We start from the raw sequence: 1153433 nt of genomic DNA, 5'->3' as shown, positions 1-1153433 counted from the left end.
GTATAATGGTTAAGTGCTACGGCTGCTAACCCAAAGGCTGGCAGTTCGAATCCACCAGACGTGCCTTGGAAACTCTACCGGGCAGTTCTACCATCTTATAGGGTCGCTGAGTTGGAATCAACTCAACAGCAATGGGTTTTGTTTTGGTATGGTATATATATGTATATATATACATATATGTGTATGTGTGTATATATATGCCTTGGCGCACTGGTGGTGCCGTGGTTAACCACAAAGCTCTATTGGGACAGTTCTACTCTGTCCTATAAGGTGGCTGTGAGTTGGAATTGACTCGACAGCCACAGGTTTACAGGTATAGGTGCCTTATTCCATGGAATTCTTTGAAAGTCTTAAGAATGATGTAGGTTTTTCTTTGGCGGGGGTTGTGGCCAAGGTAATGCCGACTCATGGAGACCCATGTGCGTCAGAGTAGAACTGTGTTCCACAGGATTTTCAATGCTGTCACCTTTTGGAAGTAGATTGCCAGGCCTTTCTTTTGAGGCACTTCTGGATAGGTTCAAACTGTCAACCTTTTGGTTAGTAGTTGAGCCCTTAATTGCTTGTGCCATGTTGGAGAAGTATATTTGTTAGCTTAGGAAGGTGATCACAATCTCCCAATAAGAAAAAATATGCATATACATGGTGATGGAAGTCAGAGTAGAGACCAGATGCCCTCTTTTTCTGCAGTGCTAAGGATCCAGTCACCTGTGCCTTCCAAGGCCTCGGCCTGCCCTGCAGCCCCAGCTCTGACCTGGAGGGAGAAGCAGGGGTATCTGCATTGCTGAGGAGTTGTTAGGGTTCTGGGATATTTCAAACCCAGCCAACTCTGTCCCACCTCCTTACACAGTGTAACTTTGATAATTTTTTATACTAAAAATTGTCTTTTGTATGTCTTTCTCAAAGATCTCTTCCCCAATAAAGAAAAGGGGTCAAAAGAAAGTAGGATACGGGGAAGAAGAAAATCCCTGCTATACCTGGGTAGTTAAAAAATGGTGTAATAATCACAGCATGTGAACTTCTCCTATCACTGTACTGCTGGGTGCCCAGTTGGACCCAGAGCGGTGAGGTTCTGAGTCCAAGGAGCAGCTCAGATGAGCAAGCCCAGTGCTGTTTCTTCTGCTCTCCCAGACCGATCCCATAAAATGCAGCCCTGAAGTCCCCACTGTTGGCTGATTTTCCACATGAGCTCGGCTCATCTCCAATTTGGGCTCCTGGAGCCTTTCCTTGGATTTTAAAACCAGAGTCAATGCCAACCCATGTGTGTCAGAGTAGAACCGAGCTCCATGGGATTTTCAATGGCTGATTTTTCAGAGGTAGATTTCCAGGCCTTTCTTCCAAGTTCCTTCTGGGTTGACTCGAACCTTTGGTTAGCAGCTAAGCATGTTAACCATTTGCACCACCCAGGGACACCCTCTCTGGATCAAGCTGGGAACAAATGAATGATTAGCTAATGACGGAGAGTGAGGAAGGAAGAAAGGGAGGGAGGGAGGGAGGGAAGGACAGAAGAAGGGGGGGAGACCAATAACACTGATTCAGTACCTGCCATGTGCTGTGCTTTTATAGACCTCATCTCATTTAAACCTCCCCTAAACCCTGTGGAATTTATCATCCAAGGAAAGGCACGTCAAAGCGGGCCCTCTTGATAATGCTCAGAAATCAAATAACCAAACTTTTCATCTGATCTGTAAACTTCAGTCCATCCCTGAGCTGCACCCCACCTCTGACCCCCACCCCACACCTGGGCCTATTTATTCCATCTTCACACTTCCTCTCATCCCTCAAGGATGGGGTGGGAGTCTGAAATGGTGCGAAGGGATCTTCTGCGTAAGTTATTTGGCAATTTTTTAAAAGCTGACATTTTAATTTTCTTTTGGTGTTATAAAATTTAGTGTGAATGTCCATGGCTACAAAAAGTGCCATGTCAAATTGTCATATTACCTATTATTATCCCCCATTTTACAGATGAGGGGACCAAGTTTAAATAACTATCCCATATTCATAGAGCTAGAAAGTAGTGGAACTAGGATGAAATCAAGAGGAGCCTGGTGCCAAAACCATGCTTGTAGGTTTGTTTGAGTGCTTGTTTTTTAGCTCCATCATATTGCCTCTCATTTCATATGGGACTTAGAGCTTCACAGCCCAGCCGTCATCCACCCACCCATCTCCCCAGCCCACTCATAGGCCAAAACTCACATCTTCTTTGAGTGCCCAGGGTTATAAATCAGCCTGGACAAGTCCCATAGCCCCTGCATGCCTTAATTTCCCTGTTAATGTCCCAGTAACATACTGGTTGGGCTTGGTCTGAAGAACGGCTTTAAAAAAAATGGTTGAAGATAAATGAAAAAGATGAAATTAGAGCAGACACTACAAGAAAAAGCTTTCTTCTTTTCTGACGGGTGCCATGTTTCTCAAACCCACATGGATTTAAAGTAGGCCAGATGTTTCCTTTTTTTAGCATAGCACAAGTGTCAGGTAAATGGATTCACAAACAAGTTCCTGTTTCCCATTTCCTTTTAAATGATTTAAATCATGTAGACATCATCAGATGTTTAGGGAGTGGGGAGCTTTTGAGATTTGGACAGTGAGAAAATCTATGGAGATGAGTTTCTGAGAGAGGCCTGGACTGTACTTTGAAGACATTCTCAGGCTGAAAGTCTTAGCTAGCACTAGTCTGACTCTGAGATTCCTGCTAAAGTCCCCGCCCCCCCCCCTTTTTTTTATTGCTCTCTTTATTGAAGAAGTTTTCATCTGAAGCCTGAACACAAGGCAGCAGGTTCTGCCATGTGAACTCATGAAGAGAGCCATAATGAATGGACTGTGTTCAACTTTTTAGAAATGGGAGAGGGGCATTGTCTCAGTCTAGGTTTTCTAAAGGAGTAAAAACAGCGAAAGGTGTATATAAATATATAGACAGAAATTTACTTCAAGGAAATAGCTCATGCAGTCGTGGGGCTGGCAAGTTCTAAATCCATGGGTCAAGTGGCAGGCTAGAGACCTCTGCTGGCTCATAGGGTTGCAGGGGTTGGTGAATCCAAAATCTGCAGGTCAGGTGGCCGGCTGGAGACTTCTGCAGGCTTACATCCCAAGAACTGAAGGTCAGGCTACCAGAAGAGTACAGGGTCAAGGGAGAGCGAGTTTTATCAGAACATCCATTTATATACTGGAGGTAGGCCACACCCCCAAGGAAACTCCCCTTTCAAGTGATTGACTGATCATCACGTCAGATTACATCATGAAAAGTGATTACATTACATTATATTCTGAAAGAGGACCCAGTTCAGTGTCTGCCAAACCACTGAGAATAGCCTACTCAAGTTGACATATAACATTAATGATTAAAGTCATTTTTAAGGATTTTATTTTATTTTGTCAAGGAGCAGCACGGTTTGCCATTGCCCCTCCTGATGAACATGAAGGAGATTGAACAGAATTGGTGAGTATCTCCTTGTTCTTAGCCCTGAGGTTATTCATGTGCTAAACGATTCTAGTGTTTTCTCTTCACCTTCGAGGCTGACAAGCATTTCTTAGTGTCTGTCAGGACTTTTTTTTTTTTGAAATTTGAAACGCAAATGATAGTTTGGAAAAGGGTTTTCTTAAAATAGATAATATTTGTTACCTTTTGGGGAGGTATATTTTGTCTCTAAGGAGCCCAGGTGGTGCAGTGGTTAAGCAATTGGCTGCTAACCAAAAGGCTGGTGGTTCGAACTCACCAGCCATTCCGTGGCAAAAAGTTGTAGCAGTCTGCTCCTGTAAAGATTTACAGCCTTGGAAACCTTATCGGGCACTTCTCTGTCCTACAGAGTAGCTATGATTTGGAATCAACTTGACAGCAATGGGTTTGGGGTATTGTGTCTTCGAGCCAAGAACAGAGGTTTAAATGGAGATAGGTGGAAATGGGCTGGTTGGAAGTCTCCTCTCTGGACTCAGGGCATCACTGGGTCCACTGTGGCCTGACTGTGATAGGCTCGTGGGTCATGGCCAGCATGAGTCCAGAGACACATGTACCAAAGAATGGGAAAGCATACGAAGTACTCGTCCAACCTGGCAATCAGTGAGACAAAAACAAAATAAAACTTTTTAAAGCCAGAAACCTGCCCCATTCCTAAGCAAAAACAACAAGGGTTCAAAAGCCATAGCTACACCCTCACCACACTACAGTTAGCCAAAACAAACAAACAAAAACATCCAAACCTGTTGCCATGGAGTTGACTCTGACTCAGGGTTACCCCATGTATGTCAGAGTGAAACTGGGCTCCATATTTCAGTGGCTGATTTTTCAGAAGTAAACTATCAGCCTTTCTTCTGAGGCTTTCCTGTGTGGACTCGAACCTCGAGCCTTTCAGTTAGCAGCCAAGCATGTTAACCATTTGTACTACTAAGGGGTCCCAGAGTTAGCCTAGCCCCCCAAAATTGTGCCCAGGATGTACTATGCAGGCTGGGACCAACCTTCCCGTCAGCCTCTCCCCGAGGATGGGGAAGCTGTGTCCTCTCATCTCAGGAACCCAGTGGCATCCCAAGAAATGAAGCTTCTTCAAAACAGCATTCTGGGGTCCTTTATTAATCTCTGTATTTCTGTAAAATCTGCAAGGCTCTGTGGGATTGGGGCTGGAGCCAAGGTGGGATTCAGTGGAAATGTAGACATTTTCAGAATAAGCACTTCCCTACTATTAGCAACTTCTCTCCTACAGTTAAGGCTCAATTTTTTTGCCCTCCCTTTTTCAACGTTTTTCCTCCCTTTCTTAGCCAAAAAGGTTGTATAATAATTCTGTTGTATGAGGTAAATTTTGTGTGTGTGCTCAGTGAGCCAGCATAATATGTATGTATACACTCATACCCAAGGTGTCTACTCAAGGACTGTACAGCCATGCCACACCTTCACCACACTTCAGAATTGGCCAAGCCCCAGAGAAAACATGTATAGTGAGTGGGTGCCTATGTAAGTGTTTTCAGTGCCCATGTATGTGTATAAACATGCATAGATAGATATCCCTTCTTTTCTATTACCAATTGTCTTCCAAAGAGTTCAGCAAATCCAACACTCTTTCCCTTTCCATACCGTCTACGTTTTCTGTTAAGTTGGCCTTAAACATCATGAGACAAAGGTTTTTTTTTTTTTTTTTTTTTTTACAGCACCGTAGAGCTAGAGCCACTGTTTGCAGCTTTCCTCACTGGCCTTGACCTCTCTGGGACATCTCCTACTAGAATTCCCCAGAAACACACCATCCACCAGGATGCATGGCCAGGCATCTCAAATGTTCCTTCTGGGTTATGTTATAAATTTTGGCTGAAACATCAACACATGTCAACATGTTACTTTCAGTGACATGTTTGTCCTTTCTTTGTTAGCTTTGGTTCAAGGCTATAAATCCATTTGAGAAAGCAAGTTTTCCAAGCCTGAGCAAAATTCCTCTAACATGCTTCGTGGACTTTGAGATTTCACAATGCCCACCCCCTCCTCCCAACCACCCTTCTTTTATTTTCTTAGAAATTCAAGAAAAGGATATTTGGTGATCAAAGTGAATTCAACTGGCAGGGCATGAATGAAACAAACCAATGAGCTCCCAATGACCTTCTGTCTCTGGATGGATCTTGATGAGCTCCATCCCCAGAACCCACGTTTGCGGCCGCTGGGGAGACTGCATCCATCTCTCCTCATTTTCTTCTGAGCTCTCCAATTCTCTTTTTATCTTTTCAGTGACAATGGTGGTCTATGCCAGGTTTTAACTCTGCTTTGTCAAGTCTTCTCCATTTTCCAAAATAGCTTTGATCTGTTTGAAGGAGAAATGGGTGAAAGGAGGTATATAACGAATTCCTTCCGGGAGTACTTAAAGTTCTAAAGCCATCTCTTGCTTCAAGAGGCTGCCTCTCGGCTCAATCCTTTTTGACTGTGAGAGAGTGATTTGCCTTGGCTGTGCCTTCATTACCAGTCAAGGAAAGGGGTGTGACAGCCACATGGCTCAGAGATGTGGCTTAAGAAAAGAGATCTAGAAGAGAAGGTGCATTGTACATTCCTAGGGGCCCACCGAAGATGGCCAGCAGGGAGCCAGTGGACAGGTTGCAAAAGAACCGCCATTTTACCGCCTCTTCCTTTTTTAAAAACTTAAAGCATCTCTGGTTTTCAACAAATTACATTAACATACAGCTCGAACACACATCTTAATCATCAAACTTAAATCTGAATCGATTTTGGCTGTCCCAGAAACCCATTTACAAAGGATTTACCACCGTGGAGGGTATTCTGAAGAATTAGTTATGGACTCTGAAGAAATCTATAGCAGGAGACGGCGTGCGGCAGAGAAAAGAGCAATAAACCAAAAGTCAGATGACCGAGACTCTAACCCACAACTGCTTCTGTGTGACTGTGGCAAGCTATTTAATTATTTTAGGTTTCAGTTTCCACATCTGTAAAAAGGGGGAGGAGGGTGGACTTAAACCTCTAATATTCTATGGGCTCCAAAAACTGTTTTGAACAAGCAAGCAATATTAGAATAAGCAAGCATCTCACAAGGCAACTACTTTGGAGGAAAAAATATATTTATTTAGATCTGCAAGTTCTGGTGTTTGTTAAAAAAAAAAAAAAAAAGATTTTCATTGCTTTATCGTCACACCTCGTATATTCCAGCTTCTGTTAGAAGCCTTTTATGACTCTGTCATTCATAAATTTGTTCAAACTCTTTTTTAATCCATTTACATTTCCTGTCTGTACTGCCTCTCAGGGTAATGAGTTCCATAACTTTATTACGTGCTAGGAAAAGTATTATTTCCTTGTTTGCCCTAAACTTACCTCAAGCTTCCAAACTGCTTGCTTCCCTTGGTATTTCAGAATTTGATGAACATGCTCATCCACAGTCTTTGCTTTATAAACTGGAGTTGCAATCAATTTTAGTCTGATTCATTAAGCAGCAAGCCACCCCACGCAATTCCCCAAATTATTATAGTTACTTGTACACACCTTGGAACAAAAGCCTGGCAAATGACTTCTGAAAACGAGCCATTGAAAACCCGATGGAGCCCAGTTCTACTCTGACACGTATGGGGTTGCCATGAATTGGAATCAACAGCAGCTGGCTGGTTATACTATAAATGCAGATGCTGATGGTAAAAGGAAGTCCTGGCTCCAAATGCCTTAGAGTCAGGAGAGCCTGGGGGTTAAAGCCTGGGCTTTAGAGGCATACAAACCTCGGCTCAAATTCTAGTTCGGCTGCTTGCTGTGCGGTCTCTCTCAGCCTTGTTTCCTCATCCTGGAAATGGAAAATTGTACTACTTCAAAGTTGTTTTAAGAGTTGACTAATAAAATTTTTGTAACATGCTTAACACAGTGACAGGTCCATGGTAAACATCTCCCCAAATCTCATAGTGGTTAAAACCCAAAAACCCACTGCTCTTGAGCTGATTCCGACTCCCAGCAACCCCATAGGATTTCCAAGGCTGTAAATCTCTACGGAAACAGACTGCCACATCTTTCTCCCCAGAAGCTGCTGGTGGTTTCAAACTGCCAACCTTTCGGTTAGCAGTCAATCGCTTTAATCACTGCACCACCAGCACTCCTTCATAGTGGTCAAAACCACCAGACCTGCTGCCGTTGAGTCAATTTCGACTCCTAGCGACCCAATGGGGCAGAGTAGAACTGTTCCATAGGGTGTCCAGGGAGCGGCTGGTGGATTCGAACTGCCCACCTTTTGGTTAGCAGCTGTAGCTCTTAACCACAGTGCTACCAGGGCTTCTCATAGTGTTTAGGTGATAGTTAATGAATGCCATAACCTTAGGTAGACTTCAAAGTACGAGGTGTTCTAGAATCATTGCTCATACTGTGAACAGGGCCCAGACAAGTAGTTGATAGAGAACAGTCTAAGCTTCAATGCGTGAGATGAAGGAAAAGTAGGGTGGGGTGCCACATTTTAGACAAGAGCAAGTGAGTAAAGCTTAAAGGGAGATCTTTGGCAATAGAACTATAGGAAATCTGATCTCACCTTGAACCAAAGTGACACCAGATTATGGGCAATAAATGTTTACAAGGTAACAGGGAAGTTTTTAAACTCAAAGAAGGGAGGGGAAGACAATATGCCTATGGGTCTTGGGAGTAGAAATTCAGTTTCTAGCTCTCACTAACCAGCTGTGTACCCTCGAGCAAAACAATGCCAATGTCTAAATTTAGGTTTTCTTGTACATAGAAGGAGATTAGTCTGTTGATTTATAAGTTGTGCTCCTTGGCTTGTGGGAAGGAGGAGGAAGGGTTAGGGAGCAAGAAAAGGATATAAGTCCTCATCCCTCACTCAATCCAAGCAGCTTTACTTGTAAGGTCCTAAGATTGGCTCATAAAGGAAAATTGCATACAGTCAAAATTACTTTGCCAAAAAAAAAAATCTTTAAATCACCCAAATGGATACTGTGAAAAGTACAAAGGGACCAAAGCCAAGAGTGGAAAAGCAGAGTCTCCTCACCCATCTCTCTCACTCTCACACATACCATACAAATGGTTAAATGGATGCCTGTACAATACTCCTGCAATGGGCTTCCATTTAAAATTTGATTTGAGAAAAGGGTTCCCCAGCCAAAAAAGTAAAGTAATTGACAACCACTAGACTAGATGCTGAGGTACCTTCCGCTTTAACAGTCTGGGATTCCAACAACGTAAGAATGTAAGCTTTGGGTTCAGGATTCCTATTAGAGAGAGCTGGAGAGAATTCACTTGCGAAAGGGGAAATTGGGACAATTTACTTGCACACCTAATCAGACAAGGAACAGGTATGGGAAGCGGACGAAAAATAAGCCAAGATACTGAATTGTTTCTGCATGCATGCGTGCTGGAAGCCTAACAATAACAACAGAAAGCGACACTTGGTATCCAGCAAATCCATAACCCAATTGGCATCCCCACAAGCAACTAGTTACAAGAAAGGAATGCAGGAGACTGTATAGGCTACTCCCTGAAGACATCAGCCCAATGTGTAGGCAGAGCCAAAAAGGCCAATAAAATTCCTGGCACATCATCAGTATGATTGCTCTTTTTGAAAATACAGACACTTTACCCAACTCCTGAATAAAAGCATGGTGCAACCCAACTGGGGTAATTTGCATGGTTTTCATTTTCCCACCCCAGAAAAGATACAATGAGCTGGGCAAAGTAACCCAGAAAACAAAGAGAGAAAGCAGAGCAAAAGAAATAAGAGGAAGGGACCGAGGGAGAGAAAACTGGAGGCCAGACAGAAGTATTTCAAACATGGGGCATTGCGATAATTAAAGTGATAGAAGATTCTTCAACCTGGAACTCTTGGAAGGGATGTTACCAATATCTACAAATCACAAAAGCAGAAAACGAAGTGGCCTGGTGCTTTCCTTGAGAGTTCCCTTCCTTCCTCCCACTCACAGGCACATAGAAAAAATAGTTTCGAGACTAAAAAAATAGACTCTATGTAATCAATAGCAACATTTATTTAAAAGATACACCACAGGTATGGTTCACATATATCCACAGGAATGCATGTTTTCCATGAAGAGAACCCAGCAGACGTTATAAATACATTCAAGAAAGGCCAGAAAAAATTTACAGATAAATCTTACAGATAAATCCTATAGAACTTGATGTAAGGAGAATACAACTACTCATATAACTCTAACCAAAGAACAGTCCGTTTCTCATGGGAAAGTTGTCTTCTTCAACAGGAGCACTGAGTGTCTTTACCTTTCCCCCATTAGACAGCTAATGCCTGGAGGCAAGAACCGGGTCTTATATACCTTTATACCCTCCAAAGCTCCTGTTTAGCACTTAAGCTGGTACACACTGGTAATTATTAATGTTTGCTGAAGAAAAATTAACTGCATTGACTCATTGCAAGAGCTGATAAATATTATCCCTTTACATATGCTCTGGAGTCTCTGGGTGGTGCAAATGGTTAACCTACTCAGCTGCTGACTGAAAGGTTTGAGCCTGCCTGAGGCACCTTGGAAGAATAGGGCTGGTGATCGACTTCCAAAAAGTCAGCCATTGAAAACCCTATGGAACACAGTTCTACTCTGACACACTTGGGGTCACCACGAGTCAGAATCAACTGGTTTATTGGTTTACAAGTACTCTTAGTGCATTCAGTGTTCTTTTTGGATCCATAAAGTCAACCTCTGATAAGCATCACATTTCTTGTCATCTGGAAAAAGTTCTTTCTCTGTGTGTGTGTGTGTGTGTGTGTGTGTTTTAACTTCTTTGAAAGAGCCAACCTATTTGGTTTCCCAAGGTTTCCATCTAACAAGCCTTTTAGAAAAGCATGCAATCTGAATAACAGTGGAATAAATTTAGCCATAGCCTATTGTGATACTAGGAAATAGAGCCAATGAATTTCAAAACAAATCCCAAGGTTATTGTATCCAAATAAAACAGCAGTCAACCTACAATTTTCTTCAGAGCATGACCTTCGGTGCTAGGCCTGAGAAGGAAAAGGAGTGCCGATGAGCTATTGGAATTTGTCATCATCCTGTTTGAGGGGCAACCAACCAGGACACAGGAGATAAAAAGTCTAAGTCCAGTTCTATCACGGAAGTCCTGTGTAGCCTCAGAGGAATGATTTAGGCTCTCTAGGCTTCAGTTTTCTCATCTGTAAAATGAAGAGGTTATTAACTTCCTGAGACTCAAATCCCAGGATTCTATCATTTGAAATCTATTAGTTAAGGGGGAAAAAAAAAAAGTTTTCAGAAAATGAGGCTTTGACTTCTATAATTGAGAAGACAGATTCTGAAACTTGCTCTAACTTAATGTACAGGGCCATAAGATCTTTGGAAGCCAGACAAAGCTATGTGTTTGTGTGTGTATGTGCACACGTACAGGGTGAAGAAAGTGAGAGGTGTCATATAAAGTAAATGTTTAATCATAACCTCCCTTTCAACACTCCTGATTCTAGAAGTAAACAATTTTTTTCTTTGGTGTGACCAAACATCATACCACATTTCCATGTTTGTGTTTATCAATGGTGCAGCCCTCGGAGAAAAAAATATTTCTTCTGAGGATCTTCTTAAGGCTCACCTTCTATTCTGCCATTAGATATAAAACTTCTAGGGGTAGAGACCTTAGGTCATGATCTTGAAATGGTTCCAAAAAAAAAAAAGAAACCAAACCCAGCGCCGTCGAGTGGATTCCGACTCATAGCAACCCTATAGGACGGAGGAGAACTAACTCATAGAGTTTCCAAGGAGCGCCTGGTGGGTTCGAACTGCTGACCCTTTAGTTAGCAGCCATAGCACTTAACCACTAAGCCACCAGGGTTTCATGAAGTAAAAAAGCAGAGTCATATGTGAGAAGAAGGGAGTGAAGAGAGCTGTAAAAACAAGTGGGCTATGGAGAAGCACTAGAATTCTTGCTAGAGAAGTCAGAGAACTGTGGCTTATGCTAGATGTCTGTAAACTCATGAGAAGACAGAAACCTACCCCAGACAAACCCAAACCCTTCTAGTACCCAGATATTTACCAGCCACACAGAACTGAAATCAGTGAACAATATTCCGGTCAGTAACATACCAATGGGCCAAGACAAAGAAAATAGAGAACAATACAGGGCATGCGTTTTAAAAAAGGTTCATGGACCAGAATGGCCAGTGCTTGGCACAAGGTCAATATTATATATAAGCGTTTGTAAATAAATAAAATAAAAATAAACTCCTGTTGTTCAAAGTCCATGTGAAATGTGAGCCTTCCATAGGCATCTTGAAATGCTTTCAGCATCATTATCTATAAGATGTTCTTCATTAGTATAAACAATAGGCCTGAGCTGCGATTGTGTTGTAATGGGACCGAATGGTAAGAGAGCTTGTTCACTTGCAGCCAACTTCACATGAATTGAAGGCATGGTTTGCCCTGTGGCAAAAAAGGGATACGACAAAGCAGAATGTGTGGCATCTGCCCACACAAAGATCACAATCCAGTTGGCAAGGTAAATTATACACATGCCCATAGTTAAATATCTACCCAAGAGATGCCATCAGGCAATGTAAGAAATGCCAAATGACTGGTATAGGCAGGATGTGCAATAGGCAAAAAGACAGTGTGGGCTAGGCTTTACAGAGAAGGGCTCTGAATAGTGGGCATGAAGGCACAGTGGAAAGGAAAGGAGAGACTTCCAGAAAGCAGGAAGAGTGAGCATAGGCACCAACATTAGAGGAGAATGAGCACTTCTGGTGGGCTAGCCTAGCGGATCGCCATTTGGCAGCAGTAAGTTATGACGTTGCAATGATTGGGTAGATCAGTTGCCCAGGCTAAGCAAATTGGACTTAATCCTATGAATAATGCTGTTGTTGCTGGGTGCCATCTAGTTGATTCTGACTCATAATAACCCCCTGTGACAGAACAGAACTGCCCCATAGGGTTTTCTCGGCTGTAATCTTTACGGAAGCATATTGCTAGGTCTGTTTCCCAAGGAGCCACTGGGTGTGTTCGAACCTCCAACCTTTCAGTTTTCGGCCAAGTGCTTAACCATATGTCACCAAACCTCCTTTCTATGCATAGTAGAGAATGAACTCTTATAAATAAACAGTGCAAGACAGGCTCTTGGTATCCAAAATTCCCTGAGTCTAAGATATTGATCCTCATCTATAAAATGAAGAGGTCAGTGGTGGTCTTTGCTCCTGGTAGCCATTGAAACACTATTCAGACATGCTTCTATCACATGTGGTCTTAACATGGCCTCTTCCTAAGTTATGGGCACGGCATAACCTTGGATAAAAAATAGGATCTTAGAATTGGGAGAAATCTAAGAAGTTATCAAATCCTATTTTTTAATTAACGTAAATTTTTTTTTTTCTGCAACACCCTTGATAGTAGCACATTCCCTGGGCTGGCAGAGGCCACTACATGCAGGAGGGACTCAGTAAACGTTTGGGTGAGTGAGTGGATGAATCCAACCATTTCTCAAACAACTCTGGCAGTTTGGATCTCACCAGCAGAGCTGGGCACCACTTACGCCTTAGAAAGTTCTTTCTTACTTTGAGGTAAAGTCTACCTCTGCGTTTCTACCCCCACTGCTTCTAGTTCTGTCATCCAGAGAAACATAGAGCGAATCTACTCATTCTTCCATGTGACCACTTTTTAAATATTTGGAGACATTTTTTGAGTCTTCTCAGTCTGTTTTCCTTCAAACAAGCATCTCTGGTACCTTTGTTGAGCTCCAAGGAACCAGCCTGCCATTATGAATACAGGTAGTCCTCTACTTACCATATGACTTCAGTTGCCACCAACCGCAATTAAACGACTACCCTTTTTTTTTGTGTATCTTATAGGGTCTCTGTGAATCGGAATTGACTGGATGACAACAGGGTTGTTTTGGTTTTATCAAATGTACTACACGCAATAATGATACTCATAATAAAAGGCAATAATAACGGGAAAAAAAAAAGTACGATAATATGCACCTTCTACCTTTGTTTCGACGGCACTGGGTTTTTGTTTTTTTTTATCTTTGTTTGCCAGCCGTGTCCTCCTCCGCGAGGTATTTTCATAAGCGTGCTATGCTTTTTTTTTTTTTTTTTACAGCAACATGTAAAAAAAAAATTGGCAGAGTGGCACTTAGGAAAGTACCTCTTGGGGGGTGGGGGAGGACTCGATTGACAAATAAATGTAAAAGGTGCGTGTTATTTGTGTAAAATACAGTATTTGACTCACACCAGAACCAACTTAAGAGGAGTCATCAGAATGAAACTCCTTTGGTAGTTCCTTTGGTCCTCTTAATTCACTGAGAAAGTTGGGTTGCATCATGGGTCGGGTTATAGATTCTGGAAGGGGAGCCTCCCAGAGGCTAGATCCTTGAGTCCCTGAACTTCTGGGATGTGCCCTGCTCCTCTGGGGTGTGTACTCTGCCTTGCTGCAGCTGAGGCCACATGGCCACTTTCCAGTCAGCCCGCTCCTTTCTCCCCACAAGTCCCCAAGCCCCCAAGCAGCAGGGTCTGCGGGGGTGGGAGGGGGGGTGTGGGGGGAGGCTATTTTTCTCCCACTGCTTCTATTTCCAATAGATGGTATTTTCCCAGGAAGTAGCTTTCTCAACGTCCGCTGGCCGCCTTTGCTGCTAACCTCTCTGTCTACTCTAAATCGCAGCCATTACCATTTAAACCCACTTCCTCCAACTCGGGCCCCCAGCGCCTCAAGCGAACAAGAGCAGCTGGTTCCTCAACCTCCGCACTATAATCCTTCAAATCCTCGAAAGCCTTCATTAAATCACAATTCCACCAACATCACCACACCCCTAACCTTCAGGGAATGTGCGGCTACAAACCAATCCTTCACCTTCTAAAGCCCATGGTCAGAAGTGGGCATTTTTGAGAAATAAAAATAGGAAATATCAGAGCACATCACACTAAGTAAACATAAATATTGTCTTTGGAAAAAAATTTTTTTGTTACATACGGTAAAACTCTTGCTTAGTCATACACATATATATCCTATGTATAAATACTCATGTACTGAGGTGAAATGTTAACTGTCTTTGATATTGTGGGTTATGGTCAAAAGAGTTTGATAAACACAGTTTTACCCTAGCCCAAAGCCCTAGCTTTTTTCTGGCTACTGTCTGAGCCTAGAGGGCTGTGTAGCAGAAAGGGCACTAGGTCAAGGCCATTAGACTCTGAGTTCTGAAGGTAGACACCACATCTGTCTTGTTCACCACAGCATCCCCTGTGCCCAGCTCAGTATCTGCATAAAGTGTCCAATAAACATTTGCTAAATCAATGAACACCACTCACTGGCTGGGTGACCTCTGGGACTCAGTCGCCTCATTTATAAAATGAGTTTTCAGCACTTGAGGATAAACTTTGAGTCCCCTCAAGCCCTATCCTAAGAATCCATGACGATCTCTGGGTCCTGAAAAATGCTTTTACGATAGCAAAGATTGGCTCTGGTGACTTCTCTCTTCCCCCATACTCACACTCTACAAATAACCACCTCTGGGTAGGAAGTGTGAGGATAAGCTGGTGCTGAAAATGAGCTAAGAAAAAAATAAATAAATAAAGTAAATCCTGCCCAGTGGATGTCAGGCTGTGGTTTGTACTAGATTAATGAAAGCCCCACATGGCATAATTGTGTTTACAGTGAGCTTATAGGAGTTTTCCCTCAAGGTAGGGGAAGGGGATGGGGTTAAACAAATTATTTAGCTTTTCCTGACCTGAACTGGCAACTGTGAGTGAGGAGCAGTAGCTGAGGAATGGCCTCCCCGATTTCAGTCCAGACTATGCTCACCTTGAGTTCCTTTGCACCCAGACCCCGATCTTCCATCAGGGAGATAGAAGGCGATTCCTAGGCGCTATTTAGGTCTAAAGCCCCAAATTGCTTCCTGTGGGCAAACTGCTGTGTCCAATTGTGTGGAACTGACTTCCAGCTACAAGGCAGTAAGCAGCTGGTATTAAGCTGTTTTTTGGCTGGAAAAAACTGAAGCCAGTAAGCAACTGATAGCCCAGAACTAGAATCCTGTCGTCGTTATTGCTATCACACAGCTCTGCTTCCTGAAACAGAAGCACTTCGCGGCATCACATGGAGCCCACATCTACAGAAGGATAAACATCCTGCTGGCCCTGGGAGAGGAGCCCTGCTGGCGCAGTGGTTAAGAGCTATGGCTGTTAACCAAAACGTCGGCAGTTCAAATTCACCAGCAGCTCCTTGGAACCCTATGGGGCAGTTCTACTCTGTTCTATAGGGTCACTCAGTGGCAATGGTTTTTTTTTGTTTTTTTTTTTTGTCCCTTTAGGAAAACACACACACACACAAATTCATAATCTGGATGTCCAGTGTACACAACACCAAAAACCTAGTTTGAATTCATATCTTTACTGAATGGATTCAATGAACCACATATCGCCCTGGCGTATTTGACTTTGGTCTAAAAGCAAATGAATTTTAAGTACAGCTTGGGGAGCGTGGATATCATTTTGCTTAGTTGTTTTTATGGTTGATTTTTTTTTTTTTCAGTCAACCTATAGCCATCGCCAGTTTCCCTTTAGCCTCTGAAGATATTTTAAGGTATGAGACTGTGCTAACAGGATGTATGTAATTTATTGGCAGGACTTTTCTGTCAATCCGTCAGTCATTTTTGATTCCAAATTACATGGGCCCAACCCAGGTCTGGGATACATTCTCATTAAATGATTGTGGATCATTTATTTCAGAAATGATGGGTTGAAGAAAATGTGCTTTGCACACGAGAAATGAAATCCCACAGCACATCAAGTTTCCTGTTTCCTTGAGATGCTCATTTTTCTATTTAGCCTCTATTTTAGCTTTTCCTCCCTCTTATTAAAGGTCTTGAAAGAATCCAGAAACAGACTTTAAAAAGGCTTCACCACCCACTCCCCGGTCTACGTTGAATAAGACCCTCTCTTTTTTTTTTTTCTAGGAGGGTAGGAAGGAATAATCATAACCACAGCTGCCATTTTGTATAATGCTGGAGAGTTCAGCAAGGTAATGGGTTATTGCTGTTAGTTGTCGTCAAGTTGATTCCAGCTCATAACGACCCCATGTGTGCAAAGTAGAACTGTTCTGTGGGGCTTTCAAGGCTGTGACCTTTCAGAAGCAGATCTTCAGGCCTGTCTTCCAAGGCACCTCTGGGTGGTTTTGAACTACCAACTTTTCGGCTAGTAGTCAAACACAACCATTTGCGCCACCCAGTTTTGCAGGCTAGGAGATCTAGGCTCACCTGTGTTAGGTGAGTTGGCCAAGGTCATACAGAAAAGAAAAGTGGGTGGGGGGAGGGAAGGAGCCAGAGCACAATCACTACTGTCACGTTACCAAACCCATGTGCTTTCACAATTCTAGACACCCTTCCTAGAAATGGTTTTCACTGTTTGTCAGTTTCCTTATGGCTCATAGCACCCAGCATCGTATCTGTATCAATACACCCAATTTTGTATCAGTCAGGGTTCAATCAGAGAAGCATAACCCCTATGACCTGCATGTTGCTGACCTCCAACTCATGGCGACCCCACGCACAATGGAATCAGATCGCTGTGATCCATACAATTTTCTTTAGCTTCTTTTTGGAAGTAGATCACCAGGCCTGTCTTCCTAGTTTGTATTAGTCCAGAAACTCTACTGAAACCTGTTCAGCATCGTAGCAACACCCAAGCCTCCTCTGACAGGTAGTGACTGCATTTGAGGTGCATTGGCCAGGAATGAGGGACACAGAGGATGGGATATGTTCTAGGGTAAGATCTTATGCAGTCTTCGGAACAGGTTTTAAACACTATGTAAAGTCTTTTGTCTGCTGTCAAGGTGTGCGGTCTAGAAGGGAAGAAGGAGTTGGAGTGGGAGAGGCCAAGGACCAACTGGAACTGTGTGTGTCTCTCACCACCTCCAGTCTCGATGATGTGGGGGCCAGGAGGATAAGCTCTTCACCACAGAGGTACACTCACGCATGGCCTAGGATTTGGAGAAGCTGAAGGAGGAAATCCAGGGGTGCTGGAGGCTGTGGTCCTGGAGGCGGTCCCATGCCAGTGAGGTGAACAGCAGAACAGAAACAATACCTGTGAGTCCCCACAGCGCAGGACCATACTTTCATCAACAGAGTTGGTACAAAAACAGTTAAAAAGGCTCTATTCTGTGATGGTTCCTGCGTAATTTTCTTAGTACTTAAAATCATATTTAAGTTTTTTTTTTTTAATTACCATATTGTGAATCTTACATGTTAACTATAATTATTTTGACAAATGTATACATCTATATAATGCACACGCCTAGAAAAATATGATGCACTTCTGTTACACCAGAAAGTTTCCTCCTAGTCAACACCCCCACCACCACCATAAGCAGCCACTGTTCTGATTTCCTTCACAATTAACTTTTCCTGTACTAAAAACATTGTGTAAATAGAACCGTACAGTACTGACTCTTTTGTGATCTGTCTTTTGCCTAACAGAATATTTTAAAAATAGTCCTTCTGTTGCTTGTATAGGTAGACCGTTCTTTTTTATTAGTGAGTAGTAGTCCATTATATGAATATGCTACAATTTATCCACTCAGCTACTAATGGACGTCTGGATGGTTTCCACCTTGGGACTATTACAGACACACTGCTATGAACATTCTTACACAATTTTTTTTTTTTTTGACATACAATTTCATTCAGGTAAATACCTAAGAATGGAATTACTGGATCATATTTTTTTTAGGATAGGGTATGCTTAACTTTCTTAGAAACTGCCAAACTGTTTTTCAATGATAGTACCACTTTACACTCCCACCAGCAATATAGCAAGTTCTAGCTGCTCCACATCCTTGCCAACACTTGGTGTTGACAGTGTTTTTAATTTTAGTCATTCTAGTGTGTGAATAGTGAAACTCATTGTGGTTTAAATTTGTATTTCCCTGATGACTAGTGATATTGAGCACTATTTTGTGTGCTTATTGCCCGTTCGTTTATCTTCTTTTGATAAGTGCCTGTTCAAGTTTTGTCTTTTTATTACTGAGTTGTAGGAGTTTTTTTTATATATACTAAACACAAGTCCTTTCACAGATAAGTGAATTACAGACATTTCTCCCAATCTTAACAGTAGCATTTGAAGAAGAGAAGTTTTTAATTTGAATGAACTCTAATATATCAAGCTTTCATGATTATTATTGTCTATGTACTTTCTAAGAAATTCTTTCCTCCTCCAAGGTCGAAAAGATATTTTCTACATTTCCTTTTAGAAAATTTGTAGTTATAACTTTTATATTTACGTATGACCCATTTCAAAATTTTTTTGTATAGGGTGTGAGGTATGAGATGAAGTTAATTTTTTCCATGTGTCTTCGAGCAAGATTTGTTGAAAAGACAATTTTTGCCATTTGATTTCTTTAGCAACTTAAAAAAAAATCAATTGAACATATATGTGTGGGGTTTATTTCTGGAGAATATTCTGTTTCACTGAACTGTAAGTAAGAGCAGAGAAAGCCAATTGGGCGAGTCGATGTGCCAGGAAGTACTCCCCTTCCTGGGCTGTCTATATCAGTGAAGGGCACCAACATCCATCCAGTTGTAGCACGTTTAAAAAAAAAAAAAATCTGGAAAGGTAAAAGGCAGAATGAAATGATTCAAAATAGGGTTTGGACATGATATATTTTCATGGGGTCTCTAATATACTTGAGAAGTCTTTGGGTAGTGCAAATAGTTAATGCATTCAACTGTTAACCAAAAGGCTGGAGGTTCCAGTCCACCCAGATGTCCCTTGGAAGAAAGGCCAGTGATCAACTTCTGAAATATTAGGCACTGAAAACCCTATGGACACAGCTCTACTCAGACACACATGGGGTTGTTACAAGTGGGAGTCGACTAGACAGCTACTGGTTTATAAATGGACATGGAATGAGCTTCAGAACACTATGAAGGAGAAGCGGTGGCACAAAGACTTGATGTCACAGCTTGTCCTGGCCATTCTGAGAACTGAGCTGGATGGTGGCCGCCTACTCTGCTAGTTTTGGAAGAAGATTGCTTCTAAGGGCCACTTAACACTTGAATGCTAGTTATCTCTAATGCAGGTTATTAGGTCCTTCTTTTAAAATCATACCTTTGAGAAATTCCTTATTAAAATGTTTTGTTCCTTAAAATTAATTTTATTTTTAACTTTCTTTACAGTTGGCCCTCATCTAGTTCTGGCTTTCATACTCAGGTAAGTTTGTATCACAGTTGGATTGTTCCAAGCTTCTCTCTTAGCTTACTTTTTCCCAGTTATTACTAAGTGTTCGAATGTAATCTGTTTTAAAGGCTGAGAGTTTAACCACACTGATTTCTCCAGACAAATTAAGTTTTCAGGCATTTAAGTCATTTAGGAGGGAAGATGATAGAAGAAGGCCAATGGTCTACATGAAAGACAGAACAGTGGACCAAAAGGCTTCTGAGGATGTTGGATCCTGGTCAGTACAACACCCCATACCTCTCTGAACCTCATGAAAGAGTTAACCTAGATGTTCTATGGTGTCTTCTTGAACTTTGAGAGTTTATAGGCCCATTTCTCTGTGGGAGAATTCAAACCTTTTTTCCTGAAGGACTTACTTAATCACTTAGTAAGTTAATTTGGAAGTTTTCATTTTTGTGGAACATGACATTTTTTAAAAAAGTCATGCCCTTTTGATTTCTTTTTCCTGCTGTATAGTGAAAAAAGTTCATTCCACTCAGACTTGGGGTTGGGAGCTCATAAAGAACATTCTCAGCATGGAGGCTCCATGAATCAACATAACGTTGCTGTTGTTTTAAGTAATTCAACTGAGCAAATGTTTAATTCAGCACATCGACTGAGCCTGACTTTGTCTAAGACATCATACTCAAAACTCAAAAAAAGATATTGTGGGGGATTCAGACATGAGTTAGTCTTATCTTATGCAGATGACTAGCTAAATTTATCCCTCTTGCTTGAGCTAGAGAACTCTCTAGCTCTTCTCTCTCCTCATTCCTGGTTATCTTGAATACAGAGAGGTGTGTATATAGCAGGCCTCTGGAAAAGCTGAGCTATTTGATGATCCTGGACATTGGACAATGAGGTGTAAGTTAGACTATAAAGAATTAACTTAAAGATATTTCCAAAATGTTTTCGCTATTTCTAGAGCAAATGATCAATTTCAATGCCAAAATTTTTTTTTGATAGATATCTTGCTATCTCTTAGCATAATAGTTTGGGGAGAGGAATCTTCAAAGATGGAAGAGACCATTTTGACTGAAGCGGTCATGTGGCAGCATTCTACAGAAGGGAGGTAAGGCTAATAGAAGAAAAATCCCAGTGCCTCAGACATGACAGATGCTGGAATCTTTTTTACATATCAACTGAACCTAGGGGGATGACAGAGACTTGCCTGTTGGGCACTGAAGAGAGCAGAATGTGACGACATAAGGCTGAATTTTCAATTTGCCCTTCTTGGTTTATTTTAATCTGACCTGACACTTACAACAATGTTCAGAGAGGAAAATATTGAATAGAAACTTGGGAAAGAGACAGAGAGTTCTAATTAAAGATTGATGTTCCATAGCAAGATTCACCATGGCCTTTAACTTTTAAAGGACACCTGAAAATCTTAACAAATGGACATGGAAAAGGAAAAAAAAAAAAAATACAATGCTTTGTGTATGTCTTTTACTTAGAGTTGTGAAAATACAGAATGATACTGGAAAGCAATGGCATCGACATTCGATCCATGTAACTCAGCTTGGAAGAAATTCATTCTGAAAGAATCTGCTCTGTTTCTTAAGTCTCCACTTGTCATGTGACCCTAGGCAATAATGCTGCAGCATTTGTCACTCAGGCAGAAATCAACTCCCACAATCTCCTGCCATAATTCAGTTTTACAAAGAGTATAGCATCTATGTGGAGATTAATTGCCCCCCCTTGATATTTTTTTGTGGAAAATAAACAAACAAACAAGGAAATTTAACCTGGGAATGACACCCAAGCCATGCAATTTTCATTTGCTTCATATGCATGTGAAATCCAGACAATGAATAAGGAAGACTTAAGAAGAATTGACACCTTTGAATTGTGGTTTTGGCGAAGAATATTGAATATACCATGGACTGCCAAAAGAACAAACAAATTTGCCTTGGAAGAAGTACAGCCAGAATGCTCTTTGGAAGCAAGGATGGCGAGACTACTTCTCACATACTTTGGACATGTTATCAGGAGTGATCAGTCCCTGGAGAAGGACATCATGCTTGGTAAAGTAGAGCATCAGTGAAAAAGAGGAAGACCCTCAAGGAGATGGATTGACACAGTGGCTGCAACAATGGGCTCAAGCACAACAATGATTGTGAGGATGCTGCAGAACTGGGCAGTATTTCCTTCGGTTGTACATAGGGTCACCATGAGTCAGAACCAACTGAACAGAATCTAACAACAACAACAGTAGAATTTTTTAGCATTTAATTTATATCATTTATACATATTTCAATAAATTTCCAATATGGATAATATCTTCAATGCTTCTTGTACTATTTTCTTAGTGGAGAATATCCTTTACCTGTATATTACATACTCTGAAAATTAGGCACTATGTTTTAAATATTATAATTAATAAAACACTCTCAGAGTAAATTTAATGAACAGGAGTATCATCTTGCAGATTTCTGGAATTTAAGAGTAAAAACATTTGAAAACTAAGTTTAGCTTAAAGCTTCCTAGCAACCTAGACAAAAAGGGAAACATGACGAGACAAAAGCTTTCTCTGGTGCTAAGAGATGCTTGGAATATTACACAGAGCCCTGTATATTAGACCCTGAAAGATACAGTGGTTGTCTTCATCTTGGGTTTCACAGAAACTATCTTCAACTTGGCCATGAGATTAAACCAGAGGACACATTATCCATCAAGATTTATATTTCCTCAAGAAACTTCAAGCACTCATTTTGCCCCAAGAGTGTGAGCTTGTAATAAGTGAGATCCTATAATGATGCTGGGTAAAACTCAGCTCTTCTGATTACAGTTGCCAGGGGAATAGCAATGGCACCAGTGGTGAAGGTATGATTTTCCCAGGAACAGAGCATAAATAACTGTAGGAAGAGGATCTCTGCTCTGGCATAAAGAATGAACCCGAGCAAAGTAAAGGTGACACATAGGATTACAAGGTTAGGGACCTGGACTACCTTCTGGCACCAAGATGCATCCTGGAAGGTCTCAGGATGTTTGCGCCTGGAGTAGGTCAAAGATGTCAGTTCAGTGATCTAATCAGTGGGCTAGTAATCACAGGTGGCCATCTGGCAAAGCAACTGAACTTGGTAGAAGTTTTGTGACTGTGAATCGTAAAAATTTTTAACACAGAAAAAATGAGCCCCTGAAATGCAGGTTGCATCATAAAGTTCAACTTACTATTTCTGAACAAATTTGCTGCCCTTCAACCCATTTGTAAGTAACACTTCCAGCAACCATTACCCCCAACGTTCCCGAATAGTCACTAAATATGAATTTACACTGAGGTATCATTTATCTAATCTGTCTCTGTCTTTTAATTGGTATGAATAAGCCATTTACATTTAGCAATTATTAATGTGGTTGGATTTGGGTCTACCATTTTAGTATTTTTTGTTTGTCCTTTCTGTTTATCCCTCACTTTCCTATCTTCTTTCAGATTACTTGAAAATTTGAATTTATTTATATATACATTTTTTTTTTTTGGCTGTATCTCCTACTTTTTAGTGGTTTTTCCAGCAATTACAGTATACACACCTAGCCTTTCATAGTCTAAGTACTAAAGTACTAAGTACTAAAATTAATATTTTACTTAAGAGGTAGAAGCCTTCAGGTAAAATGTAGAAGACTTATCACCACATACATTCCTTTATACAGCCCATCTGCATTCATTGAAAACTCCATCAACATAATTTTTGCTTTTAACCAGCTATACAAATTTTAAGGAACATATGAGAAAAATACTATATCCAGATATTCCTAATTTCTGTTGCTCTTCCTTCATTCCTGAAATTCAAAATTTCCCTCTGATACTATTTCTTTTCTCCCTGAAGAACTGCCTTTAGCGTATCTCTTAAAACAGGTCTGCTGGCAAAAACTCTCTTAGTTTGCCTCTCTCCAAAAATGTATTTATTTCACCTTCTTCATTGAGGGGTATTTTTTTCTGAATATAGAATTCTGTGTTGACAATTCTCTTCTTTCAGCACTTTGAAGATGCTGTTCTGTCTTTTGGCCTCATTGTTTCTGATAAAAAAAAAAAAATTCACCGTGATTTAAATTTGTGTTTCCTAAATGTAATGTTATGTTTTTCTCTGAACTCTTTACAGGTTTTTTTCATTATCTTTGCTTTTCAGGAGTTTGGTTATGATATATTCGGCTTGGTTTTCTTTGAGCTTATATTGTTTGGGGCTTGCTGAGCTTCTTGAAACTGTATGTATCTTTTTGCCAAATTTAGGAAGGGTTCAGCAATTTTCTTCAAATTTTTTATACCAATGTCTTTATCCTATCCTGAGACTACAATGACATAAATGTTAAAACTTTTGATATTGTCTCATAGGTCCCTGAGGCTCTATTCAGTTGTTTGTTTGTTTGTGTTCCCCCCAATATTTTTTTTTTTCTGTTATTCAGGTTGGATAATTTTTACTGATCTATTTTTAAGTTCACTGGACTCTTTTCTCTGTCAACTCTATTCTGTTATTGAACTCATCCAATTAACTTTTCGTTTCAGATATTGTATATTTTACTACTAAATTTTCCATTTGATTCCTTGTTTGTTTTTATTTACCTGCTGAGAACTTTTATCTTTCCATGTCTTTCAAAGGTGCCTAGCTATATTTCAAGGAACACAGCTATAATAGTTGCTTTAAAATACTTGTCTGATAATTCCAATATCTGTGACACTGCAGAATTGTCTTTTCCCTCCAAAATTGGTCCCAACTTCATGGCTTTTTACATCAAATAATTTTGACTTGCATCTTGGAAATTTGAATATTGTGTTGTGAGACTGGGTCCTGTTAAAATTCTCTGAAAATTTTTTTTTGTTTTTTGTTTGTTTTCTGAAGCATTCAGCCAGATTTAGTTCTGACCACAGATTCTACCTAGCCTTCTGTGGACAGTGGTTCCAATGGAAGTTCAGTTTTCATAGCTTTTTCTCTGCTATTTGGGTATGCCTCACACATGCACCATTCAGGGGTTGGTCTGGTACTTGGGCAGTTTATATTTCAGTTCAGTTCTCAAATACTTTGCCATATTTCTTTGACTGCCTTCTACACATGCATAGATCAGGGATTAGCCCAGGAATTTTTAGTTCATTCATAGAATTTGGGGATCTTTTCCCCTAGCATTGTGCTTTTAGGTATTTCCTCCAAACTTTCCACCTCCCAGGGACCTCTTTCCCCAGTTCTGCTGGACAGAAATATGAATTTCTCTTAGAGTTTTAGCCTCCTGTTCTGTTACACAGTTCTGTATGCCTGGGGCTTCCCTTGGGGAGAAGTGGCAAAAGATGGGGGGAGGGAAAAAAAAAACAGAATTCCCTCCACATATTTTGAATCAGAGTTGTTCATATTCTAGTTTTCCTCACCAGAGATATAGGCTTTCTCTTGGAGATTTAGGTGCCTTAGGTAGTGCCATGCTGGTAGTGCAGGTCCACAGCTGGGGCCAACCTTGGGCAGAGCCAGGAGAGAATAAAGAGAATTGGAGATTCCCCCACACACATTCTCACAGAGGCTGTGCTTTCTCTTGTATCCTGGAGTGCATGGTTTCTAATGAAAACAGTCAATTTTATCATTGTTCACCTGTTGTAGGGTGTCTTTTTTCTTGCTGCTTTTAAATTTTTTCTCTTCCTCTTTGGCTTTCAACATTTTTAGTATAATATGCACAGGTTTGTGTTTATCCTGCTTAGTGTACTTTCAAATTTTTGGATTTGTATGGTTATATTTTTTATCAGATTTTTAAAAGCACAGCCTTTATTTCTTCCAATATTTTTCTGTTCCCATTCTTTCTGTCTTTTCCTTCTGGGATTCCAATTCTACATATATTGGACAACATAATAGTGTTCCACAGATCACTGAGACTTTGTTGTTTCTTTTTTCTCTGTGCTTCATTTTGGATACCTTCTATTTTCCTGTCTTCAGGCTCAATGGCCTTTTTACTGCAGTGACTAATCTGCTGTTAAGTCCATCCATTGAACTTTATATCTCTGATATTATATATATATTTCTACTTCTGGTATTTCCATTTGATATATATATATATTTCCATTACTCAATAGATATTTTTCATCTTCTTATTATGTTAATTTTTAAAAAATCTTTTAACATACTTAAAATAGGAGTTTTGCATCTTTACTGTTTTCAGCATGTTTGTCATTTCTGGGTTTATTTCTATTGATCAATTTTTCTTCTAGTTATAGATCACATTTTCCCACTTGTTCACATGTTTATTTGATTTTTTGTTGTATACTAGGTAGTGTGACTGCTACATTGTTTCAAGGTTTTTGCAACATAGGATATAATAAAACACTATACATCATTGTTTTCCATCTGCATTCTTTTTCATTTTAACTCTTCTGAAATCAAACTGTGTATAATAATTGATGGTATGCCATAATTTAAATTCTCCTTTCTTATATTTATATAAAGTACTGGTGCCTTTTACAATTGATGGATTCTTAGATTAGATAAAATGTAGTATGAGAATCCATTCCCAATAACAATGCAGAAAAGGTACCCTAGAACCTAATCAACACAAATTATTTTTTACCAATATAAAAGGGGAGAAATGATATTTTATTGTTATTTCAGTTTCTGCTACTTTAGTTACTGTTATTGTTGTGAGGTACTGTTGAGTTTGTTCCAACTCATAGTGACCCTATGTACAACAGAACAAAACATTTCCTGGTTCTGCACTGTCCTCACAATCCTTGCTACACTTCAACCGTTAGTTGCAGCCACTGTATCAGTCCATCTCATTGAAGGTCTTCCTCTCTTTTGCTGAACCTCTACTTTACCAAGCATGATGTCCTTCTGCAGGGACTGGTCTCTCCTAATAACATATCCAAAGTACCTGAAATGAAATCTCACCATTCTAGCTTCTAAGAAGCATTCAGGCTGTACTTCTTCCAAGACAGGCCTGTTAGTTTTTCTGTTTTTTTTTTTTTTTTTTATGGTGTAATCAATATTCTTCATCAACCCCATAATTCAAAAGCATCAATCCTTTCTCAGTCTACCTTGTTCATTGTCCAGCTTTCTCGTGCATATGAGGTGATTGAAAATACCATGGCTTGGGTCAGGCACATCTTGGTTCTCAAAGTGACATCTTTGCTTTTGAATTTCTAAAGAGGTCTTTTGAAGAAGATTTGCCCAATGCAATATGTCACTTGATTTACTGACTGCTGCTCCCATGGGCGTTGATTGTGGACCCAAGAAAAATTCGATCCTTGACAACTTCAGTATTTTCCCTATTCAGCATGATGTTGCGTCTTGATTCAATCATGAGGATTATTATTTTCTTTCTTTTGAGATGTAATCCATACTGAAGGCCATAGTCTTTGATTTTCATCAGTAAGTGCTTCAAGTCCTTTTCATCTTCAGCAAGTGATGTTGTGTCATCTGTATATCTCAGGTTGTTAATAAGTCTTCCTCCAATCCTGATGAAACATTCTTCTTCATATAGTCCAACTTCTTGGATTATTTACTCAGCATACAGATTGACTAAATATGGTGAAAGGATACAACCCTGATGCACATCTTTCCTGATATTAAACCATGCAATATCCCCTTGTTCTGTTCTCTTGGTATATGTACAGATTCCTCATGAGCACAGTTAAGTGTTCTAGAGTTCCCATTCTTTGCAATGCTATCCATAATTTATTATGATCCACACAGTTGAATGCCTATGCATAGTCAATAAAACACTGGTAAACATCTTTCTGGTCTTCTCTGCTTTCAACCAAGATCCGTCTGACATCAGCAATGATAACCCTTGTTCCATATCCTCTTTGGAATCCAGCTTGAATTTCTGTCAGTTCCCTGACGAGGTAGTGCTACAACCACTTTTGAATGATCTTCAGCAAAATTTTACCTGTGTGTGATATTAATGATATTGTTTGATAATTTCCAGATTATGTTGGATCACCTTTCTTTGGAATGGGCACAAATGTAGAACTCTTCCAGTCACTTAGCCAGGTAGCTCTCGTCCAAATTTCTTGGTATAGACAAGTGAGCACTTCCAGCGCTGCATCCATTTGTTGAAACATTTCAATTGGTGTTCCATCAATTCCTGGGACCTTGGTTTTCATCAATGCCTTTACTGCAGCTTAGACTTCTTCCTTGAGTACCATGGGTTCTTTTTTTTTTTTTAACTTTTCATGTACACTTGTGAATGCTGCAATTTTGGGATATACCCAAAAGACTCGTTGCTGTCGAGTTGATTCTGACTCATAGCAACCCTATAGGATAGGGTAGAGCTGCCCCATAGGGTTTTCTTTTTTTTTTTTTAGCTTTAACTTTTTTTCAATTAATTTTTATTGTGCTTTAAGTGAAAGTTTACAAATCAAGTCAGTCTGTCATACAAAAATTTACATACACCTTGCTATACACTCCTAATTGCTCTCCGTCTAATGAGATAGCACAGTTCTTCCCTCCACTCTCTCTCCTCATGTCCATTCTGGTAGCTTCTGGCCCCGTACGCCCTCTCATATCCCCTCCAGACAGGAGATGCCAACATAGTTTCATGTGTCTACTTGATCCAAGAAGCTCATTCTTCACCAGTATCATTTTCCATCCCATTTTCCAGTCCAATCCCTGTCTGAAGAGTTGGCTTTGGAATGGTTCCTGTCTTGGGGTAACAGAAGCCTGGGCACTATGGCCTCCGGGGTCCTTCTAGTCCCAGTGTGACTATTAAGTCTGGTCTTTTTATGAGAATTTGGGGTCTGCATCCCACTGCTGTCTTGCTCCCTCAGAGGCTCTCTGCTGAGTTCCCTGTCAGGGCACCATCTAGTTCTTCTGGTCTCAGGCTGGTGTAGTCTCTGGTTTATGTGGTCCTTTCTGTCTCTTAGGCTCATAATTACCTTGTGTCTTTGGTGTTCTTCATTCTTCCTTGCTTCAGGTAGGTTGAGACCAATTGATGCATCTTAGACGGGCACTTGCTAGCGTTTAAGACCCCAGACGCCACTCTCCAAAGTAGTACCATGGGTTCTTGATCATATGCTGCCTTCTTAAATGATTGAACATTGACCAATTCTTTTTGTTGCAGTGATTTTCTGTATTTCTTCCATCTTTTTTTTTTTTAATTTTTATTGTGCTTTAAGTTAAAGTTTACAAATCGAGCCAGTCTCTCACACAAAATCTTATATGCACCTTGCTACATGCTCCCAATTGCTCTCCCCCTAATGAGACAGCCCGCTCCCTCCTCCACTCTCTTTTTTCGTGTCCATTCCACCAGCTTCTAACCCCCTCTATCCTCTCATCTCCTCTCGCGGCAGGAGATGCCAACATGGTCTCAAGTGTCCACCTGATCCAAGAAGGTCACTCCTCACCAGCATCCCTCTCCAACCCATTGCCCAGTCCAATCCCTGTCTGAAGGGTTGGCTTTGGGAATGATTCTTATCCTGAGCTAACAGACGGTCTGGGGGCCATGACCACTGGGGTTCTTCTGGTCTCAGTCAGACCATTAAGTCTGGTCTTTTTAAGAGAATTTGGGGTCTGCATCCCACTGCTCGCCTGCTCCCTCAGGGGTTCTCTGTTGTATTCCCTGTCAGGGAAGTCATCAGTTGTAGCCAGGCACCATCTAGTTCTTCTGGTCTCAGGCTGATGTAGTCTCTGGTTTATGTGGCCCTTTTTGTCTCTTGGGCTCGTAATTACCTTGTGTCTTTGGTGTTCTTCATTCTTATTTGCTCCAGGTGGGTTGAGACCAATTGATGCATCTTAGATGGCTGCTTGCTAGTGTTTAAGACTCCAGACACCACTCTCCAAAGTGGGATGCAGAATGTTTTTTTAAAGATTTTACTATGCCAATTGACTTAGATGTCCCCTGAAACCATGGTCCCCAAACCCCTGCCCCTGCTATGTTGACCTTCGAAGCATTCAATTTATTCAGGAAACTTCTTTGCTTTTGGTTTAGTCCAGTTGTGCTGACCTTCCCTGTATTGTGTGTTGTCTTTCCCTTCACCTAAAGTAGTTCTTATCTACTATCTAATTAGTGAATACCCCTCTCACATCCTCCCTCCCTCCCCCATCTCATAAACCATCAAAGAATATTTTCTTCTCTGTTTAAACTATTTCTTGAGTTCTTATAATAGTGGTCTTATACAATACTTGTCCTTTTGCAACTGACTAATTTCACTCAGCATAATGCCTTCCAGATTCCTCCCCTTCCATCTTCTTTTGATGGTTCCTTCATCATTTAACATTTTGCCCAAAGAATCTTTCAATATTGCAACTTGAGGCTTGAATTTTTTCTTTAATTCTTTCAGCTTGAGAAATGCTGAGCATGTTCTTCCCTTTTGGTTTTCCAACTCCAGGTCTTTGCATATTTCATTATAATACTTTACCGTATCTTCTTGAGCCATCCTTTGAAATCTTCTGTTCAGCTCTTTTATTTCATCATTTCTTCCATTTGCTTTAGCTGCTATATATTTAAGAACAAGTTTCAGAGTATCTTCTGACATTCATTTTGGCCTTTTCTGTGTTTTAAATGACCTTTTGCTGTCTTCATATATGATGTCCTTGATGTCATTCCACAACTCATCTAGTCTTCGGTTATTAGTGTTCAATGCTTCAAATCTATTCTTGAAATGGTCTCTAAATTCAGGTGGGATATACTCAAGGTCATGTTTTCGCTCTTGTGGACTTACCCTAATTTTCTTCAGCTTTAACTTCAACTTGTATATGAGCAAGTGACAGCCTCTTCTGCAGTCTACCCCTGGCCTTGTTCTGACTGATGATATTGAGCTTCTCCACTGCTTCTTTCCACAGATGTAGTTGATTTGATTCCTGTTTATTCCACCTGGCAAGGTCCACATGTATAGTTCCTGTTTATGTTATTGAAAAAAGGTATTTGCAAAGTATAAGTCATTGGTCTTGCAAAAATCTATTATGGAATCTCTGATATCATTTGTATCACCAAGGCCGTATTTTCCAACTACTGATCCTTCTTCTTTGTTTCCAACTTTTGCTTTCCAGTTACCAATAATTATCAATGCATCCTGATTGATTGGATGTTTGATCAATTTTCAACTCCAGAAGTTGGTAAAAATCTTCAATTTCTTTATCTTTGGTACTAGTGGTGGGTATATAGGGTCACTATGAGTCGGAATCGACTCGACAGCAGGGGGTTTGGTTTGGGTTTATGTAAACTTGAATAGTCACATTAACTGGTCTTCCTTGTAGGTGTGTGGATATTATCCTGTCACTAGCAATGTTGTACTTCAGGATAGATCTTGAAATATTCTTTTTGATGGTGAATGGGATGTCATTCCTCTTCATTTTGTCATTCCCCTTCATTTTGTCATTCCCAGCATATTAGATTATATGATTGTCCATTTCAAAATGGCCAATACCAGTCCATTTTAGCTCACTAATGCCTAGGACATCAATCTTTATCTGTTCCATTTCATTTTTGATGACTTCCAATTTTCCTAGATTCATACTCTGTACTTTCCACATTCTGATTATTAATGGATGTTTGTAGTTATTTCTTCTCATTTTGAGTTGTGCCACATCAGCAAATGAAGGTTCTGAAACCTTGACTCTATCTATGTCATTAAGGTTGACTCTACTTTGTGAAGGCAGCTCTTCCTCAATTGTATTTTGAGTGCTTTCCAACCTCAGGAGCTCCTCTTCTGGCACTATATCAGACAATGTTTTCCTGCTATTTATAAAATTTTCACTGGCCAGTTTTTTCAGAAGTTGACAGCCAGGTCCTTCTCCCTAGTCTGTCTTAGTCTGGAAGCTCTGCTGAAACCTATTCATCATGGGTGACTATCTTGGTTATCTAGTGCTGCTATAACAGAAATACCACAAGTGTACAGTTTTAACAAAGAGAAATTTATTCTCTCACAGTCTAGGAGGCTAAAATTCCAAATTCAGGGTGCCAGTTCCAGAGGAAGGCTTTCTGTCTTTGTCAGCTCTGGAGGAAGATCCTTGTCATCAATTTTCCCTTGCTCTATGAGCTTCTCAGCACAGGGACCCCGGGTCCAAAGGACGTGTGCTCCTGGCTCTACCTTCTTGCTGGTATGATGTCCCTGTGTCTCTCTGCTCACTTCTCTCTTTTATATCTCAAAAGAGATTGATTTATGACACAACCTAATCCTGTAGATTGAGTCCTGCCTCATTAACATAACTGCTGCTAATCCTACCTCATTCACATCATAGAGGTAGATTTACAACACATAGGAAGATCACAACAGATGACAAACTGGTGGACGATCACACAACACTGGGAAACATGGACTAACCAAGTTGACACACATTTTTGGGGGAGGACACAATTCAATCCATAACAGTGGCCCTGCTGGTGTATGAAATACCAGTGACATAGCTTCCAGCATCACAGCAACACACAAGCCACCATGTACCGACAAACTGATAGACAAGTGGTGGTTTAATTCCTAGTGGGATCATTTTACAGACAAAAAAGCTGAGATTTGGGAAAGTAGTTGGCAGCCCAATACAAGTCCTACACCTCCTCTGCTCCACACATATTTTAAGCTAAATTTTACTAGCCAAGATTTTCAAGAGTCTAAGAACTGCTGCCCTCCGCTATTCTCCTTTAAGCAAAAACAAAACAAAATAAAAATCATAGTTACTTACTATGGGGGCTAAGGCTCAACCAGGATGCATTAGGACAGCCATACAAATTGTTAAAATATTGAAGTATTTCTATATCAGTTGGTAAAAAGACACTGCCTAAGGCTGCCCAATGTTCCCAGACATCTTGGGCCACCCCAGTCATTCCTATGGTTCTCCAAGGACTTTAGAGTTAACACTTAGCCCAGCAGAGGTCCTCCAGAAATTTGCTCCAATTCTATAACCTGTATCTAACCTTTTTCATAGGTCCCTATGCCACACAAGTTGTTAAATATTTTGAATATCACACTTGCTTTGTACCAAAGATTGTTGATTAGATTAATTCCAGCTCACCTGATTAGGAAAAATGTAGAGGAAGAGGAAAGGGAACAATAACTAGGAGGCAAGAAAAGTGTAAAAGTTTGTGTGGCTACCACAGTGAGAGGCTTGGGCCAACCAGAAAATATCCTGAGGTGTTCTGTGGCATATGGAGAGAAAAATACAGATATTCAACCAGTGAGATAGCTGCTGAATCCCTGCCGTTGTCTTACAGAGTGTTCAGAGGGGAACAAGATGGAACTCTTCAAGGATCTTAAGATCTAGTGGGAACAAAAATGTTACAGAGGTAAGAAAAGGCCCCAAAGACAATTCTTCCCCTCTTCATACTATTGCCAGTGGTTAGCCCTTATGAAAAGCTAATTGCATAAGGGGATGAGCTGAGCACAGGTCTTCCACATAGCCTCAATATTATCAAAAACACTGCCAGCTACTCTTTGGCCTTAAAATATACCTATGGAAAGAAAGAAAGCAGGGGATATCATTTTCAAAAGTGGGACACATACAAGGTAGCCTAGACTCCTTAATCTTGTCCTTTAAAACTTTACATTTCACTGTGTGAAATTTAATTTACCAAATGGTAAATGCTACTTATCTGTTGGTCACTGTCGGCGTACTGGTTAAGTGCTATAGCTGCTAACCAAAAGGTCAGCAGTTCAAATCCACCAAGCACTCCTTGGAAACTCTATGGGGTAGTTCTACTCTGTCCTATAGGGTTGCTATGAGTCAGAATTGACTTGACGGCAACGGGTTTGGTTTGGTTTACAAGAAGAGTATGATTTAGTTACTAAGAAGCCATACAGACAAGAGAGCAAGGATAAAATGAGATTCAGAAATAACTGAACATCTAATGCTTTCACCAATGGAAAATCTGCTAGGAGCACCATTTCTCATATAGAACCACATGGTATCAGAGTAGGAAGGAACTCACCTCTGATTTAACAAATGAGAATCTCAAGATCTGAGGCATCATCACATTTCTGGCCCTTTAAATATACTAGTATCCCACAGCACACCATATGAAGCACATAAAAGCCAGTTTGGAGAACCTCAGCTGTTCCAGCCTGAACTTTTTTAATTCCAGATCATTGCCTAGAACCAGCACTTGATCACTCTTGCCGCTGTTTCTTGATCGTCTCCTGGCTCTGTATTCAAGCTCTCAGTACCTGCTTTTGGGTCTACAGTTTTTATCAACCCATTTGATCCCTCTCTCTGGCCCCTATTTTACTATACTCAGCTTGGCCTCATGGATCTACTAGCTGTACCAACACCGCTCTCTGCTTCCCCTCACCAGGGTTGATGCACTGTGAAGGGATTTGCCCAAGGCTTACACAGAAAGTCTATATGGTAAAACTGTATCCAGAACCAGGGCAAAGCCTTCTCCAGACGCCAAGTCCTCCCACACTCCCCTGCCCCCCCGCCACAAGACAGAAGCAACTTCAACAAAACCAAAAATGTAGCGTGTTGTCAACTTTACGTACTGTTTTGAGAAAAAGAAATGGCCTCTCTATTTCACTAGTGTTTTAAAACAGCAGGACTTATAAGGGTAGAAGTCACTACATTTTTATTTATTTACAGTCTTAAAATCTACAAGAGAAAGATAAATAGCATAAACTAACTCTTAGTAAATAACAAAAAAAAGTAAGACTGCATTCTGCCTGCCCCCATCACCTCTGTTACCACCATCATCATCCACACTAACCCATTAGACAATAAAGCTGTTTTAAAAATCCTATCTGCCCTTCAGGATTTTACAATCTTATTTGAAAGGTTAAGTATAAAAATCATAGCCTAATCCTCATCAAGTTATTTTTAGGAATCACTCAGTTCTCTATGTTTCTGTTTGCTAAATGCATTTCAATTCTTTTAAGCCAATTTGGAACATCTAAGATTGTGTTTTGTTGAGATCAACACACCATATTATTTTGGTTAGTTTAGTCTACCAGTGAAAAAACAAAGAAATCAAAATACTAATTTAAAACCATGTGGATACCTCCAGAAAAGCAAAGCAATTAAGTTACTTATCTAAGGTTGTGTAGATAACTCTCCCCAAATTGTCCACTTCACAATGATTGTATAAACACAGGCTTATTAAGAAGGTCCATCAACAAAAAAGTAAGACTCTTTCTTGTATCTCCCTCTTTCATTGTACCAGGGGGCTGGTTACTAAGAATCCCAGATGAATAGAGAAATAACTATTAAAAAATTGAATTCCTGTCTATACAATGCCAAAACATCTAGTAAGTCTGATTTAAAAAAAAAAAAAAGTCAACCCAGATGTTTGGCACTGCATAGACAAAATATCCAGATGACTGGCTGAACTTTTGAATAAACTGCTGAAGGGGGCCAGATGTTCTGGCTTCTTAAGGCTTCTGAGCCTAGAGGTACCTGGGGACATCAGAGAAGGCAAGTGTCCCCACCAGACCTTCACCACCTGCATGCCTTCCCTTGAAACTGAAGTGGGCGTGTGACACAGGGGTTTAAATTTAAAACATCAACGACTCTCTTAGAAAAATCAAGTTGAAAGTGCAAGAAGGACGTAATGTGACATTTATCTAAAATCCATGTTTTGGGAAGTCACTGAGTCACATCTATCTTGAGGCATTGTGGTTGCATTTCTAAACATTCTCCCCCTCAAGACTTTCTCTTTCAACCCTAGCTCTGGACTACCCTTTCCCAACCCAGGGGGCAGCGGTTTTTCCAGGCAACAGTCAGAGCTGAAACTGAAAACTTTCTCTTTCAAACGCCACCACTTTGCCCTTTCTCTCTCCTTTCTTCATAACCCCCCTCTTGTATCTTTATTTTTCTACTGTGTGCAAATTGTGAAAGCGAGAAGAAGAATCATGTCTGGGATTCTACAAAGACCTTCTCAGTAGAGCAGCATCAGAGGTTTGGTTGCTTGTTCGAGAGTACAGCCCAAGTAACAGATGCCCTGACAGAAGAGGCCCAAGGCTGGAAATGGCAGGGCCAAGCTGGACTGATCCTCAGCACAGGGCGCAGAGACCGTACCACCGAGCAGGAAACCGAGGGGCTGGCTCTGAGCAGTACTCATGATTGGATGTTAATTGACAGGGCGGGACAGAGCCACAGACCCTGGAGTCCCCTCCAGCAAATCTGTCTAAAATGGTGCCTTGCAGGAAATGAGGGCAGCAGGAAGGAAAAGGAATCTCAACACCATGTGATTACTAAGCTCTCAACTGTATTTAGAAAACAGCTTTGGCTTCCGTCGGAACATCCAGATATGCATTTAATCTGTTATATAATTTTTACTTTCAGAGAGAATTTTGGGTTTTTTTCCTTAAAAAAAAAAGTCATTAAAACATTCCCTTTGTGTCAGTATTCTTTGGGGCCTTGCCTGGGATGCTTTCTGCTGCTTTTTGAAAAGAAAAGAAAAAAGATGCGACTGCTTTCTTACCTCCCTCCAGAGAGACTTATTAAAACAATCCTCCGACTGCCACTGAAGCAGAGGTAGACGCATCTCTCATCAGGATACAATTAATATCACAAGTGAAACAATGTGGGAAAGAAAATAGAAAAAGCAATAATCCCCGGTTTCCCTCACGAAGCCTGCCCTAGCCTTTGTGGGGCTGGAGAAAATCAGGAGAACACCTACTTGAAAATTGTCGGAAAGGACAGTGACTACATTCCCCCCTCCCAAGACACACGTGACACACCCCGATTTCACTAATACCAAAAGACAGCAGAGACAGACAGGAAAATATAAATACAAAAATAAAGAGTATTCTTTTTCTCCCTTTGGATTAAAAACAAACAAACAAAAAATCCCTTTTCCCATTTCTAACCACCCTCCCCCCCACCCCCCCCACCCAGCCTTGCTCTCCCCTCCCCTCACCCCCTCTTCTCTCCAGGATTGGCTTTATTTAAAAAACTATATTTCTGCCCAGGCATTCAAAAATGCTGAGTGCCTCAAGCAAAGTAGTAGAATAAGCATGTTTCTTACTGCTTCTTGGCAACTCTGCAGCCCAAGTCCTGCTTCCAATTAAAGATCATGTGGCTTCAGTTTAGTATTATCATGAAAATGAAATTACCACTTTAGAAAAGTCAAGTTATTTTGGAAGTGAAAACTGCAGGTCAGAGCCCACCAAAATTCCAAAAAATTTGCTCAAGAAACATCTTGTTGAAGGGTCAAAATGGCCTAGCTGATAAACATCCTGAGGTTGTGATTCACGCCACTTCTCCAGCAGGCCTCCCCTTGCCCTGTTGTTGGAAAGAGTGAGCTCATTGTCCCTCTTCAAGAAAAGCCATCCCTCTGGGAGCAGACCCCTGCTTGCTCTGTTTGCAGAGAAACCCGGCCTCAGCTTCTCTGACACTCTGACTGCTCCAGCCCTCCCATCTCCACCACTCACCTGTTTGGGACATACCCTACCTTGTTGTCATTGGGTGCCATAGAGTAGATTCCGGCTCATAGCGACCCGATGTGAGAGGGTAAAACTGCCTTCATAGAGTTCTATTGGCTGTAATCTTTATGGAAGCAGATCTCCAGGCACTACTGCTGTGAGCCACTGGGTGGGTTCGAACCACCAGCCTTGCAGTTAGCAGCCAAGTGCTTAACCATCGCACCACCAGAGCTCCATTATCTTAGACAGATCTTTATCTACCTGTTGCCGGTGAGTCAATTTCGACTCACAGCAACCCTGTACGACAGAGTAGAGCTGCCCCATAGAGTTTCCAAGGAGTGGCTGGTGGATTTGAACTGCCAACATTTGGTTAGCAGCCTGAGCACTTAACCACTGTGCCACCAAGACTGAGCTCTTTATCTACTAAGGTTTATATCTTCCCTCGTCAATAAGATTGTAAATTCCTGAAAGCCAGGGCCATGTCTTTACTTTTTTGTAGCTTCATAAATTCTTAGAACAGGAAGGGGCCTAGTCCAATCACTTAATTTTAAAGATAAGGCCTATTAACTAGTTTCTGACAGACACACTACGAGGACAGAGGCCTCTGGCAGCATCTGGGTCTGCCCTGAACCCACAGAGTGGCTTACCCCTAGGATGCCCTTTGGAAGCGTTATTGGTCAGACCTGGGAAACTTTCTGTACCAGCATAGTGTTTAAGAACATTGAGATTCAGAAGGACTTGAGTTTAAATCCTGGGCCACCACTGACTAGCTCTGTGATGAGACAAATTGCTTTACCTATTTGCACCTTCTTTTATTCATCTATAAAGCTGGGAAAATAGAAGTATCTACCTAATAAGTTTAAAAAAAAAGAGAGAGGATTAAATAAGATAATATATGTGAAGTACTTTGTCCATGAGTTAGTAAACACTAAAAAGTAGTTATTGTTTGATTTTTTTTTTTTTTTTTAATATGGGTGGTAGAACCCATACGCAGAGAGTCTTTTATAAAAGGCTCCATAGCTTGTCCTCGGAAAACATGGGTTTGTTTAGAGGAAATGGCCTGTGTTAGCTTTCTGGGACCATCTCTGTTATTATGAAATTCCAGGAACTGGAATAAAATAGCAAGCGGGTGGGAGAGAGAGAGAGTGGGTTCTTCACAGAGCAGCTTGAAGCACCCAGTCAGCAGATGAACACGTATTTCCTGAGCACACTTTGTGCATCAGGTACTCTGTCAGGTGCTGTAGAAAATTCAGGGAATTTTAAACCCTCTGTTTTCAAGTACTCACAATCTAGTTGGAGATACAGAGTATATGGGAAGAAAACTGAAATTCCATCTGTGTGCTCTGTGTCTCATGGAATCTATTGACAAAAAGTGTTACAGAATCTCAGAAAAAAGTAGTAATGGAAATCCTGGTGACCCAGTGGTTAATAGCTACAGCTGCTAACCAAAAGGTCAGCAGTTTGAATCCACCAGGTGTTCCTTGGAAACCCTATGGGGCTGTTCTACTCTGTCCTATAGGGTCACTGTGAGTCGGAATTGACTCGAAGGCAATGGGTTCTAGGAGGAGTTGGCAGGGAAGATGTCCCAGAGAAGGTGGCACTTAAGTTAGGTTTTGAAGGACAGGAAAGACTCAGCTAGGTTGAAATGAAGAATCAGAGCTCCTCAAGCTAGGGGAACAGTCTGTGCAATGGCGCAGATACAAGAACTGCAAGGAGTGCTTAAAGCCAGTGAGACCAGAAATGGTAAAGCCAAAGGTACACCTACATGCTTAAAGAATGTAAGAATGGAAGAGTTCCTTGGAAGTCTATTGTGGAAAGCCTTGAATGCGTGGCTTATTATAAGGCTCAGGATAGTTGTGCAAGTATGGTGCAACCAACACAAGTGTACTTAGGAGATTGGCTAACTCTCTGGGCTTCATCCTACAGGTAGAGGTGAGGTGCTGAAGGGTTTTTTTTTTTTTTTTTTTCTTTAATCATTGCAGGTTTTTGAGTAAGATATCAGGATATGATTTTTATATATGGTTTTGAGGACAATGCACTCAACTTGGAAGAGTTTTGGAAATGGGTAGCAAGTCAACAAAATAATCTACCACCACTTTGGAGGTAGAGACGAAGAGAAAGTGCTGTACTTTAAAGTCCTGGCTTTTTTAGAGGGACAATGTGAGCACCTTTGGCATCTAAGGAATCCTAGTCCAAGTTAACAGTGTCTCTGAGATGACTGGAGGAAAAAAAAATCTCAGCATAAAACATTTCTCAGTTGTCTAACCTTTATGGGGGATGTTCTACAATTCTCCTTGTCTAATCACAAAATTCCTGAAGGGGTTTAGGGGAGGAGGAGCAGTCTGTGGGACTGAGGGGAGGAGCCAAGGAATTGTCTAAAACCCTTCAGAGAGACAGAAAAAGAAGGAGCAGGTGGAAGACAGAATTAGGTCACAATTATTCCATTTTACCTTGTGCTGTCTTTGAGAACAATTGCCCTGTGCCTTCACCAAAAATAGAGACAAACCCATGATCGTGAGTGCCAAGAAAAACTCTCCTGGATGTAGCACAACATTAATTGAGTCTAACATGTGATGGGAGGGGGTGTGAGGGCTGCCACAAAGGGAGTGTGTTATAAAAGAAAACAGTGGTGTGTGGTCCTCCTCATGTAAGTTGGCAAATGATGGGTGTGTTTTGGTATCACAGGCTACTTCAAATGCCCTTTAGTCCTGAACCTTTAACCTCACCATCTTGGACAGACAGAATGCCGTAGCACCCTAAAGGTCCCAGCCACCCCCAGCTCAGAGGTCCAAATGGGCTGTGGCTCTCACTGAACCTCTAGAAAGACCCATACTCAAAGAGACTAGAAAATGTCTGCAAGCCCAGAAGGTGTGGAGCAGATGCTGTGGGTGAGGGGTGCCAGAGGCCAAGAAACAGATGCCTGAAAGTTTCTGCCATCAACACCTCCTTGTAGATTCAAGTTTGAGCCGTCATTTACAAATGCCTATGTAAAATAATCCATCTCCCATGACCTCAACGGAACATGACTTGGCTGGCGGGACAAAGCATCCTGAGAAGAAAAGCAGCTTGCTCTAGGCTTCACAGAAAATGTAAAAGATCCCAATATGGGCCTCACTTCTCAAAGGCAGGGAGACTCTGTGGAGATCAGGAATCCCACAGCCACACCAAAGAAGCCTCTTCAGACCCTGCTGTTGACCAAGGGAGAACAGAAGGGAGGGAGGGAGCCAAGGGCACAGGAATGGAACATGGCTCTTCTACACAGTCTGTTTTCGTGTTTTTCCAGGGCCACCAGAGAGCAACAGGGAATGTGGCCTCCTGTCTCACCACTCCCACATCTACCACATTCAGACACCCCGAGACATGTCATCTGTTCCCTCAGGATAGAACAGGCCCCGACAAAACCCACTGGACCTCACAGCCCCCATCAGTCCCCTCTCCCCATCCCTCCCCTCCCCCACCCCCCGCCCAGGGCAGACCCTGCCTGCCCATCCACAGGGTGTGCCTTGGTGCCTCAGGAGGCCCAGCCTGAAACCAGAGCGGAAAAGGAAAATGACTCGGAATTGCTGACAGGCAGACCCTGTGTCTGTGGACTGTAAACGTGGGGGAAATGTGCAAACACAGAAACCATGTCAGCTACTGAGAGTGGAGTTTCTGGGTGGCTGGCATTCCACCCGCTCAGCCACCAGGGACGGCTGCGGGGATTAGCTGCATTTAAACATTTTCTTTCATTTCTTTTAAGTGCTGCTTGGACCATTTCAATCATGGCTGCGTGAAGGATTGCAGAGCACTGCAGAGGCACTCGGTGTGCTATAAACTCAGAATAATAAGAGGAATAGCAGGGGACTCCTCTCTGGCAGCCAAGACTGCCCATTGAGAGATACAACGAGCTCCCGCCTTCCTCTCTCCCTGCCTCTGTATGCTGCTTTTCTTGTTCATACTTACATGCAGAAGATGTGTGCATGTGCAGATGATAGATAGACAGACAGATAGATAGAATAGATGATAGATATACAGAGAAAGATAAGTAGATAGACACAGAGAGAAAGATAGACACACAGGTACATGTGTATATATGAAGTCCCTGGGTAGTGCAAAGGAATAAAACACTCAGCTGTTAACCAAAAGATTGGAGGTTCAAGTCCGCCCAAATGTCCCACAAAAGAAAGGCCTGACAATATACAAGGATCAACCATTAAAAACCCTATGGAATACAGTTCTACTCTGACATACATGGGGTTGCCATGAGTCAGAACCAACTCCATGGCAACCAGTATCATATTATATATAACACAAAACACAACACAATGTAACATAAAGTAATGTAACGTAACGTAAGGTAACATAATATCCTCATGTGTCAGCATTGAGGCTAAGACCCTTGAGACTGGCATACAGGCCACTCAGTTTTACAGCCTCAGAACTTTGAAAGTCAGTCCAGAGGAGGGTCACACAGAGATGTACACTCCACCACCATTTTCTGAGGAAGCACGAGTCGCATTTCCCCTCAATGTTCCAAATGTTCTTTGTAGATGTATTCTTTTACTTAGTTCACAAATCCAGATGCTTCCAGGTCACATGTGTAGCCGGTCATTGACAGATTCCCAAGGCTGGGCAAACAGTTGGTCACAGGTCATGGCTTCCATCCTTCAGAGATAGGCTCACACTTGAAGAGGGCAGAAATACCCCCTCCAAATGCCACAGGCCCCTCTGCCTTACGTTCTTGACTTGTTTCCTCATCTGTTCCTGCCCATAACATCTTAAGAATGAGCTGTTCCTCCCCACAGTCTCACCTCCACCCATGTCTGCAGATGAGTGCTGGGAGCTGCACACCTCACTCTGGTAAGCGGCTTATCCCTAACTCTCCTGGTCTTTCAGAGATAAAAAGTCTGCTAAACGTCTAGGGTCTTAAAAGCTTGCGAGTGTCTGTAGGGCCAACAATGACACATGTGAGGAACATGCTTTTTAATTCAATCATTTATAAGAGACTGATGGGCACACCAGCCTAAAAGCAAAGATGAGAAGGCAGGAAGGGACAGGAAAACTGGACAAATGGAAACAGGGAAACTGGGGAGAAGTGGAGAGTACTGACATATCATGGGGCTGACAACCAATGTTACAAAACAATTCGTGTATTAACTGTTTAATGAGAAACAAATTTGCTCTGTAAACTTTCACCTAAAGCACAATTAAAAAAAAAAAAAAAGCTTGCGAGCAGCCATCTAAGATACATCTATTGGACCCATTCCGTCAAGAGCAAAGGAGAATGAAGAAAACCAAAGACACAAGGAAAATATTAGCCCAAAGGATTAATGGGCCACATGAACCACAGCCTCCACAAACCTGAGCCCAGGATGGCTCTGACAGGGATTACAGTGGATGGACCAGAGAGAGCAGGAGAAAAATGTAGAACAAAATTCAAATTCACAAAAAGACCAGACTTACTGTTCTGAAACAGAGGCTGGAGGAACCCCCGAGACTACAGCCCCCCGACACCCTTCTAACTTCTAAATGGAGCAACTCCCTAAGTTCACCTTTCAGCCAAAGCTTAGAGAGGCCAATAAAACAAACAATAGCACCCGTGAAGAATCTGTTTCTTAGATCATTCAAGTATATAAGACCAAATGGGCAACACCTGCCCAAAAGCAAAGGCAAGAAGACAGGAAGGGACAGGAAAACTAGATGAATGGAAACGGGGAATCCGGAGTGGAAAGGGGAAAATGCTGAATGAGAAACTAATTTGCTCCGTAAATTTTCACCTAAAGCACCAATAAAAATAAAAATTAAAAAAAAAAAGTCTGCTAAAATTGTTCAGATATCTCTGGGCTTTCAAACAGTCCATTCAGGTCATAAAGCCACCACCCCTGAGTCAGCCCCATCTCCTCCTTCTGCTACTCCATCCTTGGCTAGGCTCAATGCCACATCTGCTGCATCAAATTCTCTTAAGAGGGGACACTGTGTTATATACATAATTTGAGAATGGATAAGGGTGATGGTTGAACAACATGGTGAACATAACTAATGTCACCGAATTGTACATGTAGAGAGTGTTGGAATGTAAAATGTTTTGTTACATATATAATTAACACAACAAAGGAAAAATTACGTTTGGAAAAAAAAAACCCTCAAGAGGTCTCATGTCCACTCATTCATCAACAAATGTCTATTGAACGGCCACAGTATACCAGTCGCTGTTTGTTTTAAGCCCTGGGAAAAAAGCAGTAAATGAAACTACCCAGGTTTCAGCTCTCATGGCATTTATATTCAGGTGGGGAAAAAGATAATAAATGAATAAATATGTCATTTTTTTTAATAAGTTAGGGGATTGTAAGTGTTAAAAATAAAACCGGTTAGGAGGCTAGCAACACTGTGGCACTCTAGGTGGAGAAGGGGTTAGTCAGAGAAGCCTCTGATGGGGAGACACTTGGCAGATCGAAGCACAGTGAGACAGAGTGCTGTGAGGACATCACTCACCTCTAAAGAGACAACTCTCAATTGTCCATGGAAATGGAAAGTGCACCAAAACTTAAAACCCCTTATAGTATTGCAGCACGTAATCGCTAATCACGTGCGTTTGTATCCATCATCTCATTCGCTTCTCATAACTACCCTACGAAGCATTTTTTTACTTTAAAACACCCAAAACAGAGACCCAGAGGAGGAAGGATTGTCCAAAGCAATTCAGAGAAAACCAGTGGCAGGACTGAATTAGAACCCAGTTCTAACTTGCTGCCAAATGCTTCCTAGGGGAACAGAACCTGTCGGATAATCCTAAAAGCAAGTTTATTTTGGTTTTTCACACCAGTTGAAGATGCCTGCTCAGGAACCTGCAGAAGCCTGCTCAGATACAAATCGCTGTCTCTATGCAGCTCCAAATCCCTTCCAATTTAACTTAAAATGTGACCACTTGGTTATGAATGGGACGATGAATTCTTGAATTAACTTAGGTATCCTGCTCTTAGATACAAAGAGAGGGGGGAGATAAAGAACAGAGTGTTTATGTCTACTATATTAGCTATATATATTACTGTGTACCTATCCATGCATTGTCTCACCTGTGCATGTTTATAAATGGATTTCTTCTCCGTTCATTGTATGTGGGTCCCAACTTCCCTCATTTATAGTGACCCTTCATGACACAGTAGAACTGCCCCACAGGGTTTCCAAGGCTATAAATCTTTACTGAAGCAAACTGCCACATCTTTCTCTGTGGAGTGGCTGGTGGGTTCAAACCACCCACCTTTCAGTTAGCAGCTGAGCAGTTTAACCACTTCACCACCAGGGGTTCTGATAAATAATGGACTGCCCCATAGGCTTTCCAAGGAGCAGCTGGTGGATTTGAACTGCCAACCTTTTGATCAGCAGCCGGGCTTTTAACCACTGGGCCATCAGAGCTCCATATAATAGACTATATGGTGGAAAATCTCCATTCTTATGTGACTTTGGACAACTCTTTTCCCTTTCTGGCCTGTTTCCTCTTTTGTAAAATGAGCCTTTTGGAATAGATGATTTCTAAGTTTCTTTCTCCTTCTAGCCTCCTACAATTTTATGCAAACATGTTAATTTTTTAACAGTAAATATAGAAATATAGATTTGCTTAACCACCCTAAGCAAGCCCTTTGGTGGTGTGCCATATTGAGCAGCTTTAGCTCCCTGATTCATTTTCCCAACAAAGATGCTCTTTCCAAGGTAAAAACCTTCCTGAGCTTTTCTGACGCGGAGTATAGAATACGTTCATTTCTTCAAAGTCAGCGTTAGTTGCTGACTAAAATTTAGGCAGAGGAAAGTCTTCGGTGATGAGGATGGGAATACAATGGAGGATCAGGAAAGGGGCAGAAAAAAGTGAAAAGGAGAAGAAAGAGGAAGAAAAGGTGAAGAAAATAAGGAAAAGAAGTGGTGGGTGGTGAGTGATGAAGTGGTGGGAGCAGAGCCAGGAAATGTTGTAGAAAAGCATTTCCAGAGTTTTGCGATCTGTTTCTTGTACAAGGCATGCAGGGTTCATTAATAAGAAAGTGTGTGTATGAGAGAGAAAAAGAGTGTGTGTGTGTGTGAGAGAGAGAGAGAGAGACTCCTGAAGGGGGTATTAATCATGCAGGTTATGAGCACATGAAATCAATGATTCCTGAAACTTCCTCTGAGATCAACTGGAGAGAACATATACGTGATGTTTCCTCAACTGGGCACAAATGTATTCATCCCATAGGGGCTGAGGCCCAGTATTCTTTTCTCTTATGCTCACCCCTCATCCTGGGATGCACTCCCAAATTCTCTTTCCTTATCCAACCCCATGGCACGTTTCTCCTTCTCTCCTGGAGAAGCAAGCTTAGTATCTTTTCTCTAGTCATCTTCAGTCAGAGAAAGCTTTAACTTCTCAAATTTCACACTTTTTCTCTAAGTTTTAAGGCTTTTACCCCACTTTCTTTTCTGTAGCTCCTTTTTTCATTGGAGCCATTTCTAATATGCTCCTTCCACTTAGTTTTCACTCCCACCTACACTTAAAACATCCCGTATCAGACAATAATCATCAATAATCTTCCCCACCATAGGGACCCAAAGGCTTTCCAGGGATTGCATACCAAAAACCAAACCCAGTGCCATCGAGTCGATTCCGACTCATAGTGACCATATAGGACAGAGTAGAACTGCCCCAAAGAGTTTCCAAGGAGCACCTCGCAGATTTGAACTGCTGACCCTTTGGTTAGCAGCCATAGCACTTAACCACTATGCTACCAGGGTTTCCAGGGATTACATAGTCATGAGTAATTCAAGAGAATCATTTTCCAGGTCTTTAACTTTCATAAATGCTCTTAAAATCAGTTCCTCCAACATGCTACTCCTGCTTTTCCATACCTTTTTCAGAGTCACTATTTTCCTACTTGACCAAATATGGCATATTTCTTGCCCATCCAAATCTTGCTTTAGGGCATTACCGTGGTGTATAAAAACCTCTGGGGCAGCAAACAAAGCAACAAGGAACGCATGGCTCCTGAAAGAAGTCCATTAACAGCAAAGCAAAAACAACAGTGACAAAAAATATTGAAGGGGGCAGAGCCTTATTTCTTCTGGAAAACCAATTTCTGGCAGAGCTCTGTGCCTTTAACTGTGCATCCATCTACCTATCTAGGAATTAGAAGTGGGATGGTTGCCAAGGAGATACATTATCAAGTGTACTTTAATTGAAAAACTAAGCTCGATTTTTTTTTTTCCTGCAAAACCTAAGTCTAATCTGATTGATTTGTTTGACCATGCGTACCGCCTTTGTCACATGGGTTTATGGCTGAATATTTCCACAAACTGACTTCTAAGGTTATGACAAAAGATATATTTAAAGCACATATAAAATATGCCAGAAATTACGACCTCTGCAACGATTAAACTTATGATTAAAATTTTTCAGGTGTCATGATAGATGGCATTTTGTTTCCAATTATTTGCTGCCATCCCTAGAAGAGGAATAAACTTGACTCAGACTTGACCACAGAGCCTCTTTGGCTCATGGAATGTGAGAAGTAAGTGAGGTGAGTCAGAGCCGCACAGGGGCTTTCAGAGTCATCACATGTTCTGCCAGAAGTCTCTTCTCCCTCTGCCATGAAAATAAACCCATTGCCATCCAGTCAATTCCTACTCATAGAAACCCTATAGGACAGAACAGAACTGCTTCAAAGGCTGTAAATCTTTATGGAAGCAGACTGCCACATCTTTCTCCTGTGGAGTGGCTGGTGGGTTCAAACTGCTGACCTGGTTAGCAGCCAATCACTTAACTACTGCACCACCAGGGCTCCTTGCCATAAGAATTGTGTGTCCCAAATAGATGGTGTTCCTTCAGCCTGAATCCTGAAAAGAAGACGACACGTGGAGCAGAACAACAGCCAACCTGCAGCCAAAGTATAACGTAAACAAGAAATAAAACTTTGAGGGATGGTCGTTACAACAGCATAAGCTACTAAAAGCTGACTGATATAGATATTGAATCAAAGATATTTGAGAGGGTAAATAGCTTTCCCAAGTTTATTTAGGGGCTATGAGAACAAAAAGGTTGCAGATATCTATTTTAGATTAATGACCATTCCCCATTACATAAGCCACCTTCCACTCATCCTCCAGGTTCATTAATTAAATGTTAAATGTGAGCACTGGAGATACAGAAATGAAGACAAATACTCCTCAAGGAAATTACAGTCTAAGAAGGCAGAGCTATACAAGGGAGGTACTCCATTACCAGATGAGCATAACCACAGATATGGGTCCAAAGAACAGAGAATGAAATGATTACCTTACTCTAAGGCAGAAGACATTGGAGAAGAATTACTAGAGGAGGTGAAGTAGGGGAGAATATTTCAGTCAGAAATAAAGCATATGAAATTCCACAGAGATCTGAAAGCACATGATAAATATACAGAAATAGAAAGGATCTGGTATTGCTGGAGTCCATTTTTCAGAAGTAGAGGAAAAAGATACAGCTGTGGTGGACTGATCCTAAAGTGGTCCCCATGAGTCCTGCCTCCTTGTGTTCATGTCCTTGTATGGTCCCCTCCCTTTGAGAGTGGGCAGGACATATGACTTACTTCTAACCAATGGAATATGGCAAAGATGATGGGTGTCACCCCAAAATTCCATTACTAGATTCCTAGAAGACTTGCCCTGAAGTCTCTCTTCCCCTTGCTGGCTGTAATAAAGCAGGCTGCCATGAAGGAAGTGGAAACCCATGTGGCAAGGAACTGTGCAAGGCCTCTAGTAACTGAGGGCAGCCTCCGTTCCACAATTACGAGGAAATAAATTCCACTAACAATCTGTGTGAACTAGAAAGTGAGTCCTTTCAAAGTTGAGCCTCTGATGAGACCACAGCACCCAACCTTGATTGTAGCTTAGGAAGACTGGGAAGCAGGGAACCAAGCTAAGCCATGCCCAGTCTCCTAACCCACAGAAACTATGCTATAATAAATGTGAGTTGTTTAAAGTAGTTAAGTTCATGTTACACAGCAGTAGACAACTAAAACACAGAGATATGGAAAGGGCTCTGCTAAGGAGCTCAGATTTTATTGTATGGCCATGAGGAGCCAGGCAGCAGCTCTAAGCAGGGAAGTGACACAGAGGTAAGTTTTAGGGTGATCACTCTGACAACAGGGTAGGAGAAAGACTTCAGGCAACAAGAATAGAAGCCTCTCATCTTCCACTGAACCAGGCATACAAGTAAGCATGTGATCTTAGACCAAGAAATGTGTATCTATTGAATATCTACAGGACACTGTGGATAGGAAGAGTCACAGAGCATGTTCCCCGCCCTTAAAAAAACTTTAAGTCAAGTTATGAAACATGATGGATATACAGACAAAGGTTTGTTTGATTTGTCTTGTTTTTATTACGTAAAAACCACAGTCAATAAATGGAGGACACTTGAGAGAAGGGAAGGGTCAAATCTCTTCCCATAAGAGTGGTCAGGCAGGGATCCTCGGAGGAATGATTCTGCAGGATGAGTAAGACTTGGATGAACCAAGGTAGTATTGGATGGCTTATAGACAATTTCTTGGTGAGAGAAAGTACAGGTTAGTTTGGAGAGAAGTCTTAGAGCTGGAACCTAGGGAAGGACTTTAGAAGAAAAGATTGAAGTGAGAGATTGGGAGAGCTTTGACCTTTCTCCTTCTTGCTTGCCTGTAGGATTGACTACATGTTGTAATTTGATGAAGGATCACCCAAGGAGGCTTTTGGAGAGGTCAGACATGACCTGGTTCTGAAGGTGTGTGTTGTCCTTAGGTCCCGTCAAGTCAGATCCGACTCATAGCGACCCTATGTACAACGAACTAAACACTGTCCAGTCCTTTACCATCCACACAATCGTTGCTTGGTTTGAACCCATTGTTGCAGCCACCATGTCAATCCATCTCACTGAGGGTCTTCCTCTTTTTTACTGACCCTCTACTAAGCAAGATGCCCTTCTCCAGGGACTGGTCCCTTCTCATAACATGTACTTGAGACAAAATCTTGCCATCCTAGCTTCTAAGGAGCATTCTGGCTGTACTTCTTCCAGGACAGACCTGTTAGTTCTTCTGGAAGTCCATGATATATTCAATATTCTTCACCAACACCATAATTCAAAAGCGTCAATACTTCTTCAGTCTTTCTTATTCATTGTCGAGCTTTCACATGCATATGAGTCAATTGAAAATATCATGGTGTGGATCAGGTGCACCTTAGTCCTCAAAGTGAAGGAAGGTAGGACTTAGTAAATGACCACTGAGGAAGGCGGGAGGGGATTGTGTTATGGGGAGTATGGAATTGCCATGTGTCAAAGAAGTGGGGATTCAAAGGATACAAAGGCAATCCATCTGGTTAGAGAGGAGGGTTTGAAAAAAGGGAGAAATAGAGAAAGAAAAGGATGGAAAAGTTACTTTGGGCCAGATTTTTATCTCATAAGCATTAAGATGGAAACCCTGGTGGCGTAGTGGTTAAGACCTCGTCTGCTAACCAAAAGGATAGCAGTTTGAATCCACTCACCCTGTGCTGGGCTCTGTACACAGACCATGAGATGAAGTCTTGTCCTTGTGGCTCTCCATTCACCCACCTGGCCTGGAGGGACCACCAAACACAAGCACACAATACCAACCAATAGTGAGTAAAATACTTCAACAGCCATCTCTCAAATGAGGTAAGGAAAGTCACAGAACATCGAAATCACACTCACTTTTCTAGCAACTTATTCTCAGAAAAGCAGCGTAAAAAAGAATAAGGTCTGGCTTGGCATTCATATCTCCGTAGCTACATAATGCTTTTATTAGCAAGTCCACAACAAATGTATGATTTATCTATTTATCTATTTATTTATCTATTTATTTATTTATTTATTTATTTTAATCACCATTGATAGATAAGAAACCAAGAGATTTTGATATGCCTACGGTCATACGGCAAATTAACAGTGGAACCAAGGTTCAAACTCAAAACCACAGGATCGCCAACCTATTTATTAAACAGACATTATTCAAATATGAGCTCTTTGGTTTCAAGTGGTGATTTCACTCCAATTGTATGTAGACGGAGAGAAACCCCCATCTGGCAGAAGACTTAATAATCAGAATGTAAGAGGATTTAGGTCTTGCTGGGGTTGATGCCAAATTCGGTGCTGAGGACAGGCTGTGAGTTAAGAGAAGATGAATTCCTGAGAACGGTGACCTTCCTGAGAGAGGGAAAGGAGGAGAAGAGAGAGTTGGTTAGACTTGGGCTGGGAGGCTGGGAGCCCCAGGAGGGGCCTGCTCAGGGAGAAGTGGGTGTCATGGGTTGAATTGCGCCCTCCAAAAATATGTGTCAACTTGGTTAGGCCATGATTCCCACTATTATGTGCTTGTCCTCTATTTTGTGATTATAATTTCCTATGTGTTGTAAATCCTAATCTCTGCCTACGGTTAATGTGGCAAGATGAGATATGTTAAAGAGGATTAGGTGGTGTCTTAGTTATTCAGCGCCGCTGTAACAAATACCACAAGTGGATGGCTTCAACAAAGAGAAGTTTATTTTCTCACAGAAAAAGAAGCTAAAAGTCCAAATTCTGGGCCTGTCAGCTCCAGCAGGAGGCTTTATCTCTCTGTTGGCTCTGGAGGAAGGTCCTTGTCCTCAATCTTCCTGTGGTTGAGGAGCTTGTCAGGTGCAGGGACCCTGGGCCAAAGGACGCACTCTGCTCCCAGTGCTGCATTCTTGGTGGTATGAGGCCCCCAACTCTCTGCTTGCTTCCCTTTCCTTTTATCTCTTGAGAGATAAAAGGTGGTGCAGGCCACGCCCCAGGGAAACTCCCTTTACATTGGATCAGGGATGTGACCGGGTAAAAATATTGCAATCCCACCCTAATCCTCTTTAACATAAAATTACAATCACAAAATGGAGGACAACCACAGAATACTGGGAATCATGGCCTAACCAAGTTGATACACACATTTTGGGGGGGGACATAATTCAATCCACTACAGATGGGATTGTAACACCCTTACTAAAGTCACATCCCTGATCCAATATAAAGGGAACTTCCCTGGGGCGTGGCCTGCACTGCCTTTTATCAAAGGAAATCGAAGGGAGCAGAGAGGGGGAACCTCACACCATCAATTAAGCAGGCCAGGAGCAAAGGGTGTCCTTTGGATCCGACGTTCCTCCGCAAAGAGACTCCTAGCCCAGAGGAAGACTGATGACAAGGACGTTCCTCCATAGCCAAAAGAGAAAGCCTTCCACTAGAGCTGACACGCCCTGAATTTGGACTTCTAGCCTACTAGACTGTGAGAGAATAAACTTCTGTTTGTTAAAGCCACCCACTTGTAGAATTTCTGTTATAGCAGCTCTAGATGACTAAGACAGTGCTTGGTGCTTTTAGAAGCTCAGAACAAGGGTGGAGTAAAAACCAGGCCACTAGACTTAGCTTGAATTCTGGCTTTAATACTTCTTAGCTGGGTGACCTCTGAAAGTGACTTAGTCAAGTTAACTAGTAACTACATCATGGAATTTTTATACAAGTTAAATGGTGGTAATTCAAATAAAGTGGCAGACGGCAGACTGTTGGCCAAATTGAGCTCACTGCCTATTTTGGGCAGCCGAAAGACATGGTAGTCTGCTTCTGCAAAGACTACAGCCTTGGAAACCCTATGGGGCGGCCCTACTCTGTCTTATAGGGTCGCTATGAGTCAGAATCGACTAGACAACAACAGTTAGGGTGGGTAGGTAGGCCTACCTTTGCAATAAAGTTTTAATGGAACACCCATTTGTTTATACATTGTCTACAGTTGCTTCGGAGCTGCAATGACAGAGTTGAGTAGCTTCAATGAGACCATATGGCCCGCAAATCTAAAACCATTTACTACCTGGATCTTTACAGAAAAAGCTTGCCGACCCCTAATATAAAGCATTTAGAACAGGGACTGGCACAAGGCAAGTGTCCAATAAATTTTAGTTCTTATTATCTAATCGCCTACTGTCAGAGGAAGGGCCAGAGAGGGTAAATGATTTGCTCAAGGCTACCCAGCTAGGTCCACTACTCATCTGTCAGTTTGCCCTACTATGGATGGAGGCTTGCATGTTGCTATGATGCTGGAAGCTATGACACTGGTATTTCAAATACCAGCTGAGTCACCATGGCGAGCAGGTTTCAGCTGAGCTTCCAGACTAAGACAGAGTAGGAAGAAAGATCTGGCAATCTACTTCCAAACATTAGGCAGTGAAAACTTATGAATCACAACGGAACATTGTCCAACTTGCTTGCTTTGGACACATCATCAGGAGGGATCAATTGTAGGAGAAGGATACCGCGTCTGGTGAAGCAGAGGTCAATGAGGCCTGGGGAGACCCTTGGTGAGATGGACTGGTACGATAGAGGCAAGGACAGACTTTAACGTGCTGGCCATTGTGAGGATAATTCAGGACTGGGAAACATCTCGTTCTGTTATACATAAGGTCGTCATGAGTTGGAATTGATTCAAAGGCAGCTAACAACAACCCAGCTAGGTTGTGGAAAAGAACCAGGGTTCGAGAAGAGGATTAGGTACCAAACCAGGGCTGTCAGGAAAGCTGACCCCAGAAGGAGTGTGTGCCCAGGACACAGGATGTCTAATTCAAGGAAATCTGCATGTCAAATTCAGTGAATCTTGTGAACTGACCTGAATATAGAACCAAAAGTGACTATTCGAGGTGACGGAGAATGAAAAGTTTATGGACAGTAATTTCCTGAGGTGTGTTCCCTTATTAAGAAAACCCAAGACAGAGGCCTGGAGAGAAAGGTTTTCAGAACAGATGCCCCTGATCCCTGGTTGATAGCTGTGACAATTACCCAACAGTGGTAAAAACCAGCTCGTGGATCTTCACTTGGGAGACTGTCTAGTCATTGCAGTCCATGATTTACATTCCAGGAAAGTAGATGAAAAACTTTCAATTTAATTTGTGTTTTGTAATCCAGCAAATACAATCTCTAATGTAAATAATGAAAATAGGTGCCTGGGTGGGGTGGAGCCCTGGTGGCGTGGTGGTTAAAAGCTCAGCTGCTAACCAAAAGGTCGGCAGTTCGAATCTACCAGCCACACCTTGGAAACCCTGTGGGACATTTCTACTCTGTTATATAGGGTCGCTATGAGTCAGAATCAACTCAGTGGCAATGGGTTTGGTGTAGGGGGTGGGGTGGTGGTTATTGTATATTATAAGATATTGTATATCTTGAGCAAGCATGAAGTTTAGACTTAAAACTGCAAAAGTGGAGGCTAAAATAATCTTAGTTTTTGTTTTGTTTTGTTTTTGCTCACTCAGTGGCATCTAATACAGGGATGGCAAATACTGGCCACATGTGCTTCCATTGCTCTATCCATGGCAGACATCACTACTTGATCTTGGCACATTTTCCCACGAATCTCAGACTGCTCCAGAATTCTCTGCAAGGCCATGTTCTATGAATCTACTAACACTCACAGGCGCGTGCAAGATGAAATAAAATTGCCATCCCTATAACCACGGCACACTGGAAAACCAAACCTGTTACCCTCAAGTCAGTTCCAACTCATAGCAATCCTATAGGACAGAGTAGAGTCCTATAGTCCATAGCGTTTCCAGGAAGTGCCTGGTAGATTCCAACTGCCGACCTTTTGGTTAGCAGCCGTAGCTCTTAACCACTACGCCACCAGGATCTCCATGGCACACAGTAGGGGTTTACCAAGTGTTTATTGAACGATGAATAAACAAATGAATTAATGAATGGATGAGGAGGTAAAGTGCTTCAACAATGGACCTTTCTAAACGTACCATGCTGCTTTGTTTGTTCATACGACTGATGACAAGAGAAACCAAATAAGGGCGGCGTTAGGACAGGTTTTTACTGAGGGAACACAACTCCAGCACACGCATTGAGTGTTGAGTTAATGGTGACAACTACATCTCTAAAGAAAAGACTGGGAGGAAATAACTCTGGACAAAACTTACTGCAGTTATCCAGAAGCATGAATTACCACGAAAAAGTCTCATTTATTTGTTCATGCAGTAAATCTTCATTTTATCAATCGAGATCCCAGCAGGAAATAGACACCACCTCAAATGGAGTAATAGTGTGAGAGTTTAACGACAGGACTATTACAAGGGATAGTGCAGTCCTTTGGGACTAGAAACAGAGGGGAGCCGTCACCATCCCTGGGCCTGACAGGAGCTGTGGCTACAGTGGAGGGTCTCAGCCAAACCACTGCAACTTGTCAGGGAGGAAGCTGAGAGAATAAATACCCCAACCTGTCTCTCTCTTGCAGTATGCTGATTTACATCCTGGTGCCTCCATTGGCTGTATCCAAAGGAAAGCCAGAGGATGAGGGAGTCCACTGGCACAGTTCATACAAGCCAGCCTGGGGGACACAGAGCAGGGTGGAAATGGGCAGGGAGTGGATCTAGAGGGCAAACAGAGATATACAACATGATTCTCGGAAGCAGCGACGTGAGACCTTCTAAGCACCAAGGGCACATCAGTGAGCAAGACAAACAAGCTCATAGGGAGCTGAAAGCCTAATGGGGGGAAGACAAGTACTGAACGAATTAATACGTTAAGATAGATGATTTCACGTATTTTTAAAATCTCAAAGCTGGTGATATTTTCCCAGTATTGTTTCTATTACCTTTGCCAAAATTAAAAGGCAAGCCATCACCAGCAGGTAATGTGTAGGCCAGGAGAAAACACTCGGCCTCATTGGCTGCTTAGTCTTCTTAAATCAGAAAGGAGGCACTATTTCCTATCTTGTCTTTTTATCATATGCTTGCGTCCAAAGCCATTCTCCCTTCGATAGTTTGAGAAAACAGATTTTTGGTTTTGGAATGGGAGCTTTGTTTAATCCCGGTTTCTGCAATCTTGGTAAATCAGGGAGAAAGATATGTCCAGTGGGCAACGCAAGAATGTTTTATGTGCGTAAGAAAAAAGTTTTTGTTTTTTTTTTTCTGAGTAGTAGGAATTGAGTCCTAACCATACTTTGGTTTTTAACATTAGTTCATCTCAAGAAATTCTTTCATTTCCAATCTGTTCTGATTTCTATACAAAGAGACCTATGATATTTATCTTTACTGATAGTATTTTAAAGATTACTACCTACAGGCTGCTTCTTAAAGATAGCAAAAAGGAGGCAGGCTTTGGTCAGGGGTTTTGCAGGTTTTCTTGAGAAGGAAGCCCAAGGGAGGGGTTGCCAAGTGGAAGGGGGGCATTATTTTATTCTAGAATGTTTATTACCAGGATACCAAGTCCTGATCTCAAAATCAACAAGTCATGCCTTAAGTCGCAGAAGTGAGGACGGGCTGGCTGGACCTCAGAAAAAGAGGAAAACAAATGGACAATACCATGGGTTTACAGTATTAAATTGACAATACCATGGGTTCACAATATTAAATTAAGTAGCCATCACAAATCTTACAACACCTTCCAGAACAATGAAATAGAGAAATAAAGACCCTAAACGAGCTGAGCCAGTGCTTAAAGCCTTTTTAATTTAACAGAATCCATTTTTTATGGTATCCAGGATATGTTTCTGGCTTTCCAAGCTGTCACATGATCTCCTGTCCAGATGTGCGGGTGTATATCTGGGACCGGACCAGGCAAAAACCGCAGCACTTTCCTTCAGCTTGTAGCTCGTTGCTGTAACTCAACCGTACTCATCTCGGCCACAGAAGCCCCACATTAATATGTGGTACAACAACAATAACACAGGAGGGGATAAAGTTAACCAAAGCATTAGCATGAATCTGGAAAAGAGGAGAGGCAGGGGTTGGGACCAGAGGGACAAGGGAAGGAGAGCCAAGTCAGATAGGTTTATTTGTTAGCTCCACACAACACTGAAAATGAAACCTCCAAGTATGTCTGAAAACTTCTCTTTTTCTCACCTACTGTGAACAGCTTTTACCCAAGGACAAGACTTCCTGGAGCTTTCTTAAGGAAATTAGCAAATGCCTCTGTTTGGAACTTCATGTTGCAGGAACCCACAGCAAGGCCAGAAAGTGCCTCAAGGAACCTCAGAGAACAGGGCTTCTCCTTCAAAGAAATTTCTGGAAGCCCAAGCCATGACCACAGAGGACCCAGGAATGGGAAGCAACGGTGGATGCCCCAACCGCTGGCTTGCCTTTGCCAGTGACCTTTGCTGGACTAAACCATCAAACCATCAAGCTGATCAGACAGCTTCTCGCGGTTGTGTGTTTAAATTCTTTATGCTGGGTTTCTTCAGTATGGAGTAGGGATAATAATAGATGAAACCACCATGGAAACACTTAGGTCACACAGTGAGTGCTCTTTCATTCTTTTATTCCACAGATATTGACTGAGCCCCTACTACGTTCCAGAGCCTTGGGCTATACCTGAGAACAAAACAAAGATCCTGACCACAGGACCTTACAAGTGAACAGGTGGAAATAAACATGATAAATAAGATGACTCATGCTGTGACTAAACGGGAAAGGAGAGTGGTGAGAGGGTCAGGGGTGAGCTGGGTGCAGGGGCAACTCAATCAGGTGACAAGGTAATAAGGCCTCATTGAGAAGATGACTTTAATAATTAAATACAGTCAGTCCTTATTACTCATGAATTATTCCATATTCGCAAATTCACCTACTCGCTAAGATGTATTTGTAACCCCAAAGTCAATACTTGCCTTACATTCACAGTCATTCACAATCATGTGCAGAGCAACAAAAAATTGGAGTCCCGTCAAGAGGGCATTCCCAGTTGAGGTCAAACAAGGCCAAGCTCTGCCTATTGTTTCAGCTCTCATACTGTAAGCGAATGTCTTTGTATTAGTCCGTTTAGTGCCACGTGTTTCTCATTGTTGTGTCTTTTATTGGTGACGTTCCTGTTTAAAATGGTCCCCAAGTGTAGCGGTGAAGTGCCGTCTAGTGCTCCTAAGCACGAGAAGATTGTGATTTGCCTTACAGAGAAAGTACGGAGATAAACTTCATTCAGGCAAGAGTTACTGTACTGTTGGCCGTGAGTTCAATGTTAATGAATCAATAATGTATATTAAAGTGCCTTTAAACAGAAACACACATAAAGCAAGGTTATGTATTGATCAGTTGATGAAAATGTGACCAGAGGCTCCCAGGAACCTAACCCTGTATTTCCTCTAGGAGTGGTGGTTCAGTGTTCGCTAATTCAGTGTTCACAGGGATTTTGTAGACTATGGCAGCTGCGGTCAAGTCAATTCCGACTCATGGTGACCCTACGTGTGTCAGAGTAGAACTGTGCTCCACAGGATTTTCAATGGCTGCTTTTTCAGAAGTAGATCCCCAGGCCTTTCTTCTGAGGTACCTCTGGGTGAGCTTGAACTGCTAACCTTTCAGTTAGCAGCCAAGCGCATTAACCATTTACCTCACTACTGGGAATAGCAAGATTCAACTGTAGTTGTTATTTGTGATCCTATCTTAATTTACAAAGGATATTCATCAACCCAGCTGGCTCTTCCTCCCTATTTCTAGTCCAAACAGTAGAGAACAAATGATTTCATCAAAACGAACGTGAGCAGCCAGACAGTATAGGGGTGTTTCTGAGATACCATACTTAGGGCCCTGCTCCCTGTCTTCTGGGCCCACCTCAGAGCCTCAGTCAAGCCTAGAACTTGCTACAGATTGGTCATGGAGTTTGAACAAGTCGCCTCGTTCGAGCACACATTCTGTGGTTTTTCTCTTACCCGTAAAGCGAAGAGGTCAAGACAATTGGGGCCTTAAGTTCCCTTTCACACTATTATGATTCTCCACTAACGGAGCATAAAAGGTAAGAGCTGAGGATTTATTAAGGGGAGGCTTTTTATTCTCTTTTGCCTTAACTCATACCCATGTGGTGTCACGGAGCAGTTGTCAGAGTTATGACTGGCTCAAGGCCCACAAAGAGAATGCAGGGCCCTCCCTTGACCTCTTCTGCTTCCAGGACACTTTTCTCTCTTCCTTTGAGTGCCAATCCTTCCAAATCCCCTACACTCACCTCGGTTTGACTTCGCCTTGAGTGGTGAGAGGGGAAGATTTATTTCTAAAACTTTCTGTGGAGAGTGTTTCACAGAAGACTTATTGTTCTGAGCAAGATTTTCACCAGGGCTGGAGAGTGTGGAAGAGGCAAGAAATCTCTCCCCAGAAATAATGTCACATTTCTTTGAAATCATTGACTCTGAAAAAGAATAAAAGAAAAGCCAGTAATCATTTCAGTTAAATGTTATACATGTATCTCTATTTTATGCTGAAACATATGTGTGTGATATAATATGCATAAACACATACTAAATTACATAATCTCAGGGTCAGAAGGGTACTTATAGTAGAATTCCTCCCTCACCATAATGCACTTTGACTTACACTTGTATTAGGTAGAACGTGGGTTACAGCCAAGGAGAAATATCCATCCAACTAGAGCCCAGCTAGCCTGCTGAAATTCTACAGATGTCACCTGGCAAAGCCAAGGTCTTAATTCACAGTTGAAATTATGATCAAGTTAACTTCAAAAACTTTTCTTTAGCTTAAGGTGAGTTTAAAAGCGGAGAGGTTCATAAAAGGACACTTAGCGAGTTTTAGCAGGTGGTTCTCATCTCTGGCTACATGCTACAACCACCTGAAAAAAAAAAAACCAGTTACCTTCGAGATGACACCTACTTATGGTGATCCCATGTGTGTCGGAGTAAAACTGTGCTGCATAGGTTTTCCATGGCTGTGATCTTTCAGAAGTAGATAACCAAGACTCTTCCAAGGTGCCTCTGGGTGGATTTTAACGGCCCACTATTTGGTTAGTAGCTGAGCATTTAACCATGTGTGCCACCCAGGGACTCCATTTATAACCACCTAGACAATGATATTTTTAATCCACGTCTGCAGAGAGTCTTATTCACAAATTATTCCAGCATTCACTATGCCAGATTCACTTTGCCTCATTTCTGGCCTCAGCTTGCTCTTCTATAAGATGCATAGATTATCCTAGGTGGTCTTGAAAATCTCTTTGTTTGGAAAGAGAGTACTGAGGTAATGGAAAGAGTATAGATTTTAGAGCCAGAGCAATGGGATTGAATCCCAACTCAGCCACTTTCTAAAAAGATGACCTGGGGCTTGTCTCTGAGTTTCAGAACAGCTATTGGTAAACATTTACTGGGAAAATGAATTGAGATAACATACATGACAGCTCCTTGTGCAAAACAGACACAATAAATATTCATATCCATGGGTTCCCCACCTTTCCTCAGATCCCTTCTCTTCCCCCCTGAATTGAAAAAGGACTCAAATAAGGTAAAAAGTGATTAAGTAACCCACTCACCTGACAAAAACATTTTTATCTGACATATTATGCAGTCAGTCAAATGATTTCTTTCTACCCATGTTGGTTGCTCATACTATGAGCAGGTCTTCTATATTCAATGCACACCCTGGAATTAATGACCTCCTTTGGAACTCCTATAATGGGCATTTTGGGCTATGTTGTTGTTGTTGTTAGGTACTGTCGAGTCAATTCTGACTCATAGAGACCCCTATGTACAACAGAATGAAACATTGCATGGTCCTGCACCATCCTCAAAATCATTATTATGCTTGAGCCCATTATTGCAGCCACTGTGTCAACCCATCTCCTTGAGGGTCTTCCTCTTTTTCTCTGACCCTCCACTTTACCAAGCATGATGTCCTTCTCCAGGGACTGATCTCTCCTGATAACATGTCCAAAGTATGTGAGATGTAGTCTCGCCATCCTTGCTTCTAAGGAACATTCTGGTTGTACTTCTTCCAGGACAGATTCGTTCATTCTTCTGGCAGTCCATAGTGTATTGGTTTAAAGTCAGGACAGATGTGCATCAGGGTTGTATCTTTTCATCATACCTATTCAATCTGTATGCTGAGCAAATAATCTGAGAAGCTGGACTGCATGAAGAAGAACGGGGCATCAGGATTGGAGGAAGACTCATGAACAACCTGCGTTATGCAGATGACACAACCTTGTATGCTGAAAGTGAAGAGGGCTTGAAGCAGTTACTGATGAAAATCAAAGACCACAGCCTTCAGTATGGATTACATCTCAACATAAAGAGAGCAAAAATCCTTACAACTGGACCAATAAGCAACCTCATGATAAATGGGTAAAAGATGGAAGATGTCAAGAATTTCATTTTACTTGGATACACAATCAACACCCACGGAAGCAGCAAATAAATCAAAAGACACATTGCATTGAGCAAATCTGCTGCAAAAGACCTCTTTAAAGTGTTGAAAAGTGAGGATGTTACTTTGAAGACTAAGGAGCACCTGACCCAAGCCATGGTGTTTTCAATCATTTCACATGCTTGCAAAAGCTGGACAATGAATAAGGAAGACCGAAGAAGAAGTGACGTCTTTTGGACTATGGGAAAGATATTTTGAAGGCAATCCCTGTATGGAAATCCCCATATCCCACTCCATAGTCACCCACTGGCTTTTCCAAGGTTAAGTAAACTGTCTCAGCCACTTCCTTTAACTGCATTAGGGTAAGGCCATCCGAGGTCCTTGGGTGGTACAAAAGGTTTGGTCTCGGCTACTAACAAAAAGGTTGGCGGTTCGAATCCACTCAGTGGTGCCACGGAAGAGAGGCTTGGTGATCTACTTCTGTAAGATTACAACTACTGAAAACCCTTTGGAGTGCAGTTCTACTCTGAAGCACATGGGGTCACCATGATCGGAATCGACTTGTGGGCAACAAGTTAAGGCCATCAGAGTAGCCGCCTTTTCATGAGAGGGAAGAAACTGTTCAGAGAGAACAGGAAGGGAAGAAGAAATTTTCTTGCCATCCCTGAAAGACTTTCCAATATCCCAGATATTCCGGGAACTTGCCCAGTCCTCTGTGCAGAAGTCCTTCTACCCTGAATGGAACAATCCTTTCGATTAACCCAACATGTCAAACCCAGTAGTAGAAAATGCAAGCATAACTCCTTGCTGCTTTTAGCCAACTTTTAACTATGGAAATAAGTTTGGTTTCTGGATGGTTTTGTAAGCCTGGCAATTGGAAAAAGATCTAAATCTGATATGTTCCCAGAATGAATATGACTTGGGGTGTGGGGGTGGGAGGGAGAAAAGAAAAATGAACTAATGGGAGCTGTGTGAAATTCGACAGTTTCAGTTCACAGGGGCTTGGGTTAACTTATTTCAGTTTCAGTTCATGCAGGTTTCCCTCCTTTGGAGAGAAGCTCTGACTTTCAGGTTGAAAGAAACTAAACGGAGGTGAGACCACATTATTTGACGTACTTTCAGATTGAGTCGAGGAGAACAAAGAGGTGGAAACGTTGCCCCAGCCTCATTCCAAATTCTCCTGTCAAAACTTGCACCTGGTTCACCTCAGAATTCTGTGATTCCTGATCAGCTTTCCTTGCAGCTAGGTTCAAGTCAAATTTTAAACCTAAACCACCATATATGTAGCTGATCCTTAAGCTGAGCTTGGGTCAAATCCGGGAAATCAGAGCCAGCCTGTGAGGGAAACGCCAGTCCTACCCTGAAAGACCCATCTACCCCCAAATATGGGCCCGTTGTCCCTTTCTGAAATCCCCCTTGGAGTAGAGGGCCTTGATCAACAGAATATCTGAGTTTGAACCCCACCTCCACATCTTACTATCTATATGTTCTTGGGTGGGTCGATCATCTCTCTGAGTTTTAGCTTCCTTATATGAAAAAACGGGGATAACACTATTGCTGTTAGCCATGTCACAGAGTAGAACTGCTCCGTAGGGTTTTCTTGCCTATAATTTTTATGGAAACAGTTCACCAAGTCTTTCTTCCGCAGAGCTGTTGGATCAGTTCAAACCACCAATCTTTAAGTTAGCAGCCACTTGTACCACTTGTACCACTCAGGCACACTACCACCTACCTAATGAAATAATTTATTGTCAAAGCACTTGATTTGACCTTTAATGATTTTTTTAATTCCTAATGTTCATCTTACTGATATGAATCACATTTTTTCTCCCAGCTTGGTTAGCCAACCAATACTTTAGCAGAGACTTCTTCATCTTATTACTAGCCCAACCCCCAATGAAGGGCTAAGTGGGTACCACAGGTTTAGTACAACTACTCCTCACTTATCAACTATCTCATTATCTGACATTTTACATTCACAATAGTAAAAAGTCCACTAGCTGACTATTTTGCTCATTAACAACATACATCTGGCAATAACAAATGCAAAGTTACAAGGTGAGAGTAACATTGGCTGTGACGATTAAGGTTATGTGTCAACTAGGTGGGCTATGATTCTCAGCGGTTTGGCAGTTACGTAATGGCATAATTTGGCAGTTATATAATGATGTAATTTGGTAGTTATATAATGATGTAGTCATCCTCCATTTTCACATAATGCCAATTTTCACATAACAACCTAGCCCTTGGAAACGAACCATGTCAATAAGTGAAGAGTGGGCATAATAGGGCGGTTTAAAATGTTTGGGAGACTTGGAGATTGTTAGACACACAAGGGGGACTGGGACAGATAGAGCAGAAGCACAGGGAAGAAGAAATTATAAAGAGGCTGAGCATGAAGTCCATCCCTGACTTGGGAGATGCCCAAGAGGAAGTAGGAGGCTTAGGAAGTGGAGCTGGAGGGTGTTAAAATCAATCCCACCTACTCCACAGTTTGGCCTCAGACAGCAGATATCCTCATGCCAATGTGTTCACCTTCTCTGAAAAACAGAAGGCTTCTCAGCAGAGGCAGTAACTATAGCCGTGCTCCTCAGTCCTACCTTTGTCTTACTGAGGCTATCTTTTATTCCTATCGCATTAGGCCCAAAGATCCTGTCCCTTCTGAGGTATTGGCCTCAGGATGTAGGTCACAGCGTGGCCAACACCTCTGCTCCTGTTATATGGCATTTCCAAATACATAGAAGGACAGAGGGAAGGAGGCAGAGAGAGAGAAAAATATGTAGATACTCCTCCGTGCAGGAAGAACAACTACTTCCAAGGCTGCTTTGATTTCCAAAAAATTAATCAGCGTGTCTCCTGACAAAGTTCCTGCTGCACAAGGAACTACTTTAGATAATGATCACTTACTGGAATGAGAAGAAGAGGTCAGGTCCAAAATGAAAGGACTTCAGATGGGTACAGATATGTCCCAATCAATGAATATGTGATTTATCAGGCGTTTCAAGCAACCAGAATGTCTGCATTACATTTTTAGAAGAAGAGCCTTAGTGAGATACTATGGGGGATCATTTGTACTCTAGAAGAAACAGCAGCTAAAACTTTAAAGGTCAGATCCAGGCTCAGTACTGAGTCAAGCCAGTGTTTAGCAATATAAGTCACAGGAGCTGTTTCCACAAGCTGCACATGATAAGTGACTCTTTAAGGGCACATCTCAGACTATTGCAAAGTCAACCCAAGGGCTGAGTGACCAAACATGCACCCTCATTGTGGGGGTGGGAGAAGCGCTACCCTGCTGCAATGGCCTGCTAGGAAGGCAGTGGTTTGGAAGAAGGAGGTCATTCCAATGAGGAGCCCTACAGCATAGATCAAAAATTTTTAGCCTGGCCCAAAAGACGCCCTATTACCAAAGCAAAGGTTGCAGGACTGCCCTTCCCCAAATCTATTCTCCCTTTCTTCCAGAGTACTGAGGTCCATGATTTTTTTGTGGGGCACCTGGCTTCCAGATTGAAACTACGTTTCTGAACCACGGCCTCATCTGCCTTGAGACCAGAAGAACTAGCTACTGACTGTTCTAATCAGGGCCATAATAGATGGACCTGTTAGAATAAGAGAAAATTCTGGAACAGAAGCTCAAATCCCTAAAAACAAAAAGCAGACCTATCAGACTGGTTGAGGCTAGAATATTCCCTGAGACTATTGCCCTGAGGTACTCTTCAATCATCGAACTGAAACTAACCCCTGAGATCACCTTGTAGCTGAATATCAAATTGGCTCAAAAATAATGAATATCACCTTTAAGTACTGCGCTCCTTTGAAAAATTACCCATATGAGACCAAACAGTCAACAATTACTTTAAAACAAAGATGAGAATGTAAAGGGCCAAGAAAACTAGATTAATGGAAACGAAACAACCAGAACAGAAATAATGGGACAGTTCAGGCATTGGGAAGAATGTAATCAATGCTGGTGAACAACTTGTGTAGAAACTGTAGAATGGGAACCTAAACTTCTGTGTAAACCTTCACCAAAAACACAATAAAATATTAAAGAAAAAAAAAATCTGTGTCTCCCAGCCTTTCTGACGTTTAAGCAAGACCATGTAACTAAGTTCTGGCCAACCAAAAAAAAACAAATCCAGTGCCATTGAGTTGATTCCGACTCATAGCGACCCTATAGGACAGAGTAGAACTGCCCCATAGAGTTTCCAAGGAGCGCCTGGTGGATTTGAACTGCCAACCCTTTGGTCAGCAGCCGTAGCACTTAACCACTACGCCACCAGGGTTTCCAAGTTCTGGCCAGTGAGGTTAAAATAGCGTGTGTAACTTCCTGGAGGTGGGCTTAAAAACAAAGTTATACACTCTCTCCCTTACCTTCTCCCAGCCTTTTTCTTCTCCCCTATCTGGAATGTAGATATAAATGGTTAGAGCTCCAGCAGCCATCTGAGACCATGAGTTAACCTTGAAAACAGAAGCCACACATAGTGGAGGATCAGGATAGAAGGAGCTTGGATACCTGATGCCATGGACTGCCATTCCAACCCTGGACTGATGGCCTGGAGGCCATCAACTTCAGGAACACAAGGTGTAAATAAACTTCTGCCTTGTTTACACCGTTGCTCAGTGCTAAACCTAATTGTAACGGATACATTCCCTCAACAGGTTAGCACGTTTTCTCACTTTGTCTCCTCCTCCAATTACTCCAGAGTTTCCTCTTTCAATAATTCCAATTATTCAATTGGCAAAAATAAAAATAATTAAAAAAAAATTTTTTTTTTTTTTTTTTTTTTTAGCATTTATAGAGTGCTTATTATTGTGTTCCAGGCATTGTTCTAAGTGGTTTATATGAATTGATTTATTTTTAACAATAATCTGCAAAGTAGGTACTATTTTATTTATTTCTGTTCAGGGAGATTTATTGTAGGAGTGTTTGCAATTGCAGAAGATGGTGTTTGGGATTGAATTGTGTCCCCCCCCAAAATATGTGTCAATTTGGCTAGGCCATGATCCCAGTAGTATGTGATGGTTCACTATTTTGTTATCTCATGTGATTTTCCTATGTGTTGTTAATCCTACCTCTATAATGTTAATAAGGCAGGATTAGAGGCAGTGATATTAATGAGGCAGGACTCAATCTACAGGATTAAGATGTGTTTTAAGTCAATCTCTTTTGAGCTATAAAAGAGAGAAGCGAGCAGAGAGACAGGGGCCCTCATACCACCAAGAAAGCAGCGCTGGGAGCAGAATGCATCCTTTGAACCCAGGTTCCCTAAGCCTGAGGAGCTCCTAGACCAGGGGAAGATTGATGACAAGGACCTTCCTCCAGAACCAACAGAGATAGAAAACTTTCCCCTGGAGCTGACATGCCCTGAATTTGGACTTGTATCTAGCCTACTAGACTGTGAGAGAAGAAACTTCTGTTGAAGCCATCCACTTGTGGTATTTCTGTTATAGCAGCACTAGATAGCTAAGACAGATGGGAAACAATCTATATTGATAGGGGACTGATTACATAATTTTATACATACATACACACACATTAAAAGAATTAAGCAATTCTGTATATTGATATTGAAAAATCTCCCAGTTGTGTGGTTAAGCGAAAAAAGCAAGGTGTCACAGCATGCTTTTACAAATTAGGAAACTGAGGCATAGAAGGCTTAAGGAACTTGTTCAAGGTTACATTAGTTGTGAATGGTTTCGTGCCTGAATCCAGTTTATTTGATTTCAACAGTAAAAAGTGACAGAGAGAGGAATGAGTTGACCTGGTCTCAAGCCACCAATTGAGGTTCATACTGATGAAGGGCTCTATCCACTGAGCAGTAAATTGAATCAGATGATTTCTGAGATCCATTGTCATCTTGAAAGTTTCATAATTCCATGACTAGGAGACATTGTAAGATCATTAAAAATTAGGCAACCAAAAAAGATCCACTTATTTGCATTACACCTCTCTTCCTGAGGGAAAAAGTGAACTGCAACATTTTAGATGTCTTTTTGATGCCTTGTATTAGAATGATTCTAGATTCATCAGAAAACTCAATCAGAGCTTGCACTTCCCCAAGTTTCTGGTTAAGCAAGCCTCTTCTTCATCCAGTCGTTATTTATTTGGTCAAGGCAGGATCCTAACAAAATTCTTTCCATGTTCAAGGTACTGTGATATATGATCAAAGAGATTTAAAAATTCAGTGAAGAACAAGATATGGCCTATGCCGTGTGAACACAGTATTGTGTTAGTACAAAAGAGTCATGTAGAAGAGTCTCAGGCTTGAATTCAGAAGACTTTCGTTTAAGTCCTGGACCCTGGGCAAGTCACATTCTCTCTTTGCATGTCAATTTTCTCATATTGAAACTGGGATTAATAAAACTTGCCTCCAAGAGTTGGTGTGAAGTAGCATGAATGAAACACATTGTTAAGTCAAAAAAACACTATAAACGTGTAATTCTTAACTGCTTACCCCTTCGTAGTTTGCATACCTCTTTCACATACATTTTCCATATTTGTTCTTTAGTATAATCCTGAAGAATGTGTAACATGAATATTGCTTCCATTTTACAGAGAAGGAAACTGAGACCCAGAAAAATGAATGAACTTGCCAAGTCCATACCTATTACATAGCAGAGTCAGCTCTCATAGCGGGCCAAAACTGACTTTCTTACTGTGGCAACTCCGTAGAGTGAGGCAACAAGAGGAAACCTAGCTAATTGAGATCATCGACTCTGGAGCCAGATTCCCTGAGCTCCCAGATATGCCCCTGCTACTTGTGTGGCTCTAGGCAAGTTGTTCAACCACTCTATACCTTAGCATCCTCATCTGTAAAATGGGCTTGTAATAAGACGGTGATAAAAGTTGACAGATTATCTACACCTTGCTCATGTATTGAAAGTTCCGTTTTCAAATCTCCCCACTTACAGATGACACATTTCCTAGTGGACGGTCCTGTGCTGGGTGCAAAGGAGCATTTCAGTCTGCCCCGTTTTGCCAATTCTTTCTTCAGTTCCTAGCTATCTGTTGCCCATACTTCCGGCAATGGCCCCAAAACTCAGGAAGGAAAAGAACATCACAAGAGGCTCATTGTTTCCTTTGCTGGGGCATCGGACTCCCAGGCAGCGAGCTCACCCCATACAGAGAATTTCCACCTCAGAACAAGAAAGGGCAGAATCTGCTGAGCACCAGAGGCCAAGTGGGAAGGAGGGATCAAATCCTGACTGTCCAGGCTCCGTTTTCACTGTGTAAACACTCCCTAGCTGTACAGACACCCGTGGCCACACTGGTGCGTACATTTACATTGGGTCAAAGCAGATGAATTGGCTCAATTCACTAACACTCTTGTTTAATTTGGAGCCATGAGTGCCTCATGGCCAAGTCAAATGGCTGTCTTAGAAAGCGCCTGTGTTTTTTAAAGGAACATTGCATGCATTTTGACCAGAGATTTCCTCTGTGTGTTTATTTCCAATAGTACAAGCGCCAAAGGGTGGTAAGTTTGCTGCATCTCATCTGTGGCTGTTGGGGCAAGGTGACAGACCCGCTTGAGGACATCAAACTACGGGCTATAAGGAGGGAATTGGGAATCGGTGGGGCTCCTTTGTTCCGCATTGTTCTGCAGGGGTTGGTGGGGGGAACAGAAGGAACCATTTCTTGTGGAGAGAGGAGACTTAAAATTTTTCTGAAGTCCAAGTTCCTTGCTGATGTTATATTTTATTCCCAACAGTAATTGTAATGCCTCTAGCTTAAATATTGCCTTGTAGATTAGAATTCTCTCATATCCATTCTGTCAATCTGTTAGGTACGACATTGAAATAAATCTTAAAAGGCCTGCAACTAGGAAGCAGCTGAGCCACATCTTGTGCTCTCTCTCCAACCCCGGGCAGCAGAAAGGCTGCTGGTCTTCTCATCTAATTATATCCCAGGGCATGTGTAGGATTAGGTTGGCCCTATGCTCAGGCAGGAGCCCTAGTGGCACAGTGGTTAGGAGCTCTGCTAACCAAAAGGTCAGCAGTTCGAAACCACCAGCCACTCTTTGGAAACCCTATGGGGCAATTCTACTCTGTTGTATAGGGTCGCTATGAGTCAGAATCAACTTGACGGAAACAGATTTGGTTTTGTTTTTTTGCTATGCTCAGGCAGGAGCCATCACCTTACACAACTGATGAAGCCTATCTCAGGTCCTCCACATCCCAGGCATGTGATCTCGGATGGGCTACTTAACCTCTCTATGCTTCTCTTTCCTTATGTTCCTATTTCCTGGGGTTGTAAGGATTACATGAGTTGATACATGTAAGGAACTTGGAAAAGTGCCTGCCTGATTCATAGCGAGAACTCAATAAACATTAGTGACAATGAGGATAATGCGGGTGAGGATGATTATGATGATGGTGATGGCGACGGTGATGATGGTGACGGTGATGATGGTAATGATGATGATGATATCGATAATGGTGATGATGGTGATATTCCTTCTCTCCTTTCCTTTTTGGTCTAAAATGACATAATAATGGGTTACATTCACTTGAAACCTACTATACACCAGGCAGTCAGGCAGCCACTCTGCTGGACACTTTATATACATTGTATCTAATCCTTACAACAATCATTATCTTAGAGTTGAGAAAAATTGAGGCTCGGGGAGGTTAAGTAACTGGTCTCAGATCACAGTGCTAATAAAAGGTAGAGGATTTGGATTGGCCAGTGTTCAAGCTATGCCTTTTTCACTGTATCACACTGCATATATCCCTGTTTATCTCCTGGTCACTTTAGCCACCTTACATGCTACCTGGGAAGGAAGATGGATAATATAAATAAATGAACATACAAACAGATATTTTAAAAGTTTGGTTCTTGTTTTTTCTTCCTGTCTGCACTTTCTTCCATGTCCATGCTCACTTTCATATCACCTGCTATCAGCTTCCACCACTGTCTGTCAGCCTGTCATACTGTGGTGGCTTGCATGTTGCTGTGATGCTGGAAGCTATGCTACCAGTATTTCAAATACCAGCAGAGTCATCCATGGTAAATAGGCTTCAGCAATACTTCCAGACTAAGACAGACTAGACAGACCTGGCTATCTACTTCCAAAAATTAGAATATTATCTATCACAGTGCCAGGAGATGAGCCACCTAGGTTAGAAGGCACTCAGAATACAGTGGCTGCAACAGCGGACTTGAGCACACCAACAATCGTGAAGATGGCGGACCAGGTAACTTTTAGTTCTGTTGTAAATGGGGTTGCCATGAGTCCAAGCTGACTCAATGGCAGCTAACAACGTGAACAGGTAAGTAAACAAGCTAAGGTTCAGAAAGGCTAAGACACTAATGTCACAGATGTAGCAAGTATGTTTCTAGAGGAAGAGGATTGTATTAGTTTCCTAGGGCTGCCGTAAGAAGTACCACAAGATGGGTGGCTTTAAACAACAGAAACTTACTCTCCCTCAGTTCCGGAGGCCAGTAGTCTGAATTTGAGATGTTGGCAGAGCTATGTTCTCTTCAAAGGCCCTAGGGAAAGGTCTTTTCCCGTCTCTCTCAGCTTCTTGCAGCCCCAGGCAGTCCTTAGCTTGCAGCTGCAGCATAACTCCATCCTCACATGACCATCTTCCCCCTGTCCGTATTTCTGTTTCTTCTCTTTTATAGGACACCACTCATGTTGAATTAAGACCCACCTACTCTGATATGGGAGCACTGGTAGTGCAATGGTTAGGAGCTCAGCTGCTAACCAAAAGGTCGGCAGTTCAAATCCACCAGTCTCTCCTTGGAAGCCCTATGGGGCAGTTCTACTCTGTCCTATAGGGTCGCTATGAGTCAGAACTGACTTGATGGCACCTAACAACAACACCACTCTGGTATGACCTCATGTTAACTGATAACATCTTCAAAGACCCTATTTCCAAACAAGGTCACTCAAAGGAATTGAATTCTGTCCCCCAAAAATATGTGTTGAAATCTTTAACCCCTGTACAGGCAGTCCCTGGATTACAAGCAAGTTTCATTACTAAACCTGTCTTTAAGTCAAATTTGTATGTAAGGCGAAACAGGTACGATTTGTTTCTAACGTCAGTTAGTCAAATGTTTGTCTTAATATATAGTATACAGTGTACTTTCCATGCATAAAAATCATTAAAGAAACACTTCCAGGTACACTAAAACATCTTTAACATAATAATACACTAATAATAATAGTTATGTTTTGATGTGCACCTGTTTGTTATCACAAATCATTGTTAGTACCTCAAATTTTTAACATAATAGGCTTTGCGGGGGGTTGGTTCGAAACTACAGGTTGTATATAAGTCAGACGTTTATAACCCAGGGACTGCCTATACCTAGAAATATGATCCTATTTGGAAATAGAAGTTTTTGTTATTTTAATGGGGTCATCCCAGAATAAGATGAATCCTAAACCTAATCATTCCTAAATTATCAAAAGAGCAGAAGAGACACAGAAACTCACCCTAGGGGGAGACAGATGCCATGCAAAGACCCATCTAGAAGCAAAGGAACACCAAGGATAGACAACAGACATCAGAAACTAGGAGAGAAGACCACAGAAAGATTAGATGAGGCCAAGACCCTGTTTTGGACTTGTAGCCTCCAGAATTGTAAGAAAATAAGTGCCTGTTTTTTAAAGCCAGCCACTTGTCTGTTATTTATGGTAAAGGTAACTAAGACAGTCACGATCATAGGTGCCAGAGGTTAGGACTTTGTCATACACGGGACAGGGAAAGGGGCACAGTTCAATCCATAACAGGAACCAGCCGGGTCTTGTTCACCACTGGGTCTCCCGTGATGAACATGGTTGTTGCTGGATACATTCCATGTTGTTGCTCTGCCCGCCTCATAGGGCAGCAGGTCCCTTGCAGATGAACTATGTCTGGTGGGCAAGAGGTTACATGACGTTACCCAACAAGTGGGCATGGGAACAGAGGAAGAGAGAATTTATTAAGAGTCTTACTTACCAGACTACTTCTCTGCCCCTCTGCTCTGCTCTAGGACATGAAATCCCTCAGGCTTTTAAAGGGGCAGACCAGATGGCAGGTCTTCTGTGGGGCTCTGAGCTTCAGCCCCAGCTGTCTCTAGATTAGGAAAAAAAAATGTCACTGCTGTGCAATGGTAGAAAAAATTTCCCCTTATGCACACAGCTCCTCAGTCACCCACCATGAGGAGTGACAGCTGAGGCACATCCACAGTATCTACCCTCTGTCTCGCCTCTCACCATCCTCACGATACCTATCCAACAACTCTTCTATTTTGTCTCTTCCTTATACCAGGAATCTCAGGGATTGAGACTCTGGTGGCCCCTGACCAACATCACTTCTTGGCCAAAACTTATTCCACTCTAGGGCATTGCCCTCCTCTTCCTGACGTGTTTCCCCTTTCTCCCAGCCCTGGATGCTTCCCAAAGTGCTGGTGAGGGTGAATGCTAAGGTCTGCAGGATGAACCCCTAAGTTGGAAGCAGAAGTTGCACAGCCTAAGCCAAGGCCACACCTATACAGGGGACCTTAGAGACACAGTGGACAGTAGGAGGCAGTGAGTTATCGGGGTACAACCGAATGGGGTCTGCATTTACAGAAAGGACAGAAGAGGTCTCAAGAGGTTTCATGGTAGTAAGCTCAGTCATACGGATAGGTAAGCTTTTAACAGGCCCAACTGTGTGCTGGGGTGGGCACTGCAAGCAAAACGAGGTGCCCTACTGAGAGAACTTGGGCCAAACATTACATCTGAAAAGGGACTGGGGGACATGGGACTAACCTGGAAATGGTGAGACAGAGACCCAGAAATGCCATAATGAGAGATGACAGCTCCCAAGCCACCTGGCACTTTGGAAAGCATGTGGGTTTTGAAGCCTGATAGGCATGACTTCTAATCCTGCCTCTGCCCTTCTAAGCTCTGGAATTTGGGACAAGTCACTTAGCCTCCCCAAGCCTCAGTTTCCTTATCTGTAAAATGGGGCTCTCAATCTCAACAGAGATTGATGAGAGGATTAAATGACAAAATGTGTAAGTCACTGAGCCCTGAGCTTTGCCTGTATTCTGAGCTACATAAATGATTATCCACTGCCCTCAGGATCAAGTGAAACCCCCTCCCCCATGACTGAGAACTTTAATAGAAATACATCCCTTACTGTAATTTAATTTTATATCCAGAATTTTTTTTAACTACTTTAATAATTCACATCACTAGATATAAAGCTCTACAAAATCTTGGCTAGTGATTAAAAAAAAAAAAAAATAGGCCCTGTCCTGGGTCAGGGGTCAGGATTTGGTCAGCATAAAATTGCTGGGCTTCTCAGTAAAGGGCAAGGGTACGTAAAAATTGAAGACCGAGGACTCGCTGTTCTCCTCAGGGCCCCTCTGGCTCTAACGCTGAAAGATTCTAAGAAGTCTCACTTAGGGAAGGTGAGGAGGAGAGGAGGAGGAAATCTTACCCCACCGAGCCTGGATGGGATTGGGAAAAGAGTCCCCACAAGGCTGTCTTCCTCACACGTTTTGCCTAGGCTTGTTCTGGCCCCAGGCCAAGTTAGAAAGGAAAAAGGTGTTTAAAGGCTGTGAGGGGGGCTGAATTGGGGGCAGGACCAGGTTTTAGAGACTGAATGTCTTCTGAAAGTCCCTTCACAAAAGATACAAAATGCTGGAGTTCAAATGACCATCAGTATTCCAGAACACCCCAGAATCTTCACAGAAGTTCTCAAGCCCTTAGCCAAGCTGAAACATGTTTCCAAACATGTAAGCAAAAAATGTTGCCATCTTTTTTTTTCAGTTGCCATCAAATCGATTCCAACTCATGGTGATCTCTTGTGTGTCAGAGTAGAACTGTACCCCATAAGGTTTTCAATTGGCTTATTTTTTACCAGAAAAAAAGTCACCAAGCCTTTCTTCCACGGTGCCTCTGGGTGGACTTGAACCTCCAACCTTTTGGTTAACAGCCAAGAGTGTTACCCATTTGCACCACCCAGGGACTCTGCTTCTAGAGTTATCTACTACAAATTTTAGGGCTCATCTTCCACCTACCTTCTATCTCCCCTCCGTGTTAGCCAAGTATGCAGATGATTCTGGCTGGCTTCTGTCTCCTTCAGGCCAAATTCTAGCCTTCTGGAAAACCAAGTGCCAGCCACCACCAGTTTCCACTGGCTGGACCACTGTGGACCACAGTGGTCTTGGGTTAGGATGTGAGGAAAACAGCAGAGACTGAGAAGCAGCCAGGCCCCAGCCCTCCCTTCCCTGCCCAGACCATCCATCTCCCATCACATCTGCTTATCTGATTGACCACAGGCCTGTTTTTTACAAGGGTAGGCACAAGCGAGAGCCAAGACAGCTGCAGGAAGAAGTTGGGCTCCTGTGGATCACCATCTGGGCTGCCAGTACACTCAGGCCCTGGCAGTGCTTGGGCCCTGGTAGGGCATCCGTGATGCTGGTGCCAGAGCTCAGCTGGAAGCACTAGCCTCTGATGAAATTAGGCCCTAGGAAAATCTGAGCTCCTCTGTTCTTGGAGCTGTGTTGACTCTGGGTGCACCTGTTCATTTATGCCTTCAGAGAAACATGTAGGGATGGGGAAGAGGTGGCAGAGGCCAGTCTAGGAAGGAGCCAGGGAAAACTGAGCCAAGCGTGTACAAGACGTCATGCTCACAAGGCCAAGTTTGGGATTATCAGGTGGCCCAGGTAGGTCATAGCCTTGAGCCATGGACTCTTCCTTCCCCCCAACCTCAGTCAGCTAACTTGATTGCCTATGTAGATGGCAAGGGGCCAAGTGACAGTGTGAATGGCTCAGGGAAACTCATGCCCGCCAAAACAGAAAGAACTTCACCCAGTCCTGCGGGGTGAAGATAAATATACATCATCTTTAAATGTGGAAAGGATCACTCTTTTCATTAGCTTTATCACTATGGATACCAAACACCTTCTCTGACCACTCAAGCAGGAGCCAGGATGCTCAGGATTGGAGAAGCTGTTTCAGCAAGAGTCCTGATCCCAGACCCAAAGACCCTGTAGGAGCTTCGCTGAGTGTGAGTCTCTCCCCCCATGGAGCCCCCGCTCCGGCCTCTCCCCCAGCCCTGTGGCTCCCAACACATTGGCAGCCCTGCAGCAGTTTCTGTGCCAGGACTGATTTGGCAGAAGAGCCTCCTACCCTCCAGACTGGCCCCGGGCCTAGGTTCCCACCCACTATGTCATCACACTGACCAGCTAGGTGAGAGTAAGTGCTCTGTGGGACCGATTGGCTAAGGTTTAGCCTGTGTCTTGGATGGCCTAGGTGGAGAAAGGACTTTCCTTTTCCTTTTCAAATCTAGTCGAATTATATTTTTATACAGTTTTAGCCACAATTCTTTTCATAACACTAACAATGCAACATGGACTAAGATTTACGTTGACCACAAGCAAGGACACCTTAGAAGACAGTGTAGCCATCCCGCCTACATGGTACCTACTTAAAGGACCCCTAAGGTCCCCTTTAAGCCCCTTACCCAAAAGCCTGTCTGCCTTTGGCTTTTCACAATACAAGGGATTACCACCTTTAGTGTTTTATTCCTTTGGGTTAAGGTAGTGTCCCCTGTCAAAACATAAACATTCCTGGTAAGGATAACACACTGAGTATCAGTCTCCAACATCTTAGAATCCATTTATCATGCTTTCATCACCTCTCACCCCGGCCATCCAGCAGCCTCCTTGTTGGCTGCCCTGAGCTGCTCTCTCCTCCCGCCCATTCATCTTCTCCTCTGCCAGCAACTGCTTTTTAAAAAACCCACATCAGTCCTCGTCACTTCCCTGCCTAAAAACCTTTGCTAACTCCCATTCTCCCGTGGACTAGCCTCAATCTCCTTACATGCAAATTCTAGGTCTCTCATGTTTGAGCACCTGCAGGGAGATAGCGGCCTTTCACCGCCCTCAGCCACATCCCCAGTGAGCTACGCTTCATGCCAGGCTCCTCAGTGTTTCCCTGACTAACCAGGTTCTTCCACATCTGTCTTTTCTCTGCTGTTCCATTCGTCCTTCCTCCATTTCTGTTCCTGAAGAGCTCCACCCAACCCTTCAAGGTCCACCTGAGGTTTTTTCTCCTTGTGCCAAGTTTCTACATTTCACCCCACTCCCTCCATGTGCACTCAATCCTGTCCTCTTCATTCCAAGGACTCTCCATGGAGACCTCCACAAAGACACTTATCGCCCAGTCCCACGATTGTTATTGTTGTTCAAGGCCATCGAGTTGGCTCTGATTCATGATGACTCTTTGTATAACGTGGTCATGATCACTGGTATGTTTGAGTCCGTTGTTTTAGCCATTGTGTCAATCCTTCTCATTGAGGGTTTCCTTTGCCTGGCTGGCACTCCACTTTGCCAAACATGATGTCCTTCTGCAGCAATCAGTCCTACCTGATCACACACCCAAAGTAATCAAGTTAAAGTTTTGGACAATATTCTGTGATCCATAGTGTTTTCATTGGCTACTTTTTGAAAGTAGATCACTAGGCTTTTCTTCCTTGTCTGTCTGGAAGCTCCACTGAAGTCTGTCCACCTTGGGTGACCCTGCTGGTATTTGAAATACCAGTGGCATAACTTCCAGCATCACAGCAACACACAAGTCACCACAGTATGACAAATGGACAGAGAGGTGGTGGGTCCCACGATTATATATAAATATAATATTTCTTTCTCCCTTTTGACTGGGAGCTTTTCATGGGTAAGGACTGCGTCTCATTCATTGGATACCCAGGACCCAGCTCTGGCACATAGCCAGCCTTCAAAAAACATGTGTTCTCTTCCACCCTTGACTGTTAGCTGGGAATTTTTGTATCACAAAAAGGAGTGACGGGGAGAAAAGCAGTAAATGCATTGGCATGAAGACAACAGGCAGTTGATTAAAGCCTGGAAAGGAGAGATGAATCCGGGAAGGCAAGGACCAAAGACAAACATCACCCACATAGTTCTGTCCAGCCCAAACTTACCATAGTCAAGGCTAGTCCAAGCTTATCAAAGAGTACAAGACACTTATAACTTTTAAACCATTTCTGCTAGATTTTCCATTATTTTTTCCCCCTTTGGTCCATGAGTTATTTAGAAGTATGCTTAAATTTCCAAATGTGTGTGGGCATGTGTTTATGTGTGTTTGTTTGCATGCATGCATGTGTATGTTTAGGTGATCTTTTTGTTATAACTCAATTGCATTGTGGTCAGAAAACATGATCTGTATGTTCCCAATTTTTTTTTTAATTTGGTAATGCATGCTTTATTGCCTAATATATGTGTACATATTTATATCTTTTTATGCAACGTGTACACTTGGAAAGAATATGTATTCCCCAATTATAGGATACAAGGCTCCCTACATGTCTACCAGTCAGATCTGGTTTGCTGGTGTATTAAAATACTTTATACTCGACCTATTGCTGTTGAGTTGATGCCGACTGATAGGGACACTAAAAGACAGAGTAGAACTGCCCCATAGGATTTCCAAGGAACACCTGGTAGGTTCGAACTGTCGACCTTTTTGTTAGGAGCCATAGCTCTTAACCACTATGCCACCAGGGTTTCCAAATACCCTATAGCTTTACTGACTTGTGCTCTACTTGATCTAGAGAGCATCGGATTTAACATCTCCCATTTTTTTTTTTTTTTATTGTAATGGTGAAATTTTCAATTTATTATTTTAGTCCACTTTTTTTTTTTTTTTTTTTAGCAAATTTATCTCCTCTCACTTTCCTCAAAGAGTTGTGGACTCCAAGAAAGAGACAGGGCTTGCAAACTCCAAAGCTTCATATTCAGGTTAATTATTACTATTGAACATTTTGAAATACTTACCATCATTTTGGGTAGGATAAAATCATTTTAATTGCTCTTAGAGGTTCTTCACTCACTTTCATCTTCATCAATATCATCATCATCACTCCCTATTGCTGAACACATGCTGTGTACAGGACCTCCTCATTCGATTCCTGGTTTTCTCCTTAGCTTCCAATGAGGAGATACCATTAGCCACAGGGGAGGAGCCTTGCTCAGGTTCTAGTTAATAAAGGGCAAAGCCTAGATTTCTGTCCAGTTTAGCTTATATTTTATTTTGTTTCATTGCTTTAATTAATCTTCTTTTAATGGTAAAATATTTCATATACATAATAATGTAAATAACATACATAGATAGATAGCTGCCATAGAATTGACTCCAACTCATGGTAAGCTTATGTACAACAGAACGAAACATTGCCAGGTCCTGTATCATCCTCATAATTGCTAGCATGTTCAAGTCCATCATTGTGACTATTGTGCCAATCCATCTCACTGTGGGTCTCCCTCGTCCTCACTGGCAGCCTACTTCACCAAACATGGTGTCTTCCTCCAGCTATTGATCCCTCCTAATGATGTGTCCGAGGCTAGCAAGACCAACAATGTTCTGTTGTGATTCATAAGGTTTTTATTGGTTAATTTTTGCAGGTAGATTGCCAGGCCTTTCTTCCTAGTCTGTCTTAATCCGGAAGCTCCACTGAAACTTGTCCACCATTGGGTACACATGCTGGTATTTGAGATATTGGTGGGATTGCTTCCAGCATCATAGCCACATGAAAGCCACTACAGTATAACAAACTCATAGATGAGTGGTGGAACATATATAGAAGGTATTAAGAATAATAAAACAAAACTCACATCCCCAACAGACAGCCAAAAATGTAGAACATTATGAATCCTTTAGCATCCACCTGTGTGTCTTTATCTCCCCTCTCCAGGGTAACGACTCTCCTGAGTTTTACGTTTTTAAACCTTGCTTTTTTCTCAGTAGTTTTACTATATGTGTATATACATAAACCCATTGCCATCGAGTCAATTCTGACTTACGGCAACACTGTAGGTAGAGTAGAACTTCCCCATTGGGTTTCTATGGCTGTAAATCTTTAGGGAAGCAGACTGCCACATCTTTCTCCTACGGAGAAGATGGTGGTTTGAGCCACCAGGGCTCCTGTGTGTAGGTACATAAATATATGCAATGACATATTACTGAGTTCTGCATGAATCTGAACTTTATATAATTGAGTTCATAATACACATGTTCTTCTGCAACTTGGGAGATTCATCTGTGTTGATATGATGAAAAAAATATATTCACTTCCACTGCTATATAGTATTCCATTGTATAAATGTACCACCATTTATTTATACCTTCTGCTATCAAAGGAGAGTGGGTTGTTCCCTCCTATACTATAACTAATAGTGGTACCATGAATATTCTTATCTCTTGCTACACACATCTAAGAGTTTCTTTAGGTTATAAATACTAGGAGTGGAATGACTGGGACATAGTTTATGCATAGCTTCACTTTTACTAGATTTTTCCAAATAGTTGTCTAAAGAAGTCAGTTAAAAATTCAGGCTCCCAAACTACTTCCTAACTTGGCTACCTACCTCCCTCCTTCAGTCAGATTCAAGATTTTTTCTAAGACCTTAAGAATCTTTTATGTGTCATGATGTGTTTCTCTTCCCTGTCCTTCCTCCCCTGGGCTCCCTGCATTGTTTGTTTCATCTCCACCTCAAGCTCCACCTCTCCTGTCTTCTCATGATGACACACACCCACACTCCACCTGTGCTTTCTCATCTCAGGGGGAAATAACCCTCCTGGGAATCTGGAGCAAGTCCAGAGCCCAAGCACAATGGATCATCTGTTTCCAAAGGCAGTCAGAGAAATGGTGCCCAAACCTCCTTACAGTTAACCGTCATGAACAAGCCAAATAGTCATAGGATCAGTGGGTGCTGATGATATTAGAGGTAGGAGAGGCCCAAGGAATGGTCGTCTAGTCCAGTGCTCCTCCACTTTACAGAGGAGGAAATGAAGGCCCAGAGGGGTTTGCCCAAGGTCACCAGGCTAGGTAGGGAGAGCTGTCCTGGATCCTTCAGCCCTGGGTTGCTAAGGAGAGTAGTCATCCAGGTAGCTTGCAGGAACAGGGGTAATATTATTCGTTCTCTGGGCTTTGGATTCAAACAGCTAGTTCTTATCATAATGTAAAGAAAAGAACAATGCTAAGAATAAAAATTATCCAAAAAGAATCCTCCATTTGGGGCATTTATTTTTGAGTGCTAATTTTACGTCCAACTAAAGCTAGCAACTATCAGCATTTTACAGCAAACGGTTTATAGCAAATGACAAATACCTGTTGGCCATTTTTTCTTCACTAATTTTATAAATATTTATTGAGCAACTTCTGTGTACCATATTCTAGGCACTGGGATATACCAGAGATAAAAATCAGGTGCCAGCCCCTGTCTTCTTGGAGCTTACTTTCCAATGGGTGATTCAGACAATAACCAAACAAAAACCAACTAACATAAAAGTATTTGTGAGTGTATGTCTGTGTGTGTGTCAGGTGGGAGTACATACTATGAGCCCTTAGTACTTCTTCTACGAAGAAGAGCAAAGCAGGATAAGAGTTGTCGCTGGCTGGCATTAAGTCAGCCCCCAACTCATGGTGACCCCACACTCAATGAAACAAAATGCTGCCCAGTTCTGCTTTATCCCCATGATTTGGTTGTAGATCCGATGGTTGTGATCCGCAGGACTTTCACTGGTTGATTTTCAGATCACACGGCCTTCTTTCCTAATCTGTTTTAGTCTGGAAGCTCTATTGTCCACTGAATCCTGTTCAACATCCTAGCAAGAGGCAAGTCTCCACTGACAGACAATGATGGCTACACGTGAAGTGCATTAGCTGAGAATTGAGCCTCGGTCTCCCACGTGGAAAAGGATAATTCTACCACTGAGGAAAGAGGGCAGAAAATAACACCCAACAGGGGGTGCCGTTTTTAGTAAGGTGCTGTGAAAAGGCCTCTCTCTAGCAAGGTGACATTCAAGCATTGAGCAGAGACTGAATGAATGCATGTGGTTCTCTGGGGTAACAGCACCACAGAATGAGGAAACAGACTGCAAACACCTGAAGCAAAAGCCCTCTTGGCTTGTTCAGAAAAAGAGCAAGGAGGCCAGGGTAACTGGAGTAGGGCAAGTAAGAGGGGAAGTAGAAGGGATGAAGTCACAGAGATAATGGGGAATAGATCACAGAGGTCCTTTAAGGCCATTATAAAAACTTTGGATTTAACCTAAGTGACTGAGAAACTGTATTAGTTTCATATTGCTGCTATAACAAATTACCACAAATTCAGTGGCTTAAAACACAAACTTATTATCTTACAGTTCTAGAAGCCAGAAGTTGAACAAGGGCCTCACTGGGTTAAAATCAAGGTGACAGCAGGATGGCATTCCTTCTGGAGGCTCTAGGGAAGATTCCATTTACTTGTCTTTTCTAGCTTCTAGAGGCCACTCACATTCCTTGGCTCATGACCTCTTTTTCTGTATCTTCAAAGCCAGCAACAAAAGGTCAAGTCCTTCTCACATCATATTTCCCTGATCCTTCTTCTAACTTTATCTCTCTCTCTGACCTCACCCTTGAAAGGTTCTCTACTTTTAGAAAGTCGTGTAATTAGATTGGGCCCATCCAAGTAATCCAGGATAGTTTCCTCATTTCAAGGTCTGTACCCTTAACCAATTGTCAAAGTCTTTGTTGCCATATGGGGTCACATATGCACAGGTTCCAGGGATTAGTCCACATACATCTTTGTGGACCATTAGTCTGCCTACCACGGAAACCAATGAAGGATTTTGAACAGACGAGTGATGAGATTTGATCTGCTTCTTAAATGGCTACTAGGTGTGGGTGAAGAATATTGAATATCCCATGGACTGCCAAAAGAACGAACAAATCTGTCTTGGAAGAAGTAGAACCAGAATGCTCCTTAGATGCAAGGATGGTGAGACTTCATCTCATGTACTTTGGACATGTTATCAGGTGAGACCAGTCCCTGGAGAAGGACATCATGCTTGGTAAAGTAGAGAGTCAGCGAAAAATAGGAAGACCTTCAACGAGATGAATTGACACAGTGGCTGCCACAATGGGCTCAAGCACAGCAAAAATTATGAGGATGACACAGGACCGGGCAGTGTTTTGTTCTGTTGTGCATAGGGTCGCTATGAGTCAGAATCGACTCAACGGCTCCTAACAACAACAACAGGTGTGTAATAGACCACAGGGCCAAAGGTGGAGACAGAGAGGCCAGTAAGGAGGCCACTGCAATTATCCAGACTAGAGATGGTGATAGTGTGGATGTGGATGGAAACAATGGCAGTTCTGGGAAGTATCCTTATTTGGGGTATATTTTAAAGGTGCAGCCAACAGGATTTATTGAGAGATTGGATGTGAAGGGTGGCTGTCTCAGTTTCTTAGTGCTGCTGTAACAGAAATACCACAGTGGGTAGCTTTAGCAAACAAATTTATTTTCTCACAGTTAGGAGGCTAGGAGTTCAAATTCAGGGCACTGACTTTAGAGGAAGTCTCTCTCAGTCCCCTCTGGAGGAAAATCTTTGTCTCTTTCAGTTTTTCTTCCTCAGTTCCTTGGTAATCTCCACATGGCATCAGTCTTTCCCTATTTGTGCTTCCTTGCTCCTGGGCCTGATCTGCAACTTTTATATCTCAAAAGTAACTGGCTTAAAACACTACAACAATATGGCCTTATTAACATAACAAAGAAAACCCTATTCCCAGATGGGATTACATCCACAGGCATAGGAGTTAGGATTCCAAAACATATTTTTAGGGGACACAATTCAAACTACAATAGAAAAAAAAAAAAAACTAAATCCACTGACATTGAATCAAATCCGACTCGTAGCAACCCACAAGAACAGAGTAGAACTGCCCCATAGGGTTTCCAAGGAGCGGCTGGTGGATTCAAACTGCCGACCTTTTGGTTAGCAGCCTAACACCTAATCACAGCATCACCAGGGCTAAATCAGTCTATAACAGTGGCAAAAAGAAGAGTTGGGGTACTTCCAAGGATTTTGTTCAGAGCATCAGAGAATGGAGTTGGTGTTGGAGGGGAAGACTCTGAGAGGAGCAAGGAGCTGGAGGGGAAGGGAGGGCCGAGTCAAGTACTACTCACACCAACCAAGGTTAAGCTGTGCATCCACTCTGAGCCCCTGGCCCTCAGGGTCTTATATTTTAACTGGGGAAATAAGACCCTTAAGATAACACAACTGATTTTTTTACCGATACGCCAAAACCTTTCCTACAAATAAACACTATTCCCAAAGCTGTCATCTCAGGAAGCCGTATACATTCATTCCAAGGCTTGCTGCCAAATGATTTTTGGAAGTCCACTCAAGAAATTGGGTTGATTTATGGGCCGTACAAGAAAATCAGCCTTATCATTTCTGCCTCTGAATCTTAGTTTAAACATTTACTTTATTTCAATGAGTCTGACTCTACTTCCAAAAATTAAAACAGTTTTTTCCAGGATGACAATTTGCTACTACTGAGGATATTTCCTTTTCCAGCTGTGGCTGTGTCATTGGAAAAGTCTGCTGCCATTTCCAGGAAGGGTGCATTTCCTTGTATGCGCCAGAGCCCCCTTTCCATCACTGGAAGTAAAGAGCCACCTCCCTCCTGGAGTTCCAGTTATTTTGCCATGAATATTGCGTGCATGTATGAAGGGCCAGGGAGCTCCATAACAGCCAGCGCTCGTTTGGGTGTATAAACTTTGGTATAATATGGTTTGAAAGTTGTGTTGCTTTATGATAGTGGATCATCCATGTTATCTCATGAGAGACATTTTTTTTTCTGATCTCAATACCAGACATATTTATGTTTCTCTCAAGCTACCGGTTTGTTCAGATCTTACGGTCCCAGTGAACATGTAACTGATCATATTTCTTTCTTCATTCTAGGGCCTAGAAAATCTTTTGGACCTAGTCTGAAGGAGTCCCTGGGTGGTGCAAATTGTTATCACTTGACTGCTAACCAAAAGGCTGCAGGTTGGAGTCCACCCAGCGGCACCTCAGAAGAAAGGCCTGGCAGTCTACTTCCAAAAAATCAGCCATTGAAAACCCTATGGAACACAGTTCTTCTCTGTCACACACGGGGTCACCATGAGTGAGAGTCGACTTGACAGCTGGATTTTTTGTTTCTTCATTTGCAAAATGTGAATAATAATTGTATCTTCTTCAAATGGTAATTTTGAGGATAGAATCAGATATTGCATAAAAAGCTCTTCACACAAAGCCTAAGAAACACTTGAGAAATCCTGGCCATGACTGTTTCCCTTGCTCCATGCACGTGGTCACAGTTACAAGATCCCTGTTCATCTTTTGCTTTTCCCTTTCCAGCCCCAGGTGATGCTCTCTTTTTGTTCTTGTCTGGTTTTCCTAAAACCCTCTTTGCCCAGTTGGTTGTGAAGCATCTCTCCTCTGACAGCCAGGGCCATTCCAGAGACAGCAAATGGCCCTGGCCAGAGCAGCATCCTATAAATTATCAACACCCTCCACCAACCTCCCCATTTTCCAGGTGAGGAAACGTGACCAATATGCTATTGTCAGCTACGGCCAGAACATCAGGTGCAGAGAACAAAACAAAGATTCTACAGGTCCAAGGTAGGACACTTGGTCTGTGCTGATGCCTGGGTGGTGGGCAGGGGTGAGATACACCCATGCAAGCTTTGGCTGCCCATTTCTTTCAACGGAACCAACCTCCAAGTTTTCCGCTAGTCTGATAATTGACCACACGCTGATGCCAGGGGGACTTTGCTTCTCTCGCGGAGGATTTTGGGGAAATTTTAACAGAGGGATCCTGGAGTCCATGGCTCATGCTTAAAATCTGATTCATTAGTGACTTTAGTCCAACATGGGAGATACTTTGACCAGAAAGATCTTCTTTTAGAAGCACACCCCCTACCCCAATTACAGTGAAAAATCATCCATTTTCTCTGCTTAGTCTTAGGTTAGAGTGGCCCATAAGGGTAGCTTGAGGCTCATCTCTACCCACTCCTTCCCTTCCTTTCCCTTCTCCCCTAACCATGCTGTTGTAACTTGCCTTCGAGTCAATTCCAACCCAAGGTAATCTCGTGTGTGCAGAGCGGAACTGTGCACCATAGGGTTTTCAAGGCTGTGACCTTTCAGAAGCAAATCATCAGGCCTTACTTTCAAGGTGCCTCTGGATGAGTTGGAACCGCCAACCTTCCGGTTAGTAGTCCAGCGCTTAAGTATTTGCACCACCAAGCAGCTCCCCCTAACCCTACTCCAGTCTTAAAAAGGAGTCATGCCCCTTAGCTGATCAGATCATTGTCCAAATTAGATGAAAAAAACAGATTTAAAAGTGCCTCTCTCAGGCACATTATAGGCACTGTATTAATGTCAGGTTAATTACTGCCCCACCTCGGACTCATGACCAACAAAACCATGTACCTCAACTGACCGTACACCGACACGCTGAGCTGGCTAGGCAGGTCCCCATCCTACGGAGGCTTCCCCAGGCCCCTTTCCTCCATCTCCGTACAGCTGCTGACGGACATGCCACGCCTGGCTTTTTTTATGAGGCTCCGGACTTTGTAGTCCGCTTGATTTGACAAATGACTTTCTGAGTGGAGGGGGTTTTGCATTTAATACATATCATAAGAGACATCAGAGCTATGCTCAGGAGATCAAATAGTTTCTTCAGCTAAGAATGTAGGCATTATCCCTATTAATATCTTTCCAACAAAGGCCCTGGGCTCCCCACCCCCTGCTCCTCTGTGATCTCAGTTTATTAATGTTGCTGTCCCCTCCCCCTGGTGGAACAGCCTTCGCCGCAGACTCATTCCAGCCTGATGTATACCCTCAGTAGAACACACCTCTTTGGCAAGCATTTAATGTAAAAAAAAAAAAAAACCCTCCATCATCGTAAATCGTAAAATCAAACATCTGAACACCATCTCCTGGGAAATAAAATCTGAAAAGCTAAGAAGGGAAGAAAAGAAGTCTATGATTATTTTAACCCTGTACCAGACGCTCCAGTCCTCTCACCAAACAAAACCCTAATTAAATAGGAGCCTGATGCAAAAGGATAATGACTGTGCACAGGCCTAAGACAATGTTTGGTAAATAGTAGATGCTCAGTTAATGTTTATTTAAAAATAAGCAAACACAGTAAGTAAATATAAAGCAGCCCCGTAGACCTTGCTCAGCCAGGCCCCAGCCTGACCAGGCAAGATGTGTTTGTGTAACTGAAGTCCCCACACAGGCTCAGGGTCCTCTGCTTTTCAAAAGCACTTTCACGCTTATTAGCTGGTTTGACTGCTTCAGCAGATCAAGGCTCTCACCTGGCCTGGTGAGGCTAAACTTCTCTGAGGTCTCAAATGATGGATGGTCACAGGCCCTCCACACAGATACATGCAAACACCAGGAAAATCCTGTTCTCATAAGATTTTTGAACCATCTAAAGATTTTGGAGGGAGCGTTGGCCATTTAGTGGTAAAATTCTCACCTTCCATGCAGGAGGCCCAGGTTCGATTCCCAACCAATACACCCCATGCACAGCCACCAGTACTTCGGTGGAGGCTTGCGTGTTGCTATGATGCTTAACAGGTTTCAGCAGAGCTTCCAGACTAAGACAAACTAGGAAGAAAGGCCGGGTGATCTACTTCCAAAAATCAGCCCATAAAAAACCCTATGGATCACAACAGTCCCATCCAAAACCCATCATAAGGAAGGTGCAGAACTGGCCAGCATTTCATTCCATTGTGCGCAAAGTTGCCATGAGTCAGGGCCAACTCAATGGCAGCTAACAATAACAACAAAGATTTTGGAACCTCTGTTGACACTGTGGAGCCCTGGTGGCACAGTGGTTAAGTGTTTGACCGCTAACCAAAAGGTTGGCAGTTTGAATCTACCACCCACTCCTTGGAAACCCTATGGGCAGTTCTTCTTTGTCCTGTAGGATTGCTATGAGTCGGAATGGACTCAACAACAATGGATTTGGTTTTTTTTTTTGGTTATCGACCCTACAGGAGCCCTGTTATAGCAAGCAGTTTGACTGGCTGCTAATCTAAAGGTTGTGGATTTGAACCCACCCAGCTGTGCCATGGAAGAAAGGCCTGGTGATCTGCTTCTATAAAGTGTTTGCTGTTGTTATGTACCATCAGGTCAATTTCGATTCATAGCAACCCTATATGACAAAGTGGAACTTCCCCATAGGGTTTCCTAGGCTGTAATCTTTACAGAAGCAGATTGCCAGGTATTTTCTCCTGCAGGGCCACTGGTGGGTTGAAACCGCCAACCTTTCAGTTGTCAGCCAAGTGCTTAACCATTGTGCCACCAGAAAATCCTATGAAGCTGTACCCCTTTGTAACACATGGGGTTGCCATGAGTCCAGGCTGATTCGAGGGCAGCTAACAACAATGACATCTACATTAAACTTCCCAGAGTGGGACAGCTGATTCTTTATCAAAAATGGAGTGCATAAAAATCTTTTCTTAAAAACAACAAAAAAGAAAAGAAAATCAGAAGGGCACTGCACTGGGTACATAACTTGGACCTAGAGAAATTCAAAGGGCAAATATATGAGCCAGAAAATTTCCCTTTCATTTAGTCAACCAGAAATCATTGGCAAAGTCAAGTAACTCCTGAACCTCAGGTTATGCACCTATGAAATGGGAACAAGAAGGTTGGCTCCACCTACCTACCCGTGTTCTTGGGAAAAGGCAATTTTGTTTTTGTTGTTGGTTGTTCTGACTCATGGCAACCCCACGTGGGCAGAATAGAACTGTTCCATACGGATTTTAAGGCTGTGACCTTTTGGACGCGGATCGCCAGGCCTGTCTTCCAACGTACCTCTGGGTGAGCTCAAACCACCATCCTTCCACCTAGTAGTCAAGCACTTAACTGTCTGTACCACCCAGGGATTTCTAGAAGAAAATTAGCCAATGTGAGAAAGATCTTTGAAAAATGAAAACCTATATACATAAACGTGTACACAAAACCTGTACACCAATTCTCTGAAGCAATAGGTAAAGGAGAGATGATGTGAGGACCAAGGAAAGATGTTTCTTGAGCTAAAGGAGGAGTTCCTGACAAAATAGTGCCTGGCAGTAAGAGCAAGTCATCACAGGTCATATTCTTTCATTGTTGTTGCTGTTGTGTGCCTTCGCGTTAATCCCATAGCTACCCTATAAGACAAAGTAGAACTGCCCTACAGGGTTTCCTAGGCTAGGGAGCAGATCGCCAGGTCTTTTCTCCCATAGAGCTGCTGGTGAGTTCAAACCACCAACCTTTCAGTTACCAGCCCTGCACTCGACCATTGCTCTACCCAGGCTCCTCATTCTTCCATTAGAGGTAGCATATGAAGGACTCTACCATATTGTCCAAATTCAGATTCTTGATTGTGTCCTGGTTGTGAACCCTGGCATTACCATTTACCAGCTAAATTATCCTGACCTGGTCCCTTAGCCTCCTGGGTCCTTTGCTTCCTTACATGTTTGCCGTCAAGTCAACTCCAAATCATGGTGACCGCAGGTGTGTCAGGATGCCACTGTGCTGTATGGAGTTTTCAGTGGTTGATTTTTTGGAAGTAGATCACCAGCCTTTCTTCCAAGGAGTCTCTGGGCGGACTTGAGCCTCCAACCTTTTGGTTAGCAGCCAAGTGGGTTAACCGTTTGCACCACTCGAGACTCCTTACGTATAGGGTGGCGTAATATCGTCTCCCTCACAGAGAAATGCCTTTAAGAATCCAATGAGCTAACCCAGTCCAGAAGTGCTGCACCGATGTTAGCTGAACCTGAAAGTACGTCCTTCAAAGAAACCATTCCACTCTCAAAGACCCTCAGAAGGGAGAGGGCGCTTCCTTACCACTTCCTGTGTAAATTTTTCTCAAGTTCTGCCTCATTGCTCCCACCACCGTCTCTGTGGCACCTCTCAGAGCCTTGGAGAGTCACATGCTGGGAATCAAATGGCCCTTTGCCTCATGCTCTGTCCCCTGCTGGTGGAAGTGGTGCCTGGATCGGGGCAGGGAGGGACAGCCTGGCGTGGTGGCTGGTTGCTGCCTGGTCTGAAGGCCAGATCAAGACGGCTCTAACATCTCCCAGTGGCCCCCAAGCACTATCATAAGCAAAAGGGTGAAGCCGGCAAAAATCCTCGTCTGCACAGTTTTTCCATCTGCATTTCAGTGGTTGGTTCCAACGAGGCCCAGACCCCCCAAGGAGCACCACACCAACACTCCCTCTCCCAACCCCTGACTAGATCCTCCCATGAATTCTAACCTTGGTCCCTGAGCCCTCTAAAGGCCCCAGGAAGCAATAATGGGGGTTCTAGAGGTATTTTCAATATTTTAAAAGGCCACTCAAAAAGCACACATGTGCCTCATCGAGAGCTAACAGGCTAATTACACCTTAGGTTTCTTTGCTTTTGGATGGAATTATAAATGTGATGTGACCACTCAGGTCAGCTGGAGCTGATAAAAAGTCCTGATTATTGTTGCTGTTGTGAGGTGCCATCAAGTCAGTTGCAACTCACAGCAACACCATGTACAACAGAACAAAACATTACCCGGTCCTGCGCCATCCTCACAATTGTTGCCCTGCTGGAGCCCATTGTTGCAGCTGCTGTATCAATCCATCTTGTTGAGGGTCTTCCTCTTTTTTGGTGACCCTCTACTTTACCAAGCAATTTAAAATGGCAGCACTTACTGCTTAATAAGAAGTCCCTGGATGGCACAGATAGTTAAGTACTCGACCACTACCCAAAAGAAAGATTGGTAGTTCAGTCCACCCAGAGATACCTCGGAAGAAAAGCCTGGTGACTGACTTCTGAAAGGCCACAGCCTTGCAAACCCTCCAGAATATAGCTCTACGCTGCACAGATGGGGAAACTATGAGTCGAAACCAACTCAACAGCAACTGGTTTGTTTTTTTGTTGGGTTTTGTTTGTTGTTTGTTTTATTGCTTAATAAGTGCTATTTGTGGTATAGATAAGCTTCCCCCCGCCCCCCGCCCCTTAAACAGGCAGAAAAAAATAAAGGGTTCCTAAATAGCAAAAAGGCTAAGGACCAGCAGCCTCCCCATTTCACAGACAGGAAAACAGAGGCCCAGGAATTAGGTCTTTCCCAGAGCCATGTGGCTACTCTGGGACACAAACAAGATGACAACCCAGGTGTTTTGACTCCAGCTCCAGTGCTGTTTGTACTTGCTCCTCTGCCACAGCCGGGGTCCTGTCCTTGCCACACAGCCCTGCTAATCACCAGGTGATATCTACTAACCTAATAAGGAAACTAATAGTTTGTTGCCCAAGTGATACATCAATGGGCCCTTCTAGTACTGTGCTGTCCAGTAGGTAGCCACTAGACACTTGAGGCTATTTAAATTTAAATTAATTAAAATTAAATTAAAATTCAGTTTCTTTGTCACACTAACCACATTTCGAGTGCTAAGTAGTGGAGGTCCTTGGTGGCCAAGTAAATTGTGCTCGACTACTAACCTAAAGGTGGGCAATTAGAACCCACCCAGCAATACTGTGGAAGAAAACCCTGGCGAGCTGCTTCTGTTAAGATTATAGCCCAAAAAAATCCCTATGGAATAGTTCTACTCTGTAACACATGGGGTTGCCATGAGTCAGATTCAACGTGACAGCAATGGGTTTGGGTTTGTTTTTTTGGGGGGGGTCGGGTATTGGCTACCACATTGGACAGTGCAGATATAGAACATTTCCATCACGACAGAAAGTTCTACTGGACAGCACTGCTCTGGAAGGAGTGACTCTCATGGGGAAGAGCCTAGGCCCTGGGATCAGGAAGGGCATGGAGGTACTTGGCACATCACCCAGGCTCTCCCTAGGCTTAATTAAGGTCTGTGGGTCACAGGGACCTGGGGCCAGACCATTTCCCTGGGGTCACTTGGAACCACAGAAAATCCCTCTCTGGGCAGGGAAGGAGACTCAGAGAGAGAAACAGCCTCCCTAGACTAGTCCTATGATTTCCACGACCAGAAGCCCCTCTCAAGAGTCAGCTACCCTGAACATTTACAAGGCATTCTGTCACTGGAGAAAGAACACTTAGGAACACAGGAGAAGGGGGTTTAAGCCCCAGTGTGGCCTCTTACCAGCTGGGTGTCTTCAGCAGTAACTCCCCTCTCTGGACCTCAATCCCCACCAGGGAAACAATCGGGTTTTCTGAGGCCCTAAGAGTCCATTCATTCCCCTGTTATCGTTTCATTCATCTCCCTGGGTGTATGTCTTATCTTTCTTGGGTGCATGTGCAGATAGAGAATTTTTCATCTGAATCAACGCATAGCGGAGAGGGCAGGGGAAATCACCTTGGCCAACTCTAAAATGTGCTTTAATGTGAAGAAAAAGCTCCTAGAAGATTCTAAGGAGGCTTAGAGCCTTTGGGGTAACTGTTTTCCATGCAAGAGCCCAGTAGAGGGGGGTGTTGCACAGAGGCGGTTTCCTAACAGGCTTTGCCTTAAGCTTGTCATTGTTAGTGTCCAGATTCAGAGGGGAGAAAATGCGCCTTTTCCATCCTAGCAGGACGACAATCTATTCCCTGTATACCAGGGCTCAGTGAGTCACACCTAGAAGCCTCTGCACAGGCCCAGGAAAGTCCCTTGTGCTCTTTCTGTGCATCTAATCCTGGTGAATTTTCCCTTCTATTTCCAAATTGCAAAATTAAAGCTATTTTCTCAGGTGCCTTATTTAACAGCTGTCAAACCTAGTTGGAATCTGGCAAGACCAACAACTTTTTAACAGCTCAGATTCACTCAGGTCCCAGATGGTTTTTTCCCCTCTCTGCCCTCCCTCTCTCTCCACACAGCAAACTTTCATAGTCTACCACGATTGCCTGAGATCCTAGGAGTGTGACTCTTCCAATAAAGAATGCTTTTAAGGAAATAAAAGTGAATTTCCTCTACACTTACGTAATTGCCTCATTTTCCTTCCCACTTTGAGCAAGGGCTCTGGCTTGGACTGGATTCTCTAGAGGAACAAAACCAGTGAAGTGTATGTATATATATATTAAACACAGAACAGACTAGAACTGCCCCATATGGTTTCTAAGGAGCACCTGGTAGATTTGAACTGCCGACCTTTTGGTTAGCAGCCATAGCTCTTAACCACTACACCACTAGGGTTTCCATAAATACATAGAGAGAGGTTTATTTCAAGGAAATGGCTCATGTAGTTGTGGAGGCTGGCAAGTCCCAAAGCCGTAGATCAGGCATCAGACTCAAGGTTTCTCTTGACTTATATGGCTGCGGGGGCTGACAAAATCAGCATGTCAGGTAGCAGGCTGCTGGTTCACATCCCAAGAACCAGAGGTTAAGGGATGACGAGTCAGATGAAGACTTGAGAGAAGGTGAGCTTTGCAGGAACATCCATGTATATTGGATGCAGGCCACACCTCAGGGAGTGGGCCACTGGGGGTAATAGTGAGTGGTGCCACTCCCATTCCCACCCTTGATTCCTGGAACCATGAATCCTGGCTATGGAAGAAACAGCACCATATATTAGACTCCGGTTTAGAGCATATACAATGTCCTCCTAGAGAACATTGCCCCAACCCTGTAAAGTATTGCCATCTAGCTGGTGCCATAATTGGCTATTCCATCATTCTGTCAAGCCAGCTGCTTTGGGATGATGGGGAACATGGTAAGACCAGTGAATTCCATGAATTCATTTGCTGTGAAGTGAGTTCCTTGGTCAGGGGCGATGTGGTGTGGGATACCATGATGGTGGATAAGGCATTCTGTCAGTCCACGGATGGTAGTTTTAGCAGAAACATTGTGTGCAGGGAAGACAAATCCATATACAGAGTAAGTATCTATCCCTGTAAGGATAAAATGCTGTCCTTTCCATGATGGAAATGGTCCAATGTAATCAACCTGCCAGCAGGTTGCTGGCTGATCGCCCCAAGGAATAGTGTCATACCAGAGACTCTGTTGGTCTCTGCTGCTGGCAGATTGGGAATTCAGCCATGGCTGTAGCCAAGTTGGCCTTGGTGAGTGGATGTCCATGTTGCTGAGCCCAGGCATAGCCTCCATCCCTGCCATCATGACCACTTTGTTCATGAGCCCATTGGACAATGACAGGAGTGGCTGGGGAAAAAGGTTGACTGGTATCCACAGAGTGTGTCATCCTATTCACCTGATTGCTAAAATCTTCCTTTACCAAGGTCACCCTTTGGTGAGCATTCACATAAGACATAAATATCTTCGCTTCTTTGGCCATTCCTTTCAACTTTGAGCAAGAGGCTCTTAAATCCCCCTCCCCAGATGACAGCTGCAATCATCATTCATAATCTTTCACTATCATATTCTAAGAACGGGGCTCCCCCAGCCTCAGCGTAACAACTAAGAGCAAAAGGTAAGTCAGAATTTCCAACTCCTGTGATTTCTCTCTACAGTTCTTCAGAGGTAAAGATAAGAGTGCAAGAGGTAGAGGATGCACACTGGTCACAAGCTCCCATGATGGGGGGCGGGGGGACCGGTAGAACAAACATGATTTGTAACTTCACAGTGGGACCCCCAGGAGGGCTCTTTGCCTTGTAAATTTTCCATTTAAGGCTTATGGATCCAAGTTCAAGAAGATATGCCTGAATTCAACCTCACCACATTCCAGGCTTTCCCTTTCCTGTGCTGAGAGGAGAAATGAGGGAGTGCTGGGGATGGAGACCTCTAGTAATCACATCTTTGGTATGAACCAAAGTCACCTATCTATTAGCGAAGCCCTGTGTGGCAGTTCAGTTGCTGTCTTAAAGCAATCAATGAATGGACAAAAGAGCAAGAAACAGAGAACTTCTCAAGCAAAATAAGGCATATTTGCTGAAGGTCTATCTGAGCGAAAGTTCTCAAAATATTTTCTACAGCTCTTTGAACTGTTTGGAGAATGCAGCCAGAGTATATACGGAAATAAATGCCCTGTACTTATCAGGGGAAGCCATCTGAGGAGAGGGAAGCATCCAGGCTTTGGGGCCAGACCTTGGTTAAAATCCCAGCCTCATCACCTTCTAGTTGGATAACTGTAGAAACTCATCTAGACGCACTGAATCTCCATTTTCTTACCTGTAAAATGTAGTTGTACCTACTTTTATAGACATATTGCCAGGAATAAATAAGATAATCTGTATAAAAGCACTTAATACCACACCTGGCTCTCACTGAACTTTAGCTACTAACATCACTTTGCTAATAAAATGATACCACAGTGTTTTTCTGAGTTCAGAAATATAATTATATTAAGGTTAAAATTCTGATGCCTGTGTGCCTTAAGACAAAGAAATATCAAGAAAGATTTTGACACGTGCTCCCAAAAACCTGCTTCCCCTTCTACCCAGTAGCCCTTGTGCATTCAGAGCTCTCAAAACGAAGCCATGTGGTCAGTATAAATGGCAGAGTATTAATCAACCAAACAACAAACGTTTCTCAGACCCAAGGGCAATAAAACCCTGTAAAAACCTCCATTCCCATCCTATGACTTGAATTCAGACACGAAGAGATTGGGCATGTCCTCATCCCAGTACTGGCTGTAAAGACTTTACCTTTCATGCAATGGAACTTTTTGGACTGGGCTTAGAGCAACGTAGTGGGATTTGATGCTACATGGAGACGCCAGAGGTCATGGCCCTACCCTTTAAGACTGAGGGAGCTCTGCTTCTGATGCTCTTTGTCTCTTCAACTTCTGCTTCCTGGTTCCTTGGCCTCTTGGCCTGAAGGCAGTTAGCTCTCTCATGCTATGGGTTGGCTCCACCGCCATCTCGCGCTAGTCCCTTGGCTCTGCTACCGCAGTTTCTCTGCCACTGCTTTTCGCTGTCTGCACCCTCTCTGGTGTTACAGCTCTCCTCACTTCCTTCTGAGCCCTCACTAGAATTACCTTTGACCTCCATAATTCCACAAACAGTCTCTTCAAGTCAATCTAGGCTTTTACAATTAGGCACCTTAAAACTCTTCTAGACTCTACCCATTACCCAATTCCAAAACCATTGCCACATTTTAGGTATCTGTTAGAGTAGCACCTCACTCTCAGTACCAAATTCTGTCTTAGTTATCTAGTGCTACTATAGTGGAAATACCACAAGTTGGTGCCTTTAACAAACAGAAATTTATTTTCTCACAGTTTAGAAGGCTAAAAGTCTGACATCAGGATGCTGGCTCTAGGATAAGGCTTTCTCTCTGTCCAGTATGGTGGAAGGTCCTCATCAATCTTTCCCTGGGTCTAGGAGGTTCTCAGCACAGTGACCCTGGGTCTGCTCCTGGCTCTTCTTCCTTTGTGGTAGTATGTTCCTACTGGATGGGACACTACCCTAATGTTGTTAAATGCCTCAGGCTTCTGTTTTCATCCTTGTTCCTAGCCACACTCAAGTTGGTGATCACTATGCAACTCAGTGGCAGCAGAATTCTGGAGAGTTGGAAGCTCAGCTCTGCTGCCTCTACAATGAGTTACATTAATCATATAATAAGAACCTTGAATAAATGCAACTAACATTTTTAAAGTGGGGGTTGGGGAGAGAATCATTTCCAAATTTGAAGACTTCAATATTGGGTCAACACTACACGCCACATATCCCAAGTGGTTAAGATGTTGATCAATATGTTACCCATTAACTGAAGAGTAGCCTGGTTTCTTCAGTCATTCCATAAACTTTTATTAAGCACCTACTAAGAGTCTCTGGGTAGTTAAAATGGTTAATGTGCTTGGCTACTAACCTAAAGTTTGGAAGTTTGACTCCACCCAAAGGTACCTTGGAAGAAAGGCCTGATGATCAACTTCCAAAAAATCAGCCATCGAAAACCCTATGGAGCACAGTTCTATTCTGACACACATAGGGTCACCATGAGTTGAGTCAACTGGATGGTAACTGGCCACCTAAGTGTCAGGTCCTGTGACTTTCACAAGAATAAAAAATTACCTGGGCACAGGCCCGGCCTTCAAAGACCTCACAAGGGTGCAGGGGAGACCAACAAATCAGGGCGATAAGTACCATGCAAGGCAACCACAGAGTGCTGGGGAGCCCACAGGAGGCAGGCCCAGTGGGTAGAACTGCCCCATACAGTTTCCAAGGAGCACCTGGTGGATTTGAACTGCTAATCTTTTGGCTAGCAGCCATAGCTCTTAACCACCACGCCACCAGGGTTTCCACAAAGTAGGTACAGGATACTATTATTATCAATATTTTACAGATGACGGAACTGAGCCACAGAGAGGTTAAAAGACCTTCTCAACATCACACAGCTATTAGGTGGTGGGATTCGGATTCAATTCCAGGTGGTCTGGCTACAGAGTTCACCTTCTTACTGACCCCACTGCATGGCTCCAATATACCAGTAACCTAGATGCTGTCAAGCCAGCTCCGACTCTTGGTGACCTTATGTGTGTCACAATATAACTGTGCTCCACAGGGTTTTCAGTGGTTGATCTAAATGCAGGCAATCAGTGATGGGTGATTCTCTGAGATGGTAAAGTCAGCATGGCCTGAGGCGTGGGAGGGCTGCTGGGACTGTAGAGGAGGAAGCTGGCTAAGGTAGGAGCATCTGAGCCTGCAAAGGTCAGAGAGAGCAGGTGCAAAGGCTCTGAGGTAGGAGTCTTTAAGAGGGTGTGGCAGCCAGTGGGTGGGGGAGCCTTATTCCAAAAACCACCTTCTTCCCCCACACCCATGATTTTTCTGAGTGATAATTGCACTCATATTCAAAATGCACAAAGTCATAGTACAACTAGCACTGAATTTGAAAGAACAAAATTTAGATCATTATTCTGGGAAAAGATCTAACACATATCCAGATGTTAAAAGCTATCGTAGCAGATTCCATAGCATTCTTCGGTAATAGATATCTGATTCCTGTCCTCAAAAACCAGAAAACATTTCATCACATGGTCTCTGTCACACTGTGAGCGAAGGGTCTCTTGCTTGGCACACATCAGGAATACAGCCTAATATTATTAGCTTAAAACAAAAAGTTGCCACCAAGTTGCTTCTGACTCATGGCAACCCCATGTGTCTGAGTAGAACTGTGCTCTATAGGGTTTTCAATGGATAATTTTTCAGAAATAGATTGCCAAGGCCTTTCTTCCAAGGTGGCTCTGAGTGGACTCAATCCTGCAAACTTAATGTATCTTGGGGAAAAAAAAAAACCTCATAGATGAGTAGAATGAATAAAATAATGCTCAGACATTGAATTCAAGTCCTCTCAAGTCAGCAACTGTGCGTGTAAAACGTTCTTGTCATCTGGTTGGTCTAGTATAAACGCAGACCAGCCCCACACTTAGGATTTGAGAGGCGCCAAGAAACCTGCCCTGGGTGGCAGAATTCCAATAAGTTATTCAAATTTTGAGTGAAGATAGTGCGAGTTTTGGGTTTTGTTTGCTTGTTTTACCTCTGTTTTTAAGCTGTGGAAATCTTCTTTCCAATGGAATCTTGCACAGTACTTCCATATATATCATAACAGAAAATAACTTTAATAGTGTTCACTGTGCGCCAGATGTTTTAACTCATTTAGTCTAACAACAACCCTGTAAAGTAGGTATCAAAACCTGTTGCCATCGAGTAGATTCTGACTTATAGCAACCCTATAGGACAAAGTAGAACTGCCCCATACAGTTTCCAAGGAGCGCCTGGTAGATTTGAACTGCTGACCTTTTGGTTAGCAGCCATAGCTCTTAACCACTACGCCACCAGGGTTTCCATAAGGTAGGTAAAGGGTACTATTATTATCAGTATTTTACAGATGACGGAACTCAGGCACAGAGAGGTTAAAAGACCTTCTCAGCATCACACAGCTATCAGGTGGTGGGACTCAGGTTCAATCCAAGGCAGTCTGGCTACAGAGTTCACCTTCTTACTGACCCCTCTGCATGGCTCCCATGTACCAGTAAACTAGATGCCATCAAGCCAACTCCGACTCAGGGTGGCCTCACGTGTGTCACAGTATAACTGTGCTCCATAGGGTTTTCAGTGGTCAATCTTGTGGAAGTAGATCACCACCGGGCCTTTCTCCCAAGATACCTCTGGGTAGACTAGAATAGCCAACGTTCTGGTTAACAGCTGAGCGCATTAACTATTTGCACCACCCAGGGACTCCAACTCCAGTAGAGTAGGCATATAAAAGCAGAATGCCCCTGGTTCAAGCAGGGGTAGAGGGCTGGAGCCTCTACTCTTCAGGGGTTTCCTGGCTCCCTATGGTAACCTTCAGGTAACCCCATGGACACTTAGGACTCCATTGGGTTGAGGCATTATCTACCAAAGATCACTTTAAGATACCACCTCCTTCCAGGAAAAAGTAACGAACCAGCACATTAGTAGGAATCAATTTTCAAAGACTGGGTTCTTTAGAGAATGGAGTTTAGATCAGGTAATTGGTGACTGGGACAATCTCAGCTGCAGGGCAGGGATGCTGTCAAGGGCAGGCATGGGTGGAGGGCTGGACTCCAGGGTCTACACAGCTGGAGGGATGTTGCCTACAGGACAACAAAACTTACCACCTCCCCAGCTGGAGAGCAGGCTAACAGAAAGGTACTTGTAAGGGCCATTTGAAAGGGCCTTGAAGCAGGCAATTTTCTGGGTGCAGAGCACTGAGCAGTGGATTAATCTCCCTCGAGGAGGCATAGTGTGACTAGAGTTGTAGGGGATGGGTGAGGAGAACAGTGTGACATGAGACTGGCAGACCTGGCCATGAAGTGCCATTCAGTGTCCTCAGTTTCTATCTTAATAAAAATTTTGCAATCTTCACGACTGTAGAATAAATAAAACCATGACTCGTATTTCACAATTTGCCTGGTTAATTTACTGTAGTATCATGTTTCTGACAATCACACACATTTCAGGAGTCAGGGGGAACATCAAGACAGGATATTTGGCACAAGGAGCATGTTATAATGGGGGATGAGGGGACACATGTTGCCCTCTCCCCTCTCCTGTATTTATGTTCAGTGTTGTCACTAGGTGCCATCGAGTAGATTTTGACTCATAGCAACCCCATGTGGCAAAGTAGAACCGCCCTGTAGGGTTTTCTAGGCTGTAATCTTTACAGGGGCAGTTCATTAAATCTGCTCACAACAGCTGGGTGGGTTCAAACCAGCAACATTTAGGTGAGCAGTTGAACACGTAACCACTGCACCACCAGGGCTCCTTTTATGTTCAATACCAGAAGAGGGTTTAATGGGTTTATGGGTCTTGGTGGACCTGAGAGTATAAGTTTTGATGTAGTCACGCACCTATTTTTCTGTTTTGTAATTATCTCTGAGCCACATTTTTATTCTCTGCAACTTCATGAGATGAATCCCTTGAGGTCCATCATTTAAAAAAAAAAAACTTTTGAAATTTGAATGTCAGGATTTTTGGGTAGAAACTTTCAAGATAATGGAATTTAAGAGATGATTATACACACAATTAACCCTCGACACTTTATAGGAGCAATTAAAACACCTGGTGAAACTGAAACCAGAGTTTGGCCCTTTGCTTTCCAATTGAGGAATCAAGTTAGAAAGTGTGTGGTCTCCCGAGGAAGAAACAGACATTGGGGCTGAATCTGTCGCTGGTAAGTAGCATCGAGCATCATTTCAGCAACATAAAAGATAATCAATTATTATTTGTTGAATGAATGATATTTCCATATATGTAAACACTCAAGCACACAGTCCATACAAGTTGAAATAGCCCAATCTTAACTATACTTAGGATAAATGTGGCACCTATTTTTCAATTTAGTATTTTGATGGTATTTGTTCCTTTTTAAATATATGTTCATTCATCTTGGAAGTAAGTTTATTTAAAAAAGAAAAGAAAGCTCTTTAATCTTCCAATGGTTATATCTCACATTTGTTCAGCACATTTTGTTTGAATCTCTTAAAACTACTTGTCCATATTTTTAATTCTCAGACTACCAGTAGGCTGGTAGGCCCCAGAGTGAAGGTCATGGTTTCCCGTATCTCACGCCATCGCATTTCACACTCTCTCCCTCACGTGCTCTTGTGGAATAGAAACTCAGCTTCAAGAGACTAGTTCTCATAAGAGAAACGTTCATTTGCAGAATAGTCTGAAACTAGCATTAGTTGAACTTCTACCTATACAGGCATTGGGACAGACCCTTAGTTGTTGTTATTTCATTTAGTCCTCCCAAACCGCCTGGCATGGTGAGAGGTATTTTGCCCATTTTAGGAGATGAGGCATAGAAGTTAGAGAGACTTGGCCAAGTCACAAGCACAGTAGGGGGCAGAACTGGGATCCCAACCCAGGCTGATTACAATGCCTATGATATTTTGTCAAGGGCCAAAAGCATTAGTATAGTGGGGGATGGAAAGAAATCGGCACCTTCACAAGGCTAAAGCCAAAAAAAGGACACTAACCAGGAGGCTTTCAAGCCAGCGCACGGGGCTGATATTTGGAAGGACCCTCCTGTTGCACCTCAGTTCTCACCGTATAGCAGTTTGACCAGTCTGATCCTGCAAGGGCCTCTATATAGGTCAGGAGCCAACTCTTGTCCTCCTTCCAGACATTGTCCACACTCAGCCAGAGTGGTTTAATGTAAGTCTGGTCAGGTCACCCTCTTGCTGAAAACCCTTTGAAAAAAGACCAAAATCCCCACATTGCCTGAAGCTCATATATGAACCACCCTTCAGCTTCAGCCTACCACTCTGCCCACACTGTCTGCTCTCCAGGCCCCCAGCATTCACTTCCTCCTTCCTACTACAGGACCTTTGCCTATGCCGTTCCCTCGCCCTGAGGGCCCTATCTCACTTTACCCTCCACCAGGCCACCTTCTTCTCCCTTCCTCATATCTCAACTGAAAGATCCGTTCCTCAGAGAAACCCCTCGCCATGACTGTGAGGTCCATGCATTCTAAAACACCCTGAACTCATCTCTCATTGCACTTATCACAGTTTTAAAACTGAATAATTATTTGTTTAACATCAGTATCACACACCGCCCAAGAGAAGAGATCTAAATTCAATGATACCACATCAGTCTGCTCGTTGTGGTATCCTCAGTGTCTGCTCAACTAAACACTTACTCCGCCGTGAGGCAGTTTAATCACAAAATCAGGACATGTGCTGATCTAGTTTCAGACCCAAAGCCTAGTCATCTCCACTCATGTTTACTATCTGATTTCCTCGACTTCTGTTAGAACCCTTCTCAGCTGTCAGAGCAAGGGCAATGGTGTTTCACAAAACAGTCTCAAACACACGGGCACTCACACACACTCATCACAGGAAACCATTTGCCACTCTGTGATGCCCTGTCCCTGCCCTCCCTCACATTTCAATAAACTTAATAATGGCAACAACTGACATGTATTAAGTGCTTTGCACTCACCAGTGTGGTAAGTGGTTTTCATATAACATAAGTCCACACAACCTGATCCCATTTAACTTAAGCTGGATCCTGCCCCTCCTCTGTTCACCTCCAATGACTCCATCTCATGTATCATAAAAGCTCAAATTCTGGCCAGGGCCTGTGAGGCCCAGAGGAGTTGCTCCCCCACCCAGTATCTTTCTGCCTCCATCCCATACCACACCCACCCTCATTCAGCTCCAGCCCCATGAGCCTTCTTGCAGCTCCTAGAGCACCCCACCCACTCCCTCCCAGGGCCTGTGTTCTTACCATTCGCTGCCATTGGATCTTCCCCAGACAGCCAGGGCTCTAGCTCCCTATCTCATTCCAACACTGCCTTCTCCACAAGCTTCCCTGACAGCCTCCTGCTCTCCTTCCTTGCAACATTTTTCTCCATAGCTTACAGCCATCTAACCTACTATCACTATTACTTACTTGCTTTTTTGTTGTTGTTAGGCATCGTCGAGTTGGTTTCCAAGTCATAGCTACCCATATAACATAGTAGAACTGCCCCATAGGGTTTTTCAGGCTGTAGTCTTTACAGTAGCAGATCACCAGGTCTTTTTGTTTTTAATCAGTCTGAGAATTTAATTAACCAGGAAGTGGGGTTGTTGGGAGGAGCACCCCTGTAAAAAAAAATGTACAAAAGGTCTGGGGGGCTATGTGGAAGAGGAGGGAAATATATACATGGACCGCCGCCTTCCTTTAGCCCCTCTTCCCTCAGCCCTGAAAGGGCATGAAGACCTGGATGGTAGGTGAAGGGGAGGGGGACGCTTTGGCCTCTGGCTTAGTGAGCCCTTGGGAAGGCAGGCCCTCAGAGGGGGGTGATGATGTACCTCAGGAGATCATCAGCTATGGCTTCTGAAATGACCTTCATTCTACACACACACACGCACACACACACAAGCCCCTCTCTCTTTCTCTAGAGCTTTGTGACCTCTGCCCTCCCAGTGATCTCACAGTCCATCTGATGTTTCATCTCACTGTAGTTGAGGCTTCTGCTTCTAGGTCCCATGACCTCAGAGATGGCTGAGCCCTTCGGCACTGGGTTGAAACCTCAGCCTTAGGATCTTAAAGGAGCTTAGGGTCTCCTCTACAGCTGCTGGGTGGATTCGAACTGCCAACCTTTGCATTAACAACCAAACACTTAACCATTGTGCCACCAGGACTCCTTATTTATTTACTTACATATTTACCCATCCATCCATCCATCCATCCATCCATCCATCCATCCATCCATCCATCCATCCATCCATCCATCCATGCATTTAATTTTTTCTCTTCCTCCCCACACTGAAATGTAAGTAAGCTCCATGGAGGTGGGGATTTTTGTCTATTTTGCTCCCTGCTTGTGTCCCCAGTGCCTGGCATATAAACAAGGAACTGAACAAATAACTGCTGCATGCCTGGATGCTCTCATTTCATCCTCACATTAATCCCGAGGGCTGCTCACATCCTTGCCACATACACCTTCCTTGCCATCCTCTTTCTGCCAAGGCTACTGTCTCTGCTGCCATCTGGACAGGAGGGAGAGGAGAGAACTAGGAAACTCAGGCCTCTGGACATTCCGGTTCACACAGATGCCAGGACTCCCACTCCTTTAGTCTAACCAAAAGTGGGTTTCCTCACATATCAGTCTTTCATTTGCCCATCCTTTTTCACCAAGCACACGCATTTGCTTGAGGTAGAGGCTGTGGGTGAGCGAGAAGCTCAGAATTAGAAAGCTACCTCCCGACGGCCATTTCAAGTTCTTTCTGCTGAACCATTTCCCTGCTCATTTATTTTTCTAATCTCAAATACAGAGTTTGTTACCTTTCAAAACATGGGACATTTAAGAAAAGCAGCATTTAAAAATAGTGCTCATGACTAGAACTGAGAGAGATTCTTTCACACCTCCTGGTCTCAACCTCCAGGGGGAAAAGGGGTGCAGCTTGGCCCCAAATAGGAAAACACAGCGTTTTTTCAAACCAGGCCAGGGTTGTGTTTCTGCACATAGCACAGGTCTGGGGCCCTGGGATGGCAGTGAGCTTGGCCATTTTTCATTTCAGATGCCATTTCTCTGAATTCTTTCCCCAGCCCCTGACTGCTCACTGTTGCTATTAGTTTCTCCAAACATTTTGTTCCTGTTTAACGCCTTGTAGTTGTCTCACAATAAACATCAAAACCTGCTTCGCCCTCACTCGCTATTTCCTGTCCTGGATCTACTTCTCCATCTCTTCCGCTAGCTTCACAGCTCTGTCATTTTCAAAGTCACCCATTGGACAGCCAATTTCTTCTGCTTCATCAGACTGCTCTGCTCACAAATTCTTCCCTCTCTTTAAATCTCTCTTTGCTCCTCAGGAAAACTTACTGCTGCAGCCTGGCACAGAAGCCTCCTACCTCCCGCCTCTCGCCCCACCAATCTGCAGGGGAAGAGTCATAGTAGAACTGAAATTGCATGTCAGTTTCAGCTAACCTGAGCAAGGCATACTTTCACCAGGTGTTTCAGATCTTACCTTCTGAAGCAGGTGAAGATCACAAAAGCAGGGGGCAAGGATCTTTTGTCCTCTACACTAAAGAGGCTAGAATGTCAGAGTCAGCACTTGTTTCTGGCTAGACAGGGTGCAGTCTTGCCTATTGTTGTGAGATGCTGTCGAGTCAACTTCAACTCACAGCGATGCCATGTGACAGAGTAGAACTGCCCCAGAGGATTTTCTTGGCTGTAGTCTTTACAGGAGCAGATCGTCAGGTCTTTCTCCCACAGAGCCACTGGGTGGGTTTGAAATGCCAACCTTTGGTTTAGCAGACAAGCACTCAACTGTTACACCACCAGGGCTCCACCCACTCTGATTAGAGGAACTGATCTGGGCATCACACACTCAAAATCCTGGCATCACTGCCATTCGCTTGTTCATTTCCCAGCTCTCCTTGCACTCATGCAGCTTTTCATTTATGCAGCAAATGCCGATGGAGAGGTTTTATTTCTTAGACTCCTAAAGGTTTGAAAATCTTCAAGGACACCCTATTATCTCACGAATAGCCCCAAATCAAAAGCCAAACCCATTGCTTTTGAGTCGATTCCAGCTCATAACAACCCAGTGGGACAGAGTAAGACTGCTCCATAGGGTTTTCAAGGCTATAGTCTTCATGGAAGCAGACTGCCATATCTTTCTCCAGTGAAGGGGCTGGTGGATTCAAACCTCTGACCTTTCAGTTCGCAGCCAAGGGCTTAACCACTGTGCCACCAGGGCTCCTTCTGCAAATAACCCTACAAGGTATTAGATATTATTGAACAGAATTCAATTCATTAAAATTCATTTGAACCTGTATTAGTTTCCTGGGGCTGCCATCACAAAGTACCACAAAGTGAGTGGCTTATAAGAGCAGAAATTTATTTCTCACATCTCTGGAAGCAAGGAGCACAAATTCAGGGTGTCAGTAGGGCCATGTTTTCTCTGAAGGCTCTGGAGAAAGATCTTTTTTTGTCCGTGTTTCTGGTATCTCCAGGCGTTCCTCGGCCTGCAGAAGCATCTTCACATGGCAGTTCTTCCTCCGTATTTCTGAATCTTTTCTCCTCTTTTATAAGGACATCCCTCAGATGGAATTAGGACCCACACCACGCCTGTATAACCTCATGTTAGCCAATACATCTTCAAAGACCCTATTTCCAAACAAGCTCATATTCACAAACCCACATGGCATTTTGTGACGTGGTGAAAGAGTACTGGGATAGAGGTAAGAAGACCTGGAGAGGAATCCCATCTACTCTACTTACTGGATGATTGACTTGGGCCAGTCACCTCTTCAAGCCTCAGTCTCCTCATCTATAAAATGGGTATAACAACCGTCTTACCTACATCACAGAGATTGCTGTATCTTATCAATCTTATTGTCCTTGGCACTTAACATAATGCCTGAGAGACAGTGACCTTTCCAAAAGCATATCTGGAACTGAAACAATTCCAATTAAATTGAGTCAGTGGCAATAAAGGGGCTTTCTGTTGGGTAAAGCATTACAGAGATGAAAGATTCATCTCTACTTCACAAAATTTGATGCATCCTTCAAAGCCCAATTCAAACACAATTTTATCTGCAAAGTGAAACATCCCCGCAATCCCAAGATAGAAAAGAGCCAAGCAGATTGGGTGGTGTCTAGAACACCAGGCCATTCCTAGGAGGTACAGACCCCTGGAGTAGAGCTTTTGAGAGTTGGAGCCCTGGTTATATAGTGGCTAAGAGCCTCCGCTGCTAAGCAAAATGTTGGCAGTTCGAAGCCATTGGCTGCTCCTTGGAAACTCTATGGGGCAATTCTACCCTGTCCTATAGGGTTGCTGTGAGTCAGAATTGACTCCACAGCAAAGGATTTGGTTTGGCTTTAGAGAAGTGGCCTGGTGTAGGAACTGGGGTCTAGAAACCCAGGCTGTGCAGGAAGGAGGCAGAAACCAAAGATTCAGAAATGAAAAAGGAGGCCTTTGAGCTGCAGAGAACAAGGTTGGAGCAGACAGGATATATAAGAAACAAAGCTGGGAGGTTTTTATGGAGTAATGGTATCAAGGGGCAAGTGAACAAGGACAGACTCAGGTTCCCTGAGAACTTGGAATGTTCTCCTGTCTGGAAACAGGTTTTCAGGCTAGACAGGAACCATTCTATCCTTTCTCAAATGCCATAGCATCTTGTATTTCTGGGGCACTGCTCACACTGCGATCCTTTGAGGATCTGCATGTCTTCCCTCCACTATCAAAATGTAAGCTCTTTGAAGGCAAGATCCAGGTCTTACTCATCTTTGTACCCTCTTTCCCAGGCCACACCGAAGGCCTAGCCCAGTGTCTTACATACAATCAATATAATAAATATAATTTATTTGGTATTTATATATAAATTTATATTTACATATGGTATAAATACACTTGACTGTGTTTCAGGAAGCCCTGGTGGCCCAGAGGTTAAGGGCTCGGCTGCTAACCAAAAGGTGAGCAGTTCGAATCCACCAGCCTCTCCTGGTCAACCCTTTAAGGCAGTTCTACTCTGTCCTATAGGGTCACTATGAGTAGGAATTGACTCAAAGCCAACAGATTTGGTTTTTTGGTTATATGTTTCATACCATATTATGTAACAATTGCTACCATTTAGTGAGGATTATGGCAAAAGCTCTAGCAATCAGTCAAAAACATTGCTATCCCTTTCAGAGTGTGGTTATTGGTAAAAGGAGGCTGCTAAGCTGGGATTACATTTCCCAGCTCTCCTTGCACCCAGATGAGGCCATTTAACTAGTTCTCACCAATGTAATGCAAATGAAAGTGGATGAGTCCCACCTCAGGCCCAGGGATTGTAAGAAACAGGGCTTCTCCACCCTCTCCTTCTCCTTTGCCATCTGGTAGCAGAGGACTTTGAGATTCAGAGGTTAGGGGAGTCATGAGATAGAAACTTGAATCACCACACAGAGAGGGGCTCCTGCTTACCTCATCTGTCTGCTGTGTAGGAGAGAAACCTTAATTGCATTAAACCACTAAAACCTGACATTTAACTGTCAGCCTAGCTTTTCTCCAGTTGATATCAAGTCATTCCTGACTCTTGGTGACCCCATGTGTGTCAGAGTAGAACTGTGCTCCACAGGGTTTTCAATGGCTGATTTTTTGGAAGTAGTTTGCCAGGCCTTTCTTCCAAGGTGTTCCTGGGTGGACTCAAACCTTTTGGTTAGCAGCCGAGCATGTTAGCCATTTACACCATCCAAGGACTTTTTACAAAGTGGGTTTAGTGTTACCTTAACTAATACAAGTACCTACTCTACGCCAGGCGTTTTACCCAAATTATTTCACTGAACTTACAATAGCCCTGAAGGTAGGTACTATTGTGATCCCTCTTTTGTTTTCCAAGTGGATAAACTAAGGCACAGAAAGGTTAAGACAAGTTGTCACAGCTAATAAGTCTTAGATCTGAACTCGGCCAAGATTTGCCTGACTACAAATCCTATTTTCTCCAGTACAACATACTATCTACCACCATCGGTGTACTTGAACTCTGTCTTTGACATCATTTTTAAATTAGGGATTTCTGCCCTGATTCTGACCTATACTTATACAAAAAAAAATTTTTTTATTTATTTATTTTTTTAATACTTATACAAAGCAGCTAAGATATATGTCTGCCTTTTCCTTTACGGAGCTCTTCCCATCACCTGGAAGAATTATGGATTCCAACCCACCCACCCCCACCCCCCCACTCCCCACCCCACCCCCACACCCCCCCACACCCCGCCTGAGTGTTCTACAAAGACCTAATTTCTTCAAGTGTTTTGATACAATCGTTTTACTACGGGCATTGAATTCTTTCTCTAAGGGAAGAGTTAAGTTTAATACTGCTTGGCTTCTGTTTTTTCACCAGTAAGAGAGAATTCATTACGGGTTTTGGGTGGAGGGCAGAAAACAGATTAGGGCAAAAGGAGGAAGCATCTGGGTTCATCCTTGCTTGCTTCAGAGAGCTCTCTCAGAACCTTTGGACTGAAGAAGCACTTTGTTGGTAAAATTTCTACCACCCACATCTGTGTTAGTTCTTCTCACCTTCTGCCTGAGGCATAGAAAAGTTCAAATGACTTATCCAGAGTCATACAGTGTCAAGGGACAGAAGTTGGAAGTCAATTACAGCAGCATAAGAAGGACTAGAAAAACAGCATAAATGCCTTTGTTATAAAAACAGAGTCCTTTTTCATCTGGCTTACATGCAAATAATGAGCCCTGGTGGCATAACGGTTAAAGCACTTAGCTGCTAACCGAAAGCTCAGCGTTTGGAAACCGCCAACCCCTCCTCAGAAGAAAAGAACTGGCGATCTACTCTGTAAAGATTACAGCCTAGGAAACCCTATGGGGTAGTTCTACTCTGTCCTATCGGGTCTTTCTGAGTTGGAGTTGACTCGACAGAACATAACAACAACACGTATAAAATGACAGTTACCTTATTTAGAAAGAGGAAAGAGTAAACAAGCCAGATTTCTTTCCCAAAGAATTTAAACTTGCTCCTTTAACTGCTTGGATGGTAACCTTTCTGAAAAGCATTTATTTGCTCCCTTCTTAAAGTGTATGAACTAGTCTTGATGACTCAAGGTAACACCAGTTATTGAATTGGGTTATTGCATAATTATGCCTTCTGAGGACATTGACGGCTTCTGGTCCCTACAGTGAATATTCTCAAATTGCTGGGAATCATTGGTTCAGTCTACTCTGTGCGGGCAGAGACTGTGGTCTCTTTTTGCTCAGTGATGTAGCAAGTGCCTAACCTAGTGCCTGGCACATAATAGATGTTTAGTAAACACTTGTTTAAAGCTTGAATAACTGGGTGTCTGTTTTTTAATCTTTCCAGCTCCACCTTTTGTATCAGGTCGTTTGCTGTTACCATTCCCTGACCCTTAATTTGCTATTTCTAATCATCCATAGGCTGGGAAACTTTACACACACACACACACACAGGCACACACACGTATGTATATATTCTATATATGTAATTTTGTGTGTGTGGGTGTATATATGTAATTGTGTACATGTATACATAACCAGTTGCCACCGAGTTGACTGGCTCATGGCAACCCTATGCGCGTCAGAGTAGAACTGTGCTCCACAGAATTTTCGATGGCTGATTTTTTTGGAAGTAGATTGCCAGGCCTTTCTTCCAAGGTGCCTCTGGGTGGACTCATACTTCCAAATTTTTGGTTAGCAACTGAGCATGTTAACTGCTTGTACCATGCAGAGACTCTTTATATATATACAGACATTTGTATATGTAGATATGTGTGTGTGTATATATAGATATCATACACACACATACGTATACATTTTTTGAGAGAGAAAATAAATCATAATAGAACTTTCTTAAATGATGAAAATGCTCTACACTTCTACTGCCCACTATTAAGCACTTGAAATATGGTAGGAAATAGCTAAAGAACTGAATTTTTAATTGTATCTAATTTTAGTTAATTTAAATAACCATGTGTAGCTAACAGCACAGCACAGGTTTTTTTTTTAAAGTGCTTAAAAAGAGTCAATGTCTGAAAGCCAGGCCTTTTTTTTTTTTTTTTTTCCTAATTTACCTCTGCTGTGCAGGTCAAAGTGCTCTCCAGCAGGCCTAGGCGGAGAAGTGGGGCTGGGCAGGATAGATTTGGCTCAAGGAGATCAGGCAGGTATTAGTGATAATGTTGAGAACAGCAAGGGTAGCTGCAATGCGAAAGGCAGTAAAAGCTCTGTGGGGGACGTTCTCGAGGCCAGTTGAACCTGGAGAGGAAACCTAGTCTTTTCAGGGAGAAATCCATCACAGCTGCTCAGTGCAGGGAGCGTGGCAGGCAGGACCTCCTGAGATGCCAGCACCTGACTCAGGCAGGCAGAGCACACGTCTGCCACCAGCTTCGACCTGATAGCCCCCAGATGTGTCTTGTATAATCTCCTGGCTTGCTCACAATTCTTTTCAACACAGAGCTTCAAGAAATGAGAAACAGCATGAAACTTCTTTTCTGTACCTCTCCTAAAGGATCATTCGAGGTCGTATCTGACTAAAGATGCAGAGCTCTGCTAGGGCTTTTGCATCCTGTAGGGGTTAAGTCCTTGGCTGCTAATGGAAAGATAGGCAGCTGGAACCTACCAGCAGATCTGCCGGAGAAAAGACCTGGCAGTCTGCTCTAAAAAGATTACAGCCTAGGAAACCCTCTGGGGCAGTTCTACTCTGTCAGATAGGGTGGCTATGAGTCAGAATCAACTCGAAGGCACACAACAACAAGGGGTGATTTGGTAGCTTCATGAGCAGGGTGGGGTGGCTGTCCTTGCTGGGGGCAGTCTGCCCTTAGTATATTTGTCCTAGGTATTCCCTGGAGCCAGAGCGACTATCAACAACTTAGATCTCAAAGATCTCACACCGGATTCAAGGTCTAACGTGTGCAGAAATGGCATCCACCTGTCACTCTATAGGGAAAGAGAGCCTCATAGCTGGACATTGATGTGCACGTGTCTCTTTCCTGATGGGCAATGAAACTGGTTATGGGAGAGACCTACAGGGCACATACCACTGATCTCACCCACATAGTCCTTAGCAAAAGGGGCAGATTTGTCCTTAACTACTCACGCTGCCTCACTAGGCCCCTTTCATGACCAATTCCATTTTCTTTTTTAAATAAAGATATATCTATATCTCAAGTCCCTGTGTGGTGCAAATGGTTAAAGTGCTCAGCTGCTAACTGAAAGTTCGAAGGTTCAAGTGCACCCAGAGGTGCCTTGGAAGAAAGGCCTGGTGATCTTGTTTTAAAAACTCAGCCTCTGAAAACCCTATGGAGCACTGTTCTACTCTGACACACCTGGGGACGCTATGAGTTGGGGTCTACTGGACGACAGCTTTTTTTTTTTAATATCTGTATCTACGTGTAGATATATATGTGTATAGTGTGAACATCAAATAAAAAAAGTTAAAAGTCTATCAAAAGAAGCACCCAAAGCCTTTATCCAAAGACAACTTTAGTTAACATTTTGTTGCTTTTTTTCCCTGCCATTCCTCTGTGCACAGAGGATGGATTTTCTCCTCTTAACTCAATTGTAAGAATTTTATATTCTGTATTTTGCTTTTTTGTTATGTCATGAGCATTTCCCCTGTAGTCATACAGATTTGGCAACATCATTTTTGACAGCTACAGAACATTCTATTATGAGACATTACAAATTCACATAATCATTCCTTTCCCGAAAGACATTTGTTTCAAACGTTGGCCTTTTGTAAGTTATGATAGCACACACCAGTTTTGGGATCCCCTCCTTAGGATAGGAGCATACAAGTGGAATTTCTGAGTCCAGGATCATGAATACCCCACATTTCTAAGACGGGGAGCCCCAGTTCAGGGTGGCCAAAAAGAGCCAAGCTCATGAACTGATAATTCTGACCTGGGTGCTCTAGCTCAAGGCTCCCAAACGCAAGACCTATTGCAACAAGGTTGCCTGAGCATTTATTTAAAATCCAGGTTCCCAGGACCCAGACTTACTGAGTCAGAATATCCTGGGTGGGCCTTAGTGTCTGGATTTCTAACAGTCTCCGGGTAACTGTGTGATAATCACTGCTTCTGAACAACAGAAACCCCAGGCAGGAAAGCATTTTGAAGACCAACTTCCTAAGCCTCCTGTGTATTTACTGCTATTAGAACTGCATCTAAGAGGCCTATTCCCAAAACTGCTACTTGGCAGGGGGGAAACTTACAACAGCTATCTGTTCATTTCCTAGACCCTTATTGAAGTGTTCACTTTTTTAAAAATTTTTAAAAAAATTTTTTTTAATTTTATCCCACATGAAGATATGGAAATTGAGATCCCACTGATTAAAACTCTGCCTTGACCTTACATCATTTTAGAAAGTTACTCTCCATACGGAACTTTTATTCTCAACGTTTCCTTCATTGAACCCTTCTATATTTCTTCGGCTAAGGCTCTGGAGTCTTATTTTCTCTTTACTAGAGGATGGAGAGAGGGTCTCATCAGTTCTAATTATAAACCTCAAGGACTTAGCTGAAATTTTAGCAATATAACATTACCATACCTCCAAAGGAAAAGTGCTGGTAAGCTACCCCAAGGAGGGAAAGAGAATCCGGCTTAAACCCAGGATGTGCGAAAACGCTTAAATTCTTTCCCTCTCCTTTAAATTGAGTGTACTCCCGTGGTGTTCCTTTTATTTGGGAAGAACAAATTCACACAAATCGGAATTGAGAAACAGACAGAAACCGGGTCAAAAACAGAGACTGGTTTTGAAGTGTCAAGAGCTTCCGCCCAAGCCGGTAAGATCCCAGAGGCAGCCACCAAATGGGATTTGAGGGAAAAGTCTTGCCTCCCACATCTTGGCCGCGGGTCAAAACCTCTTTCTCAAAGGAGGCGCTGAAAAGGCATCTGAGTATTAATTTGTCTTTTGTGAGGGCTTTTAGTGCTGCTATAAATCACTCTAAATCACAAACAGGGCCTCAATGGAGGTGTCCTTAAGCTGCTTGAACTTGGTGAGACCTGAGAAGAAGAAACTTCCAGCCATGTGGAGGGTAAGTGAGGGCCAGACTGGAATCCATTTTAAATCAATGGCTGAAGTAGTTAAGAGGCCATGGCTGGATAGCAATAATGGTTGCACGTGAAGAATGTAATCAGCGACACTGGGTTATACATGCAGAAATTGTTGAATTGGCAAATATGTTGTCGTATATGTCTTCCCCACAATAAAAATAAGTAGATAAATAGACAGGTAGGTAGAGTAGAGAGAGAGATAAGAGACGATGGCTCTGGCTGCACCAGATCACCTAACAAAAGTAAGGCTAGTACCTGTGGTATCCTAATGGTTGAGAGATTTTAAGGAAGCATTCCTCAAAAACAGTATGTGTGAACTGGGGCCACTGGTTTAGGTTAAAGTGGCTGGGTCAAGAGAGCCTTCTTTTAGTTAGACAAGCAGTCAGTGGAATTCAGCTGAGTTAGGTATAAAATTGAAAGAATGGCTGCTGGGACTACTGATGTCCTGGCCAGGCTATGGATGTAACTTCAAAGTAGGAAAGGCCCCCAGAATTTGAAGTGGCCTCATCTACATGTCAGATTCATGCAAGCCTGGTACAATGCACCCACCCAGGGTCCAAGCCATAAATACACCTGATGAAAAGAATGAGGGCAATGACAGAGAAGCAGGAGCAGGCTCTTATGAGGTAGCTCATCTCCTAACTTTATATCATTAAGATGCCCCTTCTCTTTAGCATAGGTGTTCCTAGGTGGCATAAATGGCTAAGGGCTCAACTACAAACTTAAATGTCAGTGGTTTGAATCCACTCAGAAGCACCTCAAAGGTAAGACCTGGAGATCTGCTACCGAAAGGTCACAGAGTTGAAAACCCCATGGAGAACAGTTCTTCTCTTCAACACGTGGGGTGCCATGAGTTGAAATCACTTGGACAGCAACTGGTACTGTACTGCTCCCTTCAGCATGCATAAAAAAAGGCCTAGGGAAGTCCCAAACCCCATTCCAAAGATTCCTAGGGTGGGGCCCAGGAAGCTATGATGTTAGCAAGCTTCCTTCCCCACAAAGTGATTCTGATATTGGTGATTGAAGAGACCATTGTGAGCTAGCTGCTCTCCCATAACCCCATGCCTGGCTCCTTTATGGGCCCCAAACACAACACTTTCAGTCAGGGTTGAGCAACCCAGAGATAACTCTGTGCTCCTCGGGTGAAAAGGCCATGGTTTTATAGCCCTTCTTTTGGAATGAATCGCAGAAGGAGGACTGTGTGTTTTCTGCACACAGGCTGATGACTCAATTCTGGCAGCAGCATTCTTGTAAGATGGGCCTTGCCAGGTCCCATAAGCAAAAGACTTAGTCAAATGTGCCGATTCAGCCAGAGCTGTAATTAGCTGACTATGGCCTCAGAGTGACCCTTATAGATTCTATTATTATTCCCAAATATTCATTCTCCCCTCCCCACTTCAGCAAAACTGCAGCTAACACAACCTTTAAGTAATATAAGCAAGAAATAAATGTCTGTTATTTTAAGCCTTTTAAGTTATTGGGTGTGTTTGTTACTGCAGCAAAAGCTGGCTGATATGGCCCTGCTCCTGGACAGACACAGGATTGTAGGATGTGCTTTCATTCAGCATGCTTTTTAAACACCTACTATGTGCAAGGCATTATTCAAATCTGACAAACACAGAGTCTGACCATACCATTCAGCTTTATCCCCTGGTACTACAGAAACAATCATGCCATTCTCTGCTCGGAACCCTTCAATAGTTCTCCAACGAGCTCAAAATTAAAGCCAAATTCCTATATAACGACCCGTAGGGCCCTACACAGTCTGGCCTTCACCACTTCCATGACCTCACCTTCTACCACTCCCTATCACTCACTGCTGCAACCACACTGGCCTCTTTGTTGTTCCACCAACATGCCAAGTATGCTGCTGCCTCAGGGCCTTTGCACTTGCTGTTTCCTTCTTCTTTGACTGGTGTTTTCCAAGGTACCACAGGGTTCACTCCTCACCTCCTTTAACTCTTTGCTCAAATGTCATCTTCTCAACGAAGTCTTCGGTGGTCACACAAACTGAAATTGTAATCCTCCCCTATTGCTCTCCCTGTACCTCTTCCCTGCTATAATTTTCTCCATGGCACTTAGCACCATTTGAAGAGTCTATATCAACAGTTCTCAGTGGCTGGGCGCAAACCCCTGAAATTCCCTGAGACACACTATTCTCGTAATAATACGAAGCCGTTATTTGCCCTTTTTCACTGTGTAGACATCTGCACTGATGATGCAAAAGCATTGGTGAGTAAAAAAAACTGCTGGCACCTGCACATGAACCTACTCAATGGCATCAAACTGTACTAGTGGTTATTGTATTCTTCACTGTCCAACACAAACCATTTAAACGGTGCTAGTTTTAGTTTCACTTAGAGGCCCTGGTGGCACAGTGGTTAAGAGCTACAGCTAACCAAATGGTTGGTAGTTTGAATCTACCAGCTGCTCCCTGGAAACCCTATGGGGCAGTTCTAATTTGTCCTATAGGAATGCTATGAGTTGGAATTGACTCAATGGTAATGGGTTTTTTTTTTTTTTTAGTTTCACTTAAGGAGCCCTGGTGGTGCAAACGGCTATGTGCTTGGCTGCTAACAAAAAGGTTGGCAGTTCGAAACCACCCAGTGGCTTCATGGGAGAAAAGACCTGCAATCTGCTCCCATAAAGATTACAGCCTAAGAAACCCTGTGGGGCAGTTCTACTCTGTCACATGGGGTCACTATGAATCAGAATCAACTGGACAGCACCTAACAAGTTTTACTTAAGAATGTCCCTGAGAAAACTGTATAAATTATTAATTTTATTAAATCCTGACCATTTAGTGTATGTCTTTTTAATATTCTATATGATAAAATGAAATGTATGCATGAAGCCCTTCTGCCACCTACCAAAGTACAGCAGTTGTCTCAAGGAAGAAAACTTGTGCGATTATTTGAGTTGCAAGTTGAACTAGACACTTTTCATGGACCGCATTTCTACTTGAAAGAATGACTGACAGACTTGGGTATTTACTGTTATTCAGACTTGGGTATTTGACAGTTTCTGGAAAACAATTGTTTGTATTTGCTGTCAAAGACAAAATACAAGCTTCCAAGCAAAAATTAGGATTTTTGAAAATGTGTATCTAGTGCTGTGACCGTAACAGCTACTCGATAAAAACTTTTCTGATGAGATCGGTGATGATATCAGTAATGTGACTTCTGATATCGTATAATGAAATGTGTCACCATTTGGGAACTCTGCGTAACTCGGCGAACCCATACTTTCCAAATGATTAATTCATGACGTATGGGTAAAAGACAGAAAGTGCTAGATAGACCAATGGCTTTTAATATCACAGACTATGAAAACTTCACTGATGTGGTTTCAGATTCCATATTGTAACTGACCTTTCAGAAACTATTACTCGTTAAGTTTGGGTGTAGTATCAAAGAAGAATATTTATAATTAGATGGAAAGGCTATTAAAATACTCCTCACTTTTACAACTATCTGTATGAGAGCAGATTTTTTTTTATATATATCCATCAAATCAATATATCAGCACAGATTGAATGCAGAAGCAGGTATCAACATCCAGCTGTCTTCTTAGCTCAGAAATTAAAGAGATCTGCAAAAATGTAAAAAAAAAAAAAAATGCCACTCTTCTCACTAAATTTTTGTTTTGGAAAATACAGGTTTTTTTTTTTTTACTAAAAATATGTTATTTATACTAAGATGTAATGGGTATATTATTGTTATTTTAAAATATGCATAAATACCCACTGCCTTAAATAGATGGTTTTAACTTCTCAAGCTTTATTTCTAGTATGGTACATAATGATAGATATAACTTACATGAACAAAAGTTCTTTGAGGCCCTCAAAAATTTTTAAGGATGGAAAGGGGTTCTGAGGGCAAAAAGTCTGAGAACCACTGCTGTATATAATTTACTTACTAGTTATTGTTCGCCTTCCTCCATTAGAAAGCAAAGTATAATAAGACGGGGATTGCTTTCTGTCTTGGTCACTGCTGAACTCCTAGGCTTTAAACAGTGCCTGGCAATAGTAGCCACTCAATAAAGATCTGTTGAATGAAAGAATAGCACCCTCCATTCACTGTCCCATAAATATTCCCAAGGCACAGACTGCAAGGCCCAGCAAAGTCCCAACACCATCCATCCATTGTAAGATGTTTTCCAAACTCCTGCCCTCTCTAAATCAAACCCGACTCTCCCAAAGCAATTGACTGGTTTCACTCATCCTGACTGTTAAAGCTACCATTTCCTTTCTTCCCATCAGACTGTAAGATCCTGGAGACCCATATTTTATGGTTCTTTAGTCTTTGTCAGTCCTCAGCAGAATGCCCAGCATTGAACAGGTATTCGATAAGCACTTTTTAAGTAAATGAATATATGTTGTTGTTAGGTACAGTCAAGTCGATTTTCAACTCGTAGTGACCCCATGTGACACAGTAGAACTATCCCATAGGGTTTTCAAGGCTGTAATCATTACGGGAGCAGATCTCCAGGTCTTTCTCCTGCAGAGTTGCTGGGTGGGTTTGAACCCCCAATCTTTTGGTTAACAGCCCAGCACTTAACTGTTGCACCACCTGTTGATTACCCATTGCCATTGAGTCAATTTTGACTCATAGTGACCCTATAGGACAGAGTAGAACTGCCCCATAGGTTTTACAAGGAGTAACTGGTGGATTCAAACTGCTGACCTTTTGGTTACCAGCCATAACTCTTAACCACTCTCCAGATGACTTGTATGAGGGTATCAGACTCACAGGTGGTCGCTGCTTCTGAACAGAGACTAGCCTGTGTGTTTTCTAGCTTCCCTGGGGGTCTTACTGCTGGAAGGTGATAGACACGTGGCTGGGGAAGGATACGGTGGTTAATGTTTTGCTTCTGAATGTTTCTAAGAGCTGTAATTAACCAGGGGAGACGGGTAGGAACTAGGAAGTCGAGGTTTGCCTCCTTCCCCAAAGCCCAGCCTCCCACGGCCTGGCCACAGTCATCCTGTGCCTTGTTACTGCCACTGACAGCACAGGGAGTGAATCGCCCTCTGTGCAAGCTAAGGGTGTGGCTGGGAGGGAGAGCTGGGGCCCAGGCTGGATTAGAAGGCCTCAGCGTGTGTTCTCAAGCTCTTGGGAGCTGAAATGGGGTCAAGGGACAGCACCTATTTGGCAATAGGAGTAGAGATGGTAAGAGGGGAAGCCCTACTTTGAGGGCTGAGAATCATCTCACCACCATTCCTTCCCCCACACCTTCTCAGGCCAGTGTGGCCAGGGGGACTTCACAAATAGAACCTTTATTACTTTAGGCTTTTGACTTTAAAAAGTAACACATTTCTAATGTAGAAAGTGTGAATAATACATAAAAGCACTAAGAAGAAAATTAACATTACGCATGACCCCGCCCATTATCTAGAAATGACTATTGTGAATATTTTGTGCAAATACTCTAGTCTTTTTTCTACACCTATTTTATTTTGTAACATATTGATATCACATTGTTGCTACTCTTTTGTAAACAGGTTTTCCACCAAATACTTTATCCTAAACATTTTCTTCACAGCAGTAAATAGAATTTTGTTCTTTTAAAAAAGCATACATGCCCTGGATTCCATCATCTGAAATTTATTTAAACATTAGTTTTTGTTTTGTTTTCTTAGCTGCCTCCTTTTATTAAGAATTTTCAGGTTGTTTTCCTTTTTCTCTATTCTAAACAATGTGCTGAAGACCTTGGACGTAAATTGCAAACTTCTTCAATTATTTCTTTATAAGTGTTACTAGAAATGGAACTAGAGGGTCAAAATGCATATATACTTTTTAATTTTTTAGATAAAAAATTGACATACAATGAGTTTCCCATAACTAAAATCCACAGTTTGTTACATTTTGGCATGTATACACTGCAAAACCATTGCCACAATCAAGATAATAAATATATCTTAAATTTTATCACATCAGGATAATGACTATGATGAACCACCGCCGCCAAAACTTTCCTTAAGCTCCTTTGTAGCCCTTCCCTTTCACCTTCCCCCCTCCCCCAGACAACCTCAAACCTGCTTTCTGTCACTATATATTAGTTTATATTTTCTAGTTTCATGTAAATGGAATCATAAAGTATATACTCTTTTTTCCTCTGGCTTCTTTCACCCAGCATGATTATTTTGAAATCCCCTTGTATTATTGCATGCATCAGTCATTCACTTCTTTTTATTGCTGAGTAGTATTCCATTGTATGGACAAAAATGTACACACGTTTTTTAACACTCTTGATTCATACCACCATATTCACCGTAGGGATTTTTTGACGTTCTTTATCATAAAAGCATTTCAATTTGGAGCTAACCACCCCTGGAAGGTAGGATTGAAATTCCACTTGTTTCAAGTATACCTTGCTGAACTGCATAGCCTCTGACCTTCCCTGATTCCAACTGCAATTACAAGGGAGAAATGGGAAAACGGAAAACACTCTACAGGGATTAAGAATAACCCCTGGAGAAGAGGGGCTGGTGAGGGCAGCAGGAGGATCACTGGAGCCCTGATGGTTCATGCCTCAGCTCTCCCAGCCCGGAAGGGCGCCGATTCCTGGGCACTGCACTGCAGGCAAAGAAGCCCACGCTGAACAAGTTCCTGGTCATTGGGCAGTAATGGGCGTGATGAGAAGACACTGGAAAAATACAATTTCTTAGACAACACAAATAGCACAAGTTGCATGAGAGGTACATCTGCTCACCCTATAACTCGTCCTCAAGAGACATGCATGAATATTGCATCAAAGCAGACAAACTGTAAAATAGGAAGTGTGCACACACATACAACACCCTGTATTTGCTTCTCTACTAGACTGTGAAACCACTTCGGGGTAGAATCTGCGGCTGACTCATCTTTCCACACAGCATCTCACTCTGGTAAATTCTCAATACACGTTTCTTGAATGCTGCTGACTACATTTTCTTTTTAAAAAGCTCAGCGCCTGGTCCAGGAGCACAGAGACAGAAATCACGTGACAGCAGGGAAGATTGGCTGGGGCTGGGGCCTGCTGCAATCAGGAAAAGATATGTCCCTCTGAGGAAGATGAGCATGAGAGTAGCCTTCTCCCCACTCCTCTCCTGGCAAGCTCCTCTGTTTTCGTAGACCTGAAGCCCACCTATGTCCTCTCCTCTTTGAAGCTGCTCCCCAGTTCCCCAGCTAGAGTCAGCTGCTCCCTTGTGCTCTTCTTTTTTTCCATTGTATTGTAATTATTTGTTTAGTCATTCAACAGAAGTTTATTGGGGGGGGGCTGTTATGGATTGCATCGTGTCCCCCCCAAAATGTGTGTCAACTTGGCTAGTCCATGATTCCCAGTATTGCGTAGTTGTCCGTCATTTTGTGATCTGATGTGATTATCATATGTGTTGTAAATCCTAATGTCTATGATGTTAATGAGTCAGGATTAAAGGCAGTAATGTTAATGAGGCAGGACTCAATCTACAGGATTAGGCTGTATTTTGAGTGGATCTCTCTGGTGATATGAAAGTGAGAAGCAAACAGAGAGGAATGAGACCTCATGACACCAAGAAAGAAGTGCCAGGAGCATAGCATGTCCTTTGGACCCAGGGTCCCTGTACAGACAAGTTTCTAGATCAGGGGAAATTGATGACAAGGACCTTCCCCTAGTACTGACAGAGAAAGACTTCCCCAGAAGCTGGTGCCCTGAATTTGAACTTCTAGCCTCCTAGACTGTGAGAGAATAAATTTCTGTTTGTTAAAGCCATCCACTTGTGGCATTTCTGCTATAACAAACTAGATAACTGAGACAGTGGCCTACTGTGTGTCAAGTATGTGGCCTTTACCCTCATGGAGTCCAGAGTCTGGTGAAGCAAAAAAACAACTACAATCCCATGTGTTAGAAGCAATGGAGATACACACGGGATACATGGATCCACCGTGGAAAAGTACTATCGTGGAGTGGGCAGAGAAGTCAAGAAATGCTTTCTGGAGAGGTTAGGACCTAAAATGAGCCTTTGAGAACGAATAGGAGTTTTCCAGATGTAGAGGGTTGGGAAGGAGGCAGGGTCCAGACTGCAGGGATCAGGGAGCAAAGACAGAGAGGAGGGAGACAATAGGGACAGGGATAATGTGCCAGAGAGATAATCAAAACACTTAGCTACCAGGATAACTGGGCTGAATAAAGCAACTTAGTGGCTGAGGAGCATCTACTAAGGGGCAAAGCTGGAGAGGCGGGTACAAGCCAGGGCACAAAGGGCTTTGTACTCCATGTTAATTGGAAAAAAAGGAAGATAATTGAAAGTTTGAGTGAGTTAGCTGTATATTTTAGGAGATCACTGGTGCAACAGTATGAAAGAGCAATTAAGAAGGCTGGGACCAGACCAGAGAGACTAGTTATAGGGGAATCGCACTAGTCAACAAAAGAGGCATTAAAGGCTCAAACTAAGAGAATGTCGGTTGAAATGCAGAAGCAGAGATGAGCAGGATGAATATAAAGAAGGTAAAGTTGGTAATTGAATTGTGGTGTTGGCGAAGAATACTGAATACACCATGAAATGCCAAAAGAACAAATAAATCTGTCTTAGAAGTACAATCAAAATGCTCCTTAGAAGCAAGGGTGGCAAAACTAAGTCTTACATATTTTGACCAAGTTATCAGGAGACATCAGTCCCTGAAGAAGGACATCATGCTTAGTAAAGTACAGGGCCAGCAGAAAAGAGGAAGACCCTCAACGAGATGCATTGACACAGTGGCTGCAACAGTGGGCTCAAGCATAACGATTGTGAGCAGGGCGCTGGACCGGGCAGTGTTTCACTCTGTCGTACATAGAGTCTCTATGAGTTGGAACTGACTCAACGGCACCTAACAACAACAACAAAGTTGGTAAAATTTGGTGTTTGATTATTATGTGGGGGCTAAGAGGAAGAATTCAGTAGCCAGCGCTTAATAAATCTTTCTTGAGTGAATAAATGAATGAATCAGTCTAAGAACAAAGCCTCCGTCTTGCCTCACTGTCTAACTCCAAAGAGCACATCTGCATAGAACGTGAAGGGAATGGTGCCCTAGAACTGGAAGGTCCTGCAGGGAAACTTCCAGTTTGAGGCTGGTGCCCCGCTTCAATAATCTGAACTTAGCAGGGGAGAGTGCTAGGCAAAACTCAACCAAAGCAAGGAATGGGGGATGCTAAATAACCACAAGTAGGGGTGATTTGGTTCCTTACCAAATTGAGGCTATTGACAGCTTACCAAGTCTGTCCCAGTAGAATCCTGGGACCTTGACGTAGAGGGAGAGAAGAAAAGATTTGGAGACTTTGTCAGCAACAGAAACTGAAAGTCGGCAGGATCCATGTTTACAAATTGGTGAAGAGGACCCTTGAACAGAGAGATTTTAGCCCTCTTCTGGGCTACAAAGAGGTTACTGGAGGTCAAGTAATGGAAACTCTACTTCCTATCAAAGGGGTCACGTAGAATTGTGGATCCTTTCCATTTGTGAGGAGATAAGATAAATAAATTGTCTTAGTCATCCACTGCTGCCGTAACAGAAATACCACAACTGGGTGTCTTTAACAAAGAGAAATTAATTTTCTCACAGTCTAGTAGGTTACAAGTCCAAATTCAGGGTGTCGGCTCCAGGGGAAGGCTTCCTCTCTCTGTCAGTTCTGCAGGAAAGTCTTTGTCCTCAATCTTCCCCTGGTTGAGGAGCTTCTCAGGCACAGGGACCCTGTGTCCAAAGGATGTGCTCTGCTCCTGGTGCTGCTTTCTTGGTGGTATGAAGTCCCCAACTCCCTGCTTGCTTCCCTTTCCTTTTATCTCGTGAGAGATAAAAGGTGGTGCAGGCCACACCCCAGGGAAATTCCCTTTACCTTGGATCAGGGAGGTGACCTGAGTAAGGGTGGAGTTACAATTCCACCCTAATCTTCTCAACATAAAATTACGCTCACAAAATGGAGGACAACCACACAATACCAGGAATCATGGCCTAAACAAGCTGATATACACATTTTTGGGGGGACATAATTCAATCCATGACATACATACAATAGATTTAAAGAAGTTTTAACTTGAATATGGTTAATAAACTCATTACAGAATGTAAGGGACAGAGGTATTCATGGCATATAACTTGTATCAGATGGGATAATTTTGTGCTTCAACCCTCTAACCCTTCCCTTCTTTGTCCTTGTTAAGAACTCCATGGGCTTTATAAATCTCCACTAGATGTTGTCCTTGAGCATGTTTTTACAATTCTCACTGCTCATATCCCTCACTGAAGAATAGGCATGGTAATAGCAGCCTTGGAGGACTGGGGCAGGATTGATTGAGCTAATGCACATAGTAGGAACTCGGTGGAGTCCGTGGATGGTGCATCTCTTAACATGCTCAGCTGCTAACCAAAAGGTTGGAGGCTGGAGTTCACTCAGAGGCTCCTCAGAAGAAAGGCCTGGCGATCTACTTCCAAAAAATCAGCATTGAAAACTCTATGGAGCACAGTTCTACTCTGACACACATGGAGTTGCCAGGAGTTGGAAGCAACTCTATGACAATGGTTACTTTTCTTGTTGTTGTTAAGTGCCATTGAGTTGGTTCCAACTCATAATGACCCTATAGGTCAGAGTGGAACTGCCCCATAGGGTTTCCAAGAAGCAGCTGGTAGATTTGAACTGCCAACCTTTTGGTTATCAGTCAAGCTCTCAAACTCTGTACCACCAGGGCATTAGGTGCTCAATAAATGGCGGGCTTTATTACCGGAGGCAGAGCCCTGTCATAAACTTAGAACAAATCAAACTTTCTTAGTCTCATGCCCCGCCCTTCCCCTCCTTCCAAAAAAAAAAGAAGTGGCAAGGTTTTGTGAGAATTAAATGAGATAATGGAGAGTGAAGTGTTTTTGTACACTGTGAAGAATTCTCTAAAGAATAAAAGTATTATTGTTGTGTAGAGGTGGGGGAGGGTAATCAGGCCCTAATTCTCCTGGAGAGATTGAGGATTTTCTCCCAGAGCATGTGAGTTTTTGTCTTTATTTCAAGGCCTGTGATTCAGATTGGGGACCTGTACTCCAGACTGCTTGAGAGCTAGGCTCGGTGCTCTCCTCCGGGACCACCCGGGAGTCTGAGCAGCCACAGGACGCTAGCAGCTTGTTGACTTAAGAATATGAGCCACTGGAATGTATTACACCTGTCTGTACTGGCTACCTAGTCTTTTAGTCCTTCAAGGTGTTTAATTTAATCTGCAGAACTCTATACAGTGGGACCCTCATTCCTTCTGAGGTTATTGCTTGCTTTTATAACACCAAGCAAGGAAGTTATAAAATTGCAGAGTATGGGAAAAACACCAAGAGTCTAACCTTGGTTTGACACCTACCAACTGTGTGGTCTTGAGCAAATCATTTCACTTCTCTAAACCTCGATTTCCTCTCCTGTAAAATGGGGTTTATAATCCCTGCTTATCTCTTAGGGTTGTTATGAGGATCAAGAGAGCATTTTGTAAAGTATAAACAATTATATAAAATAAGTATATAAAACTATTTTTATCATTTCTGCTATATTAGCTAGGTTAAGCTACACGACCTCAATAACACAACAAAGAGTCATTTCTTGCTCCCAGAGTGTCAAATGTGGACTGAGTGACTCTTCAAGGCAACTCTCCTCCAAGCAGTGATTCAAGGATCCAGGCTTCCTCCACCTTGAGATATCAACATCTCAACATATGACTTCCAGGGTCACTGCGGCAGAGGATGAGAGGGGATGGAGGTTCACTCAGGATGTTCTTAAGGGCCATGCCTGGGAGTGGTGTACATCACTTCTACCTATATCCTATTGGCTGAACCCAAACATATGTCCCTGACTTAATTGCAAGGGAGGGTGAAAAATTTAGAGGAGTTCTTAGAATAATTGGTGAACAGGTGAATATACCTGTATTAATGACAAAGAACTCACATGTTTATGAAAATACAGAGCAAAGAACAAAAAACTTAGAATGAGACAAGAGTAGGTTCAAATCCCAGCTGTGTTGCTTACTTGCTGTATGACTTTGAGCAATTTGCTTAACTTTTCAGAACCCCAGCTTCCTCCTCTTTAAAATGGGGTGTTAAGTGAACCCACCTCACAATTTTTTTATGAGGATTACATGAGGTAATCCATGCAAAGAGCTTTTTACCTGACACAGGAGCAGTGGTTTTAATTTTCATGGAATTCAGATTTCTGGCTTTCAAGGAGGTTAGGGAAACCCACCCAGGCCATTGCCCTTAGATGTCCTTTTGAACCTTGAGACTTGAAGAAACCGATTTCTAAACATTACCTTTGAGTCAAACAGTGGCCTAGATAAACTAGTAAGGCCATTTTGCCTAGGGCATTGTGCTCTTTTGAAGAATTCAGTCAGTTTCGGGAAACAGACTCCAAAGGTCAGACTGGGAGCTATGTTTTAGGATAAATCAGTAATTATTTTAATTGTTCTTCAAGACAATGCTGTATGAAATCCTTCCCGACCACAAATTGTTTATCGGTTCTGTTCCAGCCCTTTTACCAAGGCAATGCCGATAAGGTTGTTTATGAGAGTCTTTAAAGGTTCTCTAATCTTCAGAACATGTTTGACTCCCTAGTCCAAATGTTGCCCTGGTTTGCAAATCGTATATGAAATAAAAGTCAGTCAATTTCTATTATTGGCTTTATATGATTTTTTTTTTTTTGCTTTGTTTTTTCTTTTAACACACATAACAAGTGCTTAATAAATGATGGCTGTTTGTTTATTTTGATTTTTATTCTATTCTCTGAAATTTGAAAATGCTGCCAAATTGCCACAGATACTTATGTGAGTATCTGTGGCAATTTGAGAAGAAAAAATCTTAAGCATTTCTCTTGCCTACCAACTCCCTGCCCAGAAACACTTTAATGGTCGTGAAATGTGATCAAAATGAGCTCGGAAAGAAGCAATTATTAGAGAAATTATTCATTTGCCAAATAAACAGCTTCTACTATGCTATAAGTTGCCAAGAATCTGGGTTCCTACTATTCCATAGGCTACCTTTGTGCAAATTAGATAAAAGTACTTCCTTTTGGTATATCATAACCCCAGGAGGCCCACTGTTTGAGTGTGGATTTCACTTACTCCTCAGTCAGGAACCCTTGTGCAGTGACAAACCTGCATAACAGTGCCCAGCAGCCCTACCAGATACATAAATAAAGAACATCTAGTCCTGCTCTGGAAACCCTGGTGGCGTAGTGGTTAAGTACTACGGCTGCTAACCAAAAGGTCAACAGCTTGAATCCAACAGGCACTCCTTGGAAACGCTATCGGGTAGTTCTGCTCTGTCCTACAGGGTCGCTATGAGTCAGAATCGACACCATGACAACAGGTTTGGTTTGGTTTTTCAGTCCTGCTCTTGAGGAACTCACCATAAACATTGGAGAAAACTGAACCCACAGACATTTGACTATTCCACTGTGGAGCAAAGAAGAGGGAGCAAATAATTTTTGGACACAAAAAGCAACAAGTTACCCTTTCTTTTTTCTCTCCCTTCCTGTAAACAGGTCTGTCCTAAAATGTTGGTGACTTTCAGTCTTGGTTGGTCCACACGAAAATGAAAGGGTTCATTGTCTTAGGCCTCCCTTGAGTGGGGCCAGTCACAGCCCAAGATACAGAAGTTAAATCACTCTGTTGTTGTTGTTATTGTTGTTAGATTCTGTCCAGTCAGTTCCGACTCATAGTGACACCATACATCACAGAACGAAACACTGCCCAGTCCTGCGCCATGCTCACAATCATTGTTATTATGCTTGAGACCTTTGTTGCAGCCACTGTGTCAATCCATCTCATTGAGGGTCTTCCTCTTTTTCTCTGACCCCCTACTTTACCAAGCATGATATCTTTCTCCAGGGACTGATCCCTCCTGACAACATGTCTGAAGTATGTAAAACTCAGTCTCGCCATTCTTGCTTCTAAGGAACATTCTGGTTGTACTTCTTCCAAGGCAGATTTGTTGGTTCTTTTGGCAGTCGATGGTATATTCACTATTCTTTACCAACTCAATGTTTCAAAGGCATCAATTCTTTGGTCTTCCTTATGCATTGTCCAAATTTCACATGCATATGATGCGATTGAAAATACCATGGCTTGGGTCAGGTGGACCTTAGTCTTCAAGGTGACATCTTTGCTTTTCAACACTTTAAAGAGGTCTTTTGCAGCAGATTTGCCCAATGCAATGCATCTTTTGATTTCTTGACTGCTGCTTCCATAAGTGTTGATTATGGATCCAAGTAAAATGAAATCCTTGACAATTTCAATCTTTTCCCCATTTATCACGATATTGCTTATTAGTCCAGTTGTGAAGATTTTTATTTTCTTTTTGTTAAGATGTAATCCATACTGAAGGCTATGGTCTTTGATATTCATCAGTAAGTGCTTCAAGTCCTCTTCACTTTCAGCAAACAAGGTTGTGTCATCTGCGTAACACAGGTTGTTAATGAGTCTTCCTCCAATCCTGATGCCGTTCTTCTTCATATAGTCCAGCTTCTTGGATTATTTGCTTTTATAACAAATCACTGTAGTTTGACCTAACTGAGACATACATCAGATTCTCCTCAGGAAGCCTGGGGAACCTGTGTTCAAGTCCCTCCCCAGCTCTTTTAACTATAGATTGTTTTACTTTAGACAATTCATTTAACTTCTCCACACTTCAGTTTCCCCTGCTATATACAGTATGGGACATCAAATGAAAACATCATCAACTTTGAAAAATAGAACCCATGTAAATTCATGAAGATTGTTGTTATTTCATGAGTATAATTGATTAACCTCTATAGAAATTAGCAGTCGTATCTGTGAGATATCGTTAGGACCCAACTTTAATGATTTGTTGTTCTGAGTACTTTCTTCAAATGAGGGTCAAGTGGGTACTATAATGTGATATTAAGAACTATAGTAAACTGCAAATAAGAGAAGACTGAAAAACAGTGGCGTAAGTAATTTAGAAGTCTTATTTTTTTTCTCATGTAAATAGAAGGCATAAAGAAGGCAGTCCAGAACTGGTACTGTGGCTCCATCATGGCATTGTTGGGCAACCCAAGCTCTTTCTCTCTTTTCTCACAGCCATTCTTATCTTATGGCATCACATCAGGGTCACAGTATCTTCTAGGGTCAGATTGTCATTCCAGGCAGGAAGACAAAGAGGGCAAAGGGAGTAATCCCTCCTTTTCAAGGAGCTCCTGCCAATACTTCACTTGCTTCTCATTGGCTAGAGGAGTGCTACGTGATTACTCTTTTCTGCAAGGGAGGCTAGGAAATGTAGTTTTTAAGCTGGGCACATGCTTCTGTTAACAAAGAATGGAAGAATGGATATTGGATAGGCTTCTAATAGTGTGGAGCCCTGGTGGTGCAGCGGTTAAGTGTTTGTTTGCTAACCAAAAGGCATCAGTTTAAATCCACCAGCCACTCATTGGAAACCCCGAGTCAGAATCGACTCCACAGCAAAAGGTTTTCTTTTTTTTCTAACAGTTTAGGCCAGATGGTTTATATGACTCAGATGACTGAAACAAGGATAAAAAGGAATGATAAAAAAAAAAAAAAAGTCTGTGGGGTAACTGCCCATATTAGTTATATAGTTCCACAATAATGCTCCCTTACAATTGCAGTTCCTCAGTGGCATGCAATAATAAACATCTAGGGTCAGCTGGAGGTCAGCTAAGTGACTCTGCTAACCTTGGCTGGGCTGATTCATATGTCTGGGAGTTGGCTGGCTATTTGCTGATCTAGACTGGCCTTGGCTGCTACAACTAGGATGATTCAACTCTTCTCCACAATGTCTCCTCCTCCAACAGGCTAGCTTGAGTGTGCTGTCATGGCAATGGCAGACATACAAGAGAACAAGAGGAAATATACAGGACCTCTTTATATATATATATATGTATATGTGTATATATATATGTATATATACATACGCACATATAATGCTTTAAGTGAAAGTTTAGAATTCAAGTCATGCTCTCATACAAAAACATTGTTATGTGACCCTAGTTGTTCTCCCTACAATGTGACAGCACACTCCTTCTCTCCACCCTACATTCCCTGTGTCCATTCATGCAGCTCCTGTCCCCCTCTGCCTTCTCATCTCACTTCCAGACAGGACCTGCCCACATAGTCTCATGTGTGTGCCTGAGCTAAGAAGCACACTCCTCACCAGTATCATTTTATGTCTTATAGTCCAGTCTAATCTTTGTCTGAAGAGTTGGCTTTGAGAATGGTTTTAGTTTGGGGCTAATAGAGAGTCTAGGGGCCACGACCTCTGGGGTCCCTCCAATCTCAGTTAGACCATTAAGTCTGGTCTTTTTACCAGAATTTGAGGTCTGCATCCCAATTTTCTCCTGCTCCATCAGGGATTCTCTGTTGTGTTCTCTGTCAGGGAAGTTATTGGTGGTAGCCGGGCACCATCTAGTTCTTCCGGTCTGAGGCTGATGGAGTCTCTGGTTTATGTGGCCCTTTCTTTCTCTTGGGCTCATATTTTCCTTGTGTCTTTGGTGTTCTTCATTCTCCTTTGCTCCAAGTGGGTTGAGACCAACTGATGCATTTTAAATGGCCACTTGATGGCTTTTAAGACCCCAGAGGCCACTCACCAAAGTGGGATAACATGCAAGACCTCTTGACTGCTAGGTTTAGAACTGACACACGTCACTTCTGCTTTATCCTGTTGACCAGAACAGGTCTATGACTAAGCCCAGAGGCAACACTGGGATGCAATATAAAATTACATGGAAAAGGGTATGCATACAGAAAGGATGAAGAGTTAGGGTCATTTTTTCCGTACCACAACCCCTCTCCATGGGTCCTCAGACTTAGGCCCTAGAAGAGTCATTAATTATCTAGGAAGGATCCTGCAGGCAATAGGGTTCATCACATTCACACTTACTCAAAAGTCTCCTGATAAAAGGCTTTATCCAAGCGACATTTTGGAGGTTGAATGTCTTCCCAGAAAATGGAGACATAAACTCAGAACTTTTTAAAGGTGAAAGGGCCAGGAAGACAAAGGCTGCAGCCAGGTTAGTAGGAAGAATATGAATCCTCTGGCTGCAGAAATGGCCCTTCACCTGAACTTAGTACTCCACGAGAACATTTTAAAGCCTGTTTTCAAGCTGCCTTTTCTGCACAGTGCTGCCATTGTGTAGGGGGTGGTATGCATTCAGCTATCCCTACAAAATCCATTTCCGTTGACACATCCTGCAAGGCTTCTATGACCACAGGTGGTAAAACACCAAAATGGAGCTAATTAGTCAACTCTCGCTGTCATTTCACCCCCATTCCTCCTAGAAGCACACATTGGAGGAGAGAGACTTTCCTCTGGGATCTTGGTTTTGTCTGTCCGTGGTCTTCTAAGCTATGGCAAGGTGAGGGAAAAACATAGGAGAAAATGAAATTGTCCAAAGGAAACAGCCAGCTTTACAGAAATGGTGCTTTAAGATCATCTTTGGGAGAACGTGTAAAGGACCTTTTTTGTCAACAGGGGAAAACAAGAATGCAGTCCGCATAAGGCTTGCCCCAGGATGAAGTACAATAGGTGGAAAGAGACCTGAGCTTCACTTTAGGCAAGTTAGTACTCCCTATCTGGGCCTCAGTTCCCCCAACTTCAAAAGGATCAGTTGGAACTGGGTGGGGCTAAAGTCCCTTCCAGCCCTCGTAGTCTTTGCTTGGGGAAAACCAAGAGGCCACCAGCACAGGGTACTTGTGTGTGGCCATGTATGTGTCCTCCCCAAGAGGGAGAAGGTGGCAGCCAAGTTCTGCCATGGGATGCCATAACTGGGGGAGAGTAAGAGCTCCCAGCCCAGGAGAGCAGGCCCCTAAAAACAAGCCCTTATGAAGGGAAAGTGGGTGTGTATGATGTGTTCTGGAAATGGGGGCTCCCAAAGACAGGTGAAAAGGGTACCATGAGTGTATGTGTTGGAAAGGAGGGCGTGATGGAGAAGGAGAGATTCAGAAAACAAAACTTTGCTTTGAAACTCCAGAGGACCTGAAACACACAATGCCTGTCTCAGTTTGCTAGTGCTGCCGTAAGGTAACAGAACTGCCACAAATGGGTGGCCTTAATGAACAAAAATTTGCGTTCTCACAGTTTAGGAGGCTAGAAGTCTGAATTCAGGTCACTGGCTCTAGAGAAAGGCTCACTCTCTGTCTTGGCTCTGGGGAAAATCCTTGCCTCAGCTTCTCTAGCCAGCCATCTGCGAAGTTCCTGAGCTTGTAGACTGGTCAGCCTCTGTAGTCCTCAGATAGAGTAGGTCTGCTTCCTATGTCTGCTTTCTTCTGTGCCTAATCTGTTCTTTTATATCTCAAAAGTGATTGGTTCAAGACACACCCCATGCTGATATGGCCTCATTGACAAAGCAGAGAAAACCCTATTCCTTAATGGGATTACATCCGCAGGTAAAGGGGTTAGAATTTACAACGCAGATTTTGGAGGGACATAATTCAATCTATAACAGTACCCTCAGAGACAACCTCAGCTTCCAGGTCCAAAGAGGGTGACCATGTCCAACAGCCATGGCCAGAAGGCATTTCTGAACCCGGTGTTTGATTTTAAGAGGAGAATGGATTAGTATGTTTAATATTTAAATGCAGGAACTCACAGCCCTTAAATTAATTGGACCTAAAAAAAAAAAAAATGCATTCATTGACTTGATCACCCACTACGCATCAGTCATCAGGTGGTGTGTCTTGTTCCCTTTCTGTCTCCATGGCACTGGTAACAGATACCATCACTTCTCAGCAGCAGGTAGAGACCCTGGTCAGGGAGACACGATGGAGCTGCAGATGAGGCCTGAATGCAACAGGGTATCCTCTGGTTTCCCCAGCCTTGCTTCTAGACTCAACTTCCTGCTCTGAAATACTGTTCACAGCCAGAGCAAGGAGCAAAAGAGATGACCATTTATTATAGTCTTCTAAAAGCCCTGAGGGCACAGTGGTTAAGCACTCAGCTGCTAACCAAAACCTGGGCAGTTCAGACCCACCAGCCACTCCACAAGAAAAAGATATGGCAGTCTGCTTGCATAAAGATTACAGCCTTGGAAACCCTATGGGGCAATTCTACTCTGTCCTTTAAGGTTGCTTTGAGTCAGAATCAACTCAACAGCAACGGGTTTTTAGGGTCAGGAGCTGTGGAGGGGAGTGGGAAGACAAAAAGCGGGATCTTGGAAGAATTCCAACTATTTTATTTAAGCGTTTTCATTCCAGTTTGGAGATCTGGGACACATTGATTCACAACTTTATAGTTCTTATTCAGCACTGATTTATGGGCTGACCAATCTGGGCCTAATCAGTTGGAGAAGGATTGGTTTTTTGTTCAATAATGTTATATTTATGAGTCCGTATAGAGCACCGTGGCTGCAGCCCTGCCTGGAGCCAATAGAACAGACCTTCTAAGATCTCAGTGAGGAGAGTTCAGACAACATTTTCTGCCCCCATATCATGCTTAAAGCTCCACAGTACATTAAAGGCTTCTGGTGTCATCTCATATTTAAGCTCCAAACTGCATGCCCATAAATCTGTAACAACTGTGGACGGCTACAACAATTTTGAATGTTCCATCTGCCTGTCACTTTTTTTCCTCTTTCTTTCTCAGCTGTGGAAGTAACTAGCCTGAGGCTAGAGCTGCTGGATACTCCCTAGATATTTCACAGCTGCGGAGACCACGGGAGTCTTTGAATGTTCGCTTACTCCGAGAAGCCCAGCCAAGGCCGTGCAGAGTTCAGCGGGTTATCGTGCGCTTCCGGCCTGATTTGTGGTTATTCTGGTTCAGTAACTATAAAGAAATGAGCGGCCTGGCTAGACAGGAACTAGTTGAGAAGCCGGCCACGGTGGAGAGGAAGTAGAGGTACTCAGATCACAAGCATTTTTTGTTTTGTTTTGTTTTTCTTTGACGGGAAAGAAATTTTCCTTGTTTTACTCTTGGCAGTTGTCTGTTCTCAGCCGCCACCTCTGGCCAGTCCCAGCCAAGTCATTTGTAATGTCCCCGCCTCACCCCATGCCGTGGAAGGGACTAACAGTGAGTGCCCATTATCAGCCTTGACCGCCTAATTCACCTGTGGAATTCTCCAGAGAAAGGGCTCCACTACGTGGCTTATCCTGAGGGGAGAAAAATCTTGCAACAAGAAGAATTTCTCAGAAAAGTCATAGGCATCTAATGGATGAAGGAAGAAAGCTGCAAATTCTAAATTTCAGAGACTGAGTTCTATAAAGATCGCCAGATCTACTTATAGTATCCTGGGAAGATTGTTTATAATCTCTGGGTAAACAATCAAATGGATTTTCTGTAAAGGGCTAGAGAGTAAATATGTTAGGCTTGCGGGTCACATACGGTCCCTGTCACATCTCCTTTTTTTTCTTATAACTCTGTAAACTTGTAAAAGTCATTCTTAGTTTGCAAGCTGTACAAAATCAAATCATAGGCCACAGCTTGCTGACCCCTGGTTAAGACAAACTGATTTTTTTTTTTTAATTTGAGATCATTGAGTGTGTGTGTGTGTGTCCACTCTCAGGGGACAAGGCCATGATGGTGGAGGTGGCCTGAAGCTCCAGGCAACCCCATGCCTCTACATCTCACCTTCCTGGGGTGGACATAGCACTGGAAAAGTTTACTCAAGTGGAGGCAGGAAATGCAACAGTTGAAAGAACACAGGACTCAGGAGACATGAAGTTCCCTCCCAGCTCAGCTCTGCATTTGCTCCTTGCCCCAGAGCAAGTCACTCGACCTTTCTGACCCTCCCTACATCTCGCCACGTGGTGAAGGGGGTCAGTCCAGATGAAGTCCAAACTCCCTCCCAAACATGATATTCCATGTAGCCATCTCAAACCCTTTCTGGAGCAAAGTGAGATGTCAGAGAATAGAATGGATAAAATCTGTTATGTTCATTTCCTCTAGCCTAAGTACAGCCAAGTTTGAGGTGACGACCCCCCATTAGAAAACCCTCTTTGGGAGCAGAATGGCTCGGCAGAAACTCTGCTTAGGGAGACCCCGGAGGAATGTTCGGCCAGGAAGCGCCAGGCCATGCCTGCCATGCTCACCACGGAAACAAGCTCTGCGGCCCGCACACCACGCCAAGAATCCGGGCGGCTGAACGAGCCATGCCATTGTGGGCAGACACCGAGGCTCCCAGAAAACAAGCAAAGGCGAGGCCTGGAAGCTGCAGTGGAGACAGGTCGTCATGACCTTCCCTCCCAGGCCAGCTCCAGGCTGGCCCATCAACAGGTCTTCATCTCCATCCAGGCAGCCAGGGCTCAGCTTTTATCATTTCTTCAGGAAGTGAGAGATGGAGCTCACAGCTGCGAGGTGGGCCCCTGGGACTGCCTGCCAGCCAAAAACAATTAGCTCCCTCCCCAACTGATAGTCCATCAGCATTTATTGAGCACCAACTAAGTGTCTGAATGGTGTTGGATGTAGTGTAGACAGGGTGAACAGGGTGCAGCACTGTTGGCAAGGGATGGCTAGGCCAGAGAGCACATGGGCAATAGAAACAGCTCTTCCTGCTTTTTGCAGGAAGAAGCGGGAGCTGAAGGCCTCGGACAATGTCCCTGGTGACCTCTTACCAGGGGCTTTGCACACTTACTCTGTGGAAATGTTTTGAGCCCACTGGGTATCCAGACAGCCTCATCCATGAAAGACAAGTTTAGGGGCTTCCTGGTTGAGCAAAGGCATAATGGGGATCTTGCTTTATAGTAACTTGGTAGCAAATGGCCCTGGGGACATGAGATTCTAATACAGCCACCACAGAGAACTACAGAAACCCTTGCATTTTCTGGCTCTCTAAGACGAGTTTGTTGTTTAAGTCAAGTGGTCTGATGCAGGAGATGGGGTGAGGGAAAAAAAATACAATGCCCGCTAAATCATTTTGTACAAGTAATGTGGTTAATAACTTTTGACCTTAAAGACCCAGGGTTATCTGCGCTTCAGAGTTGCCAAGTTCGCATAGCCCTCCTGGTCTCTTTCATCCTCCTCTCTTGTTCTATCCTCTAGCTGTCTCCTCTCCCTCCTCGCCCCCAATATGTACTACTGCATTGGGGCTGTGGCTGGAAGGTCCCCTCTTTTCCAATTTCCTGGCATTTTCTCATTTTTCAGAGACCTCTTACCTCTAGAAAGCAACTCTGCTGCCAGCGGGAGAGAACCACCAGACAAAGGCAGGCTCAACAGCTCCAGGTCTTTGACCTACTTTTGCAAGGTAGATTATTGTTAGGCACCATCAAGTCAGCTCCAACTCATAGTGATACTGTGTATAATAGAATAAAATGTTTCCCACTCCTGCACCGTCCTCACAATAGTAGGCATGTTTGAACCCAATGTCACAGCCTCTGTGTCAGTCCATCTCATTGAAGGTCTTCTTTTTTGCTGACCCTCTACTTTACCAAGCATGATGTCTTTCTCCAGGGATTGGTTCCTCCTGACAATGTGTCCAAAGTTCATGAGATGAAGTCTCACTATCCTCTGTTCTAAGGAGCATTCTAGCTATACTTCTCCCAAGGCAGATTTGTTTGTTCTTCTGGCAGTCCATGGTATATTCAATATTCTTTGCCAAAGCCATAATTCAGAGGCATCAATTCTTCTTCAATCTTCCTTTCTCATTGTCCAACTTTTGCATGCATATTAGGCAACTGAACAGACACCTTAGTCAGGGCCACCTTAGTCATCAAAGTGACATCTTTGCTTTTTAAGATTTAAAGAGGTCTTTTGCAGCAAATTTTCCCAATGCAATATGTCCTTTGATGTCTTGACTGCTGCTTGCGTGGTCACTGATGGTTGATCCAAGGAAAATGAAATCCTTGACAACTTCGATATTTTCTCCGTGTATCCTAATGTTGCTCATTGATCCAATTGTGAGGATTTTTGTTTTCTTTATACCGATGACCGTAAGGTAGGAAAGAAGTCCGGCATGAGAGGTAGCCTCAGTCAGGGCCTTGGAAACAAATAGATCCAGGTTCTGACACTTATCAGCTAGCTGTGTGACCATGGGTGAGTCATGTGACTTCTTGGTGCCTCAGTTTCCTGATGGATGAGATAGGCATTCCGAACCCTAGCTCTCAGCCTTGCCTACCAGGTTGCTGTGAGAAGTAAATGAGATCCTGTGTATAGAGCACATAGCACTGGGTCAGACACCTTATATCAAAACCAGTTGCCATTGAGTCAACTCTGACTCATGGAACTGTGCTTCATGAGGTTTTCAATGGCTTACTATTTGGAAGTAGATCTCCACGCCTTTCTTCCAAAGTGACTCTGGGGGGACTTGAACCTCCAACCTTCCTGTTAGTAGCTAAGCATATTAGCCATTTGCACCACCCAGGAACTCCATAAGTCAGAATCAACTTGATGGCAACTGGTAGACACCTGGGATACTCTTTAGAGAAAGGAATATGACCAAGGTTAAGCCCCTGGAATGTATGTCTTATGGGCAGGGCTGGCTTCTTGTCTCCCAGTGTGGCAGTCCACACCAGTGAATTTGCTGTTATCCAGGGCTTAATACCTCCCAAAGAAGGCTCAGAGACCCAACTTGTCTGCACTCTGTAGCAGAGTCATCTCTGGGGCAGTCTCCCATAGCCATGCTCTAGACTGTTGAGTGGTACCAGATGAAGAGAGCCAGGGTACCTGTGTCCACCATAGGGCCATCCCTGTGGCTGAGACCAGCGGGGTCAAGTTCTCCTGTGCTGGCATAGGCACCATCCATGTTGGGTTTCATAGTGTCCCTTCTTTGGTGTTTCCAGGGCTGACCAAGCTCCTTTCTGACTGCTACTTTTATTTTTCAGATACATCACTGCCTTGATTCAAGTTACTAACTATGCTAGTCATTTGTTTTCAGCTGTATTCCCACCCTGCTTTGCTCTGCTCTGTGTTGTAGAGAGCTGAAGCCCCACAAACTACATTTCCCAAACTCCCTTCCAACACCGCTTAGCTTCTGTGAATGGAAGGCACTGGTAGAAGACTAGAAAGAGGTAAGAAGAGAGAAGAAACTCTCTCCCTTCTTCCCTTCTGGTCTCTGTAGAGTCTCAGGAAGCAGCAACTGCACAGATGACGACCGAAGTGTCAGTGGTAGAAGCTGCAGTGGCAGGGACTGAAGTCTTGCAGTGCCAGCACCTGAGTTCCTGCAGAATCAGCTCAGCTCCTCAGCCAGAGCTTTGTAGTCACACTGATCCCAGGGCCTGAGGAAGACTTTTCCCCCTTGGAGGCTCCAGCCCAGGGCTGGCAGTGCTTTCCTGCAGCTACTAATCTATGGATAACCCCACCTTTCCCTCCTTTGCTCCTCCAGTCTTCCAACATCCTTGTTTCCAATTCCTGAATTAAGTCCGTTCTGTGTGAAAAACCTGGAGTGCCTCCTGTTTCCTGACCAGACTCCAACTGATACTCCATTCAAGTGACCATTCAAGATTCATCTCCTCCAGGTGGTTCTGTACATCTCCATTCTGGCCCACTGTGTGCTGATTTTGAAGTTTAACGTTCAGAAAGCAGCCTTATTTTTATTTTCCTTTTGTTCCAAATTCTCGAATGGAATCATCCCAAAGTCCCCACGTCCCTCCTTCCATTTCTTCTTCTTTTTTCTTTTGAATCTTGATGAAGCAACAGCAGCAACGTGAAAAAAGAAGTAGGAGCATATGCCCTTCGACTTAACAGTCACACATCTAAGAATTTACCGAACAACATAATTACAGAAAAGCAAACACATGTATGTTCAGATATATTCATCGAAGCACTGATTGTTGTAGTGCAAACTAGAAGCATAAATAGAAGATTGATTAAGTAAATTATGTTTTATGTGTAACATCTATTTTTTTTTAATGGGAAAATATCCATGATCTATTACCAAGTAATAAAAACAAAATAGGTTACAGAACAACAGGTATACTATGATTCCAGGTAGGTAAAACTGTATGCACGTGTACAACAAGCAGAGGAATGAAATGTCAGTATTTGCACATAAACAATAATGTTTCAAAGAGTATTTGTCAAAATATTTACAGTGATTATCTCTCGGCGGTAGAACTTAGGGTGGATTTTACATTCTTCTTGGTTCTCCTCTGTATTGTCTCAGTTGTCACAAATGATGCATCCCTTGAACGAAACTTTTTTTTTTTTTTCTTAAGGCCGTGTTCTGGGATGACAGAGTGAACAGGGAAGACAAAAATCCCTGCCCTCTTCTGGAAACCATGGTCTCAGGGAATATCTAGCTCAATTGACATTACAGAGTATATAAAGAAAATGTTCTACATTCTACTTTGGTGAGTAGCATCTGGGGTCTTAATAGCTTGTGAGCAGCCATCTAAGATACTCCAATGGTCTCACCCCATCTGGAACAAGGGAGAAAGAAGAAAACCAAAGACACAATGGAAAGATTAGTCCAAAGGACTAATGAACCACAACTACTACAGCCTCCACCAGCCTGAGTCCAGCACATCTAGATGGTGCCCAGCTACCACCACCAACAACTCTGACAGAGATCACAATAGAGGGTCCTGGGCAGAGCTGGAGAAAAATGTAGAACAAAATTCTAACTCACACACACACACACAAAAAGACCAGATTTACTGGTCTGATAGAGACTGGAGAAACCCTGAGAGTATGGACCCTGGACACCCTTTTAGCTCAGTAATGAAGTCACACCTGAGGTTCACCCTTCAGCCAAAGCTTAGGCAGACCCATAAAACAAAACGAGACTAAAGGGGTGCACCACCCCAGGGTCAAGGACAAGAAGGCAGGAGGGGACAGGGAAGCTGGTAATGGGGAGCCCAAGGTTGAGAGTGTTGACATGTAGTGGGGTTGGTAGCCAGTGTCACAAAATAATATGTGTATTAATTGTTTAATGAGTAACTTGTTTACTCTGTAACCTTCATCTAAACTACAATAAAAATCAATCAATCAATCCCTGCTCTCCCATCTGGACCTAACTGTCTTATGGGTAAGAGGGGAATAATAACAACAACAAAATAAAGTAAGATGAACAGCACGTGGGTTGGTTATATATGAGAGGGGGAAAAAGCAAGAAAGGGGAATAAGAAGTGCATCTTAAGAGTGGAGGGCTAGGAAGGGTGCTGTAATTTTTAACAGTGATGTTTGAGCAAAAACCTCAAGGAGGTGAGGGAGCAAGCCGTAAAGATATCTGGGGAAGAGTGGTCCAGGCTGAGGGAACAGTTTGTGCAAAGGGCCTGGGTTAGGAATATACCCGGAACATTGGAGCAGTAGGAGCCTTGAGTGGCTGGAGTGGAGGAAAGTGATAGGACATAATGTCAGGGAGTTATCAAGAAGTCAGATTATGTAAAAAATTGGCTTTTACTCTGAGTGAGCTGGGGGGCTACTGGAGGGTTTTGAGCAGAGGAGTGAAATGGTCAAGAATATCACCTTCACTGCTCCATGAGAATAGGAGGGAAGTCGGCAGATCAGCTAGAAAGCTATTGCAGTAAGGCTACAAAGGATGGTGGCTGGGATCAGGTGGTAGAAGCAGAGGCAGTGAGAAGTGGTTGGATTCCGGGAATCTTTGGAAGGTAGAGCCAAGGTGACTTGCTTTTAGATTGGGCATGGGGTATGAGAGAGAGAGAACAGCCAAAGATTTTTTCAAAGTTAGAGGGCCCTTACATCACTGCCCCACCCAATGCATGAATCCCTTCTGCTCCAACATCAGCAGTTATCCTCTGCCCAAATGCCTTCAGAAACAGGCCCTCACTGTATCACAAAGCCACCTACTCAATAGACCAGCTGGTGCAACTGCTGTTAAATTCTTTCTCAACTTAAGCCATAATCAGCCTCCCTGTCATTCTCTGCCATAGGTCTAATGCCAATTTTTAGTTTGCCACCTTAAACCATCACGTGTTTGTTTCATGATGTGCCGATCCTAAGGACTCCCTACGGTTTCGTGAAAACAGGTACCAGGACAGTTAAATGTCATTCGGAGTGAAGTTTCTATCTAGAATCTACAAAGCTAGATTTCCTTTTCTCTGCCCATCCTCTCCAAACTGATACTTTGTTTGAACTCAGTTCTGTTCCCCGACTCCCGCCACACACACACACACACACACACACACACACACTGCTTATTGACTTTCCCTGGGGTGTACCTTCTGCAGTGTGAAGGTGAGTCCTGTTCCTCCAAACTCTTTCAGTCCCATCTCCAAAAGCCCCGGTCCAGGACCAGTTCTTGAGACCCTCACTCCTTCAAGACAGAGCTCAGACTTTGCTCTCTCCATCTAAACCAGTTGCTGTCACATTAAGTCCAAATGGCAACCCCGTGTATGTCAGGGTAGAACTGTGCTTCATAGGGTTCTCAATGGCTGATTTTTCAGAAGTAGATCACCAGGCCTTTCTTCTGAGGTGCCCCCAGGTGGACTTGAACCTCCAACCTTTCAGTTAGCAATCAAGCATGTTAACCATTTGCACCATCCAGGGATAAGTGTTATATCAGCTCCTTCCTCTGAACTCCTCTAGCTGAATTTTATTTGAGAGAGAAAAAAAAAAAAAAACACTTTTATAAAGTATAAATTATTTTGCTTTTTATCTTTGAGAATAGATAAATTATTTAAGGGTAAGGCCATGTACAATTCACCCTTTCACCTGCCGCAGGCCCAGCTGGCACACAGTAGGTGCTCTGTGTTTGTTGAATCTTGAAACTGAAACTGAACACCTCCCCTTCCTGCCGGGTGGGGTGGGCCGACGCTAATCCCCGATGTCAGAGATGTCCACCCTTGTGTTGATTGAGACGTCATTGCCTGCCCAGTGTGGGGAGGCCATGTACACACAGGTACACTTATAAACCACTGGTGTATTTACTCCCCAATTGTTTTTCCTCATGACTACTACAAAGAACAGGGCATGGAGGGATGGATGTGGACTCAGGGGTGTTCATAGAGAAGAGGAAAGAGGTGTTGTTGGGGGTACCAGGAGGCACCTGGTGAGGTCAGGACTGGGTCTGCAGTCAGAAGTAAGTGTGAGGTGCTGAGCAGTCAGGGAACACTCTATATGAGCACATTTGGGATAGAGATAGGCCCTCCAAGCCTGGGGAAACAGCCCCAAATGAGAGAGCAATGACGCAGACTACCTAGGTTGAGTTCTATATTTAGGATTTATGTACCACTCTCTCCTTGTTCTTGAAGGATTTAACATTTTTGTTGTTTTTAACCTAGTGTAAAAGAAGTCAAATAAAATTGGAATAGAAGTCTGTTCCAATGAGCAAATGAGCAAAATAACTGATGCTGCCAGCGGAACACCAGGTTAGCTGAGTTTCCCCAGCTAACAGCAGACCAGAGGGCAGTCACTTTGGCCAGTGGACTCTCTTGCTAAGAAAAAGAAGGGGAAGGGCTTAGTTCCTCAGAAATGGAAGGGCAGCTCAGAGCTGTATATGTGACTCTCACTTCATCTCGGTTGCCTCACAATGACCCAGGACCCAGGAGAGAGGAAAGAAGTAACATGAACAGCAAGAGGGCGTTTGAACCACATTTTCTGGAGCACATCAGTGTGGGTTCTGACTGACCCATGGCAGAGCAGGCGCTGTGATCCCCATTTGACACAGATTAGGAGACTGAGGCGCAGAGGGGTTAAATAACATTCTCAGGGTCAAACCGCAAGAAGCCTGGACTCCAAGTGAATGCTATTCTCACCACACCCTGCTGGTTCTCCCCACCCCTTCTTCAGATTGTTTGCACACTGGAGCTGCTTATAATCTTTCTCTGTGTGAGACACTAGGCTGGGAGCCCCTGGAGGGCAGGGACCTTATCCTATTTACTCTGCGTCCCTCAAGGAACCAGCATTGTAGACACTCAATAAATGTTTGCTGAGTGGATTGAACTTCATTAAAGCTTCCTTAGAAGAGGGTGGCTAGACTCTGGTTTAAAAAAAAAAAAAAAAAGGACCCCAAAGAACTTCACTGAATGTTTTAGTAAGAAATTGAAGGAATCCAGGCAGGTGTGGGGTGCAAAGACCAGCAGAAGTTTCTGGAGAACCAGCAGGGATCCTAGAGCAGACAGCCCCTTGCTACTCATTTGCTGCTCAGGGTACAGTCATGGACCAGCAGCATCAGCATTCCCCTGGATCTGATTAGAAATACAGGATCTCAGGCCCCACCCCCGAGCTGTTGTTGACTCAGAATCTGCATTTTAACAAGCTTTCTAGGTGGTTCTTGCACATCAAAGTCTGAGAGGCACCGGGGGCCTCTGCAATTCCCAGCCACAGGATACCAACTGTGAGCCCTGCAAATGCTAGGGGACAGGATTTACTCTGTACAATGTGGTGTCAGACCCTTAGTTTGTTTCTGGAAAAACAGCAGCGTGTTTACTTCTGGCAAATGAGCATGCTTTGTTAAAACTCTAATTCAACCAGAAAGATGAGAGGAGCACTGCCTCATGTTGGGAAAGTCAGTACCCTGAGGGCATGGGTTATCCCAGATTTCTGAGATTCCTCCGAGGTCACTGGTTCTCACCCGGGGGTGAGTTTACTCCCCAGGGACATTGGCAATATCTGGAGACATTTTTGAGTGTCACGATTAGAAGGAGGGGGATGCTTATTGTAGTTGTTGTTAGGTGCTGCCAAATTGATTCTGACTAATAGTGACCCTATGTGACAGAGTTAAACTGCCTTGCAGGGTTTTCCAGGCTGAAATCTTTACGTGAGCAGATCGCCAGGTCTTTCTCCCACAGACCTGGAGCAGCTGAGTGGGTTCAAACCACCAACCTTATGGTTAGCAGCTGAGCCCTTAACCATTGTAACTCCAGGGCTCATTGATGGGGGATGCTACTGGCATCCAATGGGTAAAGGCCGGGGCTGCTGGCTTTCTCCACATTGTGCAGCCACCCTGTCATTTGGTTTCCACTCTGGGCCCAGAGGAAGGGGTGCATTTACCCAATTCAAGGAGGTCTGGGAGTTTTAGAGGAGAACCATGAGAATCTTTGTTCTCAAGAATGAGAAAAGTTGCAATAAGTCTCAAGGAGTAAAGGGAGGCTGAGACAAACAACTAAGAGCTAAGAGCGGCAAGAATGGGGTGCATGCAAAGGAAGGAATGTGCAAATGCCGGGAAAATAGAAATAAAAATTTTATTTATTATACAAAATACTTTCTTATTCAGAAGAAAGACTTAAATACCCCCCTTTCTCCAAATACATCAGTTTTTTTTTTCTCACTTCTCGATTTTTCGAACTTCTTAAAATGTGGTTATAATGAGAAAAAAAATTTTTATTTTTCCAGAAAGTTTAAAAAAAGGAAATGCGTAAAAGTTACCAGAGGTCAGAGATACCATCAGAGCAACTCAAGAGAAGAAAGCTGGAATGGCCCTGGAACTACTGCTTTTTAAGCAGGTTTTGCGTTAGCCCTCCCTCCCCCTTACTCAGAAGTCACAGAACTGAGATGCAGAAGGATGGTTCTGTTAAACTTTTTTCCCAGGTTCCTACTGCCACTGTCTTGGGGCAGTTTTCCTCACAGTAGCGTAAGGTCTTGCCAAAAACAAAACAAAAAAAAAAAAAAGGGAGGCCATTGGAAGGGCCGGGGAGGCGTGGGCTGCTGCGAGAGAGCACAGAGCGTTTCATTGTTGAGAAGGTGAGAAGCCCACCAATTCAGGCTCAGCATGGGCGCTGAAATGCAAGGGGGTTCCCCGTCCCCATGGAGGTGGAACCGAGGAATTCCCTCTTCTCAGGGGCAGATCATCCAATAGCCAAGGTAAACACAGTGCCTACCTTGCTTACCAGATCATCTGTAATGAACAATTCACATTTTTTCACCACATCAAAGATTCTGCTTCTACATATGGCTGGCATCTGTCTTTCTCTCAACCCCACAGCACCTTCCTGCAGAATCAAAGCCTCTTCAAATTTACAATCCGTGACAGGGACAGGTTACCCAGCAAGCAAGGTAAACATGGGCTTACTTGTGCTTACTTACTAATCTGTAGTGAGCAATTTCACGTGTTTTTCACCACAGAAATCCATGTGAAATCGTAAGTAAGCACAAGTAAGCCCGCGTTTACCTTGCTTCCTCGGTAATAATTCGCGCCTGTCTCTTCTGCTGAGTTTGCTTGGCTCCTGGGTGATGGACAGGCAGGGGTGCCTGATGCACTGGGGGATCCCTTTGCTGAGCACGGCTCAGATGCACAGTCCTGGTGGCAGCTTGAGGGCACCGCCGCCATCCCAGGCGGCCCAGCGTCGCCTGAGCTCCTCTAGTTGGCATCTGGGGCATCCGGCAGTGGCTGAGACTGAGGCCCCAGGGACGAGGCCAGTTTGGTCAGAGCCCTCGCTATGACGTCCAGGTGGCCATTCATTGTGCGCAGCTCCACGAGGATGTCCCCGACATTGGCTTCCAAGCTCGCAGCGGCGGGAGCCCTAGCGCAGGGCGGCGGGGAGACGCCTGGGTCCTTGGCGCTCTCCTCCCTGCCAGCTGCGCCGGGGCGCTGAGCGCGGCCCCTCTCGGAGCCCTGGGCGGACGCCAGGACAGGCGGCGGCCGCTCCCGCTCATCCCCGCGGACACCGGGAGGGGTGGCCGAGGGGCAGCCGGGCAGCCAGTCAACAAGGCGCGGGGCCGCCTCTGGGGAGGAGGCGACTACCGAGTACAGGCCCGGGCGCCGGGGGGCGCTGGAGCCCGGCGGCGCGGCTGTGGGGAGCGGTGGCAGCAGCGGGGGCAGCACCGCGGCGCCTGGGGAAAAGGTGGCGGGCCCGTGCTCGCAGGAGGAGGACGGAGACGGCAGGGCGGCGGTGGAGGGGCCTGGCTCCTCCGAGGATAAGAACAAGGTGGTCGAAGACTGGGAGTCCAAGGTACTGGACTCTGAATCTGTCAGGGAAGAAATGAGAGAGTGTCACTCAGGCATTCACGCCCACCAGCATTTATTGTGTGCCAACTGTATGTCCAGCTCTGTGCTGGGCACACGAGGAAATGAGTAAGAAATTGGAAGTGTATTTCCTACTCCCAGAGTTTTGGCAGTGCAAAGGTTAAGAGCTTGGCTAATAATCCAAATGTCAGTGGTTTGAACCCATGCAGGGGCTCCACAGGAGAAAAGACCTGTTGATCTGCTGCCATAAGAGATTTCAGCCTAGAAAACCCTATGGCGAAGATTCTACTCTGTTAAATAGGGTCGCTATGTCCTATAGGGTCGCTATGAGTCGGAATCGACTAGACGGCACTGGGACTGGGTATGAGTTGGAATTGACTCCACAGCACATAACTACGTCTCCAGAGTTTGCGATCAAGTAAGGAAGAGTGGTTTATATGAACAGTTCGTGTCTCAAGATCAAAGTGAGAAGGGTTATGTTACAGACCATAGAAATTCAGAGGCAGGGAAGGTCAGCATGGCATGGGTGAGTCGGAGAAGGCATTGGCTGGCTGAGGACTTCCACTGAGGTATACAGAGGTGGTGTGAATGCAGAGAGGGAGCCCCAGGCAGGGGCCCAAGTTGCAGTCTATTTGGAGGCAATCTTGCCAAGAATAGTAGGTGAAGACTGTGAAAAAGAGAGCCTTTCCACACGATTCAGGAGCCCTGATGGCATAGTGGTTAAGAGGTTGGCTATTAACTGAAAGGTAAGCAGTTTGAACCCACCAACCACTCCGCTTGACAAAGATGTGGCAGACTGCTTCAGTAAAGATTACAGCCTTGGAAACCCTATGGGGCAGTTCTACTCTGTCCTATAGGGTCTCTATGAGTTGGAATCGACTTGATAGCAATGGGTTTGATTTTTTTTTTTTTTTTTTTTTTGGTTTGGTACCCATGATTCTGAGAGCATGTTAAACAGATGGCTCCATCTACTGCCTGAGCAAAGCCAAGCTCTCAGGGCGAAGTTGAAAGAGTTCAAGGCTAGAGCCAAAAGACCTTAGTTCTGATTCTCCCTCTGCCAGAAAATTGCTGTGGGACTTTGGGCAAGTTCCATTCCTCCCCAGGGACTCAGTTTCATTTTTCCACCTGCTAAATCAGGGCTGGGCCCAGTGATCTCTGGGACCCTTCCAGGACTGATCAATCTGCCTTCAAACATCTCCAGCTTGAACCATTGATCTAAGTTCACAGTGGGCCTCACTTAGAGACCTAGAAAACAAAAAAACAAGCCCATTGCTGTCAAGTCAGACTCATATCAACCCTATAGGACAGAGTAGGACTGCCCCATAGAGTTTCCAAGGAGCCCCTGGTGGATTCAAACTGCTGACCTTTTAGTTAGCAGCTGTAGCACTTAACCACGATGCCACCAGGGTTTCCTGGAGGCACTTTACAAACCTGCATTTGTTACTCCTCTCCTAATCCCTTGAGCCTCCAGGTGGAAAGTGGGCAGCAACTCCTTGTGGCTGGGTAAGGTAACAAGGTTTACCCATCTCACATCAAAGGATCCACACCAGTACAAACAGCCTTAACTTGGCCGGCTTGGCCACCTCGTTCACTATTTTTGTGTGAATGGTTCATGCTCACCCAGGAAGCAGTTCTGAGTTTTCTGGAGCCAAATCTCTAAAGCCTTTCTCTTAACTCCTCTTATGTCTGCTTGTGGCTTTCTGCATTGTCTGTTTGGGTGCCCACCCTCTGCCCCACCTTTTGGGGAGTCCAAGCCTTTTAAAGCCAGGGCTTACCCAAGTACTTCAGTTTTTCCCTTGAGGAGGGCAACACTATGAAAGACCCTTAGGGAACAGTAGCCAAAGTTTGAACATAGCCTCCATAGCACATGACCATATGTATTCTCACCATGTGTCATGAGTGAGCTTTTCTTCACTTGGTGTCTGGCCAGGACACAGAGAAGCCCTAACTACCTGGCGTGAGCTTATTCCCTCAGCTGTCCTGATTTCAGCACCCAACAACATTCTCGCAGGGTCACAGGCCTCAGATATTCAAATGGTCAGCTTGTGAGGTTGGGAAGTATGTCTGACAGGACAGTGTTTGAAGAGAAGCCACCTATCTGCCCTAGAGCTTCTCTGATAGAAATTTCATGAGCACTTTCTGCTGTTGACTTCTACAGAACTGCCTCTCCTCCATTGAAACTAAATTTCCCCAAGTTTCTATGATTATCTACTTTTCTAAACCACGAAACACAGACACTACTAAGAACATAACCACTGTGAGTCGAAAACTATAAAAGAGAAACTCCGCGAACTTTGCTTTTTGTTGAGAAAGATGGTGATGAGCTCCACACATCAAACTCTTGTGGCAGACAAGAGACCTCTATATTAAATCAAATAGAAGTCTATCATATAAAGTGAAATAGACGCAAGAACACAGAACGTTCTAGTACAGTGTTTCTCAATCTCTAATGTGCATACCATTTCCCTTTGAATCTTGTTAAAGTGCAGTTTGTGCCTTAGCAAGTCTAGGTGGGGCCTGAGATTCTGCATTTCTACCCAGTTCCCAGGTGACGGTGATGCTCCTGGACTGAGGACCACACTTTGAGTAGTGAAATTATAGGCCAAATGTACAAGCTTGACAATAAAGCATAGGGTTCATGATCATAGAAGCTATGCAGAGACAAGCAACCAGGGAGCCTAATACTATCACGAAGATAGTAATAGCTCTGGTGGCCGAAAGAAGTCATCAGCTTCATTGCTGTTACTATCTTCATGATCATTATTTATTACATATTTGGGGTGTCCTGTATTTTATCTGGCAGCCTTATCAGAGGAGGACATTTTCATCTCCATTACACAGATAAGGAAACTAAAACACGGATCAGTTCAGGTGTTTTCAGAGAATATCAGAGTTAGAAGGAATCTTTACTATTGTTTGGATGTAACACGTAAGGTGTAGAGGTGGTCAGTGAGAGAAAGGGACTTCCTATTTAGGAACAAAACTGAGAACAGATCCTAGGTCTCCTTTCTCCTGGTCATCCATTCTAGCTCTTGATCACTCAGTCATGGAACAAATATTCACTGAGGGCCCACTGTGTGCCAAGTGCTATGTAGGCTCTGGATATAAGGTCAACCCCGACAGAGTGCCTACCCTGAATAGTAGCAGGCAGGGTCCATTGTCTCTGTTTGCCCACAGAGGTAGTGGGAGGAGACACAAGTAAGGCCCTGACCTCAGTGGGTCGCCTTTCAGTGGATACTAAACCCATGTGAAGGATCAGATTGGGGCAGAAATCCAAAAGAGCTGGATAGCAGACATTCCACCAGCTATGTAGCTTGTGCTAATTTGCTCATGGAAACCCTGGTAGCATAGTTGTTAAATGCTACGGCTGCTAACCAAAAAGTTGGCAGTTCAAACCACCAGGTGCTCCTTGGAAACTCTATGGGGCAGTTCTACTCTCTGACCTACACGGTTGGTATGAGTCAGAGTCAACTTGATGGCAAAGGGCTTAGTTTTGTTTTTTGTTTTTTTTTAAACAAGTGGTTATAAATGTGTACTAGAGGCTGGGATGTGAACTATGGTCACCCAACAGTTAAGAAAGAAGTCCAGACTTCCCACCTCTAGGACTCCTTCCTCTCCCCATTCCCACCCTGTCCTCTTCTCTCTCTCTCACACACACACACACAGAGACACGCACACAGAGACACACAGACACACACACAGAATCATTTTGGGAAGATGCTACTTCTTGAGGTGTGGGAGAAGTTTAACTAGATTTCGGTGATCCTGGTTCCCATTCCAATCTTAGAAACATATTTGCAAAAGTCAGTTTGGAGAAAAAAAATAACTAATACACATTTGAGAAATTTTCAGTCCTTATAGAAATAAAAGAATTTTCAGTCACTATTTTTTTTTATACAAATAGAAGAATTGTAAATAGAAATAATGAATTGCTCTGTTTCACTTGTAAAATTTGTAAGTATTCTCATGTTAATAGTCATTGCTGACAGACTGCAAGGAGAGAGGCATTCTGATACATGGCAGATCAGTATAACCTGTCTGGGAAGCAATTTAGAAACATGTGCTCCACTGTTTAGTCAGAAAAGGAAGTTGCCAAATCGAATTACCCGGATGAGCTCAACTGCTTATAGAAAAATGTGTGTGATAAAATTAGGAGGAAACATGATGGGATTATGCTTTTCTGCATCTTCAAAGATTTCTGCAGTGCCTGTATATGAATATGCCTGACCTCGTCCTTGACCTTTAGCAGAAAGTACCTGCTTCTTACTGAGCAGCTGATCTTGGTCTTTTGACCACTTTCTGTTTGGTCTTGTTGCCTAGTCAGGCTGAATCATTTTCCAGCTGGTAGTTACGCACCTTGAAAGGCCAGCCTTTATCTCCTTCTCTTCTGTCCTATTTTATATCCACTTGGCATCCCCAGTCACTATCACTTATACTCACCAGCCTGGTATGGCTTAGGCTTTCTCTGGGGATGCCCGTGGAAGAGGTGAAGTGTGCCAGCTATGGGAACTTGAAATTCATTTGCAAGGAAACCCTTCTTAAAAATTTATCACCCCTCTAAAACCTGCTACTCTCGCAGTCTTCCCTGTCTCAGTAAATGGCAACTCCAGCCTTCTATTTATGCAGCCAAACACCCAAGACTAATAATTCTTGACTCTTCTCTTTCCCCTCTCCCCCGGATCCACATCCAGTGGGCCAGCAATTGTTGTAGGTGCAACCTTTAAAATATATCCAGGATCTAGCTACTGGTGCCTGAGCTAAGGCCAGAAACCAGATCTCCTGAGCCCAGCTTAGTGTTTTCTCCATCACTTCTAAAAGCCAATTGTATTTAAATAAATTATTTAGAACTGTCTTCCAACCACTTTCTACCATGCCGTGCCCCTTGCTCTAAGTAAATCCTTTACCTGAGTCCCGGTCCCCTTTTTTTTAATAATATGAGGTAATAGCTATATTTATTCATTAATTCATTCAACAAATATTTATTGAGCACTTACAGTAGTATCCCAGGCACCATGCTGCATGGTGTGCAAAACCACACCTACGTCCTGTACTCATCGTGGGGCAGATAAGAATCAAATAATTGCACAAACAAATGTATAATTACAACAGTGACACAATCTCCACTTTGTAAGCATCTAAAATAGGAAGGTTTGACCTAATTGAGGAAAGTTCCCTGAGGAAATGCTGTTTGAGCAGAGTTCTGATGGATGAGTCGGTAACTAGGAAGGGAGGGGAGAAAGTCAAAGCATGAGAAAGCAGGAGGGAGGGTTGCAAATATATGGGGCCCAGAGAAGGCCAGGGTGGCCAAAAGGGAGGGAGCTTGGGGAAGGAAGTATGAGGTGAGATGAAGCTCAAGAGGAGAGTAAAGGTCAGGAATTTAGTGAATGATATGCACTGCCAGTTGTCCTCCGTATCCTTTCTCTCCTCTTCCTCTTTTATAGCTGCACATAGAACCACTTAGAATAAAAATCACATTTTTCCAGTCTCTTTCAACTAGCTATAACCACATGACTAAATTCTTAGGGATGCAAGCAGAAGAACTGTGTGCAATTCCTCCTTCTCGTGGCCTGGAATTTGGTTGCAATGGCTGGAGCTCAAGCAGCCTTGTTGGACCATCAAGTAGAAACTGTATGCTAAAGATGATAGAGAACTAAAAGGATCCTGGGTCTTTGATGACTTTGAGGACTATGCAAATTTGGTAGGTCCAACTGCAAACTCTTCATATGAGAAAATAAAATCGTAGCTATTCAAATACCTCTTAATTTGAGTTTCTTGTCACTCACAGAAGTCCCTGAGTTGTACAAGTGGTTAACAACCTTAACTGTTAACCAGAAGGCTGGAGGATCTAGTCTACCCAGAGATGGCTCAGAAGAAAGGCTTGGTCATTTACTTGCAAAAAAGCAGCCGTTGAAAATCTTATGAAGCACAGTTCTACTCTGACACACATGGGGTCACCATGAGTCAAAGTCAATTCCCTGGTAATTGGTTGGGTTTGTTGATATCACTCCCAGCTAAACCAAATCCTGATACACAGGGCCTTGTCTGACTTATTAAGGAGTCTTGCCATTGTCCAAAAAGTAATGGGCGGTTTTGGAAAGGTTTTAAGCAGCAGGAGGGAGGGCAAGAAATGATCAGGTTAGAAAAGTTCTCCTGGCTGCTATGGGGGAAGAAGGACAGAGTAGGAACAGGGAGATCAGTTAGAAGTTACAGGTGAGACATTACAAAATGACAATGACTTAGGCTGGGGTGGTGGCTCTGGAGATGCAGAGAGGTAGACAGATTCTAGAGACAGCTAGAACATGGGAACAATAGGATTTACTATAGGATGGGATGCAGGGGTGGGGGAGGGCATCAGAGAGGCATGTGCCCCACCTGGTTACTGCTGTAGTGGAAGTTTCCAAAAACCCTGGCTCCAGAAGGGGAACTTTCCCTTTCTTGTTCTCTGGAGTCTGGGTGGCCCCTTCCCGGACCACACCCAGCCCTCCAGCATAGCTCAGCTCTGACACACCTCACCAGAGGCAGCCCTGGAAACATGTTCCCAGGAGCCCAGAGGGAGAAGAAACTGAATGGTCTTGGGGGACTGGAGGAGGAGAGGTCTGTGGGAGAAGGACGAGACCTGTCTGTGGGAAAAGCAATGTCTCCCAGCACTGCAGTTGGGCGTTTGCCTTTGATGGTTCAGACTTGGCTGTATTGCTGCCTGCTTCCTTCAGAAGGCCGACACACAAAAGGGAGGGCCGAGTGTCTGATGAACTCAGCCCCATAATATTCACTTCTTTTATTTTCCAGGAACGTCATGAGACCCGCAGGGCAATCTTCTGGTTTTAAGACCTGGTGAGTCAAGTCTACAAATACCTCTGACTCCATCGCATCCCAAGTTCTCACCAGGCATCTCTCAGGAACGTGGCTCAGCAAGAGAGCTGGAACTGGCCAACCCCTGCAGGGGAGAGGAGGGTTGGTGTCTCTGGTTTGGGATTTTTTGGAGGGAGGGACTGAGAAGAGCTAGTTGATGAGGAGACAATGGGATTCCTGACTTCACACTGCCCTTGCTTACCAAAAGAGCTAACATTCATTGAGTGCTTATTGTCTCCAAGCCATGCATTAAGTTACCTCTTGTAAACTTCACGGAAACTATGAGGTGGATTCTGTTATCAACCCTGTCTTGCCATGTGAGGAGACTGAGGTACGTTAAGTACCCTGCCCACAGTCTCAGAACTGGAAGTGGCAGAAGTAGGATATGAACCAAGACTGCTGATGCCAAAAGTGTTCCCACATGAAAGAGGGCATGTTCTTTACAGAGTTTTTGCAGGCATAGATGGAGGGGTGGGGGGGTGGGCATTTGTGGAGGGTTCACTATGTGCTAGGCTGGTGATTTGCCACCCTGACTGCATATTAAAATCACCTGGGAAGCTTTGTAAATGCTATCGCTGCCCCTGACCAACTAAATCAGAATCTTTGGTGCCCAGGCCTCCTGTTTGAACAGCTCACCACCCCCCACCAAAAAAAAAAAAAGAAAAAACCCATCGCCATCAAGTCAATTCTGATTCATGGTGACCTCATGTGTTACAGAGTAGAACTGAGCTACATAGGGTTTTCTTGGCTGTAATCTTTATGGAAGCAAATCACCAGGCCTTTCTTCCATGGCACTGCTGGATGAGTTCAAACTGCCAACCCTTGGGTTAGTAGTAGTCCAGCATAAACCATTTACACCCAGGGGCCAAAAGCTCCCCAGGTGATTCTAATGTGCAGCCAAAGCCACTCAACAAAAACAGTATGTTTTCTCATTGAATTCCAACAAAAGCCCTGTGCCCATTTGCAATCGAGAAACTGAGGCTCACAGAGTTTGGATAGCTTAAAAAAAAACCCAAGACCCAAATCTTGACCTGTCTCTGGCTGACTCCAAATCCGAAGTCAAAGCTGTTCCCTTTGCCAGGAATGCTCTTCCCTCAGATACCTGCCCAATTCACTTCCTCACCTCCTTCCACTTTTGCTCAAACTGAACTTCTCAAGAGGACTTTTCTGACCACCCTACTGAAAAAATGCCTCCCCCATCCCACCACATCAGCTTTTCTATCCTCTTGAAGCCCCTGGGTGACAAAAAGAGTTAAGCGCTATTCTACACTAACTGGAAGGTTGGTGGTTCAAATCCCCTGGAGGCATCTTGGAAGACAGGCTTCACATCTGCTTTTGAGAGGTCACAGCCTTAAAAACCGTATGGAGTGTAGTTCCTCTCTGTAATACGTGAGGTTGCCATGAGTCATAGGAATCAACTCAGTGGCAGCTAGTTTGGTGGGGTTTTTTTGGGGGGGTGGTCCTGTGTAGCAGGTGCTGTCACTGCGCTACTACTCCCCCACTCATATCCCTGGGTCACCCTGGGTGGAGGGAGTTGTATGTGCAAACACATGTGGCTTGGAAGATCTTGGCCTGCAAGACAGTTTGAAATAGCTGGAGCGTGAGGTATACAGGGTACCTAGGTGGCATAAACGGTTTGCGCTTGACTACTAACCTAAAGGTTGGAGGTTCTAACCCAGCCAGTGGTGCCATGGAAGAAAGGCCTGGCAATCTGCTTCCATAAAGATTACAACCAAGAGAACCCTGTGTAGCTACACTGTACTCTGTAAAACACAAGATCATCCTGAGTTGGAATCAACTCGATGGCAACAAGTTGGTTTGGTTTTAAGGTATGCAGAGCTGGGGAACTTGCAAGAAATGGCTTAAAAGGTAAAAAAGATAGTCTGCTGAGGAGCTTGTCTGCAAAGCTGAGGAATTAGAATTTGAACAGGCGGTGGGGAGCCACGGAAGAGTTCTAAATGGGAAAGTGATAGGACTTGATTTGCATTTTGAAAAGATTACTCTGGCAGCCAGCCCTGTGGAGGGTAAACTGGAGGGGGTCAGACTAGAGGCTAAAAGACCAAATGTAGAAGTAACATCTTGGGCTCTGAATGCCCTAAAATGATATTATAGCAGAAAGAACATAAGAGTGAAGTTCAGCCAACTAGTATTAGAAGCAATTTTTTTTTCCCCAGGAATGGATTGAATTTCAGCAGAAAGAAAGTTTTCTGCCACCCTTATGGACAATACTGTGAATGTTGGCTCCTGCCCTCATTCGAGCTTGGCCACCCTTGGTCCTTCATGCATCACCATTCAACAAAAGCAAGCGTGGGCTTTATGGGATTGTTTGTTAAGCCCCGAGCCAAACTTTTCTACTTACTTAGGCAAGGCACCTCTGCCAATTTCTAAATTGGCTGTTTTTTACATATAGGGTGTGAAAGATACCTCTACGTGTTTCTATGAACACACCCGTTTGGAAGAAGATATAAGATCATATGTGATATCTTTATGTGATTATTTGAAGAAATGTTTATACAACCTGCACATATTTTGGCATGAATATTTTTATATAGGATGGAGAGAGGGAGAGACAGATGGAGAAAGCTATTGCTACACCGTAACCAACTTTGGCTCCTAAAGAAAAATGCAAAATAGAATACGTTCCTTAGCAATGCCTCCGGGGTTGAACGGTTCCCCAATCAACCCATTTAATTTTTTTTTTTTCTTGCAGGGTCATTCACCTTTGAGTTTCCTTTTTAAAAACTATCAATAAAAAAATTAAAATGACAAGGCAAAGTCCAGACCCTGTTAAAGCCAGGGTTCACTGCCTTCCCAGAGGATGAGTTCACCGAAGGGGCCATCTCGCTTGTAAAAAGTGGGCTGCTTGATGAACTGGGTGGAAAGAGCCGGGTTGTAAAAGACGGCGTTTTGGCTTTAATAAGGCCAGGAAGCCCGGAGTACAGCCAGCTGGGTAGTCTGAACAGACCCAAGAATATTAGAACCCAGGATCGCATGAAGCCAGGACGCCACCAGGAATGTGGGAAGGAGAGACAGTCTGGAGAAGGGCTGGGGGAACAACTGGAGTCCCACACTGCCAGCTCCGACATGAGTCAACAGGGCAGAGGGACCAGGCCAGGATAGTCAGGCTTGAGGGGCGGGACCACCAGGCGAACAGGCAGCTCTGGTCCCAACCACTCTGGGTAGGCGGGGGCCTCTTCACACCACGAGGTTCCAGACCCTCTGGGGGGTACCAGGCATGGCAGCTGGACACACATATATCCACCCCCCGCTCCCAGCTCAGCTGGGAAAGGCACCTCAGAGCAAAAGCCTCCTTGGTTTGTTCCACGATGCCCCATTGCCAAGCCCTGGATCCACATTGACTATGGAAACAGTAGAACACTCCATCTGGATTGGAGTGGGGAGGGGATAACCCCATTTTCCAAAGCAATAAGCAACAAGGTTTTAGACAAGGATATTCAGTAAGTTGGTGGCAGAGCAGGGGAAATGGCTAGGGATCCTCCAGGGCCCTGCATTGTTTTTCCGTACAAAGTGACCATGCCCAGTCCTGAACACACTTGGAAAATATCTGTTGGAATCCCTGGGTAGTACAAATGGTTAATGCGCTCAGCTGCTAAAGGAAAAGTTGGAGGTTTGAGTCCTCACAGAGGTGCCTCAAAAGAAACGCCTGGAAATCTACTTCTGAAAAAATCAGCCCTTGAAAACCCTATGGAGCACATTCTATCCTGACTCACGTGGAGTCACCATGAGTCGGAATCAACACAACAGCAACTTATTTTTTAAGTCCCTGTTAATTGCATTACCTCGTTTCTCTCAGCATCCCACACACCGCTGAGAGCAGACCCTTGCTCTTAACAATTGATGCCTCTGGTGTCCGTTGCCACCTATTACCACCATCTCCCCTGCCTTAGAAGCAAATAATCCTCAGAGATGGCAAAGCCACGTGTTGTTGCTGCTAGGTGTCATCAAGTGGATTTCGACTCATAGCAACCCCATGTGACAGAGTAGAACTGCCCCATAGGGTTTTCTTGGCTGTAATCTTTATAGGAGAAGATCACCACATCTTTCTCCTGAGGAGCAGCTGGGTGGATTCCAACACCAACCTTTTGGTTAGCAGCTGAGCTCTTAACCACTGCGTCACCAGGGCTCCTTAATTGCCTCAGCGAGGCACTTTTGATACTCAGCCGTTCCTCCTAAGAATTCCTCCAAGATCGCACATCCCAGTCTTGTGACTGTCTCTCCCTCAGGAAATCTTTTCTAATTTGAATTTGAAGCTTTCTCTTCCCTTCATTTTGTGCCCTTCCTCCTAACGATAACCCTTTGTGCCAGGCTCAATTATACACAAAGCTCAAATGAGCAGCCCCAACTCTAAATTTGGCCCTGTCCACTGGAAGAAGAGATCTTGGACAGCCTGCTCTACCCAAAAGGAAAGATGCTACTTACTCCTCATGGGGAAAGAAAGCCAAATTGGGGGGCGGGGGGGGGGGTGCGGCTCTTTGCAAAAGTAAAAGTCTAAAATGAAGAAACAGATGGGCATTGCCCCTGGTCCCCAGGGCTTGAGGCAGTTTCTGCATCTCCAGCCAGGTCCGTGGGTAAAGAAAAGTGCTTTGCTTTTTCCTTTTTGAAAAATGTCCTTCAGCCCGACCCTACCTATGCTCTCACTGCAGGGTTAGCAGAGGGTGAAATGAGAGCATTAGCTGGGAATTTCCTGACTTCTGTGAATTTTTCTCAAGGTCTGGCTGTGAGTCAACGTGATGCACTGGTGACACATGATCTAACTCGCCGTGACTTCCCCTCCCTCCTGAAACAGCGTTTCCCCGCTGAGGAACCGAGGACGCAAACTCATCAGGCCTCCCGCCCTCCCCAGAATTCCCTCCATACTGTCCCCAAAGTAAAGGAGATGAGGGAACTACAGGCTGACCAATCTGAAACAGGATGTTAACAGTCTCCAGAACTACAGAAAGATCTCTAGTTGTATGTCTCACCTCCTTTTTAAATCAAGCTCTCATGCGTGATTTTGTTGATCTTTATGTTTTGAGCATTTAACGAATGAGACGGGGGGTTGAGGAGAAGAGAGGAGGAGCATTGCTCAGATTTTCGATGTCCTGACAAAGTCTGAAAACTTCTAACATCCCTAACAAGGAAACCCTGGTAGCGTAGTAGTTAAGAGCTATAGTTGCTAACCAGAAGGTTGGCAGTTCGAATCCAACAAGTGCTCTTTTTAAACTCTATGGGGCAGTTCTACTCTGTCCTATAGGGTCGCTATGAGTCAGAATTGACTTGACGGCAATGGGTTTTTTGGTTTAACAGGTCCAAGGGAACCAGGGTGGTAGGTAATTATCAGTTCAATTTTATTGATGTTGACAACCAAAGCAGATTAATTACGGTTTTCTGTGTGACTGGTTTGACTCTCAGAACTGGATATCACTTGCCACTCTACAACCATGTTCTGCTGTTGATAGAGCTTATAGTTTCCCCAAAAGTTTGGGGGGAAGCACTTGGATCAATGACATCTTTCAAAAGATCCTGGAATTAAAAATAATGGAGTGTTAACAATAGTTTAGCTTCATGAGTGAAGAATGTCTGCCTTGAGCTTTGTGCTCAGTTAAAGAACCTTGTAGTTGCTGTGGTCAGTTTGATCCCATATAAACCCAACCACAAGGCAGTGGTTGGGTTTATATGGGATCAAACTGACCGCAGCAACTTGAAAGGTTAGATACGAAGCTTGAGGAAGGGGCGGCCTTGAGTTTATGTTAATGGGAAAAATTAGGAAAAGGAGGGTGAGAATGGTCGCACAACTTGAAGAATGTAACCAATGTCACCGACTGGTATAAGAGAAGATTGTTGAACTGGTCTATGTTCTGCTGTGTATATTCTCAACAACAATTAAAAAAAAAAAAGTGGAGTGTTAAAAGGAGACTGGTAATTGTCTGTAAAGCCTGGCCTCGCTCGGGTTGGTAGGAGCATCTGTGGAAGTGCTTTTCAAACCATCAGACCCTATCCAAACAGCACAGAATGGCTGGATGATGTTACCATCGTTAGTGTGCACTAATGTCAGCACTTTGAGACCAAAGAACATGAAAGCATTTCATAAATATAGCAGAAAATTTCTAATGCCCTTGTGAGTATAGGGGCAAATATTCTCCTTTCAAGTGCAGAAAATGAGGCGCAGAGATATCAAGTGAGTTACCTAAGCATTGATGGAAATAGGTCACCTTCACATGCCCTAAAGACACGATTTTGTTGTTAGATGCCATCGAGGTAATTTCAAAGCTTAGTGACTCCATGTGACAGAGTAGAAGCACCCCATAGAGTTTTCTTGGCTGTAATTTCTATGGAAGCAGATCGCCAGGTCTTCCTCCCATGTAGCCACTGGGTGGATTCTAACCACCAACCTTTTGGTTATCAGTCCAGTGCTTAACTGATGGCGCTACCAGGGCTCCTTCAAAGTCACCATGACTCTGAGCAGTTAGCCCCCTTCACCCTTTCTAGCCCAAGACGCTAAAGAAAAGCCTACCGTCCTCACTTGTGGGAGGACAATGTCACTTGGGAAGGAAAATCTCACTTTGAAGCAAAACCTCGCTGAGGGGAGAATTGCCTCTTCTTTCTTTCAGCCGTTCCTGTGCACTTATTTCAACTTCGAACAGTAGCAACTGGACGTGGTGAGCAGGTCAGGGATTCTGTGGTTCACAGCTGGTCAGAGGTCAGGCTGTCTGCTTGCCCCAACTTTAACCTGGCACACCAGCCACCCACCAGGCCTGATTACTGACGTACAGAATCTACGGAATCTGCTACAGTGTCTGCCGTTCATAAGTAGAAGTAGGATAAATATTTTCCGGGCTTTCTCAACCAAGATGAAGACGGTAATTTTCCTCTACTCCACTTCATCCCCTTCCCTGCAATCCTCCTTTCCTTCTCTCTCACACAAACACACAGACACAATGTCTCACCACCAACTGAAAAGACAACTCTTTGGTTTCCTTTTCTTTCTGAAAAAAAAATTTGGCGGGGGGCGGGGATTGTTACTTTTTCACTTACTTATAAAGGCAAAGGAGAGAACGAGCAAGAAAGTAAAACAAGAATAAAATTGGATAAGCCAACAAAAAATCAAACCCATTGCCATCGAGTTGATTCCAACTTACACCGACCTTATAGGGCAGAGTAGAACTGCCCCATAGGATTTCCAAGGAGCAATTGATAAAAGGGGTCTTAAATCTTAGTGAACTATGATTTTTAAATTTTATATATATATATATATATATATATTTGGTTTTACTAATGGAAATTTTTCTTTTCCTAGCTGACCATTTAGCCAGCTTTTGCTCTTTGCCTGCTGAGGTGCAGGCCCTTGGGGAATGGCTCCCACAGAGCTGAGCTCCTTCCTGGGAGGGAGTGTACAGTGCTGGAGCCTGGGTTTTCTCAAAGATCCAGGCAGGCCACTCTTGTTGGCTGACTCTGGAAATGTTTTCTTTAAAACTGTGTTTTGGAGTTCCCCTATATGCAAAATGGCAAAACAACACTGATCCTTCCCACAGGTATGTAATGAGGTTTAATGATTGCAAATTAGTGAAGTGTTTTCAGGTCCTTGGATTAAAGAAGTTAGGCGAGGAAAAGAAATATTTTTATAAAGTGGAATTCTGCTAGTAGTCATACATTTCCTGTAACCATCTTCCCCTGTGTCTTATATTACTTGGAACAAGCACCATGAGCTATGAGGTCTTCAGAAAGCCTTTAAGTAATATCTTGGCCTGCTTTTCTTTACCTTTTTAAAATAAGTCAATCCTTATTCTACTTCTCCATTTATTCTTCTTAATATAACCAGAATTTTCTACAGTTCGAACCTGCCTAGCGGTGCTGAAGAAGAAAAGTCCTGGTGATCTGCTTCCGTAAAGATTAACCCAACCCTATTGATGGCAGTGGGTTTTTATTGCCGTTGAGCCAATTTCGATTCATAGTGACCCCACAGGACAGAGGAGAACTGCCCCTGTAGGGTTTCCTAGGCTGTAAATCTTTATAGAAGAGACTGCCACATCTTTCTCTTGAGAAGCTGCTGATGTATTCAAACTGCCGCTCTTTCAGTTAACAGCCAAGCATTTAACCACTGTGTCACCAAGGCTCCTTTCCAACTCATAGTGACCGTCATAAGGATTACAGTCAAGAAAGTCCTACGGAGCACTTCTACTCTGTAACACACGGGGAGCCGTGATTCAGAATTGACTCGAATGCAAAGAGTTTTTAATGTCTCTTATCGGGTGTCCCTGGGTGGTGTAAATGGTTAGTTAACAAGCTTGGCTGCTAACTGAGAGTTTGCAGGTTGGCGTCCACCCAGAGGCTCCTTGGAAGAAAGGCCAGGTGATACACTTCTGAAGAACTAGCCATTGAAAACCCTGTGGAGCACAGTTCTACTCTGACACTTAGCGGGTCACCATGAGTTGGAGTAGGCTCCACGGCAACGTATCATAATCGAAGTCCGTGGTGGGAGACAGACCCTTTTCCATCTTGGTATTTCCTCTTTCTCTCATTCCTTCCTCTCCTCTGCCTTTGCTCCTCACTGCATCTCCTCTCTTTAACATGCTTCTCCTCTTTTTAACATAGCATAAATTAAATAGCAATAAATAAATAGTTAATTAAAATGAACTTTACTTTGATCCTTTGGTTGAAAAATTTGCTTCTGCCCCCTGAATTGATCACCAAAACAGGGTACTAAACCCACACACTAAAGCAGAGCCCTGCTGACTGAGGAGCTGAGGGATAGAGTAGGGCCAAGGTGGCTCTTCCCCACTCAGGGCATCCCGACATCGGCGCCACACTTGAATGTGGGCAAACACCCAGGCAGCTGCTCTGAGCGGCTATGAGGCAGCAGCCAAGAATGGCCCTTACGCTGGCTGCAGCTGTGTCCCTGAACAGGTGCTGCTTGGCAACGGGGTGTGTCTGAGTGTGTCACATCCTCCCCCAACCACACAGAAACACCCCAGATCAGGAACACACACTGGCACTTGTAAGTGGGCATTCTTGGGCTCTCTCCTACTCCCTCTGCCCATGCCGAGGCAACAGGTGTCAAGAAGTACCCAGAGCCACATCCTCTGCCCTCAGCCACAGCTGGTGGCTAGCTGGACAATTAGGATCACCCTTCCACTGACCGTGAAGGGAAGGAAGTATCCCCGTAGAAGCGTACACCTGACGCCTTGCTGGCTGGCCCCACGTGGAGCACCAAACAGCTGCTGCCACCGACATGTGACCCCAGGCCAAGAATTCCCCATCAAGGCCCACCTTCTCTGCTCTCCCCAAACTGGAAAAACCAAGTCAGGGCGAATGACAGTGGATCTGAGCCTGGGGATCAGACATGACCAGGCAGCTTTCCTTCTGCATCTGGGGCTCACTCTGTCTCTCATTCCTTATTCTCCCTCACCAGCTCTTCTCCCTACTGACCAGCACTCTTTCTCACCTCTCCTGTTGGTCTCCATTCACACTCCTCAGCCCAGTCTAGCGTCTCGCCTCCCAGTAACCTATACTTCTTCAGGAATAGTTATCTTGGTGTGTGCACATGTGCGTGTGTTTTGTGTGCATGTGTGGGGGTGTGTACATGTGCACATGCACTAGTATGTGTGTGTTGCTGAGTATGTACAAGCATGTATGTGCTGTGTACAAGTGTGTGTTGTGTATGTGCATGTACTCATGTGTAAGAGTGTGCATGAATGTGTGTGTGAGTGTGTGTTGTGTGTGCAAGTGTGTGTGTATGTGCTGGCTCCTCAACTAGAGAAAGTAGGGACTGTGTCTTATACAGTTATACACGCTCATCCCTGAAGAAATGAAAAACAAGAAAAATTTAAATCCTGTGTGTGTCTCTGTATAAAATCTCCTATTCCAATCCCTAAGGAGCCCTGGTGGAGCAAGGGTCAAAGCAATCGGCTGCTAACAAAAGTCAGAGGTTTGAACCCATATAGGGCTCCACAGGAGAAAAGACCTGGCGACTTGCTCCCATAAAGATTACAGCTTACGAAACCCTATGAGGCAGTTCTACTCTGTCACATGGGGTTGCTATGAGTCGGAAATGACTTGAAGCACACAACATTTCAATCTCTTGTGCTTTGGGAAGACGCTTGTTTACTTTCTTACCTGTGTTTTACACTAAAAGGGGTTTCCCACAGGCTGTTAAACAGAAATTCATCAAAATTTGATTCCATGTTCAAGTGATGCTAGAAAAGGCTGAGCAGAGTTAAGTGGTTTCCTTGCTTTTGAACTTCTCAGGACTTTATAAACATCTAAGAGTGGGACATGGAAGTCAGGGTTTTCAAAATTTACTTAATTTCAAAATCCCCTTTTGTGAGGAACAGTTTGAGGGACTAATATCCTATCTGACATCCTTCACCAAATGCTGCAGCAGACCTCTGCTCCTGGAGGCTGGCTCCTCCGTTGCATTGCATACAGAGCCCAGGTTGACACTCAGGAAAGACCAACACTTCAGCTATCCTTCAAACTGAAAGAACAGAACTGGCCTCATTATCCAGAACCCTGCACTGTCCCAGGAAGATGTGACCTCATAGAACATCTTGTCCATCTCTTTGGCAAATGATGGACTTGCTCAAGTCTTTACTCCTGGGTGTGTTTCAACCAAGGAGATAACAAAGGAATGGCTAAAAGTTACTCTTTCCACAGTAAGAGTCCTCGTAAGAAGCCACAACCCTCAGTTGTTTACCACCAGCATCAGTGCAACCAAAGCATTGCCAAACCTGACACGTGCAGACTCGGCACAGTGGGCTGTGATGACGATTTTAATTACAGCTCTTCCTCTCCTGCTGCCTGCTTTCTTGGACCTGTTCTAACTTCCTTCAGGCCTCTCATTAATCCGATACCTCCTGGCTCCTGCAGACTAAGTTAGGTGACCCATGCAACAGGGCCCTGGGACCTGCCCATGTGTTTTGGAAGCCTCTGTACTGCCCTATGGCCTGGACACACATCCACAGGCCTATTATGTTTCCTTGAAAGCGGGGGAAGGAGAAATGGGGTCTTCTCATTTCCTGGGAATGCTGGCAATGCCCAAGAACATGGAGTAGAGACACGGGCCACTGTTGGGGCCAAGCCAAGCAGAAGCCACGGGGGAGCTTCAGAGAAGCCAGGCAGGTTCACAAGGTCACCATCACCATGGAAAGTGTGAAAGACAAAGAGCACTTTGCGAATGATTTTTATGCCCCCTGGCCTTTGTAGCAGCATCGCTGTTGCTAGAGTGTTTGCACCCATCATTTCCTCCTCACTTCCCCCTGGCTCTGTTTCTACAAAGAATGTTGGAAATTATGAGAATCTCAGCCTACTGCCGTTGAGTGGATTCCGACTCATAGCAACCCTATAGGACAGAGAAGAACTGCCCCGTAGGGTTTCCAAGGAGCACCTGGTGGGTACAAACTGCTGAGCTTTTGGTTAGCAGCCAGGCTTTTAATAACCGTGCCACCAGGGCTCCCTGTAAAGATCATAGCCTTGGAAACCCTATGGAGAGGTTCTACCCTGTCCTATAGGGTCACTATGAGTTGGAATCAACTTGATGGCGACTTTTTTTTTTTAATAGAAGCAGACTGCCACATCTTTCTTCCTTGGAGCAGCTGGTAGATTCAAACCACGGACCTTTTGGTTACCAGCCGAGCATTTAACCACTGTACCATGAATCAGGCAGGTGATATTCCCTGGACAACCACCAGGGTTGCTAAGAATCACAGCAGGGGTCTGCAGGACAAGTTGTATTTTTCTTCCTCTTCCCCTCCGTGAGCTTGAGTACACGGTGGGGCTGTGAAGAAAGCACTGCTCAGGAGTCGCCTGTGCTCCATGACAGTGTGAGTTACCTTGCTCGTCTATAACTTGGGCATAATGGTTCTCTCCTGGTTTATCTCAGAGCGGGTGTCTGGGATTCATGGGGGCTGTGGGGAATGGATAGAGAGCTAAGTACTAGTCACTCCTGCATTTTTCCAGGTCATTCTGTCCCTCCTGCTACTCAGTGTCTCTTCCCATGCAGATCAAATCCAGACTTCCTCTCTGCCAACACATAAGGGACAGGAGATCCCAAGGCCCCACCTCACTGGATTTCAGTCACAGAATTTCATGATGAGAGTCCCCTGAGCTGAGAGTGTATGTCATATTAAAGGAGAGACCCCACCTTCCTCCCCTTGCCACCCTGCCTGACCTACGCATGAGCAGCTGTTACCGCCACAAAGCCCGTTCCTGGGAGGCTCTCAAAGTTTGTGGCAGAGCACCTGATACTTTGAACCTGTCAAGGTTTTACCCAAGGTGGCCATACCTCCATTTCCCTAACCAGTTCTCATGGAGCCAGAGAGACAGACCAGGGGGTAGAAGGCAGGGAGCTGGAGAGAACAGGATGGGTTTGTTTCTGCCTCTTCTCCACTCTCCGGAGCTGACCTCCGTGGCCTGCACTTCTGATCACAGACACACTGGAGCTGGTTCCCAGCATTTTCCCCAGCATAAGTCGAATGGAAGCCCAAGATTAGAGGGTGCCTTTCCCCAGACGGAAGCACACTCTAGAGCACTGAAGTGTTGCCAAAGGGCTCAAAATCAGTGCTTACTGTTAGCTTGCTGCTGCCGCTTCATCTTCCCGATTGTAGTACCTCCATTAGCCCCATCTCAGACTTTATAATTCATAGACAATATCCCAGCCCTTCACACATTGCCTCTGTCTGGAGGAACGTCACTACAGTCATTATTCCTCAGGCTGGTACTGCCTGTTTCCCTTCCCTGAAGTGCCAGCAAAAGTGTTACGGCTCAGAGTTGGAGGCAGCACAAGGAAGACTCATCATAAGGTAAGACTAGACCAACATGAGATGTGGGAGAGCTAGGACGCATTATCCAAGGACATCAGTGAAGGGCAGATATAGGAAATAGTATGAGAGGTAAGAAAAGGAAGGGAAGGGGAGGGGTTAGGGTTAGGGTAAGGAACGTTCTAAGGGAAGAGAGGAGAGGAGAAGAGAAGGAGGGGAGGGGGAGAGAAAAGGAAGGGATGAGAAGAGAAGGGGAGGGAAAGGAAGGGAAGGGGATGGGAAGGAAGGGAAGGGAAGAGAAAAGAGATGGGAAAAAGGAAAGGAAAGAAAAGACACAAAAAGGAGAAAAGAAAGAAACATTAGGCCAGGAAACCTTTAAAAATGAAACTTCTCTTCCCAAACAGGGGGCTATGAACGGGGGGACGGATCCCACAAAAGAGAACACATACAAATAAATATAAATACCGTTATTTTAGGACTCGGCGGGGAATGGATGCTGGTGGTCTCTTCTTCCTGGTGGGTCGGCGTTCATCCCAGGGAGGAAAACTGGGTCATCATAACTTTGGCCCTGTGGCTGGATGAGGCGGCCAGTGTGGAACCACACCGGCGGCCACACGGGTGGGGCTCAGGGCCGCACCTTGAGGCGGTCAGTCCGAATGTGTGAGCAGCGCTTTGATATCTGGCCATGAAAGGGCAGGTTCTCAAAGCCCCCATTCATGGACCCTACACACAGGAGCAGCAAACAGAAAAAAACTGTTTCCCCACCGGTCTAGAAAGGTGGGTTCCTGTTTATGAATCGAAGACCACATAAAGGACGCATGCTTACAAACGTCCTTTCTGAGGAGCACGGAACCTGGTGGCTGGACTTAAAAAAAAAAATTCCATCCGGAGATTACCGAGGACAAAAAGCTGCCCCCATGTTAGTTTTAGAAGGAAAATTCGAGAAGAGTACGGGGGGCCTATTTTCAACAGGCCCTTCCTCATTCAGAGCAATGTGGCTTTCCATAGGGCCTGCTTTACAGGCCTCTGCTAGTAGCTCCCAGATGGTGGGGTCAGCAGTGGCCAGCCACGGCTTTCCCTCCTCAGCACCCCTTCTTCCGGCTAGCTTCCCCCTTGCTGGTCCTTCTGAGGCTGTAGCACTGAGAAAGGCCCAAGGGGATTTTATAAAGAGGTCATTGGCAATTAGCTCCTTGTGCGAATCAGGGGAAAATCCACAAGAGGCCCTTGGAGGAGGTTCAGAGAAACTGATAAGGCCAGGCCAGCCCAGACAGTGAGGGTCCCCCCTCCATCCGAGACCACAGGCTACAATGCCCACCTACAGCAGGGACCATGGAAAAGGAATTAAGGAGCAAACTGGAGATAAGATGGAAGCTCAGATTCCCTTTTGAAGCTTAATTAAAGCAAAACGATCAGCCTTACACTGCGCATGTTGTAGACTGCACAAATGGCGAAGATAATCATTAACAGGGGGCCGCCATATTCTAGAGCAGGGGGGTGAAGAGGAAGCTGGTCCAGACTTCTAGGGCAGTAGAGAAAATCCTGAACTGTGATAATTAAATACAACTCGCGCCTGGGGGAGACAAAAAATTCCTGGTCTCTCCAGATAAGGGGGGAAAGGATCAGCAGGGGAGATGGATTCTGTGCCATTGATGTTTAATTTTTTTCTCTGGCAGATCCCAACTTACTTCTAGGTGGGGGAATCAAATGGGCCTGTCACCAATTCACAAAGTTGTCTCCCATATGTGCAGAGTGTACCCCATCCAGCTCCCGGACCACCAGCACGTTTTATGATTTCTTTACACTACAAATATTTGGCAGCGCTGAAATCACCCAATAAAATCAACCTGGGGTTTCATCTGAGATTCTCGTGTTCTCTCCAAGGGTTTGCTGGAGGCCAGCCCAAAATAACCACTGCTCATCTCATTCTAATATCAGTTGGAAATATGTCCTCCCTTCCACGCCTGCCTACCCCCATCCGCAAGTGAAGGGAAGTACTGGGTTTGTGTGTTTGGTTGTTGTATTTGCTATTGGTGTGCTCACTGCTGTAGACACAGATGTAGTCAGAATGAATTGCCCATGATGATAGCCAGGACCCATGAGCAGACTGCAGGGCCAATCGTGACCCTCCACAAAGAAAGCCCAGGCCAGTCACCAAGGCAGAGGCCATGCCTGCCACTTTGGGCAGCCGTAGATGTAGTCCAGTGGCCCAAATTGGAAGACCAAGACTCAGAGACATTCCATTCTGAGCCCTTTGGCCTCTTGCCCCCCACCTTCCCACCTGCAGAATGAGGCCAGGGCTGAGTTCAGGCAGGTGAGCCACAGAAGGATGCAGAAACAGAGGCAGGGGAGGCAGGCAAGGTTCAGAGGTGTCTGCCTGAAGAGGCGTCCTTTCAGGTAAGCCAGGTAAAGGAAGAAAATAAGGAGGCAGCCTCAGGTATCACTCCTCAAGGTACCCAAGGACATCAGACAGGTAGCCACAATCATCAGTAAGGTCACGGATTTGTTTCTGGTTACAGGATAAGGTCTCCTGTAATGTAAGACATTCACTATTTCTGCATCATATTTCTCTTTGAAGCTAGAAGTTCTTGGTGAATACAATCTGGGGTCCACTCTGAGCCATGCTAGCCTTACTTAGAGAAGTTGGTGTAATTTCCCTCCCTTCACAGATGAGAAAACAGACAGAAAGAGGTGAAACAGCAGGAACCCAGGCAGGATTCCTTAGGCCTAAACCAAAGCTCTACAATCCAGAGTTGCCCAGTGTCTACAAGGAGGGACCTGAGGCCCTTTCAGAAGGCCTGTAGGAATTCTGGAATCCCTGGTTGGCACAGTTAACACATTCAGCTGCTAACTGAAAGGCTGGAGGTTCAAATCTACTAGATGCACCAGGGAAGAAAACCAGCCATAGAAAATCCTGCAGAGCAAAGTTCTACTCTGGACACACATGGGGTCACCACGAGTCACACAGGAATCTTTAGTTGCTTGCTAAGCACTTGTCTCTAAAGCCTCGATGTCAGTGGATACAGGATCTACTCCATGGAACCTGATGAGCAGTTTCCTCCACAAGCCCACAAGCCTGGGCATCATGGAGCACAAAGTCCTGGACAGTGACTAGAGCACCATGCATTCCATCCTCACCCCACTGAGCCAGGCCTGTGGACAGAGCAGCCTCCATCACCCCTCCACCCTCAAGACCCCTCTTCAGGACCGACAACTTTCCCTTGGCCCCCGGGGTAAGTAGGAAAGTGAAAATCAGCCCTACGATCAACACACAGAGACACCCCTAAAATACAGACAAGGCCTACAAAAAAACAATGTTTCTCCCAAGGCCACACCACTCTGCAAAAATCAATAACAATCCTCCTTCTTTTACTGATTGTCTTGCCAATGACTTCCCTAGCTCTGTTTCTTCACTCCTCCCGCAGAGATTGCTGAGATACCCAATTACTAAACAGCCCCCTCTACGTGACTGCATACAGTCCAGAGCTGATCCCCGTTTTCCCTAGTCCCGCCTTAGAATCATTCACCCAAACCCTATCTCTTTCTGAGATGCCCCATGGTTCCTTGGGGTATGCTCTCCCTTGTGCTGGAAGTTAATAAACCTAATTTTATTTGACTGGAGGTTATTTGGTTGGAGATTCGAGTCCACCCAGAGGTGCCTTGGAAGAAAGGCCTGGTGATCTACTTCTGAAATATCAGCCATTGAAAACCCTGTGGAGCACAGTTCCGCTCTGACACACATGGGATCGCACGTGTTGGAATCAGCATTACAGCAACTGGTTTTATTTGTCTTAAAGTACATTCTTGGTGGTCTTTTCTGTTCGAAAGAGAAACAGGGTGCAGTAGCTGAGGCTAAGCGTTGCTTCTGACCACAGGATCTGTGCAGACTCAGCCTTGGGGGTGATGCCGATCCTCTGGCTGAGATGTCCTTGTAATCAACAACTGGTTTTCTAGAGAGGCCACTGGCTCCCAACATTGGGTAAATGATCCACATCGTGTATCTTGTTCCTGTTTTTCCTCAAGGCCACATTTCCAGGAGGCAGCCTGGGTTCCATGAGGATAGAAGAAGGGAGGGCCATCCTGAGCTCTGAAATGCAGGAGTTGCCTTTGTTTTATTGTTTCTATTTTTATTTTTGCATTGAAAAGTAGCTTTATTGTTTTCTGATTTTAGAAACAGTAAACACAAACTGTAGAAAAAAAAAATTCAAAGTATAGAAAAATATAAGAAACTAAAACTAACCTGAAATTTACTACCCTGTAACTACCATTAGGTTTAACTACCATTCACATTTTGTGACCATTCTTTCAGCCATCTCTGTATATCTATGTACATGGACATGTACACATTTTCTAGATCAATGGGATATCATGCATACTGTTTGTATTTTTATAATGGGCACATTTTTCTCTTTTATAGTCTTTTTTCTTCTCTCCTGCCTCCCTCCCACTTTTCAAGACTCCCCTCCAGGTAACCAGTGTGGTAACCAGTGTTCCTTCTTCCGGACTCCCCTCCATTCCACCTCCTCTACACGGCAGTGGAGCATGATAAAAGCCCTGCTCCTCTCCAAGGCCTAGAATTTGACAGTGGACCCTGGGGACAGACAAAGACAGAGACCACATATGAAATTAAGGAATCTCTGATTAGAAGATAGAAGACCTCTAATCCATAGGTGAGATGCTGTAATTTTAAAGATTGTCAGAAGTGGTTGCTGAACCATACCAAGTTCTGCTCAAAACCTACTTGTGGAAGGCACAGAGCAGCCTCAGAGCCGCCTCCTCCCAAGGCTCAGGTGATTAAGGTAAAAGAGGGCTCCGTGTAGACTTTGGCACAACCTGTCACCCCTTCGGTCTGTACTTGCATTGAGTTTTCTGTGTGTGGCCATGATTTGGTCAGGATGATACCAAAACAGGTCATCTCCAGCCTTAATGACATCGATCTCCACACACAGAAAACAAACCAAATCGGTTTCTGTGGTTCGGACTCATGGCGACTGTATGTGTGTCAGAGTAGAACTGTGCTTCATAGGGCTTTCAATGGCTATGTTCTTTTGGAAGCAGATCTCCAGGCTTTTCTTCCAAAGTGCCTCTAGGTGGGTTCAAACCATCAGCCTTTCAGTTATCAGCCCAGCACTTAATTGTTTGTGCCACCCAGGGACCCATGACCTATGACTCTCCAGTTTAAGGCAACTCTTCAACCCTAGTGAATGTAGTTCCCCTCTGCTTCCATGGAGCAGCTTCTTCCCTTCTGTCTTTCTGTCTTCACGTTATTTAAGATCTTCATTTTCCCACCTTCCACCCGAATGGATTCACTGTGTTCTGCACCGAACTTTTCACACCTGTCCATACCTGCCACCTACTCACCGTCTGGCTTGGCATCTTCGAAACACCAAATACGATAAATGCTCGCTTCATAATGTACTACCCTGTACCATGTGTGATAAAGATGGATGTCATTTTAGTTAAGTCAGCCTTTTGAAAATCCAGATCTACACTAAAGATTAGATGCTAAGTATTTATTTATAAAGCAATTCCTGAAGGAACATTCTATTTGGGGTCTACAAAATGCAATTTGTGCCCAACTTTTCAAGAGCATGTTTCTTGCATTCAAGAGAGGAGAGAGCATCTGGGTGCCCGTCTGTGCGTGTTTCTGCATCCATCAGCCAGGGCCTCTGGTCTCTGGCCTTTTAAAATCAGGACCAGGTTGCCTGCCACATACCTCTCCCCTGCCTGTCACTCACCAGAGTTGCCCCTTGCAGGCCAGTGCTCTACTGTGCAAACAGGTGGCTGCGGGGTTCACCCAAAAGATTTTTAAAAAAACAACAAAAACTTTCCACTCGGAGCCGGCGAGCTTTACTTTTTTAAAGTAAGTGTTACTTAACAGAAGGCCTTGTAAAGCTCATAAAACACTGGAACATCTGGTAAATGGTGTCAATTTTACATGTTTTCCAGCAAAGGGTACATGACTCTTGTTTCCACTGGCGTAACTCAAGGGTGCAGAGCCCTGTGCTGTTGCATCTCCGGGCTCCCTGCCCATCCTGAGTTTCATAGGGCAGTCCCAAGCCAGCAGGTCTGTCTCTACCTTCACCAGCCCAGCATCAGGCAAGCTCAGAGCTCTGATCTGAGGCAAAGGAGGAGGTGGGGAGAGTGGAATAACCCCGGATACCACTCCTGCTTTGACAGGCACGCACTGCATGCTGGGAGCTTTCAGGGTTGGGGACGCACTGGTGTGTCACATGTGAGAGTCAGCCTGCCTTTTCTGGGTTCTTTTAAAATACCATGAGAATCTGTGGTTTTAATATTCACTCATTATCCTAGATGTTAAACACACTGCCTTTAGCCTGGGTTGGGTGCCAGGGGGTGAGGGAGGATTACTCAAAAACATTTAAAATCAACATTTCCAAAGTCTTCTGGAAATGAGGTCATAGTGCCATCAGCAGATGCTTATTTTCTATCCAAATTAATTGCGGTGGAGTCAGTTGCGACTCATAGCGACCCCATGTGTGTCAGAGTAGAACTGTGCTCCATAGGGTTTTCAGCAGCTGATTTTTCAGAAGTAGATCACCAGGCATTTCTTCCAAAGCACCTCTAGGTAGACTTGAACCTCCAGTCTTTCAGTTAGCAGCTGAATAGGTTAACTTTGCATCACGTTGTTTTTATAATCTAACAAGTAAGGATCCCAAAGACTCAGCTGTGAGGCTCAGAGCTTCTATCAGAAAAGGTTTCTTTCCTCCCAGTTGGCCTGCCCTCCCTCTGTGGACTTTCAACTCCAGGGACAGCCATGGTAAAACTGCAGAGGCATCATCCAAATTTTGGGTCCTCAAGCAAACACATCAAAAAGAAAGCCCTGGGGACCAGGGTCTCAGGGGACATCTAATTCAATTGGCATAACATAGTTTATAAAGAAAACGTTCTACATCCTACGTTGGTGAGTAGCATCTGGGGCCTTAAAAGCTTGTGAGTGGCCCTCTAAGATATTCCACTGGTCCCATCCCATTTGGAGCAAGGGAGAATGAAGAAAATCAAAGATACAAGGAAAGATTAGTCCAAAGGACTAGTGGACCACAACTACCACAGCCTCCACCAGACTGAGTCCAGTACAACTAGATGGTGCCCGGTTACCACCACTCACTGCTCTGACTAGGATCACAATAGAGGGTCCCAGACAGAGCTGGAGAAAAATGCAGAACAAAATTCCAGCTCACAAAAAAAGACCAGACTTGCTGGTCTGACAGAGACTGGAGAAACCCCAAGAGTATAGCCCCCAGACACCCTTTTAACTCAGTACTGAAGTTACTCCTGAGGTTCACCCTTCAGCCAAAGAATTGACAGGCCCAGAAAACAAACAATAATACAGCTCAATCTTGTATACGGGACTAAACGGGCATGCCAGCCCAGGGGCAAGGACGAGAAAGCAGGAGGGGACAGGAAAACTGGACAATGGAAATGGGAAACCCAAGGTCAAGAAGGGAAGATTGTTGTCTGTCGTGTCTTGGGGTTGGCAAACAATGTCACAAAACAATAAGGGTATTAATTGTTTAATGAGAGATTACTTTGCTCTGTAAACCTTCACCTAAAGCACAATTAAAAAAAAAAAAAGTAAAGCCTTACTTTTTTTGCAAATTCCCACATGCTTGCACATCCCTTTTGGGATATACTGTATTTAAGATTCAGGATACCCACTCCCAAACCTCCAGTTACTGGGAGAGAAAACCCAGTAGACACAGGGACATGCAAGTGCCCCAGAACGAGCTGAGGACCTCTGGCTAAAGAAGGCAGTATGAGTAGTGACACCAGGAGACTGACTGTGTGTTCTGGGGCAAGTCTCTCACATGAGCCTTACTGACTGCATCTGAGACATGGCTCTCTCTTCCTCACAGGGTTAATGCAAGATCAAATGAATTCATACACACCATTGTGGCTTGTAAGGCATTTCACAAATGTTATTTATCATGTTGTTGTTGTTGGGTGCCATCAAGTCCATTTGACTCACAGCAACCCCATGTGATAGTAGAACTGCCCCATAGGGTTTTCCTAGGCTGTAATCTTTATGGAAGCAGATTTCCAGGTCTTTCTCCCATGGAGCAGCTGGGTGGGTTTGATCTGCCAACCTTTTGGTTAGCGGCCAAGCACTTAACCGTTGCATCACCAGGGCTCCTTTATATATATATATACACACATATATATATAATTGCTGACTAGTTTATCTTTTTATAGTCTTCATAAACTACTCTCCTTTAACAAATATCCCCATAAAGTTTGTAAACCTAGATCTCTGCTGATAGGAGAGGCCTTAAAACCCAGTTCTAGCTAATGAAATGGAACTAAGTCTGTTGGAAGTTTCTGGGAGAGAAAATTTACTATTGATGAAATAGGCTTGGTGAGAGAGAGAGAACAGCTTTCTGGTATACCTCCTTTCCCATTTTTCCTGTCTTTGAAAGTGGAGTTGGAGCAGCCATCCTGTAACTATGAGGCTATAAGCCTAAGAGTGAAAAGCTAGTATGTTGCAGATGGCAGGGAGGGTGAATGGAAAGAACCTGGGTCCTTGATGACAGCACTGAACTAATGCCAGTGAATACCTGCTTTTGTACTTCTTGTTAAGTGAGAAAAATAAAAGCTTATTAATGTAAACTGCTGTTGGTTGGGTTTTCTGCTACTTGCCACTAAATGCATCTTAAATGCTTTAATCCCTCCATTATTTGTTCTCATAGGACCCCATATGCTTCCTCAAAAAAATTATCACATTCATAATTATTTATTAGTGTGATATTCTGTTTAATGCCTCTGTCCCCCAACTAGATTTTAAGCTCTATGAGGGCAGGAGCCACGTATGTCTGGTTCACCACAGAACCTCCAGCTCTGAGAGTAGTACTCAGCACATAATGGGTGCTCAGTAAATACTGGTTGGTTGGTTGAATGAATGTGGCTCTCGTTCTGAGTGGATGCTGGTTTCGTTTGCTGATCACTGGTAATTTTGCTTCCTATTCCCAGTAGCACTGATGTGGTGAACTCTCAAATTAGCACTTAGTTCTGGCAACATGGAGTGGCCTCTCCACTATTTTCCCTCCAGTGTTAACTTGTGTAGATTTTTCCATGCCAGGCAAGCCACCTCCTCTCATGGACAATAAAGTCCAACATGGATCCCTGAGGGGCCCTCAATAAATACTTTTAAACAGAATTTGCAGACACTGAGAGTCATTTCCAACAAGATAAATGCATCCTGGCTTTGTAAAGGCAATTTGAATCCTTCTCTCTGAACTCTGGAGTCCCTGAGTAGTGCAAATGGTTAAACGCTCAGCAATGGTTCAAACCTACCCAGAGATGCCTCAGAAGAAAGGCCTGGCAATCTGGTTCCAAAAAGTCACAGCCACGGAAGCACTACGGTGCGCAGTTCTACTCTGAAACACAGGGGGTTGCCGTGAGTTGGGATCGACTCCACAGCAACTAGCTCGGTTTTGGGTTTTCACTGAACTTTGAGCCTCAACCCCAGCTTTGAGAGCAAGAGAACACCTCAAGAAGCAATATCCTCTGCAGTGAGAAAATTTTCTTAGTAAAACATCTTTTCCCCTTCCTTGCCTCTCTCTGGGTTGTATGTTACCACTTCTACTTGCAGATGGAACTAGCAACCCAAAAGCAGCCCCAGAAAAGAGAAGGAAAAAGAATTAGAGCACAGCACCCACAAGGGATCAGAAGTTTACAAAACAGTTTCCCCATGGTTGGTTGTGAGCAGAGTGCGGAGGGTGGTCCCTTTCTCTCCCATCCTTGTCCCTTGTTCTCCCTGTGCCAGAGGGGTGTATGTTACATTTTCCTCTGTTAAATGCCAACACACAAACTCCTGGAGAAGGTCCATCAGCTATTCAAAGACAAGAATCTCCCACATGAGACAGGAGGGTCCTGAGTTTCAACTTCCTGTCTCCATTCACAAAGTACCTCCCAAACAGAGAAAGGCTGGTTCTCTTGAGGCCCTAACGATCAAGAACCAGGATTCCAGACCTGGGACTGCTGCCACTTCCTGGTTATATAATCCGGGGCATTTTATCCAATCTCTATAAAACTCATTCTCTGCATTTGGTAAAATTGGGAAATAAATTATATAACCCATGTAAAAGGCAAACTTGCCACATCGGAAGCCTCCAACATTTTTCAGATACTTTTCCCCAGGCTCAACTAGAGTCATACTTACCTGTTAAACCACACTCCACTCCCTAAGTTTGTTACCCTTCCTTCCAGGCTTTTTCTCTTGATTGGCGGGTTCCCTCCCCTCCCCCACTGTAGCCCTGCCCATGTCTTCTTGGAGTCCACCCTCCTTTCCAAGGCTCACTCTCTCTAAACAAAGTACTCCAACTGTATTTGGGAGATTTCAGAGCCCAGCACAGAGGCCATCTCAGTGACAATCTTAGTTTTCCCGAACCTTGCTCAGCCATTCTTTGCCCCCGTTAGCTCTCTAAGCCAGGCAAGTCACCTCCCCAAGCCTGTTTTCATCATCTGAAAAACAAGGATAATTATTTCTACTAAAAAAGACACCATACTTTGTGCTTTGGAGGATTCTTACAAGGATTAAAAATCAAATCGTATTTGTGATGTGCCAGCCACATACTGGGCATTCAAATCATAGTTAATTATCGCTATTATATTATTGTTATTATCATTATTAGTCAAGATCCAAGGAAGCAAATAACAAACAAAGAAAGGCAGGAGCAAAAAAAAAATTTTTTTTTTTTTTTGTCTTTTAAGCTGAGATGCAACTTGGCAATCGGCTGGGGTCTGGAAAGGGAGACGGCCAGCCGCCCAACGCCTGCTTTTTCCCCTGAAGATCCTGCTTAAATGCTGGAGCCCCACTGGGCAGGGTCCAGGGGTGCCTGGCACATGACTGACAGCACCACACAGATAAAGAAGAACGTGCGGTTGCAAAAACATGTACAGATCTGGATTAAAAGTAAAGTCCCCTGATGAATGCACCAAGATTATGTTTTAGAAGAATATATTTCTCTCTGTCCTTCCATCTTTCTCTCTCTGGCAATGGTACGGACTCCTGAAAATAGAGGTTTATTATGGAAATGCTGACAGACCCTTAAATAGAGCACTGTATTTGTAACACTGTAATTATGCCTCCATTGAAAAGCTCCAAAGAAAACACGATTTCCTTGTGCAAATAAATCATGCATTTAAAGGCCCAGATTTAAATCATTCAAACCATAAAGAATCATCATCTTCCATATATAAATACATTACAAATAATAATGGCTACAAACTCAGACTGTGCTGGGGAAGTGTAGATGGACTTTTATGGCATTTATAAAATTGGACCCCAGCTCGCTACCATTCTACTGCATGAGTAGGCACCAGGTTGAGCTTATTACAGTGTTTATTTGATTGACCCAGAAACTGCCCCTGGGTAAATAAGAGATCCCTATCTTCCTCTATTCACGCCCAGCACAGGCAGGACAGACTCCAATCTTTCTCTCTGTGACATATTTGCTTTGCAGCATTCCACACCAAGAAAATCTGGCCTTAGAAGCTGCAGTACCTACCTCAAGGTGATGCCCAGCAAGGGGATCTCAGAACCACCTTAGTGACCCTAAACCTTGCTCTCTCATTCTTTGCCCCTATTAACTTTATAAGCCAGCAAGTGACCTCCTCTAAGCTGTTTTCATCATCTGGAAAAGAAAAAAAAAAAAAAAAAAAAACGCAGGATCATAATTTCTACTTTGCAGGATTGTTATAAGGTTTAAACATTGAATCACATTTGTCAAGTGCCAGGCACACAGCCGCCATGCCTCCTGGTCCCGCTATCCATGGCCCAGACATGGCCGTGACCACAGACATGCTTCCACTTTTTACAGAAAACGACTTGTGCGTTCCCCCCACGCTTTTGACACGGAGCACTGGAAGATGCGAGGCCACCGACGCTGTAGACCTACATCTTGCCAAGCACCTTGTATCTGACAGACAAGAGTCTGCAGCCTTGGCAAAGTTTCCTCCAGATCGCACTGCCCCTGCTGCAAGCCCGGGATGAGGGGGAATTACGTGTGTCTGTGGCAGCTCCTGGCAGCCATCAGAGAAGCAGAAAATGGCGGCGGAGTGAGCGCTTTTTTTTTTTTTTTCCCAATTGTGGTTTGCTTATTTTCGAACAGTTATTGATACTTCCAAATTGCAGCCACTAAATGACGGGTTTCATTTAGATGAATATCAAAAAATGAAACTGGGAGAAGCAGAATGGAAGCTATCATTCTTTTTCTTAATAGCCAAAGGAAGTCTGCATTATAACTATATAGAGCTACATGTGGTCGTAAATACTTATTTATACCTACAAAAAGAAAGCGTTATAGGGCATTGTTTTTTATCAACAGCAAACCTGTATCTAGACTTTTTACACATATTCTCTTCATACTTAGAGGTAAATTAAATCCTTAGAAGTCTTTCAGATTATAAATGAGAGATTAAATTATGTTCCTTCTGCCTTCTGATTTTCTTATCAAGTCTGTTTTGTAATGTCCTAATTCTTTGAGAACTGAGTATGAGAGTTGACTAAATCTATAAATAATCAATATAAACCCAGGGCCTCTGTGACCCAAGCTTGGGGCAGTGCTGTATTAAAAGCAATTCAACAGAAAATATAAATATAATTGAAAGCAATTTAAATCTTTATTGATTCTTTTTAAAAACACCAAAGTGGGGATACATTTTTAATACAATAAAACTTTTTGAAAATCCTCTTTAGATATCCTTCCCTCTTACTCTCTTTCTTGTACCTATCAGTGGCTTCCGCTCCCCCTAAAAATCTATTTCCTCCCTCTCTCTCTGTGCCCCCAAAACTCTCCCAAGAGCTCAGTGCATGCCTGCTTTCATTTCGCTCTGCCTGCTCCTCCCTAAGGCTCAGCTCTTTATTATGTACATTTGATGAGGCTTCTCTATGTACTTTAGACATTTTTCTTCCTTTTTTTCTTATTTTTATCTTATCCTGACCATTATAGGAGATTCCAGAAAATTAAATATGTGGTTAATTGCCTCCACGAACAACTGCCTCCTTCGCCTTGAGACTGGAAGAACTAGATGATGCTGGCTACCATTACTGAACATTTTGACCAGAGATTCTATAGCAGAATCCTGATCAAAAGGGGGAGAAAGTAGAACAGAATTTCAAATTTGCATGGAATCCAGACTTTCTGGATCCATGGAGGCTGAATGAACCCCAAAAGCCATTGCCCTTGGATAATCTTTAAACCTTAGACTAAAAATATTCCCTGAAGTCTTCTTAAACCTAAACAACAGTTTAGGTTAACTAGTAAAGAATACCTGTCTTGAGCTCTTTTAAGATCTATCTATACAGGATCAAACTGACAACAACTCAAAAGATTAGACAGGGACCTTAGGGGTCAGTGAATTTATGTTAATGAGGGAGGAACAACACAGAAAAGGAGGGTGAAAATGGTCACACAATTCAAAGAATGTAATCAATGTCACTGAATTGTACAGGTAGAAACTTGAATTGGTATATATTTTTGCTGTGTATATTCTCAATAACAAAAGTAAGATTTTTTTTTTTTTAAAGCCTTCCTCCAAGGTGTAGGTGGAGAGAAAGCAGTGAGTGTTAATTTTCAAGCTACTGTCCCTGTTCCATAATTCAAGATTATAATGTAGAAGTCACTGGGATAAAGGAGAAAGGCATGAAGGTCCAAAAGACAAAGATGCAAACAGCGGCACAGCCTGGAAAATGCCAACAACAATAATAATAATCATCTAAGTATTTGACTAACACGTTTGCCACACTGGCAAAATTGATCAACAGCTCTAACACCTTGTCCACTTGGTCAGAAATAAGTATGAAGGTAAACAGGGTGAAATGGCATTTTCAGATCTCACCAGGCTCTTTTCTAGGTGAAAACAGGCAGCTGAGGCAAACCATGTTTGACCACCCTGGGGGTGCATCTATTAACTGAAAGGTTGGCAGTTCAAATCCACCTAGAGGTGTCTGGGAAGAAAGCCTTGGTGATCAACTTCTGAGAGGGCACAGTCACCAAATACCCTATTCAATTTTACTCTGACACACACGGGGTCGCCATGAGTCGAAATGAGCTAGACGGCAACTGGTACCGGTAACAGAAGAGAAATGACAGAGATAGAAGGAAACCGGAAATGCTTGATGGAATAAGGATAATTTTACAAGCACCAATAAAAAGTCTGATTCTCATTTCGGAATGGGATTGTTTACAAGTGACAACCAAAATATTTAGAAAAGTAGTGGGGAGGAAAGGTCAACACCAACTTCAATAAATTCTGCTGTTAGTCAGCAAAGTGCCTCCAAGTCTGGATTCAGACATCTGTGTGCAATCATGATAGCATTTACAACATACTCTTCATCTTCAAAGCTGTTGCCCCAGCATTGACTAGTGAATCCTCACTATGGCCTTGCTAGGGAAGTGTGACTGGGGAGGGGGAATGAGGTGGTATGGAGAAGGCTCCACATTCCCCAGGCCTGAGAGAGGGGCATCCTGGACGTTCAAATCCTCAGTGGACCCTGGCCAGCTAGGGCTTCCCCAGCTTCCCCTGGGCACAGGAGCTAGCCAGAGAGGAGGCCACCATCTTTATTGCTACCACACACCAAGAACTGAAAGGCACAGCTCCCCTGTCTCAGGGGTGATGAAAGCTCACTCTGTATCCACGCAGGGATCTCTCTCCCAATCTTGAGTTTTCAGAGTCCTTGTGCAACATGTGCTAGCTTTGCCCTGTGTCAATTTAGCTAAGCTGGACCTGGGATTCCCAGAATTTCTTTCACTGCCTGGTTCCAGGTAAAGATTGGCCACAAAAGAACTTAGAGTGGGATTTGGAAGATGGAAGTGAAATTGCAGCCATCATTCAGGGAAAGTGACCACAGAGCTCCAGGTGCCTCTGTAGTTTGCACCTGTTGTGACTTGTCAGCTAGCCCACCTCGTTGGGAGAAAGTAGAGCTGAGCCTACAGCCCTTTCAGATCAAGCAGCATCTCCTCCTTCAGCTTCTTTGAGGCCAATGCCAGGCATGTGTATAGTTCTCTGGACATGGTCATCTGCTTCTGCAGGTCACCCACATTGTCAAGGTGAAAGATGGTGAATGACACACACAGGATCCAGTTTGTCTCCATGGGATTTATTTTTTCCTCATGCATTGTAGTTTGTCCTTTTCCTCCCTCACTTCACATCCAAGCTTTTCTTCTCAGTTGCCAGCCCTGTTGACCTGCAGTGACATCAGGCCCACCACCAGACACAGAGGCAACAGCCTTCCATGGACTGGCTCACCAGCTCCCACAAATGTGTAAGGTATAATCCCTACAGCAAATCTCTTATTTACTATATCACTCATGATGGTTTGCTTCCTTAATCAAATCCTAAATGACACAGAATATTTGCTCCTTAGAAGCAAGGATGGCAAGACTCTGTCTCAAGTACTTTGGACAGGTTATCAGGAGGGATCAGAGCCTGGAGAAGGACACCATGCTTGGTAAAGCAGAGGGTCAGCGAAACAGAAGAAGACCCTCAACGAGATGGATTGACAAGCAGCTGTAACGATGGGCTCAGGCATAGCAACGATTGTGAGGGTGGTGAAGAACCGGGCAGTGTTTTGTTCTGTTGTACGTAGAGTCCCTATGAGTTGGAACCGACTTCACCATGCCTAGCAACAGCAACAACATGCGATCACCAGAAGCTCCAAACAAAATGAAGCTTCAACAAAGAGCCTCATCCCCTGGAAGCCTTCAAGGTCTGTAAAATGGCAGCCACAGTCCCTGTGGGCCTTCCAGCTTCCCCCATTCCTCTGTAGGCCTGCTTGGCCTCATTCCCTGTAAACCAGGACTCAACGGACCTGTGAATCTGAGTTCTAATCCAAGAGCATATCTTGATTCTCTCCTTTCCCTCATGCTCACCTGTGTCCCACTGGTGGGGGCAAATTAAGAAACAAGGCTCAGCAACCCGATGCACCCAGACTGTACCGTTTCAGGTCAAGTGTTTATTCAACCTGAAGCTGCTGAAAAGGTGCTCCAAGGAGCCCTGATGGAGCAATGGTTAAGCACTTGGCTGCTAACCTAAAGGTCAGTGGTTCAAACATACCCAGCAGCTCCATGGGAGAAAGACCTGGCGATCTGCTCCTGTAAAAGTTGCTGCTGTTGTTATTAGGTGCCATCAAGTTGGTTCTGATTCATAGAAACCCCATGTACAACAGAATGAAACACTGCCTGGTCCTGCACCATCCTCACAATTGTTGCTATGTTTGAGCCCATTGTTGCAGCCACTGTGTCAATCCAACTCATTGAGGGTCTTCCTCTTTTTCACTAACACTCTACTTTACCAAGCATGATGTCCTCCAGAGACTAGTCCCTCTTGATAACGTGTCCAAAGTACATAAGACAAAGTTTCATCATCCTTGCTTCTAGGGAACGTTGTAACTGTACTTCTTCCAAGACAGATTTGTTCGTTCATCTGGCAGTCCATGGTACAGTCAATATTTTTCCCCAACAGCATATTTCATAGAAAGCCCTGTGTGGCAGCTCTACTCTGTCACATGAGGTCTCTATGAGTCGAAATTGACTCCACAGCACCTAACAACAACAAAAGGTACTCAAACCATGTTAATTTCAGTTTCAAGTGTGAGGCTAGTTTGGAGGGCACAGTGGCTTTAGTCTAAACATTTTCCAAGAAAGGCCAAATATAGAAGGAAAGAGAGAAATGGTTTGATGCAACCTCCCCAAAGTGCTGCCATTTATCTACAGTGAATGCCCCCATATTCCCTCAAATCCATGCTGTAAGGTTGAGTCAGTAGGAGGGTTGGGGAGGCTATGGAAGGATGCTATATTGGTCATTTGCCTCGAATCCAGACCCCACCCTTTCCTTGTTCTTCTCTGAATTCAAAAGGGGGTGACCCCTGTAGACTATCAAGGCTCCCTTGCCCATTGCTTCCTACTAGGTTCAGCCAATGAGGAGCATACCCAAGAGTTCAGAGAATGAGAGGGAAAAAGAAACTAGGCATTTTTTCACTTCTTTCTCTACTTAGGGTTGAGCATCCTCCATCCAGGACACCACCACTTAGACTTCCCCCTAGAACTAGATTCCAACAGGCAGCCCAGGCTCCTAAGCTCTGGTAACATCTTAGTTCCACCAGCCCTAGGGGAATTGTTGTTGCTGTTGGATTCTTTCTCGTAGCAATCCCATGTGATAGAGTAGAACTGCCCCCGTAGGGTTTTCTTGGCTGTAATCTTTATGGAAGCAGATCACAAGGCCTCTCTCCTACAGAGTCAGCAGGTGGGTTCAAACCACCAACTTTTCAATTAGCAGCCAAGCACTTAACCATTGTGCCACCAGGGCTCCTAGCCCTAGAGATAGTAGTGGCTTTCTGCAATTATTAGTCTGGGGGTTGCCTTGCCTTCCCTGGTTGTTCTTTCAATCCTTCTAAAAACTTTTGTAACTGATATCCCGTATTAAATCTCCTCTATTACATTACTCTACATGTTTTTTTATTTTGTTTTGTCTGTTTTTTAAGAGACTCAGACTGATACAGATGCTTTCAACCACAGGGATTAGAATTTGTCAAAGCTGACTACATCACCCAATTTGTAAGTTCTCTGGGCTAGCATCATCTTCTTTACTACTTGTAGACAACAATAAACAAAGAATTTCAGAAGAGGAAGATTAAATGATAACGCTGCTGCATCCAGACTTGGTGGGGAAGAAAAATGACGATGCTGTATGTCTTCCCACTAACCCAATAAGAGCAGATAGGTACTACAGGAGTTTCTCAAGTAATGCTCACCCTTTCCACACTCTTCCCCAAACTCCCTATCTTTCATACCCATATATATTGAGCACCTGCTATGTACAGAGGCACTTTGCTAGGCCTTGGGGGATTCAGGATAGACAAAACTGCTGCTGACCTCAAGGAACTTTCAGTCTAGGAATCTAATGTGATCATATGCGTGCCTGTTCTAGAATTAGCCCTTCCCAAAGGGAAGTTAACTGACCCTACATGACTGAACCTGTGATATTGGCTTAGAATTACCTACTCACATCAAACTAGCCAGATAAATTCATCACAGACTAAAATTCAGTCCCTTGGATAGAGTTGCTCATAAAATTAAGGCAAGGCTCTTCAAGTACGTCCTCACAACAATCCCCATCACCAGGACATTCAGATAGAGATAGGGAGAGCAGTGGTATGCACCCCTAAGGAGGAGACTGTATCCTTTCTCTCTAAGTTTAGATACCAGCCTCTTCCAGGGTTGGAAGTCCTGACCATTCATATCACTGTCGTGGGTGCTCTGACCACTTACTAATCCAAATGCACTAAAATTTTTTTGAATAATTTATTTTATTTTTGTTGATTTTTGAGAAAGTATACACAGCAGAACCTATGCTGATTCAACAATTTCTACGTGTACAATTCAGTGACATTGGTAACATTCTTCAAGTTGTGCAACCATTCTCACCCTCCTTTTCCGAATTGCTCCTCCCCCATTAACATAAACTCACTGCCCCCTAAGCTTCCTATCTAACTTTTCAAGTTGCTGTTATGAATTTAATTCCATATAGATGGCTGTTTAAAAGAGCACAATGCTCAAGGCAGGCAACCAATCTACTAAATTTTCAAGGGCTATTTGTCCTCGGTGTTCAGATATCCTTCTCTTCCTTCTCTAAGTGAGTCCTTCTTCCCTAACCCCAGAGCTTCATGAATGGTACTTCTCAGGAGCCCAAGCCAGAAATCCTGAAAATCATGCTTAACTTCATTTGTGTTCTTACTCTATGGCTAATCAACCCCAAAGCCCTGTAAAATCCTGTGGATTTTATTTCCTTAACAGTTGTCTAATAATAAAAAATCTAACACTTCCTGTGCCAAACACTTTACCTCTGTTAGCTGTGGGGTGGGTGATATTATTATCCCCATATCACAGGTAAGAAAACGAAGACACAGACAGGTTAAGGGAGCTCCCCAAGATCCCACCACAGTAAGCAGCAAAATCAGGATTAAAAATCAGGCAGTATGGCCACAAAGTCCATGCCCTTAACCACTGCACCAAACTGCTTTTCTCTACTCTTATTGCCACTACCTCTGTTCAGGTGGTCTTTATACACTGCTGGGATTATTGCTCTTTGCTGATCTTGCTGACTCTAGTCTCCAAGCCAGCATTAATTGTCAGGATGTTGTTGGGTCCGTCAAGCTGAATCAGACTCATGTGACAGAAGATAACTGCCCCGTAGAGTTTCTAGACTGTAGGCTTTACAGGAGCAGATCACTAGGTCTTTCTCCCGAGAAGCCACTGGATGGGTTCAAACCACCAAACTTTTACTTAACAGCTGAGCACTTAACCACTGCACCACCAAGGGTCCTCAACTCTCAGAGTAAATGGGGTATAAATACACTGAAGTATGAACGATAGTTATCTGTGAAGGGTCCGTGCCTTTTATTTTTCAAATTTTCCATTACTTTTATCATCCTAACAAAAAATAAATGTATGTATTATAAAAATGCCATTTTTTAAATAAAACACACGTGTGAATTATGTCACTTTCCCACTTAAAAGTTTGCAGTGGTTCTCTTTTGCTGGCAAGATAAAATGTAAAATCCTTATTTTGGAATACGTTCTACTCCAAACTGTCTTTCTAACTCCATCCCCAGCCGTCTCCCCCACATAGATGACAAGCTCCAGCTCCAGCACACCGCCAAAACCCCACACTGTCCTGCCTCCTACCTTTGCAAGGCCAGTTCCCTCTACCTGGAATGCCTCCCACCTTCTCTCCCTAGAGCACACCCACTCATTCTTCCAGACCCAGTGAAAATATAACATCCTCTGTGAAGCTTTTCCAACTTTCCATCTCCTAGGAAGAAGAAATTGTGTCTCTCCCAGCGGACCCCAGTTTCTGTAAGGGCAGAAACCATGTCTTTATCAGTTTTGTCTCCTTCCTCAGCACCTGGCATAGTCTGACAAATAGAAAGCACTCGACACACGTTTGCTTGCTGAATAAATGATGACAGGGATGTGTGGGTGATTAGCCTGGAGTACAAATCAACCCCTGATGTGTTAACTATGGGTTGTCTACAGAGCACCGGTTTAGAAACCTTGCTTTAACTGCAGTAACATGTTCGTCCTTGCTCACCATTGGCATTGGATGCCAGAAATAAGACTTAAGAGTAATAACGGTGAAACCCCATCCCCGGGCCCAGAGACCAGGACCGGTGTGCACAGAGGCAGGCTGGCTGCTGTTCCCACACCTGCAAAACTAGTTTCATCCTAAGGTTCAGCCAGTTTTAGAAAATCAAGATTTCTAAGGAAATGTTTGAAGCATTCATTTCCCAGAGTCCCCCCTTCCACCGCCTCCCCCACCCCCCATGAAGTTGGCTCGATGTGGAGCCGATATTTAAAAATCTTCCACTGCCATTTCCAGTTGCACCAAATGTGGATCACAACAGACAACAGGCAGACGGCTGCTTCATTTGCCTTTGCCAGAGTGGCCTGTTAACCCAACACCCACACAAAAGGCCTCTGCGAAGTATAAGTTGGAAACCACAGGAGTGTGACTATTAGTAGCTGTAAGCGTCTGCCTCTTCTCAGACCTCAAATCTTGGTCTTTGGCTCATTAAAGCTAGAAGGTACAGCCCTGGGGCCCAGACCTGGGCCTAATCTATTAGAAATACTCAAGAAGCCAGAGGTGACTCAGCTCCTACTTTGAATGAGGATGATTTTTCTATCAGCCAGTGCTGTTGTTTCGAGGCACCCAGCCATCTGGCCTCCTGATCCTGCTTGCCTTGACCTCCAAGACATGTTTGCCCTGTCCTGCCTAGACTAATGCACTGGTTTCTGAACCGAAGGCCTGCCTTGACCCCTGAGAGCACAAAGCTCATCATCCTTGGCCTGCAAACCCCTTGTCTCTATTCCTGCTCTACCTCTGCATGTCCAGTCCTGGTAGGAGCTACCCACACCCCAAGCTGCAAGCAACTGTTCCCCAGGAGAGGAAACTCTACATATATGCATATATATATACATATGTGTGTGTGTATATATCTATATATATATCTATATATAGATATATAGATATACATACATAAACCCAAAAGAAAAAAAACCCTGGCTAAAGGTTAGTTAACAGATTTGCAGTGACTTGGGCGCCACGCAGAATTAATACGAAATGCCTCGTGCCATAAAATGAAATAACAGTGTCCAGAGATGAGCCAAAGAACAGCCTCCACCCGTCTCCCCAGCTTGCGGAGACCGGGTGGCAAAGGCCTGCCCTCTCTCTGCCTTCTAGACAGGAAGTCTTATATGGCTCTTGCATTCCATCCAAAAGACAAGCGAGGGGGTGGATTTCTCTGAACCCTAGCCAGGTTGCACGGAGGTGGGTGTTGGGTCTTTTGAAACCGTCAGAATGAGTATGCTTCTGATTATGGGGTTCCCAAGACTCTGAGCCAGCTTTTACTTTTTTGAAGCACATACATTTTCTTTCTGGACCAGAGCCACATTACTCTGGCTATGTTGATCCCCCCACCCTTCCCCAGTAGTCACAGTGCTTCCCAGGGCATCCAGGGAGTTGCTTGTTTTAGGGAAATCCTGTGAATTTGAATTCTGTTCAAGAATGCGCCCAGAGTGCTTCAGTCCAGGAGCAAAGTGGATTTTGCCTGGAGAGTTAAAAGCACTTGGGCAGTTGAGGTGGGGAGAGGGGAGTGTGATCTGTAACCATGAGAGGAACAGGACACGTATCCAAGAGGTCAGTTAGCTCAGCCCTGCAGTGTTCTGACCTACGATCTTGGAGATGAACCAGCTACTGGAAGATTCTCAAGATGATCTGATGAAAGGGTCAGGTTATGCTGATGTGGCATGGGGAAGTGTGAAGTGGGCTCGTCTTGGTCAATCCACCTCTACTTCTAGAACCTTCTGCTCCCAGGAGGTTCTCTGGGCTCCCCTTCTATGTCTGAGAGACCCAGGGCTTGTCAAAGTGCCCTTGTTGATAGAGAAATATGTTTCCCTTTCCAGATGTTTGCCTCTTACTTTCCCTATCCATCAGAACTTACCTGTTCTGTGTCCCTGCACTGATAATAATACCGAAACCAAACCAGTTGTCTAGTCGACCCCAACTCATGACAACCCACGTGTGTCAGAATAGAACTGTGCTCCACAGAGTTATCAATGACTGATTTTTTGGAAGGATATCACCAGGCCCTTCTTCTGAGGCACCTCTGGGTGTCCTGGAACTACAAACCTTTCAGTTAGCAACCAAACACATTAACCATTTGCCCTATTCAGGGACTTCTGTGCTGATAATAGATGACAATTAATCCCTGTTAATGTGTTTTCCAGAGCCCTGGTGATGCAGTGGTTAAGTGCTCAGGCTGCTAACCAAAAGGTTCGAATCCACCAGCACTCCTTAGAAACTCTATGGAGCAGTTCTACTCTATCCTAATGTGTTTTCTAGGGTAACCCTTAAAAATAATTGGGGTAAGCCACTTCCTATATGATGGGCATTTAAAAGTGCCAGTTGTTTGCTTCCCTTATCCCAGGAACTCTCCATCTTTGACTCAAGCAGCTTAGAGGGTCATCAGTAAGAGTTATTCATTTGGCTTAAGGATTTATTGTATGTTGGGAAAAGGCAAATTAAAGAGGCAGTGTATATGGTGGACAGAACATGACACTGAGAATCGGGGCCTCTATCCCCCTCCTGGCCCTGCCACTAGGTAGTTATGTGATTTTAGGCAGTCACTTCACCTCTCTGGTCCTTAATGTGCCAGTAGTCTGTGAAGGTCGCTGGGATTTATGGCAATTTACTGATTCAGTAAATATAGTTACACAGCCCTAAGGCTGCTTGTAGGGTACACTCTCTAATATTTGATGAAAGATGTCCTCCTGCCATGTACCGGCCTGCGTGAAAGCCAAGCTTTTATGGTCACTTATACTTCTGTGCTCATCAGATTCTTTCCTGATACTGAGTTTTATTAAGTGTGGGTAGAGGGGCAAGGAGAGGCAGAAAAAGAGGAAAAGAGAGGAGATGGAAGTACACAGACAGAATGAGGTAGAACACAAAAGTACACGAGTAAGACAAGGGAAAGAAAGCAGAAAATCAAGCAAAGGTAGTGGGCCTAAGGACAAATTGTGTCTCCTTCACAGTTTTGCTCAACTGTTCTTCCCTTCCTCATTAAAAAAACAAAAACAGTTGCCATCAAGTCATTTTCTACTCATGTCAACCCCATGTGTGTCAGAGTAGAACTGTGCTCCATAGGGTTTTGGTGGCTGATTTTTTGGAAGTAGATCACTAGGTCTTTCTCCCAAGGTGCTTCTGGGTGGACTTAAACCACCAGCCTGTCCATTAACCATTTGCAGCACCCAGGGATTCCAGGTTAATATCAGACCTACCTCAAAGGATTGTTTTAAGAACTGAAAGCAATAATGCATGTTAAGCTCTGCCTTAATAATGCATATTAAGACTTCCCTGAAAGACTCAGAAAATACATGGGCTATTCTATTATTAAGGTGCCCTGGTGGTACAACAGTCAAGAGATTGGCTGATAACTAAAAGATTGGTAGTTGAAACCCACCCAGCAGCTCTGTGAGAAAAAAACCTGGTGATCTGCTCCCATAAAGATTACATCCTAGAAAACCCTATGGGGTCACTGAACAATTTGTGTTGAAATTGTTGAGTGGGAACCTAAACTGCTGTGTAAACCTTCACCGAAAACACAATAAAAGATTATTAAAAAAAATTAAAAAATGGGGCAGTTCTACTCTGTCATATGGGGTCACCATGAGTTGAAATCAACTCATTGGCACCTAACAACAATAACGTTACTATTATTAGAGAGGAACATGGATGACCCAGACTCCAGGCAGGTGTCTAGAGGAGGAAGTATACTTTAAACAGGAGGACAAGGGTGGTGGGGGTTTTAAGGCCTCTTCTGTGATATTGTGTAAAATGGGAAAACCCGCTTTGCTTGATGAGTTAAACTAAGGAAATGCCTGAGACCTCTTTGGAAACCCGAAGTAATCTACAGAAGCCACGTAACTGATGCTCTGAGTGCGTACCGGCTAAATGTCAGGTCAGATTTATCATAGCACTGGACTGTGTATTGCCCCTGAACATGAGACATGCTCCCTATGCCACATTCTGAAATTGGATAGTTCTTGACCAATCAGCTATTTTTAGGTACGAATGACCAGATAAATCAAAATTCTTTGGAAGTTAAATCATCATCTAGAGATAAAGTCAGCTGAGGTCTGAGGACACCACCATGCTCAGGGGAAAAGAGAATGGGTTGGGTGGGTGCGTTTTCTTCTTAAGCTACAACTTGGGATTTTTGTCACCAATAGTAATGATATGGGCTCACAGCTAGTGCAACTTGATCAGCAGCCAGAGCATAAAATAGTTTGGGTGTGAAGGGAAATTATCTAACGAAAGTGGTTTTGAAATATTCTGTAGAGCTCTTTTCTGAAGAGCTGATTAAATAAAATCTGAATTCCTTACAATGACTTCAATGTTCTACACAAGGTGGCCCCTGAAGGCTTGCTTCTCTGACCTTCTCTCTCACCGCTCTTCTCCTGGCCCACTTGGTTCCAGTCACTCTGACCTCAAAGCTCCTCCTCAGTCACCATCAAGCTCCTTCCCTCTTCAGCTTCTGTACCGTTTCTGGAATATTCTTCCCTAAATATCCACATAGCTTGCTCCCTCACTTCATTTAGGTCTCTGCACAAATGGTAGCTCACCTAAGAAACTTTCCTGATCATGCTATTTAAAGAGTACCACTAACAACCTTTTCCCTACAAGCTCTATTCTTCATGACACTCAGCACCACCTAATTAGTCTGAATGGTACAAGAGCAGAGACTTCTGTGTGTATGCTCATCGTCGTATCCACACACAGTGCCTGGCACATGGCAGGCCCTCAATAAATGTTTCTTAAATGAATGGATGAATGAATTTGTTGAGTGGATGAATGAATGCATGGAAAAGCAGCAAGGTGGCAGAACCAAAAGGCCAGTATTAGTTCTAAGAGGTGGCTGTCTTAGAAAAAGCTACATGGTGACAAACCTACACACTTGGTTTCATAAAATGGAAGATTTGACCATGACTTCAGTCTATTTCGTATTCTAATTTAGTTCTGATACCTGAATTCCTCTTTCGGCTTACGGTTGTGTGTAGAGCAGAGTTGGGTGCAGTCCTGACTCGGTCACTTCCCAAATACATGACCTTAGACAAGACAAATGACTTCTCTCAAAACTGAATGTCCTGGCTTTTGAAATGAACCTAACAGTAACATCTCCCTCAGAGGGTGGTGAGAATTCAATGAGATGAGGAGATGATGTATGTAAAAGCACTGGGAACTATAAAATGTGATATAAATGGGGTGTTGGGTGCTAGGGTTATATTGTAAAACATAGAAAGCAGCCTCCTTTAAAAAGTGTGATATTCGGTGATTTGGAGGCATGTAGAGACTCTAGTCAGGACTATCTCTAGAGCAGTATTTTTTTAACTTTGGGTCTTGGCCCATTAGTGGGTCGTGAAATCAATTTATTAGATTAAAGCCAACCTTTTTTTTTTAAAATAAATGAGAAAAATAAATTTTTAGAAGTCAGAGTATTTGATAAATCTTTTATTTTCATTGTGTGTATCTGTGTGTTTGTAATGTCATGATATAAAATGTGTTTCTCACTGTGGGTCATGGTCAACAAGTTTGAAAATGACTGATTTAGAAGAATCTATTTTTTATTATAGTCCTGACTTTCGGTGATCAAGGCCTGCGTTGGAATGGAAGCTGTGAGAGAAACAGGAGCAATAACTATTATTTTGATCTCATTTAATCCTCACAATAACCCTAAGGATGGGTTCTCTGTTATCCGAGGTCACAGATCAAATAAGTAGAAGAGCGTTGTTCCAAATCCGATTTGCATTTTTGCTTATCTAAAAAAAAAAAAAAATTTTTTTTTTTTTTAACTCCTACAGGCCTATCACTAGACATCTGGCTCACCTCTAAGGGGACTGAGGTGGGTGGAAGGATAAGGAAAGAAGAAGTCAACATTGATAATGAAGGCTTCAGCCCCAGGTGGCTGAGAGAATGCTTATGCAAAGGCCCGAAATGGGGACACCAGCAGAGTGAGTTGGTTTGGGCAAGGGAGGGAGAGAGAACTGACTTGGAAGTGATAGAGGGACCCCCAAGTGTCTAATTTCCAAGTGAAAAAAGAGCTTCAAGGCCTTGGTAGAAATCATGAGGATTCCACAAGACATAAAGCCCCTTCGGGTTTGTACATCCCTGGATCAGAGCCAGCACCTGCCCTTGCTGTACAAAGGAGCACTTCCTGCACCCCAGAAGAGCTGGCAGGTAGTTATGAATGGTAGACTGTCCGCATCATGGCACCAACATCGTATTGACACATTCAGATTGTGAAGAACCTCTAGCCCTTCCCTCTTTGCACATGTCCCTGCCCCCTTCTGAACTGTATGCATACTAAGCGCATACTAAAGAGTCGATTCCAGTTCTGCAGCCTCAGTCTCTGGGAGCCCCTCAAATCTCGTCTAACCACTGCCTGACTGAGAAGTGTTCACTGAACCCATCACCTTGTCTCTATGATTTGTTCCCCCTGCATATCTCACCCAAATTTCCCTTGCTACAATGTAAGTCCTGGTGCTTTTAACAGATTAGGTAAGTGTCCTGGGAAGAGCTGGAGAAAAATGTAGAGCAAAATTATAATTTAAAAAGAAAGATCAGATTTGCTGACCTGACAGAGACTGGAGAAACCCTGAGAGTATAGCCCCCTTATACCCTTTCAGCTCAGTGATGAAGTCACTCCTGAGTTTCACCCTTTAGCCAAAGATTAGGCAGGCCCAAAAAACAAAATGATACTAAAGGGGCACACCAGCCCAGGGGCAGGGACTAGGAGGCAGGAGGGAACAGGAAAACTGGTAATAGGGAAGCCAAGGTTGAGAAGGGAGAGCATTGACATGTTGTGAGGTTGATAACCAATGTCATAGAACAATGTGTTACTGAATGGTTAATGAGAAACTAGTTTGTTCTGTAAACCTTCATTTAAAGTACAATAAAAAAAAATTTTTTTTTAAAGAGACTAGGTAGATGCCATATGGGCAGTGGCCTCCTGAGAAAATGCCAACCAAGGTCAACTCCACGTTAAGCATCTAAATTGAAAGTCGCCTTCACGTTGAGAGTGAAAATTAATGCTCATATAGCAACATGGCACAAACACACAAAAAATTATGAGATCAACACGAGTGTAAAGTAACTCAAGCTGCTGGGTGACTCCTCTCTGTCTTCATTCTAAGTAACCTTCTCAGAGGTAAAGCATATAGCCAGTGATTAAGGTTGTGGGATCTGGAATCAGAAAAATAAGCAAACAAACAAAATATGTAAATTGCTAAACTGCAAGCCTAGGCCATTCCATAGCATCGTGATTAGTCTTCAGGGTAGGCTGAATAATGCTTCCTCCTTCCCAAAGATATCTATATTCTAATTACCAAAACCTTCGAATGTTACCATATATAGCAAAAAAAAAAAAAAAATTTTGCAGATGTGATTAGGTTAAGGATCTTGAGATGGGGAGACTTTGCTGGATTATCCGGCTGGGTCCTAAATACAATCACAAGCATCTTTATCAGAGAGAGGCAGAGGGAGATACGACACGCACAGAAGAGGAGAAAGGAATGTGACCACGGTGGTGGAGATTGGAGTGATATGGCCACAAGCTGAGGAATGCCAGCAGCCACTGGAAGTTGTAAGAGGCAAGGGACAGATTTTCCCCTTGAACTTCTGCTGAGTGCACATGCTGAGTGCAAGTTCAACATTAAAAGACATATTTATTTTTATAAAGCATGGTCCCTAAAGATAAGCCCACTTCTTCATCTGGTGTTTAAGCAAAAAAACATGGTCCTGATCCAGCACTGAGCACAAATCACGTGAATGTGTACCAATCTCAAACCCACTGCCTTTCTGCGGGAATTTCACCAATAATTTTAAGCATCCATCTTGTATACCTTAAAGCTGACTTCAAATGTGGACCCAGGTAAGATGTGACTCCACTGTACTGTCTAGTCACTGTGCTACTACCACACAGATGTGTGCTGAGTTTGCCCAGCTCTTTCTCTTCATCCGCATTGAACCATCTCTCACTGAGTTTCCACAGGCACTGAAGACTACTGGCTAACCGGTCTCCCAGCAATGCTATATTCTGGAATAATTACTCTGCTTGCCTCTCATCTTCATCACATAATTTTAACACAAAGTAGCAAAGATGCCATCAGAAGGCATAAAGCTTCCAAAAAGTTGGAGGAATGTAGAAAGCACTAAAAAATCATGAGATCCATTAAATACCAAATTATCCGCCCTCAGCAATTTCCTCAAAAAAACACATACATATTTATAGAACACTGGTCTTCCTACAGCAGCTCCCACTTCAAAAATTATTTTTAAAATTGTGACAGAACTTATTGCTAACACCCACGTTTATATCTGTTGCAGAATGAGCTGTGTCCCCCAAAATATATGCCGAAGTCCTACTCCAGTACCTGTGATTGTGACCTTATTTGGAGATAGAGTTTTTGCAGATGTAATCAGGTGGCCCCAAATCCAACGACTGGTGTTCTTGTAAGAAGGCCATGTGAAGACACAGGGAAACACAAATGGATCATCAATGTGACGAGGAAGGAAGAGATTGGAGTGATACATCTACAAGCCAAGGAATGCCAAGTATTACAGGAGACTACCAGAAGTTAGGAAGAGTCAAGGAAGGATTCTCTCTCAGAGCCTTCAGAATGAACTAAGCTTGTCAACACCTTGATTATGGACTTCTAGACTCCAGAATTATGGATCCACAATCAATGCCCATGGAAGCAGCAGCCAAAAAATCAAACAACATATTGAATTGGGCAAATCTGCTGCAAAATACCTCTTGAAAGTGTTAAAAAGCAAGGATGTCACCTTGAGTGCTGAGATGCACCTGATATTGACCCAAGCCATGGTATTTTCAATCACCTCATATGCATGTGAAAACTGGACAATGAATAAGGAAGACCGAAGAAGAATGGATGCATTTAATTACAGTGTTGATGAAGAATATTGACTATACCATGGACTGCCAGAAGAAAGAACAAATCTGTCTTGGAAGAAGTACAGCCAGAATGCTCCTTCAAAGTGAGGACGGCGAAACTTTGTCTTTGGACATGTTACCAGGAAGGACCAATCCTTGGAGAAGGACATCATGCTTGGTAAAGTAGAGGGTCAGCAGAAAAAAGGAAGACCCTCAAAGAAATGGAATGACACAGTGGCTGCAACAATGGGCTCAAACACAGTAACGATTGTGAGGATGGCACAGGACTGGGCATTGTTTCGTTCTGTTGGACATGGGGTTGCTATGAGTTGGAACTGAATGGACAGCACTTAACAACAACAACAAGCGTTCAGACTGTTAGAAAATAAATCTCTATAGTTTTAAGCCACAAAGTTTATGGAGACTAATACAATGTTCAATAGGTTTTTGGAGGTTATAAAACAGATAGGAGACCTTGGGTGGCACAAATGGTTAAATGCTCCATGACTAATCAAACGTTGGCAGTTCAAGTCCAACCAGAGGTACCTCAAAAGAAAGCAAGACCTGGCGATCTATTCCCCAAAGATCACAGCCATTGAAAACCCTATACCACGCAGCTCTACCCTGAAACACACGAGGTCAACACGAGTCAGAATCAACTCTATGTTGACTATTTTGTTTTTTAATAAAACAAATAAGTAGCTCTACTGGAGTTATAACACAGCCAAAACCTAGTGATACAATGAAAAGAAAAAGCCTTAAATTTACTTTTCTTATTGTTGTCGTCAGCTACCGCCAAGTCAACCCCAGACTCAGGACAACCCCACACACAGTGGGACAAAATGCTGCTGGGTCCTGCACCATCCCTAAGATCAGTTGCAGATTGGACCTTTGAGATCCACAGGGTTTTCATTGGCTGATTTTCAGAAATAGATTGCCAGGCCTTTCTTCTTAGTCTGCCTTAGTCCAGAAGCTCTGCTGAAACATGTTCAGCATCATAGGAACCGGCAAGCTTACACTGACAGACGTGGCTGTACATGAGGAATCGAACCCGGGTTTCCTGTATGGAAGGCAAGAATTCAATCCAATCCACCTTAAAATGGAAGTCTCTCAAGGAAAAAAAGAAACAAAAGCTTCTCTGGCTTCTTTAAATATCTCCCTGTATTTAATTTCACTGAAAACCACGCTTCTGGCCATACCATTCCTGCAGCCTTCTCATTACCTCCAGCAGTTTACATGGCATCTTTTTTGAACTCTGAATTCCCGGACAGAGTTGAGTGTGGTGCAGCAAATTAGTGAATCATAAAAATGAGAGCTGAAAAAGGCCTCTGGGGTCATAGGGTTATCCTCTGCCAATTCCAGATGGTTCACTGTGGTTTATTTCTCAGCGCTTTGTTCAAACTGGTTTTAAGTCAACAGTACATCCCACAAGGAAGGGAGAAAAAAAAAAAAAACATTAACAACAGCAACAAAAAAACTTTGCCCATCCATCTCCCTAGCCAGCCCAACCCAGAAGAGGGGAGCCTAGGGCTGCTGGGGAAGGAGGAATGAATCATGGGATGTGAGGGCTGGAAAGGACTTCAGAGGGCATCTCGTCCAATGCCAAATTTTACAAATTAAGGAAAGTGAGGTTCGGGAAATTCAACGCACAATCCCACAAGGATTACATGAGACCTATTACAAGGAAAGCAGGGCCTGGCACATCAAAGGTTCTCCATAAATATTGGTTCTATTTTCCTCATCAAATCATCTTCTGCCCTGTATTAGAGTTTGTTGTGTACACACATTATGCTGTGGCTTGTGAGCTCCTTCAGAGTGGGGCTTTGGTTTTATTTACTTATTTTTATATCCCGCATGGTGTCTAGACATGCCTTGGACATTGAGGATGACTCAGTAATTGCCAGTCATGTTGAATTAAGTTACTACAAAGAATGATCTTTCTAATTATCTGTGTGAGATGAAATTGACAACAGCGACTTGCAAGTTTAGATGAGAGGCTTAGGGGGCAGTGAGTCTAAGTTGATGGTGGTGGAACAATTTGGAGAAAGATGGTGAGAATGTCAGCACAACTTGAAGAATGTAATCAACATCAATGAGTCATATGTATAGAAGTTGTAGAAATGGTGGATGACTGTGTATATTTTCACATGCACACAAAAAGAGCAGTCTCTCTTCCTTGTACAAATCTCACTAGCTTGTCTCTGTGTTTGTCCTTGTTTCCCTCTTCCAGACCTAGGAACGATGGATGAACATTACAGGAAGATGGGTACGGTGAGGCAGAGGTGGACTTCAGCAGAAATGGTCCAGGCTGTCTTGAGGGGTGAGTCCCGCACCTCTGGTTGTGTCGGGCAGACCGGACACTGGGTGGGGATATAAAGAAGGGGACTCAGGCGTCCGATTTAGGTTTAGAGTATTAGCATCTGAGGTACCATCCCACCTTCAAGTTTTTAGACTCTGTGCTATAAAAATAAAAGAGCTTTATTTCCAAATGCATGGTGGGTTTTATTTCCAAATGCACATAAGGTTTCAACTAGTTGAATCCCTTAAAAGTCAAAGCCCTCTCAAGACAGATCCCCATAGTCTCTCACCCTTATAAATCAAAGACATCAAAATATGGCTGCAACCATGGGCATGGGGAAAAAGTGGTCCCCAAAGTTTTCTCCCAAATGCATCTCTTGATCTAGCTTAGACTTCAAAAGTTATCCTCTAACACACTTTTTAAAACCTCATTTAACATAGTCTAAAGTGGAATTAGTTTTGTGAGTTAGTCTGGCAAAGAGATGAAATCACATCAAATCCATATTCATTATAGACATCCCATATGTCATCTGCGAGGATGGATGGGGGCTCTCGTGTGGGAGGAAGGGTAACTCAACAGGAACACTCCAGGTTTACGGAGACCCATCTGCTGCCTTCCTGTTTCACCTTTTTTAATTGATTCGTCCCCAAACGCTGTGCAGCTGTGGAGATTCATTCATTCTAGCTGAAACCCTTTCATGTTTTATACCTCTCCCCACCATTAGCACCAGCTAGTTATGCCTAAATAGTTCTTCAGAGACATTTAAAAATTCTTGTGTGTTGCTTTAAAAATTAACATTTAAAACTGGGCATGCTGTTGTGGAAAAATTAGAAAAAGCAGGTAAGCAAAAGAAAAAATCCCACTTCCTTAAGAGAATTGCTACTAATATCTAGTGGTGGTGCAAAAATTAAGGAGCTCAGCTGCTAACTGAAAAGTTGAAGGTTGGAGTCCACCCAGAGGCTCTTCACGAGAAAGGCCTGGTGATCTGCTTCCAAAAATTCAGCCATTGAAAACCTCATGGAGCACAGTTTTACTCTGACACACACGGGGCCGCCATGAGTCAGAATCAACTCAACAGCATCTGGTCATTTCTCAAGCCTTTTTTCTCCCTTTTTGTCTTCTAGAGCAATGAAAAGGAGGGTGGTTAGAGAATAACTTTACAATCAAGCCCAACTGAGCGTCAGCTGTAAGTTCCAGGTCTTAACCTCCCCTTTGAACTCTTGCCATGGAAAAGCCAAGAGTAGGGGTGAGTAAACATAACCTATAGAAACAATGCAGAGTGTTTCAAACAAAAATATTCTCCCCCTTTTGGGAGTGGAGGCGGGGAAGAGGGACTGGGATGGCCTTTTGATCTAAATTATTCAGACTTCCAGTCATCATAATCATAGCTACCATATTGAATGTTTACAACATGCCAGGCATCTTTTGTCTTGTTGAGTTCACATCTTCTGGACCCTTCCAGGAGTGTGATAGTTAACTACCAAGCTTGAGGGGGGGAAAGCCCTAATTTGTAGCATTTGCCATTTTTTGTGGTGTAACTATGCCTATCAGTTTCAAACTCAGACACAGTGTTGGGAAAAGATGCTCAGGAGCACATTACATATTATTTCTACCATTTAGATGTGACAGTCATAACTTTAAGAGCGTGCATAATAGTATAATGTAGTAACATAATTAGGAAGTAGTGAGTTTTGTGCATTTATTACCTTTTGTTTATAAATTTTTAATACAATGTATTCGATGGTAAGTTTATGTAACTTTTTTTTACTAATAGACTTCACTTTTTTTTAAGTGGTTTTAAAGTTACAGAAAATTGAGCAGATGGTATACAGAGTTCCATGTACCCACCCCCTCCAAAAAAGTTTCCCTATTGCTAACATCTTACATTACTGTAGCACATTTGTCACCATTGATGAACTAATACTGATACATTATAATTAACTAAAGCTTATCGTTATATTGAGGAACCCTGATGGTGCAGTGGTTAAGTGCCTGCTGCTAACCGAAAGGTAGGTGGTTTAAACATTCTCTGCAGGAGGAAGATGTGGTAGTCTGCTTCCATAGAGATTTTTTTTATATATATATGTATATATAGAGATTACAACCTTGGAAGTCCTATGAGGCAATTCTGCTCTGTCGTATAGGTTCACTATGAGTCCGAATCAATTCAGTGGCATGGTAGAGCTCACATTGCTATTGACTCTTCTGTTGTACAATTCTATGTGGTTTGAAAAATGTATAATAATATCACCTATCCACCATTACAGTATCATGCAGAATAGCACCACTGCCCTAAAAACGCCCTGTCCTTCCCCTACTCATTCCTCCCACCCTCCCCCTTCCCTCCCCTGGCAACCACTGAGCTTTTTACTGTCTCTATACTTTTTTTTTTTCTTTTTTTTCTTATTGTCAGGAGGGACCAGTCCCAGGAGAAGGACATCATGCTTGGTAGAGGGTGAGCAAAAAAAGGAAAGACCCTCAAGGAGATGGATTGACACGGTGGCTGCAACAATGGGCTCAAACAAAACAACAATTATGAGGATGGCACAGGACCAGGCAGCATTTTGTTCTGTTCTGTTGCACATAAGGACACTACGAGTCATAACTGACTCAAGGGGACCAAACAACAATAACAAAGACAAAACAGCACCAAAATATATAAAAAAGGTAGCCTAAAAGGCTATTGAAAAAGTCCTATTATAGTCTTGAAGCCAGTTTAAGGACACATCAACTAAAGAGAGGGGTCAATTCATTTCCGTTATACTGCAATTAATGTGTTTAAAGAGAATAAAATCCATTTACTTTGAGATATATAAGTATAGATGCATAGGTTTGTATATATCTGTATATACTTTTTTTTAATTAACTTTTATTAAGCTTCAAGTGAACATTTACAAATCCAATCAGTCTGTCACATGTAAGTTTACATACATCTTACTCCCATCTCCCACTTGCTCTCCCCCTATTGAGTCAGCCCTTTCAGTCTCTCTTTTCGTGACAATTTTGCCATCTTCCCTCTCTCTCTATCTTCCCATCCCCCCTCCAGTCAAGAGTTGCCAACACACTCTCAAGTGTCCACCTGATTTAATTAGCTCACTCTTTTTTTTTTTCATCAGCATCTCTCTCCCCCCCGCTGACCAGTCCCTTTCATGTCTGATGAGTTGTCTTCGGGGATGGTTCCTGTCCTGTGCCAACAGAAGGTCTGGGGAGCATTGCCGCCGGGATTTCTCTAGTCGCAGTCAGACCATTAAGTATGGTCTTTTTATGAGAATTTGGGGTCTGCATCCCACTGATCTCCTGCTCCCTCAGGAGTTCTCTGTTGTGCTCCCTGACAGGGCAGTCTGTCTCTATACTTTTGCCTTCTCCGGAATGTCATATAGTTGAAATCACAGTGTGTAGCCCTTTCAGACTTACTTTTTTCACTAAACAATATGTATTAAAGGTTCCTCCATGTCTTTTTGTAGCTTGGTGGCACATTTCTTTCTTTCTTTCTTTTTTTTATCATCACTGAATAATATTCCATTGTATGGATGTACCACAGTTTATTTATACATTCACCTTTTGAAGGACATCTTGGTGGCTTTCAGTTTTTGTCAGCTATGAATAAAGCTTCTATAAACATTCATGTTCAGCTTTTACTGTGGACAAAGTTTTCAACTCATTTGGGTTAATACCTACGAGTGCAATTACTGGATCACATAGGAAGACTGTACCTTTGTGAGAACTCACCAAACTGTTTTCCAAAGTGGCTGTACCATTTTGCATTCCCACCAGCAATGAGGAAATCCTGGTGGTACAGTGGTTAAGAGCTAAGGCTGCTAACCAAAAGGCTGGCAGTTTGAACTCACCAGGCGCTCCTTGGAAACTCTGTGGGGCAGTTCTACTCTGTCCTATAGAGTCGCTATGAGTCAGAATCAACTCAACGGCAATGAGTTTGGTTTTTTTTTTTTTTTTTTTTGACCAGCAATGAATGAGTGTTTCCGTTGCTCCACATCCTCGCTAGGATCTGGTGTTACCAGTTTTTTTTAATTTTAGCCATTCCAATAGGTATGTAGTGATATCTTTAATTTGCTATTTCCTTACAACATTTGGTGTTAAGCATCATTTTATATGCTTGTTTGCCATCTGTATATCTTCTTTTCTGAGGTTTCTATTCAGATCGTTTGTGTTTTACATTTTAGGTCTGATCCTTTATGATTTCTTTCTTGTGAAAGGTATAAGGTCAGTGTCTAGATAAATTATTTTGCTTGTGAATGTCCAGTTGTTCCATTATCATTTGTTAAAAAGACTATCCTTTCTTCATTGAATTGCTTTTGCTCGTTTGTCAAAGATCAGTTCACTATATTTGTGTGGGCCTATTTCTGGGCTTTCTACTATGTTCTGTTGATTTATTTCTATATTCTTTTGCCAATACCATACTGTCTTGATTATTGTAGCTTTATAGTAAGTCTTGAAGCTGGGTAGTGTCAGTCCTCTGACATAGTTCTTCTTTGCTACCATACTGGCTATTCTGCATCTTTTAGCTTTCCATAGAATTTAAAATATATCGTGAATATTTTTGTATTGATTGCATGTTGAAATGATAACATTTTGTATATGTTGAGTTAGATAAAATATATTATAACATTAATTTCACCTGTTTCTTTTTATGTGTTTAAATACATCTACCAGAAATTTTTTTTAATTATATTTATGACTTAGATTATCTCGCCATTGGATGTTGCTGCTCTAGAGAGTTACCAGGATCCAGGATAACCTTTGCTGGAGATGGCATCTTGACTTACTTAGTCCTAAAGTTCTCAAGCTGGAGGCAAGGTCTCTCAAACTCACTATCTTGGTGGGGAGCTTGATTCCCTTAGAGTCTTTCAGGAACTCATCTTGAGCCTGATTGATTCAGCATGGACTGTCAGATGCAGCGCAAAGAAGAACCAATATGCCCTGGTGCGGCACCAATAGAACGCTGCTCCGTCCTTCACACCATCTAAATTCCTTACAACATTACTGTCCCAAGCCTAGCAACATTAAACTGGACCCAATGAGGAACCATTGAAAACAAGTTGGGGTCAAATTATGTCCCAGAGGACTTATTAAACACTTGCTATGTGCTAGCCCTGAGCTAGGGCAATGACAGAGTGGGGTTCAGGATTTCAAAAGAAATAGACCTGCAGAGATATAGCCAATTGATTTTTGACAAAGGTGCAAAGGCAATTCAGGGGAGAAAGGAAATTTTTTTCAACATGTGTTTTATGGATTGGATTGTGTCCCCCCCAAAATGTGTGTCAACTTGGCTAGGCTATGATTCCCAGCATTGTGTGGTTGTCCACCATTTTGTGCTCCGATCTAATTTTCCTATGTGTTGTAAATCCTACCTCTATGCTGTTGATGAGGCAGGATTACAGGCGGTTATGTTAATGAGGCAGGACTCAATCTATAAAATTAGGTTGTGTCTTAAGTCAATCTCTTTTGAGATATAAAAGACAGAAGCAAGCAGAGAGGCAGGGGGACCTCATATCAACGAAAAACAAGAGCCAGGAGAATAGAATGTCCTTTGGAGCCAGGGTCCCTGCACTGAGAAGCTCCTCGACCAGGGAAGATTGATGACAAGGACCTTCCCCAAGAGCTGGCAGAGAGAAAGCCTTCTCCTAGAGCTGGTAGCCTGAATTCAGACTTCTAGCCTACTAGGCTGTGACAGAATAAACCTCTGTTTGTTAAAGTCATCCACTTGTGGTATTTCTGTTATAGCAGCACTAGATAACTAAGACAATGTGTTCCTAGAACAATTGGATATCAACATACGTTGCTAGAACAAATGGATATCGGTATGCAAAAAAAGAACTCCAATCCATACTTCTTACTGTATATAAAATTTGACTCAAAATATATCATTGACCTAATATAAAAACTAAAACTATAAAACCCATACAAAAACTTGTTCACAAATGTTCATTGCGGCTTTATTTGCAATAGTCAATAAATGGAAACAACCCAAGTGTCCAGTAATAGGTAAATGGATAAACAGATGGCCTAATAGCCATACAGTGGAATACTATTCAGCAATACATACAACAACATGGATGAATCTTAGAATATTTATGCTAAGTGGGAAAAAAGAGTACATACTGTATGATTCCAACCATTGCCTTCGAGTTGATTCCAATCATAGCGACCCTATAGGCCAGAGTAGAACTGCCCCATAGGGTTTCCAAAGAGCAGCTGGTGGATTGGGGCATGCCCACCTTTTCATAAGCAGCCAAGCTCTTAACCACTGTGCCGCCAGGGCACCACTTTATGATTGAGGGAGGGATTATAAGGGGGTACAAGAAAACTTTCTGGGGTAATGGATATGTTCATTAGCTTGACAGGGTTGATGGTTTCATGGATGTATACATATATCAGAACTTATCAAATTGTACACAATATGTGCAGTTTATTGTAAATTATACCTCAAAAAAGAAGTATAAGGCATGGTCCTTGCTGTTGGGGAGCTTGTAATAGATATTGTATTATCAGGGTTCGCCATGACTTTCCAGAGTTTTGTAGACCTTGGGCTTAAGGATGGCATTAACAGCTGAACTTGGGGGCTATGGACTGGGTACTTCTGGTAACTTGTCCTAAAGCTGAGTTTGCATAGAAAACGGTTGGGGTTTTTAACCTGTTCATCTGGGTGGTTTAGGAGTGCAGACTGAGGGTGGCTAAAGTCCACTCGTGCCATTCCATGAGGCTTGGCTGCTGCAGAATCCTGACAGTTAAACGAGATTGATACCCTTTAGAATCTGATTCCAAATGGCCCAAACCCAGGGCCGGTCTCCCTCCCTTACTCTAGAACCTTCTGCTCCATCCTATCTGCTCTCCCTCTGGCTGCTTTGTCCCAGTGCCCAGCAAGGGTCTCTGTTCTCAGCTACTTTCACCAAAGAATTGTTGCTTGCCATCAAATCAATTCCAATTCATAGCCACCCTATTGGACAGGGTCCTACAGGGTTTTCAAGGAGCAGTTGGTGGATTTGAATTGTTGACCTTTTGCTTAGCAGCCTGAGCTCTTAACCACTTTGCCGCCAGGGCTCCCACCAAAAAATTAGTGCCTGAAAAATGCTTGTGCTATCTCTCTCACCAAGACCAGCATATTTATAGATCTGTGGAATAAAGTGGCAATGACTCAAAAGGATTCATTTCTAGAAAGATATTTCAGACTTTGTGGGGCTGGTGGGACCTTATCACCATGTGGATAATCACCTGCAATCACCCACCACCGTCTGTAATTACAAGTCAAGAGATCTTTATGCTCTGGTTATTGGCCTGCTGATAGATGGCAGCTGAGCTAATCTCTCACCTCCCTTCCAGATGAACAGTCAGGAAGGAGTAGGCAGTGGGAAAGCACTTGAGCCTTTGCTGCCTATAGTAGTGCTAGCCATCATCAAAGTTCTACCTTAAACGGTGAGTTCTAGGCTGAGAAGTGAGGGACAACCTCAATCTCCTCTGAAGGACATGTCTCAGTAAGGCTGTCTGCCAAAGGGTAGCACAGAATCCCCTGGAACTGTGTTCTTATTCCACCTAGGTAATGAATACTGGGCTAGATTAGCTCAGCATTACGAAAGATGGGGCGAGAGGAGGAGCTGATTCACTGGCTCAGAGCCCCTTGCATTTTGACATGGCCCAGATCAACCCTGCAAGCCAGCCTCCCTGAAGTATGACCATTCAGAGCTGGTTATGTTCCAAGGCAGAACCCAGTCAGATAAACAAAACAAGATCATTCCTAGGCTGGTTTTAACTGTTCTTTGATTCTTTGGAAGACATAACATAGGATCAAGAAATCTGAGTTGGAGGGAACAGTAGAAGTATTTGAGCCTGACTACCTTGCTGACATATAAATCTCTGCTCCATCATCCCTGAGAAGTGGTTGTCTAGCTGTCTCCTGAATGCTTCCAGTGACAGAGTCTTATTTTAAAACAAGCTCTAATTGTTAGAAAGTTCTTCCTTATATGTGCAGCTGTGAAAAGGAATGAGGAAGTGTTCTTTGTACTGAAGTGGAAAAGTCTCCAAGATACACTATCAAGTGAAAAGAAGGCCAGGTGTTGAACAATGTGGATAGTATACTAATTTGGGGGTTAAAAATGAGAAAAATAAGAATTGATATTATGTCCTTACATATGCACTAAGAAACTTGAAAGAATATACAAGAAAGTTAAAAATACAGTGGTTGCTAACCAGTGGAAGAGAACTAAGCAGAGAGTAATGATGTGGAATTTAATGGCAGCAATAGGTTTGGTTTGATTTTTGGTTTAGTAAGTATTTTGCATGTACCCATTTAGTCCTCCCAACAACCCTACAAGATAAATACCATTATTATTCCCATTTTCCACTATGAGTTGGAATCGAATCAACTCAATGGCAACAGGTTTGGTTTTTGTTTAAAATCACACAGCTAGTAAGCCACAGGGCTGAGATACAAACCCAGGCAGCCTGGCTTCAGAAACTGTATGCTTACTCACTATAGGAAACGTCTTTACCAGAGTGCAAGAATGTAAGGGAAGCTTTTCCTTGTATTATATTTTATGCTGTTTGTTTGTTTGGTTGGTTGGTTGGTTGGTTGGTTGGCTGGTTGGCTGGTTGGCTGGATGATTTGGTGGATTCTTTTTGAACCATGTGAATGTGTTACATATGCAATTAGAATTTCTCTGGCTGCTGTGAGGAGACAATATTGGAAGCTAGGGTCCTATCTTAATTATACAGTGCTGCTATAACAAAAATACCACAAGTGGTGACTTTAACAAACAGAAATGTATTTTCTCACAGTTTAGGAGGCTAGAAGTCTGAATTTAGGGTGCTGACTCTGGGAAGGTTTTCTCTCTCTGTCAGCTCTATAGGAAAGTCCTTGTCTTCTTTTGAGCTTTTGCTCCTGGGTGATCTTCATGTGGCTTAGCATCTCTCTTCCCCCAACTCTCTTTGCTCACTTGCTTATGTCATCTCTTTCATATCTCAAAAGAGATGGACTTAAGACACATGCTACACTAATCCTGCCACGTTAACATAACAAAGAAAACTCATTCCCAGATGGGATTATAACCACAGGTATGAGGGTTAGGATTTACAACACATATTTTTGAGGGACACATTTCAATCTATAACGGGTCCATTTGAGAACAAAAAAAAGGAGAAGACGATGAAAGTTCTTTGTTGAGCTGAGCAAAAATCTGCTTTCCTGAAGTTTCCTCTTTTGATCTAGATTGGTTCTCTGAGCACAGAGAACAAATCAGATGTATTTTTCAAATGAGAGTCATTTAAGAATTTGTAGGCAACTACCTATAAGGTCACTATGACTTGGAATTGACTCGATGGCAACAGGCTTGGTTTTGGTTTTGGTTACCAGGACCTACTAAGTAAATTCTTTCCCAGGAACGGAAAAAGACATTCTCAATTCTTTCTATTGATCTCCAGATGATCTGGGCATCCATACCCTTCCCCATGCTGGTTAGTCTTCCCCAAATACACTCCAGGATATTACTGCTCCCTTAAGGGTGGGCCCCAAAACAGAAGACAATTCTCCAGGACTGGTCTGGCCAATATGACTACCATCTCCCTTGTTTTGAGCACTATATTTCTATTAATGCAGTTTAAGTTTGCACTTGTTTTTTTGGAATTTTCATTTCTCTATTGCAATTAACTAAAACAGCCAGTATTTATTCTCGTGTGTTTCTGCTTAATCAGCTCTTCCCCATTCCTGACTGATCCAGTTGTTTTCTGTGTCCACATCTAGGACATTTATATCTACCCCACGAAACTTTGTCTTGTTCATTCAGTTCTTGAATTTTGACCCATTCTTCCAGTCTGGCTCAGTTGGATCCTGGCGCAGTTTCTCAAAATAGTTAAGATCTCTCCCAGCTTCATGAAAAACAGGTATAATTATTCCCACTTCATAGATAAGGAAACTTAGTCCCAGAGAGGAAACTTGCCTTAAGCTCCCACAATTCTTGATCCCAGGGGGAGGATGAACCCAGGGCTTTTGACCTCCACTCATTCTAGGAAGCCCTGTTGTCACAACAGGACTGAAGCCTCAAAACTTCTGGAAGGGCCCTATTCTGAGGACATTATGCAGATCCCAGGCTCCGTTCTGCCTCCCCAGTGTCTGGCTTCAGCACTTTCGTAGAGAGAGCGAGCCTACTAAGACCGTCTCATGATCGAGTGTTAGAGTCAAGAAGAGAAGGCCGTCATATGCATGGCACATGTTCAAAGTTGGCTGGTGATTATAGCAGCTTAAAACATCATGTTCTAGATTAGCTGCTTGGGTTTTCTGAAACTTGTGCCGAAATCAGAGATGCCGTGGGGATGACATCTTCCTTATCTGTGAAGTGATGTGATGTGGAGTTATTCAACAAACAATCCCCCAGAGACCACAAACCAAGGAACCGATCCAGGAATTCCACTCCTGTCTGCCAGATGTGCAGGCTGAAGTGTGTTTCGATGCTCCCCGCATGTCTTCTCTCCAGGAGACGAGATCAAGCAGCTATTTCAAAGGTGAGTCAAAAAAAGGGGGTTGGGTCCCTACCTAATAGTTATGCTGGTAACGTGTCTGATTTGGCATCGTGGGTGGAAAAAGTGAAAGTAGTGCAATTTCCCAGGATAAACTGATCTGTGGTCATGAAGACACCAGAAAACATGGCAGGGAGACAGAGAAACCACAGTTGGGCTGATCTAAGTGCTCCAGGACCATCATCCATGGGAAAAGTCAGGAAAGCAGGAGTTACAACGAGTGAATCCTGAAGAACTGAGAATACCTTTGAGATGATGTGGTGCTAGGTTGAGGAGAAGGAAGACGATGGGATTTGACAAAGGGCAGCCCTCTGTGACGGTCATGGCAGTTTTTTTGAGGTGTGGGATATGCCTCAATATCTAGAATTGTCTCAGAAGCCATCAGGAACTTCAACTTTACTGGATGGGGTGGAGCTTATAAAGAAAGCTTACAAACCTAGACGCTAAAAATGTGTCCTCCAATTCTGATCCTGCCTTACTGGATGCTTTTGAATATTATGTAACCAATCTGTGACTCAGTTTCCCCATTTGTGGGGTGGCTGCTGAGAGGGTAAGAGGCAGAACAGGAGAGACAATTAATAATCTCCACCCTGCCTGCCTCACTGGTGTCCTATGAATACAGAGATGATAACATCAGAAAATTCTTCTGAATCACTTAATGAACGGTAGAGAATAAACAGGAAACTTCTTACTGCTCTTATGAAGAAATTAATAAAACTGCCTATAGGGGTATATTTTCTGGAATCCTGAAACACAGTTCCTTTCTTGACTGTGTTTCAGGATTCCAGAAAATATACAGAACAAGGTCCCCAGGACTCCGTCATGGGAAATTAAATCCCTAGAAAAGTAGAAAGTCCCCCAAAATATGCCCTTCTGACCCCAAATTGGGAGCAGATCAGTGCAGAAAGATGTCTCAAGTATGTTCCATTGTGAACTGGGTGCAGCTGGCACCCTTTAACGGACAAAACTGGTTCCAAGAATGAGTCATGCTGATTATACCCTTGGGACATCATTCATAAATATCACCTGTCCCCAAAGACTTCCAAAACACAGGAGTCATGGCAAAACACATGCACATATATACATGTAAGCAAGGTTTCTTACAATCAGGCCATTGTTCAGAGCAGAAAAAACTGGGCACACCCTTTATCTAAGATAAAAAGAAAATGCAAAAAGCAACCAAATGAAATCTATCTTGCCTCACCTGGAAAACGATGGTTGGATTAGAACAATGTCTACGATCCATTTTCAGCGAGCCACCTTTCTGGGAGCATTTCAGCCAGCAGAACACCTCCTAGGGCCACTCCTCCCTTAAATGATGACGTGTGTTCTCTGCCACCTAGGCACATGACTCCTTTTGTGGCTGTCCTTCCAATCAGTCCCACCCTCACTCAGGGGTCCACCAACTGGTTAATCAAACTTTCTTCTTTCCTACAAAATATGTTCTCAGATTACAGTCCTCTTTTTTAAATAGGGAATCAAACTTCAGAAACAAATGTTAGTGTTAGTATTTCAGGTACCTGTAAGCTCCTGGAGCAGGGGTGAAGGGAGGTAAAGGGAGTATGTATGATCTCGCCCAGCTCCTCTGTGATAGTTAATATTGTGTGTCAACTTGGCTGGGTCGTGATTCTCAGTGTTTACATGCGAACCCTCCCATGATGGGATCTGCTGTGAATAGACAATCAGTTGAAAGGGTGTTTCCTTGGGGGTATGGCCTGCATCCAAATATAAGCAGGTGTCTTGGCTGTTTTCTCGCTCTGGATCCTGTAGCTGCCTCCTGTATGTCTGACCTCCAGTTCTTGGGACTTGAACTATGAGCTTATTTGATGATCCTGGGATTCTTCAATCTTTCCAGCCTGTGAGCAGAGCCTTGCTCTCCGACCTGCCAGTCTAGGGTTTGCCAGCCCCTGCAGCTATGTGAATCAGGAGAAGCCTTGCGGTCTGGCCTGCCAATATTGGGATTCATCGATATTCACAGCCTGTAAGCAAAAGCCCTGCTTTCTGACCTGTTGATCTTGCATTTACCAGCCCCTGTGGCTACATGAATCGGGAGAAGCCTCTATCTTAATCTGTGGACTGGGGATTTCCAGCCTCTACGATCATGTGAGCTGTTTCTTTGACAAAATTCTCTCTATTTTTATATGTTTATACACTTTACTGGTTTTGCTTCTGTAGAGAACCCAGCCTAAGACATCCTCAACGTAGAGTCTGCAATTCAGACTTCAAAGGGTCCCCTGCTTCATTCCTGCACAGAACTGAAAGCCTCTAAAGAATTAGACCTACGCAGTGGGGGCTTGGTCCCACTATGAGCTTGCATCTTACCCAAAGCAAAACTCCCGCCAAGATGCCTTTCTACAGAAAATGACTGAGCTGGGAAGAGTCAACAGGCCACATACTGAAAGGTCAGGTGCAGAATATATCCACACTTGCGGAGCCTGCAGCCTTGGAGTAGGAACTGAGAGGTTTCAGACCCTGCTCCCAACCCCTTGGTGTCCTTCATATCCTTAGGAGGGCTCAGGACCCTTCCTGTTGTGCCACAGAGAGAAGTATATAGAACTCTGTCATATGACCCCTAGTATAGGTAACTACATAAAACCAAAAGAAAAAAAAAAGCCCCACTGCCATCAAGTCAATTCTTACTCATAGCAACCCTACAGGACAGAATAGAACTACCCCCATAGAGTTTGCAAGGAGCACCTGGCAGATTCAAGCTGCCGGCCTCTTGGTTAGCAGCCATAGCACTTAACCACTATGCCACCAGGGTTTCCAGGTAACTACATAGAATTCTCTTTTATACATACCTAACTACATTTTTTTTAACTACATAGGTATGTATAAAAGAGAATATAAATATGTTTTTGTAACTGTTTTCTTCTCTTGTCTGATTTAAAAGAAAACTTCATAAAGCATTTAGTTGATGAACTTATAATATGTATAAACATATCATTTAAATGGCAATAATAGTACAAAGGAGGGGAGAGAGAATGAAACTATATTGGAGCAAAATTTTTGTATTGAAATTATATTGGTATTAATCTAAGCTAGACTGTTTTATGTTTGTTGTAATCCCCAGGACAACTACTAGCAAAATAACTCAAAAAATGTAATAAAATAAAATGGTATACTAGAAAATATCTATTTAACGTAGAAGAAGGCAGAAAAGGAGAATTAGAGGAACAAAAAAGACATAAGGCTTTTATAAAATGAATAGCAAACTGGCAGATATAAATTCTACCTTATTGGTAACTACATTAAATGTAAATGGAGTAAACCTTCCAATAAAAAGCAGATATTAAAAGAATGGATTTAAAAACAATGATCCAACAGTATTCTCTCCACAAGAGACACACTTAGAATTCAAAAACACAAATAGGTTGAAATTAAAAGGATGGAAAAGATATACCTTGCAAACAGTACCCAAAAGAGATATGCAGTGGCTATACTAATATCAGGGAACTGCCAGAAATTCAGGCAGGATTCAGAAGAGAATATGGAGTGAGGGATATCTTTGCTGATGTCAGAAGGATCATGGCTAAAAGCAGAGAATACCAAAAAGATGTTTACCTGTGTTTTGTTGACTATGCTAAGGCATTCAACTTTATGGATAACATTGCAAAGAATGGGAATTCCACAACACTTAATTGTGTTCATGTAGAACCTGTGCATAGACCAAAAGGAAGTCATTTGAACAGAACAAGGCGATACTGTGCACCAGGAAAGGTGTGCACCAGGGTTGTATCCTTTCACCATAATTATTCAATCTGTATGCTGAGCAAGTAATCTGAGAAGCTGGACTGTATGAAAAAGAACATGGCATCGGGATTGGAAAAACACTCATTAACAACCTGCAATATGCAGATGACACAAACTTGCTTGCGGAAAGTAAAAAGGACCAGAAGCACTTACTGATGAAGACCAAAGACTTTAGCTTTCAGCATGAAATATACCTCAATACAAAGAAAACAAAAATTCTCACAGCTGGACCAATAAGCAACATCATGATAAATGGAGAAAAGACTGAAGTTGTCAAGGATTTCATTTTACTTGGATCCACAATCAATACCCATGGAAGCAGCAGTCAAGAAATCAAACAATGTATTCCACTGGGCAAATATGCCGCAAAAGACCTCTTTAAAGTGTTGAAAAGCAAAGATATCACATTGGGGACTAAGTTGTGCCTGACCCAAGACATGGTATTTCCAATCACCTAATATGAATGTGAAAGCTGGACCATGAATACAGAAGACCAAAGAAGAATCCATGCATTGGAATTATGGTGTTGGTGAAGAATAGTGAATATACCATGGACTGCCAGAAGAACAAACAAATCTGTCTTGGTAGAAGTACAGCCAGAATGCTCCTTAGAAGTGAGGATGGCAAGACTTCATCTCATGTACTTTGGACATGTTATCAGGAGGGACCGGACTCTGGAGAAGGGCACCATGTTTGGTAAAGTGGAGAGTCAGTGAAAAAGTGGAAGACCCTCAATGAGATGGATTGACACAGTGGCTGCAAAATGGGCTCAAACATAGCAACAATTGTGAAGATAGCACAGGACCGGGCAGTGTTTTGTTCTGTTGTACATAGGGTCCCCATGAGTTGGAACCAACTTGATGGCACCTAACAATAACAACGACATGCTAATACTAGACAAAATAGATGTTAAGACAAAAATTGTTACTAGAGACAAAGAAGGACATTTTATAATTATAATTAACCAGTTGCCACTGAGTTGATTCCAACACATGGTGACCCCGTGTGTGTCAGAGGAAAACTGTGCTCCATAGGGTTTTCACTGACTGATTTTTTTAGAAATAGATCACAAGCCATTTCTTCCAAAAAACCCCTGGGTGCACTTAAACCTTCAGCCTTTTGGTTAACAGCCACATGCATTAACTGTTTGCACTACCCAGATACTCTTTTATAATGATAAAGGGTCAATATTTCAGGAAGACATAAAAATTATAAACACATATGCACCAAATAAAAGAGCCCCAAAATACATGAAGTAAAAAACTGACAGATTTGAAGAAAGAAATAGACAATTCAACAATAGCAGTTGGAGACTTCATTACCCCATTTCCAATAATGAATAGAACAACTAGGCAGAAGATCAACAAGAAAATAGAAGACTTGATCAACACTATAAACCAGTTAGACCTAGCACTTATCTATAGAACACTCTACCCAACATCAGCAGAATAAATATTCTTCTCCAGTGCACGTGGGACATTCTCCGGAATAGTGTGTATGTTACACCATAAAAACATCATTAATTAATATACCAGGATTGTAATCATACAATGTATGCTCTCCAGTCACAGTGAAGTGAAATTAGAAATAACAAAAGGAAATTTGGAAAATTCACAAATATGTGGAAATTAAACAACACACTCCTTAGTAACCAATGAGTCAAAAGAGAAATCACAAGGGAAAGTAGAAAACAATTTTAGATGAATGGAAACTAAAACAGAACACACAAAAACTTACGAAATGCAGCTAAAGCAGTGCTTAGAGGGAAATTTATAGCTGTAAACACCTATACTGAAAAAGAAGAAAGATTTCAAATCAATAACCTAACCTCCAACCTTAAGAAGCTAAACTAAGAAAAGCAAACTAAACCTAGAGCAAACAGAAGGAAGGAAATTATAAAAATTAGAAAGAAAATAAATGAAATTGAGAATAGAAAAACAAGAAAGAAAATAAAATGAAAAATTGTTTCTATGAAAAGATAACAAAATTGGCAAACATTTATTCACTGGTCCCACCCCATCTGGATCAAGGGAGAATGAAGAAAACTAGATACAAGAGAAAGATTAGTCAAAAGAACTAACGGACCACAACTACCACAGCCTCCACCAGACTGAGTCCAACACAACTAGATGGTGCCTGCTACCATCACAGACTGCTCTGACAGGGATCACAATAGATGGTCCCAGACAGCACTGGAAAAAAATGTAGAACAAAATTTTAACTCAGAAAAAAAGACCAGACTTACTGGTCTGACAGAGACTGGAGAAGCCCTGAGAATATGGCCCCTGGACACGCTTTTAACTCAGTACTGAAGTCACTCCTCCTGAGGTTCACCCTTCAGCCAAAGATTAGACAGGCCGATAAAACGCAATGAGACTAAATGGACGCACCAGCTGAAGGGCAAGGACGAGAAGGTAGGAAAGGATAGAAACACTGGTAATGGGGAGCCCAAGGTTGAGAAGAGGAGAGTGTTGACATGTTGTGGAGTTGGCAGCCAATGTCACAAAACAACATGTGTATTAATTGTTTAATGAGAAACTAATTTGCTCTGTAAACCTTCATCTAAAATACAATTTAAAAAAGGAAGGCAACCACTTAGATATACTGATCCAGAAAAGACTCAAATTACTAAAATCAGAAATGAAAGTGGGACATTATTTACTACCAGCCCTGTAGAAATTAAAAGGATTATAATAGAACACTGTGAACAATTGTATGCCTACAAATTAGATAACCTAGATGAAACGGACAAATTCCTAATAAGATAAAAATTATCTCAACTGACACAAAACCCAAAAACAAAACCCATTGCTGTTGAGTTGATTCCGATTCATAATGACCCTATAGAACAGAGTAGAACTGCCCAATAGGGTTTCCAAGGAGGGCCTGGTGGATTCAAACTGCTGACCTTTTGGTTAGCAGCCATAGCTCTTAACCACTACACCATCAGGGTGCAAGAGAAATAAAGACAAAAGTAGACCTATAACAAGTAAAGAGATTCAATTAGTAATCAATAAACTTCTCACACACATACACACACAAAATCCTAGGCCCAGATGGTTTCATCAAACATTTTGATGAATTTTACCAAATACTTAAATAAGAATTAATACCAATGTTTCACAAATTCTTCCAAAAAGTAGAAGAGGAGGGAACACTTCCCACCTCCTTCTACAAAGCCAGTATTACTGATACTAAAAACAAAGACATCACAAGAAAACAAGACCAAGTTCCCTTATGGGTATTGTTGCAAAAATCCTCAACAAAATACAAGCAAACTGAATGCAGCAAAAAAATTACAAGGATTGTACTGCAAAAAAAGGTAAATAGAATTTTGATATTGTATTGAACATGTAGGTAAATTGGGAGAGTATAGACATCTTAACAATTTTAAATTTTCCAATCCATAAACATAGGTTGTCTTTCCATTAATTTAGGTCTTCTTTAATTTCTTTCAATGTTCTGTGGTTTTGATTTTTGTATCCTGAAACTTTTTTAGACTCTTTATTAGCTCTAATAGGTTTTTTCAGTGAATTTATTAGAATCTTCTATATATCAGATCATGTTATCTATGAATAGAACTAGTTTCCAATCTCCATGTCTTTTATTTATTTTTCTTCCTTCCTTACTCTAGAGGGAAAACTTTTAGTCTTTCATCATTAAGTATGACTTTAGCTGTGGGTTTTTGATAGATGACCTTTTTTTTTTTAATTAATTTTTATTGTGCTTTAAGTGAAAGTTTACAAATCTGGTCAGTCTCTCATATGAAAATTTACATACACCTTGCTATACACTCCTAATTGCTCTCCCTCTAATGAGATAGCACAGTTCTTCTCCCCACTCTCTCTCTTTATGTCCATTCAGGTAGCTTCTGGCCCCCTCTGCCCTCTCATCTCCCCTCGAGACAGGAGATGCCAACATAGTCTCCTGCGTCCACTTGATTGAAGAAGCTCCTTCTTCACCAGTATCATTTTCCATCCCCTATTCCAGGCCAATCCCTGTCCGAAGAGTTAGCTTTGGGAATGGTTCCTGTCTTGGGCTAACAGAGGTCTGGGGACCATGGCCTCTGGTGTCCCTCCAGTCCCAGTCTGACCATTAAAACTGGTCTTTTTACGAGAATTTGGGGTCTGCATCCCATGGCTCTCCTGCTCCCTCACAGTTTCTCTGTTGAGTTCTCTATCAGGGCAGTCATAAGTTGTGGCCGGGCACCATCTAGCTCTCCTGGTCTCATGCTGATGTAGTCTCTGGTTTATGTGGTCCTGTCTCTTAGGCTCATTATTACCTTGGGTCTTTGGTGTTCTTCATTCTTCCTTGCTCCAGGCGGATTGAGACCAATTGATGCATCTTAAATGGTCGCTTGCTTGCATTTAAGACCCCAGACGCCACTCTCCAAAGTGGGATGCAGCATGTTTTCTTGATAGATTTTATTATGCCAATTGACTTAAATGTCCCCTGAAACCATGCTCCTCAAACCACCCCCACCCCCACCCTCCCACCCCCTGCTACACTGGCCTTTGAAGCTTTCAGTTGTTTATTCAGAAAATTTCTTTGCTTTTGGTTTAGTCCATTTGTGTTGACCTCTCCTGTATTGCATATTGTCTTTTCCTTCACCTAAAACGAAAGTTGTCTCCTATCTAATTAATGAATGCCCCTCTCCCTCCCTCCCTTACTCCCCCCTCTCATAACCATCAAAGAATATTTTCCTCTCTGTTTAAACTGTTTCTCCAGTTGTTCTAATAGTGGTCTAATACGGTGTTTGTTATTATACTACTTTACTTTGTCTTCTCGAGAGGCCCTTTGAAATCTTCTGTTCAGTTCTTTTACATCATCAATTTTTCCTTTTGCTTTAGCTGCTCAATGCTCAAGAGCAAGTTTCAGGATCTCTTCTGACATCCATCTTGCTCTTTTCTTTCTTTCCTGTCTTTTCAGTGACCTCTTGCTTTCTTCATGTATAATGTCCTTGATGTCATTCCACAACTCGTCTGGTCTTCACTCACTAGTATTCAATGCATCAAATCTATTCTTGAGATGGTCTCTAAATTCAGGTGGGATATACTCAAGGTCATATTTTGGCTCTCATGGACTTGCTCTGATTTTCTTCAGTTTCGGCTTGAACTTGCATGTGAGCAATTCATGGTCTGTTCCACAGTCAGCCCCTAGCCTTGTTCTGACTGATGATATTGAGCTTTTCCATCATCTCTTTCCACAGATGTAGTCAATTTGATTTCTGTGTGTTCCATCTGGCGAGGTCCATGTGTACAGTCGCTGTTTATGTTGGTGAAAGAAGGTATTTGCAATGAGGAAGTCATTGGTCTTGCAAAATTCTATCATTCGATCTCTGGCATTGTTTCTACACCAAGGCCGTATTTTCCAACTACTGATCCTTCTTTGTTTCCAACTTTCGCATTCCAATCGCCAGTAATTATCAGCGCATCTTGACTGCATGCTTGATCAATTTCAGACTGCAGCAGCTGATAAAAATCTTCTATTTCTTCATCTTTGGCCCTAGTGGTTGGTGTGTAAATTTGAATAATAGTCGTATTAACTGGTCTTCCTTGTAGGCATATGGATATTATCCTATCACTGATGGCATTGTACTTCAGGATAGATCTTGAAACGTTCTTTTTGACGATGAATGCAACACCATTCCTCTTCAAGTTGTCATTCCCAGCATAGTAGACCATATGATTGTCTGATTCAAAATGGCCAATACCAGTCCATTTCAGCTCACTAATGCCTAGGATATCGATATTTATGTGTTCCATTTCATTTTTGACAATTTCCAATTTTCCTAGATTCATACTTTGTAAATTCCAGGTTCTGATTATTAATGGATATTTGCAGCTGTTTCTTCTCGTTTTGAGTCGTGCCACATCAGCAAATGAAGGTCCCAAAAGCTTTACTCCATCCACGTCATTAAGATTGATTCTACTTTGAGGAGGCAGCTCTTCCCCAGTCATCTTTTGAGTGCCTTCCAACCTGGGGGGCTCATCTTCCAGCACTATATCAGACAATGTTCTGCTGCTATTCATAAGGTTTTCACTGGCTAATGCTTTTCAGAAGTAGACTGCCAGGTCCTTCTTCCTAGTCTGTCTTAGTCTGGAAGCTCAGCTGAAACCTGTCCTCCATGGGTGACCCTGCTGGTATCTGAATACCAATGGCATAGCTTCCAGCATCACAGCAACACACAAGACCCCACAGTACGACAAACTGACAGACATGTGCAAAGAGCTGGAGATGGAAAACCAAAAGGGAATAACATGCTTGGTGTTTCTCACGCTGAAAGAACCGAAGAAAAAATTCAAGCCTCAAGTTGCAATAGTGAAGGATTCCATGGGGAAAATATTAAACAACACAGGAAGCATCAAAAGAAGATGGAAGGAATACACAGAGTTATTATACCAAAAAGAATTAGTCGATATTCAACCATTTCAAGAGGTGGCATATGATCAGGAACCGATGGTACTGAAGGAAGAAGTCCAAGCTTCTCTGAAGGCATTGGCGAAAAACAAGGCTCCAGGAATTGATGGAATATCAATTGAGATGTTTCAACAAACAGATGAAGCGCTGGAGGTGCTCACTCGTCTATGCCAAGAAATATGGAAGATAGCTTCCTGGCCAACTGACTGGAAGAGATCCATATTTATGCCTGTTCCCAAGAAAGGTGATGCAACTGAATGTGGACATTATAGAACAATATCATTAATATCACACGCAAGCAAAATTTTGCTGAAGATCATTCAAAAACGGCTACAGCAGTATATCAACAGGGAACTGCCAGAAATTCAGGCCAGTTTCAGAAGAGGACGTGGAACCAAGGATATCATTGCTGATGTCAGATGGACCCTGGCTGAAAGCAGAGAATACCAGAAGGATGTTTACCTGTGTTTTGTTGACTATGCAAAGGCATTTGACTGTGTGGATCATAACAAATTATGGATAACATTGCGAAGAATGGGAATTCCAGAACACTTAATTGTGCTCATGAGGAACCTTTACATAGATCAAGAGGCAGTTGTTCAGACAGAACAAGGGGATATTGACTGATTTAAAGTCAGGAAAGGTGTGAGTCAGGGTTGTATTTTTTTCACCATACATATTCAATCTGTATGCTGAACAAATAATGCAAGAAGCTGGACTATATGAAGAACGGGGCATCAGGATTGAAGGAAGACTCATTAACAACCTGTGTTATGCAGATGACACAACCTTGCTTGCTGAAAGTGAAGAGAACTTGAAGCACTTACTAGTGAAGATCAAAGGCCACAGCCTTCAGTATGGATTACGCCTCAACATAAAGAAAACAAAAATCCTCACAACTGGACCAATGAGCAACATCATGATAAACGGAGAAAAGATTGAAGTTGTCAAGGATTTCATTTTACTTGGATCCACAATAAACAAACATGGAAGCAGCAGTCAAGAAATCAAAAGATGCATTGCATTGGGCAAATCTGTTGCAAAGGGCCTCTTCAAAGTGTTGAAGAGCAAAGATGTCACCCTGAAGACTAAGGTGCGCCTGACCCAAGGCATGGTATTTTCATCATATGCATGTGGAAGCTGGACAATGAATAAGGAAGACCAAAGAAGAGTTGACGCCTTTGAATTGTGTTGTTGACAAAGAATATTGAATTTACTGTGGACTGCAAAAAAGAACGAACCAATCTGTCTTGGACGAAGCGCGGCCAGAATGCTCCTTAGAGGCAAGGATGGCGAAACTGCACCTTAAATACTTTGGACATGTAGTCAGGAGGGATCAGTCCCTGGAGAAGGACATCATGCTTGGCAGAGTACAGGGTCAGCGGAAAAGAGGAAGACCCTCAACGAGGTGGATTGACACAGTGGCTGCAACAATGAGCTCAAGCATAACAATGATTGTGAGGATGGCGCAGGACCGGGCAGTGTTTCGTTCTGTTGTGCATGGGGTCGCTATGAGTCAGAACAAACTCATCGGCACCTAACAACAACAACAATACAGTGTTTGTCCTTTTGCAATTGACTGATTTCACTCAGCATAAGGTCTGATTGAAAATACCATGCCTTGTGGTCAGGTGCACCTTAGTCTTCAGGGTGACATCTTTGTTCTTTTCTCCATGTTATGAAATGTTTCATGGATTCAACATTGTTCTTTATTGATGCATAGTATTCCATTGTGTGAATATACCATAGTTTATTCATCCATTCATCCATTGGTGGGCACCCTTGTTGCTTCCAACTTTTTGCTATTGTAAACAGTGCTGCAATGAACATGGGTGTGCATATATCTGTTTGTGTAAAGGCTCTTATTTCTCTAGGATATATTCCAAGGAGTGGGATTGCTGAATCGTATGGTAGCTCTATTTCTAGCTTTTTAAGGAGGCACCAAATCGATGTCCAAAGTGGTTGTACCATTTTACATTCCAACCTGCAGTGTATAAGTGCTCCAGTCTCTCCACAACCTCTGTAACATTTACTATTACGTGTTTTTGGATTAATGCCAGCCGTGTTGAAGTGAGATGGAATCTCATTGTAGTTTTGATTTGCATTTCTCTAATGGCTAATGATTTTGAGCCTTTCCTCATGTATCTGTTACCTACCCGAATGTCTTCTTTAGTGAAGTGTCTGTTCATATCCTTTGGCCATTTTTTAATTGGGTTATTTGTGCTTTTGTGGTTGAGTTTTAGCAGAACCATGTAGATTTTAGAGATCAGGTACTGATCGGAAATGTCATGGTTGAAAACTTTTTCCCAGTCTGTAGGTAGTCTTTTTACTCTTTTGGTGAAGTCTTTGGATAACCATAGATGTTTGATTTTTAGGAGCTCCCAGTTATCTGGTTTTTCTTCAGCATTTTTAGTAATGTTTTGCTTTCTGTTTATGCCATGTATTAGGGCTCCTAACATTGTCCCTATTTTTTCTTTCATCATCATTATCATTTTAGACTTTAAGTTTAGTCTTTGATCCATTTTGAGTTAGTTTTTGTGCATGGTGTGAGGTATGGGTCTTGTTTCATTTTTTTGCAGATGGATACCCAGTTATGACAGAACCATTTGTTAAAAAGACTGTCTTTTCCCCATTTAACTGACGTTGGGCCTTTGTCAAGTATCAGCTGCTTATATGTGGATGGATTAATGTCTGGATTCTCAATTCTGTTCCATTGGTCTATGTGTCTGTTGTTGTACCAGTACCAGCCTGTTTTGACTACTGTGGTTGTATAATAGGTTCTAAAATCAGGTAGAGTAAGGCCTCGCACTTTGTTCTTCTTTTTCAGTAATGCTTTACTTATCTGGGACGTCTTTAATCTCTTCCATATGAAGTTGGTGATTGTTTCTTCATCTCATAAAAAATGTCGTTGGAATTTGGATTGGAATTGCATTGTATCTATAGATGGCTTTTAGTAGAATAAACATTTTTACAATGTTAAGTCTTCCTATCCATGAGCAAGGTATGTTTTTCCACTTATACGGGTCTCTTGTTTTCTTGCAGTAATGCCTTGTAGTTTTCATTGCATAGGTCTTTTACATCTCTGGTAAGATTTATTCCTAAGAATTTTATCTTCTTGGGGGCTAGTGTGAATGGTATTGATTTGGTGATTTCCCCTCCAATGTTCTTTTGGCTGGTGTAGAAGAATCCAACTGATTTTTGTATGTTTATCTTGCATCCTGAACCTCTGTTGAACTCTATTAGTTTCAGTAGTTTTTTTTGAGGGTTCTTTAGGGTTTTGTATGTATAAGATCATGTCATCTGCAAATAGAGATACTTTTACTTCTTCCTTACCAACCTGGATGCCCTTTATTTCTTTATCTAGCCTAATTGCTCTGGCTAGGACCTCCAGCACAATGTTGAATAAGAGTGGTGATAAAGGGCAGGCTTGTCTCGTTCCGTTCTCAAGGGGAATGCTTTCAGAATCTCTCCATTTAGGATGATGTTGGCTGTTGGCTTTGTATAAATGCTGTTTACTATGTTGAGAAATTTTCCTTCTATTCCTATTTTGCTGACAGTTTTTATCATGAATGAGTGTTGGAGTTTGTCAAATGCCTTTTCTGCGTCAATTGATAAAATCATGTGGTTCTTGTCTTTTGTTTTATTTATATGGTGGATTACATCATTTTTCTAATATTGAACCATCCTTGCATACCCAGTGCCAACCCAGTGCTGTTGATTCGATTCCGACTCATAGCAAAACTGGTATAAATCCCACTTGGTTGTGGTGGATTATTTTTTTGATATGTTGTTGAATTTTATTGGCTAGAATTTTGTTGAGGGTTTTTGCATCTATGTTCATGAGGGATATAGGTCTGTAATTTTCTTTTTTGGGGTGCCTTTAGCCCGTTTTGGTATCAGGGATATGCTGGCTTCACAGAATTAGTTAGGGAGTATTCCGTCCTTTTCTATGCTTTGAAATACCTTTAGTAGTAGTGGTGTTACCTCTTCTCTGAAAATTTGGTAGAACTCTGCAGCGAAGCCGTCAGGGCCAGGGCTTTTTTTCTTGGGAGTTTTTTGTTTACCTTTTCAATCTCTTTTTTTGTTATGAGTCTATTTAGTTCTACTTCTGCTTGTGTGAGTTTAGGTAGGTAGTATGTTTCTAGGAATTCATCCATTTCTTCTAGGTTTTCAAATTTGTTAGAGTACAATTTTTCGTAGTAATCTGATATGATTCTTTTAAGTTGGGTCTGTTGTAATATCACCCATCTCATTTTTTATTCTGGTTATTTGTTTCCTTTCCTGTTTTTCTTTAGTCAGTCTGGCCAATGGTTTATCAATTTTGTTAATTTTTTCAAAGAACCAGCTTTTGGTCTTGTTAACTGTTTCAATTGTTTTTCTGTTCTCTAACTCATTCAATTCTGCTCTAATTTTTATTATGTGTTTTCTTCTTGTGCCTGACAGTTTCTTTTGTTGCTCTCTTTCTATTTGTTCAAGTCATAGGGACAGTTCTTTGATTTTGGCCCTTTCTTCTTCTTGGATGTGTGATATAAATTGACCTCTGAGCACTGATTTCGCTGTGTCCCAAAAGTTCTGACAGGAAGTGTTTTCATTCTCATTGGAGTCTATGAATTTCTTTATTCCACCCTTAATGTCTTCTATAACCCAGTCTTTTTTGAGCAGGGTATTGTTCAGTTTCCAAGTATTTGATTTCTTTTCCCTGCTTTTTCTGTTATTGATTTCCACTTATGGCCTTATGGTCTGAGAAGATGCTTTGTAATATTTCAATGTTTTGGATTCTGCTAAGGCTTGCTTTATGATCTAATATGTCAGCTATTCTAGAGAATGTTCCATGTGCACTAGAAAAAAAAGTATCCTTTGCAGCTGTTGGGTGGACTGTTCTGTGTATGTCTATGTGGTCAAGTTGGTTGACGGTGGCATTTAGATCTTCCGTGTCTTTATTGAGCTTCTTACTGGATGTCCTGTCCTTCACCAAAAGTGGTGTGTTGAAGTCTCCTACTATAATTGTGGAGCTGTCTATCTCACTTTTCAATGCTGTTAGAGTTTGTTTTGTGTATCTTGTAGCCCTGTCATTGGATGCATAAATATTTAATGTTGTTATATCTCCCTGGTAAATTGTCCCTTTAATCATTATATAGTGTCCTTCTTTATCCTTTGTGGTGGATTTAACTTTAAAATCTATTTTGTCAGAAATTAATATTGCCACTCCTACTCTTTTTTGATTGTTTTTTGCTTGATATATTTTTTTTCCATCCTTTGAGTTTTAGTTTGTTCGTGTCTCTAAGTCTAAGGTGTGTCTCTTGTAGGCAGCATATAGCTGGATTATGTTTTTTTTATCCAATCTGCAACTCTCTGTCTCTTTATTGGTGCATTTAGTCCATTTACATTTGGTGTAATTATAGATAGGTATGAGTTTAGTACTGTCATTTTGATGCCTTTTTTTGTGTGTTGTTGACAATTTCATTTTTCTACTTACTTTTTTGTGCCGGGAAGTTTTTCTTTGTAAATTGTGTGTTCCTCTTTTTCATTGTAGTTGAATTTATTTTTGCTGAGTCCTTATGTTTATCTTGGTTTTTATTTTGAAGTATGGAATTTTTAGTCCTCTTTGTGGTTACCTTAATATTTACCCCCATTTTTTTGTTAGATGTCCTTTTTTTGCTGGAGAAATGGAAAATGGTACAGTCACTTTGAAAAACAAACAGTTCCCCAAAAAGTTAAACATGGAGTTACCATATGACCAATGATTCCTAAGTGTATACCCAAAAGAACTGAAAATATGTGTCCACTCAAAAATCTGCACACAAAAATTTACAGCAGCAATATTCATAATAGCCAGTAAGTGATAACATCCCAAATGTTCATCAACTAAAGAACAGATCAACAAATGTGGTATATCTATTCAGTAGAACACTGTTCAACCATGAAAAGAATCTAAAGTACTGATACATGCTACAACATGAATGAACCTTGAAAACATTATATTAGGTGAAAGAAGGCAGACACAAAAGCCACATATTGTATGATTCAACTTTTATGAAATGTCCAAAATATGAAAATCTATAAAGACAGAAAGTATGTTAGCACTTTCAAGAGGTTGCGAGAAGGGTTAATAAGGCAAAAGGGGCATAACCAGTTGGGGTTTCTTTTTGGGGTGATGAAAATATTCTGGAATTAGATTGTGGTTATGGTTGAAAGACTCTATGAATATACTAAACATCACCGAATTGTACGTTTTAAAAGGGTGAATTTTATGGTATGTGATGTATATCTCAATAAAGCTGTTATTAAAAAAAAAAAAATTCTTCTAAGTACTGCTTTAGCTGCATCCTATAAATGTAGATAACATGTTTTTGTTTTCATTCAGTTAAAAAAGATTTCTAATTTCCCTTCTGATTTCTTGTTTGTTTCATGGGTTATTTAGACATGTGTTGTTTAATTTCCAAATATTTGAAGGTTTCCCATATTTATTTAAGTTGTCAATTTCTAATTTAATTCCATTGTGTTCAGAGATTATACTTTGTATTATTTAAATGACCTTAAATGTATCAACACTTTGTTTTATGGCCTAGCATATGGTTTGTCCTAGAGAATATTCCATACATAATTAAAAAGAATGTGTACTCTACTTTTGTTAGTGGAATGTTTTATAGATATCAGTTATTCAAGTTGGTTGATAGTGTTGCTCAAGTCTTCTATATCTTGCCAATTTTCTGTATAGTTTTTCTATCAGTTATTGAGAGTAGAGTATTAAAGACTAATTATTGTTGATTTATCTATTTCTTCTTTCAATTCTGTCAGTTTTTGCAACATATATTTTGCGGCTCTCTTCTTAGGTGTGCACAAACATATAATTTTTGTATCTTCTTGGATGAGTCTTGGATAATTGATCTTTTTGATTATGAAATGTCATTTCTTTATCTGGTAATAAGCTTTGTCTTAAAGCCTATTTTGTCTGACATTAATACAGTCAATTTCATGTCTCTTATTTTTTTTGCATGTTGTATCTTTTTCAAAATTTTTATTTTCAACTTATTTGTGTCTTTGAATCTAAAATGTGTCTCTTGCAGATATCACATAGTTGGGTCTTATTTTTTAATCCAGTCTGACAGTCTCTGCCTTTTGGATGGAGTGTTTAATTCCTTTACCTTTAATGCAATTGCTAATATGCTTGGATTTATGTCTGCCATTTTATTTGTTTTTTATGTCTCATGCTTTTTTATATTCATCTGTACTTCCTTTACTATCTTCTTTTCTGTCAAATAGATATTTTCTAGCATGCCATTTTAGTTTCTTTGTTGACTTTTTAAGCTTTTTTTACATTATTTTCTTATTTAATTGTGGTAAATATTTGCCATTTCAACCATTTTATTTGTACAATCCAGTAACATTAATTACATTCACCATGTTGTACAACCATCAGCACTATCCATTTCCAATTTTTTTCATCATCCTTAACAGAAGCTCAGTACCCCTTAAGCAATAACTCGCCATTACACCCCCACCTGCCCCTGGTAATCACTAATAAACATTGTCTCTATGCGTTTATCCATTCTAGATATTTCATATAAGTGGAATCATACAATATTTGTTCTTTTGTGTCTCACTTATTTCACTCAGCATAATGTTTTCAAGGTTCCTCCATGGTGTAGTATGTATTAGAACTTCATTTCTCTTTATGCTGAATAATATTCCATGGTATTAATGTACTACATTTTGTTTACCTCTTCATCTGTTGATGGACACTTGGGTTGTCTCCACCTTTTAACTACTGTGAATTATGCTGTTATGGACATTGGTGTATGTAAAAGTATCTGTTTGAGTCTCTGCTTTCAAGTCTTTTGGGTATATAACTAGGAGTAGAATTGCTAAGTCATATGGTAGTTCTAGGGGTCCCTGGGTACCACAAATGACTAAGCACTTGACTAGTAGCCGAAAGGTTAGAAGTTTGAACTTGTCCAGAGGTACCTTGGAAGAAAGGCCTGGCAGTATGCACCTGAAAGGTCATAGCCTTGAAAACTCTACAAAGATGTTCTGTTCTGCACACATGGGGTCGCCATGAGTCTAAATCTACTCAATGGCAACTTAGACCAATAATGGTTATTCTTTTTTTGAGGAACCACCAAACTTCTTTCCACAGCAGTGGCACCATTTTACAATCCTACTAGCAATGGATGAGGAGTCCAGTCTCTCCATGTCCTCGCCAACACTTGTTATTTTCTATTTTTCTTATAATAGCCATCCTGGTGAAGTGGTATCTTATTACGGTTTTATTTTGCATTTCACTAATGACTATTAAAGTTGAGCATCTTTTCATATGTTTATTGGCCATTTGTTACATTATTTTCTTAGTGGTTATTCTAGGGATTACAGTATGCATCTTAACTGATCACAATTCACTTTGCATTAACACTAACTTAATTCCAGTACAATATTGAAAGTTTGCTTCAATATAGCTCCACTTTGTCTCCTTTCTTTGTGCTGTGATTGTGATATATATTACACTTATATATGTTATAAGCGTAAAAATACAGTTGTAGAAATATTGTTTGTGCAGTTATCTTTTAAATATGATATGAGAAGAAAAAAGTATATTGTTCAGTGTAATTACCTTTTCCTGTGCTCTTTATTTCTTCATATGAGTTGAATTAACTGTCTAGTATCATTTCCTTTCAGTCTGAAGGACTAAGGCCTTTAATATTTCTTGTAAGGCAAGTCTGATAGTAATGAATGCTCTCTGTATTTGTTTTCTGGGAAGATGTTTTACTTACCGCTATTTTTAAAGGACAGTTTTGTCGGATAAAAAATTCTTGGTTGACCTTTTTTTTTCTCTCAGTACCTTGACTATGTTATTCCTTTGCCTTCTGATTTCCATCGTTTCTGATGAAAATTCAACTTTGATAATATTGCTATTACTTTGTACATAAATGAGTCATTTCTCTCTTGCTGCTTTCAAGATTTTGTCTTTGTCTTTGCTTTTCAATAGTTTGACTAGGATGTGTCTAGGTGTAGATCTCTTCTTTTTTATCTTACTTAAAGTTTATTGAGTTTCTTGGATGCTTACATTAATCTTTTAAATCAAATTTTGAAACTTTACAGCCATTTTTTTTTTAAATATATTTTTTCTCTGCCCTTCCTCTCTTGTCTTTCCTTCTGGGACTCACATTACACATATGTTGATATGCATGATGATGTCCCACAGGTCCTTGAGGCTCTGCTCATTTTTTCATCATGCTATTTTCTTTTAGTCCTTGAGATTGGAGTGTTTCTATTGAGCTATCTTCAAGTTTTCTGAGTCTTTATACTGTCATCTCAAATCTGTTTTTGAGAGACCTCAAGTGAATTTTTCATTTCCATTATTATACTTTTCAACTCCAGAATTTCTATTTGGTTCTTTTTTATAATTTCATCTCTTTGTTGGTATTCTCTATTTGATGTATCATTGTTGTTATTGTTGGTTGCTATCAAGTCAATTCTGACTCATGGTAACTCCATGTGTGCAGAGTAGAACTGCTCCATAGGATTTTCAAGCCCATGACCTTTTATAAGCAGATCACCAGGCCTGCCTCCTGAGGTACCTCTGGTGGGTTTCAACTGCCAGCCTTTCAGCTAGTAGTCAAGCACTTAACGATTTGCACCACCCAAGCAAATGTTATTGTTATCATACTTTCCTTTAATTTCTTAAACCTCGCTCTCTTTAATTCTTTGAACATATTTATACTATTTGCTTTGAAGTCTTTGTCTGTAATATCCAAAATCTGGGCTTCCTCAAAGACAGTTTACTTTGTCTGCTTCCCTCTCCCCGACCCCTATCATGTGTAGGTCATAAGGAGTTCTGGTGGTACAGTGGTTAAGTGCTTAGCTGTTAACCAAAAGTTTGGTGGTTTGAACCCACCAGCCACTCCACAGGAGAAAGATGTGGCAGTCTACTTCTGTAAAGATTTACAGCCTTGGAAGTACTATGGGGCAGTTCTACTCTGCCCTATAGGGTCAGTATGAGTCAGAATTGACTCAACGGCAATGGGTTGAGTCTTTTGAGTTTCTTTATATATCTTGCAATTTTTTATTGAAAACTGAATGACTCTGAATACTGATCCCCCTCCACCAAAAGTCTGTTGTTGCTGCTGTTTAGTTTGTTTGTTTAGTGACTTCCCTAGGCTAATTCTGTGGAGTCTGTCTCCCCACAGTGTACCGCCACTAATGTATTTGTTTAGTTATTTCTTCTCTATTCTTTTTTTCAGCCTGGCTTCCTATGCCTCATGTTCAGCCAGGGATGTATGGCTAGTGCACAGCTTTGCATCTATGTGAAGTCTTCCACACAGATGGCTATCTCATTCCTCGGATCTCTCTGTTCAGTTTTTGGCAAGTGTGTCTATATGTTCCTTTCCCCAACCAGAACTGCAACCTCAAGGTAGCTGCAATAAGATAGCTGCAATATTGGCCTTTCCTATCCATTTGCCACCGAGATTGTTTCTATTTCCATGTTTTTTTTTTTCTGCATTATACCCCAAAGCAAGTCAGCCCCGTCCAGAAGCAAACCTACTGGTTTTCACTGCCCTGGTAGAACTAGTGTGCTGATGAAGCCTGGGGGCGGGGAGGGCAGTGTTGAGGGACAGGAAGTGGGAGCGACCCCAGTATAAAATGGCACAAATTCCCTTTATTCATAATAAAAGTTCAGTTGTTTGTACTGAATAAACACTTCTCAGTTTGTTGTATGTCTTTAGTTGATTTTTCAGAGTCCTGAAATGGTTGCTTTTGACAGTTTCATCCAGTTTTATCATGGCATTTAAGGAGAGTGTTTGCCAAGCTTTTATTTTACCATTCTCGCTCTAGAAGTTCCATCAGTTTCCATGCTACCTCTTATTTAATCTTCATGATACTATGAGGTAGTATCACTAGTATCAGTTTATTGATGAAGAAACTAGGTATCAGAAAGGGTAAATAACTTACAGACTCATGACTCATTTCTCAAAAATAGTGCAATACTTCAATGGCTCTAAACCTGAGTCGTTCCTCATTCTTTGAAGATATACTTTCCAGGAATACCATTGTGAAGAATCTTGTACATCTTAACAAATAAGGTTAAGAGTCAACACTATTATCTTGATAGTATGCATCACTCTGTCTATTTGGTCTTGATCATGCATCATGCAGATACAAGTTGTTTTATTATGTAAAACTCATGTTCCAGGTGCCAAGAAATATGCTACCCGATTTCAGATTTAATCCTCACAGCAATGCTGGCAGGGAGGGAGGCCTGGTCATGCCCATTCTGTAGATGTGGAGGCTGAGGCTCAGAAACATGTTATTAAGTGGTAGAGATAAGATTCAAAAATAGACTTTATTTTAAACTCTAAAGCCTAGCATTGGACATAGTTTAATGCTCTCCTTCAACTAGGATGTCATCCAGCTAAAATAAAGTGGGAAACATGGAAAGAGTTTTAAGAAAATTGTAAAAATAATTAAACATTTAAAAATACAAATCAAGAGAGAAGACTTTAGGGTTTGGGATGATTTTGGACTAGATATGGAGCTTTGACAGGAGCCCTGGTGGCACAGTGGTTAAAGCTTTCAGCTGCTAACGAAAAGGTCAGCAGTTCCAACTCACTAGCCACTCCACAGGAGAAATATATGGCAGTCTGCTTCCGTAAAGATTTACAGCCTTGGAAACTCTACGGGGCAATTCTACTCTCTCCTAAAGGGTCGCTATGAGTCAGAATCAACTCAACAGCAGTGGTTTGTGTTTCTTGGTTTTTGGAGCTTTGACAATCTAAGTATATGAAATGATACCAATATTTGGTGATAAGCACTAGATTTTTATTTTCATTAAAGGAAAGAAACTAAAAACAATAAGAAGAAGGTTTCTGCGTCATTAGAAAAATCTTGCTTCTTTCAAGGATTCATGAGATGGTAAAGTTTGTTACCCAAAAAGTTATATAATCTCATTCTGTGGTGACTCTCAATTATCCTTATAGTATGGCTTAGGTGAAAGCAGGGGGTGATTTCCCAAGGTTGTTTCAACCCTGCCTGCACTTCCAGAATTCTCCATCCAACCCTAACAGTGCCTGAGCTCCATATACGGCTCATGTCTGGAACTTTCACATTTGTCTCTGGTTCATGAAACCAATTAAAACAAAGTCCTTGCAAGACACACCCCTCTAAGCAGGGTCAAATTCACATTTAGAAGAAATAGGTTGCTACCATATGAGTGCTAATATAGAGTGGTATAAAAGATCCATATGCACCAGCGTATCTTCCTGACCAATTGTCACGGAATTCCCACATTTGATTGAATACTTTGAGGTAAGGAATAGTGTCCAGAATGTACCTGATAACACACACGCATCACCTGGAACGACAATTTAAATAGATGTGCACATCAAATTGTCTAACCCTCACTTTGGAAAAAGGAGTGACTGTGAGGGAATACCAACCTAGATCAGAGGAAGTTAGATTCGTGAACAATGAAAGTAGAGAGGTTGCGATTTTACCTTGATGCAGAAGTCAGTCAATGGCTACCACGAAGGGAAAAGCTGATGAGAGAGGAGGACTAGCTCACAATCACAGCACACTAGTACAGGGGCATGAAACATTGTCCTTAAGACCAGGTTTGACTCAGATCATACACAGTTTATTCCTTGGGGCCAAGAGTCAGAAGTGGGGACCTAAATCCTTTGCAACCTTGGCTGTACCTACACCAGCCAGCTGGGACCATATGTTTTTACATTTACTCTTATATTAACTTCACTTTGCTAGAGATTTCATTAAAACCCACTTCCAGCACTGATATGTACAACATGAAATCCTCCAGATGAATTGGTTCTGTGGATGGTGACAACACTCTCGCCACACTCCATGGATCAAATTGCTCTTTATCCGCTTGACTTGGCCAGAATGTAAAGCCAAATGCTAAGCAAACGTTATAAAATCAATAGCTACAGAGCATTGTTTTTTCCCCCTACGTAGACCCCAAAGGAGAGTAACGCAAAGATTAGACAAATCACTTTTCATAATCCTAAGGACTGCTGCATGATGTATCCAGAGTATTAATCAAAGACTAAGACTGAGTAAAATGTGAATTAAATTTCTTAATGGAGAGAGACATAAACTTTCTATCCTTAGATCTCTGGCTGTGGACGTCTCTAAGGCAATAAAAAATTCAGCTACCCAGTTTATAATATTCTGAGAGATCTATCACTAAAGTGACACAATTTATCGTGGTTACATTGTTTAGAAAATTCAGTTTCCAATGTGGTCAAAGGGAGCTCAGGGGGCTGCTGGGAGAGAATTTAAGGGTAGTCCATGAACACCAAGGTCCTATATGTTTGGCATCATTTAAAGATTCCATGATCCTTTCCACCACTGTCTGGGGGCCTGTACTGAGTCCTAACCACACTCTTTTTCATTTAGTCAATGGAATTGCAATGAAGTGAAATCCTTTGCTTCGGATGCCAGTGAAGCCAATTCGTGCTAATTTCCATGGCCACAATCATAAAGAAATTCGGACAAGCCTAAAAGAAGTTAGACTGAAAGCAAATAAGATTTAATACTAAAATTGGAAATAAGCCTCCACGTGGCCTTCTTTGAAGCTCAGACTTGCACCATCTGAAGTCACTGCTATTACACTGGTTAAGTTAGATATAAAAGGCTAGAAAAAAATGAAAAGTCAGTAAGCGCTTGTGAAACAGAGGTTTTTTTTCATGCTCCCAGCAAAGATATCTTGGGTGATGTCACTCTGCAAAGTCAATCTCATTCAACTGTCTACCTCTGTACCTAGAGGTGATTGCACCTTATCTGTGCCTTTCTCAGGTTCCTTGAGGATGATGAGGCTATGAACACACATGGTATTTTTATAGGACACAATGTTTGCATGTGGGCAACTTCCTCCCAAGGAGTTAAAAGCTGTTTATGGGCATTATCTGACTCATCTTCACAACTTCTGATAGATGGAGGGAGGAGAGAAACAACCCGCAGTACAGACGGGAACACCAATCAGAAATCCATAAATCCTGTTTTAGGAAGTACCCGAGACTTACTCTTCTAAGGTAGGGCAAGCCCATGGAAAAAAAAAAATTAGAGTTTAGCTGGCTCAAGGAACTGGGAGCTTCAGGATTGCATACACGTCCTCCAAAACACACACACACATACACAAGTGTGTACAAGCACTGTCTGAGGTCCACATGACACAGTTGCTTTGTCTCTGAAACAGGGATTACTTTGCAGGATTTTGATGAGGGTTCTGGGAGCTGTTCTAAGTAAAGAGGCTGATACATCATAAACTGCAATTCCCTTCTAACCTGTTCCCTTTCCCCTCCTTACTGTCACATCCAGCCAGAAAATGGGCCAGCCACGGAAGGAGGCAGAAGGTATGAGGCAGCCAGATTGGCGGTAGAAAGAGCCAAGTGTCTACCAACTCCTCAAACAAACTGATTACACTGTATGTTCTCGACTATCCACGGTGCCCCATCACCTGCATCCCGACATGCATTTTGCTTTTTTTTTTTTTTCCCAGCCTTAGTGCACTGAATCACTAGCTTTAGCTTTAGCTTCTTCCAAAGTGCCATCTGCTTCCCTTTGCCTCTAGTGGCGACCTCGGTAACTGAGAGGAGGCATGTTTTTCCCTCAGTTAGGAGACCCGGTGAGATTTAGGAGACCCGGTGAGATTACCAGCAGTCGTGCTGTAAATCTTCAAGATCTATCCCCACTCGAACGAGGTGCGCTACAGCACGCCAGGTTACAAGATGCGTAATTAGAGCTCATTTGGCAGACAGATTAATGGCGGTGCGGCAGAGGCCAGGGAGCAGTAAATTAGGCAGCTAAACTTGGCGATCTCTGCTGTAACGTCAGCGCTAAATTGCCCATCTTTTGCAGCGTGTGTGCCACATCACCTGACAAATTCTTAAAAAGTGTACCTCCTTTATGACGTGTTTTCTTTTTTAAGGTACCTCGGCAGAAATAATTTTGTGGGGAGCTTGGTCTGCTGGCATTCACAACTCTGTTGCCCCAACTACTTCTTACTACATATAATACATTGTCATGGCCTATTATTGGACGGGAAACGTTGGTGGTGTAGTGGCTAAGTGCTACAGCTGCTACCAAAAGGTTGGCAGTTTGATTCCACCAGCCACTCCTTGGAAACTCTATGGGGTGGTTTGCTATGAGTTGGAATCGACTGGATAGCAATGGGTTTGTTTAGTTTTGGTATTTTTGGATGAACAGTTGTAAATGTATGTGACAGCAATGACTTCTTAAGATTACAAACATTCTTTACAACTAGCTTAAAAAATGGCTAACAAGTTCGTGATTTTATGAACATATGGTCTACCTGATTCTCTTAATGACTGGCAAGAAGGAAGTTAAATTTTAGAACATTCTGAGGGATAAATCAAAGCAACCTGAGTGGTTAGGGTATTCTTTTCCTATATAGGACAGCTTGCCAAGACCGTGCAATGCAGACCAATCCATGCCTCTGATGTGGGCAGGGGTATCTTCTCTCCCAGGGTCTCCTAATTCTTTTCATCTTTTTCTCACCACTTTTCAGGTTTCTGCAATTATGAGGGCATTTTTCTATTCTCGAATTTCCTTTTTGCCTATTAGTGAGTGAGTCTCTCTCCTTGCCTATGTCTCCAACCTTTCTCTAGACTGGGGGTCTTCAAACCAGTTGTTCACACACTCCCTGAAAGAGTTTTTTTTTTAAACAATATTTTTAGATGACATTATAAGGGTAAATAGTTACAAAGGATGTTCTTTCTGGCAACTTGTGCCCTCTATTTGTGCTCTAGCTACATTTTCAGCAAAACCTTGTCACAGAAAATTTAGGTTATTCCATTTATGGGCAATGCCTGCCATATGATATAATTAGCAAAGCTAGCTCTCATTGTCATTTCAATTAGCCAAATCAGACTCACTTTCTGACAGAGAAATTCTAATTTTATTTTTCAGTTCAAATAAATACCTTAATATGTGTTCCCATCACATCTATTTCATTTCTGAATTCTAATTCTGATAAATGAATGGGTAGTTAGATAGATTGATAGACAGACAGACAGACATGGAGACTTGCCATGAGATAGAAGAATGCTCTACTCCTTTCAATCTTTCTCCCCAAAGCTCTCTTTGCTTTGTTCCAGTAGGACTCTCCGTTGGGAGAAATGCCTTCTCAGATTATCCCACTGTTTAGAAATCCGGAGGATTTTTAGACCCTGGGACAATACTTCGGATTGGGATGGGTGAAAGAATGTCTTTAAAAAGCGTGAGAAGGGCAAACCGCGAAGGGGTGTAGGAAAAGAAAACCACAGTGGTGCTCTCAGGCTGATGAGTGCTTGTGGAAGTTGAGGATCTAGAAATCCTTGCAGTTAAGGCTGGACTTCCAACCCGTTCTTCCTTGTTTGGTCAGGGCCGAGGAGGCAACACCGGAACAGGATCAAATTTTTAAAATCTGGGTGACCCAGAACCATAACCAGAATGCGAAAAATTACAGGTCTAAGCTCTGCTAGAAATTTAATCTCCCTCTTAGGAAACAAGGGTAGCGCAGGCGTTGCTAGCACCCACATCAGATTCTGCACGGAGCCCAAACAGTGGTGCCTGGCTCAAAGATGGCGGCCAACTGCACCGCTTTGAATGTGTGTCACTTCCCTCAGCCCTGGCAATAATTCACTCTTAGAGATCTGGTTCCTGAAAGGGCTCACCACGCCTCTTCCACGTCTCCCATTCCAAGGCTCTGACTGGTATTTTCCCCACTCCGGTTACGTTTCCAGATCAGCCAGATTTTAAAAATTCAAGTCTATTCCGATTTTGCTTCATCAGCCATGACTGAACTGGTTCAAAGTGGTTCAGGGCTAAAGGTATCTGTATCTACACACACACACACACACACACACACACACACACACACACCACTAAACCCATTGCTATCAAGCTGATTCCAACTCATGATGATCTCATGGGTTACAGAGTAGAACTGAGCTCCACAGGGCTTTCTTGGCTGTGAAATTCATGGAAACAAATCACCAGGCCTCTCTTCCATGGTATTGCTGAATCGCCAGCCTTTAGGTTTGTAGCCAAGATCAAACCATTTGCACCATCCAGGGACCTCTGTATCTGCACACCCCCAGGAAAGCCTTCAGGTACCCCTAGAAGAATGCATACCACACTGCAAAGACCACTTGCCTTTGACCAAACACACAAGATGGGGGTCATTCTGGAGCAAGCCACTAGAAGCCCCTGCTGTACCACCGCCTGTCTCTGTAATTCTAACCCTTATAAGGAAGAGATGTCACCAAGGGCTCCTTACCCATTTATTCATTCAACAAACATCTTTGTGTGAGGCACAGCGCCTTAAATACTCCTTTGACATTGCATCCCCAGGGCTACACATCTTGAATGATATTAGCAACAAAATATGGAGATGCCTATCATCCCTTACATGGATTGAATTGTGTCCCGCCCAAAATATGTGTTGAAATCCTAACCCTATACCTGTAACTACAATCCCATTTAGGAATGAGTTTTCTTTGTTATGTTAATGAGGCAGTATTAGTGTAGGGTGTGTCTTAAATCAATCTCTTTTGAGATATAAAAGAGCAGATTAAGAAAGCAAGCAAGCAAGCTCAACAGAGAGGAAGGTACAGGTGGCATGATCACCAAGGAACCTAGAAATAGAAGCTGAAAAGAGACAAGGGCCTTCCCCTAGAGCAAACAGAGAGAGAGCTCCTCTAGAGCCAAAGCCCTGAATTCAGACATCTAGCCTCCTAAACTGTGAGAAAATAAATTTCTGTTTATTAAAGCCATCCGCTTGTATTATTTCTGTTATAGCAGTACTAGATAACTAAGACAGCCCGCATTTGTGATAACCTCGTATCATAACAAAACCAGAGAGTCTATACAGAGCACCTGGTTACTTGGTTGGAAAAATCTGCCTATGGAATTTCCAGACTCTTGAGCCATCTAGACTCCAAGTCCCAAACAAAATAAAATAAAAAAGGTGGGAGGGGTACCTGAGGGAAGAGGTCATATCCTAAACTCATCGTTAAATTGCTAGGAAGTGTGAGTGATGAAAATAGCCAGAAAATATGATCCTTCGGTGAATTGGGATCTCACTAGTGTTTAATTGGGTCTCCTGTGAGACATTTAAATCTACGGGCAGCTATCAAGGGTGAGAATTCTACTCTAGTGGCCCCCAAATGATTTCACCTTCACTTTCATTTTAGTGGTGGAGGAAAGCCAAGACATTTGCTAAAATATTTGAACTGTGGGTGTGCTTTTTAAGGTCTGTATGTGTGTGGTAGTCACCATTGAGGAAATTCAGTGTTCGATGATATCTTTCAGCGTGTTGGTTACCAAAAACCAGTGTAGCCACACTGGAGGTCTGGTCATCTTGTGCATGCCCTGAATTTCTCAATTTCCCAAAATAGTTTTTGCCTTGTCTGGGCTACACACTCGAAGTGAATTCAATCACAACCTCCAGATAGGATATACATTTAAAGTGGACAAAGAAAGAGTTTTTGTAGCCAAAGGCAGATGATGACTTATCTGTAGGCAGATGATTAAAGGTGGTGGCACAGTGATTAAGAACTCGGCTGCTAACCAAGTAGTTGGCAGTTCCAATCCATCAGCTGCTCCTTGGAAACAGAATGAAACATTGCCCAGTTCTGTACCAACCTCACAATTGTTAGCATGCTTGAGCCCATTGTTGCATGTACTGTGTCAATTCATCTCATGAAGGGTCTCCCTCATTTTCGTTGACCCTTTACTTCACCAAACATAATGTCTTTTTCTAGCAAAGGCTGAAATCTAGGTGCTCACAAATAAACAAAAGGAGTTTACAAAGCATTCTATAGTCTCTGCACCCCAAAGCCCCTTCAAAATAATCAAAAAGGTAAACCTTTGAATCTTGAAAACATTCTACCTCATCATCACAAGTTTGGGGATCTGAGACAGGTAGGAAAAGCACTGAACTAGGACGCAGGAGACCTAAGTTTTCGGCTTCGCTTTGTGGAGGGACTAAGGGGGGTGCTCTGGAACAGGCTGTGAATATCAGCCTCACACTTCCTTGCTGTTGATCTTAGACAAGATCGCTTAACTGCCCTGTGCCTCAGTTTCCTCATCTGTGGAAGGAAGAACCTACCTCATGATGGGCTGTCAAGGATGAAATGAGATAATACAAGAGAGTGCTTAGCCTGGTGCCCACATATACTCAATGCTCAATAGTATTTTCCTATATTGTTTGTGGCACTGGGCAAGTCAGTCAGTTTCTCTGGACCTCAGTTTTCTCTGCCCATGTGCAAAAAAAAAAACCACCCATACTTTGTTGTTTGAAAGTATAATTTAACTTTTCCTAAAAAGCAAATAGATCAAAGTCTAGTTTCTTCCTCCATTAAATTGCAAATGTCTTAAGGTGTAGGACTGGAATCTCATTTTTGTATTCTACCCCTAGCTCCCCAGCCTCCTCCATTACCTAGCAAAGTCTTATACATGGTAGGCATCAAGAAATGTTTATTGACTTGAATTATCTCTAAGTTTAACTTTATGATATGGGAGTAAATGAGTGAGGCAGTTTTTCTGGGGCTGTTAAATTGAGTCTGGAAGAGTCAGTTTGAGTGAGAGTAGGTGTGTTTATCAGTGACTTAGTGAGAGGGTGTGGGGTGTGAGGGGAGAGATGGCTGCGTATGGGTATAAACATTTCTGTAATTACTGAGACTGCCTTAAGTGACCCAAAGATTTAACAGTAACATAAATCTCTGTCTGGCAGACAGAAATGCTGTTATTAAAAAAAAAAAAAAAAAGGAGGCCGATTTTAGCTCTAAAGTCAATCAGATTTTGGAACTGATCTTCCAAAGATAAGTTTTTGTGGGGATAAAATGAGTTGCGTGTTTTTCATCTTTGCCCTTTCTTGCCCTTGTTTATCTAAAGTATCACCAGTGTATAGAAAAGGGCATTTTCACTTCAAAAAAACAACTAAAATCAACCTCTGCTCCCTCAGGGGCTCCACCCATCCTTTCTATTTCCCCACCCCCCATGAGAATAATGTCAAGTAGTTGAAGCACTTTGAGACAAGCTTGAGTATCTAATACTCTATTTCAGAAACTTAAAGTTAACACATCTTAAAAGTAGATGCTAAATTCTTTTCTTTCTTTTTTTAAATAAAAGGAAAAAAAGAAAACCACCAACTGTTTTACCTGGCATATATGTTTGTCAAGACTCATTTCAAGAAAATTCTGGGGGAGGGAAAACCCCACCTCACTTCTACCTCTAGGAAATTCCCTTTTGGTGGGAATGAAAATCCCAGCGTCCACACCCTCAGATCTGGAGACCATGGCATGGGGAAATGGGTCTCTCTCCCTGCCTTGAAACTGCAAGCCCTACAGCTGGCCAGTGCTTTCTCTCTAACCAGATCCTATTTTTTGATCTGAGCGATTTTATGGTGGGGGCTTAAGCGACTTCTACACTCCCCTTGTTGCTTTTCATTTCTTCGTCGTGGAGGGAAACCCCTACAGGGAAGCTGTAAAGAAAATAGAATAAATAAAGAAGGAAGAGAATGTTTCTCTTCTCTTTCCTCCCTAAACCCCCCTCATAAACATCCCACCCCATGTCACAAAACGTATGACGAGCGTTAAGCCTTGGCGGTATTCTGACACGGTGCACGGTCCTTTTCTCCTCTCCTACTCCTTTGAGGTTCATCTCGCAGCCCCGGGCTCTGTTCCCCTGCCAACTTGGTGGGAGTGTTTAGTGACTGGAAGGCTGTGGCCTGCTCTCCCCAGAACTTCACACTTCATTTTTCCACATCCCTGGGAGCAGCAGCAAATATTTCACCAGCCTGGTTTGCCGACTACTGCCATAAATCAGACTTAGGCCTCAAAAAAATATCCAGGCCTGTCAAGGCATTAAGCTTTTATTTTCTGACTCGATCCAGTGGTAAATGAGAGCTTGTATTTTCCTTTAAAACTGTAAAGGGATTTTTAAGGATTGTCACTGGCTGGCTGCCAGCTCTGAAAGATACAATACAGAGTGTAACTGGTTAGGAGAGATTTGAAAAAGTCTTAAGTATGAAAAATGGCTTTTCTTAAAGGTTTTTCAATGAAATGAGAAACGGGGCTTAAATTTCATAAGGGCTTTTTTTTTTTAAAGACCTGAACTCTTCATGAGAAAAGCATTAGGCAATGAAAGAGTTTCACTCTTCGAAAAATATGAGTTATATTTGTTATGCGTGCTCCCTCCCGATCCCCCCACCCCCACCCCCTTTCTTCCTCTCTGTTTCTCTGCATGCATAGACACTTGGACTGGTTCATTAGTCAGTTCCTGCCATCATTACGGTCGATATGACAACAAGAACAAACAGACTGGACAGTTTTATGTGGTCTATATTAATTGGTTCATAATTTAGGCCTGCAAACCAGAAAAGTGAAGCAAGTCCACTTGGAAAAACCACTGCTTAAAATTCTAAGCAAGTTTGCAAGGTGCAAACCATGCCTATGAGATCACTTCATAATGTCTCCATGGTTGAGTAATTAAATCTTGAACTCCAAATGCTGAAAAAAATGAAAGCCTTCCTGCAGTTGGAAGAGTGATGGAGTTAAAGCGGGCAGGTATTGCACCAAAGTACCAGGTCCAGGAACTCTGGAAAAAAGTGCAAAGGACCAGGCTGAGATAAGGTACTAGGTGGAGGAAAACAGTCTGCTTAGATATTGTGATGTGTCATGTTCCATTGAGGAACGCGTTTAATTTCGATGAAATGTAATTAAACGAGAGTAAAGGTCATCTTTCCCATGCCTAGTCCAGGTCATTGCATACACTTGCAGCCTGGGGTCAGTTAGGCCACCTGGAGATGTGGGAAGAGGGGCAGGGGAGAAATAACTAAGGAAATAAGGAACCTCTCTTTATGAAGTTCTCAGAGTAGGATTTAAATCAGGATGAGATCAAGCAAGAACGTATAATAAGGCCATTTAGACAATGTGATCTGATTTGGGGAGAGCTGGGGATGAGGTGGGTGGGGTTAATGAGAACACAACAGTAATGGAACCAGGCATGTATGAAGGAGTGCCATTATAAAGAGGCTGGGGGAAGCTATATCCTGGCTGCCTTTACAAGGATCCCACAGACTATCTGCCCTTCCTGTGTATTCCTGTACAGGTCTCAAGTTGGTCAGTTTTATCCAATCTTGGGTGCTCCCAAGGTGGAGTACTGTTTTCCTGGATGTTGCTTTTTCTTCTTGAAGGAGTTCAGAAGAACCTGAAACCAGGGTTTCTGGCCTCAAGCAATTTGAGTGATGGTTTGAATCTTGGTGCAATCCCAGAAAAGCTCACTCCACTACTTCCAAGTCTTCTGTAGTGCATAGAACCAAGATGTTGTGCCTCTCCAGTCACATCCCTCAGCTCCCACTTCCCACTCAGTGATCTAGAACAACCTCTGTTAGTTCTTTGAGTGGGCTGAGCTTTCTTTTGCCTCTCGTCTTTTTCTTCTGCCTAAAACACAACCCCAGGGGTCAGGAAACTACAACCCATAAGCCAAATCTGGCCTGCCACCTGTTTTTATATGCTTCATGAGCTAAGAATGATTTCCATGTTTTTTTTTTAATAATTTTTAAGTGAAAGCTTACAAATCAAGTCAGCCCCTCACACAAAAACCCATATACACCTTGTCACACACTCCCAATTACTCTCTCTCTAATGACTCAGTCTGCTCTCTCCCTCCACTCTCTCTTTTCGTGTCCATTTCACCAGCTTCTAGTCCCCTCCACCCTCTCATCTCCCCTCCGGGCAGGAGATGCCAACATAGTCTCAATGATTTCCACATTTTTAAATGATTTTCGAAAACTGAAAAGAAGAACTTTTCGTGACATGAAAATTATATGAAATTCAAATTTCAGTGTTCATAAATAAAGTTTTATTGGAACACAGCCACATTCATTTGTTTACATTTTGACTATGGCTGCTTTCATGGTATAACAACACAGTTGAGTAGTTGTGACACAGACCATATGGACCGCAAATACTTACTATCTGATTCTTGACAGAAAAAGTTTGCCAGCCCTGCTCTAGTCCTTCTCCCAACCCCATGCCACACTGAGCCTGGCCACACCTGGCCTTCCCTTTAGATCAACCTTCAGGTTGACCCCCAGGCTAGCTGCCCCTGCCTTGTACAGCCTGAACTTCTTCTAGCATAGCAAGTCTTCTGTATACTGAATCCACTTTTAAATGCTTTTCTTTTTCATTGTCATAAAAATATGGAGAAGACATTGTCTAATTTGACATTTTTCAATGAAATCAATTACTTCAATCATGTTATACAACCATCACCAATATCCATTGCCAAATTTTCCATCCTCACGAACAAAGACTCAGTGCTACCTAAAAAATGATTTCCCCCTTTCCCCGTCCCTTCCGGCCCTGGTAACCACTATTAACCACTAGATTAAACTCTAATCTCCATGCATTTGCCTCTTCTAAGTATTTCATATTAGTGAAATCATACAATATTGATCCTTTTGTGATTGACTAATTTCACTCAACATAATGTTTCAAGGTTTCATTCAAATGACTAAGTGGCAGAACTATAAGATGAAGAAATAGAAAAGCCATCAATCAATCATTTTAGAAAACCCTAATCGAAAGCTAGAATAATATACTCAAAATGTTCATGGTAGTTATTCATAAGTAGTGGGATTATGGATGAGTTTAATATATTTTGATTATCTGTATTTTTTATATTTTCTATAAAGAAAATTTTCTATGATGTACATTCCATAATGTACAAACGGTGTTTTTAATGGGACTTAAAAAAAAATATCTATTAAGCATCTCTTACGTGCTGGGCCAATAGCTAAACACCATGAAGGATAGAAAGATGTATATTTATATATGAAATATTCCATGCCACTAAGAAAATCTAAAATCTGATAGTTTATTAAAAAAAAAAAAAAGTATGCATAACGATGGTAACAACACAGAGATTTTGCCTATTTTGACTGAGTATTTGAGATAGCAGTAAGTCCATATGCTTTTTTAAAAAATGGAGTGTGTTTTAAATTACATTAAAGAAATTCACCTATAATATTCTATTTTTTTACTTTCTTTAAAAGAGTTTTTAAAATCTCCCCATAAAAGATTTTGGGCAATCTTTGTTAGGTTAACTCCCACTATAATGAATGGTATCTCAACTTCTATCATATTTTCTATTTGGTTGCTATGAGTCGGAATTGACTCGACGTCAATGAGTTTGGTTGGTTTTGGTTATTGATGGTGGTTAGGAGTTCCCGTATAGTGCAAACGGTTAAGCACTCAACTACTAGCAGAAAGGTCAGTGGTTCCAACACACCCAGAGGTGCCTTGAAAGACAGGTCTGGTGATCTGCTTCTGAAAGGTCGCAGCCTGGAAAACGCTATGGAGCAGTTCTACTCAGCAACACGTTGGGTGCTCATGAGTTGGAATTAACTTGATGGCAACTAACAACAACAACATTGCTGGTAGTTAATGAAACTTGATTATGGCAACTTTGCTGGGAAAGAGAAAAAAATACATAAAACCGCAGAAGAGCCTCTCATAGGCCACTATTCAGGAAAAGAAATAAATAAAACAGTAGAAGAGCCTCTTAGAGACCGCTCTTCTGTGAACTACGGAGTTTGAGTAACTTAACTCTGCTCCTGAGGTCTAAGAGTAGGGCAGGTGAGGCGGTGGTGGAGGACATCTCCATCGGTTCGTAACTAAGGCCCCTGCAGGTTCACTATGTGAGTACCTGGCATTTCGTGACACCATACCACTTGCCACTGTGACTATCCACACAAGACTGTCCACCAAATAACACATTCTTAAAAAGTCCTAAACTTCTTTGTATCTTCCTTGCAGAGTCTTGCTGAGGCTCTAAGCCCATAATTTCTACTATACATCTGTTGGTCAGAACCAGCACTGTTATTCTCCTCTTTAAGTTAAATTTGTACCCTGGTGGTGTAGTGGTTAAGAGTTCGGCTGCTAACCAAACGGTTGGCTGTTCAAATCCACCAGGAGCTCCTTGGAAACCCTGTGGGGCAGTTCTGCCCTTTCCAACAGGGTCGCTATGAGTCAGAATAGACTCAACGGCAATGGGTAAGCTATCCTGGTAGGTATAAGATGGCCTCCAGTATTCAGCAGGTGGAGTCCATCCACATGGGGCTGTCATGAGCCAGAATCGACTTGACGGCAACTAACAACAACATCCAGCAGGCCATACTGGGTGGAGTTCGTTATTCTAGGGCACACCTCCTGGTTCAATAACCTTTGAAGAATTCTGTAATGATCAGGTCTTGGCTGCTCCCTCCTATCACCACTACCACCTGGAGTACATCATTTCATTGGTGTCATAACTTCCCAGTTATGCTGGGTCATTTTTGCAGATGTAAAAAGTCCTGGGCAGTATGTACCCTTGGTGCACGTCCATGAAATGCCTTTTTTTTTTTTTTAATAAGCTCTAAAAAACTCTAGATAATCAAACCATCCTTAGCTAATGTTTACGTAGGAATAGGAGGCACTTGGTGGTGCAGATAGGTTAATGGGCTTGGCTACTAACCAAAAAGTTAGAGGTTCTAGTCCACCCAGAAGAGCCTCAGAAGAAATGCCTGTTGATCTGCTGCTAAAAATCAGCCACTGAAAACCCTTTCGAGCACAGTTCTTCTCTGACACACATGGGGTCGCCATGAGTCGGGATCAATTTGATGGCAACTGGCAATGCAGGAATAAGCAATGCTTACTTATGATGGTTAGGCCCAACTTTTCCCCAGTGACTTACCTTTTAAGTACAGTGAGTCATCCTGATTCTTTCAATAACTAGATTCTTTCAATCACCTGGGAGCTTTGTACAAACACCAATACCTCGGCCCCACCCCAGAGAAACTGAATCAGAACTTCCCCGTCAGCTGTGCCAAGAGTATCATTTTCTTGTCTCTAAGGCCAAGTAGACACCTCTGTGTGGGGGAGGTGGAGTGGGAGAGAAGAGCTTGTCCTTGACCCCACCTCTCTCTAACCACATCTAAGTAAAAACCACAAAACCAATTAAGCAGGCAAGTGAGGGTTGAGACAGTGATTGGAAGGAAGGGGAATGGTGGGGTGAGGTGGATGGATGAGGAGAAGCCAAATCTCATTAAGGGCATCTTTCTCAAGCTCAGTACTCAAGCTCCATGGTGGAAGTTACCTCCCAATGTCAGGGACAAGGAGCCCTGCGGATGGCAAAACGAGAAGGCCTGTGCCTCTCCGGTGCCCAGGCTGGAGAGGGCTGGGCCTTGGCGAACTCCAGGCATTACTTCCCTTTCCTCCCTACAGCCCCCGTGGCCTCCTGGCTGCTGCTGGCCTCTCCAGCCTACCGCTCTGCCCCGGTGCCCCATGGGCTCACACTCACTTCATCATCACTGCTGCTACTGCCTGTGCTTCTTGGGTGTTCCACAGCTCTGGCCACCGTGTGAGGGAGGGAATTAATTTCCTAAAATGCCATAGCCTGAGCAGGCCGTCTCAGGAGTGGGCAGCAGGGTGGTCACATGGCTCAGGAGGATATGTATTCAACAACTAGGGGTGCTGAACACTCATTCTGGGGGCACTTGAGGTGGGAGGGCTTTCTCACCAGCTGTATTTCTGAGAAAGAAGGAAATTAGCACTCTGAGGCCTTGACTAACATTTTACCAAAATTACAAAGAAACCAAAATAACATTGCTCCATCTCTTTTTTTCTCTTAAAATGACCTTTCTTTCTCAACCCAAGTCCCCTTTCTTTCTCTATATAATAATAAATACCTTTTCTTGAGTGCTTACAGAGTCCCTCAGTGGAGCAAACGGTTAAGCACTCGGTTACTAAACAAAAGGTTGGTGGTTTGAACCCACCCAGAGGCACCTCAGAAGAAAAGCCTGGGGGCCTACTTCTGAAAAATCAGCCATTGAAAACCCTAGGAAGTGCAGTTCTACTCTGACACACGTGGCATCACCATGAGTCAGAATCAACTCAATGGCAACTGTTTTTTTTTTAACTGAGTGCTTGCTATGCATCAAGCATTTTAGCCAAGTGCTTTTCATGTGCTCTCTTCTGTAATATTCACAATAACCCTTGAGGGTTCATAGATGAAGAAACTGGGAACCAAAGAAATTAAGCAGCTCACCTCAAGCCACATGGTCAATAATGGCAGAGGGAGGTTTGAACTCAGGCCCGTCTGAGACCAAGCAGAGCCCATAACCCCCATGCCATGTATGAGCTCTGCAGGCTAGAGACTTGGTTTGTCCATAAAGTCAGAGTTAATTCCCAGGAAGCCTGATCCTCATCAACCAATGTCACCAGAACTCAGGCCACTTGGTCAACTCCAATGGGAGTAGTATAATCTAGTGTTTGGAGCACATGCAGGGCTTGGAGGCAAACAGTTAATTTTTCAAGGTTCGATTAATTTCCTCACTTATAAAAGGGGACAATAGTACCTACATCATGTAGTTGTTGAGGGAATAAAGTAAGGTAATACAAGAGATATATTTAGTACTGGATCAAGCATAGCATAAAAAAAAAAAGAAAGAAAGAAAAAATTTTTTTTTAAATACAGCCATTTAATTACTAATAATATTACTATTAGAAATATAACTGCCAAGCATTTGTTCACCAATTGAATGAATATTTACAGAGGGCCTACTTTATGTCAGGTACTATACCAGTCATTGAGGTACATGGTAAACCAAAGATAAGACACTGCTATCAGTTGAATGGTCCATTCTCTTCCCAATTGGAACGTCCATTATGGAAAAAAAGTCACCATCAGAAGGCTGCCTAGAAATGGCAGAACCATGACAGCATAATTGTGAGTGTCTCTTCAGGTCCTGACAGATTGATGTGGCCACTTCCCTTCAAGCATTCTTCAATACTAGAACCAGGGTTTAGGACGGCCTGAACCATGGACAGGAGGGCTGGAGAGAGGGGAAGGGACCAAGACTTACTGAGCACCTTCTAGGTGTCAGGCACAATGGACCCTGTTTTCATGAAGGGCAATGTCCCCCAGTGTATAGGATGCCTATAAGTCAGGATACAGGAAATGCTTTTAGGCACCACCTGAGATGCTCTTGGAGCCCTGGTGGCACAGTGGTTAAGAGTTCAGCTGCTAACCAAAACATCAGCAGTTCAAATCCACCAACTGCTCCTTGGAAAACTTATGCGGCATTTCTACTCTGTCCTATAAGGTCGCTATCAGTAGGAATTGACTCGACGGCTACAGGTTTGGTTTTGGGAGATGCTCTCAGGGGCATAAAATTATAGCATCAAATTATGCTGACTTACCACATGAGAGAAGATATATAGCCCTGGGGTAAATAGCTCCAGCTTTGGAGTCAAATCTCTTTGATTCCCATTGTGTCCATCCTCCTAACTTGCTGTGTGCGTTGAGCAAGTGCTTTAGTCTCACTCAGCCTTAGTGTCCTCTGCTGGAAAAGGGATGGGAATAACAGGAGTACCTATCTCATAGACTTGTCACGGTGTTGGTGGGGATTCATGTAAAGAGGGACTCAACAAATTTTACCCATTTCTGTTTTCCTCTATTAATCTTTCTTACTACACCAAGGAGAAAGTCTCAGTTGAGCGTGCTGGTAATTCTAACACCGCTCTAACTCTTGTTAATCTCCCCTTTAATAAAAATGGTGCAGGCCTCGGGTCCAGAGACTTGTAATAGTGCCTAACTAGGACTCAACATTTAAGTTAACATGGTTCCAAAGAGAGAGAAAGCCTATCATATAATTGTGGCAAATAATACTGGTCTTTTATTTCTGATAATGATAGAAAACATCCCTTTAACATGAACATATTTCAATATAAAAAGAAAGTAACTTACATACAAATATTAGAAAATAATAGGTCACATGGCAGGTGAATACGGCAAACATCTTGACTTTGGCATTCAAATGACTGAAATTTGGGAAACTCAGTCTTCAGTTAGAGACAAGGGGCTTCAAAAGTCAGGCTTTGAGCCTAGTTCTAGATCCCTGCCCTTTCCCGGTATGTCTTGTCAACAGAATTACGTTTTTGCTTTGGTCTCAGCTCCCTGGGGTTGACAGGATCAAGGTGTTTCTTGAGTCTTCTTAGAAACAAACAGTCTTTAGGTGTGGCCCCTTTTGCACATGGCTAACCTCATTGACACAGTATCAGTTCCAACTACTTCCTTCCTTAGCTGGCAACTGTGGCACCTCGCTGTAGCCCCTCATGCTCCAACCACACATCTGAGACAGATGAGTGTCTCGTCAAGCTGGAGAGGCCAAAGGCACATGAAATATGCTGTTCCTATTGTGGTTCTGATAACTGTTTCTCACGTCGGAGAAATGTTGACTCTGGGAAGACATCGTTAGCTGAACAATGTTCTTTAGCACGGCTGTGGTGGTAAGCCTTAGAAGTTAGTTGACTAGGGAGCCCAGGAATGTGGGTTGGGGAGAGATGAGAACCATAGGATTTTAGATGTAGAAGCCTGCTAATACTACATAGTCCCACTATCCGCTTTACACATGAGGAGAATGAGGCTGAGTAGTTAATTGATTTGCCCAAGGTCACATGCATACCAGAGCACTACCATGCTCCCCTTTTGGCCTCTGAACCCAATTTGACCCTGGGGCTCATTAAAAATTCTTGCCATGTCTTTTTTCTTCAATGGATAATTTAAAATAGAAATAATAAATATAACACCTCGTTGTATATGTGTAGCACCTTTCTTCCAATAAATGGTGTTCATTCAGCTTGCCCACCCATGCTGCACAGAGCGGAAGTGTTTTCACTGTGGATTCTGACTGGATTATAGCCTACTGGCCACACACATACCCCTATCAAAGGTATAGCTCAGAATATGGGGCCCATGTCCTGCAGGGAAATCTGTTATTATTAGCTACTTTAGGGTAGTGTTTAAAAAAAAAAAAAAGCCCCCATACATAATATACAGGAGGAGTAGATTTTGAAAGCTAAAATTTTAACTATCTTAAAAATTAACTATTTTTGTTTTAACTATTCAATTCTTTGACAGATTTTCTGTGATAGCTGGGCCCTTTTTGTGTTGATAGTAGTAATAATTGTTGTACTAGTAGTAAAAAAAAAATAGTAGCAATAGTAGTAGTAGAATAGTAGCAACAGTACAGCAGCAGTAGTAACAGTAACCATTGTCGTTATTGTTGTTAGGTGCTGTTGTCTCTATTCTGACTCATAGCAACCCTCTGTACGACAGAATGAAACAGTGCCCAGGTCTGCGCCATCCTCAAAGTTGTTGCTGTGTTTGAGCCCATTGTTGCAGTCACTGCGTCAATCCCTCTCATTGAGGGTCTTCCTCTTTTTCGCTGACCCTCTACCTTACCTTATCAAGCATGATGTCCTTCTCCAGGGATTTGTCCCTCTTGACAACATGTCCAAAACACGTGAGATGGAATGTCGCCATCCTTGCTTCCAAGGAGCACTCTGGCTGTGCCTCCTCCAGATAGACTTGTTTCTTTCTTCTGAAAATCCATGGTATATTCAATATTTTCTGCAAACACCATACTTCAAAGGCAACAATTCTTCGGTCTCCCTTATTCATTGTCCAGCTTTCACATGTCTAATAGGCATGAAAATATCATGGTTTGGGTCTTAGTCATCAAAGTCCTCAAAGTCCACCTTAGACCTCAAAGTGACATCTTTGCTTTTCAACACTTTAAAGAGATCTTTTGCAGCAAATTTGGCCAGTGCGATATTTCATTTGATTTCTTGACTGTTGTTTCTGTGAGCGTTGATTGTGGATCCAAGTAAAATGACATTCTTGACAACTTCAATCTTTTCTTCATTTATCATGGTGTCGCTTATTGGTCCAGTTGTGAGGATTTTTTATTTCTTTATGTTGAGGTATAATCCATACTGAAGGCTGTAGTCTTTGATCTTCATCACTAAGTGCTTCAAGTCCTCTTCGCTTTCAGCAAGCAAGGTTGTGTCATCTGCATGTCATAGGTTGTTAATAAGCCCTCCTTTGTCATAGATTGAATTGTGTTCCCCCAAAATATGTGTATCAATTTGGCTAGGCCATGATTCCCAGTATGGTGTGATTGTCCACCATTTTGTCATCTGATGTGATTTTCCCATATGTTGTAAATCCTATCTCTAAGATGTTAATGAGATGGGATTAGCGGTTGTTATGTTAATGAGGCAGGACTCAATCTACAAGATTGGATTGTATCTTAAGCCAATCTCTTTTGAGATATAAAAGAGAGCAGAGAGACATGGGGACCTCATACCACCAAGAAAGCAGCTCTGGAACTGGTGCACATCTTTTGAACCTGGGGTCCCTGCACCTGCGAAGCTCATAGAACAGGGAATATTGTTGATAAGAACATTTCGCCAGAGCTGAGAGAGAGAAAGCCTTCGCCTGGAGCTGGTACCCTGAATTTGAACTTCTAGCCTACCAGAATGTGAGAGAATAAATTTCTCTTTCTTAAAACCATCCACTTGTGGTGTTTCTGTTATAGCAACACTAGGTAACCAAGACATCCTCCAATCCTGATGCCGTGTTCTTCTTCATATAGCCCAGCTTCTCATATTATTTGCTCAGCATACAGATTGGATAAGTATGGTGAAAGGATACAATCCTGATGCACACCTTCCCTGATTTTAAACCACACAGTATCCCCTTGTTCTGTTCGAATGACTACCTCTTGGTCTATGTACAGGTTCCACATGAGCACAAGTAAGTGTTCTGGAATTCCCTTTCTTAGAAATGTTATCTATAATTTGTTATGATCCACACAGTCAAATGCCTTTGATAATCAATAAAACACAGGTAAACATCTTCCTGGTATTTCCTGCTCTCAGCAAAGATCCACATGACATCAGCAATGATATCGCTTGTTCTACACCCTCTTCTGAATCCAGTTGGAATTTCTGGCAGTTCCCTGTCAATGTATTGTTATAACCGTTTTTTAATTATCTTCAGCAAAATTTTACTTGCCTGAGATACTAACGATAATTCAACAAATTCCACATTCCACTGGATCACGTTTCTTTGGAATGGGTACAAATATGGATCTCTTCCAGTCAGTTAGCCAGGTAGCTGTCTTCCAAATTTCTTGGCATAAACAAGTTGAGCACCTCCAGCACTGTATCCATTTGTTGAAACACCTCAATTGGTTATTTCATCAATTCCTGGAGCCTTGTTTTTTGTTTTTCTCCAATGCCTTCACTGCAGCTTGGACTTCTTCCTTCAATACCATCGGTTCTTGGTCATTTTCTACCTCCTGAAATGGTTGAAGATCAACCAATTCTTTTTGGTACAGTGACTCTGTGTATTCCTTCCATCTTCTTTTGATGCTTCCTGTGTCCTTCAATATTTTACCCATAGAATCTTTCCATATTGCAGCTGAAGGCTTGAATTTTTTCTTCAGTTCTTTCAGCTTGAGAAATCCCAAGTGTATTCTTCCCTTTTGGTTTTCTAACTCCAGGTCTTTGCACATTTCATTATAATAGTTTACTTTGCCTTCTCAAGCCACCCTTTGAAAGTTTCCGTTCAGCTCTTTTACTTCATCATTTCTTCCATTTTTTTATAGCTACTTTACATTCAAGAGCAAGTTCCAGAGTCTTCTGACATTCATTTTGGTCTTTTCTTTCTTTCCTGTCTTTTTAATGACCTTTGTTTTCTTCATGTGTGATTTTCTTGCTGTCATTCCGCAACTTCTCTGGTCTTCCTTCAGTCATTAGTATTCAATGCATCAAACCTACTTTTGAGATGGTCTCCACACTTAGGTGGGATATTCTCAAGGTTGTATTTTGGTTCTTGTGTACTTCTTTTAATTTTCTTCATATGAGCAATTGATGGTCTGTTCTGTAGTCAGCCACTGGCCTTCTTCTGACTGATGATATTGAGATTTTCCATAATCTGTTTCCACAGATGTAGTTGATTTGATTCCTGTGTTCTCCATCTGGTAAAGTCTACATGTGTAGTCACCGTTTATGTTGTTGAAAAGAGGTGTTTGCAATGAATAAGTCACTCATTGCAAAAGTCTGTCATGCGATCTCCTGCGTCATCTCTAGCACTAAGGCCATATTTTCCAACTAGGGATTCTTCTTGTTTTTTCCAGCTTTCACATTCCAATCACCAGTAATTATCAATGTATCTTGATTGCACATGTAATCAATTTCAGACTGCAGAAGTTGTAAAAATCTTCAATTTCCTCATTTCTGGCATTAGTGGTTGATGGGTAAATTTGAATAATAGTCATATTAACTGTCTTCCTTGTGGGCATATGGATATTATCCTATCACTGACAGCATTGTACTTCAGGATAGATCTTGAAACATGTTCTTTTTGACGATGAATACAACATCATCCCTTTTCAACTTGTCATTCCTGGCACAGTAGACCATGTGATTTTCTGATTTAAAATGGCCAACACTAGTCCAATTCAGCTCAATAATGGCTACGATATGGATCATTATGAGTTCCATTTCATTTTTTGATGATTTCTAATTTTCCTAGATTCATACTTCAGATATTTCATGTTGCGATTATTAATGGATGTTTGCCGCTGTTTCTTCTCATTTTGAGTTGTGCCACGTTAGCAAATGAAGGTTCCGGAAGTTTGACTCCATCCATGTCATTAAGGTTGACTCTACTTGGAGGAGGAAGGTCTTCCCCAGTCATATTTTGAGTGCCTTCCATCCTGAGGGGCTCATCTTCCAGCACTATATCAGACAATGTTTCACTTCTATTCATAACATTTTCGCTGGCCAATTTTTTTCAAAAGTAGACAATTTTTTTCAGAAGTGGTACAGTGATTGGCCGATGTCCTAATTTTATACTTATTCAATTTATTTATTAATTCATTTTCAGTTAATTAATTAATTGATCGATTTGTTATTGATACTTATTAAAATTCAGTTTTTTACAAAGAGAAGATAAAGTGCCTTTCCATTTCTGGAGACATACTAGTGGAAATGTAAAGGAAAGAAGAGAGTGGAAAAATTTAAGGAAAGGTGGAATCAATAGGAATAAATAATCAAGAAGTAGAATCTTGAAGAATTCTTAAATATAATTCTAGTCCTTTGTGTAAATTATGTTATCGATGATCAAAATAATGATATCAGAAGAGAAATTCTTATCTCTACAACAAAATTGTAAGATCTTGGAGGCAAGAAACCCTGCTTCTTTTCTACAACATTAAGCACAGGTCAACATTATTTGAATTCTAAAAACCATCAAGTATTAGCTGAATGAAAAATGAGTAGGTGAATGAATGAATGAGAGAGGGAAAGGGGGCAGGTAAAAAGAAAGAGAAAGAGAAGGAAGGATGGAGGGAGGGAGAGGGAGGGAGGAAGGGAAAAAGGAAGAACAAACCATAATATGAGGCAGGTGCCCTCTCCTAAGACTGGGACAGCCCCTCTTGCATCCCACGGAGGCTGCCATCACGGCCTCCCTCACCACAATTTCATCTATTCCCAAAGAAGATGAAATTCTAAACTTTGAGGTTATTTGTACATTATTAACCAAACTCCTTTCCAAGTAGCCAACATTGTTCTTGAGTTTTCATCCCCGCTCTATTATAGCATTTCCTGAGGTCTGAGCCCTGAAAAATGACCAAAGGATCAGAGGTTCACTCAGAAAAGCATGACCTTCACTGGCTTTGCTGGTTACCAGTGCAGAGGCATGTCTGAGCCTAAATCTTCTGTGCCTGCCCTGCTCCACACTCAGCTTCTCCCAAGGTAGCCCATCTGCTCTAGTAGCATTAGCTGACCCTCAACCTGGCTCTCATCACTGGTACATAAAATAGCATTAGAGAACCCTGTATATAGAGTCAGGAAATGAGGGATTATTTATTTTCCCCGAAGAGAATTTGTTCTTTTGATAAACTATAGTTTTGTTTTATTTTATTAATGCCAATAGTGGATTGTGTTTTCTCATGATTGAGCTTCTTTCCCCCATCCCCCGCCCCCTTTAGACTTTGGTTATAAATAGGAGCTCCTTTGTTCTGTCTCCTCAGGGCAATAATTGCAAACATAAACTGGGGAGACACCCTCAGGTCTTTTCGGCGTCTCTTGGTTGTTTCTCCACAAGTAGGCAGTCGCACAAACAAACAGGCTGCTTTGTTTGTGTTTTCTCTGAAGTCACAATTTCTTCCACTAAATGTTTATGCATTCCAGCATCTCGAGAACTTCAGTACCAAGATTTATGGTATTTCAATATTTGTTTGAACATGTGCATTTAATGTGCTTGGTTAATTGCAGTAATTAGTAGTCTTTTCATTCCAAGACCGTTGCTGGAATTAAAACAGGGCTGTTGTTACTTTTTTTTTTTTAAACAGGTCTAACTGAAAAATTTTTGTTTTGAAAGTGAATCAAGACTGATAGACATGAAGCTCTGCACTGCAACAGAGGAGGAAGGGACAAGGGTTCTGAGGATCTAAACTGCCAAGTTTCATTTTGTCCTCTCAGGTTTCCATCTGTCAAAAATCACAATACCTAGCAACCAGTCGGTTGCCATCAAGCCGATTGCGACTCATGGCAACCAGTGTGTGCCAGATAACTATACTCCATGGGGTTTTCAATGGCTGATTTTTCAGAAGTAGGTCGCCTGGTCTTTCTTCCAATCAAAATACCTAGGGTGATAAAAGTTATCACCCAACCAGGGCACTTGAGAGTAAAATGGGGCCCCATTACTGACTGCACTAGGATAATAGTCCTGGACCAGTAGTGCCCCAGGAAAACCAAGAATATGGTCCTCCTACTAATACCTTGGAGGCCCTGAGTGCTGCAAACTATTAAGGCACTTGGCTGCTAGTCAAAAGATTGGAGGTTCAAGTCCACCCAGGTGTACCTCGAAAGAACTAGTCAAAAGATTGGAGGTTCAAGTCCACCCAGGTGTACCTCGAAAGAAAGCCCAGTGATCTACTTTTGAAATATCAGCCATTGAAAACCTATGGAACACAGTTCTATTCCAACACATATGGGGTCACCATGAGTTGGAATCAACTTCGCAGTCACTGGTTTAACAATACCTTCTGCTTCTCCCTGGGTGGTGCAAACAGTTTGTGCTTGGCTACTAACTTAAAGGTTGGAAGTGAACCCACCCAGTGGTGTCATGGAAAAAAGGTCTAGCAATCTGCTTCTGTAAAGTTACAGCCAAGAAAATGCTATGGAACAGTTCTACTTTGTAGTACGTGGGGTCACCATGAGTCAGAATCAACTTGACAGCAATTTTTTTTTTTTTTGGTCTGTATGTATGTATAGTTTAACTGCGCCTCACCTTCAATCATGAGGGAAGACTCATTCCCATTTAGCAGCTGAAGTAACTGAGGCTGAAAAGCTAAGCCACTTGCCCCAGGCCTCCCAGGCAATGGATAAAGCCATGCTGAACCCCAGCTCTTCCTCAGAGCCTCATTCTCTGCCCACCACACTGAGCTACAATCCTTCTGGACAGCCAGCAATGGCCATGGGGGTGGGTTGGTAGCATGTGAGCATGTGTGGCAGAACTGGAAGATGGATGGGAACTGAAGTATGGCAGAGGGAAGAGCTGCGTTGGAATAAGGACAGAATGCCCTGGCCAGGAAGGCTTGCATGCAGCAGGTTGGGTTTTTAAAAGAGGCTGAGGCTTCTCTAGGAGCCTCAAAAATGCCTTGGTGAGGGGGCGGGGCCAAGATGGCGGACTAGGTGGACGCTACCGCGGATCCCTCTTGCAACAAAGACTCGGAAAAACAAGTGAATCAATCACATACATAACAATCTACGAACTCTGAACAACAAACACAGATTTAGAGACAGAGAACGAACAAATACAGGGAGACAGCGATTGTTTTCAGAGCCAGGAGCCAACGTACCAGTCAGGTGACCTTCGGAGCCCAATTTGGGGCAGAGCCCGGGGGGGCAGACGGCACAGACAAGGGGCCCAGCCCTAGCCCCCGAACTCACCCCGGGAGGGGGCCCAGCCGGTTCGCGCGGGCAGCGTGGAGGCGCAGCCGGTGGGAGAAGTCCCCCGGAGGCAGTGACTGGTCTTGGAGCGGGGAGAGCAGCGTCCCAGCCGGGGAGCCGTCCCGCCGGGATTTTGGCGGGGCGCAGGCGTGGCGCCAATGCGGGGAGCAGCTACACTCCCCTGAATTGACCCGGGGGGGGGCCCAGCCATTCGCGCGGGCGACGCCCAGCCAGTTCACGTGAGCGGCGCGACGCGCCAGTGGGAGAAGTCCCCGGGAGGCAGTGACTGGTCTTGGAGCAGGGAGAGCAGCGTCCCAGCTGGGGAGCCGTCCCGCCGGGATTTTGGCGGGCGCGGGTGGGGCGTGAGCGCAGGGTCCAGCTCCATCCCCCTGAATTGACCCCGGGGTGGTTCCAGCCGGTTTGCGCGGGCGGCGTGGTGGCACAGCCGGTGGGAGAAGTCCCCAGGAGGCAGTGGCTGGTCTTGGAGCAGGGAGAGCGGCATCCCAGCGGGGACACACAGTCGCGGCGCAGGCGCGGGGAGCTGCTCCGCTCTCCTGAGCTGACCCCAGGGGGGAGCCCACCCGGTTTGCGGGGGCGGTGCGCGACGCGGCTGGCGGGACGGGGAGTCCCCGGGAGGCAGCCACTGATTTTGGAGTCGGGAGTGCACCATCCCAGTAGGGGAGCCTTAACCTTGGGGGTGGGGCTGACAGCAGAGGATCTGACCGTGACACCAGCGGGCCAGACCCCCCGGGGGCAATCTCCACACAGCCACTACATATAGGCGACGCGCCCCACGGAAATCTCAGATATAATAGTCATTCCAAGTAAGACAAGCAACTCTGGCTATATTCTGAGGTGCTACTCTCCTAGCTCTCTGATCTCTCCCTGACCCTCCCCAGGCAGCTCCATTAACATCCGAATAGCCTGAGCCAGAGGGAGAACTCTGATAGGGATCTGACTGCATTTTTTTTTCGCGGATTTTCTGGAAAAACTAGTTTCCCAGTGATGGCTCGGAGACAGCAGTCCATATCAAACCACATAAAGAAGCAGACCATGGCAGCTTCTCCAACCCCCCAAACAAAAGAATCAAAATCTTTCCCAAATGAAGATACAATCCTGGAATTATCAGATACGGCATATAAAAAACTAATTTACAGAATGCTTAAAGACATCACAAATGAAATAAGGCAAACTGCAGAAAAAGCCAAGGAACACACTGATAAAACTGTTGAAGAACTCAAAAAGATTATTCAAGAACATAGTGGAAAAATTAATAAGTTGCAAGAATCCATCGAGAGACAGCATGTAGAAATCCAAAAGATTAACAATAAAATTACAGAATTAGACAACGCACTAGGAAGTCAGAGGAGCAGACTCAAGCAATTAGAATGTAGACTGGGACATCTGGAGGACCAGGGAATCAACACCAACATAGCTGAAAAAAAATCAGATAAAAGAATTTAAAAAAATGAAGAAACCCTAAGAATCATGTGGGACTCTATCAAGAAGGATAACTTGCGAGTGATTGGAGTCCCAGAACAGGGAAGGGGGACAGAAAACACAGAGAAAATAGTTGAAGAACTCCTGACACAAAACTTCCCTGACATCATGAAAGACGAAAGGTATCTATCCAAGATGCTCATCGGACCCATTTAAGATTCATCCAAAAAGAAAAACACCAAGACATATTATCATCAAACTTGCCAAAACCAAAGATAAACAGAAAATTTTAAAAGCAGCCAGGGAGAAAAGAAAGGTTTCCTTCAAGGGAGAATCAATAAGAATAAGTTCAGACTACTCAGCAGAAACCATGCAGGCAAGAAGGGAATGGGACGACATATACAGAGCACTGAAGGAGAAAAACTGCCAACCAAGGATCATATATCCAGCAAAACTCTCTCTGAAATATGAAGGTGAAATTAAGATATTTACAGATAAACACAAGTTTAGAGAATTTGCAAAAACCAAACCAAGGCTACAAGAAATGCTAAAGGAGATTGGTCAGATGACCAATAATATCAGGTACCAGCACAATACAAGGTCACAAAACAGAACGTCCTGATATCAACTCAAATAGGGAAAGCACAAAAACAAACAAATTAAGATTAATTCTAAAAAATAAATAAAATAATACACATAACAGGGAATCATGGAAGTCAATAGGTAAAAGATCACAATAATCAAAAAGAGGGACTAAATACAGGAGGCATTGAACTGCCATATGGAGAGTGATACAAGGCGATATAGAACGATACAAGTTAGGTTTTTACTTAGAAAAATAGGGGTAAATAATAAGGTAACCACAAAAAGGAATATCAACTCCATAACTCAAGATAAAAGCCAAGAAAAACGTAACGACTAAACTAACATAAAGTCAAACACTATGAAAATGAGGATCTCACAATTTACTAAGAAAAACGTCTCCAGCACAAAAAGTATGTGGAAAAATAAAAAGGCCCACAACACACATGAAAAGGCATCAAAATGACAGCGCTAAAAACTTATTTATCTATAATTACGCTGAATGTAAATGGACTAAATGCACCAACAAAGAGACAGAGAGTCACGGACTGGATAAAGAAACACGATCCATCTATATGCTGCCTACAAGAGACACACCTTAGACTTAGAGACACAAACAAACTAAAACTCAAAGGATGGAAAAAAATATATCAAGCAAACAATAAGCAAAAAAGAAGAGGAGTAGCAATATTAATTTCTGACAAAACAGACTTTAGACTTAAATCCACCACGAAGGATAAAGAAGGACACTATATAATGATAAAAGGGACAATTGATCAGGAAGACATAACCATATTAAATATTTATGCACCCAATGACAGGGCTGCAAGATACATAAATCAAATTTTAACAGAACTGAAAAGTGAGATAGACACCTCCACAATTATAGTAGGAGACTTCAACACACCACTTTCGGAGAAGGACAGGACATCCAGTAAGAAGCTCAATAGAGACACGGAAGACCTACTTACAACAATCAACCAACTTGACCTCATTGACTTATACAGAACTCTCCACCCAACTGCTATAAAATATACTTTTTTTTCTAGTGCACATGGAACATTCTCTAGAATAGACCACATATTAGGTCATAAAACAAACCTTTGCAGAGTCCAAAACACTGAAATATTACAAAGCATCTTCTCAGACCACAAGGCAATGAAACTAGAAATCAATAACAGAAAAATAGGGAAAAGAAATGAAATACTTGGAAACTGAACAATACCCTCCTGAAAAAAGACTGGGTTATAGAAGACATCAAAGAGGGAATAAGGAAATTCATAGAATGCAACGAGAATGAAAATACTTCCTATCAAAACCTCTGGGACACAGCAAAAGCAGTGCTCAGAGGCCAATTTATATTGATAAATGCACACATACAAAAGGAAGAAAGAGCCAAAATCAGAGAACTGTCCCGACAACTTGAACAAATAGAAAGTGAGCAACAAAAGAACCCATCAGGCACCAGAAGAAAACAAATAATAAAAATTAGAGCTGAACTAAATGAATTAAAAAAAAAAACAGAAAAACAATTGAAAGAATTAACAAAGCCAAAAGCTGGTTCTTTGAAAAAATTAACAAAATTGATAAACCATTGGCTAGACTGACTAAAGAAATACAGGAAAGGAAACAAATAACCCGAATAAGAAACGAGAAGGACCACATCACAACAGAACCAAATGAAATTAAAAGAATCATTTCAGATTACTACGAAAAATTGTACTCTAACAAATTTGAAAACCTAGAAGAAATGGATGAATTCTTGGAAAAACACTACCTACCTAAACTAACACATTCAGAAGTAGAACAACTAAATAGACCCATAACAAAAAAAGAGATTGAAACGGTAATCAAAAAACTCCCAACAAAAAAAAGTCCTGGCCTGGACGGCTTCACTGCAGAGTTCTACCAAACCTTCAGAGAAGACTTAACACCACTACTACTGAAGGTATTTCAAAGCATAGAAAAAGATGGAATACTACCCAACTCATTCTATGAAGCTACCATCTCCCTGATACCAAAACCAGGTAAAGACATTACAAAAAAAGAAAATTATAGACCTATATCCCTCATGAACATAGATGCAAAAATCCTCAACAAAATTCTAGCCAATAGAATCCAACAACACATCAAAAAAATAATTCACCCTGATCAAGTGGAATTTATACCAGGTATGCAAGGCTGGTTTAATATCAGAAAAACCATTAATGTAATCCATCACATAAATAAAACAAAAAATAAAAACCACATGATCTTATCAATTGATGCAGAAAAAGCATTTGACAAAGTTCAACACCCATTTATGATAAAAACTCTTATCAAAATAGGAATTGAAGGAAAATTCCTCAACATAATAAAGGGCATCTATGCAAAGCCAACAGCCAAAATCACTCTAAATGGAGAGAACCTGAAAGCATTTCCCTTGAGAACGGGAACCAGACAAGGATGCCCTTTATCACCGCTCTTATTCAACATCGTACTTGAAGTCCTAGCCAGGGCAATTAGGCTAGACAAAGAAATAAAGGGTATCCGGATTGGCAAGGAGGAAGTAAAGCTATCACTATTTGCAGATGACATGATCATATACACAGAAAACCCTAAGGAATCCTCCAGAAAACTACCGAAACTAATAGAAGAGTTTGGCAGAGTCTCAGGTTATAAAATAAACATACAAAAATCACTTGGATTCCTCTACATCAACAAAAAGAACACCGAAGAGGAAATAACCAAATCAATACCATTCACAGTAGCCCCCAAGAAGATAAAATACTTAGGAATAAATCTTACCAAGGATGTAAAAGACCTATACAAAGAAAACTACAAAGCTCTACTACAAGAAATTCAAAAGGACATACTTAAGTGGAAAAACAGACCCTGCTCATGGATAGGAAGACTTAACATAGTAAAAATGTCTATTCTACCAAAAACCATCTATACATTTAACCCACTTTCGATCCAAATTCCAATGTCATATTTTAAGGGGATAGAGAAACAAATCACCAATTTCATATGGAAGGGAAAGAACCCCCGGATAAGCAAAGCATTACTGAAAAAGAAGAAGAAAGTGGGAGGCCTCACTCTACCTGATTTCAGAACCTATTATACAGCCACAGTAGTCAAAACAGCCTGGTACTGGTACAACAACAGGCACATAGACCAATGGAACAGAATTGAGAATCCAGATATAAATCCATCCATGTATGAGCAGCTGATATTTGATAAAGGACCAGTGTCAGTTAATTGGGGAAAAGATAGTCTTTTTAACAAATGGTGCTGGCATAAGTGGATATCCATTTGCAAAAAAATGAAACAGGACACATACCTCACACCATGCACAAAAACTAACTCCAAGTGGATCAAAGACCTAAACTTAAAGACTAAAACGATAAAGATCATGGAAGAAAAAATAGGGACAACCCTAGGAGCCCTAATACAGGGCATAAACAGAATACAAAACATTACCAAAAATGATGAAGAGAAACCCGATAACTGGGAGCTCCTAAAAATCAAACACCTATGCTCATCTAAAGACTTCACCAAAAGAGTAAAAAGACCACCTACAGACTGGGAAAGAATTTTCAGCTATGACATCTCAGACCAGTGCCTGATCTCTAAAGTCTACATGATTCTGTCAAAACTCAACCACAAAAAGACAAACAACCCAATCAAGAAGTGGGCAAAGGATATGAACACACACTTCACTAAAGAAGATATTCAGGCAGCCAACAGACACATGAGAAAATGCTCCCGATCGTTAGCCATTAGAGAAATGCAAATTAAAACTACGATGAGATTCCATCTCACACCAACAAGGCTGGCATTAATCCAAAAAACACAAAATAATAAATGTTGGAGAGGCTGCGGAGAGATTGGAACTCTCATACACTGCTGGTGGGAATGTAAAATGGTACAACCACTTTGGAAATCCATTTGGCGTTATCTTAAACAGTTAGAAATAGAACTACCATACAACCCAGAAATCCCACTCCTCGGAATATACCCTAGTGATACAAGAGCCTTCACACAAACAGATATATGCACACCCATGTTTATTGCAGCTCTGTTTACAATAGCAAAAAGCTGGAAGCAACCAAGGTGTCCCTCAACAGATGAATGGGTAAATAAATTGTGGTATATTCACACAATGGAATACTACACATCGATAAAGAACAGTGACGAATCTCTGAAACATTTCATAACATGGAGGAATCTGGAAGGCATTACGCTGAGCGAAATGAGTCAGAGGCAAAAGGACAAAAATTGTATAAGACCACTATTATAAGATCTTGAGAAATAGTAAACACTGAGAAGAACACATACTTTTGTGGTTACGAAGGGGGGAGGGAGGGAGGGAGGGAGAGGGTTTTTTATTGATCAATCAGTAGATAAGAACTGCTTTGGGTGAAGGGAAAGACAACACTCAATACATAGAAGGTCAGCCCAATTGGACTGGACTAAAAGCAAAGAGGTTTCCGGGATAAAATGAATGCTTCAAAGGTCAGCGGAGCAGAGGCTGGGGTCTGGGGAACATGGTTTGAGAGGACTTCTAAGTCAATTGGCAAAATAATTCTATTATGAAAACATTCTGCATCCCACTTTGAAATGTGGCGTCCGGGGTCTTAAATGCTAACAAGCGGCCATCTAAGATGCATCAATTGCTCTCAACCCACCCAGAGCAAAGGAAAATGAAGAACACCAAGGTCACACGACAACTAAGAACCCAAGAGACAGAAAGGGCCACATGAACCAGAGACCTACATCATCCTGAGACCAGAAGAACTAGTTGGTGCCCGGCCACAATCGATGACTGCCCTGTCAGGGAGCACAACAGAGAACTCCTGAGGGAGCAGGAGATCAGTGGGATGCAGACCCCAAATTATCATAAAAAGACCATACTTAATGGTCTGACTGCGACTAGAGGAATCCCGGCGGCAATGCTCCCCAGACCTTCTGTTGGCACACGACAGGAACCATCCCGAAGACAACTCATCAGACATGAAAGGGACTGGTCAGTGGAGGGGAGAGAGATGCTGATGAAGAGTGAGCTAATTAAATCAGGTGGACACTTGAGAGTGTGTTGGCAACTCTTGACTGGAGGGGGGATGGGAAGATAGAGAGAGAGAGAAGCTGGCAAAATTGTCACGAAAAGAGAGACTGAAAGGGCTAACTCAATAGGAGGAGAGCAAGTGGGAGAAGGGAGTAAGATGTATGTAAACTTACATGTGACAGACTGATTGGATTTGTAAATGTTCACTTGAAGCTTAATAAAAGTTAATAAAAAAAAAAATGCCTTGGTGATCTGGCCCAGCTTCCCGCCCCTCAGCCATGGATGTCGCTTGCATGAACTCCAGGCCAGGGGTCCTGTGTAACCAGGCAAGCTCTAATTGTAAAGGCACTAGCTGTTGTGACAGGGTTTTTCAGAAGATAACTTTTGATGAATGCCTGGACTGAGAGGGCTGGCCATAACACAGCCATGGTCCGTGGGCTGTCGTCACGGCTACTCTTGTGTGTCACCCTCAGCTGTGACTCATCCACCAGGCAGCACTGATTCTGTCATTTCTACCTGTCACTTCTCTCCACCTCCCACCTTCTCTGCTTTCCCCGTCTGTCCTTCTTGGTGAAGGCCAATGTACTCTGCTCTGGCATTTCTATCTTTACAATTTGGCATCCCTGTGAAGTTCCCCTTTGTACATTTTCCTGTTCCTGTATTCCCATCATTCAGGTATCATCACTCAATAACTATTTGACAGCAGTAATGCTTTTCACATGGAAAGAATTGACTTTTTATTGATGGCAAATGTTGTGATGAACTTCCATGCCCACATGGAGCCAGAGGAGTATTTTATTGGGTGAACTGCACTAAGATGCAGTTCCAAGAAATGTCTTTGGAGTGTGGACTGAGGTGTAGTTTTGGGAATAGGCCCCGTGATGTGGGTGTGGTGGTTAAGATGGGGAGAGCCTTTCCATGGTCTCACACTATCAAAATCTCATCAATCACAATGTATAATAGCAACATTATTAATAACTCTAGAGTTGCACAGCACTTGGTATTTTTCAAAGCACTTCCTTTGAGTCCTGATATGAAGGTGGGGCAGATGTTATTATTTCCATGTTATAAATTAAGCAACACTGTAAAGGACTAACTCCATGAATAAGGAGTCAGTGGATAATAGGGTTAAGTGTCCCACAAGAAGGAGATTTTTAGCAGGTCTGAAAAGCCTTTTTTGGAGGTTGCAGATGCTATTGAAGATCAAGAGTCCTTCCAAGGCTAACTTCTCAAGCCCCGCCCCTTTTCCCAATCCAAATATAAGAGCAGGACCACCACGTCTAGGCATAGTGCTCATCTCAACCACCTGTGCCTATGATGAAATTTAATGTCCTGACGTCTGATCCGGATTTGTGGGAAACTAGGGATTATTTAGCAATGTATGTCATTAGCATGTGGTGTGGCAGACTGTGAATGCCCTGTACTAACTGTCCCAGACTAGTGCGTAAATAATATGGCTAAAGGATGAGAGACATTCTCCACTAGATCTAACAAGAGAATGGCCAACATTGAGTGGGGGAAATGGTGATGCTAGTGTACCCCATTCGGATTAGCCAATTTGACTAGTTTGGATCCTAGCCTACCCCTAAACTCCTCAGATGCCAGCCTAGGTATCTGCCCTGGTAAAATAAAAGAATTAGGGGAGTAGACATGAACTTGGAAACCAGCTAGTGCTACCAATGTCACCATTTTGTTAATAAGGAGGTTAAAGCCTCAAGGCTGGTGGAGGGACTTGCCCTCGCAGCAAGGTTAGCCAGGGCAGAGCAATATTAAGAACCCAGGACCCTGTCAGAGGATGTGGTTGTCTTCACTCAACCTCCCACATTGAATCGGGAGGTTTTCTAGCTCACCAGGACTTCTCTTCTTCCTCCAACCTGTTTGTTGTTGTTAGCCACTGCCAAGTCGGCTCCCGACTCATGACAACGCCATGCACAATGGAAAAAAATGCTGCCCCGTCCTGTGCCATCCCCATGATTAGTTGCTGATTGGATCACTGTGATCCATAGGGTTTTCATGGGCTGATTTTTGGAAGTAGATTGCCAAGCCTTTCTTCCTAGTCCATCTTAGTCTGGAAGCTCCACTAAAACTTATTCAGCATCATAGCAACACACAAACCCCCCTGACAGATGGGTGGTGGTTACATATGAGATGCACTGGCTGGGAATCAAACCCAGGTCTCCTGCATTGAAGGCAAGAATTCTACCACCGAACCACCGCTGCCCTGTTAACACATTTACTTTCTCCACAGCCGGTACTTAAAGACTTATCAATCTATTTACGGTAAGAAGACGATTTTTTTCTATCCATTTGGCTCCTCCAGACTCCCTCCCATCCCCATTGCATGTTGCATAGTACAGTGGGTGCCCACACCCTTCATTAAGAGGGAGCACACAGCCTCAGGGCAGAGCTACACGAGCAGCAGATTGTGCAAGGAGCCCTCAGAGGCTGATGAGAACCAGCAGGATGTTATAACTCAAGAGGGGAGGTGCATGATCAGTGTCCACCTGGCATGTCACAGGAGTTTCCCTATGGGATGTGTCCTGACAGCTCAGTCTCAAGTTTGCCCTGCTTCCAAATATACCAGACTACCCAGGAATGCATTGGGAGGAAAGGTGCTTTTGTTTCTAGGCCACCGGCTTCCATTATTCATCCATGTTCGTCACCTGGTCTACGGCCTCATTGCTTGTGTTACTAATTGGCTCATAATTTTGTACTTGGACTCTTTAGAGCTCAGATCTTTTGATATTTCAGATCTAACTCTCCCTGGCTCCTGTTTCAAGGGATGTTTTCCTACGTATTCTTTTTGGCTTGCTCTAGCTCTTCATATGCTTTTTATGTTTTGTTTAACTTATGAGATGCCATATTTCATTCTAAGCCAACATGCAGCTCCTCTCTCCATTCAATTTCATTCAAAGAATATTTATTGAAGAGAAGGCCTAGGCCATGATTAGTTTCTGTAGATTAAGACTGTGGAAAACTCCATGCAGTGGCTCTATGGCTAAATACCCATGCTGTATGTAGGGTTCTTAATTTATGCTTTGCTTGGAAAAAAAAGCAACCCATTGGGACTTCTCTTCTTTAATATGCCAACATCCCCTCAGAAATGAACCATCCAGTGCTGCTACTACCACCACCATTTGGTTAATAAGGAAGCCAAAGCCACCAGATGGAGCAGAGATCACTCACTGAAAAGGCCGTGCTTCTGTGGCCCTTGTGGTCTCTTATCTGATGGACATGCTGCACTGTTCCATCTTGTCCTCTGTCCTCTCAGCATCTGTCATTACAGGTCTTCCTCACTCCACCTTTTCCAGTTTGATTTCTCTTAGGTTCTCCTTGGCTGCTACTGAGGATTGTTTAAAGGTTGCTTTTCTTTTTTTTTAAACAACCACAGTTCGTTGCTCTTTATATTGGAAGTAATAAGAATTAGGAGCCCTGGTGGTACAGTGTTTAAGAGCTAGGCTGCCAACCAAAAGGTCAGCAGTTTGAATGTACCAGCTGCTCCTTGAAAACCCTTTTGGGAGTTTTACTCTGTGCTATAGGGTCACAATGCACCGGAATCAACTCAACAGCAACAGGCTTCTCAGTAAAAATTAAGTAGCTGTTCTGTGCCACACACTGTTAGGCACTTTATGCACATTTTCACACATTATATATTTTATGAGGTATTGGTTGTTCAGGGGTAGATTCTCACCTTCCAGGCAGGAGATCTGGGTTTGATTCCCAGCCAATACGCCTCATGCACAGCCACCACCCATCTATCGGTGGAGGCTTGCGTGTTGCTATAATGCTGAAGAGACTAAGATGGACTGGAAAGAAATGCCTGGTGGTCTACTTCTGAAAATCTGCCAGTGAAAACCCTATGGGTCATAAAGGTCCATCCACAGCTGATGGTGGGGATGGTGCAGGACTGAGCAGCGTGTTGCTCCACTGTGCTTTCGGTCACCATGAGCCAGGAGCTGACTCAACAGCAGCTAACAGCATAGTATACATATTATCTCATTTAATCTTTACCACAATCCTAAAAGGGAAATAGATATGAGAATCAAGCTCAAAGAAGGTAACTTATTTGTCCAAGGCCAATAAAAGATTCAAATTATATTCGTCTAATTTTCTTTTTTCTTAATTCCAAAGCCTGTGCAATATCCAATATTCTACCCAGTTTTCTCAGGGGAAGGGCTGCCAATGAATCTTGCCAAGCATAAGAACATTCACTATAAGCCAGGCTCTTGCCTTCACCTTTGTATTCAGCTAATTCTTTTTCCTCATATTGCTGAAGCTTACAACCAGGGCTCTGCCTTTGGAAATACAGACACAACTACCATTTACAAAGGCAGTCAACAGACATTCCACCCAACAATTGCAGCTGCATTACTCATATGACTTCATTTTGTCTTCTCAGAAGCCCAGCAAGGAAGGAACCCAGCAAGGTCCTGCTTTAGTGGTAAGAAAACTAAGGCTCTGGGAAATGGCAGTGGTTATGAACTTAGCTTTTACAAATCAGACACTCCTGGGTTAACATGTGAGCTAAGTCCCCTAACCTACTGTGTGACTTTGGTCAATGTTCTCAGATTTTTGGGCCTATGTCTCCTCATCTGTTAAGGGGGAGATAAGAGCAGCTACATCACAGAGAAAGGAGCCCTGATGGTGCAGTGGTTAAGCACCATCAGGGCTCTGCAGTTCGAAGCCACCAGCTGCTCTCAGAGAGATGTGGCAGTCTGCTTCCCTTTATCCCATGAAGAAATTGTCACTTGGAAGCACTGGTATGCCTGGCAAGGACACAGGAGGGCCACAATTTCATGGTGATGACCATAGCAGCTGAGTCTGAAGCCTTCTTACTCTCTAGATTACTGGCTACAGGGAGGGGGCCTACAGGAACCATGGAAAGAGAAAGGAAGCACTTTACAGAGGCAGAAAGTTGGGTTAAAGCTGAAACTGCAAAGCTCCTGGATACAGGACTTTCACTTTTCCCTCTCCAAACTCTGGGAGATGATTACAGTGCTCTAACACTGCTTTCATTGGGTCACTCTTCTGTCAGAAACTTTCTAAGGCTTCTGTGGCTCAAAATTATTGGCTTTGTACTCAAAATCCTCCCAGATGTATTCCCCTCTGCTGCTCTGTGAAACCCTCTCCTTCCTGACAAGGACACAAATTTCTCTCTTATTTGGCTCCACATTTTAAGTGAAGGATCTGAAGAAAAGGGGTGGCGGTGAGGTGGGCAGAAGGGAGAGAGAGAGAGAAACAGGAGAGGGGTAAAGCCAGAGCAGAAGTGGAGAGACAGAGGAAATAGCACCTTTGTCTTCGAAACCACGATAAGGAAGGAGAAGGGGGTGGGGCTGAGGAGACAGAGGGCTGAAGCAAATCTACCAGAAAGACTTTCTTAGTTCAGATCCATTCTGTTCCCTGCAGCTCAACAGACCATCCTAAAACAATGCTTTCAGTGAGTCATTCCCTGTCAAAAGCTTTCAGCAGCTTCCTGTGGCCCAAAACCATTAGCTTTGTGCTCAAAATCCTCCTTACCTAGCCCTAGTCTCACTTCTCAAAATCTTTTTTTTCTCCCCTCCAAAAAGGGTCCTCTTCTCAGACATTCAAACCTTTCCTCCCAGCCATCTGCCTAGAGAGCCTTCCCATGCCCATCCTTCCATCTTCCCCATCCATGAGGTTTTGTCCTTGCGCTTCCACATCCACTCCATCCTCAGCTGGCACCAGCCCACTCACTCTTTCCTAAACCAGTTGCCTTCCAGTTGATTCCGACCCATGGTGACCCAATGTGTCAGAGTAAAGCTGTGCTCCATAGTGTTTTCGATGGCTGATTTTTCAGAAGTAGATGACCAGGCCTTTCTCCCGAGAAGCTTATACCAAAAAAACCAAACCCGCTGCCAGTGAGTTGATTCCAACTCACAGCAACCCTCTAGGACAGAGCAGAACTGCCCCACAGAGTTTCCAAGGAGTGCCTGGTGGATGCGAACTGCCAACCTTTTAGCTAGCAACTGTAGCTCTTAACCGCTACGTCACCAGGGTTTCCAAGAAGAAACTTAGAGCTAGGCTTAAACTGCCAACCTTTCAGTGAGCAGCCAAGAGCGTTAGCTGTTTCCACCACCCAGGGACTCTCACTCTTCTCTGCTTGGATGTTTTTGGTGCTCATTCTATAACTTCCTCGGCAAAGCCTTCATCCAATCCTGCAAAGAAGAACCAGCTGCTCCCTCTTCTATGTGCCTCTAACTTAGCCCCACCCACCCACTCTGGTGATATATGGCTGCCTGAAAGTGGGCTATCAGCTTATGTCTGCCCAACTCTACTGTAAGTGCTCTGGGGACAGGGAAGGCAGTTTGGGAGTTAAGGCTCCTAGTACGGTTCCTGATAGATCATAGGTTTGGTAAATGTTAACAGAATTTGGTCTGGTGCTACATAAAGTAGAGGAATAACTACTTGTACTTGTTGGTGCTACAGTATATTAACATATAAAAGGTATATTAAATGTACTAAATAGTAATATATTAAATTTCTCAAATTATTGTTAATAATATTCTTTACAGCTGATTTTGAAAAAATTCTAGGATCCAGTTGAGAAACACAGATTGCATCAGCTGCATGCCTCTTTAGTCTTCTTCAATCTAGAATAGTCCTCTGCTTTTCATTGTCTTTCATGACTCTGACATTTTTTGAAGATTTCAGGACAGTTCTTACGTAGATTGTCTCATATCCTCTATTTGTCTGATTATGTTCTCATTATCAGCATTCACTGATGGTCCTTGCCTAAATCAGTTACTCTGTTGATGGTTAACCCGTTGCTGTCAAATTGATTCACATTGGTGGTTGCAAAGGTGATAATCTGATTTTATAATTCCTTTTTTTTTTCTATATTTATTAGCTGCCTTTCTTCTGTAAAGGTGAACCCCCTCTTTTTTTTTTTTTGTAACACTGTGTACTAATGGATTCTTTTTTCAGTATGGCCAAATTTGTCCAGGGGAGGCCCTTCAAGTCAGTGCCTGTGATCTTTTGACTAATTCCATCAGTCTTCGAACATTTCTCTATTTTGTGACACAATAACATGTTCTATACTGACGTAGGCTCCAGGCCTAGAATAGATGGATCCTTTAAGGAATTTAGATACCAACATCTGGGCACTAGGTGTGCTGATTGCTATTGGGGTGTTGTCGCTTCTACGCCTGTCTTAGGCTTTAAAAGGATCCCTCTCGGTGTTATGTAAGGTGTAGACTGAAGGAGGGCAGGAGCGGAAACCGGAAGAACAGTTAGGAGGCTACTGCAGTAGTTCAGGTGAACAGTGACTTCAGTTTAGACAAGGGTAGAGCAGCGGAGTTGATGTGAAGTGGACGAATTATGATATATTTTAAAGGTGAGGCCATTTAATCAGTGAATGCTAAAACCATTATGTGAAAATTTGTCGAGAAAAAGGATGCTCACACGGTCTCAAAGTATCACGCCATAGATTACTGAAAGGAAAAAACAAACAAGCAAAAAAAACCCAACCCACTGCCAATGAGTCGATTCTGACTCAGAGTAACCCTACAGAACAGAGTAGAACTACCCCACAGGGTTTCCAAGGCTGTAAATCTTTATGAAAGCAGACTGCAACATCTTTCTCCCAAGGAACGGCTGATGGGTTTGAACTGCTGACCTTTCGGTTAGCAGCCGAGTGCTTTAACCGCTGTGCCATAAGGAAAAAGGCACCTTTAAAATGAGAAGCCTGGCAGACCCACTTGCCAAGTTATCTCACTTTTCATCACAACTAATGGGACAAACCGACCCTAGGTACATCCTGGTGTGATGAAATGGGAAGGACACAACATCGCCTATGAAGTATTCATGACAAAAATGTTCGACCTAAATTTAATAATGAGAACATAATCGGACAAATAGAGGATATGAGACAATCTACGTAAGAACTGTCCTGAAATCTTCAAAAAATGTCAGTGTCATGAAAGGCAATGAAAAGCAGAGGACTATTCTAGATTGAAAGAGACTAAAGAGGCATGCAGCTGATGCAATCTGTGGTTCTCGACTGGATCCTAGAATTTTTTCAAAATCAGCTGTAAAGAATATTATTAACAACAATTTGAGAAATTTAATATATTACTATTTAGTATATTTAGTATACCTTTTATGTTAATGCACTGTTTTAATGTTTAAATAATTAAAAAAAAAAAAAAGCCAAACCCATTGCCATTGAGTTGATTCTGACTCATAGCGACCCTATAGGACAGAGTAGACCTGCCCCCATAGGGTTTCCAAGGCACGACTGGTGGATTCAAACTGCTGACCTTTTGGTTAGCAGTCAAGCTCTTAACCACTGCACCTCCAGAGCTCTTATTTAAAAATAGTAGGTATTATATTTTTTAAGTTTCTTGGGTGTGATAATGGTGTTTTGGATATATATATATGATGACGTATATAGCCATGAAGTGTCATGATGTCTGCAATTTAGTTTAATGTGGTTAAGAAAATATGTAATTTTTTCTGAGAGAATAAATGTGACAGGTTAATAATTAGTGAATAATCTAGGTAAAAAGCATTTATTGTATAACCCCTTCACCTTTTCTGAAAGTTTGAAAATGTTCAAAATAAAGTTAGATTAAAAAATAAATAAATAAAACCTAAGCTAGCTCATGCCCTCCAACTACCACCTCCCATAGCTTCCACACTCACCTCAGAAAAAAATCCCAAATTCTTAACGGCCTGCTCGTCCTCCTGATCTGGCCCCGGCCACCTCATCTCCTACCACTCCCTGACTCTCTTACTACATTCTAACCACACAAGACAAGCATGGGCATTATAACTGGGAAAACAAGCAGTAAATATATAACCAAACACAGAATATGAAATCAGTTTGTGTTAGTGCAAGAAGAGAAAAAAACATGTGCTTGCCTCAGGGCCTTTGCACGTATGGCACTCCCCCACTTTCTATAGGTTTCCATTCAAGTATGCCCTCTTCAGAAAGATCTTTCCTAGTAACTCTATCTAAAACAGCATCCCGACCCACCCTTTTACTTTGCTTTATGCTCATGCAAAGTAGTTATCATGACCTGGAGTTATATTATTGTGGGTTTACTATTTATCTGACTTTGATATTACCTCCAAGGTCTAGAACAGTGTATGACACATATTTTTAATTAAATGAATTGTTCTTTCTATATTAATTTGAAATATGTCACGTCAGTTACCTTTCCATGTATATGTACATGTACCTTTCCATGTACACACCCACTGCCATGGCATCAATTCTAACTCATAGTGACCCCATAGGACAGGGTAGAACTGTTCCATAGGATTTTCAAGGCTGTGAATCTTTATGGAAGCAGACTGCTACATCTTTCTTCCTCAGAGAAGCTGGTGGGTTCAAATCGCCAACCTTTCGATTAGCAGCCCAGTGCTTAGCCACTGTGCCACCAGGGCTCCCCATCACACCTAGTTCTGGTAAATTTGTTTTGATTTAATAATTTTGCCTAAGGATAATTTCAGGCATTGTGTACACAAATTCTCCCCTGGGGAGAGTACACAGTGAGAGAACCTGTTTTTAACTCCTAGCTCTACCATTTTCTGTTTACAGAAGATTCGCCAAGTTCCTTAACCTCTCTTAACCTTGTGACTGTATCTCCAGCATCATCACCTACCCTATCTTGCAAGGCTAGCATATTAAATAAGATCAGCTGTGTGAACGCAGTTTGAAAACTATGTCATTGTTGCATACTGTCTAGTTGACAGACAACTGCCCCCTGGGTTCCCTAGGCTGTAATCTTTATGGAAGCAGATTGCCAGGTCTTTTCTCCACAGAGGGGCTGGGGGGTTCAAATAGCCAAGCATTCAGTTAGCAGTCATGAGCTTAACCGTTTCACCATCATAACTCCTTTATGAGTTATAAAATACTGTAAAAATATCTATATTTTTACCTCTGAGAATGATTTCGGAGAAAATAAATACTTCAAGCACTATGAAAAGTACTAATAATACTAGCAATAGTACTACTTTTAAAAATGCAAGTTTTCCTGAATTTATTCTCTAAGGCAGCACTGTCCCATAGAACTTCCTGTAATGATGGAAATATTCTATACCTACACCTTCTAACAGAGTAGGCATTAGCCACATGTGGCTTATTGAGGGCTTGAAATGTGGCTAGTATGATTGAGGAACGGAATTTTTTAATTTTGTTTAATTTTATTGATTTTATTTAAATTTGAAGAGTTACATGTGGCTGAAGTCTACCATAGGAGTCCCTGGGTAGCACAAATGGTTGCGTGCTCTACTACTAGACAGAAAGTTGGTGGCTCAATCCCACCCAGAGGCACCTCGGAAGAGAGGCCTGGCAATCTGCTTCTGAAAGGTCACAGCCTTGAAAACCCTATGGAGCCATTCTACTCTGCACACCTGGGGTCTCCATGAGTCAGAATCCACTCTATGGCAATTCACAGCAAAGCCTACCCTATTGGACAGTGCAGCCCTAAGGCATCATTTCTTCAAATACTTTTTGCAGCAAACTTTTTTTTTTAACTCTGAAGGGATTAGGTTTTGCAAGCATCAAGGAGCCAGGTATAGATATCTTATTATTCGGGAAATGGAAAAGTGTAGAGTGAAGACAGGAAGAGAAGTAGAGGATGGCTTCTTGCCCTATCATCATCCTAATTCTGAAAAGGCCAACAGAACCTGTCCATTTGGAATTCCAGCTTCCCCTCCTACTCGCTGTGTGATCTTGGGAAAGTTCTTGAACCCCTCTGACCCTCAGTCTCTTAACTGTAAAATAGGGATTATAATCCTCATAGGAATATTGTGAGGAGTAAATGAAACAGATTAATGATACAAAGGGCCTAAAACAGTGTCCAGCACAAAGCAAGATCTGAACCCCCTGATTACACCCCTCCTAGGGTCGCTATGAGTCGGAATCGACTTGACGGCACTGGGTTTGGTTTTTTTGGTTTTATAACCTTCTGTGACTCAGAGAGCACAAGGAGATGGGGACAGCACAGTGACTCACGGTTCTTGCCCTAGACAACATGGCTGCTGGGGCTGCCCACTCATGAGCAGGGCATCCCTCCCACTGCACGCAGCCTGGAAGCTGCCTGGGCTGGCACACACCCAGCCTCCTTTCCTCCCCTCCATTCAGGCCGCTTGAATACCCTGACCTCACCCAGCACTTTGCTCTGAAGATCCCTGAGAGCTTCAAAGACTGCGCTTTGGATTCAATACAAACGATGTCCCTTCTGGGTATGTACACAGGTGGAAGAAAAGCTAGAGGGTGGGACCCAACCACCTCCTCAAAATGAGGCCACAATTCCCACTGCTGGGCTGCTGGGGAGGCTTCCCTACAAGGGCATTTCCTCTATTGTCTTAACTGTAAAATAGGGATCACATTTTAAGGGATCACAAATAGAAAGTTGAATTCACCACCACACTGTCTCCTGGGTGGGGGTCTTAGTGTCCTCTGGGCCGGGTCCTATTTTTCGGGTGTGGCAAATGAAAATCTTACACAGATGGCTTAAAAACCATACCCACTCTCAAGCATTACCCGAATCAGTCCCATTTTTAATTATTCTGTCTCCATAAACCTTCAAAATGCCCCAGCGACCCACTACTTAAATGCTTCAATGTCCAAATCTCATCTCTTAGCTTAGCTCTTACCCCTGGGAGCAGCACCCAAATCCTCCACTAGACAATTGGTATTCAAAAAGCATCGTCACCATATGGGGTGGTTTAAAAACATGGCTGCAAATTCTTTGACACTCCTCCCAGCTAAGGTGGGAGTCCTCTCTCCTTGAATCTGGGCAGGCTTGTGACCGCTTTGACCAACAGAGTGTGGTAAAAGTGATACTATGCACTGTCTGAGGCTACCTCTTAAAAGGCCACGTGGCTTCCTTTGGGTTGGCTGGACCTCTTGTTCTTGAAGCCTGAGCTGCCGTGTAAGAAACCTAACAACTCTGAGACCATCACAGGCACTCCAGGAGACAGTCCCAGCTAAGACCATCCTTCAGCCATCCCAGTGTAGGCACCAGCCATGTGAGTAACAAGCCTCCAATTATTCTAGCCCCGGGCCTTTGGCATCACCCCCCACCATTCAAGTCTTTCCAGCTGAGGCCCTAGATGTTTGGAATGGAGACAAGCCATTCCCACTGTGCCCTGTTCAAATTCTTGATCCACAAGATCTAGTTGCATAACAAAATGTTATTGCAGTGACATCAAGGCAGGGGAGGTGCAGACCACACCAGGTGACACTGTCAGAGGGAGTGACACTAAAATGACTGTCTATAAAATTCTTTGTGCAGTGTTTCAGCAGAAATTTATATTAAATATCCCTGTAGTTAGTTACAACAATAAAAACATTTTTCATAAGCCCAGCTTACATGTATCGATATACCTACAAGGCTAAAACTCTATGCTAACTTAGTTTTTGAATCTTCTAATGCCCTCAGGTCAGAGCTGTCATTATCACCCAGTTACAATGACGCTTTGAATCACGTGGTTTGGTCTGCCAGCGCTACATGCACACGCTGTTGTTTTCATTGCTGCCAGTGTTTTTATAGTCACTGACTTTGTCAAATTTTCTGGTGTTTTAGCTACAATATTGCGGTAGTAATTGTGAATCTATATCAATAAGTTTTCTTGAGAATGAAGTAGTTATTAAAGGAAAAGGAGTGATATGTGGGAATTACTCTTTATGAGTAACATTGGTACAAACAACATTACTAAGGATTCTGTACGGTCTGGTATGGGAGGAGGCCCATGGAGGGGGTGACACCATGAATTACCTCACTGGGAGACACCAACCCTAGCGATGCCACTGGTTATTGTTTTGTGTTTCTGAGTTTTGGGGTGATTTTTTGTGTAATAATAGATAACAGGACCCCAGTACAATGTCTCACAGAACCCAGGCCCCCTGACTCCCAGTCCATCTGGAAAATGGAATTCCATAGACTGATAGGCACGGACTCCTTTGCAATGAACCAAAGAAGTTCCCACAGGTATTTGTTGATAAGAGGGAGGCAAAGTTGGACATGCATAAAAATTGTCTGGAGTTAGAATGGCAGGCAGGGGTGGGGAGGGGAAGCTGGCAGGAAGGAGACATTTTATTTTTACTTTATTATAACTGTAAGTTTTTTAGATAATTTTATTACTCAACTAAGCCTCCCTGGTGGCACAGCGGTTAAAGCACAAAGAGAAATGAAGTCCTGATACATATTACAACATGGATGAACCTTGAAAACATTACGCTGTGTGAAATAAGTCAGACACAAAAGGGCAAATATTGTATGATCCCACTTCTACGAAATATCTAGACTAGGCGAATATATAGGGACCAAAGTGTATTAGTGCTTACCAGGGGTAGAAGGGGAGGGGAAATGGAGAAACATTGCTTAGGTGGCACTGAGCTTCTGTCAAGAGTGATGGATTTGGAAATGGATAGTGGTGGTGGTTGTATAACATGATGAACGTAATTATCGCCATTGAATTGAACATATAAAAAATGTTGAATGGACAAATGTTTTAATATATATATTTACCACAATAAAATTTTAAAAAAGAAAAGAAAGTTCAAAAAGGAGCCAGAACTTACTAATGTGATTTAAGTGGGTAGCTTTAATCAGAGATTTTCATGTTGAAATTTGCTAATGTTTTCAAGTTTTTTGTTTGTTTATGTTTTGCCTTTTTTTTTAAGCTAGCATTTTCTGTTCTGGTAACACCGTGTTCTTCAGGGTTATGTGGAGTACTCTCCACAAGAATAAAGGCAAAACTCTCTTTTGTTTTTCTTTTTTGTTTTTGGCTCCTGTCTCTCCCTCCTCTTTCCCATACCCATATTAGCTCCACACATCACAAACTCCCCCTTCTTTCCTACCTACCTGCACTGTGTGCTGAACATCACACCCCCAAGCAGCACAGGCATGGCCTTCTTGAAACCTGCCCAGCACTGATTCCCAGCCTGCCCTGTCAGCCCTAGTACATGCCATAAACAACCCATCCCAGCCTCTCCCCTTCAGCTGGACCTGCCCTGCTGCACCATAGCTGAGCAACAGGCTCTACCCCTTGGACAAGGAGGTGAAAAGTATCGTGACCACAGATGAGCAAACAACAAAGAACACACTGCCCACCTGCCCAGATGTAACCAAGTAAAACCAAAAAGCAGGAAGAAACAAATGGATCTACAATCAATTAATGAATAAAATAACTACTGAATGTCCAGAAGACACCAAACCAAAAAACCAAACCCAGTTCCGTTGAGTCGATTCTGACTCATAGCGACCCTATAGGACAGAGTAGTACTGCCCCATAGAGTTTCCAAGCAGCACCTGGTGGATTTGAACTGCCAACCCTTTGGTTAGCAGTGATAGCACTTAACCACTAAGCCACCAGGGTTTCCCCAGAAGACACAGACAATATCAAAACATATTTAAAAAAAAACAGGACTGGATGGTTCCAGTAGATGTCCAAAATAAAACACCAGATGACTTTCCAGTAGAAGAAAAGGCACTAGAACTACCTGATAGGGAATTTAAATCTCTAATATTCAGAACTATCCAAGAGTTGAAGCAAAAAGCAGACAAAAATGAGAAAAAAACTGGCAAATTCATGGAAAAGGTAGACAAATTCACAGAAAATACAGACCAAAAAAATGGAAGAACTCAGGAAAATAATACAGGAACAAAATGTTAAAATAAATTCACAGCTAGAAATCATACAAAATCAACAATTAGAAATCCAAAAGATAAACAACAAGATTTCAGAAATGGACAGTGTAATACAAGGGCTGAGGAGCAGGTCTGAAGTGATGGAAGACAGGACCAGTGAAATTGAAGACAAACACTTGGATACAACTCTGTTTGAGGAAAAATTAGAAAAAAGAATGAAGGAAAATGAAGAAACCCTGAGAATTATGTGGGATACAATCAAAAGCAAAAAATTGCAAGTGATCAGACTTTCAGAACAGAGGGAGAAAATAGAAAACAAAGAGAGGATCATTGAAGAACTGCTGACAGAAAACTTCCCTACTATCATGAAAGATGAAAAGCTGGCCAACCAAGAAGCTCAACAAACCCCATATAGAATAGAAAAACACCAAGGCATGTCATAATCACACTCACTAAAATCAAACACAAAGAAAAAATCCTAAGAGCTGCTTGAGAAAAACAAAAAGTAACATACAGAGGAGAAAAAATAAGACTAAGTTCTGATTATTTGGCAGAAACCATGCAGGCAAGAAGGCAATGGGATGACATACATAAAACCTTGAGAAAAAATTTAAAAAAGCCAACCAAGAATAATATATCCTGCAAAACCTTCATTCAAACATGATGGTGAAATTAGGACATTTTCAGATAAACAGAAATTAAGGGAATATGTAAAAACCAACCCAAATTTACAAGAATTATTAAAGGGAGTATGTTGGTCTGAGAAGAAACAACATCAGACCACAGCCTGAATCTAGGATGCAAGATTGTACCAGCCAGATACCAACCTAGGAAATGAACTCTCAAGGACTATCCAAAACCAAAAGACTTGCAACAGGAAACCAGAGAAGTTAATCTGTAAATGACAAAAACAGCAGAACAATAAAAGAGGGAGTAAATGGTGTAGGTACAGAACTTTCTAATGGTGAGGAATAGACTGGTTCAAACCTAGGAAAATAAGGTAAATTTGAAGGTAACCACAAAGAAAGTTAACAAACCTACTCATCAAAATAAAGAATAAAAACATAAAGTCTCAACAAAAACAAAAGAAACAAAACAAAAATCCACAAACGAAAGGAACTCAGCACAGGAGAGTATGAGGAACAAAGAAACTGTCAGCATCACCAAAAAAAAGCACTACAAAATGACAGCAATAAACTCATACTTATCAATAATTACACTGAATGTAAATGGTCTAAATGCACTCATAAAGAGACACAGAGTGACAGAATGGGTTAAAAAAAAAAAAAAAAAAGGACCCATCAATATGCTGTCTACAAAAGACACACCTTAGAAACAAAGACATAAATTTATTAAAAATCAAAGGATGGAAAAATATATATCAAGCAAATAACTACCAAAAAAGAGCAGGAGTGGCAATACTAATCTCAGATAAAATAGGCTTTAAAACAAAATTCATGATAAAAGACAGAGAAGGGCACTATATAATGATTAAAGGGACAATCCTTCATGAAGGCTTAACCATAATAATCATCTACACACCCAATGACAGGGCTTCAAAGTACGTAAAACAAACTCTAACAGCACTGAAAAGAGAAATTTTACCACAATAATAGTAGCAGACTTCAAAACAACACTCTCAGAAAAGGACAGAACATCTAGAAAGAAACTCAGCAAAGATACAGAAGAGTTAAAGGGCACAGTCAGCCAACCTGACCTCATAGACATATGTAGAACTTTCCACCCAATAGCTGCTAAGTACACATTCTTTTCCAACTCACACGGAACTTTCTCCAGAATAGACCACATCTTAGGACACAGAGCAACCCTCAACAAAATCCAAAACATTGACAAATACAAAGTATCTTCTTTGATCACAATGCCATCAAAGTAGAAATTAACAACAGGAAGAGCAAGGAAAAAAAATCAATTACATGGAAACAGAATAACACCCTGCTTAAAAACCACTGGGTAATAGAAGAAATCAGAAATGGAATTAAAAAAATTCCTAGAATCAAATGAGAGTGAAAACACATCATACCAAAACCTTTGGGACACAGCAAAGGCAGTGCTCAGAGGTCAATTTACAGCAATAGATGCACACATTTAAAAAGGACAAAATCAAAACATTAGCTAGACAACTCGAACAAATGGAGAACAGCAAAAGAAGCCCACAGCCACCACAGAAAGGAAATAATAAATATCAGAGCAGAAATAAATGAAATAGAGAAACAATAGAAAGAATCAACAAAACCGAAAGTTGATTCTTTGAAAGGATCAACAAAATTGACAAATCACTGGCCAAATTAACAAAAGAAAAACAGGAGAGGATGCAAATAACTCAAATAAGAAATGAAATGGGGGGCATTACAACAGACCCACGTGAAAAAAAAAAAAGGATCATAACAGAGTATGGATGAAAAACTATACTCCAACAAATTTGAAAACCTTGAGGATGCACAAATTTCTAGAAACACAAAATGATGTTGAAAATCTGAACAGATCCAAAATAAGAGAAGAGATTGAAAGGATAATAAAAAAAAAAAAAGAAGAAGAAGAAGAAGAAAGAAAACTCCCAACAACAAAAAAAAAGCCCTGGCCCAGATGGCTTCACTGGAGAATTCTACCAAACATTCAGAGAAGAGTTTACACCAGTACTACTCAAACTATTTCAGAACATAGAAAATGAAGCAACACTTCCGAATTCAATCTATGAAGCCAGCATAACCCTGATACTGAAATCAGGCAAAGACACCACAAAAAAAGAAAATTACAGACCAATATATCTCATGAACATTGATGCAAAAATTCTCAACAAAATTCTAGCCAACAGAATTCTGCATCATATCAAAAAAGTTACACACCACAACCAAGTAGCTTTCATTCCAGGTATGCAAGTATGGTTCGACATTAGAAAATCGATCAACCATATAAATAAAAGGAAAGAAAAGAATCACCTGATCATCTCAATCCATGCAGACAAGGCATTTGACAAACTCCAACACACATTCCTGATAGAAACTCTCAATAAAATAGGTATAGAAGGGAAATTTCTCAACATAACAAAGGGCATCTATGCAAAACCAATGGCCAACATCATTCTTAATGGAGAGAGGCTGAAACATTCACCTTGAGAATTGGAACAAGTCAAAGGATGCCCTTTACCACCACTCCTATTTAACAGTGTGCTGGAAGTCATAGCTAGAACAGTAAGACAAGAAAAAGAAATAAAGGGAATCTGAATTGCTAATGAAAAAGTTAAACTCTCCCTATTTGCAGATGATGTGATAGTATACATAGAAAACCCAAAAGATTCCACAAGAAAACTACAGAAACTAAGAAAGATTCAGCAGAGTAACAGGATACAAGATAAAAAAAAAAAAAAAAACCCAGTGCCGTTGAGTTGATTCCGACTCATAGCGACCCTATACAAGATAAACACACAAAAATCAGTTGGATTCCTATACACCAATATAGAGAACAATAAAAAGTAAATCATGAAAACAATACCATTTATAATAGCCCCTAAAAAAATAAAATACATAGGAATAAATCTAACCAGGGATGTAAAAGACCTATATAAAGAAAACTACAAACCACTATTGCAAGAAACCAAAAGAGATCTACATAAATGGAAAAACATACCATGCTCATGGATAGGTAGACTCAGCATTGCAAAAATGATGATTTACAAATACAATGCAATCCCAACCCAAACACCAACAACATTCTTTAAAGAGATGCAAAAACTTATCATTAACTTTATATAGAAAGGGAAGAAGCCCTGGATAAGTTAAGCACTATTGAAGAAGAATAAAGTAGGAGGACTTGCACTTTGTGACCTCAGAATCTACTATACAGCTATGGTAGTCAAAACAGTCTGGTACTGGTATAACAACAGATACGTGGACCAGTGGAACAGAATTGGGAACCCAGGTGCAAATCCATCCACCTATGGTCACCTGATCTTTGACAAGGGTCCAAAGCCCATCAAATGGGGAAAAGACAGTCTTTTTTAACAAATGGTGTGGGAAAAAATGGATGTCCATCTGCAAAAAAATGAAACAGGAACCATACCTCACACCATATACAAAAACTAATTCAAAATGGGTCAAAGACCTAAATATAAAGCCAAAAACTATGAAGTTCATAGATGAAAAAATAGGATCAATGCTAGAGGCCCTAATACACAGCATTAAGAGGAGACAAACCACAACAAACAACACACAAACTCCAGAAGATAAGCTAGATTACTGGGATCTTCTAAAGATTAAACACTTAGGCTCATCAAAAGACTTCACCAAAAGAGTAAAAAGAGAATCTACAGAGTAGGGAAAAAATTTTGGCTATTACAAATCAGACAAAGGTCTAGTCTCTAAAATCTACAAGAAAATCCAACACCTCTACAACAAAAAGACAGATAATCCAATTAAAAAATGGGCAAAGGAAATGAACAGACACTTCAAAGAAGACATTCAAGCAGTTAACAGACACGTGACAAAATGCTCGTGATCACTAGCCATTAGAGAAATGCAAATCAAAACCACGGTAAGATGCCATCTCACCCTGGCATTACTGGCACAAATCAAAAAAAAAAAAAGGAAATAACAAATGTTGGAGAGGCTGTGGGGAGATCAGAACTCTTATGCACTGCTGGTGGGAATGCAAAATGATACCACCATTTCAGAAAACCATATGGTGATTCCTTAGAAAGACCATATGATCTGGCAATCCCACTCCTAGGAATAGCCAGTTGTGCCAGCTCCATAGACACATCCAAACTCCCTGAGGGACCAAATTGTTGGGCTAGGGGTTGTGGGGACCATGGTCTCAGAGAACATCTAGCTCAATTGCATAACACAGTTTATAAAGAAAATGTTCTACATTCTACTGCGGGGAGTAGCGTCTGGGGTCTTAAAAGCCATCTAGGATACTCCACTGGTCTCACTCCCTCAGGAGCAAGGAAGAATGAAGAAAACTAAAGACACAAGAGAAAGATTAGTCCAAAGGACTAATGGACCACAACTACCACAGCCTCCACCAGACTAAGTCCAACACAACTAGATGGTGCCCAGCTACCACCACCAACTGCTCTGACAGGGATCATATCAGAAGGTCCGGGACAGAGCTGGAGAAAAATGTAGGACAAAATTCTAACTCAGAAAGAAAGACCAGACTTGCTGGCCTGATAGAGACTGGAGAAACCCTGAGAGTATGGCCCCGGACGCCCTTTTAGCTCAGTAATGAAGTCACCCCTGAAGTTCACCCTTCAGCCAAAAATTGGACAGGTCCATAAAACAAAACAAGACTAAATGGGCACACCAGCCCAGGGGCAAGGACTAGAAGGCAGGAGGGGACAGGAAAGCTTTTAACAGGGAACCCAATTTTGAGAAGGGAGAGTATTGATATGTCATGGGGTTGTTAATGTTTAATGTCATAAAACAATATGTGCACTGTTTAATGAGAAACTAGTTCTGTAAATCTTTATCTAAAGTACAATTAAAAAAGAAAAAGAGGAAGAGCAAGAAAAAAAGAATAAAGGCAAAAATTTGCCATTATGAGTTGTGTTGTTGCTGCAAGAAAAAGTTGCTTTCTGTCCTTAAACCAAAACCCACTGCCGTAAAGTTGATTCCGACTCATAGCGACCCTATAGGACAGAGTAGAACTGCCCCCATAGAGTTTCCAAGGAGCGCCTGGTGGATTCGAACTGCCTACCTTTTGGTTAGCATCCGTAGCACTTAACCACTATGCCACCAGGGTTTCCGTTTTCCGTCCTTAGAGGCACTTAAACATCTATGGAACAGAAGGAAGAGCCCTGGGCCAAGAGGAAGGAAATGTGGATTCACCAATATGCTGTCTAAAATTGGGCAAAACATTTTAACATCTCTCATCCTCAATTTGTTCATTCACAAATTGGATTCAGTGATTTCTAAGGTCCCTTCTCTAACTTTTTGGAGACTAAGAAGTTAATATTTATTAACTGCTTACCTCGTGGCAAACACCATGCCAAACCCTTTACATAGATTATTTTATTTAATCCTCCAGATAAAAATTCTGAGGATCGCCATCCCAATTTTGCAAATGAAGAACCTGAGGCCCAGTGAGATGAAGGGTTATGTAGCTGGTTGGTGAAGGGCTGGAATTCTACAATCAACATGGCCACCCCTAGGGAGTACTCACTCCCCTTTCTATCCCCATGGTGGTTCCCACACCTGTGCCCAGAGGCTTCCAGAGTTTGGTTCTTCCATCTCTAATCCTCCCTTGTCAGGAGGGAGGGTCCTCGCTGCATTCCTTTGTGCTTCCATCAGCTATTTAAAGTAGCAAAAAACAATGGCCTCTTTCTCTGAAAAGTCACCACTCTGATTTCCTGGAAGGGTGGCTCTTGGATCCCACTGAGTCTTGGAGTGACACCTCAACCCCCTCTGCCAGGGCTGTCTTTCCAGCCTGACTACCCCCAGGTGCCCTGGCAAGTCTAGAGGGATCCTGCCACCCAGCACTTGCCTGAAGATCTTGAAACTGCTGGGTGGTATGAGCTTCTGTTTTTCCCCTGAACAAGAGTCCCTCATCCGTAGGCTCTCTAATATGAATACTGAAGACTCAAGGAAGCATAATGCCCACTTCTTTTACAAAATAGTAGGGATTCATCATTTTCTGCAAAATATGCACTTTCTCCATCACCGTGATGCCTCTTGTCCCTGTGTTGTGATGAAGAGGTGTCTGCCTGTGCAGGAATGCCCATGCCCAAAATCTCTTCTGCTTTCATACCTGTTACTGATGCCTGAATCCTGATATATAGTCACCAAATATTTACTAAGTCCCACTGCAGTTGGTACTGAGAGGGGTTTATCAAATCTAAGAATAGCAATTGCAGAGTGGTTCAGATCATAGGCTTCAAAGTAGGATGGGGTGAGTTTCAACTACATTGTGGTAATTTAAAGTTAACTGTAAAGACTTTGCCTCTCCTCCTATTGAGAGTTGGGGATCTTTGCCCTCTCCTTGGCTCTGAGTTGGCCCTGTGACTAGCTTTGATCAACAGAACGCCGCGGAAGTAATCCTGTCCATCTCCTCATCAAAGGCAGACCGTACAAGACCTGCAGCTTCCATTTGTGTACCTCTTAGAAACCAGTGCCATGTAAGAATCCTGAGTGACCTACGACGACCATTCCATAAGGAAGCTCAAGCTAGCCATGCGGGAGAGACAAAAGCCACATGCAGGGGATCAGCAAGGAGCTAGATACATGAGTGAACCCTTCTTGAATTTTCCTGCCCAGCCCGAGGTGATTGCTGCCGAGTGAACGGTCTCAGCCTATACCACATGCAGCAGAGCTGCCCTGCTGAGGCCTGCCTGACTTCCTGTCCTACAGAATCATGAGCAAATAAAATGGTTGTTGTTCTAAACTACTAAATTGTGGTGCGGTTTGTTAAACAGCAATAGATAACTGGAAAAGAGTCTAAGAAGATTAGAGTAGCAAAGTCATAGTACAAGACTCTGTATGCTGTCATTAAGCAATTGGGCCAGAATGGTAGGGAAAGTCTTCAAGGAAGAGATAGACCTGAAGGTTTGTAGGAGTGGATGGAGTTGGATGAGCAAAAACACAGGGTATGGAGAGAAAAAATTCTACCAAGTCCAACCACTCCACAGGTCTCTGGGAAAACGCCCTGAACACTGGCCAAAATCAAAACCAAAACTCATTGCCATTGAGATGATTTCAACTCACGGTGACCACATGAGTAAAACTGCCCTATAGGGTTTTCTTGGCTATAATTTTTATGGAAGCATTTCACCAGGGCTTCCTTCCACAGTGTTGCTGAGTGGGTCTGAACTGCCAACCTTGGTGAGTAGTCTAGCACAAACCATTTGCGCCATTCAGGGATTTTCTGAACACTGACAGGGCTTCTTGTTTCTACTGCAGCCACCTAACGGCAGAGAACAAACCCTTAATTCTGGGGAGTCTGCCTGAGTTTGGCCCAAAGGTGACTTCTGCAAATAGAAGATTTCTCCAAAGTGCAGTTTTAGCTTTCCAACTCCTAAGAATTTTTTTATTGCATTCCATAATTTATTCATCTGTTTTAATATAAAAATGGTTTAAATTACTGGCCAGTTAAATTGCTTCACTTAGATTACTTCACCCTGACCTCTTAGAGAAAAATACACACTCTGAAGATGAAGAGGCATCACAGATTAACCTGAGCGTACCCCCAGAACACACATGCACCTCCTACTCACCCTCTTACTGAGTTTGAATACTTGGGATTTTTCTTTCAGGGTCCAGTCATACATCTTCAGCAGCCAGAAATGGTCTCTGGGTCCCCCACCTCTGTCTCATTCCCAGTGTTCAGCCACCCTTAGATTCACAAGAAACTCTACTCCAAACAGACCACGTGCCAACCTTCTCCAGATTTGGATGAAAAACTAAAGTCACCTGACCATCTAGTTCCTACATCTCTGAATCTTGTCACATGTGTATCTCTCACAGAGTGTTTGAAAAGCCACCTGAGGCGATTCCCAGGCTTCCCTGAACATACTCCAGTGCTCCTCAAACTTCTTTTTCTCTTAAATAGACAATTCACATACACATCTATGGCCTGTGTAGATACATTGACACTTGGAAGCAAAATAGAGGAAAGCTTTTATTATTGTTTGCCATTTGAAAATGATTATCTGGCGGGATGATGTGATTGAAGGAGACAGCTTGCAGTTAGCGTCCCGGGGAGAGCTCACTTTCTAGGCCTGGGTGAGCCTACATACTTCCCAACTTCTCGGGTGGGGACTGCCTGGTGCCAGACTTGGCAGGAGACCAATACAAATGAAAGGAATAAGATGCCTCCAAGTTGGGGAGGCAGGATGAGGGAGAGTGAGAATGCTGAGAATTTTAAAGGGATCATCACCTCAGCAGGAGACTGAAAATCAGCCTCAGGAAGAGCAGCTACACCAACAGATGGTCCCCTCCAGTTCAGAGTTTTTCATTCTCTGTTACTGTGTGATTCCAGACCCTGTTACACTCCCATGCACCACCCCCAATTCCAACCCAGGACCTCGGTCCCTCCCCACAAGAAATATTCTCTCTCTTTTCTTAGTCCATACGTGTCTTTTTTTTAAAAAAAAAAAAAAAAAAGAAAGAAAATTTAAAGCCCAAACATGACATTCTGTGGGAACCAAGCTAACCAGGCCAATTGATATTCAAACATGGATCTGATGATGGTTATACAATGTGATCGATGTAACAGGTGTCACTGAATCATACACGTGAAAAATGCTAAACTGGCAAATCTTGTGTGATGTATATTTTTATAACAATAAAAAATACAAAATTAAATTAAAAAAAAAAGATTTACCAAGAAAGGGTAAACGCTTCTAGGGTCCTGTCGAATAGCACACACTTGACTTTGGACCTCAGCCTCCTCATTTGCTAATTGAAGGTTGTGGCAGAAGCAGCAGCTATGATTGCTCTAGTTCCTAGCAGGGCAGGGACTTCAGATAATCCCAGGACAGAGAGAAAATGAGATCAGCAAGCTGCCCAGTAGGCTAAAATTAGCTGACCCGCCATGATCTGGATTTGGCAAGTGACTAAACTCATGTTCCTCCTCGGTGAGCTCAAACCTATCTTATGAGGCTCCTGAGAGGAGCCCATAAAAATGATTATAAGACTCAGTGCCAAGTCTGGTAAGCTATACATTTGAATTCTCTAACTTCATTTCTTTTTCCGCCACGAGCTAGCAGTCTCCAGTCGGTCCCTACATTAGACAATGCAGAATTTTTCCTAATGTATGATTTTAATATTCAACAGCCCCTGCCAACTCAAAAGAAAGGGAAGAGAAGGTGTCAGGGACACGTACCCTACAAATTTAAAAAGAACATGAAAGGGGTCCCATCTTGTACTTCAACAAGTTGATCTGATACTTAGAAAATGATTCTTTTGGCCAAAAAATATTTTTACTCTTTGTGTCTATATAAATACACTCTTTTTAAAATATAGAAATCACATCACTAGTCTCCAAAACCAAACGTGGTTTTGATTGAACCAGACTTACATTTATATCTGAAGCTCACTTGCTAACAATAGAGCTGGCTTTCCCATTTGCCAAGATCAATGTTGACCTGTTTTCACCTAAATTTTATAGATGTCAGAAAAAGAAACTGTTCACTACTCAGTGGCATACCCTGGCCTTTCTCAGCCACACTTGTTTGCATTTTTGCAGCTCCTTTAAATTCCCCTTGTCACAAAGACTAACAATAAGGTCAAGTATTTCAGTAAGAAATATTGAATTATTATCCAACTTTGTCAAGCAGCCAAGAGCCTAGGAAAGCTAACCACGAACTGCAGAAGAGAGCAGCTTAACCTCAGGCCTCGCAGCCCTGCCTCCATTGCACGGAGAAGGATTTTTGGCACTGGGGGGCACTGGGAGGGCTGGGAAGGCAGGGGGTGAGGGCCAACAGGCAGAATGGGAACTGGACGGCTCACAATCACGTCCAAGCTCCTGTCCCTCAGGAGTGTCTCGTTGCACTCATTTGCTGCTGCAAAGAGCCAGCTTTGATTTTTCTTGGAGAGGGCTCCAGGCACCCTAACATCTTGGCCATGCCAACACCATGAGGCTGCCGAGCTCTCCTGATCCCCTGGCCATATCCCTGTCCATCAAGGCTAATTTCTGTGACAACATAAACCTCACTGTGTAGCCAATAAACTCAAACCCGATGGAACTTGATGTGGCCAGAAAGGAGAATGACAAACTGGCAAGATGTCAGGGCTGGAAATAGAACTCATTTTGCCAGCCAGTGGTTTGGGAGGGGTAGAGGTGGGTTTCTGTGTGTGTGTATGTGTTTCACTCGTTTAATAACTCTAATAACGAGTCCATTAATCAATAAACGGACTTCACAGAGAGAGAAATAAATGCAAGGCACTCAAAGTGAGCTGCAAGAAGAACCAGAATTCTTCCTCATTTTCACCCTAACTCATGGTGGCTAAGGGCACAGATCCCAAGGGATCTGAGTGGGGTACTTGGGTGAGAGAGAGAAGAAGGCGGATTGGCTTTCAGCTGGACAAGAAACAACAACCTACAAGGAGGCAGCAGCCTAGGATGAAATGTGAGGAGGTCAAAAAAGCATCCCAAATAAGGACTCCTGTCCTTTGAGCAGGCCATCTGGCCTTCCAAGGTGAGGTTTCAGTGGTTCTAGAAAATCGCTATTGAAATGCAAATACATAGACTCCTCAAGGGTGAGAGTCAGAACAGGTACATTTTGTAAAAGGGATAGTCCACAGTCAGGAGCGGATGACCCAGTAAGCAAAGCAAGCATGGGCTTACTTGTGATGTGGTGAAACTCACCTGACATTGTTCACTACAGATTATTAAATACGCACAAGTAAGCCCGAGCTTACCTTGCTTATTGGGTCCTCTGCCCAAGGCAGAGATTGTAAATTTGAAAAGAGGCTTTGGTTCTGTAGGAAGGTGCTGTGGGGTTGGTAGTGAGGCAGATGCTGCCCATACTTAGAAACAGAATCTTTGATGTGGTGAAAAAAATCTGAAATTCTTCACTGCAGATGATCTGGTAAGCAAGGTAAGCATTATGCTTACCTTGTTTATTGGATAACCTGCCCTTGTCCACAGTACGGCATTAACTGGTGTGGGCTTGGGGAGAGAGGTGGAGTCCACGTGAGGTCTTTTAAGGGGAATGTGAGTCTCCCAAAGAGAAGCCTGGAGGTGTGGATAGAGAAGGCCCTAAGATACTGCTTTAAATTTTTACTTAGGATCAAGTTCTCGTCAAGCTCTTTGACTATGTGACCATCTAGAACATAGACTTACCCCAAGTTTTTGTGCTTGTCACCCTTCTCAAATGAATGTTGAAGGATTCTGTACTCTAAAATTATCCCTCACTACCGCATCAAGAAGGAATTCTGTTGGTGCAATGGTTAAACGCCTGGATGCTAACCAAAAGGTTGGTGGTTCAAACTAACCCAGCGGCTCTGCAGGAGACAAACCTGGCAATCTGCTTCCATAAAGATTACAGCCAAGAAAATCCTGTGGGGCAGTTTTACTCTGTCATGTGGGGTCACTATGAGTCAAAAGCTGACTCCACACCTAACAACAACCCCATCAAGACCCCAGCTCATTTGGTAGTAGATACTGAGAAAACAATCTAATAAGATATATATCCATACCCTGTACTATAAATTTGAAGTGTTATGCTGTCATCTCTCAGCCCTGGTGGCGCAGTGGTTAAGAGCTATGGCTGCTGACCAAAAGGCTCAAATCCACCAACCACTCCTTGGAAACCCTATGGTGCAGTTCTACTTTGTCCTATAGTGTTGTATGAGTTGGAATCAACTTGATGGCAACGGGTTTGGTTTGGTTTTTATTAAATATTAAAATTTCGTATGCTTTTTTCCATGTTATTCATTTTGATAAAATAGGTATTTCTTTTGGTTTTCAATGATTAAATTCTAATATTGAATACAGTTTTTAAATTATTGCTCCTATCCCACAGACAGAACCCTGGTGGCACAGTGGTTAAGTGTTTGGCCACTAACCAAAAGGTCAGCAGTTCGAATCTACCAGCTGCTCCTTGGAAATGCTATAGGGCAATTCTATTCTGACCTACAGGGTCACTATGAGTTGGAATTCACTCGACAGGAATGGCTTTTTTGTTTTTTATCCCACAAGGATTCTAATACTGCTCACCCCACCACTCCAACCCCTTTGGGAGTCCCTCTGGCTCACCCTATCAGTGGAAGGATGATTTGCAAGGCTAAAGAACACCACAAAGCCCTGGGTCACTATCCCCCTTTCCTTCCAGAGAGCTATACATGGGATCTCCGTGGTGGTGGTATTTGTCTACTTCCAGGCCTATTGCATGGGGCAGCTGACACTAGCTCTGCTTCACAACCAGAATGGCAAGAAATTACTCACCCTTCCAGACCCAGCGTAAATGTCATCTTCCTGCCTTCCCCAGAAGTTGCTGCCTCCTTGAGGCCCCTCTGCCCTTGGTTCACTTCTCTATTAAAGCACCTGCCACACTTTTTCGCCACTTACAAGTGTCTATTTCTGTCTCTCTGAGCAGTTGGTGAGCTCCGTAAGTGCAGAGGTGTGTCTCATAAAGTTTCACTTCCATCATTTTTATTTATTGAATGAACACAAGTTCAAACCAGAGTTGGGGACTGAGAAGCAAGGTAACAACTATTCTTTCAAGCGCAGAATAGAGTGAAGCTACAAATCCCCCCTCTTCTCTGCCCTCCATCTCCTCCCATCCTGTAAATGGTACAATAGTATTTGTGTCTATCATTAAACAGGGACCAGATGATTGACCATATTATAATTTTGTCTAATAGCACTATACTTTATACCGGCGTGCTCCATCATTACCCCAATAGTGTGGTTATTCTCTCCCATTTTTAAAATTGAGGAGACATTAATTATAGTTAACTCAGATAGCAAGAAGATAAAATGTGCAATTGTCCATCTTGCACCAAGATTAGCTGTTATGTTTTCATTTGTTTCAGTGGTTAGGGTATCATGTTAATGAAGTCAAAAGGATGGCTCCCATCTCTACAGGCCAGAGCATGAATCAACAAACAGAAAGATCTTTGCATTGCAAGGCCACTGCATCTACCCTTAGCATAGAGAGCAAAGGGCTTGGCGGAGGAAAGCCTTCTTGGTGACTAAGGGAAAATCAGCTTGAAGGAGGCTGACAATGGATAAGTCATTGTTGTCCCGGAAGGAATGGCACTGATGCTCTTAGACTGAATTCCTCATGAAGCCAGGCCTGATACGCTGTATCTTTGTTTTCATAAAGTAATATATAGCAGGTCTTTTTCAATAAGGCTAGCTGGAGCATGGTATGGAATAAGTATGTTGGAACTTAATTTATGAGTAGAAGAAAGTTTTAACCAATTTGCCTAAGTTTATAACAAATGGAAATAGGGCCATGAAAACTAGAAAACTAAATAAGCTTAAGTACTTACTGAAAAGATACTGTAGAAGATGCTACTATTATAAAGGAAGGGAACTTCTCTTCCAAGGAATAAGTATAGGAATTGCTTGGAAATAGATGTCCTAACCCTGTCTTCCACTCATCTGTCTATAGGGTGATCCTGCGTAAGTGGTTTGACCTCTCTGTGATTCCATTTCCTTATTCTCTCTGCAAAATGGCCATTTTTTGCCAATTCCATGAGAAGCAATGGAGCTCATTCTCCCTCTTAATGCTAAACAAACTAAAAACTTCCCATAATTTCTTCGTCCTAAAAGCCATTCCAAATCTACAGCTAAGAGTTGCACGGTCCCTCAGTCGACCACCTGGCAGGTAGTATATTATTGCCCACATTTAAGGAGAAGGTCTACAGAAGTTAAGTGGTTTTTTCAAGGGGCACACCTCTAGTTAGTAGGGTTGTGATCTGGAGCCAAGATCTTCTTGCAGCCTTCAGCTGTTCCCATTTAAACACATCACTCAATCCCTTAATGCAGAGTTGGCTACATGGCTGTTACAATGGAGAAAAGAAAATGGGAGAACAGTTTCCCCCTTTTGAGTATATGAAAATCAATTAGTTCTTCAATGCCAACCCTCCCATATATGGGGGTGGGAATGAAAGATTTGTATGATGAAATATAGATGTCAAGTACCTCACAAATACTAGAGTGTGTTCAGAAATGAAATCTGGGAAATAAAATTGGAAATAAACAGAAACCAAAACAATCTAAATTCTCTCTACAAACTAATTGCCAACTTCTTAATCTCTATTTTCAGCGATCCAAAGCATTCATGAATTTGCTTAAATAAGGACTAGCATGACAAACTTCTCTTATATGACGTGGTTTAAGTTGAACAGAGATGCTTTCCAATGTGCCTGTTATATTATTGTAAATATATGTATAACACAACATTTACCACTTCAACATTTTTCAGGTGTACAATTTAGTGATATCAGTTATGTCAATCATGTTGTACAACCATCACCCATCACTGTTGCCAGATTTCACATCACCATAAACAGAAACTCACTGTTCCCTAAATAATGCTTTTTAATGGTGGCAGGCCTTCTAGCATATTGTTCTATCTACAGTAGGTGTTCAATAAATGTTTGCAGAAAGAAAAAAGAAAGTTGAGAGGGTGGGAGGGAGCGAGGTCATTTCTACTCTCTGTTGTTGTTAGGTGCCGTTGAGTAATTTCGACTCATAGCAACCCCACATGACAGAGTAGAACTGTCCCATAGGGTTTCCCAGGATGTAATCTTTACAGGAGCAGATCTCTAGGTCTTCCTCCTGTGGAGCCACTGGGTGGGTTCAAACTGCCAACCTTTCAGTTAGCAACCAAGCATTTAACTGTTGCGTCAGCAGGGCTTCTTTTCTAGCCTTTCAGTAAAATGGGAAATTGATTCCATTCAAAGTAGATTTAAGGAAATAGTCTATAAAGTGTTTGAGGATACTCGGAGAGAAGCCTGCTTCTTCATTCAAAGTGATTTAGGTTATTTAGGGCAAGGAACACCGATGCCCCATTCCTGGCTTTTTCCGGGTTCAAGCAGCATGCACACACCAGGTGCTCGTATAAGCACAAAGCCTCGCACCCACAGGCGTTTCATTTCAGGCTGCAGCCAGGTTGCCTCGGGCCTCAGACCTCCCAGACCAGCTCTCTCCACTACGCAGCATTGCCTCTTAGTGATGCCAGTTCAGAAATAGCGGACTTGATTGCTGCCCTTTCATCAGGTGACAAGGAGGACCTCAGAGCCACTGAGGAAAAATAAGCATTGACATTTACAGGAATTTCTTGCTCTTTTTCTTGTTAGATGAGGCTGATTCTACCAAATTAAGTTGAATAATACCTTTTTCAGTTGCAACACTTACGAGAAAGTCAACACACCTTAACAGAAAGTCTTGGAAGACACTACAGATTGGGGATTGGAGTCAGAGCAGCGTCAACATATCTGTTCTGAATGTGTCAATGTATTTTATGTTTATGGTTTATGTGATGTGATGTCTGTGAGTTCCTTCAGGGAAGGAGACCGTGTTAAACCAATTGCCAAACTTAGCCCTGAGATTTGGAAGAAAAATAGTTTATAAGACATAGAAAAATATTACTTTCAAAGAGCAACATTTTTAAAAAAATGTTAAAAATAGTACTTAAGAAATCCACTTGGAGCTTCACCTCTATTATAGTACAAAATAATTGAAAAGTTTATTGATGCTTTTTTAATAATCATGTGAAGTATTATGAGTAATAAGCATAATAACCAAAGAAACTAAACCCATTGCCATTGAGTCGATTCCGACTCATAGCCACCCTCTAGGACAGAGTAGAACTGCCTCATTGGGCTTCCTAGGCTATAACCTTTATAGAAGCAGATTGCCTGTTTTTCCTTCCATGGAGCTGCTGGCGGGTTTGAACTGCCAAGCTTTCAATTAGCAGCCAAGTGCTTCACCATCGAGCCACCAGGGCAATAAAGGAGACTTGGGTCTCCTTTAGCTTGAGAACATAGTCTTTGGACTCAGGCAGACCTAGGCTTGAGTCTTAATAGCTGTGTAATCTTGAGTAAATTACTAAGCCTCTCTGAACCTCAGTTTCCTCATCAGTAAAATGGGGATAAAAACATTACTAACTTCTTCATTGGTTCCTGGGAGAATTGAGATAATGCAGGTGAAATATTAAGCAAAGTGCCAGGAGTACAATCATGTGTACAATAAAATTTTAGTGTTATTAGTATGATAATTATTTGGCCATGCTACTATAGGTGCCAGATCTCATTTGTGTTATCCTAATTTTTTTAAAGCGGAAGGAGGAAAATCATCTTCAGTCCCCATTCCTTTCCCCACTAGATATTCATGCCAGCGAGATCAGGGCCAAGTGATCAAGGGCATCTACGGACAAAGACACAGTGAGAAAGGGTAATGTGCCCTTCCCGTGTTGCAGGGCAGAGAATGGCAACTGGGAGAGGATGTATGAGGGGCCTAGAACAATGACATGAAGTAGAAAGGTAACAAGGGTGACTTTTGGGAACTGATTATAGGTATGAGCCTCCATATCTGCTCCTAACATCCCTTCCTTCTCTCTCATACCCACTCTCCTGCATCCTTGGAGTGAAACCTCAAGAAAGGCTGGAAGAGAACTCCACCTGGACCCCTCCCACAGGGCCCCCTTTCCTCCAGGAAGTGACTGCTGGCCCATTCCCAGGTGGGATGAGCTGGAGGGTGCAGCCTGGCCACTTTCAACTCCGGGCAGCTTGGCCCCACTGAGTCCCACACCGGCTCAGGCAGCTCCCTGGGAAAGAAGCAAGCAGCATCTTGCCTGTGTGGCATATCTTAATACAAAATAATAACGGAGAGATTTGATGGACTCTGACAGGGGGAGAAGGGAGTGAAAAAGATGGAACAAAGATGCCATTTAAAAATCATTGGCCCATGTTCAGGATTTCACTGTTTTCTATGGCAAGGAGCAAGTAAAAAAAATTCCTGCTATTGATGAGTATTTTTCTACAGTCATTGAAAGCCAAAGGGTTCCAGGCTTCCGATTTTCCCTCTAGGGAACCTGTGAGCCAGTCCTCTGGGTAATTTAGACAAGGGCTGGATGGTGAAGGCAAGAGGCTCGAAGGCCCCCAGCCAGCAGTTCAGCTGAAGAACGGGTGCAGGAGTACACGCTGTATTTTCAGTTCAGATCCTGTGATCTTCCTGCCAAACAGGGGTTTACAAAGCAAAAACCTCCAGAGAATTCGCATACTTTCTGGCTTATTCTCCTGGTGTTCAATCTTAACAGGAATCAGCTGTTTGCCTTCTCACTTATACAGCATGTTGCTGAGGAGAATTTAGCATCTGGTCTGGCTATTATTAAAAACAAGAACATCCTGCTCTGTTGGGAGAACAGTACCACTGGCAATAAAAGGACAGAGATCATTCACATTGAGGATTCCAGAGATGTGTCTCCGTTCAGTGTTTGCTCTCCTTCCCCCACTCCCCTTGCCCCAAGGCTTTCATTTTAATATTTCCTCATGCATCCATCATTTGCGTCGTGGTCTCCTCTTTCTGAAACAGAGACACAGAGTGGACTTTTTGCTTTCACGAGGAGGCAGGAATCACTGGAGTTATTCAAACATTGATCGTCTCCTCCAGTGTGATCAAGTTGAGCTACCAGAGGGATTTTTTTTTTTTTTTTTTACAACTGCGGAAATGAAAAAGTAAACAAGACTGGGACTCCATCAGTATTTAGGCTCCAGCTCTTTGTTGTTGTTTTCGTCTTTTTCTTTTTTTAAGCACTGGGATAGGAGCCTGAAGGGACCATATAAATATGAAAAACACTGAGAGGTTTTATTAGCCAATAAAAAAAACTTAGCTCCTGTTAACCACTTAATTCCTCGCTCAAGTTCAGTTCTTGCTTCCTCCTTAGATCCTTCTGTCTTTCTCAGGCCCCTAAGGAATGGAAGCCGGTCCATCGATCCTTCCCAGCATAACCCCTGTCCAGTCTGTGTTCCAGAAGGTGTAGCTGAGAATTGTCAGCAGTAATCTCAGCAGTGGTCGTCCGTGAAATCACCAATAAGAAATCCACACACGCACTTAAAGACTTTTAAGCACACTGCTGAAAAGGCATGAGGTCATTGGGATTGACGTGATTTTGAATATTAAACAATTTTTAGAGAAGTAAAATCGGGCCAAGGTATTACTGAGTCATGTAGTGATCGCAACGAGAACTCCTCTCATTTGGAGGCAGAAGAATACAATTAAACTCACAGAGAAACAGAAAGTGAAACTGGTCAGAGCTGTTTCACCGTTAGAAATGGATGGAGTTATAAAAAAATTAGGGAGCTGATTTAGGAAGGCACGAATGTCAAAGGAGATTTAAATCCTAAGACTGTTTTAATAATACTCTCCCAATGACATGTGTCACGTGGTCTTGTTGTTTAGGTTTTGCCGTTTCTAGCAATAAATTTGCACATTCGCATCAATCCATCACCCAATTGTGTTTTCAGGGTTCATGGTACCCTATCTCTCAAAAACACCCCTAAGCTCTGTCATTATGTCCTGTGCATCCTAATTCCACTAAGCCCACTATATCCTGGTCCCATGTTCTGTATTTGGGCTAACTAGTGAGCCCTGGTGGCTCAGTGATTAAGAACTCATCTACTAACCAAAAAGTCAGCAGTTCAAATCCACCGGCTGCTCCTTGGAAACCCTATGGGGCAGTTCTACTCTGTCCTATAGGGTTGCTGTGAGTCGGAATCAACTTGACAGCAATGGGTTTTTGTTTGTTTGTTTAGTACTTTTGGTGCTCCAGAAATTTCCTAAGGCCTAAGGAACACTTAAGGAACACAAGGCCACATGGAACGTGCTTGCGATTTCGATTGTGTTCTGGTCCCATTTAATGCTGCTGCTGTAAAAACTACTCCTTGAGAAGCTTGCGTGGAAGAAGTTTTATTTGCTACTTTTTTTTTAAATTATTTTGCTATATGATCTTGATTTCTTTATGAAAAATGGCAGGTGGGGGAAAATTTTTCCCTTCCTATTGGCTATGGAGTGGGACAGAAGGGCCTGTGAAGAGAAGACAGCAATCAAGAAGCTATATTTGCAGTGCTAAAACATAACACAAGTTTTTCAGAAAATCCCACCATGTGGGCAGGCATCCTTGTAACAAAATAATAAGAAAATGAATTAAAGTGAGTTTTAGTTAAAAGTTAAGTGGGTTTCCAGAAACTTGATCCCTCTGCTTTCCAACTGGCTGGGCATGTCTGAACAGTAGAGCTGGACTGAGTCACAAGCAGCTTTTGAATAAAAGTTTTACAAAAATTAATAACCCCTTTTTTTTTCTAGGATGCCATCTTCACCATGCTACCTTAACTAATGTCTCAGGGAGCATCCAGTGGCCCCAGCCCCCTCTAAGTAACTCATTTGAAGAAGAGTAATTGCTTGGCCACTTGTGAGATGCTTTTTTGCAGAATTTGCAGGAAAACAAACAACTAAGGCAAATAAATGCTGTGTCAAGCAGCATGTATATGTGAGGTGAGCCTCATCTTGCCCTGAATGGCAGCTAAGGCATCCGTTTCCATCCCTCCTACCCCCATCCTCCCTCCTTTGGGTACACGCGCACACACACACACACACACACACACGCCACACACACGCGCCCGCACACACACACCTTGGTATATTACCCTTTGCATCTACAGTGGATCCTTTTCTTTGTTAAATTTTGATTCATAATTTTTTAAAAAATTCCTAAGACCTCCTGATTGACTAGCTGCTGCTGAGAAGGCTCTGGAAAGTCACAAAGAAAAGGCTTATCAGGGTGCACAGGAATGGTGGGGAGGAAGGGAGAGACTCCTTTGTCTTTGCGCAGAGCCTATAGGTTAAACAGTGCCCCAGCTGTCCACGCATTGGTTCCTACCTGGCCTTTCTTCAGCACCTTCTCCAGCCCCAAGGAGACAGCCAAGGAAGGAAGAGCAGAAGTGGGTGGGGGGAGTGGTTTAGAGTAAGCCCGGCGTCCCTAGTCCTAGAAGTGCAGGCAGGCGGGCCCATGGCCTGTACATTCACTGCACCCACGCCTGGGCGCCTCAGGCGTTGAAGACTCTGGTGTGAAGGTGTCCTTCCTGGCCCCTTAAAAGCTGATTTCAGGAGCAAATGCATGAGCCTGACTGGGATTTTACAGGTAAACTGGCCTCACTCACTAAAACTATGATAATCAGTTGAGTGATCCTCTCTTCCCCCCAAAAAACTTAGGGAAATATAAGATGACACATAAGCCTTTTAATCTTTGAGATGCCCCAGACCCACTGTTTCCCAGGACTGGTTTCTAAAATGATTTTCAGATCATTAGGAGAGAGGCTGTTCGCTGGACTGCTTACTGTTAACTTGATAATCTAGGTAGCAGTGTTTGCTTGAATCAGACAAGCCAGCATTGTTGGAGCTCTTGCCTAGGTAGACTTGCCATTACTATTTACCACCCATTTCCAGAAAAAAAAAAAAATTTTTTTTTTTTTTCTTGAAGACCTGTAGGACCCGCTCTCACTCACTGAATAAGGGCTTCCCCTACCTCCTCCCTTGCCTTTTCAGACTGTTTCTACATCCCGTAAACATAAACATGTGGCTCTTCAACCGCATCTGTAGATAATAACTTCAGGGGGCTTCCTGTTTACATGGTAATACCCATTTCCCAGCCAAATAAACTCTGCGACAGAGAGCTGAGGTGTTTATTAGGCCAGTCTCGGCTGGGATTGAGTTAACAGGAAACACCCACTCTCGCAGAAATGTCCAATGATTAAATATTTGGGGGGCAGGGAACACAAGAGGTCAAAAGACCTGGTGAAATTGCTTCCTTCTTCCGCCTGTCAGTTCCAGTGAGAAACATAAGCAGTCATGACAAATACGGCCAAGCAAAGCCCCACAGCTGTGCTGTTCACTGGATGCATGACCCAGGGGGAAGAAGTACAGATGGGAAAGCTAGGAGCCTCCCTCACAACACATCCAAGCCTCGGTGCCCCAGTAGGTGAAGAGATGAAAAGGTCCACAGACATCCATCTCTAAGAAGCTCTCAGTCTTCTGCCTGGCTCTGTCAGTGAAGCCTGATAGAAAAATTTAGAGCCTTTAGCCCTGTGGTTCTCAATCAGGGGTGATTTTGCCTCAGAAGGGACATTTGGCAATGTCTGGAGATATTTTTGGTTGTCACAACTAGGGACGTGTTACTGGTATCTAGTGGGTAGAGACTAGGGATGGTGTTAAATGTCCAACAACCACACAGGACAGCAACGCCCTACATACACACCAAAGAATGATCTGGCCTGAAATGTCAATAGCACCGAAGTGTAGCTCAAAATCTTGCATAAACCAAGAAACGGAGACCTAGGGAAGTAAATGACTCACCCCAAACCACACTGCTGGACAAAACCAGAGAGGAAAAGAAAGACACGGTGCCCACCGGCTGTGTGAATACCTTTTTGGAAAAGCTGTGCAGATGTTTAGTTTAAATAAATAAACACCCTCAAACAGTTGCAAACAAGTTCCCTGTTCTAACCTTGCTCAGGTGCTTTTAGGATGTCCCCTGTTAGAAATTAGCTGTTCCCAAGGTTTCTCAGAAAACAGCGCCAGAGGGTGAAGAACAAGCAGATCCTTTTAAAGGAGGCCTCTAACTCTCAGTGTGATGTGGGTTAACGTGGCCAGTGCCAGAGCTTCTCTGTACCACAGTTTCCTGGGTCCCTCTTTTAGAACTGTGGTAAGCCAAAGAGTACAGAAAGTACAGGACAGAAAGAAAGCAATCACTCTAGCCCTAGGCCCTCAACCTTATAGAAGGGGAGGGACTCACCAAAAATAAACAATGGCCCAGAAAAAAAAAAAAATCTCTATAGTTGTGTTCACTAGTAGAATTTTTCTGAGGCTGGAGCCTTGGACAGAAGTTCACTTTTACTCGTCCTTGGGCTTTGGTTGACTTTCTTTTTAAGAACCCCAAAGAGATATGGAAAGGAAAATAGACTAGCCCCTACAGCTAGCTAGGCTGCCTGAGATCTTCTGACTATAGCCAGGGATTCATTTGTTCATTTGCCCATAGATTAGAGTCATAGAACTATTGAGGTGCCAACCATATACTCAGATTGGTCCCAGAGCTGCAATAAGGGGTTTTACCCAAGGATGGAGAGAGTCCTCTTTCCTTCAGACACAGGCTGATGAGGAACTGAGTTCACTGCTAGATTCTTCTCCCACCCTTCTCTAGGAGTAGGACGAAACAAGAAGACAGCTCTCACCAAGATTTTTTTCTCTTGCCAGTAACATAGGCTCTCTGGTTTCATCAGCCCTCACAAGTCCTAAGACCGATAAGTGCCCAGGTGTAGGCAGAAATAGACATCACACTAGAGAAGAAGCCGTGGATGAGAAAAGACCCAGCGTACACACATAACAAAACCAAAAAAGCCATTTTATTGAAAATTAAATTCAAACTTCAAATTCATATTACAATCATGAGAAAAATGCCAAATAATTCAATTTACAGTTGCAACATAAAATACAAATAGTCCCTTTGAAGTTCAGAGTAAACTCATCCACAATCACGATCTGTGGCACAAAGCAGAATTTGTACAATATGTGCATGGAAAGCAAATCTTGGGCAACAGCAATTGGAAAAAATAAAATAAAAATAAAAAGCTTATATTTACACAAAATGCTACAAATATTTTTGTTCCACAGAAATCTAAGAATGGTAAAGCATATCCAAAAAACATTGAGTTTTATTCAAAATACCTAAAAAAAAATTATTGTGTTACGGTTTTTGGCTGATATATTTTAAAGTACTGCATTAAAAAAGCAAACAGTTATTTGTAAACATGAAGTAAACAGACATCTAAAAGTTCTCACATAGAAAAGATTTTTAAATGCATTATCGTTTCAAGAACAACAAATTCAAGGTTTGGAAGAGTTGTCTTTTATTTGTTTATTTTCTTTATTATTGTTCTTTTGGCATATCGTAGGCATACTTATTGTTTTTGCTAATGCTTTGTGTTTTCATATATTAACCTAGATTCTGAGTCAGTCCCTTTTCTCAGAATGGAGGGAACTCTTTAAGCCAGCACACACCTCTCCTCCCCTCTGAATTTGCCATGGATGGTCCCTCATGGTGTGGATTTCTCTGCTCAATTTTATAAGGGCCCTGGTGGGGTGAGACAGTCTAAAGAGGAAACAAGAGTTCATCTATTTAATCTCTTGATTCCAGACTGGATGTTATTCTACTAATTTCAAACCAAAGCTGTGGTACTTTTCTGGAACCCTAACTTAAGTTAAAATGGGTGAGACAGCTGAAACAGCTAGCCATGTGGTCTCACTGGTCACTCTGTAAACTCCAGCAACACATGTGCTACATCAAGGACCATGCTATTTTAATTCCGAGGAAATAGAGTGTTGACTAGTATTTGGTTCCATTATAGTAGTATTTGTAGGATACACTACTTCAAACCATACGCATGACCCAGTGCAAATTAAGGTTCAGTTAAAAAAAAAAAAAGAAGAAGAAGAAAAATTTAACCCCCAGGCCAAAAAAAGGGCAGAATTTAATCTTTAAAAAAAAAAAAAAGTGAATTACTCCAGGGTGGTAGGAGTGGGGATAGAGGGAAGAAGTGCTTGAATTTTTCCAAAGGAAAAAAAAAATTTAAAGTGTTTCTGGGTTGCTGCCTGCAGCCACTATAATAACATTTCAACACAAAAGCATCCCTAAAACCACTTAGTATGTGTACTGTAAACTTAAAAAAGCCCTTTTAACTTAAAAAATAATGCACAAATATAGTACCATTTTTATTAAATACGGTGCAGCTGGCACTGGCGTTAACTTTTTATGTCAATTTATTAAAATTGAAATGTGTAACCAGACACTGGCTTTTTTAAGTGCTGCTGAAACAAACATACATATTTTACACTTAAAAATAAATGGACAGTGGCATGCTTCAAGCTACCACACACAAAAAATAAATAGTATCAATTCCTACTTCCATCTTAAGTAATAGAAAAGTGGCTTATCTATCTAAGCATACTTGGTATACGACCTTTAGAAGGCAAAGTTTTTTTTGTTTGTTTTGTTTTCCCCTCAATTTTCATTAGAAGATCATTGTTATTGTGTGCTGCTGAGTTGATTCCGACTCACAATGACCCTACAGGACAGAGAAGAGCTGTCCCATAGGGTTTCCTCGGCTGTAAATCTTCATGGAAGCAGGCTGCCACGTCTTTTCCTACAGAACAACAGGTGGGCTCAAACTGCCGACCTTTTGGTTAGCTGCCGAGCTCTTGACCATTGCCAAGCTCTTAACCGTTGTGCTACTAGGGCTCCTTTTATCAGAGGGAGTTGGGATGAATTCTAAGGGAGACTCCAAGGCAAGGAATGCAGGCCTGTCTGCACCACAAGCTGCCCTGCAGTGTTTGGCTGCCCACAATGGTGGGCTCAAGAATGACTAGAGAGTAAAAGGCTTCTGGAGATTGGAGGCAAATCTCTATATCCTTTTGGTTCTGGGGGGAAAAAAAACATAAAGCCAGTCGCCAGCGAGTCGATTCCAACTCATAGTGACCCTATGGGACAGAGTAGAACTGCCCCACAGTGTTTCCAAGGAGCAACTGGTGGATTTGAACTGCTGATCTTTTGGTTAGCAGCCAGGCTCTTAACCACTTTGCCAAAATGAAGGGACACTGACCCGTGGGGGAGAAGGACAGGGATTTGCCTGATGGTGTCATTAAATGAGCCTGGCTTAGATTAAGGACACTTGGGGATTTGCCATGTTGCTGCTAAGAGTAGTCAAAGTGCATCCCATAGGATGGCTGTGGCTCAAATTCAGACATGGTTGTAGACACCAAACTGCACATACCCTGGTCCTGCCGTCGCCTTCCATTCTGTGAAATACGAATGTCAAAGGCTGCACTGTCGGTCCCCACAGGCTTTGTGTTCTCTCAGATCAGCTACATGCTGGAGCCTGCTCCCAGAGGAAAGTGGCTCGATTCTGCTCCTTTAAATGCAAATTCTGTGGCAAGCTGCCAGTAGGGCTGTGGGTAAGGCAGATTTGGGTTCCCTGATTTACTATTTTAAGGAGTCCTGGTGGCGCAGTGGTTAAGCACTCAGCTGCTAACTGAAAGGTCCACAGTTCAAACTCACCAGCCGTTCGGCGGGAGAAAGATGTGGCGGTCTGCTTCCGTAGAGATTACAGCCTTAGAAACTCTATGGGGCAGTTCTCTGTCTTATAGGGTCACTCTGAGTTGGAATCAACTCGACAGCATGGGTTTTTATGGGATTTATTTTTTTTTTTTTACTATTTGGTAAGGCTGGTTGGTTAAGAATCCTGGTGCAACATTGCTTTCCCCTACTACGCATATCATGATTGAATCTTCATCCACGTGTGTGGCTTTAGGCTGACTATGTCCTCACTATGAAGCCTGGCTATTTAGAGTTCTGCTTAACTCTGAAACCACAGAACATTTTTCTAAAGTTCAATGATTCATTTGTGCTTGTTTTTTTCAATATGACAAGAGTCATAATTATTTGAAAGAAATTAGGAAACCATATCGTTCCAGCATTTCATGCTAATAAAGGGCAACATAAGTGATAAAGGGCTAAGAGTTGTTTCTTGAACTCCTAATTATTGCTTAAAAAGGCAAAGCTGTGTTGGAGGCAATCAAAGATATGAAAGAACGAAACATAACATTTCCTTCATACATCACAAAAACAAGCTACATCTAAAATATTTGGAGATGGAAGTATTTTTAAAAATCACATTGTGTCTGGATGAACTGAAATTGCTTAGCAATGTTTCAGATATGGCTCTAGCCCACTGAAGAAATTTGTTACTTATTAAAAAGCACTTTTAGAGACCGAAGTCAACATATCAATACACTAAGAAATGTTTCAAGGGTCCAAATGTCATTAAATAATTATAAATATATCTTTAAAGTTATATGACCATTCACGTTAGCAAGTTACCTCAGATTTTACACATATTCATAATTTAAAAATAAAAAGAAAACAAATAACACGCAGCCAAACGCAAACACTATCTATACCATTATGGCTACAATAAGGTATTGCCATTTTCAGGTTTGCATAAAAGGAGAAAGGGGGGCTGGGGGGGTGGGACTTCCTTTTGGTTAAATGGGAAAAGGGGGAGGAGAAGTACAAAATGTAAAATAAAATAATCTATCCTGATCAGTATTTTTGAAGTCACTTTTTCTTAGAGTAGAAAAAATACTGAACCAAACAGTTCCAATGAGTACCTGCAGCAAGTCTGAAAGCTAGTTGGGAACAGTTACTCTGAATGGATCGTACTGTAATGGAAGAGTCCGTTCTACTTCTTTTCCCTTTACGTGCACCTCGACTGGCTTTGTAAGCTGGTCTGCAGAGTGCACCGGTCCATACACAGCTGCAGCCATGAGGGTGTGTGGTTTCAAAGCACAGGGAGGAAGCGGCTTTGCTCTCCTTCCTCCTGAGCCTGGGGTCCACCTCTCTGAATTGCCTGAATCAGCAGGTTATGTATGATAATCGACCAAACAACAACGGCAACAAAAATACCTTTTCCTTTGTTTGCTCCTTTGTAACAGTTCATTTTAAATAGAAAACTCAACCTGAAACCTGATTATGATTGTCTCTCTTGGGCCTTTGGCTTCTCAATATCTACCCTCTTATGGTTGCAAGATCGCAACTAACTGAATGAAAAATCTTCTAAAAAATAGGCACTTTGTAGATAGCTAATCGATATACATATATATGCACTCTATATATGTATATATTGATACATTTGGGGTGTGGCTCCCAGATACCGCTGGGCCACGGCTGAAGAATTTCAGTATGGTCGCCAAACAGATTCATCCATTCTGCCACTAGAATTCAAAACAGTTGGGGAACTGCTGTGGCTTCCATCAGCGTCAACACCATCATTCTGGTTAGGCAAATTTGGGTTTAATAGCGTGCTGCCATTCGAGGTGGTGGTGCATGGCGGAAGCATTCTGGAAGGAGAGCGGTCTCCCCCCGGCACCATGGGGAACTGATAGGATCCCGACGAAGTGCCATAGTAGAGATATGGAGTGCTGCTGGTCTGGAAGGGTCCACTCTGGCTTTGGGAAGAGCCGGGGTAGGGTGGTGGCAGGTAGGTGTGGTAGTGAGTGGTGGCGGACATACCGAGGGACATGCCTGAGGTGACTGGCGGGGTGTAAGTAAAGGTGGCTGGATAGTGCATTCGTGGGTTGGAGAAGCGGCTCTCAGTGAGGGATGAAATGCTTGGGAACTGCCTGGGGTCTGAAAAAGGGCCCAGTTCTGAAGCACCTAAAAATTACAACAGAAGATGGGGGAAAAATCTGTAAATATCAATTAAAATAATGATAGAATTTTTTTTTACAAGAAAAAAGAAAACTTAAGCTTTCCCAAAAAGGACCAGCAAGTCACAAACAGACCTTTAAATGCACCAGTCACTTTACAGTCTTTCAGTACTTATCCTTAAGTTCTTCACCCCCAGAGAATCCCAAAAGGGTTTAAAAACCCATACGTGTGCTAGGTCATATGTGTAAACCAACCCAACACTCACCAGGCTTTAAAAACTGAATCATCATTGAGTTTTTTTTCCCCTTTTTGTTTCTCATTGCACTTCAAATATTTGAAGTGACATTTTTACAAAGCAGACAAGTTTATTTTTCTCAATCCAATATAAAGAAACCCCCAAATGATCAGTTTTGTTATTGGTACTCTTGGCAGGGCCCCATCATCAATGAAGGAACATCAAAAGGAGACCTTAATGTGTGCCTGTCACCCCTCTCAACCGGTAAAATAATTTACAATCTTGTTGCAGTCTTCATTTTAGTAATATTGAAATCAAACCAGATTTCAATGTAATCTGGAACTATCTTACTTATCTGGGGTATGTAGGGAGAGTCTAGCCCCCAGAAATTCTGCCGAGGGTCATAAGCTAAATAAATAGGGTTTGAACGTGGGGAGAGGAGAAGGCCTTAATGCCTTTTAGGAATCATTCAATTTCAAGTCTTAACAAGAGACAACCTAATTTAGGCCAGGTGCAGAGAGTAGCTTTTGTGAAAGGCTAACTACCTGCAAAGGGGTATAAGCCAATGCACCTCATACCCATCCTATAGAATTAGCTTCAGGTGAATTTGAACCAGTAACTTAGAAGCAAAGATGGCTCTCCCTAAATGCGAAATCCTTTAACTCCTATAGTTAACAGTATGCCTCCTTAATAGATATCTTTGCTGTCTGACTTACAAAACCACAGTTATATAAACCATGTCACATAAAAATCTGTTTTCTGAAACGCCTGAAAAACTTAAAGTTGTGATCTTTAAAGATGGAGTGAACTATCATTTTCTAGAATTGACAGCATTGATATAAGCCCCTTTATATTACTGACACTGTTCCTGTTAAGATTTTAACTGTTTCTAAAATCTTCCAATTCTTCAGTTCTCATATATTTGCTTTTCCTATAGCTTTTGGCCAGAAGGGAAAGCACTTCGTAATTTTCAAAGGCCTGAGTGAATAGGTACTTCTTCAGCCCCATTTTTATTCAGCCCTTGTGTTTGGATGCTACAGTATTTCTTATTAAAGGGATAATCCTAATACTTTCCTTTAATGGTGCTGATTCAGGGTTGCTAACGTTTGTTAAAATGCAAACACTGCCTGTGATCTTCACAAAACGCTAGGGGTAAGTGCCATTATGTGCATTTGCAACAAAATGTGACTAAAAGCAATGTGTAGTTAACAAAACCTTCTCTCAGACATGGAGTAGTACCAATCAGGCAGCCCAGCCCAGCCCAGCCCTGCCCAGCCCAGCAATTGTTAAAAGTCTCACCTGCCTGGCTCTTCTTACTGAGAGTGGAAGGCCAGAGGCAGAAGTCAGAGGTGGCAGTGTCATCATCTGTAAAATGAGGGGGATGAGCTCTAAGTTCCCTTCCAGCTCTAGTGTTCTATGACCATGAATTCCAAGACAGAAGGAGAAGCAACAGCCTTGGGGAAGGGGTAGACAGAGACGTTCCCATCCCTCCTAAGAACTTTCCCAGAATCCACAGGCCCACAAGCAGAGGGTGAAAAGCTGGTGAGCAGCTTTTAATATCAGAAGCAAACACTCTGAAGATGACAAACCAAAACTAGCATAGCTCAGGCAGTAATTCTGCTTTTTATAAATTCTTCCATCCTCCACTTGCCTCTACAGCTCCTCCCAAATACAAAAACCCGAGAAGCTCAAGTTTAAAAATGTCGAAAGTATTTCTGGAGCCATGGAGGCTGGATGAACCCTCGAAAACCACTGTCCTAAGACAACAGTCTTCTTAAAACCAAACAATAGTTTAGCTCTGCTAGTGAAGAATGTCTGCCTTGAACATTACACTCTTTTAAGACCTAACTATGTGGGACCAAGGGAAACCCTGGTGGCATAGTGGCTAAGAGCTACGGCTGCTAACCAAAAGGTCAGCAGTTCGAATCCACCAGGTGCTCTTTGGAAGCTCTGTGGGGCAGTTCTACCCTGTCCTATAGGGTCACTATGAGTCAAAATCAACTCAACAGCAACGGGATGTGGAATCAAATAGACAACGGCAACTGGAAAGATTAGATAGGCACCTTAGGGGACAGTGAGTTTATGTTAATGGGGAAGGAACAACTCAGAAAAGGATGAGAATGGTTGCACAACTTGAAGAATGTAATCAGCATTACTGAATTATACATGTAGAAACTATTGAACTGACGTACGTTTTGCTGTGTACGTTCTCAACAAGAATAAAAATAAATTATTTTAAAAAACAAAATAAAATAAATGTATAACCCTTTACCCCTCCCCCCTCAAAAAAAAAGGTAGGAAGTGATTAGGACTGAATAGAAAGGGGAGCTGATGAGATTTAACGTCTTGCCCACGCCATGTTTGTGCATGGCCTTACACGATACTGGCACTAAACACAAGCCACAGATGTTCCTCAGCCAGCCTGTACATTGCAGAGTGTCTAGGTGAACTTGAGTTGGCAGAGCTAATAGTTATAGGCAGGCTACTTCTCTATGTATTAAGTTCAATGCTCAGATCATGTGAAAGAAACCAGACTAACATGAGCAATTTAGAACGGAAAGAAGTCACACTTAAAACGTCAACGTCTGCCCCCCACAGATGCAGAGTTCACACGGATAGGCATGCTAATGGAAAAAACCCCTCATGTGTATTTGTACTTAATATATACCCTAGTAATAATTAAAATTCCATCTGGTTTCACTTATTTTGATGCAGAAACCTCATTAAAACCCTTAATGTGGGGCCCTGCCAGTAAACTCTAATATGCTTTTGAATTTATTCCCCCAAACCTTCTTCCCTATTTTACCTGATATATTTTGCTGATGTTTTTATTACCCGTAACATGCCAGGATCGCTGTACCTTTTTGGTTTATAGGTGCTTGCTAATGCAAATTGACATTCACTTTTCAATTAATGAGCTCTGGTTGTGGTTTATAGAAAACAATGTAACAAATTTCTGCTAGGTTTACAGTATTTTGACCAATCACCCCTAGTCATTTGAGACTGTAATGTCTTGAGCAAAGAGCTAATGTAGAGTCTAAAGGGATTATGGAGTAAATTTTTATAACTTATAAACAATACAATTGTCTGGAATTTGCAGAGTCATTTTAAGTTACCAAGAAATGTTTCTGAAACATGCTGCAAAGTGTTCTGTGTGAAGAAATATTAAAGCTTACTATATGTAGTACAGAAACCCTGGTGACATAGTGGTTAAGGGCTAAAGCTGCTAACCAAAAGGTCAGCTGTTCGAATTCACCAGGTGCTCCTTGGAAACCATATGGGGGCAGTTCTACTCTGTCCTATAGGGCCACTATGAGTTGGAATTGACTTGACGGCAATGGGTTATACGTAGTACCAGAGCCCTGGTAGCAAAGTGGTTAAGAGCTTGGCTGCTAAAGATTGGCAGTTGGAATCCACCAGCTGCTCCTTGGAAATCCTATGGGGCAGTTCTACTCTGCCCTATAGCATCACCATGAGTCGAAATCAACTTGATGGCAACGAGTTTTATATGTAGTACAACATGACATCCTGTATATAACTACCCACGATAGGGAGGTAGGAGAATAGTAAGCTTAAAAAGAAAGAGTATAAACCCCTTCCTTGTAGCCTTCAACGTATTTATGACTGTTTCAGAAACAAATAACAGAATTAAATTTTCTTTCATCTCATAAGGTTGTGTTTATACTTCCAATAGCTGTTTCTTACATAAACTCAGGTTTCTTTTTAGACCCCCTTCTTGGGTTATTTTGGCATTGTGTCCTAAACTATTCATACCTTGTGTCAGTAACCACATTAAAGCCACAAACCTAAAAAAATGTATATATAACTGGGTATTACATAAACTGAACTAAAAAACAAAAGTAAAGAAAATGTAAATTCTACTTATTAAAAGAGTTCACAAGATGAAAGCCTATTGAGTTCTAAAAGTGCTATTACCCAGATCTAATTTTATAAACATTAAACCAAAGCTCAGCAACTGCCCCAGTCCCTTACAGCCTCAGAGCCCCCCAGAGTCCGTTTGAAATTCCTCACTTTGGCTTTATAGCCTACTGATTAATAAAACCATAGATGGCTAGGAGACCTTTCGAAAATAACAGGAAACAACCTTTACAAATCCATTCTTTTTGTTGTTATCCATGTATCCTTTTCATGTACAAAATATATTACTCTTTGCTAAGCAATGGAAGTTGGCTCAGAAGCTGAGGATGCTACAGTCAACACTAAATCATCTAGTTTCAAGAGTCTCAAAATGGTGTGTGCCTACATTCAGTGGTACCGGGAGGGACTGCCAGCAGTTACTTGATGCCCAAGATAAACATGTTGCATCTTCCTGGTGGAATGGCTTTACTCAATTTGAGGAAAAGAGTACACAGATGCTGGGAGTTGGAATGGACGAGGCAGCAACTGTTATCTCTTTCTGGTACAGTAAACATGAATATGACATATGGAATGGAATATACCACTTAGGTTAATTTTTACAAGCAAAAAACAAAAAATTGCTTCAACAAAATTCTGCACTTGTGAAGCTTTAGGGTATACCTCTAGGTCCCCGAAGGTACCGTACCATTTATACTTCTCTGCTAGATGGGGTACTCTGATGGAAAACTCCAGCCCCTAATTTACTGCTCAGATAGTTCTAGTCTAACCCCCATTTCACAAACAGGGAAGCTGAAGTCCAGAGAAGGTAAGTCATTTACTTAAAATTACAAAATCACACAAGCAGAGCCATGACAAGACAGGCCTCTTTGACTTCTCACAAAAGATATGCAATTTTAGTTACCCTTAAAGAATTTGGTAGACATGGTCACTATATCGCCACCAGGGTTTCCATACACAACATATAGATATTAAATGACATATATAGATAGAGATATAGAATCTGTTATCTTAGAAGTCCAATTGCCTAAATAAAAAAATATTTAAGTTGGCTCTTCAGGTGCCTAAGTGTTGCCCCATGAGAGTTACTATCTTTGGGATACTATTTACAACTTTTTTCATCATCATTGCTGATCTAACTCTACTAAATAGTAGACAATTAGTTTAGTTGCTCAGGGCATAATGTGAATGAAACCAAGGTCAGAGGTTTGATTCCCTTAAGACCTGCTGGTTTCCTACAGATGTACTTTGGTCCAAAGCCGCTGTCTGCACCTCTGGCCACACAGCTTGCAAACAAACGAACGTAGCTGTCATAAAGGAGCTGCAAAATCTTGCTCACTGAAACAGCAACGGTGGTGGTGGCAGGAGCATTGGCAGTAGCAGTTTTTCACAATCCAACATACATGGGGAAGAGTATATTACTAAAATGCTCATGAAGCTTAAAGAAAAATAAAATCAACATTAAAAGTAAAAAAAAAAAAAAACAAACTTCTTGCCCTTGCCCACAAAGACTATGAGGAAAAATAAAATAGTCTCTTTACCCAACCAGGTGGAAAGGAGTGAAACCAAGATAAGGGAGAATAACAGAGAACCTCTGCTCTCCTTTACCACGGCCGGTAATCCCCCACTCAGCCTCTTTTCCACCTGTTTTCTAATGTTAGTTGTCTTGGGTCATGGTGGGCTCCAAACTAGGGAGTGAGCTCTTGAGGGCAGAGACGTAATACTTGTCTGTCTCCTCTCCGATGCTTAGTAACAATAATACTTGACACTTCTAGGAGTCTACCAAGAACTTGAAGACACATTTTCTCATTCAGGTAGGTCCTTAATAAATCATGGCTGATTCAAAATGGGCAAGGAGATCTCTAGAATGAAAAGACACAGGAGTTTGGGACAAATGACAGACTGGGTTATTGGGGGCTGTCAGCTGGGAAACCCTACACCCATGCATCATCCCCACTAAGCAGCAGAATTTACACATCCCAGCTGAGGAGACAAGTAGGGGCAGAAGGAAGGAAAGGTGCCATTTACGCAGACCACACACATGCTGACATATTCAGAGGCCTCTGCCCTTCCTATGTGTTTCACGTATGAGCATAAATGTACAGAATGAAAAGCCGTCATACTTCCCAGCCATTGGGGTGGTAACTTCAAAGCTTCATTGGGGCTTTTTAAGTGGTAGGAGTTACTGCTTCTGCAAATCTAAATAAAGCCCAAGTACTCTTTAGTAACTCTCTCGCAGAATTCATTCTATTGGGACATATAATACCTAAGACCTATGCAGAGCTGCTCTCGTTAGGCATCTAAGAATCTTCTTCCCCTTCTATAACATTTTGGTGGCCCCCTCCCCAACTACTCTATTATATAATTTCCTATTTTCCTCCTGTTCCAATAGCGTTATTTTCCATATAGCTCTTTTTCGCCCTTAGTCACTACTTGACTGAATTATTAGCTGTTTCTTAGTCTGTTCTCTCCAAATGTAGAGTAAGCTTTGGATGGTAAAAGTCATGATTTATTATCCTCTCATATCCCTCTCAGAATCTAGTAATAGTACCTCTCAGCTTAAAATGGAAAAAAAAAAAAAAAAAGTCCTGTGGGTATATGGATGGCTAAAGGATGAATGAATTAATGAGTCTGAGGGGCAGGAAATCTATCTGCACAATAACTGGAACATTTTTGACACATTAAAAAAGAAACAGATACTAAAAAAGCATTAAGCAGTGCTGACATCAAACCTAATATGTAACTCAAATAACATTCCACACCTATAAAACCCTGTAAAGCTCTCTTTAAAGAGTAACATTTGAAGCTCCTCCCAGCATCATCGCATCACTTGACCTCACACTGTGGACAGTGGCCCACAGACAGCAGTTGCCACCAAAGCAGATGCCTCCGATTTGCCAGTGTGATAGTCCCCCTTCTTTCCTAGCAGCTATCCTGCCTCTGAGCCAATATCTGTGTGTGGGTCCACACCTGGGAGTCTTGGGGAGAAGAGCTGAAGAGGAAAGAGAGCCAGTCTGAGGGAAGGTTAGCACACTTGTGTTCCCTCATCATCCTGGTTAATCACTGTCACTGAGGTGACAACATTATTTGCGTTGAGTAGTAAAGGTAATGAAGGAGCCCTGGTGGCATAACAGTCTAGTGTTCACTGCTCCCTGAAAGGTCGGTAATTTGGACCCATCTGGTGGCTCCACAAGAGACAGACCTGACAATCTGCTCCCATATAGATTATAGCTAAGAAAGCCCTATGGTGCAGTTATGCTCTGTCATGGGGTCGCTGGGAGTCCGAATAGACTCAACGGCACCTAACAACAACAGTAACGATAACAGAGGGTAAAACCCGCATCCTGTCTGAATTTCTAGATTAGTACATAGAGTTACTATGTCAGAGTCATCAAAGCTCATAGATGACCTTTATGGATAAAGAAATGGAGCCTGGAGACACAGTGTATCTGAGTGGCAACACAAGGTTACCATGTGGTTAGCAGGAAGCTGTTGGCACATTTTGGGTCCTCCGCCCTACTTTTCCAATGTCATTTCCCACAACTCCTCAGAATGAACCTTCTGCCTTGTGGTATGACATATACCCAGGCTCATCACTGGAGCTTTGCTACACTCTCCCCAGCGCTGGCAGCGAAAGTAAGCCCTGTCTTTAAAGCTCACCGCTACACAAGGACTTTACAGGTGTTCAGATCCTTATCATAATCTTGTTACCATACAAGTCTTGGTCATTTATCTATATAAATTTCACTACCGCATGCATTTTAAAGTATAATTGGTTATCATAAATGGTTTTGGAAACCCTGGTGGTGTAGTGGTTAAGAGCTACGGCTACTAACCAAAAGATCAGCAGTCCAAATCCACCAGTGGGTTTTGGCTTTAGTTGGAAAATGAAAATATGTACCTAAAACCAATTATAAAAACCAAACACGTGGCCGTCGAGTCAACTGCGACTCATAGCGACCCTCAGCGACCCTCTAGGACAGAGTAGGACTGCCCCATAGGGTTTCCAAGGCTGTAAATCTTTACAGAAGCAGACTGCCACATCTTTCTCCCACTGAGCAGCTGGTGGGTTGGAACCGCAGACCTTTCAGTTAGCAGCCGAGCACTTTAACCACTGCACTACCAGGGCTTCTTCCAACTAAAGAGAAAGCAAATTAAGAATAAGAACCACATATCCTTCTTTTGGATCCTACCTAGTACACAGTACGGCGCTGAGAAAAGTTAGGCTGCTTAATGAAAATTTGTTAAGCAGATGAATTACTAGGATAATCTCAAGCAGGCAACATGACAGAAGCAAAAAGATTCTATAAACATTATCCAAAAATCAACTGTAGACTATATGTAGAATATTACCTTGCATTTTCCACACTGAGGTTTTAAGAGGTTTTATGTCAGTTTTCTTATTCGCCCCAAGTCTCTTTCCTCACATTAACACAGTCAATTTATCTATCGATAAATTAATTTTCCTTTAATTTCATGAAATAATAATCGGAAAAATATGCCATACATGGAGGAAATGTAACGGATCACACTGATAGGCAATGAAATGGAGAAGAAACCAGCAAAATGAGAACTTTTAATCAATTTTTTTTTTTAAGATAATGAAGGGTCAGACTAGCAAACTCCATTGCTTTGCAAACGAGAGGAAAAGTGCCTCAACTATCCAGTATAAATATTTGTTTTCCGTGTTGTAATGAATTGTACTTTTCCACTGCACGCTCACTAATTCTGAAAAACCAGCTGATCCTACAGCTAAGAAAGTATGCTATGCTGAAGGAACAAAAAGCGGGGGGAGGAACCTGGCAATTTTTAGAACTCTAGCCATTCCTTAAACCCACCCTATTTTTGAGGATACTGTTGGAATAACAGAGTTCCTTTTTGTGAAGGGGAAGGGGATAGGAGCTAGAAGTGTGAGTGTGTGCGCGTGTGTGTGCACACAGGGAGGGAGAGTAAGAGAGGAAGGAGCCAAGGGGGGCGGGAGTTAAAAAAAGAGAGATCTTCTTGCTAGGCCTTGATGAAGAACTTTTTAAAAGCTAGGAAGGGTGGATAGTCTTTGAAACCAGATCTGCTGCAGGAAGGAGGCCAGCACCCAGGACACCGTGTCTTACAGAAGGGGCCACCCACGGTGCCGGTGCCGTAGCAGTCATATGACTGCTCTGTCACATCCTGAAGCCATTTCCAGCCCATGCACACATCTTTGCTCCCATTTAGAGAGGATGGGATATATTGGGAACACACATATGGAAACACTTTCTGAGAATCAGTTTCCATGAAATTCATAATGAGCCAAGTGGCTTCAGATGTGGTTGCGTTCCTCCGATTAGCCAGAGGGGGGAAAAAAAAGGAAAAAAGGAGGGAAAAAAAGGGGGGGACAAATTCACCCTTTCAGACCTTATTTCAGTTTCAGAAAAATTAAAAACCACTAATAACTTATGGCTACCAAAACATGGAGGCACAATTAAGAGAGGAGGAACTAGGAAAAAGAGGGAGAGGAGTTTAAAGGCGATATGGTCTTTCCCTCCTAAAAATAACAGTTTTAACATCAGTAATCTTGCCATAAATCAGGAGGAGGCTTTCCTGTGATGGCATCTGCCTAGAGTGGCATAATTAATTTTCTGACATCCCGGCAGAATGCAGTGCGCAGGCGTGTGGGGGAGGGAGGAGGAGGAAGCAGAGGCTAGAAGACCAGCTCTTATTTGATAACATATGTGGTCAATTAAGATTATTTTAAAAATTGCAACTAAATGATAAATTGTTCCTAAGTAAATCTTTCAAAAAAAGCCTGAATTCAGAGGAGACAGCCTGGTATTTTCCTATGACCTGTGCAAGTGGTAACTTGTACTATATTAAAAGCAGAAATTTATGAACTGGTTGAGATGTTATGTATTAGACACCAAAGCCTAGCTGATAGGAAGGCATGAAATACAAGAGGGGGACAAATGTGGGACGGCGGGGGAGGGGGGGAGTTTAAAGAGGGAAATTTAACTGAACTAGTTACTTAAAATATTTTTATATTAAAACAAAGAGGCATATTACGGAATAAGATGGAGGATTCATATGACTTTTAACATAAAACAAGTGACTTGAAAATATTCTCCTTGGTGGGGCAGGGCAAAGGAGGGGATTGGGGTTGTTTGGATTTATACCAAAAGATTGGGGAAAGCGGGGGTAGTGAAGAAACCCTTGAGTTTCCTCTGCTCTTTGGGGTGCTCCAGTGGAAAAATCTGAGTAGCATTTCTCTCAAGCTTGGTAGCAAGCCTAAACCCATTGTGTGGAATGCTCCAACTTCAAGTTGCCTGATGATGGGCTAGGAACCAGAATTGGCTATTGCTTCACGGAACAGTCTTTGCTTTTCCCCAGCCCTAAGAATCCTGTATGTGTTTTAATGTTCACAGTATCCTGTGGTGTTAGCAAAGATTTGCCGAAAGACTGGCTAATCAAACAACTGAGATGAGTTGGCTCAGATCTACATAGCTCTGTGATGACAATGCCACTGACCCCACTTTATGGATAAGGCACTTCAGCTCAAAAAAGTTAAGTGATTTCTTTGTGGTTATAGACCAGTAACCGGTGGCTGGGACCTGGCCCCAGATCTGTGGGCTCTGCTGCCTTAGTCTCCTCTAAGGTACAGGGACTCTGTGTCATTTTGATGGGAATTCTAACAGACTGGTCATGGCTACGTGAAGGGCAATGATGAGAAGAGGCTCTGATCAATTGTCAAAGACAGACCTGGGACTGGATATGGGGATGGGATGTGAAATGTGTGCCACTTATCTGTCAGCTTGAACTAGGCCCAGAGTTCTGATATTGTCTTTATCATTGACGTACTCAGAGTGATCTCAAGCAAATCACATTTTATATTTCTCAGGTTATCTCAGTGGACAAGACTCGTGTAAGTGGGAACTGGCAAAAGTACACAGTGAATGGAAAACTGTCTCAATCCCAAAAGGGCTTTCATTCTTATTGGAACCATTTGAACTAGTAGGGCCAGAGAAGAAGAAAACTGAGAAGACTGGTCCCAGCTAGAAAGTAACTGAGTTGAGAATCAGAATTCTGGAACTCCTGATTAGCCCCACATACTCAGCTCCCGGCCCAACCAAACTCTTCTGTAGAAAGCCACGTCTAAGAAGACAGATATCTACTCCAGTAGGAAGAAGAGGTCTGTAAAAGTGAATGATCACCACAGAGACCACAGTCCGCCACCCTTGAATGCACCGCTGTGTTTTCAGATAAAGCTTGAATTCTCTGCTTCTTAAAGGAGGAATAGATCTGTTCCTCTAAATCTTAAACCAATCCAGTTGCAAATAACCTCATAACCTAGTCTAGCGCTGATTCAGAAGAGAGGCCCAGGGAAAGCAAGGGTCGGCTCCAGGCAGCAGCTGCCCCTGAGGCAGTATCACTCAAAATCAGACAAGCCTGGGTCACAGTTTTTTTCCCAAATACAATTCCCTTGAGATAGTCCTAAAAGACCTAGAGTCCTGGTATGGTCCAGGAGTCCTGGGGCCATCCTGGGCCTTAAACCGTGTGACTTAAACTGCCCAGTGCCCCCAGACCCAGAACTTGAACCAAACTACCAAAGTGCCATTTAGTCTCTGTAAGTCGACTCTAAGAGGTACAGCTACCCAGGCCAAAGAGAATCCATATTAATCTAGGATCAAAGCTGCAGGCTTTAGCCTCAAGCTGTACCCTGTCAGGACCTGTCCTCATCTTTGCCCTCTCTCCCTCTACAGTCAGATGCATCCACTTACCTGCTCCCCAGTGTAAGCCTAGATTGATCACGCCCTGGGATTGGTTCCTGCCCCAGAAAGAAATATGCAAGAGGCTTCCTGGTTGTGACAGAAGGCTGCCTTAGACTCAAGGTCTACTTTTGTTTGTGGCTTGTATCTTCTGACCAGATGGCTTATCTGGGTTCTTAATCAGGGGATTGAGATAGGGTAGGGGTGAGGCTACTACTGGCTGAGAGAATAATATAAACCAAAGCACCAAGGTGGGAAAATATAGAATTGTACAAAAAAGGGTCCAGTTAGATCAGAATGTAGAGTCTGATTTTCTGGTTCCTCATGATGTCTACCTGTTGTGTGACTTCATGTCATGCTCTTTACTCAGGTGTGTATACATTTCTATATTAGGCATACAAAAAATGTACTGGAGCAGCAATGTTGTCACAACTTACTTTTCCAGTCTTGTTTCTCATTTTACTTTTTTGTGAACTCTACATTCTGGTCCAATTGGACCCTTTTTGTACTATTCTACATTTTCTCACCTTCGTGCTCTAGTTTACATTATTCTCTCCGCCAGTAGTGTCCTTGCCCCTACCCTATCTCAGTCCCTTGAAATTCTGAGCAGCCTTCAAAATCTGCCTAACAATCCCCCCTCTGCTTCAAAGCTTTCTTCACATTTTCTTGCTTTTCCCTATAGTAACCTCTCCTTCCTCTGCACTTACTTCTTCATTCGCATCTCTTGTATAGGTGTACAGAGGGAGCACCTTATCATCTCTACCAGCTTATAAATTCCTTGAGAACAGGAACTCTTTAAATGCACTGAAGCTCCTCTCAGGGTGACATACAAGAAGTATTTAAATATGTCTGCGTGACTATTATAAGAACTCAAGAAAAGGCTGAAACACAGAAGAAAACATTCTTTAATGGTTACGAGGATAGGGAGGTAGGGAGAGGGGAACTCACTAACTAGATAGTAGACAAGAATCATCTTAGGTGAAGGAAAGACAACACACAATACAGCAGAAGTCAGCACAACTGGACTAAACCAAAAGCTAAGAAGTTTCCTGAACACAACCAAACATTTTGAGCAACAAAGTAGCTGGGGTCCGGGGACAATGGTTTCACAGGACATCTAGGTCAATTGGCATAAGAAAGTTTATCAAGAAAATGTTCTGCATCCCACTTTGATGAGTGATGTCTCGGGTCTTTAAAAGCTTGCGAGCGGCCATCTAAGATACATCAATTGGTCCCAACCCACTTGGAGCAAGGGAGAATGAAGAACACCAAAGACACAAGGAAAATATTCGCCCAAGAGACAAAAGGGCCACATAAACCAGAGACTCCATCAGCCTGATACCAGAAGAACTAGATGGTGCCCAGCTACCATCCATGACTGCCCTGACAGGGAGCATAACAGAAAGTCCCTGACAGAGCAGGAGAAAAGTGTGAAGCAGAACTCAGGTTGATGTAAAAAGATCAGACCTAACGGTCTGACTGAGACTGGAGGAACCCTTGAAGCCATGGCCCCTGGGCGCTCTGTTAACCCAGAACTAAAACCATTCCCAAAGCCCACTCTTCAGACAGAGATTAGACTGGACTATAAAACATAAATAATACTCATGAAGAATATGCTTCTTAGTACAGTCAGATATATAAGACCAAATGGGAAGCTCCTGTCCAGAGACAGGATGAGAAGGCCGGAAGGGACAGGAGCTGATTGAATGGATACAAGAAATGCAGGGGTGGAAAGGGGGAGTGTGCTGTCACGTTATAGGGATTGCAACTAATGTCACATAACTATATGTGTATAAATTTTTATATGAGAAATTAACTTGAGCTATAAACTCTCACCTAAAGCACAATTTAAAAAAAAGGAAAAAAAATACATGTGTGAGAAGAAAATTATGGCAATAGCAGGTTTGACCTAAATCCTTGTCTCTAACTGCAATTGTGTATGCTTTCTGCTTCTACCTATCTATCTTCCACCGACTACCTTGCCTGATCTGCTATCCCTGTGTTTATCTGGACCCAAAGGGTTCAGGTTAGTTCCAGGTCCACAGCTCTGCTCTGACCACCAGTTTTGGGTACATATTTTGTTCTGTCTCCTGGCTTGCCCCCTTACCTTATGAACAAAAGCTGTTTCTAGTTTCTTCGGTCTCAGCAAAGTGTCCTGTCCCACATCGACACTGACTCTCAAAAATAATAATTAAATAAAAAGATAATAATGTTTCAAATACATATATTGCTTTTTAAGTTTTCAGAATCTGGACATGTATATTCTGACTTTGTCCTCACAAAAAGCCTGTGAGGAAGGCATGACAGGTACCAACTGATCAATGAAGCTTTGTCAAAGTCAAAGAAAGAGGGCACCATCTGCCCAAGGATGCAACTAATTAGTGGCCAAGCCAAAACAAAATTGTTGGGTCTCCTAATTTATGTACCTTTTTCTCCCACTAGACTTGCCTCATAAGCATCTACTACCTTTTATCCTAATAGAAATCCTGAAAGAGGAAAGGACAGTATTCTTTAAAAATCAAGGATATTTCAATTGCTTTTTTTGAATTGATCACTGGCTGCCTTTTTACATACTGTGTTTAATTCCAATAACATCAGAAACCAACTGCCTTTTATTTAACTGAAAAACTGGCTTACTCTTCTAAAAGAACTTAGCTTGCTAGTTACACACTAGAAATAAAATCTACATTCATTTACAAAAACCTTTCTCTTCTTTATTGCTATGAGTTAGCCTAAAATCATGTACAAGAGTCTGCAAACTATCCTGAGAAATGCTCCTTATGTAACTTGGGAATCCAAATGTAGTGTTAGTAACTCGTTTTTCTGACAGTCTCAGAGTTTTTCCACTCAAGCCCTGCACACGGAATTAACTCAAAACTTCTGCAAAGAAAAGCGTCCCGTTTAGAGTTTGATTTGGCATCAGTTTCAAAGAGCTGTTTGTATATTTTAGAATATGTAGAATTTTCCTTTGATTGAAACCTCTCTTTTAACAATGGACAAGAGATGATTTCTCTTCTGAGTGATTTAAACAAAAACAAACACATCTTAGTTACACGGAGACTTGTTCTCAAAGTGGTATTTTTTTTTTTTTTGAGAGAAATCAAACCCTACAGATTGTTGCGCATTTGGCAAAAAACCTTCAAACAGCCACAGCCAAATAGTGAAATTTTCCTTGTTGCAGGAGATAAACAAATACTAGAGCAAATGGGGGGGGGTGCGGGGGAGGGGGACAGGAGGTCCTTTCACTTTCTACTCTGCTCGATAACATTCCCCTCTCCATACGCGCACCCAGCCCTTCAGAGGGGTTTCATGTTCAATGTTTATTTCTGGTGCTATAGTAATAAACTTGCCACCAATGGACATTTTCCACATCTGTTTGTGGCTGCTCCCAGGCTTCTTGTATTTCTTTGGGACATGAAGCTCTCTGTCTACCAAGTGTAAACAGACACACCTAATTATGTATTAAGGTGACTGAGAAGAGCTACTTGTTTTGCAGACCAAAAAAAAAAAAAAAAAAGGGAGGGCCTGGTCTGCTCAGTCCGCTGGGGTACAAACATGCACTGATGCAATAGCAGCTCCTCAAACAATGGAAGTTCTCTGACTGCTAAGAAGACAAAACCCACGTCCTAGGTTTCCCAGTCTGAGAATAACGTCCACTGAGTCTACTCCAGATGTGGACCACAACAGGAGGTAACTGTGCGCTGTCCAGAAGGATGGTGCCACTGCCGAGCCAGGGCAAAACCTATTCAGTCTCTTTGTATAAAGACTTAATGTTAGGATGAAAAGAGAAAAGGAACAAGGAAGGAGGGGATAAGCTCTCCTCTTCTTCAGATCACACTGACCAAGTACAGCAACTAAAAGAATGTCAGTAGACTACAAAAATGTAGCAGGAGAAAACGATTCTGAAACATTGGGCCTTGGACTAACAGTTGGAGACATGGGCTGTGGCCCCAGCACTGGTTCCTAACTAGCAGAATGAACCTGGTAGAGCCTTTTCCCCTTCTTTAGCCATGCACTCCTTGGCAAAATCAGGGAATCTGACTAACTCAGCTCCATGGATTTTCCAGTCTAATATTCTAATTCTAAGGCATGCTAGACAACCCCGAGAAGGCCAAAAATAAAAAATTCTAGAAATGCTGTTCCTATAAAGGTCCCCACTCATTAAAACACAGAATTAGAGTTTTTAAAAAGAAGTAGTAGATTTATATACTCAGGGTGCAAAAACAAACAAACATATACCCAGGTTCTGTCCCTAAATACATATGCCAATTAGAAAATTTAGAATCCTTTTCCACAAAATTAAAAAAATACAATCGTTAACAACAGCTTGCAACAGAGGCTAAAGGAAACAGGAAACACAATTAGCTTTTTAAGAAAGTTTCCTGTCATTGCATTTAGCAGTCAACAGATAAAATTAACTTTAGGCTCACACATTCCATGGGACATCTGATGTGAGCTATTTCTCTTTTTCTTTCTAGATACCTCATGCAAGTAGTCTGGATTTTGAACTATCTGAAGTTAAATACTATTTTATATTAATCTTTCCAAATCTTGCAAGGCAGAATATATAGTCCTGGGCCGAATAACATCTGTTCTGGCTATGTTGGACAGTATATACATCCATGGTCCCATAAGGTTTTAACAGAGCTGTAACCTGACATAAGGAAAGCCAACAGCTTCCCACAGGCAACACGTATACCTCATGTCTTTTGTATACAAAGTGACTGTGCTGCCAGGCGTATAATGGTACAGTACACTACAGTATCCCATATAAAAACCCATATAGCTTTGCTAAATACACCCACTCCTCACTTATTGACCTAGTTTGGTTCCAAAGACCAGGCCATTACATGAGAGTCGGGGCTATGCCTTAGGCACCTGTGTCCCCCACCCCTACCCGTTCACCACCCGCTGGGTGCCCCCCCCACCCCCGTGCATCTCAGGATGCACATGGTGTAGCAGGTTCCCCCTTCCCCCCACGCCTTCCCCACCACCATAGAGCCCGTGGGGGTTGGGAGTGGTGGTGGTCAGGGGCCGGTTGCCACCTCAGGAGCATCAGAGGCCCACCACCATCAACTGTGCTTCAGGCCTTTGCAGACTTGTGCCTCGCCTCTTCACCTTCCTGCTCTGCTGGTCCCAGAGACAGGACTCAGTGGCAGGCAGCTCCTGGGCTTGCCGGCAGGTGAGGCCCGGTCACTTGGGCCCAGTGAAGGCTGTGGACATGGCAAAGAGGCAACTTTGGCAGAAGAGACTTCTGAGCCCCTGCCTGACTCCTGCAGCCATGGTTCCTGCCACCTCCTCATGGCCCGCCCTCCCCCCCCGCCGCCTCTCTTGCGCACTACCCACCAGCCCCCCTACTCACCCAGGCCAGCCTGGCTCCTCTGCCCAATACAAACTGCCTGCGTCCCCCAGGGATCGCACTCCCCCTCACAAACCTTGCCCTCCTCCTCCTCCCCATCACCTCCACTCCCCGTTGACGCACAAAATACCCCAATGATAGTTTTTGTCTATTGTCATAAATGCAAAATGTCAGATAACGAGATAGTTGATAAGTGAGAAGTAGGTGTATATAATCGGTGTTCACACTACATCCAAAACACATAACCTGCTATTTCACGTAACATTTCGTGGATGTTAAGCAACGCATGACTGTATGGTTATGCATAATTTAGGTACTGTCTTTAAGGTTTTTGGCCCTCATATAACAACATAGACTTTAGAGTGCTAACATTTTGTTATTATGCATATATTTAACTTCTAGAAAAAAATTAAAGTCTACAAAATCGAGAGGTAGATTATTTTCACTGTTATTTCTGGCTGGGAATTTGGTGAATTATACTTTATTTGGGGTCCTTTGACCTGCATCAAGCATAAACTTTGGCTACTTCGTAAGGATTATTGGTGGTGTTCCCAGGTATAGCCTGGAAAGACCAGTGTGATAAAAATCCCTCTTAAGATGATACCCAGCAGGCTTTTGTAGCGATATCTTGTTCTGATATGAAGGCTCCTGTTACAAAGCACAGTGGGAAAAGCACATTATTTGGAACCCAAAGTTGTTTCTATGGAAAATTAGCTTACTCCTTTATAAACCCATTGCCATTGAGTCGATTCCAACCCATAGCAACCCTTTAGGACAGGGTAGCACAGCCCTATAGGGTTTCCAAGGCTGTAAATCTTCAGGGAAGCAAACTGCCATTATTCTTCTCCTGCAGAGCGGCTGGTGGGTTTAAACCGCCAACCTTTAGGTTAGCAGCCAAGTGCCACCAGGATTCCTGTTACTCCTGTATAAATAGGGCAAATTTTATTTTATTTTGGGTTCTCTGACCAGCATCAAGCATAAACATAGGCTACTCAGTAAGTACTAAGTATAAATAGGGCAAATACTAAATAGAGCAAATGCTAAGTCCTGCTATGCCCTTATTTTACTAATTCCTTTGGACATAGTTGGAGCCCTGGTAGCACAGTGGTTAACCATTTGGCTGCTAACCAAAAGATCAGCAGCTGGAATCCAGCAGCTGCTCCTTGGAAACCCTATGGAGCAGTTCTACTCTGTCCTGTAGGGTCACCATGAGTCGGAATCTGCTCCATAGCGATGGGTTCGAGTTTTTTATTTTGTTTTGTTTTGGACATAATTCCTTGTTCTCCCATTTCCTTCTGTTCCTGATCTGACTTAGGTTCTGAGATAGAGTTCTTTATCTGTAAGTTTTAAGTAATACCTATCATCAGAAAGCCACTGTTACATATAGTCCTAGTGTCCTAGCTCTTTTTAATGTCCCTAGTTTCTGAAGCAGAGAAACTAAAGAGTTAAGCTTCCCCTAGGTGGCTCCTTCCTGGTGGTGTCTTCAGTTTTCCTCTCCATGTTCTGTTGCATCTGCCTGGTCTCTACCTCTCTGGCTGACCCAGCCGTTAGGCCAGCATTTTCTGGAGACGGCAGCTAGACCTATCGCAAGAGTCCACTTGTCATCTAACTGCACAGGGCCACGGGCCTCTTTATATCAATGTTATTTGTAAGGTGCTGAACAGCCCTAACTCACAGATTTTAGTTGTACAAGTCTCTATTCTTTCTGTATTTCCAGCATGCTAACCTGCTTATTTGTTATATTTGTTGAAGTATACTTGCTTGCCACATTTTTAGGTAACTGAAGAGTTCTACCTCAATGTAAATGGCTTCAGTTTGCCTTTTACATAACCTAAAATGGTATTGCTTATTTGATTTTTGCAAATTTTTAGGGGGATTTTTTTTTTCCCCAAAGTTCTATATTTTGTGGTTTGAAACTTTACCTTCTTATTGATAAGTGGGTAGAGAAAGCCTTTGGTGAGGTTCACTTTGGTGAAATAGTTTTGAGTTTTTTCCTTTAGATATCAAGAAGCATGGCAAAGAAGAGCAGGGTGACGTGACTCAGCCATTTGCAGGGAGCCACTTGCAAGCCCAACACTGACACTTCCAACACTAGCTTAGAAAGTCTGCAAATGGGCTGAAACACAACCACATCTCCAGTTTTCTAGTTTTAAGGTCCTTAAATATATACCTAGTTATCTATCTCCTTACCCACTTTTGCCATGATTTTTTACTATTACACTGCAGTGTTAAAATGAAAAGGAAGAGTACCAAAGCCTTAAGACTGTAGGGGACCAAGAGTATGGTCAAGTCCAGCCTCTCATCTGACAGAGGAGGGGAATTAATTATATACGTCTATTTTTTTTTTTTTTTTTTATACCACCAGGACTCAGATCTCTTAGCTCATGAGCTGCCTCTTTCCAATAAAATACACTGTCTTTAAAGTTCATTCCTTTAAATAATGGCTCTCTTTTTTTCCAGTGGCGTACTAACTGTCATTTGCTCACTCTACTTTTGCATTTTCTTCCTATTAAATCTTCTGACTTCTATTCTGTCTTGCTGTACCCTTCTGAATGAAAAGGCCGGAGAGAAAGGTTAAAAATGGGTCTGACAGCCAGAGGAAGAGCCAACCTGTCATCCAGAGCTCCAATCTACAGAGTTTTCAGAGCCTTTGGGATTATTCCGGATTTTCCATCTAAGAGATGCTGATGTCCTTTGAAATGTATCTTCTTTTTAGTCCTTAGGACTCAAAACTCAAAATAAACCCCTCAGATAAATTTTAAGTAGATTAGATCACTAGGGGAATGTGTTCCCCCAACTAGATTTTACTGCTCTCCTTTCCTTTAAAACAAACTAACAAACCAAATGGTTCCAATGGTTTTCAGGACACACACCTCTACACTTTGGGATTCCAAGAAAAAGAGGAAGCTCATGTCCCAGGAGAACAAGACTCTTGTTATTTTTCAAACAAGAAATGTAAGAAAAACCATTATCTTCATAAGACCTTGAAAACTAATTTCTTGAGCCCCAAGCTGAAGCTTTTGGGGGGAATAATCTCTCCTTAGGACACTGTTAAAGGGTCTGAGGAGGGAGTGATACTATTTAAAGATTTTTCCTTTAACCTTAGCTTGTGGTTATGAGATTCTGCTTAGAACAAGTTCCTCATCCCTTATCAAACCAAATTCATTCCAGTGTAAGATATATCCCAATTACTTATCTGCTGTGAAGAAGTTATCCTGGGTTAGCTACATTCACAGGGCTGACAAGTGATGGTGTCGACCCTGGCTTCACTTTACACACTACCTGGAATTTAAGAGGATGAGTAGAAAATATAATGCCAGCTGAGTTGTTAAAATTAATCTCATCATTGAACTTCACGGCACTGAAATCTGGTTTTGCACTATGCCAGGGAAGGGAAGCTACTGGAAATATTCAGATTAATGTGTCAACAAAAACAACCAAATCAAACATTTTGACTCCCAAACTGGGTTTCTGGTCTGAATTTTAGAAAATTCACCTAATTAATTAATTCCTGAATTGCCACTTCACTTTGGGGTATATGAACAGTGTCTAGATACTAACTAAAATTTTATAAGATGCAGCATTATCCATTTTAAAGTAAAGTAACATGTAGGGGAAATGTTACTAATATTATTTCGATGATATAAGCAAAATATTCTAGCTTTCTCTCCAATTCAGAGTGTCATCATCCCCCCACATCCTCTTACCAAGTGATTGCCACCGCTTCCCAACACACTCCTTGTTTGCTCTCTTTTCCTCTTAGAATTTTCTATCAATACCCAGAGTGACTTTTTGAAAATAGAAATCTGGTTATATCATGACCCTGCTTACAATGGCCAGTGGCTCACTGTGTCACATAATGGCAAGTCCAAACTTCTGACCCTGACCAGCAGAGACCCTGCATGACCCAGACCCAACCCATCTCTCTGACTTGATCTCATCTTCTATACATTCCAGTCACGGGGCGTCTTTCTTTACACATTCCAATTTCTTCCCATTCAAGGGCCCTTGCAGGTGGTGCAAACAGTCAATGTACTTGGCTGTTAACTGAAAGGTTGGAAGTTTGAGTTCACCCAGAGGTGCCTTTGAAAAAAAGGTTTTGTAATCTACTTCTGAAAAATCAGCCATTGAAAGCCCTGTGGAACATAGTTCTACTCTGATCACCCATGAGGTCACCATGAGTTGGAATTAATTCAATGGCAACTAGTTTACTGGTTGACAGGCTCTTGTACTACTTTCTCCCATTGCCTGGAATGCCCTCTGTCTTCCTCCTTGCCTAACTCCTTGTTACAGAGATCTCAGCTCAAATGTTTTCCCCTCATTGTAGCCCCCTATTTTACTTCTTCAGAGTACACTCCCTAGATAATATTTTCTTATTTTTAATTGCCCACTCTTTCCCAGAAATAGCTAGCATTTATTGAGTGCCAGACAGTATTCTAAGAGCTTTACACATATTAACTATCCTTAGTCCTTATAACAACCTTTTGAGATTAGTATTATTATATGCCCATTTTACAGATAAAGAAACTAAGCTAAAGATAAGCTAAGTAATCTTTAATTTCTCCAAGATCACATAGGTAGTGAGTGAAGAAACATGGATTTAAACCAAGGAGCCTGGTTCCAAAGATTGAGTGTTTAATCACCATGCCACAGGTCAGGAGAAAAAGCTCCATGAGCTTTGCTGTCTTGTTCATCACTGTATCCCTGGTGGCTGTAACAGTGCTTAGAGAACAAGTGAATTAAAGTTGGTAATTATTTGTATTAATAAAGCTTTTTAATCTTATGATCATAAAACACGATGATAGCAATGTTTCACCAAAAGGAACGTTTTTATGATTCAATATTTTCTCTGAATATATCTAATTTCTTAATATAGAAAGCCTAGTACCTGATCTCATTTATTGTATTATGAACAGACCTCACCTATTCTTTTATTTCAGTAACCCTTAGCTTATAAGATTCTCACTTCTCCAGTAAGAGAAATCTTCATAATCATTCTCAGTGAAAAGTGTGTAACACAGTGAAGTCACATAAAACCACACAGGGATATGTTAAAAATGTCAATAAACTGGAGCAAGGGAGAATGAAGAAAACCAAGGACAGAGGGAAAGATTAGTCCAAAGGACTAATGGACCACAACTACCACAGCCTCCATCAGACTGAGTCCAGCAAAACTAGATGGTACCCGGCTACCACCACTGACTGCTCTGACAGGGATCACAATAGAGGGTCCCAAATAGAGCTGGAGAAAAATGTAGAACAAAATTCAAACTCACAAAAAAAGACCAGTAGCCTGATAGAGACTGGAGAAACCCCAAGAGTATGGCCTCCGGATACCCTTTTAATAACTCGGTACTGAAGTCACTCCTGAGGTTCACCTTTCAGCCAAAGATTAGCTACCTACTACCCACTGCCATGGAGTCAATTCTGACTCATAGCAACCCTATAGGACAGAGTAGAACTGCCCCATAACATTTCCAAGGAGTGCCCGGTGAATTTGAACTACCGGCCTTTTGGTAAGCAGCTGAGTTCTTAACCACTACGCCATCAAGGTTTCCAGCCAAAGATTAGACAGGCCTGTAAAACGAAATGAGACTAAATGGGCACATCAACCCAGGTGCAAGGACGAGAATGCAAGAGGGAACAGGAAAGCTGATAATGGGGAACTCAGGGTCAAGAAGGGAGAGAGTGTTGACATGCCAGGGAGATGGCAACCAATGTCACAAAACAATATGTGTATTACTTGTTTAATGAGAAACGAATTTGCTCTATAAACCTTCATCTAAAGCACAATGAAAAAAAAGTCAATAAAACAGTTCCTTAATTTTCAATTAAATCTGGAGTTTCAAAATCTGTCTGCAGACTCTGACACACGCACATATATGAGGCTTCATCTTAAACTGAGGTTCTGCTATGCTCAGGTGTGAAGGTTTAAATGTAAAGTTCTGGCATTAATTAGCCAATCTTAGGTTGCATCTCATCAGAATAAACTGAAGCACAAGACAAAGCTTTTCTTGGCATCTGTAGTAGCTGTTCCTGTTAATTTAATTTATAAGTCAATGGCTACACTAATCCTTATTGTTATTACGGACAGTGGTATTTAGTTTTCTGACGTGCTGGTTGATCACTAAATCTTTTCTGTGAGAAAACCTACCCTTTCAGGCCTAATTTTAGAATCACAGACATTCAAAGCTTTACGATACCTTGGAGAACATCTAGCTCAACTACTTCATTTTCACATGAGGTAACTAAGACCCAGAGAAGTTAGGTGACCTGCTCAAGAACTCAGAGGTACGTCCAAAATTGGAAGACAGGTTCCTCAATGCCCAGCCAAGTGCAATCTCCAACACACCACCAAGGACGGTGTGCATACTAGTCATTATGCTGCATGTGTGGGCCTTGAAATAAATGTTTTCCTGATAAATCAATTCAACACAGTTTTACTGAGCAAATGCTATTTTACCAGTGTTGGCTTCCTTTTGGATGTATGCCCCAATTTATGTAATTTAGTCGTTGGCTGGATTAAAGTGGCTATTCGAAGTTTTGTTAAGCCTTCCGAAGATACCTATGATACTTGCCCACTTTGAAGGTCAGAGAACAACTTTAATTTTCTCTGTATAACTACCTAGAGTGTCAAACTCTTTCCTTTTTGGAATATTTTAGGTCAACTCTCCACCATACCTATAAGCCACAATGAGAACGTAGTGTTTTCCTAAGCTGTAGTTGGGAACTTATGGATTTGGTTTCTGTTTTGTTTTAATGATAAGCACCATCGCACGATTATCAGAATTGTTCCTCTTTTCCAAAGCCTGTTTTTATTTTCTTTGTGGTTTCTAGTTAGAAAGGGTTCTTCTTAATTATGTGTGGATTTATTGTGACCACATAAATGGGTTTATTATTGATACATCATGAATCACTGCTCTCCTTGGCACAAGGTCAAGTGTGTTTATAACCATCATTACATCTGCTATTATTATTTCATTAACTATGGCATTATTACTCATTACAATGGGAAGCTAGGACGGTGACCATTTTGGTTGCACACAGAAACACTCGTCTTCTCCCAGGTGTGCTGTGCTTGGCTGCATTTCTAGATTGGTTACTTAACGCCAGTCTCTCTGAAAAAAATACACCACATTCCTGCTAAAGAAATCCTTTGAGATATTTACGGACAGTGTTGCCTAAGCAGAGATTTTGTGTGTTTGTTTTCATTTTTTACTTGACTTTTTCATGATCTGAGATTCATAAACTTCTTGAGAGTCATTATCCAAAAAGTAATTTAGACAGCATAGTCAAATGGGATCCTAAATTTGTCTCAGACCAAGTCATTTAAATTCTGACCTAATTTAATAATATATGCCTACCCGTTTACTTTGCAGGGAAAAACAAACAAACAAGCAAACAAAAAGAAGTCCAAAAATGACTACTTATTTCAACACTGTTCAAAATAAAGGCTTGTCCACAAATGACTTTGAACAATTCAAATTAAAGTGTGTTGTCATTTGCTTTTTATCATGTAAGATTTTAATAATAAAAAGGCTTCTTACTTATTTAGCTACCTCTTCCAATTGTATCCTTCTATGGCTCCCCTGACAATTTTTTCTATGTACTAACAAACCTAATAACTAACTTAAAATAATCATGTAGTTTCTCTTTCCCTTCTTTTACCAAACCCAGTGGTCAATTAACATTTCCTGGGAAATCAGTGCTCGGCGAAGTAAAAAATAATAATAGTAAAACATACGGGTTTCAGTGGTCCTGCTTCTTCTGAAAAAATAATTATTGCCTTGGCTGATATTTATTAATATCACAATTAATAGACCTGTGAAGAATATTTACATGTATATGTATTCTAAATGTGCTGAAGAGAGAATACATGCATATTTAAATGTATATGTTAAAGCATACAGCTAACAGTGCTTTATCAGAGATTTATTACAGATATTGGCAAATTCCATAAGACATCACATGCTAGGGCTGTACTTATGTATCTGGAATATGAAATTAGGCTAAATGGCAATTTCCTCAATCTCCTACACAGTTCTACTTCGAGATCTATTAGCCAATTCCTAATGCCAGTCCAGGACAGGTAACCGTCAAGCATGCAGCACTGACTGTCGGGTAGGCCTTTCTGCTACGTGCAAGAAGGTTCCATACGCAGATTACATGCAGAGCATGAAATGAGAAGTTACAGAGAGATAGCCAAGGATTAGAAGGCCAGGCCCTTGGCCTAGGGAAGCTTTCAATCTATCTGGGAAAAGACAAGCTCTTATACACTCTTGCCACATCTTAAGAAAACTTATGAAGTCGCACACTTCAACAAATGCAATTTTTTTTAAGTTACAAATGTAATTTTTAAAGTCATTCAGAGTAAAGGTATATCTGAGCAGAATGAAATTGACTTTTTTTTTTTTAATTTCCTAAATGAGATGGCTGTAAGTTAGTTATGGAATTGAATGAATAAAGCCAAGGGGCAAAAGAGATCTCCTTTCTCCAGAATCCTGAACAACCGTCGAGTATTTTGGCATCTCCATGGTCTGGTATCACAATGTAATTGTATCAACTCTGCTAAAGGGGACTGAAAGCTTCCCAAGGGCAGAGACCGTGTCTTCTTGTTATTCATTGCCTGCCTAAGCACATTTTAAGTCTGTACCAGATATTTGTTGAGCTGACTCGGAATGACTGAAATGAAGAAAGGCCGCCCACATAGGAAGGAATGCTGAGAGGCAGCAAATATACTGTATAACATTAATTAAGATCCAAACAGTTCTTGACAGGCAGCAACTATTACCTGAATTTAATAAGATAAAACCTAGCAGGGATAGCTTTAAAGAATCAACTTATGGAAAGACAAAAGGAAATGGGGAGATGGCATTCTCACAGGCAAGATGCACATTCCTGAGTGTTTTAAAAATGTACTAGCATGTTTCTAGGAAACCCTGGTGGCATAATAGTTAAGAGCTATGGCTGCTAACCAAAAGGTCAGCAGTTCAAATCCACCAGGTGGTCCTTGGAAACTCTATGGGGCAGTTCTACTCTGTCCCATAGGGTCACTATGAGTCAAAATCAACTCGACAGCAACAGGTTTTGGATAGTAGGTTTCTATATTTTTTGAAGTTAATGATGCAACTTAGTTTTTCCGTCAGCATTTATCTGGTTAGCCAAACTTTCATTACCACAAGTTCTAAGAAGAAAAAAATCCCTGGATCTAAAGAAAAACAACTCTAAAAGTAAAGAAATGGAAAAAATGCAGCTTGACATTAAGTGGCAAATATGAGAAAACAGAGTAATATGGCTACCAAAAGAACTAAGGCCATTTTAGTTCAGAGGCAAGAATAAAGGAGCTTGGATCTGGGTGGCAGGCTGTAACTGGGACACTGACAAACTGCAGTGTGTCCAGGGATCACTGACCAGGACAGTGAAAGGACATGAAACTACATCATACAGAAACGGTTAAAAAAGGAAGGGAAGGTACAGGAAAAATTCAGCCTGGAAGACTTGGTGAGAAATGGCTGCTTTGTTTTAGAGGACTATCTTTGCTTCGATTTACAACTTAGTTGATACAATTTCAATCACTTTCTCAGAAAAGACTTCAACGCTGTATTACACGATGGCTATAATCAATGTCAGACCATAAAATAGATTTCAAAAATTCTATTTGGTCATTTGGTTTCAAGCTGGACCTAAAGTATGTGTTGGCATTCTTACTAACTGTTAGCAGCAAGTCTGGAAACAGATGCAGACTTGATATGTATCCTAAATACGAAACACATTGCAAAAGGACTTGGAGATAAAAATATGTACTGCTTATGCACACTCTTACTGTGCTATTTCCTGTCCTTATCAGCAAGAAGTTTCTATTGTCTTGCCCTTTCCTTGTTGTTCCAGGTGAACAAAATCCTCTTTCCTTCCCCTTTTTTCTTCTACATGCCTGTCTTCCTGTTTTTCTTTTATCTTTTTTTCCCACTAATACTTGTTTCATTAAAGATTTACAGAGCACCTACTATGGGCCCCAAACTGTGCTACAGTAAAAGGATTCAAGAATATGTAAGACACTGTCACTGTCTTTGAGAAGCTGACCTCCTATAAAAAAGGCATTAAATCAAATTAAAATACTAAAGGAAGATGAGTATACATGAGATGTGTCTGACGTGCAGAAGGAGCCTTGGTGGCACAACAGTTAAGCGCTCAGCTGTTAACTGAAAGGTGGACAGTTTGAACCCACCCAGTGGCTCTGTAGGAAAAAAGACCTAGCGATCTGCTTCCATAAACATTACAACTAAGAAAACCCTATAGGACAGTTCTACTCTGTCACACAGAGTTGCTATGAGTTGAAAATCAGCATGTTGGCACCTAACAACAGCAAATGTAGTAGAGCGATGAGATACAGAGGAGCATAGATGAGAGCGTGATTCACTCTGAGAAAAGTGATGGTTGAGGAAGGCTTCCCAGAGGAAGGGGTGGTCAAGAAGGACCAACAGGAGGGGCTGACACAGAAGCATGAAACAGCATGGCACACTTAAGGAATATAAACAGTTCCATATTCCCCCCCACGCCCCAAAAAGTGGTGCTTTAAATTATAGACACCCCTGCCAGAAGTTCTGAAGAAAAAAGGCGCACCTTTTATCTAGGTGAGTTGAATATTTTGGGAGGCAGCTAAGTAGCTACATGAATGGATTGTCATTTTATCTGGGTCTGTTCTGTACTTGAATTGATATGAATGACCACCTAAAGATAAACATTTGGGCATTTGCCTATGAGAAAAGCTAAAGAAAAAAAATTAATAAAAAAAAATAGACCAAATATGCAGAAAACCATAATCAAGACCATTTGGTGACAATTTCAGTGACAGAGGAAGTTCCTCCCCAAGAAGGAAACGTGCAAAAGGTTTTCTAACGAGAAGTGTCATTATAAGTAAGTGACAAAAGTAAACAGGGAGGCAGTATTTCTAGGTGCAAGAAGAACACTCTTGGTGTTTTAAAAACGTACTAGCATGTTTCTAAGTTTTTGAAGCCAGTCATGTAACCTAGTTTTTCCACTAGCATTTATCGTAAATGCTAACTTTCTTTACTAAAAGTCCTAAGGACAACACATCCCTGGACAGGCATCATCTTACTCCTTACAGGACCTCTGAGACACGTCGATGGGCAACTTCAAGCAATCCATTTACACAGGGCCTCTGAGATACAATAAATTAACTGGCTTATCCGAGGCGAGTGTAAAGAATCTTCAGGGACACTGAAACTAAAACTCAGGTTTCCTGAAGTAAATTGCCCTCACCCTCTTCTCGGATCCCAGCGCACCACAGAAGCCACTGTGCCACTAGAAAATTAACTCCAATGCTTTTGGTGACAAGGTTCAAGCTCCTAAGTTTTCCATTATAAAAAGAAAGGGGGAACTGCAGTTAAGCTTCAATAAAATTCATAACTATGTCTTTGCCATCCCTAGATAAGCATGGCTCCTTTCATCACTAAATCTTTTTCCAATGTGTGGGTGGGTTGTACATGTGTCAGGAATAAATCCTCACAAGAACCATGTATCAAATCAGTGTCAACCGATATACAGAAGTTTCATTCTGAGCTTTGCAACCTTAGGCTAGCTACAAATAACAGTAACTAGTCATACAATCAAACTTAGTCAACTTTGTGAGCTGGGCCAACTATCTCCAACTAATCTGGTGAGAATGGAAACCATCTCTTTGGTCCCTAGTACCAGTAAAACAAAAGTTAAAGTAAATCACAGTCTGGGGATGCCCTGACTCTGGACCCTGGGCAATAAGATAAAACCACGTGAGTGCTAGTGAGAAAGCATGAAGAATCCCTACTAATACAATGCAAAGATAACCCAACAAATCAAGTCAATATAACAGAGAAGAGCACTGAACATGCAGTTGTTAACCCAGGGCTTGCTTTTGTTTAGGGTCCATTAAATTTAATAACTTCCCCCTCTGTGGCTTTAAACAGAGAACTTCTTCAAAATAAGAGTGGCTCCTATTAAACTTCATTACTTGCCCACGGCTGCCACGGCAAAGGTGTGTCTACCAAACAGGTGGCTCTTAAAAAAGGAACGGTCTGTAGTGAAAAGTAGATGTTCTAGTGTTTTTATGATGGTTGCTTTAACGTTCTGGTTTATTAGCACTAATTGCTGGAGTTTTCCTTTTAACCTTTCTTAAGGGGTTGCTCTCTCCTGTGAGTTGAAAGAGAGGCTCTGCTAAAATAAATGTTTACATATACTTGGCACATTACTGAAGCTGCTAGTTTCAAAACCTTGACTTGGGAAACTTGATAGAAACTTGGTTACAAGGGATATTTAAAAATGAGCTACATCAAATACCACTGGGTTAGCCAATTACATGAAACAATCCCCCTGATGGACTTTTCGTGATCAAGTGAGAATTTTCCACTGGCAATTTCTAGATTTTGTGGTAGTAAAATGATTTTTCAGTTATTTTATTTATTAGACTAACGCCTATTCTGCTGACCTTTGGAAATATTATAGTTTAGCAAACGAGAGGCATAAAAATGGAGACGTCCTCAATAGTCCTAGGCAGCTGATTAAGTGGAATTTTTTGATCTTTAAATGTTTTGAAAGAGGAAATTCAAGACAATGTGCTTAGAAGAGAAAAGAATAAAAGAGTTTTCAGAAAGATTATAGTTGTTAACTCTGTCCTGTGTAAAAAAAAAAAAAAGAACCCAATTGCAAAGAAAAGTCCTCCGTACAACCTATAGTGACCTCTGCCAGAACAACTGACACAACCAGTATTCATAGACCTTCCTTATGCATCTTTACTAAATGTATCATAAATCTGTAAAAGGCCTCCAAGAAAGCATCAGTGAGGTCCCGTGGGCACCATGTCTATGACCACAGGAAAATGCCCATGTAAATCCCTTGCACCTCACGTACAGGAAAGAGTGGTACGAACGGATGCTAATCTGTCACTTCACTCAGGTGAGTGGGGCGGGGAAGGAGTTATCTGTAGTGCCCCCACCCTGAATAAACCTATGCAGAGTCTCCTTGTGGAGACTAACAATTGCTCATACTCTGATCCACAAGTCAAAGAATTAGACTCAGTAAACAACTATGCTTTTTTCCATAGTAGGATAATTACATAAAATACATTTTCAAAGTCAGTAATTATTTATTTACATAGTATTTTGTAATGACCTCCAGGAAAGTAATTATAATCTTTGTGTCAAGCCTCACAAGTGCTTTGAACATCAAAAATGCCATGGAAGTGATAATATTATTACAATTATAAAGACATACAGTGGTTTGGATTGTATCTCTCTGGTCCTTTCCCTGCCACACCCTGCTCTTTAATAGAAGCGATGAGAAATAACTTTGGCTATCTCTGTAAGGGATGAAGATGTGGCAGTCTGCTTCCATCAAGGTTACAGCCTTTGAAACCCTATGGGGCAGTTTTACTCTGCCCTACAGAGTCACTATGAGTCGGAATCGACTCAATACCAATAAGATCTCTGTTTAGTGAATATTCTTTTCGGGCCATAAGCAACAAAATAAGACAACGCATAAAAGCACTGGGGGTGGGGGAGAATGCCACTTAAATACAGACTGTTACATGTTAAGGCCACACTTTGGCACGGAAGAGGGGCCAACCTCTACAGGGCTGCTTTTGTACTGTAACATCACTAGACTGCTTCCTGGTAAGTAGGGCTTGATTTTTATAATTCAACTGAATATGATCTAGACACATTGTAACAAGGCAGACCCTGTTAATTAATTACATATGAAAGTAACTTATTCAGTTATAAACCTACAACTGCTTTTGTTATAATATTTAAGGCTGTCCCAGGTTAAGGAAATATTTCCTAAATCCTAGTATGGCACCTACGAATGTCAAGACATCTAGTATCACATCTTTCTTTGTAGTAAAGTAGGGATCATGGGTAGCACACCTTTAACATTTTATTTTATTTATACCTATTTCCAAAAAAAGGAGTCCTGGTGGCACAATGGTTAAAATGCTCAGCTGCTAACTGAAAAGTTGGTGGTTAGACTCCACAGTGGCTCTGCAGGAGAAAAGACCTGGCCGTCTGCTCCCATAAAGATTACAGCTGAGGAAACCCGATGGGGCAGTTCTACTATGTCTTTAGGTCACTACGAGTCAGAATTGACTCGATGGCACACAACAACAACATTTCCAAAAAGGGTTTGAGGAAGATTGCAGGAACCATACAACATAATATCACTGTCATTATTATGGAGCCCTGGTGGTGGAGTGGTTAAGAGCTCGGCTGCTTACCAAAATGTGAGCAGTTCGCATCTACCAGTCACTCTCTGGAAACCACATGGGGCAGTTCTACTCTGTCCTATAGGGTCACTATGAGTAAGAATCAACTCGACAGCAATGGGTTTGGTTTTGGTTATTATTATAATTCATTAAGTTCCAGCATTTGTGGTCATACTTGAAAAATTACTCAGAAGAAAGGATGCCAATAAAGGAAGCTGTGAAATTGGATTATTGGGAGGTCTTTAAATAGATTAAGTCATGGTCGTTCTTTGCAGTGCCTTTTAGGATAAAATGGAATGAAATGGAACTTCTTTAGGAACAGTCCTTTCTGGTTGCTTTTATTCCTCTGACCCCTTGGAACAGAATATTATTATGCCCAGTTGCATACAAATGTAATTAAATAGCATTTTCTATTTTCCAGCATTACAATTGCATAGTTATTTTCTTTTAATGTTTTATTGACTTTTTTGTGAGTGGCTCAACGCTTGTAGCTCTGTAAGTGTTCATTTTAATTCTACAGAATGATAATTATAATGGTGAACATTTACTGTGCACTTCTATGTGACAGGTACTTTGTGAATGCTATATGAGTATTTTTAAGTATTAACTCATTAAAATATTTAAATATTCCAAGGGTTTTATATTTTAAATATGCTCTGTGGTGATCCATTTCAAAAAGCAAATAATCTTTAAATGTCTGGATTTTTCACTTGATTCACTGAAACCAGGGCTTGCCTATATACGATATATAGATATATAATTTTCCCACAATTTTAGCTTAACAATATCTAATTTTCCCAAAACAATTTTAGCTTAATAATATCAACTAGAATCTAATTAGCACATACTGTGTGTCAGGTCTCCTATAAGCATTTTACATAAAGTATCTTATTTAATCTAATTCTCACTATAACCCTAAGAGGTCAGTATTATAGCCCCATTTCACAAATAGTAAGACTAAGTTTTAGATGAGTCAGAAACTTGCCTGGTAAGTTGATGGGCTGGGATTCAAACCTGGATCTGAACCTTCAATTCTACTGTAGAGCCGTGATGAATTTTATTTTTTCTCACTCTAGATCATATGAGAATATTTTGAGCATCCCTTTGGATAGGAAGATGAGAACAGTCTCCTCTACACAAAAACATGAACTGTTCTAGAAAGCAGCTCAGAACATGACCATAGGACTGCTTGGGGGTGGGAATGGGAGTTAATATTTTAGCTGTCCATGTAACTATGGGGAAATAGCATTATTTGAGCATAACAAGGAGTATAACAAAGACTGTTGTGTGTCTTTGCATCTATTCTGACTCACAGCAACCCTACAGGACAGAGCAGAACTGCCCCACTGGGTTTCCTAGGCTGCAAATCTTTACAGGAAAAGATTACCAGGTCTCTTCTCCCCATGGAGCCACTGGTGGGTTCAAACTGCCAACCTGTCAGTTAGCAGCTCAGTGCTTAACATTGTCCCATGAGGGCTTCTTATATAATGAAGACTAACCCGTTGCCCTCAAGTCAATTCCAACTCACAGAGACCTTATAGGACAGGGTAGAATTGCCCCATAAGGTTTCCAAGGAGTGGCTGCTGAATTTGAACTGCCAACCTTTTGGTTAGCAGTCAAACGCTTAAACCACTGCACCACCAGGGCTTCTAACGAAGACTAGTGGCACAGAAATGGACTCAATCCAAAGGATTTTAGTTATTAACCCATTGCTGTCCAGTTATTTCTGACTCATAGCAACCCTACAGGACAGAGTAGAACTGCCCCCTAGGGTTTCCAAGGAGTGGCTGGTGGATTTGAACTGCTGACCTTCTGGTTAGTAGCTGAGCTCTTAACCATTGAACCACCAGGCTCCTTAGTTACTAAAGCACCGAAAAAAAAAAGCAAACCAAAAATCCACCTCATTATTACATCTCATTCGTAGGATGGCTCTATGTCACGGACTCTAGGGATAGTTTTAGATACTGAAGGGAATAATAGGATAGAACTATGTAGCCTGGCACCTGAAAACCTACAGACAGGCTGCTCCTGGGGCGGGGCGCGGTGCTAAGCACCAGTTCCCGGGGAAGCAAAAAACGGTGCTTATTCCAAATGACTTGATCCCATGAGTCTAGCAGTCAGCGCTCTGTGTCCTGGCACAGCCCCACACCAAGAACAAGGTCAGGTCAGTCAGGGCTCCTCCAGTTCCCTGACAGTCCAGGTCTAGTTGTTTCTTGCTATTTCCCTATATGCTGACAAGAGGGATTTTCTGTTCTCTTCTCTTTAATGTTTATACAGAACCTCCCACCCTGGCACCACGTTACTTCACCAGTAACAACTCACAGAAATGTTTGGGGCAGGAGGAAAAAACTGGACTAAGTTCAATTTTAAACTAGTTTAAAGCAGAGTTTCCTGCCTGCCTTTGGCCTCAGGTGAGCATAGGGCTGGATAATTAACGTGTCTACTTCTTCCTCCTCCTCTGTGGAATGAAAAGAGTTGTGCTACACTGGCTTATGGACATGTTTTAAGTAATCACCAGTAAATTGACTCAAAATAATCGGGCTGATCTAAATCACCATGTGAATGATAAAACAATAAAAAAAGAAATACTTGTTGCTGTCCAGTTGGCTCTGATTCACAGCGACCCTACAGGACAGAGTAGAAGTGCCCCATAGGGTTTCTGAGACTGTAATCTTTATGGAAGCAGATTGCCACGTCTTCCTACCGTGAAGCCGCTGATGGGATTGAACTGCAGACCTTTCAGTTAGCAGCTGAGCGCTTAAGCATTGTGCCACCAGGGCTCCTTGATAAACAATAAGTACTACCCATTTGTGTAGCACTTTTTCAGTGTCATTTGCTAGGTCCCTTTTCTACTGGTTTTCCTGTTGAATTCACATATGCAGACACCCCAGCAGGAAAATTCTATAGATGCGCATCTCTAAAACTACAGTCCCTCCCGGAGGTTTTTCCTCTAGGTACTGCAAGGGTACAAACAGCCAATGTTTCAGCCACAGAGGGTCGGGCAGATGGGAGCCCCGGGGACCCTAAACCAGAAGCAAGCTTGCACAGTCTGTTCTGTCCAAGTGTTATTTTGGCACTATGTAAAACAAAACAAACTCTCAGTTTGAAATATGGAAGGAATGACCAGACTAACTCAACACCATCAAATACTGTGCCTTCTATCCTACATTAGCCCTCACTGGCTCCCCTATGCCTTACTCATTCTTTCCCATGTCTTTAGCTGATGTTGGCCTAAAGGAGATAATGATTCCAATCAAGGGAAATGATAACTAATATTCTGTACTCTGCACAATTCCCCAATAAATACATGATTCATAAAATAGCAGTCATAATGAAAAGTGGAAACATGGTTTTCCAAAAGAACCTCAACGTTCTCCCTCCGCCCCTCCTCTTTCCCTACTCACCCCCATGGGAGTCCATCTGCTGCAGAATATAGGAAGGCACTAGGACCAGAGAGCCCTTTCCTGCTATTTGCTTGAGAAACAAAGCCTTCCCTCCTCCCAAGTTGAAAGAAATAAAGGAGTCTGAACTAATCAAAACCTGCAAGCCTGCTGGTGGAGCTTCAGCTTGTCAGTGATGCAACTCAGCGGAGTGAGTAACGGCTTCGAGCTTTGCAGAAAATGAGAGAGGGAGAGAAACAGACACAGAGACACAAAGAGAAAGAGAGAAAGGCATTAACCTGGCCAGGAGTCAAACAGGTGTATGGGGCCCGAACCCTAAGAAGAATGTCTGACAAACATGGGATCCAATGGAGTGTGTGCCTTGGTGGGCCTATGTTTTTTTGTTTTTCTTTTTTTATGGGGGACAATGTTGTAGGTTGCAGGTGTACTGAGAGTATTTCATCATTATTATTATTATTATTATTATTATTATTCACAAGACTCATATGACTGGCCAAGGCCCTTTAATTTTTCTCCACTTGTCAGTTTGAAGTCTTCAGGGACACTTTCTGGCTCTCTGTGATGAATTCTCCAGGATAGATGCGGCAGCCTGATCATTCACCACACACACTTCCTCCACGACCTACAGGTGTTTGTGGTGCCTTCTGAACAGTGGCTGTACCAGCACAGAGCTGCCAGGGTGAGAACAATAGGTGCTACCGCTTCACGGAAAGTCTGCCTCTGTCTTGAGGTGACGGCTCAGAGGCCATGCATTGCCTTTAATAACTCTCAAAGGCCTCAAGGCATTTAATAACTAGTTTCTGATGACCAGCTTAAGTTTACAGGTGCTGTCTCTGGGAACTGGCAATCTTGGACTCCTGAGATTTAAAACACTAAGCCTTTAGAAATGAAGTCTGTGCCACCAATCTGTAATTTCGTTTATAGGCAGAAGTTAGGAAAAGAAAGGAACACAAGCAGAGGAAGGCCTGGCATAAGACCCTCTGGAAAAGGCCCTAGTTATGAGACTGTACCCACCACAGAGAACACAAGTCAGCAGAACCAAAACTGGGTGGCTTGAAATATCACCTTAAGAAAATGATGCCACCTTTAGTGGATTTTCAGTCTCTTGACCTAAAATGTTCAAATGTTTGATAACCCATAATTCAGAACACCTGGTTTCCTGGTTGGTGTACCCTTGCCCACATGCTTCTAACAGAGAATTACTCTGGGTGTAGGTAAGACAGCCTTGGCCCATTCCATTCCCCCTGGCCCCTGCATGGGGGTGGGTTTTTAGTTAAAGCGCGATCTTTACCTGAAATGCGCCTGGGCACATCAGTGATGGCAGGAAGCCCAGTACCCCGCGTGGAAGACAGCGGGGTGGTGGAGTGAATGGATGGAGACGTCATCTGGCTCAGGTAGGAGGGGTAAGACTGGTCATAGGACCATGGCGGGGAGGACTGTGCCTGCCTGGGGTCTGAGAAAAAGAAGGAGAAAATTTTTCAGTATATCAGACACTGTAACCTTAGACATGTACAACGCAAAGCATGGGATAAAGCAGAAAAAAAAAAAAGAAAATACATAAGGAATAACTATTTCACTCCTACAGTCTCCCACCTTCCACCCCCTTTCCGGCCCTGTACCATAGTGGTAAGCTTTCTAGACTTTGAGTCACAACGAAAGCAACAAAATGGATCATGCGTAAGGACAATTGGTCTCTCTCACATGCAAATATTTCTATTTGGAAATCTAACAGTCATTGAGAAAACAGCCTGCTTTGGTTATCTTTACAAAGTAGAATTATATTTTATCTATTTTCTAAGATTCCTCCAATGAACGTGTATTACTTTTTTTTTTTCTGAGATTCCTCCAATGAGCATGTACTACTTTTTTTTTTTTTTTGGAACAATTAACTTGGTTAAAGAACACGTGTGCTCTGCCTTTTACTCCTGTATACCACGATACTATCTTTCAGGTGTAGTTTTAAGTTTTCAAACGACCTGATTCCAGCACAGTGAACTTTCTCCCAGTCGAGTTACTGGATGGCACTTTCAAACATGGCGGGGCGGGGGTTAAGGAGAACAGGGGGTGCAGAATAAAGGGAGCAGCAAGTGAGAATAGAAAGGACAGCAGTCTATTCTCACGCTAAAGCTAAATCAGAAAATAACCTCCGAGAAAAAGATATAACTTAATTTCAAAGTCAACTACCATTAAGGATTGAAACGCTTTGTCACCATCTAATATCCATGTTAAGCACCGGAGTTTCTAACAGTTGGAAAAAAAAAAAAAAAAGACCCAAAACAGGAGAATGGGGAAATGTTTTTAATCCTATTAGAATTTGTTTAAAAGATGTCACATGCTTGGAATGTGGCCTACTGCTACCTATATTCATTGTAATAGTAAAAAAAAAAAAAAAAAATGAAGAGTCAACTGGTTAGGGTTAATTGCTGAACATTAATCAACAATACCTTTTGATGTATCACTACGGGGCTTCTTGGAGGTACAAACTCCAGGCCAAGCGGATCTCTCAAAAGAGCTTCCTAGGTCTACATAAGAAAAAAGGTAAATTTGCTATATGTTTCTAGGGGGGGAAAGTGTGTACTGCCAATTGTTTTCCTTTTATTTGAGGGCCAGTCAAGCAGAGTCATAAGCAAATTTCTCTTAATGACTGTTTTCTATCTTTATTTTAAAACTTTTAAGTGGAATTTAAAAATTCTGACGTATCAGGCTGTTCACAAGACAGCCTGGTCTAGCAGAGTAAGCATGGACTTTGGAACGCACAGACTTAGGTTCCAGTTCTGAGACTTCTATTTTCCAGCTGTGTGACCTTGGGTTAATTACTCAGCTGCTCTGAGCCTCAGTTCCCTCTTCTGTAAAAAGGAGGTTAATAATATCTCAATCACATGGATGTGGGACTTACATGACAAAGCTATGAAGGGAAGGCTACCACAGAGGAGGCACTCAACCAGTATTAATTCTTGTCCTTTTTGAAAACTCCTGGTGTCACAGGATCATTTCCACAGTTAATACAAATCTGAACTGGAGTTAATACATTTGGAATGGATTTAAAATTATTCCCAAATCACCCGATCATTCTTTGAAAATGAAAAGCTAAATTTTAAAACAATCATTAATTTGAACACTAAATCCAGGTTTATTTCTAATAATAAAAACGAGTATAACAAGATGGGTTTTTCTCAGATGATCTCCTCTTTTAAAATCTTTATTTTTCTAAATCGTCAAAGCTGTTCAGTTTCAGCTATTTCTTGTTTATTTATTCAATTCAGAAATAATTTATTTAAAGACTGTCTAAATAGAACATATTTCCTTGAGTAGAAATAATCAAATACATCTGGATATTTATCTGAAGTTTACAGACATCAACAGACGTATAGAAAAATTCCATCTAATTCAATTTTAAGGAACATTTACCTGAGTTTGCAATTTGAATAAATGGTTAGCAAACTTTTCCTTCAGAAATCTGAGGGATACTTCATCATTAAAGTAATGAACCTCTGTGCTTTAAAACGTTCAAGGCTGAGATTGTATAGATTGGCAACATTTCAAATCTGAGTGACTGGTCCTTGTTATATCTGATATTGACATACTTCCCTGCCTTGCACCATTAATGTAATTCGCTATTCGGAGAAATGGTAAATGACCTTCAGATGGAAAAAGATTCATTCCTTACAGCACTGGAAAGCAATCTCATAAAGGCAAGGCCTTCTCTCAAGCAACATTTTCAATAGACAAAAAAGACGAGAACCACATAACTACATGAGTTGGGCACAAAGGACTCAAATGTGGATTTGAGTTCTAACCTAACCTCACCAGATGACTTCCTGTTTAACCAATATATCCATTCCTCTACTGTAATATGGAAACCCTAGTGGTGTAGTAGTCAAGTGCTATGGCTGCTAACCAAAAGGTTGGCAGTTTGAATCCACCAGGTGCTCCTTGGAGAATATGGGGCAGTTCAACTCTATCCTACAGGGTTGCTATGAGTCAGAATCAATTTGACGGCAACAGGTTTGTTTTTTACCGTAACATGTCATTACTTACAGAGCTTCCTGCCTAAAAACGGGGGGAAAAATACAAGAGGTGTAAAGAATGACTAAAATGATTAAAGCTTAAATATAGCATGAAGAGATTGGTATATTCACTTGGATGTAAGACACAGCCTTATAGTTCTCCTTGTGCAAAGAGACAGCCCAGGACAGTGGAAAAGAATGGGCTTTCTAAAGACAGGCTCTGAGTTAGGGGCTCAGCTCTGCTACGTACAAGCTATATGACCTCAGCTGGGTTAGCTAACTCTCTGTACTTCAGTTTTCTCATCTGGAAAATGAGGCAGCATAATGCAGTAAAGTGAATATAGCAAAGTGGTCACGTGAACTGGCTGGGCAGACAAACCTAGGCTTGAATTACAGCTCCCATTATTTTTTACTGTGCTGAGCGGAAACCCTGGTGGCGTAGTGGTTAAGAGCTACGGCTGCTAACCAAAAGGTCAACAGTTTGAATCCACCAGGCGCTCCTTGGAAACCATATGGGCAGTTCTACTCTGTCCTATAAGGTTGCTATGAGTTGGAATGGACTCAACGCCAGTGGGTTTGTTTGTTTGTTTACTGTGCTGAGCAAGTCACACAGGGGGCCTCAGTGGCTCATCTGTAAAGTGGAAATAATGATACTTATTACAGTTGTTGTGAACATGACATGAACTAGGTCTGACCTGACAAGTACCTATCAAGTGCATAATAAATAAAAGCGGTAACTGTTATCTGTAAAACGAGTGCCATAATAACTACTATCATGTTCGTTTGGAAAATTAAATGAGATAATACAAATAAAAGCATTTTGATAACTGTTAATTATTATTTCAAAACTGTTAATATTCTCTTAGGAGCTCACATCGTCAAGGCCCTTCTGTGTGACATGGTGTGTGTTTCTCAATGTTGCTGAGCTTTATTTCCTCATGTGTAAAAAGAGATATGACAGTGCTCTCTTATAGCGCTGTTGTGGGGACTAAATAATAACCAGTGGATGGCAAATCATCATTATTAAAAATAACAGTAATAATCTGACTAACCTATCTAGGGCAACTGGGTTGTCTAGTGTTATTCCTGGAGATATCCAAGCTCAAAGGCAGCACAATCTTATATGGTGCCTGGCACATAGTGGGTGCTCAATAAACAACTGCTGAATGAACCTCCCAGGCTGGCTTGAGTGAATAAAGGAATATTATAATGAAGGAGTCATCAGTCAGGCTCTAAATTCCCATTAGGCTGATAGAGAAGAAGTGGGCTTAAGTTGTATCAGTGAGGTTTTAGGTTTCACATAAACTTCCTGACTGCCAGTACATGTACTAAAATAGTCTATTAAAGGATAGTTTTGCTTTTAGTGGCAGTCCTCCCTGGAGATATACAACATGAGGAAAAATAACTTCCCACTATCCTTAAACAAAGTAAGAAGATCTTTGTTTTCTGTCTCTCAGAAGACAGGCTGCCGTCCAGCCAATCTCTTTCAAGGTCTCCATTTTAAGATTATATGATAGTGACCTACTTAAGGAGAACGAGAATTACTATGGAAAAATAAAACATAAGAACTGCCATATGGACAGCAACCTTAAAAAAAAAAAGTAATGGTCTCCAAACACCTCAGGCCTTCTCTAATGCCCTGTGACTGAGCGGTCATCATCCCAGCTCCACCATTTTTTAATTGTGTGATCTTAGACAGTTACACAACCTCTCTAAGCCTCTAATTTCCTCATCTGTATAATGGGGATAAACAATCATGCCTTCCTCATAAAGTTGCTATGAAGATTAAATGAACAAATCTACAAAGAGCTTAGCACATGGAAAGAATCCAATAAATGTATGCCACAGTTAAAACCTCAACATTTACCAGTTGCCACTGAGTCAGTTCCTACTCATGGAGACCCCATGTGCGTCATAGTAGATTTGAGCTCCGTAGGTTTTCTTCGGAAGTAGATCTCAAGGCCTTTCTTCCAAAGCATGACCTATGGTGGACTCAAACCGCCAACCTTTCAATTTAGCAGCCACGTGCACTAATTATTTTGTGCCACCCAGGGCCTACATTTACTGAACTTCTATTCTGCATTTGTGTTTCCAGCCTGTAACCTCTTATTCTGAGTTCAATTATTTTCCTACCTACTGAAATATGGCAAGGGGTAATTTTTAGAGAGCCCCCTGTAGTTTTTATGTCCACAATTTGGAATATATCCCTGCTAGTTTTTTTTAGTCATGTCAATACACTTTAAGATTATTTAAACTTCATCATGTTCCTTCTTAACTTTGGCTTCTCACAGACAGAGAAATCCTAATCTTTTTAGCGTATTTTCAAATACTATACACTTGACCTTTTCAATCTTTTAGTAGGGAAATATGGTATAAAATACCTTGTCTTTCTAAATGCTCACTCACAAAAAAAAACATAATCCTATCTAAAATATACGAGTGCAGCATATTTGCTTTTTTGTGAACAATTACTAAGGCTCACCGTAGAGAAAAGTCACCTTAACCTGATCTCATAAACCATTTCTGAATTCAGCTTCCTGCAGAAACCTGAGACTTCTGAGACTCACTCCTAACTTGGCTAAGTCAGAGCAGGTGAAAGGAATGTTTTTTAGGCATTACCAATCAATCTTAAGGTTACTAATAGTGAAGAGTGCAGGACCTAACTAGCTCCAAGACAAGCCTACTAACCATTAACAAGCAAGAAATTGTCATTCTCAACCCTGAGTTTCACAGAACAAGTATAATCAATTCCTTCACTCCACCCCATCCAGGGCTATATTGATTGGTTTGTTATGCTGACTGGTTTGGCTTTTCTAGTCTGCAGATACCTGGAGGGAAGTACTATGTCCTACCACTCTAATACAAATAAAATTATTTTTGATATGCGTGTCTCTGAGGACAGAGGTGTCAATCCTGGTGACCTTGAGGTTAGATCCTGGGTGATCTGTAACTACCCATAAGTACTCACACATTTTCATAGCATAATTGATAAAATTTCATAGAAATTTTCAGAAGACATAAAACTACTGTTAAACTTTAAGAACTTTATGGTGTTTTAAAAACTATAATTAATTATTTTTATATAGCAATCTTTGGAAACAGTATCAATATTTTTATTGCAATACTGTAGAAATTCAAAGTATTGGTATACGCATTTACATAGACATAATTATTTAAAATCAAAACCTTTGGTATTAGGTTTCTGATGTGTATACACATACTCTTTGGTGCTTGGAAAATCTGAAAAACTAAATATGAGAGAAACACTTAAATATGGCCCTTTCCCTATCTCCCCCAAACTTCTCTCTTGCCACCTAAAAAAGTGGGCGGTAGAGGGAAGCTGTAATCAAATGTGACCTGTAGCATAAACTTCAGAAAGAAAAGTAGGTCTTTCTATATAATGAGCCTGGTGTACTTCAGAGGCAGGATATGACTAATCAAAATGACGAAAAGGGAGAGAAAAGAAAGATGTAGGGACCTAGGCTGCTCCTAGAGATCCTGAAGAGAAAACCAATGAGAAAACAGTCCCCAGTGATAACTATGAAATCATATTAAGCACTGCCACCAGCCAGATGACGCCAGGCTACTGAACCCAACAGGAGCCTGGGTGGCACAAGTGGTTTGCCATCGGATGTTAATCCAAAGGTTGGTGGTTCGAACCCACCCAGTGGCTATACAGAAGCTAGGCCTAGCAAACTGCTTCCATAAAGATTACAGCCAAGAAAGCCCCAAGTAATAGTTCTATTCTGTGACACATGCGGTCATCACGAGTTGGGCCTCAACTTGACAGTAGCAGTAGACCCTTCAGATCTGCAACGGGACCCTTCTAGGAGAAATCAGTGGTTTCCTTTGAAAGAGTAGACCAAAAACTAGCTGTTAGGAGTTTAGGCTAATTTTCTCTTTGTACCAGTGGAAATCGCTGAGCGCCATAAAAAGGAACCAGCCATCTGACATAAGGAATCCCTTCAGCCTTCAGCATTCATTTTAGCCGAGGCCAAGTCTGTCAGAGACACAGTTCCTACCCAGACTGCATGGTATCCCTCAGCATAGTTTATATTTTAAAAAGACACCCACAGTCCACAGGCCTGCACACACCCAGAAGTTTTTCTCCCAACTCACTAAGGTGAGGGGGGAAGGCTCTTACTTAGCTGTCCCTTCCTCATCTCACCAGTATAAATGGGCGTTACTGCCACCTGCTACCTTAACAAGGCTCCTGAGGTGAAAAAGAAAATTTTCACATGCTGAACCAATGAATCAGAAAATTACCAATTTTTATTTTGATAAAGAGCTACTGTGTGCCTGTGTGGGAGTACAATGGTCTGAGGGATGTAAAAGAAACAAAAGACTTTCCTCGCCTTGAAAAAAGCTTACAAGCAGTTGGGAAAGTAAGGCATAAGATAAGTAGATATAGGAGAAAAACAACAATTTTTAAAGTAAGACAGAAGATATAAAACAAGAATTAATTCAAAGACATTCAAAGCACAGACCTGTGCTTTTAGAAATGCTCTAATGATAGAAATGAACCATGGAGCATCAATGTCAACGTCGATTTTAGAAATTTTCCTTCGAGGGTGGTGGTCGCTCAGCTTAGGCTTCTTGGAGAAGATTGGTTGCATCTGCTTTCCATTCTATAAAACCCTGAAGCCTAAAAATACAGGAGGCTAGGTATGCAGGGAGTGCTCAAAAATGCTAATTGGGGGAGGCATGGCTCCCATGGCTTGAGTTGTCTTTGCATCAGGCAAAAATGAAGGCAACTATTTACTTAGACTTTTGGATCTGAAGGAAAGCCAAGTCTCTTCTTCAAGCTGGACCACAGGTTCTCAAGTTCGATCACTGGTATGGGGAAGAGGAAGGTGTGGTCGGGAACTTCCTAGAGTTATATTTGAGTTCTAAGAATCTCCATACTTTTAAAAGACTGAAAAGCCAAATTTCATGTCTCCCACATAATTGAACTCTATCAACACCTGAGGTCACAACAGGAGAGGAAAGAGGAGGGCAGATGGTTAGATGAAAAAAAGGATGCTAAGAAAACGAATTGACTCTAGGAAGACAAACAGAATTCTTTTCTTAATGAGTAAGTCTGAGTGAGGGGAAGCAGGCAAAGAGCTTTACAAAAGCCCAGTATACTAAAGGTATGCGTGAAAATTCAGTGGTTGCTGTTAGCAGGCCTCCTTTTGTAAACATTGTGGTTAAACATGTCTGGGTGTGAAGAAGGGCCTGCCTTCCTAGGAACCACTCACAACAGGGCACACCATGGACACAGTGCTGAACTTCATGCAGAGATGGGAGGAAACAAGTCCACAGGGGCAAAGCCTGAACCAGCACACAAAGGGCTTCTTCCTGTTTGTGCCACTAGGCAGTCTTCTGTGTAACATGAAACGTTGAAGGCCAGTCATTTCTACCAAAGCTCAGTGCCTCTGCCATGAGTACCTAATACATTTGGGGAGTAGTGTACAGTTAGAGATTCTACTCCCTATCCTTAGCCTATTTTTCCCTAATCCATATTCAAATCAGACTGTGTAAACCTCAAATATTCCTTGAGAAAACGGGTATTTAAAATGAATGGAGCGTAATATACCAAAACCAAGAAAACCAAACCTGTTGCCGTCAAGTGGATTTTTAGAGTCCACTCTTTTAAGACTAAAAGTCCTTGGGTGGCACAAACCCTTAAATACTTAACTACTGGCTGAAGGGTTGGCTGTTCGAACCCACTCAGAGGCACCTCGGGAGACAGGCTTGGTGATTTGCTTCTAAAGCGTCACCGCCTTGAAAAACCTCATGAAGCAGTTCTACTCCACACACATGGGGCCACCATGAGTCGGAACTGACTTGACAGCAACTGGTGCTGGTATTTTAAAACTATTACTGTTGTGCAGTGCTGTCGAGTCGATTCTTATTCATAGCAACCCCATGTGACAGAGTAGAACTGCACCATAGGGTTTTCTGGGCTGTAATCTCTACAGAAGCAGATCGTCAGGTCCTTCTGCCACAGAGCCACTGGATAGGTTCAAACCATCAATCTTCAGGTTAGCAGCCAAGCACTTAACCATTGTGCCACCAGGGCTCTGCCAGGGTCAAATAAAGTCAATAAATTCAACTGGGAGAGGTGGATTTACAATTTCCTTTCCCAAACCATTTCTGTCATACTACTGTCATTCATAATACAAACATACGTAAATTCATACATAAATACATACATAGGTTGCCATTTCAAAACGATTTACTCTAAATAAAAAAAAAAAAAAGTAAATGATAAATTCTATATCTTGTCTAACAACCCTTTTAGCTAAACTGGATTTTTAGAATGAGCTTTCCCAGACACTTCTGGTTCCCTTGACTAATAAGAAACACTGTCCTAAAACAAACAGCCTCCTCCACGCATTGGAAGAACCCCGGACTAGCGGCTTTGGCATTGACTGTGCAGTTGTGAGCCCATAACTTACCTTCTCTGACTCCCACTGTTTTCACCTGTAGGTTGAAGGGTTTGATGAATTATCTCTAAGAGCTTTTCCAGCTATAAAATGCCATGATTCTAACTACTCAGAAAAGTGGGCTCCCTACCCTCAGTCCTTTCTGAAGATAATAGTTGCAACAGAAATTACTGAAGCCACGTTTAACCAATTTGGGTGGCTATGGAAGATAGCTGACAGGTGCTGACACTTATAGCACCTCCTATCACACAGCGTTTTGTCTTATGTCAGCAGAGAAGATCTGAGAGCAGGACTCTGACTCCGCTTTTAGTCCCCACCAGGGGCTTTCTCCAAATGACCAAGGTGGCTAACAGAGCCATGTGGCAGGAAGCTGATCCAACTGAATCAGAGAGCCTTTAACTGAAACTGAGAAAAAAGCAGTAACGTGCTTGGATAAAACTTGATGCTGTGGAGGGTGTATCAGGCATGACAACAGGTATGTTACGGTACAAACAATGGGAGAAGAGGAACTTAGTAAATCTTAGAAGACAATAACAGGGAAGAGAATGAGAAATAGTACATATGTTTAAAAACAAAAACAGAATGAAGTTGAATTAAGACAAGGTAATGAGAAGTGCCTGATAAGTACTACCAACTTTTGGCTCAGTGGCACTCATAGCTATCTTACAGAAAAGGAGGGGCATGGCTTGTTTGCTGTTAGCTTCTATTGCTTTTGCTGATAGAAGAAACAAGCAAGAAGAATACAATACGTCATTCTTAACCTGGCCTTAGCCTTGTCATATGCTTGACCTCAACGGTGAGGCCAGCAGAAGAGAGCGAATAATTTACAAAGAGGTAGGACTGGACCTTGCGATATAACCAGGATATGGCACTGGCCATGAGAGAGTGACACTTAGCTCAGATCACAGTATCCAAGTGAATATAGTAAATTTGGGTTTCAATCAGGCTGATGCCAACATCCAGGGGCCAGATATAACAGTTGGGGTGATACAAAAGGTCCTCAGGCATGGTGATACCCATTGTCAGATGGGTGATATAAGAATTGTCTCCCAGTCATTTGTTCATTCAAAAAGTATTTACTGAGTACCTACTCTGGTACTAATAGTGAATAAAGACAGACCTAATCCCTTCCTTCACTGAGTTTAGAGTTTGGTAGGAGAAATGAACATTAATCAAATAACCATCTAACTGTGATATCTGCTTAAAAAGGAGATACCCTTGGTACCACGAGAATGTACTATGTGGGACTCCAACCTCATCTGGGGGTCAGGGAGGGCTTCTCTAAGGAAGTGGTGATTAAGCCAAGACCTGAAGGACAAGCAGAAGTCCAATAGATGAGGAAGGGGGTTTAAGAGGGTTTTAAGCAAAGGGAACAGCATGTTATCAAGTTGAGAGTTGAGAGAAAGCCTGTGTGGTTGAACACTGACAGGAGATTCAAAGTAGAGTCAGATGAGACTGGAGAACAGGCAGGGAGGAGCCAGCTTATGCAGAACTTGCTAGGCCATGCTAGAGGTTTTGGTCTTTATCCTAAATGCAAAAGAAGGTCACTGAGGTGTGTTTAAGTATAGGGTGACATAATCGGGTGTGCAGTTTTGAAATTTCCCTCTGGCAGCATTACAACAGAAGTAGGGAAGAAGGCCAGTGTAGGCTAAGGCACACAGGGAAGGGTGTGTAGGGAAAACGGCACCTGAGTGGACACAGGAGCTGTGCTCAGGAAACTGAGAAGCAAGCTTAGTGCACTGAGCCACCTCCACACATCACCTAAAGGAGGGAATGAGACACCTGAGACGCCTTCAGGATGGATCAAGGTTGGATCCATACAGGCAAGGCTGAGCCTGCAGTAATAGGCCCCAGGCATGCAGTGGTTAGTGGTTTGTGTTGGCTCCACCTCACACATTCTGTTTCAAGGGTAAAACCTGGGCATCTGTATTTTTAACAAGCTCCCCAGGGGATGCTAATATACACCAAAGTTTGAGAACCATGGGTATAATTTTTTACTGATGACAGTTAGAAAGGAAAATTACTCAATACTACTTTGACTTAAATCTTCCCTATCAAGAAGAATGATCTTCAAATAGAAAGAACAGAACAAACACGCTTGAGGAAATTAAGGCCCAAAAGAGGTGGAGAGATAAGGGAGAGGAGCTTGCTTCTTCAAATATATATACGAGTCTCCATTTCAAAATGAATTATACCCCACAATACTGCAAGAATTTACAATGACTAGTGTAGGCAAGGGGCTTCTACTTGACAGAGCAGGTTCTAAAAAGTTCTTCCTTACACTAAGTGAAATATGTCTCCCTTCAACTCCATTCACTACTAATCTTAGTTTTGCTCTCTGGGCTTTCTCTTCCATGTGGTAGTTATTAAATTATTCACAGATAACAGCCTTTCAAGTTTACTACATGTTGCAAAGTTGTGTCACATTCTCTCACCTCATTTATTCTATTCTGAAAATGATACTGCTGTTGGTGAGGTCTAAGTTTCAACTAGGTTTTTTTTTTTTTAGCCATTGTTGGTGTTGACTTGCTTGCAGTCAACTAAAAACACTTAAGTCATTTTCAATAGCCTGTGTAGAAAGAATTTTTCACATCTGATCTGAATATGAGAAAGCAGAATGGGTTCACTTAAACCTTGTTTTCCTAGGATTACTAAAGCAATAAATTCTAAGAAAACTTATTTATCTATTGTGTATCTTGACCTCAGCAAGATACACATGTCTTATTTCTCAAGCCAGTCTTGTGGGCCAGATGATAATATGTTTAATGTGATTCATAGCTAGTTATAAGGCCTACCAGAAAGTGACCATTAATACAGATCACGGTCAGCTTTGAGAGAGTTGTATAATGGCATATTCAAGGGAAGTAGAATCCTATTTCTGTCCAACATCTCCATCAAAGTCTTGAAGACACAAAAGCAAACTTCTAAGCACCCAGATGAAACAAAGCTGTGAGGAATAACCAACACACTGGGTGAAGAACCAAAATTATAAAAATAACCCTCCAAGCTAGAAAGATGAAGCGAAAGTGACATCATGAAACTGAATAAGAACAAAAGTACGGTCCTGCATTTGGTCAACTGCAAGACAGGATGGAGGAAGCCTGCCCTAATAGCAGAGTTTTCTGTGGACTGAAGTCACAGCTGGGGTGACAAAAAGTTAATACAATCGTAGGGCGCGTTAACAGACTCCTACCTATTGCCCTAGTCAGACACAGAGCCAATGTCAGGCTGAAGCCCTGGAGAAGACAGAACAAGGTGTGGAACCACTGTCTGTCTTAAAAGGAATGGTTGACAGAATTGGCAAAAGCTCCCATCTGCCATCAGCCTTTCTATAGGACACTGCTCACCTTCCGCCTGAACTGAAACTTGAATTCCACATGATGATGGACTTTCCTCCTGATCCTTTCACTTGGCAGCTGCCTGTCGTCCAAGGCCAAAAGATGGAGCCAGCTCCTTCTCTGAAGTTCTTCCATCTTTAACCATAATTTACTAACCTTCAGGATATTCTCCCACATTGGTGACTGGCTCAACCTCTTCCTTGTTTCCTGTACCAAGTCCTAGGAGATATCCATTCACACTGATGGTCCACCATATCCTAACCCATTCCTGCTCCCCAACTGCAACCAAAGCAGGAGATAATCACATTAATTGTGCTGATTGGCTCTTCCAATTATCCTTCCCATCTGCTGTAGCCCTGTAGATTGTATGTTTCATTTAGTTTCCTGTTCTGATTCTTCTGCCCACACACAGTCCACTGCAAAAGGTAAAAAGGAGGCAAGAAAGGTCCCTAGGGAACTAGTAAAAGGGAAAGGTATGTATATAACTAAAAAGAGAAAAATTAAGCTTTGGAAAAGAATGAGAAAAAGAAACCATCATTTTCTCTGGTCAGGGACCTAAAGACTGACTAGAAATGGAACAGTCTTTGTGAAGAAGCACCAAGTGGATATCATGTGGAAGACAATTCTTCTTATCATAATTAGATACTAACTATGCATCTTCTATTCCGGATAGGAGAGAATTACAAAGACATGATTTTGGAACTCAAGGAATTGATTTTTCTGGCAACATTACTTCTCTCTACTTTTCTAAAAGCATACCAAAGCCAAGGCATCTTCACTTCATAGGGGATTCCAACTGAGAGAAGTAAAATAAACAAATGAAAAAGAGGACCTCTAAGAAGCTAATCTGTGGATGCTACTAACAGGTTATGTAACAACATGACATGCTGACCCCCGACCCCTTACAAGGTCCTACTGCACTTTACTCTTCCAAAGCTAACACTGGCTGGACTTGAACTCTGTTCTTCCTCATAAGGTGGCTGCCAGGGCTGAATAAATGTGAAACAGAGTTTAAACACAGGATTCGTGCCTTTTTGGCATGAAGACTGTGACCAGCAGCCTCCTCTAAAGACATTTCCCGTTCATATATGTGTATGTTGTTATTTTGTAGGAAGAGGAAAAGCTGATTTTCGACTCACAGAAACCCTACGTGACAGAGTAGAGCTGTCCCTATAGGATTTTCTAGGCTGTAATCTTTATGGGAGCAGATTGTCAGGTCTTTATCCTACAGAGCCACTGAGTGGGTTCAAATTGCCAACCTTTAGTTTAGCAGCTGAACGCTTTAACAACTGCACCACCAGGGCTCCCTTACAGCATGGCAGCAGCAAATTTACCAGCTATCCTGCCCAAAGGATCTCAAGGAAAGAAGACAGGGCAAGACTTTCCAGTAACTTCAGAAAACAGAACATAGCACCACAAAAGTAAAAGTACTTCCAACAACCTGTCTTTGAGTATGGGGAGTTCAGTTCCTTAAGACCCCATAGGCGGTGGTGAAGCATGAGACTTCACTTGACTCCCACCCTCCACACCCCACAATTCTGCCCACACTGATGGCACCCTACAGTCATTCTTCCTGCTCACCAACAGCAACTGAGCCTCTTATGGGTCCCTTCTCCCTCATACTCGCAGCCACCACCATCCCACCCCACACTCACTTCACCTCCCAACTTGTTTCACATTTATAAAAAAAATCATGTGGTCATTCAGCACTAGAATAGAATACTAATTCGAGACACTGGGCTTTCCTGTTTCTGAAAGGATTATGTCAGTAAATGTTTCAGGGCAAGCAGAGTGAACTCTGGCCCAGGGCAGCCAATGTATACACAGCCTAATCCCACCTGGTCTGATTGCCTAGATCCTCTTAATATTTAAAGAAGCCTCATTGGCCAAGGAAATACAGAATCAGACTGAAGAAGTATGGATGAAAACTACTTCGTATCAGTCAAGGTAACTGCTGATAAGAATATTATTATTCTACAGGATACCTGGCAGGTGGTTTTTTCAAAATGTTCCTAAAAACACTACCTTGAATACATGTCTCACATAACTATATTCAGGTATTAAAAACAATGATTATATTGTATTTTAAACTATAATTCAGATACCCCTAATGCATGCCTTGTATGAAAATATTTTCTCTGAGGATCCTAAATAATATCGAAAGAAGAGATGAAAACAAAATTAGCCCCTTGGGACATGTGTCACATACCCTTCTTGGTGGGATGAGGAATGATCTCCCTGCTAAGAATCTGGAATTCAAAGTCAACAAGAATAGCTGAAGAGACCTTTAGCAAGTCATTTCTGGAAGAATCAATTTCTTCTATCTGTAATAAATACTTTTCAGAATTATTTTAAGGCTTTAATAAGAACTTTATGTAAAACTAGTTTGCAAATTGTAAAGAACTACATAGATATAAGTTGTTAGATACTGAAAGGAGAGGAGACTGACCCGGGATGGAGATACACTGCAGCCTCCCAAGGGTGCATGGTGGTTAAGAGCACAGGCCCTGGAGCTAGGCAGACCTAAAGTTACTTCCTATATTTACCACTTAGTGGTTTTAAGTGAAGGAACCCTGTTGGCACAATGGTTAAAGCTCTCGACTGCTAACTGAAAGGTTGGAGGTTCGAACCCTCCAGCCGCTTCATGGGAGAAAAGAAGACCTGGGGATCTGCTCTTGTAAAAATTACACCCGGGGAAACCCTATAGGGCAGTTCTGCTTTGTCCTATAGGGTCATTATGAATCAGAATTGACTCGATGGTGTACAACAACAACAAACAAAACAGTTGTAAGTGAGAACTTGGGCAAGTTATTTAGCCTCTCTAAGCTTCAGTTTCCTTATCTGAAAATGAGCTTAATAATACCATCTGCCTCAAAGAGTGTTGGGAAGAGTATGAGTTAACCTCATTAGAATAAGGCCTAGCATACAACAAGGTTCAATAAATGGTAACAAATAATTCGATCAAATAGGTACTAGAAAAACATAAAAAAAAAGAAAAAAAACCATTGCCGTCGAGTTGATGCCGACTCATAGTGACCCTATAGGACAGAGTAGAACTGCTCCATAGGGTTTCCAAGGAGCACCTGGTGGATTTGAACTGCCGTCTTTTTGGTTAGCAGCCACAGCACTTAACCACTACACCACCAGGGTTTCCATGAAAAATATTAAGGCTAGGATAATAATGGGTCATACACCCTTAAGAAGTTACTGGTCCATTCATCCATTTATCACTAAACCAGAAGGCACCAAACACGTACTATGCAGTAGGCACTACATAAGACACTGGGGACACAAAGGTGAATAAAACATGACCCTAGACTTTGAAAAGCTCAAAGTCAAGTAGAAGAGACAGGCGCATAAACAAACAATTGTCACCATGTGGAACCGATATAAACAAGGTTTCTACAAGGTAGTATGGGAGCCTTACTCAGCTTGGGTAGGTACAAAAAGCCCTGATGGAGGTGGTAGCATTTGAACTGAATTTTGAAGGAAGAAAAGAAATGCTCTTAGGAAATGATACAAGGAATGGTGTGCAAGGAGAGGGGAAAGCATGAAATAGGATGGCACATACTAGAATCCAAAAGAAATAGCTGTTGCAACTTCAAATGAATTGGTTGTATACTATAAAAGGAGAAAGTCACTGTCAATAACACAATGGAATATCTAACAGCATATGCAGAAATGACAAGAATTTACTTCTGAATGAAAGGCTACTGCTAGTGGGGTTCTGATGCCAGGACAAAATGTCCTATGAGCTTCCTTCCAGCATTTACATACAGGATAAACAAACTTAGTATTACTGAGTGCTTAAAAAAAAAAAAAGATGCGTCTTTCAAGAACTGAGAATCAAGAGTAGCCTTTAAAGGAGAAAAGAAATCACAAAAGGGAATCATGCTACCTAGGAAGTGGTGGCGGGATGGGGGGAGCCTCTTGGGTGGTTATAAGGGAAGTTTTATAAGCTGCTACAGGCATGAGACATCAAATCTCTTATCTTAGTGTTCTCTTCTTTTCTCCACATGACTGCTCCTCTGAGTCCCTCTCCCCCTACAACCTCATCCTCCCTGGGTCTTCCCTATGTCAGTAAATGGTACACCATCCTCCAGTTGCCCAGGTCAAAAACCTTGATGTTCTGTCTTTCTCTCACCATCAGCAAAGGCTTTGGGTTCTCTATTTAAAAAAAAAAAATGCACTCAGAATCTTTCCCAGTCCTTCCATCTCCATTGCTATCACCCTTAACTCTCTCCTGGACTACTGCACGAGCTTCCTGAATAACAATTCTGCTTCTACCACTGCCTTCTTATGACCTGTTCTTCATACCACATCCAGAGTAATTTTTTTTAATGTAAATTAGACAAGGTCATGTCCTTGCTTCAGGGACTTTGACAGCCCTCCAATTGCTCCCCACTGCAATCAGGACAAAACCAAAGCTCTTCAAGACTGCATATCTAAAAAGGAATGTGTGGCTAATTTCCTCCACAAACAACTGCCTCCTTTGCCATGAGACAAAAAGAACTGGAGGGTGCCCAGCTACCACTACCGAAAGTTTTGATCAAAGACTCTATAGAAGAATCCTGATCAAAAGAGGGGGAAATGAGAAACACACTTTCAAATTTTCATGGAATCCAGACTTTCTGGAGCCATATAGGCAGGCTGAACCCCTGAGACTGTTACCCTAAGATAACCTTTAAAACTTAAACCAAAAATATCCCTCTGAAGTTTTCTTTAAGCCAAATAATACTTTAGCTTAGTTAGTAAAGTATGACTGCCTTGAACATTGTGCTCTTTTAAAAACTGTCTATATGGGATCGAATGGACAACAGCAACTCCAAAGATAAGATAGAAACCTTAGGGGGCAGTGAGTTTCTGTTAATGGGGGAGGAACAATTCAGAAAACGTGGGTGAGAATGGTTGTACAACTTAAAGAATATAATCAATGTCATTGAATTGTATATGTAGAAATTGTTGAATTGGCAAATGTTCTGCTGTGATATTCTCGACAACAAAATAAAATCAAAGACTGTATATCTAGCTCCTGCCTACATTTCTGTATCATTCTCGTTCACCGCATTCCAGCTACACTGACCTTCCTCCTGTTCCCCAAACGTGACACATTCATTCCTTTCTGAGAAACTGTGCGTGAGTTTTCCCACTGCCTCAAATGCTGTTCCTCAGAGATCTTCAAAGTTCTTCACAGAACCTTTCCCAGCTTTCCAAGCAAAATTAGCTCCTCCCCCTCCCCAAGTTGCTCCCTATGCATTAACCAATTTCATTTTCTTATACAACTTATCATTCTCTGAAATTATCTTGTATGTGTATTTACGTATTCATTTATTGATTCTATCCCTCACTAAAATGTAAGCTCTTGAGAGAGGAAACTATATCTTGTTCGCTCACACTGATGCCTGGCAGACAGTAAGCACTCAATAAATATCTTCTGAATGAATGAATAATAGAGTAGCAGTAAATGACCCACCTCCAGTTTAGATGAATGTCCCAATCCACCAAACCCAAGGGACTGAATCAGCATCTCTTTTTCTTTTTATAGAGGTGTAGCAGACCCATCCAGAGAGTACTAAGTTTAAAACAGCGATTATCTCAAGAGATATCTCCTAACATTGCATCCTTACTCCACTGCCATTACCACATTCTGAATCAAAAGCAGTGGACGTTTGTGAAAGACTAGGTGTTTCCTGGCACCCAACTACAGGCAGCAGATGTCTGAATGATAAAGAGAGGCACAGAGGAAGCAACTTCCTCAGGAAGCCGTGGGGAGGACCTGGGCTCAAAGGCAGAACATAAGCCATGAGAGACTTCAAGACCGTGACACCGTTAGGCCAGCACTACAGAGAAGCCAGCCCACTGCATAGCTACAGCGTTTGCCCTAGGAATTGTGAGAGACATTGGAGAATGCTAATTATGAAACACTAAATGCTTATGACCTCCTCACTTTATGATTTCTAATTTCACTTGGCCCTTCTGGGAGTGGAACTTGTCTTTTATGTTGGTGAGTGGGAGAAGTAGTGGTGACTATACAACCATGATCATTATCTGCAGTTTGGGAGTAAGAGCTTGAGATATCAAGAGCACCAAGCCAATGGGAGGTAAATGAGCCCTTCCTGTTACAAACGTCTTTGTGCAAAGGATTACATGAACTAAAATGCAGATACAGCATATTGCAAAAAAGTTACAAAACCCATATGGTCCAAGCTCATAAGCAGAATATAAATTTAATCACGTAAATCCTAATCTGGAATAAAACCAAACGGCTTAACTATATAAGTGTTATATTCTGCTGTTATTGTTCATCATCAGTGCACAATGGCACCCTGGCAGAGTGAATTTTAATAAACAATGTGAATAAGAAAGACATGATATTCCAGGCTTCCACTGATTTCTTCTCATTTAAACTTTCATTCATTCAACACTCCAACACTTAATGAGAAGCTACCACTGTGCTGGAGTCCCTGAGTGGCACAAACGGTTAAGTACTTGACTACTAGCCAAAAGGTTGGCAGTCGAATTTACCCAGAGGCACCTTGGGAGACAGGCCTAGCAATCTGCTTCCAAAAGGTCACAACTTTGAAAACCCTATGGAGCAGTTCTACTCTGCATACACGGGCTTGCCATGAGTGGGGAATCAACTAACAACCACCACCACCACTGTGCTAGGCACAAAAGGAAAGAAATCCCTGTAATAAATCCCTCAAACAATTTACAGTCTAGCCTGATAGAATAGGGGAAATACACAGTCACTTATAAATAAGGTAATCTCAACTAAAGCTTAGAGGACAGATGGGTTACTTCTGGATGAAGGTTCTAGGGCTGCTGAAGGAGAGGGTATATAGCTTGACCTTGAAGGATAAGCGGAACCTTGTCAGCAGACAGAGCCGATCACAGATGGAATAACCTAAGCAAAGAGGTACAGAGAGAAAAGCATGGGGTGTACTCAAGGAACAATGACATTACCATCCGCAGCACAGCATGTGGATATGCAAGGGCTAGAAGGATATCTCAAGGACAACACTTTTCGTCTCTCCCCCATACTGCCTAAAACCCAATTCTCTACATGTTTTTTTTTTTTTTTTCCTAGCAGGCCCTAAATCATACTTATTAAATAAAGAAGAAAATTAATCCAGAGATAAATAATAAATTATGAAACATTCCTAGTAACTAAATGATTTAGTCACGTAACTAGCAACGTAAGTAAGTCACAAAGGAAATCATTCAACAGACTTCAAAAACTTATTAAATATATTCAGTTGATTCTTAAGTTGCAGCTTCTTTAACTCGCGGCTTCTGCAGATGTTCTTGGATTTCCCTTAAACTTGAGTCATGGTAGAAGTCCGCACATCCTGGCTATGGCCAGACACTTGTGTTATCTCACTAAGAATATGGGAGCATTCAGAGAAAGTTCACATGGCTTTCTCCATGTGGGTAGGGGTGGTAGCTACACGTGTGTGCATGTGCACATTTGGAAGTTTGAGAAAAGTTGTTGGGCCCAATACCTGTGGGTGTTAAACAAATAAAAAGACTGATCCATAAATCAACTCTAAACGAGGGGAAAAAAAAAAAGCAAACCAGTTACCACTGAGAATTATGACTCCTGGCAACACTATGTGTGTCAGAGTAGAACTATGCTTCACAGGGTTTTCAAATCAATTCTACTACTATTGTAATCCCAAAATGCAGAGCTAAGACTCTTATCATACCTAAAAATTAATTCATTTTATATTTTCATTTTTAAGAAGATATCCAGTGAATATATTTACTGAATGTATTCACTGGATATATTTAATATTATTTGCTGAGTGAAATAAGTCCAAGAAAAAATATTGTATGACCTCATTTGGATGAAGTATCTAGAATAGGCAATGCATACACGCAAACATTTATTAGTGGTTACCAAGGGTTGGGGGAGAGGGGAACAGGGAATTACAGTTGAAGGAGAACTGAGTTTCTATCTGGGGTGATGAAAAATTTTGGAAATGGATAGCACAATGCAGTGAATGTAATTAATGTCACTGAATTATACACTTCAAAGTAGTTAAAATGGAAAGCTTTTTGTTATATGTTTTTATTGCAATAAATTTTTTAAAAAAGACAAAGGGACACTTACTATGAACCTTAATCAATGATCTAAAGTCAACTACTTTAAATGCAGTAGCACCTATAGCTACAAGCTTGAAATTCACAAGTTAGTGTGAATTTCACCCTTGCATTTTTATCAACGACATTTGTCTAGTGGACACATTAACCTTTTGATTCCTACATATCAACACACAGAGTTTTATTTAGGCTGATACATGGCCATCTCCACAAAGCTCCAAGACTCTTCCCTGCGGCAGATGTCCGTGTTTAGATATTGTACTTTTATAATTCTATATTATGTTTAAAAATATATATTCATGCATACCCAGATATTCAACCTAATATACACATACCCACAGAAAGTGAAACCTACTCTAATATCCAAGAATACATTGACCTAATACAGGTAAAAAAGAAAAAGAGGTAGGTTATATAATTTATAAACAATTTTGTTTTGAGACCATCAGGGCACTCAAACCTAACCACTATTTGAAAAAAAAAAAAAAAATCTAGCCATTAGGAAAGATCCATATTGAGAGCTTATTACAGGTTTTGTTTTATTTTCCCTCCCTTCTAGTCTGCCTCTGCCAAAGATAGCAACTCTCTGATGTGTAGAGTTCCTTTCAGTTCTCAATGCTTGTGGTCTGCAAATTAAAGATCAATGATGATCGACACACTCTCTTGTCACCATGACCTAGCATCAGACTTGTCCCAAAATAAGATTTGTTTTTGCACGAGTGGGACAGAAAAAAAGGACTTGGGAACATGAATGCACCAAATGTGAATGATTAATCTGTAATGTGATGCTGATGTTAATTTTTAAGAAGAAGGCAAAAGTAAGCGGCTTACCAGAATGTACAAAGAGAAGTGTCACATGAGGAACTGAAGCTAAATGTGAATCAGAGTGAATTCTGTCTGCCCAATGAGCCGCTCATTGACCTTGCATCATGACTACCAATGAAGACTTCCTGTTAGCCCTGGGCAATTTTCAAGCAAACTGAATGAAATAGTTATACACGCAAGAAATTTAAGCCCAAACCCGAGATGGTCGCGCTAATTTTCTAATAGTGAGAGTGTGATGTTATTCCCTGCACCACCTAGACACAATAAAGAAACTTATAACAAACATTCTCCCAAAGAGCATAGTGATTACCATTCCACCAATGTGCAGACTGGCATTGCTGCAGAGCTCAGCAGTGGCAAAAATGTCCCCAAACTTTTATCCCGAAGTTATTGAATGAATATTGGAATTCGTTTTTATAAAAAAGAAGAAATCGGTGTCTTCAAGTCTTGATTCTTGAATAATAAGCCATTTCACAGCTCCAGGAATTTTGAAGTGAACACATCTTATCTGGTAACCCCTCACCCCCAGCCTGCCAGAGTCTGTGCAAGTGAAACCTATGAGTCTGTCTTACCTGTAATCTGACTCTGTCCTTGTGGATTAAAAGGACTTGGTGCAGAGTTCAGGGAGGGCCGTGGGTTCTGAGGCGGGACACCTACTCTCATACTGGGATGAGGAATGCGCCCTAAATCACTGAGGCGGTCAGAGAACAAACTAGGTTTAGAGTCATCAAGCTTCTGTCTGTGCCCTGGAAACAGCAAATCATAAAATAAAAGCATATTAATTAGCTGAACAATTGACCATGCTAAATAGATATGTGAACATACATACTGGGGGGTTAAGCCAAGGAATTATCAATACTGATATTTATAATGATGTGTCTGTATAATGCCTTCCATTTCAAATTGCTTTATAAGCATTGTCTGGTGGCAAGCATTCCTAGTTCTGTTCCAGAAGTGGAGAAGTGGAGGTTCCCAGAGGTCGACTCGGGAGTTAAGCAGTAGCAGAGGGTAGAAGGAGCTCCTGGGCGCCTCCTCGAGCCCTCTGGGCCGCTCTCTCAGTGAAAGGGTGGGAACGGTCAGTGTGTGTCAGGGCTTGTTTGCTCCTTTCTTACAGGGGGAAACCTTCTCTGAAAGTTGAGAGAGACCTTACACGTAAAGCATACCATCCCACAGCTGGGGCAGAAGCAAAGACACCATAAGGTCGGAGGGCTGCGGATCAAGCCCATCTGTCAAAGACCAATTTCCACCATGACCACAGTGACATTATTCTTTTTTATGTTACGGCTATACCTTACTGAAACTCTTTTGAAAAATCAAAGTGCAAACGCAGAACCTCTTTAAAAGGGAAAAAATCAGACATTATTGCCTTTTAATTTTCAGGCAAGGAAACTCAAATTCTCAAGGAGAATCTACATCTTTTGTGATATGCCAAAGTTTGAACATGAATGGCTTTTTATTTTAAATCTAGTACTGTGGTTTTGTTAAAAAAATTTTTTTGAGAAATATCATTTGGGTTAACATGTGAATATAAGAATCTATAATTAAAAAAAAAAACTTCGTCTCTCTTCTAGTTTATTCTAAAATCTAAGGAAACTCGGGATATTAAAGAAATACGCAAATTAAAATATACCCAGGGCACTAATAGTTCTTCAAATTATCAAATCATCCTTAGCAAAAGACTATAGTATTGTCTTGGCACAAGTATAACAGAAAAACACCTGAATCTTGATGCAACATTAGTTAAGTATAAATCTGTAGGAGAGTGCCATGGTAAAAAGTACAATGCCTAATATATAAATAGAAACATACTGCGGATTCCTTCTTCCACATTCTGTACCAGTGAGGCCCTAGTATGGAGCCCAAACATTTTAGGAAAATATTAAAGTAACTAAAGCTGATTCAAAAATAGCCAGTAAAATGAAGACTGGATTAAGAATGTCTCCTTTGAAGAAAAACTACAGGAATTAGGGTTATTACCTCTAAAAGAAAAGAAAAAAAAAAAACTTAATGAAGCATTATTGAAAAGCCTTCAAGAATGGGAAGTTATAGTCTATGGGTAGTGAGAACAATTTGTCTTAAGTACAGGACAAGAGGAATATATCAGGATAGGGTTAAGCTGAACATTAGAATTTCCCAACTATAAGCTGTCTTCATAAGACAAATTCCTTATTTTATTTGCCCCAAAATGTATTTTCCTGTCTCCTTTTTCATTGCCTACCCAGCCCAAAGAAAACAGATAGGAAGCCAAGGCTTGGTAATATGAGTGTAGCTGTCTCCACAGCCAAACGTGTTCCAACGAGGCCCATTAACTGAAAATGCACCCACCACCCTACTTCCTGCCAGCACAAGCTCTGGGCATCTGCTATAACATAGGGCCTGGACCTAGAAGGAAAACGATCAGGAAAAATTAGAGAAACTCATTGTTAATGATTGTTTTCACTACCATTTATGATTGTTTATCTGGATTACAAATAGATTTTAGAACTCTAAAGAACCCTTAGAGATTACCCAGAACAGCTTCTAGACCTCAGACAAGTATGGTGTTCATAAATGAAGCAACTGAGAACTACAGGTTGAACAACTAGTCCATGGTCCTCAGGTGTTGACAGACACATCCTGGGCTAGAACAGAGTCCTAGTCCTAGTTGGTTGAGCTATCTACTTATCATGTGGCCTCATCAATATTGTCATTCTAGTTTTTCTAGATCTGGAGGACTGAAAATATCCAGATCGAAAGAGTCAGAACCCTAAGAGCTAAGCATAGTGACGTGCCAAGGCAGTTTTCAACGCAAGCAGAGGCAGCAGCAAGGACTCAATTACAAAGTTAGTAGGTCACCCATTACCCTAAACAGATGGCCGCAGCCTAACACACCAAAGTTGCATCAACACACACTGCTGAGTCTAACTAGTTTCACAATTAGGGAATTACATTTTTGTCATAGTTAGAATCATGGAGTCTGCTCCTCACCAAAAGCAAACAAAAAAAAAAAAGAAGTACTAGTGTGGTATTGATGTATCTTGTAAACATTAACAAGAAAGCTTGTGGAATGGTCCTTCAAAGTTATTCTTTTTAACAGGCCATATTTTTGGAATGGCAGATCCCCTGAAGACTAAGAAAAAGGCTTCCACGATCTTGCACGATTCCTTTACGCACTGAGACTTTATATGGGCCATGGGCCGCAAGAAAATTTAATAAGCTCTGCCTGTGCTTTCTACAGCCGTTTCCTCAGGTTTTCCTGGAGGCTGTATGAAACGTGAGCGCAGCGTGTGAATGTGTGAGTATACTTTTATTTTCTCTTAGCCATGCTTTGGGGAGCAATAGGAGGGTATAGGCAAGATTATACAACTTGGGGTAGCAGAGGTAAACATGGAAAATTTAAGAGCAGGTGAAATTTTAAAAGCCTCAATGACCTTTGAGAAATAATCTTCAAAGATGAATTATCATGCATCTATTTTTTTTTACAGTTACCCTAGAGTAGTAGTGAGTACATATATACATATATACAAAAAATATATACATTTTTCCTTGTAGATATCTGCACCTTCACAGCCACTATCACAACCACAACAATAAAATTCTTACAGTATACTGAAAAGCAAAAGCAGAACAGGTTCCTCATCTTTCAACCATGACAAATACCCCCTAGCACTAAACCATATTCAGGAGCAGCACTCGAATGATGGGCTGAAAGAAGGCATACTTAAACCCTCAGCACCCAACCAACCCCTTCAGAAAGCCAAGAACAAAAGACACAGTGACTTAAGTCAAGGACAGGGCACTCTGCCATGGTGCAGGAAGGACTAGCTCTCATCCAAAGGGCCAATGAGTGGAGCTTCCAAACAGAAGGAAGGCATGAAGAGTGGAAAACAAACAACAACTCTATTCCTCCCTAATAATACCCCCTCACAGGAAACGATACCAGCCTCTCAGTTGCTTATGTTTAAGACTCTTTATGTTACAGCTCAGTCCTGGATCCTCTTCTCTAGCTGAACTTTCTACCTAGATCAGTGAGTGGTTCTCCACCCAGACCAGATATGAAAATCCCTTAGGGAGCTCTGGAAAAATATGGATGTCCAAGCCCAACAACAGGTCGATTAAATCACAATCTGAAAGAATGGGTCATCAGGAAAGTTATTTTTCAAAAGCTCCCCACGTGACTCAATGCACAGTCAGGGTGAAGAACCACTGCCCAAGATGGTCTCAAAGCCCCATGCATTCAAAAAACAAAACCAAAGCTGGTGCCGTCGAGTCGATTCAGACTCATAGCGACCCTACAGAACAGAGTAGAACTGCCCCATAGAGTTTCCAAGGAGCACCCGGTGGATTTGAACTGCTGACTCTTTGGTTAGCAGCTGTAGCACTTAACCACTACACCACCAAGGTTTCTCCCCACACATTAAGTACTACCTATTCACTCCAATCACTCCCACATTTCTGGAGTCAGCCCTGACTTCTGTCCTGGGCTGACTCCAGGCTTGTATGTTCCACTGCCTACTTGACATCTGCCCTAGGATGTTTCAAAGGTATCTTAAATACACTGTATTGAAGATAGAATTCTTGATTCTTCCGCCAAACAAATGAACAACAACTCTATTCCTCCCTAAGAGCACCGCTTGTAGGAAAAAGTACCAGCCACTCAGTTGCTTAAGTCAAAAACTTACGCATTTTCCTTGATTTCTCCTTATCTCTCGCTCCCCACATTCAATGTTGTCATGGATTGAATTATGCCCCCACAAAATGTGTGTTACCAACTTGATTAGGCCATGATTCCCAATACTGAGTGGTTATTCTCCATTTTGTTATTATAATTTTATGTTAAAAGGGTTAGGGTGGGATAGTAACACCACCCTCACTCAGGTCACCTCCCTGATCCAAGGTAAAGGGAGTTGCCCTGGGGTGTGGCCTGTACCACCTTTTATTTCTCAAGGCATAAAGGGAAAGGGAAGCAAGCAGAGAGTTGGCGACCTCACACCACCAAGAAAGCAGCACCCAAAGCAGAGCACGTCCCTTGAGAAGCACCGGAAGCAGAGCGTGTCCTTTGGACCTGGGGTCCCTGCACCTGAGAAGCTCCTTGGCCATGGAAAGATTGAGGACAAGGACCTTCCTCCAGAGCCAACAGACAGAAAAAGCCTTCCCCTGGAGCTGATGCCCTGAATTTAGACTTGTAACCTGTAAGACTGTGAGAGAATGAATTTCTGTTTGTTAAAGCCATCCACTTGTGGTATCTCTGTTATAGCAGTACTAGATGACTAAGACAAATGTATTACCAATTCCTGCCATTTCTATCTCCAAACTATATCACAAATCTATTTAGTTCTCTCCATTTACACTGGCACAATCTAAGTCCAGGACCCCATCATCTCTCTCTGGATGGCTGACACTATCTCTTTTTCAGTTTCCCATCCTGGTGCCTTTCCATATTCCTGAAATGCTCTCTCCCGATCCTTTGTATGGTCTGCTCATTCTCATCCTTCAGATCAGAGTGAAGAGCACCTTTTCTCAAAGGCCTCACCTGCCACCATAACCAAACTAGGTTCCCAGCCTCTCAAGCAACACCCTCTTTTTATTTCCCCGATGGCTTTTACCACACTCTGTAATTAGCTTGTGTATTTGTCTGTCTCCCCTGCAAGTCATAAGTCTGGTGAGAATGAGTGCTCGTCTTGTTTCCAGCTTTATCCCCACATCTAATTCAGTACTTGCTATACAGTAAGTGCTCAATAAATGTTTATACAATAAATAAATGAATGAATATTCTCCTCTTTTAGACAGGCACCTTAGTTGAGAGAAAAACTTTCTGGTCCAGGGTATCATATTATAACACTATGTTTTCCCCAAATCCTCTTCTCTTCTTATTTTGCAATCTAGTAAATGGTGGGGTGGGGGGCGGTGGTGGGCAGGGAAGCCTTTCCTTAGAGACATGCCCATACTGGTACTTCCTAAGAAATGTTAATAAATTCATTTAAGTGAAAGCTTTATTTCTCTCTGAAAAACTCCATTTGTTCTCACTTTAATTCTTAATCATTGTTGAAAGTCATTTAGAATCACAGAGCTGAAAGGGACAGCAGAAGTCATTTAGATTCTAAAACTTTAGAGCAATGTCGTTCTTCGGTGGATGGGGACCCTGAGTCCCTGAGAAGGGAAGTGACTTCCCCAAAGTCACATAGTTAGTGGCAGGACTAGAACTCAGGTCTCCTGATTCCTGCTCCAGGGCTCTTTTCCCTCCATTGCCAACCAGCTTATTTTAGATAGTCACAGAAAAACATCAGTCTTACAGGAGAATTCATGATTACAAGTAAACTTAAAATGGAAAAAAACAGTACTTTTCAGAAATGATTGCTTTCAAAAAGTTGAGTGTGTTTGGCTGAATATGACTTTTGTTGTGATAAATTCAGGGGCACAAGAGGAAAGCATGATCAAAAGGTCACAGCATTCACACATCCTCAGAGCAAAGATGCACAAGGAACTGTTAGGTCACTGAGCAAGCGTCTAGCCAATCATCCCGTTCCTCCCTAACCAGCCCTTTTAGTCCAAGTACAATTCTTGAAGTTAAAGGTTTGAAAAATAATTAAATGGCACAGCCAACTCCCAGTGAAAGTCAGTAATATTGCCATTGTAACGTCGGCTTTCAAAGAGCACACATCTGAAACTGGTACACAACAAAACAACACAAAAGATCCTCAAAATATGGCAAGTGAACGATGAAAATAAACTTTCCTCTGTGATGTGGCCCACTTTGCCCATTTTTATCAACTGACTGAGAAATGCTCAAGAGCTTTAGAGAGCTACATGGCCTCCCGGCCAGAACCTCACACTCATAGGCATTATATCCCTGACATGCACTGCACCAGCTCGAGCGCTCCTGCTGAAGGATGCCAAAGTGCACTTTGAACAAAGAATAAAACTAAGCATCTGCCAGCAGTAGCAGCCACGTAATATGGCCTACCCCTGTACTGTCACAGCAGGGCCACTTTCCTGATCACTAGGGCATGATGTTTAGCAGCTCATCTTTTTAGCATGATATTTTAAACCAGTTGTTAACTTTTTTTTTTTTTTAAGGTATTTACTGGTTTCCTGGATATCATGAGGATACAACTTTTAAATAAAATAAGTAAAGTGTAAAGACAGAACTGCAATGGAGCATCAGTAATGAATCAATATGAGGTCTACATTCAGGTCAGTTGGCCCAACTAGTGTGTATTGGATATCTATTATATACTAGTTGCACTAGCCACTGTAAGTAGAAGGGGATAGAAAAATACGGAAGACAATATCCTTGCCCTCAGGGACTTCACAGTCTAATATAATCTAGGAGAACGAACAGCAAGCAATTAAATATAACCAAAGGCAGACTGCAGTGAAGGCAATAACTAAAGTGCTATGGTTTGGAGATCAGTTGAGGAAATCCGAATACAGACTATTTCAAAATACTAAGGAAACGGTCTTTGTTGTGATTATGTAAGAATACATCCTTGTTTTTAGAAGGGTTACCTGATATTTAGGGGTTAAATATCATGACGTCTTGGATTTCCTTTAAAATATTTCGGCAAAATAATGAATGAAGCAAATACGGCAAAATGTTAATTATAAAAATAAGGGGATGGGTATATGCGAGTTTTTCAAATATAATCTCTACTTGCACGTATGATTGAAAATTTTCATAATAAAAAGTCAGAAAATAATAAAGAGCAATGGGAGGTACAGGGGAGGTACAACTGGCTTTGCCCAGAAGGAGAGGGGAAGACTTCACTGATGAGATCATTAGAAAGATGAGACCATTAGGAAGGTTGAGTAGGATTTTGATAAGCAGAGAAGGAAGGAGAAAAGCTAGCTGGAGGGCCAAATGACAGAAACGTGATAATAAATGTCCTGTGAGACAAGATGATGCTAAACATACACGATATCAATCTAAACAGAGGCACACCATTCTTCAAATCACTTGATCCATCTGGTTTTACAACTAGGCATTATCTCTTTTAAATTATGTAATACATACAGGAATCTGCCCTTTGAAGGCAGATTTTTTTTTAATCCTCTGAGCAATAAAACGATACTTTGGCAGGCTGTGAGCCTCTCTACCATGCATTCAGGCTTCTGTGGAGGAGTGGGCGACTGGGGAGACATTAGCTAATTTTGCTGTCACCAAGTATGTGAAAGAATGAGATCTAGTCCAATACTCTAGGGCTCAAGCCACAAGATATAACAGTTTAAGAATGTTATGACAATGATCCTCGGAGCTAAAGGACAAGAGGAGAGGACTTGTATTGGAATTACCTTTTTTCAGGGTAAAGTGGTTATATATCAAGAGAGCTGCTACTCCACACAGCTCTAGAAAAAAAAAATAATAATGAGCTCTTCCATTCTAATCTTTCTATTCTGAAACTGGAACATGAAGGAGTGTGTTTCAAGGAGGTTTTAGGGAAAGGGAACGAGGCTGACTCATTTTAAAGTAATAATTCAATTCCAAATGGGATTATTTGGAATTCTCCTACTAAGGATAATCCTTCGTATATCTTTGGGAGCTCAGTTTAGATGGTTTTAAGCAAAAGTAATATAACAGGGAAGATTACAAAGACTCAAGCAAATTCTTAGGGTATGCATGTAAAGTTTTGATCCAAACACTTTATAACTACTGGGGCTCTAGGTTAAAAACTTTTTTTTTTCTGCACTCCTACATACCTGTGAGAATGGAAATACCATTGAGCAAAGTGAAACTCTCTTCTATTTACATTCAGATGACTCCTGTTGCCTTGCAGAAGTCTAGAAATCAAAGACCTACAATGGGCAGTGGGTATACTCTAGTAATGTTTAGTTATGCCTGCTGTCCCTCCCCACCACAAACAGTCCCAACCAGCTTCTCTTCTGATTTCCATATTTCCATTAATATCACCATTTTCTAGTCTTCCAGTCTCAAAATCTAGCTTAGGTATATCTTTGCCACCTCCCTTTCCCAGGTTCTATCATCCAGTCAATCCTATTACTATAGTTTCTACAGCAATGAACCCCTGCTTTCCATTCCCACAGGAACCACTCCTAACTTCTTGTCTGTGCTCATACAACACCAGGGGACAGCCTGGCATATTAAAAAGGGTACTAACTAGTCCTACAACCAAAGGGAGGGATTTAGCCTAATTCTCTGGGCCTCAGTTTCTTCACTACCAAAAATGAAGGGCAAGTTCCCATAACTTCTAAAGTTCTGACAGCCCCCAAGTCCTAACATTCATATTACTTACCTGCTCAAAATCTTTCAATTGTTTTCCACTGTCTATTGAATTTGGGTTTATTGAATTAAATACAGCCCCCTCAGCCCAGCAAACAAAGACCTGGAAAATATGATCCCAATGTGCCTTGTCACTCTCATTTTTGATAGCTACAACTGTATTGCTCCCTGCCTATGCTCCACTCACACTGGAGCTCCCACAGTTCTTCAAAGAGGCCTGTGCCTTTGTCTAAGCTGTCTCCTCCACTTGGAACACCCTGTCTCCATCATCACCATTTGGTGAAATCCTTTCCCAGTCTCAACTTGATCATCACATTTTACTGGTCTTTTCTATCTCCAGAGCCTCACTGATCCCTCTGGCTTCTATTTCAGCAATCTGAGAGTGGCTACAACTGTTTTTTGTCTACTACATGTGGTTATGCTTAAACGCAGTAGACATGCAGTAAGCATTAACTTACTATAAATGGACATAAAACATTTATACAAAAGTTCAAACCCTATTATCTTAGATTCCCTGGACTTGACTGTGACTTCCTTGAGGACAGGTATCACTCTTATATCCTACACATAACTTGGTGCCTGGGCACAGAAAAGGCACACAACAAATGCTTGTTGAATTAATAAATGAAAGCATGGATATACTCAGAATTATCTCTTCTTTTGTGCTTTCACAGTGAGGAGGGAAAAAAAGGCTGGTTATTGGGAAACATTTCCCACAGTAAAATTGATGAGCCTACAGTCTTTGGTGGGAAAGGCTGCTGAGTCATCTTTTTTCCTGAGAGTATGCTGTCTGGTTCAGGTCAAAAAATATTTCTGGGCGAGGAGAATGAAGTAGACCAAGAAACTGTCTTCATGTTTAAGGCGTCTAGACCCTCTGAGCCACTGGAAATTAATAGCCATGCAATAAGACATATGAATGGGGCCCCAGAGCTCACACAGGACAGCCTGTGAGTGGAGACAGCCCTAGAGCAATATTAGTGCACGGCTTCAGACAGAGGACCACAGATCATAAACAAATTCCCTTCCAGGAGATTCTTCCTGATGGCATCTCAAAAATGAGCTAGCAGAGCTTCTCTCTAAGGGCCCCTCTTAATATACAAACCAATGTCTAAAGGAAAAAAATCATAATCACTCCCACGTATCTTCAAGAGCCCTCTCAGTCAGTCAGGCATGTAGGATTCAGTTTAACAAGGAAGAACAGAGGAAGCACGGTTTCACCCAAGAGAGGTCTGAAGCCTTTCCAGTCTCTTGGGTAAAAACATAATTATGGGAAGAAAAATATAATCTCCTCAAGAGACATAATTACATTGTGAAGCCATAGACTCCATAGAAATATTCTAGGAACTCCAGTTCATAGAAAAAAAAAATGTTAAAAACTGTATTTGTTTTCTTTTAATAACAGGCACCAGTTTAGATCTGTGACTAAAAAGTCCAGACTCCCAAACTCATATGAAGTCATGTTTTAAATATAATTACATGCGTGAGAGAGATTATCGAAGGCCAACCCTTTTCTAAATTTACACTTCTGCAGGTTAAAAGAAATAAAAATCTTTCAATACATATACAAATATAAAATCGTGAAATATTAATTTGCATGTATATGAATTTCAGTTCCTTTATAACTTTTCGATTTTAGGCTGTGGCAAATCACAAAGGAATAAAATATCTGGTAGAAGGACAGGGCTATCGTGCCACGCCAATATCAGTCAGACGTCAGGGATTAAATTCTAATAAGCGTATGTTTAGAGTATAAGCCCTTATCATGAAATAATGGACTAAAACTTGATGCATCTAAAGAAAAAGAAACTCATGGGAAGTAAGAAGAAAAAAAAAAAGGCGAAAAATTATAAAGTAAGGCTAGGTGAAAGCAAAACGGAACTATACAAGAGGAGATGTAACACTTTTTGCAGGCAGGGAAAAAAGCTAACAGGGAACCTGGCTGACTTCACAGGAGCCCCTCTCTCATCTCCTAATACATCTGTAATCTACTGTGCGTCTTTATCTCCAAATTCTCTGGCACTTTCTTTCTAGTTCCAATCTTGCTATCTTTGACACTGTCTGCCTGTTGTATCCAGGGGATCCTTCTTTCCCTCCTCACCCTCAACCAAAGTAAAACTAGAACTTTTCAGAACTGGAAAAGAATATGGACTTCACCAGAGGGGTTCTTCATTTTAAAAATAATTGATGCCCAGAAAAATACCATGACTTGCTAAAAGTCATGGTACTAGGCAGTGACACTAGAAGCCAGTGTCCTGACCTATGTCAGTCTTCTTGTACACTAGACTGTCACAGAAGGAAAGAAAATTTATGAAAAGAGACCTAGGAAGGACAGAATTTTTAAAACGCAGGGAAGTTTAATTCAAAGATTTTATTACACTAAACCCGGTCTTTCTGACTCTGTTTTATTACATCTCTAGTTCGCCTACTAATTACACTAAAAAAAAATTACACTAGACATTCACAATTATCCCAGGCCATCTGAATCTTCATCTCTCCCTTCACTTTCTGGTACACAAAACAAAAGATCTCTTTCTCTGTGTCAACTTTTTATTTCCCCCAAACTCAGTAAAAACCAAAGTATTTTTGTTCTGAAAACATTTCCTTTGCCTTCTTTTACTATAATACGTTCACACACCGCAGTTCCTTGTGTCACCAGCACTTACAGAGATGCCAGTGAGAGATGTAAAGTTTTTTTTTTTTTTTTTTTTAACGGTAGCATTTTTAGCAATGGAAATGGTAGTTTCCATACATGAACAAGAAGCACCACTGTTTATCTGCCAATAGTCCGGCTAAACATGGTTGGCATTATTCTTCAAAGAGTCTAATGACAACTAGCCTTACAAACACACTGTCACGCAATTCCTGGATCCGGGCTGATTTCCCTTAGCATGCGAGCCTCTCTGTTTCTCTTTCATTACTATGGTTTTGTGCATGTGTTATGCGAGTGCGTGTGTGTGTGTGTGTGCATGCGTGTGTGCGTGCGTGCGTGTGTGTTTTAAGTAAAGAGAAAACACCCCACAGAAATAATTAAAAAGTGCCAAGGGCTCCTCTCTTGACATTTGGTGCCACAGCATCAGAACATCTTTCTCAATTTTCCCACTTCTGTAACAGGCAGAAAATGTTAAAAAGTAATAACCCAAAGACAAAGTCAGCCAGCTCCCGCAGCCTGGTCTTGCTGTGCTGAATGGCAGTGGAGATCATAGGAAAAGAAAAAGACAGAAGAAAAGGGGGAAAAATTTCTTGCTTAAAGTGGACCTAGTCCAGTTGGCGAGAAGAGGTGGCTTTCTTGACGCTTGCGAAACCTGATTACTTTTTTAAAGGAATGAAGAAGAAGGAGATGTAAACACAGCCATTAAAACAGATTTAAGGTACTTAGTTTTAATCTAGTCTAAAAAAAAAAAATAAAATAAGGCCCCTCCAATTGTATGCCGCTCTGCAATTCTCTGCTTGCTAGACATTAATATGGTACATTTCAGTGTCTTCTAAGCGGTGAATACTGTCGGCTGAGGTCTGTGGTTACCCTCGCAGGTCAGGCAGGGAAGGAGCAGCAGCTTAAGCAATAATGGATGGGTGTCTGTTCTGTGCTGTGTCTGTCAGAAGTCTGTTTTACTACATTAAAGGAGTATTGTGTTTATATCGACACAACAGGTCTTAAACAGATTGTTTAAACATGATTAAACAAGAGATGTTTTCGAAATAACCCCCCTAATAAAAGTCAGATGGGTAAGGAACTGAAAAATCCAGTCAACAATATGTGAAGGAAAAAAAAAAAAAAAAAAAGAGCCTTTCTCTCTAAGCTATAAGGGTAACATGATATAAACTCTGAAATAAAACAGTTTTACAAGTTAAACTCAAAGGATTACCTCATATATCAGCACCCTTTTCTGACGGAATAGTGTTTATCCATCTATCCATCCACCCTTCCTTAATGCTATTGCACAACTTACTGGAGACTTGATAGACAGATAATTGCTTTGTTCAGCCCTGTGTAATGAACGGAGTCTTGTGTTAATCCTGGTATTCTTATCTTCTGTGAACTCTGAATAAGGAACTGAAAACTCTACCTCTTCATTCCGAAACTCCTGGAGTTTACCTACTCACATTCAGATCTGCTAAAGTCTTCTTACATTCCACTCTGTCACTAAAGGTGCCAAGTATTTTGAGTAGGATCAAGCCATTGTTATATAAAAGAGAATCTAAAAGAGTGTTAAAGGGAGTTAGAAGATTGCAAGTTTTACCGTTTTTTCCCCCCCAAGGCACAGCAGATTAGAAAAGTGCATTATTTTCAAGCCAAATGGTGCCCATTTGTCAGAGTTCATCTTCACCCCCTACACAAATTAAATTAAAAAAAAAAAAAAAAAACTATCTTCTTTTTCTATAAGATAAATCCCTTCAAGTAATTAAAAAGAAAACTTCTTTTTTTTTTTTTGAAAGTAAGTAGAGTGTTAAGTTTTATAGCTTTCTGTCTGCTGGTTTCATGCTGAGTTATTTCATTGCAATGGCAGTTTGGAGAATTTTTTTCTTTTGTCCATGTGAAATGCATAAAGCACTGTTCTTTACACATATACATCTGTATGGTCATAAATTTATATTATCTCTTTTACGTGTATGCATGCATATATGTACAGAGAAAGAGAGTCCAGGCAAAACAATACGAGCTCAATGTCTCTTTCTAGGTTATTGGAGATGCTGCCTTCTCAAAGCCCAATATATATCATATTCTATACGCACAAGTACTGGTGAAGAATATTGAATATACCACGGACTGCCAGAAAAACTAGTAAGTCTGTCTTGGAAGAAGTACAACTAGAGTGCTCCTTGGAAGCGAGGATGGCGAGACTTTGTCTCATGTACTTTAGACATGTTATCAGGAGGGACCAGTCTATAGAGAAGAAAATCATTCTTGGTAAGGTAGAGGGTCGGTGAAAAAGAGGAAGACCCTCAATAAGAGGGACTGACACAGTGGCTGCAACAATGAGCTCAAACACAGCAACAACGATTATGCGGATGGCACAGGACTGGGCAGCGTTTCATTCTGTTTTACATAGGGTTGCTGTGAGTCAGAAACAACTCAATGGCACCCAATAACAACACATGCACAATGATATCAAAAATTCTTCTAACCATAGAATATATTTTTCCTTGCCATATGGAGCTCTCATCCTTCAGCCTAATTAAATGCCTTTGTTTTACTTCAAAAATGGAACATACTCAAGAATCTATGATGCTCATTGGAAAAAAATGTAATGCATCTGAAAATGCAGGACAATCAGTAAGAGAACTTCATAATTCGATTCCTTCTTCTCTGGTTCCTATCCTTTCATGGATTTTTTACTAAGAATGTCCATGGAAATGATATTGTTTCTGCTCAAAGGATAGGCTCTTCCCAAGAATCATCTGGCCTAATAGCTAAACAAATCCTGCAAACAACACTTGAGACTCAACAGAAAACTGTCCTATAGAACTTACTATTACCCAAAGTATAGTAAGAAAGAGAACCCATGACTTAAGTCAGAAGATGTGGGTTTTCCACTAACAGTAAATAGTGAACTTCTCAGGTACAGAATTTCCTCATCTGTAAAGTGATGAGCTACCTAACTTCCAATTCTAAGAATCAATGATGCTACGTTCCTCACCTGACGTATGGGTTACACACACATATGTGCGCATACACACTCCCACACACACACAATTGGTGAACTTAATAGAATAGCTAAAAAAAAAACCAAGCCAGGCGTATTTGACTATAAAGGAGAATCTCTTATGTTAATCTGGGCCTGATTGTGCAGAAAATAGAGAAACTTGGAATCTATTCCTAACTTTGCCACTTCCTTGGTTGTGGGACTTTAGGCAAATAATCTATTGCCTCTACGACTCAACTTCCTCCTATGACTCAACTTCCTTATCTGCCAAATGAGGATCAAAGTATCAGCATCACAGCGATGTCATTAGGATGAAATGTAATTGAGGTGAAAACGTCCTGAACAGGTAAAACCACTATTCAATATAATGTTCATTTATCCATTAAAACTTCCTAACCACTTATTATATACTATGAACTAGGCTAAATCAGAGGGCTCACGGTATACTGGGAGAAGCATCTTAAAAATATATAATTACAGCAATGTGATAAACAGAATAATCGAAGTATAAACAGGCAAACTAAAGGGAAGCCAAAGAATAAATGCTTAACTTCCTAGAGCAGTCAAGAAGGGCTCACAGAGGAGAGTTATGTACATCCGAGTATACTTAAAGAATAATTAGAAGTTGGTCAAGCAAATACAGAAGACAAAGACAAAGTAGTAGGAACAGCAGGTGCGAAGACACAGAGATAAGAAAGTAGAGAGTGAAGTAATTAGGCATATCTGTTGCTCAGCCACAGGGGTGTATGTGGGAGGCATCTGGGCTGATCAGATGGTGAAGGGCCTTGTCCATTATAACACCAAGTCTGAACTTCATCCTGTAAATAACAGGAGTCACTAAGGTATTTTAAGCAAGGGTGTGTCATGAACTGTTCTACATTTTAGTAAAACTACTTTATTTACAGGGGAAGATAGATTTAGAAGGGAGTGCAGTTAGGGGCATGAAACCATTTAGGAAACTACTGTTAAATTATAGACCAGGAGATAAATACCGAGCATATGAAAGCTAGAGCTGTGCTAATGGAGATGAGGGAATGTATTTGAGACATAGAATAGAGACATAGACAACAAACAGTGGAATAATTAGATTTAAGAAGTAAGGCAGAGAGAATGAGTCTCAGGTTTCTGATTTGGTCAAATGGGAGAACTCTGGGGCACTCGAAGATGGAAAAGCTGGAGGAAGGTCATGGTGGAGAGTCATGTTGTTTTGGACATGAGTTTGAAAGTACCCATGGGACATATTCCACTGGAGCTTCCCCGGAAGCAAACTAGAAATATGAATGCAAATTCAAGAGAGGCTGGACATCCATTTCTGGTAGACACCAGGGGAATGGATATAGAATAAGTTGAGGAGAGTATCTAAAAAGGAACCCTAAGAAGCACTGACACTTACGGGGTAGGGAAGGAAGAGGAGTCAATAAAGAAAGCTAGGAAGCAGGAAAAAGAATCAGCGGTGTCATGGAGATCAGAGGAGGCGGCCTCCTCCTTGAGGACACAAACCATGGATTGGCCACTGAAGAGTTCTGATGCTACTTTTTTGTTGCTTCAGGGGCCTGAGGGAGCTTGTCAAGAGAACAGCATCTCCTTCTATTCCAGGGCCAAGGGCACAAAGTTAATTCTGCCATAATGGTAAAAGGGATAACTCTCACTCCACCCATTCTATACCCACTCCTCAATGACCTCATTGACATCAATGGCTTCGAGTTCTTCTGATGACTGAAAATGCACCTCCAGCCTCTCCTGAAATTCAGACTCATATTCCTAGTTGCTTCTTGTGTATCTTTTTTATAAGAATACTTCTAATGGTGATGTGATTATAAGTGTGAACAGTGCCTTCTGAGTTCAATCTTGGTCATGTTATTTTAAAGAAATGGGAGACATACCTGGCCTAAAAGCCTGGCAAGACCATAGCAACCAGTCTTTTTTGGGCAAATCATCAGTCAGACTGTGGCTCTGTACCTATCACTTGCTCAGGTCAGAGAGTAAGCAAAATTTGTTGTGGTCTAAAAATTAAATGGAAAATGCCAAGATCTGAGTCAGCATCTCAGATAAGGGAAAGCAAAAGAAAACATGAAGTCACAGCAAAAATCTCTAAAATTAACCATCCTCCCCAGCATATCTTCTGAGCAAGGTTCTTTCCCAAAAGCTCCCGGAATCCCAAGGGGCAGGATATTTGTCCACTTCTTATCCTACCATTTGCTACTCCAATAAGCTTAAGAGAAACACAGAAATACATACAAAGAGACTCAATTCCTCTTCTCCACCCTCCCCTTCCTTCACTCTCACTCCTGTTGTCTATCAGAAAGTAACAAACCCTGAAGAATGTATATAGGAATGGAAGAAAATTCATCTGTTATGGATGGAGATATGGCAGGGATCCAGTACAAACAGTATGAGGGATATCATTTATAGAGCTGCAAACTTAACTAATAAACACATATAAAAGAACTTTGAAAAGAGTCTGAGCCACCAAGTTGACCTGAAGATTTTTAGCCTGCTTCTTTTACCCTATATGAAACTAAACTCCAAAGGCTACTGAAATCTAGAGCCATTTAGACTTTCCCTTGGAAAAATGTGATTATTACCTCTACTGATTTTATAATGGGCTTATTTCCTATTAATTCAAAACTAGGCCCTAGGCTGGTCTAGAATTTTCTGTACCAATTCACAGTATAAATTTTTATACCTTAACACTAATCTGAGAACAAATTTCTATATGTATTAAAGAGGTTAATTCAATTACCTGATCTACTTGTGCTCAATTGAATTAAATTCAATTGAATATCTACAATGTGCAAGACATTATCACATTGGTACTGGTACAGCTCTAGTACAGGAGATTACAGAACTAAAAAAAAGGTAGACTTATTAATGTACTAGACAGAGTGCCATTTCATCTTAGTCTTGAATGTTGAGTAGGTCCTAAGTTAGTAATGCAGAAAATAGTTGAGGTCGAAGGAACTACCTGAACCAAAGCATTAAGGCATATGATCTTAGATCTCCATGCTAACTTCCATCAACAAATCTGCAAATGAAGACAGCAACAAGATTTTTTTTTCCATTGTAAAATTAAAAGAGAGCATTAGTCTTTTGAAAGCCACCAGCTATTTACCTAATATTTAACATCTAAAATATCTGCCAATATGTTTGTAAGATCAATAAGTGATCTTCAAGATTCTACTCAAAAGCCTTCTCTTCCAGGAAACCTCCCTTACCTCCCCCCAAAACAAAAGTAAAACTGCTTCTGAATGTTAATGTCACTTCAACCCCTTTCTTACGCCCTTTGCTCATTTTGTATCACTTTCTATCATGTAATCACAGTCATGAATGTCCATGCCTTCTCTCCCTTATGAGACTGAGCTTCTTTCTGGGCCATATATATGACTAAGTCATCTCTAAATTCCTACAACACTTTTCAAAATGCACAGGGTAGGTGCCCAATAAGTATTTGTTGAATAGATAAATGAATGAATCCAGAACGTGGGTCAATGGCTTCACTTGTAAAAAATTAAAAAAAAAAAAGTGTTCACTACAAAAATACCCAAGGCAAGAGAAAAAGCTTTCTCAACCATCCTCAGTCATAGGGTATCTTGTCTCTTACCCTAGGATATGAAATGAAAAGCTGGACTTAATACCTACCAAGTACCCACTGAGAGCCTGACACTCAAGAAGACATTTTAACTTCCTAGCATTACCAACAGCCAGGCTAAGCTCTACAGATTCTGATAAGATTCCAGGCTAATAACAGAAGTGAATAAATATCAACGACTTGCTTATAGTCCTCCTAGTGCAAAGACTAAACAGGAAGACTAACCCTCAACTTAAAAAAAAAAAAAAAAAGGTGAAACCCACAATGATTCAACACAATGTACACACCGAATTGTATCGTTAAATACATGATACAAAAACACCATGAGTGTTATGATATAGATTTACCCCGTGTGGTTCAGCCCCAAGTATTCCCTAGCCATCACACAAACGGCAGTCACTCCAGCTTTCCCTCTAATACAGCTATCTCTGGAGTACACCAGCATTGTGACGGTAAGTAGTTCAGAGGAAAATTTTACAGCCACTGATGCTAAGCAAGGGGGGAAAAATAGCAAAGCCAACTGAATCTGCATTAAGGGCTTGGGCAGACAGAATGGAATTATCTTGACCCTAAGATGTGTTTTCAGTGTTGACAAATCACACCTTTCACTGGATTAAGGGCAATTTTTCTTTTAAGAACAGAACTCCTTGGCCCAGCTAATAATTCAGAGCATTTATACGTGAGATGGCTGTACTGCTGCAGCTCGGCCTGCCTCTTCCCAAGAACCGTAGACTCGGTGACCATGGCGGCATTTGTGAAAAAGGCAAGATACCGTCTCACTTCACAACTACGCCTGAAGAAGAAAACTTGACATTCATTCTCACACATATGTGCCTCCTTTCACAAACTCCTGACTCACAATTTCAGAGGGAAGTGGCCCTGTAATAACATCTCTTCTGAGAATAGTGCCAGATGGTTTTAACAGAGGTTTATTTCCTGAACCCAAAGAGGGCTGCTGATTCTCAATCCAACGAAAATAATTATGCAGACAATTTCACTCTATGACTCTCAGTGAAGCCCATTCTGTGTGGTCCACACATGCCCGCTGACACCTTCAAAGAGACATTAAGCCATTTTTATGTACCGTACCCTTAATGGGTGGAATGCAAGGTAAATTTCCTTGAAGATTAGCACCTGTCGTCATATATAAGGTGCCCCCCATCTCCTTTGACACCACATGTTAATCCTCTGACTAGATCAGCAGAAAGGAGAGAAATGAACAGAACTTCCAAACTGGCCAACTACTAATTATCAGTCAGATACTAAGGCAAATACACACACACACAAAGAACCAGAAATACTACATCTCCCAAAGTCAACAGCACTGCTGGGAAATTACTTCAGACACAATTGGCAGGTGGCAGGACTGGGGGAGGGAGATGCTGGGAGAGGTGATGGGGAACCAACCACTCCCTTGTGTAAATTCTAGCAACATTCAACTGCTAACCTTAAAATAATCAAGAGAATAGGAAAATAAAATCCCTTCAGTGCAAAAACTGAACAACACAAATGCTGTAAAAATAAAGATTTAAACCAAAGAATACAACGATTAAATTGTGCGTTCAGAGAAGACCACCCTTTAAGCCTAAGAACATTCCCTTAAGAACAAAATAAGCTGACCCACTGCCAGGTTGCCCCAGAATCTGAATTTTATTACAGCCGCTGGCCATGAAATGAACTATTTCTTCCTTTCAGACTATTAAAGATCATCAAGTTTGAAAATGATTGCTAGAATTTATTTATCTATTTATTTATTTATTTATTTTGCCAACATCCCTGGCGCATTGCAGAAAGGTCCCCTTTTTCTCCCACATGATCTTCACCTTCCAATACCTACCCAGTTCTCTTTGAATCATCAGAGAGACAAACAAAAAAAGTAAAATTTTCTCAAGAGTTCCACAGGAATTTCACTAAATCAAACCAAAATCAAAAATATTCTTTAAAAGAGAGAGAGAGAGACTGTTAAAAAAAATTTTTTTTTTAATTAAAAAAAAAAAAAAAAGCGGCATCCAGGCCCACAAGGTCAGAGCAGGAACCAGATACAAGCCGGCACAGTATTAACCACAGGCAGGCCAAAGGCTGCTCTGGGACTGTTTTCTTTAGACTGCCTAAAAGTCTTGCCAAGAAACAGACGGATGCTGCTGAAAGAATATCTTCCACAGCTGGGCATCTGGGTTCTATGACCGACAGCGCTGCTCCTGTGTGTGTGGCCTGTAGAACATATCGAAAGCTTGGGAGGGAATATTTGGCAGAACGGGAGAAAACCAAAGGACATTCTTTCAGGGGTAGGGAGAAGAGACCATAATTCTAACATTATAGGTATCTGGTTGAAACTTTGCCTTTGGTGCCGACACCTCAACCTTAAATTGAATTTTGTTTCTCACTTTTCCTGTCTGTTTCTGCTGTCTCTTTATTGATGGGACAGAGAAATCCCCCTGCTCACTTTCATTTCCAGTAATATTTTTACATCTAGTTTTTGCACCAGCCAACACTAAGGCTTTTTGGTTTCTAACAATCCAGGAGAAGGTGTGAATAAAAAGCAAACTGAAAATCTTGAAATTTCCTTAAATCAGAAACAACTGGGAATGGCCTAGCCATGCATGAGAGCTATGTTGCCAAACAGGTTTTGGCTGAATTTTCTTAAATTAAAAAAAAATCCTCCTTACATTGACTTATCATATTTATTTTCTTAAAACACTATCAGTACTAAAGTTTAATGACAGTATACTGGCTAAAATAATAAAAACCAGTAAAGAAAGAAAACCAGCCTCTACCTTGTACCCACAAAGTGAAAACTTAGAGATTAATACAGAAAAGAAAGGTAATCCTAGAAAATTAACTGTTGAAAGAAAACACATAGTTTCCAATCTCGGTTTAGAGGATACCATCCTCTGGACTATTCTATTTCATATAAATAGCTTTGAGGATGCCTGAGGTGAGGGGTGTCAGTATTGCTTGAGTTCTGCAGAGGAAAAAAAAAAAAACGTGCACAAAACACAGCCCCTGCTTTTCAGGAATTTAAAAATAGAACCTTTCTCTGATTTACATCCATAAACTTCACTCAAACAGTAGCACTTTGTTAGAAAGCCATAACTCCCTACAATCAGGAATTCCTCTATTCTGGACCCACTTTTGATGTAATAAATCCGGTGAAACCAATGAGTGGGAATTCTACCAAATTCAAGATTGAGGCCCTTCTGCTTAAAAAAAAAAAAAAAAAACTGAAAAGCTATATATCATCATGATTCCCACAACACCATCAATAGGTAAGTTTTTCTTAAATCTCAAGTTTTGGGTCTTGAATCTACAAGGCCTACAAAAATTTCCCTAAGGCAGGGTTGTGGAGGGAGTAGGTTAAAATTAATCAGTTTAACTTCTGTGGAAACTTTTTGCTCTCCCAAAAGCTACAGCACCCACCAAAGTCTTGGGCTAGCAAACATTAAGAGCTACAGAGTGTGGAGCATGTCTTTGAAGAAGTATACTACAAAGGAAAGCAGGCCTCGGTGTGAGCCATTTTAATGCTCAACCTTGGTGTTACAGGAAGCAGATTTCTGAGACAAAAGAGAAGCCTGTGGTGACCAAGAGAAGTATTCTAGGCACCAGAGAAAAGACAACCTGATTAAACAACAATATTGCAACTCAGAAGGAGACCAAGGAACTTTTCCTGAGTATCAGGGTCCACAGTGATCTCTTCTTCAAAATCTGTCATACCACTCATCTGACATTTACCATACACTTCTTTGTAATCTCCTTTGTAGGAGCCCTGATGGCACAATAGTTAAGCACTTGACTGCTACTCTAAAGAGTGTTGACTGGAACCCATCAACAACTCTGTGGAAGAAAGACCTAGTGATATGTTCTCGTAAAGATTACAGCCGAGAAAACCCTATGAGGCAGTTCTACTCCATCACATCCAGTCACCACAAGTCAGAATCAACTTGACAGCACCCAACAACAATTAAAAAAAGAAAAAGCAAAACAAAACCCACTGCCGTTGAGTCAATTCCAACTCATAGCGACCCTATAGGGACAGAGTAGAACTGCCCCATAGAGTTTCCAAGGAGCGTCTGGCAGATTCGAACTGCTGACCTCTTGGTTAGCAGCCATAGTACTTAACCACAACAATAATCTCCTCTAAACCCCAGGTACTTCTGAACTCCCTGATTCTAGGTAAGCTCCTTGAAGGCAGAGCACATTTTTATACTCCAGACTACAAGAGTTGGTTTTTAATTGACCGATTCATCCAAAGTCCTGGGATTCATCCAAAGTCCTGGGATTTTTTCTACTGAGTTGGGGCCTGGGCAAGGCTCAAATGCATCTGAGGCAAGAGATGGAAAGCAAAGAAAATTAATCATGTCATTCAGCCATATCACTTTCTTGGATCACTTTACATGGTCTCTACATTCAAAGACAAATACTACCTACTACTGTTAAGTTTCTGGTCATCCTAAATGGTAACAATATTTTTGTTAATTAGTATGCATGGCCTGACTAAATACTGAATACGTAAATATACAACCATCAAAATTACATTGCCCGAGTGCTGCAGTTGGATTGACAGAAAAAATAATATCTGTGTTTCCAGTGGCAGTGATGGTGTGCAGTAGCTTAAATGTGTTTTTCATTGTCGAAGAGGTCTGATTTCTTTCATACGGATATTGTTAGGAGGCTGAGGACTGGTGATGGACTTAAGATGACAGAAAATGAAGCCATGGCAGGAAAGACTACACAAATGCTTCATGCTCCCCTAGTTAAGAGATGAAAGGTGGGTGGAGTGAGCACTGGGCTTTCTTAGCTCATGTCATTTGGAGAGGGATGCTCGAAAATGTTAAAAGCATTCAGTTCTTGGAAATCTTGCTTACTTTTTAGACTGCATGTGTTAGAAGTGGATCTTGAGGGAATTACCCATAGTGGTTTTGAGGTTTTTGAATAAAGGAGGAAAGCAGGGAAATGGCATAGGCATCCTGATTGATTTCAAAAGTTGATTTTATCTGTACATTTCAGAATTGAAAAAAAAAGAGAGAGACTTTATCCACATTTTCTCTACAATGTTTGAACGCTGGTTTAATTTTGCTCCAAATTTTTGCTATGAGTACAGAATGAACTTCTCTTTAATAAAAATTCCAATGAATACATTTTTATAAATATATACACAGACTAAACAGTAGACTTTTATACATGCTTTTCAGATATTAACTGGTACTATCAGAAGTTTATGACATGAAGATAAAATGTAAATATCATAAAAACGAAAGTAACTTTTACATGCTGAAATCAGAGCCAGACTTCCCTTTTGTTTTTCTCTACAAATATTACTCAACAACTATCCATTAATTTACCCAAGAAACACTCATTGAGTAGCTACTATGTGTAAGGCACTCTGCTAGAAACGTCAGGTAACATAACTTCCTATGATACAATGGTCTAGTAACCTCAAAGATCTTACAATTTAGTAGGTAAAGTAAGAGCTTTACATAAATAAAACACAAAGCAATACACTTTAAGAACTGAAAAATGACACAGCCAGAATGCTGCAAAATGTCAGACTGGCAGTCATCACTTCTGAAAGAGAACTCCATGGAGTATGTACCTTTTGAGCTACAGAGAAAAGTAAGGTTTCAAGAGGTGGAAATGGAAGAAGCAAAATGCACAGCATGTAAGGAGCTGTACAACCAGGAAAGGGCAACAAGCAGTGAGAAGGGCAGTTTGGCTACAGCAGTGGCACTCACCAGTGATAATACCAACCCTGGGGGGAGTTTTGGAAATTTAAGAAGGCTTTGGTTGTCACATGATGGGGAGTACATGGCTGTAATTTGGTGGGCAGAGGCAAACGATGCTAGTTGTCCTGCAATGCATGGAACAGCCCTACGGAACGAAAACGTTTTCCACATCTCTCATGGCTTTTGGAAAACCCATCAGACATTCAAGTAGGTGAAAAAATCTGGTTATAATTACCTGAGCCTAGGACCTAACTCTATTTAAATATAAAGTTTTTTTTTTTGTTTTTACAGTTTTAACACACTGGATTTTCTAGCAATAAAAGAATCCAGAAATCAAGGGAAGGGCATACATTGTTTTGTTAGGAACTTTACCAAGAGTTGTTTAGAAAATCTTCACCAACAGTAACACCTCTCTTGGTATTTCAGCCACTAATGCACACCTGCATCAATTTCAATTTGTGGCTTTCATGTCCCAGGTGATTCTACACATGTTTGAGCATCTAGCTAGTTCATTATGTGTCCTAGCATAGTCTTTGTCAAGTCTTTACACATTAACATATGTACATGTAATTTAGTTTTAAATTAAGTTCCTTTATTTTTCTGTTATAATTGTGATATTATATTGATCTTTTGGAAATTATGGGGATAGATATAGAAAACCTATGGATTTCACTTTAGGGAAGTAAAGGGAAATTACTGGATATATGTTATAATAAGGGAGTGTTGGCTCTCATATATTTGAGAGACAGTGGGCTAAAATTATGTGTAGGAAAGTGATGGAAAATGTAAAGGTAAGATAGGGCAAAGTTATAGCAAACTTACTATAACAGACTGAGAAGCATATAATCGATTTGCTAACATCAAGGGTACCACTGAAGGTTTCATAACCTTCATGTTGACATGATCAAAGCTGAAGCTCAGGAAGACTAAACTACAGCACTGTGTAAAAAGAAGTTTAAGCGAAAAGAAACTGTGGATGGAAGACGAGTCAGGAGCGTGTAGCCATAATCCTGGCTTGTGACTACAGTTCCCTAAAATAAGGCAAAGCAGGGAAATAACCAAAAATCCCATTGCCATCCAGTCGATTCCAACTTGTAGTGACCCTATAGGACAAAGTAGAACTGCCCCATATGGTTTTCAAGAAGTAGCTGGTGGATTCAAACTGCTGACCTTTTGGTTAGCAGCCAAGCTCTTAACCAACTGCGCCACCAGGGCTCCATTTACAGGATACGTTTCTTTAAAAGATCAAGAATATTTTGTGATATTAGTTTTAGGGAAAAGGGAGATGGGAAAATAGGAGATGGTTAGAATGAAAGGTAAAAATTTGGGGGTCATTCATAAAATCAAGGTGACAATTCACAGGATAGCGCAAGCGAAGAAACAGGAAGAGAGAAGAAAGCCAAAACCAGAACTTTTGGTAAGGCCTACTTTGAGGAGGTGGGTAGGGGTTTAAAAGATAAAGCAAAGAGAAAGTGAAGTAGTCAGAGAGGCGGGGGGAATTAGAATATGATATCGCAGAAGCCATGGATGGAGACAGAGGAGGTAATCAACGGGGTTCCGTTCTGCAGAGCAGTCAGGGATGATGAGGACTGCGAGAAAGGCTGCCAATCCAAGTGAGGCTTGGGTCATCGCTAGCAACCTTCAAGACAGCCCTCTCAGTTCAGTGGAGGGAACGGAAGCCAGACAGCAGGAGGTTAAGGAATGAGTGGGCGATGAGGAAGTGGAGGCGACAAGTTTAAGAGACTCTTTCGAGAAGTTTGGTGGTTAGGATGAAGAGAAATAAGATATTAGCACAAAGGAGCAGCAAAGAAAAGGGACTTTTAAAGAGGGTAAATCTAACCAAATAAGCAACAAAACACTGTGGGGGTTGTTTGTCAGTTTCTTTTTCTGTCAAATAAATGACCCGAACTGCAGTGGCCTCTGTTACAATTCTAAGATTCTACGATGAGCTGCTTGGACCTGCAAATTATACTGGTTAAGAAATAAAGTATTCCTAACAAAAACCTGTTTAGTGGGAGAGGATTTATCTCTCCATGAGTTTTAAAGAGGGAAAAAGGCAAACTGGCTACTCCTAGAATTCTACTACAAACTACAAAGCATTGTAATACTTAAAGGGCTTGCCAAGCCCATATGTGAAGAGATGCCAGGCCCAGGCCAGCTGCCCTGCTTGGGAACCTGAAAGACCACTGCATGACCACACAGAGAGGAGAGACCCAGCGCAGACTGGCAAGAGCTCAACCAGTTTGGATGTCAATGCAGGATTCAAATCCCGGCTCAGCAACTCATCGGGTATGAGAAGTTGGGCAAAATATTTAACTTTTCCAAGCTTCTTTTCTCTCACATCCAAAACTGATACCATACTACTACTTACCTCATAGGGTTGCCATAAATATTACATAATGTTAGTTATTATTATTGGTATTCTTAATACCTCAAGATTAGAGTTACTGCTACAATTTAATAGGTATGGAACTGAGGCATGGAAAGATGAAGCGGCTTTTCTAAGTACCTACGAATACAGAATGGAAGGCAAAATTTCCAAGCTAATAGCATAATGACTGTGTCAACTAGACCAGGCTGCTTTTTTATTAACTAAATAGTGTGTACTAGCTCAGCTGAATTAAGAATTCACATTCATTATCCAAGGTAAGTACTAAAATTAGAGTTCCTGATGAATAAGATTCCTGTAAGGAAAAAAAAAAAAAAAACCCATTGCTGTCGAGTTGATTCTGACTCATAGTAACCCTACAGGACAGAGGAGAACTGCCCCCATAGGGTTTCCAAGGAGCGGCTGATGGATTAGAACTAAAGACCTTTCGGTTAGCAGCCAAGCTCTTAACCACTGCGCCACCAGGGCTCCAAGATTTGTGTAGCCAATAATATTTATTTGTTGCTAAATATATCAAGCAAAACTTCATATGATCAACCCTGAAAGACTAATGGATTATAGAAAAATGGATTAAAATGTGTCATGTTCCATCGCAATGCTCTGAGATGATTCTGCTACACAATGTCTCTGAAAGATCCCTGGGATCATAATAGGTACTTGGAGTGTTCAGAGTATCTATGGAATGGCCACAAAACTATGGGTTGGCCAAGGCTTATAAGCATGTCACAACACAGGTGACCTCATTTCAGAAACATGCTGCTCTCCCCAGAGCCACTGGGTGAATTAGAAGGAACTATGGCGGAGACAAAAGAAACACAGATATGAATTCTAAAGCATTTTCCCCAGCTTATAAAATTTATCTTATATAGCACAAAAGATAGCAAATAGACTCAATCAATATCACTCCCTTTAAACTTTCCTGGTGTGTTTAAAAGCAGCAAAGCAGCCATGTTATACACACATGGTACAGATACTTAAGTGGCTGCCACAATCCCATTATGCAATGAGGGATATTGTGATTCATACTCAGCAGAGGCTTTGTCCAGACAACTAAAAAAAAACCACGGATCAGACTAAATCACAATCAATTAGGTGCCTATGGCTATCAAAACGACAACTCCTGACTGAAAGGATGATATGGTGATATTGTTAGGGTAAAATGAGAAAAGTGAATGAATGAGCCACATATCTGTTCAATCTTATACAGAAAAGGCTAGATTCCGAAGGAGGAAATTCATCCATTTCCTGTAAGAAAGTAGGATTGGATAATGCTGTGACACTTGCCTGAGCTGGTTTTTCCAGCTTTATAAAGAGAAAAGCAAAGAACGTAAAAATCTGGTTTGAGGCAGCTCATGCCACCCAAGAGCCACTGTAGATACAGCTTTAGAACGCTGACACATCAAAATGAAGTGAAGGATTTGTATTTCATTTTACGTTATTCTAAGGGGCCATCATCCTAGCTCACTAAATGGAAATAAAAAAATCACATTTATATTTAGGGTAATCTTGGGTTTAGCAATCATTTAAAAGTTCATTTATTCATTCAAAAGCTTTACTATTTATTGAGCTGAGCCCTTGTACATTAGGGTGAAAAGACATAGACTCTGATACTGAGAGAACCTAGAAATGTTCATTTAGGATCCCAATCACCTGTTGGTGTGAGCACTTTTCCAGTTTTGGACACAATCCAGTCTTGGAAGGTTCAACTCATTGCCAAGTTGGTCTTATCCCGCAAACTGATGAAGATAGAAACATGCCCCTTAATTCATCTATTTCCAGGGAAAAGAGAAGATCTGGATGCAAATCACTGTACTGTCTCTAAACAATATGATACAGCTCAAGAACAAAAACAAATAAATTGAACTATCCTTGTCTTGCCAAGGAAAAGTAAAGTGAAAGGAGAAAAAAATAAAAAAGGAGGGAGAACTGATTGAAAGCATTTAAACAAATTTGAGCATTGCTCTATAGATTTCTCTGGTTTACTACTATTACACTTATGCTGAGAGAATCCATTCAGTTTTAATTCTATTGGCAAGTCAAAGGGGAAAAAAAACAACATTTACCAGATGAAATAAGGATTAATGTTGGAAAGAATTTTTCTCCCCAACTAGAAAGGAAATATCTCCATCTTTTTAGAATAATAAGAGAACTTAAAATGCCTTAACGGTAGCCTATTAAGCACCTAATCTACCTTACAGCATTACTTTAATATTTTATGTCTCAGTCAATTCACTCACTTTGTAATATGCCTGAGAAGGATATAAATGCTTCCTTGTACAGACTTTTCCTCTTGCTTCCGTATGGAAAGATTGTATTTCTATTGGAGGGTAATGGTATGCATTTTATTTCCATTGGAAAGTATCCGCATGTCTTAATTCCTGAGCTCACGAGACCAGAAAGAAAGACAAAGAAGTGACCCAGGAACAAAACCATTTGGTAAAGACTCTCTCCCTTTAAAAATTACCGTTCAATATTTGGTGGAAAGAGTAATTGGCTGTGGCTTCAGATCAGATACACGGTAGTTGCTGCTCTGAGAAGCTGCCTGTGCCAATGGAAATGACTTCAGCCTCAGGTCTGGCCAGTGGCACAAGTCTGGGGTTAAGCAGGCGACTTGTTCCTTCTCTTACAGGAGCACAGAGACAATATTACACGATGGCTTACAAGTCTGCTAACTGGTGATACTTTCCAGACATTTATGTCAAAATTAACTTGTAGTTGATGCCCACTTGCTTAAGTTTCATTCGAGTTCCAATTATTTGCTCTGAAAGGGAAATGTTTACTTTTGTACACATTTTGGTTTCAATCTCCAAAACCATTGCCAAAAATTAATCTTAGCCATGGAACAACTGCTTCAAAACCCAAACCCCAGTCCATCATTTTAATGACATCAATTACAAATACTCTGTTTTTAAAATTCTATTGTGATTAGTGGCACATCATCCTGCCTGTCACCACACAAGCCAATAAAACCAGAGTCCTAGCCCTGATGAATTATTCCAAACTATAGTTCACAAATTAATGAGCATTCATTACCTTTTAAAGAGCTCTGGCAGTGTAAACGCTTAAGTGCTCGACTGCTAACCAAAAGGTTGGCAATTTGAACCCACCCAGCAGCTGTGTGGGAGAAGGGTCCAGTGATCAGCTTCCCAAAAGATTATAGCCAAGAAAACCCTATGGGGCAGTCATATTCTGTCACATGGGGTTGCAATGAGTCGGAATCGACTCAACGGCACCTAACAACATTACCTTGTGCTTTGTTTTTAGCCAATTTGAGAGCTCGCTTATTCGTGCATCTGTCTATTCTCACCCAAATCTTCAGTTATAATGCTATGTGGTCCTCTCCATACATCCCTTCCATATAAGACCTATGAGACCACCAATGTCAAGGAAAACCAATGGCAGAATTGTCATAACCCATTAGATTAAGGCTGACCAAATGATGGTAGACCAGAGCCTCCCCCATCCTATTCCCTTGGTAAGGATCAAACCAGCACTTCTCACTGGATTAGAAATAGAAACACGGGTTACTTCACTGATATAAATAATACTACAGTATAACTCATTGATTCTAAATCCTCTACTGTATTTAAATCAATTTCCTTAGGACAGATGATCAGAAATGGAATCTTTTTTCGTTTATTTTTAATCAATGTTTCTTTGTTAAGTTCCATTTATTTTAAGTAATTTTTTTTTTTATTCAGTTAATTTGTATGAGTGTCACATGAATGGCTGGGAGGCTTGGATTTGACAGTATTCTTCAGCTGTTGGATAAGCCAAAACTGGTCATGTGTCCTAGCCACAGCTGCCCTGAGAACATTTTTAAGGCTAGTAACTTTTATAGTCAAATCACATTCCAAAAAAATTGCAGCAACAGATTAATATTGCTAATTCATTTTGTAAATATTACTAATTTATTTAGCAAACTCTGAAACAGGCATGGAAGAACATACAAAATCCATATGATACAATCCTTCACAAAGCAAAAAGAGAAAAGGAAAAATATATAAGCCCAGTTTTCTCACAGTTTGGCTTTCTCCCACACATTTCCTGCCATTAGGAGTGCTGCAGTCCAGGCTTAGAACAGAGCTTGGAAGAGTGCCCCAAAGAAAGCCAAGAACAGTGACGGCGCACAGTAGGTTCTCAATAAATACTGGTTGGCTGATTGGCCTAGAACGCTCATTTCATGAGTGTTTCTTCTCCTTAAAACATTCCTTCCTCTTGTAGTTTCCTTCTCCCCAAGGCTATCACTGACTTTAATGGCACATACACATAAGGTTCAATTCTGATTCTCATCACACTTAGGTATTGGTAATACCTTTGCCTCCATATCTTTCTTACCCCGTTTCTTTTTTGCCTCTGGTTCTTCCTGCTTTCCACCCTCAAACAAAAATATCCCAATTGCAGTACAACACTGGAGCTCTTCTGTGCCTCAGAGACAGAGGTAGAATTTGCCCCAACCCCTGCAATTCCACAGCATGTAGAGATCCAAAGCACCCCCCCACCCCCGTTTCAACTATCCTCCTGGAGAACCCACAGGGCCACCCTCCTACTGCTCTTCAACTCAGACTCTTCATGGCCCTGCATCACTAGCCCACTACCTAGCCATCTTGATTTTCCTCTTCTCCCCAACATGCAGCCTCTATTCCAATCTGAGCTCTCCTTACTACCTTTTCACATTCCAGGTACTTTCCCTTTACTGTGCCTTGACTGAATGCCTTCCACCCACACAATCATCCACACCCATTTTCTTCAGCATACAGCCTCCTCCAATGGTCCCTGGCCACAGGGATCAAGTCCTTCTTTTAGGATTTCTATTTTACACACTAGGAAACCCTGGTGGCGTAGTGGTTAAGAGCTATGGCTGCTAACAAAAAGGTGAGCAGTTTGAATCCATCAGGCACTCCTTGGAAACCCTTTGGGGCAGTTCTACTTTGTCCTATAGGGTCACTATGAGTTGAAATTGACTTGACGCCAACAAGTTTGGGTTTTTGGTTTTTATTACACACTAATGATGGTAAGACTTTTCTAGTTATGTTGCAGCTTACAAATGACAAGCTCTTACTGTACAGTATCCCCCATAATAACCATTATAGATAATTTTTATTGTCCCCATTTTTCTGTTGAAGATGCTGAGGTTCTCAGAGACAAAGCAATTTGTCAAGAGTCAACCACCCTTGAAGCTTCAGCACTGGGGCTCCAGTTTTGTAACTCGAATCCAAATGTTCTATTATGCCATCCCCTTCCAATTACTGCCCCATTTCTCTAATCCCTTTACAGCTAGCTCTCTGAAAAGCTTATCTAAATTTTTTGACCTCGCTTCCTATCCTCCATTTTCTCTTACACTTTCACCAAACAAGCTTTTGAACCTATCCTTCCCCTGGTATTTCTTTAGTCAAGATCATCAGTGGCTCCACATGGCCAAATCCAATGGCAATTCTTGGTCAGCAGAATTTGACACAGTTGTTTCCCTTGCTTCCTGGATGCCATGTGCTTTGGGGTCCTACCTCACTGACTGCTCCTGTTCAATTCTCCTTACTGGCTCCTCTTCCTAATTTCTACTTTCAAATATTGGGAATTACCCAGGGCTCTGTGCTTGGCCTTCTTCTCTTCTCTATGTAAAATTATTTCCCCACTCCTATGACTTTAAATTCCACTCCAACTTTGACTTCTCACTCAACTCCAGACTCATAATCTAGATCCTACACGATCTGGGCCTTCCAAGACCACTGACTCTGGCCTTACCACCTACCACTTTCCCATTCACTCACGCTGCAGAGACTACTGACCTCCTTGCTATTGCTTAAACACGCCAACAAGATTAGCTTCAATGCCTTGCTCCTAACATTCCTACTGCCTGGCCCCTTCCCCCAGGTGCTGGCTCGTTCCCTCACCTAACTCAGGTCTCTGCTCAAATGTCACCCATCAGCAAGGCCTGCCTCATCACCCTACATAAAAAAGTACCCACCTTCCCTCCATTATCTCTAACCTCTTATCTTGCTTCATTTTTTTTTAAAGTACTCATCACATCCTGCATATTGGCATTTTACATATCTATTTGTTTGCTTATTTTTCTGACTCTCCCAATGGAATGCAAGCTCCATGAAGGGAAGAAATCTGTACCTTTTATTCAAGGCTATAATCCTAACACCTAGAAAGATGCAGAGCATATAGCAGGACTCAATAAATACTTGTTGAAGGAATGGATGAGTGAAAGCATCACACAATTGAGTAAGTGCCATCTTACTGTTTATTAATTGTAGTGCTATCACCTGAACCATATTACTTAAGGGCAGAACTATGTCCCTTATATTCTAAATTTATGTGAAGCTGGCATAGTTGTGGGAGCATAGCTGTTATTAGTTGCCATGGAGTCAGCTCCAGTTCATGGCAACCTTATACACAACAACAAAACGTTGCCTGGTCCTACACCAATAGAGTTAAGATTTTTGGCTGATTGGTTAAGCCAATGCAGGGAATAGCCTTGAAAAAATTTCAAGGATATTGATAAATGGTTATTTTTAGGTAATTCTATATGTGCAGAATTTTACAAATAAAGGCAACTGATATAGTCCCTGGGTTAATATAGTTTTATGATATTGAAAATAAAAAATCATAATGTATATGAATGTAAACCACCAGTTGCCATCAAGTTGATCCTGACTCGTGGTGGCTCCATGTGTGCCAGAGTAGAGCTGTACTTCACAGAGTTTTCAGTGGCTGACTTTTTTAGAAGTAGATCTCCAGGCCTTTCTTCCAAGGTGCCTCTGGGTAACCACCATCCTATTTTTGGTGAGCAGCCAAATGCATTAACCATTTGCACCACGCAGGGACTCCAGGAACATAAAGGGGTATACAAATAAATACGAACATATCAAGTCATTACGGCAAAAGCCCCAGCTGAAATGAACTCAACTGAAAGATAGCAGAGTAAGAGTTGAGACTGAAGAGGAAATACGGGATCTTAACTCAAGAAACCTAGACAGAAATAAGGACTGAATAATGCTACAGTATAGAAATATAGCCAGGAAAGGGGAAAGAAGAAGGAAAGTGGTTGAAAGCTGCAGGTGAGTGCCAGGTTTTAGAAACAAAGATTCCAGCAACACATCTGTGTTGACAACTTTGTTCTAAGAGGATGAAATATGGACCTTGGGGTTTTGCATCAGTAACACCCACCATCTCAAACCAGAAACATGAACAAAATAGCACTAGCTCTAGATATTAAGGGTGCCAGGAGGTTCTGTAATATTACCAGATCATTCTTAAAACCCATTTCTCTGTCCTGCCACAAATTACTATCAATAAGTTTTATCTATAAAATCGATATGCAAAACTTGACAGGTTTAAGGAGTTAACCGGAAGATTCTGTTAGGAGTTCGTCCTTTTAACAATTTTTTTTTTTTAATAGCAGAGAGGAAAAAAAAAAACAAATTATTTTTGTTGACTTAATTTATTTACCTGGCAAAAGGATTAGAAACTGAAGAAGGGTCATACTGTACTTGCCAGATAACACATTTTTGGCACTGAATAAACACTTATTTAAGTTAGCATAGTGGGTTCCTTAGTGAATTGATACTTCTTTCCAATTTTTCCAGGCTACAAAAGTGAAATATGGATTCTGAATAGTTTCACCAAGAATTTAAGATGCCTTCCACTTTGGTGAGTAGTGTCTGGGGTCTTAAAAGCTAGCTAGTGGCCATCTAGATGCATCAGTTGGTCCCAAACCACCTGGAGCAAAGAAGAATGAAGAACACCAAAGACACAAGGAAAATATTAGCCCAAGAGACAAAAAGGGCCACAAAAACCAGAGACTCCATCAGCCTGAGGCCGGAAGAATTATATGTGCCCAGCTACCACCAATGACTTCCCTAACAGGGAACACAACAAAGAGTCCCTGACAGAGCAGGAGAAAAGGGGGATGCAGAACTCAAATTCTAGTAAAAAGACCAGACTTAATGGTCTGACTGAGACTGGAGGAATCCCAGAAGACACGGCCCCTAGACTCTCTGTTAACCCAGAACTAAAACTATTCCCAAAGCCAACTCTTCAGATGGGACTATAAAAAAAAAATAATAAAAATAAAAAAAATTTTTTTTTATAGTATATAAGACATAAAATGATACTCATGATGAGTGTGCTTCTTAGTTGAAGTAGATACACAAGACTAAATGGCAGCTCCTGTCTGGAGGCGAGACGAGAGGTCAGAAAGGGATAGGAGCTGGTTGAATGGACACGGGAAATCCGGGGCGGAAAGGAGGAATGTGCAGTCACATTACAGGGATAGCAACTAGGGTTACATTTATATATGTATATAAATTTTTGTATGAGAAACTAACTTGACCTGTGAACTTTCACCTAAAGCATAATTTAAAAAAAAAAAAAAATTTAGATGCTTAACATGAGACTCAAAATGAGAAGGAACAGCTGCAAATATCCATTAATAATCAGAACGTGGAGTGTGTGAACTACAAATCTAGGAAAAAAAGGAAGTCATCAAAAATGAAACAGAACACATAAAGATCAATATTGCAGGCATTAAAGAGCTGAAATGGACTGGTGTTTCCCATTCTGAATCAGAAAACGTATGGTCTACTATGCCAGAAATGACAAATTGAAGAATGGCATCACATTCATCACCAAAAAGAACATTTCAACATCCATCCTGAAGTACAACGCTGTCAGTGATAGGATGATATTTATATGCCTACAAGGAAGACCACTTAATATGACTATTATTCATATTTACACACCAACCACTAATGCCAAAGATGAAGAAATTGAAGACTTTTACGAACTTCTGCAGTCTGAAATTGATCAAACATGCAATCAAGATGCACTGGTAACTATTAGTGATTGGAATATGAAAGCTGGAAACAAAGAAGAAGGAAGAGTAGTTGGGAAATATGGCCTTGGTGACTGAAATGATGCTGGGGATTACATGACAGAATTTCGGAAGACCAATGACTTATTCATTGCAAAGACCTTTTTTCAACTACATAACCTGCAACTATACATGTGGACCTCACTAGATGGAATACACAGGAATCAAATCGATCACATCTGTGGAAAGCGACGACAGGGAACCTCAATACCATCAGTCAGAACAAGGCCAACTGTGGCACACACCATTAATTGCTCATGTGCAATTTCAAGTAGAAGCTAAAAAAAAATTAGCACAACTCCACAAGAGACAAAGTATGACCTTGAGTATACTTCACCTAAATTTAGAGATCACCTCAAGAATACATTTGATGCCCTGAACACCAATGACCAAAAACCAGATGAGTTGTGGAATGATATCAAGGACATCATACAGGAAGCAAAAGGTTATTAAAAAGACAGGATGGAAAGAAAAGGCCCAAACGGTCGTCAGAAGAGACTCTGAAGAAATGATAAAGTAAAAGAGCTGAACAGAAAATTTCAAAGGGCGGCTCCAGAAGACAAAGTAAATTATTATAACGAAATTGTGCAAAGATCTGTAGTAAGAAAATCAAAAGGGAAGAACATGCTTGGCATTTCTCAAACTGAAAGAACTGAAAAAAAACTCAAGCCTTGAGTTGTGATTTTGAGGGATTCTATGGGCAAAATATTGAATGATGCAGGAGGCATAAAAAGAAGATGGAAGGAAGACACAGAGTCACTGTACCAAAAAGAATTGGTCAACATTCAACCATTTCAGGAGGTAGCATACAATCAAGAACCAATGGTACTGAAGGAAAAAGTCCAAGCTGCACTGAGGGCACTGGCAAAAAACAGGGCTCCAGGAACTGATGGAATACCAACTGAGATGTTTCAAGAAATGGATGCGATGCTGGAAGCGTTCACTTGTTTATGCCAAGAAATTTGGAAAACAGCTACCTGGCCAACCGACTGGAAGAGTCCATATTTGTGTCTGTTCCAAAGAAAGGTGATTGAACAGAATGAGGTAATCATCAAACAATATCGTTAATAGCACATGCAAGTAAATTTTTGCAGAAGATAATTCAAAAACAGTTTTAGCCATACATCAACAGGGAACTGCCAGAAATTCAGGCCAGATTCAGAAGAGGACGTGGAATGAGGGATATCATTGCTGATATCAGATGGGCCTTGACTGAAAGCACAGAATACCAGAAAGATGTTTACCTGTGTTTCAATGACAACACAAAGGCATTCGACTGTGTGGATCATAACAAATTATGGATAACATTGCAAAGAATGGGCAGTCCAGAACACTTAATTGTGCTCATGAGGAACCTGTACATAGACTAAGAGACAGTCGTTCAAATAGAACAAGGAGATACTGTGTGGTTTAAAGTCAGGAAAGGTGTGCATCAGGGTTGTATCCTTTCACCGTACTTATTCAATCTGTATGCTGAGCAAATAATCCAAGAAACTGAACTATATGAAGAAGAGCTCGGCATCAGGATTGGACAAAGACTTATTAACAACCTGCTATAAGCAGATGACACAATCTTCCTTGCTGAAAGTGAAGAGGACTTGAAGCACTTACTGAGGAAGATCAAACACTACAGCCTTCAGTATGGATTATACCTTAACATAAAGAAAGCAAAAATCTTCACAACCGAACCAATACACAACATCATGATAAATGGAGAAAATACTGAAGTTGTCAAGAGTTTCATTTTACTTGCGTCCACAATCAACGCCCACTGAAACATGAGTCAAGAAATCAAATGACATATTGCAGTGAGCAAATCTGCAGCAAGAGACCTCTTTAAAGCGTTAAAAAGCAAAGATGTCACTTTGAGGACTAAGGTGCACCTGACCCAAGCCATGCTATTTTCAATCACTTCATATGCATGTGAAAGCTGAATAATGAATAAGGAAGACCGAAGAAGAATTGATGCCTTTGAATTATAGTGTTGGCGAAGAATATTGAATGTACCATGGACTGCCCAAAGAACGAACAAATCTGTCTTGGGAGAAATATAGCCAGAATCCTCCTTAAAAGCAAGGATGGCAAGACTTCATCTCACGTTACTTTGAACGTGCTGTCAGGAGGGACCAGATCCTGAAGAAGGACATCACGTTTGGTAAAACAGAGGGTCAGCCATAAAGAGGAAGACCTTCAATGAGATGGGCTGACAAAGTGGCTGCAATGATGGGTTCAAACACAGCAACAGTTGTGAGGATGGTGCAGGACCGGGCAATGTTTCATTCTGTTGTACACAAGGTTGCTAAGAGCCAGAGCCAACTTGATAGCATCTAACAACAACAAATATCCTACATTTTTTTGTTAACAATGTTGTTGTTTTTCATTTCCTACCCCAGAACATGCCATTGCATTTGTTTGACCAGTTGCCAGCAAGTCAATTCCAACTCATGGTGACCCCATGTGTCAAGAGTACAACTGTGCTCCACAGGGCTTTTCAATGGCTGATATTTTTAAGTAATTCATCAGGACTTTTCTTCCAAGGCACCTCTCAGTGAATGCAAACCTCAAAACTTTCAGTTAACAGCCAACCACATTAATCATTTGCACCACCTAGGGACTCCTGCATTTGTTTAGATTCTGTATAATGTGTTAGAGCATCTTTGTTTGTCCTAGTCTGTGCCGGTAGTAAGCCTCCTTGTCTCATTTACGAAGAAAATGCGGTTTGGAACCACTCTTCTCATTTTCCACAGAGCCTCTGACCGCTACAATTGACTGAGCCTCTAATTTCTTTACCTCAGTTGCAGACCCCCTTCAGTGAGCTGGCTTATTTCTTCCGCACTGTTCTGTGGAGCCGACTCCTCATCTTGTGGTTGCTGCCTCCTATTCTTTACTTCACTGAGCCTCCCTGCCACTAGAAAGGCTGGGTTTAGTTCTCACAAGCTTTTACTTTAAAATACAGTAATTCAAATTACATTTCCAGGTAGACTGAGTCTTTGCTAAACAGGGTGCTTCTTATTTTCTAGATATTCTGGTGAACCGAGGATGTTACAATTTTCAGGATTTTCTAAGGGTCTGAATCTACACTCTGTCTTCTTTCATGTTTCTATAACTCCAAGAACAGTAAACGGTGTTGTCTGACTTTGGATCTGCCTTCTACTTGGCCCTCACTAGAGATTCTACCTCCTTTTTTTATGGGGATGGGTCAAGTGAGAAAAAGTAGTACCTACTCACTGGTTGAGCTACTCCTTATCTGCATGCCTTCTCAGTTAGGGAAGATTATGTATTAGGTGTCTTCCATCCTTGGTAATAAGTGAGCTCCTACATTGAATAGGCAATCTTTTTCTTGTGTATATCTTATCACCTAATTTCCCTCTTGCCTTCCCCCTCCACCAGAACAAAAATTAAATCACCAGTTGTATACAATAAAACAAAACAAAAAAAACAAACCCAGTGCCATCAAGTCGATTCTGACTCATAGCAACCCTATAGGACAGAGCAGAACTGCCCCATAAAGTTTCCAAGGAGTGCCTGGCGGATTCAAACTGCTGACCCTTTGGTTAGCAGCTGTAGCACTTAACCACTACACCACCTGGGTTTCCACCAATTATATAACCCCCCGCCCCAATTTTTTTTTTTTCACTTGTACCTGATTCCTACTTAGTTTCCAAATAAAAAGTATATAAACATTACTGGATTTCTAGCTAGAGTAATCTGAAATTCTTTAGGCTGTGGGAACTCCTGACATTTTCTGCATTTCTCTGTAAATTCTCAGCTGGAACCTTTTTTCTCCCTGGATTTGGTTCAAGTCATATCAGCCACCCCGCCCCTCGCTTTTTTTTTTTTTTTAATGTAAAACATACAGTAGAGATGTATGGGCTTGGGCAAGTCCCTTAACTTTTTAAGGCTTCTCCCTCACTTGAAAAAATGCCATCTTCTCTGCCTATTTCATAAGGTTATTATAAAGTCAAAAGAGTCAATGTAAACTTTGTAAACTCTCAAGAATTATACAAATACAGAATATAATATTTGTTCGAAGGAAAGTCCACAGAGCAGGTCTGAGAATCCTAGGTTAAGGCATACAAGGACCACTCCCTAGGATAACACATGGAGATGGAGCCTTGAAGAGGTTTGAACAAGAGACCCAAGAGACGCTCAAAGCATGACTATGGCACCCAGAGTATTCTTCGTGGTTTACCATACCAGATATCACATGAGCACCTAGAAAACAGAATAAAGATAAAAGGAAAAGACAGACAGACAGAAAGAGAAGTAAGGAGGAGAACGTACAATTAAGGCAGGCAACTGTATCAGGAAATGAATAATCCCATGATCTATAATGTTTTCAAAGGAACAGGAATAGAAGATTTTATCTCCATTTTTTTTTTTTTTATAAAGCAATTCTCACAATGTTCAACTTAATTAAACAGAGGATTTATCATTTTGAGATCAAGATGCAGAGTGTTGCCCAATCCCTTCAAATAATTAAAATGTAAAATCAGTTTAGAAAATATGAGCAAAAACGTATAAAATAAAAAGTATATATGGGTATATATGCATACAAATGCAAACAGGCACTTTAAAAAATATTAAAAGGAAATATACTAAAATATTAATTAGGGTTATCTTTGGTATTTTTTGGTATTACTTTCGTCTATACCCTTTCTGAATTTTCTTAATTTTTACAAACATGTTTTTCTCATGTGAAAAAAAATTATTTTAAAATGTGAGAAGAAAGCATTGGCAGCACTAAACATCATGTATATGCTTTTATTACTAGTCCTACAAATGTTATATTTTCAGTAAAACATTTTTCACATAATCTAAATTATAAAAAATAAAATATTACTTCTCAAAAATGGCAGAGCTTTTACGCACAATGGCATTAGAGACTAATGAAAAAAATAAAAATAAATCTCATATAGTTGGTGAGAATATTCATTACTTGTAACTAATAATAATTCCAATTTCTCTAAGAAAAAAGGGGAGCTTAATGAAGGTATGCAAAGCCCAGAAGAGTCCAAAGTTGTGTTGCTGATTCCCTTCACATTGGTCTTACACACTTGATACTGCACTAAGGACAAATACAAGGACTATAAATAATATTTGAGACTCAAAGTTAGTTTAAAGGGCCCTAGTGGTGTGGTGATTAAGCATTCAGCTGCTAGACCAGAGGCCAGCAGTCTGAACCCACTTGAGGCTCCAGGGGAGAAAGATGTGGCAGTCCACTTCTGGGAAGATTTACGGCCTTGGAAAACTTAGGGAGCAATTCTACTCCATCCTATAGGGTCACTATGAGCTGGAGTCAACTCACTAGCAAGGTGTTTGTTTTCTGGAATTTTTTTGGTGGTGCAAACAGTTAAACACCGTGCTGCTAACTAAAATGTTCCAACCTCCCCAATGCCTCCACAGAAGGAAGACTTGGTGACAGGGGCCTAACTACAGAAAATAGTGCCTATGGCAATTAGTTTTAAATTACTGAATAATCTCTCACAACTGGTGATGGAAACTACAATGGCCAACAGAAACTTGTCATTAGCACCCCTGATCAAGTGGCACCCAGGGCACGTGCGCTACCAGCCATGTCTTAATTACACTTCTGCCTGTCGATCTACTTCCATGAAGATTACAGCCAAGAAAACCCTATGGGGTAGTTCTGCCCTGTCACATGGGGTCACTGTGAGCCGACGTCGACTCAACAGCACTCAACAACATGAAGTTAGTTTAGATTTGTCTTAACCTCTGATACAGATGAAGTTCTATAAAGTTTTCCACCAAAATTACTTACCGATATTCAAAGTCTTTGTTATCATGTAGTAGAAAGAATACCGACCTGAAGTCAGGAAAGCAGAATCGACTTTTCTACTGTGAAGGGCTTGGGGTCAGCTAATGCAACCTCTTGAGGCCTCAGCTTCCACTTTTGTAAAAGAGGAGTTCATGGATAGAAAGCATCTAGCACAGAGCCTCATGAAATAACGAACCTTAATCCTTACCCTCACTTGGGCCTTCCACCTCACACATATATACTTTAAATCACATCAGTGTTTGTTGCCCTTTGTTTAGCCTCAGAACTCTTTTTTTTTTTTTTAATCAAAATGTACTCAGGAGCCCATTTTGGAAGGCAGAGAAGTAGGTGCTCTCTGTGAGTGATGATCCAAGTGAATGATGAAGACAGCAAGGAAGCATAGAGGTGCTGATGATGAAGTAGGTGTAGGACTGACAGAAACACGAAGGGAATGAGAATGGAGTGGCATGACAAACTGATGAAGTAGTGTACTGAGGGACTGAGTTCTCCAGGAGGGCAGAGAGCAGGTATGGTGAGCAGAGACTGAAAGCTATAAGGAGCTGGGGGTATGACCAGAGAGTGGACAGTTGACAATAAAGTATGATTTACTAGTCATACACTTATATAAATTATTAAAAATAAAAGCTAAGAGACCTATTCATTTTCCTACAAAATTAAGCCCTTGCTGTCCTGATATACTCAAAATAATGCTGGGTGCTAATCTTGGCTTTATTCCTGGTTCTACTGGTGGGCCTTTCAAGTTAGACTCACCAAGTTAAGGTATTTCATCAGCACCTAGCATTCAGAGGCCCTGACACAGAGCAGGCACCCTATAAATGTTTGCTGAATTAATACAGACATAAAGGATATGTACACATTACTAAGGCTGGTTTTTCTTCTAAGGTTAACTTTCTTTAATTGCCAGAACCAGCGAGATCAAAAGGGCTTAAGTATCAATATTAGAATTTCACTACGATTGCTACAGAAACTTTGTTAAGTGTGTAGAAGGCTTGCGATTTAAGGTCCTAATGCACAAATATTTTTACAGCAGTTAAATAATATACAAACCATGAGCCCAATGTGGAATAGTCCAGTGTCACTACACTTCCTTGACGTGAAAACTATCAAAATCCATTCCAGGAACTAGCCAAAGAGCCCCAGAAACAGAACTAGGAATAGATCTCAGTTGCGATGCAACTTCAGGAGCTCTTTGTCATAGCCCAAAAAAAACTGGTTTTCTTCTGATAGATGTTTTGGTGCAACGTATCCCAATTTAAAAAGGAATAAAAAGAGACATTTATAAATTAGCAGAAGTGCCACCTAGTCCTTCAGGCACGAGGATTTCTCCCTTCCCCATAATAGTCTCTATTTACAACTATATTTGACTCATCCTGTTGAGTTCCTAGCATAGAGGCGACATGCAGCAAAAGTGGTAATAACCAGAGGCATCTATCTAGATCATCAGATTTCCTTCCGCTGGTCAGTTTGTGCCACAAATCTCATGCTACAAAAGCTACATTTCATCCTTCGGTGTCAGATTTTTTCCAATTCAGTTGAAAAATTTTATTTACTTATATTTCAGTTCTCCTAACAGAAGAGAATGAAGAAGTGGTGGCTCCATGCCACTCCTCCAGAGCCATAACTGATGATGGGAGGCCAACCCTCAACAAAAAGGGAGGCTTGGGGCTGCTATGTCTTCATAATATCCCTTTCCATTAACCAACTTACATTCAAATGCCACCACTGGACCAGTAAGTGACAAATTAACTGAATCCAACAGCTTCATTACCCATGATTCTCTAGGCACCATTTACCAGTGCCTAGAGAGCCCTGGATGAAAGTAAAGGGAAGTGGCACCCTTCCCGTTTGGGTTATTTAAGCTACCTGGCTCTACCAAGAAACTGCTATACCAGGTCTCATATAGAGCCAATATATACTATATACAAAACTGGCAAAAAAAAAAAAAAAAAGTTCTGTAAAAAATAAAATGGGAGTATGTCCTGCATGTTGGCCCATCTATGCTTTCCTAATTATAAAATCCAGAAACTCCTAGTTCCCTGGCCCCAGAAAATTTCCTTGCTAGGGTCACTATGGGTTGAAATCAACTCGATGGCAATGGGTAAAGGTATGTCTGATTTGTGCCACCAGTGTTGAGTTTTATGAATACCCAAAGACAGTCCATGCAGGAATCCCCTGGGAAGTGACCAAAGCGCAGGACCTTCCGCTGACACGGTAACTAAGTCATCATCCACTTTTGCTCACTTTGAATCCTACAACCTTCATAAAAACCTTTGTTCTTACTTATTAACCTGTAGACATTATCGTGCCCACACATCCAACCTTCTCTAAAACCCTGACCAATGAAACCTCTCATTTTTATATCTCTCCATCACAGTTTCCCTTAAGGAAGGCTAGTTCGTAAGTCTTAAGTAAAGTCTTCCTGGAAGACGGGAGCTCAGGGAAGAACAGATGACCCACCAGCTTTTGTGCACGCACTGATGGGTCCTCTGTTGCTTCAGATAAGTCAATACATGAACAGTTTCACAGCTTATTCTTCAGGGAACTATATATAACCAGCTTCAGTGCACGGTACTGGGAAAAAAGTGCAGAAAACAAGGAACGATTTTCCCTTCACTACCCCCGTATGTGTAATGAAGAGACTTTACCTGAAACAAAGTACTCAGGAAGATGATTCATATTTTTAAAGCCTAACAACGAGAGTAAACCAAACCTCTTTGGAGCTGATTTTCCTTCCCACTATCAATCCCTTGGCCTCAAGAGTAAGAGGGAGGGCCACTAATCCCCTTTAGGTCACCGTTTCCTACGGAAAAAGGCAGCTGTGGTTTTTAAGAATCCTTAAAAAAAAAAAAACAAAAAAAAAACCACCAAACCCACTGCCGTCGAGTGGATTCTGACTCATGTAACTCATAGGACAGAGCAGAACTGCCCCACAGAGTTTCCAAAGAGTGCCTGGTGGATTTGAACAGCTGACTTTTTGGTTAGCAGCCAAGCTCTTAACCACTGCACTACCAGGGCTCCTGGAGGAGTGAAATAAACATAATCTGGGGGTGGGGACATCCAAATGTAGAAATCACGAAAAGAACTACATGAAGACTAAAAGTGCCAAGGCCCCTAAGAAAATACGCTCCGTGAGGAAGAAAGAAAGGCAGTAAAAGTAAGTAAGTTGTGACTTGTGACCCAACTGTGGGTTGCAGGGGTGGCTCTCCAATGGTGACGATGCCTTGGAAAGGTAAAGTGCAGTGGCTCAAGGCGTCTAAATGTGCTTAATGAATCAAGGTGCCCAAGTCATTTTGGGAAGAAAGAAAAATATGTTTTCTGACTATTTTTCTTTCCCTTTTGCCTAGTACCACACCCACTTAGCCTTCTTCCCAGTTAAGTCACCTGTTTTAAAGTCTGTTCCTTTGGTCACTTTGATTTTTTTTTTTTTTTAGAGAAAATTATATCCACTTGTTTCAAAATAAAGAACTCATCTGAAAACACTGTGTGTGTGTGTGTGTGTGTGTGTGTGTGTGTGTGTGTGTGTTTTCATAGTTTCATCCATGAGCTTTCATGAGTGCTTACAGCAAATCGTACGCAGGCATGCTAATCTACTACGGCAAAAGTCGCTCAAGTAAAAGAGTAGATTAAATACAAAACTTAAAAATAAAAACCCTGACACTTGGCTTCACTGAGAAAGGTTAACCCAGAAAGCAGGGTTCTTTGCTTTCCTGTGCTCTAGCTCCAAAGCTGAAAGGAAGGGTGTACTCAGCCAGCCATTCTCAGATCTGCTCTGCTCAACTTCTTCACATCTCTGCCAATTTTTAAATGCATGAAGGTTTCTGTTTTCAGAAATAAATCCTGCCTATTTCCTCTCTCCTTCCTTCCCTGTGACGATAAATTCCTTGAGGGTGATTTCTGGATTGCATCTCTCAAGTTCCAGGTTATACTAACTTTGGTGTCACCTGGAAATGTTTTTAATTTCTCCCAGTAGGGAGGTAACAGAGAAAAATGAATCAACTTAATAAAACCGTGCCTTTTGTCTCTGGCATGTACAAGTCAAATAAACCTGAGTTTTTCTAACAGTAAAACACTGTCACCCTCAGCCTCAGCGTCTTAATAACTCATCTATTCTATCAATTTTTTGATCATCTGGGAGACCTGTTTCTCTTTTTGGTCATATTTTTCCCAATTAAAGATTCTAATGACCATTGAAGCAGGGCAAATTACCCTCATCATTTATGTCTACAAATCTGTGACTCTGAGGTTGAGAATTATAATGGGAAACAGAAATCATACCTTTGATTTTAAAAGCAGTAAGGTGGCACTTAGTTGCATTTCCTAAACACACAGAATCGCTGGGATGGAAGGAAGCTTGAAAAACCTTCTGGTCAATCCCTCAGCCTTCAGTAGCCCCTTCTATGTAACAATTCTTTTATTAAGAAGTTCTTCTTTAAATCTAACCTAAACCTATCATGCTTCAGTTAAAACATATTCTTCTTTATCTGACCTTACTAAAAACAAAACAGCTGGTCGCCATACACACAGCTTAATAACTCCTCATAATCTTGAAGTATGTTATTAAGTCATTTTTTCAGTCTTCTCTTCTTGAAGCTAAATAATCCCAAGTCTTTCAACTTATCCTTATAGGTTCAATTCTACAATCCTTTAATCATCATCAATGCTCTTTGCTAAACGTTCTTACGTTTTCCATGTTGCTCTTATGTTTTGAAACTCAGCTCACCTTTGGAATTGCTTCTCATTGTCCATAAAAGCTAAGATTTCAGGGTATTACACACAGTCCTAAGAGATTCTACTCAAATAGGTAACTTACTGCTTTGTTTGGGTTATTTTTCATCAAGCCTGGGGTCTTTGGCTAAAAAACAAAAAACATGTTCTTCAGGACCAAGCCTTCTTACTGAGTGCCAGCTGCAGAGAAGCCACTCCTCCTCCACCTACTCCCACTCAATTTTCTTCGCCACAGCTCTTCAAGGCCCTTCTCAAGCAACTTTCAGTACCAATTTGGGCCTTGTGATTCCCTGTTATAAAATATGTAGCCAATCTGACCTGATCCACTTATTTAAGCCAAGTTGCTAACCAATGATAGCTTAAAATGTGTTATCCTTTGGAGATAACATCTGTTAAGGTCCTCAGTGTCTCAATTCAAAGAATAACCTCAGTCACCTTGGTAAGAATAATATGAGAGAGGTTTGGGGCCAGTAGGGATGAACAGGAGAGTCTTTCTGTGCTCCAAATCATACCACGCTTAGGACTAGCCTTGGGCATAATTACAAAGTAGACAACTTTGTGGGGAGGTGATGCTACTCTGCACTTTTTGCAACCTTTCACTTTTTCTAAGCATTAGGCATTGCTAAGGCCCTGCTGAAAAGCCCTGGTGGCAAAGTGGTTAATAGCTTGGTTGCTAAACAAAAGGTGGGCGTGTTCGAATCCACCAGGTGCTCCTTGGAAACCCTATGGGGCAGGTCTACTCTGTCCTATAGGATCGCTACGAGTCAGAATCGACTTAATGGCGACAGTTTTGGTTTTTTTGGTTCAAGGCCCTGTTGAAACCCTGGTGGTGCGGTGGTTAAGACATCAGCTGCTTACCAAAAGGCTGGCAGTTCGAATCCATCAGCCACTCCTTAGAAACCATATGGGGCAGTCCTACTCTGTTCTATAGGGTTGCTATGAATTGGAATCAACTCAACAGCAAAGGGTTTGGTTTTGGTTTGGTAAGGTCCTGTTGGCAGTTTGAATCCACCCAGCAGCTCCACAGGAGAAAGACCTGACAATTTGCTCCCTTAAAAATTACACCCTAGAACACCCTATAGGGTAGTTCTACTCTGTCTCATGGGGTCCCTATAAACTGAAATTGACTCAGTGGCACCTAACAACAGCTGCTGCTTCTTCCAAGACATTAACTGGAAACAATGGCCAGTCCTGTTGTCATGCTCCTTCTCCTTACAGCAACTATTATTTCCAGTTAGTCTCTGCTTTCAGCTTCAACATACTAATGCCATCTGTAACATCTCAGCATTTTCCTAATGCTATTTCCTCACCGCTGTTACCTTTACAAAAGTACTAGAATTAGTGAAAAAAAATAGAGAGAGAGAGAGAAAGGAGGATATGCATTAAGATATTAGCAGTGGTCATCTTGGGAGGTACTTATGGGCAATTTTTATTTATTTCTTTTCATTAATCCTTATTTTCTAACTTTGTCTACATCCTCTACTTGTTTAATAGTTTAAAGTTAACTTTTTTTTCCTAAGTATTAACTTTATTTCACTGGTAGTCAAAGTGAGTTCCTAATGAAGGGTTAACAACTTGTTGCTTTCACCTCACAAAATTCAGTGTTAGTTAAACCTCATTTTAATGTCCTGAATACTCATTCAAGAAATGTATATAATATGCATACCTACTGTGTGTCAGGCTGTATAAATTGGGACTTATTTACTATTTAGCAATGCTACTCCATCACCAGGCATGCTTCTCAGGTAGGACTATTTCATACAATCAACCAAGAATGCTCTTGACCCCAAACCAGAAGCTTCCATAGCTTTAATGACAAAGGCAAATGGGTGAATTAGTAGTAAATAACTGAATAGGAGGAGACCTGGGCTCCTGGCCCATTTCCATAAATCACCTGCTGACTTGCACAGTGACACAGGGTAAATGAGTTCTCAAGTGTCCATGCCTCAGTTTATCTACCTGTAAATGAATAATGACTTCCTCAAAGGGATGTAAAAAGAATCAGTGAGGTAATGTCTAAGTGTTTGGAACTCCGTGACAGAAAGGCAGCTACATAATTACTATTTGGTATTTAAGTTCCCCTTCATGTGTGCCAACTACTTTCTGATCATTCCTTAGGAAGTATTTCTCCAAGCTACCCTGTCAAGTTGTCTTCATGTCCATTTCCATTTAAAGGATGAAGAAGTCAAACTGGAGAGAAATTTAGTAATTTGCTTAGGTTCAGTAAGATCCCACCAACATCTCAAAATACCAATGTCCAGTCCTCCAATTCCCTCAATCATAACTGAACCAACACTTTAAATACAAACTACCCTCTAGATGAATTCTCTGTTAAGCTACTCTGAAACAGATCTTATGGTTAAAAAAAAAAACAAAAAACCTGCTACTTGTTTTTTGCGAGATGGGGTGAACAGACGAGGTGAAAATGGAATGATGTACCAAATGAATGAAAGCTAAAGTTCGAACAAGACCAAAGCTCTTTTTACACATCTAGATTTTCTTCACTTCTTTATAACAATCTATGTTTTGGTACCTGCATAATCTTGTTGAAGGGTCCATATTTTTCTACAAATAATTTCCAGGGCCAATCCTAAGGAGGAGACATAGAGCCCAGTTTAAATCATCCTGAGTATCCCTCAACCAAAATACATTCTGGCATGTTTACCCAGGTGACAGCTCATGAAAATCGCTGTCAAGAAGATACAAAATGAGAAGAAGATGGGGGATGCGTGCCACAGAGGATGCATACGCAGTCCAAGTTTTCTTCAGGGTCATCGGCCTTTTCCCCACCCGCCACTCCTGCCCAACTCTAAGGAGAAGCACACAGAGCCATCACTGGAATCACCCGAGCCACCCTGCCTAGAAAGAGTTCTACCCCAGATCATGGTGTCCCGGCTCCCTTAGACCGTGCTCATATCGATTTTCTTCCTTCTGCTTCATTCAACAGCTCATCTGCCAAATAAAAAAGCATCTTTTTGCTCTGAGTCCTGCACTCTCACTAAAATGGCAGAAAACGTATGGACATTTTCTCGGGAATGCTGCTCTGGTTGTTCAGTAAGCAACAGCCAGATGGCCTCTGAGGATCAAATATAACGATGGGGAGACAATGCCAAGCAAATATGGTTGGGTTGGTCTTCAACATAAATTTGGAAAATTCTCAAAGCACTTTAGGGTCTGCCCAAGTCTAAACTGTGAAGTAAAAAAAAATTTTTTTTAAACTGTGAAGTAGAGGATCCAAATTCCTCTTTCTGTATCCTCCCCTCTTTGTCTTCTCCTCTCTCCAGGGCCACTCCCTCCCACCTCCCCAACCCCCAACATACTGGCCCAGGAATCTTCAGAGCTCCCTATGGTGACAGTTGTTTACAGCCTGACCTTCCCCATTTCCCTTCCTCCCTCTCCCATGAAAAGTTCTGTGCCTCACGTTCTAGGCTCTGAAATACTGCTCTACCTAATCTGTTAATATGAATGGGAAGCCGTAACACCAAAGAATGGCAGAGTGTGGATCTGGCACTCATAGCAAACAGACTTTAAGCAGGGTGTCTCTCACATCACATCATATACACAACAGCCAATGTACAGATCTGCTGACATTTTCAGGCAACAAAAACTGAGTTTGCCACTAACACTCTCACTAAAAGAACTACTAAAAGATATAAACCAAGAAAAAGAAAGCTGAACCCAAAGGAAGAACAGAGGTACGAAAAGTGACAGTGAGCAAATAAATCGATAAACATGTGCATAAATATAATATGGAGTGTGGAGGTGGCACAAATGGCTAAGTGCTAAACTACTAACCGAAAGGCTGTTGGTTCGAACCCACCCAGAGGCACTTCAGAAGTAAGGCCTGGTGATCTTCCAAAAAGTCATAGTCTTGAAAACCTATTGGAGCACATTCTACTCCACACACATGGGATCACCATGAGTTGGAACTGGCTCAATGGCAACTAACAACAACAGCAAAATATAAAACAAGTATAAACAGTTTAATACACTGATAATGACTAAAACTAAACTGATAAACTACAATATTAGAAAAGAGGAAGTGATTGCAGTTTAAATTGTAATAAAATTCCTGTATTATTCAAGAGGTGGACAGAGATAATGATTAATTCTATGAAGACAAATACACATGTTAAAATGTTACGGATAACTACTAAAAGAAAAGAAATTACATGGCAATTTTCAAGCCAGTAGAGGAGGAAAGCCAGCACGAAGCTAGAAGGAAAAAAAAAAAACTGGATAAAGACTTCTCTGTGAAAGAGAAATATTTGCAAAAGGAGGAAATGCGGAAATTCAGAAACGAAAAGCCCTCACTTTAAACTTATAAAACCTGCACCCTTAACAGTACACCAGACCTGAGACACATCAGAAATACACACTGGTAGGCAAACTGCAAAGCCAGAAGTTGGCATTGCCTTCAAGGTGGGTAGAGGCCCTATCTGCACACTATGACTCACTATTTCTTCTCTAGTACTCACGACTCCATTGATAATCATCCCTTTACCTCCACCAAAACGCCTACCTCCAATAAAGGACTCTACGTAACTTAATTTTACCTTAATAGGAATTTAAGTATGAGTTACCTTTTCCAGAGGTGCTTAGATCTAAGCCTTAATCCTAACATTTAACGAAGAGCTTATGTCAACTAGTAAACACATTTAGCCAGCAGTGCCCAGTAGGATAGAGATGCTAAGCGGAACAGGGAACCCTTCCTCTGCTACTTAAACACCGTCTAACAAATACAGTCTCTTACTGTAGCCATGGCATATGAACCAGAATTAATATTTTAGATCTAAATGGTTTTCATGTAATTTCTTAATTTCCAAAAATTACTTGGACAATATGAACAACTATTTTCTATACCTGCCTAATTAAAAACTTTTGATCCTAAACTGGAAGACTTAATATTGTTAAGATGTCAGTATACCCAAAGCGATCTATAGATTCAATGCAATCTCAGTCAAAATCCCAACAGCCTTCTTTAGAGTAATGGAAAAACCAATCCTAATTGGGCATTTGTTTGGTGCCTTCTTCAAGCATTTAACTTTGTTTTCACAGAAAGGACACTTTTTTGCACTCATATTTCATTTCCTTGTGTTATATGTAATTCACCAGTATGTATAATGAGGAGCCCTGGTGGCGCAGTGGTTAAGAGCTCCGCTGCTAACCAGAAGGTCAGCAGTTCGAATCCACCAGCCACTCCTTGGAAACCCTATGGGGCAGTTCTACTCTGTCCTATAGGGTCACTATGAGTCAGAATTGACTCAATGGCAACAAGTTTTGGGTTTTTCATGTATAATGAATACCACTAGAATAAAAATGTTTAGAGAAAAAAATAACCCCTTGAGATTTTATGTAAAGACCAAAGCTGTGCTTTAATTTCCATCATAAATTTATTCTGTAAATACACTAAACCCATTGCAGTGGGGTCAGTTCTGACTCCAGCAACCCTCTAAGTCAGAGCAGAACTGCCCCATAGGGCTTCTAAGGCTGTAATCTTTAGAGAAGCAGAACACCACACATGCCTCCCCCCAGAGCAGCCGATGGATTTGAACCACCAACCTTTCAGTTACCAGCCAAGCTCTTAACCACTGAACCACCAGGACTCCTTTTTTAAAAATGCTAGGGAGGGACAAGTATGAATGCATCATTCAATACAACCAATCTTTTTTCCCTGTTATTTTTAAGTATATCCTCTTCTCCTCTGGCTCAGCCCTCCTTGAAGAAAATACTGTAGTGTAAACAGAATAGAAGTAAGAGGAGTATTTCAGTGACCCATCAGGAATTCTCTCTCTTGGGAAGGAAAAGCCATCTTCTTACAGAAAAAGAAAGAAGTCTCCCTTTCAGCTTCTACATTTCTTTAAGAATGATTTCTGACTTATACCCAACTACAAAGTACTGACACATTTGGATCCAGTACGTGTGTGTTTTCAGAACCCGTATCCCTCGAAAATGTGCCATGCTACATCCAGTGAGCGGTAACATCAACTGAAGCATATGCACGTGGAAAATGTGCTCTTGTTGTGAAAGCTACAGGTCCTTGTTAACACAAGTCCGATACAATGCGAAAGCACATTCAGAACCAGGAAGCCAGGAAAAAGTGCAAAGGAGGGACACAAGCATGTTTTAACAGCTGTGATAATTTGCCATGAAAGGATTTTAAGGCCATAGCTCCTTGCTGCAGCATGCCATGTGCTGCTGAATTAAATTACTGCCATGCAGTCTGCTAGTGAAAAAAAAGGAATGTGTAAATAGGCTATATATCCTTGCATCAGTTCCACAGAATGTTGCACAACACAAAATGCCTCTCGATGTGTCATTTCCTTCTTGGCCATCTTCCCAGCTCCTGACAGTCAGTCAACAACAACAACAAAAAAGTACTGAAAGAGATTTAAAACTGCTCTTCTCAAGAGCACATTCCACCGACCACCAGACACAACCTCCACCAGCACTTCTGACCACCCCCCTTCTCCATCCTCCCTGAAGAAAAGGAAAAATGAGAACAATTTTTTAAGCTGTTTTTATTCTCTTAAATTAAAAGCTTGCAACAATGTTTCATATGCCAGTGGCCAAATTATTAATACACACGACAATCAAACTCCTACTTGTATGTATTGACTTGTAAATACCAATACATGGCATTTACCCATAACTTCCATCCCTTGGACATTTTAGAGACCATGAAGCATGCAGGGGAAAGCCTGCAAGTCAAGAAGTTAAGGAACTTTCTACTAATGCCTTCTTCTAAGGACTAAAACTCAGGGCTGTGGCATCAGGAGTGTGGTCCAAGGCCTATCAAGGTCTTCTCAAATTGTCTTCACAGAAACCAAGAATTTAAATGCAAGTCTCATATCCAGAGGTATCAAATAACCTTGAAAAGTTCTTCTGCTGTCCCTCCAACCAACGTATTTTTACGTGACCCCTACTTTCCTTTACCCTGGTGGCGTAGTGGTTAAGAGCTACGGCTGCTAACCAAAAAGTTGGCAGTTGAATCCACTAGGCGCTCCTTGGAAACTCTATGGGGCAGTTCTACTCTATCCTTCAGGGCCGCTATAAGTTGGAATCAACTCGATGGCAATGGGTTTGGGGTTTTTTTTGGTATTGATAAATAAGCAAAGCCCCCATGAAAAGCCTTTTCTTTCACCCAACTGGGATGAAGAGTAACGGAGGATAAAGGTGAGCTGGCACTGACATCATCTGGAACGAGGAAGAGAATATACCAAGCTTTCTACTCTCTCCACCCTTTTCACCTGGCTGGAAAACAGTCTCAGAAGTGGGTACAACAGCATGAGAGAAAAATGAGAATGATGCCCTGCTAAGACTACCCATTTTTGTTTAAATCTGTTACCTTAAGTTTGTTAAAATAAAAACCTGTACAATTGGAAGCGCCTCAAGAATATGGAGAAACTAAGTGTTCTCTGACGATTTATAAATCTGCTGATGAATTGAGCACACATGAGAATGAGCAAGCAGGAAGAGGAGAACTTGGCTGCAGGACCTAAGCCTCATAAGCAGGGTTAGTCAGGGTGCTAAGGCAGTTCTGGGAATACAAACATTTCCCTACACTCCCAGATAACCTCTCACTCACCTAAGCTCCAGCCCCTTACTGAACTCACGAACGGAGCCAAGCAGAAGAAATCTTGCAGCCGGGTACTTTAGGCCTGTGGGAAAGGGGTTACATCTCTGGGAAAGAAAAGGCAGGGCTTCTCCTCTCTCCCACCAGGTCTCTACGGATGGCTGGTCAGCAGTGAACAGTAATCCCCCGGCAGGAGATACACAGATGAAAGCTTTGGTCTCTCCTTCAGGGTAACTATGGTTTACTTCCTTGGGGCACAACACACAAAAACTCTTAGAAACCCACTTACATGTGTCAGGTATCAGCTTTGCAGGTATGCCGGCAAGAGAGAATTTTCAAAGCTGGATATTATAAAGTATAAAACTTCCAGGCTTGTCCATTTAAGGATTCATAAGATATTTGTGTCATGTTGCCAGGCAAGGCTCTTTACCTTTTGTTGTTGTTGTTATTCAAACACCTAATATTCTCTTGTACAAGTATTGATCTCACTCCACTTGATAATGATCTGCTCATGTCAAGCATAACAAAGTAACGATAAAAACAGCTGCCATCGAGTCAATCCTTATTCATAACAACCCAACGTATGTCAGAGTAGAACTGTGCTCCACAGGGTTTTCAACAGCTGGTTTTTTAGAGGTAAATCACTAGGCCTTTCTTGCAAAGCACCTCTGGGTGGACAGAAACCTCCAACCTTTCAGTTAGCTGAGCATGTTAACCATTTGCACCACTCAGGGACTCCACGACAAGTTAATTATGGTGTTGTTATTGCTGTTAGTTGGCACAGAGACAATTCCAACTCATGGTGACCCTGTGAGTGCAGAGTAGAACTGCTCCACAGGGTTTTTAAGGCTATGACCTTTTGGAAGCAAATCAGCCGGTGTGTCTTCCGAGGCACCTCTGGGTGGGTTCAAAACACCAACCTTTCAGCTAGTAGCCCAGTGCTCACCCATGTGCATCACCCAGGGACTCCCAAACCAACAATTTAAAAAAAAAAAAAAAGCCATTGCCATAGAGTCGATTCCGACTCATAGTGACGCTATAGTGACCCTCTAGGACAGAGTAGAACTGCCCCATAGGGTTTCCAAGGTTGTAATCTTTACAGCAGCAGAATACCACATTCTTTCTCCCACAGAGCAGCTGGTGGGTTGGAACCACCGGCCTTTCGGTTAGCAGCTGAGTGCTTAACCACCAGGGCTCCAACAGGTAATGTTTGTTGTTGGTAGGTGCCGTCAAGTCAGTTCCAACTCATAGCAACCCTATGTACAACAGAAATAGCCACCCTTAATTCATCTGAGATTTACCAAATTTGTTCAATTCAGAAAGAAGCTACTATAATTCAACTTTGAGTCATCTGGTATAACTTTAAACTTGCCCCGATCTAAAAGTCAAGAGACCTGTCAGAAAATAGTACCTGGATGAAAGTATTTCTTCTGCTGCAACAATGACATATACTATCTAAGTGGCTGTGGGAGTTGATTCCACTGGTGGTCCCAATGACCCACTCCCCTCATTATTCCCACCTTTGTGTGGCTCCTTCCCTTGAATTCAGGCTGCACCTGTGTCTTGCTTTAGCCAACAGAATATGGAAGAAGTAACCCCATGCTAGTTCTCACCCTGGGGGCAGTGGCGGTTCAGTGGTAGAATTCTTGCCTTCCATGAGAGAGATCCAAGTTCAATTCCCAGCCAAGGCACCTCATGTGCAGTTACCACCTGACAGTGGAGGCTTGTGTGCTGCTATCATGCTGAACAGGTTTCAGCAAAGCTTCCAGACTAAGATGGACTAGGAAAAAAGGCCTGGAAATCTACTTTCAAAAAATCAGTCAATAAAAACCATCTGGATCACATCGGTCCAATCATTGTGCTTGGGGCTGCCATGAGCTGGGGGCCAACTCGACAGCTGCTAACAACAACAACAATTCTGAGCCTAAACCTTAATTAAACAGGTCTGACAGCTTTTGCGTTTTAGGAGCACTGAACTGCAGTGTAAGAAATTAGACTACTCTGCTACAGAGACCACATGAAGAGGCTACATGGAGGAGAGGCCCTAGGACTACGTGGAGGGAGAAAGGGTCAGCTGTCCTATTGTTCCAGCTGAGCCCAATCTTCCAACCATCCCCACCAAGCCACAGACATATGAATGAAGCCATCTTGGATGTTCCAGCACCAGGTGCCATCTAACTGCAGCCACATGAGAGACCACAAGCAAGATCAGCAGAAATACCATCCAGATGAACTCGAGGCAACCCAAAGAACCGTGAGAAATATTAATTTGGTTGTCGTTTCAAGCCATTATGCTTTGGAGAGGCTTGCTACTTAGCAAGAGATAACTGAAAAAGCAGTAAGAAAATTGAAAGAATTCTGACTGTGTAAGGTGATTTACTTTTTCTATCCTCTGCACAGACAATGATGCCCTTTTCATCAGCCCTCTTCACTAACCAACTCAGAACCATGACTATAGAATATGACATTGCTAACCAGTTTTCACCTTCTGTAGAAATTCTTCACATCACACAAGAACTGGAACCAAGTGCATAAATGGAACAAAGGATCCTAACAGAAACTGATGTTTGAAAGGGTTACTAGGTAACCAAATGCATTACTGTCGCTGCTACGCTGACTTCTCCTGCTGGTGAACATACGGCAGTTGTTCTTCAGAGCTAATTTGCCAACAGAAGGTCAAAGCCTTGCCTAAACACAAGGCGTACAAATTTGCGATCTTAAGTATGATGTCATGTCTTAAAATGATAAGCTTGCAAAGAAAATAAATGGCATTTTGTAAAGATGTGCACCGTTTTCGTGTTTACACTACTTAAGATGAAGGTTCTAATAAGTCATCGGCTATGTTCCTTTAAAGGGAAGTTTTATAACTGAGATGAATCACAACTGCAAAAGATCAAAGTTAAAAAACATCAATGATGCCATGGGGTACTTTTTAATCTTGTAATGAGTGATGATCATGTGTTCTTATGAAGTGAGTCCAACGGCCAACGCCAGATGTGTATATTAAGAAAAGAAGTTGTTTGTGATGTGACAGCACCGGCTCAGCTGCCAGAGACAGAAAACACAGAAGGACGAAACATTTGAGAATTCTGAGTGAAAAGCAAGTCGTGGCAGATGCACTTATAGGCTGGACCTCAGAGGGGGGCACTGGTGCCACAGCATCCTCTCAGACTTTTCTTTGCTGCTAATAAGTTATCACCGTCATCAATTCTGTACAGCTGTCCCCTAGCAGCATGAATACCTGCTCAAGCCACAATTTATAATACTGATTAGTGTCATTTACTAATGAGCAAAAATTAGTCAAGTTATCTCCAGGGGGAAAAAAATAATAATGCACTAGAGAAAAGAATCTAGATGGTATCTGTCTCCTGAAAGTATGCTATAAGCAAAACTCTATAACAAACTTTAGACACTGAAAAAACTTTATTAGTAATCATCCCACTACCGTCGAGTCAATTCCGACTCATAACGACCCTATAGGACAGAGTAGAACTGCCCCATAGAGTTTCCAAGGAGCGCCTGGCGGATTTGAACTGCTGACCTCTTGGTTAGCAGCCGTAGCACATTAATAATCATAGTGAACACTTAATGAGCATTTAGCACATGACAGTCACTACACACTTTATATACATTACATCATTTAACATCCTCACAGCAACTCATGAGGGAAAAACTATTATTACTCCCTCTTTAACAGATGAGGAAATTGAGGCAAAGACAAGTTATGTAACTTGTCTAGCACTACACAGCTAGTAAGTGGTGGAGCTGGGATTTCAATCCAGGCAGTCTGATACCAGACCCTGCACTCTTAGCCGCCACATTAATGCTAAAATTAAAACTGAATCAGTTAAACCCAGAACTTGTCCTTGTTCAAATAGCTGATCTACCAGAAGCAGCCTTTTCAATATATGCTCAGACTTTCAGAGGAAGGCATGAAATTCCATCCACATGATACAAAATCATCAATGCCTTCAAACCACTACAGTAATAAGCAGAATTATATTATTTTTATAACAAATAACCGCTACTTAAGGCATTATAATTTGGAGGTAAAGGGGACTAAAACAATTGCAGTAATTGTCTTTTTTCTTGACCTTAGAAGAGAAAGCCTTTTACTAAAGCCTTTTCCTGTTAAAGGTCTACAAAATAAACCACTTTGATTTCTAGAGCAAGGGTTGGCATACTGTGGTTTGTGGACCTGCCACCTGTTTTTGTAACTAAGCTTTTATTAGAACATAGTTTTGACCATTTGTTTACATACTGTCTATGGCTGCTTTTGCATTACAACAGCCGAGTCCTTGGGGGGAGACTGTATGGCCTGCAGAGCCTAAATTATTTATTATCAGACACTTTACAGAAAAAGCAGTTCTACTCTGTCCTATAGGGTTGCTCTGAGTTGGAATCGACTCGACAGCAATGAGTTATTCTAAAGAATTCCTCATTTATTAATAGATAGACATCCAATTGATCAGAGTCCTATTATACTCACTGTTGAAGAAAATTGCAAATCCTGTGCATCGCCCCATACCTAGGAGTCTCAAAATGAAAGAACAATATTGAGAAGAGTGCTGTAATACAAACATCCAACGGCCAGGACAGCTAAGATCAGGGGAGAAGGAAATAATCCAGTACAGAGAATCCAGGTCATAGGATTGAGACGGTACTGGAACCGGATCCATCCTTATATCTTGATGTTTGGCAAGTCACCTCACGATGCCAGGGAAATGACATCAAGTTTTCAACGATATTTTTGGTTCCTAAGAAATATCACTCGGGCTGATCTAGGGCAAGTGGTCTGTCGCTCACAGATCCCTATCTGCTTCTTCCTCCCCCACCCTCGGCACCACCCAAAGCCTGAACCCATCTGCCATCTGCCCCTCTACCCCTAATCTCATTACTCTCGGAGCACATCTCTGCATTTACACAACAGTGAGCCTATCGACTAATTTTGTCAAAAACCTCTTAGAAATGAGGTAACACTATGCTCACCTGAAACAGAAGCAACTTTCCCAAAGCCATTCTGCCTCAACTTTTGTCAATGGGGCAACACCCACCCTTCCCTGTTTCTTCTCCCAACCGTCAACTTTTGAGCATCGACTCTTGAATGTGTACACACACACACACACCATAATAACGGTCTTTGGAAGAACTGAAGACAGCAGGAAACATCTTTAAAAGAGAAATATTATGTGGTACTAAATACTAAAAGATCATCTTGCTTTATCTACTACTAAAAGGGATGTCCCTGCCCTTCAGGAACTCAAGGACTAGATCAAAGATAAAAGGTTAGAAGATGTCTTCCATCATAAAGCATCATCCCCACTTTATGGCATTTCAGAAAAGTCAGGCAAAATCCCCAAACCAGTCAAGGCAGCCCTGCCCTCTTCTAATCCCCTACACAGCATAAACCACTCTCCCTTAGGACTGGAAACTTGGAGCTCACATAGATGTATACAGCAACCACCTCATAGGACATCCCCAAACAGAACAGACAAATGAATGACCCAGCATTGTGAATCTGGAAGAACGCCATACACATGAAAGAAGGAGAAAACAAAAACCTCAAAGACTGGCTTTTGAGGCAGGAAGCCTCCCTAGATCACGCAAGCAGCGGGCCTTTGTGAGAACCGGCAGCAACCAGAGGAACAGGGTGCTCCGTACATTCCCACTGCTAAGAGAGATGATGCTACTTGGTAGGCAAAACCTCATCAGACCTTTTCTCTCATTTTAGGTAAAGATATCCCACTCTCACTGTCTAAGCAGGGGTGTTGTTATTTGACAAATACTTCTGGCAGGCTCTCTAAGTACAAAGGGTAGGACTCCAATGTATTCACTTAACAAAGGCAGAGTTCTATATGACATTTCCATTGGCAAAATTTTTTTCCCTAGGTACATTTATTTTTATTCTGAAAATATGTGTATTTACAGTGCCTAGAGACCCAATATTTTTTTCTTCAAAAAACCTTTTGGAAAGCCATTGGCACAATTTTATAAATGTGGTTTATATATTGAATAATCTTAAATCTCTAACTATATCTACATGCTGCTACGCTGAATTTATTCAAATCATTATTGCGGTGGGGGTGGGGGAAAAGGAGCAAAACTGTTTCAGTTTAGATTTAGGAGGAAAATACATATTGACCCAAAAAGATTGTGTGTACCCTTCAACTAATTACCGGTAAAACCTTCTGGATGTCCAGACAGACAAATAAACCAAGATGGGTTAAAGCTGGTTTGCCTCTATCTGTTCAAAGAAACTATCTCTAACAATTACTGGAACATGACCAAACAACAGTGTTGTAACAATCAAGCAAGTTATCATTTGCAAATAAATTCTTTGTAATTAAGCACTGTGCTCTTTATAAAGGGAATTGAGTGGGCGAGTTAAAGAGTTAAAACACATTCTTAGGCCATGGGAAACATAGGCAAATGCTTTTTGACTAAGCTCAAGATTTTTAAGTTTATTGTTTTCCTCTTCAGCTCTCATGGGTCTGTCTATTCAGCCCTGTCTACTGTGTAGAGTGGATGAGTAGAGTTTCTTAGTAAAGAGTTACAGTGACTAAATAATTATTCACTAGTTTCCCAAAGTTATGGATGCCTTACCAAGCTTGTGGCAAAGGTTAAAACTGTTATCTTCTGTGGAGCTCTACTAATTGCCCCTCACTACAATTATATGAATATAGCAAACTTGGCAAAAAAACTATTTATATGAAAGCAACACTAACTCATTTGGAATGAATTCCTCAGAGGGTCTCAGCAAACTCTAGTACCACTTCGAATAGGAAGGCAAGTACTTACTTCTGGGTTCCCGGGGTCCATCCACCGTAACTTTAATAGCTCTGTGATAGGTGGCTACTTGGGGAGGATTTGTGAAGACAGTTATGGTCAAGGTGAAACTCTTGCCTGTAGATATAAAAGGGGGGAAAAAATCTATCATGAATATAAAAAGATAGTATTGGTGATAATATACCAACGTAGATGTCCAAATTTCATTGAAGCATCTCTAAGGAGGTAATGAAATGAAGACAAGAAGCAGAACTCCTCACTCTAATCGGAAAACCTCTGGTGGCCAGTGTAGACAGTTACTAAACTCTTGGAGTGTTAAGATCATCCTCACTGCAATACTATAACAAGAAGGCCCCAATCCCCCCCCCAAAAAAGCGGCTCAGTAGCGACAGTTGTAATGAAAACAAAAACCCGGTCCACTTGAGGAGTGTTCTCTTCCTTTCAGTTTTCTCCAACCATCAGGAACACATCCAAGCACAGACAATTTTAGAAGTCTTTATTTAGGATTAGGTCATGACCCCATGAGAGAACAATAGTAAATCACTGTTGATTATGTTATTTACTTCACATGGCTTTAGCATTCATTTACTTAACTGCGCTACAATGAGAAGATGAAAGGGGCAAGTTCTTATGGGAATCATTTTAACAGGAGCCAGTGTCTCCTGTCCTGGCCTTAATGTGCCTGTGGTATGATGATGATTTCATCATTACTGGAACAAAGTTTTTCTCCTCCCTGCTCACTCCTTCTCTAACATACATCCCTGCTGGTAAATCTTGAAAGAACTCCCTGACAGGGACTTATTTTTTGCTAAATGTACACAGCATCTCCCCATATAAACGCGCATTTTTACTTCCAGCAGAAGGGTGTGCTTCTTGGGAATATTATGTCTGATATTTCAAATTAATGATCTCTAGGCGATGAATAAGGGAAGAAAAAAAAAAAGGACAGGGAAGAGTATGACAGCTGACTTGGATGTTCGGTTTCCCCAGAAGATACCAGACGTGTTACACAAACTCACTGACAGTTGTAATCAGTTAGATTTGCAACGGTTAGTCATGTCAGATAGTCAAAACTGCAAACTGTTACAAGACAGGAAAAGGTGGGTGTGAAACAGTGACTCAATAAAACATTCAGCAGTCTCAGACCAGAGCACTCACTTAGTCTGCTTCTCTAACAGACCTTTAAAAAAAAAGCTCATTTTGTTTTGCTTTGTTTTCTAGTCAGACTCCTTTTTCCTGACTGAAAGCGGAGGGTATTAAATCAAAACACAAATCTTAGACAGTATGTAGCAATACAAAGTTTAATGCAATCTTTTCAAAGCTTAATATGGAACAGGTTATATATAAGGCTTAATGGAGAACAGGTCTTTGGCTGTCAAGTCCAGTGAATGGGTTTTCTTTTCAACCCAGACCATGGAAGTTCCTAAAATCTGTTTAAGACACACATCATTTGTTACTGAGTATATGCAGTTTTAAGTCTTGTTGACTATACTTTCCCATGGCCAAGAGAATCAAATAGCTGGAAAGAGAAGATAGGAGTAGGGAGGGAGAGGGAGTAAGGAAACAGGAATATTGATTAAACCAAACCCATTGCTGTCCAGTCAATTCTGACTCATAGTGACCCTATAGGACAGAGTAGAACCACTTCCAAGGAGCACCTGGTAGATTTGAACTGCCGACCTTTTGGTTAGCAGCAATAGCTCTTAACCACTACGCCACCAGGGTTGATTAGAAACCTATTAAATGAAAGCTACTTCATATGCATTATCTCATTTACTCCTTCCCATTTGTTTATCACTTCCCCACCCCATTTTACAAATGAGGAAACTGAAGCCCAGAAAGGCTTAGCATTTACCCAAGGTCACACTACTAATAAGGGCAAAATCAGGATCTGAGCCTACGATTTAGACTCTAAAATTAGTGTTTTTTTTTTTTACACTGTCAATTTCCCCCAAAACATTTTTTTTTTAATTAATAGGTAATTCATTTCTAGATGCATCCCAGTCAGCTCTGTGAGCCCTAGAAATACTGAATTTAAATGGACTAATATTTTCGCCAGGATAATTATAGCAACTATTTTTAAAGTGTCATTACTACATCATATTTCATCTGTTCTATATTGGATGTTACACGGATTTAAGTAATTTAACTCTGCTGCAGAACAGAGAATTTGCCGGATGTAGATTGCCAGGTCTTTCTAGTCTGCCTCAGTCTGGAAGCCCCTCTGAAACCTGATCAACAGCACAGCAACACGCAAGCTTCCACTGAGGCACAGGTGGTGGCTGCACCTGAGGCTGTGAATCAAATCTGGGTCCCCCACATGGAACACGAGAACTCTACCACTGAGCCTCCACCACCCCCTCTACCAATATCCTTAGTGTCTCTAAGTAACCTCGAAAACCTGACCATGAATTTATCGAAACTTGCTCTGGAGATACTTCCATTTTAAATCTTTACAATTTAACCAGAATGTTAAATCATCTAAGCTTCCCCCAAGTTCAAGGAAACATCTCATGTAGGCAGGAATAAAAGCCCAATATTATCAATTCACCCAAGTATAAAGCAAATGTTCAAGGCAGGAATAATTTTCTATAAAGGATTTTTTGGGGGTGGGGGGTGGGAGGAAAAAACTCTTTAAATATTTTGGTCTTCTCAAAGTGAAATTCTAGGGATCAAAATGTATTTTCACAACTAAAACAAAAATCAAGAAGGTTTCTTCCACTTCTTTTTGCCCCTTCAGAAGAATTACATATATAATGTTGGAGAAGCAGTCAGGAACTACCACACGACTCAGTAATTAGTTTTCCACCTTATAATAATAATGCATTTCCTAAGTCAAATGTTCACATGGGTATTCATGATTTCCTTAAGCTAAAAAAATGTTTTTAAAAAAAAAAAACTTTTTCCAAATCCCATTTTTTGTCAACTTCTGTAACTGATAAAAACACAGGCTCTTAAACTTAAAAATGCAGGCTCTTACTTAGGAAGCTAGCACTCACTGGATAATTGCATCATCCAGGGCTTCATCTAGGAACTAGTTCTGCAATATATTTTCTAGTATAAATATAGGGGAACTATCATTGATGCAGTGGTTAAGAGCTCTGCTGCTAACCAAAGGGTCGGCAGTTCGAATCCACCAGCCCTCCTTGGAAACTCGATGAGGCAGCTCTACTCTGTCCTACAGGGTCTCTGTGAGTCGGAATCCACTTAACGGCAATGGGTTATCATTGATAGAACCATTCCAACCTATCCTGAGGGATTGCCAGAAAGAGACAAGAGGGGTAAAGAGGGATTGTATCCTAAATTGATGGAAGTGCATGCTTCGTATACTCTAGGTGCTTAAAACTGTGTATATATTAAAAGTAACATGCATGATGTCAAAAGAAAGAAGGCATGCCAAGAAAACTTAAGGACCAAAGTAATTTTAAACTCTTCTGTTTAAGATATAAAAGAGAAAAAAGGAGAAGACAATTAAAAACCGTAAGTTACTTTTAATGCAATTTCCTTGATGCTCTCTCTTTATTCCAAAGCATTTCAAAAGTTGTGCTCATCAAACGACTCAGAAAGCCAAAGTAAATAGTGATGGAACTCCTTTATAAATCTAAGATTTCAATTTCTGAGAGCTTATGTTCTACCACTGAGAAGGTAAAAAGTATAATATTTGTGGAACTTGGTATTTTAGTTTTTAATGCTACCAAAAACAGAAAGAAAAAAAAAAAAATACAATGGTAGCAGCGTGTTGATCCAGACTTAGTAACTTAAAAGAAATGTAGAAGTGTGAAAATCAAAGAGGAAGCAGGAAAGAGTCTGTTAGAAAACAGGTCAGGTACACAGGCAGGTTAAAGGGTTTCCTGCCACTGAAAAGCTGACCCATTTTTTTCAAAAGAGCGATCTCTCTTATCAATGTTCTCTGTCCTTTTTTCCTCTTCATTTCAGTTTGGTATTACTGTTTCCTTTCATACAATGGTAAATTAGTGATATAAAAATCTATCATTAGTAATAAATCAATTTTTCTTTCTCCCTCCACTCACTCTCCGCACCCCCCCCCCCCCCCAGCTAAGTCTCGAAGACAAGTCTGGACCAATTTCTCCATCCTGCCTCTGGCAGCAGACTGTAGCATTTCAGATCCTCCACCAAGTCCCGGCTGCTTCAAAGGAAAAATCCTACTTTCTTCAGTTAAGATCATAAGAAATATAGGGGGAGGGGGTCAGCTCTGTTTGGACATAATTACACTTCATCAAAAGAAGCTTTCTTCATCTTCCATGCGTGAAAAGTCTGCAAGCAGTTAAGTCTGTCTTTTTTTTTTTTTAAATATAAAAATTGCTATTTGGGAAACCAGCCAAAACTCAGAAAGCCAATATAGTAAAACAGTGCACACCCTTTGTTTCTCTTTGAAGTTTCTTAAATAAATATGTTGAGGGTTTACAAAGTACACTATCACTTTGCCATAGTTTCTACTCACATTGATCAGAGAAAACTTATGCAGCATCTATAGAATACAAAAGCAAGATAAACGAAAACACTAGCTAGACTCTGTCAAGTAAAATAAAGTATACCGCCCAATCCTTTAAATACTAACATTCATTACTCTAGTCAAAAATGAAATAATACTAGGTAAGAAGATAGATGGAATCCAAAGCAACTGGTAAATCATCACGTTCAAACGCTCTTTTTTATTCTTACTAAAAAGTAGAGACCTTTAACTGTACTATAGACATCCAGCAGGAGCTGAGAAAAAAAAGAATGAATACATTCACACATACCGTATTTAAAACCTAATTAGTCAATAGTAAGATAGGATGTGTGTTTTTTTCTCTTAATGAAAGTAAAGTAAACCTGATTCAGAGGTAACTCCCTAGTTTTCATTCTGCCAGAGGCTCAGAGCCTCATTCTCTTTCAACCAACCTTTCAGTGACAGTAACTCATTAGCATGCATCATTTTTTTTTTTTTTAAGTTAAAAAGTACAACTTCTTGGCCCTGTTCCTAGAAAGTAAACTAAAACTACTCATCGGAAACAGGCTTGCTTGAATTTCCCTTATCAGGTTTTTACCATGGTAATAATTTGACATCTGATCCAAACTAAAGAGCAATTATTGGACCTGTTTTAAAAACTAGTGCTTTCTCATTTCCTAACTCAAACCTATGTTGTAGTGATTCTATAGGGCTTTATAACTGTACTTCACCTTCTCCTACAGTAGTCTAGTTTCTCTTCTTACAGACCTACTAAAAATGGAAATAATAGATTCAATAAACAAATGAATATAATACTTCTGATAGGGGCATGACTACTAAAAGTCCCTCTGTAGAATAAGTAAATAAAAACTGAAATACTGGTTTCCTTAGAGACTTTTTTAAAAACATTAACCCCATCAATGAAGCAGCTGTGAAAACCCTAAAAGGGAATATTTTCTACTTTATGATCCTTTTAAGGATTCCTAATATACAAATATGGATGATGGAAACCTTAAATTGTGCAGAAATATTCAAGAGTCCTATCATTCATCCGTCTGGGCAATTCTGTATAGTCAATCTAACATTATTCAGTTATTCAAATAAAAAACCTTCCATAAAAAAACAATAATATTTTAACAGAGTCTCATTATGAGAATAAACTGAATCCTATAGAGGTAACATATGTGATAGGTGAAGAGCATTATGCCTGCTGTTCTTGCAACAAATTAGAACAAACTGATGTCATCAAGAAACTGGTCCAATGCATCCATATTTATCTTCCCTTTGCCAGGCCATTTACTGTTATTCCACAACACGTAATTCACAGCTGCTCTTCCTCTCTACTTCATATGCTCACACCCAGTGAAATTAGGAACTCTTCTGAAAATGCTGTTTGAACGCTCAATATCAAACAAATGAAAAAGGCTTAAGTGACTCACAAAAACGCTTGACTTTCATCTGGACATACTGAAATAAAACCTTCAGTAATTCTGTTCAGTAAAAGAAGGTGCTGCTTTGTATATATACCAATCTACGTTTCCTCAGAGGATCCTAGTGTGTTTATTCCATCGTCAATATCAAACATCAGAGACTTACCTCGTCCACTCCGGCCCACAAATCTCAGATCGTTGAACCTTGCTACTTGGTTTTTCATGACAGCAGAGGCATTTCGGAGCTCAGCAGAATAGTTTTCATCGTTACCCGCCATGACAGTAACCACAGTCCCATCTGGTACCTCGCCGAGGGCTACCACCTACATAAAACAGGAAACACAGCAGCAATAATGGCACATCAGAACAGCTTAAAAACCAAGAATATATTCTCATGGTAAATGATGTGCCTTATCAGGACTCAGCGCTCCAGTCCAGTAATGGCAGACAGAAATGAAGCATCTGCTTATGGGCTCTGATACCACTTCAAACAGACCAATGTTCCAGGGTACACCCATTTCAAAGGCAGGCAAAAGTCCCCTTCATTTGTTGTTGGATTCTTCACAAAATACACGTACATTTTTTATTAAATCCCCATGTTCAGTTGTCCGTAGGAATTAGGCCACAGAAGAAAAGCTGCAGATTGCATTGTACATATTAAGGCACTGCCTGTCTGCAGCCTGGGGAGCCCTGAGGTGTGGTCTCATCCAGATCACAGGCTAAAGAATAGAAAATCTGGTCAGCTCTATGGGAGAAGGCTTGCAGAGGAATTCTGGAGTTCCTGACAGCATGGAGTTCCAGACACAGTGGTATCCAGGACTACATTCTATCTCCTTACTTTGAGCTAGATATTCAGCTGTAATTGCACTACAAATATTTGCTGAATGCCCACTCTGCAGTGGGACCAGTGGGATATGCAAAGCCATCAAGAAGGCTAAAAGTCTAGGTGCAGAACAGAGATATATACCAGGCTGAAAATGATCAATGAATGGTACAGAGAGAAAGTCTATACTTCTGTCTGTCCCATCTACCATTTTTGAAATGACACCTTTGCCTCCTTAATTGTCAAGAGGCTGAGGCAGACTAACTCAGTCAAGTAAAGGTGCAGATTAATTATTCTTTGAGGGTAATAAGCATTTTTCACTATTCCAAGGCTAGGAACCACACTTTTAACCTGGGTCATCTAACTTGCAAATGTGTGCTCTGATCAACAGGGAGCCTGGTAAGGGAATACTGGTCAGATCCTTCACTGTCATGTAGAAAGCATACTACTCTTAATCAATTACCAAGATCTTGATAACAACCTTTTCTCTCAACTCTCTTCCAGGATCATATATTCAGATTATTTCTATCTCTTGCTTATTTGGCTCTCAGATGCCCTCATGATAACTAAGCAATGCATCCAGCTAGAGTAGCCCACTACTCTGTGACAATAACACTGACGTGTGCTTACCCATGTGGCAAACATTCCATTCATCCTTCTTGCCTCTCTAGTACTACTCCCTCCTCTGACCTCTGACAACACTTCCAAAAGCACACCTAAGCATTTAATGCCACGCTCCCAATAAACCTTGCACATACTCCCATTAAAGCAAATTTCTTTCAGTGTGATTAAAAACAGACACCATAACTATACTTCAAGGCACCCTTGTGGTGCAATGGTTAAGCACTCAGCTGCTAACCGCCAGCAGTTCCATGGGAGAAAAGACCTGGCAATCTGCTCTTGTATTAACAGATCCTTTTGGGCAGCTCTACTCTGTCCTATCTGGTCGCCATGAGTCAGAATCAACTCAATGGCACACAACAGTTTTATACTTTAGGGCTGAAATTCCCTCATCCATAAACCCTACCCCAACACCCCTCCACTACAGCCTCTGCTCTAGCCAGACCAACCAAACAAACAAGAAACGTGTTAATATTTTTTTTTCATCCTTACTTGTCTCTTAGGCTGCTTCTGAGTTCCATTCCTTCCTCTAACACTTTGTTACTCAGTTCAATATCATAAAGCGTTCCTTAAATTAACCTAGCACCCACTTTCCACAGCATTCTCATTTCAGTGTACATCTATTAATGATCTACATACTCCTTTTCATATACTAGCCCAAGGCTGAGGGACTTGCTCCTAGGAGTTCAGCTTATATTAGATAAGAAACTCTAAGAGGGAAGGGCCTTCATCAGTCTTGTTCACCACTATATCCCCAGCTTCTAAAACAGTACCTAGTCCACAGTGCTTGATAATTTTTTTTTTTTTTTTAAGAAATAAGTGAAAAAGCTCCATAAAGAGCATCACTTCCCACAACCAGCAGTCTGGGGCTACCAGCTAAAACTCTAAGAAAACTAGTTAAGGTTGAATCAGTATCCCTTACTAGCAGCAATGTGCCCTTGCTCCAAACTATTTTTCTGATAACTTTCCATCAGAGAGGGAATTATGCCAACTACCCTTTACCTACAGCGTAATTACTCTATTCAATCCAAGAAGTCTCCTAGGTCAAGGGTAAACTCTTGAGAACAAGACTCCCTCCCATGAGTCCAAACAACCCTGCATACTGGAACTGGTAGCTCAAATGGGTACTGGGTATAGGTAGTGATATACTCTTGATAAGTGGCTCTGGTGGTACAGTGGCTAAGCGCTCAGCTGCTGACTGGAAGGTCAGTTGGTTTGAATCTAGAGTGGGAGAAAGATGCAGCAGTCTGCCTCTGTAAAGATTTATAGCCTATGGGGCAGTTCTACTCTGTCCTATAGGCTCTCTATGAGCCGGAATTTGACTCACTGGCAATGGGTTATGGGTACTCCTGATGAAGGCAATGTGCTTTTCAGTATTTAAACTTTATAATACCAAAAATTGTGACCATTTGGAAATGCTCAAATAACTGACTACGTTTGCCACTATGCATCTGAATCTTTGACATTTTGTACACTCAGCATATTGTGTTTTAACACCTGCTGTGTGACTTTCTAAATATGTCACCGATAAGCATATTAATGAAGACAGAAGAAAATTTGCACTGTTTAGAATAAATGCACTAAAAATTAAGAGGCCCACTTTTTTCCCCACCTCTGCTATAACCTCACATAAGTAACTTCATCTCCAGGAATCAGTTTTCTAACCTATACACTAGAAATTAAAAAAAAAAAAAAAAAAAGTCTGTAAAACTTAGAAGATACAATATAAATAAAGACTGTGGTTAATAAATAAAGAGCGTGGTTATCACGGTGGACTTTTTGTAAGACAAGAAAGTTAAATTAGTGTTTGTTCTGTTCGAAGTCTGATGCATGCTAAACATAGACTTTTACTTATAAACATCCCTAAAGGTTTCAATTTAATACGTAATTCTTCACATCACGTCCTGAGATGTTCTTTGGGGGTGTTGAGAGATCTAAGATGACTGCTGGGTTTCACTCCAGTCTGGCTAAATTTCAGAAAAAAATAAAGAAATCTGTCCCATTATAAAAGTTTTCAAGAGCTTTGGGACATTATTATTTTACTGCATATTTTTAACATAATGGGCTTTTTTTAGTTAGAAGAAAAGGAAAATTGGTTCAATATGGGAAAATATGAGAGAAAAGATTCCCTAAGAGTAAAATACATAAATTCATTTTACTTTGCTTAAGCTACATAGTAATGACCATATTAAATATTGGTATGTGTTACGTATTACAATTAATAACAAAACAGATAGACAATCACAAGTTCTCTCAGTCTTCTATGAGGCTTAGAATGTGGCCTGCAAAAAAAAAAAAAAAAATCAAGATGCTAACTAACACCATGTAGTGACAGCCTCTCCTGTTAGGGCTGGACTCTATTTAATGGCCGAGGATATTGTCTTTTTCTGCTATTCACTCTAGCAAATCAGGCTGCCCAATATTTTTCTGAGGAAAATAAAAAGAGGATGGGGAGGTGTACTGTATTTGACTCTATATCAATCAAAAGTGTAATTATATGTTTGAGGGTTAACGAACAAAAAAAAAAGTAAATCTCTGAAGCTAAAAGGTTTCCCTTGGAGATTCTTAACTGTGTTTATCTAAAAGCAAACCAAAAGAATCAAGAAATTTTTACACATTTGATCTGCGCCAAACCCAAGCAATGAGAAAATATTTTTTAGGGGTAGAGGGCAGTCAAAAAAATCACTATTTAACCAGTTAGGAATAAGCATGAATTAAAAATTGCTTCCATCCTATCTAATATGAAAGTACTATACAGAGTAATTCGTGATGAAACCTTAACAATTAAATTTCTAGGTGTTTTTAAAATATTAAATCTACAAATTCAAGACACGTCATGGGAAAGAGGGCAGTAATTTTCTGTCCTGGCACCTCAGAATAGAGAAAGAAGTTCCTTTACTCAGCACCCCTCACTATAACTAGCGTTCCGATCATACGATATGTAGTTTGTACAAAATAAACTAAAAGGATATTTAATTCTAGAAATGGTATTAAATTTTGTATGAGACTCCTTTTGACTGTAACTGTGAATTACTCTAAAAGAGAAGCAATGGAGAATTAACTCAGACCCTTAAAATTGTTTTTGTGGTCTCAGAATATGGAAGTTAAAATTGCCTATGACATTTCCACGGATAGAGCGCAAGTCTTAACTAACCAATTACTCTTGCAGGCCAATGTCATTTGGCACATTGTACTTTTACTTACAGTACAATTGAAATATAATTATTTTTCAAGATAGAATCTGATCAACTCTTTCTTTGTATTAAAAAGAAGGGTGAGACAGTAATTGCAAAAAGCGCAAATTCTATTCTATGGTAATTATTTTAAAATAACTTTAAATTGGTAAGTTTTTATCAAAAAGTTCCAACAAATATTATAGCAAATTTTTAGAATTTAACCCCAAATCTAGGAAAATCCAGTAGAATTATAGAAAAAAAGTAAATAGAAGATAATGGATCATTTTATAATTTTTAAAATATGTCAAGGAAATAAATTTTGATGGTAATTTATTTCAGTTGTGAAGCTGATTTAGATCATCTCACAACAGATCCTCTAGAATTTTGAAAAGATACAAACAGCAATGCCAAGGGAAAAAAATAATGAAAGATATCTACTATAGCTGTTTCCAAATATTTTTTAAATGTTTTAAATATTTATTTTCCATCCAAACTCATTTGTTCAGATTACCCTATCTGATCTTGAAATTTTTAACTTCAAATAACCTTTATTGCATTTAAAGGCATAACAAAAATCTGTCTTTATACAACCTGAAATCTATTACAATTTGCATAATTTTACATAACAATTCATATTAGGTTTAATAAGTTTTTAACAAGTTTAATAATAACCTGTTTTCCCTTCTTTAGGTATAATTAGATTAAAAGACACAAAATCTGATCATTAAATATGTAAGAAAAATACAACTTACGAGTGTCAAGTATTTCATTTCACACTTTTTTTTGATGAAAAAAATTATTTTCAAATAGAAATTCCTCAATCCTTTTGAAACCCTCCATTAGACAAATACTAAAAGGTAGCTGTATTAAAGATACAGAATCAGCTACGATTAATAGGTCATTTATCTAAAAATGGGTTTTCTTTCTTTAACATTGCCAGAAAAACATACGATACTGGTACATACATAGTTCAGTGTTCTGTAACTTAAAACAGCACAACAGGCTTGCACTACTTTTAGTTTTAAAACGTACATCTGGACTTAAAATTTCTGCATAGTGTTTCAGCTTGAAGTTATTTAAAGCAACTGAGTTATGAACCCTGAACACCAGGCTTCACAGTGGAAATGCTGACAGATCCCTCACTGTAAGGGTGCTACTGGATGTTGGGTTAACATGTTCTCTCCACTATTTCTACCTGACCATCAACCAATGAACGGAATTTGCAAACTGCTTTTTTGTCACTAGAATTATCTAGGACAGAAAGGGTCTAGGATCCTCTAATAGTATATTTTAACTATTTTAAGCTTTCAGTGAAATACACCTGAAAGAAATGTTAAAAATATTTATTTCCATTTCCTTGACACCTGGGGGAACTGAATATTTCAAGACTGCAGAGCTTTGTTAAAAATACAATGCTAATAAACAACTTTCCATATTTAAAAGTATACTAGTTTTTTTTTTGCATTTTTACATCAGTATAACGCAAGTCAAGTCAGTATAACTGAATTGAGTATTTTTATACAATCCCAAAACAAGATCAGATGAACAACACTAATACTTATATTTTAATACAATACATTGTCAGTATCATTTTGAAATACTATCTTAACATACCAAAACACAGTCTAATGAGTTCATTTCTGATTTCTACAGCTCCGAGCTCAGCGTCACAGACATAAGACGTGGGTTCAATAAATAGTTATTATATTGATTTGAACACCAGACTTCTCAACATTTAAGTCCTGTATGTTGTGTTTATGTGCACTTGAAAATGTATTTACCTATCTGCTAACTGCTCCACAGCACTAAAACTTATTTTATACATAGCTGTAAATAAGACAGCCAAATTGCTGTCACCACTTTCAAAACTGAGCCTTCTTTATATTATTTGTTCATTACAGATGTATTTGATTAATTTGTAAGAGTGCAGAAAGTCTACTGCTCTCAGGCTATTATCAGGGAAGTAAGGTAAAGAGAGGTTGTTTTTCAACATTCAGATGAAAACAATAGCAACTGTCAAAATCTGGATGTCCCAAATATCTACGTAATATTTTTTAGCACTGAGACAAAACTTCTATATATAGTGGAGCCCAGTTTTTATCCACTATTTGAATTCCTCCAAACACAGATATGGTGACAGAGTCAAGTTTTAGATTAATTAACGTGAATTAAAATACTCCATTTAATATGGCTACTTGTTCTCTACATTTTATGTATGGCTTAAAAGTAAACGACGGCAGTGGGTTTAAAAGTAAAATAACAAAAAATGTACTTGGTGTAATTAACAATAAGGATGATTAATATAGTAACAAAAGCAATTTATTTTCGAAAGAATTTTAACAGGTTGGTAGTGAGAAAACCTGAAGATAATATCCAAAATATCTGAGAACTAGCTCAAACTAAATTGCATTCTATCCTTATGCCAAAAGAAAAAAAAATCCTTTCCATTCAAAATACTCCTGCTCACTATCAGTTCAGCATCTTAAGTGTAAGAGAGAAGCCCAAGACAGTTATACTTAAACATATTTAGCACGAAAAACAGTATATAGAGCATCAAACATCTACATGATATCTTTTAAAATGTAGGCACCTATCCTTATAACCCACCTAACCTGACTTCTGGCACTGTATAGACAAAATATCTACATTTGTATTCTTTGTTTTTATCCAGGTGTGTTTTGTTTTGGGGAAAACAAATTTCCAACCTCATATAAGGCTAATTTAGGAATTTCTGGGCCCTTGGGCAATGAACATTTCAAAAGATACCTTTTATAAGTAAATTTAAACCTATTCTGAGCTTTCCATACTTCAAGAAAGAAAACACCAACCTACAAAATGGGTGGTTTATAAAAGGAGAAATGTGACGGTTAAAAAAAAAAAAATTACTTGAGCCAACTGCAAAATGAAACTCGCCCCAGAACGCAACATCCCCTTTCCACAACAATTCATTCTGATTTCTGTTCTGATATAAGAACTAGCAAGATAACCAGCTCTAATTGACCTGGGCTCCCCTTTCTTTCCACCCCACCCACACACGGAATCTGAATGGGTTCGTGGGGCGGGGAGAGGAGAGATGTGTGATCAACAACTGAGAACTGCCAGTGGCCCATGGGAGTTTGGCCCCAGGGTCCGCAATGGAGGAACTGGCAAGATTCCTTTTTTTTTTTTTTCTCCCTCCCCCAAGGCCCTGCTTAGCGTGTTCTCCACAGACGCCAGAGCCCTGGGGCCCCACGCCGACCTCCTCAAACTCCCAGGCGAGTCAGGGCCAGAGGCGGCTTTTTTGAGTGCTCTTTTCCCTGTCTCTCTAACCTCCCTCTCTATCGCCGGCGTCTAGTCTTGCGAGTGTGGACAGCCCGGTAACCCATTTCCCCTTCAATCCAGTGCGCGCCTGGCTAAGGGGGCTCCGCGTCTCCCCCTGGCGAGAGCTGCCCAGGGAAATCCCGACCGCATTCTGGAAACCCTTAGGGCTACTGCGAGAGGCTGCGGACCCTACATCCTCAGCCTGCCGAGCTGCTGCCTGCGACTCCGCCACTGACACCCGACCTCAAACTAACGGGCCGGATCCGCTGAGGAGGCCGCCGGGCGCAGGGCGCGCGGCAACCGCTCTCGGGCCCCCGGGGTCACTCCCTCTGCGCCCACAGCGCGGCCAGGAGCCACCCACTATCTTTGGGAAGCAGAAGGAGGGGCGAGATGACCTTTTGGCATTTAAGTACTCTAAAAGTAATAATAAAGCAAATCTGCAAAAATGTCACCTCAGTTTTCAAGTCGGGCGAACCGAAGACGTTTCACAGGTTTCCCTCAACCCTCCCAGGCAGGGCAAAGAGGGGAGCTAGGCCCAGGCGGGAAGAGGCAACCCGAGCCCCCGCGCCCCTCCCCTTGCCGGCGCCTCCTTGCACTCGAGGGTCCAGCGCCCCGGACAGCGAGCTCCCCCGCCTCGGGCGCGCGGCGGCCCCGCCTTCCTCGCCGGTAAAGGGAACTGGCGTGGGTCAGCGAACAGAGCAAATGCCTGGGTCTTGCAATCCCTCCGGTCCCCGAGTCCCCAGGTTTGCCTGGGACTCTCCTAGGTACGGGTACTAGGGCCCGCGAGCTGTCGCCTGCAACCCGCGCCCCGCCCTGGGCGATAACTCCCGGCGCAGGCCCCCGCGAAGATCGGCCCCCGAGCCCGGGAGGGACCGGGGCCGCAGGGGCTCAAGCGGGTTGGAGACGGCTCGGACACCAGCCGAGGGGCGTTTGGCTCCGAGTGGAGGGATGGGATGGGGGTGGGATTGCACCGGACCCCGGGGAGGGGCGGTGCCCGCAGCCCGCGAAGCGAGGTCGGCCGGGCTGCCAGGGAAGGGGTGCAAGGGTGTAGAGGGAGAGTGCCGGAATCCTCGCCCCCGGAGAAGGGGGCGGGGTGGGGCAAGTCGGGGCGACGGCGCAGAGTGGGCACCTGGGGGCTCCTAAGGAGACGGGAGACAGCTCAGGGCAGAGGGTTACAGCAGAGGCCGGGAGGCTCGAGGGGTGATGCTCAGGTAAAGGGGCCGAGCGCTAAGGTCCGGGTGGCTGCGGCACAGGTGGGAAAGGGAAGCGGGATCTGCGCCCCGAGCACGCCGGGGGCACCGGACGGACAGGGTCGACCGGTGTGCCTCGGGTCAGAGCCGCCCAGACGGGAGGCCTTGGAGGTCGTCCGGGCCCCGGCCCTGGCGCGTGTGAAGACACCGGCGAGCAGGTCCTGGGGCGAAGGGCCGGGGGCGGGGGGCGGCCGCAGCCTCTTACCTTGAAGGCCACGGGCAGAGTCTTGTTGCAGCGCCAGTGCGAGGGCAGCACGGAGCACAGGAAGTTGGGGCTGTCGGTGCGGACGAGCTCGGCCGGGTGGTCGGCGATAATCTCCACCATGGTGCGGTTGTCGTGCGGCGGCCGCAACCGGGGTACGGCGGCCGCCGCCGCTGCTGCCGCCGCCGCCGCTGCCGCCGCCGCCGCCGCCTCCTGCTGCTGCTGTTGCTGCTGCTGCTGCTGCTGTTGTTGCTGCTGCTGCTGTTGCGCAGCCACCACCGGGCTCACGTCGCTCATCTTGCCGGGCTGCAAGCTGCTGGAGGGGGGGCTGAAGCGCCGGCTGGTGCTCGGATCTACGGGAATACGCATCACAACAGCCACAAGTTAGCGAAGTGGCCGGGGGAGGGGGAGGAGGGTGGAAATGAGGGGCGAGGAGGAGGAAATTGGGGGGGTGGAGGCGAGACGGGGGGAAAGGGGATGGAGGTGATGGGGCCGAGGAGGTGAGAGATCAAGTTCGCTGGAGCCGGCTGCCGAGCGGAGTGTGATGGGGCCAGCGGTGGCGATGCGGCGCAGTCGGGTTGGCGGGTAGGGAGACCCGGGAGGCGCAGATCTTTGCCGGAGCCCTTGAAACTCCCGGGATGGCAGCTGCGAACGGGCGCGGGGGTGCGTATGGCCCGGGGAGGCGGGGGGCCTGAGTTTGCAGCGTGGAGTGGGGTCCCCTGAGGCACCGTGTCCTGGGTGCGCTGGCGCCCCCTCCCAGTTCGAGGCCGGCGGTGTCGTGGGGTGGGTTCAGAAGTCCAGCCCCGGAGCCGGCATAGCCGCGCGCTGCCCTCCACCGCCGCGCCGCGCCGCGCGCAGCTGCCCAGCTGCAGGCGTCCGCGCCTCCGCCCGCCCGCGCCGCCGCCGCCGCCGCCGCCTCCGCCTCCTCCGCGGCGGCCGCCGCACCCCCCGCGCCGGCTGCTCGCTCAGATTCCTCCTGCGGCGGCTGCCAGCCTGGCTCCCCGGCTCGGCTCCTGCCTTTCCCTTCTTCTCTCCCTCTCACCGCCACCTCCTTGCATCCACTCCCTCCTGCTATTTGCAAGGCTCCCCCGTCCCTCGCGCTTGAACGTGTCTGCCAGGAGATAAATCGCGGGCAGCGGATCTCCGGACAGCGGATCTCGAGCCTGCGAATCGCAGCCGCTGCCGCCGCCCGCCGGTCGCAAGAAGGAGCCCCCCGGACGCTGCGCGCAGCTTCCGAAACCGAGATAGGCGGCCCCAGTCTAGGGGGATCTGGCCTGGTCGTGTCCTTTTGCCGCCCCCCCCCAAGACAAGGGACCCCTCTTGACTAGACGAGATTGAAGCTGAGACGCCAGAGAGTCGCGGGCTGCTCTGACTGTCGTTATTTTTCGGTGTAACTTCAGGAGAGGAGGAAGGAAAATTCTTGAGCGTCTGCGCTGACTTCTCAGAGCTCTTCACCCTCCCCACAGCACCCCACCCCCACCTCTGCCGGAGCGGCTCCGGGGGGGAAAAGAAAAATCTTGCAGCGTTTGGGTTTTTTTTGTTTTGTTTTGTTGGTCACAAGTGGCACAAAAAATGGGGGGGGGGGCCTTGTCAAAATAGTTTTTAGAAACTCAGGTGGGTGACGGGACACTTTTTTCTTATAAAGTTAAACATGCCATTCCTAGAGAACAAGGATGAGTTTTTTAAAGGACTGGAAAACTGTCAGCTTGGTGATTAAAATAACTGCAAAAACCCTTGCTAGGCTAAAACCCAGCAGTTTTCCATGAATTTCTATCTTTTATTCAGTCTGTTCTGCATCTAAAACCAAGTCTAGCGTCTTAACTTTCTTCCCCACCGCTCCCGGAAAAAAAATTAAAAATTAAAAATTAAAAATGCTTCAATGGCTGTTTATTTATGTATTTATTTCCCAATGTGGGTTTAAAAAGCGACTTTGGATCCCCCAAAAAGTTGTGGTCGAAAGGATGAAGGAGCGCGAAAAAAAGCGGCAGTTTTTACCTAAAATGTGGTTTTTGGAGGCTGGGATTTCTAATGATTAGGTTTTTGTGGTTTATATAGACACGACTCTGGCGAGGGCGATCATTACGCTGATGAGAGTCAGAAGCACGTGGGTGTCTCCGACCAGCCTCAAACTCTGAGCCTTCAAAACAAATAAAACAATGTGCGGCGCCCGCAGAAGCCGGGAAATCCGCTTGAGGCTATTGCACCCGCAAGAAGGGACCAAGGGGCTTTTCCCCCCGCCCCCTGCCTTGCGTATTGGTACGTTCCTTGCTTTTTGTTAAGCTGGTTTAAGCCTTCCGAAGCTTGAAAACATGTTTACAAATAGAATTATTAGTTGCTAAAGTTTCAAAGATTGCTAATAGGGTATCCGACACAATAATAAGTGATTTTATAAAGTAAATGAAAAAAATTATAATGCAGTTTTAAAGAAGAAAGATGGTTGGGTCATCATTCACCAGCCCCATCTTATTAAAGACGATTTACATATCCATTAATAAGTGTTTCCATTGCTAAGCTCGTACGCCTCCTTCGCGGTGGTGGAGACCTGTCACGACCCTCCCTCTCGGGTTTTTAAAACTTTGCCACCACTCGCTGAGCCCACGCTTGGGGTCAGCGCCTTTGAAGGGGCCTAGAAGGGCTTCGAGGGCGTTAGGGACGCGGAAGAGGAGTGTGTGGTGCCTGTCGCGGACTCCGAAGCCTGTTTCATATAAAGGGTGGACGTGGAGGGCTGTGTTTGCGTCATGTGGAAACCAGAATTGCCCATCTGGAGAGATGCGCGGTGGACAGAGGGGCTTCTAGACGGCAGGAGGGGCTGGGGGTGCGCTTCCGCGGAGGAAAGGATGGCGGTCAGGGGACTCTGCTCCGTTCTTCCTTTTTGGGGCATTATTTTTACCTTTCCTTTTCTCAATTCACTCATCCACATCTCCCTCGTCTGTCTTTCCCTTTCCCACTTTTCTCTCCACGTTCCCGCCTCTCCCCGAAATCCCCCTACAGACGAGAGCCTCTTTGCATCGCCCCTCCCACCCCCTCGCCTACCCAAGAACTCTTGCCACCTCCACCTTCGGTGACGCCGAGAAGCGATCCTTCACTGCCCGCCCTGACACCCCCTTCCCAACCCCTCCTCGCTCCTGGCAAACTGGACACTTTACCCGGGCGTCGCCGGTGTGCAAGACCCGGTTCATCCGGGCGAACTTGAACGCGCAGTGAGGAGCTGAGCTGTCTGGTGCGGGTGCGATTTCTAATTATCTTTTCGGTCACAGGGGAGAGCTCTAACCCCGGACACCGTCGCACCAAAGGCGTGCACACGGGTCTAGCTTCCTCAGCCGCAGGCGACCGACCCGGGACGGGAAGCCAGGCTTCCCCATAAAAAATTAAAAAAAAATTTTTTTTAATTCTCATACCTTACACAGCCACTCAGACACACATCCACACACTGGCACCTTTAAATACACAGACCCAACTCGCACACACAGATTTTTATTTTGTTTTGCCTTTTGAAGGGGCAGTTTTATTTGGGGCTGGTTGTGCCACTGTCTAACAGAGATCTCTGGCTTGTTGTGTTTTGTTTTGTTTTTAAATCGTGGGGTCTGTAGAAGAGAGGGGGAGTTACAGGAAGTGGATTATTTTGGCCTTTAAAGGGAAATAGAAATTCTGTAACTACCATGGTGGGTGACAGATTCTTGCCACCTTGTCCTCCCAAGGAAGTCACAGAACAGGGAACTCCCAAGAAGTTTGAAGACGCTGAGAATGTCAATATTTCAAATGTGGGTGACCAGGGGATATTTTTTTTTTTAATAAGAAATTATCAGGCAGTTTGATCATCTTAGTAATCATTTAGAGAATTTTTCCTCTTTCACCATGGCTGTTTTGTCACGTCTCTGTGTCAGTTACTGCAATAGGAGTATTGGGATGGATTGTGAAATATGCAGGCCTCAGTGGACAGTTACTCTGAATGGGGGTTTTCAGGGCTACTTGATCAATGGTGAGATTATTTATTTTAATTAATCACATCCGGTAGTTCAGTTTTATAGCCTTCCTCAGCATCCTTCCTCCATTTCACATTTCAGTGAAACTAATATAAGCAGCTCTTGAAAGTTACTCTTTCTGGATCCCTTAAGATATCCTACAGTTATTTATAATGTGGAAATGAAATTTTCCACTGAATACGCTAACAAAGTTTCAGGTACCTGGCACAGCAGATTCTCAGTCTCCTTTCAAAAATATCCTCTTGCTGAACATTTACACTTTGAACTGGAACTGACTGAGCCTGGAACTGATGATGTCTTGGCTCAAAGCGTTACATTTAAAGGAAGAAAAAAATTTTACAGACCCTGAACTGAACCTCTCCTGGTAATAGTAGGCACATAGGGAAACCATGAAATTCTACGTATGTGTATTTTTTGCTGTAGCTTGCATGATTACACCCTTGAGTTTAGATTTTCTTCTACCCCCAAAATGCTCAAAGCAAACCTTCCGGTAGATTTCTCTTCAGAAATACTCATCTTTTTGTATGCCATTATACCATAAGAAAGAACATTCATTTTTTTGAAAATACGACTCATCTGAAAGATACCAGCACAATTTCCCTTCTATGTCCTTTAACACTGACTGTAACTGTTCAGTAACACCACCTAGCAATTCTGACTTTCCAGACAAAGAAAGCGAGATGTGAAAGAGGTTATTTACCTACACAGAGAACTGAATCCACAGACTGAGAACAGAAGCAACCCATGCTTCTTTCATTCAGGTTTTCTGTTCTATCCCCTAGACGTTATTTTATATATACTTTTTTTTTTTTTATGATGGAAAGTGAAAAAGTCACTGTAAAATCTTAAAGTATCTTTCAGTGGACCAGCTAATAAAGTGAGACAACCTTTCAGATGCACGGTAGATAATTATGGACAGTTTGTTGATGCCTAAAGCTTTGAATGCATCATTTGAGGAAACTTTATAAACAAAACCATCTTTACAGGATTTTCCTTTGGGCTGTGATTAAGTGAAAGTTACTCAACGCTTAAAGAAGCAATATGGCAACTAGACCAGGGGTCATCAGACTATACCCCATGGACCAAACCTGTCTGGAAATTGTTTTAGTACAATCAGGGATGGATTACCCAATAAGCAAGGTATACATGGACTTATTTGTGCTTACTAATCTGTAATGCACAATTTCACCACATCAATGCCCGTTCGTACCTTGCTCACTGGTAAATCTGGCCCTGGGTACAACCCACAAGCGAAGAATGGTTTTTGCATTTTTAAGTAGTTGGAAAAAACAACTGAAGAATAGTATTTGGTGATACATGAAAATTATGTGAAATTCAAATTTCAGTTTCCATAAACTGTTACTGAACTGCATCTATGCTCATTCCTGTACATATTGTCTACTGCTGCCTTCATGCTAAAACAGCAGAGTTGTGACAAAGATTGTATGCCCCACAAAGCCTAAAATATTTACTATCTGGTTTTTTACAGGAAAATTTTGCTGACCCCTGTCCTGAAATAAAGTAAAAGAGATGCAGGACCCTGGCAAAATAGGAAAAGAAAAAGGAGTTGTTACGGATTGAATTGTTCCCCTCCCCCCAAATTACTTGTTATAAATTATAAGGAAAAAAAATTAGTCTAGTTGATTGACATACAGGAAAGAATCAGTTAAATGATACATTTTGCAGTTTTAAAGAACTAATCTGGACCTCATGCCCATTCCACCCCTGTATCCTCTTTAATATCTATTCCTTTCTTAGTTATCTAGTGCTGCTATAACAGATATACCACAAGTGAATGGCATTAAGAAATAGAAATATATTTTCTCACAGTTTATAGGAGGCTGTAAGTAGGCTGGAGCCCTGGTGGCACAGTTGTTAAGACCGCAGCTGCTAACAAGAAAGTTGGCACTTTGACTCCACCAGCCTGTGGTTATAAACCCAATGGGGAATGAGTTGTTTGTTACATTAATGAGGCAGGATTAGTGTGGGGTGTATTTTCAGTCAATCTCTTACAAAATATAAGAGGAGCAGATTAAGCAAGCAAAAATGGGGGATGATAGATGCCAAGACACATGGAGATCTCTAAGGAACCAGGAAACAGAAGCTGAAGAGACAAAGACCTTATTCCAGATCACACAGAAAGAAAGCCTTACCCTACAGCCAGTGCCCTGAATTTGGACTTCTAGCTTCCTTAATAGCCGGCTGCTCTTGGGTCAATTCTGACTCATAGCAACCCTATAGGACAGAATAGAACTGCCCCCTAGGGTTTCCAAGGAGTGGCTGGTGGATTCCAGTTGCCAACTTTTGGTTAGCAGCTGAGCTCTTAACCACTGCACCACTTATAGCCTCCTACAAACTGTAAGAAAAATACATTTCTATTTGTAAAAGCCATCCACTTGCGGTATATCTGTTATAGCAGCACTAGATAACTAAGAAAGGAGTAGATATTAAAGAGGATACTGGGGTGGAGTGGGTATGAGGTCCAGGTTAGTTCTTTAAAAGTGAAAAATGCATCATTTAACTGATCCTTTCATGTATATCAACCAACTAGACTAATAAATATTTTTCCCTTAATAATTTTGGATGTGCCAAATTAGAGAGAAAAGAATGAGGAGCTAATGATTCTTCATGGGTTCCTTAAGAACAATTGCCTTATGCATCTCTGTATGCCAGTATCTTCCATTGTCCTTCCAATATTGTGGGAGAACATTAACTGCATAGATGAGAAAAGAGTGGAGAAACTTTAAAGTGGTCTGAATATGAAAAAAATAGGTAAAGCTTTAATCATTTTATTTCATCAAGATTGTTTTACAGATGATTACACACACACACATACAACAATTTTCACAAGTCCCATACACACTCGTGGGAGTCCCTGGGTGGTGCAAACATTTAAGAACTCAGCTGCTAAATGAAAAGTTGGCAGTTTAAGTCCACCCAGAGATGCCTTTGAAGGAAGGCCTGGCAACCTACTTCCCCAAAATCAGACATTAAAACTCCTATGGAGCACCGTTCTACTACCCAGATGGGGTCGCCAAGAGTCGGACTCCATTCAACAACAACTGGTTGGTTATATACACTTCGAAGTTAGCGTAATGAATTAAGTGATCCTAAAGCTTTGTGACAGTTTTCCATTTTAATTTTTATATAGTTAAATACTGTCTGACTTGTTTTAAGCTCAGTAATTTTTCCCCGTTGTCAGTGGACCTATAATAATTTGCATGACTGTAACAGGAGATGCAATGTTAGTAGTGGAGGGGTTTAGCATCATAAACCTTTCCTTGTTCTAGTTAGCCTTCCCATGGGCCATTTCAGGCACTTATAGGAGAGTACAGTATTGTAATAAAAAGGCCGACACCATATGATCTTTCCGAACCACATTTATGGTCTAATATTATGGTCCATTTATGGTCTAGTATGTCTAATTGCTCTTCCCAAATGGTAACTAAAGAGGTATTTATTTTTGTTTGACTAAAATATCAACTTACTAAAATGACGGTCTAGTTATCTGAAAAGACTAATGTAATTTCTAAAAGGCTTTAATTTATTACCCAGGAGTAGGAGCTAAAACTAATTTTCCAAAATCAGCCTTCTGGACTTTGATGTTGGTAGTTGTGCTATGGTGTCAGAAGTGATTTTTGAAAAGCAGTAGAATGTTACATGTAGAAGTTCACAGAGGTTTGTGATGAAACATCTAAGAACACCCTAAAACTAAAAGTTTCCATAGTAATTTGATCACTTTTTATTGATCAAGACACCAAATATTCAAGGCACTCTCCAATTCTGTTCTCACTGCCCACAATTCCAAAGACTCACTTTAGACTTGGCGACAATGGCCTGAATCTTTTGCTTCCTTCCCACATCTTGCCATCAGGGTGAAAAATGTAAATCATAATACTCTCAGGTCATCTAACAAAGTAAAAAATCAGCATTTCCACAGTGTGAGAAATTTTATTTACAAACTAGATAGGTAGGGAAAATACAATAGAAAAAAAAAAAAAAAAGCCAGGATCCAACTTGGTTCTATTAGCTGCAGTCCTAGTGGATGCCAGTTCTAAATGACCATCCTAAGTATTTTGCTCTTCTGGATTTCATACTCAGAAACTCTTTCACCAATGTTTTCCCGCAGGCTTTCCTAAACTAGACTTTCTCCTTCCCATCTAGCCATGATCAAGTTCTGCAAGCAATGATTCCTTCATCATCTCTGACTTTAAATGAGTCTCCTGAATTTGCTTTTTGTTGAACAGGATCTTTTCCTCAATCACATTCCTATCAGTCACTATTTTTCTTCCAGATCATTTTTCTTCCTTAGGTGTACCACTTATCGGTTTATTCCTTCTCAGTTCCAAATTCACCTTTTGTATCTGCTCCGTGAAACAGATCTGGGCCCCTTAAATATTTTTCTTTAACAACTGGCATTGAAGTTTTTTTTAGTAGGCAGTGTGTTGAGGAGACATTGCAGGAGGACAAGGTGTTTCTTCCTGGTTCCCTTGTGCTCACTCAGCAGACTCCTGGACCACAACACAGGCAGCTGCTTCATCAATAGGCTCCTGAACTACACAGTGGCCAACAACATCCAGCAGCCAGCAACTTGCCACAGCATCCTCCTCCCTTGGGCAATTTTAGAGTAGAGCACCTCTGGTGAGACACCTCCCTGTGAACAGATTTCCAAGCACCCTAGAGAGCATACTTTAAGCAAGTTCTACCAGCGCAATTTTTCTGCCCTTAAGTGAGCCAAAACTGTGCCCTCCTCAACCATGTCTAAAGCTCAGCCCTGGGCAGGAAGGGTAGGAGGAACTCTTACTGGATTGTTCTATTTCAGCTCTAGGGATAGTGGCTGCTCTTATTCCTATATTCTCTAGGGTTCTATTTACTTCTTCCTAGCCAATTCCTTGTTACTCCAAATCCTTGTCTATAGTCAATAATTCTTATAAATTGAAGTGCTTGGGCACACAACATATAAAGATGTAATTTGTGAAAACAAGAAGATAAAAGGATACAGAAGAGTGGTATAGGAAATGAGTTTATGTGTGTTATTGAAGTTAAGTTGATATCAGCTTGAACTAGGTTGTTAAACATTTAGGATGTTAAATGCAATTCCCATGGTAACCACAAAGAAAATAATTTAAAATATACATAAAAAGAAATGAGAAGTGAATCAAAGTGTTACACTACAAAAAATTAACTAAAAACAAATGTAGGCAGTTTTGCAGGAAATGAGAGACAAAAAAGGTGTAAGACACACAGAAAACAAATAACAAAACGATAGAAGTAATTCCTTCCTTTTTGGTAAAACTTTAAATGTAAATGAGTTAAACTCTCCAATCAAAAGGCAGAGATTGGCACAATGGATAAGAAAACATGATTCAACCATATGATGTCTACAAGAGTGCCACTTTAGACCCAAAGATACAAATAGGTTGAAGATGAAGGGACAGAAAAAAAAAAAAAAAAAAAAAATCCATGCAAATAGTAACCAAAAGAGAGCTGAGGTGACTGTACTAATATCAGACAAAATAGACTTTAAGTAAAAATCTTTTACAAGAGAAAAACAAATTATGTAGTGATAAAAGAGTCAATTCATCAAGAAGATATAACAATTATAAATAAATATGCACTTAACAACAAAGCCCCCAAAACATATGAAGCAAACATTAACAAAATTAAAGGGAAATATAGACAATTCTCAGAGTCCCGGGGTGGCACAAACGGTTAAGCGCTTGACTACTAACTGAAAAGTTGGTAGTTTGAACTTGCCCGGAAGCACCAAAATACAGCCCTGATAATCTGCTTCTAAAAGGAAACAGCCTTGTAAAACTTGTGGAGCTCAGTTCTACCCTACAACGCACAGGGTCACAGTAAGTTGGAATTTACTTAACAGCAACTGGAATAGACAGCTCTGCAATAATAGAGGCTTTGATACACCACTTTTAATAACTGATAGAAAATCTAGACAGAAGATCAATTAGGAAATAGAGGATTTGAACAAAACTATAAGAGAACTAAACTTAACAGACATATATAGAACATTCTACCCCCAAACAGCAGAATACGTTCTTTTCCAATGGACATGGATCACAGCCCACGACTATACAGGCTCTGGGGCTGGGTTGCCGAACCCACGCCATTCTACTGCTGGACTCAAACTGGGAGGAGGTGCCAATGCACCCAAACACGATGCCCCAGGAGACCCCACTCCATGCTGCAACACAATATTAAACAGCCAGTGGATCAAAGAAGAAATCACAAGGGAAATACTTAAGAAAAATGAAAACGTATGTGATGCAGTGTGGGCAGTGCTCAGTAGAAAATTATAGCTGTAAACACCTACGTTACATTACGTTATATTTGGATTGGATTGTGTCCCACCAGAAAATGTGTGCCAACTTGGGTAGTCCATGATTCTCAGTATTGTGTAATTGTCTACCGTTTTGTCATCTGATGTCATTTTCCTATGTGTTGTAAATCCTACCTCTATGATGTTAGTGAGGTGGAATTAGCGGCAGTTATGTTAATGAGGCAGGACTCAGTCCACAAGATTAGGTTGTGTCTTAAGACAATCCCTTTTGAGATATAAAAGAGGGAAGCGAGGAGAGAGACGGGGGACCTCATACCACCAAGAAACAAGAGCCAGGAGAGTAGTGTGTCCTTTGGACCCAGGGTCCCTGTGCTGAGAAGCTCCTTGACTAGGGAAGATGGATGACAAGGACCCTCCCCCAGAGCTGCCAGAGAGAAAAAGCCTTCCCCTGGAGCCGACACCCTGAATTCAAACTTCTAGCCTACTAGATTGTGAGAGAATAAATTTCTGTTTGTAAAAGCCATCCGCTTGTGGTTTTGTGTTATAGCAGCACTGGATAGCTAACACAAATCTCAAGTCAATAACCTAACTTTACACCTTCAGGAACTATAAAAAGAAGAGCAAACTAAGCCCAAAACTAGAAGAAGGAAATGAAAAGAAAACAATAAAGATTGGAGCACAGATAAATGAAATAGAAAATAAAATAGAAAAACAATAGAGAGAATCGACAAAATCGGAAGTTGGTTCTTCATAAAGATCAATAAATTTGAAGAACATTTAGTTATACAGACAGGGGGAAAAAAATAGAGAAAATGCCAGTAACAAAATTCAGGAAAGAAAGTGGGGACATCACTACTGACCCTAAAGAAATAAAAAGGATTATGAGAGAATGCTATGAACAATTGTATGCTAAAGAATTAGATAACATAGATGAAATGAATAAAGTCCTAGAAACACACAAACTATCTAAAATGACTTATGAGGAAATCAAAAATCTAAACAGATCTATAACAAGTGAAGAGATCGAAGCTGTATCAAAAACCTCCGAACCAAGACCAGACGGCTTCACCGGTGGATTCTACCAAGCATTTGAAGAAAAATTAACACCAATCCATCTCAAAATTCTTCCAAATAATAGAAGAGGAGGGAACGCTTCCTAACTCATTTTATGAGGCCAGTATTAGCCTGATACCAAACCCAAATAAAGACATCACAAGAAAATTACAGACCAATATTCCTTATGAATATAAATGCAAAAATACTAGTGAACTGAATCTAATAGCATGTTAAAAGGATTATACACCATGATCAAGTGAGATTTATCCCTAGAATGCAAGGATGGTTCAACAAAAGAAAATAATACAATACATCACTTAATAAGACCAAAGGAAAAGAACCACATAATCATCTCATTTTATGCAGAAAAGGTATGTGACAAAATCAAACACACTTACCTGATTAAAAAAACCAACAAAACAAAACGAAAAACAGCACACTAGGAATAGAAGGGAAATTACTGAACATGATAAAGGGCAATTGTGAAAAACCCACAGCTGACATCATACTCTAAATTGGGAAAGACTGAAATCTTTCCCCTAAGATTAGAAATAAGGCAAGGGTGCCTCCGGCCACCATTCCTATTCAACACTGTACTGGAAGTTCTAGCCAGAGCAATTAGGCGAGAAAAAGAAATGAAGGGCATCCAAACTGTAAAAAGAGAGGTAAAAGTATCTGTATTCACAACTGACATGATCGTATATATAGAAAATCCCAAAGATTCTACAAGAAAGTTACTTGAGCTAATAAATGAATTCAGCAAAGTTTCAGGATACAAGATCAACACACAAAAATTAGCTGTGTTTCCATAAACCAACAATGAACAAGCTAAAAAAGAAATTTAGAAAACAATTCCATTTACAATAGCGCCTAAAACAATAAAATGCCTAGGAATAAATTTGAATAGCAAGATGAAAGACATGTCCACTGAAAACTCTAAAGCATTGCTGAAAGAAATTAAAGAAGTCCTAAATAAACTGAAAAGCATCCTGTATTCTTGCTTTGGAAGACTTAATATTGCTAAGATGTCCATGCTACTCAGTGTGATCTACTGATTCAATGCAATTCCTATCAAAATTACAAAAGGTTTTTTTTTTTTTTTTTTTTTTCAGAAAAGAAAAAATTGATTCTCAAATCCATATGGAATTCCAAGGGGCCCTGAATAGCCAAAACAATCTTGAAAAAGTACAAAGTAAGAGGACTCACACTTGCCGATTTCAAAACATACTATAAAGCTGCAGTAATCAAAACAATGTGGTACTGGTATATGGATAGACACATTGACCAATGGAATAGAATTAAGAATCCAGAAATAAACCTATAAATCTATGGACAATTGATTTTTGACAAGGGTACCAGTCCATTCAATGGAGAAGGAATAGCCTCTTCAACAAATGGTGCCAGGACATGTGGCTCATTCACATGCAACAGAATGAAGTTGGACCCATACCTCACACAATATACAAAAATTAACTGAAAATGAATCAGTGGCCTAAATGTAAGAATTAAACCATAAAACTCTTAAAAGAAAACACAGGAGTAAAGCTTCAAGATCTTGTTTTTGTCAATAGATTCTTAGATATGGCACCAAAAACACAAGCAACCAAAGAAAAAACAGAGACTTCAATAAAATTAAAATCTTTTGCCCATCAAAGATTTTCATCAAGAAAGTGAAGTCACGACCTACAAAAAAAAACAACAAATGTGAGAAAATATTTGGAAACCATGTATCTGATAAAGGTTTAATATCCAGAACATACAAAGAACTCTTCTAAGTCAACAAAAAAGACAGTCAAACCAGTTTTAAAAATGGGCAAAAGACTCGAATAGACATTTCTCCAAAGAAGATAACAAATGGCCAATATACACATGAAAGATGGTCAGCATCATCTCTTGTTAGGGAAAAGTGAATTAAAACCACAATGAGATACCACTTCACCCCACTAGGATGGCTGCTATCAGAAAAAGGGAAAATAACAAGTGTTGGCAAGGATGCTGAAAAAACAGTGTTCTCATGCATTGCTAGTGGGTATGTCAAATGGCGTAACTTTTGTGGAAAACAGTTTGGTCTTCCTCAAAAAATTAAACATAGAATTATCTTACCACCCACAATTCCATTCCTACGTATATACTCAAAAGAATTGAAAGTGGGGACACAAACAGATACTTCAACACCAACGTTCACTGCCAGTATTCACACAGAATATTCACAACAGCCAAAAGGTGGAAACAACCCAAGCGCCATGAACAGATGAATGGATAAACAGAATGTGGTATATACAGACAGTGGAATATTATTCAGCATAAAGAGAAATGAAGTTCTGGTACATGCTTCAATATGGATGAACCTTGAAAACTTTATGCTGAGGAAAATAAGACAGTCACAAAAGGACAAATATTATATGATCCTCTCGCTTACATGAAACATCTAGAATAGGCAAATACATAGAAACAAAAGGCTGGGTGGCAGGAGGAACTGGGAGTTATTACTTAAGGGGCACTGAGCTTCTGTTTGGGTGTTAAAAAAACTTTTGGAAATGGATAGTGGCGATGGTTACACAACGTGGTAAATGCAATTAATGTCCTTGAAATATACACTTAAAAATGGTTAAAATGGCAAATTTTTGTTATACATATTTAACCACAATAAACATTTCAAAATACATTTCCATAAATAAAATCACGTACCAAAACTTCAGAGTTCCTCATTGCCTACCTCTGATAAAAGCCAGGGTCAAGGAAAGTGGATAGGCATTTTGCAGGATCAAAAACCAGAAGACCAAACCCGTTGCCATCAAGTCGATTCCTACTCATAGCGACCTTAGAGGATAGAGTAGAACTGCCCCATCAGGTTTCTAAGGATCTCCTGGTAGATTCAAACCGCTGACCTTTTGTTTAGCAACCGAACTCTTAACCACTATGCCCCCAGTGTTTCCTTTACAGGATCAGAAGAGCAAAATGCTACCACCCAGGAAAGAAGGGGAGCAGGATTTGATGAATGTGGCTTTACTGTACTTAAAAGTGAGATACTAGGCAATGCTATTGTTCTATGGTAAAATACAACAGAAATACTGGATTAAACAAAATAAATAGACCTAGTCACTGCCGATTTGCTCCGAGCCTTTAATATGCCATATGTATCTTGAATCCAAATAAGAATCCAAAATACAGTATTTTCCAAACTTAATTATTACTTTTGAAAGGGTACAAAGAACTTTGAAATATTTTTAGAAAATTCCAAGCTAAGTCAAAGTAGCAGAAAAATGTGTCAAAACATTAAAGGAATTATCCTGTCTAGAAGTGAATAATGTAATGTAGTGGGGGAACAAAGTTGGCTAGGCTGCTTGTAATTAGGTCACAGAGGGCCTTGGTACCATGATTCCCACCTTGTGCACATTTACAGGGAGAATATTCAGGTGGCTTCTAGAAGTCAGGCAGTTGGTCCTGCCCTACTCTCCCTGCCCATTGCCCTACTTGATCTGAACAGGAGAGGTTAATGGGAGCTGCTCTGTGCAAGGCCAGGACTAGGGTGAGGCAGACGACAACGGGAGTGAAACAACTAGAACAGAAATAAGGAGAATGTTGACACAATGTGAAGAACGTGACTAATGTCACTAATCATGATGTCTGGAAACTGTTGAATGGGAGTGAGTTTTGCCGTGTATATTTTTGCCAAAAAATAAAATATTATTTTTTAAAATAGAAAATCTTCAAACCATGAACTGAAATTACCCCCTGAAGTCACCTTTAAACTTAACAACTGTTCAGCTAAATTAGTAAAGAGTGTTCATCATGAGCATTGCACTGTTTTAAAGAATTATCTATGTGAGATCAAATTCTCAACAGTAACTCTAAAGCATGGATGAGAAGTTTAGCAGGTACTGAGTCTAAGTCAGAAACCCTGGTGGCCTAGTGGTTAAGAGCTATGGCTGCTAACCAAAAGCTCGGCAGTTCAAGTCCACCAGACGCTCCTGGGAAACCACATGGTGCGTTCTACTCTGTTATATAGGGTTGCTTTGAGTTGGAATCGACTCCGCAGCAACAGGTTTGGTTTGCTTTTTTCGGAGTCTAAGTCAATGATGGCAAAACAATATGGGCAGAGACAGTAAGAATGCTGACACAATGTGAGGAATGTAACCAACATTACTGAACTGTATGTACATGTAGAAATTGATGCATGGGTGTATGTTCTGTGTATATTTTCACCAAAATTAAAATTTATATATGTATATAAAATCTTGATAATGGGATTTTTTGACACCCTTAAATTCTGTACCTCAAAAGAGCGCCTCACTCATATCCCCCTAGTCCTGGCCCTTGCTCTGTAGGTATAGACTTACAGAGTGATTCCTGACCTCCCTGCCTCATCATGAGCACATTTCCCTTTTTTATATACTACTAAATGTATATATGTATGGAGCACTGGTGGCATAGTGGTTAAGAGCTCTGCTGCTAACCAAAATGTCTGCAGTTGGAGTCCACCAGCCGCTCCTTGGAAACCCTAGGGGGCAGTTCTACTCTGTCCTGTCCTATAGGGTAGCTATGAGTCAGAATCAACTCTATGGCAACAGGATTGTTTTTTTTTTCCCCACAAAAGAGCTCATCCTTATAACTTTCAGGACCTAACAGAGGTTTCAATAGCAGATATAACAGAAGAATTTAACCTTTTAGCCTTCATTATGTGGGAGTAATTAATTGTGTGTGTTTGACACATGTTTATCTGCTTGTTACTCTTTCGCAACAAAAATACTCATCATCTGCTTATAAAAAACCCAACACCCATTGCCGTCGAGCCAATTCTGACTTGTAGTGACCCTGTAGGGCAGGGTAGAACTGCCCTGTAGAGTTCCCAAGGAGCGCCTGGTGACTTTGAACTGCCAACCTTTTGGTTAACAGCTATAGCACTTAACCACTACTCTACCAGGGTTTCCCATCTACTTATACCAAAAAAAACCCACTGCCATCAAGTCGATTCTGACTACAGCGACCCTATAGGACAGGGTAGAACTGCCCCGTAGTTTCCAAGGAGCGCCTGGCAGATTTGAACTGCTGACCTCTTGGTTAGCAGCTGTAGCACTTAACCACTATACCACCAGGGTTTCCCATCTACTTATAGTTATGTAATTTAAGAAAAGCAGAAGATAGGCCTCCTTTGTTGTTGTTATCCCTTTTTAGAACTGTCTTCAATTTTATTGAATAGAATATATGCTAAAGAAATACACTTTAGAGCCTGTTAGAATCTTTCATTTCCTTAAGTATGTCTTTGATGTTAAATTAATTAGATTCTTCTTTGAATAAATGAAGTGGATTTCAATATCGAGGCTTTACAAGGTTTTTATAATAGACAGTTACCACTGATGCCACTATGAAAGTAAACTTTCACCACAGTAGAAATAAAAGTGAGACATTAAAAAAAAAAAGGGAAAAGCTTACTTGACTAGTGTTCTTTCCTTTGCCAATACAAATCTTTTTCTGTTAATTCACATCTTTGCCAGGGCATGTATTTATTTCCTGAGTATAACCTCTAACTTTCTTTGGTTTTTGTTGATCAGGTTTGAGTAATAGCCATGACATATTGATTCCTTGGCTTTTTAAAGTAAATCAAACTTATTATTTGACTTCTCATATATACTAAAGAGTCTTAGCAAGTTTTAATTAGGATTTTGACTTCTGTGTTTAGGCCAGATTTATATGTACTTGGTTAATCAAGAAATCTAAGACCCCATTGGGCAACTCTACTCCCATTATTTTCAAGTAAGAAATCCTACAGTAAATCAAACTGATGAACTCTTCCAGATGGTCATCTGATTTGCTTAGCTTAAAGCTTATTCTTCTCCAGAGTTGCTAAAAACGTGGGTTTTATCCGGTGGTTTCATTGAGTATATATTTTATTTCTGTTTTAAATTTGCTTCACTACTGTTTATCCTTTTCGAAGGGTATCATTGTGGTGTGCTCGTAACTGTAAACATGGAAACTAGCTGAGGTGTTCTGATCTATTACATATCATCATTCAACATTTGATCATGACTTCTCTGATGCTGATGGTGCCGGTGCATAAAAACATACTCTGAAAATACCTTTTAAAAAAGATGTGTGTGATGATACTTGAACTACAAAAATAAATAAGCGGGAGAATTCCTAGAAGTATGATATAGAAGAAGCCTGACTCATCCGACAGACAGCCTTAAAAATTGACAGCCTTTTAATGTTCAACTTCCATTTTGCAAGCATCTACAAACTCAACCATAAAAATTCCCTGTAGGCAAAGATCTGGCAAAAATGTTTCAGATCAAAGCTGAACTTTCTATAGAACATTCCTTACCATCAGTGTTAAAATTACACAACTGGAAGGAAAATATTTGGAAGGTCCCTTTACATTTGTCACTAAAAAAAAGAGAAGAGGTGATAAGTCTAAATAAGGTAAAGTTCCAAACAATCTATTAGCAGTTTTTATTAAACACTACAAAAAGAAAATAAATTAGCTTAATTCATGCACTTCACCCTTGAAAATGGTCTCTTAAGTGGAAAACTTATGTGGCCTTGATAATTTTCATACAAGTTGCTTAATTTTCTGAAATCCTTTGTTGGAGAGTATACAATTTGGAAGCATTGCAAGAAAAAACCTTCAGAAGGTTTATGTTGGAGTGGAGACTTAGTCTCTTCCCTTTGAATTCCCTTCCAGGAGCAGAGCAACAGGACCACATATGAACTTATTCCTTCTCAGCACATACTAGAGAAAGTAGGTAAAGCTGCAAAATGGGAAGTGCACTGGGAAACCTTTTTAACTAACTCATTTTAAAACCTTAACTCCAAACCAACACGTCCTAAGGCCTCATGGAAATTTCCACCTGAAGACTCTGTAGATCCCCTCAAGCACAGTATGCCCAATATGCATGCCAAGATCATTGCTTAGGGCAGAAAAAGAGACACAAGGAGCAATGTTTATGTTCCTAAGGCCTACTAGCCAGCCTTTTTTTTTTTTTTCCTGTGTCTTGGTTACTAGTACTCCTATACCCAGGATTGTGTGCTCTATAATAAAAGTAATTGTGTTTGTCTCGTTAACAGGCTATCTGGTCTCACACTATGGAAGAAGTCCAGCGAATACAATTCCTACTATATTCCATGTATGTACAATGTGAATAGTGTCGCCTGGAGTCGTCTGACACAGTAACCCTAAATATTCCTTGCAGTCAGCATAGGGCCTGTCATATACCTAAAACAAACAAACAAAAAAAAACACACCTGTTCCGTTGAGTCAATTCTGACTCACAGCAACCCTATAGGACAGAATAGAACTACCTCCTAGGGTTTCCAAGGACTAGCTGGTGGATTCTAATTGCCAATCTTTTTGGTTAGCAGTTGATCTCTTAACTACTGTACTACCAGGGCTCCAAATACGTATTATTTGATTAAATAAATAAATATACCCCCCATAGCCTGAAACTTGGGTATCATCATAGACTTATCACTTGCCACATCTATTCTATCACCTAATTTTATTAATGCTACTTCCTGAATATTACCCAAATCTATTTTCTTCCCACCTATTGCCACTGTCTTGGCCCTGGTGGTGCAGTGGTTAAGTGATATGGCAGCTAATCAAAAGGTAGGCAGTTCAAATCCACCAGCTACTCCTTGGAAACCCTATGGGGCAGCCCTACTCTGTCCTCTAGGGTCACTGTAGGTTGGAATCGACCCCAAAGCAAGAGGTTGCTTTTTTTTTTTTTTTTTGCCACTATCTTAGTTCAGGCCTTCATCATCTTGAATCTCAATTGCAGTTGACCCCCAACCTGTCTCCCTGCCTCCATTCATGCCTATATTAATCCCAATTCATCCTCCACAGAGGACAGAGTTTTCATTTTTAAAACACAATTCCAATCATGTCATTTCATTGCTTAAAACCCTTCAGTGGTTCCACATAACCTAGCATACAGGATAAAAGCCCCGCATGATCTGGCTTTCTCAAGTTACCATCACAGACCCACAAGTACAGGGTGTAAGAGGTTAAACACAATGCTTATCTAATGTGATACACCCCAAATTTGAAAATAAGCACATCTTATGAAAAACCCCAACTTATTTATCTCCTAACATCCCTTGCCCTAGCATCAGCCACGTTCTTCTCTCTCCCTCATCAATGCTATAGCAACTTGGATTTACCTCTATTATTGCACTCATCACCTGAATTTTCTGTTCACATAAAAGTCTCCCAAAGAGAATGTAAGCTCCTTGACGGCAAGAATTTATCTTATTTATCTTTTATCCTCATCAATTAGCATAACGCCTAGAGCAAGTAAATGTACAATGGATGTTTGTGGCAAAGAGTTAATGAATAAATAAACACACTTAAAATTTTCTTTACATTTGAATTTTCTGTCCTTTAAAACAGGAACTTTTCATATTATTAAAGTCTATGGTTCTATTTGTAATTTTCAAATATTGATAAGAATGTGGAGAAATGGAAAATTTCTTACATTTTATTGAAAATTTGAATTGGGGAGAAAAGACTTGGAATAATAGTTTGGCATTATCTGGTAAAGTTGAAGTGCATATGCTCTAAACCCATTGCCATTGAGTCAATTCTGACTCATAGCGACCCTACAGGACAGCGTAGAACTGCCCCACAGGGTTTCCAAGGAGCAGCTGGTGAATTTGAACCGCGACCTTTTGATTAGCAGCTTCCCCACTTAACCACTGTCCACCAGGGCTCCACATAAGCTCTATGACTTAGCAATTCTGTGTCTAAGTGTATACCTTAGTTACAGACACTTATTAACTAACCAAAGTTTATCCAAAAACCAAACCCATTGCCGTTGAGTCGCTTCTGACTCATAGCAACCCCATAGGACCGAGTAGAACTGCCCGATAGCTTCCAAGGAGTGCCTGGTGAATTCTGACTGTCGACCTTTTGGTTAGCAGCTGGAGCACTTAACCACTATGCCACCAAAGCAACCCCAACTAAAGTATATACCCATTATCATAGAAAATTATGATATTTTATATGTCATACTGGAGTAGAGAAATGAGAGGCTTTTGCTTGGAGGCAAGGGGAGTGCCGCTCTAGTCATCCCACCCACACTGGTGCCTGAGGGATCGGGGATCAATATCACAGCACTTATGCCATAGTGGTGGTCTTCAAACTGGGTGTAATGTGGTTTGCTGTATTATTTAAAAATATTCATTCTGCTATAGAAAATAAGAGAAACAAATAAGGAGAATAAATGAAACTAAACATGGTAGTAAGTCCCTTGTGAAACATGTTGGGCATAAAGGAAATAGGGTGTATGAGCTTACATCAATAGGAAGGTATGAAAGGCCCAAGAGCACCAAATATACATGAGACACTTGATATTCACAAGGTCTTAAATGGGCTTCCCAATGATGACATCCATTCCAGCCCACTTGTTCTTTGCCATATAAAATTTGCAGCTGCTCATCAGTCTAGTTGAACTACACCTGTGGCCAGGTGTATCCTAAAGCAAGCAGGTATCGATGCCAGGCACCTTCCTTCTGCTGGGTGCCTTTGCTCAAACCTCCACTCTGGTGGGTAAACACATTATGAAGCTGGGGGCGCGGGGATTGCTGACTGGTGATAGAACATATGACCTTCATATAATTCAGAATTCAGGTAATGTAGTCCTTCCACCCTGTTTGCACACTGTCCTAAGCATATTAATTAACCTACTCCTCCACCTCTATCCCCTTGCATTTCTCTGTGTGTTTTCAATTATTTCAATGAAGTGCATGATTTAAGCAACTTAATTTGGCCTATAAGCCTTTTTGTTCACTGATCCCTAGCATAGTTTGCCTGTAGCGTTCTTAGAGGCTACCATTGCATCAGGGTAATTTCCCCCATGATGCCGGGGCTACATGTAAACCTGAAAGGCATGAAGACTTTTCATAGGCACAGATAATTTTAAGAGAATAAATTTCCAAGTCCTCAAAGTCATATACTTTGTTTTTGTTTGTAGCCATTGAGTCAAATCTATTGAATTAAATTTTACTCCAGATGGTTTTCAAGGCTGTGACCTTTTAGAAGCAGATTGCCGTGCCTGCCTTCTGAGGTGCCTCTGGGTGGGTTTGAACCACCAACCTTTTAGCTAGTAGGGAACGCTTAACCACTTGTGCCACATAGGGACTCCTCCAAAGTCATACAGAATCGACTAGACAGCAACAGGTCAAATGTGACCTGCCAAGAATCTGCCTGTGGTTCCGCTTTTCTTCCTTCATATTTCCCTTTTCCCCGCTTCACAAAAGAAAGGATGCCTCCTGGCCACCTTCACTTACTATTCTGCATTGCCTCAGGGCATAAAATCCCCTGACTTGACTTTCCGCACAGAGTCTCCACAAATCAAGGCACCAAAAACACCACTTCACTCAATGGCTAAAGAAATTCATTTCCAAAAAAAAAAATAACTTTCATGTTTAATCATTATTTATTAAAAATTGTACTACCTTTATATTGTTTTCATCAATTATATATTGTGGCAATAATAACACTATAATAACTTGAACAAGGAGAAATATTTAATAGATAAAATCTTACATATCTAGGAAGCTTAACAATTTGCAATTTCGATTTATGTACCTGTTTTTGCTGCTGAGAAATAGGACAACATGATAAATTGAAGACTTCTGCACATAAAAACATATTAGAATATCATTCTGTGGGGGAAGTGGAAGTGGGAAAAAAGGAACAAGGTAAAATTTTTGACAGATGAGGGTCTTGTTCATGTATTTTTTAAATGGATGAAGGTGATCTCAAATCACTATGATGTTTAGCTTTCCCTGAATACATTTGAGTGATACATAGGTTTTAATTTTACATGTTCATAATTACAATACACTAGAAATGGGATCCTTTGCAACTATTTAAACATGTAATAAAAAATGTGAAATGTTTTATCAATCAGAGTCCAATCATGAAGAAGAAGAAGAAAAAAAAGCATTCTGAGGTATACTTTTAGCAGTGGGAATTTTATAAAGTTGTATATAGGATACAGAAGAGCTGAGACCTCAACAGGAGATGATGGAACAGTCCAGAAATTAGCAACAGCAGGAACCCTGGTGGCATTATGATTAAGAGCTATGGTTAGCAGCCGAAAGGTCAGCGTTCGAATCCACCAGCTGCTCCTTGGAAACCTTATGGGGCAATTCTACTCTGCCCTATAGGGTTTCTATAAGTTGGAATTGACTTGGCAGCAATGGGTTGTTTTTGGTTTAGAGTTGCTCCCCACTAAGATTGGAGGAACAAGAGGCATAGGTATTGTTACCAGAGCTCATGAGCCAGGACACCTCAAAGCTAGAATCACGGTGGTGACTACCCTGAGGATCTAAGAACCACAGAGTAAAAGGGCTATTTTATTCACATTGGAGCCACGGAGGCAACACAGCCACTGCTAGGGACACTACCAAAGCAGAATAAGATGAGGAGAAATGAAATTCTCTGGCTTTTCCCTTCTACTTGTCCTATAATCTTCCACTTGTACCTCCAGCAGTTGCCATACCTGAAAGTCAATGGAACCTGGGAAAAGTAATTCCCGGAAACAGGAAGAAGGTAAGTGATAGGTCTGTGGGCAGACAGACAAATGCCCAGCATACATGTCAACTTAAAAATGGGTAAGTAGCATGCAAAAGAATGAAGTTAGACCCCTACCTCATAATACACAAAAATTAACTCTACCTGAGAAGTCAGGATGCTAGAACATGCCGTCTGCTACTTTAGCCCCAGTCTCTCAGTCAGTGATCACTTCTGCTGTGTGTAGAAAGAGAAATTTCTAGCCCACAGTCACGTTCTCTCATCAGAGGGGTAGGTGAAGAGGAGACCATTGAGGCAGCAGAAGATGTGTATGGGGAGTTGTGGGAAATGAAGTCACATAAATTGAGTGTGATTACTTTGTGGGTTTCCTTGAAAGCTTTACAGAGGAGTTGAGAATTTATGAAATAGGTAGAGGGATTAAACTATCAGTTATTGAACATTTTTTTTTTTATTGAACATTAACTACGTACCAAGGATTCTTTGGAAGTAATTTACACATATGAACTCATTTATTCCTCAAAACAACCTTATGAAATAGATAATTAATTATCCAATTTTCAGATGAAGCAACTCAGAGGCACAGAGAGGAATCTCACCAAATGTCACACAACTAGTAAATGGTAAAGCTAGATTTGAATTTAGGCTACTGATTTGTAGTAGTATAAATACTCCCAGCATGGCCAATTTCAAGCTACCGACATGACATCACCAAGCACTGAGCCTGAAAGATATGTGTGCATTTGGCTCTTACAACCTAGTATGAGCTGGTGGCTCTTGTGCACTGTTGAACAAAGATTAATAAGATGCTTATTTTATGAAAAAGTACTATGCTAAGGCACAAAGATGTGTAAGCTCCAGTTTTTGCCTTTATGGTAGTGGTAGTCTGAATGCAGAGAGAATATTTGCAATCATGAAATATTAAATAACATACAGTGTGTGTGTGCATATAAAACTTTGTAAGGGTAATGAGAGTTCACATTTAATTGCCAAGTAAACGTTATGGATATTAGTGTAGAGGTGGAAAAATTGCTGTGGCCCCTATGAGCAAGTAAAGTTTAATGGAGACGAAAGGATGAGTTATTAAATCATTGTAGAGTTTGCATGGGTGGAGAGGAAGGCATTCTAAACAGGGGTGAGGACATGAACAAAAAGTGCTATTGAAGTGAGTTAATGTTCTTTGAAATCCATTCATTAAATCAGATTACAAAGAGAAACTAGAATTTTTATCATTGGAAATGTAACCAAGTGACTTGGATCAGTCCAGCATTGATGTGCCAAGAGACGGCAGGGTGAACTAGATGACCTTTTGAGGCCTTTTTCCAAGTCTGCTGGTTCCCAGAGTTATAACTCATTAGCCTATCTGACTTTATGTCTATATTGCTCCCTTTCCGGAAATGCATTCATGAAGGCAGCACTGAAATCTAACACACATATCTTTCAAAATGGGATGTTATAATTCTGGAATGATGAGAATCTTTCTCTGGCTAAAATGCAAATTTCACATTCTTTTTTGTTAAACTTTGAAACTTGGCCTTCTGGTCTATTTCCCAATACTAATCAGGTTTGTATGTTATGTTGATATCTAATATGCTGTTGACAGATACCCTACAAATTGTAAATTCTACTCAATAATTGTAAATTCTACTCAATAGCATGGATTTTTTCTTAGAATCAATTAATAAATGTCAGCTTGCAATAACACTATCAAAAAGAACGGATGGACTATTAGAGGGAGAGAAACAGAAAGCTGTTTCCATAGTGGCCGTTTCTATCGCTGAAAAGGGGGAGAAAGACCACTGAAGTTCACAGGGGAGGGAGTGGTGGAGAGGCAGGGGGACTTGAGGAGCAGAGAGAAATAAGCATTGTAGAAAGTAACAGCGCTGGAACCGTCTTGACAGAAGTTCATTAAGAGGGCTGCTACTAGGGGTGGCCTGGTGGCATAGTGGTTAAGTGCTATGGCTGCTAACCAAGAAGACGGCAGTTGGAATCCTCCAGGTGTTCCTTGGAAACTCTATGGTGCAGTTCTACTCTGTCCTATAGGGTCGCTATGAGCTGGAATTGGCTCTACGGCAGTGGGTTTGGTTTGGTTTGGTTCTGGTTTTACTAGGGGTGGGAGTTGGCGGTTGGAGAAGGGGGATGGTTGGAAACGTGCTGGTGTTTGAATGCCTATTGCTCATTAGCCAGAAAGGCAAGGACCCCCAGGAGTCAGTCACACAGCTCAGCCACATAAACAGGTTCTGCCCTCTTTTTGTTAGCCAATTACTCAATTACTGGTTTTAATTTTTTAAAGCCCACCTTATCCAATTTAATTCTCACGGCAATCCCGTGAAGTGGGCTTTTTCTTTTTTTTAAATCAAGTCTTTTCCAGATTAGAAAACACAGAAATAGACTCAGAGAAGTTATGCAACTGGTACAAAACCACACTTACAGTGAGAGAATCAGGACTTAGACAAGCTCTTTGAGCTTCATCTCCCTTGCTTATTCCACTGTACACATAGCCTCAAATACATATTCAGTATCTATTTTGGACCAAAAACAAAAAACAGAATTCATTGCCATTGAGTCAATTCCAACTCATAGTGACCCTTCAGGACAGAGAACTGCCCCATAGGGTTTCCAAGGCTGTAAAGGGTTTTAATCTTTACGGAAGCAGACTGCTACATCTTTCTCCCCACAAAGTGGCTGGTGGTTTTGAACAGTCTTTCAGTTAGCAGCCAAGATAGTTCTCGCTCTTAAAGAACTCTGGAGGAGGTTTTTGTTTAAGAGAAGATCTTAAGCAGCTTGGGTGAGAAGACTAAAAGAGTGTGGTTATAAAGAGATAATGGAAAGGAAGCTAAGCTGCTTTCCATTAGAAATGGGTAGAAATTAGTCAGTGGTTCTCTTACTGGGGAGTTCCTGGGTGGTGCAAAACACTCAGCTGCTGGTTGAAAGGCAGAAGTTTCAAGTTCATCTGTAGGTGCCTAAGAAGAAAGGACTGGTGATCTATTTCTAAAAAAGGAGCTATTGAAAACCCTGTAGAATCCAGTTCTACACACATGGGGTCAAAATGAGTTGGAGTCAGTTCCCTTACTGAAGAGAAAAACCACACTAGTGGAGAGAATTTGGTTTAAGCCCTAATTCTCTCACTAATGTGTGACTTTAGGCTAACCTCTCTGAGTCCAATTCCAGGTTTCCTAATCTGAAAAAGAGGTATGATTTTTTTTTTTTTTAATGCCTACTTCACAAGATTGCCAAAAGAATTAAATTAGATAAGGTAGGCTTTTAAAAATTATAACCAACAATTGAATAGTGAAAGAAGGGCAAAGCCTGTTTACATGGCTGGGCTGTGTGACTGTTGGGGGTCCCTGCCTTTCTGGCTAATGAGAACAGTCATTCAAATGCAACATATTTTTCTAATGTGGAAAGCCCAATCTCTTCCAGCCACTTCCCTTATCCCAAACCTCCTAGCTGTTTTGTTTTTTGTTCCCTCCCCAACATTTTATTACAAAAATTTTCAAACGGCAAAGTAGAAAGAATTTTTACAGTGAACAACCATCTAGTTACCACTGAGATTTGACATTAATATTTTATTATACTTGCTTAATCACACATCTGCACATCTATCCATCCCTCTATCCATCCATCAATTCATCTTTAAAAAAAAAAATCTCAAAGTGAATTGAAGGATTAGCACAGCTGAAGAGATTTTTTAAAACAAGAACATGTTGTATGAAATTTTAGGTAGTTTGTGTTGCTGCCCTGTACTTCTTCATCTGTCCATACCTTCAGTCAAGTTTACCACACATAAAGAGGCCTTTGTGAGCCTGGTATTTTTAAATAATAGAAATCAAGAGAAGCAGCTGAGTTGCAAGTGTAAATAGATTCAGAGATTGAAATAAAACAATACCCCAGACTCAGAGGGGAGAACTGAAATGTAATGGAATCAGCAAGTCAGAGCTGGAGGTAACCACGAGACTATAAACACCCAGGAATTTGGGAAAGTCTTGGAGAGGGCATCAGATTTGGCACAAAGTGAGAGTAGGGATTTGAATTCATTTTATCCAGATCCTTTAAGGGGCAGGCAAACACCAGTTCACAAGGAAATTACCACCCTTTTCTCAGTTACCATTTACTGGAACTAGGCGTGTTCTATCACTGGCGGCAACACCTGTGCTGGAAAAGAGACAGGCGAAAGTGGGGGCAAAGGAAGGAGGAAAGAACCCCTGACTTTTACCACAAAACCCAGCCGCTGCCAGGGGCCTCCTCTCTTATCTCCACTTCCTACCTCCATGATTTTGTTTCTTCCCTCTCTCCCTCCCTCTGTCTCATCTTCCTTTCTTTCTTTGTTGAGGGTGGGGGTGGGGTGGAGGCACGAAAGAGACAAACAGGAAAAATAGAAATATGAAAAAGGGAAAGATAAATGTAAAAGGAAGCCACTTTGGCATCTGGGTACTTCTCTCTGCCCTCAGTGTTGATCTTGCTCAATTTTGTTTCTACCTTGAGACTATTTATTAACACAGATACAAATGAAGAGAGGAGGAAACAAATAAAGGGGTGGGAATACAAAAACAGGAGAGAAGAGGAAAGAAAACTCCTCTGGAGTACGTCACTAATTTCTGTAAGTGTCATTCCCATCCACGTAATCCAAGGGTCAGCCCAAACAACTCATTCTCACAGTTCAAGGTAGCTACAGGACCTTGTATTATTAATTAGAAACTTCTTTAGTTTACTTTTGTAAAGAACGGCTTCAAACACCTCTTCTGCAAGAGGAGACAGCCTTCCAGAGTCACATAGACATTGGACGAAACACAGGCTCATCTTTTGTTTTGTATGACTTGGGGGAAAATTACATAACCACTTTGAGTCTCAATCTCCTTGTGTCTAAAATGGGGTCAAGGACACCTACTTTCTTACTTGGAACTCAAGGTGATAAACTGGTGTGAAGGTCAGAGGAGCTCTTTTGGGGAACCGGCCAACTTCAAGATAAAGATTTAAGGCGAGTTAGAAAAAAGTGTTTTACATAAGCCTAGGAATGATGCAAGGAGCCCTGGTGGCACAGTGGTTAAGTGCTTGGCTACTAACTGGAAGGAGGGAGGTTCAAACATATCAGCTACTTGCTCCGAGGGAGAAGATGTGGCAGTCTACCTCCATAAAGATTTACAGCCTTGGAAGTCTTATGGGGCAGTTCTACTTTGTCCTATAGGGTTGCTATGAGTCAGAATTGACTTGTTGGCAACCGGTTTGGTTTTTGTTTTAGGGATAATGCTAGAATGTGGCAAAATAATACTTGTTAATATTTAAGAATTAGTAATGAAGATACCATAATGTATCTCATTGCCAATTTCTTTAAAATCGTACTCTTCACATATCTTTTTTATAATGTTTATCGGTATGTCTATTTTTGTAATTTTTTTTCTGTGTATTGGTTTCAAAAGAAATCATACACACTTAAACATTTTAAAGGGATAATTATGGGAAGAAAAGCAGTTAACCTGCTTCTCGCTAGTGAGACCTACTGCTGAAGTCTGGCTGTTCAGATACTAACCACAATGATGATGTTCTTGTTAGCTGCCATGGAGTCTGTCCCCAATTGAACTAAACAAAATGCTGCCCACATTGGACCATTGTGCTCCATAGGTTCTTATTTCACTTTCTTTTTTGGAAGTAGATAACCACATCTTTCTTCCTAGTCCATTTTAGCCTGGAAGCTCTACTAAAATCTGTGTAGCATTATGGCAACACATAAGCCTCCAGTGACGGACAAGTTATGGCTGCCAGGAATCTCACCCGGGGCTCCTGTATGGAAGGCAAGCATTCTACCTACCACTGAACCACCGCTGCCCCCAGACAGTAACTACTGATCATTGAGCACTTATGGTGGCCAGGCACTGTGCTAAGAGCTATACATCAAAAGCCTTATCTACACTTAAGTGCACTTTACTACAACTCTATGAAGCAAATATAGGTAAATAGGTGAGGAATTTAGTAATCTGTGAGGGGCAGGGAGCACCAAGATGAGACAGTGTACTCTCCTTGGAGGACTTGAGCAGGTCAATATTAATATTCTGTTGTGTTGTTTTTATTCAATGTTATTAAAGATAAATAATTATATATGAGCAATACTTAAATATATAAATCAAATTGAATCTAAAGAATATATCTCTAATTCTTAACTAATTTTGGTTCCTTAAAATATTAGGTGACTGGCAAAAGATCTGAGTAGGCATTTCATCAAAAGATATATGAGTGGCTAATATGCTATCCTTTAAATATTAACAAGTATCACTTTACCAAGTCTGGCATTACTAGTCATTAGGAAAATGCAAATTAAAACCACAATGAGATGCTATTTCACACCCAGTTAGATGTTATTACTTAAAACAGAAAACAAAAGTTGGTGATGTGGAGAAATAGGAACTCTCGAACATTGCTGATAAAAAATGTAAAATGGTGGACATTTTGGAAAACAGCTTGACAGTTTCTTAAAAAGTTAAACATAAATTTACCGTAAACCTGTCCTGTTGCCATCGAGTCGACTCTGACTCATAGCGACCCTATAGGACAGAGTAGAACTGTCCCATAGAGTTTCCAAGGAGCACCTGGTGGATTCAAACTGCTAACCTTTTGGTTAGCAGCCATAGCTCTTAATCACACCACCAGGGTTGCCAGATTTACCATACAACCTAGAAATTTCATTTCTAGCTTTAAACTCAAGAGAAATGAATATACAACCACACAAAAGCTTGTATAGGAATGTGTACAAAAATGATTCACAGCAGCATTATTCATAATAGCCAAAAAGTAGAATCAACCCAAATACCCATCAAGTGGAGTACAGATAAACAAAAATTGGTATATCCGTAGGAAAACCAAACCAAACCCACTGTTGTCGAGTGAATTTCTCTACTCCCATAGCACACACGTAAAATCTGCCATAATTTGTTTACATGTCCGTTACTCCTTAGACTGTAAGCCCTCTAGGAATAGAGATCTTACTTTCTCTTTTCATTAGGAGAGGCACTTAACCTGTGTTTAGTAAATGAATATAAAGGTGAGAGATACCTAATGCAAGAGAGGAGAGTCTATAGTCATCAAGTTATAGCCATTTGAAAGAAATATCTAAATGTCATATTTTGGAGTAATTTTAAAGAAGTTTTGCCTCAGAAGAAGAGATGTATTCCCTCGCCCCACATCCCCAGTCTTCTCAGGGTGACTGGCTCCCCACTCATTCCCCTCTCTCCAAAGACTTTTATATCTCTATTTCCATTGGATCTCTTTTTTTCCTGATCTAGGTGCTTTTCAAGAAAAAACAAAACAAAACAAAAAACTACCCTTTTTTCCTTCTCTCTCGTTCCCTTCCTTCCTTTCTTCAACTGCTAAACTTCTCAAATAGTGATCTGTTCAATTTACTGGAGTTTATACTCATCACACAATCAAGACTAGTTATGCTGATGTTAAAAAAAAAATTGTCTGAACATAAACGTAATTTCTCAGTTTCTGCAGTGCCATGGATCGCTTTTGCGTGGCCTTTCTCACCACAGTCTTGTAACTCCTACCCAGGGTATTAGGTAGGACTGTGCAGATAGGGTTACTATGGCCCACCAAAGGGATTGGTCAGTTTTTGCCATCCCGCTGGGCTTGAAATGAGCCACCCCAGAGGCGGGAGAGAGAAGATTTCACTACTACCAAGGAAGAACAGCCAGGAGTCAGCTCGTCCTTTGGACCCAAGATCCCTGTGCCGAGAAGCTCCTGGAAGCAGCAGACTGAGAGAGAAATCAACCTGTAATCCTAAAGATGGTGAGAAGTGGTGGCAGGAGAGACTTTGCAGCAGAGACCCAGCAGCAGGAGATGGCTCTATGGGCTTCCTGGCCCAAGGAGAGAGAAAGCTGACTCCCTTTGGGCAGAGGCAAGCACAGCTGGGAAGAGGTTGTCCTCATGAAAGAACAGCCTGAATTCTAGCTGTTACTTCCGTAATAAACCCCATAACTGTGAGTACTGTCTGTGAGTTCTTTGTGGCCATTGCAGTGAATTATGAAACCCAGTAGAGAAGTAGAGAACGCTGCGGGAGGGACGGTAGATGTTAGAACTGATAAAGATGGCGGAGAAAGGAAGCATGTCTGACCTTCACCTCACAGGCTTGGGCTGTTGATCTCAATTCTCCTTCCTCATTGTGAAGTTAGAGGAGGTGAGACATTGCCCCCACAACGTTTTTACAGTTTCTCATCCTCTTTAACTTTCCTAAGTTTCAAAATCTTTTCATATAGCACTTTTATGAAGTGAATAAGCACATGCTAATTTAGCTGTTTCCTGAAGAAGAAAGGCAGGCTTCCAGGTTGGGATGCTGCCAAGAAAGGCTGGCTGAACCTGTGTGGAGTTTATGTTTGGGGTTTGGTCCCCTACCCTCGCCGGTTAACATTATCACTGTTCCAGAGATGAATCGCTCTAACTCATAAGAGACTGAGTAAAAACCAAATTGCTGAATTATCGATTGGCAATGAGAAAATATAAGTGTCAGGTGGAATGAATCTTCTGTTGGCCTGATGATGTGAGAAGATCCATAGAAGCCGCATATCTAAAGGTTGCTTAGTCACAACAGAAGAAGGGAGTTAGCTACATAGTTTGAATTTTCGAAATATTAGGACTCTGATGGGGTGATTCATTTGTTTCCCACTCACCTCCACATTTTTGGAGTGTGCTGCCCCAATTTGTTCTAATTTTGCTTTTCTACACTTCACAACTAACCTCTCTCTTATTCACGCACTGTTTTAATGAGGTTATAATTGAGGCTTGCTTAATTACAACCTACTGTGATCCATCATTTATTTATTTAACAAATTAACTTTCAGAAGTTAGCCTGACTTCTAAGTTACTGGGAAATATCTCACTGTTGCCTGCTATGTGTACCTATGGTTTATAACTATGGATTTCCACATATTATATCATATTCCTTAGAGCAAGGCAAGTCTGGATAAATTGGCTTGTTCACCCATCTACCTATTTGTTAAACATATTTCCAAAGGACTTTTGGCCATTTTCAAAAATCAATTTCTATAAAATAAGTCTATAAGATCCTACTACACTATGAGCCTGTCGGCTTTTTTGATTATTCAGAATATTGAAAAGAATATCCCCCACATCATGAAAATAGTTCCAAAAGTTAGGTTCTAAATATTTGGGAAATGACAAGATTGTCTGAACAATGGTAGCAGAAAATGACTGTATTATTGGTATGTACTGTAAAAATCACAATCATGAACAAGTGTCCAATTAAGGAGAAACTATTGTACTAAGCATGATTGGCTAACTTCAACTCCCGTTAATATTCATTTACTACTTGTCCATTTTATTTTGCTACCTATTAGCACTTGCTGCAAAAAACCCCCAAAAACAATAGCAAGGGCCAAAGGTTTAAGAAAAATTTATGAAAGAATAACTTAAAATTGGAAAAATTCAATTCATGAATTTTTTCCTCATGAGTTAAGAACCGACTGCTATTATTTAGTTAAAATCTGAGGACATCAGCACAGAGGTGTAATTGGAGAACGGCTACTATAAGATGAATATTTTAATACGGGGCAAAATTTTATTATTTCTCTATTACAAATATAGAAATTTAATTAGAGGCAATTTTTTTTTTTTTTTTTACAGTATTTGCTTTGTAAAACTTGAAAGACAGGAATTCCTTCATTCAGATTTCTTTTTTATCTTGTATGATATCCACTTCCAGAGATGAACCAGCAGTTTTTTAAACTCTTAATGATATTGCCCCAGACTGTAAGGTATAAATGTCACAAAATTTACTGTACTATCGCAATATAGAAAATAATACTAAACATTACTAGAATAAAGCATAGTTTGTGCTTTATCATTTTCTCACTAGTTGGGGAGGGCTACAAATTCTGTTGAAGCCCCAGTGCAGTGGTTCTGAAGCATTAGTATACACCACAATCATCGGGGGGCTTGTTAAAACACCCCAGAGCCCCACTCACCAGAATCTCTAATTCAGTAGGTGTGGAATGGGGTTCAAATTTGCATTTCTAACAAGACACTGGTGATATACAGCCACACCTGAGAACCACGGCTGTATACCCTGGGTTATCTTCAACTTAATAAGTCTCTGGTTATCTCTTTTCCTATTTCCCACAGTGGCTTAACAAAATTTTACCAGCTTGATCAACTCATACCCTTTTTACCCTATCGTCCCCATTTTTTTCGGCGAAGCAGTTTCTTTCCTTCATCACAGGGAAAACTGGGGTCATCAAGTATGAACTGCCTCAAGTTTCTACCCCTGTCTTCCAGTCTGGGTCTTTTCCTTTTTAAGGCTCATCCAACTTCCTGGGCTCTTGATTAAAAGTCTTCCATCTCGTCCAGGATATAATTTCATCTTTATGTCCTAGCCATTTTGTCATTGCACCTCTCTTGTCCTGAGTGTTTAATCCTTCCCTCTTTACCAGCTTCCTCTCCAAAGCCTGCAAACATGCTGAAGTCTCTTGGTATTGAAAGTTTGCCTTGTGGCCCTGCATATTTCTCTAGCTACTCTTTTTATCCCTCACAGGGCAAGCTCTTGGGAACTTGATTTCTCAACTGCCTTATCTTCTTTTTCTTTTTCAGCTCACTACAACCTGGCTTCTATTCTAATTACTTTATTCAAGTTGCTTTGTCAAAGGTCACCTTGACATGCCTAAGTCCAATTAACTCTTTAAATCTCATCTTAGTACCATCTCTCTGTTTCAAACTCTCTGCTCTCCTGATTTCTGTGACATCACTAACTTTTCATTGATCTTTTTTTTCCCCCCAGTGTTCCCTCCTCTTAAATGTGGGTGTATAGGATCTAGTCCAGGTGGTGCAATGGTTAAGCACTTGGCTGCTAACTGAAAGGTCAATGGTTCAAATCCACCAGCTGCTCCATGGGAAAAAAAAAGATCTAACCATCTGCTCCCATAAATATTACAGCCTAGGAAACCCTATGGGGCAGTTCTACTCTATCATATAGGGTCACTGTGAGTTGGAATAGACTCGACAGCACACAACACAGGATCTAGTCTTTGTTCTACCTACTCTATCTTGGGCATCTCGTTGTCTCTCTTGGCTTTAGTTACAGCCTATATGCTGTTGGTTCCTCAGCCTACATGTCCAGCTACTCTCCTGAGCTCCAGACTTTATCTAGTTTCTGTCTCCACCGTTCTGTCTGAATATTCCAGTTGGCAATTGGTTATACCCATCTGGTTTTGGGCTGTCACTTCAAATTCAACATGTCTAAAACTTGCTGCTTAGAAGTTTCTTGTCTTGATGATTGGTACTACCATCCCCTCGGTGACTCAAGAAACCTTGGAATCGTCCTTGAGCTCCCCTTTTGCCTCACTTCCATCCCCATACCTTTTCAGTACCTAATCAGTAAAAACCAAACCAGCTGCTGTCAAGTCAATTCCGACTCAGAGCAACCCCATGTGTGTCAGAGTAGGACTGTGCTCCATAAGGTTTTCAATGGCTGATACTTCAGAAGTAGATTGCCAGGCCTTTCTTCTGAGAAACCTCTGGGTGGGCTGAAACTGTCAACTCTTCATTTAGTAGAGAGTACATTAACTGCACCACCCGGGGACCCCTTATCAGTACCTGTTGTTATTAAGTGCTGCCAAGTTATTTCCAACTCATAGTGACCCTATGTACAACAGAACAAAACACTACCCAGTCCTGTGCCATCTTCAGAATCCTTGTTATGCTTGAGCCCATTGTTGCAGCCACTGTGTCAACCCATCTCATCAAGCGTCTTCCTCTTTTTTTCGGACCCTCTACTTTACCAAGCGTGATGTCCTTCTCCAGGTACTGATCCCTCCTGACAACATGGCCAAAGTATGTGAGACAAAGTCTTGCCATCTATGCTTCTAAGGAGCTTTCTGGGTGTACTCCTTCAAAGACAAATTTGTTCATTCTTTTGGCAGTCCATGGTATATTCAACATTTTTCGCCAACACCGTAATTCAAAGGTATCGATTCTTCTTCAGTTTTCCTTATTCTTTGATACCTAATATAAATTCACTTTCTTAGTATTTCTCTTATCATCTTGAACACATGGGGTCACTGTGAGTTGGGGCCAACTCAACAGCAGTTAACAACAATAACATTCTTTCCTATTCCATTGACCTAGCTCCAGCCCATGTCTTTTCTTTCCTGAACTGCTAGCGTCTTCCAATCTTTCACCCTTCCAACCTTCCTTCCACATTCACGCCAAACTGAACTTTTTGAAAGGCATATTTAACCGTATTATTACCTTTAAAAATTCCTTCCAAGGCTCTCCATTTTTTATTAAAGTACAAATTCCTTAACATAGTAGACAAAACTTTCTTTGACCTAGCTCCTGCCAAATTTCTGGCTTCCCTTCTTATACCTTGTGGTCCCACCCTGCTGGGTAACTTGCAGTTCCCTCTAAAACACTGTAACTTTGCTCATGCTGCTCTCAGTTTAAATTACTCTTCCTTATTTTGTTAAATCATTGCTTACTTTTCAACACTGAGTTTTTGAATCATATTCTCAATAACAATAACAATAATAATGAAAAATAACATTTATGAAGTGATTATTATGTGCCAAGGAGCTCTGGTGGCGCAGGGGTTAAAGGTGACCAAAAGGTTGGCGGTTCAAACCAGGGCTTCAAACTGGTTGATTCTGGTCCAAACCCTTCCTGAGAATTTGCATTTCCATCCCAGATATACTGAATCAGAATCTACATTTTAACAAGATCCCCAGTTGAACCTTATGTGTAATAAATTTTGAGAACCACTGCTTTACTAGCAGTTCTCAGAATTGGTCCCTAACCTGCAGCATTAGCATCACCTGGGAACTTGTTAGACATGCAAACACTCTGTAGGGCTTTGAACAGAAGGAACCAGCTCAAAGCCCTGGTTTAAACCCGCCAGCCACTCCCAGGAAGAAAGTTGTGGCAGTCTGCTTCTGTAAAGATTATAGCCTTGAAAGTTCTATGGGGGAGTTCTACTCTGTCCTATAGGGTTGCTATGAGTCAGAATTGACTCAGTTGCAATAGGTTTGGCTTTTGGTATTACGTGCCACGCACTTTACAGACATTCTCATTTAATCCTCCCAATACCATTTCAAAGTTCACACCAGTATCCTTGACTTATAGATTAGGCAACTGAGGCTCAGAGAGATTGCCTTTCTGGACATCTTTTTATGTACCATTTAACACTTAGTGCCCTCAAATGATTACTCTTATTTTGTCTCGGCTACAATCAACACATACTATCATACTACTACAAAAACCAAAAAACCCATTGCCGCTGAGTTGATTCCAACTCATAGTTACCCTATACTATTTTAGGGAGGTGAAATAATCTATATTGGAGCTGATAATTTTGAAGTAAATGGTCTTCCAATGGCAGGGATGGCCAGTAATCCCTCAAAGATTGGGGCAGCTAGAATCTAAGAAACAAAAGAAATAGCTAAACTATTCAGCATTAGAAATAAATAGGAATTTTGGAAATTGGGTAAGAGAGCAGAGAAGAGAATAGAAGGAAGAAGGGGGGTGTGTATAAAAATACAGCAGTGTGGTGGGAGGGCTTTTATACTGGTTAATTTTATGTGTCAATTTGGCTAAGCTATGATTTTCAGTGGTTTGGTCAAACATTAGACTAGTTGCTATTTCACAATGCAATCACCATCCGTAATGTAATGTAACATAACGTAAATCAATTAATCAGTTGAAAGGGAGTTTTTTAGGGTGTGTTCTGCCTCTAGAGTATAAATAGATATTTCTGCATAACTCATTCCCTCTCTCCACACTGTACTCATTCTGTCCCCTGACCTAGGGATCTTGGAATGCAAACCTGCAGAAGTCTCCAGCCTACCATCCAACGTATGGGTTTTGTACTTGCTAGCTCCCACAATCCTGTGAGTCAATCCCTTGAAGTAAATTTCTCTCTCTCTCTCTTAGGCTGGGTTCTCTAGAGAAACAAAGCCAGCGAAGCATATATTTAAATATTTAGAGAGAGATTTACTTCAAGGAAATGGCTCACGCAATTGTAGGAGTGGCAATTCCCAAATCTGTGGGTCAGGCATCTGACTGAAAACTTCTCCTGGCTCACGTGGTTACAGGGATTGATAAACCCAAAATCTGCAGATCAGTCAACAGGCTGCTGGATCATTGGCTTGTGGGTGCTGGCAAATCCAAAATTTGTGGGTTAGGCGACAGATTCAAGGCTTCTCATGTCCTCAGAACCTGAGGTCAGATGACAAGAAGAGTGCAGGATCCAGAGAGGAAGCTTTGCCAGAGCATCCATTTATATACTGGAGGCAGGCCCCACCCACAAGGAAACTTCCCTTTCAACTGATTGGCAGCTCACATCAGATCATAAAATGGAAGGTGATTTCATAGTGTCTGCCAAGTTACTGAGAATCATGGCCTAGCCAAATAGAAATATAGCATTAACCGTAACAGTTCACCCCTTGTCAACTTGGCACGTGCACATCTCCTTAAACCTTACATAATCTCTAAACAAAGACAATTATGAAGTCAAACATGATACAACTAACATGCATAGAACTGAGAACATACTAGCCCCATTTAAACCTTGTATTTATAATAAGTAATGGAATAAGGGAGAGAAGAAAACAAAGATATCTGATACACACACACACACACGTAGGAAACCCTGGTGGTGTACTGGTTAAGTGCTACGGCTGCTACCAAAGGGTCGGCAGTTCGAATCCGCCAGGCACTCCTTGGAAACTCTATGGGGCAGTTCTACTCTGTCCTATAGGGTTGCTATGCGTTGGAATCAACTCGACGGCACTGGGTTCTGGGTTCTGGGTTATACACACACATATAATAAAATGAGAAAGAAATACTCATAACAATTATACCCCTCATTTCTGTAACCAGTCACGTGGTTGTAGCTGGTATTTGGAAATACCTCTTCCACGACTATTTTGTATTTCCTTTGCCCTCAGCAAGCAACTCAGCTGATTGTGGTAATTTGCCTGGGGAGGTAACCCAAACCTTCATTCCTGAAGGATTTGGGCCATTAGTAGTCATGTCGGAATTGGGTTGCGGTAGTTGTCTATTGACTTTAATCACAGGGCATGGTAGTTCTAAGAGACGCCCTAAGGAATCTCCTGTGTTCTAGACATTCTCTTCTTTACCTACTTATTGTAATGTTAATATGATTTCCACTTGGTATTCAGGATCAATCATACCAGCTAATATGGTAACTCCCTCCTTTGCCTTTGATTCAGAGGCATGAGGAGCCCAAATTAGGCAGGTGACATACACACTCACAGTCACTGGTTCCGTTTCTCTAGACAGATTTTAAGACCAGGAATGCTTAACGTTTACTTTTAAGTTGTATTTTTATGTTTTACATCTTCTTTCATTGTCTCAAACTGTAGTTAAATTTGTTGTCCCCACACAGAGCCTTGTGAGAATGCTTTTGGGCAAATCTATGAACAGGGCTAAGTTCCACATCTGAGTGGATACGTATAGAATAAGGATAGATGGCAACTCATCCATGGGCTTCACTAATTTAGCATAAGTGGAACTTCCAGGACAGTAAAGATGGGCGAAAATGTTAGACTCCACAGAAATATGAGGAAATCTTGGGTTGGGGATTGGGCTTGTAAATAAGGTGGAGTGAAAGTTCAAGCCAATCTTAACCAAGAGCTCTAAAGTCAGAGAGATCTCAGCCGACATCTGGGTTACATATTTTGCTCTTATTTGTTTAAATACCAGGTCTCTGGATGGTGAAAATGGTTATGCACTCGACTACTTGACAAAAGGTTAGCAGTTCAAACTCATTCAGAATCCCCCCCTTAGACAGGCTCAGAATCAACTCCATGGCAACTAACAGAACAATATTGCTGTGTGTTTTAAGGATCCCTGTTGGCGCAATGGTTAAGAACTTGGCTGCTAATCAAAAGGTCAACAGTTCAAATCCACCAGCAGCTCTGTGGGAGAAAAGACCTGGAAATCTGCTCTGTAAAGATTGCAGACTAGGAAACCCTGTGGGGCAGTTCTACTCTGTCACATAGGGGTCACTATGAGTTGAAATTGACTCAACGGCACACAACAACACTAACCTAAAGGTTGGTGGTTCAAATTCACCCAGCGGTGCCATGGAAGAAAGGTCTGGCAATTTGCTTTTGTGAAAATTACAGCCAAGAAAATCCTATACAGCAGTTCTACTCGGTAACACATGGGGTCACCACAAGTCAGAATCAGCAATGGGTTTGATTTGGTTTAGTTTCTAGTCCTCCTAAATTCATCAGTAAAAAGCTTTTTTGATGGCAGAGACCCTGTTATTCATCTTCAGATCCCCAGTGCGCAACAATGACTGGTGTGCTTAGTGGGTCCTTAATAAATGTTTGTTATGAGAATAATTGTCACATTGACATATATTTATTGAATTAAGAAAAAATAAAGCAATAACACCATACATCAAACAAACTCAAAATGGATCAAAGACCTAAATGTTAAAGCCAAAACTATAAAGTTCTTGGAAGATAATATAGGGACAAAACTATGGGACCTAATTTCTTTCAGTAGTAGATTTCCAAACACAGCTACAAATGTATGAGCAACAGAAGAGTAGTTAGATAACTGAGATCTCCTGAAAATCACGTTTATGCTCATCAAAAAAATTTATCAAAAGAGTAAAAAGAGAACCTGTAGATTGGGGAAAAAAATCTTTGGGAATGATAAAACTGATAAGGGTCTAATCTCTAAAATACATAGAAAACTTTAGCAACTCAATATCAAAAAGACTAACAATCCAATTAAAGAATGGGTAAAGGACGTGAACAAACACTTCACCAGAGAGGACATTGAAGCAGCCAACAAACATGTGAAAAGATGCTCACAATCATTAGCCATCAGAGAAATGCGAATCAAAGCTAAAATGAGATACCATCTCGTCCCTGCAAAAATGGCACTGATCCAAAAAATAGAAAAAAGTAAATGCTGGCAAGGTTGTGGGGAGATTGGAACCCTGATCCACTCCTAGTGGGATTGTAAATTGGCTCAACCACTATAGAAAACAGTATGGTACTTCCCCATAAAGCTAGAAATAGAAATACAAACAATCCCACTCCTAGAGATATACCCTAAAGAATGAAAATTACTGACATGAACAGACACATGCACACCTATGTTCACTACAGCATTATTCACAATAGCAAAAAATGGAAACAACCTATGTGTCCATCAACAGATGAATGGATAAACAAACTGTGGTACATACACACAATGGAATACTATGCAGCCATAAAGAATAATGATGAGTTCTCAAAATACATTATAAAGTGAATGAATTTGAAGGACATTATGCTGAGTGAAATAAGTCAATCACAAAAGGACAAATATTGTATGATCTCATTATTAGAAAAACTATAAAAAGACAAGAATAGGTATACATACAGAAAGCAACATTCTTTGGTTGTCACCAGGGATGGGAGGGAGAAGGAGGGGGAATCACTTTGTAGATGGTAGACACTTTGTTAGTTTGGGTAATGGGTAAGGCAATACTGAATAAGTGTGAAGTCAGTAAAACTCAATAAAAGTAAATGATGACACTAAGAAGTACACAAGAATAATTGGTGATTTTGGTGAAAGCCACAACATATGCAATTTTGAAACAACAGTAATAACAACTCAAAAATATGTGAGTGGTTATATAAGTAGATATCTATGCTTATACATGTATAGGTAATCACATATGAATATACTACAGGTGAGCATGTATAGGTATTTCATTAGGCAAATGTATATATATGTTTGTGTGTGCTGCATATATATTCATATATAAAATAAACCACATAGGGGACACAGTTAAGGATACTTCCTAGACATAACCAAACACCTACAGGATTGGGTTACTAGGTTTAAGGGCTTAGGACCATAGTCTCTTGGTGGTGGCGAGGCAACTAGGTCTATTGGGATAATTGTGACCAAAGCTCACAAAGATGGTATTCTACACGCTAGTTTGGTAAGTAGTGTCTGGGGTCTTAAAAGCTTGTGTGCAGCCATCTAAGATACAACTATTGGTCCCTATGTGTTTGGAGTAAGAGAGAAAGAAGACAAACCAAAGACTCAAAGAAAAACAAGTTTACAGGACTAATAGTCTACATGAACCACAGCTTCACCTACCTTGAGACCAGAAGAACTAGATGATACCTGGCTACCACCACCGACCTTTCACACCAGGAACACAATAGATGGTCCCAGATAAAACGGGAGAAGAATGTAGATTATAACTCAAATTCCTAAAAAAGTCCAGACTTACTGGACCAGTAGAGACTAGAGGAACCCCTGAGACTATCGCCTTGAGTTGCCCTTTAAGCTTGGAACTTGAATCACTCCCAGTGGTCACCTATCAGAAAAAGACCGAGTGAGTGGCTCATAAAATAAATAATATCACCCATGAGTACTGTGCTCCTGTAACCAAAAAAAATCAAACCAAACCCAGTGCTGTTGAGTCGATTCTGACTCATAGCATCCCTATAGGACAGAGTAGAACTGCCCCCATAGAGTTTCCAAGAAGCACCTGGTGGATTAAAACTGCCATCTCTTTGGTTAGCAGCCGTAGCACTTAACCATTACACTACCAGGGTTTCTCTAGACAATTGTCTAAATGAGACCTAAAGGTCAATATTTACCCTAGACCGAAGATGAGAAGGTAAGGGGGGACAGGAAGCTAGATTAATGGAAACAGAACAACCGGAATGGAAATAATGAGAATGATGACACGTTGTGAAAAGTGTCATTGAATAATATGTGTAAAAATTGTTAAATGAGAACCTAATCTGCAATGTGTAGCCCTGGTGCCTCAGTGGCTAAAAGCTTGCCTGCTAACAAAAAGGTTGGCAGTTAGAATCCACCAGCTACTCCTTGGAAACCCTATGGGGCAGGTCTACTTCATCCTATAAGGTCACTATGAGTTGGAATCAACCCAATGGCAACAGGTTTGGGTTTTTTTTTTTTTTAATTTGCTGTGTAAATTTTCTCCCAAAACACAATAAAGTGTTTTAAAAAAATAAAGTCTTACTGCCTGAGATAAGATCTTGTGTTGAGTTTGTTCTCATGTAGTGCATTAAAAATATGAACATTTAAAAAATTACTTTAAGTACTGGATTAAAAACTGGGAAACAACAATAACTGCAAATTACTGAGCATTTTCAATGTGCGAGGAACTTCCCACTTAAATTTTTTTAAATAATATTTTATTGTGTTTTCAGTGAAAGTTTACACATCAAATTAGGTTCCCACTCGACAATTTCTACATTAATTGTTCAGTGACATTAGTTACATTTTTCACAATGTGTCAACATTCTCTTTAATTGCATTTTGGTTGTTCCATTTACAGTACTCTAGTTTCCCTGCCCCCTTCTCGTCTTTGCTTTAGAGTAATTGTTGACCTTTTGGTCTCATATAGATGGTTTTTTAGTGGAGTATTCATAGGTAATAGCCTTTGTTTTTTGTGTCAATTTTTTATTTCACTAAAAGGTAACCTCAGGGGATAGTTTCTGTTCAAGGTTTAAAGAGTATGTCAGGGCTATAGTCTCAGGGAGTCCTCTAGTCTCAACTGGTTCTGTACGTCTGGACTTCTTAAGAATTTGAGTTCTGTTCTGAGTTTTTCTCCCACTCTATCAGGGTCCATCTATTGTGGCCCTGATCAGAACAGTTGATAGCAGTAGCCAGGCACTGTCTAGTTCTGGTCTCAGGGTAGATAAGGCCATGGCTCACGTAGGCTATTAGCCGTGTAGACTAGCTTCTTCTCTGAAACTTTGGTTTCCTTCTTTCTCTTTTGCTCCTTACAAGTAGAGGCCAATAGTTATATCTTAGATTCCCATTAATTTTGATAAAAGCTCTACCACATAGCTAATATTGTCTGATTTTACAGTCAGGGACACTCATTTTCACAGAGGTTGAATAACTTGTCCAGGATGTTATGGCTAATAAGTGGTACCAAAGCTCATGTTTTTTCCTACTATATGTGACTGAGTTAATGAGGCTGTTTCAAATATATTTTGGAAAGCTAAAACATGATTTATGTTGCATCTATAAAATGCTAAAATTAATGCAAAATAATTTAGTCAAACCTGTTGGTAGTTTCCTGATTACTATTTGACAATTGATCTATGCATTACTTAGTCAAAATAGGTTTATTGCTTCCAGCTTCAGAGTGTGAACTACTAATAGCAATTACATTAGCCACACTGTGGCCTTACTTCACTCACGGCACTAATTTGGCACTGATTAATTTTGGGGCCTGTTTCCATGTGTAATTTGAAATAGAAAATGGAGGCAATTACTCAAATAATTCACTGAAATCGATCCGGTTTTACATATATATATATATTTCAATGAAAATACTTTGGGGACCTGGATGTTTCTGCATGTTTGTCTCAACTGAATTCTCCATTTTCCTTTTAGGTATTGACAAAAAAAAAAAAAGTTATTTTTTTTATTTTTTAAACAAGGGAATATTTAGCTTTTTTCACATTTTCTTTCTTTCATAACTGGTATTTTATTGGTTGTTTCAAGGGCCAGTACAGAGACGTTATGAACAATTTGCACAATTCTTAACTTACGTACCCAAAGTCTAAAAAGCCATGCAGTTATAATTCTTTTCTAAACTCCGGTGATTTTCCAGCTTTAAGTTTGGAGGCAAATTTTCCTTCAGAGGATATCAAGTGCCAATATCTTCAATTGTTGATAAACTGGTACATCATAAAAATAGTTCTCATTAATTCACAATTTAATATCACACACACCACATGCTCAAATTTTCAACCTTTCATAGCGTATAACAAAGTGATTAGGAAAATAGGACTACCAAGACCAAAGACATTACAGAATGCACACAGTTCAGACAGCAAGAGCCAGGACGTGGGAGCAGTTTTGTTTAAGAAACAATTCTACTAAAAATCAACATGGAAATAGAAGTAACTAAAAACGTGCAGGACATATAAATGCATGACTGGGCCTCCAAATTGCCATTTAGAATGCTTTGTATTGTGGGATATAAAAACTGCCCCTGGCACACCTATCGGATATTACTTGGCCACTCAGGACCGTTAAAGCCTCCCGCAATTCAACATCCCACTATTTCGCCTCTTAAAAAACACATATTTACACTTAAAAAATGGGATGCAGGCATTTCCTCCTTCTGACAAGTGTTTCTAGAGTTACTAAAAAACTTGCATTTCCCCAAAATAGTTGATAAAAATACTCCTCTGGATTGTACAAGAAGGGGCATACAAGACCACAGATAAAACAGAGTAGACAAATATTAATCAGACTTGTCTTCTTTCCTGCTTCATCAGAGGCTGGACTCCTCATTTTTAGCTTGTCAGTTTTCTGCAGTTTGTTTTCCCTTTGCTCCCCTTCTGTTTGCACTTTTTGTCTGAAGATTTATCATATCCTCCTGTATTTTTTCATTTCCCACTTTTGCAGGAGCTGACAACCTCACTGATCTCTTGGGCTCCTCCTTCATTGCCCCTTCTGCCCAGTTGACTTCCCCCTCCAGCACCTGGGCAGCGAGGCAGGCCTGCTCGGTGCCTGAGGGCTGCGGTGCCTGGAGAGCCTTCGCGAAGCTGGGCTGCCTGGCCACTGCCACTCCGCCCTACGCCTGAGCTGCTGGGACCCGAGGTGCGGGCGGTGGGAGAACCCTTTCCACATTTTCTTAAAACAAAAGTGCAATATTCCTTGACATATATTAGGTCTGGATGGGCCTCTATCATGTGAGCAGGATTAGAACTGATTAAATTATAAAATGTTTCAAAGCCAAACTCTGTTTTATTTTAATAAAAACTTGTCTATGATGGCAAAAACATTAAAGATAATAAAAACGCGATAATTAATTTTTTTTGGAAACCCTGGTGGCGTAGTGGCTAAGAGCTACAGCTGCTAAACAAAAGGTTTGCAGCTGGAATCCACCAGGCGGTCCTTGGAAACTCTATGGGGCGGTTCTATTCGGTCCTATAGGGTCGCGATGAGTCGGAATCGACTCGACGGCAGCAGTTTTTTTTTTGTAATGAATTATTTATTTATGCTCAAAACTGAATTCTTGACCTCTCCCACCCATCTAAAATACTCCATCCCAGTCTTCCCAACTCAAGTAATGGCAAATCCATTTTTCCAGTTTCTTAGAACAAACACCTTAGAGGCATCCTTGACCTCTCTTTCTATAGAATCTCAAATCAAATCTGTCAGCAAATTGTATTGGTTTTCAAAATATATCCAGAATCCAACCATGTCTTACCACCTATATTGCAACAACCCCAGTATAGCTACCATCATCTCTAACCTGGGTTGCTGCACTGAGGTTCATCTTCCTATAGACTAGTCTCAATTTAGTAGCTAAAGTGATCAGTTTAAAGCCTAAAACCACATCATGTCAATCCTGTCAATAGCCTCTTAGGGTTTCCCATCAGAGTAAAAGCTAAAGTCCTTATAATGGCACCCAAGGCCTGCCACCATCTGGCCCCCTAGTCTCTGACCTCATATTACACTAGTCTCTTTGGTCACTCCACTTCAGCTTAAATGACCTCCTGGCTGTTTCTTCAACTTGCTGGGACTGTTCCCACCCCAGGTCCTTTGCACTGGCTCTTCTTGTTGTCTGGAATGCTCTTTTTTCAGATACCTCTTTCACCTGAGTTATATAGATTGAATTGCTTCCCTGCAAAATATGGCTGCTAATCAAAAGATCAGCAGTTTGAATCCACCAGCTGCTCCTTGGAAATCTTACAGGACAGTTCTTCTCTGTCCTATAGGGTCACTATGAGTTGGAATCTACTCGATGGCACTGGGTTGGGTTCATATCTGTGGTTATAATCCCATTTGGGAATGGGTTTTCTTTGATTATGATAATGCGGCAGTATTAATGTAGGGTGTGTCTTAAATCAATCTCTTTTGAGATAAAGGAGAGCAGACGAAGCAAGAAAGCAGAGATGGGGGAAGATAGACGCTATGCTACATGGAGATCACCAAGGAACAACGGAACAGAAGCTGAAAAGAGATGGGGACCTTCCCCCAGAGCCAAGAGAGAGAAAGCCTTCCCTGAGAGCCGGCCTGCCCAAGTATGGACTTCTACCTGCCTAAACTGTGAAAAAATAAATTTCTGTTTGTTAAAGCCAACCATTTGTGGTATTTCTGTTATAGCAGCACTAGATAACTAAGACAACCTTCTTCAAGTCATTATTCAAATACCACTTTCTCAATCAGATCTACCCTGATTACCCACTTTAAAAATGACAAATCCCCCATTCCTCCTGTGTTTAGTCTCATTCTATATCACTTCCCTACTTTTTAATTTTTCCCCCTATGACACTCAAGGCCTCCTAATATACCTGTACATTTAGGTATTTTTTTTGTTTGTTGTTTAACTCCTATAAGAATTTAAGTTCCATGATGGCATGGGTTTTTGTCTGTTTTGTTCACTGCTTTATCTGTAGGTCTATGTGTCAGGCACATGGCAGGACCTCAATAAATATTTGATGCAGGAATGAAATAATTAGCATCCCTCTCACAGCACTCAGCAAATAGACCTCATTTTCAGGGGAGAAATGTAAAAGTTGTTTATTTATAGTACAAGAGGTATTAGGTATTGGATTTCATGAGAATGAGAGAAACTAAGTTTTCATGTGCCTAGAGGTCTGCAGCAAATGACTTCTTTGAAGTATTAAGAAGCAACGATGTTATTCTGAAGACGAACATGCGGCTGACACAAGCCATGGTATTTTCAATAGCCTCATATGCATGTGAAAGCTGGACAACAAATAAGGAAGACCGAAGAAGAATTGATGCATTTGAATTGTGGTGTTGGCAAAGAATATTGGATATACCACGGTCTGTCAGAAGAACGGACAAATCTGTCTTGGAAGAAGTACGGCCAAAGTGCTCCTTACAAGCAAGGATGGCAAGACTTTAACTCAGGTACTTTGGACAAGTTATCAGAAGACACCAGCCCCTGGATAAGGGTATTATGCTTGGCCAAGTAGATAGTCTTTGAAAAAGAGGACGATGCTCAACCAGAAGGTCTAACACAGTGGCTGCGACAATGGGCTCAAGCATAGAAAGGATTGTGAGGATGGTACAGGACTGGGCAGCATTTCATTCTGTTGTACATAGGGTTGCTATGAGTGGGAGTTGGCTCAACAGCACCTAACAACAACAGAAGGTTCAGGGGTCTTTTGAAACCCTAATATTCTATGATTCCCATCCCATTCTGCATCTCAAAAACATGAACATTTTCTCAGCAGTTAAGCACTATTTTTAGAAGTTCCTGGAGTGTTAAACCTACAGTGAGGGGTCCCTAAGATGGTGATCACAATTACAGTTCTACAGACTGCCCAGCACTGCCATTCTTAACATTTCTTCTCTAACCAGTTAACCAGTGATGATCTCCCAACTTTGAAGTATAGTATATAAGTTGGAATCTACTCGATGGCAACAGGTTTGTTTGTTTTTGGTATATGAATGTAACTGGAAGACAGAGGATGCCAATTTGATTACACTGTGAATAATTTTGTGACCCTTCCCTCCAGTGTATCAACAGGTTTGATTAGTACATGTTTTTCATATTGGTCTTTCTTGTGAAGCGTATAACATTAGTTGAACATCCAAGTCTGCCTAAAGCAAGAGCTCTGTATATTCATGTGATTTTTGGCAGCATAAATATGAATGCTGAGATTATACTGTACAACTTTAAATTATGCCTGTATATTTATCCTTTGGTCATTCTGATTTTAAAAGAACATGGAATTTTAGGGTTGCAAGGTTTTAGTTTGTTTGGTTCAATTATATCATTTTAAGATATGGAAAGTAAGGCCCAAAGATGTTAAGTGACTTGTCCAGGTAGCACAGAGCTGAGTAACCTTTCCGGGAAGAACAGCTTGTTCTAAAAATAAAACAAAGTACCTTTGAGACTGCTAACTGAAAAATAGTTCTCAATGTCAGACAAATAATTGAATATAGCAATAATTTCTAATACTCAATTCTGCCCAATTTGTTTCCATGGTAACTGTTTTAAGCATTAGAAATCTAAGGCAAATAGAGCAAAGGATAAAATGACTGATAAATAGGAAGATAAAGTTTCCACAAGCATCTTAGTAAATAAGAGTCATGGATTACAAAAAAGTAAGAATTTGCAGGTCAACTGACTTCAGTTAGAAACCCTGGTGGTGTAGTGGTTAAGAACTATGGCTGCTAACCAAAAGGTCAGCAGTTCAAATCCACCAGGTGCTGCTTGGATAGCCCAATGGGGCAGTTCTACTGTGTTCTGTAGGGTCACCATGAGTTGGAATCCACAGGAGAAGACACGACTTTATCACACAGATGGTTTCATAGTAACTACAGCTTTTGCCATTCTTTGGATAACGTAGGTTTTTTTAATTACTCTGTATTCTTGGTAATGTGCTTGAAAGGGAGTCCCTGGGTGGTGCAAATGGTTAAGTGCTCAACTATAAACCTGAAGGTTGGAGGTTCAAATCCACCCAGAGGTGCCTCAGAAGAAAGGGCTGGTGATTTACTTCCAAAAAATCAGCCATTGAAAACCCTATGGAGAAGAAACAGTTCTACTCTGAAAAACATGGAGACACCATGAGTTGGAATCGACTTACAGCAGCTATCTTTCTTTTGGTACTTAAAAGGGTTTTTCAACTATTGTATAAAAAGTCTTCCTTGCAAGGAATTATGACAATTCTCTGTTACTTTCCTGTATACTCCACACTTTGCCCAGCATTGAACTGAGCCCTGATTTATACATTATGGTGAGCTTTCACATTCTAAATATCTTTATTCTTTTGGAAGTTTAAGTGTTTGGCAAATGTGAAGTGTTGGGGAGATTAAAGAAAACTAAACACAAAATTAACAGAAGACACAACTACAATCCATATCGGAAATAATCAAATAAATTTCAACTTAAAACAATATAAGCAAATAGGAATAAGGAAGAGATTTAGAATACATACATGAAGTTGTAATGCTTAAAAAGACCTGGTGGATTTACTGGATCCACTGAGACTGGAGGAATCCAGAATCTATTGCCTGGAAACAACTTTTAAGCCTTGAACCGAAACTATCCCATGAAGTCATCTTTAAAAAAACAATTCATCTCATTCAATAAAGAATGTTTGCCTTGAGCACTGTGCTATTTCAAAGAATTATCTATATAAGATTAAACGAACAATGTTAACTATAAAACACAGTGGGGGAGAAGGGCAAACCCACTGGGGTCTAGTTGGTAGGACTCATAGTAACCCTATAGGACAAAGCAGAATTGCTCCACAATGTTTCCAAGGCTGTAATCTTTACGGAAGCAGACTGCCACATCTTTCTCCCATAGAAGGGCTGGTTGGTTCAAACCACCAACCTTTAGGTTAGCAGCTGAGTGCTTAACCACTGCGCACCAGGGCGCAGAAGAGACTCCAAGTGGTGAAACAATATGGGCAAAGATAAGAATGGTTACAAAATGTGAAGTATGTAAACACTGTAGATGAACTGTATGTGTAAAAATTGTTTAATGGGTATATGTTTTGTTGCATATATTTTCACCCCGCTACCCCCCAAGAAAAGACCTGGTGAAGGTTAATAGAATCCCTATTAATTTTAAAATGCCTCATGTGGTAGGAGTGTATGTGAGCATGGTTAATCAGTTTTCTTCATTAAGCAACCAAAAATAATGTTACAAATACAAAGAATACTTCAAATAACGTGAGGAATGAAAGCAACCGAAGTCATTGCCTTATGACTGTATCCTTTAAAGAACTATATAGATAAGTATCGATCAAATGCCGTTTAAGAGGACAAGCTGCACAGTTCAACAACGGCGGTTTTAAAATAAAGAGGGACAGGCCAAAATCCTAAGGGGGAGAAAACAAACATATGCGATCGTCCATAAAAAGCCTTCAAGTAGAAAAAGGTTTTCAAAATTAAAAACGTGCTCATCGCGCACCACCTCCCACTGTCTCTTAAATGATCCTGTGCAGGGCCAGTGTTGGAATGGTGCTGTGCGGCGGGGCCCCAGAGGAAGAGCTGGTATTTCACTGTCCCAGAAAGAGTTCCATATCCACATCCCGGATCGCTCATTTATTGCGATCCTTTCGGGAGCTGATTTTTCTGAGGTTTCCCTTCACTATTCTAAATGCACCATCTGCCTAATAGCCCCGTCGGCCCCATTGCTAAACAGAAGCTTTCATTGGCCCATCTGCCTGAGAGTTGAACACAAACTTTCTGTGTAGGTCACTGAATCTCCTGAATACCCTAGCCCTTTCAGTGCCATTCCTAAAGAATTCAAAGCTTGGACTTGGAATATTTAGCGGCTTTCATTCATTCCCACCCCTCTCCCAACTTTTCCCGCTCCAAGCCCGCAGGTATAGCCCCGCGTTGCGCGCCGTGGCCCTGAGGGCCCACCGCGGCGCTGGGGAACCGCGAAGTTCCAGCGCGCACCACGCCCCGCCCCCGCCGAGCGTGGCGGAAGTAGCTTACTCGGGAAAGACGACCTCGCGCCACCCAGCCCAGCGCGCATGCGCCAGCGCTCGTGGTGCTAGTGGCGGGTGGCGTATCGCTACCTCCTTCTCCACTACCCCCGCCTCACACAGAGAGCCCGGCTAACGCCATCTTGCGACCCCCCCACCCCCACCAGCCGAGTCACCTTTTCCCTTTCAACACTTCCCCCCCATACCCCGCCCCTTTCCAAGCGTGTCCCGGGCCGCAGCAGCAGAAACCGCATCTTCTCTACCCCCCCAGTCTCCACGCGGGACCCGCAGCCGTGCCTACAACTATTCTTAAAGCAGAGGTTGTAGGGGGGCGTGGGGGGCGATGGGAGGCGGACGCGGTAAAACGCAAGGAGCAGGGAAGGGCGCTGCGTGGCGAGCCCCGCGAGGCGAGCCCCGCGTCTCTGGGCCCCTTCCCCCGGCACCGCGGTCACCGCGCCGGCCACGCCCCGGCCCGAGGGTGGCCGCCGGGAGTAATTGGCGTTTACACCGGCGGGAGGACGGTCGTGTGAGGCGCTGGCTCGGCGCGGCGCTCCGGTTCTCCCGGGAGTGAGGGCTTGACTATTGACTCCTCCCAGTCGGTGGGTGGGCGTGGGGCGAGGGGCGCTGGGCAGGGCAGCTCCCAGGTGTTGGTGGGTTGTGCTAAGAGACGCCTCCTAAGTCACTTAAGTAGTGCTAGGAAGAATCATAGAAGGAAGTTGTTGCTTAAAAAGAGTAGGTAGTAGAGGTGTAAAAAAAGTATCCAGACAAAGAAAAAGATGGACTCTTCTACCTGGGCGAGCCCGCGAATGTGACCCTGGGGAAATTATTTAGCGTCTTTGCCTCGGTGTTCTGGTCTGTAAAACGGGGATCGTGATAGCCTAACTCAGAATCGTGAGGATTACGTGCTTTTATACACATTTAAGGCTTCGAACAGCGCAAGACATTGCTAGCTGTAATTAATTTTGGTCGCCTGTTTTAAGAAGTTATCATATTTCCTGAATTAAAAATCAGGAGACTTACTCTGACAAGTGAGAGTGAAGTTGTGGGGACATAGGTATGATTATTGTATCCGTGGACAGGTTAGCCTATTTCCATGAGGTTGATGGAAACTGAACTCTTTAAAAAAAAAAAGTTCTAAAGAAATTGGTATTTATCTGGAAGGAGTGGGCTTGGGGTTTTCGTATACATAAGGAGCAGAACCTTGAAAGAGATTAAATTAGGTCTGCAAAGATTTACTTGAAAGTTCAGTTGAGGAGAGATGGATAGAATTTCTAGGGACTGTTCTAGGCAGACTAGATTTGACTGAATGTGAGGAACAATTTTCGAATACTGCTTTGCAAATTATAGGATGCACTTCTTTGTGCTATTGCCAATTTCTTGTCTCTGGGTTATTCAAGCAAAGGGTGCCTAGGCCTAAGGCAAACTGTCCAATAGAACTTTCTGTCATGGTGGAAAGGTTCAGCAATCTGTGCTGTCCAGTGTTGTAACAAATGTTCACGTGTTGCCCTTGAGCACGTGAATTGTGGCTAGTGTGATTGAGCAACTTAATTTTTAATTTAAATAGCTCATGTGGCTAGTGGCTACTGTATTGGACAGCATAGATCTATAAACTACTATGGGACTCCTTCCAATTCTTGATTTGGTGGGGTTTAAATCAGAGAAGCCAGCTTGTGGAACATTTATTGCTTTAGGGAATCATAATTATATTCAAATAATGCCTCTCATTCAAACTCTGTCACTCAAAACGTGAGTCTGTTAGTACTTTACAGCTTGACAAATTAAAACAAAGCATCCTTTTGACTCTTCAATTGTACAGCCAATGCCAGATCCAGTTGGAGAGCCAGAACACTAACTTTTAATCATTATTGTTTTCTTTTAATCATTATTGTACTGTATTGTGAACATGGTTCCCGCTATCCTTTATCACCTTGATTAGTTTTCAGTGAAAACTTTTCAACTCTTTTATTCCTAATTTTTTTTTTTCCATTTGAAAAATGATCCTTTTTTTCCCCCAAACTTTTTGTACGAGCAATTTGATAAATTATAACAGCAACCTTTGGGCATTGGGCCAATTTAGAAGTAGTTTTGTGATTGTCAGTATTCTGAACTTTTGAAGAGATGTACGTCTGAAATTTGTTGAATAATGTTTCACAAGATTATGTTCTTTGAAATATATGGATTTGTGTTTCAAGCAAGTGTTCATAAAGTTTGAAAATAGGATTTTTTAAGCTTTATTTGTAGCTGGCATGGTGTCTGTAAAATGGTGCCCTTGGTCTCAAGACTGAAAGTAGTCATCAAATCTGGAACAACAACTTAAAACTCACGGGTTAAGTCACATGCAGAGAATAGCCCATAACATACAGATTATAAGGGGCTGCTCTTATAGAGGGTGACCGTATGCTCCAGTTTTTCTGGGACTCTTGTGATTTAATCTCAGATCAGAAATGTCCCAGTTGAGGTCATATGGTAAATAGCGTGATCACCCTAGTTTTAGGTTTGTTGAAATGTAACATAAGGCGATATACGTTATTACTGTACCATTTAGGAAGATTAACAATATTGCGATCCCAGAAATGTACTTGCTTTAAAGTAGTGACAAAGGTAATGCTATTGTGCCTGAGTAATAGACGAGACACCTGGAATAAGGCCAGCAATGGCTTGCCCATTTAAGCCACCTGTAATTTAAAAGTACTCGATTTTCTCTTTATACTGGATAGCTATTTTGGGCAGATTAATTTTTGGTCTAAAAAATGACCTTTTGGTGTAGGAGGCGGCTGAGAAAATTAGGCCTTGCCAATCATTAAAAGATCAAGTATTCTTGTTGAAAATAACAGCCATTTTATTTTATGGTGAGGTTGAAGAATTAAATCAGTCAGAAATCTGTTTATTATGTATTAGAATGTTAAAGAAGGATTTTGCTTATAGTTCACACAAATAATAAATAGAATTCCACCGAATGCATTATTGTATTAATTGAGTTTATACTGTCGTGGTTATAATGTTTAATTGGGAGTTAAACACACTTTGAGTCCTCACTCTGATTCTTTCTAATCATGTGATTTGGGACAAGTTGTTTAACCTTCCTATGAAGCCTCAGTTTCCTCCTTTATAAAATGAAGATAGTAGTAGCTCCTACTTGTAGATTCATGAGGGTTAAATGAGGTAATCACGGGATGTGTTGGAAACAGCACAGCACATGAGAAGTAACAGGTAAACACTTCAGCCTTTGGTCCTGGTTCCTGCGAGCAGGACCACACCTGAGGCCAATAAGTGGGGGCCTATAAGAAGGATCATCTGGGAACCAATGCAGGCTAAGCCTCAGGAGGCCATATGGTGAGGCCAATAAAGGCCTTGGAGGATGGAGGCTCTCTGGACCTTCTAGTCAGGGAGAGTGAACATTCTGCTTTTAGAAGATAAATCCATCCCCTGGGGACATGGAAGCCTTGGGTTAAGAGCTCTCCTGATCTGCCCTTTGTGTTTGTATTCTTTTTCCTTCTAGATTAAAGATAGCCTTTTCCCTGTAGTTGTGAGTTGTTCCATCGGATTATCAGACCTAAGAAATGGAGAGGGGACCAGTATCCCCTGGCCTGGCCCCAGGTGAATGGGGAAGAGAGAGAAAGGGCTGGGTGGAACAGCTGGAGTCAAAACTGACCGGGGAAGGGAAGCTGAGATTTCCCTTGTCTGGCTTGATATTGCAGAAGTACTCGATAAATATTAACTACAGTAGCCTTATGTTTATTAAATAATAGATCTGGAAGAGCTATTAATGTTGTGAGCTGCATCGTGGGTAGGTGCAGAGAGCACCTAAAACTAATTCTGAAAACCAAGGTTTTCCCCTTCTGCCATATTCTGTCTTTGGGATTTTGGTTAAGATATTTAACTTTTCTGAGCCTTGGTTTCTTCACCAGTAAAAGGGGATCAGTCTTGTCGATGTACTTTTACTGTGTGCCATCGAGCCGATTCTGACTCATAGCGACCCTATAGAACAGAGCAGAACTGCTCCATAGGGTTTCCAAGGCTGTAATCTTTATGAAAACAGATTGCTGGATCTTTCTCCTGCAAAGCAGCTGGTAGGTTAGAACTGCCCACCTTTTGGTTAGCAGCCGAGCGCTTAACCACTGTGCCATCAGGGCTTCTTATCTATTTATTACCTCCAGTAAAGACTGACCCTAAATCTTTAAAGTATTGTTGTATATTTTAACTTATAAACCAACATAAGTAGAGTATAATAAGCGCTATTATCAAAGTCTGTTCTCTTTGATAAATGTATTTTTAAGGTCACAGTTATGGCACCTTATCGATCCGGTTATAGTACATTCTCTACAGACAACAACTCCACACCACAGATAAGAGGTTCCCAACATTTTCTTGGGCACTTGATGTGTTCCATCCACTGTATCAAATACTGTATCTCATTTAGTTATCCAAACAGATCATTCCCATTTAACAGGTGGTACTCATTTTTTTTTTTTTTTTTTTTGCTGATGAGACTCTTAATTTCCAGAATGGGTCTATCAGGGCTTTTAGCACTATGCTGCTGCCTCTGATAATATTGCTCTGATAGTACATGGGTATTGAAAGTCAAGTAAGATAATGAGTATGAAAATAGCATGCTGTCTGGCATGTAGTATGTGATAGGTGCTGAAAAATGTAGTATTCACTGATTCACAGGAAAGCCAATTGAAATAATTTATGTAAATGTACTTTATAAACTGTAAAGTACTATACAAGTATAAATTATCTGAAAAATTTTGACGATGTATGCTTTTACTATATTAAATGGTGTTGAGGTTTTATGACTGAATCCTCACCATTTCACTTCATTCACGTGTAATTTGTTGTTGAGTCTTTAAAAGACTGTTTCTAATCATAACATGTTTTCTCTGAGAACATACAATATATTTGATGATAATCCTTTGTGATACATTTTTAAGTAGTTATACTTTTGGTTGTACTCATCGTCGTCGTACTCATCGTCGTCATCCTTGTTCACATGAACTGAGTGCTTTCTGTTGTTGCAGGCACTGTCGAAGTGCTGTACGTACGTTACTTCATGTAACTATGAGAGTTTTTAAAATCTCCATTTTAAGAACAAGGAAATTGAGGCAGGGAGGTGACGTGACTTGCCCAAGGTCACACTGCTAAGATTAGAGCCTGTATTTGAACTCCAGGGCCCAGCTCTTTGTGCTACACTGTAGATTAGCGTGAGCAGATCTAGCACAACAAAGTTCACTATGACAAACACATTGTGGCGGTCTTGTGAGTTAATTAAGATACACTTTTATTTGAATGTTCCTCGTGGTGTGGTAGAGAGAACTCTGGACCAGGAGTCAGGGGACCTCAGTTTTAGTCCCAGGTGTATCACTAAATAGTGATGTGTCCTTGGGCAGTTCAAGAAACCCCTCTGGACTTCAGTTTCCTCACCTGAAAAAATGAGGGATTTGGAGGAAATTAGTGATTTTTCAAGCTGTAGTTCAAACCTGCTCAGATGTCTTTGGCCCCCCTCCTGCCAATTTGCATAGTTAAACTTTTGTCTGTTTTAGTTGTTTATCTCTCAGCCTTCAAGATCTCCTTTTAAACACAGAATTCCTAAACTTGAAGTTTAAAGTCATCAGTCTCCAGGATTAATGACAGTGTAAGTCCCTTGAGAACTATGAGTAGAACTCCTCAATATTTCCACATTATTTTAGTGTGTTAGAAGGAGATGAAGAAACTAAGGCACTAAAATGGGAGACTGTTGGTGAATTTTGGTGAAAATATATGACTAGATTGAATATTCAGGTTATCAGCTACCTTCGATCAAAGCCTGTTTATTAGGTTGGTGTCCTTCAACCAGTATTTTTACTCTTAGCTTCTGGATTGGTGGAGAGGAAATACTTGCTTTGTAGGGTGATTGTGAAAAAGTGTGAGATAATATGTGAAAGACCCTTATAACCTCTTAAATGCTTATGCAAAAGTCATCTATTTTTTACATGCCTACAATAAATCCCCTATTTCTTTTCTAATCACATGAACTGTTCTAACCACATCAGGTATTTTATTAACTTGTTTATGTTAAATATAAAATTTTCATAAGGTTTAATATTTCTAAAATGTGAGTGTAGACTGGGATAGAATATTGATGTTTAAAGACTTGGGAGAGCATTTGGTCCTACCTCCTGTTTTTTTTGTTTTTTTTTTTTGACATCCTTGTGAAGGACCCTTACCTCTTACTATTAGGAGTATAATTGATTCCAAAATTTTGCACATATATGAAAAGTTATAAATGACTGTTAATTCAGGTATATTTTATGAAAAAGTAACAGTTTTTTTAAAATATTTTAAAACTAAGCTTTGTCAGGGTTTGTATGTTGTGTGTTGTAGGATGATCTGGAATGAACATTTGCGGAGTACTTTGGGGACCATTTGCAAAGAATTAAAGCTTTTTTTTATTTTACTTTTAAAAAGTATTTCCATGAGAGACTACTGACTATAAAAGCCTATGAAATAGAAACCTACATTAAACTGAGGCTACTGAAAAAAATATGCCAATAGAACTTGATGTGTCTCTGAGCAGTATGCCACCGAGCTCCTATGTTTATAAGTTAAAAAAAAAAAAAATTGCTCAAGCATTTAAAGAGGCTATATAAATGTGCAGTTTCTATCTGCCTGCCTACCTACTACCTATGGAGAGAGGGAAAGAAAATTTTCATCGTTTATAAAGTGTTCTGATGTTCTTTTGAATTGAAGAGAAATGCTTTTTTGAGTGTCCATTATGTGTAGACACTGTGTTCTTCATAACACCCCGGTGAGGCGGGCAGAAATTATTCCTGATAGAGGAACTGAGCTTGAGAGATTAGTTGATCCTCAGTACCAGGTTCTATATTGATTATATTTCTTAACAAAAACCCTATGATCCTGACGTTAATTTCAATTTTCTGCCTTAACGTCAGTTGTCAAAAAGCTTCACCAGGTTTTCACCTAATTTGAATGTCTAGTAGGTGTCTTAAACTTAACATGGTCCAAACTAAGCTCTTGTTTTTCTTTTTCCTTCCTACTCTTCCTGGTCTCAGTAAATGGCACCAGCATTCAACCAGTTGCTCAAGCCCTAGAGTCACCCTTGATTGCTCTCCTCTCATAGCTCATGTCTAATCCATCAGCAGGTCAGCTCTGTTGTTAGGGACTTTCATGTCGATTTTGACTCATAGTGACCCAATGTGACAGAGCAGAACTGCCCTATAGGGTTTTCTAGGCTGTAATTTTTATGGGAGCAGGTTGCCAGATCTTCTTCCCATGGAGCGGCTAGGTGGGTTTGAGTTGTGAACCATTTGGATAGCAATTGACCACCTAACTGTGCCACCAAACCAAAAACCAAACCCACTGTTGTCCAGTTGATTTTGACACATAGCATCCCTAAAGGACAAGAGTAGAATTGCCCCATAGGATTTCCAAGGCTGTAAATCTTTACAGATGACTGCCAGATTTTTCTCCTGTGGAGTGGCTGGTGGGTTCGAACTGCTGACCTTTTGGTTATCAGCAGGACGGCTTTAACCATTGCACCACCAGGGCTCCTTAAATCAGCTCTGCCTTCAAAATATGTTCCAGAAATTTGACCACCTCTCATCTCTACTTCTTGCACTAATTCGAGCCACTGTCATCTCTTGGCTATACAATTTCAGTAACTTCTTAAGTGATCTCTTTGCTTGTACCCTTAGCTTCTTTTTAGTATATTCTCATAGCATAGCATAGCAGCCAGAGTTATCTTCTAAAACCCTAAAACATTTCAAGTCACTTCCCTTTTCAGAATTCTCTAATAGCTTCACATTACTTTCCACTAAAGTTTAACCTCCTGTGGCCTGCAAGGCTCTATATGATCTGGCCTCTTGCCGCCTTTTCAGCTCTTACCTCCTGCTGCTTATTTCTCTTTGCTCACTTCATTCTAGCCACACTGGCCTCAGGTTCTTTGTACTTGCTGTTCTTTTTGCCTTCAAGTTCTCTCCAGAGCTCCTTCCTGGACTTTGTTCAGATCTTATATGAAATGTCACCTATTTGAAATCATCTTGTTTTATATTTTTTTCATAACATTTGTCACTACCTGAAATTATGTTTATGTGCTTGTCTCCTGAATTAGAATCTATTTCTTTTTGTCTGGCTTAGTCGCTGCTGTATCCGTAACTCTTAGCACAGTGTTTGTTCTGTAGTGGGTGCCCAATAAATAGTTAGAAATGAATAATCCAAAGCACAGATGGAGCATTAACTTTAAGTAAGAGGGTGCCTTTATTGTAAGAGAGAATAAAGAGGATGCAGTGGCTTTGGTAGAGGAGAGTGGAGGGAGTTACTAAATACCATATTTTTACACGGATAACGCCTTCTGTGTCTGTTTGCCAGCTGCACCTGCCTCCTGTGAGGTATTTTCATAAACATGTTATACTACTTTTTTTTCTAGCAACGTGTACTGAAAAACTGGCATAGTGGCGTTTATGAAAATACCCCATGGGGGAGGGCGTGGTTGGCAAACAAACGTAGAAGGTACACATTATTTTCGTAAAAATATGGTAATGGCTGTTCTCTGTGAAGTAGGAGGTACAGTCACCTGCCAGTAGTAGTGGGAAGGAAGGGGTATAGGTTTGCTGTTGTTGCTAGTTGTCATCTAGTTGATTCTGACTCATGGTGACTTCTTGTGTGCAGAGTAGAACTGTGCTCCATAGGGTTTTCAAGGCTGTGACCTTTCGGAAGTAGATCTCCAGGCTTGTCTTCTGAAGGCACCTTTGGGTGTGTTCAAACCACCAACCTTTCTGTTGGTAGTTGAGCACTTAACTGTTTGCGCCACCCAGGGATAGAGGGTTACTGTTAAGCTAAAATAATTAGACATCAGAGAAAGGAGAATTCCTTGTTGTTGTGTATCTGGGAAGTCTTCTTGGGGATGTTGAGCTTAGGTTGTGCTCTTCTAGATCAGTAGGATTTGGGTAGGTGGGGAGGGTATAGAAGGTATTGTAAACAGGAAGAATTGTAGGGGTCAAGATCCAACAGAGAACCGGGGTGGTTTGGGGGATACTGAATGTTTGATTTGACTACTGTAGAAGAAAAGGAAGTTAGAGTGGTCAAGTGGAACTAATTTTTAGACAGGTTTTGTTCTCCAGGCAGAGGCTTCTGAGCAGAGAAGTAACAAGTGTTCACGATGCTTATTGTGTAGGTAATATGCAGAATTATTTAGAAAGCTGGAGGATGGGTTTTAAAGGTAGTAAGGATATTGATTAAGGTGAGATTAAAAAGGAGTGATTGATTTAGAATTGCCTTTTTTTTTTTAAAGGAAAAATTGCTTGGGTCAGAGTGCCTGGGTGTAGGCAGGGAGGAAGGAAGGAGCCTTACGTGACTGAGGATTGAAGCTGCTCTTACAGAATTGAGAATGTCATTGGACAGAGAAGCAGGTTTGTTGGAAGGAAATATACCAGGAAATTGTATTTTAGAAGAGTTTTTCTGCCTATGAATATGAAATCCTTGGTAATTACATTAAAACAGTGGTTCTTTTCCTGCTTACAGTATAGCTAGTAACTTGTCATTATGATCACTAGGTGTTCCTTATAAATATTTGTAGCTTCTTATCCATGTTACAAAATTAAACTGTGACCTTGACTAGGAAGTACTTCTTCCTGTTGTAGCTTTTAAGAAAGGTAATCACTCAATGAACGGTAAGGCAGAATATTTTCTTAGATCAGGCGTTACTCTTGTATGGTGTGCTTCATAATTTTTAAAGTACTTTCACGTCTTCACATATTTCATTTTAACAACTCAGTGAGATATGGGCAATTTGGATTTGCTGTTCACTTATTTTTTTTTAAACTGCAGTTAAAGATGGCAAGTGTTTATTATTTTTAATTTTTTTAAAATTGTAACAGATTTTAAATCTTGGTATAATTGTCTCCTAACTGGCTGTTTCTGATATTCTTCCTTTGTTCTCATAATATCCTGTGCACAGTTTCTGAACTCACTCCATTGGGTATGTCTGTTAATGTTACTAGGTTATGGCAGGAATATAGGCTTTTTATCTTTGTATTCTTTGTTGCAGCATTCAATCATTTGCTTATTCAGCTAACATTTACTGAACATTAGCCATGTAGGCGAGTATGTTAGGTACCAAAATTACAGATAAAACAATGTCACTATCCTAAAAGAGTTACCAGTCTGAAGATGAGGAAATAGACAAACTACAGTATGTTTAGTGCTAGGAGTCCCTGGGTGTTGTAAATGGTTTATGCTTTTGGCTGTTTACCAAAAAGATGGGCAGTTCTAGTCCACCCAGGGGTGCCTCAGAAGAAAGGCCTGGTGATCTTTTTCCAAAAAATGAGCCATTGAAAGCTCTGTGGAGCATAGTTCTGCTCTGACACACGTGAGGTTGACATGAGTGGGAATTGACAACCGGTTTATATACAGTGCTATTTCCTCTCTGAACTTATTTGATATATGGTAAGTGAATAAAGAGGAGCCCGGGTGGTGCAGTGGTTAAAGTGCTTGACTGTGGATTGAAAGGTCAGCAGTTCAAACCCACCAGCTGCTCTGTAGGAGAAAGATGTGCCAGTCTGCTTCCATAAAGATTTACAGCCTTAGAAACCCTATCAGGCAGTTTTACTTCATTTTACAGGGTTGCCATGTGTTGGAATTGACTAGGTGACAAGAGGTTTGGTTTTTTTTTTTTTAAGTGAATAAAAATGATTTTTTTTTTCTAGTTATGAAAAATACAATTAGTGATGATTTCAGAAAAATTGCTATTGATTTAAAAACATAAATTGTATGTGAATCATCTCTTCTTTGGATTATTCATGTTACTTCTCTCAGCAGATAACTGAGTGGATACTTGGTTTTATATCTTACAGAGTCTGCTGAAATGGGGCATGTATTAATATATTGGAATTATCGTTGTGTTATTTGGAAACCCTGGTGGTGTCGTGGTTAAGTGCTATGGCAGCAGTTCAGATCTACCAGGCGCTCATTGAAAACCCTGTGGGGCAGTTCTACTCTGGCCTGTAGGGTTGCTCTGAGTCGGAATTGAGTCAGCAGCAGTGGATTTGGTTTGGTTTTTGGTTTATTTTGAAAGTTAGGTATAGATGTTTTAGAATTTTGTATATTTTAATTTTTTACATTTTGGTGTTTTCAGTGATTGAATGGCCATTTGGTATTATTTTTCACAGCAGGAGAAATTGAGATCATGATGTAATTTGAGTTTTCTTATAACTAAAATGCAGTGCATAATACTGTTGGCTTAACCATAATTGCTTCCTGCCTTTGGAGTTTTATGAAAATGTTCTGCTTATAACAGTTTTCTGTTTCTATTATGTGGGATGTTCAGGTTATGAAGATTAGAATCGGGACACTGTATGTAGATGGTCAGAATCCGTACATAGGTCCGAATTAATTTTCCTCAACCAAGATATAATAGAAGAAATGACATAAAATCCCACTGTCTTTTAATAAATGGGTAGACTGATGGATTCTACAATCCAGATTTTGTTATTTTAACTAGTAACTAATAATAAGGTTTTCAATTTTTCAGCTCTTTTAAGTTAAAGGATGTTTCACGGTATTCTTTGGTCATTTAGTCACCAAAAATAATGGAGTCTAAGTAGAAAACCCAGCAACATGTTCATTATACTTTGTTTAGTTAACTTTTTGTGATGTGTAACTTTAATACAATTGAAAATTTATTTTTGTAGTACTGTTTTCTGAAGGAAGGGGTACATCGTCAAGTCCTTTTGTTTTAAGTCAAGATGTAAATGTCAGGTTTTCTCTCTGAAACCGGAGTTTACAGATGTGACATAGTATTGGCTATTGGCTTAATAATAAGTTTTAAATAGTATTAATCAGAAATGAACTTATTCCTCGGGTTCACATTTAAACTGAGGCATGTTGAAATAATCTAGGTTCCAATCTGCACATCTGAATTCATTTTGTGAAATATGGCAAACAGCTGCATTTCGATTGAAAGCTAAAACAACTGCAGGACATTAACCCATTGAGAAGATTACAGTAGGTTTTCAGTTCCATGTTAACTGTATTTATTAGAGAAAATTGACTTGAGTGCTTCTGCTTTTAACCGACTTTTTTTTTTTTTTAATGTCTGGAAGAAAGGAAATAAAGCATTGGAATGATAGGACTTTGATGTGTAAAGAAGTTAATGTCTAAAGAAGTTAATTATCTAAATCATCAAACAAAATGTGGGCACGGAAAATAGTTATTTTAAAGAGTCTAATGAGCTATCAGCTCATCATGTCAAGAAAAATGCTATTCACCTGTTTGATTTAAAAATTAAACAACTTGACTGTGCAAGGATGATCATGGTTGTAATAAAATGGGATTGGGACCTTTTTCCTCTGACCAATAAATACTCTTGATGTGAAACATTTGCCCTAGGAGGACAACCGAAGAAAGCTGTGGTTTTATTACAAATTTACTTTCTGAAACGTCTCCCGCTGAGAGAGTTAAAGCAGGGTGTCTGGATTTGTAAAATGAAAAAAGGGCCAGCAATGTCTGCTCATCTTTTGAGTTAACATTTTCTCCAGGATGCCTCTGTCAGTCTTCTGTTGTGACAGCAGGGAAAGCCTTTTCTGTGGTCCTTGAGAAATCCAGGTTCCTACTTTCCATTTAGCACTTTTTCTGAATTCTGTAGGACTAGAGGGACTGGAAGTACTTGGTTTCCTGTCTGTTTTCCCCCAGTCTTGGACTGGTGATTTTCTTTTTTTTTTTTTTAATTTGATTTTCAAATAGTAATGTTTTTATTCCTATATCATTTGTAGAATGCAATACTTAATTCTAACGTCTCTGCGAAAAAATAGGACAAATTTATGCTTAAGAAAAGTGATAGCCTTTCTTAGTGTTAGGTTCTTTTAAAAAAAAAATTTCCTAAATTATTTGTTTTGTTGTTGTTGAGAATATACACAGCAAAACATACACAAATTCCACACTTTCTACCTGTACCGTTTGGGGACATCGATTACCTTTTTCGAGTTGTGCAGCCATTCTCACCTGCCTTTTCTGAGTTGTTCCTGCTTTATTAACATAAGCTCATTGTCCCCTAAGTTCCTATCTGGTCTTTCAAGTTGTTGCAATTTGATCCCATATAGATGGTTCCTAAAAGAACATAATGCTCAAGGCAGCCTTTTTTTTTTTTTTACTAGTGAAGCTATACTATTGTTCATTTTTTAAAACAACTTCAGGGAATATTTTCATTTAAGGTTTAAAGATTATCTCAGGGCAGTAGTTTCAGTGGTTCATCTACCCTCTGTGGCTACAGAAAGGCTAGAGTCTGTGAGAATATGAAATTGTGTTCTGTGTGTCCCCTCTGTTGATCAGGATTCTTCTATGGAATCTTAGCATTAGGTTCTTTATGTGTTTTTGAATTTTGGTTTTGAAGCTCAATTTGAGTGGGACTTTTTCTTTTCTTTCTTTGTGCATGCACTCTCTGTCTAATGGCTTCGGCCTGGCCATTAGGCTCCTCAGAGCAGAACCAGGGCTTATGTGGGCACCTAGTTGCTCTTATCCTGGAGGGATATTGCAGTCACACAGGTAGTCTGCTACTTGTTTTAGATCTTTGTCCTGCTGCCTTCTCAAAAGCTGTATGTAAGGTCTACATTCAGGCAGTGGTCCGTGGTAGCTCTTTTTCAGCCTTCTTTTATGGGTCCCAGCCCTTCCATCTAAGCCCTTGGTGAGTGATTTTTGTTGAGGTCCCCTGTATTTGTTTGGCCTCCATTCAGTAGTCAGATTAGAGGGAGGCATTAGGAAGATAAAATTGGCAGCAATATGTAGAATGAACTGAGGTAAGAAGAGAGTGTGGGCCATAGCAGTAGAACGAGAGGGGAAGGATGTGAGAACATAAAGTAGAATATACTTGGCCTCTTAAATTGTAGAGTGCAAGAGAAGGAATCAAAGATAATGATGGAGACTTTAAGCTAGGATGAGTAGTAGCAAAAAAACACACACACAAAAACTTTTTGTGTGTGTGTGTGTGTTTTTTGATGACTAGTAGCAGTAGGATGTTAATAGTGAAAATTGAACCTAAAAGGAAGCTACCTAATGTTGAATTGCTTTGATATCTTTTAGTGAAAATATTCTAGTTACTTAAACTTATGTGATTGTGAAATATAATGAATCTAAATTTCTCATATAAAAGTTTTTTAGCAGATTAAAAAGGGAGAATTCTTAACATCTTTCTGTTTGTAATAATAGCTAACATAATTAGGTATATACTGCATCCCAAGTACTATTCTGAAAACTTTGTGTATTAATTCATTTAATCCTGTTAACAACCCCAAGAAAGAGAGATTATCATTCCTGTTTTATAGATTAGGAAACTGAGGCATGGAAGTTAAGTAACTTGCAGAGCTACTGACTACCAGGCAGTCTGATCCCAGGACCTGCCTTTTTAGTTTTTTGTGCTTCCTTAAAAGTTCTCAGTACAGCTTTATTTTATCATATGCTAGTTCTAAATTACATTCTTCTTTAGAATTTCAAAGTATCTTTGTTTTAAGGAGAGCTATGGTTTTGCAACGTTTATATAAATGTAAAATAACATTTATTGGACACTTAGTATGTAATAGTTGTTTATGGGACTGCCACGTGCATTAAGTAAAATGGTGTACAGCAGAACTGACATCTTGTTTTTCCATTATGCATCAGTTTAATTTTATTGGGAAATGTCACATTTTAAATGGAGTTTCTTAAATCCTTAAGATTATGAAACATCACAGTGCTTACTTTTGACCCAGTGGTTGACTTTTTTTTCTATTTTTATTTGCATTTTATGCTTCGGTTAAAATGGGAATTAGGTTATCCTATAGTTTTCCAATTTTGCATTTTACAGTGGTGGAACTCTTTCTTTAATTGGAATCTTACTTGGAACACCATTATAGAAGAGAAAAATCGGAGTTGTTCTTGATGAAATTGGGGACATGCATGTTTGGGGGCCAGTGGGACCTCCCTCAGGTATCTCCAGTGAACCTTAAGACTCCCTAGAACATATTTTGGACATCAAAGCTCTATTAAAATATTTTAATGAGTATTTTTCTTCTATTACTTATTGCAAAATAGGTACTGAAATGTTTATCACTAAAGTGAGTGAGTGGTGCCCTAATTGACTAAGCAGTTTTTTTCCACCTTACTGGTTCATTTTAACGTTGTTGTTGATAGGTGCTGTCAAGTTGGTTCTGACTCACAGCAACCCCGTGTACAACAGAATGAAACACTGCTGGGTCCTACATCATCCTCACAATCATTTCATTTTTCTCTATTAAAATCTCATTGTAATAGAGAGCACTAAGTATAAATAAATCAGTTTTATATAAAACAATCAGAAAGTTAAATTTTTCTATACTTTTTGAAGGAGTTTGTAATCATTGTTGTTTTTTTCATGTGTTTATTTGTAATTAAAATACATTTTGTAAGCTTTATTTCTGTTTTTTGTTTAGATGAATAATACTGTGGCCAGCCCAATGTCCACTGCTACTTCGAGTAGCGGAAGAAACGCAGGGAAGTCTGTAAGCTTTGCAGTTGAATTACAGAGTATGATGTAAGTATGTTTTCTGCATCTCATTTATTTTTATTTTAAATTTATTCTTGTTGAATACAGACTATAGAAATAACAATTTATAAAATTAATTTGGAAATAATTTGAAATAGTCTCTGATAACATCTTAAATAGCCCTATCCAGAAGAAGCAAAATTGGATAAAAATGTTGCGGTGGTATATATTTTAATGAAAGTGAATATTGGTTCATTTTTATAAAAGGTAGAATGACTAATCACATAAACATTTTTGCTGTAATATCTGCCCAAGACTGGATAGGTTATTACTATTTTAGTTTTCGAAAATTTTGAGATCGATTATATGGTTGGCTAGTTGAAATGTTTTCATAGAGGAGCTCTCAGTTTTTCTCAAATGTCATAATCCTGTGAGCCTGCTTTATTTTTATTTTTGATAATATTTAAAGTCGCTATGTTTCAGGGGCCAGGAAAGCATTTAGAACCTATGAAGACACATTAACTCAGGCTTTGAGAAATTGTACAGTATTAGTAAGGTTTCTTCTCTGCGGACCTATCTGCGTGATTTCTGTCTTCTTGCATTGAGTGCAATTGCATATCTTGAGTCGATGGAAGGTAGCATATTTATTAGAACTGCTCTCTGCTGGTGTACGCTAGTTTTCCTTTATTATTGGTTCAGGAGACAATTATCTGCAGAAGGGGGCCAACACATTAGAGCTCCTCTTTTCCTCTGGATACATTATTCATGACTTATCAGGCAGCTTAAAAGAATGTTTTTGTTGAAAGCTTAGGTGTTTTCCTCTTAAGGGTGTATATTGATAGCTATTTTTTTTTATATGTAGTATATAGTATTGAATATTGTATATAGTATATGTATGGATAAAAAAATTGTATATGTGATGCCTGTGTATATTGATAGCCAGTGTGTGATGACTGTGTTTCAAAGGTAAACTGAGCATATACCCAATAGTTGCTTGGTGAAGATACTTTAAACAACAATGAAAACATTTAGGTCATAGATTCCCACATTTTTAATTTGGACATTTTTCAAACTCACGGAGTTAAAGAGAATAGTAGAATGAACTCCAAGTATCCATTATCCAGCTCTAACGATAACTGTATTTAACCTTCCTCCTCATGATCTACTTTTCTTTTATATGAAGTATTTCAAAGCAAATCCCAGGCATCATATTTCAAATTTTGTGGTATTTTTAAAACAATATATTTGTAAGTAGGTAACAAACAGGTGATCTATAGCAGGGGTCAGCAAACTATGGCCATGGGCCCATTGGCTCACTGCCAGATTTTTAAATAGAGTTTTATTGGACCACAGCCATGCTTAGTCATTTACCTATTGCATATGGCTGTGTTCATGCTACACGGCAGAGCTGAGTATTTGTGAGAGAGACTGTATGGCCCAAATGTTTACTCTCTGGCCCTTTACAGACAAAGCTTGATGACTTCTGATCTGTAGAAATAGCTCTCTGTAAGAAGAAAGATGTAGAATGGTCTTTCCTTTTGTCATTTATACTTAGGAGGGGTTCTATTTAGTGAATTTGATGGACTGCAGGCCATGTAGGAAAACTGAGAAAAAATAAAAGCTAAATTCAGCACTTTCTTATTAAATACTTTTGCAAACATCTTTTCAACCGATGTGCCTAAGCTGGATTCAGAATGCAGAAGTTGTTTTTGGCTACAACTCTGGAAGAAATGTACATTTTCCTTCTATTTCAGACCTCATAGAGAGGCCGCTCCTAATAGTTACATTCATCATTTATAGTCTGAAGGTATTTTTCTCCTTATGAATTGCTTCATAGAACAGAGAAATAGGGCCAGAATTGGGGGAATCCCTTTTAAATTTGTCAGTATTTTCTATTTGTATAAAATTTGGCAGGTTTTGATTGTATAAAGTTAAAATAACATACATTGGAACCTTGCATATGTGCTTATTTCAAAAGAGAAAGTGCAGACTTAAGTCTCTGTGTGTGTGTGACAGGAATTTCATTCCGTGAATCCCTGTTTTACTGATGCTGTTACAGAGTTCCAGGCCTGTTTGTGTGGCTGCATTTCAGTCCTCTACTGCTACTAGCCTTCCACACCCATTCACAGCTAATGAGCTGCTTGTTTTTGGCTCCCTACTCTGTAAATCAGTAACAATATTGTAGTGTCATTTCCAGGGAGTGTTTTCACTGGAAAGTATCTAGTTGTCAAGCACAAGGAAATGGTCATGATCTGCTGTTAAATAACAGAACTGGCAGCTAGTCTGTTCTTCTATTAGATCCTGACCTTGAGGAACTTACTGTATTTTAAATTTGGGTGGTAAATACCACAAGTGAAGCGTTAGGAAATGCTTCTACAGATTTTAAACTAAAGGATTGGTAGTTAAACAATTGATAGTGGGTTAGGGATGATAGCAGGTGTCATATAACTGAGTAAATTTGCTTTATGTTCTTTATTACAGCTCTTTGAATAATATGTACTAGAAGGGTCCAGAGGGTTTTCAGTTTTAAGTTATTAAATGCAAGCAATTGTAAATTGGAAAGTGAAATTGTATTCAATCCACAGTGCAGGTATTTCAGTTATATGATTAGAATCAAAATATATTTGATCCTTGCTTCACTAGACTAGGGCATTGTTGCATATGTAAAATGGTATCATTAACTGTCATTTATTTATTTATTTAGTATTATGAAGTTATAAGCTATGAAAGACTATGTTCCTGGCTTTATTCTCACCTTAATCTGTCTTTAAAGAGACCTAATATGTAAATATTTAAATTATTAGTAGATGGTTATTAAAGTGACAAGGTTTCTTCAGGTATTTCCCTAGTGCATTTAAGTTATTCAGGAAAATGGGGAAAAGAGAAATTCCTAAAAGTAAAAAGTGCTAATATAGATGCGTTACAATTTTTAAGGTGCTTTAATAATGTCAGTGATAATAGCAAATGCTTATATAGAACGTACCGTGTGCCAGGCACTCTGTGGAGTACTTCCACATCATTTCATTTAATCCTCACAACAACCCTATGAGGTAGTTTAGGTACTGTTAGTCCCTTTTACAGATGAGGAGATTAGGAGCCCTGAGGGCTCAACAGTTAAGAGCTCAGCTGCTAATCTAAAGGTTGATGATTTGAAACTACCTAGTGGTTCTGTACCTGTAAAGATTAAAAACCGAAAAACCCGTTGCTGTCAAGTTGATTTTGACTCATATTGGCTCTATAGGGCAGAGTAGAACTGCCCCATAGGGTTTTCCAAAGCTTGTAATTTTTATGGACTCCTGTGGAACAGCTTGTGGGTTCAAACCACCGACCTTTTGGTTAGCAGCCGAGCACTTAATCCATGTTCCACCAGGGCTCCTTCTGTAAAGATTACAGCCTACAAAATCCTATGGGGCAGTTCTGCTCTGTCACATGGGGTCACTGTGGGTTGAAATCAGCTTGATGGCACCTAACAACAACAAACATTAGCACTGAAAATAATTCACTGAATCATGTAGCAGTCATGAGTGCTGCAAAAGTTGACAGGTGATAAAAGACAAGGAGATCGACACACAAACATTAAGTAACTCACCAAAAATTACCTAGTCAGTGGCAAAACCTGGATTTAAACCAGGACGTCTTGTTACAGAGTCCGTGCTCTTGACAATTATGCTAAAGTACATTTCAGTCAATAAAATTTTTATTTTGATTTAGAAAAATTATAAATTTTTATAAATTAACTTTTACTATGTGACTAGTGTGCTGTAATGAAGTTATAATGTGAAAGCCAAAATAATCATTCCGTTAATAACTCAGTTATTAGTAATGGGGTCTAATGTTTATTAGAAGTATTAGAGTAAGTTGTCATTAAGTTGACATTAATATTGTCATAGCATTTATTTCAGTTTCTTAAATCTAACCACCAAATCTTTTTAAGCAAGGGCAAATCAGTAATCAAGACAAAGTATATATAGTTTTCACAGAAATCATATACTCCTTATTGAACCCATATTTGTGATATAAAACTTATATTACAAGTATATAAACTTGGCCATATTGTGGTTGAATATTTAATCTATCCTAATTTTGTATGTTATCATTATTAAATACTTGATTTTAATTTCTGATATTTAAAGTACGCAAAAATATGTGGATAAACTTATCCTTCTACTTTTTGTGAAATGCACCTGTTTGGGATAGTTTAAGATATACTCCAGTTTTTTATAATAATGAAAATTTTCAAATTGTGATGTGAAACTGGGCATTGTTCCTAGAAGTGAGAATATATGTAAAAGCAGATTGAGAATATTAGGAGCCCTGGTGACGCAGTGGTTAAGCCATTGGCTGCTAGCTGAAAGCTCAGCAGTTTAAATGCACCAGCTGCTCTGTGGCAGAAAGATGTGGCAGCCTGCTTCTGTAAAGCCTTGGAAACCCTATGGGGCAGTTCCGCCCTGTCCTGTAGGGTTGCTGTGAGTCTGAATTGACATTTTTTTTTTTTGATGTGACTAAAAGTTAATTATACTTCTTTCAGAAATGAAATAAATGTTGTAAGTTGGTAGATTCAACTGAATTTATTGCCTGCATTAGAAAAATGGGCAAGATACAATTTTGAATTTGTACTTCAATATCACTATTAATTTTCTCTTGAAAAGAAAATAAGACTTCCATTCTGGGGATAAAATATGTAATTACTAGGGAGAAAAACATCTTGGTCACTTTTAAAAATGAATTCTTGAAATTCAGGGAGGTGGAGTCATTTGAGTAATTCTGTGACAAAAATCTTAGTTATATGAGGAAAAACAGGTAAAAATTCACAGATCTTTCATTCTAAAATTGCAGTGTAATTATGAATTTTTTTTTTATACTAAAAGATGGACATACCTGTTCTGAACTAATCTGCTGGCAGAAGTTGCCTCTAATTGATGTGGCTGCTTATAATCTTCATTTATCCTTGTAGCGTGTGCTTTATGTGTAGGATTAACTTTCTAAAATGTGAAAACTTTTAAATTCTGAAATAACAGGTTTTAGATAAGGGATTGTGGGCTTTACCTCACAGGGTTAATATGCAATAAATGAGATACTGAATTAAAGCACATAGCATAGTTCCTTGCTAGTGGTAAGCACTTTCACGTTAACTATCCTCTTTTTAAAAATAATTATTATCGTCAACATAGATTAGGAAGCTTCTAAAAAGTGCTTCAGGTGCAGAGGGAAATGATTGTAATTTTATGTGAAGAAATTAGTGGAGAAAAAATGATTTGTCTATATTACAGCATGCTGTCTAGTAGAGCTTTCTACTGTAATGGAAATTTCTGTTTCTGCTGTCCAGTATGATAGCCACTAGCTACATGTAGCTCTTGATGGTGGGAAATGAGCTAAGCAACTGAGGAACTGAATTTTAAATTTAATTTAAATTTAAGTGACCACTGGTAGTAAGTGGCTACCATGTTGTAGAAAATGTAAATTGGTAGGTTTAATATTATATTCATGTTCACTGTTTGTGCCACCCAGGGACTCCTCCATCTTATAAAAGTATGCATAATATGGAAACCCTGGTGGCGTGATGGTTAAGTGCTATGGCTGCTAACCAAAGGGTCGGCAGTTCGAATCCATCAGGTGCTCCTTGGAAACTCTGGGGCAGTTCTACTCTGACCTATACGGTTGCTATGAGTCGGAATCGACTCGACAGCACTGGGTTCTGGGTTTTTCTGGGTTATGCATAATATTAACGTGTGTTCAGTTTCTTAGAAATGTTGTTTTGTGAATATACATAATACATTCACACTTGGTCTTTCTAAAAATCCTGGCTATAGCTCTGAACATATGGTATTGTACTTGATTACCATGCAGCATGTATAACTGAATATGTAATATTATTGTGAGTTTTGGGTTCTCATTTTTATGTAGCTAGATTTGCAGAATTTCTGTTAGCTATAAAGTTAGCAATATGTTCTGTAATATTTTGTCAATTTATTATTCTCTTTTTATTATGTGGAGATTTCGAGTTTTCTGGTTTTATGTGTAGCAAGTTCAAAATCTTTATAAAAGGTACAGGATTGAAATGGATTCTTCGATACTGAAAATATTTCAGAAAATGCTTAGTGATTTTGGGTAGGAAATTAAAGTCTGATATCTATGATTATGTGTTGATGGCTCCATACAATAAAATTCTTTTCATGTAGAGTGCAAACAGCTCCCCAAATTAAGAAGGTGTAATTTGAAAAAGAACAGTAAATTCTTAATATAGACGAATCAATCTCTTTGGTTTTAACTGTTCGTTGATTCTCAAGGCCCATGACAGTTTTTTAAGTTTGCTGAGGCAGTTTTTTTTTTTTAATCTGCTTTAGGTGAAAGTTTATAGCCCAAATTAGTTTCTCATTCAAAAATTTATCCACAAATTGTTTTGTGACATTGGTTAAAGTCCTCGCATTGTGTCAGCACTCTCTCCCTTTTTCTTTCCACTTCAGGTTCCCAGTGTCCATTTGTCCAGCTGTCCTATCCCTTCTTGCCTTCTTGTCTTTGCTTTAGGGCAGGTGCTGCCCATCTGGTCTTATATACTTGAATGAGGCACAGTTTTGATTCTCTCTAGATGTGAGACTGATAGTGCTTTTACATTACATCCATTGAAAATGGGAGTTGAAGTAGTCTAATATATTTAATATATGTGCTACCGTATATAAGTGTGTATATTTTTAATGTATTATACTGCACACACTATATATGTTGGCATGAATGTTTATACCATTTTTTACATATTAATCTTTTTTGGACATAGACATTTTGTTAAGCAAAACACCATGTACCTGTTTTAAAAAAAGGCTACTATAGTCTTCAGAAGATTTTCTAGTTGCCACAAACATTTTTTCATAGATTGCTCTATCTTAAAACAATCACATTATAACTAGTTTTGCCATTGCTGTTAAAGTCCTGATTATTAGCTTTTTGTGGCTTTCTCCCTACTCTTGTATTACACTGACTGGTCATGTGCATTTAAAAGGAATAACAATATACTAGTAATATTTCTCTGTCATTTTATGGGTTAAGTTAAATTTTATGGGCAGGCTTGGAAATCAGTATTTGTTATTCAACAAATATAACATTCTTTCTGTGTGGAATTACTTTACAAACTGCCAAACTTGGAGTACAATCCACTTCTAAGTTAAGCAGTGGTAGCATTTTTCATCCTGCCTCTTCCAGTCTATAATTTGAGTTTAACAGTGTCCTCGTATACTCCAGTCCTTTAGAAGCATGTGAACAGGGACAATGTTTGTTTTTTATATATAGTAAAACTTATCCAGAGTTTATAATAAAATGTAAACAGCATTTTAAAGGGCAAATTGATGTAAAGAACAATATTGCCATAAGTAAGTGCTTGATTAATTAGCATGATAAAGTGAAAGGATTGGGAGCCAGAAGATCTTGGCTCAGTTCTGTATGGGTGGGTTTTATATGTAAGAACCAAATAAAATAACTCTCCTTCATCCCCAGTAACACAAAAAACAAAAACAACAACCTGGAAATGTAACAAGTAAGGGAATTGTTATATCAACATTTTATTCACAATGAAGTGCCTCCTATATTTTCTTATTACAGAAGCAGTTCATGTTATTTTCTGAAAAAACAAAAACCTCAGCCAATACAGGAAAATTGTAAAGAACACTTTAAAGTCACCGAATTAAGTTACTGCTTTTAATGCTTTGGTATTTCGTTCCAGATCTTTTCCAATGCATATAAGAAAATTTTAAAAATGTATCAGTAGCTCATAATTACTGTTGTGTAAATTGGTTTTCACTTAATATGTATTAAGCCTTTACCATTTCGGTAAATATACTTGTACAGCATTATCTTTATACCTTTCATTTTTGACAGAAAGTCCAATCTTCAGGTACTATATTATGTTGTCTTATCTTTATTCTATTTTAGGCTTTTAGCTTCTGCAGTTAAATATTTTTTAATCCGTTATTTTGTTATATGGTGAGAGGGAATGTTAAACAATTTAAGTTAAAGCAGTTTTATTTCAGAGTGGTTTGCCAGTGGTTTCACCATGAAAAATTAAGTAAGCCTTCCTTTCCCCTCGGAATTAGAATGCTACCTTTATCAGATAATAAATTATTTTTCCTTGCTTTGTTCCATTGAATTGTCTATTCTTTTGCCAATGCTGAGTTATTTTAGTTCTTGTAGCTTCTTAATATGTTTTAATATTTGGTATTATAGTTCATGCCCATCCTCCTAACTCTTCTTTTTAAAATATTTGTTGACTCTTTTCCTATTTTTATTCTTCCAGATGAATTTTTAGGAATCATTTTATCACGTTCCAAAACAAATTCTAAGTGCAAATTTTAAGCAGTTTCATTTTTCTTTCCTTTTTATGCTTTTTACTGTATACTCAGATTTCAAACATTGGTCTGTGCAATTCATTTTACTTTTAAAGTTGATTAATGAAGTAATTTTACATTTAGAAAGTTTATTTGAAACAACACTGGGTAGAAATACCAAAAACAACTGACTAATGAGTGGGTTGGTTGGCTAGTATATGATTAGAGACTCTGAAGAACTTCTCAGTTTTCTTTAATATTTGTTTTTCTTGCTTGAATGTAGAATTGTGCTGTGCTGGCAGTATGTAAAAACCAGCCAGACTGTCCCCTCAATTTTAGAAAAGGTGGGCAACGATGGCCAGAAACAAAAGAGTAGCTTAATTTGTTTTATAGATACATAAAATTTTATTCTAATTGAATTATATACATGGTGTATGTGCAATATGGAGCCCTGGGGGTATTGTGGTGAAGGGTGCAGCTGCTAACCAAAATGTCAGCTGTTTGAATCCACCAGCTGCTCCTTGGAAACCCTATGGGGCAGTTCTGCTCTGTCCTGTAGGCTCGCTCTGAGTTGGAGTAGGCTCCATGGCAGCGGGTTTGGTTCGGTTTTGGTTTATGTGCAATATAATTTATAAAGAATAAATATATTTAATCCAGTCTTCATTTTATGAATAAATGAAACTCATCTTGTAAAGTGATCAGACGAGTCTTATTCTGACCATTTTATTGAAGATGTTTCTGTAGTAGGTTATTTCCATGTATGACTACTTATGAACAGAATACCAGGTACAGTTTAGCCTTTTTGAAGCTTTGGTGTAACTCTGAAATGTTGCACTCTACCTGTACTATAGTGGTGTCCTTAGGCACCACTGAGGCATATGGTTTGTGTCTGTGATTAGTGATCCTACTTTGCTGTGCTGTTTGAATTTATGTCCTTATTTGTATGATTCTCATCTTTTCTCCCTCCTTGGCAGCTGCTCATTTTGTTGCCTGTCGTGTCAGACTCTGGCAGTGTTTCACCTCCCCGCCTTGAATGCTGCTTCTAGTCTCCTAAAGACTCAAATCTAAGAGTGCCTAAGCTGGGAACACCTGACACAACTTTCTCTTCTGAGAAACTCACCTGATCTTTGGTGTGTAAACTGAAAGATAATCAGTTTTGAGAGTATAGTGCCTAGTTTTCAGTTCTGAAATTGTCAGGTAGTAGGGGAAAACTTATTTCTAAGCCCTTTGGGGATGATTCTTTCTCTTAACAAGACAGTGTTATAGATTTTAATTTGGTTGCTGGCTGGGTTAATTCAGTACACAAGATATTTTTTTTTATCCATCAGAAAGGTCTGATGTAATATTTATTTTCAGTTATGCCTAATTACCATTTTTAACATTTTGAAGAAGTAGGCAAGGCCACTGGCTGGGGTGGCAGGGACGTGGGATAGGGAAGCTTGAGGAGAGTGGTGAAGGTTTGTAGTGGGAACTGTGGAGTCAGAGAGAGAAAGCTAATTAGGCATATGCTTAGTATTGCCCAGTGCTGTCAAGGGCTCATCTCAGGCTAGTCAGCATTTGTACAACTTTCTGTAGCAGTGCGTAGCTGCTGGGGCATAGAGCTGGAAAAGAAGGATATTTGGATTGATCTAGGTATTTGAAGGGCAGATGTGTCAGAAGGATATTGAAGTTTGAGATGTTGGAAGCTCTGTCTACTGAGTCTAGGCTGGTGGGAAGGGGTGGGAGAGAAGAGTTCGAAGGAATTGATCAAATGAGGGGTGGCAGAAGGAATTGGAGATCTCAGTGAAGTATAAAATTTGGTAGAGTAGTAATTAAGAGAGCTGGAGGACTAGAGGATGTTAACAGGAAATAGAAGAGTTAGCTTGAACAGCCCATCCTCCAGGAAGCCTTTCCTGACCTATCCAGCCTGGTTAGTTGCTTTTCTGTGTACTGTGGTATTAGAAAAAAGTCTTTGTCTTACTGTATTATAGTGTTCTATTTACTTTTAACTTTTTTTTTTTCTTGGTAGTAAACTGCTTTTGCAGTTTGTGGTCTCATGTGCTAGAAACCTTTGACTTACTAGTATGCATGTTTACATGTAGGGGTAGTACTTTTAGTTAAATTTTTGACTCAGATTATATTTTTTACCTTTGACTTACAACATCTTTTGAAAACAGAGTAATTGTGGTTTTGAGTCACCTTCCAGTTTTACTTGAAATTTGTGTTCTCTTTTTTATTGCCGTAAAAATATATGTAACACATTTGCCAATTCACCATTTTTCATGTGTACAGCTTAGTGACACCAATTACATTAATCATGTTGTGCAACCACCGACAATTAGTGTTTCTAAAGCAAGATTTTTTTATTTAGAAGGAGTTGATATCCCCCTGCCCCCAAAAAGAACAGTGACCACATGAACCGATTATGCAGCATGTGTGGATGAAACAGTGTATCAAGCAGTCATTCTTTGGTCACCTTTCTTACATTACTGACAGATGTCATCACTAAAGTACCTTAGAGGTAACCCGATAAACCCATTGCCATCAAGTTGATTCTGACTCATAGTGACCCTATAGAGCTGAGTACATCTACCCCATAGGGTTTTCAAGAAGCAACTGGTGAATTTGAACTGCCAGCCTTTTTGTTAGTAGCTGTTGTTCTTAACTACTGTGCCGCTGGATAATGCTGAAATATTAGTATTTTAATGAGATGTAAAGACAGATTAAATTGATGAGAACCAATGAAACCTATGACTTAAAAGAACAAACCCTCTAATGCAGTAGATTTCAAACTTTGTGTGCATTAGAATCTACCACCTGAAGGCCTTGCTAAAACATTGCTGGGTCTTATCCTCAGGCTTTCTGATTCACTAAATCTGGGCTGGTCACAGCAATTTATAGCTCTAATTATTTCCCAGGTGAGGATGCTGTTGGTCCAGAGATCACACTTGGTGAATTAGTGCTATAATATTACCTGGCACTGTCTACTAGATGTATCAGTAAACCAAACCTGACTCATAGCGACCCTATAGGGCAGAGTAGACCTGCCCCATGGGGTTTCCAAGGAGCAGCTGGTGGATTCTAACTTGCTGAGCTTTTGGTTAGCAGCCAAACGCTTAACCACTGCACCACCAGAGTTCTGTATCAATAAACATCAAATTTAAATTAATCACAGTTGTAGCAGATAATGATTTAAAGAAAACTCATCAGGTAAACTAAAAGGCAAGCAAGAAACTTAACATTTTTCTTAATCCTTATTTTCGTAGGCTGATTAATAGACTATTAAGGGAAAAAAATGTAGAGTTACTGTGATTCCATCATTGTGACTTTAAATATGTAGAACTAAATTCAAGTACTTGTGATGCCCCCTTTTTTTTTTTTTTTTCCTCTTAGTATACTTGTCTCCAAAAGTGCTAAATTCGTATTTGGATACCCTGTTCATAATTATAGGGAATAACATTTATAATCAGGACCCCCGTGATTATACAGAGACAAAATTTAATAATAAGGAAAAATTATAAAACTCTTTCTATTCATAAATCCATTCATTCATACTTTACTTGCTGATGTTCCATGCACTGTATATACACTTACAAAGATAAAAATTATAAATTGTGATAGGGACTATGAAGCGAAATATGTGGGGCACTATAAAATATTATAGCAAGGGAACTTAGTTTAGGGAAAGCCTCTCCAAGGGAGTTCATTAAGCTGAAACCTGAAGAATATTATTTTAGCCACACAGAGTTGTGAGAAGAGGACATATACCAGCATCAGTAAATATGGACTGTGCACTAATGTCTTTATGCATATTATTTAATTTAACAGCACTGTTAGTTGGATAATATTATTTGCAAATTTTTAGATGAAGTAACTGAGGGTTAGAGAAATTAAATAACTTTCCCAAACTTAACCCAGCTATTAAGTGGTAGAACTGAGATTTCATCCCATCTTTCTGACTCGAGAGCCAAGCCTTTAACAACTGTGTTACATTAGGGAGATTTGAGAATATTTTCTTAATTATTCTTAAATAATATAAGTTATCTTTCTACTTTGTTTTTTTCTCATTTCTGTGTGACAGCTATACGTTATTCATAAGAAAGCCAGTCAGGGAGACACACACACGCTCTCAAACACACGTTTATGTTTGTTTATATAACTTTAAAATAACTTTTTATGATTGTAAAACTGGAGTCTCTCGGTGGTACAAACGGTTAAGCACTTAGCTACTAACCGAAAGGTTAGAGGTTTGAATCCACCTAAGGTGCCTCAGAAGAAAGGCCTGGCAGTCGACTTCTGTAAGGTCCTAGCCATTGAAAACCCTATGGAGCACAGTTCTACTCTGATGTATGTGGGGTTGCCAAGAGGTGGAATTGACACAGGGTAACTGGTTGGTTGGAGTGTAAAAGTAATACATGTTTATTTGAGAGATTCTGGAATTTCTAGATCAAAAGAAGGATGCAGTGTCATGACCCAGAGATAACCGTATTAACATTTTATTGACTTATCATGTTTCAGTATTTAGGCACTTCTTTTTCTAAACTTGTCATCATACTGTGTATAGAAAATTATTTACTGATAAATAGATACACAATGTTCTGATGAAATGTACATCTGTTCTTGGAATACTAATCATTTTTAATAGCATCCTTTCATAACATACTGACTTTAGCTTTCATATAGGTGTAGTGAAAAGGAAGAGGTTTCATATTTTCCATGAAGTGAGATGAAAAGCATTCTGTTAGAGTCATCTTTAGGAGTCAAATTTGGTAAATCGTTCTTTAACCTTGTTGCTCTGATAGAATGAAGTTTTTATAAGAGATATTTATAATCTAATTTCTGTTCTGTTTTTCTCATTTGAAGGACTATAAATAATTTCAAAGAATAAGACCTAATCTTGATTTGCAGCTTACCATTACTTCAAAATATATTGTGCTAATAGTGTCACTAACTTTTTTATGCTGTTAACTTTTATTTTATTGATTTTCATCATCATATGAAGTTTTAAAATTTTTGTTTTTTAAATCCAGAAAAATAAACCACTTGGATTTTGCCCTCTGTTTGAAAGGATAATCCTGCAGGATTATGTTTCTTTCATTTGAATTTTTTTTTCCTCTACGGTGTGCGTAGGATTCACTGAGTGGTATAAATGTTAACGCACTCAGCTGCTAACTCAAAGGTTGGAGGTTCAAGTCTACCCAGAGACACTGCAGAAGAAAGGCCTGGTGATCTACTTCTGAAGTATCAACTATTGAAAACCCTGTGGAGCACAGTTCTACTCTGACACATGTGGGGTCACCGTGAGTCAGGATTGACTCGATGGCATTCAGTTTGATTCATTCGGTACTTTGTACATACTCTTTTTTGCTTTTGTAGACAGACTTCAAGAGGATCAAGTGTGTTAAAGTATATAGAATGTAAACCTTGCTGCGTTTTATGTATATTAACCAATTTAAAGAAATATTAGGGGTCCACTTTTGTTTTTATCAAAGTTAACATCGTGCTTTAAATGATATATGCCCATTCCTTTTGGGTTCATTATGTGCCATAATGATTTGTGTTGAGGTATTTCTTTTGCGAACTTGTGCCACCAAAAGCTTTTAAATACAATTGCAGAACTTTACATTTGTAACTTGAGAAACAAGGAAACACATCTGAGAAAGAAAATCAGAACCCTGTTCCATAAGTCATACCTGAATCAGTAAAGTTAAATTCATTTTAAAAGAACATGGTAATTGTTCACAGTAGTTTAATTTACTATAATTCTTATTTCTAAGCTGTTCAATATGAACTGAGTTTAGTTAGTAGCCAGATATTATATTGTTAGCTCATATGCCTTAATATAATGCATGTGAACAGTTATTTAGTCTTAGCTTTTTTTTCCTCTCTCAGCTAGTAAACATGCACTTATGCACTTATTTATGAGATATTTTTATTGAAAATGTCTCTAAATTTTAGTTATATAAAAAACTGCGTTTCTTCCCTTTCAGCCATAGGAAGTTATTTTTAAGTATTTTCCCTTTTTTCCCCATATAGTATTTCTTTACCAAAAATCAAACCTGTTGCCATCAAGTCAATTCTGACTCATAGTGACCCCAAAGGACATAGTAGAACTGCCACATAGGGTTTCCAAGGAACGCCTGGTGGGTTTGAACTGCTGACCTTTTGGTTAGCAGCTGTAGCTCTTAACCACTTTACCATCAGGGTTTCCAGCAGCATGTCTTTTATTCCTGTGCCTGTTATCAAATCCTTTAAAAAAAAGAATCTTACTTTTTCTTTAGACAGCTGTTTGTGTTCATTCATTCATTTATTCAGGAAATGTTTATTTAATTCCCTATATGGCAGGCATTTGGCCAGAAGATGTGGGAAGAAAGTAAGGGGAAGAGAGAGGAAATGGTAAATCTTCTATGCCTATGCTATCACTACTATGCAGTATGAGTTTTGTGTGTCTTACCTCATGTGGTCATCACATGAGATGAGCCTTACCATTTCCATTTTACAAATGAGGAGTTAGATTCAGAGAGATTCAGGCTTTCCATAGAGAATTGCATAGAGGGCATAGTTTCTAAGTGGCAGAGCTAGAATTTGATCCCAGGAATATCTGATTTTATACAGTGTTGCCTTCCTACATAGGAGAGAGATAAAGTAAGTACATTCCTAGTCTTCATAGAGTGTGCTATAGGTCTGTGCTTTATGAAGATGCCCGAGGGGCTGCCCCCGAGAGGGTATGAGATTCTAGCTACTTCTCAACCCTTCTCTCTTTTGGCTAGAGAGGTTCCTTTAAAAATCTGTTTCATTTATTGTGCTTTTCATGTGCCTTTTAGCATTTCATGTGAAAAATGAATTTTGCAGTTTAAAAAAAAACAGGAGTCAGCAGTCTAGTGTAACCATGTATGTTTACACACACACACATGCACACACACACAATACACAGAGACAGAGAATGGCAGGTGGTAGATGGTGATAAATATCTGAAAAGAGATGCAGATATACCACTACTAGAATGTAGAGATAGGTAAGAGGATTTTCAATTTGGAGGATGAAAGCGGGTGAAAATAATTTCAGCTCTGCCTCCAAAGACAGCATTTGGAACTGCGGAAATTTTGGAGTAAGGGTAAGTTGGGAACATGGCAAGTAAGGGAAGCAATGTGCTCAAACCTAGAGGCATATGGGTTGAATGGTTTGGAGAAAAATGTGTTTGTAGGAAATACAGATAAAATTTTTGATCTGTATCAGAATGGCAAGCTTCAAATGTCACACTAAGGAGTTTTCCATAGGCAATAGGAAACCTTTAAAAGGTGTTTGGAAAATAATGATGTTCATTGATACTGAAAATATAAACCCTCAGACATGGAATATTAAAAGCCTTTCATTTTGTCTGCAAACCCCATTGTTTAGTAGTGGCTCCTGAGGACCTGAGTTGAAAAGGCCATACAAGGTGTCAGTGGGAAAAAAATGCCTTCTACCATGATGTCTGTTGTGTGTGGGCTTAGGTGGACCAGGAATATCATTGGAAATAATGGTCTATCCAGAATTGGAGCCCTGGTTGCACAGTGGTTACGAACTATGTCTACTAACCAAAAGGCCAGCAGTTCGAATCCACCAGCTGCTCCTTGGAAACCCTGTGGGACAGTTCTTCTCTGTCCTGTAGGTCCCTATGAGTCGGAATTGACTTGATGGCAATGGGTTTTTTTTTTTTTTTTATCTAGAATAAAATAGATAAAACAGAAACATAAGAATTTGACAAAAAGCTTTAGACTGTTAAATGGTTTAGTACTGATATGTTATGAAACTGAGGTCCAGAAAAGTTCAGTGTTTTATGTCCTTGTATTGTGATAACTCAGTAATAAGATCCTTGTTCTCTCAACTTCCAGTTTAGTCATTTAAGTCATACCATTTCAGAAAGAATGTGGGGGTGTAGAGATTTCAAAAATAACTAAATGAAGTTAAGTTAAAAAAGATCAAGAGGAATAATTTATCGCGACTTTGTTCTGTGACTAGAGGTATTTCACTTGGACTTTCTGATTTTCTGGCTATCACACTTTTTATTTTTAAGTTTCTTTCCCTTGTAGAACTACCTGTTAGATATTTGGGTGGCCCATGCAAATAGATAATGGCCATAGAAACATTTTATAGTTCTTTTGCTGCATAAATCAGTTTGCTAGATTTTGATTCAACTAGGTTAAACAGAGACATTTCTCAACTCAAGAATAAGAATCCGACTTCAGAGAATAGTATATTGTAACTACTGAACCATTCTGTTAAATACTGTCTTATACTTCAGGCATTTTTACTGTCTCCCTTGCCTTAGCTCCTGTCTTTGTTTATTGGATTTGGTTTTGGTTTCTGAAATGTCCTTCCTTACTCCATCTGCTAAGTATATTCCTTTTGTCTTTAAGGCAGACTTTCCTTTCATATTCAGGTTTTTTCTCTAGCCTTCTCTGTCAGAGGTGAAGTGCTGGTTTATATTCAACTTCCTTGCCAAAAAAGTTGGCATGCTTTTCTATATTCTTAATTTTTAGTGAGCTCTAAATTTATGGTATTATTGTGCCTATATCTAAGGCAGTGCTCTTATGGACTTGAATGAAAAGAAGGTTCAGATAGAAGAATGAAAAGAATAAATCAGTACTTAAATGGACAGTTAAGGCAAGTCCGTTTTAAGGGTGCGAGCAAGAATAACTACATAGATAAGGGGTAAGGGAAATTTTATATAAAGTAAATGAGGCAGTTCCTGACTGTATAGGAAATAAAAGAAAGTTCTGCTTAAAGCAGCATAAGAAATTCCTGCAAAAGAGAGAAACTTCTAAGAGCTCTGTAATGGTTTTAATATACTACCGAATCTAGCAGGCATCTGTACTTTCATATCACGTTTTATTTTTCTAAATAAGGAAATTTAGAATCTCTGTTTAGCCTGGCAGTTTTTCATATATAGCAGTTATCTTCCATGTTTCCTGTTTTATTCTTTCAGTAGTCATAGGAAAAAAGTCAAGAATAGGTACCTGTGATTGTAAAATATTTTATCAGTAAGCAAATAGTATACAATATCAAAGAATCTTTGCAAAATGAAAGTCTCTAGACCTGTCAGCTTGTGGTCTCTGATTAAGATTCTAGAATGGGTTATTAAAAGAATGACTCGTAAGTACCTAGAAGGTGAGTACTAAGAACAAAGTGATTTTAATTTAAGTGATTTTAAGCCTCACAAAACCTGTGCTGTGTCAGGGCTACTAGATAGCTGTCTCAGAAATATGGGACAACATAGTGTTTTTAAACTTTGACAAGGCGTTGGACAGGACTGTGACGAGGCATCACTGACAACATGGAGAAATATAGACCACTAGTAACTAGTTAATACAGTAGTGCTGCTTAGTAATTTACAGAGTGTCTCAAAGTATTACAGACTTACTGTTTACAGGAGAGAGTTATGAACCACAGGACTCTTTCTTGTTCAGTTCTTGTGGTTAAACTGAGGGTGACCATGAGAGGTACCTGCAGGTTTGAAAAGTTGGCCTTTTGGAAGTAGAGTTAGATTAAACTTACTCTCAAGAGTCCCTCAGAATTAGGAATTAGGTGTTAACTCTAAGGAAACTTTTCTTCACTCAGAAAGAACTCTGGAACAGAAACGAAGTGGACAACTTCAGGGAGCTGGCATAATATAAACAAGTTGAATATCCTCTTAGGATGTTATTTTGAGCAGGTATTCTCAAACTTTGTTTTTCCTGGGGACCTTGTGAAAGTGTAGATGCTGATTCAGAAGGTTTGGAATGGGGTCTGGAATTCTGCATTTTTAACAAACTTCCAGGTGAAGCTGATGCTGCTGGACTGTCGACCACACTATGAGTAGTCCAGTCTAGAGCTTATGATGATTCGAGGATTGGAAAGCTGATTATACTTAATTACTGTAATAATTTTGTCTGACCTAGTGTAGGCATGTTACACGTGTTATATTTGAGTTTTACAGAATACTTTCAAGGTAGGTGGTGATATTTGTACAGATATGGAAGTTGAGACATATGGGAGCTTAAGTAACTTGCTCGAGGTTATATAATAGCTGGTATAAATGGTACTTAAACTTAAGGGACATTAAAACCCTTGCCAGCTCTATGTGAGAGACTCTGTGGTGTTTTTGAAAATAATCTTCTCACTTAAAAATAGTTTCTAATGGGAGGAATTTGTTCTTTTTCTGAACTACTCAAGCGTAAAAGAAATACTGTTCCCTGTCTCAAATTTGTTGTGTGGGTTCAGGAAAGATAAGCTTTTTAAACATTAGAGGATACCTATATTTAAAAAAATTGTGATATATATTCATTTTTTTTAGTTGAAAAATAAAAGTATAAAAAACAAAAACGTCTTTTTAATTCTATCTAAACATAATTGTTATTACCATTTTGGGTTCCTCCTGTACACATAAAAAACCAAACGAAACCCCTTGCCGTTGAGTTGATTCCGACTCCTAGTGACCCTATAGGACAGAGTGGAACTACCCCACAGAGTTTCCAAGGAGCAGCTGGTAAATTTGAACTGCTGACCTTTTGGTTAGCAATCGTAGCACTTAACCACTATGCCATCAGAATTCCCTGTACAAATACACACCCGTAGATAATTTTAAAAATTGCGATTGCATTCTATATAACTTGATACCCAGTTTTTTCCCTACTAAACTGAACTTTAATAATGATAAAGACAAAACTCTTTCCACTTAAACCCTTCCCCACTTTCCTCATAACCATTGGCAACATCATCACTCCCTTCTAGGCTGCAATCTTATTTTCCCTATTTTTTGTCTCTCCCAATAATGCTGCTGCCAGATTCTTCTGGTTTCTTTGTAACATCTCTTCAACTTGTCCGTGTTTTTCATATCCAGGCTCGTTTTTTTTCCTACCCGATTAATGAATACCAAATCACCATGTGATTCTTAAATTTATTCTCTGCTTCATTGGTTGATGGCTGTGACTGCAGCTATAACCCTTTTTCTCTCTCCCCTCACCACCTTTTTATGTGGCTTCTAATGAAACAAGTGTGAACCTTTGGTGGAGTTTAAACTAAAGGCAGTGATTTATCTTACCCAATTAGCTATTATTTCTAACCACATTTTTTCCTAAATTCTTGTCTCCATTGCCAGATAGGGTACCAGAATCAGAGAGCTTGTAATTATATCACAACCACTGAAGACTCTTAACTATCTCCTATTTGGTAGTGATTTTTGTAGATTTTGCCCATTTCCCTGCTTTCCTTATCTCACCCCATTGTACTCATTACTTCTGAAATAGTTTTCCTGTGGTAACAAGACAAATTCAATTTCAACCTTTTTCACCAGATCTTTTCAACTAAAATTGACATGCAAATTTATACATTGTTTCCTATTCTAAGGGAAGGTATCTATGATTTTATACTTGTACGTGTATTTGTTTAATTTTAATAGATTATTTTAGCTTAGATTTTTTAAAGATGCTGGCTTGCTCATTACATATCAAAGTAAATGTGAGTGTAGAATACTTGGACAGGTGTGTTGACATCTGTAGATCTTTAAACAGCTCTCTCAGTTCTTCGCTCCTCAGGTAGTGTCTCGTCATCTACCTAGTGTTACCTGTGGCTGCTGATAGGGCACCTTTCTTTAGTGTATCCATATAGACTGAGAAATATAATCTTTCAGCTTTATTCCTGCTCTTTTCCAGAAAAAGAAAAAAAAGGCAGCTAGAGCTCTTTTGTGGCTTCTCTAAGAAATTTGCTTTGAGTAATAATGGAGAAATGGTTGTGGAGGAAATTGGGGTGAATAGTACATGTCAAAGATTTACTCCTTAAAATCTCATAGTGAGCCTGTAGGACAGAGTAGAACTGCCCCACAGGGTTTCCAAGGAGTGGTTGGTGGATTTGAACTGCTGAACTTTTGGTCAGCAGCCAGCCTTCTTCACCACTGCACCACCAGGGCTCCCAGTTAAGTATGGGAACCAGTATTTCACTACAGACTTAACTGACACCAAAGCCCATGTTTGTAACCACTATTGTTTTAATTGTATGTATTGGGAAGATTATAGATTCTTTGTGTTCAGAACAGTTTAATTTTTAACTCCTAAAATGAGGCATTTTTATATCACTTACAGAGTATACTGTATAGTAGGGACATTGAATAAGATTATTGATTGATTAAGAATTATCTAGTTCCTTGAAACTTTTATTTTCTGGTTAAACCTGACTGAAATCTTAACTCTTGGTACACTCTTAAATTTTATTTTATTGGAATTTCTTTGACTCTCAGTGAAGAGTTACCACTTAAAAATTTGTATTGGGATAATTCGGAGACTCAAAAAATTTTTCTCCCTTTTTGTGTTTTGTCAGTTTAATAACTTTAGAGTAATTATGTTTCTAAGAACTAACACCTTTACAGATGAAATAGAAGACTACAAAGTGTCTTCACTAGAATCGTATGTAACACTGCGAGATAGTTATTAAGAGTTAGAAGGCTTGGGTTTGAATCCCAGTTGTTAAACTGTGTGATCTTAAGCAGGTTTCATTATCTCATTCTCAGTTTCCTCATCTGTAAGTAATTATAATACGCATCTCTTATAAGGGGATTGTGAGGCTTAAAGGAGATGTTTATAAAAGGTTTAGCACAGTGCCTGACATAGTAAACACTTAAATGTTAGATTTTCTTAGATTTTCAGCTAAAAAGCACAGCATACTTTAAATTGTGTGCTAAATGTTGTATTAGCTTTAGAGGTAAAAACAAGTTTATTTGATCACATGTTCATTGAGCATTTATTGAATTTCTGCTGCATGTTAAATCCTGGTGTATAAGCCTGTGTTAGGCCCTAGATATAAACAGGTGAGTACCAAACAGTCGTTCATTCCAGAAAATTAACCTGGTAGGCAAACACATTTTGTTCTGTGTATAATAAAAAGAACAAAGAAAAGCTAACATAAATACAAAGTACAATTTAGTTAAGGTGTATTGTATAAGGAAGCCCTGGTGGCCTAGTGGTTAAGAGCTACAGCTGCTAACCAACAGGTCGGCAGTTCAAATCCGAAACCATGGGGCTGTTTTAGGCATATTGATTTTTTCAATATGTTAACATGAGCCTAATTAAAGTTTAAATTATTAAGTTTTTTTTTTAAATAGATTCTTTATGTACTTAAAATAGCTATTTGACCCTAATGGAAAATAAATATTTTTTGGTTGTCTTCGTTTTATTGAATTGTCCATGCTTCTTTATTAATATTAGTTGTCGAACATATCACCGTTCACTAACATCTCTACTAGAAGGAAAGGAAAGAAAGGAACTAAAAATTTAATCTTACTTTTTATAAATCAGCTTTACAAATGTTTAGTAGGGAGAAAATTTGGAAATCTATTTTGTACATTTATCTTTTGATTAGTTTGGGGTGTATTGAAAGTTGACTATCTAATGATTCTCAAACTTGCCTAATTTACCTGAGTTTTATTTTAAAAAACTTCCAAAGCTCCCTTCCAGACCCATTTCCCAGATGATTCTGTTGATTAACGAGGTTTACGCACCATTGGACTGTATAACCCTGTGAACTTTTTAATGGAACTTAACGCAAAATGCTTTTTTTTTTTTTTTAAGCCTTATGGTCAAGTGATAAGGTCACTTAGTTTATGGCAAGTACGAGTCTCTTTTGAAGAAAATTTGCGAACTATTAGAACTCTTACCTGCTGATCAGAATATAAAACGAGCATTTTTATAATGTTCATTTACATTTAACTACTAGTGGGTTCTTTTTTTTTTTTAACATATCAGATCACTCTTAAATATTTGACTTTTATTTACTTTTAGTTTCTTAAAATTCTAATATTAAGCATTTTTTTTTTCCGTGATACCCTGCTTAGCGTATGTTTCATTAAACGGTTTATACTAATGTGCAGAGTGCCTAGGGTACAAAATTTAAGGAGGCACTCACTTTCAGATTTTGCACCTTAGGTACCTTACTTGCCTTGCTCTAGTCCTGGATCTGCTGTAGAGAAGTAGGCTGCATATAATTTATTTTGATTTTAGTTCATAATCTTATGTATGCTTGAATGTTTTGTTAAAAAATTGATGACAAAATGAAAATAATACCGCCGAACCCAAGTTTATATTACCTAGGATAAAAATAAGTTACCTATTCAAAGAGTAGCAGTATGATTTTATTCTTGTATGTTCAGTAATTGTTATACCTTCAGAAATTCCAGTAGAATCTTGTCTCACACTGAAATATGTGATTTTACCTATTGCCAGGTAGCTGAAATCAATGCTCTTGTACCTATGATAAGTTTCTTAATTTGAAATATAGTACATTCAGCTCTTAATTTAAACTCATGGATGATAATTGAAGTAATAAGTAGCGACTCCAGTTTTACTACCCTTTTGTTAATAATTTCAGTATTCTCTGAGATTTGCCTGTGATTTTTCTTTTTTTGAGGACTACATCTGGAAATGCTCAACAGCTCTTGCCTTTTTAAGGGAACAGTCTGCAGTGAAAGTATAACTTCTTTAGAGGTGAAGTTCGAGTTAACTAATGATGAACCATAATGTGAGGAAGCATAATATTATGAATTATTATTTGGCAAGCATAACTAATGCAAGCATTAGCTGCTGAAGCCATTTATAAAGTACCACTTGCAGAAAGCTAGAGAGATAGGCTACACAGAACTTTCTCTGTAAGGTCTCAGAATGTAAACTAAAGTACAGCCTAGTTTATTCAATAAGGACTAAATTCTCTAAGTTTAAGTTTGATATGTTTGTAGGTTTCAAGATTAATGTGTAACTAGAGTATGAAAGGAGTGTTTAGAATCCTTTAAAATTTGTAGGTGTGACATCATTATCAAGTTAGGCGTTTTATTTCTTAAGTTAGAATTTATTTAAATTCACTTTTTTTTTTCAAAATACATTTTCATTTCTCCTTACAGTGGTGCCAAAGTAATTTTTCCCAAATAGAATTACTTAGTATTTAGTCAGTTGGTAGTGTTTAAAATAAACAAAAATAAACCCATAACAACTAAGGGTGGAGGGGTATCTAGATTTGTTTTTTGCTTTCTTTTTCATGGCTTCTCAAAAGTGTATCATATTATAAATACATTCAAAATGTTTTGCTCTGAGGATATGTAGCATTCCTATAAAGGTTAAATCAATAAAAATGATTTGGACACATTCCTAAGCATGGCTAGAACAGGTAGTCCGTTGTTTTAGGTACCCTTGAGTTTCTGGAGCAGATCATTATGGCGTAGCAAAAGAACTTACTAAAGTTGCTTTCTATGTGTAGATGCATCAGCTTAAAAAAAGCAAGTTTTCTGACCTTCTAGAAATGAGTATTTTTCAAGTAGTCTTGTGTATATTGATTTAATGATTTTGTACTCAGCTAAAGTTTTGAACCTTTTTTTCCTTTTCTCCGAATGCTGAAGATACACCATAATTGATAAGGAACAGGTACGTACAGGACAAAATGCAAGGGGCAAGGCTTTCCAGCCAATTTAGAATAAGTGATAGTCTTATGATTAAGGGAAGTATTACACATAATTGCAAAATTAGGAATTATATGTGTTTCTTTTCAATCTTAACCAGTTTAGGAGAAAATTCTGGAGTTACTGGGATGTTACTCTTGATTTGAGCAGTCTGACAGGCAAGCTTCAATTTGAGTGTTTATTCTAACAATCATTTATGTATATAGATACACATATCTGTATATACCTGTGTTAGGGTGGCATCTCGGTATGTTGCTGTTGCTAGGTAGAATTTCATTTTATGCATTTGCTTGGTGTTACCCTGTTTATTTCATGTGTTTTAAGTATCAAAGTTTTAAGTTCATGTGTAAATTTTCAGGTCACATTGTTTTTCACAGCTACTTTTCCAAAAGTATCTTTTTGTCAGCTTATAATAATGAGTAGCTGATTTTTCTTAAAGATTCCATTGAAGAGCAGTGAAGGTATTAGATATTTTTGGATTATGGAAACACAATGAATTGACCATATTTTTGGCTGAATAAGATTTAAACTAAAAGTAGAAATTTTATGACTTACAGATATTAATGTAGTTTCATTAGACAATCTCATCTTTTTATACATGTAATATGTAATTACTTTGTAAATACTTTATCAAAATATTTTGTTATTTGTTGAAGCACATGGTTTTATTTCATAGCCATGAAAATGGTTTGAACATGTCTCAGTAAAAATTTGTTTATATATATAAACATATACAGAGTTGTTTAACCATATATAGAGTTGTTTAACCATTCAGCAATGAAATAAGCCAAATATTTTGTTTTTTTTTTAAAAAACTGAAGCTTTTTTTAAGTGTGTCACGATATATTTTGGTTTAGCATTACACTTAAAAAATAAAACTATATATGAAATTAAAAATGAGCCTTCTAAATTTTCCTTCTGGATACTTGTGCATGATAACTAAAAAAATCTTTTCCTTTGTTTTCTCTAGTTGTATTGGCACACTAAAATATTTGGTAATACATGCTTACGCATATGATACGGGAATATATTATTAAATCTTTACTAGTAAATCAAGGATGAAATTATTCTGACAGTGTTGATTGTCCCTGTATAATTCAGATAACTTTTTAAAAAACAGATGAATACTAGTGGTAAAAAATTTTGAAAATATTATGTTTTCCTCCCAAATTATAAAGAAAGAGTATGTGTATGTGTGTTTAGTTTTAATAGCTGCGGGAATGTAAAGAATTCTTTCTGAAATCTGAAGTTTATAGTAATATGAAAAAGAGAGGTTTCTTCGGAGACAAGGTGGAATTAATGATTAAAGGTTGGATCACATTGTCTTACATTTACATTGCTTTACCAAATGTACTGCATTGTCTCTGTAAGTTGAATCTGCTTTATTGATTATCTTCTTAAGTATGTTCATTTTTATATTGAACTTTGTAAGAGCACTAGAAAATTTTTCTGCATTTTGTCAAAAGCTTAATTACCTAAAAGCATTATAGATTTTCATGAGAGGTAACAACCATTCTAGATTATTTTTGGTAACTATTAGCTTATATCTAAGGATGCTACTGTCTTGATGGAAGTTTTTTTTTAATAGATATCTCCTCATAATGTCTTAATGTTTTGAATTGGGTGTTTAGCTACTTAGCATGAAATGCTTACAGACTTTTACACTTAAGCAGTTTTTTAAGGGAAACATAGTGATTGATATATAGAATATCAGCATAAAAGTTTTTTCTGTGATTCCATAGTGTTGTAGATATCTGCAGTTTAATATTATCTGAAATAAAAAGAAAATTTACTTCAAAAATACTTTTGCTTTTTTCAAAACCAAGCTGGATTTACATGAAAATATAATAAAATTATTACTGATAAAAGGAATCTGCACCCTGAACCTTTTGGATACTCATGCCCCTGTTTTCAAGGATCGAATTACAGTGATACAATAAGAGTGATGCATTGAAATGTTGATTGTAAAATATAACAGTTTATTATGAAGATAAATGTAATGATCCTTTTCTGAATCTACCTTGTTTAAAGTCATGTAAATAATTTTTAGTCACATGGCAGAAATAATGATTCCTTTTTGCTCAAAGATTATCCTGGAAATTGAAGTCTTTTAAATTCTCTACTGGGAAGTTCAGTAGAGAAATTTATAAATAAAATTATTACAGAAACTAAATAATCGGAAATTAAAAATCCAAATGCTTAATTTTAATTTTTTTACCCAGGTTGCATGGGCAATGGATGAACATGTGGAAAATATACCTGTTAAGCTGCAAGCTGGAGTTGTTCTTTGAAACAGTATCCAGAAACCAGGGGTCTGTTAGCCGATTACATTCATATTGGCCCTTATAAACTATAATAATTTGTCTCACCGGATGTCAGTTTTTAATTATCATTTTTTAAGTTTATAACTGGGCACTGTCATTATTTAAGTATATAATGGGGAAACAATGTCCTTGGCATTTACAACTGTAGTATTTGCTTATTTTAGTCTTGAATTTCCTAGTGGATGGCTAGCCTCAGTTATTAGCTTTATAAATTGACATTTATCTGTTAGTGCACATGCAAAATAATTAATTGTCCTTTACAAAAGAGCTATAAACAGTACCTCAGTTAATTTACATTTCTTTCATGGTTTAGAATCGTTATCCCAAGTTCTGTAGTCACTGATGTGTGTGTATGTACTCACATACCCATGCATGTGTATATGCTCTGTATAAAAGATTTTAAAGCTGGACTGATAGTCAAAAGAAATTTGAGTATATGCATTTTGTTTCTGTATAAAAAGATGTGTCCGTGTGCATATAAAGTTCTGTGGAATACTACAACACATTATTCTAATTTTTCCAAAGAAAGACTGTGTGTGTGTGTGTGTGTGTGTGTGTGTTTGTGTGTGTGTTTTCAAAACCTTACTGATGATTGTTATTGCAATTTGGCTAGCTTCTTTACTTTTGCTTTATTTTCTTTTACTGAACCACAAAATGGATTTAGTTGTAAGATATCTGACCAAAAGGAGTATGTAAATAATGGTTTGTCACACTCATGGTGCACATAATTTTTGGGAAACCTATAAATGTGTATTTAAGTTCTTGAATTTTTAACTTAGTCATTTATGTAAATATATTTTTTATAGTTGATGGTGAGATGATTCCAGTAGAGACTATTGATGTAAAAATGCCTAAATTAACTGAAAAGTCAAATAAAATTATTTGATTTTGTGGCTAAAAAATTTTTTTTGCCTTGCATAGGATATTTAGTTGCAGCACCTTATTGGAAATGTCCCTAATCATATATAATTTCTTAAAGTATGGCAATATAAATAGTGTAGATAACAGTCTTTAGCTGTCAAAATAATCTTAAATACTTTTCTGAGGATAATGTTAACTTCGTAAATTTTCTAACCAATATAATTTTAAAATATCTTAAGCATTATTGAAATTTGTATTCATTTAATGTATCTATGTGTTGCAGAATTTCTTGTTTTGCTCACTGTTGATTTAAAAGAGGAAAATTTTTTAATCAAGGTAAACTAACATTTATCATCCCTTTGTAAGAGCCCAAATCATAGTTGGTGGTTTTAGTCCTTGGCTATATATTGGATTCTGGATTTATGACTATTATAAGAACCTAGAGCATTTACAAGAGTTGTGATTTTTTTTTTTCCCGCACTGCAGGCGTTAAATGCTTATGTAGCAACTAGCCTTTAAAGAATCAATTTAATTCTACAGCTCATCGTATTTCAGGATTATTTGTTATTTCATGTTAGATGGTGATGGTTTTGTTTGTTGGTAGAAGAAAGCATATTTATTTTAAAAAATGCTTAAGATTTAAGCTGCTGTTAAACAATAACAAAAAACTTGAAACGTTTAATATGGTGTTGCTTATATCCATCCAACACTATTCCTAACCCTGAATCTTATATTCTCAGTAAATAGTATAAAATGAGGGCATTCTAAGAATTTGACATAAGATGAAGATACTATATACAATATAAAAAAAGAACATTTACTCTCAATTGCAATAATAATAATAAAAAAAACCCAATTGCAATACAGGTCTTCAAATAGTTATATGGAAATATATGGCCTGTTCATGTGTGTTCGCTGTTGAGTGGACAAAAACTTACAGTCAACTGTGGTTAATATGGTAAGGAAATTCTCTTTGAATAAGATACAGAATTTCCGCATTATTTTTTTTTAATTTAACACATTAATCAAAATATATATAAAATAATCCTGGGCCCACTGGATTTCATAATCTTTTTGAAATGGCAATAATTGTATTAAGGTATGTATTTTCATTATGTGACACTTTCTTTTCTAAAGATTTTTGTTAAGATATTAAACATTTCATATATCATGAATAATTTCCATATACTTTGGATAGTCAACTTAGATTATTTTCATCTTTAAAAAATAGTAAGCATTGGAGAATTGTTATCCTTATTATTGGAGTATATCTAATGCCAGGTTTGGGCAGAATTTCATCTTCAGTGGAAGTTAAAGAGTTCACTAGTATAGGAGAAAAAAATTGTGCAGTAAGATTACCTATTGGGTTGTCTCTGCCTAAATTAACATGGGTTTTGCCAGCACCCGCCTAATAATAAGTCTTGCATGATAAGTGACTAGAAAAAATAGTTATGCTTTGTCGCATTTACAGTTTTAGTATTTGTAGGAAGGATTTTTTTTCACATTGAGTTGGTGTTTGTCTATTGAGCCATATGTGTAAGGTTTTTAAAAAGACACTAGAGGTAGATTGTTCTATTGAACCCTTTATGTAAAATTATCTCTAAGAGACTTTGCCAGGCTATAACATTTGCAATCTTAATGTTTTTGAGAAGTTTTTGTATGACTTCACTATTGACTTAAAGTTGTCACATCTCAGTATCCTGGAACAAAAGTTGTGGAAGATTGGTATTTGTATACTTTGGAGAGGAATTTGAGATGTTAACCTATTTTGCCATCAGTTTTCAAGTGTACATGGTTGCATCAATTAATCATAGGAAATGCAAAAATAAATAATCTAGTCCCATTGGATTTTTTTATATGAATACTTACCTTTTCCTTTTTTTGTATATACAGTTGAGGTATTTAGGTAACCCCTAACCTTTTGCTTCAACAAAGAAGTACAGTATAAAAATATTACCACAGTTTTCATGTGAGCAGCTCTTGAGAGGAGGGAAAAAAACCCTCGAGATGAATATTGGTTGGAAAAAAAAAAGTTGTGATACAGAATTTCTCAACTCAGCCCCAGTGCAGTACTTGAGGACCACCAGTGTATAAAATTGAAAGCACATGAGTTTTGAAGCACTAGAAAAGGTTTGTAATTGATTAGTGCTGCTTGAAAGTATTGAAGTACAGTGAGTTTTGATTTGTGAATGGTTCTATTCAATAAGGATTAATTCTGTGTGTTTGATAAAATCTTAGTGCCTTCAGTGAGTTAGCTTTTCCCCCCTCTGCAGTTTATTTAACCATCAAATATTTCACTGTTCTGTTAACAAACTGGAACATTTCTATCTTACTGAATTTAGCTTTAGCATGACTGATTTAAACAAGTCAGACTATCAGTGATTAGCTTGAAGGGTGTAATTGAATAGATTAATTTTTGTTCTTTTAAAAGAGCTAAAATGTATCTTAATGTAATCATGTATATTTCATGCCCTCCTTGTGATTTAAAGACTTTCACGCCTTTCTTGTGATTTACACAGACTAACAAAATTTTTTCCCTGTTATTTCTTTTAAATCTTTGACATTTTAAAATATTTTTAAAATTTAAAAGTGAACAATTTTTCTTTAAAAATTAGGATTATTATAAATTAAAATATTTACAATACAAGTTTTTGGGAATTGTGTTGACATTGCTAGCTTTTAATATATGTAGAGTAGCCTTCTCATTATGTTCTTGACTTTTTAATTCTTTTCCCTGTTATTTTGGAATGTAGCACTCTTATTTTAGGAGCAAGTTAGGACACTTTATCACTAGTAAATCTTGACAGTATAAAGCTATTATTACTAATATAGACCACAACTATTGTTTCGGAAATCAGTGTTCACACATCATTTGCAGTCAATTACTATGGTCAGATACAAAGATTTTATGTAGAAATTTAATTAGTTAGATGATACCATTTCATAAATAAGTTCTTAATTGTAGAACTACATGAGTCACATCTATCATTTTCTATAGCTTTTGTTTATGATAAATAACATTTTGAGTAGCTCACAGATTTTGATAATTCTTGATTAATTCAAGGTAAATGGTATTCTGGAGGAGCAAGGACACAGATTTTATCTTTCTCATGTGCGCGCGGACACACACACACACATGCACGCACTACACACTTCATTATATTTGAGGAGAGGCTGTCAGTCAACGGTATGCTTTGTCCCTCACCTAGGAAAAGCCTAAGCTTTCTTTTTAACTACTTCACAAAGCCGGGGCACGTGCTTTTGACATTTCATTGTTGATGGTTATAATCATCATACAAGAATTTAAAACCTGAAGTGAAGTTTTAGACTTCAAATAGATTATAGAATGGGAAAATGTTTGCAGTGTGATGATAACCTATACATAATGTCCCTTGCCCACCCTGTAATTAGGTTGGTCTGGGGGTTCATGTTAAGTTCTCTATCCAGGCTCTAAGGCACTGTGGTGGCAGAAGGGGGAGTGAAATCCGCCTTTCAGAAGAAAAAAGATTCCTTGCAATGTTTAGTCAAAAGTATGACAGGCAATTGAAGATGACCTTTATCTGCTCAGTTCACTATTATCCCTTGTGTAGAAACTTGATCAAATTTCAGAAATCTTAATGTAAAAATGGTTATTAAAATGTCAGGGAAATATAAGACACCTGATAGAAAATATAAGACCATTTTAACTTACTCTCTCTGTCAATAATAATAGCTTTACTTCTAGTGCTGGAGTATTCCCTGGAACTCGTGATGCTCCCAATATAGTTAGAAAAGTGTATTTTTTTTTCTCTTTAATAGAGTAATATTGTTAAAAATTAACTGCTTGATATGCCTGTTTTGTTATCTCTCTATATGACAATGATTTTAACCATTTTTTTCCTCTCATCTCTTGGGTAATAAGACTAAAAATTCCCATGTATAAGCTGTAATTATAAGATGTAGTACAGTCTAGTTGTATTTATGTTCTGCTCTCTTAATATAGAAGTTTTTAGATTAATGCTTAAAACCCACCATTACATTTAAAAAATAATTTGTGATTATTGTATGCATTATAACTGAGGGGGTCCACTTATGGTTATTGAGGAGGTCACTACAATAATTTTACATTTTTTGTAATATACAAAGTACACTTCCTCGCTGTTTAAAAGAAACCCTTTTTCCCCCCTTCAGATTTAATTATTTCTCTTTGACCTAAACTAAGACTGATCCTCAAGTAGTAGCCAGTTAAAATGTGTGTGAAGTAGGAGGAGTAAAGGAAACCCCAATCATTAGTTGTAAGTTACAAAGCAATGTTAATATAGGTATACACAGCAAAAGGATTTATTTTAAAGGATGTAAGAAAATTTTAGAAACTTGCCTTATAGTTGGAGCATGTTGGACATCATAAAGAAAATCTTGTAAGTGCTTAGATTTTTACTATAATACCATGGCAGCAGACAGATGTTAAAATAGTTTACATATCTGTATCAACACTAACTTGAAATTAGGTATTAAGGGATTATATTATGCATGTTTTAAAATCCAGCTTGATTTAATAGGTATGGCTCTTTTAAATCAAGCAGGGTATCCTTACGGAGCTTTATTTTTCATGAGACTAAATGGTATTCATTTTGGTAGGTCCAAGAATGTGATTAAAAGAATCTTAGACGTTTCAGTGTTTGTTATGTGTTTATAACAAGTTCTACAAATGGATAATAGTGTCTAGATGTAAAAATAAAATTATATAGGAAACACAATTGCATGTAATTTTTTAAAGACTTCTCTGAACTTTTTAATATTCTAGGCAACTGTAAAGATCTTTTAAAAATGGTTATTGTATACCTATAATTTTATTTCAGTTGAATATATGCTTCAGTTTTATAAAGCTGTTTAGAAATAGACTTGTGCAGATACCTTATAAAGCAGTTTAAAATTGTAAATAGATTTCTTTTAGTCGAGCTGGTTCAAATGTTAACTGTAGGCTTATTTCTGTTTTGCATGGTAGAGCATAATGTTGGGATAATTCTGTGGTCTGTTATTTTGTAAAATTGCTTCCTTTTTGAAGTTTGCTCAAATATTGGGAGCCGCCGGAGTCAATAATTTATAATACTTTGATTAACTTAGTGTCTAGTTTTATTCCAGTGAGGGTTAAAGACAATATTAAGCTGTTTCTTTTTACTGTTTTAGCATTCTCATTTCCATAACTCTAGAAGACATTTTGATTAATGCGAAGTAACTTATTTTTGAATATTTCAAGCCATTACTCTGAGAATTAGATAAGTGGCAGATGCCAAATGCAAATATGTATAGCAATTTCATCTTTTAGTATTTTAGTGCAACAATACAGCATTATTTTGATCTTTAATATACTGTTACCTTCAAGAGCTAGCACTTTATCTAAGACATATAGCTTTATGTTTAACAGGTTCATCTCTTATAGTATTTTAAAATATGATAACACTTACCCCAAAAGAAGTTTTGCTGACATGGTGTCACAGTGCTGAAGAGGCTGTTTGATGCCATAGTCCCTCCTTTTTTTTTTCAGATAGAACTTGTACCCTCTGTTGTAAATACTGCTTGCAGCCTTAAACTGAAAACACAAACCATACCCAAATCTTGTTTTAGTTTTACAGTATGCCTGGAGTACATAGACTTTCTATTTATTTTTTTCTGTCAAGAAATTATGTCGCTGGTAACATGTGAAAAGCAGGGAAACAAAACAAAAAGAGAATGAGCAAATATTTGAAGGCCCTACTATTACTGCATAGACTGTGGTTTGAGAGCACTCACTGACTCTGTTGGTCTCGGTGGCTGGTAGTGACCTGCGGAGATTAACCATTTAAAAACCAGAGACTTCTTGCTGTCCTCCTGGAGAAAGTTTGCACCGCACTTGTGGTTCTGTGGTTGTTTGTGAGGCGAATGAAGCATTCACACAATCCAAAAAAGCAAAAGCTTTAAAACTCCTTTTTTTTGCAAGCACTATTACTGGAGAGACAGAATCATGTGGTTTGTGACCTCACAGAACTCAAAGTAAAGTGGGACTGCCTACCACTGTGGCTTTTTCCCCCTTGCTCTTGCTCTCTTTCTCTCTCTCTCTCTCTGACAAAAGGCTTGTGGTAAGGCCCTTCCTGGCATCCAGAAGGATATAGCTTTTTAATTTTTGTGACTCATGAGGATTTGGATAGAATACAAATGCTGAAGGAGCCCAAACTCCTGTAAGGTTAAGCATCTGTAGAGCAGAACTCTGTTCTTTCCTTCCTACCACCCCACCCCCCCACCCGCCCCCCTTTTTTTTTTGCCTCCTCCTTTTAGTTTATTATTGTGTCTGTGGAAGAGTGAGCAAAATTTGGCTCAAGTGGCTGTGCGAAATTCTGAACAACAGTGATGATTTACAATAATTTACATCTTTGGATTGTATCACATTCTGGGGTCTGCTTCATATTTGCTGGGTGGCTGGATTCCTTCTGTTTTTCTTTTTCTTAAACTTGTGAATCTGTAACTCATTGTAAAAAAAAAAAAGTTTACCTTTCTTAAGGTCTGGTTGTGAACTGCTTGCTGGGCTGGACTGTAATTGGCTGTCATGAAAGTGTTAGTCTGGAGATACCTTTACAAATATTAACTTATGTCTGTATAGCTTATGGATTATCAATATTAGATGGCAACGTCTCTACAATAAAGATTGACTGTAACATCACATATACTTTTACGTCACAACTAATTTGAGGGTTTTATAAAAATGAATGGCAAGAATTGTAAGATAGTTTATTGAATGAGTCTTAGTTTTCTTTATGCTTGTAGTACAATTATTATCTTTCAAGGAAATGCATTCATTTTGTAGAATTCTTCAGTTTATTTGGCGCCATTAACTTTAACAGAGTCTTTGATAGCAAATCTTATGCATTCATAAAGTAAAATACTTACATTATGACTTAGATTGTTCAGTGTTAGACTTTATATGCTCAGGATGGAGTGGGTTAAGAGAAGCTGAATTTTTTGTTTATAATGGAAGCTTTGAAATAAATTACAAAATGCTGTGTGTAGTGAGGAATAATGCACACAGACAGAGTATGTTAGTCGTCTCGATTTGCTAATTCTGATTCAGAAGAAAATTGGAAACATCTTTGGGAAACTATCTCCTTTTTTGCCCCTTTGGACATGTATGTATAGAACTCATTTTCTTATTAGGATGATTGTATATCATAGGCAGTGAAATTTATATTTATGAATAGGGCTTCCTGTTTTCATCAATTGAGAGCGAGGGGTATTTTTCAACAAAAATTATAAAGCCGAACATACCAATTTTCTAGGCATTTTTGCGATTTATCCACGCCACACTGAACTTGCGTGTGTTCAGTTGTTAGACTTCTTCCTAGTGTGATAGTAACTAGGAGTGGCATGAAGTCAATGACTTGGAGAATGGGCGGAGACAGTGAGTTACAAAACATTTTTGGGGGTGTACAATGGGATAATAAGGGCTGGGGAAATACTCAGGAGGGTGTTAGAGCTAAAATACCCCTGCACGTGGTGTTCTTAGCACAGTTCATTATCTGCTATTGCTGTACAGATATGTCCATAAATTTCTTTACAAAAATTTTTGATTTGTCCAAAACATGCTGGGATGACACAGGAATTATTTTAATCTCTTTTTCAAATGTCCAGAGCTTTTTCATACATTTTAATGATTTCTTTTAAGCACATATTTATCCTGCTGATTTTGTGTATAATCAGGTTTTATATCGAGAAGCAACAATTTTCATTTAACACACTTATTCACGTAAAAGGGAGAAAATAAATTATTTGGGTATTCTATTTCATAAATAAGGTGCTGGTATGATCTATATATCTAATTAGTATCTAAAGTAAATAAAAGAAGGGTTTTGTTCATAATTTATGGAAGTTTAAACTCTTCTGCACATGTAATAGCAGAGTGAGGCAATTGAAAATTTTGGGTAACTGCTGTAGTTTGATAAGTAAATGATTTTCTTCCTTTAGGATGAGGTTTTTGTTTATGCATCAGGGTTCTCTGACATTCAGACAACCCCAACTTTTTGCTGAGTATTTTCTTCCTTATTTTCTTTTTGTCTTATGTGTACTTTGGTCCATGAAAACTGGAGTAATTTTTAACATCAATGTGCCTTCTAATTACTTGTTCTCTTATTGCAGGTTACCCTCCTGCACAAAATCTTTGGGTCAAAATCATCACTCAATGCAGAAGAGTTTGGTAGATATTGTTTAATAGGTCCTTTCCTTTTGGTCTTGCGTGAGGCCGATCACAGCCTGGCAGGAGAAAGATAGCGAAATTATGTGTTTTAAAGTTTGCATATTTATTATCCACACATAATTTTTTTTTCCTAAATTGAAAATATATCTTTTTTTGTGGTAGAAATTTTAAAACAACACTGATAACTGGTACGCATTTGATAATTGACAGTTTGTTTCATTCAAAATAGCTTGTTACGTGTGATGAAGAGAGATTGATTCAGAAAAGCTAATGTGCAAATAAACCTCTTGATTATAGATTTGTATCCATATTTGTAATCACAAATGAAAACCACAGGACTTTTTTTGTTTGTTTGTTTTTTAAGACCTTCACAACTTCATCCTGCTGGAGGTATGTTAGTATCTGCTATGTTTAAGTAAGCAGCAAGTTTAGGTCTACTGTGTAAATTATGTTCTTTAATGTTACGGAAATGAGATACAGCTTACTGCAAAAAGTCAAAAAGTTAGTGTCTTGCTTCCCCATTACTTTGTATTTAATAAACGTTGTCAGAATTGGTTGAAATTTTTAAGATACCAAAATGTTTACAAATAATACATTATAAACTGCTTTAAATGCTACGTATGTCTTCATTGTTACCATTTGAATTTTTTTCCTGAACTAACGATAGTATTTTAATACACTACTTTTCCTTTACCAATATCGTTCTTGTTTCTGTGCTTTTTGCTTATCTGTTTTTAGGATTGTGTTAGAGTTCTGTTTGTCACCAGTGTCTTTTTCTTTTAATTGAAAACAATAGGAGCAGAAGCCTTGATGTGGGAATTTTATAAACTATAGGAGTCTTAATTTGGCTTAATATGTTCTCACTGATTATGAGGTTTTCGCAAAAGTTTTTTAATTTATTGTTTCAATTTGGTATGTGACAGTTTATTTTTTATTTTTGATATATAGCTGCTCAAACTTACATAGCATTTATTGGGCCTTATATTGATGACTTGTAAATTTTTTATATTAGTAAAATAAGTATAGTTTTGTTAGTATTTTAAATTATGATTACAAGAGATTAATTCCATTTCCTTATTTTAGTGAGGTGTTAAAAAGAAAAAAAATGCCTGCATACAGAACTGCACACACGTGTGTGGTGGTGGTTGTGCGTAGGGCGATGCTTTGTAGCAATTTTTATGGGAGTATTTTTTGTTTTTATTTTAATTAAATTTATAAAATCCCAAAGCATCACCATTTCCTTGATTGTTTGAACCGTTTGACTTGGTTAATTGTTAATCTCAGTTTAAATGTGAGATTATGTGGAAATTGGATGCCAAAAGAGAAAGTACTAAACTAACTTTCTGTTCTCTCTCCCCCTTCACTGTACTTCGGCCTTTTTGTTTGTTTGTTTCTCTTTTCTCTGACTTTTTTATAAAGTCTCAAAGTAGATTCTTAAAATTCTAGTAAGGGATATTGACATTAATCCTTCTAATGAATACCTAGCAGGTTAGAAGCTCATAACATTCATTGCAACTTATTGTTACGTTCTGATATATTATACCTCATTTGTTAGGCGTGTGTGGGCATTGTGTTGGCTTCTGTCTACAAAGATTTTCTTTCTTTTAATTGTTTTCACTTGGTCCTTGAATCCTTCCTTTATGTTATTTTGCTTTAGCACGTTGCTTCATGTGTCATTAACACTTTAATTATGAGATTAGTTTTTGTTTCTTTTTTCTCTGACTGTACTTTGAAGTGCAGAGTGATCCATACTTGTTTAATATAGCCATATAAGTAATTTATGTTTCTTATAATTATTGGGACAATTCATCTTCTAATGCTGTCATTTCCGCAAGTAGGAAAAAAAAAGGCGAGAACTTGCAGAAAATATGGGAAACATGCTCGTATGACAGCTGAGGATGTGGCTAGGCTAAAGCAGGAAACTACTACCCACAATGCAATGTTACATACACTACCACTTAATAAAATTTATATCAAACATGCTACTGACAAAACCAAAGAAAAATAATATCCCAACTATGCTAGTTAATGATACTAAATATATCTAGGGAAAAGTGAAACTAATCTTTTTAGAACTTTTGTACTTACAGAATATAGTAAATGAAACTGGGACATCATAGCACGTTGGAGCTCAGCCGAAACTTTGTCACAGAGTTTGTGCTATGGGACTTGGTTGTAGGGGAAACTGTCTCATAATGAAAACGTTTTTGGGTATTAACTTCTGGAAAAGGAACAAAAGGACACCACTCTCTTTTTCAGTTACGTTGTTTCGGTATTAAGTGGGGTTAGTCATCTAGTAGGAAAAATAAATGTCGAGATATTCATTGTGATTATCTAAATCTTTTACATAGCCAGGTGTAGTATTTCTTTACATTTTTTTTTTTTAAAGTTGTCTTTTATTGCCAGGTTTGGGGGAGAGGAGGCTTGAATTGTCCTCTGAGGCATATTTCTTTTCAAAGTAATTGATTTTCTTGCTCTTTCTACATATGTTAACTTACCTAATCAGTTCGTGTGCTTTACTATAGAGAGGCTAGTCTAAAGCAAAAATGTGAACTGCTTTTGTAATGTGGTTGAAAAAAATACTAGGGCATCTTCTAAAAAAATCAGGTTTCAATATATTTAGAGTTTCTGTTTATAAATCTTTATTTACTGTGCTCTTAACTGTCAGACTTCAGTAATTTTGATGAACTTAGTACCTTAGCAATTTAGATGAATTTATAATTTTTGAGGTTTAAATAAGCAGACATAATGGAGTTTTTGAATTGATAAATAATGCATAGAAATTTTATCAGAGGAAGAATAGAAAAGACTGTAAGTTAGTGTTGCTTGTGAAAGATCCCCTCTGAATGTTCCGATATGTAAATTATGAATGTTTTATTTCAAAACTGCCATGGTATTTGCTATCTCATACTTCAACATGAATATTATTGTCAGTTTCTCTGTTAAGGATGATTTGCTTAATTGTTTGAGATATTTCCTCCTTTAGTTAGAGACTGCTTATCAATAACAGCTGCAGCGCCGTGGCTGTTCTCCACGGACTCCCGGTGGTCTGTGGGACGGCGTTCTTCAGCTTTGACAGGTGAGACAGAGGCTCTCCAGTGCCCCTGCTTTTGGATGAACCTAGCTGTGGTCGGAGAAAGTGCATCTTGCCAGAATATATGGGTGAGACCACACACAGCCTTTAAAATAGTTATTGTAGGCTTATTTTTAGGAAATACATGTCTTGACAGTTCTTTTATTTGCATGCCAGTTTCATTGCTGTGTATAGATTTTTCATTGGTTTCAGTAAAGGCAGTTGCAGATTTAGTTCTCTATTGGTTAAGTCTGTGTATCCTTTACACTGGAAACTACTCTGAGTTCAGCCATAATTAACAATATAGAAAATATATTGAAAATGAAGCACTAGAATACTGATCTTTTTGTTTTTATAAATCCGACAGTATTCCTGTTGGAAATCTCAATTTCTCAGACATCTTAGCAGTGAAAAATTGGTCCAATTTGAAGTTTAAGAGTAAAGAAGTTAGGAGAAAATATTATGAGATGATTAAAACTTTATTCAATTTAGAAAACTATAAAATTGCCTATACCTTTTAAAAAGAGTATTTTCAGTCTTTTAAAACTGGCTTTTTTACAGTGTCTAATAGAGAACACTCCTTAGAATTAAAAAAAATGTTGATTATGTCCATTTTTATAAAATGATATATTTGGATAATTATTTATGATTCTTATTAAGGTATTAGTGATAATAATGTTAAAGGCCTTGAGTTCTGGCAGGTAGTTAGTCACAAGACTTTTCACTTGGTTATTAGTGAATGTTGCTTAGTTATATATTTATAATAAATTTTAACTGGTGACCAATGTGGTTTCTTTGTAGAGTTTCATTGTGAAAGTAGAATCTACGTATAATTTTAAATCCAATTTTTCCCTCACTGTTATCGCAATACCCTTCCATTGCCGAATGGTTTTGGCAGGAAAGTCCTAGGGAAATTGTGTTTCTATAGCTTTTCCAGAGAACAAATTTATGGAAAGAAGAGAGAACATAATACACACAAGTAGATGGTTTAAAGAAAGGTTTGGTTCTTTGCCTCTCGAGAAATTGGCCACCTATGTGAATCTTGATAGATGCTAGATTGAAAAAAAGCTACAAAAGTCATTTTTAGGATATTTGAGGAAACTTGAATATTCACTAGAAATTGGTGATACTATGGAATATTTATTAAATTAACCAGTAGCCGTTGATTCTGGCTCATAACAACTCCATGTATGTGAGAGTAAAACTGCCCTGTAGGGTTTTCAGTGGCAGATTTTTTGGAAGTAGATCTTTAGGTCTTTCTCCTGAGCCACCTCTGGGTGGACTCAAACCTCCAACCTTTTGGTTAGCAGTCAAGCATATTAACAGTTTGTACTTCTCAGGGACTTACTGAGATGTAGTATCGATATTATGCTTATTTGGGAAAGTATCCTTATTCTTAAAGGAGATTCATGATGAATTATTTAGGAATGAAGTAAGCTGAAGTCAGTTAACATAGTTTCAAATAATTTGCAAAAAAACAAAAAAGGTCTGTAGGAAAAAAATATAACAAAGTGTTAAGAATTGGTGAATTTAGGTGAAGGATGTACAGATGTTCATTTTACTGTTCTTTCAAGTTAAGCAATGAATTCTGAAAGATAAAGCGTTTCTGTGGATTTGAATCAAATCAGTATTTGGAAAAATTCATGTATGAATGATAAATTCTAAAAAATGAATGCATATGAGTATCTTGGCCTTTACATAGAAGTTTGATTTTTATTTTATAGCTTTATTTTTTTAATTTAAATATTATTCACAGTAAAACATAACTAATTCTTACAAATATATGGATGACATGTATAAATTGAGGCACCCTGGTGGTACAGTGATTAAACTGCTTGGCTGATAACCAAAAGGTTGGTGGTTCGAACCCACCAGCCGCTTCATGGGAGAAAGATGTGGCAGTCTGCTTCTGTAAAGATTTATAGCCTTGGAAATCCTATGGGGCAGTTCTGCTCTATCCTATAGGATCACTATGAGTTGGAATCAACTTGACAACAGTGGGTTTGGTTTTGGTTATATATAAATTGGAGGCGATAAATATTATTGAAAATACTTTTAAAATTTCAAGTTTGCATTATAATAACTTAGGCTAGCCCAATAAGCTAGAGATTTTTAGAGAATCCAGCTTCCAAAGTATATAAAAATGCCTTAAAATTTTTGTTTGCATTGACTAACAACAATTGTGGGCGTGGCACAGAATGGGGCGGTGTTTCGTTGCGTTTTATATGGGGTCACTATGAGTTGGAACCGACTCGACAGCACCCAACAACAGCAACAGCAACAAAAACAAATACTTACAACTTGTAAATGTACTCATTCAAGAAGTATCTTAATGAGAAGCCAGCATTTGTCCATGCAAGCTATTAATTCTGAATTTTTGTTATACTAGTTAATACCCTACCTGGAATTGGTATGCTTTTCCTGTAAAGGACCAGATAGTAAATATTTTCAGTTTGCAGGCCAGTGGGTCTCCATTGTAACTACTCAACTCTGCCATTGTAGTCTGAAAGCAGCAATAGACAGCAAGTAAATGAATGGGTATGGCTGTGTTCCAATAAAATGTTATTTACTAAAACAATTTGCAGAACTTTGTGGCCCAGTAGATATCCTCTTATCTTCTTCTATAGAACAGGCAAGAATGCTTTGAAATAATTATCCGGTTTCTTAGTTACATATTAGAATGGAATTCTTTTCTTAAGCTATTTACAAAGTCATTTTTATAGTTTATTATTATGTGAAAGATCTGTCTGTGTTGCTTCTGTTGACTTGAATAGTGCAACTTCATCTTGATCATGTGTTAGGTTGTGTTTAGTTTTACGAGGTACTCCAGAATCCTTTGGAAATAGATGGAATCCAAATAAATACTCTTGATCATAATTCATCTTTGGATTATCATAATCTTGGTTATAATCCATCTTGAAATTATCATAAATCTCAATATTTAATTTAGTAATTTATTACTAATAAGAAAGATGCTAAGATTTCTCTACCCCTCATACACAGAAATGTTTCATCTTTCAGAATGCTTGGGTATTAAACCCAGTGAAATCATAATAGTGATTTTGATTAGCTATTTGACGTCTTTTTTGTCCATATTTGAATTTTGAGTAGAAAAGGAATTATTTTTGTTATTAATCTCCAAAAACATTCATTGTATCCACCATTAGACATAATATACAAAGTAGTTTTCTGAGAATTCCTCTATAATAGGTAGCCTTTGAGTATTGGTTATTTGATGGTGATGATGATTAAAAAAACTGAGCAGAAAAAGTAACCATCTTTATGTATTTTCATTGGTAAAGAGCAAATGAATCCATCTTTTGATCTGAAGTTCAAACCTTTAGTGTATTATTATTTAAGGTTTTAAATAAATGAAGTAAATATAAATGACATGGTTTTAAACAAAAGCTTTACAGTTTTATTGTATATTTTATCTGTGATCATTTTTTAAGCAATTCCAGTTATTACAAATGTAACTAAGGAGCAGACAGTTAAAAAATAATTATTTAATCTCATATAACATAATCATGAAGAAGAAGTCTTCCTATATTCTTCCTTCTATCCTCTAAGCTCTGGTCTCATCTGTGATAAAGTTCTAACATTATTTCCACAGCCTGTATCCTTATTTAGTTATAAAATAAACACATAAACTATTGTAATTAGTAAGAAAGCCTTTCTGAGTGGAAGAAACAGGAAAAAATTAATATACAGAAACTGAAAAAAAAAAAAATCCAGCATCATTTAGTGTGAGGGTAGGCTGTCCTATCTATCTTAACAGATTTTTAAAGTATCACTGTGTGGCAGCAATTTAATAAACTTTAATTAACTAGTAGTAAGGAGGAACAGGTTGTTAAACATACTTTGAAAAGGAAATATTTGATATTATGTAAGGTTCCTGGGTGGCACAAATAGTTTGTACTCAACTGTTAACCTAAAGGTTGGTGGTTTGAACCCACTCATCGGCACCACGGAAGAAAGGCCAGGAAGATTTTTATCCAATATTAATAAATAAAAAAAAAAGAAATTTTTGGAACTTGAAGTTAAAGTGTTCACTTAGTAGAAAAGTTAACTTCTTAGGAATAAAAACTTGCCTAATAATAAATTCTTGAATATAATCTTACACATTTTGCTTTGTGTTGCCGGTATTTTAAATCTTAAGGCATCTTGTCCTTTTTAGCTATAAATCCAATTTTTAAAAAGGACTGAGAATCCTAAACATTGCATATTTCTGAAAGAACTTTCATATCTGGTATATATTGCAGCTTTGCTATCTAGTTATCATATACTGCATACAGTCTTCATAAAGTTTGTTACCAAAAGTGTCAAAAAGAACCTTTTTAAACAGTAATTTTATGTATAGCAGTATTGCTTGAAATACTGGATTTCAGAAGTTCGTTATCATTCATTCATTTCAAAAGCATTTGTTGAACACCTAGTATGTAGTGGGCTCTGTGTTAGTGCTGGGACTACAGAGTTGAGTAAAACAGTTTACAAGTCACATGAATGCACACTGAAGGACCTACAAGCACATAAGTAAGAAGATTAATGAGTACAATATTGTGTGTTAAATATTTGACCAAAGTATGAGTATGGCATTAGGGAAGAGTAGAAAAGGGTAGTTTAAATCCAGCTTGAACGTTCCATGAAAGTTACTCAGAACTGGTGAAACTTAGTAAATTTGAAAGACTGGTAGTAAGGACTCAGGACACTGGAAGAAGGGCAGGACGAGGGAATTGCAGAGAGGGGAAATATATGTACAGACATAGCACGAAAAAACATTCAACATTTTGAGAATCAAAACCATTTTGAAGATAGCTGGGGCAGAGCCTGGAGAAGTCTGGAGAGGTAAGTAGGAACTAGTAATCATGAAGGAGGACCTTCCTTTCTTGTTAAACTACTAGATAGATTGAACTTAGTCTTAAACTAAGGGGAACTGTTACTGTCTTTCAGCTTGTGGTACCATGGTGGCTTGTGTATTGCTATGATGCTGGAAGCTATGCCACTGGTATTTCAAATACCTTTCACCTGTGGTGGACAGGTTTCAGTGGAGCTTTCAGACTAAGACAGACTAGGAGGAACGGTCTGGTGATCTACTTTGGAAAATTAGTCAATGAAGGAAGGAAATACAGCCAGAATGCTCCTTAGAATTGATGATGAGACTTTGTTTTACTTACTTGGGACATGTCAGGAAATACAGCAGATACTAGGAAAGGACATCATGCTTGGTAAAGTACAGGGTCAGTGAAACTAAGGGAAACCCTCTATGGGATGGATTGACACAGTAGCTGCAAAAATGTGCTCAAACATAGCAACAATTGTGAGGATGGTACAGGACCAGGCAGTGTTTCATTCTTTTATACAGACGTTTACCATGACTCGGAGCTGACTCCACAGTAACTAACAAGTGACATGAGGTGACGTGGTTTAGAATGATCTGCCTGATAGCCAGTATGTATTGGAGGGGAATGGAGGCCTTTTTAGTGAAAAGTGCTGATGGCCTGTGTTTGAAGGCCTGAATGAACAAAAATGGTAGAAAGAAATGGAATTCTGAAAACCATGAATAGAAGTCAGCAGTTTATGTGACATGCAATTCTATTTACAAAAAATGAATTTGCAGAAAGAACATTTTGTTAAACGTTATTAGAATAGATTCACATAACTGAATCTTGGTGAAGGCATTTGTGAAAGCTTTTGTTACTTATTGAGAAGTTCTAAACATGACAAATCATGTACATTTTTCTATCTCTAATAGCACCGATAAGTCATAAAGTTCAGTAGGTAGCGAGTGTAAACAATAAATATGGCAGTTATATTAGAGCTGATATGAAAAGACCATGATGGTTTTTAGGGTTATTTGTAAATACAGGTGGTAAGATGAAATGAGTTCCAGTAATGCAAAAACTGTCATTTAATATTTATAGATATTATTTCAAACAATGCATATACCTAGTATTTTAGCTGTAGAGGTATCTAAGAGCCATAGTTATCCACACTGTTTTCCAGACTTTATGCTTCTAGATAAATAATGCTTCCATATTTCTTGGACTTTTCTTTAAAAAGTAAGCAGAAAGCAAATAAACACAAAAACATGGGACGGAGGGAGGGAAGGAAGCCTATCCACCAGTGATTCCTGTTGAAACCTGTGTTCAGAGGCTAAAAAAGATAAAGGCAATGGATTTAGTAAAAATGGAATTGGTGCTGCCTTTTTTTTTTGGCTCAGTGTTCTTTAGTAGGGTTTCTGTAATCAGTTATTTCTAAAAACAAAGTTTTGAGTCTGTTGATTTCTTCTGCTTTTTGTGTTATTTTAGGGCACAAGTCAACTTTAATACTTAGTATATTATAGACATGAATATTTTGTACCCTCTTAATTACTAAAATAAAATTGCCCACTATACTAAATTGTTTTTCAAAATTGGAGCTCTTTTCGACATTGTTTAATGAGATGGAAAAACAAATCACCAACTTCATGTGGAAGGGAAAGAGGCCCCAGATAAACAAGGCATTACTGAAAAAGAAGAATAAAGTGGGAGGTCTTACTACCTGATTTCAGAATCTGTTATACCGCCACAGTAGTCAGAACAACCTGGTACTGGTACAACAACAGATGCATGGACCAATGGAACAGAAGTGAGAATCCAGACATAAATCCATCCACATATGAGCCGTTGATATTTGACAAAGGCCCCAAAACAGTTAAATGGGGGAAAGACAGTCTTTTTAACAAATGGTGCTGGCATAACTGGATATCCATCTGCAAAAAAATGAAACAAGACCCATACCTCACTCCATGTACATAAACGAGCTGAAAATGAATCAAAGACCTAAATATAAAATCTAAAACGATAAAGATCATGGAAGAAAAAATAGGGACAACCTCAGGAGCCGTAACATATGGCATAAACAGTATTCAAAACATTATTAAGAATGCAGAAGAAAAACTAGATAACTGGGCGCTCCTAAAAATCAAACACCTATGCTCATCCAAAGACTTCACCAAGAGTAAAAAGACTACCTAAGACTGGGAAAAAGTTTTTAGCTATGACATTTCTGATCAGCACCTGATCTCTAAAATCTACACGATACTACAAAAAGACAAATAACCCAATTGAAAAAATGGGCAAAAGATATGAATAGACACTTCGCTAAAGAACAGATTCAGGTAGCTAACATATATGAGGAAATGTTCATGATCATTAGCCATTAGAGAAATGCAGATCAAAAGTACAATGAGATTTCATCTCACTCCAACAAGGCTGGTATTAATCCAAAAAAAAAAAACACAAAAAAATAAATGTTGGAGCATCTGTGGAGAGATTGGAACACTTCTACACTGCTAGTGGGAATGTCAAAGGATACAACCACTTTGGAAATCTATTTGGGGCTTCCTTAAAAAGCTAGAAATAGACCTACCATACGATCCCGCAGTCCCACTCCTTGGAATATATCCTAGAGAAATAAGAGCCTTCACACGAACAGATATATGCACACCCATGTTTATTGCGGCCCTGTTTGCAATAGCAAAAAGATGGAAGCAACCAAGGTGCCCATCAACGGATGAATGGATAAATAAATTATGGTATATTCACACAGTGGAATACTACGCATCGATAAAGAACAGTGAGGAACCTGTGAAACATTTTATAACATGGAGGAACCTGGAAGGCATTATGCTGAGTGAAATGAGTCAGTTGCAAAAGGACAAATATTGTATAAGACCACTATTATAAGAACTTGAGAAACAGTTTAAACTGAGAAGAAAACATTCTTTTGTGGTTATGAGAGGGGAGGGAGGAAGGGTGGGAGAGGGGCATTCACTAATTAGATAGTAGATAGGAACTACTTTAGGTGAAGGGAAAGACAGCACGCAGTACAGGGGAGGTCAACACAACTGGACTAAACCAAAAGCAAAGAAGTTTCCTGAGTAAACTGAATGCTTTGAAGGCCAGCGTAGCAGGGGCAGGGGTTTGGGGACCATGGTTTCAGGGGACATCTAAGTCAATTGGCATAATAAAATCTATTAAGAAAACATTCTGCATCCCACTTTGAGGAGTGGCATCTGGGGTCTTAAACACTAGCAAGCAGCCATCTAAGGTGCATCAATTGGTCTCAACCCACCTGGATCAAAGGAGAATGAAGAACACCAAGGACAAAAGGTGATTATGAGCCCAAGAGACAGAAAGGGCCACATGAACCAGAGACTACATCATCCTGAGACCAGAAGAACTAGATGGTGCCCAGCTACAACCGATGACTGCCCTGACAGGGAACACAACAGAGAACCCCTGAGGGAGCAGGAGAGCAGTGGGATGCAGAACCCATATTCTCATAAGACCATACTTAATGGTCTGACTGAGACTAGAAGGACACCAGTGGTCATAGCCCCCAGACCTTCTGTTGGCCCAGGACAGGAACCATTCCCGAAGCCAGCTCTTCAGACATGAATTGGACTGGACAATGGGTTGGAGAGGGATGCTGGTGAGGAGAGAGCTTCTTGGATCAGGTGGACACTTGAGACTATGTTGACATCTTCTGCCTGGAGGGAAGGTGAGAGGTTGGAGGGGGTTAGAAGCTGGCGAAATGGACACGAAAAGAGAGTAGAGAGAGAGAGCGGGCTGTCTCATTAGGGGGAGAGTAATTGGGAGTGTGTAACAAGGTGTATATGGGTTTGTGTGAGAGACTGACTTGATTTGTAAACTTTCAGTTAAAACACAATAAAAATTATTAAAAAAAAAATAGATGACTTTAATTTGGATGGATGGGTAGAGAGAAGTCACGTTTACCGGTAACATTTTCCTGTAGAAAGCAGTTTAAAATTTTTAAAAAATTTATTCTGAGTGAAAAGTAACAAATAGATATTGGTATTTATGCATTTACCCAAACCCAGTAAGTGGGTAAAAATAATATACATCGTTTTTCCATTTACAGAGGACCCACTTAGGAGAGTGAGTCTATCATAAACTCCTGATCTGTGGTACACTGATTGTCACCCACCTGCCATCTGCCAAAATATTTAAGCAATGTTGCAATATATGTGTAGTCAAATCCACTTGAATAAAGGTCATTGAAAAATAGAGAGTTCAAAATATAGTCTGTACTTTGGTTTCTTTTTAGTTATGTTGAAACAAAATACACTTTAACTCAAATGTTTTATTGACTTCCTCCTAGGTGCTAAATACCAGTAATATAAAGATTGATATACCCAGCTGATGTCTGCTTTTCTGCACATGACAGTTTAAAGAGGAAACACAATAGTAAACATTATTGCAATTTAAGAGCTATGATAGGACTTTGAGGGAGACAAATGAGAGAGAGAAACCACTTCTCCAGGTGATGTGACATGAATTAGGCATCTGTCAGGGAGGGGAACTGATGGCAAATGTTATCTCAGGTGTAGCTGAAGGAAGGAACCTGGCCTTCACCCTCTCTGCAACAAAACAAAACCAAAAACAACCAACCAGACAAACACCTGAAATCGAAAAATGAGAAGGAGAAAAAAAGAAAGGGATAACAATAGCAGGGGGAAGAAAGTTACCATTATGCTTTAATAGGTTGAAATCCATGCAGAGTTAGAGTGGAAAAGAGCGTAACTTGTGAGGCGAGGAGATACAAAGTCAGGAGAATGTTTCAAGTTCCATTTGTACTTGCTGTGTGACATTAGAGAAGTCACTCAGTTTTCTTAAGCCTCAGTTTCCTCTTCATAGTAAATGCTGTTGGTGCCCCACCTAGATCCTTTTTACCTGAATGGTGTACCTACCTTTTCCTCACCTGTTGAGTTGGTGATTAACACCTGTCAGTTGTAGTCTTCTCCACCAAGCCACCTTGCCCAGAGATGACTGTTATGCTTCCAGTTCCCCCCGGGGGTAGGTGGGTAACCTGCAGTAGTAACTGAATGATATGGGTGTAAGGGCCTGGCCTTGTCTCAAGACAACTTTCTGGTGCCATTCAAACTCTAGAGCTCACTCTGGGATCAGGTTGACCTGGAGTCTTAAGCAGAAGCCATGCTTTGTTGCTGTATCCTCTTCCTTGAACTTTTCATTTAAGAGCACCTCCTCAGTCACTTGCAAAGGAAGTCTCATCTTAGACTCTGCCTCTCAGAAACCAAACCTAAGACCCTTTTTTCAGTTTTTAAAATTGTTATAAAATATAACATACAATTTACCATCTTAACCATTTTAAAGTGTATAGTGAAGTGGCAGTGAATATGTTGTACAGCTATCACCACTCTGTAGTTCCAGAACTTTTTCATCACCCCAAAAGGAAACCTCATATCCAGTAAGTCATCACTCCCCAATCCTTCTTCTCTTCAGCCCCTGGCACCACTGGTCTGTCTGTCTCTATGGATTTACCTATTCTGGATATTTCACATGAATGGAATCATACAATATGTGGACTTTTGTGTCTAGTTTCTTTTATTTAAGAGTAATGTTTTCAAGGTTCATCCAGGTTGTAGCACATATCAGTACTTCATTTCTTTTTTAAGGCCGAGTAACATTTCATTGTATGTATATCACATTTTGTATATCCATTCATCACTTTAGTAGACTTTAGGTTGTTTCTACCTGTTTTAGTTATCTAGTACCACGGTAACAGAAATACCACAGATGAGTGGCTTTAACGAACAGAAATTTATCCTCTCAGAGTTCAGGAGTCCAGAAGTCTGGATTCAGGGTCCCAGCACTAGGAGAAGTCTCTCTCTGTTGGCTCTAGAGGAGGGTCCTCGTCTCTTTAGCTTCTGCTCCTGGGTGATCTTCATGTGGTTTATCTCTCTTCCCCCATCTCTGCTTTTCTCACTTGCTTGTTTAATCTCTTTTATGTATCAAAAGAGATTGACTAAAATATACCTGTACTAATTCTGCCTCATTAACATGACAAAGACAGCCTATTCTCAAATGTGGTTATAACCACAGGCATAGAGGTTAGGATTTATAACACCTATTTTTGGGGAACACAATTCAATCCATAATACCAGCTTTTTGCTGTTGTGAATGGTGCTGCTCTGAACATTTATGTACAAGTTTCTGTTTGAACACCTGTTTTCAATTCTTTTGGCTACATACCTAGGAGTGGAATTGCTAGGTCATATGGTAATTCTATGCTTAGCTTATTGAGGAACTGCCAAACTGTTTTCCACAGTGACTGTACCATTTTACAGTCCCACCAGCAATGTATAAGGTTCCAATTTCTCCTCATCTTTGCCAACACTTGTTATTTTCCGATATTTTGATGATGGCTCTCCAAGAAGCTGTGGACATTTCTCTTTAAAATTGAACTAACATTCATCCTAAGATTATTCTAATGATCAAATAACTTGACAGACGTAACATTTGGCATATTACACAGCACTCTACTGGCATATTACAAAGTACTCTACTGATGCAATTACTTTTTGTGTTGTGATGTATGTTTTGAACTGAAATTGGGTTTAAATTATAAGTCTGGTTTATTTTACTTTCTTTAAGACTTGCATTGAAAGAAAACTAGGAAATCAATTACCTTATAACATGGGGCAGGCTAATGGAACTCTACAGTGTTAAGCTTTGGTCATCCTTTTTCGTATTTAAAAAGATGGTATTCCTGATTACAGTTTTAGTGTAAGAAGAGACCGTTGAAGGAACTGTTTCATTTTCAGTGTCTGTGTTTATCATTCAAAGGGCCGCTTTGGTCAGAAACTGCCATATGTATTTAAAAAGCCAAACCTGTTGCTGTTGAGTCAATTCTGATGCATAGTGACCCTATAGGACAGAGTAGAACTGCCCCATGGGGTTTCCAAGGAGTGGGTGGTGGATTCAAACTGCCAACCTTTTGGTTAGCAGCGTAGCTCTTAACCACTATGCCACTAGGGTTCTGCCATATGTATTAGTATATTATTATTGTTATATCCTAATTTAGAAAATAATAACATATTGGACAATATGAAGAACATAAAAATCACTTAATTTTTTTTGTAGAGATAAACATTTTAAAACTAGTCTTTTTTCTTTGCATATATATTTGAAATGTACATATTTGTACACATATATGATTTTGTTAATTTTTCATTTAACATAACTTGTGTTTCCTAAATATATTTAGAATTTCTATAGCATTATTTAGTGACTGTATAGTATTCCTTTTGGGGATATTATAGCATTTTCGTATTGACGTTTTTTCTCTAATTTTATGTGACACTTTTTTTGTGTATCTGAATTTAAAGCCTTTTTTGTATTTTGAATCTTCAAATATTTTAAGATTTTCTTTGTTTCAGTGGCTACCTATTCTGTAGCCTGTTTTTTTATTTAAAATACTCATTACTTTAATATTCTCGTTTCATATAGTTCTTCTAAGTATTTTTATTTTGATGCTTTTTAAACTTTGCACTTCCGTGGTTTTATGGATTTATGGATTAAAATGTTTTATCTTTTCCAAGTGTCAGTTTTCCTCTCTGATAAACAATTAAAAAATTTTTGATATGAAAGCAAACAGGCATATATTGTGAGGTGAAAGTCAAGTTAATAGGACATATAAAGGTAATACTCGAAATTTGAAAGAAATTGCATACATACTGGGGGTGCTTTGGTGGAGAGGTTTGAGAAGTGCTGGTTTAGTTTGCCATATGTAATGTTGGCAGATTTCCCCATTCAGTTCATAGAGTAACGATTACTTCGGTAACCTTCGGTCATTTATCTTATTCGAGCAGACCCCGTAGCTATGTATGTTTTCCAGGGTATTGTTTTGAACTTTAAAGTTACTTGTCATTAAGAGTTAGATGACATTTTAATAAATATTCTTATTAGACACATCTTTGAAGACTTTCCTGATTTTCGTGAATGATTTTTTTTTGATATGTTACAGGTGGCTCAAGGCACAGATGTCTGGAAATTAACTTCAGTTCACCTCTTGATTTTCTACTATTTTTTTCAGTAATTACATTAAAAATAAATTTAAAATACTTTTAGTTTTTTATTATAAAACTAATAATGCACATTACTGAAACATGGAAAAAAAAACCTCTTAATGGCACCATCATTCTTCTAGTCATCAGATTTGCAGTTCTGTTCTGTGACTTGTCTGTGTTAGTCAATTCCTGTCACTTCTTTGTTTCCGTATATTCTTTCTTTCCCTTCTGTTTTTCCATCTTAGCTTATACCCTGACCTCATCACTCCTTGGCTTATGAATTATGACCTGACTTCCTTACTGCCTCCAAATTTATCCACTCCAGTAATTTTTTCTACTACGTTAATCTTTCTAAACCTCTTATACAGCTTTTTTTGAGTTAAATGATTGTTTTAAGTATAAGTCCTTGACATTTTTTCCCACACTTGTTCCTTGCTGTCTTTCTTCTGTCTCTTTGGTCCTGTTCATTCCTCTGCATGCAGTCTCCAATTTCTGAAGCCCTAGTCATCCATCAAGTTATCACAAGTCTACCTTTTCATAAAACTTTCTGGTTTAGCCTTATGGAAAAGAGATGAACCTAGGAGTGAGAACAACAAGAGCTGGTAGAAAGGTACCAGCTTTGGAGCTTGTCATAACTACATCTAGCCCTGGCTCTGCAAATAATCAACCTGTAACCTGAAGCAAGTTATTCGACCTCTGTGATCTGTTTCTTCATCTTTGAATTGGACATAGTAATAATTTTTGGTTATTATGAGCATTAAATGAGATGAGTTTTGTAAAGTACCTGTCGTGGATTGAATTGTGTCCTTCCAAAATATCTGTCAACTTGGCTAGGTCATGATTCCCAGTATTGTATGATTTTCTACCATTTTGTCATTTGATGAAATTTCCCTATGTGTTGTAAATCCTATCACTGTGATGTAATGAGGTGGATTAGTGGCAGTTACACTGATGAGATCTACAAGATTAGATAGTGTCTTTAGCCAATCTTTTGAGATATAAAAGAGAGAAGCAAGCAAAGAGATGTGGGGACCTCATACTACCAAGAATGAAGCACTGGGAGCAGAGTGTGTCCTTTGGACCCAGCGTTCCTGTGTGGAGACGCTCCTAATCCAGGGTAAGATTGATGAGATGTACCTTCCTCCAGAGCTGACAGAGAGAGAAAGCTTTCCCCTGGAGCTGACGCCCTAGCCTACTGGTCTGTGAGAAAATAACCTTCTCTTTGTTAAAAAAAATTTTTTTTTTTTTTGTTAAAGCCATCTACTTGTGGTATTTCTGTTGTAGCAGCACTAGATGACTAAGACAGAATTTGGTACCGGGAGTGGGGTTCTGCTCTAACAGATACCTCAATGGGGAAGAGGTTTTGAAACTGAACGGATAGAGAAGCAGTAGTGGCAGAGGATGGAAGCAGCCAGAGAAGCAGCAGCAACAGAAAACTGGCAGCAGTGGGGAATCTGCAGCAGTAGAACCAGAAGACCACTACGAGACAGTGCTGGAGCCGACCCACTGAGTGAGAGAGAGCTGGAGGCTTCCTGGCAGAGTAAGGTGCCTCCAGGCACTTAGTGGTGGAGCTGCGGAGCTCTGGAACACTTTTCCATGCAGACATGAGGCCCAAGGAGGCGGAGATGCCGAGGAACCAGGAAGCAGAAGCTGAAGAGACAAGGAACACAAGAAGCTGGGCTGTCTCAGTCTCAAAACGTACTGCCACAACCTCTGGGGTTTCAAAGGGTGGAGCCATGGCCTCTGCTTTTCCTAAGGGTGGAGTTGCCACTCAGATGGACTAGGAGAATGGTACGCCTAAAGCTGAGGGAGCAGAGTTGCTGTCCCAGTGGGTGTAGAAGGCGGAGCTGAAGTCCAGGCTTGAGGGGCCTCCACTCAGAATCCACAGAGTGTGGCCAATACCTAGAGGACAGGCCATCATGTGAATTGTCTCAGAGAACAGAGGATTATTTTTAAAGCCTTGAGAGCTAATGTAATGTGTTCTGCTGACTTGCTCGGCACCTGTTATCCCTTCTCTCCCTCCAGTTTTTCCCATTTGTAATGGAAATGTCTAGCTTGTGCCTGTTCTGCCATTGTACCCTGGGAAGCAGATAACTTGGATTCTAGATTTCACAGATGAAGAGGAATTTTTGGATTTTGGACTTGGAGCTGATTTAAGACTTTTACTATTACATTATGGGGTGAATGTGTTTTACATGTGGTAAGGACATGAATTTTGGGGAGCCAAAGGGTGGAAAGTCATGGATTGAATTGTGTCCCCTCAAATATCTCTCAACTTGGCTAGGTCATGATTTTCAGTATTGTATGATTGTCTGCCATTTTGTCATTTGACGGAATTTTCCTCTGTGTTGTAAATCCTATCACTGTGATGTAATGAGATGGATTAGTGGCAGTTATGTTGATGAGATCTACAAGATTAGATAGTGTCTTTAGCCAATCTTTTTTGAGATATAAAAGAGAGAAGTGAGCAGAGAGACATGGGGACCTCATACCACCAAGAAAGAAGTACTGGGAGCAGAGTGTGTCTTTTGGACCCAGGGTTCCTGTGTGGAGATGCTCCTAGTCAAGTGGAAGATTGACAAGAAGGACCTTCATCCAAAGCAGACAGAGAAGGAAAGCCTTCCCAGGAGCTGATGACCTGAATTTGGACTTCTGGCCTAGTGGACTGTGAGAGAATAAACTTCTCTTCGTTAAAGCCGTCCATGTGTGGTATTTCTGTTATAGCAGCACTAGATGACTAAGACAGTAACTAATACAAGTACCTGGTAAGCAGTTTATGTTGAATAGTTCATGGCAATAAATATGTATTGGATGTCTGTTATGTGCTAGGTTTTCTCTAGGCTGTGGACTACATAGGGAAATGTTTAAATTTTAATATTGTACTTACTATTAGTAATTTGGGAAAGGGGAAGTATCAAAGTGAGAGAAAATAAGACTATGTTTTTTATAACAAGAGGGAAAGACCCTATTCTTGATTGTCAGGGAGGCCTACTCTTGCTAGGTATAATACTAGTAACTTAAGAGGCTGTATGCAAAATGTTTAAGAATACATCTTTAGAGTCTGTTGAATCTGGGGCAGCTTTGAAATGCTCTTATCTTGGGTAAACATCAGTGTCTTTGTCTCTAAGATGGGGTTAAGAGTATACCCTGCTTGTAGGACTTTTATAAGGATTAGATCAGAGAATGCATGTAAAGAAATTAGCACAGTGCTGCCCATTATTGCTTCAATAATAATAATAGTAATAAATACCATTGATCAATACATTAATATAATGCTGTTTTTTAATTATATGAATATGGTATAATTATAAAAAAAAATATTCATATATAAATATAATATTTGCTAATATTCATCATCATCATTACTAATAGTAGTGATGGTAAAGTACAAACTCTAAAATAGCCCTTAAGTTACGTGACAGATATTGTTCTAAGAACTTTACATGTATTAAGTCCCCACAATAACCCTATAAAATAGGTACTGTTATTTTCCCGTTAAGAGATGAGAAAGTGGAAACACACAAAGGCTAAATGACTCACCCACAGTCTCGCGTTTAATACAATGACAACAAAAGCAGCTTCCGCTGTCACCTACCTCTCTTGGTACCTTGTGTGACATCTTCGTGGTTTTTGGTCTCAGAAAAGTTTTGACTATTTTGTTTTCAGTATACAGCTTTGTTGAACAAGGGTGTAGGCAATGGGAGAGAGCCACAGTCGATTTTCCTCGGCTGTTAAAAGTTGATGGGAAGTAGCATGTCACATTTGCTGGTGATAAGGGGACTAAAGAGTCGAGAAATACTAGGTATCCAGAATTGCTATTAGATTGCTGAAAGGTCATATGATTCAGACTAATTTGTAGGAGAATAGGTAGTTTTTTGAGAACCTTTTATCCTACCAGGAGATCCCACTGGTATAGGAGGAAAAACGCATTAGCCTTGTAGCCTGAAGGGTCGAATGTAAGTCTTTCTTAGATCATGTAATAACTACGTGACTTTGAGTAAGCCGCATAACCTCCAACAAGCCGTCCTAAATTGTTAAAAGGGCTGATAATATATCTTGAAAGATTATTTTGAGACTACACCGAGATAAAAGTTTAATTCCCTATAGCATAATGCTTAGCTTATTGTAGGTGTGACATTTATGCATTTTCTCACTTAATCATCTCCTATGATGGTGGAAACCCTGGTGGCCTAGTGGCTAAAAGCTATAGTTGCTAACTAAAAGGTTGGCAGTTCGAATCCACTAGGCGCTTCTTGGAAACCAACCCTATGGGGCAGTTCTACTCTGTCCTATAGGGTTGCTATGAGTGGGAATTGACAGTAGATTGGTTTTTTTTTTTTTTTTTCCTTTGTTTATGAGGGAAGTTTTGTTTTCATTTCCATTTTGCAAGTGATGAAACAGAAGCCCAGAGAAGGTTATATGAATTGACCACTTATTAAAGGAGATCAAAGATTTGAACTTGGATTTGTCTAGCTCTTACTACTAACAAGAATTCTTATAATGTTCTGTATGTTTAAAGTAATTCATGAATTTTAAAATGATTTAACATGAAAAGCACGTAGCAGTATATCTTTAGAATTTAATAACAGTCTTTCATTCTTATTTTACAGTTGCCTTGTATTTATAGTATATGATTCTGGATTTTCATTTATGATAGTGTTTAAAAAGATTCCCTTTAAAATCTATTTAAGTAAAAAAATGATTGATTTGAAGAACCTATTAAGCAAATAGGAGTGCAGTGGTATGTCAGTATGGAAAATTGTAGAAGATGGAATATGAAAAATTTTAGGAAGAACCACATTTTTGAGTTTCAGTTGCCTGTAAGGTTAACAGAAGTGTTATTCATCCTTTCCTGACGCTAAGAGTAAAGAGAAATTTCTCCTGTGAACCCTATAGGGAAGACACTATAATTTGTTAAGTATCACTTGTATCATAAATACAGCATGTATTTAGAGGACTACATCTCATACTGTCGGTTGATTGCATCACACTAAAGTGCAGCTCTGTTGAGAGGGAAGGTGGGAAGATGAGTTGATAGACAGAGGATAAGCATAACATACTAACTCTAATGGTTTGTCTTTATCGGGGATGGGTTTTAAGAATAACTTAAAGTATTCTCTAGCTTGATTATTACAAGACATCTGTGAATCCATCAACAGTACTCAGAATATCAAAATGTCTTGCCAAAGATGCATACTACTATGTCTATAATGTGTAAATATTTTTGTGGTTAATAAAGTTTTAAAGCATTACGGAATTCATAGTAGTTTTTGTTTATATTCTTCATCAATGTAGCATAGCTATTATGTTTGAATATGTGATTTTCTTGATACTGAAACGATCTTAAAATGGCTAGAAAGCACTTATTGACAAACTGCATATCAGTCAGTATCTTTTTTTTATAATAGACTATTTTTAAGAGCAGTTTTAGATTTACAGAAAAACTGTGCAGAAAGTACAGAGTGTTCCACCTCCCCCTGCATGTCATTTCTTCTGTTAACATCTTGCATTCCTGTGGTACATTTGTTACCATTGATAAACCAATATTGATACATTATTATTAACTAATGTTCATAGTTCACATTAGGATCACTTTTTGTCTTGTACTGTTGTTTGGGTTTTCACAAATGCTTAATGTCGTGTGTCCACCATTACAGTTGCACTGTCCTAAGCACACCCTGCACTCCGCCTGAACTCCCGGCAACCACCACCCTCTGCCTGGCAACCTCCTGGCAACCACTTATCTTTTCACTGTCTCTGTAGTTATATTTTTATGGAATTCTGGAATTCCGTATAGCTGGACTGCTTTATTGGACCGGCGGCTTTAACTTAGCAATTTGCATTTAAGATTCCTCCTTGTCTTTTCATGGTTTGATAACTCATTTCTTTTTATTGCCCAGTAATGCTCCATTGTGTATATGCACCACTGTTTATCTAGTTACCTGTTGAAGAACATCTTGGTTGCTTCCAATTTTTGGCAATTATGCATAAAGTTAAAAGAACCCTGGTGGCACACTGGTTAAGCACTCATCTGCTAAGCGAACAGTCGGCAGTTCAAACCCACCAGCCACTCATGAGAGAAAGATGTGGCAGTCTGCTTCCGTAAAGATTATAGCCTTAGAGACTCTATGGGGCAGTTCTTCTCTGTCCTATAGGGTCGCTATGAGTTGGAATTCATGCCATGGCAGTGGGTTTGGTTTTGGTATGAATAAAGTTGCTGCAAATATTCATGTCCAGTTTTTATGTGAACATGCGTTTTCATCTCATTTGGGAAAATACCTAGGAGCATGATCGACAGATTGGATGGTAAGCCTGCATTTAGCCTTATAAGAAACTGCCAGACTATCTTCCAATGCGACTGTACCATTTTGCATTCCCACCAGCTATGAATGAGAGTCCCTGTTTCTCCATACCGTCTCCAACGTTTGGTTACTGTCATTTTAGCCATTGTAATTTAAATAAGTAAAGTCATCATTCATTATATTGTATTGGTTTTTTTGTTGGTGGTGGTGCTGTTTGATTGGCTAAATGATACTGTTCCCAGCTAACTTGTTTCCTGTAAATTAAAAGTTGTTAACAGTGCTGAGTATGCTGGGGGGTCACTTCTGCCTCCTTGAAGCCTTTTTAGAGCAGCATTTTACACATTAATCAGCAAGAGAGACACTGGAGCAGAAGTTTAGAAATGGAATTTGCAGTTCCCTTTTTTTTCATATGCTTATTTGCTATCTGTGTATCTTCTTTGGTGAGGTTTCTGTTCAGATCTTTTGCCCATGGTCTGTCTCTTCTTAATGTTGTTATTTTCAGTTCTCAGTCATAATCTCTGAAAGATACATAGATTGCAACCCCTCTTGGTTGCCTGTTAAACACTGATTTATGCTTTGAGGTTAAGTTAGAATCAATTTCACATTCTTGTGAAAGGTGGGGATCCAAAGTTAGATGTGTCAAATGAAGGAGGTGATGGTAGCACTGGGATTCTTTTTAGAAAATACTCTCAGGTAAATTCTAGTAGGGATTTAGTGCTTGAGGCCCCATAATTTCACATAATAATAGTGTGGCCACAATCATGTTAACCTAGGAACTTTTTAAAGCAGATGTAATTATTAGTTATTCTCAGCCATTAAAAAAAAAACATTTTAGGTAAGCAGTATCCAGCAGGCCTGTCTCTTGAGTAATGCAGTATTCTAGTTTACCTTTAAAAAAGTTAAAAGATACACAAGCAAGTAAATGTGGTAATTTGCCACAAGTAATAATTAGGATAAATCAGTTAAAGTTGGGAAGCTGAAGTTTATTTTTAGAAGTAAAAAATTGGTTAAATTTATTAACTTATGCACTTTTACAACTTTTTAAAGCTCCTCAAAACTAAAACTTAATCAGAGAAAAATTGCATAATTTGAAGTGAGTTTTTTAGCTAATTAGCTGCTACTCTTTTAAAAAACACAGGTAATGTAGATCAGGTTACACTGAAGCCTAGTTTTCCCATTCCCTTTGAGTTTGGGTAGCCATTTTTATAGTTTGATTTTTATGGACATGGAAAGATGTTAATGACGGTTACTTGACCATTTTAGAAAATTAAAACTATTTAGGAATGTTTAACCATTCAGTTTAACCATTATTATAAAATATTTTACATTTTTAACTGGGGGAAAATAAAGTTGATAAGACATAAAATAATGTTAATAATTAACACCACTGCTGCTACCTTGGGCCAGGCCACCAGAAGCTCTGCAGTTGGTCTGGGCCCATTGTAACTGGTTGACATTTTAAGGAAATTAATCAATAATATTCCTTACCCCACTTTCAGAATTCATTAAAAAGTAAGACATAGGAGACAGATGGTGATCAGAATGTCTTCTTTTTTTTTTTTTTTTTTTCACTGATAAGCTGATTGGAGAATAAAGTTCTTTGTGCAAAATTTTTTTCTCACATACTTGGCCTCCTACCCTCGTGCTTTTTTAGTTCTTGAGAATTATTTCAATATTAGGGAAAAGCTGGTTTTCCATCATAGACAAACTTGCTTAGTCTTGGTATTTTTGGAAACCCTGGTGGCATAGTGGTTAAGTGCTACGGCTGCTAAACAAAGGGTCGGCAGTTTGAATCTGCCAGGCGCTCCTTGGAAACTCTATGGAACGGTTCTACTCTCTCCTATAGGGTCGCTATGGGTCGGAATTGACTCGACGGCACTGGGTTTGGTTTTCGAAATTTGAGCTGTATTCTAGAGTAGTCCCAAAGTCCCTGTTAAAAGTTTGAAATCAGTGTTCGACACCGTCTTCTGGTCTGGGCTATTTTTGTGAACCCTCAAGTTGATTTTTGACTCATAGTGACCCCACATGATTAAGTAGGAGTTTTCTTGGTTGTAATCTTTACAGGAGCAGATCACCAGGTCTCTCTGCCATGAAAGTCCAGGGCAGTAAGGTAGTTTGTGTTTCATTTTTATCCACCCTGTTTCCATGGCATCTAACTTTATAGGGCCAATGCTAGGCCGTGTGGTACGTTTCCTGTGAATTAGGAAAAAGTGCCCTTTCTGGGCAAATCAATTAGGAAAAGACGTTCTCTGAGCCAAAGACCCTAGACTGCATACACTGGTGAGAAGATGGTACCTTTGGATTAAAAAAAAGATATATATTTTTCAGTGTATTCTGCCTTGACCAGGTAAAATTGCAGACTAGGTGGCTCAGCCCTTACCTGCCCTCTCATCCAGGAGCCTTTGTGCAGTATATAAATCCTCTAACCATGCTTGGTAACCCTGCTCAGTTATGTATTTCTATATTGAAAATAGTGTGCGTTAGAATCTTGTCTCCTTTTTAATTTCTTTTCTCCTTCATTCATCATACAGTATGTGGTATACATTGTGCTTAGTGCTAGGGATATGGAATGGGTAAAGGACCTGAAAGTGCATTAGATAATGAGTGAGCAAAGGAACCATATAAGAATGACAGAGGAAGGATATGTAACTTAGTCTTATGGGTTAACACTTGGGCTGGGCATGAATCTTAAGGAAAGTAGTAATGATTATAGCTAACACTTAAAGTAAATCTTACATGTCTCATACTTTTCTAAGACTTTATATATGTTAACTCATTTATTTCTCATAACAACCCTTTTAAGTTACCATTATTATCCCCAGTTTACAGATAGAGAAGCCATGGCACAGAGAGGTGAGGAATTTACCAAGCTGATACAGAATTTTGTTCAGTCTGGATCTCAGGACTTGTGGGGGCCAGGGATTGTACTGGGGAGAGGATCATGGGAGAGGTGGTGGTAGGTGAGGATACACCAAGTGAGACAAGTTCGAGAATTCCAAGGAGATGAAATGTCATGCAGTACTGCAGAGGCTCGAGAAATCATGGCCATTCTGTGGTAACTGCAGGTTGTGTACCTGGATTTGGCACTTAGCTGGTATGTGAGGAAGATTGGTGGGTGATGAGGCTAGGAAATACGTGAGTTTAGATCATCAGAGACCTTGTATACCTTGCTTACATCATCCTGAAATCTGCTGCTTTGAGGGGAATAATCTGTATCAGTTACTCAATCTACCTTTAAGGCATAAAAATTAATCCCCAGGTTTTACATCTATTCTAATAGGGTAAGAGGGTGGGTGGGGAGCGTAGTAGAGGATGAAGTCAAAGACATACTAGGGTCCTCACCGTGTAGGGCTTTGTAGGTCATTGTAAGAACTTTGCTTTTTACTCAGTAAAATGGGGAGCTATTGCACGGTTTTAAGCAAAGGAGTAACATGACCTGACTTCAGCTTTGAAAGGATCATTTGCTTCCATGTTAAAGGTACACTGTAGAGGGGCAAGAGTACAGGAGGGAGACCTGCTGTTAGGAGGCAGTAACAGTCATCTGTGTGAGAGATGGCTTGTTTCAGGATGGTAACAATAGGGTTGGGGGGACATAATTAGATTTTGGATATATTTAAAAGGTAGAGTCTAAAGGATATGCTGAGTAAGTGGATGTAGGCTCTGAGAAGAAAAGAGGAATCAAAGATGATTCCAAGGTTGTTGGTCTTAACAATGGAAAGGATAGTAATTGGAATCAGCTATAATGGAGTGCCAGCGGAGCAGGTTTGGGTGCTAAGTTTTGGTTATGTAAGGTTTGCAATACTTCCTAGATATCCAAGTTGGAATATCAAGTAGGCAGTTGGAGAGAGCTCCGGGCTGGAGATAATAACTGCATCATTGTGTGGCGTAGTGGTTAAGAGTTTGGCTGCTAACCAAAGGGTTGGTGGTTTGAATCCACCAGGTGCTCCTTGGAAACCCTATGTGGAGCAGTTCTTCTCTGTCCTATAGAGTTGCTGTGAGTCGGAATCTACTCTATGGCAACGGGTTTTTTTTTATTTAAATATATAGTTAGGAGCCCTGTGGTTAAGAGATTGGCTGCAAACCAAAAGGTTAGCAGTTTGAATCCACCAGCCGCTCCTTGGAAACACTATGGGGCAGTTTGACTTGTCCTGTAGGGTCACCAGGAGTTAGAATTGACTCAAAGGCAAGAGGCTTTTTTTTTTTTAATATATATATTTATATATGTGTATATCTGTATCTCTATATATGGAAACCCTGGTAGTATAGTGGTTAAGTGCTATGGCTGCTAACCAACAGGTCGGCGGTTCAAATCCACCAGGCGCTCCTTGGAAACTCTATGGGGCAGTTCTCCTCTGTCCTGTAGGGTCGCCATGAGTTGGAATCAACTCAACGGCAGTGGGGATATCTATCTATCTATCTATATGGTTAAGTGCTCAGCTGCTAATGGAGAGTTCAGTGATTCAAACCCACCAGCTGCTCTACCAGAGAAAGATGTAGCAATCTTCTTCCATAGAGATTTACAGCCCTGGAAACCCTATGAGGCAGCTCTCCTCTGACCTATGGGGTCACTATGATGTTGAATTGACTCAAGGGCAGCAGGTTTTTTTGTTCTTGTTATTTTTAAATATGTATAGTCACACACATGCACACACACTATTTAAATGCTTAATCTGCGTGTGTTCATTGAATATCATAAACATTTTACACTGTCAGTAAATGTTCTGTACAATGTAATATTTAATGGTCACATGGTATTCCATTGTGCTGATGTACCATTAATCAATCAATTATTTTTAGTCAAGGGATATTGATATTTAAAGGTCTTTTAAGGAACTCTGGTGACACAGTAGTTAAGCACTTGGCTACTAACTGAAAGGTCGGTGGTTTGAATCCACCAGTAAGAAAGATGTGGCAGTCTGCTTCCATAAAGATTTACAGCCTTGGAAACCCTGTGGGGCAGTTCTGCCATGTCCTGTAGGGTTGATATAGTTGGAATTGACTCGATGGCAGCAGATAATGGTCATTTTAAAACTTTTATCTGAGTGGAATAACACTGAGGATCAGAATTCCATGAGAATTTTAATGAGTGACAATTTTTTCCATTGTACTTGGGATCTGAAAGTTTTAATATCATGAATTATTTGAATTTTTTAAAGATTATTAAAATATTCATCTCTTTTCTTCTGAAATTAGCCAGTTATCAAAAATTCTATATTATACCTATCTTAACAATTAAGCGATTTTTATAATGCTTAAATAAAGTCAAAATAAGCAATTTTTGTGTTTGCAGTCTTACTCATGAATAATTCGCAGTGCTTCTAAACATGCCTGCTTTTTTAAGAATTCTACACTCAAGTGTTTCTTAACTGATTGTTCTGTCATTCTTTATAATCATCCTTATTGAATAAGTCACAAACTTGTCATTGTACTCTGCTCAATGTACTTCTTGCTCATAAATTGCAGTGCTTTGAAGAAATAATTCAGTTCCTTTGAAATGACATTTAAACTGAGATCAACATTTAGTTGTTAGAAAAAGTAACAGCTGTGACTTTGTAAGCTACTGTTAGTGGCTTTGGACATCAGTTGGTTAGCTAGTTGTCATAATGAGGTCATTTTCCAAAAGAAGATGAAGTCATTTGCCATCTTGTTTTAGTCATAGTGGGCTTTTTCTTTGACCAAGCACTTTCAAATTACACATTCCCACCCATTTATTTTCATAGTTGCTAGTACTTTCATGGAATAAGATAATGATGGAACTTTTGAAAGGCAACAGTTTATACTTGACGTGTTCACTATGTGATTTGTATTTTGTATCATAGAAGAAGATCTCTCTAAAAAACATGAATTAGTATATATTTCCTAATGGCAGAGCCAAGTAATGTGCAGTATTCTGTGTATGTAAATCTCAGCTTACATGTAATATAGAATTGTACCAAGAGTTGTGTTCTCATGAGTCCCTGTAGGGTCATGATCTAATTAGAGTCATGTAAACCCTACATGCTTGAATGCCTGTTGTTTCACCATAGATTATTCTTTAATTCCTTCTGATCTCTGCCCTCCGTTTCCACTTGTAATGGAAAGATTATGGGCAGAAGAGATAAGGAGTAACTATTCCACTCATTTGTCATCTGTTTTCACTGGCAGCCTGAATTCTGTTTTCTTCTGGATTGTATCCCGTATGAATCTGTACACTTATTTTAGTCTCAGGATTATAGGCATATAAGAAGGGCTAATGCTAGATACGTAGAAGCCCTGGTGGCACGATGGTTAAGCACTTGACTGCTAACTGAAAGGTCTACAGTTGCAACCCACGGGAGAAAGATGTGTCGGTCTGCTTCTGTAAAGATTACGGCCCTGGCAATCCTATGGTGCAATTCTACCCTATCTTGTAGGGTTGCTATGAGTAGGAATTGACTTGATGGCAATGGATTAATGCTAGATACTTTTGATTCTCTGACCAAGCTTCCTTTTGTGAAGGAAGCGTAATTACTATAATATGAGAATATAAAAATTGTTGCACATAACTTAGATACTTCTAGAGAAAACTTTCTGTGAGGTATTAGAATTTATCTTAAAGTAATAATAAAATAATTTGAGATCAAAGGGATAAACTGCAGAGTTCTACATATATTCAGTTGAATTTAAGGATTTAATATTAGAATCCCCAATTAAGAATAAATATTAAATAATTTTACATTGAATTAAAAAGTTTAATATAAAAATACGAAAAACAAAATGGAAATGTGTTCAGAGGTATTACAATTAAAAAATAATTTTTTTGGCCTACAAAAGCAAAGACGTCACCTTGAGAACTGAAGTGCACCTGACCCAAGCCATGGTATTTTCAATCACCTCATATGCATGTGAAAGCTGGACAATGAAATAAGGAAAACTGAAGAAGAATTGATGCCTTTGAATTAGGATGTTGGCGAAGAATACTGAATATACCATGGACTGCCAGAAGAAAGAACAAATCTGCCCTGAAGTACAGCCAGATCGCTCCTTAGAAGCAAGGATGGTGAAACTTTGTCTCAGGTACTTTCGATATGTTATCAGGAGGGACCATTCCCTGGAAAAGACATCATTCTTTGGAAAGGGCACAAATACAAATCTCTTCCAGTTGGTTGGCCAGGTAGCTGTCTTCCAAATTTCTTGGCACAGGCAAGTGAGCGCTTCTAGCATTTCATCCATTTGTTGAAACATCTCAACTGGTATTCTGTCAATTCCTGGAAGCTTGTTTTTTGCCAGTGCCTTCAGTGCAGCTTGGATTTCTTTCTTCAGTGCCATTGGTTCTTGATCATATGCTACCTCCTGAAGTGGTTGAATGTCGACCAATTCTTTTTGGTATAGTGACTCTGTGTATTCCTTCCATCTTCTTTTGATGCTTTGCACGTCATTTCAATATTTTGCCCATAGAACTGTTTAGTATTGCAACTTGAGGCTTCAGTTTTTTCTTCAGTTCTTTCAGCTTGAGAAATGCCGAATGTGTTCTTCCCTTTTGGTTTTCTAACTCCAGGTCTTTCCATAGTTCATTATAATACTTTGTCTACTTGAGCCATCCTTTGAAATCTTCTGTTCAACTCTTTTACTTCGTCATTTCTTCCATTTGCTTTAGCTATTCCATGTTCAAGAGCAAGTTTCACAGACTCTTCTGACATCCATTTTGTTATTTTCTTTCTTTCCTGTCTTTTTAATAGCCTCTTGCTTTCTCCATGTATGATATCCTTGATGTCATCACACAACTCATCTGGTCTTTGGTCATTAGTGATCAATGCGTCAAATCTTTTCCTGAGATCGCCTCTGAATTCAGGTGGGATATACTTGGATATACTTAAGTTTGTATTTGAGTCTTGTGGACTTGTTCTAATTTTCTTCAGCATCAACTTGAACTTGCATATGAGCAATTGATGGTCTATTCTGTAGTCTTGTTCTGGCTGATGATACTGAGCTTCTTCATCGTCTCATTCCACAGGTGTGGTCGATTTGATTCCTGTGTATTCCATCCGGTGAGGCCCAAGTTTATAGTTGCCATTTGTTTTGTTGAAAGAAGGTATTTGCAATGAATAAATTATTGGTCTTGCAAAATTCTATCATGTGATCTCCAGCATCATTTCTATCACCAAGGCCGTATATTCCAACTTTCATATTCCAATCACCAGTAATGATCGTTACATCTTGATCACATATTTGATCAATTTTAGAGTGTAGCAGTTGGTAAAAATCTTCAATTCATATTTGGCCTTAGTGGTTGGTGCTTAAAGTTGAATAATAGTCGTATTAACTGGTCTTCCTTGTAGGCATATGGATATTGTCCTGTCACTGACAGCATTGTACTTTAGGATAAACCTTGAAATGTTCTTTTTGACAGTAAATGTGATGCCATTCCTCTTCATTCTGTCATTCCCGGCATAGTAGACCATATACTCCAATTCAAAACGGCCAATACCAGTCCATTTCAGCTCACTGATACCTAAGGTATTGATCTTTATTCCTTCCATTTCATTTTTGACAACCTCCAATTTTCCTAGATTCATACTTTATACATTCCACGTTTTAATTATTGATGTTTGCTGCTGTTTCTTCTCATTTTGAATCAGCCACATCAGCAAATAAGGGTCCCAAAAGCTTGACTCCCATCTACGTTATTAAGATTGACTCTACTTTGAGGCGGCAGCTCTTCCCCAGTCATATTATGAGTACCTTCCAACCTGAGGGGCTCATCTTCTGGCAACATATCAGACAGTGTTCTCCTATTCATCAGGTTTTTAATGGCCTGTTTTTATTTAAAAGTAGATCATGAGGTCCGTCTTCCTAGTCTCTCTTTATCTGGAAGCTAAATACCACGGGTGACCCTGCTGGTATTTGAAATACTAGTGGCGTAGCTTCTAGCAACATGCTGACAGGTGAGTGGTGAAAGTGTTGAATGAATAGGCAAAACTTGAAATATCCATACTAGGTAATATTATTCAAAAATAAAAAGGAATTAAGTAATGATATTTGCCAAAACATGGATTAACCTTGAAAAAAATAAGCTAAGTGAAAGAAAAGCCAATTACAGAAAATCACGTATTGTATGCTTTCATCTATTTGCATATTGTATGCTTTCATTTATTTGAAATGTCTAGAACAGGCAAATCTATAGACAGAAAGTGGATTAGTGGTAGCTTAAGGTTGAGAGTTGGGGAGCTTTGGGATGGGGAATGATGCTAATGGTATGGAGTTTTTGGGGGGAATGATGAAAATGTCGCAAAATTTAGATCGTGGCGGTCGCTGTACTATGAATGTACTAAAAACCATTGAATGCTGTACTTAAAATGGGTGAATTGTATGTAAATTAACATCTTACTAAAGCTGTTTAAAAGTAAACAGAACAATAGCCCGTTCACTTTAAAGGCCCATCTGGTGTGGGAGACAAATGTGTAAAGTAAACAACTAAATTTATGATGTGATAAACACAATCAGTTCTAGATATGACTAAGCCTGATGCTTTCCTACTTGTTTACCTGGCAGATTGGGGAAGAGGTTATCTGTAGACAGCCTATCTTTGCTAACCTTACAGATGTGAGAGGGGAATAATACTTTTAGAGATTGAAAGATGGTTCCATGTAAGTATGAAATAGGGTACATGCCTAATGCTCAGCACATATTACACTTGAATTGTAGCTCATTATGATTACAAGTAGACAACAAGGCCAAGGACTCATAGTCTGAGGAACTATTCATTTGTCTATGTTGTTATATTCCAAAATATGTTCCGTGTAAGTCTTCACTTCAGATACTTCTTGATGAAAAAGTTTTGAAGTTAAATAAGTTTGAGAAATGTGATATTTTTGGTTTAACAGTATACATATTGCAGTAAAAGCTCTGAGTAGTTCTACAGTAAGGAAACTTATTTAATGTTTTTAAAACTTTTTTTAATTGTGGTGCAAATATAAATAACAGAGCATACATCAATTCAGCATTTTTACATTCTTCAGTTTGTTCAGCCTTCCTCGTTATCCTCTTACAAATCATCCTATCACCATTTACAGAAACTCAGTGTCCCGTAAGCAAAAACTCCCCCTTCTCCTTACCTCCCACCCCTGGTAACCACTGATAATCTTTGGTTTATGTGTATTTGCTTATTTCAAGTAAGTGAGATCGTACATTATTTTTCATTTTCTGACTGACTGACTTTATGCAGTGTGATGTTTTCAAGGTTCATCCATATTGTGGCATGTATTAGGACTTCATTTCTCTTTATGGCTGAGTAGTGTTTCCTTGTGTGTGCATACCACATGTTGTGTATCCATTCACCTGTTCATGGACATTTCAGTTGTTTCCACCATTTGGCTGTTGTGAAAAGAGCTGCAGTGAGCATTCATGTGCAGGTTTCTGTTTCTGTCTACCGTATTCTGGGCATATACCTAGGATTGAGATTGCTAGGTCATGTAGTAGTTTTGTGTTAAACTTTTTGAGGGACGTCTAACACTATTCCACAGTGATTGTACCATTTTACATTCTCACGAGCAATGGATGTCGGTTCCACTTTCTCCACAAGCTCACCAACCCCTAATGTTTTGCATTTCTTTGATCATTGCCATTCTAATAGGGGTGAGGTACTATCTCACTGGAGCCCTGGTGGTGTAGTGGTTAAGAGTTTGGCTGCTAAACAAAAGGTCGGCAGTTCGAATCCACCAGCTGCTCCTTGGAAACCTTATAGGGCAGTTCTACTCTGTCCTGTAGGGCCGCTACGAGTCAGAATCGACTTGATGGCAGTGGATTTGGTTTTGGTTTAGTGTCTCTATGGTTTTGATTTGCATATCTCTAATAGAAAACAAAAATCCTCGCAGCTGGAACAATAAGCAACATCATGATAAATGGAGGAAATATTGAAGTTGTCAAGGGTTTCATTTTACTTGGATCCACATCAACGCCCATGGAAGCAGCCATCAAGAAGTCAAATGATGTTTTGCAAATCTGATGCAAAAGACCTCTTTAAAGCATAAAAAAAAGCAAAGATGTCTTTTTGAGGACTAAGGTGCACCTGACTCAAGCCATGATATTTTCAGTTGCCTCAAATGCATATGAAAGCTGGACAGTGAATAAGAAAGACCAAAGAAGAATTGATACCTTCGAATTATGGTATTAATGAAGAATATTGAATATACCATAAACTGCCAGAAGAGCAAAAAGATCCGTCTTGGAAGTACAGCCAAAATGCTCCTTAGAAGCGAGGATAGCTAGACTTCATCCTGACCAGTTCCTGAAGAAAAGGACATTATGCTCGGTAAAGTAGAGGGTCAGTGAAAGAGAAGAAAACCTACAACAAGACGGATTGACACAGTGGCTGCAAGGATAGGCTCAAGCATAGCACAATTTGTGGGGATGGTGCAGGACTGGGCAGTGTTTCGTTCTGTTGTACATATGGTTGCTGAGTCAGAATTGACTTGATTGTACCAGCAACAGTAATGGCTGATGAATTCAGCGTTTCTCCATGTGCTTGTTGGCTGTTTGAATAATGTCTTCGGTGAACTGTTTGTGCAAGTCTTTTGCCGGTTTTTTTGATTATTTGTCTTTTTGTTGTTAATTTTATTCAGCTAACAGTTTTTCAAACTTAGTTGATCCAGGAGCCTTTTGTTTTGACTATACCTATTAACCTGTTTTGTAATTCATATTCTCTGGAACATATTTCAGTAAATGCTGCTCAAATTATTTTATTTATTTTTTTACCAGCTATGGTCCTGGGAGTATTATGTACCCAGGCTTTTATTTATTTGGGTTTGTAGATGATTGACTTCACAGAAAGGTATAATGTTCATTTTTCTCTTACATAAAGCCCTGCATGATAGTGTGCATCCAGAAATTCAAAGCAGTTTTTCCTGATGAACTGTTGTACTGTAGTTTATTAGAAAAGACAGTGAGAACTAATATGCTTTCCTTTTAACATGGTAGTGCAGTGGTTATAGCTGTTTTCTTTTTTTTAAGATATCAAATATAGTTTTCCAGAGTAGTTGATTTTTATTCCTTCTTGGTTGTTTGAGATAACAATCATTTTAATGATGACATTAAGAATTCTATCCTAAGCCTGAAATACCCATTTGTTATTTATGATATTCACTTTTTAATTGGATATATTTTTTAGGGGTTTTCATTTTAAAGATTTCTTTATAGCAGCACCTAGAATTTGGAATTGTAAAGTAATTCTCTCAAGAATAATTATAAAACCTGTATTGAATTTCTTTGCTGCCTTTTTTTTAATCTTGATTTTTTGTTAAGTAACCTTTATAAGCATCTAAAACTAGTATTGATTGAGGTTGATTCAATTTAGTTTATCTTTCTCAAATTCTACTTTTTGAATCAAAATAAAATATCTTGGGAGAGTACTTTGTAACATGAGAACTTTGTTAAAATTTTAATCTGTTTCTGAAAAATGATTTTGTGGAAAAGAATTTTGACTTTTATTTAGGTAAAAGACAAATAAGTTCACTCTTTAATCACCTTTTTGATAGATAAATTTTAATATATTTCCGTCTTTCTCAAATATCATTTTAGTTCCTTTAGTGTGGTCTCTCTTTTTAACTTCTTTCAAGAGATTAATTGGTCAAACAGTAGTCTTGTATGCATAATGTATTCAGAACCTCTATTCAAAGAAATGGTATAATTTTCATTGGATTCCTGTAGGGACCACACAAATTTTGTGGTTTTTCATGGCCATGTGACACCATTAGTACCGTTTCTGAAGATTTATTCCAAAGACAAGAGGTATAAGCCCTAATTTGGCATGCCTTGTATATTTAAGGGTTTTCAGAAGTACTAGACTTTATTGAAATGGTTTGTCAGTGTTACTCAATATGAATCCCTTTCTTGCTTCCCACGAAGTTGTGATTGGTAAGATTTAAGTCCCAGGAGTTATAAAACTTAAAAAAAAAAAAAAAAAGGTTTATTGAAATCACTCTAGATATTACCGCAGTAACCAGAAAAATTGATAATTGATTGTTTGACAATGTTCAGTCTAAATATTCTTTATCCCTGAAAAACTTAGGGAAAAAAAAACACACACGCAGAGTTTCTTTTGTGATATGACAAAAGAGAATTAAAAGTTGGCGTGGAAAGAAACAGATATGGTTTTGTTATAAACTAATAATGTTAGATGTCTTATTGTGAGCTCTTTTCTATTGTACATATTTAATTCACATTGGAAAGAATTCCATTCATCAGAATAGTCAAAATTCTCTTGAGGAAATGTATTGATCTTGATATAATTGTACATATTTTAAAGAAAACTTTTAAAATTGTGGCTGTTATTTTAGCCAAACACTTCATAAGAGACATTTCAATTCAAATTAACCTAATTCAGAAATTGAATTTTTTATTTTTAATGGATGAGTTTATTCTCTTTGCATTTATTCTGACATATTTGGTTTTCTCTCATTTGAAATTAGTTTCTCTTCTGCCCCTTTTTTTTGCTGGTTCCTATGTTTTCTAAATTTCGTCCTCTTTCTCTGTTTCTCCCTCCCTCCCTCCCTCCCTCTCTCTCTTCTTCCCTCTTTTCCTTCCTTATTCTCCTTTTAGGTACCAAATATTTTAAGAATTAGTCTGATGGTAGACTTACTGTAATAAAAATCTGACAAAGAGCAACTTAAATAAGTATTTTATTATTTTTACTTTTTTCCTTATCAAGGAGTATAGGGACAGGCAGTTCTAGGTTGGTGTAGCTTTCAAGGCACCAGATTTCTGTATTCTTGGCTTCCTTATCAATAAGCTTTTATTCTAAAAGTTGGGCCTAGCATTAATCCTACTTATCACCAACCTTCACTGTACTCCCTTCTAAGCTATCATAATCTCTCTTTTCAGAACAATTTTACCGAGGAATGAGGGAGCCCTGGTGGCACAGTGGTTAGGTGCTCGGCTGCTAACCGAAGGTTGGCAGTTTGAACCCAGCAGCCGCTCCTCAGGAGAAAGATGTGGTATTAATGCTTCGGTAAAGTTTTACAGCCATGGAAACCCTGTGGGACAAGTTCTACTATGTCCTATAGGAAGGCCGCAGTGAGTTGGAATCTACTTGACAGCAGTGGGTTTAATTTTTGTTTTGTTTTGTTTTATTGAGGTATAATTTACATTCCATAAAATTCACCCACTGTAAGTGTACAATTCAAGGAGTTTTAGTAAATTTATAGAGTTGTGTACCATAACCACAACCCAATTTTAGAATATTGCCCTCACACCAAAATATTCCCTTCAGCCTGTTTGCGTTAATCCCATCTCTTACCCTGTGTCTCAGGCAATTACTTATCTGTTTTCTTTGTATTTTTGGACATTTCCTGCAAGTGGAATCATGTATGGACATGTTGTCTTTTGTGTGGACTGGCTTCATTTTCTTAGCTTGTTCTGGGGTTGATCTATGTGATAGAATGCATCAGAGATTTGGTCTTTTTTATTGTGAAATGGCATTTCATTTTATATCTATACCACATTTTGTTTATGTGTTCATTAATTGATAGATATTTGGGGCTATTATAAGTAATGCTGCTATGAATACTCATGTATACTTTATGTGAACATATGAGTTGCCTTGGGTAAATTTGCTAGGTTGTGTAGTAAGTTTATTTTAACTTAAAAAAAAATTGCTAAACCAATTTCCAAAGTAGTTGTACCATTTAAATTCCCACCAGTAATGTGTGAGAGTCCCCATTTCTCCACATATTTGGTAACACTTGGTATCCTCTGTCTTTATTTATTTCATAGACTTTTAGAATAGATTTAGATTTACAGAAGAGTTGTGAAGATAGTACAGAGAGTTCCATGGAGCCCACAATCAGTTCCCTTTATCATTAATGTCTTATATAGTATGGTATATTTGTTGCAATTAATAAACCAGTATTGATACATTATTATTATAACTTAAGTCCATCCTTTATTCAGATTTCCTTAGTTTTTACCTAATGTCTTCTTTCTGTTCCGGGATCCTATCTGGTATACCTCATATAGTTAGTTGTATCTCCTTAGGTGCCTCTGGGCCATAACAGTTTCTCACACTTTCCTTATTTTTGAGGAGTACTGGTGAGTTATTTTGTAGAATGTTCTTCAGTTGGGATTTGTCTGATGTTTTGCTCATGATTAGATGGGGGTTATGGATTTTTGGGAGGAAAACTACAGAGATAAAGTGTCATTTTCATCACATCATTTTGAGGGTACATACTATCAATGTGACTTATTACTGTTGATGCTGACCTTGATCACCTGACAGAGGTAGTGTTTGTCAGGTTTCTCTAGTGTAAAGTTACTCCCCCTTCCATTCTGTACACTTTGGAAGGAAGGAAGTCACTATGTGCGTCCCACACTTAAAGAGTGTGGGGTTATTCTCTACCTCCTGATTGGAATATCTATATAAATTATTGGAGATTCTAATTCTACATGGGAGATTTGTCTCTTCTCTCTCTCTTTCTTTCTTCAATCATTTTTTTATATCAGTGTGGACTCAGGGATATTTATTTTGTGTCTTGGGTTATAATATAATACTACTTTATTTTCTTGTTCAGATTGTTCCAGCTTTGGCGATTTGGTGTCATTTGGCTCCTGTGTCCCTTTGACATACCTCTATCAATGTGGTTCCCACCCCCCCGCGCCAGCCCTTCCTTACCTGCTGGCACTATAAGATGCCTGTGCTCAGTAATGAAGTCACTCCTGAAGTTTACCCTTCAGCCAAAGATTGGACAGGCGCATAAAACAAAATGAGACTAAAGGGGCACACTAGCCCTGGGGCAAAGACTAGAAGGCAGGAGGGGACAGAAAAGCTGGTAACAGGGAACCTAAGGTTGAGAAGGGAGAGTGTTGACATGTCGTCGGGTGGTTAACCAATGTCATAAAACAATATGTGTACTAACTGTTTAATGAGAAACTAGTTTGTTCTATAAACCTTCATGTAAAGTACAATAAAATAATAATAATTAAAAAAAGATGCCCTATGCTCATATTAAATATTTCCTGTCCCAGTACTAGAATGAGCCATTTCCACTCTTATTGGGAAATGGTATTAGAAACCAAGACCTGGGTGCTAGGTGTGTTCATTGCTTATTGCTACTGGATGTAATGAGGTGCACTCATTTTTCATTGCTTTTAGTCCATCTCAGCTGACAGAGCAAGGAAATACGTACATATACGAACTCCCGTATATACACTTATCTGTAAGTATCTATTTCTGTACTTGTATCTGTATGTTAACCTAAACATGAGTTCATATTGATGTCCCTAACGCGATTCCATTACCACATGATTTGTTCCAGCAGTTAGATTCTTTCCCCATAGTCCTTATTCCACCTTGGGATTCCCCCCGAGTTCTTAAGTAATTTTTAAAAAGTTTGCACACATTAAGGTTAAGTTTTTAAGCTGTAAAGTTCTATGGGTTTGACAGATGCGTGATGCCATGGATCTATCATTAAAGTTCTGTGTGGATGTAACTTTTGATGTTAGTCGGGTAAATACCTGAGAGCGTGATTGTTGGATCATATGGTAAGACTTTGTTTAGCTCTGGAAGAAAGTGTCAAACCGTCTTCCGAAGTGACTGTAACATTTTGCGTTCCCGCCATCAGTGAATGAGAGTTCCTGTTGCTTTGTATCCTCACCAACAGTTAGCACTCTCAGTTTTTATGGATTTGAGTCATTCTAGGTTTTAATAGGTGTGTAGTGGTATCTAATTGTTTTAATTTGCAGTTCCCTAATAGCAAAGTTGTGAAGATGGTGCACATCTGGGCAGTGTTTTGTTCTGTTATACACAGGGTTGCTATGAGTTGGAACCGACTCGACAGCACCTAACAACAACAACAGTGGCAAAGGACATTGGACATTTTTTTATATCCTTTTTGCTGTCTGTATATCTAGTTTGGTTAGGTATCTGTATGGATATTTTGCCCATTTTTAAATTGGATTATTTATTTCAAGAGTTCTGAGATTTCTTCATATGTTGTAGGTACAAAAATTTTTTTTTATCAGATTCATATTTTGCAAGTATTTTCTTTCCTAAAACAGAAAAAAAAAAACAGTATCTTTTGCAGAGCGTAAATTTTTTATTTTAATAAAGCCTTGTTCTATCAGCATACTATAGGCCTTATAGAATGTGTTAGGAAATATTTCCTCCTCTTCTGTTTTTTGGAAGAGTTTGAAAAGCATAGCTATTAATTCTTTTTTAAACATTTGGTAGAATTCACCAGTAAAGTTATCTGGCCCTGGACTTTTCTTTGTCAACTCATTCTCTTTACTGGTTATAGATCTATTCAGATTTTCAGTTTCTGAGTCAGTTTTGGTAATTTGTGTCTTTCTAGGAATTTGTCCACTTCATCTAGTTTACCTAATTTGTTGGCATGTAGTTGTTCTCAGTTTTTGCCTATAATCCTTTTTATTTCTGTAAGATTGGTAGTAGTACCCCTTCTTTAATTTCTGATTTTAGTAATTTGAGTCTTCTCTGTTTATGTCTTCATCACTGTAGCTAACCAACAACCAAAACCAAAACCATTGCCTTTGAGTTGACTTTGACTCATAATGACCCTATAGGACAGAGGAGAACTGCCCCATAGGGTTTCAGTTTAGCTAAAGATCTGTCAATTTTGTTGATCTATTCAATGAAACAACTTTTGATTTCCTTGATTTTTTCTGTTGTTTTTCTCTTCTCTATTTCTTTATTTGCACTTTAATCTTTATTTTTTTTTTCTTCTTCTTGTTTTGCGTTTAGCTAGCTCTTTTTCTTTAGTGTCTTAAAATGGATCCTGTTAAGTTTTGGTAAGTTGTGTTTTCGTTCATTTCAAATTTCCTTATTTCTTTTTTGATTCATTGGTTGTTTAGGAGTGTGTTGCTTAATTTCTACATTATTTGTAAATTTTCAAACTCCTTTTACTGATTTCTAATTTCATTCCATTGTACTTAGAGAACATATTTGTATGCTTTCAGCCTTTATAAATTTATTGAGAGCTATTTTGTGGCATAGTATATTGTCTATTCTAGAGAATGTTCTATGTGTATTGGAAAGGAATGTATATTATGTTGTTGGGTAGAGTGTTCTATAGATGTATGTTAGGTATAGTTAGTTTGTAACGTTCAAATCTTTTATTTTCTCGCTGATCTTTTCAGTTGTTCTATCCTTTATTGAAAGCAGAGCATTGAAGCCTACAATTGTTATTGTTAAGTTCTTTATTATTTCCTTAAATTCTGCCAGTATGTTTGTTTTGCTTCATGTGTTTTTAGATGCTGTTGTTAGGTGCAATAATTGCTATATCTTCTTGATGGTCGACTCTTTTGTCATTAAAAAGTGCCCTTCTTTGTCTCCAGTAACAATTTTTATCTTAAAGTTTATTTTGTCTGATATAGCCCCTTGGGCTTTTTTTTTTTTTTTTTTCGTTACTACTGACTTTAACTATCTTTTCCCATCCTTTCACTTTCAGCCTATTTGTTTCTTTGAATCTAAGTGAGTCTTTTGTAGAAAACATAATTTAATCATGTATTTTAATCCTACTTAACTGTACCTTTTAATTCAACTGTTAAATGTCCCTTTAATTTATTTGCTGGAAGTTAGGACTAACTTCTGCCATTCTGCTATTTGTTTTCTGTGTTGTTGTTGTTATTATTTTTTTGGTCCTCTGTCCCTTCTTTTACTTCAGATAGATATCTTCTAGTATACCATTTTAATTTCCTTCTTGTTTCTTTGATTATATCTTTTGTACTTTCAGTGGTTGCCCTGGGTATTACAATTAACATCTTAATTTTATAACAGTCTAGTTCAGATTAATACCAACTGAATTTCAATAATACAGAAAAATTTTATTTCTATATAGCTTCTTCTCCCTCCCCTTTATTCTGTTATTTTCACAAATGACATCTTTATATATTGTGTGCTGTCTTAGTTACCTAAAAAAAAGTGCTACTATAATACAAGTACCACAAGTGGGTGGCTTTAAAGAACAGAATTTTATTTTCTCACGTTTTTGGAGGCTGAAGGTCCAAATCAGCATCTTGTCCATGTCAGTCCCTTCCTCGTTGGTAGACCTGGTAGTTCCTTGGTTTTGTGGTATTCCTAGGCTTATAGAAGATCCTCACATGGCATCTGTCTTCCCCCGTGTGTATCTCTATTCTGTTTTTTTTTTAATTGTTCAGTAGAGTCCATCATACATATGTATCACCTTATTAACATAACAAAAGAACACCTCTATTTTCAAAGAGGACCACTATCACAGGTACAATGGCTAGTAATTCAACACGTATTTTGGGGGGCATAATTCAGTTATAACATGTGCCCATCGACATAGACTTATAGTTACTTCTTTATGCTATTGTTTTTAAAATCAGATATTTTAAAAAAGAAGTTACAAACTATATATATTGTCTTGTGTATTTGCCTATGTGATTACTGGTGTTAGTTTCTTCATGTGGATTCCAGTTGCTGTCTAGTGTCCTCTCATTTCAGCCTGAAGCACTCTCTTTAGTATTTCTTGTAGGGCAGACCTGCTAGAGACAAAATCTGTGTGTGTGTGTGTGTGTGTGTGTGTGTGTGTGTATTTAATATGGGAATGTCTTGATTTCTCCTTCATTTTTACAGTTTTGACAGATAATATCATTTTTTTTTTAAGTAACTTTTATTGAGCTTCAGGTGAACGTGTACAAATCAAGTCAGACTGTCACATTTAAGTTTATATATACCTTACTCCGTACTCCCACTTGCTCTCCCCCTAATGAGTCAGCCCTTCCAGTCTCTCCTTTTGTGACAATTTTGCCAGCTTCCAACTCTCTCTATCCTCCCATCCCCCCTCCAGACAGGAGATGCCAACACAGTCTCAAGTGACCACTTGAGATAATATCATTCTTGATTAACTGTTTGCCTCCTTCCCCCAGGATTTTGGATATGTCATTCCCACTGCCTTTTGGCTTCCATCAATTCTGATGAGCAATCAGCGGATAATCTTATTGAGGCTCCCTTGTATGTGATGATTCACTTCTCTGTTGATACTTTCAGAATTTTCTCTTTGTCTTTGAGCAGTTTGATTATGAAGTGTCTAGATGTGGACCTCTTTGGATTTATCTTACTTGGAGTATGTTAAGCTTCTTGGGTGTGTAATGTTTTTTCATCAAATTTGTGAACTTTTCCCTATTATTTTTCAAATTTCTTTTCTGTCCCTTTTCTCTCACCTTTTATTCTGGGACTGTCATTATGCGTAAGTTGATGTGCATGGTGGTGGTCCACAGATCTGTGAGGTTCTGTTTATTTTTTATTCCATTCTTTTATCTTTCTGTTATCTGGGCTATCTCAATTGATCTATCTTCAGGCTCGCTGATTCTTCTGCCTGTTCAGACCTGCGGTTGAACTCTAGTGAATTTCTAACTTAAGTTATTGTATATTTCAATGCTGTAATTCCTATTTGGTTGTTTATTTTATAATTTCCATTCTTTATTGATATACTGTTTACTTGAGACATTATCATATTTTCCTTTTTCTTTAGGATGTAATGTCCCTTAGCTTGTTGAACATATTTAAAAGAGTTGATTTAAATTCTTTGTCTAATGAGTCAAATGTGTGGGCTTCCTCAGGAATATGTCTGTAAACTGGAGTGGGTTTTTTTTTTTTTTTTCTTGTGTATAGGCCTTAATTTTTTGTCTTTTTTGACATGTCTCATAATTTTTGGTTGAAGAGTGAACATTTTACTATTATGGCAAGTCTGGAAATCAGATTACCCTCCCCCACAACCCCAGGGATTCATTGTTATTGTTTGTTTTAGCTGTTGTTTGTTTAGTGACTTTTCTGAACTAATTTTGTAAAATCTATATTGTTTTTCATGTATGGCCCACTGAATTGTCTATTTTCTTAGCCTAAAAAACCAAACCAAACTCATTGCCTTTGAGTTAATTCCAACTCATAGCAACTCTATAAGACAGAGTAGAACTGCCCCATAGAGTTTCCTAGGCTGTAATCTTGACGAAAGTAGGCTGCCATATCTTTCTCCTGTGGAGCTGCTGGTGGGTTTGAACCTCTGACTTTTTGGATAACAGCAGAGCACTTAACCACTGTACCACCAAGGCTGCTTTCTGTTAGCTTAGTGACTAGCTAATGATTGGATAGAGATTTCCTTAAACTCTTAGAGTCCAGTAATCTTCAAATCTTTGCCAAGGATCTTCTCTGTGTGTATGTTGTGTCACCTCTTCAACACTTAGCCAGGCAGGTTATAACTCTGACATAGCTTTTACTTTCTGCTAGCACAAACCCATAAGAAATTCAGTGGGAGATAATTGTAATGTGGAATACAATATTAGAGTTGTGTGCAGAATGCTGTATTTGAAGAAGGAATTTGGCTTAATTTTGCTTGGAAAAGTCCAGAATGTTTCATTGAGGAAGAGACCTTTGAGCTAGGTAAAGGAGGGGTAGAAATGTAGTAGGAGAAGAAAAGGGGAAAGGAAAAGAATTGTGAAGGTGTGCATGTCCAAAAAATGATGATTTAATTGTGGGTCTCATTGGTGGGATATGGGAGAGTAGTAAGAAGATAAAGTGGATAGGTAGATGTGGGCCATGTAATTAAACGCCATAGGTAACATAGTGAGGAGCTTAGACTTTAGAGAGCCGAAAAGAGTTCTTAAGCAGGTGATTAATCAGTCAGATATATGTTTTAGGATGGAGGTTGAACCCAAATAGGGAGAGCTGTTGGACAATGCATTTTGGAAGGCTGCTGAAGTAGTAGAAGTGAGAGATGTTGTTGTCTTGATCTTCATCATTGTCAGTGGGAAGAGAAGAAGATTTTTGCACATAAAGTTGAGATAGAACTCACATGACTGGAAGTTAAAGAGAGAAATGAGGCAAATATTTAATTATTTATTCAGAAATATTTTCGAGCATGTGCTATGTGGTACACACTGTTTCAGGTGCTAGGAATATAAAAGTGAATGAAACCTTCATCCCTGCCCTTTTTTTACTTATATGCTAGAGGGAGAGGCAGACCAATAAAAAGTATGCTAATAATAAGTATATACTATGTCCGATTTTAGTAAATGCTATAAACAAAACAAAAAAAATAATAATAGGATAAAACTGATATAGAGAAGCTTTTGTTAGTTGTGATAGAATGATTGTGGAGTGCCTAACTGATAAGGAGACGTTTGAGCAGAGGCCTAAAGGAGGAGAGAGAGTGAACCTTGTAGATATTGAGATAGAGATTTAATAGTCACAGAGGAAGAAAATCAGAGGAAAGGGAAAACTTAATCAGACAATAGCTCATCATGGTGGAATAAAAATCTATTGGAGAAAATTCCTCAACTGTCAGAGTAAGAGGTACTTTCTCCCTAAGACAGCCAAGTGCTGTCCTTTTGAGAGAAAACAAGCTGGGAATTTTTGTGCCATTAACTGAGACAGAAAATCCAAAGGGAGATGAATATTTACGGGAAGAGGATGTACTCAGTGATAGTGTCTGAGTGTGAATGGCTGTATAAGATTTCTGTTGGTTTGACATTTTTTGCCTCTCCGTTTATAACACCATGCAAGTCTGTGTTAATGATAGCTTTATTTTTTTTTGAGATGTTGATCACCCAGCAGAACTTCTTTACCGTTCCTGCTGCAGTCACCTGCATAGTATCTGGCACATGAAAAATAGTGAATGAATGCTTCACTCACTCAGGCTGAGTAGATATCCACAATTAGGACTTTTTCCTGATGCACATGGGCATATTAGGATCTCTGGAGCCTCTTTTTATCACACCCACCAGCTTTATCCTATTCTGTTTTATTTTTGTTCATAGCACTAAAACCCAACATATTACTTATAATAGCATACTGGATGCCATGAAAGACTGAACCTTTGTGAATCTGATAGAGCACAGATTGTTATGTGTTTTCCCACAGTGGCATCTTTATTCATTTCACTAGGGAGAATAGGGATGGTTGGTGTAGGAGAATAAATTGGTTATCATCTTTAAATTGGAATGTGGAAGAAGAGGCATTCCAGAGATATCAGTCTAGAGAATTACATCTTACATTTGCAAAGTCCTTTATAGTTTATAAACTAAATATTTATGTACGTGTCTAATTCTTCATTTGAACGTTATCAAAACTCTATGAGGCAGGCACATTAGATAGTAATAAAGACATTTTGTAGATTAAAAAAAAAATTTGAAGCTCTGAAAAGGTATAGTAGTTTGTCTAGTGTGTTTCTGCTATTAAGTGAGAAACCCTGAATGCACACTCAGGTTTTCTGATTCTCAAGTTTAAGAAAGAGCAAATGTTGGTTTAGACCCAGTCTCAAAAGCAAGAATGGAAAGAAGAAATAAGTGAAGAGTGCTGAAAAGTTGGATTCCCTCAACTTAGTTTCCAGTGAAGACTGTTACTGATTTTATTTTTAAGAATTATTTTTTTAATTAAAAAATACAGATACTTAATTTAAAGTCAGAAAAGGAGCAGAGATGCAAAGATAAATACTGAGAATCACCTGTACCTCTGAGCTCACTGTCTAGTTCAGGAAACAGACATATATAGTATCATAATCATTATATATTATTATTATATCTCCATTAAATCAGTATGCATACACATTTAATGGAGATATAATAATACCTTATAATTGTGTAAGGTATTTGTATATTACCGTTTACAGACTCTTAATATTTTGATTCCTACATACCTTTCTGGCTCTACGTTCCACCTTCTTTGCTCCAACTATCAAAATTATTTTGCTGTTTTAAAAATTGACCTCTTTACTTGCAGAGTTTTAGTCAGTCATTATCTCTACCCAAATGCCTTCCCATATCCTTAATTCTGAGGTAGATAATTTTGCTCTGTTGTAGCATTTGTAACACTGTTCTTCAGCTAGGGATATTGTCTCTGCCCTATTGTACTGTATGATCTTTGAGTCTTGTGAATGTGTCCTTTTGACTTTTGGTCCTCAGTGCCCAACTCAGTGCTTGGCAAGTAGTAGGTACTTAATAAAAGTTTATCGAATTAACTGAATTTCCTTAAGCTGTATTGCATCTTTATGAGATTGGTATCACCAACCCTATTTTACAGAGAAGGAAAGGACTCTGGTGTGGAGTTACTCATTGACAGTCTCACAGCTGGTAAGCTTCATAGACAGGATGCCATAGTATTTATTCTCATGCTCTACCTGGGATGTTGTTGTTGTTAGCAGCATCGAGTCGGCCCCTGACTCATGGTGAGCCTATACATGATGTGATCAGAGCCTTGTGACCATAGGGTTTTCATTGGTTAATTTTCGGAGGTAGATCGCCAGGCCTTTTTCCTATCTGACTTAGTCTGTAAGCTCTGCTGAAACCTGTTCAGCATCTTAGATGGGCGGTGATTGCACATGAGGTGCATTGGCCAGGAATCGAACCTGAACCTACCACACAGAAGGTGAGAATTGTACCGCTGAAGCACCCTGACTCTCCTACATGGGATAATATACTGTAAAAAAATACTGAGCCAACTGGAGACAAGAGGAAGGACTTCCCTACCATATTGTGTTGGTTCAGTCTACCCCTTGAGTACTTTAAACTTATATAAGAGTAAGGGAGAAAGTAAAAATGTCTTAGAATCATTACAATTTTCAGTAGTTAGATTGAATTTTTTTCCACTTGAAGTTTCAACATTTACAGGCTTCTAAGTTAGACTTTGGAACCCTGGTGGTGCAGTGGTTAAGAGCTTGGCAGCTAACCAAAAGGTAAGCAGTTCGAACCCACTAGCTGCTCCTTGGAAACTCTGTGGGGGCAGTTCTACTCTGTCCTGTGCGGTCGCTATGAATCAGAATTGACTCGAAGGCAATGGGTTTGGTTTTTTTTTAAGTTAGACTTAATGATGTCTTAACAATTTGGGCTCAGTAATCAAATTTTTGTTAGTCAGAGATGACATTAATGTAGAAAGAAACTTTTTTTCCAGTGCAATGATCTGGAAGAAACTATTTAGCCTCACTTATTACTTTTCTCATGTCATTTAATGAGTGGGTAATTCTTTGATTTTTCCTTCCTCAACCTAGGCTTAATGTTCTTGAGGAAGGTAGTAAATGAAAGAAAAAAAATTGGAGAGCTTTTTCCCATTTTCCTTTACCACACCAACGATTTAAAAATTTGTAGAAAAAGATTTTTTATTAAATATACTTTGACTCTAGACCTTTCTAAAAAAAATATGAATTCTGTGATCCAATCCAGTTTTAAAAAGACACTGAATTAATAAAACACTTTAGCTGGATTTGTCATTCTGTTTTATATAGCCTTAGGCTTTAGGGTTTTCCATAAGCAGTAGTACTTGTGCAAGTCATGCTCCTTAAATGATGAGGCGTCATTTTTATTAATAAATTCATACTTACCGATGTAACACCACTATGTTGAACTTAATGAAAAAAATAAGTAATTTTTATTTCAATTTGCTTGTTTAATATGATTTTCTTAGAACTTTATTTTATGTTGGAGGATTGATCCTCTGGAAAGGACTTAAATGATGCATATAACACATGTTTAAGTACAAGTTATTCATAAGCTAACAGAGCTTTATACAATTACAGTTTTCATCATTCCTGATGGCAAATTTGTATGAAGTCCTTTTTTAAAATGGAAAATTAGCTGTAATATATACTGATGTTTTCAGATGGAGAAAATACACCTGTTGGGGTAGGAAGGAATTATGTTTCTTCATTTTACTAAATTTGGGGCTGTAGAGGTACACAGGGAGCCCTGATGGCACAGTGGTTAAAGCGCTTGGCTGTTAATTGAAAGGGCAGCTGTTCGAACCCACCAGCCACTCCATGGGAGAAGGATGTGGCAGTCTGCTTCCTTAAAAACCCTGTGGGAGAGTTCTACTCTTCCGTATAGGGTCGCCGTGAGTTGGAGTCTGCTTGACGGCATTGATTTGGGTTTGAGATACAAGAGTGGCATTACCTTCCTTTATTTACCATCATGCAGCAAATACGTTTCTCATATTTGTACATTCTTTTGCCTTTGATTCTGTTTCTGTCTGTCCTTCAAAAGCTTTTTTCTCTAGCTCTGTTTAGGCCAGGTCAGACCGTTCATTGCTAAAGGCAAAAAATACCTGCAAAATGCTAGAAAATGAGCAGAACCAATAAAGTTGTGTGGTGTGCAACTGTCAAAGATACAGAAGCTCAGGGACTTTATAGGACTGGTCTCTTCTCATTTAGTATGGCAATGTGTCTTTTTGTGCAGAGGAGGAGAGGGGATGGAAAGAAGGGAGGATGAGTGAAGGAGAGACAGATGGGGCAAAGAAAGGCAGGATGTCAGGAAGTCAGGAAGGAAAGAGTAAGGGTGATTTCTCGTGTAGCTCAACTAAGGGTTTCACTTTTTTAAAAAAAAATACTAGAAAATATAACTGATTGGGCTCTGCGATATTTTATTTGGCTGGTCAGCTTAGTACTTAGTAACAAATTCTTCCATTGTTCAGTGATCATCTTTTATATAGGTAATCTAGGTAAGAATATTGGAGCTTTTTGTTTTATTTACCTGTTCATAAAGTAATGAGAATTCTTTGAACATCTTTCACTGTTCCCCAGGAAGTTGACAGAAGCTACTGAAGTTTCTTATGCAGTTAATGTTAATACATTCCTTTACTGATTGAATTAAAAAGTAGGGATAAAATGTAATGATCTACATCATAAAAGACCTAAATATTAATAAAAGATTGACTTCTTAATAGGTTCAATATACTTCTAGTTTTATTAATGCAGTTACGGTTGCCATTCAATCAATAATGCTGCAAGAAAGCTGTTATTTATATTTAGCTTGACTTTGTTCTAAATGCGTTAAATTTTTTTCAAGGCACATTGATTTTCGATAGGAATAAGTTGAATGTTCAGTGACCATGGCAGCTTTGGTCATGATTATTTAGGTGAACCACAACTAATTCATAAAGTGCTGTGGACCCTTTAATACCTACCCAAAGTGGACAGGGTGTCAATTTGGAAGTTTCCATCCAAAACATTTTCCCTCACTTGGTCCCTGAAAAACTCTACCGCAGTACCCTGCATTGAACTTAGTTTATTTACTAAGAAGAAGGAATGGCTGAGTCAACTCACAGGAGATAAATCTGTGGTAGGTGTTTACAGGGCTGATTTTTAAACCACACAGCATCTCCATCTTTAGTTGCTTTTCGTTGCTAATATGTACATTTTATTGATGAAACCGGGAGGGCTTATTCAGAGATGTTTTAGACTTCTTTTCGTGAAGAGAAACTGTGCTTTTGTTAGGGTTAACAAATTAGTTTTATCACTAAATAACTATTTTTGAAGCTTTTAGAACAAGATTAAGTTGTTCACTTAATCTGTATTAATACATAGGAAAGGTAACCATCCAATATAAAATTTTATGTTTATAGGTTAATTTACAGTGTTAATTGTAACATCCAGTGTTACCTTTCATTGGGTTAGTTGATAGAAATGAACCTGTCATTTCCAACTTCAGTGTTGAATGTCAGCATTAAAAAAAAAAAACCAGTGCCGTCGAGTCGATTCCGACTCGCTGCCTTTAATAGAGAGCATCAGTGTAAACGGCATCCAAGTTCCAACGAAGGCCCAGACTGGGCACCATAGTTATTCATTTTTACATGGCTTGATTAAAAAAGAGGAGGGCCCTATACACCGAAATTTTCTCTTTTAAAGTGGGCATATTTCCCAGAGCAAATATGATACTTCTACACTAATCAGGATGGAGTCTTATCCTGCAATGGGACGTACATTTGGGGCTTTTCACCACATCATTGCTGTTTTCTACGTGGTCAAAAATAGATACAGAGTAAACCAACCCCAACAGTCAATTACAGGGTTTTATAGTGACGTACTGTGAAAAATTCGGCCGTGTTTTTCATTATACAGAATGTTCTTTCCAAAGACATAAACAGAAAAAGCACATATGTTTGATTTTAAAAATAACTGTGCTTAGCTCTTTAAAATGCTGGAGACATTTTGGATACTTTCAAATGATCACCATTATAATTATATAATGAAATCACTATCTGCAGGCAGGCCTGGCTTGTAATTATTTATTCAACTATCCCCCTCCCCTTTTTGATGAGAGATCAACATAAATACTTGGAAAGTATTTCTGATGTACATTTGAATGATCTGGTAAACTCATTTTCCCATTTATTACCAAGAAGCAAATGCTAAAATGTATTATATCACTTTTGGAGCATACACGCTAATTTACACATATTAAAGTTATAAAAAGTATGGCAAATGAAAACCATTTGTTTTATATGAATTAATATTGTGCTTAAAGTATGATTTAGGAGATTTAATTGCTAGTACAGTTGCTAGAGTAGTATAAAATAGTACTTAAAATTATGTTAAATTAAAATTTACATTTTTAAGGAAAGCTTATCTAAGCCTCACTAAACTTTATAGTCAATGAAAAATTTTGTTTTAAGAATATTTTATTGGAAGAAATATTTCGAAGCCTTATAATTTAAAATCTTTTTTTATTAATGATTATTTGCCATTTTTCAACTTTAAACTGCAGTTAATTGATGGTTTAGGGGGCTAGAAATCTTGCAAATAAATGCTCCTTATTTACTACTTTGCTCCTGTTGTCAAGGCGTAAGTTTCCATAGGCAGATTTCTAATGCAGTCTTGGTTTCTTTGCTTTGTTGACAAGGTTGCTTCCTTTGTCATCTAAATCTTGTACATACTGACATTATAAGTATCCATTTTTATGTACTTATGCAAATAATACTAGTACAGTAGAAACTGAATGATAGCCTTGTAAACCTAGGATCTTCTTTCGTTTCTGAGATGAACAAGTTCTGTGTGTTTACATATACACCTGTAGCAGACACTGGTACTTTGACTGACTAAGAGGCATTCTCACCTGTCTCTCTGGAAGAACCCTGATTTTAAGAATCCTAAATAATATAAGCCAGTTATGGTGATCTTATTTTTCTTTTTGAAGTCCCTGAGCAGTGCAAACAGTTAAAGCAGTTGGCTGCTAACTGAAGATTTGGTGGTTCCAGGTCACCCAGAGGTGCCTCAGAAGAAAGGCCTGCTGATCTACTTCCAAAAATCAGCCATTGAAAACCCTAGGGAAGATAGTTCTACTCAGACACACACAGTCATCATGAGTTGCAGTTGACTTAATGGCAGCTGGTGTGTGTGGTGTTTTCTTTCTTATCAGAAATTGGTTTAGGAAGGGACTTACGACCCAAGGCTGGTTGTGAGATTTAAGAAGTCTGAATATTCTCACTGATAAACTACCTGGAAAAGGCTGCTCCTCTTCCACTGACTATGGGGCCAGGCTGTCTGGGTTAGAATCCTAGCTTTTACCCTAACTCTTTGTGACCTTGGGCTACCCATTTAATCTCTCTGTACCTCAGTTTTTCTCATCTGAAAAAAATGAGACTAATAATAGTTTTTACTTCATAGGCTGTTGTAAGAATTAAACTCAGTAATGAACATAAAGCTTTTGGAAGTGTTTGGCTCAGGGCAAGCACTGAAATAATGGTAAGTATGATAAAAATTAATAATATACCAAAAGGAACTAGTCAGGAAGAAAGCCAATACCAGAGGAAAGAAGGTCAAGGTCTGAGAGTTGGAAAGGATGTGGACTTCCCTGCTTTGGATTGCTTGTTGTGTGATGAAATAGACCATGTGATTCAGGGTTTTCTGTTTCTTGCAGCTGAAGCCATCCTACCTGACTATACAAAACCTTTCTTCTGTGATTTATTCTTTCTCTGGACATTTAAAGAGTCACCTCCTCTGAACTTTTATATAGACTTAGAGGCTTTGCCATCTTGGCCTTTCCATATACCACCTCACTTCTGTGTGTTTATTTTTAGTTTCTGTCTTTACTGGATTAAAACTTCTTTGAAGGCATGGACTGTGTTTTAGCTTTTAATGTCCTTTATATTGCTGAGCACAAGGCTGATAGGTGATTGCTAATAAGTGATTAATCACTTATTAAGTAATAGGAAAGGAAGTGATTTTTAGGTCTTGCTGGTATCTTCTAAAATTTGGCTACTTTTGCACCCTCATTTCCCCTTCTTCTGGCTTGTACTGGTCAGCACTTCATGGTTGAGGTGTCCCTTAGTAGGTTTGATACAACTCAAATTCCTATTCCAGTTCTGACTGAAGTAGAAAAATATTTAAAAGGCTAGTAGCCACCTGCCTCAAACCTTCACCTTACTTGCCAAATACAGTAAGGCTTGTGACTGCTCTTGTTTCCTGATTGTAAATGCAGTACATGCTCGTTTACAGAAAAAAATGCAGATGTAAAACGTAAAAAAGAAACTATAAAACACCAATAACCCCAGCATTTCAAAATAATTTCCATTTGTTATTTGGTGTATATTGCTCTAGATAGAATTATTAACCAATTGCCATCAAGTTGATTCTGACTTGTGATGATCTTGTGTATAACGGAACAGAATGTTGCCCGGTCCTGTCCCATCTTCATGATCCTTGGCATGTTTGAGTCCATTGTTGTAGCTATTCTGTCAGTATCATACCACTAAATAAATAGTTTCTGACATATAATAAGAACATAGAAAATATTTTTTGAATGAATCAGTGTAGGAGTCACCTCTAGTCAGTTTTTGACTAGAACACCATTGATAGTGGAATCAAATCCGTAGCTTCCTATATCTTATTAACTGAGTGAATTTGGGCAAATTACCTAATCTTTCTGAGCATAGTTTCCTGTCTATAAAATTGGACTAATACCCATTTTTCATAGGAAGATTAAATGAGATGTCTATAGTACAATACGTGGCACACAGTTGGGAGTCAAGAAATATTTGCATGTTATTCTCATCCATTCCTTATTTTATTTGGGACAGATTTAAATTTGAGCATGCCGTTCATCTTCTAGTCAGCTGGGTATTTTTCTTATTTCCACACTCCACCTCCCCCAGTTCATAAGACTTTTTCTTTATTTAAGCATATTTTATTGAAATAGACTGAGATAATGGCCTGATTATGATCTCTTACAGATATATTTTATTATCTTGGGGTCCTGTTCTTTTACACTTATAAACAGTATCTAAACCTTTGGCAGCCACACAGCATAGTGGAATAAAGACTGAGGTTTATCATCTGGTAGTGTTGTAACAGTTAAGTGCTCAGCTGCTAACTGAAAGGTTGGTGGTTCTAACCCACCCTGTAGCCGCTCTGTAGGAAAAACACCTGACTATCTGCTTCTGTAAAGAATACAGCCAAGAAAACCCTGTGGGGCAGTTCTGCCCTGTCACATGGAGTCACTATGATTAGGAAATCAACTTGACTGTACATACCAACAACAAATTGATTCAATTATCTGAGTGTTTCTCAATGCCAAAATGAGGCTAGAACTGGCTTTATTTTACCAGTGTGTGAGACTTGTGAAAGTATTTTGAACTTCTACAAGAAATAATTAAATCCTAAAAAGATCAGATTGTGAAATTTTATTGAGACATATCCATTTCTACATGAAAGCTTTGTAACTATCTTTTCATTTTAATTTTCCAATTTTAGTTAAAAAAAAAAAAACTAAAATCTGTTCCCATCGAGTCGATTCCAACTCATAGCAATTTTGGTTTTAATTTTAGTTTACTCTTTATTAAAAGAGGATTTTGTTAGGACTTGAAAATTCTGTTTTAGCTTGCTGTTCTGACCAAAACTGACAACCGTAAATCTCTTTATAGTTGTCTGTGCGTGGGGATTACCCACAGCAAATTTTTAATCTTACTCTGGCTTTTTGCTGGCATTGAGTACTCTCCTTGGCAGCTTCCTATCATAGTGATTTAGAATGTGCTTAAAGAATAGGATAATTTTAAGTATTGGTTTTAGAAAACATAATTTAGATGTTAGGTGTTGTTGGAAGATTGTATATAACATGAATTCTAAAGTCAAGTGTCATGATTTGAAATATATACACATGCATTTCAAATCATTTGGGTATACATTTCATATCATTTGACAATAGAAGTTTAGTTCGCAAAATATTTTTCCTTTTGAAGCCTTTGTGCCACTGTTTTCTAGCTTTCATTGTTGTTATCGTAAAGTCCCATGCCCCATTCCATTTGTATGACTGGTTTTTGTTTGTTTGTTTGTTTTCCTAAGTCTTGACACTTTTAGGATTTTTTTTATCTGCTAAGTTGTGAAATTTTTTGATATTGTGCTATGCTATGGGTCTTTTTCATCCATTTTTCTGGGCACATTTATCCTTCTGTTCTTGGCAATCTTCCTGAATTATTTCTTTGATAATTTTTTTTCTGTTTTCTTTTTTTGCTTTCTGAAATTGCTGTACTCAGCTGTTGGACCTCTCGAATTCATCCTTCAACTTTTCATTCAGTTTATAAATCAATTTAGTTTCCAGTTGCTCAATTTTAGAATGTAGAAATAAGATTGGTATTTGTTTGATAAGCTTGTATCCTATGACTTGCTAAACTCACATATTAGTTCTAGGAACTTTTTATAGACACCTGGGGGTTTTCTTTTTAGGCAGTTGTGTCAGTTGTAAAATATGGCCTTTTTTTTTTCTTTTCCAGTTCTCTCTCTTTCCCTTACTCTCTTTCTCATTCTCCTCTTCTTCTTTGTTTCCCTGTCTTCATGAATTGGCTAGGATTTCCAGTATAGTGTCGAAAAGGAATGGTGAAAACAGACATCATTGCCTTGTTCCTGATCTTCTGGGGAAATCATTATCTTTTGCCATAATGTCAACCATAGATTTTTCAATAGACACTTTTTATTTCACTAAGGAATTTACCTTTCATTTACAGTTTTCTGAGAGTTGCTATTATGAAACGATACTGAGTTTTGTGAAATTCTTTTTCTGCATCAATTGATATGATCATGAGATGTTTCTTTTTTAATCATTATACTGTAGATTTATTGTTTGATTTTTCCAAAATCAAACTATCCTTGCATTCCTCAAATAAATTCCACTTGGCCTTGAAGTATTCTTTTTATGTATTTCTGGATTCAATTTGTTAATATATTGAGGATTTTTCATCTGTGCTCATTAGGGATAGTGACCTGTAGTTTTCTTCTTTTACATTGCCCTTGTCTGGCTTTGCTGTCTGGGTAATACTGGTTGTATAAACGAATGTAGAAGTGTTTTCCCCTTCTGTTAACTTGACAAGAAATGTTGTTAGCTGCTGTTGAGTCATCCCCCAACTCATGGTAATCTCATGCACAATGGAATGAAATGCTGCCTGATCCTGTGTCATTCCCATGATCGGTTGTGGATCAGACCATTGTGATCTGTAGGGTTTTCACTGGCTGGTTTTTGGAAGTATATCTCCAGGCTTTTCTTCTTAGGCCATCTTCGTCTGCAAACTGTGCTGAAACGTGTTCAGCATCATAGCAGCACACAAACCTACACTGATAGATGGGTGGTGGCTGTGTGTGAAGTGCATTGACTTGAATCGAATCCAGATCTTCTGCATGGTAGGTGAAAATTCTGCCATTTGAACCACCACTGCCCCCAGCAGGTTGGCAGTGTGAACCCACTCGGTGGCTCTGTAGGAGAAAAACTTGGCGATCTGCTTCAGTAAAGATTATAGCCAAGAAGACCCTATGGGGCAGTTCTGCTCTGTCATGTGGGGCCACTATGAGTTGGAATCGACTTGACGGTACCCAACAAGAATATATACCTCTCAAACTCTTGTCTCTGTGTTTTGAACTTAATGAGTCTTCTGTATTCCATCCCTCTCCCTGTTGTGTCCAGATAGTGCCTCCAAGCAGAAGTAGGGCTTATCTTGTTTTACTTCTCTCAGACATCACAGTCATGCACTGTCTTCTGTCTAGCACCTGAAAGCAGTTGTTCCATGTATTTTATCTAGTTGTCGACAACATAAGAGCAAGTCTAATAAAAGTTATTCAGGTGTTTTCCACAAGTGGAACTGTCTGTAATGATACTTAGAATGCCCCTAGAACAGTATATTAGGTGGGTTTCTGACTAGTCATGTGTTTTAATAAATAGAGTAAAACATACTCTTTTGTGTAGTCCTTCAGGACTAGCAGTTTGATTGCTGGATTTGCCTTCTTTCCTTGGAGGATCCTATTCTTTGTTTTATTCTTCTGAGCAAGTTTACATTGTTTTATGTTTGTTTGTTTTTCCTGATTACATTCCATTCTCTTTAAATTAGTGCCATTTTCTCCTTTGACTCTTTTCTTTATTTCATTCTCTTTAAATTAGTCCCCTTTTCTTTCATTGCTGTCTACCTTATCTCCACTTTCCTTGCCATCTAACTTAATTCTTTGTTTGCCATCTTCTGTTTCTTGGCCACAGCCCTCTTTTCTCATTGATGACCTATTACTCCCTGTCTGCCTTCTTTAAGGGTAGTTTTTATCTATTCCAGTTCTTTAAATCTCCTTTTCAGTGGTAGCCCATTTTTCTACCTTCTCACCATCCTAGTGCCTAGGATCCTAAGTTACTTTGCTTTTTTTCCTAAATTTAAGTTTTTATGATGCAGGGATTATAATAAAATTACTTAAAACAAAAAATGTAGTGTTTCCGTCAGTAATTTTTACATACTTAATTGTTTAATTTGAAAATGAATATTTAGTCTAGTAAAAAATTAGGAACTTGACATTTTATACCTGATTTTATCTAACAATGTTAATGTGGCTTACCAAAGATTTAAAGGTTTTAAATAATTAACAAAACATTACTCTTTACTGAGCTATGTATTTTATCCAAGGATTGAATATACATAGATATTATTTAAAAAAAAAAGTTTGGGCAGCTTTACAGCTTACTTGTTGAAATACATGTTATTGTAACATCTTAGCTGATACAGAATTTGCTATCTGTGCAATGAATATCTTTCAAGGACTGGGAAACTATTTTTTTAAACAAGAAGAAGAAATTTGAGAACATGTACATTTTAGTACCCTTTTAAAAAAAGTAATTTATAAATGATAAAAAGATGTCTCAAGTATTACAATAAAGGGCAGTTATTTTGAAGGGGTTCTGTTGTTTTATTGCCATACTGTTCTAAAAGATTTAATGGCAAGTACAACAGTTCTCTTTTGGTTGGCTGTAGTGGCTAAAAACGTGAGCTTAGAGTAAGACTAGGGTTTGGGATAGGACTTAGTTGTATGTTGTTGGAATAGTTAATGTCTTTGGGCCTTGTTTCCTCATCTGCAAAATGTAGCTGATAAGTTAGAGGCTGGTTGGGAAGATTAAATGAGATTATACCTTTAAAGTATTTAGAATACCATCTATGTCTGAAACATAGCAAGTACTCAGTACATGTCAGATGTTGTTATTTTTGTTATTGTTTGTTAGTGTAGGAGACCCTGAGTGGCACAAATGGCTAAGCATTCGACTACTACCCAAAAGGCTGGCAGTTCGAACCTACCCAGAGATGCCTTGGAAGACAGCCCTGGGTGTCTGCATCTGAATGGTCACAGCCTTGAAAACCCTATGGAGCAGTTCTACTCTGCACGCATGGGGTCACCATGAGTTGGAATGAACATGACAGCAACTAAAAACATTTTAGTGTAGCAGAATGCATAGCTTATATTTATATCTCGTCCTGTGCATTACATGCTAAGGGACTACTATCATCTCTCAAACTGCAAAATGCTAGCTTAATCAGAGAAATGTTTTTTCACTGTAAGCTGATTTGTAGTTCTCCTAGGAGAAATAATGCTGTGATACAGAAGAGCCCCAAGAAATTCATTAAATAGATAATAGTTCTCAGTGAAAGTGATTATTACAATAGAAAACTGATACCGGTAATATTTACAATAACTTGTTTTCTTTAATACTTATGAATTTTTTAAAGAAGAGACCGTAGGTTTTTTTTTAATTGTACTTTAGATGGAGGTTTACAGAACAAACTAGTTTCTCTTTAAACAGTACACTTATTGTTTTATGACGTTGGTTAACCACCCTACGACATGTCAGCACTCTCCCTTCTCAACCTTAGTTTCCCCATAGCCAGCTTTCCTGTCCCCTCCTTCCTTCTAGTCCTTGTCCTAGGGCTGATGTGCTCCTTTAGTCTTGTTTTGTTTTATGGGCCTGTCAAGTCTTTGGCTGAAGGGTGAACCTCAGGCGTGTCTTCATTACAGAACTGATAGGGTGTCTAGGGGCCATACTCTCCAGTCTTTGTCAGATCAGCAAGTCTGGTCTTACTTTTTGAGTTAGGACTTTGTTCTACATTTTTCTGCAGCTCTGTCTGGGACCCTCTATTGTGATCCCTGTCAGAGCAGTCAGTGGTGGTAGCCAGGCACCATCTAGTTGTGCTGGACTCAGTCTGGCGGAGGCTGTGGTAGATGTGGTCCATTAGTCCTTTGGACTAATCTTTCCCTTGTATCTTTAGTTTTCTTCATTCTTTCTTGCTCCCAAAGGGTGAGACCAGTGGAGTATCCTAGATGGCTGCTCACAAGAGGCCAGAATTTTTATTTTATGATTTTTTTAAATGTCAGGATTGATCAAAGTTTAGAGAGTATTTAGAGCCTGTTGATTTAAATAAAATGCCTTCATGCAGGATTATTTCTTTTCATCATAGTGTCACAATTTCAATATATCTGTTGGTACTACTTTAAAAGTAGTTACGAAAAATTGAGAAGATTAGCAGAATATAATAAAAGCAAATTCTTTTGACTCGATTTGTTGATTTCACTGGCAGACGTTTTAGATGTAGAAGTTACACTTTCTCAGGTGTTATTTCTAGGTGTTAAAAAAACCCAGTGCTGTCGAGTCGATTCCAACTCATAGCGACCCTATAGGACAGAGTAGAACTAGGTGTTATTACTCTGGAATTGCTGTTACTGTATGTTTTCAAGTTGGCAAAAGTTGATTATGTACTTTGTAGATATTTTTGCTCTAGTTTTTTTTCTTCATCCTTCTTATTTTGAGAAAAAAGTAAGATACAACAGTGGGTTTTTTTTTTTTTTTTTTTTTTGCGTTTTGGAGTATGTTCTTCATTCCTACCAATCTCCCACCATTCCATCTGAAAACATTAGCTATAATATTGCCCTAAAGGGCTTTATTATCTGAGTGTGTTTTATTTTTGTCTGGGCAGACAAAATATTAAATTAAGGGATGGCTACCAAAACCCTGGTGGCGTAGTGGTTAAGTGCTATGGCTGCTGACCAAAGGGCCGGCAGTTTAAATCCACCAGGAGCTCCTTGAAAACTCTGTGGGGCAGTTCTACTCTGTACTGTAGGGTTGCTGTGAATTGGAATCGAGTTGATGGCAGTGGGAAACTCTGGTGGCGTAGTGGTTAAGTGGTATGGCTGCTAACCAAAGGGTCAGCAGTTCGAATCCTCCAGGTGCTCCCTGGAAACTCTATGGGGCAGTTCTCCTCTGTCCTATAGGGTCTCTGTGAGTCGGAATCGACTTAATGGCACTGGGTTTCTGGTGGTGGCAATGGGTGTTTGTTTGTTTACTGTTGATTTGCACAATGAAGGTAGCCAGTACTCCTGCTTTGCTCCTTCTCTTCTTATTTCCTACCATTGTCTCTCGTTGTTCATGGCATAATTGCCAGGTGACTCTGGGTATCTTATCTCTCTGGAAAACCAGTTGCCATCTGGGAATGCGATAGCTCTCTGGTTCGCCTTTCCCTTAATTTTATTTCTTAAGTTTCAAATATGAAGCATACAATGGAAAAGGAAACCCAAGTATAGACAGTCATTTTTGGGGAAACTTGGGAACAGTCTTCAAACCAGCAGAAAAAGCTAATGATTGGAATTATATGAATTTTATTTTTGTGTAAACAGTGTCTTGTTTTATGATAATCATTTATGTATTTTAAAATCTCACATCTAGAATTACGAGTTAAATAATTTAAACACAGTTGTGAGGGAATAAGCACACAAACTTCACAAATTTAAGTATTTTATTAAATTAATTTTAACACATAAAAAAATAGTATTTGTAAAATTAAAAATAAGTGGGATAGAGATTTCATTCCTAGGCTATTTAGTATAAATGCTTCTTCATAATTTTTAATTCCAGAAATTCTTCTCTTATAAAGAAATTCTGCAATCATTGAATTGCCTTTTTTTATGATGCAAAAACTTTGGCTTTTGGGAATAACTCTATGTGGAGATATTATGTTGAACTCTCCTTGGTCCTCAGATTATTCTAGTTTTAGTGGAATTTTCCTTTCACAATTTCCTTTTCAGTTAAATAGGCTTGATGCTAGTGTAAATGGGGGGTATTTTCAGCAATCTTCCTTTTCATAAACTAAAAACCATAAAAGAGGTTAAAAATTTTATAATTTTAATAAGCCTATTTTACAAGCACATTCAGCCATCATGCAGACCTAATTTTTTTCTGCATTTCAATAAACAGTTTAAAATATATAAATATAAACAAGTTTTGAATTCCATGTTTAGAGTCATAGTTTATAGTCAATGGTGGCGGAAAGTAATTTAAAATAGTTTAAACCAAAAACCAAACCCAGTGCCGTCGAGTCGATTCCGACTCATAGCGACCCTATAGGACAGAGTAGAACCGCCCCATAGAGTTTCCAAGGAGCGCCTGGCAGATTCGAACTGCTGACCCCTTGGTTAGCAGCTGTAGCACTTAACCACTATGCCACCAGGGTTTTTAGAATAGGTGTCTTAAAATAGGAATGTTTTTCTCAAGAAAAATTTATAGTTTTAGTACACTCAAAAATATCACTGTTTGCTGAATTTGGTATCTGTTATGAAATTATGGAAATAATATGTAGGATTATCAAAAGGATAAAATTGACTAATACATGTAAGAGGCACAGTGCCAGGCATGTGTAAGTGCTCAATAAATACATGACTTATTATTACATGTCTGAAGATTATATTGGCATATTGAGGTCTCTGAGGATAATAATGTTTAGGATAATCTTTTATCCTTAATAATTTTACGTTCCCCCATTGTTCTAAACAGAAACCCTGGTGGTGTAGTGGCTAAGAGCTATGGCTGCTAACCAAAAGGTCGGCAGTTTGAATCTACCAGGCACTGCTTGGAAACTCAGGGCAGTTCTATTCTGTCCTGTAAGGGTTGCTCTAAGTCTGAACGGTGGGTTTTTTTTTTTTTTTTTTTATCGTTCTGAACAATTTGCTTAATCCTAGTTGATCACTTGTTTTGTAATGTAGAGTATGTTTTTGCTATGTATCTTAGTTTCATTGATAGACTATGGCAACCACATGGAAATGGGGAGAGGGAAGACTAGATGCCTGTATGTCTTTTGGGAACGTGTTTGACACATGGGTATAGTGAAGTTGTCATACATGTTTAATAGTGTGATGAGAATGAAATTTACTAAAATTGTATCTTTTATCCTGAAGCAGTTTTTTGGAGAAAGTAGATTTTTGTCATGCACTCTTGGTGAAAGATATGACACCAACCTCCAAGATACTTTTGGGATTAAAAAAATACACTAGCTAAAAACATGTTCTGCGATGAGAAGGAGGAAGATAGAGGACGAACTGGAGTGGTAAATCCCAACCATTCTCTCCATATGTGATACAGACAGAATTATTTCCAAGTTTCAACTTTCTGAAGTGGTAAGAAGTTTTGTGTAGTTTACAACTGGGGTCAATATAGATATAAATTAACTATATGTAATGATTGGTTGTTGAAGCAGAACCTTGACAGTTAGGACATATAGGAAATTCCATCAAGTGTAGATTAAATGGGATAGCTGTGTTTGCCTAAATGTTCTTTTGGGCCTCGTTAGTGAAGCATGTAAGAATCCCTTCTCTGAGATGGCATAGATTAACAAGTTGTTTAATAATAAATAAAGTGCATGGGAAGCTGTATGTTTAAATATATACATAATTATAGATATTTTGCTGTTTCTTCATTCAAAATTTATTGTAATGGGAATGGTTGATATTATAATAATAAAATCTGTTGCTTTTATTAATGCTTAATAAAATCTGTCGGATGTAATTTTAAATTCACTGTTGTGCCCCATTTGTTGTTTTGTCATACAGTAATGATATTTAATTTTTTTTAGATTGACTGATACCAAGATGCTATACAGTGTAAAGTGTCACTACTATTTTTTTTTTTTTTTTTAAATAATAAACTTCTTGTATGTGGGTGGTGGCAGAACCACATGGCAAGAAACATTCTTTCAGCATGTCATAGTTCTGCTCAAACCAGAAAGCACTGTAGATCCTTTAATAATCCCATTGAGAGAATTTCATGCTACTTAGGGGGAGTACTTATATGTGGGTAACGACAACATCTTTAAGTAGACTACACAATGGAAACAGGAAAACCTCAGAATAGTGGATGGTAAGAATGAAGTTGATTAATTTTAATATGGCATGTTTTACATTTATGTGACTGTATATTACATTTGACTTTGAATTCTGTCAGTGAATTTTAACTGAAAAGATAGTGCCTTTGATTCTTTATGGAACTTGGGTCAAAAAAATTGTTTTTGGTAGATTATGAGTTGTGTATCCATCAATTTTTTAATATATCTGTGTGTATACACACACACACAATCTGGCTTAAATGTTTAGGCATATATTTTATTATGATTTATTGGTATAATTTCACCTTGATAAGTATTTCTATCATATTTATAGAATTGGAATTTGTAATTTAAACATCATTAAATTAAGCTTATATTGATGCTTGTTTACATTAAGGAATTTAAAATAAACTGAGCATTTAGAGCTTCATAGTAAATTCTTAAATAGAATTCCAGATTTGATTATATTAATGTATTATACCAATTTACATTCTGGTACAGTAGTTGTGGCAAAAATATCCTTGATGTTAAATTTAAAATATTAAATGATTTTAGACTCATTCATATTTTGCTGGAATTTGATATAGCCTACAATTCAGCTTTATCTCTTACAAGAAGGTAGGATAAATTAAAGGGATATGATATAGCTGCACAAACTGCACTAAGACGCCACTGCTTGTATTCTTTCCAGTTATAATAAATGGTAACTGTAAATATAAATAATAGTCCCCATGAATTTTGTGAAAGGTGGGAAAATCCCAGCTTCATTGGTAACTGTGTGGCAAGGATCAGCATGAATCTAGTTTCCACCTGGAAATGGATCCAGGTTTCACTTTCCTATATACCTCCATGATCCTCATCGCCAGCCACTTCACATGTCACTCACTCTCTTTCTGACCCTAACTATTCAGAATTAGTTCAGACCTCGTCTGCAGCCACCCTGAGTAAGGACAAAACATCCCTGACCACTCTGGGCCAGATCATTGGGTACCAGCCATAAGTTCAGGAGTCCACACGACTCCCTGCACTTCAGACCAGCTTTCCCCACTTTTTCTTTCTAGCCACCTGGAGGATTCTGTCCTTCAGAATCAATGGCCAAGTAGGCAGATGCCAGCCTCTGCTGGTTCTCACTGCCCTTTGTGGGTGTATTTATTCTCTAGAACGGCCCAAAAAATTCATGGAGGCTATTATTTATATTTACAGTTACCCATTTATTGTAACCAAAAAGGATACAAGCACTGGCATATCTAGGGTATTCCACTGGCCCTGGGCGTGTGGCACCACTCAGCAGTTTCTCTTAACCAGGTATGGCCCAGTGTCCTTCCTCAAGCATGATAATGCGTTAATTAAAAGGTTAACGAGCTTAGCTTGTATTTTTGAGCTTATGTTATTGTAAAGTTATCTAAAAGAGGGGTGTCAGATGTTTGGACAGGGGTGCAATTTCAGTGGTTGCCATAGGCACCATTTTCCGTAGTTACACCACTGGCTGTACTGGGTTAATAGAAACTGCTTGGTGGTGTCACGTGCCCAGGGCTGGTGAAACACCTGCAATACCCTAGTTACCCTTCCAGAAAAGTGAAGAGATGCATCAGGCAAGGTCTGGGACCCCAGGGATGTGCTGCCCTCTCCTGTGATGGGTGTTCTTGCCAATCCTTGAAGCTGCAATTGCTTCTGTGTTCAGGGCTTCTTATAATAATGCACATGCATGATGGGGACCTCAGTGCATATGCATCATCAGTAGAATCAATGAATATGCATGACTGAGTCCATCACGATCCCCTCCCTTCCTGAGATTTGCTGCCATGGTGGGGCCTGTGTCGTCACTACTCGTTTGCATATGTTTAAGTGTTGCCTGGCTATTTCAGAAAAGCAGACACCTTGATTGCTCCAGAAATTCCAAGGGCTGTCGTCAACCAGAAACCAAAAAAAAAAACAAAAAAACAAGCCCTGTGCCTTCCAGTCGATTCCGACTCAAAGCAAACCAGGGACAAGGCCAAATCGAGTTCTTTGTCCCACAGTAGAAAATTAGGAAAAAGCTTAAAGGTTATAAATAATCTATTAATATAAATTGTAGGTATTTTATAGGGCATGGTTTTTCTAATTAAGAAACATTTTAAGTATTGTAATGGTTGTTTTAATTTTATTAACCTGATGTCCTTATGTTGGAATTGCTAGTCTGATAATGAATTTCATAAATCATACTCTGTTCAGCCTTTACGATAATATATTGTATCATTTTTTCTTTAGTTTTTTTTTTTAAATTAAGCTTTTTATTTTGAGGTAATTGCAGATTCATATGCTGTTCTAAATAATAATACAGTTACTGTGTATTTTTACACAGTTTCCTCCAAAGGTAATATCTTGCAAAATTGTAGCACAGTATTACAGATAGGATATTAACAGTAATAAAATCCACCAATCTTCTTCAGATTTCCTCAGTCTTGGTTGTACTATTCATGTATGTGTTTTTTTAGTTCTTTGTAATTTTATCATGTTTAGGTTCATATATCTACTAGCACAGTCAAGTTACAGAATAGTTCCGTTACAGAATAGTATCCCTTTTGTTACCCTTTTATAATCTCAACCAGCTCTCTCCCATCCTGCCCCTATCCCCTGGCAACCACTTATATGTATGTTCTTTATTTCTATAATTTTGCCATTTTAAGAATGTTGTATAAATGGAATTACGCAGTATATGATCTCATGGGGTTGACTTTTTTTACTCAGCATAGCTAAATGGAAATTTGTGTAAGTTGTTGCATGTATCAGTAGTTCATAACTTTTTATTTCTATATAGTATTCCAGGGAATGGTTGTACCACAGTTTGTGTAAACATTCATGGATTGAAGTACATCTGGGTTGTTTCCAGTTTTTGGCTATTACGTATGAAGCTACGGTGAACATTTGTGTACAGGTTTTTATAAATGTAATTGCTGGGTCATGTGGTAATTGTATGTTTAACTTTTTTTAAAACTGCTAAACTGTTTACCAGAGTGGCTATACTATTTTACATTACCACTGGCATTGTGTAGAAGTGGTCCAGTTTCTCTACATCCTTATCAGTGTTTGATATTGTCACCATTTTTTAAAAAAATTATTCTGACAATTTTGATGGGTATTTAATGATATCTTATTGTGGTTTAATTGGCATTTCCCTAATGACTAATGATGCTGAATATCTTTTCATGTGCTTAATTGCTATATATTTTCTTTTCAGAGAGATATCTGTTCAACTCTGATCGTATTATTTGTTGTTTTACTGTTGACGTTTGAGAATTGAGCTTTAAGAGTTCTTTATAGATACTAGATACCAGCATATTATTGTTTTATTGTGCTTTGCTTTATTGTACTTTGCAAATATTGTGTTTTTAAAAAATTGAAGGATTGTGGAAACCATCAAGCAAGTCAGTCAGTGCCATTTTTCCAATAGCATGTGCTCACTTCGTGTCTCTGTGTTGCGTTTTGGTAATTATCACAATATTTCAAACTTTTTCATTATTATTTTATCTGTTACGGTGATGTATGATCAATGATCTTGGATGTTACCATTGTAATTATGGTGTGCCATGAACTGCGTTTATAAAAGATGATGAACTTAATCGATAAATGTTGTGTGTTCTGATTGCTTCACCGACGTGCTGTTCCCGTCTGTTTTCCTTTCCTCAGGCCTCCTCTATTCCTTGCGACACAACAATATTGAAATTAGACCAATTGACGACCCTATAATAACCTCAGGAAACTCTGGTGGCGTAGTGGTTAAGAGTTTGGCTGTTAACCAAAAGGTCGGCAGTTCAGATCCACCAGGCCGTCCTTGGAAGCCCGATGGGGCTGTTCTGCTCTGTCCTATAGGGTCGCTATGAGTTGAAGTCGAGTGCACAGCAATGGGTTTTGGTTTAATGGCCTCTAAGTGTTCAAGTGAAAGGAAGTGTCGCACTTACCTCGCTTTAAATCAAAAGCCAGAAATGCTTAAGCTTAGTGAGGAAGGCATGTTGAAAGCCGAGATGGGCCATAAGCTAGGCCTCTAGTGCCAAATAGTCAAGTTGTGAATGGGAAGGAAAAGTTCTTGAAGGAAATTAAAAATGTTACTCCGGTGAACACATAAATGATAAAGTGAAACAGCCTGTTGCTGAGAAAGTTTTAGTGGTCTGGATAGAGAAGATTAAACTAGCCACAACATTCCCTTAAGCTAAAACCTAATCCAGGCAAAGTCCTTAACTCTCTTCAGCTCTGTGAAAGCTGAGAGAGATGAGGAAGCTGCGGAAGAAAAGTTTGAAGCTACAGAGATTGGTTCATGAGGGTTAAGGAAAGAAGCCATCTCGACATGAAAGTAAGTGCACGGTGAAGCGGCAAGCGCTGCCGTAGCAGCTGCAGCAAGGTATCCAGAAGCTCCAGCCGAGATGGCTGCTGAAGGGGCCGCACTGAGCAGCAGGTTCTCACTGTAGACGAAACAGCCTCGGATTGGAAGACGGTGCCGTCTAGGGCTTTCATAGGTGGAGAGAAGTCAACTCCTGGCCTCAAAGCTTCACTCTTGTTAGGAGCTAACGCAGCTGGTGGCTTTGACTTGAAGCCAGTGCTTATTGACCATTCTGAAAATCCCAGGGCCCTTAAGAATGATGCTAAATCTACTCTGCCTGTGCTCTGTAAATGGAGCAACAAAGCCTGGATGACAGCACCACCATTTACAATATGGCTTACTGAACATTTTAAGCCCACTGTTGAGACCTGCTGCTTGGAAAAAAAGATTCCTTTCAAAATATTACTGCTCCTTGACAACGCGCCTGGTCACCCAAGAGCTCTGATGGAGATGTGCAAGGAGATTAATATTTTCATGCCTGCTTACACAACGTCCGTTCTGTAGCCCAGGGATCAAGGAGGAAATTTGACTTTGGAGTCATTATTTAAGAAATACATTTCATAAGGCAGTAGTTGCCATAGATAGTGGTTCCTCTGGTGGATATGGGCAAAGTGAATTGAAAACCTTCTGGAAAGGCTCCCGTGGTTCATGGGAGGAGGTCAAAATATCAACATTAACAGGAGTTTGGAAAAAGTTGATTCCAACCCTTATGCATGAACGTGAGGGAGGGTTTTAAGACTTGGGTGGAGGAAGTAACTGCAGACGTGTTAGAAATAGCAAGAGAACTGGAATTAGAGGTGGGGCCAACATGTGACTGAACTGCCGCAATCTCATGATAAAACTTTAACAGATGAAGGGTTGCTTCTTATGGATGAATGAAGAAAGCGGCTTCTTGAGATGGAGTCTACTCCTGGTGAAGATGCTCTGGATGTTGTTGAAAACAAAGGATTTAGACTATTACATAAACTTAGTTGATAAAACAGCAGCAAGGTTTGAGAGAATTGACTCTAGTTTTTGAAAGAAGTTCTACTGTGGGTAAAATGCTATCAAACAGCATCACATACTATAGAGAAATCTTGTGAAAGGAAGAGTCAATTGATCTGGCAAATTGCATTGTTGTCTTATTTTAAGAAATTGCCACAGCCACCCCAGCCTTCAGCAGTCACCACCCTCATCAGTCAGCAGCCATCAACATCAAGGCAAGACCCTCCACCAGCAAAAAGATTATGACTTGCTGAAGGCTCAGATGATGGCTAGCATTTTTTTAGCAATAACATATTTTTTAATTAAGGTATGTGCGTTTTTTTAGACATAGTGCTATTGCACAGTTAGTAGACTACAGTATAGCGTAAACATAACTTTTCTATGCACTGGGAAACCAAAAAATTCATGTGACTTGCTTTATTGCGATATTCGCTTCATTGAAGTGGTCTGGAACCAAATCCGCAATATCTCCGAGGTATGCCTGTGCTAATCCTTTGTAGGAACCCTGCTGGCGCAGTGGTTAAGAGTTTGGCTGCTAAACAAAATGTCAGCAGTTCGAATCCACCAGCCACTCATTGAAAACTCTTATGTCCTATAGGGTTGCTGTGATTTGGAATCGACTTGACGGCAGTGGGTTTTGGTTTAATCCTTTGTCAGATATATAGTTCACAGATACTTTTCTCCCAATCTATAGCTTGTCTTCTTTCCTCCTGACAGAGTTTTCGCAGAGCAAAGATTTTTAATTTTGACGAGGTCCAGTTTTTTCTTTTATGGACCATGCGTTTAGTATCAAGCCTAGCACTACATGCTGAAGATTTTCTCCTGTGTTTATTTTTTTTCCTGAAAGTTTTATAGTTTTACATTTTATATTTAGGCCTGTGATCCATTTTGCGTTAATTTTTTGTGTAAGGTGTGAGGTTTAGGTCAGAGTTTATTTTTTTGCCTATGATGTTCAGTTACTTCATCACCAATTTTGAAAAGACTGTCCTCATTCATCGAATTTCTAACTTTGCCAAAAGTGAGTTCTTTTAAAGAATTCTTTTAAATAGGAGATTTGTTTTATGACCTAGGATATAGTCTATTTTGGTGACTGTTCTTGGGCAGTTTTATTGGGTGGAGAGTTGTGTATATTTCAATTTGATCCTTTTGGTTGTTTATATTGTTTAGATTTTCTATATCTTTGCTCATTTTTTGACTAGTCCTTCTGTCAGTTATTGAAAGGAGGTATTGAAGTCCCCAGCTGCAATTATGGCTTTGTCTGTTTTTCCTTTCAGCTCTATCAGTTTGCACTTTATATATTTTAAGACTTTTTTTTTGATATGTGAACATTTATAGGATCATTATGTCTTTCTAGTGAATTGACCATTTTATAATTATGTAATGTCCCTCTTTCTGTAGGAATGTTCTTTGCTCCGAAATCTACTTTATCTGGCATTCATATAGCCACTCATGCTTTTTATTGATTAATGAATGCATGGTATATCTTTTTTTTTTTTTTTATCCTTTTACTATATCATTGAATTTGAAATGAGATGGGCACTTTAAATTCCTTGTCAGGTAAATCTAACATCTGATTCATCTTATTTTGGTGTTAGTTGATTGTCTTCACTCCTTTAAGTTGATTTTCCTAGTTCTTGATAAGATTGGTGATTTTCTATGGTATCCTGGACATTTTAGCTACTTTTTAGGTCCCATTTAAATGTTTTATTTTAGTAGGCAGTGTGTTTAGGTTTAGCACACAAGCCCTGGCCTACTTTTGTGGGCTGTGTTCTAATCACAATTTAATGTTCAGAGACTTTGTGGTACTATTTTGTTCTCCTGGTTCTTCTGTTGATGATGGGGGCCCCCACTGTTGGCTGGAGTTAAATATGAAAGCAAACTTTGTTTTTTTAGAATTTTATACTTTTCTTTCAGAGAAAATGTTTTGAATCATTTTTGTGTTATTAAAGATAACTATTTTTGAATATTTAAAATTTTGAAAGTCTTGAATATTAAAAAGTTTATTTTATATGCCAATAATTGTAGTAAGAATTAAGCATTATTCAAATATAAGAATATAATAACAGATTTGCTTTTAGAAGGTTTATGTCTCATTGACAAATTCTTTAGTTTATTTTCTACATGAGATAAAGTAAAACTTTTAAAATAACTATAAATGTGCTATACTGAAGACATGTTTTAGTGGTATTAACACCATTGAAAAATTTTCTTACACAGATGAGGCATTTTGTATTTTGTAAGGATGGGCAAAGTTATTGTTGGTGTATCATAAAATGCTGTAAATGACAATGATAATGCCTCAGAGGTATTTGCCCTAGTTTTTTGTTTTGATTTTCTTTTTGATTCTGAAGATAGAACATAGCCAAAAAGTTTGAAGATTACCCAAAAAAAGTGTTGTAATTATTCTGCAAATTAGTATATTTATCAGTGCTGATTTCTATAATAATAATATTATATTAATAATAATGTAGACATTTTATACTTAATGTATAACATTTCCTACAAATTCATATTCTAAGTGAAAGAGTAATTTTTTTTTTTAATGTGTTCGGGGTGTCAAAACCTAATGTAGTTTTAACAAGAGCTCTGTTACTTTGACTATGTACCTATACAAGGTGATTGCAGTTAACTTTGTAAATAGTTATATATGAATTTTGGTTTCTTCAAGTAAATTAAGAGTTATATAAGATGTTGGTATACAACCTTTAATATGAAGGCATTTGACTATTGCTACAGTCTTAGTACTCATTGAAAGGTTAGTAGTTTGAGTCCATCCAGAGGTGCCTTGGAAGAAGGGCTAGTGATCTACTTCCAAAATATCACAGTGATTAAAAACTCAATGACCTGCAGCTCTACTCAGACACACATGGGGTTGCCCTGAGTTGGAATCAACTCAACAGCAATGGTTTTGTAAATAGATACTTTGTATGTAATACCTATTCTTAATATCTTCACAGATGCTTCTTTTTTTTTTTGCCTATTCATAAATGGCTAGATCGGAATAATAGTCTTTACTTAAAATAGATTATGCTTTTTGATCTAACTTTAAATATTGATGTATTTTCAATGATTTAAGTTAGCAGAATAATTTAGTCATTAGACAGAAATTTCTATATTTCTTTCAGATAATGCTGAATTCCTTTCCCCAGCTTATATTTTCTTCAGCTTTTTGAAAGCTGTCAATCAAATCACTTTACCATTTGGTATAATTTATATCTTCCCTGCATTTTTTAGATCACTTTCTCTGTTATTTTCCCTACTCTCTAACTACATGTATTGGGACTGTGTGTGGTCAGATATTTAATTTTTTTTTTTTCCATAGAAAACCCATTTCTTCCTTCTGAACTGTTATATACTTGGGTGGTCATTGAATCTGAATCGTTTGATACTGTAGCTGTGAGCTGTGCTTGCTCATTTATACATTGCTTTATTGTTTAAAATCTTTTCCTGGAGTTAATTGCTTTCAGTCTATTGACTTTTTTCTTTCTGGGTTTTTTTTTTCTCCCTCTGAAATCTCAGAAGTCTTTTGAATGCTATTGACGTTATGGATGTTGTTTAAATTTTACTATGTAGGCATCAACTTCTAAAGGTGAATTATGTAAATTTAAATGGTTAGAAACCTTGATATAACTTGTACTTAGTGCCAGCTTTCAAAGTTCTCCATAGTATATTGACTTCAAAATGAGAATTTAATAGTTCTCTTGTTGTTGTTATTATTAAAATGATAGGGCCGTGGTACTAAAGACATTGTCTTAATTCTGAATTTGGAATAATGTTTGTATGATTTAGACTAAAAACTTAGTGACATAGGAAGGATTTTTGCTAAAATAATTTGCAGTGATTTTCTTTTCCTCCAAGCTTTTCTGTGTATATGCCTAATCATTATGAATTACAGAATTATCTTTATAATTGGAAAGATTAATAAAAGTTTATATTTTTAGAACAAGGACATAAATTCTTTCTAAACCTTGTAATATATTGTGAATAGCTTCCTTATGTCACTACATGTAAGTCTTCTTTGTTATTTTTAATATCTGTATGGTTCTATTCATTTAGATTTTTTCCAGCGTTTAAATATTTAAACAGCATTTAATGAACACCTTTGTTCTTAATAATTTGGTCAATTGATTATCTTAGGATATATTCCTTCCTGGAAGTGAAATAGTAGAGGGTCAGCGAAAAAGAGGAAGACCCTTAATGAGATGGATTGACACAGCGACTGTAAAAATGGGTTCAAACATAGCAACTATTGTGAGGATTGCACAGGACTGGGCAGTGTTTCGTCCTGTTGTACATAGGGTCACTATGAGTCAGAAGTGACTCGATGACACCTAATAACAACAGTAACAGAAGTAAAATCACTGCGTCAACACAATTGGGCATTTAAAGTTATGATTAATATTAAAACCCACTGCCGTCGAGTCGATTCCGACTCATAGCGACCCTGTAGGACAGAGTAGAACTGCCCCATAGAGTTTCCAAGGACCGCCTGGTGGATTAATATTACCATTTGCTTTACGAGTGTCCGGGTTTATACTTCAATTAAGGGCTGTGAATACTTGTTTCTCCAACAACTTTTCCAGCATTAGGTTTTATTTATCTGCTTACTATTTGCCAGTAAACAATGAAATCTTAATTAATTTACATCCTGGCTATTTATGTTCATCTTTCTGTGAGTTATAAACAGTTCATATTTCTTTGGGGGCATTCACCTTTTTCATAATAAAAAAAAAAAATTTTTTTATATGTTAAAGATATCAACTCTATCTGTAGAATATGTTTGTTGTTTTTCTTTCCCCAGCAGTTTGCTTTAGATTCAGACAAGCACCAGAATGCTCGTGTTTAGGGGCTGTGTTTCCAAGGAGCAGAAACCTTATTGGCGCAGTTATACTCTGTTCTCTAGGGTCACAGTATGAGTTGGAATTGACTCGACGGCAATGGGTTCTTGTTTTTTTTTTTTTTTGAAAAATGCATGCTCAAATTCTTTAGTCATGTTCGATGGTGAGGTGTTCAAGCTAAATTAAACATGAGGTAACTGAGTCAGTTTGAAGCAATGGTAGATTATTTCTCTCTTCAGGGCATATGTTAATTAAATTGAATGGCAAGCAATTGTTTTCTCTTTCTGACTCTTATTTTGCAAGATTGTGGGGGGAATGGCACTTGTATAGTTAAATTGGCATGTTTTTATTTTTACGTTAAAAATTGGTTTCTACTTTTGCGGCCTTTGCTGGGTATTGATATCATGGTTTTGTCATCCTTGGGCAAGGTTGGAAACAACTCTGTATAATTTTAGAACACTTAAAAGCATCTAAGGTTGGGAAAAATAATCACATCTAAAGAGAAATGAGACTTAAAGTCATTTAAACTCATGGCATCATTAACACTGAATCCTAAAAGACAATGGATCATTGCCTCAGATCTATGAGGGAAAGTTATTTTTAGCTAGATTTCTATACCCTAGCAAATTATCAGCCAGTTGTGAAGACAGAACAAAAGTATTTTCAGATATTCAAGCACTCAGAAATATTACTGATGAAGATCAAAGACTACAGCCTTCAGTGTGGATTATATCTCAGTGTAAAGAAAACAGAAATCCTCACAACTGGACCAGTAAGCAGCAGCATGATAAATGGAGGCAATACTGAAGTTGTCAAAGATTTCATTTTACTTGGACCCACAATCAACATGTGTGGAAGCAGCAGTCAAGAAATCAAACGACATGTTGCATTGGGCAAATCTGCTGCAAAAGACCTCTTTAAAGTGTTGGAAAGCAAAGATGTCACCTTGAAGACAAAGGTACGCCTGACCCAAGCCATGGTGTTTTCAGTTGCCTCAACTGCATGCAAAAGCTGGACGATGAATAAGGAAGACCGAATAAGTATTGATGCCTTTGAATTATGGTGCTGGCAAAGAATGTCGAATATACCATGGACTGCCAGAAGAACGAACAAGCCTTTCTTGGAAGAAGTACAGCCAGAGTGCTCCGTAGAAGCAAGGATGGCAAGAGTACCTCACATACTTTGGACATGTTATCAGGAGGGACCAGTCCTTGGAGAAGGACATCATGCTTGGTAAAGCAGAGGGTCAGCAAAAAAGAGGAAGACTCTTGACGAGGTGGATTGACACAGTGGCTGCAACAATGGGCTTAAACACAGCAATGATTGTGAGGGTGACACAGCACCGGGCAATGTTTCATTCTGTTGACATATGGTTGCTATGAGTCGGGACTGACCGAACAGCACCTAACAGCAACAACATATCCCCTTTTAAAGTTTCTTGAGGATGTTCTCCAATAAAACCAGGGATAAAACCAAGAAAAATGAAGTCCTAGGATTTAGAGTGCAGTGGATCTAACATATACACATGCACAGTGAAGGAAAGTTTCAGAACTGAGGAATCCAGGGTTGCTGTATCATGATAAAAAAGGAAACCCAGGCTGCCTGATCAGGAGCCAGGGTCCCAGAACATTCCCAGATATGGAGGCTGGGAACTGAGCCTCTCTCTGTCCTGGTTTCTTCTTCCTTATCAGGGAAACGCCTTCCCTGTTACAGACCCAGTGACTACCTCCTTGTTCTGCTTGTCCTTGTACATCATTTGTCACCTGGCTAATCCCACTACGAAATCTTTTCCTGTCAGGGAGGGAACAGAATCTCTCCATGCAGCTTCAGAGATATATGTGCAGAACACCAGCCCTGTGTCGGCTCTAGGGAGTACTCTGCTGGCCATAGGGGACTGATGCCCACTATTGAAGCTGACCTTGCCCTGTCTGTTCCCTGCGTGAGTAAAGCATTTTTCCATCCAGTTCCTGTGTGTAAGTTGTGTCTTTCTTGGTGACCTCAGACCATGCCTCAACAGAAATAAACCAGTATGATTAACCGAATGGAAAAACTCAAGGATATCGGGATACATGCTTCTTTTTTCAGTAAGAAGAAAGCCAGTTAGAAATGCAGCCCTAAAAATTATATGAGAAATTCAGGCTCCAAACTTGAAGAATAGTAATATGAAACATAATTTTAAGCAATTGATGAGATGTAAGAAAAGTCAATATATTTGATCTTGTTGCTAGAAAAATTCTCTGTTAATTGGTGTAAAAACCAAAACCAAACTCAGAGATGACTTGGTTTTGTTTAAGGTACAGAGTATGGACATTACCAGCCTTTAAAATATAAATACATAGATGAACGAAGAAGAAGTAAAGAGGCAGGAAAGAGTAGGGGCTTACTATCCTCATCTTACAAATGTGGGCATCAAGAGATATTAAGGGATAAAAGTATATTATTGAAGTTCACAAAAGTTAGATTTTTCTAATACACGTGTGATGGTGTGTAGTTTGGAAACCCTGGTGGCATAGTGGTTAAGTGCTTCAGCTGCTTACCAAAGATCAGCAGTTCAAATCCACTAGGCGCTCCTTAGAAACTCTATGAGGCAGTTCTATTCTGTCCTGTAGACTCACTATGAGTTGGAATCGACTCAATGGCAATGAGTTTGGTTTTTTTTGGGGGGGCGTATAATTTATATTTGTCATCATTCTCAATGGGAGCTGTTTATGTTGGGAGATTATGGCCCATTAAAATTTTTTTCTTTGTCTCTGTGTTTAAAAAATGCTAATGTAATATATTTGAAATATGAATAAATAATTTTAAAAAGTTAAGAGCAGTTCTACTCTGTCTTACCAGGTTGCTATGAATTGGAATTGATTCGACGGCAATGGGTTTCGTTTTTTGGTAAATGTCTATTATCAGAAAAATAGAAAATAAGAAGTATTGGCAATAATGCAGGGTAATTGGAACCCTCATCCATTGCTGGTGGGAGTGTAAATGGTGCAGTCTTTGTGGAAGACAGTATGGTGGTTCCTCAAAAAGTTTAACAGAATTACCATATGACCCTGCAATTCCCCTTCTAGATAATCTGCCCCAAAAGTTTGAAGACAGAGACTCAGACATTTGTACACCAGTGTTGATTTGTAGCATTATTCACATAGCCAAAAGGTGGGAACAACTCAAGTGTTCATCAGTGGATGAATGGATAAGTTTAGTGTATATATACAATGGAATATTATTCAGCCATAAGAGAAATGAAGTTCTAACACATAGTATAACATGGATGAATCTTGAAAACATCCTGAGTGAAATGTCAAATACAAAAGGACAAATACTGTATTATCCCACTTATATGACATACCTAGTTTAGATAAATGCATGGAGTTTATTCGTGGTTATCAGGGACTGAGTGGAGGGGGAATGGAGAGGTATTGATTAAGGCTTACTGAATTTTTGTTTGGAGTGATGAAAAACTTGGAAATGTATAGTAGTGATGGTTGTACAACATGATGAATATAATGTCACTGAATTATACACTTAAAAATGGTTAAATGGCAATTTTTTTAATATATATTTTAGCACAATAAAATTTAGTAAAAAAATAGCAATGATTTCTGGAGAGTGAGATATAAATTTTAGGAAGTAGTGAGATGGTGTGTTGTTGTTTTTGCCATAAGCTTGTTTGTTTTCATTGTCATGCATCATTTCGATAAATATATGGCTTTATTTCTTGATGCTTATGAATATGAATATTATTACAGTTTAAAAGGACTAGCACTTTAGCCTGTAAGTTCAATATCTTAACTTCCCTAATTAAGGAGATGATAAGAATTAAAGAAAAAAAACTAAATAGTTTTCTAGTATTTGCTGTACAAATCTGAAACCTGGCTTTTTTTTTCTTTTTCTTTTTGGAGGGGGCAATTACCTCACAACTGCACATTTTTTAAAATGGTCTTTTCAGAATTCAGCCTCTTGTATGGAATTATTTAATTTATATTTTTCTAGAAAAATTGCTCATCATGAGTGGAAATTATTTAGCTATTGGATTAGAAATTGGAAGTCTGTCAAAGTCTTTCTGAGTAGATGGCTGGATTAATTTATTGGGCAAAATGATAGAACTGGAAGTAGCACTGCCCTTATAGTTAGAAACAACTTTGGTTGAATCTTGGCTTTGCCCCCAATTCACAGATTCTGTGGTTTGGTTTGTTAGTATTTTATTTTTCATGTATATCTTTAAGTGAGAGCTACTTACAATTTTTCTTTCCTTGGCTGGTTTGCTTCTAGCCACATAATATTAAGTTGGGAACTATGGCAGAACCTGCGTTTTACCTACCTTGTATCCTTTCTTCACTTTCTTCCATAGTAACACAACTCTGATTTTATTGAGTGTAGAAATGGGTCTTCGGAAAAAATAAATTTTCCAAGATGTCTTGAGGAAGGGTCAGTGAAAATGAAATTCACTGGGTATAGGAGTTCAGAGACCAGTATTTAAAAGAGGCTGACTCAGCTAGAGCCTTACCTTTCTTTGCCTGTTTTTCTTCCCTTTTCTTTCTTGAAACGTGGGCCTGGTGGCTAGAGCAACCATCTTGAGGCCATGAGGGAAAGGCCAACAGTACTGCAAAGACCTGGGTTTTAAAATTCTTGTGTCACTGTGGTGGACAGAATATTTGTACCCCAAAGATGTCCACATCTTTATTCTCAGAACCTGTGAATATCTATCGTACATGGTAAAGAGGATTTTGCAGGTGTGGTTAAATTAATGACCTTGAGATGGGGAGATTATCCTAGATTATCAGGGTGGACCCAATATAGTCACAGGAGTCCTTATAAGAAGAGTCAGAATGAGAGAAGAAGGTGTGATAACAGAAGCAGAGTTGGAGAAAAAGATTTGAAGATATTAAGCTGCTTGCTTTTAAGATGGAGGAAGGAGCCACAAGCCAAGGAACGCAGGGGGCTTCTAGAAGCTGGAAGAAGAGAACAGATACTCCACTAGCATCTCTAGAAGGAATGCAGGCTGCTGGTAACTTGTTCCTTAAACTCAGTGAAACCACTCTGGCTTCTGACCTCCACAACTATAATAAGATAATTTGTGTTGTTTGAAGCCACCAAATTTGTGGTAATTTGTTTCAGCAGCAATAGAAAACTAATAGAGCCCACTATACTATACCAGCAATCACCATCTCTGGACTTCTCGTTATGAGAACAAAAACCAAAAGTACCAAACCCGTTGCCGTCGAGTTGATTCCAACTCTTAACAAGCGACCCTATGGACACAAACTGATGAAAACTCCATGTATTTAAGCCTCTGTTATTGGGTCTCTGTTATAAACAGCCATATACAATTCCTAGCTATAGGGTCGCTATGAGTCGGACTCAACTCGATGGCAATGGGTATGGGAAGAGGAATGTTCCCCCTTTCTCTCTTTTCTAGAACAGTTAATATTATGTCAAGATTATCTGTAGGTGGTTTTATTTAACTCAGCTATTATAAATTTTATAAATGTGTGTAGGCCTATTGTGTGTATGTGTATGTAGAGGATCTTTTTTTTTTTTTAAACTACGGGTTGGATTTCTTTAATGTCTGTAGGTCTATTCAGGTGTCCTATTTCTTTTTTTAATAGTTTTTACTAAGTTACAGGCCATCTTGTTTCCAAATTTGTATCAATAAAGGTATTTACAGTGTTTTCTCTCTGTGTGGATATGTGTCCTTTTCATTCCTAACGTTATATCATTTTTCTCTATGATCAATCCTGTCTCAAGCTTGTTTTATTAGTAGAATTAACTTTCAGTTTTATGGATACTGTTTTTTTTCTATAGTTTCCTATTTCATTGTTTTCTGCGCTTATAATTACTGTTGCTTTTGTTTGTTTTTGGACTCAGCCCCCATCTCTACAACGTTTTGAGTTAGACATCAAACACATTGATTTTTAGTCTCCTACAGTGTGCTTCCCCCCCCCGCCCCCGTCGCTGTTGCTTTTGGCTGTATTTTTTTTTTAAGTTTTGTTGTGTTAATTTTTTTGTGTGTGTGTGTGTGTTAAGCTTTTATTGTGATCTGATTCTGAATATTTTCTAATTTTTGTTAGGATTTGTTTTTCTTTGAGATATATTTGGAATTTTTAAATTTCCCAGATTTGAGAGCTTGGATACATTTTTTTTTGTTGCTGTTTTAATTCGATTTAATTTAATTGCCCTGTGATTAGAGAATGAGGTTGATGTGTTATCCACTTACATCGCTGACCTTGGTCAAATTACCTAACTTCTCTGAATTTTACTTTCCCTGCTTATAAAATGAGATAATTATTCTCTTATGAGTTACAAAGTCTGGTACACTTATAATTCTATGACTAGTTGGATAACATATAAATAGGTATGTTTCCATTTTCTCTATGTGTAAGTTATGTTCCCATTTTCATTCCTAATATTATGCATCAGTGCTTTTTTGGTATTATGATTAATATAAAATAGAAAATATATGAGAGGCAAGAATTTGATTCTGATTTTTATTTAACAATTATTTATTAAAGCCTTGTGTTCTGGGGAATAAAGCATGGTCTTTCCCTCAAGAAGCTTCCCATTAAGTAGGGAAGATGGCCATGCACAGCAGGCAAATTACAATGTGTGACTCATGCCATAGAAAGGGTGATGTGGTATAACATAGAAGTTTTATCTAATATAAGTCAACTTCAAGGCCGAATTGGGATGTTTCTTTGTAGACAGTGTGAGTGAGGGAAGGACATTCTAGACAAAGGGAAATGCATATGCACAGGATGAAGGTACAAGAAAGGGAGTGGCTAATTTTTCAGTGGAGGCTGGAATGTAAGGTATAGAGAGAAATAAGAGTGGCGTGGTAAACGCTTTGGACTTATTATAGGTCAGAGGTTCCCAATCAGTATACCACAACATCCTAGAGCATATGAATGAGTAACTGTTGTGCCAAAGATACGCATCACTTTAGTTATCAAGGAAATTAGCAGTAAGGCCATGAAGGCTGGGAAGCACTCAGGGCCTTGAACGTTCATTCTGGTTTGAACTTCTGCTGAGAATTTGCATTTCTAACAAATTCCCAGGAAGTTGTACATAAGAATCACCAGGGGATCTGGTTAAAATGTACATTCAGATTCAGTATATCTGGGGTGGAAATGGAAATTCTTAGCAGGGGTTTGAACCAGGACAAACTGGCTCGAAGCCCTGGAAGTGCTGCTATAGGTGATGAAGAAACATTGAAGAGTTTTTACCTAGGGGAATGGAATGCTCAGGATCTGAGTTTCCACAATGATGGCTCTGGCAGTAACATACAGAGCATGGGTTTTGAGGCAGGGAGATTAATTAGGAGATGATAGCCAAATTCCAGGTGAAACCAAGGATATGTCCTTAGTCAGCTGCAGTTGGATTGAAGAAAAGTGCAAACATTTGAAACATACTGAGGAAATAGAACCCATGGGACTTGGTGAGTAGATGTGAGCTTGGAAGTCTAGAAGGACTTTTGGAGTTGGGAGACAGTAGTGCTATTAACCAAATATGGAATGTAAAAGGAGTTGCAGATTTAGGGGGTGAGGTCATGTCTTCTATGTAAGGCAAGTGAAATTTGATATATTTTGGGACTTCGAAATCAGTCAAAATATGGGTCAAGAAAGACATAGGGACCAAAGATAAATGTTTCAGAATCATCGAAGTATGGGTATAGCAGTTGAAGCCATGGCCATGATTGAGTTTTTACTGGAGAATGTATAAAAGAAAGAAAAATATAAAGAGCATCAATATTTAAGGTCATTTGGGGAAACAGAAGTCAGCAAAATAACTGAGACAGAATAACCAGAGAATTGGGAAGAATACCAGAAGGAAAGTTCCCAGAAAACTTGGGAAGAAAGATTTTCGTGGTAGAAGTTGTCAGGACTATCAAATAAGAGGTGAAAGGTACCCTTGTGTTTGGGGAAAAAGAAGTTATTTGTGACTTTAGAGAGAATAATTTCAATAGACTAATGGGAGTATTAAGCTAGATTATTATTAGAGTAGACAGAGCTGTGTAAACCTAAAAGAAAAGTATCTGTGGGTTCTAGAACAGTAGTATAAATGGAGGCCTGTAGCCCACTCCTCTCTTTTCCCATTCCCAGCTGCATGTAACTTTGCCTGCATGGTTGTGGACTCTCCAGCTCACTTGTTCAAACCCCATCTCCTTCCCTACCCTCCCATATCTCCTCTTGGCTGTACCTCTGGCCTGAGGGCACATACACTAGCAGTGTAGTCTGTACTCAGGAGAATAAACCTGGGAAAGAAGCTCGCATAGGTTCTGGACCTGGACATCTGGTCATTTGGTCAGGTAAATCCAGGGCCCTGAGACCTGGAGCATAGTCTAGAAGGGGTGATGCAGGCTTGAGTTAGGCAAGTTCTCTTGGCTTCCATGAAATTTTTTTCCCTCCAATAAGGGGGTGGAGAGAGGCATGACCAGAAGAGGGCCAGAGTGAGACTCTAAAGCATATGGTCCAGGGCAGGTTCCTTGGTTGCCTAGCTCTGAAGGGTGGCATTAAAGATGTGAAGAATAAGAATTGGTCAGGAATTTGAGATAGAAAATGGGTACTTTCTGAATCTAAATACTAATTCCCATGGTCATTCTTTCAAACTTGATGTTATCAATACCAGCAACCGTTTTATAATCTCAGCCTCAACACTCCCAATCTTTCATCACCACTGTTTCTCTTTATAGCACACTTCTCTCCAGACTCCAACAATTCTTCAAATCTACCAAGACCACAAATCCAATTTTTTTTTTTTTTTTTTGCCACTTAAAAAAAAATTCTCTTTCCACTCTAGAATCCTTAACTCCCTCCTTTACCCATCTATGGTCAATACAAAAAAAAAAAAAAAAATAGTCTGCCATTATAATCACTACAGTGCAAATACCTTCAATTCTTTAGCTCCTTTCTTTCTCCTCTTCCTCTCCTCAATTCTTTTGTTCTTCTCTCCCTCCCACCCTGGAATTAGTTTTCGACTTTCTGCCTACTTTGTACCTGCATAGGCAGAAGCCAGTGCACCTGGAGACTATACACAATACACTTTCCTCATTGAGATCATGACTACTAACCTCAACTTACACTCCTTGGCAAACTCATTTTCCTAGTCCGTTCATTCTTCCATCATTCTAGATGGTATTTCATACATTCTTCTCTCTCCTTAATTCTTCAATATATTCTACCCCATTCTTCCTCTAAGCTGCTGCTGTCTTTCCGATTTCATTGAGAAACTATAACTAATCAAAAGAGAATTTTTACCTAAGTTTCCAACACCAATAAGGCATACTCATCTGCATCTATGTTCATCTTCCTGTGTCATCTTTCTTGTCTCAGTAATCAGCAAGTGTTTGTTGTTTCAGACTCTTGTCTAGAGTTGACAAATGGTAGAATACAAAAGATACACAGTCCCTTCCCCAGTGGAACCTACAGTTTATGATAGAAAGCTAGCATTTAAAAGATAGACATATATAGTTAAATAGTTGTAAGTATAATCCATAAAGATGTTCTGAGTTTTTAAGAAGATCTAGACTAGTCTGGGGAGTGAGGAGAGGGTGAGGGTGAGGGAAAATCAGAGAAGGCTTCCTAGGGAAAGTTAAAATTGAGCTGAGGTGCTAATTCAGTAGAACCGGAGGAAAGGTTTTCAAGTTGAAAATTGACCTGTGGGAGAGCCGGAAAATTAAGAGAGAGAGAGAGCGAGTTCTAATCCGAGGAACTGGGAGAAATCCTTCATGGCCAAGGTAGAAGGCTCCATACAAGACTGGAGGAGTGTGAGGTAAAACTGGGGAGATAGGTAGGGACCAAATCAGTACATGTCATGTCAGGATTCTGAGCTTTATTTTGAGAGTATTGGTAATCCACTGAAAGATTTTTAGGAGGGGAATAACATGACGTGATTTACATTTCAAAAAGATCAACCTTGTAGCAATGTGGAGAATGGGTTTCACGTGAGGGTGAGGTGAATATGGAGGGAAGGGGGGTACAGGTGTAGACAGGGAGGAGGGGGATGCAGGGAGACTACCTAGGAGGCCACGGAAGTAGTTCAGGTGAGAGCCTGAACAATGGGTGGTGTCACTGGGGAAATAGAGATGTGGATTGATTTGAGATATATTTAGGAGGTAGAATTAACAGGAATTGGCAGTTGTTTAGCTAAGAAGTATAAGACAGAGGAAAGTATCATTTATGGCTCTTCAGATTTTTACCTGAATGGTTGGGTGAATGTTAGTGCCATTTATTAACTTTATGGCATGCCCCTCCTTTTACTTTAGTTGTTTTTCATGTTGTCTTCACATGTCATTTTCTGTTCCCTCTGTTCCCTCAGTGCCTTTGTTCGTTATCATGTCCATGCCCTCTTGTCTCTCTCTACACACTTAAAGTGACTCTTTTTTTCCTGTATTTCAGTTCAGATTGAGTCCTCCCTCGAAATCACAATGCAAGACTTCCTTCATGTACTCTACCACCAATAATCTCATCTTTGGTTTAGTCTTTATTTTTGGAGTTTATCAATATTTGTATATAATCTGTACCTCCCTGTCTTGTACATATAAAGTTAGATATTAAGAAAATTTTATGAGTAAATTATAGTCTTTCTAAACTAGACATTTGACTGGTGTATACAAAAGGTCGTTGGGTAAAACCAATCTGATTAAATTTCCATTAACTTTTGTAAACTCTTTTGAATTTACCTGTTAGGTAAAAAGTAATCAAATTTTTATTATTGTAGGGTTTTGCTTTTTAGGTATGTTTTACCAAGAAACATGTCAGGGCTTTACTATTCTTCCTTTCTTCTTTCTCTTATAATTATTTTGTTTAAAATACAGCCTGGACCTGAAACTTATTTCATAGTTTTCTGAAGTTTCATAATTTTGTAGAAATTCCAAGGAGGATATCACAATTCATTAAAATCTTATGATATATCATATTTTGATAGTTCATGATTTATTTTCTTTAAACTTTTCATATTTAGATGGTTTTAGACTTACAGGAGAGCTGCAAAAATAGTACAGGAAATGCCCATATACCCTTTACCCAGCTTCCCGTTATGTTAGCAACATGAATTATCTTTAATTTCTATGTATTGGGTAGGTCAAAAGAAAAGAGAAACATTGAAAATTAATAGTATTGATTTTGATATCAGATTTTTAAAGCTTGACTACTTCTTTTGGAAGATATATTCAAAGTGAAATTAAAAATTAATTTACCTTAATATTAAAAGGAAAAAAATATACTATTTATCCCATTTTAGGAAATTGCAATAGATTAGTCAAAAACGGTAAGAGACATTTCAGAAACTCTGGATATCACTTATGTAAAATATAAGGTATCCATACTATGCTTTTTAACATGTTAACATAATTTGAAAATGTGAATAATATTTTATGAGCTTAATTAGGTATAAACTAATATAAAACAAAATAAAACTACAGTGTTTTAAAAACTAAACATAAGGCAGTTTGGTAAAGTTTAAGAACATGAATGTTTTAGTTGGAACAGATGTGAAAGACATATTATTTTAAAGGAAAATGAAGTCCACAGCTATCTGTTTGGAAATGTCTTTCAATAACAGTGGCGTCCATGAATGCTGGATTTGAATGAAGATTTGGCTAGAACTTCTCTATATCCTATTCTGAATTTCCTTTTGAATAAGAAATAGCATGTGTGAAATACATTTACTATAATCCATTCCATACTGAGTCATAAAATTTCTGTGAAGAGTGATTATGTATGGTATAAAATTATCCCGATTATATGTTTTTTTCACTTTCTGCTAGCTAGTAGTTTTAGTTTATATAAGCGTTATAGAGTGTGTTGATATATTAATTTATTTTTCAATGGGAGTATGGAATAACTAACTCTCATTATCAATAATGGCATTCCATTGGTGGTATAACTTCCTGTATTTAACCAAATATGAAACATTATTCACTGAAAAAGAAATAAAAAACTTGCCTCAGTGAGCAACAACTCATGCAATTAGAAATGAATCGCTTACATTTTAAGTTGGCAAGTTGCTGAATGAGATTATTTGGATTTGCCAATTCTTATATTAAACTCTAGACTAGTCGTCAATTTTTTATATGCAGGATAATTGAGCCAGTTAAAAAGAGTAATTTTTAGTTCACATTAAAAGCAAAATGAATGATTACTTGATCTGTATGATTATTCATTTAAGCTTGATGTTAACATTTCAGTAAAGAAAATACATATTTTTATGCTTGATTTTAAGAAGTTCAGTTCTATTGAAATCCTCATATTTTCCCACAGGAAAATCATGATGATGTTGTTCTGCTGCCCAGCCGGTTCTGACTCATGGTGTCCCCATGTGTTGCAGAGTAGAACTGCTCCATAGGGTTTTTTTTTTTTTTAATCTTTACAGAAGTGGATTGCCAGGCCTTTTCTTGTGCAGTGTCGCTGGGTGGGTTCAAACTGCCAACCTTTCATTTACCACCTGAGTGCAAACTGTTTGCATCACACAGGGACTTTCAGAAAGTCATATATATGTGTATGTGTACATACGTGACTGTTTAGTTCAAACAGAGTATTCAAACTTTAGAATGGGTAAACATTACTTTGATTTTGTTCCTTTGCACATATAAGATATCAAATAATGGTACCAAAATCAAAAACCAAACCTGTTGCTGTTGAGTCAATTCTGACTTATGGTAACCTTATACATGTCAGAGTATGACTGTGCTCCATAGGGTTTTCAATGGCTGTTGTCTCATCGAAGTTGATTGCCAGGCCTTTTCTTCCACAAATGTGATACAGATGACCATTTGTTACAACCATAATAATTTTATATAACACTATGGTATTTGTGTATGCTCAAATAAGACGACTTTGCATATTTGTTCCAGGCACAGTGTCAATGCATGTCATGTCTTGTCATTTTAAAAAGTCATATTTTACTATGATACTTATAAGGGCACGCCTTAAGGGCATGGACCGTGGAACCAGACTGCCTACTTATGAGCCTCATTTTCCTCATATATGTCGTGAAGGGTTGTTTTGAGCATTAAGGAGGTTCAGAAATATAAAGTGCTTGTTGTTGTGTGCTGTCGAGTCAATTCCAACTCCTAGTGACCCTACAGGACAGAGTAGGACTGTCCCATAGGGTTTCCAAGGAGCAGCTGGTGAAGTTAAATTGCTGACCTTTTGGTTAGCAGCCTGAGCTCTTAACCACTTCGCCGCCAGGGCTCCATAAAGTGCTTACAAATAGTAAATTGCACATTGTAAGTGCTATTGTTGTTATTGTCATTAGATGCTGTCGAAGTCACTTCTGACTCATAGCGATGACCCTGTGTACAACAGAAACACTGCCCAGTCCTGCTATTAATATAGTAGTATATATGAGCTTACTATACCAGTTGCCCTTAAACAATTATGTGATTTTAAGATCTTATAAGTTTGTTAACTTAAGAAATACATGAGTCAAAATACTTTACCTATTTTACTGGACATTTTGATTGTAGGTTAATTTTTCATTAATGCGTCCTTATTTTCATTTAACATTGGATAATTTAAATTTCATTTAGTATTGATAACTTTTTAGAGATACGTAGACAATAAAATATATGAGTTATCATAGTCTCATGGAACAACTCAGACAATTGGCATAACATAGTTCACAGAAATCATGATCTGCATCCTAGCGAAGTCAGTAGCGTTTGGGGTCTTAATAGCTTGCAAGCAGCCATCTAACTGCTGATCTCTATTCGCCAGGAGCAGAACAGTAAGAAGGTAACCAAAAGCTCAGAGAAGAAACAAGTCTTCACTAGCCATGACCTCATATACCCTGAGACTACAAGAACTAGATGGTGCCCAGCTACCACCACGGACCATTCTGACTGGGTTCACAATAGATGATCCCAGATAGTAATAAATTAAAGAGAAAAATGTAGAGCAGAATTCAAATTCTTAAAAAAAAAAAAAGGCCAGACAAACTGGAACAGTAGAGGACAGGGGGTTCCCTGAGACTATTGCCCGGAGACACTCATTAAACCTAGAACCGAGCCCATCTCCTGAGATCACCTTTTAGCAAAAATGCAGAGTGGCACACAAAATAAAGGATATTACCTGTAAGATTGGTGCACACTTAAAAACCATCTGTATGAGATCAGAAGGTAAACAATTACTCAAAAGCAAAGATGAGAAGATAAGGGGGCAGGGAAACTAGAGTATTAAAAACGGAACAAACAGAACACAATTAAAGAGAATGTTGACCCATTGTGATAAATGTAACTGATGTCACTGAGCAATATGTGCAGAAATTGTCAAATGGGAATCTAAATTGCTGTGTAAGCTTTTACCAAAAACTCAATGAAATATTACTTAAAAAAAAAATGGATCAACTATATGAGCAATATTTAGTACAGTCATACAGTTAGAGAACAAATTTCTTGATATTTATTATACGAAGTCCCCTGGCATCCCATCAAATATGATGTTCACTGTGTTTCAGTATTCACGTATTAGAGTTTTATTAAATATTTACTGAGTTAAATAGAAAATGTTACATATCCCATATGTTTACCTTAAGAATGTGTTGTTACTAATTAATTTTGTAATTATAAATGTTTTGTTTCCTCTTATCAATTTGCTTTTCATTTTTCTCTTGTCGCACAGAGTGATGAGTCTTACAATCTTGAATTTGGTTGTTGGATATATCACATTTGACTGAGTACCTTTCCTGCAGATGTCTATGTGGATTGAAGCTAGGTTACACTATTTAAGATACAAACTGACTTTCTCTGGGACCTAAAAATTCTTGTCAGTTAAGCTACAGGCTCATATAAATAAGGCTCTGCTCTTAAAGAAACATAACGTTTAACTGATCTTTGAAAATCCGAGTTCAAAGTCATGCATTGCAAAAAGGAAAACATTCCTGAATTATGAATGCTTTTTGCACTGCTGACAGATAAAAGATATTCCTTTTAGGGTTAAAGATTAAAAAAAAATACCCATAGGGAAACAGAAAATGTGTTATAGGTTTACCAGTGGTTTTAAGTGATGTGAAAACTTGTGCTACTGTGAAACTACTGAAGAATCATCATCTGACTATTGAATTACCTATAAATGTCAGCCTTTCATGTTTAGTAGGGTCTATTGCCTGGCCATAATGTAGGAAAAATAGTCTATTGGATTACTTTGTGTTTTTGATACATTCTTTGCTCCAAAACAAGTGATTTTTCTTCCTGTATAAGAAGCCCAGGAAACGATCTTAATGTGGTTAAGGAATAAATGTACAAAAAAAAACTTTTTTAAGATGCTGCTTAACTGTGAAGATTCCTGCTTTAATTGGTAATTTTTCAGATAATTGGAGTAGGTCTCAGGTTACGTTATTTATATAATGTACATTTTGAATGGTGTGATGAAAATGTTAAAAATCATACGATTTTTTTCTCATCTGGCGAGGATAAATGGACTTAATTCTCCAAATTACAGATATTCATTAATCATGTGTATAATTTAATCCAACATAGCAACATTGTATGATTTTTTTCAAGTAGATGCATATTATTATCTTTGAGCCAGTAAATTTTGAAACATAAAATTGTATGCATTTCTGATTTTAAGAGGACTCTATCCCTAAAGATGACACCGGCCTTTAAAAGCAGTTGTAGTAAGTGTAATTATTTTTTCATTAGATTTAAAAATGTTATAAAATAAGAAAATACAAATATTTGTAAAGGAAATAACAGTATGGGAAATAAAGTGATGTAATCAGTTTGTGTGCAGCTATCCGCTTACAGTTTTCAATATCCTTAATCACATGATTTATTCCATGTTATTCGGAGCTTAAAATAACAGATATGATGAGAAGTTAATGTGTTTATTCAAAAGAAAGGTAACTATGGCATGATTATAACTAAGACATTAGTGTTCCAGAGTTATGATTTCAGGTAATATGATTTCACTGAGAGTAATTCAAAGACTATGTGTGTAGAATTTAGAAGTTACAACATTTTACGTAGTTAAAAACCATTCATGTCAGCCATTATAATTAACTTATATCCAAATAATTTTTCTAAAATCTAATTTATTTCACCATCTTAAAAATGGAGGTTCTTTTAAGTGTGTCAGTGTTATAGATGAGACTTTGATTCATTGATACATGGCTATTCCTACGTTCTGAATTTGATTTGTTTTCAAAAGTTAATTTTGCAACAAATTATTGTAATATGTTGGGACCGATTCTTTTCCTTCTTGCCCTTTTTTTATGGCTAATTAAAAAAAAAGGTATTTTAATCAAAGGTATTATAAAGCATTAGGAGGAAGATTTCCAGTTTTTAAATTGCCAGATTTGTATATTCCATTAGCAGTGAGTGTTTAATTTTGCGTTTCTTTCCATCTTAGAACTTATGATTATAATAAATGAGATAGACGTTTGTGCTTTTATTCGTTTTTCCTGCTGTTGAATATGAAATGACACTCAATTTTTGTTAATGTGACCCTGTATCAAATCAGAAAACTGCATCACTTAGAATATATATTCCTATTTTGAAAAGCTATTTTGAAAATATTATTTTGTTTCTGGGTTTCATACTGATTAGACCAGCTCTTATTTTATGAAAATATGATTAAGTATAACATATAAGTAATAATGGTCAGGTAAAAGCAGATGACCTTTCAGATGATATCTTGTTCAGCACACCAAAAGATAAATTGAGAACTTTTAGAGATTTTTAGATATTCTGTAGAAATGCAGTGATAAGTATTATCAAGATTGTGTTAAATAGCATTCAGAGTCGAAGGGAATTGTGAATGACTTTTGTATATTTACTGTCTGAATAGGTGCTAGCTGCAGATAAGAAAAATGCAACTTTATATTTCTGAAGTTAACATGCAATTTGGGTGTTTTTTAAGATTTTGTTTGGCAGCTAGGTTCATTTTGCAGTTTGTAAATTCAAAGAAAAGCAGTATCTGGCAAAATCAAATCCTGGTAGAAGACATGGGGAAAAAAATACTGTTTATATAGCACATATAGGGATTTATAAATAAAAAGCATAGTAGTTTTACAACCTTGATTTTCCTATTCTTTTCAATACACTAAGAAAATAACAAAGCCAGTTTTATTTTTCTGCATGTACCCCATAACCTTTAAGTCTTTCTTATTCATTTTGTTAATTTCGCTACATTAAATATTTTAATCTGAGTTCTTATATTATTTTTCATTAGTTGAAAAAAGCATGTATTATAAAGGACATATAAAACATCCAATCCAATAATGCACATTTAATTAATCTTTGGAAAGGTTTATTGGTTATGCATGCTTGGTGAAAACGCATAGAAAAAGGACTCCTAGCAAAAAAACAGGAGTCACTTAAATATACCTTGGAAGCTTGATTTTTAAAAAAATTGTTTATGTAATTAGATCATAGTATGGACTAGTTAATTCTTCACCAGTTTCCAAATCATTTATTTAAAAAAAAAAACCCATGAAAAGCAAAAACTCTCTGAAATGACTAAGTACCATTTTTAAAATCATTTGTTCACTCAGTGTTAATTCAACAACTTTTTTATTGAGTCCATTAAAGGTTTAAAGAAATATCTTTTAATTTTCCTATTTCTGACCTCTTACCTTGAGAATACTTAAAAACCAGTTTTAAATACGTAGCGATAGGAAGCGTAACACAGAAATGGAATGTAGAGTGTGGAGGAATTATTCCTCGTGACAAAACCTTTTTCTCCGTTGTTGAGTTTAACATTAAATGCTATTTATCTCATCTTTTTGTACCCGGGATGTTTTTACTTTTCGTTCCCCTTTTCAGAAGCTGAAGATGTGTTATTTTAGATCTACCACACATAAGGGAAGAAATCACTAAATCCATGTCGCGGCTTTTTACAAATTTCATAAAAAGGGTATTTTCTTTTTTTAATTTATAGCAACACAGTAACTCAATCTTCCCTATGTTTCCCTGAATCACTTCCGTATTCTCACATTTTAGCAGTAGCTTCCACTATATTTTTATGGAACCAAATGCCTAATAATTGAAACACATACAAATAATCTTTAAGAACTCATGAAAATACAATTCTTATGCTTAATGATATCCAGAAAGCACAGTATTCTGAAAAAAAAAATTATGCCCTTTAGTCAATTTAAAATTAAACACTCTAATGCAAAAGGATATCTAAGGTGAAAGATGTTTGTGTAATGCTAAACATAACCAAAGAAACTGTGGTTTTAGCAAAGGTACTATTGCTCTATTTTATCAAGTGCCAGGAGTTACATAATGAAAGTCTTTCAGTTAGTGAAAATATAAGTAAAAAAAACATAAAAATACCACCCAGCTGGTAGAGATCTTCCTAATTTTTACCTGATTGTATTTCTGAAGAAATATGGCAGGGCTGTCGTAAATTTTCAACATGAACTGCATTTTTGTTGCCAATTTCCATATCCTTTAAAAAGTGCTGAAGCGTGCATTTGCTATTTATGTTTGCAGTAGACTGAGTACACTTTTACTATTTGTGGTTTTAGAAATTGGAAACAACTAAACAGTGGTGCTATGGTCTAAAAAAATAAATTTTAAACAGCTGCGGGACAGTATTTTTAGAATGGTAAGAGTCCTTCTAAAGCAAGTAACTGCCTTTTTTTTTCTAAAATGGAAGATGGTCACAGATATGATTTAAAGTCAGGTTTCTATTGTCTTTATGCTGGATTAGAAACCTAAAAGTAAGCTTTTGATATATGTGAAACAGGCTTTTAGCACTCTAGAGGCAGCGCCCTTCACTAACCTCTCTTCACTAACCCATAGCTACCCTATAGGACAGAGTAAAACTGCCTTATAGGGTTTCCAAGGAGCACCTGGTGGATTCGAACTGTGGACCTTTTGGTTAGCAGCTGAACTCTTAACCACTGTGCCACCAGGGTTTCTGTAAATTTGTTACTACGTGCCAAACCGGAAAAAAAAAAAAAAAAACAACTGAGCAATTGCCATCGAGTTGACCCCAACTCATAGCGACCCCATAGGACAGGGTACAGTTGCCACACGGAGTTTCCAAGGAGCGCCTGGTAGATTCAAACTGCCAGCCTTTTTGGTTATCAGCTGTAGCTCTTAACTGTTACGTGACCGGGGTTTCCTACTATGTGCCATGTACTAGGCTAATGACCGTATAGCACTGAATCCTCAAAGAACTGCGGGTAAAAAATAAGAACTGTTAATTCTCCCTGTCTTACAAGTGAGAAAACTGAGGCATAGAGAGAAGATTAGTGACGTGCACAGATCACAAAGTTTGTAAGTGGTAGACCTGAGATTCGAGCTCACTCTCTCTAACTCCAGACCCACCATAATCCCAAGTGTTTTTCAGCCATGTGCTTTATGCAGATTCCATTAAATGGGGAGGGAAATGCTTGTGGATCCCAGTTTAAACTTAGGTCATTTTTATGCTAATGTTACTGGAATATGTGTAAACAAGCATCTTACTGCTTTTAAATCTAATGAAATTATAAATTCAAAACAAATTTAGAAGTTAAAAACAAATCTATAATGTCAATAACATTGAAGTTAATGAGACTTTCACTCCTGAACATAATCTCTTAATTTTATCTCCATGGCATAAGTGTTTTTTTACGTCTTCCTGATGGTTTGCAATCTTTTTCACTTCATGGCAGAATAAGAAATGATAATTTTTTAGGGCCACTGGATGTAAAAGGACTAGGTTGCTCCCGACAAGAAGCAACAGGCCAGGGAACTCTGGAGCGGCCTTGGCTTCAGCCCACTACTCCAAGGGCAGAGAGGATTGAAATCTATATATTATAACCAGTTGGTGGCCTTTTTTCAGGGGACTTGGGTTGATCATTGCCGTATTTCCTAGAACCTCTCTATTTCAGGAAATCCTGATGGCGTAGTGGTTAAGTGCTACGACTGCTAACCAAGAGGTTGGCAGTTCAAATCCGTCAGGTGCTCCTTGGAAACTCTATAGGGCGATTGTACTCTGTCCTGTAGGGTCGCTATGAGTCGAAATCAACTTGACGGAAGTGGGTTTGGTTTTTTTTGGGTCTCTATTTCAGTTACTTTGAAACCTTTGTACAGTATGTGGTTGTGTGCCACCTAGTAGATTCTGACTGAGCTTGACACTATAGGGTGCAGTAGAACTCCCGCATAGGATTACCTAGGCAGTAATCTTTATGGGAGCAGATTGCCAGGTCATTTCTCCTGGGGAGTGGCTGGTGGGTTTGAACTGCCAACATTTTGGTTAGCAGCCGAGCACTTAATCATTGTACCACCAGGGCTTGTTTTGTATGTATACTGTAGCATTTATTTGGCTGTTACTTCTATATTAATCTAGCCTTGTTCCGTATAACCTTCTTTCCCCACCCCGCTTTTCCTCCTACTACAATTAAAAGAGGCTTTGGCTCCCAATTCATTGTTTTTTATTAACATAAAACTTTAATTATACAAGAAATATTACAGAAAACTTTCAAATTTTTCCAAGAATTACTCCAGAGTCTCCTGTTATTTTTTTTCTCCTGTTAAGAGACTTCACCGGCACTGGAGTGCCTGGATGATGCTCTAGACTACTAACCAAAAGGAGGTGGTTCAAACCCACCCAGAGGTGCTTCAGAAGAAAAGCCTGGTGACCTGCTTCCTAAAGATCATCCCATTGCTGCTGAGGGTTTGCAGGGAATGCCTAGTGGATTCAAACTGCTGACCCTTGGTTAGCAGCCGAGCTCTTAGCCACTGTGCCGCCAGGGCCCTGCCTAGAGATCACAGCCTTGTAAACCCTGTGTAACACAGTTCTATTCTGCACAGGTGGGGTCTCCAGAAGTCACCGTCGACTCTATGGCAACTGCTTTGATTTTTGTTTTTTACACTCCCACTTAAAGGTCCTTTCACGGTAGTTTAAACATTTTAGCATATGCCTTTTATGACTTGGTGTTCTAGAAACAGATAAATTTGCTAAAATAGTAGTCAACCTGTTTTGGAGTAAAAATTGGTAAGTGTGAGATTAGGTGGATACTACTCAGGATGAGATTGGGTTTGGTTTAAATTGGGTTGATTTCCATAGGTCACTATAATAAGAAAAAAAATCACAGCAGTCAGATTCAGTTGAATTTTCTTTCTGTTTCTACTGCATTCCTTTTATTGCATATAACCAGAGTGTATTTTTCTAGAACCAAATATGGATTCATATTAACTTTGACCCCGCTTTGGAGAACTGATTTTGATTGTGTATGTATACGGAAACCCTGGTGGTGTATTTGTAACTAAAATATTTTGCTGCATCTACTTTAAAGGTATTAAAAAATAAACATTTTTATTTCAACAATTTAGTCATAGAGGTTTGAGTGATAATTTTACTCTGTTCTTTTTGGTGGAAAACAGTTACCACCAATATAATAAGTTCTCAGATCATTTTCTTTAAGTAAAATATTAAACTTACATGTTTATAGTTATACATGAATAGTAGAGGTGTTTGGTGCTTTTGTTTTTCCCATATACCACTGACAAGACTTTCAAGCACTTGACAAGACTTTAAGTACTATTCAGAGTGTTGTTTTTTTTTTTTCCTTGTCAAATGCAGCCCTAAAACTTGATATTCTTAGAGATTAGGGGTGCGTGTGTAGTGTGTGAAATATAGTTATATCATGGTCTCAACTCTCCATTCTCAGTTCAAAGCACATAATCCTTACGTATTTAACCAAAGTTTTACTTTTTAAAACACTTTTGTTTTAATAAATCAAAATGTTACAGAAATGGGAGGGATTTTCCCCCCAAACCCTTTTTTTTTTTTTTTTGACAAAGTATCAGAACCAGAGTCCATAATGCCAGAGTCAGAAGACTAAGATAATTTAAATAATTGCATTCAGAAGGTATTAGAAATATCCTAGGAGTACCAACACCCAAGACATTTAAACTAGGGGATTTACAAACTCTGAGCACTGGACTAGTGGTGAACTGATGATGTGCTCTTGGACAAAGCAATGTTTCTGACATCAGTTTACTCAACAAAACAAGTGAATATAAGATGGCTGTAATAGAATATTTTAAAGATGTCTATTTGGTATAAAATTCAGTGATTTACTGTGATGCAATGGATTACTTAATATGGCCCTTCTAGCCGTGGTCTTTGTGACTCACACACAATGATTGAGTGGAACTATGCAAATAAGGTATATGGAACCTGTGATCAAACCCAGCGCCTGTGATAGTTGGGGTTATGTGTTGACTTGGCTGGGCCATGATTCCTTGTATTGGTAGTTGTCGTCCATTTTGTGTGTTGTGGATCCTGACCTCCAAATATTGGTGAGGCAGGATTGGCGTAAGGTGTGTCTTGGATCCTGCCCTTGCTAAAGTTATGCCCTTTCCTGGGGTGTGGCCTGAATCTAAGATATACGTGTGTGTGTGCACCCTGGTAAAGCTCTCTCTCTGCATCTGGATCCCGTGTCCCATGTGATCAATTGATCAGTTGACCTCCCCAGAGGCCTGCTGTCTGACCTGCTGATTTTGGGATTCACCAGCTTCCACAGCCCCTTGGGCCAGTGGCCTATCATGTGACCTGATTGACCAGCTTCCCTCAGGCTTGTAAGCCAGTAGCCTGTGGTCTGAACTACTGGTTTGGGTTCGTCAGCTCCTGCAGCCGTGTGGGTCAGCAGAAGCTACACCTGACCCACCCATTTCCTTCATAACCTTTGTGAGTTCTGTGGGACTTTACAGGGAATTAGGGAATCCAAAGACGGGAAGGAGAGTACTGAGGGGAGAGGGAATGGCTGATGTTAAAGATGATGGAGTGGTATAGCAGCCTGGAAAAGCCGGACGTTTGGGACATCTTTAATGTCCGCCTCATCAGAACCAGCTTTGTGCTGATCCTTATAAAATTAATTGCTTACTTATCAATATAAATATAAATTTATAAAATAGTCTACTTATCAATTCAAGAAACAAAGTATATTTTTTTGCTTCAGTTAGCTGAATTGTTTTAAGCCACTGACACTGGGAGTGCTCGGATATGATACCTTCTGCTAGAATAGATGACATAAAGATTTTAAATTGGTCTTAATATGGACTTTAGGATTTCATAGAAACTGAATATTTTCATAAAATTTGAATCTAGATAACTTTTTTCTTTCTCTCTTGAAATGCCCATGTTTATTTTAAAAATCTCACCACATAAAGTTATTTAAATCTTTTCATTCTGACCCAAAGTGTCTACTTCCAACACAATTTAATGATTCAAATGAAAATTACCGAGGAAAATCCTCTACTGCCTACAGAAATAATGAAGCATTTTTCCACATGCAAATTATAGCACGAAGAATTGGCTTGTTTATGGAGTTTGTTGTTAGGTGCTGCTGAGCTGATTTCGACTCATAGCAACCGTATGTACAACAGAACGAAACACACTGCCCAGTCCTGCGCCATCCTCACAATCATTGTTATGCTTGAGCCCATTGTTGAAGAGTTTAAGTATGTTAAAAACATACTTAAAAAAAAAAAAAGTTTAATGTCAGGTTTGGAAGTATAGGGCATTAGGTAAATGGTGTCTTGCTTTGGGAAGCTTTGTGTTGAACCTGCTGATTTCTGTGGGCCAATTAGAAGTCCTCATCCATTTGAAGTATATCCCAAACTATGTTCTGTGGAATTTGAATATTTTTCAAGAAGTATATAGATTTTCTGCCCCTTAAATTTTTATTCCTTGGGCACATATTTGGGGAAGGATATCATACTATATCTCATCACTTGGAGTGTGCAATGCATCTGAAGGCTTTAACAAATTTTTGTAGTAAAGAAACCAATTTTATTTGTTTAATCCAGTGGTCCCAGACTTCCTTGAGGATGGAACCTTTTCTTTTGGAACATCTGTTGACACTTGGGAGCCCTGGTGGAGCAATGATTAAGTTATTGGCTGCTAACTGAAAGGTCGGCTGTTTGAATCCACCAGCCACTCCTTGGAAACCCTATGGGGCAGTTCTGCTCTGTCCTAGAGGATCACTATAAGTCGGAATTGGCTGGATGGCAGTGGGTTTGGTTTGGTTTGGGCATTACCACTTGAAGAATGCCATTGTGCTGAGCAGCACTGGGGAAGATGATTCCCTAAAGCTGCATACACTGGGAAATCCCCTTGGCCTGGTGACCAAGGGAAGAATAAAAGTTAAAATTTTTTTATGGGTATAAAACAGTTTTTCCATGATAACTTTCCAGAAAATTATTCCAGTACTATACCTATTAAAAACAGCCAGTTATGCTACATATAGCTTGGGACATCAAGGAATATGGGGTTACTACTTAACAGCTTTCCCGTCAAAATACAGTCATTATTCTATTCTTGTGTAAGAAAGGGGTCTCAAACTTAAGGTCTTTGGTTTGTCTCATCCGTAAATTCTTCTGGAAAGAATGTTATTTTCTTTGGTGGTGAGGACTTCCTCTTAAATTTGCTAAGCTTTGAACAGTGAAATTGTCTTTGGGTGGTCTTGTAGCCTGCGGGATTGAGACAAAAGTCTTACTTTACCTTTTCTGATAAATAGTCACTGCGGTTCTCTTTATTCAAACCCCATCTTTTGGTTTTCTCTTATAGTTCTGGCCAGATAAGTAGGATTGGCTTGTGAATTTTTCTGAGACTTGCTTTTTAAAAAAGGAACCATGTTTCCCTGATATCTTGGATTGATGAGAACCTTAGTATTTTATCAGTAGTTGAACATAAATAAACTGAAATATATTCACATTAAAAATTGTATTCATTTTAGAGACTACTATTTGTAAATTTTTATTCTGATTTAACATTGAACCTTTAGTGTCAAGTTATGACTTATGAACATGACAAGGAGAAAAAAACGAATGTGTTATTTTCGCTTTCCTTTCTTTTTAAAAGTGTTGTGTGCTTTTGAAATGTATAGATTAAATTTCTGTCTAGCTTTCTTTGCATTTCTTTGTATGTTTATTCTCTTTCCGTGAATATTTTCTTTTGGCTGTATAGATAAAGTTTGTCAGTACATACATTATGCGCTAAATTATTTTCACATTGTAGGAGGCTGTTTATGATGGTTTGTAGCTGATTGGTTTAAAAATGATTATTTCTTAAAATTAAAGAAAGGGGGAAAATGATGACAACTGTGCTTATTTCAGCTGAATCCTTTTATAAGAATGAGTATCAGAATTACTGTATAAGAGCACTGCACGCTATAGTGATTACCTGAAAGATTACTTCCCAGTGATTGTAACACAAAATTTGCTTTTGTCCTGTATGATTTTGTTTGAGAAATAAGGCAAATGATCTATTGCATTTATTTTCTAAAGATGTTCTAAGAAAGTACAAATGATATAGCTACATTAAGCGGGATTTATTATGTGGTGAATAATTTTTCTGCATATGCCCTTAGAACAAAAAGACTGCCATGATGGGAGTTCAGATTACTCGTAAGAATGAATACTGAGGTTTAGGGGCGGTGAGCACTGGGGTACATAATGAGGTATAGAGGAAACAGACCTGAATTAGAAGGCAACCAACCTGGTTTCCAATCCTCACATAGGCCCAGTGTACTCCCCCAAGGAACTTTGTACTTGCTGATTCCTTCTCCTGGAATGTTCTCCCCAGCACATCCCTTTTGGTTTTTGCATGGACTTCTTCATCATTTTACTCAGGTCTCCTAATTTTACCACTTCGGAGATTGTGCCCCCGGCCACCCTGTCTAAAACACACTTGTCACTCTTTATTCCCTTTCTTGCCCAGGTTTGATTTGCTTCATCTCACTTGTTCCTATCTATCATTATATACTGTCAGTTTTTATTATTAACGATAATTATGTTCTACAAAAAGCCTGAACTAGATAATACTTGACCATTGCTCCAAGGTGAAATACTGGTTAGGTTCTGTGAGCCTTTGTCAGAACATTTTTGTCAACCAAATGATACAAAACCTTGTTTTACATACGTTTCTTTTGAAAGACACCTTATGTAATAACTATTGTTGATTCATTAACATTAAAACTAAGGCCAACAGCACTATGCCCATGCCTGAATGAAGCTTATCTAACACATGTACTTTGTCTGTAAGGCACATCACAGCCTCCTTGTACTTAGGAATACTAGACAGCACTTCAGCACTATATTGTGGGTCCTTTTAAGCAGGAAAAACAACAAAAAGCATAAACACACACACATGCACATATTAACACACATACACATACAGAAGCATAGCATTTTCCTTAAGAAAACACTTAAACCAAAAAAACCTGTTGCCATCGAGTTAATTCTAACTTATAGTGGCCCTGTAGAACAGAGTGGAACTGTCCCATAGGGTTTTCCAAGGAGCAGCTGGTGGATTTGAACTGCTGACCTTTTGGTTAGCAGCCCATTTCTTTAACTGCTGCACCACTGGGGTTCCAAGAGAGCACTTAGGAGGCATCAAGTCATCTTCGCTTTCAGCAAGCAAGGTTGTGTCATCTGTATATAGCAAGTTGTTAATGAGTTTTACTCCGATCCTGATGCTACCTTCTTCATGTAGTCAATTTGATTCCTGTGTATTACATCCAGGGAGGTCCATGTGTGTAGTCTGTTTATGTTGTTGACAAGAGGCGTTTGCCATGAAGAAGTCATCGGTCTTGAAAAATTCTATCGTGTGATCCCCAGTATCTTTCTATCACCAAGGCCATGTTTTCTAACTACCAATCCTTCGTCTTTATTTCCAGCTTTCACATTCCAGTTACCAGTAATGCATCTTGATCACGTATTTGATCGATTTCAAACTGCAGAAGTTGTGAAAATCTTCAGTTTCTCAACTTTGGCATTAGTGGTTGATGTGTAAATTTGAATAGTCATATTAACTGATCTTCCTTGTACAGGTGTGGATATTATCCTATCACTGGCAGTATTGTACTTCAGGATAGATCTTAAAATGTTCTTTTTGATGATGAATGTGATGCCATTCCTCTTGTCATTCCCAGAACAGTAGACCATTTGATTACCCAATTCAGAATAGCCAATATCAGTCCATTTCAGCTCACTAATGCCTAGGATCAGAGTCCTGGTGGCATAGTGTTTAAGACCTTGGCTGCTAACCAAAAGGTTGGCGGTTTGAATCTACCAGCCACTCCTTGGAAACTCTGTGGGGCAGATCTACTCTGTCCTATAGGGTTGCTATAAGTCAGAATCAACTCAATGGCAACAAGTTTTTAATGCCTAGGATATCGATCTTTATGAGTTTCATTTTTAAGAACTTCCAATTTTCCTAGATTCATACATTGTACATTCCACATTCCGATTATTAATGGATGTTTACAGTGGTTTCTTCTCATTTTGAGTCATGTCACATCAGCAAATGAAGGTCCTGAAAGCTTGACTCCAACCACGTCACTAAGGTTGACTCTACTTTGAGGAGGCAGCTCTTTCTCAGTCGTATTTTGAGTGCCTTCCAGCCTGAGGGGTTCATCTTCCGACACTATTATCAGATAGTGTTCTGCTGTTGATCATAAGATTTTCACTGGCCAATTTTTTTTTTAAGAAGTAGATCTCCAACTCCTTCTTCCTAGCCTATCTTAGTCTGGAAGCTCTGCTGAAACCTGTCCACCATGGGCGACTCTGCTGGTATTTGAAATACTAGTGGCATACCTTCCAATATCACAGCAACACACAGCCACGACAGTATGGCAAACTGACAGATGTTGTTTCTACTTAGCATTACTTCCTGGAAAGTCATTTAAGTTGTGTGTTTATCAATTGTTTGTAGCCTTTTATTGCTAAGTAGTAGTTCACGGTATGGCTCTACCACAGTTGATTTAATCATTCACCCATTGAAGAGCATCTGGGTTGTTTCTATTTTTTGCCTATTAGAAATGAAGCTGCTATGTGTAAATGTAAGTTTTCACTTCTTTGGGATAAATGCCCAACAGTGCAGTTGCTGGGTCATGTAATAATTGTATGATTAATTGTATGATTAGTTTTATAAGAAACTGCCAAACTTTTCTAGAGTGGCTATTCCATTCTACGTTGGTATCAACAATGTATGAGTGATCCAGTTTCACACAGCATTTGGTGTTGTCACTATTTTATGTTTAGCTGTTCTGATAGTTTGTGTAATGATAACTCCTTGTGGCTTTCATTTGCATTTCACTAATGATTAATAATTGGAACATTTCTTTAAGTGTCTATTTGCCTATTTGCTATTCAGTGAAATATCTATTAATGTCTTTTGCCTGTTTTCTAATTGGGTTGTTTGTTGTTTTACTGTTTAGTTTTAAGAGTGCTTTATAGATGCTAGATATTAGTCCTTTGTCAGATACATGGCTCACAAATATTTTTCCCTAGTCTGTGGCTTGCCTTTTCCTCCTCTTGCAGGGTCTTTCAGAGAGCAGAAGTTTTCAAGTTTGACGAGATCAAGATTTTTGATGCTGTGTGGGGTGGAGGGCTCAGGTCCTTATTGGACCCTGTTGACATCAAGGGGAGTGGTGAAGCCTAGTGATGACTACCTCAGCTTTGCACTGACTTGTTAATTCTCCTCTCTGCTGGGTAGGGGTAGAAGTTTAGCTTGCTGCTGTATCCCTCCTTAGCCCCACCTACAATCCCCCAGCGGGGAAATTGGGGCATTCCCTGGTGTCAACAGGTAGAATGTGGAAGATTGACCAGCCGAATTGCTCGATTCCCTACTGTTGGGTGAATTAAAGCATGCTGCCTACTTCTAGGGATGTGAGGGCAGGGTAGGGGCTGTGGGCTGAAAATTCAAGTTCCAGTTTGGCCTGCTGAGAGGGAGGGGTGTGACTTTTCCACTGGCTGTTAGCTGGAATGGGGCAGATATTTCTAAAAATGTTTTCTGTTGGTAATCCACCCTTTTCCTTCACCTTTGGCTAGAGGCAGCAGGCTTATCTTGGTGCTTTTTTTGTTTTTGCCTGTTGGTGGTTTCAGAGCCTTGGTGACACAGTGGTTAAGTGCTTGGGTACTAACTGAAAGGTCGACAGTTTGAACCTATCAGCTGTGCTGTGGGGAAAAGATGTGACAGTCTGCTTCCATAAAGATTACAGCCTCGGAAGCCCTATGGGACAGTTCTATGCTGTCCTGTAGGGTCACTATGAGTTGGAATCAACTTGAAGGCAGCAGGTTTGGTTGGTTGTGTCACGTTGCAGACTTTTGCAGCTTGATGGCAATGGGCTTGTTTGTTTGTTTGTTTGTTTTATGTCCAGGATATGTGGGAGGCAGTAAAGAAAGCCATGGCAATAAGACTCACTGCCATGTTGTTCCTCAAGTCTCAGTGGCCCCTAGGCAGCCAGCCTTCTTTTTTCCACCTTTCAGAAACTTCCTGTCCTCCTTTGTTGTGTTATGTTCAGGATGTTTTAGTTGCAAGTGGAAGGACCTTATAGATAATGGGGCTACTCCATCTCATTGGAACCGGAAGTTCCCCCAGAATATTGCTTCCATTCATATGAAAGTACTTAAAAATAAAATTAAAAATCTTTAATTATTGTAATGGAGTAATATTTAGTGAAAAAATCTTCCATGAAAAAAAAGTTTTTTTTTTTATTTCTACATCCTTGGACTGTGATTTGTTATTGACTTTTTTCCCCAGGATCACAGAATTATTTTCTTATAAAATAAAGGAAAATCTATGAATCTTTATAGGTCCCTGGGTGGCATAAACAATTTGCAGTAGATTACTAACCTAAGAGAGACTCAGAAGAAGGACCTGGCAGTCTAATCCTGAAAAAATTGCCAGTGAAAACCTTATGAATAATGGCAGAACATTGTCTGATAGGACTGGGTAGTGTTTCATTCTGCTGTACATAGGGCCGCTATGAGTTGGAATCAACTTGACAGCACCTTACAACAAGAAGAGCACTAACCGAAAGGTTGGCATTTGGACCCACCCAGTAGGGTCCCAGAACACAGGCCTGGTGATGTGCTTCCATAAAGATTACAGCCAAGAAAACCCCATGGAGCAGTTCTACTCTGTAGTGCAGAGGGTTGCCGTGAATTGGAATCAACTTGAAGGCAACATGTTTGGATTTTTGCTATGACTCTATACTCAAAGTAATGGTAGGGCATCTGAAAAATGGGTACAGCCATCTCTGCTCTCTATAGGTAAGATATTTAATGTTAAGTTTTCCTAGATCAGATGTCTTACAGGAAATACTATTTAAAAATTGAGAACTGTTGTAATATTCAGAAAAAGTCAATTTATCTTCAGCAGTCACCATACCTGTGAGCATATAGCTAGCATGTCCTTTCTAAGCATAGATTTACTTAGTCACTCTCAAACAGGGGCGTCACTAGGGGGATGCGGGAGTGCGGGAGTGCAGACCACACCAAGAGACACTGTCAGAGGAAGTAACACCAAAATGACTATAAAATTTTTGTGGCATGTTTCAGTAGAAAAATATTATTTGTATAAAAATATCCCTGTAGTTAGTTATAACAACAAAAACATTTTTCATAAGCCCAGCTTATGTGTGTCAATGTACCTACAAGGCTAAAATTATATTAATTTACTTCTTGAACCTTCTAATAGGCTTGTGTCAGAGCTGTCGTTATTACCCAATTACAGTGATGCTTTGAATCACATGGTTTCGTCTGCACATGCTATATGCAGGAGGTTTTGTTTTCATTGCTGCTGGTATTTGTGATTTCCAAGTAACATTAGTACGAAAAACATTTCCAAGGATTCTGTATGGTCTGGTACGGGCGAAGGTCCATGGGGGCTGGTGATGCCATGAGCTACCACACTGGATGACACCAACCCTAGTGACACCACTGCTCCCAAAAGTAGGTTTCCTTGACAAAGTATAGTTTTAACCACCAGTTTTGGTCCAATGTAAATAATGTGATTTGCGTATGTTACTTGTTATGAGATACAGAATAGATTAATTTGTATTCGGGATATTTATTAGGAAAAAATTTGACAGACTCTATATTAAGTTTACTCTCAAATCATCTTCAACTTATGACAGCCCCATGTATGATGCAGCATTACCTGGTCCTGTGACATCTTCCCAGTAATCGTTGGTCTGCTTGAGTCCATTGTTGTGGCCACTGTGTATTTTGAGTGCTTTCCAACCTAGATAGCTCATCTTCCAGCACTCTATCGGACTATATTCTTTCCTGATCCCTGGGGATTTTATTGGCTAATTTTTAGAAGTCAATCACCAGGCCTTTTTTTCCTAGTCTGTCTTAGTCTGGAAGCTCTGCTGAAACCTGTCCACCATGGGTGACCCTGCTGGTATTTGAAATACTGGTGGCATAGCTTCCAGCATCATTGTCACATATAAGCCACCGTAGTGTGACAAACTGATAGATGGGTGGTGGCTACCTTAAGTAATCCTACAGAAATCCACCAATGTAGCAATAAGCTTGGTATTTTCACAAAAGACTAACTGGTGTCTACAAACAGAAGCTTTGGATCATATAATTATCAATAATCTTGCTTGTTATATGTTACAGTTTATAAAAATTCTGAATATGGCTACATAAAAATTTGGGGTCTGTAACAAATAACTCAGCTTACATATTTACATACATACATATATATGTTGTTAGTTGCCAAGTCAACCCCAAATTGTGGAGACCCCATGTGTGTCAGGATAGAAATATGCTCCATAGGATTTTCAAAATTGTGACCTTTGGAAAGGAGAATTGCCAGGCCTGTTGTCCAAAGTACCTTTCATTGGGTTTGAGCCATCAACCTTTTGGCAAGTGGTAGAGTGCTTAACCATTTACACCACCCAGGTACACACACATGTGTGCACACACGTATGAATATATGTGTGTGTGTGTAAATACACACACATATATCAAATGTTAGTTCATCCAAACACTTGAAAATACAGTTGTTTTAGAACATTAGGAAGGTGAAATAGAGAAACCATTTTTATAATTGTACATCTTAAGTAGAACCTGTTACTGCAAACCATTCATACATTCTTTTAGAGGATTTTGCCAAGGTGCTATTTTGAGTTATAGCTCATAAAAAGGAAATCCAATTTAAGCACTTGTGTTGTGCAGTGTTATGTCAGATGGTGCTCATGTTTGCCTAGTTTTTCTCTTATTTTCCTGACTTTTTATGCCCAGTGATTTCTTAAACTGTCTCAAGTTTCATATCTTTTTAGATTTGGAGCATATAGTATAGACTAGCAAGAAAGGGGTCAGAATCTTAGAGATAACATATTTAGAAACCTTTATGTTACAAGGATTAGATCCAAACTCCAGAAATGTAAAGAGTTAATTCTGTATTTTATCTGTTTAGGGTAAAGCAAAACCTAACATTTATTAGACTCTCACCTTGTGACTATAATATGCCTCCATATATTATGTCTATTTTATCCTCATAACAGTCCTTTGAGTTAACCCATTTATACATGACAAATCTGAGGATCTGAGAAATGGAGGGAGGGCTGCACGTTGAAACTTTTCTTCAGGCTTCCTCATTGCTTGATGTTGAAGCCTAGTTACTGAAGTGATCTAGAATGAAGTGAACCTAATATACCCCCAATTATAAGAACTATTGGACCAGATGCCCAGTCTGACCATTCGGGTCATAATCTGGTACAAATTTACCATTTTCTCGTAACAGTGTAGGTGCTGGGGTCACAAAGATGAAAAGGCAGAGGGTAGTGGGATGAGTGGAACAGTGAAGTAGGTAGTGGCAGTGCAGTGTGATTAATGCTATGATAAGCAGTTTGGGGTGCACATGGTAGGGCAACAGGGAGTCTTCCTCAAAAGGGAGAGCTAAAACTGAATTTTGCTATTGTCACTATTAAAGAACCATTAACATCTGTGAAGCCTCTATCTCTAGTGCTTTTGAAATATATATATACATGTATACACACACATACAAACACACATACCTACGTATATATCCCTTTCTGACACTATCCTGACAACAATCCTCCCCAACCCATGAAGATTCCAAGCACCAAATGAGAAAGTGCGTTTATAGTTATTGGTTAGAACCACTAAAAAGAACTAAGCTTCCATATGTATATAGATGAAAGATGTCGGTGGTAGTGATATTTAATGAAAAATAACTTGTTTTGTGGTAGTACGAGCTCAACTCTGGACCTGGATTGATTAAACATGTCTCCTACAGTTTTGTGACCACGGATAAAGCAGATAAATCATGTGAAATAGGGACACTACTGATTTGTAGATTAAATGAGATTATGCTTATAAAGCTCATACTTAGCACAGTGCCTGGCATATTCTCAGCACCGTTAGCTGCTTTTATTAATAAATGATCCTTATCTTAACTTTATTGTAATTGTAAAAGTGTAATGACTAGTACATGTTGCTTTGGTGCTAAATTTGTGCTTTAAAAAGTTGGAAAAAGTTTTATTAAAGTTTATGTAGACTTATAATAATATTTTTAGTAGTAACTATAAATTTAAACACGTGTGAAGAAATGAGAATTAAGAACATTCCTATTTTGGTAAATAGATATTAAACAGTGTTTTTGTAAGAAAACCGCGAAGAATTTACCCACAGAATTCTTCAGTGTGTGGCATCAGGATGTTTGGCATTTGATTGTTTATATGTACCGTCTCCAGTACTTGGAAATTTATATGCTTTGTGTTCTTCTTTATTTCATCATACCTTTGGACTGCAAACTTTTTTGATAATTTATTTGTTCCATTGAGAATTTTAGATTTTTTTATTTTATCAATGTTGAAGAATTGCCAGTACCATTGCGCAACTACTAAATTTTATGTCTTTAGGGGTTATCTTCAGACGGTTATTTATTTTTTTGGTCTTTAGGCCCGTGGACATACAGGATCCGTTGTTAATCATAAGAAAGTTGTGATTCCTGGCTTCAAGGAATTTACAGTCTGAGATGAATAAGATTGATACATATACATAAAGAGTACCTGATAGTATTTTTCACATAATAAAGATAAGAAAATGAATAAATACAAATGACTATGTTTTGTTGGGACGTTATCACTTTTAAGAAAGTGAATAGAGTTTTTGTGAATCCCTTACCCATAAGGGGATGATTTCAAAGAGCCGTCTACATTTTATGACATTTAGGTGTTAATATTACATTCGATCATGATCTTACTTTTATCAACCTTAAAATGACTCACTGTTCGAGTTGGGGGCACTGGTTTGAAAGGTCCTGTTCAGTTATAGGCTGTAAAAATGCCATGGTGGTTTGGGGTTTTGATTAAAAATAGCATGTGCTGATTTCTGTGTAGGTGTGCTTACCATATTTGTTTACATTTATTCAGTGTTTGTATTGCCTTTATTTCTAGTAAATATTTCTTAAGTGTATTTTTGTCTTGTTTGTGTTGCAAAACACAGAAAAAGCAGAAGCAAAACTAAAGGTGTAAGTTCACACACGTTTTATAACATGTTAAATTAGGTATTCATTTTAGAAAGGAATATCAGCGAAGCTGACTTTTTTTTTCTTCACCTCTTTCTGTAGTTTTCTTCCAGTAAATTAGAGCCCTGAGATTAATCAAACCTTGTCGCTATTTTCATCATTTTAAAGCTGTTGCTTGAAACTAATATAGATACAAAAAATGAATACTTCTCAGAAATTTAGACAACTGCAATACACATGAACTGTTCTGCTGGAGAGCTGAACACCCAGTATTTATAACCAGTCCATGCAGATGTGGCAGGAGCGGGCTTAGTTTTGCATCTTTGAGATTCGAAGCCAATCTGTAAGAGTGTGTTACTAATAATCTCCACTGGCCAGAGACAAAGTCTCTTAGAGATTGCTTAGAAATATAAATTTAAAAAACCAGCATGGACACACATGTAATACTTGACTCTTCACAGAGCCTTGTGTGTACAGGATGCCGTTTTGAGCCTCTCACCAGTATAATGAGAGGGTGCAGTTATGTCAGAGAGCTTAACTGACATGCCCATCATCGTATAGCTGGTGACAACACCAAAATGTTAGGCTCTAGATTCCATATTCTTTTCTACTTTCCTCATGGAAATGTCTTGAATTTAAAATTAATTGTAAATATTAGACTCATGATATCGTAGAGTTATATTATCTTCTATTGCATTTTGGAAAAAAAATAACAAGTTAAGCCAGCGTTCTTACGTCACTAGTTAGAAACGGTCGTACATCTCAGCCTTGGTGTGAGAAGAGGCAATCAGAGAACAACTCTGGAGGTGCTGGGGAAATGTTAGATCCTAGGGAGAAAGACCTGGGGATCTGCTTCTGTAAAGATTACAGCCTAGAAAACACTATGGGGCAGTTCTACACATCACATGAGGTCGCAGTGAGTTGAAAATCGACTCAACCGCACTTGACGACAACAGGGAAATGAAAATCATTGGAAGGTCCAGGTTAAGTAAAAGAAAAATATCATATTCACATTCTGAACACAGGTGAAAACTCCAGATTTGGAATTTTAAAGGAAAAGAAAATGATAAAAAGAAAACTAACCAAAACTCCGGTTTTTCCTGTAGTTAATCATCTTTATTTCAATGATGATACACTAAATCTTACATTTTAGAGATTATGGTAAACTACCCAGATGTGCTTAAAAAAAAAAAAAAAATTTTAGCTCCCTTAAATTAAATTTCACCGAGCTGGTTTCACCTACAAGGGGTTTGTGGACTTAGTTAACAGTCAACAAACATAAACATTTCATTTGGCTGGAGTGGGCAGAGAGGCTTTTCTGTAGAAAAGAGGGGAAAAATGCTGTACTTACGGGGACTGAGAAAATTTCATAATGTTATCATTTTGTTTTAATTAGAGAAAAATTTAAGGAAACCCAAAGTACCACTTAAGCCCTCAATTGCCACTAACTCAACAAGGCTCCATTTGCACCCAGTGCCGAACTACTTTTACAGAATTGTTCAAAAAATAATTTTTTTCCCTTCTTCCGTCAACCCCAGGAACAATAAATAACATCTCTGTAGCTTAATACAAACACAGCCAAGATGTCCTATAAAACGGTAAATTTCCTACCTAGAAGTCATTACCAACAGTTGTTTTCCAAATAAGAGCCTTTCCTAAATCAAAGTGAGCCAACTGTTAACTTCCTGTGTTGAAGGGAGGAGGGAGAAGTATCAAAAGCAAGCTCCAGGGGTCTGTTTTCCCATGTAACCATTCCCACCACCTGAGGGTTTGGCCAGTGGCTCTATTTTGAGCTGCCAGACTCAAAGTAAATAATAATTTTGTTTAGCATCTTCTTTATATACTGGCTTGAAGCTTAACTTTGCACTTTAAAAATAAATTACAGGGCAAGCAGTTTATCCTTCTTCACTGATATTTATCACCTCTCATATAGATTTATAGGCCTCGAAATACTTGGATGAGTCTTATGTTAAAAGAACAGGTTTTGATTACATGATGGTTTTGACTAGAAAATAATAAAACTACGTTTTGTCAAATCAGACCGTTAGAGGTAGACTCTGAGAGTTGACTGCTATCCCTGATAGAGGTATCATGTCAGAATAATCTAAAGAGATTTTTTTTGAAAAACAAATATCCTCAGACATTTTGATTGGGTAGTTTTGCAGGGGTTCCTGTGCATGAGGTATTTTTAGAAGCTTCAGAGGAGAAGGCTCTGATGGACATCCACGTCAAGAACTACTTAAGACCAGCACCTGATATTTTAAGTGAGTAAGGTGAGTAAGGTAAGGCCCAGCTATGTGAGGTGGTTGCCCATAGCCTGCTGATGGCAGAGCCCAGACCACACCCTGATCTTCTCTCTGGAGGCCCATGGTTTTTCTCCACTCTATCAAGTCATCTCCTAATTTAGATATTTACACTGATAGTGGAAAACCTCCTCTTCTTCTCCCGCTTGTTTCAGACTAGTGACTTTCTACTGTATAGGATCATTTTAGGTTGTAGATTGTGGTCATATGAAATACTTTTAAACAATATCAGCTCTGATATTAAATTGTAAGCTACTTCAGGATAGGAATGGAATTGATCAATTTTTAAATATGTATCTGAGCAATGTTTTGCACAGTTCTTATATAAGTTCTCATGTAAGTGTTTAATGAATGACTTAGTAATTCTGATTTGGAATAACGCAGCATCTTGCAGCACACACACTTGGTTCATGGCCAGTGCTCAATAGTGTTTGTTGAATAAAAGTCAATCTTCAGGGAACCTGTTAACAATTTTTGCTACAAGAATAGTAACTCCATTTCGCACATAATTTCTGCATAATTTAGCATCATTTCTGTAATTTAGAATGATTTTTCTTAGAGTAATTATTTTGTTATGCTTATGCGTAATAGCACAATTATTGTCTCTGAAAATAAGAATGCACTGGAGTAGTAAGAAGAGCAATGAACTTAATGTAAGATTAAGTTACATCACCACTCCAACTTCATTTTTCTCCGTCTGTCAATGAATGAGTTGGTCTAGATTTCAGCTGTAACCTTATATGAATATTTTTTGTAATTATGAAGAAAGCTAGTAGACCGATATTGCGGAATTCTTTTTTCACTTCCCTTTTTATTTTCTGATCAGTTGCATTCAAGCTTCCATAGTCATCCCTCCACTAAAACCACTTATTAATAAGTGCAGCAGTGACATTGGAGTTGACAAGTCTAGTTATATCTCTTCAGCACGAGAACAGCAGCTTCCTGTCTCCAGCTTCCCAACCCTCTAATCAGGCCCTACGTGGCAACCTGAGTGATTTTATTTTTTAAATATTTTTGTCTCTTCATGTCATCTTATGCCTCATTTCTGTCAGTGGCTTCTTATTGCCTATAGCTCTGTATTTTTCTTTTTTGGTAAGAGCAACTCATTGTGCACAGTGAAATTAACTTTACAGATGGAGACTATGGTTGCTAGGTGCCATAAAGTTGATTCCGACTCATAGGAACCCCATGTGATAGAGTAGAACTGCCCCATAGAGTTTTCTTGGCGGTAATCTTTACAGAAGCAGTTTGCCAGGTCTTTCTCCCCTAGAGCCACTGGGTGGGTTCAAATCACCAATCTTTCGGTTAGCAGCCAAGTGCTTAACCATTGCACTACCAGGGCTCCTGGATGGAGTCTAACCCAGTCCAGTGCTGTCGAGTCGATTCCGAGATGGAGTCTAGTGTTTGAAAAAAAGAACCACAGTAGAATAGTATGGAAAATATCAGAATATATCTGTAATAAAGATGTTTTTGTGAAACTGTGTTTCAGTTTTATATGTACATCAGCTAGCTATATTACATGTTAGTATGAGGTCATGATGTAATATATATTTCCTATTATGAATCACATTTTTTTTTTATTATGAGTCACATTCAAAATAAATTTTAGAACCCTTTGGTCCATAGATGTTAGAGCCCAAACTCAATTGTATGGCATTCAAGACCCTACACAGTTAGAATAAGCTTTCCCTTCTGCTCTTTAGTTTTTATAGCAAAACCTTTCCCTTTCCCATACTGTGTCCAAAAACCAAACCAAACTCGTTGCCATCGAGTCCATTCTAACTCATAGCGACCCTGTAGGACAGAGTAGAACTACCGGCATAGGGTTTCCAAGGAGCAACTGGTGGATTTGAACTGCTGACCTTTTGGTTAGCAGCCAAGTTCTTAAGCACTATGCCACCGGGGCTCCATACTGTGTCAGGTGCATGTATGTCCCCCTCCCTTTGCTCACATGGAGAGCCCAACTTACTCTGGCCCAGTTTTCCCTGAGCTTCATGGAATCAGGAATCCAGGCTCAGGGATTGTAAATAATATAAAACCTGATGCAATGATGGAGCCAAGATTTCACCTTGGGTGTCACTGACTTGGAGTTCCTGGGTGGTACAAATGGTTAATGCACTCAGCTGCTAACTAAAAGGCTGGAGGCTTGAATCCATCCACAGGTGCCTCGGAAGGAAGGCCTTGGTGATCTGCTTCCAAAAAATCAGCCATTGAAAATCCTACGGAGCACAGTTCTACTCTGACACACATGGGGTCTCCATGAGTCCGAATGACTCAATAACAACTGGTACTAGTATTACTGACTTAGCGATCCAAGAATTTGCGTTTCCAACAAGATTCCAGGTGATGACCATACTGGTGACCTGGGAACCACATTTTGAGAACCACTGTAAACCATATGTCTCCCACAGAGAACCTGTAGAGGCCTTGATGGTGCAACGGGTAAGCACTTGACTGCTAACCAAAAAGTTGGTGGTTCTAACCCACTAGCTACTCTGTGGGAGAAAGATGTGGATGTTTGCTTCTATAAAGATTTATGGCCTTGGAAACCCAGTGGGGCAGTTCTGCTCTGTTCTAAATGGTTGCTGTGAGCCGTAATTGACTCAATGGCAATGGAATTGGTTTGTTTTTGGTACCCCAGGCCTGCTGAATGAGAAACTGTGGGAGGGGGTTCCCAGCAATCTGTGTTTTAACATGTCCTCCAGGTGATTTCAGTACATGCTTAAGTTTGAGGACAACTGCTATGCAGGTTTACTTTCCGTCTTTCAACTTACGTTAGATTATAAGAATATTTGCTTCCTTCCCTTTCTCGCTGCACTCCACCCCACCCCACCCCACTCTACCCCATTACCAAGCACTGTTTTAGGCAGAGGCGATACTGCAGTCAGCAAAACAAAGTCCTTCCTCTCGTGAAAATAACATTCTACTAGGCAAAATAGATGATGAAATGTATCTCTCTCTGTCTTTCTTATATAATATGCAATATAATGTGGTAATGCTAACTGCACTGAAGAAAAATAAAACAGGATGGGGAACTAGAGAGTGATAAAAAAAAAAGATAGGTGCTATTTCAGATATTCAGAGATGGCCTCTCTGAATAGGTCACACTGGAACAGAGTCCTCAATCAGGTTGGGGGTGAGACATGGATATATGAGGGGCAGAGGGAAATGCAAAATTTGAATACATATCAATACCACTACGTCAGTGGCCTGTTATAGTAATAAATGAGCACTAGTGCAGGCATTTGCTATATAGGAATTTCTCATTTTATTAAAATTCTTGGTGAGCAGGTGCTATGGCCAAATGCCGAGGAAGTGAAAACAACTATGTTTTCATATAGTCATATATGAAAAAGCCATATATAATGGCAAATGAGACTGTGCCCTTATATACAAAGATATGCAAGGTTGCTGCTCTTCATTAAGTCTCTGCCAGGATCTTCTGAGATGAATGTTTATCAGATGGTTAAAAAATAGCCCTAAATTTGTATTCCCAGAAGTATATTAGAATTTATGAAAAGGTACAACCAAGTAGCATGAGATTGCTTCTCGTAGGATTCTCCAAATGGGTTCAGTGCTTTTCATGGGTAGAAGTTAGAGGCAGTATAAAGCCTTGTCAAAATCATAATTTTTGTTTCCACATTAACCCAATGCAGTAAGAATGAAAAGGAAAAGAAGTGATGACAATAAAAAGCATATACTTCAGGTACTCCAAACTCTAATACTGGCACCAACTCAAATCTGGCACCAGCCATCCCTTCCACAGCATTCTGTACTTCTCTGCTGGGTTTGATTATTCATTGCAGTGGCCACACAGAACTCACAGACCACACTCAAAATTATGGGGTTTATCAGGGAAGTAACAGTTACAATTCAGGCTCAGGAACACCTAGGATACAGTTATTCCATCAGGATATAGCCTCTTCCCAGCCCTGCTTGCAGGCAAGTCTCTTCCTGGCCCTTTGTCTCTGCCCAAAGGCACTCAGCTTCCTCTCTCTGTTGGCCAGGAAGCCCACCACACCATCTCCTGCAGCCAGGTCTCTGCTGCTGGTCTGTCCTTCCTTGGTGGTGGTGGATCCCTCCTTCTGCTCTGGAACTGGCAGTCTTTTGACGCAGAACTGACCAATCCCCTTGATAGGCCATAATTACCCTATCACACAGTCACCTGGGTCGGAGTTGTAAGCCCTTGGCTAGAAAGGCCACACGCAAGAGTGATTAATCACACTGCAGATGCTCTCTTGGGATTTGTCTTGGAACTTTATACCTGACTCTGTTGTGCTCAAAGAGGTTAGTAAATGATAACTAGCATTTGTTTTTCATGTGAAATTTGGGAGATTGGGATGCATTCCTGCTAAGAAGTTTTTTAAAGGTAATTTTTCATTGTGTAGCCAATTTTATAAAAAGGGGGCTTTGTGGATTTTTTAATAATTATTTTTCTGTCCTTGCTCATAATACTGAATTATCTACTTTGTAATTTTAAAGCGTTGATCATCTGTATCTTCTGTTCAGACTTATTACTTATTTAGGAATTTTGGCATTCAATTAAAAATTCCAGGAAGGAAGAGACTTGAATGATGCGACAGATTTTTTTCTTTGCAGCTGGATTGAGAAAATTGAGAGGATGAGGAAAAATGTTGAGAGAAATATTTACTGAAAAAAAATTTTTTAAGTTTTATTGTGTTTTAGGTGAAAGTTTACAGCAGAGATAAGTTTTTCATTCAAAAATTTTATACACGAGGCGGAGCCAAGATGGCAGAATAGCCAGACACTTCCTGCGATCCCTCTTACAACAAAGACCCGAAAAAACAAGTGAAACAATTATATTTATGACAAGCTAGAAGCCCTGAGCATCAAAGGCAAAGTTAGAAAACAGACTGAGCGGCGGGGGAAGGAGAAATGGTTCAGAAGTGGAGAGGAGTTACCGGACCTGAATCGCTGAGATCCCTCAGGCATCATTTCTGGGAGCAGCTGCGGCAGGCTGGTGGTAGCGTTCAGCCACAGTTTTCTCATGGGGAAGCAGTCAGCCACGCACCTTACTCACACCTCCAGAACCAGAGAAGAACGCGCTTTCGGGAAAAGCTAAGTATTTGTTTCTATTTTACCTCCCACTCAGTCCCCAAATCAGCTTCAGTGGCTGTTGATTTCCTGAGCCGGAGAGAGGCCGTGCTGAGTGCCCGGAGCCATCCTCGCAGCCTTGGAGTAGGAATAAATTCACAATTGGGGGAAAAGATAAGTTGCCATCTCCACTAATCAGGGGAGCTCAGGACAGAAGCGGCTCCTGTCCAGGCATAAATGGTCTGTGGACTTTGAATACCTTCCCCCCCTCCCCGCATGGACCTGTGTGGGTCTATTTCAGGAGAATAGGCCCTTGTTGGCAAACTGTAACCATTTCAGCGTGCAATGAAGAGGTGGGTGTTTAATATCTGACACCACTTTGCCTATTAAATAGGGTCCTCACCTACCCACATCAGGGGCAAAAGGACTGGTAGCTTCACTCAGGTCACCCGGCCACCCATGACAGGGGTCCAAGGATCACTGGTACCTCCCAGTCCTTACAAACAAAAGCATTCAGTGCCCGTGGTCCCTCTGCAGAACCCACACACCTTTATGCTCTAGGGAACAGGGACATGCTTTCCTCACAGACATTTGGGGGATGGTTCTCATCCCCCTGTCTTGCTCAGAGCGTGACCCCCTGCTACAACCAGATATTGGTACCTACACCAATGACCCCTGGCCCTCTAAACTGTAGGACAGAGCCTATACCATACACTTGATGATCAGCTACCTGGACACCTGAGCTGAATTCGTACAAAAAAACTGAATGGACTCCTAGACTGATATACCTGATACCGTCTGGTGACAAAACGTCAGAGCTTCAACGGCAAAAATAATCAAGCTTGCTCACTCAAGCAACCCCTTTGGGCATATCAAACAACGGAGCAAGAAGCTAGGATACGGTAAGCAAACATAAAATAAACTAATACAATAACTTACAGTTAGCTCAAAGACAGCAGTCAATATCAGGTCACATAAAGAAACAGACCATGATTGCCTCAACAAGCTCTCAGAATAAAGACTCAGTGGGTCTTCTGGGTGAAAATGCCTTCCTGGAGTTACCGGATGCAGAATTCAGAAGATTATTATACAGAACTCATCAAGATGTCAAGAACAAAATTAGGAAGGAGATCAGGCAATACACAGGAGAAGCCAAGGAATACACGGATAAAGTAGTTAAAGAAATTAAAAAGGTTATTCAAGACCATAATGAAAAAATATAATAAGCTGCAAGAGTCCGGAGAAAGACACCAATCAGGAATTCAGAAGATTAACAACAAAATTACAGAATTAGATAACTCAGTAGAAACTCAGAGGAGCAGAATCGAGTAAGTGGAAGGCACAATTGGTGAGCTTGAAGATAGAGCACTTGGCACCAATATATTTGAAGAAAAATAAGATAAAAGAATTTAAGAAAATGGAGAAACCTTAAGAATCATGTGGGACTCTATCAAGAGAAATAACCTACGAGTGATTGGAGTACCAGAACAGGGAGGGACAACAGAAAATACAGAGAGAATTGTTGAAGATATGTTGGCAGAAAACTTCCCTGATACTGTGAAAGATGAGAAGATACCTATCCAAGATGCTTATCGAACTCCACATAAGGTAGATTCTCAAAGAAAGTTACCAAGACATAATCAAACTTGCCAAAACCAAAGATAAAGAATTTTAAGAGTAGCCAGGGATAAGTGAAAAGTCACCTACAAAGGAGACTGAATAAGAATAAGCTCGGACTACTCAGCAGAAACCATGCAGGCAAGAAGGCAATGAAGCATTGAAGGAAACAGATTGCCTGCCAAGAATCATATATCCAGCAAAACTGTCTCTCAAATATAAAGGTGAAATTAGGACATTTCCAGATAAACAGAAGTTTTGGAAATTCACAAAAACCAAACCAAAACTACAAGAAATACTAAAGGGGATTCCTTGGTTAGAAGATCAATAAAATCAGGTATCAACCCAAGACTAGAACACTGGACAGAGCGATCAGATGTCAACCCAGATAGGGAAATCACAAAAATAAATCAAGATTAAAAAAAATGCTCAAAACAGTAACAGCGATGTTATTATGTAAAATAAGACAATATTAAAACAATAAAGGGACTAAGAAATGTAATCGTAGATCTTTCATATGGAGAGGAAGACAAGGCGATATAAAGAAATAACAGTTAGGTTTAAACTTAGAAAAATAGAGGTAAATATTAAGGTAACCACAAAGGGGACTAACTATCCTACTCATCAAAATAAAATACAAGAAAAAAAATAGAGACTCAGCAGAAACAAAAACAACTATGAGTAAGAGGAAGAGACATGATATGAACTACTCAGCACAAAAAATTAAGTGGGAGAAAGAAACTGTCAACAACACACAAAAAAAGACATCAAAATGATAGCACTAAACTCATACCTGTATATAATTTCACTGAAAGTAAATGGACTAAATACACTGATGAAGAGACAGAGTGACAGACTGGATAAAAAAACACGATCCGCCTATATGCTGCCTACAAGAGACACACCTTAGACTTAGAGACACAAACAAACTAAAACTCAAAGGATGGAAAAAAAGTGTATCAATCAAACAACAATCAAAAAAGAGCAGGAGTGACAGTATTATTTTCCGACAAAATAGACTTTAAAGTTAAATCCACTGGAAAGGACAAGGAAGGACACTATATAATGATTAAAGGGACAATCTACCAGGAGGATATAATCATATTAAATATTTATGCCCCCAGTAGCAGGGCTGCAAGATACATAAAACAAAGTCTAACAGCATTGAAAGGTGAGACAGACAGCTCCACAATTATAGTAGGAGACTTCAACACACCGCTTTTGGTGAAGGACAGGACATCCAGAAAGATGCTCAGTAAAGACACGGAAGATCTAAATGCTGCAATCAGCCAACTTGACTTCACAGACATAAGCAGAACACTCCACCCAACAGCAGCCAAGTGTACTTTCTTTTCTAATGCACATGGAACACTCTCTAGAATTGACCACATAATAGTTCGTAAAGCAAGCCTTAGCAGAATCCAAAACGTCGAAATATTACAGAGCGTTTTCTCTGACCATAAGGTCATAAAAGTGGAAATCAATAACAGAAAAAGCAGGGAAAAGAAATCAAACACTTGGAAACTGAACAATATCCTGCTCAAAAAAGACTGGGTCAAAGAAGACATTATGGATGGAATAAAGACATTCATATAATCCAATGAGAATGAAAACACTTCTATCAGAACCTTTGGGACACAGTGAAAGCAGTGCTCAAAGGTCAATTTATATCAATAAACACGCACATACAAAAAGAAGAAAGGGCCAAAATGAAAAAATTATCCCTGTACTTTGAACAGATAGAAAGAGAGCAACAAAAGAAACCCAAAGGCACCAGAAGAAAGCAAATAATAAAAATTAGAGCAGAATTAAATGAAATAGAAAACAGAAAAACAATTGAAAGCGTTAACGAGACCAAAATCTGGTTCTATGAAAAAATTAACAAAAATTGATAAACCAGTGGCCAAACTGACAAAAGAAAAAACAGGAGAGGAAGCAAATAATCCGAATAAGACATGAGATGGGTAATATCACAATACACTGAACTGAAATTAAAAGAATCATATTGGATTACTACGAAAAATTGTATTTTAACAAATTTGAAAACCTAGAAGAAATGGATGAATTCCTAGAAACACACTACCTACATAAAACTATCACAAACAGAGGTAGAACAACTAAATAGACCCATAACAAAAGAAGAGATTGAAAAGGCAATCAAAAAAAACTCCCAACCAAAGCCCTGGCCCAGATGGCTTCACTGTAGAGTTCTACCAAACTTTCAGAGAGAGTTAACACCACTACTACTAAAGGTATTTCAGAACATAGAGAAGGACGGAATACTACCAAACTCATTCGATGAAGCCAGCATATCCCTGATACCAAAACCAGGTAAAGACTCCAAAAAAAAGAAAATTACAGACTTATTTTATCCTTCATGAACTTAGATGCAAAAATCCTCAACAAAATTCTAGACAATAGAATTCAACAATATATCAAAAAAATAATTCTCCATGATTAAGTGGGATTCATACCAGGTATGCAGGGATGGTTCAACATTAGAAAAACAATTAATGTAATCCACCACATAAATAAAACAAAAGACAAGAACCATGTGATCTTATCAATTGATGCAGAAAAGGTATTTGACAAAGTTCAACACCCATTCATGATAAAAACTCAGCAAAATGGGAGTAGAAGGAAGATTCCTCAACATAATAAAGGGCATTTATACAAAGCCAACAGCCTACATCATCCTAAAGGGAGAGAGCCTGAAAGCATTCCCTTTGAGACTGGGAACCAGACAAGGATGCCCTTTATCACCACTCTTACTGAACATTGTGTTGTAGGTCCTAGCCAGAGCAGTTAGGCTGGATAAAGAAATAAAGGGCATCCAGATTGGCAAGGAAGAAGTAAAATTTATCTCTATTTGCAGATGACATGACCTCATACACAGAAAACCCTAAAGAATCCTCAAAAAAAAAAAAAATAAAATAAAAACTACTGAAACTAATAGAAGAGCACAGCAGAGGATCAGGATACAAGATAAACGTACAAAAACAGTTGGATTCCTCTACACCAACAAAAAGAACATCAAGGTGGAAATCACCAAATCAGTACCACTTACAGTAGCCCCGGAGAAGACAGGATTCTTAGTGATAAATCTTAACAGAGATGAAAAAGACCTATATAAAGAAAAGTACAAGACATTACTGCAAGAAACCAAGAGACCTACGTAAGTGGAAAAACATACTTTGTCATGGATAGGAGGAGTTAACATTGTAAAAATGTTTATTGTACCAAAAGCGATCTATAGATGTAATGCAATTCCTGTTCAAATTCCAACGACATTTTTTAAAGCGATGGAGAAACAAATCACCAACTTCACGTGTAAGGGAGAGAGGCCCCACCAGATAAGTAAAGAATTACTGAAAAAGAAGAACAAAGTGGGAGACCTCACTCTAACTGATTTTAAAGAACCTATTTATTCCGCCACAGTAGTCAAAACAGCCTGGTACTAGTACAACAACAGATACATAGATCACCGAACAGAATTGAGAATCCAGACATAAATCCGTCAACATAAGAGTAGCTGATATTTGACAAAGTCCCAAAGTCCATTAAATTTGGAAAAGACAGTCTGTTTTACAAATGGTGCTGGCGTGACTGGATATGCATCTGTAAAAAAAAAAGTGAAACAAGACCCACACTTCACTCCATGCACAAAAACTAACTCAAAATGGATCAAAGACCTAAATATAAAATCTAAAATGATAAAGATCATGGTAGAAAAAATAGGGACAGTGCTAGGAGTCCTAATACTTGGCATAAACACCATACAAAACATTACTAACAGTGCTGAAAAGAAATGAGATAACTGGAAGCTCCTAAAAATCAAACACCTATGCTCATCCAGAGACTTCACCAAAAGAGTAAAAAGATTACCTACATGCTGGGAAAAAGTTTTTAGCTATGACATTTCTCATCTATAAAATCTACATGATACTGGAAAAACTCAACTACAAAAAGGCAAATAACCCATTTACAAAATGAGCAAAGGATATGAACAGGTACTTCACTAAAGAAGACATTCAGGTAGCTAACAGATATAGGAGGAAATGTTCACAGTCGTTAGCTGTTAGAGAAATGCAGATCAAAACAATGACATTCCATCTCACTCCAACAAGGCTGGCATTAATCCAAAAGACACAAAATACTAAATGTTGGAGAGGCTGTGGAGAGACTGGAACACTTCTACACTGCTGGAGGGAATGTCAAATGGTACAAGCACTTTGGAAATCGATTTGGCGCTTCCTTAAAAAGCTAGAAATAGAACTACCATACGATCCAGCAGTCCCACTCCTTGGAATATATCCTAGAGAAATAAGATGCTTTACACGAACAGATATATGCACACCCATGTTTATTGCAGCACTGTTTACAACAGCGAAAGGATGAAAGCAACCAATGTGCCCATCAACGGATGAATAAATTATGGTGTATTCACAGAATGGAATTCTACACCTCGATAAAGAATAATGATGAATCCGTGAAATATTTCATAACATGGATGAATCTGGAAGGTGTTATGTTGAATGAAGTAGTTGCAAAAGGACAAATATTGTATAAGACCACTAATACAATAACTGGAGAAATAGTTTAAATAGAGAAGAAAATATTCCTTGATGGTTACGAGAGTGGGGGGAAGGAGGGAGAGAGGGAGAGGGGTTTTCACTAATTAGATGGTAGATAAGAATTATTTTAGGTGAAGGGAAAGACAATACATGTGAAGTCAGCAGAACTGGACTAAACTAAAAGCATATAAGCTTTCTGAATAAACTGAATGCTTCAAAGGCCAGTGTAGCAGGGACTGGGGCTTGAGTACCATGGTTTCAGGGGACATCTGTTTCAATTGGCATAATAAAATCTACTAAGAAAACATTCTGCATCTCACTTTGAAGAGTGGCGTCTGGGGTCTTAAATGCTAGCAAGCGGCCATCTAAGATGCATCAATGGGTCTCAACCCACCTGTACCAAAGGAAAATGCAGAACAGCAAAGACACAAGGTAATTATGAGTCCAAGAGACAGAAAAAAAACGAGAAATTTTATACACAATTTTTTTTGTGACATTAGTTACAGTCCCCACGATGTGTCAGCACTTTCTCCGTTTGCCTTTCCACCCTGCATTCTCGGTGTCTATTCATCCAATTTTCCTTTTCTTCTTGCCGTTTTGTCTTTGTTTTTGTGCAGCTGTTGCCCATTTGGGCTCAGATAATTGAACTAAGAAGCACGTTCTTCACGTGTGTTATTTATTTTTTTTTTATACGCCTGTGTAATAGTTGGCTGAAAGGTGGACTTTGTGTCTTCAGTTCCGAGTTAGCATTGTGTCCGAGGGCCATAGTGTCGGGGGTTCCTCCATTTTCCCTGTCAGACCAGTAAGTCTGGTCTTTTTTTGTGATTTTGAATTTTGTTAAACATTTTCCTTCTGCTCTGCCTGAGACTCTCTGTTGTGATCCCTGTCAGAGCGTCGGTGGTGGCCGTCAGGCACCATCTAGTTCTTCTGGGCTCAGGCTGGTGGAGGCTGTGGTTCATGTGGTCCATTAGTTCTTTGGACTAATATTTTCCTTGTGTCTTTGGCTTTCTTCATTCTCCTGTGCTCTGAGTGTGCTGGGACCAATAAATGTATCTTAGATGGTAGTTCACAAGCTTTTAGAACTCCGGACGCTACTCACCAAAGTAGATGTTGACCATTTTCTTTATGAAGTATGTTGTGCCAATTGACCTAGATGTCCCCCAATTTACTGAACTTTTGATAAACCACCTCAGTAGCTTGAATCAGGGTTTGATTCTGACACTGGAAAAGTTAAAGTTCAGTTTTCACATTATATGAAAACTATTCTTGACCATAGCGTTAATGATATCTTTTGTTTTTAGTTTGTATTTAGAGTAAGGTTTACTTATATTCCTCAAGGAATGATTGCTTTCTGGGACGTTCAAAACTTAGGTTAGAAGGCAGTTATTTAAAACTGAAATTGTTCGTAAATGAACTACCTGTGAGAATTTACTTAGGCCCATGATTCTCAACATGGAACTGAGAGAATTATATCTCCAAGGATTATAGAAAGCCACCAGATAAAAGTAGTACATTTTCAGTGGGCATCAGATTCACATCATACTAAATAATTTACAAGGAGTTTCTTGAAAGTCAGATTTAGTGAGGTTTAATTTCCACATGGTGAAGTTCACCCTTTTTGAGTATATAGTTTTGATAAATGAATACAGATGTGTAACTATCATCACAATCAAGATAGGGAACACTTTCATCACTCTCAAAAGTTTCTCTGTGCCCCTTTATAATCAATCCCCTCTTGTGCCCCTCTAGCTCCTGCCAACAACTCATCTATTCTTTGTTCTTATAATTTTGCCTTTTCCCAAATGTCATATTCATGGAATCATACAGTAGTAAGTCTTATATACTTTTTTCATATAACGTAATGGTTTTGAAATATATCCATGTTGTTATCTTTATCAATAACTTGTTGCTTTTTATTGCTGACTACTATCCCATTTATGTATGTACTGTAAGTTTTTTATTCGTTTACCAGTTGATGGACATGTGGGTTTTTTTCTAGTTTTTGGTTATTACGAATAAAGCGATTATAAATATTCATGTACTGGCCTTTGTATGCACATGTTTTTGTTTCTGTCGGGTAAATACCTAGGAGTGGGGTTGCTGGATCATACGGCAAGTGTGTATTTAACTTCGTAGAACTTTTCTTTCTGACCAGCAGTGCATGAGAGGTCTAGTTCTATCACATCCTTGTCAATGCTTGGTATTGTCAGTCTTTTAAATCTTAGCCATTCTACTCGGTATGTAATGGTACGTGAATGTGGTTTTAATTTGCATTTTTAGTGACTGATGATGCTGAGCATCTTTTCATGTTCTTATTAGGCATTTGAATATCATCGTTAGAGAAGTATCTGTTCAAATCCATTGTTCAGTTTTTATTGAGTGTATGTTTGTTTTGCCCTCTTATTATTGACTTGTGAAAGTTCTTTATATATTCTAGATAAAACAAACAAAAAAAAACCAAACTCATTGTTGTCAAGTCAATCCTGACTCATAGGGACCCTACAGGACAGAGAATTTCCAAGGCTGTAAATCTTTAAGGAAGCAGACTGCCACATCTTTCTCCTGCAGAGCAGCTGGTGGATTCAATTCGCTGATCATTCAGTTAGCAGCCGAGCGTTTAACCACTGTGCGATCAGAGCTCTTATATTCTACATACAAGTCCTTTGTCCTATATGTTTTCTAAATGTTTCCCTCTGGTTTGTAGCTTTTTTCTTCTCCTTCTGGAATTCCAATTATATATATGTTAGACCATTTAATATTGTCCCACAGCTCTTGGATCCTCTGTTTTCTTTTCACTTTTTTTTTCACAATTTCTGTTTCTGTTTGGATAATTTCTGTTCACCTGTCTTCGAGCTTACTCGTTCTTTCTTTGGTTGTGTCCTTACTGCCGATATGCATATCTCGTGAATTCATCATCTGCTATGTCCTATTTTTTATTTCTAGCCCTTCCATTTGATTTTTTTTTTCAGTTACATGTCTCTGCTGCAGTCCCCCATCTGTTAATCCTTGTTGTGTCCTTTTACATAAACATCTTTAACATATTAAATCTTGTTATTATAAAGCTTCTATATAGTAGTTATATGAAGTTTCTATATAAGGTCACTGTGAGTCGGAATTGACGTGATGGCACATACCAGCAACATATAATATTTCCAGTATTTCGGTCTTCTCTGGTATTGAATTTGGTGATTACTTTATCTTTTGAGAATGGGCTTTTAACTTGCCTTTTTTGTGTGTTTTGTAATTTTCGATTGATTGTTGGATAGTGCTTGTTAGGGGTACAATAATAATATTTACAACTATAATTGCTTCTGCTAGGTGTCGTTGGCTGAGTTAGTCAGTGATCAAGCTGCGTTTGGATTTTGTTGCCACAGTCACCTTTAGCACACTAGATCGCAACTTCTTCCAGTGGTGGGCTGATGTTATCTTGCATGTAGCGTGGGGTCTGTGGTGCCAGAGGGTTTTTCTTGATGTTTCAGCTCCATCCTCAGCTTTCAATCGTCTTTGCATGCCTACACCACAGAGAGGGATCTGTCTCTATACTCTTCTCTCCCAGTGGAATAAGGCTTTCGTTTAGAATGAGAAAATGATCAGGAGGATGGGATTAAAATATGTGCCATCAAGGAGGGCTCTCTCCTGCCCGTCTCCCATTTTAACTTATGAGAATCCATGGAGGCCCATGGAAAATATCATTCAAGTGAGTGTAGACTCCTCTTGTGTCTGACGCTCCTAGTTATTCTTTTTTTCTTTCATAATTTTTGTTGTGCTTTAAGTGAAAGTTTACAAATCAAGTCAGTCTCTCACACAAAAACCCTTGCTACATACTACCAATTACTCTCCCCCTAATGAGAGCCTGCCCTCTCCCTCCACTCTCTTTTCGTGTCTATTTTGACAGCTTCTAACCCCCTCCACCCTCTCATCTACCCTCCATGTAGGAGATGCCAACACAGCCTCAAGTGTCTACCTGATCCAAGAAGCTCATTCCTCACCAGCATCCCTCTCCAACCCATTGTCCAGTCCAATCCATGTCTGAAAAGTTGGCTTCGGGAATGGTTCCTGTCCTGGACCAACAAAAGGTCTGGGGACCATGACCACCGGGATCCTTCCAGTCTCAGTCAGACCATTAAGTCTGGTCTTTTTATGAGAATTTGGCGTCTGCATGCCACTGCTCTCTTGCTCCCTCAGGGGTTCTCTGTTGTGTGCCCTGTCAGGGCAGTAATCGGTTGTAGCTGGGCACCATCTAGTTCTTCTGGTCTCAGGATGATGTAGTCTCTGGTTCATATGGCTCTTTCTGTCACTTCAGCTCGTAATTCCCTTGTGTCCTTGGTGTTCTTCATTCTCCTTTGATCCAGGTGGCTTGAGACCAATTGATGCACCTTAGATGGCTGCTTGCTAGTGTTTAAGACCCCAGATGCCACTCCTCAAAGTGGGATGCAGGATGTTTTCTTAATAGATTTTATTATGCCAATTGACTTAGATGTCCCCTGAAACCACGGTCCCCAGACCCCTGCCCCTGCTATGCTGGCCTTCGAAGCATTTAGTTTATTCACGAAACTTCTTTGCTTTTGGTTTAGTCCAGTTATGCTCACCTCCTCTGTATTGTGTGTTTCTTTCCCTTCATCCAAAGTAGTTCCTATCTACCATCTAATTAGTGAATACCCCTCTCCCACCCTCCCTCCCTCCCTCTTCTCGTAACCACAAAAGAATGCTCTCTTCTCAGTTTAAACTATTTCTCATGTTCTTAAAATAGTGATCTTATACAATATTTGTCCTTTTGCAACTGACTAATTTCACTCAGGATAATGCCTTCCAGGTTCCTCCATGTAATGAAATGTTTCACAGGTTCCTCACTGTTCTTTATCGATATGTAGTATTCCATTGTGTGAATATACCATAATTTATGCATTCATCCGTTGACGGGCACCTTGGTTGCTTCCATCTTTTTGCTATTGTAAACAGTGCTGCAGTAAACATGCGTATGAATATATCTGTTCATTTAAAAGCTCTTATTTCTCTAGGATATATTCCAAGGAGTGGGATTGCTGGATCATATGGTAGTTCTACTTCTAGTTTTTAAGGAAGCGCCAGATCAATTTCCAAAGTGGTTATACCCTTTGACATTCCCACCAGCAGTGTATAAATGTTCTGATCTCTCCACAGCCTCTCCAACATTTATTATTTTGTTTTTTGGATTAATGCCAGCCTTGTTGGAGTGAGATGACATCTCATTTTACTTTTGATCTGCATTTCTCTAATGGCTAATGATCGTGAACATTTCCTCATGTATCTGTTAGCTCCCTGGATCTCTTCTTTAGTGAAATGTCTATTCATATCTTTTGCCCATTTCTTAATAGGGTTATTTGTCTTTTTGTAGTTGAGTTTTTGCAGTATCATGTAGATTTTAGAGATCAGGTGCTGATCAGAAATGTCATAGCTAAAAACTTTTTCCCAGTCTGTAGGTAGTCTTTTTACTCTTTTGGTGAAGTCTTCGGATGAGCATAGGTGTTTGATTTTTAAGAGCTCCCAGTTATCTAGTTTTTCTCCTGCATTCTTAATAATGTTTTGTATACTGTCTATGCTATATGTTAGGGCTCCTGAGGTTGTCCCTATTTTTTCTTCCATGATCTTTATCATTTTAGATTTTATATTTAGGTCTTTGATTCATTTTCAGCTCTTTTATGTGCATGGAGTGAGGTATGGATCTTGTTTCATTTCTTTGCAGATGGATATCCAGTTATGCCAGCACCATTTGTTAAAAAGACTGTCTTTTCCGCATTTAACTGTTTTGGGGCCTTTGTCAAATATCAACTGCTTATATGTGGATGGGTTTATATTTGGATTCTCAATTCTGTTCCATTGGTCTATGTATCTGTTGTTTTACCAGTTCCATGCTGTTTTGACTACTGTGGCGGTATAATAGATTCTAAAATCAGGTAAAGTAAGGCCTCCCGCTTTGTTCTTCTTTTTTTAGTAATGCTTCATTTATCTGGGGCCTCTTTCCTTTCCATATGAAGTTGGTGATTTGTTTCTCCATCTGATTAAAGAATGTCGTTGGGATTTGGATCAGAATTGCATTAAATGTATAGATTGCTTTTGGTAGAATAGACATTTTTATAATGTTAAGTCTTCCTATCCATGAGCAAGGTATGTTTTTCCACTTATGTAAGTCTCTCTTGGTTTCTTGCAGAAGTGTACTGTAGTTTTCTTTGTATAAGTCTTTTACATCTCTGGTAAGATTTATTCCTAAGTATTTTATCTTCTTGGGGGCTACTGTAAATGGCATTGATTTGGTGATTTCCTCTTTGATGTTCTTTTTGTTGGTGTAGAGGAATCCAACTGATTTTTATATGTTTGTCTTGTATCCTGATACTCTGCTGAACTGTTCTATTAGTTTCAGTAGTTTTCTGGAGGATTCTTTAGGGTTTTCTGTATAAGATTATGTCATCTGCAAATAGAGATAAATTTTACTTCTTCCTTGCCAATCTGAATGCCCTTTATTTCTTTATCTAGCCTAATTGCTCTGGCTAGGACCACCAACACAATGTTGAATAGGATCAGTGATAAAGGGCATCCTTGTCTGGTTCCCAATCTCAGTGGGAATGCTTTCAGGCTCTCTCCATTTAGGGTGATGTTGGCTGTTGGCTTTGTATAAATGTCCTTTATTGTGTTGAGGAATTTTCCTTCTATTCCTGTTTCACTGAGAGTTTTTATCATGAATGGGTGTTGAACTTTGTCAAATGTCTTTTCTGCATCAATTGATAAAATCATGTGATTCTTGTCTTTTGTTGTATTTATGTGGTTGATTACATTAATTGTTTTTCTCATGTTGAACCATCCCTGCATACCTGATAGGAATCCCACTTGGTCATGGTGAATTATTTTTTTGATGTGTTTTTGAATTCTATTGGCTAGAATTTTGTTGAGGACTTTTGCATCTACGTTCATGAGGGATATAGGTCTGTAATTTTCTTGTGGTGTCATTACCTGGTTTTGGTATGAGGGATATGGTGGCTTCACAGAATGAGTTTGGTAGTATCCTATCCTTTTCTATGCTCTGAAATACATTTAGTAGTAGTGGTGTTAACTCTTCTCTGAAAGTTTGGTAGAACTCTGCAGTGAAGCCGTCTGGACCAGGACTTCTTTTTGTTGGGAGTTTTTTGATTACCTTTTCAATCTCTTCTTTTTTTATGGGTCTATTTAGTTGTTTTACCTCTGTTTGTGTTAGTTTAAGTAGGTAGTGTGTTTCTAGGAATTCATCCATTTCTTTTCAGTTTTCCAATTTGTTAGAGTACAATTTTTCATAGTAATCCGATATATATATAATTGTTTTAGTTTCAGTTGGGTCTGTTGTAATATCGCCCATCTCTTTTCTTGCTCGGGTTATTTGCTTCCTCTTCTTTTTTTTTTTTGGTCAGTTTAGCCAGTGGTTTATGAATTTTGTTGAATTTTTTCAAAAAACCAGCCTTTGGACTTGTTAATTTTTCATTTGTTTTTCTGTTTTCTATTTCATTTAGTTCAGCTCTAGTTTTTATTATTTGTTTTCTTCTGGTGCCTTTGGGTTTCTTTTGTTGTCCTCTTTCTATTTGTTCAAGTTGTGGGGATAATTCTTCGATTTTGGCCCTTTCTTCTTTTTGGATGTGTGCATTTATTGATATAAATTGGCCTCTTAGCGCCGCTTTTGCTGTGTCTCAAAGGTTCTGATAGGAAGTGTTCTCATTCTCATTGAATTCTCTGAATTTCTTTATTCCGTCCTTAATGTCTTCTTTGACACTGTCTTTTATGAGCAGGGTATTGTTCAGTTTCCAAGTGTTTGATTTCTTTTCCCTGCTTTTCCTGTTACTGATTTCCACTTTTACGGCCTTACAGTTGCAGAATATGGTTTGTAATAATTCAGTGTTTTGAATTCTGCTAAGGCTTGCTTTAGGAACTATTATGTGGTCTATTCTAGAGAATGTTCCATGTGCACTAGAAAAGAAAGTATACTTGGTTGCTGTTGGGTGGAGTGTTCTGTATATGTCTACAAGGTCAAGTTGGTTGATTGTGGCATTTAAATCTTCCGTGTCTTTATTGAGCTTCTTTCTGGATGTCCTGTCCTTCACCAAAAGTGGTGTGTTGAAGTCTCCTACTATTATTGTGGAGCTGTCTATCCCACTTTTCAGTGCTGATAGAGTTTGTTTTATGTATCTTGTAGCCCTGTCATTGGGTGCATAAATATTTAATATGGTTATATCTTCTTGGTGTATTGTCCCTTTAATCATTATATAGTGTCCTTCCTTATCCTTTATGACGGATTTAACTTTAAAGTCTATTTTGTCAGAAATTAATATTGCTGCTGCTCCTCTTTTTTGATTTTTGTTTGCTTGATGTATTTTTTTTCCGTCCTTTGAGTTTTAGTTTGTGTCTCTAAGGTGTGTCTCTTGTGGGCAGCATATAGAGGGATCTTGTTTTTTAATCTGTTCTTCCACTCTCTGTCTGTTTATTGGTGCATTTAGTCCATTTACATTCAGGGTAATTATGAATAGGTATGAATTTAGTGCTATCGATTTGATGTCTTTTTTTGTGTGTTGTTGATAGTTTCTTTTTCCCACTTAATTTTATGTGCTGAGATTATATTTACATATTGTCCTTTCCTCATATTTGTTGTTTTTGATTTTGTTTCTGCTGCATCTGTATTTTTCCCTTGTTTTTTATTTTGATGAGTAGGATACTTTGTCTCCTTTGTGGTTACGTTATTATTTACCCCTATTTTTTAAATTTAAAACTAACTTTTATTTCTTTGTATCGCCATATCTTCCTCACCATATGAAAGGTGTATGGTTACTTTTCTTAGTCCTTCTTTATTATTATTCTAATGTTCTCGTCTTTTATATAATAACATCACTGTTACCCTGTTCTTTGCTTTTTTTTTTTATAATCTTGCTTTGTTTTTTTGGATTTCCCTGTCTGGGTTGACATCTGGTTGCTCTGCCCAGTGTTCTACCTGATATTATTGATTTTCTGACCAAAGAACTCCCTTTAGTATTTCTTTTAGTTTTGCTTTGGTTTTTACAAATTCCCGAAACTTGTGTTTATCTGGAAATGCCTTAATTTCATCTTCATATTTAAGAGACAATTTTCTGGATATATGATTCTTCGCAGGCAATTTTTTCCTTCAATTTTTTAAATATGTCATCCCATTGCCTCCTTGCTTAGATGGTTTCTGCCGAGTAGTCTGAGCTTATTCTTATTGGCTCTCCTTTGTAGGTGACTTTTCGTTTATCCCTCGCTGCTCTTATAATTCTCTATATCTTTGGTTTTTGCAAGTTTGATTATAATATGTCTCGGTGACTTTCTTTTCAAATCTACCTTATGTGGAGTTCGATGAGCATCTTGGGCAGATATCTTCTCATCTTTTACCATATCAGGGAAGCTTTCTGCCAATAAAACTTTAAGAATTCTCTGTGTATTTTCTGTTATCCCCCCCGTTCTGGTAGTCCAATACTCGTAGGTTATTTCTCTTGATAGAGTCCCGCATGATTCTTCAGGTTTCTTCATTTTTTAAAAATTCTTTTATCTGATTTTTCTTCAAATATATTAGTGCCAGGTGATTGATCTGCGAGTTCAGAAATTATAGCTTCTACTTGCTTAATTCTGCTCCTCTGACTTTCTATTGAGGTATCAAATTCCGTAATTTTATTGTTAATCTTCTGAATTTCTGATTGCTGCCTGTCTACGACTCGATGGCACTAGAAAAAAAAAAAAAAGCCTGTCTGTGGATTTTTCCAGCTTATTAAACTTTTCTTTATGTTCCTGAATAATCTTTCTGATTTCTTCAATTGCTTTATCTGTGTGTTCCTTGGCTTGTTCTGTGTATAATCTCATTTCCTTCTTGATGTCTTGAAGGGTTCTGTATATTAAACTTTTGTATTCTGCATCTGGTAATTCCAGGTATGCACTTTCATCTAGAAGATCCCTGGATTCTTTGTTTTGAGAGCCTGTTGAGGTGATCATGGTCTGTTTCTTTATGTGATTTGATGTTGACTCTTGTCTCTGAGCTATTCTATAAGTTATTGTATTAGTTTATGCTTGCTTACTATGTTGTAGCTTCTTGCTTTGTTTTGTTTTGGCATACCCCTATGGGTTGCCTGAGTGAGATAGCTAGATTGTTTTCACCTTTGGAGCTCTGATGTACTGTCCCCACCTGGCTAGAGCTGGTATCAGGTACATCAGTCTAGGAGTCCATTCAGTTTTCTTGTATGAATTCAGCTCAGGTTTCCAGGTACCTGATATCAAGTGTGTGCTACAGGCTCTGTCCTACAGCCTTAGAGGGGCAGGGGTGATTGGCGTATATACCGGTATCTGATTGCAGCAGGGGGTCGCACTCTGAACAAGGCAGGGGGCTGAGAACCAACCCCTGAGTGTCTCTGAGGAAAGCGTATCCTTGTTCCCTAGAGCATACAGGTGGGTGGGTTTTGCAGAGGGACCATGACCACCCAAGGATTTTGGTTGTAAGGACTGGGAGGTACCAGTTATCTTTAGACCCTTGTCATGGGTGGCTGGGTGACCTGAGTGGAGCTGCCTGTCCTTAGGTCCCTGATGTGGGTAGGTGAGGACCTTGTGTAACAGGCAAAGCAATGTCAGACATCAAACACCCACCTCTCCACTGTACAGCTGAAATGGTTGGAGTCGGCCAACAAGGCCCTGTTCTCCCGAAATGGGCCTAAACAGGTCCCTATAGAAGGGAAAGGTGCTCAAAGTCCACGGACGGTTTATGCCTGGACAGGAGCTGCTTCTGTCCTGATCTCTCCCTGGTTAGTGGAGCTAGCAAATTATCTTTTCTCCCAACTGCAAATTTTTTCCTTGCCCAAGGCCGGGAAGATGGCTGTAGGTTCTCAACAGGGCCTATGTCAGTCCCAGGGAATTCAGCCACTGGAGTCAGTTTGTGGGTGGGGGGAGCACGTTAAAATATTTGCAAGTACTTAGCTTTCACGGAGAGCACTGTTCTTCTCAGTTTCTGGAGGTTGTGTAGGCTGTGTGGCTGGCTGCTTCTCCCTGAGGAAACTGAGGCTGAACTCTAGTACCAGCCTGCTGCCGCCGCTCCAGGAATGGTGCCTGAGGGCTTCCTGCGATTCAGATCTGGCAGCTCTTCTCCACTTCTGAATGGTCTTTTCCTCCCCCTGCCCCTCAGTTCGTTTTCTATGTTTGCCTTTGAAGCTCAGGGCTCCCAGCTTGTTACAAATACACTCGTTTCACTTGTTTTTTTGGGTCTTTGTTGTAAAGAGGGCTCACCAGAAGCGTCTGTCTATTCTGCCATCTTGGCTCCGCCTCATCCTAGTTATTCTTAAATGTCGTGTTAGCCCGTTTTTGTGATCAAGGCACCAAGATAAGCTTTATGTGTGTTGGAGGTTCGCAGCTATGGATTAAGGAGGGAGGGTTAGAGCCAAGTAAGACACAATTAGTGCCCTCAAGAAGGTATGACACTTATGTTTGATGACTCTCAGCAGACATAGTGTTTTCCAATGTGCTTTTTTAAATGGAGCATGTGAGGATTGCAACCTGAGCATTTGTGTCGTATAAAAAAAAAACAAAACTGTATAGGTAACTTTGATGGAGTCGTCTGGCTAAGAACTGCAATCTTATTAGAAAAGACATTTACACACTTAAGTAGAAAAGGAATAAAAGTAATTTGAGAAGCACAACAAACATGCTGGAGGACTTCAGAGGAGGGCAGTCATTCTTTCAGCTGGAGGACAGATTTTATAGGAAAAGTGTAGTATGAATTGAGATTTGAAAGATGGAAATGATTCTGACACTGAGATTGAGTGAAGGAAGGACTCTCTAGGCAGAAGGAGAAATGTGACCAAAGGCATGGAATTAGGAAAGCCTGGCTCCCGTAGAAATGGCAGATCTGTTTTGCTAGAGAAAGAACTGCATGAAGATTTATAGGAGGAAATGCTAGGAAAAATATTTGGTGAAGAGCAGAGAGAATACAATAGGAATTCAGACAATTGAGAGATTTTTCTGGTCTCTGTACTCTTAGAGAGCTCTGTTCTGGAAAAGTTTTGGACTGCATAGAGGTCAAGTCTCTTGAGGTAGGTGAAAAACGTATAATATGGCTGTGAGCTAGCATTTCTTCTTCTGTAGGCCAAGAGGCACTTTTACAATCAGGCCCAGGTAATATTTCCTCTGGATACCATAATTTATCATTTAAAACATCAACCTATTTCAGAGGCAGGGACATTTGTGGACTAGTTAAAGGATTTTATAGAAGGAGCTTGTTATCAAAACCTAGAATACATCCTTAGGGTATCTAGATTTTTCCATGTATAGCAAAAGCATTGTATCTCCTACTAATTATACTTACTTTGCTTCTCTGAGCAGTTTTACTGTGTTCATTTATTTTTTTTCTATTTACCTTAATTTCTTATTTAAATACATAAATTTTACAGAATTTTGTTTTGTTTCAATTCAAATGCATTTCAGGCAGTTAGGAAACTCACATAATTCACTAACATATAAAAAATGTTTTTACCAGCTAAAACAATATTTTTAGTTTCAATATTTTTAGTTTAGGTTTTGCTGTGCTTGCAAAATCTATGTATGTTGTACTCATTCATTTTTATGGAAAGTCTTTACATCTCTAGACTGTGGATATAGTACTTATGTTTTTGGTCATTTAGACTAATTTTCAAGAAAACATTTGGTTATGTATTTAAAATGTTTTCCCTTCTTTTCTCCAAAGCCCTGCTTTTGTGCTACTCCTCCAGATACTTGCTATAGGCCTGTCTTTTTGTAAAGAACCTTTTAAACATTCCAGAAACTTTTAGCTGCCTTCTTTGGAAACCTGCCTCATATGAATGATTTTTCAAAACAAATAATATTATAGTGAGTTTGTATCTTAATTGACAAGAACATAAATGTGAGTCAGACCTCAGTCTGCCAAAAAAAAGTCTGCCAAGGGGGTGTTTAAAGAGAAACACATTGGTGTCCTTGTCAATAACCTTGGTTTTAACCATGTGAAAAGTGCATAACATGCTTTATAATAGCCATTATGAACCAACATTTTAAGTGGTATTTTAAAATCCTGTTTCATTTCTTTGATGACTATACCATAAATTAATCCTTTGGACCCAAATTTCTTTTGTTAGTTTATAAAATCAAAACTCAAAGTCATTGCCATCCAGTTGATTCTGATTCATAGCAATTCTATAGGATGGAGTAGAACTGCCCTGTAGGATTTCCAAAGCTGTAAATCTCTATGGAAGCAGACTGCCATATCATACTTCTGTGGAACGGGTGGTGAATTCGAACCGCTGACCTTTTGGTTCGCAGCCGAGCACTTTAACCACTGTGCCACCAAGGCTCCTTTTGTTTATTTAAAAAAAAAAAAAAAACCCAGCATTAATTTGGGGGATATTGGGCCATGTTGTTGTGGTGGTGGTAGTGTATGTGTATGTGTGTATTTTCTCCTGTGGCTTCCAGTTTCTACTTCCAAGTAAAAAGATCAGGCCATCTATGAATTATTTTTGAAAAATTTCTGTCATCACTGAACTGAACTGAAATGTATTAATATTTCACTCGTACGTTTCCAGAACAAATAGAAGGCAGTTCAAGAGCAGAACAAACAAACAGAAAACATAATAGGGAGAAGCTAACTAAATATGGATCTCAGTGTTAATAGTGGAATAAAGAAAGCAATTAAACACTTTATAATTAAAAAAATACAAAATTATTATAGGAGTTTATAGAAACTAAAAATTTACAGTCTATTTAAAACATGGAGTAACTGATTATCCAGAAATTACATAGACGAATTAGTATAGGTGAATTTGCATGATTCTAGTAGCTATTCTCAATGACACCCATCTCTGAAGAAAGACTAATGATGACAGAAAATCCAATGATGGTAAACTGCCCATCAGCAGATCCTCTCCCTGGGTTGACAGCTTGGGTCTGTGCCTCAGATATCTGGTGGATATCACTGATTTTAGATACTTGATACCTAATTATGCAGCTGATTAAATAGTTGGAATGGTGATTTCATAAGTAGTAGTCTGAACAGGTGTATCCAGACCTGCCCAATAATCTTTGACTGCCGCTGAACCCAGTGTTGCCATGCATCACAAGAAAATAGGATTGTTGCATTACCAACAAGTGCAGCTTCATCAGATTTTGTAGTGGATTGGCATGCTGACCTTGACTGATAGAGGCTTGATGATCTGCAAAAATGATGGAGAACTGGACAGCTTAGCCATGCCTTTCAGTGGAGGTGGGAAGTTAGGGATGTAGGAACAGGATTCCAACACAATCATGCAGATCTTTTTGACATACTCCATTTTATGGATTGCAGAATGCAGCAGTAGTTTTGGACCCTGAATTGAACTGAGGGACATATTTCTTGCCACTTCGATTTGAACCCCTTTACTCACTCTTATTTCTTTGATCTTGCAACTACCTTTCTGAGTGAGAGAGCCTACTGGCTAGCAGGGACCTTACGCCTCAGGGTAACTGGAGGTGAGGAGGGAGCATCTCCTGGTGTTTTGTTTTTTTTTTTGGTTGTTTTTTGTTTATTACCTACGTATTTCTGGTGCCAGGAGCTCTGGAATGAGTTCATATCAGGATATGACTTTTGGTTCTACACTTTGATAACAATACAGATGAATCAAGTGGGTGGTAGGAATATTTGTGGAAGCCATTTCTACATTACAACAGCTTGTAATAATCATATAAACAAGTAATTTTTAACCAGTAAGTATATTGCACTATCCCCAAACAAAAAGTATCCCCCAATTCATCCTTCCCTTAGCAGGACTCCAAAAGTGCCTGCCATCACCCCAAAGTCACTCAACATGAAGGAGATGTGAAAAGAGAAGACACTGTGGAAACAGACAGCTTTCTTACCTGACTGCAATGAGAACATCTTATCTTGTTGATTTTTTTTACAAAAACATCCGACCATGTAAACATATCTTAGATCTCTCCAGGGCCATGGAAAGGGCTGATACAAGTGAGAAGACCTGAAGATTAGGCTTCATTAACAGCATGGTATGTGTATAAAAGATGAATTTGAAAATTATTATGGGACCAAGAAAACGCACAAAAAAATGGACAGAAAAATAAGGATTTGTCACTACAGTACTAAACCCGTTCCATTGGTTTCAACTCACAGCGACCCCATAGGACAGAGTAGAACTGCCCCATGGAGTTGCCAGGGAGCACCTGGGGGATTCAAACAGCTGACTTTAACCACCTGGGTTTCCAATATAGTACTAGAAAATAGTAAAAGCATCTCTCCTGTATTTATATATATAGTTTGCCGAATAAGCTATATGTAAAAGCTCTGAACTGATTTTTAATTGAAATAAAGTGTTTCCTTTGTGTTTAATCTTTGCTCAGCCTTATGCTAGGTTCTGGGGTGATTATAAAAATTCTGATCTTTTGAGAGTTCGTAAATCTTATTGGGGTAATCAGATACACTCCTGTGGAATAATTAAAGAGTAATTTATGACATTATGATAATTATATCTAATAACTGTGTTTGCATACATGTGCGTGTGTGTGTGTAAGAGTGAGAGAGAGTTCTCTTATCCTGAAACAACTCACTGAGCTACCCTGAGAGACGAGGTCTTTTTCTAGCAGCAGAAACAGAATCAATAAGTCAGTTTTGGAGCAGGACCAGGAGCTATGTCATTTGCCTCCTATGGATATTTCCTTCTTATCCTTTTCCCCTAAGTTTCTTATCTTTTCTCTCTTTGCGAAATACTGAAACATGTTTTATAGTACTAAGTTTCATAAAGTGGAATTATAGCAAGACAAATTATTATTTTTTGACAAATCTTATTTTCCTCCCTGGAAAGATTAAAGAAAGCAGTTCTGGATTTGGCCACAGAATCCTATTACTGTAGGCAAGTCATTTAACCCCTTACAGTAAAGAAGGGATAACCCTGTCTTATATAACTTATAGCATGGCTTTGAGAATCAGGTAGAATGTTATGTTCAAAGAATGCTACTACTCATTCTATTTGTATTGACTCCTTCCACATGCCTACACTAGTGGACATGTCTTTGGGGATCATACCAAAAAAAAAAAAACAAACAGTAACATCTTTACATCAGCTCATTAGTTTTAATCTGCAGCTTGTCAGCTTCACTTTGAACCACTTCTGGATGTCTCAGCATGGGCGTTGACAAAAATTATATTGGATGTCAGATTCAGAGAACTGTGTCACTAAAATTAAGACATTCGTTTTGTCTAAGCCAGTATTCTCTTCATTTTCTCTGCCATACCATAAAATCTGTTGCACTAAATCCAGACATGGGGTGTCTCCTTTTCTATCGGCTTCCCTCTTTTGATGGGGAGTAAGAAGAAAGAGATAGAAGAGAAAGATAAAATAAACTTCTCAAAGTTTTTATTTTCTTTGTCACCACGCATTCCTTTGTTTTCCTAAATTTTAAGCATTAGGAAATTTCCTTATCTTGATATGAAGACTGGTGATTTAGTCTGATTTCCTAGTCATAGATGGTAAGCCCCTTATAGGACAAACTGTATCTTCAATTGTTTTCACCACAGAAAACAAGCTGTTCACAAAGCCATCAGATAAACAGTCAGGATCAAGGTTTCTAGGTTTCATTATGTGGTCAACTTTCTATCAGTTTTCATGTTAGTTTTTTGACCCTGGAATTTTTTGTTCTTATTTGTAAAGCCTGGACCTTGGATGTTATATTACTCTTGTCAAGGAAAGAACATATTGTAAAGAGTTGAAAGCACTGAGTTTAGAAAAAAATGTCTTTTAACTATGTAAAGCATAAAGCATCAAGTGGGTATGATACCATTCTACCAAGGTTTGTGTCAAACTGTAGAAAATCTCTTCCCTGGCCATAATGCTGTGACGCTGTGACTTTGCAGCTTTATGTCTCCTTTTTGGCTCTTTAATGAAACAAATTCTATTGTAATACCTTTTATGTTAGATCATTTCATATTTTGAATTTTGGTGGCTTGTAGTAATAAAGAAGAGGCACCTTGGTGGCACAGCAGTTAAGCACTTGGATATTAACTGTGAAAGTTTGATGGTTCGAACCCACCCTGCGGCGCCGAGGGAGAAAGACCTGATGATCTGGTCCCATAAAGATTACAGTCTACAAAACCATGTGGGGGCAGTTCTGCTCTGTGAAGGAGTCCTGGTGGTGCTCGGCTGCTAACCAGAAAGTCAGCAGTTCAGATCCACCAGCCACTCCTTGGAAAGGGGCAGTCTTACTCTATCCTCTAAGATCACTATGAGTTGGAATCAACTCGATCGCAACAGGTATGGGTTTATGTCATACCTGAGAAGACTGAGTCACAGTCATGTAATGAACAGGACATTGGGACCTCTGTAAATTGCCAGATGGTGCATTGGCAACTGACAGTATGCTTGCCTGGTATTTTGAAATAACCTTGAGGTGTAATCGAGGGAAAAATACAACAGGATCAGCTCACAAATTAAATAAGAAAGGGAAGGAAAATGTGAATTCATATAGTGTACAAATTTTGATCTTATAAGGAAGGGACTTAAAACAAATATTAGTAATTGTTAGGAACGTGTTAAAAGAATGAAGTTTTATCTATTTTTGGTAGAAATGAAACATAATAGACAAACAGAAAGGATGAGCGGGGTCTAGAAGAATTAATACCTTCGAGAGGTAAGAGAAGAAAAGCAGAATGTTCATGAGAAGAAAAGATTTTGAGAACTCTCTACTGTTTTGAAAAAAATTGTTGAGTAGAAGTTCTCAAATAAAATGTTGAAGATAAAATTGTGACCCTAGTTGATTATGACAAAGAAAATTAGGGAAATGGGTACCGTTTTCGTTGTGTCAGAGCCTCTCAGAAAGGCCCAAGGGAAGAGCCTGGTGGTGTAACAAGAAAATGAACAGCAAAGAAAGGAGGCAGAGATAGGGACAAGGAACTCCCCCCCCGCCCCGCCCCGCCCCACCCCCCTTAAACAGAAGGAAAGAGGAGAGAGGTAGGACATGCTGGGGGGAAAAAAATTTTTTTTTTTTTTTTTTTGTGAAACATGGAGAGGGAAAGAAGTACAGATGGAGGGAGTAAAAGAGCAACTCAGTAGGTTCTGATGTTAATGAGAGACATACTGCCTTCATGTGTTTGTGCTGAGGGTTAAAAATAAATGCTTAGTTAAATAACCAGTATTCATATTTCTTAGCATAATCTTTGCCACCTTCAGATTTCTGTTTTAGAGCATTTTTCTATGATACAAGACAACTACAAATGACCACCTCTACCCAGGTGACCTTGTTTTTACACTTGATCTTAGCCAAAAGTCTAAGAAGCAATGTGACCTTGTTTTTAAAGGTTGCCAGTAAATATTAGCTCATATAAATAAGCCAAATCTATGCAGACCCTGTTGGCCTACGTGAGGGTAGGGTCAATGTGTATATGAGATAGAGATCTTTAAGGGTCCTTTCAAAGTTTTTGTTTAAAACAATATTTTAGGAGGGGGAAAGGATGGTCCACTGCCTAGGGAGCACTGAGCTCTGTCTGTTAAGGGTGATGGAAAAATTTGAAAACAGGTAGTGGCGATGAATGCAAAATGTGATGAATGTAATCAATGTCACTGAATTGTACGTGTAAAAATGTTGAAATGGTAAATGTTTTGTTTGTGATATGCATGTGCTATTTCAACATTTTTTACATAGTGCTCCTGTGGTTAAGCACTTAACTGCTGACTGAAAGGTTGGTGGTTTGAATCCACCAGCTGCTTCACTCCATGGGAGAAAGATATAGCAGTCTGCGTTCATAAAGATTACAGCCTTGAAAACCCTATGGGGCAGTTCTGTTCTGTCCTTTAGGATTGCTATGAGTCAGAATCAACTTGACAGCAATGAATTTATATATGTATATATATATATACACACACATTATACCACCAGAGTTTCCATGTATATATATACATCTAACAATAAAAAATTCCTATAAAGAGTTTGTCATGTGCTTTTTAAAAAAGTTTATGTATAATATATAGAGACAAACGTAAGACACGGAAGTGCAGGAAAGCCCAGGTTCCTCACATGTGTTATTGTTTGTTTTATAGGCCTGTCTAATCTTTGGCTGAAAGATGGACTTAGGACATGGCGTCAGTTCTGAGTTAGCAGGGTGTCTGAAATGCTGTACTTTTTAAACTTACTTTAGGTTTTCTAGTTGGGTGGTGGCTATAGGGACTGTGAAGTAATCATCTTACTCTGCTGAGTGGGAACTATGAATGCAGTTGACCATATTCAATTGAAATTGTGTTTTCAGCCTCAGAATGACGGTGTTCCTGTATGTTTAACTGCCTGTGTTTAGCTGTCTTTTTCTTTGTCAGTCATTTTCTCTTTCTTTGTGTGTCTGTATCTATTTCTGCCTTATTTTAAACTTCTCCTTGTATCAGTTTTAAATCTATACAATGGGAGGCACTCCCAGCAATCAGACAGAATCTTAGATTCTAAGGTACGGTCAGAATGTAACTTCCATTTTCAGTCTGTGTTGGCTTAGAGAGCTACTCAGCAGCAGAGCTCCAAGTGGGCCAGGACCTGATTTACGGTTCCTGGAGGGGAAAGCCAAAAAGAAAATAGAAGGAAGAAAGAAGGATGCACAGGTTATAAAAATGAAGGCCATGGATCGGAATTCAGGAAAAAGCAACTGGGTTAGGAGATGAAATTGTAAAATAATTGTTAGTTTTCAAAAGCTATCATTTTAGATACATAATTTAAAAAATGCTGATCATGATCTAGAACAATGATTCTCATCCTTGACTGCACATTTGAATTACCTAAAAAGCTTTAAGAAAATACTGGTGCCTGGGCCCCAATCTAGACCAATTCAATTAGAATCTCTAGGGGGTAGGGTTCCAGCATTGGTATGTTTTTCAGATCTGTAGGTGATTCTAATATAGGCAGGGTGAAAATAACTAGTCTAGAATGCAGGGTTGATACATTCTGAGTGAAATGTTAAACCATACATTTATTTTTGGAAACTTTTTTTAACTGCTGCCTTTCAAAGTAATAAAACATTTTAAAATATAAAAATCAATGTCCCTAGTCAAAACAGCCTGGTACTGGTACAACAACAGACACATAGACCAGTGGAACAGAATTGAGAACCCAGATATAAATCCATCCACATATGAGCAGCTGATATTTGACAAAGGCCCAGTGTCAGTTAATTGGGGAAAAGATAGTCTTTTTAACAAATGGTGCTGGCATAACTGGATATCCATTTGCAAAAAAATGAAACAGGACCCATACCTCACACCATGCACAAAAACTAACTCCAAGTGGATCAAAGACCTAAAGATAAAGACTAAAACGATAAAGATCATGGAAGAAAAAATAGGGACAACCTTAGGAGCCCTAATACAAGGCATAAACAGAATACAAAACATTACCAAAAATGATGAAGAGAAACCAGATAACTGGGAGCTGCTAAAAATCAAATGCCTATGCTCATCTAAAGACTTCACCAAAAGAGTAAAAAGACCACCTACAGACTGGGAAAGAATTTTCAGCTACGACATCTCCGACCAGCGCCTGATCTCTAAAATCTGTATGATTCTGTCAAAACTCAACCACAAAAAGACAAACAACCCAATCAAGAAGTGGGCAAAGGATATGAACACACACTTCACTAAAGAAGATATTCAGGCAGCTAACAGATACATGAGAAAATGCTCTCAGTCATTAGCCATTAGAGAAATGCAAATTAAAACTACGATGAGATTCCATCTCACTCCAACAAGGCTGGCATTAATCCAAAAAACACAAAATAATAAATGTTGGAGAGGCTGCGGAGAGATTGGAAGTCTTATACACTGCTGGTGGGAATGTAAAATGGTACAACCACTTTGGAAATCTATCTGGCGTTATCTTAAACAGTTAGAAATAGAACTACCATACAACTCAGAAATCCCACTCCTCAGAATATACCCTAGAGAAACAAGAGCCTTCACACAAACAGATATATGCACACCCATGTTTATTGCAGCTCTGTTTACAATAGCAAAAAGCTGGAAACAACCAAGGTGTCCATCAACGGATGAATGGGTAAATAAATTGTGGTATATTCACACAATGGAATACTATGCATCGATACAGAACAGTGACGAATCTGTGAAACATTTCATAACATGGAGGAACCTGGAAGGCATTATGCTGAGTGAAATTAGTCAGAGGCAAAAGGACAAATATTATATAAGACCACTATTATAAGATCTTGAGAAATAGTATAAACTGAGAAGAACACATACTTTTGTGGTTACGAGGGGGGGAGGGAAGGTGGGTGGGAGAGGGTTTTTTACTGATTAACTAGTAAATAAGAACTGCTTTAGGTGAAGGAAAGGACAATATTCAATACATGGAAGGTCAGCTCAACTGGACTGGACCAAAAGCAAAGAAGTTTCCGGGATAAAATGAATGCTTCAAAGGTCAGCGGAGCAAGGACGGGGGTTTGGGGACCATGGTTTAAGGGGACTTCTAAGTCAATTGGCAAAATAATTCTCTTATGAAAACATTCTGCATCCCACTTTGAAATGTGGCGTGTGGGGTCTTAAATGCTAACAAGCGGCCATCTAAGAAGCATCAATTGGTCTCAACCCACCTGGATCAAAGGAGAATGAAGAACACCAAGGTCACACGATAACTAAGAGCCCAAGAGACAGTAAGGGCCACATGAACCAGAGACCTACATCATCCTGAGACCAGAAGAACTAGTTGGTGCCCGGCCACAACCGATGACTTGCCCTGACAGGGAGCACAACAGAGAACCCCTGAGGGAGCAGGAGATCAGTGGGATGCAGACGCCAAATTCTCATAAAAAGACCATACTTAATGGTCTGACTGAGACTAGAAGAATCCCGGCGGTCATGGTCCCCAAACCTTCTGTTGGCACAGGACAGGAACCATCCCCGAAGACAACTCATCAGACATGAAAGGGACTGGACGGTGGGTAGGAGAGAGATGCTGATGAAGAGTGAGCTAATTATATCAGGTGGACACTTGAGACTGTGTTGGCATCTCCTGTCTGGAAGGGGGTTGGGAGGATAGAGAGAGTTGGAAGCTGGCAAAATTGTCACGAACGGAGAGACTGGAAGGGCTGACTCATTAGGGGGAGAGCAAGTGGGAGTATGGAGTAAGGTGTGTATTAACTTATATGTGACAGTCTGACTTGATTTGGAAACGTTCACTTGAAGCTCAATAAAAGTTAATAAAAAAAAAAAATCAACGTCCCTTTTCTTGATCATTTGTTGATTGTTAAACCTGTCCAATTATTATGACATTATTGAAACTACTACTTAAAAACAATTTATATATATGTCTACCTATTTCTATATAAAATAGAAACGAATATTCCTATGAAGTAAAAGTAGAAAGTAGGAAAAGGGAATATTTCACCAGTGTTTATAACAAATCTTATTTTTGTCAGGTGATTGCATTTTCATTGAAAATTTTCGGCAGTTGCATTCCTTTGACCTATTGTTCTCTGATCAGTTCAGAATGGATCGAGTATAAATGGTGGTGTCTGTTAAATTCTATATATATGTGTCTTGACTTTAACTAGATTATTAGAATGCTAAATTCTTTTTCATTAAAACCATAAAAATGATAGTATTACTAAATCATGAAATTCTATTTTATTTTGCCAAGAATATTAAAAACTATCTTTAGAAATTAGTTCTTCCAAAAATCTTTCTGATCAGAGGCAAAAAAAAAAAAAAAAAAAACTGTTTTCATCTTTCTTAAATATTTTTAAGAGACGGGCAAGCTATTTTTTTTTTTTATATTAGGTATTTTTTCTCACACTTTTTTGTAATTAGTATTGTGAAATTAGAGCATTAAAAAATAAAAATCAACCTGTTTCTTCTAGTGCCTGCAATATTGTTAATATTTTCTTTGGGTTGACGGATCAAGACTGGAAAGCTGACATTGGTTTAAAAAATTCTATAAGCAAAGATTCCAGATACCTTTTATAATCATATTTAATCATATGAGCATCAGAACAGAAAATAAATGAAAGAAGAGGGAGACAGCATTTTGAAATATATGCCAGTCATTGAGCCTATCGCTTTAAATGTGGTGGCCAAGGTTATCCTAAGAAGTGTTTGCATTGAGCGTTTTGACCATCCTAGAACTCAGGAAGGATGCAGCAGTTTTGTTAGTTAAAAAAACACTATACAAATATTGTGGATGTCTGCATGACATTAGGGGATTGAAAGCATTTTGTCATCCTGTGATAAGCACAATACCAGGTGGCTCTGTTCTGTGGCTTAGGATGTGGGTTTCTTTGGTTCTGCTGGTCTCAGACACCGAGGGAAACAAGTTTTGTATGCAAAATGAGCTGTTTTTCTTTAAGCTCCATGTAGCTTGGTATTGTAAGAATTATCCATGAAATCTGTACTATTGATGGTTTTGTGACAAACTATTTTCTATTTTTTTGTTTGTTTTTCCTAGAATCTAGATGGGTCATGCTGAGGAATTACAAATGTATTGTTTACTCTGAGATAAGAATAATATTGGCTTCATTCTTGTTGTACTCCAAAAATGAAAATTTTCCCATTTGTTCATGGAGTATCTTGTGATGTATATATATAAAGAAACTTTTACTGGTATTCTTGAACAGAATGACTCATACTAGCATATAGTTAGCTCTATTGCCCTAATCCTACAGTTTTAACCTCAACACAGAGACTTTGGAATCTCAGTCTTGCCCATCAGCCCCCCTCCCTCCTTTTTTTTCTTTCCTGTGACTCATTCAAAGATGACATTCTCAGTCAATTATTTGTAGTGAAAACTCCACTTAGTATTTTATGAGAAAATTTATGGCTTGACTTACATATACTAATAGGAAGTTAGAAGGAACCACCTTAAGCACAAATTCTAGTCAGCCAAGTTAGTTTCTTTTTCTGGTTTCTACTTGTTTCACACTTATATTGGCATGCTATCCTGTTTTAGATCTGACTTTATTCTTACTGGGATGATCTGAGTTATATTCTAAGACTGGTTAAAACTCCCACCTCTACAAAAATGATACATTCAATGTATCAGGCACTTTGACATGTTGTCTTCCTTAATCCTGATGACAGTCTTATAAGCTTTCTTTATGGCTCATCATTCAGTCATTCATTCACTGACCAAACTTTACAAGGTACTTTGCCAGACGTTAGGCATCTATTCTCCAGTCCTTTTTATAATGGCCTCAGACAGACTGTAAAATCAGTTTCCCCACTTGTAAGTAAGTAGTCACATACTTCAGGTGACATCTTGCCTATAGTGAAAAGGACTTCCTTTACAGTCCTTGTAACTTTGGACATCATAGTCTACTTGCAAATGGCTAGACAGAGAGTACCCAAATGCAGAAAAAAAGATTTTAAAAACTATTTTTACTTTGAGCACGTGATGATCTCTGTTAAGTCAGAGACCATGTTGTTCACTATGTTTCTAACACTTTACAGAGTGTTTGGTCTATAGTAGGAGTGAAGTAAATGTTTTTTTGAATGAATGAATCATGCAGACATCAAGTTACCTGTGTTTTGAATCAAGTACACAAAACAAAAAGAGGTGTTGACTTGTAGGATTTTTGCTTCATCTGAAATTAATTCTAAGTAAGGAAAGGAACTGCTTCCTCAGGTTAGACCTAGTATCTTTCATGATTTTAAATAAATCTGTGATTCTTTATATTTTAGCAGGTGTCTTTACATGACTTGCATCATAGACAAGACTGAAATTACAACAGCATTGTTCTTTTGATCTTAATATGGCCATTTCAATAATTGTAAGCATTTGTGATTAACAATTTTTAAAGTATTTTTAGACTTTTGCTTTTAAACATGCAATTCAGTTAATTAAACATGACGTCCTGAAACATACTTTGAACCTAATTGCACTAAAAAAAACTCTTACAGGATTTTGCTCAACTTTTAAGCCATTAATGGTAAACTTCAACCAAAGTCTTTGGTTTAAAAATAAATTGAGATAAAATTCCTAAAGCCACATGTGCCAAAATACTTTAGATGAAATTATTTGAGCCATGTGTCTAAAAACAGATCTTGGCTAGAGCAAAATGATCTGCTTTGTAATGATCAGATTTGTGATTGAGGTGAATTTTTTTTCTTTTTAAATACCTTATACCAAAAACCAAAACCAAACCCAGTGCCGTCGAGTCGATTCTGACTCATAGCGACCCTATAGGACAGAGTAGAACTGCCCCGTAGAGTTTCCAAGGAGCGCCTGGCAGATTTGAACTGCTGACCCTTTGGTCAGCAGCTGTAGCACTTAACCACTACGCCACCAGGGTTTTCCAAATACCTTATAGCACAATTAAATTTAAGTGAATTGTTCATAAAGATATTAAATATAATATTTAACCCTTTGCACTTCCCTCTATTACTCATATGTATACGTGGTACTTACCCTAATGTGATTTTTAATTATTGTATAATATTTTTGTCCTCTACTTCGCTTTGTGTTCGGGCATAGAAGAAACACATAGATCTCACATATAATAAAATAAAACCAACAAAACTTGCTGCACTGTTAACTGACAGTACCATTTAGTTTATTTAAAACTAATTTCTTTGGAATAGAAGAAGATGGCACATTGCACACGGGGAATCATTTTCAACTGTATTATAGGTAAAATGATCATTTTTTTCCAAACCAAATGGCAGGACATCTTTGACAGGTGCAAGTGTACATAGAGTGGGCTATATTGTCACGAAAACGTGTCTTCACTGGGTGTTTGGCTCTAGCCATGCTAAGTAAAAACTCATATTTTATTTTTATGTAAATTTAAAAAACAAAAATTATTTTTTAGCCCAGAAAATGATTTTGTTCAGGAAGTGGGATTTGTTTTATAAACTACACATAATACCTTCACACAACTGGTTGTATTAAATTTCAGCTTCACTGTTAACTGACTAAAGACATTTTACACTTGCAGCCATCTTTGAACCCCCATTTCCTTGTCTGTAAAATAGGGCTTTGACTAGAAGAGCCGTTGCCCCTTTGATGTCTAAGGAGCCTAGGAGTTCCCTAGAGATACGCATAGTAAATGGTGTACCGATTAGATCTTAGGGGGATAACAGTCAAGGTCCCAGACTCCGTCTTCTTTCTAGACCTACCTCTATTCTTCCACCTCTGCACCTAAAATAGCTCCTTTGAAGTTTCATATTGGGCTTTCTTGTAAGATTGTATTTAAGGACAAGATTCCAGTTCCTTAATAAAAAAAGAAAAATATTTTTAAATCACTGGTCGTCTAGATGATCTTTAAAGCTTCTTCCCCCTTTCTTCAGTATTTACTCACAATATTTTTTTTATTCTGAGTTAATTCTAAATATTAGATGGAATCTAATTGGCTTTTTCCAGAAATTTACTTTATATGAGAGACACTATTCTATATTGTTTAACATACGACAAATAGATGAATTACATGAAATATTTTTCTGTTTATAAGTAATTGTATGAGTACATTTTGTGTGTTGGAGGGTGATTCATGGAAATAACATGGTTAGACAGGGTGGGGTTATGGAAAAATCCCCATCTCGTATTAGTAAGAAAAAACTAAACTAATAGAGTGAGTGAACTTTTAAAACCTATTTTAATTATGGAACTATGGGCTTGGCAACTCAAACAATATAGTACTTTGTGAATGTTTAGCAATAATTTTTAACTTGTCTTTGGTAACACAAATAAACACAGTCATTTTCTATCTAATTTTTAATAAGGTGCAATAGTTCCTAAGCTGGTTTGGTTATCCTGTTGTTTTCATTGTTTCATTATTTTATTTTATTATTGATAGTTGTTTAATAAACATAAAAAATACATTTGAATGTACATCTGTTGTCCCTATTAAGGGAGTAATTCTTTTTTTCCCTTTTAATATCTCTATTCAGGTACTAATTCATTTAATACACTGTATTCTGTGTCTATTGTGCATGAGGCATTGTTCTAGCCATTGGGGCTACAGTGATGAATAAGACAAAGTTTTTCTCTTCATAAAGCTTACATTCTCATGGCAGAGATAGACAATGAATAAAAAGGTACATAATGTCATGCCTGATAGTAATGTACCCTAAGAAGAAAACAAAGCAGGGTAAGGGGAATATGATGGAAGCTGATAGCTTTAATATGGTGCCCAAGGAAGGCCAATCTGAAAGGTGATACTTGAGCACAGATCTGAATAAAACAATGCCAATATCTGTGGAAAAGCATTCAAGTCTGAAGCAATAGCAAGTGTAAAAGCTTTAAGGTGGAAACACATATTTGGTGTGTTCGATGAATAGACAAAAGGCCGTTTGGTAAGAGGAGAAGGAATATGGTTTGACACAAAAGCCAAATCTTGTAGGATTGCAAAGGCCATGGTGAGGAGTAGTAATTTTATTTTAAATATAATTTTTCTTTATTAGAGGATTTTGACATAATTATATTTAAAAGGATTATTCTGGCTGCTGTGCAAAGAAAAGAGATTATATGGAACAATGCAGAAGCAGAGAGACCTGATAGGATGCTATTATAAAATGGCCCAGGCTAGAGACGATGATGGCCTGGACTAAGGCAGTAACAGTTGGAGATGGTGGAAGGGGGTCAGATTCTGGAAATATTTGAAGGTAGCTGGCAAGATTTGCTAGTAGATCAGATGCAAAACATAAAAAAAAGAAAGAAGTCAGAGATGATTTTAAGTTCTTTGGGCTGAGGAATTGGGTGAATGATTGTGCCAAGTAAAATAGTGAAGGAGTAATTTTAGAGAAGAAAATTAAGAGTTTGAGTTTGGATATGTTATGTTTGTGATATCAAATTAGCAGTTGGAACAGAGAGTCTGGAATTCTGGAGAAAAGTCAGGATATAAGTTTGGGAGTCAGTTTATGGATGGTATTTAAAGTCTTGGGATGAGATGAATCACGTTCCTAGTATGTGTAGGTAAAGAAGTTGGTCCGAGAACTGAGCCTTGGGGAACTTCAAGTTAGTGTTTCAAGAAAAGAGAGAGAACCAACAGAAAAACTAGGAAGATGGCTGCCATTGAGATAGAAGGAAGAAAACCATGGTTTTTCAAAAGCTAAATGAAATATTTCAGGAAGGGAAAGAACAACATTATCTACCCATAGACTAGCTGAAAGCATAACTAGCTAGTCTATGGGCAGATAACGTTCTTGTTAGTTGCTGTTGAGTCGACTCCCACTCATGGAGACCTTATGTATAACAGAACAAAATGTTGCCTGGTCCTGTACCATCTTCATGATGTTTCCAATCTAGAGGCTCGTGTTCTAGCACTACATTGAACAGTGTGATCCATATGGTATTCATTGGCTATTTTTCAGAAGTAGGTTGCCAGATCTCTCTTCCTAGTCTTTCAGCTTCACTGGAACTTGCTCACCATGGCTGTCTCTGCTGGTATTTCAGATACTGTGGGATAACTTCCAGCATCATAGCAACACATAAGCCATCCTAGTATGACAAACTGACAGATGAGTAGTAGGTTTATAGACAATAAAAAATAGCTGTTTGTAAAAGAGAAAAATAGGAATTGACATTAACTTTTTTAGTTCTTTGAATTACAAACAATTAAAGAATTATTAATTAGAATTATAGTTTTAACTCTTGTAAATTACTTTTAAAATTTTATGCCCATTATTTGAGGAAAGTTTAAAATTTTTGTTTTAAAAGTTATTAAAGTGACTACAGTTAACTTTCGGTTTCTAAAGCTCTGATTTAAATATTTCTCTCCTGGGTCTGGTATATTTTATAGTAGTCCAAAGTTTTGTATGAATCTTAGCATATATATGGCTAAATATTTCCAAGAATGTAAATTTGATGTGAACAATCTTAATTACAGATAATCTGAAATGCATTTCTCAATATGAATAGTATATATAATATATGGGCTGTTACTTTCCTTGTTTTAATTTGCTTTACAGAGTATTTTTAATAATATATTTGGAATAGTGCTTGCAGAAATTAGTAAGTTAAAATAGTTTTTTTTTGCAGACTGAATTATAATTTCGAGGTAAAAGTAAAGCTTTACATATAGTTCTGAAATTATTTAAGAGATTATTGTTTGGGGCTCATTTAGTTCACCATTTACACACCTACTTTTCACCAAAAATTCTTTGTCTTATTAGTAGTTACGGGTGTTGTGGTGACATTAAGGTTGGAGAAATATGATGTATGAAATGTCTTTTTATTACAAGGAACTAATTTCTCTGCTATTTGGATACTTCTCTGTTTTAGAATTCTTTGAAAGTAGATTCAAGATTTAAGAGATTCTGAGCTTAGAATAAATTTAAAACTTGATATTTTGAGAAAAATATCTCATTTTATCATATTTTGTTACCTTTTCTACTCATCTGTTTGACCAACAGATTCCTAAGCTGTTAATGTATTCTTTTATGTGTTTTACATTGTAGTTTTAGAAAAACAGACTTTTTCATGTCTGTTTGCCTAGTGTTCAGTTAAGACTTGAAAAAAAATGTAAATATTTTTAGGAATCTATATGTTGAACTATAGCTGATTGCTACCCTTTTTAGTAAAATTTGAGCCTTCAGCATTGAAAATGTGTGATATTTATATATGGTAAATGATTCTCTGAGAGTAGTCCCTGGAATCACGAGTAAAAGAAGTTAGCTTTATCCTTTTTCTTTTTTTCTTCTCATTTAAAGCAATGGTTCTAAACCTGGTTACACACGTTTAGAATCACCCTTAAAAGCATTCAGCTGCTAACCAAAAGATTGGAGGCTTGAAACCACCAGTGGCTCCAAGGGAGAAGGATGTGACAGTCTGCTTCTGTGAAGATTTACAGCCTTGGAAACCCTATGGGGTTGCTATGAGTCAGAATTGACTTGATGGCAGTGAGATGAGGAGCCTTTAAAAATTACTGGTGATGGTACCCCAACTCTGAAGATTCTGATTCAGTTTATTTACCTGGGCATTCGTTTTGTTGTTGTTTGTTTTAGAAGTTTTCCAGGTGATTTTAACATCCAGGCAGCTTTAAGAACCACTGTGGTAAAGCCATAATCTCACAGTATCATACTGTCTGCATAAAAATGGAAACATTTACTTAGATGTACCAGTATTCTAGGTGTGTGATCCTAACCATACAAATATCTGGAAATATTTTTTCAGTTTTTGTCCACATGCTTAACATTTTTTAGACATTGCTTAACACTGGTCATTCTTGTTTTGCTTCCCGAGTTTGTGCCAGATTCAAAAAATAGTGCTGAGTTTGAATATCTCTAAGTGTGATTTTACATGATTTCAGGTTTTCTTCTCTTAAACATATATTAGAGAGTTTAAAACCATTTTTGTAACAGTCAAATTTATTTTCTCTCAGATGGGTTGGCAGTGATAATATTCCTTAGAGTAGACCAGCTAAAAGAGAAACTGTAAAGAAATCTTCTGAGAATTTCCAATAGGAGATTACCTTTCCATTATGAACTTACTACTGCAGACTGAGCACAGTAGAAGTGAAATTTGAATTTTTTTATGCAAAGGTTCTTTTAAATTAGTAAATTCTTGTTCCCTGTCTTTCCTGGTTTCAGTTTTCCTTTTAACTTCACGAGATCACAGAATTTATGGGCAATAATTGAAGTGAGAAATGGCAATGTGAAGCTTCACTTCCACTTTTGACAATGTTTATAATTTATAACTTGTCATGATTATTCTTATGTTAAAAACATAGTATTTATTTATACCACATGCATATTTTTCACAGGGATCTACTGTAGTATTTTTAAAGCCACAACTAGTGTATGTTAATATGAGTTAGTAGTCCCAGCTGTTCATCTAGAAAACAGGAAGTTTAGGATGTCCCCAGAAACATTGTATACTAACAGTTGGGTATGACTACTAAATAATTATGGACCAGTTTTTGCCATGAAGCCAATTCTGACTCTTTGTGACCCCATCTGTGTCAGAGTAGAACTGTGGTCCATAGGGTTTTCAATGGCTGATGTTTCAGAAATAGATTGCCAGGCCTTTCTTCCAAGTTACTTCTGGGTAAACTCGAACTTCCAACCTTTCAGTTAGCAGCCAAGCACACTAACTAACCATTTGTACATGGGCTCTAAAGCCAGCCAACCTAGATACCACTCCACTACTTAAAGTCAATTCTGCTATCACACGACATATCCATTCCCCAAAATCACCATGCTGTGCAAGATTGCACAGTGAAAATCTCAGGACTTATGGGAAAATGGGTTTAGAGTGCAACACTAAAAAACTTCATCAGTGACACTTAAAAAATAGGAACCTAATAAAAAGGCAGCATAGTGGTTAAGAAATACCTAAATATACAATAAATATGGCACTTTATATTGAAAAAGACGAGAAGTTCCCCTTGGAATAGGGTATGGATAGGATTGCAGCTTTTGTGTTCTTGTGACGTGATGGAAGCAGAGTTAGTTACCTGAAATGGGAAGGAAAATTTTAGCACTAGATGTAGCTCACAACTCATGCTGTGAACGAAGTTGAACTGAGATAGATAGCTGATAATGTTTGAGGTGTGTATTTTTTGTATATTCCTACATGTCTTAGTTCATCTAGGTACAGTTTTATGTATTCACTTCACACTTCTTGGGAGCCCTGGTGGCACAGTGGTTAAGCGTTTGGCTGCGAACCAAAAGATTGGCAGTTCACATCCACCAGCTGCCCTTGGAAATCCTTTGGGGCAGTTCTGCTCTGTCCTATAGGGTTGCTATGAGTCTGAATTGACGTAGTGACAGTGGGTTTCATGTTACTTGCATATGAAACACGAAATTTTAGTTATAATCATATTGTTCCCTAATGTATCAATTGCATTGAAACAAATTTGCATTTCAGTATAAATAATAGCGTAAACTACTCTTCTAGTGATCTTTAGCACATTATTTAATCTTTGAAAGCTTCAGTTTCTTCATATGTGAAATTGGGATAGTAGTATTTTCAGTTTTCCCATATCCTCGTCAACACTTGATATTGTCCATCTTTCTTATTACAGCCATCCCAGTAGGTGTGAAGTGGTATCTCATTGTGGATATGATTTGCATTTCCTTAATGACTGATCATGTTGAACATCTTTTCATGTACTTACTGGCCATTTGTATTTCTTCTTTGGAGAAATGCCCATTCAGACCCTTTGCCCATTTTGTAATTGGGCTGTTTATCTTCTTATTGGGCTTCAAGGATTTTTTGTGTATTCTGAATACAAGTCCAAATTTGTCTATATCTGTTTACACAGTATATGATTTACAAATATTTCCTCTACCTGTTGCTTGTCTTTTCACTTTTTCATGTTGTCTTCTGAAGGGCAAATGTTTGTAATTTTAATCAAGTTTAATATTTTTTTCTTTTATCTCTGGTGCTTTCTGAGTTGGTTCTATACTACATTCCCATTTAATGTAAGCATCAGTATGGTTGGATTTACGTTTGCCATTTTACTGTTTGTTCTCTGTTTCATGTTTTTTTGTTGTTGCTCATTTTCTCCTTTACTGTCTTCCGTTGTGTTAAATATTTATATATTTTTAGTTTACCATTTTAATTTTTCTGTTCCATTCCTTGGTTATTTCTTAAAGTTGTTTTCTCTGTGGTTGTTCTAGAAATTATAATATCCATCTTTACTTACCACAATTTACTTCAAATAATACCAGCTTAATTCTGGTAAAATACAGAAGCTTCGTCCTAATATATTTCCTTTTTTTCTCCCCACCTTTGTTCTCTTTTTGTAATAAATACTACATTGATATAGTTTATAAACCCAGTATGCAGTGTTACATATTGCTTTTTTTAGTATGTATATGATTTTATGTGTTTTAAAGAGGAGAAACGAGAAAAAAGTGTATTTATAGAGTCTTTTATTTTTTTTATATTTACCCACATATTTACCATTTTTGGTGCTCTTCTTTTTCTTGTGGATTTGAGTTACAGTTGCATATCACTTCTTTTCAAGCTAAGGACTTGCTTTAGTATTTTTTGTAAGGCAGGTCTGCTAGTAAGAAATTCTCATAGTCATTTAACTGGCAATGTCTTTATTTTGCCTTCATTTTTCAAAAGTGCTTTTACGGGATATAGAATTCTTGGCTGATGGGCTTTTTTTTTTTTTCTTTCTTTCAGCACTTTGAATGAGTCAATCCATTTCTTTTTTTGCCATTATCATTCTTGCCTGAAGTCAGCTGCTAATCTTACTGTGGTCCCTTTGTATGCATGAGATTTTTCTTTTGCAGCTTTTAAGATTTTCTTTGTCCTTGGAATATGGTATGTCTAGGTGTGAATCTCTTTCAGTTTATCCTACTTGTAATTGATTCAGCTTGGATGTGTGGATTAATCATTTTCGTCGAATTTGGGAAGTTTTTGGCTATTACTTCTTCAAATATTTTTGTCTTCCTTTTTTCTGTCATTTCCTTCTGGGACTCTGTTTACCCATATATTAGTGCACTTGATAGTCTCTGAGACTGTTAACTTTTTTTTCAATTATTTTACTCTCTGTGCTTCAGATTGGTAATTTCTATTGATATATCCTCAAGTTCACTGATTCTTCCTTTGGCCAGTTCTAATCTGCTATTGAGCTCCTCTGGTGAATTATTCGTTTCAGTTATTGGACTTTTCAGTAACAGAATTTCTATTTGATTTTTAAAATAATATTTATTTATATTCCATACATTAGATCATTGTTGTCACACTTTAATCATTTAAACAGTTTCTTTCAGTTCTTTGAACATATTTATTATAGATGCTTTGATGTCTTTATTGGTTAAAACCAACATCTGGCAACACTCAGAGACACTTTGTACTGGCACTTTTTCCTCAGTAAAAGCCATGCTTTTTTTTAGTGTCTCATAATTCTTTGTTTAATGATGGACTTTCTAGGTAATATATTGTAGCAACTGTGGATTCTGATTTTTTCCCCTCCTCTGAGGGCTGTGTCATTGGTTGTTTTTTTGCTTGCTTGTTTGGTAATTGCCTGGAGTAAATTTGTCAGCCAGTTGTATGGCCACTCATGTCTCTGTTTTTATTTTTAGGCCAGGTTTCCTAGGTGTTTCCTGTGTATGTGCATAGCTTAGTATTCAGCCAGTGATTGATCTGTGCTCAAATAGTTTAAACTGGCAATGCTTTTTTCTGTTAATGGATCTGTGTGTGGGCTGCAGGTTGCATTCAGTACTCTGGGTGTTTTAGCCTTTTTTCCTGGCTGTTATTTTCCACTGGGCTTTCTTTTATCTCTTATGTGTATAAGTTAGGTTCTTTTGGCTAGAAATGTATGGGTAGCTTGTACCCACTCTGATACCTGCTATATCAGCCTTTGGTGAATGCAGGACATTTGGAGACCTCTTCGATCCCAATATGCCTGACTCACCTCCAGAATTCCCTGTTAAATCCCTGGGTTGTCTTTCAGTCTTTTGCTTGTCTGAAAAAGGTCCCGTTACTTCAGGTTAGTAGAGGTGGCATGCTCTCCCTGTTCTCTTGCCACTAAGATCACCACTTTAACTGGGAACACTTTAAATCAAGTGAGTCCCTCTTTGGAAGCAGTAGCAAAACTTCCGATTATCACATCCTGCCTTGTCCTGGTTGAGCTACCTTATATACAGAACTGGGAGCTTGGCAACAGCCCCAGAAAAAACCGCCACAGACTCATGCTGTTCTTACCCAAAGTTCAGTGGTTTTCATGAATAACCGCTTCTCAGTTTGGTGTAAGCCTATGGTCGATTTTCTGAGTGCTAAAATGGTTGTTTTTAACAGTTTTGTCAAGCTTCATAGTTTTTGGAGAATAGAGGAGGATTTGTTGCTCTCCCCACTTTGTTGTGTGAGGAGTAAATCTGCCTTATTTAGCATCTTAACCAAGCTTCTTATGTAGTTTATTTTCAGATCTAAAATGATTCAAATATGAAAGATAATCAGAAATTCATGTTTGCTTGGCTGCCCTATCCCCCCTGCCCCAGAATATTCTAGATTTAAAAGAAAAATACCACTGGGAAAGGGAAGGACTGACTCCATTAGTTCACATTTCAAAACACTTTTTGAGGTCAAGTCTGTTGGAGACTGAATATCTGGGTTGAAGATCTGAACAAGTAGTATGGAGTATTAGCAAGAAGAAAAGAATTTTGTGTAGAGTCAGTTATCCCTCAAATTTGGAACTTTGATACTGCCTCCTCAATCTGAGTGTGGCCTGGCCACACTGAGCAATTAAGGTGGATTGGGCACAAAGTACAAAGGCCAAGGTTATAACAGGAAATTTATGTGTGTGTGTGTTTACTTTTAAAAGATTATTCCCCTACCTCAGCACTTTACTATTCAGCTAGTGTCTATTCATGGGAGGCAATACTTGTACTGGTTAAGAGCTCAAGATGTAGAGTCAGACAGACTTAGTTTCAAACACTTAGATTTGTGGCCTTGGATAAATCACCTGACCTTGTGTAAGTCTCAGTTTTCTTTTTTGTAAAATGGTGATTAATAATCATAATACCATTTCATATTTTTCCATGAGAGTTGAATTAAATCTTTTTTATGATTGTTCTAAAGTCCTTGGGTGGTGCAGACAGTTGATGCGCTCAACTGCTAACTGAAAGTTTGAGTTAGTGTTTTGAGTTCACCCAGAAGCACCTGGGAAGAAATGTCTGATGATCTCCTTCCAAAAAATCAGCCATTCAGAACCCTATGGGGCATAGTTCTGTACTGACTCACATGGGGTTGCCTTGAGTGGCAGTTAACTCAACAATTTTTTATTGTTATAGTTCTATTTCTAGACCAACACTTTTATAGACAGCCAGAGTTGAATCCTTTCTCAAAGTAAAGAAAATTCTCCAAGAAAAGTTTATAAATTCAGATGGATTATTTTACATAAAGTTGTTTTAAAGCATAGTGTGCTGGCATATTTTGGATATGATTTTTTTCCAGGAATAATCACCAATAAAAAATGAAATGATAATCTGCTAAATCTTATGTAGAATTTTTACTAAAATTTTCAACAAAAATTTAATGTACTCTATTTCAAATAATTTAATGTATAAAATGAATAGGTCTGAGGAAAGGTCCAATGATGAAAGAGAAGTGTAAGAAAGTGAAAGAGTAATTTCTTTTTCTATTTTATCTTGTCATTTATTTCTTTGACTGGGTTTTGGACTAAGCTTTCATGTAACTGGGAAAACATTTGAAAGTGGGTTAACTTTGTAACTTTTGTCTCCTTATATTGCTAGTGCAATAGGTTTGGAGATATTTGAGGTTATCTTTTGCATCAATTTCCAATGGAAAAATGGAATTGAAAAAGGCATTACTGTTATCTGTCACCCTGTTTTATGGATCAAGATTTGTGAGAGGTTTGCAAACAGTCTGAAGAGACAAAATTCCTACCCTGCAGTTTGGACTGATTGTAGAGATTGCAGAGACCCAATTTTAGGGATGATTTGGAATTTCCAGTACCTGAAGCAAACAGTTGAACCTAATATTGTTCCAACCAGTCTGGAATGTCTGCTCTGTGTAATTTCCCATTCTTTCCTGTCTCTCTTTGCTTCTTCAGATTAATATTCTGCATACTTAGCTGATCTACAGTAGTTCAAAGCAGAGAGTTAAAAACAATATTGGATTTTGTTCTTTGCTTACGTTTTTACACTGGCATTTAGGTCTTCAATTAATCTAAAGATATTTCTGTATATCATGTGAGGTGGAGGTCGAACTTTTTTTTTCGCCTAAATTGCTTGTCAGTGTTTTAGTACCACTAATTGAATAACCCGTTCTTTCCTCATTGGCTTGAGATGCCATGTATTATTCTTATGTTTAAACGGTTAGATTGCTGTATTCTTTTTTCTTTCACGTGTTGGTTTACTCCTTCAACAACTATCTTGAGCACCTACTGTGTATCAGGCAATTCGTATGGAAAGTAGGAATACACTATTAAGGTGGACATCTATTAAATAAATTGTAGTACACATCATGTAAAATTCTTACCATCACAAGTGCTACAAAGGAGAAGTGCTTAATGCTGTGATAGCTTATCGCTAAGGCCTTGTGATTCCTAAGTGTTACATTCCATTTTAATGTCTTACAAGCCAGTTGCCTCCTCATTGTTCTTTTTCAGAGTTTCTTGGCTAGTTTTAAGCATTTTTTTTTTCCAGGTTAGTTTTAAAATTTTATTAATTCCTGTTGAGATTTTATCCAGTTTATCTATTAACTCAGTCATAATCAACATCTTTATAATAATGAGTCTTCCTACCCAGAAGTATGATATGTTATTCCATTTCCAAGATATATATATATATATATATCTTCCTTTCTTTTCACTAGATTTTCTTCAGGTAGGACTTTTTATAATTTATTCTTTTTTCAACAGTTTTATTGAGATATTCAAATACCATATAATCCATCCATTTCAAGTGTACAATTCAGTGGTTTTTAGTATAGTCACAGATATGTGCAACCATTACTATAGTCAATTTTAGAATATTTTCATCACCTTCAAAAGAAAACCTGTACCCTTTAACTACGACCTCCTTTCTCCCTCCTCCCCCCAATCTACTTTCTATCTCTATATATTTTCCTGTTCTGACTTTAATATGAATGGAATTATGGGATATGTGGCCTTTTGTGACTTATTTCCTCACTTAGCGTGATGTTTTCAAGGTTCATTCATTTTGTAGTATGTGCCTGAACTTCATTCACTTTTATAGCCAGGTAATATTTTTTTTTATGGGTATACTCACATTTTGTTTATTCATTTGTCAGTTGATGGACATTTGGGTTGTTTCCATCTTTTGGCTGTTAGGAATACTGTTGCTGTAAGCATTCATGTACGAGTTTCTACATGGACCTAAGTTTTCACTTCTCTTTGGTATATACCTAAGAGTGGAATTGTTGGATCATATGGTAACTGATTGAGTACTAACCGACTGTTTCTTTAAAGCAGCTGTACCATTTTACGTTCCCACCAGCAGTATATGAGGGTTCTTATTTCTCCACATCCTCACCAATACTCGTTACTATTTATTATTTATTTTTTTATACTAGATATTCTGAGACATTTTTGATTCTTTGGTTCTGAAGTTTTTTTTTTCCCATGGAATTTTTAGTTGCTTGTTGATGATAAATAGAAAACTATAGTGTTTGGAGGTTGCTATATATATATGTATATATCTGGTCTCATTCCAATTCTAAGGAGCCCTGATGGAGCAGTGGTTAAATGTTCGGCTGCTGACTGAAAGGTTGGCGGTTTGAATCCACCAGCTGCTCCATACGAGAAAGATGTGGCAATCTACTTCCGTAAAGATTAGCTTTGGAAACCCTATGGAGCAGTTCTCTGCCATATAGGATTGCCATAAGTTAGAATCACCTAGATAACAATGGGTTCGTTTGGTTTATCCCAATCCTAAAGGATTTAAAGGATAGGCATATTCAGTTTATGTACATTCTTTCGTTCTTAGGGTAGAATAATTTATTATATGCAAATGATAGTGTTGTCTCCCATTTCTTGTTTCTTATCCTTGTCATGTATTGTTGGGTAGGTGGTTTAGTGACAGTGTTCAGTACTAGAGGTGAGAGTAGGCATCTATGTCTTTTTCCTAATTTTAATTGAAAGGCTCCTTATGTTTCACTGTCGAATGCTGTGTTATCTGTGTGTTTCTGGCTATTTATTGGGTAAAGGAGATTTGTAAATTGAGAATGATCTTACTGTTAGTTTTTCCAGCATCTATTGAAATGATGTGGTAAAAACAATGCTATGTGCTCGTTAAACCTGTTTCACTTTTTTCCCTAGCACCCAGCTAAGCTTTCCAGACTTCACTGCTTTTAGATTGGACCATATGATTGAATTTTGGCCAGTAGAACGTGCATAGAAGTGATTCATACTACTTGCAGACTTGACCCCTAAAATATCTTCTGCTATGCTTCATGCTCTCTCTTGTTGCCCACTTCTGTAGACTTCTTGTGAACACCCAGTGTGCTCTGAGGAGCCAACTGTTGATGAGTCTCTATTTGCCTGAATTATTATATCCGGCAGAACTGCTGCCCAGCCCCATCCTCGCCCCCACCTGTGACTTGTACAAGATTCATAAACTTAAATTCTAGGATTGCTTGTAGTAGCTGCTAGCAGTAATTCCCTCACTTCCATTCTTGTAACTTCTTCTATGGTTGTCTTATATTTTCTTCCGAGGTTAAGGGACTTTGCTGACAGGACTATGTTTTTTTTCCCCCCATCTCTGTCATAGAAAAAAGCCTACTCTGTTTGGAAGCTATTGAATTCTGTGATATTTTGTGACTTAAATAGCCATCTGGAGATTAACTGTGCAATCATTCTATACTCTGTATGGTGTAGGCTATACAGAGATTTAAATATTGACTTGAACCTGTTTTTTCAGTATGGTTTTCTTAAGTGTGAATACCAAAATTAATTTTCAGAGAAATGTTTTAGCAAATAATTCAACATATGTGTCATCTGTTCCAGGTAGCCTAGGTGGGAAGTAAATTGGTTTAGATCTTCTGAAAATAATATTTTGGGAAAAATAATCTTTTTCGAAAAAATATAATTTTTTCTGTCACTATTGTTTACCCTTACACAATGCATGTTTTTGCCATAATGATGGAAGTGTATGTTTGCTAAGCCTTTCACAGGTTACTAAGCAGTTTGAACTTAATTCAGGTCCTATAAGATAGGCAGGCAGATGGCTCATTTGTTTTTTAATGAGAAAACTAAATAAGGCTTAAAAAAAAAAAGCCCACTGTTGTTGAGTCAATTCCAACTGATAGTGACCCTATAGGACAGAGTAGAACTGCCCCACAGAGCTTCCAAGGAGCGCCTGGCAGATTTGAACTGCCGACCTCTTGGTTAGCAGCCATAGCATTTAATCACTATGCCACCAGGGTTTCCAAAGCATCTAATAAATATAAATCACTTATTAATGGAGGCACCTGGTTATAGTATTTGAAAGACCAGTATTCTTGTTTTGACTCTAATTAGGCAAAGTATCTTGGCCAAGCCAGTTTTACTTCTGTGAGCTCTAATTACCTTAGCTGAAAAATTAAGACATTAGTATATACCCACTCCCTCTCATAAAAATTATGAGAAATCTCATGGGTGACTAAAAGCGTGTTGTAAGTATTAATACTTTCTAAGAAATGAAACATATTACTGTCAACTAAAATGCAGAATCAATAGGAAGATAAAGTAAGTAAAATATTATTATAGAAACCATGGAAATAACATCTGCTGGTTACCTCATGTAGTATCATCAGAAATGCTATCACACCATGTATTTAAGAAAGAACATTTTAAATTTCAGGGCAGTTGAGATTTGTTGTAATCGTTAAAAAACCACTTTATCTCTAAACATATTTCTGTTAAACTAACCAATTCCTGTGACCAGGGTATGGGGATCCTGAGTACCCTATTCATTTGTTGCAGTTTAGTTTTATGACTCAAATGCTTAGATTGTTTATTATTTTCAAGGTTAACTTTTTGAAAAAACAAAAGGACTGTGAAATTTAATAAAACTATTTGTGGTTTTGGCTTATATGTAACAAGTTGACTTTATTGGCTTCTTTTATCAGAACTGACATGTAGGATATTAATATGTGTGTTTTTATTTTGACCATGTTATTGGAAACCCATGTATCATTGAGGTAAAGTGGTTATACTTAGGCTTGAAAATAAATCAAGTTATGCTGAATCCTGGGTAAGATATGTTGTTAGAGAAAGTGTCCCATTGCTGTCGAGTCGATTTTGATTCAAAGTGACCCTGTAGAATGTTGTAGAGCTGCCCCCCATAGGGTTTCTAAGGCTGTAAATCTTTATGGAAGCAGACTACCATATTTTTCTCCCACAGAGTGGCTGGTGGGTTCAAACAACCAACCTTTTGGTTAGCAACTGAGCACTTAACCACTGTGCCACCAGGGCTTCTCAGAGCAAGAGTAGACTCCTAATTTTTGTTGACTTTGATTGTGCCATGAATCAGGCAGGATATTAAAGGAAAAAAAAATGAAGTTTTTCTTTTTGTTGCCTTAGTTCACCATACCTGGAAGGGTGAGACATTACCTCTAAATCATAGTACTTTAGAATTAAATGTAAAGCCGCCTTCATTATAATTTAGCCCAACATCCCTCATTTACAGATGAGTAAACTGAGATTCTTATAATTAGGGTCATGGAGTTGATAGCCATAACGCTGAAGAGAGAACTCAAGATTTTTGATTCTTAGTCCACCGCTCTTTCTTGATGACTTTTTTTTTTTTTACTTTCTTTTTCTCATGTAAAGTATATTTCTATCAGTTGGCCTCTTTCAAATTAAACGGATAAGGGACACCAACATATTACCTCAGATGAAGAGGGTTTACAGTAGAAATACAGAAGAAGTACAGATACATGGACCCAACATTTCAGCAGCTATAGAGCTAGGCTTCAGAAACGACAGGATTAAACTTGTACACAAATGTTCATAGCAGCATTATTCATAATAGCCAATAAGAAGAAACAACCTAAACGTCTATCAGCTGATAAATGAATAAATAAATATGATATATCCATACACTGGGATATTATTCTACCATAAAAAGAGATGCAGTATTGTTAATATGCTACGACATGGCTGAACACTGAAAGTATTACTTGAAGAGAAAGATGCTAGACACAAAAAGCCACATATTTTATAATTCCCTTCATATGAAATGTCCAGAATACAAACTCTATGGGGAAAGAAAGTTGATTAGTACTTGGGGCAGTGAAGAGGCTAGGGAAGGAGTGGAAATGGGGAATGATTGTTAATGGGTAGGAAGTTTCTTTTTGGGGTGATGAAAATGTTCTGAAATTAGATACTGGAGGTGGTTACAAACTCTGACTGCACTAAAAAGCTCTGAACTGTACACTTTGAGTGAATTTTATGGTGTGTTAAATGTATCTCAATAAGGCTGTTATAAAAAAAAAAAAAAGTACCAGAAATAATCTTTGAAATACTATGGTGAACTAATCTTCCTGTGGCACTTCACAAGAGGCTATCTCTTACCCATTACTGCATTCTTAACACTGCCATTTTTGTGACTTGACTTCTTTCTGCTTATTTCTCCTTATTTTCTCATACAGTCCTCTCCCTCCATTCCTGCCTTCCCTATAAAGAATCCTATTAAGAACCCCCACTGCCCAAGAGAAGACCCGATGGATTGATTTAATTGCTACCAGTAGCAGACACCTTCTCTTTCTGGGATATGTTGTTGATTTTTTTATTTATTGTCACAATAGAAAGTTCTTTTAAAATAAATTTATTAAAGTAGAAACATATACTGACTTACAGAAAATAACAGTCTAGATAGTACACAAAAACTGCACAACTCGTGAGGCGCTAGTCAAGTGGCTGACATTTGGTCCACACTGGTCTAGTACATGGCAGGCTTCCAATCGGTGGTCTTTAGTGTTCAAATTCTTCTTACTGTAAATATGAAATTATTCTTTAAATTACTACTCGAGTAGACCGACAATTTGAAATGCAAGTTCCCATGACTAGAAAGTTGCTGAACAAGGACTTGCTTCTAGATCTTCAGTATTGCTTACCCTTAGCTGTATTTATTTATTTATTGAGCACCTTTTTTCCTGATTGTTACACTAACATTTCTTTATCCACCAAAGAGCCTGCTTAAAACAGGCATTAGATGCAAATAAACATGTTGTATATTACCTAGCGGTTTTCATAACAATGTAAAGGGAATGAATTTGAAGGGCTTTATCCAGTGAAATACTAAGTCATAATCTTTGAGTAAAGGGTAGCTTAAGTGGGCCCTGTTAATATTTTTTGCCCTGAAAAAATTTATAATGCAAACTACAATTTCCATGTTCAAATTATTCACACATATATAGGAAAATTCCTCTTTTTTTTTTTTTTTTAACTTTGCCTACTAGAGAAGTCATGAAATGATAAATTTGTCATAATAGGGAAATGTAGCACAGAATCTTTTAATAGACAACATCAGCCTTTTAATTTTGGAGACCTGAACTGTTGTGAATGATTATATATTTTTCTAAGATAGTTTGCCATAGCTTGTGAAATATTTTTGTGACTTTGTAAAAAAATGGTGTGATGGCAGAGGCATCTGACCTCCTCTAACTTCATAAGAGGGAAGGAGAATCAAGATCAATAGCCCAAGGCTGCTTCCTATGAGGCAGAGATCAGACGTACCTCCTCTCTCCAGTCTTACCAATTCTGACATCATCTGTCCCTCCCATGGCACTCTGTACTTCTCTGCTAGGTTCAATAATTCATTGCAGTGGCCACACAGAACTCACAGACAATACTCACTATTCTGCGGTTTATTAGGAAAGTAACAGGCTACAGTTCAGGTTTAGGAATGCTCAGGATACAGTTCTTGAATCAAGGACAGCCTCTTTCTCAGCCATGCCCACAGGCAGGTCTCTCCCTGGCCTCTCAGCCCTTGCCCTGCTCAGGCAAGTGTTACAAAGCTCTTTTAACTCTGCCGATCAGTACCTGGATGCACCCCACTTCTCCAGTAAGCCTTGGCCCAAAGGTGCTCAGCTCTTGCTCCATGGGTTAATGAGCCTAGGTCTGCTGTCAAGTGCCCAGAGGCACACCACTCTGTCAGGAAGCCTCCTGCCCAAATGCATTCATCTCTCTCACTTTGTGGGTTGGCACACCCAGTGTAACAGCCTTGCTCCATGGACCAGGTATCCCACCGTGCAGTCTCCTGCTGGCCTCTGGTTAGGCTGTCTTTGCTGCCACCATTTCTCTGCTGCTGCCTCTTGCTGTCCCTTGCTGCCTCTAGTGTTATAGCTCTCTCTCTCTGTATGCTAGGTCTAGGAGGTCTCCGTGCTTGGGTTCCTGGGTCCAGGGGACTTGTTTCACTTCTAGCTCTACCTTCTTGTTGGTAGTAGGTCCCCCTCTGCTCTGGAATTGACTCTTTTTAAGCCTAGCCAGATGGTAAAACTGACTAATCCCCTTGTTATGATTCCATACACCTTATTTGCATGATCACTCCCCCACAAGGCTGCCACATACCTTATTTACATTATTAGCAAGCTGTCCAATCCCTTGGTGGGCCACAAGCACCTCATTTGCATAGTCCCACCCAGTCATTTGATGAGAGTTACAAAGACTATGGGTAGAAAGGCCATATTAAGTAATTCACTGCACCATAGACTTCTTCATTAAGAAAACTCATTTGAATTTCTTAAGTCTGTAAAACACAGTCACAAGGATTGGGCAAGCTGGTATAGCTATATTAACATCAGACAAAGGAGACTTCAAGATAAGAAACATTACCAGAGATAAAGAAAGAGCCCTGGTGGCACAATGGTTAAGAGTTTGGCTGCTAACCAAGAGGCTGCCAGTTCGAACCCACCAGCTGCTCCTTGGAAACCCTATGGGGCAGTTCTATTCTTATAGAGTCGCTATGAGTTGAAATTGACTCAGCACATTGAGTTTGGTGTTTTTTTTTTTTTTAATAATGTTAAAAGGATTCGTTCACCAAGAAAAGACATTAATCCTATATAGGTGTTTAGTTAATAAGATAGCTTCAAAATACATAAAACAAAAAGATAAAATGGACCAAATAGAAAAATCCACAAAATGATAATAAACACAATGTATCAGAATTTATGATATGAATCTGTAAGAGTGCTTAGAAGGAAACTTTAGCTCTAAATGTTTATAGTTAAAAAAAAAAGTTTGAAAATAAGTATTCTAAGTCTCCATCTTAAGAAAATGTAAAGAGAAGTGCAAATTAAATTCAAAGTAAGTAGAAGGAAATAATAATCATCAGAGTAGAAATAAGTGAAGCAGAAAATAGACAATAAAGAAAAATCAATAAAAAGAAAAGCTGGTTCATTTGAAAGTATTAGAAAATTGATAAACCCTAACTAAATTCAAGAAAAAAAGAAAACAAATTACCACTATCAGGAATGAGAGAACATGATTATAGATTCTACAGACAGTGAAAGGATAATAAAGGAAATTGATAACTTAGATAAATAGGACAAATTCCTTAAAAAATCACAAATTACCAAACCTAAAACAAACAAAAAAATAGAAAAATCCAAATAATTCTTGTCTTAGGTTGGGTTCTCTGCAGAAGCAAAACCAGTGAAGTGTCTGTGTATGCATACATATATGTAGAGAGAGATAGAGAGATTGAGAATTTACCTCGAGGAAATGGCTCACGTGCTTGTTGAGGCTGGTAAGTCCCAAGTCTGTGGATGGGGCATTACACTGGAGGCTTCTCCTGCTCACGTAGCTGCAGGGGCTGACGAACCCAGGATCAGAAGGTCAGATGGCAGGCTGCTAGCTAGCTCACAGGCTGCAGAGGCCGACGAATCCCAAGATCAGTAGGCAATACAGCAGGCCACTGGCTCAAGTCCCACCAACTGGAAGCCAGATGATGATGAGCCAGATGCAGGATCCAGAGTGAGTAAGAGCCAGCAAGCTTTGCCAGAATGTCCATACTTATTGGATACAGGCCACAGCCCAGAAGAAACGCCCCTTACAGCTGATTGGCTGATCACATCAGATCATATCATGGAGGTGAGTACATTACATCAAAAATGGAGGATAACTATATTATTAGATTACTGCCAAATTACGTCATTACCTAAGGGCCAAACTACATCATTACATAACTGCCAAACTGTATCATTGCATAACTGCCAAACCATTGAGAATCATGGCCCAGTTGAGCTGGCACACAGCCTTAGTCATCACAGTCCTGTATCAAGTGAAGACATTGATTGCTAATTAAAAACTTTTGCACCAAGTAAACTCCAGCCCAGATATCTTCATTACATGAGGCTGCATTGCCCTGTTACCTAAACCAAAGACATTACAAGACCGCTATTCCTCATGAAAGTATAAAAATCCTTAACTAAGTATTAGCAAATTTGATCCAGCAGTATATAAAAAGGTTGTACATAATGACTAGGAAGAATTTATCCCAGGAATGTGTGATTGTTTCAGCATTCAAATAAATCTATCAGTATAATTCTCTGCATTAATAAAAGAAAAAAAGCATAATGTTCTTAATAGTTACAGGCAAAGCATTTGATAAGTCAATATCTATTCATAATAAAAACTCTCCGAAAACTAGGAGTACAAAGAAACATGCTCAAACTGATTAAGGACATCCATGAAAAACTTTCAGGTAACATCGTGATAAATGGAGAGATTGAACGCTTTCCCTGTAAGATAGGTAACAAGACATGATGTTTGCTCTTACCATTTCTATTTGATATTATACTGGAAGTAACATCATGATCAATGGAGAGACTGAATGCTTTCCCTGTAAGATTGGTAACAAGACATGATGTTTGCTCTTACCATTTCTATTTGATATTATACTGGAAGTAACATCATGATCAATGGAGAGACTGAATGCTTTCCCTGTAAGATTGGTAACAAGACATGATGTTTGCTCTTACCATTTCTATTTGATATTATACTGGAAGTCCCAGACAATGCATAAAGGCAAAGCAAAGAGATAAGATTATATTTGGAAAGGTGAAGTAAAATTGTCTTTTCACAAATGACCTGATCTTCTGTATAAAAGTACTAAAGAATGATAATAATAATACCTGCTAAATTGAATAGAAGAATTTATCAAGGTCGTAGGTTACCAAGTTAATAAATAAAAATTAATGTTTTTCTATAAGTAAGCAATGAAGAATTAGAAAATTAAATAAAAAATAATACCATTTTATATGAATAATTATCAAATATGAAACATTTACTTTTTCCTGACACCAACTATAAGGATACAGCAAACTCCCACTTTTCAAAACTTCTCTCTTCAGTTCTGATACCAGCTGCCCATGAGGCACTTCTTCGTCTGATCCCAACCACCCAGAGCTAGGTCAGAGCTCACAAGTTAAAGGACACAGTCCTTCAGACTGACAAGTTGGCCCAGGACTTCACATGCCAGTCGAAAGCTTGGGAGTCCACACAACACCCTCACTTCTGACCTGTTGACTGAAATTTGGGGTTTCCCACTACTCTTTCTTTTCTTTTTTTTTTTTTTCACTACCCTTTCAGGATGTCAGCTGCAAGCTTGGGGCCCCCCGAGCTCCCTCACTTCTGACTTGCTGGCTAAATATTTGAGTGTTAACTCTATCCTCTCAGGATACTAGCCATAAGCTCAGGGGTTCCCAGCCTTCCTCACTTCTGACTTGCTGGCTCCCACTACTCCTTTGGGTTTGATAATTCACTGAACGACTCACAGAACTCATGAAAGTGCTATACATATGATTACACTTTATTATAAAGGATACAAATCAAGATCTGCATAAAGAAGAGAGGGCACACAACATGGAGTTTCTGTGTCCCAAGGGGTGCACCACCCTCCCATGTGCACTGATGCCTTTCACCAACCAGGAAGCCCATGATGCTTCCACGTCCAGAGGGTTTATTGAGGGTCTCATTACATAATACGAATCCAACCCCTCTCCCCTGAGGTCAGTTAATATTACGAGGCAATCACAGGTATTGCGTGGTGGGCCTTTCTGTCCTGGCCAGCCCCACCCCAATGTCACCTCATTAACCTTAACTAACCTATTAGTTAGGTGGGATCTGGAGTCTTTATCGAGGCTACTTAAATTCTTAGGATTATTTATTTATTTATTTATTTATTAGCAATTATCAGGAACCAAGGACAAAGATCAAATTCTTTGGTTAAAGTTAATGTAAACCCCACACATGTACAAGAGCATCAAAAAGCATAAAATACTTAGGAATAAATTTTCTCAGAATGATTTATGGATTCAATCCAGTCTCAGTCAAAATCACAGCAGCTTTTTTTAAAAATGGAAATTGACCTGTCTAGTCTAAAATGTATATGGAAACATAATGCAGAATAGTCAAAGCAATTTTTTAAAAAGAAGAATAAAGTTGAAGGCTTTATACTACCTGATTTCAAGATTTATTTAAAAAGTAAAAAGCTACAGTAATCAAGACAGTATGGTACTGGCGTAAGGATAGACACATTAAACAGTATGGTACTGGCGTAAGGATAGACACAGATTAGTGGAATAGAATAGAGAGTCCAGAAGAAGACCCGCATATATGATCAACTGATTTTCAACAAATGTGTCAAGTTAATTGGGTGATGAAAAGATACCTTTTTAAACCAATCTTTCTGGATCAATATTTTTATGAAATAAATGAGCAGGTCATAGACTGGGAGAAAATGTTTACAGTACTTATGTTTGATAAAGCCCTTGTATCTAGAGTATCTGTATAACAATTACATTTTTATAATAAAAAGTCAAGGAAACCAATAAAAATGGGCAAAAGACTTCAGCTGGCAATTCCCAAAGGAAGGTATGTGAATAGCACGTGAAAAAAGTGAACATGATGGAAATTAGGAAAATGCAAATTAAAACTATAGTGAGATACAATTATGCACACACCCATTAGCAATTTACTGTTTTGGACATTTTTGTCTTTCTGGTTTTCCCTATATTTGTGGTTTCCTGCTCTGCTACTGTATTCCCTCTTTCCAGTGTCTTTTTTTTTTTTTTTACCTACTTGAATATCTGTTGCCACATTGCACACACTGTTTTCTTTCTATGCGTTTCCTTCTGCCTAGCTTACTTTCTCCTAACTCTGACAGTTTTTCAAGAGAATAAGTAGAATGTTCTCCTGTAGGGCAAGGCTATCATGTTGGTCCTCTTCATTACCTGCTGTTTTGCTAATAGTAAATAGATGCTTTAAGTCCAGTTACCACCCCTACACCAATTAGCTACAACCTGGGTATTAAGCTTATGGGAATAAGAATTTTTGTCTGTTTCCTTCACTGTTTTAACCCTGTGCCTTGACCAATGCTTGTCACAAAAAGATGCACAATAACTCTTTGTTGGATGAACGAGGTACCACTGAGGAAGAGGTTGAATGTGACTGCCTCACTTGTGAGGGACACGTAAGAGCGCTTACAAAGTGACACTCTCAGGGAGCTACATGAGTTCTTGTTCTTTTTGAAGATCTCTTCTTGTTGTTATTAATTGCTGTCAAGTTGGCTATGATTCATGACAACCACATTTAAACAGAAGGAAACATTGCCTGGTCTGGTGCCACCTTCACAATTATTGGTATGTTCAAGTCCATTGTTGTGGCATTGTGTCAGTCCATGTCATTAAGCGTTTCCCTCACCATCGCTGCCCCTCCACTTTACCAAACATGATGTTCTCTACCAGTGATTGGTCCCTCCTGATGACGGACGCATCCAAAGTAAGAGAGTCAATGTCTTGAATAATATTCTGTGATCCATAGGGTTTTTTATTGGCTAATTTTCAGAAGTAGATGACTAAGCCTTTCTTCCTAGTCTAGAAACTGCCAAATCCTATCCACCGTGGATAACCCTGCTGGTATTTGAAATACCTGTGGCATAGCTTCCAATATCATAGCAACATGCAAGCCACCATAGTATGACAAACTGACAGACAAGTGATGGTTTTGCAGATCTAGAATAGCCTAATACTTAAGAGGACTGACTTTGGAACCAGAGTCTTAGGTTGAATCACAGCATGAAATTTTTCTTGGGTTTTTGATCTTGATCTTAGTGCTTCAGTTTATTATCCAAATGGAGATAATAACAGTACCTACCTCATAGCACTGTTGTGGGTATTAAATGATTTAATTTATGTCAGTTGTCTACAATAGGACATCACACAGTGTGATGAAAGTATTCATAGTTATTATTTTTATTGTTGTTAATAGTGGTTTTGGACATTATTCAGTCAGGTACATAATGGAAGTCAGAATTTCCAGAGTCCATAATCTCTTATCAATGTAGTTTTTTGAGGCAAGCCTTTTCCCTTCTTCTCAACCTATCCCTTCTCTAAAAGAATAAACTAAATTATGGAAGTATTTAAACATTAAAAATCATTTTGGAATCTTACAAAACACTTTGAAATCAGTAGAGAAAAAATACACAATAAAGCTTTCCCCATGTCTGTTTCATCTTCATTTCACTTTGTGGTAACTGCCGTGAATCTTTTATTAATTCCAGGCCCCTCCCTTCGAGGGCAGGCACAGTCCATGCGCCTAACCCTCACATCTCTGTTGCTGTCATTCAGATCTTTTTTGAGGGAACCTTTTTTTTTTTTTTAATTATCAATTCTAGAACATCCTATAAATCTTCATTAGGAAATTCCTTCTGAACTTTTGCTGAAAAGTAGTTACTGTGCACTGTGTGTATAGCAGCTGTTTGCCTAAGTTAAAAAAAAAAAAAATTGACCGTTTTAATTTGCTTTAAAAATATCCACTGGCACTGGTTCTCATTACAGATGTGTGGTTGTAACATTTCATTTTTTAAATGTGTATCCACCTTTTTTCAGTTCTAGAGGAGTCCAAAGAAACCATCTAAAACCTTAAAAATAACCACTAAACCTACAGTGTTTTTGGTTTTTAAAAATTCTCAAGGGAGGACATTTTTTATCTTGGACTTAAGCTTCATACAGGGTGGCCCATTTAAAAGAGGCCCGGTACACAGCCGCATTATTAAATGGGAACTGTTTTCAATGGCCCACCCTGTAAATCAGGCCCCCCCCCATGGATATTTACTTCTTTGCACACTTGTGAGTTTAGTGCAAGTTTTCAGTTACTGTGCTTGATAAGTAGCCTTCAAATTTAAATTTATGCACCTAGGTGACAGTAAAATGCACAAATCTCAGTTGGGAGACGTGCTGGAGCTTGTAAACTCATGTTTTGAGAGATCATGTTCGGATCCCTTTGAAAATGTGGCCAACATTCTCTGCGAATCTCCTTTTTCAAAACATTTTTTTTTTTAAATGGGTGAAATACAAATAAACTGAAAATGGAAACTTTTAACATAAACAGTAATACAGCTTTGGACTTTCATTTACGGGAAATCTTTAAAAACAGGGAAGGTATCCATTTTGGGGGAATAGTTTAGGGTCAGTAGTTTTCAGTATTTTTAATCCAAAAGTTTCCAAACACAACACCATTCTTTTCAATGACCAAAAAAAGAACTCTGATAGAAATGATATTTTACTGGAGCCATAATCTGTCTGATCCAGTTTTTACTTAAGCCCACACCAAGCATTAACAGGCACAGTGCAGGAATATAAATGGAGGCTCAGTACCATATGGCACTATAAAAACCAAAAAACCAAACCATTGCTCTCGAGTCAATTCCAACTCTATAGGGAATAGTAGAACTGCCCCATAGGGTTTCCAAGGCTATAATCTTCACAGATTTGTAATCTTTGTGGAAGCTGACTGCCATATCTTTCTCCCGCAGAGCAGCTGGTGGGTTTGAACTGCCCACCCTTGAGTTAGCAGCTGAGTGCATAGCCTCTGTGCCACCAAGTACCTCTGAAATTGCATATCAGAACTGGAAGAGAAGCAAGAAAACAGATACTTGTCACTATTTGAAAATGGTACGCTGTAATGCAAGAGTCTTTTGCATTGATGATGCCTGAGAGGAGGATTTCAGAAGCTAAGCATTGCCACCACTTAATCCTCCCCAGTCCCCAAGCACTGTGCATTTCGCATGTCAGTAGGGACACAACCCACAAACCTTCGTAGCATTCTGATGCAGTTGGCTTTTGTTTTGAGAAATGTGGAGAGGTTTTTCTCTGGGGTCTAAATGGTGTTAGTCATGAGAATGGATGTTTTGGGTCATACTGTGTCAGTGAGGAGTGTTGATGTTGTTCTGTTTGTGGTACTGGGGCCCAAGCCAGGGTTTCCTCTTACCTACGCTTAAGGTGATATTGTTAAGGCCAGGTATAAATTTAATTTATCAACTGCAGAAATCTCAAGTGCTGCTTTAAAAACTAATGGAATCTGTATCCCCAAATTTGTACTTAGTATACGATGGCTTTTTTTATACCTTTACTAATTTATTACCAAAGAGGTCTTTTTTTTCTTATTTATTTATTTATTACCAAAGAAGTATTTTAATATATCTCTCCAACTCTAGGTATTTTTTGTCCAAGTCAGTTTTTCTTATCTTACAACTGTATATATATATATATATATATATATATATATATATGTATATATATATATATATATATAAAACCTGTTGATGTCGAGTCGATACTGACTCATAGTGACCCTATAGGACAGAGTACAACTGCCCCATAGAGTTTCCAAGAAGTGCCTGCCTGGTGGATTTGAACTGCTGACCCTTTGGTTAGCAGCCATAGCTCTTAACCGCTACCAGGGTTTCCTTAGAGCCGTATAGGTCATTATAATTTTGGGACTATGCTTAATGGCTTGGATTTGATTCTACACCTGTTTTAATTCTACACATTATAGAAAATAGTACTTTGGGGAAAAGTTTAGAAGAGATTCCAGATAAAATGTTTGTATAAATTAGAAGCCTGTGAAGAAAAAACAATACAAGGAGTTGTAACAGCTAGATTTTTTTAAAAAATGGAGTTTCTGGGTAGTACAAATGGTTAAACTGCTCGTTACTAACCAAAAGGTGGAGTCTACCCAGAGACACTCTGAGGAAAAGCCTGGCAATCTACTTAAAAAAAAATTAGCTATTGAAAACCCTCTGGAGCACAGTTCTACTTTGACACACAGAATCAACTTACAGGCAACTAGCTTTGTTTTTTTGCAGGTAAATGTGGCTTAGATCAATCTGCCTTTTGTGAGAGAATGTGAGGAAATTCAAATTAAGGATATGTTTTATTTAACATTTCTAGTAAATTCACATTTTCAAGATGTGCTGTCAGAATAAAAGGAGCCTTAGTGGCATAGTGGTTAAGAGCTCGTCTGCTAACCAAAACGTTGGTGGTTTGAACCCACCAGCCAGTCCACCTGAGAAAGATGTAACAGTCTGCTTCTGTAAAGATTACAGCATTGGAAACCCTACAGGGCAGTTCTCCTTTCCTGTAGGGTCATTATGAATTGGAATCAACTCGATGGCAATGGATTTAGGGGCTATAAAAATACAGAACGAAGGTAACAAATATCTCATGATTTTAGTCCTTCTTAATAGTCTTAAACCATCCTACATTGTATTAATCAAAGTTAAATATTGATGTGTACTCTTAAAATAACAACAACTAAGGTACTCCAACAATCCTGTGGTAGCCTTGATGTTGTTGACTGTTATGGATTGAATTACGTCCCCCTCAGAATGTGTCCAGTTGGCTAAGGCCGTGATTCCCAGTATTGTGTGGTTGTCTGCCATTTTGTGATCTGATGTGATTATCCTATGTGCTGTAAATCCTATCCTCTATGATGTTAATGGGGCAGGATTCCAGGCAGTTATGTTAATGAGGCAGGACTCAATCGCAGGATTAGGTTGTATCTTTAGTCAGTGTCTTTTGAGATGTAAAAGAGAGAATAAAGCAGAAAGGAGAAGGACCTCATGCCACCAAGAATAGAGCATCAGGAGCAGAGCATGTCCTTTGGACCCAGGGTCCTGTGCTGAGAAGCTCCTAGACCAGGGGAAGATTGATGACAAGGACCTTCCCCTAGAGCTGACACAGAGAAAAAGCCTTCCCCTGGATCTGGCGCCCTGTATTCGGACTTATAGCCTCCTAAACTGTGAGTCAATAAACTTCTTTTAAAGTCACCCCCTTGTGGTATTTCTGTTATAGCAGCACTAGATAGCGAAGACACTGACTGACTTTATTTCTTACTGGGTGACCTTAACCCAAGACAATGCCCCAATTTCTTTTTTTTTCCCTGATGAGATGAGGCCTTACTAGCATTTAAGCCATTAAGAGACCACTTAATGAAAATGTAAAAGCATGACTAGGATAAGAAGGACCTCCTAAGTGGTGTGGGTATGCTTTTGTTTGCTCTAGGAAAAATACGGTTTCTCCCCTCTTTAATGTGAGGCTTCATCATGAAAAAGAAAAAAATTGGCATGGATCTAAAAGAATTTTCAGGTTGCTTATATTCCCTCCTTTTGGAACGAAGTTAGTCTTTGTCGTCATTACTTGGATTACTTAGTTGCACATGAGCCCAAGTGAGCAGACACCATATGGACATTGAGAATACCAGGTCCCATTAATGGCGGCAACCTAATTAAATATTCAACCTTTCGGTTAGCAGCCGTGTGCTTAACCACTGTGCCGCCAGGGCTCCTTATGTACCTACTAGAGTCATTCTTAATTCATGTATTATTTGATATTGATGTTTGATTATACTAGGGACTGGCAAACCATGGCTCAAGAGCAGTGGCATCACTAGGATTGGTGTCACCCAGTGCAGTAACTCATGGTGTCATTTCCTCCCCTCTGACCTATTCCCGTAACAGACCATACAGAAGCCTTAGTAATGTTTTTTTTTACTAATGTTACTCATAAATTGTAATTCCTGTATATCATTCCTTTTCCTTTAATTACCACTTCATTTTCAAAGAAGTTATTGATCCAAAACCAAACCCACTGCCGTCGAGTCGATTCTGACTCATAGCAACTCTATAGGACAGAGTAGAACTGCTCCATAGAGTTTCCAAGGAGCACCTGGCAGATTCAAACTGCTGACTTCTTGGTGAGCAGCTGTAGCACTTAACCACTATGCCCCCAGGGTTTCCAATATAGGTTCACAAATGGCAATTACACAATATTGTAGCTAAAACACCAGAAAATTTGACAAAATCATCAAATGCAAAAACACTGGCAGTAACAAAAAACGAGTGCTTGTAGCATGTGCAGATGAAACCACGTGACTGGAAGTGTCACTGTAATTGGGTAGTAACGACAGCTTGGACTGGAGTGCATTAGAAGGCTCAAAAAGTAAATGAGCACAGACTTTTAGCCTTGTAGGTATATTGATACATGTAATCTGGGCTTACGAAAATGTTTTTGTTGTTATCACTAACTACAGGGATATTTTTATAGACAGTCATTTTGGTGTCACCCCCTTTTTCAGAGTCACCCGGTGTGGTCTGCACCCCCTAGTGATGCCACTGCCCAAGGGCCAAATCTGGTCAGTTGCCTGTTTTTTGAATAGCCCATGAGCTTCACATGGTTTTTATATTTTTAGATGGCTGGAAAAAAAAGAAAAATATTCTGTGACACATGACAATTACATGAAATTCAAATTTCAATGGCTCTTGATAAAGCTTTTCTGGAAAACACCCCTGCTCATCCATTCATTTACAAGTTGTTGATTGCTGCTTTGGTAATACAATGGCAGAGCTGAGTAGTTGAGGCAGGGACCCTATGGCTTGCAAAAGTGAAAAATATACTCTCTGACCCTTTACGGAAAATGTTTGCTGATGCCTGGATTATAGCAATAGTTTCGCACCCCCCACCCCCAATCTCTTACATTACCTCACACACTAAAAAGACAAAGAAAAAAAAAAGTAGATAATCAGTAAAACTTTGTGCTAGATTGACTGCAAGGGAGAATTGTACTCATTTATTTGTATGCTCATTTTACCAAATGTGCTATACTATTTTTCAAGTTCACAAGGACTTGATACTATTCATGTTTGAAGTCTTCAGCCTTTAGGTGAGGGTTCTCGTTCTAATTCATGCTCAGTGAATATTGTTAAACTGAATTGAATTTATATTTAAATTAAGATGTACTGTATTTTTACATGAACAAGGTAAGCCTTCTGCATTTGTTTGCCAACCCTGCCCTCCTCCCTAGAGGTAGTTTTATAAGCATACTATGCTAATTTTTTTTACAGCAACATGTAAAAAACTGACATAATGACACTTATGAAAATACCTCATAGGGGGAGGGCGCAGTTGGCAAATAAATGTAAAAAGCATGCGGTCTTGCATAAAAATATAGGATATTTATGCTTGTGTTGGACATTTTTTTAATCGGGAACCCAGTAAATAAAATAGGGTTAAATTTATTTAGTACTACACTTAAACATGCCAATTTTTGGGTCTAATCTCTATTAACTAATGAGATACCTAGAATATTTTGCTGATGTTAAGAAATTTATCGCCAGTCATCAAATATGTTAATGATAAAGCTGAAAAATAGAACATGTAGACCCCCACATTTCCACCTTTCACATTAAAGTGTACAATCCAAAAGTAAGGAATTCAGCAAGCATAGTATTAAATATGATTGAAAGTTAGAAAATGCACATAGAGTGTCCCTCTTGATTTAATTTGGAAATATCTCCTTCGGCCGTGAATTCTCTTCAACATTACTCTCAATTTGTTTCCTTTTTACAGAATTAAAACAAAACTTTGAGGGATATGAAAGTAATCTTTCTATCTCTGATGACTTTAATTATGTGCCGATTTAACACTAAGGCTTTACTTCGTTAGCAAGACATTAGGATAAAGTCAGTTACGAAAATAAAATTATTGATGGTGTATTTAGTAACCTTTCTACTTCCACTGTTTTGTTTTCTTAGCAAATAAATGAAAAGGAGATATTTTTAACATCAGTGTTTGTAAAAATCTTTGTTCTTATTCTAAAGATGCTGTCAAATTGTTCTTAAATTTTCTTAAAGAAAACCTTCCTTCTACGAAAGTGTGTGGCTTTGAGTATGTGTTATTTAAAGAATTTTGAGGTAAAAAAAAATACCTGTTATTCTTACAACATGTACCAAAAGTGCTACAGACAACCTTGTTATTTTTCTACTCTCCTCACGAATCCTCCCAATTCCCCACCCCCCAATGTCCGGAAGAGATTATTGTAGGTTGTTTATTGTATTTTAACAGCATAATAAAGTTGACGCCTATGTGGAAATATAGTTGAGTAAACAAATTCATTTTGCATTCTGTTTTCTAAAGTTAAAGCTCATGTATACAGAAAATATTTTTCATTATGGCACTCTGTTTATTTTCTTCTTTCATTTAATTTTTTTTTATTCACTTAGAGCTTTTAATAATACATCTGTATTTTTTTTAAGTAGAAATAAGCTGTCTGAACTTGATGAAGAATTGAATAGTACAATATAAATGTTTTAATTTGAAATTTAAATATTCATTCAAATCATCCAGCCATGAAAGTTGTATTTTGACAATCAGTTAAACATAATTTCATAATTTTTTTGAAAATTTTCAAGCATGAGGGAAGAGAGGGAACTCCCTGCATCTGGAAAGTAAGAAATTTGTTAACAGTAAAAAATGTTCTAGCTCTTTCACCTGTCAGACCTTGAGGCTATGGAAATCAGAAATCCTGGGTTCTTGGAGTCAATTGGAGAAGACCCTGGGCTTAGATTTTTCTCTGTTTACCAAACCCTCTGTTTATAATGTATGAGTGATATTGGTATCTTTAAGCTGCCAGGACAGTTTCATTCTTAATATAATTATATACCTTGTTAATCAACCTGTTTCAAAGTATCAATTTGAATCTATGTATGATATTCTGTATTGTAACACATCTAGTATGATGAGATTAACCATACATTTTTACCAAGCTTTAGCCTTGGGAATTTTTAGGTTGTTTAATACAATAATTTCTCAACTTTTCCCAGAACCCCAGGTATTTGCATGTGATTTATGTATAAAGGCACAAAGGATTCTCCCAGATACATAGTTTTCATATTTACAATTAATTTCATGTAGAAAACTCAACTGTTTGAGTGAATAGAGAGGAGGTCATTTATGTGCATTTGACCTGGAAGATCTCTTCACCCTTTTAGTAGATTTGATTTTCTGACTTGATGTAAAAAGCATTTGACGTTCCAATTCTTGATCTCTTAAACTCAGCTGCCTTAGCCTTTAATACATTGGTTTGCATTTCTGCCTGCACCACATTAATGGTCGAAAGTCATTTGTAATTTTATCTAAGTGCCATCCAGTACCCTACTGCAGCTACGCTTATTGGATATATATATTTTACGGTCTTTTTAATGTTTTTATTTTTATTATGATGGAAGTTGAAATAAATTACATTTGAGTTCTCTTCAGTTTTTATGAAAGACAATATTATAGGGCAGTCAGGGGTTTGACTTTCAGAGTTTGGAGCCAGACTGGTGAGGGTTAGAATTCTGTTATTCTCATTATTAGTACTAATGTAGAAATTTTATGTTGTGGCTATGCAAGTTCACATTTCTGAGAGTATAATTAGCTCATCTTAGGATGGGGCCAGGGAAGATTTCGTGGAAGGGGAGCACATTTGATCAAGACGTGATGGCATTAAACAGGTGATGAAAGGTGGTGGTAATTTGTGGGGGTACAGCGAAGCCTCTTCTAGGCAGAGGCAAGGGCTAAGAAGTGAGATTTTGCAGACCTTTATGTAATAAGCAAAGGAGTTTGATGGTTGTAGGATTCTGTGATGGTTCCAAGCTTAAGTTTTAACTACTATTATCTCTTTTATTGATATTAATTATTACCAATATTTGTATTTGCTACCGCAAAGCGAGTTAGTGCCTGTAGACACTTCATCCTATGTAGGCTGGTGCTTGCTAAGTATACATAGCTACATGTTTTTAATAATATTTTAATACATTTAGAAGACTCAGTGTTATTCATTGTAAGTTTCTAGAAGTGCAGAATAAACTTTCTTAGCAATATATGTGTAATTTAAAGTTTAGCATGTGAGTTTCAATATATTGTTTATAAACATCTATAAAAAGTTCTTATTGTATACATCAAATTTTTAAAGTTGTAGTCTGTAATTTAAAGTAAAAACAAAAGATCATTTAATATGTCCTGTGTGTTTATTCTCAGACATCTTTCTCAGTTATCATTTTCTTATCTGTGTGCTGGAGGACACACTGAAAATTCATATCTGATGAATGTGCTATATTCCAGTTTGAGTTGAGAAACATTGTTGAGGCTTTGTGATTAAACTTTTTCTCAATTTTTTCAAAACAAATGTGACTGATCAGTATCCAGTTTATATATTCTAGAAAGGCAGTCACCTTGTACACTTCCTGATTGAAGCTGATACCTTTGTGAAGGTACAAATGGAATGTGTTATGTGGCACAGCTGGAATATAGTAAACATTTTCCTGTTGGCAGTCATGAATGTTTGCACAATTAATTTTTGAGTTGCTTAATGGGTAAGGCAGCAATTTTGCATCCTTTTCCGTATTTTTTAATTGACACGTTTATTTAGTCAGTATTCTAGTAGATGAGACTAAAACCATTGTTTTTGGTGGCAAATTATATTCCAGGAATTCAGATTTGTTAGGAGAGAGGTTATATACAGCAGTGATTTAATTATTGCCAGGTGAATTTTCTAGAATACTATTTAAAGGATTGTAATTAAGTTATAATTTTAGCACAAGTTGGCTCCATTTTTAAAAATGATAAGGGAAGGTACCATGGTGAACTTGATAGCAGTCTTATACAATGCCACATGAAACATTTATACTCATGTGTTTAGGAAAGATGAACACAGAGTTGTACAACAGTTACCACAATCCAGACATAGGATTTGCAATTAGTAGGAATTTGCATGAGTTTACAGTTTATGTAAGAGTAAAATTTCCCTTTCTGATATGGTAATGCCATGGCAGTAGTGTACAAAATTTCAGCAAGACATTTATCATCAGCTTTCTAAATGTTTCTCTGGATGAGATGGAGAATTGTAGTGCAGACAAAAGCTACTTGAAAGCTGATTCAAATCTAATCTCCCCAAATTATTGATAAATGGATCTGTTGTCTTCTGGGATACCTCTTTGCTACAAGGCTTTATTCTTAATTTATGCCTTTTTCAACACTTAGACTGGAGGTTTTCATTCCTTTTGTTTATTTAAAAGGTTTGCAGCCTTTTTCTTCAAAAAAAATCTTTCACAGGACCTCAATATATAAACCAAATAAATGCAGGACCACTCTGATTCAAGTGGGGATTCAAAGTGATGGTAGCTGGGGAAGGTCTGTCCAAAGACTTGCCATTTAAATTAAGACCTATGATGAGAAATGAGGCTTCTTTAACCTGAAGAAGACCAGAGGGGCTTGGTTATTTGGGGCTGGGACTAAGGTTAGCTGTAAATGGGCAGGCATGTTTTTGGAACGATGGAAATGTTCTAAAATTGGATTGTGGTGATGGTTGTACAACTCTGTACGTTTACTAAAGATCATTGAATTGTACCCTTTAAACAAGTGAATTTATGGTATGTGAATGATATCTTGATAAAGCTATTGTAACAAGATGCTATTTAACAAAAAAGAATAAAATAAAAATTTAAAGCAAGATTTCTTTGTATTATTGAAGACTTGTCATGTAAAAGAAAGATTTGATATTTCCTCCTTGTTCCAGAGGGTAAAACTAAGCCCAGTGTGTGGCAGTTTAAAAAAATCTAAAATTTAACTTACTATAAGGAAGACCTCTCCAAGAAGAGGAAGAATAGATATAGTGATAGTGAGTCACTAAGTGGTTTAAATGGCATAATACATGCAAATATGCCACACACATGTAAAGCGCTTAGATGTTTACTGTTCAAAGAAAAATAGATATAGATAAAGGTACAAACATATGGATATGTATTGAGAGGTATAGCAGATATGCCAAAGTGTTAATGACTGGCGATTCTAAGTGAAGGGTATATAGGTTTTCATCATATTGTCACTTTGAGGACTAAGGTGCATCTGACCCAAGCCGTGGTATTTTTGGTAGCCTCATACACATGCAAAAGCTGGACAATGAAAAAGGAAGACCAAAGAAGAACTGATGATGCCTGTGAATCTTGGTGTTGGTGATGAATGTTGAATATACCATGGACTTCCGGAAGAACGAACAAATCTGTCTGGGAAGAAGTACAGCCAGAGTGCTCATTGAAAGTGAGGATGGCGAGACTTCATCTCACATACTTTGGACATGTTATCAGGAGAGACATGTTATCAAGAGAAGGACATCATGCTGGGTAAGTTTGAGGGTCAGCGAAAAAGAAGACTACCCTTGACGAGATGGATTGACACAGTGGGCTCAGAAATAGCAATGATTGTGAGGATAGTGCAGGCCTGGGCAGTGTTTTGTTCTGTTGTACATGAGGTTGCTATGCATAGAAACTGACTCAAGGGCACCTAACAACATTGTATTGTTCATTCAATTTTTCTATAGGTTTGAAGTCTTTGAAAATAAGTTAAAAGGGAGAATAGAAGAGAGTTTAGACTGACAGGTTTGTGAGATCAGACCTTCTCATATACTGTGTCAAAGTATAATGAGGCTATCACTTAATATCTGAATATCCGAGGGGGCAGTGGTGGTTCACTGATAGAATTCTTACCTTCCATGCAGAAGATCTGGGTTTGATTCCTAGCCATTGCACCTTAAGCGTAGCTACCACCTGTCTTTGGAGGCTTGTGAGTTGCTATGATGCTGAACAAGTTTCAGCAGAGCTTCCCAAGACTGGGAAGAAAGGCTCAGTGAACTACTTTCAAAAATCAACCAGTGAAAACCATATGGATCATGATGATCTAATCCTCTTGTGCGTGGGATCACTGTGAGCCAGGAGCTGACTTGATGGCAGCAGACAGCAACAACATAAAAAGGGAGAGGTATGCTGGCCACATATAGTTTCTCAGCAAGGAAGGTTTCCTGATCTTACTGGTTTTTGAGAAGCATGGAGTTCAGGGATGGGAGTTCTTCTGGAAGTTGACATCACCTGTAGAAAGGAAGGTACTCATTTGAAACTGGCTAGTTGTTACTACCATGGCTATAGAAAATCAGTCATTTCCATAGTTTGTGAGAATTTTTTAAATTTTCAGCTAGTTCATGATCTGTGGACTTTCAACAAATATTTGTTGAATGAATAAATAAATTTTAAAGAACTCAAGTGTTTGTTATTATCACCACCATCATCATCTCATTGTTTAAAACTGAAGAATTTGACTCTGAAGTTGTAATGCCTTGGACTGCAGTTTATTTGGAATCCCATCACTTAAGTCCTTAAGTCATTTTGGACCTCTCTTGGCTTAAGTCATTGTTTCAAAGATTGATTTTCAATGCTATACAACTATGGGGGCCTTAGAAAAACGATTATATGCACAGTTAGTACACCGAAAACAAAAGGGTTTTTTGTTGTTTTCTGCAGACCCTTCAGAGCCTTTAATACAGTAACATTTGTTACAAACCTAGAGAAGATTAAAATATTAGGCGTTCCCAAACTCGCTGAATCACACTATCCTTTTTTTTCAGGACAACACTAATTTGGGCAGAACTACTACCATATGCTCTGTTTATATCTATTTTATGTGGGTAATTTTCTAAAGGTTATATACTGCAAAATTCTCTACATGTCTATCTCAAAGCATGTAATTCTGACACTTAGTATTGCTAATGCCATAGTCAAATCCCTTAACCTTCTTTAATCTCTGATCGAAAGTCTGTAAAATGTGGGTGATATTGTATCCTTTTTGCATATTCACAGTTTGCTTGAAATAGTGAGAAGAGTCCTATATGAGTATAAGCTGTTGTTATAATTGTAGTGTGCCTTATTCCAGTGTTCTAGAAGTTAAATCTTTGACTGTTAAGCTTTAGCAAAAATAAGTTAGTGATTAGGACTTTATGTAATTAAATGTTTTGGGAGCCTAAAGGACTAAAATAACTTTCTTGATGTTACTACCTATCTCCCTAAAAATCTTTTGAAAAATTAATTAGTTCTACAAAGTTATTGAACCAGACTTCCTTTATATTGTTTGATCAATCTTAATCTTCGCTAAATGATCATTTAAGGTTAGTTCGCTTGATTTGTTAGTTTTTGCACATTTAGCACGTATGGTAGAAAAGTTTTGAATAAATTAGAAGGCCTAGGATTTGCCTTTTAAATCTAACTGGATTTGTGACCTTGAGGTGGTTATTTAACCTCTTTGGCCTTTATTTTCCTTCTTTTTAAAACCAGACAAATGGACTAAATTCTTTGGTTCCCTTCTGAACTGACTTTCAGTGATTGCTCTACTTTTCATTTGTATCTTTCCTATTCCTCAAACAGGGACACTTACGATCATTTGGTCTTCGCTGCTATCCATTTTAACTGGAAGATGGGGATGTATGCTTTTTAGGAATATAGGAAATATTAGCAAAATTGCCTTATGAACTTAAGACAGGCCACAGAGGGCCCCCCACATCTGCAAAAAGTAACAGGAAATGGGCAGGGCACAGAAACAAAGCCATTCTGCTGAACAATGGGGCAAAAAAGGGTATCAGAAAATAGCCCGCAAGCTTCTTTAAAGTTGTCTTTCAGAAACAGCTGGAGAAAACCAGCCCCAGGGACATGTGCAGAAAATCCACCTGTGACCGCTATGTGACCTTCCACCAGGGGCAGTGAGGGGCAACAGCAGCAGCCAGGAATCGAACTCGGGGAGTGAGAGACTGTGCAGGCATGACACCCCACAATAAGTCCTGCTACAAATCCCAGAGGCTTCTGGGACAGAAGCCATCTTAGAAGCTGTGGCGCACGCACCTTAGTTAATCTATCCCCGCCTAAAACGGGCCACTTGCTAGAAAACCCCACCTATGCCTGTGAATAAACATGAATCTTTAACTGCCCAAGAACTTTTAAAAACCCAGGGTAGTTTTTGTTCTGTGAGACAGGGGTAAGCATTGCTCTAGGCCCTCTTTGTCTCCGCTTACAAGACTCTTCAATAAAGCTTTGCTCATATAGAAAATTCTCCATGTCTTACCTGTTCATTCTTGACCAGTGAGAGGCAAGAACTTTATTCTGATAACAAACTGTTAGAAGGAATTAATATGGCCATTTTACAATTTTTTGTAAACTTCCTCAGATGCACACTTCTGTGCCTTGTGCTCTGATAGTTCTAGGTGAGCTTTCTTTGGGTTTAGAAAATTTTGGTTTAAGAAAATTTTCTAATTTATTTCTTCTCTCTCAGTTCTTAAAAGCAATTTCTTTTCACTCATCAAAAATGAATAAATACTCGTTTTAATATTTCACACTGCCTCCCTTCCCCTGCACATGTTTCCTAACACCTGATTCCATTCTGCTTTTTCTTTTTTCCCATCATCTTTTTAATATATATAATTTATTTAGTCATTTATTATGTACATTTTTACTGTGTTTTTCCACAGTAATGTAAGCCCCACTTATTTTTTTGTCTGTTTTGTTTACTGATGTATCCTAAATACTTAAAACAGTGGCTAGCACAAAGTAGGTACTTAGTAAATATTTCTTGATTGAGTGATTAATACCCGTAGATGATTTAAATATTTAATTTTTGAGATATTACTCCATCTTGCCTTTTATTTTAAACAAAAATGTATGTATCTCTGTATTTTTCACATTGGTATTATTTTAGATCATAAATTTTATAATCTTGATTTTTCTGTATCTTCAGATATTTATACTTTAATGGAGTAAAAATTATATACAAATATACACTATAGTAAGGAGGGTGGGGAAAAGGATTTTGAGAACGTAAGCTATAAGAAACAAGCTAGAAAAACTGTCTTAGATACTTGATATTTCAATTTACTTATATTTTTACTTTCTCAAAGCCATTGTTAACTGAATTCAGATAAATAAATAAGTAAAATCATAGAGTTGTGAAGAGTAGAGTTATTAAAAATTGACAAGTAAGAATAACCTGCATGTGTTTACGACCGTCCGATTGCTTTAAATGACTAATTGCGGCCAAACTTTTGCACCTTTTTTTTTTTTTGGGGACAGGGAGTAAATGAGTCTCAACAAATATTGGGTAAGAATGACATAAACAGTATGATGTCTGTGTTTGCGTGTGTTGTCTAGCGCCAAGTTAGCTGACTAGAGTGTACGTTAGGGCTCTAGCCTGCTAGTCATTCTAATTCCAGTTAGGAGAAATTCCTGGGTATTATAGTAATATGTAGTCTATAAATATATAATCAAATAGTAGTGAAGGGAAAAAGGAAACTTTCTTTTGGGGACAGAAAGTCACTCTGGGCCTTCTTACACCAAGCAGTAGTCACATAGTACAATTCCAAAGTAATGTCAATTACCTGAAGTAGGAAATCATCCAAAAAACCAGAGCTAATAAAAAAAAAAAAACTAACTAGCTCCCAAGACCACAGCAATTACTTAACCACAGCATCCACAATAATTTAACCACATTAGAGTTTGTAGCCAGTGGTAAGTACTGAAAGCAACTCAGCATCCAAGAAGACACACACATGGTAGTAAAGAAACGTCTCTTTGTCCTTTCTTTTATGTTTGGTTCCTGGATGCCTTAATGAGCAGATCTGCTTGTCGGCCTTGTATTCTTGGTGACTCGCCCAGCATGCTGTCTGCTACAGATTATTGCCAAACATACTGCTTTTGCTTCTCTTTCAGAATTCTTCAGTTAAAATTAATCAGATTCTTCCCCTTTATTCTTAGTTGGTACTTGAAATTTTGAAAACAAGTATTTTAGATTCATGGTGGGCCCCATAAATATACTGAAAAAGAATAATATAAAATTCTGAGATATTATTGCCAGTGCAAACACTACTTTGACTCCTTGAAGGGGCAATAGAATGTTTCTTGGAAACTATTTCCACACATAACATAAATTGTAGCATTATTGCCCTTCCTCCATTCGTTTTTGTTCACTTATTTAATCTGTGTTACCCATTTTCTTATTTCTCTTTCCTCTTAATTTTATGATTGCTACTCAATTTTTTTTTTTTCCACTCAATTTACTCTGTAAAGCTAATTTTCCTAGAATAGTCTTACCTCAGTCTTGAAGACAGACATGTTTTGGATTTAAGGATTATACCTGTGTCATCACAGGACAAAATTATATATTGGAAAAAGGCATTTTCAAAACCACCTGATCTAGTCCCGTCCTTATATGATTGAAGAACTGAGGTACCCAGGTGAGTTACTTGCCAGGGTTACAGCCCTACTCAACAGGAACTGGAACCAGGTCATCTAACTTTCAGTCGAATTTCTTTTCATCACTACTGACTTCTTTGCAGCTGATGGCCAGGATGTAAGGGCACTTTTAGCTGCATTATTGTAACCTTCTTAGCTGGATACTGGCCATGTGAGCTGCATTTGTTTTTTTGGGCTCACATCTCTGGCAGCTCATTCATCTTGGTGCCCTTTCTTCCCAAGTGGGAACAGTGACTACTATGAGAAGTCACTCCTCATCCACCATCATGAGTTTCACTCTCAACCTCAAAGCATGGAAAAGCATCAACTCCAGATGAAAGGATAAATTCCACAAGTGCTATTTGTTTCTCTATTTTGGGGCCTTAGAACTGAAATAATAGGGTTGTGGTTTGAAAGTGTATATACAAGTTGTATTTATTATTCATTCCCCTTGAAAGAACCCGTTTTCTGTCTTGTCCTTTTGTTGTGAAGAGCATCATATTTTATGCAAATAATGCACACCTTCTACATTTGTTTGCCAACTACACCCTCCCTCCTCGCGGTATTTTTATAAGCTTGCTATGCTAATTTTTTTACAGCAACGTAAAAAAAATTAGCATAGTGGTGATTATAACGAAAATATCTGAGGGGGAGGGAGCAGTTGGCAAGCAAACATGGAAGACGTGCATTGTTTGCGTAAAAATACAGTATGTCGCGACCTTTTAGTACTTATTAAAAATTTAGTACTTATTAGGCTGATTTATTTGGTAGAAAATCATTTGGGAAACCCCTCACTCCCAAGTGAACCGGGATGATTGGCCATCCTAATGACAGTATGTATTAAATTTATATGATTTTAAAAGAAGTAATATACACATATTGCTTGTGCTTACTCAATTTTTTTTTTTTTTTTTTTTTTGCTGATGAGTTATACCATTAAAAGGGTTTGGAGTTACTATGACTGAAGATTTTGATCTAAGATTTTAAAGACAGACATGTTTGGGATTTAAGGATTATAGCTGTTTTTTTCATAGGCCAAAATTAAATATGTGAAAAAAGCATCTTTCAAATCATCTAATTCAGTCCCCTCCTTATGTGACTGAAGAACTGAGATACTCAGAGAAGTTATTTGTCAAGGTTACAGTACTGCTTAATGGCAACTAGAACCAGGTCATCTACCTTCCAGTCTAATTTCTTTTCATCACTAGAATCTTTGATCAAAAGGGGGAAAATGTAGAATGGAATTTTAAATTCTCACAGAATCCAGACTTTCTGGAGTCACAGAGGCTGGATGAACCCCTGAAACTATTGCCCTGAGATAATTTTTAAACCTTAAACCAAAAATATCCCCTGAAGTCTTCATAAAACCAAACAGTAGTTTAACTGGTAAAGAATGTCTGCCTTGAGCACTGTGCTCTTTTAAGATCTACCTATATGGGATCAAATTGACATCAGCAACTCAAAAGATTAGGTAAGAACTTCAGGAAGTAATGAGTTTATGTTAATGGAGGAGGAACAAATTGAAAAAGAGGGTAAGAATGGTTGTACAACTCAAAGAATGTAATCAAGATCACTGAATTGTACATGTAGAAATTGTTAAATTGGTGTGTGTTCTACAGTGTATATTCTCAACAATAACACAAATTAAGTAAAAGAGTTTGGAGTTGATTGCCTTTCACAGTTAGGGATAAGTGCATGTGAACATAATGGGTCTATGGATACATTATCATGTATATCAGAGCATAGCAAACGATTTTGAAGTGAAATGATGTTTTAGAATTTATAGACAAAGTGTATTGCCATAGTGGGAAAGCATCTGGGCATAGATTACTAATAAATGTGATGTTCAAATATGGGGTCAACATAGACTGTTGAGCAAATATCCAGCCCCCATTTTTTAAACTGCTGTTAGAAACTATTGAAATGGATTTTGTTGTTTTTTTGAGAGCACAGCATGACTATAGTTAGACTCTGCATATTTTTAAAAATTTGTTTTCTGTGTTTTGGAAATATCTTTGTAAGTAGTTCTTTTCTTCTGTTCTGGCACCTTCTATTTATAGTATTTTTTTTATTTTTCAATAGGTGTCTATTTAAAGGATCTCCCCCACTTTTAGACTGTGTTGGGCACACATAATGGAAAAATACAGAATGGGTCAGTTTGAAGTTTTTCAGGCTTTTTGGAACAGTATCCCATGGTTTTGGTCAGCATATATCTTCCTGTATCTGACTGTAAGTGTACAGAATAAGGAGTTTAACTTCACCTCATGAACTGTTTCATTTATTTCATACTTTCATTATGCACTTGACAAGGGAATTGCAGAGTAAGCTGCCCTAGTGCTCAGTGAGATATTTGTCCTGGGATTGAATAAAACCAGTCTTGCTTTGGGTAAGAATGTAGGATGTAAATGACTCTGCCACACTGCCATTACCCAGTGGAATCCTGCAGGATTGCTCTGGACTTGCTGCTTGTAATCATGGCTATCAGAGCCACAGTCCTTCCTAAATCGGAGCATAGTTTGACATAGCCATGAAGCTACCGTAAAAGACCAGGAGAGTGACAAACCTTTTTAGGGGTTTCCTGAAAGACCTTAAGTGGAGGCTGGTCCAGCAGTACTGGTGTTCTTACAGCCATCTAGGCAATCTATGTAGGGATTGGTTATCAGACTGTTTTGGCTGGGAATAGACCCAGGGCAAGTCAGTCAAAACATCAGTGAGTGGTCAGTAGATCTTTAAGAGGGAAGAAAAAAGATTGGTGTAATTATCAGTTACTTAGATTTTGTCCTTAAGTGGCTTAAAAATACCACATACATTGCAGAGCAAAAAAAAAAAAAGACGACTTTGGCTGGTTGTAGTGGTTTTCATTTCTATTTTGCAAAAACCACCAGGCCAATATCTAGCTTTCTCTGGGTAGGCAAGAGACCTGGTAATGTGAGAAAAACTGTGGGGAAAAGCTGAAGTACCAACAACCCTGAAAATTAAAATTAAAATAATGTATTTATCAAATGACATACCTGATAGTATACATCTTCATAGCTGCTTTGAAGACACTTCACATGTTTATGCTGATGAGGACTGTATGTAGTAGAAAAGCGTTAACTTGTAAAACCTTGAGGTATAACTTGCCATTTGTGTATTTTATTGATATAAGAAGTATTTATAAAATATTTTTATTAGATTAGTGAATTGAGTATGTAGTTTTATCTGTGAGCCAATTAGTGAACTAAGCCTTTCTCAGAATATTTAACTTTGATAACCGTGTTTTTTGCACAGTGGGACATGAAGTAACTTACGATAATGGAAAAGGGGCATTTTGCAGACAGTTCAAAGTATTCAGAACTGAACATAACTGAACAGAACCAAAGATTTTTTGCCCTTGTGGAGTTTACTTTCTAATGAGGTTTTCCATTCTGTTGCTGTTCTATTGGTTTATTTGTCTGTCCTTGTACCAGTAACCCTGGTGGCATAGTGGTTAAGAGCTATGACTGGTAACCAAAAGGCTGGCAGTTTGAATCCACCAGGCATTCCTTGGAAACCCTATGGGGCAGTTCTACTCTGTCCTATAGGGTCGCTATGAGTTAAAATTGACTCAACGGCAATGGGTTTTTTTTTTTTTTTTTTTGGCACCAATAACATGCTGTCTTCATCGCTGTATCTTTATAAGTCTTGTATGTAGAACATATCCTCCCACCTTACTTTTCAAGACTATCTTGACTATTTTTGTCTCTTGTCCCTTTCGTATGAATTTTATAATCAATATATATTTTTAAAAATTGTATTTTCTGGCTTTTTGTTGATGGTGACTAGAAATGCAGTTGATTTTTATAGATGGACCTTATAGCTGGAAGACTTGCTAACTTTTTATTAATTCAAATAAATTGTTTCTAGATTATTTTAGATTTTCTGTGTAGATTCAGATGACCTGTGAATAAGGACAGTATATTTCTTGTTTAACACTTAATAGTTTAAATATTTTCTTGTCTTATTGTTCTGTCTGTAATCTTCAGTATTACATTGACTAAAAGTGGTGATAGTGGGCATCTTCATACTGACCTGAGTTTCAAAGGGACTGAGTGTATGTTGTTTTCTATAGGGTTTTTGGTAGACTCCCTTGACCAGATTTAAGAAATTCCCTGTTAGGCTACATTTGCTAAAGTTTTTGTCTTGAAGGGCTGTTGAATTTTGTTGAGTGATTTTTCTGCATCTGTTGAGATAATCATATATTTTTTTCTCTTTTCATATTTTGAAGTAAAGTAGATTAATATAGTTTTTTAAAATTTTGAGCTCTTTCTGTGGTAAACATATCTTAGTCATAATATATTATTCTTTGTTTAAATACATTGCAAAATTCAGTTGGCTAATATTTTGTTTTACTCATATTTTTATTTTGTTTATGTGCATGAATAGAATTTATCCATAATGTTCCTTTCTTTCATGGTTCTTTTCTAGTTTTGATACCAAGGTTATACTAGCTTCAGAAAAAGGGAGGAGGGTGTCTTTTTTCTATTCTGTGAAAGAGTTGTGTCAAGTTAAGAAAGATTTGTTTTTGAATGTTTAGTAGAACATTTCAAATGAGGAAGATTATTTTTACTACAGATTCAATTTCTTGAAAAATTATAGGACAATTTAGGTTGTCTCAAAACAGTTTTGGTCATTTGTATTTTTCTAGAAATTAATCTATTTTACCACAGTATCTAAGTTTTGTCTAACTATTGATCATAATATTTTCTTGTCCATGTTGTTTTATGAGTGATTTCTTCAGATCGGTTGTTCTGAACACTATCTTTTTAGCTATATTTAGTCTTCTCTCTTTTTTTTTTGTTTGTTTTTTTTAGTCTTCTCTTAAATCTGTTAAGTTTTAAAATAACATTATTGTATTTTTCATTTGTATTTCTTTAGTGCTTTTTCAAATACAACCAATTTTGATAGTTTTTTGTTCGTATGTATACTTTTCTCTTTTTTAAAACATGACTCACATACATGTAAGTAATCCAGTTATTCCAAGATCTATAGCCTTTGTGGGTCTGATTCTGCAGTTTGTTGATTCTGCTCACTCTCTCTCATGATGAATTGCTTCCTTATGTATGTAATGAGTTTTGATTTTAAACTTATGGCTCCTGACATATCATCTGTGGGAATTCTTTCAGGTCTCTGTTTAAAATGTGTTTTTCAAGAGATGATTTGCATTTGTTCCTGCTAGGTGGCCTGTAGCCACTATCAATATAGAATCACTTTAATTTAATTTTTGGCTTGATTTTTTTTTTTAAGAAACCTGGGTAGCAAGTATTCTAGCAGCAGTCATGAATGTGAATTTGTAGTTAACAGCTCTCAGAAAATAATTTTTTTTTTCTCTTCTGCTCAGAGTCTTGGCTGAGATAGGCAATGTTCCTTCTGTGCAGTTGGTATTTCCCTAGTTCACACACTGGGGGTATGACCATCACTGGGTGCAGGTTTCCCAATGCCTTATTGGGTTCTTCAAACTGACCTCCTACCTTGTATGGGCTCTCAGCACTCTTTCCTTTACTTTGAATATTTTGCTAGTTCAAAACCAGGCTGTTAAGCTACTATAAATATGTGAATGTCTTCAGAATAAATCTTGGCTCCTGTACTCTCTAACTCTTTGGAACTGCATTTTCTCATCTTGTTTGACTTCGGTTTTATCTTCTTCATTGCTAGTTAAGGCATGCTTTAAAAGTTAGTTTCTAATATATTATCATGCACTTTAGGTATTCTTTACCAGGAAGGTATTCTCTACAAATCTAGTCTACCATATTGGCAGAAATGAAAGTTGGGAAAATGACTTTTAAGATTAATTTTGTTATCCGTTCTTGATAATCTATTTGTATGTAACTGGAAATTATAATTTAAATGGCATTAACATAAAAATTTTTAAACTACTTTCATTTTGATTTTATCACATGCTTTTATAACTTTATGGCTATTACTGTGTTCTTTTATTGGTAGTTTGGATGTGGTATCATGATTTTCGAGTTGCCAGTATTATGGAGTCATTGTTAGTATTTTTCATTTTGAAAACAGTAAATGCCCTTTAAAAACGTACTACACAAATCAAGAAATGGCATAGATAACATTATATTTTTCTTTGGAATTTGTTGCTTATGTAGGAGAGATTTATTTTCTTTGTTTAGAGAAAATTTACATCTAGTCTTTTATTTGAAATAACAGTTTGTATTTTCTTAAGCAGATTTTTCACTTTTTGCCTTTCTTAGTTTCATAGCCTTTAACGTTGGTGTGTTTAATTTATTTACAGGTTTTCTTTAGGAGATGCTAGGAGACCTCTTCATGAAACAGCAGTTTTGGTAGAAGATGTCGTGCACACTCAGTTAATTAATCTGGTAAGAATATATATAATCTTGTTTGGTATCTCTCCTCTGCATTCTGCTTATATGGGGATTTCAACCCAACAACTTTTTTTTTAAAGATTACACTTATGTCTGGAATCTTGTAAATTTTATTTAAGTATAATTCACATATAAAATTCACCAAGTTTAAATGCATAACATAATGAATTATGACAATTCAATATAGTTATGTAACCACCAACACAATCATGATCTAGAACAAACATTTCCATCATCCAAGAAAGTCCCCTTGTGCTCTTTTACAGTCACTCACTCATCTGCTTTCTGTCACGATCGTTTTTTCAGAACTTTATATTTAACTTTTTTATTTTGAACTAATTTTAGACTTTAGAGAAAAATAACACAAATAGTACAGAGAACTCCTGTATACCTTTCACCCAGCTGCCTGTAATGTTAACATCTCATATAACCATCATACAATTATCAAAACCAGGAAACGAACATTGGTATAATACTGTTAACTAAATTACAGCCTTTATTTGAATTTCATCAGCTTTTCCGTTGATGTCCTTTTTCTATTCCAGCATCCAGTTGAAAATACCATGTTGTATTTAGTTGTACTATCTTTGTAGCCTCTTCCTATCTTTGACAGTTCCTCATTCTTCCCTTTTCTTTCATGATCAAAAGTACTGGTCAATTATTTTGTAGAATACTCCTGTATTTGGGTTAGAATGAAGTTATGCATTTTTGGTAAAAATACCACAGAAGTGATATGTTCTTCCCAGTGCATCATATGAAGGGGTTCATTTTGTTAATATGTCTTATTATTTGTGATAACCCACCCAGTGCCGTCGAGTCGATTCTTGACCTTAAAAACTTGGTTAAGGTGGTGTGTGCTTGGTTTCTTCACTGGAAACTTACTATTTTTCATTTTGTGCTTAATAAGTCTCTTGGAGGAAATACTTTGTGACTATGTAAATGTTCTGTTTCCTTGAAAATTTTTCTTATTAGTTTTAGCATACGTTAGTGAATCTCCTCTGAGACGGTTATTATTGTGGTGTTTACTTAATGTTGGTTTTCTGTTTCCTTTTTTCTTTCTACATTTATTAATTGGAATTTGTCTGTAAGGGTGAACTGTCCTTTGTCTTCTTTATGTATTCAATTTTCTACATATATCTACATGGACTAATGTATATTTAAATTTTATTCTAGGGATCATTATCCAGAGCTATCATTATTTATTTGTTATTTAAAGTGTTCCAGCCTTGGCCATTAGGAGTTCTTTCAGATTGGCTCCTATGTCCTTTCAACAGGCCCCCATCCTTGAGGATTTCCTGACTTTCTGATGCCACAAGATGTGGCTGTTCTAGGATATTTGTATTTCTAAAGAAGGTATAGAATCAGGTTATAAATTTCTACAAAAGCATATGTGGGAATTTAATCGAATCTATAGATCAATTTGGGGAGATGAATATTTTAACAATATTTCATCTTCTAATCCATGGGCATGATGTGTCTATTTAGGCCTTCTTTAATTTTTCTTAGCAGATTTTTATATTTTTTATTCTCGAGGACTTATACATATTTTGTTAAAATTCCCAAAGTATTTCTTGTTTTTCTTCTTCTTAGTTTAATTCTAATTTGCTCTTCTTTTTCTAGTTTTGTGAGGCAGAAGCCTATATTATGGATTTTAGAGCTTTCTTTTTTATTTTAGTAAGTGTATTCAGTGCTATAGAGCCCTAGTGGCGAAGTAGGTAAGAGTGCGGCTGCTAACCAAAAGGTTGACAGTTCAAATCTACCAGCCACTCTGTGGAATCCCAGTGGGGCAGTTCTACTCTGACATACAGGGTTGCTATGAGTCAGAATCGACTCGAAAGCAACGAGTTTGATTTTTTTTTTTTGATTCAGTGCTGTAAATTTCTGTCTAAAGACTTTTTGCTGTATTCCACAAATTTTGTTAAGTTTTATTTTCATTTAAAGTTATTTAAAAATACTTTTAAATTTCTTTTGAAGCTTCTTCTTTGACCCATGTGTTATTTAGAAGTATGTTTTTTAATTTCCAAATATTTTGGCTTTTGTAGCTATCTTTCTGTTATTGACTTCTAGTTTAATTCCATTGTGGTCTGAGAGCTTACTTTTTATGATTTCTATTCTTTTGACTTTGTTAAGGTATCTTTTTGGACCGAAAATGTGGTCTGTTTTGGTGAATATTCCATGTGGGCTTGAGGAGAATGTGTATTCTGCTGTTATTGGATGGAATGTTCTGTAACTGTCTATTAGGAACAACTGTGTGCTTCCTGACTGTCTGCTTGTAGGACCTGTCAGTTACTGATACGGAGGTGCTGAAGGCTCCAACTAGAACAGTGAGTTCTCCCGTTGTTTCCTGGCATTTCTCTCAGTTTTTACCCCATGTGTTTTGACACTTTGTTGTTAGACAATAGACATTAAGGATTGTTATTCCATATTAATCACTTTATGTAATACATGTCTTTAATCCTGAAAGTTATCTTTGCTCTGAAGTCTTCTTTGTCTGAAATGTAGCTACTCCAGCTTTCTATTGATTAGTGTTGTTAGCATACTATAAATTTCTCCATCCATTACTTTTCATCTATCTTTGTTTTTATATTTAAAGTGGGTTTCTTGTAGAAAGAGATAGTTGGGTTTTTGTTTTTTTTTTTTAATCATTCTGACAGTCCCTGTCTTTTAATTGGTATACTTAGACCATTCATATTTAAAGTGATTATTGATATATTTAGTTTTACATATTCCATATTTGTAACTCTTCCTATTTGTTGCCCTTTTTTTGTTTTTTTTCTGTTTTCCACTCCTTTTCTGCCTCCTGTGATTTTAATTGAGCATTTATATTATTCCATTGTCTCTCCTCTCTTAGCATATGAATTATGCTTCATTTAAAAAATCTTTTTCACGATTGACCTAGACTTTGAAGTATGCATTTACAGTTAATTTAAGCCTACTTTCAAATAACGCTGTACCACTTCATGTGTCCAAAAACCAAACCAAACCTGTAGACATTAGTTGATTCTGACTCATAGTAACTCTATAGAACAGAGTAGAACTGCACCATATGGTTTCAAGGCGTGGCTGGTGGATTTGAACTGCCAGCCTTTTGGTTAGCTGTCTAACACTTAACCACTGTGTCACCAGGGCTCCCTTCGTGTGTAGTACAGGTAATTTATAACAATAATCCCAGTTCTTCTTCTTGTATCCGTTATAACACTGTTATCATTCAGTTCACTTAACTATAATCACCTGATATATTTTGTTGCTATTATTATTTTGAATTAACTGTTATCTATTAGATCAATTAAGAATAAGAAAAGTAAAGTAATTGTTTTGCCATTATTTATTCCTTCTCTACTGCTCTTCTCGCTGTGTTTCTGGTCTATATCATTTTCCTTCTCTCTAAAGAACTTCTTTTGACCTTTCTTGGAAAGCAGGTCTAATCCAAAACCAAACCCGTTGCCACTGAGTTGATTCCAACTCACAGCAACCCTATTGGACAGACTAGAACTGCCCCATAAGGTGTCCAAGGAGCAGCTAGTGGATTCGACCCTCTAACCTTTTGGTTAGCAACCGAGCTCTAAACCACTGAGCAACCAGGGCTCCAAAGCACATCTGCTGGTGGCAGATTCCCTCAATTTTTGTTTGCCATAGAAAGTCTTCATTTCTCCTTCACTTTTAAAGGGTAATGTTGCTAGATACAGACTCCTACGTTGGTGGTTTTTTTTTCTTTTAACTCTTAAATTTTTCACTCTTCTCTCTTGCTTGCCTGATTTCTGAAGAGAAGTTCAATGCAATTCTTATCCTTGTTCCTCTGTAGATAAGGTATTTTGTTTTCCTCTGGGTTCTTTCAAGTTTCTCTTTGCCTTTGGTTTTCTGCAGTTTGAATATTATATGCCCAGGTATGGTTTTCCTTTTTTTGGTATTTATTCTGTTTGGTGTTCTCCAAGTTTCATAGATCTGTAGTTTGTTTTCTATCATTAATTTTGGAAAATTTTCAGCCATTATTACATCAAATATTTATTGTGTTTGTTTCTCTCTTTCTTCTCCTACTGGTATTTCCATTACACATTTTGTAATAGTCTCATGGTTTTTGGATATTCTTTTCCATTTCTTTTATTCTTTTTTCCTCTTTGCGTTTTTCATTTGAGAAGTTTCTGTTGACATACCTTCAAGCTCTCTGATTCTTGGCCACATCCAGTTGACTGATGAGGCTATCAAAGGCATTTTTCATTTTTGTGACACTGTTTTTAATTTCTAGCATTTCCTTTAGATTCTTTCTTACAGTTTCCACCTCTCTGCTTACATTACCTATTTGTTCTTGCACATTTTTTACTTTTTCCATTAGAGCTCTTGGCATATTCATAACAGTGATTTTAAATTCCAGATCTGATAATTCCAAAATCTTTGCCATATCTGAGTCTGGTTCTGATGCTTTCCCTGTCTCTTTAGACTTTTTTTTTGGCTTTTAGCATGCCTTGTAATTTTTTGTTTTAAAGTAGATGTGATGTCGGGTAAAAGGAGTTGATGCACATAAATGTTTAGTTTGAAGTTTTACGTTTTTCTGGCTAGGAGTTAGGATTTTTTCTTTTCTTTTTTTTTTTTTTTTTACTGTTTGTTATACCTGTGGTGTCAGAGGCTAAAATTTCCTCTTGTGTCCTAGTTTGTCTCCCGTCTTATCTTTGGGTTTCCCTGGAGACTCCTGCTTAACAAGATGTGAGACTTGAAGTTCTTTTTGCATAACCCAGTGTGATTATATAGGAATGCTACTGATGTGGTGTTAAGGTGTGAGAAAATAGGAAGTGTTCTATGATTAGATCTCAGTCTTTTAGTGAGCCTCTGTCCCTGATCTGTGACTTTCACAAGTGCTTCTTAGGTGAGACCGCAAGGCTAGAGGAAGCTGGAGTTGGGTGTTTCCCTTCCCACAAGCTGGTTAAGTTTTAGTACAACCCAACTTGGTTAGGCTCTGGTATAATAGTTTCCCTTCAGGGCAAGCCTTTATTTTATTTTTTGTTGTACTTTAGATGAAGGTTTACAGAACAAACTAGTTTCTCATTAAACAGTCAGAACACACATTGTTCCATGACATTGGTTGACAACCCTGCGACATGTTAACACTCTCTCTTCTCAACCTTGGGTTCCCTGTTATCAGCTCTCCTGTTCCCTCCTGCCTCCTAGTTCCTGCCCCTGGGTTGGTGTGCCTCTTTAGTCTTGTTTTATGGGTCTGTCCAATCTTTGGCTGACGGGTAAACCTCATGAGTGACTTCATTACTGAGCTGAAAGGGTGTCTGGGGGCTATGCTCTAGGGTTTCTCCAGTCTCTGGCAGGCCAGCAAGTCTGGTCTTTCTTTTTGAGTTAGAATTTTGTTCTACATTTTTCTCCAGTTCTGCGTGGGACCCTCTAGTGTGATCCTCGTCAGAGCAGTTGGTGGTAGCTGGGCACCATCTAGTTGTACTGGACTCAGTCTGGTAGAGGCTGTGGTAGATATGGTCCATTAGTCCTTTGGACTAATCTTTCCCTTATGTCTTCAGTTTTCTTCATTCATCCTTGTTCCCTAAGGGGTGAGACCGGTGTAGTATCCTAGGTGGCTGCTCACAGGCCTTTAACACCCCAGGTGCTACTCACCAAAGTAGAATGTAGAATATTTTCTTTATAAACTGTGTTATGTCAGGGCGAACCTTTATAAGGATAACAGACTATTCTGAGCATATTTCAAAATGGTTAACCCCCCCGCCCCCGTAGTAAGCATGAGATAATTTTTCTTTGATCTTCATTCACAGGGAGAACCTGGTGGACCTCTGGAGGTAAAACTCAAAAAAGTGTAGCAGCCACCCTAAGATTGGGCTTCTCCCAGAATTTTGGACTCTCAAGCTAGTCCACAATGAGCCTCTAGGAATTCATCAATTACAGTTTAAAGTACTTCTACCAGTACTCACTGTAGAAGATGGCGTCTGCTCCTGTGCTTCTGCTTCACTAAGCTGTGGTTCTCTTTATTTCCCTGTCTCTGTCTCCGGTTTTCAGGGGAGCAGTTTGCCCTGTGAGCTCAGTTTTGTGATGGAGCTAAGAAAAGTTGTTGATTTTCAGTTCGTTCATCTTTTTCTTGTTCTAATTACAAGAGTCATGACATCCAAGCTCTGTATATATGAAACCAGAATCTGGAAAGCACCATTTTTAAAAAATATATACAATTGCCAACATTTAAAAATCAGAACATTTTTACATTAAAACTTAGTATTTCTCACTTCTCTTGAAAAATCAAAATTAGAATATGTGATGACTTAGGCCTGAGTTTTAGCATAGACACCTGAGTCCAGTAACTGCTTCTCTCTGTACACATGGCACATGCCCTGATTTCCACCAGGTCAGCTTCATTTACTTAACCAAAAACTATCCAATGGTGCTGGATTTTTAAGGCATAGTGGCACAGTGGGTAACTGAAAAGTCAGGAGTTCAAACTGATGAGTGGCTCCATGAGAGAAAAGACCTGGCAGTCTGTTCCCGTACTGATAGATTACAGTTTAGGAAGCCCTATGAGAAAGTTATCTTCTGTCATATAGGGTTGCTATGAGTCGGAATGGAGTCAATGGCACACAACAACAACAACAACGTTGTTACATTTCCCATCTCCCTCCCCAACTTTCAAAAAAAAGAAAAAAGGTATATATATGTCCCACTTTTAGAAGAAAATTAATTTACATTTTCATAAATTTTACTCCTCAAAAGCTGCAGTAACAGTGGTTATGTGGATGATGCTAGTTTGTAGACAAAGATAATAAAGATTGCTGTCTATGTGATTTACTTTTTTATCCTTCTGTTATTTGACTGTGTTAATGGGAGAGTGCACTGACCAAGGTGATACAAAAATTATATAAGCAAGATGCGCTTAAATTCCTTCTACTGCCTATTTAGAAGAAAGGAGAGTGATTCTACCATTACAGCCTCTGCCTGGTTGCTTTTTGTTTTTATCATTTGTCTCCTGTTGAAAGCACCTTTGACCCCTGTAGCAGTGAACTAGAACTTCAGCAGCTAACTGGTTCTTCTTTTCCAGACTGAGGGCTCTTAATACCTAAATTTAAAACTTAATGAGAAAGAACATTTGAAGGTTAATATTTTTACCAATGCCCCTTGGCTCTTGTTCTTGATATCTCCTCTAACCTCTTCCATGCAAAAGAGCAGGCACATGACTGATACCTACATAGGTACTATAGCAATTCTTTAATTAAATGAATCTTCTAAATTGCCATCAAGTCGATTCTCACTCATAGATTAAAAAACCCAACCAATCCCATTGCCGTCGAGTCAATTCCAACTTATAGCGACAGAGTAGAACTGCCCCAAAGGGTTTCCAAGGAGAAGCTAGTAGATTCAAATTTCTGACCTTGTGGTTAACAGCCAAACACTTAACCACTGTGCCACTGGGGCTTCTGTACATTGGGCCTATAAAAATCTGGATTCTTCTTAAGTAGAAGTTCTGTGTCAGTTGTCAGGTTGGCTAACAATAATTTGTTGAACATATAATAATTCAGATTCTCAATCCATACTCCTCTCACAGGATTCTTATTCAGTATGGTTTGGGCAGGGCTGAAGAATCTGTAATTTAATAAACACCCAAGATCTTTGTAATCCAAGTACTCCAAGAACCAGACTTTGAGAAACACTTCCTTTGATTTGTGGTTTGTAACCAGGTCTGGACAACCAAATGCCAAGCCTTGTTTTAAAAAAAGCTAGGGGCATGACCTGAACTTTCTGAGAACTTTCCTTGGGGTGGGAGAGATGATACTACTACCTGAAACAGTTAAGTAATAATACAAGGTTTGTCTCTAGATTAATGAAACATGACTTGCTTTTCACATATGAATGTGTTTTTTCTCCTTCAAAACAAATGTCCTTAAGAACCTATAAAATTATTTCACAATATTGCCTAGCATCGCTCGAAGTGTGGATGTGTCCGTGTGTGTTTATTCTTTTGAATGTTCTTGATTATTAAAATCAATAAAATCATTCTGATTAATAGAGTGATTGATTTTATTTTTATTATATCATTTGCCTCAGGGCATTTAGCAGTAGTTTTCAACTTTGAAGTCAACATCAGAGCCACTTGTCTTTAACACAAAACCATATAAAACTTGAAGTCTCTACTCCATATCTGCTACATCAGAAATTCTGGGTTTGAGTCCTTCTAGACAAAGCATCTTAGGTAACTCTGATGAGGAGCCCTGGGTATGAGCCACTGTGTTTTTAATATTTGTGTATGAATTGGCCTCCTTCATGAGTTTCTTGAAGATGTGTATTCCTGGGCATACACCTCTTAACAACAACAACAAAAAAAAAAGAGGCCCATTGCCATCAAGTCAATTCCGACTCATACACCTCTTAGTGCTTAAAAATGCTTGGTTAAAAGCAAGTGGAATGATACCGATGTTGTATTTTAAAAGTGTAATTGGAGTAGTTTATGTAGATATCTCAGTTATTTACATAGCGCTATCTTCTTTATTTTACCTATGACCAGTTGCTGTTGAGTAGATTCTAATTCATGGCGACCCCAGCATTTTAATAGCAAATAATAGAGGAGAATTATAAAATATAATCTTTAATCATTAAGATTATACTTCATAACAGTACCAATCAGAAAACCTATTCACGGGGAAAAAAAAGAATTACTCATTTAACCCAGTATTTATTCTCTATGGACCAAATATCCATCACAAAAGATCGACACTTCCTCCCAAGAGCTATCCCTCCTTTCAGTCAAGTATTTTTTGAAATCCTTGTTGAATCTGTTCATGTTTTCAGCATTTAACTCTATGCAAGTTAGAAAGTTTGATAGGTTGATACGTAATGTGTATCATACTACACCCTTTTGTCTTAAAAAAATTTTTTTTAATACATCAGTTAACATGCTGTCTTTTGCCCTTCAGACTTTGATTTTCTCCTTTCTTCTGTGGCCAATTTGTAGCTACTGAGGTACAGAAATCAGGACTGGATATACTCCCTTAACAGAGGTGAACTATGTTTTCAGCAAGGTTTATACTTTATACTTTCTTTTTTAAATGCCCTCCATGTTCAATCAGTCAACACAGACTTTTGTCGAACATCAGCTGCATTTAGCACTTGTGATGATGGACTTTTTTTTTTTTTTGGTAATTTTGGCAGCAGCTATGTGTTGGTTCATTTGGGGAACACTATACAGTAAGACTGGAAGTAGACTAAATATGGATGATTTTCCTTAAATCATTTCGTTCACCTCTCTTTCTTTAATCTGTTGTTCTTATTTGAGTTCTTGCATCTCTCATGACTACCCTTAATTCTTACTCAGTGCTTTGGTCAGACCTACCCTCCATTCTAGGAAGTTTCACATTCTTCCACTCTACTTGTTAGCTTATGGATGGCTTAGTCCCTAGTTAATTACTCTTCACTGGAGTTTTACATATAGATTATAGAATAAGTTAAAGAATTGAAGTATATAGTTTTAAATTTTATATAAAGTTTTTTATTACTTGAAGAACAGATTAAAAGAACAGATTAGAACAATAAAATCATAGAGTTTTAAAACTGAATTATACTTCAAAATTTAAGCCAACTGTTATCATGAAAGTTGGAACCAAGTGAAATCATCATTTTTATAGGTCATAAATGTTTGGTATGGGTAACTTTATGTGATTCAATACAGTACTAATTAGAAATTATCATTGGAGAGAACCCTCAAATATCGTAATTTCCTTATTTTTTAAAGTGGAATGTTGATACTTTTTATAGTGGTTATAAAGGGTTGTAAAGATTACAAATAATGTATGTAAGGGACTTAGTGCAGTTGCTGGGACATAGTATCCCTTCTACAAATTATCGTAATAGTAGTAGTAAATGGTTGTTGTTGTTGCAGGGGTGTTTAATGGCATACTTTAGATTAGAAATGGATTGAAAAAGCTCTTAAGAATTTCACTTTTACCAGAGAGATGGAAACCTTTTCATACCCTAGTTTCCCCCCTTCCCCCACTCCCTAGATTGAGCCAAATCACTTACTGGAAGTAGGCAGAGATTTGTGACAACTGGAAATTGAGTAATTGAGTTGGTATTATGATACTGGCAATAATAAATATCCTTTCAAGTTTTAAAAGTGTCATGATTTATGTTGGCTATATAACTGATTCTTTTCTCTATTCATTCAAAGTTAAGTATCAGAAAAATCTCTTCATTTTGTGCACTGAATAAAATTACAATCCTATTTTAAAATCATACTGCATTTTCACTATATGAATCTAGCAGGCAACTAGTAAGCTATTCAATCTGTAGGACTGTGTTTTCACATCAGAACCAGTTTTTCAGGCTATTCTAATAATCTTTAATTATAAAAACTAATAAAGAATAAATTTTTATGTGTGAGGTATAATGGCTTAATCCTACCTGGGTTAGCATGTACAGAGTTCCGTGTTTCCACCTCACCCTCCCCTTCTAACTTTGTTGTTGGGTTTAGTTGCTTTCAAGTTGATTCTGATTCGTGGTGACCCTGTGTGTACAGAGTAGAACTACTCCATAGGGTTTTCAAGGCTTTGACCTCTTTGAAGCTGATTGCCAGGCCTGTCTTCCTAGAGGCCTTTGGATAGGTTCCAACTTACAGCCTTTTGGCTAGTAGTCGAGTGATTAACTGTTTACACAACCCGGGGACTCTTCCTTTCCTACTTACTTCTCACACCACGCTTGGTAATTAATGTCCCTGGCAGAAGCAGCCTGTACAAGGCACTGTTCAGTCCTCATTACCAGTCTTGTGAGGCTGCTACTTAACGACACTCTAGTAATGGTTTATGAGTATTTTTAAAATAGTAATAAGTTTCCTGTATAGAACTTCACTCAGAAGGGTTATCAAAATAGGAGAAACTAATACAGTTTTTGATTGCATAAAATAAAGGAAGTGGAGGTACCCTGGGAACCTAGTGAATCAGGGCATGGAAATGATCTTCTGGCCAACTAAACATTGAGACTTCGAACAAAGTCAAAGTGTGTATATGTAACTCAGCAAACCAGAACGTACTCTGTGTTTACATGAATGGGATAGAAGAGTTCACAAATACCATCTGGGAAAAAATTTTTTTTCGGCTTATTCTGTCTGTTCCTACTGTGGAGTAAATTAAGTGCCACATTTGTTATAAACAGACTAAAGACATGCCTGCTTTGGTGAAAACACGGACATTTGCACATATGCACACACAGAGTGATTCAAGATACAGAGTATTTTCTATCAGTAAAACCTGATTACTTTTCCTCATTTTTTGCTTGTTAACTCTCTTACTGAATGTACCATGGGAAAATTACTCATTGCTTCTGATTGATTGCTTTTAATCTTTTCAAGTTAAGTATTCTTATTTTCTCTCATATATTACTTCATGCCTCAAGAAATACATTTGTATCTCATCTTTTTAAAAAACAAGAAGTTTGTATGGCTATTGATGAATTTTTAGTTTTTAATGCATGACACAAATGGGCATTTTCTAAGCAGAATGCTTCTTTAGCTATATTTCCTACACCAGTTTTTTTTAAGTAGTTTTCCACAGGCAAAAGCCAGAGGACCAAGTAGGAAGGAATTTCCGTTTCTTTCCCTACTCTCAACATCTCCTTTTTTCATGTTACTGTAGATCCCACTTACAATCAGTTCATTTGCGGAACAGTCTTTGCCTCAGTGTTCAGAGAATCTCAGAGTATAAGTTGTCTATAGTTTCCATAAGTTATAAGTAACGTCTAGTGTTACTTGGTTTTCTTAGCATAGATATAAAATACATCTTCTCACGTCTGTGTTTCTTTCCTCCAGGCTCTTCCTTTAGGAATCTTCATTTCTCCTGCTGGTGTTCTAAACTCTTATCCCTTGCCTTAAGCTAAGCTCTTGTAACTGCTTGGATCCTGGGCTATGCTTGGATATCTGGTCTGTGCTGAAAGTTTCAGTTCTGGCCAGAATATCTCATAAGTGCCTAACCTACAAAAAAAGACAGGTTCCGAGAATTCCAGATTTATCATAGATGTGAACTTTTTTTGTAATATCCTACTTCCTAGGTTCATTTGCATCATTTAATTGAAATAGGGATTTATGCCAGATAGATATTGTATAATTGAGTTGGAAGTATGATGTGTCAGTGACATCATGATTTCTGATGACCGTATAGCTGATTTCTTTACTCATTCAAAGTTAAATATCAGAAAAAATTGCTTCATTTTATGCATAAGGTATAATTACCATTTCCATTTTAAAATCATATTGGATTTTCACTATATGAGTCTACCAGTTACCTAGTAAGCTGTTCAATCTGTTGTACTGTGTTTTCACGTTAGAACCAATTTCTCAGGGTTATTCTAACAATCTTTAATTTAAAAAATTAATAAGGAGCAAATATGTGTCAAGAGTGATTGTCCAATCTTCTATGTAGATAAGTATGCCGTGAGTTCTCCCTGCCTTTCTTTCTCTTTGTTCTTGCTGCTAATGCTTTTGAATTTGGTAGATATCTCCCAAGTACTCAATTCTCACTCGTCAACTTTTGTGTTCTCTTCTGCGTTTGAGCTAAGCGGTTGTTTCTGAACTCTTCTCCAGTGCCTTTCCCAAGACCTCTGGAAATCCTTATTTATTCATAGCTCTACATCTTCTTTTTCCAGTTCTTCCATTATCTTGATTAGTGTGGAGGTTGTGCAGAAAAGAAGAAAGTAGAAGTTACTAAGTAGTTAACACGTACTACTTAGATTATTTCATTGTACGTACATACTGCCTAGGTCAGTTTTTCCGGGGTTAAAAAAAGAATAACATTTCTGTATAGTTTTTAACCAAATGTCAATGCAGTTTGATGTTGCCTGATTTGTTGTATAGATACCATTAGACTCTTTCACGTTTTTCTTGGGTCCTAGTATTATATATTTTTCTACACTTGAAAAAGATACACATTTAAAAAAAACATTTTTATCCTTCTGTCTCTGTAATGAACTATCCAAATACATCATGATTTTTATTCAGAGGTTATTTTACTACATTGTGATAGGGAGAAATTTGTTTATGCTAATTATTTCAAATGTTTCTGGTCATTCTTATATCTATATATGAATTTGTAAATCCCATTCTTAAGTTTCCCAACAATCTATCCTGTCATTCTTAATGAACTGTATTTAATTATCTTTAGGTACCTCTCTAGTGTAAGTAGTTCTGAAATTCCAAGTGATGTATATGATCTGAAATTCAAAAGGTGTTATTTATATTTGAGGCACTGATATAAAATTATTTAAATACTTTAAATGAATGAAAAGAGAAATAAGAGCCATTAAATTAAATTTGTCAACTAAAAAAGGCTTAAAAAAACTTCTTTTTTTAAGTTTTAAGACTGATTTTCTAAATGATGGGTTTCATTACCAGTATAATATTGCTTACTTTGCACTTCTAATCCAGCTAAGAATCTGGCATTAAGCAAAAACGTCCAGAAGAAATACTCTGAACAGTCAGGCTCATTATTTAGCATGTATTTAATCTAAACATTATATCTTTCTGTCTTGTAGTAGAATAGAAGCAGTAGTATGGTGAGGACAAGGTAGTTGCTAAGGCACTGATAAGAAAAAAAAAAAAGAAGCAGTAAGATATTGCTACACTGTAGACACTGGAAGAAAATAATTGCTTAAAAATCACAAATACTAGATTATAGCTGTCTAGTTGGTTTAAGGGTAAAATACATAAAGTATGCTTCAGAAAGTATACACTGAAATATCCAAAACCCTTAAACTTCTTTGGTTGCAAAGATTATCGTTTCGGTGATTGATATTCACATTGCCAGCTCTGAAACAATCAGAAAAAGTTGATACATTAAGGACATTGTTCTTTAGAAAATAAAAAGTTTGTAATATATTTGTCTCTAATAATAAGCTTTAAAGTATTTTTTTTTTAATTAAGCTGGAAATTCATTTATCTATGGTCAAAAACCCCTTAAAAAGCCAAAAACTTTTTTCCCTAGAACTTTATGCAAAGATTCCTAGATTTAGCACATTTTCTTAATAAAAATGTTTCATTTTAAACTTTCAGTCTATGCACACTTTGACAGAAGTGTAGCAAACAGTTCATTTAATATTTGTAACAAACAGTTCATTTAAAATCCACAATAAACCTAGAGCAGAAGATATTATCCACATTTTATAGATTTGGAAACTGAAGAACAAGAAAGTAAGTGGCCCAAAAAGTTACACGACTTGTAAGTAGTAAATGTGGAATTCAAACCATTTCTTCTCTAGAGAGTTTGGGGACTCTTTAGGATGAAAATGATCGTTCTTTTATGGGTATTTATCTCACTTATTCTAATATTTGCAAAGTAAACTGAATTTACTATATATCGCTAAAATCGCTTCTAATCATGACTATTGTGTGATTTCTCTGGAGTGAAAACAGTACAGTTTTCGGGATGGGATTTGTATTTTGCAAAGGGCTAATGGAAAACAACGAACATAAGAAAGTAGTTGAAAAAGAAAAGCCTCATGAAAGGTTCAGCAGAATCTTAACCCACCTTTCACAACATTAAAACAGGCATTGTTTGATAGACCACTGAACAAAGGTAATTAAACATGTAAGAAGGAAATGATTTAAGCATACCTGAAGGTACTATTTAAAACATGGTGGACTAGAAATCTACCATATTGGTACTTGCACTAGTATTAGGTTTTCAAGAAGAAAACTGAAGCTTCTCCTTGAAGTTTCACCTTAAAGGTTGTTTTGGTAAGAAGATCTCTAGACTTCAAATAAGATTTGATGATAGTGTGGGAAGGAAAATACCTAATAGTATTCATAACAAATTTCTTATGGGCCACATATAATAAAAACGGTAATTTTTTTTTCAGTCTTTTCACATCTTAGCTTTTACTCCCGTCATACCCAGAAACCTAGTGCCATCGAGTCGATTCCGACTCACCGGCACTGGGTTCCTGGGTATGATGGGAGTTTCCATATCTCAGCTTTATTGTATTAAATCATTTTGTCTATGGTCAACCCACCCCAGTGCCGTCAATAGGTTTTTTTTAATTAAATATTGTCCTTTTTTCTAAACATACAAGCATTTTATTTCATTGATAAGAATAAGGTATACCAGAAGCTTTCTGTTTACTAGGAACTCAGTAAATATTTCTTGAATATTTTTGTTTTAAAGCAAAATTATTAACCGTCTTTTTCTAAATAACTTTGGTATTTTTCTGTCATTGTGGGTAAAAAATAAAGTCACTTTATTTTCATGTAAATCAGAGATCAGGTGGTGATATAGTTAATATTTTCAAATGGCTCTCTTGTGGAAATAAAGAAAATACTGGAATTCAGTTTCCTAGTTCTAGCATATCTAATTTATTTGTTCTCTTCTTAAGCTAGTCAGGAAATGAAAGTTTCTGGTAAGGCAAGAAGGAAGTTATTTGTCTATGTCAGTATTAAAGAACTGAATGGCTACTTTCCAGAAGAGGGAATGGTAATTAATAAATTATCCTTTTATTTACACTTGCATTTCAAAACCAATTGTTTCTTTGTTTTAACAAAGTCTTTATGCTTGGATAGTAAGCCACTTAGTAACCATTAATAACTAAACCTATGCTTGGATTTCAAAATGGATTTGAGTAATGTTGTCAGGAGTTGAATTCCCATTTTTAAGATGTCAGATAAATTGAACAGCTTTTGCATTTCATGTCAAGAAACCAAATTTAGCTGTTGCTTTTATATGAAATCACCTCTGATCATGCCATATGGGTTTATGATTGGAGTATAAGAAATATTTCTTCAATATACTGTAGAAAGGGATGAAAAAGAAGCTAGGGATCAGATTTTCAAGGTCACTGAATTTCAAACTATGAAGTTAGTATGTAATTCAGTAGATACTAGGGGTTCAATTGAAAATTGTGGAAAGTGGCATAGTCAGACATACCGTCAGGAAAGTGAGAAGAATAACCTGGCTGTTTTATATAGGATGGTGAAAGACTCATGATGCCACTTCAGGAGAGGTCAGTTAGAAGAAAGTTATTGTAGTATTTGGTTTAGTCTCCAGGTGGTACAAACAGTTAATGTGCTTGGCTCCTAACCTAAGGCTGGAGGTTCGATTCTACCCAGAGGCACCTAGTAGGAGGGACCTAGTGATCTACTTTTGAGAAAGCCGTCGTTGAAAACCCTATGGAGCACAGTTCTACTTTGACACACAGGGGGTTGCCATGAGGTGGAAATGATTCCACAGAGCGTATTTATTTCTTTCAGTGTTTAGCAAGAGATTTCACCAGCTTTAAGTTGGATAATGGCAAGTTCAGAACTAATGGGAAAAATGTCATGGACTCAAAAAAAAAAAAATTAAAAATGGAGCTGAAATATGCAGAATTTCATGGATGAGAAGTAGAGATAAAATCAGGGACAACAAATCAAAGATGATTCCTGAACAGTTGGAAGAATGACAAAGTCGTGAATTGAAATAGTAAGGTCAGGAAGACAGATGGGGTTGGGGGAGAAACGATGGCTTTAAGCATATAGTACATAGTTTGAAGTTCTGATGAGAGACTCAAGGGTCAAGCAGGGTTTTGGAATACTTGGTAGTGGAGTTCCAGGATGATGCTATTTGCCTGTAAAGAGTGCTGGTTGCAAGTGCAGAAAGGATGACATCAACCAAGAGGAGACCCGAAAACATGGGGCAAAAAAACTGAGTCCTGATTGTGGGAGGGAGGGATGAAAACCTAACATGCTGGTTGAAATTTAACTTTATTAGGATGAGTCACAAACTACTGTCTGTTTTTGGAATTCTTACTTTTTATGTTTAGAAACTCACTCCTTTAAAATATCTGTATTTTTAATTTTTGTTTTAAAATGGGCTAAAAGAAAATGCAGTCTGCTTTTGGCAAACCTTTTGCCATAAATAAATTGCATATACTTGTTACTGTATTTCTACTAATGAGACTGTTGAAGTACTAGAAGCGTCTTGATGTATTTAGCTTTCCTTCAGATGAGTGCAGCTTACTTTGGTGAAGGAGGATATTATGGCAAATTTGCCAAATTAGTATAATGTTTATAATTATCTTCTTTTGTTTTAGCTTTACCTCCTTGTATTAACTACCTGTAAACAATAGTCCATTATGGATATGAATTAAATCCTGTATCACCAAGAATAAGAGTTCAAAACCATATGATAATCAAATCCATTATGGCAGCTGTCAGTGTTTATCTGAGTGTAAAACCGATAGAAGACGGAGTTGTTAGTACATTTATATGATCTCAGCTAATTATTTAATTTGTCTATACTCATTAGTCATTGTTCTAAGTGTGACTCCTCTAATTACCTTTGCAAAATCCCAAGGGTTTGTGAACCATCTATTGAGAACTGTTTGTAGAGCAGAAAGCTCTGAGTTTTTGGAGACAGACAGCCCTGGGTTTGAATCTGGGCTTCATAATTTGCTAGCTATGGCAACCTTAAGCAAATTCCTTAATCTCTCTGAATCTCAGTTTCCTTGTCTATAGAAAAACACCTTCCTCTAGGCGTTACAATGTATCTAAATGACCTAGCACTTACTATCTGCCTGTGGAAAATGATTTCATTAACAACAGCCAGAAGTCCCAGTTAGAAGACCAGGCTTTTGTAGTAATAAAAGGTCAAGGGTAAGGACGCTAGAGAGCCAGCAAGAGAGCTTAAAGAGTCATATGCTGTATCTATTTCTGGGGCTACTTTTCTGCTTTAAAATGTGACACGATATACAGTTCTGTCTGTTTCTTCCACTTCCATTTTTCCTGCTTCTACTCCTCGTTCCTTATATCCTTACATATCTTAAAATTCTTAGATATCAGTTTAGGTATTTTACTATGTGTGAATTTCCCCCATTCCTTTCTTATCTGTTCTCTTCTGACATTCAGTTCCTGAGCCTCATCATTCATCGACACCCTGGCTACATATTTAGAGCTCTAAGCTGCCTATGTTGCCATTGTTAATTCATTTCAATCCTGGGGCTTGGAAAACTTTTCCAAAAACTGCATGCCATTTTTAACTGTAATTGAAATTGAACTTAACTAATGTGAAACAAGAACGCAGTGTTGACTAAAAAAGCATTTCTTTTTCTCTAGCGAATCTAATACCTTTAAACTTCTCCTAAATGGTAACATTGAGTCCCAGCATTCTGTATTTTAGTGATAACTACTATGTTTAATTTTGTTCCTTTCCCAAAGGCTGTCACAATGTTGTATGAAAAAGTTTCCCATTATGCTACTCAGAAATACATGGAAAGATTTAATAAGTAGATAGCGATACGGAGTTTGAAAGAGATGAAACAGAGACATGGATTAATAGGTGAGAGAGAGAGAGTTGGGTAGATAGATAGAGGAGAGAGTTCAAGCCCCCAAAATGACAGCTGTGCTAAAATGGATATAAATTTATTAAATGTCTGTCCCTCAAGAGTACTAGGCTTAAATGAAGGATTTACTGTGTATCTTAGTTATCCAGTGCTGCTGTAAGAGAAATACCACGAGTGGGTGGCTTGAACAGACAAATTTGTTTCCTCACAGTTGAGAAGACTAGAAGTCCAAATTCAGGGTGCCAGCTCCAGGGGAAGACTTTCTCTGTCAGCTCTGGAGAAAGGCCTTTGTCTCTTCTGAGCTTCTGCTCCTGGGCTGTCTTCATGTGGTTTGGCCTCTCTGTAATCCCCCATCTCTTGCTTGCTTGTTTAATCTCTTTTCTATCTCAAAAGAGATTGACTGAAGATACCTCCTACACTAACAAAGATAACCCATTCCCAAATGGGATTATAACCACAGGCGTAGAGGTTAGGATTTACAGCACATATTTTTGAGATTCATAATTCAATCCATAACACCGTGAAAGCACTTTGAAAATGAGGCACTATTTCGATGTTAACTTTTCCTTTTATTATTTTTGCTAATAATAATTACTGTCCTTTTTAAACCTGTGTTTTAAAGTCTTTACTCTGAAAAGTCTGTAGAAAAGACTTTTTATCTGAAATATTTGTAAAGTTAATAGAGGGTACTTTTAATAGTATTATTCGTATTTGTATTTTAGAAATAATCTCTAGGCACCAGAATTTTGGGAGAGTCAATCATCCTATCCAAGTGTGTGAGCTCCTTTTTTTGTGACTTGACCTTTTAAGCATTTTGATATCTAATACTTTGAAATTTATGTGGGAGACTGCTTATGGGGAAAAGAAATTTTAGTATCCTTTATTAATCATCTACCATTATTATTTTGAAAAATAATTATTTTTAACTAAAATCGTACAGCATAACACTTCTAAACACATACCTGTGTATACCACCATTCTTCAACATACGTATTCTTAAAACTAAAATTGTTTGCTATGCTTCATGTGCTCAATTACAAAAGCATCGTAACTTCTAATAGTCAGCTTAATCTGATTTTAAACTCCTGATGGTTTTGGAACAGGGATTTTGTTTGAAAGAGAGATTGACTTGTTAACTGAATTATGCAGTTATAAGTAACTGTGGCCACACCTGCTTTTGATTTCTTTGTTACACACCTGATTGGAAACAACAGGTTTTTTAATATTTTTCCATTTCTTACACTGACACCTAGTGTTCACTCTTCCTGATATCTTAAATATTGAATTCTAGTTATTAATAGCTACAGAAATAAATTTATATTAAACACTGCTTTTTGTCAGTACACCCATTCACAGAGCCATAACTCCTATTTTCAACACCAGGAATACACGATTTTTCTACTTAATTACATGACACCATTATGAATCAATTGCTAAGGCTGTTTCAAATGCAGCAAAACTCAAAAGAGCATAGAGTTTTAGAGGTAGAAGGGACTTGAGGGAGTTTTTAAAACTAAATTCCTTAAAATCCCAGTGCTTGCTCATGTAGATTAACTACATTTAGTCACAAGTGGATGCTGTGGTTTCTGTAAGCCTGGTCCTTGAGTGATGGAGGTAAGGAAATCATAGTCACGTGAACATTAAAGATTTGATACTAATGATTGGCCAGGAATGAAACAAGGTTGAGTTGTTTATTACTTTTGAAATGGGTGACCTTTTGATATTACACATTTACAAATTTCTGTGTAGTTCCTACAGATGGTTTAAGTGCCCCAAATTTGATAGTAATAAGGTTTAAAGGTCAGAATAATATCAGAGTATCTGCAATTAGTGAAAATGTATATATAATTGGATAAAATTTATTTGTGTAGTAAGCAGTTGTTACACCAGAAATACAGGTGGCTGTGCACAAAACGGGGAGCCCTCATGGTGCAGTGATTAAGCGCTTAGCTGCCAATCAAAAGGTCAGCGCTTCGAACCCACCAGCCGCTCCTCAGGAGAAAGATGTGGTAGTCTGTTTCCGTAAAGATTATAGTCTTGGAAACCCTATGGAGCAGCTCAGCTCTGTCCTATGGGGTCACTGTGAGTCGAAACTGACTCTATGGCAATGGATTTTGGGTTATACACATAACAAAACTTGTTTATTTTTATATCCTTCATTAAAATCGGGAATAATAATGTTGTTGTTGTTAGGTGCTGTCCAGTCAGTTCCAACTCATAGTGACCATATGCACAACAGAACGAAACACTACCCGCTCCTGCGACATCCCCATAATTGTTGCTATGCTTGAGCCCATTGTTGCAGCCACTGTGTTAATCGATCTTGTCAAGGGTCTTCCTCTTTTTCGCTGACCCTCTACTTTACCAAGCATGATGTCTTTCTCCAGGGACTGATCCCTCCTGACAATAAGTACAAAGTGTGTGAGACACAGTCTCACCATCCTTACTTCCAAGGAATATTCTGATTGTACTTCTTCCAAGACAGTTTTGTTCATTCTTTTGGCAGTCCGTGGTATGTTCAATATTGTTCACCAACACCACAATTCAAAGGCGTTGATTCTTCTTCTGTTTTCCTTATTCATTGTCCAGCTTTTATGTGCACATGAGGCTATTGGGGACACCTTGGCATGGGTCAGGCACACCTTAGTCCTCAAGGTAACATCTTTGCTTTCTAATACTTTAAAGAGATCTCTTGCAGCAAATTTGCCCAATGGAATGTGTCTTTTGATTTCTTGACTGCTGCTTCCATGGGTGTTGATTGTGGATTCAAGTAGAATGAAATCCTTGACAACCTCAGTCTTTTCACCGTTTATCATGATGTTGCTTATTGGACCAATTGTGAGAATTTTTGTTTTCTTTTGTTGAGGTGTAATCCATATTGAAGGCAGTGGTCTTCGATCTTCATCAGTTAAGTGCTTCAAGTTCTCTTCACTTTTAGCAAGCAAAGTTGTGTCATCTGCATAATGCAGGTTGTTAATGAGTCTTCCTCCAATCCTGATGCCCCGCTTTTCTTCCTATAGTGCAGCTTCTCAGATTATTTGCTCAGCATACAGATTGAGTAGGTGTGGTGAAAGATACAGCCCTGATGCACACCTTTCCTGGATTCAAACCATGCGATATCCCCTTGTTCTGTTTGAAAGACTGCCTCTTGATCCATGTACAGATTCCTCATAAGTACAATTCAGTGTTCCAGAACTCCCATTCTTTACAATGTTATCTATAATTTGTTATGACTCACATAGTTGAATGCCTTAGCATAGTCAGTAAAACACAGGTAAACATCTTTGTGCTATTCTCTGCTCTCAGCCAGGATCCATTGGACATCAGCAATGATAACCCTGGTTCCATGTCTTCTTCTATATTCAGCTTGAATTTCTGGCAGTTCCCTGTCGATGTACTGCTGCAGCCACTTTTGAATGATCTTCAGCAAAATTTTGCTTGTGCGTGATATTAATGATATTGTTCAATAATTTCCACATTTGGTTGGATCACCTTTCTTTGGATAGGCATAAATATGGATCTCTTAGAGTCAGTTGGCCAGGTAGCCGTCTTCCAAATTTCTTGCCATAGACGAGTGAGCACTTCCAGTGTTGCATCCATTTGTTGAAACATCTTAATTGGTATTCTGTCAATTCCCAGAGCCTTGATTTTTATCGGTGGCTTCAGTGCAGCTTGGGGTTCTTCCTTCAGTATCATCAGTTCCTAATCATATGTTACCTCCTAAATGGCTGAACGTCGACCAATTCTTTTTGATATAGTGACTCTGTGTATTCTTTCCCTCTTCTTTTGATGCTTCCTGCATTGTTTAATATTTTCCCCGTAGAATCCTTCACTATTGCAACTCAAGGCTTGAAGTTTTTCTTCAGCTTGAGAAATGCTGAGCGTGTTCTTCCTTTTTGGTTTTCTATCTCTAGGTCTTTGCACATGTCATCATAATACTTTACTTTGTCTTCTCGAGCCGCCCTTTGAAATCTTCTGTTCAGCTCTTTTACTTCATCATTTTTTTCCTTTTGCTTTAGCTACTTGACGTTCAAGAGCAAGTCTCAGAGTCCCTTCTGACATCCATTTAGGACTTTTCTTTCTCTCCTGTCTTTTTAATGACCTCTTGTTTTCTTCGTGTGTGATGTCCTTGATGTCATTACGCAACTTGTCTGACCTTTGGTCATTAGTGTTAAATGCATCAAATCTATTCTTGAGATGGTCTCTAAATTCAGATAAGGTATACTCAAGGTCATACTTTGACTCTTATGGACTTGTTCTAATTTTCTTCAGTTTCAACTTGAACTTGCATAATGAGTATTTGACGGTCAGATCTGCAGTCAGCCCCTGGCCTTGTTCTGACTGATGATATTGAACTTTTCCATCATCTCTTTCCACATATGTAGTCAATTTGATTCCTGTATATTCGATCTGGTGAGGCCTATGTGTATAGTCGCCGTTTATGTTGGTGAAAAAAAGGTATTTGCAATGAAGAAGTCGTTGCAAAACTCTATCGTATGATCTCCAGCATCATTTCTATCACCAAGGCCATATTTTCCAGCTGCCGATCCTTCTTCTTTGTTTCCAACTTTTTCATTCCAATCACCAGTAATTATCAGTGCAAACTGATTGCATGTTCAATCAATTTCAGAGTGCAGAAGTTGGTAAAAACCTACAGTTTCTTCATCTTCAGCCTTAGTGGTTGGTGCGTAAATTTGAATAATAGTTGTATTAACTGGTTTTCCTTGTAGGTGTATGGATATTATGTTATCACTGACAGCATTGCACTTGAGGATAGATCTTGAAATGTTCTTTTTGATGAAGAAGCAACACCATTCCTCTTCAAGTTATCATTCCCTGCATACTAGACTATATGATTATCCAGTTCAAAATGACCAATACCAGTCCATTTTGGCTCACTAATGCCTAGGATAATGGTCTTTATGAGTTCCATTTCATTTTTGGCGACTTCCAATTTTCCTAGATTTCATACTTCATACATTCCATGTTCCGATTATTAGTGGATGTTTGCAGCTGTTCTCATTTGAGTCATGCTACATCGGCAAATGAAGGTCCGGAAAAGTTGACTCCATCCACGTCATTAAGGTTGACTCTACTTTGAGGAGGCAGCTCTTCCCCAGTTGTATTTTGAGTGCCTTCCAACCTGAGGGGCTCATCTTCCGGGACTATATCAGACAGTGTTCTGCTGCTATTACTAAGGTTTTCACTGGTTAATTCTTTTCAGACGTAGATCCCGGGCCCTTCTTCCTAGTCTGTCTTAGTCTGGAACCTCAGCTGAAACCTGTCCGCCATGGATGACCCTGCTGGTGTTCGAGTATTGGTGGCATAGTTTTCAGCATCACAGCAACACACAAGCCCCCACAGTATGACAGACTGACAGATGCATGGGGGGGTGATAGTGTTGGTAAGATAAAAAATACAACTTAGTTTGTACATTAAAATTTACGTTTAAATATTTACAAAGTCAGTGATAAAAACTAAATTTCAAGTCTCTTATTTCTAATATAATTGCTGCAAACTTCAAAGTGTTTGAATATCCAAACATATCTTTCCAGGGAGTGTATGTTTTTTTCACACCTAAAAATAAAACATTTTAAACATAGGACACAGTAAAATTGAAACAGTTTATTTTCAATAGTAGTTATGATGTATTTAGTTAATCTCATAGCTCTGAAAAGGGAAATCTACCTCGAACAATTATTTTATAATTCACAGAATGCTTTTCCCCAGACAAGCAAAAAGATTTATCATCCTTTCATCTATCACCCAACAAATATTTATTCATCGTGTACTATTTGTAGACATTATTTTTAATTCAGGCGATAAAGTGACAAATAAGGTCTTCATTCGTATTGTCTTGGTTACCAGAAAAAATAAGAATACAGAAATGTGGAAAATATGTAAGAGGAAGAGATAAACAGAAATGATTCTTTTTCCAAAAACTGATTTATTTTGGGGTTGAATTTCAATATACTTCTTAATTATTTCTTCAGAAGTATCAAGTTCACTAAGAATCAACTGAATTCTTAGAAAGGAGGCACCAAGTCTCTTTAATTATATCCCTAGCATATGTGACATCAGAGGTCTGAAAGAAACATCTTGAGTATAAAATAGTGCATAATAAAGTAGGTAATTTTTGGAATACATAGTTTTTTCTTGGCTTAAATAGGTTGAAACTTGTAAGTCAGAAATATTACATACATTTATTTATGTTGAACAAAAAATGGGAGCAGTAGTAAATAGTGAAGGAACAATTATATACATAAATACCTTGTTTCTATGTGTGAGTAGATGCTTCAGAATATTTAATCAATTATTTAAGCCTTCCTGTTGAAAGAACAGTAAAATTTCAAATCACTTTTTCCCCCGGCACTTAATGAAAATGCATGATGTTGCACTTTTTTTAATTTACAAGTTCATTGGCTTCCATTTTATTCAAATTGCCGATTTCATTTGTTGTCATTGTTATTAGTTGCAGTCAAGTAGCCCCCCCCCTCCGCCCGCCACTGCCGCCACTCATAGTGGCCGTATGTACAATGGGACTCAGGTTTTCATTGACTGATTTTTCTGAAGTGGATTGCCTGGCTCTTCTTCCTAGTCAGTCTTATTTTGGAAGCTCTGCTGAAACCTCTTCAGCATCATAGTAACGTACAAGCCTCCACTGACAGATGGGTAATGACTGCAATTGAGGTGCATTGGCTGGGAGTCAGACCTGGGTCTCCTGCATGGAAGGCGAGCATTCTACCGCTGAACCACCACTGCTCCCCACCCCCCATTTCATATAGCCAAATAAAATAAAAGACAGACATCATACTCTCATAACTGGGGAAAAGCTCACCTGTTTTTTTCCTCTTTCTGTTTCAGGTGTAAAAATTGGCTGAAGCTGCTAGGGCAGGCAGTTATTTTAGAATAGTTTCTGGTTAAATGTTTTACCAGGCCCAAGAGTGAAATGTTCTGCAACTACTGCAATTTTATGTTGCTACTTTTAAGGTTAAACCCTGGCAAAAATGGTATAGTTATGTGGGTTCAGATAAAAATCATGTCTCCTTAATTATACTGTATATACAAGAGGTAGAGTTAGATTGGATGCAAATTTTAGCCACACATGAGCTCCCTCATTCATTCATTCATTCATCAAAGATTCGTTGATAAATATGCCAAGAATTGTTTTAGGTGTTTGGCACATAATGTGTAAGGTGGAGTCCCTGTTGTCATGCCGTTTATATTTTGGTATGTTAGGTAATAAGTGAATGAACAATATAATATTAGGTGGTATTAACCGCTTGAAGAATATAAGATAAGGAATGGGAGCAAGAGTGTTAGATTACCTCAAAAGAGATTCAGACAAAGATTTAAATAATGTAAAGGAGAATACCAGGCATAGGTCTAGGGGACGGACATCCCAGACTGAGGCAACAGGGAGTATGAACGCCCTCAGACTGTAACAGAAATACTGGTGCAGCTGGAGTGGAGTGAGTGCAGGGTCAAACGGTAGGACACACAGTTTGAAAGGTACACGGGCCAGATTATGCAGGCTTGTGCTTCTCTTGTTGCTTTCACTCTGTTTGGCTTTGTATAGGAGAGAAGGTTTTACAAGTGTTGGTTTACATTGAGACGTAAGTCATGTTAAGGAGCTGAATTTTATTCTACCTCTGATAGGAAGCCACTAAAATTTTTAAAGACGGAACTGATTTGTGCTCTGAGTTTTTTTTTTATAAGGTTTTTCAGAGATCACTTTGGCTACTTTATGGCAATTAGGCTGCAGTAAACATTTGTGTACAAATGTTTGTTTGTGAACATGTTTTCAGTTGTTTTGGGTGTAACCCTAAAAGTGGAATTTCGGGGTCATGTGGTAATTCTACATTTAACTTTTTGAGGAATTGCAAACTGTTTTTTTTTACAGTGGCTGAACCATTTTACGTTCCTACCAACAATGTAAAAGGATTATAATTTCTCCATGTCTTGGTCAGCACTTGTTATTTTCCATTTTTTAAAATAATAGCCATACCTCCCTGAGACTATGGCCCCCGGAAACCCCGCTAACTCAGAACTAAAGCCACTCCTGAAGTCCACCTTTCAGCCGAAGATTAGACAGGCCTATAAAACAAACGATAACACACGTGAGGAACATGCTTCTTAGTTCAATCAAGTATACAAGACCAAATAGGCAATACCTGCCCATAAGCAAAGATGAGAAGGCAAGAAGGGACAGGAAAACTGGACCAGTGGACACGGGGAATCCAGGGTGGAAAAGAAAAGATGAGAGTGCTGACACATTGTGTGGATTGCAACCAATGTCACAAAACAATTTGTATATAAATTTTTAAATGAGAAGCTATAAACTTTCACCTAAAGCACAATAAAATTTTAAAAAATGATAATAGCCATCCTCATGGGTGTGAAGTGGTATCTCTTTAAGGTTTTGTTTTGCATTTCCCTAATGGCTGATAAAGGAGCCCTGGTAGTGCAGTGGTTGAAGCGTTCAGCCGCTTACCTAAAGGTCAGCAATTCGCGTCCACCAGCCACTTGGCAGGAGAAAGATGTGGCAGTCTGCTTCCGTAAGGATTTACAGCCTTGGAAAAATCCTATTGGGCAGTTCTACTCTGTCTTTAAAGGGTCACTATTTTTTTTTTTATGAGTCAGAATCAACTCGATGGCAGTGGGTTTTAGGTTTTTTGATGACTAATGATGTTGAGCTTCTTTTATGTGCTTATTGGCAATTTGTACATCTTCTTTGGGGAAATGTCTTATTCAGGTCCTTCAGCCATTTTTAATTTTGTTGTTTGTGTTTTAGTTATTGAGTTGTAGGAGTTCTTTATATATTCTGGATATTAAACCGTTATCCAGTAAGTAGCTCCCAAATATTATCTTCCATTCTGTAGGTTGTGATGTTATATGTTTAGTCTGTTGATAAAATCCTTTAATGCACAAAAATTTTCAGTTTTGTTGAAGTCCAATTTATCTATTTTGTCTTTTTGTTGTTTGTGCTTGTATTATATTAAGAATTCATTGCCAAATCCAAGGTCATGGAGTTTTTCACTTATGTTTTCTTCTAAGAGTTTAATAATTTTAGCTCTTATATTTAGGTTGTTGATCTGTGTTTAGTTCATTTTTGTATATGGTGTGAGGTAGGGTTCAAGCATCATTCATTTACTTGTATATACAGTTGTTTCAGTATAACTTGTTGAAGACACTCATCCTTTCACATAGAATGGTATTGGCACACTTGTTAACAATCAGTTGGCCATAGATGTGTGTAATAATTTCTGAACTCTCTGTTCCATTCCATTCGTCTATATATATGTCTGTCTTTAAGCCACTATCACATTGTTTTGATTGTTACAGATTTTGTAGTAAATTTTGAGCTCTCTCACTTTGTTCTTCTTTTTAAGATTGTTTTGACTATTCAGGGCCCCTTGCAATTCCACATGAAGTTGGCGATTGGCTTTTGCATTTCTGCATAAAAGGCCATTGGAATTTTGATAGGGATTGTATTGAATGTGTAGGTTACTTGGGTAGTATTATCATCTTAACAATACTAAATCTTCCAGTCCATGAATATGGCATATCTTTCCATTTGTTTAGGACTTCTTTCATTTTTATCAATGTTGTATAGAATTTACGGTATAAGTCTGTCATTTTGCTAAATTTAGTCATAAGGATTTTATTCCTTTGGGTGCTATTGTAAATGGAAGTGTTTTCTTAGTTTCCCTTTCTGATGAGAAATTGTGTCTGATGTTAGGGAAAAAGCATCTAGCTTCTTACGATTAAGTTTGATGTTAGCTGTAGGTGTTTTGTAGATTTTCTTTTTCAAGTTGGGGAAGTTTCTCTCTACTCTTAGTTTTTATCATGAATGAGTGTTGGATTTTATCATATTCTTTTGCTGTGTCAATTGATTTTGAAAGATGTGATGGGTTGCATTAATTGATTTTCAAATGCTGAACCAGCCTTGCATAAACGCCACTTGGTTATAGTGTATAATTCTTTCTATGCATTGTTAGATCCAATTTGCTAATATTTTGTTGAGGATTTTTATGTCTATATTTATGAGTGATATTAATCTGTAACTTTTTCTTTCCTGTAATATCTTTGTTTTGTTTTGGTATTAAGATAATGCTGGCCTCATGAAATAAATTAGGAAATGTTCCCTCTGCTTCCATTTTCTAGATCAGATTGTAGAAAATTGGTATCATTTTCTGTTTAAATATTTAATAGATTTAGTATAAGCTCATCTGTTATTTTCCTATAAAATGATTCAGCTATTATTTGATTTTATAGTTTTGACAGTCTCAAAAAACGAAATAAAACTTAATTTTAAGTCATTCATTTACCTGAACTATATTAAGGTCTGCCGAATGTCTTAGATATTATGTTGGACACTTAAGGATACAATGATAACTAAAACCTTCAAGGAGCTCATATTTCATTATACAATCCAATTAGTGTTATGATATTTTAGTAGTGTATAATATAAGAAATAATACAAATTTATTTAAGTTGTAAAAGTGGGCCTTATAATTAGATACCATTGCATTAGATTATATGTATTGGGAAAATTATTTTTTCTAGAACTTTTTCAAGATTTAGTTTAAAAGGAAAATGTGATAGTGATAACAGTAGCAAAACAGGTTGTTTTGTTTCAACTTATTTGAGAAAGCTATTTGAATCTCTAAAATCTATAGGAAAATCCAGTACCTCTACAACAAAAAGGCAAATAATCCAATTAAAAAATGGGCAAAGGATATGTGCAGACACTTGACCAAAGAAGATATTCAGACAGCTAACAGACGCATGAGGAAATGCTAACGATTGCCAGCCATTAGAGAAATGAAAATCAAAACTGCAGTGAGATACCATCTGTCTTAGTCATCTAGTGCTGCTATAACAGAAATACCACAAGTGGATGGTTTTAACAAAGTAAAATTTATTCTCTCACAGTTCGGGAGGCTAGAAGTCTACATTCAGGGTGCCAGCTCTAAAGGAAGGCTTTCTCCCTGTTGGTTCTAGGGGAAGATTGCTGTCATCAGTGTTCCCCTGGTCTAGGAGCTTCTCAGCGTAAGAACCCTGAGTCCAAAGGACTCACTGCTCCTGGGGCTGCATTCTTGGTGGTATGAGGTCTTCATTTTTCTCTGCTCGCTTTTCTCTTTTACATCTCAAAAGAGATTGACTCAAGATACAATCTAATCTTGTAGATTGAGTCCTGCCTCATTAACATAACTGCCTCCAGTGCAGCTTCATTAATGTCTTAGAGGTGTGATTTACAACACTTTGGAAAATCACATCAGAGGACAAAATGGTGGATAGTCGCACAATACTGGAATCATGGCCTAGCCAAGTTGACAACATTTTTGGGGGACGCAATTCAACCCATAATACCATTTTACCCTGACATTACTGGCACTAATCAAAAAAATAACAAATGTTGGAGAGGTTGCAGGGAAATTGGAACTCTATGCACTGCTGGTAGGAATGCAAAATGGTACAACCATTTTGGAAAATGATATGGCACTTCCTTAAAAAGCTAGAAAGAGAAATACCATACAATATAGCAATCCCACTTCTAGGAACATATCCGAGAGAAATAAGAGCTGTTACATGAATAGACAGTGGACACACACATTCATTGTAACATTATTTACAATAGCAAAAAGATGGAAGTAACCTAAGTGCCCATCAACAGATGAATGGATAGAGAAACTATGGTACATACATACAATGGAATGCTATGCAGTGTTAAAGAACAGTGATGAATCTGTGGAACATCTTACAACATGGATGAATCTGGAGGGCATTACGCTGAATGAAATAAGTCAATCACAGAAGGACCAAATACTATGTGAGACCACTATTATAAAAACTCATAAAAAGGTTTACACACAGAAAGAAACAATCTTTGATGGTTACGAGGGAGGGGAGGGGTGGGGAGAGAAAAGTACTAACTAGATAGTAGATGTCATGGATTGAATTGTGTCCCCCCAAAATATGTGTCAACTTGGTTAGGCCATGATTCCCAGTATTTTGTGGTTGTCCTCCATTTTGTGATTGTAATTTTATGTTAAAGAGGATTAGGGTGGGATTGTAACACCCTTACTAAGGTCACACCCCTGATCCAATATAAAGGAAGTTTCCCTGGAGTGTGGCCTGCATCACCTCTTATCTTACAAGAGATAAAAGGAAAGGGAAGCAAGCAGAGAATGGGGACCTCATAACACCAAGAAAGAAGCACTGGGAGCAGAGTGTATCCTTTGAACCTGGGTTTCCTGCATGGAGGAGCTCCTAGTCCAGGGAAAGATTGAGGAGAAGGATCTTCCTCCAGAGCCAGCAGAGAGAGAAAGCCTTCCTCTGGAGCAGATACCCTGAATTTGGACTTCTAGCCTACTAGACTGTGAGAAGAAGATTTCTCTTTGTTAAAGCCATCCACTTGTGGTATTTCTGTTACAGCAGCACTAGATGACTAAGACAACAGATAAGTGATAACTTTGGTGAAGGGTAAGACAGTACACAATACTGGGGGGTCAGTACAACTTGACCACGGCAAAGTCATAGAAGCTTCACAGACACATCCAAACTCCTTAAGGGACCACGTTACTGGGCTGAGGGCTGGGGACCATGGTCTCAGAGTATGTCGGGCTCAGTTGGCATAACATAGTTTATAAAGAAAATATCCTACAACTGGGGCAGGTGGCGTCTGGGGTCTGAAAAGGCTGCAAGTGGCCATCTCAGATACATCTACTATTCCCATCCTGGCTGGAGCAAATGAGAATGAAGAAAACCGAAGACACAAGGGAAAGATTAGCCCAAGGGACTAATGGACCACAGCTACCACAACCTACACCAGACTGAGTCCAGAGCAACTAGATAATGCCTGCTTACCACCACCGACTGCTGTGACAGGGATCACAATAGAGGATCCCAGACAGAGTAGGAGAAGAATAAAGAACAAAATTCAAATTCACACACACAAAAAAAGATCAGACTTGCTGGTCTGACAGAGAGTGAGAAACCCCAAGAGTACAGCCCCCAGACACCCTTTTAACTCAGTACTGAAGTCACTCCTGAGGTTCACACTTCAGCCAAAGATTACACAGGTCTATAGGGCAAACAATAACACATGTGAGAAATATGCTTAGTTGTCCCATCATGTATGTGAGACTAAATGGGCACATCAGCCCAAAAGCAAAGACAAGAAAGCAGGAAGGAACAGGAAAATGATGAATAGAAACAGGGAACCCGGGGTGGAGAAGGGGGGGAGATTGTTAACACATCGTGCGGTTGGCAACCAATTCACAAAACAATTTGTGTGTTAATTGTTCCATGGGAAACTAATTTGCTCTGTAAATTTTCCCTTAAAGTACACACACACAAGAAAGGTATTTGATATATAGATTCTTCATGTAAGTGTAGTTTTTACTGAATAAGGTGCTGTAGAATATTGTATTAAGGGTTTTGTTTAAATTAATTTAACTTTGAATTTGATTAAATAAACCTTGAAGAGCATGTGACTTAAGTTGCAGTGCCCAATATGGTGTGTAGGAGAGCTTGAGATGTGGGCCATTTTAAGAATCTAATTCTGCTGTTCAACAGATGAATCACTATAATTAAAAATTTACAAATGCACATGTAAAATAAAAATTATACCTTTTTTATAATCCTATGCATATTGAAAATCTTGACTCAGAGGCAGTTAGAAATGTTACCATCTGCTTTACACCAGACCCTATCTCTCATTTATCAAAGTAACAACTATCGAAATAGAATTCATAGTCATTTGTATAATTGATAATCCTTTGTAGGGAAGGAACATGTTATATCTAGTATGAGAATGAATGAAAGAGAAACATCCATGTCTTTCAAAAATCACATTTGATCATATGCAGAACATTTGATGGTATTTGTTTTGTTTTTTTTAATAAAGCCATATCTAACTCCTTCAGAGTTAACAAAGAAGAATGGATTTCGGAGATCCAGTGTTACAGTTCTTGAGGTCTCTGTTGACCCTCTTCAATTAGAGACTTTCTGCTACCAAGCTTAAAGGACCTAGTCTTGCTATTGCAAAGCAAGGGGGCTCTGCCCCTTAGAAACACGTTGTAAGTAACTCCCTGAACGTTATATTTAACAAGACGGTAGATCCCTCCTGCCTGTAGTATTCTGTGACTCTGGTTATTTTTCTCTTTAGCTCAGATAAGTGAAGCACATCCATTTCTGGCCCTAGAGATAATGATAACTTTTTTTTCCTTAATGACCTCTAGTTGCATTTAAAATTTTTTATCAAAGTAGATTTACCTTTTATACAATCTTGGTTGAAATGTAAAAGGAAAAAAAAAATCCAAAATTGGCAGAACCTAATATCTTTTAATATCTACTTCGCTGTCTCTGCCATGTGTAAAATAAACTATTCAATACATGCTTTTCTCTTTCTTTAATATCAATGTAGTTTTATTTCTAAAAATATTTTTAACAAGTAGCTGCTCAGTTTATTTTATATCTGAAATTTAATACCCATTCTTGTTCTTCAGAAATAGGACTAAGTCAAAATGACAGGCAGGTCAGAACTCATTTGTACTCACTTTTGGAGTGCAGTTGTAGACATCTATGTCAATATGAATATGTCTGATATTTTCTGCTTTTCTGAAAACCAAATTATGAAAGCATAGCAGTAAGTACTGACCCCAGAAAATCTTAAAAGCTATTTAGTTCTGCACCTCTGGTCTGTGACTTCATCCAGCCATCGTCAATAATTTGATCTTTTTTTGGGTAAAGACCAGATTTGCCTTCAAATACACTTATCCCTAGAGGAGTGGTAGTAATAGCAAGTTAAAATTTCAAATTTATTACCTGCTGAAGGTAAACAGAAGAATGAGAATAAGATAATGCATAAAATGACAAGTTGACTAAAACCAAACCTGTTGTGAAGTTGTTTCCGACTCAAAGCAACCATATAGGGCAGAATAGAACTGCCCCATGGGGTTAAAATGACAGGTTAGGTGCTAGCAAATTAAAATGCCAGTAGGAAGTGTAGATAGAGATTATCCACAGCTTTGAAAATAGGTTGGCCTCCAGATGATCAAACTAGCACAATCAGGGTAAAATTCTACTTTATTTGGCTTGAAGTCCAAGCTTCCCAAAATCCAAATCAGTCTTTTCACCTGAAATTTCTTGTTTTTGCTGGGTATTTAGAACTAATTTAACAGACAGTAATGCTGTAAGAAGGAAAAGGCCTATGTGGGAGCTTGATGATAATTAAACAGGAAACAAATTTAGACTCAGGAAATAAAAGATAGCAATGAGTGGGAATAAGAAGGACTTCACAACAAAACTGAAGACAGAGCTGCTGTAGATTTCATCAAAAGTTATGTAGTTAGATTTGCCAGGCTTTCCCATTCTTGCTTCTGTATTTCATGTTTTATTTAGAAAGGCTGTACTTGATCGAATAATATTAAAAATGCTCTCCTTTCTTTTCCTGTAGTATTTTTAGCACTTTATATACTTAATTTAACATCTTTAAACCACCTGTGTCTCCCCTCATTTATTTATTTATTTATTGGATGGTGTGAGATAGGGTCATTTGTCCCAAATCCATTATTGGCTAGTTCATCATATCTCCCATTCCCCACCTTGTGAATTTGCCAGTTTTTTCACTTGAAAAATTCCTATTAATTTCTAGACATTCCCTCAGTAACTGTACGTTTGTCATATGTGCAGCATTGTAACAGTGTTATTTGATGTCTATAGGGCAAGTCCTCCCTCTGGCTCTGTCATTCTTCTGTTGGTGACAGAACAGACAGAACAGCAATTGAGAGGGAGGACAGAGATGAGACATTATTTTGGAGGTGACTCTGATATCATTGACCTCTGCTTATGGTTCCCTTCTCTAGTCCCCTCTTGATCTTCCTATTCCCAGTACAAGGGCTGTTGGAGGAACACACTGGACTTTTCATTTTTGTGAAGAACTCAAGTACAAAATTATGTTGACACACTGGCATCACTTAAGCCTTTTTGTGTGCTTTTGTTTCTTTCAGATAAGTTTTATTTACTATTTCAAGTGTGTATTGAAATCCCAAAAGATGCTGTGTTTTATTGCCTATCCAAAGGCATTCAACTGTGTGAATCATAACAAGTTACAGGTAGTCCTGAGAAGAATGGGAATTCCAGAACACTTAATTGTGCTCAAGAGGAACCTGTACATAGACCAAGAGGCAGCCATTGAAACAGAACAAGGAGATACTGTGTGCTTTAAAGTGAGGAAAGATGTGTGTCAGGGTTGAATTCTATCACCGTACTTATTCAATCTGTATGTTGAGGAAATAATCCGAGAAGCTGGACTATGTCAAGAAGAACATAGCATCAGGATGGAAGAAGACTCATTAACAACCTGCAATATGCAGATGACACAACCTTTCTTGCTGAAAGTGAAAAGGACTTGAGGCACTTACTGATGAAGATCAAAGACTACAGCCTTCAGTATGGATTACACCTCAACGTTAAAAAAAAAAAGAACCCCACTGCCGTTGAGTAGATTCCAACTCATAGTGACCCCATAGGATTTCCAAGGCTTTAAATAAGTATCTGTGGAAGCATACTGCCACGTCTTTCTCTGACGGAGCTGCTGGTATTTCGAACACCTGACCTTTCAGTTAGCAGTTGATCACTTCAATCGCTGTGCCACCAGGGCTTGTTACACCTTAGCATAAAGAAAACAAAAGTCCTCCCCACTCGACCAATAAGCAGCATCATGATAAATGGAATAAATATTGAAGTTCTCAAGGATTTAATTTTACTTGGATCCGTAATCAATACCCATGGAAGCAGCAATCAAGAAATCAAATGACATACTGCACTGGGCAAATATGCTGCAAAGGACCTCTTTAAACTGTTGAAAAGGAAGTTTGTCACTTTGAGACCGAAGGTGTGCCTGACCAAAGCTGTTGTATTTTCAGTTACCTCATATGCTTGCAAAAGCTGGACAATGAATAAGGATGATCCTAGAAGAGTTGATGCCTTTGAATTATGGTATTGGTAAAGAATATTGAATATACCATGGACTGCCATACCAGAAGAATGAACAGATCTGTCTTGGAAGAAGTACAGCCAGCATGCTCATTGGAAGTGAGGATGGCGAGACTTCTTCTCACATACTTTGGATATGTTTTCAGGAGGGACCAGTCCCTGGAGAAGGTCAGTGAAAAAGAGGAAGACCCTCAATGAGATGGATTGACACAATGGCTACAACAGTGGGTTCAAGCATGCAACAATTGTGAGGATGGCACGAGGTCAGTATGAGTCAGAACCTACTCGAAGGCACCTAACAACAATTGAGGTCCTCTCATAGACATTATTTTATTCCATAAGGATATTAAATACAGTATATCTGAAAAGCTTTTGCAGGTTGAGGTGTTCAGTCTATGTGAGTGATTCTGTGGCAGAACATCAAGGAATGTAATTAATTTTTCTACTTTCTTTTAATTCTTTCAACATGTGTAAATTCATAATACAATTATTTTCTTTGCATGTGTCTAACCCCCTCCTCCACACTATAAAAGTTTCTTAGCACTTAGTTCAGTAGTGCTGGTCGCTCAAGTGCTGATTAAATGATGAGTGAATGAATGAATCAATAAGTCAATCCATCAGTGAATCAGGATTTAAATTAGATCGTTGTTGATCCTTTTTTGGTAATAATTACTCATGAATCCTGTATTCTGGTCCTATATCTTTACATGTACTTAATTAAACATTGTAAATTAACTAATTTCATTGTCCTTAACATAGCCTAAAATCTATTTAAACATTATTTTCTAAGGTTAAAGTTTTATTTTCTTGATTACATGGGTTATGTTTAAATAACACTGATACTGTTTTACTTATTACAATACATATTTAAGAATATGTGAATAGTATTTGCTTAATTCACTTTTTTTTGAGTTTGCAAAAAGATTTTCTTGGTAGTTTTTTTTTTTTTTTTTAACATTCTTAGAGTGTTTATAAGTAAAACATGCATGTGTGCTTCAGTAATATATTTTAGTTTGTCATTTTCTGAATACCAGCTGACAGGTATAATGCTCCTTAGCATAAGACATTTTTTAAAGCATTTCTTTTACCAAAACACTGTTTTGCTGTAAAACTTCAGCACCTTCCTTAGGAGCTCCATTCTTCTTCAGATGCTTGTACCACTGGAGAAATGACAAGTGTTGATGGTGGCCTAGTTCCAGTTGCCAGTCTAGCTTTGGTATTTCCTTCTCCTTGTTCCATATGCATCTTTATTAATTTTTTTCCTTCAGTCCTTTTGGCTTTTAATGTACTTCGAGCAGTGACCAGGGTGCCCACTGGTATTTGAAATTCTGTGCTGTTTGAGGGGCATATTTTTTTTTTATTAACTTTTATTAAGCTTCAAGTGAACGTTTACAAATCCAATCAGTCTGTCACATATAAGTTTATATACATCTTTCTCCATACTCCCACTTCCTCTTCCCCTATTGAGTCAGCCCTTTCAGTCTCTCCTTTCGTGACAATTTTGCCAGCTTCCCTCTCTCTCTATCCTCCCATCCCCCCTCCAGACAAGAGTTGCCAACACACTCTCAAGTGTCCACCTGATTTAATTAGCTCACTCTTCATCAGCGTCTCTCTCCCACCCGCTGACCAGTCCCTTTCATGTCTGATGTGTTGTCTTCAGGGATGATTCCTGTCCTGTGCCAACAGAAGGTCTGGGGACCATGGCCGCCGGGATTCCTCTAGTCTCAGTCAGACCATTAAGTATGGTCTTTTTATGAGAATTTGGGGTCTGCATCCCACTGTTCTCCTGCTCCCTCAGGGGTTCTCTGTTGTGCTCCCTGTCAGGGCAAGTCATCGGTTGTGGCCGGGCACCAACTAGTTCTTCTGGTCTCAGGATGGTGTAGGTCTCTGGTTCATGTGGCCCTTTCTGTCTCTTGGGCTCTTAGTTGTCGTGTGACCTTGGTGTTCTTCATTTTCCTTTGCTCCAGGTGGGTTGAGACCAATTGATGCATCTTAGATGGCCGCTTGTTAGCATTTAAGACCCCAGACGCTTGCGGGGCATATTTTTCCTATCATTTCTTTTCATTCTTCCCTTTTCGTCAAGGCAGATTTCTGCATCAGTGGCAGAAACAGATTTTTTTACCTATTTACTATGGAGGGCCATTATTTATTCTCATTTCACTCTACATCTATAAAGAAGCTGAAATAAGCGTGGAAAAATCATTTGGTTGGGAGCCGTAGCCGCTACCGTGTTAACTCATCTATTCACGTTGGACACCCCTGAAGCCTTTCTTCAACAATCCTGCAATTGTTGTGAGTTTATTGTGATTTCTTAATATATAAAAGGTTAAACATCAACCTGTGTGTTTAGTTGGTAAAATCCATGCCTCTTGCATTTCATCAGGGAAACAAAGTTTACCCATGTTGTAGCTTGTGAGTGAAAGAGGGCAAGTTTCCCAATGATCGGCCCTCTGGCTAGTTGGTATGTGGTATTTGTCTGCATAAACCCGGACAAGTGCATGGGCGAGGATTTATCAGCCCTCCCAAACAGAGAACATCATGGAAAAACAGTCGTCATATTGAACACCTAAAATAAAAACATTTCAAAATTTATTCAGCTTATATTAGCTTATCACGTTTTGAACTTAAATGTTCAGTAATTTCTTTTTCTTTTTCCCTGAGACTGTTCCACAATGATTTCTCCATCTTCTAAACTCCCCTGACACAATGAAAACAGGTTTTCTTTTCCAATTATAGAATTCAACGTGCTCATTGTAATCTACGGAAAACTAAGGAAGAAATTAAAAATGACCCGAATTACAACTGAGATCCATTCTGAGATAATCATTATCAACGTTTTGATGACCACCCTTTCGCACATTTCTTTATCTGCGTGTACACACATAAAAATTCATAAGTTATTAAAAATTTATAGTTTTCAACCACAAAAAGACAAACAACCCAATCAAAAAGTGGGCAAAGGATATGAACACACATTTCACTAAAGAAGATATTCAGGCAGCCAACAGATACATGAGAAAATGCTCACGATCATTAGCCATTAGAGAAATGCAAATTAAAACTACGATGAGATTCCATCTCACACCAGCAAGGCTGGCATTAATCCAAAAAACACAATAAATGTTGGAGAGGCTGCGGAGAGATTGGAACTCTTATACACTGCTGGTGGGAATGTAAAATGGTACAACCACTTTGGAAATCTATCTGGCGTTATCTTAAACAGTTAGAAATAGAACTACCATACAACCCAGAAATCCCACTCCTCGGAATATACCCTAGAGATACAAGAGCCTTCACACAAACAGATATATGCACACCCATGTTTATTGCAGCTCTGTTTACAATAGCAAAAAGTTGGAAGCAACCAAGGTGTCCCTCAACGGATGAATGGGTAAATAAATTGTGGTATATTCACACAATGGAATACTACGCATCAATAAAGAACAGTGACGGATCTGTGAAACATTTCATAACATGGAGGAACCTGGAAGGCATTATGCTGAGCGAAATGAGTCAGAGGCAAAAGGACAAATATTGTATAAGACCACTATTATAAGATCTTGAGTAATAGTAAACCTGAGAAGAACACATACTTTTGTGGTTACGAGGGGGGGAGGGAGGGAGGGTGGGAGAGGGTTTTTTATTGATTAATCAGTAGATAAGAAATGCTTTAGGTGAAGGGAAAGACAACACTCAATACATGGAAGGTCAGCTCAATTGGACTGGACCAAAAGCAAAGAAGTTTCTGGGATAAAATGAACGCTTCAAAGGTCAGCGGAGCAAGGGCGGGGGTCTGGGGAACATGGTTTGAGGGGACTTCTAAGTCAATTGGCAAAATAATTCTATTATGAAATCATTCTGCATCCCACTTTGAAATGTGGCGTCTGGGGTCTTAAATGCTAACAAGCAGCCATCTAAGATGCATCAATTGGTCTCAACCTACCTGGAGCAAAGGAAAATGAAGAACACCAAGGCCACACGACAACTAAGAACCCAAGAGACAGAAAGGGCCACATGAACCAGAGACCTACATCATCCTGAGACCAGAAGAACTAGTTGGTGCCCGGCCACAATCGATGACTGCCCTGACAAGGAGTACAACAGAGAACTCCTGAGGGAGCAGGAGATCAGTGGGATGCAGACCCCAAATTCTCATAAAAAGACCGTACTTAATGGTCTGACTGAGACTAGAGGAATCCCGGCGGCCATGGTCCCCAGACCTTCTGTCGGCACAGGACAGGAACCATCCCTGAAGACAACTCATCAGACATGAAAGGGACTGGTCAGCGGGTGGGAGAGAGATGCTGATGAAGAGTGAGCTAATTGTATCAGGTGGACACTTGAGAGTGTGTTGGCAACTCTTGTTTGGAGGGGGGATGGGAGGATAGAGAGAGAGAGAAGCCGGCAAAATTGTCACGAAAGGAGAGACTGAAAGGGCTGACTCAAGAAGGGGAAAGCAAGTGGGAGTAGGGAGTGAGATGTATGTAAACTTGTATGTGACAGACTGATTGGATTTGTAAACGTTCACTTGAAGCTTAATAAAAGTTAATTAAAAAAAAAAAACCAAATTATGATAGAACACAAATAAAACAAAATAAAATAAAATAAAAAAACAAAAAAATAAATTTATAGTTTTACTGACTCATTAGGGGGAGAATAAGTGGGAGTATGGAGTAAGGTGTATATAAGCTTATATGTGACAGACTGACTTGATTTGTAAACGTTCACTTAAAGCTCAATAAAGATTATTTTAAAAAATTTATAATTTTAAATAAATAGGATTATATCATATGTACGGTTTTGGCCAATTTTTTTTGTTGTTGTTTTATCTTATTCTCTCCCCTTCTCCACCTCTTCCTGTCAAGTTGCTGTTAGCTGCCATTGAGTTGGCCCCAATTCATGGTAATCCCGTACAAACCAAATGAAACACTGCCCAGTCCTGCACCATACCCATGATTGGTTGTGGATCAGACCGTTGTGATCCGTAGGGTTTTCATTAGCTGATTCTTGGAATAAGATTGCCAGGCCTCTCTTCCTAGTCCTAATAAGTAACTACTGTTAATTACCTGGTATGTAGCTTTTCATATCCTTCCCCATAAATATGTAGTAAAATTTACAACTACATAGTGATCTTTTTGTTATTGTTTTACAGAATCGGGATCATATCACTTAAATTACATGTATTTCTCTATTTCTTACTTTTCATATTTAATATTATGTTAATCCCTCATTCTTTTTAATTGCTTTGTAATATTCCAGGGTAGGTACCACAATTTATTCAACTATTCTGTTATTGATAGACATTCACTTCTATTTCAGTTCTTTGTTTCTTCAAACAGATAATGCTGCAGTAGTTATCCTTGTAACACATATCCTCTTCTGCCAGATTCCTTTGAGCAGAATTGCTGATCAAAGTGTATATGTTAATAAAAATATTACTAGATAGCTCTTCAGAAATATTCTGACAGTTTTTATTTGCTAGTGAGGCACAAGAGTTTTTCAACTATCTTCAGCCACTTGAATTTGTTGTTCTGTGAATAGCCTATTTATGTCCCTCATCCATTTTTATATTAGGTTATTTGTATTTTTGTTTTCCATTTGTCATATTATGGTTTATTTGGAAATAAATGGCTTTACCATCTCTTTATTTAGGATAATGTTTGCTGTAATTTTTTTTTTAATCAGTTTTTATTGTATTTGAGTAGTTTGCTTTTATTTTGATAGTGCTTAGAGATTTTATTAGGAAGGACTCATTTTATCAAATTCTATTTTATTATCTATGGATATGACCCTTTGTTCCCTTTAATGTTTTTTGTGTTTCAGATTGATAGCTTTTTGATATGGAAGTATTTTGCATTCCTGGAACTAACCTTATTTGATCCTGGTATATAATTCTTTTGATGTAGTGCTGGCTTCTATTTGTTAATATTTTATTTAATATTTTTGTAATTGTCCCTAGTTACTATCTTTATCTGTTGCTAATTTTTAAGATTATCCTGGTTGCATAAGATAAGCTAGGTAACATTTCATTGTTTCCTTGAGTCTGGAATAGTTTCATTAAAATTGGAATTATCAGTTCTTTAAAGATTAGATTGAAATAATCTGTCAAAGCTTTTGGTACTAGGGCCTTTTAAAATGGTTGATCTTTATTAAAGTTTCCAGGCTCTTCTAAGATAATTGGCCTAGTCCTGATTTTTACTTCCTCTGTGGTTAAATTTTATAATTTATGTTTTGCTAGGAAATTTTTCTTTTTCCTTAGGTTTCCAACTTTAGTGCAGTAGCAGTGATTACTAGTTGATTATCTACTTTCTTTTTCTTCCCTAGCAACAGAACTCATGTTTTTTTTGGTGCAATCTTGCCCTAAAACAAAAGACTGCATTTTCCAGCCTCCCTTGCAGTCATTTATTACTGTGTGAAAAGTCCTTTGAGATTTCTGTTAAGACAGTTTAGAAGGATCTGTCTTTTCTTCTTCTTTTGGTGTGGAACTCAGATGTGATGGTTGGAGCTCCAGCAGCCACTCTATTAAGAGATGACTTGAGGGTGAAAGCCATGTACTAGGTCATTGTTGACTCTGTAGAGCTGTTATAGCAACACAGCACTACTTTGGAATTTATTTGTTGCATGAAAGAAGCTTTCATTTTGTTTAAAATGCTGTTATTTTGGGCTGTTCTGTGATGTGCAGTTGTACCTAATTCTGACTGATACAAAAACCAAACCCATTGCTATTGAGTCAATTCTGACTTATAGTGAACCTATTGAACAGAGTAGAACTGCTCCATAGGGTTTCCAAGGAGTTCCAAGTGGTGGATTTGATCTTAACCACTAAGATCTTAACCACTAAGATCTTAACCAGCTAAGATCTTAACCAGCTAAGATCTTAACCACTCTGCCACTAGGGCTCCTATTCTGACTGATATAATAACCATAAAATTGCATTTAGTACAAGAGGATCCCTTGTTATCCAAATCTGTTCAGTTTCTTAGTTCAGATAATGAAAGGTTAGACAAGGAGTTTTGATAGCTGAGGATACCATTCTATCAAAATCTGCTTGTTTCTGAGTTCTCTCAAGTGAGGGATTTATCAGAAAATTTATGCTGATTGATTTGTTTTTTTGTGTTTCGTTTGTGAAAGTTCAAAGAAATAATTATTTTCCTTTCTTCCATACCTGTGGAATGGTCATTCCTTATTTTCTGTCTGTTTCTTTTCCTTCTTTTATTTCTTAATTAGTCTTCAAGGGAGTTAATCAACTACAGTAGTCTTACAAAAGAACCAACACTTACATTTATTTATTAGATTCTATTTGCTTTCATTATTTTTTCTTTTACCTTTAGTCCGGGGCTTTGAACCAGTTAGGAATGGTTCAGTAATTGCCAACATAAACAAGGGCAGCATACGTGGTGCATAACAACCAAATCTGTTGCCCTTCAGATTTTGATCTGAGTAGGAAACAAACAGCAGTGTCCCACTCAAAGATGGTGGCTGACTGTGCCACTTTGAATGGGAGCAACACTTTCAAAGTAGCACAGTTCTCTGCCATCTTTAAGCAGGGCACTACTGTTTGTTTCCTACTTGGGTCAAAATCCAACAGGCAACAGATTTGGTTGCTATGCAACCCATATGCTGCCCTCATTTACATCAGCGATTACTGTTCGATTTGAAACTCTGCTTTAGTCATTCCTGGTTTATTTTGACTTATTTTATTGTTCTTTGTTCCCTTATTTCTTAAGGTTAGGACTAAGTTCATTTATGTTTCATCTTTTACAATGACTAGATTTATGGTTAAGGAGCCCTGGGTAGTGCAGTGGTCAAACACGTGGCTGCTAAATGAAAGGTCTGTGTTTCGAACCCACCAGCCACTCCACGGGACAAAGATGTGGCAGTCTGCTTCCTTAAAGATTATAGTCTAGGAATACCTATGGTGTAATTCTGCTGCGCCTTATAGTGCTGCTGTGAGTCGGAATTGACTCAACGGCACACAACAACAAAAACAAATTTGTGGTTATAAATTTTTTTCTAAGGGTAGTTTTAAATCGAACCCTTAGTTTCTTTTTCTTTCTTCCCCCCCTTTTTTTTTTCATTGCTATCTATGTAATTTTTGGTAAGATGTTTGCTTTCTTCTTTGAGCCGTAGAGAATGTGCCAAGTATTTGAGTGCTTTTTAAAATCATCTTTTATTTCTAATTTTGTTACAATATGGGAGAATATGGCCTTTATGTGGTTAAATTTTATTAATGTTCTATAGACATAAGCAAAATATCTGGACTCTTTGATATATATGCATACAAAGACACATAATACACAATTTTATCTTTCAACTCATCTATATTTTTACTTATTTTTTTCTAATAGATCTGGCCAATTCTGAGAATTGAAGTCTTCCACTCTAATTGTATTTTTTTTTTTCACTGTTATGTTATTTAGTATACAGGTTTATAACTATTATACCCATTGCCATCGAGTCAATTCCAACTCAAAGTGACCCTATAGGGCATAGTAGAACTTCCCCACAGAGTTTCCAAGGAGCAGCTGGTGGATTCAAACTGCTGACCTTTGGGTTAGCAGCCGTAGTGCTTAACGACCATGTCACCAGGATTTCCATAACTATTATAGCTTCATAAATTGTGACTTCCATCTATCATTATGTACCACAATACTTCTGATAATAATATGGCCACTCTGCTATCTTTTTATTCTTGTTTACCTGGTGTGTCTTTTTTTTCATCTCTTTGTTTTAAGAATATTCTTTTAAATAACACATACATTTATTTTTTTAACCCAAATTTGTCAGTCTGTCTTTTAGTGGGAGAATTCAGCTCTTTCAGCTTCTAACTTATTTTTTCTTGAGCTTATTGTGTAATTATTATTATTCTTACATGTAGTTTCCTCTTTCTTTTTTTCTTTATTTGCTAGTTTTATCAAGTTACCATTCATCTGCTAATTTTCTACTTGTTAATTTTTGAGTTTTCCTATACTTTTACATTGCAATAGTAGTTACCTTTCCTTTCTTGGTGCTTACTATCAAATACCTTTTTCTGCCATTATGTAAAAACAAAATACCAACGATTGCTCCCATCAATATACTTTATTTCTCTGTTACTTCCTACTACTCGCCATAAAATGAGACTTTAAGATTGCTTTTATTTGTTCCACCTTGCCCCATGTAACATTTGGAACGTTTTTCTTCCCTTCTAGTTCCCTGAATTCCAACATTTGACTGAGATAGTTAAGTATTTTTAGTTCCGGATGATTACTGGCAATATGTTTGTTCTATTTCAGGAATCTTTACAAACCTGGTCTCTCCATCAGTGTCTAATTAGATTTAATCAGCTGTAGCAAGTTCATTTTTCACCCTTGCTTCTTCTTCTTCTGCCCCAATTCAGTGATCTCTCTGTTCTGACTTATTGGTTAGAATCCATTCCCAAGTGTTTTCCTCAGATAGGGTAGTTTGGGGAATATATGCTTATATTTTGCATATTGTAAATATTCTTCTTTCATTCCATGGAAGAACAAAATAGTGTCTTTGAAAATGAGTCTGTCAGTCATCATATACTACGTGTCTAGGTATTTAATAGTTATAAGTCTACCTAAAAAAATGTTATGTAAAACATGGTTCACTCCCTTCCATGACAAATACACCTTTGTAACAACCTGACTGCTAGGTTCAAGTTTAGAGTTCTCTGCCATCACAGGGTTTCATGTTGGAAAGTTGTGGCAGCCTGCAGCACATCCTTCTCTTCCCAACCCTAGTTCCTTGCTGAATGGTCTCTCACACATGTGTGTGGATCCCTCAGCCCTCATATCCATGCTCAGACTCTGGGGTGCACATACTGGTGGTAGAGTCTGACGTTCAGAAGATGTATGTTGTGAAGAGGCCACTCAGACTCTTGTAAGGAGGACTTGAGACTGAGGAGGAAATTCTGAGGTCCTGGGAATGGGATGCAGGATTTGAGCAGACAAGTCCCCCTGGCTCCATGGAATGCGCCCTCCGTGAGCGCCATCTTATTCTGCTAATGAAAATCCTGATTTTTTGTTCTTTGTAAGTCACTGCTGTTCCTCCATTAATTGCCCAGATGATTGCCCCAGGAGTCTCTCTTATGCTGTCCTCTTTGAGTGTGTAAGCAGCTGCTGTCAAGTCGACTCCAACTCAGGGCGACCCCGTGTGTGTCAGAGTAGGACTGTACTCTGTAGGTTTTTCAATGGCTGATTTTTCAGAAGGTGATCACCAGGCCTTTCTTCTGAGGTACCACTAGGTGGACTTGAACCTCCAATCTTTTGGTTAGCAGCCAAGTAGGTTAATCATTTGTACCATCTTTTGAGTGTGTAGTCTCCTCAGAATTCCTCTTAACTATCTGGGAATTCTCTTTTGTAAGTCTGGTCTGTGGAGGATGGACTGCAGGCTGCTACAACTTTCCAGCATGAGACTGTGAAGTCAGAGAACCCTAAATTTGAACCTCTCAGTCCAGGTTGTTAGGAAGATATATTCGTCAAGGTAGGGGTGAAACATTTATCTCAACCAATCCTCCCCCACCTGATTCTGTTTAATTTCTATCTTTTAGGAATTCCTTGGAAACCCTGGTGGCGTAGTGGTTAAGTGCTACAGCTGCCAACCAAAGGGTCGGCAGTTCAAATCTGTCAGGCGCTCCTTGGAAACTCTATGGGGCAATTCTACTCTGTCCTGTAGGGTCGCTATGAGTCGGAATCGACTCGACGGCCCTGGGTTTGGTTTTTTTTTTTTTGGTAGGGGTTCCTTAAAGTTTTGGCCCACTAAATCAGTTCTTCATTTTCCAGTGTTTTATTTATTCTTTTTTTTTCAAAATGTACATTCAAAGAATTTTATTAAATTTTAGGCAAAAAGAAAAGTTGAGGCATGGGATATTTGTCATTTTAATCTTTATTTTTGTGTTTATTATTATTATTATTTTGTTTTACTGATAATGTGACATTTGATTAAAAAAAAAATTTGATTACCTAATGAAAACCATTTTTAGCATTTACCATACCACCATAGCACTTGGCCCTGCAGAAATACGGGGTGTTTATTCATTTATTCTATGCTATGAACATTTCTTAAGCGCTCACTCTAAGCAGAAACCTTCGCTAGGTACTGTAGAGGCTGGAGAGGTTATGGCCCAGTGGTGAATAAGTGTGCTCAGAAATGAATATACTTCTAGTAAGGATGTGATGTTGTATGTGGTGTAACAGTGGTTCAAAGACGGAGAAATTACATCCTTTGGAAAGCTTCGTGGAGGAAACAATTTTTTTTGCTGAGCTTGGAAGCGACATGGAGATTCGAAAGCAGTTTGAGACAATGAAAGTTACAGATGAGCAAACAGTTCGAGAAGAGTATCAGTAGTTCATTTTGAGGGGACTTTTTTTTATGTTGTTAGAGGCCACTGAGCTGATTCCAGCTCATGACAACCCATATGCACAAAGCAGAACTGCTCTAAAAAAAATTTTTTTTTTTTTTTTTTTTATGTTGTTAGAGGCCATTGAGCTGATTCCAGCTTATGACAACCCATGTGCACAAAGCAGAACTGCTCTGTGGGGTTTTCAAAGCTGTGACCCTTCAGACACATTGCCAGGCCTGTCTTCTAGGCGCCCCCGGGTGGGTTCAAAAGGCCGACCCTTTGGCTAGTAGTTGACCATTTAACTATTTCTGCTGCCCAAGGACTCCTTCAGGGTGATGTGTTGTTGTTGTTGTAGTGTGCTGTCCAGGTGATTCTGACTCAGTGACCCTTATAGGACTCCATAGGATTTCCAAGGCTGTAATCTTTATGGAAGCAGATGGCCACATCTTTCTCCCACAGAGCGGCTGGTGGATTCAATCCGCCGACCTTTCGGTTAGCAACTGGGCACTTAAATGTTGTGCCACCAGGGCTCCTTAAGGGTACTATAGCATATATGAAAGGAAAAAAGTTAGATAAAAAAGCCACTAGGCCACATTGAATAGGAATCAAGAGCCATCAAAAGTTTTGAGCTTAGTTTTTAGAAAAGAATTTAATCTCAGTACATGGAGTAATTTAGGGCAGGGAGACTGTTCTCAGGAGGCCCTTCTAGGAGACTGGGCAGGTGGCCTCTGAGGGGGGTAGGGCTTGACTATACGTCAGATGGTTAAGAGATGAAGAGGAAGGTTGCATGTGTAATGGAGAGGAAGCAAATCTTTTATACTGAGCCGATCGTGAGTAAGAAACCATTACTGTTACTCAGTAGACTGCGATTCAATCATTTTGACAGGAAAAAGGAGCTAATAACAAAAAGTGTCGATTTGCTTTTTTAAAAATGTTTGTGTATGCTGAAAAAAACCTTACATCACTTTATTTTAAAACTACAAAAGCGTTTTGGTGCTAAAAACTCTTTTACTTTGCCAGCCAGTGTAAGCTGGGAATTGCCTGTACCACAGAAAGCATCAGAACTTCTGCCTAGGTTGTTTTCCCCCTCTCACAGCGTGTTTTTTTTATGGTATCAGACACGGTAACAGGAAGAACATCTCCATCTGGTAATCATTACCTGTAGGATGTGTTGCTTGTATGTGTCTTCTGGAAGTTAACTTTTAATGTTAAACAAAGGAAGCTGACTAAAACCAGCTGTAAAATATTTGAATAGTTCATATTTTATACAGTTGGCATTGGGTTACCATTCACGTGACTGCATGCCTGCAGTTAAAAAAATAATAAGGTAAATCTTTCCCTTTTATTAAAATTAGTACAATCCTGATTTTATAGTTAACACAACTTTAACTGTTTCCCTGTTTGGGAGGAAAATTTAATGCACTTGACATCACTTTGTATGTATTTTACACACCTTGGAGAAATAATGCCTCATTTATTGACGTTATGTGCCGCGATTAATACATTTTAGGTCCAGTCAAAATAAAAACAGTAGGTTGAAATATAATTTTGTAATTTAAAATTATGAGGTTAGTAGGTGTAGTAACTTGCCAGCTAAACAGGTAACAGACCATTAAATACATTATGTGAACTAATTATATAGATATTGAAAATTACTCCAGTAATACCGCCTTTGACACATGGCATTTATTATAATCCTAGATGCACACATAGTAATTTTAGGTCGTTACTATTTATGATGAGAAATGACTCAGAATTTTAAGTGAAAAAGAATTTTTTGTCCCTTTAATTGAATTTAGAAGAACTGAGGAATTTGGAAAAACTGGGAATTCGTTCTGGGCAGTGTTTTGCATACCGCCAGTACGTTGTGTATAGTTCCTTCTGCGTGGAACTTGTAGTTGTTATATAAATAGCAATTTAGAAATCAGGAAGAAGCACATGCGTTTATAACAACACGTACTTTTGAAAGATCTGTGACACCAATATTAAGAATTTGCTATCATCAGATGGAATTTCTTGACCAGATAATGTAATGACTCAGGCATAACAATCTAGGCAGGAGACAGGAAGCATTCTCTCCCAAAAAATATTTTGAAATTTAGTGGTTGTTTTGTAAATGATTAACACTGTTTTATTGGAAATGTTCTAGCCTGGAGAAACCAAAGTATTTCACAAATACCATGTAGGCAGAGAAGCCAAGGACAGTTCTGGTCATCCAACTATAGCATAATATCAAGTGTGACCAAATCTGGTATTAGTGCCCACTATCGTAAAGATCTTTCTCAGGCCTTGGTTAACTGTCAGACTTTAGAAATGTGCTCTAAAATGTGTAAGCATGTACATGGAAAGTTACTGATAGCAAACAAATAATTTTCAAAATAATGTAATGGTATTTTTAAATTTATGCAGTTAATGGCATATTTAAAAAAAGATATGGAATATCCTGATTGTATCCTGATAAGGTACTGAGGTACTGAGTTATGTTATCATCCAAGAATTGACAAGTTATCATTCCTCAGGAAGGAAATTTAATCGTAGTATTCTGCTGCAACATCTAAGTCAATTTAAGGGCATATTGCATTGGGCAGATCTGCAGCAAAAGACCTCTTTAAAGTGTTAAAAACCAAAGATGTCATTTTGAGACTAAGTCATGCCTGTCCCAATCACCTCATATGCATGTGAAAGCTGGACAATGAGGAAGGTCAGAGAAAAATTGATGCCTTTGAATTATGGTGTTTGTGAAGAATTGAATATACCATGAATTGCCAAGAGAACAAACACATCTGTCTTGGAAGAAGTACAGCCAGAGTGCTCTTTAGAAGCGAGGATGGTGAGACTCCATGTCATGTATTTTGGACATGCTAGCAGGAGGGACCAGTCACTGGAAAAGGACATCGTGCTTGGTAAAGTAGAAGGTCAGTGGAAGAGAGGGAGATCCTTAATGAGATGGACTGACACAGTGGCTGCAACAACGAGCTCAAGCATAATGACTGTGAGGATGCATGGGACTGGGGACAGGGTTTTGTTCTGTTGTACGTAGGGTCGCTATGAGTCGAAAAGAACAAGGCATCTTCATTTTTAGCGCAAAAACAAATAATTTAAATGCACTGAGCACATACTAGAAACTCATTACATGTATGTTTGTTAAATTATTTATTGTAGAAAAAAGACTTAGTTAATTAAATTTAATACTCAGACTGCATATTTTTATGTGATGTACGTAAATATATTTGTTTATGTAAAAGTAACACAAAAATGCACCTATTTTAGGTGCTAAGTTCACAGAATTTTGACATTTCCGTACACCCATATAACCACCAAACAAGAATGAACACATTTTCATTCTTTCGAAAGTTCTCTTTTCCAGTCACCGCCTCCCCACTACCTTCAGCCATTTCTGTCACCATAGATTAATTTGTCTGTTTTTGGATTTAATATAAATGGAAATGAGTATAGCCTTTTGTGTCTGGCTTCTTGGGTTTGTTAGTCTTTTTTATTTTCATCATTCTAGGGGGTGTGTTGTGTTACTTCAACTGTGGTTTTAATTTCTATTTCCTTAATGATAAATGATGTTGAGCACCTTACCATGTGTTTGTTAGCCATTGATGTATGTCATTTCATGGCACATCTGTTCAAGTGTTTTTGCCCATTTTATTAAGTAGTTAGTACTTTTGTCTTCTGTCCAAGAAATCTTTGCATCCCAAGGTCATGAAGATACTGTCATATGTTTTCTTCTAGTATGTCTACAGTATTGGGTTTTAGGCTTAAGTCTATGACCTGCTTTGAATTAATTTTTGTTTATGAAATGCAAGTATTACTGGAGTTCATTTTTTTCCCCCTCCAGTTGTTGCAGCGACATTCGTTGCCCATGTTCTAGCAACATTGTTGAACATGGATAAAGGGCCATGAGACTTTTAAATTACTTGTACAGTTCATTAACATTCCCATTCTCTGAACTCATTTGAGTTTATCCACTAATGAAACCACTTAAGTATGTCTACATAGCATTTCAACAAGTTGGTGTCATCATGTATTCCAGTTTTCTATTCTCTTCTACATATGTACTCATACACCAACTACTTCTGTTTGTCAATATGGGGTAATCTCTGGGTGAATTTGTACCTGACTTCTATTTTGCACCTCTCCTCACAGTTTCACCTTATCCATCCCTTTGTCCTACCCTTCTCAAAGCTACATGTAAAGAGACGTGAACCCCGATACTTCACAAAGCAAATAAGCCATATGATCTTAGTTATTATCTAAAACTATTTAGCTGAGTTTTTAGAACATGAGACCTCTAAATGTTAAAGTATTAGGTATGGTAATATAATGGTTGGAGCCCAATGTCTCTTTTAGTAAGATTTCTTAGGGGTCTGTGTTCATTTTGGGATGTCCATCAGTGGAGTCATCAAAAGACTGATTTGTAGTTTTTCAAATTAAAGAATCTATCTTATCAGTTCACCCCAGACTGATTTATAAGCTAGAAGGCCCATTTATTAAAATGAGCTTCAGATTATAAGTGATATTTGTCCTCATGCTTTTTTTTCACATTTTCTCAGCTTTCTTGATAAGTTTGTATTGCTTTCATAACCAGGAAAGAAAGGGTAACCATTAACAATTAATCCAGGCAACACACTGTCTAGGAATGTAATATGTTCTCTAAACTTTTGGCAATGTCTAATTAATTAACAAGGAGCCCTGGTGGCTCAGTGGTTAAGCACTCGGCTGGTAACTGAAAGGTTGGTGGTTTGAACCAACCTACTGCTCCATGGGAGAAAGATGTGGCAGTCTGCTTCCATAAAGATTACAGCCTTGGAAACCCAGTAGAGCAGTTCTACTCTGTCCTGTAGCGTCACTGTGAGTCAGAATTGACTCAATAGCAATGAGTTTGGTTTAATTAATCGATATTAAGTAAAGGCATATTTAGATACCAGAGTATTTTAGTTAATGAATTATCAAGTTAATATAAATACAGGATGGAAAGAATCGAGCTTCTAGAATGCTTTCAGTCAGTTTGTTTAGTTATATTCTTTGGGCAATGTAAACTTGTAAACCCATTGCCATTGAGTCAATTCCCACTGATAGCAACCCTATAGGACACAGTAAGACTGTCCCATGGTGTTTCCAAGGAGCAGCTGGTGAATTCAAACTGCCGAACTTTTGGTTAGCAGCTGAATACTTAACCACTGTGCCGCCAGGGCTCCCAATATAAATAGAGTGTGGAAAGAATTGAGCTTCAGTTGGTGCGTTTAATTATATTGTTTGGGCTATGTGGATGTGTATATTTAAGTTATACTACCCATGGACTATCCACACATAGTGTAGATAATGAAGACCATCCACCAAAGTATCAGCCAGTCTTGTAAGATAAGGGATGAAAAACTGACCTTAAGGAAAAAGTTGTTTTTTTTTTTTTTCAAATTTATATTTGGGCAAGTAAACAGTAGAGAGCATCAATAAATTTTACAAATTACAAGGGGAAAATTATACTGTTATTTCATGGTTTCTAAAATATACTCTTTCTCCCCCTCTTTTTCGCTTTCTGATATTTGAATGTGTAGTGACGTAGCTGAGTTCTTCTGATAGGAAACAGTAAAGGGAAATATACAAGGTCGAAGAGTAGGTGTCAGTGCCTGGGATTAAGCCCAGAGCTGATTATGTTGCTGACTTGGTAGTGCAGAGGATTATGGGTATTGATGACGCTAAGTCCAAAAAAAATTCTAAAGAGTCAGACTCGCTGAGTGTGAAAAAAAGTTTTATGCATACCTAACCAGTTTATTTTACAGATATTTTCCTTCTTATGCTCAAGTGAACTATGTAATATCCAAGTATGATCTGTAATGACAATCTCTGCCTCAGGTCTAAAAGAGCTTTTTAAATAAGATTAAAAATTCTAAGTGAGTGCTTCTCAAACTATCTGAAGTAAGGGTTCAATTTATTTTTATTTTTACTTTCACCACTCTTACAAAATACACTAAAAAATGTCACCGCAATATTGACTGTTGACAAAAGTTTCTAAACATTTGCCCTCACTTTCTGTACTTATCTTGTAGACTGATAGCAGTTTGTGGTCTGGCACTGGTCAGGCCCACATTTTGAGCCCCACCGATAACAATCTGTCAGTGTATTTATTTTTCTTAGTTCTAAACAATGATCTTACACTTCATGGTGTTAGAGGTTTGATGAAATAGTATATATTGCTTAATTTCTCTAAAAGGAAAGTTTCTGGAGTAAGTCTGCCTGTAACTATGAGAAGTCCCTTATCCTTTCTAAGCCTCACTCTCCTCATTCTTAATTGGAGTATCCTGTTAGACCCTACCTCATAGTGGCTGGTGGATTTGAACTACTGACCTTTTGGTTAGCAGCCAAGTGCTTAACCACTGTGCCACCAGTGCTCCGTTCTTTGGATAACGGGTTTATTGGACAACAGTGGTCTTTTTCCCTTTAAGTTTCCAGATTATGAGAAGTAAATAAAGATACACTGTATTGTTGCATTCATAGCCAATGAAGATGAGCAGTTTCTTCTGGGCAGAGTAGCTTCAAAGCAGATTCCATTAGAAATCTTCTCTGGGAATAACCATGATGTTTTCATAAATGGCATTGAGCTGACAGCTCTGCCACATATGGCCATTTTGTTGCGTGTCTTTGTTGAAGAGAGTAGAGCCATTCCCCTCTACCAGAGCTACAAATGGCTGCTGCCAGTGGAGAGGCAGTCTCCTTTCTAGGCATGTGTAAGCAGTGGAACGGGATTAATTTTTTTTTTTTTCCCTTTATATCAGGGAAGTCACCTAAGAACTGAAGAGAAGATAACTCAATATTACCATTCAAACACTTTGCAAAAAATAAAACCGATGAAGTGACTCCTTTTTTTTTTTTTTTTTAAATAAAATTTCTTTGCAAAGTATGATTTTCCACAGTTAAACTGTGGATATTTTGATAGTTTCCTCCCTCTCTACTCATATATCTCAGGGTTTTTTTTTTTTTTTTTTTTTTGGTGTAATGCTGAAGCAGTTAAGCAGTTAATCTTTAAAACTCTTAACAGGAACATTCTAGGAAATATGGAGGTGACTATAAGTATACTGTTTCCTTCCATTAGTTTTCTTAAATGGATCATAGTTAGATTTTTTTCATCCCAAACACTTTCTAAACCAAGCCAAATTTGCCGTGCCAATTTATAAAGGTCTATAAATTTTAAATAGTATTAGGACCACAGGTCCATCCTTTTTTCTTACTCTCTTCCTACAACTATAAAGTTAGTCCAATCCCTTATTACCATGTGGTGATATCTGGATTTCAGTATTATTTCTGCATGCTTCCTCCTCTTCTAACCCATTCTGTTCATTACTCTAACTCAACACAACTTTTATCACACCTCTCCCATCTGGTCAGAGCCCTAGAATGTTGTTTAACACATTCTCCATTAAGTTTTGGTTTCTCCGATACCTATTGTTTGTACTGTTATTGTGGTACTTGCAATTTCTACCTTGTTTTACTAACTTTATCTTTTTTTTTTTTTTGGTTGCAGGGTCCGTATCCTTCTTTATCTCGCAGATTCTATTTCAGTGTTTTATGTTCATTTATTCTATACTCGTTTAGTGACCCTATACTGTGTCTAGGCACTATAAAGTACATTGAGGAGTCACAGATGAAAGCTATAAAATATATTTCTAAGACGTTTAATCTTCTTTGATGTTCCATTTAATGCTTGTTGGATATGATATTGGCTAATAGCTCACTGTACTGCAGAGGACTTTGTCAAAGAATTGTATAATACTCACCATTATGCTCTGGATTTATGCATTTAAAAAGTATTACAATATATGAAAATTTTATTATTTTATTCTGCATCAATGTCATGTGTGTTACTTTGTAAGTACTTTGTAAGTTATTTTTAAGATTTATGAATGATTTAACTTTTCACAGAAGTACTACAGCAATTTAGAGTTTATCATTGGCTGAATTAAAATGATTAGTTTAATTTAGAAGAGGCATCTGTAACCTTTGCCATATCTGACAGCAGTATAAATGTTAGATGAGTGATGTGTATTCATACAAAAATTTGCTGACTTTGTAACTGAAACTGGATTGATTCTGGATACTGTCCAACTGTTTAAGAAAATTTGGATATAGAATAACACCGCAATTTTAATAATGTATATAGGTGTTCATATAACAAATTATCACCCAATTGAATCTCCTTCAATTTGAATTTAGATCCTTGCCAAAAAAACACCTCATGGATAGAAAACCTGCTGTACTTCATGATTTTGGAATGTAATTCTGAATTTAACAGCTCAGAACAGTGGGTGCCTTTTTCAAAGATAACATGGCTAGAAATCGTTTAGACATGAATACCATTTAAAGGTGTAGTCCAATGTTGATTTATAAACTCATATAATGGATTTTTAAAAATATTACATACCCATAAGATTACACAATAGTAAAATAACAAAAATTATACTAAATTGTAATAAATTCTGTTTTGAAAAGTATAAACAATCCCTAATCCCTCGGTGGCACAGATGGTTAAGTGCTCAACTGCTAGCCAAAAGGTTGATAGTTCAAATCCGCCCAGAGGTGCCGTAGAAGACAGGCCTGGTGATCTCTATGGAGCAGTTCTACTCAACATACATGGAATCGCCATGAGTCAGAATCAACTTGATGGCAACTAACAACAGCAACAATTTCTGCATAGGGTATGTTACAATTTGGTATATCAGAAATTGATTCCATACTATGTAAAAAGCACTGTGCGAAATGCTGAAGGAAAACAAAGCCAAGATGATCAAGACATAGTTTCTACCCTCCTGAAACTTCCTGTCTTATGTTTTTGACATGTCATAGATATAAGTGCCATACGAAAAAGATGCAAAGTGTTTAGATATTCAACCAACAGAGAAATCAGATCTACTTAAAAGAGCAAAAACAACTTTATAAAGTTCTTGGAATTTTCCGGTCAGTCTTGAAAGATACATACAATCTCAAGTGGAAACATGGATGAGTGAAGAGGGCAGGCATTCAAGGCCAAGAGGAAAAAAACGAGTGTGAACGTACACACGTGTGGGCAGCTTCATAGCCTAATGGTCACTAGTGAGTTTGGCTAAAGCTAAGAACGATAGGGAAAAAGGATGGAAAGGTTGTTGAAGTCATACTACAGAGCAGTGTTTCTCAGTGACAGCTGTGCCCTTTTGGGGGGCCTCATAGTCAACTAGGGATGCACAGGGCCTTGAGGTCAACTAGAGATAAGTACATAACTGGACCCTTTCTGGTCTTTCCCAACTGTGTATTTAACCCGATGCATGTTTTATGTGTAAACCTTCCAGGTCCCCAAGAATATGTTGGAGTTTTTCAGAACCCTCTATAACTGCCTTGTTCTTCATGTCTGTATTTAAAATTTTTGGTTGGTCTTTTGCTTGCCACATTAGCGTTGCAGCCTAAGATGGCTTCAATGCTGGCTTTCCTGATTATTTGTCAGCAATCACTTGTTTTCCACAGTGACCTGGGAATGGGATTTTTCCAGGGAGCTTCCAGTTAGACCATCCTCCTCCAAAGGCAGCAAGACCTGCCGTGGAGTTAGTTGGAAACTGGACAGAGGGTTGACAGTTGCAACCCGAAATTAAAATGCCGCACACCCTGCTATTCTTACTGTGATTCAGTTGTGTTTCTTGAATAAATGATTTTCAATTTGTTGCATGCCTTTGGTTATTTTCCAGAGTTCTGAAATGGTTGTCTTTCATAATTTTGCTGGTTTTTATCATTTCTTCTTTTAGGGAAAGTATCTGTTGAGGTCTTCACTCCATCTTCTCAAACCCCCTTGATTATTTTTAGTATTAGGAAATAATTAAGGTCACTTAGAATGACATTAAAGTAGAGTTTTGTGAACCTTTCATCCCCCTATTTCACTTTGTATTACAAAGGCTAATTTAAAAAAAAAAAAAACCTTCTGGGGAAAATAAACACCAAGGAAGTTCATTTGCTGTACAAATTCGTATGCAAAAACAGGTGTGAGAGGGAGGCAGCCTTTTCTTCATGAAATTTTTAAAAGTGGGCCCTGCCATTAAGCATATCGTTATGATCTAAAGAGAAAAAACTAATAGAGTTGATTGTTTCATGCTAGATACAGGAAAATGGCCCAGAAAAATTTACCAATGCCTCCTCAAGAAAAGTATGAAAGGAAAATAGACTGCGTAAGAAACTAATCTGTAGCTTGAAAATATAATGCAGTTTCCCCCTAGAATGAAATATTAGATCTCTGAAATGCTAATAATGCACACCTAAATTATTGGGATTCTAAGCTATATACAGACCTCTTGGTATCCAAGTATACTATAAGACAAGTTGGTTGTTTTAAAGTCAATAACAACAGGCAGTATTCATTTATTCATTCACCCATTTTTTCAACAAATATTTACTGAGCACCTACTATATGCCAACCACTGCTCTAGATGTTTGAAATATATTAAAAAGAAAACAAAAATTCTTGACTTCATGGACCTTATATTCTAATGGGACCATGACCATTTCTGAGTGCTTGTTATATAACAGTATTTTAGACATGAGATTTAAACTACCCGGACCGACTGGCTTTAGCATCCGTTGTTTACTAACCTGTTATTGCTCAGGGAAATTCAAATCACCCGGTAAACTCAAATTTATATAGAGTCCAGTCAGATAACTTAAAAAATACTGCAACAAAAGACTGTAAAAACATCGAAGAGTAGAGGCTATGGCAAACGCTATTATTCTGCCACAGTGAATTATTTCCATGTACGCCTAGTGTTATCAGTTTTTATTTTTTCAAGAGAATTTGTAAATCTGGATTTTTATCTGAAATCTGATATTTTAATGTTACAAAACAGTTAAAAATTTCAACAACTCTATTCAAAATAACTCATCACCATGGAGTCGATTCCGACTCATAGCAACCCTGTGGGACAGAATAGAACTGCCCCATAGGGTTTCCGAGGAGCAGCTGGTGGATTTGAACTGCTGACCTTTTGGTTAGCAGCTGTAGCTCTTAATCGCTGCACCACGAGGGCTCCAACTCTATACAAGTCAAATAAAATACACTCATGGGCTGGATTTGAATCAAGGGCTGTTATTTTGCCCATGCTGCTCGCCATCTGTATTACTTTGGATATAAGTCTGTCTCCTTAGCCTCAGGCATTTATGGGCACCTCAGATCCTTCAAATTCCTTTTTACCTGTAAATGTTTTATTTCTCATGTCGGGATACTGTCTTCTACTCAGTTAATGAAACAAAAAACCAGGACGCCGTCCTTGACTTACCAATCTCTCTCTCTCTCTCCCTCTCTCACTAGCTCATTCACATACTCAATCGTACACACCCACGTATCTTTTTCTTGCCTTCTGCCTTGCTTATGCTATCTTCTGCCTGGAATGACCTTATCCTCTTTCATACTGTTTTCTCCACACCCCTCCTTTCCTGGTCTGCCTTATCCATTAAACTATGACCTACCTAAGAGTTTGAACCACATTTTAGTCATGTGTGCATTCCCAGCCTCTGGTGTAGTGTCCAGTACACAGAAGATGCTCTTGGCGGGGTGGGGGGATAAGGTATAGTCTATGGATTTATTTCCCGTGACAGAAGGACTAAGGTAATGTCTGTTAGTAATAATGGGGCATTTTCTAAGAGCTGTATTTATATAGAGATTTTGTTTTGCCATTGCTTTAACTTTGGTTAAATAAGAGTGTCTGAGTCAAAGATATTCAATTATATTGACAGTCATCATCCCGTGAGAAATGCAGTCTATACAAAATTCCACGGTGTGTATGATTGGATTTTTTGCAAAGCTATCGAAAGGCAGTCATTAACATAATTTGGAAATTTTATTCAGCATGTTGCTAGAGAACCTTTCAGTGAAACTTGGTGTGATCGTGTATCTGTTTATCAGTCTTAATCTTAACTCTTGTCACTTTCTCATAAACAAATATCTCATACCCTTTTAAATATTGATTTAAATTTCAGAATGAGTAAAATATGGTAAAAATAAATCAAACCAATCTTAATTTAAATACGCTTTTTCAAACTCACAACTCCCTAATGGCGTAGTCCTCCCACCCCATGAATGATCTCATTTCAGAAAATATGTTTTAAATCTTCCACTATCACAGAATGTCCTCAAATGTTTTTTTTTTGTTTGTTTGTTCTTGTTGTTGTTGTCAGTTGCCATGAAGTTTATTCTGACCCATGGTGACCCCCTGCATTTCTAGCAGACTAGAAATGTTCCATAGGGCTTTCAAGACTGTGACCTTTTGGAAGTAGATCACCAGTCGTCTTTTGAGGTACCTCTTGGTGTGTTGAACCACTAAACTTTCAGCTAGTAATTGAGCGCTTAACTATTTGCTCCACCCACAGGCAGATAATACCGCCAAATACCTAGGTCAGTCCCTGTAATTTCTCAAGAGATTTTAGTGCTGGGTTCACTTTCCTTCTCTCCATCACTACTACTATGATCATTCCAATACCTCTCAATTTCTTCACTTCCTCTCTTCCAACGATCTTGTCCTCCAGCTTACTTCACCCATTAATTCCTGTGGTCATACCCTAGAACTTGTCATTAACTGTAACTGCAACCCCTCTATAACCTCAGTTAAAAGTATTCTACTTTCCAGCAACCACCTCTCATTATCATTCACTTAATTTTAGATTTCACAGTCAGTAATTACGATCACTCATCTGCATGTGTGCTTCATTCTCTTGGCCTCTTTCCCTTTGTCTTACTCACCTGGAAGAAACCCAGCCCTGCTGAAATTCAGCTCTGAGCCTGTACCCTTATACAGTGGAACATCACTAGAGAAAAGCACCAGCCATGATGACTGGTCTCACATTCGTGACCAGTAACTTCAACTGAGCCATTACTACTGTCCTGTGATGCTTATATACAGGCAGTCTTCAGGTTACAAATGTCTGACTTACGTATAACCCGTAGTACCGAACCAACCCCCATAAAGCTTATTATATAAAAACTTTGAGGTACATACAGTGATTCATACTAACAAACAGGCGCTACTTTACGACTTGCATCAACAAAATATGTTTTAGTATAGTTGCAAGTGTTTAATTTTTTTGTGCATAGAAGTGTATACTATACTGATACAAACATTTGACTGACATTAGATACCAACGATATCTAACTGTTCAGACTTAACGTACAAACAGATTTAGGAATGGAACTCGTTGGTAATCCAGGGACTGCCTGTATGTATTTCCCTATTTAATTCACTCTCCTACTCTTCTGGGTGACCTGTTATAATTTTTCTTTTAAATTTCTAACAACTTCTTTCCCGTCTTCATTTTCAACTGACACCTCTGCTTTCTATATCCCTGAGAAAGTTGAAGCAAATAGCATAGGCCTTCCACATGCTTCTCCAGCATCTTCCCTTTCACCTGCATGTTTGCCCACATTCTTGCCTTCCCTCCTGTTACTGTGAATTAACTATCCATTCCCCTAAGGCCAACCTCTCCACTGTGCTTTAGATCTCATACCTTCCACCCACACAGGGACCAGCACGTGTCTCTTCTTTTGCATCATCACTTTCCCATTATCTATTGGATTATTCTTATGAGCATAGAAACATGCTCTTATTTTTCTTTGATTTTTGGTAGATCTTTATAAATTCTGGATGTTAGTAGCTTTTTTCCTTTTCTGAATTAAGTGTTAAAAATATTTTTCCTGACTTGTTATTTGTTTTTTGGTTTTGCTTGTAGTGATTTTTGTGTACAAAAGTTTTTTTGTTTGCTTATTTTTCTATAGTAAAAAGTACCAATCTTTTCCTTTATTGCATTGGCATTTATGCACATTGAATGCTGTTGTTGTTGTTAGTCGCCATCAAGTCAATTCTGACTCATGGTGACCCTATGCGTGCACAATAGACCTGCTCCATAGGGTTTGCAAGGCTATGACCTTTCATCTATGTTTTCGAATCACTATCTGGAAGCATTTCTGTGTACCCAGGTGGTAAAATATTCACTCATAGCTTCTTTTTGTTGTTGTTGTTTAAAAATATCTTTTACTTTAACTGAGCAACTAATTTTAACCACTCTAGATTTTTAAAAGTAGATGCATTATAGTATATTTTCATTAAAAATGCATTTAACTGAAAATTAAGTTTAGTGAAGTACTTATACACCAAATTATCAATAATACCAGAATATCAAAACAATAACCATACTTCATAGTTTACATAGTACATTTCCATAAAATTAATTTTCACATACATGATTTCATTTGATTCTTGCAATGACACTGTAATGAATTATTGTCAACATTTTATAGTTGAGGAAAGTTAGAAAGTGGCAGAGCTGGAATGAGGATAAAGTCTTTTAGGTATTAGTGGGGCACTGTTTTCCTTTTACTACACTGCTCTGTACAGTCAAAGAAATATTCTTTGTCAGAGTACAAAAAGATTAAAATATTCATAAAGAACGCTAATGTAGATGAGAGCATTTACTCTGAATACATCTGCCTCAGATGAATGCTTTAACTGGTTCAAGTTTGACGTAATTCAGAAATTCCTATTTACAGAGAAGTACAGTGTATATTGTGTGTGTGCATGTGTGTGTACACTCAAGTGTCTGTGATCCCCTTCTGTGGCTATGTGGCATTCCTGAATGGTTTTGTAGGTGTGTTAATAGAAATAGATTGAATGAATATTTGCAGATATATAAAATAATTTACTCTTCTATTATTTGGGGAACTTTAGAGCTGCTGTAGTTTTTTGTTGTTGTTATTGAAAATATACACAGCAAAACATACACAATTCAGCCTTTTCTACATGTAGAATTCAGTGACTTTGACTACACTCCTCGAGTTGTACAACCGTTCTCACCCTCCTTTTCTGAGTTGTTCCTCCCCATTAACACAAACTCACCACCCCCAAAGGTTTGCATCTGATCTTTTTAGGTTTAAGTTTTAAGGTAATCCTTAAAAATAATCTCAGGGCAGTAGCTTCAGGGGTTCATCCAGCCCCCATGACTCCAGGAAGGCTGGAACCAATGAGAATTTGAAATCCTGCTCTGCACCTTCCCCCTTCCGATCTGGATTTTTCTATAGAATCTTTGAATATTCAGTAATGGTAGCCAGGCACCATCCAGCTCTTCAGTCCCGTTGCAAAGGAGGCAGCTGTTCATGAAGACAACCAGGCACACATCCCATATCCTCCTCCCACTTCTGACTCCTTCCCCTGTCACTGCAGATGAACAGAGACCAACTGTCATGCTTTGGATGGCCGCTTGCAAGCTTCCGAGATCACAGGTACTATGCAGTGAACTAGGAGGTAGAACAGAGGCACCAAACACATTATTAGGCCAGTTAACTGGGATGTCCCGTGAAACCATGACCCTAAGCCTCCAAACCAAGAAACCAAATCCCATGAGGTGTTTGGTTGTACATAAACAGCCTCAGCAGCTATTCCTTTTTTTTGGCACTGTAAATATATTTATCACACAACTTTTGCCAATTCAACTTTTTACAGGCATACAACTTATTGACATCAATTACGATAATTGGCTGTGCAACCCTACTCTTAATCAATGCAATTTTTCTATCACCGTTAAGCCTGCTTTTCCCCCTTCCCCCCACCCCTGGTAACCACTAATAAATTTTGGTCTCTATACGTTCGTGTTTGCTTGTCTTTTTACATAATTGAAGTCATACAATATTTGTCCTTTGGTGATTGATGTATTTCACTCAGCATGTCTTCAAGCTCTATCCATATCATGGCATGTATCAAGTCTTCGTTTCTTCAGCTGTTTTAAAGTACTTGTATAGTTTTTTTTTTTACACTTAGATCTTTGATACACATGTGCGTTACTGTGAAATATGGATCCAATTATAAGTTTTCAAATTGGCTGTCCATTTGTGTCAAATTATTAAAAAGTACATTTTCCCTTCATGATTTGACATGCGTTTTTTTGTAAGATATTCCATATGTACTTGGATCCATTTCTAGACTTCCTGTTTTGTTGCACAGGTCTGTCTGATTATTCTTATGCCACTACCACACTGTTCTAGTTATAGAGGCTTTATAGTATATTTTAATAATCTAGGTGGGGCTAGTCTTCCATCATTGTTCTACTTTTTGAAAGTGTTTCATGCTATTTTTACGTGTTTATTTTTCTACCTGAGTTTTAGTATAAACTTGTCTGGCTCCAGTTAAAACTTCACTGGGATTTTTATTGAGATCTCATTGAATTGATAAATTACTTGAGGCTAACTGGTATCTTTATAATATTGAATTATTCTATCCAAGAATAGGAGATGTCTTTTTAATTTGTTCAGGTCTATAGTAATGGTTTTAAGGAGTGTTTTTAAAGTTTTCCTCATATAAGTTTAAGAAATTTTTTTGTGATGTGTGCTCTTATTTATTTTTTCATTGTTATTTTTTTATTGTAAAAGGGGTATTTTCTTCCATTGTATCTTCGATTATTCGTTGTATGTAGAAAAGCTATTCATTTTTGTATTTTAATTTTACATTTTTGTGCTATCTTACTGAATATTTTATTGTTTGAATCCAATTTTAAACTCATAGACTCTTCCAGTCAGGCTTTCATCCTCCCTACTTCTCTAAAACTGCTCTTATTGAGGTTCAAGAGACCTCCCCATTGTTAAAGCTGGTGATGAGTTCTCAGTCTTTATCTTAGCTGGCCTCTCAGCAGTATTTGACACCGTTATTCATTCTTTCCTCTTTGAGAAACTTTTTTCCCTTGGCTTCTGGGACACTCCACTTTCCTAATTTTCCTTTGCCTCACTTTCCTGAGCCCCCTTTACTGACTATCCTTCTCAGCTTGAATTTCCCCAGATTTCAGTACCCAGGGCTCTTCTGCTTTCTATCTCCATGCCCTTCCCAGGTGTATTTATCTAGGGTCTGGCTTTAAATACCAGCTATGCACTGGGTTTGGTTTTGCGTTTTTTTATCTTCTGATAAGTCCCAAATTTATATCTCCACCCCAGACCTCTCCACAGGTTTCCAGACTTGTATATCCAATTTATAACAGCCTTTAACTAGTCTCCCTGTTTCTGATGTGTCCTCCCTAGAGTTTATTCTCAGCAGGATAATCCTTTTAAAGTTTAAATCAGATAATGTTAGTCCTGTGCTCCAAGCACTCCAGTATTTTCCCATCTCACTCAGAGTAAAAGCCAAAATCCTCAGTCACCTCTCGGGTCATAGAAGATCCAGCCTCTTGCTAAGTTTCTGACTTCATCTCCGGCACTCTGGCTCTTAGTCTGTGCACTGCTGCTGCGTGGGCCTCCTTGCTGTTCCTTGGACATGCCAGGAAAGCTTTTGCCTTTGGAGCTTTGAACTTGCCACCCCCGTTGCTTAGCACATCCCTTCCTTAAATCTCTGCCAGTCTTGGCCCCTCACCTCCTTCAGATCACCTTATCAGTGAGTTCTTCTCTGACCACTTAGTTCCAAATGGCAGAATCCCTCCTCCTTTTTACCACCTGACTTACTTCGGTCTTTCCCTTATTTATCTGCCTTTCCTTACTAGAATCATAGCGACCCTATAGGGTCGCTATGAGTCGTAATCGACTCCGCGGCAGTGGGCTGGGCTGGGCCTTACTAGAATTTAAGTTTCAAGATGGTAAAGGTGAATTTAGGCCATGTTCCTTTCCTTTCTCTTCCCAATGCTGTATCCTCAGCACATAGCCAGTAATCAAACACTTCCCAGCACATAGCCAGTGATTAATAAATTTTTAGGTTCTTATTGCAAAGTATTAAGACTGCTGTCTTCTGTGACACATAAACTGATTGAGAATGCAGTTCCAGAATGCTCTCAGTGATGATAGTATTATAAATAAGAATATAACCATCTGGGTAGACTGTTGTGAATGACTCCATGTTTTGTATGTATACGTGGGGGTGAGGTTAGATATTGACATTAGGTATGTTTGATAAAGTTCATTTATTTAAAGTTAAATCTCAAAGGAGGATATAGTAATCTCTACTTTGAAATGCCTGATGGTTCAACTGTTAGATAGGGAAGAACTGAAAAATTTAAGTAACTGTGTTTGTTTGTGTATATACCGTACACATATACATACCCATACACTTTAGAAGTTCACTGCTTTATTAACTACAGCTACATGACTGCATTGCATAAATAAGGTAGTTTGAGATTATGACAGCATTTTAGAAGAATTTCGAGGTCTTAATACTTTGGTGTTTTTGGCTTACCAGGACAGTGTGTTCCCCCAACAAAAAGACTGAGTTCCTGAGTTAGTGAGGAGGAAGAAGTTTCGTTTCCTATAACACTGGTTCTCAAAGTGTGGTCCCCACAGACTGCTGATGGTCTGCTAGGATTCTCTGGGTGGTCTGTGGGCTGGTTTCTTGAAGTACTAAGGTTTATAATATGGTAGTACCTGTCTTCTGTTTTATGGTGTGAATTAATAATTTACTTGTGACATTTTTAAAGTGTTTTCTCAGATGTATCCATCCCATGGGTTATGACGAGGTTTCTTTTCAGTGGCAAGTGGGCATAGGTAAAGCTGGTGGTCCACTCATTTTTTTTTTCCCTCTCCCATGAAATAATCCACAATGTGAAGTTGTTTCAGACTTGAGATTTTAGAGAGCTCAAACTATTTATATGATTATTTAAACCTCGAGAGGAGTCCTTCCTTGGGTGGTGCAAATAGTTAACGTGCTCAGCTGCTAACTGGAAGGTTGGAGGTTCGAGCCTACCCAGTGGCTCCTGAAAAGAAAGTCCTGGCAATCTACATTCAAAAAATCAGCCATTGAAGACCCTGTGGAGCACAGCTCTACTCCTACACCCATGGGGTTGCCATGAGTCGGAATAGACAGCAACTGGTTTTTAATTTCCTAGAACAGTACCTGACACATTTATTCCTTCGACAAGCAATGTATTGAATGTGTATAATGCTAGGTGCTGAAATAAGATATGATTCCCGACCTCAAGTAACTTCGCAGATAAGTGGTAGACATAGAAAAGGAAATCTACCTTTCTGTTGTAGTGACATCATTTACCCAGTAGTGCTCGAGGCACTGTGAGAACCAGGGGCTTCGGGGCAGCTTCCCAGAAGAGGGGAAGTCTGAGCTGTGTTTTGAAGGTTGAATAGGACTTAGCTAGATAAAATTGGAAAGATTTTCCTAGGGGAGGTGGTAGGAGGTGAAGCTAAAGATTTGATCAGGGACTTTAATAAGTGAACAATACTACTGCGCCTACTACTGCCACCGCCTATACTGCTACCACATCCTGCTTGGTAAGGTGGAGGGTCAGCAAAAAAGAGGAAGACGCTTGACCACATGGATTGACACAGTGACCCTAATAATCGGCTCAAACAGAGCAACGATCGTGAGGATAGCACGGGACCAGGGAGTGTTTCATTCTGTTGTACATATGATTGCTATGAGTTGGAACTGGCTTGACGGCACCTAACAACAACGATTATTATTTGCCTAGATGAGTGACGGGGAACTATAGCAGCTCAACTTAAATGAAACAGTTTAGCTCACTTTGTTATAAATACAAATATATGTATTTACATGACTCGCATAACTAAAATTAATAAATTGTTTCTAAGTTGCATATTTCTAGACTTCCTGGGGAGGGAGTATAAACAGTTAAAAATCTCAGCTGCTAACAGGAAGGTTGGAGATTCAGTTCCACCCAGAGGTGCCTCAGAAGAAAGGCCTGGTGATCTACTTTTTAAAAAACCAGCTATTGAAAATCCTGTTCGCTGAAATGGCAAATGATTGGTTACATGTAAATTTATCACAATAAAAAAATAACAAAAAAAAATCCTACAGAGTGCAGTTCTAAGTTGCATATTTTTGATTTTCTCATTTTTTAGAAATGAGAAGTGAGTGGTTCTGTAGCTTCAATACAGTTAGTGAGTAAAAACTGATGTCCCAACAAGTACAAATTTGAAATGAGTGAAAACTGAAGTAATATGATTTTACTAAATAGTAGTTAGGCATAACTATAATCAGACCATATTTTTTATGAAATTCCAAACATTTCTTTTCAGCCTTAGAGATATATGTATAGTCTCTCACTCTGGGTGTTATTGTTGTTGTTGTTAGGTGCCATCGAGTCAGCTCCGACTCATAGCGACCCCTACGCACAACAGAACGAAACACTGCCCGGTCCTGCACCATCCTTAGAATCGTTGTTATGCTTGAGCTCACTGCTGCAGCCACTGTGTCAATCCACCTCATCGAGGGTCTTCCTCTTTTCTGCTGACCCTGTACTCTGCCAAGCATGATGTCCTTCTCCAGGGACTGACTCCTCCTGACAGCATGTCCAAAGTATGTAAGACGCAGTTTCGCCATCCTTGCCTCTAAGGAGCATTCTGGCTGCACTTCTTCCAAGACAGATTTGTTCGTTCTTTTGGTATATTCAATATTCTTCATGAACACCACAATTCAAAGGCGTCAACTCTTCTTCAGTCTTCCTTATTCATTGTCCAGCTTTCACATGCATATGATGTGATTGAAAATACCGTGGCTTGGGTCAGGCGCACCTTAGTCTTCAGGGTAACATCTTTGCTCTTCAACACTTTAAAGAGGTCCTTTGCAGCAGATTTACCCAGTGCGGTGCATCTTTTGATTTCTTGACTGCTGCTTCCATGACTGTTGATTACAGATCCAAGTAAAATGAAATCCTTGACAACTTCAATCTTTTCTCCATTTATCATGATGCTGCTCATTGGTCCAGTTGTGAGGATTTTTGTTTTCTTTATGTTGATGTGCGATCCATCCTGAAGTCTGTGGTCTTTGATCTTCATTAGTAAGTGCTTCAAGTCCTCTTCACTTTCAGCAAGCAAGGTTGTGTCACCTGCATAACTCAGGTTGTTAATGAGTCTTCCTCCAATCCTGATGCCCCGTTCTTCTTGATATAATCCAGCTACTCGTATTATTTGTTCAGCATACAGATTAAATAGGTATGGTGAAAGAATACAACCCTGACACATGCCTTTCCTGATTTTAAACCAATCAGTATCCCCTTGTTCTGTCTGAACAACTGCCTCTTGGTCTATGTACAGGTTCCTCATGAGCACAATTAAGTGTTTTGGAATTCCCATTCTTCGCAGTGTTATCCATAGTTTGTTATGATCCACACAGTCGAATGCCTTTGCATAATCAATAAAACACAGGTAAACATCCTTCTGGTATTCTCTGCTTTCAGCCAGGATCCATCTGACATCAGCAGTGATATCCCTGGTTCCACGTCCTCTTCTCAAACCGGCCTGAATTTCTGGCAGTTCCAAGTAGATATACTGCTGCAGCTGTTTTTGAATGACCTTCAGCAAAATTTTGATAATTACTGGTGGTTGGAATGCAAAAGTTGGAAACAAAGAAGAAGGATCAGTAGTTGGAAAATATGGCCTTGGTGATAGAAACAATGCCAGAGATCAAATGATAGAATTTTGCAAGACCAACGACTTCTTCATTGCAAATACCTTCTTTCACCAACATAAACAGCAACTATACACATGGACCTCGCCGGTGGAGCACACAGAAATCAAACTGACTACATCTATGGAAACAGACGATGGAAAAGCTCAATGTCATCAGTCAGAACAAGGCCAGGGGCCGACTGTGGAACAGACCATCAATTGCTCACACGCAAGTTCAAGCTGAAACTGAAGAAAATTAGATCAAGTCCACGAGAGCCAAAATATGGCCTTGAGTATATCTCACCTGAATTTAGGGAGCATCTCAAGAATAGATTTGACACATTGAACACTAGTGACCAAAGACCAGACGAGTTGTGGAATGGCATCAAGGACATCATCCATGAAGAAAGCAAGAGATCACTGAAAAGACAGGAAAGAAAGAAAAGACCAAGATGGATGTCAGGGGAGACTCTGAAACTTGCTCCTGAGCGTCGAGCAGCTAAAGCAAAAGGAAGAATTGATGAAGTAAAAGAACTGAACAGAAGATTTCAAAGGGCCTCTCGAGAAGACAAAGTAAAGTATTATAATGTCATGCAGAGAGCTGGAGGTGGAAGACCAAAAGGGAAGAACACGCTTAGCGTTTCTCAAGCCGAAAGAACTGAAGGAAAAATTCAAGCCTCGAGTTGCAATAGTAAAGGATTCCATGGCGAAAATATTAAACAACTCAGGAAGCATCAAAAGAAGGTGGAAGGAATACACAGAGTCATTATACCAAAAAGAATTAGTCGATATTCAACCATTTCAAGAGGTGGCATATGATCAGGAACCGATGGTACTGAAGGAAGAAGTCCAATCTGCTCTGAAGACATTGGTGAAAAACAAGGCTCCAGGAATTGATGGAATATCAATTGAGATGTTTCAACAAACAGATGCAGTGCTGGAGGTGCTCACTCGTCTATGCCAAGAAATATGGAAGACAGCTTCCTGGCCAACTGACTGGAAAAGATCAATGTTTATGCCTGTTCCCAAAATAGGTGATCCAACCGAATGTGGAAATCATAGAACAATATCATTAATATCACATGCAAGCAAAATTTTGCTGAAGATCATTCAAAAACGGCTCACACTGGGTAAGACTCCTTAAAGGCAGGCTGAGAATTTTGGCTTTCCATTGTCCACCCCTTTTTTTCATTTATGTGTAACTCTAAATAGCACTCAGAATAAAGTGAATGTTCAGAATTTATGTAGTAAAGGGATATTTAACTTAAAGTGTCTGTTTATTGCTCCCTGTGGGAATTTTCCCTGGGGAGAAGGGCTGCGTTAACAGAACTAACAACATTAAAACTGCTTATTTCTGTTGGTATGTATGTGTTGTCGAATCTCTTGTTTTCATGGAGAGCAAAAGGAAATGAAATAAAAGTTAATTCAGTTAAAGATTTTACACCTTTTTTAATCTGTCTTTTTATTTATTTTTTATTTCTTTTAATGTAAGCCTCCCAGAAATGTATGCTTTTGTAGGATAACCCAAATAACCAATGAGACAGAAAAGATTGTTTTTCCATGGACTGAGTACTAAAAAAAAAATTGTTTTAAATATTTAGAAAAGAAGAACAATGCCATTTTGTTAAATCCTTTTTTGAACAAAATGTAGAGAAACAGAAAAAATTAACAATTATATGTTTTTTAACTTCACTACTAGGAAACCCTGGTGGCTTAGTGGTTAAGTGCTACAGCTGCTAACCAAAGGGTCAGCAGTTCGAATCCGCCAGGCGCTCCTTGGACACTCTGTGGGGCAGTTCTACTCTGTCCTGTAGGGTCACTGTGAATCAGAATCGACTCCACGGCACTGGGTTTTTTTTGGAACTTCATTACTAATAGTTTCCTAAGCACTAAAGCTCGCGTTCCCTAATAGTACCATGTACAGAGTACCTGCTCTGTTCTCGGCACATGGTAAGGGACTTTACCGTGTTCTAGCCACTTTGTGTATATTTACCACCATAAAGAAGGATTAGACTGAATGAATTTTTAGACATTTGACTTTTTTGAAGTCTTCTCTTTTAATTAGAGTTTACTTCAGATTAACGGGCCAGGCTTATATTCTGTGTCATAATTCTGCTGCAGAAGAGCTCTTTAAAAATCTTAAAAACAAAGATGTTACTTGGATAACTAACATGATTTGATGCAAGCAATGGTATTTTCAGTCTGCTCACATGCATGGGAAGACTGGACAATGAAGAAAAATAGAAGAAATGACACACATGAATTATATTGGCAGAGAATATTGAATGTAATATGGACTGCCACAATAACAAATATGTCTTGGAGGAAGTATGCCCAGAATGCTCCTTAGAAGTGAGGATGGCAAGACTTCATCTTGCTTACTTTGGATACATTATCAGGAGGGACTAATCCCTGGAGAAGGACATCACAGTTGGTAAAGTAGCGGGTCCTCAAAAAAAAGAGGAAGACCCTCAACGAGATGGATTGACACAGTGGCTGCAACAATGGGCTCAAACATATCTGCTATTGTGAGCCTGTCACAGGACCTGGCAGTGTTTCGTTCTGATTGGTAAGGTCGCTGAGTCAGTGCATGCTCAATGGTACCTAGCAACAACAACAGCAGCATGTCATAATACTATGTAAAAATTATGTAAAATTTTTACTATTTAAAAAAAAAATTTACTATGTAAAAATTTTCGTTAAGTACTGTCTGATGTAGTTGGTGCTTCTGAAAGATGTACTGCACATTTATACTTTTAGCGTCTTTTACCTCAAATACATAGGATTGCGTATCATGGGATCTTTATGTTTCTGTAGGCGAAGCCCATAATCATCACACAGTAACCCTGAGGAGAAGCAATTATTATTATCCCCATTTTTCAAATGAGGGAACTAAGGCCATAGAGACAAAATTACTGGGTCCTGAGAATACAAAGATACATTTACAATGTCCTATTGATACAAAGCGATAAACCAAACCTGTTGCCATCGAATCAATTCCAACTCATAGTGATCCTATAGGATGGAGTAGAACTGCCCTATAGAGTTTCCAAGAAGTACCTGGTAGATTCGAACTGCTGACCTTTTGGTTAGCAGCCTTAGCTCTTAACCACTATGCCACCAGGGTTTCCAATTGATGTAAGACTTATTTTACCTGTTTACTGGACATATGAATAACCCATTGCCATGAGTCCATTCCGACTTACGGAGACCCTGTAGGACAGAGTAGAACTGCCCTATAGGGTTTCCAGGGAGCGCCTGGTGATTTTGAAGTGCCAACCTTTTGGTTAGCAGCCAAACACTTAACCACCACGCTGCCAGGGTTTCCCGACATGTGAATAGTGAACAGGAAATTATTTAGATTATAAAAGGTGAGAGTTAAAGGAAAAAGGCATGTCTACTCTTTGCATTCTCTGCTGTTCCTGGAAATTTCCATTTCATAAGCAGTTTTTCTGATTTGGAGAGTTTGGCGTTTTATGTTCATTAATTTTGAAGTTTGTGAAGAAATGCATCTGAGCCAAACTTTGAACTTATAGACCTTTAAATTGAGGAAGTATAGCAAATCTATTAAGTCCTGCATCTGTTATAATTTTGTGGAAACTAAGGAAGTAAATACGCTGGAAACCTGAAGTTAGCTTCACAAAAGGATACCACTTTTCTTAATAATAAATTATTTTTTAAAAATCAACATTTATTAGTATAGTACTTTGCATCTGTGTTTACTTTTGATGAGTACACAAGTATTTAAAATGAAAATTGTTAAAGACAGTGTACAGATATTGTTCAGTCATTTTATAATATTTAATAGTATCTTGTGGAATCAATATCTTTAAAATTTTCTAACGTATATTCTTAGAACTTAGTAAAGATCAGTCTTCCTCCGTATATTACTTTATTCTCATTAGTAATACTTGACTTCCCATTTTAGCAATTTTATCCTTGAATAAACTTGTTGAATGAAATATCAAGAAGTTCTGTTGAGCCTGCCTTCAAACTATATCTCAAATTTGTTCACCTTGGTACTTTCTATTATCAGTGCTATCAAGCCCTACCCATGTCTCTTCTAGAATACCACCCTCACTGGTCTTCTGTCTCCATTTTTGTTTTGTTTCAGTCCATTCTTTTCACAACAGCAAGAGCATTCTTAAAATGCAGTTGGGTCATGGCACTTTTCTACTCAGGTCTCTGTTTACCCAGGGAAGTCCTGTTTATGCCAGTTATCCTGGTGTAATTATTAATAATGTCCTCTTTCACACCCATAAAAAGTCTTGATTTGGAAAATAAACCATGTTGTCAACCAACTCAAAAAGCCCTTGGGTGATTTCCATTGCACTTAGAATAAATTCAAACTTCTTAAAATGGCCGGCGCTATTCTGTATAAATTGGCTGCTGACTTCTCTCTGTCCTCATTTGTTCATTCTTATTTCTCTTCACTTACTATTGTCATCTCTCAATTTCTTATTCAAGCCAAATTCTTGCTATCCTGGTGTCTTTGCACTTGTTCCTCCCTCTACCTGCTATGTTACCCTCCACCATCCTCTCCCCACCAATGAGTACCCTTTGCGTGGCTAGAGCCTTGTAGCCCTTTAGACCTTATGTCTCATCTAAGATGTTGCCCACTTAAATGTTTTTTAACACTCTTATCTAAGTGCCTCCTCTCTCTTAGGTATATTTTAATAAGGCAAATGGTTTCTTTATATCATTGTGTTAATGACTGTGTTAATAAATCTTTCACATATCGATTTGTTTATTCCTCATTATAATAGAAGCTCCTTGAAGGCAGGGACCATGGCTGTTTTCTTCACTCAGGCACTGTCGCTTCTGGCCCAGTGTTTAGTGTATAGTAGGCTCTCAATAAATATTTGTTGAATAAATGAATTGAAAGCCAAATCTTGCTTCTGTAGAACAAAACACAAGATAACCACCATTTCTCTGTTAAGATTTGTTAAAAGCAATACTCATTCACTTTTGGGGTAGAAGAAATAAATTACACATAGACAGCTGGAGACCCAAATTTCTTCTCTCTCTTTTTTTTTTTGTCTCGCTATTCTCAATTCTTTTTTTTTTTTTAACAGGTCACCTTTCGTCTTTTTTTTTTTTTATTGTACATTAAATGAAGGTTTACAGAACAAACCAGCTTCTCATTAAACAGTTAGTACACATATCGTTTTATGACATTGGTTAACAACCCCACGACATGTCAACACTCTCTCTTCTCAATCCTGGGTTCCCTATTCCTGTCCCTTTCTGCCTTCTAGTCCTTGCCCCTGGGCTGGTGTGCCTCTTTAGTCTTGTTTTGTTTTATGGGCCTGTCTAATCTTTGGATGAAGGGTGAACCTGTGTCCGGTGCCATACTCTCAGGATTTCTACAGTCTCTGTCAGGCCAGCAAGTCTGGTCATTTTTTTTGAGTTAGAATTTTGTCCTACATTTTTCTCCAGCTCTGTCCCAGACCTTCTGATGTGATCCCTGTCAGACCTTTTGACACCCCACACAGTACTCACCAAAGTAGAATGTAGAACATTTTCTTTATAAACTATCTTATGTCAACTGAACTAGATATTCCCTGAGACCATGGTCCCCACAGCCCTCAGGCTAGCAATTCGGTCCTTCAGGGAGTTTGGATGTGTTTGTGGAGCTTCCATGACCTTGCCTTGGAAATGTTGTGCTAGCTTCTGCAGTATTGTATACTGCCTTATCCTTCACCAAAGTTACACTTACCTATTGTCTATTTAATGTTTTTGCACCCCCACTCCTCCCCTGCCTTGTAAGCATCAAAGATTGTTTCTTTTTGTGTGTAAACCTTTTCATAAGTTTTTGTAGTAGTGGTCTCATACAATGTTTGTTCTTTTGTGATTTGGAAAATAAATGATGTCATCTCTCAATTTCTTATACAAGACAAATTCTTTGCTATCCTTGTTGTGAGATGCTTCGAAGATTCATCATTGTTCTTTATTGCTGCATAATACTCCGTTCTGTATATGTATTATAGTTCATCCATTCATCTCTTGATGGGCATCTAGAATGTTTCCATCTTTTTGTTACTATGAACAATGCTGCAATGAACATGGATGTACATATGTCTATTTGTTTGACGGCTCTTATTTCTCTAGGATGTATGCCTAGGAGTGGGATTGCTGGATCATATGGTATTTCTAACTTTCTAAGGAAGTGCCGTATTGTTTTCCAAAATGGTTGTACCATTTTGCTTTCCCACCAGCAGTACATAAGAGTTCCAGTTTTGTTGCAGGCTCTCCAATATTTGTTATTTCCTGTTTTTTTTATTCATGCCAGTAATGTTGGGGGTGGGGGGCAATGGTATCTCATTGTGGTTTTGATTTGCATTTCTCTAATGACTAGTGATCCCGAGCATTTTCTCTTGTGTCTGTTAGCTGCTCGAATGTCTTCTTTGGTGAAGTGTCTGTTCATTTCCTTTGCCCATTTTTTTTTTATTAGGTTATTTGACTTTTTATTGTAGAGGTGTTGGATTTTCCTGTAGATTTAGATATTAGACCTTTGTCGGATTTGTAATAGCCAAAATTTTTTTCCCAGTCTGTAGGTTCTTTTTTTATTTACCCTTTTGGTGAAGTCTTTTGATAAGCATAGATCCCAGTTATCTAGCTTATCTTCTGGAGTTTGCGTGTTGTCGTGTAGAGATCATCTCAAAAATGGATTTGATGCATTGAACACTAATGACCAGAGACCAGATGAGTTGTGGAATGACATCAAGGACATCATACATGAAGACAGCAAGAGGTCATTAAAGAGACAGGAGAGGAAAAAAAAAGACCTAAATGAATGTCAGAAGAGACTCTGAGACTTGCTCTTAAACGTCGAGTAGCTAAAGCAAAAGGAAAAAATGATGAAGTAAAAGAGCTGAACAGAAAATTTCAAAGGGCAGCTCAAGAAGGACAGAGTATTATGTGTTATGGCGACATGTGCAAAGACCTGGACATAGAAAACCAAAAAAGAAGAACATGTTCAGCATTTCCCAAGCTGAAAGAACTGAAGAAAAAATTCAAGCCTCGAGTTGCAATACTGAAGGATTCTATGGGAAAAATATTAAATGATGCAGGAAGTATCAAAAGAAAATGGAAGGAATACACTGAGCCACTATACCAAAAAGTATTAATTGGTTGATGTTCAGCCATTTCAGGAGCTAACATATGATCAGAAACTGATGATACTGAAGGAAGAAGTCCAAGCTGCACTGAAGGCATTGGAGAAAAGGCTCTGGGAATTGAAGAAATACCAACTGAGCTATTTCAAAAAACAGATGCAGTACTGGAAGCGCTCATGCATCTATGCCAAGAAATTTGGAAGACAGCTACCTGAACAACTGACTGGAAAGATACATATTTATGCCTATTCCCGAGAAAGGTGATGCAACTGAATGTGGAAACTGTTGAGCAATATCATTAATATCATAAACCCAAAACCAAACCCACTGCTGTCGAGTTGATTCCAACTCCTAGCGACCCTATAGGACAGAGTAGAACTGCCCCATAGAGTTTCCAAGGAGCCCCTGATGGATTCAAACTCTCGCCCTTTTGGTTAGCAGCTGTAGCACTTAACTACCATGCCACCAGGGTTTCCCACTAATATCATAGATAAGCAAAATTTTGCTGAAGATCATTCAGAAGCATCTGCAGCAGCATATTGACAGGGAACTGTCAGAAATTCAGGCTGGATTCAGAAGAGGACATGGAACCAGGAATATAATTGCTGATGTCAGATGGATCCTGCCTGAGAGCAGAGAATAGAATATGAAGAATAGTATGAAGAATGGGGCATCAGGATTGGAGGAAGACTCATTAACAACCTGAGTTATGCAGATGACACAACCTTGCTTGCTGAAAGTGAAGAGGACTTGAAGCACTTACTGATGAAGATCAAAGACCACAGCCTTCAGTATGGATTACACCTCAACATAAAGAAAACAAAAATCCTCACAACTGGACCAATGAGCAACATCATGATAAATGGAGAAAAGATTGAAGTTGTCAAGGATTTCATTTTACTTGGATCCACAATCAACACCATGGAAGTAGCAGTCAAGAAATCAAAATACACACTGCATTGGGAGAATCCCCTGCAAAAGACCTCTTTAAAATGTTGAAAAACAAAGATGTCACCTTGCTGAATCTTTCTATTAGTTCCAGCAGTTTTCTCGTGGAGTCTTTTCAGTTTTGTTTGTATAGTATCGAATCATCTGCAAATAGGGACAGTTTTACTTCTTCATTACCAATTTGGGTGCCCTTTATTTCTTTTTCTTGCCTTATTGCTCTAGCTAGAACTTCCAACACAATGTTAAATAGGAGTGGTGATACAGGGCTTCCTTGTCTTGTTCCTGTTCTCAAGGGGAATGTTTTCAGCCTCTGTCCGTTAAGAATGATGTTGGCTGTTGGTTTTGTGCAGATGCCCTTTATTATGTTGAGGAATTTCCCTTCTATTCATATTTTATCGTGAGTTTTTAATCAGGAGTGGGTGTTGGACTTTGTTGAATGCCTTTTCTGCGTTGATTAAAATGATCATTGGATTTTTTTTTTATCTTCTATTTTTGTGGTGGATTATGTTGATTGATTTTCTAATGTTGAACCATCCTTGCATACCTGGTATGACTCTTACTTGAGACCCAAATTTCTTGACCACACACATAAAAGGGAGGGAAAGTCTCTCAATAGAAGGAGAGGGAGAATAACCAGTTTTAATGTAACATGTTAAAAGCTTTTGATTATTTGTGGGTTTGTATTCTGAATTTTCTTATCGTTGTCAACATATTAATTATACAGCTTAAAATTGTGGGGCTTCTGTATCATTCAACAGGATAATTAATCAGTATCATCTAGTTCATTATTTGAGAGCAAATGAGAGTATAGTAGAAATAATATTTAGTGTGTTGCTCAAGAGTGTGACCTTCTTTTTGAATTTTTTTTTTCTTTTTGAGGAGTTTCTAATCTCTGTTTATAAAGGTAAGAGCATTAGGTAAAAATAGGACTTTGCAAGTATATGGCTTTGAACCGTTATTAAAACAGCATTCAAAGAAATGTCAAAAGTTCTGAATGCGAGGGGGCGGGGCCAAGATGGCAGACTAGGTGGACGCTACCGCGGATCCCTCTTGCAACAAAGACTCGGAAAAACAAGTGAATCGATCACATACATAACAATCTACGAACTCTGAACAACAAACACAGATTTAGAGACGGAGAACGAACAAATGCGGGGAGACAGCTATTGTTTTCAGAGCCAGGAGCCAGCGTACCAGGCAGGTGACCTTCAGAGCCCGATTTGGGGCAGAGCCCAGGGGGGCAGACGGCACAGACAAGGGGCCCAGCCCTAGCCCCCGAACTCATCCCGGGAGGGAGCCCAGCCGGTTGGCGCGGGCGGCGTGGCGGCGCAGCCAGTGGGAGAAGTCGCCGGGAGGCAGTGACTGGTCTTGGAGTGGGGAGAGCAGCGTCCCAGCCGGGGAGCCGTCCCGCCGGGATTTTGGCGGGCGCGGGCGGGGCATGAGCCCGGGGATCAGCTACATTCCCCTGAATTGACCCCGGGGCTGTCCCAACCGGTTCGCACAGGCCCAGCCGGTTCGCGCGGGCGGTGTGGCGGAGCAGCCGGTGGAAGAAGTCCCCGGGAGGCAGTGGCTGGTCTTGGAGCAGAGAGAGCGGCGTCCCAGCCAAGACGCGCAGTCGCGACTCAGGCACGGGGAGCTGCTCCGCTCTCCTGAGCTGACCCCGGGGGGGAGCCCACCCGGTTCGCGGGAGCGGTGCGCGACGCAGCTGGCGGGACGGGGAGACCCCGGGAGGCAGCAACTGATTTTGGAGACGGGAGTGCACCTTCCCAGTAGGGGAGCCTTAACCTTGGGGGTGGGGCTGACAGCGGAGGATCTGACCGTGACGCCAGCGGGCCAGACCCCCCGGGGGGCAATCTCCACACAGCCAGTACATATAGGCGACGCGCCCCACGGAAATCTCGGATATAAGAGTCATTCCAAGTAAGACAAACAACTCTGGCTATATTCTGAGGTGCTACACTCCTAGCTCTCTGATCCCTCCCCCACCCTCCCCAGGCGGCTCCATTAACATCCGAATAGCCTGAGCCAGAGGGAGAACTCTGATAGGGATCTGACTGCATTTTTTTTTTCGCGGATTTTCTGGAAAAACTAGTTTCCCAGTGATGGCTTGGAGACAACAATCCATATCAAACCACTTAAAGAAGCAGACCATGACAGCTTCTGCAACCCCCCAAACAAAAGAATCAAAATCTTTCCCAAATGAAGATATAATCCTGGAATTATCAGATATAGAATATAAAAAACTAATTTACAGAATGCTTAAAAACATCACAAATGAAATAAGGCAAACTGCAGAAAAAGCCAAGGAACACACTGATAAAACTGTTGAAGAACTCAGAAAGATTATTCAAGAACATAGTGGAAAAATTAATAAGTTGCAAGAATCCATCAAGAGACAGCATGTAGAAATCCAAAAGATTAACAATAAAATTACAGAATTAGACAACGCAATAGGAAGTCAGAGGAGCAGACTCGAGCAATTAGAATGTAGACTGGGACATCTGGAGGACCAGGGAATCAACACCAACATAGCTGAAAAAAAATCAGATAAAAGAATTTAAAAAAATGAAGAAACCCTAAGAATCATGTGGGACTCTATCAAGAAGGATAACTTGCGAGTGATTGGAGTCCCAGAACAGGGAAGGGGGACAGAAAACACAGAGAAAATAGTTGAAGAACTTCTGACACAAAACTTCCCTGACATCATGAAAGACGAAAGGATATCTATCCAAGATGCTCATCGAACCCCATTTAAGATTGATCCAAAAAGAAAAACACCAAGACATATTATCAAACTCGCCAAAACCAAAGATAAAGAGAAAATTTTAAAAGCAGCCAGGGAGAAAAGAAAGGTTTCCTTCAAGGGAGAATCAATAAGAATAAGTTCAGACTACCCAGCAGAAACCATGCAGGCAAGAAGGGAATGGGACGACATATACAGAACACTGAAGGAGAAAAACTGCCAGCCAAGGATCATATATCCAGCAAAACTCTCTCTGAAATATGAAGGCGAAATTAAGATATTTACAGATAAACACAAGTTTAGAGAATTTGCAAAAACCAAACCAAAGCTACAAGAAATACTAAAGGATATTGTTTGGTCAGAGAACCAATAATATCGGATATCAGCACAACACAAGGTCACAAAACAGAATGTCCTGATATCAACTCAAATAGGGAAATCACAAAAATAAACAAATTAAGATTAATTAAAAAAAAAATACACATAACAGGGAATCATGGAAGTAAATAGGTAAAAGATCACAATAATCAAAAAGAGGGACTAAATACAGGAGACATTGAACTGCCATATGGAGAGTGATACAAGGCGATATAGAACAATACAAGTTAGGTTTTTACTTAGAAAAATAGGGGTAAATAATAAGGTAACCACAAAAAGGTATAACAACTCTATAACTCAAGATAAAAGCCAAGAAAAACGTAACGACTCAACTAACATAAAGTCAAACACTATGAAAATGAGGATCTCACAATTTACTAAGAAAAACGCCTCAGCACAAAAAAGTATGTGGAAAAATGAAATTGTCAACAACACACATAAAAAGGCATCAAAATGACAGCACTAAAAACTTATTTATCTATAATTACGCTGAATGTAAATGGACTAAATGCACCAATAAAGAGACAGAGAGTCACAGACTGGATAAAGAAACACGATCCATCTATATGCTGCCTACAAGAGACACACCTTAGACTTAGAGACACAAACAAACTAAAACTCAAAGGATGGAAAAAAATATATCAAGCAAACAATAAGCAAAAAAGAAGAGGAGTAGCAATATTAATTTCTGACAAAATAGACTTTAGACTTAAATCCACCACAAAGGATAAAGAAGGACACTATATAATGATAAAAGGGACAATTGATCAGGAAGACATAACCATATTAAATATTTATGCACCCAATGACAGGGCTGCAAGATACATAAATCAAATTTTAACAGAATTGAAAAGTGAGATAGATACCTCCACAATTATAGTAGGAGACTTCAACACACCACTGTTGGAGAAGGACAGGACATCCAGTAAGAAGCTCAATAGAGACACGGAAGATCTAATTACAACAATCAACCAACTTGACCTCATTGACTTATACAGAACACTCCACCCAACTGCTGCAAAATATACTTTTTTTTCTAGCGCATATGGAACATTCTCTAGAATAGACCACATGTTAGGTCATAAAACAAACCTTTGCAGAGTCCAAAACATCGAAATATTACAAAGCATCTTCTCAGACCACAAGGCAATGAAGCTAGAAATCAATAACAGAAAAACTAGGGAAAAGAAATCAAATACTTGGAAAATGAACAATACCCTCCTGAAAAAAGACTGGGTTATAGAAGACATCAAGGAGGGAATAAGGAAATTCTTAGAAAGCAACGAGAATGAAAATACTTCCTATCAAAACCTCTGGGACACAGCAAAAGCAGTGCTCAGAGGCCAATTTATATCGATAAATGCACACATACAAAAAGAAGAAAGAGCCAAAATCAGAGAACTGTCCCTACAACTTGAACAAATAGAAACTGAGCAACAAAAGAACCCATTAGGCACCAGAAGAAAACAAATAATAAAAATTAGAGCTGAACTAAATGAATTAGAGAACAGAAAAACAATTGAAAGAATTAACAAAGCCAAAAGCTGGTTCTTTGAAAAAATTAACAAAATTGATAAACCATTGGCTAGACTGACTAAAGAAATACAGGAAAGAAACAAATAACCCGAATAAGAAACGAGAAGGACCACATCACAACAGAACCAAATGAAATTAAAAGAATCATTTCAGATTATTATGAAAAATTGTACTCTAACAAATTTGAAAACCTAGAAGAAATGGATGAATTCCTAGAAAAACACTACCTACCTAAACTAACACATTCAGAAGTAGAACAACTAAATAGACCCATAACAAAAAAAGAGATTGAAACGGTAATCAGAAAACTCTCAACAAAAAAAAGCCTGGCCCGGACGGCTTCACTGCAGAGTTCTACCAAACTTTCAGAGAAGAGTTAACACCACTACTTCTGAAGGTATTCCAAAGCATAGAAAATGGCGGAATACTACCCAACTCATTCTATGAAGCCACCATCTCCCTGATACCAAAACCAGGTAAAGACATTACAAAAAAAGAAAATTATAGACCTATATCCCTCATGAACATAGATGCAAAAATCCTCAACAAAATTCTAGCCAATAGAATCCAACAACACATCAAAAAAATAATTCACCCTGATCAAGTGGAATTTATACCAGGTATGCAAGGCTGGTTTAATATCAGAAAAACCATTAATGTAATCCATCACATAAATAAAACAAAAGATAAAAACCACATGATCTTATCAATTGATGCAGAAAAGGCATTTGACAAAGTTCAACACCCATTTATGATAAAAACTCTTACCAAAATAGGAATTGAAGGAAAATTCCTCAACATAATAAAGGGCATCTATGCAAAGCCAACAGCCAAAATCACTCTAAATGGAGAGAACCTGAAAGCATTTCCCTTGAGAACGGGAACCAGACAAGGATGCCCTTTATCACCGCTCTTATTCAACATCGTACTTGAAGTCCTAGCCAGGGCAATTAGGCTAGACAAAGAAATAAATGGTATCTGGATTGGCAAGGAGGAAGTAAAGCTATCACTATTTGCAGATGACATGATCGTATACACAGAAAACCCTAAGGAATCCTCCAGAAAACTACTGAAACTAATAGAAGAGTTTGGCAGAGTCTCAGGTTATAAAATAAACATACAAAAGTTACTTAGATTCTTCTACATCAACAAAAAGAACACCGAAGAGGAAATAACCAAATCAATACCATTCACAGTAGCCCCCAAGAAGATAAAATACTTAGGAATAAATCTTACCAAGGATGTAAAAGACCTATACAAAGAAAACTACAAAGCTCTACTACAAGAAATTCAAAAGGACATACTTAAGTGGAAAAACAGACCCTGCTCATGGATAGGAAGACTTAACATAGTAAAAATGTCTATTCTACCAAAAGCCATCTATACATATAACACACTTCCGATCCAAATTCCAATGTCATATTTTAAGGGGATAGAGAAACAAATCACCAATTTCATATGGAAGGGAAAGAACCCCCGGATAAGCAAAGCATTACTGAAAAAGAAGAAGAAAGTGGGAGGCCTCACTCTACCTGATTTCAGAACCTATTATACAGCCACAGTAGCCAAAACAGCCTGGTACTGGTACAACAACAGGCACATAGACCAATGGAACAGAATTGAGAACCCAGATGTAAATGCATCCATGTATGAGCAGCTGATATTTGACAAAGGACCAGTGTCAGTTAATTGGGGAAAAGATAGTCTTTTTAACAAATGGTGCTGGCATAAGTGGATATCCATTTGCAAAAGAATGAAACAGGACCCATACCTCACACCATGCACAAAAACTAACTCCAAGTGGATCAAAGACCGAAACATAAAGACTAAAACGATAAAGATCATGGAAGAAAAAATAGGCACAACCCTAGGAGCCCTAATACAGGGCATAAACAGAATATAAAACATTACCAAAAATGATGAAGAGAAACCAGATAACTGGGAGCTTCTAAAAATCAAACACCTATGCTCATCTAAAGACTTCACCAAAAGAGTAAAAAGACCACCTACAGACTGGGAAAGAATATTCAGCTATGACATCTCAGACGAGCGCCTGATCTCTAAAATCTACATGATTCTGTCAAAACTCAACCACAAAAAGACAAACAACCCAATCAAGAAGTGGGCAAAGGATATGAACACACATTTCACTAAAGAAGATATTCAGGCAGCCAACAGATACATGAGAAAATGCTCCCGATCATTAGCCATTAGAGAAGTGCAAATTAAAACTACGATGAGATTCCATCTCACACCAACTAGACTGGCATTAATCCAAAAAACACAAAATAATAAATGTTGGAGAGGCTGTGGAGAGATTGGAACTCTCATACACTGCTGGTGGGAATGTAAAATGGTACAACCGCTTTGGAAATCCATCTGGCGTTATCTTAAACAGTTAGAAATAGAACTACCATAAAAAAAAAAAAAAAGTGGAGAGATTGGAACTCTCATACACTGCTGGTGGGAATGTAAAATGGTACAACCGCTTTGGAAATCCATCTGGCGTTATCTTAAACAGTTAGAAATAGAACTACCATACAACCCAGAAATCCCACTCCTCGGAATATACCCTAGAGATACAAGAGCCTTCACACAAACAGATATATGCACACCCATGTTTATTGCAGCTCTGTTTACAATAGCAAAAAGCTGGAAGCAACCAAGGTGTCCCTCAACGGATGAATGGGTAAATAAATTGTGGTATATTCACACAATGGAATACTACGCATCGATAAAGAACAGTGACGAATCTCTGAAACATTTCATAACATGGAGGAATCTGGAAGGCATTATGCTGAGCGAAATGAGTAAGAGGCAAAAGGACAAATATTGTATAAGACCAGTATTATAAGATCTTGAGAAATAGAAAAAACTGAGAAGAACACATACTTTTGTGGTTACGAGGGGGGGAGGGAGGGAGGGAGAGGGTTTTTTATTGATCAATCAGTTGATAAGAACTGCTTTGGGTGAAGGGAAAGACAACACTCAATACAAGGAAGGTCAGCCCAATTGGACTGGACTAAAAGCAAAGAGGTTTCCGGGATAAAATGAATGCTTCAAAGGTCAGCGGAGCAGGGGCTGGGGTCTGGGGAACATGGTTTGAGGGGACTTCTAAGTCAATTGGCAAAATTCTATTATGAAAACATTCTGCATCCCACTTTGAAATGTGGCATCTGGAGTCCTAAATGCTAACAAGCGGCCATCTAAGATACATCAATTGGTCTCAACCCACCTGGAGCAAAGGAAAATGAAGAACACCAGGGTCACACAACAACTAAGAATCCAAGAGACAGAAAGGGCCACATGAACCAGAGACCTACATCATCCTGAGACCAGAAGAACTAGTTGGTGCCCTGCCACAATCGATGACTGCCCTGTCAGGGAGCACAACAGAGAACTCCTGAGGGAGCAGGAGATTAGTGGGATACAGACCCCAAATTCTCATAAAAAGACCATACTTAATGGTCTGACTGCGACTAGAGGAATCCCGGCGGCCATGCTCCCCAGACCTTCTGTTGGCACAGGACAGGAACCATCCCCGAACACAACTCATCAGACATGAAAGGGACTGGTCAGCGGGTGGGAGAGAGATGCTGATGAAGAGTGAGCTAATTAAATCAGGTGGACACTGGAGAGTGTGTTGGCAGCTCTTGACTGGAGGGGGGATGGGAAGATAGAGAGCGAGGGAAGCTGGCAAAATTGTCACGAAACGAGAGACTGAAAGGGCTGACTCAATAGGGGGAGAGCAAGTGGGAGAAGGGAGTAAGATGTATGTAAACTTACATGTGACAGACTGATTGGAATTGTAAATGTTCACTTGAAGCTTAGTAAAAGTTAATTGAAAAAAAAAGTTCTGAATGCTATTTTAGTAATAATTTATAAGATTGTAATAAAGGTTCTGAACAGCTAATGTAACTAATCAGCAGGTCTTTTTCGTGATTGTTAGCACTCCCAAAAGGGTCTTCTACTGTACTTGTTTAGTTATTAAAATTCAAGTTATCAGGAGAAGTTTGTAAACAGTTTTCAAAAATGGCATCCCCTTGGTAAAATGAGAAGCACATATTTAATGTTAGTAGAATACTGGTTCTTAGAGCTGAACAGGATATTAGAAATCGTCTTAATAGGGGAGGGAATTAAGGTTCAGAGGAGTTAAGTGACTTGATGGAGGTCACGCGACTCATTAGCTGTGAAGCCAGAAGTAGAACTCAGGCCTCCTGCTTCCTCAGTCCAGTACACTTCCTCCTCATCCCCCTCTGCCCTCTCTTGTGGACTCCATCCACCATGCCTTTGAAGACTTCAGTATTAATATCAAGTGTGGGAATCAATCTTGAGAATGATTGTACCTGCCGCTGATCTCCCTTGTTCTTCACACTGGTTTTCATTTGTCATTTGATACCTGGTTGTTGTCTCATTCCAGTGTGACCAACCAACTCCAAAATTTTATTGCAAGTTAACAAAGTTAAAAGCCTTGAATCTTATTTCCATAACAATTGTGCTCAATTTGGAGCATCTTGTAAATTTTATTCAAACATGGCAAAGGTTAATCCTACTTGTCTAATAAATGCATAGATCAGAGTTTGTTTTATAAGTAAACTGACGGAAACAAATGTCAGAGCAAAAACTAAATTCTTTAATATTACAGAAATACTCATGAGTCGACCCTAGCAAGCAGTTTCTTTATTATTCTCTTTTATTTTTTCCTTCGGTTTTGACATTTGCTATTTTGTTGTTGATTTTTGTTTAAAGCCTTTCACACCTCAGTGAAGTAAATTTGAAATGTTTGGACAATGCCCATCCACATATTAAAACACTTTTCTTCCCAGAGGAAGTATTGTAATTTATTCTTACTGGGATGTTATGACTTAAATGCGTCTTTTTCTTCCTGTTTCTTGATCCAAAGTAATTAAATAATAGATTTTATTTCCTAACATTTCAGAAGCAATAAAGAGGAAATTATGTTCAGTAGACTTGTTTATTTTTTTCTGTACCCTTCTAAAGTTTAAATGGATCCTTTCTCTCCACTAAAGGGAAATGAAATAGCCCTTTCAAATCAATGTCCTTGAGTAATGAATGTTAATTAAAAATATACTTTAAAGAACAGAAATATAATTATCCCCTGGAAATATCTAATGTTTAAATCTAACTTAGGTGTTACTTTGAAAACAATGCTAAAATTTTAATAACTATTCATTTAAAAGTCAGTGCCTTAAAATATAGAGAACATATTTAAACATCCCACCAACATAGTGAAGTGCAATTTACCTCGTCAACTTAGCCCTTATCAAAATGTTTTAATGTTTATACCAAGACAAATAGATCTTGAAATCTTTTAAAAACCATGCCTTCTCCTCAGATTGTATTTGTATTATCTTATGTGCTATATTCATTTCTCTTGTTTTTGTCGATTAATAGTTTTCTCCTAACATTAGAAATAACAGTTGCAGATTTAGAGTAAAGAAGTCCTGATACCTCAGAAAAAATAACCAGGAGATTCTTTCGTATTCGTATAGGATGTGACAGGTATTCGTGTGTATTTCAAAGCCCAAAAGTGGATCCAAGCACTTACCCAATCAATGTTAGTCACTGTTTTTAGGTATAACGAAGAGGAAGTGATTAAATCTTATAATCTTTATGCCAGTGAAATATTTATTTCTAATTATAAAAATTGATGTGAAAACAAAAAATGCAGCCTCTTAATATGAATAGCTATACTAATCATTGGGGATTTCATTTTCATTAACACTTTCCACGAGTGAACTATTGGTGGATATTATACATACAACACTTTTGTTTCATTTGATTATACACTCTGTCATATATAAATGCTAGTAAAACCTGTATAAAGAAGAAAGTATTTAAATTGGATGAACATGAAAAATTAATTTGAGTAGACTCTGAGCAAACCAGCTACCTGTTTCTCTATCAAGCCTAAAAACCAAAAAAAAACCATACCCAGTGCCATCAAGTCGATTCTGACTCATAGCAACCCTATAGGACAGAGTAGAACTGCCCCAAAGAGCTTCCAAGGAGCACCTGGCAGATTTGAACTGCCGACCCTTTGGTTAGCAGCCATAGCACTTAACCACTACGCTACCAGGGTTTCCATCCTAGGGAAACAAATTTCAGATTATTCACACCGTAAGTAAAACTAAAGAAGTTTTTGTAAAACAATTTTGAGTATTTTTAGCAGTATGTTTTTATTTTCTTTTTAATTTTATCTTTCATTGGTTTGTCATAGATGATACAAGCTGTGGATTCCGTTTCCCCCCACCTCCATCCATACATTTCCCATTTACCTTCAGAAAGTCCTTCAGTCCAGGTTAAATCCCCTCAGTGAAAAAATGTTTATCTGATTAAGCAATCACTTATCCTTAAACTTGAAAACAGTTTAAAAATATTAACAATTTTTTTTAAGTTTAAAAGTAATAAAATACAGAAAGGTATAAAAAGCTACATCTAGATGTACCCAGAGATGTAGCTACTCTTAAAGTTTTTATGTACTTTTGTCTTTTTTCAGTAAATACAATTTGTCTTTTCTAAAGTATGCATCATTATTGTACGTATAATTTGTATTCTGATGTTTAAATTTAACATTTTATCATTAGAATTCTCATCTGTTACTAAACATCCTTTAAAAACTATCCTTAATGGCACTGTAAAAGTCCAGCATAAGTGACTGTCTGTCTCTTGTTAATGGAAGTTTATGTTTTTCACTGTTTTCAATAATGCGAAAATTAACACTAAATTGTTATCAGTACCTCTGATTGTTTTCTAATATAGGTGCCTGGAAATCAAATTATGAGGTCAAAAGGTCTATCTTCTTTAGTACACAGTTTGAAATTGGCCTCCACAAGATTGTATCCAGCTAGCAGTGAATGATACTGCCTTCTCACTTTGCCCTGCCGGCGGAGTAACGGCATTTTAAAACTCAGCTAATTCAAAAGGTGTGAAGTGATAATTTATAGTTGTTTTAATTTGTATTTTTGATCACTAATGATGATAAAAATTTTTCTTAGGTTTATTGCCCTCTTACATCCTTAAGGTGAATTTTTTATTTATATCCTTTGTCCAGTTTTTCCATTAGGGTTTGGATGTTTTTCTTTCCAATTTCCATAAACTCTTTATATATTTACAATAGAAGTCTTTATGAGCTCCTTTAGAGCATTTTCCAGCTTATGCCATTTAATTAGGTTCATTTTTATGTCAGAAATTTAAATTTTATATATATAGTCCAGTTCACTGATTTTCCCCTCCGTTTCTTCTAGTGTTTTTGTGCTTAGAAAGTTTTTCCCGAGAGCAGATATTACATGTGTGAATATAAAGGTATTTTAATGTAAGTTATTTTTACATTTAACATTGCACAGTTGTATTTTGTTTGCATGTAAGGGATGCGATAATGATCTAACTTTGTTATGTCTCTACATAGACATGATAATCATTTTCAATGAATGGGTCATTGTGATCATATCCTAAATGCTTTTTTAAGGGATTTTTATTTTCATTTTCTATTTGGCTCTCCCCATGCATCCCTGAATGCATGATACCCTTCTAGTTTTCCTTCCATTTTTTCTCCATGTTTTGATAATCACTGGGTTTTGTTTTTATACAAATATAGATGTATCAACATTTAGAGGGTTTTCCCATCATTGTTTTATAATCAGTGGGATTTATATTGCACATACATTTCTGCATTTTGCTTTTCTTGCTCAACAATAATTCATGGAAATCCCTTCAGGTCAATGAGTGAAACTATTTCGTTTTTTTTTTTCCAGTGGTTGCAGAATATACCATGATGTAGATGAACCATAATTTATTTACCTTACTCGTTGATTGCTCTCTTAGTGTTCTCAGATATGGATTTGTGTCAAGGTTCTCTAGAGAAACAAAACCAGTAAAGAAGAGAGACAGAGATTTATTTTAAGGAACTGGCTCATGGCAGTTGCAGGGGCTGGCACATCCAAAATCTTTAGGTCAGGTGACAGCCTAGAGATTCCTGCAGTCTTGTGTCCTAAAATCTGTGCATCAGGTGATACAAAGAATGGAGGAGCTCTGGCAAGATGACTGTAGTCTGAAGGCAGAATATTCCTTAGGGAAAACTCCTTTTTTGCTCTTAAGGCCTTCAACTGAATGATGGGGCCCACCCAAGTTACAGAAGGTAATTTGATCTGATTAAGGCCAATTTATTTAATCACATGTGACTACTTCATAACAGCACCTAGACTAGTGTTTGATCAAACAACAGGCACCATAGCCTGGCCAAGTTTACTCATAAAATTAACCATCACAATTCAAGCTCTTTGTTTTCATCATGTTTATCTGATTAACTTTTAATCTATCTGTTATCAGGTCATTTTCTCAGAAGTTTATAACAATTTTAATTTCTGCAAATGCTCTTTTATTTGTGCTAGCAATAGAAGTTGTAACTCCTTTTAATTTTTACCTGAATACTGGCTGTAAAAAAATATCTCCTTTTAACTTTAATTTGCAATTCTCTGACTACTATTAACTTTGAGCATCTTTATTTTGGTTGACATTTGGATCTATACTTCTTTGAATTGTGTATTTATATTGTTTGTCCATTTTTCTATTGAATTATTTTTATTATAAATTTCAAAAAGCTCTTGTTTATTATAAATATTATGTCTTTTAAATTTGTATTGAAGAATTTTTTTCAAATATGCCATGAAAATATTTTAAAATTTTATATATGTCTATATTTTCCTTTTTTGAGCTTTCAATGTCTCCCTAATACTTAAATTGCATCCTAGATCCTCTTATAATGTTTCCATTGTTTCATTGTTTTCTCTCTTGCTGTGTAATAAACCACTCCAAAACTTAGTAGGATGAATAACAAAAATCATTTTATTAGTTTTCAAGATTCAGAGACTTGGCTGGGAATTCTGCTAGTCTTGTTTCAGGTCTCTCATACAGCTGTGGTCAGATGGCACCTGGAGCCATCTGAAGTCATCTGGAAGCTTTGACCAGGATCCTGGGCAGGCTGAGCCTCTTTCCTGTTCCGTGTAGACTGTCCTCTCTCTCTGGTCTCTCTATGTGATCTGTCCAGCAGGGTGTTACATGGTGGCTCCAGGCTAGCAAAAACACAAAAGTGGAAGCTGCAGCACTTCTTATTGCCTAGGCAGATAAGTCCTGGAACATCAACTCTTCCACACTGTGTTGGTTAGAACAAACCTCAGGCCCACCTAGACTCAGCGTGGGAGAGAACTACGTAAAGGCATGAATACAGGAGGTGCAGTTCATTGGGGGCCATCTTTGGAAATTGGCTTTCACAATGTCTGTGTTTTCTTCATGGAATTCTAACCTTGGATAAGAATGTCTCCCTCACCCTTAGATTGTATACATAGTTCCTTAGATCTTCTTTCACAATTTTTATCATTTTGTCTTTTATATTTTAAGTTTTTTATTTATCTGGATTTATATTTCATATAAGATGAAATCTTACTTGTTTCTTCTTCAGATAATTAGTTGTGCCAACCACTGATTAAGCAATTCCCCCATATTTCACTGAAATAAACAATTGTTTTTCTTCTGTCTTAAATTCTTGTTTAATGTATTTTACGCAAATAATGTGAGCCTTCTAAATTTGTTTGCCAGCTACTCCCTCTCCCACAAGGTATTTTCTTAAGCACTTTATGCTAATTATTAACAGCAACATGTAAAAAAATTGGTATAACGGTGCTTACAAAAATACCTCATGAGGAGGGAGCGGTTGGCAAACAAATGTGGAAGGCACGTGTTATTTGCATAAAAATATAATATTTCTGGATTCTCATTCTTTTCTTCTGTTTTCACGCACGATCTCTTTTTTCCTCATTCTCCTTTTATTCATCTTTTTCTCTCCATCCTTCACCAGTCTGTCACTGCAACTTCCTAATACAGTTATAATTTTCAGTTTGTTAATGGCTTAGGCTAGGTTCTCTAGAGAAGCAAAACCAAGGAAGAGTATATGTATATGTATATAAAGAGATTGACCTCAAGGAACTGGTTCACACAGTTGTGGAGGCTGGTAAGCCTCAAATCCGTGGGTCAGGCATCAGGCTGGAGGCTCTACCTGACTCATGTGTCTGCAGGGGCTGTCAAACCTAAATCAGCAGGTCAGATGATAGGCTGATGGCCCACTGGGCTGGAGAAGCTGGTGAGTCCCAAAATTGGCAGGTCAGGTAGCAGGCTGCTGGCCCAAGTCTCAAGAAGTGAAGGTCAGGTGATGACAAGCTAGGTACAGGATCTAGAGCAGTGAGCTTTGCCAGAACATCTGTATATATTGGGTGCAGACCACACCCCCAAGAAAGTTCTCTTTTCAGCTGATTGGCTGCTCATATCAAATCATAAAATAGAGGATTGTTACTTCATATCACAAAATGGAGGATGACTACATCATTACATAACTGCCACATGACATCATTACATAAGTGCCAAATCACATCATTATATAATTGCCAAACCACTGAGAATCATGGCCCAGCCAAGCTGACACATAACATTAAACATTACTAGTTGTTGTGTACATTGTTTTGACTCTGAAATCACCATTTGTAGCTAAATTCTGTCATTTTACATGTTTACATTTTTGTACTTGTAATTTTTGTTTTTCTTAGTTTTCTATGGATCTACCAGTAATCCTGATAGATACCTAGAGAATTACTGGTAGATACATAGAACACTAAGATTATTTTATGTCTCTACATAGATACCTGTGTATCTGTACTAAGAAAATTCCTGGTAGATATATAGAATACGTAGAACTACTGGTAGATACACAGATACTTGGTAAAGAAATAGTATCTACGAGCAATTCGAAAGGTGATTTAACCAAATGCGGCAGTTATCAAACAGTATCGTTAATATCACACACAAGTAAAATTTTACTGAAGATCATTCAAAAGCAGCAGCAGTAAACAGTACATTGACAGGGATCTGCCAGAAACTGAAGCTGGATTCAGAAGAGGACATGGAAGCAGGAACATCATTACTGTTGTCAGATGGATCCTGGCTGACAGCAGAGAATACCGGAAAGATATTTACTTGTGTTTTGTTGACTGTGCAAAGGCATTCGACTATGTGGATTATAACAAATTATGGATAACATTATAAAGAATGGAAATTCCAGAACACTTAATTGTGCTCATGAGGAACCTGTGCATAGATTAAGAGGCAGTCGTTCAAACAGAGCAAGGTTATACTGTGTGGTTTAAAGTCAGGAAAGGTGTTTGTCAAGATTGTATCTTTCACTGTACTTCTCCAATCTGTATACTGAGCATATAATCCAAGAAGCTGGACTATCTGAAGAGGAATGGGGCATCACCTTTGGAGGAAAACTCATTAATAATCTGCATAATGCAGATGACATAACCTTCCTTGCTGAAAATGAAGAGGACTTGAAGCACTTACTGATGAAGATTGAAGACCCCAGCCGTCAGTATGGATTACATGTCAACATAAAGAAAACAAAAATTCTCACAACAGGATCAATAAGCAATAAGATAAATGGAGAAAAGACTGAAGTTGTGAAGGATTTCATTTTACTTGGATCTATGATCAACACCCATGGAAGCAGCAGTCAAGAAATCAAAATATGCATTGCATTGGGCAAATCTACTGCAAAAGACCTCTTTAAGGCATTAAACAGCAAAGATGTCGCCTTGAAGACTAAGGCACACCTGACCCGAGCCATGGTGTTTTCAGTCTCCTTATATGCATGCTAAAGCTGGACAATGAGTAAGGAAGACCAAAGAAGAATTGTTACCTTTGAATTATGGTGTTGTTGAAGAATATTGAATATACCATGGACTGCCAAAAGAATGAACAAATCTGTCTTGGAAGAAGTACAGCCAGAATGCCCCTTAGAAGCAAGGATGATGAGACTCTGTCTCACATACTTTGAACACGTTATCAGGAGGGATCAGTCCTTGGAGAAGGACATCATGCTTGGTAGAGGGTCAGAGAAAAAGAGCAAGACTCTCAGCAAGAAGAATTGACACAGTGGCTGCAACAATGGGTTCAAGCATGATAATGATTGTGCGAATGGCACAGGAACAGTGTTTTGTCCTATTGTACATAGGATCGCTATGAGTGAGAACCGACTTGACAGCACGTAACAAAAACAACCTGTAATTCATACCCAGCTCTCAGCTGGTATAAATCTCTTTTCAATATAAATAAAACAGATATTCCCTCAATTGCATCTTTCTTGGGAATACTTCTCCCTGTTCTCTTGTTCCATCTGGACAGTTACTCTCTAGGCTTGCTGCACATTCATCATCCTGGGATTTCCTTTCACATGTTGGGAACTCCATTCTATGTTGGACCCCTTGTGTCCTGTATTCTTTCCTACGATGTAGTAACCAAGAAAAAGTCTTCCCCTTTCATGGTTTATTCCTGTATTTTGCTGGAAAACATCCTCCATTAGTTTCCAAAGAAAGAGTTCACAGGAGGTGAATTTTTAGAGAATTTGCATGTCTTCAATCAACTTATTCTGCCTTTACACACCTTTTAACAATTCGCATGTGAAAAGTTTTAGGTTAGAAATTATTTTTCCTCAAAATTTGGAAGGCATTTCTCCACTACTTTTTTGGTATTCAGGGTTGCTGTAAAGAAGTATGATGATGTTGTAATTATTTAAGCTTTACATCTGGAACTGTGTTGTTTTGTTTTTCCTTTACTACCTCTTCAGTCTTACCCCAGCCACTCTCCCTTCTCTAACTATGCCATACACATATTGGCCTCTTTCTTTCCCCCTTAAACATCTTCAAGCCTGGGCTTGCATCAGAGCCTTGGTATTTCTTAATTCTCTTTGTATGGAATGCTCTTCCCCCAAATATCCCCATGATTCACCTCTTCACTTATTTCTGGTTTCTACTCAAATGTTACTTTAATAGTGAATACTTCCCTGACTCAAACTAGCTGGTATAAAATAAGAATCCACAACCACCCCTCCAGTAAACTTTACCCTGTTTACTCTTGTTATTTTTTCACCATGGGGATTATTATAACATGTTCATTTGTTTATTATTTGTCTCCTGCCCAGTAAAATATAAGCTCGTTAACAGCATGAACTTTGTCTATTTTGTTCAATACTGTTTCCCTGTCATTGAGAATTGTGCCTAAAAAAAAAATTTTTTTTCAATAAATATTTGTGAATGAATAAGTTAAGGTGACTTAATGTAGTCTTTTTTCATCCGTTGTGCTGAGCAATTAGTAGATTCTTTCAATCTGAAATCTTATGTTCTTCAATTCGGGAAATGTTCTTTAATTATTTCTTCAATAATTTCTCCCCCTCTTTTTTCTCTTTTCTAGAACTTCTGTTTTGGGATGTTGAACCTCCTGGATTATTCCTTTAATTTACTTATCCTTTCTAATTTTTTTCGTTTCTTGTTGTAGTTAGTTACGTATATTATATCTCACCTTTAAGGAGCCCTGTGGCGCAATGGCTATGCACTCAACTGCTGACTGAATGTCAACAGTTCAAACCTACCAGTTGCTCCGTAGGAGAAAAATGTGGCCTTCTTCTTCTTTAAAGATTTACAACCTTGGATACCCTATGGGACAATTCTATGCTGTCCTACAGGGTTACTGTGAGTCGCGTTCGCCTCAGTGGCAATGGGATATACTATGTTTAAGTGCTTTGGAGAAGTAAGTAAAAAGGTAAAATGAGTTTTTCTATTATGGTTATTTTTCAGTCTAGTAGTTATTTACCTTAATTTACTGATTGGCAGTATCACAAATAAATACATTTTGGGGTTGTTTTTTACTTCTAATTTATATGTATGACTATGGTAAGACATTAAACAAATTATCCAAACAGATACATAGTATAAATATTGATGGACTGGGATAAGGGGGAGATACCAGATCCTGTACATACATGACACCAGAATCCAGTTAGTAGATGAAAATTCCACCTCCCCACCTCCAGCCCTGCCCGTACCTACTGAGGGGAAAAAAAGGCTTCTTGGTCAGGCTCTGTGCAAGTACTTTTAACATTAAATCCTACATATAATTCTTTGGGCAGAAAATAGTGAGAGTTGTTGTTGCTGTTAGGTGCTGTCAGGTAGGCTCTGACTTATAGCAGTCCCACGCACACAGAACAAAACACTGCCCAGTCTTGCAGCATCCTCACAGTCATTGCTACGTTTGAGTACATTGTTGCAGCCACTGTGTCAGTCCATCTCAATGAGGACCTTCCTCTTTTTCTCTGACCCTCTACTTTACCAAGCATGATGTCCTTCTCCAAGGACTGATTCCTCCTGATAACATCTCCAAAGTATGTGAGACGAAGTCTCGCCATCCTTGCTTCTACGGAGTATTCTGGCTGTACTTATTCCAAGACAGATGTGTTTGTTCTTCTGGCAGGCAATGGTATATTCAATATTCTTTGCCAATACCATGATTCAAATGCATCAGTTCTTCAGTTGTCTTTATTCATTGTCCAGCTTTCGCTTGCATATGAGGTGATTGAAAATACCAGGGCTTGGATCAGGCTCACCTTAGTCCTCAAAGTGAATGTTTTCTTTTTAACACTTTAAGAGGTCTTTTGCAGCAGATTTGCCCAGTGCAATAGATGGTTTGATTTCTTGACTGCTGCTCCTGTGGGCATTGATTACAGACCCAAGTAAGATGAAAACCTTGACAACTTCAATATTTTCTGTTTATTGTGATGTTTATTGGTTCAGTTGTGAAGATTTTTGTTTTCTTTATGTTGAAGTATAATCCATACTGAAAGCTGTACCACAGCACTATTGCTTGAGAATCTGGTATTAGAAACTTCACCAAACACTTTGCATCTGTAATTTAATATGGCCCTTCAAACAACCCTGAGATACTGGATTCATTACATCCATGTTTAAAATGGGGAAGCTGAAGAGAAGAGACATTAATTACCTAGCAAAGGGTCACGCAGCCAGACAGATGATGAAGAAACATCAACTGATAACTGAATTTAAGTAAACTCTTAATAACATACTAACACTTCCAAAAGAACTAATTTTGTAAAATATGCCAGACAGCTTGTAGTATAGTCAGTAAATCCTAATTGACGTTCTTGTTTCCCTTGCTATTGGTGTTACCCTTTCTTAAAGTAAGCCTTGGAATCTAGAATTACAATTTCCATCCCTAGATCACATTGTTTATTTAGTGGAGGAAATTTCCCATCATTTCTATTTTTAAATTGTCTAGACAGAAATATTTTTAAAAGAATCCTAAAAACATCCTGCTTTAAGTGTTTTGGAGGAAAAGTGGCCCTGGCAAGCTTATCCTTGATGAGTCTGAAGACCCATATGGAACTGGATATCTTCTCTTCACCCCTCTCCATCCTTTTCTGGATCCTGGGAGAGTCTTCTCTACAGATTTACCTTGTCTTCTAACTTCTGGTTGAGTTAGGTCAGTGGAAGGCACCAGCAAGAGATTTGAGAGTGGAATGAATGTAACGTCAAGGGGATTGCATCCCTGTCTAGTGGACTTCTCCAGTTAACAAGTTCAGGTAATAGCTGCTTCCTCCTTACCCCTCCAGACTTAGGTTTGGTAATGGCTTCCAGCTGTTGTTAGACCCAGGAAGATGTGGTCCCACACTATGCCTTGGAGTTTCTGCAAACTAAAACCAAACCCACTGCCATCAAGTGGATTCTGACTCATAGCAACCCTACAGGACGGAGTAGAACTGCTCTATAGGGTTTCCAAGGCTGTAATCTTTATGGAAGCAGACTGCCACATCTTTCTCCTGCAGAGTGGGCTGGTGGGTTCAAACCACTGACATTCTGGTTAGCAGCTGAGCACTTTAACCATTGCACCACCAGGGCTCCTGGGATTTCCCTGACCACCCCCCCATATCTTTGCAAATGGTTCCATTATTAAATTCTTCTCAGATTACTAGTTTGACTGTGCCATTTCCTTCCAAGACTCTGATTGATAAATACATGTTCAAATAAATATTAATGATCCCCTATTTTTTATGGATACACATACATAACCTTACATTCAGTCAGATAAATCCTAAAAATTGGATTTTTCTCCAGATTCTGATTAGAGACTGGAAGGCACAATCTGATTTCTCTTCAGGCTGGAAATTCATCATGTTTTTATAAGTAGTAGTTAACTGAAAGCGTTCAACTGTACATGAATAGGGATATTTTCTTAAAACATTTTAGATAATATGTGGCAATGTCCTTGAGACTCTTTTAAGGTTAACAACTGTAATGTAATCTGTGGTTTACTTGTGCAGTTTTTGCAAAGGTGTTATTTTAATGCGTTCTCCAAAATAGTATGTAAGTTATGGTACCTATTTTCTTGGTACCTATATAATCATAATTCTTTGATTTTCAGCATAAACTTATTAAACTTATTTTAAAATAAACTTTTTATATATAATAATAACCACACTATCTTCTATCTGCTTTCATTTTTATTCTACTTCTTAATTAAAAAATAACCACAGTCTACAAGCTCTATGAGGTTAAAAATAAACTTGTTATCATCAAGTAGATTCCGACTCATGGCAAACCCATGTGTTATAGAGTACTTCATAGGATTTTCTTGGCTGTAATCTTTACACGGTTTGTCAGCCCTTTCTTCCGTGAAGCCACTGTTTGGGTTCCAACTGCCAAACTTTAGGTTAGCCGATGGCAAACCAGTTGTGCCACCCAGGGACCATCTTCTACGATGTTATTAGTTGCCATTAAGTAGATTCTGACTCATGGCAACCCCATGTGTGCAGAGTAGAACTGCTCCGCTCCAAAGGGTTTTCAAAACTGTGACCTTTCAGAAGCAGATCATCAGGCCTGTCTTCTGAGGCACCTTTAGGTGGGCTTGAACTGCCACCCTCTCCACTAGTAGTCGAGCACTTAACTGGTTACTGCTTCTATGAGGGACTCCTTCTATGCATTTAGGGACTGTGGTTTGATTTGTTTTTGTGTTTGTGTGTGTGCTGTTGTTGTTGATATTATTTGTTTGCCTGCTTGCTTGCTTGCTTGTTTTGCTTTACTTCTGATTACCATAACTTCAGGTTCTCAGCCCAGGACTGGCCTATACTTGGTGCTCAACAAAATGTATTGAATGAACAAACCAGTGACCAGTGTTCAATTAAAAATAATAGATGTTTAACCTCCATGCTTACCTATTTAATTGTATCCTCATCTACAGTACTGCAGTTTGCATATTTATCCTTCTGTTGCTTCTGTTTTGGCACTGTCACTGCCCTGAGAATACAAAGAAGGAAAGGAGAGGCTGATATATACTGGGCAGCTATTGTGTTTTAGGCACTATCTTTGGGGCCCTAGTGGTGCAGTGGTTAAGAGCTCAGGCTGCTAGCAAAAGGATCAGCAGTTCAAATCCACCAGCCAGCTCCTTGGAAACCCTTTGGGTCACTATGGGTCACTATGAGTCAGGATCTACTTGACAGCAACAGGATGTTGTTTGTTTGTCTCTATATTTATTTTTCCCATTCTTTTTTTTTTTTTAACATCAAAAAAAAAAATTTTTTTTTTTTTTTTTTATACCCTGGTGGCATGGTGGTTAAGTGCTGCGGCTGCTAACCAAAGGGTTGGCAGTTCGAATCCTCCAGACGCTCTTTGGAAACTCTATGGGGCAGTTCTACTGTGTCCTATATGGTCGCTATGGGTTGGAATCGACTCGACAGCACTGGGTTATTTATAGTATAACTATCTTAGTCATCTACGGCTGCTATAACAGAAATACCACAAGTGGATGGCTTTAACAAATAGAAGTTTATTCTCTCACTGTCTAATAGGCTAGAAGCCTGAATTCAGGGTGCCAGCTTCAGGGAAAGACTTTCTTTCTCTATTGGCACTGGAGGAAAGTCCTTGTCATCAACCTTCTTGCCCTGGTCTAGCAGCTTTTCAGCACAGACCCCGGTACCAAAGGAGGTGCTCCCCTCCTAGTTCTTCATTCCTGGTGGCATGAGGTCCCCCCTGCCTCTCAGCTTGCTTCTCTTTTTTAGATCTCAAAAGAGATTGACTCAAGATACAACCTAATCTTGTAGATTGAGTCCTTCCTCATTAACATAATTGCCTCTAATCCTGCCTCATTAACATCATAGAGGTAGGATTTGCAACACATCAGATGACAAAATGGTAGACAGTCACACAATACTGGGAATCATGGCCTAGCCAAGTTGACACACATATTTGATGGACACAATTTCATCTATCACAGTAACTGTTATTCCTCCTGGGTTTGTTTGTTTTGATAAATTAGTACAATCTCAGTTTAAAAAAAAAAAAATTTTTTTTTATTTCTTATAAATTAGTACAATCTCAGTTTAAAAAAAAAAAATTTTTTTTTATTTCTTATCACACATTAATTGAGAGTTTGCAATCCAGAAGCCAAACATAAACAGATCTTTACAAAGCAGTGTGATAAGCAGTCAGCTAGCTGAAGCTGTACAAGGTACCCAGGCAGCACAATGGAAAGGGAATGATTAGGTCCATGCTTGAGTAAGGGAAGACCTCAGAGAGGCTGTGGCATCTCACTCACATTTTTATTTTTGAAGGATATGGGGTTCACAAGGCACACCGTCTCCTCTGTGCTGTTTGCTTTTTTGGAATGTGCCTGGGTGAGTGAGTGATGTTAGATGATTATATCATTTTTATCCTGCTGTGAATGAATCTATTAACAATATCCTGATTTTGGTTTTAGTTGCCAGAGCTAAAACATTTTTTCAGCCTACCAGATTATCAGTGGACTCTTTTTTCCTTCTCAATATACATTGCTGTTTCGTCTGAGTGATATTTTGTGCTTGTATGGTGCTTTTTAGTTCTCCATGCACCTGTACCCACATTACTCAATCTGATCTTCACAGTGACCTGTGTGTGTAATAAGACCTGTATTATAGCATCATCTTGACCCCTTCTTAATAACCTGATAATTGAATATGAGACTGAGATCTGAGGCTAGGAAACCTGACTTTTCATTTTGTTTTACATATGCTACATCCAATTTGATAAATACTATATACAACATATATTGGTTTTCTTATGTAAGCATTTGTTGGTACAGAATTTGAATAAGGGCTACTTACTCTGAAAGGCTGAGGAGGAAGTATATACAAATTATTACTGTTGGTCTTATGATGAAATCATGGGGCAGATTGGAAACGAATAGAGACCAGTCTCTTTTGTACAGGTAGTAATTACACTGCTATAATCCCATTTTGCAACTGTCTTTGGCTTTCAAATATGTCTGCAACTGTTGGGTAGGATACTGGAATAATTTACTGTATCACCTGCTGATTTGTGTACCATGGTAAACATTATGGTAAAATACAACACTAATGCTAAATAATAATTTAACCCCTACTTCCTTCCATGCTCATACAATTAATCGTATTGGGTGCTCTTTCCACAGGTATGATTAAGTGCGTTTGACTTGGAGATTTGACTCCCATCTGCACCTCACCAATCCCTTCTTGTGATTCTTCTTTTCATTTCTTCGCTCATTGATGCAAGTGTTCAGTTAGGGAGCCAAAAGTAAACTATAAAACCAAAAAACCAAACTGTTGCCCTTGAGTCAATTCTAACTCATAGCAACCCTATAGGACACAGTAGAACTGCCCCATAGGGTTTCCAAGGCTGTAATCTTTATGGAAGCATATTGCCACATCTTTCTCCCATGGAGCAGCTGGTAGGTTTAAACCACTGACCGTTTGGTTAGCAGCTGAGCTCTTAACCACTGCACCACCAGGGCTCCTAAGTGAGGTGTAAACCAAAACCAAACCCATTGCCATCAAGTCAATTCCGACTCATAGCAACCCTACAGGAAAGAGTAGAACTGCCCCATAGGGTCTCCAAGGAGTGCCTGGTGGATTGGAACTCCTGACCTTATTGGTTAGCAACTGAACTCTTAACCACTACACCACCAGGGTAACCCCTACAACCGTTAAAATGTATGCATACTAAGGCGTGCTTTATATTACATGTTGCTGTGGTTCTACATGAGAACTTATTAGAGAAACACTTAGTTCTCTGTCAAAAGAAACCCTTATGTTTTTTCTCTGTAAGTTTAGATAACAGTTACTTTTTACAACTTGTAAGAAAGTGATTCTTAGTGACAGCCAACGTGTATACACACACAAAAATATATAATTAAGGACAAAATTGTCACACAAGTGTACAAATATTATTTACGGTTATCTACACAAATTATTTATATCCTAAATTTGTTCATGGTAAAATAAGTCATTAATACTAAATTATAGTCCAATAGTTGCCTTTAGTCGTTATGACCACTATAAATTATAGACTTTTTATGATGACCCCAAAATTTAATTTCTGTTTTCTAAATAATTGCAGATAGCTTTTATTCAGGGCTTACTATATGTGAAACACAGTGCTAACTGCGTGGCACTTCATCTGAACATCAAATCATAGGCATTTAAAAATATTTTATTAAAGTAAAAAAAGTCAAGATGGTTTTGAAAACTTTTTTGATGGGATGATTTTTAAAGCTTCCTGATAAAGTACTTGTGAAATCAGCTTGTATAATACAATAGGATGGAGATAATCTGCTGACTTAGACTGTAAGGTGGAAGTAATAATCCAAATGCCCTGGAACGTTCTTCAGAGCTCACAGTACTGAGAGCGGGAACCACACCTTAGTGCAGTTTCATAGCAGACCCTCGCTCTTCACGTGCGAGAAGCAGGTTCTGAGACCCTGCGACCAGAGCTGCAATTCTAAAATTCTACAGTTGGCACTTTCTCCATACATTTTATCAAAAAAAGACAAAATTATAAAGTTGTTTTTGCCAAAACAAGGGCAACACTAATAAAGATAAAGCTAGAAATCAATTTTCCTCACTCCCTGTGATTATTCCTTAGCATTACTTTATTCTTTCCGTTCAGTGAGGTTTGTAATCATTACATTGGTCTGTGTGTGGTCTGGGGTAATTCAGTGCCGTTAATACCCTGATATAACCATGAAGATTTAGTACAAGACCTGTGTTTATTCCTAAACATTCTAGAGTGAAATGAAAGCAGGCTATCATATGAAGAATTAGGCACAGTTCTAAAAAAAAAAAAAAAAAGGTAATTAACTCAGTCTTTTGTCTGTTAGATTTTTTTTTTTTGTCCTTTGAAGAAAGAAGTATTGACTACAGGTCTTTCAGTGGGCACCTCTTAGGAAGTGCGAACAGAAGAGAACAGTCTGGTGGATGTGCCAAGAAGTAGGCAGAGAAGGAAGAATATTATTAAGTGTAGACAGGAAAGCATACATTTTGTAGGCTACCAAAATTTTTATGGTTTTAAAATTTTAAGAAATGCACATGAAATGTACATTCTTGGACTTTTAAAATATATAATTTTTCAGTTATTGAGCTATATATTACATTGAACAAATTTACGATGGGCTCCCTTCTTGCTGCAACTTTAATTGTATTTTTTAAATAGTTAATACCCATCTAGTTTATTACTTTAATTTCAACTTTTAAAAATTTCCAAAACATTCTTTATTTCACAACATATGTTTAGACTTGAAAGTTGCTTATGAATAGCTTATATGCAAATAAGTTAAAACATTCAAATGGTTATTGTTTGTAGTTCTTCTAATTTCACATTTAAATAAGAATAACTGAGGAATTAGGTCTATGTCAAGGCTGCTGTCCTTATACGATAAATACATAGTGTTTATAGGACTTTTTTTTTTTTTTTAAATCTTTGCAGGCTGACATTGCTTGTGGCCTGGTAATTCTGTTAAAAATGTATAAATAAAAATGAATTCTTTGAACCATGAGATACTGATAATTATAGCCTTATCATATTTTTTTAAAATTTGACTTAACTGTGTTTGACTTATATTCTAAAAAGAAGAGTTAAAATGAAACCTTAAAAACTTAGTAACATCTTTTATCAATTTATATACTTGTTTATGTTTCAGATGTCTAAAGCAGTAGAAGACCAGTCACCAACAAAGAATAAGGAGATCATATGATAGGAAAATACTAAGTCGAATATCTTATATTTATAGTATTCTCAATGTTAAGTATATTTAGTTACAAACAGTTTCCTTTCAGACACTTCTTAGTTCTCAATCTTTAGGCTCTGTCTGCATGAACCACTGGCTTGGATATTTTGATCCAAACCTTTTTTTTTTTTTCCGACAGCCATTTATTTGCCAGCAATGAAAATGTTTTCAAAGGCAAATAAATGTTTTTGTGGGTAGTCTTTTCTGTGCAATGTGAGGTTTCATTTAGTGATCCCATCTTCCTCTGTCCTAAATAAGAAATTAATCTTGGAGAGAAACATGAATGGATTGGGGTTAAATATTTATTATTTAGTACAGATTTTGTATGCCTGGACATATCTCATAGGTTTGTTATGGCAGTTAAATGAGATAACATATATAAAGCAGGAAGCATAGGTCCTGGAACATTGAATAAATGTTAGCATAAGAAAGCAGGGAGCCAGCTTCAGGTTAAACGTGGGTAGTTCTTGGCTCATCCCCAGACCTTCTGAAACCACACAAAATAAGAGCAAAATAATTTAAAAAGGCATAAACCTACAATGACAAAGAAAGCAAGAGAGGATTAAATAGCAGATAAAAGACATCAAAAAACTATGAAAACTTCATAGTGAATGCTAAAGGCCTACTAGACTTGAGAAAAATGAAACCTTGGACCTAAGAAATCTCATGAAAGAAGGTACCTCCAGCAAAAGAAGTCTTGGGTGAGGCTGAAAACAGGATTTTATCCCAGATACCTTATCCAAAGCATGTGAGCAGTCAACTATCCCTTTGCTATTCTGGCAAAATACTGTAGATTTACTCTGGACAGGTTGAATAAAAGGAACTCTGGTATTAGAAACCCCAGGCACAAGGACAACCAACATCAAGTTAATAGCCATTCCAGAAAGAACCAAAAACAGAGGGAAAGCAGTTTTCAAAAAAATCCCAAGAAAATTTCCCAGAAGTGAAAGATATGAATGTACAGGTTTAAATCTCCTTGTAAGTACCCAGCGAAATATATCAAGAAAGACCCTCACCAAGGCATAGCATCATGAAATTTCAAAATTACAGTAATAAACAGAAAAATAGTAAAAGCCTTGGAGAAGGGGAGGAAAAAAAGGTAATATAAATACAACTGACTTCTCTCTCAGCAACATTTTAAGCTAAAAGACAATGGAACAATGTCTTTAAAATTCTGAGGGAAAATGATTTTTAATCTAGAATTCTGTACCCATCCATATTATCAGTTGAATATGAAGATGTCATCAGTACACTTTCAGACATACAGGATCCTAAAAAATATTACTTCCCCATGCACCTTTTTCAAGAAACTCTCAGAAGTAGATATTCAGCTGCAGCTCAATACAAGGGAGGGAGATAGATGTTGCAGCTAGGGTTCATACTGGGCAGTTTCACCGTCTGTTCAAACAAAAAAATCAGCAGTCTTCAGAGGAACATAACAGAATCCAGAGTCTTCACAATGTTTGATTCACAATCTTGGATAAATTACTTGAAATATGAAGTAACAGGAAAACATGACCCATACCCAAAAGTAAAGATCATTAATGGAAGCTGATCCCAAGATTACCCAGATGTTGAAATTAGCAGACAGGGATTTTAAAGCAGCTGTAATAGTTATGCTCAAGAGCTAAAACATAAACTTTCAGAGGATGTACTCTGCCAAAATAAGGAACTAAATTAAGAAAGGCAAAGAAATGGGATCAAGAAAATATGGATCCGACAAATAGGAGAGTTGGAGGCAACCTAGAGGACCTCTGGGGGTGGGGAAGCAATGAAACTGAGAGAAATCCCAGTATATTTCAAATCTTTCAAAGAGTTTGGGATGAAATAGTGTTAACATTCATAAAAATTTAAGCAAAAAACAAAGGTAATTACTAATTACAAGGAAGACAAAAAAAACTGTGTGTGAAAAGAAATGTGATCATGGTGGCCAAGCTGTTAACAATGTTTACATAGTTGTAATAAAATAAACACTGTATATTAACTTAACAAAAATTATACTTTTATAGATAAGGTCAAGCAGGGTGGGAGAAAGGGGTTAAATTTGGAAATTCTAAGAACACTTAAATCACCTTCATCTTCTGTAGTAAGAAGCCAATTGATAATATTTAAAACTGAAAAAACAAGCATTTTATGTGTGTGTGAAATATGAAGACATAACAAAGAACAAGCTAACCTCTGGAAGCAGGAATACATATTGGAAGGAGTGAGGCAAGGTATTCCTGTCATTGTAGTATTATTTGACTTCTAATGTTATATACATTTTAACTCTGATAAATATTAAAAACATAGAATTAAATATTGGTAACACACATAGAACAGTGCCTAGGACAAATTAGGTACTCAACATACGGTAGCTGTTGTTATTACTAAGATTATTAATTCTCCTACTAGTCACTAAAAAAAAAAAAAAAAAAAAAATTTTTTTTAAGTCACTAAAGTCACCGATTATTCATTTCAACCAAAAAAGTAAAGATATAAATCTGAGAAGGCATTTGATATATCTTAGGCTACGAATTATTTAGTGGCAGAATTAGAACTAGAGTCTAGGTATCCTAACTCCAAGTTCCTTTAATTACATCATGGAGGATTGAGAGAGGACCTTTGAGGTTATGTATGGCCAGCAAGAATGATTTCAAGCAGAGCTACCCTTTCGTAGCCTAACTTAGAATCTGATAAGCCATGTGTGATGGATAGATCAATGGGTAGAAAAACAGACAAATAAGTAATCTTAGGCAAGATTCTGCATCTTCATGATACCAGCTCTCCACAACTCCTGCCTTTTACTACAGGCTGTCCCCAGGTTAATACCCATTGCTGTAGAGTCGATTCCAACTCATTGTGACCCTATAGGACACAGTAGAACTGCCCCATAGGGATTCCAAGGAGCAACTAGTGGATTTGAACTGCCAGCCTTTTGGGTAGCAGCCAAGCTCTTAACCAGTGAACCATCAGGGCTTCAGTCCCCAGGTTAGGAATGTCCAAATGATGGACAGCTTGTACTTGCCCTTTCATGTTATGTAAATTTGTCCTCACTTTGAAATGATTGAACCAACCCCTACTCCCAGCTGGTATCATGAAGATGCATCACAGTCACCTTCACTTAATGAATTTGCACCTTTAAATCATTGAGAAGTCTTTGGTCCTTTTCCTGCACTAAAGTCAGGCTAAATAAGAACTGTATTCACCTGTTCAAACTTACCTACAAATTCACCTTAAAGACACTGCTAGGAATGGATCTTGTTTGTAAGCCTGTGTTTATCCTCAAAGAGGAAAGAGTCTTAAGCATGACCCAAAGGAAAGAGATGCAGCAGAAGAGTTGTTAAAATGGAATATTTTCAGTATTTTAATACTTATGGGATCATCAATTTGATTTTGCTGTACTTTTAAAACCATTTGGAACTTTAGAGGAATATTTCTGCTGAATTTATGTGGGCCCCAGCCAAATGTAGAGACAGCAAAGGAATCTGAAGTTTAAATAAGAACACATAGAATCTAAAAACCTGGTTTCATTCCCAGAGCTGCATCACAATCTACATCACAAACAGGTGAAGTCGTGATAAAGCCATGCAGACATGTCTCAGCTGAACTACACTGAGTGCTGGGCATCTGCTTGGTGAGGGTCATAGAACTAGAAAGGACCATGTACTGTGGGATTCAGGCTCTTCGACTTCAGTCGCTGCCACAGCAGTGCCATCATGCTAGATGATCAGTCTGTTTCTCAGGTCTCAGAGAATGAAGGTGCCTTGGATTCCCAGCATTTCGTCACTCTGGATCCAAAACAACCTCACTCTCCTGCCGTTTAAACCAGTATCTCCTTATCCTTTCCATATGAATAGGAGGCAGGTGTATACATGGTAAGGATGTGCCTTTATTTATTCGTGTCAGGTATTTGGAGGTTCTGGTTTTCAAGGAGCTTAAGAACCCTGATTTCACTTTTTAGACAGACTGTTTTCTAACAATTCTAATAACAACATATGTCTACGTTGAGTTTAAAAAAGGAAACATCCAGATACTGTATTATTTTTCAAACACATTCATGAATAACATTTTACATTATTTAACTTTTAGAGATCAGCTTTTAAGGGCTTATTTGCATATCGTTTCTCAATTGCTGAAAAGTAGAGATGTTTTGTTTTTTAGAAAAGCTATGTTTGTTTTTCAGTTGACCTTAATTTTCTAATCCAAATCACTACTCAAACTGTAAAATATATTGACTTCAAACTGGGAAACACACCAATTTAAAATTAGACCTTCGTGGTGTTCTACCAAAGAAAAAAAAATTCTTACGTAAAGGAACAAAGTAAGGACCTTGATCATCCTAAAAACAGAGTTTGCCTCATAGCAGAGATAACTTTGCTGTTATATAGTCATGTGTATTAGGTGCTAAGCTGCATGACGTCAGAAGCTCCTGTTTACTGCAGTATTCCCAGTGTATTGTATGTGGTTTCTCACATGTGCTAGTTGCTGTGAAGTCAATTTCAACTCATGGAGACCTCATGTATGTCAGAGGAGAACTTTGCTCCAGGTTTTCAGTGGCTAATTTTGGGGGAAACAGATCATCCAGCCTTTCTTCCAAAGCCCCTCTGGGTGATCTCAAACTTCCAACTTTTTACTTAACAGCCGAACGCTTAACCGTTTGTACCTCTCAGGAACTCCTGGGTACACATAGGTGCTCAATAAATGTTTGTTAAATGTTGGCATTCCATTTTCCCCTCTGTGATTTTTGGTTTCCCCATCTACAATATAAATGAATTGAGGTAGACAAAGTCTGTGATCCCTTCTGGTTTAAAAATATATGAACCCAGGAGCCATAGTGGAATTCTCTGTAGCTGAAACTACGATGCGTGCTTCATGTTTTGAAAGTTCTTTCTATATGAAGTTACTGGAAATTTGTGTGTAAATATGTATAATATCAAATACTTTGATCATAAAATAGGAGGTATAGATATTTATGAAAAATGGGTTATTAGTGTCCAAATTAGTTCCCTAATTCACACACATATTTATAAAACTTCTCATGGTTTATGGCCACTGTCTGAGGCAGTTCTTAGGGGGAATCTTTCAGACTTAAGTCCTGTAACCTGAGGCCAGTAATTTGCTTCTGGTAAGATCCAGTTCAGCAAAAAAGAGTAAGACCCTCAATGAGATGGATTGACACAGTGGCTGCAACAATGGGCTCAAGCATAACAATGTGAGGATGGCGTGGGACCAGGCAGTGTTTCGTTCTGTTGTACATAGGGTCGCTATGTTTTGGAACCAACTCAACAACACCTAACAGCAACAACAACAAGATCCAGTAGTCAACTACAGTGATCTCTGATTGCCCTATCTATGAACTAGGCTTACATGCTAAGTTTATTCTTATAACATTTAAAAATATAAGCAGTATAAATGAGAATGGGATTTAAACTAAGTTCTCAAAATCACTTGCTTTCTAGAGTTCATCTATAATCTTTAATGTATTGTTGGTTCTTACACTTTTTAAGTTTAAAATAACAATAAAATGCTTACCTCAATTTAAGTTTTCTATGGTCCTGGTCAAATGTGGCTTACCAACAGCTTTTGTAAATAAAGTTTAATTATAACATTAAAAAAAAAAAAACCAAACCCACTGCCATCAAGTCAATTCCGACTCATAGCAAACCTACCCATGCCCATTTGTTGGTGTATTATCTGTAGCTGCTTTCGGAGCTCTGGTGGTACAGTGGTTAAGAGCTATGGCTGCTAACCAAAAGGTTGGAAGTTGGAATCCACCAGACGCTCTTTGGAATCCCTATGGGGCAGTTCTGCTCAGTCCTATAGGGTCGCTATGAGTCGGAATCGACTGAGCAACAACAGGTTTGGTTTTGGTTTTTGGTGACTACTTTTGTTTTACAACAGCAAAGCTGAGCAGTTACAAAAGAGAACTTATGAACTGCAAAGCCTAAAATATTTACTACCTGGCCCTTTATTGAAAAAATTTGCCGACCTGTTTTAGATCGGAAACCCTGGTAGTGTAGTAAAGTGCTATGACTGCTAACCAAAAGGTCAGCAGTTTGAATCCACCAGGTGCTCCTTGGAAACTCCATGGGGCAGTTCTACTCTGTCCTATAGGGTCGCTATGAGTTGGAATCAGCTTGACAGCAACAGTTTTGTTTTTTGCTTTAAATCAGCACTGTCCAGTAGAACTTTTCTGCAGTGATGGAAATATTTTATATTTGCCCTATTCAGTATAGTAGCCACTATTCAGATGCAGCTATTGATCACTTGAAATAGTGTTACTATTACTGAAAAATTGGATTTTTGATACAATATCCGTTCCAATCTGTTGCCACTGAGTCAATTCCAACTCAGTAGGACAGAGTAGAGCTACACCATAGGGTTTCCAAGGAGCGGCTGGTGGACTTAACTGCAGACCTTTTGGTTAGCAGCCAGACACTTAACCATTGCACCACCAGGGCTAATATCAATTTTAATTTTAAATAGCCACTTGTGGCTAGTGGCTACCATATCGGACAGCACAGTTCTAGATGGAGAAGACAAATGCGAAGCACACGGATATTGATCTTTTAACATTGGAGTTCAAGTAGCAGCTGGACAGGGATGTCAGATGGAAGTGGGACTAGAAGTTCAGCCAGGCAGATGTAAGTCAGACAAGGAATCACATTTCAGGGTAGTCAGCACTAGAAAGAATAGGCATTTACCCCCGAATGGGGTAAGCAAACTATACGTAACCCAGGCCGATCAGCTGAAGAGGATCAGACTGGTGATCTAAGCATAGACAGGTAGGTCTTGAATTCAAGAGATCGTGGATAGCATGGAGTTATGGGTGTGGACAAAACTGGACAATAATGTGAGTTTGAGCCCTAAAAAGGCAGAAATGTGTTTGCTGCTTTTTTTTTTTTTTTTATCAACTGTCCTCGGGGATTAGCAGTCCGGGACCTAAAGAAAGTTGGGGAGTAGGGGTGTTAGAAAACTAGTTGAGACAGGCAATTGTACCTGTTAACAAGTACAATTAAGATTTTGTAAACCGAGCATTTAGGTTCCAAGGCTGGGTTAGATGATAAACACTATTGCAGATAAGTTTTCCTTGAGAAAATGATTTTAAAACCTATATTTTAAAGAAGGAAGAGCTGCATATGATAAGGATTCAGAAATTTCTGATAATTGGAGTTTAGTATAAAAAGGCATGAAGATAGAACCTAAGTTACTGGAGTTTAAATACGTGAGATGAAAACAAAAAATGTAATGAGAATGAAGATAAAGGGAAAATATGTGAATCAGCTAAGTTTTTTAAAGAACAGATCAAAGTTTTATAGGCTATAGGGAATTCTCACAGATCCTAGAACAAGAATTATAAACATTATATTTGAGAAAGGTTATTTTAGCTGTTAAATCTAGGGCAGATCACAATTTGGAAACACCAAAATCCAGAAACCACTAAGCAAAAAGCCCTAAAGCCCTGGATTAGGATGAATACAGTGGAAGTAGAGAGCAGATTCAAAACCCTAAGCAAATTAAAACAACAAAATTCACAGAAGTTGGTGAAAATGTAATAGACTAGGGGAAAAATGAAGTTTAATTGTTAGTGTCATTGATAGCAATGAGAAATTGGGAAGAGATTCATCTGTGGGATCAAAGATGAAGCGTTGGAGATGACATGTAAAGGTGAACGGGCACCTTTCAATGCACAACCCCAAATTTAAGTTTTATAAATGCTTAAAGTGCAAACATGATGAGTTTTATTTAATATAATAGGGGAAATTTTTTAAAACATTCGTTACAAGTATATTTAGTTTACTTTGAAAAATAATATTAATCAGAAAAAACCCAAATGATATAACTGAGTTGCTATTGTGGTAGAATAATAATGTCTTTCAGCAAAATATTTTACTAAGTTGCAAAAAAAAAACCCAAAAACTCTAAGATTACTATTACTATACCTTCATCCATATAAATAAGCAAATTAACTTCCTGTACTCATTAAGCAATTGGCTGCTAACTGAAAGGTTGGCAGTTCAAACCCACCCAGTGGCTCCAAGGGAGAAAGACAGGCGATCACCTTCCATAAAGATTATAGCCTAGGAAACCCCATGGGGCAGTTCTACTCTGTCACATTGGGTCACTGTGAGTCAGAATTGACTCAACAGCACACAGCAACATAGCCATTAAACTGATTAGGTTTAAAGTATCCCTCTGTCATTTCCTGTATATTTTATGATACCAGTTTGGGGAATGTTATGAATTTTTATTCATATGATTTATATATATAGTGTAGATTATCTATATATTGTATGGATAAAACACTGATTAATGGGAAAGCTACTTAGGGATACATATTTATCCTTGTCATAACACAAATAAAATCATATTTTTATAGTACCTCGTACTTTCAAATCATCACCACTCTTCATTTAAGGAAATAAACAGTTGCTTGGCAATGCTGCCTCTGGTTCTCTCCCTGTATGTTTCCAGAAAAAATGATACATAGCCTGTATTCTCCACGCCGATTGCATGTATTTTAGGCTCTGATAGAAACATTTTTATTTGAAAAATCATGTGTACATGTATTTCCCTGACACTATTCCAGTTTTCTGGAAAAAAAAAAAAATATGTTCATGCTTGCTGAAAACTCTTAAGTTTTTTTTTTTTTCTGGATAGATACATCATATTTTAAAAAACCTTTTCCCCCAAGATTTCTTTTTAAATGGCTCACAGTTAAATTTAAATTTCTATATTTAGGAAGGATTATGTTTATATACCAACCACCAGTATCCAGGAAATTAAGTGGTAAGGCTGACACACGGGGAGTTTATAGGCTGTTTTGTAGTCCATGTATTTAGAGAACGTTTGAAGCTTAGTTAGCAAAATCGCTTCAACATTCAAGCAGAATTTCTTTAGCACAAATGCACGATTTGATTTTGTTTAATTATTAAGATAACAGTATGTCACTTTTTAAAGATTAGTTCTCAGGAATACGTCTTAGATTTATCACTTTGAAAGAAGGGTGAATTCAGGAACAGCTTTTATATGTAAATGTTTTTATAATATTTCAGATTGGATTGAGTTGGTTTGTTGCAATCAACATAGGCTGATCAAATTTGGAAGGAGTTACAGGCACATTTTTGTAGCGTTTTCTCCAGCATCTTTATTTTTTTCAGATGGACGTATTTTATGTTCCTTCCAACTAATCAAAATAAGAAACTGATTTCTGCCAGTGCCAAAAGAGAGAACTATCATTTTTCACATTCTTCTATTTTCTAGGTCATTTTCAAGTAAGATTGTATTTCTAGGACTTCTGAATTCCTGAAAAACTCTTGACTTTGTAGATATAAGGACCCAGATGAACATTTCAAGGGGAATCTAACTTTTCATGCAGTATGTTTTGTGTTGTACATTCCAGATACAGTTAACTTTTTGTGTGTATGTGATTAGTGTGGAAAGAAATTAATGCAGTCCAGTATTATGATTTATGGACTGAATCCTTTACCCACTGAAGACTTGCCAAAACTAAAAGTATTTTTTTTCCTTTGGATATTAGAAACAGCTACTGTTTTTGTTGATCTTTTAAAGTTCTGAATGGGCCTATTTCAAATCATACCAGCATGGGAGCTCGGATTAATAATATACTTATTCAACTAGTGATACTGAGTGAAACCATTGCTCACATGGGTCTGAAGGATAAAATTTCATAAAATTATTTTCAGGTGCATTAATGCATTTCTGGAGGCCGCACATGATTTTTCTTTTCGCAGGAAAGAAATCAAGGATTTCTGTTTATTGTATCAGTTACAGGTGGGCTCATAAGTTAATTTAATTGCTTTTTTTTTTTTTTATAAATCCTAAAACATAAGATATTCTGCTTTTAAAAGCAGTAACATGATTGCTGTATTATTCCCAAAGGTTTCTAACTCTTAGTATATTTATCTCTGTTGAGACGCCATGACTGTAGTATGTTGAATTTATATTATTGAGAGAATTTTCTGTTGTTAGTTACAGCAAGCTGCTGAAATTTCTCAGCTGCGGGGAGCACGGGTGATTTCTGCTGAAGATCTTTTGTTTCTGATGCGCAAAGATAAGGTAATATAAAACAATTGCATTGTATTAAAGTGCCACGCTTAGTGCCTACTTGCACTTACATAAGGAACTATGTATCTTTGTTATTTAGCTTTCAAATTGGAATGAGAACTATAGAGCTGATGATGTTTTAGCCTTCATAGTTTACACCACAAAATGAGTTTACTAGATGAGAACTGCTTTTTATTTTTACATGAGCATTTATGTGAACACTGTGGTAACAGCTGACTCTCACTTATCCTCAGACGTCTAGTTAGACGTTTTTGTAGCTACATAATATTCACTAAATATACTGTGTGCTGTGTTCTGATAAATGGGATATAGTGAATGGCATATTTATATTTGCGTCTAATTTTATACATTATCATTATCAGCATTAGAGGCTTTCATAGAGTAACTCATCTTGAAATATAAAATTTATTCTGTGGCACCGGCTTCCAGGAAAAACCGAATCAATCAAGATGAATATCCTGATAGCTTAAATATATACCATCATTTCTATTTATTTTAAAGTTAAAGATTTACCTTTCTTATTCTTTGAACTCTAGTATTAAAATATTTAAATCAGTATTTGCATGCATGTCCTGTTTTCTATCTTCCATGAGAAGCTAACTGAAAATATTCTACAATATTTTACATGTTTTTAATAAAAGTTTCATCCCAAAATTATTTGCATATTGAAAGGAAATCTAACTGAATAACCATAGTATGTTAAGAGTAGATGCTTTCCTAAGTGAGCAAGCAGTGCTCACTTTCCTAACGTTCCATCTTTCATTTCTCCCTTATTATTTCCTGGCCTTTAAATTATACTTTCTCATTTCTCTTCTACCATTTTTATATGCCCGTGGCTCGGTGTGTGTGGTAGTTGTTTTTGTAATCATCAGAAGGCATCCCATGCCGCTCTTTTGGACAACCTTGTTAACATCCTTTCTAATACTCAGTTACTTGGTTTCGTCTTTTAAAACTTTAGTTATGATTGGCTCAATTTTGACTAAACCTGGATCAAATATTTTATCTTCCTTCAGACTGCACCTTGACCAGTGTACATTCAATTTTATAAAATGTTAGTTCAACAACTCTTAGATGGTATGAGGAATATAAAGGAAGAAAAAAGAAATGCCTTCACTCTCAAGAAGCTAATGATCTAGCTTGGGAAATCTGTATGATTTAGTTGAAGAACCATCGTACAACAGAATTTCAAGGTTGTGTGATTAGGTGGGAGAGACTGTAGGATTTGTTGAGTGGAGGTTTCTTCCTAGTTTGAGGCTCGGACAGTGTAGAAGTCATGTGGAATGGACAAATGCAGAGAAGCTAAATAGGATGCTGGTTCAGTAGTCAAGGCAAAATATGATTTTGAGAGTGGCTCTGGAAACGAATAAGAAGAAGAATTAAGAGAGATAGTGAAGAGTAAAAATTTGTAGGATGTGGTGACTTCATTATATTTGGAGGACTAAACAGAAATAGGCATTTAATCCTATATAGCATTTGTACTGTGAGAAAGGAGCCTGAGGTGCTTTTGGCAGAAATGTGGACCTTAAGCAAAGATTCTATATGAAGTTGACAGGGGAGCAGTGGAGTTACCATTCATACTTTATGGCATATTGCCAGTCAAATTTTCTTTTTTACTGACAGAGGCTCTTTTTTAGGTTGTCATATAAAATAGACCACGCTGACACTTTTTCCTGCCTTTTGTGGGAAGTGGAAATCTAAAATCATACTGAAACTTCAAGAACATATACCTGTTAATCATGCTCTTCTCCTGCCCAGATGGAGGGACTCTTAGCCAGAATCTTTACAGGAACACAGAACATAGTTCCTAGGTATGGAAACACTGGTGGCGTAATGGTTAAGTGCCACAGCTGCTAACCAAAGGGTCGGTAGTTCAAATCCACCAGGCACTCCTTGGAAACTCTATGGGGCAGTTCTACTCTGTCCTATGGGGTCGCTATGAGTTGGAATCGACTCAATGGCACTGGGTTTGGTTTGGTTTGGTACCTAGGTATAAGACAAAATAAAATTTAAAGTGCTGAATGGACTAAAGACAAAGAGAAAAGATGGGTAGCAAAAGACCTATGTACAGGTACATGTTTTTTCTCTTAAAAATTCTAGTTTGTATTCAGCCAGTATTTATTGACTGCCTACTGCATTTTTACATATTGCGCTGACAGCTTCGTTCATTCTCTCATTTGTTTTTCTGTAAAGTAGGTACTCTTATTTTATCGGTGAAGAAACTGAGCTTCAAATGGTTATGCTCTGCTTTTGGCCCTGCTGAACTCTAGTTGTAAGACTGCTATTAACCTCAGCTTCCCTGTATATAGAAAGGAGATGATAATGTTTGTCTATGTCACCAAAACCCAAACTCACTGCTGTTGAGTCGATTCTGACTCATAGCGACCCTATAGGACAGAGTAGAACTACCCCATAGGTTTCCGAGGAGTGACTGGAAGATTCAAACTGCTGACATTTTGGTTAGCAGCCATAGCTCTTAACCACTGCACCGCCAGGGCTTCGTCTATGTCACAGGGCTATTGAAAACGTCAAATGATGCATGTAAAAGTACTTTTTAAAATTCAGTATATTTCAGCTGTTATTAGAAATCTTAAACCTGAAGGTTAGAAACCAATGATAATACTTCCTAAGTGCAAGCACAGAAAAGCTACAAAGTACTGTCAGTTACTTTTAAAGTTAAGCAATTTTGTGGTCTTCTAATAAAACTAAAGACGACCGTCATTAAGACCTAACCCTTATTCATCAGCTTTGAGTTTCAGAAAAATATGTTTCTCAGATTACAGAATGTTTTCCAGAAATGTAACACATAAAGCAACTCTTCTGACTAAAAGAAAATATCCTCAGAGAATAAAAAGGAGACTACTTGGCTTTTTAAAGCCATTGTTGCTGCAAACTCAGCTATAAATCGGTTTTTAAAAATACATTTTTTGTCTTGAATATATACAAAATACCATATCCATACAGTCAGCTTGGTATGGAGAGCATGATATTTTTCACAATCTTAAGAAAGAACTTCAAAATTTTTTATAAGACATACATAAAAAAAACAATTATTGTGATTCTGGGGTATCTGGATACCTGCAAATGATAAGCGCTTTTAAAAATACTTGTGTTTTAGCTTTTATGTGTAACTTGATGATGACCTTTTTTTTTTTCCATAGATTGCTATGTTTTCTCCAATGTATCTTGGGGTACAAGTTTATTAAATTTGTTTATCATAGTATTTAATCAATAAGATGAATATGTATATAAATTTTATTTACTTATGTCATATCTTTTGATAGAAAAAACTTAGAAGACTGCTAAAATACATGTTCTTCCGAGACTACAAATCAAAGATTGTTAAAGGCATAGATGAGGATGACCTTCTGGAAGGTAACCAAAACAAAACACTAAGCTAAAAACAATAGCCAATGATACATTTATGCAATGTCAATGCAGATATTCCCAACAGAAAAGAATGCATGTTCTTTGGTTAGATAATGTAGTTTAGAAATTATCCAAATATTTACTTAGTTGCCAATTTAATCTCGTGATTTTCTATTTATGTGACTTCACAGCACTCTAGTATTTCAGTTCTTTTTTTCAGTAATGTGTCCTGCTTTACATCAGAGTATCACAAAACTATGAAAATTGCTTGATTCAAAACATAGTTGATTTTAATGAGCATAGTTTTTTTCTGTGCTGGATGTCAGGAACCAAAATTTTTATTTATCTTTGAAACTGACGCATCATGGTTTTTTTAATTATTATCAAAGGTATCTGATATGTTTTATGAAGTAAAGTCACCTCATTCTGGTGTGCCATTTCTGTGCTGTTTGAAATATAATGAAAAGCGTAACGTAGAGTAGAAAATTTTTCTTACCGATCTACCAACTCAATTCTTCATTTTAGAGTATTTAGAAAAATGTTAATGTGCAAAAGAAAACAGTGCTAGGCTGAAAATAAGTAAGTACTGAGCAGCACTTACAGAATCAAAATAAAGATGTTGTGTTTTTAGAAATTACTGATATATTTTGTATACTAACTACAGTTATTGTATGGTGGCATTCATGCTAACAGATACACTGGTAGATAGACAAAGTAGCTAAAACAACTCTAGTGGATTAAGGATAATCACAAAAAACTACTCAGGACAAACTGAAGTATCAACAAACTTTAATAGAGAACTCGTTACTTTCATTTAACCTCAGCAAATCAGCAAGTGAATTAGCCTTGCAAATATATATATAGTAAACCAAAACCAAGGCCGTTGATGTCGATTCGATTCCGACTCACAGCCACCCTGTAAGGCAGAATAGAGCTGCCCCTTAGGGTTGCCAAGGAACAGCTGGTAGATTTGAACTGCTAACCTTTTGGTTAGCAGCTGAGCTCTTAACGACTGAGCCACCAGGGCTTCATATATATATATATATCAGTGTGTGTGTGTGTGTGTATTTATATGTATATATTTCTGATAAAATGAATTACTTAATGTCACCTATTTAATATTGCTGCAATTCTCATAGAGTTTAATTCCTGGAAAATAGTTCTCCAGATGAATTTAAATGCTTTCTTTTATGGAGGGCAAAGAATGCAGACTTGGAGAAAAAAAGGCCTGAATTCAAATCAGTCCAAGTTCTTTGCTTTCTCTCTGTGTGACCTTGAGAGAGAAAAATTATACCACCTCCCACATGGAGTTCTTATGAGGGTTCAACATACTATATGAAAAGCGCCAGATATATTCTTGCCAGTGAATAAATGATGGCTGTTTATACCATACCTTGAGTACCTTGAGTGCCAAGAAGCTCCAAGTGGTGAGACTTAGAATTCAGTTTTGCTAACACCATCATATTAGTCTGATACCTTCCCCTTCCTAATGATTTTATATCTCTCCACTTTATCTTGTTTTTTAAATTTTGTGTGTTTATATGTATATAAAGCACTTTAAAACAGTTGGTATAAATTATAAAATAAAATATTCAGATAAAGTGCATCTACTTCTCAGGTAAGACTTCTAGAATAGTGGTATGAGTAGTTTGGCAGATTCATTCCACACCAAAACAACCACTGAACTGGAGAATATTGTAATAAATGGTAATTTAAAAGCTCTAGAAATTGTCCTAAGGGGATATAGAAATGGAGAAACTTGTATTCTAGAAAATGTATTAAATCTTGTTAAGAACATCAAGAGTCTGTTGCATTTGAGCCACAACCCACTTCCATCACCCCACACCCCCGTTCCACTTCAGTGTGATGGAAACTTTGGGTGCGTGTGGCCAAGAACACCAAACTCCCTCTCCCCTAGCTCTCAGTGTAGGACAGCAGTTTTACTGCAGCAGAGCAGCAGGCCAGCATTTCTCTTCTCTCCTCAGGACTGTTTTGCAGAAGTTCTATTCTAAGTATTCAGCCTCCACTCGTAGGGTGAAAGCTCCACCCCAGGCATGGCAGACTGAGAATACTGGGCCCCAGCTGCCCTTACCCTAGCCTTCTCGTAAGGAAGGAAGCGCCACACCAGAAAGGACAAGCCTAGAAGACTAAAACCCAAACCCAGTGCCTAGAGGCTACCATTTCCAGCTCCTCACTCTTAAAGCGTGGGAGTAACTCCAGGAGAAGATGATTGCTGTGCCAACTCCTAGCTCCAGTGCAGTGATGCAAAGGTTCGGTTCAGACGAAGGGTAGCCTTAAGAACAGAGAGCTCTGCAGCTTTCCCTAAGTAAACTATTTGGAACAGAACATGTTGGAAGTTCATACCTAAGGGTGTTGTAAAAAAGCAATGGAAATCCTGGTGGTGAGCAATTAAGAGGAGGCTGGTAGGTTCATGATGCTTGTAACAAGTGAAACAGTGCACCTGCCAGAAATTTAACAGAGGAAACTAGGCAAAGAGACAGCTAAGAAGAACTGTTTTGGGGTAAGGGCAAAACTCAAACTTTGGTAACACACTGACCTTGCAGAGAGGCTCAACATTAATCAGATCAGACTGTGGAGCAATTTATGCCAAGGGTATTATCAAAAACAATAGAGCAATCAGCCAGCAATTAGTGGAGGATAACAGCTGGGTGTGATAACAATAAAGTCAGACCAGCCAGAAACTTAATGGGGAGATAAGAAATGGAAAAAAGACAGCCCAACTAAAATCACAGTCATCACTGGAGTCCTGGGAGACTGTTTGCATGCTGGAGTTTGTGTCCTATAAGGATTAGCATCAGAGAATACACATTGGTGGGGGAAATAGATGTCATTGAGCTAGTCCACCTGAGTCGTTAAATAAATGACCAAACAAGCAAACAACAAGAAGCTCTAGGAGGGGGAGGGAATCATTACCTAGAGTTTCTATGTTATGTGAAATGTCCATTTTTCAACAGCAAAAAATACTAGACATGCAAACAAACAGGAAAGCGTGACCCATAATAGACAAGAAAAAGAAGCAGGTAATGAAATTGCCCTTAAGGGGCACAGATGTTGGACTTAGACAAAAAATTTAAAGTGGTTATTATAAACATGTTTTAAAAAAAAATCTAAAGAAAACCATGTTTAAAGAATAAAAGGAAAATATGACCAAATATGACAGTGTCTCATAAAACAGAGAATATAAGTAGACTGAAATTGTTTAAAAAATCCAAAACAAATTCTACAGTTGAAAAGCAGTCACTGAAGTGAAAAATTCAGTAGAGATGCTCAACCATAGCTTTGAACTGGCAGAAGAGAAAAATCATATACAAGGGAACCCCTATAAGATCAACATCTAACTTCTAATCAAAACAATGGAAGCCAGAAGGCAATGGGATGACATATTTAAAGTCTTAAAAAAAGAAAAAAAAAGCTGTCAACCAAGGAATTTACCTTGAGCAAAACTATCATTCAAAAATGGAAGTAAAATAAAGACATTCCCAGAAATGAGAGAATTTGTTGCTAGCAGACTTATTGTATAAGAAATACTAAAGGAAGTTCTTCAGACTGAAAGCAGGTGACACCGAACAGTAAGTTGAATCCAGGGGAAAAAAAAAGAGCACCTATAAAGGTAATGGGAAACCCTGGTGGCATAGTGATTAAGTGCTACAGCTCCTAACCTGAAGGTCAGCAGTTTGAATCCACCAGGCGCTCCTCAAACTGTATGGGGTAGTTCTACTCTCTCCTATAGGGTCGCTATGGGTTGGAATCCACTTGACGGCAGTGGGTTGTAAAGGTAGTGACTTGGGTAAATAGAAGAGACAGTGTAATTGCACACTTCTTCCCTCTTCTTAACTGATTTTATCAATAACAATGCAAAGGAGGTGGTGGGAACAAAGGTGTACTGTAATAAGGAAATGACACACAGTAGCAACTCAAATTTGCAGGAAGAAATAAAAGAAACCAAGAATGGTAACTAAGATGGTTAGCATAACAAACTGTAAATATATACTTGTTCTCCTTCTTTCAGCTCTTTAAAAGCATAAAATTATATGAAGTAATAATTATAGCAGTGTATTGTTGGGTTTGTAACATTTATAGACATAATAATGTATAACAATAACAGAAAAATTAGAGGAACTATATAGAAGTAAAGTTTCTGTATCCCGTTTAAGTTAGTAAAAATCTGAAATAGATTCTGATAAAGTATGTATTAGAAGCCCTAGAACAACTACTAACTCGAGTAGTTAAAAAGTAGTAAAAGAATTAAAATGTTACACTAGAAAATATTCACTTAATGCAAAAGAAGGCAGTAAAGGAGAAACAGGAACAACAGCAACAAAAAGATGTGAGACATAGAAAACAGTAAAATGGCAGAAGTAAATATAGCGATATCAATAATGAGAACAAATGTGAATGGCATAAACGAGCCAATCAAAAGGCAGAGATTGTCAGACTGCGTAAAAAACAAGATCCAACTATTTGCTGTCTACGAGAGACATGCGTAGATTCAAAGATACAAATAGGTTGAAAACAAAAGGATGAAAAAAGATATACCATACAAACTACCACAAGTGGGTTGGCGTGAGCTTGGCATAACCTGTCAATTTTACCATTCTTTTCAAAGAAGCATCTTTTGCTTTTATTTATCCTTTTCATTTTTTTTTCCTATTTCATTAATTTCAGTATTTACCTTTATTAATGTCCTTTATCCACTTTGGTCTTTTTTTTTTCTAGTTTCTTATAGTGAACTCTTAGGCAATCTATATTAAATATTTCCTTTTTAAATAAAAACGCATTTAAGCTAAAGATTTATCTCTTAGCAGAGCTTTAGCTATAGCTGTGGTAATTAATATGAAATGTTCCTCTTTTCATTAATTTATAGATTACTTATAATTTGAATTTTCATTTGCCCATTACTCCAGGGATTATTAAAGATGATGTTTTTTAAATTTCTAAGTACATAAAAAAAAAAAATAGCACCTCATTATTTTAGATGTTTTTATTGATTATTGTTTACAATCAGAATATATGACATGAAATCTCTACATTTTTGGAATTTATTAAAGTTTTTATTGTGGTCAAGTATGTGAACAAGAAAGGAGATTTTTAGGGCACTGCAACTATGTATGACACCGTTTTCCTCCATCTCCAATTCTGTGTACTTTTCTGGCCAAACTCTGTGAGACTTACCTAAATCTGGGTACCAGTGAGGCCTTATACTCTGTGGCAGTCCCAGTGAAGAGATGGAACTTTGGCTTTCCCCTCACTATGATGTAGTTAAACACAGAAGTTCAGCAGGAAGGAGCCCTGGGGTGACAACCAGGAAGTGGCAGATACTGAAACCGCTTGGCTTTCAGGGATCTGTGAGAGCTTGGGGAGAAGGCTGACATAGACCTTTCCAGAATATGCCTCTCGACTTGCAAGAGCTGAGAAGGAGCTGAATGGGTGGGCTGAATTTTCCATATCCCTGAAGCTGGAAGAATATGAGGAGAATGAGAGCTAGGAGGCTTACAATTAGAGTACCTTAGCAGGTTCTGGCAGTCAACCTGCTCCTATGTTTACCTGCTCTGCCTTCCACTACCTATGGGATTGCTCTTACATAGGGTGTCCCAACAACCACACCTGATCCCCAAAAAGCAAAAAAGAAAAAAAATCTCCGGTTGGGGGCACAAACCTAGACAGAGGAAGATAAGACAAACAGAACACAATACCTGCCCAGAAAAATAGAGCTGGGAGGTAGATGACAACTTAAATTAAAAATAGTAAGAAGTTAGTGATATTCGAACGTAGTACAGAAGAGATTTTCTAGAGCTAGCACACATAGCTTCCCAACTAAATAACTTGAGTACTTTTTTAAAAATCATAGTCTCTCTTGAGACCAAATACAATAGCTGTAACCAAGCACATAGTAAAATATAAACGTGGAAATTATGAGGGAAAAGGTAAGAGATGTAGACGATAAATCTAAGGCACTTAACATGCATTTGATAGGCATTTCAGAAAGAGAAAAACAAATGAAGGAGAGTCAATTTTTAAATAAATGATAGAAGACAATATCCGTAACTGTAAGTAAACTTGAGGCTAAATAGTAAAACGGTTATTGAGTTCTAGGCTTTTTTTTGTTGAGCAAGTATACACGCTTGGAATATCCCAGTAAAATTTCTGATCTCTGAACATAAGCAGAAAAATCTTACAAATGACCAGCCTCAACAATGCCCCCCACCAAAAAAAAAAAAAAAAAAGGAATAATTGAATAAATTAGATTGTGATAGAACTTTTTTAACACTGGAAACTGGAACACTTGTAAAAATTATGTAATTGGCCACAAAGTACACCTTTACAAAAAGGAGTAAGAGTAGATATCTCAGAATCTGATTCACTGATGTTAATTCAGTAAAAGTATAAATAAATAATAAAAACAGCAAAACATATTACCTTCTTGGAAATTAAGAAATGCACTTACAAATATCCCTAGGATCAAAATGGATGTCAAAAGAATCGATGAAAAGAAAAATGCTTCATGCAGATATCTGTAGGACTGAGTGAGAACAGTCCTGGGAGTGGAAAATGCGAAAAAGCTTTTGTTTACTTTGGCTATCAGAACTAATGTAATTAGGAATAAATTTAACAGGAAAGGAAAAACTAATTGAAGAACAATAAACATAATCTTACTGAATGGGAAGCATATGTTCTTGGACAGGATATCGCATATATAAAATTCAAACCAAAATTAATAAGTAAAACTGATGTAGCTTTAGATATAATCCCAGTGATATTTTCCTGGAATTGTATAAAAAAATCTTAACATTTCTATGGTAGAATAAAAGCTCGTATGTAGTTCAGAAAAGAATAGGGAAAAAAAGTAGAATATACTGTAAAGATTGTGGTGTCATGTAGTACTAGATACGCAGATCAGTGAAACCAATTAGAAAATCCAGGAATAGAACCTGAGGGGTGTGTGTGTGTGTGTGTGTGTGTGTGTGTGTGTGTGTGTGTGTGTGTCTGAGTGTAAGATATGACAAAAATTCCGTTCCATTGGAAAAAGCTGTCTTATCTGATCAGTGGGTCTGTACGACTAGCTATCCATTGGAAGAAAATAAAAGTGAACCTACAAAATAAACAGTATACAAAATAAATTCCAAATGGATTAAAGATGAAAAACGTACCAAAAGACAAAACAATATTAATCTGAAAAGAAAACTTAGGATGTTACATTTACATTTTGTGGGAGTAGAGCGAAGTCATTTGAAACAAGAAGTTATAGAGGAAAAGATGAACTTATTTCACAGTATATAGTTTAAAAAAGATGCCTGAAATCAATAGACAGATGGGAAACTAGGAAAAACATTTTTAGTTTGTAGATGACAAAGGGTCAGTATAAAAGAGCTCTTTTAAATTGACAAGAAAAAGACAACCCAGTTGGGAAATGGGCAAAAGATAAAAATAGGCAGTTAACAGAAAGGCTTATCTAGATAGTTGAAAAACATGTAAGAAAAATACTTGAATTCATTGGTAGTTAAAAACTGAAACCAAACCCATTGCTGTTGAGTTGATTCCGACTCATAGTGACCCTATAAAACAAAAAACCAAACCCGCTGCCGTTGAGTCGATTCTGACTCACAGCAACCCTATAGCACAGAATAGAACTGCCCCATAGAGTTTCCAAGGAGCACCTGGTGGATTTGAAGTGCCAGCCTCTTGGTTAGCAGCCATAGCACTTAACCACTACGCCACCAGGACCCTATAAAGGACAGAGTAAAACTGCCCCGTAGGGTTTCCAAGGAACTCCTGGTATATTCAGACTGCTGATTTTTGTGGTTAGCAGCCGTAGCTCTTAACCACTACGCCATCAGGGTTTCCCATTGGTAGTTAGGGAAGTTTAAATATTTCATTCACAATGGTATATCATTTTATACCCATCAGACTTTCCCCATATACAGTAAAGGCATCTCTCTTTGCCACTGGAATGTAAAGTGTTAATGCCTTGGAAAGTAATCTCATTACACCTATTAAAGTTTAAAGTGTTTGTAATGCTTAGACCAGTAGTCCCACTCCTAAGAATCGATGCCATAAAAATAATGCCTGTCAGACAGAAGAGAATATGAGTGGGGATGATTATTTCAGCATTGACCTCAGTGGCAAAGAACAGAACCATAAGTGTGCGCCTGTCTGTAGGGTATTGGTTGGAAAGTGATGGGACATACATACCATACAATATTCACACAATTCAACCCTTATTAAGAGTGAATTAGAGCTATACCAGTTGATTTCAAAGAATTCTCCTGCCTCATTGAGAAAAGTGAGATCTAATATATATATATATATATATATATGAAGAACCCTTTTATAAAAGATAAACAAAAAAGACCCCTATAATTGTGTGAGTATATATAAACATGAAGAAAATACATGGATGGATGCGTACTATGTGGCTAATACTAGTTACATCTAGGGGGGAAGAAGATGGAGAAGGGCAATCAAGCAACCAGTTTGTATGATATCATTTTTATATATTTTAATTATAGTTGTAGTTATATATATCTATAAAAACTTATTAAAAGAAAATGATATAAAAGAAAAATTATGAATCTAAGAGAATAATGTTAATTCTTAATATCTTAAAAAATTTTTTATTTTTTTATATAGGTATCGCAGAGCTTGAAGGGTTTTTTATTTTTGAAATCTCTGTAGTCATACCTTAAGTTGTCAAATTTTGCAAGAAAAATATCCAGATATCTCACAATGGTTGTATTTTTTATTAAATTTTATTTTGTTACAGTTTTCATTTTGCTGTTATCTTTGGTGCATAAAGTTACTGAATATTAATCTTCCTTGTAGATAGTACCTTTCATTGTTAGGTAATATTACACCTTGTCTCATTTATTGCTTTTGGTCCTGAACTATATTTTGTAACATTAATGCTGCCAGCCCTGCCTTCTTTGCTTGCATCTGCCTAGTTACATATACTTTTTTTTTTTAATTGTCATTTTTTAAAAAGGTGTATCTGTTATAAATACTACATAGCAGGATTATTTTTCGAAATCCGAGAGCCCTCCTTTTTTGTAAAGGTTTTCAGCCCATTCATACTTACCATGGTAATTGATAATTTGGTTTTATCCTTTCAGTCTTATTTGTGACATACATAAATATATGAATGATTTAATTCTAGATAACTTATACTTTATTTTTGGATGCAAGCGTTCTCTTTTAAGATTATTTTGACAGGAATCCCAACTCTGTATTTCGTATGCAATATTCACGATATGTAATGATTGATACTGTTTTAAACCTATTGAGAATGTTTCTTTTTTCCTTCCTTTATCTTCATGAAGACAAATTGAGTGGCAGCAGTAACACAAACAAAAGACAAAAAATAGCTCAAGACTTTCTCAACTCTATTGACCAGACAGGAGAGCTCTTGGCAATGCTTGAAGATGATGAAATTGATGAAGTTAAACAAGAGAGAATGGAGGTATGGTACATTCTTCCCTTTTTACAGTAATAGAATAACCATGGCAGTGCCTATGCCACTTGCTTCTATTCTAGTGTTCTTTAGACGTTGTCTGGAATGTCCAAGTCATTGGCTTTATGAATGAAAGGAGGGTGGTGCAGTGGAGTAAGCCCTGGAGAAGGAGTTAAGCTTCAACTTCTGAGTTGACTTTGGGGGATGACTTCATTTGTCTGTCTCTGTTTCCTTCTCTGCAAATGAGTAGGTTTCCAAGTTTCCTTTTGGATCTTACATTTAGCAATATTACTTTATTCCATAAAAACTAATTTATAATTATTTACTTATTTTTTTTTGTTCTAAATCATCCAGTCATCTTTGTGGGCAAAGGTAATTCTTACTGCTTTTGTGTTGGCATGTAGTGTGAAAAGCAGTTTTGCAAGCTGTAGTTGCAGGCTTATAGTTGGAATCCCTGGCAAAGTAGTACCCAAGGCAATGATATGCTTTATATCATGGTAACACAAAGTTAGCGCCACATATTTGCATTCCCTGGATGTGTTTTAACAGTGAATAAAAAAATTGCATGCCTTCCACTTACCTTAGCTATCTACACACGAAATTAACATTTCTTTAAATACTTTTTAAAAAAATAATGATTGATTTGAGTATCTTCCAAAACACAAGGCAGTATGCTCATTGTTCTTATTACTATCGTATACTTTTACATGTAAGTAATCTCCATTTTCCCCTTCTGTTAACCTTCGACAAGAGAGGTAATTCCAGAACTCCAAAAGGTTGTGCTAAGTGCCTACTTTATCATAGTCTCTAGGCTTGCTAAAATGTAATTATTTCATGTTAAATTTTGGAGGAAGTCCAATAGACATACATGCTTTATAAACTTTAACAACCTTCTTTAAAGAATTAGTATGCTTAGATCATGAGCTGTGATGGCAGTGTTCTTTTTAGGTATCAATTACCTTAGAAATGTGTGGTTATCTTGGTTTTGGGCAACTGCAAATGGTTTTAGTTCATATTCGCCTTGGGCCAAAAACATGCTAAGTTGTCCAAAGCAGATGATAAACATATTATTTCTGATGTCATTATGGCCTAAACAGGATATGATTGTTTAGTGGCATGGTTTCACTTATGATACATTACTCAAAAAGCAAATATTGTTTATGCTTTATTTTAAAAACATTATAAAAATGGGCATTAAGAAAGGTTTGTTAAGGAAGGGCTCTACATGAAACATTAGTAAAATTGAACAAGCAGCTTTCCAATTTTGATGGGAAAATCACTGTCAACCAAGCCCATTGCCCAGAAGGGCATTCCACAATCAAGGAGAAGAAAAGAAATGAAGCATTTTGTAACACTAAGCTCGTAATAGCAGGCTACTGTGGGTCTGGAAAAATGATGAGTCAGTAAGGTACAAGTAAAAGTCAATAAAATATCTGGAAATATGGGGTAGAAAAAGCTTGAGCACTTATGCTGTGTGTATACTTCTCCCCTGTAGTTATATATATATAAAATATATATATGTAATGTATATATGGGTAACCAGGGTAATAAAGTATCAATCGTATATAAAAATAGTTATAGTGAAAGTGCCATCTATGCAATAAAAATTAGATTGGCAGTTTGTCAAGCTTTATATAATAACTAAAACTTTCTTTAACCAGGATAACAAAGAGTGGTTTTGAGATTCTACTCATCCAAATAACAGAGTTTAACTGGGTAAAAAATGCTGAACTTGTAGACATAACTGTAGACAGTAGAAAGTGGAACCATTAAGGGCATAGGCCTTGCCTGCTTTTAATTTGACAGGTTATAGTTTCAAGCGTAAACCACAACTGTGGCAGTCCATATGAAACCACTTTGGACTCACAGACTGCAACCTCTTGCTTTAAAAGTGCAGTAGAATAATCAGTCCTGGCATCACTCAGTGATTTAATTTTCCTCTAAGCATCACTTATGGCTGCAGAAACTTTATTTACTACCTTCTCCCCTAACCCATAAAAACCCTAGATGTATGAAAATGGTATAGGCCTACCAACAGAGCTTATTTTTGTGTTTCTTTCTTTCTTTTCTTTATTTAAATGTAATGTAGAAGAGAAAAAAACAGTCACTTGGGACCCTAGTGTTTCCTCAAATCACTGAGCAAGAATACAAAAGACAGATGAAGCTCTTTCTTATTGTTTCCAGCAGACTCGTATGTGTGCCTGGCTTTGTGTTTCACTCATAATTTGCTCTGTTAGTATTAAGCATATGTGACTTGAAATATAAGAAATATCTGAATTTTTTTATCCATTTCTTCTCGCTAGTTCATCATCCTGATAGTTAAGTAACTCTTCACCTATTTCTTTTTCTCCAGCACCAGATTTCTGCCACTTGCGTGTGTCCATAAGTAAAAGGAGCCCTGGTGGTGCAATGGTTAAACACTCAGCTGCTAACCAAAAGGTTGGTGGTTCCAACTCGCCAGTGGCACTGTGGGAGAAAAGACCTGATGACCTGCTCCTGTAAAGATTATAGCCTAAGAAATCCTGTAGGGCAATTCTACTCTGTCACGTGGGGTCACTAAGAGTCAGAACTGACAACTATAATAGAATAGGTCTGTGATCTGATCTCTGAAACCAAAAAAAAGCCAAACCCAGTGCCGTCAAGTCGATTCCGACTCACAGCGACCCTATAGGACAGGGTAGAACTGCCCCATAGAGTTTCCAAGGAGAGCCTGGTGGATTTGAACTGCTGACCCATTGGTTACCAGCTATAGCACTTAACCATTATACCACCAGGGTTTCCCTGGTCTCTGAAGAGCCTCCTAAATTATCAAATAAAGATTAATGCTCAGATTGTTTGAGTGTATTTGAGGGTCTGGGAGAGTGAAGGAGTCAGGGAAATTGTAAGCATAATATTATACACATAACAAATTCCTGGCTGCCTCCAGCTACCTCCTTCCCCTACCCACTTCCATTCCGGAACGAGGCAGGTGTATTTTAGTGTTGATCCTATTTCTTTCCTCCTGTTTTTGAAATCTAACCAGCCAAATGTGCTGTGTCAACCAAAGGCCAAGAAAGGGCCATTAAAAGCTGCAAATGGCTTTGGACCTTGCTAACCTGGGGGAGCTGGGGTCATTCACAAAAGAGCCTTGCTTAAGGCCCAGCCACTCCATTTGTGGAGGAAACTGAGAAGCTCGTTTATCACTGATCAAGAAAAATATCCAGTCTAGTAAGCCACTCGGTTTGTGAAGGGGATGTAAATACAGCACACTTAAAAAATGGGATGAACTGTACCTTGGCAGTTCGAATCCACCAGCTGCTCCTTGGAAACCACATGGGGCAGTTCTGCTCTGTCCTATAGGATCGCTATGATTCAGAATCAACTCAATGACAATGGGATTTTTTTTGGTTTTTCACATACTTCTATTATCTTATTTTCAAGGTTAGAACAACTTCCTGACAACTTACAGTTAAAAAAAAGTGTTATAAGAATATATATGTTTCTAATTCTAAGTTCAGAAATTCTCTACTTAGAACTTTACATTATAAGTGACTATGCACAGGTGCTTAAAAGCATTATGAAAACATCACAACAGTGTAAAGAGCATTATAGAAGCATACATAATAGATGCTTACACATAAGTGCTTTAAGAACACTACAGAATCAAATGTGATTTTGAGAGTATACCGAAAGCGTACATAACAATCTACCCCTTGATCTGAAAGCACATTTTATGTTCAAACCTGAACACGCAATCTTTTTAGAGCAATTTTTATCAAAAATATTCTAATTAGCATAATGAAAACAAAAGTTTTTTATATGGCTTAAAATCCAATTATAAAATTTGCAAAAGCTTAACTTATTTAACCATGTAAACAAACTTTTGAAAATTCTTTTATTAGGTAAATGTCGTTTTTATCACCTTATGTGGATACAAGCATTGGTAGCATGTTCTAAGGCATAGGCAGATACCATAAATGTTATGTTTCAGGCAGTTGTTATTTTTAGAAATTTGTCCTTTGTTCTTTATTTACCTTTTGGATCATGGATTGTGTATGCTTCATTTCTGGTTTCAAATAGTTGTTCACCTGCTCATATTTTTCTAGGGTTGATTTTACATTAATTGGAGGAATATTTGGGTTGGTTTGATGATATATTTTAGAAGTAATTTTTTATTTTTTTTTGTCCTGTATGGACCAGGAATAGTATGCTTTGCCTCTAGTAGTAACATTCAGAGTATTAATTAATTAAATGCAATCTTGAAGGGGAAAGTCTGCATTATTGCCATATAGAATCATCAGCATTTTGGAACATGCTACAAAGGTATGGTTTCCCCAAACTATAGACAGCTGGTTGTTCAGGCATTAAGACAACAGTCACAGGAATTGGAACATCCGGAAAATTAACCTTGTCGGTAGTTCTCTATCAGTGTTCCATTCTGATAATTGATCATGTGGGACGTGCATGCCTTCTATACGTAGAGGTTTTTTTTTGGCTCTAAGCATCCATTCTCCCTGTTGAAATTGAGGTATCATCACAGTGTGATAACCCAATTCTGTAGTTTATTTTCTTGTTTATTTTTTTTAGGGTTAAAATTTTGAGTTAAAATTATGTTGTTTGTTTTAAAAATCTTTTAGTTTAACATAGAGACCATTATTTAGAAATCATGGTTGTCAGATTTTTATTAAGTTTTTTATAAGATCATTTAAAAATAAGAGTTTTTTTTTTTATTGTCATAGTATCAAACACTGGAGTTTAAAGTTTAATAGTGTGATTTGGAGTAACCAGGTGTTTTTATATTAGCTAAAGAAGTAGGACTCTTTAAAAGTTAAGGTATAAGATATAAACCAAAATCATTGCCATGAAGTTGATACGGACTCATAGCAACCCTACAGAATGGAGTAGAACTGCCCCATTGGGTTTCCAAGGAGCATCTGGTGGATTCAAACTGCCATCCTTTTGGTTAGCAGTCGAAGTCTTAACTACTGTCCCGCTGGAGCTCCAAGGTATAAGATATAGAAGGGTTAATTATAATAGATAACATATAGTGTAAGATGCGACAGTAGGGTGTATTATAACATAGTGTTTGTAAGTTTTATTGCTTATTAAATTTATCATTGAAATTAGTTTTAAATGAAATCTTAGTATTTGAGGGAAGTGAAGAAATCTATGACATTGCTTTGAGATCTGCTGTAATGAGATAGCCTGTTAAGATAAAAATGCTGGGAGCATTTTTAATTTAAGTAGAAGAGTTTTAAGAAGACAGCATAGCTTTTGGTGACATACCTAAAATTGATTAAATGGGAATTAGAGAAGTGTCTTTAATCTGTAGGAGTGTAGATTTTTTTGTAGTTACTCCATAGGGTTGTTGTTTTTTTTTTTTTTTTTTTTTTTTGGTGGCTGGGGCAATAATTTATCCTTTACTAAATAAGTTATTATTAGATTTTATAAGGACTTTGTCAGAAAGTTTATTGTGTTACTTATTGTTATGGTATTGATTATCTTAATATTATTAGGGGAAGTAAGCATTATATCTATGGAAGTAGAGGTTTTAATTTGTTTTCTAGTTGAGAGATTTGATTTTTTTTTTAATTGTTTAGACTATTCTCTAAGTTTTGGTCATTGGTTAAAATTCTTAATTTCTATTTAAGCAGGCCATTATATATTACTAGTTGCTGTAAGCTCATAGGGTCATTGGAGGCCCAATAAAATGTCTGCTACTATGTTGTAAGAGTATTTTTTTTTTTAGAGATAGGCAAAGGACTAATGTAGTTTATTTTAAAAATTTGAAAAAATTTGAAAATTTGTTTAGGCTTTATCCTCAATCTGTGTTTTTTAGTAAGTCTTTATGTCTTACAATCTCTGTAAGTTTTGTAGTGTGGAGCTATGTGTTGTAGAGTTTCTGTGATAGGGCAGATTTTCTTTGAGTGCCCAGTTTTTGGTAGCATGAAATCATGTATGTCTACTTTGTTTAAGTGCCTATTATATATATTCTTTCTGAAAGTAGTATTGGAGATCTGTCTATTTGCTAGCTATTACTAGGGTTTCTTTTTAGCTTAGTTTTAGGCATTGTCTAATTTTAAGTATTTTTTGTCTAGTTTTTTTATGTGTTTTGGTTCTTACTGTATGTCATTTTGGCTGATACATTCGTCTTAAGAAGTTTATTCACCGATTATTATATTGTGTCTCTTTGTTATTGTCTGATTGATGTGACATAAACTTTAATGCTACTATTTTGTAATGTTTTGTCAAATGTCTTTTTCTCATATTTCTTGGATGTCAATTTTTAGTCATGTTTTTGTCAAGCATTAGATCCTATGGCCAAGGCATTAGCAACTGTCCATAAATTTGTATATAAATATCATAATTTTATTTTTTTGTTAGGATTTGTCTGATATTAAGCCTGTAGCCACCCATTTCGTAAATTGTGCAATTTACTTACAGCCTTTTTGGTTAGGGTCATGTTATTTACCTGAGGTTCTTAAGGCTGGAGCCTTCCAATGTACTAGAAATGGGGTCATGGTGGCGTAACCATCTGTAAGTCATGCATTGATGGTTCTCACTGCACAACTGTTTGGACTTGGATTGGCTCACTCCTTGGAAATTCTGGCAAACCCGTTATTGGCAATGATGAGATTTTCTCAGCTAATGCAGAGGGTTGACCATCCAACCATATTACCCTCTTGGGCATGTCCAGTTGAAAACTCTTTGGTCCGATGTTATGCCTTTGGTGAGCTAGGCATTTGTTAGACCCGTTCCAGGATTGGTTGAGGTACGTGGAGCTGAATACTCCTTTTATTTATTTATTTTTTTTAGTGGCTCTGTGTTTTCTAGTGCTTCATATAAAGTCTACAGATATGTTTTTCCATGGAAGAATATTTATGTTCCTCCCAAGGAAACTTTTAGACTAAAAGCCGATAAGGCTAAGATTTTTATCTATAAAAGCTTTGTGGCAAAACCTTGTGAATATAAATATTTTAAGCTTTGATTTAGGATGAATAGGTTTAAGATTATAGGATTAGTGATTGTTCTCTCTTTAATGACTAATTTTTAAAAACTTAATTGGTCTTTGTAGTTTATGAGGATCAATTGTCCATCCTCTTAAGAAATGATATGAATTTCAATGTGTGTATGTGTGTGTGCGCATGCATGTGTGTGTGTTGTCCCATTATGATGTCATTTATATAAGATATAAATGGAGGTGTCTGTATCTGATTGGAACCCTGGTGGCACAGTGTTTAAGAGCTTGGCTGCTAACCAAAAGGTCGGCAGTTTGAATCCACCAACTGCTACTTGGAATCTATATGAGGCAGTTCTATTCTAACCTGTAGGGCCACTCTGAGTTGGCATTGACTCGACAGCAATGGGCTGTATCTGGTAATGTTCTCTCTAATTTAGGTAAAGTTTTGTTTAAGTGTAATCAACAGTAGTCAGTATGGACTGTCTATTTCTTTAACAGACCAAATAGGGTTATTGTATGAGGAGATGGTTGAAATACTTACACCTTTACCTAAGAACTTTTTTTCTAATGTTTTTTTTAAAATAGTTTTTATTGTGCTTTAAGTGAAAGTTTACAAATCAAGTCAGTCTGTCACATATAAGCTTATATACACCTTCCTACATACTCCCATTTACTCTCCCCCTAATGAGTCAGCTCGCTCCCTCCTTCCAGTCTCTCCTTTCGTGACCGTTTTGCCAGTTTCTAACCCTCTCTACCCTCCCATCACCCCCCTCCAGACAGGAGATGCCAACACAGTCTCAAGTGTCCACCTGATACAAGTAGCTCACTCTTCGTCAGCACCTCTCTCCAACCCATTGTCCAGTCCCTTCCATGTCTGATGAGTTGTCTTATCTAAGAACTTTTTATCTGTGATGTCTTTAAATCTTTTTTAAAGATTATATTGTGGGCTGTTTATATATATTTTTTAAACAGTGGATCTATTTGGTTGTAATTAAGTTAGGAATATGAATAGAATTTTTAATTAGATAAATATGGAAGTTTGATGTCTATTCTTATGTGTGTATGTGCTTTAGGTGAAAGTTTACAGCTCAAGTTAGTTTCTTACACAAAAATTTATACACACATTGTTATGTGACCCTAATTGCTATCCGTATAATGTGACCACACGTTCCTCCTTTGCACCTCGGATTTCCCGTGTCCCTTCAATCAGCTCCTGTCCCTTTCTGCCTTCTCATCTCACCTGCTGACAGGAGCTGCCCATTTAGTCTCGTAGATCTACTTCAATTCCAGTCTACTCTTTATCTGAAGAGTTGGCTTCGGGAATGGTTTTAGTTCTGGGTTAACAGAGCCCGGGAGCCATGTCTTCTCAGTTAAACCATTAAGTCTAGTCTTTTTTACGTGAATTTGAGTTCTACGCCACGCTTTTCTCCTGCTCCATCAGGAACTTTCTGTTGTGTTCCCTGTTAGGGCAGTCATTGGTGGTAACCGGTCACCATCTAGTTCTTCGGGTCACAGGCTGATGCACTTTCTGGTTTATGTGACCGTTTTTGTCTCTTGGGTTAATATTTTCCTTGTGTCTTTGGTGTTTTTCATTTTCCTTTGCTCCACATGGGTTGGGACAAATTGATGCATCTTAGATGGCCACTCGCTAGCTTTTAAGACCCCAGATGCCATTCACCAAGTTATAATGCAGAACATTTTCTTAATAAACTTCGTTAGGCCAAATGACTTAGATGTGCCCTGAAACCATGGTTCCCAGGCCCCTGACCCTACTACACTATCCCTCGAAGTATTTGGTTGTATTCAGGAAACTTCTTAGCTTACTCCAGTGGTCCTGACTTCCCTTGTATTGTATGTTGTCCTTCCCTTCACCTAAGGTAATTCTTGTCTACTGTGTACTTAGCGAATTCCCCTCTCTCTCCGTCCATACCCTCGTAACCATCAAAGACTGTTTTCTTCTGTATTTAAACCTTTTCTTGACTTCTTATAATAGTGGCCTTATGCAATATTTGCACTTTTACAACTAATTTCACTCAGTGCAATGCCTTCCAGATTCATCCATGTTATGAGATATTTCACGGATTCCACGGATTCATCCTTGTTCTTTATTGTTGTATAGTGTTCCGTTCTGTGAATATACCGTAATTTGTTTATCCATTCATCTACTAATGGACACCTAGGTTGTTTCCATCTTTTTGCTATTGTGAACAGTGCTGCAGTGAACATGGGTGTGCATATATTTATTTGTGTGACAGCTCTTATTTCTCCAGGATATATTCCAAGGAATGGCACTGCTGGATCGTATGATACTTCTATTTCTAGCTTTTTAAGGAAGAGCCAAACCAATTTCCAAAGTGGTTGTACCATTTTACAAGTGTCCCAGTCTCTCTACATCCTTTCCAACGTTTATTATTTTGTGTTTTTTGGATTAATGCTAGCCTTATTGGGGTAAGATGGCACCTCTTTGTAGTTTGATTTGCATTTCTCTAATGGCTATTTATCGTGAACATTTCCTCGTGTACCTGTTAGCCACCTGAATGTCTTCTTTGGTGAGGTACCTGTTCATATCTTTTGGCCGTTTTTTAACTGGGTTATTTGCCTTTTTGTGGTTCAAGTTTTGCAGTACCTTGTAGATTTTAGAAATTAGACCCTGATCAGTTATGTCGTAGCCAAAGAGTTTTTCCCAGCCAGTAGGTTGTCTTTTTACTCTTTTGGTGAAGTCTTTGGATGAGCATAAGTGTTTGATTTTTAGGAGCTCCGAGTTATTTAGTTTTTCTTCTTGCGTTTGTACGTTGTTAGTTATGTTATGTAAACTGTTTATGCCATGTATTAGGACTCCTAGCGTTGTCCCTATTTTTTCTTCCGTGATCTTTATCATTTTAGATTTTATATTCAGGTCTTTGATCTACTTTGAGTTAGTTTCTGGGCATGGTGTGAGGTATGGGTCTTGTTTCATTTTTTTGCCAATGGATATCCAGTTATGCCAGCACCATTCGTTAAAGAGACTGTCTTTTTCCCCACCGAATGGACTTTGGGCCTTTGTCAAATATGAACTGCTCATAAGTGGATGAATTTACATATGGATTCTTAATTCCGTTCCATTGATCTATGTATCTGTTATTGTACTAGTACCAGGCTGTTTTGACTACCGTGGCATTAAAATAGTTTCTAAAATCACATAGTGCGAGGCCTCCCACTTCGTTCTTTAGTAATGCTTTACTTATCCGGGGCCTCTTCCCTTTCCATATGAACTTGGTGATTTGTTTCTCCATCTCATTAAAAAAGTTCATTGGATGTTTTTTACACTTATATAGGTCTCTTTTGGTTTCTTGCTGTAGTGTCTTATAGTTTCCTTTGTATAAGCCTTTTACATCTCTGGTTAGATTTATTCCTAAGTATTTTATCTTCTTCTTAGGGGCTATTGTAAATGGTATTGATTTGGTGATTTCCCCTTCTCTTTGTTGGTGTAGCGGAATGCTGCTGATTTTTGTTCCAGTAGGTTTCTTATGGATTCTTTAGGGTTTTCTGTGTATAAGATCATATCATCTGCAAATAGGGTTACTTTTGCTTCTTAGCAGTTTGAATGCCCTTTATTTCTTTTTCTAGCCTAATTGCTCTAGATAGGACCTCCAACACAATGTTGAATAAGAGTGATGATGAAGGGCATCCTTGTCTGGTTCCCATTCTCAAAAGCAATGCTTTCACGCTCTCTCATTTAGGATGATGTTAGCTGTTGACTTTGTATAAATGCCCTTTATTAATGTTGAGAAATTTCCCTTCTATTCCTATTTTGCTGTGAGTTTTTATCATGAGTGGGTGTTGGACTTCGTCAGATGTCTTCTCTGCATCAATTGATAAGATCACGTGGTTCTTGTCTTTTGTTTTATTTATGTGATGGATTACATTTATTGTTTTCCTAATGTTGAACCATCCCTGCATACCTGCTATGAATCCCACTTGGTCATGGTGAATTATTTTTTTGATATGGTGTTGAATTCTCTTGGCTAGAATTTTGTTGAGAATTTCTGCATCTATGTTCATGAGGGATATTGGTCTGTAATTTTCTTTTTTGTGGCATCTTTACCTGGTTTTGGTGTCAGGGTTATGCTGGCTTCATAGAATGAGTTTGGGAGTATTCCATCCTTTCCTATGCTCTGAAATACCTTTAGTAATAGTGGTGTTAACTCTTCTCTGAAAGTTTGGTAGAATTCTCCAGTGAAGCCATCAGGGCCATGGCTTTTTTGTTGTTGTTTTTGGGAGTTTTTCAAATTACCTTTTCAATCTCTTCTTTTGTTATAAGTTTATTTAGTTGTTCTACCTCTGTTTGTGTTAGTTGAGGTAGATAGCCTGTTTCTAGAAATTTGTCCATTCCCTCTAGGTTTTCTACTCCAAATTTGTTGGGGTACAGTTTTTTATAGCATCCTGTTATGATTCTTTTAATTTCAGTTAGATCTGTTGTGATATCACCAGTCTCCTTTGTTATTCAGGTTTTTTGCTTCCTCTCAAGTTTTTCTTTTGTCAGTTTGGCCAATGATCTTGCAAGGAACCAGCTTTTTTTTTTAACCCTTTGAATTCTTTTTCTATTCTCTATTTCATTTAATTCTAGTTCTAGTTTTTATTATTTACTTTTTTCTGGTGTTTGAGGGCTTTTGCTGCTCTCTGTTCGAGTTACAGGGTTAATGTTTTGATTTTGGTCTTCTTTTGGATATATGCGTTTATTGCTATAAATTGGCCTCTGCTTTTGCTGTGTCCCAGAGGGTCTGATAGGATGTGTTTTCATTCTCATTTGATTCTGTGAATTTCTTTATTCTGTCCTTAATTTCTTCTATAAAGCAGTAGTTTTTGAGTGAGGTTTTCCATATATTTGTTCATTTTCCATATATTTGATTTTTTTTCTTTGCTTTTTCTGTTATTGATTTCTGCTTTTATGGCTTTATGATCCAAAAAGATGTTTTGATGCTTTGGATTCTGTAAAGGCTTGCTTTGTGGCCTAGTATGTGGTTTATTCTGGAGAATGTTCCATGTGTGTTGGAAAAGAAAGTATACTTGCCTGCTGTTGGGTGGAGTATTCTGTATGTATATGTGAGATCAGGTTGGGTGATTGTGGCATTTGGATCTTCCATGTCTTTATTGAGCTTTCTGGATGTTCTGTCCTTCACCGGAAGTAGTGTGTTGAAGTCTCCAAATATTATTGTGTAGCTGTCTATTTCTCTTTTCTGTGCTGTTAGAGTTTCTTTCATGTATTTTGAAGCCCCGTCATTGGGTGTGTAAATATTTTTTATGGTATGTCCTCCTGGTACATTGACCTTTTAATCATTATATAGCATCCTTCCATATCCTTTGTGGTAACTTTTGCTTTAAAGTCTATTTTGTCAGAAATTAATATTGCCACTCCTGCTGTTTTTTTGATTGTTGTTTGCTTGATATATTTTTTTCCATCCTTAGTTTTAGTTTGTTTTGTGTCTTGAGTCTAAAGTGTGTCTCTTGTAGTCAGCATATAGATGTATTGATCATGTATTTTTTATCCATTCTGCCACTCTCTGTCTCTTTATTGGTGCATTTAGTCTCTTTACATTCAGCGTAATTATTGATAGGTATGAGTTTAGTGCTATCATTTTCATGTCTTTTTTTTGTGTGTGTGTGTGTTGTTGACAGTTTCTTTTATCCACTTTTCTCTGCTGAGTCATTTTTATTTATTTTCTTTTCATCTTTTTCATTGTTCTTGATTTTGTATTTGCTGAGTCTTTTTGTTTTCTTTGTTTTTTATTTTGATGTGTAGGATTGTTAGTTTCCTTTGTGGTTACCTTAATTTTTATCCTGTTTTTCTAAGTTTAAACCAATCTTTATTTCTTTATATCACCTTGACTTCCTCGCCATATGAAAGATCTATGAGTATATTTTTTAGTACCTCTTTTTTGTTTGTCATCTTTTACATATTGATGTCTCTGTTTCCTTATTTTCAGAGTTTTAGCCTTGATTCATTTTTGTGACTTCCCTTTCTGGGCTGATCTGGTTGCTCTGTCCTATGTTCTAGTTTTGGGTCATTATCTGATGCTGTTGATTTTCTAACCAGAGTATTTCTCGTAATTTTGGTTTGGTTTTCACAAATTCCCCAAACTTACGTTTGTCTGGAAAGGCCCTAATTTCACCATTATATCTGAGAGATAATTTTCCTGGATATATAATTCTTGGCTGGCAATTTTTTTCCTTCGAGGCTTTATGTATGTCATCCCATTGCCTTCTTGTCTGCGTGGTTTCTTCTGAGTATTCCGAGCTTAGTCTTATTGACTCTTCTTTGTAGGTGACTTTTCACTTATCCCTAGCCACTCTTAAAATTCTCTTTATCTTTGATTTTGGCAACTTTGATTATAATATGTCTTGGTGACTTTCTTTTTTGATATGCATTGTGTGGCATTCAGTGAACTTCTTGGATAGATATCTTCTCATCTTTCATGATACCAGGGAAGTTTTCTGCCAACAAATCTCTAACAATTCTCTCTGTATTCTTTGTTATCCCCCCTGTTCTGGTACTCCAGTCACTCGTAGATTATTCCTCTTGATAGAATCCCAAATAATTCTTAGGATTTCTTCATTTTTTTAGGTTCTTTTATCTGATTTTTCTCAAATAAGTTGGTGTCAAGTGCTTTATCTTCAATCTGACTGATTCTGACTTCCATTACCTCAATTCTGCTCCTATGACTTTGTGTTGAGTAGTCTTACTCTGAAATTTTATAGTTAATCTTCTGAATTTCTGTTTGCTGTTTCTCTGTGGATTCTTGCAGCCTGTTATATTTGTCATTACGCTCTTCTATAATCTTCTTAAGTTCCTCTGTTGCTTTGTTTGTGTGTTTCTTGCTCTGTGTTTCGTCTGCTCTCCTTCCTGATCTCTTGAAGCATTCTGTCTTTTGAATTCTACCTCCAGTAATTCCAAGAAGTTTCTTCTTCCAGAAGGTTTCTTGAGTCTTTGTTTTGGTGGCTTGCTGAAACTGTCATGGTCTGCCTCTTTATGTGGTTTGATATTGACTGTTGTCTCCAAGCCATTAATAAGTTATTACGTTTATTTATTTTATGTTTGGTCACTGTGTCCTAACTTCTTGTTTTGTTGTTTTCATATGCCCAGATAGACTGGTCACGTGAGCTAGTTTGATTATTGGTGCCTCTGAAGGTCTCACGTCCTGTCTCCAGGTGGCTAGAGCTATTACTAGGTATGTGAGGGCAGGAGTCCGTTAACTTTTCTTGTGTGGATTCAACTCAGATGTCCAGGTTGTTAGTCACCGAGTGTGTGGTGCAGGCTCTCACCTGCAGTCCTAGATGGGCAGGGGTGATTGGAGTGGGCACAGGTATCTGGCCGTGGTAGGGGTTCATGTGCTGATCCAGGTAGGCAGCTGACTGCTACCCCAGAGTGTCTGGTAGAAGACATGTCCCTGTTCCCTAAAGTGCATAGGTAGGTAGGTTTTGCAGCCAGACAATGGGCTGTTGGCTATAAGGACTGGGATTCATCAATTATTCTTGGATCCCTGTCGTGAGTGGCTCAGTTGAGTGCGTGGAGCCACCAGTCCTCAGGCCCATGATGTGGGTAGGTGAGTACCCTGATTAATGGGCAGGGCAGTGTGAGATGTCACTAATTTCCCCCTTAGAGCAGATCCAGATGAAAAGAGGTTCCAAGGTATATACTGTGCCATACTTTGCTAACGAGGGCCTACTCTTTTGATATCAGTCCACATAGGTCTATGCAGGGGTGAAAGGCATTCAAAGTCCATGGACCCTGTATACCTGTGCCTAGGCAAAGGGATTGTGCCTGCCCTGAGTTCTTGGCTTAGGAGAGCTGGTAGATTATCTCCTCCTGTTTGTTAATTTGTTCACTCGCCAAAACCAGGAGAATGACTCAGAGCATGCAAAGGGTCTTACTTCTGGTCCAGGGAGCACAGCAATCACTGAAGCTGGACCAGAACCCAAAGTAGAGTGGGCAAAGGGTAGGTAAATGGGAGAGAGGTACTTCCTAGAAGGGCTTCTTTTTTTTTTTTTTTTTTTTTTTAATGCTTGTTAGGTTAGATGCCTGTACTTACCTGTCACCAATCAAGTGCCATTTTTCACTGGTTCTGGAGGCTTGAGTGGACTCTCTGCCACTCGGTCTCTTTCGATGTGGAAAACACATGCCGAGCACCACTGTATGCCTCACCATGTGCCCCAGTCAGTCTAGCCGGTGCTGGCCAGGTCAGGTGGCAACTCGTCACTGCTTTTGAACTGTCTGTCCCTCTCCCTGCCGCTCAATTCAATTCCTCATCTTTGTCTGTTGTACAGGACTCCTTGACTGTCGTATATAATCAATTCATTTGTTTTTGGGGGTTTTTGTTGTAAGAGGCACCACAAGAAGCTTCTAACTACTCCACCATCTTGGCCCTGCCCTCCTAATGTCTGTTCTTTAAATATTTTTTAGCGTAGGTTTTATTAAGCCATTAATTTTATGGGGGGATTGTCATCAAATGAAGCAGTTTTATGTACAAGAATATTTTAAAATTTTTAGTTATCTCTTTTAGGCTTAAGAACATGCACATTGGGTTATTAAATGAAGAGGCAATGGGGATAATCATCCCTTTAATAATTAGGTCAAATATAATAAGTTTTCATTTTTGAAGGCCCTGTTTTAATGTATATTGAACTATATTATTTTAATTGGCAGCTTTGGGATTTTGTTAGGTTGATTTGTAAGTGCTAGATTTAATTTATTATTCATTGTACCAAACTGTCTGTGGTTACTATAGGATTTTATAGGAAATTTAGGTATATTTATTTGTTTTTATTTATATTTAATAACTCCCTAGCCTATAGGGTCGCTATGAGTTGGAATCGACTCAACCGCAACGGTTTTTTTTTCCCTAGGATTATAGGGGTAAATACCATGTTAACTTTAGTGGGATTTTCATGTATAGCTATAATTTGACTCCCAGTTCTGATTAATTTTATGAAGGTTTGTCCAGTGGTATATTTTACATATAAAAGTTAATTTAGAACTTCTGAGGCACAAAATTCAATTAGTGCCTTTCATCTCTTGTTGTATAAATTATTTTGATAATAGTAATTTCAGAAAAATCAAAATTTAACAAATTTTGATAATTTTATCAGTTTTATCAGATTATGAATATTTGTTTGATTATGATAATTTTAATCAATTTTATCAGATGATGAATATTCATTTTATTTTAATATCATATGTAAATATAAAATTTCCTTCCCAGTATCCAGATTTTCTATTTTTTTGGCTATTTCATTTGAAATTTAGTTTATTTTAAGGTAAGGTACATTGCTTTTTAAAGAAATTTTTATAATTTACCTCAGACAGGGCCATGGCATTAGTTTCAGTGTGTTCTACTGAAGAGGGTACAAAATAAAATAGGACTAGGGTGCATTTTAACACATGAAGCAATGTAATATGTCAGGATTAGTTTCCGCAACAGATTTATCAGAAGAATGTATTGTTACCATATTTTTACTCAGATAATGCACGCCTTCTGCTTTTGTTTGCCAACCATTCCCTCCTCCCTTGAGGTATTTTTGGAAGTGCCACTATGCCAATTTTTTCCGTATTGCTGAAAAAAAATTGGCGTAGTATGATACAAAAATAACTCGTGGTGGAGGATGCAGTTGTCAAACACAGAAGGCGTGCATTAATTGTGTAAAAATACAGTATGTCTTTTCTTTTAGAAGTATTATTTGCTCAGATAATTTTAAAATAGTTCATAAAATCTTTCTTCAGGGAATGTTAGTAGTAATACCTCCAAGAAAACTTTGGTTTTCTAGTTACACAGAACAAAATTAACGTAATTTGGTCTGTGCTTTTCTGGTCTAGAAACTGCAGAACAGAGTCTGACTTCATTTTAGAAAAATGCAAATTTAGGTATAATATGTGACTCTAATCCTGATTTCCATTTGCGGCTTTGTAGAATCCACCAAGTTACTTTTTTTATTGAGGTTAATTCACATAACATTCAATTAACCATTTTAAAGTATCCAATTCAGTGGTGTTTAGTTTATTCACAATGTTGTGCAACCACCAGCTCTCTCTAGTTTGAAAACTCTATCACCCCATAAATACACCCTGTACCTATTAAGTAATGGCTCCCCATTCTTCCCTCTCCCCAAATCTGCTGGCTGTCTCTCTGAATTTGCCTATTTGGCATAAATTACATAAAAGGAATTATACAATATGTGTCCTTCTATGTCTGGCTTCTTTCACTTAACACACATTTTCGGAGTTCATCCAAGTTGTTGTAGCATGCAAGTTGTTGTAGCATGCATGTATCAGTATCTCATTTCTTTTTGTGGCTGAATAATATTCCATTGTATGGATATACCATAATTTGTTTATCCATTCATCAGTTGTTGCACCATTTGACTATTAGGAATAACACCACTATAAATATTCTTATACAATTTTCTGTGCGGATATGTTTTCATTTCTCTTGAGTATACACCTAAGAGTGAAACCATTGAGTTACCATAATTCTAGAAACTAGGAAATTGTTTTTGGGCTGCACCATTTTACACTTCATCCAGTGATGTACAAAGGTTTCTAGTTATCTATATCTTCCCTAAGGCTTGTTATTTTTCATTTTCTTTATTAAAGCCATCCTATTAATTGGTATCTCATTGTGGTTTTGATTTGCATTTCTTTAATAACCAGTGATGTTAAACATCTTTTCATGTGCTTGTTGACCACTTGTATATCTTCTTTGGAGACGTGTATTCAAATCCTTCATCCATTTTTAAATTTGTTTTTTGTTGTTGTTGTAAGGGTCTTTTATAATTCAGATATTAAACTCTTTCAGATATATGATTTACAAATATTTTCTCACATTCTGTTTGTTGCTTTTCACATTCTTGATAATGATCTTTGTCCACACCTGTAGCTGTCTTCTGAGCTATAGTGTTAAGTATCTGTGTAGTTGTTGCCATAAAAGCTTGTCTAAACTTGGAAAGGTTATGTTCTGGAGAAGGCATTTTTAATTGACATGAAAATTCAGTTCCAAAACATATAAAAATGAGACATTCCCTAACTCCTATCCCAAATCTTTATATTGTGTAGCTTAATACATCAGATTTGATACATGGTTTCTTAGTTATCTAGTGCTGCTGTAACAGAAATACCACAAGTGAATGGCTTTAACAAACAAAATTTTATTTTTTCACAGTTCAGGAGTCTGGAAGTCCAAATTCAGAACGCCGGCTCTAGGGGAAAGCTTTCACTCTCTATCAGCTCTGGATGAAGGTTCTTGTCTCTTCATCTTCTGCTTCCTGGTTCCTTGGAGATCTCCATGTGGCTTGACGTCTATCTTATCCCATCTCTGCTTCTGCTGGCTCATTTAATCTCTTTTATATCTTAAAAGAGATTGACTCAAGATACACCCTATACTAATACTGTCTCATTAACAAAACAAAGACAATCCATTCCCAAATAGGATTATAACCACAGGCTTAAAAAAAACCAAAGATGTTAGAATTTAAAACATGTATTTTTGGGGAACACAATTAAATCCATAACACATGGTTACCAAGATCCTTTTAGGTTTTTCTTAACCATGTGAACCATGGGCTGTAATTGAGAAGATCAGACTTCTCTACTTTGATTAGAGCACCTCACATATGGGGTGTACTGGAAGCGTTTTTTAAATCCTTCTCTAATGTTTATGAATATAACATCTCTTGAGTTATTGCTTAGCTGTAGAAAAGTTTTAGAATAATCAGCTGACTGCCATCTTCATGATAAAAAATTTTTATACCACTCCCTTTTGTCTTCCACCCTCAGACCCTATTTAGAATTCTTTACAATTACTCTCTTCGGTAAAATATAAGGTTTCCCCTCCCTGCCTCTTTGCCTAGTCTGCCGGGGAGCAAAATGCATGGAGGCAACACTGAAACTATACTCAGAAAAACCATATTTCCCTGATCTAAATGAGGACTTATGATCTGGTGTGCACAAATATCTTTTGTTATCACGGGGATAGAATATCTTAAGTCAGGACTGGGTAGTAAAATACAGGAACAATGATTGCTATTCACTCCCATCTTCTCCACATCAAGGACTTTCAGCTTTAGTAAAGCAAAGAATCATTTCTTAGGGTAAAGATAGACATTGGCCCTGCTAACTGTAAACATTCTTGTCCACCAGTGGAACAAACATGTGCGCAGGCCTTGCTAGGCGAGTGTGTTTAGTCTTGAGTAAATGGATATTTGACTAACACATGCCGATTATTCTGTTAAGTTTTTTTTTATAGAATCAATCAATATTTTCTTTCTCAAATAATTTCAATTTGTTCTTTTTAAGTTGAAATCTTTCTCTTACAAGGGACATGTCTAGGGTTTTCTTAGACATCAGTCCACCAACTTGTTTATAAAACACCTTGGCAGAGAAGAATTTTAAAATATCATCAAATTTAAGAACACCACAGGATTTACCACTAATTTACATTTAATGTTTATAGTTCTCAAATTGTGGTTGTTGTAATAACCAAAATATTTTTGCCCTGAATATTTTCTGGATTATATTTCCCTATTCTTTCCCCTTCACCCACATTCCCCACAGTAGGTGGGCAGATTGTTGTTACATAGTCTGGCTTTTATTTATCTTTATTGGTTTAATATCAACAAGTTGGTACTTCTAAATATGAAAATAAGTATATTCTGTGTCAAGAATTTTGTCTTTTTAATGCCTCAGTTTATTTAGTAGAATTAGCAACTTATGTGGTATAGATAACCCCCCACTATCCCTTTATTTGCATTTATGCTGAGGAAGTGCCTTTAGTTCAGTTCTTACTGTTGCCACTACTTTATGGTAGATCATGCATATCAAGCTGTTTAATGCAGTTTGACTTCTAGGTCATCATATTCCTCATTTAGAATTAAGATTCTGGGTTAAGCCACAAATGTTTTCTAATCTGTGTAATCTATTATGTTTGGATTTCTGATTGTTCAGAGTTGCCCTTTCCTTGGCATTAGTTCAAAAAGCAGATCACATCCCACCAGGCTTCTACTTTTCATGACTCTCCATTTTCTACAGAAGAGTGTTAATTCCTTAGCATGGTATTGGGTATGGTATTAATACACCTTTCATAATGTGGTCCCAATCAGCCTTTTCATCTTCATTTCCCTCCATTCCCTGCCCTCCTTTCCCATGGCCCTTCCCAGAACATGTCTACACGCACACATGCGCACATGCACACACTATAAAAGGAACCCCTTGGGCTTGCAGTTCCCGAAATAGATGTTTGCTTTGCTTCCCTTCCTCTTTACTTTCTCCATCTGGCAACATCTCTGTTCAGATTTTTTAGTATGTGATTGATGATGGTATAACTCATTGTGTTTACTTAGTTTAGTAAATAAGCTCCCTGAGGGCATGGACTTGTCTTATTTACTTTCAGACCTTCTGTACTTAGCAGAGCACTTCAAACATTGTAAACTTCCAGTAAATATCTGTCCATATAACATGAATAAAATAGGTATAATTTTATAGCTGATATATATGAATATTATTGATTTTATCCTTTGGATAATTTTTTTCGTATTTCCCTTAAAGAATGTAGTTCCCAAGTATATAAAGTTACTCATTTCTTCTGACTCACATAGCATTGTGAAAAGAATGTTGTAATTAGTTATATACGTTTGTGAGCACTTTTTTGTATCAGCAGTTCTTCAACAAATCTTTTACGGGGGCTTTCTGATTTGCTGATGGTATTCGTTGCCTAAGCAACTTCCTGTTGAAATTATGTTGTTGTTGTTGTTAGGTGCTGTCAAGTCAGTTCCTACTCAGTGATCCTGTATACAGCAGAACAAAACACTGCCTAGCCCTGCGCCATTCTCAAAATCGTTATGCTTGAGCTCATCGTTGCGGCCACTGTGTCAGTCCATCTCGTTGAGGGTCTTCCTCTTTTTCACTGACCCTGTACTTTACCAAGATGATGTCCTTCTCCAGGGACTGGTTCCTCCTGATAATATGTCCAAAATATGTGAGATGAAGTCTTGCCATCATCACTTCTAATGAGCATTGTGTATGCTTCTTTCCAGACAGATTTGTTCATTTTTCTGGCAGTCCACAATATAATTCAGTATTTTTCACCTTGAAATTATAGTAATGGCTTTTCCACAGATCTAGCTATAGAAGTTCTCCGGATCAGTTGCTTCAGTGTTGACTTGGCAACATCTCAAATTTGTCATCAAGCTGATATTGAACGTTCATTCTAGTTACAATTGTGTTCTTGTGTTATTAGGTGCAGTCCACTCAGCTCTGACTCATAGCAAATTTATAGTGACCATATAGGACAGAGTAGAACTGCCCCATGGGGTTTCCAAGGAGTGGCTGGTGGATTTGAACTGCTGAGGTTTTTAGTTAGCCGTCAAGCTCTTCACCACTATGTCACCAGGGTTCCCCGGTTACAATTAATAGATTCTTTTTTTACATGGACCAGTACCATCTGTGACAATTGGTTTATTCTATCTAGTTGCCCCCCACGTGTCTGTCAGTTTGTTGTACTCTGGAGGCTTGCGTGTTGCTGTGATGCTGGAAGCTATGCCACAGGTATTCAAATACCAGTAGGGTCACCGGTGGCAGGCAGGTTTCAGCAGAACTTTGAAACTAAAATACACGAGGAAAAGGACCTGGGGATCTACTTCTGAAGAAAATTAGCCAGTGAAAACCTTATAATAGAAGCAGAATATTGTCTAATATAGTGCCAGAAGAAAAGGCCTTCAGGTTGGAAGGCACTCAAAAGATGACTGGGGAAGAGCTGCCTCCTCAAGGCAGAGTAGACCTTAACGACATGGATGGAGTCAACCTTTCAGGACCTTCTTTTACTGATGTGGCATGACTCAAAATTAGAAGAAATAGTGGCAAACATCCATTAATTATTGGAATGGGGAATGTACGAAGTATGAGTCTGGGAAAATTGGAAATGATCAAAAATGAAATGGAACACATAAACATCAATATCCTAGGTATTAGGGAACTGAAATGGAGTGGTAGTGGCCATTTTGAATTGGACAATCATATGGTCTACTATGCAGGAAATGACAAATTGGAAAGGAATGACATTGCACTCATCGTCAAAGAGAACATTCAAGATCTCTCGTGAAGTACAATGCTGTCAATGACAGGATATCCATAAACCTATAAAGACCAGTTACATATGACTATATTCAAATTTACGCACCAACCATTAAGGCCAAAGATTAAGAAATTGAAGATTTTTACCAACTTCTGCAGTCTTAAATTGATGAAACATATAATCAGGATGCATAGAATATGAAGGTTGCAAACAAAGAAGAACGGATCCATAGTTGGAAAATACGGCATGGGCGATAGAAATGACGCCGGAGATCACACGATAGAATTTTGCAAAACCAATGACTCTTCATTGCAAATACCTTTTTTCAACAACATAAATGGCAGCTATACAAGTGGACCTCACCAGATGGAATACACAGCAATTAAATCGACTACATCTGTGCAAAGAGACGATAGAAAAGCTCCATATCATCAGTCAGAACAAGGTGAGGGGCTGGCTGTGGAACAGACCGTCAACTGCTTATATGCAAGTTCAAGTTGAAGCTGAAGAAAGTTAGAACAAGTCCACAAGAGCCTCCCAACAACAACAATCTAGTTGCCAAATCAGAATATTTGACAATAAAATTTCGTATTTTTCTGATGTATTTGCTATTATAAGACTTTATAATTTAACATCTTCAAGCAGTGAATAGCATATAATTTGTTCATGTCTCTAATCCATTTAATACATCTTCTGGACAATTATTTTAGTTATTGAGTGATTCTACTTGGAAAATAGTTTGAATTTATAGGTTTTTTTTTTTTTACTTACTGTTGAATTTCTTGTGGCATTGAAATGTTGCATGTCCATTCATTCTACTTTAAACAAAAGAAATGGTTGCTTCAGCTAGTCTTTGTGACATTAACGAACAATATACCAATATGTCACCGGATTCATGAAAGTTACTTTTACATTTATCTGTCTCATGTACTCTATTGATAGACTATAGGTTTGCATTAATATCAAAAGACATAGTTTGCATCCATCATTGTTTATTACTATCAATAATATGGCTCAAAAGGCAGTGTTTTTGCTATGCTATAGAATTTCTGAAAAATTTTTGCTCCCACAAGTCTTGTAATATACTTTTTAAAGTGTTGTTTAATGTTTAAACAACTAAGTAATAAGCATTAACAGTTGAAACATTACCGTTTTCTTTTCAAATGTTTATTAAGTCCTACATTTAAATGTCATACGCTGAATAAAAGACTTTGATTTCTTGTAGAGTTATTCTGTACCTCCCTTAGTAGGAGACATGCCTTACTGATAATGGCTTTATTAGCCTGTTCTCAAATTTGGGGAAAAGTAACCAACTTGAGGAAAGCATACTATAGGAAAATCCAAAAACCACTGAAATCACTTATATAAAAAAATTTAAAAACCCTGCCAGTGTTCTAAATAATTTAAAAATAGGACTTTATGTACCAAAATTATATAGATATAGATAAAATTTCAAATACTCTATTGTCCTTTTTTTTATTATTATTGTCAAATATTCTGAATTAGCAACTAAATAGAATGAACCAGTTGTCATAGATGCTATTGATCCATCTGAAAAAAGAATGGGATGTTGCCAAGTCAATACTGATACAATGTGGTCAGGAGAACTTATATAGCTAAAACTGTGAAAAGGCCACTACTACAATTTTAGAGTGTGTGTGTGTGTGTGTGTGTAACTCCTGTATTTCTTTTACTGTATCTATAAGAAATTATCCAAGTGAGGGAGAGACAGAAAGAGAGAGATTGACTAATGGATGGATTGAAGGCTTTTTTCCTAGCAGGAAACTTTGTGGAAAGGTGCCGTTAATCTGTCATCTAAGCTCATTGGAGAGAGTATTTGAATCTTGGAAGACTTGTTCCTTGAGGGCCAACAATAAGTCCACTGCAATTAATAGAATAAAATAATCTAATAAGACAGTTATCACTCTGACTCTTTAAAAAAAAATGGCTTCGAGTGAAATTTTTAGTCAGCAATCTTAGATTTTTTTTTCCATCACATTAAGCAATTCTTATTGATAATCCTGTTATATGATTTTTAAGTGTAAAATGTATTACCTTATTTGTATAAGTAACTACTCTTTTAACTTTTCCTGTGAATCGTAGAACCTCACCTTAAAGGTTTGCTTTTTAATTTCTTATAGCCAAAGGGTGATGAGTCATTTTGAGGGCCTGAATTTTGTTTCTTTAGAATATCAGTCACCTCAGGATGCATCAGATCTTATAGCAGATTCCTCTAGTGTCACATGATGTTATTTTAACTCCTCCCGTCCACTTACATGGTTCTTGCATTCTATCACGCATAATGATGACAATGCCCCTGGTTATATTTAGGTGTTATTCAAAGAATTGTGAATTCTCTGAGACAAGAGACATCTGTATGAAAATTTATAAATCATTTGTAACACATTTTAATAACATTGAATCTCATCCCCTTCCCTCTAAAACCAAGCCATAACTAGGAAAAACACATCACATTTCATTTAAGCTGGAAAGTACATTTTGTTTAAAATGGACCAAAAATTATCCGGTGTATACTTGGGTGTGGAGAAATGTTGACAGTCTCATGTATTAGTAGATGCATAAATTGATAAATTTCTCTGGAGAGATATGTAGCAATATTTATCGAACACATTAAAAAAAAAACTTCTATAACCTTTGACCCAGAATTTTAATTTCTAACTGTTAACTTAAGGAAATAATTAAACAAATACTAAAAGAAAAAATTTTCAAATGTTTTTATTTCATTGTTATTTTAATAGCAAAATGATCTTTCTTATTTAATAATTGATCCCGAGTCGGAATCAACTTCACGGCAATGGGTTTGGTTTTGGTTTATAATAAAGTTGTAAACCTTACTCTTAGTATAGCTTTTGATGTAACTCATACAAAAAAAAAAAAAAAACCCCCGCTGTCATCAAGTCAATTCCAACTCATAGTGACCCTGTAGGACAGAGTAGAACTGCCCCATAGGGTTTCCATGGAGCAGCTCGTGGATTTGATATGGACCTTTTGATTAGCAGCTGAGCTCTTAACTACTGCAATAAGTTTTTGTAATATTAATATGTAATATTCCTATTTCGTAAATATTATTAAACTTTCAAATTGCCATTTGTGCTAATTTATTTAGGAAAATATTTAAAATACATAGGTATATATTTTCTAAGCAGCGAGGTGTTCTGCTTGTCTCTGCCTTTAGTAGATGTTTTAATATTGTTTTATTGCATGGTAGTCATTTTGTTGCTGCATTATTGTCACTGTTAGGAATTTATTAGAATTTTCATGGGGACCTAATATAGGACCCCTTTTTGTAAATATTCCATAAACAGAGTAGGGAGATTTATCTGTATCTTAAATCATCATTATTAATAGTATTAGCCTCCTTTTTATCAGTAGTCTCCAAATTTTTTTTTATCATGGACCCTGTCAGTAAAAATTTGGAAACTCACACTCATACATACCCTAGTAAAACCCCACCTCCACCACCAATTGCTGAGTCAGTTCCAACTTATGGTTATCCCATGTGTGTCAGAGTAGAACTGTGCTCCATAGGCTTTTCAGTGACTGTGATCTTTTGGAAATAGATCACCAGGCCTTTCTTCCAAGACACCTCTGGGTGGACTCAAACCACCACCATTTCAGCTAGTAGCTGAGAGCTTAACCGTTTGCACCACCCAGAAACTCTAGTAAAACCCCAGCCCTGGTTAAACCTAGTTCATGAGCTGTTTCATAGCTACACTATATCTATTCCCCAATAGCAGAACATGGCTGTAGGAAAACACAGTCAAGGTAACTAGTCCTAATTCAGATTTATAACTGTAAACTTCAAGTAGTCCCTAGTGCTATCCAGCAATCCCGGTGCATTTCCTAGTGCACCTATTCTCCAACTATCCTTAATGACTATTTGAACCTTCTCCTCTTTCCTGAAACCACTGACACGCCTAGATTCCATTGCTCCAACAATTTTCCCCTCCTTTTTCTTTTTTTAAATTTTTATTGTGCCTTAAGTGAAAGGCTACAAATCAAGTCAGTCTCTCATATAAAAATTTCTACTCACCTTGCTCTCCCCCTAATGAGACAGCACACTCCTTCCCTCCAATCTCTCTTTCCGTGTCCATTCCGCCAGTTTCTGACCCCCTCCGCCCTCCCATCTCCCCTCCAGATGGGAGATGCCAACATAGTCTCATGTGTCTACTTGATCCAAGAAGCTCACTCTTCACCAGTATCATTTTCCATCCCATTGTCCAGTCCAACCTCTGTCTGAAGAGTTGGCTTTGGGAATAGGTTCCTGTCTTGGCTAACAGAAGGTCTGGGGACCATAACCTCCAGGGTCCATCTAGTCTCAGTCAGACCATTAAGTCTGGTCTTTTTATAAGAATTTGGGGTCTACACCCCACTGCTCTCCTTCCCTCTCAGGGCTTCTCTGTTGTGTTCCCTGTCAGGGCAGTCCTCAGTGGTAGCCAGGCACCATCTAGTTCTTCTGATCTCAGGCTGATGTAGTCTCTGGTTTATGTGGCCCTTTCTGTCTCTTGGGCTCATAATTACCTTGTGTCTTTGGTGTTCTTCATTCTCCTTTGCTCCAGATGGGTTGAGACCCGTTGATGCATCTTAGATGGCCACTTGCTAGTGTTTAAGACCCGAGACGCCACTCCCCAAAGTGGAATGCAGAGTATTATCTTAATAGATTTTATTATGCCGATTGACTTAGATGTTCCCTGAAATCAAGGTCCCAAACCCCCACCCCTGCTACACTGGCCTTCGAAGCGTTCAGTTTACTCAGGAGACTTCTTTGCTTTTGGTTTACTCCAGTTGTGTTGACCTCTCCTATATTGTGTGTTGTCTTTCCCTTCACCTAAAATAATTCTTATGTACTATTTTTTTATCTAATTAGTGAAAACCTCTCTCCCTTCCTCCCTCCCTCCCCCGTCTCGTAACCACCAAAGAATATTTTCTTCTCTGTTTCAGCCATTTCTCAAGTTCTTATAATAGTGGTCTTATACCATATTTGTCCTTTTGCAACTCATAATTTCACTCAGCGTAATGGCTTCCAGATTCCTCCATGTTATGAAATGTTTCACAGATTCATCATTGTTCTTCATCGATGCATAGTTTTCCAGTGTGTGAATATACCATAATTTATCCATTCGTCCATTAATGGGCACCTTGGTTGCTTCCATCTTTTTACTGTTGTAAACAGTGCTGTAGTGAACATGGATGTGCATATATCTGTTTGTATAAAGGCTCTTATTTCTCTGCGATATATTCCAAGGAGTTGGATTGCTGGATCATATGGTAATCCTATTTCTGGCTTTTTAAGGAAATGCCAAATCAATTTCCAAAGTGGTTGTACCATTTTACATTCCCTCCAGCAGTGTATAAGTGTTCCAGTCTCTCCACAACCTCTCCAACATTTATTATTTTGTGTTTTTTGGATTAATGCCAGCCTTGTTGGAATGAGATGGAATGTCATTGTAGTTTTGATTTGCATTTCTCTAATGGCTGATGATAGTGAGCATTTCCTCTTGTATCTGTTTGCCACTGGAATGTCTTCTTTAGTGAAGTGCCTGTTCATATCTTTTGCCCATTTTTTAATTGGGCTCTTTGTCTTTTTGTAGTTGAGTTTTTGCAGTATCATGTAGATTTTAGAGATCAGGCGCTGATCAGAAATGTCATAGCTAAAAACTTTTTCCTAGTCTGTAGGTAATCTTTTGACTCTTTTGGTGAAGTCTTTGGATGAGCAGACCCCCACCCAGTGCCGAGTCGATTCCAACTCATAGCATAGGTGTTTGATTTTTAGGAACTCCCAGCTACCTAGTTTCTCTTCTGCATTGTTAGTAATGTTTTGTATACTGTTTATGCCATGTATTAGGGCTCCTAGCATTGTCCCTATTTTTTCCTCCATGATCTTTATCGTTTTATATTTTATATTTAGGTCTTTGATCCATTTTGAGTTAGTTTTTGTGCATGGTGTGAGGTATGGGTCTTGTTTCATTTTTTTGCAGAGGGATATCCAGTTACGTGAGCACCATTTGTTAAAAAGACTGTCTTTTCCCCCATTTAACTGACTGTGGCCCTTTGTCAAATATCAACTGCTCATATGTGGATGGACTTATTGTCTGGATTCTCAATTCTGTTCCATTGGTCTGTGTATCTGTTGTTGTACCAGTACCAGCCTGTTTTGACCACTGTGGTGGTATATGTTCTAAAATCAAGTAGAGTGAGGCAGGGTATGTTTTTCCACTTATGTAGTTCTTTTTTGGTTTTTTGCAGTAGTGTCTTGTAGTTTTCTTTGTATAGGTCTTTTACATCTCTGGTATGATTTATTCCTAAGTATTTTTATCTTCTTGGGGGCTACTGTAAATAGTATTGATTTGGCGATTTCCTCATTGATTTTTGTATGGTTATCTTGTATCTTGATACTCTGCTGAACTCTTCTATTAGTTTCAGTAGTTTTCCTGAGGATTCTTCAGGGTTTTCTGTGTATAAGATCATGTCATCTGCAAACAGAGATACTTTTACTTCTTCTTCCTTACAAATCTAGATGCCCTTTATTTCTTATCTAGCCTAATTGCTCTGGCTAGGACCTCGAGCACAGTATTGAATAAGAGTGGTGATAAAGGGCGTCCTTGTCTGGTTCCCGATCTCAAGGGGAATGATTTCAGACTCTCTCCATTTAGGAGGATGTTGGCTGTTGGCTTTGTATAAATGCCCTTTATTATGTTGGGAAATTTTCCTTCTTTTCCTATTTTGGTAAGAGTTTCTGTCATGAATGGGTGTTGAACTTTGTCAAATGCCTGTTCTGCATCAATCGATAAAATCATGTGACTCTTGTCTTTTGTTTTATTTATATGACGGATTACATTAATTGTTTTTCTATTGTCGAACCATCCCTGCATACCTGGTATGAATCCCACTTGGTCGTGGTGAATTATGTTTTTGATATGTTGTTGAATTCTATTAACTAGAATTTTGTTGAGGATTTTTGCATCTCAGTTCATGAGGGATATAGGCCTATAATTTCCCACTCTGTTTTATATCATTACCTTTTCCACTTTACTGGTTTATTTCTTTAAGCACACAACTTCTATAATATCCCTCCTCTTCAAACAAGCAAACTGAAAAAACCTTCCAGCGACGTACCATCTCGAGTAGTTTTCTGCTCAACTTTATAGTAGAATTTCTCAAAAGACGTTGCATTTCCCCTCCTCTTATTCTCTTTAGAATCTACTTGAATCAGGCTTTCATTCCCACCACTTTACTAAAATTTCTCTTGTCAAGGTCACTAATGACCTCTGTTCTTGCCAAATACATCTTCATGTTTCTCCAGATATCACCTTAAATATCACATTATCAGAGAGTGTTCCCCAACCGTGCTACAGAAAGAAATACCTCCCAAGTCCCCAATCCGTCTCAAGCCCCTTACTCTGCTGTAGTATAGTTCATTGCACTTATACTTGAGTTTTTATATATTTATTTATTGTTTCCCTTTCCCCACCAGAATGCAAGCTCCGGGAGGACGGGGGCTTTATCTGTTTTGTTCACTGCAGTATCTTCAGTGCCCAGACATTATCTAGCTATAGTAGGTGCTCAATCAATATATGTTATGAACAAATAAATTAATAATGATGAAAACATTACTAAACATCTGTAGATCATAGGTGTTTTATCATGTGGAAAGCACTTATTTTCTTACCAGTTTTACCTTGAAAGGAATAGATAAATTGTGTTTTGTTTTTAATATTGATTAGTGGTATCCAATGGTTGTCACAAAAGAGCTCAGCAAACATGTAACACTTGTCTTTTAAACAGGAGAATCATTCGTCTTTAAGTTCTATAGCTCTTTTGATTGCTTTTCCCGGAAATAACCTGTGAACCTTTGGGTAGTACAAAAGATTTTCGTGTTCATTCCACATTCAATTCAAAGCACTGTTAAGATTCTACTATTATGTTGGTCATAGTTTTTGTTTTTTAATCACAGTGAAGACATCGTCCTATACCACGTATAATAAATTGTAATACCCTCAACATGAACAAGTGCATGACTGTGCAGTTAGCTTCTCCATGTGCAAGCCTTGCTCTCCCTCAGGATGTTGTACTTACTACAAGTGACTGTTGGACATACAGATTGATTGAGGGCAGCAATGTCAAGCCATGTAAAATGTATTGAATTTTATTTTTTAAATTAGAAGATAGGCATGATTAGATATTTTACTATTTTTTTCACATTCCAGTAGGCCATTTTGAGCACCCCACATTTTTTCCCTACATAATCAGACACAAACGGAGAGGTGAGGAATCATTGTTTAAGCAGCACTGAGCTTCTGTTTATGATGATGGAAAATTTGACAATGAATCTTGGTGGTGGTTGCACGATATGATTGATGTAATTGGTGTTACTGAATTATACAAGTGAAAAATGTTAAATTGGCAAATATGTTGTCTATATTTTTACAACAATTTATTTTAACACGTATGTCTTCCATTGCTATGATGTTTCTATATAGATCTCCTTTAATGTCTAACCATTTTTGCTTTATATAGTTCAGTGTTCCCACCTTAGGAGGGAAAAGTTCAAGAGCTGTGGAAGGACCCTTCGTCAGTACAAACTGGCAGTTGTGTTCCAGTTAATATCTAGGCCTATTATAGTTTATGTCTGTCTTTACTTTTAATCTTTCTGATCTGAATCAGTTGGTTTGTATGTGATTGTTGTTAACAGTATACATAGGGTGGGCATTTGTGTTTTGCACCAGTCTGAAGATCTTTTAGGTTATGAGATTATCGTTTTTACCTTTGTTTACATAGCGAATATACTACGATATGTGTTTTCAAATTCTGAAGAAACTTAAATCTGTATGTCTCAAGTTATCAGCTTTAAAAGTGAATTAGTATTTTATTCATTTAGCAAGTATGTTTTGAGCACCCACTAGTTGCCAGCTACTGTAGTAGATCCTGGGAATACAGGACAGATTTAAAACCAAAAAAAAAAAAAAATCCAAACCCAGTGCCGTCAAGTCGATTCCGACTCATAGTGACGCTATAGGACAGAGTAGAACTGCCCCACAGAGTTTCTAAGGAGTGCCTGGCGGATTCGAACTGCCGACCCTTTGGTTAGCAGCCGTAGCACTTAACCACTACGCCACCAGGGTGGGTTTACAATGTAGTTATTTTCTTCACAGAATTTGTAGGCTATAAGGTAGACTTTGTATTTGTAGTATTTGCAGAGTCCTGTGCAGTAAGTCGTATTTGCAGAGTCCTGTGTAGCACTTTTTTGTGTGTGTAGCACTTGCAGTCCCTGGGTGGTGCAAACAGTTAACACATTTGGCTGCTAACTGAAAGGTTGGAAGTTCAAATCCACCTAGAGACGCCTGAGAAAAAAGGCCTGATGATGTACTTCCAAAGAAATTAGCCTTTGAAAACCCAGTGGAGCACTGTTCTTCTCTGACACACATGGGGTCACCATGAGTCAGGATCAGCTCGATGGCACCTGGTCTACTTACTACAGGCCAAACAGTATTCTAAACCCTAATACATGTGTTATCTCATGTGTTCATTTCTCATAGTCTACCCATGAGGTAGGTTCTGTTACTATTTCCACTTTGTAAATGAGGACACTGAAGCACAGAGAGATTAAGTAACTTGCCAAGGGTCACAGTTACAGAGTGAAAACTGCCAGGAGAAAAAGTCTTGAGCGTATGCACTATCTGGAAAAGGAAAGTAGTGGGAAAGTTTTTATTTCTTCCAATCTGGCCTTCATCTGGAAGAAATTCCTTGAGTTGTATTATATATGGTTTCTTTCTTCTTCCAGTTGCCATCAAATCAATTTCAAGGTAATTTCTGTTATTTTTGCTTTTCTTTGGCCATTTCAGTTAATTTCTGAAAAGAATCACACGTTAAAATAAAGATTATAGATTTAATATATTTGATTTACAAATAAGAAATATGACCTTAAATCCAATTTTTTCATTACCGTAGTTGATAAGAGATTACTTTATCTTCTTTCACAAAACTTAAAAACATCCAAAGGAGCAAGGACCCTCAGTTGTTTATATTTAGTGTGATTCAGATTGTTCACCTCTTAATCATTACCTGAGAGGGACTCTCTTTAAAGAGTTTTGGTTGGCAGGGAGTAAAGGTGAAGTAATTGTGAACCTTAGAGAAATGTGCACAGTAGGAAATGTTAAATGATGTGCCATATTGTGTGTTTGGGAGAACAAATGGGGATCCCAAAGAAGCTAAATATACATCCATTTGTATTGTTTGGTATGTTATTTAGAAAATTAGTTAACTCTCTCTACACGTAGACAAATTTCTCACGTGGTAAGGATGTGTTATCTTCCAAGCAACTCAGAAATGGAATACATCCGGGCCTCAGGAACTGTAACTCAGACAACAATGAAATCAGTTTACTGTTTCTAATCTCTGCTTCTGTCTACATATAGGTTTAATTTTTTTCTCCCTTCTGAACCACTTTCTTTACTTGAAGGATGACATGTCACCAGCAGCTCCCAAGTTAGGTTCATCACCTAGAGAGAGGCAGGCCCAACTCTGTAGATAACCAACCTCAGATCTCAGGAAATGGTCTCTGATGGACCCAGCTTGTGTCGGGTGCCCAGGCCTGGACCTGACAGTGTGGCGGGTCATGCTGTACCACTCTAACGTGGGGGTTTCTAGGGTAGCCATGCAGAGATGGAGGCAGCGAGGGTAGGTAACACTGCTTTCGCTGCTACTACCATCAGACCATCCACCCATTCTTCCCCTCACGTTTATAATACCCCACATGTATTCTAGGACTGATCTTGAGACTATGAGTATTTTACTTTGACAATAATTTTTATAATCTAAATCAAATTTTGTATAAAAAGTTATAGGAGTTGCTCTACAGTTATCTTAAACTTAAAGGAAAATGGCTATTGAAAGAGTAGTAAATATAAAAATCCCGCTAAAGTTCTCAGAATGTCAGCGAGAAAGTAAAATGTGCTTCCAGTCAAGCTCTTTCTCTTAAGAAATATCCTCACTAAAACTTTAAAATATTTCAACAAAAATGTTTCTTCAAACATGTTATTTTAAATCCTATATTACTTAAGCAAATATTTAAATACTATATTAGTTTCTCTGCATACTTGAATTTAATTCTACCTGTCTGCCAAGTATATTGAAACCCCAAATCCATTTTCGTTTGCCAGGTTAAATGTTTATTTTGTTTTCCCACATAATATACTCTTTAAAGTGTCACAAGCATACCAAATCTGATTTCTTTTTAATAGGGACATGGTAAGGCTTTTTTTTTTTCCCTTCAGTTAATGGGATAGGGATAGGATATGCTTCTGTCAAAGTATATGTGAAAGTATGTTTACGTTCACTACCCACTAAAGGTACCTACCTTTATTAGCCATTGGAAAATAGATACTCACTTTTTTAAAGGAAGTTTAAAACGTGTCCACTAAACTTGCATACGTATTTGAAGCCTCAAGATTATTTCCTTATAATCAGAATATCAGACTTTTCTTATACTGTAGAATATCTAGTTTCATCTAACGAATCTGCATAGACTGATACAATGAAAAAATATGAGGCTACAGTGACTTACAACTATCTGACATTATTTGATTATGCGGTTCCCCTTTTCTTTCGCACGTCCGTGTTTATGTGAAATTTTTTAATTTCCAGAGAACATTTACATGCATCTGAATGCTATAGTCTTTCAGATATACTTCTTTTAAAAACAATTGTTTGCTAATATCTTTCAGCCTATGTCTTATTTAGCTTAAAAAGACAATTCAATCTTCATCCTCTCTACATGAATTATAAAGAGTCCCTGGGTGACCTGGAAGATTAAGCGCTCCACTGCTAACCAAAAGACTGGTGGTTCAAACACCCCGGGAGGCAACTTGAACGGTCACAGCCTTGAGAACCCTATGGAGTACAGTCCTATTCTATACACATGGGGTCGCCGTGAGTCAGAATTGACTCCATGGCAACCAGCAACAACAACAGCCTTTTGCGAAGTTTATTAGTCTATCCTCATAGGCTTCTAGCATTGGACCTAATTCACTATAGTGAGGAGCATCTAGAGGAGCACTTATTTCAATCCATAATGGTAGTGATATTCCCTATCCTTTAATTTTCCTAAAAGAGTGGCTGAAATTCTTTTTCCTTTCTCCATCTATAATGAATGTGCAAATTCTTGTGAATGCATTCTTCCAATATCAGTTTCACAGTAGTGAGAAGAACATGGCATTTGCAAAGTGCCTGCAATGCGCAAGTCACTTTCACACACCTAATACGCTGCCTGTGTGTTATATATTACACACATTAAGATAGGTAAGTGCCATCTTCAGTTGCATAGTGCTTTACATGAATTATCTCATTTTTTATTTTACTTCTCACAAGAACTTCATGAGGTGGGTAAGAAAGGCATTATTATCCCCATTTTACAAAGGTAAAACTGAGAGTCAGGAAGGTGCCATAAATTGCTCAGAGCCACACAACAAATTAGTGGAAGAACTAAAATTAGAACCCAGGCCTCACGATTTCCTAAATCCAGTGTCCTTCTATGTGAGAATAGAAGGCATAACGGAAGTTGCAGTAGATTAATTAATTGTATCATTGCTACAGGTCAGGTGGTTCTAGCACACACTTACACTTTTGCAACTTCCAAGTTTTTTCTAGTAACTAGGAGTAATATTTCTTTTATGTAAGAGTTGTTGCCCACAGCCTGAGACTGTTTGCCAGTGTGTATTTGAACAGATCATTGGATCTCTTAAACCTTAGGACACATGGCTCTGAAATATTCCTAAAGATCCCAGGACTTCCCTGAGACAGTGGATACACACAAAACCACAGAATGTTGGCACTGTATTAAGGAAGAGTGAACTCAGTCACAGCGAGATGAAGTGACTTAATCTAGAGATTCCTATTGTGTATTAGCAATAACACCAAAACCTTGTGTCCAGGTCTTCCGACTCTCCCAGGTGAGCATTCTCTTCACCACTGGCTTTAATCTTTCATTAATGGTATAGAACTGCACTCAGTATTCCAGCTCTTGTGATTTAGAACATATGGGAGATAGAATTGGAATTGTGTCAACCCTAAAATGTATCTTATGTGTTCCTTTTCAAATGAAACTTGAGTGCCATTTTATTTATTTTTCGTTTGTAACTTTCTCATCAAACACCTAAACCCAGAACCTCCTAAGAAGTATGTGGTGTTTGCATTTTTCGCAATTTTAAGCTTTTCATTTAAAAGCGAAACATTATTTTCCAGGCATTATGGCCTCTGCATTAAAATCCACTCTGCATTTATTTATATCCAGCTATGAAGATACTCTGCTACTTTCAAGTTTATTCTTGTTGCATTGACTTCAGCCCACATACTTCCCAGTCTGCTGCAGTCATCTTTTCTCTCTCTGATGAAGTTTGAGACTGATGGCTTTTCGTCGGCTATATCTAAGTTTCTCGTAAAGGGACAGAATAGAACACACCAAGAACAATGTCCCCATCCTGCAAAATGCATTAAAAAAGATACAAGGCATTTCAGTACCCACTGGAGGGAATCAGTCGTCAAACCCCTATGTTATCATTCACCTTCCTTGAGTTGTTACACTAACCCTAAGGCATGAATAGATTAAATGCAACTAAATCTGTTTCTTCCTAGACTAGTGCTTCTCAATCTTTTTTGGAGTTAGAACAACGCTGTCATTTGTTTGATTTAATGCTGCCCTCTCCTTACCCCCCAGTGCCCCCTGTGAAGTTTAAAATAAATTTTCAGAAGATGTTGGTGGGTGAGTGATGGGAAAAGAATCCTTACGCCTAAGCTCGTTAGAGGCTCCTATGACTCCTGAAAATCAGGCCTATAAATCAATATGATAGACCACATAAATGTAATGAATTTTATACCTCAATCATATATGCCACCATGGTAGAGACAGCTTACTTGCCACCCAGTATTCATTCTCTACTTATTCCTTTGTAAGAAAACGGATTTGTAGCTGGGTATCCAGGCAAAATACCACATTTCTGTTTTTCCTTGCAACTAGGTTTGTTCATATGACTGAGTTCTAGCCAATGAAATGTAATGTAAATATTCTGTGGGACTTCCTACTAGTTCTCTTTTGAGGGAAAGGGTGAGCCCTTTTTCATCCCTTCCTACATCTGAATGCTTTATGCACATCTGATGGCAGGAACTCTGGAAGGCATTCTGAATCATTTCACAGCCTAGAAATGTCTGAGCGGATGCTGGAAGGTAGCTGAGGCCCAGTGACTTTAGAGATTGGTTATGCCAAGCCTGAAGTACTTATCTCCAGAATTCATTTATGTGAGGAAAAAATTAACTTCTTTCTTGTTTAAGCTACTATAATTTGGGGTTAGATTGTATGCAGCCAAATGTAATTTTAACTAATAAAACCTGTGAATAAGCTCACTGTGTCGATAAAGCTAAGAATCTACTTCTAGAAACAATTAGTGTCGTAAGGTAGACCAGTCTAATGTAAAAGTTGTTTTAGTTAACAGTCTGGTAAATGGATTGCATTTGTTAGTTCCAGTCTGTTTGGCAGTGGTTAGATTCTATTTTGTCTGATGCTAGAAGAAATCCAGGTTCTCTCATACAGTCTATTTATTTCTAATTTTGAAATGAACTTGTAGGTTGTGAGACAAACTATATCGTGCCACGTTGTGGTAGCAGGCAGATAAGTCTCAGCTGTCCTGTGAACTCATCGTCTTTTCATGTACTTAGGAAGCTGTGCAGCTGGCTCGTCCCAGCCCTCTAACATGAGCTTCTATGTGGACTTTCATAGTCAGTTCCTAAGCTCTACTTAGCCTTTTGCCTGGAATGTTACTTTTTCCCAGATAATTGACAAATTTAAGTCTTTTTTTAATATTCAAGGAAAATTTTGCCATAGAGTTATGGTTTTCAAGGAACAATGATACCCACAGGGCAAGTATTAATGTGTTTCAGCCTAAGACTGAAATTAATTTGAAGAGTTCTCTTCATCAAAACTTATCGACATCAAAGGTTGTAGGAATCACTCAGTATTTATTAGTATGTTTCCTGTCTCTTAAATCCGGAGGAAAATAAAGGAAAGGAATTGCTTTGAGATTTTTTTGTTTGTTTGTTAATCAAAATATTCATCCTGCTACTTAAGAAATTAAAATACTGCTCTTTAGAAAATAAGTACCATCTGGGCTGTGTGTTTTTCTATCTCCTCTAAAGAATACTATGCAAAGGAGAGTATGCAAAGTAATAGGGCATGCTTCATTTAACTGCACTTTTGGGATACCTGACATGGTACAGTAGGAGTATTACTTAAAAGATATGTTTAACTCAAATTGTAGTTCATATTGTAAATATACCAGGAAAGCTCCAGTGTAAGAGAATTCTAAGTGGATTGCTTTTGTGCTATGAAGACTCTTAATTTATAAGTTCGGCAAGGTCATGTTTTCATTCTGTGGATTTCTATCATTCATTTCAATGTTGTCTATGTTCAGTTTTGTTTTGATTTCACCTGCAACATTTGGGGAATCTGGTTATGCAATCTGTTGTCCCAGTGATCATCAGGGTTATTGGCCTGCTCAGACTGCCAAATTAAAGCCTATTCTTCCCACCTTCACACTTACCCTGCTCCTCCCATTGACAGCCTTCTACTTGCTGCTTACCCATTGGAAAAAAGAACCTTCTCAGACAGATGAGACAACGTCTTTGTCACAACCATGTACTCCCGTGTGAAACTTAAAGACTTTCTCTTTGTATACATATATATATATATATATGTTTTTTTTTTTTTTCTCATGGAGCCCTGGTGTAGCAATGGTTATGCGCTCAGCTGCTAACCAGAAGGTCGGCAGTTCAAATCCACCAGCCACATTTGTAGCATCCCTGTCTTGTTCCTAATGTCTTTAGTCTACGTGGTATTATGGCCAGAGCATGGGCATTGGGGTTAGACAGACGTAGGTGTTCAGATCACAGTTCCAAAGTGTGTGTTCCTGGACAAGTCACTTAATGTTTTCAAATCTCAGATTCCTCACCTGTACCCATACCTTAAAATTCTTGGGCACAATTTGTGGTAACACATACAATGTACCTAGCTCAATGACCAGCACATGTGTGTTTAAAAAATAGTAGCTGTCATTGATAAAATCTTCTTCATAAAAATGTAGGGTATGGCTAAATTCCTGTGGATGTGCATACAAATGGAGTTTAGAAACCACCTTACTTTCATAGTGATTAGAATCAGAAACAAAGAATTTATAGTGTGTATAATGAGATTGAGTTATTGGAATATATAACAATGACTGCTATCTCCATGTAAAATGACTCAGAAAATGTAGTCTGTATCTTTAGAAGGTACCATGTCAATAATAATTCAATAATATTTTTCCACCTATATTTTATTAAATAGCATTCATTTTTAGAATTTATTTCTAGATCTTATCAAAACTGCATATAACTTAAGTTTTAGAGTTTTCAGTTCTGTAAAAATTAGCTTTTTTTTTTTTTTTTTAACAGAAACACAGTGAACATTTCAGGTAGAATTTTTAGATTACTGAAAACCTTACAGGTCTCCAGCTTTGTACCATGTAATAGGAATGTCCAGTGAACTCTTTGGGTAATTTCACTTGATCGTATAGAAAGTTTTATATCTGAGTAAGTTTTATAATGAACTCCCTTGGTATTGCCAACAGTTAATGCACTCAGCTGCTAACCAAAAGGTTGGAAGTTCAAGTCCACCCAGAGGTGCCTTGTAAGAAAGGCCTGGCAATTAAAAAAATCAGCCGTTGAAAACCCTCTGACACACATGGGAGTGCCATGCATCAGAATGAACTTGGCAATTGGCTTAAGTTTTGTTACAGGAATCAGTGGTACAATGGAAAGAGCACTGGTTTTGGAGTACGAATCTTAGATCTTTCTAGCAATATGCCTTACCTTGATTAAAAGCCACAGAAACTCTCATCCAAGTACTAAAAAGGCCTGACCCTATTTAGCTTCTGAGATTGGAAGTGATGAGACATGTCTGGGCGGTGGGGCTGGGTGAAGCATATATAGGAGTTCTCTGTACTATTTTTGCTAATTTTTTTTTTTATATAAATCTAAAATTATTTCAAAATAAAAACTTTTTTAAAAAGCCACAGAACATCATTGAGCCTCAGTTTCTTCATTTATAAAATGGAGATGATAATAATAGCTGGTCTTCCTACCTCACAGCTGTTGAAAGGGTCAAATAAAAGTAAAAAAAGGCTGCCGTTCTCTGCCGTGATGCTTCCTCACCCGTTTTACCACCTCTGATCTTCCCTTCCCCTTGCTGCCAGAGTTGTTCTTTACTTCTTTAAAACTCTTGTGGTTACTCTACTTGAGGTGAAACACTGCCTCATGTCACCAAGTTAACTAAGACAATCCCCCTTTCTTCATCTCTTTGTAATCCATTCCACACCCTCTGCGCCATGCCTTCTTTAAGCCTTCTTACTTAAGAACTGGGCCTAATGGCCACTGACATTTAATCAAATAACAGTTATAATACATTTACTCATGAGTAAAGGCTGATTCAAATTTGGGCACTGACATCTAAGAGGATGAGAATTCTATCATAAGTATCTTTAACAGAAACAATTTTGTTAAATGACCATAATTACAGGTTTTGCATTTATGATTCCAGGGGATTTTGCTATTCCTCATTCTTTGAAGCCCAAGAGGCAGCCTCATGTTCGGGCGACTTGAGACACCTACTAGGGCTTCTTCAGTAGATAAGCCCCTGCAAGACTTCATCATTCAGATGTTTTTAACCCACAAGTACTTTCAAGATGATTTCTGGGGTTTTTGGTGGTGGTTTTAACTAGCTGGGTAGACTTTTTTTAGGTAAGAATTGAAAATACACATTACTTTTCTAAATGTGTAAACATTTCTGCTTTTTCTTATTATATGTTTAGGAATTTTCATTTATAACACTGAAAATGAAAGCAGTTTTGATTGCTGCGATCCTATTGTATTTTCTTGACAGTCCTATTCGGTCAAGTCTGTCTCTGGTTTTCTTCAGTGACTAAATCTTGGCATACTCAGGAATTCATTTTGTTCCTTTTGTTTTGTGTTAACTCGTGCTTTTGGCTAGATCAGTCTTTGTGGCAGATTTCTATTGATGAACTTGTTCATGTCTGACTCATGAAAACAACTCAGCCAATTTTGAGAAAAGAAACTTCAGCTTTAAAATGATTAAGAGCATTCTCTTTAGGGTGTAAACAAGTTAATTTGGTTAGTTTTGTTTCTAATCTTAACTCAGATGGTGTCCAGTTGTAAAAGCCTATTTTTCCTTCATAATATATTCTCTTGGGAATTTTCTCTCAGCTGGTGACTTCATATCTTCACTGGCACATAATGTAATAGACTTCATTATTCATCTTTTTGCCACAAGAGAAAGATTTGGCAGTCTGCTGCCATAAAGATCACAGCCTTGGAAACTCTATGGGGCAGCTCTACTCTGTCCAGTAGGGTCACTGTGAGCCAGAATTGATTTGACAGCCATGGGTTTAATGGGTTATCTTTTTATAGTTTCATCTTTCTTCTTTTTCAATTTTTAATGCATGTATGATTCATATTTACTGTTACACATTTTTTTTATATCCTGACTTTTATTCAAAGTTTATTTACAGCCATATTTTCCTTCAATTGAACATTCCTAAATGAGTAACTGAACCGTTACAACAGTACCTTCTTGGTTAGAATACTTAGGGTTCACTGTGTAAAGAGTTTTAATTTTTTAAATATTTTACAAACTGTTGATATTGAAACTATCAACATAAATTGAAGGTAGTAATGTCATTAGAACCGGTCATTCTTTTCCATCCTTGAACCACTTATCTCTGCTGTTTCTTAATGTATCAGGCAGAAACAGCATAGCTTTCAGATAGGAGTAGGATTCTGATCAGAGGTGAGAGGTGGGGCCTACTAGACTGGCTCAGGAGCACTGACAATTGTTGTGGCCTGTGTTTTAGGAGCACTGTTTCCTAAGCGCTCCAGAGATAAGCCTCTAATTTTTGCGACAAACCATGATGTTGCGACCAAGAAGGGTTTCACAGAAATGGCACGATGTGATTTACATTTTTAAAAGATTATTCAGGCTGATGTGCGGGGATTAGCGGTTCCTTTAGTATCCTGGTCATCCGGTGAGTCTCTTAGGTGAAATGGCTTCTGTTTTGAAACAGATGCAGTGCTTGTTCCTTGAAGGACGGGTGGCAGAGGATAATACAATGATTTTCAAACTCTGTCCTGCAATTTTTGGTGTTTTCCATGAGAAATACCTTACAGAGGAGAAGGAAGATTGGAGGGTTCTAAGTCTCCTTCCCTCACCTCTTTTAAAGCATCTCTCAGTTTCATGTATGAGGATTCCATAAGATCACTTTTATATATATGAATATACTTTATTTGAATATATTTTTATAAATATTTGTAATACATACTCACACATGTCAAAGCCCCTTGTTTAGTAACAGCATAGGCCCTGGAGTAAGGCAGACCTGATTTCACATTGCAGCACAACTTACTTGCTGAGCAACCTTGGACAAGTTCCCTAACACATCTAAGTCATAGCTTCATCATTTTAAAAATAGGATTCATATCTACCAATTGAGATTATTGAAAGAATTAAAAGATATAAAGGACCTAGCATGACACCTTGACACATAGCAGTGAGCCCACCAATGTTAGTCACCTTCCCTTAGAATAGTGGCTCTCTGCTGGGAATGATTTTTATCCTAGGGAACATTTGACAATATCTGGAGACATTTTTGGTTTTCACAACCCAGGTAGGATGCTACTGGCACCTACTGGATAGAAGCCAGGGATGCTGTTAAACATCCTAAAGTGCAGAGGGCAGTCCCCACAACAGAGAATTATTTGGCCCAGGATGGTGTCAAGATGGAGAAAACCTACTGTGGTGGTGGTGGTGGTGTTAGTTGCCATCGAGTCAATTCCAACTCATGGTGACCACATATGTACAGGGTAGAACTGCTTCATAGTGTTTTCAAGGTTGTGACCTTTCAGAAGCAGATTGCTAGGCTTGTCTTTTGAGGCATCCGTGGGTGGGTTTGAACCACCAACCTTTTGGCTAGTAGTGGAGTGCTTAACCATTTGCACCACCCAGGGACTCCAATTTAGCAATGAATAAAATTGACGTTGTCTCTGCTCTCAGGAAGCTTACATTCTAGTTGGGGAGAGACAGACAATAAACATATAATACTATTATGGCAGGTGGTAGTAAGAGCTATGATGAAAAATGAAACCAGGTAAGGGATAGAGAGAGACCTGGAGGAGCTGCTATTTTGTATAGAGTGGTCATAGACAGCCTCTTTGATGAGGAGACCTTTGAACAGAGACCTAAAGGATAGGATGGAGCAAATCAGACAGGTATATGGGGTATGATATTCCAGATAGAGGTATAGCAAACGCGAAGCCCCTGGGGTAGGAATGTGTTTGGCATTTTCAAGAAACGAGGAGGCCAATGTGGCTGGAGGGGAGGAGTGAGGAGAGTGGTAGGAGATGAGGTCAGAGAGGTGATAGGGAGCCAAATTATGTAGGGACTTATAGGCCATTCTAAGGACTTGGCTCTAAGTGTGATGAAAAACCATTGGAGGTTTTTGAACATAGATGGCATGACCCAATTTTCATCTTTTAAAAGGTCCCTCAGGCTGTTGTGTGGGCATAGACCAGTGGGGAATGAGTAGGAGAGGAACAAGAGTGGAAACAGGAAGATCTATTAGGAGACTCTTGCAGTAATCCAGAAGAGAGATAATGATAATTACTTGGACCAGAGTAGTAGCAGTGAAAGTGGAAGGGGTTGAAAAGTGGTTCGTTTCGGGTATATTTTAAAGGTCAAGCTAACAGGACTTGCTTAAAAAACCCATTTCCATTGAGGAATTGCTTAGAGAGAAGTAATTGATGAACTAAGAAAATTTTATTTTCCCATGTTAAAAAAAAAAATCTTACTGAAGAAAGCTCAGATAATCACATAGCAACAACAAAAGGGGCTTCAAAGCAGGGGCCTCTCCTGTAACAAAGTTCTACATATCCATAAGGAGGATGTAGATATATATACACACACATCTATACATATATACACACATACATGTGCATGTATGTATGTGTGTGTATTTATATGACTCTCTAAATACATACATATGGAGCCACTGGTGGCACAGTGGTTAAGAGCTATGGCAAGCTACGCTGCTAACCAAAAAGCGAGCAGTTCGAATCCACCATCTACTCCTTGGAAATACTGTGGGGTGATTCTACTCTGTCCTGTAGGGTCGCTATGAGTTGGAATCAACTCGACATCAATAGGTTTGGTGTATATGTATGTGTGTGTGTATATATATGTGTATATGCATATAAAATATGGGGTATATAAAATAGAGGGTCAATAAAAAAGAGGAAACCCTCAACGAGATGGATTGACACAGTGACTGCAGCAGTAGGCTCAAGCATAGCAGTGATTGTGAAGATGGAACAGGACCAGCCAGTGTTTCATTCTGTTGTATATTGGGTCACTACAAGTCAGAACCAACTCCACTGCACCTAACAACATGAGGATGGTGAGAGCCAGGGTGCACTGACAGGTTTCCTTCTTTACAGGATTTAATTTTAATGATGCCAGATTTTCAGATGATACAAGTGAAGTCGGGCCCTGTTGAGTGTGTGTTTGATAGATTTAGCGCTTGATTTGGGCTAAAACAAAATGAAAAGATCTACAGCTCTAACTCAGAGAGAAAGTATGAACTAAGTTTTATGTAATAATGGCTTTAAGTACATATTTTTCAGGCAGTTTTACCCTAAACTGAAATACGGAAACAGTTGCCATTGAGTAGATTCTGAGTTATTGCGATCGCACGTGTGTCAGAGTAGAGCTGTACTCCACAGGGTTTTCAATGGTTTTTCAGAAGCAGATCGCCAGGCTTTTCTTCTGAGGTGCCTCTGAATGGACTCAAACCTCTAGCCTTTCAGGTAGCAGCAGAGCAGTTTTTAACTGCATCCTCATGTGTTTTGCCAGACCATAAAGCCACGTCGGCTCATCTGATGTAGATATTGCATAAACCTATGAGAATTTTTAGGAATGTTATTTAGGATCTTACATGTATTAACTTAGCATGTTCACTTTTTGATATTCGGCCAAACAAAAACCACAGAAAAGGGTTACAGCATCCTCAATCAGGAAAATAAAGAGGGATCAATCTTCTACTATTACTCTACATGAACTAGTTTGGGCAGAAACTCACATAAGTTTTTAAAATATTATTTGCCAGCTTAGTTATTCTAGAGCATGTTTACAACTTTAGGAAGGCACTAGTAAAAATTAGCACTAACACTAAACACGTGGGTTTACAGCTAAACATGGAGCTAGATTGTATGGTAATAGCTCGTAGAAAAAAACGATCCTTTCTCGGAGCGCACATTTTATCCCAGGGTAAGAAATATTTTATTCTGTATAATTTATTCCCACTACTAGCATAATAAATTCAGATTTAAAATTTTCCAGTGGATATTAAGTCATTTTTAAATGTACCATTTTAATTTGAATACAGTTTTATTTTTCATTATATAACCAATTCATGCCCATTCTTTGTAGTTTAAAAATATAGAAAAGGAAAAATTATTATATTCACATTAATTAATATATTTAGACCACAGAGTATAAAAAAACAGACTATAAAAATCCAATATTCTCAAATTCTTATTTTCAGTATTTTTCCCAGTATTGAAACTCTAGTTTCAATGTTTTGAAACTCTGTTATGAACTAATATCACAAATATCCTTTTGTGTATTTCTCAATTGGTAATGCTTTGTACTTGTCGAGAATTATTTTCATCACTAAATTTCTTTTAAATCCCTTGAATGTTCTCCTGGAGTCTAAAGCTATTCCTTTAGAAAAAATCACGTGACTTCTGTAATATATTCTTAATATCCTGGACACAGAAAATTGGCATATTATGAAAGCCACTTTGGGAGAACAGATAAGCACCAGTGGAAACCTTTAATTTTTAGGCTGTGAAATGGAAAATGTACTGTAGTTTTTTTTTCCATTATATAATTCAAAGAAAATTCTGGGTCAAATTTAAATGGATTCTGATTTCATGACTGCATCAATCAGGATTCTGAGCTGGCCCCTAAACATTGCAGTAACATTTCCTCCTTTCTGTCTCTTTTTGCTGAGAACACACGTCCAAGCCTATGCTATTTCTGTTATTTTCTGTCTCTTGGGTAACTGCTTTGGTTATTTTTGTGTATATGGACGTTTAATGACCTCCTGTGAGTCAGGCAAAATTAACCCAAGAGGAAAAGCAGTACTTCATTCATTCCTTTAGTCAAAAATATTTGCTGCCATAGATGCCCAATACAGTATTTTGGGGGAGGGGGGGATCAGTCCCTGGAGAAGGATATCATGCTTGGCAAAGTACGGGGTCAGCGGAAGAGAGGAGGACCTTCAATGGAGTGGATTGACACAGTGGCTACAACAGTGGGCTCAAGCATAACAATGATTGTAAGGATGGCGCAGGACTGGACAGTGTGTTGTTCTGTTGTGCTTAGGGTCGCTATGAGTCGGAACCGACTCGACGGCACCTAACAACAACAACAACAGTATTTTGGAGGAACTACAAAAGAACATTAGATAAGATCATTCTCCTCAAAAGAGTAGACTGTTTTTTGTTTTTGTATTTTTTTATTGTGCTTTAAGAAAAAGTTTACAATTCAAGTCAGTTTCTCATACAAAAACTTAAACACACATTGTTATGTGACCCTAGTTCCTCTCCCTATATGTGACAGCACACTCTTCCTCTCCACCCTGTATTCCCCATGTCCATTTAACCAGCTCCTGTCCCCCTTTGCCTTCTCATCTCCCCTCCAGACAGGAGCTGCCCACACTGTCTCATGTGTGTACTTGAGCTAAGAAGCACACTCCTCACCAGTATCGTTTTGTATCTTATAGTCCAGTCTAATCTTTGTCTGAAGAGCTGGCTTCAGGAATGCTTTTAGTTTTAGGCTAACAAGGAGTCTGGGAGCCATGTTCTCTGGGGTTCTTCCAGTCTCAGACCATTAAGTCTGGTCTTATTACTAGAATTTGAGTTTGAGTTCTGCATCCCACTTTTTTCCTGCTCCATCAGGGGTTCTCTGTTGTGTTACCTGTCAGAGCAGTCACTGGTGGTAGCCAGGCACCATCTAGTTCTTCCGGTCTCAGGATGATGGAGTCTCTGATTTATGTGGACCTTTCTGTCTCTTATTTTCCTTGTGTCTCTGGTGTTCTTCATTCTCCTTTGCTCCAGATGGGTGAGAATAATTGATGCATCTTAGATGGTTGCTTGCTATCTTTTAAGACCCCAGACAAGACTAGACTGTTCTTATCAACTTTTTTGTTTATTCGGTCTGTTGGCTTGGCTTGGATTTCCTTACTTTCAAAACAAATTTTTCTTTCTGATTATAACTCACTGTAAAAAAAAAAAAATTAAAACATTGTTGAAATGTATAACTGAAAAAGTAAAAGTTCCCTAGGATCTAACCACCAAAGATAAATACTATTAAAATTATGAAGTACAGTCATATACTGCATAGCGTCTGTTCGGGCAATGTCTGATCACATAGAAGTCTGTGGTCCCGTAAGTTATTTTTTGTTGTTGTTAAGAGAAAGCACCTCTGCTTTCATTTATTTTTTCCCCTCTAATGTTTTAAAGACTTCAAACTGCTAGAGTGAATGAGCAGCGCAGGTCACATCCCAGTCCCCGCAGTGCCTCCTCTTCTGTCTCCTTCTCCACCTTCCCCTCCTCCTAGTTTCATTCACCCACCCACCAGCCGTGCAGCCACTCACTACTGGCACAGGGAAGCGCTTGCTGCGGCTCCCCTGTTCCTGCTGCAGGCGCTGGTGGAGGCACCAGCCAGGCTGCTCACGGGTTTCCGGCTCCAGGCAGCAGTGGTGGCTGCACATGATTCAGGACCAAAATGATGACCTTTGCAGTGGGGTGGAACAGAAGGGGAAATCCAACAGACTTTTTGAGGGAGGCTCACTTGACCTTTGGGTAGGGGAATCTACTAAATTACAAAGCAACTCAGCATGCAGAATGAGCACTCACTGGAGTAGCAGCTTACTGTGACTATACAGGCAAACCCTTTAACTTTTTGGATCTAGCTTCCTTACCTCCAGCACATCGGGGATGTGGTTTCTGAGTTTCTTCAGCATTCTGTGGTGCTTACAGATCTGCTAGTGGGTGTTCTGCAGGTAGACAACGTACATTAACATGCATAAATATTCCACAATTCACATGTTGTCACATTGCTTGATGTTGCCACCAACCACTCCATTCGATGTTTAAGTTCAGCAACCAGTTTCATCTAGCATGAAATGTTGTTGCCAGGGCTTCAGACTTGTTCCAAACATTCAGTAATTGCCAGGATAAACAAGGGCAGCGTGCGCATTGCATAGCAACCAAATCTGTTGCCCTTTGGATTTTGACCCAAGTAGGAAACAACCAGCAAACAAACAGTGACGCCTTACTCAAAGATGGTGGCCAACCGCGCAGCTTTGAATGTGTGTCGTTCTCCATAGTCCTGCCAATGATCACCTTGGAGAATGACACACATTCAAAGCCATGTGGTCAATAGCCATCTTTAAGTGGGACGCTGCTGTTTGTTTCCTACTCAGGTCAAAATCCCACCGGCAACAGATTTGGTTGCTCTGCAGCACATACACTGCCCTCGTTGAAGTAGGCAGTTACTGAGGCATTCCCAACCAGTTAGAAGCCCTAGTTGTCATTAGGTGCCGTTGAGACAGTTCCAACTCATAGTGACCTTACGTATAAGAATGAAAGTCTGCCTAGTCCTGTGCTATCCTTCAAATTGTTGCTATGTTTGAGCCCATTGTTGTAGCTACACAGTACTATGTGCCAATCGATATTATTGAGGATCTTCCACTTTTTCGCTGACCCTCTACTTTAGCAAGCACGAAGTATTTCTCCAGTGATTGGTCCTTCCTAATAACATGTTCAAAGTAAGCGAGACAAAGCCTCGCCATCCTCACTTCTAAGGAGCATTCTGGCTATACTTCTTCCAAGACAAATGTGTTCGTTCTTCTTGCAGTCCCTGGTATATTCAGTATTTTTCACCAACATGAGGTAGTTGGTAGATTAGCCATTGGCATTTTGCCTTTTCTGTCCAGAAAGGACTTTGCATTTCAATTGTAAGACCTCTGAGAGTAATCAAAATAAGATTTAAAAAAAAATCTGAAGTAGAAGTGAGAGCAGATAAGCTTTCATCTTGACTTGAGGGTTATGTTCTGTGATTCTGTGTTGCTAAAGAAAGATAAATGTCATATGTCTTGAGAAGCTGCCAAGAGATATGCCAGCACTTAGCTTCTATAGCCTTTAAGTACGCTTCAGTGAAAGCATGCGGAGAATTTAAATGGAACTGCATGTGGCATAAGTAATTCAGCCTCATACCTTAATGGTATAGGTTAGGGGCAAATGGTGATTGTTATTGCTGAAAGTATTTTTCAAAAATACAAGCAACTTTAAGCCATGTCAACTGAAGTCAAAACTTTTCACTTTGAAAATTCAATTTCACAATATATACTGCGAGTCTGTTTTTTTCAAGGTAGTGAACAAACAAATTATACAAGGTACTGCATCTATAGGAATATTTGCTTTCCTGTTTTAATTTAGGTAAGATCCAGAAAATGAATCCATTTGGCATGGAATTCTGCTTAAAGTTGATGTACAATAACCAGAAAAGGCGATAACTTCTTGGTAGTGAGATGAGTGACTAGTAGCATGATTTTTTTGTTTGTTCGTTTTGTTTTGTTTTGCCTTTTTTAAAGGCTATTCCAGTTGAATTTAAAAATAGTTTGGAAAATTTTAGGAATATACTTTTAACAGTAATTTTTGCTCCTATATTGTAATATCTTGCTTGCCGATAAGGTTCAATTACAGAAAAACCTCTGCGTATGTTACATATTTGTGAGTGTTTGGGAACACCGTTATTGACATCTAAAGAAACCAAGGAGTGGGTAGAACTGACAGATTATGCAGAAGATGAACTGAACTTGCAGATACAAGAGCATGACTAATCCAAAGATGACCTTGCATTCATGTGGCAATCTGTGATCAGGAGAGCATTGTGCAATTTGATGATGTTCAATATAAAAGCTATGATGAACCTACTATGATTATTCACTGATTTTTATTTCAGAGTATAGTATTTTCAATGTTCTATCTATATAATGCCTTTTTCAGTCCAGTATCTTGACCGTATGGTATGGTCAGATGAATTTTTAACTCCCCTTTAAAGTGCCTTTTTAAAAATTAAAGTTAAAATTGCATTCTCATACTTGGTTCAGAAGAAGCTAGAATATAAAGGGAGTACAAACTTCATTACAGGTAATGTAATGTAGATTAGCAATTCTTTTCTGAGTAACTGTGTGTACCATAGCCTCGGATTTAGGACTCAAGGTCTACATCTAGCTAAGAGGACCTAAAGCGCTTACTAATGAAGATCAAAGACCACAGCCTTTAATATGGACTGCACCTCAACATAAAACAAAAATCCTCACAACTGAACCAATGAGCAACATCATGATAAACGGAGAAAAGATTGAAGTTGTCAAGGATTTCATTTTACTTGGATCCACAATCAACAGCCATGGAAGCAGCAGTCAAGAAATCAAAAGACGCATTGCATTGGGCAAATCTGCTGCAAAGGACCTCTTCAAAGTGTTGAAGAGCAAAGATGTCACCCTGAAGACTCAGGTGCGCCTGACCCAAGCCATGGTATTTTCAATCAGATAATATGCATGTGAAAGCTGGACAGTGAATAAGGAAGACCGAAGAAGAGTTGACGCTTTTGAATTGTGGTGTTGGCGAAGACTATTGAATATACCATGGACTGCCAAAAGAACAAACAAACCTGTCTTAGAAGAAGTGCGGCCAGAATGCTCCTTAGAAGCAAGGATGGCGAAACTGCATCTTACATACTTTGGATGTGTTGTCAGGAGGGATCAGTCCCTGGAGAAGGACATCATGCTTGGCAGAGTACAGGGTCAGCGGAAAAGAGGAAGACCCTCAATGAGGTGGATTAACACAGTGGCTGCAACAATGAGCTCAAGCATTAACAACGATTGTAAGGATGGCGCAGGACCAGGCAGTGTTTCGTTCTGTTGTGCAGAGTCACTATGAGTTGGAACCGACTCGATGGCACCTAACAACATATGCTTGGAAAGTCACTTCATTTATCTAAGTCTCAGTGTCCTCAGCTGTAAAATGGAGCTATTAAAACTCTTTATCTTAAAGCCTACTTTGAGGATCAAAAAAGGTCACATTATATATGTAGAAGTCTTTATGAATCATGCCACTCTATGTAAATAATCCCATTGCCATCGAGTCGATTCTGACTCATAGCGAGCCTATAGGCATTGTTATTCTGATTGTGTTGTTTTTTTCAGGCTTATGATTCTTTTCCCCCTGCATGTTTTTCCAGATATTCCTTATAGTTCCAGGCAAAGAAAAAGACAGCCAGTGTACACTTCAGTATGGATTGGAATGGGTAATGTGAATAGAGGCAGACGGGAAAGTAGAGTTGGAGCATCACAGAAAATAAGAATTTATTTACTATTTGGTCAGTGTCTTGATGTTGTATAGATCTTTGGCTTAAAAGGGGGCATTACTAGTTCAGTGGTAGAATTCTTACCTTCCATTCAAGAGACCTGGATTCAATTCCTAACCAATGCACTTCAAGCGCAGTCACCACCCATCTGTCACTGGAGGTTTGCCTGTTGCCATGATGCTGAACAGATTTCAGCAGAGCTTCCAGACTAAGACAGACCAGGAAGAAAGACCTGGCAATCCACTTCTAAAAATGAACCAACAAAAACCCTATGGATCACAGCAGTCCAATCCACAACCAATTGTGAGAATGGCTCAAGACAGAGCAACATTTCGTTCTGTCGTGCATGAGGCCACCATTAGTCGGGGGCTGACTTGATGGCAGCTAACAAAATCATTGGCTTAAAAACTTCCTACTCTCGATGGAATTCATAAGATTTTATTACAGATATTACAGTTCCTGGTCTTAGATCAACCAGTCAAGAATTTAGATGCATTACTTTTGCCTTTGTCCATCCACCTACCTATCCAGTAATTTAGCTAGCCACCAAATGTGTATTGGGGCCCAAGTAAGTCTAAGCTAAGCATTGTCCTGGCACTGAAAAATTATAGAAGTAAAACACAGCCCTTATCTTTAAAGAATGTCTAGTCCATGACTTCTCACTGCCTTCCTCAGTAGTTATGTGATAGTTTAAGGACAGGAGATAATATCATCAGATGCTGGCTGATTTGGATCTTTTTAAAAGACCAAAGTTTGCCCCTGTCCTTTGCTTTTTGAAACTGTTCATGGGGAAAAGAAAGGAGCAAACAAAAATCAACATATGTTGCTAGGTATATCTATCTGTCTATCTATCTATGTATCTATCTATCTATATCTCATTTTAGGGAGGGCACAGATGGGTTGGATAGAGAACAAACCTTTTCATCTAACTAGAAAATTGCCAACATTCAACCTCTTAAACCAAATAGAGAAAGAGGAGCTGTCAAGAAACTGAAAACTGGCTGACTAAAATCTGCAAGTACTAGTGGATGCAGCCTGGGACCACCAAAAAAGAAAAAAAAAAAATCAGCATGATGAGCATATCTGAATCATCTTACAGTCCTGGTTATTGTGAGAATCTGTGATTCAGTGTTGAGCTCACTTGACCCTGCAGTGAATAGCATGTGGGCACTATCTCGTGTAATATTCAAGGACGCTATTAGTAGTACAAGTGCTTCCAGACCATTTCACATCACGACACACATAGAAAATGACAATATTTTTGTCACACCAAGATAAATGGACAAGACAATTCATAACTAGACACCGTCCTGGAGGTTCTGCTGCCTCAGCCTTGCCTGACATCCAGAGGGCTGAGGGAAATCAGTATCTCTACACACCTGGGACATGTTTGCAGCAGTACCAGAAACAGTAGCGTTTGTAAATTCTGCATTAGAGCATCCTCAGGTTGTGCCGCCTTCGCTGACCCCTGGCCTCACTAATTTGTTTTTCTCAAAAACACTTAATTTTTAATTATAGTGACTACATGATACTTTTTGGTAAGATTCTACATGGAATTTATTGGATCCCAAAGGAGAACATTTTAGGGAAAAATTACTATAGGTTGGAGACAGCTTTTTATAATGAAAATAGGCTGGCTTGGAAATTGGGAGTCCTGGGCTTAATATCTAGCCTGGTCACCTTTCACGAATTACTTCTCTCTGAACCTCAATTTTCTTATCTTTAAAATAAGGGGGATTGAACAAGATGAACTTTAAGCTGCACTCTAGCTCTAATATGTCATGATTTTATACTGCCTGAAGATGTTTGCTGAATCAACCACTTTGCACTGAGTGTTTGCTGTGTGCTAGGCACTGGGTAAGTGGCTTCGGATGCATACCCAAGGGCCAGGTACATGGCACTCCTCACGTCAGAGGTCACTGCTCAGATGCTGAAGGAATTATAAACAAAGATGCTTAAGGAAGTAAAGAGAATAGGCTCTCGAGAGGGTGTCTGAAAGGAATGAAGCTAGCTGTAATAATTGAAAGTCCTTCAGAGGTTTATGGGTATTTTTGAAATATAGCCAGATGATCGGCTTTGAGGTTCAAAATCTTCCAGCTAGCTAAATACATCACTTAGTTAAAGCTGGCAGATGTGGCTACCTTAACCTCTTAGGGCAAGCTTCCTTGGATTTCATTTCCAGAAACACTTACTGTAGATACATTAACTATGTAAGCATATGTCCACAAACCAAGTTTTTATTGTCTAAATTGGTACAACGAGTTAATATTAACAATCCCTTTAGGAAGTTACTTTCTTTTTCCATACCTGAGTCCTTTCTGCCCAGCATGGGTTGGGTGGCTGAGGCTGCCTAGCTGGAGAGTAGCAGAGAAGACTCGTAGGACTGCATAGATAATCAAGGACGGGCTGCTTTACGGCAGTAGTCATTTGCCTTGCTCATAGGATAAAATGGTAGCACTTATTTATTCAACAAACCTTCATTGCTTATTTATTTACCACATGTCAGATATTTTTCTCAGAGCTGAAAATTCAAACCTGAAACACTCCTGCTATGTAGTAAGACTTACATTCATGTGTGTGTAGGCACGCACATGTTTCTAACACACAGGAATGTATGTATATGTGCGTTCCTCTGTGTGATAAACGCGCGTGTGTGCGTGCACGTGCGCACACATCTACATGAGTGATCGTGCTTCAATCTTAAGAGTTTTTTTAATATAATTTTTATTGTGCTTTAAGTGAAAGTTTACAAATCAAGTCAGTCTCTCACAAAAAAACCCATATACACCTTGCTACACACTCCCAATTACTCTCCCCCTAATGAGACAGCCCGCTCTCTCCCTCCACTCTCTCTTTTCGTGTCCATTTCACCAGCTTCTAACGCCCTCCACCCTCTCATCTCCCCTCCAGGCAGCAGATGCCAACATAGTCTCAAGTGTCCACCTGATCCAAGAAGCTCATTCCTCACCAGCATCCCTCTCCAACCCATTGTCCAGTCCAATCCATGTCTGAAGAGTTGGCTTCGGGAATGGTTCCTGTCCCGGGCAAACAGAAGGCCTGGAGGCCATGACCACCAGGGTTCTTCTAGTCTCAGTCAGACCATTAAGTCTGGTCTTTTTATAAGAATTTGGAGTCTGCATCCCACTGCTCTCCTGCTCCCTCGGGGCTTTTCTGTTCTGTTCCCTGTCAGGGCAGTCCTCGGTTGTAGCCAGGCACCATCTAGTTCTTCTGGTCTCAGGTTGATGTAGCCTCTAGTTCACGTGGCCCTTTCTGTCTCTTGGGCTCGTAATCGCCTTGCGTCCTTGGTGTTCTTCATTCTCCTTTGCTTCAGGTGGGTTGAGACCAATGATGCATCTTAGATGGCTGCTTGCTGTCGTTTAAGACCCCGGACGCCACTCTTCAAAGTGGAATGCAGAATGTTTTCTTAATAGATTTTGTTATGACAATTGACTTAGATGTCCCCTAAAACCATGGTCCACAGACCCTTGCCCGTGCTATGCTGGCCTTCGAAGCATTCAGTTTATTCCAGAAACTTCTTTGCTTTTGGTTTAGTCCAGTTGTGCTGACCTCCCCTATATTGTGTGTTGTCTTTCCCTTCACCTAAAGTAGTTCCTATCTACTATCTAATTGGTGACTGCCCCTCTCCCACCCTCCTTACCTCCCTCCCCCCTCTCGTAACCACAAGAGAATGTTTTCTTCTCAGTTAAAACTATTTCTCAAGTTCTTATAATAGTGGTCTTATACAATATTTGTCCTTTTGCAACTGACTAATTTCACTCAGCATAATGCCTTCCAGGTTCCTCCATGTTACGAAATGTTTCACAGATTCCTCACTGTTCTTTATCAATGCATAGTATTCCATTGTGTGAATACACGATAATTTATCCATTCATCCGTTGATGGGCACCTTGGTTGCTTCCATGTTTTTGCTATTGTAAACAGTGCTGCAATAAACATGGGTGCGCATATATCTGTTCGTGTAAAGGCTCTCATTTCTCTAGGATATATTCCAAGGACTGGGATTGCTGGATCGTATGGTAGTTCTATTTCTAGCTTTTTAAGGAAATGCCAAATCGGTTTCCAAAGTGGTTGTACCATTTTACATTCCCACCAGCAGTGTATAAGTGTTCCAGTCTCTCCATAGCCTCTCCAACATTTATTACTTTGTATTTTTAGGATTAATGCCAGCCTTGTTGGAGTAAGATGAAATCTCATTGTAGTTTTGATCTGCATTTCTCTTATGGCTAATGATCGTGAACATTTCCTCATATATCTATTAGCTACCTGAATGTCTTCTTTAGTGGAGTATCTATTCATATCTTTTGCCCATTTTTTAATTGGGTTATTTGTCTCTTTGTAGTTGAGTTTTTGCAGTGTCATGTAGATTTTAGAGATCAGGCCCCAATCGGAAATGTCACAGCTAAAAACTTTTTCCCAGTCTGTAGGTAGTCTTTTTACTCTTTTGGTGAAGTCTTTGGATGAGCATAGGTGTTTGATTTTCAGCAGCTCTCAGTTATCTAGTTTTTCTTCTGCATTCTTAAAAATGTTTTGTGTACTGTTTATGCCATGTATTAGGGCTCCTAACGTTGTCTTTATTTTTTCTTCCATGAACTTTATTGTTTTAGATTTTATATTTAGGTCTTTGGTCCATTTTGAGCTCGTTTTTGTGCATGGAGTGAGGTATGGGTCTTGTTTCATTTTTTTGCAGATGGATATCCAGTTATGCCAGCACCATTTGTTAAAAAGACTGTCTTTTCCCCAATTAACTGTTTTGGGGCCTTTGTCAAATATCAACTGCTCATATGTGGATGGATTTATGTCTGGATTCTCAATTCTGTTCCACTGGTCTATGTATCTGTTGTTGTACCAGTACCAGGCTGTTTTGACTACTGTGGCGGTATAATAGGTTCTACAGTCGGATAAAGTAAAGCCTCCCACTTTGTTCTTCTTTTTCAGCAATGCCTTCTTTATCCGGGGCCTCCTTCCCTTCCATATGAAGTTGGTGATTTGTTTCTCCATCTCATTAAAGAATGTCGTTGGGATTTGGATCAGAATTACATTAAATATATAGATCACTTTTGGTAGAATAGACATTTTTATAATGTTAAGTCTTCCTATCCATGAGTAAGGTATGTTTTTCCACTGATGTAAGTCTCTTTTGGGTTGTTGCAGAATTGTACTGTAGTTTTCTTTGTATAAGTCTTCTACATCTCTGATAAGATTTATTTCCTAAGTATTTTATCTTCTTGGAGGCTACAGTAAATGGAATTGATTTGGTGATTTCCTCTTCGATGTTCTTTTTGTTGGTGTAGAGGAATCCAACTGATTTTTGTATGTTTATCTTATATCCCAATACTCTGCTGAACTCCTGTATTAGTTTCAGTAGTTTTCTGGAGGATTCCTTAGGGCTTTCTGTGTATAAGATCATGTCATCTGCAAATAGAGATACTTTGACTTCTTTCTTGCCCATCTGGATGCCCTTTATTTCTTTATCAAGCCTAATTTGCTCTGGCTAGGACCTCCAACACAATGTTGAATAAGAGTGGTGATAAAGGGTGTCCTTGTCTGGTTCCTGATCTCAATGGGAATGCTTTCAGGCTCTCTCCATTTAGGGTGATGTTGGCTATTGGCTTTGTATAAATGCCCTTTATTATGTTGAGGAATTTTCCTTCTGTTCCTATTTTGCTGAGAGTTTTTATCATGAATGGGTGTTGAACTTTGTCAAATGCCTTTTCTGCATCAATTAATAAAATCATGTGATTCCTGTCTTTTATTTTATTTATGTGGTGGATTTCATTAATTGTTTTTCTAACGTTGAACCATCCCTGCATACCTGGTATGAATCCCACTTGGTGAATTATTTTTTTGATACGTTGTTGAATTCTATTGGCTAGAATTTTGTTGAGGATTTTTGCGTCTACGTTCATGAGGGATATAGATCTATAATTTTCGTTTCTTGTGGTTTCTTTACCTGATTTTGGTACCAGGGATATGGTGGCTTCATAGAATGAGTTTGGTAGTATTCCATCTTTTTCTATGCTCTGAAATACCTTTAGTAGTAGTAGTGTTAACTCTTCTCTGAAAATTTGGTAGAACTCTGCAGCGAAGCCTTCTGAACCAGGGCTTTTTTTCGTTGGGAGTTTTTTGATTACCTTTTCAATCTCTTCTTTTGTAATGGGTCTATTTAGTTCCTCTACCGCTGTTTGTGTTAGTTTAGGTAAGTAGTGTGTTTCTAGGAATTCATCCGTTTCTTCTACGTTTTCAAATTTGTTTGAGTACAATTTTTCATAGTAATCTGATATGATTCTTTTAATTTCCGTTGGGTCTGTTGTAATATCGCCCATCTTATTTCTTATTCGGGTTATTTGCTTCCTCTCCTATTTTTCTTTTGTCAGTTTGGCCAGTGGTTTATCAATTTTGTTGCTTTTTTCAAAAAACCAGCTTTTGGTCTTGGTAATTCTTTCAATTGTTTTTCTGTTTTCTATTTCATTTAGTTCAGCTCTAATTTTTATTACTTGTTTTCTTCTGGTGTCTGTGGGTTTCTTTTGTTGCTCTCTTTCTGTTTGTTCAAGTTGTAGGGATAGTTCTTTGATTTTGGCCCTTTCTTCTTTTTGGATGTGTGCATTTATTGATATAAATTGGCCTCTGAGCACCGCTTTTGCTGTGTCCCAGAGGTTCTGATAGGAAATGTTTTCATTCTCATTGGATTCTCTGAATTTCTTTATTCCATCCTTAATGTCTTCTATAATCCAGTCTTTTTTGAGCAGGGTATTGTTCAGTTTCCAAGTGTTTGATTTCTTTTCCCTGCTTTTCCTGTTATTCATTTCCACTTTTATGGCCTTATTGTCAGAGAAGATGCTTTGTAATATTTCAGTGTTTTAGATTCTGCTAAGGCTTGCTTTATGACCTAATGTGTGGTCTATTCTAGAGACTGTTCCATGTGCACTAGAAAGGAAAGTATACTTGGTTGCTGTTGGGTGGAGTGTTCTGTATATGTCGACGAAGTCAAGTTGCTTGATTGTGGCATTTAGATCTTCCGTGTCTTTATCTAGCTTCTTTCTGACTGTCCTGTCCTTCACTGAAAGTAGTGTGTTGAAGTCTACTACTATTATTGTGGAGCTGTCTATCTCACTTTTCAATGCTTATAGAGTTTGGTTTATGTATCTTGCAGCCCTGTCGTTAGGTGCATAAATATTTAATATGGTTATATCTTCTTGGTGTATTGTCCCTTTAATTATTATATAGTGTCCTTCCTTATCCTTTCTGAAGGATTTAACTTTAAAGTCTGTTTTGTCAGAAATTAATATTGCCACTCCTGCTCTTTTTTGATTGTTGTTTGTGTTTGCTTGATTTATTTTTTTCCATCCTTTCAGTTTTAGTTTGTTTGTGTCTCTAAGTCTAAGGTGTGTCTTTTGTAGGCAGCATATAGACGGATCTTGTTTTTTAATCCATTCTGCCACTCTGTGTCTCTTTATTGGTGCATTTAGTCCGTTTACATTCAGGGTAATTATAGATAGGTGCGAATTTAGTGCTATCATTTTGATGTTGTTTTTGTGTGTTGTTGACAGTTTCTTTTTCCCACTTGATTTTATGTGCTGAGTAGATTTTCTTTATATATTGTCCTTTCCTCATATTTGTTGTTGATTTTGTTTCTGCTGAGTCTCTATTTTTCCCTTGTATTTTTTTTTTTTTTTTTTAGTAGGATAGTTTGTCTCCTTTGTGGTTACCTTATTATTTACCCCTATTTTTCTAAATTTAAAACTAACTTTTATTTCTTTGTATCGCTCGCTGTATCTTCCTCTCCATATGGAAGGTATATGATTACATTTCTTAGTCCCTCTTTATTATTTTAATGTTGTCTTCTTTTATATAATAACATCACTGTTACCCTGTGTTGGGCTTTTTATATATATATATATAATCTTGCTTTATTTTCTTGGATTTCCCTGTCTGGGTTGACTTCTGGTTGCCCTGCCCGGTGTTGTAGTCTTGGGTTGATACCTGATATTATTGATTTTCTAACCAAAGAACTCCCTTTAGTATTTCTTGTAGTTTTGGTTTGGTTTTTATGAATTCCCTCAACTTGTGTTTATCTGGAAATGTCTTAATTTCACCTTCATATTTAGGAGACAGTTTTGATGGATATATGATTCTTGGCAGGCAGTTTTTTTTTCCTTCGGTTTTTTAAATATGTCATCCCATTGCTGTCTTGCCTGCATGGTTTCTGCCAAGTAGTCCAAGCTTACTCTTATTGGCTCTCCTTTGTAGGTGACTTTTCGTTTATCCCTCACTGCTGTTATAATTCTCTTTTTATCTTGGTTTTAGCAAGTTTGATTATAATATGTCATGGTGATTTTCTTTTCAGATCTACCTTATGTGGAGTCCAATGAGCATTCTGGACAGATATCTTCTCATCTTTCACAATATCAGGGAAGTTTTCTGCCAACAAATCTTCAACAATTTTCTCTGTATTTTCTGTTATCCCTCCCTGTTCTGGTACTCCAGTCACTTGTAGGTTATTTCTCTTGATAGAGTCCCACGTAATTCTTAAGGTTTTTTCATTTTTTTAAATTCTTTTATCTGATTTTTCTTTAGATATATTAGTGCTGAGTGATTTATCTTCGAGTTCAGAAATTCTAGCTTCTACTTGCTCAATTCTGCTCCTCTCAATTTCTATTGAGTTGTCTACTTGTGTAATTTTGTTGTTAATCTTCTGAATTCCTGATTGCTGTCTGTCTGTGGTTTTTTCCAGCTTATTAAACTTTTCATTATGTTCCTGAATAATCTTTCTAATTTCTTCAGTTACCTTATCTGTGTGTTCCTTGGCTTGTTCTGCGTATTGCCTCATTTCCTTCCTGATGTTTTGAAGGGTTCTGTATATTAAACTTTTGTATTCTGCATCTGGTAATTCCAGGAACGTACTTTCATCTTGAAGATCCCTGGATTCTTTGTTTTGAGAGCCTGTTGAGGTGATCATGGTCTGTTTCTTTATGTGACTTGATATTGACTGTTGTCTCCGAGCCTTCTGTAAGTTGTTGTATTAGTTTATGCTTGCTTACTCTGTCGTAGCTTATTGCTTTGTTTTGTTTTGGTATACCCCTATGGGTTGCTTGAGTGAGCTAGCTTGATTATTTTTGCCTTTGGAGCTCTGATGTCCTGTCCCCAGATGGCTAGAGACATTATCAGGTATATCAGTCCAGGACCCCATTCAGTTTTCTTGTGTGAGTTCAGCTCAGGTTTCCAGGTAGCTGATCATCAAGTGTGTGGTACAGGCTCTGCCCTACAGTCTTAGAGGGGCAGGGGTGATTGGCGTATATACCGGTATCTGATTGCAGCAGGAGGTCATGCTCTGAACAAGGCAGGGGGCTGAGAACTGACCCCCGAGTGTCTCTGAGGAAAAGGCGTCCCTGTTCCCTAGAGCGTGCTGGTGGGTGGGTTCTGCAGAGGGACCATGGGCACCCAAAGTTTTTGATGGTAAGGATTGGGAGGTACCAGTTATCTTTGGACCCCTGTTGCGGGTGGCTGGGTGACCTGAGTGGAGCTACCAGTCCTTAGGTCCCTGATGTGGGTAGGTGAGGACCTTGTTTAATAGGCAAAGCAATGTCAAACATCAAACACCCACCTCTCCACCACACAGCTGAAATGGTTGGATTTTGCCAACTAGGGCCTTTTCTCCCAAAATAGGCCCACACAGGTCCATGCAGAAGGGAAAGGTGCTCAAGGTCCATGGACGGTATATGCCTGGACAGGAGCCGCTTCTGTCCTGAGCTCCCCCAGTTAATGGAGCTAGTAAATTATCTTTTCCCCCCAGTTGCAATTTTTTTCCTTCCCCAAGGCTGGGAGGATGGCTGTAGGTGCTCAACAGGGCCTATCTCAGGCCCAGGGATTCAGCTGCTTAAGCTGGCTTGGGGGTCGGGGGGCGTGTTAAAATATATGCAAGTACTTAGCTTTTGCCGAGAGCACTGTTCTTCTGAGATTCTGGAGGTATGAGTGGGCTGTGTGGTTGGCTGCTTCTCCTTGAGGAAACTGCTGCCAAACACTAGTATCAGTCTGCCACCGCCACCGCTCCAGGCATAGTGCGTGAGGGCTCCCCACAATTCAGGTCCAGTAACTCCTCTCCATTTTTGAATGGCCTCTTCCTCCTCCTGCCCCTTAGTTCATTGTCTAAGCTTGCCTTTGATTCTCAGGACTCCTAGCTTGTCACAAATATACTCATTTCACTTGTTTTTTTCGGGTCTTTGTTGTAAAGAGGGCTTGCTGGAAGCATCTGTCTGTTCTGCCGTCTTGGCTCCGCCTCCAGGAGATTTTTTTAAATAAACCTGTATGAGTCTGAATCGACTGGACGACAATAGGCGTAGTAACTAAGGAGCCCTTGTGGCACAGTGTTTAGTGTGCTTGACTGCTAACGAAAGGTCGGCAGTTCAAACCCACCAGCTGCTCCATGGGAGAAAGATGCAGCAGTCTGCTTCTGCAAAGATTACAGCCTTGGAAACCCTATGGGGCAGTTCTGCTCTGTCACATGGGTTCACCTTGAGTCGGAAACAACTCCACAGCAACGAGTTTTTATTAGTAACTGATTTGTTGTGTTCAAAATACATAAATTCTTCTTTCCTTATTTTCTAATTTCCGTCAGCAAACATTTAAGTAATGTGACAGATGCATTTAAAAGAGGAAGAAAACTAAACCATGCGTTCATATATTAAAAAAAAAGTACTTTCAGGTATATAAAAATTCACTCAATAATATACCAATATACCCTTAAGGAAATATGGTGTTTCTGATACATGCACAAGAGGATACATATGGAAGTGTGTATGTATATATTTGCTTGTCCTTGCTCAGAAAAGGCTAGTTGTACCTAGAAGGTTGAAGCAAGAGAAGCCTGGGTTTGTTTCTTCCTGCACATATGTATATACCTGTGAGTATGTTTGTGTGGGAGGGAAGGAAGGATAGAAAGGAGGGGAGGAAGAGAGTAGGAGAGATAAAAGGAAGGAAGGAGAAAGGAAAAAAAAAGTCAGTGGTCTTAGAAGGAACCACAGTAGTTAGTAAACTTTTACCTTAATCCTCAGCATCCCATCTATTTTTCTTTATCCAGGGCAGCTAATGCACCATTATTCTGTCAACTGACGTATCATTGGAATAAAATTGACCGTTGACCGAAATCAAACAAACAAAAAAAGAATAATCTCAATTTAAAAAACACAAAAAATATCCACAGATGTTAGAAAAAGTGGTACTTAAATGTGCTCCAAAGGAGCCCTGGTGGCACAGCGCTTGAGTGTTCGGCTGCTGACTGAAAGGTTGGCGGTTCAAACCCAGCAGCTGCTCTGTGGGAGGAAGATGTGATAATCTGCTTCCATAAAGCTTTCAGCCCTGGAAACTCTATGGGGCAGTTCTGCTTAGTCCTGTGGGGCACTTTGAGTTGACATCAACTTGATGGCAATGGGTTTGGTTTGTTTGACTATATACTTCAATAACCATCATAAAGATAACTTAATGAAAGTCCTTTCAAAGCAGAAAAAAAAGTAAAGTCTCAGGAATTTTTTCCCTTTACTGACCAGAAACTCATTCCAAGAAGTACCAGCCTGTCTCATTTCAAACTGTTTCTCTTGCCAAGGAAGCGGAAGCGGTCATATTCTTTCCCACCAAACTATGAGTGAATTATAATTATCCTACCTCTTGTGGGACAATGAGGCAGCAAACATCTGCTATACTGAATCAAAAAACCCACGAGTGAAGCTATACCAAACTGTGAATCATACCTGGACTCCTTTTAAAGGATTTGTGTTGTATTTACCTTTTTCTTTATTTTCTTTACAATTTAAAATATGAATCTGTTAACTCTGTCTGGCTTCATGTTCTAACTGAGGGGAAATACATGGACCCTATTGGCTGACTCTTGTTTGAGCATTGAAAAATCACAGCTTTAAGGCAGATGGGTAATAATAGTTAACAACAGTTTTTCTGTGTGGTTTACTGTTATCCCCTCACGGTTTTGTTTTTCTTTAAAAGAATGGTACAGGTAAGAAAATTTAAAAGTATATAATCTGAGAACTGAGGTCCTTTAGTTCTCTTTTTCACTATAGTAACAGTAACAGAGTGGCAGAAAATGGTATTTTACACTTTATTTTTCCAAAAGAAACAAACTTCACATCCACAGTTACCACGATTTTATGTATGCTGGTATTTACGGTAGTACTGAACTGTTTGCCTAGAGTAAGGAAAAGAAAATGGTATTTCAATTCTAAGTTTAGCTGTGAAAACATATATAATAGTTTATTGCTTTAAAAATGTGTCTTTTTATTTTTATCCATTAGAGAGCGGAAAGACAAACTCGAATGATGGACTCAGCTCAATATGCAGAATTTTGCGAAAGTCGGCAATTAAGTTTCTGTAAGTAAGCATTTAACTTACAGTTAATTGTATGCATAAAAGGTTATGTGTTACACGCGTTACTACAGTATGGCATGATCTCTGTTCCTTAGGAATTGGTGGATTCAATATTTGCAGAGTTATAACTGTTACAGAGGAAACCCTGGTGGCATAGTGGTTAAGTGCTACAGCTGCTAACCAAAGAGTCGGCAGTTCAAATCCGCCAGGTGCTTCTTGGAAACTCTGTGGGGCAGTTCTCGCTATGTTTCCGATTCGACGGCACTGGGTTGTTACAGAAACAACCTCTGCATTGCAGGGGGAACCTATGAAAGATTTTACCCCACACTACTGTTTTGCAGTTAATAGTATCAGAGGTTATAAAGGATGCTAGTAATACACAGAGAGCCATGTTAATTATTCACATTGCTTTTAGTCAGAAGAAGTCCATTTGATTTAATATTCCCATTTTAGTTTCTTTTCTAGTTTCTTAGTCATATTTACAGTAGTAATGCTGATTTTACTTGACCCAAAGGGGTTCTAATAGTACAGTCATGACATTTCAAAGCCCCCAATGTTAATTAACAAATCCCAGACTTTCCCCTTTTATTCATGCATGCGCATATTAACACAAAGCAGCATATCAGTAGTGTCTTCCATTATTGTCTGTAAACTCCTGCTGTGTGGCGTGCATTCAACGTTAGCCACATTCATTAGCCCATGCTTTTGTAGCACAAGCAACCTAGTGGTAGAATGAGTACTTCCCAACACTGCACAGCAGTTTACTAAAAGAACATAAAGACCCATGATAAACAGTGGGATAGATTGTGTAGCAGAACGTCCTTACAGCAACAGTTCAGTGATGACTAAGGCTCTCAGGGTAAAGGTCAAAGAGAGAACGTGATGAAAAGTCCAGTTAAAAATATGACGAAGTAGCACATGACCCTGGTCTGAGGAATTACACAGACAATGGTGTCTTTAAACAAAAAGCCATCATGTGGTCACAATAACAATGTGTGTGATTTGGAAAAAGAAAATGAGAGCTTCATTTATAGATCACAAAGTGCAAATAAATGACACATTTCAAATGGTGTGCCATGTAAATGTCAGTAAAATATAGGAAAACATGTTTTGGAAGATTTTTTTCTAACTAAATATACTTCCCAATCTGACTAACAATTTGGCATCATACATCTGTGAAGCATTAAGTAAATGACACTTCAGATCATGGCAATTTCAGCAAATGAGAGGTTTTTGTATTGTAATTTTTAGGTTTAAAAATGGCATTCAAGTCTTTTAAAAGTATAAATTTCTAGTTTATAAAGTAACATTTAATGCTATTGAGCTATTTTTTTAAATTATATTTTAAAGTTAATTCACTTAGAGGGACAGAAGTGCTCTTTCACACTATAACTAAGTTCTATTGAAGTCTTCTAATATGGCTTTTGTTTGAAAAGCAGTTTTTTAGTAACTCTTCATTTTCTGTTTGTAACTCAGTAATCAACTGTAGTAGGTTAAATGTGAATAATTTTCCTTTCTAAATAACTGTAGTATAAACAGTATGTTATGCTTATTTTTTTTTTTCTTTAGATGGGAAGGATTTGGTCATTTAAAAATATTGGTTTACATGGTGCCCATAGGTGATTCATTATGAAACCTTAGTGGGAGAATCTGTTTTATATTCCAAAATACTGTGGTTGGGAACTCTATAACCCAAGTGGGTCAGCAAATTCAGAAGCAATTCCCACGCTGGTCAAGAGTGTTAGGCTCTTTTCTTTCCTCTCCTTTCTGAGAAACCAAGATGTAGGAACCTTGATCCTGTCATATGTCTTCTTAAACGTTTGATCATGGCATTCACCAGTTGGGATTACTGATACATTTTAAAGTAGCATCTTTATAACTTTATAGGCTGACGGTAAACTGTATGAGACATTGATGAGGTTTACCATTCTTTTGTTTTTTGTATTTATGTAAGTCAGTCATTTCCCTCAAAGTCTTCTTTAATCTCGTATCAATATTGATTCACTAGCTTTCATTTGGTTAGAATTTGTCTTGTAAATCTTTTTCCAACCCTTCGCTTTCTCTGTTTGTACTATATATGTAGCTTTTGTAAACAACTGATACCTAGATTTTCTTTTTAATTAATCTCAGAGCCTCTGTGTATTTGCATTGATGAATTAGATCAATTTATATGTGTTTAATTACTGATGCATTTGGGTTTGTCTGTGCTGTGTTATTTTGTATTTTAAGCTTACTGTGCTTTTCTGTTTGATTTTTCCTCTTGTACATCCTATTGGATTGATTGGGTTTTCTTTATTACATTTTTCCTTTACCAGCTTGGATGTTATATATTCTATTTCTATTATTTTAATTGCAAGCCTTAATTTTTAATACATATCCATGACTTAGAAATTTTTAAGTTAATAAGTATCTAAGCTTTCCCTCTCAGCTTGATTTTATTTTTCTTAGGATCTTCAAGAGTTTAAAGCACTCATATTTTGCCCTATACTTGAATGATAGTTTAGTTGGGTAGGAAATTGTACGCTGATAGTTATTTATTAGTAAAAGTTATTTATGAAAATATTAGCATCTCTTGATAGTAAGAAGTCTGCTGTCAGTGTACTTGTTGTTGGAGATACTTAGACAAAGGTATTCCTTCCAGGCCCTCTCATAGATGGGATATGGGAAATGAATAGGCTGGCAAACAGTAGCTGCCCAGTAAATATTTATAGAAGGAAGGGAAGAAGGGACCTCTTGATAGAAAGTTGCAGGGAAAGCCATATTTTCTGCGGAAGGCTATTTTCAGTTAAGGCAAAGAACAATGTTTTTAAAGATGCTGAAACTGAAGAAGAATTTCTTCAGATTTGAATGAGTATTACAGAGGGCACTGAGGGAAAGATTGAGTGTGGAAAGGCTGATGGGATAGAAATTATGAAATAGTATACAGGGATGAGAGAATGGAATACCCAGGTAGTGTCAAAAAGCTGATAATTCTAGGACCTATTGGCCTTTGTTCAGAATTCTATTTAAATTGCTAGCCAATTTCCAAATTACCTTTTCTCCTGATGTATTGGGAAGAGAGTGGAAAGACAAGGAATTAGTTCATTCTAAAGCCTTCTCATTTCTTGATGGAAGCAAACTGTCATGACTAGGGGTCTTTTGCTGAAACCAACAATGTCCTGAAAGGGTCAATCTCTCCTTCTCCTGGTGACAGAGGAGGAAATTGGCTTCACCCTTGGAATAGCAATAACCCAAGTGGTTTATGGAAACCCTGGTGATGTAGTGTTGAGTGCTACGCCTGCTAACCAAAGGGTAGGCAGTTCGAATCCGCCAGGCGCTCCTTGGAAACACTGTGGGGCAGTTCTACTCTGTCCTATAGGGTCGTTATGAGTTGGAATCGACTCGATGGCACTGGGTTTGGTTTTGGGTTTGGAAGTGGCTTATGGAGCCTCTATGCATCTTTTTTTAATGCATAGAGAAGCTTGAACCCTACCCTTTTAATAAAGAAATATTTTTCATTCATTCATTTATTTGTTTCTTCTAGAAATATCTATTGAGACTCTTCTAATGCCAAGCGCTATTCTAGATGCTGAGGATACAACGGTAGATACATGCACCTTGCTCCGGCATTCCAAGTGCTTACTATCTAGTGAAAGAAAGAAAAGTGAGGAAGCTACTAATTCTGTTGCTTAGGTGGACAGATCTATCCTAATACTAACCCTTCCTTTAAAAAAAAAATTTTTATTCCATTGTGGTAAAAATATATAACAGGAAATTTGCCATTTTAGCCATTTTTTAGGTATACAATTCTGTGACATTAATTACATTCACCATGTTGTGCAACTATCACCATGGTCTATTTCTAAAAGTTTTTCATCACCCCATTCCCCATCCCCAGCCTTTGGTAACCACTAAAAAACTTTTGTCTTTTTGCATTTGCCTATTCTAAATATTTCAGAAGTGGGAGCATACAATATTTGTCCATTTGTGTCTGACTTATTTCACTTAGCATAATGCTTTCAAGGTTTATCCATGTTGTAGCATGTATCAGAACTTCATTTCTCCTTTTATGGATGAATACTATTTCATTGTACATGTAGACCACATTTTGTTTATCCGTTCATCTGTTGATGGGCATGTGGGTTGTTTCCACATTTTGGCTGTTGTGAATAACGCTGCAATGAATGCTTTTACGGTAAATAGTCCAGAGCATAGTCACAAAATATCTGTTTCTACGTTCCTAACAGTCTGTCAGAGAAGTGAACGAGGTGCACGTTATTGATCTTGCCAAATTGCTGCCTGTTAACTTCAGAAGTACTCCACAGATGTTAAATAAGTGTTTGTGAGCTATCGCAGCTTGCTAGTTAGATGGAATGCTGCATGTCAGAGACTATTTGAAAGATTGGTTACTTTAGGGAGATAGCTTTAAGGGGGATTATCATAATTCTGCCACATTTGACAACTTTGGATATGTACTTCAATAGCAGAACTTAATGTCTTCTGTGATTTATTTTAAAGAAAACTCTCCTGTATGTGGAATCCATGAAGACTGTATCTGTAAGGATCAAAACATCATGATTTGAGTTACTATTCAGTGTTTTATAGACCTGTGGGACCAGATTAATCAAAAGAATAATCGGTGACCTTTTTTTAAAAGATTATTATCTTATAGATTTGATAAAATCTTCACTATATTTTCCTTCTAGTTGCTAAATTAATATCAAAGGTCCTATATTAAATTAGACTCTGCTTAGTGCTGTGAAAGTTTAGAGATATTTAACTGAAGGTTCCAAAGATGCTTGGTTCCATGTGTGCTTGGTGCTGTCAGGTGTGCAGAGAGATATGAAGCATGGTCTTTGCCCACAAATAATAATATGGTTTGAGAAATTTAAATGGAATGAAAAGATATTTGATGGTATAAAGGTTCAATAAGTTGTGAAAGTGGAAACATCTCCCTTTGGCCTGTATGGTCAGGATTTCCATGAATGGAGAAGAGTGATAGAGGGAGAGCATCCAGGGTGAACACAGAGGAGACTATACTCAAGGCCAGATAACGGCTTAATAAGTGAGTAATGAGCAGCTTAGGAGCCCTGGTGGCACAGTGGTTAAGCGCCCAACTGGTAACTGAGAGATCAGTTCAGCCGCTCCTCAGGAGAAAGATGTGGCAGCCTACTTCCATAAAGATTTACAACCTTGGAAATCCCATGGGGCAGTTCTTCTCTGTCCTGTAGGATTGCTGTGAGTTAGAACTGACTCAGTGGCAATGGGTTTGGTCTTGGTTTGGCTAATGGGCGATTTGATTTTAAAGGCAGGTTAGAATCTATTTGTATGGTTTTAAGAGTCAGACTTAAGAAATTGGACATCTCTGCAATCAGGAAAATGTAACTGCACATTTAGATCAGGCCAGATGTAGGTTTATTTTATTTAATTATAAATTACTACTTTGAGCCTGTTCTAGCAATATATATGTTTTGAAAGGTATTAGAAATGCAGTTTCTGTATGTTCCTTTTGTTATCACAGGTTCTGTCTTGCAGTATTTTCTTTCCACAAGAATAAAAGTTGCATCAAGCAAAGTAACCCTTCTGACCATTGTTATAACATAAGCTGTAGCCAAATGGAATGAATTGTGAAGCAGTGTGAGAAGTGTTAAACATTAAGTGGTTTAGTAAACAATGTTATGTAGCATAGATACAAAATAAAAGACCAAATGCATAAGGGATTTCTTGAAAGCACCCATTGAACTGCTTTCCAGCTGAGGGTTAAAACTTGAATTTCTTGAGGCTAGAATGTTTAGAGATTAATAAAACTTTGGAAATACTGTATTTTGTACACATTATTTTTCATATTCAATTTTTAGGAAACAGTTTTCATTTCGTGAAAGTAACATGCAGTATCAAGACGTTGTTTAAAAATTAAATTTTCTACACTTATTTTTTTAATCACTAGCCAAAAAGGCCTCCAAATTTCGAGACTGGTTGGACTGCAGCAGTATGGAGATAAAACCCAATGTCGTCGCTATGGAAATTTTAGCGTATCTAGCATATGAAACCGTGGCACAGGTAAGAATTCTGATCTGTCATATTGTGGCCATTAAATGTTTGTTAGAAGATTAGTTGATTTCTCCCCATCCCTGTCTGTGATTCAAATTCTTCCACCTGCCACTGCACCAGAAATGAGAACAGTCGTGAGTTCTCTTATGACAGTCTTACCATTTTCTGGAATTTAGTTCAATCATGTTTCTTTGCATTCTCAGCTTTGGTGGGTGTTAGGGTAAAAGTGACTGCCTGTTGCAACTTTATCCTAACCAGAACTAGAAGTCCTCGGATACTTCTTCTTAATAGTGAACTTCAGGTCCACATCTGCCTTGTTTAGAGATTATTTTCCAACCTTGAAAAATACTTTTCTAGGTATATGAGATCTCCCAAGTGCTTATCAAAACCTGCATCTGGAATCACTGCTCACAGACAAGATTTTGTTAAAGCATGGGTCTTGCACCATAAACATCAGCATCTCCTTGGCTTTTGTTTAAAATACAAACTCCTAGGCTATACCCTAGAGCACACCTACTGAATTAGAATACTTGGGCCAGCTAAGAGCCCAGAAATCTGAATATTAAAAAATGGTCCTTTAATGATCATGAAAGTAAAGTTGGAGAACCACCCCCAAGAAAGTAAAGATTATATATCATTTGTATTATATACAGAACCTAGAACAGTTCTTTTTTTTTTTTAGAACAGTTCCATCCACAATACAGATTTTTAGGCAGACGACATTATCAATAACATTGGGAATGTGTTCCTTTAGTTTTGCCACTTCAGTGGCAGCCATGATTATTTCCAGCTGTGTAACTTTATTTTCATTACTCTGATCTTCTAGTTAGTGGATCTGGCTCTTCTTGTGAGGCAGGACATGGTCACCAAAGCAGGGGACCCCTTCAGCCATGCCATTTCTGCAACCTTCATTCAGTATCACAACTCTGCTGAGGTAAGCCTCAATAAAATCTGTCTTCTTTGCCACATCTGTGGATTTTTTTTGCATGTCTGGTATTTACATTAATACTGCTTTTTTTTTTCTAATTATGTTGGAATATATAGCCTTCAGTCAAAGAATCTTAATATATTTAGCATTCAACAAATATTGATTGAATACCTAGTGTGTACTGGAAAATGCTAGTGGTGTAGTGGTAAAGAGCAATGGCTGCTAACCAAAAGGTCAGCAGTTTGAACCCACCAGACACTCCTTGAAAACTCTATGGGGCAGTTTACTTTGTCCTGTAGGGTCACTATGAGTTGGAATCAACTTGATGGCAATGAGTTTTTTGGTTAGTATGTACTGGGCCCTGACGATCCGTTCAATACAATGAGTTTTTTCACCTTTTCCTTACCTTACTTACCTTTCCCTTTCCTTCAGTGAATAGTTACAGAGCACTTCTCATTTCTATTGGAAATAACAACTTATCTAGTAATTGAATAATGTTAGGAAACATTATTTCTTTGTGCCTCAAGACACAAAGCGTTATTACTATTATTCATGTAATTTCTGGCATTTATTCATAATTTTCAATTTCAATTATTACTCTATCTCTAAACATGATTTAGAAAATCATGGCTCCATTTGTCCTTAGTTTTTAGATTGGCTTTATCAGGTGAAGATCACATCCCGTTTGACCTGGTTTATGCTGCTGATATCCCCACCTGTGAGACTATAAAGTCTTTCAACTTTAAGTCTTTATATTATAACTGTAAGGATCCCTGGTGGCATAGTGGTTAAGTGCTCAGCTATGAACCAGAAGGCTGGCGGTTTGAACCTGCCAGCTGCTCCATGGGGAAAATAAGTGGCAGTCTGCTTCCATAAGATTACAGCCTTGGAAACCCTACGGGGCAGTTCTACTCCGACCTATAGGATCACTATGAGCCAAAATTGACTTGACAGCGACAGGTTTGTTTGTTTGCTTTATAATAACTGTGCACGACTTTCGGCATTAAAAATACTGTCTGTAACCAATATGTGCCTAAAAACCAAAAATGCAATATAATACGTTGAATAAATTTGCTAATGTTTGACCATTTTTACTAACAGAAACAGTAATTTCATATAATTCAAGCTAATAACCATAGAGAAGGCAGTAAGAAGGTTAGGTTGGCATCTACGTATATAATTGTAAAGGCAGCTGTTGACCCAATTAGGTGAAATGTATAACCTGACTGACTAAACCCCGTATTGTATCTAAACTTTATTACAGATATCTCTAGGTGGGGATGATGGCTCAAGTAGTCTCTCGGAAATAGTTGTAACCTTTTTTTAGGTCACCAATTCCTTTGAGAATCTGATGAAAGCTATAAACACATTTACAAATTTTGCAAACAGTTTCAGGGTGTTCAGATACCCCCTGAAGTCATTTTATGGATCTAAAAGGCCTACGAACCCTATGAACCTAAGTGTCTCTACTCTAGAGTACTTAGAAAATGTATAAAGAGATATGTCTGTACACCCATTCCTCACTTATCAACATGGTAAGGTTCCAAAGACCGGGTCATTATGCGAAAATCAGCATTATGTGAAAATGGAGGATGACCACATCAGATCACAAAATGGAAGATGAGTTCATTATGTAATGTAATGTAACCACTGAGAATCAAGGCCCAGCCACGCTGACCTATAATCTTAACCATCACAATCAGCATTACTCTCGCCTCAAACCTCAGCATTCATTACTGCCGGACGTACATCTTTAAGGCACAAAATATTCAGATAGTAGATTTTTTACCGTTGTGGTAAATGCAAAATGTTGGATAACAAGATAGTCAATAAGTGAGGAATAGGTGGATAGCATCTTTTTACAAAAGTCAGTTTGGCATCTTTCTTATGCCCCTTGGAGAATCAGATTAGCTTGGAATCCAAGTAGGGATTAAAATGTTTATTCCCATTTAAAATCCTGGTTTTTTTTTTTTTGAAAAGGTCATACATCATTATCAGTCAACATACTTGAAAAGTCCCTAAAGCTTGCCCAGTTGATTAAACAGTATTTATTTTATGTTACAAACCCGAATTATGATGTCAAATAACATACTTTAGAATGTTTTTGATGCATGTTCGCTTTATGAATATGTGTATAAATATGCTTTTGATTAACATCAGACAAATTTGTTGTAACATTTCTAATTGAAGAAATTTACAGTGAACATAACAAGCCTAGTTTTTCCTTAACATTCAAGGGATTGCTTGCATGGTTAAGAAAACCCTTTATTTTTCCCCTTTCTTGGCCCTTCAGGGTGGCCAAGCTGCCCTGGGGAATTGTTCAGCAACCGCAGCCTTTGTTCCCAACTACCCAGCAGTTGAGAACAATCTCCTGTGAATCCTGGACTTCCTGGGCTCTCTGGGAGGTGGGAGCAACAGTGTCGGAGAGCATTCTGATTAAGTATGTTGTACAGGCCTCAAGCTTTTCCCTGGCCTGGCAGACACTCCTCCTCCCCTGTGACTGGTGGTCAGAATAAGCAAGCGTTTAGAGAGACTGAAAGTCTTCCTTCCTGCCTCTACTGGCTGACAAGATACAAAGAGAAATGGCTGCTTTGAAGTAGGAACCTTACCCATCAACATCAAAAAAACAACGACTAACAGCATCAAGGGTCTCCTTTAAGAATGTATCAGGGAACTTTGGAGAGTTATAATCTCTATTCAGAGAAAGAATATTTTATAAAATAATAAATAAACAAGCCATTCAAGATAGCATATACTAATTTCCAAATGAGTGCTGCAGACAGAAAGTGCAGAGGTAAAAGCACTCCTTAGTTACAGTCAAATAGGACATCAGCAAGGAAGTAAACTTAAGCTGTGTATGAAAGGAAAGATAGAACTTTGATGAGCAGCTAGGAGTGGAGAGAGTCCTCCAGACTGCAGAAGTAGCATAAGTACAACTGTGCAGAAAAAATAACTCTGATAAAAATATTTAAGCTGTCGTGGATTGAATTGTGTCCCCCAAAAATATGTATATCAATTAGAAAAGATCGTGATTCCCAACATTGTGTGAGTGTCCACCATTTTGTGATTTGACGTGATTTTCCTATGTGTTATAAATCCTACCTCTATGATGCTGATGAGGTGGAATTAGTGACAGTCACGTTAATGTGGTAGGACACAGTCTACAAGATTGGATTATGTCTTGAGCTAATCTCTTGTGAGATATGAAGGAAAGAAGTGAGCAGAGAGACATCAGGACCTCATATCACTGAGAAACAAGAGCCAGGAGAATAGCTCGTCCTTTGGACCCGGGGTCCCTGCACTGAGAAGCTACTCAGCCAGGGGAAGACTATGACAAGGACCTTCCTTCAGAGCCAACAGAGAAAGAAAGCCTTCCCTTGAGCTGACACCCTGAATTTGGACTTGTAGCCTACTGGACTGTGAGAAAAGAAATTTCTCTTTGTTAAGGCCATCCACTTGTGATTTCTGTTATAGCAGTACTAGGTAACTACGACACAAGCAAAGGGTTCATTGAACAGGGGTAGTAGAAAGTGAGATTAGAAAATGGAGGTTCAAATTGTACATAGTCTTAGACTCCTAGTAATTAAGAATCTGCTGAAGGTTTCTTGACTGAAGATGATAAGTTCAAAGGATGTTTGAAGAAGATCAAAATGATGGTGCTATGTCCAGTGGATTGGAATGGCAAACTAAAAGCATGGAATTAATACACAATGCATTGTATTTTAACAAATATTCTTGAGCATTAACTGTATAAGGGACTAAGCTAGTTACACTTGGATTCTTCATACTAGACTAACCCAGTAAAACCCAGTGCCATCGAGTCGATTCCGACTCATACTGGACTAGCAGGTTTAATACTAATTAAATATTAAGTTAATTTTCTAGTTTTTTTTTTTTTTTTTTTTAACTTGGTTTGTACAGAGGAAGCAACAATCCCTTGGAGCTGTCTTGTTTCCTAGGAACAAGTCATGTCAGATTAGCCTCATTTCCGCTTGTTTGATAGTATTTCTGGGCAAGCAGATGAAGGAAATACTGTTGAAACCAATATTTGAATTTCCTCAAGGCGTTTTTACAAAGTCTGGCATAATATTTTTTATGCATTACCTAGAATTAAAAAAAAAAAAAAGAATTGTAGATAAGTTAATATGGTTGATAGAATGAGAAAAGTGTAGATTAATAATAACCCAAAGCTAAACCTATTGCCATTGAGTCAGCTTAACTCATAGAGACCCCATAGGACAGATTAGAACCGCCCCATATAGTTTCCAAGGCTATAAATCTCTATATGAGTAGACTACCACATCTTTCTCCCATGGAGCGGCTGGTAGGTTTGAACCGCTGACCTTTCGGTTAGCAGCTAAGCATTTAACTACTGGGCCACCAGGGTTCCTCAGATTAATAATAACATGCATGAAAAAGACCTAGAGATTTTTATTTTCCTATAAATTTCTTAGGAACCAGTATTGTGATGTGACTGTGAAGGAAAATTTTGTTTTGTTTTGTTTTAGATTTTAGGCACCATCTTATAGAATGGACATTGACACAGTGGAGAATGTCTAAAGGAGAGTAAACAGGAGGGTGAAGGAACCTGAAAACATGTCCATGATTAGTGATTAAAGATACTTGGAGTGTTTGACCTATAGAAGAGAAAACTAAAAAAATCAAACCCCTTGCCATCAAGTCAATTCCAATTCATAGCGACCCTATAGGACAAAGTAGAACTGCCCCATAGGGTTTCCAAGGAGCACCTGGTAGATTTGAACTACTGACCTTTTGATTAGCAGCCATAGCACTTAACCACTATGCCACCAGAGTTTTATGGAAGAGGCTGTGAAATATAGCAGTTTCTAGATATTTAAAGTGCCTTCCCTTGGGAGAGAGAACAGGCTTGTAGTTACAGCCAAAGAAACCAGAATGGTATGAGAGATATTTCTAAGGAAGGAATGGACTGTTCGCGGGAAGAGTTGAAGTAATCTGCAGTAACCCTGAGGCTTTGAGTTTGAGTTACTGGGAAAATGCTGGTCACCACTGATACAAATAATGTCTGAAAAGGGATCTAGTTTGGGGAAAGAGTTTTAGGGTTCCTTTTGAAACGTGTAAATTGGAGGGTCAGCAAAAAGAGGAAGACCCTCGATGAGATGGACTGACAGTGGCAGTAGCAGTGGGCTCAAATATAGCAATGTCTGTATCTGACAAAATCAGTAGAATTTTTAGAAGCTGTATAGAAGGAATCCTAATTTTTGTCTACATGAGAAGATATACTCAGACCCTCGGGGCCAGGCAGAGGCATCTTTTCTATGGACTAGATAAGAATAGATTGTGTTTTTCATTTGTAAACTTGTAGTATTAAATTCGAGAGTCAATGGACAAAATCTAATGTTAGTAGAAGGGCTGGTCATTTGATTTCAAAGCCACATCTCTTTGGGCAGGGTTCTTGCATGAAGACCAGTCCGGACTCCCCGGAGAACACGCCTCCTCCTACACCAACAGCTCCATCATCTGGACCACAGCACTCAGGGAAGACGATGTCAGGATCCCTAGGAAATGGGAGTATTGGACAAGACTCAGCTAAAACCAAGCAAAGAAAAAGAAAAAAGGTCAGTGGTGATTTTCTTCCGGTGGGGTTGGGAGGATCTCTTTTTAGAGATATGGGAAATTTTTACTGCTTTTCTTATATTTTTCAAAGCAGCTAGTTATCTTTTAGCCATTCTTAATGACTTCTACTCAAGCCCTTTTACCATCTTCTGGATAAAGCAAGATATTTTTTCCTAACATTTTATTATAAAAATATTTCAATATACAGAAGAGTTCAGAGAATCAGAGTGAACACTCTGTATTTTACCACCTAGATTCTGTAATATCATTTTACTATATTTATTACTTATCTATCCATCTAATCATCCCTCAGTTCATCTTTTCTTTTTTGATACACTAAGTTGTAGGCATCAAAATACTTGATACCTAAACACTGTGTATATTTCTTTATGGCTCCTGATTTTGGTTTTGGTTTTCGTAGAGATAAAACTTACACACAGTAAACAACTCACCAACTCACTCATTAATAAGAGTGAATAAATTGATGTATTCATACAATGGAACATTACTGAGCAATAAAGAGGAATAAATTACATTTATCCTGAAAAACATGAATTGGGAAGCACCTAGGCTTCCTAGGTCGCTGTGAGTTGGAATCAACGACGCCAACGGCTTTGGTTTTTTTTTTTTTTTTTTTTTTTGGTTTTGGAGACTGTTTCCCTGGTGTCCTATAGGGTCGCTATGAATTGGAATCAACTCAACAGCAATGGGTTTGATTTTGGTTTAGGCTGTTTCTAGGAAACCTGGTGGTACAGTGGTTAAGCGCTTGGCTGCTAACCAAAACATCAGCAGTTCAAGCCCACCAGCCCATCTGCTAGAGAAAAGACTTGGCGATGTGCTTCCGTAAAGATTATAGCCTTGGAAACTCTAGGGTAGTTCTGCTTTGTTTTACAGGGTCGCTAGGAGTCAGAATCGACTCAACAACAATGGGAGGCTGTTTCCAATTTTGAGTTATGAATAAACCTGCTGTAAATATTGTTGTACAGGTCTTTGTGACAAATGTTTTTTATTTCCTTTAGGTAAATGGCTAGGAATGAAATTACTGGGTCATAGAGTAGTGGGTGTGTGTTTGGTATTTTAAGAAACTCCGAGACTTTTTTTCCAAAATGATTGTACCATTTTATACTCCCCAGCAATACATGAGTTACAGTTGCCCCACATCCTCACCAACATTTGGTGTTGTCATCATTTTTACTTTAGGCTATTCTAAAATAGCTCATTATAGTTGGTAATAACTCATTATAGTTTGAGCTTGAATTTCTATTATGACTAATGATGCTGAGCATATTGCATATGCTATGTTCACTGCATTTCTGTGTAAATTTTAGAATCAGTTTATTTCTACACACACACACACTCACACGTAGCAAATTCTGGTAGGATTTTGAAAAGGATTGGGTTGAAGGTTTACATCAGTTTGGGGATATGAATGTCTTGATAATCTCACGCCTTCCAATCCATGAACATAGGATATCTCTTCATTTATTTAGAAATTTTGAAAATTTCTCTCTGTAGTATTTTGTAATTTTCAGTGTACAGGTCTTGCACATCTTTTGTTGAGTCTATTTTTGGAATTTTTTTTTTTGATGCTTTTGTAAATGGGTTGTATTTTGAATTTCATTTTCCAGTTATTTGTGATGGTACAAACAATTAAGTGCTTGACTACTAGCTGAGCGGTTGGTAGTTCAAACTCACCCAGAGTCACCTCAGAAGACAGACCTGGCAATCTGCTTGTGAAAGGTCACAGCAGTTCTGCTCTGCACACATGGGGTCACCATGAATTGGGATCAACACAACAGCAACTAACAACAACTACAAATATTTAAAAATACAGTTGATATTTTTTAATTGTTCTTGTATTCTGAAACCATGCTAAGTTTACTTGTTAGTTTTACTAATTGTTTTGTGGATTACTTAGGATTTCCTATGTAAACAATTGTCATCTGCAAATAGAGACACATTTACTTATTCCTTTCCAATCTTTATGCCATTGATTTCTTTCTCTTGCATTATTGCTTTAAAAAACTAGGACTTCTAGTACAGTGTTAATTAGAGTGGTGAGAGTAGACACCCTTGCCTGCCTTTTTCCCAGTTTGGGGGAAAGTGTTCAATATTTCACAGTTAAGTATGATGTCAGCTAAAGATTTTTTGTAGATACTCTTTATCAAGTTGAGGAAGTTTTCTTCTATTTCTAACCTGCTGCGAGTTTTTATCAAAATGGGATGTTGAATTTTTTCGAATCCCTTTTCTGTATCTTTTGAAATGATTATTTAATTTTTTCCTTTATGCTATTAATATGGTAAATTGATTTTTTTAAGTGTTAAACAAACCTTGCATTCCTGGGCTAAATACTATCCATTTTACATATTTCTGGATTTGACTTTCCAATATTTTGTGAAGATTTTTACATCCATATTCATGAGGGATATTGGTCTGTAATTTTCTTTCTTTTATTTTGGTATTAGGGTTATTCTGGACTCTTTTTTTTTTTCGTCTATTTACAGAAAATGTTTGTGTGAGGTTGATGTTATATTTTTTTCAACTGGTTTATAGAATTTACAAGTAAAACTAATTTGCTCTGTCATTTGTGATAATAGTTCTTTTGCACCTCATATTGGTAACTTGTGTTCATTGCCTTTTTTTTTCCTTGATCAGTCTACCAAATAGTTCATAAATTTTGTTAATCTTTTCAAAAGAACCAGCTTTTGACTTCGTTGATGTTCTCTATTATTTTGTTTTCTATCTCATTGGTTACTGTTATTATCTTTATTATGTCTCTACTCATTTGGGTTTACTTTGCACTTCTTTTTCTAGGCTTAAAGGCAGAAGCTTAGGTCATTAATATTAGCTCTTTCTTATTTTCTAATATATAGATTTTTAAAACTATATATTTCTCTCTAGTCTCCGCTTTTGATGCACCTCATAAGTTTTGATGTGTTTAATTTTCATTATTAAGCAATACAAAAATATCTCTGATTACTTAGAAGTGTGTTGTTTAATTTCCAAATATTTGAGGTTTCCTACATATTTCATTTTTTATTTCTAATATAATTCCTTTGTGGTCAAAGAAAATATTCTGGATGGTTTTAATCCTGTTAAATTTATTAAGAGTTGTTTTGTGGCCCAGGTACTCTTGAAAAGAATGTGTGTTCTGTAGTTGTAGGGTGAAATGTCCTATAACTATCATTTAGGTCAAAATGCTTGCTAGTGCTGTTCGAATTACCTGTGTCTTTGTATCTATTGTTTTATCTTGGCTGAGGGAGAGTTGCTAAAATCTCTAATTCTGATTTGAAAAAAATGTTTCTTTGTCTTTTTTAATTATTCTAGTTTTTCCTTGGCTGATTCTTTTCAGAAGTACACCTCCAGGTCCCTCTTCCTAGTCTGTCTTAGTCTGAAAGCTCAGCTGAAACCTGTCCTCCATGGGTGACCCTGCTGGCTGGTATTCGTATACTGATGAAATAGCTTCCAGCATCACAGCAACATGCAAGCCCCCACAGTACAACAAACTGACAGACATGTGGGGGAAACAGAGGAGTAACAAGCCACCCACGAGTCAAACCTGGAAGCTTCTGATCCATAGTCAGATACGTTATCCTTTGCCAGTGAAAACCTTATGAATAGCAGCAGAACATTGTCTGATATAGTGCTGGAAGATGAGCCCCCCAGATTGGAAGGCACTCAAATTACGACCGGGGAAGAGCTGCATCCTCAAAGTAGAGTTGACCTTAGTAGCATGGATGGAGTCAAGCTTTTGGGACCTTTATTTGCTGATATGGCACAACTCAAAATGAGAATAGCTGCGAACATCCATTAAATATCGGAACGTGGAATGTACGAAGTATGACTCTGGAAAATTAGAAATCATCCAAAATGAAATGGTACGCATAAACATCGATATCCTAGGCACTAGTGAGCTGAAATGGACTGATATTCTACATTTGGAATTGGACAATCATATGGTCTATTATGACAGGAGTGACAACTTAAAGAGGTATGACGTTGCATTCATCATCAAAAAGAACCTTTCGAGATCTTTCCTGAACTGCAATGCTGTCAGTACTACGATAATATCCATATGCCTATAATGAAGACCAGTTAATATGACTATTATTCAAATTTATGCACCAACCACAAAGGCAAAGAGGAAGAAATTGAAGATTCTTACCAGCTTCTGCAGTCTGAGATTAATCACACATGCAATCAGGATACATTGATAATTACTGGTGATTGGAATGCAAAAGTTGGAAACAAAGGAGAAGGATCAGTAGTTAGAAAATATGGCCTTGGTGAGAAACAATGACAGAGATCACATGATAGAATTTTGCAAGACCAAAGACTTCTTCATTACAAATACATTTTTTCAACAACATAAATGGCAGCTCTACATGTGGGCATCGCCAGATGGCATAACAAGAATCAAATTGACTACATCTGTGGAAAGAGACAATGGAAAAGCTTAATATCATCAGTCAGAACAAGGCCAGGGGCTGAATCCCGAACTGACCATCAATTGCTCATACGCAAGTTCAAGGTGAAACTGAAGAAAATTAGAACAAGAAACACTAAAGGTAGTTCTCTGGTTAGAAAATCAATAATATCAGATATCAACCCAAGACTAGAACACGGGTAGAGCAATCAGATGTCAACCCAGATAGCGAAATCACAAAAATAAACCAAGATAAAAAACACTCAAAACAGGGAAACAGCGATGTCTTTATGTGAATGAAGACAACATTAAAACAATCAAGACAGATTAAGAAATGTAGTCATATATCTTTCATATGGAGAGGAAGACAAGGCAATATAAAGAAATAAAAGTTAGGTTTAAACATAGAAGAACAGGAGTAAATACTAAGATAACCACAAAGGAGACTAACAATCCTACTCATCAAAATAAAAAACAAGAAAAAAAAGAGACTCAGCAGAAACAAAATCAACGACAATGAATAACAGGAAAAAAGAATATATAAACTACTCAGCACAAAAAATTAAGTGGGACTTTGAAATGTGGCGTCTGGGGTCTTAAATGCTAACAAGCGGCCATCTAAGATGCATCAATTGGTCTCAACCCACCTGGAGGAAAGGAAAATGAAGAACACCAAGGTCACACGACAACTAAGAGCCCAAGAGACAGAAAGGGCCACATGAACCAGAGACCTACATCATCCCGAGACCAGAAGAACTAGTTGGTGCCCGGCCACAATCGATGACTGCCCTGACAGGGAGCACAACAGAGAACTCCTGAGGGAGCAGGAGATCAGTGGGATGCAGACCCCAAATTCTCATAAAAAGACCATACTTAATGGTCTGACTGAGACTAGAGGAATCCCAGCGGCCATGCTCCCCAGACCTTCTGTCGGCACAGGACAGGAACCATCCCCGAAGACAACTCATCGGACATGAAAGGGACTGGTCAGTGGGTGGGAGAGAGATGCTGATGAAGAGTGAGCTAATTATATCAGGTGGACACTTGAGATTGTGTTGGCAACTCTTGTCTGGTGGGGGGATGGGAGGATAGAGAGAGAGGGAAGCTGGCAAAGTTGTCACGAAAGGAGAGACTGAAAGGGCTGACTCGATAGGGGGAGAGCAAGTGGGAGTACGGAGTAAGATGTATGTAAACTTATATGTGACAGACTGATTGGATTTGTAAACGTTCACTTGAAGCTTAATAAAAGTTAATAAAAAAAAAATTAAGTGGGAAAAAGAAAGTGTCAACAACATACAAAAAAAAAGACATCAAAACAGCAGCACTAAACTCATACCTATCCACAATTACACTGAATGTAAATGGACTAAACGCACCAATAAAGAGACAGAGAGTGGCAGAATGGATTAAAAAAACATGATCTGTCTGTATGCTGCCTACAAGAGACACACCTTAGACTCAGAGACACAAACTAAAAGGATGGAAAAAATATATCAAGCAAACAACAATCAAAAAAGAGCAGGAGTGGCAATATTAATTTCTGACAAAATAGACTTTAACATAAAATCTACCACAAAGCATAAGGAAGGACACTATATAATGATTAAAGGGACAGTATACCAGGAAGATATAATGATATTAAATATTTGTGCACCCAATGAAAGGGCTGCAAGATACATAAAACAGACTCTAACAGATTCAAAAGTGAGATAGAAGCTCCACAATTATAGTAGGAGACTTCAACACACCACTTTTGGTGAAGGATAGGACATCCAGAAAGAAGCTCAGTAAAGACATGGAAGATTTAAATGCCACAGTCTACCAGCTTGACCTCATAGATGTATACAGAACACTGCACCAAACAGAGCAAAGTATACTTTCTTTTCTAGTGCACATGGAACATTCTCTAGAATAGACCACATATTAGGTCACAAAGCAAGCCTTAGCAGAATCCAAAACATCGAAATATTACAAAGCATCTTCTCTGACCATAAGGCCATAAAAGTGGAAATCAATAACAGAAAAAGCAGGGAAAAGAAATAAAAACTTGGAAACCGCACAATACTCTGCTCAGAAATGACTAGGTTATAGAAGACATCAAGGATGGCGTAAAGAAATTCATAGAATCTAATGAGAATGAAAACACTTCCTATCAGAACCTCTGGGGCACAGCAAAAGCGGTGCTCATAGGTCAATTGTATTGATAAATGCACACATACAAAAAGAAGAAAGGGCCAAAATAAAAAAAAAGACAAGAATCATATGATCTTATCAACTGATGCAGAAAAGGCATTTGACAAAGTTCAACACCAATTCATGATAAAAACTCGCAGCAAAATAGAAACAGAAGGAAAATTCCTCAGCATAATAAAGGGCATTTATACAAAGCCAACAGCCAACATCATCCTAAATGGAGAGAGCCTGAAAGCATTCCCCTTCAGATGGGGAACCAGACAAGGATGCCCTTTATCACCACTCTTATTCAACATTGTGCTGGAGGTCCTAGCCAGAGCAATTAGCCTAGATAAAGAAATAAAGGGCATCCAGGTTGGCAAGGAAGAAGCAAAAGTATCTCTATCTGCAGATAGCGTGATCTTTCTTATACACAGAAAACCCTAAGGAATCCTCAAGAAAACTACTGAAACTAATAGAAGCGTTCAGCAGAATATCAGGATATGAGATAAGCCTACAAACATCAGTTGGATTCCTCTACATCAACAAAAGGAACATCGAAAAGGAAATCAACAAATCAATATCATTTACAGTAGCCCCCAAGAAGATAAAATACTTAGGAATAAATCTTACCAGAGACGTAAGGGACCTATACAAAGAAAACTACAAGACACTACTGCAAGAAACCAAAAGAGACCTACCTACATAAGTGGAAAGAAATACCTTGCTCATGGATAGGAAGACCAAACTTTGTAAAAATGTCTATTCTATCAAAAGCGATCTATAGTTACAAAGCAATTCTGATCCAAATTCCAACGATGTTTTTTAATGAGACGGAGAAACAAATCACCAACTTCACATGGAAGGGAAGGAGGCCCCGGATAACTAAAACATTACTGAAAAAGAAGAACAAAGTGGGAGGCCTCACTCTACCTGATTTTAGAACCTATTTACTGCCACAGTAGTCAAAACAGCCTGGTACTGGTACAACAACAGATACATAGACCAATGGAACAGAATTGAGAATCCAGACATAAATCCATCCACATATGAGCAGCTGATTTTTGACAAAGGCCCAAAGTCAGTTAAATGGGGGAAAAGATAGCCTCTTTAACAAGTAGTGCTGGCATAACTGGATATCCATCTGCAAAAAAATGAAACAAGACCCATACTTCACACCTTGCACAAAAACTAACTAAAAATGGGTCAAAGACCTAAATATAAAATCTAAAATGATAAAGATTATGGAAGAAAAAATAGGGACAACGGTAGGAGCCCTGCTACGTGGCATAAACAGGATACAAAACATTACTAACAGTGCAGAAAAGAAACTAGATAACTGGGAGCTCCTAAAAATCAAACACCTATGCTCATCCAAAGACTTCACCAAAAGAGTAAAAAAGTTACTTGCGGATTGGGAAAAAGTTTTTAGCTATGACATTTCTGGACAGCATCTGATCTCTAAAATCTACATGGTACTTCAAAAACTCAACTACAAAAAGACAAAGAACCCAAGGTGCCCATCAACGGATGAATGGATAAATAAATTATGGTATATTCACACAATGGAACACTATGCATCGATAAAGGACAATGATGAATCTGTGAAACATGGAGGAATCTGGAAGGCATTATGCTGGTTGAAATTAGTTACAAAAGGACAAATATTGTATGAGACCACTGTTATAAGAACTTGAAAAGTTGTTGAAACAGAGAAGAAAATATTCTTTGATGGTTACGAGAGTGAGAAGGGTGGGAGGGAGGGGGATTTCACTAATTAAATAGTAGATAAGAACTGTTTCAGGTGAAGGGAAAGACAACACACAATACAGGCGAGGTCAGCACAACTGGACTAAACCAAAAGCAAAGAAGTTTCCTGAATAAACTGAATGCTTCGAAAGCCAGCGTAGCAGGGGCAGGGGTTTCAGGGGACATCTAAGTCAATTGGCATAATAAAATCTATTAAGAAAACATTCTGCATCGCACTTTGGAGAGTGGCGTCTGGGGTCTTAAATGCTAGCAAGCGGCCATCTAAAATTCAATAATTGGTCTCAACTCACCTGGAGCAAAGGAGAATGAAGAACACCAAAGACACAAGGTAATTTTGAGCCCAAGAAACAGAAATGGCTTCATAAACCAGAGACTACATCAGTCTGAGATCAGAAGAACTAGGAGGTGCCTAGCTACAACCATGACTGCCCTGACAAGGAACACAACAGAGAACCCCTGAGGGAGCAAGAGAGCAGTGGGATGCAGACCTCAAATTCTTGTAAAAAGACCAGACTTAATGGTCTGACTGAGAATAGAAGGACCCCAGAGGTCATGGTCCCCCGACCTTCTGTCAGCCAAGACAAGAACCGTTCCCAAACCCAATTCTTCAGGCAGGGATTGGACTCGTCTGTGGGATAGAAAATAGTACTGGTGAAGAGTGAGCTTCTTGGATCAAGAAGACACATGAGACTATGTGGGCAGCTCCTGTCTGGAGAGGAGATGAGAGGGCAGAGGGGGTCAGAAGCTGGCTGAATGGACATGAAAATAGAGAGTGGAGGGAAGGAGTGTGCTGTCTCATTAGAGGGAGAGCAACTAAGTGTATATAGCAAGGTATATGTAAATTTTTGTATGAGAGACTTGATTTGTAAACTTTCACTTAAAAAAAAGCACAATAAAAATTAAAAAACACATTGCATTGGGCAAATCTGCAAAAGACCTCTTTAAAGTATTGAAAAGCAACGATGTCACCTTGAAGACTAAGGTGCGCCTGACCCAAGACTTGGTGTTTTCAGTTGCCTCCTGTGCATGTGAAAGCTGGACAATGAATAAGGAAGACCAGAGAAGAATTGATGTCTTTGAATTACGGTGTCGGTGAAGAATATTGAATATACTGTGGACTGTCAAAAGAACGAACAAATCTGTCTTGGAAGAAGTACGACCAGAATGCTTCTTAGAAGCAAGGATGGCAAGACTGTGTCTCATATACTTTGGACATAGTATAAGGAGGGATCATTTCCTGGAGAAAGACATCATGCTCGGTAAAGTAGAGGGTCAGCTAGAAGGAGGAAGACCCTCAACGCGATGAATTGACACAGCAGTTTCAACAATGGACTCAAGCACAACGACAATTCTGAGGATGGTGCAGGATCAGGCAGTTTCATTCTGTTGTATATAGGGTTGCTATGAGTCAGAACCAATTCGACAGCACCTAACAACAACAGTTTTTGCTTCATGTATCCTGAATCTCTGTCATTAGGCACATGCAGATTATTATTATTTTATCTTCCTGATGAATTTATACTGTTATCTTTATGAAATATCTCTTTTCGTCACTGGCAGTACTTGTTCATCTTGAAGTCTGTTTTGTCTGATGAATATAATCATTCCAGCTTTCTTATGGTTACTGTTTACAGGATATATCATTTTCTGTTTCCTTTGAGTGTATCTGTATCTCGATATTAAAAATGCACCTCTTATGGACACCAAATATTTGAGTCTTATTTCTTTATCCTGTTTTACTGTGTCTTTTAATTACTTTCTTTAATTAGTAACATTTAATGTATTTATTGATATGGTTGGGTTTAGGTTTCCTATTTTGTAATTTGTTTTCTTTTTGTTTTCTCTACTTTTTGTTTCTCCTTTTCTGTCTTCTTTGGGTTAATTGAATATTTTTTAGAATTCCTTTTTAATTTATATATTGCTGTCTTAGCTATACCTGTTTGGAATTTTTTTTTTTTTTTTTTTTTGGTAGTTACACTAGGAATACAATACCAAACCAAAAACCAAACCCAGTACCGTCGAGTCGATTCCGACTCGTAGCGACCCTATAGGACAGAGTAGAACTGCCCCCATAGAGTTTCCAAGGAGCGCCTGGTGGATTCAAACTGCCGACCCTTTGGTTAGCAGCCGTAGCACCTAAGCACTACACCACCAGGGTTAAATTTTCATTCTAGTAGGAGTAATATTGTACTACTTCGCTCACATTAAATACAAGAATATTGTATTTGTATAGGTCCGTCTACCTCGTTCTTGTCCTTTATGCTATAGTTTCATACACATTGCATCTGCATATGTTATAAACCACAATTCTATAATTTTTGTCTTAAATAATCAAATGTATTTCAGTGAAACTTAGAGTAAAAAATAGACTATATTTACCATTTCCATTGTTCTTTATTTCTTCTTGATGATCAGGCTTTCCTTCTGGTGTCCTTTTCCTTCTGCATTCTGCTAAATTTTATTTAGTATTTCTTGTAGTACAGGTTGGCTGGTGAAGGATCCTCTTAGTTTCTTAGTTTTCATATTTCCAAGAATATCTTTGCTTTCATTCTGATATTTTCACTGGATCTAGAATTCTGGGTTGGCAGTTTCATTTTACAGCACTTTAATGGTGTTATTCCACTGTTTTCTGGCATATGTTATTTCTGATCATAGGTCAGATGATTCTGTGTGATTGTTTCCCTGTGTATAATGTGTTGATTTTCTCTGGATGCTTTCAGAATTTTATCTTTATTTCTGATTTTCAGTATTTTGGCCATCACGTCCATAGACGTGGTTTTCTTTGTATTTATCCTACTCGAAGTTCACTGAGATTCTTGAATGTGTAAATTTGTTTTTCACCAAATTTGGAAATTTTGGGCAGTTATTTCTACAGATATTTTTTCTGCATCATTCTCTCTCTCTTCCACTTTAAGAACTCCAAGTACACATACATTAGTGACTTTGGTATTGTTCCACAGGTACCAGAGGCTCTGTTCAATCTCTCTTTCAGTCTTTTCTCTCTATTCTTCAGATTCGATAAATTTAATTGATTCTTCTCTATGTTCACTGACTCTTCTGTCAGATGTAACCTTCAGTTCCACCCATTTAGTAATTATTAATTTCTGATATTTTATATTTTTAGAATGTCCATTTGAATTGTTTTTATAGTTTCTACTTATCTGCTGATATTTTTTATTTGTCCATTTATTACAAATATATTTTCTTTTATGCCCTTGAGCATAGTTATAAATAGCTGCTTTAAAACCCTTGTTTGCTAAATTAACATCTGCTTATCTTGGTCTTCACTGACTAAACATAACATTTTCTTGTGTTTTTACATATCTACTAATTTTCAGTTATATTCTGGACATTGTAAGTAACATGTAGAGACTTGGGATTCTGCTAAATTCTTATGAAGAGAATTGTCATTGTTGTTGTTTTTGGTGGTGGTGGTGTGGTATGTACGTTAAGCAGTCAATGTATTTGTCTGAACTCAAACTCTAAACTTCAAATCCACACTCTTATGCAGTGGGCAGCAGCTAGAATTCTCTTCACTTCTTTTAGTCTTAGGTGGCTTTCCAAGATTCGGTATCACACAGGGATAGTTTAGCAGTTAGTTGAAGATTTAGGTAAAGTTGATATACTGAATTTGGAAATCACCCTCTCTGATTCTGTCCTTTTCGGGATATCCTTGCTTACTTTCCAGCTACTATGGTTACTGCAAACTCTGGGTTCTAGTTTTTCAATCCTCTAAAGTTGGATTTAGGAGTTTCTGGGTAGCACAGACAGTTAAGTGCTTGACTACTAGCCAAAAGGTTGTTGATTCAAACCTACCCAGACACTCCTTGGGAGACAGGCCTGGCAATCCGCTTCTGAAAGGTTACAGCCTTGAAAACACTATGGAGCAGTTCTACTCCACATACATGGGGTCGCCATGAGTCAGGATTGACTTTATGGAACCAGTAACAACAACAAGAAGATCTTTTAGCCACCCCATAGGCTGACTGGAACCTTCCCTTAAGCTAAAATAGAAGACTCAACTCACTGTCATGCCCTTCTTCTCAGTGTAGACATTCTCCTTCCCATTTCCACCTGCTTTTGACCACTCTCCAAAGCTATCGGGTGGTTGTTTTTCATACTTTGTCTAAAGTTTATAGTTTTATCTGCTAGAAGTTTAGTACAATAGAATCCATTTGCCAATATCAGAAGTGAAACCAATGCCAAGTTATAATTTTATAGTTGATGGTAAATTTAAATTTCTGCCTTCATTTCTGGTTTTTCCCTTTCATTTGCAAAATGGCAGAGCTCATTGGTTTTTTATTAAGAGGAAATTAAATTATAGGAAATGTCTGTATTATAGTTTTAAAGAATTTCAGCTATAGTACTCTCCAACTCAAAATGTTATCTATAAAAGTTCTTCAGTGTGCTTGCTGTACAGAGTATGTAAGGAGTTGTGATTAACCTACTAATTATTCATATATAGAGTAATTATTTCTATGTTTTTAGAAATTATTGAAATTTTTTCCTTAACTGTTTAAACATTTTTCTTCTAATATTGATTGAGAACTATTAAAGTTTAAGTTCCATTGCAGTAAAGATTTCCTAAATACATTGTTAGCCCAGTCCAAGTCAAAATTCTCCTAAATTCATGGCATCAGAATTAATAATGCCTTACCTCAAAGCCATTAATTATTCATCTATTTTATTCACCCACATTTATTCTCCAGGCACCTTAGTGAGGGGACTGGATGTTGATAGAAGAGGATGGTATTGGCACAAATGTGAAAATATTTGTTGAAATGAAAACAATACTGGGCATACAACATTTTAGATTTAAAGGTTCCATTCTAAAGAACTTGATGGGCAAATTAAGAAAGTATGGAAGTACACATGGTAACTTCATTCATGCTGGGGTTGGCAGCTGCTTAACCATAGCAGAGGAACCTGAAATTGGCAAAATTTAAAATCTAGTGACGTTTTTCACCAAATTGAATATTTTTATATAAGTTTATTTTTTATTTTTTGGCAAAGGTAACATTATTCGACCAGGCTGGCTTACTTGTGTCTGTACCTTATGAATAGCAATCACAAGGTAGTTTCTAAATTATGCCTCCCACTTCTGTGTTCTGAAATCCCATTTGATTGCCATACCAGAGGATCTCAAGAGATTTTGACCAAAGTATTATATAAAAATGCATTGCCATCAAGTCAATTCCAACTCATAGTGACTGTATAGGACAGAATAGAACTGCCCCATAGGATTTCCAAGGAGCAGCTTGTGAATTCTAACTGCCAACCTTTTGGTTAGCAGTTGTAGCCCTTAACCACTGTGCCGCCAGGTTTCCAAAGTATTATATACCAAAACAAAGTTGATTTGGAAAAGCAGAATCTCTGTTGGACATGGAGGAAGGAAGGGAGAAGTAAACCCAATTTGCAGGGAGAAAGGAGTAACTTCATGAGAATCCATAGAGAAACACACAGGAAGAACTCGCCACCCCACTTGCTATCCAGGATACTGGCCTCTTGATATCTCCCTTCCGTCTTTATTTCCTCTTGAGCTTCAACTGGAACAGTTACTTTAGATTCCAAATCTAGCTAAGTATTTGCATGCATTTTTGCAATCATGTAGAAGCCTCAGCCTACTTCACAGGCATTTGCTATACTGAGCAGGTGAATGAGTCTGTATTTAAAAAAAAAACATTGCCGTGGAGTCAGTTTCAGTTCACAGCGACACTATAGGGCAGACTAGAACTTGCTCATAGCGTTTCCAAGGAGCAGCTGGTGGATTCGAACTGCCAACCCTTTAGTTAGCAGCTGAGCTCTTAACCACTGTGCCACCAAGGCTCCAAGTCTATATTAGTCATGTGCATGTAATGGAGCAGAACTGACTCACAGAAGAGTCTTTATCTTCATCTGGGGCCCTGATAATTGCATTTATTCTAATATATCCCAACTGAAACAAAATATCTGAAATAAGGATCAAGAAAGCGCTCAAAGAAACTGTGCGCTTTTACAGCAATGCCAAAGTGAGGGGTTAAAATAACTTAATCCTTGTTATTGTGGGCACAGCAGATATGTTATTTAGGGCATCATTGGAATGAAATTGAGAAAGATACCCTAGAGTAAATTTCTGTTTGGCTTATTGCAAATCTTTTTAAAATAATCAAGATCTTCTGTTTTGTTTTATGTTATAAGTCTTTTTTTCATGTTCAACTTGGATAATAGATTTTTTTTTTTTTTTAGGACTCTTAAAGCTATTTTACTGGTTTGTAATAGGAAATGCATAACACAAGGTGGAAAAATAAAGTAAAATGTACAAAAATTTAAAAAGTATATTTCCAAAAAATGGGGAATATAGACTACAGTGACAAGTATGTCTCTCCACAACATGTCTTCCATTTTCCCTCTAAGAGATGAGCACTATTACTGGTTTTTAGTGTACCTGTGCAGAGATGCCTAAATGAGTAGATAATGTTCAGTTTGCCTTTTTTTTTTTTTTTGACAAGTGGTAACATAGTGCCACACAATTGAGCATCTTGCTTTCTTTCATGTAATATTTTATGTTATATATTCATAGGAGTATGTGTGGAACTGCCTCCTTCTTTTTAGTGGCTGCTGTGATTTCTGTTTCATTGAATGGATGTATTATAGTTTACTTAACTCATCCCTCATTGATGAACATTAGTTCATCAGTCCAAATAGTGCTGCAGTGAATATTCTCATATACATGCCGGTTCACACCTGTGTTATGTGTCTATAGGATAAATTCTTAGAAGTGAAATGGCTGAGTCAAAGAGGTTGTGTATTTTCGTTTTGATAAGATTTTGCCAAATTGAGATCCATAGAAGTAATGCTAGTTCTACCCCTACTAGGCATTATAAGAGTAATAGTTGTAATAATTACCAGAAAAACAGATTATCTTAATTACGTGGCTGTGAATGACTTGTAGGCCACAGTTATAGTAATACATAAGCTAAAATTTCTTTCTCATGATTCTTTAAGGTTGATAACCTGACGTCTGGTGCCCAATACATTTTAAAGTGAATTAGCATATTAAGAATCTAGAGGTTCCATTTTTTACCCTTAATTTAAATACTAACCTGATACTGTCAGTGCTTTACATATATCAACTCATTTAATTTTCACCACAATCCTATGAAACAATTATAACCATTATTCTAATTTTACAGATGAAGAAACTGAGGCCCAGACATATTTCACAGCTTGGAGCTGGTAACTGACAGAGCTGAGATTTGGATCTAGGTAGTCAGAAACCAAGGAGCCCAGGTGACGCAATGGTTAAGCACTTGGCTACTGATGGGACGGTTGGGGTTCAAACCCAGCAGCGGTTCTGCAGGAGAAAAAACCTGACTATCTGCTGCCACAAATATTATATCCTTGGAAACTGTATGGAGCAGTTCTACTCTGTCGTATAGGGTCACTTTGAGTCGGAACCCACTCCGCGCACATTAACAACAGTGAGAAGCCAGAGCCTGCTACTAGACCATGAGATCTATTGCCCCACTGAACATTTTAATTTTTAAGAAAATCATGTTTTACACACATACACACACGTATCTGTGATTTCTTGAGTTGGTGTCCACACTCTCATTGCAAATAATCTTTTTTGTGTCTTTCTGTACTTTCAAACCTATCTTTTACAGATAAGGCAGGGTAAAATAGAAAGGCACCCTCACTGGACACCTAGAAAATTAGGAACCAAGTTGAAATGGTTTTTTATGGCAGTCTACGGTATTATAAATAAATATATAGCAAGTTTACATTTTTCATTTTAAAATCAATGGATCTCAAGTTATTTCAGAAATATCTCCGAGAAGCTCACAAGAAACATTTATAAAAATAAATGTTTAAAATATTTAAAAAAAAAAAAAATACCTTCTTGTGGTTCTTCCAGCAAGTCCCTGTGACTTTTCATCTGCATGCAAGTGGCTGTATTCTCCTGCACCGTCACATACAGACCTAGGTGAAATATTGTGGGCATAAAAATTGCATATGGTAGATCTGTTAGGAAGGGGTCATGTAAATGTCATCTTTGATTTGTTAATGGAACTTTTTTTTTTAGATGTAGCGTATGGCAGCAGTGATGTGCGTCCTGAGGGGAAAAATGGTCCATTTTATAAACGTTTATTTTCATATTTTATACACTGTAGTTCTGTTGTGTGTTTTTGATTTAGTAACAATTTATGTGTTTTTCTGTCACAGAGCACCGCGGCCTGTGGTGTTGAGGCTCACAGCGATGCCATCCAGCCCTGCCACATCAGAGAGGCCGTTCGACGCTACAGCCACAAGATTGGCCCCCTTTCCCCATTCACAGTACGTAATAACAGAGTTATAAAAAGTTATATTTATAATCTGAAAGAATTTTGATTTTCAAGTGGTCAAATGAAGAGGCAATGGAATTGTTGAAAGCAATTTGTGGTGACTGTAATTTTGTTGTATAAAAGTGGCATAATTCTCTTGGGAAATAAAAGTTAGTCATTTTTGTCTCTTTTTGGAAGGACAAATTTTTTTTCTACAAAATATTTTCTTTCAATTACAAATTATACTTTTTTTTGTTAGGTTTATATTTTGTATTTTTCAAAGCTTGGGTTTATAAAACTTTTTTGTCAAATTATATGTATCCGAATAATCCTAGAAGCACTTTATATTCTAAAATTGGTTAGATTGGCAATACCACTTCTATCAGATGTCTTGCTCCTAAACATACTTTGAGTTGGAAGAAGAAGAAATGATTTCATAACTAGGCTGAAATGTAGACAGTCTTTCACATCTTCAAATGATTTGAAAGCTTGTAATCAGACTTTTTTATTTTTAAATTGGGAATTAAAGCCTTGATATTTCAACACCAAAGAAAATGTGTGTGGGTGTGTTGTGTGTGTTTTAAATTAGATAGTCGTAGTCTTTCCCTTTTTTATAATCTCCTTGTTAATAAGAATTTCTCCAAGTCCTTCTCTGTTTATAAAGAATTTGGTTTGATTTTCAGTAAGTGAGGCTTAATTTACATAACTGAGGAAAATAAGAATTTACTCTTTTTTGATATTCACTTCTGCTTTACCATATTAAAGCAGAATATATATGTAGTACATATTATGCATAAATAAATATAGATAACATAGTATACATTTTTCATGCGTATGGTTTTACTATTTTACCTGTTCCTAGAACTCACGAGTTCTAAATTGCACATCTCCTTCCCCCTCACCCTATTATGTTGCTTAAAGAGAACGCTTTCTTTTCATTCCTTGTTCTTATTGTTGTGTGCCATCTAGGTGATTCCAACTCATAGCAGCCCTACAGGGCAGAGTAGGACTGCCCCATAGGGTTTCCTAGGCCGTAGTCTTTACAGGAGAGGAAGGCCAGATTTTTCCTCCATCTGAGCAGCTGGTGGGTTCAAACCTCTGACTTTTCAGTTAGCAGCCAAGCACTGTAATCACTGTACCATCAGGGCTCCTTTTGTTCTCATTCGGTGTTGTTAAGTTTATGGGTTCTTAGTGTAACGAGAATGTACATTTGTCTGCAGAAGATTTTTGTTAACAGGGACTTATTTTCACCTTTATTTAAATTTAAAAATTGTCTTGTATATCATAAGAACACGATTCTAATACTGTTGATTAAAGCTATATATTATTTTACCTGAGTGCTTTTAGATTCTTAAAATTGAAAAGAAAGAATGAAATCAAGTATCCCCTGTTTTATTTTATTTATTTCTGCATGATAGGTGGTGAGGCTATTGTAAGCAGATATGCCAAAAAGATGAGTTTTTTTAAATATGAGATGATTGTTAATAAGAGTTTAAAAACCAACTGAATTGGAAAGAACTGACTTATAAGGAAACATTAAAAACATTAACTCCATAGGTTAGAGCCAAATAATGACTAATAGGTTGAAGAAATGCAGTGGAGAGGGAAGAAAAAGGAGGCAGTGCTGATAATAATCTAGAAGTAATTAAAGAGTAGCAAGAGAAACGGGATTTTTGAAAACTGACCTAAGAGGTAATGGATAAAATTAAAGGAAAATGTATCTAATGTAAAGAGAAAACTTCCTATCATGAAGTCTGTGGTATTTCCTTAAAAAGAAGCGATGGCTGATTAATTCTTCAAGTTTTTTTTGTTTTAAATAATCTCAAGTGACAGATCACTTAAGAACCATCTTGACTGATGACACTGTTTGCCTGTCTATCCATTTATCCTTCTATCTATGTATTTTTCCCCATTTCTAACCTGGTACTTTATTATTTGTGTATTGTTTCTTTTATAATCTAAGATTGTAGTATATGGTTTGAAAAAATATGCTTGAAACTACATTCAGATATAGCTTAAGCTAGTTTTTAATCTAATAAACATGTAGCCAATCTGCTTTTTATGACTAATAATGCAATTAAATAATGTTTTATCCAGATAAATCTGGGTAAAATAAATAAACCATAACCTGGGAGGCTTCTTTAGCCACTACCAGAGAAGACAGGTAAAATCAACAACAAATGGTAAAGAACCTCGCCCCAGAGGGGCCCCAGGTGCTGACCCCTCCTCAGAAAGATCCTGTCTGAAGGGCTTGCTCCATGGCCTGGAGCTATAAGAATTTGCTCAGCCTACAGGGCAGAGTTGATGCGACGCTGAATATGCTTACTCTGTTTTATGTCACGAGTACCACGATGAAGGAGACAGAGTTTTGTGGTATATACAAAAATCTGCCTTTTACAGTTAAAAATTCTCTCTTTAAAGGGGGGTGGATTGTGAACTGTGTATACCAACAATGTAGCCCACCCTGCCCTAACTTCCACGTACCTTCAGCTGCTCAAAAGAGAAGCTCATGGTAGAAACCTCCTGATATTGGGAATGCTACTGTTCAGTTCCCCTTGTCCAGCCCTGAGATGGTACTTTATGCTGCAATGGGATATGTTGCTATCTAGCCTTTGAGCAACAACTTCTAAGAAGAGGGGAGGCATGTGGGCTGACCTCTATAGTAACTGTAGATGGAGAGCTAAATTTTCCTAAAGAAAGGCTGAGCTGACTTAACTCTAAGGTAAAACTTCTTTTATAAACTAAAAAGCGAATAAATAGCCAGTTTATTAAGCATATAGATTTTTTTCTTTGCAGCATGTCATTCAGAATCCAGACTGCTTGTCGTAGGTGTATATAAATGTGATCTCTAATTTAGAGTATTCACAACTTGATGCACATATATCCAGTGTCCAACAATTCTACATTGATTTGGAGAATTAAAATAACAAGCAGTAGGTTATGCGGAAACTTAATTCCAGCATGAATCAAATCTGTTTTACTCAGGTATTCTATCTTCTATTATGTGATGTCCGAAAATAATTTTATGCAAAATTACATGTTCAGTTTCAGGAATATAGTTCAGTGTATAAAGAATTGTGAGTTCTTTATCTTGGGAACTAGTTGAGACAATATAGTGTTGGGTAGAGGAGAGGAAAAAGAATACAAAGAATGTTTTGTTTTACAGTAGGTGCTGGCATGGGGAGGAAAGGGTGAGGATTGTATAAAGATCAACCACCTGCCACTCACCTGTGAACACTGCTTCCATGAGTTCTGAGGAGATGCTTCCAAACCATCCAACCCTGCTCATACAGTTGTAACAGGAATGTCTTTGGCATATAGGTCTTAATTGGTAATTTCTTTCTCCTTTATTCTCAACCTAATACAGAAGATGGCAGAAAGTATCATACCTAGAAGACTAAAGTAACTGTCCTTAGAGGTTAAGATATTAATTAGATTAAATGATAAAGCCAGAGCTAAAATTCAGGCCTTCCAACCCCCCAGCTTCTAGAACATACACTTTTATAACTATCCCCACCTGATCTCATATACGCACATTCTAAAAGACTTTTAAAAGAAACTGATGTTGCTCTTTGCTTCTTGTTTATTTTTTAAATAATTCTGAATATCACTTCAGTCTGTGATTTGTGGGGTTTTTTGTTTTTGTTTTTTTATTCTTTTAGTGGAGCCCTGGTGGCGTAGTGCTTAAGAGCTTGGCTACTAATCAAAAGATTGGCAGTTCAAGTCCACCAGCTGCTCCTTGGAAACGCTATGAGGCAGTTCCACTCTGTCCTATTAGGGTCACTATGAGTCACAGGTTTTGGATTCTTTTAGTAGTTGATATTATGCGAGGTTATATTGTATGAAGATCAAAAATTTTGATCCTTGAATCAAATGGCCAGGGTTTAGATCCCAACTCTGCCACCAGCTAGCTAAGTAGCCTTAAGCAAATTTCTTAACCTCTCTATGGCTCAGTTTTCTCGTAGATAAAATGAGGATAAGAATGGAGTATGCTTCATAGTAGGATATAAGGAGTACTGTGATCTTGACTGTGGAGCCCTGGTGGTGCAATGGTTAAAAGCTCGACTGCTAACCGAAAGGTTGATGGTTTGAACCCACCAGCCTCTCTGCAGGAGAAAGATAGGGCAGTCTGCTTCCATAAAGATTTATACCCTTGTGTAGGTTTAGAACTTTCAAATGGAGAAGGAGTCAAGGCGATAGCAAGTAATAAAAAGATAGGGTCAAATTTCAAGGTAACCACAGAGAAAGTTAACAAACCTATTCATCAAAGTAAGAAAAACAAAGTCTCAGTAAACAAAATCTACAAAAATGAAAGAACCAAAAAAAAAAAAAAAAAAATCCACAAACAAAAGGAATTCGGCACAGAAGAGTAAAAGGAACAAAGTAAATGTCAGCAGCACACAAAAAAAGGAAAATGACAGCAATAAACTCCCACCTATTCACACTGAATGTAAATCACTCAATGCACCCATAAAGAGACAGAGTGATAGAATGGTTAAAAAAAGAAAAAAAAAAAGGACATCAGTGTGCTGTCTACAAGAGACACACCTTAGAAACAAAGACACAAATATATTAAAAATCAAAGCATGGAAAAAAATTTATCAAGCAAACAGTAACCAAAAAGGAGCAGGAGTGGCAATACTAATCTCAGATAAAATAGAGTTTAAAAAAAATCTACCGTAAAAGACAAGGAAGGACATTATATAATGATTAAAGGGGCAATCCATTATGAGGACATAATTGTAATATCTACACACCTGTCACAGATTGAATTATGTCCCCCAAAAATGTGTGTATCAACTTGGTTAGGCCATGATTCCCAGTATTCTGTGGCTGTCCTCCGTTTTGTGATTGTAATTTTATGTTAAAGAGGATTAGGGTGGGATTGTAACACCCTTACCAGGTCATATCCCTGATCCAATGTAAAGGGAGTTTCCCTGGGGTGTGGCCTGTACTGCCTTTTATCTCAGAAGAGATAAAAGGAAGGGGAAGCAAGCAGAGAGTTGAGGACCTCATACCACCAAGGAAGAAGCACCAGGAGCAGAGCGTATCCTTTGCACCTGGAGTCCCTGTGCAGAGAGGCTCCTAGTCCGGGGGAAGACTGATGAGAAGGCTGACAGAGAGAGAAAGCCTACCCCTGGAGCTGACACCCTGAATTTGGACTTTTAGCCTATTTTACTGTGAAGAAATAAATTTCCCTTTGTTAAAGCCATCCACTTGTGGTATATCTGTTCTGCAGCACTAGATGACCAAGACAGCACCCAATGACAGGACTCCAAAATACATAAAACAAACTCTGACAGCACTGAAAAGAGAAATTGAAAGTTCCACAATAGTAGTAAGAGATTTCAACACACTACATAACTGGAAAAACACACCGTGCTCATGGAGAGGTAGACTCAATATTGTGAAAATGTGGATTCTATCCAATGCACTCTACAAATACAATGCAATCCCGATCCAAATACCAACAGCATTCTTCAGTGAGATGGAAAAGCTAATCATTAACTTTGTATGGAAAGGAAAAAGGCCCCAGATAAGTAAAGCACTATTGAATGAAGAATAAGAATAAAGTAGGAGGACAAGCACTACCTGACCTCAGAACCTACTATACAGCTTGGTAGTCAACACAGCCTGGTAGTGGTATAATGATAGATACATTGACCAGTGGAACAGAATTGAGAACTCAGTTGTAAATTCATGCACCTGTGGTCACCTGATCTTTGACAAAGGCCCAAAGTCCATCAAATGGGGAAAAGACAGTCTTTTAAACAAATGATACTGGCAAAACTACATGTCCATCCGCAAAAAAAATGAAATGTCACCCGTATGTCACAGCATATGCAGAAACTAATTCAAAATGGATCAAAGACCTGAATATAAAACCAAAAACAATAAGGATCAGAGAACAAAAAATAGAGTCAATGCTAGAGGCCTTAATGTACAGCATAAATAGGATATAAACAATAACGATACACAAACACCAGAAGGCCAGCTAGATAACTGGGATCTTCTAAAATTAAACACTTAAAATGCTCACCAAAAGACTTCACCAGAAGAGTAAAAAGAGAGCCTACAGACTGGGAAAAAATTTTTTGCAATGACAAATCTGACAGGGGTCTAATCTCTAAAACCTTTAGGAAAATCCAGTACCTCTACAACAAAAAGACAAATAATCCAATTAAAAAATGGGCAAAGGGTGTGAACAGACACTTCACCAAAGAAGATATTCAGGCCACTAACAGACACATGAGGAAATGCTCATGATCACTAGCCATTAGAGAAATGCAAATCAAAACTACAAGGAGATACCATCTCAACCCAACATTACTGGCACAAATCAAAAGAACACAAAATAACAAATGTTGGAGTGGCTGTAGCGAGACTGGAACTCTTACGCATTGCTGATAGGAATGCAAAATGGTACAACTATATTGGAAAACAATATGGCATTTCCTTAAAAAGCTGGACATGCAATTGCACTCATACAAATATATCCTAGAGAAATAAGCTGTCACGCTAATAGACATATTCACACCTGTGTTCATTGTAGTGGCGTTCACAATAGAAAAAAATGGTAACAGCCTAGGTGCCCTGCCCATCAACAGATGAATGGATAAACTGTGGTACATACACACAATGGAATACTACACAACGATAAAAAACAGTGATGAATCTGTGAAACATCTCATAGCATGGATGAATCTGGAGGGCATTAAGCTGAGTGAAATAAGTCAATCACAAAAGGACACGTACTGTAGGAGACCACTATTATAAAAACTCATGAAAAGGTTTACACACAAAAAGAAACAATGATTGTTACTAGGAAAGGGAGGGGTGGGAAGGAAAAAACACTAACTAGACAATAGATAAGTGATAACTTTGGTGACCAGTAAGACAGTACACAATACTTGGGAATTCAGCACACTTGACCAAGGCAAGGCCATGGAAGCTTCATAGACACATCCAGACTCCCTGAGGGACTGATTTACTGGGCTGAGGGCTGGGGACCATGGTCTCAGGGAACATCTATTTCAGTTGACATAACACAGTTTATAAAGAACATGTTCTACATCCTACTTTGGTGAGTAGCACCTGGGGTCTTAAAAGCTTGTGAGTGGACATCTAGGATACTCCACTGGTCCCACCCTGTCTGGAGCAAGGGAGAATGAAGAAAACCAAAGACACAAGGGAAAGATTAATCCAAAGGAGTAATAGACCACAACTACCACAGCCTCCACCAGACTCACTCCAGCACAACTAAATGGTGCCTGGCTACCACCACCAACTGCACTGACAGGGATCACAATAGAGGGTCCCAGACAGAGCTGGAGAAAAATGTAGGACAAAATTCTAACACCCAAAGACCAGACTTACTGGTCTGACAGAGACTAGAGAAACCCTGAGAGTATGGCCCTCGGATACCCTTTTAACATAGTACTGAAGTCGTTCCTGAGGTTCACCCTTTAGCCAAAGATTAGACAGGCCCATAAAACAAAATGAGACTAAATGGGCACAGCAGCCCAGGGGAAAGGACAAGAAGGCAGGAAGGGACAGGAAAGCTGGTAATGGGGAACCCAAGGTCGAGAAGGGGAGACTGTTGATATGTCGTGGGGTTGGCAACCTATGTCACAAAACAATATGTGTATTAATTATTTAATGAGAAACTAATTTGCTCTGCAAACCTTCATCTAAAGTACAATTTAAAAAAAAAAAAAAGAAGATTTGCAGCCTTGGAAACCCTATGAGGCAGTTCTGCTCTGTCCTATAGGGTTGCTGTGAGTTGGAATCCTCTCAACTGTGATGAGTTTTTTATGAGCTTGGCAAGAATCCCTGTGTGGTGCAAACCATTAACCTCTGGGCTACTAAGTACTGATGGCTGACAGTTCAAACCACGCAGAGAAGCCTCAGAAGAAAGGCCTGGCAGTCAGCTTCCCAAAGGTCAGACTCGATTCAGTGGTAACTGGTTTTGTTTTTATAAACTTGACATGTAGTAAGTTTTCGATAAATTATATTGATAATAGCAGAAGTGGTAGCATTAGTAGTTTTAGTATAATTTCTAAAAGAAAACAGACTAAAGTAGAAACCTTTCCCCCAGCACCGTCTGAACACGCACACACACACACTGTAGAAACCACGTGGCCTCACTTTGTAACCCCTGAAAAATAACAACTGGATTTCCTTACAGACTGCTAGTTTATGTCATTAAAATTTAAATACCATTTAAACATTATTGTCCCTGAGAAGAAATGTTCATTTTACTTTTTGGATTCACAACAGTTGAAGAGAATTAATGGTTTTTTATCGTTAAAAGTCATACCAAAATAAAAGCCTCAGTAACTGAGTGGACATCGTTACCATCCAGCTTTTAGAGAGCTTAATTTTAAGTTTCTCCTATGAAAATAAAATCTAAAGAACAAATGGGATGTCCTCATGTTTACAAAGTTTAATTTTAGTTTATATGAATTTATATATTTGTACAAGTTATTATGGAAAAAAATTTTTCAGAGACTGATTACTATATCAAAGTTGGTAATAATTTTTTAAAAACAAATTATAACTAGCCTCATTTTCTTTAGTTTTTAAAACTTCATTTTACTGATTATAAAAGAAGTACCTAGTATGTTAGAAAATTAAGAAAGAATAAAAGAAAACTTCCATCCTAGGAACAACTATTGTTAGTATATCCCTGTCTTTTCAACCTTTTTTCTTCGTATACATATATTAATATTCAAGCAAAATTGAGATTTGAGATTATTCTAAACTTTTTTTTTTTTTTTTGGTTTATCATCTTGTGATGTACCTCTTTTATGCCATTATACCAGAAAAACCAAACCTACTAATGCCATTATATATTCTTTAAAAATATGTTTTTTACTAGCTGCATGTTGTTAATAGTTGTCATTAAGTGGATTCCAACTCATGATGCCCCGTTCTTTATCTTTTGATTTTTTTTTTTAATATATACAGGACTTTATGTAGTTAGAGCTACCAGTATTTTCCTTCGCAATTTTTACATTGTTTTATGATTAAGAAATCATTTTATACCCATATTAGTTAAATATACACCTATATTTTTACTTTTTTAAAAATTGTATTTTGCATTTAACTCTAATTCTAGTACATTTTGCTCTAATGTTTAGGGTGAGAGTTTGTACAGTATGAGAACTAATTTACCAAAATTTCCCGCCCAATTAAATGAATAAATCCATCCTATTCCTATTTATCGGGATTGTTTTATTTATCATCTATTAAATTGTTATATATTAGGTATATTGGTATATTAGTATATCTCAGGTCTTTCTGTTTTCTGTTCTGTGTTCTTTTCAAAAACATGGATAATATCATGCTATTACCTGAATATATGAAGGGAAAAAATTAAGTGCTTCAGGGTTCTAAACACAGGACATAGCAAAAGTTATATATGTGTTGTCAGAAAATTGATTGGTATTTAATAGTTTGAAAAGAACTTTCTTTTCAGTCTAATATTCATTAAAATTCAAGTATTGCCTGATTTTTTTTTTTTAATCTTAGAATTTTCTTGTATGGGCTTAGAAGTTAAAATCATTTAATTTTTTATAAATCAAATAGACTTTTATAATTAAAGCATTTTGTTTTTTCTGTCAAAGAAAATACCATAAGAGTAACCCAGTGTACTAATTCTCATACGGAAGATGGTCAGACATATGTTTTATCTATATCCTCAGTATTTATCCACCGTGGGCAGCGCCCATGGTTACCTACCCTGAAGCTCAATCCTAGCTCTCGTTGGGAAGTACTGTAAATGGCTGATATAAAACCAGGTCTATAATTTTGAAAGCCAGAGAAACGAAACTGTGTTCACTGAGTGAGATGACATAACACAGTCCTGTGTGTAATGCCTAAATCTATTTTAATTTCTCCTGAATGATATTCACAGTAGAAAAGTATGTTAGCCCTCTGAGCTTGCATGTTAATCAGGTGATGTTCTGTTGAGCTAGAATAGTGAAACCATAAATTATTCATTTGATTATACTTAGTTGTTCATTAACCTAAATAACATCTTAAGTGCTTCCCTAGAATCAAGTCTCTTCAATATCCACTCCAAAAAAAAACCAAAACCAAAACCCAGTGCCGTCGAGTCGATTCCGACTCATAGCGACCCTATAGGAGAGAGTAGAACTGCCCCACAGCGTTTCCAAGGAGCGCCTGGCCGATTCAAACTGCCGACCCTTTGGTTAGCAGCCGTAGCACTTAACCACTACGCCACCAGGATTTCCACTCAGTTGGCTTAAATTCTGAAACAGAATCATAGCATTTTAAAGCTGACTAGGAGTTGGGAGAAACTCTGAGATGTCCCCAAAAGTACAAGTGAATGACAGAGCTGACCTTGGAATCCAGCCTCCTAACTCTCAATTTAATGCTCTTTCCGTTATTGCCATTTACTTTGAAGTCTATATGTGTATTAGGGGCGCTGTCACATCATAAGTTATACAGTTATGTCAGTAATAGACAAATAGGGATTAAAAATACGAAATTTCCTCTAAGAATTTCTCACAATGAACTTCTCTTTTAAAAATAAAAGTGGCATGGTGGATTGCTTTGACTATTTTTATCTAGAGTTTCACATTCATGAATAATTCTTATGAGCACATTACACTTCTGTCTGTATTTTATGTGTTCAGCCTAAAAAATTAAATGTCACAAAGTATTAGAATAATTTTCAAATGTTAATGCCAAGTATAAACTTGGCAAGAATTCTTAAATATTTGTACTTTTACTAGAAAGTTTCTCAATAAATATTTGAAAGCACTAAATCTATCACAGATTAGAGCCAAATATCTTTTTATAATTGTGAGACCCTGATTCTCAGGAAAAAAATTAACATGTGGCATATTTATTGTACAAAAGTAACCTAAAACTGAATGTTCTCCAGAAGAATATGAAACTTTTAGTTGTTTTTAATTTTAAAATAGGGTGAGGGTAAAACTTTCCAGTTACAAAATTCATCAGGTCATGTCGTATGAAATTGTTTCTCATGTTGAAAACTGTTGAATGCATCAGCTGTTTTATTTAGTTCAATTAATATAGTGTTCAATTTAGGATTATGAAGAGAAAATGTTGGAAGTGGAGAAATAAGGACTTTAGAAGACTTGAGGAAAGAAGTTATTAGAATCTGAGACAAGTGTTAGTTGATCAAATAATAACTTCTACAATACTTTAAAAGTACCGTTTTACCTGCATTATCTTATTTAATTCTCACAACAACATAGCAAAGTTACTGTTATTATTGCCACTGAACTGAAATTTAGAGGAAAAAAAAAGCTGAGGTCTCATAGTAAGTATGAAAGCTAATATGCAACCCCTGGATCTGCCCTGACTCTTAACTCCATGTCCAGCCACTCTTTTCTATGGGCAGAAGCTAAATGCTCTGTGGTTCACTTCGGACCATGGGCATCAGTGAATTCTCACTAATCCTACTTGTTAAATTTCGTCTTTGCAGTCTGACCTCTCTTCTTAACTGTTTAAGTGGTCTTATCCTGAGCGTGTGAGCTAGCATTTCTTAAACTACATTGTGTAGAATACAAGTGTCCCAAGAGGTATTAAAAGCTATTCCACAAGAAAGAGATTTTTTGATCAAATGTTTCAGAAAACCTGTATGTTGTATCTAGAAGGCACACTCTAAATCATTTTCATTACGATCAGTGAAGGTGTTTTGAAATCAGTGTTGGAATATTATGTCCATCACAGCATCTACTTTATATCCATATTTTATTTTAGTTACACAGTATTGAATAGATTTTGATTCACAAATATAACTGTTTTTAATAAAGCACACCCCAAAAACCCAGTGCCATCGAGTCGATTCCAACTAAATAACAGCATACATAGGTCTATAACACTCTTGGCTTAAAAGAGAAATAATAAGGAATTTTTGTTTCTAAGTTGCATCACAGACTATCTGACAAGTGTTCACATTTCTAAACTGGTACATGTTGGAGTCAATCTGGGGGTTTCTTATCCAGTGTAACTCTTCATGGTTTTCTGGAAAATATTTTTTGAACATGTCCTAAAGCATAAGTTCCTGAAACATGTCACAATGGAAATCTCAGTCACCTAAGGACCCTTCTCTAACAAATATTTGCTTAAAAGTTTCAAAGACAGATTTATTTTATTTTGTCTGTTGAATTCAAACTTGGTAACCACCATTACTGATACTTTTTCTGCTGTTGTAAACATAACATCATAATTCTGGATTGCCAAGTGAAGCTGGTACAATCACATTATAGATTGTAGGGAGAGAAGGGAAGAGAGAGAGAGAGATCCTATCTCATTTGAACTTTGCAACAACACCTAAGAAGCCTTGTGGCGCAATGGTCAAGCACCCAGCTGCTAAATGAAAGGTCAGCAGTTAGAACCCACCAGCCACTGCACAGGAAAAAGATGTGGCAGTCTACTTCTGTGAAGGTTACAGCCTTGGAAACCTTATGAAGCAGTGCTACTCCGTCCTGTAGGGTCCCATGAGCCAGAATCAACTTGACGGAAATGGGTTTTTAATGGCAACAACACCTTACCATGGGGCAGCCAGTGAATTTATTCATAAGAAATCATCCAACTCCACTTTAGAAATTCCTAGTATTATTCACAGCTCACAGTTGTGTCTACAGTATGCAGTGACTACTCAAACATATTTTGCTTTTTCCTGTCTTTAGTTTGACATCAGTGGTAAAATGTCACATTCCATTCAGCATGGGGCAAACATCCTAAGATATCCTCTCTTGCACAGTTTTATACAGAGTATTTTGGCTGATCTAAATATCAAGAAAGCACAGCAAACAAAGCAAAATTCTAAGACATAACTTCCTAATCAACAAAACATTTATAAGAAATTCAAATACAAGAGATGACAGAACCTTTATTTTAAGTAGCACAAAGATTGTAAATAGGCATCTGAAAAAAAAAAAAAAATGAGGCCCTAGAAACCCCCCAGAGAATGCTAGAATTTTGAAGAAGATAGTTTGAAAAGGAAAAGATCAGTCTTTTCTAATAGGGGGGCTGGTTAAAGAAGAAATGAAAGTGATAGCCAAGTCTGTATCCTTCAAAGTCTCTTTGAATTTGAAGTAGTTCAAGAAGTTAATGAATCTCTAGTCAATATAAAAAGCTGACCTTATTTTGGGATAAGGATAGAGAACCTGGACATAGCTACAAGGGAAAAATCGGTAACTGACACCGAAGAGAAACTTTTTGTGCCAAATAGTCTAAAGGGACTAAATTTTTAGATAAAAGTATCCTATTGTAGGTTCCAGGAGTCTGCAATCTTCCGAGGCAATGGAGAATAGAATGGAAAAATCCCTTGAGTGATTCCCAAAAGGAAATTATCTCTTCAAAAAAAAAAACAAGATTCTTTTAACTCAGAACTTTATGAAAGCAGTCAAAGGATTAGTTGCGAGGAACTAAACTAAGCTGAGATATTTCTAAATTTAAAAATTGTTTATGCTCTGAAGATAGCAGGAAACTCCTTTGAAGTCTTTATCAATAAGCAAGAAGGTTGTAAATATGGAATTAGATACACAGTTCAGTATATTAAATTGCTCATGTCGATGTAGCAAAAATGTTATTTAAAATTTTAAACCTAAATTAGGTGGATACTGGAAAACAGCATATTACTTTAATTAAAATATATATTTTTTATTTATTATTGTTCAAAACACATACCATTCATAAGCGTGTTTTCTCTAAGTGAGATGCTTGTGTACCGTTTTATTGAGAGCATGACAAAAACCCCTTCCAAGCACCAGAGATACGAGCCGGTAGAACTAGAGATGATTTACTTTGTGGTGATATCTTAAATAGCGTGATAGATAGTTTACTCAGACAGAAATAATCATTGAACTGTGATTCTGTGATTTAATTTACTGATGCCCTTGCAAAATTAATCCCAGTATGTAATAAGTGAATGGTTTTAAATGGAAAATGTAAACCTTTCGTAAATGAAACTGATACCTTTCTCTCATTATGCCCAACATATATAAGGCTTTATTCAAGGTAGTAAAAAAATAATTACACCTTTTTTCCTGACTGGTGTTTTAATTGTGATTTTATTTAAACCAAATTCCCTCAGCTATATTATGTACAGATCAAATGTTCCACTCCCACACACCGCTGCTGCATGACCCCAAGCTGTGAGAAGAGAAAATTCATAGCCCATGTGTCAGTCAGATGTTAATTCTTGCCCTGGCACCTGGATAGGTTCCCCCACCTGACTGGCGCACACTTACAGTTCTGGGCAGATGCCCAAAATGTGGGGTAGGCTCTCCAGATCTGGAAATATTTTGGCTGATTAGTTGGCAGAGGTCATGAGGGCAGAACCCAGTGTCAGGCTCTGAATTTTCCCAGGTGCATTCAAGGTGACAGATGGGCAGCTGTGCCCGTGGTGAAAATATTAGGGAGGGAGTACTTGAGTTGACTCTCTAGCTCCAGAAGTTCACAGCCTGGCCTATGGGTTCCTGTCAATTCCAATTCAAACACTTGTGCAGATTTTACAATTTCCAGTAGAGAGAAGTTAGAGGCTATATTTCTGGCTCTAGCTTCAATCTGCATTCCTAATCTAACCTGAAACACTCGTGCATGTATTCAAGACTAATTAGGGAAGAGCCTAATAGGTAAAGAAGTTACAGTTATCAAGCATTTCTCATCTAAGCAGGCTTTGTTGTTGAGAAAGAGAGAAAGGAGGGAGGGAGGCAGGAAGGAAGATGGAGGCGATAGGAGGGAAAGGAAGAAAGAGGAAGAGAGGGAAGGAGGAAGGAAACTAGGGAGGAAGTTTTTCTCCAAAGCCAGTGTTCTAAAGAAGACAGTACTAGGAGTTAATCTCCATGTGAGTAAACTAGCTTCTTGTGTTGGTAAACTAGCTTCACTTTAGTTTTTGGTGGCAAGCAATATCTTTCACCCACACAACCAGCTCCCAAATAGTTAAAATTAATAAGGAGGCAAAATAAGACTGTACTGCCCTGAGTCAATCTGTCACCCACCATTGCTAGGAAAACAAAGAGCTGCCTTCCTGGTAGAATGAAAGCACTCTTCACCTACAGAGGATGGCGTTCGATTTCTGAGTATAGATGAGGCAACAAGAGCCCGTTTGGCAGAACCTGTATTTGTATGGCTGAACTACAAATGATTAAGAAGTGAAGGCCCAGTGTTAACCTCCCTACATGTCCTGAGAACCTTGTAGCTCTGATGTCTCCATGTATTAATTCAATAAACATTTGCCAAACATTCTGTTAGAAGTGTGTTGGGATGGGGGTGTGGTATGGCAGAGATGAATAACTGGGTGTTCCCATAAAGCGAAGGAGATGAACATGTAAGCAGTGCCATGTGACTGGTGGGTGAACAAGGTGCTTCAGGAACAAAGAAAGGAGGGTATGACCTGCCTAAGGAAGTTGGGAAAGCTTTATAGAGCAATTAACATCCAAGCAGAGTTCATGAGACAGAGGGTGAGGGGTAGGAGTAGGAATTTTGAAAAAAAATAATTCCAGTCAGGAAGAAGAACACAAATAAAATAAAAAAGGTAGATGTGTGAAAGCAGCCTGGCTGTTCACGCAGAGGTGAAGGACTGGAACTGGAATGCCTGGAGAGGAGATGAAGGATCAAAAGTGGGAGGGTAATGCCATTTTGAAAAGGACATTGAATTCCAAGCTTTTTTCTTAGACTTTATGATATAGGCCAGCAGTTATCAATCTGTGCTCTGTAGAAGCCTCAAATCATTTTACAGAAATTCTACAAATAATAAGGTGTTTTGCTCTAAATGATACAAATCTTACTTTTTGTCTCTGATACATGTATTAGGTGTTCACAGTAAGATTTTGTTTGGAAAATTTCTTGTTAAAGAACTGGTGGGGTCATAAGGAGCTAGTCTAGATTTTTTGAGCAAAGGTAGATATGAACTGATCTATGTTGTAGAAAAGTAAACCAGGTGACAGTGCAGAGGAGAGACTGGAGTGGGGACAGACAGGAGGCAGAGGGACCAATTACATGCTGCTACGGTATTAATATTCCAGGCAAGAAGCCAGGAGCGCCTCCACTTAAGCAATGGTGGGGAGCACGGAGCACGGAGAAGAGAACGTGTATTCAGGAGGTATTTAGTGTATAGAATAAGTAGAACTAGATCTGAATGAGAGCAGAATATAAGTGACAAGTTCATAATTTAGAAGAGACAACTAAAAGTGTCCTTAAGACTAAATCCAGTGTTCAGATGTTCACAAAGAACTTTCATTTGTTAATTGTTAACACAGTTGTTAAAACAATTTAAAAAAAAATTTCGGGGGAACGTCTTCAGTGGAAGAGGGGGAGCTTAATGCAAAGATCACCTAAACTTTACAAGTAAGAATGATACTCTAGCTTTCTGTTTGAACTTACAGGGTGTTTGTATGTATATGACCAGAAAGCCCCACATGCTGCTGTGCTGCTTTGATGAACAAATTGACTTCTAAGCCAGTAATGAATTTGGCCACGCATTCCTGAAAGATGGCTATAATCTAATGAGTTTTTGAAAATGCTTTTATCGTTCAAGCCATGCCTGCAGTAGCTTTGTGCCAATGTAAATTCCAAAGCATCCTCTTTCTAAAGTTTGATGGGTGGCTTCCGTCTCTGTGTGAATCCATTATCTCTGTTCTCTCAACCACCACCTGCCCCACCACCCAAAAAAAAAACAGCTGTAAGCTTAAGTAGTGAGAGCAACTCAGATGCCAGATTTTGTGGGATGACATGTTGCTAGCATTTTTACCCTGATTTAACGGAAAGCCAGTCCTACTGATCGTAGTGATGCTTCCAAGTGGAGGCACACAGTGTGCGGTTCATCATCACCACACAATTATTCCACCTCAGCCAGCACTTCCAGTCTGTAGGAAGCTGAGTCTCGATTTCAGACATCTTGCCCTTCTCTGCTAAGAGTCCCTCCTTCAGATTTATGAAAGAAAACATTTCTTTCTGTGAAAGGTTTTTGTACACCCGCATCTGGAAGTGTTTATTTCAGTGGCATGTAAGCTATCTGTGGATTTAGTTAGCACCAGACCCCCTTTTGTGTACTCCTGCCTTAAAAATTTTATAAATGATCTTATTGAATTTGTGCCAGTGTGCACATGGTTTGGCTGATTGCTGCATATATCCTTTACCTGCCAGTCACCTTTGATTTATGTTTCTTCTGCTAAGCTTTTGCCTTCCAAAAATGGTGCCACTGAACTGTCCTTTAAATCATCTTATTGGTTAAATTACTCCAAGATGAGTTGCTATGTTTTTGGCTGCCTACGGACAGACAAATTTATGTTTTTCTGCCCCTATCCACTTCTAGTAGAGCCACTTACAGAGGAGGATTGGACAAGTTATGTCATCGATCTCCTTATTCCAAATGAATACCATCTGAAACACTGTGCCAAGTCAAGACTAAAGTGATAAAGAAGTGTTCTTTGGCACCCACCTCTGTTATAAGTCCTTCTTTTGCAAATAAGCCTATGCGTGGAACTGAATCTGATGTGGAGACTTTTTCTTTTCAACTTTCAGAAAAGGCAAAATAAAGTCTCTTAAAATAAGTAAGCTTTTTCAGAAAGATAGAAATTTTGGAGGCTCTACACAGCCTTACTAACTTGCAAGTTTTATGATGTTTCCTGGAGAAAAGCAGGTGGCTTGGCAGTTATTTAAAAGGTAGGCTATTTGTGGTAGTGGTTTTAAGGGGTTTCATATTTCTAAGGAGAGGTCCTAAAGAGTGAATTCTTAAGTGTCTGACAAAATGATGCATCATTTTGAACTAATTTTCCAGAAGTTCGCTGGTCATTGAACATGCTGTTTCATTTGACATTGCGGATTACCAGCTCTTACCACTGGGGGTAACTTTAATGCTTAACGCAGATTTGCTAATGAGGAAGCTAATACTGACCTGATAAAGCCTGGCTGTTACTGCTGTAATTTTTAAAGTAGGTTCAAATTACTCAGCTATCTCACATAAACAAGATTTGCAAAAAACTGCTTTTGTTGTTGTTGTTCTACATAATGTTAGAAGAATGTTTTCTAACTTTTCATCATTGTACTTGAAATGGTATGGAAGCATTTACAATACTTGGATAACACAGAGCTAGGTCTCATAGTTCACAAACTATTGTAAGAAAAGAATAGAACTTCTAGGCTGCTCAGCTGTAGCCCCACCAAGCCTGGAGGTCTTTATGCCAAAACTCCTACAGATTTATGTGGAACTCCCTGGGCTCTACCAAGGTGAGAACCGTCTTATGCATGTGTCAGGCACGTTTTCCCGGTTCAGTCAGTCGTGGCAGCATTTTCAGAGAAGCCTCACATGTGGGACTGTGGTTGTTAGAAAATCAGCACCACAGGTGGGAGCACTTTATATCTGTGAAAATATCGATTTTTAAAAAATATATATAAATATTTTACCTTTTTTTATTGTGCTTTAAGTGAAAGTTTACGGATCAAGTTAGCCTCTCATACAAAAATTTATATACACCTTGTTATATACTCCTAGTTGCTCTCCCGCTAATGAGGCAGCACACTCCTTTTCTCCACCCTGTATTCCCCATGTCCATTCGGCTAGCTTCTGACCCCCTCTGCCTTCTTATCTCCCCTCTAGACAGGAGCTGCCCACATAGTCTCATGTGTCTCCTTGAGCCAAGGAGCTAACTCCTCACCAGTATCATTTTCTATCATATAGTCCAGTCCAATCCCTGTCTGAAGAGTTGGCTTAGGGAATGGTTCCAGTCTTGGGCTAACAGAAGGTCTGGGGACCATGACTTCTAGAGTCCTACTAGTCTCAGTCAGGCCATGATGTCTGGTCTTTTTACAAGAATTTGAGGTCTGCATCCCACTGCTCTCCTGCTCCATCAGGGATTCTCTATTGTATTCCTTGTCAGGGCAGTCATCGGTTGTAGCTGGGCATCATCTAGTTCTTCTGGTCTCAGGCTGATGTAGTCTCTGAAAATATATATATAAATATTTCAGATTGATAAAATTTTTACACGTGTGTGTTGCAGAGTAGAACTGTTCCGTAGGGTTTTCAAGACTATGACTTTCAGAAGCAGATTGCCAGGCCTGTCTTTCATGGTGCCTCTGGATAGATTCAGACCTCCAACCTTTCAGCTAGTAGTTGAGTGTTTATGTATACGTATAACCAAAACCAAAACCACTACTACTGAGTCAATTTGGACTCATAGTGACCCTATAAAACAGACTAGAAGTGTCCTATACAGTTTCCAAGAAGCGACTGGTGGATTCGAACTGCCGACCTTTTGGTTAATGGCTGAGCTCTTAACCACTGCACCACCAGGGCTCCAAATATATATGTATATGTATATGTATATATATATATATATATATATATATATATATATATATCTCAAACCCACTGCCGTCGAGTCAATTCCAACTCATAGCGACCCTACAGAACAGAGTAGAACTGCCCCATAGAGTTTCCAAGGAGCACCTGGCGGATTTGAACTGCCGACTTCTTGGTTAGCAGCCATAGCACTTAACCACTATGCCACCAGGGTTTCCATTTATGTGTGTGTGTGTGTGTGTGTGTAGTGTCATTTTAAATGATAGTCTTAAATGAACCAGCAGTTTCACTGATACTGTTTCATGTGAATTGTAGTTTAACATTCTGCCGTTTTTGATGCTTTTCAAGGATTTTTGAGTCAGACAACTTCCCTGAGCCTGTTTCATCATTTGTAAATATTAGCAGTTTGTATTAAGTATTCATAATAACACTTGAAAGCTCCTAGCATAGTGCCTAGAACATGCTCAAAAAATGCTAGCTATTATTTTTAACTATTAGGAACAGTGTTTTCTTTTAGAACTATTATCATCCTAATGGAATTCAGAGATAGAGATTACAGTGCTAGTTTGTTAATAAAGCCCTTCTGAGACTTGCAAAGGGAGGCCCAGCCTGACATGTGAACATGGGGTAGAGTCCCAGACCCACTGATTGACTTTCTTTGTAGCGTTCAGATAATTCTATAATGTTTGTGTCCATTTTCATGTGTATAAGGTGAGTAATAATGTGTTCTTTATAGCAGAAAGCTTCAGAGTGACTTAGGATCCATGAATGCTGGACTCCTTTCTGCCTTCCGTGTCTGCCCTTATGTGGGCAATCAGGCCAATGCTGAGGGCCATTTTACTTCCGGTGGTGATGGCATTACTGACCACATATGGAGATTGGGGCTAAGATGCAGAAAGGGTATGGTAAAAAAAAAAAAAAAATGAAAAGCTACAAAAATTGTAGGTCCCAAAAAGTGACTACCAAAAGCTTTTCCAGGAATGAGACCTTAGACATGTTGGAAGGTTTAGATTGAAAGTTAAAAATGAAAGATAGGTGAATTAAGAACTGGCTTTAATCATGTTTCCAACTTGAGAAGCAGGGAAAGATCATGACCTGGAAATAGCTTCTACTCCTGCTTTCACTGATTCGTAAATTTCTACCCCTTAAAATATATTTTGTACATGTGTGAAAATTTACTGCTTCAAACATCTAGGTGAGAGAATTCACAATTCAACAGAACTGTTTGGTGAGGATACTTTAAGTTTGTAACTATTATAATCTTTAGCCTATTCTCTTTGTCTATTTATTTCAGCAGGACCTTACCTCAAGACAAATGAGAATTTATACTGTTTCCAGAACCCCTAAGAGTATGTTTGTGAAATCTCTATCCCCACCTTATTCCAATAGTCAAAAATTATACACTTCCAACCTAAATTAATTTTTTTTCTTTATTTCTCCTCAGCAGAGAGAAAGAGACTATAATGTTATATAAACAAACTCCCTGGGGCCCTTTCTAATTTTGGTATCAGTATTTTTCATGGACTTGAGTGGGAGTATTTAGCTACTGTTCCACTTTAATCTCAAGACAGCTTGTAAGCACCCATCCTTCTTTCAGAGATCAGGGCCTAGAGAAAGAACCATTTTCAAACTTGGATAGAGCTGGGCCCAGAGAGTTCCTAGTGATGCAGGGCATGGTAAGAGGAGTCCAGACACCATCTCTTTCTTACTTTCTTGACTGTTCCTTGAAATGTTTTCTCGTTTTGAATACAGTCCTAAACTTTGGCCCGCTTCCTCCAAGATACTTTGAATTTCCTGGTCTGATCCCAACCTGGTGAGGACTCATCCTCAGGTAGACCAAGGGATGGCGTCTTACTCACCTTCGTATCTCCCTCAGCAAAGTATTGTGGGTTTTGTTCATTTGGAGCTCAACAGAAGAGATAGATGAATGGGTGAATAGATGGATGAACAGATGTTCAGATGGTCTGAAGACAAAACAACCTTCCAGTGAACAAAGTTCAGTTTTCATCTCCATGATCGGTTTTAGAGCCCGAATCTGTTTTCTCTGTAAAATAGGCACACTGTCACTATGATTAAACGGTTTACAGATAACTGCAGGGCAGCAAAAAGAATGATATGGTTGTATCATTATTACTATCCAGCATGAATCATTGATTTCTCAGGAACCTAAGGCAAAACAATGCCAAAGCTACCTCATGAGAAGCATGTATAAAAAATACTAGGTTCGGTGGGTAGTTACATACCAAACCTTTTAAAGAATCCTAAGCATGCTGGGAAAAGTATGAAATTCAGCTCCTAGCATCATGCTAGAACCGTAATTGAAGCTCACAAATACCTGTTTAAGTAATTGACATTTAAACTCAGCACTTCAAACAGCACTAAGGAACAAAGTTTCACATAATAAACCTTTAAGAAGGAACTTTGTTATCGGTTTTAAGGCACCAAGAATTATCTTTTAACATCACTGAGGAGACTATACAATCATTTTGTAGAATGGTATTTAGGAAATAATATATAAATAACATCCAAGATTACAGAAATTGACCTTATTTACATAACTACTCTTGATAATAAATTGCTTTTATATCCAAGTGGGCAACATCTAACCATTGGGATCTGGAAGTAGCCTCCTTGTTAAAGAAAATTATTCTTTGTATTGTTATTGGCTGGAGTAAGAATTTACTCGTATGACTATTTCATAAACTATCAAACTGAAAACATTTAGTGAGGACTATAGTTTGTTATAGTTGATGTCAAGGAGCCCTAGCCATGCAGACGTTTTAGTGCTCAGCTGCTAATTGAAAGGTTGGTGGTTCAAACCCACCCAGCCACTCTGTGAAAGAAAGACCTGGTGACCTGCTTCCATAAAGATTATACCCTTGAAAACTCTATGGGGCAGTTCTGCTGTTCACATGTGATTGCTATGAGTTGAAAGCAACTTGATGGCATCTAACAGCAATAACATAGCTGATGTGTAGTAAGCATTTGTTATTAAAATGACAACAGTAATAAATATGGAATTATACTACAATGTGGTAGAAACGGGACTAAATTATCTCTATCCATTCAGCAAGCTTTTGTATGAAAAATTTTAGACACCAGAAATAACCATTTGGAAAACAAAATTTGAAGAACCCAAAATACCAGAAAGATTTGGATATTAAGACACATCTATTTGTTAGATGATTATGTGTTCTCGTAGACATAACCTAATTTTTCTGATAAAAGTGCCTTTGTTCGTCCTATGCTCCTGTACAGTTTCAGACACATTTTTATGATACATTTTTATGCATGACCATCAAGAAGGGAAAGAGTCTAGACACCTTGTTTTCAAATTTGGAAGATCAGTTTTCTTCTTGAATAACAACCTCACATGCTGCTGTGAAATATGTCAGGTTCCCACACAAACTATAGTTGTCTGCATTCTTAGTGAGGTGCTTTTCTCTCTCCCCGTTAAGAAATAAATTCCCAACATAAAATATTTTGTCCTATATGGCTAACTGTAAGAGCTGGAGTGCTGCAGGTTGAAGATGGGGCTTCCCATGTTTCCTCACAGAAGGAGAATTAAGCTTTCTTCTTATGCTAAACAAAAGCAGGATGCTGGAATTCCACATTCTGTGGGAAAAATAGAATTTTCAGGATTGTAGCAAAGGGAAAATTGTGTGGAAAAAAATGTGTCCTGACGTACACTGTCAGGTGGAAGGATGGTGATTCTCTTCCATAGGCAGATGGTGACAAGACTTCAGAGAAAACGGGGAAGAAACCCCTTTTCCCATATATAATCAGGAAACTCAGTTCTCTGGGTCTGCCATTTTTCGCTCAGGAGTATACTCAGTTTGCTTCTTCTCAGTGACAGGGTCATTAGTTCCCCTGAGGGGCAAGGAAGAATGAGGGTCACAAGCAATTCACACATTTTGTTAGGAAGAAGTCATTTCTCTAGTCAGTAGTTTTGAATTCATGGGTTGTGGTCAGTGCCACAGTAGACATGAGGGAAGAGAAAGTGAAAAAGTGCATGTCCAGTGGGCACCATCCCCCAGCACAGTAACTGGCATACTGAGGGCCAGGTTCTTTCCTTCTCTGGTAACCCCCAGCCCAAGACCTGGAAACCAAAGGGACAGTTTTACTTTAATTGAGGGAGGGCAACAGTAACTTATTCTGTGGATAAATGTTAAGCCTTACTTCACTGATTGCAGGTGCTATAGGGATTCAGGGAAATGGGAAGCACAACAGCTGGAGTAATTAAGGATGCCCTCCAGCGAGTCTTGTGGGATAGCTGTACTGCTCTATACCCAGTTGAGGGGTGCTTCTGCCCCAGAACCTCTACTCTAGAGGTATCACAAACACTGGACAGGCCCCAGGGAAACATCTCCTCCACATCCCCCACCTTATGTCCCGACCAGAAGACAACTGCTACCGAAAGCCATTAATGTCTATAAGTCAGGCTTCACAAATATTTTTCTGTATGTGCCAAGGTAGGAGGATAAAACATTTTATTCAACAGTGAATTGTAAAACAAGTTTTAAATGTTTAGACATGTAGTAGGTGGGCCTCCATTTGTACTCTTGCGCCAGGCTCTATGAGTGTTAGCAGCTGGCCAGTGCTGGCCAGTGGGATGGAATTTAGCAGAATTGTATTATTCTGAGAAAACCATTTCAGTGAAGCTCTTACCAAATGTGTTGGCCTTTTTTAGTTATTTCTGGAAAAGTTAATTAAATTCTATGGGTGGCACAGATGATTAAGTGCTTGACTACTAGCCGAAAGGTTGGCAGTTCAAACCCACCCAGAGATGCCTTAGAAGACAGGCCTGGCTATCTGCGCCTGAACAGTCATAGCCTTGATAACCCTGTAGAGCAGTTCTACTCTGTACACATGGGCTCGCCATGAGTCAGAATGGACTAGATAGCAACAAACAACAACAAGATGTTACAAAGTTACCTAAAAAAATACAGTTGAATTCTGTGGGGTGAGTGAGTGGATATGCATTGTTTGAAAAAGGCTGTTCACGCTTATCACTTAACTTTGCATTTGGAAAATGGAAACAATATTTATTAATTTTGAAAGATGAACTGTAAGAAGTAAAAGAGTGTCTCTACCAGCAGGATACTTCTCTTGGGGAGAAGACAGACTGGGATGGCAGGAGTGGCATATAAGAATTTGAAGCTTAGGCAAAAGTTGGGAAACAGGAGAAGTAGGGCTTCAGTTGGGGTCTAAGGGCAAAGGGAAGGGCAAGGAGGGGAGGTTCTGTGGACAGACAGAGAAATGAGAGGATTACAGGCACTCAGAAGACAGAGGAACCAGGCCCAGTTGGTGTGAAAGATACAGATTAGTGAGCAGAGGGAAGCACAGGCTGCAGCCCAAAAGTCCCTGTAGCACAGTTTTCTTCTTCACCTAAAACACCTCAAGACCTCTGATGTGTATTGCCCAAATGCTTTCTCAAAGGACTATACCTGTATACTCTCCCACTAGCAATTTGTGAGATTTCAAATTTCTCTGTATTCATGACAGCATTATTATAAGTTTTAAACATTGTTAAAAGTTTAATGATTTGATAGCCTGCCAACATTTCTAAAATAGTAGCATTGCAATAAAACTAAAACCATCCCTGTTTTTAAAATGTTTCTTGGGGACCTGTAGTGCCCTCTGTCTGTGGTGTCATGGGAAGGGGCTTGGGCCAGGTCTGTCAGGGGCCTTGCTTCCTGCCCTTAATCAAGTCCATTGAAACCTCTCTCCAGCTATAATGTAAGAGTAATAATATATGCCGTGTTTAGTCCCAAAGTGGGTAAGAAGATGGAAGGAGATGATATATGTGAACATTCTTCATATGTAGTAAAATTTTAGATAAATCTAAAGTTTAAGATAATTTGTGTATATTGTTTCAGTATACAGCATATGGTTAAGACAACCTGAGCATATACCTCATATGATTGTGGGAGACACAGATAAAGATGCATCACTTCTTTTAAAAACCAAAATTAAGGAGGAGTGGAAAAACGAAACAGGCAATCCTAAAGTTCATATAGAAAATCAAATGTACAAGAATAGTCAGGTAAATTATCAGAAAGTATAATCGAGGGGTACTAGTTAGCCAGGCCAAATATTAAAACATATTACAAAGCTACAGTAATCCAAAGTTTGATGTTGGTACATAAATAGATTGAACAGCCCAGGAAGCAGAAACACACCCAAATATATGTGGTGAATTTAGTATATGATAGTGATAGAAGAAAATATCCAAAACATGTTTATAATAAAAACAAAAGGCAAAAAGCCACAAGTAGAGCAGCAGAAAGATATATTGTGTTATTATTTATATTAAGAGGTACAACTGAGGATATCTGTTTATCTATAGATATAGGCAGTCGCCTGACTAGCTCAGTCAGTAGAGCCTGAGACTCTTAGTGTCAGGGTTGCGGGTTTGAGTCCACGTTAGGCATTGCATTTGGAAACGCTAGTGGTGTAGTGCTTAAGAGCTACAGCTGCTAACCAAAAGGTTGGCAGTTCGAATCCACCAGGTGCTCCTTGGGAACTCTCTGGGGCAGTTCTACTGTGTCCTATGGGGTTGCTATGAGTTGGAATTGACTCAACGGCAGGGGTTTGGTTTTTGTTTTTTTTAATAGATATATGTCTCTATCTCTGGACATATACACATTTATGAATATACTAGTACACGTGTAGAATTCTCTGGAAGGAAGCACATGAAACTGGTAAAGTTGTCACTGGGGAGATGGATGAATTCAGAAATGAGAGGAAGGCTTAGTATTCAATATATACCCTTTGCAACAGTTTGAATTTCTTAGGTCAATTTCAAGTATTGCCTATTTTTAAAATTTTTAAAGAAAATATTAGCTCAGATTAAAGTTGAGCCAGTGGATAGTCCTGCAGACCAAATAGCTAGGTGATTTTTTCAAACTTTTCACTCAGATATTTTAGCGCCCTGGGGTGTAACTAATATATCAGGAGTTGTATAAACCCACCTTGCTGCCGTTCTTTGTATGCTCCTGGGCACAGAGTTGGCATCCAGTAAAGACTTTCTGGAGTGTGAAGGTAATTTTCCTTTACTACGGAATGGGTCTAATTTAGGAAGCAGAATTGCACAGTTGGCAGTCCTCTTAAATACTTCTTTCCCCATAGTACCAGTGTGAAATATCAGACTTTTGGCAACCAGGCAAGTTCCATGAATTCATGTGTAGTGTTTCCTTTTTGTTTAGAATTGAGATCCAATGCCCAGTGCCTGGCTTTTTAACATTATCTTTCTAAAAATCTTGCTCCATTTTTACATCAGTTGAAATGAAGCCCTTTGGATACACGGAGAGTTTTTAAGATTTCCTCCTTTGGAAGGTCGCTAAAATGAATTTCAGCAGAGATCTGTTTCTCGCTGCTCTTTCAAATTCCCCTTGTTGTTTTGGTTTCTCACTCCACTATAGCCAGAGCCACAACTTCAAAAGCTACCTTCAAAAAGCAGACTAAGCAATTTTCTTTAACTTCACGTAGAGGGAAAGGTAGATAAACATACATTACCAAGAATTTTAGCAAAATGAAAATTTTACAAGCCTGTGACCTCAGCATCTTACAATATTGAGTCAGCCACTTTGTATGTATTTGATGTACTGGTGATTAAAAAGTCTGATCATCTTGAAAAATATCACTTTCCAAAACAATAATAGGAACACCCTCAATGAGATGGATTGACACAGTGGTTGTAACAATGGGCGCAAACGTACTAATGATTGTGAGGATGGTATGGTGCAGGACCAGGCAGCATTTCATTCTGTTATACATAATGGTGCTGTCTTCGTTATCTAGTGGTGGTGTAACAGAAATACCACAAGTGGATGGCTTTAACAAACAGAAATTTATTCTCTCACAGTCAAGGAGGCTAAAAGTCTTAATTCAGGGCACCAGCGCCCAGAGAAGGTTTCCTCTCCCTGTCGGCTCTGGGGGAAGGTCCTTGTCATCAATCTTTCCCCGGTCTAGGAACTTCTCAGCACAGGGACCCCAGGTCCAAAAGACATGCTCTGCTCCCAGCACTTCTTTCTTGGTAATACGAGGTCCCTCTCTTCTCTGCTCACTTCTCTGTTTTATATCTCAAAAGAGATTGACTCAATCACTAACGTCATAGAAGTTAGGATTTACAACACAGAAAATAATCACATCAGCTCACAAAATGGTATACAGCCACACAATACTGGAAATCATGGCCTAGCCAAGTTGACACACATTTTGGGGGGACATAATTCAATCTGTGACGGTCATTATGAGTCGGAGCTGACTCAACAGTATCTAACAACAGCAAAACAATTAAGCCTACCATCATCAAATATAGATCGATATAATGATTTGACTTTTGGCTTTTTGGTTAATTGTGATTATTAATGATGATATGGGCTGTAATAGCTGATGGAATGCTGGTGGTTAATGAACTATAAGAGAATAGTATAGTAAGCTATTGCATGCTGTCAAGATTGGCAGCTGTATTCATGATCTAGTATATTGTATCTATTATATATATAACAAATAACCCCAGAACTTAATGCCTTAAAACAACAATAACGAGTTTTCTATCTTATGATATCAGTGAGCTAGGAATCTGAGAGCAGCTTGGTTGGGCAGTTCTGGATTAGAGTTTCCCCTGAGGTTGCAGTCAGATGTCAACTGGGGCTAAAGTCATCTGAAGGTTTGACTGAGGCTGGAAGATCTGCTTCTAAAGTGGCTGAATCACATGGCTGACTGGCTAGTGCTGGCTCTTGGCTAGGGGCCTCAGTTCCTCTCCGTGGAACTTCTTAAGTGTCCTCATTGCGTAGCAGCTGGCTCACCCCAAAGCAAGAAATTCAAGAAAGCAAGGTGGGAACAGTAATACCTTCTGTAATCTAGCCCCTAAGGTCACATACTATTACTTTCACCAGTTCTGATTCCATTTGGGAGAACTACACAGGGACATAGATATCAGGAGCAAGAATTATCAGGGGCCAGGAGCAGAGTACATCCTTTGGACTCAGGGTCCCTACACTGAGAAGCTTCTAGACCCAGGGGAAGATTGAGAATAAGGACCTTCTCCCAGAGCCAACAGAGAAAGAAAGCCTTCCCCTATAGCTGGCACTCTGAATTCGGACTTCTAGCCTCCTAAACTGTGAGAGAATAAATTTCTGTTTGGTAAAGCCAAAAAAAAAAAGAATTATTGGGGGCTATCTTGGAAGCTGGCTACAAGAACAATTTGGGCTATGAATTAATAAAGGAGCTCAAAGAATCATAAGATGAAAACTCTTTTAGTCATTTATTTCTCAAAATTTGGTAGGCAGATGTGCTCTGGAATTATAATTCACATATGTAACAATTGGAAGACTGCAAGATTTGGGGAATGGAGTGGTTCCTGATCACTTTGAGTTTTTTGGCATCTTATTCTGCTGTATAAGCAAATTGTAGTATGATTTAATGTCTTTAAAGTGTTAAATCCAAAGTTCCTTTCAAAGAGTTCACAGGGTGATAACAGATGGGACCAAGGACTCAGCAGATACATCTGAGGTTGGAGGAGCCAGAGAGAGAGAAAAGTATATCAAAGATACCCTTGAGTGGGGGAGATGGAACAATAAGCTGCATTTAAGCAGGACCTGGGTCTCCTTTGCTCACCATTGTACCCCCAAGACCCAACACTTTGCTTAGCACAAGTAGGTGTTCAGTGAATATTTTTTGACTGACTGACAGTAAGAGTAGAAACTAGGGTTCCTGGGTCATGAAGAGAGTGTATAGGGAGTTAGAAGACTGAGAATTGGGCTTTGCAGTAGGGTCTCGAGATATTGCTTGTCCCAGTGCATCACAATATCAATAAAAACCATGATGCAAAGTCAAGAACCTCATCTCTTCTCCTAAGTTCAAATGCTAAAGATTGGAATGTGTTACATACAGTAACTGGTAATTTTAATGGAGGATATGTCTATTGAATAAAGGGATTGTGGCCAATAACTGCTGAATATGGTTCAGTTTTTTTTCCCACTATTTTTTGTTGTTGTTGTTGAGAATATACCCAGCAAAACATACACAGAATTCAGCGGTTCCTGTGTGTACCATTTAATGACATTGATTATATTCTTCGAGTTGTGCAACCCCTCTCACCTTCCTTTTCTGAGTTGTTCATCCCTCATTAGCATAAATTCACAGCCCCCTAGAGTTCCTATCTAATATTTCAAGTTGCTGTTGTCATTTGATCCCTTATATATAATGCTCAAGCTAGACAGTTTTTTACTAGTTAAGCTAAACTATTGTTTGGTTTTAAGAAGACTTCAGGGAGTATTTTTGGTTTAAGGTTTAAAGATTATCTCAGGGCAATAGTTTCAGGGGTTCGTCCAACCTTCATGGCTCCAGGATGTCTGGAGTCCATGAAAATTTTAAATTCACCCTTTCGATCGAAGATTCTTCTATAGAATCTTTGATCGAAATGTTCAGTAATAGCAGCCAAGTAACATCTAGTTCTGGTCTCCTGGCAGAGGAGGCAGTTGTTCATGGCGACAGTGAGTCACACAGTCCACATCCTCTTTCTATTCCTCATGCTCCTTCTTCTGCTCTTGGTTCAGGCAAATGGAGACCAATTGTTGTGCTTTGGATAGCTGCTTGCAAGCTTTTAAGGAGACCCCAGGCACTACACAACCAACTAGGAGGTAGACCAGAAGCACTAAACAAGTTATTAGGCCAATGAACAGGATATCGCATGAAACCATGGCTCTTTACCTCCAAACTAAGAAACCAAATCCCATGAAGATTTTGGTTGTACATGAGCAGTATTTTTTTTTTGTCATTGTTATAAATATGTCTATCACACAACTTCTGCAGATTCAACTTTTTAAAGGTATACAGTTTATTGACAGCAATTAAAATAGTCAACTGCGCAACCCTACCTTTAATGCGGTATTTCTGTCACCATTCCCCACTAAATATTAAGTGAACCTTTTTTTTCTAACATTAGATTTATGTACAGTGACTAATAGACTATAAAGTAATTCAACCATTGTTTTTTAAAATCCATTTTAGCGGTTAAGCTAAGATTCTGCTGAAAGAGTTGAGGTTAACTGAGCTCTTTCAAAAAGTACCATGGGGCCTGTGTATGTCCTCACTGCAGAGAGAAGGCCTTCATTCTCAGTGTCAAGCCCAAAGCCCACACTCAGTAATCTGCCTGGCCTTTAGTTTATCCTTTTTAGGTGGGACCTTGGGCTGAGTCAACACAACTGGGCTTTGGAATCTTGACTCCAGAAAGTCTGTATTTTATAAACCTGAGGCTTAGCCATTCTCTACTTTGAAAACTAATAACATTTTAAGTCATATACTCAAAGATAGACTTAGCATTAAATGAGATAATATGCATAACGTGTTTGACACCATGCCCTAACGAGAATCAAGATACAGTAAATGAGATGGAGTCACAGCCATCATCATCACCTCTGTCATGTAATTGACCTTGACCCTATGTCCAGCTGTAATACACTCTGACGTCCAGGCATCCAGAGCTTTCTAATCTGTTAAAAAAAAAAAAAGAAAAAGTGGGGATGACAACTCTTTCCCACTTTTCTATCCTAGTGGAGTTTTGTGCATATAAATGAAATAGTAAGTGGAAATTTCTTAAAGAAAAGCAAAATAGGGAAGAGGTGCTATTAAAAGGCCACTAAGATATGAACTAGAAGACCTTGGTTACAGTCCAATGTCTGCAATTAACCAGCCCTTTTTTGAGGCTTAGATACACCGCATACTTACTGTTACAATTTAGACTAGATGTTCTGAAAAATCCCTTTCATCACTTACCATCTTACTGGTTTTGTGTTTTATTCACAACAGCCCTGTGGAGTAAGTTTTATTATCTTTAGACAAGCAACATAACCACTCTGTGACTCAGTTTCTTATATAGAAAATGTGACTAATAATAGTGCTTTCTCACAGAGTTGTTAAGGATTAAATGAATTAAAATCTAGAAAGCCCATTAGAGCGGTGCCTGGAATATAGTCAGCACTCTGTAATTGTTAGCAATGATGATGATGATTTTGTAAATGAAGAAGCCGAGATTCATGAAAGTTCATTCATTTTCCCAAGGTCACACGGTAGTAGAGCTGGAACCTGAACTCAGTCTTAGGAATTCCATTAAACCACATTGTTTGCACATATACCTTTCAAACCTTGCTGCTGTTTTTGAAACATAGGATTATAGAGCATCTACACAGCTGCTGGAACCGCAATTACATTCTGCCAGCTTTTTTTATAGGTGGTTTTACAGAAAAAGGTAAGGAATGAGAAACAGGAATGTTGCTTGTCTTTAGGCCTCAGAATGTCCATGAGACATATGGCAATGCTCCTTCAAAACTAAGACATCCGACCAAGGTATCACCACCTAGGAAGGTGGAATAGAGTTCTCCTCGGTCGCCAAGGCCTGCTTGTGGCAATCTCAGTTCTGCTGACGCTGCCATGAAGGTAATCACTCATTTCACTCTACCTTAAAAAAAAAAAAATTTTTTTTTTTTTTTAACTAGGTCTCCACACGTTCCTTACTTATTTGGATAAAGAGATCGAATTTCATTTTACATTGTACAGCCTATTAAAGCAATAGAATCATGGTTTAGTTTTGAAATAGAGTCTTTGTTTTCTAATTCTCCAGTGTTTTCTACCAATTGTGCTTCTGCTTTGTGTGAACATACAAAAAGTAAAATCTCATTCCCTTCAGTGTAGTTATTCCATCAGGCCAGACGCAGCCCCAGAATATGAACGTTGTTTTAGTCATCTTAGAAAGACAGGTGAGATTGTTAAGTAATTTGACTAGCTTTCCTGTTCTTGCTTTGTTTTGTTTTCAGATACGAACAGAGCATTATATCTCAGAGACTCTCTCTCAAAACAAAATGTCCTTGAACATCTCTACAATTCCAAACAGTGCTGCCTTTGCGCAAAATATTTTTGAAATCACTCTTCACTAATTATCGTCAGAGCTCGCGGCACATTCTTTTGAAAAGACTCAGTGGTGACAAATGAGTCACGTTACTTTATTATCACACCATGTAATTGTACGTTCATACCACTACTGACATAAATCGTGAAAAAGAAATAGAAATTATGAAATGGACTGTCTTGTGGTTCAGGTCCATGGCTGTGTGTACTGTATCTAAATTGATGGAGGAAAAGAAACATTGAAAGAAAAAATTTCAACGTATCGAATGGCAATAATAGGTTAGTACTATTTCCGGATGTCGTTGGCGCATTTCCATTGTATCAGCATCATTAAGAATATTTGTCTTCATAAATACTTCTCTCTTAAGTTAACCTAGTGGAAAAGTGAAATTAAAAGTTCCGCAAGAACTTTTTTAACAAAATAATGTTCAATTTTTATATTTTATATTACTTTTAAATGTTATAAAAATGTATGGTTTTATTGCCCCATAAAAGATGTATGCTTATTAACCTGGTTTTTTTGGTATATGTATAAGGGTGTTTTATCAAAATTGATATTTTATAAGTTGTAAAGATGTAACACTTTGCTAGATGAGACTATAAACGATTAATTTGGAAAACAAGTACATTTTTATCCTTTTTCAGGAATGCCTTTATATGTTACAGTAACTGTTAGGAAGTGAGACGCCCTTTATGTGCATATGTGCTATCTTTGGCACATAGACCTCTGCTATAAATGAATAATTGAGGCAACATTTGTCCATATTTAATGCTGTTTTGTTCTGGTTTTTTTTTTTTAATTGTCCTTTTGTATTTTTTTTATACTTACACACATTTTGTATTTCTACCTACATAGGATTCAGAAATGGAAGACTTCTCTTTAGTTTTTCTCCCATTTGGATAAATTCATTTGTGGTCACAATAAGAATAGAGGGAAAGTACAGAGAGTCAAAAAAATGACTCTGAACTTCCTGCAAGAGATTTTAGTAGAAAGAAAGAAATTAGATGTTTGGCTGCTAACACTTGGCTCTGGGGGCCTGATTTAATGAAGCTGAGTGGTGTGGTGGGAAGAGCAGAAGTCAAGAGGCCCAGTCTTAAGTCCTTGGCTTTGCCACTAATCTCTCTGAAGAATCTCAGACAAATCGCTTGACATCTGTGGGCTTCTGTTTCCTCATCTGTAAAATGAGAGGCTTGACTACACGGTTGCTAAAACCCCTTCCAGCTCTAACATTCTGTCATTCTGATTCCGCATGCCCTGACTCTGACCTTCTTTTCCATCATATTGTTCGCAGGCAGGCTATCTAAATACCCACAGATGTTTAACTTGCAGGCTCTGTTCCCCTAGATATTTCACTCTAGATACTCTCCTCATTCGACTACTCTCCTTTGGGTTAAGGAGAAAAAAAAAAAAAATTTTTGTGAGCTTCCAAAATCTGTCAGAGAATTAATAATAAATATATTATGAGTCAATGTGTAAAAGGAATTGAAGCGGAAATGGCAATTTGATGAAGCTTTTTTCCAACATTTATTATGAAAACTTTGTAGCATATAGAACTAAGTTGATAGAAATTTACAGCGAACACCCATATACCCACTCCCTGTGTCAACAGTATTTTACTCTTCTTGTTTTGTCACAGATTTATCTGTCTATCCTCTTTCCATCAAGGAACCATCTTTTTGTATGCATTTCAAAGTAAATTGGCAGGCCTCAGTATTAAGCATGCATATTATTAACTAAAGCTCATTGTTTGCTTGTATTTTTTCATACAGTGAAAGCCACATCCTGATTAAACTCTTCCTCATCTCCATTTTATATCTTGTTTCATTCTATATACATGTTAATTGAAAGAGTTATATTGTAAGGAAAGGGACACTGTTCCATTGGCAGAAGCTGTTATAACTTATACTAGTTGCTGAAAGCATCATTATTTGCCAAATTTTAGGTAAAACATTAAAAAAGAATTGGGAAGTGGAAAATGAAGAGAAATGTTGAAATTCTTTAAGAAAAAAAATAGCAGGTGATTGGGAAAAAACTGGGTAGTTGCAAATACTTGTTTATCTAATTTGCTTCCTACCTTTGCTGTCTAAGTTTGAGAGCAGAGAAATGGAGGAGAGATGCTGTTTCTCCTCTCCACTCTCCTCTGTCTCTAGAAATTCTTTCTCATCTAATGGAGAAAACCTCACATGATTCCTGCCCCATGGTTGATACCTTGTTAAAGATTGATGGGTAAGTCAGTGAATGAATGAGTGACTATCCTCAGCAGTCAGAGGGCTCTTTCTAGGGACTCCCTAACTGGAGGTTATGCGGTAATTATAATATGTCCTCCAACGGATTGTGGCACCATGCTTTCCAAAAATGTTAAAGCAAGGGATTCAGGGACGGATTAGAAAAGGGCCTTTCTCATTCAAGGGTATACATAACTGATTTATATATATATATTAAAAAGCTATATAGTTATGCTATTATATCCATATAATAGCATAATTTGGTGTATATATATATAATATGTATGTGCATTTATATACGTGTGTATATACAAACATACTGAAGTTGTCTGAGCATATTTGGAGTATTTGCCAGCACGCCTCTTCTGCTAGCCTCTGAGTTAGTGGTAGATTTCTCAGAACAGTTGCAACACAAGGTCTGTCCAAATCCACTGGGGTCTTAGTTGTTCTTAGTGGTTTCTATGTCGGCTCTTTGAGAGTTCACCACTGCCTCAGTGAGTCACCCCAGCATTGAGTAGCATCCCTGCTATTCTTCCCCAGGGTTCGTTGAAGTGAACTCCTGGGCACTGGAAGGAATTGTTTGCGTAGGAGACAATTGGTAAAGAAGGGCTTTTTATGGCATCGTCATAGCTATTTGTCTTTCTAAAAAAAAAAAAAAAACCCTTGGATGGAAGGAAGAAAAAAAGACAAACCAACCTATTCTCAATGTAAGAATTGCCTACTTTTGGTTTACTTTTGGTGTTTGGACAGGAGCTGGCCCTAACAGATTTTCTGTCTTTTAAACACTGTTCATGCCACCCACAAGGACACAAAGTCTCATCAGCACTTCCATCCTACTGCTGATGGTCTTGCACTGTGGAAATGGGTTATAGAAACATCAGTAAGATTTGGTCCTTTTTTTCAGAGCAATGAGAGCTGCAGGACAAGCCAGGGTAGCAATAGATCTAGCATCTGGAACGGTATAGATAGTGAGGAAATTGTCATTACGGAAGCCCGACCTGGAGGCAGGACCAGGGGTTCAAGGATTGAAGCAGTGGGTCTGCAGTTGGCTTCAACCAAGATGCAGCACTAGGAGTCCAAAGTGGGCAACAAGGAGTCTATCCCACCAGGAAGCTGGAGAAGCATCAGGAAATGAGGGAGTGGTTGCTGTGGTAAAGTCCAAGAACACAGGGAGTGCTAAGGAGCTCCAAAGAGGAAGAGACAGGCAGGAGTCAATAGGTATGGGAGCACCCACTGGCAGAAATGACACCTGGGAGAATCCCAGCAGCAGAGGCCTAGTGGGAATGGTGGGGCAGGGTGGGTGGCCCAGCAACTGAATAGTCAGTGAAATGACAAAGTGGACAGGACAAGGTGAAAGCAGATCATGTCACCTACTCACAGACTACTCCCTCGTCACCCTCCTAGACTGACGCATTGCAAAATGCCACCTCGTCCAGGCAGGCGGTGTTGACATCATCCTTAAAAGGCTGAAATGGATGGTGCAATCCTTAGCATTTTTTCTTTAAAAAGTATAATTATTGGGGGGGGAAAAAAAGCTGTTTTGAACTTGGTTTTTAAATCTTACTTTACATTTTTCTGGGGCTTAGTTCTGTTTGCTTCCAGCACGATCCAAATACCTACTTCAAAGCAAACATGCTAACAAGAACTTGTTAAAAGGAAGGGAAACCAGCTTCTGTGGCTTCTTGTACACCAGCTATGGAGGCGCTCACAGAACCACGTTTGTGAGTTGAGTGTAAATGATTCCGAAACCTACAAATTAGATTTCCCTTGAAATACACATGGGTTTAAAATCTTAACGGGAGAAAAACTTGGCAAATCAAATCTGACCATATTCAGTAAAACCTCACTAATTTGCACTAATGACCAAGAGACCCATTGAGAATTACTGAATTTTTGTGAGTGTATTAGCATGAGAACAAATACCATAAAACAGGGGAGGGAGCAACGGGTAAAAGGAATGGTGGGAAGGCAAGGAAAGAGGGAGGGGGAAATCAAAGTTCCAGCATCAAACAAACATACTTTCTGGTACAATGAAGAATGTATTTGAACAGTTACTGGAATGAAACCCAATAGCTTAATGAGTGCCTTGCTGTGGTGCGCCTGCCCACTGAGGGAGCCAGCCATGTCATACAGCCTGCTGAAGCCAACAGCTAATGTGCACTTAGGTAAAGAGGCCTTCGCTTTATTGAAAGTTGGGGGGTTGTGGTTTTTGCAGGGGTGTGAACCAATGAGATTCTTCCATGTGCCATGCACATTTGTTTTGGGCTTGCACATGCAGGCCATGATTGTAAATCAGTATTAGGGGTGGAGTTTCTTATTATCTTTTTTTAAAAAAGAAAAAAAGGTAGAAACTTGCTAGAAGAGATAGCAAGGGAGGTTGGAATTCTTTCTAGCTGAATTTGCCTTGTTGTTGTTAGCTGTCATGAAGTCAGCCCCCAACTCATGTTGATCCCAGGCACAAGGCAACGAAATGCTGCCCAGTACTGTGCCATCCCCATGATTACTTGCTGATCGGGCCATTATGCTCCATTGGGTTTTCGTTGGCAGGTTTTCAGAAATAGATCACCAGGCCTTTCTTTCCAGTCTGTCTTAGTCTACAAACCCTACTGAAACGTGCTCAGCATCACAGCAAAAGGCAAGCTTCCACTGACAGACAGGTAGTAGCTGCATGAGGTGCGTTGGCCAGGAAGGTGAGATTATGCTGCTGAACCACCGATGCCTCATCAGCCTTCCTTGTTGTTGTTATGTGCCCTCAAGTTGATTCCAACTCATACCCACCGTGTGCGACAGAGCAGAACTGCCCCGTTGGGTTTCCTAGGCTATAGTCTTTACGGGAACAGATCACTAGGTCTTTTCTCCCACTGAGCCTCTGATGGAGTCAATCTGCCGACTTTCAGTTGACATCTGGGTGCTTAATCGTTGTACCACTGGGGCTCCTATATATGCCTGTAGTAGGAGATTTTTAATTTACAGCATTCTCAACTGAAGATTGAAAATCTGGTAGCCTTTTATTGTGAACATGAATTTCATTAAAAAGAAAAATTGCAACTTCCTTCATAGGCAACTGTCTTAAAAGTTCTTTGAAAACTGAATTATTCATGCCCTAATTTCAAATCATAGTACCTGTTTTTAATTCATTTCATATGAGAAATAGAATACTTTTCCCCATTGTTACTATTTGAACACGTGCAGTTAAAGCACAATGACACTTCCTCTCACTCCTCTTTCCATAATCTCTTAGAATATCTAGGCTTTGGTTATTCTTTATAACTGTGGAATATATCTTCACTAAATGTGCAGTTCCTCTGCTTAACAGCCCCTGGTACTGATTTGTGTTTTTACTGATTTCTGTCACTCCTTCAGACTTGCCTTTCTGCAATTTTACGTTTTACCAGGTGAAGAATAATTTAGAACTTCCACCCAAGTGGCCATTAAAGCTGTGGGGAATAATAAATATGTCTAGTCAGAGCTTTCTTTAGGGCAGGACTTCGAACTGGTTCTTCCCGGTTCAGTCATGGCCAAGAAAATAAAGCCGTAACAAACCTGAATGTTTTAAATTGGGGGGAACCACAGGAAAAATTACAGGTCGAAGGGCTGCTAGAACCAATCTCTCTCTTAAAAAATGTGCAGCATGCACATCGCACAGCAACCAAATCTCTTGCCTGTCGGATTTTGCGCAGAGTCAAAAACAACAGTGCCCTACTCAAAGATGGTGACCAACCGTGCTGCTTTGAATGTATGTCACCTTCCACAGTCCTGCCAGTAATCCGATATCATGCATCAAGCTCCTGAAGGGGCTGGCTATGCCTCTTCCAAGTCTCCAGTTCCCAGGCTTTGACCCATAATTTTTCCCATTCCGGTTACTGTTGTGGGTTACCCAAATTTTAAAAAACTTAAAAAATTTGAGTCTTTTCTGGTTTCCTTTGTCAGCTCTGACTGAACCAGTTCAAATTGAATCAAAGCCCTGCTTTGGGGCTTAAGTTGATGTAAATGGTTTCAGGTCTTGTGGTGCTACCCCTGGACCAGAAATGAGTTGTCACACTAGCTAGTTCAGAGAAAGACCAGAATCTTATTTGTCCCACATTAGAGTGTCTGCTTTCATCATTTTTAATCTTTTCTTTCCTGCCATCCTGCCCTCCCAAAGAGTAAAGCGTGATTCATGCAGACCTTTTGTGCATTCTCACAGGAACTATTCTAAAGCCGTTCACTCTCCCCAAGCCCGCATGCAGATCAGGCAGGTGATCGGCTTTGCTTTGCGATGGGTGGGTGGATGGGTGGGTAAGATCACTCCAAGGCCACTGTGGGCTTCCTAAATTATCAACTTCTTCATCTCAGCGTATCTGAAACTTAATTCCTTTTTTCTTTCTTGGACCTGTTTCCGAGGAAGAAGTACCCCTTGCTTTATCAAGCAGGGCTCCTGAACTCCTCTTCCTTACTGGTAGCTGTCTTACTCTGTTTTCTCCTTCCTCTCTGCATGTGAACAGACTCAGGTCTCCCCATCTTGAGTCCTTTCCTTGGTGGTTCAGATTACTGTTGTTCCTGTGCTCTTTTACAACAGAACTTCTTAAAAGGTTGGAGAACATTCTACCCTCCGCAACCTCTCTTAACTCATCTCCCACCACCAACCCTCTTGCTCATTCTGCTACAGACGCACCGGCCTCTGTCCTCTGCATCAAATACCCCACTTGTGCTCCTACCTCAGGGCCTTTCCACTCTCACTTCTCTCTACCTAAATTGCTTTTTTGCATGGCTTACTCGCTCCTTTCCTATAGGCCTCCCTGATCAAATGTTACCTTAGTAGAGAGGCCTTTCCTGACCTCTTAATATAAAATAGTAACTCTATCCGCATTGCCTTTTCCCACCTTAATTGTTTCCCATAGCACTGTCACCCCCTATCATATTATGTATTTGATTGTTTGTTGTATCTTCCCAACTATAAGTTCCATGAAGGCATGGACTTTGCGTGCTTTGCTCACAGATATTTTCTCAGTGCCTAGCAGAAAGACTGGTAAATAAGGGTAGTCAGTAAATAATGAACGATGGGAGGAAAAATACAATAAAGATAATGTAAGTATTCTACAAATGTACACTGAACTTTAGTTATCTTTATTTTTTGTTGGTTTTTTTTAGGATATGTATTAGCTCACCTAAAAATAACAATAATAATCCATTACATGTTGCGATACATATTTTTATGAAAAATAGCTATACTTTGGGGAAAAATTAATGAGATGAGTAGTGAACTTGTCTTATATTTTTACAAATTTTTAAAATATGTGACTTAATACAAGACAGCTGGATTCTCATATCTGCTTCTGCATTCAGTATATTGCTGTTATATATGTCATATAGCCTCAATACTCCACTGTACACTTACGAGAGAATGAGAGTGAGAAAGGCAAGTCAAGTCTTAGTAATATCATGACTTATTTTGACCTTATGGGTGCCCTGAAAAACTGAAAATAGTTTCTATTTGTCTCTGCTGACTTTTGACATAAGAAGTTAACATTCCTATAGATTGTTCTTTGATGTAGTAAGGCTAATCTACCTTTCTGTCCATGTGATCTTTTTTCTCCTTTTATATTTCTACTTTCTATTGCTTGATTTCAGGAGCAACATCTCTGAGAGTTTATTCGTTTATTTTTAATTAATGATTTTTCAGTTTCTTCTTTGAGGGAGGTTTTTACAGTAGTTTTAAATGGAGTGTCGCTCCCTGTCTAAACCTTCGTGTTCCTTCATAATGTATAGCCATAGATAGTATATTATATAGCCAAATTCTTGTTGACACTCATTTCTTAAAGTAGCTCAGAATTCATATGGTCACAACAAGTGAATAAACTGTCAGAGAGATAAGCTATACAACATCAAGGGTATTTTCAGATTTTTTGAAATTAAATTTTTCTATCAAGTTCAGGGTTTTTTGTTTGCTTGCTTGTTTTTTGTAGTTTATTCCTTCAGTAAGTCTTTATTGGGTTTTAAAGTACTAACATTTAAATATATATATATATATAAATCTAACATTTTAGCAAATAAAAAAGAGAAACATCTTACCCATAAGGTATTTAATGTCCAGTTGAGAGACAGTTTAGAATTATTTCATTATAATGTGTAATTACTATAATAATCCTTTACAGGATTAAATGGAACCAAATAGAGGGTTCTTCACTCAGTCCTGGGATTCTGAGGTTTCACAGAGGAAAGATTGCCTGAGCTGAACTGTGAAGGATAAGAGGATTTAGCCAAGCCAAGAGTGAGGAGATGCTCATTCTAGACAAAGGGGACATGAGCAAAAGTAGAATTTCAAAGAGGTGTGAAACAGCACTGCATGGTCAGGAAATCACCAACAATTTGGAATTACTAAAACATGAAATACATGGTGTGAAATGGCTGGAGGAGAGAAGAAAAGGAGAGGTGGGGCGGAAGCATGGAGAATGCCGTACTTAGGAGCTTGGGCATAATCCTCAGTGGCGTGTTATTGAAGGGGTTTTTAAGCTGAGGAGTGAAGAGCAGAGGTAGAAGTAATATATAGTCACTTTCAACTTTTCAGTGGTTTGGAAACTTTAGCCACAGAACAAGTTCTAACGAGGTCTTACATATTAGCTTAATACCAAAAGCAGATCAAAGTAGAACTCCCCAGTAGAGGCTGGGATGACAAACTCAGAACTTCCTAGCCTGGTTCTCCCTCACTGTTCTGCTAACCATTTTGTCAGCTCTCACAGCACCTTCAGAGACCTTCAGGGCTTTTCTGAGCACCCTTAAAAAAAAAAAAAAAAAAACCCTTTCAGTTTTTAGATTTGAAAACTGCAGCTCAGAAAGAGTATCTCAATGAAATGGTGGCAGAGGCTAGGATAGAACCATGTCTTGTGATTACCATCTACTGTTATTTCAACTAACATGTTGTCATTGAAGAAAAATGTATTTTTCATACAACCAAAATTCCTTGCTCCTGTTACACAGGTGCAATAGATGGGATAAAGAAAAAAATATTGTCCAAGTTAGAGTAGATTTTCTACCTTTAGTAGGTGCTTACTATCTTTTTTTTATTAATCAATCTTAAGGCTTTTTAAAATTGTTAACGTAAGAGATTCTTCTAGAATTGGGTTCTAGTTTATATGAAACTTTATCCTTTCCCGTTGCTGCCTTTTCACACTAGTTGAGAGAATACCAAGTTAGAATCCCTCAAATTGAGTTTTTAGGAATTAGATATGGGGGAATTTTCTGTTAAGGCCTCTTGTTGTTAATGGAATTTCTTCCCAGTAAGTCTTGATAGTGCCTAGGTTTACTGACCTTGTCTAAATAGTATGTCATGGCTAAAGCCTGTTCTAATGGCAAAAGCAGTGGAATAGGAGTCAAGAGACCTGGTTCTACTCCCAGTCCAGCCATTAGCTGGCTGAATAACATTTGGAAAAGTCACTCAAGCTCAACTGTACAATGAGAAGGTTGAACTAAATTACCTCTAAGGCCCCTTCCAGCTCCTACAGTCTGTGATTCTAATTACAGCTAATGTTGTGTTTTATCTGTGAGAGTGGTCACGTTTTATAGACTGCCATAAGCTCTCATTTTTGGTGGTCCTAATGACTTCAGATAGATGGGTGCAGAAGCACTTGATTGTGAATATCTCTAAAAAGCAATAGAAATGGACATTTCCTATTATGGCAGAGGATATATGCTAATGAAATGTGTTAATTTTTTTTTTTTTTTTATATTCTCAGTCTGGGAATTTGAATGGCTTTACTGAAATTCTGATAATATTCCCCATGACCTTATCGGTGGGCAGCTGTCAGCCTTGGACAATTCACATAACAGATAGATGGACATTTATGAAGACCTCTGCTTATCTCAGTGGGAGTCACGGTATATAAACTCTTTAAGGGCTCTCAGAGTTGTACAAGTCCTTTGGAGTCTTTTTCTGAACTCCTCATTCTGTATTTGATTCTCCAACCTCATTTTTCTAGAAAAGCCCTTCCTCAAAGTGCTATTTAAAGTCCTTCACATCAAGCCCTATTACTTTAAGACTAAGTGTGATATAACAAACAATGACATTATTATATTGTAAGGACAAGAAATAGGGGGTAAGTTATAAAGCAGAACATTTTTATTTACACAGCAGTGTTTTAATAACCAGCAAAATTTTGGAAGAGAACTGGAAAAATAGTTAAAAGATAAATGGACTTATGTTTCAATGTTATGATTTTTCACATGCACTAAAGTTCATTTTTCCTTTTTTTTACATCCTTGAAATTCGGACAGGACCCTGGGAGAGTTGTTGGCATCCTTTGGTCAACACATTTGTCAGGGTATTTTCTTTTTTTCAACGTTCTTCTATGGTCCTATTAAGCAATAACCTCATTAGCAACACATTCTGAGTGGTATAGTATGATAGCTTTACTACAAAGGGGTTCTGTATTTCAGGTGCCAGGATATAACACTCTTATGACAGGGGAGAAAAAGAAAACTTGCTATGAAGGGGAAGCTTAGACATTATTTACTCTAAATATTGGAGCTTTCCATTTGAAAGTTTACAGAGGCCAAAGAATTGTTGAATTTGGAGATTTCAAAATAAAAATCTCCAGCAAACTCTAAAAATGTTTCCACCTTGAAAACAAGTCCTATTCCCTCCTGTGAGCATTTGCCTTACATAGTTCTGGATTAGCCTGTAAATTATTTTCATCACAAATACCTTTCACTAGGAGACACAGCATCACCCTCTTCTGGAATGACACAAATCAACATTCTAGTCAAGGCTGGGCATCCTAACAACAGACTTGTCAGTTAAGTTAGGTAGACTGTTCTTACCTCTTTATGTCAAGTCTGTTTTTTAGGCTACATCACGTTAGAGCAATGCAGAGTCTGAGAGGCCGAAATCCAAATTAATCCTGGCAAGATTTCAGAAGCGCTGGAAACTGGCAAATTTAAATCATTGTCAACTCCAAACTTTTTATTTTTACCTTGGACTTTATGTCATCATACATAAGTTAAAACTACAGAAAAAACACGTTGCTACTGATTTTACCTCTTTTGGTCACTTGCCTTGGTCTACACTTGCAGAACCCGATACAACCAATGTCATTGTTCCGAGAAGGGTCATATGTATTAAGGCTCTGGCAACCATAGAAACAATCCTGTTGGCATAGTTAAAAGGAAACCTGTGGATAAACTGCTTCTCTGGTCCTAATCCATGTACTTGTCACTCTCTAGCGTGACAGTATGTAGGAGTGTACTGATTTTTCGAGTTCTGGATAGACGAGGTAGGGAATAGGGGTGAAGGTTACTCTATAGCTGAGCTGAATATATTAAATTAAACAGTATGAAATTCCCATATTTGAAGTCAAAACCAATTGAATATCAACAGTTCTATACGATTCAACCTAATAATTATTTTGATCTATCTTAAAAATATGAAGTTACCCGTCACTTTACTTTTGTTCCCGGTATATAAAATAAATTCACCTAGATTGACTAGCCACTACCAAAGCAAACCAACTCACCAAAAGATCCAAAAGGTTCCCTGTGCCTCCCTTGCTTCATCTCAAAAATGGGAATAATAATGACATCTGCCTTGTAGTGTTATTGTGAAGATTAAATCTTAAGGCCTTAGAATAGTGCTTAACACATAATGAAAAAAAAAAAAGCACCCAATAAATTCACCCATTATTAGCATTGTCATCATTATTAGCAGCTTATTAATTTGTTTGCTAAATAAATATATTTTGACATTTGACTGCATGGCAGGTTAAATGTCAGGTGGTGGGACCACATTTCTGAACAGACCACACTCCCAACTCAAGGAGCTTATAATCAAGTGTACAGGCCATTATTGTGCAGTGTCGTAGTGCTGTGTAGGGGCAACATGTGTTGTGGATGCACATAGGCAAGGCCAGGGAAGCCAAAACCTAAAAGACTAGTGGCAGTTAGCCAAACAAAAAGAACCGGGAAGAGCAGTGCCATCAGCATGAGCCTAAAGCATAGAGGTCTGAGGAAGAGAGAACATAATGTGACCTGAGACCTGCAAGTAGTGGAATGTGGCAGGAAGAGAGGATGATGAGTGAGCTCACTATTTGCCTCCTGCTGAACTTGTCACCCCATACGTCAGCAGGTTTCATCTGTTGCTCTCAAGGCAGAAATGTAATAACTTCTACTAATATGATCAAAACTTATTTCCAGTTGCCAATTTGGATAACTTGAAAGTTGCTCATCAAAAGAATTCTAACTATAATGTTTTTGTCTTATATGGAAGTATCTATTGTCTAAAGGTAATTTTTTATAGCAAAGATCCTAGGTAGGAAAAATGGGCTAAAAAAGAAAAATTGGCCTCAGGAGTAAAAAAGGAATTTTAAAGAAAATTTGTTAATAATAACATTCTCATAGAAGACCTAGATTACCTGTTTTATCTGAATAATCAAAGGATCTTGTTGTTACCTGTCGTCGTCGATTTCCACTCATAGCGACCCCGTGTGACAGAGCAGAACTGCCCCGTAGTGTTTCCTAGGCTCTTACATTTATGAGGGCAGATCACCAAGTCTTTCTCCCTTGGAGCTGCTGGGTGGGTTTGAACCACCAACCTTTAGTTAGCAGCCAAGTACTTAACCGTTGTGCCATCAGGGCTGCTTAATCAAAGGGTACATTTTTTAAAATCAAAGCCAGCTAACGTTGAGCCAGGTAGGGCATTCAAAATAAACCTGATTGATCTGGATCTTTTTTTTTTTTTTTTTTTTAGAACAGAGTAAACTAATGAACACAAAAGTGGGCGGCTGTCTTAGATCCCTTCCAACAAGGTTGCTCCTCAAGTCAGAACACCCCTTTCCATCCTCAGACCCATATCGGCTCAGAGCATATGTTTTTCTGCTTTTATCCTCTTACTAAAATAGACTGTGCATGTCCGTTATCCTTTATGTTAGATGAGGGTATTATAAGTGATGCCTTACGTTCTGTTTGTATTTTTAGAACATCTCCATAAAAAGGTTAAAGGTAAACAACGTGGGAGAGGTAGAACGCAGACAGTAAAAATGAAAAAGAAAATCTACCAAATAATATACCATTGAGATTCGGGATTTTTAATAAAGGGTTGTATTTTTTTGAATCTAAAAACCCTGCATATTGTTCAGCCTAAATGTTTTGGGTTAGTTTATGATATAGAAAATCGATGGAATTGAAGTGTATATTTTCCTCCATCTAAAAAAATTTTTTAATAACATACCTACTTCTATATGCATAAGTGCCCAAGTCCCTATGATTTATTTATTGCAGATTTTATTTTCATTTATGAGTTCCATGTAAAACTGTTAAATCAACGGACTCATCACCTTAGCCTTAAATTAGCATAGCACATCATTAGGGAAAGCTATGCTGTACATTTAATTGCTGTTTTTAAAAGTTATGTCATGTTGGCATGCCCTACCTTTGCGTTCATATGTTACCATGTTTAATTTATAAGGAGTTTGTTTAATTTACAACAAGCTTCTGGGCTGCTTCCTGTTGTTCATTAGCTCCCTCGAAGCCCAACTATTTGGTAAGAGTGGCGGCTATTGCTACGTGAATATTTGAAATATAGCGAAACTGAAATGATATATGATAAGAGGGCAAATGTTAGAGAATTAGAAAAAGAGCGAAACGGTGCAGCATGAAATGTCAAACCACATTTTAGGGCATTTTTACTATATTTCCATAAATGCATGAGGGAATTATGTTGCAAATACTTGAAACTGTTTATTTTCATTTTTGGCCTGATTTTCTAGCATTGAAGAAACCATGTCTAATGATCTTGAGTATTCTTAAAGAAAAAGAAATTATATTTTACATAATGGTTTGCATGTGTGAGTTCCCTCTGGCAGAAGCACTGTAATTAGTGTGTCGTCTCTCGGAGAAGAGGCTATCTGTCTTAAAGATGCAACGGCCACATTTGACTGCTGGAACCGAGTGCAGAACATTGTGATTTTGTCAAAAGATAAACAACATCCCTTTTCACTTACTCGTTCTTGCTCCTTCCTGCTTCTTTGGCTCAAGCAGGAGAAGCAAAGGACAGCTGAATACTAAGTTTTCATCCTTTCCCATTCAGCAAGCCATGGAGAAAGACCTTGGCTTCTTGACATTAATAACTTTGCTTTCAACTCTACTTGGAATGATTTGGGCAGCTTTTCAAAAATGAAAAAGGTACAATAAAAGAGTGCTGAACTTCTCGTTTTACTCATAAAGTAGCAGATTCAGCAAAGGCTCCCTCCCTTTGGGAATGGCTGCATTCTTCCCAGGAGACCCAAGATTGTAGAATATTATTTCCTTGCACAACTTGCATTGAAACTGTTAAAAGAAAATCAGCTTGAGTAGGTGGAGTGGCAGACAGTATGAAGCTTTTCAGTCTTGCTGTTTAACAATAATGGTGGTGTAAAAGCTTGGCTGCCTTTTAGACAGTCCCTTAGACATGTCCCTGATTAGAGGAAAGGGGGAAACCTATAAAGCCTGTCCTTGAACCAAAGTAGAGCCAAAAAAAAAAAAAAATGTGGATACATATGTAACGGCTGTATATGATGAATGAATGTGTCTGATATCTGTCTATCTACATTATATACACATGCTCACAAAATCACACACACACACCGTCTCTGTCACAGTAGCCTTGCTGTATATTAACTCTTGATTTCCTATAATATTTGAGAAATTGAAATTGACCATAGGTCAAATACAGCACATTTCAGGTCAGTACCTGTGGCTGCACGGTAGGAATAGTGGAAAGGTGTAAAGAAACCATTCGACGTATAAAGATGACAGTTTCATTAGGGGAACAAAATAAGAAAAAACGGCGCCTTCTGATTCTGTTTTGCATTAGTTTGCATTCGTTTCTGAGTGCATTAGAGACAGGATGTCTGCTACTCCTTATCTGTTACAGTTTGGGCCATAAAGCCAGGAGATGAAAAACTGCTGCCTCAGTAGAAGCATCTGCCAATCAAAACTGGCCAGCCCAAGAGATGGAGCTCAAGTTCATCAGCCCCTCCCTCTTCCACAGGAAGAGGACTCAGGAGGACAGGGCAGAGTTAAGTGTGTGCTGTTACCTGGCTGTCTCTGGGAGGTGCAACATGTTTACGCACCATTTCATGTGATGGAAAGAATCTATGCTTTGAAATCAGAAAACGTGAGTTCTTCAATCAGGTCTGATTGAGAACTGCAAGTCGCACAACTGAATGGAGAAGACTGTGCTCTAGAATTGTTTTCGTTCATCAAGAACACATTTTGTTCTTCCTCAGTTCTGTTTTTATCTTTTAGATAAGGAAATACTACGTTTTATCTAAGGAGCCCTGGTGGCACAGTGGTTAAGTGCTTGGCTGCTAACCAGAAGGTCAGTGGTTTGAACCCACCAGATGCCACTCAGGAAAAAGATGTGGCAGCCTGTTTCTGTAAAGATTTACAGCCCTGGAAACTCTGTGGGGCAGTTCTATTCTGTCTTACAGGGTCACTATGAGTCAGAATTGACTCAATGGCAACAGGTTTTTTGTTTTTTGTTTTTTTTAACGTTTTATCACTGGCAGGTTTCTTGGGTCTTAATGATAGAGCTAATCCTGTTTCATAAGACAGACCTGCAAGTATTTGAAGACAATTATCATGTTTCCAGATTGTTAGAAATTGTTGAAAGAATTATCTAAGTGGTAAATAAGTTTCTATGTATCTTACTATGAATAATTTTTAACCGCATTTTATATATATTTTAAATGCTTATCTTTTTGTTTTAGCGTGTTTTTGGTCCTGTATAGGGAACAGAACAAAAGGGAGGTGCTCACTGAGTGCAGAGAGGCCAGCAGAAGCCTCTTGAAGCTGGGTCTGCAGGAGCCGAAAGGCAAGAAAGGAGGGCTCTGGCAGGGGGAGGCAGTGAATGGACAAGAGATGAACCTCGGGGAAGGGAGGCTAGCCTGCAAGACTGACCCCACCAAGCTGTCCCACTTCAGAACCAAGTTCATCAGAGGAGCCAACTGACTTTCAGTATCTGCTGATTGATATTAGTTTTTCTTGATCGGCTGATGATTGCTTGTTTCTTTTCAAAGTAGAGGCTAAAGGATCACTCTGAGTGCTGTGAAGGCGGTATCTTCTAGCCCAGAAGAGAAAGCAGGGAGACCAGTTAGGGATTGTTACAAGTGTTCATAAAGATTTGATGATGCGGTATGTTTTGCTTTGGGAAACTGGCGTTCAGCCAATTCTTTCTTGTCTGTTATCACCATTCCAGCATTCAGTTTTGCTCATTTTTATTCCCCTGTTTGGGGTCATCTCTGTTTTTACCTATTTGATTTATTCTATGTGTGTTTCCAAGCCCCAAGCATAGTGTAACTATTCATTTGTTTAAAACTCTGAATGCCATGCCATTGAGATGTATATCTGTCTTATTCATTCTTCTATCCCCAGTGCTGAGCTCAGAGTTAGGCATAGAGTACACAGTGGACATATATTTATTTCATGCATGCATTTACTGAATGCATGCTTCCTGTGATGATTTTAGAGCTTCCTGAGTGTATCACTGATTCCGAGGCCAGGGTGATGTATTGATTCAGAACATGGACTCTGGAGCAGCTGCTTCCATTCAAAGCACGACTCGATCACTTAGCAGCTCTGTGACCTTGGGCAAATTATATAGCATCCCTTATAGTACCTACCGCGTAGGGTTACTATAGTGGTTTAATGTGTTAATAATATAAGTGAAATGCTTAGAACAGTGGCTGGCACGAGTAAACACAGTGTGTTAGCTTTTATTATTGTAGTCAAAAAACAAAAGCTTGTTTCTCTTTATCTCCAGAAGACAAAGATACCCATTAGGTAAAATACTTTCTACAGGTACCTTGATGTTATGTAGCAATGTTAATAATGTTGTTGTTGTGTTGTTTGGTGCCGTCAAGTCAGTTCTAACTCATAGCTAGCCTGTATACAACAGAACAAAACACCTCGGGTCCTATGCTATCCTCACTATTGTTTCTATGTTTGAGCCTATTGTTGCAGCCACTGTGTTAGCCCATCTCCTTGAAGGCCTTCTTCTTCAGTAACCCTCTACTTTGTCAGGCATGCTGTTCTTCTTCAGAGGCTGGTCCCTCCTGATAACATGTCCAGAGAACATGAGACAAAGTTTCACCATCCTCGCTTCTAAGGAGCATTCTGGCTGTACTTCTTCCAAGACAGATTTGTTTGTTTTTCTGGTAGTCCATTGTGTATTCAGTATTCTTCACCAGCACCATAATTCAAGGGCATCAATTCTTCTTTGGTCTTCCTTATTTATTGTCCAGCTTTCACATGCATATGCAGCCAGGCACACCTTAGTCCTCAAAGTGACATCTTTGCTTTTTAATACTTTAAAGAGGGCTTTTGTAGCAGAGCTGCCCAATGCAGTGCATTGTTTCGTTTCTTGACTGCCGCTTTCATGGCTATTGATTGTGGATCCAAGTAAAATGAAATCCTTGACAACTTCAATATTCTGTTTATCATGATGTTGTTTACTGGTCCACTTGTGAGGATTTTTATTTTCTCAAACTGAGGTGTAATCCATACTGAAAGCTGTGGTCTTTGATCTTCATTAGTAAGTGCTCCAAGCCATTTTCACTTTCAGCAAGCAAGGTTGTGTCTCTGCATAATGCAGGTTGTTAATGAGTCTTCCTCCAATCTTGATGGCTCATTCTTCTTTATATAGTCCAACTTCTCAGATTATTTGCTCAGCATACAGATTGAATAAGTAGGGAGAAAGGGTGCAGCCCTGACATACACCCTTCCTGATTTTAAACCACGCAGGATCCCCTTGTTCTGTTTGAAAGACTGCCTCTTGGTTTATGTACAATTAAGTGTTCTGGAATTCTCATTCTTTGCAATGTTATCCATAATTTGTTATGATCCACACAGTCAAATGCCTTTGTACAGTCAATGAAACACAGGTAAATATCTTTCTGGTATTCTCTGCTTTCAGCCAAGATCCATCTGTCATCAGCAGTGATATCCCTTGTTCCACGTCCTCTTCTGAATCCAACCTGAATTTCTGGCAGTTCTCTGTCGATGTACTGCTGCAACCACTTTTGAACTATGTTCAGCAAAATTTTACTTGTATATGATGTTAATATGATGTTAATGATATAGTTTAATAATTTCCACATTCTCTTGGATCACCTTTCTTTGGAATGGGCATGAATATGGATCTCTTCCAGTCAGTTGACCAGGTAGCTGACTTCAAAATTTCTTGGCATGAATGAGTGAGTGCTTCCAGGATTGTATCTCTTCACAGAACTATCTCAATTGGTATTCCGTCCATTCTTGGAGCCTTGTTTTTTGCCAATGCCTTCAGTGCAGCTTGGATTTCTTCCTTCAGCATCATCGATTCTGGATCATATGCTGCCTTCCAAAATGGTTGAATGTTGGCCTGTTCTTTTTGGTACGGTAACTCTGTGTATTCCTTCTATCTTCCTTTGATGCTTCCTGCATCGCTCAATATTTTACCCATAGAATCCTTCAGTGTTGCAACTTGAGGCTTGAATTTTTCCTTCAGTTCTTTCAGCTTGAGAAATGCTAAGCGTGTTCTTCCCTTTTGGTTTTCTATCTCAAGCTCTTTGCACATGTCATTATAACACTTTACTTTGTCTTCTCAAGCTGCCCTTTGAAATCTTCTGTTCAGCTGTTTTACGTCCATATTTCTTCCATTCGCTTTAGCTATTCTGCTTTGAAGGGAAAGCTTCAGAGTCTCTTCTGACATCCATTTTGGTCTTTTCTTTCTTTCTTGTCTTTTTGCTTCATATGTGATGTCCTTGTTGCCATTCTACAACTCATCTGATCTTCAGTCATTTGTGTTCAATGTGTCAAATCTATTCTTGAAATGGTCTGTAAATTCAGGTGGGATGTACTCAAGGTCATACTTTGGCTCTAAGGAGCATTCTGGCTGTACTTCTCATGGACTTATTTTCATTTTCTTCAGCTTCAACTTGAACTTGCATATGAGCAATTGATGATTTGTTCTGCAGTCAGCCCCGGCATTGTTTTGACTGATGATACTGAGTTTCTGCATTGTCTATTTCCATAAATGTAGTCAATTTGATTCCTGTGTACTCCATCCAATGAGGTCCACACGTGTAGCTGCTGTTTATGTTGTTGAAAGAAGATATTTGCAATGAATAAGTCATTGGTCTTACAAAATTCTATCTTGTTAATAACATCAATGTATAACTCTCGATTTAGAATTCTGTTCTAAACCAGGTAATAGACTGAACTGAACTTCCTAAAGACAAATTGTGAAACCAAATTGCTGCATAAACCAAAAAAAAAAAAAAAAAACCATTGCTGTCAAGTTGATTCCAACTCACACCAGCCCTGTAGGACAGGGTGAACTGCCCCCACAGGGTTTCTAAGGCTGTAATCTTTATGAAAGCTGACTACCACATTTTGCTCCCTTGAGACAGCTGGCGGTCTCAAATCACTGACCTTTTAGTTAGCAGCTAAACAATTAATCACTGCAGCACCAGGGCTCCTAATTGCTACATAGTGACCTAATACTTTACTATACCATCTTAGGCGGTGTTCTCTGGAGAAGCAAAACCAGTAAAGCATATAATATAGAGAAAAAGAGATATTGAGGAAATGGCTCATGCAGTTGTAAAGTCTGGAACATTCCAAGTCCATGGGTCAGAACAGAGGCATCTCCTGATTCATGTAGCCGCAGGGGCTGGCAAATCCGAGATTGGCAGGTCAGAGAGCAGGGCTCTTGCTCACAGGCTGTGAAGATCGATGAATCCCGAGATTGGCAGGCAAGATGGCAGGTAAGCTGTTAGGTCAAGCGCCAGGAACCAGAGGTCAGACGAACAGGGGCCAGCTGCAGGATCCAGAGCGAGCAAAACCCTTTGAGCCTTGTCAGAATGTCCACTTATGTTCAATGCAGGCCGTATGCCCAAGGAAACTCTCTTTCAACTAATTGGCTACTCACAGCAGATCCCATCGAAGGTGATCACATTATGTCAAATCTCATCATAGAAGTGATCACAACATCATACAACTGCCAAACTATATCGTAACTACTAAACCACTGAGAATCATGGCCCAGCCAAACTGATGTACAACATTAACCATCATCCCCTTCCTCTGCCCTTGCCCTAGAGTGAACTCAGGAGAGGAAAAACAAATTTAAAGTAGCATATAGTTTATACAAATTAACTGCTTGTTTTGTGGGAGAATAAGACCATTTGTATGCTGATAGGTTTTTTTGTTTAATAAAGCCCTAAAACGTAAAAATTCTCAGAATTTTCCACAGCTGTCCTTCTATGAGGATAATATGTTCTCCAAATTATAATAGGCAAATATACACCCCACCTTTTTTTTTATTGTGGTAAAATATACACAACATAAAATTTGCCATTTTAGCCATTTTCAGGTATGCAGTCCAGGGGCATTAATCACAGTCACGGTGCTGTGCCAGCACCACCACTGTTTGTTTCCAGAACTTCTAATCACCCCACAGCAGCTGCACCATTTCACATTCCTGTCAGCAACGAGTGAGGTTCCAGTTTCTCTACATGCTCATCAACACTTGTTATTTTCCAGTTTTTGATAACAGCCATCTTAGTAGGTATAAAGTGGTATCTTATTGAACTTTTGACTTCCATTTCTCTAGTGACTAATGGGAAACCCTGATGGCCTAGTAGTCAAGTGTTACGTCTGCTAACCAAAAGGTCAGCAGTTCAAATCCACCAGGCATTCCTTGGAAACTCTATGGGGCAGTTCTACTCTGTCCTATAGGGTCAATATAAGTTGGAATTGACAAAACAGCAATGAGTTTGATTTGGTTTTAATAACTAATGATGTTGAGAATCTTTTCATGTGCTTATTGGCCAAATTTGTGTATCTTCTTTGGAGAGATGTCTACTATTCAAGTCCTTTGTCCATTTTTTGATTCGGTTGTTGGTATTTTTGTTGTTGAGTTATAGAAGTTCTTCATATATTCTAGATATTAAACCTTATCAGATCTAGATGTCTATCCTGTCCTTCCTAATAGGCTTTTTAGATATATTTTTGGAAATATTTATATATAAAATTTGCCTAAATATTAGAGTAGAATAAAGCCACATTTTTATTTTAAGAAATTACAAGGTGACATGTCTACATTAGAATAGAAATTCAAAGCCATACTGTCATTTTTTGTTGTTGTTTTTTGTTTTTTGGCTTTAAAAAATAGAAATTTATTTTTTCACAGTTCTGGAGGCCACAAATTCAGGATATCAGCAGGACTATGCTCTCTGTCTGTCAGTTCTAGAAGATCAGTTCATGGAAATGATACCACATCTTCTATTTTCCAGCCTTTCTAGAAGATCAGTTCATGGAAATGATACCACATCTTCTATTTTCCAGCCTTAGGAAGACTCAAAAGACTTTTGTTTCTAATTTTCAAAGAAGGAAGATCCTTCTTTGTCTCTTTCAAATTCTATAGCCTGAGTGTTCTTGGAGTTCCTTGGCTTGTAGACAGATCATCACTTGCTGTCTTACCCCTGTGTGTGACTCTGTTTCCATGTCTGTCCTCTTTTATAAGACATTAGTCATATGGGATTAGGATCTACCCTACTGTGGGAAAAAATATACTGTTTTGATTAATGTAGCTTTGTGGTACATTTTGAAATCAGGAAGTACGAGCCTACTTTGTTCCCCTTTTTCAAGATTGTTTTGGTTATTTGGGGCCCTTTTTAATTCCACATGAATTTAAGGATCGGCTTTTCCATTTTTGCATAAAAGGCTGTTGGAATTTTGTTAGAAACTGCACTGAATCTAGCCTAGTTTTTTTGGTTTTGTTTTGTTTTTTAATGTTTTTATTCTCTTCTAGGTTTGTGAACACTGTTTTTTATGTGGGGAAGGGGTTGGAAGTGGAGTAAGGAAAGGAAGCAGAGGCATGGAAGAAGAGAAGATTCCTTCTCTACTTAATTTTTCAAAGAATTAAATGCTTCAGTAGGCTTAGAATCAAATAGATTAAGTAAAAAGGTAAAAATCAAGCCTTCTGAAACTTGGCCTCTAAAGCCTTTTTGTGGGCGTCATATGTTTTCACAGCTCTATGGCATAGCCTTCAGTATAGTTAATGAAGCTGAGCAAGGTCTGAGGATGTCATGGCCAAGAATAATGCATAATTAGGGGAAAAATTAAAAGAGTGGAACTAGCTGAAAGATGGCAGAACTAGCGCCACCAGTAATTAGTTTTCCTCAGGTACCCATTTACCTAATTCTGGCATAAATACTTGATTCTGAGCCTCTTTCTTCCTCACTAGAATACAGTGAAAATTAGAAACAAAAGTCTGTTTAGTCTTCCTAAGGCTGGAAAATAGAAGATGTGGTATCATTTCCATGAACTGATCTTCTGATATCTAAGGATGATGGATTTTTATTGCATTTGGCACCCAAAATTATAAAAGTGTCACTGGGGCCCCTCTTCTTTAAACAGGGAATCAATCCTCATCCCTTTCATAGGTTAAAACCACTGCCATTGAGTCAATTCAAGCTGGTAGTGACCCATAGGGTTTCCAAGACCGTAAATCTCTACAGAAGCAGACTGCCATATCTTTCTCCCATGGAGCCGCTGCGGATTTTGAACTACCAGCCTTTCGGTAAGCAGTTGATAACTTTAACCAATGCACCACCAGTTCATGGAAAAGGCCTGGCAAGTAAAAATGATGTGAGTCAATTTTTACTTTTCCCATAGAAATATTGTTTGATAGGAGCTTGTGCTCTTGATTAAGGGCTCGATGCCTAACTTTTTACAGAAGTAACTCCAGACACCAGATTTCATCAACTAAATCAATTGAAGAAGGTGCTATAGTATTTCACAACTTAAGACATTTAAGTATTTTTACTCTAAGGTCATAGTAAACCATACAGAATCCTTTTTTAAAAAAAATTCTGTCACATTTTTATTTTAAGAAATTAGAATGTGACAACATGTCTATATTTGGAGGGAAATTCAAAAGGCAAATTTGAGAAGCATTTTGACAAGCTTCTTCAAGGAGAGCTAGGCCACTTGATGTTGGCTCTTTGATAAATGAATCATACTTCTCATTGCTAATTCCACTATGGCCAGCATAGGTTTTGAAGAGTGAATATTTTGGTTGGTCAATTTGAGGTTGAATTCATTTCTTCATAATTGCCTGATAATGTGTGCCTGTGCTGCCAGCCATAATTCCAGGGGATACTAACACGAGCGTGGTTATTGCTGTGAGTCAGCTCAGTGTCCCTTCAAGACTGTCTGTTTACCAATAAAAGAAACTCACTTGTATCTCCACCTCCTACTCTATTTGGAAAAGGCTTTTTATTCCTTAATCATTAGTATGGCTTTATTCTACTCCTATAGTCAGGTACATTTTATATAGAGATATTTCCAAATAAATATGTAAGAAAGATTGAAGGCCATTCTCTTCTTTTGGTCTTTGTACACAGAGAAATTCTCTTAATTCTTTAGTATATCTGGAACTCCGTTCCATGGACTAAATTCGGCATCCATGTACACCCACTGGTTCAGCATCATTAGATCTTGAGTCCCTAACAAAGAGAGGGGTTAGTCTATGGATATGGTTCCTACACTAGCAAGTCTTGAACTTAATCTGAATTGTACTTCTTGTTGTGAATAAAAATGTGACTATACAAGAGTAACTGAAAGCCATGATACATAGTGACTTCGCAGACACTTTATGTGTTTTATACAGACACACAAATACCAGTATATTTATAAATATAGATAGATAGAAGCATATTAAAAACAATAACAAAATAAGACCAGGTTCCCCAGACTCTGACCAAGAGCAAAGTAATTGAAAAAAGAAAGTTCAGAATTTCAGTCATAAACTTCCAAGACTCATTTCCATTTGAGAGTGTTTTTGTCTTGCTAACCACAGAGAATGGTTGGAGCGAGTGGATCATTTCATTTCGATTGCTTCTCCAGCACTGGCCCTGAGGGACAGACTTGATGATCTAATAGGTCTTTTCCATTTCTAATATCTATAATTTTGGCTATTCTGTGGCAGCTTCTTATTGCTTTAAGTAAGCCATCTTAATTCAAAAAACATACATCTGGATTTGACCTGCCTAATGTATGTCAAGAAGTGTGTGTCCCTTCAGAGACCCACCAGGGACTCTCTAAGAGGCTAAAGAAACTGAAAGGAAGCAAGAAAAAGGAATCAGGAGGAGGGAGGAAACTATGAGTCAAGCAATTTTCTGTTTATTTTATTTAAATTTTTATTTTTCAATAATGAGATTGTCCCTTAAGGCCTCCTTAAATCATTTTTTGGTTAAAATTTAATCTGAGCATTTGTACATTCTTACTTTAGTTTTTTTTCTTTCTTTCTTTCTTTCTTTTTTAATCACATTGTTGATTCCGTTTCTTGGAAGTTGTCCTACCATTAACTAGCATTTTGTTTCAGCAGATTTTAGTCATCATTTCTGACCAATTCTTGGCCTCATGTCCACTCTGCAACTTCGCAGACTTGAATGTCTAAAGAGGAAGTGGTATCTATGCATTGCTACAAATGTCAACCAGAGGTGGTCCTCAGGCCAGGTGTGTTGGGACATTATTACAAATACACAATGACTGTCTTCTCCCCCAGCTAAATACATGACCAACACAATGAATTAGCTTTTATAAACGTATAAATATGTAGACTCCACAGTTGTACTTCAGGCCATACATCTGGTAGATCTGCTGGAATAGCTCTCCTTTATCTTCCTGCCCAGTGATTTTAATTTAATATGTATGTCTTATAAGCTGTTCTCAGTTAATATTTTCTCCTGCACATATTTAGTTACTTCCTGAGATTATTCTTCCAGACAGGAAGAATAGAGGACCATGTCTGTGTGTCTTATTGTCCATCAGTCTGTCTCTATCTTCCTCCATGGCTAATTCAGCCTGAATGCTGAGTTACTTTTTTTGACCCTTTCTGTAACCATCTTAGTTTAAATTACTGTCTTGTAATTATAAGCCAGGATAAAAACTGGAATTCATTTGCATTGCTTTTCTCTACAGCTGTATTCTCTAGAAGGGTTATATGCATTGCCACAAATCAGTAGGATTTTGCCCATTTATTCATTCAACGAATATTTGTTGACAACATACTATATTGCAGGTACCTGACTAAGTTATATTAAACTTAGCCCATGTAAGGTACCCAGTGGTTCAGCTATAATTTAGCCTGTAATGTCACATTTGAATTGAAATCAAGGTCATGATGTAATATTTATTTCAGTAGTTTAGTTATTTAGACTAACATGCCTTAAAAAAGAAGGTCATCTCCCAGTCTGTTCTCCTTCAGAGCAAAGCCAGGTAGAATGACATAGTGGGACGTGTGTTGGGTTGGGTGTCAGATGTCCTGGCTCTTCCACTGAACCGTGAGATTTAGGCTTCATTTAACCTCTCAGAACCACAGATTTTTCATCTAAAATGGTGATAGTAATCCTGCCTACTTTCTAGAATTATGGTGCGGTTCATGTGAGATAATACTTGTAGAAGTACCTTGTCAACCATAAACCACTATACAAACATGCTCATAAAATGTAATATTATTGATGCCAGCTGAAGCTAAATGATGAAGATAAATCATGTAAAATGTCTCAAAAGCGAGCCATTTGGACTTCTTTAATATCTATGAGTCTCTAGTAGACCTCACTTTATAAGCTAGCCGGCAGGAAACTGATTAGAAAAGGCCCGTTGTAGAGATCTACACAACAAAGATACACAGAATATTACTGTAATATTTTTCTTATTACAAGGGATGAAGACAGCAGGGGATTAAAACTGAGAATGAACCTGAAAGACAAATGAGGGTTTGTTTTTTTTTTTTTGTTTTTGGCTAGATCAGTGATTCTCCATCCTGCCTGAACACTGGAAATCATGGAAATTAATTGGTCTAGGGTTCGGTCTGGGCCTCAGGATTTTTAAAAGCTCCCCAGGTAATTCTAATATGCAACCAGCCGGCGTTGAGAAAAGTCACTGTGCTAGAGATATTAAAAAAAAAAAAAAAAACCTCCGAAAGTCTTGTTATAAATGTAAGATTTGTAGACAAAGAAGCTAGATTTAGTGGAACCAGAACAACCAGAATGGAAATAATGAGAATGCTGACCCATTGTGAAAAATGTAACCAATGTCACTGAATGATGTGTATAGAAGTTGTTAAATGAGAACCTAATTTGCTGTGTAAACTTTCACCAAAACCACAATGAAATGTTTTTTTAAAAGATAAAATTAAAAACGAAGAGATGTACTAGGAAAAAAAAAAAAAGACAAAATTTATAAACACAGAGATAACTGTCAACACAAGAAGAATATATTTGTTTAATGAATGAGAGAAAATTAGTGGGACCCATGGGCCTCCAACATTAGAGTATCTTAGACTGCCATCTCACCAGGTGGAAAATAAGAGCAAGAGAAGAAAAGACAAAGGAAGTTACAAAAATCTTCCCGTAATTGTTAAGGTTTCCATCTGAAAATTAGTTTCCAGCCAGTAATGTGATAGCTAGAGTGAGTCAAGTGGCAAAAGGTATACATAAACATGAGCATAAGTGTTATTTTCACAATTCTTATTCCCTCTAGTAAATATTTATATAACGGCTAATCTGAGTTGTTATAGCCAATCATGGCTGATTCCCTTTAATGTGCAGACACTTTGATTGTGACCAGACATGTAGTCTCAGGTCATTTATAGAAATGCCAAAAAAAAAAAAAAAAAATTCTTCAAGGAAGGCAGTGACATTTTATGCCTAGAAAAACAACTGTATCAGCAGTTGGAAAAGTATATAGCAGTTAGCACAGTCCCAAAATAAAATGCAAGAAACAAACAAAGTATTAGCCTTTCATTGTGGCGCTCAGGGTCCCTCTCGCAGGGCATTGTCCTGATTTATGCCCAAGGGTTCAATCTGATCCTTAACGCCAACTACCAAGAAAAAGCAACAGTTATATATTTTCAAGTTCTGTTTTTAAACACAGAAAAAAACAAGAAAGTCAAAGAAGCTGTAAGGCCAAAAACTCTGTTCCTGATGTAGAAAGTTATTCTTTAAAAAATATTTTCAACTGGGAAAAGACAAAAATATTCAGAAATGTCAGGCCTCCCATGTCCTCTCCAAAGGCCCTTCTCAGTTTCCATGCAATATACACATCTGCTCTGTCTTACCTCCTTTTCCCCACTCCTTTTCCTTCTAAAAGCTCTCTTTGTTTCTTTTGTAGTCAACTCCACACTGTTTATTGGAGGGCTCTGAAGTTCCTCCCCAAGGTTGTCTGGTGTCTCCACTACCTTTGAGCCTCATGTCACTATCTCTGTGGTTAGCTCTTTGGGATATTTAGAAGTCTAGCTCTTGAAGATATTACTGAACCCAAGTGCTTGTATCCTTAAGTAGACTTTTGCATTAAGTCAAGGAAAAGTTCATGTCTGCCAAATCTAAAACTATAGTGCAGAGAGGAAGCAAAGTGATGAAAGGGACCAAGGACTGGGGATGGCCCCAAAAACAATTTTTCAAAGCGTACTATTTCACATACCCTTACCACGGGACAGTTCTCCCTTGGTCTTTGTGGACATGTAGCTCAATTGGTATAACATAACCTATAAAGAAAATGTTCTACATCCAATTTAATTTTATTAAATTTAGAAAGAAAAAAATTTTTCAGGTACCATTTCAAAGCTTTTTGGTGACTGGGAATGACTTCCAATGATAGAATATGAATGGTTGGCTTAGATCTACCATATCGTGAGTCCTGGGAGACGCTGTTTAATGCCTCAGATATCTGTTTTCCTCCCAGGAGACATTCAATAAATATTTGCTAAATTTAACTGACTTGATTTTATAATTGTATAACACCATCTTGGTCTTAATGAAATAACTCTTGCCATATAATTTTTCTATTCAACTGGACATTTCCAGTGAAAACATAATATGTTGCTATGGAGAAAACTAACAACTTGGGGATGTACTATAAGTTTTTCATTTCCTATCACTGTCCAAGTTCAAATATTCTTCCTGCCAGTGATGGACATCCCCAGGAAATCTTGGTTTAGTTTTACTAAGGTATAACTTATATAAAATAAAGTATATCCTTTTGAAGTGTACAATTTGATGTGTTTTGACAAACGCATAGTCAATATACTCACCGTCACAGTTAAGATATAGAGCATTTCCGTTACTCCAAAAAATGTTCTTATGCCCTTTATTGTTGATCCTCTCCCCCTCATTCCAGGCTGCTGCCAACTGCTGATCTGTTTTCTGTCCCTATAGTTTTTCTTTTTCTAGAATGTCGTATAAATGGAACCATACATATGTACCGTTTCATTCAGCATAATGCATTTGAAATTCAATCATATTGTTATATGTGTCAATAGTTCACTTTTTTTTTTTTTTAATGCTGAGTAATATGTCATTGTATGGGTGTACCACAGTTTATTTATCTATGTAATGAGCATATGAGTTATTTCTGGTTTTTGGCAATTATGAATAAAGCTGCTGTAAACATCTACATATAAGTCTTTATGTAGACATGTTTTCATTTCTCCTGACTGTAATTTTGAAGAAGGACCATTTATCCATTTTTTTCTTTATGTATATGTGTGTTAGCTAAGAAATCTTTCTTATCCTAAGGTCATAGAAATTTTCTCTTAGGTTTTCTTCTAGAAGTTTTGTAGTTTCTTATGTTTAGGTATATGATTCACTTCTAGTTAATATTTATAAATGGTGTGAGGTAAGGATGAAGGTTCTTTATTGTTTGTTTGTTTGTTTTGCATGTATCTAATTGTTCCAGCACCATTTGTTGAAAAGACTGTCCTTTCCCCCATTGAAGTTCACCATGTACATGTGGATTTACTTTTAGGCTTTCTTGTCTGTCCCGTTTATATCTCCATCTATATGCCAATATCACACTGATTTGATTACTTTAGCTCTATAGTAAGTTTTAAAATCAGATAATGTAAGACCTCCAACTTTGTTCTTCTTTTTCAAAGGTTTTTTTTTTACTATTCAAGATCTTTTGTGTTTCACTGAGAATATTCTTGTCACTTTCTACAGAAAAGCCTGGTGAGATTTAGAAACAAATTGCACTTAATCTATAGATAAACTTCAGGACAGTCAACATCTTAACAATATTGTCTTCTGATCCATGAGAGTATATACCTCCATTTATATAGATGATCTTAAATTTTTCTCAACAATGTATTTTCATTTCAAGTCCTGTACATATTTTGTTAAAATTTTCCCTAAGTACATAATGCGTTTTTATAGTTCTGTAAATGATATTTCTTTTTTAATTTCCATTTCTATCTATTCATAGTGCTAGTATAGGGAAATACAGTAGATTTCTGTGTTGACCTGGTATCCTGCAACCTTGCTAAATTTAGTTCTAGTAACTGTTTTGTAGATTCTTTGGTGTTTCCTATGGAGACAATTGTGTTGTCTGTGACTAGAGGGAACTTTGTTTCAACATTTCTAATCTGTATGCCTTTTATATCTGTTTTCTTGACATATTTCACTGGTATTGATGGTGAATAGGAGTGGTGAGACTGGACATCCTTGCCTTATTCCCAGTCTTATGGGAAAAGCATTCAAACTTTCACCATTAAAATTGATGGGTTTTCCATAGATGCTTTTTATCATATTGAGGAGCACTATTGTTTTTTGTCCGTCTGTTTTTGTGTATGTGTATCTAATCTCATTTTGGGATCTCTAATGCTTCTTCATGTGTATCACTTAGGGCGCTAATATAAAACAACATAAATAATTTGCTTCCACCAAGAAAGTCTCTTGTTAACACACCAAAATGTATTTTTCCTGAACTTAGGCTTCCATTTTTTAATGTCTAAATTTTCTTAGCGATATTGGATACTTTCTTATCAATCTACTTTGTCATCTGGATGACCTCATTGTGTCCAGGCAGCAATCCCCTTTCACATAACAATATATTTCTTTTCAAAAGTCAGAGGACATGGTTGTTTTTATTAAGCAATGTCACTTTGCTCCTACCGAAGGCAAGTGACATCACTGAACACTGAGTATGATTCATTCTGATGTGAGCATGTATTTATAGTCATCCTCATAACCTTGTGCTGCTGTATGGTAATGTGATAAATGCCCCTCTCCCCCCTCCCCTGCCCCCCTAGTCTCACTAAAAAAAAAAAAGGAGACTGGATAAACAGGCCTGCCTGTCACCATGCAGCAATCATGTTCCCCTGTGTCAAAGCACAGACTATCAAACTGCTCTTACATTATTGGCATTTAAATTTTTTTTCTTATATTTATATATCATCTATGTATTTGTTGCATATATATATATTTTAAAATAGGTATATGACAGCATGAAAAGCTTTTGAATGACTTACAGCAGGTAATGTCTCTCTGTCTCCTTCCATTCATTTCCAAGGCAATTGTGCAGCACCGACCAGCCTCATGAGCTCATGTCCTGACAGGTTTATTATTAAACTGATACCATTTTCCTATTTTTATAGAAGCAGCAAAACTTTCACATTTATTTTTAGACTCAGCCTACTTTAGATGAGACTTTACCCATGGCCCAGCATTCTCAGCGGATACTGCAACCCTCAGTGTCTGTTACTGAAAGAGTTTGTGTTAGTTGCCGTGGCTAAATGATCTCTCTGTAAGGCCTCACAATTAAAGAAGTGGGAGGTCACGCACAACGTATGATGTACTTTGAGATTCTTGTAAAGGTAATATGCTTCTATACCTAAGTCAGGACTGCAAATAAGTGTCCCAAGTATACAGCCTCTCTTCCTCACAGAGGAATTTGCAATAGTGAATGAGCTCAGCATACTTTTCGCCTCTTGTCATGTAAGTGCCACATGCTGTGTGGTGCTGGTAGGTTTAAAGTATTTTGTGAGGGAAATATGTCATGGAAATCTAACCTTCTCTGAAGAAGGATAATTCAACTGCTTAATTCATATTTAGAGATTAAAAAATGAAAAATTGGTTCCAAAACCAAAAACCAAACCCACTGCCGCCGAGTCGATTCCGACTCATAGCAACCCTATAGGACAGAGTAGAACTGCCCAATAGAGTTTCCAAGGAGCACCTGGCGGATTCGAACTGCCGACCTTTTGGTTAGCAGCCATAGCACCTAAGCAGTATTGGGAGATAGTTTATTTCTTATTTCCAAATACATATTCTCAGAGCTTAACCCAACCCTTGCCAACGAGAGCAGTAGTACAGATCATCAGAAATCAGTTCATCTTCCTCTTTGGGTTTGAAGCCATGGCTCTGTCACTTATCTTGAAAAGGTCATCTTTGATAGCTCTAGGTGTACCTGAGTGTGCATGTACACGCTGAAGTAACTTTCTCCCTCACCCTACCTTGTGGCCCACAGTATGACTCCTGTGCAACTAGAGCCATGCCTATTTCACTGGCTTCTCAGAACCTACCGTGTGCCTTCTTCACACAGTATACACAGGGGAATGTAGAAGGAAGATACAACGTCTAGTTGGTTCTGACTCACAGCAACCCTATAGGACAGAGTAGAACTGTCCCGTAGGGTTTCCGAGGCTGTAAATCTTTACAGAAGCAGACTGCCACATGATTCTCCTGCAGAGGGGGGCTGGTAGGCTCGAACCGCCAACACTTCAGTCAGCAGCCAAGCACTTAACCACTGCACCACTAGGGCCCCTCTGGCACATAACAGGTGCTCAATAAATACTTGTGAATGAATGAGGGAATGAATAAATAAGCAAATGAATAAATAAGTGCCAGGAAGGCATTTCCGAGCCTGCGGACCTGAGTTCCCTGAGGGCCTTATAGTTACAGTGGGACATCCCAAACCCAAAGGCACATCAAGCGTAGCCTGTAGAGGGAATGGTGATGCATCTTGATGTTTTCACTGTCTGTAGATACTGTTGTGATTAACAGAGTTCATTTAGACACATCATTCTCTGAATGCTTTTGAGCATTACATATTTTTTCAGTAAGTGGCTACCAGAAGTATGAGAATTCTCATGTGGGTGTCCTTAAAATTTTTTATATCTTCATAGGCAGTTTTTTTTTTTTTTAACAAAAAATATGTTTTTAGTATTTCCTCATACATTATAAAGCTGGGAATTATAGATCCCAGGGTTTACTAGGCCAAAAATAAAGTAACTTGATCTTACTAACTTAGGTTAGCCTTAAAGCTGAAGGATCTCAATATGATGGCCATTATAAGGAATTTAGCTTTTGAAATAGCTCGGGCCTCTTTCTTGAAAGGTCAGTACTTGATATTCTGTTTTCTTTTGCTCTCTCAACAGTGTTTGAGATGAAAATGCCACAGAATTTCACGTAAAGTCTTCTCCCCTCTAGATTTAACGTTTAGGAAAGTCTTACTAAAAGTAAACTTTGGGGCCAGTCTTTGTGCCAAGTGACTGCAGCACCCTTGTTAAAAAAAAAAAGTAAAAATAAAAATCAGAAGATATCCTAACCAAGGCTCCCTGAGACACGCCAAGGGGGGTGGGGTGGGGAGGCAGAACTGATCTTACTTTGATCCTCTCATCCCAGAACATCAGTGACCTCACCATTGCAAAAGCAGGCATTCCTACTCCCTAGCCTGATTTAGATTTCTGAAGCTTCAGCAGTGGCCTTAGTTTCTAGGCTATCTGAGTCAAAACTGGATGGGTAAAAGAAGCACATGCTCTTCCATGCTGCTCTATATCAGGAAAGAATGTAGGAAAGTCGGTTACCCTCTGATTACCATTCTGTCAAGCTGTGAACTGCAAAGAAAGTTAAATAAATAAATTTAAAAATTAAATAAAATTAGCCCCCCAGCATAAGACCCATGGTAAATGGAGAAAATATTAAAGTTGTCAAATTTTATTTTACTTGGATCCACAATCAACGCCCATGGAAGCAGCAGTCAAGAAATCAAACAATGCATTGCGTTGGGCAAATCTGCTGCAAAAGACCCCTTTAAAGTATTAAAAAGCAAATGTCACTTTGAGGACTAAGGTGCACCTGACCCAAGCTGTCGTGTTTTCAGTTACCTCATATGTATGTGAAAGCAGGACAATGAATAAGGAAGACCGAAGAAGAATTGATAGCTTTGAACTGGGATGTGGGCAAAGAATGTTGAATGTACCATGGACTGCCAGAAGAACAAACAAATCTGTATCAGAGGAAGTACAGCCAGAATGCTCCTTAGAAGCGAGGATGGCGAGACTTCGTGTCACATACTTGGATGTGTTATTAGGAGGGACCAGTCCCTGGAGAAGGACATCATGCTTGGTAAAGTAGAGGGTCAGCAAAAAAGAGGAAGACCCTCAACAAGATGAATTGACAAAGTGACCGCAATGATGGGCACAAGCATAGCAACAATTGTGAGAATTGCACAGGACCAGGCAGTGTTTTGTTATGTTGTACATAGGGTCACCATAAGTTGGAACCAACTGGATAGCATCTAATAGCAACAACAATGAAACCCATAGAAGAGGCTTGCTTGATTTCATTATGGTAAAAAAAAAATTATTATAAAAGGAAAAAAAATTCAACATGACACTTTAAAGTGATTGAGTAAATAAATTTGCCATCAGTATTTCTATTATTAGTGAGAATTTTCACAATTTTTGAAAAACATTTACAACCTAACCCTAGAACAATGAAATAATGGAACACCTTCCCTCCACCCACTCATTTATAGTAGAGGTTGGCTTGTCTTCATAAGCAGGACTGATCCTGGGCAAAACTGAGGGTACTCGGGGAAGTAACCCTTTGATATCCTCTCATCTTCCCTTTCTACACCCAGCACAGAGAGCTGTCAGGTGGCCTAGTGATATCGGACTCCAGATTGAAGGTTTTGGAAGCATGTCACTCAGCACCAGCTCTCCCAAGTTCCTTCTGCCCTTGAATGGCAGGACCCCTCCAGTAATGCTCACCTATGCCTACCCTACCTGGATGGCCTACCCATGCTCTGGGGCAAGGCGTATGATTCCCAGCTATTTTGAGTATGAGGATCCCACTTTACACAAATGTATTTTATGGATACCTCCATCCCCAACCCCTGTGACAGCAGTTGTTCAATCCTTTAATTAAGAAAAACTATGCTTTAGTAATCACAAACATATTTGAAAATAGTAACATATGTTTAGGAAATTTAGAGATTATCAATATCTGAAATAAATCATTTTGTAAATACAAGTATTCGTATATTGGTTTTCTCTAAATAGGGAATATCCAGACTTGAATAGTCTTTTGCTCATTCCTCAAATGTTTATTGAGCATCTAAATGTAAGATATTATGAGAGCTACAAAAATGACTATAATAGGATCTGAAAGGCATTTAAAAGTTATTACCGCAACTAATAATATTAACATTTCCAAATAAGAACGTATTAGAGGATCATATGATCAAAATGCTTCTGGAGTTGAAAATGTGCGTTTCAATGAGCATGTATTTATCAAAATTTAAGATTTTCTAAGCATATTATTAGATTATATGTTGTTACAGTTATAATTGGATTAAAAATTCATATTGAATACAAATACTTTACTCTTAAAGGGCATTCCATTTACTGAGTACCTTCATGTGTACTGGAAACCCTGGTGGCGTCATGGTTAAGAGCTACGGCTGCTAACCAAAAAATCAGCAGTTTGAATCCACCAGGCACTCCTTGGAAACTGGGGCAGTTCTACTCTGTCCTATAGGGTCACTATGAGTCGGAATCGACTCAACAGCAGCAGGTTCATGTGTATGAAAGAAATCGACTGCTAACCAAGAGGTTAGCGATTCAGAGCCACCAGTGGCTCTGTGGAAGAAAGATGTGGCAGTCTGCTTCTGTAGAGATTTACAGTCTTGGAAACTCTGTGGGGTGGCTGAGTCAGAATCAGCTTGATAGCAGTGGGTTTCATGTGTATTATCATGGCCAAATTCCCCATCTCTCTTCTCCAAAGTTAGATTACAACATCATATTTTAAGGTATTACAACCTTACTTGACTTTCTTTCATTAAAAGTTTGACTCTTTAGTATCACCATATAATTCTGTTTACATGAAGAACTGGAAAGAAGGCGTAGTTTCCATATGTTCATTTCAGCTTGGGTGGCTAAATGGCTTAACAGTCAATGCATGAAAATGGCCTAGATTGAATAAATTAGCAAAATCACAAAAGGAAACCACTGAAGGAAATAGTTTTACACATGTAATTGCTGAAATCCTCTAGTGAATGTGTCAATCTGTACTAACTAAATAAATTTGTTTATAGACATGTTCTGTATTAGCTTCCACTTTTTTACAGCCCTTTGCCAAACAAAATCCTCCTAGAAGTAGGATGTTCACACCCGAGTAGGAGTTTCTTAGATAAATATTTTTGCTATATGGAGACTAAAACCACTTCTACAAATTTCAGACTGATTGAAATCCTATATTTCTTTAGCTTTTTTCCTCCCATCTTTTCTCCTGGCAGCTACTCGTGCATTAACTTACCTCCTCTCACCTCCCACTGCTGTGGGGGACAAGAGGCAGGCTGCATGCTCAGGGGACCAGTTGGCCCTGACACTGGTGGGACCAGCCTGCCCAATCACGACCACCACCAAATGGAGGGCAGAGGCAGAGAAAGGTCTATTTGCAAAATAGCTCTCTTCCCCCTCTCCTTAAACCTCACTGAAATGATTCATTGAATTAAGTGTAGAGGGTATACATCCTGAGGCTGTACTTTGTAGAATGCCTGCTTACATTTCATTTGAGTGCTCCATGAATAGAATACGTGAAAATAAGTTCCTTCAGCCCTTCTGTGAGAAATTGAGGCAAGAGTTATTGAAATGTAACAGCCACATTCTTTTGTAAGGAAAACTCTGATCTCAACTTTAGACAACTGGGTTGGAACAAGAATCTCACTAACTTCTTGATAATCTAGAGTAGGTGCTGAGTTTTTCATACCCAGAAAAACCCCTGACGGATCCAAACTGCCGACCCTTTGGTTAGCAGCTGTAGCACTTAACCACTACGCCACCAGGGTTTCCGAGTTTTTCATAGACCTTCTAAAAGTCTATTTTTTTTGTTTGGCTGGTGGCTAACAAAACAAAGTATTTTTAATAGTAACAATCTATTAAACATAGACCATTTCTTTTTGATGTACTAAACCTAAACCTCACAGATTTTGACAACCAGTAAAAAGTAGACTTGGACAAGAGCATGAGAGGGGTGATGTGGGCCCGTGCAATATCCTAGTTACCTGGAACCAAATAGCCCACCTTTTAGGGTTAAACAGAATAATACTTAGTGAAATGAGCAATGTTATCGCTACATTAATAATATATCTGACCTGGGATGGTTCTATACCTCAGAAGACTTAGTCATATAATACAATAGCTCTCTTTAAGCTAGTCTTTCACACCAAAGGAGACACTTCGTTCATTTGTGATACTAGAACGTAAATTTTCAAAATGGCTAAAGCAGATTGTGAATATCTGTGGCAAACTCCATTAACTCAACTCTGTTACAGAAATATAGGTGTCTGATACGCACTAAGTAGAAGAATATGTTCATAATGCTTCGAGAACACCAAACTGGTAAAGTGGGTACACAGGCATGGAGGATGCAGTGTCATGAGACAGTAGTTACTTCTCTATTCACATACCCTCCCATAAAGAGCTAATATCAGGCCCTAAAGAAATGATGCAAAAGAATTGGTTGAATGCTTCTGTAACTGGAATATTTCTTATTTGAATTTTGATAAATCCTTTAGTGTGTAGATAGTCTGAGGTGGTATCTTAGATTTAAGATTTATTGACGAATCCTAGCCTAAGACTGGCATTTGGGAACAAGATAGCTCAAACTCTTTCCTCTGAGTCTTGCCTAGAACACTTTTCTGTCCGCCTATCCACCCTGTCCCATGCTCAGCTCACGTCTCAGCAGAGTGTCACTTCCTTCAAGAAGGCTCCATGATCACCACCATCCACCTTTATTGCCCTTTTATGTGGTCCCATTACACCCTGTTTTCATTTTGTAACTACTATAACGTTTGTCATTTCTCATTCAGTATATATCTCACCCATCAGGCTGTTCACCATGGAGGGCAGGAACCACAACTGTCTTGATCACTGCTATATCTGCAGCACTTTGCCTTCTGTATTTGTTGAACGAATGAATGAATAAGAGTAGGTTCATACAGAACTGTACCTTCCCGGGTGGCTACCATATGTGATTGACATTAATTCCCGTCCCCTGGTTGTTTAATGTCATGATTTTCGGTATTCATGTCTTCAGAGAATTCTTAAGAACCTTAATTATAATTAATTTACTATCCCAAATTGGTGTTTTGACCTTTGACAAACAGGTGTTGTTACCCATGCTCTTATTCCTTGTGGTGTGATTTTTTATGTGACAAAAGACATTGAGGCAGTATTTTTCTTTTTATCTAAGACCTTGAAAATGCAATTGAGTAATATTGCCATAAAATCAAAATTGCAGAACAAAAATTATTTTATACCTACTATTTGTTATATAAAAAAATTTTTTTTTATTATATTTTCCAATAACAGAGTATATGTGAATTTAAAATGTTTGGAGTCAACAAAACAGTGTTGTTTTAGATGACTTGGATACTCTTTCTGGCAAACAAGGCAGTTGGCTTGATTGATGCAAATGTTTTTATTCCTGCCAGATAATCAATAAGAAGCCCAGAAATTATCCCAGTGGGAACTCAAAACTAATATCAGAGCAAGTGTTTGCTTTGCAGCATCGTTAATGTTTGGATTATCAAGGTCACTCTATTTTTCTTTAGCAATTGCTGCTGATGGTTAGCTCACAAATTGATAAGCGTGTGGTCTAAGCCCAAGTTTTAGGAGCTGGGAATATCCCAGCTGCTGTTCTCATGGTGAGCACATGTTAGCGTTTCTTTTTATTATCCAGAGGAAAACAAGCTACCTTCTATTCAAATTCATTCATTCTTTGGATAACTGTTTATTGAGGACCTATTTATTTGCAGGACATTGGGTTACATTCTGGAAATTCAGAGATAAATAAAACAGCAAGATCCCTGTCTTCTTGAGGTCAGTCAAGAGAAATGAGAATTAACTGTTATTAGAACTGAGCCCCCCCCCCAAAGATGGAAATATGGGTTGCTAATTCCTGCCAATTTGACACTTTTTACATAGATGCATTTGTATGTTTGCAACTTGGAATAATTTCGGACATCTGCGTTTTGATTGTTTATAATATAAAGTAGTTGAAGAAAAGCTTAACATTATTGGCATAAAATGATTATTATTACTCATACATATATTTAAGTCCAAGTATAGGGCACTGTAGGGTCGCTGCGAGTCGAGATCAGCAACGGGTTTGTTTTTTTTGTTTTTTAATAGGGTCACTATGAGTCAGAATCGATTCAGCAGTAACAGGTTTGGTTTGGTTTTGGTTATTCGTGGAAAGAATAATCTACACATAGAAATGGTGTACTTTTAGTTTCATATAAAATTGCTAAAGATAATAGTAACAAAAATCTTTTTTCTAAAATACATTAGTATTTGTATCAGCCACTTATTTTACTCAATAACGGCAACAACAAAAAAAGCTTAATACATCTCCTGTATGATTTGATTGAGATGATTTGGGCAATTAGAAAGGGTAATTTTTAATGACTAAATTTTAATTTAGGAATTTTTGTATTCAGAATGCTTAAACAACTCAGTAACAGCCCAAGAATTTATAAAAGCCCAGCATTGTTATTCTTTAATAAAATAGAATCTGACACAGAGTTAGAATAAAGGACGTATAAAATGACAAGTTCCTCAAGATTTATAGGCACCATGTTACTTGGAATAGAATGGGAGTTAATGCAACATCTTTTTTCCCATTCTGCCAGCCAGAGAAGACCTCTTATTTAAAGGGCAGGGCTCCCTCCGCTGTTTTAAATAAAGGCTCTGCTGTCTGACGAACTGCCCTCGGTACTTTCACAGGATATTTATAACATTGGGAAAGTATACCAAAAGGAAAATGTTTAATGAAGAGTTTTGCATGTTACAGAGCTATGTATCATATGGTTCAATTTAGATTCTCTGAAATATCAGAGTTGAATGAAATTATCAAAAGGGAAAAAGTCACATGGCAATGGCACAAACAGAATGTGCCTATTTGTATTTATGTTTGCTAATGAAATTCAGCCATGATTCCCACTTTGATTTTAAGAATCTTAGACCACCATTCAGCTTTATTCGTTGTAATTAAATCTCTTGCCCACACGCAGACAGAAGGGCAGCAAAAAAGGGGCATATTTTATCTTTTAAAGAGTCATCGCATAGCTTTGATATGAAGCTCCAAAGCTTCATATCCAAAGCATTAAAGCAAAACAATATGCCACTCAGGGCATTGTTACCTCCTTAGGCAAATGGAGGGGCCAAGAAAGGCCTTGGACTTTGAATCCAGCGACTCCACAGAGGGCAGAGCTGAATTGGGGGACAGTGGCAACAGTGGAATTTGAGACAACTTGGTATAGCCTCCAGTTTTGCTGCCAGATGAGAAGTAGAAAAAGGTCGGTTACAGGCACAACTGATTTTTACTATAAAGCTTGGCAGGGCAGATACCAGTTGCCATTGAGGAAATTCCAACTCATGACAACCCCATGTGTGTCAGAGTAGAACTGTGCTCCACAGGGTTTTCAATGACTGTGGTCTTTTGGATGTAGATTGTCAGGCCTTTCTTCTGAGGGGCACCTCTGGGTGGACTTGAACTGCCAACCTTTTGATTTGTAGCTGAGCACTTCACTGTTTGCACCACCCAGGGACTTTTGGCAGGGGCAGGTAGGGGAGCTAATTTAGCTGACTTGTGAAACAGCATTTTGTGGAATTGAAATTCAGTAAATGAAATTCAGAAATGTACCTGCCTTCTTACCCCCAGCTCAACTGAGTATCCCAATAAACCAAACATTTAGGTTAACTTAATAAGTAAGGGATACTGAAAGCAGTTGCTTCCCGTTTACTCTGTGTCTTCCTACCTTTTCCTCCCACCAAAACCAAGCCAGTTGCTATAGAACCTCTGCCCTCTGTGCCCTCTGTGAAGAAGAGCATTTTGGAAACCACCAGGCCCTTGCTAACCAGGGTGGCTCCTGTCACCCACAAATCATCCAAAATACAGGGTCCACCCTGCGCTTAGTTACTTGGGAGTTAACAGTAGTTTGGGAGAGGATGGGTGTATGCTCCTACCCTTTTTATTGTCCTTTTTACTACTGGATCTAACCCAAATTGGCCGATTCCAAACACATCCAGGCAGACCACATTATTTGCTCAGCCCTAAATCAGACGCTGAGCGCAGCCTTAGTAAGATGTCAGTAGAAACAAATGGCTGTGTCACCCGCTTGAAGATCCTAGAGACGCCACAGAATCTTTCAGCCATGTTTATCTTATTTTGATATTGCATCCATTTTTTCAAATGATTATTTTGAGCACTCGTGGAAATTAAGTGATGCTCCAAGGGAGAGCTAATCATATAGTAGAAGGGTCAGAACAGAACTAAAAGCTCATAATGGCCTTACTTGTTCTAACTACTCAGCTGTACTGTTTTGAACATCATTAAGGCCTTCCCGCCCCCCCACCCCCACCCCCACCCCCCCACCCCCCGCCAAGTCCCTTCACTTTTGTTCTGCTCCCAAGGGCCCTTAATCCGGAAGAATAATTTCTTTTCCTACATCTGTTTTCCCCATTAAGGCCAGAGAAGCTAGACACATAGCTTTGGGCAGAATCAGAACCATCCATAAAGAGACTGAGCTGGAATCCTGGATTCTCACCACGTGACCGTGGACAGATGACTCTCTCTCACCACTGGTTTTTTTCTCTGTTCAATTAGGAAATGAACTAGAAGAATTTGCAAAGGTACTTCCCAGTTCCAAAGTTCTGTTGTTCCTCGATTCTAAATGTTAGCAAAGGGCTTGTTCAGCTTGGCTTAACAGGCTTAGTTTTCAAGTTCTTTTTTTCGTTGTGGCATTAAACGTGGTGTGGCAGTCAGATGGGCTGTGCTCCTTAATGGTGGCATCCCAGCATCTAGGAACTGATCTAAAGATGGCCCACAAGTGAGAAATATGAGAGAGACAGTAACCCGTGTGCTGTGTGGGTGACAGGCATGGTCGGGAAACCTTAATTTCTCTCTCTTCTGCATTAAATTTATTGAATGGCAGTATTAGGATTTCCATTAAGAACTATCATTTACTGCATAGTCATAATAAATTCTGGAAAGATTCCATGTACTGACAAAAACTTTTTTGGGGGGTGGAAGCCCTGGTGGTATAGTGGTTAAGAGCTACAGCAGCTAACCAAAAAGTCGGCAGTTCAATCCTACCAGGCACTCCTTGGAAACCCTGTGGGGTGGTTCTACTTCATCCTCTAGGTTTGTTATGAGTTGTAATCAACTCAATGACAACAGGTTTGATTTTTTTTTTATTAATGGTATATTCATTGACTACCACAGTGCTCAGCCTTCACTATGTATCTCAGTCACCTGGGATGCTTCGAAGACATTCTAAAGCTTAAACTTCACTCAGAGCAATTGACTCCAACGGAGTGGGGCCTGGGGTGTCAGTGTCTTTTAAAGCTCTCCAGGGGATTTGGATGCAGTCTTCTATACTGTATACTATTCTTACAGTTAGTTTGGAAAATAAGCACCAGTTCAGAAATGCCTCCAAAGTGAAGATGATGTGGATTGAGACCACCGCTCTGCACTCTGAAGTGTTGTACCACCTGGTTTAAATTTGAAATGAAATTTTCATTTACCCTTTAAGTGATGTTTAGCAAGAATTGAGTTTGTTAGAACTGGGAGTATGTGTGTGTCTGTAAATATACGGGTGGAATAAATTATGCCAGATTTCAGGAGTTTGTTTTGTTTTGTTTAATGTATGACAATGTGGTATAATGAAAAGAATACAGGACTTGGGTTTTGAATCCTTCATCTACCCCTCACTAGTCATGTCTCTTTAAAAAGGAGAATAGTAAGGTCTTTTTTACCAGCTGTGGTAAGGCTCAAATTAGACCTGGACATGAAAGTACTTCATAAACCATAAACCCGTGTTTCTCAGCATGTTTTGATCTTTACCCCTCCCTGCTTTGAGAAGTATACAGATCTCACGTCCCTTTAAAAACGTTATTTGAAATTAATTATTGTGATTAAAAGCAAAACGAGCAAACCAAAAGGCTGCTTTCTTTTCTCCTTCCTCTAACCTCTGAGAATCACCCCAGTGCATATCACTTGTGGCGGTTACATCAGCGGTAACCTGGAACCTTCTGAGGGCAGGGACTGTCTACCTGATCTTGGTACCCTTTGTACCACCAAGCACACCGTGGTTCATGCAGGATAAGAGCTCAAAGATTTCCTAAAATGAAATTAAGCAAATTGATAGAAATTCAGACAATAGATCCAAAAACCTTTTTTGTTAGGCCTTTGAAAAATGAAGTATTTGTAAGTGAATTTGGGACCTGCTACAGTGAAATTCTTATTTTATTTGAAGTATGAAAAAGTGGAAAATATCAGGAAAGGTAGTAGTGAGAATAAAATATACATCTGAACTGGAGGAAAGAGATGGTTTTACCTCTTGACAACTCTTTATTAGGCTAATGGTACAAACAACACATAAACACACAATTGTGTTTAACTTAGAACTATAGGACATGTTTTATAGCATGTTTATCTTCTTATGCTTTATATAAATATTTATCTTTTGCTTTTTAATGTTAATTTGTATTCCTCAAAATATACCAATTGATAATAACCCATGGAAAATAAAAGTAAGCCAATTTGAGCCTGTAATGTGTTCTCTAGCTGGTCCATATATAGGTAAGCAAAAACCAACTTATAATTTAAAACTGCATGTTTATTAGTTAATTTCCGCACCAATGCCCAGTGCGTTAGGGAGAATCTGCTTATCTAGATAGACTGACATTCTGGCGAAAGATCGTATTTTGGAATTGCATGAATAAATGAATGTCAAAAATTGGGAGCTTGCTTGATCCCCAATTTAAAAAGAATCCAGGAATTATAATTAATCCTTTAAAAAGATAAATATCATCTCTGCTGCTAAAAATGCCTGGTCTTTTCATGTGAGGAACAAGTAGTAGTCAAGGACAGAGCTTTTATTAAATCAAAATTAAAGCTCAAGTGGTATATAGCCATGTGGGCGTCTATTTGTTGGGGAGGTCTGATTGTGTTATTGATTAATTCATAATTTTTAACAGTGGGTGGAGGTCCTGGCTGTTTCTGGCCAAGATCTGGGTTTTACTAACTAGGAGTGTCTGTTAAGATATGGAACAAGGAATCATTCATAGGCTCTGACAGAAGAAAGTAAGAGGGATACAAAGTGTTTCATGGGAATGTGGCCTCCGGAAGGTCCTCACACCAAGCAGTGTTTAAATTTAGTTTCTGTATTCCCAACATAAATAGAAGTTCACAGTTGGCACAAAGATGAGTTATCTTCATCCATCTTCATTCATATCAAGTTGCTTACTCTGGAAAGTAGGCCATATTTGGGATGTTCCCATAATTGCCTTACAGAGACAACATATATCCTTTGTACATCAAAAGGAAGAAAAGAATGACTCAGGGTGGAGGACTGTAGGAGGTTGGCTTGCTGTAATTGCTCTTCACTGATTGCATATGCATGTTCATTCCTTTATTATTTTAGAATTAGAACAGGAGGAGCTCATTCCAAAAATTGGGGGCTGCTCTAAACTTTGGTTTTTGCATGTGACTGGCTACTTCAGGATACCCAGTGAAAAGTGTACTTCAGGATATACGTTATTAAATAAGCCTGTAATCTTTTAGTTGTTTGCAAGGAATGGTGATAAATCATCTATGAAGGAGAACTGATCTTTGAAAAGTGACCTTTTGGATGGTAGAGAGAACCATTTCATGTTGCCTAGCTTGGAAAGGTTAAGCTTGGTTATTTCTCAGGTGAGCTCAGCCAGCCCCTGAGCCAAAACCTCTTTCCCAGGCAGAGCACACTTCAACCATTTACCTTTATGAGGAATCCAGCTTTACTCCCAGGTCCATTTATCTCCATGTAAACCATCCCTGTGCTTTAAATACTGTGTTATGTTAAAGGTTGTCACCGTGGTTGTAAAACTTAAAATATCAGGGTCAAGAAGCTGAAAATATTACTTTGGCATAAGCCTTGCTAAGGCAGCCTTGGTGGTAGGGGCTGCCTCAAGGTCTGAGGCTCCCCTGCCTGTGGTTGTGGGAAGACACTCTATCCATGCCTGCGAGTTATTTGTGGCTCTCTGAGGAGCTCATTTAACACCGTTCACCAGCACACAATCTTCAGAGAGTAGAGATGGAATTTTCTAGTCCTTGTTAGAACGCTTGCTTCAATCCAGAAGTGTTCCATAGCACGAACAGTCCAATGGTGAGGATCAAGTTCACACGGAGAGAATGCTGAGGAATGAGACGTGAGATGTGCTGTGTTTTCCTTTCCTTCATATGCTGATCAGGACTGAAGCAGCACAACCAACCAAGGAACGTTCAGCCAGGACTCCAGAGCCTGACAGCCATAGTAAATCCCCTGAAAACCAGAATGTTTGGAGAGAAGGTTTTCAAGTTAATTGACCTTTATGATTAACTGAAGGCTATCCAGAAAACTATTTTTGTTTCACCTCATGTTGTTGGAAGTCATTCTGTAAAGCTTAGGTCCACTTTGTCTCTTTAGTGTAATTATAAATGTAATTTAATGTTTTGCTAGGATTAAGACTCTTCAGTGCCTACATGGCATTATCTTTATCACAAAAGCTTATTCTATATTTCCTATGGTATGGATGTCGAAGGTAAAGTTATTGGGCTGAAAGTGTACAAACCCAGAACAACCCAGTATTATTAGTTTAAGGGAAAAAAAAAAAGATATGAGATTTTCCTATTATTTTTTCCATTTTTCTGAAAACAGATTGTAGAAAAATTCCATCTAATTGAGGGTTATGAATTCTCTGAATGTGACTATTATTACTTTAAATCATGAAAACATGGTCATGAAAGGGGAATTTTGTTCATAAGTCCTAGGTTTTAGTCAGCTTCACTCTGGGTCTCAATTTGAGGCTCAGGACAAGCAAGTCACAGAGGCTCTGTGTGGTCCAGCTCTTCCAACTCTGAAGTGCAGAATATATATCTCTTGGGATGAAAAAGCATGCAATTTTGCTTTCTTTACTAGAATATATAAGGAGCCCTGATGGCTCAGTGGCTAAACACTTGGCTGCTAACCAAAAGGTCAGCGGTTCAAACCCACCCAGCAGCTCTGTGAGAGAAAGACCTAGCCGTCTGCTCCTGTAAAGATTATAATAGCCTAGGAAACCCTATGGAGCAATTCTACTCTGTCTTATGGGGTCACTCTGAGTCGGAGTCAGCTCAACGGCACACAACAACAGCTAGAATATATTATTGCATATTAATGTCCATTTTCCATTTTCTTTTGTAGGGATTTTTTATCCCGCTGTATATAACCATAAGGAGCACTGGTGGCACAAAGGTTTACGTGCTTGGCTACTAACCAAAAAGTCAGCAGTTCAAACCTAGCAGCCATTCCAGGAGAGAAAGATGTGGCAGTCTGCTTCTCTAAAGATTGCAGCCTTGAAAACCCTATGGGACAGGTATACTTTGTCCTACAGGGTTGCTCTGAGTTGAAATCAACTCGATGGCAGTGGGTTTTAATGGGTACATATCCATATATACATCCATATGTACATGTATGTATATAAAATTGCATAGTATCTAAGTTTTCTGTAATGTCTATAGTGTACAGAACTCCTCTGAGAACTCCCAATTTTAGGGGGAGGAAGGGCCTCTATTAGTGTCTATCCCCATAGCTTTTCATTCAGACTATAAATCAGGCCCGGAAAGGCTATAATGAGTCAGTAATTTATAGACTATTACGATACTTAGTTAGAAGTGAATTTTTGAGCATGTCGAATAGAGAACACATGTTTATAAAAGACAAACAGATTCAACACAACATCTCTTGGGCCTAACCAAGCCCAATCAATTAACAAAATGGTATGTCTTATTTTGCATATCTCCCGCTCCCCAGAAATAGAATCACTAGCCACTTGTTAACCACACTGACTTTTTAATAGACAGAGTGGCCTGCTCTAGCTTTGCCACCAGAAATGTTCAGATTAAGCACCCTATTAGGTTGTAGCGGCAGAGTCTACCAAACAGGAAGAAAGCTCTGCTGGCTTTTTTGCCTCCTTTCCTTGTTTGACTTGCTGTGATAATTCATTGCAGATTTCTTTTTCTTTGACAGAGTGCCTACCGCAGAAACGGGATGGCTTTTCTGGCCTGCTAATGTGACTGTGACTGCAACAACAGGAAAGGCAATGTTATGTTAAGGTGATTCCTTCTCCCTTCCTTGAACGAAATAAAATACAAGTTTACCTTCTCTGTATCCTAGGGAGTGGGCCGGTTTGTTGTGACTTCCAACTGGCTGACTCCAGCTCTTTTCCAACCCCCTCAACACTTGGTCTTGTTTACTAGATGGGCCGTTGAGCTAATTAATGGCAGGATGTTTGGGATGGTGTGTAGGTGGACAAGAACGCAGATCACACAGTTTTGAAATTTTAATTTGGAAGGGATTTACTGCCGTCAGCTCACTTATCTTGAAAGCAGTGTCTTTTTTTCCCCTACTTGGTGTTTAGTCTATGTTTTATTTGATATATTTCGTAATCCAGGTTTGGGACAAAGGAAACAAAATTAAAAGGACAGTTAGTTTTCCTCTTCCACTGTCCCAGCAACTGGATTTTCCAGCAGCTGTTGACTGTATCTACGTGTATCTTAGAGACAATTGTCTGTTGTGTAAACTCACAGTAATCAAAGAACTAATTGGCCCAATGAACTGTCTGTTCCCATTCTCTTTCTCCTTCACCCAGTTTATAGTATATGTATACTTTTTCAGGAAACCCTGATGGTGTAGTGGTTAAGTGCTACAGCTGTTAACCAAAGTGTCGGCAGTTCAAATCCACCAGGCGCTCCTTGGAAACTCTATGGGGCAGTTCTACTCTGTCCTATAGGATCCCTATGAGTCGGAATTGACTCGACGGCACTGGTTTGTTTTGTTTTTGTTTTTTCTGTGTGTGTGTGTGTAATTTTTCATGCCTTCTTCTCAACTTCGTGCATCTCCGCCTATCCTGTGAGTTTTTGCTGGTATAGAGCCTCTTCTGCCCTCTTCATTTCCCTCCTTTCCCAGTTCCTGCATCTCCAGGCCCTCCGCTCCCACGTCATGCCCATTAGAAGCAAAAAACCAGAATCAATAGAAGGGAAGCAAAGTGATTTGCTGTGTACCCCACCTAAGACTGGAAATGTAGACTGGGTGATTTCTTGCCGGTAGCAACAGAGCCACCCTTCTGGCATCTATACTTTCTCTAGTAAATGCGGAATTGTAATTTGGGAACAACCGAAAATATAGCCAATGTAATTGTACAGTTCCTGATTAAACTTGAATTGCAAAAAAGGAAGTTATTTCTTTAATTCTGTAGGAGTTTTGTGTAATTTTACTTTTATCATGGTTTTACACACACTGAAACAGCCTTTGTAAAGAATTAATAAGAACAGAAATGTGAAACATGAAAGATTTTCTTCTTGTGACCAAATCATTGGAAGGCTCAATTAATATGATTGCGCCATGTTATTCACATTTGTTAGCTATCATTTACCTGTTCTCTGTTAGTCCTTCTGGAAAAAGTCTGCATGTCAGGAACAAAAACATGCAGGTATATAATATCAAAAAATTGCCAAAGGGTTTTGATGTTCCATCTGTGCTTGTTGAAATGTATGATTAAACTTTGCTTTTTATCATCATTCTTATTTTTCTTGGCGTCCTTAATCATGGAAAATTATAAGCTTGCAGTAAACATCCCAACCTTTAAAATGGCAGCATTTATTGTATTTGGTTTCGATCTGCCAGGCTTATAGATGGTATAAAATTTTCAGGGGCTAATTCTTCACATCCAAATCCCTCCTCTCCCACATTATACATTCAACAGTTTACACAAGGCGGAAAATTCAGGGTGGAGGGCTTTTCCTTCATTTTATTCTACCTGATCTCCGTACAGTCACAAAGAAGGAAGACTCAACGTACATTTCTCTCGGAAATATGACAGGCCTGTGTTTGGGTTGGTCTGGCATATGTTTGTCTGTCTTGAACAGTCTGACAGGTAATTATTTATAAAATCTGGTTTTGCCCAGTAAGTTGAAGGTAAAGTTATTGGGTTGAAAGTGTACAGGCCCCATAATAACCCTTCACTTTTCATCATATGCCAGTGAGCTGAATTTAGAATGAAACAAGGTCATTTATGTCTATCCTGAACCAGCCGAGATATCCCATAATGGCTCAATATTAGTATTTTTAATTCTTTTTTTTTCCTTCTCTACAGTTAGATTCTTTCTCTGACTCTCTCCATAACACTAAATTTGAAGTGAAATGAAATTTACTTAAGCAGCGAGTATAGAAAAAGATTTATAGAATGAACATTTTGAAAAATGTGACTTCGGTGAATTTGCTCTCTCAAGATTAAAATGTTATGTGGAATCATATAATGTTAGAGCAGAAGATGCTTTTAAAGATTACTTAGAACATCCACTCATTTTGCAGATTTAAAAAAAAAAAAAACGGCCTAAACAGGGCAAGTGACTTTCCCAAGATCACCCAGTAATGAGAGACGGACCAGAATCCAGGGGCTTAAATCTCAGTTTAGTGGTTAGAAAGAGTGGCTGCTAACCAGAAGGTCAGCAGTTCTAATCCACCAGCCACTCCTCGGAAACCCTTATGTGGGACAGTTCTGCCCTGTCCTATGGAGTCATCGGAATCTATTTGACGGCAACAGGTTTGGTTTTTTGGGTTTTTATACTGGATTTGCAATAAGAATATTACCAGTGTATGCCGGGGTTTTATGGCATATTTTTCCTAGACAGTAACCTAAATTTATAAAAATGACATTAATTATGGACATATCCTAAAGCATGTGTTATGTATTAAAATCTTGTTCAAAGGGCCTGTGATAGTAATTAAATGATCTGTACTCTCTTACACATCAAGGTCAACTCTAAATCAAACGTGACTACACGAAACTGGCTCCAGAGATAGAATTTAAAATACAAGTAAGTAAATAAATAGCCTATCTTACGGAAATACTGCCCCCTGGATGAGAGGGTGAAGGAAATAGAAATATTTCTCCTTTCACCTAAACTTAGAAATGTGACTCTCTGAATATGCTAATTTGGGTCTATGTTATTTGCCTTCACACAACTGCCATAGTTGAGATTCAAAAATAATGTTCCAATTTTAGAACCAAGGGTTTTTATTTGAAACCATCAGAAGCACAAATATTTTTGTAAGTGGTGTCTATAATTCCTGTATCTGGGAGGAGTTCCTCATTTACTACATTTATTATTGCTTGTTTTTTTCCACGGAATAATAAACAATGCACCTTTAATGCTTTTACCACGGAGAGGACAAATAAACACAACTGGTGATTCTTGGTCTGAAAAAAAAAAAAGTTTCCTTGTCTAGAAATTATAAACTTTTTTATATAGTCCCCAAATCAGACATTTCTTTCTAGTTCACATAACCCCTTGTGTAAAACCAAATCACTACAGAGAACGTATTCTCTCATCCGCCCTCCTGGAATTTAGATAGAACCTTCCCAGGTTGCATTTAAAATTCACCATCAACCATGTATACATCTCGTAAAATATTTTACAGTTTCCTGTACACTCTGGCTGAACATTTCATAGTGCATAAACACTTCATGCAGATAATACAAGGACATCCAGTTGACAGTGTCCCAGCAGTGGCCCCCACATAAAGCTAATTCTCCAGCCATTTTTCTTAGGTTTGTCTTCTTATTTGAAATCCAAGACAAAACTTTTTGTCCTCTTGTTACACAGTGATGGCAGAGCAGGGGACAAACAGTTTTAGTGGAGTCATGTTCATTAAAGCAAAGACTTTCTAGAGGGCATCAAGCCAAGCTTAAACAACAAAATCATGCCTGCAGGAATTGGATGTAAATGTGATGGTTAAATAAGGGCCAGATGCCTTTAAAAACTCAAATATTAAAAAGTCATATCTCTTAAAGTAAATCTGCAGTGTCATGAGTGAGATAGTGATACCATGGCACTTAAAAACACATAAAGAGACTTGAATTTGTTTTGCAGAACAAAATATCAAATATTCAAGCTGTCAAAAGTCATGGAAATTTCAGCAATTGAAGCATATTTTAAAACAATTCTTTTGAAGTCAAGAGAAGCTCATATACAAGATTGCATTGTTGGAAACCACTGTAATTCTGTACAGAGCATTATAATCCTGATGCCTTTTCTGCTCTTCACCACCTAATATTCACTGTTCATATTTTATCAAAGGAATATAACAATAGAAAAAGACATAAGAAAAAGCAAGAATCAAGATGATCAAAATGTCGTTTCAGTTAGACCAGGTAACACTTTATTTGCTATCAAAAATGATGATAAATTGTATCAGCGTTGTAATAACAAGTTTGACATGATAATTGTAGCACAGCGTGTGCTAAGCACTTTGTGTGGATTATCTTATTTAATACTCAACCCATTATACACTGTTATTGTCCACATGGTCCATTCACAGGAGAGAGGAAACCGAGGAACAAAATGTGAAGTACCTTATGCAGAGTTATCCAAGATGGAGCCCTTGTTCGTACCCAGTACTTTGACCACAGAGCTCATACCCTTACCCCTGACATACAGCATGGATTGTATTACAGTAAAAGATTCCTAATAACATACCGAAGGAAATTGCTTCCTGACCCTGGACCTAGAAGCACTTCTCAATACCAAAAAACTTGATTACAAGAAATTGCATTTTAGCTTAACAATTCTTCTCTAGCGCCAAGTATTATGTGTATAATAGAATGTCATATAATGTATAATAGAACATAATTATATAGAATAATGCCAAGTACTCTATAATGTCTTAAACCTAAAGATGAAATGCATGTGATTAACGCACATACTAAGCATCCATATACAAGTTATGAGAAAAACTGGCTCAAAGATCCATGTGCACAAAGCCTTCTCCAGAAGGCTCCAATTACGCAGGCTACTATTTTATGCTTCCCTACAAGGTATTCCTCCCATCTTATAAAACAATCCCCATCTTGTTTACATATGTTCGCAGCAGCAGATACAGAAATAGATATGGCAATGCCCTGAAACTTCATACAAATGTTCCTTTTAAGTGTTTGCTCATTAATTACATTATAGTCATAATTTCTTCTAGTCCAGGATGCTTGTGTGTGGAGGGAAGGGGACAGTGGACAGAGATAAGGAAGAAAGTGGCTGAGCACGATTTGAATTAGAAATAGTGGTTTCCTCTTGTTGGTAGTTGGCTCCTTTAATTCAACCCTTGGCTTATTCTGCCTCAGGACAAGTCACTTTCTGATTTATGCCCTTTAAGTTCCCAAATAGCAGTGCACCAGCCTGCAGCACAGCGAACCCGCAGCTTTCTTTTCTGGATGGCATTGATGTTCTTCTTCCAACCACTTCACTTGGAAGAAGTGAGTTCACCTGCAAGTGCACTGGCCACTTCCTGTAACCCCTCCCTGACCTATACGTATCAGTCGATTAAGAAAGTCTAAAAAGTCTACTACAGCTGGTGGGTTGCTTGCCACAATTCCATAGACTTGGGCCTGTAAGGAGACAGGAGACAGTTTACGACTTACACAGACATCAGCAAAATCGGCATGGTGTCAGCTTTCTGCATTTCTAGTCCCACAGGAAGATACCAAGCTGGAGAAGCCTGATGACAAAAGACATGAGGGAGTGGTGGGTCATGTGGTCATGGAGGAACCAACTCTAAACTATAGCCAAGCAGTTCTATAGCTTGTCTGTATCCAAAAGGGGGTCAAGGTAGAAAGTTCCATGCCTCACCAGAACCAGGGATGAGTTTTGGTGGCAGCTCCCCACAAGATAGAGAGGTGGGTAAGGTATGCCCTGGGGAAGCTCCTCACAAGACTGCTTGTCTTGCCAGGTTCCTGGGAGGATCACAGACTGTGGTGGAGCCTTGCCTCCGTGGCTTATGTGGAGATGTGCAAGGTCACTAGGTTGCCATGGTGGAGCCGTTCCCCTGCAATATGTCTATAGTGTGTAGTATCGCTATGTTTTTAAAAATCAGTCTCTCTCTCCTGTCCTAGGTTTTCATGGTGACCTTCTTCCCTAACTTCTTTCCCATAAAGCTTCCTACCTGGGTCAGGCAATAGCACCCTCCTTTTCCTCAGAACTCTTTAAGCTCTGGTTGTTCACTGTGCCTCCTATTTAGTGTCTGTCCAAGGAGCCGTGGTGGCTCAGGGGTCAAGTGCTCAGCTGTAAACTGGAAGGTCGACAGTTCAAACCCACCAGCTGCTCCATGGGAGAAAGATGTGACAGTCTGCTCCCATAAAGATTACAGCCTTGGAAACCCTATGGAGCAGTTCTGCTCTGTCCTATAGGGTCGCTATGAGTCAGAATCAACTCTACAGCAATGTGTTCGTCTATCCAAAGCCCCTGGGTGGTATAAACAGTTAACACACTCAGCTGCTAACTGAAAGGTTGGTGGTTTGAGTCCACTCAGATGAAAGACCTGGCAATCCACTTTCAAAAAATCAGTCATTAAAAATTCTACAGAGCACAGCTCTACTCTGACACACATGAGGTCTCCATAGTTGGAACCTTCTCAACCACAGCTGGTGGAGGTGGTGATTCGTCTCTCCATGTGTCTTGTAGTCTGTACCAGATTAAGAATTTCTCAAGGGTAAATCCTGAATTTAATTTATGCCTCTGTATAATCCCCACATGCTCATATTAGGTATTCAATAACCATTTGTTAGTGGGCTAATGGAAAAGAAGTTCAGCACAAGTGCGGGGATCTTTTTTTTTTTTTTTTTTTTCAATCTCTTATTGGTGCTTGTTTCACTTATTTGGCTGCCAATCTCATGAACTACAGATAATCACAACTAAAGACGAGTACAGTGTCTCAGAGAAACCAATTCAAAGCACCCCAGGCAACCCTGTCAGGTTTCTTAGGGCCTCTGTGAGCAGGTCTCTGTGACTTAAGTGGTGTGTAAAGCAGTTAATGACCTTGTAAGCAGATAACTTCAATCATATTTGCACTATTAAAGACCTAAGAACTTAAGTCTGTACAAACTTGAAAAAGAATTACAGCCTGTACTCTCTTTTTATTTTTGTATATAGTACCATCTTTGAAAATCTGTTAGCTCTCCCACTAGTTTACTATAAAGACAGTGAGCCATGTTAGGACGAGATTTGCCAAAAGGTAATGAGAGTAATATGTCCACTGGATTTAAAGCAAATATGGAGCTCTATTTACACTGAAGATAATGAGATTTTTTGTGAAATGGACGCCATGTTGTTGTTAGGTGCCATTGAGTTGCTTCCAACTTATAGCGACCCTATGTGCAACAGAAGGAAACACTGCTGGGTCCTGCGCCATCCTCAGAATCATTGTTATGCATAAGCCCATTGTTGCAGCCACTGTGTCAATCCATCTTATTGAAGGTCTTCCTCTTTTCCCTGACTCTCTGCTTTACCAAGCACGATGTCCTTCTCCAGGGACTGGTCCCTCCTGATAACATGTCCAAAGTACGTGAGACATAGTCTCACGATCTTTGCTTCTGGTTGTACTTCTTCCAAGACAGGTTCGTTTGTTCTTTTGGCAGTCCATGGTATATTCAATATTCTTTTCCACAACTACAATTCAAAGGCATCAATTCTTGGTCTTCCTTATTCATAATCCAGCTTTCACATGCATAGGAAGTGATTGAAAACACCATGGCTTCGGGCAGGAGCACCTTAGTCTTCAAGGTGACATCTTTGCTTCTCAACACTTTAAAGAAGTCTTTTGCAGAAGATTTGCCCAGTGCAATGCGTCTTTTGATTTCTTGACTGCTGCTTCCGTGTGTGTTGATTTTGGATCCAAGTAAAATGAAACCCTTGACAACTTTTATCTTTTCTCCATTTATCATGATGTGGCTTATTGGTCCACTTGTGAAGATTTTTGTTTACTTTATGCTGAGGTGTAATCCATACTGAAGGCTGTGGCTTTTGAACTTCTTCAGTAAGTGCTTCAAGTCCTCTTCACTTTCAGCAAGCAAGGTTGTGTCACCTGCATAACATAGGTTGTTAATGAGTCTTCCTGCAATCCTGATGCCCCGTTCTTCTTCGTATAGTCCAGCTTCTTGGATTATTTCTTCAGCATACAGATTGAATAGGTATAGTGAAAGGCTACAACCCTTACACACTGCTTTCTGGTCTTTAAACCACACAGAATCTCCTTGTTCTGTTCTAACAACTGCCTCTTGATCTGTGTACAGATTTCTCATGAACACAGTTAAGTGTTCTGGAATTCCCATTCTAAACTGGAAGCAATAATTTATCACAACTGTAGCTTGTAATTAAAAATTTTAATGGTGTTCATTCATCCATTCATTCAAAAAAAGAAACATTTTTTAGCGCCTATGAAAACCAAGCCATCAGCATGAATTCTGCAATTCCCAAACAGTGAGGCAAGGACCTCTGGGGAACTGTGGAATTCTAGAAAGGGGCTCATGTGGCTTCCTAGCTTTGTCAGTAGAAAAAATAAGTAATATGTTTTGCCTAAATAGGTGCCACGAGCTCTGGTGGCAAAGTGGTTAAGCGTTTGGCTGATAGCCAAAAGGTTGGCAGTTCTAAACCCACCAGAAGCTTCATGGGAAAAAGATGTGGCAGTCTGCTCCATAAAGATTACAGCCTTGGAAACTGTGGGGCAGTTCTACTCTCTCCTCTAGGGTCGGCAAAGGGTTTTGGTTTTTTGGTATGTGCCACTGTGGTTTCTAAAATATAAATTCATTTAAAAGTGATACTGAAATCCTGGTAGCTTTTGACGTTATGTGTTTTTTTCATTCAAGAGATATTAAAAGTACAAGTTCTAGAATATAGGAATCATTACATTCATTTATGTTAAAATGTGATTCCCAAACTAAAAAAAAAAAAAAAAATGGTAGCCATCACATCCTATAGTTTACCTTAACTGCCACTGGCTCTTCAGTTCCTCAGTGGTGAGCCATTTGTGCCTTCTGAAGGTTTCAGGCAACTTTAACTTAGATTTAAGGGCATATTTTCTTTTGACATAAACTATCACCTGAACTTTTTTTATATGTCGTATTTTGGGAAAAAAATTTATGATCCTTTTAACATTAGGAAGTTTTGCTTTTCCTGGCATTTTATTGCTTCGAGTATCTGAAAACATTACAATTCCAGACAATAAATATTATGTGATTATTGTTTTCATATGGATAGGCTATTTCCTCCTGTTTTTTCTAACCCCCTTTCCCAGCTAATGATACCCCAAAATTTATTAATACTAAAACTGTGCCATTCAGCTTTCCCAGAATCATGTGTAATGAAAATTGAGAGAAGGACAGGTTTAAGAGAGGAGAGGGCAGAGGTAGTAGCAGTTAAACATAAATGGAAGTATGTGGTTTTCTTTCAGTTGGATCTCGTTTTTCTTGTTCAGTTGAAATGAAGATTATATTTATTCTGTAAATCACTTTTATAAACTGTCATAACAGTTATTACATTAAATGGTATCTTTTTGTATTATTATAGAAGTTAAATGGATCCCAACAAAAGTGGATGCATGTCAGCTGAGTATATCGTGATTATTCAACAATTAAAAGCATTCACTTTTGTGTGTGTGTGTGAATGTGGTGTGTTTCCTTTTTTTTTTTTTTTAATTATGCATTAGGTGAACACCTACGGAGCAAATTAGATTCCCGTTCAATAGTTTGTACATAAAGTGTTTCGTGGCCTTGGTTTCGTTCCCTGCAATGCATCAGCACTCTCCCCATTTCTGTCCTGTGTTCCCCATTTCCTTTCATCCTGATTTTCTGCCCCTTCCTGCCTTCTCATCTTTGCTTTCGGGCAAATATTGCCCTTTTGATCTCGTATAATTGATTGTCCTAAGGAGCACGTTCCTCTCGGGTGTTAGTGTTTATTTTCTGGATTTGTCTATTATTTGGCTGGAAGGTGGTATCTGGGATAAAAGCATCCACTTTTAAAAGCCATCCTCATGGCTCCCTAGCCTTCTTCATAACTTTCTCAGTGAGGCCTTCTCTGACCACTCTTCTAAAAACTGAAACCCCAGCTCCTGCCCTGGCACACCATATCTGTCCTCCCTGCTTTTTTTCATTCTACCGCCACCTTCTAACATAGTATTGCATATACTTTGTTTATTGCCCTGTCCTTCTAGAATATAGACTGTTAGATCATAGATTATGATCTATTTTGCTCACAGCACTTAGAACAGAGTAAAACCTCAGTCAGTATTCACTACATGAATGAATTATTAATCTGCCCTTAATTCTGCAAATTCTTGCAACAGTATGCCCTTGCCATTTTACATGCTGGTTCTTCACCAGCCTTTCACGGCTCATTCTCACTTCTGTCCTAGCTTTTAGTCTTACTCTCTGCCTCAATTGTGAACTTTCCCTTGATGTTCCAGAGTCCTCTGAGCTTCTTCAACTTGGTTTTCAACACAACCTTTCTTTTAATGTTTTCAAACTTTAATATTTCTGAGGCAGAGCTGAGATGATGGAATAGACCCTTCCGGCGAGCTCTCTTTACAACAAAGACCCGAAAAAACAAGTGAAACGAGTATATTTATGACAAACTAGGCTCCCTGAGCACCAAAGGCAATCTTAGAAAATGAACTGAGGGGCAGGGGGAGGAAGAGACGGTTCAAAAACGGAGAGGAGTAACCGGACCTGAATCGCAGGGAGTTCTCAGGCACCATTCCTGGGCAGTGGGGGGCTGGTACTAGCATTCGGTTGCAGTTTCCTCAGGGGAAGCACCCAGCCACACAGCCTACTCACACCTCCGGAGCCAGAGAAGAACGGCGCTCTCAGCAAAAGCTAAGTACTTGCATATGTTTTACCACCCCACCTCCCCACCCTCAAGCCAGCTTCAGAGGCTGTTGATTCCCCTGGGCTCAAGGTAGGCCCAGTTGACCACCTAGAGCCATCCTGCTGGCCTTGGAGTAGGAATAAACTTGCAATTATTTGCCACCTCCACTACCTGGGGGAGCTCAGGACAGAAGTGGCTCCTGTCCAGGCATAAGTGGTCCGTGGACTTTGAGTACCTTTCCCCTTTGGATGCACATGTGTGGGCCTATTTCAGGAGAATAGGCCCTTGTTGGCAGACTCCAACCATTTCAGCTGTGCCACGGAGAGAGGTGTTTCATGTTTGACATTGCCTATTAAACAGAGTCCTCACCTACCCACATCTAGGGCCTAAGGACTGGTAGCTCCAATCAGGTCACCCAGTCACCTGCAACAGGGGTCCAAGGATAACTGGTACCTCCCAGTCCTTACAACAAAAAACATTGGGTGCTCATGGTCCATCTGCAGAACCCACCCACATGTACACTCTAGGGAACAAGGGAATGCTTTCCTTAGAGACACATGGGGGACAACTCTCAGCCCCCTGCCTTGTTCAGAGTGTGACCCCCTGCTACAACCAGGTACCAGTACCTACACCAATCACCCCTGCCCCTCTAAGACTGTAGGACAGAGACTGTACCACACACTTGATAATCACCTACCTGGACGCCTGAGCTGAATTCATACAAGAAAAGTGAACTCCTAGACTGATAGACCTGATAACAGCTCTAGCCATCTGGGGACAGGATGTCAGAGCTCCAAAGGTGAAAATAATCAAGCTAGCTCACTCAACTAACCCATTTGGGCATATCAAAACAAAACAAAGCAAGAAGCTACGACACGGTAAGCAAATATAAACTAATACAATAACTTACAGATGGCTTGGAAACAACAGTCAATATCAAGTCACATAAAAAAACAGTTCATGATCACCTCAACAAGCTCTCAAAACAAAGAATCCAGGGGTCTTCCAGATGAAAGTGCCTTCCTGGAATTATCAGAGGCAGAAAACAAAAGATTAACATACAGAACCCTTCAAGACATCAGGAAGGAAATGAGGCAACATGCAGAACAAGCCAAGGAACACATAGATAAAGCAATTGAAGAAATTAAAAAGATGATTCAGGAGTGTAATGAAAAATTTAATAAGCTGGAAAAATCCATAGATAGCAATCAGAAATTCAGAAGATGAACAATAAAATTATAGAAGTAGACAACTCAATAGAAAGAGAAGCTGATTTCAGCAAGTGAAAGGCAGAATTTCTGAACCTGAAGATAAATCACTTGGCACTAATATATTTGAAGAAAAATCAGATAAAAGAATTTTTAAAAAAACAAACCTGAAGAATCGTGTGGGACTCTTATCAAGAGAAATAACCTACGAGTGATTGGAGTACCAGAACAGGGAGGGATAACAGAAAATACAGAGAAAATTGTTGAAGGTTTGTTGGCAGAAGACTTACCTGATATCGTGAAAGATGAGAAGATATCTATCCAAGATGCTCATCAAATTCCACATAAGGTAGATGTTAAAAAGAAAAGTCACCAAGACATATTATAATCAAACTTGCCAAAACCAAAGATGTGATAAGGAAAGAATTTTAAGAGCAGCTAGGGGTAAACAAAAAGTGACCTACAAAGGAGAGCCAATAAGAATAAACTCAGACTACTCAGCAGAAACCATGCAGGCAAGAAGGCAATGGGATGACTTATATAAAAAATTGAAGGAAAAAAATTGCCAGCCAAGAATCATGTATCCAGCAAAACTGTCTCTAAAATATGAAGGTGAAATTAGGACATTTCCAGATAAACAGAAGTTTAGGGAATTCATAAAAACCAAACCAAAACTACAAGAAATACTAAAGAATTCTTTGGTTAGAAAATGAATAGTACAAGGAAGCAACCCAAGACTAGAACACTGGGCAGAGCAATCAGAAATGAACCCAGACAGGGAAATCAAAACATAAATCATGGTTCAAAAAAAATGCTCAAAACAGGGTAACAGTGATGTTATTATGTAAAAAGAAGACAACATTAAGACAATCAAGAGGGACTAAGAAATGTAGTCATAGATTTTCCATATGGATAGGAAGATAAGGCAATACCAAGAAATAAAAGTTACGTTTAAATTTAGAAAAATAGGGGTAAATACTAGGTAACCACAAAGGAGACAAACTGTCCTACTCATCAAAATAAAATACAAGAAAAAAATAGAAACTCAGCAGAAACAAAATCAACAATGAATATGAGGAAAGAACAATATGTAAAGATAACCTACTCAGGACATAAACTTCAGTGGCAAAAAGAAACTGTCAACAACACACAAAAAAAGACATCACAATGATAGCACTAAACTCATACCTATCCATAATTGCACTGAATGTAAATGGACTAAATGCACCAATAAGAGAGCATGGCAGAATGGATTAAAAAACACAATCCGTCTATATGCTGCCTACAAGAGACACGCCTTAGACTTAAAGATGCAAACAAACTAAAACTCAAAGGATGGAAAAAAATAAATTAAGCAAACAACAATCAAAAAAGAGCAGGAGAGGCAATATTAATTTCTGACAAAATAGACTTTAAAGTTAAATCCATTATAAAGGATAAGGAAGGACACTATGTAATGATTAAAGGGACAATATACCAAGAAGATATAACCATATTAAATATTTATGCACCCAATGACAGGGCTGCAAGATACATAAAACTATCAGCATTGAAAAGTGAGATAGGCAGCTCCAGAATAATAGTAGGAGACTTCAACACACCACTTTTGGTGAAGGACAGGACATCCAGAATAAAGCTCAATAAAGACACGGAAGATCTAAATGCCACAATCAAGCAACTTGACTGCATCGACATATACAGAACACTCCACCCAACAGCAACCAAGTATACTTTCCTTTCTAGTGCGCATGGAACATTCTCTAGAATAGACCACACATTAGGTCATAAAGCAAGCCTTAGCAGAATCTAAAACACTGAAATATTACAAAGCATCTTCTCTGACAATAAGGCCATAAAAGTGGAAATCAATAACAGGAAAAGCAAGGAAAAGAAATCAAACACTTGGAAACTGAACAATACCCTGCTCAAAAAAGACTGGATTATAGAAGACATTAAGGATGGAATAAAGAAATCCATCACGAATGGATGTTGAATTTTGTCAAAAGCTTTTTGTGCATCCTTGCAGATAGTCATATAGTATTCCTTTTTTTTTTTTAATGGTAAATTATATTGATTGATTTTTGAATTTTGAACCAACCTTACTTTCCTAGGATAAACCTCATTTGGATGAATAAACCTCACTTGGACATGATATATTAACCTCCTTATATATTGCTGGATTTTATTTACTAATATTTTGTTAAAATTTTTTGCATCTATGTTCATGAGGGCTATCAATCTGGAGTTTTCTTGTAATACCTTTTTTGATGTTTATATCAGGTAATGCTGGATTCATACAATGAGTAGGGAAGCACTTTATCCTCTTCTATTTTCTAGCAGAGTTTCTGTAGAACTAGTGCTTTTCTTTCTTAAATATTTGGTAGAATTCACCAGTGAAGCTACCTGGGTCTGAAGTTTTCTTTCTAAGAAGGATTTTTAGCTGTGAGTAGCCTTATATATAAGCTATATGAGGCTTATATATGTGGCTATTGTACATGTTATTATATGTAAGGCCATTCAGTTTATCTGTTTCTTCTTGAGAGAGCTTTGTTAGTTTTTCTTTCAAGGAATTTTCCTTCATCTAAGTTAAATTTATTGGCATAAAGTTGTTCATAAAATTCCTTTATTATCCTTTAAATGTCTGTAGGGTCTGCGGTGATTTTCCTTTCTTTAATTCCTGTTGTTGACAGTTTATTTCTTCTTCCTTTTTCTCAGTCAGCCTGCATAGAGCTTATCAGTTGTATTGATTTTTAAAGAATCAGCCTTTGGTTTCATTAATCTTTCTCTATTGTTTTTGTGTTTTCAATTTCATTAATTTCTACATTTATCTTTTTATCCTTCTGCTTGGTTTAGGTTTAATTTGCTCTTCATTTTCTTTAATTTGAGATCTTTCTTTTTTTCTATACCATTTTAATGCTATCAGTTTCCCTCTAAGCACTGCATTAGCTGCATACCACAAGTGTCTGATGTGTTGTATTTTCATTTTATTTCAATTCAGAATATTTTCTAATTTCCTTTCTGGTTTTTTTTTTTTTTTTTTTTTTTTGCCTTTCCTTGTGCTTTTTTTTTTTTTTTTTTTCAACTTTAGATGAAGGTTTACAGAACAAACTAGTTTCTCATCAGTTTGTACACACACTGTTGTATGACATTGGTTAACAACCCCACGATATGTCAACACTCTCCATCCTCAGTCCTGGGTTCCCTATTACTAGCTTCCCAGTTCTCTCCTACCTTCCAGTCCCTGCCCCAGGGCTGGTGTGCCCCTTTAGTGTTGTTTTTTTCCATGGGCCTGTTCAATTTGGCAGAAGGGTGAACCTCAGGAGTGGCCTCATTACTGAGCTAAAATGGTGTCCAGGGGCCATACTCTTAGGGTTTCTCTAGTCTCTGTCAGGCCAGCAAGTCTGGTCTTTCTTTTTAAGTTAGAATTTTGTTCTATATTTTCCTCCAGCTCTGTCCAGGACCCTCTATTGTGATCCCTGTCAGAGCAGTCGGCGGTGGTAGCTGGGCACCAACTAGTTGTACTGGACTCAGTCTGGTGAGGTCATTGTGGATGTGGTCCATTAGTCCTCTGGTTTTCTTTTTGACCTGTGGGTTATTTAGAAATGTATTGATTAACTTCCAGATATTTGAGAATATTCCAGATATGTTTCTGGTATTGATTTTTAGCTTAGTTCCATTATAGTCAGAGAACATACTTTGTATGATTACAGTTCTTTAGGTTTGTTAAGATTTGTTTTATGGCCCAGAATATGTCTACAGGAACTTGAAAAAAATGTGTATTCTGCTGTCATTAGGGGTAGTGTTCTATAAATATCAATTAGGTCAAATGTGTTAATAATGTTGTTCAGTCCTTCTATAAACACATATTTTTACTTGTTTTATCAATTGCTGGAAGAAGAGTGTTGAAGTATCCAACTAAAATTATACATTTGTCTATATCCTTTAGGTTCTATCAGTTTTAACTTCATATATATTGAAGTTCTGCTCTTAGTTGCTTACACTATGAGTTACGGAATAAGGATTTTATTATAGGAATCAGACCATACACAGTTGTGTGTCCTCAGCAAATATATCAGCTGGTTGTGATTTCTTATCTGAAGGAATGATCCTGCCTATTTCTGTATCAGTTATATTTTTCTGTGTAACAAAACCATCCCAAAACTTAGTGGGTTATGGAGTAACAGTGACTTATTATTTCTCATTATTCTAGGAATTAGGAATTCAGGAACACCTTGACAAGACAGTTCTTCTGTTCCATGTGGAATCATCTGTGCATTACTCAGCTGCATTCAGTAGGCAAATGACCTGGGCTAGAATCATCAAGAAGCCTTCACTCATAGGTTTGGAGCTTCACTGCTCTTCTCTGTAGCCTCACTCTTTGCATGTGACAAGCTTTGGCTTCCTCACAGCACAGTTGTCTCAGAGTCCTTGGATTTATATGGCAGCTGACTTCCAAGAGGGAAAAAATGGAAGCCCATAACAAGTGTAAAATGACAGGCACTTAACAAAACCTCTTAAGGCTTGGCTGACAAGTCCCACACATCACTTCTGTTACATTTTACAGTCTAAGCTAGTCAGAAGGCTAGTACAGATTAAAGGGGAAAGGAAATATACAGCTTGATAAGAAAAGCAACAAACAATGTGTAACCATTTTTATAATCCACCATTTATTTTTAATCCACCAGATGTGGAGATCTACATTTATTTCCTTTAAGGTAAATTCCTGGAATTGGAATTGCTTCATCAAAGGTATTCCCCATTTTAAAAACTTCACACATATCCAGTAATTCTTCATTCAGGCTTTACCAATTTGCATTCTCATTAATAATGTTTGGAAACGTCAATTTCTCTGTGCCTTCACCAATAGTAGGCATGATTATTCTTTTTAATCTTTCCAGCTTAGTGAAGGAGAAAATCTTATCACTGCATTTATTTGCATCTTTAAATACCATTGATTTTGAACATTTTTTCATGTTCATTGGGTGTCACGGATTGAATTATATCCCCAAAAAATATCTGTCGACTTGTCTAGGTCATTGTGTGATTGTCCACCATTTTTGTCATCTGGTATCATTTTTCTATGTGTTGTAAATCCTATCTCTATGATGTTAATGAGATGAGATTAGTGTCAGGTATGTAGACTCGATCTACAAGATTAATCTACAATTTAAGCCAATCTCTTTGGAGATATAAAAGAGAAATGCATCCAGAGACACAGGGGGACCTCATACCACCAAGAAAATAGTGCCAGGAGACGAGCATGTCATTTGGACCCAGGGTCCCTGAACGGAGAGGCTTCTGGTCCAGGGGAAGATTGTTGACAGGGACCTTTCTCTGGAGCAGTCAGAGAGAGAAAGCCTTCCCCTGAAGCTGATGCCCTGAATTTGGGCTTCTAGCCTACTAGGCTGTGAGACAATAAACTTCTGTTTGTTGAAGCCACCCACTTGTGGTATTTCTGTTATAGCAGCACTAGATAACCAAGACAGAATTTGGTACAAAGAGTGGGGTGCTGCTCTAACAGATACCTAAAATGTGGAAGCAGTTTGGAAACTGAATGAATAGAGGACTCAGAAGGAAATAAAGCTGTTACACTGGAGATGATGTAGATGGTGAGAAGAAGCAGCAGAGACCTGGCAGCAGCAGACCCAAGAGACCAGCACAAGAAAGAACCAGAGCTGACCTATGGAGTGGAGTGACAGAGCTGAGTGCATTTGTGCAGGAGGCTTCCTGGTGGAGTGGGGTGCCTCCGGGCACTTAACCTGTGGACCTAGGCTTGCCAGCCCACAGAGCAAGAGAGCTGAGTGCCTTCTGACTGAAGTTTACTGGCAGAGTGGGGTCCTTCCAGGCACTTATCAGTGAAGCTAAAGAGATTTGGAACACTTACCCCGGCAGGGCAGACTCAGGCAGTGAGGTCTGGGGGAGCAAGAGGCCAAGGAACCAGGAAGGAGAAGCTGAGGAGATGGAGAACACAGAAAGCAGAGCTGCCTTAGCCTCAGAGGGTGGAGCCATGGCCTTTGGAGTTTCTAAGGGTGGAGTTGCCACTCAGATGGACTAGGAGAATAGGGTGCCTAAAGCTGAGGGGGCAGAGTTGCTGTTCCAGTGGGCCTGGAAGGTGGACCTGAAGCCCAGGGCCAAGGGGCCTCCGCTCAAAATCCAGAGAGTGTGGTCAATACCTTGAGTCTAGAGGGCAGGGCCATTGTGTAGATGGTCTCAGAGAACAGAGGATTATTTTCAAAGACTTGAGGGCTAATGTAATATGTTCTGCTGACTTTCTTGGTGTCTGTTATCCCTTCTTTCCCTCCAGTTTCTCCCATTTGTAATGGAAGTGTCTACCTTGTGCCTGTTCCACCATTGTGCTTTGGTAGCGGATAACTTGTATTCTAGATTTCACAGATGAAGATAAATTTTTTGGATTTTGGACTTGAAGTTGAGTTGAGACTTTTGCAATGATATGATGGGGTGAACATGTTTTACATGTGGCAAGGACATGAATTTTGTGGGTCCAAAGGGTGGAATGTTATGGATTGAATTATGTCCGCCTGAAATATCTGTCAGCTTGGCTAGGTCATGAGTCCCAGTATTGTGTCATTGTCCACACTGTCCATTTTGGCATCTGATGTGATTTTCCTATGTGTTGTAAATCCTATCCTTATGATGTTAATGAGATGGGATTAGTGGCAGTTATGTAGACTCAATCTACAAAATTAATCTACAATTTAAGCCAATCTCTTTTGAGATATAAAAGAAAGAAGTGAGCAGAGAGACAGAGGGACCTCATACCAGTAGTATTGTAGTAGTAGTGCCAGGAAAAGAACATGTCCTTTGGACTCAAGTTCCCTCCATAGAGTCTTCTGGTCCAGGGGAAGATTGATGATAGGTACCCCCCTCTGGAGAAGACAGAGAGAGAAAGCCTTCCCCTGGAGCTGACACCCTGAATTTGGACATCCAGTCAGCTAGCCTGTGAGAAATCAGCTTCTGTTTGTTGAAGCCATCCACTTATGGTGTTTCTGTTATAGCAGCACTAGATTACCAAGACACTGGGCATAGGGTACATGTTTTGTTCTCTGTTGCCTAGTCATGTACTTTTTCTATTCTTCTTTTGACTATCTCTTGCTTGAGTGTAGATGTTGGTCTGGTATCTGGGTTATTAAAGTTTAGTTGACCTCAGACAACCCTACTAGGTTATTTAATATTATGAATTACTCTCATCCAAAAGAATCTATTTTCATTCCCATTGATTTATTCTTTATTTTTCCAGATTGTGTTACCTTTCTCAGGCCTTTCTTTTCTCAGATTCGTAATGTTAGGATTGCAAATCACCTCATTTTTCAGTTGAGATTATTGACACCAAAAGAAGGAAAAGATTTTGTTCAGAAATTCTGAAGGAGGGAGGGAGAGTCTACACAACTGGGACCCCTAGGACCAATCTTTTGGCTTCTGGTCAAAACTACACCAACAATGCAATTGACTCCTTCACCACAAGATTTGTGTCATCCTTGGGTCTGGCACTAAGAAACTCAATCTATCCATAACTCTTGCCGATGAGTAACTTGGGTCCTAAGTTCTCCCTGCCCCTAACTGGCTGGTGGCATTTGAAAAATTCCTTTAACTTTGGGACCTTAGATTCCTCATCTATTAAGTGGGAGCAATGAACTTCTGCTGGATGACTTTAAGGCACACTTTTTACTCTGGAAGCTGTTATTTAAGAAGAGCATTTCTAGAGTACGCATTCGGCAAAAGCCAGTATAAGCAGAAGTCAGACCATTAAGAATGTATTTCAGCCTGAGTGTCTATTTTTGTGAAAGGACCCTAATCAAAACTTTTTAAAAATAGTTTTTAATTGTAGGTTTAGAACTTCATGTTATTTGTAATACCTTTTTAGAAGCATGAAAATAGCATTTCTCTCTGTACCAGCTCTGTGCTTTTCCATTTGGTAAACACTGATTTTATTCTCTCCGTGCCTGTAGGAGTAAACCAAGCCAATTCAGTACTTCCTGTTTACTTCCTTGTCATACGTATCATAGATTGTGACAGATGTGCTCTCAAATAAGCTTTCTTGGTTTAATTCTGCATTTTCCGGTTAGGCAACCAGCCTGTCAATACTTGAACAATGAACTATTTTGACTACTGAAGTCTTGTCTTTGACATTTCCCCTTCAAATTGTTGGTGGAAAGGAAAGTCACTTCATGTAATGGTAGGGAGAGTTTTCAAATGGGAGCTTCACACAGTACCTTCCAGCTGAGATATCAAAGCATTTTCAACTCTTAAACATGGTATATGTGGGCCAACACAGGATAGTAAATGACTTGATTCCTCTGGAGAGTCTCAGTGCCCTAAATATTTATTTTTCAAGTAAGAACATTGAGCCTCATGTATATTGAGTGCCTAAAATGTAAGGTTAGAAATATTTTATGTTTCCCTCATAGTCTGTTCTGATTAGCATAAATCATCAGAGCCAACTATAACTTACCATATATACTAGAGCTTTTTCAGAGTCAGTTGTATTACACTCATGTCAGGCACACCTTCATACGAGTCCCTCAGGTCAATAGTTTAGAAATTATGCCTCCTCCATCCCCTTCCCCACTCAACACTTACGGAAATATCTGCTAATTGCAACAGAAGCAGCCTGCTCAACTACCAGGTTAGACAGCTCAATACAGGATTAATGAAAAAGAAGTTTAGGGGGAAAAAATAACATTCTTCAAGCAGTAAGAGAGTGGATGCCAACTGAAATCTCAAAACTCTCCTGGATCAGTCAAATCATAAGCTTTTCATTTGCTTGACTTCACTCAAAGATGTTAAAGAAAGAAGAAATCCTGTAGGTCCAGCCTTGCTCTGGCCACTATTGGCCACCCCTTAGTTCAGTGTAGCTGGCTCTCTCACGTTCCCCAAAACCTCAGCTTGGCAGTACCATCATAGAAAATAAGACCACCAGGCTTACAATAAAGCTTAGAATAAGACTCTTAGAATAAAGGTAAAGCACAAACACACTGCATTCATGTCTGGTCTTTGTAGGCATGTGATTAAATCCACAAAAGAGGATTCAGAGATAGTGGATATGGAAAATCACAGATATTGGCAAGAAGTGAAGTTTGTGGAATACTGTATGATGTTGATGTATGATTGAACCACAGGTTAACAGATATCAGGAGCTATCCATTAAGAGTGTGAGAACATGCTTTAAAGAACCATATTTGTTTAGAGGGAGAAAGCGTAAGGATCTATGAATTTGCTAAGACTGTAATTGGCATACCGAGTGACATAGCTGTATTATTCAGGGAAAAGGAGCTGATTTCCTCTTAGATTTCTAGCTCTTTGAAGACAGAGGCAGCCTTCACCTCAGGTACAAGCTAAGCTCTTTATAAGCACACTAGATTCTTCTAAAACTTGTCCCTCACACTGAAAATGAATTTAAACATTTAAAAAATGATGCTCTTTCACAACTAGCCCCCAGATCTTAGTTTCTAAAGATTCTCCACTGGTATCAAGGGCTCCTTGAAGCAATGGCTGATTCCAGCACCTGGGCAGGGAAAGATGCCTGGAAAAATGAGCCTGGAACATCTTACTGCATCAGAAAGTAAGGAATGGCTCAGAGAACCATGGGGACATGTCAAAAATGGGATCTTGAAGAGGCACCCACTGGCCAAAATGGGACAACTTCAGCATCAAAATATATAATGATGGAAGTGGGTTATTACCCTTAGAATAAAATAAATATCCATGAGTCCATATAATATAAATAAGTAAAGAAAGGAAAATTCTTCTTTGCAGTAGAATGTCACTAATAAATATTGAAGGAGCCATGGCATTAAAAAATTTATCAATCAAGGGAAACACTGATGAAGAGTGGATATATACATAGTCTCCAAGTTTCTACCCACAAATTACTTATTAATTACAAAGGAAAAGTAGTAACAAAGAAAAAGACCTGGTGTTCTTTTAATTATCTATTATAAATATTGTTAACTAAAATTTTTGTTAGTTTTGGTTCACAAATGATTCTTTTGCTTAAGTCTCATCTTTCTGCAGTCTGTGCATTAAATAAGAAACACGGAGGGGGAAAAATTCATTTATAACAGTTCAAAGAATATCTCCAGTGATGGCAGTTCCTTTGATAAAACGTACTTTGGTCAAATGCCTAAGACAGTTCCCTTTATTCATTCAGTTCAAACTCAGTCTGGAAATTTTTCTTCCCTCCAGAAGCCAGAACAGGCTAACACTGCAGCCCAGCAGAGTCATATAGGAACAGAGCTCCAAGTGCTTAGATGAGAGGAAAATTAATCCTTAGTGTGGGCAAAGAGACCGCCACTCCTGGATGGCACCTGAACTCTGTCTGGAACTCTGTCTAGTCTCTTCCCTAGTGAGGATTCTGGCTTTCTTATTTCCCCTTTTGTTGTCTATTAAAAAAAAAAAAAAAAATGAACCAGTTACCGTCAATTCCAATTCATGGCAGCCCCATGTGTTGCAGAGTAGAAATGTACTCCATAGGGTTTTCAAGGCTGCGACCCTTTGGAAGCAGATCACCAGGCCTTTCTTCCAAGGCACCTCTGGGTGAGTTCAAACTGCCAACCTTTTGATTAACAGTTAAGTGTTTAAATGTTTGTGCCACTCAGGGACTCTATCTTTGTTGTCCATATAAGATCAAAAACACCATTTTCAGTTATTGTGATGGTTCAGAATCTGAGGCAGGCAGGATGCTGGTGCCCAGAGAGAGCAGATCCGGTGAGCATCCCATCTAGATAGTGCTGGCTCGGCTGGGCTCACGGCCACCTGATTCTGAAAGAACTGCATGAGCATTCCAGGGAGACTTGACAGGCACCTCGAAGACTCCATGCAGATGTTAAAATACACACACACAAAAAAAAACAGCCATCCCAGAACTCTACTCTTACTTTATGACCAAACTATAATTACATTACAGCAATTGCTTGAATATTACATTTTTATTACTGTTATGTTATTATGTCTACTAGGAAAAAAAAAATGCCTACTTTAACCAGTAAAATTCTTGGTGACTCATTTAAGCTGTGTCTACATGAAACTCCTGACTTAAACATTTTGGTTCAAATAAGTTTTAGAGCCTGGGGGAAGAAGAAGGTTAATATCCATCTATATGATTGCCACAAGAGCAAGAAAACTTTCATTTAAAGATGTACTTCTAGAGGTTAAAATGTTCCAAACCCAGGGGATGGGGCCAAGATGGCGGAGTAGTCAGATGCTTCTTGTGGTCCCTCTTTACAATAAACACCCGAAAAAACAAGTGAATCGAACATATATATGACAACCTAGGACCCCTGAACATCAAGGCAAAGTTGAGGAATCAGACTAAGTGGCAGGGGGAGGGAGAGACAGTTCAGAAGCAGCGAGGAGTTGCCAGACCTGACCTGGCAGGAACCAGAACTCTGAGGCCAGATTGGCTGGTGTGAGCAGTGAGGCAACCAGTGGCATTCAGGACATGTTTTCCATATCAGGAGAGACCAAGTGGCAGAGAGCCTACTAAAGCCTCCAGAACAAGTGAAAAGTGGCATTCACTCAGCAAAAGATAAGTACATACATCTAACCTACCGCACAGACCAAAAAGCACTCAGTTTGGGAAGAACTTCTCTCTCATTTACCTGCCTCCTCCCCGCTCTGCACCAGGCCTGGGGCTGGCTTCAGCAATTGCCACATCCCCTGGGCTGGAAGTAGGACCCCTCATACACCTTTGAGCCATTCTCCCAGCCTTGGAGAGGGAATAAATTAACAAACGGGGAAAAATAGCCTGCCAGCTCCCCTAAGCTGGGAACTCAGGGAAGGCATAACTCCTTTGCATAGGCACAGGCGTAAGGGGTCCGTGGACTTTGAATGCCTTTCACCCCTGCATAGACCTGTGTGAGCCCATTACAACAGTGTACGCCCTCATTAGCACAGTACAACAGGGTATATACCTGAAGCCTAACTTCAAATGTATTGGCTATATGGTGGAGTGATAGGTTCGTGACGTTTGACACTGCTCTGCCCATTAAGCAGGTTCCACACCTACCCACATCAGGGGCCTGAAGACTGGTGGCTCCACCTATGCCACCTAGCCACCCGCAACAGGGGTCCAAGAATAAGTGGTGCCTCCCAATCCTTACAGCCAGCAGCATTGGGTGCCTGTAGTCCAGCTGCAAAACCCACCCACCTATGCACTCTAGAGTACAGGGACTCACTGTCCTCCCAGACACTCAAGGGCAGCAGTCAGCCCCCTGCCTTGATCAGCATGTGACCCCCTACTGCAGCCAGATACCCGTACCTACTCCAATCACCCCCACCTGTGTAGGACTGTAGATGAGAGTCTGCACCACACACTTGGTGGCCAACTACCTGGACACCTGAGTTGAATCCATACAAGAAAAGTAAATGGACTCCTGAGCTCACATACCTAGTAACAGATCTAACCTCCTGGTGACAGAACGTTAGAGCTTCAAAGGTGCCAATAATCAAACTAGCTCACACAAGGAGCCTATTTGGGCATATCAAAACAAAATAAGAAGCTAGGACAACAGTAAGCAAACATAAATAAATATAATAACTCATTGATGGCTCAGAGACAACAGTCAATATCGAATCACTTAAAAAGGCAGACCATCTTGGCCTCAGGAAGCTCCCAAAACACAGAATCAAGAAATCTTCCAGAGGAAGAAAATTTCTTGGAGTTACCGAAGGTAAGATACCAAAAAAACAAACCCAGTGCTGTTGAGTTGATAACGACTCGAAGGTAGAATACAAAAGATTAATATACAGAGCTCTTCAAGAGATCAAGCAAAATACAGAACAAGAAAGAAACACACGAACAAAGCAACAGAAGAAATTAAGAAGATTATAGAAGAGCATAATGACAAATATACCAGGCTGCAAGAATCTGTAGAGAGAGAGCAAACAAATTCAGAAGATTAACAATAAAATTTCAGAATTAGACAACTCAATAGAAATTCATAGTAGCAGAATTGAGGCAGTGGAAGTCAGAATTAGTGAGATTGAAGATAAAGCACTTAACACCAACTTATTTGAGGAAAAATCAGAAAAAAAGGAAGAAACCCTAAGAATTATGTGGGATTCTATCAAGAGGAATAACCTATGAGTAATTAGAGTACCAGAACGGAGTGGATAACAGAAAATACAAAGAGAATTGTTGAAGGTTTGTTGGCAGAAAACTTCCCTGACATCCTGAAAGATGAGAAGATACCTCTCCAAGATGCTCATCAAACCCCACACAAGGTACATCCCAAAAGAAGATCATCAAGACATAATATAATCAAACTTGCCAAAACCCAAGGTAAAGAATTTTAATAGCGGCTAGGGATAAACGAAAAGTCGTCTATGAAGGAGTGTCCATAAGACTAAGCTCAGACTACTCAGCGGAAACCATACAGGCAAGAAGGCAATGGGGTGATATATATAAAGTCTTGAAGGAAAAAAATTGTCAGCCAAGAATTTTATATACAGCAAAACTGTCTCAAATACGATGGCAAAATTAGGGCATTTCCAGATAAACAGAAGTTTAGGGATTTCCAAAACCCAAACCAAAATTACAAGAAATACTAAAAGAAGTCCACCAGATAGAAAATCAATAACATCAGATAACAATCCGAGACTAGAACACTGGACACAGCAACCACATATCAACCCTGATAGGGAAGTCACAAAAATAAACCAAAGCTAAAACACTGAAAATAGGGAAACAGGTATTATCATGTAAAAGATGACAATGTTAAAAGAAAAAAGAGGGACTAAAAAATGTAGTCATAGACCTTTTATATGGAGAGGAAGTCAAGGTGATATAGAGAAATAAAAGATTGGTTTAAACTTAGAAAAATAGGGGTAAATATTGAGGTAACCAAAAAGGAAACTAACAATCCGACAGATCAAAATAAAACACAAGAAAAGCATAAAGGCTCAGCAAATATAAAAGCAACAAGAGAAAAGATGAAAAGAAAATGCATAAAGAAAAACCACTCAGCACAGAAAACTAAGGGGAACAAACTGTCAACAACACACACACAAAAAAGACATCAGAATGACAGCACTAAATTCATTAAAAAAAAAAAATTTTTTTTTATACCTATCAATAATTACTCTGAATGTAAATGAACTAAATGCACTAATAAAGAGACAGAGAGTGACAGAATGGATAAGAAAACATGATCCGTCTATATGCCGCCTACAAGAGACACACCTTAGACTTAAAGATGCAAACAAACTAAAACTCAAAGGATGGAAAAAAATAAATCAAGCAAACAACAATCGAAAAAGAGCAGGAGTGGCAATATAAATCTCCAACAAAATAGACTTTAAAGTAAAATCTACCACAAAGGATAAGAAAGGACACTATATAATGACTAAAGACTCAATACACCGGGAGAACATAACTATAAAGAATATTTACCAACCCAGTGAGAGGGCTCCAAAATACATAAAACAAACTCCAACAGCATTGAAAAGAGAAATAGACAGCTCCACAATAATAGTAGGAGAATTCAGTACACTATTTTTGGTGAAGGACAGGACATCCAGAAAGAAGCTCAATAAAGACACGGAAGATTTAAATACCATAATCAACCAACTTGACCTCACAGACCTATACAGAACACTCCACCCAACAGCAGCCAAGTATACTTCTTTTCTAGCGCACATGGAACATTCTCCAGAATAGACCACATATTATGCCATAAAGCAATCCTTAACAGAATCCAAATTATCAAAATATTTCAAAACATCTTGTCTGACCATTAACCCATAAAAGTAGAAATCAATAACAGAAAAAGCAAGGAAAAGAAAATCAATCACATGGAAACTGAACAACACCTTGCTCAAAAACTACAGGGTTATAGAAGAAATTAAGGACAGAATAAAGAAATTCACAGAATCAAATGAGGATGAAAACACATCCTACCAGAACCTGTGGGACACAGCAAAAGCAGTGCTCGGAGGTCAATTTATAGCAATAAATGCACACATCTAAAAAGAAGGGCCAAAATCAAAAATTAACCCTACAACTTGAACAAATAGCAAAAGAAGCCCTCGGGCACCAGAAGAAAGCAAATAACAAAAATTAGAGCAAAATTAAATAGAGTACAGAAAAGCTGGTCCTCTGAAAAAATCAACAAATCAATAAACCATTGGCCAAACTGACAAAAGAAAAACAGGAAAGGAAGCAAATAACTCTATTAAGAAATGAGATGGGCAATGCCACAACAGACCCTACTGTAATTAAAAGAACCAGGATACTATGAAAAATTGTACTCTAACACATTTGAAAACCTAGAGGAAATGGACAAATTTCCAGAAACACACCACCTACCTAAACTAACACCAACAAAGGTAGAACAACTAAATAAACCTATAACAAAAGAAGAGATTGAAAAGGTAATTAAAAAACTCCCAACAAAAAAGTAGCCCTGGCCCTGACAGTTTCACTGGAGAATTCTAACAAACTTTCAGAGAAGAGTTAACACCACTACTACCAAAGACATTTCAGAAGATAGAAAAGGATGGAATACTCCCAAACTCATTCTATGAAGCTAGCATAACCCTGGTACCAAAACCAAGTAAAGACACCACAAAAAAAGAAAATGACAGACCAATATCCCTCATGAACATAGATGCAAAAATCCTCAACAAAATTCTAGCCAACAGAATTCAACAACATATCAAAAAAACAATTCTCCATAACCAAGTGGGATTCATACCAGGTATGCAGGGATGGTTCAACGTTAGAAAAACAATCAATGTAATCCATCACTTAAATAAAAGACAAGAACTACATGATCTTATTGACTGATGCAGAAAAGGCATTTGACAAAGTCTTTCACCCATTCATGATAAAAAACTCTCAGCAAAATAGGAGTAGAAGGGAAATTCCTCAACATAATAAAAGGCATCTATACAAAGCCAACAGCCAACATCATCCTAAATGGAGAAGGTCTGAAAGCATTCTCCTTGAGAACGGGAACCAGACAAGGATGCCCTTTAGCACCACTCTTATTCAACATTCTGCTGGAGGTCCTAGCCAGAGCAATTAGGCTAGAAGAAGAAATAAAGGGCATCCAAACTGGTAAGGAAGAAGTAAAAGAATCTCTATTTGAAAACATACGATCTAATATACAGAAAACCCCAAAGAATCCACAAGAAAAGCAAAGCATCAGGATACAATATAAACTTACAAAAATCACTTGGATTCCTCTACACCAACAAAAAGAACATTGAAGAGGAAACCACCAAATCAATAGCCCCCAAGAAAATAAAATAGTTAGGAATAAATCTAACCAGAGACGTAAAAGACCTATATGTGTTTGGGAGTATTCCAAAGTACAAGATACTACTGCAAGAAACCAAAAGAGACCCACATAAGTGGAAAAATATACCTTACTCATGGATGGGAAGCTCAACATTGTGAAAATGTCTATTCTACCCAAAGCGATCTACAGATACAGTGCAATCCAAATCCAAGCTCCAGTGGCATTTTTTAATGAGATGGAGAAACAAATCACCAACTTCATATGGAAAGGGAAGAGTCCCCAAATAAGTAAAGCATTACTGAAGAAGAACAAAGTGGGAGGCCTGACACTACCTGATTTTGTTGTTGTTAGGTGCCGTCGAGTCGGCTCCAACTCATAGAGACCCTATGCACAGCAGAACGAAACACTGCCCGGCCCTGAGCTATCCTTACAATCGTTGTTATGCTTGAGCTCATTGTTGCAGCCACTATGTCAATCCACCTCACTGAGGGTCTTCCTCTTTTGTGCTGACCCTGTATTCTGCCAGGCATGATGTGCTTCTCCAGGGACTGATCCCTCCTCTCGACATGTCCAAAGTACGTAAGATGCAGTCTTGCCATCCTTGCTTCTAAGGAGCATTCTGGTTGTACTTCTTCCAAGACAGATTTGTTCATTTTTTTTGGCAGTCCGTGGCATATTCAATATTCTTCACCAACACCACAATTCGAAGGCGTCAATTCTTCTTCGGTCTTCCTTATTCATTGTCCAGCTTTCACATGCAAATGATGCAATTGAAAATACCATGGCTTGGGTCAGGCACACCTTAGTCTTCAAGGTGACATCTTGGCTCTTCAACACTTTAAAGAGGTCCTTTGCAGCAGATTTACCCAATGCAATGCATCTTTTTATTTCTTGACTGCTGCTTCCGTGGCTGTTGATTGTGGATCCAAGTAAAATGAAATCCTTGACTTCAATCTTTTCTCCATTTATCATGATATTGCTCATTGGTCCAACTGTGAGGATTTTTGTTTTCTTTATGTTGAGGGTGGAATCCATACCGAAGGCTGTGGTCTTTGATCTTCATTAGTAAGTGCTTCAAGTTCTCTTCACTTTCAGCAAGCAAGGTTGTGTCACTGCATAACACAGGTTGTTAATGAGTCTTCCTCCAATCCCGATGTCCCATTCTTCTTCATATAGTCCAGCTTCTCGTATTGTTTACTCAGCATACAGATTGAATAGGTATGGCGAAAGAATACAACCCTGACGGACACTTTTCCTGACTTTAAGCCAATCAGTATCCCCTTATTCTGTCTGAACAACTGCCTCTTGATCTATGTAAAGGTTCCTCATGAGCCCAATTAAGTGTTCTGGAATTCCCATTCTTCGCAATGTTATCCATAACTTGTTATGATCCACACAGTTGAATGCCTGATTTTAGAACATATTATACCACTGGGTTTTTTTGTTTTTTACGTAGTCAAAACAGCCCAGTACTGGTACAACAACAGATACATAAACCAATGGAACAGAATTGAGAATCCAGACGTAAATCCATCCACGTATGAGCAGCTGATATTTTAAAAAGGCCCAAAGTCCGTTAACTGGGGAAAAGATGGTCTCTTTAACAAATGGTGCTGGCATAACTGAATATCCATCTGCAAAAAAATGGAACAAGACCCATACCTCACACCATGCACAAAAACTAACTCAAAATGGATCAAAGACCTAAATATAAAATCTGAAACGATAAAGATCATGAAAGAAAAAATAGGGACAATGCTAGGACCCCTAATACATGGCATAAACAGAACACAAAACATTATTAAAATGCACAAACACCAGAAGAGAAACTAGATAAGTGGGAGCTCCTAAAAATCGAACACTTATGGTCATTCAAAGACTTCACCAAAACAGTAAAAAGACAACCTGCAGACTGGAAAAAAAAAAAATTGGCTATGACAAATCCCATCAGCGTCTAATCTTTAAAATCTACAAGATACTGCAAAACCTCAACAACAAAAAGACAAATAACCCAGTTAAAAATGGGCAAAGGATATGAACAGGCACTTCACCAAAGAAGACACTCAGATGGATCACAGATACACGAGGAAATGCTCCCGATCATTATCCATTAAAGAAATGCAAATCAAAATTAAAATGAGATACCATCTCACCCCAACAAGGCTGGCTTTAATCCAAAAAACACAACATAATAAATATTGGAGAGGTTGTGGAGAGACTGGAACACTTAAATGTTACAACCACTTTAGAAATCAATTTGGTGCTTCCTTAAAAAGCTAGAAATAGAACTACCGTATGATCCAGCTATCCTACTCCTGTGGAATATATCCTAGAGAAATAAGAGCAGTCACACTAATAGATAATATGCACACCCGTGTTCACTGGAGCACTGTTCATAATAGCAAAAAGATGGAAACAAGCTCAGTGCCCATCAACAGATGAATGGATAAACAAATTATGGTATATTCACACAATGGAATACTATGCAACAATAAAGAACAACAATGAATCTGTGAAGCATCTCATAACATGGATGAATCTGGAAGGCATTATGCTGAGTGAAATTAGTTGCAAAAGGACAAATACTGTATGAGACCACTGTTACAAGAACTCAAAAAAAGGTTTAAACACAGAAGAAAACATTCTTTGATGGTTACAAGGGTGGAGAGTGAAGGAGGGAGAAGAGCATTCGCTTAACTAGATAGTAGATAAGAATTACCTTAGTTGAAGGGAAGGACAACACGCAATACAGGGAGAGTCAGCCAACTGGACTAAACCAAAAGCTAGGAAGTTTCCTGAATACAACCAAACACTTGGAGGGACAGAGTAGCAGAGGTGGGAATCTGGGGACCGTGGTTTCAGGGGACATCTAGGTCAATTGGCAGAAAAAAGTTTATTAAGAAAATGTTTTGCATTCCATTTTGGTGAGTGGTATCTGGGGTCTTAAAAGCTAGGGAGTGGCCATCTGAGATATATCAATTGGTCCCAACCCACCTGGAGCAAAGGAGAATGAAGAACACCAAAGATGCAAGGAAAATTTTAGCCCAAGAGACAGAAAGCGCTACATAAACCAGAGACTTCATCAGCCTGAGACCAGAAGAACTAAATGGTGCCCAGCTACCACCAATGACCCCCCTGACAGGGAACACAACAGAGAGTTCCTGACGGAGCAGGAGAAAAATTCTAGTAAAAAGGCCAGACTTAATGGTCTGACTGAGACTGGAGGGACCCCAGAAGACATGGCTCCCAGACTCTCTGTTAGCCCAGAACTGACACCATTCCTGAAGCCAACTCTTCAAAGAGTAGCCTAGAATATAAGACATAAAAGGATACCTGTGAAGAGAGTGCTTCTTAGCTCAAGTAGATATATAAGACTAAACGGGCAGCTCCTGTCCGGAGGCGAGATGACAAGGCAAAAAAGGACAGGAACTGGTTGGATGGACACGGGAAATCCAGGGTGGAAAGGAGGCGTGTGCTGTCACATTATAGGGAAAGCAAGAAGGGTCATATAACAATTGTGTATAAATTTTTGTATGAGAAACTAACTTGAACTATAAACTTTCACTTAAAGCACCAAAAAGGAAAAAAAAGTTCCAAACCCATTGCCGTAGAGTCAATCCCAACTCACAGCAATCCTATAGGCCAGAGGAGAACTGTCCCATAGGGTTTCCAAGGAGCGGCTGGTGGATTCGAACTGCCAACATTTTGGTTAGTAGCCATAGCTCTTAACCACTGCGCCACCAAGTTATGATTAAAAGCTACATTTACAAAGCCATCAATACCTTATCATCTGTTATCAGCTCCAGCTACTAGCAAAAAGTGGAGCTAGGAACACAGGAAACGCCCATGTTTCCACTCTCCAAATGCATGTAGAACTTTTCCTATACTTCCAAAATGCAAGCTGGCCCAACCATGGAAAAATTCCTTAGAGGCCAACCCTGCCAGTTGTTTCCAGTCCTTTCTCTGGAAGCCAGGGATTTATTTGGAACTAAGGACACTGCCCAAATAAAGTTACTAATGTGTGGCACTTACGTTTTTTAATCATTATAATTAAGTTTTATCTCATTACCTTCTTTTAGAGAGAGTCTCATTCTCTTCAGTGGCCTTGTAGAGCTTAACTTGCCAAAAGCTTGCAGGCTATCAGATTTAGTGCACTTTCTCTGCAGGGCTGCCTCTAACCCTGACCGCCTCCCAATGTAGTCCAAATCATGCCCCTTTCCCAAGTGGTGCAAGTCAGACAAGCATAGGATGCTTGCTGCCCATTTCAGAAATAATTCCATACATTGGGAGCCAGGATTCAGGCCTTTGAATTTACCATATGAGAAAGCAGCCCTGATGGTGCAATGGTTTAGCACTCAGCTGCTAACCAAAAGGTTGGCTGTTCAAACCCACCCAGTGGCTCAGCAAAAGAAAGACCTGGCAATCTGCTTCCATAAAAATTACAGCCTAAAAAACCCTGTGGGGCAGCTCTACTCTGTCACGTGAGATAACTGTAATTCAAAATCAATTCCACAGCACTCAACACCACCACCGTATGAGCTGATGTCGTCAAAATATCCAGATTTAATTATTTAAGAAAAATTTGCTTTTTTACATATATATTTTACATATGCATTTTTACCCCAAATACTGTATGCATTTAACAAACTCTTTCTTACAAGAAAACTAAGTAGCTAACAGGTTTTGCTTCCCGTAGGGAAGCCAAGTCTAAGGCTTGGTTTTCATTTCATTTGTTCAGGATCCTTTTGGCAAGTCTATGTATTCTGTATTACTATTTAAAATTGAGTGCCTAATTCCAAAGGTACGTGCATCTGCTGGACATACATGCTGTGAAACATTTCACGACTGCCTACAAATGTGAAAAGTATTACCAGATCTATTTTTAACACTATTTTGGCAAGGCTTTTGCTGTGCAAAAAAAAATTCCTATAGACTCTTAATGAGAAAACTGAATGATTCTTTGAAATGTGGTTGTGATTCCCTGACTTATTAAGTGATGATGTCACTGGTGCTGAGAAGCAAGACACAGTAGAATCACTCATTTGCCGGCACGCTCTAGAGATCCACCAGAAGGAAATGAAACTCATCTTGAATGCGGTTTGCGCTGAACTGAGAGTTCCCCCCATAGCGGTGGGGGTCACATATGTCCCTGCACAAGACATGTCTCACACACTTGGTTTGTCATCTGTGAGCCTGCATAATAGAAAGGCGCACCGTTTGCATGTGTTTTTTATAGAACTTGATCTGTTCGTTAACCACATTTGTCTCACAGAAAAGAACCACCTTGTTTCAGCTGCTGGAGAAAGACAAGGTCTCCTCCTGCTCACCTGAGTCCCCTTGGCCACTTAACTAGCAAGGGGTGAGAAGTTCAAAGCCTGCAGGGCAGTGCTGTGTGCTTCTATTATGGATGAATGTCCAGATAAATGAGTTTATATTGATGAGCGAGGCCTTTCCTCAGGCTTTCCCCAAGCCCTATTACTGCCCTCCAACTCTCCTCAGACCTCCTCGTCACCCTATCTGAATCCTACTTTATCTTGTCTTAAGTGGGCACAGGCCCTAATCAGAACGGGGTGTAAGGTTGCTTGGTTCCAGGCAGAGCATGGTACTGGGCAGGGTTGTACAGACTGTGCCCTGCACAAAGTCACCAGCCCAAGGGGGCACACAGAGAGGCTAAAATCCAGCTCAGGCTTCACTGGCCAAGCCATGCCAGGCCTGGCGTGGGATCTGCGTTCACTCGGGGCATCATTTGCCAACACCTCTGCATTGTTGTTGTTAGGTGCTGCCAAGTGGGTTCGACTCCTGGTGACCCCACACGACAGCAGAGCTGCCCCAGAGGGTTTTCTAGGCTGATAATCTTCATGGAAGCAGGTCGCCAGGTCTTCCTCCTGCTGAGCCACTATTTGGGTTCAAATTGCCAGCCTTCTGGTTGGCAGCCAAGTGCTTAACCATTGCCCACCAGTGCTCCTCAATCATCCTAGAAGTATCTAGAGGGGTGTTTTTGTAATTCTTCTGCCCTAAATTTTTTTTTTTAAGAAGATGCAGTTTTCTGGTTCCTACGTAGTCCCTGTACGTGCTTACAGAGCGCCTGGGATTGGGCCTGGAGGAATCAAGACACGGCCTACTGAAGGGCATATCAGAGTCCTGCACCTTAAATGCTGGCTGAGTCAGCAGAAAATATAAAGGGTATCATTGCTTCTACGGAAAAAGTGCTACAGAATAAGTTCTTTTCATCCTAGATAGCTGGTGTGGAAACTTTCAAAGTTCCAATCAGCTATACCTTCAGGAGGAACAACTCTCATTCATCTGGAAGCCTGAAGAGTCAGTATCTACAGAGAGAACCACACGTCTATCCAAATTAGAGGCTGAGTTGGTTCTGCATTGGGGGAAGTACAAGATGAGGGATGGCCTTGCTGTTCTCCTTAGGTCAGCCATAAAACTGTGGGATCACTGAGGTTTAGAGCAGGAGGACTCCTTGGGCCCTCTAAGATCCATTCACAACTGTCTGAGATGGGCACACTAGCCTTCACCTTCCCCCCGCCCCATGGTGGTGTCTTCCTCAGCCATGGGAGCCTGCCTCTACCTCCACATCTATTCTTCACCCATCCTAATGATCCAAATTGTATGGGGAAAGGATTCTAACTCCGGGGCATGGGCCCACTCGTGCTTCACTTCCTTCTACAAGTCCTTTGGGAAAAGCTTCCCTACTATTAATGACCCAGTGATGTCCTCCATTTGCACAGAATGGTTTCATGGCTCAAATCCTTTTCTCTGACCATCCAGGATAGCCAGTCTTCCAAAAGAACTGAGAGCCATCAACCCACAGTCTTAGCTCAGTCCCTGCCCCAGTCCCAACCAAGCCTGGAATGACACCCATTCTCGCCAGTGGCAGGGGAGTCTGCATTTTTGCCATTACCTTCTTGGGAGTCCTTGTCTGTCACTACCCTTCCCACCCCCTTATAAGGATGCTCTTGTTTCCTGTTCTTTTAGCTCAGTGTGGAGCCAGCCACCTGACTGCAGAGGCCCCGGCTAGGCCCTGTTCAGCAGCTCAGGTGTATGCATAGACAACCCAGCCCAGATCCCTGATTACCACATCCCCTTGGACAGTGATTTGGACTGGTACCCACCTTCCATGGAGACAACCGTACACCCCATTTAATTACCCTAACCCCAGGGCCATGCCTTCATCTATTTCTTCACCCCGACCAAAGTCCCAGCTGCCTCACACCTGAGGCTACGCTGAAAATGATTCATGGTATTTGAGCCCACTCTTGGAAGTTTCTTTGTGTCTTCTTTTCATGAAGGATATTAATTTGGCGGGTTAATTTGGTGAGTCTATAAATCAGGAATGTAAGTGGGGACTCTACCTTCAAACTATTACATTTACGGTGCTGCATGTTAGTTTAAGAGCTTCCACAGGAAGAATTCATTCATTGTTACAATGAATTGTTTTTATAAACCTCGAATTGGCTTTCTTTTCAGAAGCTGCCTCTTGCACACTGTTATTACCTTATTCTGAACCCCAAGTCTGCCTAAGACCTGACCAAGACGTCATTTGACATGGCATCTCATCTTCCCACCCAAGAGGGTGGCCCAGGGAAGGGCCCCTCAGGACTGGAGGCCATATTGCTCTGCCGTGTGATGAATTTCATATGTCACTGCTACCATTACCTAAGATGTCCACCTTACCCTTGATGATAACTTCTGACTGATTAGTTTTTGGCCAGATTCTTAATCAGTTCTATACAAGTTAACTGTTGCCACATAGCAAACACCCCAAAACTCAGTGGCTTAAGCCAATAAGTATTTAGTAATGCTCATGAGTCCAAAGATCTTCTCGTCTCAGCTGGCTTGCTCATGCATTTGTGGCTGGCTGTGGTCAGGTGGGCAGTACTGCTGACCTTGGCTAGGCTCTATCATCTGTTTGGGGGTCAAGTGGCTGTGGCTGGTTTACGATGGCCTTGCCTAGGACAACTGGTTCTTCTTTATGTGATCTCACCCTCTAGCCCAGGCTTGTTCACATGGAGGTGGCAGGATTCCATGGGAAAGGGGAAGTACACAAGGTCTCTTGAGGCCTAGGCTCAAAACTACTACAGTGACGCTTTTGCTGCATTCTATTGGCCAAAGCAAACCATGATGCCAAGGGGTGGGAAAATAGACCCCACTTCTTTATGCAAGGAACTCCAAAGTGACATTGCAAAGGGTGTGGATATAGTGGAGGGTGATGAATTGTAGATATATTTGCAATCAATCTACCAGGGCTCTGCTAATGGCTTTTCTTTCCTTCATTTTTCATTCCAAATCTGACAGACAAGATGTCTCTGATTTTAAAGCTCATTCTCCTTATTTAATATGCTCGACCTACACATTTTCCAGTTGAAGAAACTAGACACTTAAAGGGGTTAAATTGTTTGCCAAGAGTTAGGAAGTGGCAGCATCAGGACTAGAATCTAGGTCTTCTGATATCAGATTCAGAGACATTTCCAATAGGCGACACTCAGATGATCCCATTTGGGCTAATGCAGTACATTTAAAATGGTTCGTCCCAGAGCAGGGAGCAATTTGTGGCCATGTAATTGGACCAGTGATGGGCTCACTGATCCAAATGGAACCTGACCCATGTCCATGGTCCCCTTATCTCCTCAGCCCAATGTTGAAACCCCCTGAATCAAATAATCCCTGCCAAGATGCTATACCCTATACACCCTCTGACACTTCGTCCCAACTTAAGTGACTGTATGGCCATTGCTCATTTTTATTCTCTTATGTCTTGTTGAATCTGAACCTCCCGGCCAGCCCTACCTTAATGCTCTTATCTATTTCCACTCTTACATTTCAGCCTCTGTCTACAGAGCACAACTTCAGATCCAGCGCTTTCACCTTGAATATGTTTCTCCTTTTTCCTGATATCTTCTTAACATCTCTGGGTTGTTGGTTTTTCCCTAGTACTATAGCCCTCATCCAGTTTTTACAGGACGAGCTAGTGACCTCATACACTCCTTGGCTGTACTGCAAACCACTGAAATACAACCAACGGCCTCAGAATTTTAATAGGAAACTTGACCTGGGGAGCTCCTGGTTCTGTAGCAACTTGGTGGCCGCTCTGTACCTGGTAAAGTGTTGCTTCCCCTCCGGCCTCACAGAAGGATTGTAAAAGGCTAGGATTCTGAAAGCTTGAGTGAAGGCTGTTGCACAAGGCTCCCCAGCCAGAGAGAACTGCCTTTCTCAAGCCAAGCTCCTTTTTTATTTCTTCCTGAAATGTTTGTTTTCCTGAAATCTCCCTCACCAAGGGCTGTAAACTCAAGACAAGCAACAACACAAGGGAGGCGGGGTCTGATGCGAAGAGTTGGTGAGTCACTCGGAAGTTGCCCTTAACACTGTTCTTCACCTCACCCAGACACTACCCACCCACCAGCTTCACCCTGGAGACTTGAAGGGATGGCCATGGACAGACCAAGCCCGACTTGGAAATTCCCCTTTGCACTTCTTTTGCCAAAAACAGGTAGTGGGTAAACCAGATGCCATCGAGTCAATTCTGACTCATGGCACCTCCATGTGTGTCAGGGTAGACCTGTGCCCCACAGAATTTTCAATAACCAATTTTTCAGAAGGAAATTGCCGGGCCTTTCTTCTGAGTCACTTCTGTGTGGACCCAAACCCCCAACTGGTTACAGCTGTTTGTACCACCCATAGACACCAGATCTTGGGTAGTACAAAAAAAAGAACTTTATTTTTCTGGCAGTCTTTTTGGAAACTGTCATGTCTTCTGACAGCTAAGTGTGTCCTCTTATAACAGGAAAAATGAATCATCAAGATTTGCTCAAGGCTAAATGATGACACTTGGCAAGTCTGAAAAGAATTCTTCTCACACCTTGCTTTCAGATCTTCTCCTCATCACGAAGAGGGCAGTGTGAGGAATAAGAGCTTCTTGTTTATTTGGCGTTTCCTCGGGGGTTATAAAAAACAAACAAAAGCCAAAAGCTTGACACTCACTAAGTAAACCATTTACAGTAACGGAAGATGAAGCTCTGCCTGTGAGCTTCAGAGCCCTTTCTGTTTGTTGCTGTTCTCCAATTAGCCAAGAATGCACCGGATTGTGCTAACGCAGCACTGAGCTCCCATGCCAAACACCTTCTCAGGTTTTTTCTCCTCTGCGTTTGGCTAATCCCTGGATGAAACATAATCGCAGAGCCATGTTCAAGGTTGAACACAACGGGGAGGAACTCAGCGTTGGCTCCCACCCAGTGGAAATAACATGCCACTGGACTCAACAAGGCAGGATCGAGGATGTTAAACAAATACACTCGCTCCAGCCTTCCTAGCAATGGCTTGCTGCTTTGTACAGGAGCCCTGAATTTCCGCCAGGGGTTCATTCTGCTCCAAGGTTTCATCACCTGAGCTATGTTTTATAAGAGATAAATAGGCAGGAAAGTCAACGAGCAAAAATTCCAATCAGGAAAAGAATGGAAAGAGAATTAAGTCATTTATCCCCCCCTTGGGCAAAATAAAAGTAACAAAAGTATTTAGTATAATAAATGTATAATTCCATCTAATAATTAAACTCCAGCAACTTGCAGTTGTTCTTTTTCACTTTCCCTTAAACCTAGAGGGTGGGGGTGGGGGTGGGGGGCAGGAGGAAATTCTCCCAATTGTGGTTTCAAGTTAAGATCTCTGAATTAGAAGTTCCAGGTTTCAGCTGACTCCTGCCATCTGTCTTGTGATGATTGTAGGGGAAAGGAAATCAGAGAGCGAGGCAGAATTTTGTGTATTGAAAAGAGAATGGAAAAAAAAAAAAATAGCTGTCTAAAAGTATTTGGAATGTCGTATGTATTATACCTACTCCTCAGACCAGGAGGTTAGGTTCCAAAGACCAGGTCATTATGCCAAAATCAGTGTTATGCGAGCCGGAACAGAGGCACCAGTGCCTCCCCCCTGCATCCCACTCATTGCCCGGTGCCCGCGGGGTTGCAGGGGGTGGTGATGGCGGCGGTGGCCCGGGGTTGCCCGCAGCCTCCAGAGCAGCAGGGGCCCACCTTCACCTGGCTGCGCTCTAGGCTTCCACGCAGACCGCCAAGCCTCGCCCCTCCACCTTACCGCTCTGACGGCCCTGAGGTGGCCCCGGCAGCAGCCATCTTCCGGGTCCACAGTCATGTGGGGCCCGGCCACCTGAGCCCTGTGGAGGCTGAGGAGGTGGCAGAGAGGCCTCTTTGAAAGAAGCGACTTCGGAGCCCCACCCCTGGGGCCTCAGCTCCCGCGGCCTCCCCAAGGCCCAGCCATCCACCAGCTGCGAAAATCTGTGCTCACGGCAGGCCTGGTTCCTGCACCCAACCGGGTAAATCCCTCTCACAAACGTCACCATCCTCCTCCTCCCTCTCTCGACTTTGCTCCTTGTTAATGCCCAAAATAGTCAGATAGTAAATTTTTTTCTATTGTCAGTGTGAATTGTTTGGATAACAAGATGGTTGGTAAGTGAGGAGTAGGTGTATTATCTAAAATACGCACACACACACACACACACACACACACACACGGGGATATACTATCTCATTTAATACTTACACTGATTGTATAAATTTGATACTATTATTTCTATTTTATAGATGAAAATCTGAGGTGCAGAGTGGTTTAACAATTAACCCAAGACCACACAGATTGAACCTTGGAGTGAATTGGAGATCCCCATGTGGTTTTCCTAGACAGGAAAAGAGGCTCAGATCACTTAGGACAGGTAACCCTAGAGGTTAAAAACCATAAGAGCAGCAAATATCTATACTTCAGATGGCTAAAAAGCACATAAATAATAGAACTTGGCCAAAGTTCTAGGCCTTTTCCTGAGGGGCTTAGACAGCGCTCAGCAGTGATTTGGGGCCTCCTTCCCCTGTAGGTTTGCCTGAAAGCATGTCATAAATTTGTGCTGCGACCACACCTGGAACAGGTCTTCCCCTCCTGTTGACCCAGCTCTGATGAAATCTGATGTGATGGAACTATGAGGAGCATTCGAATTTTGATCTGGTCCTGGGATAAAGATAAAATGGCAAACTTGGTAACTGCACCTCCCCTAGTAGATCCATGTGGTCTCCACTTGACTTGCACTGGGCTTTCCTTTTTTCTGAAACCGTGAACTGCTCTGGCCCCAAGGCTATGAAGCCAAACATGGTCACTGGCCCTAGTTCTGGCTCCTGTGGCTGTTAAAAGCAGCTGCAAACATAGCAGTTGCTGCATTTTCCTGTAAATCATCCAAGACACTCTATGAAATAGCCTTTCCTCTTCCTCTATGGGGCAGTTCTGCTCTGTCCTATAGGGTTGCTATGAGTTGGAATCAACTGGATGGCAACAGGTTTTTTTTTTTTTTTTTTCCTTCCTCTTACATGCACTGCGGCACACAGTGAGAACCAGTGAGGATGCAGGTTGATCAGGTAAGGTAAAGCTCTACTCAGTGTAGATTTACTATTAAATGTGTCATTCTCTCCACCCTTCTACTATCTACTCACCAAAAGCCAGACTTTCCATCCACTCCCTGCCTTTTGTTTGTTTATTTTGCTTTTCATCTGATGTTCTCCAGAAAAGTATTGCGCCTGCCTCCTGAGTAAGCGTATTCCTGACCACCTTCTTTGAAAGCCTTTGTCGGAGGGGAACACACTTCTGATAAAACAATTTACTACCTAGCAGAGCTTCCCTGGACATGGCAACACAAAATGGTGAGAACTCCATGGGTTTTGAGTTCCGGTTCTGGTAGTTTCCAGCTGTGTGCTCTTGGACATGTTACTTGACTTCTGTGAGCTTCAGTTTCCACATCCATAAAGTGAAGGTGATAATTCCTATTTAGCAGGATTCGAGGTAGTGCAAGTAATGCAACGGGCACGGACCACACAGTCTATGAGCGGGATCCATCCTTACACTACGTGCAGTTTTCCTCAGCTCATCTCTAACACTGTTGTTTATTCTGAAAATCTTTTTTTCTTCCACAGTAAGTAATCACCAAAAGCCAGACATTCCACCCACTCCCTGTCTTTCATTTGTTTGTTTGTTTGTTTTGCTTTTCATCTGTTGTTCTCCAGAAAAGTATTGCGCTTACCTCCTGAGTGAGTGTATTCCTGACCAACTTCTTTGAAAGCCTTTGTCAGAGGGAAACACACTTCTGATAAAATGCCAGGAGAAAAGAGAGTGGAAGTAGGGACCGTAATATCCACTTCTGCCTAGAGAGCCTTTTATGGGCACAAAATGTTTCCATATCTGCTGCCTCAGTTTTTCCCATAACAACCCTGAGGCATAAGCAGGGTGGAGATTGTCAGCCCACTTGACAAATGAGGAAACTGAGGCTCATAGAGATTGTGTGGCTTACTTAGGGACACACCACCAGTAAGTGATGAAGCCAGGTCCTATAGCAGGTCTCCAACCCCACATCAGTGCTCCTTCTAGCACAGGGAACACAGGAACCTCTTCTGGGGACAGATCAAAGGCAGGAAGGGTTTATGACTATGGCTCGAGGGGATGGGAGTGGGGTGACAGGGTGACCCAGGCCTGTCTTGCTTCCTGCATTTGCCGAAAGTCTCTCACTCTAGCTTCCTTCCCCAGGAATACAGGGAGTTAGGGCCTCTGCTTCTGCGCTCAGGAGTGGAATTAATGCAAATTTAGAAATATTGGGAGTCCAGGATCTTATCTGCCAACCCAACTTCACTCAAGTGTTCCACTTGTTACTGCATGTGAGGCCTTGGATGAGTATCTTGTATGAGCCTTAGTCTCCTCGTCAGTTACGTGGGGATAATAGGCCTACTTCTCACTGTCGGGATGACGTGTGAAAAAAGCAGCTAGTAGGATGTGCTTCCACATTGTGGGCATCTTGTGTAGGTTGTTGTATGTCAAGAAATATTCTAGGTACTGGGGATAAGCAGCAACAGGACTGAAGGGGTCAAGTAACCCTAGAGCGAGGAGATAGATAATAAATTAAAAAACAGTGGACAAGTTTCCAGTAGTGTAACTGCTACGGGGGGTATATAATTGAACGTATAAATGAATATAAAAATTCACTCAGATGAACTGAAAGAAGTCATCTTACTTTATATAAAGTTGATGATATAGCCACAGAGAAAAACTACCTTAGGCCTCTTTACCCACCCACTGCTGTCGAGTTGATTCCAACTCATAGCAACCCTACAGGACAGAGTAGAACTGCCCCATAGGATTTCCAAGACTGTAAATCTTTACAGAAGCAGACTGTCCTATCTGTCTCTCACAGAGAAGCTGCTGGGCTCGAACCACCAATCTTTCATTAGTAGTCAAGTGTTTTAGCCTAGGCTACTTTAAAACACAATATTTTGATTATACATCCCTAGTAGGAGCCCTGGTGGTGCAGTGGTTAAGAGCTCACTGGCAATTTGAATCTACCAACTGCTCCTTGGAAACCCTATGGGGCAGTTCTACTCTGTCCTATAGGGTCGCTATGAGCTGGAACTGACTCTACAGCAGGAGGTTTGGTTTTTTATTTTTAGTAACATATGTTCTCAGGATGAGAATACCCATGAAGGCAGCTTACATTGCATTTGGTAGTCTTATCGTCTTGTTAAATCACACTGGAAAATCATTCATAATTCTTTTTCTCTTAAAAAATAATATTTCCTAGCTCTAGCCACTGAAAAGGCTTAGAAGCTGACCACCCAGTAGCAATAAACCACCCTAGCTCCTAGACTGTGGTGTCTAAATATCATTTCCGATCAAAAGCAACCAAAGATACTAGGAGAAATAGCTGATTCCAGGTCTAGGGCAAGAAACATAAAAGATGGGCCTAGGATATCTTGTATCAGAAAGCAAGGACTATCCAAGACTAATTTTAATAAGTCTACTTGTTAAGACAGAAGACTTATGAGGCTACTGGAAGGGGCTCCTATTGACCTGAAATTTGTTCTTGTTGTTAGCTGCCATGGAGTGGCCCCTGACTCCTGGAGACAACACGCACAGCAGGATCCAACTGTTGTGATTCATAGGGTTTTCATTGGCTGATTTTCAAAAGTGGATCACCAGGCCCTTTTCTTTTTCTAGCCTATCTTAGTCTGGAAGCTCTGCTGAAACCTAGTCATCATCATACTAACACGTAAGCCTCCACCGATAGATGGGTAGTGGCTGCACTTCAGATGCTTTGGCCAGGAATCAAACCTGGGTCTCCTGTGTGGAAGGCAAGAATTCTACCACAGAATTTAAACATCAGAAATATTGACACACATCAAATATATATAAATTTGTGAGCTCAAAACAATTCTAAAATGAAAATTCACAGGTTACCTTTGCAGATTACTGAGCCATCAACTCATTATTCTGAAAAGCAATTAAGAATTAAGCATTATCCTATCTTCTGGTGGCATAGTGGTTAAGAGTACAGCTGCTAACCAAAACGTCGGTAGTTCAAATCTACCAGCCACTTCGTGGAAACCCTATGGGGCAGTCCTACTCTGTCCTATAGGGTCTGTATGAGTCAGAATCAACTCGACGGCTATGGGTTTGTTTTTTGTTTGTTTGCTTGGTTTTGGTTCCCTGTGGGGCCCTGGTGGCACAGTGGTTAAGCGTTTGGCTGCTAACCCAGTTCTACTCTGTCCTGTAGGGTCGCTATGAGTCAGAATCAACTTGATGGCAACAGATTATTCATTGACATCACATACTCCTTTGGTGGATGGAAGTGACTGTGAGGTCTGAACTCTCTCCTTAAGTGAGGATAATTTGTGCTGATGCAGCATTTGCCCCACTCCCCACAGAAAACACCAGCCTCATTGGCAAGTGTTCCAGGCAAAAGAACTCCCTGGACCATTCGCATTGCCTCAGTTGGGGAAGAAATAGGAGTTTAGTATAAGGAGTCAGGGCAGTAAATAAGGCAGCTCTAATAAGGCAGTTTTCAATTAGAAACTGCCTAGCTATCCCTTTTAAGATCCAATTATTTTATGTTTTGAATTTTTTTTTTTTTGATACTGTGCGTTTTCATTAATGGAAAGCATACTGAATCAAGGAGCATTTCTGAAATTTTGTTATAAAATATGGATTTTGATACATATTATGTGAAGTACACACTTCCCTCTGGGCTCTGGGGGCAGGTTATGTTGGGCACATATGTCTCTCTAGACTTCCTATTGTCTTGTAGATCCCTTGACAGGTGCATACAAGGTATGGCACCTGAAAATGAGGTAATCACGTGAACCTGGAACTATCACAACTTCCAAATAACATACAGGAGCCAGAAACATACTTACAAGTCTTATGTCCTGGTAAAAAAGCCAAAAGAGACAAAAGTTTTGCAAAATCACACCTCCAGATGCAAAACGTAATATAATACCCTCTCACCATAGTAATGTGGCACCAATGCCTGCTTTTTCAGTTTCACGCAGTTAAACAGGTCCTCACCTTGCAGCAGCACACACTATTAAGTGGGAAAGCATCATCTGAATAAACCTTAAAAAAAACCTGCTGCCGTCGAGCCTATTCCAACTCACAGTGACCCTACAGGACAGAGCAAAACTGTCCCATAGAGTTTCCAAGAAGTGCCTGGTGGATTTGAACTGCCAGCCTTTGGATTAGCAGCTGTAATTTTTAACCACTACGCCACCAGGGAGACAGAAAATGTAGGTGGGTGATATAGGTCCCATAGGTCACAAAAAGGCTATAAGAAACACAGCAACTTCTCCCTCTCTCTTGTTGCCACCCAATCTCCTCAGAATTTCTCCTTTCTCTTTGTACCTCTATATCATTTTCTCGCTGTCAGTTCTGCCTACCAGTATTATCTCCCTTATGTGGTCGGATAACATCTTGAATAATTTGCTCTCCTTACTTCCTTTTCCTTGGATCTGATCCTATTCAGTCAGTGGCATCCATTGTCTTAAGGAGTATTGGGGCTGTTAACCTAAGCTGGAAGGGAAACAGACTGAAATAGGCAATGCCTAGTTTTGGAAAAGAAACTTTTGGCACTAACAGAAAAAATGTTAGTCTTGAAAGTAAGGGCTTTTGATTGGCAAGAGCCAAGCTTTTGTGGGAGCAAAAGGGCCTGCTGAGTTCTAAAAACCAGATTTCGGAGACACAAAAGACAAAATCCTGAAGCTTAAGAGATTGAGATGATTAGACGAAGAAAAAGACCACCAGGCCCCAAAGATTAACTATTCCACCACCTGGGAAATGGGTGAGGCAAACAAAGGGAAGACGACAAAGAGAGATCAGTAGGGTCCAGAGTAAGAAGGCAGAAATAAAGTCTGTATCTAGAGACTACCCAGACCAGCCTCTCCCTGAGCAAGAGCACCTGGCTTCAGTGCCAGGGACTCCTATGGAAGCCAAGTTAGCACCCACAGACTTCTGGGTCGCCATTCAACACCCTACTCAGGAGCCCTGTAGAAAGTCTCATTGATGTCTGTGTCTACCATTGATAGCAGCCTGCACATGGCCTGGGGATTTTTCCAGCAGGAGTAATACCCCAAGACATTGCTCAACCTGATCCTAATTACATCTACTGTAATGGCACAGGATGCTCATAAACTCCCCAAACAGAAGTGACATGCAGAAGGGTATAGTATGGAAGTAAAAGGCACCCAGCACCTTCCTTTTCATAGGACTGGATGGAACCTGCCTGATCTTCCCCTGAGCAACAACAGTGGTAAAACACACGTATTCTTCTTATACCTGAACTGGCTGCTCCAGACCCAAAGCCATTGATCCATCAACTGGAGTCATCGCATCTCAAGTCCTCAGTCCTGAGAGAGACAATCCAATGGGCTCAGCCTGGGTGAAGAGTCTACTCTTGAGCCTCTCATCTGTGGCCAGAGAGTCGGCATCACATGACATGCTGCCACCTCTCAAAGAATTATGGGATCACACACTCTGATTCCTCCTCACTCCAACACATGCTCTCCTCCAAGTCTTCTCCACCTCTTATCGAGGTCATCAGTGGCCTCCACACAGCCAAATCCAGTCATCTCTCTCCTTTTCTTTATTAACCTCTCAGCAGCATTTGACACAGTTGACCAACCAAACCAAACCAAACCCACTGCCACCGAGTCAATTCTGGCTCATAGGTACTCTATAGGTCAGGATAGGACTGCTCCTTAAGGTTTCCAAGGCTGTAAACCTTTATGGAAGCAGACTGCCACATCTTTCTCCCACAGAGAGGCTGGTGAGTTCGAACCACTGAACTTTTGGTTAGGAGCCAAGCACTTTAACCACTGTGCCACTGGGGCTCCTTCACAGTTGAGCACTCCCTCCTTTTTTACACTCTCTGCTCTTGACTTCAGGGCACACCCTTGGCTGGTGTTCCTCCTACCTTACTCACTGTTTCTTGTCAGTCTCCTTCACTGACTTTTCCTCCTCTAATCAAACATTTAATGCTGGAATGCCAAAGTTTGACCACAGGTGCTCTACCCTTTTCTGTCCACAGTCTTCCTGGAAGATCACATCTAGTCTTACGGCTTTGAATACCATCTTTGCCAGTGACTCCCACGTTTATATCACTAGCCCTGACTTCTCCACTGCGCATCAAACTGACAAATGCAACTACTTAACGTAACATCTTCGTTTGGACATCTAATAGGTATATCACACGCCACATGGTCAAAAGAAAACTAACTTTTGCTATAAACTTGTTTTTCTCCCTTTAAGTGAACGTCCCCCATATCCACCCAGATGTTCAAACTTGAAACGCAAGGCATCTTCCTCCCAGACTCTACATCCAATACATTAAACCAAAATAGGCTTATCCATTCACTTTTCTCCATTTCCACAGCTACAACCCTGTTACTTCTGACTGGAGATACTGGAATCATCTTCTTGCTAACTTCCTACTGCCACATTACCTACTACAGTCCCCCTGTAGGTAAGGTCATCTTTTTATAAAATGTAAATGTAAAATGTAAATCAGATCATGTCACTCAGCTTGCTTAAAATTCTCCAATGATTTCACAATGTCCTTAGAGTAAAACCCAAACTCTTCTTCTTGACGTACAAGGCCCTACAGGACCTGCCGGCCTCATCTGCTGTCCTCTCCTGGAGTGCGCAATGCCCAGCCACATGGCCTTCTTCCTCATCGCCACTTCTGGCCTTCACCCTGGCAGCTCCCTCTCCTGGGGCATAGCCAGCTCCCTGCCATCATTCACACCTCAGCTCAGTGTCACCTCCTCAGAGAAACCTGCCCTGATCTCAAGTAAGTAGCTCTTGATTGACCCACTCAGTCTCTACCATGTCACACTATTTTACTTTCTTTATGGAATTTATCATTCACCATTATCTTGTTAATTTACTTGACTATTGTTGTTCCCCACTCACCAGAATACAAACTCTGTGGAAGCAGGAACCTGTGTCCTCAGCACCTTGTACAATGCCTGGCCTTCAGTAAATATTTATTGAATGAGTGAATCCACACACTTACATGTAGCTGGGGACAGTCTGTTCCATATAAGCCAAAAGTAAGTGTAGTTTAGAAGCAGAGGACAAGACTGGGTAGAGCACAGAGTGAATTCTTTGTCCATGCTGAGTGAGAAAAACTGTGTACGGAAGAAAAACTGGATTTCAGGATCTGAAGAAGTTGACAAAAGTAGCAGTGCCTTCCATGGTACAGCATTTTCCCAGGTTTTATTTGATTTTCACAAAACTCTCTCCTTAGGGAAAAACAAGCATTGTTATTCTCATTTGTTCACTGATGAAGGAATCAGAGAGTTGAAGTGATTTTCCAAGGTCACACAGGCAGGTAATAAGGTTGCGGTCTGGAGTCTAGACTCCTAGCTGAAGGCTCTTTCATAACTACATCCATGGGCCACTGGGGGAGCTGAGCAGTTAACCACCTGTGCAGTGAGAGTCCAGCCCTCGTACTCTGGGTGGCCCCCAGTGTGAGGACATAGCAGGTTGAGGAAGATACTAGCTGGGCCTCCTTGCCCCAGGAAGTCCCCGCTGACTTTCTTTTCCTTGGTCCCCTTGGACTCATGCTTAGGAAGCTCCTTTGAGCCACAAAAGGGACGTTAGATGAACCAGTTCAAATCTCCCATTCTACAGATGAGAAAACTGAGGCCCAAAGAGAGTGCGACTTGTCCAAAGTCACATAGTGAATTAGTGGTTGAACTGGGGTAAAATCAGGCCTCCTGACTCCCAGTTCGATATTCTCTTTTTTCCCTCTTTTGGTTAAATTATGGAAAACCTCAAGCATACAGAAAAGCATAGTGCATAATATACCCACCTTCTAGCTCAGTCAAATTGTTACATCTTGCAAAAATTAGCTATGAGCTTTGTTTTTAAATTAAACATAGTGACACAGTTGCAGGTCTTGGATCCCTTTCCCCCATTCCATTTCCCCCTCTTCCTCCCTGGAGGTCACTACCATTCGGGATTTGGTGTTCATCATTCGAACAGGTATTTTAGAGTTTTACAACATATGTATATATCTATAAATGGCACATACAAGCATTTTGTATGTTTTTAAACTTTATACAAACAGTGTTAGATTGTATAAGTCCTTCGGAGTCTGCAACTTTCTTTTCCTGCTTAATATTATGTTCTTGAGATGTAGCCACATTGATAAATACAGGGCTGGTTCATTCATTTTAACTGCTTAGATACCACAATTTATTTATCTTTTTATTAATGCACATTTAATTCTTTCCCATTTTTTCACTACTATAAATAACATTGCAGTAAGTGTTTGGGGGATACAATTTTGTCCATGCTCCCACTGATGAAGTTTTCTTCCCAAATTTTTTGCTCTCTCCAACCCTGCTGCAATGCCTCCAAAACACAGCCCCAGAGTTTCTCTAGGGGATTTGCCTGGGAGAGGAACTGCTGGGCCTCGGGACATGAACGGCTTCAGCTTTACTAGATTTTGCCAATTTGCTCTCCCAAAGTGGCTGTACCAGTTTACACTCCCACCCACTTCAGTCATCTTTCCATTATACCAAGCTGCTGCCTTATTCTGCTTTCAATTCTTTATAATTTATGAAAGGAAAATATAAAAGAGGTGCTATTACCTTATTAAAAAATCCAGCTTCCTTTCCCTGCAGAAAGGAGAGGAGAAAAGAAGGGCAGTTGCATATTGGATTAAGGCCTGGCACGCATTCATCAACTTTATAGTAGCGCCGGCTTGGAATTCAGGTCTCCTGAGGGAGGGCAGTGGGGCCACTGGAAACAAGACACACTTTCACCACAGCCTTCTCCAGGAACGCAGATATAATTTACTCCAAGGTACAAAAACGTTTGCGCTTACAGCCTCCCTGGTTCCAATCAGGACATGAAGGGAAAGTGCCAAGACACCAGAGAATAAGCCAGTTCTCATAAACTTTCCAGCCAAGTCCTGCAAACTCTGGAAGGTAGAGTCAGGACTGGTAATGAACTTGAGAGCTCAGGCCAGGTCAGCCCTGAGTGCTTTTGAGCAGTGCCTGGCGGCCCCAGTCACAACCAGGGAGGGCCTTCACTTCTCCTCCTGTACCACCCTGAACCCTGGCTGGCTCAGGCTGGGCACCCTTTTACCCTGGGGTCTTAGTCAAGAGAAGTGCATTTCCCTCAAAGGCCTGAGGGAGCATGCTGGTCTTCAAGTCTCCTCTGAAACCTGAGGCCTCCCATCTGGACTTGTTTTGTCTCCCCGTTCAGCCGTCTGTGGCCTTGTGCTCCTCACTGTGTCAGGGAACTCAGTCGCCCTGCCTTGCTCCAAACTCGTGAGAGGGTCTGTTGTCCCCCAGAGATCATGGTCTTCTCAGAACAGGGACTGTGGATTCTTCACCTTGGTACCCTGCCTGGCCTGCAGCGGCTGCTTTGCTCTGGTAGGGGAGAAAAAAGACAGAACAAAGCAAACCTGAGCAACAGTTAATCCGGCCCGACTTCAGGTTCCCTCTGTTCCTTTCTATCATTTGCTGTTGCTCTTATCACTCCATATTGTAATTATTTTTGCTTCCCTACTAGACTGCAAGTTCCCTGAGGTCAGGGGCCATTTGTCCCATGGTTGTTGAATGGCACATAGTAGTGTAGGTTGAATTGATCTACCTAGTTACCCAGTTGCTGTCTCATCCCCTCCAACTCATGACGGTCCCATGTGTGTCAGAGTAGAACCGTGCTCCACAGGGTTTTTAGTGACTGGTTTTTTGGAAGTAGATGGCCAGGTGTTTCTTCTGAGGCACTTCTGGGTGGTCTCAAACCTCCAACTGTCCAGTTAGCAGTCTAATACATTAACCGTTACACCACTCAGGGGCTCTAGATTGAATTGAATGGCAATTAAATTTGATTTTCATTTTCAGTTTTACATTTGACCCAGTACCTCAAGTCTAATTAGCTACAGGTATCTCTCTTTATTGGTTAAAAGAGAATGGAAGAATTGGCTCATTAGAATTTGGGGTGGAAGAAAAAAATAAGAGCCCTGCTGACTCCCCTGAATGAAGACTTAAGACGAGAGAAACCCTGAGGGGAGGAAGAAAGAGACCCATTTTAATTGGAAAGGTTTTTTTTTTTTTTTTTCTTGTTTTTAAGTTCCAGTCTTGGATCTTAGAAATTACAGGCTCCTTCAGCATCGCCTTTGCGGTTGGAAAAAATGCCCATTTCACTTTTAAAACAAACAATGGAAAGTTCCTTTTAAAGGAAAAATCTTATTAGCCCAAGTCCAAGGATATCTGCTGGGAGTTCCAGTCAGATCTGCAGAGATGGCCTAGTGGGCAGGGTTGGCCCTCAGAGGCCCTCCAGAGGGAGGGTCTGCCTGACACCCCCCCAGGTCACCCCTTCTCAGGAGAAACCCCCCCACCCCACACTGCAGAGCCCCAGCCTGCAGAAGACCTCACAGGGAACTAAGGCAGGAGGAAACTGCTCAGACATGAAAGGGAGGAGAATATCCTTTACCCAAATAAACAGCCAGAGGAAGATGCAGAGGGAAGCAAGGCCCATCAGACAAAGCCACAAATTAAGATCACAAGAGACTGGGCTTGGGATTGGGCTCTGTCTTTAAAACATCTTCCAGAAAGCTGCCCCTGGGGCAACCTCGTCATTATGCCTGTCCCTCCCTACAATGGGCATCTGGGCACAAGTTGACAATCAGCGACATTTGGAAGTTGGAGGGCACCTGAGTAGGATGGGGTTGGGAGGCTGAGAGAAATGACAGTTTAGGGTCAATGATGTGTAAGGGGGACCATGGAGAGAGGGGAGATGGAGCCCTTCACAATATCCTTGGTGGCACCAGACAGGAGAAAAGGGCCTGTTGTCAGAGCAAGCTCTCTGTCCCGGACAGAGCCCTCTCCACCTTCTCCAGCCCTACCACAAGCCAGGCTTCAGGTCATCCACAAAAGCTCACATGTGGCTACACACCTGGGAATCTGAACATTTATAATTGGCACAGCGGGCTCTGCTCACTGTTAAGCTATTCTTCCCTTGCCTCTTCCCACCCTCTGACATGCGTTAGTAGTCAGCTGTGTGACAATTCTTACAACTAGACCACCTCCCTTGAGATGCCACCTCTACTTGTAATGGAAACAGTGGGAAAACATTCTGATGCCACCTGAAGGCTCACCTGGTCTTGGTTAAATGTCCCAGCACTAAGCCGTGAGGAGACAGGACCTGCTGGAGAGAGTATAAATTGGTACAGCCATACTGAAAGGCAATCTGGCAGTACTTAAAGAAAATTAAGTATGTGTTTCCCCAAGCTCTAGCAATAATTTTTACACAGTTCAGTAAGGGGATATGTACAAGAAGATTCATTGTGGCGTTACTTTGGCAATGGAGAGGTAAGTGTATCCTAAATGTTTGCCTCTAGGGGATTGGATAAGTAAAAAGAGGTGGACGCCTACTAGAAATACTATGTAGATATTCTAGATCAAAATTTGTGGATGCATCTAAAGAGGTACGTAACTCAAACCAAAACCCACTGCCGTCGAGTCGATTCCGACACATAACGACCCTATAGGATGGAGTAGAACTGTTCCATAGGGTTTCCAAGGAGCAGCTGGTAGATTTGAACTCCCAACCTTTTGGTTAGCAGCCAGAGCACACGCCGTAGCTCTTAACCACTGCGCCACCAGGGCACTCAAAAAGGTACTTAGAGGGATATTTATGGTTTGTATGCGTAATTAGAAAGTAAGACAGCTTCAAGATGAATGAGTTAGCCATCCAATTTAAGAAATTAGAAAAAAAAAATCATAAACCCAAAGAAAGTAAAGGGGAAAAAATAAATAAACTCAAGGCAGAAATTAATGAAACAGAAAAATATGTAATAGAGAGGATCAACAAAGTTGGTTCCTTGGAAGAACAAACCTCTGGCAAGACTAATCAAGAAGAAAAGAGAGGAGACGCTAAAACAAACAACTTTAGGAATGTGAAAGAGAACATACCTACATATGCTGTTGTTGTTAGGTGCCATCAAATTGGTTCCTACGCATAGCGACACTACCTACAACAGAAGGAGACGCTGTGCCACCTCACAATCATTGCTATGTTTGAGCCCATTGTTGCAGCCACTGTGTCAATCCATCTCATGGAAGGTCTTTCTCTTTTTCGCTGACCTTCTGCTTTACCAAGCATGATGTAGAGATTTAAAAAATAATAAGAGGATATTATGAACAACTTTAGTCAATAAATTTAACAATTTAGATTAAATGGAATGGATAAATTCTTAGAAAAATACAACTTGCCAGAAGTGGTTCAAGCAGAAATAAAGAATCTGAATGATCTATAACTTTTAAAGAAATTGAATCACAAGTTAAAAATAGTTTTAAAAATGAAAACATCAGGCCAGGAAGCTTTACAATGAGTTCAATACATCATTCAAGGAGTTGATAATTCCAACATCAACCAAAGAATGGAAAAAAGAAGAACGGCTCCCCAATTTATTTAGGAGGCTAGGAGGATACCAATGCCAGATAGGATAATACGAGAAAGGAAAGTGGCAGTTCAGTCTCACTCCTAAACATAAGCATAAATCCTGAACAAAAGATTAGCAGATCAAGTCCAGAAATAGATTTAAAAAGATAATATGTCGTAAAGAAGTTGTTGCTGTTGTTTTGTGCCACAAAATTGATTCTTACTCATAGCGACACTGAAGGACAGAATAAAACTACCCCATAGGGTTTCCTAGGTTGCAATCTTTACCAAAATGCTCCTTAGAAGCAAGGATGGCAGGACTACATCTCACATACTTTGGACATGTTATCAGGAGGGATCAGTCCCTGGAGAGAACATCATGCCTGGTAAAGTAGAGGGTCAGAGAAAAAAAGGAAGACACTCAACAAGATGAATTGATCCAGTGGCTGCAACAATGGTTTCGAGCATGGCAATGATTGTGAGGATGGCGCAAGACCAGGCACTGTTTCGTTCTGTTGTACATAGGGTTGGTATGATTCAGAAATGACTTGACGGCACCTAACAACACAGCAACAATCTTTACAGCAGTAGATTGCCAGGTCTTTTCTCCTGAGAAGCAGTTGGTGGATTCGAACCACTGACCTTTTAGTTAGCAGCCAGCTGCTTAACCATTGTGCCATCAGGGCTTCTTTTTTGAAGAATTTAGAAGCTATTAATTATATAATTGCATTAATGAAACCAAAGGAGAAAAACCTTTATGATCATGTCAACACTTCTGATAGTAATAAATACTTATAAGGTATTAGATACAATTCAAAAATTCATACTGGGCAAACAAAAGCTCTCTGCAAACTAAGAAATGAAGAGCTCCTCTTCAATCTGAACAGGAGCATCTATAAGGGAAACCACTAACTAGACAGCGGTCACATACTAACCTTGGTGAAGGAAGAGATAACACACAATATGGGGGAAGTCAGCACAACATAATCAAGATAAAGGAAGACATTGAAAGATAAACAAAAGTAAAAGGCAACAATGGTAAATTCTAATACATATACTACCCTATAACAACAGTAGTAACAAACAATAATGTACATGTGGAAGCATAGGTAAACATGTAAACTTAACAGGGGTGGGAGGGCATACGGAAGTACACCCGGATACATATATGTGTAAGTGCTGCAGATACACCCATGTATACAATAGTGCACACAGGGGACACAGTCATGGAAACTTCTCAGCCATGACCTTATACTTCCTGGGACTGAGATACTGGGCTTAAGGGCTAGGGACCACAGTCTCAGAGGACATCTAGGTCAATTGGCATAACATAATCCATAAAGACAATGTTTCTGTATCCTACCTTGGTGAGTACCAACTGGGGTCTTAAAATCTTGCAAGCAGCCATCTAAGTAAGATACAATAATTGGTCTCTTTCCTTCTGGAGCAAAGAAAAGTGAAGAAAACCAAAAACTCACGGAAACAATCCAAAGGACTAATGGATCACATGAACCACAGTCTCCACTAGCCTGAGACCAGAAGAACTAGATGGTACCCGGCTACCACTACCTACTGCTCTGACTGGGACCACAATAGTAGGTCATGGACAAAGTGGGAGAGGAATGTAGAACAAAATTCAAACTCACTGGTCTAATAGAGACTGGTGGAACCCCCAAGACTCTGGCCCTTAGACACCTTCAAATTTGAAACTGAAATCACTCCTGGAGATCACATTATAGCCATACGGTAGACAGGCCTATAAAATGAACAGTAACACCAGCAAGGAATGTACGTCTCAGAACAGTCAACTATATGAGACCTAAAGGGCAGCATTTTCCCAAAAGCAAAGTTCGGAAGAATGGTAGGGCAGGAAAGCCGGGCAAACGGACACAGGGAGCCCAGGGAGGAAGGGCAGAGAGTGCTGACACATTCAGGAGTTTGCAACCAACGTCAGGAAACAAGCTGTTTATAAACTGTTGAATGGGAAACTAATTTTCTCTGTAAACTTTCACCTAAACAATAAAATGTTCAAATAAATAAATAAAAGCAAATAGGAAAAAAAAAAAGAGCATCTACAAAAAACCTGCATCAAATGTCATACTTTGAAATTCCAGAAACCCTTTCTTTAGATCAGAAAAATTCAAGGATGTCCACTCTCACTACTCCCATTTCCTAGCCATCTCCTTAGAACAAGACAAAGAAATGAAATGTCAGGCTTAGAAAGGAACAGAATTGTCATTATTTGCAGGTGATCTTATTTTTCCAGAGTAATCTTTTTTTTTAATCTAGAGATAAATCATTGTAATTATTAAAATGGATTTAAAATGTGATATATTTCAGTTCCATTTCTACACATCAGCAACCATCAATTAGACACTGTAATAAAAAATATCATTTATAATAGTAACAAAAAAATATAGCATACCCAGAAATAAATCTACCCAAGATTCACAAGGCCTTTTATACTTAAGACCTAACTATAAGAGTATATGTACTTGGATAGGAAGATGACGTATCCTAAAGATAACAGTTTTTTTCTCATTGATGTTTAGGATCAATATGATACCAAAGAAAATCCCATTAGATGTGTGTATATGGGATGGGATGAGATGGGGAGAATATTCAACCAACTGATTCTAAAATGTATATGAAAGAAAGAAGGCTCAAAAATAATCAGAAGAAGAAGAAGGTGGAGGGACTTGTCCTGCCAAATACCAAAACTTACAATAAAGCTATAAAAATTAAGACAGCATGGTACTGGCATAAGGAGAGACAAATAGACAAATGGAACAGAGTCACACACCAGGACAAAACAGACATTGCAGGATGGACTAATGAATATAGATAAGACAATTTTTTATCTATGCACCAGAAAAATTAGAACCTTACCTCACATTCTACATAAGAAGTCAATTTCAGGTGGACTAAAAATTTGTAAAAGGCAAAACTTTATAATCTTTAGAAGACAACAGGAGAGGATATGTTTATGACCTCAGAGTAAAGAAGAAATTTTTTCATAACACATGTAAGTGCAAACCACAAAGGGTAATGTTGACAAATTTGACTACGTTAAAATTAAGATACAATAAAGAGTAGATATTATACAACAGTAAGATGCAATGAACTGAATACACACACAACCACACGGATATTTCTCAAAACATAGTGTTGAGTGGAAAAATGTGAAACAGAACAAAAATTATACCATATTTCACTTATGTAAATGAAAATATATACACAAAACACTTCATATTTTACCAGGATACATAGAGTTTAAGAATATTCATCTGATACATTAGAGTGAGCATCTATTGGGAATAAGTGAGAATAAGGGTCAGAGAGAAGAGGGGAAATGGAATAAGATGAAATGAGAAAACGGCCTTGCTATGGCTGCTGAAGACAGTGCACTATGAACCAGGCAATAGGATTACCAATATTCTGCAAACAAAACAAACACAAGCCTCCAATGTTACTTCAACCAGGATTTACTTCAACCCCGAACTTCAGATTCAAGTCTGTTTCATTAGTCTTGATCCTGGCATCCATGATGATTTCACAAAATATTTCAGAATTCCATTGTGAATGAACATATTTTGAATGAGGCCCACTTTGTAATTACAAGATGTCATGGGCTGAGTTTCTAAAAAGCAGCCCCTGAGACAAGGATTTTCTGTACAAGTGCTTTATTGAGAGAGTGAAGAAAGCAGGATAGGATGGGGAAGGAGCAAGGCAAAGAAATGGGTTCAGCTGAAGTATAGCCTCAGTCTGATCCCATGGAGAACTCTGAACTATGAATAGTACCAAAAAGTTATCCCACTTTCAGGCAAGGAGACTAGCTGTGTCCCAGTAACAGTCAGGGGTATTGTAGACCACTCCCTAAGGAGCAGGTGTGGCCTCACAAGCATTTACAGGTGATGTGACTCTGAATAGGAGGCCATATCTGAAGCTGGCTACCACAGTCTGTCCTCTGGCAGGTGTCCCTCCACATGCAAGATACACCCACCCTCCCAAAGTCCCCCAAATTCTCAACCCATTATAGCATCAGTTCAAAGTCCAGAATCTCATAATCTAAATCAGGTCTAGGTGTAAATGAGGTTCCTTAGGTAAGCTCCTTGGATACAATGTCTTTTGATTTTAAAGCATCTGACCTAAACAGACAAGTTATGTGCACCCAACATATAACTGCTATAGGCATTCGTGTTCAAAAGGGGGTAGATGGGAGGCACAAAGGAATCACTGGCCCATAGCAATTCTGAAATCCAGTGGGGCAAATATTGGAAGTTCCTTGATTAGGACTCAGTCCTAACCCTGCCAGGTAATAATTCTCCATAGCTCTTGACTCTGCCTTCTGGGCTCTCAGTTCCACCTTCTGGGCTCATGGTTCCATCCTTCCTTTTCCTTGTAGCTTTCCGTCAATAGAATTTTGGGGGTTCGAATGCCTCTATTTATTTTGTACTGTCTCTATCTCTTTCAGCCCAAGCTGGAAGTATTTCTGTATATAATTACCTTAAAAATTTGTATTTTTTCTATGAATTTTTGTTAGACAAAAACCATACCCACAAATCTCTTTAAAATAAACCCTTCTCTACTTTGGACTTCAGCTGCAATGGCTGAGGAGGAACACCCTTAAAAAACCCTTAAGCTTCTTAGAAACCCTATTGTTTGATTGAGAGGCTCTTGAGACACATCCCTAGAGCACTTTAGAGCACGTTTTGTCTAGCCAGATGGTACTCTGAAGCACCATTTCAAACCATTCTGAAGTCTTAATAAGGAATTTCACAGCCACATCCTCAGCTTCATTTTTGAAACCAGTTTTCATGGCAGTGCCCTTGATTTGATCTTTACTTGAAAGGCATTTCTTAATTTTAACATCACTTGGCATCTTAAGTTGCTAAGAAACTTCTAAATCAGCAGATCTTGACTCCTCTTTATTTAATATATTTTTTCCTTTAGCTTATCTTCTACTGTTGCATTTTACTACAGGCAGCAAGAAGAAACCAGACAAAGCCTTTAACACTTTGGCCAGAAATATCCTTAGCTAGATCACCTTAGTTAGTTCATCAGCTGCATTTTCTACTTTCCACATAACTACAGATGGCACTGTGGCCAAACTTCATGCCACTAATATTAAGGATTCCCCTTTATCCAGTTTTCAATAACATGTTCCTTATTTCCTTTAAGCCCACACCAGCAGCTTCTTCAGTTTCCAGACCTCTACTAAAAATCTATTCAAGGCCCTTCAGGTTTTTATTTACACTCTCCTCAATGTCCTTCTAGCTTCCACTCACTTCCCAGTTTCAAAGCCACTCCCAGGTTTTTAGGTATTTGTTATGACAGCTTCCCACTTCCAAAAATCTGTATTAGTTATATATTGTTGTGCAACAAATGACCCCCAAATATTATTACCCATTTTCTGTGGTTCAGGAATTCACAAGTAGTTTAGCCAGGAGGTTCTGACTCAAGGCCCCTCATGTGGTTGTAGTCAGAATGTTGGCTGCAGTCATCGGAAGGATTAACTAGGGCTGGAGTATCTGCTTCCAAGATGGTACCTCATATGGCCTCAGTTCCTCACTATATGGCCCTCTCCATAGGCTGCATGAGAGTCCTCATGAGAACACTGCCCCCAGAGCAAGAAATTGAAAAGAGAGCCTGACTTTACATTTTAACAAGGATCACTCTTCCTGGTGTATGGAAAACAGACTGCAGGAGGGCAAGGGTAGAAATGGGGAACCTATTAAGAAGGAAATAAAATAATGAAGTCAAGAGATGATGTGGTTTGGATCAGAGAGGAAGCAGCGGCAATGATAAGAGGTGGTTAGATTCTGCATAAATTTGATATTTTGAAGAGCTGGTAAAATTTGTTGATGTATCGGATAAGAAATCTGAGAAAAGGGGAAAGGTCAAGAAGAGCAACAAGGTTCTTGGCCTGAACAAACTGGAGGAATGGAACAGCCTTCAAATGAGATGCCACCCTCCCTGTAATTTAGGAATGTTTATTATCTACATTTTACAAGTGAGAAGAGTGGGGTTTTGAGTGCTTAAATAACTTGCCCAAGGTCTTCCAGATAGCAAGTGGTGTGGCTGGTTCTTAACTACTTTGCACTATTGTCCATTGAGCCAGGAACATTACTAGATGGAATCACTTGTCAACACACTTTGACTAAAAGCAGCTGGCATACGCCTGCGTTGCTTCCAGATGGCTGGCTCCGCAGTGGTGGCAGAGCCCTAGCAGGGAGATTCATCCCCACCATGACCGTGTGTGGGGGCACAGTGCTCACTGGCCAGGGTCTGGTGCTCCGTATGAGTCAGCCTGATGTGCAAGCTCCCAACATGCGCACAACACACGGGAGAGAAGGCGGACAAGGAAAACCTGTCCCCCACATGCCACCAGGCTGTCTGCCTTACAGCTGGAGAATGTTAGCACCGCTTTAAGAATTCACCAGCAGGGCCAGCTCAGTAGTGCAAGCGCTGCTACTGGTTTTGCGCTAGACGGTGCCAAGGGACAGGAGGCTGAAACATTACGTGCCCCGGGGATGGTCCTTTCTGCAGCTGTGCATATCTGGACTGCCAGGGGAAGCCCAGTTCAGCATTTTCTGTGGCCAGGGTTCCTTTATGGACAACTTGGCTTTTCTCTCTACTCTAACTCAACGTCCACCTCACCTCCTAAGCTACATTCCAGTTTCTGGTGAAGAGGAAAATTCTGAATGGCTGCCTGGGGATGAAGGATCCCATTTCCAAGCTGGTCTCCATTCACTCAGTCCTTGCTTGAGACTCCCTTTACCATTCCAGGGAGTGAGAATGTTTTTCTTTTTCTCTTTCTTCTCCTTCTCTGTAAGACAGCGTATGATGGATGCTTTACATACCTGGTGAAATTAGTGAATAAATCCCAAAAGAAACAGTGAATTTGTTTCCTTTTTTTTTTTTAGTATTAAGGGAAAGGAGCCCAGGTGGCACAATGGTTAAGCGCTCGGCTATTGGAACCCTCTAGCTACTCCTCAAGAGAAAAAACCTGGCAAACTGCTCCTGTAAAGATTACAGCCTAGAAAACCCTCTGGGGGCAGTTCTACTCTATCCTACGGTGTCGCCGCGAGCTGGAATCGACTCAAAGGCACATAACAGCTTTAAATGAAGGAGTCCTGATGGCACAATGGCTAAGCCCTGGGCTGCTAACCAAAAGATTGGTGATTGGAACCCAGCCAGTGACTCCACAGAAGGAAAGACCTGGCTACCTGTTTCCATAAAGATTAAAGCCTAGAAAACCCTGTGGGGCAGTTCTAACCTGTCACACTGGGTCACTATGAGCTGAAAATCGACACTACGGCACCTAACAATAACAACAATTAGAGAGCGTTTCCTTGGGGTGAACCTGAGGTGGTGGGGACAGATTTGGGACATCCTGCTGACCCAGGAAGGAGGCCTGGGGTTTAACCACGTCTCTCCTTTCACATAGAAAACACAGAAAAGGAATCAGAGACACTAGTAGAGCTTCTGAGACACAAAAGCCTGAGGAAAATGTCTAGCCCCACTTAGAAAGGAAGACACGCAAATTAAAACAAGTCACCGTTTTTCACTTATCAAATTGGTAGAAAGTTTTTGAAATAGTAAATACAGCAATGGAGAGGATATAGTAAAACGATCGATCAGACGGCTGGTGGGAAGATAAATTGTTACAAAGTCTTGGTAGGCAGTTTGGCAGACAGCATCCAAAGCCTTGAAACGTGTCCGCCCTTTGAACTGGGAATTCCTGATTTACAGGTTGACCATAAGGGAATATCCTTGGATGCACACAGAGTTTTGACTAAAAGAACGTTTACAGGTGCTTTGGTTAATTAGAGAAAAGTTAGAAACAATTATGGGAAATCGGCTAAAGAAATCATCAGGCACCCAAATGCTGACCTTAAAATGTGCTGTAGAGGAGTATTTAGTGATAGAGGAAAATGGGCATCTTCTATTACCAAATGAGAAAGCAAGGTCCAGTAAAGCTGGTTCTCTGCTCCAGAGAGAGACGCTCTCTCTACCTTCTGAAAGGCAACATCCTTGAAAAGATAACCCAGAACAACAGCTGTCAGGACCTCTGCTCAGGAGACGTGCAGAAAATTGTCTCCCAACACCCCCACGCCTTTCCACCTAGGTGACTTGCTCTCATTAGTTTCTTGTGTATTTTTCCAGTGTTTCCAAACACAACTGTAAATAAATATGAAGGTATTTTCTAATTTTACCCTGTTTGTTACATAGAAGAACCCTATGGTCGTTGTTATCATCTTGCTTTTTTGGTTGTTTTTTGTTTAACCATATGTTTCTCGTTCTTTTTCACTGCGGCAGGGTACCCACTGCACGGATAAGCCAAACCAAGTCAGTAGCTGTGGAGTCATTCCTACTCAAGACGACCCTGTGTGTGTCCGAGTAGGCTGTGCCCGGGAGGGTTTCCGATAGCTGAGTTTTGGAAGTAGCTCACCAGGCCTTTCCTCTGAAGGGCCTCTAGGAGGATCCAACTTCCAACCTTTTGGTTACAAGCTTGTTAACCATTTGCAGCACCCAGGGACTTCTGTTGTATGGGTATACCGTAGTTTATTTAGCCTGCCCCTATAAACGGACACTTTTTGCTATTTCAAACAATGCTACAATAGATGGTCTGGAATAGATCATTTAGAATGAAAAGGGTCAAATGACAACTGAATTTGTAACTTAGTCAGATATTGCTAAATTGTTCTACAGAACGGTTGTATCATTTTGCGCTTTCACCAGCTTTACCAATTTTATCAGTCAGGAGACAGCATGATCCCCTCAAGCAGGAAACACACAAGAAGCAAAATAGGCTCCAATCTTGCAGCCTGTGTACTTACTTGCTCTAAAATGTCACTGGAGATCAACAACCCAATCAAAAAATGGCCAAATGATGTGATCAGGGAGTTCACAGGAAAAGAATATAAATGGCCCTAATTGGAAGAGCCTAAGATAGCGCTACTGGCAACGCAGAAATATAGTTTGCAGAATCCCAGCCCCAGCATAAAGGAACCCTGGTGGTACAGCAGTTAAGAGCTCCACTGCTATCTGAAAGGTCTGTGGTTTGAAACCACCTAGCAGCTCCGCCAGAGTAAAGACCTGGCAATCTGCTCCAGTAAAGATTACAGACTAGGAAATCCTATGGGATGGTTCTACTCTGTCATACAAGCTTGCTGTGAGTCGGAATCTGCTCGGTGGCACACAACAGCCCCAACATCACCAAGCGGTGGCGAGAAAGGTGGATTTCAAGCTGAAAGCCAATAACTTAATAACTTTAATAACTGGCGCACCTAAAGGTGTATTGTCAAACATTTGGATTTTGCCAACCAAACAGGTGAGAAGTGATATGATAATAGAGTTTTAACATGCATTTCTCTTATTATGAGTGAGGTTGACCATTTCTTTATATGTTTAGGGGCCATTTATATTCTTTTTCTGTGAACTCCCTATTCACATCATTTGGCCATTTTTTGATTGAGAGGTTGATCTTCAGTCACATCTTAGAGCATGTTAGCTGAAAAAAAAAAAAATGATTACCCTAGTACAAACAGTTAAGTGCTCTACCACAGACTGTTGGTGGTTTGAACTAACCCAGAGGCACCTCAGAAGAAAGGCCTGGCAATCTGCTTCTGAAAGTTCACAGCCTTGAAAACCCTATGGAGCAGTTCTACTCTGCACACATGGGGTCACTATGAGTCGGACTCGATAGCTACTAACAACAATAACAACAACCCAGAATATATTCATGTTTAAAGAGGAAAGAGAAGCCAGTGGAATTAAGCTGTACTGGGGAAATTTCAGACATGGTGACACCCAGCTTGGGACGCCATTAGGGCTTCAAGTGACCCTCACAGCATGCTTAGATCAAGCCTATATTCCTTATGTCATTCAAGTCCTGGCCTTGGAAGCACCCGGGACTGCCTGCCCCTGGAGCAGCCCTCTGGGTCACCTCCGAACTGGCTTAGGTGGTTGTTTGCACATCCATGGTCTCCTTGGCGAGCTCTTCAGGAGACACATGCTGGGTCCTATTTGTGCCTGAAATATAGATGGTCTGTGCCAATGCCACTTCCCCGGCTGACTCACACAAGGTGGGAAATTCTGACATAGGACAGTTTTTTCAAAACCTGGAAAGTACTGGAGATTTCTACTCAAATTCAGGGCATGTGGCATTGGATGTGAAACACGCTGTCCAAAAGGGGAACTGATAGCTGCGTAAAATGGGTAAATCATGCAACCAGTTGGGAAATCCCTGTCCCACTCTTAGCCGAAAGCCAGGAAGGGAGCAGAGAAGCCCTCCAGCTTCCTAGAAGTCCATGCACCAAAGCTTTATTCCCAGTGAGCTTCACAGGCCTCTCCATTCACAGCCTGTTCGCTCATCTATAAACATGGAGAGGGAATTAAAAAAGAGACGTGGAGCGGACGTTGATTTTAATAATAAAAATATCTACTGTTTATTGGGAGTCCGTGAGTGGTGCAAAGGGTTAACATATTCAGTTGCTAACCGGAAGGTTGGAGATTGGAGTCCAATCAGATGTGCCTCAGAAGAAAGGCCTGGTGATCTGCTTCTGGAAAATCAGTCCTTGAAAACCCTACAGAGCACGGTTCTACTCTGACACACGTGGGGTTGCCATGAGTCAGAATCGACTCAACAGCAGCTGGGTTTGTTTTTTTTTTTTTTTCATGTGAACTAACCGAAAACAAATGGAATTTATAAAAATTCTTAATCACAGACTGTGATTAAAGAAATCAAACACTGTCTTTAAAGAAATGCAGGTTTATTCCTTTCCAGGACAGAGTAACCTGAACCAGCCATTGGCAAGTAGAAGCTTCAGTGCTTTCCTTCGGTGAAACAATGAAGAACGAGATGGAATTAGCACATCAGTTGGTTACATGGAAACGACCCGTCTAAAGCGCTTAAAAGCTATTTGTTCTCTTAAGTGGGTTAAACATTCCACTTCTCTCCATTTTTTTTTTTTCTTTCCGCTCTTAGACCTTTCTACAGTCTAAAAACCAGTTCCCATCAGCCCCCACCCCCTCTCTGCCCCAGGCTGTGGATTCTCACCAGCTGAGGTTTTACCCTGCTAATAAGCAGCATTTTCCCTGGGCTGGGTTTTGCACCTTGCCCTGCACTGTCTTAAATCATGAACTATTTCTGCAATCAACAGCAAACACAGCTGGCTGAGGCTCTTGTCTACGTGAGGAAACCCTTCCCGTCTGGAAAGCCAGCAGGGAGTGGAAGCCTTCCTGGAGTGAAGAAGTGCCAGGAGGAGCAGGATAGGTGCTGAGGACGGAGGTACGGACCCAGCTTAGGAAGGGATACAGTGCTGCACTTGAGATGCTTCTCTATGTCATGATTCAAGGAGCTGTGCTCCCAAATGTCCGGGGAAAAACCCTTTGTGGCAACAGAAATTGCACCAACCCTCCCCCCACCCCACCCCACTTTTGCCTAAGTCATGTGCAGTGATTTATATGAAGACCCTGGCAGGCTAATTCACTGAGATAAGTAATTCATACTGTACTTTCCCCCTCTGTTAGAGTAGGTACCTTTGTGCTCCTATATCTGCAGGAGGCTTGTGGTGAAGGCTAGGGGTAAAGGCTGCTTGTCACCCATCCACTCCCCCAAACTTGGCCTCCCTGAAGCCTGAGTGGCTTGAGAGGATCAGGCTGTGGGGAGAGGGCAGCTGGAGAGGAGAGAGTCCTCCATAGGGAAGAGCCTGTACAGTTCCCCCTAGACAGTAGGACCTTCCACCACCCCCCAAGAAAGTGTGGGGTGGGGGGATGTAATTAAACACAAAATCTGCCAATCCAGAAAACCTCTCCAGAAAAGTGAAAGAGAAAGAAAACAGTTTTACTATTGAATAAGCATCAAACCAGAATGTGATGTATGTCACAGGCAACCTGCTAAAGAGGTTGAAAAAAACAGAAAGAAATCTCATCCTTTTATGTAGCTAAGCCATACAACCCATTACATATATGGTCTTGAGATAAATGATTACTAATTCCTAGCATCTTTATCAGGAGTCCTTCAGTGGTGCAAACGGCTAAGTTCTAGACTACTAACCGCAAGGTTGGCTATTAGAACCCATCCAGAGGCGCCTTCCCCTACATGTCTGTCAGTTTGTCGTACTGTGGGGGCTTGTGTGTTGCTGTGATGCTGGAAGCTATGCCACCAGTATTCAGATACCAGCAGGGTCACCCACGGACGGCAAGTTTCAGGTAAGCTTCCAGACTAAGACAGACTAGGAAGAAGGACCCGGCAGTGTACTTCTGAAAAGCATTAGCCAGTGAAAACCTTATGAATAGCAGCGGAACATTGTCTGATATAGCGCCGGAAGATGAGCCCCCCAGGTTGGAAGGCGCTCAAAATATGACTGGGGAAGAGCTGCCTCCTCAAAGTAGAGTCGACTTTAACAACATGGATGGAGTAAAGCTTTCGGGACCTTTATTTGCTGATGTGGCACGACTCAAAATGAGAAGAAACAGCTGCAAACATCCATTAATAATCAGAACCTGGAATGTACGAAGTATGAATCTAGGAAAATTAGAAATTGTCAAAAATGAAATGGAATGAGTAAAGATCGGTATCCTTGGCATTAGTGAGCTGAATTGGACTGGTATTGGCCATTTTGAATTGGACAATCATATAGTCTACTATGCTGGGAATGACAACTTGAAGAGGAATGGTGTTGTGTTCATTGTCAAAAAGAACATTTCAAGATCTATCCTTAAGTACAATGCTGTCAGTGATAGGATAATATGCATACACCTACAAGGAAGACCAGTTAATACAACTATTATTCAAATTTAAGCACCAACCAATAAGGCCAAAGATGAAGAATAGAAGATTTTTATCAGCTACTGCAGCCTGAAATTGATCAAACATGCAGTCAGGATGCATTGATAATTACTGGTGATTGGAACGTGAAAGTTGGAAACAAAGAAGGAGTATTGGTAGTAAAATATGGCCTTGGTGATAGAAACAATGCCAGAGAATGCATGATAGAATTTTGCAAGACCAACGACTTCTTCATTGCAAATACCTTCTTTCACCAACATAAACAGCAACTATACACATGGACCTAGCCAGATGGAACACACTAGGAATCAAATTTACTGCATCTGTGGAAAGAGACGATGAAAAAGCTCAATATCATCAGTCAGAACAAGACCAGGGGCCGACTGTGGAATAGACCATCAATTGCTCATATGCAAGTTCAAGCTGAAAATGAAGAAAATCAGAGCGAGTCCACGAGAGCCAAAATATGACCTTGAGTATATCCCACCTGAATTTAGAGACCATCTGAAGAATAGATTTGATGCATTGAACACTAGTGACCAAAGACCAGAGGAGTTGTGGAATGATATCAAGGACATCATACATGAAGAAAGCAAGAGGTCACTGAAAAGACAGGAAAGAAAGAAAAGACCAAGATGGATGTCAGAGAAGACTCTGAAACTTGCTCACGAACGTTGAGCTGCTAAAGCAAAAGGAAGAAATGATGAAGTAAAAGAACTGAACAGAAGATTTCAAAGGGTGGCTCGAGAAGACAAAGTAAAATATTATAATGACATGTGCAAAGAGCTGGAGATAGAAAACCAAAAGGGAAGAACATGCTTGGCATTTCTCAAGCTGAAAGAACTGAAGAAAAAATTCAAGCCTCAAGTTGCAATAGTGAAGGGATTCTACTGGGGAAATAATAAATGATGCAGGAAGTATCAAAAGAAGATGGAAGGAATACACAGAGTCATTATACCAAAAAGAATTAGTTGATGTTTGACCATTTCAGGAGGTAGCATATGACCAGGAACCGATGGTGCTAAAGGAAGAAGCCCAAGCTGCTCTGAAGGCATTGGTGAAAAACAAGGCTCCAGGAATTGACAGAATATCAATTGCAATGTTTCAATGAACCGATGCAGTGCTGGAGGTGCTCAATCGTCTATGCCAAGAAATATGGAAGACAGCTTCTGGGCCAACTGACTGGAAGAGATCCATATTTATGCCTATTCCCAAGAAAGGTGAGCCATCTGAATGTGGAAATCACAGAACAATACCGTTAATATCACACACAAGCAAAATTTTGCTGAAGATCATTCAAAAACGGCTGCAGCGGTATATCGACAGGGAACTGCCAGAAATTCAGGCTGGTTTTAGAAGAAGACATGGAACCAGGGATATCACTGTTGATGTTAGATGGATCCTGGCTGAAAGCAGAAAATACCAGAAGGATGTTTACCTGTGTTTTATTGATTATGCAAAGGCATTCGACTGTCTGGATCATAACAAATTATGGATAACATTGCAAAGAATGGGAATTCCAGAACAATTAATTGTGCTCATGAGGAACCTTTACATAGATCAAGAGGCAGTTGTTCAGACAGAACAAGGGGGTACTGATTGGTTTAAAGTCAGGAAAGGTATGCGTCAGGGTTGTGTCCTTTTACCATACCTATTCAATGCTGAGCAAATAATCTGAGAAGCTGGATTGTATGAAGAAGAATGGGGCATCAGAATTGGAGAAGACTCATTAACAACCTGCATTATGCAGATGACACAACCTTGCTTGCTGAAAGGGAAAAGGACTTGAAGCAGCTACTAATGAAGATCAAAGACCACAGCCTTCAGTATGGATTGCACCTCAACAAAAAGAAAACAAAAATCCTCACAACCGGACCAATGAGCAATATCATGATAAATGGAGAAAAGATTGAAGTTGTCAAGGATTTCATTTTACTTGGATCCACAATCAACAGCCATGGAAGCAGCAGTCAAGAAATCAAAGGACGCATTGCATTGGGTAAATCTGCTGCAAAGGACCTCTTTAAAGTGTTGGAAAGCAAAGATGTCACCTTGAAGACTAAGGTGCGCCTGACCCAAGCCATGGTATTTTCAAGCGCATCATATGCTTGTGAAAGCTAGACGGTGAATAAAGAAGACTGAAGAAGAGTTGACGCCTTTGAATTATGGTGTTGGCGAAGAATATTGAATGTACCATGGACTGCCAAAGGAATGAAAAAAATCTGTCTTGGAAGAAGTACAACCAGAATGCTCCTTAAAGGCAAGGATGGCGAGACTGTGTCTTACATACTTTGGGCATGTTTTCAGGAGAGATCAGTCCCTGGAGAAGGACGTCATGCTTGGCAAACTACAGGGTCAGCGGAAAAGAGGAAGACCCTCAGTGAGGTGGAGTGACACAGTGGCTGCAACAAAGAGCTCAAGCATAGCAACGGTTGTAAGGATGGCGCAGTACTGGGCAGTGTTTCGTTCTGTTGTGCATAGGGTCGCTATGAGTTGGAACCGACTCGACGGCACCTAACAACAACAACAACAACAACAAGAGGTGCCGTGGAAGAAAGGTCTGGAGATCTGCCCCTGAAAGGGACGCCTTATGGAGTACCGGTCTACTCTGCAACACCTGGGGTTGCCATGAGTCAGAATCAACTCCACAGCAGTTGGTTTTGTTTTGTTTTTTTGTATCTTTCTGACATGGGGTATGTTTGCAGTTTGGAGCCTGGTGCATCCTGAAGTTATGCTCATCTCCTCCCAGGAAACTGTGAGATAGGAGCTCTATCTTCCTCGAGGCTTAAAGTTCAAAGAGATGACCCCCAGGTCCTTGAAGAAACTTTCTTGATTTACATACATTTCAGAAACAGAGAAAGAACTTAATGACTACTTTTTCTAAAGTAAATGTTGAAAGAAATTGGAAGATGGAGGTCTCTTCTCTTATTTTCAACAGGGAGAATTAAGCCTCTTCTTTTTCATTTGAATTTGCCCTTACAGGTGATAAGACCTCCCAGGTGCCCCTGAGAGATTCGAGGTGGAAGCAGGGTGACCCACCAGCCTGTTTGCCCAGAACTGAGAGGCTTCCCAGGACACTGGACTTTTAGTACTAAAACTGGGAGAAAGTCCCAGGCAAACCAGGAAGAGCTGGTCACTGTAGCTGGGCAGAGGGGGAGGTTGGTCCCAGGTGACCCAGTTGACCCCAGCGCAAGAGCCTCCTGCTTTGAGCCGTGACCAAGAGAAGCTGAAGGTGAGCCTGCCCTGTGTTCTGCACCACAAACCCCCAGATTCTTGTCCATCCCAAGAGATTCTCCTACATGATGGGGGCTCGCGGTCAGACTTAATAAGATTTAAAGCAAAAAATAAGCTTTTTATGTTTCTTCTATGCCAAGCTTCCCCTGCATCCTAAGAACCCTCTCCTCTCCTTCTTTTTCCAGGTATCTCCTTATCTTTTTCTGTCTCTATGTTAAGCCTTCCTCCCCTCTTCTGTGCTCTTATGTCTAGAACAAATAAGCTCACCTGGCACCTCGGTGGCCCCCTTGATGACCAAGGATGGGCCTGAGTATCTGGCTTACCTCTTAGCCTTGAACCCAGAACCTGGATGTTTGCATCAAAAAGGACCCTCACCCCTTTCCTCCTGCACCGCACCCTAAGGGGGCGAGGGGCTCTCTGCTGGCTCTCAGAAGCTGGCTGCCTCCCTCCACCCATCCTCCATGGGTCCTGCCTCAGGAACACTTGGAGAGGGGGGAATTCCTTGGCAGCGCTCCCTTGCTCAGATAACCAGCCGGACAGAGAGCATGCCAGCACTCAGGGCAGAAATCACTTCAGTGTGTGCTGTCTGTTTTCTGAGGCTTTGTCTGATACTCAGGCTGTAGGAGGGCATGAGCTGTCAGAAACCGTTAAAGAACAAGCCAGGTGGCCCTGCTCCAGGAGGCTGCCCACCCAGCTCTCCCTGCAGAGCCCCAAGCAAGTCACCTGAACCCCATCTCCAGGCAACACCAGGTGAGGAGGACCCCAGGGGCTCAGCCCCAGGGTGAGAGCAGGGCCAATGGCTAGGTCCTGTGAGATAGGCCTTTGAGGACATCCCTACAAATGCCATGAAGCCCTGAAAGATGGTGTCGCTTCAGTGTCAGCTAGGGTCACCTGTCTCTCAAGATTCAGACTTGGCTGCCTTGAGTCCCTTCCCCCAAGATGTCCAGTGCCTTCCGCAAGGCTTGTGGGAATTCCTGTTTCTTCTGGCCTCCTCTGGCTCCAATTTCTGGCTTCTGCTGGATGGCCCTTCTCTGCATTTTGTGGCTCTTTCTAGGACTCCTCCCAGCACCAAACCAGAGTGGGATGATCTTTTCCCTAGATCCCCAAGCCTCTGTACAGAATCAGACATGGAAGCTGAATGTAGAGATTTTCTCAAGATTCAGGGGTAACCCCAAGAAGCTTGTATCTGACTCCATGCTGCACAGAAATTTTAAAAAGTGGACTCCTGTGTTTTTAAGAAGTTCCTTAGCTGTTTCCTCCCAATCAGCTTCAGTCCCATGTTGTCCCCACCCTCTGTCTCCTGACCTTCCTCCCATCACCCCCAATTCCACCATCTTGGTCCCTTAAGTGGACTGGGATAGTTCTCTCTTCCCTTCCTCCAGTCTGCCCCCAGGACCCCCTCCCACCCCCAAGTGCCCGGTTATGGATTTAATTGTGTCCCCCACTAAAAAAAAATTATGTGTTGAGTCTCAATCCCTATACCTGTGGATGTAATCTCATTTGGGAACAGGGTTTTCTTTGTTATGTTAATGAAGCCATATCAGTGTAGGGAATGTCCTAAACCTAATCTCTTCTGCATTATAAAAAGAGGAGATTAGACACAGTAACAAGCACAAATGGGGGCGGGGGGGGGGGCGTGAGAGGGGATAGATGCTCTGTGAAGTTTGCCAAGGAACCTACAGAAGCTAAGTAAGACAAGGGCCTTCCCCCAGGGCCAACAGTTAGAGAACCTTCCCCAAGAGCCAGTGTCCTGAATTTGGACTTTTAGTTGCCTGAAGTGTGAGAAAATAAATGTAAAGTTATCCACTTGTGGCATTTCTGTTATAGCAGCACTAAGAAACTAAGACATGCCCTATTGTCTGGGTGTTTTCATAAACGAGGATGGTTCTATTCCAAAGTAAACCTCTGTCTTAGGCTGGGTTCTCTAGAGAAGCAAACCAGTGAAATATATATGAGAGAGAGGGACAGATTTATCTTAAGGAAATGGCTCATGCTATTGTAGAAGCTGGCAAGTCCCAAGTCTGTGGGTCAGGTGTCAAACTGAAGGCTTCTCCTGACTCAGAGGCTGCAGAAGCCAGCTAATCCCGAGACTGCTAGCTCAAGTCCCAAGAGTTGGAGGTCAGATGCAGGATCCAGAGCGAGAGCCTTGCTGGAACATCCATTTATATATTAGAAGCAGGCCACACACCCAACAGAATTCCCTTTCAACTGATTGGCTGCTCATATTGGATCACTTCATGGAGTTGATTACATCATTACATAACTAAACCACTAAGAATCATGGCCCAGCCAAGTTGACATACAACCTTAACCATCACAAATTCTGATGCAGGTTATTGTAAAATAATACTTTCCTTACTCTGAAAGTATCTTTATTTTGCTGATGAGGAAATTTGGGCTCAGACAGGCTAAGTAAGCCACTCAAGGTCACACAGCTTCTTGGTAAGAAGCAAAGCAGGGATCCTACTTGGATCTGTCCCCACTCCAAGGAGCAGCTCATCCTGGGAAGACTCCAGGCATGGCTGAGGACTTGGTCTGCAGGAGGGGTCTGCAACAGGAAGAGGCAAAAGCTCACAGGTCTGTGGTTCTGAGAGGGGATCTGTGCGATTCAGGCAGGAAGCAAGGGGGCCGTACGTTTGATCCTAGTTCCAGAAGCAGCTGTGCCTGGAACCCTGAGAGAACAGGCAACCCTGAACTCTAGAGAGCCCCAAGGCCCGGCAACATCTTTAGAGAGCCTCTGCTGGCTAACTGGACTAAGACCCCCAGGCTTGGATATGGGGTGATGGACTGGCACCAAAGGGTAGGGCCCCTGAAGCGACATGATTTAGGATGGAGGGAGACAAGGATGAGAAAACTGGAGTGGAGGGAGCCCTTAGAACTAAAACAATAGCTGCCAGTTTCTGGGCACCAGGAGTTGGGCTAAGTCCTTTATATTCACATAGCAAGGCTGAGAGGTACTTATCCTCCCAATTTACAGATAAGAGAACTGAGGTTTTGAGTGGTTAAGTGACTTGCTCAAAGCCTCACAGCTAGTAAACAGCTAGCCAAGATTCAAATCCAATGTGTCTGTCCCCAAGGTTTATGATTTTTCCTCCACTCCACATAGCCTGAGCCAAACAGAAGTGAGGGGCCTTGGGCTCAGTCCTGGGCCCTTGGTCCTGGGGCAGATAGAGCTCCAAGTCACGCCTGGTCTGCTGACTCCCAGCCTGGGGTAAGTGCTGCTGACCGGCGTCTAGTGTCTGCCATGTTGGTTCTGGGAGGGAGAAGAACATTCGGCTACCAGGGATTCGTAAACTCTGTCCATTCTCACTTCAGGGACTTTGCCCTGCTCTGGAACACTCTCCCCCTAGATTTTGACACAGCTGTCCCTTTCTTGTCTTTGGGACCCAGTTCAGATGGTACCTCCTTGGAGAATCTTCTTTAACCTCCCCATCTAAAATGGAGCCCCCAGACCCTCTCCATCTCCTCACTCTGCCATATTTTCTTCCCACTAACTGAAATTTAATCCTCCTTCATTTATTCATTATTTATTGCCTTTCCCCCACCCTCAAGCAGATCCTGAACACAGGAAGAGAGTGGGCTGTCAGTCACCTCTGCCCTGTTCTCCGGAACCTGGGGTGCCTAGATCAGTGCCTGCACAAGGCAAGTGCTCACCAGACATGTGGTGAAGGAGTGGGTGAAGGTGGCTGAGTCTGAACACCACCAAAAGCCATCCCTCGCCCATCCTGGACATCCCCCTCTCTGCAGTGCCAACCTTGACAGCCACTTTTCTGCCCCATTTCCCTGTGAAAAATTATTGCTGAAGAAATCATATCTTGGCCACAGGTCACCCAACAGAGGTTCAGGATGGATCCCACAGCCCTGCCTGGTGGATCTCCAAACTGGCTGACCAGGCCTAGCCCTTACTCTCTGCCCAGGCAATCATTCCTCTCCCCTCCCACCTCTACTTTTGCTCACCAAACTCGAGTCTTCAAGAAAACTGAAATCACTCTGCCCCATAAAAACGTCAGGGACCTGGTTCCAAATGGTGAAATCTTTGGCATGAAGCTGAAGGAACATGGGGCCCCAGAGTCAGACCCACTGCTCAGAGGCCAAGGACTAGGCCCAAATCCCTGAGCCCTTCGGGGCTGCAGGTTGTGTGTGCAATGCAGCCAGATTCCCCAGGCCACGCTAAATTCCTGTCCTATCAAACAGATTCCGAGACTTGCTCCCTGCAACTACCCTGCAGGGAGGCCTGAGGATCAATGAAATAGGAAATAGGAAGCACGTTGTACTTCTTGGCGTCACAGAGAGACATTCGCAGCCGTTTTGCCCTCTGGCGCAGGTCGAATTGCTTTGTCTTGGAGATTTTTCTGTGGGTGTGAGGTTTAGGGTTTAAAGAAAAAAATACAGCTCGTTTCATGGAGCTATTATGGGATTTTCTCTGTAGAAACAGTGTCGACACGGCCCTGAAATGTTTTGACAGCTCAGACAAATCCTCAAAAAAACCTGGCCAGAGCGGGCCAGCAGAGCGCGATCGCTCCGCGGTCCCCACGTCCTCAGCCAGGTCCTCCTGGCCGCCGATGGGGACCAGCCGCACACGGCCCAGTTATGAATCAAGCCCGTCCTCCCTTTCCGATGTGGGAAAATGGGATGATGAATTAATTTCCATCATCACATTGCCCATAAGTCACGGCTTGAAGTGCTTTTTTTTTTTTTTTGGCTTTTCCAATGACAAAGATTTCATTATCCGAAGCAATAATTTTTAACTAGAGCAATGCAAAATTTCACTCTACCTGAATTGGGCCCATATGTGAGCGGGAAGGCCAGAAAATGTCAGTGTCTTGAGGGGCAGCAGAGGATGGGGGAGGGGAGAATTAGGTCTCTCTCTGTGTCCTCACAGTCCCTGCCCCTCCCCTACACCCCATTCTTTTTCTGAGTGTTCCCTTTCTTTGTTCTCAGTCTCTTTCCTCTTGAGCCAGCCCACATCCTTGCTGCTCTGTACCCCTCCTGGTACTCTCCCCCAGGACCACACAGTAACCCACCCTCCCAGCGACAGTCCCCTCCCAGTGGTGCTGTCCTCCCCTCATTCTGCCTGTCTGTTCCCACTTCTCTTGCCCCCAGCCGCCTCCACCCAAGGCAGTGCCAAAGAGGGGCAGGAACTGCCTGCCTCAGGCACCTCTCCTGAGAGAATTATCAGCATTATTCTCAAATGCAAGGCAAAGTCAGAATCACTGCAAGTTAGAAGATACCCAGGGGGCTGGCTCATTCTAAGGCTCTGAAAGTGCCACCTTCTGCCAGGTCCCACCTTCAACCTTGTTAGTTTTCATGCTGAGGCTGCATTCTAAACAGAGAAATATGGAGACCTTTTACAGCAAGCAGCTCATGGGGAGCCGGGACAGGACCCTCTGCTGTCGACAACCTTTTTTCTTTTGGGGTTTCTTTGGGGGGCTGACCTGACCCCGGAAGGCCAGGAGCACTGCCTAGAGGACTTGCCCTGGGGTCCCTGTTCCACCTTCCCCTTCACCAGAGCCCTGCAGGCAGGTGCGTTCCTTGCTGAAGCTGCTGCCTCCACGGTCCTGGGGCAGGCCCAGGTCAGATCACCCATGACGAGGCTGGGATGAAACCCTGGGGGTTGGATTTTGAGAGAGCCACATGCAGCACATCTGTGTTTAAACAGCAACTATTAGTTATTGGGGGCCCTGGTGGCACAGTGGTTAAGAGCTAGAGCTGCTAACCAAAAGGCTGGCAATTTGAATCCACCTTGGAAACCCTATCGGGCAGCTCTACTCTGTCCTGTAGGGTCTCTATGAGAGAAATAGACTCGATGGCAACGGGTTTGTTCTGTTTTTATTAGTTATTGAATATTGACCAAGTCCAAACAATAACTGCATAAGATGCAATCACTTCCTTGTAGAGCAAATGCAAAGTATGACCAGTAGTGCATTTTTTGAATTACAGAAATGGCAGTTTCATAAGACTGATCTAAACAAGCCCAGCCAGTTACTTCAGGAGTTCAGAGAAGGGCAGATAACTGGGGAGTCTTGGTAGAAGATACGGCACTCAGATAGTGGGAGAGCAGAGCAGAGGGCCTCCTGGGGGGGGGGACCAGGTGAGTGCATGTGTAGGGGGAGGATTCTAGAGAGTGACAAGCAGAGGAGCAGTGCGTCCTCTAGGGGAAGAGAGGGAAGTGATTTGGGGAATCTACGGGGCCTAACAAGTTTTTTTTTTTTTTTTTTTTGGGTGCCCTTAAGCACTCAGCTGCTAACCGAAAGGTTGATGGTTGGAACCCATTCAGCGACTCCAGGGGAGAGAGACCTGGTGCTCTGCTTCCCTAACATTACAGCCTAGAAAACCCTATGGGGCAGTTCTGCTCTGTCACATGGGGTTGTCATGAGTCAGAATTGACTGGACAGCACCCAACAATAATATGGGGGCCAACAATTGAGCTTGGAAGCCAAAGCTGAAGATTCCAGACCTCACAATTGTCCCCAAGTAGTCACAAAGGATGTACCCTGAGGCCTTTCCGATTCTCCAAATTCTCTGCTACCAGTATTATGCAGTTGTTGTCAAGTCGGATTTGTCAAGGATTTCATTTTACTTTGGGATCCCTGGTGGCTCAGTGGTTAAGGTGATCAATTGCTAACCAAAAGGTTGATAGTTTGAAATCACCAGCAGCTCCTCAGGAGAAAGATACAGTAGTCTGCTTCTGTAGAGATTTACAGCCTTGGAAACTCTATGGGGTCACTGTGAGTCAGAATCGACTCAACAGCAGTGGGCTTTTAGAGGCTCTGATGGCACAGTGGTTAAGAGCTACAGCTGCTAATCCAAAGGTCAGCAGTTAGAGCCACCAGCCACTCCTTGGAAACCCTATGGGGCAATTCTACTCTGTCCTATAGGGTTGCTGAGAGTCGGAATCAGCTCGATGGCATCAGGTTTGGTTTTTTGGTTTTTGGATCCACAGTCAACGCCCATGGAAGCAGCAGTCAAGAAATCAAACAACATATTGCATTGGGCAAATCTGCTGCAGAAGACCTTTTCAAAGTTTTATAAGCAAAGATGTCACCTTGATAACTAAGGTGCGCCTGACCCAAGCCATGGTATTTTCAATTGTCTCATATGCATGTGAAAGCTGGACAATGAATAAGGAAGACCAAAGAAGAATTAACTGATGCCTTTGAATTATGGTGTGGGTGAAGAATATTGAATATACCATGGACTGCCTAAAGAATGAACAAATCTGTCTTGGAAGAAGTACAACCTGAATGCTCCTTGGAAGAGAGGATCGCAGGACTTAGTCTCACACACTTTGGACATGTCGTCAGGAGGGACCAGTCCCTGGAGAAGGACATCATGCGTGGTAAAATAGAGGGTCAGCAAAAGAGAGGAAGACCCTCAACAAGATGGATTGATATAGTGGCTATAACCATGGGTTCAAACATTGCAATGATTGTGAGGATGGCGCAGGACCAGGCAGTGTTTCGCTTCGACTCCACAGCACCTAACAACTATCAAGCGTGATTAAGGACACCATGAATGTTCCATGTGCACGAGGATGAGGAGAGATGAGAAAGCTGTGGTGCCAGCGCTGGAGTTGCTCTAGGTGCACTCACAGGCCAAGTGTGGTCCTTGTGCCCTTCCACCCCCACTGCAGGCTAATCCCCATATTCTTGCCTTGACAACCTCTCCAATCACCTCAGGTCATGGAATCTGGAGTTCTGGGTGAGCAGCTGGAGACAAAAATGATACATGTGGACACCACGATGCTGCTAGATTTTTAGGCAGTGGAAAAGGTTCCTAATTTAAAAAAATTTGATTCTATTGAGGTGAAATTCACATAACACAGTTAACCCTTTTAAAGTATACAATTTCATGGCATTTAGTCCATTCACAATGTTGTGCAACCGTTGCCTCTATCTAGTTCCAAAGCATTTTCATCACCACCAAAGGAGACCACATACTTATTAAGCAGTCACTCCCCATTCCCCTGTCCCTACCCCAAGCCCTTGGCAACCACAAATCTGCTTTCTGCCTCTCTGATTTACTTACTCTGGATATTTCATAGAAATGTAACCCTATGATATGCGACCTTTAGCATCTGCCTTATTTCACTTAGCTTGATGTTTTCAAGGTTCATCCATGTTGTGGTGTGTATCAGTACTTCACTTTTTTATGGGTGAGTTATATTCCATTGTATGTATATACTACATTTTGTTTATCCATTGTCAGTTGATGGACATTTTAATTGTTTCCACCTTTTGGCTATTGTGAGCAGTGCTGCTGTGAACATTTGTGTACGGGTATCTGTTTGAGTCCCTGCTTTTAATTCTTTTGGATGTATACCTAGGAGTGGAATTACTGGGTCATATGGTAATTCTGGGATCCCTGGTGGCACAGTGCTTAAAAACTCGGTCACTCGGAAGTTCAAATCCACCAGCCGCCCCTTGGAGACCTTATGGGGCAGTTCTACTCTGCCCTATAGGGCTGCTATAGGTCCGAATTGACTCCGCAGGCAACAGTTTTTTATTTATTTTTTCTAATGGCAATTCTGTGTTTCACTTTTTGAGGAACTGCCAAACTGTTTTCCACAGTGGCTGCTCCGTCTTACATTCCTGGCTGTGGAAAAGGTTCTAAGAACCCTCAGACAGAAAGTTGTGCTCTGTGGGGGTTCATCTAACAGCTTTGTGCGATAGAGGTTGGAGCTCAGGGAGGCGGAGCTTCAGGGAGACTGGTGTTCCATGGCACCTAAGCCCCTTTCCCCCTGCCCCCGACACCCAGTGCTCAGAACATTGTGTGACTCAGAGCAGGCACTAAGAGTTTGAGGAGTGAAGGGGCGAGTAGGGGAGGGAGGGATGAAGGCACGAGGCCCTGGAAAACGGTCATGATAATAGTTCTGGGACACAGGGTTGGGAGACGCGACAAAGCCACACTGAAATGCCAAGTAGTGAAGCGCAGCACGTATGTCTGAAAATCCGAAAAAAATTTAAGGTTCCCCTCCTGTGGGCAGCAGACTGGGGAGCTCGACGCCTCTGCAGATCCCATTACTGGAGATTGGGTTGCAACATGAAATGATGAAAATGTAAAACATGAGCGAACATGCTGTAAATCACTTATTGGCAGTCCGCTTGACTCCTGGCCACGCCCCACCCGAAGGAGATGCTGCCGCCGCTCAGGGTTTCCACGCGGCCTGGACCAAGCTTTCCTCCCAGGCGCCAAGATCCTGACCTGGGAACTGAAACCATGTGAGAAAACACCTCGGGGGCCTGACTCAGCGTGTTCTCCAGCGCCGAGAGCATCAGCCCCGTCTTCCTCCTGGCATTGCGCCCGCCCACTCCAAGGCCTGGAGAAAATCCCTTCGCCCCTCTGCGCTGCCTGCATTTTCCCTATTTGCGAAATGATGACGACGCCTTGGCCTGAAAGACCGCCCAGGCTCTCGAGCGTATTCCAGATGTATGTTTGATTCACAGACCCTCCCTCTCCCCTTATTCCTGGCTGGCCTAACCTGATCCCAGTGAGGAGATCGAGAAACAGAGAAAAGAAGTGACCAGTCCCGCGAGGGCCTGTTGGCAGGAGGGACCCGGCCAGTGTCAGCAGCCAGGTTTCCCCACCGCTCTTGCCATTGTAGGCCTGGCTGGGAGGGAATGGGGGCTGCTCAGGAATGTTTAGGATTCCAAGCACAACTGGCATTTCCTTACCTACCAGGGAATTCGATAAACAGGCAATCTGAAGTATGCCTCCCTTTAAGCAAAACCCAGATTAAAAATCAAACTAAGAAAGAGAGTTCAACAATGAGCCCTTTGTCTACTTTTCAAAAGCACTCCCCTTAAAAAAACTTTTCAAAAGCACTCCCCTTAAAAAAACTTTTCAAAAGCACTCCCCTTAGGTTGTCTTAAAGGCTTGGTTTTAGGTGGGATTGTACCTCCACATGCTTTTGCAGGTTCATGTGTACAGTTATCATCTGAAGCGGAGGTTAGCCTGTATTGCCTTGCTTTAACTTGGTGGACATTCTAAGTCCCTGTTTCAAGCTGTCCCCTTCAGCCAAGCTTGGCTTAGCCATCAAAGCCAGCCCTGAGCAGGGAGGTGGGGGCAGGAAGAGAAAGAGAGCATGGGAGGTGGGGGCAGTGAGGCCCTGTGGACTGTATTTGAGCCCTGGCCTAGCATGAAGGCCAGTGATGGAGGCATTAAGAAACCCTGTGTGTCTTTATCAAGCCCTTCCCGTCTCTGGACCTCAGTTGTTCACAGTGAGGACATCAGACCAGATGATCTCTGTGTCTCTCCAGCTCTGATGTTCTAGACTGTGGGTCTTCATGAAGCAGCTTCCTATTCATGAAGCTCTGAGCAGGCCAGTTCCAGTTAGAGCCAAGCAGAAGCACAAGCAACTACCCTTTCTACCCCTTAAAGAGCAGTGAGGGCATCACAGTCCCCACACAGCTGAGAGGACCACTCGATTCCCCATCTCATTTCTCCTCTGTTCCAAAGGTTCGTGCACATGGTTTCCTTTTAAGTATGTGGGAAATCAAATGCAGCCCTGCGTATCTGGATAGCATTTAGCGAAGTAGGGACCCAGAGGGGTCCAAGAGACTATTTTTATGATGAAGTAAAAGATCAATGCATCCAACCATTCCATCCTGGTTTACCAAATATATCAGCTACAAAAAAAGCTTTGTTGTGAGGTGAAGTGTTGGGAACTGGGTTAGGGAAATCAGCTACCTTTCCTTATCATGCAACCAATGAAGCTCACAATGCTTCAGTCTTGTTGCATGTAGCAGTCTTGTCTCTCCAGAGTCATACTTCCTAATCATGGTCCTCTCATTATAATCCCATAGTGCCTAACACAGGACCAGGCACACAGGAGGTGTTCAATAAATGCTTGCAGATTTGTTTCCAAGAGCTGTCTCAATAAAGGAAGGCCAATATTTTAGTTATCTGTGGCTGCAGAACAAACCACCCACTACTTAGTGGCTTGAAACAACAAGGATTTATTATTTCTCATGAACCTGTGGGTAGACTGGGCTCAGCTGGGCAATTTGTCTGGGCCGGCTCACTCAGCAGCTGAATTCATCTGGGAACTTGGTTGGGGTTGGGATGTCCAAGATGGCCTCTGACCTTCCAGAGCCTCTTTCCATGGCCTTTCATTATTCTGTGGTCTAGCCTGGACTTCCTTGCAGCATGGAGGCTGAGCTTCAGCAGGGACTGTTCTAGGAAAACAAGCTCGATTTGCAAGCACTTAACGAGCTTCTGCTTTGTCATGCTTGCTAGTGTCTCATTGGTCAAAGCAAGTCCCATGGCCAATCCCAAAGTCAGCTTGGGAGAGGACTACACAAAGGTGCAAACACTGGGAGACGATGTTCATTGGAGGCCACCAATGCAATAATATACCACAGCTGGTGAACTCCCCTTGCCGGGGACACAGCCACGATACCCTGGAAGACAGGACAGGTTTCTCAGCAGAGAGAGCTCTTTCCCATTGGAGGCAAGAAAAACAAGTCACCCACTGCCAAGAAAAACAAGGGGAAGGCTCCTTGAGTCCCATCACAGTCAGGCTCAAATCTAGCGAAAAGCACCCTGGGATTTCTTTGCAGGTCTTGGGAACAAGAGAAACCTGTTACTTGCATTTGTTCATTCATTCACCAAACACTGCACCTGAGCACAGCCAATGTGGGGCACTCAAGGGATCAAGGTGTATCAAGCCTGCTGATGTGCCCAAAGGAGAGAAACACATCCATTTCCTCCCATGTCCTCTTTGGCTTTGGGGATCGCCTTTTCTTCTCTAGTGACCAATCGTGACAGACAGCGGTTAAGTGCATGGACTCTGCTGGCAGATGACGTGGCTTCAGCTTCCAGCTCTGCCACACACCAACTCTGTGAACTTGGGAAGCTTGCCCAACCTTCCTGAGCCATGGTTCCCGCATCTGACTTCTCATGAGGGTTAAATGACCTAATCCATGTGAAGCACTTTGAACAGCCCCTGGCAGGAAGTAGCACCAGACAAACATTTGCTATTATTCAGAATGAATTCTTACATAAAAAGCCTTTTTTCCAGATTACAAAAATACTGTATACACAAGCAGACCAACCAACCTTGTAATATCTGAAAAAGAAGAAAACCTACCCCCCAAATCTCACCACCCAAAGCGAATCACTAACTAACCACTTGGAGTAGGAGCTTTCATTATTTTTCTGTAAAATGTTCTTTCGATGTTTTTCACATATCACTATTTTCTTTACAAAAATTGTTTCCAGCTATTCATACTGTTTGTAGCTTGACAATTAAAACTTAACAATGTGTCAAAATTGGTGGCCATAAATATTTTTGTGCAATTTGACTTTACTGGCTGCATGTAATTGATTGTTTAACTGATTCCTTATTATGGGACATTTACATGATTTGTGATTTTTCACTATTATAAATAATGCCATGATGACTATCCTTGTACGTATCCCTGTTATGTCCTCAGAATAAATTCCTAGAAAAGGAAATGCTGGGTTCAAGGGGAATGTCTGGCTTTATGGGTGTTTAATTCAGATATTGCTGGACTGCCCTGGAAAGAATGAGTGTGCCTAGATATTGTTGTTATTAGTTGCCATCGAGTGTGTTCTGACACATGGTGACCTTATGTATAACAGAACAAAATCTTGCCTGGTCTTGCGCCATCTTCATGATTGTCGGTATGTTTGTGTCTGGAAAAACCAAAAAAACCCACTGCCATCGAGTCGATTCCGACTCATAGCGACCCTTGAGGACAGAGCAGAAACTGCCCCATAGAGTTTCCAAGGATCGCCTGGTGGATTTGAACTGCCAACCTCTTGGTTAGCAGCTGTAGCACCTAACCACTACGCCACCAGGGTTTTTATGTCTGGAAGGCACTGTTTTTATCAGGAACAGTGGGCAGGCAAGGATGGAGCTATTGGTTTTGGTGGGGTTGGTTCCCTTCTCCCTGACCCTCCACACCCCACCCCAGCACCATCTCTAGCCCCTCACTGTTCAACTTCTAAACTTCTTCTTTACCCACCAGTACCTGATACTTGCTTATAGGTAACACTTTCCCCCTGGGGCAGCCCACAATTACCCTGACCGCCTGAGTCTATCTTTGCTCCCCCTTCTCCTTCTTGCATCTGTAGACCATCCTAACCTGTCAAGGTCACTGAAGGGTCATATAGCCTAGTGCAGTTGTTCCCTAGCGATAAATAAATGAGGGAAAAATAAATAAATAAGGCCAGTATGCTAAGTTTTTCATAATGTTGAGTCTGTTTAAATCTGTGTTCTGAGATCATATGCTTCCTCTTTTGATTTTAAAATGTCCTTTACATTATTGAATGATGGTGATAATAGAGGGTTATATTACTCGTTTGCAGTGGTAACAAACACCCCAAAGCACATTGTGGGGGTGCTGAGGGTTGGCTGCGTGTTTACTCCCCTTGTCCTCTCATTCTAGGACCCATCCAGAAGGTTCTCGTGGCCCTCTAAGAGACTGAGCTGATTCATGCAATTGCATTTCAAGCTTCTGCTTGGATGTGCTGTGCATCACATCCCCTCACATTTCATTGGCAAAAGAAGTCACTGGCTGAGCCTGACAGTAGGTAGGGAAGAATACTGCCTTTCCCTAGGAAGCATGGGCAAAGGATGGATGTAGAATCATGTCACAGGGAATAAAGCTGGTAGTTATGAACCATAAAACAATCTACCACATAGTGTGTTTTAATGTCCTTCCCTGGTGTCTTGGTCACCTAGTGCTGCCATAACAGAAATACTGCAAGTGGATGGCTTTAACAAAGAGAAATTTATTTTCTCACGGTCTAGTAGGTTACAAGTCCAAATTCAGGGTATCAGCTCCAGGGGAAGGCTTTCTCTCTCTGTTGGCTTTGGAGGAAGGTCTTTCTGGTCAATCCTCCCCTGGACTAGGAGCTTTTCTGTGCATGAACCCCGGGTCCATGTGCTCTGCTCCCAGTGCTTCTTTCTTGGTGGTAGGAGGTCCCCAACTCTATTTGGTTCCCTTTCCCTTTATCTCTTGCCAGATAAAAGGTGCTGCAGGCCACACCCCAGGGAAACTCCCTTTACCTTGAATCAGTGAGGTGAACTGAGTAAAGGTGGTATTACAACCCTGCCCTAATCCTCTCTACATAAAATTACAATCACAAAATGGAGGACAACCACACAATACTGGGAATCATGGCCTAAACAAGTTGATACACACATTTTTGGAGGAAAACAATTCAATCCATGACACCTGGCAAAGTATAAAGTTGGAAACCCAGTGTTGACACCCTCCCCCCATTGTTAACATTAGCTTTAATAGTCCATAAAATCCAGCGGTAATGGGGTAAGAAGCTCAGGCTCTTCCGAATCAGCCATTCCCTTCAAGGCTGCGTGGCCTGGGGCAAGTGTGAGACTCTCCAACACACTCCAGAGCGGGCTGCCACCATCTTGCTTTGTATTTATTACTCACTGCTCATGGCAGACTCCAGACCCTGAGCTCTGCCAGTGGGACCTTGACTCTCCACAGGTTGGGCTGTGCTCCTTCAAGCCCGCTTGCGCTTTCCCAAACTACCAAGGAAGGATTGTATAGAGGGTCTCACCCCCAACCCTGAGTTCATGGGATGATTATAGATAGGGTAAAGCCCCAGTTAGTCCTGCATTTCTGCCATGCCTCAGGGCTGCTGTTGTTGTGTGCCATTCTCATAGTCGACCCCATGTGTCATTGCCTCAACCTGGGACCCTGCCTGAGTATCCCACAGGGGCTTCAAATTCAGCCTGGTCTAAAACCAGCCACCTTGCCTTTCCCATAACCGGCATCCACAAGATGCACAGGCTAGTAGTGGGGGACAGGAGTAGTGGTCACACAATCTGAGTTTGACTTCTCGGCCTGCCACTTACCTGCTGTGGGACTGCAGGCAAGTTACATCCACTCCAAGCTATGGTTTTTTCTCAGCTGCAAAATGGGGATTGTAATACCTGCCTCTCAGGTATTCTAGGCTGTGTGAATTCAGTGGGGTGACATCAGGACCTGGCACAGAGTAAATGCTTAATAAACAGTAACTAGAGCAATGTGATGTTGGTTATTTTTATTGCTGCTGCCTAGTGCTCAAATCAGAAGCCCCATAGTCACTCCAGACTCCTCTCTCTGCCTTCTCCCCACGTCTCTATCACTCCAGAATTGAGCCTCAGAAACAACCCCTGAGCCCCCCTTTGCTGCCCTGCTCCCTGCACACACCTGTGGCATGGTCTCCTGTGACCCCTGTCTTCCTCTCCAACTCACAGACCAGTGCCCAGTGGACACTGGGAGTCCTGCTTGGATGGAAGTACAGTGCTTACGGCAATAAGGAGCTGTGTGACCTGACAGAGCCCCCGCCCCCCTCTCTAGACCCTGCCTCCTCATCTGTAAGACTGTCTCCAAGGGCCCCTGCCGCTGGGAAATTCTGTGGCTCCCTATCCTTTGCTGGTCCCCTGCCCCAGGGAGCCAGGAGCCCAGCTGCAGCACTCAGGCTTCAGAGTCTGGGTGGGAGAGGAGCTCAGATACCAGCTGCAGAGATAACGCCTCTTTTAATCTCCTAAACCATCAAACCCTCCCCAAGATTTCTGGACTCCTATCCCTTGGCTGGCTCAGAAATTTATTAGCTCTACCAATATTTTCTTTCGTAGTTCTGTAAAGCAAGCTCAAACTCGGCAGGCACTGCCTATGCAAAGACCTTAAACCACATGTTTATTTTCCTGAGCTATAAAAAGTTTATAGGGGGAACTGGCCTCCTTGTCCAGCACCATTCGCAGAATTGCTACTACATTCCACAGGAAGACAGAGGGCTCTGTGTCAGCCCAGGGAGGGGACGGAGTAGGCGGAGGGCAGCTGTCCGGCCCCCTCCTCTCCCTCATCATAAGGGCAGGGGGCAAGGGACAAGAGAGCCGCAAACTTCATGGGGGGACGGGGAGTGGGGAGGGCTGGGCATGGCTGCACGTGGATGTGGTCAGGATGCCAAAAGGCGTGGTTTATCCCAGCATTCTTCTCCTCGGGGTATCTCTCCTGTCTTGGCTGCTTGGAAAGCAGTCAGCAGGAGCATGGGGGCTGGCCCTGGCTGAAGACCACCTTCTCACACAATCCCTTCATCCTAGTATATGGGGTCAAGGATGCTTGACTCTGGAATAAACTACCAAGAGACCCCTTCACTTGGTTGCCCTCTAGTTTCAGACTGACCCCAGCCTATCTATTTACTCATTTACAACCTGCCCAGTGCTTCTTGAGAGTCAGATGCAGCCACCAGGACATGGTCTGGGACACAGTGGGTTTACCAACCACCTGGGCATTTTTGGGATCCCTGATACAAACTGAGCTTCTGAGAGGCTTTCCATGTGGAATGCAAGTCTAGGTTTCCACTGAGCTAGTGCCAAAAGTTTTAAATAAACGACATCCTGAATGCCTCTTGGACCCCCAGCACCCCCTGCTGAGATCCCATAAGGGCTTCTGAGTCTGGGTCCTTGGTCCTCCAGGCCTATTTTTCCACAGTGCTCCATCTTGGGACCACATGGGTCACAGGAAGAAGGAAGCAGATGGAAGTGTGTGAAGGTCTTCCATTCCCACTCTAACTTCACGGGATTCCAGCGCTGGATGGGGGTACTGGGTGACCTTCAAGGTCTCTTCCAACCCTAGAATTCTATGATTTTCAGGAAAAGAAGGAAGCTGCATTTGCTCAGAGAAGAAATCTTCAACCTTCTCTTTTCTATTATAAGCATCTGGTGGTGTTCCTTTACTATCCTGAAGAAAGTAAAATGTAATATAGCCTCTTTTAACTCATTCCTGCCTGTTGGGATATACAGTTGCCCACCAATATTGTCTGCCTCTCAAGTTTATTGGGAAGATGCTTTCCCACCAACAGTGCATGCTACCAGAAGGCTGGGCCTTTATGACTGTTTGAAACCAAAGAAACAGGTGTGTGCTACAAATTACTGTTTCTACAAGGCATTGTACGAGGTGCATGCATTTTTTTTTTGTAGGAAAGATAAAAATTCTGAAAATTTTGGGGGAATATGTATGTCCCAGTGGACTCTGGGGTGGGGGTAGAATTTGTGGGATAATGTATGTCCCTCTGGGCTCTAAGGGTAGGTTTATGGGAGGAGTCAAAAAATCCATACTACCTACCAAAAATTCAGACACACTCAATGGTTCAGCATACTTCCATTAATGAAAACACATGGTATCAACAAAAAATTCAAAACAGAAAGTAATTGGGTCTTGAAAGGGTTAACAATTATCCTTATGAGGCCAAATGGACAACAGTTACTCTAAGGCACGGGTGAGAAGTTTGAGGGACAGTGAGACTAAGGTAATGGGAGTAAAACAACTCAGACAGAAATGATGAGAATGTTGACAGAAGCTGAAGAATGTAACCAGTGTCACTGAGCATTGTATGTAGAAATTGTTGAATGGGAACCTGTTTTGCTGTGCATACTTCCACCAAAAATACAATAAAATATTTTTAAAAGGCAATATAGCATATTTATACACATCATTTTAAATTAGATCATATGCATAAAAGGACTTTTCAAACTCAAAAGCACAAATGTCAGGTATTATTATTCTTTTCATTTTGTAGTAACATTAATAACCACTATCCATCTGTCCATAGCACGGTAGCTTACATGTTGCTATGCGGCTGGAAGCTATACCACTGATATTTCAAATACCAGCACAGTCACCCATAGCGGACAGGTTTCAGTGGAGCTTCCATACGAAGACAGAAGAGGAAAGAAGGCCTGGCACTCTACTTCTAAAAATTAGCCAATGAAAACCTCATGGATCACAACAGAACATGGTCTGAGTCACTCGCTTTGGGCAGGTGTCATCAGGGAGGATCAATTGCTGAAGAAGGGCATCACGTTTGGTGAAGTAAAGGGCCAGCGAGGGCAAGGGAGACCCTCTGTGAAACGGATTGGCACAATAGCCACCATGAGGGACTCGAACATGTCAGTAATTGTGAAGATGACTCAGGACAGGGTGGTGTTTCATTCTGTTGTACATGGGGTCGCCTCAAGTTGGAGCCAACTCGGCAGCAGTTAACAACAAAAATATTAATAATGTTTGTTCACTGAGCCTGTCTGAGGCACATATCCTGCATGCTTAGCACAAGCCCAGCCTTTGGCCTCAAAAGATGAGGCCTTAGGTACTGAGCTTCCCACTGCTGACTGGCCTGCTGCACCGTCTGCTCCTGCACGGGGACTGCATGCAGAGGATGTTCCCCACCTGCGGGAGCTTGGGCGGGCTCCCACCAGAAGGCCCAGGGCAGTCAGCCAGGCCGCTACGGGGGAGCTGGTTGTTCTGGAGCATGAGTGCCTCACAATGGCAATTTGACACCAAATAATGATATCACAAGGAAGACAAAGTTTTACATGAATTTGCAAGGCATAAAGGACTTTGGTTGGATTTCTTCTTTCAATTCCCACTACGCCCTTGTAAGGGAAGCAGCTGACATAAAATCAGGCCCATTTTACTGAGTAGGAAACTGAGGAGTTAAATGGTTTATGACACTTCTAGGAAGGGGCAAAACCAGGAGAGACCCCAGGCCCTGACTCACTGTCCAGTGCTCTCTCCTTTTGGAGGCATGATGCTGCTCTGGGGGGAGTTCTGGGCTGTTGCCAAGGCTGACGGCAAAGCAGGAATCCCAGTGGGTGCTGCCAGGTGACCAGGAGGTTATTTCCAATTTCTCAAGACTGCTTAGCCCTTTGCAGAGGGCAGAAACAGGCCTGGGACCTTCACTCTGAGGTACCGTCACCCCAGGATTCAGCCCAACCCAAGAGGGATGCCTACAGCAGAGAGTGTGTGTGTGTGGCAGGGAGGAAGTCATGAGAAGGGAGACCAGCTAGCTCACAGAGGGCCTGAGGACCCTGCAGAGAAAAGGAGAGAAGCGGACCTGGCCACTTAGTTTGCATTTACTGTCCTCAAGTGTTCTCCAACTAACCAACCAGATGCCAGTGAGTCAATTCCAACTCTTGGCAACCCCAAGTGTATCAGAGTAGAACTGTGCTCCATAGGGTTCTCAATGGCTGACTTCTGAAGTAGATTGCCAGGCATTTCATCCGAGGCACCTCTGGGTATACTCGAACCTCCAAACTTTCAGTTAGCAGCTGAGCTCTTTAGCCATTTGAACCACCCAGTATTCTACACACTCATTTTGTTTTCACCAACCTGACCCAATCGTTGCCCCAGGCACGCAGCTGGCTGAAGGCCAGCTCAGGAGCTGTTTTCCTTCCCATCCTCTTCCCATTCACCTTCCTGCCCTCCTCTCCTGACCTTCCTTCCTCTTGTTGCCTGCCCTCAGGTCCTTATACCTCCTGTTTCTCCGGTGCCCTTCTGGCTGCCTCTGGGCAAATAATGTTGATTAATCCACTTACGGTATAACAGAGCAAATTGTTGTCTGGTCCTGTACCATCTCCATGAGCTCACTGCAAACCGTCAGGATGGTGGAGAGTGGGCAGGCGTGTGGCCTGGCACATGCTTGGGAGGGGACAGGAACTCTGTTCTCAGCTTCTCCGCATACTGCTTTCTGGCCTGAGTGAGGGATGCGGTGGTCCATCAGTTAGGACTCTCAGCAGCCTGGCCGGCAGATCAACGGTGCTGAGCTCACTGTGTTCTGATCAAAGTGGTAGAAATTTCTCCAATTTGAGAACCCAGGGGCAATCTCTAAGTGGCATCTGCCTCCCATTTCAAGATGAATAGATGTTGATAGTAGGGGCACATCAGCAGAAATGCCTTCTCCCCTCTTGTCTGGCTGCTCAGTCAGGTGCCCTTCATATTTGTGGAACCTCGGAATGTCATTCCTTGCCTCATCTGGGGCCCCCTTGGACTAGTGCCCTGGAGGCAAGAGCTCCCCTCTGGGTCTCCTACTCACTATGCCTCTGGAGGACACCCAGGTGCAGACTGAGGGAAGATGAAAGAGAGATTCCAGCTCATTTGCCAAAGCCTTTCTTCTGGGTCAGACCCTTGGACTTGGCTGGGGGTGGAGGAGCTGAGATGAAAATGGTACCTGGGCTGTGACATCCCTGAGGAGAGGAGTCCACAGACGGAAAAAGCTTGGCAGTTTGCACTCACCCAGCAACACTGTGGAAGAAAGGCCTAGAGACCTGATTCTGTAAATTTACAGCCAAGAAAACCTTCTGGGGCACATTCTACTCTATAACATATGGGATCACCGTGAATCGGAATCAATTCCCTGGCAACAGGTTTGGTTTTTTGTTTTGTTTTTCTTTTTTTGAGAAATTAAACTGTATTGAGCCCCTTCTGGGACCAGGCGTTTGTACCTTATGAGACAGATTCTGGGATATTTATGTTAAAAAAAAAAAAAAAAAAAGATGGGAAAATAGAGACCCCGAGAGGGTAAGTAACTTGCTATTCAGCTAATAACTGACAGAGCTCAGATGTGCACCCAGATTTATCTCCTGTGAAAGCATCTCCTTTTTCGACCACTTCACTGAGTCTCCCTAATTAAAAGGAGTTGACTGTGAAGAACGAACGAGGGGACCCTACTCCTCAGAGGCGTTCATGGGCCTGTTCGGAATGGGGCACAGTTCACTTTCAGCTGGTGCAGCTCAAATTTTCAAGGTACATATTTATCCCTCATTACAGAGAAGACTGGTTGTGCACCCCAGAAGTTCTGGAGGTATACCCAAACAACCAGTCACCCACACAAAGTGCAGTTAAACACCTCATGTTTCATCTCAAAAAGTTCCTGTAAAGTTGGCCCCCTACTCCATGTTTCATTTCATATAAAAATGTTTGAAAGATGTGACATTTGAGTAAAGTTGATTTTCCAGGAAAACGTCCTTGTTTACCCAGACACCAGTGCTGTGTCCCCCAAGAAGCTTGGGGAGCAGAGCCCTGAACCAGGGGTTTTCAGGCTTTGTGGACTGGTGGATCTTTCTAGCCTCTTGAAGAAGCCCAGAGACCCCCTTCCGCCAGAGCATTATTTTAAATGCATAAAATAAAACGCATAGGTTTACAAAACACAATCAACAAAATTTGTAAAAATTGTGATATAGTTCTGTATGTGCTTCTTCATTACAACTTTAAATGCAGATTTAGTGGTGGGGCTAATGACTACCGTATGCCCAAGTAGTAGTGAGGGTCATAAATGATATTTCAAGATATTGCAGCTGTAACACGAAAGTACCTGTGGTTTCTGCCAGCGATGAAGGCTACATTTGAAGGGAGTGCTAAATTTCGGTTTGAAGTGAGTAAAAATGAAGATATAATTTTTTTTTCTCATCCAAGTTCAGAGACCCCTGAAATCTTAATCCTCGAGTAAGAAGCCCTGTGCTAGAGAGACATCCTGGGGAAGAATCCTAGAAAACTGACAGGTTGAAGCTAAAGGAAAAGGCCTGATAGAATTGTGGACAGAGAAGTGAGGTGACTGTAGGCTGGCCCCATCCTACCTCCCGACTGTCCTGGTGATATGGCAGAATGAACCCATCGGTACAAGTCCTCTTTACCCTGCATCCCTCCTTGGCCATTGGATGGGATAAAGCCATGGTGGAGTCACTGAACAGGCTATGAGCCCACTGTGTCCACACTCCAGCCTCACTGCTCTCTGTCGCCATCGCTACCCCACCCCTGCCTCTCTGTACCTTGACTTTTAAGAACGTCACTCCTCCGGGCCACATGGTCCCTTCTGAGGGACCCTTCCTGCGGGAGGCAAAGGGGTGACTGCTGTGCGAAGGGGGCCAACTGTGGGATCCCACTCCACTGACAGAAATGAGGCTGAGGCCAGGAAGATTCTTTCAAAGCCTTAAGAGTCAACCACCCAGCCCTCCCAGCCACATCTTGAAGCATTTTTACTATCAAGAAGGATCTGCATACAAATTTCAGAATTGTTTGTCGGTTCTCTTTGCAAAGGGTGTTGGAACAGTGGCACGAGAGGAAATCCAGAGAGACAGGGTAATGGGCGTGGATGACTGCTAATGGGGCCTTCAAGTCCCCAGGCTGTCAGCCCTGTCTCCCGTTAGCACGTGTTTGGAGTTCAAGTTTGGGGATGCAGAGGTACGTGCTGATTTGTTGATTTTTGAGAATATAAAAAACCCGAATCACTCTTCTTTTGGAGGCTTTGTTTAAAAAAAAAACAGCATTTTAACCATTCAGATATTCAGTGAGGGCAAGGGCTTATTTTCAACCACGAGGCTGAGAGGGTGTTATGAACAATTTTCATCATATCCTAAAAGCTCTTTCTTTGTGTTCTGCTGCACGAAGCATGTATTGGGAAGAAAGGATGACACTGCTTGTGAACAGGAGGATACTTCTTTACAACTTCTGTGACTGCTTGATTTTTCATCAATTTTTTCATCCTCAAGATGCAATGTCTACTTTTTAAAAAATTTATTTCATTGTTGTTGCTGAGAATAGACACAGCAAAACATACACCAATTCAACCGTTTCTACATGTACAATTCAGTAACATTGATTCCATTCTTCAAGTTGTCCAATCATTCTCACGCCCCTTTTCTGAGCTGTTCTTCCCCCATTAATGTAAACTCAGTGCCCCCCTAAGGTTCCTATCTAATCTTTCGAGTCGCTGTGGTTGCTTTGATCCCGTGTAAATAGTTCTTAAAAGAGCATAATGCTCGAGGCAGGCATTTTTTACTAGGTAACCGTGGTGGCATAGTGGTTAAGTGCCACGGCTGCTAACCGAAGGGTCAGCAGTTCGAATCTGCCAGGCGCTCCTTGGAAATTCTATGGAGCATTTCTACACCGTCCTATAGGGTCGCTATGAGTCAGAATTGACTTGATGGCACTGGGTTTGGTTTTGGTTTGGAAGCTATTGTTTGGTTTCAAGATGAATTCAGGGGATATTTCTGGTTTCTGTTTTAAAAGTTATCTCTGGCCAATAGTTTCAGAGGTTCATGCAGCCCCCTTGGCTCCAGAAAGTCCATGGAGTCCATGCGAAATTGAAATTCTGTTCTGCATTTTCCCCCTTTTGATCAGGATTATTCCATAGAATCTTTGATCAAAATGTTTAGTAATGGTGGCTGGGCACCATCCAGTTCTTCTGGTTTCATGGCAAAGGAAGCAGTTGTTCATGGAGGCAATTAGCCATATATTTCATGTCCTCCTCCTGTAATTCCTGACTCTCCTTTCTCTGTTGCTCCAGGTGAACAGAGACCAACTGCTGTGCCTTCAATGGCCATTTGCAAGACCTTAGGCACTATGCAGTGAACTAGGAGGTAGAACAGAAGTGCTAAACACTTTGCTAGGCCAACTAACTGGGATGTCCCATGAAACTATGACCCTAAACCTCCAGACCAAGGAACCAAACCCCATGAGGTTCTTGGTTGTATGTAAGCAGACAATATCTACTTTTAAAATGATTTTAATTAAAAAAAATTTTTTAATTTTGAAATTAAACTGAAAATTGTAATAGTAACACACCTGGGAAGTCTGACTTTGCCATTTTCAAGTAAAAAAATACCCACTAACCCACTATTGTCTCAAAGGTACTCGACATACTGTTCCAGTGTGTCCCAAGTTGAGTCTCTACCTCCCTACCTCTCTCTCTTACCTCCCTCCCACCCACACCCCTCTCCCACAAGCCAGCTTTAGAGATTGGCTTTAGAAAGCCTCAGCAAACTGTTGTTGCTATGTGCCATCGAGTTTGTCTGACTCATAGTGACCTTATGGGACAGAGTAGAACTGCCCCATAGGGTTTCCAAGGAGCAGCTGGTATATTTGAACTGCTAACCTTTTGGTTAACAACCCAGCTTTTAACCATTGTGCCACCAGGGCTCAGCAAACTAGAATTGAAAAAAGGAAGAAGAAAAAAAAACCCTTAAAGGCAGTGTGAATTATTATCAACTTCATAAGTAGTTAAGAGAAACATGATTTTGGCTAGTCGGTAATTCAGCCTGATCAAAGGTAGGAGTGGGCCACAGATCCCCCGGCCCCTCCCCAGGTAAGGGCTGCCATGAAATGGGAAAGGTAGGCAAGCAGGCTATATGGGAAATCAGGCTGTTGCTTCTGCAGGGAGCTTCATGGCTCCTAACGTGCTTTCTCGTTGTTTATCTTATTTAATGTGGTTGATTTGGATTCATCTCATAAACTGATAGCACAGGCTCTAGATTCATGATATTTTAATCTACCCATGACAACTATTTACCTTAACTGAGACAAGCAGGGGAGGCTTAAGTTGGAATTTGGACTCATCAGGGTATGTCTGGGGAGCTTGTGGGGAAGGTCATCAGAACTGCACGTGGCCGAAGGAGTGAGGAGGCCGCTGGAAGAATACAGCCTAAGGGACAAAGCAGCCACATGAGACCAACTTGACCCAGTTAAAAAAAAACACAAAAAAACCCCATTGGGGTTCTACAGAAGCCGCAGTCTGAAAAGAGTTTGAGGTCAAAATCTGTCACTCTGTTTATCACCTCTGAAATCCCCATGGATTCATTTCCAGTTCACTTCAATGAAAAGTCCAGAGGGAAGAGCTTCAGGTGCAGCTATTAAAATGATGACTTCAGGCACCCATCTCTTTCCCTTTTCTTGATTCTGGCTCCTCTGTGTTGGCTTCTCTCTCGGGCATGTCTTCTCCACAGAATGATCACCAGGAGCTCTTGGCTTACACTTAGAGCTGACAAACCCTCAGGTCAAAAACCTTGGAGCCCACCAACCACTCTGACAGGGATCACAGTAGAGGGTCCTGGACAGAGCAGGAGAAAAATGTAGAACAAAACTCAAACTCACACACGTGCAAAAAGACCGGACTTACTGGTCTGACAGAGACTGGAGGAACCCCCAAGGTTATGGCCCCTGGACACACTGCTAACTCAGAACTGAACCCGCTTCTGAAGTTTACCTTTCAGCCAAAGATTATACAGGCCTGTAAAACAAACAACACCACACGTGAGGAACGTGCTTCCCAGTTCAACCAAGTATATGAGACCAAATGGGTAACACCTGCCCAAAAACAGAAAGGAGAAGGCAGGAAGGGAAAGGAAAACTGGACGAATGGAAACTGGGAACCTGGGGTGGAAAAGGAAAGGGGGAAAGTGATGACACAATGCAGGGATTGCAACCAATGTCACAAAACAATTTGTGTATAAATTTTTGAATGAGAAACTAATTTGCACTGTAAACTTTCACCTAAAGCACAATTAAAAAAAAATCGGCGTCATCATTGCCTCCTCTTTTTCTATTATGCCCACATCCATGTGCCCCTAATGGCACTACTTTCAACACGCATCCAGAATTCCATCACTTATCATCGTCGCCACCCTTTGTCCTAGCCATGATTATCTCTTTCCTAGACTACTCCAGTAGTTTCTACCAAGCTTCCCTGCTTCTTCCCTTTGCCCATCAGCCACCCCTCCCAGCCCCAGTCCATTCTCAACACAGCAGCCAGAAATTTCTTTTTTTAAAAAGATGAGGCATTTCTCTTTACGGCAGGACCGGGCAGTGTTTTGTTCTGTTGTACATGGGGTCGCTGTGCGTCAGAACCGACTTGAAGGCACCTAACAACAACTACTTTACTAAGCACGATATCCTTTTCCAGGGACTGATAACATGTCTGGTAATAACATGTCCAACATATATGAGACGAAGTCTTGCTATCCTTGCTTCTAAGGAACATTCTGGCTGTACTTCGAAGACAGATTTGTTCAGTCTTCTGGCAGTCCATGGTATATTCGGTGTTCTTTGCCAATACCACAGTTCAAAGGCGTCATTTCTTCAGTCTTCTTAATTCATCATCAAGCTTTCACATGCATATGAGGCCATTGAGAATGCCATGGCTTGGGTCAGGCTTACCCTAGTCCTCAAGGTGACATCTTTGCTTTTTAACACTTGAAAGAGGCCTTTTTGCAGCAGATTTGCGTAATGCAATACGTAGTCCTTTGATTTCTTGACTGCTGCTTCCATGGGTGTTGATTGTGGATTCAAGTAAAATGCAATCCTTGACAACTTCAGTATTTTCTCTGTTTATCATGATGTTGCTTATTGGTCCAGTTGTGAGGATTTTTGTTTTCTTTATGTTGAGGTGTAATCCATACTGAAGGCTGTAGTCTTTAATCTTCATCAATAAGTGCTTCAAGTCCTCTTCACTTCCAGCAAGCAAGGTTGTATCATCTGCATAACGCAGGTTGCTAATGAGTCTTCCTCCAATCCTGATGCCCTGTTCTTCTTCATATAGTCCATCTTCTTGGATTATTTACTTAGCAAAAGATTGAATAGGTATGGTGAAAGAATATAACCCTGACACACACCTTTCCTGATTTTAAGCCACACAGTATCCCCTTGTTCTGTTTGAATGACTGTCTTTAGCCCTATGTACAGGTTCTGCATGAACACAATTAACTGTTCTGGAATTCCCATACTTCTTACTGTTGTCCATAATTTGTTAGGATCCACAGAGTCAAATGCCTTTGCATGGTCAATAAAACACAAGTAAACATCCTTCTGGTATTCTCTGCTTTCAGCAACACATATGTGCACAATATACACATTTATGTGCATACGTTTACCACATAAAAATAACTAAAGAAGATCACACCATTTCCAGGGTTCAAAAGTCTTCTGTTCTCTTAGAGTAAAAGACAAAGTCCCAGCAATGCCTTGCAAGGCCCTCTGTGATCTTCTCTCCCTTCCCACCTTCACTTTCTTACCTCTGACTTTTTCTCTTTCAGATAACTGTTTGACGCAGAACCTAATAAGGCCCAGCAACTGGCACTAACCACTGGGCATTGCTGTTCTCCCTGCTCTGCAGTCCCTGGTGAGCAGCAGAGGCTAAGAATCAGAATCCCATGGTCAGGCTTTGACCCGAGCCAAACTGTGAGCCCCAAACCAGTCCAAGCTGCTCTCTTCCGTTAGAAACCAAACCAAACCCGAATGCTACTTTTCAAATTTTGCCACTAACCAAACCAAAGATTTTTCCAAAAGCCCAGCAAACCTACTTTGAAAAAATAATTGAACTTGTATAAATTTTTAAAAATAAAAATAAAAACCTGAACTGGAACAAAAACAAAACATAAAGCGCTCTCCAAATTGGATGGCTGTTTTACTTGGCTCAAATGTTTGGTAAATATAAGGTCATAATCTGTGTGAAACAGTAGAGTTCAGCCAGAAAAACCCTGTTTCTTATAATAATAGCTATCTTCCAGGTAGTTATATGACTTTTCATGCTTTCATTCATTGAATCCTTTCAACAGCTGTGAGACACTTTCCAGTATTGTCTCCATTTTACAGAGGAGGAAACTAAGTAACAGAGAGGGAAGGAACCTGCCCTTACCTAGCTCAGCCACTACCCTGTATCTCCCCTTGTGTCAGAGGCAGACGGTGAAACTGTACAAATAGGACCATTCCAGAGGAAGAGGCTGCTTAGCGGAAACATTGGCAATGAGGAAGCTTTCATCATCTGTGGAATATGAAATGATGTTTTTATTGCCTAATCCTTGATGTGGGCTTTAAAATTAGGCAGCTCAGGAAATAGCACCTTATAATTTTGTAGCACATGTTTAAACAGATTTGGCACCCTTGGGAGACCCTTTACCTCCCATGATCAAGGCCGCAGGCCCTACTCTGGAGCTCCTGGGCCTCTCCAGATAGCTTCCCACCTCTGCTCCATCCTGCTCGCTCTACCTGCTGTGTCTGGGTCTGCCCACTGCCTCCAGCCACTTAGAATGAGACTTCAGGAGGACTATTTGGTTATCCTTACCCTTGCCTGGGATGCCGATGCTGCCTCTCACATCTCTTCTGGTTCCATCCTCTGGCCTTGGGTCTTCCTTGGGCCCAGAAAACCGCTCCCAGGGGACGTCTAAGGGGAGGTGCCCAAGTCCCTTGGCCAGGTGAGCTTTCAATAAAACCCATCTCTGAGGAGTTCAAAGCAGGTTCCTGACTTTGTCTACTCCATGGCTATACCCCTGGGTGGTTGATAACAGTTGTGTTTTATTCACCTTGGAGAAGTAAATGAGATTCTTTAGTGAGGTAGGTGGATGAGCATAAGCAGAACTGCCCCTGGGTGTGCATGACCCATGACCCCAAATATGCCTGGGTGAGGATGAGCTCTTGTACTTATACTAGTAAGGGCTCAGAGTCATCAAAAGTTGGATATTAATGTTAGCAAGGTTTTATTGGCACATTTTATTTGTTAGAGTGGGCCAATCTGTTGTAACAAATGGACCTAAAAGATAATGTCTCAGAGGAGCCCTGGTGGTGCAGTAGTTAAGCATTCAGTTGCTAACCAAAAGGTCAGCAGTTTGAACACACCAACTGCTCCATGGGAGAAAAATGTAGCTATCTGCTTCCTTAAAGATTACAGCCTTAGAAACCCTATGGGCAGTTCTACCCTGTCCTATAGGACCTCTGTGAATCACACTTGATTCAACGGCAATGGGTTTTGTTTTTTATGGATGTCTCAATGCAACACAAAGTTTGTTTCTATCTTTCTCATGTAATAGTTCTGGACAGCTGTTCAGAAAGGCAGGGTGATTCCCCTCCATGTCATTTAGGGATCCAGGCTCCTTCTATCTTGTGGCTCTGTCAGCTTCTAGGGTGTTATGCATCTAGTTGATGGAAGGAGAAAACTATGGAGGAGCATACACAGGAGAATTTATGGCTGGTGAAGGAAGTGGTACACCTCACTTCCTCTCACATTCCATTGGCTAAAACTCAATCACATGACAAATTTAACTGCAAGGCAAACTGGGAAGTGGAGTCTAGGAAGTGTCCAGGCAGAAGGGGAGAAAGGATTCTGGTGAGCAGTTATTAGTCTCCGTCATACACTTACAGATCAGTGAGACTTTCTGGAAACATTTGAAATTTACTTTATAAAGAATCTAAGAGAGAAAAAAGAGAACATCAATAGAAAAAATAAAGAGACATAAAAATGATTACTGACCACAATGAATTAAATGTGCAGTCACAGATTAAAATCATTGGCCCATTCAATCTATCCTGAGAAAGCTGTCCTAATCTCTTATGCAAAAAAAAAAAAAGTTAATCACCACTTTATGTAAAATTGACTATTCAAGATGACATAAATTTTCATTCATAGGGGAAAGATAAACTGAATCCATCCTTGAAATAATGATATTCTTTGTGACTAAACAATAACCTAAAAATTACTTAAGTTACAATAGAAAATTGAAAAAGCAAGACAGAAGGCTATATTACGGTAAACTGGCTGCTATGTAATATTAAAAAAAAAATATAAAGGGGGGAAACTTCAGAGAGAAAAGGCAAGAAGAAATGCATGAAAATAATTGCAAAAGTTGTCTTTGGATAAGAGAACTCCAGATTTGTTCCCCCTAGATCTTAATTTTCAGTACTGTGCAAGTTTCCAAGAAAACATGTACTGTTTTGTAATGAGGATAGGTTTTAGAAGAAGAGAATTAAATGCCCTAACGGGTTCTCCCTCCCCTTGCCTGTGCTAAATCCAGCCTTCCTCCCCCATTCTCTTTCTCCCCTCCATGCTTCAGAGGGTCAGTGTGGATTAGACGTCACTATACTGTCTCCCTGGAGAGGAATGGATGGCCAAATAAGTCTCCAGGGGGGTGCCATGGAGTGCTCATTCTGACCAGTTCCCTTGCCACTGACCCTTCAGATAGCCCAGATCCTTATCTTCCACCACCAGGAAAGAGGAGAGATGCTCTTCCTCACAGGACTCCACGGCAGGGTTACCTGGGCTGGTCCAGCCGAGGGTTCCAGTCAGTTTTTTGTTATGATGATTTGTCCACGGGTCTCAGCCCTGCCTCCATCACCCTTTCCTCACCTGTGCATTTCTTGCCAGGGCCAAATGAATGCGTGTCAGTGTGCTTGGGTGCGTGTGTCTATATGTATGTCTGTGTGTGCATGCACACACACCTGTGTGTGTTACATTCATATGCACGCTTGCATCCTCACGCTAACAAGGGTGAAAGATTGAACAGCTGGAAAACTCCTATTTTCTACTCCCATCAACGGCCGATTTACATTAAGTTCTTGGGGCTTTGGGATGGTTGTTAGACAATAACAAGTAGGAGGGGACATATAAGCTGAGACCTAATTAATATGTGAGAAGGAGCCAGTGATGTGAAGAGCTGCAGAGAGAGAGATTTCTGTGGTGTGTGTGTGTGTTTGCGTGTGAAGGGCTGGAGATGGGCGAGGGTATCTGGAGAAGGGCAGGTAGCTGGAACCTAGGGAAGATGGGATGAAGTGAAGAGGAGAAAATGATGATGTAGTTGAAGTTAAGCACGGGTAGAAGGTGATGGTGATCACGCACGGTCTTGAGGGCGATGGTGAAAGCTTTGGATTTAGTTCTAACTACGATGGGAAGCCACTAAACAATTTTAAATTCAGATATGACATGAATTGAATAACATTTTGAGAAGAAAAATGGTCCCTGGAGCAGCTGTGCAGAAAATGGTTGGCGGAAAGGCAGGAAGAACAGGAAGTGGAGATGGTGGAAGCCAGCTTGGTTGGCTAACTGAAGCTGTCCAGACAGAAGATGCTGGAGGCCTGAATGGGGGCAGTGGCAGTGTATGGATTCAAGGCATATTTGGGGCCTGGGAGTTATACTTTTAGTACTTCCTGATGGACTAGAGCTGGGGAGTGAGCGAGAGGGAGCAATAGAGGAATCGTCTGAAGCTCCCGGCTCAAGTAGATGACATTGCCATTGGCCGAAAAGGGGAAGACCAAGGCAGTAACTGAAACAAAGAGGTCCATTTTAGATGTGGTAAGTTTTTTTTAAGTGTGAATTAATGAATTAATGAATGCTTTTGATTTTCTAGGAAGGACCACAATGTGATGGAGTGACTAAAAACTCGGTAAAATATTATATTCAGAACAGACTCTGATCCCTAAACATTTTCCATTTTGGTGTCACTTTCAAAATGCCATGTGCCACACTGGACAGCAGGTTCCTCCTTTGAACGATGAAGATAGCTGCTTGGTCCTGGTAGAGGCTATCACAGACTCGCGTCGCCTTTGGGTTAAACTAACCCCGGAAGGCAGACCGGAGAGCCCAGGAGGCCACAGTCCTCTTGATAATCCTGCAAACCCGTCCTACAGATGTGCGATCAGCACAGTCACAGGTGTGCAGCAGGCTACAAGGATGGACCAGGGGCCACTGCTGGGACCAGTCATCTTCTCCAACCCCAACCCCATGTTTTGTGCTCAGCAAAACCCCAAATGCATTTGGGTCCCAACCTTCCTTCCTTCTGCATGGAAGTCCCTACATATTTCAGGGAAATCTGTTACCGATTTGTGAGCAATCTGCCTGCCCTGGAGCAACTTTGTCACAAAATATAGTATTTTCACATTCTTCTGGAAACCACTGATGTGTCCGCCCTGCACACTCCCGCCCCGCCAATCAGCCCTGCTTTCCACAGATCTAACTGTTGCAGAATGGATGCCAAACCCAGCAAACGGTTATTTACAAAATAATTCCCATCTTCCATGGGGCCATGTGCTCCAGGGGAGTAGTTAGAAGAAGGTATACTGTCAATTAGAACAGCTTATTTTCAGAAGCCATGTTTGAGAAACTTGATAGCAACTCAGTGTTCTTGATAACCTTGGAAGTGCTGCACAAACGTCTCAGTTGATGCTGGGCTGGATGCTCCCAGGCTAGCTGGCTTGATCCATCAAATGGCTCAAGTCCCTTTCCTTATATGTTGGGCTCATGGAAACCCCAAATGCTTTTTTGCACCCGACCCACGCTTTCCCACTAGGTTGAGATTCTGTGTCTTGCAGAGAAACTTTATTCATCTGTTTCTGATTCATTTGCCCCAACTCATCAAGATATTTGTTTTGCAAGAGATATTCAACAACTCAAACGTTATTTTCAAGTTCTCGGTAGAGAAAGGCTTATGTCTTCTCATGTACAAAGAGTTGTCTGCGTAGATGTGTCTGAATCCCTAAATTTTAGTCAGTAAAGAAGCTAAGATGGGGAGGTTGAAGGTTCAGAATCTGTACATGTCCATCCCCCACTTCTGCTTAGTCCCAGCTGCTGAGGAATCAGGAGAGGGCCTGAGCATGTAACATCCCAGGCTTCATTCTTGGCATGTGGGTGGGGAAAGCGTGCAAAGGACACAGGGGAGGGGGAGGAGGAGAGGAGATGCCACCCAAGCAATCACCATGGAGTCACACAGTACTCCAGCGTCACCTCCTGAGGTTTAAGGAAGCAGATAAGAGGTATGGGAGGTGACAGCATGGAGTGGAGAGACTCCCAGCAGATAGAACAACAGTGCCCACCCAGGGTCATCCATGAAGACCCCTACTCCAGTCTTCACATGGGCAATGATAATATGATAGGGTTACATGAATTACAACAAACACCCGGCCTCATTTCAGAAAGGATTTGAGGCTGCTTATCACATCCATCCAGATGCCACAATACTGCTGGGTCAGTCAAAGCACAAGGTCCTTCTCCTGAGTCAGGAGGGGTAGACATTCTGGCAGTGAGCACAGCTGAGGAAGGTGATTCTGAGAGCAAGGAGCCCACAGCTTCTCAGTGGCCCCTAGTGCTGGTCAGGCCAGCTGCTAGAAGCCCTGGTTGCAATCTAAAGAGAGGGCTTGTGTGTTGGCTGGGGGCAGCTCATCATTCTCACGGTGGCAAATGGGTGGTGCAAACAGTTAAGTGCTTGACTACCAGCTGAAAGGTTGGCAGTTTGAAACCACCCAGAAACATCTTAGAAGAATGGCCTGGCAATCTGCTTTTGAAAGGTCACAGCCATGAAAATTCTATGGAGCAGTTCTGGTCTACACACATGGGGTCTCCATGAGTTGGAATTGTCTGGATGGCAACAACAAGTAGGTTTTGTGGCCAAATGCCCCTCCCACCGGAGTCTCTGCGTGGTGCAAGCAGTTAATGTGCTCTGCTGCTAACTGAAAGATTGGAGTCCCTTGGAAGAAATGTCAGGCGATCAACTTCCCAAAAAGTCAGCCACTGAAAACCCTATGGAGCACAGTTCTACTGCGACACATGGGGGCGTCATGAGTTGGAGTTGACCCTATGGCAACTGATTTCAGTTGAACCCCAGTCACCAATGACCCCCACCTTCCGCTGCTCCTCTGTGTCTGCCTGCAGCCACAAGCAAGGGGGCGAATGTCCAGCCTGTCACCGTCCATGCATCTGGCAGGCTGGGGACAGAGGCGTGCAGGGCAATGCCGAGGCAGGGGCAGAGGCAGGCACCATCTGGGAACGATTAGTTACGGGCTGACTTTTATCCCGAGGACTCTATAAACCATCCATCAGGGAGGCAAGGAGAAAAAAACCCAACCTTCTTTCCCTTTTTATTTATTTATTCTCTGCTTTGTTTATAGTGACAGTGGTCACAGTTTCCCTGAAAGGAAATCACTGAAAATTACAGGGTGTTTGGCTGAGCTTTTTAAAAGTTAATTTCCTTTATTTTTGCATGAATTTGATTTGCTCTCATTCCCGTCCACTAACTCATGCTTAGCGAAAAATCTCTTTTGATTTGTTCTTAATGTGGAAAATGTTGACAGTTCAACGTGGTGATTGGAAAAAATCTGAGCAGCACAAACTAGGTAGAGCATTCTGATGGCTCTCCAGAGCCTAAGGAGACAAACTCTAGGAAGTGAGGGGCCACCGACCAGCTCTTTATCTGGTCCCTGCCCTAATGCCTGGGACCAGCCAGTAACCAGCTGCCTTCAGGTAGACTCCGACTCATGGAGACTCCACGTGTGTCAGAGTAGAACTGTGCTCCATAGGGTTGTCAATGGCTGGTTTTTTGGAAGTAGATTGCCAGACCTTTCTTCCGAGGTGCCTGTGGGTGGACTTGAACCTCCAGCCTTTTTGTTAGCAGTCCAGCACTTTAACTGTTTGCACCCCCCAGAGCCTCCAATGCCTGTGAAGTCCTGGACTTAAGCATCTTCCTCTAGCTCATCTCCCAGGTTCCCTCTAGCCAAACTCATTGCCCAAATCTTTGCTTTGTTTCTTTTCCCTTTTCATAGCTCCCTGCTTTTTCTACTTCTAGTCAAATCATTTTTTCCAAATGAATATCGTCGTGAAAGACTCACTTCTTCTTCAAGATCTCTACCCTTGCCTCCAAACTGGTAATTCACCCTCCTGAAATTAAGTCAAGATGCTGTCTCTTGAGCTGGGATGATTTTTATACAGCTAAAATCATAAGGTCCTCAGGATTTGAAACAAGGTCCTGCAAATTCATTCTCCACGAAAACAAAACTCCTGGGTGGTGGGCATCTGAGGACACAGTGGCACCCAAGGCAAGTGCCAGAAGATGCTGATGGCAAGTCTTTGTCCCTTACAGGCCTTGGCTGGGGGCAAGAGGTCCAGAGGGAGAAGGACCTGGCTCCAGACCCAATTCTGCCATTTATTAACCGTGTAACCTTGGATGGGTCAATTTACTTCCCAAAGTTTCTGTGTCCTTACGGAACGTTATTGTTACTATTACGGTAACTTCCATGTGCCCTGTTCGCAGATCTTTGCACAAGGCTCTTAAGATCTTTGCTTACACTGCCTAATTTCATCTTCATAACAACCCCAAGGGGTAGGCATTTTTATTCCCATTTTACAGATGACGGAACTGAGGCCATAATGGAAACAGGCAAGATGCTGGAAATATAATTAACCATGGCCAACATCTCTCCAGTGGAATGTGCCAAATGCCACTAAAAAAAAAAAATCCCACTAGACACACCAAAATCTCTTTAGGAGAATAAATCACTCCAAACGCGCTTTGTGCAATCTCAAAATAGATGTCTCATGTAGAAGTTTCTCTGCTACACCATGAATAATTCTTCCGTGCTTACCTTTGTATGGACCACAGGTGCAGAGCATCACACAGAGTTCACAGCACCTGTCCTCCGTCAGTCCCTGCAAGGCCTAGCCCTTTTTGGGTTGATTTTCTTTTACCCCCATTTCCTGCTCCTGTTCCTCTCTCCCCGTAGGCAACCACTCTAAATGTTTTTCAGAGGTCTCCTTGAATTTGTATATGTACTTGTAAATACATATGGTATTTAAATGTGTAAACATTTATTTACATAAATGATGTTGTCCTAGGAACCTCATTCTGTTTCTTAGTTTTTTTCCCCACACTAAGCACCACGTTTCCAAGTTATCTCCGTGTTGCTCCCAGCTTCTCTGCTACACCATATTCTGTAGTGTGCGTTCACCCTGTTTTACTTATCCACCTCCTGCTTCCTCAAACAATCCATGATGAATGTGCTTTTCTATATTCCCTTAGGGACCTGGATGATGAATTCACTGGGCTACACGTGCAGGAGCAGGATTTCAGAGACATGGGGTGTTGTTGCTGTTACTAGCTGCCATCAAGCTGACTCCTGACTCGTGGTAGCTCCAAGCACAAAGGAAAAAAATGCTGCCTACTCAAGCCTTGTGATCCATAGAGTTTTCAGTGGCTTATTTTCAGAAGTAGATTGCCAGGCCTTTCTTCCTAGTCGATCTTAGTCTGGAAGTTCTGCTGAAACCTGCTCAGCATCATAGCAACACACAAGCCTCCCATGACAGACGGGTGGTGACTGCACATGAGGTGCCTTCATGGGGAATCGAACCCAGGTCTCCTGCAAGGAAGGCAGGAATTCTACTACTGAACAAATGTTCTCCGTGGGCCTTAACACACTTAATTTGTCTGAGGGCTGCCAAGCTGCTGTTCAGCACAAGTGCACCTGTATGCTCCTCCACCAGTGAAGGACACATCTCCTGTTTCCCCAGATCCATGCAACCTTGGCATTATCCACCGGTCCATTCTTGACTTTCCAATAGGGTCACCATGAGTTGGGGCCTACTGAACAGCAACTAACAACAACAACAACGAAGTGTGTAAAGCACTGTATTATTGTTGATTTGATTTGTGTTGCATCTGCATTACATTGGTCTGAGTCCTGATGAGTCTGAGCATCTCTTTGGGGTTCCTTTATAAAATGTATTAATCGTTGGGGAGGCAAACTTCTTTGTTCATCTTTTGTTGACATAATTATTTGTGGACTTCTATGAATTTTAGAATACATTCATTGTTTCCCCAAAAAAAAAAGATGGATTTTTAATATTGGGATTTCACTGAATTGTAGATGTTTTGGGGAAGATATTTCATTTTATAATACTATGTCATCCCACTTAGTTGTTATGGAGTATCTTCTCTAGTTTTTTTTTTTTTTGGTATCCCTTAGAAGAACTTTAACTTTTTTCCATGGCAGCCTTTGTGTATTTCTTTAAATTAAATCCTTGACACTTGTAGTTTTTGTTGTTATTAACAATAATATTTTATTCTCTATTATATTTTTAGTTGTCCATTATCAATCTTTTGGAGCTCTGCTGGTGCAGTGCTTAGGAGTTCGGCTGCTAACTAAAAGGTCAGCAGTTCAAATCCACCAGCGGCTCCTTGGAACCCCTATGGTGCACTTCTACTCAGTCCTGTAGGGTTGAAACTGCTCCTGAATGGCTTTTTTTGTAAGTTGAACTTGTATTAAGCAAGCTTGCTAAAACATACTCATCCATTCTGTATTTGCTGCTTCTTTTGGCTTTTTTTTTTTTTTCCTTATTTGCAGGTAAGAGCAGCTGTTTCTTCCCTTCTGATCTTTATACCTTTTATTGCTGTTGTCTTGTTACACTGTGGAGTTTTTGAGGGGAGGGCACTTAAAGCTAAGTCACAGCAGCGATAGTGGGCCTGTTTCTTATTCCACTGTTGAAGGGGACATTACTCTCTCTGAAGTTTCCCCATCAAGTACGATGTCTACTGTAGCTATTCAGCACGTGACCTTCATCAGGTGCAAAACAGCTCGCCTGTTTCTACTCAGTAAAGAGGTTTGATGTGTTTCTGATCGTGTGTGTTAACAGCTCGCCTGTTTCTACTCAGTAAAGAGGTTTGATGTGTTTCTGATCGTGTGTGTTAGAACTACATAAAATGTTTCTTCTGCTTCCGATTGAGGTGATGATGTTAATTTTTTTTTTTTCTTCTTAGTCTATGAATGTGGGGAATTACATTAATGGATTTTTTTGGTATTGAACTATCCTTTTCTTCCTGAGATAAACTCTACATAATCGGGATACATGTTTTTTTGTTTGTTTTTAAATACAAGCTGTTGAATTTGGTTGGCTAATATTTTTGGAATTTTTGAAATTTAACCTCTTTGCTCAACGTAGTCTTTAAGAATCTGTACTAGAAAGAGTTTCAAGTCACAAAAGTTTACAACGTGGTTCTTGCTCAACTTGTAGAAATCTAAGAAATGATAGCTGAGGACCTGAAAGAGATTTAAGACCAGTAAAGGACATCAATGTTATGGTAAAGCAAATACTTTTATTATACTAATTGACTAAATGTTCTCTTTAAAAGAGAAAAGCAAATAAGAGAGAAAAATTGGTGAGAGAAAAAAGAGAGAAATGTCCCTAAACTAACCAAATTTGCCTTTTCCTAGCTATGACCCTGTGGCATAGTGGTTAAGAGCTACGGCTGCTAACCAAAAGGTTGGCAGTTCAAATCCACCAGGCACTCCATGGAAACTCTGTGGGGCAATTCTACTCTGCCCTGTATGGTCATGACTATGAGTCAGGTAGACTCGACAGCAATGGGTTTGGTTTTCGTTTTTTTATGACTTTAAATAATCAATCTCATGTTTTCCTATCTAACATCCATTTCTTTTCATTTTAGTGTTTCATAATTTTAATCTTCCTCAAATATCTGATGAGACTGTGAAGTGGTTCTCCCACATGTTCTAGGAGATTGGGTTTCTGGTTAGACAGAGGGATGGACTCCCTGTTCCCAACATCATCAGAGCCCAGGCGGTCTTCACCCTTGTCTACCACCTGCCCCAGCCTTCCAGGCTCCTCAGACCCACCAAACCCTCTGTGGGTCAGAGGTCAGGAGAGAAGATGGCAGTCAGCAACAGCAGGAACTTGTCTTTTTCTCTGTTGTGAAGAAGAGGAGCCCTGCCTGCCCATGGCAGGCTGCCCCGTGAAGCTCGTCCTCCTCAGCCAGTGGTGGAAACACACAAACTGCTTCTTCTGGAGAGGGTGAGGCTGTGGGGCACATCATCTTACAAGTCCATTTCATTCTAGAGGAAAAAGAGGATCGCAACTCAAAGATCTTATTTTCGTTTGATGAAATGTCATCTCTTGGGGGGAAGATAACAGATATTTCTTCCCTGAAATTTCTGTGGTCCGTCTGGGTCAGCAGCTTTTCAGGACTACTAGGTCCCCCTGGCCCTGCGGAGATCACCTCCCAGAAATGACAGTATGCACCGAGGAAGCCGGAGGAGGTCAACCTTCAGTGTGTCTCCTCCCAGGTGGGGAGCCTGGAGAATCTGCTCAGCAAAAGGAGCCGCATGTTGTTGCAGTCGTAATAGGTATACCAACCACTGTTGTGAGTTGAATTGTGTCCTCCCTCAAAAAAAGAAAAAATGCTGAAGTCCTATCCCCTGGTGCCTGAGAAATATGACTTTATTTGGGAATAGGGCCTTTACAGATGTAATCAAGATGAGGTCATTTGAGTGGGCCCTAGTGTAATATGACCAGTATTCTTATAAGACCAGGAGAAGAGACCCAAAAATAGACATAGAGGAGAAAGCCAGGTGAAGACAGAGGCAGAGAGTGGAGTGATGCTGCCACGGCCAAGGAGCGCCTGAGGCTACCCAAGGCTAGAAGAGGCAAGGAAGGATCTAGTCCTAGAGGTTTCAGAGGCCAACACCATGATTTTGGTTTGGTGTTTAGCCTGAGAATTGTGAGCGAATACATTTCTGCTGTTTTAAGCCACCCAGGTTGTGGTACTTTGTTACGGTAGCCCAAGGAAATGAACACAACTGTCAAGATGCCATTTGTGTCAGGCACTACACTAAACGCTAAGTCATTTAATTACTATAACCAAACCGATAAACCAGTTGCCATTGAGTTGAATCAAACTCATGGCCACCCCATGTGTGTCAAAATATAACTGTACACCATAGGGCTTTCAATGTTGTTTTTTTTTTTTGGAAGTAGATAGCCAGGCCTTTCTTACATGACACTTCTGGGTGGACTCAAGCCTCCAACTTTTTAGTTTACAACTGAAGACTTAATTATTTGTACACCCAGGGACTCCAACCAACCCGATAGGTCTTATCCCCATTTTGCAGATGGAAACACTATGGCTCAGTGAGGTAAAGAACTCGCCCAAGGTCACACAGCTGGCATATGTTGGATTCTGGATGTAAACCTGGACCTACAGGCCTGTCTTACTGCCTCCCTTAAGCTTTTAAACAACATGATCGAGTAGTGCAGACTTCTTATAAGGAAGTAACCAGAAAGGAAGTCAGGAAACCTGGAGTCAGAAATCCCCTGCCCCCAACAAGTGATGAGACTCTTTCTGAACCCTAGTTTCTTCATCTGTCGAGTCAATCATGCAGAATAGATGAATTTTAACGGTCCTGCTAGCCATGATTCTAACCTGTTACTGTCAAGTTGATTCCAACTCATGGTGGCCCCATGTGTTACAGACCAGAGCTATGTTCCATAGAGCTTTCTTGGCTGTAATCTTTATGGAAGCAATTCACCAGGCCTTTCTTCCATGGATCCGCTAGGTGAGATTGAACTACCTATAGGTTAACAGCCAATCACAAACCACTTGTGCGACCCTGGGACCCCATAATTCCAGGAGCCAAGAAAACATCACACACTATCCCACACTAAATTCCTCCAAATTCCTCAAGCCCAGAACCAAGGAGCCCATGTGGAACAGCCTCCAATTAGCAGCTTTGTACAGGGGGCCGGGGGAGGCCTGAGTGTGGACCCTTGAGTTTACGAGCAAACCAGCCAAACCCATCTCCACAGGCGAAGACCACCAGTATGCTCTCCAAGCTCGCGTGCTGAGTGGCTGGCCATGATGGAATCTGCAATTAGCTGTTTTAATCCCTAAAATAGCTTTGCTACTGTTGTATACCATCACGTAGAAAAAGAGAAAATCGGTGGCCACCACAGTAAGGCCGGGGGGGGCGGGGGGGGGGACTTGGAGATTCAGAGCCCCGAGCGAGCGCCAGCCGTACGTTTGCAGCGCGTGTGGTTTCAGATGATGCTCTGATTTTCAGTGAGCTGACAGCTGGGATGAACGCTGCTTAACCTGATTAGATATGCCTCAGCCACAGACTCTGGGGCCACAGACAACTGCTCATTTGTGATGCATGCCACTGGCACCCGGCTGCAAGAAGAAAGGCCAGCCTCCAACAGACAACACGCTCTTGGATGCAAACCGTATGGTTTCTGCACAGCAAAAAGGTTTATAACCGCCTGGGGTTCGTTTCTACTGAGTATTCTTTGTCTAAGAGTGTTTAGAACAACTGGTAACTTCAGCACTTTTCTGTAATTGCAGCTTGTCATTTAGGACCTAGTGGTATGTGCAGAACTCGAGAGAAAGGGAGTCCCAAGAGCTACTGAGTTCCCCTGTGGAATGCACTCCAGCTTCTCTCGTGCCCTGGGGGCTGCTCCCAACCTTTCCCATGGGGATCCCATCATAACTGGGAGGATGGCTGCATTCCTGATGGCTGTTCAGACTGGATAGCATCTATGTTGCCACCAGCTGGAGTCACTGCCCAGTGCCAAAGGCAAAGGACGTGTCTCTGTTGATATGCCACCCCCAGCTGCCGTGGTTCTTAGACATGACTCTTGGTACTGCAAGCCCTCTGGGATTGTCGCTAGGAACGTGTCAGCACTGTTGTTGTGGCTGGTGTGGCACTATGGGCAGATGGGCAGGGTCAGAGAGACTTATTCCAGATACCCCCACTCATCATCTAAAATGCTGACAATCCTTCACCTCAGTGAGCCTCAAGTCCTATCATTAGCCCCAGGGGACTTCTTTGGGTATTTTTATGGTGATTTTTAAATGGAAAAATTAAAACAAAACAATTGCCATCAATTCGATTCCTACTCATGGCAACCCCACGTGGGTCAGAGTAGAACTGTGTTCCAGAGGGTTCGCATGGTTGTGACCTTTCACAAGTACATCACCAGGCCTTTCTTCTGGGGTACCTCTGGGTGGCTTCGAGCTGCCAACTTTTTGGTTAGTAGTTGTGCTTAACCTTTTGTGCTACCCAGCGACTCCATTTTTAAATGTAAAGCACAGAATATTATGGTATGGCCACACCTGGGCTCCTTCTATTGGCTTGGTGTAGAGAACCACCTCTTCAGAGTTCTCTCTTGGAAGGACAGGCTTCTACTCTGTGCTAGTCTCTCAGGGAAATGTCACGACCTGTGATCCACATGTAAAATGGAGCACGCATTGCACCCACAGAAGCAAAGTGGATCGGTTCCTTCTCCATCCACACACTGGAACCCAGGGCACATATCCTGGCATGCCCGTCATCCTCCGAAGCTTTTAATTTTTTTCCAAAAATTGGAGCTGACTCAAACACTAGCTATAAACTATGAATTCTACATGCTCCTGTTTGTTTCTCTCTAAAACATTTGTTGTTGTTGTTGTTGTTAGCTGTTGTTGAGTCAGCTCCAACTCATGGCAACCCTGTGCACAGCAGAACAAAACGCTGCCCAGTGCTGCACCAACCCTATGATCCCAGGATGCTTGAGTTCACTGTGTCTTCCAACCTAGGGGGTTCATCTTACAGCACAGTATCAGACAATGTTCTGTTATGATCCATAGGGCTTTCATTGGCTTGTTTTTGGAGCCTGGTGTTGCAGTGGTGAAGCACCTGGCTGATAAATGAAATGTCAACAGTTCAAACCTACCAGCGGCTCCATGGGAGAAAGATGAAGCAGTCTGCTTCTAAGGCAATGGAAAAAGAAAGGATTTTTGGAAGTAGATCACCAGGCCTTTCTTCCTGGTCTTAGCCTAGAAGCTTCGTTGAAACCTGCCCATCATGGGTCATCCTGCTGATATTTGAAATTCTGGTGGCTTAGCTTCCAGCATCATAGTAACATGCAAGCCACCGTAGTACGACAAACTGACAGACCAGTGGTAGTTCCAAAATACAGAATTTGCAAAAGCATTTTAATATGTATCCCCACTCATCCTAATGGTGAAGAGCATGGACTGGGGAGTGTCTAACTTGGGTTTGAATCCTGGCTCAGTCTGGGCCTCCATTTCCTCATCAGTTAATTGGGAGTAATACTAGTATCTCCTCACAGGGTTGTTGTGAGAGGAAATAAAATGTGATCTGTAAAACACTTAGCTCTGACTCAGACCACCGGATCAGTGAATCTTAACTATCATTATTATCATCATTAATAGCCCATCCTCTATCTGATCATCAACTTTTACTTTGCTCCTTGATGACCTTCCTGGTGTGGGTTTCCCCTGAGGAGGTGTTATTCTTCCCTGTATTATCATTGTTAAGACACTTGTCTTATTCCGTTATTAGAGTCATAATATGCTTCTTGGTGGCAAGGGTTGGGTCTAATTCACCTATGTATTCAGTGCAGTGCCTCTAACATAAATGGGTTAATTTTACGTTAGCCCCTGCTCCAGAATCCTCCCAGACACTCCAGAGCTTTCTAAGTGAAGTTCAGGCTCCTATCTTGGTATCTGGGGTACTTCACCTTCAGCCTCAGTCTACTATCCATCATGTGAACTCTAACTGTGTTCCAAACATACCTTGAATTTCTGTCACCCCTCACATTTGCTCATGCTGCTCATGTTACCTAGAATTCCTTTCCCATCTCTACCTCTTAAACTCCTATTCATCCTCCAAAGCCCAGCTTAAATCACGCTTCCTCAATGACTAATCCGTGACAATAAGTAAAAAATGAACATAACCATGTTTCAATAAAGCTTTATTTATAAAAACAGGTTTGGCCCATGGACCATAGTTTGCCAACTGCTGTTCTAGACTCTTACAGCATTCATCACATGCTGCCTTTATGTTGTGGGTATTTGAGGTCAAATCTCTTCAGTTTTAGAATTAAAGTTTCTTGGGAGCTAGAACATGACTCTTGCCATCACTCATAAAGGGCACATGGAGATTGCTCAAGAGATATTTGAGGAAAAAGTGGAAGAAAGGGATGGGTTAGAGGGTGGGAGTGAGGGTAGGAGAGAGATACACAGGAATGGAGGAAACAGAGGGAGTAAGGAAGACAGAGAGAGAAACCAAGGCAGAGAGACTAAATAAGAAAACAAACAAGAGAGGCCGCAGCCGATTCCAACTAGTATAAAGGTGTGGAGAGATGAAGTGCAGAGGAAGGCCAAATGGGAAAATAGAGAAGGCAGGCTCTGGAAAATGATAATGGTTTCAAATACTTTGCCTGTTACTCCTCAAGAGCTATAGCTTTCTGCGTACATTAGGGTTTTATTCTGTTGGGAGAGTTAAGAATGGATTCAGTTTCCAAATTCTGGGTTTCAAGTTTGTAGCTTCAGGCTTGCATTCCCAATACCATCAACTCTGACAATTCCGACAGTGCTGTCCCGGCCCCTCGCCCCACAGTTTTCCAGAAACATTTCTTACATGTCCACTCAAACTTAATCACCTAAATACCTGCCAATTCTCCTGGACTTTTGGAGGGCTTTGTTTGCCCTGTAGAGTTTAAGGAAAGCATTTGATTTTTCTCCCCTTGTAAAAACTGCAGTTGGGAGAAATAATTTTATTTCCCTCTCTAGGTTTATTTTGTTTAGCAAAAGCCATTAGAAATAGCTGCAGTTTTGCATTTTTCTTCAGTCTGCTTGCAAAGTGTGTTGACACGGTGGTTGAATTTCAATGGTTTGGATTGTTTTGAATGACTTCTGTGTATTTGTTCCCAATTCCTCAAGTACTAGTTGCTACCTAGGTGACCAGGTAAATGAGTTATTTACTCAGTATGTATTTTCACTATGGAGGCATTGGTGGTTCAGTGGTAGAATTCTCACCTTGGATGCAGGAGATCCAGGTTCTTCATTTCCTAGCCAGTGCACCTCACATGCAACCACCACCCTTCTGTCATTGGAGGCTTGCATGTTGCTATGATGCTGAACAGGTTTCAACACACCTTCCAGACTAAGATAGGCTAGGAAGACAGGCCTGGTGATCTACTTCTGAAAACCAGTCAATGAAAACTGACACAAGGGTCTGATCTACAATCAATTATGGGGATGGCACAGGACCAGGCATCATTTCATTGCATTGTACATGGAGGTCACCATGAGATGGGGGCCAACACAATGGCAGCTAACAATGACAGCAACATTTTCACTAAGTGTAGTCTTAAATATTTATATTGAAGTTGAAAAACTGATGTTCCCATAGATATAAATTTAATTTGTGTACAAAGAGGCCAGGAAAAAAAAAACAAAAAAACAAAACCCATTGCCATCAAGTTGATTCCAACTCATAGCAACCCTATAGGACAGAGTAGAACTGCCCCATAGAGTTTCTAAGGAGTGCCTGGTGGATTCAAACTGCCGAGTTTTAGCAGCCGTAACACTTAACCACTAGGCCACCAGGGTTTCCACCAAGAGACCAGCGGCCAATATTTCCTCTCATCGGGGAGTGACTTTGTGATCTCACAAAGCCAAGTCTTCGGGGGTGTGTACTGAGGCCTTGATCCCTGGAGAGCACCTCTTCCACCAGGTCAATAACAAAAACCACCTGGAAAAGTGTACTTCTCTGGACCCCCTCTTCTGGAAAATGGCACAATAGGACATTTCCACTTGCTCACGCTAGATTTCCAGACTTTATTATATTTTCCTAACAACTCTGCAGAGTTAAGTGCTGTTATCGTTATCATCATCCCCATTATACAGATAAGGAAACTGAGGGTCAGAAAGGCTGTCAAAAGCTGCCTTATATTTCAGTTATCTTTTGTGACTGTGCTTGCCAATCATGAGTCTGTTGGTGAAGTCACTGGGGGCAGGAGCTGGGTTCTTTCATTTCTTTTTGTCCCCCCTTGGTGCCTTATAGAGTCCCTGAGTGGTAAAAAAGTTAACTTGTTTGGTTGTTAACTGAAAGGTTGGAAGTTTAAGTCCACCCAGAGAGGCACCTCGAAAGAGAGGCCTGGTGATGTACTTCCAATCAACCACTGGAATCTCTATGGAGCACAGTTCTACGGTGACACCCATGGGTCACTGTGAGTCGGAATCGACTTGACAGCAACTGTTTTTGTTTTTTGTTTTTTGTTTTTCCTTGCCTTGTAATATGAGAAACAGCACTGTGTGTTATGATTCTCAATGGTACTTGCAATTTAACAAGATAACTAACCAAAACGAACACAATTCTTAGCAGAGGAATTCCAGGGGTTCGTGACAAAAAGTTAGTATGGGAGAGATTTTTGACCTCAAACTTTCCTAAAGACACTCCTAAAATCACGCTACAAGGGTGGCAGCTAATCCTCACTCTGCACATGAATGTATTCCAATGTCATGCAAACATTCCCTCAGGTGTGCTTACTTCCCCAATAAAACTGAACCCCGATCCTCGGAGATGGATGAGGGTGGGGAACTCCCTGAGGGCAAGAAAATCTGAGCTGTGTACAGGTCCTCCTTCCATAGAGGAATGCTCTCTCCATGGCCAAGTAGGAAATCCTGGTTAGGCTCACAGGAGTTTGTGCTCCCTTTTGCTTGGTGGCAGTGGTGGGATTACACGGCATGAAGGCTGTTTCCTGAATCGGTGTACAGGAAACAGACATTAGGGTTGATTCCTAATCTCATCCAGAAGGCTGAGAGTCAAGACTGGGATATTTAGGGACAACCCTCCTGACCAGAGAATCCCCCCCACCCTTTTTTGTCAGTTTTGGGGTATCTGGGCTCAATTTTATTGAAGAAACCAAGCGTTTGTACACACACATAAAAGTAAGAGAAAAGCCTCTGGCTTCTTGCCATAAATAGAGACTTCTGCCTTAAGTCTTCCTTCTTCTGCATCGGGGTTGTTTCCCAGCAGGGCTGTTCCCTTATCAACATGGAGAGCCGCCCTATCCAGATCTCCCCCTGCAGAGAATTGGCTGACAGTCACAGAGCTGAGTCTTCTACCTCCGGCCTGGGATTGACACAGCCGGGTGGTGCAGCACCCACCCAGCCTGCCTTCACACCTGCAGCGCCATGATTTAATGAGGGCTGTCAGGGATTATCAAGTCCTGAACTTGCCTGCATCCGCCAGGTTCTCATGAATGAGGCATTTTGTTCAGCAAAATCTCACTTCGTGTTTCTTGGAGCCAACACAAAGGGAAAGGAGAGTAAGTGAGCAGCTATTTTGGGCCAGGGTCTAATATTTGAATATTACATGATGAAATATTGGGCTCCTCAAGTCTGTTATTTTTGTACCTTTCTTTTTTTTTTTTTCACTCTTCCTCCCACCTCAATTCGCCCCACTCACACCCTCACCCTGGCCTTTAAAGCCCTGTAGCTCCATTGCCGGTGGGTTGGCTACGGTAACTCCACGACCAGAGAGTGAGTCATAGCTCAGTAACCGTCACAGCTTGGTAACCAAAACAGAAAAGAGCTGCTGCTGCAGATCCCCCATGAATGGTCACCGGAAGCTGGACCTGCAAAGGGTGGGTGGAGGGGCTGTTGAGCAAGATTTGAGCTCCCTGAGCGGGGCAGATTTTAAGTCCAACTCACCCTGAATCCTTCTTGATCCAAGATAATTTTTCCAAGGGAAAATCTAATGGGGAAAAGCTTAATGATTTAGTGGTGTTTTGAGGCTTAAAAACATTGATTACAAAATATAATTTTTTTTTAAATGGTGACTTGACAATTCAGTTGCTTTCAGTAGACAAAATTTTGATCACAGGGGAGTCAGACATATTCCATGTGTGTGAGGGTCTCCTCCCTAGGACAACAGTGAGAGCTCAACTAGGCCAGCCTTTGCCCTGATTCAGGCAGAACTCTCTCTCTTTATTACAATGATAATAACTGCCGTCATTAACAATAATAAAAATTATTCGTTGCCTCTCTTTCTGGCTGTTGCCCCAGAGAACCCCAAAGCCCTTGACTGCAGTTGGAGAAGAGAACACAGTGATAGTCTGCATCACCCTCAAACACTCACCCCCCGTTACAGCCAGCTCTGAAAAGCCTTGTTGTTGTAGTTAGCTGCCATTAAGTCGGCCCCCAACTCATGGCAACCCCATGCACAAGAGTCCTGTACCACCGGCATGATCTGTTGTTGATCGGATAGTTGTGATCCATATGGTGTTTTCACTGGGTGAGTTTTCAGAAGAAGATCACCAAGCCTTTCTTCCCAGTCTGTCTTAGTCTGGGAGCTCTGCTGAAACCTACTCAGCATCTTTGAGCAACACACAAGCCCCCACTGGCAGACAGGTGGTGGCTGCACACAGTGGCATCACTAGGGAGATATGGTTCTACCCCCTGACACTGTCAGAGGAGGTGACACCAAAATGACCCCAAGGTCTGTGGTGGCAGCGGGTTGTTGGCATGGCCAGGGGATGGGCCACCTAGGCAGTGGCATCACTGGGGTTGGTGTCACCCATCACCCAGTGCAGTAACTCATCACCCTGCCTACCCACCAGTCAGCCAACCGTGACAACCATCACTGGGCAGAGAGGAAGGTCTCTACTTTGGCCAATGGGAGAGAGGAGGAGCTGCAGGGAGCCACAGGGGGCAGCCACAAGGCAGTGGAGGAAACTGCTGGCTGGCCTGCACACCGTGGGGGTTGGGGTGGGCGTGGGAGTGGGAGGGTTGACACCATGAGTTACCACACTGGGTGACACCAATCCTAGTGATGCCACTGGCTGTACATGAGGTACATTGGCTGGAAATCCAATCCAGGGATCCCACACAGAAGGTGTGAATTCTACCACTGAAACCACCACTGCCCCTGAAAAGCCTGGAGTGGGACTTTATAGTTCACAGCGTTCTTTCAAATATATTTTGGGCAGAAGATAAATTCCATCAAGGTTTAACATTTTCTCCAGTATTTACATTATTTATCTATCCACACTGTGAGGAAATATTTCCTTTTCAAAATATACCAGCATCTGGGACCTCTGAAAGAAGTCTGTCGACTGAAAGGCAGATGGAAGATGGAAATCCAAAGGTAAGTCAGCCTGGTGGTTCATAGGTGAGAAGTTTAGAAGAGGAGGAAAGAAAGCATTGTTGAGTTGGTAACCATTAAAACAGGATCGGGGCAGGGCAGCCTTCAACAAAGTGCTCTTTGTGGCTGTGAAAAACGATTCTGGACTAAGTCCATTACAAATCACACAAACTTTTAACTTAGAAGCCCTTCAACAGGTGAAAACACTAATGTTGAACTTTGCTGTCCTCCAACAGTCAGTGGATGTTGGCAGCAATGAGCATCACGTCTGACCATTGGAAAGCCTGAGGGAGGTGCCTCTTTGCTCTTGCGCCTGGGACCTGGCACTTGATTCTGTAGTAGGGCCCTGTGTGTCCAGGGTAAGGGTGAGTGTGGCCAAATGCAGCTGTGCATTATGGCTTAGATTTCTTGTGATTGTTGTGGCTGCAGTTGAGTTTACTGTGGTGTCATGTAACCAGGATTGGTCGGCAATTCCGGAAATCTGAGGGCAAAAATAGCTGCAGAGCTGCAAGCCCCTGGCCAGTGCCACCACCATGGAGCGGAATGGCGGGTGGAAAGTGCTGAGTTTCAAGATCTTTTCTTCCTTCCGGTGGTGGGAGGTTCTCAGAATAAGAAGATCTGGGTTTTGGATTTTCCCCAAAAGTTTTCTTGGTGCTTCCCGGGCCTGCTGAGTCAGTGTAGTTGGGTTTGGGTGAGCTTTCAAAAACGGTTGATGGTTTTTGAAAGAGGGGGTGTGAAGAGAGAGCCAGCTCGGGCTCAACAGCCAAGGGTGGAACCATGGAGGGTGCCCACAGGTTGCTGGCCTCCCTGGGCCCCAACACTCCTTCACGGAGAGTTCACGGCCTCCCAACTACCTTCTAAAGCCCCTGACTCACTCCGTCTTCCTAACCTTTTGCCAACTCTGCCTACAAATCTTGACATTTCTTGACTAACGTCTTCATCCCTGGTTCTTCCTCTCCTGTCTCGCCAGGAAACCTGGTTAAATGCCAAATCTGTGGTCCGGTTTCCCTCCTTTGGTACCATCCCAAGTTTTCTCCATCTGACCTTAACTCTCAACCCCTCTGTACTATGTTTTCCACATTTTTCTAGCAAATGGTCATGGCAAAAAACTCTGGGACCCTCTGAGAAATGGAAAGCATAACTTTGTACACCCTGTCCACAGAGAAGCTGCGCCATTTGGACTGAAGGAAAGATGCATTGGAACTGGATGCACGTCTAAATTCTAGAAGGTCCCTAAAAGGTGGAAGACCTTATTTTAAAGCACACATAATAGTTTCAACGAGGCAGACAAAAGTTGAGGTGGTATCTGCCCTTTGATAACCTGCTTTAATAATGTGATGTGGATAATTTTAATCACTAGGTTAACCTTCTCAAGGGACTTAGTTTCTGAGAATAGCTGATTGACCTGAAGCTTTCCTGGACCTTGCTAAGATCAATTCACCTCTCTCTTTACTTAGTTTTTTATTACATTTTTAAAATTTATTGTTTGTGTTTGTGTAAGCGCCCATACTCTGTGATTCCAGGTTGGTCTGTGAGCTCCCTTTGAAAGAAACCAGTTTCATTCAATTCTGTATCTCCATCACCCAGTAAGTGCTTTAAAAAAAAAAAAAAGTTGCCACCAAGTTGATTCCGACTCATAGTGACTCTATAGGACAGAGTAGAAATTCCCCATAGAGTTGCCAAGGAGTGCCTGGTAGATTCAAACTGCCAACCTTTTGGTTAGCAGCTTTAGGTCTTAACCACTGTGCAACCAGGGTTTCCAAGTAAGTGCTTGGGAAGTGTTTATTGAATTGGGCAAGATTGCATGGAGTAACACTTCTTCTGGAAAATCTTGTTTTCATTATTAATTTGCTTGGCAAGTTCTTTTCCAGATAGCATTAAGGGATACTTCATTTCTAGCCCCCGTCCCAATTTAAAACTCCACTTCAGTGAAGCTCCATCATCTTTCAATGAGTCTGTGGCTGGATGGTCTCTATTTCTTCTCCAAGTGTTCCGAGGAAGATCCCAACCTCCAGGCTGGCTCCATTGCCTGAAGTGTGGTGCCTCTATGACCTGGTGGGGTCCACCAAAGCCCATAGGCCATTCTGAATACTTGGCCTAAGTTAGCCACCGTACATTTGGTCTCAATGGGCAGGGCTAAGTTGGAAGGACTCATCTGAGTACCCGTGGGGGTGGAGCGAGACAGTGCATGGACCTTGGCACCAGAGCCACCTGGTAAAAATTCTGGCTCCGGCACTTTCTAAGTGTGTGGCTTTGGTCAATTTAGTTAATCTCACTGAAACTCAGCTTCCTTTTCTATTGAATAAAAAAGAAAAATACCTCCTCTGTAAGGGTGCTGAAAGAACTGGAAATTGCTTATTGCAGTGTCTGGTAGCTGTTTATCAGAGATAAAACTTAAATATGTGCCTTCCTCACCATGGATGAGTCACACGATCTTTCAAACGTCAGCACTTTTAGTTCAACGAGTCAGGGGCCAAGGCGACGCTGAAAAGTCCAGGGGCCAGGTCTAGTTTGCAGCAGGGTGCTTGGCCTGAGAAGTCATAAAGAATAGTTGTTGTTGTTGTTAGCCGCCGTCCAGACAGCTCTGACTCATGGTGACTTTATGTACAACGTAATGAAAAATTTCCCGGTCCTACATCATCCTCATAATGGCCAGCATGTTCAAGTCCATTGTTAGAGCTATTGTGCTGTCTTAGTATCTTTGTGCTGCTATAACAGAAATACCTTAAGTGGTTGGTGGGTGGCTTTAACAAACAGAGATTTATTTTCTCACAGTTTAGGAGACCAGGAGTCTGAATTCAGGGTACCAGCTTTAGAGGAAGGCTCTCTCTTTCCACTACAGGAAAAATCCTTGTCTCAGCTTCTCTAGCATTCTTCTCAGAGTTTCTTGGAGATCTCCATGTGGCATCTCTCTTTCCCCTACTCATACTTGCTTGCTTCTGTGCCTAATCTGATCTTTTGTATCTCGAAAGTGATGAGTTTAAAACACACCCTACACTGATATGGACTCTCTAATGTGACAAAGAGAAACCTATTCCTAAATGAGTTTACACCCACAGGTGTAGGGGTTAGGATTTACAACACATATTTTTCGGGAGACAAAACTCAATCCATAACATGTGTCAGATCCATCTCACCAAGGGTCTTCCATGCCCCCGTTGGCCCCCTACCTCAGCAAACAAGATGTCCTTCTCTGGTAATTGATCCCTCCTGATGACATGCCCAAAGCAAGGAAGTAGGACAATATTCTGTTGTGATCCATAAGATTTTCATTGGCTAATTTTCAGAAATAGATCACCAGGCCTTTCTTCCTAGTTTGTTAGTCTGGAAGCTCTACCATGGGTGAAATACGAGTGGCATAGCTTCCAGCATCATAGCAACAAGCGAGCCTCCACAGTAGGACAAACTGACAGGCAGGTAATAGAGAAGAATAGTAGTAGCGGTAAATATGAATTGATAACTCATTATGCACCAAGAACCATGCTCAGTGTTTACAAGGAATATTGTATCTTCACAACTCTCATTTTACAAATGAAAAAATTAAATAACTTGTCCAAGTTCACCCAGCTAGTTGCCAATAAGAGTTGCACATTGAATCGAGGATGTCATTAGCTGCTGTTGAGTCAATTCTGACTCATGGTGACCCCACGTGTGCAGAGTACAACTGTGTTCCCTAGGGGTTTTCAAGGCTGTGACCTTTCGGAAGCAGATTACCAGGCCTGTCTTCCAAGGCACATCTGGGTGTATTCAAACCACCAACATTTCAGTTAGTAATCAAGTACTTAACTGTTTGTGCCACCCAGGGACACACTGAGGGTGGGCTCCTGTAAAGTTCAGTCCTGCTGTTCCAAGAGGACCCCATAGTGGGATCCAGCATAGAGGGGCAGAGGCACAGTTAAAGGGAAGAAGAAGCTGACTTCACGCGTGTTACGGCAGAGATGGTGAGAGAGGAATGAAACTACACTTCTAATAAGGAGGGAGACCAAGGCTGCAGAAAGGAAAGAAAGCTTCACACCTCACATGGCTGGTTAGGGCAGAGCTGGGACCAGAACCCAGCTCTCCCAAGTGAGGCTCTACTAAGCAGGAGGGACCCAGCCCACCATCCTAAGTCCCCGGCATCCTCCTCTGACTCATGCCCAACAAGCTTAGGGCGCGGGGGCGGGTGCAGGAAAACTGACAAAACCAGTGATTGAAAATGATCAGATTGGAACATTAAGCTTCATTCAGGAACAACTATAAACCGCGCCTTGCCTGCCAAGCCGTAAACGTCATCTGATGGCAAAGTCCCTTCTTAGTCACTGTCTGCCCCACCAGAGGGGCTTGTAAAACAATTACAAGAATTCAGTGATAATCTCTTCCTATTTACATCTTTCAGTTTTTATTTCCGGGTTTTCCAGAATTTGCCCTCATTAAATATTCAAGCCCGTGCTTCCCTTAGCCCGGAGCCCAAGCCAGCAGAAAAGGCTGTTGAGCATATGTTACTGTCTCCCTCTGCCTGATTCTATTATGCAGATCAAAGTCCCATTGCAGAGTCCTGGGGTTTCATGTCAGCTTCAGAAAGATCAAAAGAGAGGAAGAAGAGGCCCTTGGAATTGAACAGCCATAGGAGCTGTGAGCTGAGCCGGGCTCCTAGCTCCATGATATTTGCGTGTCGGAGTATGAGCTGGAAAACCTATGCTGGGATGGCGCTATTTCCTAGGCAGAAGAGACCTACACCCCACGGGGCATAACTCAGTGAGAGCTGCACCTGGAGACCCGGGGACAAAGCCAAGTCTGGTGTGTCACAATCCGTCACAGATGGACGATTGGCACAATATACAGAATGTAAGTTAGAGTGTGCCTTCCAGATGGGTGCCTTATTTAAATTGTCAACCCAACCCTCTCTGTTCAGCTCCACTACATACACACACACACACGCACTCACACACACACTATGTGGATGTATGAAGAGAGAAGACTTGAAAGCTCTAGGTCAGAAGGGAGTCCTAGGGTGATGAGGACTAAAGATATTGGGAGAACACACACTCTTAGCACTGCTTCTTTGAAATCCTGCTCCTACCCTTCTGAATTATCTTCAGGAAAACATTGCGAAGAATGATGGGAATTCCAGAACACTGAACTGGGCTTATCAGGAACCTGTACGTAGACCAAGAGGCAGCCGTTCAAACCAAACAAGGGGATACTATGTGGTTTAAAATCAGGAAAGGTGTGTGTCAGGGTTGTAACCTTTCACCAGATTTATTCAATCTGCATGCTGAGCAAATAATCTGAGAAGCCAGGCCATGTGAAGAGGAACATGGCATCAAGGATTGGAGGAAGACTCACTAACAACCTGTAATACGTGGATGACACAACCTTGCTTGCTGAAAGTGAAGAGGACTTGAAGCACTTACTGATGAAGATCAAAGACCACAGCCTTCGGTGTGGATTACACCTCAACATAAAGAAAACAAAAGTCCTCACAACTGGACCAATAAGCAACATCAAGATAAATGGAGGAAAAAAAAATGGAGGAGAGACTAAAATTGTCAAGAATTTCATTTTACTTGGATCTACAATCAACACCCATGGAAGCAGGGGTCAAGAAATCAAATGACTTCTGCATCAAATGATAAATCTGCTGCAAAAGACCTCTTTCAAGTGTTAAAAAGCAAAGATGTCACCTTGAAGACTAAGATGTGCCTCACCCAAGCCAGGGTATTTTCAATCACCTCATATGCATTCGAAAGCTGGACAATGCGTAAGGAAGACCTAAGAAGAATAGATAACATTTGAATTATGGTGTTGGCAAAGAGTATTAAATATACCACAGCCCGCCAGTAGAACAAACAAATCTGTCGTGAAAGAAGTGCAGCCTGAATGCTCCTTAAAAGCAAGGATAGTGAGACTTCATCTCACTTACTTTGGACATGTTATCAGGAGGGACTAATCCCTGGAGAAGGACATCACGCTTTGTAGAGGGTCAGCAGAAAAGAGGAAGACCTTAAACAAGATGGATTGCCATAATGGCTGCAACAATGGGCTCAAACATAGCAACAGTTATGAGGATGGTGCAGGACCAGGCAATGATTCGTTCTGTTGTGCTTGGGGTTGCCATGAGTCTGGATCAAACTGACAGCACCTGTGATGGTTAAGCTTGTGTGTCAACTTGGCTGGGCCATGATTCTCAGTGTTTTGGCTGTCGTCTGATGTTGTGGTCACTTCTCTGTTGAGGTTTGATGTAATCACCCCCATGATGGGATCTGCTGTGAGTAGTCAGTCGGTTGAGGGGAGTTTCCTTGGGTGTGTGGCCTGCATCAAATGTGAGTGGACATTCTGGCAGGGCTTGGGGGCTTTTTTGTTCTGGATCCTACAGCTGGCTCCTGTTCATCTGACCTCCAGTTCTTGGGACTTGAGCTAGCAGCTTACCTGCAGCCTTGCCTGCAAGGAGAATTCATTCTTAGAATGATGACTCTGAGACACTATAAGATCCATATCTATCTATCTATCTGTCTGTCCGTCTATCCGTCTATCCAACTATCTGTCTACCTGTTTTTATCTTCACTGAGAATACTCACCTTTGCTCACACAGAGGTACCGGTGAACTTGTTTTTAAGCCGAACTCAAACACTGATCCTTAGTCATCTCTGTTTGGTTGACTAGCACCCTAAGATTGCAAGCTAATTAAAAACTGTTACCATTTGTAGCTACTTTTAATGACCCATAACAACCACTACAACAACTGCAGAAATAGATTGAGGATGTTGATCTAACTGTCACCCCTGACCCTGAATTTTCTACTTTGGGGTCCACCGAAACAGCATCACTGTGCTCATTTATTGACTTCATAATAAGTCAGTGTTATAAACTGGAACTTTTAAAAAATACCACTTGCAGCGATTTCATTTTCTTTCAACAAAACTACTGAAAATATATGTAAATAAGTGAATTGAAGTCTCTCTGAGGCTCCCCCAAGGCAGAAGCTCTCTGGCTCCCTGATTCCCTGCAATCCCCTGTGGAATTGGGATGCTATGTGGGACCACCAAGGAGCAAATCAGCACCAAACAGAGGAAGGGGCAGAAAGATGGGCTTAGCATGACGGTTTGTTGAGGAGAGTCATGACTGACAACCGTGAGGCCTGGGAAGGGCTGAATCATAAGCTCCCCTCACTGATCTCTGGGGCAGAAGCACAGGAGTCCCAGTAACCCAGTGCTGTTGAGTCGATTCTGACTCATAGCGACCCTATAGGACAAAGTAGAACTGCCCTGCAGAGTTTCCAAGGAGCGCCTGGCAGATTCGAACTGCTGACCCTTTGGTTAGCAGCCATAGCACTTAACCACTACGCCACCAGCACAGGGGTAGGAGTCGAAAATCTAGGTGGGCTTGGAAGACCCCAAGGCCAGGGTTCCACATCTTCTGCAACTGCCTGATTTATGTTGGATAAAAATGATCTTCCTTTCAAAAATGTGCTCCCAACCCCAGGAGCTGCCTTGCACGTGGGCTGTAGCAGTGGCCTGAGCAGCCTCTGACTCAGCCTCCGCCTCCCCAGCCCCCACACCAGGGTGAACTGCCAAGAATCTGGCCTAAAGGAACCAACTAGTTCATTGTCAATAGATGATCACTCTTCAGAGCATCCAGAGGTGTAGTAAATTCGCTTTGTTTCACAGTCATTAGTGTCTGTTCACAGTTATCAGTGTCTTTTCAAAGTCATTGACCTTTAAATCCCAGAATGACTTGACAGATCACCTAATACAACCTCTGGGTTTTACAGAGCAGGGAAGGAGACACCCAATGTCACACAATGACTTAGCACCAATGTCCAAATTTAAATCTAAGCTTCTAACACCCTGTCCCATGTCCCTTCCACCACAACAGTGATCTTGGCTAACATAAACGTGCATGTGGTGTAATGAGCAATAACAACAGTGACAGCACTATTGTCAAGGCACCATTAACTCTCCAAATCATTTTCATTGTGCCTTTATAATGCTACCACCCCTGCCAACCATCTTACAGAAGAGATGGGACAGGGATGAGCCGCTTGACTTCAGAGGAGGCAGGAATGGGCGGCTGGGTGTGTAAAAACCTTAGCACCAGCACAAGGGCATGTTGTTAGTAACAGAACCATGATCTGAATCAGGTCTCCTGGCCCTGTCCAGCCGGCTCCACGTTCCACAGTTCGGTTTCCCCATTGGCAAGTCACCACCTCTTCAGGTCTTGGTTCGCTCTTTTGCTAACAAAAGTCAGTGGGAAAAAAAATTAAACAATGAAATAGTGACAGCATCTTAAGACATCTGGGTGGCACAATGGGATCCCTCGAGAGCAAGACACGTCGTGATTCTTGTGTCCCAGCTCATCACCCAGATCATCATCTCTAGACATTTCTAGAGAGTCACTGTGTGCTAGTTGCTGTGGGGTACTTTGGGAAGCACAAAGCAAGGTCACTACCCTTGAGGATAGGAAAGAGAAGGGAGAAAGAAGAGTTGGAATGGTTGCCTCCCGGGCCAAGTGCCTTAAAAGTATTATCTCATTTGATTATCACAACTGCACCCTAAAGTAAGTATAACTGTCTGCCTTTTACAGATGAGGAGTCCCTGGGTGGTGCAAACGTTTAGCAGGCTCAGCTGTTAACCAAAAGGTTAGTGGTTCGAGTCCACCCAGAGGTGCATCAGAAGAAAGGCCAGTGATGTGCTTCCAAAAAATCAGCCATTGAAAACCCTATGGAGCACGCACTACTCTGACACACACTCACCATGAACCAGGGTCGACTTAACGGCAACTAGTTTGGTTTGGTTTGGTTTTTTACAGATGAGAAAACTGAGGCTCAGAGAGGTTAAGGAATGCCTGAGGTCATACTACTAGTAAGTGGCCAGGTTAGACTTTGGACCTAGGCCTGTCTGAATTCATGAGCTCTCCAGCTTTAGCAATGGGCTTGGTATGTAGTAGATGCTCAACAAATGTGTTGAGTAAATGAATGGGCAGGGTGAGGGTAGACCAGGCAGAGGAGAGAAGCATACATTGGTGGTTCATGGTGCAGTGGATAGAGATTGTGGTTATCACTAGGATGATGCTTATACCATGGGAAAGAGTACTGTGGTCTGGGGAAGACCAGGGGTGACTTATCACAGTCCCATAAGAAAAGTCAGCTATTTCTGGCCGGGGAGGACATGGCAGAGAAAGGTGATGGTTGATCTCTGTTCCAGGCCTGTCCTCCATGCCCACTAGGCAAGGCAACCATGGTCATTGTCACTGTCATCATCCCAGGAGTGAAGACTGTCCCTCCTTGTCCATACCTGCAACCTCCCCCAACCTGAGACAGACAAGTCATGGCAGAGTCGCCCCCGGAAACCCACTGTTCTCACCTCCAGGAAACAGGCCCTGTTCCCACTGCTCATGTCTGTCTGTCTTTCTATAGATGATGTAAGAATTAGCAACCTGAGAAGAAGAGCCCAAGTGGCCCTGGTCCCACCTTCCCAGGCAGTTTGACGGCAGCTTGGGGTTGGGTGCCGACAGCCGGCTTAGCTGAGACACATCTCCAACCCGCGGGTGTGAACTGTCTCCGAGCCTCCTCTTGGGGCAGTCACAGCCTGGTACTGTTGTTCCTCAATGGCTGACAGGTTACACTGTGTGCCGGGAGAGTCACAGGAGGATTATAACTGTCCAGCCCATCCTATTACCCCCTCCAGCTGCCTTTTACCCTGTAAAATCCCTTTCTAGTGTGAAGGATGCCATCATCACAGCCACATTAAAAAGCTTGCAAATGACATTTTCAAAACTGGAACATGGTTAAATTGTGTGTGAGAGAGAGAGAGTGTGTGTGTGTGTGGAGTGTGTGTGGAGCGTGTGTGTGCATGTGCATTTGTATGTCTAAGTATATGTGAGTGTGTAGTCAGTGTGTGTAAATGTGTTACTATGTGTGTGAGTATGAGTGCATGTTTGTGTGTGTGGCTTTAAACCAAGGGTATATCAAATATACCTTTCCTGCCTTCCTGGGTGGGTTTTTATTTTTTGGGGGGTCCTGTCCACCACCTCTTGCTCTTGACAGTAGCAAACTTTTTCTCTCTCACAACCCCCTGTCCCCGCCCCCTAGCATGAAGGGAATTCATGGTCTAAGAGCCTCCATCTGGAAAGGTACATCTGGAGACCAGGCTCCCACACTCCGCTGCTGAGGCCACAGCCTGAAGGTCGCAGCTGGGCAGACTGGCAGCAGCGTCCCCTGTCTCCCTCCCTCACAGCCCAGAGTCTGCCCTTGCTGCCCCAGGCCTGCCTCCCTGGCCCATCCTCCCTGCCCTGGAGGAGCGGCCTGTGTCAGAGCCCTCTCTACTCCAGGACCACATCAGACCTGACAACGCTGCCCACTGAGCCTGGCGTGGAATTGCTGCTCATGTGCCTTCAGGGGGTACTTTCTCTAGCCAGGCTTGTAAGGATCACTTCCCAGATCTCCCAGGTCTCACTCCAGGACTGTGAGGTTCCCCATGAGTCTGGCTTGCTTGCTTTTATAATTTGAATTGTGTCCCCCAGAAAGGTGTACCAACATGGCTAGGCCATGATTCCCGGTATTGTGTGATTGTCTACCATTTTGTCACATGATTTGATTTTCCTATGTGTTGTAAATTCTACCTCTATGATGTTGGTGAGGTAGGATTAGCAGCAGTTATGTTAATGAGGCACGACTCAATCTATAAAATTAGGTTGTGTTTTAAGCCAATCTCTTTTGACATGTAAAAGAGAGAAGCTAGCAGAGAGGCATGGGGCCCTCATACCACCAAGAAAGCAACGCCAGGAACGGAGTGTGTCCTTTGGATCTGAGATTACTGCCCTGAGAAGCTCCTAGACCAAGGGAAGATAGTTGACAAGGACCTTCCTCCAGAGCCGACAGAGGAAGAAAGCCTTCCCCTGGAGCTGGCACTCTGAATTCAGACTTCTAGCCTCCTAGACTCTGAGAGAATAGATTTCTCTTTGTTAAAGCCATGCATTTGTGGTATTTCTGTTATAGCAGCACTAGATAACAAAGGCAATTGCCAACAAGTGCTCTGTAAGCTGGAGGGAGACTTGTATGTAAGAGAGCAGGGCCACATCCCAAGGGTTGGATGACCCTCTCCCTGAACCTTGCATACACCCCTACACCATTAGAGATTTTACTGCTGAGGAAGAGCCTGGACCCTCCGAGACGGTGAAACAGTGGGAGACAGTGAAACCGAGAGAGACGGTGAAACCAAAAGAGACGGTGAAACAGGTTGTCATTGATTATGGCACCATTATCCTTCCGGGAGCGCTAGAGAGCAGGCTAGAAATGCTCTCTCTCACCCTCTCTCTGCCATCCCGGTACTCCTGCAAACCTTAAAGCAGCCCCCAGGACTCTGATTCCGAGCCAGGGGTCTCCATTCCCAACTGTAAGCAATGTGGAATAAATTTCTATCCCCCCGGCCTATAAGTCAGTGTAGGAATCCCAACTTTAAAAATATATCTTTTATTCCCCATAAACTGTGTTATAAATAAGATAAAACTTTTTACTAAGTTATAGAAGTTGTACTACAAATCACCAATTAGACTAATAATTTCAAATCATTTGTGGAGTTTTAGACATTGTTGATGTGATTTTTACTTTTTTTTTTTTAACGCAGCCCTCATTAGCTAAATGATGAACATATCTAATTATTATTATTGTTACATCTGGAACTGTATCAAAATCTTCTGAAGACCTCTAAGGCAATAGTCATTAGGTAAAGTTTTTAATGTTTAGTCTCAATAGGTAGAGAATTTCTCTCAGCATCACTGCTATTGTTCATGGTGTGAAATCCTCTCTCAGCCCTGCTGAGCTAGTAGTGATCCATCAATATTTTTTCTAGTCCTTGTAATACTGTTTGCAATACTTTTATATATTTCAATTTGTATTATTGAAGGAGTCACACAAAATCATTTTTTGGAATGTCATATTTAATTAATTGGCCTAACTTTATTAATATTTGTTCACCTTCAACCCAAACATCATTTAGCCATGCTTCAGGATTCTATAAATTAAAAGAACTTAAAAATTCATTCTATTTTTTTCATTTTTTGTTACCAAACAGTAAACACATTTTCTTTTTTCCTTCCCTTTTTAAAAAAACTAAGAGATTTTTCTCTTGGAATAAAAAAAAAAAAAAAAAAAAAAACCCGTTGCTGTCAAGTCGATTCCAACTCATAGCAACCCTACAGAAAAGAGTAGAGCTGCCCTATAGGGTTCCCAAGGAGCAGTTGGTGGATTTAAACTGTCGACCTTTTGGTTAGCAGCTGAACTCTTAACCACTGCACCACCAGGACTTCTCTCTTGAAATAGGTACTCTCTTGGCTGTTTCAAATGTGTCCCCCAGGAAACAGATAACATTCAAAATGGGTAATTTGAGAAGAGTTTAATAAAAGGACTATTACCAAGGGGGTAGGAAGCAGGTAGAAAACCCACAAAGGATAGCACAGAACCCCAGGGCTAGTAACAATAGGGAGCCTTTACTAAACATTGGCCTGAACGGTGAAGAGAGGGAGTGTTATAAATTGCATTGTATCCCCTCAAAATGTGTGTCAAAGATCATTAGCCATTACAGAAATGCAGATCAAAACTACAATGAGATTTCATCTCACTCCAACAAGGCTGGCTTTTATCCAAAAAACACAAAATAATAAATGTTGGAGAGGCTTTGGAGAGACTGGAGAACTTATATACTGCTGGTGGGAATGTCAAATGGTACAACCACTTTGGAAATCGATCAGGCGCTTCCTTAAAAAGCTACAAATAGAACTACCATACGATCCAGCAATCCCACTCCTTGGAATATATCCTAGAGAAATAAGAGCCTTTACACAAAGAGATACATGCACACCCATGTTTATTGAAGCACTGTTTACAATAGCAAAAAAGATGGAAGCAACCAAGATGCCCATCAATGGATGAATGGATAAATAAATTATGGTATATTCACACAATGGAATACTACGCATTGATAAAGAATGGCAAGTAATCTGTGAAACGTTTCATAACATGGAGGAAACTGGAAGGCATTATGCTGAGTGAAATTAGTCAGATGCAAAAGGACAAATATTGTATAAGACCACTATTATAAGAACTTGAGAAATAGTTTAAACTGGGA

The 1153433-nt window shown here is 39.7% G+C and overlaps 2 protein-coding genes and 1 long non-coding RNA gene across 20 annotated transcripts; 1 reads left to right on the top strand and 2 right to left on the bottom strand.

Moving 5' to 3' along the window:
- Nucleotides 1–54571: 54571 nt before the first annotated feature.
- On the bottom strand, nucleotides 54572–434691 carry RUNX2 (RUNX family transcription factor 2). Of its 10 annotated transcripts, none has more exons than XR_010322253.1 (9): nucleotides 433872–434691; nucleotides 424663–424819; nucleotides 418626–418730; nucleotides 358864–359037; nucleotides 338029–338106; nucleotides 336876–337037; nucleotides 70891–71007; nucleotides 57800–57979; nucleotides 54787–56851 (listed from the first exon to the last, which is right to left on the bottom strand). XR_010322253.1 is itself a non-coding variant. In XM_064286808.1 (8 exons), the coding sequence occupies exons 1-8, from the start codon at nucleotides 434235–434237 to the stop codon at nucleotides 300254–300256; spliced, it is 1587 nt and encodes a 528-aa protein (XP_064142878.1). In that variant the 5' UTR covers nucleotides 434238–434690; the 3' UTR covers nucleotides 295850–300253. The 10 variants fall into 10 exon arrangements, 6 of the variants coding, with proteins under 6 accessions (XP_064142878.1, XP_064142883.1, XP_064142888.1 ...); XR_010322254.1 differs by having other exon boundaries at nucleotides 54865–55578; XR_010322252.1 differs by having other exon boundaries at nucleotides 54572–57979.
- Nucleotides 434692–484337: 49646 nt separating this feature from the next.
- SUPT3H (SPT3 homolog, SAGA and STAGA complex component) lies at nucleotides 484338–1040505 on the top strand. 9 transcript variants are annotated; one of them, XR_010322261.1, is made up of 13 exons: nucleotides 715326–715795; nucleotides 726981–727065; nucleotides 839766–839852; nucleotides 843143–843233; nucleotides 852563–852702; nucleotides 915658–915733; nucleotides 921657–921769; nucleotides 922587–922694; nucleotides 928118–928285; nucleotides 944857–944967; nucleotides 1023556–1023641; nucleotides 1026343–1027741; nucleotides 1039635–1040505. XR_010322261.1 is itself a non-coding variant. In XM_064286849.1 (12 exons), exons 2-12 carry the CDS (start codon nucleotides 499640–499642, stop codon nucleotides 977202–977204), a joined length of 1200 nt encoding a protein of 399 aa, XP_064142919.1. In that variant the 5' UTR covers nucleotides 484338–484525; the 3' UTR covers nucleotides 977205–990102. The 9 variants fall into 9 exon arrangements, 8 of the variants coding, with proteins under 8 accessions (XP_064142919.1, XP_064142921.1, XP_064142925.1 ...); XM_064286849.1 differs by lacking the exons at nucleotides 715326–715795; nucleotides 1023556–1023641; nucleotides 1026343–1027741; nucleotides 1039635–1040505 and adding exons at nucleotides 484338–484525; nucleotides 499640–499740; nucleotides 977085–990102; XM_064286851.1 differs by lacking the exons at nucleotides 715326–715795; nucleotides 1023556–1023641; nucleotides 1026343–1027741; nucleotides 1039635–1040505 and adding exons at nucleotides 484697–484804; nucleotides 499640–499740; nucleotides 977085–990102.
- Nucleotides 489464–532870, bottom strand: LOC104845608 (uncharacterized). The gene is made up of 3 exons (XR_010322263.1): nucleotides 532392–532870; nucleotides 532067–532191; nucleotides 489464–489629 (listed from the first exon to the last, which is right to left on the bottom strand). It is a non-coding gene; the product is annotated as an uncharacterized LOC104845608 (long non-coding RNA).
- Nucleotides 1040506–1153433: the final 112928 nt, after the last annotated feature.

The sequence above is a fragment of the Loxodonta africana genome, chromosome 1, assembly GCF_030014295.1.
Source record: "Loxodonta africana isolate mLoxAfr1 chromosome 1, mLoxAfr1.hap2, whole genome shotgun sequence".
Classification (NCBI taxonomy): Eukaryota; Metazoa; Chordata; class Mammalia; order Proboscidea; family Elephantidae; genus Loxodonta; species Loxodonta africana.
Note: the sequence above shows the minus strand (reverse complement) of the source record. Positions and strands in the feature narration are given on the sequence as shown.

Bases quoted from the DNA above. Each gene is read 5' to 3' on its own strand.
- SUPT3H (XM_064286840.1), top strand. From the start codon at position 715,635: ATGTTGAATATACCATGGACTTCCGGAAGAACGAACAAATCTGTCTGG. The intron at 852,703-915,657 runs GTATGGTACATT...TTTATCCATTAG, and splicing joins TTAAACAAGAGAGAATGGAG to AGAGCGGAAAGACAAACTCG. The intron at 928,286-944,856 runs GTCAGTGGTGAT...TTTCTGTCACAG, and splicing joins AGCAAAGAAAAAGAAAAAAG to AGCACCGCGGCCTGTGGTGT.
- RUNX2 (XM_064286808.1), bottom strand. From the start codon at position 434,237: ATGCGTATTCCCGTAGATCCGAGCACCAGCCGGCGCTTCAGCCCCCCC. The intron at 418,731-424,662 runs GTAAGTCTCTGA...TTATATCTACAG, and splicing joins TGTGGGCCGGAGTGGACGAG to GCAAGAGTTTCACCTTGACC. The intron at 300,733-302,260 runs GTGAGACTTTTA...TGTAATTTTTAG, and splicing joins CAGTAAGAAGAGCCAGGCAG to GTGCTTCAGAACTGGGCCCT.